General features: G+C 39.3%; 13 protein-coding genes and 6 long non-coding RNA genes across 92 annotated transcripts in view; 11 read left to right on the top strand and 8 right to left on the bottom strand.

The window, feature by feature from the left end:
• The first annotated feature begins 174,438 nt into the window (after window positions 1-174,438).
• Window positions 174,439-240,891, top strand: LOC138747208 (uncharacterized). 3 transcript variants are annotated; one of them, XR_011347366.1, is made up of 3 exons: window positions 174,439-174,497; window positions 207,905-208,032; window positions 240,704-240,891. It is a non-coding gene; the product is annotated as an uncharacterized lncRNA (long non-coding RNA). The 3 variants fall into 3 exon arrangements; XR_011347367.1 differs by lacking the exon at window positions 240,704-240,891 and adding an exon at window positions 220,929-222,609; XR_011347368.1 differs by lacking the exon at window positions 174,439-174,497 and adding an exon at window positions 177,889-178,016.
• A 1,071-nt stretch (window positions 240,892-241,962) lies between these two features.
• Window positions 241,963-272,121, top strand: ercc4 (excision repair cross-complementation group 4). Of its 3 annotated transcripts, XM_069907375.1 has the most exons (11): window positions 241,966-242,222; window positions 247,243-247,423; window positions 248,156-248,351; window positions 252,962-253,169; window positions 254,012-254,192; window positions 261,243-261,374; window positions 263,113-263,223; window positions 264,019-264,571; window positions 267,286-267,378; window positions 269,612-269,724; window positions 270,004-272,121. In XM_069907375.1, exons 1-11 carry the CDS (start codon window positions 242,046-242,048, stop codon window positions 270,735-270,737), a joined length of 2,679 nt encoding a protein of 892 aa, XP_069763476.1. In that variant the 5' UTR covers window positions 241,966-242,045; the 3' UTR covers window positions 270,738-272,121. The 3 variants fall into 3 exon arrangements, with proteins under 3 accessions (XP_069763478.1, XP_069763477.1, XP_069763476.1); XM_069907377.1 differs by lacking the exons at window positions 269,612-269,724; window positions 270,004-272,121 and adding an exon at window positions 268,556-269,311 and having other exon boundaries at window positions 241,963-242,222; XM_069907376.1 differs by lacking the exon at window positions 263,113-263,223 and having other exon boundaries at window positions 241,965-242,222.
• A 13,181-nt stretch (window positions 272,122-285,302) lies between these two features.
• mrtfba (myocardin related transcription factor Ba) lies at window positions 285,303-417,182 on the top strand. 12 transcript variants are annotated; one of them, XM_069906227.1, is made up of 19 exons: window positions 285,312-285,465; window positions 314,259-314,360; window positions 326,548-326,654; window positions 330,659-330,757; window positions 333,611-333,814; window positions 361,253-361,318; window positions 371,352-371,407; window positions 373,053-373,128; window positions 373,257-373,418; window positions 377,437-377,621; window positions 383,033-383,164; window positions 384,574-384,839; window positions 386,785-386,926; window positions 391,053-392,084; window positions 394,174-394,290; window positions 402,012-402,170; window positions 411,895-412,038; window positions 412,786-412,846; window positions 413,654-417,182. In XM_069906227.1, the coding sequence occupies exons 5-19, from the start codon at window positions 333,625-333,627 to the stop codon at window positions 414,190-414,192; spliced, it is 3,327 nt and encodes a 1,108-aa protein (XP_069762328.1). In that variant the 5' UTR covers window positions 285,312-285,465; window positions 314,259-314,360; window positions 326,548-326,654; window positions 330,659-330,757; window positions 333,611-333,624; the 3' UTR covers window positions 414,193-417,182. The 12 variants fall into 12 exon arrangements, with proteins under 12 accessions (XP_069762337.1, XP_069762332.1, XP_069762330.1 ...); XM_069906225.1 differs by lacking the exon at window positions 314,259-314,360 and adding an exon at window positions 302,343-302,460; XM_069906229.1 differs by lacking the exon at window positions 314,259-314,360 and having other exon boundaries at window positions 285,306-285,465; window positions 377,440-377,621.
• On the bottom strand, window positions 324,441-360,340 carry LOC138747207 (uncharacterized). Of its 3 annotated transcripts, XR_011347364.1 has the most exons (5): window positions 360,291-360,308; window positions 356,899-356,986; window positions 355,013-355,171; window positions 330,449-330,592; window positions 324,441-324,706 (listed from the first exon to the last, which is right to left on the bottom strand). It is a non-coding gene; the product is annotated as an uncharacterized lncRNA (long non-coding RNA). The 3 variants fall into 3 exon arrangements; XR_011347363.1 differs by lacking the exons at window positions 324,441-324,706; window positions 330,449-330,592 and having other exon boundaries at window positions 354,535-355,171; XR_011347365.1 differs by lacking the exons at window positions 324,441-324,706; window positions 330,449-330,592; window positions 356,899-356,986 and having other exon boundaries at window positions 354,535-355,171; window positions 360,291-360,340.
• LOC138747209 (uncharacterized) lies at window positions 400,205-415,177 on the bottom strand. The gene is made up of 3 exons (XR_011347369.1): window positions 415,053-415,177; window positions 401,352-402,187; window positions 400,205-401,199 (listed from the first exon to the last, which is right to left on the bottom strand). It is a non-coding gene; the product is annotated as an uncharacterized lncRNA (long non-coding RNA).
• A 7,029-nt stretch (window positions 417,183-424,211) lies between the features above and the next one.
• On the bottom strand, window positions 424,212-452,800 carry dcun1d3 (defective in cullin neddylation 1 domain containing 3). Of its 3 annotated transcripts, none has more exons than XM_069905515.1 (4): window positions 452,398-452,800; window positions 447,387-447,678; window positions 429,689-430,218; window positions 424,212-424,945 (listed from the first exon to the last, which is right to left on the bottom strand). In XM_069905515.1, exons 3-4 carry the CDS (start codon window positions 430,123-430,125, stop codon window positions 424,426-424,428), a joined length of 957 nt encoding a protein of 318 aa, XP_069761616.1. In that variant the 5' UTR covers window positions 430,126-430,218; window positions 447,387-447,678; window positions 452,398-452,800; the 3' UTR covers window positions 424,212-424,425. The 3 variants fall into 3 exon arrangements, with proteins under 3 accessions (XP_069761616.1, XP_069761615.1, XP_069761614.1); XM_069905514.1 differs by lacking the exon at window positions 447,387-447,678 and adding an exon at window positions 434,225-434,310; XM_069905513.1 differs by lacking the exon at window positions 447,387-447,678.
• A 3-nt stretch (window positions 452,801-452,803) lies between these two features.
• On the top strand, window positions 452,804-482,877 carry lyrm1 (LYR motif containing 1). Of its 13 annotated transcripts, none has more exons than XM_069905517.1 (9): window positions 452,804-452,953; window positions 453,420-453,900; window positions 461,127-461,279; window positions 463,732-463,792; window positions 463,882-463,913; window positions 465,983-466,092; window positions 469,142-469,192; window positions 474,293-474,409; window positions 482,183-482,877. In XM_069905517.1, exons 3-9 carry the CDS (start codon window positions 461,127-461,129, stop codon window positions 482,478-482,480), a joined length of 822 nt encoding a protein of 273 aa, XP_069761618.1. In that variant the 5' UTR covers window positions 452,804-452,953; window positions 453,420-453,900; the 3' UTR covers window positions 482,481-482,877. The 13 variants fall into 13 exon arrangements, 11 of the variants coding, with proteins under 11 accessions (XP_069761618.1, XP_069761622.1, XP_069761621.1 ...); XM_069905520.1 differs by having other exon boundaries at window positions 452,806-452,953; window positions 453,393-453,900; window positions 469,145-469,192; XM_069905516.1 differs by having other exon boundaries at window positions 452,806-452,953; window positions 453,393-453,900.
• dnah3 (dynein axonemal heavy chain 3) lies at window positions 470,916-591,603 on the bottom strand. 4 transcript variants are annotated; one of them, XM_069905509.1, is made up of 61 exons: window positions 591,434-591,603; window positions 587,276-587,377; window positions 581,215-581,434; window positions 578,113-578,182; window positions 574,555-574,717; window positions 572,847-573,036; window positions 571,373-571,568; window positions 568,818-568,943; window positions 566,216-566,411; window positions 565,283-565,462; window positions 563,918-564,054; window positions 561,061-561,166; window positions 557,314-557,492; window positions 556,261-556,445; window positions 553,777-553,900; window positions 550,956-551,109; window positions 548,623-548,767; window positions 547,903-548,114; window positions 544,914-545,005; window positions 543,406-543,520; window positions 542,568-542,684; window positions 541,771-541,950; window positions 537,867-538,003; window positions 534,595-534,796; window positions 531,043-531,135; window positions 529,793-529,903; window positions 525,846-525,960; window positions 523,213-523,411; window positions 521,796-521,904; window positions 520,497-520,610; window positions 519,200-519,376; window positions 518,461-518,552; window positions 516,733-516,952; window positions 515,980-516,114; window positions 514,424-514,535; window positions 511,825-512,066; window positions 510,779-510,879; window positions 510,584-510,689; window positions 507,708-507,837; window positions 506,182-506,418; window positions 505,987-506,087; window positions 504,914-505,208; window positions 503,916-504,095; window positions 501,193-501,316; window positions 498,801-498,957; window positions 497,970-498,113; window positions 494,472-495,138; window positions 493,017-493,182; window positions 492,433-492,649; window positions 490,892-491,074; window positions 490,243-490,441; window positions 485,429-487,570; window positions 484,809-485,034; window positions 483,360-483,604; window positions 482,996-483,112; window positions 482,702-482,859; window positions 479,290-479,457; window positions 478,057-478,196; window positions 473,645-473,849; window positions 472,479-472,616; window positions 470,916-471,403 (listed from the first exon to the last, which is right to left on the bottom strand). In XM_069905509.1, exons 1-61 carry the CDS (start codon window positions 591,446-591,448, stop codon window positions 471,050-471,052), a joined length of 12,162 nt encoding a protein of 4,053 aa, XP_069761610.1. In that variant the 5' UTR covers window positions 591,449-591,603; the 3' UTR covers window positions 470,916-471,049. The 4 variants fall into 4 exon arrangements, with proteins under 4 accessions (XP_069761610.1, XP_069761612.1, XP_069761611.1 ...); XM_069905511.1 differs by lacking the exon at window positions 541,771-541,950; XM_069905510.1 differs by lacking the exon at window positions 587,276-587,377.
• On the top strand, window positions 509,695-516,966 carry LOC138746898 (uncharacterized). Its single transcript, XR_011347177.1, has 3 exons — window positions 509,695-509,825; window positions 509,943-509,977; window positions 516,838-516,966. It is a non-coding gene; the product is annotated as an uncharacterized lncRNA (long non-coding RNA).
• Window positions 591,604-592,233: 630 nt separating the features above from the next.
• On the top strand, window positions 592,234-605,465 carry LOC138747660 (lipid droplet assembly factor 1-A-like). 2 transcript variants are annotated; one of them, XM_069907122.1, is made up of 5 exons: window positions 592,234-592,482; window positions 596,870-597,023; window positions 598,828-598,996; window positions 600,704-600,842; window positions 604,653-605,465. In XM_069907122.1, the coding sequence occupies exons 2-5, from the start codon at window positions 596,889-596,891 to the stop codon at window positions 604,738-604,740; spliced, it is 531 nt and encodes a 176-aa protein (XP_069763223.1). In that variant the 5' UTR covers window positions 592,234-592,482; window positions 596,870-596,888; the 3' UTR covers window positions 604,741-605,465. The 2 variants fall into 2 exon arrangements, with proteins under 2 accessions (XP_069763223.1, XP_069763224.1); XM_069907123.1 differs by lacking the exon at window positions 592,234-592,482 and adding an exon at window positions 594,667-594,753.
• A 935-nt stretch (window positions 605,466-606,400) lies between these two features.
• Window positions 606,401-677,200, bottom strand: wdr90 (WD repeat domain 90). Of its 2 annotated transcripts, XM_069905378.1 has the most exons (44): window positions 677,007-677,115; window positions 672,598-672,730; window positions 669,555-669,652; window positions 667,628-667,804; window positions 665,418-665,556; window positions 664,376-664,546; window positions 663,601-663,724; window positions 659,407-659,477; window positions 658,321-658,430; window positions 655,472-655,687; window positions 654,313-654,375; window positions 652,028-652,096; window positions 649,933-650,043; window positions 647,757-647,902; window positions 646,157-646,214; window positions 644,871-644,989; window positions 643,650-643,811; window positions 639,591-639,721; window positions 638,359-638,475; window positions 636,395-636,630; window positions 635,714-635,853; window positions 635,460-635,590; window positions 634,300-634,430; window positions 633,473-633,634; window positions 632,384-632,512; window positions 630,944-631,069; window positions 630,055-630,094; window positions 629,151-629,261; window positions 627,974-628,153; window positions 627,134-627,231; window positions 624,487-624,586; window positions 623,970-624,091; window positions 623,115-623,271; window positions 620,057-620,247; window positions 616,994-617,162; window positions 616,807-616,918; window positions 616,438-616,609; window positions 615,665-615,787; window positions 615,247-615,427; window positions 612,820-612,950; window positions 611,810-611,953; window positions 608,976-609,101; window positions 608,576-608,660; window positions 606,401-606,930 (listed from the first exon to the last, which is right to left on the bottom strand). In XM_069905378.1, exons 2-44 carry the CDS (start codon window positions 672,614-672,616, stop codon window positions 606,743-606,745), a joined length of 5,586 nt encoding a protein of 1,861 aa, XP_069761479.1. In that variant the 5' UTR covers window positions 672,617-672,730; window positions 677,007-677,115; the 3' UTR covers window positions 606,401-606,742. The 2 variants fall into 2 exon arrangements, with proteins under 2 accessions (XP_069761479.1, XP_069761478.1); XM_069905377.1 differs by lacking the exon at window positions 672,598-672,730 and having other exon boundaries at window positions 677,007-677,200.
• A 1,370-nt stretch (window positions 677,201-678,570) lies between these two features.
• On the bottom strand, window positions 678,571-732,083 carry cfap70 (cilia and flagella associated protein 70). 11 transcript variants are annotated; one of them, XM_069905394.1, is made up of 29 exons: window positions 731,978-732,031; window positions 729,967-730,022; window positions 729,321-729,514; window positions 728,100-728,210; window positions 726,240-726,423; window positions 725,374-725,472; window positions 725,190-725,272; window positions 720,693-720,869; window positions 719,632-719,814; window positions 717,800-717,894; window positions 715,761-715,863; window positions 714,926-715,060; window positions 714,713-714,832; window positions 713,064-713,144; window positions 710,252-710,343; window positions 708,054-708,114; window positions 707,542-707,736; window positions 704,781-704,912; window positions 701,958-702,083; window positions 699,856-699,989; window positions 695,313-695,446; window positions 693,336-693,503; window positions 688,555-688,724; window positions 686,619-686,771; window positions 685,951-686,121; window positions 683,960-684,049; window positions 683,206-683,307; window positions 680,685-680,732; window positions 678,571-678,838 (listed from the first exon to the last, which is right to left on the bottom strand). In XM_069905394.1, exons 4-29 carry the CDS (start codon window positions 728,175-728,177, stop codon window positions 678,758-678,760), a joined length of 3,195 nt encoding a protein of 1,064 aa, XP_069761495.1. In that variant the 5' UTR covers window positions 728,178-728,210; window positions 729,321-729,514; window positions 729,967-730,022; window positions 731,978-732,031; the 3' UTR covers window positions 678,571-678,757. The 11 variants fall into 11 exon arrangements, 10 of the variants coding, with proteins under 10 accessions (XP_069761495.1, XP_069761493.1, XP_069761498.1 ...); XM_069905392.1 differs by lacking the exon at window positions 729,321-729,514; XM_069905397.1 differs by lacking the exon at window positions 729,967-730,022 and having other exon boundaries at window positions 731,978-731,995.
• LOC138746847 (uncharacterized) lies at window positions 708,548-719,014 on the top strand. Its single transcript, XR_011347153.1, has 3 exons — window positions 708,548-708,609; window positions 714,310-714,406; window positions 718,838-719,014. It is a non-coding gene; the product is annotated as an uncharacterized lncRNA (long non-coding RNA).
• On the top strand, window positions 732,064-800,983 carry brd8a (bromodomain containing 8a). Of its 12 annotated transcripts, XR_011347150.1 has the most exons (32): window positions 732,726-732,940; window positions 734,187-734,283; window positions 735,556-735,625; window positions 736,119-736,168; window positions 736,263-736,385; window positions 738,319-738,399; window positions 738,559-738,623; window positions 740,743-740,876; window positions 743,656-743,880; window positions 744,294-744,438; window positions 750,950-751,126; window positions 756,481-756,755; window positions 757,746-758,090; window positions 759,018-759,210; window positions 760,161-760,207; window positions 761,414-761,625; window positions 762,439-762,531; window positions 764,485-764,553; window positions 766,307-766,484; window positions 767,562-767,666; window positions 769,909-769,953; window positions 776,038-776,337; window positions 779,207-779,288; window positions 784,300-784,346; window positions 784,449-784,594; window positions 786,951-787,040; window positions 791,976-792,044; window positions 792,554-792,731; window positions 796,227-796,305; window positions 798,930-799,039; window positions 800,652-800,812; window positions 800,912-800,983. XR_011347150.1 is itself a non-coding variant. In XM_069905381.1 (30 exons), the coding sequence occupies exons 1-29, from the start codon at window positions 732,627-732,629 to the stop codon at window positions 796,302-796,304; spliced, it is 3,738 nt and encodes a 1,245-aa protein (XP_069761482.1). In that variant the 5' UTR covers window positions 732,064-732,626; the 3' UTR covers window position 796,305; window positions 797,499-797,830. The 12 variants fall into 12 exon arrangements, 11 of the variants coding, with proteins under 11 accessions (XP_069761482.1, XP_069761481.1, XP_069761480.1 ...); XM_069905381.1 differs by lacking the exons at window positions 732,726-732,940; window positions 798,930-799,039; window positions 800,652-800,812; window positions 800,912-800,983 and adding exons at window positions 732,064-732,645; window positions 797,499-797,830; XM_069905380.1 differs by lacking the exons at window positions 800,652-800,812; window positions 800,912-800,983 and having other exon boundaries at window positions 798,930-799,293.
• Window positions 800,984-801,007: 24 nt separating this feature from the next.
• nhp2 (NHP2 ribonucleoprotein homolog (yeast)) lies at window positions 801,008-809,018 on the top strand. Its single transcript, XM_069905402.1, has 4 exons — window positions 801,008-801,259; window positions 802,851-802,920; window positions 806,793-806,898; window positions 808,418-809,018. The coding sequence occupies exons 1-4, from the start codon at window positions 801,103-801,105 to the stop codon at window positions 808,541-808,543; spliced, it is 459 nt and encodes a 152-aa protein (XP_069761503.1). The 5' UTR covers window positions 801,008-801,102; the 3' UTR covers window positions 808,544-809,018.
• LOC138746846 (uncharacterized) lies at window positions 807,240-809,837 on the bottom strand. The gene is made up of 2 exons (XR_011347152.1): window positions 809,419-809,837; window positions 807,240-808,535 (listed from the first exon to the last, which is right to left on the bottom strand). It is a non-coding gene; the product is annotated as an uncharacterized lncRNA (long non-coding RNA).
• A 576-nt stretch (window positions 809,838-810,413) lies between these two features.
• tdrd5 (tudor domain containing 5) lies at window positions 810,414-860,093 on the top strand. Of its 6 annotated transcripts, none has more exons than XM_069905173.1 (17): window positions 810,414-810,578; window positions 814,542-814,780; window positions 819,052-819,447; window positions 822,015-822,178; window positions 827,603-827,686; window positions 829,446-829,502; window positions 830,217-830,370; window positions 832,103-832,227; window positions 838,653-838,855; window positions 841,540-841,752; window positions 844,509-844,575; window positions 847,458-847,658; window positions 848,567-848,722; window positions 850,816-850,995; window positions 851,610-851,682; window positions 854,493-854,558; window positions 855,844-860,093. In XM_069905173.1, exons 2-17 carry the CDS (start codon window positions 814,549-814,551, stop codon window positions 856,068-856,070), a joined length of 2,598 nt encoding a protein of 865 aa, XP_069761274.1. In that variant the 5' UTR covers window positions 810,414-810,578; window positions 814,542-814,548; the 3' UTR covers window positions 856,071-860,093. The 6 variants fall into 6 exon arrangements, with proteins under 6 accessions (XP_069761274.1, XP_069761273.1, XP_069761276.1 ...); XM_069905172.1 differs by having other exon boundaries at window positions 822,015-822,193; XM_069905175.1 differs by lacking the exon at window positions 850,816-850,995.
• Window positions 860,094-861,439: 1,346 nt separating this feature from the next.
• Window positions 861,440-878,896, top strand: jpt2 (Jupiter microtubule associated homolog 2). 4 transcript variants are annotated; one of them, XM_069905191.1, is made up of 5 exons: window positions 861,440-861,462; window positions 868,430-868,572; window positions 870,953-871,095; window positions 871,819-871,870; window positions 877,554-878,896. In XM_069905191.1, the coding sequence occupies exons 1-5, from the start codon at window positions 861,455-861,457 to the stop codon at window positions 877,700-877,702; spliced, it is 495 nt and encodes a 164-aa protein (XP_069761292.1). In that variant the 5' UTR covers window positions 861,440-861,454; the 3' UTR covers window positions 877,703-878,896. The 4 variants fall into 4 exon arrangements, with proteins under 4 accessions (XP_069761292.1, XP_069761291.1, XP_069761290.1 ...); XM_069905190.1 differs by lacking the exon at window positions 861,440-861,462 and adding an exon at window positions 861,469-861,613 and having other exon boundaries at window positions 868,433-868,572; XM_069905189.1 differs by lacking the exon at window positions 861,440-861,462 and adding an exon at window positions 861,469-861,613 and having other exon boundaries at window positions 871,822-871,870.
• Window positions 878,897-882,053: 3,157 nt separating this feature from the next.
• Window positions 882,054-887,810, bottom strand: part of mfsd1l (major facilitator superfamily domain containing 1-like) — a 77,213-nt gene continuing 71,456 nt past the window's right edge. For all 9 annotated transcript variants that reach the window (XM_069905179.1, XM_069905185.1, XM_069905181.1 and 6 more), the window contains one exon: window positions 882,054-883,195. In XM_069905179.1, the coding sequence (XP_069761280.1) occupies window positions 883,085-883,195 (111 nt within the window). In that variant the 3' untranslated portion in view covers window positions 882,054-883,084. The remainder of the gene's footprint in view (window positions 883,196-887,810) is intronic.

Raw genomic sequence — 887,810 nt, 5'->3', positions numbered from 1 at the left:
CTGTGGAATTCTCTGCCCAAGGGAGCAGTAGAAGCTGCATCATTAAATGTATTTAAATGATATAATTTTGCAGAGTAGGCAAATTGTTATAGGGAAAAGGCAGGTGGGTGGAGTTGAGTCCATAGCCAGTTTCGCCATGATCGATTAAATGGCGAAGCAGGCTCGACAGATCAGATGGCCTAAACCTGCTCTGGATTTCTTATGTTTTTTGTCCTCACCTATTTATTTTCCTCCATTTCTTTTTTGTCAGGTGCTTGAGGCTGTTGATTGCTTGAATTCTGGATTACAGGGAATCTTACTGCATTTGCTGGATGGAGGGTAAGAAGTGGGAGAATAGGGTGTGTTAGATGGCCAATGGATTGGAAGGTAAGGTCCTCAGAAGATTGGGACCATTAAGAGACTAAGCGATCAGGCCCCAGGGGAAGTGATGGGTCAAAGGATGGGCTCAATATTGGTGGTGAGGGAAGTAAAGTCTGCAGATACTGTGGTTGAAGTAAAAACACAATGCTGGAGAAACTCAGCAGGTCAAAGAGTGTACTTCATATAGAAAAGATGAAGGTACATAACCAACATTTCAAACTTGAGCCCCTCATCAAGGTCAGCAGGTGTCTGAACAAAAAGATAAGGGGGAGGAGCATGGTACCAAAGACAGAAGGTAATAGGTGGGGAGGGGATAGAGAGCTCAGCAGAAAGGAGGGTGAAGGGAAGGGAGGGAGAAAGGAGAGCAGTTTAGCAGAAACTGGAGAAGTTAATGTTAATCCCATCTGGCTGGAGAGTCCCCAGACAGAAAAATCAGGTGTTTCTCCTTCAATTTACAAGTGGTCTTCGTGGGATAGTCCATGAGGCCACCACCAGACATGTGAGTATGGGAGTGAGACGTAGAACTGAAATGGTTGGCCACTAGGAGGTCCCTGTCACTGATGCAGACAGGGCAAAGGTGCTCTGTGTCTCTGATATAGAGAAGGCCACAAAGGGAGCACCGGATGCAGTAAATCAGTTCTGTGGATACACAAGCAAAGTGTGGCTTCACTTGAAAGGCCTGTTTTGAGGCCCTGGACTGTGGTGAGGGGTGGGTGCAAGTTTTGCATCTCCTGTAGCTACGGGTAAGGTGTTGGGTGGTGGGGGGAATTGGTTGGAAGGGATGAACTCATAAGGAGTCAAGGAGGGAGCAGTCCTCATGGAAGGCAGAGAGGGGAGGCGAGGAGAAGATGTGTCTAGTAGCGGGATCCTGTGCTGGAAGTGCTTGAGATTCCAGAGGATTGTGCGTTGGATGAGGAGACCAGAGGAGGGGTGGGTAAAGACAAGGGGAATCCTGCGTTTGTTGTGTCTGGGGGCAGAGGGGTCCAGGGCAATTGAGCGATAAATGGAGGAGATGTGGGTGAGGGCTGAGCTGATAGTGGTGGAGGAGGAAGCCACATTTGTGGAAGAAGGCAGACATTCCAGATGATCTGGACTGGAAGACCTCATCTTGGGAACAGATGCGGCAGAGGCGGAGAATGTGGTGGGGGCCTGAAGAATAGAATGCCACTACTGTATTTGTCTTGTATTTCTTAGATCCCAGCCCAGCACAATGCAACTACATCTTACCCATTGTGGGAGTGATTGCTGGTTGCTTCTCAAAGCAAAAGGAAAATTGGGGTCATGATGTGTATCTGACACAGAATCAAGAAGGAAGCACAGGAACGACAGGCCAAAGGGGTCTGGTCAAATATTTGGAAGAATGCAAATGATCCAGGAATAGTTGCTTCTATATTTTGCTCCAGGAAAAATACATTTTCAGTCACATAGCACTGAAATAAACAGTGCTAAGTGATCACATTCCTGCTTCAGGATAGCTACGTCAATTAATGTTGCAGATATGTGCATTTCCCCAAATACAAATATTTTAGTTCATTTTTATTTCTGTACCAACATCACAATTGCCCATATTGAAGTAGATTATAAGATGATACTACTTCAATAACACCTGGATTAAGCTCTACCAGATCCTTTTGTTGGGGAACCCCATTCATTCATATCGGTGTAAAAGGAGAAGGATTTACTCCCACTCATCTTTAGGAACAGTTCTCTGACAGCAATTTAAAGTGTTTTGGTAACTTTAGCCTTAATTTGATTGCAACTTCAAGCATTTTGTGGTTGGTTGCGGTGCACATAAATGATAAATCACACATCACCATCAAAGAGGCACAAATTTGGTTTAAACTCAGCAACAATGTATAACTTGGCCCAATATTCAGAGTCCATTGGTATTCCTGTTGACGGTGTTATTGTTCCATTGAAAAGAATGTGTTGTGATATTAAAAGCCACAAGCTACAACAACTGAAAATTTCAATTCAAACTCAGGAATGGAAGGGGGGGGGGGTGGGGGGGAGAAGAGGGAATATTAACAGTGCATATCAACTGTTTGGAAGGGAATTCTACTTTGAAAGGAGATCTGGATGAATGATAAAAGTTGACTTTCACCTATCTTACCACTTCTATGGAGCTTTATAGACAGGGTTAAGTAACCTTACCAGATCATTTAAAAGGAGACTAACTTTGTAGAGGCAGTTGGATCAACAAGCTAAAAGCATTTTGGAGGGGAAAAAGGGTGAAGGTTGACCATCACATCTGACCATAAGCTTGTTTCATTGAAATGATGATCTTTCAACAGCATTTGATGTTTGTCTCAGTGTTCATCCCCGGGAACATCTTATGGCTGCTCGTGAATGGCCAACTGCTTATTTTGTGATTGTAACTCACTGCCTTAAATACTTCAGCCAGGGGACACATCTATCAGAGTAGGATCGCAATTGTACAATAGAACAAAAATAGAAGCAAAGGACTTTGAAAGATAAAACAATATTGGGTGAAGCTATATTGCATAATTATATTGTGATGCATTGTCTTCCTGTGAATTGCTATTAATTGGTGGAAAATAACATAATTTATGATGTCGTCTACAGCCTTGGTTGAAATATTCAGGGTTATATTTTTATTAAATGGAGTTCAGTAATGGGTACAAGATATTCAGGTTTTCACCTTGTGACTTTTGAGGTTATTTAATGTTATTGATTGGAATAATTCACATTCCAGGCTGCAGGAGTACGTGCTGAGGGGCGCACTGAGGTTTGGCGTGTCCAATGCGAAGGCACTGTGCGGAAGGATTACAGGCATTCTTATGTTACCAGGCATTGAGGGGGTGAGACCAAGGAGAAACCCCTCAAACAACAGAGGGGTAATGACAAGATGCCACAGTTCTGACAATGGTGTGAATAGAAATGAATGTAACAATGTGTAGAGATGGAAATATATGGATACGACACTATGGATGTGAAAAGCCTGCACATTTTTTGTGTAAATGATATATTGTGTATAAAGGCTGTTTTTGTTTTTTTAAAAAAAATCACATAAATACCCTCCCATCTGCAAAGAAAATGTCTTTTCTCAAAGACCTTGCGTTGTTACAATCCGAAGAAAATGTAACTTCATTGAAAAAAATAATCACATGTATACGTTCAGATTGTTTAATGTGAGCTCTGTTCATCAGAAATTCACTCGAAGTTTTTCCAGAAATGTGTTAGGAGGGAGTCCATTGTGATGGTATGCTCTGTCGAAAATGCCACTCCCCCCTCTCCTATTATTATTGCACGTTTTTAATTTGACATTCATATTTACATCTTTTTGAGAAGTGCAGCCAAGTGAAGGACCATTTGTTAATGAGATTTTATATTGCAGTTCCCAAAGGGAGACTGCGACCTTGAATACTTGGACTGCTTCCTTTGCAAAAGAATTTTAATTGAATTCCTTCTATCAGTATTAGGTAGATCCTTTATACCTCATCCCTCTAAATTCTTGACACAAATGACCAACAGCCTTGCTCAAGGCTTCTGTTTCTGCAACTCTATTTATGGAAGATCAGCAAGTTGATCTTTGATCTCTCATTCTTGGTGAAAGTACTGGCTCCTTGCTGTGCTGACTGAGATGCGGATGGATCATGCGGAGAAATGCACTCAGACCCCGCTGAGCTTTATTTGCATACAGATGGGGACGGGGTTAGAAAACTATACCTCTTGCACCAGTGAGTGTTTCTCGGAAAATGGGAGAGCAGTGCTTGTGATTAACCTTGTGTGGGGTGCCTGTTGATCTTCCATTTCTTGCCTCTGAAGGATTTCCACCATCAGCATAAATTCATTAAATTAGCCCTCAGAGTTATTACACAATTTAGCAAGCTCAGAAAATGCAAGTTGCAGTTAGTTCATGCAATATTCAGTAAGTTATTTTCCTCCGTTCCAATCACACTGCAGGATAACCATGAAGCAATATATTGGATTAAATATACAACTCTGGTATGCTTTCCGTGTTTCATTTTCCATACTATTTTTACTGTACTTCATGTGGCTGGATCAGAATAAAAAATGGTCCTCCTTATGAGAAATTATCAGCTAAAAAAATGATTTAAGCTACTGAGCTATTATGTCCATTACATGCTATACATCAGAGAGGTGACATTACAAATATAACAAGACATTCATGTGTTAGCCAGCAAATTCCTGATCAAAAGTTTGTGTAGGTGCTAAATGCTTCTGTCATGTTCCACTATAGGAATAATAACTCTGTTAGCTCCCCCACGATAATGAATATAAAACATGAGCCAAATATTTGTCCAGAATGTTGTAGACCAGTGGTTCTCAACCTTTTTCTTTCCACTCACATACCACTTTAAGAAATCCCTATGCCATTGGTTCTCTATGATTGGTAAGGGACTGGTTAAGGTGATATGTGAGTGGAAAGAAAAAGGTTGAGAACCACTGGATTGGAGGGAATTGCATTAACACAGACCTATTCCCATATTCAAAAAGAACTTTAAACACAGACCAGGAAACTACAGGCTGTTGAGCCATGATAGGAGTAGGTAATCTATTGGAGGGGTAATCTTTGGGATGGGTTTTATTAGGATCACTTGGAAAGACAGGAACTGCTTAAGGCAGTGGTTCTCAACCTTTTTCTTTCCACTCACATCCCATTTTAAGTAATCCCCATGCCATCAGTGCTCTGTGCTTAGTAAGGGATCACTTAAAGTGGTATGTGAGTGGGAAGGGAAGGTTGAGAATCACTGTTGTAGACAATACCATCAGCCAGTGAACTAAAGAAGGAATATAATCATATAACCAGTATAGGTTCAGGAACAGCTGCTACCCCTCCACCAGCAGACTCCTCAATGACAAAGTCAATCAGAGACTCATTTAAGGATTCTTGTGCACTTGTGTACCTGCAGAAGTTTGATAGAGTATCTGATGACTTGCCAAATCTCCTCAAACTTGTTGGAAAGCAGAGGTGTTGATTCAGCTCAGGTAATGGACATGAACTGTATTTGTTTGTGTGACAAGGACTGATCATTTGAAAATAGATCCATTTGCATCCAGCCATGAGAAAAACATTAACGTAATTGAATACAGATGCAATGTTTGAGATTTTTCTCAACAAATGTTGCTCTGCAGACAATGTGTGGCTCTTTTCATGCTCCTTGATTTATTTCCCCAGGATAAAATAATGCCTAATGTCTTCACACCAATGGATTTTTGAATCCACAAGCTATCTAAATGAGTTTTAAAATTTGAAACTAGTTTAATTGTCTTCATTTCCTCTTGGCATGTTTTATCTCATTCAATCAATCTCAAGCTATTTAATATTGTGGAGTCTACTGCAGTTAAAATGTTGCCAAGCCCCCACTACCTCCCCCCCCCCCCCACCTCCAACCCCAAACACTGCTTCATTTAATTTGTATGTGAATGGCTTTTATTACATTTTATTACATTTGGATTGCTATGTACATAATATTGCCTTGTTTTCCTGACATTGACTTTGAGATATGCCTATGGTGCAAGGGATGTTACAACACCGAGAATTTTACTCATTGTAAGGAGTGCAGACAACATGCAGAGCCACTGATAAGACAAGGGAGTTAATATAAGTCAACGGTATAGCAGTAATTCACAGAGATCCAGCTGGGAATTTGTCATTGTAAACAGTGACCTTATTTTCGTACTTATTTGTGAAAAAGCATATGTTTACTATTGTGGCTTATCAATATTTATGTTGTTGCAGGCAGTAACCGACAGATTACTTTAACCTCATGACTTTAACGAGAAGACCATTACAACAGGAACAAGTTGGTTAAGAAAATATTAATGGCCCTCTGAAGCCAACTAACAATTCGGTTTATCAATATTTTTCAACCACTTTATCATGTGTCATTTTTAAATGTAGCATTGAAGAGAATTTTATGATTCAGTTATTTTGCCTTCATGTGTAGTCGCTGCCAGTTTCGTTTTTTACACACCCACTGTGTACCAGGAAATTATCCCCCATTTTCCTGGAACACAGTCTGTGTAAAAAAAGATCGGAACGGGAATAAGGACTCATTCCCATTCTGACATTTTACCTCCTCGACCCCTAGTTATTTTCCACAGATTGCCTGCAGTCGAAACTGAACTGCAGGCGATCCATGAACCATGGGTCCAAGCTCCTTAAATACTGCACTTTAGCTATTCTGTCTAACGCGTGGTGTGAAACGGATATTTGGAGTTTTCGTCGTTCCTGTGTGAACAGCCACTCCTTGGAGGTAAGGAGACACTTCTGCATGGAAAAAAATCACACAAGTTCCATGTAAAAAACATAATTGTGTGCACTTTTTTGGGAATATTTTATTTATAATTTTTCAAACTCAAATTCAAACAGTTTCCATATTCAAATATTTACAAGTATAATTATAGCCATGTACAAAATCACCTGCCGAATTCATTTTCCCCCACCCCCCTCCTCCCTCCAAATCTCCACACCTCACACTCACACTCAAACCTTGCCTACAGGAAATCTACAACATAGGTAAGGGAATCCACACTGGACTCATCCCTGCCCCTTATTCCAATCAAGCTCTGGAGCTCTTTCTATACATACAAATCCATTTAGAGGCAGACACACATCAAGACACTATTGGACATCCACATTCGCACACCACACCCAAACTAACAGGAACAAAGGAGAAAATGGAAAAGAAATTAACCACTAAATAAAGTTTGAAGATTTGCGACATCTCAGCAGCTGGCGCCTGGGCTGTCAATTGAGGTATGATGGAACAACCTCCCTAGTCCCCCCAATGGAAAAGTAGATAGGTGGAGTAGAGGGTGGAGGCACGTAGGCCCACACTATACCTGCATTCCAATGTAATTTAAATATGGTCGCCAAATTTTAAGTAACGTACTATATTTTTTTCTCAGATTATAGGTAATTTTCTCCAGGGGAACACACCTCCGCATTTCCGTGTTCCAACGTGCAATGTCCAGATGGAAGATCAGATTTCCAGGTAACTGCTATGCACTTCCTGGTCACTGCCAATGCCGTCATTATGAATTGTATTTGAAATTTGGACAGCTTCACCTTAAGTCTTATGTCCAGCATGTTCCCCAGCAGGAACAACTCTGGATCCTGTGGGAACTCCTTACATACAATTCTTTCTGGGACAAAAGGGTCTCACCTTCGTATACGTCCAAGCCACATGCACATTATGCTGTACCTAAAACATTGGTCTGAAATTTCTGGCTTAGCCTTGGTCAATTTCTGTGGGATCATTTATAAATGGTGAAGGAAATTGTACTGTACCAGGGTATATCTTGCATTTATAATTGCTGTCATGCTGATTCCACTCAGGTCTGACCAGCACTGTTCATTAATTGTTATTCCTAAATCTGACTCCCACCTTTGCCTCAATTTATGGAGGTCTGGTTTTGGGTTTTCCATTTGGAGCAGGAATGTATAATCTACCAGATAAATGTTAGATTTCAATTAAAAAATTTGACCTTTAAAAAGCTCAAAATTTCCTTTGTGGAAAGAGGTGTGACGGAATTGTATTATTAATCTTTAGTTATTATATATATTTCTTATTTATGGGTGGACAGAGTCATATTCACAGAGACCACAGACCCTTACACATAGAAACCATTTTGGAAGTTGAAATGTCTGTTAAACCATTGTTGGCTAAAGCTGGGTTAAACAACCATAAAAAATGAAGTGAATCATCATTGAATGTAAGGAAATGGTATTGCTAAGGAGGAGCATATGTGCACACAGTTATTCTGCTGGTTGAGCCATGCAGATAACTTGGAACCACATTAGCTAATAAGCCTTTGGAAGAGATAAACTTCACTCAGGAAAACACATGAGCCAAACAAGCAGGTCTTTGTTTGATAATTTGTATAAACAAGCAAGAGGCCATCTGCCATGATTCGTGCTTTTGGAGAAATGAAACCAAATCAGTGGTGAGGTCATGTCATGTGATTAAAGACATTTGAAGAAGCTGCATTTTAATATTGCATCAAGGAACTTCTGATGTCAGAATTACAGAGACATTCACAAGAGAAGATCCTATTGTGGTGCTCTCCTTACCATGAGAGATCCACAAAATCAGTGGCAATAAACTGACTCTTTGCCAAAAGAGGGCAGTTCTACTGTGTCCATTTCTACATAGCACTTAATTTAACCCTTGCCTGGGTTTGTGAAATCATCGTGTGAAACACAGATTCCAAAACCTCCATGCAATAGGGAGTGATCTGTGGAAAAACATTCGTATGAAGAAACGATTTACTGCAAACAACTCTACAAGAATTTTGTGAGTTTTGAGAAGTCTGATGCCTCACACTTCCTCCATAATTGCTTTTGAACACCAGTGAAGACTTTAAGATTCAACACAGAAGTTTTCTGAGACTGAATTTTAAAATGATCTTAGAGCTTAAACTGCAATGGTTTTGGTTTTGCTACACACACATATGCGTATAGTGGGGGTTAAGTTAGAGTTAAGTAAGAAGTGTTTTGTTATTAATAGTTTGTAGCATGAATAAAAGCTCTCATGACAGGAGGGAGAACAAATGCTTTTATGAGCTTATAATTGTGGGTAGGGTCTCCCAATAGTCCTCAGAAGGTTTCTGGGTTTAGGTGAGAAATGAGGGTAATAAGTGAGCAGATGGGGGTGGAGCCAGGAGGCGGGGCCAGCCATCAGCACAAAGCCCTACCAGCGAATCCCAGTTCACTACATAGTTATTAATAAAAATTATTGTTTTTGAAAATACCACTTTTTTGGTGATTTTCTATTGCTGCTGGTCTAGTAGGTAACACCATGCTGTGCCCAAAAGGTCCTTGCAATCAGCAAGATCCATGTCAAATATGAGGATCTTTGAGTGTAGGGTCAGGGCATGCTAGATTCTTGGCTCCTCCTAATTAATGAGGACTTTTCACAGATCCAAGCATCAAGTCAACTGAGCACCGAGAAAGGTCAGTCAAAGAACTGCAGATGTTGGGAAACAGGAAGAAAAGCAGAACATGCTGGAAACTCTCAGGAGGTCAGTAGCATCAGTTAATGTTTCAGATCCATGACCCTTCATTTGAAAAGTTGTTCCTCCTTCTGCAAATGCTCCCCGGCCTCCTAGTATCTAACACTTGCTGTTATAATTTTCTCTGAAACCTTTTTTGTCAGAAGAGCTGTGGAATTCGGAAGATAACAGTTAGTGCTAAGTCTGTCTAAAAAAATACAATTCTTCATTGGAGCACTGGGCCAGTTATCACAAGAAGGTATTGAAGCTTCAGAGGATTTCACATGGACCAGTAGCAGTGTATACAAGTCCCAAATAGTTATGTTTTTTAAAATCCCCATTAAGCAGTTATGGAGTGAATTTTTTTAAAACTTAAAATAGACTTTATTAACAATAAATTATTTAAAAAAGGAAAAACATTCAGAATCTGTTCCCACCCTTACTTTATATCCATACATTCCCGTCACTGTGCATTCCTACGTTCAATTCCATTTACACCATTACCACCACTGAGGCATTTATCACTTCTCCACCCCTCCCCCATCACTGTTGTTTGAGGGTCTTCCCCCCTCTGCCCGGAAATGGAACGGCTCTAGACTGGGCTTTAAATTTTAAAGCATTAAAATATGGACATTTTCTAAAAGGGGCAAGCTGTTGCTTCTAATTCAATAGGGCTAGAAGGCAGCACATCTACAAAATTAGGGAGAGCAACGTCTTCATGCCTGTTAGATTGTAGAATTCATCGCCAGGTTTGGAGGCTAAAGCTTACACATTCAACATGAGATTGGATTGATGAAATGGCAGTGGAAAGGCTTTGAAACCAGCTGCTGCCTTGCAGCTCCCGTGACGTGGGCTCACTCCTGACCCCTAGTGCTGTATGTGTGAATTTGCACCTTCCCCTCTGTGATACACAAAAGGTGGCACTGAAGAGCTGCTGTGATCTGAATGAGAATCAGAATTAATTGTCATGAACAAGTCAGGAAATTCGGTGTTTTGTAGCAGCGTCATAGCGCAAACATTTACATTATAACCATCTTATAACGTGACGATAAATGAAAAAAATATAAATAGTCGTGTCCAAAAGTAAGGCAGTCTCTTTGGTTCATTGATTATTCAGGAATCTAATGGCAGCGGGGAAGAAGCTGTCCTTGTGCCATTGAGTTTTTGTTTTCAGGCTCCTGTATCTTTTTCCCGACGGTAGCAGAGTGAAGAGGGCATGGCCTGGGTGGTGGTGCCTTTGAGGATAGAGGCTGCTTTTTTAAGACACCGCCTCATGTAGACGTCGTTGATGGAGTGAAGTCTGGTGCCTGTAATGTCGCAGGCCGAGTTAACATCCCTCTGGAGTTTATTTTAGTCCTGAGAGTTGGTGCCTCCATACCAGGCAGTGATGCAACCAGCCAGAATGCTCTCTATGGTACACCTGTAGAAATTTATGAGAGTTTTCAGGTACCTACCAAATCTCCTCAAAGACCTCACAAAGTATAGCCTTTGACAGTGCCTCTACCGGTGCGGACTAAAGAGAACAGGGAGCGGAGACAGAGTGCTCCTCCGCAGGGTCCTTCTGCCTGGTCAAGTTGTCAGCGATCTGGTGTAGGTTTTAAACAACCTTTTAAAGAGGCCAATGGTATTTTTTTTTAAATCCTTGAAAACTACATGCCTAAGAAGTTGCCACCCATGTTTGGCAGCAGACCACAAGGGGTTGCGGACTCTTGGTAATCATCGGACCGATGCAGGGAACCAAACCAGGTTAAACCCCCCTCCACCCCCTCACAACCACCCAGCTGAAAAGGAGAAGCCTGAGAGATGCCCAGCAAAACCTGGGAGGTGTCCAGCGAGGGGCTCAGTGACTCAAGGACCCACACACATTGTGGGGTTCTGGACACTGGCTCGTAGGAACCAGGTATCAGGATTAGGTTTGAGAGGGTGCCAAGAGCAAAATTGGTTCCTGAAGGGTCCTCAGGAATTAGAAGGTAACTGATAGTATCAGAGATTCAGATCTTGGTTTTGCCAAAGAATCGGACAGGAGTCCACGTGGCTGCAGAGGTGCTGCAAACGAATCCACAGACCCCATGTCTCAGAAGCGACTCTCTTTCTCTTTCTCCTCTTTTTTGGGGTGCCGGACAATACAAGTGGCACCTCTTTGTGTGCCTTTACTGCAGGCAAAAGTCCACAAATTTTGTGCATTTAATATATTTTGCGCATGACAATATAAGGAATCTTGATCATGTATATTTCTCTGGTTTCCCTCACATCCTCAAAATGAGTTGGCTGGCTCCAGTATGTCAGTGAGTGGAAAAATCTTGGAAATTGATGGTAGTCTCCAAAGTTAACATGCAATTGGAGTAATTTGGCTAAATCAGGCCAAGTGGTCCTTGGTGCATTTGGCCATCGTGCCATAGACTGAGAACCAAACAGCAAAGAAGGAATATGCAGTAGAAGTCCATAAATCTGGATGGCAGAAATATGGACCACCCAAGAATCCAAACTTTTTGAAAACTCTCAAATTTCTAATACTTAACAGGCTTTTAAGTGCGTATGTTTGTGCATAGGTGCCGCAGTTACACAGTGGCAACAAGTGTTGACTTTATTTATCTTTAAAACTGCTCATTTTGATAAAATGAATAAACTATCAAAATGAACCTGTTTATCTCTTCTTTATTCCTCCTTAAATTTGAATTTTAAAAGTACTGCCCGAAAAATTGAAAATACGGGCGAACCATTCCCCGAGTAGTTCAGATTTTCGGATTTCTGCTGTATTCAACCTTGTGTTTCTGGTTGATTCATTAAAAATATATCTACTTCCATTTTTCCTCATTTTCTCCCCTTCAAGTGTGTCCAGTTTTCCTTTGAGACATATACAATCAGATTCTATCAAATGCGTGTTGCAGAGGTGTTAATTAACAGGGTGTTGTGCCAGGAAATAACAATATCGAAGTTGTCTCTTCAGACACAGGTCCTTTTCATTCAATTCCAGTATGATGGTCCAAATGTCAGGAAAGTGTTACCTAGCAACATGAAACAAAAAGTAATGGCGAAGTAACACATTCTTAAAAGTGATAATTGCTGGTGAACTATTACAAATGAAATTAAAATATTTAAATAGAAAACTTATCAACCAGCTATTATTATTCTTTTGAAAGGATTTTCACAGTCCAAATCTATCAAGTTGTGAGCTGATCTTGATTCTTTGCAAAATCAATTAAAAAAAATTAAATGATGGCATAGACTTAAATTTGATTTACCAAATATACTCATGTAATAGTCAAATTTTATGGACCAATTTTTAAAGTGAAATTTATGGGGTTGACTATTACACGCATGCTACTTGTGAGCACAGTAAGTGCCTGCATGTTTCAAGGCATCGGGAGCTCGGATGGGCAGGCAGATGGCCTGGGCAGGGTGTTAAGTCTGCGTTTGGGGCGTAAGGAGTTCTTGGTGGTAAGCCTACGTTCAACACGTCAGGAGTTCCGATGGACAAGTGACTGGAATCAGGTTGTAAGCTTACATTTGGGGCATCAGGAGGTTGGATGGGTGGGCGGCTGAGGTCTAGGTGAGAGTCTGAGGTTGGGGTATATGAATTGTGACAGTACAGATTCTATCACCAATGAGTATATGTACCGATTGTAGTGTAGGATGACTGTGATTGACTGAGAGCGTAGCCACACCTACTGGCAGGTCTTAAAGGATTGCTCCTCGCCAGACCAGGTCATTCTGGACTGGTCGACCTACTTGTGATATGCTCCAGTCTTTTAGTTAATAAAAGCCTTGGTTTGGATCAACAAGTCTTTGGTCCTTTCGACGCGCTCCTCATGAATAGTAACAGGAAACATTTCTCAGCCCTCACACCAATGAAAGATGGAAATGCAGTAAGGTTAACCCTGCAGAACAGGAAGATCCTGTGTGTGATGACCCATCGATGCTAAATTAGCTGTACTGGTGTTTTGGAATGGCACAATTAAACTTTGCAACCTTGAACTCCGGTTCTGGGTGAGTATCCAATGGTTCCAGTTGTTAAGTGCACAGATCCTGGTTGAGGAGAATGTCCATCTTAAATGTCAGCAGTTAAATCATGTCAATATCGAAGCTCAGGCAAATAATAGTCATCTGTTTATGGTCATCTGATGCCTCTGAGGTTATACCCTTGCATCCAAGTTGGGGGGTGGGGGGGTGAGGAAGAAAGGATCAGAAACTGGAGTTTAAAAAATTCTTTAGTTGTTAGAGTGGAAACAAGTCTAGCTGAGTAACAAAAAGAACAGAAAAAAAATTCCTATGCTTTGCTTTTGTGTTTATTTAGGCATTTAGCTTGAAATTTTCACAAACTGGACTGTGAGTACTGCCTTGTTAAAGTGCTGTATGCTATGTATAGAAGGAAATGAAAACAGGTCAAACTGGTTAATGCCATTGTCTTCATTTGTAAACAGCCACACAGGCAAAAGCTGTTGAAAATAACCATGCATAATCTTTAATGATGCGCAGTTTTTTTAGATAGCCTGTCAACAATATCGGCAGGCCAACTACACAGAGCACACATCACAGTTTGGTCTTTAATAACAAAAATCTGCCAATTATTTTGAATGGATGATTCAAAAGCTCAATTTTCATTTTTGTGTATGGCATCTAAATGCATAACTAATTTATGGAAGATTGAAAATGACTCTGAAATATCTTTCAGGCCCAAGAAGCACCTATGTTATTTGTCAAGTTAAGTTTATTGGCATCTCATTGCTCAACTCAACCCGATGAAACAACGTTCTCCAAAGTGCGCAGTCACTCACAGACAGACAAACAATGCAGATGCAGGACAAAAATATTCATATATACAAATAAATATTGTTTCATGAATACTAGAGCCTCAGATGGTCAGTGTGAGTCGTTCAGCATTCTCACTGCCCGTAGGAAGAAGCTGTTCCTCAGCCTGGTAGTGCTGGCTCTGAGACTCCTGTATCTCTTTGCCGACTGGAGCAGCTGCAAGATGTTGGGAGTGGGGTGGAAGGGGTCATGATTTTGCATGCCCTCTTCAGACAACAATCCCAGTAGATCAACGATAGGGGGGTGTGGGAGGGAGGGAGACTCCAGTGATCCTCTCTGCCACTCTTATGGTCCTGTGGATTGACTGCCTATCCATTTCTCTACAGCAACCACACCACATTGTGATGCAGCCGGCCAGAACAGTCTCAATAGAGCTCCTGTAGAAGGCTGACATAATGGTAGCTTTGCCCGCCTCAGGTCTTCTTGGGAAGTGCAGTTGCTGTTGTGCCTTCCTGACAAGTGAGGAACTGTTGTGTATCCATGATAGATCACTAATTAAGTGAACTCCAAGGAAATTGGTGCTCTCCACTCTCTCCACTACAGAGTTTAAAATCTAAAAACTAGCACCGGTACCTGACAGTCACTTGAGAATTCATCAGAACCCTTGTTTACCTGGTATTGACTTTGGAATCATTCCAAAATCAATAGACATTATAGGATCTGTGAGAATGAGTATAGGCATTTGCAGAATAGCCATCTGATTTCCAGTCTAGCCAAGGCCTCAGTGACACTGATTCTAATCTCTCATCATTCGAAACTCCCGGCAAATGTAAAAACAAAATTACAGAAAAAAATTCTGGGATTATAACATTGGAGGATTTTGGACATCACTTAGGTGCAGTAAAATCCCTGTTATCCAGAATTCAAGCAACCAGAATCCTCAAGCAACTGGCAAAACAATCAAGGAAAATAAAATTTAAAAATTAAAATAAATAAAAATAAAATAATAGTTAAAAATTATGTCAGTTTAAAATTGTGAAAGTAAATGTTCTCTGAAGTAAACCGCAAACCTTTGGTGAAGATGGAAGCAAATATTCAGCCAGCGGAGTGCCTTGGTCGTGCTTTGCTCGTAGCAGCTGTTTAAAGAAAGTTGTGTAAAACAGCAATGGCTTCGCCCAGGATGAAGAGCTGGTTGATGCCGCTCGCCATTGGGGTGACTCTCTTAAAGTGTCTCCTTATCCCTGCTTAGTAAGAGTCGCCACGGTCAGAGGCTTTATCTGAAAACTTGGGGTGGGAGGGTTAATTATCTATAATGTTATTGTTCGACTTTCGGGCAGGTCTGAGGAGGGGGAGGAACCTCCATCTGCAGTGACAGTTAAATGTTTTCAAGATTCAAGACTCCTTCATTGTCATGTAATGAAAACTGAGCAATATTACACAGAATTTGCTTTCATATGTGCCTGAATATGACTGAAAATAAAATTCTTTAAGATTTATATATTCATGCAAGTGGTATTTGTTTAGTGTAAGTACAGTATTTTAAACTGTTTATTCTTGATGCAGGGGTATTAGTTAGGCATTGTAAAAGTAAGTCTCAAGCAACTGGAAAATACACTTAACCGGCATCTACCAATTCCCATAGGTGCTGGATACTAGGTATTTTACTGTGTACATGCAAGCAGATAATAAATCTGTGTACAAATGGGAAACTGTCTTGTGATGCAACTTCACAGCCAGTAACGTATAAAAGTTGATACTTTCAAAGCAAAATTACTGACATGTACCTTGAACACTCAAAATATAATTATCTTAAATTTTCTAGTGCTAGAGTGTTCTGGCAAGAATTCAAAGATGGTGACTGTCACTTTTTATTGTTGGCCGTTTATACTCTGAAGTATAAGGAGTAATGATCGTGTGCAGCTGGAGGCGGTAATATAAATTTTATGTTTTATAAAACTGATCTGGCAATTACTGAGGAAGACCTGGAGATATTGCACTCATGTGTCATTGACATATTGCAGATGTCACTGATCTTTTCTTAAGTGCCGATTTACTAAGTGTTTAAATGTTTATAAATAAACAAGAGAATTAGTCACTATTGTTATTTGAGAAAGGGGCAAACAGGAAAATCTATTCTGTTGTATTAAATCTGAAACTTTTGAATGGGGCAGCTGCTGTGTTCTCACTTATGTTCTCAAGAGCTTGATCAAGTAATAATGCTGCAAAAGACTAATCGTCCTATCTCATTCCTCAAAGAGTAATCCATTCATTATATCAGGATTAAGAAGCTATAAGAAAAATATGTCTTATTAATTCTACTTCTAATTGTCCTTCAAAATTTCATATGATTGTGGTTTCTGCTTAATACTAATTTATTTACTTGACATCAATATATTTTCAGAACAGAACAAAATCTGTTTAATTCCTTCCTGAAAGCAACCTTATACAATTCCAAAAGCATGTCAACTCCATTATTCAAGTAGTCTTCTCATTCCTCTATCACAGACAGGAGGAAATCAGACAGATTACCTATATTAGTGATTTTCCAACTGCCCCCTAAACTCACATTCCATCTTAAGTAATTCCTGTGCCATAAGCGCTCTGTGATTACAGTGGTGCGTGAGTGGGAAGGGAAGGTTGCTCTAGACCCAATTGTTACTGGAATATTTTGCTTGAGAAAAATTGCCATTGGCCCATTTCCTCTGGAGTAATGAGTCAAACAATTAAAACAGTGGTTTTCAAATTTCTTCTTTCCACTTACATACCACCTGAAGAAATCCCTTACTAATCACAGAGCACTTATGGCATAGGGATTGCTTAATGGAGGAATATGAGTTTAGGGGGCAGTTGGAAAACTGCTGGTCTATATTCTCATTCCAGACAGGTGGAAATCAGACAGATTGTCTATAACCACACATGAGGCCAATCCAGCACAGTATTTCTTCTAAGAACTGTTGCTCCTGTGCTGTCTCCTTAAAATGGCCCCTGAGTAAAACTGTGTACTCAATCTTAATCTGTTGGTCACATGGTCTCTGAACCTGGTTTTTTGGGAAACTGCCTTGCTTCTCTTTAAATGTATCCAATTTAGGACATGCTGTCTTCAGCCTGGAGTCAGTTTCACAAACAGTGTCTCTTAAAGTGACAGTCCCACACAAATAAAAATGGACTGGAAAAATATGAGCACATTATACATTAAAAATACTAGCTCAGTGACCTCTTGGGATTGTATTGTCTATGTGGAGTGACCACTTGGGATTGCTCTGGGTGTTCCATTTTCTTCCCCATCCCAAATAGGTGCTGGTTGTTAGATTAATTAGCCACTGTAAATATGATGCCAGGTGAGTTGCAGAATCTGTTGAGAATGTAGGGAAAATTAGCAATGATATTATGAAATAAATCAAAATGGGTTCCTCAACAATTTCTCAAATAGCAAAGTGCAAAATCTAGTTCAGTAATTTAAATTTAATATTTTTAAAAAATTTAAATATATCCAGCACAGTATCAGGCCCTTTTGGCCCACGAGTCCGTGCCACCCAATTACAACCAGTTGATGTACAGACCTGGTATGTTTTGAAGGGTGGGAGGAAACTGGAGCACTCGGAGGAAACCCATACAGTCATGGAGAGAACATACAAACTCTTTACAGACAGTGACGGATTCGAACTCCAGTCGCTGGCTCTCTAACAGCAATGTGCTAACTGTTCCACCCTATTTACAGGTTATAGCAGGGGGCTAAGAACATAGCCCTGTGGTGCTCTGGTACTGAGAGAGATTGTAGGGAAGAAGTTGTTACCAATCTTCACTGATTGTGGTCTGGAGCTGAGGAAATCCATGATCCAATTACACAATGGGGTCTTGGAGTTTGCAGATCAGTATTGACAGGATGATGGTGTTAAATGTTGAACTGTAGTCGATAAAGAGCATCCATACTGCCAAATTCAGTTCAAAGAGGACCATCATGTTTGCAGATGATATCTTAGTGGATGGCTTTATCAGCAACAATGATGAGTAGGCTTACAGACGGGAGGTTAGAAGGCTTGTAAAATGGTGTAAGAACAACAACAGCCTTAATGTGGGCAAGACGAAGGAGATGATTGTGGATTTCAGGAAAATGAGGGTCAACCATTCTCCACTACACATCAATGGACCGGTCATGGAGAACACAAGTTCTTTGGTGTGGATATAAAGAATAATCTATCCTGGACCCACAGCACCTCCTCATTAGTCTGGAGGTGCAGCATTGCCTACATTTCCTAAGGAGGTTGAGGAGGGCAAGACTACCAGCCCCTATCTTGACAACATTTTACAGGAACACAATTGAGAGGGTCCAGTCTGGCTGCATCGTTGTGTGGTACGGTCGCTGCAAAGCATTGAACTGGAGATCAATTCAGAGAATCATCAAAATTGCTGGGGGGAGGGGAGTCCCCTTTCCTCTATTGACAACATTTACCAGGAGCAATCCTTAAATAGGGCTCAAGGAATTATAGAAAGCCCTTTCCAACCAACACTCAGCATCTTTGATCCACTACCATCAAGAAGACAGTGCAGGAGCATCAAAATCAGAACCGCCAAAGACAGGGAAGAAACTTTTTTTCCTGTAGGCTGAGATTGATGAACAGTATCCTGTAACCGAGTAAATCATCCCAAAATATTTATATATTTATTTTACAGTTTGTCTTTATGTATATACAGGATTATTTTGCACTGTTTTATGTGTATGTGTACGTGTTCTGGAGAAAAGTTGTTTGGTCAGGTTGTATATGTGGGACAGGCAGGCACGGTTGTAGCGGTTGCAAGGGAAAATTGGTTGGGTGTTGGGTTTTTCCTCCTTTGTCTTTTGTCAGTGAGGTGGGCTCTGCGGTCTTCTTCATAGGAGTTTGCTGCCCGCCGAACTGTGAGGCACCAAGATGCACGGTTGGAGGCGAGATCAGCCCACTGGCGGTGGTCAATGTGGCAGGCACCAAGAGATTTATTTAAACAGTCCTTGTACCTCTTCTTTGGTGCACCTCTGTCTCGGTGGCCAGTGGAGAGCTCGCCATAGAACACGATCTTGGGAAGGCGATGGTCCTCCATTCTGGAGTCGTGACCCACCCAGCGCAGTTGGGTCTTCAGCAGCGTGGATTCGATGCTTGCGGCCTCTGCCAGCTCGAGTACTTCGATGTTGTGATGAAGTCACTCCAATGAATGTTGAGGATGGAGCGGAGACAGCGCTGATGGAAGCGTTCTAGGAGCCGTAGGTGATGCCGGTAGAGGACCCATGATTCGGAGCTGAACAGGAGTGTGGGTATGACAATGGCTCTGTACACGCTGATCTTTGTGTGTTTCTTCAGGTGGTTGTTTTTCCAGACTCTTTTGTGTAGTCTTTCAAAGGCGCTATTTGCCTTGGTGAGTCTGTTGTCTACCTCGTTGTCGATCCTTGCATCAGATGAAATGGTGCAGCCAAGGTAGGTAAACTGGTTGACCGTTTTGAGTTCTGTGTGCCCGATGGAGATGTGGGGTGGCTGGTAGTCATGGTGGGGAGCTGGCTGATGAAGGACCTCAGTTTTCTTCAGGCTGACTTCCAGGCCAAACAGGACGTCATGCACTGGAGAGCTGGCTCTGAATGGGCAACTAAAACGGCATCGTCTGCAAAGAGTAGTTCACATTGTATGTATTAAACTTGGTACTGCAGTAGATTCTTTCCTGCCCCTAAATGTATCAGAGGATTCTGTGGATGGAAGAGGTGCACAGTGTAAAACATGGGGCCTCTAAGTGATTCTTGCCATTCCGAAACTAAAGCCCCCTGCAGTTGATCTGAGGGGAGCAACCTGAAAGAAGCTGAATATGTTGTACTCTGAATGGGCTCAGATTACTTGGGTGGAGTTTTCTCAGTGTGTCTCAATTAATAGTGATGTGACATCTACATTTGCCTGTCTGCTCACCCTATTCCTACCCTACCCCACCCCCCACCACCCACCACCTTCCCCCATCCAACTCCATCACATGCACCGTATTCCGAGGCAACCGTTTAGCAGTGTGGACTGCTTCTCTGATTACTGCATCCTTTTTATTGCCAAACTGCAACTGTGTAACTGGTCAGATCCCCCTGAATTCAAAGGGAATCGCTTTCATTGAATAATTGTTAGGGCATATGAAATGGACATGTAAGTGTGTAGGGCACCAGTAGAGTTATTCCAACAAGATAATTTCCATGTATGATGAATTGTATTAAAAATATAGGCATTAATTGTAACAAAGATGGTCCACAGCCCCTCAGATGGGAAATAGGTTTAAAGACCATACTGAAATTTCAAAAAAATGCAGATGCAAGAAATCTGAAATAAACATTAATCATGCAAAAACCACTCAGCTGATCACACAACATCTGTGGAAAGAGAAACATAACTTTTCAGATCCAAGACCATCTCCTCTCTTTTCTGATGAAGGGTCTCAAGGCTGAAGTGTTCACACTGTTTCTTATTTAAGACCCATCAATCTCTTCGAAGATCTGAAATTTAAAACAGGTTCAGGTATTCCCGAGGCAGATGAGGCCTCCGTTCAACATCTAACCTCACAGAGAGATAATTAGCATGTTCTCCATGGGCTTTTGAATCACTGACCTGTGGAATTTACCGAACATGTGCACCCCAATTAATCAGTGCTTCATGGGGCATTCTTGAGGTCAAGTTGGTCAATCGCGTGTTTTGATTTTGTGGCACAAATTATTTCCTCATCTGTTATGCTGGAATAGAGATTTCCATTTAAAAAAAATAATGTTAGCTCTAATCTGCACAGTTATGTTGTTTCCAGGGAATCAAAGCCTGCCAACAAAACAATAATTCAAACACTTTATCTTCTTCCTGATTCTGCAGCCATAAAGACAAAGAATTGCAAATGAATTCTTAGCTGTACTGTCAACAACTGCCTTATGCATTAGTTTGGTAAATTATGAAATGTGCAAATGACCTAGTTAATGTTATGACCATTAAGCACTGCATTATCAATGTTCCCCACTGCTCTAGTTTTCTAAAAAAAAATACAGATGAACACTAAAGAAACATCAGAAATTTGCACTGCAACTAATTCAACATCTGCTACAGTGTGAATGGAACCTGGTTGCCAACGAAACCAGTTATGAGGAGAGATTCTAACTAGTTCTAATTGCTTAAATGGCCCAGAAATTTCCAGTGTGTCTGCAGTGTTCTATTAATTAAAATTGCCACATATTTTCCATAAATATATATTTAGTGGAAATTGCCTAGAAATTTTGCTCTTTCATCGTGGATACAAAAGGCATTCTTAGTTACGCAAAGTCAAGGCAAATTTAACCTTTAAGCTGATTTTGTTTTTTTTTGTGCCAAATCCCTGGTGGTTCAACTGAGTAGCCTTCATCCAAAGTGAGAAATATCAATCGAATAAGCTTTATTAAAACAGAAGAAACTTTGTGCAAATTCTTCAAATTTGCTCAGTGGTCTTTTTGTACAATTTCTTGGATATGGAATTAAAATTTGAACTAGAGAGAAGACCAAGCATGCCCGATCCTCTCCCTTCTACTTATTATTCCATTTGATCTCATATAGTATTTAATAACATGTTATTTTGATGGAACTATTGATCCTGGTCACTGATAATGATCAAGGCCAAAAACAATATTTAATTATGTCTAAATTTTTCTTTAAATAAAAATACATTACAGGAATGCTTGCTTCCTGTATCTAGCTTTGTCATTTCTGAAGTGAAAAATCAACAGATTAAAATGTCAGAAAATAACCACGTGCTTTAGGGCGGCACGGTTAGCGCAATGCTGTTACAGCGCCAGCAGCCCAGACTGGTGTTCAAATCCCATGCGGTCTGTAAGATATTTATATGTTCTCCCTTTTTCTGCGTGAGCTTCCCCCAGGTGCTGCGGTTTCCTCCCACTGCTCAAAATGTACCGGGGTTGGAGGTCAATTGGGCTGCATGGAATTGTGGGCCTAAAGCAGCTGTTACTGTGCTGTATGTCTAAAAAATATAGACTTTAATATCTGATGGACTAGCCTGTTTGCATTCCCGAAAGAAGAATAAAGAAAGGCCACAGGTTAGCTTTCCCTCCCATTGTTTTACGAGGAAGTCTAGATGTCCAAATTTGCATTGTTTATCCGGGTATCCATCAGCCAAAATCACCAAAATTAATTACGTGCTGATTAGCCATCTTGCCATATGTGGGACCTTGAGGTGCACAGATTAAAAACCTTAGCTGATTGACATCAGTGACCATATTTTAAAATAGTTAATTAGTTGAAAATAGGTTTGTATAATCTGGAGGATATGATGGGCCTTAAATAAATGTAACTTCTTCCCAGGGATCAAAAGAAAATCTTTAAACACATGAAATAGAAATAATCTGAAATCAACTAAAATGTCTATCATTCCCTGCAGAGCCATAAGGACCTTGTGATTCCAGTTGTGTGGACAGCTTTCAGCATGAATAATGCTTTACCTCTCCCTAATGTGGTTGGTCCTGCCTTCTGCTCAGGTCTGCTCATTCTCCCTTGAATGTATTTCTCCAACCAAAAAAGTTCATCAACATCATTTATACATGATATTCAAGAACTTCATAAGATGGCAGATAATGTGGTCTTATAGTGTCAGATATCTCAGGCTCTGTTGTAATCTGATTTTTCTCCCAACATTGTTATTTTTGGGACCATTTCAGGATTTTTCAAACATCTATCAAATTTGTGGCCATTGATCATCTGAAAGAGATATCAAATTAATAAAAGCACGAAAGTCTCTGTAAGCACAGACAAATGGGACGAGTTTGGCTGGAAAAGTTGGGCTGAATGTCTTGTTCTGTTCTATAAGAGTGAGGTATAATGTGAAGCCGTTTCCCCATCAAGACAACAGTAGGTTATGTATTCACTTCAAAGTAACCAACTCCTGGTTTTCTATGGGTTGAACAAAAATGGATGTGCAAATGGGTCTGAGTAAGTTGGGAAGGGGAGTTTTTGCTATGTGTGATATTCAGTTAACACTAAAAGATCAGGGATTGATTGGCAGAGACAACTATTTTCATTTTTTGTCAGATGTAATAGAGATCTATTTCAGTTTTCTTTTCAGGGCAATGATTGCCTTTATAGAGTCACATATCACAGAACAGGCCCTTCAGACCAAAACTTGCAAACTGATCAAGTTGGCATCTGGATTAATACTATTTGCTCCATTTAGTCCCTGTTGTTCTGAGACCTTCCTATATTTTTCAGTCCAAATGTCTTTTGAATGTTGTAATTGTATCTGCTTCTTTAGTTTCCTCTGGCGGCTCGTTCCAGATTCAGCTTCCTCTGAGTGAAATAACTCCTCTTCAGGTTCCTTTCCTCTGCCACCCTCCCCCCCTCATTCACCTTAAACCTGCGCTCTCAAGTTCTAGAATGATCTGCTCTTGGAAAAAGAATGAGAGAATTTTTTTATCCATGCCACTCATGATTTTAAGTTCAAGATCAGATAATTTTCACTGTTATTCAAGCTAATACAATTTGGAGCTTTGAAACATGGGATGGAACATGTCAGCCTGTGAAGCCAATTGGGCTTTGTGCTTTTGGCGAAAATCAATGTTGTAGGGAAGGGGGACGTAAGTATTGATAGTGAGTCAGGTACAGTAAAACCCCCAGTATCTGGGGGTTGAAATTGCATTGGTGAAGTAACTGCTAGGATGCGACAATTTTCAACTTTTGTCCTTTCTTACTTATTTATTTTCTGAATTGTTTTGCCGTTTGCTTGAATTCCAGTTAATGGGGATTTTACTGTATTTCTTGTCCATCCATAGTTGTCCAATACTGTATTCTGTGTGGTGGAAGAGTTCCACTGTGGTGATGGGTAAGGAGCTTCAGCATTACCGTAGAAACGATGATCTCTGCCCAACTCAGAGATATTGTATGCTTGGAGAGTAATTTGGAGGTGGTAATACAATTCTGTGGAAGAGGGTTTTTTAAAGCTCCAGCGAGGGTGATGTTCAGAATCCCTCATCTACTAGAACACTTTCAATGTGCTATTAACTGAATTACAAGTGCATTCCATATAACCATATAACCACTTACAGCACAGAACAGGCCAGTTCGGCCCTACTAGTCCATGCCGTAACAAATCCCCACCCTCCTAGTCTCATTGACCAGCAATATAACCATATAACCATTTACTGCACAGAACAGGCCAGTTCGGCCCGACTAGTCCATGCCGTAACAAATCCCCACCCTATTGGCAATAGAACTGGAGGACACCCCATCAAGAACATATAGATGGAGGTTAAACTCCATAAGACAGGAATTTAGGGAATTTATTGAATGCCATATGAAAACATATTTTGAAATAAACACAGGATCAGTGAAAGAGAAATTTATATTATGGGACGTAATGAAAGCCTTCGTTAGAGGGCAGATAATAAATTATGTGACTAAGATGAAAAAGGATTACAATCGGGAAATTGAGCAGTTGGAAAGGGAGATAGTAAGTACAGAAAAGCATTCACATCCATTTATGACAGTCAGACAATCAAGGACGGAGCTTCCGTTACTGAATGTAAAGGAATGAAAAGGTTCCATTATTGTCACATAATACTGCATTTTTTACATCCATGAAATTCATTAACTTGTCTACCATGAGGAAGATAGAGAGTTGCCACTTTGTCAAGCACCCCTCACAGAAATGAGGCCCCAGCAAGGGATGAACTGGTGACTCCTGGTTTACAAGACCAGTGCTTTAGCCTCTTAACTAACAGAGCTTCCCAACTGTTGAGTCCACAGTTCTCCTTACTAAGATCTGGCTACCTTTCAGTGGTACCAGGGAAATCCATAACATGTGACGAGTACTTTTGGATGGGAGTTATGTTCCATGAGGTTTTGAAATTATCAAAAAGTGTAAGACTACTTTATCTGTTTATCCTTCCAAATCAAGTTACTTTGAGTTGCTTTCTATCCTACTTTCAAATTGTTGCTTTATCTTTAATCTCGATAACTCAACTCTTGTATAGCTGTTTATCAGATAGGACTAGAAAATATTGCATCCACATTATTCCTTTTGTATACATTTAATGATTTCCTTAAATAATTTGAATGAATTCCTTATACATGATATACCCTTTGTGAATCCAATATTATGCCCTTGGTTAACCTACGGATGCAAAATTAGCCAATCATTAAAAATGCAAACAGGCAATAGAAATTGAGAGGGCAGAATTAAACACTGCTTTTATTCACCTCCAGTATAATCAGAACAAAAGCTCGATATCTGAGAAGCTTCAGATGACAACTTTCTGTCACAGTTATTTATCCATTGAGGATAGAGAAAGATGATTTTCATTTTCAGTCCAAATCAATAACACTGAACAACAATTCTTTTCAAATGGTTTGTTGCCTGAAAAAAATTGAGGATTATGATAGACAAACTTCAAGCTGAACCGAAGGATGATTTCAGATTTTCTGTATCATGTAGAAAGTTGGAGAAACATTAAATTAACTTTTATTAAATTGAGCATGATTCAACACATTGCATTAGTTCAACTGACCTAAAAATGTTTTGCCACTGATTTTCATTTGTATTCAGCATCGGTGTCCAGCAACAATCAGCCAGCAATGATAGATTCCAGTTGCCCCGAAACCACTTTTCCATGGTTTCAATGTCCTGGTGAAACTTTTCACTGTTTTCGTCACAGACTGCACCAAGATCAGCAGGGAAGATGTCCAAGTGCGAATTCAGAAAATAAATTTTTCATGACATGTTGCATTTCATGATTTTGGATGCTTGAAGCATATTAAAAATATGTCAGGATATCACAAAAAATGTTATATCTTAAAGAAAAACACATGATAGGGGTGATTTTTATGATCAGCAGACTAAAATCCATAATATACACTCAAAAGTGTTCAGGAAGCAAAATCTTCACTGTCCAGTGTAACTAGTCTCTTGTGCATGGCATTAAGATATTCTCTGGAGGGATAGGGAATAGAGCAACTAAACTATCATATGGAATATCACCTGCTTGTTGTTCTTTGTGTCACTTCAGAGAATTTGTCCTGGAAGGTGAAATCAGTTGGTTTCCTCTCCAAAATGTTGTGGGAAGCAGTGGGGATAGGGATCGAGGGAAAGTCGCGGAGGAGGTGAGCACTGGATTTTTAACAGTTCGATCACTCATTTACAAGAAATTGATCTGACTTGTTGATTTCATTTCAAGAATTGCCTGATGCAGGGTCTTGACCTAAAAAATTGAATATCTCCTTCCCTCTACAGATACTGCCTGATCCACTGAGTTCCTCCAGCATTTTGATTTATGTTGAGGAATTTCCTGATTTATTAGGGCTACTTTCAAGAGTTTGTGTTCAAAAGTAACCTAATATTTAGTTTTCATTAAATTCAGGTGCATAGCAGGCAAAGCTATTCTGTCACCTACTGAAGCTGTTGCAAGTCAAAGCCTAAATATATGTTGTGCATTGTTGGGAAGCAAAACTTCTTGTTCATGGGTATTTGTGAAATTGCAATTGTCACAGCCAAGTCATGAAGTAAATTTTAAAACCCATTCTCACTTGGACCATTAATCCAGTTCAGCAACCGACCAACTGCATTTGTGTAGCCAAGGAATAAAATAGGCATCGAGAAGAAAGCACGTCAGTGCCTCTATTTCCTCAGGAGTTTGCAGTGGTTCGGTAAGACATCAGAAACCCTGGCGAATTTCTACTGGTGTGTGGTGGAAAGTGTGCTGACCGGCTGCATCACCAATACACCTGAGCATAAAGCCCCGCAAAATATAGTGGACACAGTCCAGGACATCACGGGCAAAACCCTCCCCACCATCAAGAATATCTTCGGAGAATCCTGCCGTCGGAGAACAGCAGCAATCATCAAGGATCCACACCACCAAGCACACACTCTGTTCTCGCTGCTTCCATCAGAAATGAGGTATATACAAGACTCACATCACCAGGTTCAGGAACAGCTGCTCCCCCTCCACCATCAGTCTCCTCAACTCAATCAGGGACTCATTTAAGGACACTTACTGTTGCACTTTATTGCTTGTTATTTTTTCCTCTCTCTGTATTGCATAGTCAGTTGTTTACATCTCTTTATTTGTTTACATGTGTACATTGCGTACAATTATTTTTTGCACTACCAGAAAGTGGTAATTATGCCTCATCCACAGGAAAAAGAATCTCAGGGTTATATGTGCTGTCATGTATGTGCTCTGACAATAAATCTGAATTGAAACCCTACCTGAGATTTCCCAAGAAACCAACAATTTCTAGGTCTATCTGCGATGATGATTTAAAAATCAATGCATAGGTTATAGGTGAAATTTCTATTTATTGCCAATCCTTAATTTCTCTGATCATAGCCATCATGTGGCTGTTCTCCTGAGGTGGATGGATAGTGAGAGATCACTAAGCATCAGTCTTTCTTCAGTTTATATCATAAATGATTATTATCACTTTGCAAGACACATACCACAGTTAATATTTTTAGAGTTCTGCTATGAAGGTTGATTTTTGTGGTTGTTTGCTCCATCAGAACGTTAATGTTTCGCCCAACTTTGCTTGGAAGTATTGTTTGTAATGTTGTGTTCCTGACATGATAAGGATGCCAAGAAGATCGGCTTTATTGCCTCTGCCAAGTCACATTGAGAATGCAAAGACCCAATCACATTCATGTGCAGCAGTGGTTCCCAACCTTTTACTTTCCACTTGAAGTATTTCCTATGCCGTAAGTGTTCTGTGATTAGTAAGGGATTGCTTAAGATGGTATGTGGGTGGAAAGGGAAGGTTGACAATCACTGCTCTAGACCCAATTGCTTGAGAATAATTCTGATTGCCCCATTTCCTTTGGAGCGATGAAACCCTGCACATAACGAGTCAATGAGGGACGATTAAAACAGTGGTCTTCAAACTTTTTCTTTCCACCCACATACCGCCTTAAGCAATCCCTTATTAATCACCAAACACATGGCGTAGGGATTACTTAAAGTGGTATGTGAGTGGAAAGTAAAAGGTTGGGAACCACTGATGTACAGGAATTCAGTTTACACCAGATCTGATGCACTGAAGATTCCTGAAGAACATTTGTGAGCTCATTCAGTTTGTTCAAAGGTAAACTTTTCTGGTGTTTGTTCCTGTGGGAAGGCGGTTCTTGGAATAATGTATCACAATGCCCAGAGCTTCCTTTTCTTTCACACACATACTCATGAGTAGGTCTCGAGAGGGAATGCTCGAGCATCTGTAGAGAGAGGAGCAGAGAACACAAAAATATTTCTTCACAACACAAACGTTTGAGATGCAGAAAAGTTTGGAAGAGGCATGGTTGGGTAGAATGCAGAAATGATCACATAATGAAAGTGATGAGAACAGAATGTGGACCTTGGCCATATTTCACATGTATTTTACTGAACGTTTCAACCATTAGCCTTTCTGCCATTGGAAGTTACGCCACTTGTTGATTGAGGAGTTAAAGCTCACCTTAGCAGAAGAATTAATTTTTGACCCAAGGAAGATCACTGTAACTTTTCTACAAACTTCCACATTAGTAACAAATAACCTTTGGCTTATCAGTTAGGTAGTCCCCATGCTCTTTAGATTTGGAGAATCCCATGAATTGTTTGATGCAAGAGGCATTTAATAAAAAAGTATGCTGAGTTTCTCCAGCACATGTGTATTTCAGTACATCACTCAAAATCTCATATGCTAAGTCTTTCAATTTTATGACAAAGTATTTTACTCCATTAATGTACAGGTGATTTGCATCCTTCTTTTGTAAACTTTGAATGGCAGATACAGAGATAGGTACCAGAGATCAATCATATAGCAACCCACAGAAATGGGCCTCTTGATGTAGCATCAAGAGGCCCATTTTGATGGTACATGATACTGATTAATGACCAGAGTTATTCCTTGCAGTCATGATTCCTTGCCAGTAAAGTTTCCACCAATGGAAAGGGAAAACACGATGTGTGATTACGGCAGACTAATGGCCTCCAGACATCTTGGCTTGGGTGTCCGGCTAGGTTTAGAAGCATTACAAAACTGCCATCCATCAGAACCCTGCATGGTTACAACTTGGTGTGTCCTACACCGCTTTGCTGGAAAGAGGCTTGATGGTGGTGACGCAAAGCTGATAGAACATGATTCTCAACCACCAAGTGGAGGGTTTATTAAAAGCAAAGGAGTGGGGAAAGGCATTCAGTAGCCAGAGTTTGCAAGGAATTATACGTCAGGATATTCTGCAATTAATGCCCACCTTATCAAGTGAAATAATCTCACACCAAACTGCTTCCCGTGCAAGATAAACACCTCTCATGTTCTGACAGTAGTTTATTCCTCACTCACACAATGTTCTAAAATAATGGATCCTTATGACATTCCTGCTTAGGGAAGCTTGCTGTCTACAAAATGCTGCATTTCCTACATTACAATATTGATTGCACCAAAATATTTGATTAGCCATTCATTAAGCACATTGGTATGCCTTGAAAAGGATTCAAATTACACAGAAGTCGTGTAAGTGAGACTTTTTACCAAATCAGTGAATACAGCAAAACCTGGAGGGTGACTAATACCCTCTGAAGCAAATCCTCTCAAAGTGATTCTCAACATGCATCAGTAAGGCCACCTGAATGTGGAAAGCCTCATATAGGGTTTGACACCAGGAATCTTTGAAAGAAGCCTCTGCTTTCTTGCATTAGTCATCTTTTGTTCTGAAAAGATGATCATGTCATTGTTAGCACTTAGGATTATTAACTTTGCAGACAATGGGTTCATTTTGATTTAATGTAAAACAGGACATACCTTTTATACATTTCCTGCAATTTTCAGTTAAATAGTTAAGATTTGTGGTAGGTGTCTGAATTGATATTACTCATTGTACACTATGAGCACCATACAACCGTGGCAGCATTCGTAAAACATTTTTGGGTATTTAAAAATGGCACTCCAAAGCCATTTATCAAAGCTGTAGCCAGACAGAAATCGATCCAGTCAAATATTATCCAATGTCACAAGCATTCATTTATCATTAAATTACAAATAGAACAAGAGTCACCATTAAAATTTTATTGCAAATGGAACAAATGGTGGCAGAGCTTTCATTGGAACATATCTCCACTGTTTTAGTTGGATGATGTCTCCATTTATTATTCCGCTAAAGACATTATTACAACATTGTGAATTAAAGTTTTTTTTTCAAAAATTCACAAAACAGTAAATTTTAGTAATTGGGCAATCTTTTAGCATTGCATTGGTAAAAAGACGTGAAAAATAACGAGATACTTTAATGGATAAATGAGCCTTCAATTTAATAATACCCTGCTGACATTGCATCAAAATGTTTAAGCAGACTCTTTTATTACTGATTCTTCAATCCATGAAGGGAGTTTTACAATGAAGGAATTGAAACATAAAATTAGGACTAACGTTGAATGATCGCATTTTTGGAAGATCTAAATTACACCTGATTACACATCAATGCATACGCTAAATAGCTCTGTGAGAAATGAACTTTAAATCATTTATAATTTAGGCCAAATATCTTGTGGATACCTAAAATCGTGCAAATGGTAAATAAGGAAGAAAAAAATCTAGTCCAATGATCAAGCCAGTTCCCTCCATACACTTTGTCACTGTGGCCGTGTCTAATGTTCCATTTGCAAATTCTTGCTAGATTGTTTGAAGAAGAGATCTTCAAAATTGCTTCCTAATCCACAAATTGACATGAAATTGTAAAATATAGTCCCCTGGTTCTATTCTTATCTATTCTGCTATAGGCAAAGATATACCTGCATTGGCTTCTCTTCCTTTTCTCGTTTCAGGTTATTTTTCACCATCACGCTCCTCTTGTTAAATCATCTTAAAGCAGAATCTCGATTTCCACCAAGTCCTATCTTGTCACCACCTCTTTCAAAACTTCCATTTTCTTTAAATTGTCAGGTGTCCAGCACTAGAGCAGATAATTTCCACAAATACATATCAGAAAGATCAAAATTAGAGCTGCAAACCCATCCCCCTCACAATCACCATTTGCCCCTGGCAACTGTCTGAAATGGAACCAGTCTGATTCCCTGGACCCTGCCACAAGATCTGACCAAGACATCTGAATAAACATTAGCATTGTCCATGTAACACTTTTCCCCTGCCTCAGTCCTTGGCAAAACCCAAGTGCTGTGCTTTTGTTGCCTTGAGATTTATAAGTCTTGAGACTCTGCACCTTTTTGTTTTCACTGGAGCAAAGGAGAACAAAAGATGACGACAGAGGTATAGAAAATTAAGAGAGTGGTGAATAGTCAAAATCTAGACAGGCCGGTAAGGTTAGTGTCACGGTTATAGTGTAGCAACACTCTTATAGCACTAACAGCCTGGGTTCTAATCCAACACTGCCTGTAAAGAGTTTGTACATTCTCCTCATGTCTGTGTGGGTTTCTTCCAGGTCCTCCAGTTTTCTCCCACCCTCCAAAATGCATGGGGTTTGTCGATTAATTGATGTATTTTGACAGCTTGGGCTCGTGGGTCAGAAGGGTCTATTACTGTTCTATATCTCTAAATTAAATTAATCTTTTTCCCATGATAGTGGGAGTGGAACACACTACCTGGTGGTGGAATCAATGCAACCATGATGTTTAAGAGGCATTTAGATAGGCACTTGCATATGCAAACAATCGGCCAGAATCTGTAGGGAGATATAGTCAGTCATTGTTTCTGGTTGGGACCCTTTAATAAGATTTGTATTCCATATATTTCAGCAAACTTCAAAAATCAGGGTTCAACTTGAATACAAAATTGAGACCTTAAATTCAACTTCAAAAAAAATTGATTGTTGTAAATTTGGTGCATAAGATCATCCTTGAAACAACAGAAAAGAACCCAGCCTACAACAAATTTTCTTGCGGTAGCACAGATGTCAGATTTCTTGGCCACTTCTATTACTTTTAACTTAAGACTTGGTTCATACTTCCATCATTTTGCTGGAGGCTCCATGATAACAATCACCTTCCTGCAATGCCCAACAGATCATTCAACACAATTTTTGGAGGGGGTCGACTAATACACCTGATAAATGATAAAACCATGTGGCTGAAAATGGGGACCCGACTTATCTGAAAGTCGACTTATACGCCAAAATATATGGTAGGTAAAGTTTGAAGGAGTTTGACAAATGGGATTAATGTAGGTGGGCAAAATGGTTGGCATGAAAGTGGTGGGATTAGGTCCATTTGTATGCTGTACATTATCTATCCTCTGTAAATGTAAGCGCCTGCAAACTCTCCTCTTGTCAATCCCACAAAGATACACTAATCCTCCTGTGTTGTCCAGATTAGAACCAAGATGTGGGAATGACACACAGATAAGAAAAAACACTAAAGTACATACATACTCCCATTGCCTATTGGGATTAATGGGAGAAAAATCTCCTCTTGTCAATCCCACAAAGATACACTAAACTCTCCTCTTGTCAATCCCACAAAGATACACTAATCCTCCTGTGTTGTCCAGATTAGAACCAAGACCACACAGATAAGAAAAAAACACTAAAGTACATACATACTCCCATTGCCTATTGGGATTAATGGGAGAAAAATCTCCTCTTGTCAATCCCACAAAGATACACTAAACTCTCCTCTTGTCAATCCCACAAAGATACACTAATCCTCCTGTGTTGTCCAGATTAGAACCAAGACCACACAGATAAGAAAAAAACACTAAAGTACATACATACTCCCATTGCCTATTGGGATTAATGGGAGAAAAATCTAGAATCAGAGGAAAGAGTTTCAGAATCAACAGGTTAAACATGTTCTGGAGTGCAGAAGCATGAGGGAGATTTGATAGAGCAATACAAAATTCTGAGGGGTATAGATAGAGTAAACTTTTTCCACTGAGGTTTGGTGAGATACCAACTGGAGGACATGGGGTAAGGGTGGGAGGGGAAAGGCTTAGGGTGGACATTAGGGGGAGGTTCTTCACACAGACAGAGGTGGGAATGTGGAATGAGCTGCAAGCTGAAGTGGTGAATGCGAGCTCAATTTTCACATTTAAGAAAAATTTGGACAGATAAATAGATGGGATGGTATGGAGGGCTATGGACTGGGTCAGTGGGACGAGTCAAAATAATAATTTGGCAGAGACTAGAAGTGCTGAAGGGCCTGTTTATCTCTGCTGTAATATTCTACGGTTCTAATAAATGGTCATTGTTACAAGCTCAGACAGTACAGACAGATTTCAAGGATTCAATCAATGATAGAGAAAAACACCAACAAATTTATAAATTTGGAAAGAATATTTTTTATTAAAACACCATTCTATTACAAGAGCACTCTTCTGCCCATTGGTGACGCCGTGTGAACGATGGCTGGTCTGGAGCACTGGCTGATTTTGTTCATGAATCTGGCCCGAGAAGAAATCCCATGAGATCATTAACTTCTTACACTTGTGCTGTCAAAAAGACCATTCTTCCTTAATCTAAAAATAACAGTCAGGTAGTTTTGAAACCAGTCATCCTTTACTATTTAAATACAAAGATTAATCCTTACATTGTCAACCGAGCGAGACTTGACTCCACAAGTTGACCTTGTCTTGCTGTACAACAATTTTCCATGTGTGTTGTAGCTGCCTCATGAGTGATATGAATTTGGCATTTACTTACTTCCTAATTAACTTGCCCACTCATTTTTGGGCCTGTGAGTTAGCTACTCCATTTTAGCCAAAGAAGAACAGATCTCCAGTGCTTTGATGGCAGTAACCCAAGATTGAAATGAGGAAACATTTCTTCTCTGTGGTAGTGAACCTCTAGAATTTGCTATTGCAGAGAGTTGTAGAAGCTAAAACTTTCATATTTCAGAGCTGAGATCATTCAATTTTTAGACCTTCTGGGAACAAAGGGTTATAAGAACCAGATAGGAACATGGAATTGAGATCAAGATCAGGTCTTATTGAGTAGGTGAGCATGTTTGCAGCCTGCATGACCTTCTCCTGGTCCTTCAATGCTCACACATACTTCATTGGCTGTAAGACACTTTGGGACACCTTGAAAATATTGCAAAAGTTGTTGTAGAAGTGCAAGTCTTTCTATTTAGTTTGATTGCTGGCCGAGCTCATTAAACTATACTGCATGAGTTCTGCTTTTGCTCACTTCACAGTAAGTGAGTGAGCACTCCCTGCCCATGCTCCAATTAAAATACCAGACATTCTACCTTGGGTGAAGTAGCAAAGCTACACCTTCTCGTTATCCATGGGTCTTGAAGAGCACCTTCAGCCTTGAGTGTAACTGCCATTGATTCTCATTAGATGTGAACTCTGCTGCCAGAAATTCTCATTATCTACATACTTAGGAATGCATGGAATATTGATTCTCATTAATCAAGTGTGGCTGACATTGATTTCATTTTAACCATGGAAGCCACTTTAACTTGGTTAGACATGGAGTGAGTGGGTGATTGCATCACCTATCTGATACCTCTAAGTGGCATTTCAGAAATCAAGCCGCGTCGTGATGTCGGGAGGAGTAAGTTCCCTGAACTCAAACACCGTATACAGTAAGACAGTGACTTTTGTTCAGATATAAAGTGAAAGGGATGACTTAAGTGGAAGGTGGCACGACAGGAAAAAAGCATAAAAGGACAGGCAGTGGTGAGTTTGGAATTTTCAAGACTCTAATTTCTCGAGAAGCATCAACCCAACTAAATTGCCTTGGAGGGCAACACAAAAGCCTGTTCGACACTGTGATTGTACTAAAAACACAAAAATTCTTGAGGAACCCAGCAGGGGATGAAGATATATATCCATCGTTTCAGGCCTGAACCCTTTTTCAAAGCATGAGCAAAAAGAAGGGAAGCCCCTGAACTAAAGGGCTAGGGGAGAAGGGAAGAAAAAGCCAGGAGAGGAGCACAAGCCAACAGGCCATAATTGGACATGGATAGGAAGACAGGAAAGGAAAGATGAGAATTGATTGGGGCTCTATGAATGCAGAGCCAGAGGAAAGGAGATAGAGAAAAGGAAGGAAGAGAGACAGAGCCGGAGGAAAGGAGACAGAAGTACATGGGAAAGGAAACAGGGAGTAAAGACTAATTTTCAGGACGCAGCTGGGAACCTGGGAGACAAACCATACAGACTAATAATTGATGGAGCTTACATTATTTTAAGAAAAGCCTTGTTCATTGGTTGTAAAATTACTGGTCAATAAGTTCTGAGGTTTTTTTTTAACTGGCAGTCAGTAATGTTCCAATTCATTAATTTAGAATTGATTTGCTTTCTGGCTGGCAGTGATAGGCCTGGTGTCATAAGGAAGGACGTATTAACTGTGCCACAGCAGGAGTGTGACAACAGGATGGTTGAAAACAGAAAGTCTTGTGATGATACATTCAGGAATCTCTCCAACTGGAGTTGCTGCATGAGTTTATCTTGGAGGAAGAATAACTGGCATCGAAGCTTGAAAGAAACATAACCGATTTGCGATGACTCCTTCCCAACACCTGCACCTGGTTTCATATTCCATCCCCTTCTCTCCTTAAATGGCCATGGTGATGACATGATGCTGCTCTTCATCCTATTTCTGGTCAAATAGATATTGTTTTGCCACCCCTCATGCCCTGCCTTTCAGGTTCTCCTCGTCCAGCTCCCAGAGCCCAACTTAGTTTCTTCTACGTGTCTCCTTCTCTGCACTGAGCAACTTCTCTTCCTTGAATGATTTTATTCTCCATTTGGATGTGTTGGAAATGGGTAGCAATGCATTTGTGGAAGAGAAAAGACCCTTCTGATAATGCCAGCATTTTCTGTTTTATTTCAGATTTGTAGCAATGATATTTGGTTTTTTTTTGCTTTTCTACTTATTATGGCTAATGCCAAGACCCCTGAGGCCCCATCATTAATCAGCATCCAACCACTCATCATTTTATTTTGATTATTGCATGTCCTAAATATCCCATTGTTGCTATATGCTTTTATTAAAAATAATATTCATCTCATTCATAAGAGCTATCTCCATTTTTTTTTTCTGGCCATCCACTCATGATAAATACCATTGTCTCTGTCAATCATCTTGATCATTCCATCAATACTGATAACTCCCCTGACCCTGGATAATCTCCCACTGCTCATATTCTGCTCCCAGATTTATTGTCAGAGTACATACATACGGTGTCGGTGCTGTGCAATTACTCAGCAATTGGAGGTGCAAGGCGCTCCTTCCGTCCAATAGCCTACAAGTTACTCTTGGGCAAGGTGTAGTACCTGTTTAGGCTCCTGTAGAGCGCATCGAAAGAACTAAAGACTTGTTGATCCAAACCAAGGTTTTTATTAACTAAAAGACTGGAGCATATCACATGTAGGTCGACCAGTTAACAATGACCTGGTCTGGCTAAGAGCAACCCTTTAAGACCTGCCAGTAGGTGTGGCTACGCTCTCAGCCAATCACAGTCATCCTACAATCTGTACATATACACATTGGTGATAGAATCTGTACTATCACACCTCCCAATCAAGGTCTCGTGAAGCCAGGGATTGTTGATGGTGGACGGTTTTAACAAGCAGATTCTACAAATTGGAATTTATGGTTATAAAACTAAAATCGCTGGGCAGATGAATCTGCTGATCAATGGCCAGGGTTACCCATCCTGTATGGACACTGCAACTAAAGAAGGCAACAGGAAGTCACTTCAGTATTTTTCCCTTGTATAATCATGAACTCGACATCAACTACAGTCTCAGCTCAAAGATGGAGTTTCATCGAAGGAGAACAGGGGAGGTTACAATTACAATTCGAAGGAGGGTCAGAGATCATAATGGATGGAGGGACATGATCACCCTCGCCGAACGGCAGGCAGAATTACCAAAAAAAACTGTACACAGCGTATGCATGTAAACAAATAAAGAATTGTAAACAAATAATGAATGCAAACAAACTGACTGTGCAATACAGAGAGAATAATAAGTCTATAACGTGCACAAGTAAGAGTCCTTAAATGGGTCCCTGATTGAGTTTGTTGTCGAGGAATCTGATGAGGGATAGCAGCTGTTCCGAAACCTGATGGTGCGAGACTTGTGGCACCTGTATTCCTTTCATAATGGCAACAGCAAGAACAGAGCATGTGCTGGGTGGTGGGGGTCTTTGATGATCGCTGCTGCTCACCGACGGTAGTGTTCCGTGTTGATTTTCTTAATAGTGGTATAGGTTTTGCCTGCGATGTCCTGTGATGTCCCAATTGTTACATTTAATTTTTAGTATGACTTCAAGAAAAAATTTTTGAATTAGACTTCATTAATGTATGTAAGGGAATGAATATATTAATATATTTATGGTGGCAGAGTTGGCATAGTGGTTAGTGAAATGCTGTTATAGCACCAGCAATTGGAACTGGTGTTCAAATCTCACGCTGTCTATAAGGAGTTGGCACGTTCTCCCTGTGTCTGCGTGGGTTTTCCACGGAGGCTCCAGTTTCCTCCCACAATTCAAAATATACCAGGGGTTGTAGTTTAATTGGGCTGCATGGGCTCTTGGGCCAAAATAGCCTGTTACCATGCTGTATGTCTAAATTTTATTTATAAAGAAAATTAAACAGACTTGTTAAAACAGTTTGTCATGGTATAAAATAAGTTTTATTTCAGAAAAAAAATACTGCAAATTCTGAAATTCCAAATCAAAACCAGCTCATGAGAACTCACTCTTCTCTCTCCTTTCTCCCCCACCCCCCACACATTTTTTCTCTCTTTCTTGCTCCCTCCCGCTCTAATTTTTTTTTTCCATCTCTCTCCCTCTCCTTCTCAGCTTCTCCCTCACTCTCAACAGATTCTGCCTGGCCAGTATTCTTCTTTTGCATTGTGTTTGCCAACTTAAAGAAGTGAAATCTTTGACAAATCATCAGGCTTCAGAAGCAATCGGCTTCTGCACACTCCAGGAATCTCATCAGTGCAAAGATATTAGCTTTTATGATAATAAAGAAGAACAGTTTAATCATGTAAGGTACAGAATCTGCACAAAGAACATTTGCAAGGACATAAACCGGAAGATGAATCAGCCTTGGGATAATCTAATTTTGATGTCTGGAATGTAATAATGGAAATAAGAGGACACCTTTGAGACTGTTGGCTTTGGGATCTTATCCAGTCACTGAAATATGATGAATCCAGAATACTTGTAATTTGTCGTGCAGAACAAGGCCATTCAGCCCATTGATAGCAGAAGAATATTGATGTCCCAAATTTCATCTCGTCTGTTGCTTTGACCTAATCAGGCCCCAGAACTTGTTCAATTACTCTCAAAATGTGACCAGGGTTTCAGACTCTGCAACTGCTGTGACTTCCAGAACCCAGCAATCTATTGCTCGTACTTTTCTGAAATGAAAGACCTTTCAGACTTCCTCTATTCTGAAGGACAGGCCATACAAAAGGGGCTAACTCAGTCTTTTCTCAGCTCTCTGGCAGCATTTGTGTAAATCACCTGTGCACCGTCTGAATTGGTGTGACCACCCTTGTGCACTGCAGTGTGGCGACTTCTACTCTTAACTCTGAAAAAACACACAAATGCTGGAGAAACTCAGCAGGTCACACAGTGCCTTTATGGAGCAAAGATAAAGATGCATCACCAAGGTTTTGGTCTTGAGCCCTTCATCAAGATGTGGGGGAACAGGAGAGATATCCAAACAAAAGGGGGGAGGGGATGCGGTGAGGGTGGGAGATGATAGATGGAGGGTGGCGGGGGGGGGGGGGGGGGAACAACCGCAGGAATGGGTAGAGGGGAGGAGTCTAGGTTAGGTGGAGAGAGAATAGAAATAACTAGTTGAGGGGGGAAAAGGCAAGCTGGTTAGTGGAATGCAGTGAACTCAATGTTCGTGCCTTGGGGTTGGAGGGTGCCCTGACAAAAATTGAGGTGTTGTTCTTCCCGTCTGTGGGTGGTCAGGGTGGGGTCGTGTGAAAGGTCATGGACAGACATGTGAGCTTGAGAATGTGACTCAGAATTGAAATGGTTGGCCACGGGGAGGTCACTTTTGTTGCGGACGGAGAGGAGGCGCTGGGTGAAGCGGTGTAGAGAAGGACACAGAGGCTGCACCAGATGCAGTAAATAAGTTCTTTGGAGGTACAGGTCTGACTCTGGCCCTCTACTATTTTATCATGTTAGTCTGTTCTTTCCTTGCTTGAATACCTGATGCTGCAGTGCCAAACAAATGTGTAGAGAATACTGGATAAATAAAAAGCTGGGTGACCACCAGGGGTACACATGACTCCCCTATGGCCATTCCCTCACTAGCAAGTATATCATTCTCCATTCTGTTGGAGGGGGCGACCTTTCACAGAGACCAGCAATAGTGGTTAAGTCAATGGCATGATGATTGGCTCTGATCATAACAAGGAAAAGTGGATTCAAGGAAAACTTCAGGCCAGCCAGAAACGAGACTCCTGCCTCCCAGTTGTAAATTTAATAGCATTAGCTAAAATTGCATCCATCAAATGCGAATACAATATTAGATTATTTAATAGCCATCATTCTGGTTAACATAACAAGTGTGCAGATAAAACAATAGAATTTTAAAAATCATGAATTGCAGTTTAAACTCCAGCAAATGTCTTTCTTTGTTAATGATCGTCTCTGGTTGGAGTGATGAAGTAAATGGAAATGTAATGTTCAACTGAATGAGTCTGAGATTAATGCTGTGCATGGGTGGATGTCTGTGCTAAGGGCAGTAAGTACAATTGAAAAGGGAAATGTTATTTTTTTTAAAAGCTGATTGGCAAAAGACTGACAGGGCCTGCATGCAAGTTGGCCTTCCATACCCACTTGTGCTTTTTTATGTCTATCAAAGATTTCACAGCTTTTGTGAGAAAATTATTTTTAACAAGCCATTGTTACCACAAGTGAAAAGTGCTTTCAGGTCAAAACATGTTATTCAGTTTTAGACAGAGAGGCAAGGTATTAAACTCCAATCTATGCAAGGTTGTCTGAAGAAAGGAGTTTGGCTCTGAATGACGGAATCGAAAGGTCCACCATTTTTTTTTAGCATTTTTCCATCAATCATTTGACATGTAACCTTGTAGGTACTAAAAATAACATTTATGTGGGTTCCTGCTAAAGCAAATTTTAGTGGTACTGTGGCCAGATGACTTCACTTGGGCAGTCCTCTTAGAATCAAGAGGAAGATGATCTTGAATCCTTTCCTTTGCTCCTTAACAGAAACAAATTGCATTGCGTATCCATAATGCAAAAAAAAACATCAGCAAACAAAATACGTCCACTACAAAATGTTTGGATAGATACAAGAATCAATTTATAGACGATCCAGAGGGTTAGTTAGAGACTTCCTGAGCTTATAAAATCTCCAGAGGTACAACCGTTTGCACATGTAGGACTGTGCGATGTGAAGGAAGCAACATTTTTTAAGGAGGAGAAAAATTTCAGAGCAATTTTAATGTAAATAATGTATTTTTGAATAACAATATCAAGCCTTTTTATGAAATTTCAACCAGCTCTCCAATAGCTTTTGTATTGTTGTACCCTCCAAAGATTTTATGAATCTTTTCACAAGAGCAGCTTTAACTGTAATGACAGGGGGTAGTGAGGGAATTAAAATGGGAGATTCTCTGCATCCAACTACTATTCTAGCAGATGATATTAAATAATACAAGGGAAGGTGCATCAATTATATTTTTACAATTGTAACATGGTCTGGATTTTGACAGCGCCATAAATTCAGCACAGTTAAGTGATACTCTATCCAGCCATTCTCAATGGGGTCATACAGCCCCCTGGGGGCCACGGGTCATTTAAGGAGGGGGACCATGGACTGAATCATAAATGATTTGGTTTTTTTTATGCAGTCGGTAGGAGAGAAGTATGGAAGAAACCACCTAATCTTGACTGCTTCACAAGGAAGGGGGGGGGGCCCATACACTATGAGCAGAGTCCTAAGTGGGGGGGGGGGGGGTATAGCCAAAAATGGACTGGGAAAGGCTGCCCTAATCTACCGAATGAATGAATAGTTTTTCTTCTTCCGCAGTTTTCTTGTTGTAACTGATTGTTGAAAATGTTTCCTAGTCTTTGTCTTATAAATAGAATTCTCTTAATTTGGGATTTTTTTCTTACTTAAACATAGCAAATATAGTGACTTCCAACAGGCTGAAGTAAGAAAAAAAGTGCACAACCACTGAACCACAGGGAAGGTAGAATTGATCTGAATTAAATGCCTCCACTTTGAACAGTACTCTTCCTTATGAGGTTTGTAGTTTCTAGGTGGTTCTGAAATGGAGAAGCAAAGACTTAACGCAGCAAACAATTCATCATAAAGCAGCACTCCCTTTGGAAGAAAAATGTAGATAAATGGGGAAAATAGAAGGAGCAAAGGAAGCAGAATAATGAACTGCAGAAATAGTGAAAGTATGAAAGCAAACATAGCCGTGGGTCTCCTGTTTCTTCCTCAGTCTCTCTTTCTCTCAAAAGCAGCAGCAAGTTGGCTGCCATAGCAACACATATTAGATCAACCAGCACTTCCATGACCCTAGGTAAGATTGAATTTATACATTGTTTACCTTTTAGAAAAAAAATATAATCGAACACTTTTGGAGAGTATCTTGGACATGTTAGAAATGTATAAAATGTAAAAATAATATATTATCACAGGTTCCATTTGTTGGGTTAGGTAAGATTAAAAGCTCCATTTAATATTTGGACAGATTAAAGAGACAAAACTTTCAAATCATGTTTAAGAGTTTCATTTAGAGGTGTGCTTTGTATAAAATTAAAATGTGACCATGGCCAATCTGCACCCAACCATCACAATCAATATAACAATCTTAAACATAATTTTGATGTGTTTGATTATGAAGCACCAAATGTTCTTGGACACAGATGGAGTAATACTAAGCCAATCACCTTGACTTGGATAAAGTTATTAGAACCAATGACCCCCAACCCAAAACAAGCAGGCAGGGTGCAAGACATTTCGTTACCCTTTGTCTATGTCGAAAACAATTATTATTAATCTTGCCTCAAAAGGAGTCAGAGAAAATAAATCAATAAATATATAAGTTGATGCATTTGTTTAGCATCATTTATAATAAAATAGATTTCTCATGAATAGGGATTAAAATCTGGCAATGAAGTTTGCCATCCCTGGGTCAGAGGCAAAGAAAGGACACATGGATAGAAATAACATTTGGAAAGTGAAACACCTCAGACCTCATTCCAAAAAACAACCACCCAATGATATAGTGTTTTTACTGGTGTACAAAACATTTTAAGGTTTTTCATAGATGATCAATCCACAAAACTACTGCTGAGCCATAAAAGGGGATATTAGTCAATCGGATCAAGATCAAGTTAAAAAAAAAAGGATTTGAGGAGCATCTTCAGAGAGGAGAGAAGAAGCATGGTTTTGGAAGGCAATCCCACAACATTGACCCAGGTGACAGAAGCCACAATTGTGTTGGGCCATTAAATTCAAGTACAGTAAAACCTTCGGTATTCAGAATTCAAACAGTGAAAAAAACAAACAAGGAAAATAAATTTTAAAAATTAAAATAAATAAGAATAAAATAATAGGTAAAAAATAAGTAAGTTTAAAATGGTAAAAGTAAATGTTTTCTAAGCAACACATAAACCTTTGCTGAAGATAGGAGGAAGTGTTCAGCCAGCGATGTACCTTGGTTGTGCTTTGCTTGGAGTAGCCATTTGAATTCTTTCTTTGGCTTGGCTTCGCGGACGAAGATTTATGGAGGGGGTAAAAGTCCACGTCAGCTGCAGGCTCGTTTGTGGCTGACAAGTCCGATGCGGGACAGGCAGACAAAGTTATATGAAACAGCAATGGCGTCGCCCAGAATGAAGAGCTGGTTGATGCTGATTGTTGTTGGCGTAACTCTCTTAAATTATCTCCTTATCTCTGCTGAGTAAGAGTCGCCCCAGTCAGAGGCTTTATCTGTAAACTCGGGGGAGAGAGATTTAATTATCTATAATGTTATTGTTCATCTTTCAGGCAGCTCCGGGGGAGGAACCTGCAGATGCAGCGACAGTTTAATGTTTTCAAAGAATGGTACTGAAAATAAAGTAAGATGCTTTAAATGCTTTATTCATGCAAGCAATATTTGTTCAGTGTAAATACAGTATAGTTTTTTTAAATCTTTTGTCTTTTAAACTGTTTATTCTGAATGCAGGTGTATTAGTGAGGCATTGTGCATCTCAAGAAAATGGAAAATACACTTATCCAGTATGTACCAATCCCCAGAGGTGCAAAATACCAGGGGTTTTACTGTATAAACAGCAAGACATACATTTCAAAATTGTAGGACTGGAGGAGAATATACGGAAAAGATGAGGCAAAACTGGAAAGGTGAGGATGAGTGTGATAGATCTTTAGAATCAATCCATAGTTAAATTTGGAGGCACCCGATGCAATGGCAAAGAAGTTGTTTGTCAGATTTAATGACTTGAAAATGTTGTGTTTCTAAACTCAGGGTGCATTCTAAAACCAGGTGAGAACCAATGTAGGTCTGCAAACATAGGGTAAAGAAGTATGGAGATAATTTCTTTGTCTGATTGTAGCGCGTCGAATGACTCAAACCAAGGCTTTTATTAACAGAAGACTGGAGAGTAGTACATTGAGGTTGACCAGTTCAGACTGACCTGGGTCTGGTTAGGAGCATCCCTTTATGACCTGCCAATAGGCGTGGCTACAGCTCTCAGCCAATCACTATCGCTATATGTAAATATAGACAAAGATATACATTGGTGATAGTATCCTGTAGTATCACACTGATATCACAACTTGGTATCTTAACCAAGGGGTAAATATCAATTCAAGGCTAGAGCCTGGAGTTTCTTTACTGATCAGAGGTTTGTTGGTTTTCAGCAGATTGCACAGGCCATCACAATATTTGTGAGTTTTATTTGCTATGAATATGGGACAATTGTTTTTAAATTGACCCAGAGGGTCATTTTTAATGAGAAAAGCCACGACCAATTTATCTATTGCTTGTGTACGGGGTATGTCAGGAGTAATTTGGGAATGATGAACCAAGAGATACAAAACTGTGATTGACAGCCTTACCTTTTAAAACTGACTCTTTTCTCCAGTGAAAGGTGAAGAATGAATAGAAACGACAAGATATGTGAAGCAATTCTGAGCCCCTGTCAGTGTACCATGATTGAAGAATAACTATTTGTCATGCTCTAATAGTTTATTTCCAACAAGAGCCAAATTAGGCATTCATGTCAAAACTAATTTTCCATTCTTATTTAAACCCGAGGGAATATGTTGTGTCTGTTGATTAACAGGTGAAATCAATACCATTTAACATGATTGTTATCTGTAAAGCTGGAAGTGCAGGTCCAACACAATGTTAAATTTTAAATTTAGTCTTACAGCACGGTAACAGGCCCTTTTGCCACCCAATTACATCCCATTGACTGACACACCTGGTACATTTTGAACAGTGGGAGGAAACTGGATCACCCAGAGCAAACCCATGCAGTCACAGGGAAAACAAACAAACTCTTTGCAGACTGTGTTGGATTCGAACCCTGGTCGCTGGTGCTGTGGCAATACTGCACTAACCATTAAGCTAACCATCCGTTAACTCTGGTGCAACATGGTCTCAAACTTAATTTGAATGCAGATAATGTTTTATTCACAATCTTTTATTGGAGTTTTAAACAAAGTTGAATGATTGATGTTAATATCTACACCTTTATTATATTCTATAATTGCAATTACTGGGGGATATTTGTTTTGAGACATTTCCATAAAGTGCAATAAAGATACCTGTCTGCCAATTTTTAAACACAATGTTGATAGCATCCAAAAACAAAGTCATTCCTAACTTTCTTGGAAGACCTTGCACCATTCTTACTGCTGAAAATAGTTATCTATTTGAGCTATTTATTATTGGTGTAAATCTTGTGTGATAGAATTCAAGGTCATTAACATTGGATCAAGAGAGAAAGAAAGCCAGCCCTGAGCTCAACAAAAGCAGCAGTAGACTCCTCTTCGGAGTTGCTGGCAGTCTCCGTGCAGTGGGCTCCAGTCCAGCTGGACCGTGTGTGTGTGTGTGCCCATCACACTGCCAAGAACTACAAATGGAAACCTTCTGTCCGAAGAGGGACCTTTGCAACCTGAGGATGGTGCCACCTTGTCTGGTACTTGGAATCAATAGGCAACAACAGGAAAATGGGGAGAATGTATAGTTTTAAAGGCTGACATTCTCAAGGGAGGCAAGATTTACTGCTTTCAGACAAAAGATGATTAATTGACTATATTTTTTTTTAAAAACAAGATTTTATTTTTACCTGAATCTATCAGTTTGCAAATGGTTGCAAGAAGGGTCAGCAATGGCAAGAAATTAGCTGCAATCCTCATCACATTAATTGCTTGCAGTTAACAACAAACAGAGGATGGGAATTAGTTTACATGGACGTCATGGATCAAATCTGCTGTAAATTTATTATGCTATCAATTGGTAGAAATGGAGGAAATATTTTGACCACTGCTTATGTTGGTGTAGTAGCATTTTTCTCATGATTTTTTTCCCCCAACCTCTCCAAACTGGAGTTTTTCTAAACATATAAGCAAGTATCTGTGCTTAGTGCCTAACTTGCAATGTTATTTCTCAGGTAGTCTATTCATGTTTAACCACAAGGTCATTAAACTTGAATAAAGCAATATGGTTCTCTTCTTGGTGTAATGTTGCAAGAATTCCCCTCATTGTGATATTGTTCGGTAACAAAGACACACTTCAGAAACACATCCTCTACTGTTCTTCACCCCTGGGTTTTGTGTACAGGATTGATGGGATGAAGAGTAGAAGCCTGTAACATAAATGCACAAACTTCGCTTTCTCTGAAGATAACTTCCACTGTGAAACTTTGGTCTATTCCAAACAGGCTGCATATTATTCCTTGAAATTAGCAGGCTTCCGTTAGTCCTACATTTCAATATTACTTGCATAAAATTTTGGAATACGGTCTTGTGCAACTTCCATGGTGATGTTTGCTTTTGAAAGTGGTGAGTTACCGGTTCCAAAGTTACAAAATTACATAGAGAGAGCAGGGGTTGACATATAAATTGATAACAGCTGTGGAGTATTTTGGTACAAAAGATAGTGAATACTGTATAATACTGAATTATTTTGCATATTGGAGAGTTGTATTCTGTTTGAATCTTGTTTCAAATTTTTGATTTCCTGCTGTAAAGATTCAAAGCTATTGACCGTAAATCACTGCAGATCATGGGCTGCATTTGATCTACACCAGGTTTAAAAAAAAGCATGAAATATGCAATTTTATGCAGATTTCTATATATCCTAGCATCTGTCAAAAAAATAATGTTCTCATTTTTGATTCATTGCTATTTCTTCTTTAAACCCACCAACTTTACGTCGGGAGTGAAACACCAAAGGTTTGTCAGCAATTTCTTTAATTACATTGGTCTGAATACAGTCGTATAATCTTTGCTAATGTTGAAAGTTCAAAAACAACATTTTGAAAGAATCTTTCATGGCAAACCTCCATTCTTAGTGAGGTAGCTGAGCACAGTTTTCCATGAGCACATTGAACACTGATCCCTTAAATACATCCTCAATACTTTGCTGCAATCAAAACTGCATTTCTATTATCACTTTGTCAAGACTCAGTACTCATCACAGATGATAGGGCACCCACTGGGTCAACCTCATGTGAACTCTACACCCAGCCCATTATCTACTCAGAAGCTTCTCAGGAAGTTATTGCTGTCCATAGTTGGAGAACCAATGGCCATGCAAGCTACCCTCCATGGGTTAATCTTCACTCACATCTGTACTTTTTAAAACTCAAGCACAAGCTTACACCGATTCCTGGACAGCTCTCACAGTCGAGGTCATTATTCACTCTCAACTTTCTAGCCTCAAACTCATTGCAGCCTCTTTGATTTGCAAGATCCTGTTCAAAGGAAGGGTCATTTTGCTCACAATTCCAAAGGCCTCAAATAAGCATCTTCTCACTTGTCAGGAAGGTACAACAGCGACTACACTTCCTGAGAAGACTGAGGCGGGCAAGACTACCGGCCACCATTCTGTCGACTTTCTACAGGAGCTCTATCGAGAGGTCAACCCAAAGGACCATAAGAGTGACAGATAAGATCACTCGGGTCTCCTTCACATCCCCCCCACCCAACCCGGCCATCAAAGTGATCTACTTCGATCATTGTCTGAAGAGGACTTGCAAAATCCTTAAGGATCCCTACCACCATCCAGCTCTCCCATCAGGAAAGAGATACAGAGCCAGAGCCAGCGCCACCAGGCTGAGAAATGGGTTCTTCCCTCGGGCAGTGAGACCATGAATGATCGATAAACTACTCATATACTGCTCATATTATCCTTCTGAGAATCTACCATTAGTTTTTTATTTATTTTTAATGTATGTGCTGCATATAAATCATTTGTAAATATGTGTGCCGGCTGATGAGAGGAGAGGCCACACTGGATCTAGTTCTGGGTAATGAACTTTAGCTTCAATAGAGCTATGGAAAAGGATTAATACAGAAAAATGCTTAACTGGGGAACCGTGGCTGATGAAACAGGTGAGGCAACTGGAGGAAGAAGGAAGCACATGTTAGATAACAGGAAGCAAGAAACAGGAAGGGCTCATGAGAAATATATGGTAGCCAGGAAGGAGCTTAAGAAAGGACTTAGGAGAGCTTGAAGGGGGAATGAGGAGTCCTTGGCCTGCAGGATTAAGGAGAACCCCAAGGCGCTCTATGCGTATGTGAAGAACAGAAGGATGGTGAGAATGAAGGTGGGGCCACTAAAGGATAAAGGGGGCAACATGTGCCTGGAGGCAGAGGAGGTCGGGGAGGTCCTAAATGAATGCTTGCCTCAGTGTTCACAAGAGAACAAGGAACTTGATCACAGTGACATTGAGATAGAACCAGCCTGTGTACTGGACAATGTGGAGATGAAGGAACGGAAAGTGTTAGATCTTCTTAAAAGCATCAAGATTGATACGTCCCAGGGGCCGGACGCAATATGTCCCAGGTTGCTGTGGGAAGTGAGGGAAGGGATAGCTGGGGCAGTAGCTATGATCTTTGAATCCTCTTTGCATGCAGGAAAGGTGTCTGTAGAAATTTGCCAGGGTTTTCAATGTAATACTCAACCTCTGCAAACTTTGCAATGTCCTACTATCCTCTTGAGATGGTATACTATGTTGTGGGGAAGTGCTAATGACGTGGACTTCCTGCAACGCAAAATCTCTGACTCTTCTGTGAAGCCCGCTTGTCCGAGATATGTCTGCCATGTGGCATTTTTTTTTAACAACTGCTTAATGCAGTAATTTAACATCCTAATGATCGCTGAAGGATCTGTTACATGAGAGTATTTGGGAATGAACCGGCTTAAGTGGAATCTCAGCAGGGGAAACCACTCGCTGAGGTTCAATAAAACTAAACAGCATATCATGGATAAGCTTTACTTCTATTAACTCATCAGGTCCAGCGGTCTCCTGCCCAGAGGTGTCAACCTGCTCTCATGAGGTGATTCTCTCTGGTCTGGACCACCCTTTGCCAGCTTCTGGCAACATACCCCAACACTGCTAAATCTGACGTTAGAAGCAAGTTTGGTGGATCTGAGAAGCAACGAGTCTGACCATAAGTTGATTGTGATAGAAGATATTTATTTGCCCTCGGGGAAAGTCACAACACGCACATATACACAGACACGATACATGCAATACATTTGCATCAGACGCAAAAACAGTACCAGCAGTCACTACACACCACGATCTATATAATAGAGCAGAAAGAAGCAACAACAGTGCCTGCCATCCCTCAACCAGGTACAGGTACGGCTCCTAAATTAGTTATACAGGAAGAAGTTACAATGATCAATTCGTGTGTGTGCACCACAATAAGCCCCTCAACCCGTTACTGACATATACCTTGTAATTGACTCTCCACTGTTGGCTGATTCATGGCCTGGAGTGGAGCTTGCTCTTGTCTTGTGGCAAAGAGACCCAGTTGCTCTACATGTTGGGCTTCGTACCCACAGCCAACAAGTGGGGGGGGCGGGGGGGGGGCGGCTCAGATTAGCCCAAAATAGGGCAGGTGATTAAAGGAGCCAGTAGCAAGGTGTGTGCTCGCTGTGGGTGGTCTTGATTTTGATTGACAGATGTGGACTTCTGACAAGCTTCCCACCGGAAAGGTCACATGACTCTGTAAGTCTCCATGTTGCACTAAGAAAATTATTGTGGTGCAATAGTTACAGGTGAATGAAAGTTATGGTCAGTGTTTGTATGAGGCTAAATTAGGACAGGAATAGAAGGCAGATACAGCTTGCACATACGAATGCACCCAGAGTGTATTAACCTCAATCACTTGTATTTTAATTATGGACACCAAATCTTTAGCGTGAGACCTAAATGCCAAATGCACTGGTTATGTTTATCTAATCTAACACTGACATTGTCAGAAACCATCTGCGGGTTTGTCAAAAGCAATTACCCTTTCACAAATCCATAATGATTTGTCCAGTTTTATTAATATTTTATAGAAGTCCTATTGTCACATCTTTTATCATAGATTTTAATAGATTTCCCTCCCACCAATGTGAGTCCAGTTCCCCAGTTTATCTGCCTTTATTAAGCAGAGATGAAGATTCAAAGAATAACAAGGAAGTGGGGTATAAGGTAGAGGATTAGAGGTGAACCATGCATCAGGTTACAGAAACTCACCCTCTCAGAATTCCCGAATCACTACCCAAACATTTTGCGAGATGGAATAAAATTCATTCTCACAGAACTTAAAGGAAAATAAGTAAATAAATGTATTTCTTTTCTGTTTTCTTCATAGTGTGGCTTCAGGTTTTGCAAAATCAAGGTATGGTGCCAGTGTACCGAGGTTTGACAATATTGGCAGCATCACTGGCCACGGATCTTCCAATGGACCAGGGCTGTCATTTCCATAGAGTTTCTATCAAGGCTATTCTGCTTTCGATAGCCCTGGTTGCTTTTTGCTGTGTGCCACCTTCTCTGAGAGAAAAAAAGATGTGTCAGCAAATAATATGGAATCTGGCTGATCTAGCTGCCATCAGTAATCGGCTGCTCTTGTGCATAAGCTCTGCCAGGGGGGTGTGGAGCTAACAGCTGTGCTGTGCTGTCAGGCTGTGTTGGGGTATAGAAATATTAGCTGCGAGTTCCAATTGATGAAGGTGGTAGGCTGGTAATGGGAGCAGAGTGAGTCGAGCTATTTAAGGATTTTAGGGCACTGCATATAATCATTTATTCACTGAACTTGACTACTTGTGTGAGATCTTTGAACTTTTTGCAACACTATGCCCGTGCTTAACTCATGCCATTAAATTCTATGGCTTTAGCTTCCTAGCCTCTGAGACTAGAACAGCTGCTCTCAATGGGGGCCGCAGCACATTTAAGTAAAAGCCTTGTTTTCTTTTCACCTCATTTAACATGAATATATATTTATAGTCAGTGGGACAGAAGTATGGAAGAAACCAAAGTTTGAATGCTTCACAGGGAAGGGGGCCCATAAACTTCGAGCAGAATCCGAAGGGGGCCATAGCCAAAAAAGGGTTGAGTATAGCTGCTGTAGAAAGCAGCTCATCAGAACAGGCCATTTGGCTCTGTACCAAAGCAGCATGTTCACATTGAACAAAAGCTCTGCTGCTTGCACTCCATCACCTTCATATTCTTGTTTCTATCTAGAAGCCACTGCTGTATTTCTTCCACCATTATTTCCCAGCAGCCCTTTCCAGGCTTCCACCACTCTCTGTAAAATATTTGCCTCACACATCTCCCTGCCCCTCACCTTAAACGCATGTCCTCTAGCCTGTGATGCCTTTAATCCTGCGGAAAAGATTCTGATTGCCCACCCTATGATTTTATAAACTTCAATCAGGTCAGCTTTCAGCATCCTCTGTTCCAGAGAATACAACCAAAGTTTGTCCGATCTCTCCCCAAAACTCATCCTGTTCACCAATGCTTTTAAAGAGCCCTGCTATTAACAGTATACTTTCCCCTTATATTTGACCTCACACTTGTCTGGATTAAATTCCATTTGCTAGTTCTCTGCGCATAACTGATCTGTAAGCTTTTGTATTCCTTGATAGCCCTCTACACTGTTCACAAATCTTTGTATCATCTGCTATGTATCATCTTACTATCCTACCCACCTACTTCTTCATTCAAATCATTTATATATGTTGTATAAAACGAACAAAAGAGGTCCCAATAGTGATCCCTGTGGAACACCACTAATCACAGGCCTCCAGCTCAGATAACAGACTTCCACCACAAAGCTATGCTGAAGGTCCCTAACTTGACAATGACTTTCCAAATGTGCCAAAATCCAATCCCTAAGTATCATTTCCAATAGTTTCTCTCCCACTGATATGAGACTAAAGGCCTATAATTTCCTGGATTATCCTTTGCTCTGTCACGGTCGCATACTTACCTTCATCAGGAGTGCCAGCCACCGCTGATGATGTAAGCAATGCGACACGCTGAGGTAATAGTGCGCGTACACGGGTGTGTTGTGTCAGTATGCAGGCGATGAATATCGTATGCAGGAGGAGAGAGAGTGTCAGGATCACCCGTGTGGCAGTGAGCCAATGAGAAGGTCAGAGGAGTTTAGCTGGGTGGGGTTTGGGGAGTTGAAGAATGCAATCCTGTGCCCAGTGAATAAAAAAAAGAAAGTCGACTTCATGGTGTGATAAAAGAAATGAGTGAGTGTATTCTTTATTTGTTTGTTAGCTGTGGTAAATCAGTGCTGTTACAGCTCCTTTCTTGAATGAAAGCACAACGTTAGCTACTCTCCAGTCCTCTGGGACCTTTCCTGTCACTAGTGAGGGTGCAAAGATCCTTGTCAAGGCCCCAACAATCCCTTCACTTGGCCTCTTTTAATAACTGAAGATATATCAGACCTGGGGACTTTTCCACCTTTTAATGCAACTCAAAAGACCTAACACCACCTCTTTTTGATCTCAAATCATCCCAACACATGAGCATTCTGCACATTATGCTCCCAATCACTGTCTATGTCCTTGCAAAGTACTTATTTAATACCACACCCACTTCCTCTCATTCCAAGAATAAATTCCCTCCTTTGTTCTTGAAGAATCCTATTCTCTCCCTCATCATCCTCCTGGTTTTTGTCAAAAGAATCATAATGTAAATATATTTTCCACACAGGTAGCATGGTTGGTGTAGTGGTTAGTGCAACACCTTTATGGCACCCGCAATCGGGACCGGGCTGTGGTTCGAATCCCGCGCTGACTGTAACGAGTTTGTACATTTTCCCCGTGTCTGCATGGGGTTTCTCCAGGGTCTCTGGTTTCCTCCCACCATTCAAAAACGTACCTGGGGTGTAGGTAAATGGGGTGTAAATTGGGCGGCATGGGCTCATGGACTGAAATGGCCTGTCCACTTTCTCCACCAAGGGCTGAATCTGTAAAGCTGGGCAACTATTCTCTTCCTTATTGTGCCAATCTTCACTGTCTGCCAAATTATGCTACAAGCAAAAGGCTGTTCCACCCACAGTCCCATGTAAGAGGTATGGTTAGTTTTAATTAATGTAGGGCAACTTGCATTGAAATGCAAGTATTGGACCCCAGCCTTTTGCAAGTTACCAATCAACAGTACAGCAAGTGTTGGATGGACATTTAATTCATCAATAATGAGCAGGCAGTATGAAGCAGACAAGCCGCCTGCATTCCAATCAACAAGGGTAATTTAATCGAGCAGCGCAATTCTGATATCTTTTTTTGGACACAGTCCAATTTTGTAATGTTCCCTCCCTCAATGGTGTTTTCAGTCTGAAACAACTGCTATTGACAGCAAAGAGCTGATGGAAAAAATAATGATGGGCAATTCTCCCTTTTCATATAAAAAACAAACAATTGCTTTTGTTTCTTTGTATCATTTGGCCAAATCCAGTTTTGGCTACTTATGAACAGTAGAAAATGAGACAAAAGTGGTTTTGGTTTATTGCCCAGTTTCAGTGAGTGGTATCAATGTCTAAGTAATTATCCAGCAATCTAAGTCCTAGACCTCATCTTTTCTCGGCTGAACTGAAACTTTTGCAAACACTTAGGAACAGTATCAATGAATATTGATCTAAAACCTAACCTCTGACCTGATGGGTAATTGAATCTAAATTGAATAGCAGAATGGACAGGATGATCAATACTAGAAACAAAATGTATGTATCAATTAATTCCTCACAGTGACAAATTTGTTCCAGCTCTGGCACAACTAAAATCTAATCTTGTTTCTTTCTTAAAAATAAATGACAAGTATACACTTAGCAGTATCTCATTTATGGCTTACAATCAACAAGGTGACAGGGCATTAAGTGAAAAATAACATCCATTCTCTGTATTATTAATATTTTTGCAAGACCATAAGTTGATTGATGGATATCTGTAGCACAAGGAATTGTTGGGATATTCATTCACTAAATGCTATTGGAGAGTGATTAGCCAGAATGAAACCCTGGGGTGGTGGGTGTAGAGCTCTTCGAAAGAATCAAAGACTTGTTGATCCAAACCAAGGCTTTTATTAGCAAAAGAAAGGAGCTCTTCACAGGTGGCTGACCAGTCTGAAATGATCCGACCTGGCTAGGGACACAACCCTTTAAGGCCCAGACAATAGGCGTGGCTTAGCTCTCAGCCAATCGCTGTAAGCACAGTCTAGATACAGTAACTATATACACGATATACATTGGTGATAGATCTGTACTATCACAGTGGGTTCATTATCACCAGTTTTCCCCCACCACTCTACCTCCCTCCCTTTCCAACCAACAACATTTTGATCATACGTGATGAATGCAATTCTTAAGTCAAGAGTTTTCTGATCCCTTATGTGTGACCTATTTCAATGGCAATTCTTACCAATCAGAAAGGGATCTCTCAGTTCCTGCGATAATCCCACTTCCTCAGTTCAGTAGCCCTGTTAGAAATAGGAAGAGAATATACACCTCATAAGGATGCAGAATTCCCAGTGTTCCGAATCCCAGGTTAATTTATACTTTGATTAACCTACTCACGCCAGTAAATAAAATAGTCTCAAACACCTGTACAGCAAACTAAAAGGTCCTTCAGCCTAATAATTTGATGTTGACTAATATAATAATTCTGCTTGTCTGTGCTCCTCATGTTCATTCAAGTGGCTGTCTCGATACCTCTTAAATGTTGGTTCTGCTCCTCCACCACAATCCTGGCAACTCATTCCAGATACTCATTCCAGATATTGTGAAAAATGTACTTGTCAGACCTCCTTAAAACTTCCTCCCTCTCACATTAAACATATTTTCTAGTTTTAGATAGCCTTATCATGAGAAACTGATTCAGATTAAGATTTCAGATTTATTGTCAGAGTAGATACATACCATCACCTACAACCCTGAGATTCATTTTCCTGTGGGCAGGACAAAAAAAAACTGGCTCAATGTAAACAAATAAAAAAATGTAAACTAACTGACCGAGCAATAAAGAGAAATTAAAAAATCAATAAAATGCAAAAAGTACGAGTCCTTAATTAAGTTCCTGATTGAGTTTGTTGTTGAGGAGTCTGATGGTGGAGGGGGAATAGCTGTTCCTGAATCTGGTGGCTATAGTTCTAATTTATGTCTCTCATACAGAAGGATTTGGACTGTTTGGAAAGGTGGGCCGAAAGGTGGCAGATGGAGTTTAATGTAGATAAGTGTGAGGTGCTTCATTTTGGGAAGAATAACCAAAATAGGATGCATGCATTGAGGAATGCTGAGGAACAGAGGGATCTTGGAATAACGGTTCAGTGTTCCTTGAAGGTGGATTCCCAAGAAGGCTTTTGGCATGCTGGCCTTTATAAATCATAGCATAGAATATAGGAGCTGGGAGGTGATGTTGAGACTGCATTGGTGAGGCAAGTTTGGAGTATTGTGTGCAGTCTGGTCTCCAAATTATAAGAAGGATATAAATAAGGTAGAGAGGGTGCAAAGAAGATTTACAAAAAGTCTGCCTGATTTCATTATCTTGAATATGGAGAAAGATTGAGTAGACTGGGACTTTGGAGCGTAGAAGGTTGAGAGGGGATTTGATACAAGTATTTAAAATTATGAAGGGAATAGATAGAGTAGATGTGAATAAGCTCTTTCCCCTGAGGGTAGGGGAGGTTGGAACAAGGAGTCATAAGTTAAGTGTTAGGGGGCAAAACTTTAGGAGTAATATAAGAGGATGCTTCTTCACTCAAAGAGTGGTGGCTGAGTGGAATGATCTACTGGAAGAGGTAGTTGCGGCAGAGTCAATTCTGTCATTTAAGAGAAGGCTAGATGAGTATATGGATGTGAGGGGATTAGAGGGTTATGGGCATGGGAATGGGTAGGTCAAACTAATGGAGTTTCACATAAATCGGTGCGGACTAGAAGGGCTGATATGGCCTGTTTGCATATTGTAAATTGTTATATGGTTATATAATTCTGTATACCTCTATCACGTCACCTCTCAGCTCCCTTCACTCCAGGGAGAATGGATTCAGCCTATGCAATCAGTCCTCATAATTCAAGCCCTCCAATCTGGTCAATATCATTGTAAATCTTTTACTTTCTCTCGATAACTCGTACATTTTCTACAATATGATGACCAGACCTGCACATGATATTTCCAAATGCAGACTAACTACATATTGTTCACCCGTAACTGACATCCTGATTCTTGCAGATTTTACGAGTTTCTTTTTCCGAGGGTGGACAATTTTAGAATAAGGGGGCGTATGTTTAAGGGGAGAGGGGCGAGATTTAAGAGCGTCACTCAGTGGGCAGTCTGTATTTGGAACAAGTGCCAAAGGAAATCATATAAGGGCACACAATTGCCAAGTTCACGTCATTTGAACAGATATATGGATAGGGAAATGTATGGAGCAAATGCAGGCTAATAGGATGAGCCCAGAATGCCAGTTTGGTCAGGATTGATGGGCTTTGCTGTATAATTGTGACTTCAATACTTTGGCTGGCGAAGGTATGCAATGCCCTTTCTTCATTATCCTGTGTTGCCATTTTAAGGGAACAATGAATTTTTAGCCCCTGAGCCTTCCTGTTCCAACATTCCCCCTAAGGCCAAGCCATTCATTGTGTATGTCCTTCCCCAGTCAAACTTCCTTAAATGCACCACTTCACACTTGCCCGAGTTAAATTCCATCTGTTATTCCTTGCACAGTTCCTGGTTGATCAATATCCCATTGCAAAGATTTCAGGCTGTTTTCTGAACTGATAACATTTCTCTTCACATTAATGCAGTACCAGTAGTGGGATATTGGATAAAAGACTGATACATTTGTAATTAGTGATCATATCTTTTAACTTTAGAAAACATTAAGAACATACCAGCTGTGTGACAGATAAGACAGTTTTCTGATGTACAATTAACCTTCGAACTATTTACTAAATAATAGGAAATGCAGTGGGAAGAATTAAGTCTCAAATATGTTCTGAGGATCTTCAAAGAACATCTGTATAATTTACTGAATGATTTGAATTTTTAGTGAAAGTATCAAGTCTAATTTCCCACCTGCATTTCCACATTACAGACTAGCAATTGTCAGATATCCTTTAGTAAACTGAGTAACCCCATGTTACAGCTATCAAAATGCTCCAGTCGGCAAGAAGTGGGTCATTCAGCCTCTTGAGCCTGTTCTACCATTGAATTAAATGATGGCTGATCTATATCATAACTCCACAACCAGCCTTTGTTCCATATCCCCTGATAGCCTTAACAAAATTCAGCACCACTTTCTAAAGATCACAATTAGACCAACTTCAACCTCTTAATCTCCAGGGAATGTAAGATAAATTTATACAACTTGTTCTCATAACTTAACTCTCCATGCCCTGGTACCATTTTGCTAAATCACCTTTGTATCTATCTTTTATGGGGTACTCGACATTGAACACAGAAATCTATATCTGGCGTGGACACGGTTCTATGTAATTGAGGCATCATTTTCTTATCTTTGCATTCCAGCCCCTTTACAATATGTCAGCATTGCCCTTTGTTTTGGGACCCTGATCAATGGTTTTCAGACATTACTATTAATGGATACCTAAAAATCTTAACCCCCCCCCCTCCCCTCCCCGCTAAAGATTGTGGTCTCGAATAAGAAGGGAAGTCATTGCATATGTCTTACTTAAATCCCAAGTGGGTGGCTTTGCAATTCCCATTTGCTTTGCCCTCTTACTTAGTATGTTTAACTTGCAATAACTTCCTATTCCCAACTCTATATCTTGCTGAATTAACATCATCCTTGATTAAAGTCAGTTACATATATGATCAGGTTCAGAGGTAACCATTCCCTTAACCCACATTATTTGTGTCCTACATCCCAACCCGTCCCTGGCCATGCCACATTCCCTAAAATTTCTCCTTCATTATTATCTTCTTTCATAACTTATAACTGAGGCCCTTAGAAGCCTCCTCTCCATGATCTCATAAGTCTTTGATGATTCTCTCTAATCATCTCATTTTTATCTAATTATTCAACCCTCTATCATTGCAGATAGACTCTAGTGCACTGGAATATCCACTGATAACAATAAATTAACAAGAATATATTTGACTGATTTCCTTCTTTTCCATTCTTAAACAGTGGAGAGACATTTGCAATTTTACAGCACTCTTTGATCCTTTTTAAGGTTGGAAGAGCAGAAAGAAAAAGAAAAGCAAACAAAAAAGGGGCGACATGGATAGCACAGTGGTTAGCGCCAGCGTTCGGGACCAGGTTTTGAATCCTGTGGTGTCTGTAAGGAGTTTTTATGTTCTCCCCGTGTCTACGTGGGTTTCCTCTGGGGGCTCCGGATTCCTCCCGCCTTTCAAAATGTGCTGGGGATTGTAGGCCAATTGGACAGCATGGGCTCGTGGGCTGAACTAGCCTGTTACCGTGCTGCACATCTGAATTTAAATTTTAAATTTTAAAAATGTAATGGAGAAACCTGCAGCCGTGGATAGGTGGGGAGAGGTAACACAGGCGTGTGCTCCTCCACTTCTATTTATTTGTTGCATTCTACTTCCATCAGCAGTTCAGATTCACAATGCTCAAATTCTGTTTCAATTTTTTTTATTCTCTACCTCTGTTTTCTCCTCAATTTCCCTTTAAAGCGAATCTCTTTGACCAATTTTTTGATTCCTTTTCCTACAATCTCCTGATGTGACCTGGTATCAAATCCTGTTTCTTCCAACTCCTGTGAAATGCCTTGGAATGTTTCATAATGTTAAATGTGCTGTGTGAAAGCTGGCTTCTCTTACAATCCAACATCTGAACAGACAAGAGCATACTACTGAAGGTCAGTAGTCAATTTCACTTCACGAGTGAGGCTACAGCGGAACCATATTGCCTGAAACAGAATGAACTTCTGTCCAAGATATGGTCACACAGATCGTTGCTTTTTACTCTCAGGGTGACTGTATACCCAGGATTCTACATCAGAAGAGACATGCGTGCTTGGCTATGTATGGAAAGGGTTAATCATCAAGCGGTTGCAAAATCAGCTTTAGCTTTTCTTGGGAAATGGGAAAGTGCAAGTCAGTTTAAATGTAGTGAGCAAAGGAGTGTTGCAGTTCAAATTATCTTGGTGGTCAATTTAGTCACTTCAGGAAACCAAATTAAAGGGCTCAGTGGTACAGGTTGACAAACTAACGGAGGGCAAAATATGTGGCATGAGAAATAACTAAATATAGTAAAAACCCCATTATCCAGAATTCAAGCAACTGGCAATATAACCACAGAAAAGAAATACAAAAGTTTTAAATTATCGGCCCCCCCCCCCCCCCCCCCCCCAGCAGTCGGTTTGCCAATCACACAAGGTGCAATCTCAAGTAACCGGAAAATTTACTTATCCGGCATCTACCAATCCTCGTAGGTGCCGGATACTGGGAGTTTTACTGTATTCGCCAATCGCCAATCTCCTAGTTTTTATACAAAACAGCAGTGAATTAATAGCAATTAAATGTAAGAAGAGTGAAACTAATGATGAAGTCAAGTCTATTGTCATCTGATTGCACAAGTGCAACCGATGAAACATTGTTCTCCGGTCCTGGGTAAAGCACGCAGATACACAACCAGACATACAGACAAACAATAATAATAATGAGGGGTATGGTCTGGTTGCAGGTCAGTGGGGCCAGGGAGAATAATAGTTCGGCACAGACTAGAAGGGCCAAAGGGCCTGTTTCTGTCCTGTCTTGTTCTATGGTTCTAATGAAGTAACTAAGTTGTGGACTTTGACAGAAAACATCAAAACCAAAGTTACCCAAAGCATAACAATTAAAAAATTGCAACTGCTAGAAAACTAAAATAAAAACAAATGTGATGAAAACTTGACAGGTCAAGCAGCGTCCACAGAAAGAAAACAGTGAATATTTCAGGTTGAAGGTTCCAAGACCCTTCATTATATATTTAAGCATAATGTCGTGAAAATAATTCATGTGCAGATGTGTGTCTAGAATTCTAGAATTATATGGATGATCACAGATAAAAAATGGAACAATTATAAAATCAGATGATTTTACAAAGAAATTGAACATATAAAAGCTGAAGATACTGAGCTCAATACTGTCCTATTTGAATCTGTAATCATTATCAGTATTCTGACTGTGTTCATTTTTAAATTGCAGTTCCCACACTGTATAACTCTAGCTATTTCTAACGCAGTGGAAACTATGAGGAAAGAATATAGGCAGAGTAGATAAAGCACTTTGGATCAATATGAAGCAATGAGTTTAAACATCTCCTGATCATTTGAGAAATGCTGGATGTCAGAATTCCTAGTTTCTCAGCCCACAAAAACCATGAGAACATTAACTAGGCCCATTTACTCACAGTCCATAGCAATTCCCCAAGGGTAGTCGCTGACCTCACCACTTCTATGGGGGGAGCCCCGCGTCATGGAGTGGGAATGGAATCTTCTCACCCAACTCCTCCTCTCTTGATGTTCTTGAAGGTAGGAAGTGAATTTGGCAGAGTTTTGAAGAACAAGGGAATTAAGGGACACGGGGAAGAAGTGGGCAAATGGAGCCGAGTCCATGGCCAAATCAGTCATGATCTTATTGAATGGCAGAGCAGGCTTGGCAGGCAGATGGACGATTGCTGCTCTATTTTTCATGTTTTTATGAATGAGTTAAGTGGAACCCCGATCAGCTCAGAATTAAACGACGAGAGAAATGTTTTCTGACTCAGTCCAGGTCCCACAATGCATCCTTTTAGCTGAATTTGTACCACTGAGTTCCATGTCCCTGTTTGAATTTTGCTGATTGACTCTGCTCTTGTAACTTACATTACATTCACAGCGGGCCCTCTACCACACTCGAGAAGTGTAGTTTCATCACTGAAACATTTATGCTGTGATACGGCGACATCAGTCCAAGCACATTGAGCATTCCATTAATCATATTGGAAAGTCTGCTGGCGTGTCAATATAAGTTGCATGTTAACTGATCATTCACACTTTTGTGCTTATGTAATGTTGTAGAATATGACAAATTAGAAGTTAACATATCATTGCATAAATAATACATGAAGGTCCACTTTAAGCCACAGTGAAGTTAGTTGACAAGAGCTACTGCAACTGCAGGGTGTTTGTATATACGCCAGATGCTACTAAATTTCAACTGCATCTAGACAAACACAGCTGACAGGTATTGCATCAATCTGTCTTTTATTTTGATAAGAATTCTTTGTAAGAAATGTCATTATTATCCCTTTTGGTTAGAATTATTAAAAAAAGGGTGATAATTGAAAAGCTTCTGCAATTTGTCCTCAAGATAATCTATTTACTAAAACAACGGAAAAGCCAGGATTGCTCTTCTCATTATACACCCGTGACTGTGTGACCAGGCACAATTCCAATGCCATCAACAAGTTTGCCGATGACACCACAGTTGTCAGCAGAATCACAAACCACAAGGAAGCATACTGGAGGGAGATAGATCAGTTCGTTGAATGGTGTAACGACAACAACCTTGCACTCAACGTTAGCAAATCAAGGAGATGACTGTGGACTTCAGAAGGAAGTCAGGGGAACATGGGCCAGTTCTCATTGAGGGCTCAGTAGAGGAGAAGGTCAAGAACTTCATATTCCTGGGTGTTAACATCTTTGAGGATCTGTCCTGGGGCCTCCATGTTTTTTTTTTTTTTTAAATTTTTTATTTTTCACACCATAAATCACAATAGCCATGATATACACTTTTTCTTTTCCACACATTTACAGTGACTTTTTGGGGGGCCTCCATGTTGATGCAATCACAAAGAAGGCATATCAATGGCTATTCTTTGTGAGGTGTCTGAGGAGATCTGGTATGTCACCGAAAATTCTCAAAAACTTCTACAGGTGTAAAGTGGAGAGCATTCTGGCTGGTTGCATCACTGCCTGGTATGGAGGCACCAACTCTCAGCACAAGAATAAACTCCAGAGGGTTGTTGACTCGGCCTGCGACATCACAGCCACCAGACTTCACTCCATCGAGGACATCTACTTGAGGCGATGTCTTTAAAAAGCAGCCTGACGCACAGTAAATAACTCGAGAGGCTGAGACTGAGTCACTGATCTGCAGGCTTTTATTCACAATAGACAATGACCTCATCCTGTGTCATGACCCGGGCTTTCTAGGGAAAGGTCAGGGCGATGAAGGCGTTATACAAGGTCAAAAGAGGGAGGGGCTACAGGTACAGTCACTGGATGGGGCAGAGCCAGGTAATCAGGAATACAATACAGTTCAGGAGTTCACCTTACAGCCTCTATCTTCAAAGACCCCCCACCACCCTCTTCACTCTGGTACAGGAGCCTAAAGACAAGTACTCAACTGCACAAGGACAGCTTCTTCCCCGCTGCCATCAGATTCCTGAATAACCAATGAACCAAAGACACGGCCTTACTTTTCATCCACTACTTTTATTTTATTTATGGCAATGTTGTAAGATGGTTATAATATTCTTTGGCTTGGCTTCGCGGACGAAGATTTATGGAGGGGGTAAAAAGTCCACGTCAGCTGCAGGCTCGTTTGTGGCTGACCAGTCCGATGCGGGACAGGCAGACACGATTGCAGCGGTTGCAAGGGAAAATTGGTTGGTTGGGGTTGGGTGTTGGGTTTTTCCTCCTTTGCCTTTTGTCAGTGAGGTGGGCTCTGCGGTCTTCTTCAAAGGAGGCTGCTGCCCGCCAAACTGTGAGGCGCCAAGATGCACGGTTTGAGGCGTTATCAGCCCACTGGCGGTGGTCAATGTGGCAGGCACCAAGAGATTTCTTTAGGCAGTCCTTGTACCTTTTCTTTGGTGCACCTCTGTCACGGTGGCCAGTGGAGAGCTCGCCATATAATACGATCTTGGGAAGGCGATGGTCCTCCATTCTGGAGACGTGACCCATCCAGCGCAGCTGGATCTTCAGCAGCGTGGACTCGATGCTGTCGACCTCTGCCATCTCGAGTACCTCGACGTTAGGGGTGTGAGCGCTCCAATGGATGTTGAGGATGGAGCGGAGACAACGCTGGTGGAAGCGTTCTAGGAGCCGTAGGTGGTGCCGGTAGAGGACCCATGATTCGGAGCCGAACAGGAGTGTGGGTATGACAACGGCTCTGTATACGCTTATCTTTGTGAGGTTTTTCAGTTGGTTGTTTTTCCAGACTCTTTTGTGTAGTCTTCCAAAGGCGCTATTTGCCTTGGCGAGTCTGTTGTCTATCTCATTGTCGATCCTTGCATCTGATGAAATGGTGCAGCCGAGATAGGTAAACTGGTTGACCGTTTTGAGTTTTGTGTGCCCGATGGAGATGTGGGGGGGCTGGTAGTCATGGTGAGGAGCTGGCTGATGGAGGACCTCAGTTTTCTTCAGGCTGACTTCCAGGCCAAACATTTTGGCAGTTTCCGTAAAGCAGGACGTCAAGCGCTGAAGAGCTGGCTCTGAATGGGCAACTAAAGCGGCATCATCTGCAAAGAGTAGTTCACGGACAAGTTTCTCTTGTGTCTTGGTGTGAGCTTGCAGGCGCCTCAGATTGAAGAGACTGCCATCCGTGCGGTACCGGATGTAAACAGCGTCTTCATTGTTGGGGTCTTTCATGGCTTGGTTCAGCATCATGCTGAAGAAGATTGAAAAGAGGGTTGGTGCGAGAACACAGCCTTGCTTCACGCCATTGTTAATGGAGAAGGGTTCAGAGAGCTCATTGCTGTATCTGACCCGACCTTGTTGGTTTTCGTGCAGTTGGATAATCATGTTGAGGAACTTTGGGGGACATCCGATGCGCTCTAGTATTTGCCAAAGCCCTTTCCTGCTCACGGTGTCGAAGGCTTTGGTGAGGTCAACAAAGGTGCTGCAGCAAACACCAAATTTCATGACTTGTTCATGACAATAAATTCTGATTCTGATTCTGAATGATATTTGAACTAAAGTGACAGTTTGCAGGGCATCTCAGGAGCAGATGTTGTCTAAGCTTTTCAATAAGGTTACTTAATATGTAAGCATTCAAAATTCTATTGATAACAAAGTATGGTCCAATATTAATTAGAATACACTGCCTGCCAGGAGCCACTGTAAAGGAAGAATAATTCTCCCTCTGCCACATTGCAAATCCTGGGTCCTGCCACAATGCTTAACAATTTGGGAACTACACCATCCTTCTTACATCAAAATTAAGATGTGCCTTTTAAATAATAATTTCACCTTTCAGTTCTTAAAATCTAACGATCATTTCTGTGGACATTAATTCAATCACTGGTGGTGATTGTTGATTGTAAAGAAGTCTCACTAATTCATGTTGGCACTAATACAGAATTTATTCACAGTGGAGGGTCTGTACTGGCTCACACATACTAACTGCAATTATTATCTTTAGAGGCTCCACTTATGTTTGCATTAATAATACAACAAAAGAAGGAAATAACTCAATGCACACTGGCAGTGAAAAATTATTGTTCTCTAAGGTGGCCATCACAAGAGGAAGTAAGGATTATGATTATGGCAAGAGAATTCTTGAGGAAAAAATATGTTTGTGGCCTGTCAGAAATGCTCGATGGAACCATTATTCCCCATGCTCATCTACCTGAAGAGTTTTGGCAATCAACAAAACTCTGTAGGAGAAAAAAAAATGTTAATGCTGTCCAAAATTTCTGCTGAATGCAGGCCTTCACTTTGAGTTCACCAACCCAAAAAGTTCCTCAGAACTTGAGCAATAGAGTACGGGGTCCTGCAATCCATTGATGGGTGAGGCAATTTTCTTATATTGAAACCAAAGCCTAAATATCTCTGTGATTTACTCAGTGTTCCCACAGAAATAGAATGCACATTTTTTTTAATTTAAAGTTTTTAGTTGTTCAGGCAGATTTTCACTTTTTCCCATTTTACCATCTCGCTGTCAGGTGGGTGAACAAAGTATAATGATTTTGCTTCATTCCTATAAGTTGGCTAACACTGCTAATTCTTGCATTGGCCACAGTTGCCTCAGGAACAGAAACATTGGGTCTGCATGAGGTTTTAGTAGACATTCCAACTGTGGAGCAGAATTTGTGTAGAGTAAGATCTCAGCACTGGGAATGCAAGCCTATGGTTTCCAGGTGAGAGATGGTGATCGGCAGATGAAGTCGTAGAAACTCACGCCCTTCATTTGCTTAAAATTCCTAACATGTACCAGAGCCATCCTCCAGTGCTATCCAGCTGGGGCTTCCACGATCATAGTGCAGCCTACAAAACCTCTATAGGAGGATGGACCTCATTGAACATCTTCGGAAGAAGCGATCAATGAAGAGGTGGATGGCAATCACCAAGCAGGTGTGTGACCTGCCACTTACATTGGTGCGTAAGATCATGGTGACTCAGTGAGAGAAGCAAAGAACAATTTAGGCTATATCTACCAACCTCCACACCCGTAATACATCATGAAAAGATAAGGAAATAATAAATGTATAAGGATGGATAAATAAATATATGCAATTTAGTGAGTGCAAAAAAAGTGATGATTCATTAATGCAGATGTAGCCTTAGTGTAATTTATCGTTAAGGTAGCTCTGTGAGGTCCAAGAAACTGATAGCTGTTGGAAAGAAAAAGTTCTTGAACCTGGAGGTGCCCGTTTACAGGCTCTGTACCTTCTGTCTGAAGATAGGGGTGAGAAGAGATCATAACCAGGTCAATGATCGTTAAGGTCTATACGTGTACCACAGAAAAATTAATCAAATCAAAATTATATAATCCACCAACTTTATTTGCTTACATACAGCACAGTAACTGGCCCTTTTGGCCCACGAGGCCATGCCACCCAATTACACCCAATTGACCTACAAGCCCGGTACCTTTTGAAGAGTGGGAGGAAGCCAGAGCACCTGGAGGAAACCCGCGCAGACACGGGGAGAATGTACAAACTCCTTTACAGACAGTGTGGTCCTGATTGCTGGCACTGTAACAGCATGCCAGGCCACTAAACGTATTTTACCTCCACAATTCCTCCTCGTTCAGTCTTAATTCCATCCATTCTCTACTCCACAATACCATTGCTTCCCTTGTGCTGCCCCACATAGCATAACACAGTTCTGTTTTAATATCAGGAACTTTAACTTAGGTAAAGAAATCAAAGTAAGCCAATTTCCTCAAAATATTTTCTGTCATTTACCTTGCCTCCAACATCTAATCTAATCACAAATTAAAATTGGCCCTTGAAGCGAAATATAAAATTGCAGAAATTTTTGCCTGCAGTTAGAAGTGACATTGGGAAATTGCTCTCCTCTGCCAACAAATAGATTCCAAACAAAGCAGTGTGAGGCTGAAAGTTCATGGAATTTACATTGAAAGGAACATCAGGCTCACAGAAATACATTGGTTGGCCTACATTTATTTAAATTCATGTACTTTTCAATCATAATGTTAGAAGTATGTCAGACTGCACCTTTTCATCATCTGGGACGTTGGTGTTTCAGTCCATGACAAAGAGAAGGAACAAAAGTCTCTGTTCTTTGACAGATAAAGGGAAATCTAAAGAAGATTGGCAGTAAGGGCACCCCTGCTCTCAATGGACTTCCAGCATATAGTTTAAAATTACCTCTGGTTTCTTACTCATTGGCACATGTGCTAATCTCTCATTTCTCTGATTTGTATCAAGCATATGAGAAACCTTGTCAAATTTCTGCCAAGTTATCTAATATGGTCGAGGAGGTGTTGTGATCAGTGTTGATAAGCTGGCACCACTTTTTTTTAACCTCGGAAAACTTCCTTTATATTTCTTTAGATAGCAACAATTTGGAATTATTGTAAAAGAGGTCTGCTCATATTTTAAAATATTCATATTTCTATTATTTAATTAAACTCAGCTCAGGGTCAAAGAATACACAGACTGAATTTATCAAAGCACCTCAACTGGCATCATTGTTCCAGATATTCCACAAATTGATCAATGAAGATTTGAGTCAAGGGAACAGTGCTTGAATTGTTTGAGCCTGTAGTAATTGGACAGTGACAGATCCAAATGCAGTGCTTTGCCACAATATTAAGCTGCCATCTTGTGAGGTAAAAATTAATCTAACAGATAATGAATGCAAAGCTGTCACCACCTGTGACAAACTATACTTTTGATCAGAACCCATGTTTTCTTTCTCCTATTTTGTATCATTAACAATATACTACGTTTTAAAAGGTCATTTAACTCGTTGTAATTGTGTTTTGTGCTTCATAGAACCCCCGTTACGTACCTTAAATGTCATCCGATGCCATAAACCTGTGCTGATCAGCAAAGATTATTTTTTGATTTGTTCATGCTACTGATATGACTCTTAACTCTACACCACTTTTGATTTACATGTATTGATATTATTGATTTAACATTGTTAAAATCACTCAGTCCAAGAGTCACCAAGTTAGACAGCAATGATACAAAGTCATGCAAAACAAGTCCACACTGACTATCTCTAATTCTGTATTAGTTCATTTTTTTTTCTCATCTCTATTCCCATTAACTCCTCTACTTCACTATTACCCCCCCCCCACACCCAACCCCCCCCCCCCCCGCCCAACCTTCACCTATATATCAGTAACATTGGGCAAAATCAAGCTGTCTGTGGTTGACACTTTCAATTGCGGTGAGAGGCAGTGGTGCCAAAACCCCTGGTATCCGGAATTCAAGCAACCAGCAAAAACAAATTGAGGAAAATAAATAGGTAAAAAATACAAAAGTTTAAAATTGGCACACCTCGCCATTAGTTCGCCAATCTCAAGCAACCGGAAAAGTAATCTGACATCTACCAATCCCCATAGGTACTGGATATGAGGAGTTTTACTGCATCTACAATTGGATTTCCTAATCTAGACTTTAAGAGATTTTCTTGATTATTAGAGCATATTTGGAAGTTTTAACTTTTTTAGTGCTGTTAATGGTTTAAATCAGTTATTGTGCTTTTAAACATGTTTTAATTTTTTTATAAATTTTAAAGTCTATAGAGCATTGTTAATATTGTTAATATGTGTGAATATTGGAAACTTTCAAAAGCAGCTTCAAAATTTGCATATTTTGATAGGACAAAGCGAATTCCCTGCACAGGACTTTACTTCCTGTCAAAGGCTGCCTGGATGTCTTGTGGGGAGGGCCAAGGCACTGCATTGGCTGAGGTCTGTGCCTTCGTAGCCAGCTCAGGTAACTGGGAGCAGGCTGGGTCCGCACTCAGCTAGCTGAATCTAATTGAGTTGAGACCATTTTATATTCATTTTCTGTTAGGTTTGGCCGTTGCTAACAAGGACAATATTTTCTCACCTCTTTCTTTCTCTCTCCTACTCTTTTGTTCAGATGCCTGCCAACATTTTTTCCATACCTTGATGAAGGGCTCAAGCCCAAAACATCAGTTATGTATTTTTAACCTTTGCTCTATAAAGGACACCGTTTAAGCAGCGGAGTTTCTCCAGCATTGTGTTTTTACTCTCACCTCTTTCTGCCAGAAATGTTTGCCTCCAATACGAATTTCCACAAATGATTACATATTGTCACGAAACCTGGAAAGGGAACTCATTTTTGAGCCCCTCTCATCTAAGGAGCCGTGCAGTAAGATTTCTGAATAGCTAGCCTCTTGATGATTTGGCAGGTGTTTGTCCTTCGTTTCCACCATCCCACAGAGCCAGTGCTTCCAATCATCAGCAGGAACAATAAAACAGTTGGGATTTTTGTGCCTCCAATCGGCTGAGCAGCGAAAGGTGCACTCCCCGACAGTTCATTATTGCTTCACAGACACACAATATGATGGGAAGTAAGTTGGTTACTGAACTGCAGGTTACAAGAGACAATGATTGCTAAAAAAAATAAAATGAAATATTTCAAGGGCATATCTCACTTAGGTTGAGGATAATCCTGAAGATTTGTGGTGATAGTCATCTTTGAGCAACGACACGCTTTCTCTATTACATTGTCATGGCTTGACAAAATCCCCGTGTCCTTGGCAGTCACCGAAAGGTGATACATGTGTTAGCTACCTCTCCTTCTATTATAACAACACAAATCCTTAAATGTCAGAACCAATATTAGGGAGAATGATTTTGCTGACAACTTACAGCTTATCTGCCAATTGAAAGGAGTCATCTGTACAACATAAAAACCCCTTAATGGTCCCACAGAAAAAGAAAAACACCTGCTCCCAAAAAAATTTCTCCAATCACAAAATGAAAATTGATGATCAAATTGTGGGCTTTTCATCTCCAAAATCACAAGATTCGTAGAAGCAAATGCCTAGATAGGGTTAGTGAAACACTATTACAGTGCCAGCGACCCAAGTGCATATCCAGCACTGACTGTGAGGAGTTTGTACGTTCTCCCAGTGATCTGCGTGGGTTTCCTCTGGGTGCTCCGGTTTCCTCCACCCTTTGAAACATATGAGAGTTGTAGGTTAATTGGGGTACTTCGGCATCATGGGCTAGTGGGGCGGAAGGGCTTGCTAAAGTGCTGTATGTCTAAATTTAAACATTTAAATTTAATATTCCAGGCTACTCTTAGTTGTAGCAGAACAGCAACATGTTTTCGTTTATCGTCCCTCCCACTTCAGCATTAGGGACTTCGATGGTTTGGCAGCAATGGGCCAGTGGCTGAACATTTCTATGGGCAAAAATGTGGCAACCTTGGGAGAAAGGGAGAGAGTGCCACTAGAGTTGGTCAGAAAGGAACTGACCTTCTGCTTGTGGATTTTGGTGGGTGAGGGGTGGAGGAAATGGTCACAGAGACATTCTGCATTGGGATTGGGATGGAAGAAGATTCAGGGGCTAGGTTGAAATTGGGGAAAGTGATGTTGTGGTTGGTGCAGAGCTAGGGTTCAGGGGACCTGAGGGTGTAGATAAGTATTTTACAGTAAAACCCCCAATATCTGATGCCTATGGGATTCGTAGATGCTGGATAAGTGAATTTGCCAGTTGCTTAAGATCATGTGTTGCGTGGATTGGTGAACTGACTGCTAGGGGGTGCCAATTTTAAATTTTCTTATTTTTTATCTATTTATTTCCTACATTTTTCTTGCTGGTTGCTTGAGTCTGCCAGTTGCTTGAATTCCAGATGATGGATATTTTATTTATTTTCCAAGCCTCCCATTGCAGCACAATGGGAGTTGACACACAGCAGTTAGTATTCCCATGGCACACAGGCCTGGCTGCAGCAGGGAGAAAGGCTGGGGTAGCAGTGACAGCTTGAGCACCGAACCTGAGAAGCACTGAAATTTCTGTAGCCTATGTTCTGGGATATTGGTTGCTTGGTTGATATCATCCCCTCCCCCCACTAACTCTTCCTTCACCCTCCTGCCCCATCTTGCAAACTAAGTGCAGATTGGGTGATTGCTTTGCATAGCTGACATTAAGCCTGCAAGGGCAACCTTAAGATTCTTATTACTTGCTACTTTAACTCTCCACGCCATCCCATTCTTACCTATTATTGTGTGGCCTCTTGAACCTTTATAAGGTGGCTAACACAAGCTTGAGGAACAATGCCTCATCTTCTGTCTGGTATATTCTAGCTTCTGGGTTTAATATTCATAAGACCAAAAGACATCGGAGTGGAAATAGGCTATTCAGCCCATTGAGTCTGCGCCGCCATTTAATCACAAGATGATCCATTTTCCCACTCAGCCCCACTGCATGGCCTTCTCCCATAACTTTTGATTCCCTGTAAATTAACCCTATGACTTGGCCTCCACAACAATAAATTCCACAGATTTACCAACCTCTGGCTGAAGAATTCAATTCCACAACTTCAGGTAATTTGATTCCTGACTGTATCAGTTGACCAACTTTGATGTCTTGATGAAAAGCTTCAACCCAAACAGTTCCTTTTTCCCACTCCTAATTTGTTGGTTTTTTTTCTTTCTTTTTTTCCTCAGGAAGTGGAGGACATGCCCTGCCTAACCGGCCGAGCATGTACCCCTGCTCTACAACTCCCACCGTCTAACTCGCTAACTGTTCCCATTTTCTCATTGACCAGATAACCTTTATTACCCCAGTTTTACATAATCCAAGACTTTCCCCCTCCACTGACACCACTCCCTGCAATGTAACAATCTTCTTTTGTTCCTTCCAGTTCCGATGAAGGGTCTTTGACTGAAATGTTAGATGTTTCTCTTTCCACAGATGAGGCCTGATCTACTGAGTACAGTAGAAGGACTGAAATCTGGACTGCTCGGGGAATTGGTCGGCCCAGATTTTCAAGTTCTCTGGATTCTCAGCAGTACTTTTAAAATTAAAATTTAAGGAGGAATAAGGAAGAGATGAACAGGTAGATTTTGATGGTTTATTCAGCCTCCATCAAAATGAGCAGTTTTAAATAAATTCAACCTTTGACAAAAATGTAAACATAACATTTTTTTCACTACAAAAAACAGCATGTAATACTTGAAATTATGTTTAAAAATGAATATTGCACAAGAAAAATGCAGTATGAATTTCTTTGGGATAAGATTGCTTGTATTAAGCATGGTCACTAATGCATCCACACTCACACACAAAAGCCCACTAAATTGAAAAAGTTTGAGAGTTCTCAAAAAGTTCACAGGTGGTCCGGATTTCTGGCATCTGGATTTTTGGACTTCTACTGTACTTCTAACATTTTCTGCTTTTATTTCAAATTAAAAAAAATATTTCACCAGCGTATAATATAGCCACACTCAAAAGGTTAATTAAAATAGAAATAATAGACCAGCCAGTATCTGGGAAGAGAAAAACAGAGCTAATATTTCAGGTCAAAGACCCTTCCCCATATCCACAGCCCTGGATTACAAAAGCAGCATTATTCTTGACCAACACTGCAGGTCTTCCTAATCCTGGAGAGTACTCTTTGCCTCCTTCCTCCTGTCACAGCCCCATCCACTGATTCTGAAACAGCAATCATCTGCAGCTGAATGATTGTTGCTTGTATTGCCGTATGTTCCCAGCTCTAGAGGTTACACCTGCAAAGAAAATGCTGCCAGCTGTGAGAATTTGATGTAGATTAATGTGAAATACTGCATGAGAGGCAACAAAATCACTTTCGACCCAGGCAACATTGCTCCAGAAACTTTATATTTGAAGCCTCAGTGACTTTCGCAAACAACATCGGGGTGACCCACCACACTTAGGGTTTACAAAATGGATTGTAATATGAGTTTAACCTGCCAATTTGGCTGGTTATCTACCTACCTGTGTCCAGACCAATTAGTCGGAAGATTTTTTTTAAAAACTGAGTGCGTGCGTCATTCGAGTGTGGAGAGTGACCAGCTCAGGTTAGGTCGCTGTGATAATCAGCACGTGTCCATAAAGTGGATATAGATCAGTGTTAGCGACTTCTGATGGGGATACCATTGACGTCCGGCGAATGTGTGACGCCTCACCAAAGATGTGGGACCGCTCTTAAATTGGCCGGTTTCCGTTCGACCTGCCAATTTAGAGTCCAGAGTGTAAAGGCCTGTGAGGGCCCGTTACACGGGTAGGAAACACGGGCCCCGAGCAGCCCCAGTTTGTCAAACCTCTACTGACTTTTAACCATATCAAAAGCAGCTTCTAGCCCATTATCTTTTAAAACTCTAGCAGAGAAATACAAGAAATACAAGAAATGAAGTTAACAGCTTCAGCAAAGAAATGTAGTTAATGCAAGTGATTTTAATATGGATGTCTAATGATCTCAGCACTTTTCTTGCAATGAAGCACAGAAGGTCTAGAATGAGACTGTGAAACAACATAATTTGCACAAATGTAAATGTTTGGAAGCTGTTTTACTTTTGAAGTTGCATTATTCACCCAAACCTCCCTCTTACCAAGGGTTGTCTCTTGGAATTAACATGGCAAAGATTTCCTTAATGAGCATCAGACATGTCTGTGTTTTTGGGCACTAATGGTTGATTTAAATAAAGGTTATTTATTTTGCTTTGGCTTGCTGATATTTAGGGCCACGGAGCATTTTCAAAAATAGCTGGATTATTGCCACTTCTTCTTTCTGCACAGCTGGTAGAATTTTAGTAGCCAAACATTTATTTTTATCAACTGCAGTTCTGTTTGCCTTTTCTAATTCCACCTCTTTCTCTGAAACAACGTCTCCTCCTCACTGATTATCAACACAGGCGCACCTCAAGGATGTGTGCTTAGCCTACGGCTCTACTCATATACCCATGACTGTGTGGTTAGGCACAATTCCAATGCTATCTACAAATTTCCAATGACACCACAGTTGTTGGCAGAACCACAAACGGCAATGAGGAAGCATACAGGAGGGAGATGGATCAGCTTATTGAGTGGTGCCACACCAACAACCTTGCACTCAACATTAGATAAACCAAGGGGATGATTGTAAACTTCAGGAGGAAGTCAGGGGAACACGACCCAGTTTGCATTGTAGTGGAGAGGGTTAAAACTTCAAATTCCTAGATGTCAACATCTCTGAGGATCTATACTGGAGCCTCCATGTCGATGCAATCATGAAGGGTCACCAATGGCTATACTTTGTAAGGTGTTTGAGGAGATTCGGTATGCCACAGAAGACCCTCATGAACTTCTACAGATGTACTGTGGAGAGTATATTGGTTGGTGTAGAAGTGCCAACACTCAGGACAAGAAAAAACTCCAGAGGATTGTTAACTTGACCTGCAACATCACAGGCACCAGACTTCACTCCATCGAGGACATCTACATGAGGCGGACCAGCCTCTTTCCTCAAAGACCCCACCACCCAGGCCATGGCCTCTTCACTCTGCTATCATCAGGAAAAAAGGGACAGGAGCCAAAACATGAGCACTCAATGGCACAAGGACAGCTTCTTCCCCACTGCCATCAGATTCCTGAATAATCAATGAACCCAGACACTGCCTTACTTTTCATGCACTATTTTTTAAAATGTATTTTTGTAAGGTGGTTTATATGAACGTTTGCACTGTGATGCTGTAAAACAAAAAAATTTGCGACTGACAATAAATTCTGATTTTGAAACCGACCTGAACCAGTTAGCCATGTTGCCTTGTTATCATGTGGTCATACTACCTCTTGTTCATTGATGGTTCCACATCTTGGTTTTAAGTTACATGTGTAAAATGCAACTATCATATGTTCACCTGGAAGAACTCCAAGTGAAAGTATTGTAAGGTAAAACATCATGAGATGGGAATGTGTAAGGAGTTACCCTGTACAGGGCTGTAACAAGAAGGGGAGGTGTCCTTGTACTCCTGTTAGGTAAAACATCATGAGATGGGAATGTGCAGGGCTGTAACAAGATGTGAATGCATCCTTGTACTTACAAGATAAGAAAGACATTGATGGATTGAGAGGCAGGAAGCTAGCAGGGAAAGGATAGCAACAGTTTTAGTCATTGGACAAGTAATGATATGATGATGTTCTAAGCACATATCCAAGGGTATAAAAAATCACCATTTTGCTGATAACGGCAGAATGCATTCTCCGACTAACATGGTTAGTCGCAAGTGTTACAATCCGGTAATAAAGAACAAAGAACCCTGATTTCGACTCAGCCTGGTGTTTGTCTCACTCATTCATGAACAAAGCAGACCTAACAGTATTTAGAAGATCCTTTTGATTCAGGATTCAATTTATTGTCATGTAATAAAGACAGTGCAATATTACACGTAATTTGCTTCCATCTGCCATAAGGCAGACAGATTCGACATCGGCAGAAATTGCCTCTTACAGTCAGAGTAAGAGAAGCAAAAGAGAGTCACCGTGTGTCCATGGATTCGTCCCAGAGCTTCCCCAGCCCAGACCATCAGCCAATCTCACGAGTTTTGAAGAAGAGAGGTGACATGAATGAAACGTAAGATTTTCCGAGGATCTGATGCAGTGCTTATTGAGACTTTTCCCAGACTGTGATATCTGGAACTAGGGGGAGTCACACACTGAGAATAAGGGGCCAAGCCATGAGTTTGAGATCAGGACAGACTCTCAGTCAAAGGATTATGGATCTTCTTTCCAGAGAACTATGGGGACTCAGTTCTCAACTGAAATTGCTGGATTTCTGGGTATGATAGAAGCTTAAAGATCCAAGCATTATGCAAACATTGCATAATTTATTTAGAGAGAAAGAAAGTTAAAGTTTTGAGATGATGATCGTCTAGGACAGTGGTTCTCAACCCTTTTATGTCCACTCACATACCACTTTAAGTAATCCATATGCCATCGTTGCTCTGTGATTAGTAAAGGATTGCTTAAGGTAGTATGTGGGTGGGAAGGGAAGGTTGAGAATCACTGCTCAAGACCTAATTGTTACTGAATTATTTTGCTTGAGAAAATTTGTCATTGGCCCATTTCCTTTGGAGTTATGAAACCGAGCACATAATGAATCAATTAGGTACGATTAAAACAGTGGTTTTCAAACTTTTTCTTTCCACTCACATACCACCTTAAGCAATCCCTTACTAATCACAGAGCACCTATGACAAAGGGAATACTTAAAGTGGTATGTGAGTGGAAAGAAAAAGGTTGAGAACCACTGGTCTAGGAAGAAATCAATGATAACACTTCATTGACCTAAAACCCTAGGTTTGGTTTTGCTTTCATGGATGCTGTCGAACCCATTGCATTTATTTTGATTCCAGCATCTGCAATGTTTGTGTTTCTCTATACAACCCTAATACTGCTCCTATTTCTTCTGTCCTCATAAGAGGAAAATGAGGTCTGCAACTGCATTGACTGATGACTTGGTATCTGCCAGCCTGCATCAGTAAAATTCGATGTAATGCAGTAAATAAGCTCACATGAGACATGATGCTTCACACTATTTAGGTATTGGTTATCTCCTGCAATTCCTGATTGGTATTGAGATTAAATGTGGAGGGAAACATCAAAGGTTGCTCTTTTGCATCTCCCAGTGGCCAATATAAGTGCAGCATTACACGTAAACGGAGGACCCTATGCTTGAAACTATAATTGCACATCCATAATCTCCATGCTTAAAAATGACCAAGGAAAGTTAACACTCATAACAGCTTTGAGATTCAGGTTCAAGGAAACCACACGAGCTTTCTCAAGGTTTACAAGATTGTAAACACCTAATTTATGTCCCAAAATGTAAATAGAATACCATTCATGCACATTTCTCTCCAAGTAATCCCAGATTAGTAAAATTATTATCTTTTTGGGGAACAAAAATGATCTTGCTGTGATCACAATCAGTAGGCCATGATCACTAGCATCTAAGTTTTCTCTCATCTCCATTTTGGGACTATATCTCTTGCAGTCATATTTCACTTCTGTCCTGCATGCTCTCTCGTGTTCCAGGTGCTTGCTTCTTTTTGTAGTATACTGGAACCTATCTCCTGCATTCTGAACATATATGTACCCAGTGCGTTCTCTCCAATGCCTCATGCACAAATATTTGGCTCCTGTCTATTTCTGTTGACTATGAGTGAGCCTTTTTCTATCCTGTTCCATATCTGTGAATGCTTGGTCCTTCTTTAAATTCACCCTCTTTGTGTCAGGTTTTCTGAGCTTAATATGGACATTATGAAGTCCAATTTTGCAATCAAAATTGTGCTTTAGTGTACCTTGTGGGCAGCTGATAGCCATCCATTGGAAACAATAATTCGCATTTTATACACAAAGTATTCTCTCTCTCTTTCTCTTTCTCACTCGATTTAATTTTTCCCGTCATGTGCATCACCTCTTCCTCAAGAGATGTGAGTACAAGTAAGGCGAACACATACTGCATTCACTAGACTTTGAGCACATCCACTCTGCCACCGATGTGATTTCTCCTTCATGATGAGTGTGGGTGGATCCTTCCAGAACCCTCTTATTTTGTGTCTGGGTGCCTTTGAGACTAGTGCTCTCTGAGTACTGAAAATATTGAAAACGAGGAGCACAGCTGCATAGAAATGACATCATATACCATGATAATTATGCGCTCTGTGTAATAGAATTTATCAGCAAACAATTTACTTTCATACTTACAGGGTGTTCTGCAAAGGTCGCTCTACTAGGGTCTGGGTCCCCGTGAGTCACACCGAGGCATCCAGATGCACAATGCTGTTTAGCACAAGTTTTACTCTTGCGACTGCTAAATGCTTCAGAGTAATTTAAAGGGGAAATTAATATGTAATGCAAAGCTCCTTGAACCCTTCAAGCAATGGAGGCTATTTATTTATTCCTCGCTGCGGGTTTCTTTTGAGCCCACGACAATTTCCTGGATCAAAACCTTTCACCTTTCTCTATTGATTTGAAACTGTTCCTCCTCTGGTATGCTGTCTGAACCTCAAGTACTGATCTGCACCCTCCAACCTGCTGATATGGTTTGAGCCCCTTTCCCCAGGGCATCCCTTCACTGCAAAATCCATGGCCCCACCACTATTATAATTCACAACTGGCACCCTAATTGAGTTAAGAAAAAGTGAGTGGAAGGAAGGCCTTGAGCACTTTAAGAATATAAGGCATGTTGTACTGTACACAAGGCTTGGGTCTTGAGTACTACAGAAATTTGCAGTGGTGTTTTCCACAGCATTGGCTTACTGTGCCTTTTCCAGTGCAAATTAATTTCAAGTCCAGTCTCTCCATTGCTAGAGAAAAAAAATTATCTCTTTAAACGTGTATCGATTTTTTGTGAAAATATAAACTGTAATTTTCCAGGATACTGCAACATTTCAGTGAATTGTGAAAATGGATATTAATGTTTCTAACCACAGTGAACAGCTGTGCATATAAATATGCTTAGTTGAAGATCTTGAGTTACAAAAGCACGCAGGCCGGTCCTCTTCACGTTGAGAGCTCCTTGTCAAGACTTCCTGCTGTGGCAAAGCACCTGCCTCTCCATGTGCTCTGGCCAATATTTCATAAATCGTCACCACATAAAGGAAGCACTGATGAGTGTTTTACAGGCATCGTGGTCACAAATAGGGTAAGCAGAAATCATGGTTACTAGAAAATATTATAAAATTAAAAATAATATTCCATTGCTGAAAGTTTACTAGACGGCAGTAGTTGCCATAGAAACACACATTGCAGCATTTCTCAATTGGTTAAAATGTCTTCTGTGTTTCCAAAACAGTTCTCCAATCATTTGCTAGAAGATTTTAGAAATAGCTCAATGCAACACACAAACACTGGCTTTTCAACTGGCATTGAGGATCATGCCTAACTACCTTAAAGTATTTTACAAGGTATTATCCAGAAGTTATCGTGCTCCATCATGAGGTGGCAATTGCACTAACAGTTGTTTCGGAAGTGGATTTCTACTGTGTATTTCGTTGCTGCCCATGGGAAAACCTCAGGCATTGCTGGAAGGGCTTTGGAATTTTCCATAATGGAAAATGTTCCGCATGGGACCAAGGCTAGGTTCAGGGATTTGGGGGGAGTTGAGAGAGCCAGCACAGATCGGGCCAGGGAGTCAGGTCGCAAAGTTACTGGGAAATGGTGGGGGGGGGGGGGGAGGGGGAGTAGATTTCCAGAAGGAACAGGGATGGGAGAAAAATCAGGAGTTTCAATGTGGAAGAAAGCCCAGGAATGAGTAGCAAACAGAAATGGAACCAGGGCACACATTGCAGATAACATGATCATCAGTTCAGGGCCTGGGCTGATTGGATGTTGAGAGAGTGAACAGTTTGGTCATTTGGATGGAAAATGGTGGTTGTAGCCCTGGGAGTTCAGAGGGTTGGAGTATGGTTATCTTGCCTTTGTATTTGGAAGTCAGGTGCAGGGATGCAAATCCTGGGAAGAAGTTTAAGTTCAATTTTATTATCATGTGATTCTTCAAGAACAACATGCCAAAACAGCATTCTCCAGTCCTCAGTGCAAAGACATGCAAACATCCTGTCAGAGCGTATATACAGATAAAGGATGCATATGTAGTATGCATTTACAGAAATAAAAATAAATAAATGTTGTTTAATAAATAGTAGAGTTTTGGAATGTTAGTGTAAGCCGTTCATTAGATGTTCAACATTCTCACTGCCCGTGGGAAGAAGCTTTCTCTCAGCCTGGTGGTGCTGGCTCTGATCCTCCTGTATCTCTTTCTCGAAGGGAGCAGCCAAAAGATCTTGTGTGCAGGGTGGTAGAGGTCCCCAATGATTTTGTGGGCCCTCTTCAAACATCAATCCCAGTAGATCACATTGAGGGGAAGGGGAAGGGAGACCCCAGTGATCTTTTCCGTTGCTCTTCTGGTCCTGTGGATTGACCTCCAATCCAATGCCCTACAGCAACCATACCACAATACGATGCAAGCGGCCAGAACGCCTTTGAGAGAGCTCCTGTAAGAGGTTGACAGGATGGTGGCCATCAGAACTGGCACAGTACCCCTGTGTCAGTAACGTCTAGGTTGACACATGCTAGAGACTCTCCACCCATCCCGGCCATGTCTCTATCATGCATCAAGTGTCAGTAGCATCTAGTGACACTTAATGCGATAAAAAGTGCCCTCGTCTCCTATGTCGGAGTGGTGGATGGTGTTAATGACAGATAGGTCCTGGCATCGAATAACACCACACCTCCCCCCTCCATTTACAGGCAGTTAGGTCCTAGATAGTACTCCCCCCAACGCCCCCCCCCCCCCATCAACAGGCAGCTAGGCCCCGGCTAGCAAATCCCCCAACTGAATGAGCCCATCCCCCAACATGCTAATGCCCTCTTCTAACATTTGTTCTGGTGCCGATCCTGGGGTCCTCAGTGATTTTGCACACCTTCTTCAGATAATGATCTGGGTAGATCACATCAATGGGGGGAGGGAGACTTCAGTGATCTTCTCTGTCACTCTTATGGTCCGATCCATTTCTCTGCAGCAACCATACCACACTGTGATGCAGCCAGCCTGGACGATCTTGATAGAGCTCCTATAGAAGGTTGACATAATGGTGGCCGGTAACCTTGCCTGCTTCAGTCTTCTCAGGAAGTACAGTCACTGTTGCACCTTCCTGACAAGTGAGGAGATGTTGTAGGCCATTAGTTAAGTGAACTCCAAGGAACTTGGTGTTCTCCACTCTCTCCATTACTTGATGTGTAGTGGAGGGTGGTCATTCCTGGTCCTCCAGAAGTCCACGATCATCTTTCTTTTACAATCTTTTTATCAATCATATAATATGTAAACAATACATGAGGAGAAAAGGAGTACATAATCAAGAAAGGAAAATAAGCCCATAATCATCTCCTTTGTCATGTCCATGTTGAGACTCAGGTTGTTACTCTGGCACCATACCATGAGATATTCCACCTCTTCTCAGGATAAAGGATTCCTACGAAATAACTACCAGTATTTCTAATCTACATTTACATCAAACAAGAAGAAATCAAAAAGATGTAAAGAACAGTAAAATCCCTGGTACCTATGGTGATTGGTAGATAAGTGAATTTGCTGGTTGCTTGAGATTGTGCGTTGTATGATTGGTGAACTGACCGCTAGGGGCTCCAAATTTTAACTCTCAAATTTTTTTACCTATTTATTTTCCATGATTTTTTTGGCTGGTTGCTTGAATTCCGGACAATAGGGACTTTACTGTGTTTGAAAGTGGACATCTGGAAGATCATTGAGAAACATAAGACTCTTGACCAAATGCATTGCATCCATGTTTAATGTTATTTATTAAAAGAAGTTGGAGAAGGGAAAGCAACAAAACTCTATTGCATTGAGTTGGAAAATTGAACAGCTGCAGATGATTGGGAGGCAGCAAATATCAGTCTAGGGAACTGTAGATCAATCTGTTTAATATTGATGGGAAGAGAAGTAAGAAATCTTTATGAAAAGATGAAAGGCAGAAACTTCATAAAGTAAGCATGGACCTGAAAATGGAGGCTGAGGACAGAGAGTGGAAGTGAAGAGCTAACAGGAAAACAGAGCAATAAAAAGAGAAAATGCTGGAAATAATTGGCATTTGTTGGATAGCATCAGTAGAGTGAGAAGCAGAGTTAATGTTTCAGTTAGAATTCCTTCCATCAGAATTAAATGCGGCAAAAGAAACATCAAAAACTTTTTGGAGAGAGGAGCAGAATTTCTTCATGCAAGAGAAGTAGTGTTACTGAAATCTGAAGTAAGAACAGAAAATCAGTTGGTCAGGCCACATCTGTGGAAAACATCTCGGGTTGAAGACTTTTAATCAGACTGAAAAGGATTAAAGATAATTACTTGGACGCTCAAAGGAAGATTGTAACAAAATAAAATAATTGATATGATTTCTAGTTGGTAAATTAATTTCAATATATTTATGAGCTGGTGCATCTTAGATTGAAGAACATGGAGGCCATGATCCATTTAGAAAAGGAGACAGAAAATGGCTTCAAGCAAATCATTAAAAGTAACGTGTTAATACATTTAGAAGCACAAGTATGAAGGTTTATTCTGAAAGGAACAGAATTAACAATTGGGGTTGTTGTGCTAAACTTGCATAGAACCTTGATTGTTTACATTTGGAGAATTTTGCATATTTTTAATCTCCACATAATTGAAAGGATATGGAGAGATTGAATAAGTGCAGAAAATAAATTACAATTCCCAAGAAAGATTGGGCAGTCTAAGATGTTTTCCGATGGAAAAGAAAGATATACGAGATGAGAGGAGGGCGGCATGGGGTTAGCGTAGCAGTTAGCGCAATGCTGTTACAGCAGCAGTGACCCAAGTTCGGATCCCACGCTGCCTGTAAGGGGTTTGTTCATTCTTCTTGTGTCTGCACTGGTTTCCTCTGTGTGCTCTGGTTTCCTCCCACCTTCCAAAAATCAGCGGGGGGGTGGGGCTGTAGGTCAATTGGATGACATTGAGTGGCAAGGGCACATGAGCCGGAAGCCGGACTGGATATTTTAAAACAGTGATCTGATATAGATTTTTAATATAACAATGGGGAAAGATAGAACAATTTGTCCACTAATATGAGATTAAAAAACTGGAGGCTAAGGACAATGTTGTGACCCAAAGAGTAGAAAAATGCACAAGTTATTGAGAAAGTACGATTGATGCCCCCTAGCAAAAAAAATAGGTGTGATGGAGAATAGAAAAAAACTATGTTAATATAACTCATTAAGAGGAGTGAGAAAGAGCTTGGGTGGAGAATGGACAGTGGAATAGATGGATAAAATAGAATGTTTCTTCGTTAGAAATGTGATGTGTTTTATGTAATTCAAGAAATTCCGATTCAATGAATCCTAGCTCACACTTTTGTTACACTGGAAAGTCACACACACACACACACACACACACACACACACACACACACACACACACACACACACACACACACACACACACACACACACACACACACACACACACACACACACGATAAAGGTTGATCTCCTATCTCAACTCCACATTCCTGTCTGCTTGTCTGATCCCCATATACAGTAAAGTCCCCGTTATCCGGAATTCAAGCAACCAGCAAGAAAAAATTGCCAATCACGGAACACGTAATCTCAAGCAACTGGAATATTCATTTAGCTACCAACCCCTGTAGATGCCAGATACCTTGGTTTTTTCCTGTATTTGGATCACCCTGGATCAGTAGCCCATGTATTAAAGTATACATTTTATTTCTGACAAAACAAATGTTTATAACTTGACCTCAAGTTACGAGAACAATAAGGATTACACGAGATTATTAAAAAATTGTGCATCTATTTGTAGCCACCTGAAACTAAACCACATAGAAAATTTAATTCAATTGTTTTTTTATTGCATCGTTTAATCTTGTATTATATGTATATATTAATCTTTGCCAGGAATACAGAAATATCAGCATTTAATATGCCAATTATTCAATTATATGAAGCATTTTATTTAGTTAATTGTTAGGTAGCTGATCCTTTTTTTCACTCTATTGGTATATGTGTTATCCAAATATAGGCATTGTGGTAATTGTGAGCCCAGAGCAAAATAAATTGAATACAAGCAATATTGACACATGCAGTGGCTCTCAGGCACACATTAGTGTGCACCAAACATGCAGCCAGTCAAATATCCCGAGGATCCTAGTTCCAACACATACATTTGGGATGTTTTCCTGAACAATTCATCAAAACGTGTTAAGAATATAATGGTAAGGGATATGTTCCATTCTGACAGTTTATTTCAGATATAAAGTGCTTGGCACTTCCATCGTAATCATTATCACATTCTAAACAAACGCAGTCGACAGGTTGAGATTTCAGATCAAATTACAAAATTCTTCAACTAAACCTTCATTCTTTTTCAACTGGTCTCCTTAACGCTGTGGTACATTCAAGCCTGAGACGTTTTTGGGGAGTGCAGTGGGATTGAACAGGCAAGAAAGTGAACTTGAGGCTCAGATCTGTGTTGGCCATGATCTTATTGAATGCCAGAACAAGCTCAAGAGACTGTATGTCTTATGTTCTGTTCATACGTAAGCTTTCCTGAAAGCATTTCTTGTACTTTTTGCACTAACTACACAAAAGTACCTAGATTTACCACGATTATGGATTTTTGCGAGCGGTCAAAGGCTCATAAACTGTTCTGGAAGGAATCCTTGGAAGGAGGTTACACAAAATGGAAGGAAGTATCAATTGGATGAGTGCAACATAGTGTTACTTCAGATTCAGTGGCCCAGGTTCAATCCCGACCACTGGGGTTCGTTCGTGTCGTGTTTTCATGTTCTCCCCATGAGTGCATGTGTTTTCTCCAGGTGCTCTAGTTTTGTCTCCTATTCCATGGATGTGTGGTTTGATAAATAGCCAATGTAAATTGCTCCTATTGTGTAAGTGAGTGGTAGAATCTGGGAAAAGAGAAGGGATTGTGGGGAGAATAATAAAGGACTATTAATAGGGATTAACGTCAATGGGACCGAGTGATCAGGGCACACTTAATGGCAGAAGAGCTATGTGACTGTATAAGCTCAATGACTGTAGGAAAGAAAAACTGGACTCCTTACAAGAAGTAAGGTCAAAGATGCTATTGCTGCAGTGTTTGTATTGGACATTGAGGATGACCTGGCCTGAGAAATGGAGATGGAAGACTTGAAACGGAAAGAGCTGCTGATGCATCACGTGAAGTCAGGAGGGGGTGGACATCCGAGGCAAATGGGACGCAATTTTCCAGCTCAGCTTGAGACTGGAAACAGTACCGATTCAGTGCTCAATCTGTCACAAAAAGGAGGTGTGTGAGAGAGAGAGAGAGAGAGAAAGGAGTAAAACAGAGTGCGTCCATCCCACAAAGACAGGGTCAAGTCAGAATGATGCAATATATTTATAAACAGTTTTCAGAATAAAACTAATTCTCTGTAAAAGTTCCCTGGCTAAAAACACCAGTTTGCTTCTGCAAGTACCTTCGCCATTAATGCCCTTAAAATATGAGTCACTCCTTTAGAGCGAGGTAATAATCTGAGTGATAATGTCTCAGAAATTAAGTTTGCTCTCTTTTTATTCCTTTGGATTATTCAATTATTCATGCTGAATTGAAATTCAGGTTTAAAATTTAAAAATGTCCTCGATATTTAAGTTAATTTTGCATTCTTTTAATTAAGATATTTCTGCTGAAGCAGACAATTAAAATTTGGTCTGCCATTCCCTTGCAAATTATGACTGCCGAGCCCCTCTCTGCTTTCACTGTCCAGTGCTCTGGGGATCCTGTGAAAATAACAACACCTCCCACAGCAAGTGGGGTGATAGGCTCTAGCAATAACCACAAAGTCAAGAGCAGGGGAATGATAGGCTTTAATAAACACAAGACTTTGGCTGGCCCGGATCCAGGTGCGGGAATGCTGGAAGTGGGGGGGAGGGAGGTTGATCTTTATGGCCAGGTCATATGGGGAGGAGACATAGGAGATGAGTCACTAGTGGGCGGGCCAGCCTCATACGTACAACAGCACGCAGGTAAGGAATAATAAGGGCAGAAGAAACGTTACAAAGATTGCCTCAAAGCATCCTTCAAAGGCGGTGTCGATATCAACATGTGGGAGATGCTTGCCCTCAATCGTCCAGCTTGGCGCAGCAAGATCACCACAAGAGCCCGTGCAGCTGAAGTAAGGCGCATCACCAAGGCACAACGAAAGCGGGCTGTGCGCAAGGCCCGAGCAGCATCCACTGCCACGACTTGTGTCCCACGTGTGGGCGAGCCTTCAGGGCCCGGACTGGCCTCACCAGTCACTTTCGGACCCACAGCCACCAATTTCTCATTTGATTTTGAAGATATGGTCATCTTCGACTACGATGGACGAACAACAACAACAACAGGGAATAATGTACAAGGAGAAAACACATCACTACATGGGGTTTGATGCTCCCTGGGATGCTTTGCTTCATTTGACCCAGTTATTTTCATCCACTTTGGCAGTTCTTCGAGATCAATGATAATTTACTTCCACACCAGTTCTGCGGAATGGAATGAAATGCCGATGTCTCCATTCTTTTGACAAGAGGCAGCAGTTATCAAGTAGATTTGACAGAGTAAAGACTTGGTCCAATGCCAAGGAAATCAGGACAGAAAGAGCAAAATTAATTTTGGAACACAGTGAACCCTAGCAGAGCCAGTGCCACTGCGGCTCAGTAAACAGCATTCCCACTCGGAACTGGAAACCTTTAAGTGTTTCACAGAATATCGCAGGTCTTGTTAACCCTCTAACTGCAGGACAGAGTAAGTGCTGTTTTGTTGTAGTCCTTCAGCCCACCTTATCCAGGTTGAACATCAAATACTAATTCCATTTACCAAGACTTGATCCACATGCTCTGCCAGTTCAAGTGCTTATCCATTCTAAAATGTTGTGGGAAAATGGAAACACCAGAGGGAGAGCTGGGCTGTGGGAACAATTGTTATCTTGGATTGAATAATAAAATAAAACATCCGTATCAAAGGTTTTGGGAAAGGTTATGCGTGGAATAGTTGGCGTAGCGGATAGCGCAACGTCTTTACAGCGCCAGCGATCGGGACCAGACCTAGGTTTGAATCCCATGCTGTCCATAAGGAGCTTGTACGTTCTTCCTGTCTACGTGGGTTTTCTCTGGGGGCTCCTGTTTCCTCCCACCCTTCAAAAACGTACCGGCGTGTAGGTTAATGGGGTGTAATTTTGGTAGGGTTGAATTGGCCTGTCACAGTGTGGAATGTCTAATTTTAAAAAATAAATTTAGAAAGATAAACATAGCAGTCATCCCTGGTATCCCAGCCAATATGTGTTTTTCAATTAGAAAATTCTAAAATAAAACATTAATGTCTTGATTGCCAAAGCAAAAATTAGCAGTCACATTTTGTGCATTGAACCTTGTTGAAAGTAGCATGCTGGTTTGAAGTGTTTTGTGACATGATGAAGGGGAACCAAAGAGTGTTCCGGAAAAGCAGGAAGTGTTTGTGTGCAACTTAAATGAGATCATAGGGTAGGATTTTCCAGTACAGGGAACATGGGGAGCAGGATAGCAGCATGAATGCTGGTGAGCTGTCAATAATAAGATACAATATTTAAGAAGCATCTGGTTGAACACTTGAATTGACACCTAAATTAACAATCTATGGCAGCCCCTCGCAGCCCCCTTGGGGTGCCTCACACAATGAAGGACAAACGCGACGATCCAGCAGGCTGCACAAGGCCCGCAATGGTGCCCTCCAATTGGCCACAACTAAAGGAGCCTAACTGGCCTATCAAGGAAAGCGGATTCCAAATGCACCGATCAGCGCTGAGGGGGCTTTGACCATGCCCTTCAGCTTGAGAATAAAAGCACGGTGGCTGTGAGCCCAATATAGCTCCATGTTAACTACACTCAAGTGGGTTTGTGTTGTTCTTTCTGGGAACAGCGTGTCCTTTCTGAGTTAACCTGCACGTACCTATAACTTTTCCTGCGCGATAGGCTCCGCAGAGCCGTAGCTTGTAGCAGCCAGCTACAAATCTATTTTAAAAATAATGGAAACATTTCACTCAATGGGAATCATATCTATTACTGAGCTTGTTTCATATTGAAACAGTTAAGTATATGAGTAATTTCCTCTATCTGTAATATAACGCTATTTTAAACTTACAGTTCAAAACTAAAATAATTCAGGCAGGAGGTGGGAATTAGATGAGCATGAACTCATAAACACATAATGCAATAAACAATAAAAAAAATTCATTGGCACTAAATGAGTTATTGAATTAAATTGTTCACTCATTTCTCTGACAGAGCATTTGAACCCAAAACAATTCTTATATGTCATATGACCTCATCCTTGTGTCTCTGTCCCAGAAGGGTCCGGTGTGGATTTTAATATTGATTTATCTGTCTGTTAAGAAATAAAAACTTTACTCCTGAGCACTCACGTCAGTATCTGTGCATTATCATCTCCAACTTCCACATATACCATGGGGGCTGCGACATAAACTGGGCATGCAGCAATCATTCTTTCTCATGGAAAGGAATGTGTGATTGAAACAGAGCCTGCATTTGGTTTGCTCTCTGCGTTGACACGCCAATTTCACAGCCAGTGATGATGACCCAGTCAGAGCTGTACTTCAACAACACACTTGTAAATACACTGTGTTTGAGTTGGAGCTGGTGTCATTTTTTAATCACTGTTGGTTTAGATAATGAGAATCTATAGTCAGAGGCATTTTCTGGTCTATGTGAATTAGGGATAGTGCTGGGTTGGTTTAACTTTCATTAAGGACCCCTTCCACCCCACACACAACGTCTTTCAACTGCTCCTGCTGGGAAAGAAATGCAGGAGTGTCAAAGCCAGCACCACCACCTTCCTCCAAGGGGGAGAGAGAATATTGAACGACCAAAGGAACCATTCACACTAACCATCCGAGACTCATATTCATGAAACAATATTTATTTTTAAATTGCATAAATGACTACTGGATATGTATTTTTTTGTGTGTTATGTCTGGTTGTGTGTCTGCAGGTTTTGCACCAAGAACTGGAGAACACTGTTTTGTTGGGTCTGTTTTGTTGAATAAACTTGTTATTCAACCATAGTACTTCAACCCAAACCTTTGGGCCTAATCTGCTACTGGCAGGGTTCCCAATTTCCACCTATTCTCACCCCCTGGTGGTGGAAGGAGAATGATTGTGTGACTAAAGGGAAGATGATGGAAGATCAGGGTGAGAGCTTCTGTTGGGATCTTGAGCAGCGGCCAGTTCCAGCTTCCACTGCCGGTGAGCATCAATGCAGAAATAGATCCACTGCAACCAAGTCCCCCTCCACACTATCTGATGGGATGGGATTGCATTGGCCAGGTGTCAATGGACCACTATTAATGGGCTAAATCAACTCCAGCTGCAGGCTGTGGGAGCTGCACCAGGTGGAAGGTGAACTGAGGACACAGAAATTGAGGCCATTTGTAGCTTGGCCTTATTTTATTTTAAATGCAACATCTGTTCTCTGCAATAAATGATTGACATTATGCCTAGACCAATCTAATGTAACATGAGATCAATTTCATAACATTCATATAACCATCGTTACTGATGCAGACCAATCGGTAATTTCAGGGTTCATTTATTTTGCATTCATGATTGATTATCAGAATAATTTGTCAGAGTCCAAGCTGTTGAACGATATTTTAATTAGCTGAGTTGTTTAATTGGCTAGGGGATGGCATTTGTCATTCTGATTTGCCTTTCTCAAGACTTTTATGCAAAGGAAGAAATATTTAGCATCTCGTATCAAAGGAGATTATGTGCATTGTTACAATTGGGCAGGTAACAAGTGAATGTAACACGCTATGGATAGCTTGCCTTAAGGTAAGGTGTTTCAGCCTCCTAGTTTAAAGGTGGATTGTGAGCAGTAATTGGTTCCTGTTTTATCCCTCTCTATCTGATTTGAAATCAGTAAACAAAATATACCATATAAAGACATTTCCCATATCTGGAATATTTATCACTTTGGTACAGCTTCATTCAAAGGGGATTTTAACTCTTACTTCAAGGAAATCAGATAGAAAGGGTAAAAACCAGAATGTCCACCCTGCAGCCATCTTCACAGCTGGAGCTACTCCTTTACTCAGCCACCCGGGGAGCCTAGTTAATCTTTGCCAGTGCACGTTTGTGCCATGGCTATTTTCCCAGCTGACCGTGAGGAACTTTGGCCAATATGAAGCAGGAAGCCTCAGGACTAGCAGGATACCCAGCAGGTTAATTGAGAGGATGTCTTGTTCATCAAAACCTCAGTCAATGTGCAGACTGATTGCCCAGGAATTAAAGTGAAATACATAAGGCTGCAGACACTGTAATTGTAGTAAAAACACACCAAAATGCTGGAGGAACTCAGCTGGTCATCCAGCATCCATAGGAGACAAAGAGATATTGCCAATATTTCAGGCCTCAAGGAATAAGCAAATAACAGAAAATCACAGAATACAGACAGTTCAGTACAGTAAAATCCCCATTATCCAGAAATCAAGCAACTGGCAAAAAAAAAGTGTGGAAAATAAATAAGTAAAACAATATGGAAGTTTAAAATTGGTGCACCTTGCTGTTAGTTTGCCAATCCACGCAACACGCAATCTCAAACAAATGGAAGATTCATTTATCCAGCATCTGCCAATCCCCATGAGTGCTGAATACTAGGGGATTTACTGTTTCAACATTATTGCCCAATGGGAAAGCAAAATGACTTGTATTACACTCTGCCCATCTTATCTCCATGATATCCCTATAGACTGTCGAGCTGGTGAGAAACCAAGCTTGCATTCTGGAGCATCAATGTCATTGCCAGATGGGATGTGCCAGTCAGTTCCAACGTATCACTGATACAGTCGGTAATAACTTACTGCCAAACTCCACTCTTGCCATCTTACTTATCTCTCCACCATTAATTGTTTAAGAATTTTTCCTGCAGACTAAATAAGGCATTGTCTCCAAGTTCACAAAGAATTCACAGAACCACTAACTGGAGCTCATCCAAAAATCAGGGAACCTGTGTAACCATGGCAACCCACCCACCCTCGGCAGCAGAGAATCAAAATCTGTGACATGGCTGACCCATGTAGAAGATTGTGCCGAAATACTCTGGGCTATGACCCAAAATTAAGGTTCCCAACTCTTGCCTGGCAACCCAACTGGGGTTTTCATCACATAACATTTCTTCCTGCACTGCCCAGTCAAAATGCCATTTCAAACATTTTCATAATTGACAAAGAGAAGTGCTCAAAGTAAGAAGAACATTTTACAATTGTCCACCAATATTCTCATCCTGGGAAGAGGTTCATTTCTTTACTGTTGGAGAGCCTTTGACAATCCTGGAGAACTGTCAACTCTGTCTGCCCCTCTACGTAGAGAAGCAAAAGCACAAACCATCACACATGGCATAAGCATTCAGTTTATAACGCACAAATCCTTAATTCCATCATGAACACAAGCCGTACGTATACTGTATGTGGCGCATGCAAGATATTATGGAATAATTCATTTTACTTGTGCAGAAAAATTGCCTTGCTCAGTTGCAACTTGGAATGAGCATATGAACCAAGCAATCCTGCTTTTTTCAATAATATGTGATCCAAAATCAATGTTACTTGTAGTAAATTATGTTAGCAATCAGTCAGAAACACGCCTAATGACGTCTGACACATGTTTCAGCCGCTAGCAACATAAATTGGAGCTCCTGGGTCTGGCATTGATTAGAATAAACAAGGCTCATAATGCAGTGTTCTTGTAAAGAAGGAAGGGTAAAAAAAAATTGAAAAGGATTTGAGAGCAACTTTTTTTACAAAGAAGTTGATAGTTATATGAAACATGCTGCCAGAGGCAGACACAATGCGATGTTTGAAAGTCACTTAGACAGTGTAGTGTGGATTGTGGAGGGTCATGTGACCTCTCCGGCCGGTGAGGTCACCTCGCCTGCCAATCAATGGTTAGATCAGCACACAGGAGAGGCTAGCACATGATTGGTCCTCACAGGGTCACATGGATGGGCTTTGCATTGAAAAAGCAGCATGTGGAGTCTTTCTCTCTTTCTTGCTGCTGTATAGAAGCCATCACTGAACTGCAGGCAACAGGTAGCTTGGGAGGGATGACTTCAATAGGCCCATCCCATATCCAGAGCTGTGGACAATACTGGAGATCAGGTTCATTTGATATATATGTAATTAATTTACCATTTATTAGTGTGCTGTGACTGCTAGAGGAAGAGAGCGATGGCAGGTATTGAATGATAAGCAGCTCAACTTTTGGGTCATTAACACCATCGCTAACTTTTTAAAAAAATGTTGATACATTTTTGGGAGGACTCAATTTGGTATAAATATATGTGTCAAATAGCACAGAAGCAGGCCTGCCTACCATGTTCATATCACCTTTTGCATCTTAACTGAATGCTTTTTAAATGCCATGAGAATATCCGTCTCGACTACCTCTTCAGACGACATATTCCCGACAAGTCCCCTCAGCCTCTAACCCTCCTACCTCTCACTTTAAAATGATCCTCGGCACCCTCTCCAAAGCAATCACATCTTTACTGTAATACATTCGACAATGTTTTAGTGCATCCAAAAAGGGTGGTACACCATTTTAACCAATGTTACCCAATCAGAAACCTATAGGTACATTTCATTTGTCAAAATGTTTTAATGTAATTAATTGTAAGTATTGTAAGGTAAAACATCATGAGATGGGAATGTGTAGGGAGTTACCCTGTACAGGGCAGTAACAAGAAGGGGAGGTGTCCTTGTACTCCTGTTAGGTAAAACATCATGAGATGGGAATGTACAGGGCTGTAACAAGATGTGAATGCATCCTTGTACTTACAAGATAAGAGAGACATTAATGGATTGAGAGGCAGGAAGCTAGCAGGGAAAGGATAGCAACAGTTTTAGTCATTGGACAAGTAATGATATGATGATGTTCTAAGCACGTATCCAAGGGTATAAAAAATCACCATTTTGCTGATAACGGCAGAATGCATTCTCCGACTAACTTTGTTAGTCGCAAGTGTTACAATCCGGTAATAAAGAACAAAGAACCCTGATTTCGACTCAGCCTGGTGTTTGTCTCACTCATTCATGAACAAAGCAGACCTAACAGTATGTGTTTTTATTTTTCAAATGGTACTTTATTCTTTTTGTTATTTTTATTTGTTTCACAGCTTATGAATGTAAAAGAAATTCATAATCTTTCAATTTCAGTGACAACTTTGACGAAATGTGTCTGGGGAAGGGCCTCACCAACTATTGATGCCAGCACAGTGCAATGCAACCTATTGTTTATGCTGGGGGTCTCTATAAATAGGGAGACTGTTGGAAGAAACAGCAAGGTCTCAAGTCAGCAATGTGTGAGAGCTTGAAGTTCGTGAAAAATGTAGCGCATTAATTCAGGAAACAGTAAAGCTGACAAAATTGGTGTCAGAGTTTCAAATCAGTGAGTATGGACCATGCAAAGATCATATTGTGGCGGCTCTCCACAAAGCAGGCGAACCGGCCCCGCTTGTAAGCCACATGGTGGGGCAGCCGGCCAAAATGGCGCCATCGGGGGTTTCCCTTCCTTCCAGCTTGGGGCTCAGAAACCCGCGCTTGGGGACCACGTGATTCCTGGATGATGTCAGCGCCCTCCAGCGCGGTTCTCAGACAGGTCCAGGCTGGGAGTATAAGTGCAGCCCAGCAGCCTGCAAAAAACTAGTCTGCTCACTGAGCTCAACCCGTCTGGTTGCGAATGTTATTGCAGGAGCACTGTAGCCGTCGCTACAATATTTTCATTCCGCCAAGTCAAGGAGCACTCACTCACTATTTATTACATGGTAATTGTTTAGAATGCTGATAGAAAGTCTGACCGCATTTCTCTCTGAACCTAATGAAGTGACATTATTGAATTTAGTATCCTTGCAATTCCACATAATCTGCCATTATTCCACTGAGGGGCCCTCTGGGATTCCTCTGCAGTTGATTGCTTCTGAAGTGGAGTGGACAGAATGCCTCCAATCTACATGACATTTTCCATCAAAGTCGTCTTTCCTTCTCACCTTTAGTCAGTTCTGATGAGTTTTCCCTGCTCACTAGTGTATTGGGAAGGGTTGTGGCTGTCATGTGTCAGCACTGCCCCCCCCCCCCACCCACCAAGCACCTAGTGAGAGGACATAGCAGCTGCCAATCAAGGTTTGGTTCCGCCCCATGCATTAGTGCACATCTTGCTGTTGGCTCCATGTAAATTACCTGGATTGCACTCTCCAGCCTGCCTATACTTGGCCTTGGGCCATTGGCTGTTGTCATTAGATTAACCCTCCTGCCACTGAGCTACTGGCCTCCAGTAAATGATGTGGGCTTGTCCCTCCAGCACCATGAAGGTGTCACGTTCTCTCTCTCTCTGCCAGTTTGGGACCACCCTGCTTCACTCCAGGCCTAGAAGTATGAAAGGGTGCTGGAGAAACTGTTGGTAAGATGTGCACTGTTAAAAGTGTTGGGAGTGTTTAATTAGTGTCCCTTGTAGCATAGAGCCGTGTCTGTACTGAGTTGAGGGGTGGTGGGGTATTGTAGTGATTTTTCCCTGATCATTGTATTTACCAGCTCATTGTGTGTTTGTGTGTGCGCTCTGCATCAGTTATTATTTTCCCACACTTGCCTTCCGTAAATAAAATCCTTCCTTTCATCAAAACTGTGTTCAGAGTCCTTGCCTTTGAGACCTACCACACCTGTTTCCTCACTTACAACAACTAGTTGGTCTTGTCACCAACAACGATGGGTGGCACTACAGAGAAGAGGCGGAATATCTCGTGATATGGTGCGAGAATAACAACCTGAGTCTCAACGTGGACAAGACAAAGGAGATGATTGTGGATTTCAGGAGGACCAGGAACAACTGCCTTCCACTACACATTAATAACTCTAGAGGAGAGAGTAAAGAACACTAAGTTCCTCAGAGTCCACTTAACAAGGGACCTATTCTGGACACACATCTCACTTGTCAGGAAGACGCCACAGCGACTGCATTTCATGAGAAGACTGAGGCGGGCAACACTATTAACTACCATCCTGTAAATTTCCTACAGGAGCTCTGTCAGGAGTCTCCTGGCCTGTAGCATCACAGTATGGTACGGTTATAGAGCATTGGATTGGAGGTCAATCCACAGGACCGTAAGAGGGGATCACTGGGGCCTCCTTCCCCCCCCCCCTACCCTCCCCATCAACATGATCAACTGAGATTATTGTTTGACAAGGACTTGCAAAATCCCCTACCACTCTGCACACAACATCTTTCAGCTACCAGCTATTCCTATCGGAAAGGACACACAGGAGTATCGGAGCCAGAAACACCAGGCTGAGAAATAGCTTCTTCCCACGGGAAGTGAGTCCGCTGAATGAACTGATCATACTAACCCTCTGAGACTCTACTATTTATTAAACAATATTTATTTATTTTCGATATGTCTATATATACTGCATATGTATCCTTTGTCTGTATGTGTGTTTTGTGTTCGCATGTTTTTGCATTGAGAACCGACTGGAGAATGCTGTTTCGTAAGGTTTTTCTTGTACAATCAGATGATAATAAATCAGTAACTGCACAAGCTGTAGCCTGTTAATGTCTGAAGCTGGCAGGTGGTTCAAGAACCTGGCAAATTTTTAGAAGCCAATCAACATAAGAGATGGGTTGTGGAACTCAAATAGGAGCAAGTTTCATCGAGACTTGTCAATAGGAACCATGTCATTTGACTCAGACATGAGATGGTGTTTTTCCCTCTGCAATGTAAAATAGGATGATTAATCAGTAAGAACATATGGTTTAGAGTTAGATTTAGATTTAAATTTCAGATTTATGGTCCGAGAACATGCATCACATCACATACAACCCTGAGATTCTTTTTCCTGCCGGCGAGGCAGAATTACCACTTTTTGGTAGGGCAAAAAAAAACTGCACACTATGTACACGTGTAAACAAATTTAAACAGTTGACTATGCAATACAGAGAGGGAAAAAAAATCAAATAACCAAGTGCAAAAATAAGAGTCCTTAAATGTCCCTGATTGAGTTTGTGTCGAGGAGTCTGATGGTAGAGGGGTAGCAGCTGTTCTGAACCTGATGTTGTGAGTCTTGTGGTACCTATACCTCTTTCCTGATGGCAGCGGGGAGAACTGAGTACGTTGGGCTAGGTGGTGTGGATCCTTGATGATTGCTGCTCCCGTCTGATGGCTGCGTTCTCCATCGATGTTTTCGATGGTCAGAAGGGGTTTGCCTGTAATGACCTGGGCTGCATCCACTACCTTTTGTAGGGCTTTACGCATGGGGGTGTTGGTGTCCCCATACAAGACTGAGATGCAGTCATTGTTATACCAATAATAGCCATAAAAGAGAAGCCTGCACTTAAGTGAAAGGTTAATGAATAATAAAAACAGAAAACACTGGAATCACTCAGCAGATCACACACCAGCAGTTGAAAGAAAGCCTGTTTACGTCTGAGATCTGGGATCCTTCAGCAGAACGGTTCTCTTTCCACAGATGCTGTCTAATCTGCTGGGTGTTTTTTTTAATTTCAAATTTCCAGCATCAGCAATTGTTTTTAACATCGTTAAACAGTGCTTGGTTTATTCTGGCAAGTTTATGCTTCCGGAACACGCTAAGGGCACATTCACTGTTACATAACACGCAAAATGATTCCCACACCACAGTTTTTGAAGAGACTGAAGCACACACTTGTGTTCTCTGGATTCACTATCTAACCACACTGAAAGCAACTTAGTTGGGGGTAAGTTTTTCATCTCAATGATTAGAGGAAGGGAGCGTCGACCACATGCATTTTGCATTATGTGTCAACTGCTGAATTTAATGTCATTTCTTAAACCCTGCAAGTTTGCCACCATTTCTGTAGCATTCCCTCCCCATTCAGATACCTTGTTAACTTCCCAAGGCAGCTTCCAATGTGATGATACTCTTGCACAGTGCTGTGATGTTTCCTGGAACTCTTTATTTCACTAATCATGACCTTCTGTGGAGATGACTGTGCAGTTATGGAAGAGTGGGTGTACAGCAGGAAAAGGTGTGAAATTAATTGAGTAAATAATTTTTTTGTTTATGAAACAAAATATGTTTAAAGGAGAAATCATAAAAACTTAGAGGCGTTGGGTTAAGTATGCGAATAATCAAATTAGGACAGCACAGTTAGTGTAGCAGTTAGCACAAGGCTATTGCAGCAACAGCGGCACGGCTATGAATTCAGTGTAAGGAGTCTGTACGTTCTCCCTGTGTCTGCGTGGATTTCCTCTGAGTGCTCCGGTTTGCACCCACTCTTCAAAACGTCTAGGGGTTGCAGGTTAATTGGGGTATTTGGGTCCCAGGGACTTGTGGACCTGAAGGGCCTGTTACCATACTGCATGTCTAAATAAAATGAAAAAAAAATTAGAATTGCGTATGAGTCAGTGGAGCGGCTTTAATTTTTTCGAAGAATGAAACTCGGTCAAAATCCATTTTTCCTTCAGCTGTGATGCTTCACTGATATCTGACACTTGAATATTATTCAATGCAGAAAGAAGCTCTTTGGCCCACAAGCCCTGTGAAACGCCCATCCACATTAACCTATTGGTTAGCAAAACCAAAGAGAAGATTGTGGACTTCAGGAGGAAATCAGGAGAACACGACCCAGTCCTCGTTGAGGGGTCACCAATGGAGAGAGTCAAGAACTTCAAATTCCTGGGTGTCAACATCTCCTGGAGCCACCATGTCGATGCAATCACAAAGAAGGCTCTTTGTGAGAAGCTGAAAGAGATTTCGGTACATTGAAAACTTCTACAGGTATTCCATGGACCGTATTCTGGCTGTGGTTGCATCGTTATCTCGTACAGAGGACAAGAAAAACATCCAGAGGGTTGCTAATTCTGCCTGTGACATCACGGACGACAGTATTCGCTCCATCGAGGACATCTACAAGAGGCGCTGTCTTAAGAAACCAGCCTCTATCTCTCTTCACTCTGCTACCATCATAAAAACGGTTCGGGAGCCTGAAGACGAGAACTCAGCGGCACAAAAGCACAGCTTCTTGCCCTCTGCCATCTGATTCATGAATGAATAATGAATCACAGACACTGCCTTGCTTTGACGTTTCCTTTTTCTGTATATAATATAATATAATGTTTATATAATGTTTGCACAGTGGTGATGCTATTATAAAACAAAGAATTTTGTGGCATTCATGACAATAAATTCTGATTCTATTTCTCTGCTTTGATCCCCAGTCTCTTTCCAATTGTGCATCTAACTAACCTTGTCTGCACCTCCATCCTTTCATACATTCAAGATTGTTGTGTCAAAAAGAAATCTTCCTACCTCTTCTGCTCTTATTTCAGTCTTTTCCAAATATTTCTGCCTTAAACCAAATGCTTGTATCAGTTCTAAGAAATTAGAAGTACTGCCTGGCTCGAAGTGCATGAGGAATGATATCCCAAAAGGTATCCTTTATCTATTCTGCCTTTTCCCCAATCTCTCTTTAAAATGTATGTTTCAGTTATGAGTGATCATCGAGCCGTTTGCCTCCAAATCTTACAATCTCACCAACAGCTGAATAAGACAACCCCTCCAGAATCTTCACTGCAAATAAGTCTGTTATTTGCAAACAAGGTGTCTTTTTTTAATGTAATTGCCAAGACAGTTCTTGTGTGTCTATATATTACCGCTCTTCAATCACATCCTCATGAAATATTAAAACCTCTATAAAGGAATATGAAATAACAGTGAGTTTCTGGTCGCTTACATCAGCCGTCCAATCGATTTCCAGGACACAAATTAAGGAGGCCATCATCAGGAAAAGAAATAGCACAAGACAGAATTTCAAGAGTGAGTTGTCAGTTATGCAGCTTGTTTGAAATTGCATTGTTTTGTGAGCACATTTGGAAGTTTCTAATTTGATAGCAAACTGGAAATTTCTCAAGACATTATTTAGGTTAAAAGAATGAATTCTATTTATCACCACTCTCTGAATTCTTCTAAAGTTACGACTTCAAGATTCATAATTTGTTTACAGTTTATTTGAGGGTAATTTAATACCAGAGAGAATTGCCTGTGGTGTTACTCACAGCCACTTGATTATTGCATGTTTTTTTTTGTAAAAATGGTAATATGCATTTTTCTCTTGGAAGTCTCTCCACAGAGCCATCTATTGGCCAGATTTTGAGACTCAATTCTGAGGACTGAAATAAAGCTGGTTGAATTTCCAGCAATTCTTGTTGCTAGCATATTACATAACCTTAACAAAAAGAAAGATTTGTGGACAGGCTATATGAAATGCTGCAAGATTTTGATGTTCCTGCCATCGTTCTGGATATTCTTAGAATGTGAGGGACTCATTAATTCACAATTAATGGATGTACTGAGTACATTTGAAGGTTTTTATACACATTTTAAATACGCTAGATAAAGCACCCTTCAACTTTGTTCAGTTTGTGTTTTTAAATGGTCATTGAAGGATGGCAAAAGTTGTGCATTGACTTTAAACAGCAATATTTCTGACTATTGGCATCCATTTTAGTGATGATTGTGGAACACTTGCAAGTATTTGTACTTGAGGCTGTACTGAAATGTTTATTTGAAAATCAGTCTGTTGCCATGGAGATGTGTGGATTTCTGATGCGAAGACGAACTTCAGCAAGGTCTGACTCCTTTGAAGCTCTCCCTGCGTTTATAAAAAAAAAATCATCTTTCTTTAACTATTTGCTCGAGGTTTTGATTTGTAAATTTCTCACAGATATTTGTGGTAATTTTGATAGAAAATACACGGTATGGGACACAAATCCTGATACACACTACAGCCCAGACAGTGTAATGACCCCCTGCTGAAATACAGCAAATGTGCCAAATTAACATGTCATAAAACAGACTGTAGCATGATCGAAGGTACTCGGAGACTTGTGTGGACCACAAACGCAGACTTGTGTGGACCACACACATGCTTTTATTAGCTTACAACTAAAGGCCGGTATCTACAATGGTCTTCCGGTAAATCGGAGTTAAGGCAGGAAAACAGGTTTTTTATCAGGACCGACTGGGACGAAGCCAAGAGGAGGGGTCGGCCGTCTAATCTATACATTTCCAATTCACTGCAGTCACCCTTTCCTTAAGAAAAGAACCTGCGGGCGAAAACAGAGACCGTGTTCAGCATCACAAATTTTTACAATTATTTACATGTTGAGTCTGTCATGGTTATTCTGGTCGAGCGCCTTAGTACTGGTGGGCTTTGCTCTTCAAGAACTTCTTGTGCCTCCAGTGGTTCTTGGATAGCAGGACTCGGGTGGGGGGGGGGGGGTCCGGATCCAATGGTAGCTCCATTAGAACCATGTTATCCAGAATCCCGCGCGGGATATTTGGAAGTTCCAGGCCTATTGTCGGGACCTCGGCTCCATTAGAACCATGTTATCCAGAATCCCGCGCGGGATATTTGGAAGTTCCAGGCCTCGGTTCCTGATCAGATTTGCGTGCAGTAGGTGCACTCTCTCGCATGTGGCCATGGTAGTCAGTACCTGGGACAGCTGTGCTCTTCAGGCCTGGATTTCCGAGAATGCACTGCTTTCATTAGCGAGGTGGTCTGCTCCCAGTTGGGCCTGTTCAAGGGATTTTGCCACATCGAGGACACTGGCAAGATCCTTCTTCCCCAATTCTAGCAGTCGCTGCCTCACATACCTCAAACTCACTCCAGCCACCGGTGTATTCCAGAATTGCTTTTCTTCTCTCACCCTGGCTGAGACCACTTCATAGTGGCACTTTCTCGTCAGTGTTCACAGTTCCAGGACGTAGTCATCCAGTGATTCACCCGGTTGTTGCAGACATTGTGAGAGTCAGTGTCTCGTCAGCACGTCCTTCTGGAGCCTCATGTAGAGGACTTTCAGCTCTCTGATGGTCGTCTCGAATGTTGCACAGTCCCTGATAACCACATATCACTTGGGGCCGACTTAAGAGAGGAGGGCCGATATCCGGAGGCTGTTGGAGTGGAATACTTCTTGGGTAGCAGCTATGTAAGACTGGAAGCACTCCAATCAGTTGTTGAATTCTTTGGAGGCCTCTGGGAACAGAGGGTCAACCTGGAGCATGCCTGGCTTCATAGGGCTTCCATTCCATCTTCAAGGGTAAGCTAATAAAATTGTAACATGATCGATAGTGCTCAGAGACTTGTGAGGAGCACACACTTTTATTAGCTTACAACTAACAGTTAGTTTTTACAGAGGTCTTCAGGTAATTCTGAGGTGAGGTGGGAAAACAGGGTTTATATCGGGACCAATGGGGGCCGAGCCAAGAGGAGGGGGTCGGCTGTCTAATCTAAATATAGTCAGTGAATTCCAGTGTAGAGCTCGTCGAAAGAATCAAAGACTTGTTGATCCAAACCAAGGCTTTTATTAGCAAAAGACAAGAGCACTTCACAGGTGGACGACCAGTCCGGAATGATCCGACCTGGCTAGGGACACAACCCTTTAAGGCCCAGACGATAGGCGTGGCTAAGCTCTCAGCCATTCGCTGTAAGCACAGTCTAGATACAGTAACTATATACACTATGTACATTGGTGATAGATCTGTCCTATCACATCCAGTTCACGGCACAGATGTGAAACAAAACCATGTTAAAAGATAAATGCTTTGTAATGTTTGCAGTAATTTTCACTGATAAGTTTATATTTATAGTGCAGGTGATCTTTTATTCTTATTCACTTTTTCTCAGTTATTTACATTTTCTCTTTCACTGATATTTGGAAACATTTTCTGAAGCGGCCAGGTCCTTGAGCCCAGCAAGAAATAAATTGAAAATCTACAGTTGTTTCCCCCATTATTTCCAGTCGTAAGGTGGGAAATCACTGCCAATGTTCGCTGCTTGTTTCACGCTGAAGATTTGTCAGAAATCACTGGTGAATAAAAGGAAATGTTTTGTCCAATAAATGTGGCTGAGAAATCAGCTGCAGAACCTTGGTGAAAGAGCAGCACCTTGGAGACAAAGACTATTTGCTGCAGTCTCGGCCTGAATGAATTTCAGCCATCATATGTCAGGTTTAACACCAGTGTCTCATAGTCGCCCCCTTCACTTGCAAATTATATTTAAGTTAATCTATCCAAATGATTTCAACTGAGATCTGATGGCTTATTTTATGCACATGTCCACCAATGATCATATAGAACTTGAGGCACAGGTCCAAATAGGTACTGTATTTCTACCCTTACAATGATACTCCCATGTACTGAATCAATATATCATTAGTGTTTCAAAATTAAAATGCATTAAAGATAAGACCTATGAAAATATATTTGCAGTAATATTCACCAATTTTTAAAAAATGTTTGCAATCAAAAATTCTACAATGGAGGACATTTTTTTGAGAATAATACTATAAATTTAGAGATGGTTCCAAATAGGTATGTTTTATTAATCAACTGCATGCTTTAGCTATGTTGATCTTATCTGTAAACTTGGAGGATGTGGTTTAATTATGACTGTTGCAAGTTAGCATGACACAGGGTGGCCAAACTTAATTAAGGTAAGAGCCATGTACAATAAACTTCTGATGTTTAAGAGCCACAGAAAGGTGGCACGGTGGGGGTAGTGGTTAGCACAATGCCAGCGATCGGGACTGGTGTTCGAATCTCGTGCTGTCGGTAAGGAGCTTGTACGTTCTCCCCATGTCTGCGTGGGTTCTCCCCAGGGGCTCTGGTTTCCTCCCACCATACCGGGGGTGTAGGTTAATTTGGAGTAAACTTGGCAGCACAGACTCGTGGGCCGAAATGGCCTGTTACCTAAATTTTAAATTTAAACATTTTAATTTAAATTTTTTAAATTTAAGACATGAAACGATATTACATACATGGTTTTACTCTTCCGTGCATATTTTGTTACAGAAATGTTATACAAATATTATATATGTGTACAACATATTCATGTAATAGATGAATTTAGTGGACCTATTTTTAGGGTAAAATTTAGGGGGTTGATTATTGCACACGTATAACTTTTGACCGTGAGTTTTCGAGGCATCAGGAGCTCAATGGGTGACCGGCGGCTGGGGCCTAAGCAAGAGTTTGCAGTGCCTGCCCCAATGTCCCCCCACTGGCTGCCCCCACCCTGCTGCCTGACAGCCGCCTGCCACCCCACTGCCCAGATTTGATGATGCAGTTGAAAGCAAAGATTTTTTTTAAAAATTGTATTGTTCTTTTACCAGAGCAGTCATCTGTCAGTAAGAACAGGACAAATGGTATTTAAGCAACACATAGATCCCATGGCTCGCCATATAATACGATCTTGGGAAGGCGATGGTCCTCCATTCTGGAGACGTGACCCATCCAGCGCAGCTGGATCTTCAGCAGCGTGGACTCGATGCTGTCGACCTCTGCCATCTCGAGTACTTCGACGTTAGGGATGAAAGCGCTCCAATGGATGTTGAGGATGGAGCGGAGACAACGCTGGTGGAAGCGTTCTAGGAGCCGTAGGTGATGCCGGTAGAGGACCCATGATTCGGAGCCGAACAGGAGTGTGGGTATGACAACGGCTCTGTATACGCTAATCTTTGTGAGGTTTTTCAGTTGGTTGTTTTTCCAGACTCTTTTGTGTAGTCTTCCAAAGGCGCTATTTGCCTTGGCGAGTCTGTTGTCTATCTCATTGTCGATCCTTGCATCTGATGAAATGGTGCAGCCGAGATAGGTAAACTGGTTGACCGTTTTGAGTTTTGTGTGCCCGATCGTATTATATGGCGAGCTCTCCACTGGCCACCGTGACAGAGGTGCACCAAAGAAAAGGTACAAGGACTGCCTAAAGAAATCTCTTGGTGCCTGCCACATTGACCACCGCCAGTGGGCTGATAACGCCTCAAACCGTGCATCTTGGCGCCTCACAGTTTGGCGGGCAGCAGCCTCCTTTGAAGAAGACCGCAGAGCCCACCTCACTGACAAAAGGCAAAGGAGGAAAAACCCAACACCTAACCCCAACCAACCAATTTTCCCCTGCAACCGCTGCAACCGTGTCTGCCTGTCCCGCATCGGACTTGTCAGCCACAAACGAGCCTGCAGCTGACGTGGACTTTTTACCCCCTCCATAAATCTTCGTCCGCGAAGCCAAGCCAAAGAAGAAGAGATCCCATGGGCACAAGATTGAATCAATTAGCCTCTAATACTGAATAAGCCTCTCTCACTGATTTAAGATGCAAAAGAAAATGCCAGCCTAAATGGAGCATAACTTTAACCTTAAACAAGGGGGAGCAGTTAGCTGAGTTAAGTGATTATCTGATGATAGGTCTTCAATCCATTCTCTTTCTATAGATGCTAACTGGCCCATTTTGGCTATTATGTAATTTCCTCCAATGAAGGGGGCAAACATCTTTTGAGATGCTTTGATGCTTTGTTTCAGATACACTGAAAAAACAGGTTTTTATCATTTGAGAAATTCATGACCTTGTAAAAGTACCCTTTTCTGCAAAGCTGATTAAATATGGTAGAAAATAGATTTGCAAGAGCATTTCCAATCATATAGAGATAAAAAGAATGACTACCTTTGGCTACACATCACTGCCCCACACTACTCCAATTCCACAAGTTGGCTCAGAATGAGTCTTGCCGTAACCGTAAACAGAATGTGGGGCAGAAGGGTATGAGAAGGTACTTAAAGAAAATTTGAGTGCAGATATTTGGTGGCGGAGACGAAGATCTGAGCTACTGTTCAATTCTATTCACTCCATTACTTACTCTGCCCACAAAGCAGAACTTTCAGAAAATTTTCAGAAATTTTCTGCTCTGCTGGCAATGTAAAAATGTTGTCATGGAATTTATTTGATAAATTCCAACCCGTAATTTTTCCACCAAAACCCCTGAGCATTTTTATGGAGCGGCTGCAGTGTAAATTGACCTCAGACGTTCCATAAGAAACTGGGCTAATGAATACAATGTTCATCCTCCGACAAACTCCACAACACAGGAAGGCAGTGTAAAAGGGCTTCCTGTGTAAATGACCACTCCAGAGGTAAGCATGAAAATGTTTCTCAGAATTTTTCCTTTATTTCTGATTAAAAATCATAATTAATTCCAAGTAAAACCCTGCCACACGTGTTGTGAAGATAATTTTGGTCATATGGCTTGAGTGCAGATCATTAGCTCCCCAAGTGTGCTTATTGCCACTTGCTGTAATCTTATAATAATTACAGTCTGGAAACAGGCCATATTGGCCCTTCTGGCCTGCACCGATTTAAATGAAACTTCACTAGTTCCTCTTACCTGCTCCCTGCAATCCCCTCACATCCAACCTCCTCTTAAATGACAAAATTGACCCTGCTGCAACCACCTCTTCTGGAAGGTCATTCCACTCAACCACCACTCTCTGAATGAAGAAGCTACCTCTCATGTTACTTCTAAAGTTTTGCCCCGTAACCCTTAACTTATGACCTCTCGTTCCAATCTCTCCTACCTTCAAGGGGAAGAGCCTATTCACATCTACTCTATTGATTCCCCTCTAATTTTATATACCTCTATCAAATCCCCCCTCAACCTTCTACGCTCCAATGAATAAAGTCCCAATCTACTCAATCTTTCTCCGTATTCTAGATACTGCCATCCAGGCAACATTCTAGTAAATCTTCTCTGCACCCTCTCTACCTTATTGATAGCCAAATTGTAATTTGGAGACCAGAACTGCACACAATATTCAACTTGTATTTTCTGTCACATTAGAGGCTAATGCCTCTGTGTTTAATAATAATGAATGGTGCGTAGACTTAGTGAACCTTACTATAGATAATAGCTTTGTTTACTCAATCAGTCTTCAACCAAGAACTATTGAAGATTTAAATTAGAATTTTTGGTGAATGACCATCAGACTCCTCAACAACAAACTCAATCAAAGACTCATTTAAGAATTCATAATTTTGGACTTCATTGATACTTTTTCTCTGTGTATTGTACAGTCAGTTTGTTTACATTTCTTTATTTGTTTACCTGTATACATCTCATCTTGAGTACAGATTTTTTGCACTCCCAATAAGTGGTAATTCTGCCTCGCCCACAGGAAAAAGAATCTCAAGGTTGTATGTGATGTCAAGTATGTACTCTGACAACAAATCTGAACTTTGAACTTGTAATGAGTAATTGAAGGACAGTGATGGTCAATTCGAGGGGTAGAGAACTATTCAGAACTGCAATACATTATATCGGATAAAATGCATGGAAATCGCAAGCTTAAAAAAATAAGATTGAGTGAGCTTGCAAATCTGCAAAGGGGAAGCAAAACGGGAGGCATCCCTCAACACTAAAACAAAATTACAACATGGTTACTCCATGGAGGCTCAAGCTAAGATCACAGAAACGTTACTTATGCAATATGTGAGACGACTCTGGGAGCATGATTAGGGCCAGGGGCTATGTAGGACTTATTTGAAGTGATTGGGCAAGTTCTCTGGGTCTGACAGCATTGGAGAGTCCACAGGCAACAAAGGAAAAAGGACAAAATATGCACGAGCACATACAGTAATGACGTCAATAAATTTGTTGGAACAGACATGTCGTCTCATGAAATTGTCACAAAACTAAAAATACATTTTAACCCAGCATTCTACAAAATATTTCAGGGAGTTACAATTTTAGTTCAGTACTTGTATTATTTTACTACATTTTGTTTTTTTAGAGGACTGTATGTGTTTCCTCTGTATTGTTCTGAGCTTGTGGTATGTCTTTGGCATTACAGTATAATAAAGGATGAAGGCTTTTCTTTTAAATTATGCCACTGTGAATTTTTCTGATATATCAAACAAGGCCATACCTGCAGCAGTTTACACTGGCAACAAGGATAAATAAACTGGACATGTATCCCATGTAATCCTTGGGGTTTTTTTTCCCCTCCCCAGAGGAAAATGTGACTTTGTCAATTTGCAGGGTCAATGACAGGATTTGGAGTCACAGGTTCCAGAAGGGGGAAAAAAAAACCCTCCTGTTTCACTGTGGTGTTGAAGAATTATTGCAATGATAAACACACAAATTTTACTCCACAGTATGAAGCAGTTGTGTTTTGTCACATAAGGTTAACAAGAAAATGAAAAAAAAAGCATTCGGAATCGCAAGTATCTAAGATGACTTGTTGCTCAATGAAAATTTTCTGTTCTTGTAAAAAAAAGTTCAAAATGCATATCATTCAACTTTACACATCAGAGCTGCTTTGATGGTATTTCTTTGAAAATGATATCAAACTGTCCAATCTTCTTGAGTTGCCATGATGTTTCTTACTCTCAGAGAATAGATTAGTTGAGGTAGAAAGGCTAAAGGTCCGATGGTGAATAGGATCAGAAGGAAAAACAAACACATGGGCAGAACTTTCGCACATAAACATCAGGAGAGAAAAATCAATGGCATCATGAAGGGAAAGTGAATTCAAAATGCTGCATTTATAGTGCTGGTGGCCGTCCTCACAGACCAGACATCATGGCAAGAGGAGGCAGCCTAAGTCGAGCAGAAAGTATGCACAAGTTTGTCCTTCAACTCACCCAGTGCATCAGGACTCATTGGAACATGTCGAACCTAATGCAGAAGTCCAGACCAATTCTCATGAGCAAAAAAAAAAAATCCAGATGTTTGAAATGTAAAGTAAATCAGAAAATGTTGGAAGCATTCAACTGGCCAGGCAACTTCAGCAGAGAGAGAATTGGAGCCTAATCTTTCAGGTGGCTCACTAGAAATCTAGGAGCATGATAGGTTTGAACTTTCCTTTTCTGATGAAATGTCAACAACTTGAAATTTTAACTTTTTTCCCCTTTTTATGCCTGCTGTCCTATTCAGCATTGACCACATTTTGTGTTTTTACTTATTAACTTTGTTGATTATTGAGTAAACAGTTATGTTTACTCATTATGACCAGAGTTATCAGCCCAGAGAAATGAAATTAGCAATTTGTGAATCAATACATTGCTTGATAAACACTTTCAACATGATGATGAACCAATTTTTCAATAGCTGTCATTCAAGACTAACTGCAGACAGAAATCCTGTGTTATTTTCTTCAACGAATGCTACAATTTTGACGGTTCTGGGAATATTTTTGTTGCAAACAATGTTAAATCCAACAGTGTTAACGTGACTTTCTATGTAATCTCAGGTGACTGTGATACCCCTTGTTCTGACACCGTGTCAAGTCTTCACATTGCAGACATTACATTATACAGCACCTACAAGTGATCCCGACCATTTTTTAAACCAAAACCAGAGAACAATATTTGCTATGAGCAAGAACACAGGGGCCATTTTAGGTTGGGATAAAATAAAATCTGATTCTATTCCATCCACACAAATGGAAACCGATCATAGAAGATGCATCCTCTGGGGATGTCATGTGTGCTCTGATATACACAAGTTTCATGCTGAACTCATGAATGCACCTACTAAGACCGTGTGCGAAGAGATGATCTCCATGTCTTTCCATACTCGCTAACAGAATGCACTGAAGATATTGCTTATAAAGGTCATCAAGAAATCATGAAAACTAAATAATTGTAAATGAATAAGGTATGAATCCTAATAGATCTTTTTGTTGAACATAGAACAATAAAACATCCATGGTGCTGAGGAATGATGATGTCAAATCTGCAGGTACTATTATAAGTTACACTGAAGAATGAAGATCTTGCTTCCTGAACATTTTTGGGTGCATTTTAAGGATTTTGGCCTGCTGATCACAAAAATCACCTGAAAAATTTCTTATCATTTTTCTTAAAAAGTTTTTTTTAGCTATAATTTATTTTTGTGATTTCCAGTCATATTTTTAATATGCCCCAACCATACAAAACCACAAAATTCAACATCCCATGAAAAATTCATTGTCTGCATTCGCACTTGGACTTCATCCCTGCTGATCATGGTGTCATCAGTGAAGAACATGGTGAAAGGTTTCACCAAGACATTGCGACAATGGAAAAAGTATCAGGGCAACTGGAATCTATCAGTGCCATCCGACTATTGTTGGACATTGACACAAGAGGCATCATATGCCAAGTACAAGTGGAAATTAGTGGCAAAACATTTTTAAGTCAATCGAAACAATGCAATGTCTCAGCATCATTATGCGATTGAACATGCTAAATTCAATAAAAGTTCATTTAATGTTTCTCCAACTCCCTACGTGATGCAGCTAATCTGAAATTATCTTTGTGTTCAGCTTGAAGTTGTCTATCATAATCACCATTTTTTTAAGAAGCAAAAAAAAATTGTGGTCCAGTGTTATCAAAGGATTAACATTGGTCTTGATTTTGCAGTCCTGTATTCTGGTCATTATTTGCTTGTGATTGTAATCAACAGTAGTAATTTCATTATTACAGAACTGTCCATTCATTTTATGTGAAAACTGCCAGTCCAAGACTTGATTGTGACTTTACCCTGCAAATAATAACTACGGTTCATGGTTTCACAATGATGAGTTTACCAATTACTTAGGGATCACACGTGGCAAGATTCCATTTTGTTGACTGGAGTCATTTGTGAACTGGAAGGAGCAAACAGCTGAACCCGAGGGAAATCATGGAAACAAAATCTTAATGGGATTGGACTTAGCAAGGCAGTGTAATTGCAGAGTTCTCTGAGGCAGTATTGAAGGAAAGATTAGTGTGTGGCATATGCCACAAAAGACCAGAAGCCAAACATTCATATGCACGATCTTCCTTTTGAAAAGGCAATAATTCATGTAGTTTAATTGGAAATGGCATTCAAAAACATGAAGGTGTAGATTCAAGATGTAGATATGAGTTTCTTGGAGAAAATGACAGGGAGCCATGGACTGGTTGGAAGACCAGTTTCTCCCACTGTTTAAAAAAAAAATGTATCGGGGGTGTAGGATAAGGGGGTGTAGATGGAGCGGCATGGACTTTTGGGCTGAAATGGCCTGTTTCTATGTGGTATGCATGAAATAAGTAGAACAGCGCAGATAATTCAAGTCGACCAATCACGTTAAGAAGACAAGTTCAGGTTTAGCATTGATGTCTGCGCAACACACCACAGCTCAAGCTCAGTAGAATTGACTTTGAAGTGCTTTTAATAAAGGAAAGGAAAGATTTCAGAAAGGATGCAGGACTGCAAGCAATTCTTTTCTGGGGAAACAGTGGGAGAGAGAATAATGACAGCAGAGTTTGGAAATATGAGCAGTAGTGTACATTGACGTACACTGAAGCAGAAAGGTGAAGTCCAAGATCAGGTCTTCTTTGGCTTGGCTTCACGGACGAAGATTTATGGAGGGGTATGTCCACGTCTGCTGCAGGCTCGTTGGTGACTGACAAGTCCGATGCGGCATAGGCAGGCACGGTTGCAGCGGTTGCAAGGGAAAATTGGTGGGTTGGGGTTGGGTGTTGGGTTTTTCCTCCTTTGTCTTTTGTCAGTGAGGTGGGCTCTGCAGTCTTCTTCAAAGGAGGTTGCTGCCCGCCAAACTGTGAGGCGCCAAGATGCACGGTTGGAGGCGAGATCAGCCCACTGGCGGTGGTCAATGGGACAGGCACCAAGAGATTTCTTTAAGCAGTCCTTGTACCTCTTCTTTGGTGCACCTCTGTCTCGGTGGCCAGTGGAGAGCTTGCCATATAACACGATCTTGGGAAGGCGATGGTCCTCCATTCAAATATACAGGTAGTTGGATTTTTCTAGAGCATCTATTCTCAAGGTGGGGGAGGGCCACAGCACATTTAAGTGGGGGGGGGGGAACGGACTGTAGTCAGTACAGGCTCAACCTGTACTGTTGTTTGGGCAAGATCCCAGCAGTTGCTGTCCTTGTGCTTCACCGAAACAGGTTCTGGGTAACACAGAGCAGTGAGAGGGGAGCTAAATACTTTACATGAGGGGGCATTCACGGGCCATGCCCCCCCCCCAAATGAGTTATTGTGACCCCCCACCCACCCACAGCACTAGCATCATTAGCACCATGTGGTTTCGTCTCGCACTATGCATTTGTCTGTTATGTCGGGGGGGGGGGGATTGTGACAACAAAGTACGGAGGAGGTTCATGGCTGGTATGGCACCCCCTCCCCCACTGCTCAGTGAGTTTTCAAACATCAGTTTGTGTCCCCCCCCCCACCCCGCTCCACAGTTATCCTAATGCCCCCCAATTAGACTTGTTCTGATGCCGACTCTGAGTCGGTAAGAGGGCAGAATGGAAGAAACCAACTAAACTTAACTGCTTCAAATCCTGCTTCTGGTGGCTACAGAGATGGGAGCAAACTGTGCACGGAGGTTGGTGCACGTGCACAGTTAAATGGGCACGCTCATCCTCAAACTCCTGAGCAATTTCGGAGTATCTAGAAGTCCCAGAACAAACCTAGCCCAGGGGTTTGGACAGTATTTTCATGGCTGTGAATACAGCCACGATGCAGTGTTTGTTAGGTGAGGTCTGCAGTGAGGTTGAGCATATTTTGAGAAGTCATTTAACACCCCACTGCTGAAGCAAGGTCAGTATGGTGCCTTTATGTCTCTGGGTTCAGGTGCTGCAGTGTGTGAGCTCAGCATTGTCCAGATCAGTACTGAGGCAAGAAGGTTGTGCAGGGTGACAATGAGGGACTGCTCTGCACTTCACTAATTACTCACTTTTGCTTTGCAGATTTCTCTTCCGGCATCATCTTTTTTTAACAAGGAATCCTTCCTAACTTTTACCCCATCATAGATCTTTATTTCTTGTCCAAGTTTTTCTTCATGTTAAACATTTGTTTCATCTCTAACTTTAGGAGTAAAAATAAATGTCTGTAGACACCGTGATTGAAGAAAAAACACAAAGCTGGAGAAACTTAGCAGGTCCAACTTTATATGGCAAAGATTAAAATGCATAACCAACATTTCGGGCTTGAGCCCTTCATCAAGGTCCAAGATGTATATTTCAATCAAGGTATATACCTTGATGAAGGGCTCAAGCTCAAAACGTTGGTTACATATCTATCTTTGCTATATAAAGGACATTGTTTGACCTTCTGAGTTTCTCCAGCATTGTGTTTTTACTTTAGCTCTAACTTTCCCTTGTTCTGATATTAAAAATTCATGGATTCTCCTTTCACAGATGCTTCTTTTGGAGTATTTTCTATTTTTATGGATGCTTTTGTGGCCATTTGTGGTGCATTGTGGGTGAATGAAGAATTAAGAGAAAACCTGAATCTAAGGCGAAAGGATGAGTTGAATATGAAGAGGGAAAAAGATACAGCAGAAAGAGTTTAGTGAAGTATTTAGCTCCCCTCTCACTGCTCTGTGTTACCCAGAACCTGTTTCGGTGAAGCACAAGGACAGCAACTGCTGGGATCTTGAGCAAACAACAAACCACTGGAGGAACTGAGCTGGTCCCGCTGTGTCCATGGACTGCAGTGGTCAGTCAATGTTTCAGGTCGGGACCCCTAATCAAGACTGAAATAAAAAGGGAGCGATATTCTGTATATCAAAGGGGAAAGGAGCTGGGAAGGGGACAAAAGGTGGGAGAGGTGGACACAGGAAGAGTGAGAGAAAGATCATTGATGGGGGGTGGGGGAAGAAATTGTAGTTCTTCATGTTTATGCTTAGCCTCATGCTGACGATGACCGAGGGCACACACCTTGTGAGAATGGTGAAGAGAATTGAAAAGTTCAGCAACAGGAAGCTCAAGCCTAGACCCACAGTGGATTTGTTTTGGTGGATCAAAACTGGAAGATTTGGGGGATTTCAAGCATCCATGCAATCAAAGAGATAATCATTGACCAGGAGTGGAGACACCCCTGTCCACATCAATAGTGCTGAAAGAGCAAATCGCTTCAGGTTCATAGGAATAAACATCTCCAATGACATGACCTGGAACAAGCATGTTGATGCAACAGTCAAAAGAGTGCACCAGTACCTCTACTTCATTGGAAGTTTGACGTGCCCTTCCCATCTCTCAACAACTTCTCCAAGGGCATTATCAAAAGCGTACTTGTGAAATGATCAGAACATGGGCTGGGAGATGTGCTGCTCAGAATCTGAAGAAGCTCCAGAAGGGCACGAATGCAGCTCAGAACATAACACAGACTTTTCTCCTCTCCATCTGCCTAGGATTTGCAGCCAATGGACTGAAGGACCGAGCATAGCCCAAAGCACAGACTCTTCTCCCGTCGGGGAGAAGACTTGGGAGTGTGAAAATGCACACCAATAAGCGTAAAGACAGTTTCTTTCCTGTTACCATCACGCTCCTGAATGAACCCCACAACAATGCTATCATGTTGTCTTTGCTGGGTGCTAATTGCTCTTTCTTTATATTCTAACTTTGCTCTTTGAAAACTGTGCTCTTCACAGAGCTGTATGAATGTTAGAGATAACTTATTAGACTGCTCACAGAAGAACCTTTTTCACCATGATAAACGTAAAACCTAAATGCGCCAGGATGGGATTTCCTGTGTTCCCCCAACAGAAGTATTGCTCTATGTTGTTCCGGCTCCTCTAATGCTCAGGAAATTCATTCCCATTGCCCCACCATCTGTTAGTCCAGAGTAGATCGCATGGGGAAAGGGCAACACATTCATGATAATTTAACATTACTGGCAAACAGATTGCTTGATGATAATCAGCTGTAATTAGGATTGTTTGATTTCCAATTACTCGGTAGTTTCCCACTGCCTTTTTCGATAAGGCAGCGATGACACACAGGAGAAACGATGGTGATTATACAGAACCACGACAGTAAGGGGCAGGCGCAGATCACGTCAATTCCCTTTTTATTTCAGATGGAGAAGAAATCTCTGCCTCAAGCCTTTTTCCTGACAGACATGAAAAGAAGAATGATAAATGAGAGCTCAAAAATCAAGCAGTTAAAAACAAACCCAGCAGTAACTTCTCCAGAACTGCAGTTAATATCTGTGGCCTAACAATCATCTTGGGTTCTTTTTCCCTCTCTGGTCCCCTTTCACAGAAGAGCAGCGAACAGCATCATCCTGAAGATCATCTCCAATCAGCAGGCTATCTGTGTGTGAATGTTTGCCTGTGAAACAGAAGCATCAGGGCTGTGTTTACCCACAACATTTTAAAAAAGAAGCTGAGAATCCAATCTCCACTTTCTTCAAAGGGGTTCACTGTTGTTGAGTTGCTCTGTGGAATGTCCGAACTTTGCATAATATCAAAAAATAATGCAAATTTTGGATTGATCGTATGCATATGGGATGAAAGAAGCATGCGAAAGATTTTCTACTGGAAAGTATAAAGCAAAGGCTGCCAGAATTCTGATTTGCAAAGAGATATCCTTACAAGTCTGCCAAAGAATTAGACCTTAAATGCTGAATTGTTGAAAGGGGAAATACAGATCATCCCCTCTCACTGCCTTTCAATCATGTCACCTAGCCAAGTTTGTTTCATAAATTACCAGAAATAAAGATCAGATTATTACCAAAGCACTGTGGGAGCTCGCTTTGCCCAAATTGGCTGCGCATTTCCCACATTACAACCGTATCTACACTTCCAAAGCACTTAATGATGGTAAAGAACTTTAAAGCATTCCAAGAGGATGAAAGGTGCTTTTTAATTGCAATCTCTATTCCTGCTTACTGTCTGCCTTCTTAATGATTTGTTTCAATAAAAATGAGCAGACCAGTAGACGGTTCACACCTAGTGCAACAAGTACCAAGTATAAAGGTGCAGGAAGAAATCAGTTGGTACGGAGAAAAGGCAACATGATTTTACTATTTTGGGGTTCATTCATAAATCTAATAAAATAGCAGGAATGAAACTGTCCTTGAATTTGGTGGTGCATGATTTCATAGTCATGAACATTCTTCCTGACAGGAGGTACGAAAGGAGGGTGACCGGGGGGGGGGGGGGGGGGGGAGAGATGTTGGCTGGTTTTCCAAGGCAGTGTTTTCTAAACCAGAGGTATGATCTTTGGGGATCGAAGGTGCAGAGAGTGAGCAAATTTAAGTTCTTGGGAGTAACCATAATGGAGGATCTTTCCCTGACCACATTAATGGCATTGTGAAGAAAGCACATCAGCCCCTCTACTTCCTCATGAGTTTGCAGAGGTTTGTTATGACATCAGAAACCCTGGAAAATTTCTATAGATGTGTGGTGGAAAGTGTGCTGACCGGCTGCATCACGGTCTGGTATGGGAACACCAATACCCCTGAGTTTAAAATCCTGCAAAAGGTTGTGGACACTGCTCAAGACATCACAGGCAAAACCCTCCCTACCCTCAAGCACATCTACAGGGAATACTGTTGCAATCATCAAGGACCCACACCACCCAGCACACGCTCTGTTCTTGCTGCTACCATCAGGAAAGAGGTCTAGGTGCCACAAGACTCACCCAAAAGGTTCAGGAACAGCTGCTATCCCACCACCATCAGACTCCTCAACAATAAACTCATTTCAGGACTCTTACTTTTGAACTTTATTGTTTTTTTTCCTCTCTGTATTGCAAAGTCAGTTTGTTTACATTTCTTTATTTATTTGCATGTGTATGTTGTGTACAGTTTTTTTTTGCACTAGCAATAAGTGGTAGTTCTGCTGCACTCACAAGAAAAAGAATCTCAGGGTTCTATGTGATATCATGTATGTACCCTGACAATAAATCTGAAATCTGAGAGTTTCAGATAAAGTTGATGGAGAGGAAGGGGACTGTAATTTTATTGTGAAGAGATCCAAAGGTTAATACCTTGTCCTCACCAGAGTTCACCTGTACTTTATTCCGCACAGGCTGGAAATGGACCTCCTGAATTTCAAGGCTTCCTGAATTTCTGGGCAAGTCATGATGTCATTGCTGGATCAGGTCAGGTCACTGCTTTTTCTGGGCCTTTTCTGGTATCTTACACAAGGCTGCTTGGAAAATGTGAAGTGTGTAGTTATGATGAATCAATGACTCTGATGCCAGTACTGCAGTTGGTTTATGAAGATGGATTCATCAACCTTGTATACTCATGTGAGCTCATTGAACTTTTTGCAGCTCCATGCAGGTTGTCAATGCTAAACACCTAGCATTAACTTTAAGGCAAAGTTAGACATGTAAGGAGGATTGAATCATTTGGCCTTTTCATCTTGTTCTTCAGTCCAAAAGATCTGGCATGGCCTTAATGTCCCGTACAATGTCCATGTCTCTTGATCTTTTTGTAATTAACATAGTATTGATCTCTGCCTTGAGAATATTCAAGATCTAAACATTCTACCCATAACCTCTGCACTAGAGAATTCCAAAGACTCATAACTATTTGAATGAGGAAATTTCTTCTCATTTCAGTCTTATATGTCTGCACCCTGATTGTGTGTCCATGTTCTTGGTTACCCAGTGAGGAGAAATAGTCCCAGCTTCCACCCTTTAACAATTTTAAATGTTTGAATGAAATCACCTCTCACATTCCATTGGAGGCCTTATTTACTTAATCTCACTCCATCAGACATTTGCTTCATTTTGTTGAAATGCTTCTAAGACAAGTAGCTATGGAATCAAAAGGTATTTCAGGTATGATCTCAATATAATTGCAAGGAACCATGTAAAATCCCTTCATAATAGAGGCAATCATGCCATCCTCTTTCCTATTTCTTCACTGTAACTCTTTGTTAACCAACAAGGTCACCCAGATCTCAATTAATTTAGAAGAATGAGATGATCTCTTTGAAGTGTGAAATTGGTACACAGCTTAACAGCGGGCACAGTTTCAAAATTAGGGGTCAGCCATTTCTTATTCAAAAGGGATATGGAGACTTGATATATTCCAGAGAATTATACATTTTTAGATATAAAGTAAACATAGGGTTGGTGCAGGAAAATGGTGGATGGACAGAAGATCAATCATGACTCTGTGGCGATGCACCTCGTGACGTACAGGCGAACTGGCTTTCTTTTCCGGCAGAACCTCGGGACCTGCATGTGTGCGGGCAGTGCACTTGCATCATGATGGCGAGGTTTCCGGTGCGTGGGGACAGGACCCGGGAATGCCTTAAAATGGCAGCGCACTAGCCATAATGAAGTTCACGAGTTCTGATGAGCCCACCGACTGCTGGTCTCGTTCGTTCACTTCGTCAGCTCACCCACTACAACACATTGAATAGTGGAGTAGTCATTGTGTTGGGTGTGGGACGTGATGCAAATGACCCACTTTGACTTATATTTCTGAAAAGTAGGAAAAGTTATAGTGAGGATTGTGTTAAATTCACCAGAAGGATGATTAGATAGAATCTGAAAGTAAAAGATAAAAAAAAAACCCACTTTAAAATAGGTCACTTTCAGTAGAACGAGGAGTAATAAAGGGTCAAAGAAGTGAACAGAGTAGATGAAAACAGTGGTTGAGGGTTCTGGAAAGAGATTCTATTCATAAGCTTAAATGGAAAAGATTTAGGACAAGGGGCAGAAAAAGTTGTTTACTCAGTGAGATATGAGGTTTTGAAATGCCAAAGTAGAGTTAATCATTAATCAGGTCATCAGGAATAAATTGGAAAGATGACAGGCAGATCATAGAACACAGGAAAGGAAAGGATCATAGAATCTACTGCTTATGTAGCAGATAACCTTCAACAGAAGACTTTGCAATGTGGGTCTCTTTGGAATCTAATTCTGTTACAAATTTTTCTTTAATTTCTCTTCTTGGATCATCACTTCGTATCTTCTTCTTTGGCTTGGCTTCGCAGACGAAGATTTATGGAGGGGTAATGTCCACGTCAGCTGCCGGCTCGTTGGTGGCTGACAAGTCCGATGCGGGACAGGCAGACACGGTTGCAGCGGTTGCAGGGGAAAATTGGTGGGTTGGGGTTGGGGTTGGGTTTTTCCTCCTTTGTCTTTTGTCAGTGAGGTGGGCTCTGCGGTCTTCTTCAAAGGAGGTTGCTGCCCGCCGAACTGTGAGGCGCCAAGATGAACGGTTTGTATATCTTTAAATAAATTAACTAATATCCAGTGGTTAAACATACTTTGAGGATCTGAATACAATTTAGTAAATATTTTGGTTTAATTAGATTTTTTCTTTCTTGTCCTATTTTTAAAAATAATTTATATAATCCTTCCATTATCGATGTAACTGCTAAAGAATCCTATGGATTTGGCATTAAGAGTTTTAAAGATTTATTTGTCGAGGGGAGTCTCACTTCCTTTAAACTACTTTCAGTTAAATATGGTCCACCAAAAGCTAAAAGAGGAGTGATAAAATTTTAATTGATATAATTCTTAATTTACAATCTTTCTATAATGGTTCAATATCTAACATTTATGATATGTTGTTGGGAATAAGGGAAAATTTAAAAAGCCTGGGAACAGGACCTACGGCTTTTAATTTCTGAAGAAATTTGGAGTGCAACTTTCAACTTGGTTAATACATTTTTATTTCTCTTATGGCCAGGCGGGTGGTGTTGCTCAGATGGAGGGACATTACCCCACCTAATCTTGCTCAATGGCCATGTGACATCATGTCACATTTAAATTTAGAGAAGACTAGATGCTTTCAAACACTGTGGGGACCATTTTTGAATGACTTTTATAATCTTTGATTTGATATGAAGGTAAAAGTGTTGGTTAATGAGGTAATGAATCACTCTGATAAGAATTCTGTCTTCCTTCTTTTTTGGCCAAACAGTTTCTTTCTTGGTAGTGGGTTTAGATTTTCCTTTTTTAAATAATAAAATATCAATACAATATAATCTGTTTGATTAAAATGAGGATGAAATGATATGATTTAAGTATAATTAATCTTTTTGGATTTTTAACATATACTCTGTATTTTTGGAGGTGAAGTTTCAATGTTAATAAAAATATTGAAAAAGATTAACTTCAACAGAATGGTTGGACAGTTTTTTTCAACTCATGTACTATCCAAAGAGCATCCAAGGTCACGGGTGCTCTGTGGTTAGTAAGGGATTACTTAAGATGATATGTGAGCGGAAAAAAGGTTGAGAACCACTGAATTAACCTATTTTGTTGTAATTTAGGTTTGGATTTATAACTACACTGTACTTCGCAATGGTTGTTTTTATATTATTTTACACACACACACATATATATATATATATGAAATGTAACAACATTTAAAAAAAAATGGCAACTGATTTTCTTAAGAGTGTTTGTTTTTGTGTTCGCCTCAAGCAAAGTTTTGTGCGGTAATCTTTTTCTATTTTCTGAGCCGAAGGGCCTGTTTCCAAGCTGTAAAAGTCTACTAATCTATTTATTTAATAATCATTTTATTGTCAGGAATTGAAATGTATTGCTGAACCCTGTATCCCAAATTTGACAGTTGCAGCCATTTGCACTGTAAATATGGTAACTTTTAATGAGAGTTTTCAAGGCAATGGTGCAGTGTTCCATTCTTTCCAGATGCCTATCAATTTATCCTGTTGAATTACTATTATTCAGTAGATAGCTAGGGCAGCTAGTTATAAAAAAAAAACAAAGTGACTTAAACTCTCACAAGTCATTATGTATAAAACCTTCAAGCTGGTGATTGAGTCTTGCAGTGTTGTACTCCCATTAATAAACCAACATGTAATTGTGCATAGAATAAACAATAAAACTCAGGAATCAGCATTTGATCAATGTAATCTCAAGATAAAACCTGCACATCTTTTCCCAGGTTCTCTATCTCTTTTTCCAAAAAATCTAAATCTTTAACATAATCCTTCTTGTTTTTTTCTGAATAACTTATTATCTGACCTCTTAAGTTAGCTTTCAAAGCATCCCATAGAATAAATTTATTGTCCAGAATTTTAAAAAATGGGATAGCAAATTTAGAAAAGGACGAGAATTTAAACTTAGGAAACATAGTGACAAATGTGAGAAATTATACAGGGGACAGAAGGTTTAGTATTCAAATGCACACAGTGCCTGAAAGAAGGTAGATAGCTTAAAGCACAGTTTATAAATCAGCAGGTACAACATTGTGGGCACGGCAGAAGGAGGATCACAGCTGGGAGCTGAACATCCAAGGATACACATCCTATTGAAATAACAGGCAAGTGGTCAGATGATGGGGTGGTAAAATATGACATCAAATCCTCAGAGAGAAGGGGGACAGGAACAGCAGATATGGAATCCTTGTGGGTTGAGTTGAGAAATTGCAAGGGTAGAAAGATCCTGATGGGAATTACATGCAGGCCTCCAAAAAGCAGCCAGAATATAGGATGTAAATTACTAGAGAAGGCATGTCAGGAAGACAAAACTATGGTAGTTATGGGGAACTTCAATGTGCAGGTAGATTGGGAAATTCAGGTTGGCACTGGATCCCAAGAGAATGCCTATAAGATGTCTTTTAGAGGAGTTTGTTGTCGAACCCACTAGGGAAGAGGCAATTCGGATAATGAACCAGACTTGATTAGGGAGCTTAAGGCAAAGAACCCTGAGGAGGTAGTTGTCATTAGATGATGGAATTCACTCTGCAGTTTGAGAGGGATATGCTGAAGTCAGATGTGTTGGTGTAAAGGTAACTATGGAGGCATGAGAGAGGAGCTAACCAAAGTTGATTGGAAGGGGACCGTAGCAGGGAAGATGGTGAAGCAGCAATGGCAGGAGTTTCTGGGAATATTTTGGAAGTCACTGTATAGATTCATCCCAAAGAAGTTGAAGCATTCTAAGGGGTGAGTCAGGCAACCGTGAAAGACCACGTTGAAGCAAAAGAGGGGACGTACAATCTTGCAAAAATTAGTGGGAAGCCAACTAAAAAATCAATAAGGGGAGAGTGGATGAAATATGAAGGTAAGCTGGCCAGTAGCATAAAAGATTATACCATAAGTTTATTTCAGATACATAAAGAGTAAAAGAGAGGCAAGAGTAGACATTGGACTGCTGGAAAATAACACAGGAGGAGTGGGAATGGGGAACAAAGAAATGGCAGGTGAATTGAATAGGTATTTTGCATTTGTCTTCACTATGGAAGACACCAGCAACATGTCAGAAATTTGAGAGAGTCAGTGGGCAGAAATGAGTATACTCACTATTACAAAATAGAAGGTGTTTGGGCAGCTGAAGGGGGCTAAAGGTGGATATGTCACCTACACCCCAACGTTCTGAAAAAGGTAACTGAAGCTATTCAGGATTTAAGATTCAATTTATTGTCACACTAATAAAACAGTGTCGTATTACATGAAATTCCTTTTTGCCTGTTCAAGGCAGACAGATTAGCCACCAGCAGGAATTTCCTAAGTGCCTCTTACAGTTCTAACAGTCAGACGTACAGTCAGTCAGAGAGAGTCCCCAAGTGTCCATAGAGTCCAGTCCAAACCATTGGCATCCCAAGCTCCAGATCCGAACCACCAACAAGGTTAGGGACCCTTTAGCTCCCTTGGCGCCTCCTTGCATCCCGGTTCTGATACCTGGTGCCCCTCCAGCCAACTCGAACCAGTCTCCAGCAGTCTGCAGCCCAGAGCGAGTCAACCCACAGCTTTCAAGGGTTCCTCATCTCGAACCACCAGCAGTCTGCCACAACAGCTGCCTCTGTTGCTCCCTAGATCATCACGAATTGAAAGAACAAATCTAAATTAGGCAAACAGTGTGCTGCTTGAGAAACTTAGTGGGTCAGGCAGCATCTTTGGGTCAGTCAATGTTTCAGGTCAGGACCTTCCATCACATTTAAATTGGAATGCTTATTCCATAATGTGGGGCTTAATCAGATCAAGAAATCTCAGCTGGCTGATTGGCTAAAAGGATGTATTCTTCACTGCTGCCAGATGGCTGGGAGATACTTTTCTGACAAGATTAAGCACCGTTTCAAATGCACATTAGCCACTGTGTGGACTAGTTTCAAATAGGTTAACCTAGACGATACTGATAAGATGACCATATGACATTGTGCAGGAGGAACTGCACGGAATATCTACATTCTCATTACCTCAGTGTCTAGTAAAGTTAAAGTCAAGAAAATCAAACAAATGTTAAATGAGGAGGCAGTAATTTGGGATATTAAATGTCATGGTGACATTTAATATTGTGTAAAAGTATTATGAAGCATTTTTGGTGAAAAAGTATATTTGAGGAAACAAAATTATGACAGCGACAAAGTCAAACAGGGAGTTAGGAATAGTGGAGAAGATAACAGCAGATTATTTTCTTTCTCTCTTATTCAGACTTCAAAACGTACCACATTGTAGGTCAATTGGATGTAACTGGGCATCACAGATTCATGGGCTGGAAAGAAGTGTTACCATGCTGTATGTCTGTCTATTCCCGGGGGTTAATTTCCTCCATTTACAATTGTCAAATATAGACACCAGAAGAGAGAAAAAAAATTACTCTATCAATTTCTTTAATTTAGAAATTGTCTGCTTTCTCACTCAAACTTGGACAAGTGATGACAGGTTCTCTTGCCTGGTTTCCTTTGTCCAGTTGCGTAACTTTCTCCCTGGCCGATTTCAAAGTTTGCTCTGCACTGAGACTCTCCATATGTGTCAGCTGCTCCTTCTGTATTTCCCTGTTCTCTCTGTAACTCCCTTTTTAAAGTAGGCCTTCTATTTTTCTGCAATCTGAGACTTGGCTATATGGCCCTTGACTCTAATTTCTTTGTCCAGTTGTCTATTACATGCAGGATTCTTATCCTTGGTATCTGAGAGATCTAGTACATGGCACAGGGAGTTTACCCTAGTATTCTGCTTTTTAACCTGTTTGACTCCCTAAACTCACTTTGCATGGGCTCATCCTTCTTTCCACCTGTGTCGTTTGTATCAACGCGTGCCATGACCTCCAGCTGTTCTCCGCCCCCTTATTAAAATGTTCTGTCCCTGATGTAAGACTTCCCTGTCACCATAGAGGCCACATCTCAGACGCTCCACACTGGATCTCACCACTGCTCCTTCTGCTCAGTGCTATCTTTCTGCAGCTTCAGCTGAGCACATTTCCTGCAGGCGCCGTCACACATCCTGCCCAAGCAGCTTCCATATCCTTTATCCACCCTCATCATTGCAATTTGCTGTGATCCAGTTTAGTATTATCTGCACATTCCTTCTAACCATCTCCAATAATTTATGTAAGCATAAAGTGAAAGAGAAACTAGCACAGATCTCCTGGGAAACACCGCTACCCACATTGTGCCAATCAAGAACAACATTCATTTACCTACCTCTTGTTCTGTCATCCTGCCTCCTCGCTAGATGTGTAGCTACATTTCCTTTAATATCAGTTATTTCAAAATGTTACAGTTTATTTCTTTCAGTTTCAGAATTGGAATCAATTGACATGAACAAATCATGAAATTCAGTGTTTTGTGGCAGTGTTCATATTATAACTATCTTACAACAATAATTATGAAAAATAAAATAGTGCATGAAAAGTAAGGGAGTGTCTTTGGTTCACTGATTATTCTACTAAAAATATTTTTATTGATTTTAATAAAAAACCTATTCAAACAAAAAAGGTACAATTCAATAAGATGTTATGGACAGTTACACAAACTAAAGACATCCCATTTAACATTAACATGCATAAATTGTAAATCATATCCATAATTCATATACTGCATACATTTTTTAGAAAAAACTAATAATGCAAAAAAAAGGAAGAAAATAGTAAAGAAGAAAAACTCAAACCCCATGTCGCCAGATGTGATATATGACTGGTATTAGAAAAATGAAGGAAAAAAATGAATATAAAGAACTTGGAAAAGATACAAGTCAGACAGTTTAATTAGATTGGAGTAAAATTATAAAGTAAGATAATGAGTCATAAATGACCCCCATAACTTCTGAAATCTTATATTTGATTTATTAATTGAATAACAAATCTTTTGCATCTTCAAACAGGGCAACCACTGATCATGAGAAGGTGGGGCAGCATCCTTCCATTTAAGTAAAATTGCCTGCCTCACCAAAAGAGAGGTAAAAGAAATAGTGCAACTCTGAACCAGAGATAAAGAAGAATCATTCCCTCCCGTTATGCTGAAGAGGGCCACCAAAGGGTTTGGTATTAAATCTATATTGAAAATTTTTGATGAGTATAGAAAACCCTCTCCAATATTTTTATAGACTAGGATGTCCAGAACATATGAATTAATGATGTTTCACCACTCTTACACCTGTCACACCAGGGAGTCATGTCAGAATAATAGCAAGACAATTTAGCCTTAGACATATGTGTCCTATGTTCCACTTTGAATTGTAATAGACAATTTCGAACACAAAATGAAGAGCGATTAACCAATTTAAGAATTGTGTCCAAATCCACATCTGATACAGTCACAAGATTACAAGATCACAAGAAAAAGTAACAGAAGTAGGTCATTCGGCCCATCGAGTTTACTCCACAAATCCACCCTGAGCTAAACTGTTCTCACATCTAGTTCCAAGTTCCGGCCTTTTTTCCCCATATCCCTTGATACCTTGACTAATTAGATACCTATCAATCTCCTCTTAAACTACCCCAATGATCACACCTCCACAGCTGAATGTAGCAATATCCCTCATCTCTGAAAAATACTGTAATGTAAAGAGGGTTGGAAAAAAATGATTGGATACGATCGGGCTAGAGAGAGAAAAATTATGAAATGCAAAATGCTTTCTAAATGATGCCCAAATTCTCATAGAATATTTAACAATTGGGTTATCGATTAACTTAGTCAAAAATGGAAGTGAAGAGCCCAGAAACGTTGAATTAGAAAAATTTGGGGGGGGGGGGGTAAATTCAGCTCCATTGATATCCATAATGGGCAGTCAGAATGATTATGAAAGAAGGGCCAGTACGTAAGACTTGACTGCTCAATAGTAGAATCTAAAGTTAGGTAGAGCCATTCCACCATCTTTCTTCGATCTCTGAAGAACTTTATTAAGGCGAGGATGCTTATCCTTCCATATGTAAGATGATACGACCAAGTCAAGTAAGTCAAAAAACAATTTAGAAACAAATATTGGAACAGATTTAAAAAGATATAAAAATTTAGGCAAAATATTCATTTTAATAGAATTAATATGGCCAACTAGACTTGTAGACAAAAGTGACCATTGGGTCAGGGAAAGCTTCACTTGTTTAAGCACGGCTAAATAATTCTTAAAAGATCCTTATGATTCTTTGTAATTGTAATACGAAGGTAAGTAAGCTGATTTTTAACAACCTTAAAAGGAGAATCACCACACACTGATGCAGAAAAATTCAGTGGAAGAAATTCACTTTTCTGCACATTCAATTTATAACCTTAGAATTGACATCATATGGGGAAGGGAGGTGGTTGGATTCGAAATGTAAAATAGAAGATCATCTGCATAAAGAGAGACCTTATGTTCAATACCTTTCCGCCATATCCCCAAGATGTCCCTGCACTCACGAAATGCAACTGCCAATGGTTCAATCGCCAGAGCAAATAATAAAGAGCTTAACGGGCATCCTTGGCAAGTATTACATTGCAGATTAAAAGGCTGGTTTTTTTTTAAGACACCAACTCATGTGGATGTCCTCGATGGAGTGAAGTCTGGTGCCTGTGATGTTGCAGGCTGAGTTAACAACCCGCTGGAGTTTTTTCCTGAAATTTGTCACCTCCATACCTGACGATGATGCACCAGTCAGAATGCTCTCCATGGTACACCTGTAGAAGTTTCCAAGAGTCTTCAGCAACATTCCAAATATCCTCAAACACTTCACTAAGTATAGCCGCTGGTGAGCCTTCTTCGTGATTGCATCAACATGGAGGTAATAGATATGACCCATTGAATGTGTCATATCAATTACCTTCCCAAGGGCTATTAGACATGGCCAATGGATGTTGGTAATACCCAAGTTTCAAAAAATGAATGAAAATATCACACTCTCTCAACCCATGTACCCAAATCTCTTCAAAAAGATCCCATTAAAGAATATAATTGCAAACTGCTCTTTGCAAAGCCATTCTGAATACCGTACACCTTGTTCAATATTAACTAATTCAGTCCAATATGGACAGAAAATGCTTAGCTTTCCTTGATGTTGCTCCCAAATGTTGCAATGAAAAAAGAGAAACATAGAAGTCTTTGTGCCAGTTTTGCCTTTGAATAGCATTGTTGTGAACATGCCCCATCGCCCTTCCTGCACCTGTACCTAAACGTGCACAGCAAAATAGGTGTTGTCCACATTCATGTGAGAAGCTGTTTGCACAAATCTCCTCAATTAGCAATGGATTCATTTCAGGGCAAATTGTTTCTTGAAGGTTAACAATTTCCCCTGATTCTAAAACTCTTTTCTGCAGGTTTGTTGTTGTCTGTGTGACCAAGGGAGCGCTGTCTCAAAGTCTGAAGTGTTTGTTGATGGTTCCTGTATTCTTCATGGAAGATTGTGGGTCTGTTCTGCTTCCTAACAGAGGCTGGACACTAAAGTGAACTCTGGAGGAAGGACAATAATGAAAGCCCTTGACAGCAGCTGAGAAAATTTGCCTGGCTCTGAGGTGATCCAAAAGTACCATTCCTCTGGCACTGTGTAAGGATTCCCTCCTCTACCACAGAGCTGTCCTGTGCCAAAAATTACAAAGCTGCGCAGCCAAGCCTCACCCTCAACCTTGGTCCTCACTCTTCCACTCATGCCTGCATTGCCTTCTCCATGGCCGTTGGCATCACCCTGCTGCTGTTTCACTTGCTCCACGGATGCTCTCACCAAGTCACAGCAGTAGGCGCGCAAACAGATCAGACAAATTAAAACTGCAGCTTCAAAGTCGATTTCCCAGCTCTCCAACCTTCATTAATGATTGCCTATTTTAAAACCTGCTGTTCTCAGCATCCTGAATTCTCTCAAGATCTACAATATATTCTTTTGGCACCTGGCACAGAGCAACATGGTTAATTGTCAAAAGAGAAACATTGGCATTGAATAACTAAACTGGAATAGAAAATAAAGAGAGGATAATTAACCATTGTAATTCCTGCAGTAAAAGCACACAGAAAGGCTGAAGGAACTCAACCAGTCTCGTAGCATCCATAGGAGGTAAAGATATATTACAGACATTTCGGGGTTGAGCCCTCCTTCAAGGTATAAGCAAAGAACAGGAAAGTGTTAGAATAAAGATTTATGGGGGAAGACTCCAGACCAACAAAAGATGTTAATTGGATTTGATAAGAGAAAAGGTGAGATTGATGTTGGCTCTGTGAAAGGGGACAGAGGAAAAAGGGAAGAGAGAGAGATATGGAGGGCAAGAAGAAGTCGATATTAGTGCCACCTGGTCGGAGGGGGTCCAGATGAATGAGACCTTGTTCCTTCAAATTGTGGGTGGTCTTATTCTGGCAGTGCATGAGATCATGGACAGACCTGTCAGCAAGGGAATGGGGAATTGAGATGGTGGCCACTGGGAGATCCTCATTATTGCAGCGGACAGAGCCAAGGTGGACAACAAAGTGATCAGAGCAACCAGATATTCTATTCTCTTCCCAATAATATAACCTCTGGCCCTTGCTTTTCTGCCGGTCTATTGAAAACTCAAAACAATAGGTGTTTTGACAGAAACATCTGTGTACATGGCACAGCCATTCTGCTGGCTGGTCATATCCACTCAAAAATTTAATAGAGATCGATTCATATGCTTTTAGCACATAGATGTGAAGTAACTTTGAAATAAACTTCAAAGACATGACATGATGTCATGTCATATGATTAGATATTTTCAGAGAAGATATTACTGAAAACAGGCATTTGAGACCAGAAGAAGGTGCTTGACCATTGCTGTAAATCACACAGGATTGGAGATAGAGAAAGGTACTGTTACATGTTACTCCTGGTCAAAGGAGAACACAGAATAAGTGGCTTTCGAAAGAAAATAACCACTTCCAACTGTCTCTTTAAGAGAGAGAGGCTAGTTCCACTGTATCCATTTGTACATGGCACTTATTTGTGCCTGGCATTTCTCTCTTTTTTTCTATCTGGGATTTGCTGAAGAGATCAGACTGTACACATCGCCCGGACTTCACAACTTTTAAGCTCTTTTTTTTCATTTGTCAGTTGATTTTGATGGGGCTATTCCAGCTAGCGTAGAATTCACCAGGCAGTTGCAAGTTTGACCTGCCCCATTAAACTCCACGAGGAGTCCATCAGCATAACAGCTGCTGCTGGAAATAGCTTAGTTGGGTTTATCTTCAGGTCACAACTGAAGATCTGCACCAATCTAGGTGATAACATAATGGGAGCATTAAAACTAAAGGTGGCCCAATTGGCACTATTGCATTTGTAAGTTAAGAATCTTTGTCCTCTCATCACTTGAGGTGGGTGGGTTTAAATTCCACCATCCACCACCCCCCCCCCCAACTCAGTTGTTAAAAAAATATTTTCCAAGTTTAATTTAATGAATTTATCCTTCAAATTATTCCAAGCAGGCCAATTTAATTAATCTGCACATAACATTCTATGATATTGCCTTAAGGAGTGCCACAGAATTCAGCAGAGAATTTGAATAATGTCTGTCTCTGAGGGAGCTATTTGAAAATATCCACCAAGGTTCTTTCATATTTTGAGTTATTAATTCTCAAGTAAAGGTGCTGTTTGTTATTTTGTAGCATGTTGGACGCCATATCTTAAGTTTCATGTAAAGCATCACAAGAATGTGAGTATGGCGTACAAACTCATACATCTGAAATTTCTGTCTCTGTAGGCATTGAACTATTTAAAATAAACAAGTTAATAGTTCACAAAAGGAGTGAAGGAGGAATTTTAGAAAAGTCTTACATATTTTTTAAAATCTGCAGCACAAGTGGCATTTTCAAAGAGGAGTTAGGAAAAAAATGTCTCCCTCTGTCCCTCACAGAAACCAGAGGTGACCCTGTAAGGTCAAGAAAATTGCCTGCAGTGATGTCATAATCATGTCACAGGCGATATAGATTCTCATAAAACCATTGGTAATTAGGTAGCATTCTCCAAAGATGGAAATCAACCGACCAGGGGATAAAGGAACCATTAATTTTACTTCTCCTCTCCACATTTGTTCTCACACTTAATGGACCTTGGCCATAGGTCATATACCTCGGTTCAGAGTAGGGTTTAGATGAATATTCATGCCTGATGCACTGTTCTGACTGCAGATATTTCTCATTGTGACACAGCAGAGGATTATTCAAATGATCAAGTCTATACCAGAGCAGTCCCAACCTTCCCATTACCCCAAATGGTGCTGCAAATGATTCTCTTTTGTACATCCATCAACAACTCCCATATATTTGCCACCATCAGGCCCATCTCCTGTTTACCAAGACGGCTTTAATATATGGAAGGAAGCTGAAGCATCCAGAAGAAACTCACACAGATTCAGGGAGAGCATGTAAACTTAGTGCCCAAGGTCAAGATCAAACCCAGTCCCCAGAATGATGAGGTCGCCACACTCATTTTGCACCACTACACCTTGAGGAGGCCAAGGCTCAATAATGTGTGATGCTGTCCCGCCGATTCTGGCAAAGGGTGACCAGACCCTTTCCAACCAGTGAAGGCAACAAAGCAATGGGTCGCACCAGAAGGGAGGGGAGAGCTCACTGAAAATTAGCACATCCGAGGTGAAGCGTGGATCTGATATCTCAAAGAATGAAGAAGCAAAGGTTGGGCAGCCTTGAAGTTTGAAAAAGCATTTTTTCTCCAACATCAGAAATGGGATGGAAGAGTAGAAATCAGTAATGCCTGTGATGACACTCTTAGGCTTCCTTTAAACTGGGTTTAAAGTACCCACAGGGTACTTAATCAACCTTCTTATGAGGTACTTCCTCAGGATCGAGGAAGACTTGTTTTTCCTTTCCAGTTCTGACAGTCCTAATGTCTCCATTCATTGTAGAATCTGCAGAATAAGGCGAGGCTTACTGGAATGGGTGGGGTGGGTTGTTGGGGATATTCCCTGCTCTCCTTCCACTGTTGAGCACAGCCTCTGCTTGCTCCCATCATACCCAGTATCATCCTACTTTGAGCAGTCACAACTGAAGATCCAAACTTAAAGCAGACGAAGCACAATATCCTTGATCAACCATACACAAGATTGCGGAAAATGTCGATCATTTTTGATGGAACCTCAATGAAGGCAGATATTAATGACAAAATTCTACCTTCAGGATACCTTCAAGGCCTTTGGCTAATTGAAGAAAATGTGTTTACTGTCCAAGGCCTTATTCTATTCAGATACAGCAGGATGTTTTTTTCTGCTGAAACTGAACAGAATGTACATTTCAGTGACTGATAAGATGCACTATTGCTTCAAGAAATTTGAGAAGCAATTTATACAGCTTTACTTGAGCCTAGTCTGCCTTACTTTTGGGTCTACAGTTGACCCGCAAGGATGAGGGGACTGGTTGAGTGTGTTCAGAATCTTGATTCTGTTTATATTAGCCCCTGACAATGAATTTGGAGGATTTTGAGGAAATTGTATTCCTGCTATTTCTCCAGTACCTTGAGGCACCTATTGTAGGTTGTACGTTCCCCACAGGAGAAAATGAGAATCATTGCTCAGTCGCCCAGAGGCTTGAGGCTTTGGACATTAAATATATTTTTCTCAATTAACCAAAGAGCGTGAAGGTATCCTGAAGGTAGAATTTTGTCATTAATATTGTTTTCACTGAGGGTCCTTCAAAAATGATCCACATTCTCCATTTTCTTGCGTACGGATGATCGAGGATATTTATTTTCCCCGTGTGTACTGCAAACCCCATCATCTTTTACACAGAGTTTGACCTCGGAACGTGCCCTGACAACAGTGTGATCTAGTACTCTAAGTTAATGAATGCGTTTAGGAATCATTTTACTTCTGGGGTGGAGATAACAATAATTGACCAGTTATCCATGCATCTTTTTGTTTAGATCTATTTCAGTGGGTGAATTAATGGAAATAAGATTCAAGAAATTTGAGAAGCAATTTGCACCGCTTTACTCGAGCCTAGCCTGTTTTAAGTTTGGATCTGCAGTTGACCCATTGGTTATGGCCACAACATAAATAATACCTTTTAGCCATCTGTGCAGGGATTTCATCAATGCAAAGACTGTGACTTTATCTTCCTTTTCAATTTATTTTCAAACTCTGTATCTGTAGTTTTCTGCCACCTGTCTGGTACTGTTCATTAGGAGTTGAGATTAGTATCAGTTACAGACAGTAATTCAAGATGAATGTTTATTTTGATGACGCCATCAATAGCACAATTAATACCATGTTGCAAAATGCCCCTTTCATTTCCTCATTAAAACATGATTTCGTCTTAACTGTAGTTCAAAAGCTGGAGTGCTAAATTGGCTTTGATGCTCTGGTGGTGTTTTTCACACTGAGAGGAAAGCCCTGAGAAGTTTAAGCGAGACAATCAAAATTATTTTATGTTAATTAGTGGCTTAAAAAAAAAGTCAATGGAGGGTTCCGTTTTTGTTTAATTGTGGATCTGTAGTGTTCAGCTTCAAAAACTACCTATTGGATCAACAGAAAAAAATGCATAATAACCAGACTAATAAATCATATTACAGAAAACACTGTGAGAGATTTCGAGAGAGAGATATATATAAAAGGATACAGAGACAGACAAATATGAAGACTGCTCACACCATAAATATTGACAGCACATAATCAGAACAGTCAAGTTCTTTGAATACCCCAGAACTACCGACCAAGAGCACAAAATCAGGACAGTCAAGTTCTTTGATTACCCCAGAACTACCGACCAAGAGATGGCCATTACAAAGAAAATTATTTCTGATAGCTTTGAAGGAGAAATGAAAATGTTCTGATGAATCACAGCAAGATCCGTAAGATGAAGGATTGAACTCAATTGTTGAAAGGATCATGAGTTTCAGAACAAATCACTACTTGAGATAAATGCATTACAGCAATCCCCTTCTGAAAGGCAGAATGTAATTGGAAATCCACTTGAGGACTGAATGCATTGTACATATGCCTGTGAAAAATGATGGTGTCACAGTGAATATCTGTGTACACAAACATATATTGCCAATCTATTAGGTGGGGGGGGGGTGGGAAGCAGACTGTTACAAGGCAGAGGGGATGAGAGCAACGTTTCCTTTGGAGACGTGACATAGCTGAATTTCATGGGGAAGAGACAGTAAATGGTCATTGTGGACCTCCTCCAATAAACCTAAGGGCAGCAGTTGGAATAGGGAGCGGATTGCCCAGTGAGCTCAAGCTCGTCCCCAGAACATAATTGGGAATATTTTTTGAGAATTTAATATTTACTGTCATCAAATTTACGACTTTGTTCTACACATTACCTATTAATTATTCAGGATTCAAGATTGTTTTATTGTCATGTAACAAAACAAAGAATGCAATATTACACAAAACTTTCTTTGCCCAGCACCCCTTACAGCCAGAGAAAGAGAAGTGTAAGAGAGTCCCACCAGGGTCACTGAATGTCCTGAGCTCCTGCCAGCCTCCGCAGCCATACAGCCTCCATTTTAAACCATCAGCAGCCCAAGCTCCAGATGCGCATCTCTGACACTATCAGGAATCCTCCAGCACCCTCTCGCATCCTGGTTCTGTCACCTGGTACCCCTTCATCCACAGCCTTGAGTGAGTCCCTTGATCAGAGTCACCCGCAGCCTACTTGGTTTCTCTCCTAAACTCACCATCAGTCTGCTGCCGGTGTGTTCTTCAGCCTGAGAACCCATCACCATCCCATGAGTCTTCACCCATCACTACAGACCACTACGTAACAAGCCCATGCACCACTTGCGGTTCATGGATCACAGTTTGAAGAATTCTGCTGTAGACAAATTTAAGGAGAAATTAGAAAGATACATGAATAAGAAAACATGAAGGAGCTATACTGATTGCATGAAATCGGCTGAAGAGAACTTGTGTGGAGCACAAAAAATGGCAGTTTGGGAAGGAAGTCTATTATCTGAGCTATAAATTATTTTAGGAATAATTTTATGGGTTGTCAGCTGGGGCAGCAGAGAAAGAATAATGGTGAAAGTGGCTGGACAGCTGGGGTTTGAGAGTCCAGTCAAGTCAAGTCAGGTTTATTGTCATCTGATTGCCCAAGTACAGCCCAACAGTACAGCATTCTCCAGTCCTCTGCGCAAAACACAGTGATACACAACCAGAAAAACACAGGTACAGATGAACTATACATATGCAGGATAATTATTCATATATAAAAATAAATAAATAAATATTGTTTCGGTAATATGAGAGTCTTGGATGGTAGTGTGACCAGTTCCTTTGGTCATTCAACGTTCTCACTGCCTGTGGGAAGAAGCTGTTTCTCAACCTTGTGGTGCTGGCTCTGATACTCCTGTATCTCTTTCCCAATGGGAGCAGCTCAAATATGCTGTGTGAAGGGATGGAAGGGGTCTTCAATGATTTTACACACCCTCTTCAGACAACGATCCCAGTTCATAACGTCAATGGGAGGGAGGGACACTCCAGTGATCCTCTTTGCTGCTCTTGTTGTCTTGTGGATTGATCTCCAATCTATTTCTCTGCAGCGACCATACCACACTGTGATCCAGTCAGCCAAGACACTCTCAATAGATCTCCTGTAGAAGGTTGACATAATGGTGGCCAGTAGTCTTGCCCGCTTCAGTCGTCTCAGAAAGTGCAATCGCTGTTACGCCTTCCTGACAAATGAGGAGATTTTGAGAGTCCACGATAGTCACTAGTTAAGAGAACTCCAAGGAACTTGGTATTCTCCACTCTCTCGACTACAATGTTGTTGATGTGCATTGGAGGATTTTGTGTTCAGTTCAAGGCTGGATATATGTTATTAACAAATAGTGGTCATTATTTGCACACGGGTATTCACAAAAGGACTCACACTCACACAAACTAACCCAGAATAACACACAAATCACTACACGTCAGGTGCAAATAAATCGCTGCTGAACATTCTCAACTCCTGATTGGGAATGCAAGCATTAAACACACAATATCCACCACCCCACTCTATCTCTAGCAATCACAGCACACTAATAAACAGTAAATTAATTACAAATATCAAATGAACATGGTCTCCAGATTTGGATCCGGGACAGGCCCATGAAGTCAGCCCTCCAGAGTAGCCTTTGCCCTGCAGCCTGTTCAATGATGCTCTCCATGCCGCAGCAAGAACATAGACAGCAAGACTCCACATGCTGGGGCCTGTCCATGTGGCCCGTGAGGACCAATCGCACGTCTATCTAACCTGTGGGCAGATCTAACCATTGATTGGCCCCTGGAGTTACAATCCCATGTCAGATGCAAGGGCCAATCACACCTCAGCCTCACAGGTGGGCAGATCCAACCCTTGATTGGCATCTGAGGTGACTAGGTTACAGCTGATGTCACATGGCCTTCCACAATCCACACTACAAGGGTGATTGTTCCTGGTCACTGCAATTCACCCATCATCATAATCGCTCTACAGCAGATGCAATATCGCTGGCTCTCCACTCAGCTCTGGATCACCTCGGAAACAGCAATTCATACATATGGCTGCTCTTCATGGACTACGGCTTGGCCTTCAATACCATACATCTCTCAGTGCTGGTCAAGAAGCTACAAACTCTGTACCCCCGCCCACCCCCACAACTGGATCCTTGACTTTCTCATTGGAAGACCACAGTCAGTATGAATTGGAAACAATATCTCCTGCTCACTGATCGTCAACACAGGCGCATCCCATGGATGCGTGCTTAGCCCACTGTTCTACTCATTTTACACCCATGACAGGCACAATTCCAATGCTATCTACAAGTTTGCCGATGACACCACATTTGTCGGCAGAATCGCAAACGGCAAAGAGAGGGAGATAGATCAGCTCGTTGAATAGTGTAACGGCAACAACCTTGCGCTCAACATCAGCAAAGCCAAGAAAATGATTGTAGAATTTGGGAGGAAGTCAGGGGAACATGACCCAGACCTCATCAAGGGGTCAGTAGTGGAGAGGGTCAAAAACTGAAAATTCCTGAGTGTCAACATCTCTGAGGACCTGTCCTGGAGCCTCCACATTGATGCAATCACAAAGAAGGCTCGTCAGTGGCTATAATTTGTGAGGTGTCTGAGGAGATCCAGTATGTTACCGAAGACTCTTGTAAACTTCTACAGATGTAGAAGTGGAGAGCATTCTGGCTGGTTGCATCACTGCCTGGTAAGGAGGTGCCAACTCTCAGGTCAAGAATAAACTCCAGAGGGTTGTTAACTCGACCTACAACATCACAGACAACAGACCACTCCATTGAGGACATCTATATGAGGCAGTGTCTTAAAAAGCAGCCTCTATCCTCAAAGACCCCCACCACCTAGGCCATGCCCTCTTCACACTGCTACCATTGGAGCAAAGGTACAGGAGTCTAAAGACGAGCACTCAACGATGCAAGGACAGTTTCTTCCCCGCTGCCATCAGATTCCTCAATAATCAATGAACCAAAGACACTCCCTTACTTTTCGTGCTCTGCTATTATTTTTTTTAAAGTAATGCTGTAAGATGGTTATAATATGTATGTTTGCGCTTTGATGCTGCCGCCAAACATCGAATTTCATGACTAGTTCATGACAATAAATTCAGATTCTAATGATCATGAAGTCCATGATCATCTCCTTTGTTTAGTCTAAGTTGAGACTCAGGTTATTTCTCTCATACCAGATCACAAGATTTTCCACCTCTTCTCTGTAGTGCGAATCATCTTGTTGCTGATGAGGCAACTACTGTTGCATCACCTGCGAACTTCATGATGCTGTCAGAACTGGATTTGGTGATGCAGTCGTGGGTCAGTAGTGTGAACAGGAATTAGGAAAAATAAATTTCCCTGAGGAGTGACATAAGGAAGTAAGGTTGGGGTGGGGGGGGGGGGGGGTGATGCAAGGAATTTTTTCTTCAGACAATAGGAGCAGCAAGGGCATGTTCGCTGGCAAGATCAAGAAGTGGGCAGAGGAGTTTACATGGATGGTAGAATTAAGTCAGAGACAAGGATAATGAAATCGGAGGAGAGGAAAGATTAAGTCTCAATCTGAAGAAGAACACCAGTGAAGATTTATCACTGAGAGAAAACGTTAAATTGTACATGAGCAGGTGATAGAGAATTAGAAATAATGATTATAATATCTTTAGGAATGAACACCAGGGATTGTTATCTGTTCGTGACAGATGGACCATTGCAAGAACTGCCTAGATTCCCAATGCTGGTTCAAGTTAATTCAACGTCACTGGGTTCGGGGAAGTTAGGAGAAATTTCCCTTGTGGAATTCAAAAAGTTTTGTTCTTGTATTCCTTCCCCACAATTTCTCCATAAATTAACAGTTTGGTATGATATAGCACTCAATTTTGAAAACCACAATATAACACTCAACAACAATTTTTTCAAGAGCCTTTCTTCCTGAAAAAATTGGGGATTATGATAGAAAACTTCAAGCTAAACACAAAGATAATTTCAGATTTGCTGTATCACATAGGAAGTTCGAAAAACATTTGTTTTATTGAACTTAGCATGTTTAATCACATAACAATGCTGACATTGCATTAGTTCAACTGACCTAAAAACGTTTTGCCGCTGATTTTCATTCGTACTCAGCTTCTGATGCCTCTCATGTCAGTGTCCAACATTGTCAGGATTCCAGTTGCCCTGATACTGCTTTTCCGTGATTGCAATATCTTGGTGAAACCTTTCACATTACCAACTGCACAAAATCAGGAGGGAAGAAGTCCAAGTGCAAATGCAGAAAATAAATTTTGCACTTCATGATTTTTTTAATGCTTGATATAGACTTAAAATGTTACAGGAAATCACAAAAATAGGTTATATCTAAAAAATAGTACATGATTGGAACATTTTAAGGCGATTTTCGGGACTAGCAGCCCAAAATCCATAAAATACACACCCAAAAGTGTTCACAAATCAAAATTTCTGTTGTCCACTCTAATTGATTTGTGGCCATATGTGAAGGTCGGACTGAGATAGAAAATTCCATGAGCTCCTTCACAGTCTGACAACACTAACCACATTTTTCTTCCATGTACTGCACCCAGGATATTCTTCAGGAAAATCTACCCCACAGATTTGTGATGTGGTCTTCTCAATTGGCATACTCATTTCACTACTCACATTCAGGTAATTCCCCCTGAGATTGAAAGCTATTTACGCAAATGGTGGAGCACGAGAATTTGATCCCATGTGGTCCACACCTTAGGCTGTTTTGTTAGCAAAAGCAGACCTCCTGTGGCTAGGTGACATTACTGTGATAATCAAGCATGTTAGTTTCACCAGAGTTTGCTGTCTACAATCAGGCAAAATTAATATAGTTTAATCAACGTCAGTGTTTGATAGTGATCTGAAAAGGTTCCTCGCTATCGTGGCACTTCACTTTTATCTCGCCTACATCTCTGTTGCATGATGCCAGCGTGATTTGGCCTGGAGGAGGAAGGAGTTACAATACAACTCTGCAGGTGAAATTGTGCAGTGATATGTTGCACTGAGGAAACCAACATATCTGACAGGGAATTAGTGGGTTCTGCTAAAGGTCAGTCTCCAGGAGTTCTTAAGTTTTTTTTTAAATATAGCAAACCTCGATGGCAGCAGATTGCAGAGTTTTTTTTTGTAATCTGGTTTAGTCAGATCACATCTAATCCTTCAATAAATAGCTGCTCTGGGTTTAAGGAAGATTGGCAACTTTCACCTTCAGACAACTAAATCCCAGGGAATTCCAGATTCTCTTATTCAGCTGCTTTCCAGCCCACACAATGTACTACTGACAAATCAATAACAGTACAATAATAACATTGTACGAGATGCTGAAGAATGTTATAATAATCCATATTAAAATAATCATCCAAAATAGAATATGAAATAAAAAATTTGGACACCATTTTACTTTCCCCCAGATTTTTGCCTACCTATTTTAAGCAACAATTTTTATTTTAAATCAAATTCAATTTATGCTTACTTAGTTAAAAAATAATAATTTTATTTAAAAAAAATCATGAGTCTGTCCTGCCTGCACGTCCAAGTTGGAGAGGGAATCAATGTTTCAAAACAGCTGATGATAGTCTCAAGGAGTAAAACATGAAAGTCTGCAGACACCGTGATTGAAGTAAAAATGCAATGTCGATGTGGGTTCAATTTTAATATTTAAGGAAAAGTTGGATAGGTAATATGGACGCGAAGGGTATGGAAGGTTATGAGGTAGGTGCGGGTTATTGGGGCTAGGTGGGAGAATGTGTTCAGCATGGACTAGAAGGGCCGTACTGGCCTGTTTCTGTGCTGTAATTGTTATATGCGCTTGACGTCCTGCTTTGCGGAAACTGCCAAAATGTTTGGCCTGGAAGTCAGCCTGAAGAAAACTGAGGTCCTCCATCAGCCAGCTCCCCACCATGACTACCAGCCCCCCCACATCTCCATCGGGCACACAAAACTCAAAACGGTCAACCAGTTTACCTATCTCGGCTGCACCATTTCATCAGATGCAAGGATCGACAATGAGATAGACAACAGACTCGCCAAGGCAAATAGCGCCTTTGGAAGACTACACAAAAGAGTCTGGAAAAACAACCAACTGAAAAACCTCACAAAGATAAGCGTATACAGAGCCGTTGTCATACCCACACTCCTGTTCGGCTCCGAATCATGGGTCCTCTACCAGCACCACCTATGGCTCCTTGAACGCTTCCACCAGCGTTGTCTCCGCTCCATCCTCAACATCCATTGGAGCGCTTACACCCCTAACGTCGAAGTACTCGAGATGGCAGAGGTCGACAGCATCGAGTCCACGCTGCTGAAGATCCAGCTGCGCTGGATGGGTCACGTCTCCAGAATGGAGGACCATCGCCTTCCCAAGATCGTGTTATATGGCGAGCTCTCCACTGGCCACCGTGACAGAGGTGCACCAAAGAAAAGGTACAAGGACTGCCTAAAGAAATATCTTGGTGCCTGCCACATTGACCACCGCCAGTGGGCTGATAACGCCTCAAACCGTGCATCTTGGCGCCTCACAGTTTGGCGGGCAGCAACCTCCTTTGAAGAAGACCGCAGAGCCCACCTCACTGACAAAAGGCAAAGGAGGAAAAACCCAACACCCAACCCCAACCAACCAATTTTCCCTTGCAACCGCTGCAATCGTGTCTGCCTGTCCCGCATCGGACTTGTCAGCCACAAACGAGCCTGACGTGGACTTTTTACCCCCTCCATAAACCTTCGTCCGCGAAGCCAAGCCAAAGAATATGGTTATATGGAGAATCTCAGTAGGTCAGACAGTGTACAGTACTTTATAGAACAAAGATAAAGATACATAACCAACGTTTTAGACAAAATGTAGGCATTTTTCCACCTATTACCTCCTGCCTATGGGAAAGTGCTCCTCCCCCTGCCCCACCCCCCACCCCGATGTGATATTTATTATTGTAATAAAGAAACTTGGGTTATTTTAAAACAACTATTCTTTATTAGCTAAAGAACTCAATCAGGACCATATGGAGGCACCCATCTTGAATCCAACCAAAGCTGCAGCAAACTTGCATTTGACTCCCTCTAGTGGTCAGGAGGATCACCAGCACTCTATCATTCCACCCCATTCCATTTTGTTCAGGTGCCTACCTACATTTTGTTCATACCTTGATAAAGGGCTCAAGCCTGAAATGTTGGTTATGTATCTTTATCTTTGCTCAGATAGTCTCAAAGCCAGTGACTTAAGCCTGAAGACCAATATTGGTCAATCAGTTTCTATTGCACTTATTTATGAGAGAGAAAAAATAAAACAGGAAGGACTGGCAGGAATGGTGTTATGTTGCTGGTGTAGCTTAGGTTCACAAGAGTTTTTATTCCAAATCATGGCTGCTGGGAGAGGCCCTCCCCAACCATCGGGGTGAACCAGCGTGTCGATCAGACCTGCCTTGTAAATTGAGTTTGACATTCATGTGTTTACAACTTTTTTCCACTGCATGATCTGTCAAATTATTTCAATTTCACCACAGAAATTTTTTCATCTTGTGTCTCCTGAATCACTATCAGATGTAATGATCTGTCTGCACTTTCTCTCCCTTCATTTGTATTTCTTCACTCCTCATCTTTAATCCATTTTTTTATTTTCCTAAAGTAACACTGGTCATATATTTATCTCTGAGAATCAGCTCTATTGCCGTTTTTATAAACAATGATCTGTCAGCTATGTTCCTGGACTTTATCTCATGCTACTTGGTTGCTAAGAGACCAACAAGATCAGCCAAGGTCCTTTTCTTATCAAGAAGCACCTGGTAGAGAGAAATCAAAGTGAAATTAAGACATAAAGCAAATTGTAGCCATGGGAAAGATGGTAGTATTAGCAGGAGTGGTTTTGAAAGGTTGTGGGACATTTTCAATGTTCATAATATGTTGCCTGGGATTAATACATGCACAGTTATTGGGTGGATTACTGAAGAAAGACTCAAGGACCAAATGGATTACTTCATATATTTGGGCAGGTGAGGAAAGTAAATGGCTGAGAATAGGGTAGAGTTTGGTCATTAAGGAATGATCAAGGTTGGAAGAAAGGGATGCATTGGTGTTGTGTGGGAAGGGAAAGGTTATATGGTCTCAAAGAACTGAACACAGGAAGGATCTTTATTAACACACACGTAAGGGATCACAACACACACTAGTACTCTCAACCACACAACACAGTAGAATCAGTCACATTAGACTTAACACCACTAGCAAGTGCTTACACTAATACAAACACAGTGCAACCTAGTCACATAGGACTCAACACTGCCAATGCTAGCAACTGTGTACAGACTTATAACAACCAAGGATTACAATACGCTATTCGTCGTTCCTTGTCTAATGTGGGCATGACTCCAATATTATCTAGTAACCCCGATCCCTGTGTAGTGCACACCTTACCAATGACTCCTACAGCATTGTCCATAGTTTGTGACCTCAAGTGGACCACGGTTCGTCTCAGGACCAAAGAGCAAAGAGGAAGAGCTATTGCACATGGTGGACTTTATAGTACAGTATGTTGGAGGGTCTGGCCCAGGTAATCACTAGGTGATTAAAGGGACCAAAGGTTTGGTGTACACCTGTAGTGGGCAAAGTTCATCTTTGATTGGCAGGTGATGCGACCTCCGACGAGGTCACAATCCACATTCCCATCAGGTTCCAGACTGAGAGGTCACATGACCTTCCACTATCCACACACCTCCCAGGTTCCAGCGGAGAGGTTGCATGACCCTTCACAATCTACACTACAATTAGAGATGGGAAAAGTGCCCAAAGTTAGGATATGGAGTGCAGCTATCAGCTCTGCAGTTGAGGGAAAGGATAGTGAGGAGATCAGGCTTCCACTTTGCACCCATGTCACGGGAATTAAAGTGGGTAAGGAGTGGGAAGAAATTGGGACAGCGTGTGGAATTTGTTGGTATGGTCCTAATGGGATCAAATTCTTGGTCTGGGATTGGGACGAATGAGAGAAAAATTCTGGTTAGTAGGTTCCTGATTTTGGGTGATCGGGAAAGAGCTTTGGCCTGGGGCATCAATAAGATGGATTGGAAATGTCGATATTGGTCCTTGTGGACCACAGAGTGACTTGGGGAGAATTAGAGGGGTGGCAGTCCTGTGTCTGGCGCAGGAGGGTGTGTTAGGCTCAGAGTCTGAGCATCAGTGGGGGAGAGGGATGGCAGTGATGCATTGATGGTGAAAACCTGAAGAAGCCAAAACATGTGTGGGCTTCCAATCCCATACTGCCTTTTCACAACCAATCATGCTGAGGGTCCCCAAAAGCATTTGTTCCAGAGATGATGTAGTTTCTCCTGTAAAGTCTAAAGAAGGGGTATTGCCCATGCATGACAGACACAGAAATGTCTGGTTTGCCTGCAGGATCAAAGACCTAAATGGTGCAAAGCTCGGTTGGGATGATTGATATCAAATTTCACTGCACTTAATGCTCATTTGCGGTCATGCCCCATTTAAGCTTCATTACAAATTGAATTTGTTGGCCTTTATATTTTTTATGTTAATAATAATCCTTCTTCAGAAATGTCTTTTGAAGAGCAATGGACCTGAAATGTTAACTCTGTTTAGCTCTCCATAAGTCCTGCTGGTGATGATTACTTCCTGCTTTTCCTCATCCAGGTTCTTCCACAGGATACCGTCATGGAGTTCCCAACTCATCGGGCCATGAAGCACATCAAATTTCAGAATATTTTGGAAATATTCATCACGTCAAGGAGTAAAATCCTCGTGTGGTCGCAGAAGGATTAATTTAGAAGTTAATTAATTTTGCACCATATCAGAATTGCAGGAGTACAGTAAGACTAATCATGAATTCAGAGGGATTTGTAAGTCACAGAAGAGTGTGTGTACAGTAAATCCTCACAGATTACCTGAATCCTTCATGTTACTAAATCACCTCAGAGGCCGAAGATCCATCGTCTAAATCCATTCAGTCGAAATTTGATTAATCTGAAATTAAACTGTGTTTTTCGTCAGCTGCAGCATTATTGGGCTGGCAGCCAGCTGTCTTGTAGGATGATTGCTTGCACCTTACTGTTATCTCTGTCTCAGGAAATACACTCTGGTATGGCAGTTTCTGCAGCTACTGCAGCAAGTGAAAACATGCAAAATTAGCCAGCACTCCCGGGTCTCTCCAAAACCTTCTTAGCCAGCTGAGATCTCAAATCAAGTCAAGTTAAATCAAGTTTATTGTCATCGGGTTGACACCATTCTCCTGTCCTCGGTGCAAAAAATGCAGACACACAACCAGACATAACACACATATAGACAAACAATATATATGCAGTATATACAAGTAAATAAATAAATTTGTTAATATGAGAGTCTCGGATGGTTAGAATGAGCAGTTCCTTTGGTCATTCAGCATTCTCACTGCTCGTGGGAAGAAGCTGTTTCTCAGCCTGGCTTTGATACTTTCTGCTTCTTCTTTCCTCTTCACCGTCTTCTGGGGCACTCCCACAGGTTCTGATCCCGGCGTCCCTGAAAATGACAGGGAGCCATGTCTTGCACTGAGCTCCTCAGCCCGCACCCAAATAAAATGAAAATAAGAAGGCTGCACAGAAAATGTTTGGCAAATTGCTTGATCACACTGCCCAGACCACTCCCTATACATGTACTCATTTACTCCACCTGCCGACAATATTACCATATACAAACATGCTGAGAACCAACCCCCACCCCACCACAATCCCGCTCCACCTTCACCATCTGATGAGGCAACACGGCCTCCATTTGGTGAATCGTCCTCAGGGAGTGTATCCTGAGGTCCTTCTTTGGAAACACCCTGACAACTATTGACAAAAACTTTTGAATATTTTCATCAACTGTCATCAATTTTAAAATTATTCAAATCAATCTAAACATTTTATAAATAGAAATGTAAAAATCATGTATAATTAAATTCCAGTATATTTGAATAACTAATTAAAAACAGTAAGATAAAACAATTTAAGATAATCACCTTCCTTTTACAACTGGAAGGGAAACTCAATCAAATGTGGGTCATTAAGTGAGTGCTAGCCTTCCCTAGAAGTGACGTCAAAGTTCACTTGTTTCCCAACCTTTACCTCGACGTGACACTGCTCTCACCTTGGACTCAATGCCATTTCACCATGGCAGTCCCTCTCCTGACATCCAGTCTATCTCAGACTCCATCTTTCACCACGTGTGGAGATGTTAATGATATGCAGAGAATGGGACAGCTGACAGTTGCCATTTCCCTGTGGAATATAGGCTGTCAGTCAGTAGCATCCAGGCCTGCGCTTTCAATCGAAATGAAACCAAAATAAAAACAAACCTCCATGCAAAATGAATTTTGCAGTTTGCGCTGGATTTAATTGAAATGGAACCTTATTGCTTAACAAGCGAATATTTGCATTCAGATTCATTCGTACTCTTCATATAATATTTATAATACTATAAAAAATGATGAGAATTTGTTGCAGCAAAGATAATTATATATTTTTTAAATCCATGAGTTTCTGTGGAGTGTTTTTAAAGACGCTTCTTCTTGCCTTCCACCATAATGATTTGTTGTGTAATAGTCTGCTATTCTTAACCAGGAGGAGCACGTAGTCATACCAGCGAAGAGTTCACAGGACCTTAAGGGGTTTGGCATATTGAGTGCAAATCACAAGAGACTAGAGCCTACATTTCCCTCATTAAATTTGGGCAAAATGTAGACGGAAGCACATTGCTTCTGGCTACTGCTAACAGGCTGGTTCACCATTGTTAGCATTTACTCTGAGAGCCAAGGCTGTTGGGCCTGGACAATGATTGTAAATACGAGCCAGAACTGGGGGTGCAGATATAGTGGAAAAATGGAATTGATCGAAGTTACTCTGCATGTTGGAAGTTGTGATACTTGTTGGTGGTTGAATTACAATCCAAAGTAAACAACAGCAATATATTTTGCTGAGCATTTCGAGATCTATGATCAGTACAGGTAGTCCCCGACTTACAACTGTAATGGGGACCGAAAGATCAGTCATATCTCAGAATGGACGAAAGTCGCAATTGTGCCCATGCGATTGGAGTATCAAAGTCTTAAATCCAACTTTTAATTAAATCTTTTTTTCATCATGGATTTGACGATAACAAATTAAATCTTCCTGAATTTGTCGGTCAACCTTGACAAATCTTTCCACATTCTAATCCATGCTTATCTTGTTATTCAGCATTCCGGGGTCCAGGGGCTGGGTGCGGCCATCTTGATTCCTGTGCGCATGTGCAAGTTTTCAGTTGGCGCATGCGCAAGCCGTTGGTGGGTTCACATTTTGGAGTTTGGCCCATGCGCGAGAATTAAACACCCTGATGATATTGAAATTGCATCCTTAACTCTCACGCATGCACCAACTGAATGCCGATATGCAAACCCATCGCGCACGTGCAGTAGGTTTGAGTATTGCAGTTCGGTTGTCACATGTGATAGAGTTAAGTGAACTGACAATATTGAATTTGCATCCTTAACTCTCTCGGTCACTTCAATACATTAACCCACTCCACATGCGCCTACCGAAGATTCACGCATTCGCACAGGAATCAAGATAGCTGTGCCCAGCCCCGGGTTCATGGAATACTGACTAACAAGGTCAGTACACACATTTTGCCTCCTACATGCCCTGTATCCCTATTATAGTTTATGAAATACAACATAAACCGTGTAAATTTTATTTTTTTATATATAATTTACTTTAAAAATTCGCTCATATGTGTGGATGGTCATAAGTCACATAGGTTGTAAGTCAGGGAGTACCTGTATAGCGTGGGGAGTGTTAGGGAGTGAGTTTTAAAAGCTGCAGCTGAGGTTACAATGTACAGGTGTTCCCCTACTTACGATGGTCCGACTTTCAATAGTTCAAATCTATACTTTCAATTTCGAATTCCAATCTGTTCCCGCGTTTGCAATATGTGGTATGCTACTCTCTCACATTCCCACCGTCCAGCAATTAATTTTAGTTCAAAGCTTCAAACATTCTTCGTCCCAGTGTGCCTTCAGCTGTGTACATCAATGTATTTTTTACAGGGTGGAATAACGGTATTATCAAAATGTAATTATAAAACATGGTAGGTGGAGTATTCTTTTTCGACTTAATGATTTTTTTGATTTATGGTGGGTTTTCTGGAACGCGACCCCATCGTAAGGTGAAGGATGGAGGTTGCAGAATTATCTGCATTTTTTGGAACCATGGCTGAGCCCTGTGGACCCACAAGCCCTGAAACAAGGCACCAGAACAATTCCAACCACTCTGAATAGCCAGTCAAAGTCTCAGTTCCACTCAGATACTGTTGGGATCAACAGTGCCAATCCACACACTGAGAGCACCAGAGCATTTAATCTGGAATCCCCAAACCTCAGCAAATAGTCAGGAATTCATGCCAATAGCCTCCCCTGGAATTTTGTTGCTAAAAATTACATTCAGCCAAAAAGGAATTCTGAAATTCCTGCACTGTCTACAAGTTGGAAATGGGAGCAATCTATATTCCATGAAGTTTGGATGCACAAGAGATGGGCGATACAGTTGTGGCCTCCTTGCTGTGTTCATACATCATATACGCCTGTTGTTCAAGTGTTGTAATAGCAATCCCACTTCCGTGATAACAATGTGACTTTCAATACCACAGGAGCCTCATAAAGTGCTGTAGCACAGGAAAGGTCATGGTTCACTATAGCTGCATTTATTTTGCCACTGACAAGCTGATTTTAAAAAAAAAAAATTCCCCTCTTGGCCAATTCTCTGTCTCCAGAATCAATTTTTGACTTGAGATGTGGATTTCTGGATAAGATCATTATTCTTAATTTCATTCAACTGTTTAGCAAACCTCAGTTGATATTTTTCAAATTTTCTGTGATGGTGGATCATTTTTGGACAGAAAGAACTCTTGTGGCAGAGATAAACGAGGAAGAATAATCAATTAATACTTTGGCAAGATGGAAAATAACAAAAGGAGTTCACTGAAGAAACAAACTCCCCAATACTTAAATTACTCATAAGTGCTTTGGCAAACTCGCCTGTTTGATGGAATTTAAATTATCACATTGAGCTGGACCTTGATGGAAAATATTGGTGTATTAATGAGATATAGTTATTGCCAATGACAGGTCAGTCGCAAACTACAGGGGATTAAGAGAGACACCATGAGCACAAATCTCCTGAACTTACTGGTTGATCTTCCCATTCACATAAATAGCATTTCACCCTTTACCTTTCTATTATTCTCTTTAATCTGTAATTGAATTTGTACAGTGTTTGCCATTAAACTTATTGCACAAACTTAAGTGCAGTGATTGGAAGAATAATCAATATTTTATGAACATGAAAATTGGTTATAGATACTGTTTCACCTTCTGCCATCAGCCTGGAATAGTTTAATATTCAATTTCATTCCTACATGTAGTCATGTTACCAGGGTTTAAGCAAACTTAAAATCTTTTAATTTTTTTTTAAATATAGACATACAGCACGGTAACAGGTCATTTTGGCACACAGGTCCATGTCGCCCAATTTACACCCCATTACCCTACACCCCCGGTACGTTTTGAATGGTGGGAGGAAATCGGAGCCCCAGAAGAAAACCCACACAGACTTGGGAGAACGTACAGACAGCCTGGCCCAGTTCCGATCGCTGGTGCTGTAAAGGCGTTGCGTTAACCACTATATCATCTGTGCCGCCCTATTTAATTCATAGGTTTTCCATATTTCTCTTCTTTAATAGCTTTCATATCCTGGTTTCAGCAGATTGTTTTTTGACCCTAGTTTGGAAACTCTTCATCCTATTTGACCTCAGGATCGAAGCAGTACATGGTTACTAGTAAGCTTAAGTTGAAATGGCATCAAGGCCATTAAGTCCCTCCACCTAGGAATCACATACAATGTAAAGCATGGTGTGATATCTAAGGTAATATCTGAGGCCTGGCTTTCAGTTTGACTTCCAGAGACTTATGATGTAAACCAACTCTAAGCTGAAGAGTGCAGAATAAACCCTAACCAAAGCCTCTCCTTTATAACTCAAGCCTGTTCACCCTGGTAACATCTTCATGAATCTTTGCTGCATCCTTTCCAGCTTTAGTGCATCAACCCTGTAGCTCAACGGCCAAAACTGAACACAATTCTCCAAGTGCGGTCTCACCAATGTCTTGTAACGTGATGATTCAGCTCCTGTCCTCAGTGATCTTCACAGAAGAGTGACTTTTAGAAAAACACTCCTATAAATATTTATGAGGAGTATTCGAATTCATTTAATTAGATATATTTGTAACACAGTAACATCCAATATTAATTCAAAACACATTGAAGTTTTCACCCACGTTTATTTTTCTGTTACTTCCATTTCCACTTGAAAGTATTATTTTTAAATTAAGAAACAATCACAACAAAATTTTTGTACGTCAACATGACTGGTGAAATCCAGTCTATATACTCTTCCTGGATATATTTGATACATTGAAAATTTCAACATTACATGAGTCAGGAAAAGGTTTTATTCACACCTATGATTTTGAATGCATCTAAATTTCTAAATGTTAAATGTTTGCTTCTTTTTAAGAGCCCATGCTTTTGGATAACCATGAATCATAATTAAGAATTGAAATTCATTGGGGGATAAAAGTTAGTTATGTAATTGTCGAAGAATGGAATGGCAGCAAGAAAAATTTTATCATTGCAGAGAATTTGTCAGAGTCTATTTTGCTTTGTAATACGATGTCTGCAAAATGAATTGTGGAAAAAAATAGAGCAATTCAGCCTATCTGAAGAAAATAATAGCAATACCTGTGGTTTAACTGCATTCAGTGACTGTTGGGCTCAATTCATTGCAGTTATCTATAAAATCATAACCAGGAGCTTTTGTTTTGCTGTGCTGTTGTCAGATTTACTGTATTTATAGCATTCACCTTTCAATGACCTAGAGATTCGATTGAGGTTATATTTCAGAATATAAAAGCTTCTACCTTTCTCTATGACCCACAGAGGAATTTAAGAATATTGCTTCATGTTTTAATGTTTGCTACTTCCATTATATTCCAAAATTTTCCAAAGAATTCCAAAGGGCGGCATTGTTAGTGCAACACTGTTACAGCGCCATCGACTAGTGTTCGAATTCAGCACTGCCTGTAAGGAGTTTGTACGTTTTCCCTGGGTCTGTGTGTGTTGTCTCCGGTTTCCACCCATCCTTCAAAACGTACCGGGGTTGTAGGTGAACTGGGTGTCATTGGGCAGCACGGGCTCATGGGCCAAAAATGCCCGTTACCATGCTGTATGACTAAATTTAAAAAAAAATTAAATCTCATGGTGAGAAGATGATCCCGGAAACTGGAGTAAAATCATGCACTTAAACTGTCTTAAATTCTTTACAGAATTTGTTCATTACGCCTTCAACTTACATTCTAAAGATCAGAGACTATTTCAAAAGACGGTACAATCGGTAAGACATGGGCCAAGTGGTCTCCATTGGGGGTGACTCGATGACAAGAGTATAATTAATTAATGGGTACATGCAGATGGGGATCACATTTGGTCCGTTCAATGATCAGAAAGAGGTTTCCATATTTCTGATCAACCTGTTTAAAATTTTTCTTCATCTTTTTTCCCACATAATTGATTTTGATATAATAATATCAAATATTTCCTATCTTAATGACCGTCTAAATAATATAAAAAAACCTCTTAACATGCTGCAATTTACCAACCAAAGGAGATAGTTACCACGTCAGTTCCTTTAGCGGTATTTGTGGTGAAATGTGACAGGTGAAATCCCATCTACTTATTTCTCTTTGGGTCTTTGATAATCTTCCTCTTAAGAACCCCCCCCCCCCCCAGAGATTGAGGCAGATGTACTTCAATTTCAGTTGAATGAAAGCATCAATATGAAACATCACACTTCAAAGCACATTTTATCCATAGGTGTGATTTTTAGTGCATCCAATTGTCTAAATTAAAAGTACAAAGTTTATTGCATTTGTACTGGCCACTTTTCGAGAACCTTTCCATATTCCCTTTGTGTTCCAGTTAAGCTCCTATTAACCCCTTTTTAATTTTGTGCTCATTTCTCTAGGTTAAAGATTTATGTCACCAACATCAAATCTTTGTGTACCCTTTTGATGACCTTGACACCTTTCTTAAAGGAAAAGTTCCGAACTAAATGCAATGACCCAAATTTTTCTGGAACTGTGTTTATCCTGAGTGTCAAAATGTTACACACTTCATCTCTGCATCTTACTAAAATGCTGAGCGGACTCTCTTGACTCTGCTGGCCAACTGCCCCTCGACCCATATTCACTGCACATGCCTCTGGGTACTTTCGAAATAAAGGTAGGCTCTTTGGTTTCATGAGATGGAATCTCAACATATCTACTATATACTTTAAAAATGACAATGAGCACCCCATCTTTCAGCTGCTCCCGTCGGGAAAGAGATCCAGAAGTATCACAGCCAGCACCACCAGGCTGAGGAACAGCTTCTTCCCATGGACAGTGAGACTGCTGAACAACCAAAGGTACCACCCACACTAACCATCTGAGACTCTGGTATTTACAAAACAATCTTGGCTTGGCTTCGCGGATGAAGATTTATGGATGGGTAAATGTCCACGTCAGCTGCAGGCTCGTTTGTGGCTGGCAAGTCCAATGCGGGACAGGCAGACACGGTTACAGCGGTTGCAGGGGAAAATTGGTGGGTTGGGGTTGGGTGTTGGGTTTTTCCTCCTTTGTCTTTCGTCAGTGAGGTGGGCTCTACGGTCTTCTTCAAAGGAGGTTGCTGCCCGCCGAACTGTGAGGCGCCAAGATGCACGGTTTGAGGTGAGATCAGCCCACTGGCGGTGGTCAATGGGGCAGGCACCAAGAGATTTCTTTAGGCAGTCCTTGTACCTCTTCTTTGGTGCACCTCTGACACGATGGCCAGTGGAGAGCTCGTCATAGAACACGATCTTGGGGAGGCGATGGTCCTCCATTCTGGAGACGTGTTATTGGTAGAGATGAATATTCTGCATGTGTAATGTTTATATGTGTGTTATAACTGCGTCAATGAGGACCAGAGATGCCGTTTCATCGGAAGATGATAAACTTGACTTAAAGATATGTTAAAAAGTGTCACCTCCCCTGACCTAATGTGAATCAACACTTTCGATACTTGAAGACTTGCCCTCCAATGGTGGATACATGTTGTTCAGTCTTAACTGATAGAGCCCCCAAGAAAATAAAGGTAAAAGGTTCCATTATTGTTACATAATAGTACATTTAGAATGTAACAATCATGAAATTCTTTTATTTTTGTCAACTGTAAGGCAGACGGAGAGTCGCCACTTTGTCCAGCGCCCCTTGCAGAAACCTACAGTACCTGGGTTTCCTCAGTGGTCTCCCCTCCCGGTACGGACCAGTCCTGAGCCTGCTTAGCTTCCAAGAGACAATCCCAGGCGTATTCAGGCTATTACGTGCATTCCTTTGTCAAATGCTACTGTCTCATTAGCGATATGGCAGAAAATATTGAATCCCATTTGAATGAGAGTGCAAACATCAGGCCGGTTAGCAGTACAATGAGATGAGTCGTCTGACATTTGTACGCCTGCAGTTTTTTTTTATTGTTTACATGCTCTCTCTCACAATGAGGCATTTCATGATTATTTATTTTGCTGTGAAGAATACCACAAAATATAACTGGCGTTGAAATGTTCTGAGCTCTGCATGGATTTGTGGCAGGAACCCAATTGGGAAGGCACTGGTGGGACGGCCACAGTGATAGACAAACACTTGTATCTGGTGGCCAGAGTGATGGATGCTGTTTCATTCATAAAGAGACTGGCAGTCAAGAAATTGACTCCAGAGCTTAACCTCATGTTTTTTTAGACAATACCTTTTACTGTCAATTTTGTGAAGTCAAATATTCTCAATTCTCAATCTTTGTTCTTGCTTGTGAAGAAATGAATTGATTGATGTCATCACTTCTTACATGCCAAGGTACAGTGACTGGCATTAACAACTAAACTAAGAATATGAAATGTGTCACGAATGGTCTTGCTCTCTCAAAAGAAATCACATACAATTTAAAGCATGGTGTGATATCTAAGGTAGTATCTGAGGACTGGCTTTCAGTTTGACTTCCAGAGACTTATGATGTAAACCAACTCTAAGCTGAAGATTGCAGAATAAACCCTAACTGACAGCTGTTGTCTGAAGCGGGTGCGCAAAATCATTGAGGTCTCCTTTCACTCAACACATCCCATCTTTCAGCTGCAAAGAGATACAGGAGTATCAGAGCTAGAACCACCAGGCTGAGGAACAGCTTCTTCCAAAGGGCAGTGAAAATGCCAAACAGCAAAAGGAATTGCTCCCACTGACCATCTGAGACTCTCATTTTTACAAAACAAAGTTTATTTATTTACCTACTTTTTTAGATATATATATATATGAATACTTTTCCCATTTATCTGTTTGTGTGTTATGTCTGGTGATATGCCTGCGTGCTTTGCAGGACTGGAGAACGCTGTTTCGTCGGGTTGTACTTGTGCAATCAGATGTCAATAAACTTGGCGTAACATGACAACTTGCCAATCATGCACTTTAGGACGAGATATGTGATGGATTGAATCAATTATATCTATGAAGGGAGGGATATCCAGTGTGCTTCCAGTTGCTGAACAAAAGGATCAGGAGGTACTTGTACGTGAAGCAAGGGTTTGGCATGCAAATTCTCTAAGACAGATGGAATTTTGACCTTTACTGATAAGGATAGAATAGGGATGTTTGGATGCTATTTCACAGATTGTTGGTGTGACCACACCTGAAATATTGGGTTGATTTACTCTTCACATTTAAGGAAGAATATACATGCATTGGAGCCACCACCTTTATTCGCAATGAAAGTTTTCTAAGTTGACTTCAGGGATAAAGAAGTTGGACAGGCAAAACAGGTTGAACCCAGATTTTAGAAAAATATATATTATTGAAATGTTTGAAGATTTGGATGGAAATCGCTGTGTTGACTGGGAAGATACTTCTCCTCATGAACTAGCATCAATTAAGAATAAGAGTTGCCTATGGGGGTGGTACGGTTAACAGTTAGCGAAATGCTGTAACAGCGCCAGTGATTAGGACTCAGGTTCAAATCCTGTGCTGTCTGTAGGGAGTTGGCACGTTCTTCCCATGTCTGCATGGGTTTCCTCCGGGTGCTCTGGTTTCCTCCCACCGTACCGGGAGTGTAGGTTAATTGGGTGGCACGGGCTCATGAGCCAAAATGGCCTGTTACCGTGCTGTATGTCTACATTTCAAAAAAAAAATTAAAAATTAAGTTAATTTCAGACAGTTCACGAAGAATTTCTCTCAAATGTCATGAATGTTTGGAAGAGTATCTCATAGCGCAGTGGAGTCATTGAAAATATACAAGAAAGAGGCGGGGAGAATATTTGGAAAACAAAGAATTCAAGTATAAGGAGAGGAAAGGAAAAATTGGATAAGCTATGATTATATTAAACGTCGGAAGTGTCAAGAAGTAATTGTTTGACTCCTTTTCCTATTTCTTTCTGTTTCAATATAATAATAAAGAAGATTGAAGCTTTTAAAAACAGGTTTTTAAAGTCTGGAAAGGGAATTGTCCTGACATTTACTGAGGACAGCAAAGGTGTTAATCTCATTCTCCACTGCAAAATAACTGTAATCCACTGAAAATCAACTCTCCAAAAATTTAAAGGAGTTTTCCCCTAATTCAGAAAGGAGGGCAATAGACTCACAATCATTCCCATTTGAAGATATCAAGGTCTATTCTTGCCAAAATTAAAGGACAAATTGTTGATATATCAAATGATAAGGGTCTGAAATTACAGTATCATTTGCCTGTTTTCTGGATTAAAATGAATAGCAACTATACAGAAGTCATTTAATTTCTCATCAAAACCTTATGAGCATTCCACTGAATTATCTTTGCACAAGTGGGTTTCAGCAGGGGATGTAATTAAAATGAGGTGCTGAAGTAGACCAAGCTCTGGAAAAACACTCCGAGTGTCCTTGTCTAATATTCATTCCCAGATCACTAAGCTTCGCTTCTGTCAGCACAGGAAATCTCATTAGGATCTGGTGACTGATTCAGTTCTTAACTACAGTGGAAAAGCAGTGAAAAAGCTTGATATCGTTATCATGCACCTGACTGTGTTATTGTTAAAATTATGTTCAAACTATGTTTTTTTAAAAATTATATTAGAATTATGAAAGTAAGAGAAATTGGTGGTAAGGTTAGTACATTTATGGGTAACACTAACGTTATGGCAGTGTAGTGGATAATGAGGAAGGTTATCTAGGATTTCAAAAGGATTTTGATCAGTGGGCCAAGGAATGACCGGTCGAGTTCAATTCAGATAAGAGCAAGATGTTACACTTTGGTAAGTCAAACCGGGCCAGGACTTGCATAGCAAATGGTAGGACCCTGGAGAGTGTTGTAGAATAGAGAGATTGAAGAGTATGGAGAATAGTTCCTTGATAACAGCAACAAAGGTGGACGGGGTGGTGAAGAAGGCATTTGGTGCATTTGCCTTCTTTGGTCAGATCGTTGAGTGCAGGTGTTGGAAGGTCATATTTTTGCTGTACAAGACATTGGTAAGGCCACATTTGAAATATTGTGTGCAGAGCAGTTCTGGTTGTGTGACTGTAGGAAGGATGTCATTAAACTGGAAATACTGCATAAAAGATTCATGGGGACATTACCAGGACAGGAGGCTTTGAGTTACAATGAGAGGCTGGGATACCCTGGGATTTTTTTCACTGGAACATAAGAGGTTGAGGTGTGACCTCCTCGAGGTATATAAAATCATGAGCGTCACAGATTTTAGAGGTCATTCTTCTCCCTGAGATAGGAAAGTCTAAAACTAGACTGGGGTGGCATAGTTAGCATAGCAGTTAGGGCAATGGGGTTACAGTGCCAGCGACTGGGGTTCGACTTTAGAGCTGTCTGTAATGTTCTCCCTGTGTCTGAGTGGGTTTTCTCCGGGTACTGCGGTTTCCTCCCACCCTTCATAATGTACCGGGGTTGTTGGTCAACTGGTAATTGGGCAGCAGGGGCTCGTGTTCTGAAAGAGCCTGTTACCAAGCTGTACGCCTAAATTATTTTTAAAAATTAAATAGAATTTAAAAGTGGAGGTGGGGGGGGGGTAGTTTGTGGCATGTATATGATGTGAGGTGCCAAAGGAAGAGCTCGAGGTGGGTGTGATTACAGCATTTGAAAGACATTTGGACACGTACATGGATAGGGAAAGTTTAGAGGATCATGAGCCAAGTGCAGGTGAATGGGACCAGCTCAGATGGGCAGCATGGATGAGATGAGCCAAAAGGCCTCTTCCCGACTATGTCTCTATAATTTTATAACCAGCAGCAGATGGAACAAATTTATGGCATGTTTTTTTTCTTCCAAATATTTAATTGGAGGATTTTTTTTTGTTCATCTGCTACTTTATATCATTAGTTCTAAACCCTTTTCTTTCCACTCACATCCCAATTTAAGTATTCCCTATGGCACAGGTGCTCTGTGATTAGTGAGGGATTGCTTAAGGTGGTAGGTGGGTGGAAAGGAAAAAGTTTGAAAACCACTGTTTTAATCGTACCTGATTGACTCGTTATGTGCAGGGTTTCAGAACTCCAAAGGAAATGGGCCAATGGCAATTTTTCTCAAGTAAAATATTTCAGTAACAATTGGGTCTAGAGCAGTGATTCTCAACCTTCCCTCCCCACCCACGTCCCACTTTAAATAATCCCTTACCAATCATTGGTAATAGGGAGTACTTGAAGTGGGTTGTGAATGGGAAGAAAAGGGTTGAGAACCAGTGCTTTGCATAACAATTGGTGCCCTATCTCTCTGATTTGACAGATGCATGTACCCATTTATATTCATTTAAGTATCTACTTCTACTTGAAGGTATGTATTTATTGGTCCATATCTCTGCACATCAAAATATTTCGATGTAATTTTTCAGAACCCATAACTTCCGAGAATCTGCTGAAATTTTTTTGGCACTGGTAATACCAGCAAATATTCCTTGAGTTTATGAGAATCGGAAGCTATCATTACGATCAATGCTGCCTGACTCTACAATGATGTATGGATATTTATGCGGAAAGATTAAATTTAGCAGCACTTAACAATGGAAGCATTCCCCTTTCTTGCACCTAATGCCAAGCATCAATCATTTTGAAGACAGTTTATTTTACACTTTTTTGGACAATCAGCTGCATTACCCTAGGCATCTTGTAAGTTTGTTTGGAGTAAAATCAAATGATTATAAGGTCATTAATTGACAGTTTTCTTCTGAAAAATCCCATGCAGTGGATCGTTAATTGCCTCGTGTAGGATTTGTTATCACCATCACTTTCTATACCGAAGATTTTTTCAAAGATGTATCCTAATGAGGAGACATGTTAAGACATTTTATATCTGTCTTTTGTCCTGTTTTCAGTGATTTTTCTCTCTTACAGCTCTCTTACCCAATTTGTAGATAAAAGAATTGCTCTTCAGTTTTAGTTTTGGTTTTTATTTGTGTTTTCTGTGCATTTTAAGTGTAATCAAATGAAGAGGCTAATATATCATCAGTTAAAACAAAGGGCTTGATTCCCTGAAGTGTCGGAGAATGAGGGGAGATTTGACAAAGGTGTGCAAAATTATGAGGGGTAGAGATTCAAGATTCCTTTATCATCATGTGATTAAAAACAGGGCAATATTACATGTAATATGCTTTCGTCTACCGTAAAGCAGATAGATTGGCCCTCGGCAGAAATTGCCTGACGTGCTTCTTACAGTCAGAGAAAGAGAAGCAAAGGAGAATCTCATCAGAGTCCTCGAGCATCCATGGATTTGCCTCCAGCGCTGCCGCAGCCCCTGCAGCCACACAGAGTCCAGTCCAAACCAAGCTCTAGATCCAAACTTCCGACACTATCAGGAGACCTTCAGCACTCTCGACACCCTCTCACAATCTGATACCCCTTCACCCAGTCTCAAGCCACTCTCCAGCTATCTGCTGCCTGGTGTGAATCCCTTGGCTGCAGTCGGCAGCAGCCCACAGACTGCATGGGTTCCTCGCCTCAGGTCACAAACAGCCCACCGCCTGTATGTTCTTTAGCTGCAGAAAAACTCACTGTGGTCATCAGCCCATGGGTCTTCTCCCCTGATTCTCCTTCTGAAATGTAATAAACAGGCTTGTTCCACTAAGGTCAGGTGAGACATAAAAAAGAGGACATGGGTTAAGGGTGAAAGGTGAAATTTAAGGAGAGCAATCAGGCAAACTTCTTCACTCAGAGGGAAATAGAAGTGTGGAATGAGCTGCCTGTGGAGGTGGTGGACCCGGGTTCGAGTTGGACATTTCAGGGAAGATGGGAGGGGTAGGGAGGACTATGGCCCAGATGGAATATATAGTTTATCTTGAACTAGATGGGCCAAAGGGCCTATTTCTGCACGGTCATGTTCTACATTTTTGCTTAAATGCTGGAAATGTTCAGCAGGTCAGAAGATTTCCATGGAAAGAGAAACAGGGTTAATTACATGTGATCAATGACCCTTAAGCAGGATGTTCCAAGAAAAAAGTTGTCATCATGAAACATTAATTCTAATCCTCTCTCTACAGGTGCTGCCTGTCCTGCAAATTAATTCTGGCATCTGCTTTTGTTTTAAATTCTCGGCATCTTCAGTGCTTTGCTTTATATTGTGTCAATTATCTCTTCATAAAGCAATACCAAAACAGAATTGAATGCTTAAAATATTTAAATTTAAAAAGATATACAGCAATTGAAGTAAAAACACTGAGCTCTTTGCTCATACCTTGATGAAGGGCTCAAGCCAAAAATGATGGTAATGTATCTTTATCTGCATTATATAAAGTGCACTGTTTGACCTGCTGCCTCTCTCCAACATTGTTTTTACTTCAACCACAGTGTCTGCAGACTATCGCGTTTTACACCTGTAGATAGCAATTAAACCAGGAAATCAAAATCAATTCTATTTTTTTCAGTTACATTTGTAACAGAACATTTCCAATTAACAACAGTTTTGCTTGAAAATTACTTGTGCAAATGTTAGTTTGTTCCTCCAATTTTATTTTCAAAATTAAACCCTATCTCTAAAGAGTTTATTACATGATCAAAGCAGATTGTCAGAAGAAAAATACTTGAGGTATATTAATAATAGAACAAAATCTTATCAACCTTTGTGCAATTTCCCCTTTGGCACACAGACCTGTCAATCCTTGCCCTCAGCAACTGATACATAAATCCGAGGATCAACATATTATATTCTGCCCGGGAACTCTAAATCCCAACTTTGAATTTTCCAGTTTCAATTGTTCCCCACCCCAATCTGGTTCCATTGTTTCCTTTTGTCCTTTACCTGTTCCCATGCTCACTTTTCTCTCAACCCTCTCCCAGTGGTCTCCTCCCCTACCTGTCCCTCCATTTTTCTCACCTTCATTTAATCAGTTCTTATAACTGTGATGGAATATTTGGGAATATTTTTGGGAGATAAATTGGTAAAATTAAAGTAGGTTACATATATACACACCCTTTAAAACAGATCTTATTTGAAATACTGAAGCATTCATATTCAGTGACTTTACAGAAACTATGGAGAATACTATGCACATTTCACAAGTAGGTGCTAATTGAAATGATGTCATGAATGAATGGAGTGTTGTCTTTAAAGCCACAGCAAGAGACAGGCCATCTTGTAATAACTCTTCACAGAAAGGTCATTGAGAGGTTATTGTTTAATTAAAACAACAGATGAATCTGGAGAAGGTCAGGGGTTTTTGCAAGTGAGAGAGGGAAGGACATGATGCGGGCAGTTTGGGGTCTGTGATAGAGAGAGGCATGGCTGTAACAAGCCAGGAGAAGCTTGTTGGAACTGGAAACAGAAGCTTCAGAGTGGCAGATCTGTCTGATGTTTTTCTTGGAATAAGTGGAACAGAAAGAAAATTTGTGTAGCCTGAAAGAAAGTGGTTATCATCTAGAGAACCCTGATGGGGAAAGTTTCATCAGCAAGTCATTGAGGTGACTAATGGTGGTACCTCAGTTGTGGAAATCCTGGAACCACACATCTCTCTGCAAATCTACAAGAACCTTCCTGAGCAGTAAACATTTACTTTTCGTGCACCAAAGCCTGGTGAACTTTATACATGTTAAATTCTGTGCGCAGTATAAGAATTACCTGCAACCAGTGAACTTGGAAAAATTAGAAATGAAATTGAACTGTGAACCTAAGAACTTTTCTTAAATTTACACACACATTACATACACATGCGCATAGAATTAGAAGGGGGTTAAGTTGGGTTAGTTAAGTTAATAGTGATAAGTTAAAGTTTGATTACTTTTGTTTAAGTAACTACTTGTCATGGTGAATATCTATTGCTGCTGGGTTTTGGGGTCCTTTGGGATCGTAACATAACCTCTTGTCTTCTCCAAGCCCACCCTACCCCCCATCCCCCACACACTCCACTGCCTCAACCTTGGTATATCCCCGTTCCACCTGGGTTTCCAAAATAATTCCCAACCTGAAACATTGAGCGTTCATTTCTCTCCACAGATGCTGCCTGACCTGCTGGGAACCTCCAGTATCTCGAGTGCTTGTGTTTCTCATTGTGCAATATGCCATTAGATTCAACCAGCACGGGGAGAGTGAGGATCTAGAAACATTAATGGTAGCTTTTCTGGCAAATGTTGCCAACAGATATTTTGACAGGGAACAAATTATAGGAGATGCAGTTGGACGTCTTTTAAGGTGCATGTTTTGCATCAACCTTTAACATTCGCAATGTTTATAGGATTGAACTATCTGCCTGCTTGTCCCACCTTTCCTTGTGGGAGGAAACAACCAAATATAACCTCAGAAAAGTGGCAAAAGCCCTGAATTTTCCACATCCTTTTTGAATGGCCAACTGACTTAAATGCAATTGGTGCCAAAGCGCAGATATGTACCAATCATTCATCTTTCCACCTCAATATTACTGTCAGTAAATACTTTGGGCCTTGACTCTCATTCCAAAGCATACTGCAAGTACACCACTCAGGGAATGGTCCACAGAAGACAAATACTTGGTCAGTCTATTCTTTCTTCCTCCTTGCCCTTGGCTTAAGCCAGAATTTAAGAATCTTAAATTTCTCATTTCTCACTGCCAACCTTCCTAGGAAATGGGAAAATTTACAGGGTAAGATGACCCCAGGAGCCTTTCACACCACACCATTATTTGCAGGTAATTCTGCAACTCGCGATTTTAAGGGGGGTTCCATCTCCAGCAGTGACAATGCGAGAGCAGGTTGTGCTTTCGCATCACCAGAAGGCAATTGGTGAGTTAACTCAGTCAGGCTCTGACACTTGCTCTCAATGTATCAGAGCTCAGTTGAAATCTACTCACCCTGCCCGGTTATGTCATTTCACACCGCGCGATTTGACCTGCGATATTGGAGGGTTAACTCAGATGTAATTAGCGGTGTAAAAAAGGCTACAGCCACCCTTAAAGTGGCATCAGAGCACCTCTTTCTGTACACACAGCTGAAAAAAAACAACCCAGGAAATATGGGCATCTTCCAGCTAATTCCAGCTAATTCCTCAACTGCTGTGTATTGCTTTCATCCACCCCAGTCATCCAAACAAGGCCAAAGATGGGTGACTAGATTATGTATCAATTACTTCAGAATTGTGGGCACTACTGGGTATGCCTGGTAGGTGCCCTGGCACAGTATGACATGAGAGCACTGTACTGAAAATAGAGTACATCAGCTTCTAACCACACTGTGAATCTCACTGAACACAGCATTTCCTTCACCTCAGCAGTTGTTATTGATTTTAAAGGTTTATTCATAGATGTTGTTTGAGGCATGATATAAATGATTAATAAAAAAGGTTTCATGTTTACAAATAGGCATTTTCATTTTTCAACTACAAGAATAAATCATGTAAAAATTATTGCTTGAATCCAGTACAGTTTTTATGGAATAAGTGGATAAAATCATGATAAAATATATCTTAAAAGGGTAAGATTGTGAGGTTTAGTTATCAGGTCACATTTCGCAAACAAACATTCAACATACAAGAGCTGTGCAAGAGTAGACTTTGTGTCTGTAGCTGGCTTTTCAGAGACAATGGGAAGTGCCTGTGAGAGTTTCACAAGTAGGTGTTAATGGACCAGCATGTGTGAACAGTGTCCAGGCTCAAGAACTGAGAAATCTTTTTCTGCTAACCTGGAGCATTGTTTTAAATTTCTGGTTGAAGTCTGTTGTCCTAAGCTGGGCTACATGGTTTTGCAAACAGAGAGAAAGTTGGCAGACCTGCTGCATGACCCCATTTCAAGACGGTTTGGAGTTCTGAGTTCAGCCTATTCTAAATCTCTGTCGTCAATTGCAGAGGTTGTGGCTGGTTTCTCCTGAAATAGGGAAAAAAGAAGAACTTATTGTGGTGACCTGGAATAAGAGGTTATCTTTTAGAAAAACCCAAGAGGCAGCAAGAATCTTCAGTAAGATACGTCAGTTTCTGATTGAAGGAAATCAGTTTGTGTGTCCAATGAACGATGATTATCTCTCTGAAACCAACAAGGATCTTCCTGAGCGGTAACAACTTAAGCACCAGAGGCTGGTGAATATAATATATGTTTAATTCTCCGCACAGTATGGAAGATTGCCTGATACTAGTAAACTTGGAGAAGTGAAAAGTGAATGATTGAATGGTGAAAAAGAACTTAATTGAACACATAAATGTTACATACACGTGCGCTTAGTATTCTTCTTCTTTGGCTTGGCTTCGTGGACGAAGATTTATGGAGGGGGTAAAAGTCCACGTCAGCTGCAGGCTCGTTTGTGGCTGACAAGTCCGATGCGGGACAGGCAGACACGGTTGCAGCGGCTGCAGGGGAAAATTGGTTGGTTGGGGTTGGGTGTTGGGTTTTTCCTCCTTTGCCTTTTGTCAGTGAGGTGGGCTCTGCGGTCTTCTTCAAAGGAGGTTGCTGCCCGCCAAACTGTGAGGCGCCAAGATGCACGGTTTGAAGCGATATCAGCCCACTGGCGGTGGTCAATGTGGCAGGCACCAAGAGATTTCTTTAGGCAGTCCTTGTACCTTTTCTTTGGTGCACCTCTGTCATGGTGGCCAGTGGAGAGCTCGCCATATAACACGATCTTGGGAAGGCGATGGTCCTCCATTCTGGAGACGTGACCCATCCAGCGCAGCTGGATCTTCAGCAGCGTGGACTCGATGCTGTCGACCTCTGCCATCTCGAGTACTTCGACGTTAGGGATGAAAGCGCTCCAATGGATGTTGAGGATGGAGCGGAGACAACGCTGGTGGAAGCGTTCTAGGAGCCGTAGGTGATGCCGGTAGAGGACCCATGATTCGGAGCCGAACAGGAGTGTGGGTATGACAACGGCTCTGTATACGCTTATCTTTGTGAGGTTTTTCAGTTGGTTGTTTTTCCAGACTCTTTTGTGTAGTCTTCCAAAGGCGCTATTTGCCTTGGCGAGTCTGTTGTCTATCTCATTGTCGATCATGTATTAGAAGGAAGTTATTAGGTAAAGTTAATAGTAATAAATTAAGTATTGATTTTAATATTATGTATTAAGAAAATAAAACCAGTTTTGTTTATGTAGCCATTGTCTTGGTGAATTTCTGTTATTGTTGGTTTTTTAATCCTTTGGGCTCATAACACAGTATAGCTAAATATTATTTAAGTGAATTTTGTTAACAATTGGTATTCATTTCCATAACAATAATTCAATGTTGTATTTGGGGTTAAGTTTTTCAGGTTTGTCTTTCGAGAACTGCCTGCACCATTGGATGATTGTTTCCAACAATGATGTTGGTTCAAGAGGTCCAGATAGATGAAGGGAGAATCTGCCATATTTCTTAACCAGGCATGAGAAGAGTATAGCTGACCTGATAGAATTAGGGGGGTGGAGGGGGTGGGTAAGTCTGCTGCACTCTGTCAGAATAGAATTTGTCAATTGATATTTCCAGCCCTCTGACAACATAGGACCAAAACACTTGAAAGAAGTTTGAAAAAGTTGAGAAAAAAAACTAGTGTTGATAAAGTAAGTAAAAGGAGAGTTCGAACCATTACAATTTCTATGTAGGTCATGGGTCATTTGGGTGTATTTTGGCGGCACAGGCTCGTGGGCCGAAAGGGCCTGTAACTGTGCTGTATGTCTAAAGTGTATTTATTTATTAAATTTTACATTTTTTTTTAATTTTAGACATACAGCACAGTTACAGGCCCTTTCGGCCCACGAGCCCGTGCCTCCCAATTACACCCAAATGACCCATGACCCCTGTTACGTTTTGAAGGGTGGGAGGAAACCAGAGTACCCGGAGGAAACCCACGCAGATATGGGGAGCACATACAAACTCCTTGCAGACAGTGCCGAATAACCAACATTTTTGGCTTGAACCCTTCATCACAGGATGAACAAAATGGTGGGGGAGAGGGAGGTACAGGGGAGGAGCACAGTCCCTCAGGCAGGAGGCATGATGAGTGCGATTGAGCTGCTGATCTGAGAGATGGCATCATTTTCTCTCTCTTTACAAGGCTGCTCCAACCACCAGGTTGTGAAGACCTTCCAAAGCTTGTGGTTTGTTGGCCCCACAAATGTATACAAAAGCAGAAAGAGATTTGTTTGAATTCCCTATCCATTTGTACTTCTTGCCTGTCCAGGTTGAGGATACCAGTGAAGTACAACACACATTTCATGACACAATGAGGAGAAATTCCTCTTAACACTAGATTCCAATGTAAAAACACAAAGCTGGGGAAACTCAGCAGGTCAAACAGCTTATTTACATAGCAAAGATAAAGATACATAATCAACGTTTCGGGCTTGAGCCCTTCATCATGGTATGAACAAAATGTAGACAGGTGGCCGAACAAAATAGGGATAATATTAGGGATTAGAATATATTAGTCAAGTCAAAAAGTCATTGTAAAATTAATCTTCCCTTTCAATTTAAAAATTAGAGAAATCTAAATAATTTTCTGAGGGTGTCCAAATCCACATGAGACAAATTTGTTCTTTTGGGCCAAAACAATCCCTAAACAGTGATTAAAAGATTACTGATATCTCATTCAACAAAGATAACATTTTTATTTCACCACAGCAAGGGAATGGAATAAAATAAAAAGAATATGCATTTCCTTATTTTTCATTACAATTGCAACCATGAAGCTTGAATCAATTTATTATAAACAATGTGGTCAAAATAATGATGGGTCCAGCAACAAGTAGCACATTGTGAAGCCTGATATTCAAAAGATTTAAAATTTTAAGTAATTAAGACAGAAACAAATAAAAGTGAATGAAAGATGAAGCAGTTGAATTTTCCTGACCATATTCTTTGCTTCTGCTTTTTTGACACATAATAGAAAGCAAAAGGTTGAAATCTTAGTTCTATCCACATCCAAATCTTTTGATAAATTTAAAAATCCATCGACAAAATGAGAGAGATGAGAATGAGTGAGGATACTTTTGACAGTTATTTTTAATGTTCTTCAAATACATTTCCCTATGAATAAACTTGTGCAGTACTGAAGGAAGAAACAGATAAGTCTTCGCAGAAAATCTCCAGTAAGAAAGGAGGCTGTCAGGAGTAATATGATTGTGACACCAACTGAACCACCTGGCAAGCCATTTCTTTACAATCTGACTCTCTGGAGCAATCCAACGAGAAGCACTTGATGTTGCTGAACAATGAAGTACACCATTTGAACTTTTTTAAAAATATTTCTTTCACAGAAGATTTCTATCTGCTCTGGCAACAGATCAAATCAAGGGGGGATTGAGGTATAACAAATGAAACATTTCATTTTCTGGCATATATTAGTTTTTATAATGTGCTGAAGATTTACTGCTGCAGCCTTTTCACTCTCTCCCCTCCCTTCACCACCATTGTCAGCTAGCTCAGATATTATCCCCACGCTGAAACCTTTCAACTCACACAACACAGCTGCTCTGCCTTTTTGCGCTCCCTGTAAATTAGTTCTCACGGTATTTTAATGGAAAGGATAGTTCTGCTTAATATTTGATACATACCAACAGTATTATGAAGTGCTCAGTAATTATTTCCCTTTGGGTTGTAGATTCTGTTTTGCCTTGGGTAAAACTCTGCAGAGAAATCCACAAGGACAATATACCAAATTCTTCTTGTGGCAGATAATTGAGGGATATGTCCTGTTGACTAGTTTACAATTAAAATAATCAACCACTCTTCAAAAGATCAACAACAAAAAATTAATTTGCCAGGAAAGTGGGGTTATAACATTCTGACCTGTTGTTAGTGTGGCAAATTGATTTTTTTTTTTGGTGAATAAATACATTTGCAGTGTTATGTGATGCAACATTTCATAATTCTGTGTGTACATGTATGGAAGAATAATAGTGGGGGCATAAATTGTATTGCAAATTTAACTTAGCTGTTTTAAAAAAAAATGCATTTCATTTTTTTTCAATATATTCATTGGTTTTATCCCATAAATGTTCCCTAGGTACATAACAATAAAATAAAGTATCAACAAATCTCGTATAGCAATACAAGTAGTACTGAGACCTATGTTACATTAAAAAGAAAGATAAAAGGAAAAGCACTATACTAAAGAATGCATTTTTTTTACAACAATGCTCTGTTGCAAGCTAATGACAATAGGGAGGAAACAGTGAGATGCTGCTGGACCATTTCTACCCATGGATCCATGCGTAGAAATGGTCAGTCAATGTTTCAGTTTGAAACCTTTATTGAGACTGTAACAGCACTGATTACCACAGCTTACAAACAAATGAAGAATACATTCATTCGTTTCTATTAGCACACCATGAAGTTGACTTTTTTTTAATTCACTAGACACATTGCATTCTTCAACTCCCCAAACACTGACCAGCTAAACTCCTCTGACCTTCTCATTGGCTCACTGCCACACGGGTGATCTTGAAACTCTCATTCTCCTCCTCCTGCATCTGAGATCGATCACCCATACCGCACTTAATACGCCTGCACAAACGCCCTATTTCTCCTGTGTGTCACGTTGTTATGTCATTGCGGACAGCACCGCTCCCGACGAAGGTAAGTACATGACCTCGCAAGACCAAAGTGGGAAGGGGAGATTTTGCCATCCCACCTAAAATGAGAGCAAAGAGCCTCAAAATAGGTTGAGCTATCCCCATCCTCTCTGTTGAACATGGTCCTCATCAAGCTATTCTCACTATGTGTACAGATTAAAACGTAATTCAAAATATTCGATAACTATCAGATACGACTGCAAGAAATTGGGTGGAAAATCTGCCGACATGCCAAATATGGATTGACTGAACAACTTTGCAATCATCTAAGTTTTCTAGTTTTCCATTCTGAAATGTGTGACCTCATCTTTTGAAGAAGTTCTGGACATTTTTCACTATGATGTGATCATTTTGACATTCATGGAAACTTCTTAGGCATAGTTTGGTTAGCATATTCTTACATTCCAGTAGCAGCTGCACCAAAATTACCTGAGAGATTGCATGTGCCTTGGAACATTCTAAGGTTGTGAAAAGGTTCTATGTAGATAATCTTCTTGTTATTGTACATTTGACACTTGGCCAAGTCATATCTTGGTAATCAAACTTCATAGTTGGCCTTATTATAACAGGTTCTTAAATATTTTGCAGAAGTTCATTCCTGGAGAACACGATGTAATCATATAACCAAATGAAAGAGATGGGCCTCTTTAACCTATCTTTGCAACTGTGGAACCTCATCCCAGGAACTATGCTCATCATTTTTCTCAATCCTTCCTTTCATATGGCAACCTGAATTGAACACCATAACCTACTTGAACCTAGACTGGTATTTTATAAAGATTCAGCATAATTTGTTTTTTTTTAATTTAAACATGCATCACATTAACAGACATTTCCACCCACGAGCCCATGCCACCCAATTAAATGACAACCCCCATATATTTTGAAGGGTGGGAGGAAACCAGAGCACCTGGAGTGAAATCACGTAGACATGGGGAAAACCTACAAGCTGGATACAAACTGGGTCACTGGCACTGTAATAACGTTGCACTAACCACTACATTAACTGGGCTGCCCAGCATGGTTTTTTTTACCTGCTCTACTTTCTAGACCTCCAGATTAAGCCTAGGACCCATGGGTCCTCTTGTTCCTTTTGAAACAGATTCTTTCTTGCCTCTTCTCACACTTCCTATCTAACGTTCATTATTCGTATTTCTCCAAATTAAACTTCATCTGCCCATTCCACCAGTCTGCTTATATCCTGTCACAACATATCACTTTCCTCTTTGTAATTCTGCCGTACTTTGTGTCACCTGCAAATTTAAACATTTGGGGCTTGCATGTCCAAGTCTTGAACATCAACATCTATATAGAAGCAACACTGAACTTAGAGATCCTTAGGAGATGCCACCATTTGTCTTTCTCCAGTCCAAAGTTGATCATGACCCTCTGCAGGTTATTTTCAAGGTCCATGCTATTTTGGACCTCTTATGCCATGGACTTGAAATTTGTTACCAAGCCTATTATGTGGCACTGTTCTTTTCTTTTACTGCTTACGTGCATAATGAACGTTATTTGTAATTGAAGTAAATACAATACTTTTTTCCATTAACTTCAGTTATACTGTAATAAACACTTAAAATTGGTAAATTACATTCTCACATTGTCTGCTTTATAGAATTCACATACATTATGCATTTCCATTACTTAAGAACTAATTTGTAACATTATTTTGTTCTATCATTATCCTTCCAGTGTATTTGTGGATGAAAGCATGTTGTATTTTTTTAAAGTTCATTGGATAAAGGCATTCTATGATTCTACTTGACTGTAATAACTGTATTGTATGCTCTCCAACAACACCATGAAAGCAGAATCCTGCTTTGCAAGCAAAGTTGGGAAATCTATGCTGTACAAATGATCTGTGATAGTGTTTTACACTTGGCATAAATGTGTTTACTGCTCAGAATGATGTCTGAATTATTCAGCATTGTTTTTGAGGTACACGTTGTGGCTGAGGCCAAAGAAGACATCACCTGTTATTAATTAAATAAGCAGGAACCAAAATTGTTTGGTTTCATGCTAAGAATATATTTAGACTGTGATTTCTTTTGTTGTGAACCGAATGGAAACAGTTCGCTCCATTAAGCCTAAGGCATTGGAATATCATTCTCCATTCCCTGCCTCCTGATTTTATTTTCTCTTTATCTCCCAGCTTGGATGAATATTCTAATTGGAATCCACTCAGCATTGCTGAGGGATGCTAGCAAAGCTCAAGAGTCTTCAAGATGTCCTTCCTATAAGATGGAACACTACCTCTCCTGTTCCTCTCCATTCTATCACCACCATCACTACACCATGCATTTATTACCAACAGAGTCTCAAGATACTGTTTGCAGTAAGTACGTTCAAATCACCGTCTTGTCAAGGCCTTTCTGCAAGGGGCAGGGTTCCGAAACAGAAGAGTAATTGCAACAAGGAACAACACTGATTTACTTCCTCTGTCATATATACAAAGTATTAGGATGAAATTGAACATAAGACTGCAGAATGAAGCTAGAAATTAAAGCACCCAATTTGTTTCTCTTTGCAGTTGGTCTTTCTCTGAAGTTGTTTCTCTTCTATATCTTGTTGATTGCTTTTTATGCTGGTATTTAAGATAACTTCTCTTGGGAATCTATTCAGTGGATTAGATGTATCATATATTCAGAATCAATGGCTCTGTCTACCTGTTCCCAGTTTTGCTCTCCCTATTCTATCCAGACGTCCTATAGGTTTCCTGTGCGGACAATGAACTACCATCCCACCCAGTGTTCCGTTATATTTCTGCATCAACCTCTTCTTACCCCATTCAAACTTCCTCTGCCAGCCGCTGTTTCTACTTTCCCTCATTGTGAGTCAAGGGCATTATTTTGAAACAAGTCTGAGATAGCTTTTCTTGTACCTTAGAACCAATCCTATTCTTGCAGCGAGGAGAGTCTGGGATTGCTGCACTCTACGCATTGAATGTCACTCGCAGACAAGGAGGAAGATTGTACGGTGAAAGGAATGGAGGCAAACCTTGTGAATATCACAAACCTGAATCCATCAAGGCGCATTCCAACCCTTGAGTAGCCATTTTATTTGGGATCCATTTCACAGAATATGAATATTCACATTACTTCCTTTGAAATGTGAATGGTGCACTACTTTATGAATTGTTGTAGCCCTTCTGGTTAAAATATTTGCATGCTATTGTTAGGGAGTTCAAGGAATTGGACCTTGTGACAATTAAGGAAGGAAAATATATTCCCCGGTCAGGATGGTGTGCAGGTAGGAGGAGGATAATTGGCAGGTTTGCCTTACCTGCCTGCTGAGCTCTAATTGATGCAGTTTGCCCATGCAGAATAACAGGGTCCAATAATTGTACACCTAAGGTATACTGAGCAGCCTAATGGAACCTCTTTGCATGCAAATATGATTTGTTAGGTGTAAGTCACTTAAAAGTTAATGCATTTTGAATACATATTGAAGGATCTAAATTAGTTGTTTTCAGTGAGGGGTAATGTTTACACCCCTGTTTTTATTGGAACTGTATGATACCATAAAATGAGCAACAACAGATTTCATCGACGAACTCGCCTCTCATTTTGTTTTAATCCTCACTGACAACTGATGTAATAAGAAAAACAAGGACAGACCTGGGAATTGATTATGGTTTTTGAAAGAAAGTAAAGGAAGTTGTAGCAGATGTTAAGAATAAGACAGTTAAAGATGCTTATTTGACAGACAGATTAATATCATCCTTCCACCATCAATTTGAATTGGAAATGTTAACAGAAGCTAATGACTGACAGAAAGTCTGACTGCATACAATCCAGTGTTTAAAAAAAAACGGATCTTCTCCATGGGCTTGGTTTATTCGAGAAAAGTTCACATTGGCTAATTAGCCCCAGCTGTCGCATTGCACAGTTCCTGTAGATTTGGTAACCTGTCGCTGTTGTTCTTCGCCTCCTCTGAGACGAGCAACCCATTCATTGCACGTGTATCATTTTTTCTTAGACATTTCTGATGAATTGCATTGATCACTTTGGACCAAACAAGTTAAAGTAAAGACCCAACCCATGCTTGTGAATAATTTTGGGCCAACCATGGAGTGAAGGGCACCTCTTCCAGGAAATTGAACAGAAAATCTTCAGCCACCTGCCTTTTTGTCTTATGTAATATGGGAATAATTTGCATATCTTCTGTTGTTGCTATTCCTAATATATGTTTTATTTTGGTTTGCTCCTTCCTTGAGTTGAAGATCATTCAAGGTTATATTTTGTACATGAAGGTTGACCTTCAGTGGAAAATGCAGAAAAGTTTTAGATATATGAAAATTAATGGTTGCCAAAATGAAGCCTGTTGAAGGTTTCTGAACTAAATAAAAAGTTTAACATCTGTTAAAATCTCTGATACTTATTGCCTACCTTGGGAGTGCTGATGAGGTCTAACTTTGAGAATCTGAATAATCCATTAGAAACCAAACGCCACTGAGCTTCCATTCATTATGCTAAGACACACACTGCATGGTCAAAGAACCCAAACAGAACATGAAGGAAAATCTTCACGATCCCTTATATTACTTTTGAGACCTAAAATACCAAGGTCAACATTACTGGGTTAGAGTCAGTATAATGGTGTACCCAGAGAAATTGGGCAGAACACAGAAAACCTGCTTTAAACATTAAATGCATTTTAAATTTAAATTAAATATAGACATTCAGCATGATAACAGGCCATTTCGGCCCATGAGTCCATGCTGCCCAATTGCATCCAATTGACCTACATTTTGAAGGGTGGGAGGAAACCCATGCAGAGATGAGGAGAATGTACAAACTCCTTACTGACAGCACTGGATTTGGATACCAGTCCCGATCACTGGCGCGGTAAAAGCATTGCGCTAACCACTACACTAACAATGTCGTCCAGTTCTCAGTTCCTATGGAGTGTGTTTATATAGTAGCTTCAGATATGCACATGTGAGATATCTTGGGCTTTTTGCAATGTCTAACACAATTGATAAGGAGAAATTAGAGTAATGAGTGAAAACTTGGTCAAGATGGTAGGTTTAAAGAATCAAAATAAAAAAGCTGTTGAAAAACAGAAATTATGGGTTTAGTTACAAGGTTTAGAATCTTTGCATTGGTAAAGAGATTGAATTAAGGAAGTGAACATATCTTAATGAAACATTGGGTCAGAGGAGATTGTGGTGATAAATAAAGATGGCATCGAGGGGCAATCTGAAAGCAAGGATCAGAATTTAACTCTTTGGACTCCGTATCCTGGTTTTCAGGGACTACCAACAAGCACGTATACTCCATGTCCCCATGCCCCCAGCTGGTTCATATTGTAGTTGACCCATAGTCCCAGTCCGAAGTATATTTCAAAATGGCTGGAGTCCAAAGGGTTAAGTTTCATTGCTCCTTAACTGTGAGTCAACATGAGCACAGTGAGTGACATTGTAAGGGTCTGCTACCCATTAGGATAAGGGCAGTAGAATGGGGGAGGTCAGTCAAGAATGCATTGCAGTAGCTAAGTTTGGGAATCAAAAGGCTGACAGTTGAACTCAAGCAGGGTTAGAGTTGTGCAACATTAATGAGATGAAAATTAAGCAGCTTTCGTGACAGTAAAATACATGAGTTCCAAAATCCAGTTCAGCATCAAATGTGATACTCGGTCTTTTGGAGTTTGTTTCCATTTCAGACGGTAGCCAGGAGGGCAGCATGCTTGGAGGAGAAGTAAAAGAGAGTGGGAGAATTAAGTACTTCTGAAGTGCACTCGCTGTTGCAATGTCAGCCAGAAAAAGAAGGAAAATGGTCATTTGAATTTAGCGTAGTGGCCAATGCTATCATCTTAAGTTAATGTGAGAGGGGGGTTAATTCTTTGGAAAATCAATTCCTGTAAAGAGAAGTCAAAATAATAACTGCAGTAGTCAAGCTTAGTGCTGTGGATAAGCAGAGAAATTGTGTTTACAGGTAGGCAGGATGTTAAAATAGCATCTAAAGTTGACAGAACTGCTAAAGTCCTTTATGGTATTCAAGCTTCCATCACAAGAATACAGAATGTGATAGCCAGATGGAAATGAAAACCTCCTTAATACTTTCTTGATACATCCACTGACTACTGTTTGCAGCACTGGACTACACATTATATCAAGCACAATGAGGTTATAATGAAGGAGCAGGCAGATTCTGCTGGAAGGAAATGCAGTTGTTCCTTTCTGGGGCATTGGTGGTGGTAATGGTGCTAAATAGAGAAAGAATGTAAAAATGTACAGATTTGACACTAAGGATATGAAAAGGCTTTGAACAGGTTTCCTTTTTGTAGATAATTTATTGTGAATATAGTTGACAGTAAAAGTCCAAAAATCCAGATGTCAGAAATCCGGTCTACCTGAGAATCCAGATTTCTCAAAAGACTCTCAAACTTTTTAAATGTAGTGGGCTTTTGTGTGCGTGCATGTACTTGTCAGCTCCACAGTAGTCATGGAAATGAATGAATAAATATATATATTTGGGGTTTTTTTTGTACTTTGTATTTTATAGGAAAAATATGTTTGTTAATAAGCTATCAAAATTTACCTTTTTATCCCTTTTTTATTCTCCTTAAATTTAAATTTTAAAAGTACTGCCCAAGAATCTGGAAAATTTGGACCAACCCAATCCCTAAGCAGTCCAGATATTTGGACTTTTACTGCATTTATTTTTGAACAAACAAACCTCATTAGAATAACTCTGAATGTGGGGTAAAAATCCGTCAGTATGAACCATCATCTCTATCTCCCCCCAATCAAAATGCCTCCTGACCTAGTGAAAAATTCTGGAATTTATTTCTTTTATTTCAGCTTTCCAGAACCAAAGATTTTGTTTTTGTACAGATTATGCAGAAGCTCGATAGAAATGTTTTGAATTAGGAAAGGACAGAAAAAGAGAGAATGGAGAACATAGGTTTACCACAATGAAGCGATGACAGTCCACAGATATGGGATCTCAGTCAGAGATCAAAAGAAATGTCATTCTCCATGGAATGGTGAAGGTGTGGATTCACCTGCTAGTCAAGAAGCTGTGGCATAAATGCCTCCAAATTTAGGTCCATATAGGTGTAGAACATTAAAGGAATGTAATGGCAGATTAGGTCATGGTACTTAGAATTATTTGTTTCTCTGGAGAGTAAAGATCACACCGACTTGTTCGGTTTTGATTTTTTTTTCCTTTTCTATCTCATCCTTGTGATTCAATCCAAATGAGAGTTATGCCTTGTTTATGATCCTCAATAAAATGGTTTTAGGTCATCTTAAATTGATGCTCAGTCACTGGAAGAAAGTGCCAGTAATTTAATACAGTTACCACAGTTGACCAGATCCCTTGGGATTTAGAATGAAGCAAACCATTGGACCAATGAAGGAGTGCTTAAATGTTCTATTGCAGTGCTTTCCATCCTTTTTTTTTCTCCCACTCACATTCTGCTTTACCTTACAACCACAGAAAGCCAATTGAATCCTATGCCATGGGTACTCTGTGGTTAGTAAGGTAGTAGGGGATTACTTAAGATGGTATGTGAGTGGAACAAGATGTTGAGAACCACTGTTCTATTGCACTTACAATTGCTCTACAAGCAATATTTGTTTTATCATCACTGGCCATTTGTAAACTCCTGACATTCTGGAATCTGCCAGATTCCCATATTTTTTGAATCCATCTCACCTTTGTTTTTTAGGTATTTAGCCTCACCCTTTATGGCATGCATTCTAAATAACAAGCTAGAATAGCTCCTCATACAATTTATCTCTGAATGCTGTATAAACAACAGTGATCGATACTTCAGTGATCCATGGTGTTTGACTTGTTAAATGCTTTCTGTACCTGGAACTGTGCAAATGTCACAGAGTAGACTCCATGGCTGGGTTGTCAGCATCTCCCTCTGGGTTTGATCAGTATGTGGGCACTCATTAAGATTGAAAAGAGTTTGGCTTCAAGTTTATTGTCACATTATACCTGGCATGGTGAGAAGGGTTCATTTGGTGAGCAGTCTAGCAAGACCATTCTAACATGCTTACAAGTAGAAGAGCAAAAACTGAATGGCGCACCCAGAACAACCTTGCACTCAATGTCACCAAAGTTAAGGAGCAGATTGTTGACCAGGAAAGGAAAGCCAGAGGTATACAGTCTGGTGATCATGGAGGATCAGAGGTGGAGAGGGTGAGCAAATTTAAGATATTGGGAGTCACCATCTCAGAGGAACTTTCCTGGACTCAACACATCAATAGCATCGTGAAGAAAGCATGTCAGTGCCTCGACTTCCTCAGGAGTTTGCGGAGGTTTAGTATGACAACAGAAACCCTGGCAAATTTTACTGAGGTATGGTGGAAAGTGTGCTGACCAGCTGCATCACAGTCTGGTATGGGGACACCAATACCCATGAGTATAAAGCCCTCCAAAAGATAGTGGATACAGCCCAGGACATCACAGGTAAAACCTTCCCCACTATTGAGAACATCAACAGGGAACGCTTCTGTCGAAGAGCAGCAGCAATCATCAAAGACCCTCACCACCCAGCACACGCTCTGTTCTCGCTGCTGCCCTCAGGAAAGAGGTCTCAGTGCCACAAGACTCTGATCACCGGGTTCAGGAACAGCTGCTACCCCTCCACCATCAGACTCCTCAACAAACAAACTCAATCAGAGTCTCATTTAAGGCCTCTGACTTGTCCACTTGATTGATTTTTTTTCCCTCTCGGTATTGCAGTAATTTTCTTTACATTTCTTTATTTGTTTACTTGTGTACAGTTCTTTTGCACTAGCAAAAGTGATAATTCTGCTGCCCCCGCATCTAATGTTGTATGTACTCTGACAATAAATCTAAAATCTGAAATCAAAAGCACATTAAATTGTGTAGTGTTGTAGTGAAAAGAGCAATTAGGACATATCAAGGGAGCACAAGATTCATTCAGGAGCTTGAGAGCAGTGAAGTGTCTTTAAACCTGTCGGTGTGCGATCTCACATTATTGAACCTTCTTCTGATGGGAGGAGAGAAAAGTGGTGGAATAGGTCCTTCAAGATGTTGGCTGCCTTTCAAAGTGTAGATGGAATGGATAGAGAGGAGGGAGATTTGTTTGATGTTCTGGGCTGCATTCACCTCCTTCTATAGCTTCTTGTGATCTTGGGTGGAATAGCACCCCTACCATGCTGTAAAGCATCCAACTAGCATGCTTTCACTGGTGCACCTATACAAGGGACATTGCCGAATATTTTTAGCTTTCTTAAGAAGGAGAGTTGGGGGGGTGTGGGCGTGGTTGCACCAGGTTATGTCACTGGAAATGCTTGATGCAATCTCCACTTCAGTGCCATTGATGCTTTACTCCCCCCACTTCCTAAAGCCTCTGATGAGCTCCTTTGTCTTACTGGTGCTGAAAAAATGAATGTTCCCAAAGTTATCTAGGCTCTCAGTCTTCTGCGCTTAGAGCACATTAAGCATGTTAAAGAGGGCTGTGCTCTTACATACTTCACTGCCTGGCTTTGCCTTGACAGTTTGCATATCTTGCCATAGTCTCCACGTGCCCTTGTTGTTCTCATGGAACTTGAACCTAGTACAGCTCGGCCACTTGGCTTCCTTGATGGTCTTGCAAATACTGTAATTAAGTTTGTACACTCTTGAAATTGGTTTGGTTGAAGTCCCCGACTATAACAAATTCATTAATGGAGGTGAACAGTACATCCAGTGCCAGCTTCATATTCATCTGGAATGGTACATAAGCTGCAGCCAGTATAAATGATACAAACTCCAGCGGCAGAGAGTACATGTTCTAGTAGATGATCCAGGGTGTAGGAGCTTGCCAGGTTTTTTTTCTCTTTGGCTTGGCTTCGCGGACGAAGATTTATGGAGGGGTAATGTCCACGTCAGCTGCAGGCTCGTTTGTGGCTGACAAGTCTGATGAGGGACAGGCAGACACGGTTGCAGCGGTTGCAGGGGAAAATTGGTTGGTTGGGGTTGGGACCACCACATCAAACACAGTGAGGATGAAAAAGCAAACTCCTCTGCCTCTTACATTTCCTGGTTTCACTGAGAATTCCATCTGGTGGACTGAGAAGCCCTTCAGTGGCACTGCACGGTCAGAACTGGAAGGTGTGAGCCAAGTCTTTGTGAAGCAGGGGACACCGCAATCCCTCAACTCCCTTTGAAAAGTACATCTTGCTTGAAGTTTGTCAAGCTTATTCTCTATGGCTTGGACATTTTCCATCTGTTGTGGGGTGGGGTGGGGATCTTAAACCATTCCATTTCAACCCTTACAGGCAACCCTGTTTCCTGGGCTGATGGCTGCCTCTGGTCAGGATTTTGAGTCGAACAAGATCTATCAAAGATAAATGGAAGCAAAAATGCTCCGAATACTGGAAACATGAAATAAAAATGTAGAAAATGCTGAAAACACGCAGCAAGTTCGGCAGTATTGATGGAAACATTTGATGGTGAACGTTTCAGATGGGAAACTCTCCATCAGAACTCTGTTTCTCCTTCCACAGATGCTAATAACCTGCTGAATATTACAAGAACTTTGGGTTTTTTTAACTCTATGAAAGGACAAGTTAGATCTTTTAAACCAACTGTCATCCCCACCTGGAGAGAAAATGGACCTCACCAAGACACTTTGTCCTCAGAGTCACTTAAATTAAAAGCATTGGGAAGGGTTGTGGCTGTCATGTGACAGCACTGCCCTCAACCTGGTCAGAGGACACACCAGCTGCCAATCAAGGTTTGGTTCTGCTCCACCCATTATTGCACACCTTGCTGTTGGCCATATGTAAATGACTTGGACTGCACTGTTCAGCCTGCCTGTACTTGGCCTTGGACCATTGGCTGTTGTAATTAGATAAACCCTCCTGCCACTGAGCTATTGGCCCCCAGTAAATGATGTGGGCTTGTCCCTCCAGCACTATAAAGGTGTCATGTTCTCTTTGTTCTCTCTTTCTGCCAGTTTGGGACCACCCTGCTTCACTCCAGGCCTAGATATGTGGAAGGGTGTTGGAGAAACTGTTGGTAAGATGTGCACTGGTAAAAGGGTTGGGAGTGTTTAATTAGTGTCCCTTGTAGCATAGAGCTGTGTCTGTACTGAGTCGAGGGGTGGTGGGGTATTGTAGTGATTTTTCCCTGATCATTTTATGTACCAGCTCATTGTGTGTGTGTATAGAAGTTTGCTTAACAAATTGACCCTGTTGTCCCATTTCCATCCCTGAAATAAACGTGTGCTTTGTTCCTCCACTTTGGTCTGGTTCTTAGCCTGGGGAACCCGAACAACAGTCGCTCACTCAAAGACTGAGTAACAATGGCCAAAGTGTCAGCAACCTAGGATGTCCAACAGTCACACCAGCCTGTGAAAAGACATGAATTTCAGCTGATGGTATGTGTGAGTTTAGGGGTGCATGCTTCATCTGTTCATTCAGATGAAGGTACACCAAATTATGGGTTTATTTCAGGAAATGTATGTACTTTAACTGTAGGGAAGCACCATTTTATTATTCTTGTGGAGCTAATAGTTGGTGACCTCAACGTGCTCACCACACTGCTTGAAAAGTTGCAGATCTAACCATTCTGCTGATGAAGAGGAACTTGTTGATCTCATCAAATTGTCAGTCAGCCACACTTAAATAAACCATTTCTTGGAATTTAAAAAAAAACGACCAACCAATCAGAAAGAATTCTAACCCCGCTTTTCCATGTGTCTGTATATTGTAATTATGTCACAGTATGAATTCTTCAGCGTAAAACATCCACACATACACACACAGTTTTTCTTGTCTGCCTCAGGGCTCTTGTACTCGCTGACAGAAGTACTGAGACATTTATCCCTCTGTAAACAGATGTGGTTTGCATTCCTGTAATTCATCCCCGGTCGATTTTATACAATGTACATACTACATGTTGTTTTCAATGGAAAGAATTTTGAACTCAAAGTGAAGTGACTATTTAATGCTCTTGGATTTCGAGGAACTCATCATTTCTGGGAATTTCTGAGATAGATCCTGCTTCCCTCAGGTTGACATTGGAATCCTATGTGTATCTGTATAGATTCACTATGTCCATGCCTTCATTTAATATGTCAGATATCAGATGCAGTGACCCCGAGATTGTGATTTCACATCCCACCAAGTTAGCTGGGGAATTTAAATGCGGCTAATTAAATAAACAGAAATGAAAAAAGTACAAAGATATGGCAAAGATAAACCACTAGCTTGTCAGGAAAACACATAAGGTTTATCAATGCCCTTTAGGAAAGGCAATCAGCTATCAAGTCCTTTTTTTGTATGTAATTCCAGAGACACTGCAATATGCAATACTCTTAAAAGATTGGCCATTCATCTCAGTATGGCATTCAGTTCAGAGGGCGATCTGGGATGGGAAATAAATGGAAATCCTGAAGGAATAAAGAAGAGAGATAAACATTTTTCAAAAGCAAGGGTTTGGATTTTAAAATGTTCCTCTGACTTTAATTAAAAATTAACAGATTAATGGCCTTACAACAAAAAAAATTAAAGAATTTCACACACAGCTGTTAAATATTTGTCTGGTAATATTTACAGATGTAGATAATGGTGCTTGGAGTCACTCATGGGCCTTCTCCAGATGTTCCTTCCTTACTGAACTATTGAATTGAACTCCTGTTGTCATAATGTTTGATGTCTTACCACGGAGTTTTGATTCACAATATCTGATATTTAAATAATAAAGAATAGATCTGCATCTCAACACTGATAGAAGAAGGAGTAGTACTATTCTGCTCCGTGGCACAGTTAGTGCAATGCTGTTACAGCGCCAGTGACCTGGGTTTGAATCCAACGCTGTCTGTAAGGAGTTTGCACGTTCTCTCCGTGTCTGCATGGGTTTACTCCAGGTGCTCCCTTCAAAATGTACCAGGTTGTAGGTGAATTGAGTGTAGTTAGGCACCACGGGCTTTGGAGCCAAAATGGCTTGTTACCAATCAGTATGCCTAAATTTCAAAAAATCATTTTAAAAATTAAACTTTTCCACCTCCATTTAATTCAAAAGGTTTGAAGCAGTTTTATGGCTAAACTTTACACTGTTGTTCTCAGAGTGACAAAAGATGTGCAGGATGCTAGATGTCATTTTTCCCAGAAGCAACAGTCATTGGACGATCCTGGAACAACCTGCCTGACCAGTGCTACTTAAAGGAAACCTCCAGCATCAGCTCCCAGATGGAGGCCCTTTCAATTTGTTTATTTTAATTTCCTTGTACTCTTTGGGCATCCCCTCTTTTCTGCCTCATCCCCCCATTCCCCCAACCGCCTCACGGATTGGATCATTTGATCCAAACCAGTGGTTCTCAACCTTTTTCTTTCCACTCACATACCACTTTAAGTAATCCCAATGCCATAAGTGCTCTGTGATTAGTAAGGGATTGGTTAAAGTGGTATGTGGGTGGGAAAGTTGAGAATCACTGATCTAGACCCAATTGTTATTGAAATATTTTGCTTAAGAAAATTTGTCATTGACCATTTCCTTGGGAGTTATGAAACCGTGCACATAACGAGTAAATGAGGTATGATTAAAACAGTGTTTTTCCAAACTTTTTCTTTCTGCCCACATTCCACCTTGAGCAATCCCTTACTAATCACAGAGCACCTATGGCATAGGGATTACTTGAGGTGATATGTGAGTGGAAAGAAAAAGGTTGAGAACCACTGATTCAAACCTTGACTTCGAGAGAACTTCTCCTCGACTATCCAAACCAATCTTTGGCTACCCAGACTTGGCCTGTTCATGCCAGCCCCCAGCATTGGAAGCCAATCCACGCTAGGCTAATGAGAGCTTTTTCATCATGGCAGAATCAACTTCCCTGACTTTACATTGTTAGCTGATGTCAAAAATATCCCAGCTTCTATGAGCTCATATTGCCCTAAAATAATTGATAATTTACTAATTATTTGGGAATAGAGCTATTTTTCAGACTGAAAGAGTCTATATTACTTTTATATTGTGAGTTTGATCATCTTAATGTGCAATTGTCACAGATAAATGTACAATTATCAATAAGGGTAATTATCTGATAATTTTAATGAGCACTCTTCGCAGCCAGCTTCTGAACTAATGATATTAAGAAAAGGGAAGACTCAACAATTCGAAATGTAGCAACTGTTCGGAGTGACAGAAAGGAGACTATCTGAAATAAGCTAATTAATCAGCAAAGAATTTTGTCTTCAAAAAATTATGCAAACTAAAATATTGTGCCCTTGAGTCAAAGAGGAATTATCTTCTGCGGAACGAAAATATAGATACTTAATTTAGCATCAAATTGCCAGAACAAAAGGAAACCAGTTCATGTCCAATATACAGACAGTTAGTCGAGGAAATCTGCTCTTCCCCACAGCCCTTCCCCTTTAGATTTTTAGATTTTCTTTGTTTAGCAGGAATCCTGTAATTAAAGGATTGAGACGAGGGAGGCTGAAATAAGAAGCAGTCAGTGTGAAACTGAAAGATGATGTGCAAATGAGAGTGATGAGGAACAAGGCAATGCCACCTGGATGTCAAAATAAATCACAGGTAAGGGCCAGAAGTAAGAACAAAAAGCTCCATCTTAATTTTAAAAATTAGACATTTTGAAATCCTCCAGCAAACTCGTGTGTTGCCTAATACATATTGGTCTGTGTAATGTGACAGAGATTTCTAATGCTGCAATGTTGTGTTGTTGCTTGGTAAACAACTCGACATCAGGTGGTATTCTGGAAACACCAGTCTTAGATGCACCTGAGGTTCTCTGCTGGGATACCTGACGACAGGAGATGTGCTTGAAGACCAGCATCTCTAGGTTCAAACACAATTTTTATCCAATAGTTATCGGGGTCTTGACCTTCCCTGCACTACCTTAACCATAAACTACTCTGGAATCTCCAAAAGATCTGAGTGTACTTCTGAAATGTCACTTTTTTTCTTGCACTTCACTGCAAATCTGAATATTTATTTATCTATGAATTAATAATTATATCTTGTGTGTGTCATATTGTGATGGTTTAATTTTTAATATTGTATTTGTTGTATCTGAGGTATCTACTTGGCTGCAGCAAGTTATAACTTCAGTGCATCTGTACATTGTACTTACGTATGACAATGAACTCTCATTGCTATTACGCTTCAGTTATATAAAGTACTCCCTGACTTGCATCCATAATTGGGACCAAAAGTTTGGTTGTATCTCAAAATAGACGTAAGTTGGAATTGTGCCCGCGTGCATGGAGTACCAAAGTCTTAAAGCAAATTTTTTAATCAAACCTTTTTTCATCGTAGATTTGACAATAACAACTTAAAGCTTCCTGAATTTGTTGATCAACCTTGGTGAATTTTTCCACATTCTTGTCCATGCTTAACTTGTTAGTCGGTGGCCAGAGTCCGTCGGCTGGGTGTAGCCATCTTGATTCCTGTGGATATGTGAGAGTCTTCAGTTGGCACATTTGTGGTGGGCTCACATATTAGAGTTCGGTTGGCACAAGCGCGAGAGTTAAAGCCGTGAACTCAATATCATCAGGGCAACCGAACTCCAATATGCAAACCCACCACAAATGTGCCAACCAAAGACTTGTGCAGTTGTACAGGAATCAAGATGGATGCTGCCAGCCTATGGACCCCAGGACGCTTACTAACAAGGTAAGTACCCACATTTTGGCTTTTACATGCCTGTATCCCTGTTATAGTTTGTCAAATACAACATAAACTGCATAAATTTTATATTTTTTCTTACATTTTTTAAAAATTAGGTCGTATGCGTGGATGGACACAAGTCACATAGGTTGCAAGTCGGGGAGTACCTGTATTTGTACAACCCTATCTGGAGAACTGTGTACAGTATTGGTTTCCTTCTGTGAGGAAGGATGTAAGTGCAGTTCAGATATTTACTTGACATACCTAGAACGAGCAATTGGTCTTACAAGAAAAGATTAGAAAGGCTGGGCTGGATGTTTGCTTCCCCTGTGTTCGAATCTGGAACCAGGGGGCCACTGCTTAAAAATAAAGAGTCATCATTTAAAATGGGTATGATGTAAACCTTTCCTCTCATGAGTTCCCAAGTCTTTGGATATTTTTCATGTAGAGGTGTATAGACTCTCGATAAGCAAGGAAGTAAAAGGTTACTGAGGGTGGCTGGGAAGGCAGAGTTGAAGTTGTAGTCAGATCAGCTATTAAGTGGCAGAGCAGGCTTGAGAGATCATGTTCTCCACCTGCTCCTACTTTGAATATTCATGACTTACCAGAGGAGGTACAGGATCATCCCTGTAATTAATTGGCAGAACTGGCTAGAGGGGACTAATGGTCTTTTCTTTCCATGTGTGATGTTCTTGAATCCCGACCTTAAGGCACATCTCTTGATTTCTTTTCCTGACGGATCTCTGAATTGGAGTGACTGTTCAATATTTTGTACAGCTGAAGACATGTAGAGCCCTCTTATGGAATAAAACACTATCGCCCACTGTAGACTATTTCCTCTCATCGCAATGAGTGGTTCAATAACTCTGAAGAAAACTGCCACACATTAATTGACACCAATCTCTATCAGGAGATTGGCAGCTCAATATGCAGCTTCCAAAAGAATGGAGCTGGAGCTCTGGGCAGGTAGCAATCGCCATTGGTGAATACATCCTTCAGTCATAAAAATATCAAGAAATGTTAAAGTGCAGCAAAGCTCTGGTCCCGAAATAAAATTCACTTCTAAGTCAGTTAAACAGGAAAATCTGCGGACGCTGCAATTGTCGTGCATTGCACAAAAATGCTGGAGAACCTCAGCAGGTGACACAGGGAGTCAAGGATGTAAAGGGTAATCAACAATGGTGATAATCCACATCATTTCTGTTTTTAAAAAAAATGCCTTATTGAAACGTTACCTCCTCTCATTTAAAGACATCATCCATGATTTCAAACATGATACAAGATCAAGATTCCTTTTATTGTCATTTAATAATAAAAACATGTAATATACACTAAATTTCCTTTTGCCTGTGATAAGGCAAACAAGGGGTTGCCATAAGCATTACCTGGCGAACCTAACAATAAGAGAAAAAGAACCTCGAGTCCCTTCAAAGGCCTTGATTCACCTCCAGTACTCCCACAGCTTCTGCAGCCGCACAGGCTCCTGTTCCAAGCATCGGCGACCTCCAATATGATCAGGGAGTTTTCACTTTCCGGGAAAGTGATTTTCCTGGACGGTGATGCCTCAAACGATCTGCAAGCTCAATGCCACCCAGGGCAAAGCAGCCCTTTTGCTTGGTCTCTCGGCCAACCACCAAAAACCTGAATTCCCTCTTGTGATCATCACCCAGTGGGTACACTTGAGACCACCTGCAAAATGTTCTGTTGACACTTCTTTGAGCATCTACCAAACTCTTGACCTCCTCCACCAAAAACAGCAGGCACATTTAAATACATACAGCCAAGGATATATTAAAAGCCACATGAATTCTTTCATTCCAGATGAAAGATTTAAGATAGTTTGATGTTTTTTTTTAATTTTTTTTCATTGCAAGCTCAAGGGAATCTCCTTACTGATGTCCTATCATGTGTTCAATCCTTTCATGTTTTTTTCCCCATCAGGATTAACAAGCTACTGACAAAGTTGTGGCAGTGTTTAACTTTGACTGATCTGATTTTCACAAACTATCATTTAGTCAGTGGGTGGCCAACAATGACTAAGATCTCATAACCGCCCCAAATGCACCACTTACCCAGTACAAATGTCAAAGTTCATCAATGTGGCATTTGAAAGTGTTATTTTTGTGCAAAATAACTTTGCAAATGATGACATTTGGGGGAAAAAAGAACGAGTTAATGCAGTGCTAAAGAATAAAATCAAAATTGATTCCAAGTATACAACATTCACAACCAGACAGGTGAGACTAGAAATAATTTTAGACTGAACTTATGTTACTGAATGATGGATAATTGAATGTATGAAAGCAGATTGGAATTCAGAGCAGGAGAGATTACATTCATAGCTTTTTTTGATTCTCCCTGACACTGTTTGCCAAAGACATCTCAAAATCTCTTTTAGCCTCCATGTGCCTCTTCACTTTGCTCCTGTGTTCTTTATATTCCTTGAGGGATTTTTCAAAGCTGCTATCTGATATATTCTTCCTTTTGCTTTCTGAGCTGTGCTACTATATCTCCTGTTGACCAGAGTCCCTTTACTTTGCTATCCCTGCTCTAGTGTGGACCTCCCTGTGGCCACCCGTTTCAATTCTCTGCCCCATTCCTTTGCTGACATGTCTGTCCATGGTCTCACGCACTGCCAGACTGAGACCACCCGCAAAATGGAGGAATAACAACACCTCAACTTCCTTCTGGGCATCCTCCAAGCAGATGGCATTAATATCGACTTCTCCAGTTTCCGTTAACCCCACCCCCTGTCTCCTTTCCACTAGTTTTTTTTCCCTCTGTCTCCATTGACAGATCCAAAATCAATTCTCACCTTTGTTGGTCTGGACTCTTTCCCTCTCCCATTCTTCCATCTTTCTCTCTCAGTCTTTATTGAGATGCCTGCCTGCTTTTTTGCTTATAACTTTGAAGAAGGGCTCAGGGCCGAAACATCAGTAATAGATCTTTACCTCCTCCAGACGCTGTGAGACTGGCTGAGTTCCTCCAGCATTTCTGTGTGTTTTTAACTACAATCACAGCGTCTGTAGCTTCAGTGGTTCATTCCATGCCCCCTACTCTACTAGAAACATGATCGCTCTGGACCTTTTTTTATCACCCTTTTAAATAGCTCCCATTTGACAGTCGTGCTCTTACTCTCTTACATTTGTGTCCCATAAACAGTAGCACCTGCCAAAATTGGCCTTGCCCCAAAATAGGATTCTAACTGGGGAAACTCAGCGGATCATAGAATAAAGGAATATAACCAATGTTTTAGCCCAGAGCCCTTCGTCAAGGTATGAGCAAAAAGCAGTCTGAATTAAAAGATTGGGGTAGGAGAGGCGAAGAGGGAACAGGGGAAGGAGCACTAGCTAACTGTCAGGAGGTGGATATGGGTGGGATGGCAGAAGAGAAAAGCTGAGAAGTGATATGGGGAGGTGTAGTTCTCTAAATGCAGATGGAATGGGGTGGGGAGCTGGAAGAATGAAGACTGGGGGAGAGAGAGAGAGGGAAGCCAAACAGAAACTGGAGAAGTTGATGTTAATGCAATCTGGTTGGAGACAGAATATTCGGTATTGTCCCTTCAATTTGCGGGTGGCCTCGATATGGCAGGGCATGAGGCCATGGGAATGTTGGTGTGGGAATAGGAGGTGGAATTTGAAGTGGTTGGCATTTGGGAAGTCCCTGTTATTGCAATATTCAAAACGAAGGTGCTTAACGAAATGATCTCCCAATCTGCATCCAGTCTCCACTATGTAGATGATGCCACATGGGAGCACCAGGTGCAGTAGTTGACCTCTCCAGAGTCACATGAAGATCAGTCTCACTTGGAAGGACTGTTTGAGGCCCCTAATGGTGGTGAGGGAGGGAGGTGTAGGCGAAAGTGCAGCAGTAGATACTGAATGGATGATTAGTGGGAAGAGATGAGAGGATGAAGGAGTCCCAGAGGGAGATGTCCCTGCAGAAGGCAGAGAGGGGAAGATGTCACTGGTGATGGGATCATGTTGTAGATGGTGGAAATTGCGGAGGATAATATTTTGAATGTGGAAGTATGTGGGGTAGTATGTGAGGAGTTCTGTCCTTGTTGTGTTTAGGGGCAAGGGGGACCCAGGCAGAAGTGTGGGACATAGAGGAGATGTGAGTAAGGATGTGAGTGAGTTGATGGCAGTAGATAGGAAGCCATGATTTTTGAAGGAGGACATCTTAGGTGTTCTGGAATGGAAGGCCTCATCCTGGGAGCAGATATGACAGAGATGGAGGAACTAAGAGAAAGGAATAGAATCCTTAAAGGGCACAAGGTGTGAAGAGATGTAGTCGAGCTAATTATGGGAGTTGGTAGGATTGTAGAAAGTGTCTGCAGAAGTTTGTCTCCCAAGATGGAGTCAGAGATCAAGAAAGGTGAGAGTGCTGCTTGAAAGGGACCAAGTGAATTTGAGATCGGTGTGAAAATTACCAGCAAAGTGGATAAAGTTGATGAGCTCGTCATGGGTGCATGAGGCAGCACCAATGTAGTTATCAGTGTAGCAGAGGAAGATTTGAGGAGACTTGCCTGTGTAGACTTGTAGCCTGGATTGCTCCACACAGCCAATAAAAAGGACCCATTGGCTACCCAAAAAATTGAAGAACCTTGCCAGTGCTGACCCGTAACATTCCCCTTCGGATATCTCAGATCCATGACCAGCTTCATTCCCTACTACAAGGTCCAATATTGTCCCTTCCCAAGTAGGCCTATCCACATGTTGCTGGAAAAAAAATCTCCTCGGCATATGTAACAAGGTTCATCCCACTCAATCTAAACTTTGGCATTTTTAATTACAAACATCAGCAATCTCTAGATATTTGATCCTCTAGCTCCTGGTGATTGTTTGCTGGGCTAATAGTATACATCCATCTAGGTGACTACTTCTTATCAGTTATCAATTTCCACCCATACTTCCTCACATGATAGTTCTCCAGCAATACCCTCCGTAAAGATTATTGCAATCTCCCACATCTCTTCCCACTGCTCCTATCACACCTGTAACTACAATATCCCAGAACATTGAGCTGCCAGCCCTGATGCTACTTCAACCATGTCTCCATTATGGCTACAATATCTCATTGTTCTCTACCAATCCATGCCATAAGCACATCTGCTTTCTCTCTCAGGCTCCTTACATTAAAATAAACACTGCAAAGTTGGCCTTTCTTACCCTTACACTTGTCCTCACCATTTTCTTCTGCTTTACACACCTTCCTTGGCTTTCTTTATTATCTTTAATATTTTAATTTAATTTAATTTAGACAGGGTAACAGGCCCTCTCAGCCCATGAGCTCATGCTGCCCAATTACACCCAATTGACCTACATTTTGAAGAGTAGGAGGAAACCGAAGCCCCTGGAGGAAACCCATGGAGACATGAGGAAAAAGTACAAAATCCTTACAGACAGCATGGAATTCTAAACAGCTGCTAGCACTGTAACAGCGTTGCGCCAACATTTACATTAACCATGCCACACCTTTTGAGTCTCCCTCTTTCCATTTTGGATCCCAAAGACCCTTGCAGATGAGTCAAAGCTTCCTGGATGAATCTACTCTGGAATTATTCAACTCATCACTTTATACGATGCAATTTCAACTATTTTGAGCCTTAATGTTATTTATATTGATTCTCTTAATGGTACTCTTTAGTGGTACATAATTGACATCTCACTAATGACAACTGCACAGCTTGTGCATTTGATCGTGTTTTCAAATAATTTAGCCTTAGTATAAAACTATTAATATGACAAGTGTTCTGCCAAGCACATTGAACCAAACTTAATGAATATTTTCCCAAGGTAAATTGGTGTTAAATCTTTAAGGTATGAGGTAATTTGTAAACATATTTCCAATGCAAAATTCAGTGAGTCATTTACAAAATATTTCTGCATTGTGGACTTTAAGGTCAGTGCATAATGAAAACTTAAGTTCAATTTCTCCACAGATTTATTGGGTGTGTGGGCTAACTTGGGCAAAGTTTTACAGTTGTCATTTAGAGTGGGAGGGCGAGCACAAGCCTGTCATCTAGCTGCTGTGGGAGAGGACACAATGGTTCTGTACACATGTAGGTGGGGAACGCAATGCGACTCTGAAGAGTGTTTGTCAAAGGTGAGGGATGCAAAGTGGCTCCTGTGGTTGTTGGGGTTAAGAGTGGGCCGGTGGAGCAAACTGGCAGTCAACACTTCAGAGAGGAGAAAACAGAATTGATACAGTCTACATTCTACATGGGTGGAACCTTGGGACTGTGATCACACTGCCACTAACTTTGCTTTTTGAACATTAACCAGGGTTGAACAACTATGGATCTATCATACTCCATCATAGACTATTACACGCTGTAAAGTTTAACCAATACCAAAATCTTGACTTGAAATAAAACCAGGTAATTATAGGCCGGTGAGCCTGACATCAGTGGTTGGTAAATTGTTGGAGGGAGTTCTGAGAGACAGGATATATAGGTATTTGGATAGTCATGGACTGATTGAGGATAGTCAGCGTGGCTTTGTGCATGGTAGGTCACATCTAACGAACCTTGTAGAGTTTTTTGAGGAGGTTACAAGGAAGGTAGATGAGGGAAGAGCTGTGGATGTTGTCAACATGGACTTTAGTAAAGCCTTTGACAAGGTTCCATATGGGAGGTTAGTTCAGAAGGTTCAGACATTGGGTATTCAAGGAGAGGTTGTAATCTGAATTAGAGGGTGGTAGTGGATGGTTGCTTCTCAGATTGGAGGCCTGTGACTAATGGTGTGCCTCAGGGATCAGTGTTGGGATCATTGTTGTTTGTTGTATATATCAATAATCTGGATGTTAATGTGGTGAATTGGATCAGCAAGTTTGCTGATGACACAAAGATACGAGGTGTTGTGGACAGCGAGGAAGATTTCAAAGCTTGCAGAGAGATCTGAACCAGCTAGGAGAATGGGCCAAAAAATGGCAGATGGAGTTTAATGCAGACAAGTGTAAAGTGATGCATTTTGGAAGGACAAATCAAAATAGGAGATAGACAGTTAATGATGGGGAACTGAGGAGTGTGGAGGAGCAGAGAGATCTGGGAATACAAAAACATGATTCCCTGAAGGTGGTGTCACATGTAGACAGGAATGTAAAGAAATCTTTTGGTATCTTAGCCTTTATAAATCAAAGTATTGAGTATAAGAGTTGAGATGTTATGTTGAAGTTGTTTGAGACATTGGTGAGGCCAGATTTTGAATATTGTGTGCAGTTTTGGAAGCCTAACTACAGGAAGGATATCAATAAGATTGAAAGAGTGCAGATTTACTAGGATGTTGTTGGGTCTTCAAGAGTTGAGATACAGGGAAAGATTAAACAGATTAGGATTTTATTAATTGGAGTGAAGAAGAATGAGGGGAGATTTGATAGAGGTTTACAAGATTTTGAGAGCTATAAACACAGTGGATGCGAATAGGCTTCTTCCACTGAGATTGTGGAGATAAGTATGAGACGTCATAGTTTTAAGTTGAAGGGGGAAAGATTTAGGAGTAACGTTAGGGGGAAGTTCTTCTCTCAGAGAGTGCTGGGAGTGTGGAATGAGCTGCCACCTGATGTGGTGAATGGAGCTCGATCGTGTGTTTTAAGAATAAATTGGATAGGTACATGGATGGGAGAGGCCGGGAGGATTATGGAATGGGAGCACATCAGTGAGACTAAGGCGATGATGGTCAGCATCGACTCGAGGGCTGAATGGCCTGTTTTCTGTGCTGTAGCATTCTATGGTTCTAAACAAGGGAGAGTGTTGAATTCCCAGAGCTGTCTCTCAATTGAATTTTGGAAGACTTTCAATAGCACTCGGTTGAATGATTTGAATAGAATGAGGACAGAAAAGTGCCGATATTGTAGCAGGTGAAAGATGACCTGCTGAAATAGCTGAGAAATAGGGATAGATACTTCACTCACCATATAGGATGAGGATATATATTCCTTCCTCCGTGGGCAAGGGAATTTAACATTTTGTTTGGCCTTTATGGAGTCCACCATATTGGAGTGTCTTGACTCCGTTATTTGTCAGACTAGCTAAGGAGTCTTTCCCTGAAGAAATTAGTGAACCAGGTAAGAATTTTAACACTGGACAACAATTTTTTTCAAAAAATTTGCTTCCTAAAAATTAATTAGGGATTATGAGAGACAACTTCATTCTGAAGATAATTTCAGATTTGTTGTACCACGTAAGAAGTTGGAGAAACTGTTATTGAATTTAGCAGGTTTAATCCCAGTTCAATTGATCTGAAAATGCTTTGCTTCTGATTTTTATTTGTATTCAGCATCTCGTGTCAGTGTCCAACAATAGTCGGCCAGCGTTGCAGGATTCCAGTTGCTCTGATACCACTTTTCCATGGTCACAATTTTATAAACTTATTCTTAAATTTAAATTTCAATGTCCTGGTGAAACCTTTCACCCTGTTCATCACCGACTGCACCAGGATCAGCAGGGAAGATGTCCAAGCGCGAATGCAGAAAATGAATTTGCAATGACATGTTAAACTTTGTGGTTTTATATGGTTCATGAAAATAGGTTATATCTGAAAAATGATAGCAACATTTTAACATGATTTTATGATCAGCAGCCCAAAATCCATGAAATACACCCAAAAGTGTTCAGGAAACAAAAACGTTGATGTCGAGTATAATCTTGTAGTTCGTTGATTGCCATTGTTGATATCAGTATTAATTCCAGATGTATTTAACTGCTTGAATTTAAATTTCCCAGTTGAAATGGTGCTATACAAAGTCATGCTTACAAAAGAATTGTTGAAGCTTTAAGGATTTGACGGGTAACTTGACCACTGTACTACAAAAGCAATTAGCAATCCCATGGCCCAAAATTCCTGATGTCTTTCTTGTTTTACAATTATTGGGTGATTAAGGCTCTCAAAAACTTCTACAAGTGTACTGTGAAGAGTATTCCGACTGGTTGCATCACTGTCTGGTATGGAGGCACCAATGCTCAGGACAGGAAAAATCTCCAGAGGGTCGTTAACTCGGCTCGCGACATGGCGGGCACAAGTCTTCACTCCGTCGAGGACATCTGCAAGAGGCATTGTCTTAAAGATCGACCTCTATCCTGAAGGACCCCAACCACCCAGGCCATGCCCACTTCACTCTGCTACCATCGCAAGGGAGGTACTGGAGCCTGAAGACGAGCACAAGGTCACCTTACTCCCCCTCTGCCATCAGACTCCTGAAGGAACAAATGATCTACAGACACCTTCTTTTCCTTCCACTATTTTATTTGTTTTAAAAAGTGCTTTATAGAAATATTTGCAAAACAACGAACCCTTATGACATGCTCATGACAATAAATTAAGGTTCCGATTCTGATTGTTGTGTTTTGATACAAGTCACTGAAGGGCAACTTGCCTTTTTCCATTTGCAAAGCGACTGAAGTATTCTCAGTGGGTTTCATTTTCTGGGTGGTGTGGAGTGTTTCTCTTTCAGGAGTGGACTCTCACAACACGTGAAATCACTTCCACTGATTGAGTAATGGAAGGCTCCTCTTCTGTCGCTAGATTTCCTCACTCCCACCTGTCCTTGGAACTCTCTCTGTGATACTTGTAAATACTTGTTCATAACAGCCTCCCATTCAGAGATGGACTGCATAGTTAGGTAACAGCAGCTGGCATATAACATGTTCTAGTCATTGTATAAACAGATTGAAGTGTTAATTTTGACCTTGTTTACAACCTTGCTCTCCTCTTCCCATAAGTCAGCAGTTTCGCTACAAATAATTCGTGTCAGTGGTAATTAAAGATTTGAGTGCTGCATCTGAACATTTTAAGTAGCATTTTTATTTGCATGCTGAAATCGTATCTGCCTGTTTGTCTTAATTAGTTAAGGATTTTCAGCAAAACGATGTACGTCTTTTGGCCGAGAAACTGAAAAATCAAGCCAAATATTGGGCCTTGTCTCATACTCTAAAGAACAGCAAGTAGCTGGAAACAACTGGGAGTTTTCAGATGGAAAAGCATTGAATTTCAGGCCAATGCATCACCAACAATGGCTTTCAGATGGGCAATTAAAAGGGAATCAGACAGCAGACAAGTAATCAGATCCATGGTAATCAAGACTCCTGGATGGAGCAAAGAAGGGGCATATGCAACACATCCAAGGCTTTCCTAAGGTTCAATTGCTATTCTGCTTGATGGTTGCAACATCAGAAGTTTGAGCTCTAAGTGCCTTTTAAGGTTAAGAATTTGCCATTTTGAAAAAAAAGGGCAGGATTTCTGATACATGTTCCATGGAGGATTGGCAAAGAAGGATATTGATAGGATGCAAAGCTGTACTGAGATGGTGTTGATGCAATCACAAAGAAGGCTGGTCAGCAGCTATATTTTTGTGAAGTATCTTAGGAGATTCAGTATGTCACCACAAACTCTCGAAAACTTCTGCAGTTGTTCCTTGGAGAGTGTTCTGGCTGATATGGAAGTGCCAAATCTCCGAACAAGAATAAGCTCCAGAGGGTTATTAATTCGGCCTGCGACTTCACTCCATCGAGGATATCTACATGAGGCGGTGTCTTAAAAAAGCAGCCTCTATCCTCAAAGACCCCCACCACCCAGGCCATGCCCTTTTCACTCTGTTACCGTCGGGTAAAAGGTACAGGAACCCAAAGATGAGCTCTCAGCGACACAAGGACAGCTTCTTCCCCGCTGCCATCAGATTCGTGAATAATCAGTGAACCAAAGACACTGCCTCACTTTCCATACACGACTATTTTTTTATTTCTAGTAATGTCATAAGATGGTTGTAATATGAATGTTTGCTCTATGATGCTGCAGCAAACACTGAATTTCATGACTTATTGATGACAATAAATTAAGTTCTTGACCCTCTCCACTGTTGTGCTCTCGATTAGGAGTGGTTCCACTCAGAGTGTTGAAATGAATATATCGATGTTGGTTCTACTGTCCACTGGTGTCACTGATGAGAATTTCCACGTGGTACGTGCTGGTCAAAGAGCAGACACATCCATTAAAATGAGGAAAACCTTTTTCATATTGAGGAACCACAGCCAAGCACCAATACCCTTGGAGCCAAGAGTGTGAATTTTTGTTTTGACTTTAAAAGACCATCATCTCCACATGTTCTTAAATCCCAAGAAGAAATGAGAACCAAATGGTGTGATTAATCTTAATGTTCCAACTCAGTGTCTTGAGATGAGAAAGACGTTTTATAAATGCAAACTCTTTCTCATGCCTGTTTCCTACTCATCCTGTAATTGTTTTTTGATTTATTTCACTGTCTCGGAGAACCAACGTCTCCCTGCATTTCATTTTCGATCCGTTGTAGAAAGGAAAGGTAATATCAGCCCCCTGAAATAAATTTTAACATTAGAGTTTATATTTTCAGCTGCTTTGATTGCTAGAGCATGCCTTTCTAGCAAATCTTGACTGACATGATTACAATCTTTAAGAAGCTGATTAGAATAAAAAACCGTAAAACAATAACACCAGATGGTGCTGCCAAAGGTCATCCTCGTGTGCCCCGCTTACTGCTATAAACAGAAATGTAAAAATAGTTTACAACCTGGTTTTTTTAAATCTAAAAAGGCAATGCATACTCAAGTAACCAAGGCATATACGTCAGCCCTCCCACTCTCGATCATACTCTCACTTTGTTGCCCACGCTCTCACCTCCCACACACTTTGCAATATTTCTCCCACTTTCTAAAGTTAAATTGCAATTTCCATGATCAACCCTAGCCAGCATGGACTCAGAAACCATCCATGTTATTCTAAGGTTCACAACATCATTTAAATAAAAAGACTGCGGCAGAGAGGATGTAATTATTGAACCGTGCTGCAAGTCATCATCGGATTGGAGAGGCTGAGCTAGGCCTGACTTCGACAGCGTAAAGCCCAGGTGATCAGAATCAGAAATGATTGTCATAAGCAAGTCACAAAATTTGGTGCTTTGTGGCAGCGTCACAAGGCAAACGTTCATATTATGAACCATCTTACAACAATAATATATTTAAAAATTTAAATCGTAGAGCATGAAAAGTAAGGCAGTGTCTTTGGTTCATTGATTATTCAGGAATCTGTTGACTGCAGGGAAGAAGCTGTCCTTGTACTGCTGAGTGCTCGTCTTTAGGCTCCTGTACCTGCTTCCCGATGATAGCAGAGTGAGGAGGGATTGGCCTGGGTGGTGGGGGTGTTTGAGGATAGAGACTGCTTTTTTAAGACACCGCCTCATGTAGATGTCCTCGATGAAGTGAAGGCTGGTGTCACAGGCCGAGTTAACAACCCTCCAGAGTTATTTCTTGTCCTGAGATTTGGCGCTTCCATACCAGGCAGTGAAGCAACCAGCCGGAACTCTCTCCATGGTACACCTGTAGAAGATTTCCAGAGTCTTCAGTGATTCTGGCAGGCCTTCTTCATGATTGGATCAGTTTCATGGGTCCTCATTTGCATACTGCCGCACAGTGTTGAGCCCAAGGCAGTGAAAGAAAAAGTAGAATATCAGGAAGTTGAAGAAGTCTGACTGATATCTAAGGAATGTTCAGAGAAAGGAATTTTAGCAGTCATAATAGTCATTCAGTGTGGAAACAAGTTCATTTGCCGATTCATTTCATGCCAGCCCACAAGCAACCTTTTACTTCAATCCAACATGGGTCCCAATTTGTTCTCCCCCATTCCTGTCACATCATCCCAGATTCTACACTGTACCATACACTAGGGGAAATTTACAGTAACCAATTAAAATACCAACTGTGGGAGAAAACTGGATTATCGGGGGGGTGGGGGGGAACATGTTGTCACAAGGAGACAAGCAAACTCTGAACAGGCACCACTGGAGGTAAAGCATTGAACCCAGGTCACTAGAGTTGGGAGGCAGTATCTCCATCAGCTGAGCCACTGTGCAAGAGGGTTCTTGCTGGAGGAAAGGACTGAGTTCCCTTGCAGGAAAACCCAGGAGTGAAATTGCTTACCAATTGGTCTTGTGCTCTGGAATCTCGGTAAGATGTTTTTCACCTGGCTGGAAGCACATCAACCAAGGCTCCATGGTGTCATCCTTAACCCTGCACCAGGATCTCACTGGCTTCACACGGGGCCTTTCTCGACGGAGGGGGTTGACATTGATTAGTTCAGGGTGTCTGCCAGCTGTGAATTACCCAGTGGCGTCATGGTCTGCCGACCTAGTTCAAGTTGCCCTTCCTATGACAGAAAGGTTCTTCCAAGATGAGCACGTTGTGTGGATACTGCCAATGCCCACCTCCGCAAAGTGTCTAATTTTACTGCAATAATGCTGTCTCGATATTTTTCAATAATTTTTATCCTCACACAGTGACAAAGAAAATTTTTAAAAGATGCCATTTTGACAGTAAATTTGACATTTTGACAGATTTGAAGCAATGCTACTATTTTTACTCTAAATAAGGTGATTTTGTTGAGTATTCAATTGTGCAGCCAGTTCTTCACTTGAGGAAAGGAAATTTTTTTTACACAATGGCAAGTAGGCAGGGGATGCTTTTCAAGAGACTTTGAGTTATTTGAACTTTAAGCCAGACTTGCTCTTCAATAGGATCTTCTGCTGAACAATAGTATCCCCTGCCTCGGATTGCTTTGCATTCTGGCCTCTCTGTGGAAATATCTTGATTGCTGATGCCAATACAAAGAAGAATGACAAAAATCTTTCAGTAGATCCTTTGAGAACATGGGAAGTAAAGGAGCCCAGAACCAAGTAGTGGAACAAGTTACTATTCCTGGTGTAAGCCTGGAATATGAATTTCCTTCCACCTAACCTTACAAGCTGCAGCTTTACTTGACCACCTCATATCTCTAACACGCCAGCATTGAAACCTTTCCCATTGAGGATGCCAATGAAGATTGAACTGCATTGTGGATCAAGATTACCTACACGTTCAGATGAGAACGTGTCCTCTACTCTTAGCCTGATTAATGATTCTTCATTTTGTGCACGGCATTGCCTTTTGCAATTTAAGGTGGTCCATAGACCACATATGTATAAACATAAACTATCTTGTTTTTATGCAGATATTGGTCCATGTGTGAAATGCAAAATTTTTGAAGCTTCACTGATTCACATGTTTTGGGAATGCCCAAATTTAGAGAGGTTTTGGAAAGTAATTTTCCAAACTTCATCCATGACTTTAAAATCAAAATGAAGCCTTATTCTTTAGTTGTTCTGTTTGGCTTTTTGCGTTAAGCCAGATATAGCTCCATCTGCAACTCAGGAGAAAATTATATGACGCTGATGGCCAAATGAGCAATTTACTGAAATTAAAAGATGATTCTTCACCTACCCAGGCACAATGATTACATGCTGTAACGTCTTACTTAAGCTTGGAGAAAATTAGATACAATATGAAAGATAGAAAATTTCAATTTGTAACGATGTGAAGCCCGTTCTTGGAGAACTATTATAATTGGAAGAATTAAGAACTCTGAAGATTCTGGGAGTTCTCCATCCAATGCCTAGAGGTCACTATCTGATTCCAAACTTCCTTTTGTATAACTAACGATAACCTTGATTAAAGCTAAGGGATAGATTGGAATGTTTGAATTAAATATTCCCTTTACATGACTTTGCAGAGACACTTTCACAAGCCATCGCTGTAGTAAAATAAAAAGCCGTCCAAGGAAAGTTTGTTGTAGCTTAAAGTCAGAACTGATTGGCATTCCATCACCTCTGTGAAATGGAATTTAAATAACTTTATTGATCCTTAGCCCAGACCCTGAATGATTTAATTGGACCTGTCCAAGCTTAGAGAAACTATTGTAAAAAAAAAAGTCACCTCAATTCCAATAAGAGAATATAAACCAAGACACACAGCCATCTCTTCAAATGTCAGATGTGAAAGGTTTAGTTACTTTTATTGTTCAGTTCTTTGAGATGATTCTTCTAAAGTTGATATTTCTGTAAATATGCAGCAATTTAGTCATCCTTGAATAACAAAGAATACTATGATTTTCATCTTTTCTTAACTGGATTGTGCAACCTGAAGTGCATTAGGATCTGGTTTTAATTTTTCTGGTGCCATGGTTGTAAACTTCCATTGTAAAGGACTCTCAAAGGATAATGTGATGAAGTCTATATTTTACATTTGAAAATCAAATCAAAATTGAACTGAACTGGTTTTCAGGAACTGCTTTTCCCCCCTCCCCTTCCTGCCTACAGACTATCTACCTCAGAAATACATTGCAATGATCTCATTGGTGACAAAAAAAATGTTCTTTTTTGGTTTACAAGAGGATCATTTGGATCCAGAGATCAGAAATATGAGAATTTAAGAATATTGGGATTTCAACCTTTATCTTTCATCACTGGACACTGCATATAAATGGTTCCATTCAGCAACTTGATTGTTGGAATCACCTTAGGGAAAGTATAATAGGTTCCTAAAAATGGCAGTAAAGGCTTTTGGCCAACCTTACCATCAGCTTCCCTCCCTTCCATTATCTGCCCCATTTGCTAATACTTCTGGGCTCAGCTTCTGATCCAGTTTGAAATCTGGACAGATATTTGACAAAATCAGCACTTTTCTGGTGCTCTTCGCATTGTCCTAAACCCTCTTTTGAGTGGCACAAGCAACACAGCCCCTGTTCCTTGCCCAGGAAACGTTGTGGTTCTGGAAAATCTGGGTGCGCAGATGGGAGAATGGAAGTTCTGAAGAATGGAACTCCCACGTACACTGCCACTGACTAGAGAATCCCAGATTCCAACTCAGTCGGTACTAAATCCATTCTTTGCATCTTTACTTGGGTACATCTTAAACTCACCTTGAGCTCAGGATGTGTAGTAAACAAAGACAGTATAAAAGTGACTCATCCTCTCAAGTCCAAAATTCAAACCTTTTCATCATCTAAAAGAGTGGAAAGTAAAAGGTTGAGAACCACTGCTCTAATTTTTAGTAGTCAGTGTGCACAGAAACCTTAGGTTGTGCAATTTGTTTTTCCTGTGACAAAAGTATGTACGCACTGAAAGCTTGTGCCAATGTAAACTTGAAATCGTTTCAAGATTGTTTTGACACAGCCTATCTTTCATGGCTAATAAAACCGTATTGGCATGTTTTAATATAATAACTAGTTAACAGAAACTGTTAGCTAAGAGATGATTTTCAGTGTGTATAATTATTAATGACTACATTATTTTAGGTCACTAACCTTTTGTGCTCGCATTAATTTCCTTTGTGCGCTGGTTGGAAACGTGCTCAGCTTTGAGGGAACAGTGATGGTGACCCATGTATTTTGTGTCATAAATGCACATGCAAATACAGGCACTAAAGTTAGAAAAATGGTGGCCAAAAATAATAATATTTAGCATGCCCAGTTTTGCCTCATTAATTTTACACAAATGACCATTTCCTTAAATATCCATTGTCTTTAAAACACCTCAGCTGCTGGCTTGGAACTTCACCGATGTCCACCACCACCTACACCATCCAAATTAAAATTGGCCAATCAAATGTGCTTCACTGGATAGAAAAAGAAAAGGATTGAGATATAAATGCAAATATTTTTCTCCCTTGAGTATCTGTCAGTTAGGTATGGGTTAATTGTTTGGATTTCACAAGCACTTAATTTCCATTGCATTTGAAATGAACAACTTTATTTTTCTAGCGGTAATTATTTTATTCAGGGACTAATTATAAAAACAAAAACAGCGCCTCAGATTACAAAGCACTGTGAACATCCTATCACACTGCCGTGATGATAAAGAGATTAAACAATACCTGATCTATGTCGCTGCTGTGCAATTTTCGTTTTGCTTTGTACTTGTACTTTAATTATTTGGAGCAAAAAACAATCCACTGAGTACAAGCAAATACCAAGTTTTGAAAGGCATTGACCAGAACCTAGCAAGCAGTCCCTGGGTGACTGTCTTGGATAATGTTCATTCTGCAGCGTTTGTCCAAACTGTATGTAGTTTAAGAAGGTGGCTCATTGCCAACTTTTCAAGGATAGTTAGAGATGGTCAATAAATGATGGTCTTGCCAGTGATGTTCACATTGGTAATGGCGTTTAAAAATTGCCACTCAAGAAATATAATGGACGTAAGACTTACAATGGACCTGTCCAAATTTCAAATCCAATTCATAATAATCGCATTGGCAGTGGCCAGGAAATGCATAACAATTGCCTGGAAGTCTGACTCCTGCCTGAGCATTATGCACTGGAAGGCAGAAATGCAAAGCTGTGTTCCCCTGGAGAAAGTTGCTTACAACTTAAGAAAAATGTATAACACCTTTTTGAAAATTTGGAAACCATACTTAAATTCCATAAGAGCACGATTATGTTGTGGACCACTGTGCCTCGCTGCCCTACCTTCCTCGTCTATCCCTCAATCGGTGGGGGAGGAGGGTTCCATTCCATCCCAATCAGGAAAAGTCAACAGCCTGAGCACTGGCCGCCATATCGTGAGAAACCCATGAACCCCTTTATTGTGAGCATCTTGAATGTTATGTGTTAAGTATTAATTGTAGGAGTTGGCGAGAGACGGAGATGACAAGAGCTTGAAATCTGCAGAAAACTGTATAAAATGGATAATTGTAAACTGTAGTCAATGCTGATACTGTTAACATTGGACACTGATAATGTTGATAATCGTTTTGAGTTTTAAGTTTGGAAAAACATAAATAAAATATTCCAAAAAAAAATCTCCACAAAAGGCTCTGATAGCTCAGTGGTTAGAGCACTGATCTCGCAAACCAGGGGTCGCGAGTTTCTTCTTTGCTGGGGCATAATTTCTGTGAGGGGCGCTGGACAAAGTGGCGACTCTCTGTCTTCCTTACGATAAACAAAGATAATGTGTGTTACATTCTAAATGTAGCATTACGTGACAATAATGGAACATTTGACCAGCTTCCTCTTCGTAGGCTGATCCAGAAGGTAAAAATGCCATGAATTATTATCCCTGTTCTGGCTGATTTCCTTATCCTCATTTGTTTTTCCTTATTCATCTCTGACTCAACTCCTCTCCCCAAAATCCCAGCCACCCCCCACCCCCAATTATGGCAATCTTTCTCTGTCTTAGAAAATGCCATGCTCTACATTTGGTTTGCACATCATGTGTAACTTAGGTGATCCTACCTTACAGCTCCAGATTTGCTTCCCTGCCTTTGCAGACTCCTTCATTTGAACAAAGCCAAAGGACAGACTAAAGATACAGCAATGATTGTGTGATCTCTCCATGGATCATCTCTCACCTGAGTTTTACCACCCAGGTCTAGGCCCAAGCCAACATCTCAAGCAAATGTGAGGAACCAAATCAGGGACCTGCTATTAATCTTTCTATTGTTTTATTCCTAGTGTATGTGGTCATTGCCAGCAAGACTACACCTTACTGACAGCCTTGCTGGACCGTGACATCATATTAGTACGAATTTAATTTTATTTAGAGATATAGCATGGTAACAGGTCCCCCAACTTCCCCCCCCCCCACCGCCCCCCACCCATATGTCTTTTGGAATGTGGGTGGAAACTGGAACATGTGGAGGAAGCCCATATGGACAAGACGAGAAAGTACAAACCTCTTACCATAAGTGTTGGATCCAAACCAGGGTTTCTGGCTCTGTAATACTGTTGTAGTAACCATTACGCTAACCTTGTCTCTCCGCAGCGTTTACCATAATCCTAAATGAACACAGATCTTTTCCTGCCTGTGGGACACTGTAGATTTTCAACAGTCCAGCAGCTTAAAGTCACTTCTGCTAATTCTGCTGAGCACTTTATTTCCACCTTGGTTCTAATTAGTGCAGCTGTCTCACAGTTCCAATGGTCCAGGTTCGATTCTGACCTCCGGTTCTAGTCTGTGTGTAGTGTGTCTCACTATGTCCATGTGGCGTTTCCTCACAGTTCTCTACATGCCTTCCAATGCCTCTGGATGTGTTGGATACTAATTGGCTATTGTAAATTCTCTTTAGTGTAAATAGCTGCCAAACATGTCGTGTTACTGTGTGAGTGAATGGTTGCCAGAGATATAAGAGGGGAAAAGATTTAGTTATTGCTCTGACTGCCAGCATAGACTAAATGTCCTCTGTGCTGAAGGTTATAGAGAAAATAATGTGAGGAAAAGCTTCGCATTTGCTCATTTTCATTCCCTGGATTATTAGTGCATCTTGGAACTCCCCTCAATAAGCATATAACATTTATCTTGGATTTTAAATGACCCACTGGTTGAAATCACAAACTTTGAAAGGGCAGCATGGTTAGTGTAGCAGTTTGCTTAACGCTTTTATAGCGCCAGTGACTGGGGTTCATATCTGGAGCTGTCTCAAAGGAGTTTGTGCACTCTCCCCGTGTCTCTGTGGGCTTACTCCGGGTGCTCTGGTTTCCTCCCACCGTTCAAAATGTACCAAAGTTGTAGGTCAATTGGATGTAATTGGGAGGCACAGGTTTGAGGGCTAAAAGGGCTTGTTTCCATGCTGTATGTCTATATTAAAATTAAATATTGCTTTTCTGCAGACCTAAATTTGTGAAAATGATTGCGACTGTTTTACTTCTTTCAGAAAAATGAAGAAATAGTGTAGTTTTCATTGGATCACAGCTGGGAGCTTGTGTCAGTTCTTCAGTGGGTTGTTGTGAGGTTGAGGTCAGATAGCTGTCATCCATCATTTAAAATGCCCACTATGTTGCCATCCAGAGTCTGCATAGTATCAATGAGTACATATGGATTATTGGACTGTTTCATGTCCCATCAAGTTGTATTTCAATGGTTGGTGGCATCTCTAAAGGATTGCACGAGAAGGACTTCTCCATAATCTCTGACAATGCTGTGTGAGATTGGCAGATTATCTGGCCATCGCTTTTTAATTATTCTCTGCTGAGTATCAATAACATTTGCATCTGGTAGATTGCCCACTGCCAACTATCATTCGCCTGTGAAATATGCTTCTCTAAATGAAAATCCAATTTATTGCCTGCAGGATCCAAGTGAAATGCAAGGATCCAGCTTCTTGTATGATGCATATGAACCCTGTGTTCACATCCCATGGAAGATATTCAGCTCCAACAATGGTTGCATTGTTATCCTTAATTTGCATCAAATTCTGCTGCGTGCGTGAGGAACCTGTGCGAGATGTAGACGTGATTATTTCAGATTATTCAGGACATGACCATATCGTGCCTACTGACAGATCTGACTGACTGAATAATATATGGGTTTCTGATATTTCATTGTGTCACCAGTCAACCGGGACTCCCTCTTTCTCCATCTCTGGTGCTGACCAGGCCCAAAGCCCTCTGATTTCCACCATTTGCTTCTATATTTTGGCAATCTTTGAGCTCTCCCTGATGTTCTGTCCTCTCCCCCCTTCCTCATCATGAGAAGATCAAACAAGGAACATGAAAAATGGGATGCATTCGTCTAATGGATAGAATTCATTTAATGACGGTGACTGTGAATGAGAGACATGAGATTGCCTAAGAATTAAATTGTTGTGAATGGGGAGATGGATAATGATTAAAAAGGGAAAAATGAGTGGTTGTGGAAGGTCAAGCGCAATTCAGAAATGTGCAATTCTGAAGCTCACCAGGTCAAGCAGCATCTGGGCAGTAGGATCAATGTTGGGAATGATGAAGGGCAGTGGGGAGAGAGCAGGATGAGTGTGGGGACTGATAAAGTGTTGTCAGGGGAGAGCAGGGCAGTGGGATCAGTATGGGGAATGATAAAGGGCTGTGGGGAGGCAGCAGGGCAGCAAGATCAGTATGAGACTGATACAGGTATACCTGTATTCTTTATCAACTTATGATTTTCAAACTTTGGAATAATTTTTTTGAGAGACATTCTTCCAGAGTACCTTTTGACTGAAAATAGAAGAAACTTCACTTGTGTTGCATTTCCTGAATCTCACAGCAGGGATGGAATCAAGTCTGTGCTGATTGTTTTACAGTCCCCAGCCTCAAATAGTTTAGGGAAAGGGTAGCTCAGCCTGTGAAAGAGCAACTGTAAAAGGTGTCAGGAGATGAAACTGAACCAAAAGTAGTGCTCTCTACACCAGATGGGTAGACATATTTGGAAAACATTTACATTTGGTGGCCAGAGCTTAGCACTACCACATATTTAAAACAAATGAAGCCAACTAAGGAACAGTACAGCAGAAGTCATAAAATTCAGGCGACTCAGGGATTGGGTCAGTCCGGATTTTCAGATTCTCTGGCAATATTTTTAAAATTCAAATTTAAGGAGGAATGAAGAAGAGATGAACAGGTACATTTTAATAGGTTTATTCATTAGCAAATACGGCGTGCTTCATTCATCAAAATGACCAGTTTTAAAGAAAAATAAAGTCAACACTTAACAGAAATGTAAACAAAAATTTTTTTTTCACTGAACACTGAAAGAAAAATACAGTATACAAGTGAATTTCTTTGTGTTAAGATTACCTGTATTAAGCGTAATCACTTGTTGCCGCTGTGCATCTGTAGCACTTATGCATATTTGCACGCAAGCACGCAAAAGCACACTGAATTTTAAAAGTTTGAGAGCTTTCAAGAAGTCCAGATTCTAGGACGATCTGGATTTCTGGCATCCGGATTTTTGGACTTCTACTGTATGATGTTAGAGCTCATGCCTGCTACTTCAAAAAAGGATACTGTATTTATATAAAATATTTGGTTATTAGGCATATGAGAGTGATCTAGTCTTATTCGTGATTCATCTGGATAATGGTGGCACGTTGAAACATCATCGAGACCACTTAAAGCAGTGATTTTCAAAATACACCCCTAAACTCATATTCTACCATAAGAATATCTTTATACCATAAGTGCTCTGAGTAAGGGATTGCTTAAGGTGTTGTGTGAGAAGGGAAGATTGAGAACCACTGCTCTTGACCCAATTATTACTGAAATATTTTGCTTGAGAAAAATTGACATTGGGCCCATTTCCTTTGGAGAAGTGAAACATAATGAGTCAATGAGGGATGATTAAAATAGTGGTTTTCAAACTTTTTCTTTCCACTCACCTCGCAATCCCTTACTCCTCACAGAGCATTTATGGCATAGGGGTTGCTTAAGGTGGAATGTGAGTTTAGGGGGGGGGGGGGGCAGTTTGAAAATCACTTCCACTGTGGTTATTAGTTCCAACAGATGAGCAGGTTCTGGAACCAGACAAATTCTTCACCTTCCTCTGCCTTTCACAGAGCAAAGGATGAGGTTTCACCACTTATGCTGATATTCCAGAACAACCTCAGTTGTTGTATTGTATAAATGAGAAGACTGCCAAGCAAGTTAAATTTGTAGAGCTGAGGCACACATTATAAAGGGCAAAACAATCATTGCTGATTAAAGATAATCCATTCTGTGTTAACAATGATCACATTTACTATTTTCATTGTTCACATGCTTTTTTGACCTTTTTGTTATCATGAATATGTTTGTCAAATTAAGACGAGAAGAGATGCTGTAGCCTCAGAGCACTGAGATCTCAGTCCAGGAACTCAACTGCTGCAGCCCCACCCTTTCTACTAGGAGGAGGTGGAGAAGTAAAGTGGTTTGGGGAGGGGTTCACAGATCCTGGGACATTGAGAGATAAGCGAGCCTCTTATTCCGCAGATCACCAGTGGCTTCTGATCTCACAAGGTTATGAATATTGGTAATAAATTTCCCAAAAAATTATCAGAAAAACTTGATGCAATGGTGAACATGAAATTACAGTCAGTCACAAAACTCTTCAATCAGAGAGACTGAGACATTAGCCTCTTTTAAACTGCAGCACCTGGGTCGCCCTCCTGGGACCCAAGTGCGATTACTGGGACAAAGGTGCTGGAAACACCTTTTAAATTGCAGGGAGATCCACCCATTAAATCACCAACCCGGCGAATTCAGGGGAATCCTGCTCCCACAATGACGCATCATGCACTGCCGGATGTTCGGATGCTGGCTGCTCGGTGACACACACGCAAGCGCTGACGCCACCAGAATAAGCAGGTCAACCATTTTCCTGTTCAAATTGCTTGTGGACGAGACCTAGGTAAGTTTAACTGGGTTCCCTGACTACCTCTGAGGTAGGACAGGGACCCGGTTGGATTCTGACGGGGTTGACAGGGTCAGACCCTTTCTAACTTCTACATAACTGAAGCACTAACCAGCCTGGTTAACCCCATTTTACATGACAGTTTGAAAGGGGCCTATTGAGCTCTATGGTTTCAACCTGTGCTTAAAAGAACAAAAAAACCTGATCACATTTATGCAAATACAAACAATGCTCAGTTTCCAGGGAAACCAAAGTGAATAATAAGTACAGTTCACATGAGGCCTTTATTCACGTATCCACTCTCTTCTGAAGAAACAAGATCATGTTTTAAAGAATGCACTTTACTGAATACATCTAAGCTGCATGAAAATCTGAAATCAGACTGCTTTCCAGCTTCTAAAATGTCTGTGCAATGCAACGATTTATACTTGTCTTGTTCCACTTAGATGTCAGGCAATACAGTGAATAACCAGATAGTCACTCCCACTGGAAAATTCATATGAAACATGTTGGTTTTGATTCAATTTGCAAGGAAATTTGTTTCAACCCTAGTTCCACAGGAATGGCTTTCTGGTAAACCAACATCTGGTAAAACTTGAATTCTAAGACAAAGAAATATTTCTTTACCCAAAAGGTTGTACGTTTTAAGAATTATCTGCATGACAGGGCTTTTGGAGGCCTAGTTATTGTGTATATGAAAGGATGACATTGAGAGAAATTTGGATGCCTGTGGTGCTCTGAGGTAGCAGGAAGCAAGAACAAAACTCAAAAGACTGTACAACAGGCTTTATTCCAGTAAAAGTCTGAACACCAGTTCATGCCTTGGTGGCTCCCTGTGTGACTGGCTCAGGAGGGGCTGGCTCAGGTTTATATTCAGGTTGGCTGATTGACAGCCAGACTGGTGGAGTCAGCCCCTTGGGTGGTCTCCCTGCAGGTACAGAGATCGTTCCCTGCAGATACAGAGATCGTTCCCTGCAGGTACAGAGATCGTTCCCTGCAGGTACAGAGATCGTCCCCTGCAGTAAGCTGGTGGTTGTATTACCACAATGCTGTCGAGAAATATCAGGATAGGGAAATAAATTAGACTTGAGGGATGGCATTGGATTTGATATTGAAGGGTGGGTCAGCCACAAGGATCTGTATAACCTGCAACCATTTATTTTGCTGTAAAAACACAATGCTGGAGAGCTCAGTTAGTCAAACAGTGTATTTTATATAGCAAAGATAAAGATGCATCACAAAAGCTTCAGGCTTGAGCCCTATATCAAGGTATGATCAAATCCCAAAAGCAGGATGTAATGGGTGGATGAAGGGGGGAGGGGGCACATCAAACAGGAGGAGGAAGGATGGCTCTGTGGGAGAGGGAAGGGGATAAAAAGCTGGAGGAAAGAAGACAAAAGGAAAGGGAAGGGTTGAAGAATAGAGAGGAGGCTAGCAAAAACTGGAGAAGATGACGTTAATGCCAGCCAGTTGTCAGTTCCCAGACAGAAAATCAAGTATTGTTCCTCCAATTAACGGGTGGTCTTAGTGGGATAGTACAGGAGGTCATGGACAGACAACAGGCATGCAGCCATGGGTGTGGTGCACAAAATTTAAGTGGTTGACCACTGGGAGATTCCTGTCACTAATGCAGACAGAGCGAAGGTGCTCAGTGAAGCGATCTCCCAGTATTTTTACCATTTCTTTGACAACTATATTAATTTAATATGCTTTGGTAAAAATGAGACATTTATCCTTTTTAATTTGCAAGCAAGAGGATAAAATTTTATAACTGGTTCATTATTGTTCTGGCACTGCAAAGGAACAATAATTATTTGAGCAGTTGGAGTTTTACCTAATTCAATAGTAGGTTATGAGCCCAGTCTGAGTTAGCATTATGCTTCAGTATTTATCAACCTTAGCTGATTCAGAGCCTTTCCAGTGAGTTTTATTTTTAAATAATTGCATTGTCATTATCAAACCTTTACTATAATTTTCTTTGGAATAGATAATAATTAAGGCTGCTAAAGAGCAGCTTTTGGGCTCAAATGTATCACAATTGTTGAGTTAGGGATATATTCAACTTGGCATAATTTATTTATGATGTGTGGGAATTTCCACAACATCAAAACATTGTGCTTTCCTTCACTTTGAACTTCATGCCGTGATGTGCCACTGAAAAAAAAATCATAATAAGGATGGGAATGTAAAACAGGCAGAGGTGACTGTAAGATTACACCGGACATCATGATAGCAGCCAACATCATAAAGGACCCCACTGCCCTGTCTACAACCTCTTCTCGCTGCCACCTTTGGGAAGAAGGTGCAGAATCCTGATGACCAGCAGCTTGAGGTTGAAGCTGCTTTCCAACAGCTACCAGGCTCTTGAACACACGCCCCCCCCCCACTTTACTGTACTAATAACTCTGGCACCTCAAATGACCTGCCTGCACTCTTGTAGAACAACTTTTATCTTGCACAATGGTAACTGTGAATATATATTTTTTGCATTTATTATCTTTATTAATTTATACTATTGTGGATTTTTATGAAGTACCTGCTTGGCTACAGGAAGTCAGAATTTCAGTGCCTATGTACATTGTAACATGTATAGGACAACAAATTAATTACACTGGGCAAATGTTTTTTTTCCCCAGAAGGTTTACTTCTTGAAATAAATTGGGAATACTGATGCACAAGCTGAACACAAAGATAATTTCAGATTTGCTGTATCACATAGGAGGTTGGAGAAACATCAAATTAATGTTTATTGCATTTGGCATGTTTAATTGCATTATGATGCTGGCACGTTGCATTAGTGCAACTGACCTAAAACTGTTTTGAGACTGATTTTTGTTTCTACTCAGCATCTGATGCTTCTCGTGTCAGTGTCTAACAATAGTCGGCCAGCGTCAAATAGGTTCCAGTTACCCTGATACCCCTTTTCCGTGGTCGCCATGTCCTGGTGAAACCTTTCACCAAGTTGATCACTGACTGCACCAAGATCAGCAGGGAAGAAGTCCAACTGCGAATGCAGAAAAAAGAATTTTCAATGAAATGTTGTTCTTCATGGTTTTGTATGTTTGAAGCAGATTTAAAATATGACAGTAAATCACAAAAATAGATTATGACTAAAAAAATGATAAGTGATAGGAAAATTTTAAGGTGATTTTTGTGATCAACAGCCATGATGATTTCATGATCAGTATTCATGAAATACACCCAAAAGTATTCAGCAAGCAAAATCTTCATTGTTGAGTTTTTGCATTCTGACACAGTCATCTGTTTAGATGTGCTTGATTCATTCTTTAGCAATATTTTTCAAGCACATGCATCCCACATGTAACTCAACATCAAATCTGCAAAGGCAGAGTTGGATGATGTGGGTCATCTTCGTTTCTATGTAAATTGAGGACAATCTAAAGGACAGAATTGGAGGACCAGTCCCCATGGGTTATTGGACCAGACGGTCATGATTAAAAAGGTCAAGCAAGACTTCAAATGTCATGACGATGTTATTGGTTAACTAGGAGCCAATGCAGGTTCCAGCAAGCACAGGAGTTTTGAGTGAACATGACACTGCGAGTTGGGCCATGGCAGCAGAGTTTAGGTTGGTATCAATTTTACAGAAGGTAGAATGGGGAAAACTAATAAAGGATTTACAAGGAAAGGTCCAGAGGTCATAAAAACAAGCAGGAAGGTTTGAGCAGCAAATGGCTGAGGCTGGATGGAATCAGCTGAGATTACTGAGATGGAAATTTGGCAGCTGGAACTTTAGAAAGTTGATCCCTAACACCAGCAATTCCCTACATTAGCCTCTCCACCACTCTAAATCTCTTTACCTCTTTAGGAAGGTATGATATATATATATTAGCATCTGGGCTAATTTAAAAGGCTGTCTTTCTCGTTTTAGTCAGTTGCACTCACTAAAGGAGCTTTAAATGTTTCGGTAAAATATGCAGAGCAAATGGAATCTGTCTGCAGTACTGTGGAAGTAACAGAAATTGGATGTTGAAGAAGGTTATTGGAAATTACAATAGGATTTAGATCAGTGGTTCGCAAACTGCCCCCTAAACTCACATTTCCCAAGATCGTGTTATATGGCGAGCTCTCCACTGGCCACCGTGACAGAGGTGCACCAAAGAAAAGGTACAAGGACTGCCTAAAGAAATCTCTTGGTGCCTGCCACATTGACCACCGCCAGTGGGCTGATAACGCCTCAAACCGTGCATCTTGGCGCCTCACAGTTTGGCGGGCAGCAACCTCCTTTGAAGAAGACCGCAGAGCCCACCTCACTGACAAAAGACAAAGGAGGAAAAACCCAACACCCAACCCCAACCCACCAATTTTCCCCTGCAACCGCTGTAACCGTGTCTGCCTGTCCCGCATCGGACTTGTCAGCCACAAACGAGCCTGCAGCTGACGTGGACTTTTTACCCCCTCCATAAATCTTTGTCCGCGAAGCCAAGCCAAAGGAAAATTCCCTATGCCATAAGTGCTCTGTGATTAGTAAGGGATTCCTTAAGATGGTATGTGGGTGGAAAGAAAAAGTTTGAAAACCACTGTTTTCATCATACTTCATTGACTCGTTATGTGCACGGTTTCATATATCCAAAGGAAATGGGCCAATGACAACTTTTCACAAGCAAAATATTTCAGTGACAATTGGGTCTAGAGCAGTGATTTTCAACCTTCCCTTCCCATTCACATACTCCCTTTAGCAATCCTTTACCAATCACAGAGCACCTATCGCATAAGGAATACTTAAGGTGGAATGTGAGTTTGGGGGCAGTTTGAAATCCACTGATTTAGAAGAACTAAGAAAGTGGGCCAACGAATAACAGATGGAATTTAACTCAGACAAATGTATGGTGTTTCACTTTGGTAAGTTAAACAAGGGCACAACTTACACAGAGAAACGCGGGATCCTGGAGAGATTTGTAGAACAGAGTGACTTGGGGTACAGGTAAGCAGTTCCATGAAAATGGCGACACATAGTCAAGAGGAATAGAATACAAGAGCAGGGATGTGATGTTAAGGCTTTATAAGGTACTGGTGAGACCTCACTTGCAAGTTTGACATCCTCATTTTCAGAAAAGATATGCTGATGTTGGAGAGGGTTCAAAGGAGATTCACTAGGATGATTCCAGGAATGAAAGGATTATCACATGAGGAGCGTTTGACAGTTCTTGGCATTTTTATATTGGAATATAGGAGAATGAGGGGGATCTCATTGAAATATTCCTAATGTTTAAAGGCATAGGCAGAGTACTGTAATGTAAAAAAGGTTGTTTCCCATGGTGGGAGATAAGTGGGCACGACTTCAGGATTGGAGGGCTTCTGTGTAGCCACAGGGTGGAATTTGTTGCCACAGGCAGTTGTGGAGGCCAGGTCATTGGGTGTATCTAAGACAGAGATTGATAGGTTCTTGATTAGCCAAGGCATCAATGGTTATGGGGAGAAGGCCGGGCAGTGGGGCTGAGTAAGGAAGTAGATCAGCTCATGATTAAATGGCAGAGCAGATTCAATGGGGTGAATGGCTCCTGTGTCTCATGGTCTTATAGTTTGGTTTGCCACCAGTCCCACATCCCCATTTTCCTCTCTGTATTGTCTCCTACTTGTTCATTATTTCTCACTGATCCTCCTTTCACCAATCCACACCAGTGGCAAGTTACAGTAACCATTTAATTACCAGCTTATCCTTGGGATGTGGGAGGCGTCAGAGAGGAACGCCAACTCCACACAGGCAGCACCTGAGATGAAGATTGAACCCGAATTACAGGAGCTTTGAGGCAGCAACACCAGTCATGTTATGAGAACACTCACAACTTGTTAACACCAAATCTATATCCATTCCTTTTTAGCATCTCCTGAATCTTGTGTCTCCCTGGTGGCATCTCCTCAAGCCAAACGCGGTGTTTCAGCTTGCTGGCAGATTGCCACTTTTGGTTCAAATGGAAAGTGATGAGAAATGGGGAGAACCAGCCCAAAGGTAAGGTGTCTTGCGTTTCGTATCTGCGCTTTGTCTCTCCGTCATCCTTCCTGTCCCATTTTCCCAGTTAATGCTGTCCCCTTGAAGTCATGCCCAAGAGTATAGAGTAGCCCAAGAAGAGGTATCACATGCCCTGAGCACTGTAAGGCTTGAGTTTGATTGTGTGGCTCAATAAGTAGCTTTCTGAGGCAGACTGTGACCCACAAACCAACAATCCTCTGAATCAGAGGATTGCTGGAAGAACTCAGCATTCCAGGCACCATCCATGAATAGAAATGGTCAGTCAATATTTCGGGTCAGAATGCCTTATTGAGACTAAAGTATCAAGCGTTATCAAGCGGGAATAAAAGAAGGGATAAAGGCAGGAGGCCTCCTGAGAAAATCTTCTCATGATTGAACCATGATTTTCAGACATTACATCCCCATCAAAAAAAACGAGGCCAAACTTATTTTAAAATAGGAATCATGAGCTCATCCATAAATGCTTCCTTATTATGGCTGTTCTAAAGAATATTCTTTAAAGCCCCTCGTCTCCTCTGGACTACAGTCAGGTGTGGCTCCTCCATCAGGTAAAGTGATCAAACTCCGAGAAGCCAAAAGTCATTGACTAATAAAAAGCCTGCTTTTCAATTCTGCCATCAGGTTACAACTGCAAATTCCACTAAAGTAAATGCAGAGAACTTATCTTTATATTCAGAATGAGGGTACTGTGATACAGTAGATTATTTTTTTCCTTTTCAAAATATTTTTATTGAGTTTAACTTATTAATCCTACATACAGAGCTGACTAATGCAGCAAAAAATATCATCATGTACATATCACAAATTAATATAAATGTAATTCAAATGCACACATAATTGTTGATTTAACATTATTTCTTAAAAATAATTCTGGATAGAAACCAATTGAGTTACATTATACCAAGCCTTGGTCATAACACAGAGTAACATCTGTCTTATGTGATAATATGATCTTGATCAACCATAATTAAACCCTTATATAATCGGTTAATCTAAAAAAGGGATAAAAAGAAAAAAAACTGAAACTAAATCTAAGCGACCTCCTCCCTCTAATCAACATAATCTTGTAGAGAAAAAAAAGGAAAGATATGATCGACTAACGACCTTCAGAAACCAGACAGAGAATCGCCGGAGCATTCTTACTTAAATTGCTTAAATCTGCCAGTCATTATAGTACTCTCTGAATGACCCCCGGGATATGGTAGAACTTAATAGGCTTCAACGGATTATTTCCCCAAATGGAGTATGAGAAGGAAAGAGATGAAATGAGTCCTGTTCCCAAAAGCTCAATCAGGAATCCACTTTACCCTGTTGTTTAACTTGGTTCCTCTCTGAATGTCTTACAACGTATACACTTACTTTATCCCTGGACCAGAGCATCCTCTGTGAGGAATAATCTCTTTGATCACCACCTATGCTGTCTGCAAGCAACAAAGCCTTTAGGCGTGTCAAGATCCTGCCTGTTATACCTGCCCAGAAGAACCTTTTAAGAGCATTTTACGCAAATCAGTGCTGCAAACCTTCACTTAATTAACACTACAAAGCTGAATATAAATGTACTGCAGTCTTCTTGCACTACAAATCAGATCTGGTATGTGCCACAGCCCCATGCACCAGAAGTCTGAAAGATGTTGTAACTTTAAAAAAAGGTGCATACTGAGGTTTGCATTAATTATTTACATTGTAATCTGTAGGGAGGCATTTTATTACATACAGCATGGTAACAGGCCAATTCAGCTCTTCGAGTCCGTGTCGTATAATTTACGCCCCATTAACCTATACCGCTGTTCTTTTTGAAGGGTGGGACGAAACCAGAGCCTACGGAGAAAACCCTCTGACATGGGGAGAACGTACAAACTCCTTACAGACAGAATGAAATTTGAGCCCCAGTCTGCTCCCAATTCCTGGCGCTGTAAAGGTGTTGCGCTACCTGCTATGCCAACCACAGTTATACTCTGCAGTCCTTGATAAAGTTATACTCTGACCCTTTTGCAAAGGGTTGATGAATTGGCATCAATTTAGATGAATCTAAGGTGTGTTGAGCAGGCAGCTGAAGAGACCTGGGCAACTGTACGCTGCTGGCCATGATAAAACACTGCCGTGATAAATTCAGTCTCCTCACTGATATCTGACACTCAGAGCTTGGAAATTTGAATAATTTGGAGTACAATCAAAGCACCTTCTGCCCAGAGGAGGAAAGAGTAGGTTGATACTCAAACTTAAATGAATTTAAAAGATAAAGAAACACACAAACTGCAGATAATGGAACCCTGAACTGCTGGAAGAACTCAGCATTCCAGGCACCATCCATGAATAGAAATGGTCAGTCAATATTTCGGGTCAGAATGTCTTATTGAGACTAAAGTAGGAAATAGTGTTATCAAGCGGGAATAAAAGAGAAGGGATAAAGGCAGGAGGCCTCCTGAGAAAATCTTCTCCCCAGCTTCTTTGCTTTCCCCCCCCCCTCTTTTTTCTCCCCATGTAAATTACATTAACTGCTTCAAAAAACTTGTCAAAGTGATGACATGCGATCTGTTCTTGTCAATGTCAAAGTTTACCTCTCCATCACCTGAAGTGTTCCAGATTAAGTGGAGACAAATGGAGCAAGATATGCAGATATAATTCAGCCCTACCTTTTAAGTTCTTCATGTTTGCTCTTTCTCATTTCCATCTAGTCCAGGAGCAGGACAAAGTTAAACAAGCAATTTATATTATTAATTTAGAAACAAAACCTGAGAATATAAAAAAAAAACTATCTGCAAGTAACACATTCTTTTTGCATTTATAGTGTCCATGGGTGTGAGGTTGTGAAGTTGGCTAACATGAGAAATGAAATGATGACACTTCAGCAATATAACCTCCATTATGTTTTTCTTTTCTGAACAATGAATAAGTAGAATGGGATATTTCAACCTGTGAAGGAGTTGTCTCGTTAAGTTATTACAGATTTTCTAGCTGATTCACACAGAGTCGTGATGCAGCAGTAGTGGAGAGAATGGTATTAGATGTTTAGAAAGTTAGGTAGGTGCATTATCCTAAATGGTGTTACTGTAGCTGCCCTTATCCAGGAAGGAGGAGCAAATTCATCATATTATTAATATATTTTCGGATGGGCGTTATTTCCTGAAGAATGCCCAGTCTCCAACCTGTTCATTGGTGACAGCTTTCTCCCAGTGAAGGGGCAGGAATTAATCAATAACAATGTTGTTTAATTTCTATGTGATCTTGGAGACAATCATTGCCTGACATTTATTCATGTTATTTAGAGTTTATCAACCCAAGATTTAACATTGTTCAAATCTTATTTATTGATCACCTGAGAAGATGAGAACAGAGCAAAACATTGAATAATTATCCCTGTCCTGACCTTGTGACAATCATGTTGTTAAAGCTAATCAGAGCTTACTCACTCAGCTTTTGCATGTCCCCAGTTATCCTACATGGCCCTGAGAATAAGGCTGGTCCAGGTTAATTTCAGGAACCCATATTTTTAGGAATCTTGGTGTCCTTAAGATGCTAATTGTTTAATGGCCCAATTGATCTATTCATGAGGAGGTTGCTCCGTCATTTTTGGGGGGCAGAAATTTTACTGCAAGCTTTTATTTTCTTCTCTTTAATCGTCTAAGGCTCCATTGTATTTTGTGCAGTCTTGCAGACTTTTGACATAAATTCCAGTTCTAATTCCCTGCTATTGAGTGATTTCTGCCAATCCCTAACTAGCAAATGAGTACAAATATTTATAGTTCAATGTACTGAGCAAAGCACTGTTTCTATTAATAGTCAGAGTTTAGTTAAAATCCAGTTTTCAACTGTCCAAACTGATAAAATTTAGATTGGTCTCATCCTGATAAACATAAATCAGAGAGGCAGGCAGGCATTGAAAAGACTTTCCTGACCTTGTATGATTTGAAAAGTAGATTTTGATCCCCATATCTTTGTTAGAATTATAACACAACCATCATTTCACCTTGGTAGGCAAAAAAATGTGGATCTCCATTAAGATGGATTGCTAATTATAATAATAATTTCCAGTGATGAAAAATTATGGCTAAACTATCTTTAATTGAAACGTCATAAATAATGTTTCATCTTATCTTCTTTCTCCATTTCTATCATTCCTAAATAGCTTGACGACATTAAAATCGAAATAAGAAATGTTGAACTTACTACTGGTGGGTAATAAATTCAGTCTGCCTGTGACTGACGATCTAATGGGGAAAATATTTTGGAGTTATTTCATCTTGTATCCTTTTCAGGTTCATTACCAAGATTAGATCAGCATAGGTTTCTCATTAAGATCAGGAAGTTTTAAAAAAGGCACTTTCCTTCTGTTCCGCTGCCTGATAATTAATTGACATTTAAACTGATTAAAATGTTCTTTCAAGGCAATGCAAACAAAGACTTGTGGTTCAATGCTTGTTTATATTTATCCACCAAAAATCTGACAGATAATTTATTATTCATTTCATTTTCATTCCAAAATGCTGCATTTGCTGACAATTGTCTCCTTTTCTAATGTCATTTAAATGCTGGAATGAAAAAACTCCTTCAAGTTCAAGTTTATCATAATTGTATTATACATCTACAACCGGACTAAACAGTGTCTCTCCAGACCATGGTGCATGCAATAAAACACAGTACATAAATATCACATAAATAATCAATATAAATATTTGGGATGACTTCCATAATTACACTGTTGATCAGTCTCACGGCCTGTGAGAAGCTGATTTGGATGTTCCTCTACCACCTTCCCGAGGGCAGTGAGTTGCAAATACTGAACACTGGTTGGAAGGGGTCTTCTCTAATTCTTCCAGCCCTATTTGGACAATGCTCCCAGTAAATGTCATCTTTAGACAAAAGGGAGACCCCAGTGATCATTTCAGCTGTTTTATTGATCCTCTGGTTCGATGCTTTACAGCTTCCGTGCCACACAATGATGTAGCTAGGCAGAACACCCTCAATTCTGCTCCTGTAAAGAGTTGTCAGGATAGGGGCCCTCCTCAGCCTACTTAGGAAGTATAGGCACTGCTTAAAAAAAGAGTTGTGAGTCCAGGATAGGTCATCCTTTATATGCACGCCTAGGAACTTTGTGATCTCCCCTCTCTCCATGACAGAACCGTAGATGTATAGTAGAGAATAGGTGACATTCGATCTCCTGGTCCATAATCATCACCTTTGACTTGTCCACATTGAGACTTGGGTTGTTGCTATCCCCCTATTTTACAAGTTTCCAAACTCCTCTCTGTAATGCAACTCATCTTTGTTGCCAACTACTGTTGCATGATTCGCAAACTTGATAATTCTCTGAAACGGAATCTGGAGGTGCAGACGCGAGTCAGCATTGTGAACAGTATCAGGCTGAGTCCACAGCCCTGAGGTGTGCTAGTGCTCAGTGTGATGAGATTTGAGGTTTCGCAGCCAACCTGAAAAGACCGTGGTCTTTCCATCAAGTCCAGAATCCAGGCGCAGATCAATAGATTCAAAGATGATTTTTTTATAAAATAATGAAAATCGGGAGCATATTATTTTAATGTAGATATAGAGAATGGAGATGGTCCTTTCGGTCCATGAGCTTTGTGTTGCCCAATTACAACCAATTGACCTGCAACTCCAGTAGGTTTTGAAGGGTGGGAGAAAACCAGAGTACCCGGAGGAAACCCACGCTGATACAGGGAGAATGTACAAACTCTTTACAGACAGTGTCTGATTTGAACCCCAGTCACTGGCGCTGTAACAGTGTTGTGTTAATGGCTACACTAACCATGCCAACCCCCCCAACCCCTGTCTCTGCCATTTATTTCATTTCATAATATAACTAAGGCCTTTACTTTCAGTAGTTTTTAAAAAAAATCTTCAACCTGAGGCTTTTGAAAGGGTTGCCCAGCAAAGTTCAGCAGGGATACAACCTTCCTTCCTGCACCCATCCCATGTCCACCCACCCTTCATTGTCACATTTCCCACATTAAAAATCCACCAACATGTGTCTGGTGTTTCTATTAAAAAAAATACTCCTCCAAAAGTAGTCAAATTGTACCTGTCTAAAATAATTCTCTTCCAATCCTCTATTAGTTTGCAGTTAATTGGAATGAGCTGTTAGAATTATTCAGAATCATTGCCTGTTCTTGTCAAACTGAAACCAAATGTTATTTCCAGCGGATGATGCAGACTCTCTAAGATACTAAATAAATTAGGCTTTTCATTCCAACCTCTCCAACATTGATTAAAGGACCAGGGTGTATTCATGTGCTCCATAACTTCATTAAGAAGCAAGATCTAAACTGTTCATGATCAATAAAATATATAGTCTTAAACCTTTCTCTTTATATGTAGAATAATAGACTATTACCCATTGACTGGCTAAAAAGGTAGATGCCACCTCCATTCCACTGGACACATTTAATAGGGGGTTCAATCTCCCCATCAGATTAGCACAAAATATTTCATATCACCTCTTGTGAACCCACCTTCAGCTGACAGTGCTTGGATGGGACTAAAAAGACAGCGATTATTTGGTACTGTGGCACCACCTACAGACACCAAATCATTTTACAAATCTGCCAAAACAATGAAAACATTGTTGAAAGATACACATTAAAGTCAAGAAACTTCTTTGATAAATCACTTCTTCATCATGCCTTCAATTGGCAGGAGATGCAAATCCTTACAGTGGTCTACGCTCCACAGCGAGGGGTAAGATCTATTGGGAATGATGAACCTTCTTCACTAGGGTGGACTTCCAGCGATAGGGACCAACAGAGCAGCATAGATTTAGGTGTTTATATACATGGAAACTCCAAAACGAGCAGACATTCCATTAAATTCTAGCCAGGATGTCGGATGGAGAATGAGACTTTAACCTGGAGAAGAGTGGTGTGAACATTGTACTGACTACCACATGAGGTACATGACATTCATGTTTTTAATGAAAGTCCCATTAAAAGACAAGAGAGAAGCACAGATTTCTCTCTCTCTCTCTCTCTTTTCTCCCTCTCTCTCTGTTTCATTTAAGAAGCAACCTCGTCAAGTCTTGTTGGAAATGGAGTAAAACTGGATGAAACCTCCCTCGACAACATCTACCTTTGGAAAATAATCACCAGATCACAATATCAAAAGATATGAGCAGAAAAAGGCCCGTTGATCCATCAAGTCTGCGCTGCCATTCTAATCATGACCTGATCCATCCTCCCACTCAGCCCCACACCCTGGCTTTCTTCCCATAACCCTTGATGCCCTGATTAATCAAGTATCTGTCAATCCCTGCCTTACCAACAACCTCACTTCCACAGCCACCTGTGGCAACAAGTTCCATAGACTCATGGCCTTCTGACAAAAGAAATTTTTTCCATCTCTGTTTTAAATTAATGCCCTTTTATCCTAAAGCTGTGACCTCTTGTCCCCTACCAAAGGAAACATCCTTGCCACATCTACTCTGTCCAACCATTCAAAATGCTTCTATGAGGTCCCCTCTCATCCTTCTGTACAGTCCAAGAGCTGACAAACATTCCTCATATGCTAACCCTTTCATTCCTGGTTTCATTCTGGTAAATATCTCTGAATCTCTCCAATGCCAGCAAGTCTTTTTTCATATAAGGCACCCAAAACTGTACACTGTACTCCCAGTGAGGTATCATGAGTGCTTTATAGAGTCAACTAGGTTTTTACTCCAAACAATAATCTCTTCCAGTAAAGACAACAATTATTGTTAAGAACGTGAAGCTTCAACTGAGTATCACTTTATAGAGGGGGTTATTCTGAAAGATAAAATGTTACAAATTTGAAATATTCCACAGAAAATTAAGCTCGAGCATTCTGGGAATGTGTGGCACCAGACATGGAGAAAGTAGATTGAAACTCTGTAGCTCTCTAAAGACATTGATATTTCCAAGTCAAGTTTATCTTCATCTGATTGCACAAGTACAACTCAGTTGTGGTTGACAATTTGCTTGACAAGCACCTTAATTGCCATGAGTGAGATTAGGAATAATATTGTCGTGCATTGTTTTTGCACCACAAAATCTGAATTTTTCTTAAAGTAACAGATGCATTAATTTTGTTAAGATTCCAACTTAATGGGAACCTTTACAAGTGGGGAGAGGCTTTTATGCTCCCACTATTTAATGCGAGTTGCTACTTATTCCTCCCAGTTGGTACTGGCTGGAATTGTGATGAGCCATTAAAAAAGTTGATATATTTTACTCACTGTGCTGTTTTGGATGCAAAATAAATAGCATTTTCTTTACCAGATGAAGTTGTTGAGAGATAAAGGCAAATTAATTTGGCTGCTGGAAATAAGAACTGAAAATGTTGGAATAACCCAGCATTACAGATAGTCGATGTGGAGAGAAAAAAAAAGGGACACAGAACAAGGAACATTACAGCATAGTACAGGCCCTTAAGCCCGATGTTGTTCCAACCCATATATACCTACCAAAAAAAAAATCTCTCCCTACCTTATAACCCTCTTTTTCTTTCATCCGTGTGCCTGGCTAAGTGTCCCTTAAATGCCCCTATTGTTGCAGCCTCCACCACCACCCCTGGCAATGCATTCCAGGTACCCAAAACTTCCCCTATGTCTCCTCTAAACTTTCCTCCATTCACTTTGTACATTTATCTTCTGTTGTCCGCTGCTTGTTCCATGAGAAAAAGGTGCTGGCTGTCTATCTTATCTTTGCCTCTCATAATCTTGTAGACTTCTATTAAGTCATCTCTTTGTTCCAAAGAGAAACACCACCACCCCCCCACCCCCTGCTCTGCTAACCTTGCCTCTTAACATTTTCCAAATCCAGGCAACGTCCTGGTATATCTCCTCTGCACCCTCTCAATCTTTCCTGTAACAAAGTGACCAGAACTGAACATAATATTCTAAGTGTGGTCTCACCAGAGATTTATAGAGCTGCGACGTTTCCTCACAACCTGTACCTTCTCTATGGGGATGCAAAAGGAGGAAATGGTGACGGAAGGAAAGCAGTAAGTAGGGGCCAAATGGGGCAGCTATAAGAAAATCTACCTAATTCTGCACCTCAAATGGATGTTGCAGCATTTATTTAGGCTGACTCTGTGCTTTGAGGTCAAAGCTTCAGACCTCCAAAGAAGAATTTAACCAACGTTGGTTTTGCCTTGTTACAGATACTAGGTCGAACATTCATTTGCAATTGTACAATTTAGAGAGAAAGTTGGAGAGTTAGTCAAATGTATTACCAGAGGATTAAAAGTAAATTAGTTGCCTGCTCTCTCTGACTCTGCAAGGGAGATGCCTGCATTTCAGGAAGATCCACAAATAACATCATAATGAAGAAGCATCTTTATAAAAACAAATCTTGTTCGAAACATTGTGCTACTTCACCGTGTAAGGTCATATTATCAGTTAACGATTGTAATAATTCACAAAAGTGAAAAAATATTGGAGCCCCATCAATGTATTAGCCAGGAATGTCAACTCTTTATCACTGCTTTCTGCTGTTATCTCTTATTTCCAATGTTTGAAAACCTTGTTTTAGTTCTACTACCATATCATTGATCATGTCTCAACCCATTCTGCAAACATTGCATTTATGTGCCACGAATTTAAACCAGATAGCAATGAGTAAAACTTAGTGTTCAGTAATCTCTTCTTCTGTACCCTTCTAATCTTCTCCCCCTCCCCATATTCATTCCCTTTCTCCCACTCATCCACCAACTCATTTTCATCCCCTTCCATTCCCATCTCCCTTCTGCATTCTACTTCCCCCGCCCTCCCTTCTCAGCTCCATCTGCCCTCTCTTTATATCACCTTCTCTCTTATCAGATTCCAGTACTGTCAGCCTTTGTCTTCACATCACACATTCCACTTTGTATGGATCATCTTCTCTGCATGAATCTTTTGTTTTTTCTCTTGCCTTTCTCTAGCATTTGCCTTTGTTCATCATGTTCCACCTCTACCTGGTACACCAGTCATGTGAGGCTCTTGCCCCATCCATCCCACCCTGTCCTCTTTACTCTACCTTGTCTATGACATTTCCTCATTCTTGAAATGCTGACCATTCTTTTTCTCCCAGGAACGGTGTTTGACCTACTGAGTTCCTCCAGCAGAGTTCATTGTGCTCAAAGTTCCAGCATCTGCCATCTCCTATGTGGTCTTCAGTTCCAAGATTCTTGCTAAAAGCTGCAGCAATCATCAGTGAGGGTTCACTGGCTGGGTTTTCACCTGGGACCCAGAAATGATTAGCAGAGCTCCAGGCAGCTAAAGTCATCTCTATAACCAAGCAATCTTTTGGCACACTTGGAATGGAATGAACATTGGAGTCTAGTTATGCAGCAGTTGTCTTCAGGTTAGATTATATTTATCAGATTGAATTGGGCATTATATGGTCCATAGCTGTAACATATTCATTTCTACCTGTCAGGAAATGCTGTGATTGATAGATCTGCGGTTTCTGTAGCCACTCAAGGAAGAACAGTTAGTTCTCTCAGTTTCTTGGTCAGGATTCAGTTATTTATCACGTTACTACTTGTGAGATTTTGCTGGAGTGGAACGTCTGCTGACTTGGTCTAAATAACAATCACAATACTTCAATTATGTGTAGCGGTTTGATGCACTTGAGAATGTGGCCAGATGCAAAATATTCATCACCTCCACAACTGGCAAGAACAGTTATAATTTCAAATGATCCTCCAGTTGATTTTTCATGTTTATAGCACATTCGTTTCCATAGGTCAACTCTTATTCTCCATGTTGAAAGTCATAATTTTGCAATGTTCAGTTAATAAGTGCTATATTCCCAGCTTCAATTGAGTGTTAACAGGCTAGCCTTTTATCATTGAATTGCTGTCAGCAAGTATATAATTCATATTTATCTCTTGAGGTAGAAGATAGATTTTTATTTGTTTGAGTCGGATCTCAGCTAATGTATTTATAAATAGAACTAAATCAATCAAACAGATGAGGCATTGAACAGCACCATATGCATTAAAACAATGTCAATATTTCAAAAGTACCAACTTCCCTGCAAAGTATCTTGGAAGCTCACAACGTCGTGGAATGTGCCACATATAGAGAAGCTTTATTTTAATGCTGGAAGATAGAGGAACATACATCGCCGACAACATCGGAGCAGCCCCATCCACCCACAACGAACATAGAGGAACATACATCGACGACAACCTCGGGGCGGCCCCATCCACCCACAATGAACTCATCAATTTCACGGCCAATTTCCACCCTGACCTCAAACTCACCTGGTCTAACTCCGATGACACCCTCCCTTTTCTGGATCTCTCTGTCTCCATCTCAGGAGACAGACTCTCCACTGACATTTATTTAAAACCCGCTAACTCCCACAACTGCCTTGACTACACGTTCTCACACCCTGTCCCCTGCAAGGACTCCATCCTCTTCTCTCAATTTCTCCATCTCCGTCGCATCTGCTCCCAAGGTGAGGGCTTCCAGTCCAGAGCCTCTGAAATGTCTGCCTTCTTTCACAAACGTGGCTTCCACTCCACCACTATTAACTCAGACCTCACCCTCATCTTCCCTAGACCCCCACCCCTAAAAATAATAAACACAGAATCCCCCTCATCCTCACCTACCACCCCACCAGTCTCTGCATACAACATATTAACCACCAGCATTTCCAGTACTTACTACAGAACATCATCACCAGACACATTTTTACTTCTCCTCCCCTCTCAACCTTCCATGTCTCCCATGTGCACTCTTTCCTGCCCACCTGTCAGCACCCCCCCCTCCCCCCCATCCCCGGCATCTTCCACTGTGGTCATAGGAGGAGTAATGCCTGCACCCACACCTCCTATCTCACCACAGTCTGAGGACTCAAACAGACCTTTCAGGTGAAGCAACACTTCACCTGAACCTCCAAAAAAACGTTTACTGCATCCGGTTCACTCTCTGTGGCTAGTCGCAAATTAGGAGATCGCTTTGCCCAGCACCTCCTCTCCGCCCACAACAAAAGTGACCTCCCCGTGGCCAACCATTCCAATTCTGAGTCACCCTCTCAACCTCACATATCTGTCCATGGCCTTTCACACTACCTCACCCTGACCACCCACAGATTGGAGGAATAATACCTCATTTTTTTCATCTGGGCACCCTCCAATCCCAGGGGATGAACATTGAGTTCACTGCATTCCACTAATCAGCTTGCCTTTTCCCCTCTCCCCCCACCACCTTAACTAGTTATTCCAATTCCTCCTTCCTTTCTCTCTCCACCTAGCCTAGACTCCTCCCCCCTCCCCTCCACCTATCATCTCCCACCCTCACTGCCTCCCCTCCCCTTCCCCCTCTTGTTCGGACATCTCTCATGTTCCCCCAAACCTAGATGAAGGGCTCAAGCCAAAAATGTTGGTGATGTATCTTCACCTTTGCTACATAAAGGAACAGTTTGACCTGCTGAGTTTCTCCAGCATTTGTGTATGTTTTTATTTCACTTAACCATGGTGTCAACAGAATCCTGAGTTTTACCCCTAGAACATTGTTTGTTCCGACAATGATGATAAATTAAACTAATCCCATCACCCTGCATATTTCTATATCTGATCAGCTGGTTGAGTGGTGTCACACCAACATCCTTGTACTCAATGTAAACCAAACTAAAGAACCGATTGTGGAACAGGAAACCAGGAGAACACGGACAGGCTAAGGAGATCATTCTTTTTGCAGATTTTGAAACAAAATCGTTCTTTGTAATAAAAATAGCATTCTTGTTATTTTTAAAGACAAAATCACATCAATATTTCAAAAGACGGGGGGGCGTGGCAAGTTGGCGTAGGGAGCGGATGTGCATTCCCGGTCTCCCCCAGGCAGTTATATAAATACCCGTTTTAAGAATATTTCTTTTCTGTTAAAAGTCTTTGTTTTGTTTATCAATTGTTTTTAGTTTAAAATGGCAACAAAGATTAAGGAAAATAGAGTTCAAATACAGAACAAAACTACACTCTCCGACTTTGGAAGAAACTCGGCCTACTTGCCCAGACAGAACCACGGAGTCAAGGCTGGAATTTTCTTAAGAACGGAGCTTATTAATTGGACTGTCGAATAAGCTGGCCTTGGACACCTCTCTGAAAGATGTTTAAAATGGCAACAAAGATTAAGGAAAATAGAGTTCAAATACAGAACAAAACTACACTCTCCGACTTTGGAAGAAACTCGGCCTACTTGCCCAGACAGAACCACGGAGTCAAGGCTGGAATTTTCTTAAGAACGGAGCTTATTAATTGGACTGTCGAATAAGCTGGCCTTGGACACCTCTCTGAAAGATGTTTAAAATGGCAACAAAGATTAAGGAAAATAGAGTTCAAATACAGAACAAAACTACACTCTCCGACTTTGGAAGAAACTCGGCCTACTTGCCCAGACAGAACCACGGAGTCAAGGCTGGAATTTTCTTAAGAACGGAGCTCATTAATTGGACTGTCGGATAAGCTGGCCTTGGACACCAAGATGGTGATGAATATAGATTTGAAATGTTTTATGAAGATAAATTGCAGTAATTGGCATTGGTTGCCCGTGAGTTTTAAAAATCCAGATATCATTAAAGTTTATTAGTGATTTTTTTTGGATGGAATATCGGAAGGATGAACTTATTATCTATAAATACAGAACAAAATTACATTCTTTGACTTTGGAAGAAATTTGACCTATTTGCCCAGACAGAGCCGGAGTTGGTGCTGGAATTTTCTCAAGAACAGAACTTATTAAAGTTGATTTCGGACTCCTTTTTGAAAGATGGCGACGAATGTTGATTTGAAATATTTGAAATATTTTCTGAAGATAAACATATATATGGAACTCCTTGACTTGCAATAAGGTTTATTAGTGATTTTTTTTTGGATGGAATATTGGAAGAGTGAATTTATTATCTGTGAGTATGCATACATTGCAAACAGATTTTAATAGTTTTGAAAAGGTTTTTTTTTAAACTAAACAACAAGATCAGTTTAATATTGAGAAAATTGGAAAAAACGGAAACTTTATTATTAAATTTGGAAATTCAGTAGAAAGAAACTATGAACAAGATTGATGATTTATAAAATTAAAGTCGAAGGAGCAATGTCCAAGAAGAGTTAAAAATTTTGAATAAGTTTTTCTTGAAAATAAACAATAATTTCAACTTAACATTGAGAAGATTGACAAAGTGGAAAATTTGGTATTAAATTGGGAAACACAGAAGAAAGAACTTATGAATAACATTGATGCTTTAGAAGATCAAGACCGAAGGAATTATGTTCAAGAAAATTTTAAAAGATTTGAAAAAAAAACTTTTTTTGAAAGTAAGCTACAAATTCAACTTGAGACTGAGAAGAATGGAAGATTCGGTGTTGAACTGGGATGTTCAGAGGTGTTTTAATTCAGTGGATGAAATTCAGGAAGACTTGAAAAAAAAATTTAAAAAAAAACTTTTATTGATTGTAAACAATGTTTAACTCAGTGTTGGGAGGGTGGAAAGGGTGCAAAATTTAATATCAAGTTTGGATTTTCAAAAAAAAGAGTTTATGAATAAGATTGGTTAAATTGATGGACCGGGGTTTTATGGATATAAGAAATGATGATTTTTTGGTTTATATGTGTATTTTGTCTGCCTGGGGGGGTGGGGAGGGAGTGGTACTCCTGCTCCCGAAAGTCATATGCCACTTGTGGTTTATACCACACCCATTTGGGTTTTTGGGAATTAACCACCACAAGGTGGTTTCCTAAGGGGTTAGGGGAGGTGGGGGGGGGGGGGGGGTGAAAATTTGAAAATTATTTAGTATCTATTATGTAATATTATACTAAGTTAATTTGAAATGAATGTGTGGAGATACTATAAATAAATTTCAAAAAAAAAATATTTCAAAAGACAATTCTTTTTGAAACTTCAAACTGACAGTAGGATTTTCCCCACTTAACTTTGATCAGCAGCCAGATAAGTTGTTTGGCACCAGATGTGAACTGACAATCAACGACTTCTAGGTCTGACCCTAGATTAGAATTTTCTGGGTATACCAATCATAGAACCTTTTGAAAATATAAGAGTATTGAGTTTTTTTTTGATAAGTGAGCAGATTGTTAACAAAGATATTCTGCTTCTTGTTGCTGTTCACCCTATTCTAACAGTAAAAAGTTGATGCAGAGGCCACGTGTTTTTGTCCAGTGAAAGCTAACAATACCATAGGCATAAATAGGCTTCAAGAGATGAGAAATTGAGATTTAACTATTGCAGCACCCATTTGAAATTAAATTTGAAGCAAAAGAATAAGGAGCAGATGAGGTAAAACACTCTCTTGATTACCTGCTTCCGATTTTGAGTTTAAGACCAATTTTACTTCAAAAACTTTAAAAGATATTTTTAAAAATATATTCGCATGGATCAATAACTTGAAGAAAGGCTATACATATTAATTCTTAATTTTGGTCAGCCTGAAAAAAAGTAGGGTGCAAAGAAATTTCAACATAATTTTGACCCATCTTGATAATCATTAAATTTAATCATAAAAAGAGAAGTGGGAACAGAACATGGTAAGTAAATGAGGATAATAAGCCAGTCCCAGAAGAGACTCTCATATGTAACCAATTTTATAGTAAATTATAGTTTGAATTGTTAGATAATGCCTCTTCTTAAATATAATCTCATCTGTATCTGATTTGTATCTCAATCCAAGGTTACAGGCAATAGGTTACTTTAAATGTATCAAAATTATCTTTGCCATCAGATCTACTTAAAAGTTTTGTAATCGTGGTAAATGAGGTAGGCAGTAAAGCATAGGAAGAACTGGGAACAATATTTGGATAAAAATGGTAGAGAGAAAGGGAAATTGAAAGTTAGCATCATGTTATCAGTGATAAAAAATTCATTGTTATTTTAAAATCACTATTAATAAAAATATTTTCATTTATTACTAGCGTATAATGAGGTTAAACACATGTACTATTAAAAATACACTGTATTCATTTTGAGATACAGTCTCTGATGCCGGTTTCTAAATTTTAATTGCTTTCAGTCTATTCTCTCAGTGACCTCCTGTGAGCTGCATTACTTCCACATTCAGTAGGTTTTATTGCCAAAACTTGTGCGGGATTCAAATAATTGTCATGAGAGTATTGTCTGAAAATCTTCCTTCCGCAGCTGTAGGTAAAATAAATTGCATAAATAAATCTATGTATAAATTAAGTCATGACACAGGAGAAAAAAGATGATAAATCTAACAGGATCGATCAGTAGTCAGGTGCCTGCTTGCTTTTTTGCTCATGCCTTGATCAGGGGCTCAAGTCCAAAGCATTGATTCTATATCTTTGTCTTTGCTGTATAAAGTACGGTGTTTGACCTGCTGAGTTTATCCAGTTTTGTTTAAATTTTTTACGTTTAATTTTAAAAAAATTTAGACATAACAGGTCAATTTTGCCCCACGAATCTGTGCCGCCAAATTTACACCCCATTAACCTTCACCCCTGATATATTTTGAAAGGTGGGAGTAAACTGGAGCCCCTGGAGCAAACCTATGCAGACAGGGGGAGAACGTACAAACTCCTTACAGACGGTACAGGATTTAAACCCAGGTTGATTCCCAATTGCTGGCACCGTAAAGGTGTGCTAACCACTATACCAAAAGTGCTGCCAGTATTTTTTTTGTACTTCAATCATGGCATCTGCAGACTTTTGGGTTTTACAACAATTATTTTAAAATCTGCTTATGCCAATTAATTAAAATAACATACATTTATACATTCTCCCGATGACTGTGTGGGTTTCCTCTGGGTGGTCTGGTTTCCTCACACCCTTTGAAACATTGTAGGTTAATTGGGATATTTGGGTGGTTGGCTTGTGGGCCAGAAGGGCCTGTAACTGTGCTGTACATCTAAGTGACCATTTTAGTCGAAAAAGATGTTTTCATATTATGCATTTCACATTTTCAGTCTACATTCAATAGACTGCAGATATATATGCCTGAGATCTTATGCACGCCTAAAGTTTATTGCATCTGCAAAATCATACAGGTCAAAGCTGTGAACATTGTCACTTCCATGCTTAAAAGTCAAAAGTGCAATGTTCCCCTGGAGAAAATCACTTACAACTTAAGGAAAAAATACGATACTTTCAAAAAAATTTGGCAACCACACTTAAATTTCAAGGGAGCACAACTACAGGTAGATCGTCGTGCCTTGCCACCCCGCCTTACCTGCCTACTGCTCAACCATTTGGGAGGAGGGGTCTGTCACATTTGTGGCCCGAAATGTGAAGTTAATAAAACATCAAACACAAGTTTTATCAGGTAAACTTCTCCGAGTCTTTATTCTCCAGTTTCCTTTGTTCTCCTGCTTGTGCTCTTATCTCCCTCTCATACCATGTGACTTCCGGTACATCTCATACATATTCATTATCATGACATCCCTCCTTTAATCAGAAATAAACTTTACCTTCAATTACCAATATCCCTCGGAAACCTACAAACATCGTAACTAATGGTAATACTATAACTCAACTACATAAAATTTACTTCCTACAGCACTCATACATGCACTTTATGATATAAGATTAAAATACTGTCCCAAAGTTCTTATTAAAACTATGGCACAAAGTCTTCGTATCGTTTGGGCACTTTCCGGTTTCGTTTCGGCCTGCCTGCGATATTGTCGTCGCTTCTCAGTTGTTCACTCTTAGCATTGGAAATACTGCTCGCCACGGCTTCGGGTGTTTCTGGCGCTCTAGTCACTTCATCAGGCTTGCTGGTAACTGCCTCTGGAACATCATCAGGTCTCTCAGTTTCAGCATCTCGTATTGGCCTTTCAACCTCTTCGCTCGATGTATCTCTGGACTGGTACCTTTTTACACCTGATACATTTCTCTTATAAGGACTCCAGTCGGAGACTTGACTGTCACCATACTGCCACTTCTGGATACGACAGTATAGGGCTGATGGTAATAAGGTGCGTCTAGCTTACCACCAGTTTCATGCCTCACTAGAACATCATCTCCTGGCATGATGTCTGAGTACTTGGCTCCACGTTTCAAATCTGTGTACAGCTTTGCTGCACCTTTCTTTTCAGCATCGTGGTCCCTCATCTCCTGGTCGTCTCGAATTTCCTTATTTCTGGCATTTTTGTGCGGATTTTTCTCCCAAAAAATGCTTCTGCAGGACTTTTTCCAGTGGTTGCATGAGACGTTGCTCGATAGACAGCCACAAAAGATAGCAATGCTTCTCGCCAATTTTGTCCTTCTGCGTGTGCAATCCTCAATCATTTTTCAATGGACTGATTTTGTCTCTCTACTTCTCCGTTGGCTTGCGGCCATTTCGGAGTTACTTTATGATGGTGGATACCTGTGGTCCTCATGTATTCCGCAAACGTCTCCGAAATAAATTGTGGACCATTGTCAGAGTATAATGTAACAGGTAATCCATATCTTGCAAATATCTCTGCTAATGCTTGTATTGTTTTTTCAGTGGTTGTGGACTTCAACACCACGTACTCATAGTATCTGCTGTAGTAATCTATCACTACCATAATTGATTCACCCGTCGGTAAAGGTCCAAGAAAATCAACAGCTACGTCGATCCATGGTCCTGTCGGGAGTTGCGTACTCCGGATCGGTTCTGGCGGATTACTCCTACTTGTGATTTGACATCCGTGACAAGTTTTAACAAATTTCTCTGCGTCTTTATCACAACCTGGCCACCATACCTTGGTTCTGAGGTTTTGCTTGGTACCAACAATGCCTAGGTGTCCTTCATGCGCTAAGGATATGATCTTCGGTCTCAATCTTTGCGGTATCACCAATCTGCAACTTCTTAATACACACTGTCCGATGCAACAAAGTTCATCTCTAATGGGAATGTAAGCCTTGTGAGTACACTTGTCCCATTGTCCACTCTGTATGCATTCTCTTACTTCCATGAGTTCTGGATCACGTTCGGATTCTCTCTCAACTTCCTTCGTAGTCACAGCTTTCGGTGTCGACTGAATAGCTACGAAGCGTACAAAGCTCTCTGTTTCTGTTCCCAATTCTGACTTGGATTGTGGACCACCATCCTTCACCAATCTGGACAGCGGATCTGCAATGTTTGTTTTCCCTGCAATGTGGATTACTTTATATTTGTAGGGTTGTAGTCTGAGTACCCATCTCTCTATTCTGGCACATGGTTTGGATCTAGGTGCATAGATCACTTCTAATGGCTTATGATCTGTGATGAGTTCAAATTCAATGCCGTATAAATATGCATGGAACCTCTCACAGGCCCATACAAGTCCAAGTGCTTCTTTCTCTGTCTGAGAGTATCTTCTTTCCACATCTGATAACGATCTGCTGGCATAGGCAATGATTCTTGGTCCTCCATCATGCATCTGGACCAACACGGCTCCTAAACCAATCGGGCTGGCATCCGCTATGACTTTGGTTGATGCCGCCGGATCGTAATATCCAAGAGTTTTTGCATCTGTCAGGCTTTGCTTCAGCGCTGTGAATGCTTTCTTCTGCTCAGATCCAAAATGAAAAGGTACACCTTTCCTGGTTAGTTTCCTTAGTGGTTCTGCCACTGTAGCGAAATTAGGAATGAACTTTGCACAAAAATTGACCAATCCCAGGAAACTCCTCACTTCTGTTGCGTTCTGAGGTGCACGTGCCTCTGCAATAGCTTTCACCTTGGCTTCTGCAGGGTTTAGAACTTCCCGTGTAAGTCTGTGTCCCATGAAGTCCATTTCTGACTCACCGAACTGGCACTTGTTTCCATTCACGGTAAGGCCTGCCTCCTGTAGTCTAGATAGTACACGCCTCAACCGTTTGTCATGCTCTTCCTTCATTGGTGCATGGACTATGATGTCGTCAGAAATGTTGGCAACTCCAGGAATGCCTTGAATCACTCGATGGATTTCATACTGGTAGATCTCCGAAGCTGCATTAATTCCAAATGATAGTCTCTTGTAACGATACAATCCACAGTGAGTCACAAATGTTGCTACATCTCGGGAACCTGGATCCAGCTCTAATTGATGATAGCCCCATTTCAGATCAATTTTTGAGAATACCTTGCTGGTAGTTAGTTCTTGAAGTTCTTCCTCCACTGTTGGTATAGGGTGTCGTTCTCTAATTATAGCTTCATTGGCCATTCTCATGTCAACACATAGTCTTATGTCACCCTTTGGTTTGGGCACAATCACTACGGGACTGACCCATTGTGTCGAATGTTCCACCGGTTCAATAATGTCTTGTTCGATCAATTCTTTAATTTTGGCTTCGACTTTCCCATGAAGTCCAAACGGAGTTCGGCGCATTGGTTGTGCCTTGGGTTTGACCATTTCATCTACCGCTAGCTTCAATTGTCGCCCTTTCAGCTTTCCTACTCCTTGGAAGACTGCGGGAAATTCTTGCTTCATATCCTCGTATGACTGAATTGAATTGACACAAGCTCCAATATAAAGTATTGCCAGGTCTTGCGCTGTGCTTCTACTCAGCAATGGTTCTCCCCTCTCTTCTATGACCATAAACTCTGCTTCGGTGTACTTATCTCCAGCTTCAACAGTTGCAGTAAAACATCCAATGGTCTGCAATGGCTTGGTTGCTGTGTATGGATACAGTTTCTTGGAACACTTCTTTGAGGTACAGGTGATCTTTTTCCTTTTCAACTTCTCCCATAAATGTCGATCAATCACATTACTGTCACTGCCTGAGTCTACAATGACCTGCACTGTCACTCCACCAATGATCACTGGGACCTTCTCATGACGTACTTCATTCAACGTAAATTGGTAACAACTCTGTTCCTCCTGGGTATCATCATCGTCACCGTCTATCTGGCGAATGGTATCTTTCTTTCCAGGATACTTTCCTTTCCCCCAGGCTTTGCCTTTGGAAGTTGTACTCTTCCTCTTCTGGTCTGCATTGGACTTGCTTTTGCACTTCTTTGCAAAGTGGTCCTTACCTCCACACTTTCTGCAAACTTTGCCTTTGGCCGGGCAATATGGGTCTTTTCCAAAGTGACCTCGGTTTTCACATCGATAACACTCCACGTCCTGTGTCGACGTATATCTTGGCTGGTTATGGCGATGTGGTATGTCATACCACGTGACTTCCGGTACATCTCATACATATTCATTATCATGACAGGGTCCAACTCATCCCAACCAGGTAAAGTCAAGAAAAGAAAGCAGCCTGTGCTCTGACCGCCATCCCATGACAAACCCACAAAATCCTGACATATGTTTCGCCCCTTTGTTGTGAATGTCTTTAGTGTCCTGTGCAATTGTGATCAGTTAAACGTCAAGTGTTAAATATGGGGGTTGGGGAAGAAGGGAGATAAAAAGAGCTTAAACTCTGCAGAAACTGTATAAAATGGATAATTGTAAATTATCATCAATGCTGATTATGTTAATATTGATACTGATAATGTTGATAACTGTTTCAAAAAAAAATGCATTGGGTCCCAGCCAGACACACCCATTAAGTCTGGGTGAAAAGTGCACACCAAGAAAAGGAAATTTGGGGTTTGGAATCTAGAAAATAAAGGACAGCTTAAATGATTCGAATGCAGTAGATAGAGACAAGGAAACTCATTTGAGAAAGACTTTCCATTTTGATTATTTAGTGTAATACTCAAAAATTAAAAGACCAGACAATTTCTGACAAAAAGCGAATGGTTAACTGTTGTGAAGTTTAGGAGATTAGAGATTGTTTTATAGCAGACACAGTGCGTAGCCCCTTCCTTGCCACAATACTTCCTCTTCTCTATAAAGGTCCTGCCTGTTATTTGAAAATAAAATCTTTCATCTTTCATGTCAACAATCAGCATGAAAAGCACAAAATTAATTCAGAGACCAGATTCAGGCACCAGTGAATTAAACAGTTCAACAGCAGCTAATTATATTAACAATTTTAAGAGCATGAATATTTATAGTTTAAATACATAAACTCAACATACTCATTTTATGAAGTACATACAGCCATGGTAGGCTTTAAGAGAACTACAAGAAAAATAAAAATTATTGTACTAAACTGGAGAGAGAGTATATTTTGAGTATGAAAAACTCAGAAATGGATAAGAGTATGTGTCTTATATCTGGATATTTATTTGCATGTTTTTGCACCGAGGACTGGAGAACACTGTTTCGTCAGGTTGTATTTGTGCAATCAAATAATAAATAAACTTGAGTAAGAAACAATATTCATATTTGAAGTTGGTGCCTGTAATATAACCCCCTCAATATGATCATTTCTTTCTTATGGTTCACCCATATAGCTTTATTTGTCTTTCTCTCAGTACTCCCTAATCAAAAATCCATCTTCCCCATTTATCCTATCTGTAATTCTATCATGCCTGCAGCATCTGTACCCTGAACATTGAGGTGCCGGTTTCTCAGCCTTGTTTCTGTCATGACTGCAATATCCCAGTCCAGAGTACCCAGGGGGTGCAATGCTGCCAGAGCTCACCAGTGCGCAGCTCTGGCACCTCACAGAGTTGCTGCACGCACCTCACAGAGTTGCTGCACGCACCTCATGGGCTGGCTCCAGCACTTCCTTGTCACCATTTTTGGTGAGCTCCACAACCTAAAAGATTAGCATTGTGCCCCTGAGGGTACTTATTCATGCTCTGATTTAGCCTGTCTTCTTGCATTCAGATACTGTACATGCAGTTCAGTCTATCAGACTTTTCTTGCTCCTGCCTGGTCACTGCCTCTCAACTGAACTTACTCATTTTAAAATCTACATCAGGCTCATATTTCCCATCTGTCACACTATTGCTTTGGGTCCCAATCTAATAAATAAAAATTATCCTATTCTATCCTGGATGCCCTAAAAGATTCATGCAATTGCAAAAGACAAAAAATCTCATTCAGACTGGAAAATAAATTGTTTTTGGGTCATTTATCAACAATTTGTTACACATGAATCAGATCAGATATTATTTATTGTCCTGTAAAAAAACACATATAATATTACACAAAACTGCCTTTAGTCTGCCATGAGGCAAACAAAGATTCGCCATTAGCATTATAGTCAGAGAAAGAAAAGCAGTCCCCTCTGAGTCACTGAGTGTCCATGGATTTGCCTCCTGCCTCCCGCACTCCTGCATTCTCTGCATCAGCACAAGGCTCCAGTTCAGTTCAATCAATCGGCAACCCTGAGCCCAGATCCAAATTTCTGATACAGAGGAAGCCTTCAGTGCTCAGGCCCCTTCAGGAGCCTTTCTTGCCCTCAGCACCCTCTCGAAACCTGGTTCTGATATCTGGGTCTCATGAGCTAGTCTCCAGCAGCACGCAGCCTGGTGCGAGTCTTTGACCTCGATTCCGGCAGCTCACTGCCTGGTGTGTCCTTTGATCTCAAGTTGCCAGCATCCCGCAGCCTGTGTGGCTTCCTTGCCCGCAAGGTGCCAACAGCTTCACACCCGTGTGTGTCCTTCAGCCCCAGAGTCCCTTGCTGGTCCGTCTCCGTGGTCACCATCCTGTGAGATTGGTATATAGCTAAGTTCATAAACAGCTATGTGGCAAACAGCAATTGTTCCCAATGTTTATAAATGGTAGTGTTAAGATGTTTCATATCTTTTCCAGAGATACTAAGATGTGTGACTGCATAAATTTTGTTACTGCAATATACATCAATTCAATATATAATTTCATCAGATCTAAATCTTTATGTTGGATAGGTGATAATTAAGCTCTGCCTTTAATCTTCTCAATAATCAAGGGATAAATGGAATTCTCTAAGCTCAATTCATTATTTCCAGTCTAGATAAACCATAATCAGATCACAGAAGAGACCTTGCTATTGGTTTGAGTCTTGGAGACCATGATCAATCCACTTTGATATTAACAATACCAACCTCATCTATATCAAGCCAGTACTAGCTTCATTGCAAGTATCTGCAAAGAGCTACCCTTGTGAGGGGCTAGTATCAGTTAGCCTGCCCAGTTAAAGTAAGCATGCATTTCTTAGAGGATTGATGCTGGATCTGGTAGAGAGAAGTATGGAGGAAGATTGCACAAAATGGAAGAGAGTGAATTCCGTTCTTCAAGTTGAAATTCTGTGGCCCACCCATCAGGGTGTATTCCACAAACTGGTGCATGCAGCTTCATGGAAGATGTCTGTTTGATCTAGTGCTACTCGCATTTGACCTCAGGATCTCAAGGGTTTAACAGAGCAGATTTCATTGTTGTACAGGAGGGTTGTCAAATAACAGCCAATAAATCAGGACCTCCATCAATCTCTGAAAGTTTCCATTCTCAAAAATGCAATGTTGCAATTTGTAGAAAGCAGCAGTTGTCCTAGTTGATCCAGTTATGGATTTGTTCATCGATGGTGGGGACCATTGATATACAGAGAGTGCCCCACATACTGCAAAGCCACCCAATCTGGGTACTTAAGCTTCTTTGTCATGGAGCTGTCTGTTAAGCATTGAATGTTAGAATGTCATGATAAAGGGTTCACATATGAAACATTGACTGTCCATTTCTACCCATGGATGCTGCTTGACTGTCCATTTCTACCCATAGATGCTGCTTGACTGTCCATTTCTACCCCTGGATGCTGCTTGACTGTCCATTCTACCCATGGATGCTGCTTGACTGTCCATTTCTACCCATAGATGCTGCTTGACTGTCCATTTCTACCCATAGATGCTGCTTGACTGTCCATTTCTACCCATGGATGCTGCTTGACTGTCCATTTCTACCCCTGGATGCTGCTTGACTGTCCATTTCTACCCCTGGATGCTGCTTGACTGTCCATTCTACCCATGGATGCTGCTTGACTGTCGATTTCTACCCATAGATGCTGCTTGACTGTCCATTTCTACCCATAGATGCTGCTTGACTGTCCATTTCTACCCATGGATGCTGCTTGACTGTCCATTTCTACCCATGGATGCTGCTTGACTGTCCATTTCTACCCATAGATGCTGCTTGACCTGCTGGGTTCCTCCAGCAAATCTTTGTTTGCTCATTATTCCTGCATCTTTAGCTTTCCTGTTTCTCTGTTGAATGTTAGAACTTGGGCTTCTTCTTCAAGAGATTGCTTGCAGGTCCTATGGAGAGTGAGATGACATCTGCAAAGTAAGAGTGATATATATTCTTGATAATGCTAGTCTGGAAGCAAATAAGATTAAAAGGATTCCTATCCAGTTGATAGTAGAAACTGACATGGGATGGTAGATCATCTAGAGAAGTTAAGGTAAATGTTCTTTTATTATCATGTAATACTAATTTAGAATGTAACATACATGAAATTCTTTAACTTTTGTCTACCATAAAGCAGACAGAGAGTTTCCACTTTGTCCAGCGCCCCTCACAGAAACCTACATCACCTGGTGTTCCTAGGCAGTCTCCCCTCCAAGTACTGACCAGGCCTGAGCCTGCTTAGCTTCAAAGATCAGACAATCCCAGGTGTATTCAGGCTATTAGGGTCTATGGGTGAGGGCAATCGTACAACCTTGTTTGACCTAATCTCAGTTCGGAAGGTGTTAATCTCAAATATTCCTCTCTGGGAAAAGATTCAGTGAAGGCCAAGAACAGTTTTTGATTTTTTTTCTGATATTTTTAAATATCTCCAATGACCTGACCTGGGACAAGCAACAGTCTAAAATCACACCAACACTTCTAGTTTCTTAGGAAATCCAGTATGCCCCCCTTGTCCTTCAACTACTTCTACAGGGGCACCACAGTTTGTTATGGGAGATACTCTGCTCAAAGTCAAAATAAGATACAGAAGGTAATAAATGCATCCGAGAATATAATGCAAAGTCCACTTCCTTCCATAATCTTTGAAGGTCCTGTCACACCTCAGACACATTCTCTTTACTTGCCTCCAATCAAGGAGAAGGCATACCAGTATGAAAACAGGCTTGAAGACAGTTTCTTCCTCACAGCCATCAGCCTCTTGAATTAACCCCATAACACGGCTCTCAAGTTGCCCTTGATTGGTGCTGATTGATCTTCCTTTCCGTTGTAATCCTACACTGTAATTTTGTTATATACGTGGCTATGTGCAATACTATAAATAACCTGTTGGTCTGTTCGCAGAACACTTCTCACTGTACTAGTTTATTTGTGAGAAATAAACTCCAAGGAGTCATGAGTCAGAAGGTGCCGGTTTAACATAAGAAATTAAGAAACAGGAGCAAAAGCAGTCCTTACACCTCTTCAAGCCTGCTCTACCATTCATCCAGATCATGGCTGATCTTCAACCTCAATGCCATTTTCCAGCATTAGCCCCCTATTCCTAGATCCCCTTAATGACCAGAAATGTATTGATTTGTGTTTATGAAGAATTGAATGACTGATGGAGAATTCCAAAGGCTTAGGAGCCTCTGAATTAAAAAAAGTTCTCCTTGTCCTCATGACTCGTGCCTTATTTTCAAATTCTGTCCAATAGTCCTGGACTCCATGGTCAGGGGAAATATTCTCCCTGCATCCAGCCTGTCAAATGCTTTAAGAATTTTGTTCACTCGAGTTTTGTTACTCAAGTTTACACAATCTATGCTGGAACTCATCTTGTGAATTTTCACTGTGTTCTCTTGATTGCAGACACATCCATTCATTGGTCAGGAGTCAAAATTGCACATAATATTCTAGGAACCATCTCATCAAGTTCTGAAAATTGAAAAAAGTCTTCCTTACTCTTGCATTCAAATACTCTCGTATCAAAGACTGTTTGTGTGAGGACTTCAGTGACTTGTGTGCAAAGTTCAATTTAACACCAGAACTACCGGCGTCACTCCATTTAACAAATACTCTGTTATTCTAGTTCATAGACCTCCGCAGGTGTATGCTATTGCCGTCTAAACACACGTGCGCACACACAAACACACACACACACACACACACACACACACACATTATTGCTCACAAATTTCACTCTTTTTGTAATAAATTGATCATCAAGATTATATTAACTGCAAGGCTAAATTCATCAAATGTATTTTCAAATTTGCAAGCTTTTTTTAAGACATACAGCATGGTAACATAATTAATCTCTCAGTGCACGCAACAGTGGAAGATTGTTTTTAAATATGAAAGGAGCATTTAATTTATACTAGACTCATTTTAACTAAAAAAAAATCCATGCTGGATCTGGTAGGGAGGTTTCAAAGTATGATAAATTATCTTAGACCATAGTAATATTCAAGTTATAAGCAGTAATTAATTCTTATAACTGCAATCATTGCATTGTTAGACATAGAAAAGACCTTAGCTTTCATCGCCATATTCAGCAGGAATCCATCTTGGCTTCCTTACTTCTTCTAGCACCAGAAGTAGGATATTCAGCCTGACGAGTCTGTTCAGCCATTCCATCATGAGCTGATCCATTCTCCCACTCATCCCCACTCCCCTGCCTTCTCCCCAGATCCTGACTCTTCAGATACCTATTAATCTCTGCCTTAAATACATCCCAATGACCTGGCCTCCTCAGTTATCCAAGGTAGCCAATTCCTCTGCTCTCTGACTAACGAATTTCTCCACACCTTCAGCCATTTCAATTTGCTCCACATGGTATCAAGAGATGCTGTGAATACAAGGTACAGTAATGGCTTAAGGACCAGACAACGTCCTAGTTGTGTTATTCCGAAGACCTGCCCTAGAATTAGCTGCACCTCTAGCCAAGCTTTTCCGGTACAGATATGACATCTGCATCTGCACAACAAAGCAGAAAATTCCTCAAGCCGATTCTGATCCTACACAAAAGAACTACCCAATTGCCACTCCATCAGTCTGCTCTCAGTCATTAGGAAAACAATGGATACTGTCTTCAGCAGTACTGCTCACCAATAATCTTCTCATCGATGCCCGGGCTGAGGTTTGCTGAGACCACTTGGCGTCAGACCACATCACATCTTGATTTAAGCAAGGACCAAAGAGTTGAATTTCTGCAATGAGGCAATAAAGACTGCCCTTGATGTTAAGACAGCATTTGATGAAGTGCAGCATTGGGGCATCCTGGTAAAACTGAAGTCACGAGTGTCAAAGGAAAATCACTCCAAAAGATGAAGTCATACCTAACATTAAGGAAGATGGTTAAGCATGTCAGAGGCCAATCATCCCAGTTCTATGATGTCACTGGATTTCCTCAGGATAGTATCATAAACTCAGTGATGTTCAGCTCTTTCATCAATGATCATAAAGTTAAATGAGGGGAATTTTCATTGACAATTAAACAATGTTCAATTCCATTTACAATTCTTCAGCAAATTAAGCAGCCCATGCCAGCATGCAGAAAGGTTGAGGGAACATTCAAGCAAAGACTGATAAGTGGGAAGTAATATTCAGTCAGACGACGATCAACCACAAGAAGAGATTCTAATCACCTACACTTGACATTCAGTGGCATTACTATCACCAAATCCCCTAACCATGGATATCTTGGTGATCACCATTGAGCAGAAACTCAACTCAATAAATATGATTTCAACAAGAGCAGTGCAAAGTTTGGGAATTCTATATCACACCCCAAACCCTTTCAACCATTTACAAGGCACAAACCAAGAGTGTAATGGAACACTTTCCTCTTGCCTGAATGAGTTCTGCTTCAACATCTCTCTCGAAGCTTCACACCTTCTTGGACAAAACTGCTTGCTAGATTGTCACTCCAGCAACTACTTGTACAGTCATTCCACTGCTAACAGACATTGCCTATAGTGTGCACCATCTACAAAATTTATGACCATTAGAGGGCCAAATAACTCCATCCCCAATAAAGACAGAGGCAGTAGGCACATAGGAAGACCAACACTTGCAATGCAAGGATGCACACCATGCTGATCTGAAAATATATCACTGGTCCTTCATTGTCACTGGGTCTAAATCCTGGGAGCCTCTTCACCAGAAGGCAGCAGCAATCCAAAAAAGGCAGCTCATCATCACTTTCTCATGGTCATTTCGGGATGAGCAATAAATGCTGGCCTTCCCATTAACTCCCAGATCCCGCAACATAAATGTAAATAAATTGTGGACCCCCTCCCCACCCCATGCACACAATTCTTGTGATATTGCTGCCTAACTGATGCTGTCTGTGAGGAGTTTGAACATTCTTCCAGTGATATGCAGGTTTCCTCCAGGTACCCTCACATTCCAAAGGCATATGAGTTAAGTAGGTTAAATGGTTACACGACTGTATCTGGGCTGTGCAGGCTCGTGGACCAGAAGCCACGCTGTCTCTCTAAACTAAACTATCAGCTTGTGAAACCAGAGAATGCTCAAGAAGTAATGAGTCTGCATTGAGTGAATCTAAAATTTTTGAAATTAAATAATTTATTGAAAGTTATAAATTTGCTTTAGATTGGGGATCACACTAAAAAAATAAGTTCCATGTGGGGGTTGTCACAGAAAAAAAAAACACCTGACAAAGAGAGCCAGTTACTTAGGTTGGTTCCACGTGACAAATGTGGAATTTGGTTCCATCATACAGCTGCAAGAAAACTTTCTTTTCCAAAAACAACAAAATAAACTGAATCTCAGAAAACTGAAATAAAAGTAGAAAAGAGGAAATTAATTAATATTGCGTCACTAAAGTTAACAAACATATACCCTTTGTCCTTTTCCCAGTCTCCTTGCTAATGTAATTCCTCAAGCTCAGTTCTAACAGTCTTCAAATTATTTTATATCTCTCAACCAGAAACTAATTATATGAAGTTGCATTATACTTCGCAAATGAGATGAAGACAATAAGAATGTCGTCTTATTGTTAATCACTCTGAGAGGCCAGAGCTTTTACTTCTTGAGAATCAGAATCAGAATTTATTGTCAAAATTTGCGTTTTGTGGCAGCATTACATTGTAATTTTAAATTACAATTTAAAATAAATAAATTAGTGTGAAAAGAAGAAAAAGTGATTCATTGCCTATTCAGAAATCTAATTGCAGAGGGGTAGAAGCAGTCCTTGTGCCGCTGGGTGTTCGTCTTCAGGCTCTTGTACCTCCTTTCTGATGGTAGCAGTGAGAAGAGAATATGGCCTGGGTTGTGGGGGTCGTAGAGGAGAGAGGCTGATTTCTTAAGTCTCTGCCTCTCATAAATGTCCTTGATTGAGTGAAGACTGATGCCCATGATGGCGCTAGCCAAGTTCACAACTCTCCGTAATTTTTTTTCCTGTCCTGTACATTGGCACCTCCATACTGGACAATAAGGCAACCAGAACATCATGTACCTCATGGTACAGCTGTAGAAATATTCGAGAGTCATTGGTGACATGCAAATCTCCTCAAAGTCCTCATGAAGAATAGCCATTGGAGAACTTACTTCATGATTGCATTGACATGAAGGCCCGAGGACAGATTTTCAGAGATGCTGACACCCAGGAATTTGAAATTATTAACCCTTTTCACTGCTGGCCCTTTGATGAGCACCTTAAAGTTTCCAAATGGATACAACAGAAGAGTGAACTACTGATAGTTTCTGATAAATTAAGCTGTTAATTCTATTGCCTATTGCCTAAATGATTTTGAAGCCAAATGCTTTCAATTCCAATTAGCTGTGAATTACAGAATGTTATGCAAGATTTCCTTCTAACAACCTACCTGATTTTCCACCTAATGAACAAGAGGCTTGTAAATTAGAGCTGCTTCTGGTTAATTCATGAGGAGTTTGAGGTTCTTGTGTGCAATTTTGAACAGCTGAGCACTGTTGATGCCATAATTCTATGGAGTTTCTCCAGCAATTTTGTGTATTCCTCTACTGGAGTTTTGTTTGTTTTAAACACACTTTCTATGTGACGATAGTAGAGAACCGGATTCTACACCCAGCAATCTTTCACTCTCTCTGTCATCTCCTGCCACTTTTAATGATTGAGCAGCAACAGAATGGTATTAATGTTAATCAACAAAAGTTGGAGCCAATTTGTTGCTGTCATTTCCTTCCGAGGATCCTCACTTGCAATAATAATTCCCCCTCCTGATGCATTTACTTCTGCTGAAAGGATAAGCAGTAGAGCTCTGGTATCACCACTAGAAGCCTGCAGCCAATTAAAGGATGGCTTCATTTCAGGAACACCAGGTGCGAGGAGAACCATGCAATGTTTGTTTCAGAAACTGCCACAAAAAAAGAAAATCACCAGATGCTCAACAGCATCTCTGAAGCTGTTGGTGGCACAAGAGCAGAGCATAAAATACAGGAAGTCAGCCATGGAGGGACGAAAGTTCCATTACACATTCTGGGTGTAATCCGTTTCACCTGATTTTACCTGAGATTCCAATAGAGTTCTCCTCATAATGGTGGTAAAGAAAATGTGTCAGTACATACTTGCCATTCATTTAGCTTCAATCATACTCATTTGGCATGTGAATGCATGGAGTTTATTTCTAGGGTTGCATGCTGAGTGCAACAGTTAGTGTATGTAATGCTGTTACAATGCCAGGGATTGGGGCTGGGGGTTGAATCCCACATTGTCTGAAAGGATTTTGTACGTTCTCTCCATGTCTATATGGGTTTTTTTCCTCGGGGTGGGAGGGGTCTCCGGTTTCCTCCCTCCCTCCAAAACTTATGAGAGCTGTAGGCCGGTTGGGTATGATTGGCTGGCACAGGTTTGTGGCCCGATAGGGCCTGTTACCATGCTGCATGTCAAAAAATTTAAAAATATTATTTAAAATATATTCTACTGAGAGATTACAGCCAGCTGTCAATTATACCTTCTTTAAAGAAAAATTCCTTCAGTTGTAATCATGTTTATAGGGTGGGGGGATTGATCCATGACACACAGGTGCCTTAATACTTCTTCCTCCACCTCCAATAAATGAGGGGCTGCAAACTGAACTCAACCAATACAAGTGGAAGAGGTGCACTAGTAATGAAAACTCATGAGAAGAACTTCCATTGCACGCAGACAGGAGAGTGTGGGAGAGACCTGGGTTGGGGTTAGGATCATTATACTGGACAATGAAAATATGGCTTCTTGAACACTTTTAAGTGTATTTTTTTTTTTTTTTAACTTTTAAGTGTATTTTATGAATTTTGAACTGCTGAAAACCACCTCAAAATTTTCTTAAAACATTCCAATTTTTAGATATTACTTTTTTTTATGTTTCCTGTCATATTTTAAGTCTACTTCAAGCATACAAAACCATAAAGTACAAACATAGCATTGAAAATTCATTTTCTGCATTCACACTTGGACCTGTTCTCTGCTGATCTTGGTGACGAACATGGTGAAAGGTTTCACCAAGACATTGCGACAATGGAAAAAGTATCAGGGCAACTGGAATCTATCAATGCCGTCCGACTATTGTTGGACATTCACACAAGAGGCATCAGATGCCGAGTACAAGTGGAAATTAGTGGCAAAACATTATTGTCAGTTGAAACAACGCAATGTCTCAGCATCATTATGCGATTGAACATGCTAAATTCAATAAAAGTTAATTTAATGTTTATCCAACTCCATACGTGATGCAGCGAATCTGAAATTATCTTTGTGTTCAGCTTGAAGTTGTCTATCATAATCCCCAATTTTTTTTTCAGGAAGCAAACCTTTTGGAAAAATTTGTTGTCCAGTGAAATAGAGGGGCAGTAAAAGCTGCAGACAATTATTTGTTGGTAGCCTCTGTTTAATGTGTATGTTCAAACCATTTCTTTCTCTCAAAATGAGTAACTACGGTCTGCCTTATGGCAGAGTAAAGAAAATTGTGTGAAATATTCCAGTTTTTATCACATGACAATAAATTGAATCTTGAACCTCACTCTGTCTTTATTTCACTCATTTATTTGATGCAGGAAGACACTGCGTATGACAATGACCAGGAGGCTTATGCCATGCAATTAGCAGCCACAACAACAGTCTCAACTGCTGCGACATCATCATCATCAGAAAAGAAAAAAGTAAATTGTTGGGTTCATTTGACCCAAAGTCTGCCAAGTGCCAAATTTGAAGATGTGGTGTCTTTCCTCAGAGAGGTCAGAATTTGAGTGAGCTGGAAAATTAAAATGACAAGCAATTTGAAACTTTGGGTTTCCTTTGTGAGTTCAAAGCTGTTATCTACATTCCTTCAGAATGCTGAGATGGTTGGGAAAGATGTGTCTGTGGGTGGAATATTATTAAGTTGGCAGAAATTGTGAAAGATTGAATGTGGAGGCTGGTAGGGTAGAAGATGAGGACCAGGAAATACTATCCTTGCTCCAACCAGGAGAGGGATTGAGAGCAGGGGAGCAGGTTGAAGATGGGATATAGACAAGGACGCTGTCAGCTGCAGTAGAGGAGAAATGACACTCATCAAAAAGTAGACTTCTCAGAATCACCTACATGGACAGACTTCGTGTTAGAGTGGATGCAGAGAGGAAGTATACTTGTGATATGTATAGAAATACACCCACAAATGTATCAAGGTGGTGCAGGAGCATGGTGACATTTCATGGGCTGTTCCTGCCAGATACCTTATACTTACCTGGACTACAATTGTTCTACCTTCTTTCATCAATACCCTGCATTTCTCTCAGTAGAGGCTGACTAGATTGGATAGCAAACAAAACAAAGCCTTTCACTGTATCCAAATTGTGGTGAGGTCAAGGGCGGGTGGTAAAGAGGTAGGTGAGTGGATGACTTTCACCTTGCTGATAAAGCTCCTCACATATTCAGATTTATTGTCAGAGTACATCACATGCAACCTTGAGATTCATTTTCCGACAGATAAAGACCCTTCACGATCCACCAACTTTTGGTGGGCTCCTAATGGAACTCAGCACACAACACACTTTTGAATTATCTTCCAGACATACCAATAGGAAACAAACTGGCTCTCCCATAATGATGTGATTCTCAACATTAAATCAAAGTTTTTGCTTCTCCATACTGATATTTTCTTTTGTAATAGATAAGAAGAAACATTCGAAGAAAATAAAAATGCACCCCTTGGTGTTTCCCTCTGGGAGCAGGATCTGGGATCTCCAGCCTCATCCTTGGATAATTTAGGGACCTCACTCTTGCAGTCGTGGCCGGAACATGAGGAGTAAATGCAGTGTGAGGGCGGCAGGTGGCGCTAGTGGTGGAGGCCAGCCAGTGAAGTGGACCGTGAGGTCCTTGCGCCGACCCGTTCCGCCCTTCGGGCGAGGGCCGTGGGCGATGATGGCTCCCCTCCTGGAGCACGAGAACCAGATCTTCTTGGATTTGTTTCACGAAGACGGGCTCGTCATCACGGCGAAGGGGCTGGGCGTGGACAGGATTCTGCTGAACTTCCTCAAGTTGTACTGCGACCCTGGGAACCTGGTGCTGGTGCTCAGCACCAACGTGGCGGAGGAGGTACAGTGGGGAGGCTCGGCGGCCTGTGGGTGCCGGGGATGGGGTGGGGGGGGGGGGGTCGCTGCTCTCGGAACCCACCCTCGCCCTGCTTCCCTGCCTACTGCTGCCGCCTCTGTGTCAGTGGTGTCATTCCACATAGCGGGGGGGGGGGGGTGCAGGGGAGGAGCATCAACTGCAGCAGGATCTGCTAATAGATTTGTAACTCCCTCTGCTTTAGTGGGGGAAGCAGTTATATCTCCTTGAGGGCGGAGAGGGGAATATGTGCCTGGTAGTGGGACCACATAAGTGTGGGAAATGACAGGAGGATATGTTGGATGCGGAGGCTGGTGGGGTGGTGTCTGCTTGGGACTGGGGCGGGGAATTGAAATGGGTGGTTATTGGGAAATCCCTGCTCTTTTGAGCAGGGATGTTGCATTAGGAGCCCACCGAAAGTTGGTGGGTCGTGAAGGGTCTGCATCCAGTCGCCTTCTGCAGGGATCTCTCCTCCCCACCAATAGCCCCTTTGGCACTTACCCCTTGACCGCAGGAGATGCTCCACTTATGCCCACGCCTCCTCCCTTCCAAGTTATATACAAGTCACTTCACTTGTGAGTCTCAAGGTGTCCTCTCGGGCATCTACTCCTCCTTTTGTGGTCTCCTCTACATTGGAGAGACTGGACACAGACTGGGAGATCACTTCGTTGAGCATCTTGGCTCTGTCCAACTGGATGGCATTAACATCAACCTCTCCAGTTTCCACTAAAACCAAGTTCCCACCCACCCCCCATCTTCGTTCCCTGTCTCCTTTCCTCTAATCCTCTCTCTCTCCCCTTTTCTGTCTGTCTCTCCTCTCACAGAGCCAAAATCAATTTGCACCTTTCCTCCTATCAAATCCAATAGACACCTTCAGTTTTTTGGTCTATGCTCCATTCCCTCCCATTCTTTCCCCTTTCTTTTCTCAGCCTCTAATTCAGATGCCTATCTTTTTTCACTCCTAACTTGAGGAAGGGCTCAGGCCCAAAACATCAGTAATGGATATTGTGAGACTGGCTGAGTTCCTCCACCATTTCTGTGTGCTGAGATTAAAATGGAAGGACAATATTTCTTTCTATGTGTCGCCCCTTTCACACTTGCAAGTGATCCCAGCAATTAACTGCCATTTGGCCTTTTCTAGTGTGAAAGCAAAATCAGCTCAATGCCAATGTCAGATGATATCATCTCACACTGGGGATTGATGGCCTTGACCCTTAGTACAATCCACAGCAACTGCAGACACTGGCCTTGCAATCAGGCCAAGTGTGAAATGGGTAATTGCATTGTGGGATTGAAATGACTCAAGTTTTTGTGCGAGTGCAGGAATGTGAAGGAAGAAAAGATTAAAAATGAAGGTATAAACTTTGCCATGGGAAAGTCACGGGGGGGTGGGGAGGAGAGACAGGGAGAGAGGAAATAAATAACAATAGTGGACAATTTTTAAACAGCATGGGAAAATTGGTACCGCTATAGTGCACAATTAATAAAGACCATAGGAAAAAGCAATGGGCGACTGGGCTTCCCAGAATGCCATGTGGCAGAGAAACCCCTCCATGAATGATCCGTGCATGCAGCTGGGCATACATCCTTTTCTATGCACCACATGGAATTTTGGGAGGTAAGGTCTGCCATCGCTTTTTCCCCACGATATTTATACATTGAACATGATAGTGCTACCAACTTTCTCTCGCTATATAAATTGAGCGCTATAGTGCTACCAACTTTCCCACCCTGCTTAAAAATTGTCCCCTATTGCTATTTATGGCTTTCACTTTCCCACGTTCCCTTATAAAGGTTTATATAGGTCGGCACAACAACCACAGGGGCTGAAGGGCTCATACTGTACTGTACATAAAGCTTAATTGTGTTATAATTAGACATGATTAATTTTGTTCAAATATAAGATCATAATACATTGATCAAGATTTAGGGCAGGTCCACCATCACTCGATGCATCGTGATGTCATTGGTAGAAGGTAGAACAATCCTAACCCCAGGGATGGCTTCTTGTAAGTGTGAAAGCGTTCAGTGTTCCAGTTAGGAGTCGTCAAGTGTGAAAAGCCAAACCCCCATTCCTATCCCGGGACGCAAGTGTGGCCCGAATAGTCATTAGCCTCGCATTTTTTGTTCCAAAATTTGTCCAACTTACTCAATAATAAAGTGAGCAGACATGGCTTTGCTGAAATCATTGCAAAAACCTTGGGCTGAAGTTTTTGATTAACCTTGTAGTTAATCACACAGGTATATTTGCGCATACTTGGAGGATAAATTTAGATAAGGTGTTATATAATTGATCATTTATAATAAAAATATTATTTTAAATATAACACTGTCTTGGATAATTTTCTATTGCTGCTGTCTGGGCACGTAACAGTTAAACACTCTTTTCTCCCTTGTGTTGCGCAGAAGATACATGAGCTTGAAAACACAAACCTTCAAATTCAAAGACAGTTTCTTTCTTGATGTTCTCGATCTCTTGAATGGTCCTCTCTTTAGCAAAAGATAATGCCCCTGCACTGTTTAGCTGTACTTTTCTCTACATTCTGCATCTTGTCCAAGTAACACAATACCCTGCACTTTTTGACTTGCTGTAAAACTATACTCTGGATTTTGCCTTATTATTGCAATACCTGCAGTAATTAAGTAATGGCTGACTTTCCTGGATAGCACACAAAACTAAGCTTTTTACTGGATCTTGGTACAAGTGACAGTATACAATTTAATTCAATTCAAATTGATGCAACACTTCATCTTGAAAGCGCATCTCAATGGATGCCCTCTACGAGTTGATCTATGGGCAAGACTACCTCCTTATCACACTTCAATACTTGGTATGCACAACTTGTATTTATACCCCAAAAAATTATGCTTGATTCTTTTTGTTACCTTGTTGATCAAAATGAGAATAACTGATACTTACCATATACATTTTTAATTATTATTATAATTCACCAATTCCTAATAATCCATGCATGCTTTAATTAACAATATAAGCAGTTAGCATAGTGGTTAAGTGCAACGCTATAACAGTGCCAGAGACCTGTAAGGATTTTGTACATTCTTCCCGTGTCTGTATGGGTTTCCACTGGTTGCTCTGCTTTCCTTCCATGTCCAAAGATGCATGAGTTAGTAGCTTAATTGGTCACAAGGGTGGAACTGGGTAGCACGGTCTCGTGGGCCACTATGGCATGTGACAGAGAAGATGGGAGCAGGAGTAGGTCATTCAGCCCTTCGAGCCTGCTCCGCCATTCAATGAGATCATGGCTGATCTTAAAGTTCAGTACCCCGTCCCCTTTAAATTTTATTTTAAAGCATAAATACAGTAAAATCTCTGTCATCCAGAATTCAAGCAAAAAACACTGAAAAATAAATACCGGTAGGTTAAAAAAATACTTAAGTTTAAAATTCGCACCCCCTAGTGGTTAGTTCACCAATCACACAACATGCAGTCTTGAACAACCAGCAAATTCACTAATCCAGCATCTCCTGGTCTGTTGGATTCTGGGAGTTTTACTCTTTGTAAATATTTAATAAGCTCCTTGAAAGTTTTGGCTCCCCATCCATCCCATCAGGCTGTGACTATGAGCTTGTAATCAGGCATATTTCTCTACAGGATTTCCCCATTCTTTTTTTAAAATCCACCCATGTTTATTTCATCGGTGAAGAAGTTGATGCTCTCCATGACTGAAAAGTTTGTGCACGTGAGCTATTTTTTAAAAAAATTGTCAAAGATTGATCAACTTAATGTTAGCAGATATCAAAGAAATTGTGGCCAAAGGTTTACCTCTGGAGGTTCAAATGATGTACTGAATACAAAATTTGGTTCTGGTTTCACAAAGAAGTGGCAGAGAAAACAGGACAAAATTAGACACAGGAGAAGTTCCGATACTTTAGAGTTACCAACTTTTAAAGTAGAAAATTATAAATCCACATGAAATGATCCACATTAGAGTTTGGGAAAATAGATGGAGATGACAAAGTCAAACAAATGTCTGATGGGGATATTTTCAAAGACAGGAGTCACAGACAAAAATAATCGGTACTGAGAGACAGGGATTAATAAATGAAAACACTTTTTGAAGGAAAGTTGTGTTTGACTGACTTAATTGAATTATTTGGTGGAACATCATTAAGGATTGTTAGAGATAATATGATTGATGATGTGTTTTTAATGAGTGAAGGGCAGTTGATCTTTGCCAGAATACAAAGTTTAATGAAAATTGAATGCCAAAATGGTGGAAGTATGGCCGTGAAATTGGCTGAGAGCAGAAAGCAAAGGATTTTGGTGAACTTCTTTTGAGTTTATAAAGCAGAAGAGCACAATTTACAGAGTGTAGTGTTACAATGGGGAAACAAAGAATCAATTAGTACCAACCAAGGACAGCATGAGAGCATTGTTTTGGGGTTCATTAAGGAGCCTGATAACTGCAGGGAATAAACTGGTTTTAAGCCTGTTGGTCCTCGACAAGAGTAGATGGAGTCCATGGAGGGGAGGGAAGTTTGATATTCACCACATTCTGTGATTCTGATCTTTTTAGAGCGAAGGTAATCTTTGGTTAGTGTAGAGAATGTTTTTAGTACAAATTGGTGACTTGGACTTGCATATACAGAGGACCAAGTGAAATTTTGTAGCAGAGTAGTACACCTCATTATATTTCAACTGCCTTTCCACAAAACAAAGTTATTTCAAAACACCGAAAAAAGAATAAATAAAAAAAAAACATACAGCACTGTAACAGGCCAATTCGGCCCTATGAGTTTGTGCCACCCAATTAACACCCCATTAACCTACACCCCGGTATGCTTTGAACAGTGGGAGGAAACCAGAGCCCCTGGAGAAAACCCACACAGACACGGGGAGAACGTACAAACTCTTTACAGACAGCATGGGATTTGAATCAGGTCTAGGCCCGATGGCTGGCACTGTAAATGTGTTGGGCTAACTGCTACGCCAAACGTGCCACCCTATGAAATGTTAAATGATTTGATTTTTTTTTTTTGTTTTTAGCAATATTTTATCGAACAGTTACGGTCTGAGGGAGTGTCCCATCTTCCTCGTATTATTACTAATGAAATTCCAAGTAATGACCGTTATGCAGTATACACCGAAGGTGGAGTTTTATTTGTGACTAGCCGGATTCTGGTTGTTGATTTTTTAACAGATCGTATTCCTTCTAATCTCATTACAGGTGAGTGATCTATTTTTATCTCTCCCCAAAAAGAAATCCATTGATTTTTTTTTCTTTTTACTTGCCTTAATGTCAGGATGCACTGCCAAATAAACTGCCAGTATTTAAACTGAGACAATGATAGTATTGACCAGAGATCTAATACCTTCCTTTAAAGACCAGGGGGTTTTAAAGTAAAATGCAACTTCTACTGAAATCCTACAAGAAGATAGTTATTGGGAATTCGGTTCACTTACTTTTGACATAAGAGAACTTCTTCCTAAAGTTATTTCATACATGCATGTTTAGATTAGCCATAACTTTCAAAACCTTGTCGGCTTTGGTGTCTGTAATCCAAACTCTTCTGTTTTTGAAATATTTTTGCCTGCTATCTTATCTGCAGTCTCTTTATTTAAACTAGAAGATGTAGGATGAAAGACTACCAATCTCCTTGGCTGTTGCTGCTCAGGAAGGATTGATCATGTGGCATTTACCAGAAAGAGAGTAAAAACTCCTACTACCCTCCTCCAATAATGGTGTCAGCTTTCATAACTGAGAATATAAATCTCTGAAGTCCCAGTTAGAGCAATTTTATTAAATTCTAGGTGACTGTATTGTATGATTTATGGAGTTGCGTCTCTGCTTTAGAAAAATTCATAATATTTGTTGTACGTTCCTGTTGTCTGGATGTGACCTAGTTGAATTAATGGCTCCAATGAACATTGAATACTGGAATGTTTCATGTCTCTGCAGGTATTTTGGTATACAGAGCTCACAAAATCATTGATTCCTGCCAGGAAGCATTTATTCTTCGGCTTTATCGGCAGAAAAACAAACAGGGTTTTATCAAGGCTTTTACAGATGATGCAGTGGCCTTTAATCTTGGATTCTGTCGAGTGGAACGAGTGATGCGAAATTTATTTGTTCGTAAACTATACCTCTGGCCCAGGTAAGGCACTATATGAGGAAACTTCATAATCTGCACAAGTTAACAGAAATTATGTTCTCTCAAAATCATCTTAAATGTGTTAATTTGGTAATGTGTAGGTGCAAAGAACAGTATTTTATTCAAATGCTAATTCATTTCAGTCATTCCATCCAAGTTACAAAACAATTTTCAAAAGGATTTTAGTTCCTGTTTTAGGAGATTAACAAATGAAGTCTCTTCATTTAATATAATTCCCTAATGCCAAAATTTTGTCGCAAAATTATCAATACATGCTTGTGTCGACTGAAACTAAAACAGATACATTAGAGTAAAGTTAATTTTTTTTTTAAATGTCAGGTTGCTTTTCCTTACATTTTTTATACTAAACACCAACATTAAGGGGTAATTTACATTACCCAATTAAACTACCAACACATCTTTGGGATATGTGGGGAACCTGGAGCACTGTGAGAAAACCCACACAAACACAGGAAGCAAAGACTGCCCCTGAGGACAGAATTGAACCTGGATATCTGGAATGGTGAGACAGCAGAACTGATCACTGCCACCATGCAACCCTGATTGTACCTGATGCATTAGATCAGGCGTGCTGGAAGTAAGGTGCAGGGAGCAAGTTTTGTTTTTGGCAGTCCAAAGCTTGGTTCTCTATGGAATTTGCTGAAAGGAAAGTTGTATTCTTCTATTGTGTGTGAAGCCCAGAATGTTGAAATAAACCTTTCTTGGTGATCTCCAGCTATTTTAGAATACACAGTATATTTGCAAAATAACTGTTTGGCAGGTGGTGGGTGTTGTTATCAGGGAGAGGATCAGAATAGATGATTGCAGCAGGTCAGAAGGGATTGGTAAGAGGATCACTGAAGGATAGGCAAGGATGAATTTGGACAGAAGCGTGTGAAGGTTGGACTGGAGAGAAGATGATGAGGAGTGAAAGGAAGATATTTGTGGGGTAAGGCAGATCATGAAAGGGGTTAGGCCACTTAGTTCTCATCTCACCTACCAGTAGAAGCAACTTTCATCCTTCTCTATTATCTTTCTTTCGTAATTTTGTGTTTCAAAAAGATCCCTTCTCATTCTTCTGAATTCCAGTAAGTATAGTCCCAGGTGACTTGATCTCTCCTTATAGGGTTACTGACTCACCTCTGGAATCAACCCGGTGAATCTCCTCTGCACCACCTCCAAAGTATATCTTATTTTCAAGTGAGGAGACCAGAACTGCATGCAGTACCCCACAAGTACCCTGTAAAGTTGCTGAGGAATCTCGCTGCTCTTAAATTTAATCCCTCTAGCAATGAAAACCAATATGCCATTTGCCTTCTTGTTTTATCTGTTGCATCTGCAAACCAACCTTTTGCAATTAAGGTACAAGCACTCCCAAATCCCTCTCACACCAGCATGCTGCAATCTTTCACCATTTAAATACTAACCTGGTTTTCTATTTTTCCTTCCAAAGTGGATAACCTTACATTTATCAGCATTGTGTGCTATCTGCCAGGTCCTTGGCCACTATTTCTCTGTAGACCCTCCACAATTTAGTGTTATTCTGTACAATTTAATGTTAACCTAGATATGCTGCACTCAGTCCCTTCCAAAATTTTAACGTGTCTCATAATCTGTTGCTGGACAAGCACCAACACCAATTCCTGCAGATCTGTGCCCGTCATCATTTCGTAGCCGGAGAAATACTCATTTATCCCAACTCTCTGCCTTCTATTAGTTAACCAATCCTTTATCCATGTTGGTAAATACCCTCAATTCCATGTAACCTTGTCTTATGTCTTTTAAGGCAAGTTTTTATTCAGCATGAATAGGAAAGGTCTGTTCCCCACTTTGTAACTCACAGATTACATGCAGGCCTAGAGAAAATAAAACAAAGTTGTGGAATTTAAAATTCATGCATCATAGATTTCTGAAAATGACATAATCCTTTGTAGTAGGGAGCAGTTAGTAAAGAAAAATACTGAAACTGCATCACTGAAAAGTGATGAAAATGAATTGCTGCCATTACTTGGTACTGAAGTAATGTTCTGGGTACCAAGTTTGACACTTGGATTTTGTAGTTTGTCCTTGAAAATGCTTGCTTTTTATTATAAACAAATTGTTCTATTTTGAAAACATCCTGTGTCTATATAAGAAACACATTCTTTTTAAGGCCCGCAAGTGGCATTTGATTTTGTAGTAAGTTTTTGTAGATGTGGGGGGGCTGGTAGTCATGGTGGGGAGCTGGCTGATGGAGGACCTCAGTTTTCTTCAGGCTGACTTCCAGGCCAAACATTTTGGCAGTTTCCGCAAAGCAGGACGTCAAGCGCTGAAGAGCTGGCTCTGAATGGGCAACTAAAGCGGCATCATCTGCAAAGAGTAGTTCACGGACAAGTTTCTCTTGTGTCTTGGTGTGAGCTTGCAGGCGCCTCAGATTGAAGAGACTGTCATCCGTGCGGTACCGGATGTAAACAGCGTCTTCATTGTTGGGGTCTTTCATGGCTTGGTTCAGCATCATGCTGAAGAAGATTGAAAAGAGGGTTGGTGCGAGAACACAGCCTTGCTTCACGCCATTGTTAATGGAGAAGGGTTCAGAGAGCTCATTGCTGTATCTGACCCGACCTTGTTGGTTTTCGTGCAGTTGGATAATCATGTTGAGGAACTTTGGGGGACATCCGATGCGCTCTAGTATTTGCCAAAGCCCTTTCCTGCTCACGGTGTCGAAGGCTTTGGTGAGGTCAACAAAGGTGATGTAGAGTCCTTTGTTTTGTTCTCTGCACTTTTCTTGGAGCTGTCTGAGGGCAAAGACCATGTCAGTGGTTCCTCTGTTTGCGCGAAAGCCGCACTGTGATTCTGGGAGAATATTCTCGGCGACACTAGGTATTATTCTATTTAGTAGAATCCTAGCGAAGATTTTGCCTGACTACCAGCCCCCCCACATCTCCATCGGGCACACAAAACTCAAAACGGTCAACCAGTTTACCTATCTCGGCTGCACCATTTCATCAGATGCAAGGATCGACAATGAGATAGACAACAGACTCGCCAAGGCAAATAGCGCCTTTGGAAGACTACACAAAAGAGTCTGGAAAAACAACCAACTGAAAAACCTCACAAAGATAAGCGTATACAGAGCCGTTGTCATACCCACACTCCTGTTCGGCTCCGAATCATGGGTCCTCTACCGGCACCACCTACGGCTCCTAGAACGCTTCCACCAGCGTTGTCTCCGCTCCATCCTCAACATCCATTGGAGCGCTTACACCCCTAACGTCGAAGTACTCGAGATGGCAGAGGTCGACAGCATCGAGTCCACGCTGCTGAAGATCCAGCTGCGCTGGATGGGTCACGTCTCCAGAATGGAGGACCATCGCCTTCCCAAGATCGTATTATATGGCGAGCTCTCCACTGGCCACCGTGACAGAGGTGCACCAAAGAAAAGGTACAAGGACTGCCTAAAGAAATCTCTTGGTGCCTGCCACATTGACCACCGCCAGTGGGCTGATAACGCCTCAAACCGTGCATCTTGGCGCCTCACAGTTTGGCGGGCAGCAACCTCCTTTGAAGAAGACCGCAGAGCCCACCTCACTGACAAAAGGCAAAGGAAAAAAAACCCAACACCCAACCCCAACCAACCAATTTTCCCTTGCAACCGCTGCAATCGTGTCTGCCTGTCCCGCATCGGACTTGTCAGCCACAAACGAGCCTGCAGCTGACGTGGACTTTTTACCCCCTCCATAAATCTTCGTCCGCGAAGCCAGGCCAAAGAAAGAAAAAGTTTTTGTAACAATGAGCAGCACATTAAAGCAGTATATAAGTAAGCATCTAATTGAAAGTGTAGAATCTTCCCAGAAAATCAGGTCTAATAAAGAGTATCGTCAGGTAAAATTTGTCTGATTTCCTTTATACTTTGGCCCTTCTCAAATTTGAACTGAAAAGTATTCAGAATCTTCAGACTTTGCATTCAAATTCAATATAAGCTTATCCAGATATCTAAATCAATTCCTCTAATTAGGAGGTGAAAAGGTTTCAAGTATGTTATTTTACAATACTTATTATAGTATCTTGTTAATTCTAAATGTCAGAATCAATTCCATGATGACTTCCAGTACCAGATATGCTTTTAAAATCTATTTTAATATCAGCCTTGAAAATTAGTCTCCAAGCTAAGCATTTTAACTGTCATAATGATTAGTGTGCAACCAAAACTGTATTTGGTAAAATTTTCCAACCAAATACACATTAAGCATTTTTCTTTTTCTCAGCACAGGAGATGGTTAGGTTTTTTAAACTTTATTTATTCGTTCAGAAAACAAAAAATATATGACATATACAGCAATTAAACATGAACATTTTTTATATATATTTTAAAAAAAGAAGAAAGAAAGAGGGAAACCCCCTTCAGCCAACTCTCCTAAGGAGAGCCATAAAAAAAGAAGAAAAAGATATTTTTTTAAAAAGTTATATGTACATATGAGATGGTTAGGTTTTAACAGAAGTTATTCATGAACTCTGAATGGTGTTGTAGTGTTGAGTACTTTTAGCTCTGGGTTGGAATATAATTGTTTTCTGACAGCGCTAAGTTTCCTGGGAAACGCACTATATCTCCCTTTCTTTGCTATATCTCTCTTTAGGTTTCACATGGCAGTCAGCTCTTTCCTAGACAGGCACAAACCTGAAGTAATGGAGCTGCATGTTTCCCTCACTCCTGCTATGCTGGCTATCCAGACTGCCATCATGGATGTCATGAATGCTTGCTTGAAAGAACTTAAAAACTACAACAGATCTTTGGATGTTGAGGACCTGTCGCTTGAGAATGCAGTTGGGAAGTCCTTTGAAAAGGTCTGTGATTTGGAATTATGCTTTGAAGAATATGTTAATTTCTCAACCATCTGTTATCTAATTAAGGACTATTCCTGGAACTGTTAATACCTCTGCTGCTGGATCCCATTCCCCTTCTCTGCCATCACCCTTCCCCACTCCCTCATACCTTCCTCCTCCCTTTATTCCTCTGATCCCCAAGTCCCGACACCCATCATTCCCTTCTCCAACTCCTGTCGGGTCTTCATTATTCCCTCTGGCCCCTTTGGTCCAGACCCTTTGAAACTCCATTTGGGATACCTCACGTGCTCTCCATTCACTTCAACAATTTACAATTCCCTGGGCTGGACCACCTCATTTTCACCATGGATGTCCAGTCACTACACATTTCCATACCCCTTAAAGGAGGCTTTGAGGTTCTCAGCTTCTTCCTTAATAAAGACGTAACCAGTCTCCAGAATTTTACTGAATTGGCTGTGGATTTTGGGCGTCTTGTCATTAAATTCAATGGCCCAATCTCTGCTCCCCTCCTTAACTGGTGATTAGCCAAAAGATTTCAGATTTATTGTCAGAGTTCGTGACATCACATACAACACTGAGATTCTATTTTCTGCAGGCGAGGCAGAATTACCACTCATTGATAGTGCAAAAAGAAATACTGTACTCAACGTATACATGTAAAGGGAGTATAAGTGCAGCCCAGCAGCCTGCAATAAACAAGTCTGCTCACTGAGCTCAACCCGTCTGGTTGTATGTGTGTTATTGCAGGAGCAGAGTAGCTGCTGCTACAGCATTTTCTTAATTTCACCTCACCAATTTTTTTTTTTTTTTTTAAAACAATCTCCTTTTTCCTATAATCACAGGCAATACATTATTATTTGGATCCAGTCTGGCACCAGCTTGGTGCAAAAACCAAGTGTTTGGTACAGGATTTGAAGATTCTTCGTACCCTCCTGCAATATTTAACCCAATATGACTGTGTTACCTTTCTCAATCTACTGGAATCTCTTCGAGCAACTGAGAGAGCTTTTGGCCAGAATTCAGGTAATTGTGAATTAAGTTGTGAAAATTATACTGCTTTTACCCTAGTCTATACTATTCAGGGTTTCTGGTGTCATATCTTGGCTCTGTCTACCATAATAGTGGGGATCTCCCATTGGTCATCCATTTCAATTTCCTGCTCCATTCCCATGTTGACTTGTCTGTCTTGTGCACTGCCAGACTGAGACCACCCACAAATTGGAGGAACAACATCTCGTATTCTGTTTGGGCTCCCTCCAACCAGATGGCATTAAACTCACCTACTCTGGTTTACATTAGCCCTCTCTCCCCTTCCCCATCCCTCTTTTTCCTTTCCTCTAACTCTGTCTCTCTTTCCTTTCTCTTCTTTCCTCCAGCTCTGAATTCATGGAACCATTCCCTTCCCCGATCAATTCACACCTTTCTTCTCCTGTCCTATGCATGTCCAGTTATCTTTTTGTCTTTTGGCCTGTGCTCTTCCCTTCTCCTCAGCCTTTTTATTCAGGCACTTGCCTGCTTTTTGCTCATATCCTGAAGAAGGGCTCAGACCAGAAATGTCAGTAATATATCTTTACTTTCTTTGGATGCTGTGAGACCTGTTGAGGTCCTCCAACATTTTTGTTTTTACTGTAATCACATCTGCAGACTTTAGTGTTTCACAGAGATGTGCTTACAGTCAGTTTTAAAATTATCCAGTTTTAATTATTAAGCGTACTTGTGTGGAATCGTGTCTTGTATTGCTTCTGCATTGCCAAGCAACTTGTGTGGTCCTAAAGTATATTGGGCAAAAGAGGGGTTCTTTAACAAACAGGATCAATCATAGTCTTCAATTCATAATTTTAGTGGTGTTTTCTTCTGTAACCTTGAAAGATAAAGAGTCAATGAAAAAAGGAATACAGTATAGTACTGTTAAACCTGACAGAGTAAGGATCAAGGAAATGTTCTTTTTGGTATCTGATGAAGGATGACCAATATATTCTGATCATCTCATTGTAAATGGACACACTGGAAGATGCTGTTTGGATTTGATACGCAAATCTGAGAATTCTTAGAGGCAACATATTCTGTAAATGAAGTTGCCTTATCTTTAATATGGGAATTTTGCACGATAGCCTGTAAATTAAATGTACCTATACAAGTTATGAGAGGATCCCTCTATACAACATGAAGAAAACATGAAAACCTTTATGGAGATAATATTACTAGAGGTGACCTTCATTATGCTTGTCTCCCCATGTTTATAAATGGCTGCTGTGGCTACATTTCAGCATTTTCAGTCATAATATTACCCAATTTATTACAGTAAAGGATATAATTTGTATCAGCTCCTTTATTTGAAAAACGCATCCGAATGGTTCTATTCATTTTAATCTTCCTCCATGCCAAATAAAATGTTTGTTCCCTGCATTTTTAACCACATTTGAAAGCAAGAGATTGACAAGCCTGCGTCTGAGTGAAACACAAAAGTCTGTAGATGCTGTGATTGTAGTAAAAACAGAGAAATCCTGGAGAAACTTGGCTGGTCTTTTCAGCATCCAAAAAAGCAAAGATATACAGGTACACAATCCTTTATCCGGACATCTAAAATCCAGAAAGCTCCAAAATCCGGCAAATGGGGAGAGATATGGCAGCGTGAGTTGGGCGAGTGAGGGGGAGAGACTGGCAGCGTGAGAAGAGACCGGCAGCGCGAGTCGGGCGGGCGAGGGAGGAGACCGGCAGCGCGAATCGGATGGGTGAGGGGAGGAGATCGACAGCGCGAGTCGGGTGTGGGGGGGAGACCGCAGTGCAACTGGAAGGGGGTGGAGGTGGATATGGCAGCACAATTCGGGTGGGCTTAAATCTGGCTTTCCGAAATCCGGAAAAAACCCCCAAGGGTTCCGCATAAAGGATTGTGCACTTGTATTACCAACATTTCGGGCCTGAGTCCTTCTTCAAGGAATAAGAATGAGTCAGAAGCAGGAAATCTCAGAAAGTCTCAGAATTCAGACAATGCTGCTGGGGGAGGAATCCAGACCAACAAAAGGGGTTAATTGGATATGATAAGGGACGAGATAAAAATTTATCATGTTTGTCTAAAAGGAGGTGGGGAAAAGGGTGAGAGGCAGAGCTGGAGGAAGGGGTGGGGTGTTTAATGAAAGCCAGTGAAGTCAATATTAATGCCATCCGGCTGGAGGGTTCCCAATCGGAAGATGAGGTGGTGTTCCTCCAATTTGTAGGTGGTCTCAGTCTGACCGTGAATGAGACCATGGACAGACATGTCAGCAAGGGAATGGGATGGGGAATTGAAATGGGTGGCCACTGGGGGATCCACGCTATTGTGGGGACAGAGCCAGGGGTGCTCAACAAAACAATCTTTCAGTCTGCGTACAGTCTCTTTGATGTAGAAAGTCTGTGTCTTCCCATTTTTGTGTCATAATAAGGCAATCTTTTACTCAGCATCTCTCCTTCTGGCCCATTTCCCATCCACTCTAGCTTCACTGGTTTTCAAAGTACTTGTGTGCCATAAGGATGCTCTGGTACCATAACAGGTAAATGGCACCCACAGTTAAGTAAAAAGTGTGGATAAATTGAGATAACAAATAATTTGCACTACCTTCAAGATTGTTACGAACGTTATTTGGAATTTGGTTCAATAGCCATTTCAGTTCTGAAGTGGGGTATTAGCATTTCAGTTTGTTTTATCAATGTGCTTAATACTCTTGGATCGCTAATGTTTCTGTGTTATGAGCTGATTTCAGTTAAACAGGAAAGTCTGCAGAAGCTGGGGTCAAAGGTAATGCACAAAAGTGAACATAGAACATTACGGCACAGTACAGGCCCTTCGGTTTTTGATGTTATGCTGACCTGTATATTCCTACCAAAAAAAACTAAACCCTTCCTACCTCATAACCCTCTATTTTTCTTTCATCCATGTGCCTGTCTAAGAATCTCTTAAATGCCCCTAATATATCAGCACCCCCATAAATTTTTTTTAAAAGAAAAAATACATACCCACTGATGTCTTCCCTAAACTTTCCTCCCTTCACTATGTACAGATGTCCTCTGGTGTTTGCTATTCTGGCCCTGGAAAAAAGGTACTGGCTGTCCACCCTGTCTATGCCTCTCAAAATCTTAGGGACCTCTATTAAATCTCCTCATCCTTCTTCGCTTCAAAGAGAAAAGTCCTAGCTCTGCTAACCTTGCCTTATAAGATTTATTTTCCAATCCAGGCAACATCCTTTTTTTTTTGTAATTCGTTATTTATTGCACTATGAACCATATCAACCAATATATTTTCAGATGTATCTCTTTAAATAATCAGTGACAATTTCTCTTTTTATTCCCCCCCCATCCCTCCCTTCCCACCCCCCTCCAAAAACAGTAAATATCAGACATATAAAATACAATAAAACAATATCTTTATACAAAAGAAATACAAACAAAAAAGCCGTATCATCTACTTATTCACATTAAATCTGATCGTGTTTATCTTCTTATCATTTTAGGTGGTGGTGGTCCGAGGCCTGCTCTTTCTGTTATGTTCCATAATATGGTTCCCAGGTTTTTTCAAACATTGTAACTTTGTCTTTTAAATTATGTGATTTTTTTTTTCCCCAATGGGATACACTGAAACTTGGATATATATTCCATTAATGTTTATAGTCACATGGTCCAACATAGCCATCTTATATCTTTATTTTCACTTTTCCGCCTCTTCACCACCTCCATCCCCTTTTTTTTCATTACTGTTTTTTTAAGTTTTCCTTTTTAATCTCATATATTACAACACATTTAAGACATGAAATACCCCAACAATCCCCACAAGCAATAACTCTTCAACCCCAAATGAACCTCCCCTCCTTGGATTGCCTCCTGTCCCTTGTCGCAACCACAACTCCCCTTTCCATTCGGTTTGCGAACTTACTCGCAAGCGTCAACTGATTTCGCAGTGACCATTATTCTCCTCCCCCCCCCCCCGAGAACACTATTTTCCTATACTTATAACAAAGCTCTTTTTTTTTCCTTCTTCCCCTTCTCTTATCCATCTTTAAATCTTTAAAAAATACATTATCTTTACTTTATATTTTTACATATTTTTGTATATTTTTTTGCCGGTCATCCTTCTTGTCACTCCTCCTCCTCTCTCCTCCTGTCCTGAAAATGTTCAGCAAATTGTTTGAGCTTTCTTTGGTCCAAGAGCAGTCTATTCTGTTCCCCAGGAATGAATACTTTGAAGTACTGCTGAATGTCTTAATATAAAGTTATATCCTTTCTTCCATAAGATTGTTTTCGCCGTGTTGAATTCCTTCCTCTTCTTTAAAAGTTCGAAGCTTATGTCCGGGTAAAAAATTATTTTTTGACCCTTATATTCCAATGGCTTATTGTCTTCTCTAACCTTCTTTCTTGCCTGCTCCAGTATGTTTTCTCTTGTCATATATCTTAGAAATTTTACCAATATGGATGTCGGTTTTTGATGTGGTGGCGGTTTCGGTACTAGTGCTCTATGCGCCCTTTTGATTTCTATTTCTTCATGTGAGTCTGTCGTTCCCAGCACCTTCGGGATCCATCCTTTTATAAATTCCTTCATATCTGATCCTTCTTTCAGGTCAACTATTTTTATGTTATTTCGCCTACTGTAGTTTTCCAATATGTCCTTTTTTTGTGACAAATCTTGTGTCTCTTTAATTTTTTTTTTAGCTCTTTTTCAACTTCCCTCTTAAATAATTTATCTCCATTTTTACAGCAGCTTCTCATTCCTCCACATTTTCTACTCTTTTCCCTATTTCAGTCATGACCAACTCTAAGCTTTGCATTCTGTCTTCAGCTCTTTTCATTTTTCTTTTGATTGAACTAAATTCTAATGATCGCCATTCTTTTAATGACCTCATTTGTTCTTCGAAAAAGGCTTTATCTAAACTTTGTCCTTCTATTTTACCTTCTTCTTTCTTTTGAAATTCTTGGTCTTCTTCCTCCTCTTCTTCTGTGTCTGTATCTATGTCTGTGTCATCTTCTCTTTGTATATTTGTATCTTCATCCTTCTCTGGTGAGCTGCTTCTGTATCCTTGTTGGGCCTCCAGCTGCTGTGTCTCCTGTTGTTGGGCCTCCTGCTGCAGGTCGATCCGTTGTTGGGCCTCCCACTGCAGGTTGACCCGCTGCTGAGTCTCCTGCCGCAGGTTGTCCCCCTGTCGGCTGTCCCGTTGCCACTCACCCTCTATCAGCCCTTCATTCTCTTTCTCACCACTCTTCTTTTCTTCTTTCTTGTTTACTTCCCCCAGCCGAACGCCCCAATCCTGGGTGTCTTTCAGCTGGCCACTCCTCAGCTGAGTCCCCCTCCCGTTGGCATTAACCTTTTCTTTTACTTGCGCACTGCGCACCTGTTCTTGGCTCTGAGAGCCATTTTTGGAGTCCGCCAGTTGGGAGGACACCGCTCCTCTGGGGACTCCCCAACACCAGAGATCGGCCGCTCCTCTCCACGGTGGCTCTCTGCTCCAACGTGCAGGTAAGGCCTTGTTCTTTCTTCTCTAGTGATTTTCCTTCTTCCCTTTTCTCTGTTATTCTTACTTTTTCTCTTTTGGGTGCCATCTTCTGTCTCTTCTCTGTAACTTTATATTTCTCTTCCTGTATTTTATGTTTATTGAGCTCTGCTTTTTCACATTTTTTTTTTCTTTTCTCTGGAGAGGGCTATTTTCACCAGACCAGCCACTACTCCATCACGTGACCTCCCATCAATCCAGGCAACATCCTGATAAATCTCTGCATGGTTTTCCACATCCTTTCTATAATGAGGTGACTAGAATGGAACTCTCTACTGTGGTGTCACCAGAGGTTTATAGAGCTGCAACATGCCCTCTTGACTCTTGAACTCAATCCCCTGACTAATGAAGCCCCGCATCCCATCAACCTTCTTAACTATCCTATTAACCTGTGCAGTGACCTTGAGAGATGTATGGATTTGGTCCCCAAGGTCACTCTGTTCCTCTACACTATTAAGTATCTAACTGATTGAATGCTGGAGAAATTCTGGTCAAATTGATTTCACCTTGGATTTATATTGTCTATTAAAGAAGAAAAAACATGTTGAGTTGGTGTTTTATTCCCCAATTCAAAGTCATTTAAAACAATTTTGTAACGTCTTCTCTTGCAAATTTGATTTTTTTTCCATAAGTGCTTTTACTTGGCCTAGAATTAACCTTCCCAGGATCTACAGATGCCAGAAATCTGAAATAAAATTTAAAAATCCTCTAAACACTGCAGTCAGGCAGCATCCACAGAAGGAGAAACTGTTATAATTTCAGGCCTTCAGCAGAATCCCAGTTTGACAGAATACCAGTATAATCAGTTTGACAATATGTTCACTTTTTTACAAAGTCTGGAAAATTTTTAAAAAACTTGTCAATCGAACAGTGCATGTTTTATCATTTTTTTTTTAAAAAAGCTGGTTCAAAGTACATTTTGGACAAGTCAGTTCACAGAGAGTTGAGAGGAGGTATCTGATGAATCAGATCAAATTAAGTTTTCATTAGTTCATAGCTCTCAGGTGCTGTATTTGGGAAGGGAATTAGAAGAGTGGCAGGATGGTCATCTCAATTTTTGAGTTATACTTAGTTTTGTCCTATTTTGGGAGCGTTTTGCTGTCGTGAACATTTGAAAATGTATTTAATAAAACAAAGAACCGTGAAAATGAGATCAAAAGACTGAATTTTCAGAGACAAAACATTTATCTTAAGAACAACAGCTTAATCTGCATTAGTGTTGTTGGAAATAGCCTGGGAAGGTAGGTTGTTATTAATTAATGTACGTTTTGAATATTTAGCTGCCCACCATGCTTCCTGAAATTATCCATTTTTAATGTAGGACCAGCTGGTACCTTAGTTGCTATTTCAGGTCTCGAATTGCAGCTGGCAATGTACAAGTTGGAGCCTGCATTGATTGCAGCATTTGGCAGAGTATGAAACTGGAAACATTGGTAAGATGCAGTATTTGTAGAGAGAAATGCTTTTCGGATTGCTAACCTTCCATTGTATTTTTTTTCTTTCAAATTGGCCTAATTCACAGTTTTATTGCCTTTTAATAACTATTATTTTGTGTTTACAGGGTGGTTATTCCTGGATGCCAGTAATACAATGTTTGTGAATGCTCGTGCCAGAGTTTACCAGCATCCTGAGGCAAAGCTTAAAATATCAAAGAATGTGGCAAAATCTGAAGCAAACGAAACAGAACAAGCAGGTGTGTAAGTTTGCACCTCTGCTGCAATAAGGGTCGCAAAGAAGTGGTACTGCTTTGGCTGGTTTCTGTGTGTTTCCAGAATTCATTTTCAGTTGTTGAAATCAGGAAAACCTAACCTGACGAGAGTGAGAAGTCCTGATTCTTTTCAGCGGTGTTTGAACGTGCTCTATACATTATCTTTATTGTCCTTCAGCCAGGGCACAGGTAACATTGCATTGAAAATTGACCAAAGTGCTGATGAGTTTCATGAGGCCTACGTGATATTCAGCAAAACTCAGAATTGTGCCAATAGAGTCCATGTTTCAACATTGGATAATAACCCTACTGAACAGGTGAAGTAAGGCACATTTTGAGGATCAAGACAATGTACCAGCACACAATATTCAAGATTCCTTTTACAAAAAATGTAATATTGCACAAAATTTCCTTTTGCCTGCTGTAAGGTAAACAAAGAGTTGTCATTAAGGATTGCCCAGGGCCCCTAACAGTAAGAAAAGGAAAAACAAATGACCTCTCTTCATAGCCACTATGGGCCCTCCAGCACTCCCACAGCCTCTGCAGCCACACAGGCTTCTGTTCGATCCAATGGTAACCCGAGTTCCAGATGCAAAATTCCAATAAGATCAGGAAGCTTTGAACGCCAGGAGGCCCTCCGGGAGCCTTTCTTGCTCTCAGCATGCTATTGAAAGCCATGGTTGTCCATGAGTCAGCCTACGTGGGTCCTTTTGACCCCAAGTCACCTGCAGCCTGTCAACTGTCAATTATTCAACAGCAATATAAACAAGAATATAGGGGCAGGAGTAAGCCAATTCCTTGTCTGTCTAACTCTTCGCAATGATATGGGTCCAAGCTGCTTCAATCTGCTTGTTCTCTAAAACTTACATTGACATAACCTGCACAACCGTCTGGATTTGAGAATTGAAAATATTCACCATTCTGTGTGAGGACATGAAGACATACAGCATGGAAATAGGCCTTTTGGCCCACCAAATCCAAGGTGACCAAAGGGTGGGCATGATTATTAGTCCTATTCCAGCACTTTGCCCAGATTCTTCTAAGTTTGAGTGTTTTGGGTGCTTATCTAGACATTTCTTAAATACTGAGAGTAACTCTGCTTTCACCACACTTTCAGGCAGTACATTTCAGGTACTTGGAGATTTTGGGTGTAAAAGATCCTCTGCCTGATCTCCAAGTATCTTATCTCGTGCTCGAACTCTGTATCCTCTAGTTTTACCTATATCTGATTTATGGAAAGCTTCCTGCAGTCTATCCTATCTATACTCCTCATTTTATCTAGCTCGATCATGTCCCCTAGTCTCTACTTCAGGGAAAGCAGACCTAGTCTATTCTCACAACTGAAATCCTCTGTCCCAGGCAATATCATATTGAACCTCCTCTGTATCCTCTCCAGCATTATAAAATTTTTAAAAAGCTTGACAAGTAGTGTAAATTAATATCCAAACCAGCAAAATGTGCAGATTTGACCAGAGCACACATCTGCATCTGTCTTGTTTGTTTTCTGGTCAAATTCTCGTGGGCTCTGCATCCACTCATTTGAAATTTTCAGTGGCATTATTTTAAAGAACAGCACAAGCTAATATTTATCCTTTTTTAACATTGCCAAAAAAAAAATCAGATTATTGGGTTATGTGATTGACAACACAGTTGCCATATTTTGCACACTGAAAATAGTTTACTTGAGGTGAACTGTTTTCTAAGGGCATTGCTTTTTTTTTAGGGGAAAATAAGAAACTTGTTCTGGAGATGAACCCAAAGTGGGAAGCATTGAGTGAAGTGCTAACAGAGATAAAAAGAGAAGGTGATCACAGCGAAGAACTGACGGACTCTGGTGAGCTGGACCAACAGCTGGAGGAATCCAATGCCTCCTGCTCATTTGTCTATCTCCAGAATGCATGTATTAGCTCTGACTGTGAGAATCCAATGGCTTCTACTTCTGAAGTTTTGAGGTGTTGGAGATTTTAGGAACAACTGGGACTGGGGTGCACATTGAAATTGTGTTTGAACTTTTACTTAATATTGGTTTTGTTTAAAAATAACCCATATTTTTTTGCATATAATGCACACATTATATGCGTATTTTACAAACCAGGTATATATACTACACCCATGCGGTATATTTTTACACAGCTTATGATTTTCTGCATGTTATATGCTTGTGCACATTTGTATGAGTGAAAATGCGGTAAGTGATTTGTGAGCAAGCAATGAGAAGCTGGAGGGACTCGGCTGGCCAGGAAGTATCCCCGGAGAAATGGTTAGTCAGTGTTTGAGGTCATGATGGCTTTTGAAGATTTAAACTAGGAAGAGGAGATGGCAATCATAAAAAGTGGGGGGGGGGGGTATGGGAGGGGCTAAGAGGTGATAGGATACTGGACAAACAAAGGTGGGAATATTAGAATGGATATCAAGAAAATAATGGAAATAATTGGAATTAACAAGAAATCAAAATAACATGCTTTCTTAAAATTTGAAATTCCAATATTCAGATAGGAGGGGGAATACACAACTAGATGTCTTGACATTTTATAATATTCTTGATCAGTAATAACCAAATGTAGCTCAGAGATATTTTCTTCCCCTTGTGTCTCAAAATGGATATAGCCTTTCCTCTTTCTGCCTGTAGGTCATGTACTGATTTGTGCCAGTGATGATCAAACCTGCGCCCAACTGAAGGACTACATCTCCATTGGAGCAGAAGCTTTGTTAATGAAGCTATATAATAAAACTTTTGAGAAGAATGAGAAAACCAACCATTTAAAGGCAGTCACCATTAAAAATAAACCTGGCAAATCCAAGGCAAGGTCAAAACATGACAATGGACCTAAACTGAAGAAGGCAAAAATGGAGAAGAAACCAGAACTAACATTGACTCAGATGGTTGGCAGAGAAAATATGGAAGGTTCTAAGGAAGAGCAGGAAAAGAAAGTCTATGAACAAAGCAGTGAAGAAACTGAAGCTGATGATATGATGTTGAAACTGCCTACAGATGCCTGCTATGGAATCTTAAAGGAGCCACTCATTATTATCCATCCATTACAGGACTATAGTGATCCATATAGCTTGTCACGTGTACTGCATGAAATCGAGCCCCATTATGTTATACTCTATGATGCAGAACTGTCATTCGTTCGCCAGCTTGAGATATACAAGGCAAGCAGGCCAGGCAAGCCACTGAGGTAATTTTCAACCTCTTAAACATGACGCTTGTTTCTTCTATGAAGAAGGCGAACAGTGGTAATGCTTATTGCTGTTGTAATTAAATGACACTTTTAAAACACTATATTTTTGAGCTACAATAATTTCTAAAGCAAGGTAGGATATGTGAAGATTTTTTTTTAACTTTGATTTCATTTGTCACGTGTTTTCATCTCTCACCCTGCAGCTTATTTTTTCAGGGCCATAATATTGCCCTGTCAGACTGATATCCCCCCAGAGAGTTCCAAGTAAACTTTCTTTCTTTCTCACATTTGAAGTTAATTTGAGGCCAGAATTGCCCAGCCAATTGCAATGTTTATGGAGTTTTCCAGCGAGTGGATTAAAGAGGGCAGGCAGAGAGTGTAAACCACCGAAGTGACATAATGAATGAGGTATAGAGACCAAAAACCAAAAGGAGAATGCTGGAAGTGCTCATGACATTAGGGAACTTCCGTGGAGAGGGAAAAAAAAGAGCTAAAATAACTGATAATCTTACAGCAGAACTAGCCAGCTTGTGGTATCTTCTACACTTGGAGAAACTGAATATATGATTGACTTTGCAGGTCCCTTTACATCTGAGTATTTTCAATTTTCTTCCTATTTTATATATAAAAAGATTCCTGTTTATATTTTCCACCAAAGTATACTTTCTGACATATTTCATAATATTCTGTTCTCCTAATTTATTCGTCCTTCTGCAGTCTTGGTTCCTCTACACCAGGGGTGTCAAACTCAAATTCACAGAGGGCCAAAATTAAAAACTTGGACTAAGTCATGGGCCAAACTAAATATTTATTGAAAATTTTCAACAACATCTGCATGTTTTCTCTTCTTTCAACATATGTAATGTTAAACTTTTTATTATTAAAATAAATGTTTAATAATAGTTTTGGTGAAACTCTTTCCAGAAGAAGCATTAACAAATGAGAAATAAAATATTCAATAAATAATATTTATCTATAACCTTTAAGCTCCTTTTAACAAGTCAAAAAAAAACTTGCTTCAATGACAAACAGGTTTGTCTTTTAAAATGATGAACATATAGTCTGCCTCCCACCTGTCTTGAAAGGTCCTGTTTTCTGTCTTTCGTTTGGCCATTTTTCGTAAGGGGTTTATTACATGTGAGTTGGGCGACAGGTCGCAGATGCTAATTAAAGTAAACAGAGGAGGTGGGGGCGATTAGCGGGCTGACGCCAACACATTTGCCAAGCATTCTGGGACTTGTAGTATTAGGTGTGCATGCGCTATACTGGCGCGGCAGCCAGTGGGCCAGCTCTAATACATATTTGATATGATCTTGCGGGCCAAATATAATTATATCACGGGCCAAATTTGACATGTGTGCTCTACACTACCTGCACCTCCACTTACCTTCATGTCATTTAGAAGAATAGTATAATCTGCAACCATTTGTATTGCAAATATTTAGCATTAGTGACCTATGGCAATATCTCCTCCATAAGAGCAGGCTGCCAACTTTCCACTCTCATTACACCCATTAGCAAGCAACTGTGACCATTCAGCATCACCGAGGTGAGCATTCACCTTGTTCTTGAAAAGTCAGTAAATATCATCAATATTGCTGCCCAATTCTTCAATCAGCTTGCAAGAAAATAAATATAGTAATCCAACTGCCCATAAACTACATAGAGATGAATAAATGATCTACAAGTTAACTTGGGCATTATTTACTTTGCAGTACTAACTTGTGACCATTTGTGATCAGGGCATAGTCATTGAGAATTTAGGATTTTGTAGCAAACTGCTGGTGTGTTTTTGCTCCAATATTAGCAGGGGGATGGACGTCAGTGCAGTAGCTCACAGTTTTGAAAATGTCAGTAAGGAATATAGATTATTTGATGTCAAAAGATGGATTCCATGAATTGTGCAATCATTTGTAACTAGGGTCATTTAGGGCTGCAATTCTGGTCATTGTGAATGATCTAGATTGATTTCTTTGTTCCCTGTCATTGTGGGTTTTTTAGTTGGTATGTGACTTGTTTCTATCATGGAGGGGAAAAATGTGTGAAGATTTTTAGGAAGAAGCCTAAATTGAAACTATGTGGCAATCCCTCCCTCCAAATTAATAATTGAGCTGTTGTCATCTTCATTGTTAAGTGAACAGTTTTCATAGCTCTGTGATACCTGTACTGCTTTGTGTTCCAAATTTTCAATGTTTCTTTCAACTGTGTTTAGAATGTGAAACTTGCATCAGATAGAATAGTTAAGTTGAATTGCTAAGATGCCTTAAAGGAAAGAGAAATGATAAACATGCTCATCAGGCTTGTTCATGAAAACTGAGAGGACCTCATGACTATCAGTGAAATTTTTTTTTACTGTCCTCTACCAAATGCTGTACAAGGGTGTGGCTTTTTAGGATGTTTGTTTCTGTCTGCACATTCCTTTTTTCCTGCTTTCAGTCATGTAACTAAATTGGAAATTGTTTTTCTTTCCTGCTGCCTGGTGATAATCCACCAGTGTCATTCATCTCTTTTGTTGAAAGTTAATGAGGCAAACTGAACATTACTATTGAGAGCAACACAGTTGAGCAAAGAGGAGCTACAAACCAGTATCACTTAAATATTTTGCTTTTTTGTAACTTAAGCAGCAGACATGCACATTTCAATATGAATCATTAGGCAGATGTGATGCCTAAACCAGTGATGCTCCAAATACTGTAATTTATTTCTTCCAGAGTTTATTTCTTAATATACGGAGGCTCGACAGAAGAGCAACGTTACCTGACCAATCTGAGAAAGGAGAAGACGGCTTTTGAAAATTTGATAAGGTAAATTAATACAAAAGATGTTTCAGTGAAGCCTGTGCTGTAAATGAAACGATTTGTAAAATTATACTGATTAAATGGTGATAATGACTGATTTGCCTTGATTTTTGTGAGAAGGGTTCTAACATAAAATTCAGTAAACTAGATAAGCACATTTCTATTTAATTACCAAAAATTGAGAATAAAAAAAAATTTCCAAAGAAAAATATTCAGTTTCTTGAAAACAACAACATTCCCTAAAATCTCCAGGTGAAAACGACTAGTCAAGTTCGATTGTTGTAATGGCAGGAAAATTGTACGATTCTGCAATAAAAATCTGAAGTCCGCTGTCTTTAATTCTAATTTTATGTCTTTTTAATTCTAATTTTATGTCTTCAAGAAAAAGTAAGGCAAAATCTTCTCTGCTACCTGTTTATTGGGTCGCTCAGTCCAACTGACCTATACATTTTCTTGCAGGCTTTCAATAACCTTTCATTAGAAACTGGGGCAACTTAACATATTAGGATTCCGAACCATCTTCTTTAAGCAATAACTATGTGATTCACTCGAAAGAACATAAATGGAAGCTGAAATAGGCTCTTCTGTCTGTTTCTCTATTCTGTAAATTTATAGCTGATATTTTATCTCCATGCCTTCATTCTTGGACTAATTCCACATCCTTTAATAGATTTTTACATGAAAGGAATCAAATCTCTGTTTTGAATATATTGAATGACTGACCATCTGCAACCTCCTTGGCAGGAGAACTCATGGATTTGCTACTTTGGGGTGAAGTAAATTCTTCACATCTTTGTTCTGAAGTCCATCACCTTGTTTTGAGCCTGTGACTCACAGATAAATATCAACCCCACACCTAGTCTATCAAAATCTATAAGAACTTTATACACTGAACTCATGGAGTACAGCATGGAAACAGATCCTTTGGCCCATCTAGTCCAAGTGAATGTCACTTAAAAATATTTATGGTCAATGGGGCCAAATCTCAGAATAAAGTACAGAAGTACAGAAGGTAAAGTACATCCAAAACGTGCTGTGTCTATAATTTTAGCTAGTATTTTTTGAAAAGCCTCTCATATTAACTCTTTGATGCTTTACTGCCACATTATAATTTTTGAATGTTCAGAATCTAACTGATTAACACAATTGATTTAAAAAGAAAACCCTTTCTCCTATTTCAAAGTGAGGGCCCGAAGCCGGGCTTACACTGGTCGAGGGAAAGGTGGAAGTCGAACTTGGGCACAATAATTCACGAGCAGTGCTGGTCAGACCTGTGTCGGGACAGCATGTCAGCAGTCATTAATGCCAGGTATAGGTTAGTGCAATACAGTTTCCTGCATCAACTGTACCTCACACCACAAAAATTACATAAATCCAAACCAGAAATTTTGGAAATGTACTTGGGGTGTGGTGTGGAGATTGGAACCTTTATCCATTCAACCTGGCTGTGTACAAAGGTGAGATCCTTCTGGGAGGTCCTGGGGGACATTCTTAAAAAAAATTACAAAGGTAGATTTTCCACAGAATCTGGAATTGTACCTTCAGGGAAACATTATGGATGTGAGTTTTAAACTGTTGATATACCAAATTCAGTTTGTGAAGTTCACCTTGGTGGAAGCCAGGAATGTATAGTGGTCACGTGGAAGTCCAACTCCCAACTAAATATTACACGATGGAATACAGAAATGCTGAGTTGTATTCCCCTGGAGAAAACCCACGTACAATTTAAGGAGGAAACAATGTCACACTGGTTGGGTTATGGCAGCCTTATCTGCAGCATTATAGGTCACAGATATAGTTACACCCCTTCCAAATAGAAGGAAGGTAAAAATCTGTACTGATAGTGAAATGGCTGAGATAAATTAAGTGGGCATGGCACAGATGATGTGCTCTTATTTTGTGACTTTTTCATTTTTACTTTGTTACTTTGGGTAAATATTTGGTTCCTTTAAGTGTCCGTGACTATATATTTTTGGTTTTTATGTTTATTTAATTTAAATCATCTTTTCCTTGTGATATTAGGGTATGGGAGGGAAGGGAGGGGGAAAATGACTCTGAATATAACATTATCATTGTTGAGAAAGATTGAATTGTTCTGGATTTGTGCGAGTCTTGGAAAATCAAAAATATTCAAAAAAGAAGAACCCCTTTATAGTAACAAATAAGGAATTCTTGTAAAGTATAATTCTTATTAAGATTTGTTTTAACTGTTCTCTATTTCAACCCTGATCATTTTTAGAGAGAAAGCAATAATGGTAATCCCTGAAGAAAGGGAGGGAAGAAATGACTCCAACCCAGATCTTGCACGTGACACCGGACTCTCACCTGCTGAAGTAGATACACGAAAAGCTGGTCCGTTTAAACTGAGTGATCTCTTTATTAATTGTTATTGTTCTGCATCAGCATTATGCTTCTGGGGAAATGCGACAAGCTTGTACAGTAAAGAGAGGAAAAGAAATGCACTAGTTTGTTAACTAGATATGGCCCTCATTAGAGTCTTGGAAGTGCATTGCCTGATTATTACCTTGCTGAAGTAATTGTTTTATATTTTGTGAAGAGGATTTTTTAAATGTTTAAATATTTTAAATCTAGGATTTCTTCTATTTTTATTTTATGTTTGTCTTAATGCAGGTGGCCAGGCTCAGAAGAAAGAACAACATCGCATTATAGTGGATCTGCGTGAGTTCCGCAGTGTGCTGCCTTCCCTGATACATCGGCGTGGTATTGATGTTGAGCCAATCACCTTGGAAGTTGGTGATTACATCCTAACTCCTGATATTTGTGTTGAACGAAAAAGTGTGAGTGACCTGATTGGCTCTTTGAACAATGGCCGTCTATACACTCAGTGCATTGCCATGTCACGGTACTATAAACGACCTGTTCTATTGATTGAATTTGATCCCAATAAGCCTTTCACTCTGAATTTCCAAGGATCCGTCCACCAGGAGATTTCTATTAATGACATTACATCCAAACTCACCCTGTTGACTCTACACTTTCCCAAGCTGCGAATCATCTGGTGCCCTTCTCCACACGTCTCTGCTGAGCTGTTTGAGGAATTAAAACAAAACCGCCCTGAGCCTGATGCAGTTACTGCCCTAGCTATCACATCTGATTCTGAAGTTGTTTCTGAGTCAAACCGATACAATCCAGGTCCACAGGATTTCTTGATGAAAATGCCTGGAGTGAATGCTAAAAACTGCTGTGCTCTCATGAACCATGTGAGAAATATTGCCGAGCTTGTAAAACTCTCTCAGGAACAGTTAACTGACATCTTGGGGAACACCAACAATGCCAGACAGATCTGGGAATTCATTCATTTATCATGTATGGATAAGGCAACACAAGCCAAAAATAGAAGGTGAAATTCAGAGTGGAAAGGTTTTAATAGAATCTTAGTTGAACAGGAAAGTCAGCAGGTCATGCAGCATCTCTAATAGAGACCTGTTGAATTTCTCCAGCACTTTCGAGTACTGCTTTCGGAGGACGTTAGCTATTGAACACAAGAATCTTGAGCACAGTGCAGAGCATGCCTTTAAGAGTTATCAACTTATTTAGTTACATCAAAGCTAGAATTGTAAAAAAGATTTTCTTGTTTCAAATGTGTTTGTAATTAATAATAATATCGACACTTTGTTTATAATAGCCTTAAGAGAATTCCAGTTAAGGTGCTTTGCTGATCCCCTAATTACTTGCTTTGGGGATATTTGACTAATACTTTTAAATTTTGATTCATTAGAGAAATATGAAAAAGTGTTAAATGGATAGTGGAGTATAAAAATGATGGATTGGTGCTTACATAAAGGAAATGTTTTAAAGGCAATTTTATGAGTGATGTCATTGAATCTAATCAACCAATTTGCATTATTTATATGTCTGTTGGTGCTAATAAGCTTTTGATGTTTGCTGCCTATACTTGGTTGACTTGTCTGACCACATTATAATCTATTTATCATACAAGATTCATCCCTCCAGTAGTGCTTTTCAAATTGTCATTGGAGCCCTGTGCATAGGGTAATGGAAATGTTCTTAAGATTAACTCAGAGAAATATCCCTTTGGCATTTTTGATCATAAAAGCTCAGCTGGACCATTCCAGATTTTGTTGATGAGAGCTGGTATTCAAGTTAACTGGGGAAACAAAACTTCATACCTGCTGGATGGCATGAAACTTGGATTAGTAGAATCTGCTGCAGCATTAAGCCGTGATGTTTAATGGATTGATAGCATTAAGGACTCACTTCTACAGCCCTGTGATATACATATAATCTAAAAAGGAATCCCTTGGATTTCTTTCCCCATATGCTCAGGAAATGAATGATTAGAATTTTTATAAATTTATGTGACACAAAGCTAATTGCAAATTGGAGAGAATTATTGATGAATATGGATTTCAGAGGCTTGATTTTAACTAGAGGGCATTTTTTTTACATCAATTGGGAAAAAAAGAGTACCTTATTTGTATATTTTCTGTTTTCAGTGTGTATCTTCACTTGGCAACCAGCTTTGGAAATGTTAGGAAAAAAAAAGCTTTGGTTTCACTGATTGAATATTTAAGAATAGAAGTGATGCAAAGATTAACAAAATAAATGGGGAATTACGCATCTTACAGATTGGTTTGAGGCAGGGGAAGTGTTCGGAAATTGAATCAACGTTTTTTGTACTTGGATATGTGTATGAATTTAGTAAACTTATTAGTTAATCAAACTTGTACTTAAATCACTGTTTAATTAGAAAAATAATTCAACCCATTGAATGAAGTTATTTGGTTTATTTTCTGGTTCTATTGATCTATTGTAGTTAACTCAGTTTTCAAGAGTGGATCTAACTGCTTGGCATCTCTTGCAAGATCTGCTCTGTGAAGTCCCCAGTCTCTCTAGTTCGTTATTCTCAATTGAAAGAGTGCACTGTTTTTATTTGTACTTGTACAACAATGAAAAATAGGTCACAAGTATACGAAGACCAGGTTTATTTACTACCTTTATCAGTCTTACCAAGTCTTGGGAGGTGCTAAATGGTTCATCTGTGGTCAGTGGAAGTATCTCTGGGGGGGGGGGAAACTTTGGTAAAAGATATTCCAGTCCCTGGCCTATACGCAACTGATCAATGCTGCCTGTCACTTCAACTATTTGCTGATGAGCTAATCAATAAGTATTTTGTAAATGAAGATTTGTACAACTATAAAAGACACAGCTGCTAATAGAAGCTCTTGGAATCTACTCAGCAAGTCTCTGACAATAGGGAGACCAGTATGTATTATAAACCATGGCTGTTTTTTATTTGTTTCAGAGCATTTCAGTAAATATAAGAGTGGCCTTTCCTGCTTGTAGATCACTTTCATAAAACAGTAACTAAATAAGAAGGAACTGCAATCCCACACCTATTACAAACCAGTATCTAAACAAGTAAAGATTTTTCCCCAGCTCCTCTGAGTGTCCATTACAGATAAAATTCTATACTTGCAGTTTAATCTACAATTCATATCATTAAGGAATCCACAATGATAATTTTTGTTTGGAACAGCAGGATGCCATTTAGCCCCTGAATCCAGTTCTTCCATTTAATACCATGGATAATCTACAGCCTGACCAAACATCAGCCTTTGACAAACATTCTTCAACAGTTCTTTCTTGCCTAAATTACTCACAGCTTTAAAATGAACAATCAACATTACATTTGCAGAGCTCTTTGCAAGGTCTTAAACACAAGTTTATGTTTATTATTAGTGACCATTGAAGCTTAGCCATTGATAGTTGAACAGTGAACACGAGCAAAAAGAATAATTGAAGGGCATGTGAGAGAGGATGTGTGGTTAAAGAGAGTGAGTACAACTGACAGAACTGCTCTTCTGCAAGCTGGCAAGGCCTCAATTGACTGATACTTATGTCATCAGAAGAGAGTAAGTCTCACAATTATATTGCGTGTCTGATATGTTCAGTCTTGCTGCTTCCCTTGAAAGATAACACTGGACAACGAAGACTTGGCTTCCTGAAGACTTTTGGGTGTATCATATGAATTTTGGGCTACTGATCATGAAAATCACCTTAAAGTTTTCCTATCACGTACCGCTTTTTAGATATAATTTATTTTTGTGAATGATCCAGCTGATTTGCAACTTGCTTCAAGCATACTAAACCATGAAGTGAAACCTGTCATTGAAAAGTCTTTTTGTGCATTCGCGCTTGGACATCTTCCCTGCAGATCTTGGTGTAGTTGGGGACGAACACGGTGAAAGGTTTCACCAGGACATTGCGACCATGGAAAAGCGGTATCAGGGCTACAGGAACGGTAGCTGACAATTGTTGGACACTGACACAAGAGACATCAAATGCTGAGTACAAACGAAAATCAGTGGCAAAACATTTTTAGGTCAGCTGAACTAACACTACGTGTCAGCATCATTTTGCAATTAAGCAAGCTAAATTCAACAAAAGTTAATTCAACTTCCTACATGATGCAGCAAATAGGAAATTATATTTGTGTTCAACTTGAAGTTGTCTATCATAATCCCCAATTTTTCTTAGGAAGCAAATCTTTTGAAAAACTGTTTTGCAGAGTAATTGGAAGGAATGTCTGAAAGGTCCTAGACTCCAGTGATCAGGTGTAAATTCTGCTATTAAGCTTGTCTGATCCATTATTGAGTATCTGTAATTACAATTCTGCTACAAATCAATATTTTAAAGACGCACCTTGATCTCTTGTGATTACCTCTTGCGTGTTCAAGCAAAATAACCACTCATTGATCACTGGATAATTCATAAGCATGGATTAAACCCTTACCTAAGTAAACAACAGGGTCCAGAGATTCCTCACCGTGAAGAGGAATGGCGATTTGATATAAAGTGAATGCAGCAGCATTGCCGTTGATCTCCCAGCAACAATAAGATGGAAAATCCCCATCAAATGTGGGGGAGCACAGTCATCACCCACCTGCTTTGAGTCTGCCTTGGCACTTGAACAGAGTGATTCTGTAAATGTTCACCACCATTAATAAACAAGCAGGACACAAAAAAAATATGCAGAGACTGCAAATCTGATTACAAAATGCTAGAAATACTCAAATGGCCAAGCAGTATCTGTGGAAAGAAATAGAGGTAATGTTCCGGCAGTTTTAATCATCTTACAAACAGTGGTTTACTATTTCCTCTCGTATCTGGGGTTTAAGATGAAGACCCTTGTGTAGGTTGGACAGTGATCTTGTCTGAAATACTTATTTAATCAAAAACTTTTTGATGAGATAAAGCAGCACACTGGTTTACATTTTATACATGCATAACAAGAATGGAGTTTGGGTTTTTAGTTAAATTCTATACCATAAAAAGAATGAATATTTTCATAGGATTTAAAATTTGCTTGCGTGCTGATCATTGAGTGCCATCTAGTGGTAGGTCTTGCAACACCAAATACATTGTCCATTATAGCAAAAACCTCTTAACACAGCTTGTCAGTAACAAAGATCATTATTTCCCTTCAAAAATCCATTGGATATTAATGTTGTGAGGTTTGTATTGTGATTTCAGTCAGTACATACTCACCAACTGTCTTCAGTACTTTAAATGAGGGACAATGAGCGGTTCGATGTTTGGGGGAAAAAAAACTTCTTTGTCAAATAGATGACTGCAGGAGCATAAGGTAATGTATTCTAGCTTAGCTGGTTCATACAACTATACACCCACACAGCATTTCACGTCTTAGAACAAGGGCAGGATAAAAGAGACAAGCGAAAAAGTGTCACCCTGAGAAAAAGATGATCTCCCGTACTAATGTTTTTTGATTGGAGTTTCAGATCATATTCAAGATTTCAAGTTTATTTGTCATCAATTGTACTGGTACAACCCAATGAAATAGCATGGTACAGAACAGTGCAAATATGTAGTACAGACATAACATACATAAACTCTATTTATACACAGTACGTACATACGTACATTAAAATGAATATTATTAATAAATAGTAGAGTCATGGGAAATTTTACCAGTCACTCAGAGTCTGTGGGAAGAAGCCGTTCCTCAGTGTGATGGTTCTGACTCTAATACTCCTGTATCTTTTTCACGATGGGAGTAACTGGAAGATGCTGCATTCAGAGTAGTAGGGGTCCTCCCTGACTTTAAACAATGACCCCGGTAAACCACATTGATGGGGGGGGGGGGGGGGGAAGAGAAGGGGGAAGGTCACTCCAGTAATCCTCTCCTGTGGATTGACAACTGATCCGAGGCTCTGCAGCAACCATCCCACACTGTGATGCAGCCGAACAGGATGCTCTTGATTGGGCTCCTGTAGAAGGTTGACAGAATGGTGGCTGGTAGCCTTCACTGCCTCAGCATTCTCAAGAATCGCAGTCGCTGTTGCACCTCCTGCCTAGTGAGGAGATGTGTGTCCAGGATACATCACTTCTTAAGTGGACTCTGAGGAACTTTGTGCTCTGCACTACTGAGCTATTTAATGTGGAGTGGAGGGTGGTAGTTCCTGGTCCTGAAGTCCATAATCATTTCTTTAGTCCATGTTAAGACTCAGGTTGTTATTCTTGCACCATTTCATAAGATTTACCACCTCTTCGCTGTAATGTGGCTCATCGTTGTTGCTGATGAGGCCAAATATTGTTGTGTCTACAGCAAATTTATGACTCTGTTATGCTGGATCTGGCGTTGCAGTCATGCATCAGTCGCACGAACAGGGAAGGACTGAGTACATCCCTGATGGTGCTGGATATGATGTTACCAACTTAGGCAGAAAGCAGTCTTTCCGTTAGGAGATCCAGAATCTAGTTGTCGTGTTGAGTCCCAGTGAGGACAGCTTCTCCACCAGACTCTGGTGTATGATTGTATTGAATGACAAGCTGAAGTCAATGAACAGCAGCCTGGCGTACGAGGCGTCGTTCTCCAGGAGGATCAAGGCAATAGCATTGTCAGTGGAATGGTTCCATATGTATGCAAATTGAAATGGGTCCAATGTCTCCGGGAGGCAGGGGTTCAGTGCTGCTGGAGTGGGGCAGCTTTGTGGCTGCTCTGGCACCTCACGGGCAACTTGGTGGCTGCTCAACACCTCCTGGATGGCAATGGCAGCTCAATTCAGGATCAATGGCTGTCTTTATAACCCATAATCCCCCACACAACTGGTACTGTCTGCCAGGGCCAGGGAAATGTGAATGGTGCACCAACAACAGCCTTGCACTCAAATGTCACCAGTGATTGCTGACTTCAGGAAAGGAAAGCCAGAAGTATACAATCCAGTGATCACTGGGGGATCAGAGGTGGAGAGGGTGAGCAAATTTAAGTCCTTGGGAGTCATTATCTCACAGGATCTTTCCTGGACCCAACTAATGGTATCATGAAGAAAGCACGCCAGTGTCTCCACTTCCTCAGGAGTTTGTGGAAGTTTGGTATGACACCAGAAACCCAAGCAAATTTATACAGAGGTGTGGTGAAAGTGTGCTGACCGGATGCATCATAGTCTGGTATGGGGACACCAATACCCCCATGCCCCCGAGCGTAAAAAAGTAGTAGACGCAGCCGAGGTCATCACGAGCAAAACCCTCCCCACTCTCGAGAAAATCTACAGGGAACGCTGCTGAAATCATCAAGTAGCTACACCACACGCTCTGTTCTCGCTGCTGCCATGGAGAAAGGTCTAGGTGCCACAAGACTCACACCCACCAGGTTCTGGAACAGCTGCTCCCCCTACACCATCAGACTCCTCAACGACAAACTCAATCAGGGACTCAATTTAAGAACCCTCACTTGTGCCTTTTGATTTTTTTAAAAATTCTCTCCATATTGCACATTCGTTATCTGTCTACAGTTCTTTATGTTTACATGTATACGCTGTGTACAGATTTTTGCACTACCAATTCTGCCTCGCCCACAGAAAAAATGATCTCAGGGTTGTTGTAGGTGATGTCTGTCATCTGGGAAGACTGCAAAAGTGATGAGAAGAAACGTTGCTCTCAGATGCTCTGGCAAGAGTTGTATGGATGAAGTGGAAGCAAGCAAACTTCTTCCAAGCTGCTTGGCAAAAGAGGCTTTGTAAAAGCCAAGAAAACATGGTCCTACTTCATAGATCACACCGAGATTGCAGGCGGATGCAAAATGACAAAAGAAAACCATCACGGGCAGCTTGAATTTTATGTTCAGGACAACAATTTGAATGGAGAGATTGAAAGATGGGGGGGAAAAAAGGAATGAGTTTTGTGTTTTAATCCATTTCCTTCACATTTTGTTCCCACAGTTTCAAACTCCAGAGGGCACTCCAGCTCTGAATTGGTGCCACCTCCAGCTTTTTTAGATGGACATAACCATTCTGAAACTTTTGATGTAGCAAAACAAATATTAAAACAAAAAATATTTCTCAAACCACTGAAGTGTGTGTTCTGACTACAGCCTAACAATATATATCTTTGAATAATTTGTTTCTCAAATATGTTACTACATATTTAATGTATCTTTATATATTCAGTAATTTTGTTGCATGATTTTGAATTTGAACCATATGAGAATGTAAGTTTCTTGATGGTCTGAAATTCTTGCTTGCTGCAGCTACACATTGAAGTAAATTGCACTAACAATAAGTAAATTAAATTCCATTTAATTCAACCAGACAATGTGCTCTACACTTTTCCATTCAAAACTTTTCTGGCAATTAACCAGCCACCGTAAATCAAAGCCCTTTTCAAGTGCAACAAAGGACAAGTTGCACCTGTTCTTGGAATTTCTGATTTCTTGCCAGTCAAACCCAATTAATCAGCTTACAACTGATCGAGTCACTCACATAAATCTGGTAAATTCAGAATCTATTGTCGCATCAAGTGAAATTTAAGAAAACCTTTATCATTGCTAATCCAATTGTCCAGCAGGTATATCCACAAATGGAGCTCTGATAAATCCATGTGTGCTAATGCTGTTTTCCCCATATGGATGTGTGCAATTGGGAAAAAAAAATTTCCCCAAGTATAATGTGTGAATGAAAGTTCACAATATACACATCATGCCGCTACTCTCAGGGAGCAGAATCACTTTGGAATGTAACCAGTTCAAACTGCAGACCAAAGCACAGTTGAGCTTCTTATTGCTTATCTATTTAATGCTATCCTACTCACTGAGGAACTGGTTCATTGGATTAGCTTAATAGGGAGGAAAACATCCCATCCATGAGGTAACGTCAACCTCTCCAGGTCCCTTAAATAAGCCAATCTAAATTGCCATCAATGCCTGACAGTATTAATGATAAACTGTCTTTATACTTGGGTTACTATAAGCCTAAGACTGCAAAGCTGCAGTATTTCTGTACATAGGACCAGTCTTGGGAAACCGGCTTGTCTTCACACTGAGCACACAAAAAGCCGGTTCTGTGAGATATTTCACATTGCAAGCCAGCTACCTGAAGCAAAGGAGGTGGGATGTTCATCGCATCAATGTTGTCGTCAACTCTGACATTGCTGCGCACTCAAAATGGCGGTGGAACCACAAATGCTACAATTTTGAATTTTCTCCACTTTCATCGTGGGCTGAAGATGTCATTAGCCCTTACCGTTTCGACCCGGCAAGACAGGTTGGTTGCGGAGCACTCCACCACTGGCAGTACCCCTCGGCGGACATTCCCTCTCTCCCTCCCCCCCACCCCACAATCTGCCTGTGATTTTTTTTAGGGCAGAGTCTGCCCTAAAGAGTTAACTAGGTTCAAATAGTGTAGCAAAGGACATGTCTCAAAGACAATCTGCACGTTTCAAGTTTATTATCATCAGACTGTACAACCAGACAAAACCACCTTTCTACTTCACTGCTTCCCCACTCCACTCTGAATACATGGAAAGAAAGAGCAGCTTCATCCCATCCCGGAAAAAACTGCTCTGAACATAAGCTTTCAACGAAGAACTCCATTAATGTTTTTATCTCACAAAATGTGTCATCTACCTTGCTTTCATTTGCAAATTTTGCAATACATATTTTCTTGTATTGTAGATGTCCAAAAATCTGGACTGCTCGGGGATTAGGTTGATCCGGATTTTTGGATTTTCCAGATTCTTGGGCAATACTTTTAAAGTTGAGGAATAAAGAAGAAATGAAGAGGCACATTTTAATAGTTTATTCAAATAATGCAAGTTTCATTTATGAAAATGAGCAGTTTTCAAGAAAAATTAAAATGCCACTATGCACCTGTGGTGCTTATGCATGCACACACACAAAATCCTGCTAAATTTTACAAGTCTTAGGGTCATTAAAAAGTTTGGATTCTCAGGTGGTCTGGATTTCTGGCATCCAGATTTTTGGACCTATCGTAAACAGCAGAGGACTGAGAATGAATTTTCCCAGATTTCTATTACTTACACATGATGAATAGGTTATTCCACTCTTCATTATTTATATCTTACAACATTTATGATCCTAATTTTGGTAAGAATAATTTAAAATTCTGTGTAAAATGTTAATAAAACTGCTTACTGCTTACCGGATTGCAGCTGGAGATTCACACTTTTGCTCCTGTTCAACGGTAAACACTTTTGGAAGATGTTTTAAAAACCAAAAGAATGAAATATTGATCAACTCCCTCAAAATGTCAGTCTGAAAATTAAATGTTATTAGATGTTCAGTGAATGGTTTTATTAGATTTGCTTAATAATTTAAAAGTTATAGTGCACAATGTAATTCACATTATTCTATTAACCCATATAACCATATAACCGTTTACAGCACGGAAACAGGCCATGTCGGCCCTTCAAGTCCGAACCCGAAGACAAAAGTTTGAATTTACATTCTTTCTTTGGATGTACAATTATGGTAAAAGGTAAATTATGATTTTATTCTACCTAACAAATCAGCAATGAAAAGATTCAATTGGGTTTGTAATGCATATTGACCTGTAAAATTATTAAAATATAACACGTTTCTTCAATAGTTCAAAACTTCCACCGTTCAAGTTCAGAACCATAATAAATGTGGAAATCAGTTCACTTCTTGCCACTAAATTGACAGAAAATTCATTCAGACCTAATATGCTTTTATCAAATGCGTGCACGTGTTGCTTGGAAGAACCTTTCACCACTCTGCTGCCACATTGGGAATGGTGTGAGGATAAGTTTCATCAAAACTGGTTCCAAGATACGTTCAAAAGTTAGGACATGGAAACAACAGTGAAAACATACAAATTGTTTCTTATATATTATATGATGTAATAACCAGCCAGCTGCTGGACATACTTGTAATAAATACAGGTCTCAAATCTGACCCTGGCTGTTGCAGGATAACTCATAGAGTAAATGAAAATGAGATCAGAATGTTCTCTTGACCAGATATCGCTTCATTGAAACAAGTTGAGGTATTCCAAGAATGTAGACAGGCACTTTGTAAATGGAAGAAGTCATTTATGTTCAAAGACAATCTCTGAAAATTGTCATCAAGAACTCATTGTCCACATTGCTTGAAAATTATCAAGGCTTTTCATCAACTTTGTCTGCATCATCAATTATGTTTAAAAATTGATTCATCACATTGACCCTAATTTTTTTAAATGATTATCTTGCATTATAAATGTGATTTTTCACGAGAGTATAATCATATAAATCAAAATGACCTTAAATCATGTTCTTGTCAATAAAACTCTCAATGTGATTCACGGGTAATATAGAAGCGCTGAAGCGACCACGGTATTTTGAATAAGAAATTGTCTTCAATTTTTCCCTTTGGATCTCTTTCCAGCATACACGGAAGTGTTAAAAGACATTTGGATTCTATAATCTGATTCCCCATTGCATCATCTGAATCCTCTAGAAACTGCACCAGATTAGCACAGTGTGGCTACAAGTTCAGTTTATTATCACCTGTCCATATAGAGGCGAAACAGCGTTTCTACGGACCACAGTGCACACACATACACGTACAATATCGTGGGCTCTGTTGGTCGACTGCCAGTCGACCATGGGTACTGCGCCTCTGGTAGTCACTGGTTTGTTGAGCAGTGTTGACTGTGAAATCACATATACACATAAAGATATTTTAAAATAAATATTTTAGAATGATTTACCCAGTTGCAGGATACTGTTTATCAATCTCGAAGAGTGCAGGAAGAAGCCATTTCCCAGCCTGGCAGGTCCTCATTTTGATGCTTCACACATCCTTAATGGCAGGAGGTCAAAGATACTGTGAGCTCGATAGAAAGAATCCTCAATAATTCTTTAGGGCCTATTTAAGAAACACTGCAGGAGGAAAGGTAGACCTCAGTGATCTTATCTGTTTTAATGATCTTTTGTATTGACTACTGGTCCGATGCTTTGCAGCTACTATACCATGCAATGATGCAGCCAGACAGGACACTTTCAGTTGTGGTCCTGTAAAATGTCAAGATAAGGAGTCTCAACTTCCTTAAGTGTAGGCGCAAAGCTACAAGAACACATCCAAGGCTAGATATCCTCCAGCAAGTAACTCACCGAGGCCTGTCTACCATTTGGAAGTCTCAAGTCGAGAGTGTGGCAGAATAATCCCGGGTACATAGTTTCATACAGCTTGACACCATCGCAGCTCACTTGACTGACACCCCAGTCTCAGTGGGTTTCCTCCAGTTGTTCAAAATGTACCAGAGTTATAGGTTAATTGGGTGGCATGGGCTCGCAGGCCGCAACGACCTGTTAAGAGTGCTGTATGCCTAATATAAAATAAATGCTTAGTCAGCACCTTCCAAACCCACAACCTTCACTGGTGAGAAGGACAAGGACAGCAAAAGCATGTTTATTACCTCGAAGTTGCCCCCCAAGCCACGCACCATCCTGACTTGGAAATACGTCGCCTTTGCTTCATTCTCACTCGGTTAAAATTCTGGAACTCTCACCCTAACTGCATCGTAGGCCTACTCACACCTCAAGGACCTCAATGGGTTAAGGTCGCTTACCAACACCTTCTGAAAGGTTGGCCAATTAAAATCAGGCTCAGCCTGCAAAGTGCACATCCCTGAGTGAACAAAAAAGTAAAGAAAACCTGTTGTCTATCTGATGTGGAATGGGGTTCAAATCCGGCGCTGTCTGCATGGACTTTGTACATTCTCTCCATGACTGTGTAGGTTTCCTCCGGTTCTCCAGTTGTAGGTCATTGGGAGGCACAGGCTCATGGGCCAGGAGGGCCAGTTACTGGGTTGTATGTCTAAATTTAAATTAAAAATAAATACATGGGAAGGGGGTGGACAAGGCTCAAAGCAGACAGTTCTTTTTATTTACTCATTTAGCAGGCTCAGCATATTATTAGCAACTCCTGCATTCATTCCCCTTGAGTAGTTGCACGCAATCCTTGCATTTGTATGTAATCCCACCACTAGGCCACCAGGGGTCATCCCGGTGACCTTGTCTATCAAGCAGTCCAGAGCTACAGTCTAGCCTTCCAGCTTCGTCTTGCAGAGACAAGACCTCTTAGTGTACGTATTAGTTTATTAAAGCTGTCTTATACTCGCACTGCTGCTGTGGTTATTGTCCGTACATAATTACACCACTAGGCCACCAGGGGTCATCCCCGTGACCATGTCTATCAAGCAGTCCAGAACTACAGTCGAGCCTTCCAGGTTCGTCTTGCAGAGACAAGACCTCTTAGTGGACATATTACTTTATTAAAGCTGTCTTATACTCGCACTGCTGGTGTGGTTATTGTCAGTACATAATTACACCATTGGGCCACCAGGGGTCACCCCGGTGACCTTGTCTATCAAGCAGTCCAGAACTACGTCTAGCCTTCCAGGTTTGTCTTGCAGAGACAAGACCTCTTGTAATTCCACCACTAGGCCACCAGGGGTCATCCCCGTGACCTTGTCTATAAAGCAGTCCAGAACTACAGTCGAGCCTTCCAGGTTCGTCTTGCAGAGACAAGACCTCTTCGTGGACATATTAGTTTATTAAAGCTGTCTTATACTCGCACTGCTGGTGAGGTTATTGTCAGTACATAATTACACCATTGGGCCACCAGGGGTCACCCCGGTGACCTTGTCTATCAAGCAGTCCAGAACTACGTCTAGCCTTCCAGGTTTGTCTTGCAGAGACAAGACCTCTTAGTAGACATATTAGTTTATTAAAGCTGTCTTATACTCGCACTACTGGTGTGGTTATTGTCAGTACAGCATTAACCTATAAAATTAGCATCAAGAGTCTTGATTCATCAAAAAGAAAGAAAAACTTTGAAAGCAGTTAGAAAAATGTAAAATACAACAGTTAAATACTGTTTCCAAGCTAAAAATATTGGGAATGCAAGGGGGGGAAAGAGGCAAAAAATTCTTATTGCTCACAAGCATGAGAATAATGTCTTCATTTGTGGCTGATGATATATTAACCAACACATGTAGATACTAAAAATTGACACTGGATATATAAACACTCATTTTACATTCCAGTAGAAAGGAAGGGTGGGACATTTAGTACTGAGACAAATGGAGAACATGCATGTTAAACTCCATATCATATAAACATGGGATAATATTTAGTTTGCCAAACTAATATTGAATGGAACTACTTAACAAAAGTCAATATGGTTGTTTCTGCTTCCACACTTTTTAATGTTATTTCCTTCATTTTATTTATCCTTGAAATAAGGAGATACTCCCAGAAATAACTGTAGATCTTCAGACAGCTGACTCATAGTCTGGACAATGATCATCTGCCACATGGTATTGTGTAAGTAGCAGTACTATTTTCATCGTTTGTTTATGGGGTGTTTCCTGTGCACACACAAGCTGCGATAGCAAAGGTTTTTCAGACTGTCATTCACCTTGAATTGGATCAGAATCAGAATTTAGTGTCATGAACATGTGTTGTGATATTTGTTGTTTTGCAGTAGCATTACAGGTGTAAAAATTGCTATTTTTTTTAAAATAAGTAAATTGGTGCAAAAGAAAAAAATGTGAGGTAATGTCTGTGGTTAATTGTCCATTCAGAAATCTGATGATGGAGGAGAAGAAGCTGTATTTGTACCACTGGGTGTCCGTTTTCAGGCTCCTGAACCCCCTTCCTGATGGTAGCGGTGGCCTTCGTTGTGAGGGTCCTTGATGTTAGAAGCTGCTTTCCTGAGTCACCTCCTCTTGTAGGTGTCCTTAATGGAGTGAAGACTAATCCCTATGATGGCACTGGTCAAGTTAGCAACTCTCTGTAGCTTCTTCCTGCCTTCCACACTAGAGACAGTGATGCAATCAGTCAGAACGTTCTCCAGGGAACACCTGTCGAGATGGGCGAGAGTCTTTGGTGACACAGCAAATATCCTGAAACACCTGATGAAGTATAGCCACTGGCAAGCTTAGAGCATTGTGGGAATATACCAAAGAGATCTGGGATTTTGAGCAGGTCCAAGAATTATTGTAGATTAAAAAGAAAAATAAAACAAAATGGACTCCAAGCAAAATGAATAAAACCCAAGTTGGTATTGATACCAAATACTTAAACCCAATGCATGGAATCAGATCAAGTATAGAAACACTGGTACAATTCAATATTAGAGTTGGATGGACCAAATAACCTTCATCTTCTGTACTTTAACCAAAAATTAGCCTCTAAAATGTGAGGAAATTTCTTACTCCAATGTTATTATTCTAGAAGAAGAGGTACTATGTGCTCGTTTTAAAATACAGACAGGACAGGGGAGTAGGGGAAACCTTTCAATCTGTTTTGATGGGAATGGATTGAAATGCCACCATGCCCAGATGGAGCTAATTTATATTTTTTTTTAGCCCTGCATTGCAGATTATTTTCTGCTTTGAGGTTGGTTCTTTTGCAGGATGCCCATCACAGTGGGAAGGAAGACTGCAGTGGAGGGGAATGGAATAAAATAAATGATGACATGAATTGTCCCCTCCCCTTCAGAATCAGGAACACAAAGAATTCCTTCAGAGCTTCTGGGATGCAGACTCTGCAGCCGAACAACAGCGCAGCAGCAACTTACCCACGCGGCCACGGCGCGCGCTCCGGGCGGGGAGAGGAGGAAGCGGCGAGGCGATGGCAGGGGCGCCGACGCGCATGCGTCACCCGCGCGGGCAGGCGGCCGTGGAGGGGGGGGAGGTTTATTTGCCCAGTGAGCGCGAGGGTTTGTGGGAGTCTGTTGCGCTCTGGCACCGGTCGAAGCGCTCGGCACCTTTGGCGACCCAGGTGAGTGGACGTCGCTCCCGGTCCTTGTTGGGGAGGAGAGCTCAGGCGTGCGAGCCTTGCGGGGGCTGAGCGGGGCCGATGTGCTCAGTGGACGTTGCCATGGTGACAAGCCGGGGAGGGGGGGGGGAATAATGCGTGCAGTTGTCGTGGTGGCTGGGAGAGTTTCTGCCGGGGGTTAAGGCCGGGGTTAGACCTCATTAACTCTTCCCCCCCACCCCCACCCCCCTCCAACTCTGACACTGGGAATGTGGCCTTCTCCTCCCATCTCCTGTGAACTTTGCTCCAACATTTCAGTCTTCATCCACGGCGAATTCTGACTGATAACATTGGCCCGGGTTCAGCAATGCCCATGTGCCTGTTATCTCAGAGCAAACACAACCCAGAGCCCTGTCAGTTGAAATACAATGAAGGTGGAACGCCTCAGTTCGGACTATTAAGTAACGAGCTTAAAAATCATGCACCCTGTGTGGTTTGGTGCTGCAGATCCTGCAGTATGAAATGCAGGAAGGCATCTCTCTTATTTTGGAGTGCATCCCTATTTACATGAGAATGTGTTACCAAGAATGTTCTACAAACCTGATAGGGTGTCTTTTTATAGAGTTAAGTTGCTTAGCAATGCTTTTACGAAGCTTTGTGTGACAGGAAGGGGTAGAGTAGTTTATCCTAAATGATAAATTATTGAAGAACTACTTAATGACATTACAGGTATTTTCATGAATTTATTTTCTGCCATGCTTCATAATTATTCCTCAGAAAAGTGCAGGGCATGAAGATTTCATTCAACCACATAAGTGAATGTTTCCTAGTGCTATTTTTGTCTTCTAGTTTCTCTTGATTGCTATGCGTGGACGAGCGACTGTTTTGTTTATTCTTAGACCTGTCACTTTAAATTTTATAATGTGTGCAGAACAATTTAGTATCGAAAAGATGTTCTGATCAACAGGAGTCGTTCCAGAAGCAATGTTCAAAATGTCACTGTTTTTGTGGGTTTCCCCAACGTGTTTCCATTTCTGTGACTGAAGCAAATAAGGTGAACTTTTGATTCCTCTGAAAGGATCTCTTTTATGGCAATTAGTCGTATCATTTTTCATTGAGGAGTGGGTATCTTGTGCACCCAATAATCCCATTTAGGATTGGGGGAAAAATTAGAACCCTTAGTAGTGTGCAATCTTAAAGCTGTGTGACTAGTCATCATGGGTAAAAATTACACCCGTTAAAAAGGTTTTGAAAAATAATGTAAATTTTGTAAACCAGAAACGAAGAGAAACTTGTATCATATGATGCCTTCAAAAACAAAGTGCATTTTAAACTTCATTTATTGTTGCTGTAATTTGCAATTGTGCATGTTACTGAAATAGATGTGCAATTACAATGAACATTTCACAATCTAACATTTCTGACATAATTTTAATATATTTTTCAGAAACAACAAAGTTTAGCTATGTGTTCTGACTATTACTAGAGATAGTTTGACCTATAATATTGTAAGAATTGTTGACATTTTATTATTTTGGATTAACAATTCAAATGTTTTGTTTTTATCTATAATTTGAAATCAAATTTATTTTCCATTGAAATGGAGAAGGTTTTGACATATACCACTAATTATGCAAGTTGACCATCTATTAGAAGTGCTTGCATTTTCATGGATTTAAACTAGGAATCTAGGTTTTCATATCTTTCACTTTTTGGCTTGGCTTCGCGGACGAAGATTTATGGAGGGGTATGTCCACGTCTGCTGCAGGCTCGTTGGTGACTGACAAGTCCGATGTGCGACAGGCAGGCGCGGTTGCAAGGGAAAATTGGTTGGTTGGTGTTGGGTTTTTCCTCCTTTGTCTTTTGTCAGTGAGGTGGGCTCTGCGGTCTTCTTCAAAGGAGGTTGCTGCCCGCCGAACTGTGAGACGCCAAGATGCCCAGTTGGAGGCGAGATCAGCCCACGGGCGGTGGTCAATGGGGCAGGCACCAAGAGATTTCTTTAAGCAGTCCTTGTACCTCTTCTTTGGTGCAACTCTGTCTCGGTGGCCAGTGGAGAGCTCGCCATAGAACACGATCTTGAGAAGGCGATGGTCCTCCATTCTGGAGACATGAACCACCCAGCGCAGTTGGGTCTTCAGCAGCGTGGATTCGATTCTTGCGGCCTCTGCCAGCTCGAGTACTTCGATGTTGGTGATGAAGTCACTCCAATGATGTTGAGGATGGAGCGGAGATAGCGCTGATAGAAGCGTTCTAGGAGCCGTAGGTGTTGCCGGTAGAGGACCCACGATTTGGAGCCGAACAGGAGCGTGGGTATGACAACGGCTCTGTACATGCTGATCTTTGTGTGTTTCTTCAGGTGGTTGTTTTTACAGACTCTTTTGTGTAGTCTTCCAAAGGTGCTATTTGCCTTATTACTGGCTAAGATGTTCCTACTAGATCCCTGTGGAACCAGGAGTCATTTTTGTTTGTTTCTCTGGTCCTGCAAATGTTGAAGACCGAGCCCATCAAGTTAGGTCATGTTTCCGAAATGTTAAAGTCTTAATGTACTTGAGACCTCTAAAGTGGAAGCCTTTTGTGTAAATCAGTCTATCTGTGATCGATTAATAGTTTATTGTTGTGACTCTATAATGTTGGTGCAGATTTGGTTTAATTCTTGAAATGGCATGAATGGGATGAGCCTCTCTAAATCTAAATGATATATGTATCAGACATACTGTACAAGTGGTCGATCCTTGCATCTGATGAAATGGTGCAGCCGAGATAGGTAAACTGGTTGACCGTTTTGAGTTTTGTGTGCCCGATGGAGATGTGGGGGGGCTGGTAGTCATGGTGGGGAGCTGGCTGATGGAGGACCTCAGTTATCTTCAGGCTGACTTCCAGGCCAAACATTTTGGCAGTTTCCGCAAAGCAGGACGTCAAGCGCTGAAGAGCTGGCTCTGAATGGGCAACTAAAGCGGCATCATCTGCAAAGAGTAGTTCACGGACAAGTTTCTCTTGTGTCTTGGTGTGAGCTTGCAGGCGCCTCAGATTGAAGAGACTGCCATCCGTGCGGTACCGGATGTAAACAGCGTCTTCATTGTTGGGGTCTTTCATGGCTTGGTTCAGCATCATGCTGAAGAAGATTGAAAAGAGGGTTGGTGCGAGAACACAGCCTTGCTTCACGCCATTGTTAATGGAGAAGGGTTCAGAGAGCTCATTGCTGTATCTGACCCGACCTTGTTGGTTTTCGTGCAGTTGGATAATCATGTTGAGGAACTTTGGGGGATCGACAATGAGATAGACAACAGACTCGCCAAGGCAAATAGCGCCTTTGGAAGACTACACAAAAGAGTCTGGAAAAACAACCAACTGAAAAACCTCACAAAGATAAGCGTATTCAGAGCTGTTGTCATACCCACACTCCTGTTCGGCTCCGAATCATGGGTCCTCTACCGGCATCACCTACGGCTCCTAGAACGCTTCCACCAGCGTTGTCTCCGCTCCATCCTCAACATCCATTGGAGCGCTTACACCCCTAACGTCGAAGTACTCGAGATGGCAGAGGTCGACAGCATCGAGTCCACGCTGCTGAAGATCCAGCTGCGCTGGATGGGTCACGTCTCCAGAATGGAGGACCATCGCCTTCCCAAGATCGTGTTATATGGCGAGCTCTCCACTGGCCACCGTGACAGAGGTGCACCAAAGAAAAGGTACAAGGACTGCCTAAAGAAATCTCTTGGTGCCTGCCACATTGACCACCGCCAGTGGGCTGATAACGCCTCAAACCGTGCATCTTGGCGCCTCACAGTTTGGCGGGCAGCAACCTCCTTTGAAGAAGACCGCAGAGCCCACCTCACTGACAAAAGGCAAAGGAGGAAAAACCCAACACCCAACCCCAACCAACCAATTTTCCCTTGCAACCGCTGCAATCGTGTCTGCCTGTCCCGCATCGGACTTGTCAGCCACAAACGAGCCTGCAGCTGACGTGGACTTTTTACCCCCTCCATAAATCTTCGTCCGCGAAGCCAAGCCAAAGAAAAGAAGAACTGTACAAGTGGCTTTTAGTGATTTTTTTTGTATCTATTAATGCAATAGTCAACCATCAATTTCATAGCCATCAGAAATGTAAAACTGAAATGTTGAAGGTGTCCAGCATGTGTGCAGAGACAGATTTTCTTGAAGTCACTATTGATTAGAAACTCAGCTGGGCTAGCTGATCTTTGCCTACAAAAGTCCAAATCAAAAGAGAAGAGATTTACGGTAAGTGAGAGGAGAAAGAGTTAAAGGAGATCTGAGGGGCTAATTTTCACAGAGAGAGTGGTAGATATGTGGAGCGGCGCCAGAAGCAGTGTTAAGAAGTGGGTACAATTGTATGGTTTTTTTTATATAAAAAAAAATAATTTAGGGGTACATGGATAGGAAAGGTTTAGAGAGATGTTGCCAAAGGAAAATGGGACTACCTCCTGTAAATAGCTTACATGGACATGTTGGGTCAAGGTACTTTGGTTTCAAAATTGCTGTAATGTTTAATTTTAACTATTACAACAAAATAAACTGGGTGATATAGAAAACACCTTTTCTGTTGCTCCTTTCAATTTAGTTGCAGCTTTGTAATCTTTTTAAGTTTTAAAATTCCTCAACCTGAGAAAACCTTAATAAGGAGTGAAGTCTCATTCTTGCTCTATGCCAATGCCTTGTTTTGGTGCAACTTCCATGCTTTTACTTGAAACATCAAAAATGTACAACATTTAAAGTTTCTTGTGGACCTTTTGGAGAGGAAGGGAAGCAGTAAACGAGTACATCGATACAGTGAGAATTTATTATTGCATAATTAGATTTTCATTGACTGACACTCTCAAAAAAAATCCTTGGATTTTTGTATACTGCCTTTCACAACCTCTGTCTTAATCTGCCCTTGCAAACACTGGCAGAGATATAAACATGTAATAATGACTATCTATAAATATCTTGGTTTTGAAGAGGTTACATGGGAAACTTGAGAGATCCATTCATTACTGCTTCAAAATCGTGCTGTGGAATAGTCTTCATAAGACTTGAGGGAGCAGTTGCAGCCCTGGTGTCTTGTCAAATGAGTTAGTAGCCCTTACTACTGGGCTATATTTCTGCATCATGATGTTTACCACTTTTTTTTCTTCACTGGATCTTGGGTTTCTGTCCATAGCATCCATTCAACTCATCGCTTTTCTATGGAATGGAATTGTTTACGTTACTCCCATTTTTTGAGTTGGGATCTATAATTTTATAGATATTTATCCAGGTATATTTTAAATATGAGGAAATGGTTCTGCGTCCATTATTCTTTTAGGTGACCTTCTCTATTCTTGGGTGACAAATTATTGAACTAGCCTCCAATTCTTCTATCAATGAACTAGTATGTATCCTCTGCTTATTGACCACAGTGTCATGGGAAGTAGATGGTTTCTGCTCATGTTGCGGTGAGAATGTGACAAGTGGTTGGAGGATGATATTGTATGATTAAATAAAAATAATCTATTTGCTGAATAGGCTCCATTGGTTGTAGTGCTGGCTCAGAAGTTGCAACAGAAATTGGTATTCGGCATCCTTCTGCTATTGTCCATGTATTGGTTTGAGAAGGAATTTGCTTCAATGTTCATCATACCTGCAGTTAAAATTAGAAAATAGGATTTTATGTTTTGACAGCACAATTAACATAATAAATAGCATGTGCAAAAAGTCAGTCGAACCTACCGACATTTTTTTTTCTTTCTTTCTTCACTGCACTGACCCTTGAGGAAGTTTATTGCTCTATGGTGCTGTCACACATGGAACCTTATTTCAGCATGAGTTGTCATTCTCACAAGAGGTAATGGAAGTCACTGTCCCACAAATTTTCAGAAATTTAATAAATAGTAAATAATGGGTTGTAAATATAGCACACCCTTGCAATTTCTTGTATTTTATTTCTTGTAATCCTACAAAACTATATTTAAATTCTTAATCTTTGTACAATATTTGAGAATGAAGATTGCATCAGAAAATGTTTTGCTGGAAAAATTAGAAATTAAGATTTTTTTTGCCTACTGTGTCTACAATTACGCTGTTAGAAACAGAAGGACCTTCACAGAAATTGCTCGAGACAAAAATTGAGAACAAAGAACATTTATTACAACAACAATGCAAAGTTGGGTGCTTCCCCTTAACCTGGGAATACACACATACACTGGGGCTCACCCAACTTTTATACAGTGAATTTCAGTATCAGAATACCCTCCCCCTTACATTCTTCTGCCCCCTGGATGGGTTTGGCATAGGCAATCCTTCCTGCCTACGTGTAGTTTCAATGGACTTGGAGGACCAGGGGGTATCCTGTCGGTGTCTTCTCATGTCATTATCCCCATTGTCCTTATTCACAACCCCTTGCCCTTGTCCCCATTCACACCTTTCCAACTCTCAGAGCTACAGTCCCTTCATATGCAGAGTTCGCTAATCCTTGTCTAGGGTTTACTAATTAAATATGCATAACTTGATAAATCTATGTATGGCTTACTAATTATATATGTAGAACTTGGTACTTCTGTCTAGGGCTAGGAGACCCTTATCTCATCCAGTCTATCTCAACTTCCTACATTCTATTATTCCTTACCTCTCCTTATCTTATTCATACGGTGGGCTCACTGATCCTGTTGAAAGGACTAGAAGGTTCTTATCTTACATAGGCTGACTCTGCTTCCTGCATCCTAATTTCCATGCTTGGCCTGTTCATACTGGTTTAATCCATTACTCCACGTGTCTGTACTAGTTTCCCCATCTTTCATATTTTTATGTCAAGTTTACTCATCTCTCACAATCCTCACTTCTCTTTTAGATCAGTGATACTGATCTCTCAAAAAGATCAGTGTTACTGATCTCCCACAATGCTTAATTTAACGTACATCTCCAGTCACCTGGTAACCAGTGTGGTGAACACATCAACACAAGTAATACATATTCCAAAGCACTCTAACATGTTAATTCAAGTGTAACTGTTAACTTATATTACTGTACTTGCTACATCTGGATTTTCATGACTTGAATAAATGCGATTACCAGATATTGCAAATACACATTTAGCACATAAATTTATTTAATTTGTATATGAGGATATTAACTTTTTGTACAAACTTAAAGAAATATTGCTTTTGTGTTCAATGCCACATAATGCAACAATTTTAAAAATTGAATAGGGGTCAGTTGTGTACTCAACACAGAAATGAGTTGAGCAAAATTTCTAGATTCAGATTTATTGTCAGAGTGCATCATGTGCAATCCTGAGATTTTTTTCCTGTGGCTGAGACTGAATTGCCACTTAATGGTAGTGCAAAAAAAAACTACACAATGTACACCAGTAAACAAATGAAGAAATGTAAACAAATTGTGCAATAGAGGAAAAAAAATCAATAAAATTCAGAAGTATGAGTCCCTGATTGAGTTTATTGTTGAGAAGTCTGATGATAGAGGGGTAGTAGCTGTTCCTGAACCTGGTGGTGCAAGTCTTGTGGTACTTGTACCTCTTTCCTGATGGTAGCAGTGAGAATCGAATTCCACAAATAGAGTTCAAAATTTCATAGCCATCAGAAATGTAAAACTGAAATGTTGAAGGTGTTCAACAGGTCAGGCAGCATGTGTGCAGAGACAGATTTTCTTGAGGTCATTATTGATTAGAAACTCAGCTGGGCTAGCTGATCTTTGCCTACAAAAGGCAGAGTCCAAATCGAAAGAGAAAAGATTTACGGAAAGTGAGAGGAGAAAGAGTTAAAGGAGATCTGAGGGGCTAATTTTCACAGAGAGAGTGGTGGATATGTGGAGTGCTGCCAGAAGCAGTGTTAGAAGTGGGCACAATTGTATGGTTTAAAAAAAAAAAAATCATTTAGGGGTACATGGATAGGAAAGGTTTAGAGAGATGTTGCCAAAGGAAAATGGGACTACCTCCTGTAAATAGCTTAGCCAGCATGGACATGTTGGGCCAATTAGGCCTCTTTCTGTGATGTAAAACCCTCTGATCTGAGAGTTCCAAAATGTACTGGGGCTTGTAGGTCAATTGAGTGTAATTGGGCGAAACAAGGAAAGGGCCTATTACCATGATGAATGTCAGAATTTAAAGAGCAAGCCAGAGTCTGGGTATTCTCTGATGAGCAGCTGGCAGGTAGAGCTGTAGTTGAAAGTAAAGATATTCTATTATATGGCACAATTGATAACCTTGCCTCCTACAATGAAGGGAAATCTTATGGAGTCATCAAATTAAGAAAAAAGGATGCATATCAAAACCATTGGAATGGAAAGCATAAATGTGGAAGAGATGTAATAGAATTAGAGAAACTAGCAATGGATTGGAGTCTGATGGAAAACTGGACAGGAAGTCTGGGAGTAGGAAAGGCCACCACAAAATCTGGGTTTTGTTTTAGTGGTTATCAGTGAACTTCCTATCCATAGAAACAAAGGTAGTGAAGTTGAAGGGAATGGTGATTCAAAGGTGATCCATGTGAACATGATGGAAGTACTGTATTCCCAGGGTCTCACTGAATATTGCCATGGGAAATTTTTGTATCCATCTGAGAGGGAAGACCGGGTCATCCGAAAGAAGCAAAAATCTATCTGCTGGCGTTTTGGGTCAGAACCATTCATTTGCAGTTTCTTCCATCGTCAGAAAAGAGCACCACTCTCGGTGCAGCCATCTCTTGATTGCATTGAAATTTCACCTAGAACTTTCTGTTAAGGTCTCAGAAGGGGAAGTATAGTTTCATGAGTGGGGCTTGTGCCGTCACTGACTAGATGAAGTGAGAATGTCAGCACTGAGGCATGCTTGATACCATTTGTATGTCTTAAAAGTTTCAAGTTTCTTTATTAGAGGAACACAGTAAAATCCCCATTATCTAGAATCCAAGCAACCGGCAAAAACATTACGGAAATACAAATACAAAAGTTTAAAATTGCGCCCCCCCCACCCCAGTGGTTAGTTTGCTAATCCATGTAACACACAATCTTAAGCAACCAGAAAATTCATTTATATGGCATCTACCAATCCAGTTGGGTGCCGGATACCTGGGATACTGTATGAATGAACATTTAACTAATTTGGAGGGAAAAAAAATCTTTTTGTATTGTTTAAGCTGGAATCCAAAAACTGCTCCCTTTAAATGAATAACTTTTCCATTAACATAGTTGGAGGTCACTTTTCCAAATATGTGCCATTGAGCCCTTCAAGCATATTCTGCATTTCGATAAGATCATAGTGATTTGATTGTAACTTCAAATCACGAAATTTCAAGCCATTGTTTACCACAAATCCTCTTCCTTCATTTATTCAAAGCATCTCCTTTCACCACTCTGAGGAAGAGAGTTCCAAATATTCTCAACTCTTTTGAGAGATAATCAATTATTTCATCTCTTAAATGGGCAGCCTATATTTTAAAAAATGTGAACCCCTCATTCTAGATTCATCCATGAGATGCGACATCCTGGCTGGATTCAGGCCATTGAAGCCTCTCTTGATCCCTCATGTTTTTAAAGCGGGTTCCCTCGCACTCTTTCAAACATAAAATTACATGAGCTTAACCTGCCCTATCTTTCTTTTTGAAACATCCCAGCCATTATCTGTGACATTGCACAGTGTAACATCTTGCATTTGAGTATTACATATTTAGTCTTGTGTCTGTCACCATGAAATAGTACATGTGCAAGTAAATACAGCAGTCAAACTCTAATTGAGCATAATCAGGTCTTTGTGATGTTGGAAGACTGTATTTTCCTGACTATCAGATGTTATTCTATTAATGCTTCAGTTTTTAGGATATCACTCAATAGAATAATACTTTTTGTGGTGAATCCAGTAAGTTTAAAGTAAACTTGCAAAACAGAATTTTGAGTTTAAAGGAGTGGAGGAAATGTGGCCCTGGTAGGTGAAAAAGAATGTGGGAATCTGCTTGCAATGTGTTGGATACAGATCTATCAGGATTTCCAAATAATCCGATAGTGGATTATTGGAATTTTACTGTATTTAGAAAGACACAACTCCCTGCGATGAACAATAATTGTTTATTACATTGGAACAAAAAGATCATTTTAGTATTATTAAACTTAAGCTTGTTGTTTTTAAAATCTTGGCCATGTATTAATGCTGTGAGGCAGTAATATTATAACCTAGAGACACAGAAATCCAAGATGATCACAGTGAATGTGGATAGTACTGTTCATGTTTTTAAATTTAATTTTTAATTTAATATAAAGATACAGTATGGTAACCGGCCCTTCCAGCCCATGAGCCCAGACCATCCAAATACACCCAAGTGATCAATTAACTTACTAATCCTGTATGTCTTTCAAATGTGGGAGGTAATTCGCAAAGGCACAGGAAAACGTACAAACTCCTTACAGACAGTGTCGGATTCAAACCCTGTAATAGTTGTCCTAAACACTACACTAACCATGCCACATATTAAAGCATATTACTTTGTGGTTAAAATCTGACCAGTTGTTTTTGATGCATTTTTCATTGGGAAGAATTGTAATGAATATCTTTCCCTGTTAACTACAGTTTCCATTAACAAAGCCTTGTGTATGAGATTGCCTAATTTGCAGATAAACCAGTTGAAAATTTGAGACCTGGAACTAGTTATTTCCACCCTCATTTTTGTGAAGTAAATTGTGGGACCTCTGTTATTGATCATTTTATTCAGGACAAGTTAGGATGCTGAAGTGGTTTGTTAGCACAATTGGTGCACCATCCTCCCAACTCTGCTTGCCTTTAAATATTTCTTCTAGTCCATCAAAATTTTAAAAACCTGTTGTGACCAAATCTTTCCCACAGACTCGGTTGTTTTTTTTCCTTTAATGGTGGTGTTTTTCAATTTATCCACTATATTTAATGCTCCAATTAGAGGATTTTTTGTGTTTTTTTTAAAACTGAATATCCTCCTTTTGACTTTGAATAGAAAGCATTTGTGCCATTTTTAAACTTTCAACCACAAACACTCTGTTCCCTAAGTTTGAACAAATTGTGTGTCTTCAGATGTGCAACTTGAAATGTTGTTTCCTTTGCAATTCTGTCATCCCATGCCAAATCAAAATGTGAGGTTAGACTGTTGCATAGTCAGAGTGACTCTATTAAGACAAAAGCAAGTTCTCCAGATTTGCTTGTTTGACCAACTCTTCTCCCAAAAAAAGGTTGTATTATTAAGTAGATATACCAAGTGGAAAATGTTTATATATTAAACAGGATTGTGTCTTCCCCCCCCACCACCCCATGTGCTGTGCAATAGTTCTTTTTCAATTCTAATATCTTGCAAATGGTAAAGAATGCTGGCAGGATATGTTCCATATTCTGGAAAATATCTGTACATCTATATTCAGGTATTAGCCTGAATGTTTATGAAGTCCATTCCTTTTAGGTCCAGATAGTTATTCCATTGTTCAGTAAAATGTAACCAAGCATTTTACTTTTTGCGACTAAAATGTTATAAACGGTATAATATTCCAGTTTAAATGTCCAAATCTTTTTGATTTGGCTGGTTTTTATGATAATTTTTTTAAAAAAAAAGTAATTGGGCCTTTTTAGTTCCTTTTTGATTTTCAATTTTAATTCCATTTTGATTAGAAGTGGCACATTGCACCTCGGTGATAATTTTAAAAAATAAGCATACTTGTGAAAAAAGTGTTAACAGTTAATACTTTGATGCTACAGTATCCCCATATATAGTATACAGAATCTGTAGTGTACCTGTAAGCTATTTGTTTGTAAATAGGGATCAGTGTGGGGCAGTGGTGTATCTAAGGTATGGCAATTGGCAGGTATTGCTTGTGTCCTGGGCATCACTTGAAGGGAGGTGCTACTGAGCAGTTTCTATTAAAGTCAGAGAAGCCATCCTCTGAGGAGCAGAATTTTTAGGTGCTTGTGAATCAAAATGGTTCAAACTCTGGAGAAGTGACTGCTGGTTCCCATGGAAATGGGAGTAAAATGCTGCAATCTCCATGGAGATGGGACATCACATGGGCCATGTGGCTGAGGCTGCAAACTCGTCTGTTAGAGCGTGGATCTGGCAGTGAGGCCCAGCCCGGTCCAGCCACGTTGGCTGAGGCTGCAAACTCGTCTGTTAGAGTGTGGATATGGCAGTGAGGCCCAGCCTGGTCCAGCCACGTTGGCTGAGGCTGCAAACTCGTCTGTTAGAGTGTGGATCTGGCAGTGAGGCCCAGCCCGGTCCAGCCACGTTGGCTGAGGCTGCAAACTCGTCTGTTAGAGCGTGGATCTGGCAGTGAGGCCCAGCCCGGTCCAGCCACGTTGGCTGAGGCTGAAAACTCGTCTGTTAGAGCGTGGATCTGGCAGTGAGGCCCAGCCCGGTCCAGCCACGTTGGCTGAGGCTGCAAACTCGTCTGTTAGAGCGTGGATCTGGCAGTGAGGCCCAGCCCGGTCCAGCCACATTGGCTGAGGCTGCAAACTCGTCTGTTAGAGCGTGGATCTGGTAGTGAGGCCCAGCCCGGTCCAGCCACGTTGGCTGAGGCTGCAAACTCGTCTGTTAGAGCGTGGATCTGGCAGTGAGGCCCAGCCCGGTCCAGCCACGTTGGCTGAGGCTGAAAACTCGTCTGTTAGAGCGTGGATCTGGCAGTGAGGCCCAGCCCGTTCCAGACATGTTGTTCATCCATTCCCGCCTCAAATGACTCCAGGACTGTGTTTACGAGGCATTCGGCCTGAGTGAGCCCAAGTGTTTCGAGGAATTGCTGAACTGCAATGACGGGCTGTAGGAACTTGTCATCCTGCACTTCATCAATGACATGTACATTGAAGACTGCCCGTCTGTCCTGGTCCTTTTTTTTTTTTCACACCATAAATCACATTAACCATGATACACACTTTTTCCTTTTCACACATATACAGTGCCATTTTCCGTCTGTCCTGGTCTTTAGGAGCAGCTACACTGAACCTCCATGGGTCAAGACAGACTCTGTGATCTTGGCTCTGCTGAGTGTAGAAAGGGAAGAAACTGGAAAAAATGACTGATCACTTCATAGACCAATTTGCATCAGTGAAGGCAAGGAAGGTGCAGTTATAATTTTCATGTAGTGCCATAATTTGTTAATTAAAAGATCAACGAGGTGACTTGTACTTTTGAGCTGATATGGTAAAGTTATTTAAAAGATGGGTGTCAGATGTTTGGACAGGGGCACAATTTCAGTGCTTGCCATAGGCACTATTTGCTGTAGATAGGCCCCTGGTGTGGGGACCAACACGGGGCTATGGGCAGAGAGCGTGGCAGTGGGAACAGTGTGGGAACCGACGCGAGGCTGTGGGCAGAGAGAGTGGCAGTGAGATCAGAGTGAGGTCCGATATGGGGCTGTGGGCAAAGAGCAGGGCAGTTGGATCAGTGTGGGTATACAGTATATGCGATCGGTCGTTGCCCGAACCGATGTTAAAGTGGTTGGATCAGTGTGGGTATACAGTATATGCGATCGGTCGTTGCCCGAACCGATGTTAAAGTGGTGCATACCTGTACATGGATCTGAACTCCTGCATGAAAAAATTGACGCATGGAATGTAAAAGGTTGTCCAACTACCCCTGCTCTAATTGCAAGCTGTCAAGTGGAATGTTAAATATTTACAATAGTATGGTGAAAATATTTGAAAAATAAATTTTGGATACCTGTACTGGTGATTATGGGAACCAAGATGTCTTTAAAAATGAGAAAAAGTTGATTCTTGGAGGAAGTAATATTTAGGCAGTGGTGATTCAACAGTATTTGGGCTCCACTTAAGAGTGATTATGGCAAGAGCTCAAGGAATTTCATCAATTTCTCTGGCTGTTGGGGGTAATGTAGATACAGGTATTTTCAGAACAGTTTTGTATCAAATTGACTTTAAAACAGGACAAAAATAATTCCAACAAAGAAGCAAAGTGTATTATGCTTGAATTATTTTCAAGATTTTGCAAGAGGGTTATCTGAGGGATATTTAAATTTTAAGGATTTTATTTAGATTTAAGAATTACCAAGAAAAAAACCGCTTGGAGAAACTTTTTGAATGGTTATTGTAAGAAGCAGATTCACCTATTTTGTGCTTCTACAGCTCCATTCCCATTAACTTGCAGGCCATGCATCTTTTTAAACACACAGGGACACAGACAGACACCCACACAATGCCTGGCTCTTATTCTAATTTGCCATAATCAGAAAAAAAAGCCCTTAATGTTTTGACTTTGCCAATTGTCATCTAAAAAGTTTTGTGCATTTTTTTGTCTTTAAATTTGTCTGTCTTTCTTGGGAAATTTTCTTTCATTATCTCCTATTTTTCTATCATGTTTCTTCTATGGCTCCACATTTGTTGCAGCCAGTAGAATAGTTGCTTCACAGGTCCAGTGGCTGGGTTCATTTCTGATCTCTGGTACTGCCTGAAAATTGGACATTCTGCTCGTGACTGTGCTTTCCCTGGAAGCTCGTTTCCTCCCACAACCCAAAGATGTGCAGGTTAATTGGTGAATGGTATGGTTTGATGGGGAGGTGCAGTTGGGAGAATGTAAGGGAAAAAAATACAAAGGAAAGGAAAGCAAAGTTTTTCAAAGTATCTTGTATACATGATGAGTTAAATATTGAATTGAGGGATGGGGATTACATCTTGACTTTACTATTTAAGAGTTGTTTAAAGAAACAAATAATTTGATACTTTAAAATGTTGGTCAATTTTACCTTTTGATAGTCTAACCATGTAAATCTAAATATAAAAAAACAAGGCTGTTATTTCAGAATAATTTACTTAAACATTTGAAATTGTTCAAGTGTTTTTTGGCAGAAAATAAGGTTTTCCTGCTTGTTTAAGCTTCTCATCTTTGCTATTCAGAAGTACTGGGGAAAAGAGAGGTTAAGTATACCATTGCATACCATTATTTTCCTGTTCATTGCCTTGGCAACTATAATTAGTCATCACTTCGATCTACCTCCCTTGTTGCTTTTTTATTTCGATATCATGTTGAGGGTTATTTATGTTATTAAGTTTCTTCATAAGCGAAACTGGAAAAAAACAGATTTACAAAATTCATAAATCAACCAAAATATTTCTCTAAATCAGTATCAGAATTGTAATTGAATATTTTTTAAAATCCCTAATCTAAGTTATTCACATAATGTGTGGCTTATTATGAATTCCATCTGTTATTTTCTTTAGATGTATCAAGCTTTTGCTGTTGACATTTGGAGAATTGTTTTTCCAAAGTATGCCTTTGGTATACTACCTACCAATGCTCTACATTTTCTATGGCAGATTAGGGAATGTACAAAATATAGGATGTTTATTTTGTAGGATTCCCAAAGTATTTTCTCGATGAAATCCCCATAGCCTTTTAATGTGACATAATTTATAGACTCAAAATCATGTGTGCTTCATTTCTGATCTCTGGTACTGCCTGAAAATTGGACATTCTGCTACGTGTGGAAGCCATTGTTCAATTTTTATTTGCATTGAACACTTTGCTGATGGTAAGAAATGTTGGGAATGTAAGCAGCAGTTTAGATGGTCCAGAGACATAGGGTCAATTTTGACCTTGTGTGGTCTGTGAGAGATTTGCATCTTTACCTTGGGTTTCCGCAGAAGCTACAGTTTCTCTCCACATTTCAGAGACACACTGGTGGTTAACCTCAGGAAATGACTACAGAGTGTAGGTTGATGGGCATGTGAGTGAAGATAATTATCAGAGCTACAGAGGAAAGTGACTGCAGTAAACTTGGGTTATTTATTTATTTTTAATTTTGTTTTTATTTGGATATCCAATATGGTAACAGGCCCTTTCACCCAATTACACCCAATTGACCTACAACCCCAGTACATTTTGAACGTTCAGAGGAGACCCTTGCAGACACAGGGAGCACAAGCTCCTTGCAGACGGCGCCAGATTTGAAGCCAGGTAACTGGCACTGCTCACTGCTACGCTAACCGTTCCACTTCTGGCACTCGTGAGACTTTGCTAGAGGGCTGAACTATTGGAAGTTTTTCCAAATTGTATTTTAATTTACTTTACTGTAACACTTTAAAAAAAAAAAATAATAATAATAAATTCTGGTGCAATGGGAGCACAAGAACAATGATTCAGAAGCCGAGCCACAAGGAATTCTGGGTAATGGGGTAGCAGACTATTGAGTTTTACTATAATCGGTGTACTTTGTGTGCAGCCAATGTGGATTTGGTGAGCTGAATGGCTTTCAGCTCGTTCATAATTACATAACGTTTAAAAACTGGTATACTCGTACCAATTTGTTCCAGTCATCGTCATCATTGATAAGGAATGGTAGATAGGATTTTAACTCTACAGCATTTTCCAATAGGAAATGTATTGATCAAAGGTTAAAAATGTAAACTGTTGTTAATGTGGCTTTATCAGCTTATTGCCCAAATGATGTTTTGAACTTTGGAGCTGTTTTCCTCATGAGGAAACAATTTTGCTTTCACCGTAAGTCTTGGAGTTGTCCTTTCTAATCTAAATAATATTTTGAAAGTTGAAAAATTACAGATTCTGAAATAAGTGAGTGAGTGGCATTTAGGGGTGAGCTTGTGACACCGGAATTCACTGCTGAATCCTCCGGAAGTGTCGTGGGTCTATCAATGAAACACTTGGGAAGGAGGGTGGCCACTTGACAACCCAGAAGATGCCACCACTCACTTGGCTACCCCACAGAGGCGAGACAGCAAGTCTCAGGAGTGCAACAAGGAATATTAACATCTAGTTCTATAATAACGTACCAAAGACCATACTACGTGTGGAAGTAACTAGGTTAACGATGTATTTTTCTTTGGTTTGGTCTTGTTCCCACTGTCAGCTTCTCGAGGCATATGCTATTATAACATCAAACATCCAGTCAACGTCCAATGCTACCCCCTTCCATTCTGCTCGTGTGTCTGATCCTGATTTTTCGTATTTCCATTTCCTCAGCCCACCCAGCCTCCACATCGAACAGAAGAAAGCTCTTTCACATGCAAAGCCTTGGAAAGGAATTGTGACAAGCTGTCAAGAGGTCCCTGTGCAGAATTGCATCACTGTGCCTTTTTAGGTGCTGATACATTTCTCAGTCTGGATATTTATCTTCATAAGCACTACAATGTAGCACTACCCTCACAATCTATATTTGGGTGAAAATAATGGATTTTCCAATTAACAAGACTGAAAGAGATACTTGGGTTGACAAGGCCATATAATGTGCTGTTTTCTGTGTAGCTGTTATGTGACTTCTGTCAGTTTTACTTGCTTTTATTGTAGCATTTGTGCTTCTGTGGGCTCTTTCAGTTCCAAGGTTTGAGCATATAAAGTCGACTTGCATCCAGCATCCTGGCACATATCTCATTCATCTTCCTGCAGTTTATATCACTTCATTTGTTCACTGATTATGAATTACTTTTAGAATTCTTAGGTTGTGTCAAGTACAAGTCTTTCTGCCAGTTAAGAATACCCTAGTGTAGCCAAAAGGGAGGAGAGAACCACCTAAGAAGAGATGTTTTCATGAAAACATCTATTTTGCTCTGTATTTTAAAGGGTTTCATTACAAAGTTTTCTTTGACTAAATCAGCTTTGATGTTGTGCACCATTGTACACGATCCAATAATGTTTGCTGAACCATGGTGTGTTGAATGCTTCAGAATTGAAAGAATGTGGATAAATGGATAATGCATTTTGCATTAAATTATTTTTACAGGTTTGTTCTCTATTTGTAAGTAGTAAACATTCCTTACTGGATGGATACTGCATCTGAATTGGGGGAAAAATGCCTCCAAAAATCAGTAAATAGTGCTAATTTGATATCATTAACATAATTCAAATAAGAGACTTGCATTAATATAGCAATTCTCATAGCCCTTTGAAAACATTCCAAAGTACCTATAGTCCCTGAAGTACTTTTCAATTGATTTTTTCATGTTGTTTTGGTTTGGAATTGTTTTCGTCCTTCATGATCCCAACGCTACCCACAATGATTTTTGAGCCCTGGCATCCGCAATTCATGGTTAGCACATGTTAGAACCTGCCCAGATATTCCTTGATCCTTTTCCTCCAGACTTTTGAGGCTTGTTTTATTGGGTTTTTTTTAGTACTTTGATATTTCATTTTAATTGGTGATGCTGTATTTTTTTAAAATTTATTTTTCACACTATGAACCATATCAATCAAAATACACACAAAAATTTCCCTCTTGAATATACACAGTGGCATTTTCTCCCCTTTTTTCCCCCTCCCTTCCTTGATGCTGTATTCTTGATAATTCAAGCTGATAAACACTCCCAAAAATTCTAATTGGTTATGTTCAATGGCATTTGAAATCTGCTTTTTAATATGCAAGTACTGTTATTAACAGGTTTTTAATTTCTTAAAAGTTTAAGTGATCACAAACCTAAGAAAATAAAACTACAAATGTTTTGGGAGGATTGGCAATATCTTTTAGTGATTTAATAGACTTAACTGAGGTCATGCAGCTTTGCGTTTAATGCTTTAATTGTTCTGCAAATTGTGTTTTGGAGTTTCAGAATTCAATATGTGCTGCTTGGCTGATAACAACAGAAATAAAACAATCTTGTTAACCATCAATGCCTAGTGTGAGAGTATATACATTTATTATGAAGTATTGCTGAGAGAATTGTTCTTGTTCACGAAAAAAAACAGGCTTTCACATCAGTTGGCTTCAATTGGCGATTAGAACTTTTTAACCAGAGATGCTGAACTATTTTCAGATATACAGAAGCCGGACTTTTATGGTTAAGAGAGCCATAAAAGTTTCTGGGATATTTTATTTTGCCTATGTATTTGTGCATATTTTTCTCTATAATGTTTGGACATCAGGGTCCCTAAAAGAGGCCATGCAAGTTGATAAAATGGTAAAGAAGGCACATGGTACGCTTGGCTTCATTGGTCAGAGCAATGAGCATGAAAGTAGGAAGTTGTGTGCAAAACCTGGTTAGACCGCACTTGGAGTATTGTGGGCAATTCTGGTTACCCCATTCCAGGAAGAATATGTTGGCCTTGGAAAGGGTACAGAGGAGATTTGCCAAGATTTTGTCTGATTTGAAGCAAGACAAAGTTGGGTTGTTTTCTCTGGACCAATAGAGACTGAGGGGAGACCTGATAGAAGCCTATAAAATTATGAGAAACAGACAGGAAGACGATCAGAATATTTTTCTGGGTGAAAATGTCAAATACTAGACAGTGTGAATGTAAGGTAAGGGGGATATGTTTGGAAGAGATGTGCAAGTTATTTTTTTACACTGGACGGGTAGGTACCATGAGCAGACTGCCAGGGTAGAGTTTGAGGATTTTAGATAGATGAGAACAGGGAGTGGATGGACATGGATCATCTCTGCCAAAGAGATTTAGTTTAGCATTGTGGTTGGCATAGAGTTGTAGTCCAAAGGGCCTGTTCCTGATTTTTACTGTCTGTGTTCCACATTCTCGTATGCAACAACCCAGGCATATTGAGCATAAAATCAGCAAGCTCATTTAGACTGAGTGTCCTGTTGGGATAAAGCAAATCTCTGCTTTTGATAAACAATGGCCAGATGAATGTTTGCAGCAGCTTAAAAATCAGATATGATGTACCAGCTATCATTATAGCAACCTCAACATAACTGTTACAAATAATTCAAGAGTATCACAAGCACACAATTTATTGGTTCGCCACAAAACCTCTTGTCACAGGGCTTAACCCATGACTAAAATGTATGAACAGCATGCAAAATAAAGTTAGACCAAATGGAATTCTCAGAGGATGCGTCTGACGAAACTCATTTGGTATTTGCCCTCAACTGAATTCTGTTGAATCAGCTGCAAGAATTGACACTACAGTGAGAAATTCCCATAAGTATTCTGAAATGTTGCTGTATACTTTCAGGATTGAACCAAAATAACACTGATCCCACATGTGAATCTATGTGAAAACTGACCATGAAGTGATTTGGCTAAAATGCACATTGTCTTGCATTAAAATTAGTAATTTAAGACCTATGATAATTTGGAGGAAATTGTATATATTCATTGAGGCAGTCTACATATGAAATCCAATCCAGTTGATGATAAAATTGAGACGATAGCAGCAACATAATTCATAATTGCGGGAGACTTCAACCAAGCCACTATCAAGAATTGCCTAATTTGTCAGTGTCTTTCTTTCCCCCTCCCAATCAGAGTTCTCAATATCCTGGTCCACTCTTGCATATCTATGGAGAATACTTCCCATACTATACCAACCTCCACTTTGGCAAGTCAGATCATTGGGCTGTATTGATGCTCCATGGATGCAAGCCAAGGAGGAGGGCCCAGTGATGAAAATCATTCAACGATAGTCTTAGGATACAGATGACATCCCGCATGACTGCTTTGAGTCAATGGACTATGAGAATTAGGTGAACAATGCCAATGAATATGCTGCTTCATGAGTAAGCGGGTAGAATACTGTGTGACTAAGAAGACAATAGAGGTATTTCCCAATTGGAAACCTTGGAATAACTGGGAAGTCAATTCATTGCAGAAAGCCAATTTTAATGCTTTTTAATCGGGAAACCTGGCCCTCTACTTGAAATCCAAGTATGATTTCTGCAAGGCATTCAGAAAAGCCAAGGGAAGGTAAGACAGCAAGCTCGAATGCCAACTCTGGCCCGTGGTGACTATGGCAGGGCATGCGTCCTCTCACAGAATATAAAACAAAGATCAGCAGCGCACAATGCAACCCTCTGACACATTTCCTAGTGTCGAACAGGGAAGCGATATCTACAACACCTGCCACAAGGAAAGTTGCATCCATGAGCACTGCTGCTAAGCTCTGGCTGGATGAACCTGTGGAAAGTGACTAGTGTACATTGGGTCTCGGGATTTGTCTGCACAGATTAACTAGTGGATGTGTGCACATCTTTAAACTTTCCCTGCAACTGGCAAAGTGCCCACTTGCTTCAACCAGGCTGCCATCATCCCATTACCAAAGAAAAGCATAAACTGGGCTTAAATGACTGCCAACCAATGGTTTTGACATCTGCAACATGAAGTGCTTTGAGAGACTAGTCACAGCTCATGTCAGCTTTAGCCTGACCCATTTCAAATGCCTTCCAGCCAAACAGATCCATGGCATAAGTTAATTCCCTAGCTTTCCACTTGACCAAAGAACACCAGGGCATCTGTGTTAGACTACTTGTTCATGGACTGGAGTTCTGTCATCATAACCATAGTCGTTAACAAACTCATTCACAAACTTTAGGATCTAGGTTTCAGATTTCAAATTTATTGTCAATAAGACAAAGGAGATGTTCACTGAGGTCAGGAGAGGAGGCAGAATCCACATTAATGACGCCATCGACAAAAGGGTAGATAGCTACCGGTTCTTAGGAATAACTTTTTCCAGTGGCCTGACGTGATGGTCAAGAAAGTACACCAATCCTTCCACTTTCCTGACCATCCCTCCTTCCCTCTACAGATGCATCTTAAAGCATACTTGTTGGTTGTGTCACAGCAGGTTATGGGGGCTGCTCTGCTCAAGATCTAAAGAAGCTACAGAAGGTAGTGAACTCGGATCAAAACATAATGAAAACATTGGTCCCTTCCATAGATTCCACATTTATCCCACTGCCTTGGAAAGGCAGCCAACAAACCATCACACTCTGGGCATGCTCTCTTCTTCTTTGTCCCATTGGGAAGAAGGCTTAGATTGTAAAATCATGCACCAACAACCTAGGATTCTTTTTTTCTTGCAACCATCAGCCTCCTGAATGAACTGCATAACAGTGCTATCGTGCTACCTCGCTTTGGTGCAAATGTATCTTTCTTTTCATTGTAACAGACTCGCCAAGGCAAATAGCGCCTTTGGAAGACTACACAAAAGAGTCTGGAAAAACAACCAACTGAAAAACCTCACAAAGATAAGCGTATACAGAGCCGTTGTCATACCCACACTCCTGTTCAGCTCCGAATCATGGGTCATCTACCGGCACCACCTACGGCTCCTAGAACGCTTCCACCAGCATTGTCTCCGCTCCATCCTCAACATCCATTGGAGCGCTTACACCCCTAACGTCGAAGTACTCGAGATGGCAGAGGTCGACAGCATCGAGTCCACGCTGCTGAAGATCCAGCTGCGCTGGATGGGTCACGTCCCCAGAATGGAAGACCATCGCCTTCCCAAGATCCTGTTATATGGCGAGCTCTCCACTGGCCACCGTGACAGAGGTGCACCAAAGAAAAGGTACAAGGACTGCCTAAAGAAATCTCTTGGTGCCTGCCACATTGACCACCGCCAGTGGGCTGATAACGCCTCAAACCGTGCATCTTGGCGCCTCACAGTTTGGCGGGCAGCAACCTCCTTTGAAGAAGACCGCAGAGCCCACCTCACGAACAAAAGGCAAAGGAGGAAAAACCCAACACCCAACCCCAACCAACCAATTTTCCCTTGCAACCGCTGCAATCGTGTCTGCCTGTCCCGCATCGGACTTGTCAGCCACAAACGAGCCTGCAGCTGACGTGGACTTTTTACCCCCTCCATAAATCTTCGTCCGCGAAGCCAAGCCAAAGAATTCTTTGTGCTGTAAATTGTGCTCTTTGCACAACTGTGTGAAATGTTAGAGATAATCTGCTGGTCTGTTTGCAGCAAAACCCTTCTCATTGTACTTGGAATTTTGTGACAAATAAACTTAATGATAAACATGAAGAAATGCTATTTAAGTGTTTGTTAGTTAATTTTCCCATTTACCATATCAACTTGTTTATATTAAACCCAAAAATACAAAACGTCAGTTGATGGACATCAGGCTCAAGTCACCTGTATTTAAGTACCAACGTGAACAGCAGTTGAATGTGCCCTGTGCGTAGGCTATTTTTAAAATCAGAACATTGACTCATTAGCCTTTTTGAACTTCTGGCCTGGGTTCACTTCCCAATGGCTTTGATCTGATTGGAAGCTCTGGCATTCCAGCACAAGCAAGAATTTCAGATTAAAGCCAGTCTTCTAATTGCATCACCGGAGTTAGTAATCATATATTCAAAGAAGGTCTTTGTTTACCGGCTTTTGGTAGGGAATTTGGATGCAATTTACAATTGTAGTCAGCCAAATTTTGACAAGCAGGCTGCATGCATCTCCTGCTCTATTTTGAATCGTCCTGAACCAGGCAGTTGAAGTAGGAAATTTTCCCCTTTTTTTTAATCTGAAAAAGGAGTTTTTTTTCTTCTTTGGTACTAATAACAAACTGTTACTGAAAAAGGTTCCTAAATCTGAATTATAAATTTATATATGCATGGGCAGAAAACCAGAGTATTTTTTTATTAAATCCATTTTTTGTGTAAATAATGATAGTGGTATGAGAACCTGCATGAAGATAAATCAATTATTACCAGTATTGTGACTTGTCCTGTCACTCAGGGCAAATAATCCCTTTTGTTCATTCTTCCTATGCAAAGGAAGTTCTTTGTGACTTTATTTTTGGCTGGAAGTACAAGTAATCATTCAAAAGTCAGAAAAATACATTAAAATTGTTAACATTTCTGCATTGAGCGGAGTTCTTTCTCATAACATAACTTTACATTTTATCACAGTGAGACCTAATGGGTAATTGTGTGTGTTAAGATTGACCAGTAGGATGTAGGTGAGATCATGGTGCAGTGTGGAGAATCATCATGAGTTATTACAGCATGATGGGACTTAAACTTTGGTGCAGCCAACTGGCCTGTGAAGTTTCCCTAATATTGGGACTAAATAACAGTAAGTGCCTAGAAGCAAATCAGAACACAGGGAAATGAGGTGCAACAACCACTTGTATTTGTATAACCAAGTAATGAAAACTATTGTAAGGTTTTGCAATGAAGGCTGAGACAAACAGATGACGAAACTTGGAATATTTTGGAATGGAGCTCAAAGCTTGGTAGCAAAAAAAAGCTTTAGGCAAAAGCTTGCATTAATCCAATCCAGTCAATGCTTTCATTTCTGATTGCTGCAGTGGTACATTGAGCTTCCCTAACATTGAACTTTCAATTGTGAGAACATTATGGGCAAGTTTTACTGACACTGAAGTTCAAACACAGTTGCATAACACGTTATTGAAAAATGAGTTGGTTTCTCCATTGCATAAATGAAATTATTTTGCCATAATCACAGGATTTATGCTGGTCAAAAAATCTTTGGTGAAAATTGTCATATTATGCATGCAACCTCCCAAACTGCACTCAAACTTTGGCTTCACCAGCTATCTCAGAACTTGTAGAATAAGTGGAAGCGAATCAACCTTGACCAGGGGGCTGCTTAAGGTGCATGTGTATGTAATACTTCAAGTATTTCTTACTGATAAATGATGTACTTTGATGATAAACTTTTTAAAATTATGGATTAGACATTAACATTTTCCCAGTAAATTAGTCCAACCTTGCTGTTATATATAGTTCATTAATCATCCTCTGTGCATTCTGGGCTTCGTGCCTAAAGTTAATTAATGCCTTGAGGAAAAGCCAACAAAATGTTGAAATTCTTAAATCAAGTCAATATTCCTTTAAAAAAAAATCTATTTAGACTTGCGTTCTGTAGTAAATACAGGTAACTGGAACAAACATGAAGTCTAAACAAACAAAGGCTAGAAAAGCTGGTCAATCAGCATCTGGAGAGAACAAGCAAGTTAAAATGTTCAAATGTGCCAATTCCTTTTCTGAAGAGTAATATACAACAAAATCCCTGGAACCTAGTGCCTATGAGGATTGGTAGATGCTGGATAAGTGTAAAAAGCGGCATCGTCTGCAAAGAGTAGTTCACGGACAAGTTGCTCTTGTCTTGGTGTGAGCTTGCAGGCGCCTCAGATTGAAGAGACTGCCATCCGTGCGGTGCCGGATGTAAACAGCGTCTTCATTGTTGACACAAGAGCAACTTGTCTGTGAACTACTCAGACGATGCCGCTTTAGTTGCCCATTCAGAGCCAGCTCTTCAGCGCTTGACGTCCTGTTTTGCGGAAACTGCCAAAATGTTTGGCCTGGAAGTCAGCCTGAAGAAAACTGAGGTCCTCCATCAGCCAGCTCCCCACCATGACTACCAGCCCCCCCACATCTCCATCGGGCACACAAAACTCAAAACGGTCAACCAGTTTACCTATCTCGGCTGCACCATTTCATCGGATGCAAGGATCGACAACGAGATAGACAACAGGCTCGCCAAGGCAAATAGCGCCTTTGGAAGACTACACAAAAGAGTCTGGAAAAACAACCAACTGAAAAACCTCACAAAGATTAGCATATACAGAGCCGTTGTCATACCCACACTCCTGTTCGGCTCCGAATCATGGGTCCTCTACTGGCATCACCTACGGCTCCTAGAACGCTTCCACCAGCGTGTCTCCGCTCCATCCTCAACATTCATTGGAGCGACTTCATCCCTAACATCGAAGTACTCGAGATGGCAGAGGCCAACAGCATCGAATCCACGCTGCTGAAGATCCATCTGCGCTGGGTAGGTCACGTCTTCAGAATGGAGGACCATCGCCTTCCCAAGATCGTGTTATATGGCGAGCTCTCCACTGGCCACCGTGACAGAGGTGCACCAAAGAAGAGGTACAAGGACTGCCTAAAGAAATCTCTTGGTGCCTGCCACATTGACCTCCGCCAGTGGGCTGATATCACCTCAAACCCCACATCTTGGCGCCTCACAGTTCGGCGGGCAGCAACCTCCTTTGAAGAAGACCGCAGAGCCCACCTCACTGACAAAAGACAAAGGAGGAAAAACCCAACACCCAACCCCAACCAACCAATTTTCCCTTGCAACCGCTGCAACCGTGTCTGCCTGTCCCGCATCGGACTTGTCAGCCACAAATGAGCCTGCAGCTGACGTGGACATTACCCCTCCATAAATCTTCGTCCGCGAAGCCAAGCCAAAGAAAAAAAGAAAAAGGATAAGTGTATTTTCTGGTTGCTTGAGAATTACTCTCAAAATACCTAACTAATACACCCGCATTAAGAATAAACTGTTTAAAAGACAAAATATTATGAACAAACTTCACCTACATTAATATATAAACATTAAAGCACTTTACTTTATTTTCAGTCACATTCTTGAAAACATTTAATCATCGCTGAATCTGCTGGTTCCTCCCCCTCTATAGAGTGGCTCGAAAGATGAACAATAACATTATAGATCATTAACCCAACAAAATTTACAGATAAAGCCTCTGATCGGGCTAACTCTTACCAAGCAGGGATAAGGAGACATTTTAAGAGGGTCACCCCAACAGCAAGTGGCATCAACCAGCTCTTTATCATGGGCGACGCCATTGCTGTTTCACACAACTTTATTCAAACAGCTACTACAAGCAAAGCACAACCAAACTACTCTTCTGGCTGAATATTTGCTTCCATTTTCACCAAAGGTTTGTGCTACTTAAGAAAATATTTACTTTCACAATTTTAAACTTGCATTTTTTTTTTGCCTATTGTTCATTTTAATATTTATTTATTTTCCTCTTTTTTTTCCCCCAGTTGCTTGAAGCTGCCAGTTGCTTGAATTCCTGATCTCAGGGGTACATAAAAACAGCACTTGTATCAGAACGTGACAAGGGAAGGCGATCCAATATTCCTTTTATTGTCATATACACAAGAACCTACAAACCAATGAAGAAACTGTACATGATACATAATTATCTGCAAGGATGTCTTTGTTCCATCTGCAGGCAACTGCTGTATGACAGCCTGTAAAGAATTCACTAATCACTATATCAGATTGAATAAAATTTGCTCTCATGGAGTTTGTGGGGGGGGGGGGGGGGGAATGGTAAATTAATCAAAAATTTACTTTGTAACTTGTCTTTTTGATCCATGTGCAGATGATGCGATAAATTGTGATACGAATGATTTACCAGAAACACAAGAACTCGCCCCACCCGCATCCACAATTACTTGAGGGTGGGGTCACCTATAAAGATTTCTTCAACCCTGAAACTATATTTGACACTATAGCAGGGGTGGCCAAACCGCAGCTCTTTGACGTCTGATGTGCGGCTTGCGGAAATATGTTGGCTGAGACAGGAATCATACGAGCCAGTGCTCACAGAGGCAGTTTTATTGTGATAAGCTGTCTTACCACTCTCAAACAAAGTTTATTGTATGTGGCTTTTACGTCAAGCAAGTTTGGCCACTCCTGTGCGATAGCAACGTTTATTTAATTTTGTGCCTTGTTAAGGTAACAAAATAGGTCATTAACCTTCAAACTTTCAGACAGAGTTAAGAATGTCTGGTTGAGATTCCAGAAGTCTACTACTAGTAGAAGTAACTAAGGAATGGTACGAGAAATGCAATTTGCCTGATCTGCCTATTTGGATGGAAAATGGTATTAGCTAAAGAAAATAAAAACAAAATTGTAAAATTACCATGAATGAATGAAGACATCTGCATGTATGTTTACTGGTCAGTCACGGATGATTTGCGGACTGAAGTTGGTGCCGACGTTGTTCCAGACTGTGAAATTGTTACAAGGTAGACGAACTGCAGGATTCTACTGATTAATCAGATCACAAAAAAAGAACATGGATGCCGAGAGAATATTGTGTCCATGCTAAAGATGCATGAAAAATTTTGTCTCTTGATTAAATGAGTTGAATCATATCAAGTTGGTCATGCTAAACAACATAGCAAAACCATATTAATTATTCTTGCAGAATTGTTTTCATTATTTGAGGGAAGGAGCCCTGATTCCTGATGCAGCTTGCCTCTCTACCCCCCCCCCCCCAAAAAAAAATCCCGGACTAAGATGATACTTTTGATATTCTTCCTTTTATACCCCCAAATTACTTGCTGACATTCATTGTCAAGGGGAACATATAAAGAGTTGTCATTAAAGTGAGAACTGGAAGGCTTCACACAAGCAATTAACAAGAACATTGAATTATATCTAACAATTTATAAACAATTTTCATCAGGAAAGAAAATGGAAATCCTGACTCATTCATTTTAAGTCATGTATTTTGTTTAAATTTATCAATGTATCCTTAAAATGTTCTGCCAATAAAAGCAGCATCTCAAGAAACTAAGAAGCAGGTCATGCCAACAAATGTTTTCTTTCTCAGTTATTAAAGATTTCAGCCTCCGTTGTAGTTGCTTTGATTTTTATTTTCTAAAAAGCTCCCCCTATTTTTTTTTTTAAATGCTTGTAGTACCGATTTGATTTTAAATGTTTAATACATAAAATGTTATTTGAACTATTTGAATGCAGGAAAATATAAGTAGGTATTTAAACATTTTGAGTTTTCATTTGGTTTTGAACTTGTAAGAGTAATGCAGAACTCATAATTTTGATGGTGATTTCAATATTGGAAGTCGCCAGTGCCCAATAGCAAAATGAAAAATTGGATGCCAAATTAAGAAGAAAGATATTAGGAAGGGTGAGCAAAATCTTGATCAAGGAGATATGCCCTATACAGGACCTTGGGGAGAGTGGTGGAGAGGTTTAAGCAAGGAATTCAAGTGCACTGATGGAAAGAAAGTTGACATTCATTAATCAATTCTTAATTTGGGTCTATATACTAAGAATGTAGGAAGCCTGTATCGGTTTTTCTTTGTCACAGTTAATCATAGATGCTTAATTGTAAATTGTGAATCTTGCAGAAGATTTATTTAGAGTTTTACTAGACTGAAAGATATTTGATAGTTTTCTGAATATCAGTCAAATGAAAATATTCACTGATGGGAGTAAACGAGCTGTGTGCTGAACATTAAATTGTTGCTTTTATTATGTACACAAAACTTTGAGAAATCTTGAATAAATATGGACAAAATTCTCAGTATTCACGATATATGGGTTCCAATATTAAGTTGGCTAAATATTTATAAAAAATATAAAAGTATGTTTTATCTTTCTTCCATATCCAGAGATACTAAGTTTTCACCCGGTCGCAAATCAGAGTTGATGTTAGGTAGTTGAACTGCAATTGCATATCTGGGGGAAAAGCACATAAGAAACATTCATTAGGGGTAAGTATGAAATTTAATGGAGCTGTTATCCTATTATGTGGAGAAAGCAGATAGAAATAGCAGAATGTCCCAACTTGGATTTGCTGGTAATGTGTGCTATAGACAAATGCATCATAATATTAGGTAGATATAGAAAATGATTGTCTTGTCTCATTTCGTAAATAATTTCTAGCACATTAGAGAAAGTAGTTTTTTTAATATACAAATATCACCCAGTTGATATGGTTTCTGACAGGTAATTTTAGATTATAATTCAAACCTGTCAACTTTTTATTTCCAAATAAAATACATTAATTCAAACCTTAGGATGAAGTAACAATGTCTATTTGATCATCCTTTAACTGGCTGTATGGTCTTGTGAGCATGTAATAAATACCTTGGGCTATTCTACAAATCTGCTGCATTGCTCATTTTACTTGTGATTTAAAAGAAGTCCACACAGATGAGCAATCCAAATACAACTGGGGAAAAAAAGGAATTTTACTCCTTCAGTGACACCTTTGGTTTCCACTTCGCAACATACTCAACATAAGGGAATGAATTGTTGATTTAAAAATAATTTATAATTTGAAGGTTTTAACATGAAGCTTGGCAGAATGAGTAACAAGAATAAATTTTGTAAACAGCGCAAGAAACCATTCCAGACAGTTTTCATTCTTTCTGTTTTTAAAAGGGACGTGTGTGGGTTAATTTGCCAGAGAGTCATTTCCTGTGTTGTGAAATTTTTAAACCCTTTCTGAAATTATGGTAGTTGAGGAGAGTAAAATATTTGATTTATTAATTAAATTCTTTGGCTTAATGATTTAATGCTCGTTTACTCCCATCAGTGAATATTTTCATTTGACTGATATTCAGAAAACTATCAAATATCTTTCAGTCTAGTAAAACTCTAAATAAATCTTCTGCAAGATAGAAAGATGTTTTTGCAATATCTTCTGTTTCTTTTCCCCCCACTTTCCTTACTGTAATCTGATCAGCCGGCTGTCGACACCTTTCCTGATTTTTCCAGTACAAAGATTATGCTTTCCAAAATTTGATTGAATTAAATTAAATTGTTTATTATCATGCAGTGTAACCTACCATACAGTACAGCAGTTAGTGCAATATAAAAGTCTATAGTATTACAGAGGACAAAGTACAGTTAAAATTATATAAAGATGGCATCATTTTAGTGAAAGATCCTAAAATAGTCTGATAAGAGAGAGAAATTCCTTGAGATTGGTGGTATGCATCTTCAAACTCCTGTGGGAACTGCTCTACCCAAGATAGCAAGAAATTGCAGAGAGATGTGAATGCAGCTCAGGTGATCATGTAAACCAATCCCTCCTCCATTGTCTTCATTTACTCTTTGTGCTGCTGTGGGAAGGCAGCCAACGTTCCACCCTGGTCTCACACTATTCTCCCTCGCAACCCATAAAAAGTGAATTTGTACAAAAATGTTGCTCTCTGATTTTTGGGTTTTTTTAGGCCTTGTGTACACCTGAAAATTGGGTGATTGGAACCGTTTTAGTCATTCACCATTTAACATAAAGTCTTTGGAGCAGTTATTTGTAACTAGATGAAAATATTAAAAATATTATTTTGTAACCTGCATTTTAAAGGGCTAACATTAACTTTGTGGCAAAATGTGTTTACACAGTAAGGAGGTAAAACACAGAATTCTGTTGACACCATGGTCAAGTGAAAAAACACCAAAGTTAGGAGATTGTGCTCATCTGGAATGATTACATTACATTTTTGGCCAATTTAAGTCCTGAGAGTTTGAAAGCCTGTTATTTTCAGCTTGAGGGCAATAAAAAGAAAAATTCCAAAAGCAGTTGTTGATGAACTGAATCAGCCAAGTGTTTTACAGACAGAAACATGAATTGCTTTAAGATGCATCATGCTCACTCCCATTTGCTTTCTCAAAGTTCCTAATTCTTATCCAAGGTCATCAGGTTTTAAAGTATAAGTTTGAAGTGACTGAAAGCTTTTCATCATGTCTTTTATTCTTGTCAGCCTTTGTGCACTGATCCTTGTGTCTTTGCATGCCGAGGTTCATAGTTCCAAAAAGAAGGATGCCTCGCATTTCAGTCTGCCATCTTCTACAAAGTACTCTATTCCTTTTGTGTTAAATTGCTGTTTTCTTCTTCTGTGAGAATAATTTGCTTCTTCTATAGTTCTACTGGCTCTGAGGCACTAAATAATCCAAATTTAGATCTGTAAGATATCCCAGAACTGGGACACTACCATATGCTCCAGTGAGGAGACTTGAAGTTCATGCAGCCCTCCTCTGAAGCTTCTCTGCTCGTTGAGCAATCTTGGACCAGGTGAACCAGGAATTCCTATGAGTTGGTGAATTTATTTTTGAGGATTATCCCCATTTTTCTGGAAGTTACTTGCAAACTTCAAAATGGAATGAACCAGTACTCTGAATCAGAAGTATGATTGGCACCTTGGTGCTTGGATATCAATCGGGAGAACGCAAATCAGCCCTCATCAAGGGGTCAGCAGTGGAGAGGATCAAGAACTTCAAATTCCTGGGTGTCAACATCTCTGAAGCTCTGTCCTGGAGCCTCCATGTCAAAACAATCACAAGAAAGGTTCGTCAGCAGCTATACTTTGTGAGGAATTTGAGGAGATTTGGTATGTCACCAAATACTTTTGAAAACTTCATGTACTGTATACCATGGTGAGCATTCTGCCTGGTTGCATCACTGTCTGTATAGAGGAGCTTATGCTCAGGTCAGGATTAAAAACTCCAGAGGGTTATTAACTCTGCCTGTGACATCACGGCACCAATCTCACTCCATCGAGGACATCTACAACAGGTGGTGCCTAAAGAAAGCAGCTTCTATCCTCAAAGACCCCCAAAAAGGATTAGGAGCCTGAAGAGGAGCACTCAGCTGCAAAGGACTGCTTCTTTCCCTCTGCCATCAGATTCCTCAATGAACAATGAACCAGGGACACTACTTCACTTTGTCTTTTTCTTTTACTTGCACAATTTTATTTTGAGATGTGGTCACATAAATGTTTGCACTGTGATGTTGCCACAAAACAGTTAATTTTGTGACATGTTCATGACAATAAATTCTGATTCTGAATCTCAGGCAAAATGTTGATATTTGTCCGATAATCCATGTGGTCAATTATAAACTATGCTCAGCCTTATTGTATCATCATACTCAGTTTCCTGTATTCTATTCATCTGCACCTGAATTTCACCTATGATACAAATTTTGTAATCCCCTTAATCATTCACTGTTTTAAAATAGGAAATGGTGTATTTTTCTTTTTGCTGTGTGATTTGATTCCACATTCTTCTTTACTGCAAACCTTTCCAATTTTTACCAGCTGTCCATACAATCTAGTCATAATATTTTTAAAATTTTAATCCCTTTAATTTATTTTTAAAAATTGGCATTTTAAGTAATCCTTAAAAATAGCAGTTTTTTTATATCTTTACTATTAAAATGTGTTTCATATTTTTAGTGGCAAACTTGGTGATTTCAGCATTGATGTAAAGGAGCATCACTCCAGTTATCTCCTCCCACCATCATGTTCCTGACTATTTCCCATAATGTCTTTCTTTCCCCACTACCCCATCCCCTTGAGTAACACAAATAGCTTTACAACTCCATCATTCCACCGTATCACAGGAGTGCATGATTGGTATAGTCATTAGTGCATTGCCTTTATAGTGCTACAGATTGAGACCAGACAGGGGTTTGAATCCTATGCTGTCTGTAAGGAGTTTGTATGTTCTCCTTGTGTTTGTGTGGGTTTCTTTTGGGTGCTCCAGTTCCATCCCAATGTTCTAGGGTGTAGGTTAATGGGGTGTAAATTAGGCGGCATGGGCTGAATTGGCCTGTTACTGTGCTATGTCTAAAATATTTTTTTTTAAGTACCTATTAGCAGGGATTAGGATCTTCTGTGCAGCATCTGTGAAGGTGGGTTACAGGTTGCTTTGACTGAAATTTCATTCTATGGTATCCGAGATCTCCAAATTTTCTGTTTTTGTAGCATGACGCTGATTCTTCTACACTCCAGTTGATCGTTTCTTGCTGAACTGACTTCTGCATAATGTATTCACTGCAGCCACTCTCCTCTACAAAAATCATGTTACCAGGTGACCCTAATGGTATGGGAGGGATTGAATTAATCGAAAACTATTGCTGTTTTCTGCAAAGCGGTCACGACAACTACACATGAATTGAAAAGTGAAAGCGTATGAAAGCTTGGGGGGTGGGGGGGGGAATTGAAAGCTCAAAATACTTTTTCTTTATTTATTTTTCCCACACAAATTCCCTGACAGCAAATTTTGTTATGCATTTCAAATTTCTGGGTAATTGTGAATTTTGTCAAGGTGAATTTCCATAACCTAAATGGCTGTATTGCAGGGGTCGCCTGTACTTTTTTTTTTTGGAATGTTTTTTGGTCCCAAGTGGTTAGTGATCCCTTTTAAGTTGATACCATTTTACCTATCTATATTTTTGGTTTGGCGGAATAAGGTTTGTCTGGCTGAAAATGCTTTTGTGAGTCCAAAGTTTGCTATTCTGTTGGCATTGTTCTTTTCCTCAAAGGGATACATTCATGATTGTTTGAATAGTGGCTTACCAGCATATGCACATCAGTTAAAATTTAGCTTTTTAAAAGAAATTCGGTACTTTATAGAAATGTATTATCTCTCTTGAAATGAGATGTAGTTAAATATTTCCACAATGTAGTTTTTAGCAAATAGTTGTTGCCTTATTTATGAAATTGCTGTGCTGTTTATCCCAATTCTAGTTCCAAACTCCTGTTAATATCCCAAATATACAGTAATTAGATGCAGTATTTGTGTACCGACATAAGTACAATCCTTCAAGATTCCATACGAACATGTAGTAATGAAGTTGATGAAAATGGTTCCGTCAGGCAACCCATAAAGAACGGTTTAATAAAAGCTTTCCTCAGGTTTTCTGGTTTCCTCCCACCTTCCATATGTGCCGGATTGTAGCTTATTTGGGTGTAATTGGGCGGCACTGATCTTGATGGTTGGGATCATTGTAAATTTTTTTTTAAATTAAAGCCAATTTATTATGATTGATGATGCCTAATCATTTTGGACAGATAATGGGGGGGGGAAAAAAAAGATGTCATGTACTAGTTATTGTCACTTGTAGGTGAAGATATTTACTGCAAATTACATTCAACCATAACATGTCCCTTTTTTTCTATACTGCATTGTTTGTTGCTGAAGAGTAATTGGAATTGCTTTATTTCCATTGTAAGAGAGAAAGATGATTTATCACCTTTTTTCTCAAAGAAGTTGATCTGTTGAACACAACTGAAATACATGACTATCTGTGCTACACAATTTGTAAGCTATATTCCATACCAAAATGTACAGTAATGTGTATTAAAATCTGGACTGTAAATCATATTTCTGTATAAAAAGCTGTGGCCCTATCTTGGCTGATTTTTACTTAAGATTAAAAAAATTACTGAAAGAGCAGAGAAGGGATATGGAGATTTAGGAATCCACAGAATGAAAATTCAGTCATAGAACTTGTTGATCAAATTTTCAAATATTAACACAAATTAAAGGGCTGAATTATCTTTTCATCCCTAAAGCTGGTTCATTAATTTAATAAAATTGGAGTTGCTCTGATTTATGACATCAACTTGGCATTACCTGTCATCTGGTAACATTTTACCTCCTTGCTTATCAAGTATCTATCGACCGCCACTTCAAAAATACTTAAAGAATCTACATCCTTTGAAGTAGTGAGTTCCAGCCTCTCAATTGTCTAAGAGCAAAAAAATGCATAATCTATGACTTAAATGTGTGATCAGTTATTTTTAAACAGTGACTCCTGGTTCTAGATTTTCCACAAGAGGAAACCATTCACCCTGACGTTACCCTTTGGAATCTTGCATTTCAATTAAGACTTTTCTCGCTCTTCTCAACTCCAGTAGATACAAACTATGAAATATTGATATTTACAATGAAGTTACTTTTGTTTTAAATGCAAATTTAAAATATTTGTTCCATCACTCAGTAATAATTTGTACCAGTGAAGCTGTTTCCTCTGACTTGTTATTTTGCTTTGTCACTTCAGAGTGGACACTAATGATGCTTGCTGAGGGTAATTAATCTTCAGATTTTGCATGCCCTCTCTGCAATCAGGTTAAATGCAGACCAGCATGGTTTGTTCTTGTGAAATGATCATCCAAATGTTCATGTCAGAGAGAAGTAAAGGAAATTGGCTTCAGTGTCTAATTCATCTTTTTGTTTTTCAATCTGTCACCATTTTACATGTAAACTTATCTTATTTGCTTGTCATTATTTCATTGTAACATTCACTTACAATATTACTGGTGATATGCTAAAGATCTGAGTCATTTTATCCCTGTATAATTTTACAACCTGGTCTTTCTTCCTTCCACACTTATCAACCGACTTTAAATCCTAGCAATACTTGCTGTGGTGACTTCATGCATTTCATAACATATGCAAAACAAATGTAGGAATATTCCTATTTCATTGACGAATGCACAATTAAAGCAAACTGAATATGGGATAAAACTTTTCCCATAATCTGTTAAGTTATTATTATCTGATTGCAGAAGTACAACCCCAAGAAACCGTGTTCTCCAGTCCTTAGGGTAAAACAAGTAAACACACGACCAAACAAAACACATGAACAGACAAGAAATACATATGCAGGACAAGTATTATTTATACAAATAAATATTTTATAAATTTGAGAGTTTTGGATGGTTAGTGTGAATAGTTCTTTTGGTCGTTTAGTATTCTCACTGCCTGCGGGAAGAAGCTGTTTCTCAGCTTGGTGGCGATACTCCTGTATTTCTATCCTGAACAGGAGTAGCTGAACAATGCTGTGTGCAAGATGGTTGGGGTCCTCAACTAATTTTCATGCCCTCTTCAAACAAGGATTCTGGTAGATTGCAGGGGGGTTAGGTGTTAGGAAGACGGGAGGGTGAGCCCAGTGATCCTTTCAGCCACTCCTATCATCCTAGGGATTGACCTCTGATCCACTTCTCGGCAGCAACTGCACCACACTGTAATGCAGCCGGCCAGGATGCTCTCGATGGAGCTCTTGTAGAATGTTGATGTGATGGTGGATGGTAGATTTGCCCATCTTCACCAGAAGTGCAGTCGCGGCTGCACCTTCCTGACAAGATGAGATGTTGTATGTCCAGGATGGGTCACTTGTTGAGTGGACTCTGAGCAACTTTTTGCTCTCTACTCTCTCCACCACTGGGTTATATAACAAGCATCCATGATCAAAACTGATGAAAATATTGAAACAGAACTCTGAGGCAGATAATGACATATTGCTTCATTTCTTTGCAGATCATGGAAACTATATTAGAAATATGGAAGAGACACAATGATTAACAATGATTCATGCCAAAAACAAAATGTTATAGCTATATAAAAAAAAGTTTCCAAAATGCTAAATGATAAAGCTGACAATTTGGGGGAAAAATAATTAAAGTGATAAATAGAATTCTAGCTCTCAAGTTAAATTGTAAATAGATCCAACATACTGGTGCAGAAAGATGCAAAAAAACATATTTACAGGAAAGTGTTAAGAAAGAGACATTGAAGCTATGAGGTCATTCTTAACGTGGTGAGGGGATATTTCCATTTTTTGACCATCCTTCCTTAAAGCTCAATAATTTGGTGTTAATCTTTGCACCACTACGTTCGCCTCAAAACACTTTATTCCAATGTGGGACGTCTTATATATTTTAATCCACTTTAAAGAAATCTAACTCTTTTTTTTTAAAAAAAATATGTACTTCATGGTAAACGCAATGGCCAACTTGAGATCATAAAAGGTGGTATGCAAGTACAATTTATTCTTTCAACACTTGTCTCCCATCCACTCTCCCCAAGTGTTCACAAGGATATTATTGCTCTCTTGTTCATTCAATTCAATATCCTCATCTCCTATTGGCCCCAATTTATGCTGGAATTCTCTTTACACTTGCACAGGTTTTAAGAACTATCTCCTATAATTATTCCTCCTCTCCATACCTGATAGACTCCTCGTTTTGACACTCTATGTAAATTGTTTTGGCATTTAAAGTAAAATAACTGTAAAATCTGGATTTGAAAATAAAGTGCTTGAAGCTCAGCAAGTCGGGCAACATTTATAGAGAAACAGTTAACATTTCCAGTATTATGATGAAAGATCTTCAATCAGAAGTTTAAGCTATATCTCTCTCTACAGATGTGGCCTATTTAGCTGAATACTTCTGGAACTTTTAATTTTATGTTTGAACATTCAGTGAGTGCCATTCTCAAGAAATCTGATTCTTACCACACAGTTATTTTCTACTGTGTTCATTTACAGCTGCAATGGAGTTCAAATCTTTTGGTTTTTTTAATCTGCAATACTATAAGTATTTCTTCTTTGGCTTGGCTTCGGGGACGAAGATTTATGGAGGGGTAATGTCCACGTCAGCTGCAGGCTCGTTTGTGGCTGACAACTCCAATGCGGGACAGGCAAACACGGTTGCAGCGGTTGCAAGAGAAAATTGGTTGGTTGGGGTTGGGTGTTGGGTTTTTTCCTCCTTTGTATTTATAGTTATAAGAATAGGTATTATAAAATTATGACTACTTATTCTACTGGAATAAGATTAATATGGTAATAGATTTAAATTGTATGGATTGTTTCCCCAGGTTAATAATAATACATAAACTGTGAATTATCAAAGACATGGTTGCTATTTTTGTCTTGCACATAGATTTTTGTAAATTATGCATGAGGTTAGCGTATTGGTTAATGCCCCACTGTTACAGCAATTGGGACTTGGGTTCGAATCCCATGCTATCTGTAAGGAGTTGGTACATTTTCCCCATGTCTGCGTGGGTTTTTCCTGAGAGTTCCAGTTTCCTTCACCATTCTAAACGTACCGGGGTTGTGATTAATTGGGCTCGTGGACTGAAATGGCCTGTTACTGTTGTCTAAATTTAAAAAGCAGATTCTTCTGCAAGTAGTTTAACAGGTCAGCTCTAACATGCACACAGCCATAGGAAGTAGAACAAGAGCACAATTACAGAGTGAAGAGTTGCAATGGGAAAAAAATGAAATCCTCTTCACTGTTTGTGGAGTGTTATAGAAAGAAAGTCATGGGGGGAGGAGATGCTGAGGCCTGGGTCCTGAATTTGGGGATGAGCGTGCTAGGGACCATGGTAGAGCTGCAGTCTATGAACAATAGTGAAATATGGGTGTCCTTGTCATCTAAGTGTTCAAGGCCACGCAGAGAGCCAGGGAGAAGGACCTATTTGGAAGCTGAATAGATTGAAGTGAGCCAACCATTAGGCAGGATAGAGATACTGTGAACCATGACTAGCCTCTCAAAGTGCTTCATGATGTTGGATATCAAAGCCATTGTGTCTCAAGGCAGTGGTCATTTATTTTTTTCATGTTTTTTAGTACTAGTATTGTGAGGGCTTTCATGAAGCAAAAGGGAATTGAGGTCTGTTGCAGGGAAAGTTTAAAGCTATCTGTTAATACGGCCACCAGTTGATCTGTGCAAGCTCTCAGGAATTGTTACAGAAGATAGTTTTATTGGGAAGAAATTAAAATAATATTTTCAAAGGACAAAATGTAAAAGGTTTCTGAGAAAAATGATTAGTGCTGATAGCTCCAGCAGGCCCAGTGATAGAGATACCCAGAAATTATTATAGATTGTAAAGAAATATCTTTGAACTATTTTCCACTAACAGCTGTTTGGAATTTTTGGCAGTGTTGTTACTTTTATCTTCCTTTCAAGAAGGAAAGTAGTATTTAATCTGGAACAGATGGAAACAGTAGCTAATGCATGCATTTCACAAATTGTAAAAAGAACAAATTCGGTGTTCCTCTTGTTTTAAAATTAAATTTGCCAGGTTGAATATCAATGTGCGTTTTAAATTGTTATCAATATAAAATGTAAAGCGTGAGCTCAGCAATTACTTTTAAATTCTCTGCTATTTATTGCACCTGAATGTTATTGGCTCCAATGTATGTCAGTGTGAGGATGGTGTATTTTGTAATGATCAAACAGTCTAAAAGTGACAATAGATTTAATAGCTTGTTGAATGTGTTTATTCTCCAATTTCTCACCAGATGAAGGGGCAGGATGTATTAGTTTGTAGTCTGCACCCTGGGTGGGAAGTGAGTAATTGCCACAGGATTACAGAGAGAGCGAAGGGAAGATGCACCTGATGAGTATTAGTTTGGTGTTTTGATAGAAATTATATTCCTGTTTATCCTGGCTTCAAGTGATCCTCGAACAGGTACTTTATCCTGCTGCATCTGGTAGTTCACGTAGCAGTTCAGCCATGAAATCCAAGAAAACATCTGTTATCAAAGACACAAGTTTTCTCATTTACAATATTTGACTAACTTGTGAAAAGAATGTTTGTCATAAAGAGCACATTGAGAATAACGCAATGGATGTATCCAAAATATTTATTTCTCAGGGCTTTGAATGTTTTTCACAATATAAACTCTGATCATACTAGTAATGTATTCAGTTCAGAGGTAAACAAAAAAAAATGTGCAGATGCTGAGATCCTGTGCAATCCACAAAGATGCTGTAGAAACTCAGCAGGTCACACAGCATCCATAAGAAGTAAAAGGTGATCATCGTTTTAGATCTGAGTGCTCTGTCAGGAATGTTGAAAATCAGGCAGATGCTTGAATAAAGGGGAGAGGAAGGAGAAGGGGGTTGGAGCTCATCTTTACAGGCAAGAGGTAATAGGTGGATATAGGTGTGAGGAAGAGAAAGAGCTGAGAATTAATTAGGGGAGAGGCCAGTGGGCTCAGGATAGATCTCTGACTGAAAAAGGAAGGGAGTGGGGAGATGGAGAAAGGGTTAACAGAAGTTGTTGGTCTATTGAAACTGTCTGGTTGGAGACTGCTGAGATTCTAATACAAGGTGGTGTTCCTCTGATTTGAAGGTGGCCTCAATTTGGCATTAGTTTCCAGAGTTTCTAGTTCAAGGATCTAAGTCACGACCTACATCACACATGTCAAACTCTGGCCCGCGGGCCAAATTTGGCCTGCGATATAATTATATTTGGTCCGCAAGATCATATTAAATAAATATTAGAGTTGGCCCGCTGGCCGCCGCGCCAGTATAGCGCATGCACACTGAAGGTGAAAATGAAGACGCCGGAGGTGTGGAGGGATCTCAGAGTCCCGAATCCCGGGGATTGGAGCGCCGCACTCAGCCCGCCCGGCTCCCGGACACACAGACGCGGCTGGAGTTGGGGACCATCCTTGCTGGGTCTGCGCTTCAGCGGCAACGTCGGACCGAACGTCTCGTTGGTGATGCCTTCCCCCTCGCTCTGTGCGTGGCGGACCCTGCCTCACGCTCCTTTTGTTGGAGACGAGCCTGGCGCCGTGAGATCGCAGTTTAATCCCTCTCCAACCATGGGAGGGGGGTGGGAGCAACGCGCTCTTCTCAGCCAATTCCTCCACGACGCCGGCGTTTCAACGGGGGGTTTGGGTGCCTTTGTCAGGCGACCAACCTGTTGGTCCAAGACCAGGGGAGAGCGTACAAACTCCACACAGACAGCACCTGAACTCGGGTGAATGTGGAGCTGCGACCCCACATTCCACATCAGGACTGTGTGTAAGATTGGGAGCAGTGAGACGGAAGCTTATTTTGTTCCTGTGATTTAAGCCTTTCTTGGGGTGGGGGGGGGTCCTTCTCTGACCACTTGCCTAACAATTAACCTAATCAGATGTGGAGTTACCACAATACAACAGTTCTCAACCTTTTTCTTTCCACTCGCGTCCCTGTGCCATTGGTGCTCTGTGATTAGTAAGGGATTGCTTAAGGTGGTCTGTGGGTGGAAAGAAAAAGTTTGAAGACCACTGCTTTAATCATCCCTCATTGACTCGTCATGTGCACGGTTTCAGAGCTCCAAAGGAAATGGGCCCATGACAATGACAATGAAAGAGTTTATCCAAAACTATTATTAAACATTTATTTTAATAAGAAAAAGTTTAACATTACATATGTTGAAAGAAGAGAAAACATGCAGATGTTGATGAAAATTTTCAATAAATATTTAGTCCAAGTTTTTAATTCTGGCCCTCCGTGAATTTGAGTTTGACACCCCTGACCTACATTATGTAAACATTGCACAAAATAGATTGAACGAAAAGAAACTCTCGTTTTCTGTTTACAGTTGACTGTTTAATGACATCAAGTTTCAACAATGGTGGATACTTCTGCACACAAACATTGACATACAGGCGTGCCTTGAGAGGTAAAAAAGTGGACCATTACATTTAAGTAAGTTTCTCTTTAAATTATGGAGGTTTTGCATGATGTGCATATGAACCTTTGTGTGAGATATTTTGGGGATCGGACTTAGAACACTAATTCAAGCAATAATTTAATTTTTTTTTTGAATTCACCTGCCATTTTAAGATCACAAAATCTAAATTAGTAAGAGAATTGCTTAGTGTAGCATATTCTCGCCACCACAAGGTGTGTTGGGTTTTTTTTAACTCATTGCATGTTGTAAATGCTGTTGTGCCCTTGCCTCTGACTTGAAGAATATATGAATAAATAAATTCCTTGCATGGCTTTGAGTCCTACAGGAAGGTCTCATGATCATTCATTGAGTTGCCTTTAGTGGCAAAGCAGGAAATTTCTGTTAGATTTAGTTGCTCTAAGTTGAAGTCAACCGGTGCTATTGCTTCCAGTTGCAAAACAATAGCCTATTCTCATTTTGTGTCCTTGTATCCCCTTGTATCAACCTGATGAGGACATGATGACCTTCTGCGGTCTATAATAATCTGATGCTGATGCCTGTCGAAGGAAAAGAAGGCTTGCAATAAAAGAAATATATGATGCATTGGTCATTTTTATGCAGAGATGGCAAATGTCCTGGAAATATTATTTGCTTTTCATTTTAAGTGGACAATGAAGTGGCTGTCAACAATATTTCACTGCAGCGCACTTCCATGGTTTTCTACTGCCAACCTGTTGCTTTTCTTCTTTGTAAAGGCTGGAGATTAGGTAAATAATCTTCATGATAGAATTTGGTAGAATTGATGGCAGGCACAATTTCTAGATAGTTGCACCCCTGCTGTGACTTTTAATTCAACAAAATGTGTGGTCACAGTGTAATAATTTACACTGAAATCATTTAAAAAGGTATTCCTGTATCAGAAAGTTTGCACATTAGGAACAACAATCCTTGGACTTTTTGCCCTTTCAGACAACAAGCTGGAATTTAGAATGGATTCTGGAAATATGCAGTCACTGACCATGCACAGTTGGAATTGAACCTCCAGGAAAATTTCTATGAAGGGATGGAAGAGCTCTGTGGGTGGGCAAGCTTCCTAATATTCTAGCACACAAGCAATGGTATAAAGAAACATATTTTTCCTGAAAGTTGCAGTCATCTTTTTCAGTTGTTGGCTTCCTGAGTCCTGGGAAAAATCCATATCAAATTAGTTCAGAAGCAATCTTGGACCCTTTGGACCCCGGCCACTTTTAACCATTCATAATACATGCTCTGGACTGAGTCCATAGGTAGATTACAGTATGAACTAGCTGGCGGTTGGGGAAACAGGGACACAGAATATATGCATTTTGTCATTCTTAGTAGGTGCTAAAATTGAGGAATGATTTGTGGGAAAAAAAAAATGAAAATTGCATCTTAACCAAAAGCAAATGTGAGTATGCTGGCATTAAAATATATATTTTGTCAGTATGCCTTATAGGAATGTATAGGCTGTCCAATTTCTTTCAAATTGGAACTAGTTAGATGAGAAGCAATAATTTTAGAAAATTGAACCTAATGTTCAAAAATCTGGCAAGGAAACTGCTGCTAATTTCAGAATTGTCCTTCATTCAGAAAGTTCTGTCCTTGATTCACAACAGGTTTTTTTTTGGTGGGGGGGGGGTGTTTATAATCTTGCAAATCGTGTTGCTGTGATTACATTAGTTGGCAAATCTGTGCTTAAATTATTGGTAGCTCTTCAGATGTTTCTAGGACTATCTTCTACATTTCTGATCTTTAAATAAACTTGCTTATGCACTTTTAAACAAATTATCCATGCTTCCACTAAAATTGTTGATTTTTTTGCCACTGTTGATGGCAACAGTGTTAATGCTCTATCCTTTCACTCCCATGCATATTACTGATCTTCACTATTGTACCAATCCTATGCTTTCTCGCCGTGGATATTGTACTTGCACATTAATCACCTTGTTTCAGACTACATGAACTCATTCATCCTTCTGTGCAATAATTGAAATAGAACATCCTGTTCTTCCAAGATCCAGGTTTTTCATGTTAATTGGAGTAAAGAGTTTAAAAAAAAAGTCCATTCTCATTTCCTAAAGATTTTGTTAAAGTCAACATGCAGAGGAAAATATGGGCTTCATTTTAAGGATATCTGCATTTTTGTTTAATCCTTTGGATTCCATGTCCCTGTTTTTAGAGACTATCAACAAGTGCATATATTCTGTGTCCCTGTTTCCCCAACCGCCAGCTAGTTCATACTGTAATCTACCTATGGACTCAGTCCAGAGCATGTATTATGAATGGTTAAAAGTGGCCGGGGTCCAAAGGGCTAAGATTGCTTCTGAACTAATTTGATACGGATTTTTAAAAAGCACTGAAAAAATAGTGTTACTGGGCCCTCATGAAATGCAACAAATTGAGTCAGTGTATAGAACTAAGATGGATTTAAATAATTGTGATTATGGGTGACTGAGAAAAGTCTCCTGTTGCCACTTAGTTAACACCCTGCAGAGGATAGTGAAATCAGCGGAAAAGATCACTGGGGGCTCTCTTCCTCCCATGAAGGACATTTACAACACTCAATGCAGGCGAAAGACAATAAACCTTGTGAAAGACCACACATCCCTCAAGTAAACTGTTCTCCCTTCTGCCATTTGATTGGAGGTACTTTGTCTTTACCTTGTGAGCATGGCAGGAACAAGTAAAGGTGACTTGACTATAATCTAGTTTCCTTCCCATTGCAAGACTTCTATGACCTAACAACTATATTTCATTGTTCCTTCATTGGCTCTGGTTAATTTTTTTTCTGTCATCTGGCTATATAATTTTGTTTACATTGGGTTAAAAACTGGTGCCTTGAGATTCATTTGACAACCGTTTAAAGCAAAGGAGACTGACACTGTATTGGCAGGTCCTGGATGGAATGCTTCACTTCTGTCCTATGTCGCCAGATTTTGACAAGGCTCATTAGAAATGTTATTATTATTGACTTCTGAGCCATCAGTGTCTTTTACAGCTGGAAATGAATAGACTTTTCTCATCTTATTTCAAAATGTTTAATATCCAAAAATTAAAGTTATTTTTGTATGAGGGGATTATCTTTGAGGACTATAGCTTTCTTCTATTCCTGTAAATGTTTACCTACCATATTTATAATATTGACAAGGGTAAATTGTAAATGTGTTCGCTAGGATCATTAATGTAATGGCAAAGCTGATATGATGAGAATGAGCTGCTGCTTCGGTAATTTGAATGGCAATAAGGTTGTAGCAAACCAGCACAAATTTCATTTTTTTTCCTTTCTTTTATGGTCCATTATCATAATACCACACAGTTGCCCTCAGTAAAACCTCCTTGCTGAACAAGTGTTCCCAGACTGTTTCTAGAACTGGTCTGACAAAAAGTGGTGAGCATGAATGGTGAAGTAGATATTAACCCCACCTTGGTGCACATTCATGATGCCATTTCAAATTCAGCGAGAAGCTGGAAATCAGTATATTCACCTGTCATTTTAAGGCCAGTTCAATTTAATTGACGTGTAAATGATTTTGATAAATTGCTGGTGCTCGGCTAAATAAGTATGCAATGCTATGTACATGTTATCATCTGGCAGATAACAGCACTTCACTGCTTGTGAAATAATGCATTTATTCGCACAAAACCCGTTTTAGTAGATTTTAATAATTTATTGCTTAATAATGGATGAAGATTAATTATATAGAAATGCTAAACTTGCCCATTATAGTTCAGAAATATTTTGCAAAACATTTTTCATGCATTGATCAGCTCCTGTCTGCCTATGGGAAATTTGGAAATTTAAACTTACAATTTCCAGATTGCTTCTGTGCATTCTGCTCTGAAGATTGTTCGACTGCAACTCCAAGATCACTAGCACCAGTTCAATCTGATACTGACTGGTGCTGGGCTTGTATCAGAAAGCTATGATAATGAATCAGGCTGTTGGGCAACCCTGTCAAGATAGAAAAAACTATTATAATTCTTGCACTTTGAATATTCTAATCTTTCCAAAACCCAGATACAGCTGCCTAATTGGATATCAACATCCGAGAAGAAAAGATTCTGTGAATAGTAGTGATCCTGTCTTCTGAAAAGACGAAAGCACATATTTCTTGAGGTACGGTTGCTTTAAAATTAAAACTTCCTGCTCCCTAAAACATGCGCTCCACTCATTCCCCTGACCACCTCCATCTGCATCCATTTAACTGTGCTGTGGATTTGAATCATAAAACCATGAACATTAAAAATCTCAGTTTAAATCTCTGTTTACACAACTAGGCAATGTTGCTAATAAATTAGCAAAAGAGAAAAGTTGTTTATTACAAAATGTGTTTGTGCAGAACTAGTATCAAAAAGGAGCATGAGAAAGAATATGGGGTGATATCAGGATATAAAATCAATACTGATAGAAGTAAGATGATGCCAATGAACACAGCTGATTATACACAATGTAAAAAGGAATCTCCTTTTAAATGATAGGTACAGGCCATATGTTACTTGGGTATCAGAATAGATAATTTAACTTGAGCAAATGATTTAAATTATTATCAACCATTAATGAAAAAACAAGAGGATTTAGAGAAGTAGAAAGATTTACCTCTAACTCTAATAGAGAGGGTAAACTGCATTAAAATGAACATATTTCCACGATTACATCACTTATTTCAAACATTACCTATTCCCTTATCAGGGGAATTTTTTCAAAACCTGAATAAATTAATAAGAAAATCCTTATGAAAAGGTAAGAAACCAAGAATAGCTTTGGATAAGCTAACATGGACATATAAACAAGGGGGAATGCAGTTCCCAAATTTTACAAATTACTATAGGGCAGCCCAATTAAGATTTTTGTCAAATTTCTATCAGGTAAGCAAAAAACCATCTTGGCTTAGGATAGAACTATATAAACTAGAGGAAAATGTTTCTGAACACTTGCTCGATAAGTGGAATGAGAAACTAGTGCAACATAACAATTTACCAATATTACATCATATATTAAAAATATGGAGTAAGATACATCTAGAACAAAAGATGATAATCTACTAAATGCCAAAAACAAAATCAATTCATCCCTTTTACAAAAGAATAATATGTTTTTTAAGGAATTACAAGAATAAAAGACTGCTTTCGGGGCCATATCTTATTGATATTTGAACAGCTGAAAAATAAATATGGAATATCACATGGCTCAATATTTTCATATTATCATTTAAAAACATATTTAAAATAGAAGCTAGGAACTATGTGTTTTACAGAGGATTCATAACAATGCCATTTCATGGTCTCCCATAAAAAGTGGGATAATGGTATCCCCTCTTCCACTGGAATCACAGTTAATTGACTGCGCAGTGTCCTGAGATAGGAAGCCACTAGGCCATCCTTAACGGGACACCTAATTGCTTTTCCACTGAACAAACTCATCCCTGGGGATTGGAGTGTTCCACCTTCAACTGGAAACGGGTGACTTTCTTCTGTCCCTTTTCCACTGGTTTTATCAGCTCGCCGGCTTCAGTAAAAGCTGGGGACGTGGGTAGGGGTAGAGATGGTTAATCCCTGGCATGAAATGATGTCATTTGATGCCAGCGTTCAGTCAGTGTTCCTTTTCCACTGATCCCTGTCCCAGTTAATTTCTGGGACAGGATGCCAGTGGAAAAGGGATACTGTAACAAAGATATGGATGCTAAAGAGGAGGAGGAAGAGAGAATGAACGGTGTGGAAAATAGAGCTGAAGGGTGCAAAACTTTATGGGGATGAGATCCCAGAGCAAGGAGTGGAGTGTACCCTGGATTTTGGATCAGCCTAACTGTGTGGGTGGGGAGGAGGTGTTTGCCTTCAGATTTCAGCATCTGCAATCTCCTGTTTCAATTTGAAATTCAGTGTGAGCATTTATTGAATGTTGTTATTGAATTAAATGCATAATAGAGAGCACTCTTACTGATAGCATTTTTATTGTATTAAAATGGACCATTGACATTCTATGGAATAGACTTGTAAGCATTATTTTATATGCATGATTCTCTAATTCATTGTTTCTTCACATTCTTTTTTAAAATATTTCGAGTTTACCCTAATCATCTACATTTTCTACTAATATAACAAAGGAATATCATAACAAATACATATATAATGAATATAAGTGCCCTTTACAACAAATTTCATCCATGATTGTTAATTTGACATTATTTGTTAAATAATGTAACCCTTGAGTTACATTATACCAACACTCGTCATACCTTAATATAATATCTAAATAATTGTTGTGATCTTGGACAGTCATAATTAAACCATATACAATCAACTTGCCTAAAAAAAATCTAAGACTAATCTAGCCCCTCCCTCTAATCGAGGTTACTTAATAGGACAAAAAAAACCCAAAAATGGATCAAGTAGCATCCTTCAGAGGACAGATGGAGCATCCAAATTACCTAAAACTGCCAATTGTAATAGTATTCTATGAATGGGCCCCATACCTTTCAATTTTTTTATTTTTAATATTTTGTCTAATTTTCTCTAAACTTAGATATGTCATCACATCATGTAACTACTATGCCTGAGTTGGTGAGAGTTCATCTTTGTCAACATTCATTGTTATTTCATATAAAATGTTTTTGTATCATTAGTAAAGAAGACCGCAGAGCCCACCTCACTGACAAAAGACAAAGGAGGAAAAACCCAACACCCAACCCCAACCAAGCAATTTTCCCCTGCAACCGTGTCTGCCTGTCCCGCGTCGGACTTGTCAGCCACAAACGAGCCTGCAGCTGACGTGGACATTTACCCCCTCCATAAATCTTCGTCCGCGAAGCCAAGCCAAAGAAAGGCCTCTCTATTTGATATGTAGTTGTTCCAATTCACAATACATAAGAGCACTTGACTTCGAAACATTCTTTTAAACCTGAAACTCCATTCAACTTCTGTAAGTGGCTATCAACCCCTGAAAGATACTGTACTGATTCTTCTTCCTCCTCAGCACTGTGAATCAATATGAATCAAAAGACTACTCCTACCATCTTACTGAGTGTGATGGATAATATACAAATATCCGAATTGGAGGATTCGATGATACGGAGCCTAATAACCCCAAGCCCTCGAAGTGAAATAGTTGCTTATGAATTGCAAGAGCTTACTCTGCAGACAAATCCACGCACACCTCCCCTGAATGAGCGAAAGAACGGTGAGTACTGGTACAGTGGCAACTAATTGCTGTCACCTCCATTGGGTAGGGAGAATATGAATTTTTAAAGAATTTATTCCAAATGCATAAAACGGAATGAGTTTTTAAAAAAATGTAATAGAGTATTTCTTTTTAAATAGTGTCAGTATTTGGAATGACCTATTGTATATCGGATACTATTTATTATCATGGAGTAAAACAAATGTAATATTGCATGAAATTGCCTTGAGTCTAGAATTCCATTAGCATTGCCTGGTGCCCCTTAGCCAGAGAAAGAATAATATATTAGTTACACTAGCAGATAGAAACATAAATTATGTTCTTGGCTATGTTTTCTTAATCATGGAATTGAAATGTCTGCCAAATTACTTTTATATTTCCTTCTCGTATCCCAGTGGGTAATCCTCAACATCTGCAAATATCCTGATGGGCAAGAGAAAAGGAAAAAAAAACAAATTATTTAATTTCATTGCTTGTGTGATTTGCTACTAAACTCTGCTTAGTTCCACAGTTTGTATGCAGACATGGACATATTTGACTGCTCCTGTCCAAACTTTCAATTTTGTTTTGGCATGTTTAATTCAGTGAAGTTTAAGTTGACAGAGTTTAAATGTAATCTTCGGTTGTGTTCACTTTGACTAAAATTTTTAAGTTGTAAAATACAGAGACCAGTCCTTGAGCCCACTACCTCCATCCCAACCTTTTTGCCCATCTACACTAATCCAATTTGCCTACATAAATTCTGTATCCTTTTTTTCACTTGGCCTGTTCAAGTGCTTGTTTAAATTCCATTTAATGTAATGATTGTATCTGACTCCACATCCCTCTCTGGCAATGAATTCCTGATGTCAACTACTCTCTCTGCAAAGAAAATCTTTCCTCTTGAATCTCCTTTAAAACTCATTTTCACCTTCAACCTAGGCCCTTTGTTTTTAATACCCTTACAGTGGTGGGGGAAAAAAAAAGATTCTGATTATTATGTATACCTCTTCAAATTTTACATACCCTTATCATGTCTTTTTTTAGATCCTTTACTACAGGAAAAAGAAATGAACTTATCCAATCTTTTACCATAACTGAAGCCCCTCCAGTCCAGGCAACAACCTGATGAATCTTTCTGTACATTTTCCAACACAATCACATGCTTCCTGTAGTGTGGTGCCCAGAGCCACACGCAATACTCAGTGTGGTCTAATCAGCTACTTGCAATGTTACAACATCTCTTTTTTTGGCTTGGCTTCGCGGGCGAAGATTTATGGAGGGGGTAAAAAGTCCACGTCAGCTGCAGGCTCGTTTGTGGCTGACAAGTCCGATGCGGGACAGGCAGACACGATTGCAGCGGTTGCAGGGGAAAATTGGTTGGTTGGGGTTGGGTGTTGGGTTTTTCTTCCTTTGCCTTTTGTCAGTGAGGTGGGCTCTGCGGTCTTCTTCAAAGGAGGTTGCTGCCCGCCAAACTGTGAGGCGCCAAGATGCACGGTTTGAGTCGTTATCAGCCCACTGGCGGTGGTCAATGTGGCAGGCACCAAGAGATTTCTTTAGGCAGTCCTTGTACCTTTTCTTTGGTGCACCTCTGTCACGGTGGCCAGTGGAGAGCTCGCCATATAACACGATCTTGGGAAGGCGATGGTCCTCCATTCTGGAGACGTGACCCATCCAGCGCAGCTGGATCTTCAGCAGCGTGGACTCGATGGTGTCGACCTCTGCCATCTCGAGTACTTCGACGTTAGGGATGTAAGCGCTCCAATGGATGTTGAGGATGGAGCGGAGACAACGCTGGTGGAAGCGTTCTAGGAGCCGTAGGTGGTGCCGGTAGAGGACCCATGATTCAGAGCCGAACAGGAGTGTGGGATGACAACGGCTCTGTATACGCTTATCTTTGTGAGGTTTTTCAGTTGGTTGTTTTTCTAGACTCTTTTGTGTAGTCTTCCAAAGGCGCTATTTGTCTTGGCGAGTCTGTTGTCTATCTCATTGTCGATCCTTGCATCTGATGAAATGGTGCAGCCGAGATAGGTAAACTGGTTGACCGTTTTGAGTTTTGTGTGCCCGATGGAGATGTGGGGGGGCTGGTAGTCATGGTGGGGAGCTGGCTGATGGAGGACCTCAGTTTTCTTCAGGCTGACTTCCAGGCCAAACATTTTGGCAGTTTCCGCAAAGCAGGACGTCAAGCGCTGAAGAGCTGGCTCTGAATTTATATCCAAGTCTGTCCTCTGAATCCCACTGACTCTTGAGAACCCTATGGTACAACCCTAGCAATGTGATTGCCCTATCTTATTCTTAAATTCTAAATTATATTGCTTAATTGGATGATCCCTCCAGGATATCCTCGAAGTACTGTTCCCCTAATCAGTAATGCTTTTGTGTTATCCTCTGTCACATTTAAAATTTCTGTACCCCAGAGCATCCTGTCCATCCCTCAACCACACATGTGATTGTAATGACATCATAATTTCAAGTGCTGATCCATGCTCTAAGCTAATCTGACCTATCTTTGAGGCTTCTTGGATTAAATTAAATGTAATTAAACCTTGCCTTCCTCTGTCTACTCTGCCCGCTAGAATTGCTCAATTTATCCTCTACTTTTTTTCTCTTCCCCAAACCTCTGGAAATCATAACTTGATCACTTCTGCTACATCAGTAATTCAATTGTGAAGTCTGGGGAATGTGCAAAACAAGATGCAAAGATAGCATGACTTAATTAAAGTAGCAGTATAAACTTGCAATTTTTTGAACACAAGATTAAAAACCCGACAGTCCTTGCTGTTTGGTTAGTTGCACTACAGTTATAGAATTCAAAACTAATTTTGTAGTGATATGAAAAACCTTAATTTAGACTGACAAAATGTTTAAAGGGTCCATATCTGACGGTCCCCAAAACACCAGCAGGGGAATCAGTGTACGGCTCAGCCAGGGTATAAAGGTTTCCTGATGCATCCATATCTAGGTGCAACTGTTTTGTACAGAATTCTTGAATTTAGGAGAATATGCCCTGCCACTTGATATTTATTTAAAAGTTGACCCAAATATATAGTTCTTACAAATCACCAAACAACAATTTAAACCAGAATTTTAGCAGGCAGCCCGAGAAAATAATTAGCAGTTTAAATGATCCCTTTGAAATGGCCCTTCCTCTTGGTGAACATTGGAAATGTGGTTGTTATTGGACCAGTAGCCAGAGTTTTGGACCGTTGATCCAGCAACACGAGTTCAAGTCCCATCATGCGAACGAGAGGATTTAAATTGGGAATATAAATTCAAGTATTTGAGTAAATCTGGAATTGGATATAATGCCGGGAAACCACCAGATTGTCATGTAAGTGCATCTGATTTACTAATCTGAATTCAACCTGATCGCTGTGAAACATGAAAGTCTGCAGATGCTGCGGTTGAAGTAAAAACACAGAAGTGCTGGAGTCACTCAGCAGGTCTTTCAGCGTCCTTGGGCCTCCTGTGAACACTGCGAGATGTGCTGAGTTTCAACCTGATTTCTCCCTTTTAGGGAGTCCCTTGGGACGAAGGATGAATTGCTTCCACTTGGGTCTGAATGCACAGCAGCTGATAAGGCTAATATGAGATCTCTTGACTGCAACCAGTGATGCTGGATGAGATGGGAAAGTGTGGGCTGTTTCTGAGGACATGTGCTCCTGTTTATGCTGTAACTCTGTGTGCTCCTGACATCTGAGTTCAAGGTTCTCAATGCCATCCTGAATGGACATAGTTCAGGGTTTCCTACAATTTGTGTTGATGTTACATTTTTCAAAGTTTTGATATCATCCTTCAATTGTTTCCTCTGTCTGCCTAATCTGTTTTCACGTCAGAATTTTGAAACTAGTATCTGTTTCTGGAGGCTAGTGTCATGCATGCAAACAATGTATATACCAGTTGAAGTGGGCTGAATGCAAGGAACTTTATGCTGAGAATGGCCTGGATCAGGACACTGATGTTGGTTTGCTTTCCTTCTGAGTAAATTTGGAGGATTTTGTGCAGGCAGCATTGATATCTTCCAGTGCTTTAGAGTCAAGCATTCAGCAAGCAAGGATCACTGCTGCCTGTTTGAACATGAATCTGGAAAGGCATAGATGCTTCTCCCAGTTTGTCCTTCAGAGCTAACTGGGAATCTGGAGCATCATTACCTGAGCATTAAGGTTAACTCTTTGGACTCCCATGTCCCGGTTTTCAGGGACTACCAACAAGCGCATATATTTCAGTGTCCGTGTTTTCCGGGACTGGTTTTATACTGGTGTTTGTACTGTAGTTTACCCATGGACCCAATCTGCAGTATGTATTATGAAAGGTTAAAAATGGCTGGAGTCCAAAGGGTAAATAAAATGTTACAGACTGGAGGAAAGGTACATACACAATTATTCTGTAAGCAGCTGCTTGAGCCCATAGTGGAGTGTCCCAAGGAAGTACTCGGGCCCATGACCTCAACTGTCTTTTATTTCCTATGGATGCTGCGTGAGATGAGTGTCTCCTGCACTTTTGTGTTCTTTATATTTGAACACCTTTACTGTACCAAGTTCTTGACTAATGATATATTGGTTTATTTGGAGCTTGGACAACAATGAGCAAACATACATTGAAATCATAACATTATCTTTAATAATTATATTCATTCTTGAATAAGCAAATGCTTGCTTGACAAAAAGGGCAAGTTCACACTTCTAGCCACCTACAAGAGTGATTAAATAGGGATCTGTTTTAATTCATACAATAGTTTCAGGAAAGAAAGGCCACACCAACTGTTATGGTCAAAACCTCTTGAATTACCTTGGATATTTGCAACTAGCTACCTGAAGCAGAACTCCAAAGTCCAAAAAAGATAACTTTCTTTCATGATGTCTGGGGCCAATCAAATGCTGAACACACATGTAACTGAGTCTTAAATGAAACTGATAACTGCATTTTACTAAAAATTCCTTAAAGCAACCACGGTTGGTTGAACTATAAAAGGTCTATTTTATACACGCAAAGCTGCCGGAGCTCAGGCTTCACTCAAAATTTATGTCTACCCTATTACCCTAAGTTTAAACAATTCCAACACCACAAAAAGATCCATCTATTCGATTGACACTTTTAAAAATCGTTTGCACTAACTGTAACTGTGAATATTTATTATTTATTATCTCTCGCTGTATTGGGGGAATTTATTGGGGAGCTTTGTCTTACAAAAGTGCTGTTTATAGCTGCAGCAAATAAGAATTTTGGGGTATAGGTACTGAGACCTTGTGTGTCTGGCAATAAACTCGTTATCCTTAATTTATTCCATTTAAATCTTTCTCTTTGCCAGAATATTTATGGCACACGATTTTCACTCTGGTCAAGTTCTAGCTTATGGTTAAATTGACCTCCTGAAGTGGATGCTTTGTCTTTTGCCCTTTCGTGTAGTACATTTTGCCTTTGGAGCTTTAAGAAATTAAGGCTACGCTATAAATTGAATCAAATAAATAGCAACGACTATAACATTAGAATTGGATTATTTGGGGAAACTTCAGCTCTACTCATTGGATTGCCACAGCCAAAAATAGATTATGCCATATATTTCCTTGGGAAAGCAATCAAACATTAGGCAATACCATTAGAATAAGAAACCTGAAAAAAAAGTTATTGCCTTTATGACTCATTAGAGGTCCTTTTACATTTGAATTCTCAACATTGACCTTTCTCCTTTTGAGAGTGTCTCAAGGGGATTCAGTGACTCTATTTCCAGTTTTTGCTTTTACTACAAATAAACAGACTGGCAGTGTCCAAAACAATCTATTCTAATGTACAAAAAAGCCTTATCAATCATGTCAAATACCCAGCGAATGAAAAACAACCAGGAGTCTGTTCTTTTTGTCTTGTCACTTATGTTTGCACAAAATGGAGTCACAGATGGCCACACGGATGTAACTTTCAAATTGAACCTTTGCTAAGAGAACACAATTTCACAACTACAGCATAGCTCATGGGATTCAGAATGATTTAATTTCTTTGCAACAGAAATGGGTTAAATGGAATGCCTGGGTGAATTTTTCAATAACATTTTGCCAACACGTTATGTCATATCCCAAACTGTGGGAAAAAAAAATTTTCAGTAAAGTTGAAGGATTTCTTGTTTTCAGAGGAATTCCAATTTAATTTTTTAGAATTTGATTTGCATGTTGCTTTTCCCACAGATTAAGTGATACCTGTAGAGCATAAACTAAAAACTGGCAAAATCTTAGAATTACAATGACTATTCAGATTTGTTTCTATACTTTAAAAAAATGAATGATCCAATGATTAACTGTTGCATTGTTTGAATAAAAGATTCCAAAATTGGAATTTAAAAAGCTACATTTAATAATAGTGACCGTTTGAAAAGTGCTCCGAACAAGTCTATTTCTGAAGGAGCATATTGGAACAAAATAGAAACCAAATTACTGATAATCACAGGTAGAGTGCTAGTTGAAAATGAAAGGACATTTCTTATTGATTACCCCTTATTATAATAAATGACCTATTCATCATTTGACTACAATGTGGTAGTGATTCAGAAAGGAGGGGAACTGCATATCATCTTACCATAATTTCTCTGTAGAGATCAATTCCATCTTGCTGCAGAGCAGTGAAAAATTAGCTACTATTTAGATTTCACAACACAAAATTGCGCACCTCACCCCCGCAAAAATGGTATTGGCAGCAGCGTCAGCATTCTTGAAGTAGGAATGTGATCATTATATTTTCATAACTCAACAATGACCTAAACCAATATATAGAGTCACTTTTGGCAGAAAATGCCTAAACCTCAGAGAATTGGTTGCTAAACTATCACAATCACAAGGAACAAACAGTCTGCTGGAGGAACTCAGTTGGTCGAGCAGCATCAATGGGAGAAAAAGAATTGTTGATGTTCTGGATTGGAACCCTTCAGCAACAATCATGACTGCAGCTACACGACCTCTTCCAGACAGGTTCAAAGCCTTCTATGCTCGCTTTGAAGGGGAAAACAATGGTGCACCCCACACCCCCAGCGACTGTGCTCCCAGTTTCTGAAGTTGAGTTGAATAAAACCTTCAGCAAGATGAACCGCGAGAAACATCCAACCCAGGCGGTGCACCTAGCACATCCTTAAACCTTGTCTGAACCAACTGGCAAGAGTTTTTGCCAACATTTTCAACCTCTTGCTACAATGGTTAGAGGTCTCCTGTTTCTGAAGTGCATTCATTATACTGGCGTCCAAGAAGTGCAAGGTGACCTGCCTCAATGACTGTCAGTTGATGGCTCTGCATCTACAATGTTGAGGCTCTTTGAAAGATTGGTTATGGAGCAGTGTTGTGTGAGGGAAAAACAAGTTCAACGGGTCCAAAAAGCAGCAAGTCTGAACACAGGCTGATTATAAGTGATCTTTATTCACATGCGTGGGGGAAATAATAGACACACACGCACTCAAGCAAGGATCGCACAATACAGTTGCATCAGATGCAACATCTACCCAAGAGAAAGAAGACCACCCAAATGCTTTAAGGACTATGTGCCCTGATTATTATTAAATATTTTCCCTTTTATAATTATCATTACTCATTAGATGTATTCTAATTCTAACTTTTAGTCCTGGGCCCAAAGTAATCTTATTAGTTAGAAGGGACCCAGTCAACATTTACTGCAAGTGGGGGGAGGGGGGGGGAGAAGAGTGTTGGGTGTAAGCCAGCCTTCTGCTGGACATCATGATGCCCATATATTTTTTTTTTAAAAAACCCTGTGTCTCAGTAGCCATATTAGTATAATAGAAGTAAAGCATCACGTCTCTGAGTCTTAATTGTGAGAGCGCATACACAACGGACAATATCTTTGGAATAGAAATCTCTGGGCTGGATACAAAAAGTAAAAGGTCATCTGCATATAAGGATAGCCTAGGTTCAACTGTCCCTCTAAATAACCCCTTAAAATCTTCATTTGTATGTAAAGCAGCAGTCAGCAGTTCCACCACTAAATCAAAAAGCAGGGGGCTTAGAGGACAACCCTGTCTAGTAGCACAATGTAATTTTAAAAACTTTGATTGTTGGGAATTGGTGCGAATTGAACCTATTGGGCACGCATGTGAAAGTTTTATCCATTGAATAAAAACTGGGCCAAAATTAAATCTTGCTAAGGTTGCAAACAAATATTCCCAATCTACCCTAATAAATGCCTTTTCAGCATCTAAAGATAGAATGAGTGGAAGGAGAGTATATAATAGTCAACAGTCCGTGAATATTATAATAAGAATATCTATTTTTACTCCAGTTTGATTTTTATTTATTATTCCATGGAAAATATTTTCAAATCTGTGAGCCAAGATCTTCATGGCGACATTCAGTAAGGAGATGGGTCTACAGGATGCACAATCCTCTGGATCCTTTTCATTTTTTTTAGATCACTTAGCCTCACTAAATGAAGGAGGTAACTTTCCTTTTTGAAATGACTCATTCAATAGCAAATTTAATTGGGAACAAGCTCTTTAAAAAAATAATTTATAAAACAACTGGAAAGCCAACAGGACCTGGAGATTTACCTGATTGTAAAGAAGATATTGCCTTTTGCAATTCCTAGTGATACTGGAGCCTCCAAAATTTGCTGGTTTTCATGAGAAAGAGAAGGTAAATTCAAATAATCTAAAAATCATTCATCAAATTTGTTCTTTATTAAACTCAGAAGTATCATTTATATTAAAGTGATCAGCAGTTATTGTACTATCGGGGAGATGCATCCTATTTAGGGTTTTTTTTAGCTGAAATTCCTTTCAATTGAGTGGCTAGTAATTTACCAAATTTCTAGCCATGATAATATAATTGACTTTTAGTTCTCCTTATCTGTTATTCAATTGAATGGGTAGGTAATAAATCAAATTATTTTTAAGTTCAATTCTTCTATTTTATAACTCTGGGTCTTTGTGCAAATTCTCAGTCAATCACTTTGATCTGATTAATCAAATCCATTATTTCTTTCATAGTGTCTGTGTGTTTGTGATATCTATCTTTATTTTTTTTAATTCATATTTTTATATATATTTATTATAAAATGTGTATATATGTGTGTGTATGTATATATGTAAAATTATTTGACCACACAAGTTGCTTTCATTGTATGTCATAGTATTGAATTAGAAATTTCCAGAGTTAAATTAACAGTGGGGAAAAAAATTACATTTATTTTTCTAGAAAAATCAAAATATCTTTATCTTTTTGTACAGTAGTGTTAAATCACCATTGTGTTTTAGTCACTGGAATATTGGGAAATTCCAACTTTAAAATTACTGGGGCATGATCTGAATTAACTATACCTTAATATTCACAAGTTTTGGTCATATTAATAAATTGATTATCTATTAAAAATAATCTATCCTAGTATAAGAGCAATAAAGACTTGAGGGGGGGGGAATAATCTCTACTAGTGGGGTTCAAAAATCTACCTGTATCTGAGACTCCCATATTAGATAAGAAGAATTGAATTACCATTGCTGATTTGGTAGGATTAACAGATCTATTTGAATAATAGTCTAATATTGTACCTAAACAATTGAAATTCCCACATAGGATTAATGAATATTGAGATATATCCAATAATAGGCCAAAAAAAATTCAAAAAAGTCAGTTCATCCACATTTGGACCATATATATTAGCTAATACAACCAACGTGTAATTTCCTAGTAAGGATAATGTTGTACTGCATTTTGTCTATACTATTATGTGATACAAATGGAACATTTGGATAAATTAATATGGAGACACCCCTAATCTTAGCTTCTGTAGAGGAGTGATAACGTTGTCCTACCCATTTAAACATTGGCCTGTCTTTATCTGAAAAAAATAATGTCTGCTTTTACGTGTTTGATATGAGCAAATACCCTTCTTTGTTTTTTAGCTCCATTTAATCCTTTACCATTCCACAATATGATTTTGATAGGTGCCATTATTTAAAGGGCTTTTGTTAGAAAGTAGAATTAAATGGATGCTTGTAGCATACTCCATCATTACTCCAGAGGTTGCCATCCCACTTCCATACTGCAAAATAGAACACAAAAAAGCATGAAATATAAATAGTAGCCTTATATCTAAATAACCCAAATAAAATCTAACCCTCCCAATACCTGAAGGTCACAAAACAAAATTTGTGATCACCTCAAAACAAACACTTACAACCCCTATTCCCTCCACTGTTTATTTTTATCCCAGGGAAGAAATAAAACAACTTTTGGTTTTAATTAGGAGCAGAAACAAAGTTTCCACAAGACTGATAACATTCTACTAGTGTCTGGAACTTTACAAGTGTTCTACAACATCAAATTGTGCACGTCCACTTCCTTAACAGCAGTTAATCAACTAAATATCCCATTTAACAATTACTGCTAAAATATAATTCTTCTAAAGGTAAATATTTAAGCAGTCTGCCACTAAGAAAGGTCTTCATTTTTAAACAGTCATCACATTTAACCCTTACCATTAGATTTAAATTAACACATTAATAAACGGCCAAGAAGATATTAGACACATGCGGAGTGACATTTTACTGGTTTCAATATCTCAAAATGAAAAATAAGCACAACCCCATCCCTCTATTTATCATTCATTAAGGAAGAAAGGACTAAAACCTAATGTACAGGCTCTTACTGCAATCCCAATCCTCTTTCTCAAAACAATAAGTTCTCATCATGGTTTTTTTAAATGGAACCTCTCCAAGGCTCCTTGAGATCGTGGATGATATGCAGATGACATGATTTGTTAGCTCTCAATTTATAAACCAGCTGCTGAAATACTCCTGACATAAAATTACCCCCCTGTTCTGACTGTATTTCTTTCGGCAAACAAAAAAAAAGTGAAAAATTTGACACAGTCTTTGCATTAATATTCTGGAAATCTAGAAGCTGTACACATAATAGTTAACAAATATTCATTCTCAGTTTTTGGGCATTAGACCAACACAATCTACAATAACTTTAGAAAATGATTCTCCAAAATTAGGAATAGGTTTTAAAGGTGCCACTGTGAGAACTTGATTAGGTTTATCTGCAACCTGACAAATGTGACAGCTACTACAAAATGTCAGGTTACCAGACACCTTGAAAGGTAAAAGTTTCCCTTCTTTTGACATATTGCTAGTTGTAGCAAAATATTCCACTTCTACTTGCTATGTTCCCAGAAGTGCAGAATATTCCACAAAATACCAGAAATGATAAAGTGGGTATCCTTTGTGGTGGTTAGACTGAACAGTGAGGAAAATCAACTTACTACACAACCACACTTACCCTGATGCTCAGTAATTGCAGATGAAAATATAACCATATAACCGTTTACAGCACGGAAACAGGCCATGTCGGTCCTTCACGTCCGTACCGGATCACTTGAACAACTCCACTAGCTCCTCCGCAAACTCCTGAGGAAGCAGAGGCTCTCTTCATGATGCCACTGGTGCGCTGGTTCCAGGAAAGATCTTCCGAGATAGTGACTCCCAAGAACCCACATAAGGGGGAATTTTTTTAGGACTGAGAGGAGGAAAAATTTCTTCTCTCAGAGAGTGGTAAATGTGTGGAATTCTTTGCCACAGGAAGTAGTTGAGGCCGCTTCCCTGTCAATATTCTATTTCTCTTTTTATAAAATAAATATAGATTCACTGCAAATAATCACTATTTTTTCTGTTTCCAAACTAAATATAAAAATCCAAAAGAAACTTAAAGTTATGATGTGTTTGTAGCAGTGTCATGGGTTTTAATAGAGTAATGGCACAATAACCAGAGAAATGGTTGTGGGTACAAATTATTATGTAACAACGAGATGTTCATTTCAATTTGCAGAATTTTAAATGGAAGAATTTAATATCCACCTAGATGTGGGAATACCTTCCTATTAATTTTGTAATAAAGATACTGAGAGATGGAAAATTGTGAAAATGAACTAAATATATCCTGAAGAGCAGATAAAACTAGTGAGGTGATGCAGAGAGCAGTGGGGCTACTTTTTTGGTGGATGGAACAGTTTAACTTATTGCTTAACCTATTTACTTCCTTGTTTGCTATATGATACATATTTATTTTGATGTGTATGGCTACCTTTGAATAATTTTCTCTTCCTTCTGTTCTGATGGGCTATGAAATGAATATTTATTTCTCTATCATATAGTGACCAAAAACACTCCAAGATATCAATATTGCTCCAATTCTAGTTACTTGCACATTCCCATTTTCTTTCTTAACATTATTGGCCTAAAACTCTGAAGTTCCTTCCCTGAATGTTTCTACTTCTGTCTTTATCTTGATCTCTTTGATCAAGTCTTCAGACTTTTATCTTGTTACATGATTCTATGCAATATCCTTCCTTTGAACTGCTTTATAATGTTTTAGTTATGGCACCACATGGACACATCAACAGTATTATCATTTATGTCTGTCGGAATAGCTTTCTTTCCAGACACATTGTTAGCCTCAGAGCTCATTGATTTTTTTTAAAACCTGTTCATTGGTGAAGTGCAGCACTCATCATAGGTCTTTTGGAAAGTTGCCTAAAGGACAAGCAATCTTGGAAATGTGAACATCTTACCCTGTAAAGGTCACTGATGGGCATAAATTCTTGGAGATCTTTGGTGTCTAGCAGCAGTGAAACCATCAAGCATGCAGAGTAGCTCATCTCATGGAAAAAAAAAACTCACATAAAAGAAAGGAAGAAGAGAATAGAAATTTTTAATAAATTGTGTTTTCAGAATATAATATGGAGATTGGAACATTCAGTGGAATTAAAGTAGAAGTTGAAATATAATTTCTTAAAATAAAAATATTTCAATTATGGTTTGATTTTTAGAGAATTGCAATCAACACAAACTTAAGTTCACTTAACTGAAATGCAAATATTTTCAAAATATTTTTACTGTGAGCATAAATTGTAAATAACTTAATTTTTATTAGTTTCCTGCTTTCTCAAGATTATGCTGGAGAGGGTTACAAAACAGCTTGGTAGAAGCAAAGAGTGGCTTTTGAATTTCAGTACATAACTGCATTTGAATACTCCAGATATTATTGTTTCATAGGATAACAACAGCAAGTGGTCAGTTTTATCTTTACTACTTCTACTTTAATAGAAAAGTATTTAATTTAAAATTGGCTTTATAAATACTTCAAATGATTAACAATAATGATTTTAAGTGACACCTCATTGGATCTTCAGCCCTAGTTTTGGAAAACTTAACCACTTTGCAGATGATAATCAAGTAATTTTCTTCTATATTAATACCATACTCTATTCCTTTAGTCAATCATGTACTGGATCGATGGGCTGCTCCAGATATGAGACAGTGTTGCTAAATGGTCAAACATTAGAAAATGTATAGTTTTTACAGTCCTCATGATCCAGAACCCATGATCTTATTTTCAATATAAACCAAATGCATTTAAATATAAAGAAATATGTATGTTTGTTTTATTATTTTTGACTAATTCGTTATGAAAAGTTTGTGAGAAATTTGCATCTGAATGAAAAGTTCCTCTCCTAATCCTTGTTCGTCCTGTGTGCCTTTAGTGGAAAGTTATGATTGTATCCAGTCTAAGTCGCTCTGGAACCACATGCATTTCTCCTGACTAAGTAAGCAGTGGATCACATCTCTCAATCTTAGGTTGAACCATTTGGTTCAGAAATGAGATTGAGATGATGTTGGAGCGAAAGGGCTGATTGCATAATAGAAGCCAGATCGATCAAGCATGAAACATACAGATTCTTTTGCAACATTAAAATGCCTAGCTTTCATTGGTGCCTATTAGTTCAGTGCATTATCTAAATGTATTGGAACATTGCTGGAAACTGGATCTGACGTGGCCTCAACTCAATGTGAGAGATAATAGTTGATTGGAGTGAAATAGTTTTAGGAGATTGACGTTGTTTGTACCAATTTGATTAGGTGCCAGTGCAAGAAAGCAATAGTTTAATCTTTATTTTGGAACCACAAACCACAAGGGCCAGCAAGATCATGAGTACAAAAGCAGGAGTTCCTGTGATAATTGGTGTCTGGCAGGATTCCTGAGGGGGCTGAAACTGACTCACTGACCTGCTTTCTGTATTGGGGCAGCTCTGATTGGTACTTTCACAACAGCAGGGTCTGGGTCTGCCTCTAAAAAGCAGACTTTTGGTGTGCTTACTGGATGCCTGACATATTTTCTGTGTACTTCAATGGAACTAAATTACAAATCAAAAGCAAAGCACTGTGATTCTGTGGGATTTCAGGCTTGAGCAGATGGCTCTGCTGGAACCGGAGAGGACCATTGTATTACGAAGTAAATTTAAATCAGGTGAATGCTTGTTATTCCTTTTACTTCATGGATTGTGCTGATCTTTTGTATTGTGGAGTAAAATTATGAATTCTGCTCAGATATATTACTCTATTTGGTTAATGAAGGTTAGAAGTGTACTTTTAGCCTGCATTGTCAACATAGGGTAGCAGTATTTTCAATGGTCAAACCTACAGCATAACCTTTACTACTAGCTTTTATGCATTAATTTAGCAAATATGTTCCTTTAAGTAATTAAATCGTGAAAACCATCATTGATATGATGTATGAAAGGACTTGATTTGAATAGATGAAAAAATAAGCAAGGAAGCTTTACACTTGAATAACAAAATAAAAGTTTGTTTCTCTTAACCTGAAATAATTTAAGATGCTCAGAAACATGGATTGAACATCCCAAAGGGGTCAATGCTATTCCTAGAGGATTGGGTTCACTCAGGAAAAAATTCTTAGAACGAGTGAAATGTAAAAGACAAGGTTTTTCACAAGGATGATTTATTATGTATGAAGACTTGATCTTTGTGCTGCAAGTTAGAAAATATCTTTTAAACCTTTTTGCTGAACTTAAAATGAAAACTTAGATATTTTCTTGAGGCATGAGTTAAAGAACATAGGAGAGAAGTCTGAATGGAAAATTAGTCTACAGGATCAGGATAAGGGAAGAGGAATGTTCTCAGGACCAAATGAAAACATTTATGATAATAGCCTGAGGGGATGTGAGCAAGGTCACAGGGAAACATGTTGTACATTTACAGCATAGTAAGAACTTTCAGTAAACATTGTAAGATGACTAAATCCACCAGGATTACTGGGAACAAGCTATCCCCTTGGGTGATGTGAAGAAAACCACCTCCACATTCTGAATTCGGTGGTTCCTCGAGCTATTTTCAATGCCAGAAATATCATCAGTTAAATGTAAAGTACGTTATTTCCAGCTAGATTGGTCTGAATCTTTTTTTTTAACATTGACCTTTTAGTTTAAAGTAAAATACTGATCCAAATAGTGCTGTAAAAATAACTGAATTCACAACACAGAGTTAATCAAGTACAATTCGCACAGAAAGTTCAAGTGAAAGAAAGCCAGTATGAGTTGTGAATCTCCAGAACTTAATAGTCAATTGACCATATCATTGTTTGCTTTATACAAATAGTTGCTTTCCCTTAACCTATTGGTGACTTTAAAGAATATGTTGGATATGAAAATTTAACTTGCTGCAATACATTAGAGTTTGTACTTTAATAATACAAGATCCACTTGTGATCACTGACATTTTCTTGTGTAATGCCAAACAACCACTCTGATCCAGGAAGAAAATAATTTAACTGTTTGAGTCTCATATTTGCAAGCAGTAATAAATCTAATCGCATATAAAATGTTGAAAGGAATAGATGAGAAAGAAGCAAGAAAGTTGTTTCCACTGGCAGGCGATTCAAGAACTAGGGGACATAGCCTTAAGGTTTAAGGGAGTATAATTGAGACAGTGAGGAATTTCTCTTGAAAGGTTGTTAAGGATAACTTCCAATATGGCCACCTCTTCATGTTCACGCAGACCTTGAACAGAGCAAAGGGTGGTTCAGCCTAAAATAGGCTGCACTGGAAATTTGGAACAGAAGTCTTCTGAATGATGACTGGTTTAGACTATTCTTTTCTTACTCATTCACTAAATTGTGTACATTTTCATCCTTTCCTTGCATTCAATTGATTCTGACTCACTCCCTGTTGCTCTACTGACGAATGTACACTTGTCGAACAACCTGATAGTAACATCACTGATCTAAGTAACCTTAAGTTTTAAGAGGTAGCCTGTCTGGCAAACTATCATCCTAAATGGAATGAATTAAGACCAGATCCATAACCATTTAGAACCAAGCATGTCAAAACTGTTGAGACAAACTTGTAACATTGCATATTTTTCCTATTTATGTTACTATCAAATCGGGTAACAATTCTTGTTTAGGGAGGTATAATACACCAGTAATACCAAGTAGACCTGAAAGTGAGGAGTAAGCTTTCTCAAAACACAATAGTTTGTGCTCAGCCGCGTCCTGTGGACAGCATTATCCAAATCATTGCAGTTCAGTCATGAGTGGTGACATTTGCCTAACAACTGAAAAGAGTAAGAGTTCCACAGCCAAATTTCACTTCAAATTTGCAAGACCTCTTTTCGTTTAGTTCCCTCCGTGTGACGTGAGTTGATGGATGCATCAAGAACTTTTGCGTGAGGGAGGCAAAGAGTTACAAGTAATGTACAGTGTTGGTAAAAGGAGGATTGGTTCTCCACTAGGAAACATTTGGGATAATTGGGTGTTCCTCTGGTTGGCAATGAGTGGTAATGGGAGAGTGCCACAACGATCAGTGCTGGGCAAACAACATTATACATAGATGATTTGGAGGAGGAGACTATGTGTGGTGTAGTTAAGTTTGCTGATGTCACTAAATTGAGTGCAAAAGTAAACTGTATGGAGGATGCAGTCTGCAGAGAGATAATAGTCCCTTTCATACTTGCAAGTGGTCCCAGGAATTAACGGCCAATCGGCCTAAAAAGAGTCCAGTGTAGAATGAAAATCGTCTCAACGCCGATGTGAGATGACATCATCTCATGCCGGGAATAGACTACCTCAACCCCAGATGTTGGCAGATGCCAAAACATGAAGGAAAGATGGATTAAAATGAAGGTATAATCTTTGCTGTGGGAGAGAGGAAATAAATAGTAGACAGTTTTTAAACAGCTTGGGAAAGTTAGTAGCACTATAGTGCACAATTTAAAAAGACAGTGGGGGAAAAAGCAACGGCGGACCTGTCTTCCCAGAATGCCATGTGGCAGAGAAACCCTTCCATGAGTGCTCTGTGCATGCAGCTGGGTACACAGCCCTTTCTCTGCCGCATGGCATTCTGGGAGGGCAGGTTCACTATTGCTTTTTCCCCACGGCATTTATAAATTGTATGCAATAGCGCTACCAACTTTCTCATGCTGTTTTAAAAATGTCTGGTATTGCTGTTCATTGCTAACACTTTCCCACTGTCCCTTATAAAGGTTTATATAGGTAGGCACAACAACAAGGGCTGAAGGGCTCATACTATGCTCTACGTAAAGCTTAATTATATTATAATTAGGCATGATTAATTTTGTTTAAATATATCTACTAAAATGAAAACGTCCATTCTACGACTGATTCCACCTGCATTGAATTCGTCCATCGTTATTGAATGAAGATCTACCGGGACCAATGCCTGAAGAGGGCGCACAAAATCAGTGAACCGGTGCGGACTCGAAAGGCCAACATGGCCTGTTTCCGCTCCGTATATGGTTATATGAGATCATAATACATTGATCAGGATTTAGGACCGGTCCACCATCCCTCGATGTGTCATGATGCCACCGGTAGAAAGTAGAACAGACCTAACTCCCGGGGATGGCTCCTTGCAAGTGTGAATGCTTGCAGTGCCCCGTTAAGAATAGTCGTGTGAACAGCAAAAACGTAATTCCTATCCCGGGACACTGAACAGCCGATTTAGTGAGATACAAGTATAAAAGGGGCTTTAGATGGTTTCTTTGGCTTGGCTTCGCGGACGAAGATTAACGGAGGGGTAATGTCCCCGACAGCTGCAGGCTTGTTTGTGGCTGACAAGTCCGATGCGGGACAGGCAGACACGGTTGCAGCGGTTGCAAGGGAAAATTGGTTGGTTGGGGTTGGGTGTTGGGCTTTTCCTCCTTTGTCTTTTGTCAGTGAGGTGGGCTCTGCGGTCTTCTTCAAAGGAGGTTGCTGCCCGCCAAACTGTGAGGCGCCAAGATGCACGCTTTGAGGCGATATCAGCCCACTGGCGGTGGTCAATGTGGCAGGCACCAAGAGATTTCTTTAGGCAGTCCTTGTACCTCTTCTTTGGTGCACCTCTGTCTCGGTGGCCAGTGGAGAGCTTGCCATATACCACGATCTTGGGAAGGCGATGGTCCTCCATTCTGGAGACGTGACCTACCCAGCGCAGTTGGATCTTCAGCAGCGTGGATTCGATGCTGTCGGCCTCTGCCATCTCGAGTACTTCGATGTTGGAGATGAAGTCGCTCCAATGAATGTTGAGGATGGAGCGGAGACAACGCTGGTGGAAGCGTTCTAGGAGCCGTAGGTGATGCCGGTAGAGGAGCCATGATTCGGAGCCGAACAGGAGTGTGGGTATGACAACGGCTCTGTATACGCTAATCTTTGTGAGGTTTTTCAGTTGGTTGTTTTTCCAGACTCTTTTGTGTAGTCTTCCAAAGGCGCTATTTGCCTTGGCGAGCCTGTTGTCTATCTCTTTGTCGATCCTTGCATCAGATGAAATGGTGCAGCCGAGGTAGGTAAACTGGTTGACCGTTTTGAGTTCGATGGAGATGTGGGGGGGGGGGGGCTGGTGGAGGACATCAGTTTTCTTCAGGCTGACTTCCAGGCCAAACATTTTGGCGGTTTCTGCAAAACAGGACGTCAAGCGCTGAAGAGCTGGCTCTGAATGGGCAACTAAAGCGGCATCGTCTGCAAAGAGTAGTTCATAGACAAGTTGCTCTTGTGTCTTGGTGTGAGCTTGCAGGCGCCTCAGATTGAAGAGACTGCCATCCGTGCGGTACCGGATGTAAACAGCGTCTTCGTTGTTGAGGTCTTTCGTAGTTTGTTTCATGGCTTTAGATGGTTTAGTGTTTGACAAATGGAGGACAACATTGGTATAAATGAGGAAGAAAATATAATAAAACAGACTATTATTTAAATGGTGAAAAATTGCAGCATGGTGTTACGCAGAGAGACCTGGGAGTGCGTGTACATGTATCACAAAAAGTTGGTTTTCATGTGTAGCAGAAAATCAAGAAAGCGAGTAGGATGTTTGCATTCATTACGAGAAGGATTGATTTAAAGTTCTGGTGCCGCTTTACATGTTACAGAGGAAGTTTGAGATTGATTCTGGAAATGGGGGGGCGAGGGGACTGGGTAAGCTGGGTCTGTCCTCATTTGAAGGATGAGGGAAAATATAATAGCATATAAAATTTTCAAAAGAATAGATGAGAAAGAAGCAAGAAAGTTGTTTTCACTGGCAGGTGATTCAAGAACTTGGGGACATAGCCTTAAGGTTTATGGGAGTATAATTGAGACCGTGAGGAAGATTTGCTTCTTGCAAAGAGTAGAGGAACCTGTAGAGACTACATCATTAAGTGTATTAAAGATATTTTTTAACAATCAAGGGTTGTAGGGAACAGGGGGGCAAGTAGAGCTAAATCGACACCCAGATCTTGGTGAATGGCAAAGCAGGCTTCTCCTGCTCTGATTTCTTGTGCCCCTGTGCATTGCAGCACTGGAAGTGATCAGGATGTATGCCTCAGAATTTAGAACATCCCTTTGCTGATACGATAGAGGATTGGCACTTATCAAACACGATTTTGATTATTGCACATTAGATCAATTTCTATCTCAATACAGTAAGTGAAGTAACACCCATTCAGGTTATTCTTAATTTAGTCACCAGTAACTTCTTGCTGAAGTTCCATTTGTGCACTGTCTGAAGCACTTGGTTTCGGTTAAAGGTTTGTGCAGGGATTTACATTTGCTGGCTTTTGGAGAGATATACATGTATCCTCAATGTTTCCTGGTATCCATAACCTCTGAGGCTGAGAGGTGACCTTATTAGAGTTGTATAAAATCATGAGGGGTATAGATAAGGCAAATGGTAGCAATCTTATTCTCAGGGTAAGGGAGTCTAAAGCTACTGGGATATATTTGCAGTGGAAAAAGAAAGATTTAAAAGGGACCCAAGGGGCAATTTGGCCCTCACAAAGGATGGTGGATATCTGGATTGAACTGCCGGAGGAAATGGCTGGAATGAGTACATTTACCATGTTTAGAACACATTTAGGCAGGGTCATGGATGGGAACTTTTTTTAGAAGGATGTGGGCCAAATTTGGCCAAGTGGGACTAACTTGGACAATTTGGTTGGCATAGGCAAGTTGGGCTGGAGAGCCTGTTCTCATGCTATCTGTGTCTCCATTCTCTGATTCTATACTGGTTCAGCATTTTTTGTTTAATATCATTTGACCTTTTCATCTTGCAGTTCAAGAAAACATTGGCCCATATGCCAAAGACTTTGAAAGATCTTTCCAATTAATACAATAATTGACTTACATGATGACATTTGAATGATGTATTGCCAGAAATGTGCTGTTATTTATTTATTTTTTTAAAATGTTATTATGTTAACCACACTTGTAAAATGCCTTTGGTATTTAAGGTTTCACCTCAGAAAACTATTTTGTATATTTTAGTGGCATTTACCCCTCCATAAATCTTCGCCTGCGAAGCCAAGCCAAAGAGAAAGAAAGAGAAAAGAGATCGTACTGTCGGTGTGGCTTTGTTTACAACAGGAAGGTAGACGTTTGCCTTCATAATAATCAAACTATAACTGCAACCAACACAAAGTAAACTTCAAAAAAATACCTACATTTATCAAGCCATCTGGAAAAGTTTATCTCAAGTTATTTCCAGCATTTGCACAGAACAAAAAGTCCATTGGCTTGGTGTTGCTATTGAAAGTTTAACTGATAGTCATATATTGACTCTTTGCCTAAATGGACAATAGGAGCCAGTAAAAGAACTGTTACTCCATCATCCCAAGGGCATCCAGGGCTTGAGAGTGAGCAACTTAAGTATAACATTAATGCAGAACTCATTCGAGCAGATATTGTTCAATTTCAGCATTTTAAAGATGCATTGTTTTCTGCTTATTTTGGTAGGCATTGTTCCAAAAGTCAACAAATTACTAACAAATGCACCATTAATGGTAATCAATTGTGACAGGAGAGAAGTAGACAATAGGTCTACACTGGTAGCTTATTTGCTTCAGAAGATTCTGTGTCTTTATGACTAGATCTTATTCTAAAGACTGGACACTTGTCGATATAATTAAGTGAGCTTATTTGCCTTCAGTTTTGCAGTCCAAGTGAAGTGTCAACTGTAGTTCCAATGTAGACCATCAGTTCTTTTTCTTCCTCTCTGTTGTCACAGACTTCCCAGGTTCTGGCACAAGAACATACAGCATCAGCAGGTTTCCTGCTCCTCTTTATGGCCAAAATTTCTGATCTAAGGAAAAGATATAGGATTTCCTGTAATTGATACTTTGCACAGTTTTTATGAACATCTGGGAACTGAGTAACTATCACCAAGATTCTTGACAGAAAAGGACACAATATAGCTCTTTCTTAAATTGTGCATTTAAGATTGGACATTGGAATCTCTTGAAAGTATTTTATTGAAAGATAACATTGGATTAGACATCAGATTATGGTGTTGGTCATGTTTTATTATGGTTTTAATTTTCAAAGCTTCCTGGCAAATTTGGATCTCTATCTCAATAAAGCATATAGTGCGATCTGAGAGAACTTGTGGTTAGAATAGTGATGGAGAAAAATGTCCTGAAAAGATGTATTTTAGTGAAAGTTAGTAAATTTGTTGTACTTATGAAAGGAGTTTTTGATGACTGAAAAACCAGATTTGCTCATGATCTTATTGACTGGTTCAGCAGCCTCAAGGGCTGAGAACATAGAAGATTACAGGCTCTTCAGTCCACAATGTTGTGCCAATCTATCTAAACCTACTCCACAACAATCTAATTCTTTCCTGCCTCGCACCCACAACCCTCTTTTTCTTACATCCGTGCCTATCTAACAGTCTTTTAAATGTCCCTATTGTACCAGCCTCCACCATCACCACGGCCATGCATTCCAGACATACCCTCTGACATCTATCTTAAACCTTCTCCCACTCACCTGAAATAATTGTCCTCTGGTATTTGCTATTGTTGCTATGGTGAAAAGGTGCAGGGTTGACCCCCCCCCCCCCCGCTATTTATACCTCCCATAATCTTGTCTACTTCTATTAAGTCACCTCTTATCCCTCAACATTTTAAAGACAAAAACCCTAACTCAGTCAACCTTATTTCATAAGACATTCTCCAATCCAGAAAACATTCTGATTCATCTCCTTTGTACCCTCTCTAAAGCTTCTCCACCTTCCTGTGCTGTAATGAGGTGACCAGAACTGAGTATAATCTTCCAGGTGTAATCTAACGAGATTTTATTGAACTGTAATGTTACCTCATGGCTCTTGAACTCAATTCCCTGACTAATGAACTGCACCTCATACTAAATGAAACTCCATTAATTCGGTAAATGGACATTTCATAGAAGGACATTTCTGAGAACAAATGCAAAAAGTCATGTGTCCAGAATTCCCTTTTTCAAACTTTATCTAAACGTTCAACAATAATCTTAATTTTTTAAAAAATTAAACAAGCAGCATGGTAACAGGTCCTTTTGCTCCACATGCTGCCCAATTACACCCAGTTGACCCACAACCCCACCCCCCCCCAGTACGTTTTGAACGGTGGGAGGAAACCGGAACCCTCAGGGAAATCCCATGCAGAAACGGGAGAATGTACACACTCCTTACAGCGTGGGATTTGAACCCTAGGCCTGATCACTGGTGCTATAACCGCGTTGCGCAATCGCTATGCTAACTGTGCTGTCCTTGTCGCGAGAACCTCTTGAGAAAGATTTCTGTTCAAACCAGATGTCCGCATCATAGAGAACTTCCCTTCAATGACTCACTCCATCAAGCTATGACCCATCATCACCAAAATCATGCAAATTTTAATGACAGGTCTGCCTCTGATATATTGGAGCTCTGGAATCCAATGTGGGCTTTTGCATGAAAAGATACAGGCAAAATGTTTTATTTTGCAATTATTTTATCTAACATAATATTTTCCCAGAACATAATCTATTTGAAAATAAAGGAATATTGTCTACCATCTCTGATGACTTGTCTTGCAATTTTATTTTTCTAACCGGCACTGTCTCTCAGTTGCTTGCATTATGTTGAGTTAATATCAACATCCTGATTAATGAAAATAAAAATTATGATTATTTTTAGAAATAATTGAATATGAAGTGTTTTGAAATTGTAAAATGTAAGCTTTCCTGAGCCAAAGTTTCAGTTGCAAACTAAGTGACTCCTGATATGCTTTGGAGCAAATAGGATAAGAAAAGTATCAATTCTGAAATGTATTTTTTTTTTAAAAAAGAAAATGCTGGAAACACTCAGTTTAATAGTTAATATTTCAGTACAATAAACTTTAATCATAAAAGGTCACAGGCCTGCGTCATACCTGTGTCTCTTGGCTTTTTCACACCGTTGTGTTAAATGCAGATTCCTGGGAAATTTTCCTGGGAATCCTCCCTCCTGTGAACCGGCTGTGTGAAAATGTCAGCCCAGAAAAATTACCCGGGTCCACAGCCCTTCCTCTAGGGCTGTGGACCCGGGTAATTTTCCCAGACCACCCTCTCCCTGTGATGTGAAAAGGCAAATGGCTGAGCAGGGGAAGCGTCGTGACGTCAGCACTTGCGCACTGAGTCACGTAGGCAATTAAAATAAAGAATCATACCACAGAAATCCTGACAACAGTGGGCTGTTTTGGGGTCATTCCGGCACCTCATGGTGGCAGCTCAATGCAGGATCAAAAGCTGTTCTTGTTACCCATAATCCCCCACGCAAATGGAACTGCTCTGCATTTCCCGGAGCGGTTCCAGCTGCGTGTGGGATTATGGGTAACAAAGTCAGCCATTGATCCTGCATTCTGCTGCCTAAATACTGTCTTTCTGTTAACCTGAGTGGAAAATGGAATCTGGTGAGGGGAAAGGGGTAAAGATGGAACTTGAGAGGAAATGGCACAGAGAAGGAAAGGAAGCCATACCTGCATTGATGCAATTACAGGTTCAAAATTCAACTGCTTTTCATCAGGAAATCCAACAATTTCATATTGTAAACTTCAAACCAATAAATAATTTCAATGACTTTGCTTTTTAGAGTTAAAAAGCTCTTGTTATTTGGGAACTCAGTCTTTGAACCAAGTGTCAAATGTGTTGTTGCCTTCTTTTGCAGAGCCTCTGTATCTCACTTTTTCATGTTAATGATCAAGTAGTACTCACCGTACTAATAGATTTCAAAGAGCATAAGAAACAGGAGCAGATTATTCTCCCTGTCAAGCCTGTGCCTCCATTCAATAAGATCATAGCTGATCTGATGATAAGCTCATCTCCAACTATCTGCCTTCATTCCTCTACTATGAAAAAATCTATCCAATCTTGTCTTAAATATGTTTACTATACTGAGGTAGCCTCCACTGCTTCCATGGACAGAGAATTCATAGAGTCACTGCTGTCGAGGAAAAGTATTCTTACCGAGTTTAAACATTTTTCTTCATTTCTAAATCATAATGTTCACAAAAATTGGACACATCTCCAGATTAGAATTTCACAGGTAATTGTGGCTTTTTGAATAAGCTTTCATAATTATGGATTCGTTTTACAGACCAATCAGTGTTCTAAAATAATATTGTATTTCAAAATAAGTGGTAAACTCTGCTTGGCCTGCAAGAAAAAGAATCTCGGGATTTTATGTGATGTCATTTATGTACTCTGACAATAAATATGAAAATCTAAATGCTTAAGATCTTTATTTCATCATGACAATTGGGGTACCTTTCAAAACATGGGTCAACTCATCTTGTCAGGAACAATTAAGGCCAGTTACATCTGTGTTATTTGAATGATTAACAAGGAACTTTTTTAATACATCAGTGTTCTAAAATAATGTATTTCAAAAGTGCTGCTGTGTCTTACAGTTTTATTTGTTAATGTGCATTTGTTTGACAAGTTGATATTTATTTATGTGCAATGAGAAGGTTCTTCTGCAAGCAGGTTATCTCTAACATTCATACAGCTGTTTAAGTAGTACAGCACAGAGTGTCGGATTGCAATGAAAAGAAAACTCCCTTACCAGAAGTGAGGGCAGCGTGATAGGACTGTTGTGGGGTTAATTCAGGAGGCTGATGGCAACAGGGAAGAAACTGTCTTTCAGCCTAATGGTATGTGCTTTCACCCTCTTAAGCTCCTCCCCAGTGGGAGGAGGGAGAAGGAATGAATCTGGAGTGTGATGAATCTGCCAATATGTTGGCTGCAGCAGAAGATGTAGATGAAGTCCATGGAGGGGAGGAAAGTTTGTGTGATGTTTAAGCACATGCAACTAATTGTCCAATTTTTTTACCCCCCTCTCCAATCAAAGCAATTGCACAAGAAGCAAATGATGGTAAACTGAAAAACGCAACACCCTGAAAAGCAACGTGACTTGAATGTAACACTGAGTGCAAAGTTGGTCAAATAATTTTTGAGCAACAAACCAAATCCAAGTAGAAGCTGAAAGTCTTGAATGTGGAGACTTGTTAAATCAGTATTTCTGCACAAGATATGTATCTTGAGCAGTAATTTCAAAAACTGATATTGCATGAAATAAATTTATCATAATGGGGGAAAAAGTAGAGGTCTAGGAATAGTTATTAAAACAAGGAAAGCTGCAAGTAAATGAGCAATTCATTCTTTTTTTAAGCATAAGAGACCAAGACACTGAACTTGAGATCTATTGCAATCTGAAATTCCTGATTTAAGTTTCATTAGTATTAAATTCATAAAAGTGTTGATGCCTTGAAAGTGTTTTGCAGAGCAGCATAATTTTGAGTACATACTATGAAATTTGATATCAATTTAAAATGTAATGGAAAATCAAATTAAGAATGTTACTTAAAGTACAAGAACATAGAGAGGAGCTTGGACGGGTGCCTTTCCTGTCATTTACATTTCTGTTATATAGTCAGCACCGCCTGTGACCATTCAACAGGAGCATTCCTTGGCCTGTTGCACACAAGCTCCTACGTGCAACTCTTGACCAGACCTTTCACTTTCTAGACATGAACACTCTTAAACATTCATGTGGAAACTCAGTTGATGGAACTGTTCATGTACTATATTGATGAGACAGCTGTCCATGACCTACAGTACTGTCAAAATTGGAAAGAATTTAATTTTTCCCCATAATTTCTGCTTATTGTGAGTGTTTCTTTCAAATTAATATATACTGTCTAAATAGTAGCATGAAGCTTATTCTCCAATGTAATTTATCACATTAAATAGAGACCCACTGGGGTTTAATTGCTTAAAATATCCATGCAACAAAATTCCAAGACATTTATTTCCCCTTTTTATTTTCAGGATATTTCTAATGGAAAATATGGGCTGTGGGCCTTTCAGATAGCATTGAAATTACATTATTATTATAAAGTGAATTTCTAACCAAGATTGCTACTTACTGCGTGTTTGTTGCCTGACAACAAGAAGAGCAGTGGACTCATTAAAATCCTGCAACCACCTAAACATTCCATCGGCTGATTGTGATTCAATAAAACTTTGTTTCCCTTGGATTTTTTTTAAAAGAAAGCTTTGTAAATCAATTGTGAAATTGGGTCTAACATCTCAGGTGATTTTAACCTGCTAAATTTAAAACTAATAAATGTGAGGATAAGGATGTATCTCTTCTGTTAGGAGGTAATTCTTTATTTTGGAGAACTCGGGAGGCTGTGAGAAGTTTTTGGACTATGGGGAACAAACAGGAAAGTAAAGTTAATGCCAAGTGATAATGATTGTAGATCCAAAATTGACTTTATGATGGAAGGCAGAGGGAAGTGGCAAAACATTGCTTTTCTGATTGAAAGATCTGCAGAGATCAGAGCAAATTGACACCCAAGAAAAGCATGTATTTGCAAAGGATTGGATCTAAAGACTTCCATATGAATTTTAGCACTTGGATGAAACATCAAAGCATAGATGCTGTTGTTAAGTCATCCGGTGAGTCAAGGAGACAAAAGATAATAACCTGAAACAAATGATAATTTTCAAATTACATATACAAATTTGAAAACAATGGTAACAGTAAACATTGTTGATTAACCCTTTGTGAATGGTCCATCTGTAAGAACTTAACAGGCTGTGAATTTCTTGTCCCTACTGAACAGCAGGTGGTTAGAGGCATAATGTTTTCAGCTAATCAATTCTATGAAAATTTACCGATTATTTTTAATAAAGACTGTCGCTCTGGCATATGGCAGCTTGATCAGGTTTGTCATCCCTTGTGAATAAACAATATAATAATGATCAGAGAAACTGAATTCCAGTTACATATTATCATATTCCATGTTATTGATATGTTATTTAATGCCTCTCACAAGTCTGTTCACATGGATTCATTTTTAAAATTTCTTCCTTTCCCTGGCAGCACTTCAGTTAAGGCTACAGCAGAGACGAACAAGAGAACAGCTGGTGGACCAGGGAATCATGCCACGTAAGCATCTTTCTTGCAAATAAATTTATAATGCACAAGCATCTAAGTAAGTAAATGTTAAGAAGCTGATTTTATAAGATTAGTACGATTTTAATATAAACTTCCAGGATCCTGCCCCATTCACTGAAGCAGTAGATCTTTTACTTTGTTATAAAGTTTACTCTCAAAGGTGCTATTATTAATCAGATAATAGCAGGAAATCCTGCTTCCAACTTGGCGAACAGTAATTTTTTTATAATTTGTAAATGACAGAAGTCTGCATTGTATATTAAAAAAATTGTATTTCATATAGCCCTCATTGTTTATACAGCTGGCAGACTTGAGGGTACATAATGATTTAATAAATTTGTTAATGTACATTGTGTTGAAAGTTTAAAAACTCATTGTTTTTGAGTATTTCATAGTGCTGTTCATGACCTCTATTAGCATAAGAATTCTATTTTACATGAAATACTTTTAAAAGGCGCATTCCATTAGGTTATTCCCCTGTTGTTGATGCATGGTAGTTTGCTATATTTGAGAACAGAACATGTGCAGCCTCAATGTTTAAACAAATTTATTGCACACTGAATATGAATTGAAGCCATACAAGAGGAAAATGGAAGGCAATGGTGAAAATGCACAATATTTCAAAACATTGGATTTCATTCACGTGCGAAGAAGATTAATTTATTGTGTACATTTATTTTTTTCTTGTACATTTACACGGTTACCGTAGCAATTAGCGCAACACTGTTACAGCACCTGCAGTTGGGACCAGAGTTTGAATCCCACGCTGTCTTATTTGTTCTTCCTGTGTCTGCGTGAGTTTCCCCATGGTTTCCGTCCAGTTTGAAATGTACCGGGGGTTGTAGGCTAATTGGGTGTAATTGGGCGGCACAGACTCATGGGCTGAAATGTTTAAAAAGCTTCAGTTGTTTTTTTCCCACCCTTAATTTATCTCCACCCTGCAGTAAGGGTAAAAGTTAGTCCAGTCAATATTCTATCGTAGCCGACTGCTACATAGAAACACACACACACTCACACACACACACACACACACACACACACACACACACACACACACACACACACACACACACACACACACACACACTCGCAGTGTGGGAGGTTAAGCTCTGAGATTTATTGAGGTTTTTATACAGTTGGAGTTCCCGCCGTTTGTTTGATTGGCTGACATCAGTCACATGAATAACAATAGCAGTCAGGAACATTCTTGCATGCGAATTGCCTTCTTCCCCAGCCTGTTGTTGATCTGTTAGCTGGGCAGCTTGACCAGCACCATTTTAGGGATGCTGGTCTTGTACTGCTTCAGCTTTCAACCACGCCAGTTTGCTGCGTTAAGGGGCGTGTTACAGTGTGATATGCTGTTGTTTACTACTGCGCACCGTGCCGGCTTGATCTCTGTGGTGGCGGGCCACCACACTATGACCCTTCTTGTATTGTGATTTCTTAATTGTAGTTTAAATATTGATTTTAATTGTTCTCCCCATCCTGATGGATAGGAAAGAATCCAGCAAGGAAATCCTGAAATTTAAGCTCCCAAGTCCCCACTTCCTGTTTCTCTCCGTTTGAGGCTGCAACAAAAGGGAAATTAATATAAACATGAGAACATTAATGTCAAGGTGTGAAAGTCCATTAGAGCCTGTGGTTTCCTTCTCTTTGAACTGTTTGCCAGCCATGTGGTCTCTACTAATTATTAATTCACAATATCCCTCAAACCATTAAGAACAAATTCACAATCTTCCCATCCTCCCTTGATTATCAAGACAGGGATTTCACAAAATTATTTCCAATTTCTAACATAAGGAAATTTGCATACTTCCTCAATATCCCCTCTCATACAATCTTCACATCAGGGCAATCAACAAATCTCCCCATCCTTTCAGAGGAAATTGTTTAATCACCACCTGATTTTTTAAAAATCCCTCCCTATGATCTGACACAATTGCTCTGGCACTCCTTCTCCTGTTGCCAATTAAAATATCAGGTTGCCAACTATGGGCTCCTACAGATAAATTCCAGATTGGATTTGATATGGTTGAGGGTTGGGAGTTTGAAGAGTTATAATTCAAGAGCAGAGATACCACTTCCTCATACTGTAACCTGTCCAGACTTGAGTTTTCGGTTCTTCACAATGTCAGTTATGGTTCAGCTATTAACACTCACTTGTTGAATTGGAAGGTTTTGTGTTCAACTTCCACTTTGGAAAGTTGAGCAAATATCTATCTTACTTGACCCTCTCGTGAGAACTGAGGGAACAGAGGTGCCATCTTTCAGGTGATGTTTATTTTGCACTTCAGTTTGAATTCTTATTGAAATCAAACTTTTAATTTTGGTGCATGATTTCCTGCTTGTGTTCTGAAGTACCTGTACACACTTAGACACTGCGTCTTGTCATCTGAAAATGAAACCGTCAGATAGATGCTGAAACCTTTCATCCCAATTTATTTTCTGCCTAATCCACCAACCAAGAACTTGAATGTTCTCAAATCAATGTTCCAGATCAGGGGTGATCAAACTTTTTTTGGTTGTGGGCCACATACAGAAAAATGTAAGGAGTCACGGGCCAAACAATATTAAACCCGATAGTTTTCAGCCAGTTACACTGCAATAAAAATGGCTTTTTTAGATCAGAAAACCCCTGTGCTATTGAAAATTCATTTTCTATCAAAATAATGATGTAAAGCCACTGAACAGTTTAACTGTTCATTGTAGTAGTTTATTGATGTACTCACATATTACAGTTGGCATTTCTGTATCTGCTGCTCTTTAAATGAATATAATAAAACTCTCATTCAAAAAGAAATGCAAAATAAAAAGCTGGATGAAAAATAAGAACAAAAAAGATCAAGAAAGGGATAAGGCAATTTCCAACATCTTAATTCAAGACGTAAGAGGGGAAGGAGTCCAGACCAATCGCCAAAAGGTGTTAATTGGATATAAGCCAAAATCAAATTCTCATCTTTCCTGTTATCATCTCCAATTAGCATCTTTTGGCTGTTGGTCTGGGCTCCTCCCATTCTGGCCCCTTTCTCTCTAGTCTCTCAGCTCCTTTTAACAATGCCAACCCTCTTAGGAAGAGGGTAAACTTGCCAGGCATGCAGTACCCAGTAAGCCATTCACACTGGACCATAATTTACCTGGTTCATCTGGATCTCTTGGATCCAAGGGGGCCCCACCTCTACCGGTGACATCACAAGTGACATATTATGTACTTGCAAGGCAGTGAAATCGTAGCGGGAATACAGCACAATATACAAAAGACTGTGGGAAAATCTACCGCAGTGGGCTTCACGCTGTTCAAACATTGGACAAACCCACAGACCAGCTTGTTCTTATTCCCTAAACAAGAGAGTATAACAACAATTTACATAGCATTACCTTGTATTAAGTGTTATAAGTAATCTTGAGACTTTCAATTTCACCCCAAGAAAATTAGCCGACTATCAACTTCACTGAAGTAAAAAATCATTGATCATCAAATTCAACAACTAAATATACATTTTAAGTTATTGTGAACTGTCCTTTAATAAAGCTTTAAATAAGGGGTCCTTAGGTCGTTGTTCATGCGGCTACCTGTGCTAATTCTACCCCCTCGCTTCCCCCCCCCCCCCCCATGGGCACAGGGGGGGGTTCACTGCTCCCGCTCCCCTTTCGGGGATGCACGGCTGGATACCAGTTTTGGGTTGATTTTATGCCGCAGTCCTGGTCTTCAACGATCCCCTTCCTCTCTGCAGTTGGGGTCAGGGGGGAATGGAAGGCAAGCCCTGTCAAGCTTCACCTGCTTGAGAGATGGTGCTTAGAGGGTGTGTCGAACACAGGGTAGAACTGGCACGCATCCTCAGGGATTGCAGGCACTACCCCTCCAACCAATCTAAATCTTGTTGGGGGTGTGTGCTGATCTTTGAGCTGCAGAGTTGGTTGGCAGTGGTTTGAACCGAGGGTAGGCCTTTTACTGCACCTCCCTCCTACCACAACCCAGCCAACAGATGAAATGTAATTGATTGTTGTAATTTTTAATAAATTTTTAAGTAACTTGTCCAGTATATTAAAACTTTCTTTGAAGAGTAATGGCTCCTAACGTTTTAATTTTTAATGAATTTCTAAGTAACCTAACCAGCATGCAGAGGTTAGTTGCCTGGGACAAGCTGCCAGGCATATTCCCTCCTCTGTCCCCCACCAGTCACCCCAAGAGTGATAGCTCTGTAGTTGGGGTGAGAGGATGCACTAGTTCACATCTCCCATGGTCCTGGTCTCCAAAGATCCAGAGCTCTGCATCCGCATCTCAGCTCCGGAGTGTGTTGAACTGATGACAGGTGAATATTTTAATGAATTTTGAACTCAGTTAATTCAATCATTGGTGATTTATTTTGTTGGTGAATTTTTCTTCAGTGAATTATCTGTCATTTAATTAAATTGTCAGTGATTTTTCGGTGATGAATTGATGTCGGTGAATTTATCGCACACCTCTTGAGATAATTTAAAGCACAGGTACGCACTGACAGCCCTGCCGGCTGCACTCTGACGGGGCGGCCGGTGGAGCTGTCGCCATGTTCCTTTGCTTTAAATAAGCTCAAGATTACTTAAAACACTACAGGTGCCTAACATTTTATCCAAGATTTTGAAAAACAGCAACCTCCAAAAACCAGCATGTTTTTTCATCTGCTCATCGATGACATGACCTTCACTCAACTCGTGTTGGAATATCCCATGTCATTCTGCTACTTTATAAGCACCTCTGAATCGCTGTATGCTGACGCCCATCCAGCATCGCGGCGCTTTCGGTTGGCCCAGCGGTGGCTCAATGCGGGTTCAATGGCCATCGTCACTACCCATAATCCCCGACGCAGCTGAAACCACTGTGCCAGTGCAGGGGAACAGAGAAGGGGGCCGCTCCCCCAGCATTGGTACAGCGGTGGGGGGGGGGGGGGGAATGAGAGAGACGGCAGCATGACTCGGGAGACGAGGAGATGTACCGCGACTCAGGTGGGTGATGGGGGAGAGACAGCCCCTGTGTAAATGACCACATTGGGGCACACCGGAGATAAGTATGCTAATTTTTTTTTCTAAATAATTCCAAAGCTTCTCTGTAAAAATGCCATTAGATGTTACCTAGTTGATTATTTCCAGCATAATTTTTTCATTATATTCTGTAACATTCTGGTATGCTTGCCTCTCTTGAAGAAGTTTGAGACATCTATTAAAAGCTTATAATAGTATTTCAAAATATTTGTGTTTCAAGGTAAATAAATTGAAAAACTTAAAATGCAAGAAAATTATTAAAAACTAATAACTATATTTAAACTCACTTTCATCCAAAAAAAATGTAAATTATACAAAAAAGCATTTGACCACAGGTTTCAGTTGAAACAAATGATGTCTTTTAACTTGAATCAGGTTCAACCAAATGAGGAATCCAACCTCAGAGGGCAGATGAAATGATGCAAGTGAGAATGTCCCAGTTGATTCAGAATTTTGCATTTGGTACATACTTGTGCAGGAGCCTGAAATCACAACTTAAGGTTCTTCATTAGTTACAATGTGCTTTGGAGTGCTCAATGGAGGGTATGAAGGAACCATATAAATCCATATCTTTCTTGCATTGATTTTCCATGCATTGCATGAACATTTGGGAAGTAGTTTGAATCAATAGTGCTCGTGAGATCAATAGGAAATGATATACTTCTGCAGAGTGATATCTTCTGAATAAGAGCTATAATTTGATGTCTTTATTTACTTCTTTTTCTTCTTTCTTTGGCTTGGCTTCGCGGACGAAGATTTATGGAGGGGGTAAAAGTCCACGTCAGCTGCAGGCTCGTTTGTGGCTGACAAGTCCGATGCGGGACAGGCAGACACGGTTGCAGCGGCTGCAGGGGAAAATTGGTTGGTTGGGGTTGGGTGTTGGGTTTTTCCTCCTTTGCCTTTTGTCAGTGAGGTGGGCTCTGCGGTCTTCTTCAAAGGAGGTTGCTGCCCGCCAAACTGTGAGGCGCCAAGATGCACGCTTTGAGGCGATATCAGCCCACTGGCGGTGGTCAATGTGGCAGGCACCAAGAGATTTATTTAGGCAGTCCTTGTACCTTTTCTTTGGTGCACCTCTGTCACGGTGGCCAGTGGAGAGCTCGCCATATAACACGATCTTGGGAAGGCGATGGTCCTCCATTCTGGAGACGTGACCCACCCAGCGCAGCTGGATCTTCAGCAGCATGGACTAATGCTGAATCATTGGTACAGTAGTTTGACAGAAGATGGTCCAACTTACTAAACGGCTTTCATGCACCTACTGATTTATTCTTAGTAGCAAAATCAATAATGCTTAACTCGAGGGTTTAAACCAGGGGTGTCAAACTCAAATTCACAGAGGGCCAAAATTAAAATCTTGGACTAAGTCGTGGGCAAAACTAAATATTTATTGAAAATTTTCAACAACATCTGCATGTTTTCTCTTCTTTCAACATATGTAATGTTAAACTTTTTCTTAGTGAAATAAATGTTTAATAATAGTTTTGGTTAAACTCTTTCCAGAAGAAGCATTAACAAATGAGAAATAAAATATTCAATAAATAATATTTCTCTATAGCCTTTAAGCTCTTTTTCCACAAGCCAACAAGTCAAAAAAATAACAACTTGCTTCAATGAAAATCCAATCTTTCAACTATGAACAGTCCAAAGTTAACCAAAGAAAATATGAATCCAAGCTTAGCTTGCTACACTGTGATTTACCCTGATGCACCTGGGTCTAAACCAGATACTTGGCATCTCTTCTTAGATGCAAGTTCATCAAACTCTGGGGTCAGAGTTTGCCTCCCACCTGTTTTGAAAGGTCCTGTTTTCTGTCTTTCGTTTGGCCATTTTTCGTAAGGGGTTTATTACATGTGAGTTGGGCGACAGGTCGCAGATGCTAACGAAAGTAAACGGAGGAGGTGGGGCGATTAGCGGGCTGATGCCAATGCATTTGCAAAGCATTCTGGGATTTGTAGTGTTCGCTGTGCATGCGCTCTACTGGCGCGGCGGCCAGCGGGCCAGCTCTAATACATATTTGATATGATCTTGCGGGCCAAATATAATTATATCACGGGCCAAATTTGGCCCGTGGGCCTGAGTTTGACATGTGTGGTTTAAACTAACACATACTTTACAAAGGATAGCTATTCTCAAGAAAATAACGTTTAACTTTTCTGAATAGCAAATAGAAATACACCTTGTGGAAAAATAAACCCTTGGAGATATCTGATTATATATTCAGAAAATTAAAACCTGCTACAATTTGGGAAAAAATATTTATCTCTATGGTGGATATGTCAGCTTAAGTCAGTGAATGAGTATCCCAGGAAGAGAATTATTTCATTAAACAAACATCTTGAACAAGATGATTCATCCTGCAACAGTTACAGCAAAGCTGGTAATTAGTGGAGGATGGGTTAGTTGCCCAGTTGACGGTTTACTTGTTGGTGTGCTATTCATTTGTATAGATAACCAGTCTGTCACAAATATTTTACATTTATTTTTTAACCTGCATCCAATTTCCAGCTGTGATTGTAGGAGTTGAAACTTCGACACTAAAAGTTGAACAATTTATCTATGCAACTGACCTGTGTGAAGTGTTTGCATTTTGAAGTGATAAAGAGAAGTTTGGAAGATGTAAACCAAATTCAAGGTGGGAAATTGTGGTCCTTGCTTATAGAATATCTTTTGATGGAATTGAACATTGTGGAAATGCTCCTTTGGTCCTACGTTGGATTAGATTTGAGGCAAAAACTGGGGATTCTGAGATGCAACATTATTATTTTAAATAATTTCCTTCAGTTATCTTTGTCCCTTAACAATTGTTAAAATTAATGAAGCTTAGATAGATTCAGCTCCAAAGATGCCTTCTGTGAAAGACCAATAGAGTATTCTTGATACAGGTCCACCACACCATTGCACCTCTCTGCCTCAGGCCTGATTGTTACTGAGACCTTGTTGCTGAACTTGGAGGGGTTATGTAGGGTTTGATCATAGGTCGGCGTTCCCCATCTGGTGATTGCAGTATGCATCGACTGTGGACAGTGGTTCTGGAGAGTTGGACAAATCAACAAAATATAGCCCAACATCTCAGAGAACCTGAGTTGTATGTCACAGGTGATATGATACAGAATGTCAGGCATTAAAAGAAAGTGGAAAAGGAAAAACAGATTACAGAGACAGTGAAAAATGCAGAACAAGTTATCTGTTGCTTCTCAGCCCTTCAGCTGCCACAAAAACCAGAGCCAGAAAGCAGGAACAATGTGGAGATGCATCTCGGATGGACAAAGGATGTAGAAAAAAAAATTAAAATAATTGCTCATGGATTTTTTTCTTTAACTTTCTTCCATACACCAGAAAGTGATTGTACCAGCACAAAATATTGAAGAAGTGCCAGTAGCAAGAGTAACTATATTTTCCCCAGATGCTGGCATTCTTCAGTACTGAGCCCAAGTCATTATTTTCTATGGATAAATATGCACATTTCAAGGAGTAGTATTGTTTTCAAAGTTTACTGGTATTTGTCAGTTTTCTTATTGACTAAGAACATTATATTTGAGCTTAATCACTGAAGTCCAGCAAGATCATTGAAAGAAAAGAAAGGCTTGTATTTTTAGGGGCTCTTTCTAGACCTTCGGATGTCTCAAAATATAATCGCTGCTGTTATGTCGGAAAAACAACCAACAATTTTCACACTTCAGTCCTGAAAATATCAACGTGATCATGACCAGATGATCTGTTTTGCTGATCTTTGAAATTCTGATTAGGCCAGGCAATTTCCACAGGACAAAATAAAATGCTGGAAATACTCGGTAAGCCAGGTCAGACCACATCTATGGAAAAAGAAGCAATCAACCTATCCAGGTCACACAAAGCATCTCTGACCTGAAACACTGACTTTTGTTCTCTTTGCACAAATGCAGCCCGACCTACTGAGTATTTCTAGCATTTTCTGATTTTTCTTTTGTTTTCAGGGTTTTAAAAAAATATTTACTCAATTTTCATAGGACGCTTTATGGAATCAGGCCCTTCAGCTGACCAAGTCTGTTTCAACCAACTATTTCCAGACATCCTATGTTAATCCTCCGTTCTTCTCTTCACATTTTTTATCAACTCCTTCCCCCACCCCATTCCTGCCCCTTCTGTGATTTTACTACTCACCTGATAAGGGTCAATTTACAGTGGCCAATTAACTTACCAACCCACAAGTTGGAATGTGGAAGGAAACCAGAGGATCTGGAAGAAACCCAGGCAATCATGGTGAGAACATGCAGATGGCCAATATTAAAGACATTCTTTCTAGCTGAGTTCAACTAACTTGGGATAACTCCGAATGAACCGGGAAACATTGTGATGTCAATGCCTCAATCACTAAGTCACTGAGGGAATAACTTTCTTTGTACTTCAGTTGATAAGCCAAGTGATATCTTACAGCTGCATTGTCCAGTAGTCTCTTTATTGTTTGGTATTATGTCACCGGTGTTACTGTGGTTGAAGAGTTTATTATTTTAATTGAACTGCTAAGATGGTATTGATATCAATCATTTTTGGAATAGATAGGAACAATAAACATACCCTGGTACAGAAATGGTTGTTTTCTGAAATGCATTGTCATAATGTGTTACAGACAATTTTTGAATTTGACCACATTTCCTAGCTGAATTTTACTTGAATACTGAAAATTTAAATTGGATGAAAAATGTTGCATATTTTCAGCTGTCCTATTTATTTATTTATTGTCTTGCTTTTTATGCAAGCAGAATATTGTTGCAAATGATAAAAAGCCAATTAGATACTGCAGTAAATATAATTAATGAATGCTATCGCTTAGTGATGTCTTTTATATTTTTCTGACCACTATTTTAGAATTGATGAGTCAGATTACTAATTCCAAGGCCTTGTGATTTTAGCATCCTGCTGAATGCTATTTGTCAGAAGCTTGTCTGCCTTCGGTTGTGAAAGTATTACCACATTTCCTCTGTGAGACATTTCCTGTCAGTTAAAATTCTTCCTTTTCACCTTTTTACAGCATTGAAAAGCCCAGCTGCATTCCATGAACAGAGGAAGAGTTTGGAACGAGCAAAGGTAAGAAACGTGCTTCCCATGTTCAAAAGAACAAAAATAACAGATCTGGGCCAATCAGCTGCTCATATTTGAGTCATCATTGAATATGATCATGGCTTTTCTGTTATTTCACCACCATTTTCCAGTACTAATCCCATACTCTTTATTCCCTTAATATCCAGAAATCTATGTGTAGAGCGTGTCGAAAGAACCAAAGACTTGTTGATCCAAACCAAGGCTTTTATTAACTAAAAGACTGGAGCATATCACAAGTAGGTCGAGCAGTCCAGAATGACCTGGTCTGGCGAGGAGCAATCCTTTAAGACCTGCCAGTAGGTGTGGCTACACTCTCAGCCAATCACAGTCATCCTACACGACCATCTGTACATAGACACATTGGTGATAGAATCTAGGTGTGTCTACACTCTCAGCCAATCACAGTCATCCTACACGACCATCTGTCCATAGACACATTGGTGATAGAATCTGTACTATCACACTATGTATGCTACATATGCATTGTGAGAAGATGCCTTGTAGACCATATCCCTTTGTATTGACCAACCTGAGGTGTAAATAAAAACATTTGGAAAATATTGCACCTTTAAAACAACATCTCCAAGTTGTTAACAAATCATCCAAGGCACTTCTGAGAGCTTTTATAACCCAAATATAGAAAACCAAATACACAAGGAAAAGTGGGAGCAAATCAGGAAAATCTCAGCCAAAGACTGCTTTTAAGAAGAGTGGCGGAAGAGAGATAGTGGGTATTCCAGAGCAGAGATTCTTGAGAGCTGAAGTTGGTAATGACAAAATGATTAATTCAGGGATGTTCAGGAGGAGTACAGGTATCTTGAAGAGCTGAAGGACAGGAGAAGAAGGGGAATTTTTAAAAATAGTAGTGACATTATTAAAAGAAGGTTTTTTGGAATCCATACGTTAGAACGCACAGGAGTAATATCGGAACTGTGTGAATTATGACTTAAAAGTTTCAGAGGATAGAATGAAGGAGACCAGCTAAGATTTGCATGACTAATCAAGTCTCGAGGCAATAAAGTCATAGTTGAAAATTTCAGCACCAGATAAATAGAGACAGGGTAAAGTTGTACAACATTACAAAGATCATTTGCAAAACCTTTAAAATGTGTATTGCATTGCTCATTTGCTCCAACCCCAACTCATTTTAATTTCATTTCCACGAATACACATTAAAAAATCTATCTCTGCTTTTTTTCCCCTCCCTTTGCAATTTTCTGCCTCGTATTTAACACAGTTTCCTTTATATTTTGTGGCCATGTAATCTGCGTCAGGCGGCACAACCACATCGCTGGCCCATAATCTGCCAGGTCTTAGTTGGTTTGATTAACAGTGAGGCAGCTGTATCAGTTTGTTCTCTTCCCTAACTCCCACCCCCCTCATCCAAAAGAAAATGGTGACTGCATCAAAAGCTGATTGAATTTCAGATATGTGTGTGAGGACTTGCATATACAGATATATGTTCAGTCAACAGTTTTCAGTGAAGAATATTACTTCTGTCACTAACTATAGCACTACTTGGATAGATACCAAATAATTAAAACATACCAGGGTAAACATATTGGAAGTGTCCTATTCCAATTATTAGAACATAAAGCAGACATTACAGATTTCTGGGTTTTTTTTCCAGACTGAGGACTACCTGAAACACAAAATACGAAGTAGGCCAGAGAGATCCGAATTAGTTAGAATGCACATATTAGAAGGTGAGAAACTATTTGAATTCAGTAGGAAAACAGTTTGACTGCTTATAACAATTTATATGGAATAATTTTGTAAACTACATGTTTTTGCTGCATGTTTCTTTCCAATTGCATATCGGCATGGAGTACAGAGACTTTGGCAGAGCCTTCACTTCAGGCCACTCAGATGAAACTAAAGAGAGCCAGACTGGCAGATGATCTGAATGAAAAAATTGCTCAAAGACCAGGTCCTATGGAACTTGTAGAAAAGAACATTCTCCCCGTGGATTCCAGTTTAAAGGAAGCTATTAAAGGCAAGTAGTAATTTATTCCACACTTGGCTTTGGTTTCTGTTGGGGCGAGGACTATGGCTTTTAAAGGGGGGGGGGGGGTTTATGTTTGAAGGGAAAGAAAAATCAGGAAAATGCAAAGAAATGGGATAAAGATGGTTCAAATTTAGTGGCACCAGTATGTGTATGCACAATATCCTTTACTGTTATCAAATTCCATGATTCTGATCCCAAAATGTCAGGCAAGTGAAAGATGAGAGACACCTAATTTTAAAAAAATGCCCTTGAAAGCAAATATAAAACAAAGTTGAAGTGAATACCAGTAAATGATTATCTTATTATTAGAACTTAAAATGCTTTTATTTTTGTGACTTTATAACTTTTTTTCCCTGCTTTGCTTCGCAATGGATGTGTGATGTATTCTGTCTTGGTACATAACTAATCCTCATGTTGGCTTATACATTGACTGCTTGGCTGCCTTTAAAAATCAGAAAACCAAACTCAATGCCTTCACATGTGACCTTTCCCCAGCAAATATTTTCCAGGAATAATCCTTGGGCTGTAATTAGTTCCAGAGCTCTGATCCATTTGGCTAAACTGGTGTGTTGGTATGGTGTTGCTCATCAAACCCTGGAATCTTAGTGAACTGCATCCACATTTCCAAAAGAAAATTGGAAAAAAATATGCACAAAAAAAAGTGCCTTTGACACATGTAAACTAATATTAATGCAGATTTTAATTTTGGCAGATGCACCAAGAAAGGGTTCTAGAATCCTCATCATGAGGAGTTCTAATCAAGAATCAGCAACTTACATAAATGATGTGTGTAAATATAATATGTTGAAGGCTTATTAAGAATTAACTTTATGCCTCGTTGGTAGGTTAATATAAATATTCCTTTTAAAATATTTTTATTGAGTTTAACATAGCCATTCATATACAAAATATTAAAAAGCAAGATAAAATAATAACATATACATAACATTCCTTCATATTAATTGATATTATAACAAGATCTAAAAAAAGGATATTATACACGATAATTATAATTAAACAAACAAGTCCACTTATCTAAAATAAAGAAATAAAACCTAAAACTAATCTACCCCCTACCCTCTAATCAAGGTTATAAGAAAAATAGAAAGATGGATTAATATAAATATTCACATTTGTCATTCATTACCTGGAGTTGAATGTGTGGGTATATTGCAGTTTCAAGTGTTGGCAATGTTTATTATGTCAACCAGATGAAGAATAATTTTAGGCTACATCTGCCCATTGTCTGAAGAAGGCCATCAGTGCAAGGTAATTGGATGCTTTTCTCCATGATCACTTTTCACAGTTTGTGATAGCAGGACAGCTGTGATGTATAAATAGCAACAGCCTGCTGACATGCTGGTGAAAAAAAACTTTTCTACAGTCATGTTACTAATCATGAAGTGCAACTTCTGACCAGAAATAACTAGAGTAAGGCTCTTCCTTCTTGCCATTTGTCACTCTTGCAATGCCAATAAATTGTTTCACATTTTTCCAAACAAATACTGATGTGAAAATGGTCGTAAAATGCTGTCAGTTTCAATGGAACCCAATTAGTTCAATTGGATTATTTTATTTTCTGAAGGTTCAAGTTTCTATCACCATAGGTAGAAAGCTATCATTTATTATGTCACAAGATTTAATTATTTTACACAGATCTATTGTACTGTTTCTCCTTGAATAACTAATAGCTACACTAATATGAATAGATTTATGACAGTTAAGACATGAATGAGTAACCAAACTAATGGTGGTTACAAAGTACGATGTGATTGTCAAATAAATTGATGCAATTGGGAATGCAAAATGTATTAACTTGATTTTGAACTTAATTTAATTAGGATTAATATTTATCGGAAGAAGTTCCAAGATGTAATTCCATTCCATTCTAAATGGCAGCTTGGAAAAGGATGTCACAGTTAGCATAGCAATTAGAAGAGGTACAAGGACTGCCTAAAGAAATCTCTTGGTGCCTGCCACATTGACCACCGCTAGTGGGCTGATATCGCCTCAAACCGTGCATCTTGGCGCCTCACAGTTCAGCGGGCAGCAACCTCCTTTGAAGAAGACCGCAGAGCCCACCTCACTGACAAAAGACAAAGGAGGAAAAACCCAACACCCAACCCCAACCAACCAATTTTCCCCTGCAACCGCTGCAACCGTGTCTGCCTGTCCCGCATCGGACTTGTCAGCCACAAACGAGCCTGCAGCTGACGTGGACATTTACCCCCTCCATAAATCTTCGTCCGCGAAGCCAAGCCAAAGAAAAGAACAGCACCAGGGACTAGGGCTGGAGTTTGAATCCCGCACTGCTCTACGTTCTCCCCGTGTCTGCATGGGTTTTCTCTTGGTGCTGCGGTTTCCACCCAACATTCAAAAATGTAGTGGGGGTGTAGGTCAATTGGATGTATTTTGGCAGCATGTGTTCATAGACTGAAAGGGCCTGTTAACATGATGTGTCTAGATTTAAAACTGTTCACTCATGAGGGGAAATTACGTTGGTTGAATGCAAAATGTCTGTGGAGAAACTCTTGAGTAAAAGCAACCATGTTGATTTTATCCAGGAATATTGGTTAAATATACAGTTCAAATTGAACTCTTTAAAGGTCTTTTACGGTTTCCCTAATAATTTAGAATTCTTCAATCAGAAAATGAAAGTAAAACACATCCAACTTGATTAAAATTGAATTTTTTGGATTTATCTCACATTTTAACTGTTCTGAACCCAACTGTCTTGAGATGGACCACTTTGTATTCCATTTTATTGCTAAAATGAACTGATAATTTTTAGCCAAAATTTTCTTTCCTCTGCAATACTCCCACCCCTGCTGAATATCAGCGAAAAATGGAATACTGGCAAATATTTCAGCTGCTGGAACAGAGCTTCCCAAATTGTGGGTCATTACCCCAATTGGGGCGGTTATTGGAGGATCACTTTCGATCCACTATATTCCCTTGAACTTGGCCCTCCCCTCCACCCTGTAGCTGGATCCACCTTTGTTGGTTGCTTCATTAACCCATTATGTTTGAAAGCCTACCTAGTTACCTTGCCATGAGAAACTAAAACCACTAGGATGGGTGTGAAGGCCTATTGATCTAACGTATTTTCACTTATATAATACACACTTAATGTGCATAAAATGATAAATTGTGTAAAAATAATTTCATACAACACATCTTTGCCACGGTCACTAAAAATTGTGCACGTTCTTTCAACATGTAAAAATATTCTCATATAGCACACACATGCATAAAACATGTGGGGGGGGGGGGGTGCCTGGTTTGTAAAATAAGTATATAGTGCATACGTTATATGCATAAAGTGAAAAACTCCCTCTTAACTGTCAATGTCAGATACTTGGGGGAAGCAAGATGAGGCCATGTGAACTAAATATTACTTCATCCCTGGATATCTTCCATCTGGAATACTGTTTCTTTCACTGTACTTCTTATAACAGTTTTTTTTTGGACCAGTTGCAGACTTAAACAATTTATTATCCAATTACAGAGAAGGTTATTTATCACACTCAACAGCACCAAAATAAACTATTTGCGGAATCTTACTCTGTGCCAATTATTTTGTTGCTTTGCTGTGATTGAATTCTACAGTCCATGAAATCACAACTATTATTAAAAGAGGTTGTTTTATAAACCCTGTGGGAGAGTGTCCTGAAACCTGTCATCGGTTGACCTATCTGAACTCTCAAACCACTATGGATTTGGTCAGTAGGCATCATTGCTCCTTTGGCTAAAAGGCTATTCTGATTATATTTTATTTATTGGAAGACTTCACTGAGAAGTGTACATTTTAGAAACCAGATTGGCTATTATTTTGGGGACAATTTTACCAGATGTGATGGCTAGGGAGAATATGTAGGTTTTGAACACCTATTTTAGTTTTGAGATGATTTCCAATAAATCTGCACCAATGTTTTTTTTAGGAGAAATTCCACTTAATAAAATGATATTGGATAACTGAAGTACTGACATGCATTTCTTTTTGCAGTAGGACAAGTCCATTATCCCAAAACCTTCGACGCTTTTTCTTTTGATGATGACAGCAGTGATGCCTTGTCTCCTGAGCAACCCAGGAGCCAGGAGTCCCAAAGCTCAGCTCCTTCTCCAGTGGAACCCAAAGTGAATGAGTCCTCGCCTTCCTCATCTTCACCTGCACCGAACACCGTTATTCAAGTGAGTGCTCTATCGTCTCGGTGGAGATTGAGAGGATGGGTTGAATAAGCAGACCACAATGAGACCATAGGGAATCACTGTTTTTCATGGTATTCATACTGCTACAGAGAACATTGATTGTTTATTGTTGTGCCCTTGAAGACAAACACCCAGCGGTTCAAAAGCAGCTTCTTCCTCTCCACCATCAGAATTCTGAATAGACAATAAACTGCAGACACCACCTTATTCTTCCTTTTGCTTTTACTCTTGAGTTGATTTTTATCCAGGAATATTGGTTAAATATACAGTTCAAATTGAACTCTTTAAAGGTCTTTTACGGTTTCCCTAATAATCTAGAATTCTTCAATCAGAAAATGAAAGTAAAAAACATCCAACTTAATTAAAATTGAATTTTTTAGATTTATCCCACATTTTAACTGTTCTGAGCCCAACTGTCTTGAGATGGACCACTTTGTACTCCATTTTATTGCTAAAATCAACTGATACTTTTTAGCCAAAATTATCTTTCCTCTACAATACTCCCACCCCTGCTGCATATCAGCCAAAAATGGAATACTGAAATATTTTGCACTAATTTATTTATTTTTAGCAAGGTAATTTATAGCAATTTTGCACCTGTAATTGAGCCGCAAAACAATGAACTTCATCCTGTATGTTCACGACATTACCTTCTGATTGCTCCTCAAAACTAAATACTCACTGGTACATTCACCTTGTATTTAAAAATACATTCCTACAAACTGCATGGTCCTGTGCTTGGAGCCTGAGGCAAATCTTTGTCACTCCTGCTGTGGTGTTAGATACCTGGCACAAACCTTCTACCCTCTGCTGATATGCCCACAACAAAGAATTCATAATGGCTTAATGTGGAGAGGCAGCTAGTCAATACAGCCTATCAGAGTTGAGATACGGGGATAACTGCTGCACTTCAGCCAGCATGCTGAGTCAGGCCATTACTGGGGATCAGCGCAGCTTCTCTGGGTGTTCAACTCTGCCCAAATCCTACTGACAGACACACAAGAGATTGCAGATGCTGGAACCTGAAGCTAAACACAAGCCGTTCGGTGAACTCGGTGGGTCAAGCATCATCAGTAAGAGAAAAAAAATGATTTAAGGTTCAAATCAAAATTCTTAATCAGGATGGATGAATATCACCACGAACATTGAGTTCTTCCAGCAGATTGTGTTGGTCTCCAAATCCTGCAATTTGTTTGACATCCTATTGGATGTGATTGAAGCTGCTGTGTCTGCTGTCTTTATTTTCTTTAGCTGCCCTTCTCAGCTTGGAGATTGCTCCATGGTGACGTTCAACAGGGTCATTGAGTTTGTTGCTCTAGAGAAATCTTTGGACTGGAGAGAGCTGCACAACTATTCAAAGAGAGTTGGAGTCGTCAACTTCCCAGTATCAAAAGAAACTTGCTAACAGGCAAATATGGAACATCTAAAACAGACTAATTAACTCAATTATTTAAAGTTGGCAGTCTGGAAGCCTCCCTGAAGATTGTAACCTGCTTGTTCACTGAAGCAAAGAGTGCTTCTGAAGTGACCCTTCGATAATTAAACATTGGCTGCCTCACTTGTTGGTTCCGCCAGTTTTTGAGATGATCAGATTCTTCTCATTGTCCATTGCAGTGTTGATCACTTGAAACAGCAATTTTAGAACAGCAACCAGATAGAAGGAAGATCTGATTTCAGTGTGATGAGTCTGTGTGAAATACAAACCTTAAAAGAGATGAGGACTTGTTTTGTGTAATTTTCCTTTTCATTGTGTTTATGACAAAATTTCAAAAGACCCTAAATTATTTTTTAAAAAGCCTCCTGTAATATTTGGATCTGTTGCAAGATTATTTTACCCCATTGAAATTTGGCCTCTTTAAGGTTACATATCCCTGTGAAGTAATGCAAAATAAGATATTTTTGTTGTAATGGTACCTTACATTTTAAACAACAGCACGGAAAACAACAAGGTCGGGTCAGATACAGCAATGAGCTCTCCTAACCCTTCTCCATTGACAACGGCGTGAAGCAAGGCTGCGTCCTCGCACCAACCCTCTTTACTATCTTCTTCTGCACGATGCTGAAACAAGCCATGAAAGACCTCAACAATGAAGATGCTGTTTACATCCGGTACCGCACGGATGGCAGTTTCTTCAATCTGAGGCGCCTGCAAGCTCACACCAAGACACAAGAGCAACTTGTCCGTGAACTACTCTTTGCAGACGATGCCGCTTTAGTTGCCCATTCAGAGCCAGCTCTCCAGCGCATGACGTCCTGTTTTGCGGAAACTGCCAAAATGTTTGGCCTGGAAGTCAGCCTGAAGAAAACTGAGGTCCTCCACCAGCCCCCCCCCACATCTCCATCGAACTCAAAACGGTCAACCAGTTTACCTACCTCGGCTGCACCATTTCATCTGATGCAAGGACCGACAAAGAGATAGACAACAGGCTCGCCAAGGCAAATAGCGCCTATGGAAGACTACACAAAAGAGTCTGGAAAAACAATCACCTGAAGAAACACACAAAGATTAGCGTGGACAGAGCCGTTGTCATACCCACGCTCCTGTTCGGCTCCGAATCATGGGTCCTCTAACGGCATCACCTACGGCTCCTAGAACGCTTCCATCACCGCTGTTTCCGCTCCATCCTCAACATTCATTGGAATGACTTCATCACCAACAATGAAGTACTTGAGCTGGCAGAGTCCGCAAGCATAAAATCCACGCTGCTGAAGACCCAACTGCGCTGGGTGGCTCACGTCTCCAAAATGGAGGACCATCGCCTTCCCAAGATCGTGTTATATGGCGAGCTCTCCACTGGCCACCGAGACAGAGGTGCACCAAAGAAGAGGTACAAGAACTGCTTAAAGAAATCTCTTGGTGCCTGCCACATTGACCACCGCCAATGGGCTGATCTCGCCTCCAACTGTGCATCTTGGCGCCTCACATTTCGGCGGGCTGCAACCTCCTTTGAAGACTGCAGAGCCCAACTCACTGACAAAAGACAAAGGAGGAAAAACCCAACACCCAACCCCAACCAAACAATTTTCCCTTTCAACCGCTACAACCGTGCCTGCCTGTCCCGCGTTGGACTTGTCAGTCACCAACGAGCCTGCAGCAGACGTGGACAAACCCCTCCATAAACCTTCATTTGCGAAGCCAAGCCAAAGAAGAAGAAGAATTTAGTGTATTTAACAGGCCTATTTCAAGAAGCATTTCACTCCATTCAGTGAATTGGAACAGTTTTGGGGATGGGAGAGTGGTGGGTCAGTGGATAAGTTACTGCAACTTGTAAATGTTCATTGTAAAAAATTTCCCTCTTTAAACTGCGCAAGTTATGCATGAGGATGCAATTATTTAAAAACAGTGCTTCCACTAAAAACCATCAAGAGCTTTTGGTATCAAAAACAAGAGAACACAGATTTTAAAGGAGATGGGATTTTTAAACATGAAGAGTGGTTGATAATGAGAATGTGCTACCAGAGGGGTTGGTAGAATCACATACAATTAAGAGGAATTTAAACACACACAAATAGGAAACACATACAAGGATCTAGTCCTATTGTGACCAAATGGCTTTAAGGTAAATGGTGGGGAGGGAGGATAAAGTTGGCATGGATGTGGTGGTCAAAGAAGCCATTTGTTGTGCACTTCTAGGATGGAAAATTGCCAATCTTCTGGGAAGCAACATAATTTATTTCACATATTATTAAGAATTGTTCAGAAATTCTGTGACTAATTGTATTGAACCACAGGTTTTGAAGTGTACCTTACAACTAGATGCTTTGCCTAAAGTATTTAGCGTTTTGAATTTGGCCTCTTAATAAAAACACCCAAATCAAATTTAAATGAAGAAAAAAAATATTATTACAGGAAAAACTAATTCTTTTGAAAATAGCTTATATAATGGAGAAACAACCAGTATATTTAAAAATAATATAAGTGTATGTTACTGTCACTGTCAAAAGACAAAGGAGGAAAAACCCAACACCCAACCCCAACCAACCAATTTTCCCCTGCAACCGCTGCAACCGTGTCTGCCTGTCCCGCATCGGACTTGTCAGCCACAAACGAGCCTGCAGCTGACGTGGACATTACCCCTCCATAAATCTTCGTCCACGAAGGCAAGCCAAAGTAGAAAGATCTTTCTTCAGTACTATGCAACTGAAGATCAATCTATTTTCTAGCTGCCCCATTACAGGAAGGATGTGGAGGCTTTGTGTAGGGTACAGAAGAGATTTACCTAGATTTACCTGGTTTAGAGGATATGGGCTATCAGAAGAGGTTGGACAAACTTCATTTGTTTTCTCTGAAGTACAAGAAACACAATAGAAGCTTATAATATGCCAGGCATTGATAAGGGAGGACATTCAGAATCTTTTTCCCCAGGGTAAAATTATCATGCACAAGAAGGTTAAGGGAGGTATGCAGAACAAATTTTTTCACAAAGAATGGTGGGTGCCTTGAGTGGGCCACCAGCAATAGAAGTGGAAGACATTTAAGATGGACATGAATATGAAGGGATACCTATCAAATGTAAGCAGCAGAGTTCAGTAAAATCCCTTTGATCCAAAATTCATGCAACTGGGAAATCAGACAACCAACAAAAATAAAAATTGTGGAAAATAAATGGGTTAAAAAAAATACAGAAGTTTAAAATTGGTGCACCTTGCCATTAATTTTGCAAACATGCAGTCTCAAGCAATCAGAAAACTCACTTATCTGGCATCTACCAACTTTTGGGTACAGAATACCAGGGGTTTAACCATATTAGTTTGATTTGGACACCATGATTGGCACAGACATGTGGATCGAAGGGCCTGTTCCTTGCTCCACTGTTCCGTGTTCTCATTTTTATTTTATTTTGGGGTGAAACACAATAAAAATAATTTGCAAGTTATTTGCAAAAACCTTCAAAGCCCAAAATGATTATTGGGTGCTCATTGTTATTCTGGTGTATATCATTGGATTAAAAAGGGCTTCAATATTATTTCAACCAATGAAATGGGTTTTGTGTAGAAGGCTGTAGAGTTGAAAACATTTTAAAATTTGTTGTCAGAAAAAATTAAATTTAAAGCTAATGAGTTTATCAGGATTAAAGAAACATCAGAAAGTTATCATCTGATAAATAGATCATTTTAATGACTAAAAGAAGGATATGATATTGAGTGACTTGGAACTTTATCAGTTCAAAATACAAAAGATCTATATTTTAAGATGACAATTTTCAGTAGAGCATCATCTATCCCAGAATGACTTTTAAACAATGGGATTACAATTTAAAAATGATTAATCTTTCTATACTGTTTTTTTTAAAAAAAGGAGTCCTCATGGAATTTCATAGATAAAAGATTTTTTTTTAAACTTTTCACATATTTCTGAAACCTGATTTTTCCCCCCCCCCCCTTTTTTCTAGTACCACCCACAGCCAATGCCAGACTTCCTGAAACCAGCTCCTCTAACTGATCAACAAAGTATGCGTTCAATAAATACCACCCAATCTACAAGTATAGCTTCCTCAACCAAAACTACTCCAGCCCTAGTTAAGGTATGTTCAAACATTTATCATACAATATGTGCGTGAACAGCACCTGTTTCATTTGTGTCAGGAACGTTGAGAGATACCAACTGGTTGTAAAGTTGCGTAGAAAGTACGCAAACATCTGAGTCATCAGTTGTTAGATAAAATACCGTTGAAGTACATTGAAATGTCTTACTTGGTTAAGTCAATGTAATTTTTAGTTATTTGATGAAATGATATGCATGCTCCCTTTTATATTAAAACAATGGTTTGCTCCTTTAGGTTTGTAAATTGTAGTTAATCACAAGAAAATAGAGCAACTGTACAGAGACGGCATAGCTCTTGCAAAAATGTTTTTGATGTGGGATGTATCAATTGCTGTTATATGTATTACACATTCTTGGCAATGTCTCCCCTTGGGTTGATGGATGGGAGTTAGAACAGCAGCTTGGGCACTTGAAATATTAGCAAAGCTAAATGTTCCATTATTGTTACATTTAGAATGTAACTTTTGTCTCTCTAAGGCAGACAGAGAGTCACCACTCTTGTCCAGCCCTCTCACAGCACCAAGTGTTCCTAGGTGGTCTCCCCTCCAAGTACTGACCAGTGCTGAGCCTGCTTAGCTTCTGAGATCAGACGGTTCTAGCGTATTCAGGCTGTTAGGTGCTGACATCCACCCACAAAGGCATAGTGCCATAGATACACAAGAAAAAACTCCTGACAAAATGAATGATCTCATTGTGACAATATGTTTGCAGGGATACGGGTTAAATTATCAACATTTTCTTACCATTCTTATCTAGGTTTACAACAATTTTTCAAAATTTCACGGCAAACAAATTTGATTTGAAACCAGGAGTAGTTTGCAAAGATAAGCATAGCGCTTAATGCAATGTTATTAGTGCGCCACTGTCCTTCGTTCAAATCTGCTTCTGTCTGTAAGCAGTTTGTACCTTCTTCCTGTGTCCACATGGGTTTTCTCTGGTCTCTGGTTTTATCCTGCATTGCAAAAATGTACAGAGTTGGGAGTATTTGGTTGTGTAGGTTCATGAGTTGGAAGGGCTGATTACCATGCTCCATCTCTAAATTAAACAAAAAATGAAATTAGTGCTTTGCTGTCTTCAATTTGAAGACTTTAAAAATATATACATTTTTTTAAGTGTTAGATTATGAAGTGTGTGCACATTGCTGTGGAAATGAACACAGTTTGGAAAAAAAAGTATTTACTTTTTTAGAAAGCTATTTTTCTAATTTCATGTGAAATTATTGTAATAATGCCTCAAATTTTAGCTTTGGAGGAATTTTGGGCCCTGTTTTAATGTTAAGTATTAATTGAATTGCAAGTCAGAACATTTTATTGTGATGTATTTAGTGGTTAAGATCAGGATTTGTGATGGTCACACACTAATCTGGAATTGACATCAATTTTACACTAGCAAAGCCAACACAAAAGTGCCAATGACAAGAACCGCAGCAAGAAAAGCAAGGATCCAAAACCCAGGGTGAAGCAGCTCAAGTACCACCAGTATGTCCCATCAGACAAGAAACACGAGAAAATTGAACTTCCCATGGATACAAACTATTCCCGACTCCTGCAACAACAGCAGCTTTTCCTTCAGCTGCAGATCCTAAGTCAACAACAACATCATTACAACTATCCAGCCATTCTCTCAGTACCACCAAAGAATGTAGCACAGTCCAGGTGATTCCCTTTCCTATCTCCTTTGACAGTGTTGTGCAAATTTGGCCTCGAGGTGTTTCCCACATGTATGTTTGTGCACCTTCAGAAGATTTTCTTGCAATGGTTTCCAAATTTCCCATTTATGCAAAAAAAAATTCCCATCTATCATCCCAGAGTCTAATGGTATATATTGGAGTCCAAGCTATTTGATCATCCTTTTTCGATGCATCTGAGGTTTATTATTGTACTCGAGTCGTAATTTCACGTGGCTTCTAAGGTTTTGCTGGAATGACTTTCCAGCTGATAGAAATACAAACATGCCAATTGTATACCATTTTTGTTTTCTTTTTGCCAATTTTCATTGCTTTGTTTCTGCAGGTATCAATTCTTGGGATATAGTTGCATGAAAATTGTTGGGTTGTAGTTCATGGAAATCGATAAGAGAAATTTAGATATAGAAGCATCATAATCTGCAGACAACTTGTTAGAGCTAGTTGGACTTCTCAGGTGATATTGCATGAACCACAGGAGATTTGCCAGGATATGGAATCTGCTTGCATCACATTTGCCGATTTATATCGTATATACTCATGTAATAGTTGAATTTTGTGGACCAATTTTTATGGTAAAATTTATGGAGTCGACTATTACACTCAAACTACTTTTGACCGAGGTACGTACCTGCATCATTCAAGGCGTCAGGAGTTGTGATGGGTGGCTGGCTGGGACCAGGTGGCAAGTCTGCATTTGAGGTGTCGGGAGCTCAGATGGATAGACAGCCGTGGCCTAGATGAGAGTCCAAATTCAAGGTGTCAGGAACTCCAGTGGCAGGCGGCCAGGGCTTAAAAAAAAAACTGGGTTTGACGTTTACACATGATATGGAAAATATAAGATCTTTGGGCCAAAAATAGGGGTGGGTGTCGACTTTTACACGTATATACAGTAGGTGCTGGAATTGCAACCGATTTGCTGCGATGCAATTAGAGGGACAAGTCAGGGAGAGTTTGTAGCTCAGACAGAGATTGGGCTGTGCTGGACTGGTCCTGTGGGTTCTTAGTTCCGAGCTGAAATCCCAGCAACACTGGATCCCACTTTTGGACACCATGTGGTTGTGATCATACAGCCTTATTTAGCACCATGTAGTTCCACTCACACAGTGGCTGACAATGGAAGTGTATCGAGAACAGGTTTAAGATGAATGGCAAAAGAATCAAAACTGCATGAGGAGAATCTCTTTTATCCATCAAAAACTTTGAGTTCCTCGCTTGAAAGGGTGAGATGTATGTAAATTCAGTTGCATCTTTTAAACACAACGGTGAGGGAGATGGAAGAAAAGAGTTGGATGATTTATGTTGCAGACAGTGGCTGCCTCTCTGTTACAATTTTAAAATAAAAACAATGCTGGAGAAACTCAGGTCAAACATTGTACGTTATATAGCAAAGGTGAAGATACATAACCAATGTTTCAGGCTTGAGCCCTTCATCAAGGAATGAACAAAATTTTATAATACTGTTGGGATATAATTGACTTGGCACAGTATTGTAACAGAGACTAAATCCAAATTACCAACTTCTAGTTACACTGACTGCCACAGAATCTGTAGTCCAGTGCTCAAAATAAATATTTTCTCCATTTTCACATTGACAGGCAAGGTAACTGGAGAGAGTGTAACAACCAAACTAAACCTGTGGATGATTCTCTACAGCAAGATTTGCACCTTGAGCATTCACCTGCCCAGGAATGCCAATGCAGATTAAATTGTAGATGATTTTTTTTTAATGTAATCTTTACATAAAAATTATTTAAATGAAGTTTGATTGGCAAGTACCTTTAAACAAATATCAAAGACACCCAAGGATTATTATGTTATTTATAAATATATATTTATTTATTTATTAATGTGAAGAGTTCTGAATAAACCGTATTTTGTTTTACATTGGTTATTGTACCTGTGTCCTTATCTAGATCATCTAATGATAACCAGATAACCAGCAATATATCCACATCCAACACGCTGGCTAACTGCACACAGGCATCACATGCCATAAGGCATCACACCCCATGCAGAAAGTTGGGATTCCTTCCTTCCAGTCTGGATGATATGAAGGTACAAATGTTAGATAAAATTCAAACTGTATTATGTTCTCTACTTAGAGGTTCTGGTGAGAAGTATAATTATATTTGTTCTATTTTCTGTACGATTTTGATAGAGGACCACATTTATACAAAGATTAACTGCTGCAATGTAAATGAACATGGAGAAAACCTGTTTCCAAATGGTCCTGTCAGCCACACTTTTACTTGGACATCTGTTTCCTATTTAATTTATTCTATTTTGAACAGTTGGTTTTATTCTGAGGCAATTAATAAGTGCCTTTGGATAGCAGCTTGTGCCTTTGCCATTGGGCATAGGATAAAGATTAGATGGTGCTTTACTGCCATCTCCTGTGTGCTTCCAGCCAACAGGTTCAGTTTCATTTTTTTTGTTCTAACCATTTAAAAAAAAAGTTTTTGTTGTGTGTTATTTAGGTTTCTTAATTTTAAAAGATAAAACTTACAATTTCAGCATGTTTAGACTATGTTAATGACAAGAATACTCAAGCAAATACATTTTTGATAATTATGGTTCTAGTTAGAACCATAGAACAATACACACTGAACTATTATTCTCTCTAGTCTCACTGACCTACACCCCTACCATAGTCCTCCATACCTCTCCGATCCATGTACCTGTCCAAATTCTTCTTGTATTAAAATTTAACCCGCAATTAGCAGTTCAACTGGCAAATCCCACCACTCTCTGTGAAGAAGTTCCCCCTAATATTCCCTCCAAACTTTCCCCTTTCACCCTTAACACATGTCCACTGGTCTGTACCTCAACTACCCTCCGTGAAAAAAGCCTACCAGTATTTATTCTGTCTAGACCCCTCAATTTTAAATACCTCTATGCTCCAGGGAATAAAGTTCACATGTCATTTACCTGAAAATGTGAAAAATTGTTAAAGGATACCTGTCTCTCTAATTACCACCCAACCAATCATCGGCAAAGTTATGAATGTTATTCAGTGGGACTTATTCATAATCTGCTCATCACTGCTCTAGTTTGGGTTTCGTCAAATTCACTCCACTTTGGGCCATCACAGCTTAGACTTAACAAACTGAAGTACAGAGTGAGGAGTAAATGACTGCTCTTGGCATCAAGGTAGCATGTGATGGAATATGGTGTCAGGGTATATTGTACCAGTTGAAGTAAAGAAAAATAGTGGGGAGGTCATGAATCATATAAGGATAACTGAGGAGGTAGTGATGGCAGTGTTAAAAAAGATAAAGGTGGACAAATCTCCGGGTCCAGACAATGTATTCCCAAGGACACTCAGGGAGACTAGTGTACAGATAGTGGGGCCATTAACAGAGATATTTAGGATGTCACTGGTCACGGGGGTAGTGCCAGAGGATTGGAGGGTGGCTCCAAGAAAGGGTCCAAATGTAAGCCTGGAAAAGCCAGGTGAGGGGGAAGAGATTTAACAGTGACCCAAGTGGTAACTTTTTTTACACAGATGGTGAACCTGTGGAAAAAGCTGCTGGAGACTGGTACTATGGCAACAGTAAAGAAAAAAAATTGGATGGATACATGGGTAGGATAATTTTGGAGTGATATGGGCCAAATGCAGACGATGGGACTGGTGTAGGTTATTACAAGGCATTTCTGTTTAGAGGGTTAACAAATTAAAGGTAGTATAAGCCAAGATCATTCACAACTGTGGAGAGAACAGAGTTTGGCAGAAACTAGGACCGTGTGTACCCACTTCGCTACTTTTGAAGAGAAGAGAGGAAAGTATTGCTTTTATCCAGGCACAGTTGTGAAGAGTCATGTAAGAGACCGACTTAAAGGAACAGCACATTTTGTGATTAGCAGCCATTTTAAAGCAGCAGCACTTTGAGCTGCAGCATCTGAAGGAACTGTGTACTGGAGTGGCACCGTGTGGTATTGGACAATTTGTTGGTTTCTCCCCGTCCGGAGGAGTTTTGATTCCCACTGTGACCAAAGGAAGAGTCATTTTTGAAGGGGAATTAGAGTACCACACCGTGACCAAAAGAAAGGTCACTTGGACTGACCCACGTCAGGGTTCTGGAAGTATTGTGAGAGTCACTCATTTCGGTTCCCCTATAAAAGGAAAAGGGGAGTTGTGACTACCACTCGTTTGAAGGGACATTCGCTCTGGAAGTAACTTGTCAAAGTTTTGTGAGTTTGTGGCAGTCTTGTCTCTCCCACCTCATTCGTAATCAGTTCCTTGCCTCAATTTAAGAGTCTTTGTGTCAACACTGGAATTTTTAAGACTGACTTTGGAATAACTTTCCAGAATTGTGCCTATGCTGCCATGGTTTTGATATCACACATACAATTAAGTATATCTGTGCATAGCTGGTAGATAAGTTTAGATAAGGTCTATGACATAAGGTGGGACAGTTTGGTCAGAGGGGCAAGTTGGACTGAAGGGCCTGTTTCCACACTCACCTTTCCAGACTCTAGTTGTTGTAATTGGTCTTTGGTTACTGCTTCTCTCCAAAGCAGCATCATTAACCATGCTCAAGAAGCAGCCCGTGATCCCTCTGTTTCAAGCATTGTTCTGACAAATGTACAGCAGACTGCTAAATATCAGCTAAAATCAGTAGTTGTCCTGAGATATTTACTTCAGTATAACCCATGGTCACTGTGAAAATTGCCAGCTGTTTATTAGTTCTGCTATTCAATTTAGGAATTAGACCTTGTATTATAGTGGAGCAGAAAATACTTTTATCTGTCTCTGTGAAGAGAGAAGTGTAAATAATGTGTGTGGGACTTGAGAGCTAAAAGCTTATTCAGAGGCAGGAGAGAACAGGGAGAGAAGATTCTGAAGCCAGCTGTAGGGAAGAATGTAGAGGATTTCTTTTCAATTAAGGTAAATAATTTGGGGGAAAAAAAGATTTGAGTTGTTCTCAACTGAACAGAGTAAATTTGATTTGTAGCCCTATGTAAAACCAACTTAACAATTTATAAAAAGGCATGATCATTCCAGTTATGTTTATTAGGAGGTTTTCTGGGATTTATGAGTGTTTCTGTCTGTTTCATGGTCACACAGCTAGATTTTGCTGTACTATGGGTAACTTCCTGTCCTAAGCAAATACTGTGGATTTGGCTCTAAAGTAGTTACTATCTCATTTCAATGGGCAGGTGATAGTTACACCAATCCAATGGATAGTTATTGACATTGAGCCAGGTGAAATAGCATGCGAAGGCAAGAAAATAACAATTCTTTCCAGTGTTAAAACCAATAATGGGGAATGTGCTCAGAATTCTATTCTGTGCCCAAAAGGTGTTTTTTAAATTAAATAATGAATTGCATTGTTTGAGCAAACAAGGAATTGCTGGATGACCTCAGTGTGTCAGACAGCATCTAGAGGTAGAAATGGTCCATTTTTTGGGTCAAGACCCTTCATCGATAAAAGGGTCCAAACCCGAAATGTTGACTATGTCCATCCATAGATCCTGTCTGATCTGAGTTCTTCCAACAATTCTTGCAATTCCTTCTGAATGAATTGGCTATCAGATTTATCATTAGTTTTTTTTTTAAAAATAACCTGGTACATTTTGCTGTTAATGAACTTCCTTGTGATTGCCCACATGGACTTAACAATTTCTTTTTGCTTTTCTGTGGTATGGGGCATCGCTGACATGAATACATTGAATCTGGAGTTGCACATAGGACAGATTGGGCTAAGAAGAGTGATTTTTTTTCCCTATAAAATTCTAATAACTGATCATTACTCTTGCTAACTTATTCTTTTTATATTCTATACCTATCCTTCCACCATCAACAACAAACTCAATCAGGGACTCATTTAAGGTCTCTTACTTTTGCACTTTATTGTTTGATTTTTTTTCCCCCCTCTTCTGTGTTGCAGTCTGTTTTTTTTTTGCACTACAAAAAAGTGGTAATTTTGCCTTGCTTGCAGGAAACAGAATCTCAGAGTTGTGTGTGATGTCATGTATGCACTCTGACAATAAATCTGGCCGTTACAGCATCTGAGCCAATGCCTTAGTATTTACAATGCTACCCTGCATTGTTATAGTATCATTTCATGTCTACAGATTCCTTTATTAATTAAAATGTCTACCCTCCCTCAAAATTTGAGACTGAACCTGAATATATTTATTCTCGAAATGAATAACCCTACTGGTCTTTGTTGTACAGGTGGCAGAGCTAAAGTTGGAATTGAAGCTGCGAGGCCTTCCAGTGTCTGGTACTAAAATCGACCTTGTAGAGAGACTGAAACCTTACCAGGACTTAAACAACACCCCTATTGCCACGGCAGTAGTAACTGTCTCTACCTCTACTATTACAAGAAATCAGACAACTTCAACATTTCCCAGTGCTACTCTTAGTAGCGCCACAGTGACCACTGCAGCAGCCTTTACCGCAATGTCAAGTAATCATCAGCTTCGTGAGAATTCAGTCTCCCCAACTCCCACCTCTCCATCTCCTTCCGAGCAATCAAGTCTGAGTAATGATGACGGCAATCTCACAGATATGTTTACTGAACTGGTGACCATGGTATCTCCCTCACAGCTTGCAATCTGCACTTCCTCTGTGAATATGACAGTCAATGAAGGAAACGTAGGGGCAGGCATCGGTGCAAGTAATGCTGCTGCCCAACCTGTTGATCTATCGAGGGCGGACATTGACGTCACTGAGAAGGACCAAAAGCTGCAAGAGAAGGAGAGGCAGATTGTTGACCTGAAAAGAAAGCTGGAGCATGAACAAAAGTTGGTGGAAGAATTGAAGATTCAGTTGGAAATTGAGAAACGGTGCCAGCATCAACAATCGGTGAGTGTGAAACAGAGGCATTTGAACCCTTCAATCAAGGAAGAAAGCACTCTCTCCAACTATCCTAATTCAAGGCAGCCCATGGCTGTTCCCAACTTGTCCTTGGGCCTACCAACCAATACTAATGGTGGGGCACAGAGCCAGAATGACATGAAGGGAAAGACCATGCTGATGAAACAAGAAGGGCCAGTATTGGCTTCTGAGCAACAGATTGCAGTCTCACAGTTTTACATAAATACAAGACAAACGCCAACTACCGTCATCACTCCAGCTCAACCTCACGCTTTAATGACCACTCAGACAGGAACTCAGCTCTTGCTTCCCTTGACGATTCAAGTACAGAATTCCAATCTTTCCAGTGACTCTCAGCAGTTACAAACAGGAAATGTTAAATCACAGGTTCGGATTTTGATTTGTATCTATTTTCTGTGTGTTGAACATTCTTCATCTTGTGGAAAAATGTGGTATCCCTATTTTCAGGCTTCATATACCTGTAAGAATGTATTAGAAATTCAAATGCTGGATTATCCCTACAGCACAGTAACAGTTCTGTCCAGCCTACCAGCCCATGCTGCCCTAATACACCATTTAACCTACAAACCCATATGTTTGGAAGGGTGAGAGGTCAACGTACAAACTCCTTACAGGAAGTGCCAAATTCGAACCTGGGTCGCTGTAATAGCTTTGTGCTAACTGCTTTGCTAACAAAAATGGGGACACCTTTAAGAAATTATTGTCCTGGTTTCCTCTTCCAGAATGATGGAACCTAGACAGTGTGTTTCAATTTTAATGCTGCTCTCTGGACAGGCAGCCATGGATCAAAACATTTTACAAGCTCTCCCCACAGCACGTTGTGGATGGAGGGTAATGGCTGATGGGAGAAGACTTCCCTGATTATTAGAATGGGACCAGTGGTGCTCAGTGATCATTTTGGCTCTGAAGTCCCTTGATTAGTGGTAGCTTTTGGGTTCACAGGTCAAAGGATCTTCACTGAGGCCTGATTCTTTTTTTTTCTCCATTAGAAATTACAGAACTACTTTTTACATTTAAAGAAACTCCAGGGATTTATTTTAAATTATACACAGTTGAGTATTTTAAAATTTTACCTTGCAACCGTGTCTGCCTGTCCCGCGTCGGACTTGTCACCCACAAACGAGCCTGCAGCTGACGTGGACTTTGCCCCTCCATTAATCTTCGTCCGCGAAGCCACGCCAAAGAAAGAAGATTCCTCAGCTTATCATGTGATATTTATAAAGGCAGTAAATCATGTTTGATCCAAATTTTTTTCATTATAGGGTCCATAGAAACACACTTGTTGGCCCAACTCATCCAAGCTGACCAACGTGCTTTCCTGAGCTAGTTCTATTTGCCCCCTAAACCTTTCCTATCAATGTACCTGTCTTTTAAATGTTGTAGTTGTACCTGCCTTCATCACTTCCTCTGGCAGCTCATTTTATATACTCATCACCTTCTATTAGAAAACTTTGCTCCTGAGATCCATTTAAAATTTTTCCATTCTCACCTTAAACCAAATTTTAGACTCTCCTACCCTGGAAGATTGACTGTGACTATTCACTTTTGCAATGCCTCTTGATTTTGTACTAGGTCATCTTTTGGCCTGTGGGGTGCAAAAAAAGTCCCATCCTATCCAGTCTCTCTTGTACTTTCACCTGAATAGTCTCAACAACATCCTTGTGAGTCTCTTCTGCACCCTTTTCAACTTAACAATATCCTTCCTATTAGCCAGCAGACCAGGACCTCACACAATAGTCCAAGTGCCATGTCATCAACATAAAATGATATCACATCTCTTGAGCTCAGTCCGATGAAGACAAAATGTGCCAAACACCTTCACCTCCATCTCCCCTTGTCACCACTTTAAGGGAATTATGTACTTGCACTCCCACCTCCTCTGCTCCACAACAATCTCCGGGGACTGCCATTTACTGTGTATTTGGTTTAACGCCAAAATGTAACACTGCTTTAATAATTTGCTTCTTAAATTAAGGCACGATGTTAGTCACCCTCCTGTTTCCCAGTACCTTACTTGTGGCCATTGATGATGCAAATATTTCTGCAGGCCCCCAGCAATCTTTATTTCCCTGACTTCCCTCAATGTTTTAGGATACACTTGGTCAGGCCTTGGAGAAGTATCCATCTTTGAGCTTTCAGACCACCAGCACCTGTTCTTCTGCAATGTTTTTTTTGTGTGTTTCAAGACATTTCTATATTTTCTCCATGAATGCTCTAGTTTCCATGGCCTTGTGTAAATAAGCCTCTCATTGCTGTTGCCATGGTCAAATATGCAAAATATAATGGGGAATTGAAATGTATGGGAGGGAGAATAGGTATTCAAAGACATGGATTACTTGAATGCAACCAAATGGGACAGTCCTGTTGTAATACTGGTTTTGAACTTATTTGTGAGAAGTTGGTGTATAATAATAGGTCACTTTTCTCTGACAATCTGTGTATGTTTATGTTGCAGTCTCATTCACATACCCAAGCACCAACACCTGCACAGACTTCAGGATCTCCAAAGCAACCACAAATACAAGATCCTGTGTCCTTGCATAATTTGACCCAGAATGCACAGATGCAAAAGGTTTGTAATTTCAACAAACTTGGGTAGCATTGGAGTACAGTAAGTGGCATGGTTCGGAGTAAAAAAGAATAGATACAATTCTTATTTGGGTTAAAATAGAAATTGATAAAATAGGAGAGAGGAAATCTGAAGATTTTGTATATAAACGGGAATTGAAATTATTATCTGTGGAGAGGGAAGCATCCTTGTTGAAACATTTGCTTAACATTGGAATAAGGTAAGTAATGAAATTGGAACGAGGAGCACTCCCCTACCTAAAATGCCTTTTGATACAAAATCAACTTATATAACCATAGACAGAACAGGCCAGTTTGGCCCTACTAGTCCATGCCAGAACAAATCCCCACCCTCCTAGTCCCACTGACCAGCACATGGTCCATACCCCTCCAATCCTTTCCCCTCCATGTAATTATCCAGTCTTTCCTTAAATGTAAATAACATCCTTGCTTCAACCACGTCTGCCGGAAGCTATTCCACATCCCAACCACCCTTTGCATGAAGAAATTTCCCCTTATAATTTTCCCCCTGCCATGGCCTCTGGTTTGAATCTCCCCCATTCTTAATTGAAAAAGCCTATCCACATTGACTCTCTCTGTCCCTTTTAAAATCTTGAACACCTCCATCAAATTCCCCCCTCAATCTTCTACGCTCCAGAGAAAAAAGCCCCAGGCTGCGCAACCTTTCTCTGTAACTCAAACCCTGACATCCTGTCAACATTCTCGTGAACCTTCTCTGCACTCTCTCTATTTTGTTTATATCCTTCTTATAATTCGGTGACCAAAACTGCACACAGTACTCCAAACTTGGCCTCACCAATGCCTTGTACAATTTCATCATTACCTCCCTACTCTTGAATTCAATACTCTGATTTATGAAGGCCAACATTCCAAATGCCTTCTTCATCACTCTATCTACCTGAGTATCAACTTTGAGGGTACTATTTACCATACCTCCTAAATCCATTTGTTGCTCTGCACTCCTCAATTGTCTACCATTCAATGTATATGACCTATTTAGATTTGCCTTTCCAAAATGCAGCACTTCTCACTTATTCGTATTAAATTCCATCAGCCATTTCTCAGCCTACTCCTCTAGCTTTCCTATATCTCTTTTTAAGCTACGGTAATCTTCCTCACTGTCCACAATACCACCAATCTTTGTATCATCTCCAATTTACCACCCCTTCTTCCAAATCGTTAATATATATAAACAATAGTGGACCGATCCCTGAGGAACTCCACTAGTCACCGGCCTCCAACTTGACAAACAATTTTCTACCACTACTCTCTAACACCTCCCATCCAACCATTGCTGAATCCATTTCACTACCTCCTTATTTATACCTAATGCCTCCACCTTTTTTCCTAACCTCCTGTGGGGAACTTTGTCAAAAGCTTTACTAGACAACATCCACAGCTTTCCCTTCATCAATCTTTTTTGTAACCCCCTCAAAAAACTCTAAGGTTTGTTAAGCATGATCTACCCCTGACAAAAACCATGCTGACTACTACCAATCGATCCCTGTTCTTCCAAATATTTGTAAATGCCATCCCTCAGAACACTTTCCATCAACTTTCCCACCACAGACGTCAGGTTTACATTTGGACCCTTTCTTGGAGCCACCCTCCAATTCTCTGGCACTACCCCTGTGACCAGTGACATCCTAAATATCTCTGTTAATGGCCCCACAATCTGTACATTAGTCTCCCTGAGTGTCCTTGGGAATACATTGTCTGGACCCGGAGATTTGTCCACCTTTATCTTTTTTAACACTGCCATCACTACCTCCTCAGTTATCCTTATGATTCATGACCTCCCCACTATTTTTCTTCAACTGGTACAATATTTTTTTCCCTAGTGAATACCGAGGAAAAGAAATTATTTAAAATTTCCCCCATCTCCTCTGACTTCTCACTCAGCCTACCCTCCCTATCTACAAGGGGTCCAATTCTATCCCTCACTAATCTTTTACTTTTAATGTACCTATAGAAACCCTTTGGATTTATTTTTACTCTGTCTGCCAAAGCCTCTTCATGACTCTTTTTGGCCTTTCTAATTTCTTTCTTAAGATTTTTTCTACACTCCTTGTAGTCCTCCTTCAAATTCTCAGCACCCTGCTGTTTATACCTCTTGTACACCTCCCTTTTTCTCCTAACCAAATTACTAATATTCCTCGAAAACCAAGGCTCCCTAGGACTTCCAGCCGATCCTCACTGGGACATATCTACTCTGTACTCTCAAAATTTCTTCTTTGAATATTCTCCATTTTTCATTTACATCCTTTCCTGAAAAAATCATGTCCCACTCAATACTCCCCAAAGCCATTCTCATTCCTTCGAAATTTGCTTTTCTCCAATCCAGAACTTCAACTTTAGGCTCTTCTTTGCTCTTCTAGAGTTGTGATCACTAGACCCAATTTGTTCTCCAACATTAACCTCAGACACCTGACCTATCTCGTTCCTTAACAGGAGATGCAGTATTACATCATCCCGAGTCGGTTCCTCTACGTATTGATTAAGAAAACTTATCTTGCATACGTTTGACAAACTCTCACCCATCCAGCCCTCTTCCTGTATGAGTATCCCAATCAATGTGAGGGAAGCTAAAATCTCCCATGATCACTACCTTATGTTTATTACACATATATGCTATCTCCTTACAAATTTGTTCTTCCAATTTTCTTGGCCCATTTGGTGGTCTATAATACACTCCTATTAGTACCCTCATGCCTCCTCCACCCCTCAATTCCACCCAAACAGCCTCACTGGACGATCCCTCCAAACCATCCTGCCACCTCACGACAGTAATGTCCTCCTTAACAAGCAGAGCAACTTCTCCTTTTTTACCCCCTGTTCTATCACATCTAAAACATTTGTATTCTGGAATATTTAGTTGCCAGTCCTGACCTTCCTGTAACCAGGTCTCACTAATTGCCACAACATCATGATTCCAAGTGCCAATCCATGCTCTAAGCTCATCTACCTTGTTCACTATGCTTCTTGTATTAAAGTACACGCATTTCAGAGAATGACCCTCACATATATTCCCTATTCTACCTTTTACCTTAAACTCCATCCTTCCTTTGTTATCTTTATCATTCTTAACTAGGTGACCATGCACCCTAGACACTGCTCGCAAACTCTGCTCCCCACCCCTCCCTGCCAAACTAGTTTAAACCCTCCGCCACAGCTCTAGCAAATCTGCTTGCCAGGATATTGGTCCCCCTCCAGTTCAAGTGGAGTCCGTCCCTTTTGTACAGGTCCGACTTTCCCCAGAAGAGATCCCAATGATCCAAAAATCTTATCCCTTGCCCCCTACACCAGCTCTTTAGCCACGCATTCATCCTCCACATCCTCCTATTACTACCCTCTCCAGTCCATGGCACCGGCAGCAATCCAGAGATTACTATCTTAGAGTTCCTGTTTTTTAACTTCCTGCCTAATTCTCTGTATTCTTGTTTCAGGACCTCATCCCCACTTCTAACTAAGTCATTGGTCCCCACATAGACCACCACTTCTGGCTGCTCACCTTCCCCTTGCAGAATTCTGTGAACTCAATCAGAGACATCCCTGACCCTAGCACCAGGGAGGCAACAGACCAACCTGGATCCCCGATCTTGTCCAACAAACCTATCTGTCCCTCTGACAAGTGAGTCCCCAACCACAATTACCCTGTTCTTATCCCTCCTTCCCTTCTGAGCCTCAGGGGCAGCCCCTGTGCCAGAGACCTGACCCCCATGACTCGTCCCTGGCAGGCTGTTCCCCCCAGCAGTATCCAACGCCAAATACATGTTGCTGAGGGGCACTTCCACAGGGGTACTCTGCACTGGCACTCTCCCTCCTTTCCTTACAGTCACCCAATTCCCTGACTCCTGCCTTCTAGAGGTGACTGTCTCCCTGTAACTCTTCTCCATCACTGCCTCTGCTTCCCTTGTGATCCTCAGTTCATCCAATTGCAACTCAAGCTCCCTAACATGGTCGCTCATGAGTTGCAATTGGATGCACCTTTTGCAGGTGTAGTCGTGAGGAACAGCTGTGCTGTCTCTGACTTCCCACATCCCACAATTGGAGCATTTGACTACCCCAGCTGACTCCATTACCTCCTTTCTCAATGTATATAGGTTATTTAAAAAGCAAAACTAAACAAATAATACTAAAAGACTAACCAAAAAGGACACCTTACTACACAGGGAGCTCCGTCTTACCAAAGTCCCAAGTTTCCACTCCTTCACTGCCCCACTCCTCACTGGCCGCTCCCTCCCCTTTCACTCCTTTTATTGGCCCCTTGACCAATTTAACCCTGTCACTTTCACCAACCTCCTCCTCCGACTCCCAGCCGAACCAACTAGGCCCAAGTACCGGGAAGCCCCCGACTTAAATAGCTTACCTTCTCATCACTTTCCCCAAGCTCCTCCTTCTCCGACTCACAGCCAAGCCAAGTAGGCCCAAGCCCCGGGAAGCCCCCGACTTAAATAGCTTACCTTCTCGTCATTTTCACCAAGCTCCTCCGATGACAACTCCCAGCCGAACTTATTCATTTTCTTTTTTTTATTTTATTTTAAAATCCTCAGTACATATATTATACAGGTACAAATTATATCAAAAGCAAGTGTCAAATCTATTACATGATGATATTAATCCCAACCCCCTCTCCCACTAAACTAACCCCAATAGAAAGGAGGAAAATAAAAAGGATCAGAAATTAAATAAAAAGAAAGTAAAAGTGAGAAAAGTTGCTGGAGGTCCTCCCCTTTACCACCATTAATAACTTTTAATATTATTTCAAGGAGGTTAAAGTTTGAGGCTAAAGGACACATTTATAGATTAATTCTTTCAATTCGTATAGACAGGTGTCAAATTTTCAAAATGTCATACCGATTTTCTCAAATTATGTGATCTTTTCCAAAGGAACACAGCTGTGCAACTCTGGATACCAATGCTCCAAACCCAAGTATTCATCTGATTTCCCTATCACTGCTAAAGCAATCTTTAAAAATTGTATTTGATTGTAGATGACTTTAATTTGGGTCTTATTCCTTCAATATTACCAAATAAAAATAACTTTGGAGTTGGTGGTAATTTAATTCCTAAAACCCATTCCAAATATAATGCTAAGTTTGACCAAAAAGGACTCACTTAAGAGCAAGAGCATGTAGAATGTAAAAAATTGCCTTCTTTCTGATCACATCTCAAACATTGATGTGACTATACTGACTTTATTTAACTTTTGTGGTCTTGGAAAGGAATTAGATATATAGAATGTTACAAGGGAAAGAATTTAATGTCATTCGAACAATTAAAAAATAAATGAGATACAAAATAATACTCCTTTGTTAGCATCAAATGCGGGCTTATTTGAGAGAGAAATTGGGTCCTACAATGCTATTACCGAAATGTGGTGAAATAGAAATGTTGATACGTCGTAGGTACATTAAGAAATTTATCTTAGTTATGGACATTTTCTTGGAGAGGGGGACTTTTAAACTGGGGATACACACGTCCAGACAACAGTGGGAGGCAGACCTAAATACAAATATTAATGAATCAAATTGGTCAGATTTGTGCTGGGATAGTATGACAAATACTGTGTTAGATCTAGATTGGTTCAATATTATTTTTTTAACATACCAGTTATACCTTATACCACAAAAGTTAAATAAATTGAAGTCAGATTGATCAGATCAAGGTTTTAGATGTGGTCAGGAGATGGGCACTTTCTTACATTTTCCTAAAGTGAAACCTTTTTTGGTCAAGTCTGGTGAATTATTTAGAACAAGTTAATAATAGGAATTAAATTCCCACAAAATCTAATGTTATTTTTATTAGGTAATATTGAAGGAATAAAACCTAAATTGAAAATATTTACTTATAAAAAGAGTTTTTAAAGATTGCTTTAGCAGTAGCAAGTATGGCAGTAACAGGGAAAACAGATACCCACTTGGGTATGATCGGTGGAATGCAGAGGTGTAGTTTGAGAAATATGATGTATTCTTGAAAATTTGGTGCCCGTATCTACAAATTGAGGGAATTTATAAATCTCCTTAAGCTTTGACCCTCGTTAACCTCCTTTAGATGTATTAAAGTATATAAAGGATTGATGCCGTGTAATGGGGGGTCAGGGGTCCTCCGGCCCCCAGCTTTCTATGATTTTTCTTTATTTCTTTTCGCCTCTCTTTGCAGGTACAAATCAAACAATCTGTCCATTTCCAGTCCCATTACTATTTTGATTTGTTAAGTCAATTTGCTACCGTCTCCCATTCTACAAACTAGGCTCCTCCAAAGTAAATTGGTTGAATATTAAAGCATGTTTGGATAACTAAGATCTTTTTAAAGTAGATGTCATTCACATTCAGTATTACCTACTATGTGACAGAATCAAATATGAGTACAATGTTCTTAAAATCCGAAACAAGGTGATAGACAAGAACCATATAGTTGCATTTGTTTTGCATTTGGTGCAATTCAGACCTGCCATGTACCAGCTTATCTTGAAGTAATAGATGGAAAGCACAGCACAACCCCACTGAACTCCCAAACGAGCTCAGATACCTTTCCCATCAGTCCCAAGCAGCACTGATCTTGTGGGTTCTTGTGTGACAACTTTGCACTTAATGGTTATGCTTTTGTTAAAGAACATTACCAAAAAGATTTTTCAAAGCATTGATGACCTGAGCAGACACATTAAATCATAGCATCTGGAAGTCCATCTAGGTAGATTTCAGGCAAAATATCTTAATGACACAGGAGCACCTTTATCTGATATCCTTCTATTCAGTGCATACTTTTTTTCACATGCAATACCTCAAACTTCTGGCTTTCACTGTTGCTAGTAGGAGAGACATCTGATCTGTGACCTTGTCCTTTTCTCAGGTATCATTGTTGAATAGTGTTATCAGAATTTCTGTTTTGGCTTGAAAATGAATGCAGACATCAGAGCAGAAGTACATAGGAAACAAGATCATATTTAGGCACAAATTTGTACTGATCAAAGGAGAGTTAAATGAAACATTTTTAATTATTGAACAGCTCGTGTATATCTTAGGTTTTGTATCAGAAGCTTACCTTGTACCTTATTTACACTTGCTTTTATGTTATATCAGCCCCATTGGTGTTCCTTGCAATTTGAACATTCATTTCGGGAATGCCTCTAATTCATCAGTGAAGATCTTGCAGACATCTGAAGCCTTTAAAAAATGCTGATTCATACATGATAACTGGTTGCGGCTCTCTCAGGATCGTTGGGGCCATACACAATTTGTGGAACAGAAACTGAAAACTCTCTCCATTGTATTATTATTCCATCTTCAGGTCTTGTTATTTTCAGGGATTTTTTCATCTATTCCATGTAGGTTGTGAAGACAGGTTTTCAGGGAAACCTATCCATTCTGTGCCCCATTACATGTTTCTAGCTGGGCTCTTAGAATCTCAGTGCAAGCATGTTTATTTTTTTGCAGTTTGTATAATTTACTTGGACCAGGTTCTTGACGAAAATAGTACATTTTCAACCTTTTAGTCATAAAACGTGATTCAATAGTCAATTAATTACACTGCAAATTCTTGAACCCTAATATAGAAATTGTTCCAGTTTCAAGATCTACTAAGTTTCCAATTGCTGACAGTAAAATAAGATGCATATTTATAGAAGGAAGATTTGTTATGCTTAGTATTTTGACCTAATAGGAATCTGTTCAGTCCTAACTGACTGAGTTTTATAAATTTCAGGTTTTTACATCCAGATCAACGGCAAGTGTATTTCCAAACCGCCTTCAAACAGCTGCACCAGTACAGCAGTGTTTCATAAACACTTCAGCGGGTGACGTGCTTCAACCAAGGACAAGCAGCATTAATTCCCTTCGCGATGGATTCAGCTCAACACAAAAGGTAATTTCAGAACCAAACTGGAATATAATCAGAGAAAGAAGTTAGATTTCCATGTTTTTTTTAAGCTGTACTGTTAAACGCTTCCCACTTTCTCATTGGAACAATGGTTTTGGTTTCTGTTCTGTACTAATCTTTTAAAAATGTAAATTGCCTGAAAATCATAAAAAACTGGATATGTTTGAAATCTAGAATAGGAATAGAAAATCCAGCATTTTAGAATTTACATGAAGACTACACAAAAGAGGGGGGAGTCAAGTGATGGAGTAGTGGCCGGTCGGGGAACTCCAGCCCTCTCCGGAAAAGTAAAAAAAGACAGTGAAAAAACAAAGGCACAAACACAAAAACCAAAATAAAGTCAAAGTAAAGGTGTGGAGAAAATGTCAGCGAAGAAGAAAAGACGTCGGAAGAAGAAGGTGAAGGCCTTACCTGTCCGAGGAGGCCCGCCATGGAGAGAGAAGCCCGCTCCCTCAGGTCAGTCGTCCCGAGCTCGGGACTAGAAAAATGGCTCACGGAGCCAAACTAAAGTGCGCAACCACACATGCGCGAGGAGTCGCGCATGCGCAAGACAAAAATAACACTGATGGGAGGGGGGACCAGCTGAGGAGTCGATCTCCACAGCTGAAATTGAATACCACAACAAAGCAGCAAGAGGAAAACATAGAAAATAACGAGAACAAGAAAGAAGAGAGTAAAAAGAAATCAAAGAAACTACAGATGGCCAACGCAGAGGAAGAAGACCAGCATCAAGACACTTCTAGTAAAAATAAGAAGACCAAAAATACCCAACAAGAAAACAAGAAGAGACAGAGGTAAAGGACACAGATCCTGGAGTGGACTCAGAAGAAGAAGAGGAAGAACACAGAGAAATGGAAGATGAAAGGAAGGGCAAGTACATGGATATATTTTTTTAAAGAATATATGGAATCAGTAAAAGAATGGCAATCACAAGAATTCAGTGAAATAAAAAGAAGAATAAAAAGTACAGAAGAAAAAGTGAATAGATTAGAGATGATCACGTCAAAAAGAGTGGACAAGGTTCGAATAACGAGAAACAGCCATAGAAATGGAAATAGATGACTTAAAAAAAAATAAGAAGAATCTGATAAAAAAAGTTAGAGACACAAGAGCTGTTAGCTCAGAAGATAGATATATTAGAAAATTATAATAGAAGAAACAATATAAAGATAGTGGGCCTTAAGGAAGATGAAGAAGGCAAGAATATGAGAGAATTTATAAAAGAATGGATCCCCAGGGTCCTAGGAAGACCAGAATTACAGGAAGAAATGGAAATAGAAAGGGCACACAGAACATTAGCCCCTAAACCACAACAAAAACCAAGATCCATTCTAGTAAAATTCCTAAGATGTACAACAAGAGAAAATATATTGGAGAAAGCAATGAGGAAAATAAGAGAAGACAAAAAACCACTGGAATACAAAGGTCAAAAAATTTTTTTTCTATCCAGATACAAGTTTTGAACTCCTGAAGAAGAGGAAGGAGTTTAATGCAGCAAAAACGACCCCATGGAAAAAAGGTTATAAATTTATGCTAAAGTACCCAGCGGTACTTAAAATAGTTATTCCAGGGCAGCAAAACAGACTATTCTTGGATCCGGACGAAGCACGAAAATTTGCAGAGCAACTACAAAACAGACAGAGAGATGAAGATATGTAACGAGAACAAAAATGACCACAAACTATATGTATATGTGTATGTAGGTATATAAATATATATATATATTTTATTTTTTTAAAATATATATATATATTTATTTTTTTTTAAATATATATATATATATTTTTTTTATATATATATACATATATATATATATATATATGTGTGTGTGTGTGTGTGTGTATGTATATATTAAAAAAAATAGAGAATAGGCAAGAACTAAGAAGGGAAAGAAAGGAAGTATGGGGAATTAAGAGAGTGACCTTTGTTATATATGAAGATTAAAATCTTTTTTGGGGGGGCTGGGTGGGGAAGAATTACGGTCACTGCGAAATCAGTTGACGTTTGCGAGTGAATTCGCAAATCCAAATGGAGAGGGGAGATGTGGTTGCCCGACAAGGGACAAAGAGCAACTCAGGAAGGGGATGGGATAGTGGGGTTAAAGGAATTTTAGATAGAATAATGGAAATATTTTATGTTTTAGAAATGTTGTCTTATAATGTGTTCAAAAAAAGAAAGCAGAAATGGATAAGAAGGAAAGGTGATGATGAAGAAATGGAAAGGAAAGATAAGCAAAGTATGAAATGGCTATGTTGAACTATATGACTTTAAATATTAATGGAATACATAACCAAATTAAAAGGAAGAAACTGTTAAATTTACTGAAAAAAGAAAAAATTGATATAGCATTCGTACAAGAAACACACTTAACTGAAGTGGAACACAAAAAATTAAAGAGATATTGGATAGGACATGTAACAGCAGCATCATATAATTCAAAAGCTAGAGGAGTAGCTATATTAATCAGTAAAAATGTACCAATCGAAATAGAAGAGGAAATAATAGATCCAACAGGGAGATATGTAATAACAAAATGTCAGATATATTCGGAGTTTTGGAATTTACTCAATGTATATTCACCTAATGAAGATCAAAAGTTTATGCAAGATATCTTTTTGAAGATAGCAGACACGCAAGGGAACATACTAATAGGAGGGGATTTCAACCTGAATTTGGATTCAAATATGGATAAAACTGGGGGAAAAAATTAACAGAAAGAACAAAGTAACCAAATTTATAATTAAATCGATGCAAGAAATGCAACTTTTGGATATATGGAGGAAACAACTCCCAAAGGAAAAGGAATATTCATATTATTCGGGTAGACATAAAACATACTCAAGAATAGACCTATTCCTGTTATCAGCTCGCATGCGAGAGAGAGTTAGGAAAACAGAATATAAAACTAGACTATTATCGGACCACTCACCCCTGTTATTGACAATAGAGTTAGAGGACATCCCACCAAGAATGTATAGATGGAGATTAAACTCCATGCTACATAAAAGGCAGGATTTTAGAGAATTCAGTGTACGACAAATTAAAATGTACTTTGAATTAAATACAGAATCAGTGAAAGATAAGTTTATACTATGGGATGCAATGAAAGCGTTCATCAGAGGGCAAGTAATAAGTTATGTAACTAAGTTCAAGAAGGACTACAATCAGGAAACAGAGCAGTTGGAAAGGGAAATAGCAAATATAGAAAAAGAATTAGCAATGAAGGAAGACACAACTAAAAGAAGAGAATTGGCAGATAAAAAAATAATAAAATATGAAAAACTACAAACATAAGGTGGAGAAGAACAATGAAGACAAAACAAATATTATGAACTAGGAGAAAAAACGCACAAAATTCTAGCGTGGCAGCTTAAGACAGAACAAACTAAGGGAATGGTATTGGCATTAAGGAAAAAAGACAAGCAAATCACATATAATCCAACGGAGATTAATGAAAACTTCAGAGAATTCTACAAACAACTATATCAAACTGAAATGAAGGGAAAGAAGACAAAATAGATGAATTGTTAACTAAAATTGAACTACCGAAATTACAAACAGAGGACAAAATAAATTAACAAAACCATTTGAAATAGAAGAAATACAGAAGATAACAAAAAAACTACTGAAAAATAAAACACCAGGAGAGGATGGATTCCCAATAGAATTCTATAAAACATTTAAAGATTTATTAATTCCTCCCCTTCTGGAAGTAATCAACCAGATTGATAAAACACAAAGCTTACCAGAGTCATGCAAAACAGCAATAATTACAGTAATACCAAAGACAGGGAAAGATCCACTTATACCAGCGTCATATAGACCAATATCTTTACTTTACACAGATTACAAGATAATAGCTAAACTATTAGCAAACAGATTAGCCAACTATGTACCAAAGATAGTAAATCTAGACAAAACTGGATTTATTAAAAAAAGACGAACAACAGACAATATCTGTAAATTTATTAACTTAATTCATGCAGTAGAATAAAATAAAACTCCAACAGTAGCGGTTACTTTAGACGCAGAGAAGGCCTTTGACAGAGTAGAATGGAATTATTTATTCAAAGTACTACAAAAATTCAGCTTACCAGAGAAATATATTAATTGGATTAAAGCATTATTTAAGGGACCATTGGCGAAAGTGACAGTAAATGGATATATATCAAAACAATTTAACTTAAGCAGATTAACAAGGCAGGGATGCCCACTATCTCCCTTATTGTTCGCATTAGCCATAGAACCACTAGCAGAACTGATAAGAACAGAAAATAAAATAAAAGGGTTAAAAATAAAAGAGAAGGAATATAAAATCAGTCTATTTGCAGATGATATTATAATATACTTAGCAGAACCAGAAATATCAATAAAAGAATTACATAGGAAATTGAAGGATTATGGAGAAGTGTCGTGGTACAAGATTAACGCAAATAAAAGTGAAGCAATGCCAATGAATAATGCGGATTTCTCAAAATTTAAGAAAGAATCATCATTCAGATGGCAAACGCAAGCAATGCAATACCTAGGTATACAAATAAATAAAAACCTCGGCCATCTAACATAACAATTACAGCATGGAAACAGGCCATTAGGCCCTTCTAGTCCGCACCGAACCAAACACCCCTCTCTAGTCCCACCTCCCTGCACAATGCCCATAACCCTCCATCTTCTTCTCATCCATATACCTGTCCAACCTTTGCTTAAATAATACAATTGATTCCGCTGCCACTATTTCTCCCGGAAGCTCATTCCACACGGCTACCACTCTCTGAGTAAAGAAGTTCCCCCTCATGTTACCTCTAAACCTCTGCCCCTTAATTCTTAACTCATGTCCTCTTGTTTTAATCTTTCCTTCTCTTAACGGAAATAGTCTATCCACATCCACTCTGTCTATCCCTTTCATAATCTTAAATACTTCTATCAAATCCCCTCTCAACCTTCTACGCTCCAAAGAATAAAGACCTAATCTGTCCAATCTCTCCCTGTACTGTAGATGCTTAAACCCAGGTAACATTCTGGTAAACCTTCTCTGCACTCTCTCCACTCTGTTTATATCCTTCCCATAATTAGGCGACCAGAACTGCATACAGAACTCCAAATTAGACCACACCAACGTCTTATACAATCTCAACATCACCTCCCAACTCCTATATTCCATGCAATGATTGATAAAGGCCAGCATACTAAAAGCCTTCTTCACCACCCTATTCACGTGAGTTTCTACCTTCAGGGAACGATGTACCGTTACTCCTAAATCTTTCTGCTCTTCTGTATTCATCAATGCTCTCCCATTTACCACGCATGTCCTGTTCTGATTCTTCTTACCAAAATGAGGCACCTCACACTTATCAGCATTAAATTCCATCTGCCATTTTTCAGCCCACTTTTCTAAGCAGCCCAAATCCCTCTGCAATCCTTGAAAACCTTCTTCATTATCCACTATTCCACCTATCTTAGTATCGTCTGCATATTTACTAATCCAATTCACCACCCCATTATCTAGATTATTAATGTATATAACGAACAACAATGGGCCCAATACAGATCCTTGAGGCACACCACTGGTCACCGGCCTCCAACCTGACAGACAATTATCCACTACCACTCTCTGGCCTCTCCCTTTCAGCCAATGTTCAATCCATTTGACTATCTCAAAATGTATACCTAAAGACTGCACCTTCCTAACTAACCTTCCATGTGGTACCTTATCGAAGGCCTTATTGAAGTCCATATAGACAACATCCACTGCGCTACCCTCATCCACATTCCTAGTCACCTCTTCAAAAAATTTAATCAGATTGGTCAAACATGACCTTCCTCCCACAAATCCATGTTGAGTGCTCCTGATCAGACCCTGTCTATCCAGATGTTTATAAGTACTATCTCTAAGAATTTTCTCCATTAATTTACCTACCACAGACGTCAAACTTACAGGCCGATAGTTGCCAGGCTTCCTCCTTGAACCCTTTTTAAATAACGGAACCACATGCGCAATGCGCCAATCCTCCGGCACTATCCCCATATCTAATGACATTTGGAAAATTACCGCCAGAGCCTCTGCTATTTCCTCCTTCACTTCTCTCAATGTCCTGGGGAAGATCCCGTCTGGTCCCGGAGACTTAACCACCTTTATATTCTTCAAAAGCCTTAAAACTACATCTTTTGTAATCTCTATATTCCCCATATTTACCCAATTTGCTTTTTTTATCTCACATCTCCCAATATCCTTCTTAGTGAATACCGAAGAAAAGAAACTGTTCAATATCTCCCCCATTTCTTTAGGCTCCACACACAGTTTTCCGCTCTGATTTTCTAAGGGACCAATTTTGTCTCTAGCTTTCCTTTTACCATTAACATATTTGTAGAACTCTTTTAGATTAGTTTTCACCCTGCTTGCCATAGTTTCCTCATACCCTCTTTTAACTTTCCTAATTCCTCTCTTAAGATTCCTCTCACATTCAACGTATCTTTCAAACATCTCCTTAACTCCATGCTTCTTATATCTAATGTACGCCTCCCTTTTTCTTCGAACCAAGTTTCCAATATTCCTTGAAAACCACGGCTCTCTCAAACCTTTTGCCCCTCCTTTTAACCTAACAGGAACATAAAGCTTTTGCACTCTCAAAATCTGATCTTCAAAAGACTTCCATCTCTCTACTACATCCTGCCCATAAAACAAATTGTCCCAATGCACACCCTACAAGTCCTTTTGCATCTCCTCAAATCTAGCTTTTCCCCAATCAAAAACCTCAACCCTTGGCCCTGACTTCTCTATAAACTTAATTATTATCCACTAATGAAAAAATTACAAGACGACTTAGATTATTGGAAAGACTTAACACTGATAGGAAGGATAAACTGTATTAAAATGAAAATTTTCCCAAGGACACAATACCTATTTCAGACATTACGAATACGATTAACAGAGAAATTCTTCAAGGAGTTAAAGAGAATAATAAGGAATTTTTTATGGAAAGGGGGGAAACCAAGGATAGCATTAGATAAATTAACAGAATGGTATAAACAAGGAGGCTTACAACTACCAAACTTTAAAAATTATTATAGAGCCACACAATTAGAACTAGATAAAATAGGGGAGAAGATACCTGAACATATATTATATAAATGGGATGAAAAATTGGTACAACGTAGGACTTCTCCAGTATTACATCATCTGCTCAACATTTGGAAGAAGATTCATGTAGAAAGGAATAAAACAAATTACCAACTACCAAAACTAATACTGACGCAAAATCAGCTAATCCCTTTTACAATAGATAACCTTTCCTTTAGAGAATGGGAGAAAAAAGGGATCAAAAGAATAGAAAATTGTTTTTCGGGAAATAAATTATTATCCTTTGAACAAATGAAGGATAAATATAATATAACTCACGATACAATGTTGGCATACTACCAACTGAAATCCTACTTGAAAGACAAATTGGGAAACAGTCTGAGGTTACCAGAAGGAAGTAATTTTGAATACTTGATTACAGACACAATGATAATCAAAAAATTTGTAACAAACATGTATATTAAACTACAAGAAAAGGAGAACGAGGAAACAAATGGTAAAACTAAACAAAAATGGGAACAAGATCTAAACATAAAGATAAAGAATGAAACATGGGAGAAGTTATGCTCCGGAACTATGAGAAATACAATAAACACAAGGTTACGTATGATACAATATAACTGGATACACAGGCTATACATTACACCTCAAAAGTTAAATAAATGGGACCCAACAGTATCAGACAGATGTTTTCATTGTAAAAAGGAAATGGGAACAACAATTCATGCAATTTGGACATGTGAGAAAGTGAAAAAATTTTGGGAAGATCTAAACTAGATATTAAATAAAATCACAAAAAGCAATATACCAAAAAACCCAGAGATCTTCCAACTAAGTAATATAAAAAACAAAGAATTTGGACTCGATTTGGATGGAGCACAAAAAAGATTTGTTGTGATAGCCCTAGTTGTAGCAAAAAAATGTATTATGTCAACTGGAAATTAGAAGATAACTTGAGAATACAATGGTATATAAAAATGAATAAATGTATTCCATTAGAAAAAATAACATATAATTTAAGAAATAACATCACAATATTTGAACAAATATGGGAGCCATACATGAAACACAATAGAGAAAACCTACCGTAGACATCTACCACCTAAAATGACAGAAGGAAAAGATAATGAAAAGAACTGACTCAGTGGAATTTCTTGTTTATTTTTATTGAGTGACAACATTGTTTGACGGGTTTAATGCATCTTATATTCTGAACTTTAAATAAATGGGAGGGGAGGTGAGGGAGGGAGGGGAGGAGGGAAGGGGGGAGAAAACGACACTGTATATATTTAAGAAGGAAAATGTATGCATCTTGATCAATATGGTTTATAGTGTGAAAAATAAAAAATTTAAAAAAAGACTACACAAAAGAGTCTGGAAAAACAACCAACTGAAAAACCTCACAAAGATTAGCGTATACAGAGCCGTTGTCATACCCACACTCCTGTTCGGCTCCGAATCATGGGTCCTCTACCGGCATCGCCTACGGCTCCTAGAACGCGTTATCTCCGCTCCATCCTCAACATTCATTGGAGCGGCTTCATCCCTAACATCGAAGTACTTGAGATGGCAGAGGCCGACAGCATCGAATCCACGCTGCTGAAGATCCAACTGCGCTGGGTAGGTCACGTCTCCAGAATGGAGGACCGTCGCCTTCCCAAGATCGTGTGATATGGCAAGCTCTCCTCTGGCCACCAAGACAGAGGTACACCAAAGAAGAGGTACAAGGACTGCCTAAAGAAATCTCTTGGTGCCTGCCACATTGACCACCGTCAGTGGGCTGATCTCGCCTCAAACCGTGCATCTTGGCGCCTCACAGTTCGGCAGGCAGCAACCTCCTTTGAAGAAGACCGCAGAGCCCACCTCACTGACAAAAGACAAAGGAGGAAAAACCCAACACCCAACCCCAACCAACCAATTTTCCGCTGCAACTGTGTCTGCCTGGCCCGCATCGGACTTGTCAGCCGCAATCGAGCCTGCAGCTGACGTGGACATTACCCCTACATAAATCTTCGTCCATGAAGCCAAGCCAAAGAAAAAGAAAAGAAAGGAAGAAAAAAAAAGAAAAAAATAGCTATCATTTACCTTGAAACAAACAGTTGCATTGAATTTGGACTTCCCTCTGAAGTTTGCTTCACCTTAACTATAGTAAAACCCATTATCTGGAACTCAAACAACCAACAAAAAAAATTACAGAAAATCCTTCCCTATAGGTGCTGGATACTAAGGGTTTACTGTACATTTTTTCAAAAACTCAAAATTTTCCCTCTGCACTAATTTTTTTGAAAAATTTAAAGGAAATTAAGTAGTGGTGAGGGAGTACTCAGGAGGGCATTGATTATCTCCAGTCCATTCAATGGGGACAATAAATGCCCATTTCTGGGCTGGATGTGCATTGGCACTGGAGAGACTGCCAAAGAAAATAATGTGTAAATAACATTTGTTTATTACGTTTGGTGTAATGTAGTTAAAAGCTTGTTGAGGTAAATACTTGAATGTTAATTTCAGTTTATTATGGGAAATGATTGCATTTCCACACAATGTGTTGAATTAAGAACATTTCGATAAGGTAATATTTATTCCTAAATTATCTACTCCTCAATGTAATAACCTGTTTAATTTTATCTCCAGTCTGGACCATCTACTTCCCCGTCTCAGTCCCAACAACAATTTCCAGTCCACTCCCCAGTTCTGAGCAACTCCATTTCAAAGACTAAAGATCCTCCTCGTTATGAGGAGGCAATCAAGCAGACTCGCAATCTGAAACAGCATGAGGTAAGAAGGATCCCATAATCAGTCTTGTGCTGTTAATTGGGTTACAATCTAACGTTAAATATTTGGATAGATATTACTGTTAAAACAATACTTTGAAGGACAGAAGAGATACACAGCTAGTCGTTCAAAGAAAGCATTTTTGCAGCTGGTTTATTCAAATCGTGCTGCACAAACTCTTCAATTTAGATTGAAAACAAACCCAACATTTTTTTGGAAACAGGCTGCGATGAATCATTCAGAGGAACCTGCTCCCTCACCTTTACCCCCTTAGCACAAGGAGCCTTTGACCTCCTAAGTAAGATTGGAGTGCCAGGAACATTGCCTGAACAACTATCTGTACATTCTCCCAGTGTCTTCATGGGTTTCCTCCCACCCTTCTAAACATAGGGGGCTTGTAGGTTATTTGGGCCTGGTACAGTGCTGGATGTCTAAATTTATTTCAACTCTTCGGGTTTGAAGTGAAAGCAAATTGAGAACTCATCAGAAAATTCATCATATGAACAACAACTGGCAAATCTATTGAACTTGTAGGTAATTAGAGACACAGTCCTTTTAATTAATTAAGCACTTGAATGTTGTGCTTGGGGAGGCAAAGTAATTTTCCAAAGGGACAGCTGATTTCCTTCATCTGGATTGAGATTGTGAAGTTGACTTCCAAATTATATCGCTGCCTTCTAATCTTACAGTATGTGAACAGAAAAAACTAAGAATTCAGTGAGTAAACTATTTAAACTTTGTATTTTTAAGGTGTTCAGTGCACACAGTCAGCAGATGGATGACCTTTTCGATATCCTAATTGAAAGTGGAGGTAATGTGGATTAAATGTATTGATGGCAGGATCTGACATAGCAGATATATAGGAAAATACCAGATAAAGGGTGGCACAGATGGCGCAACCCGGTTTGAATCCGCCGCTGTCTGTAGAGTTTGTACGTTTCCTCCGACCCTTCAAAACATGCTGGTGTTGTAGGTTAATTTGCTGTATTTGGGGCAGCAGGGGCTCGTGGGCCCTGTTACCTTGCTGTGTGCCTAAATTAAAGTGATTTGATTACTTGTCTCAGTATGGTCTTCTTCAGTCTTTCAATATCTCACTATGTAATTGAACTCTTATTTCGTCAACTTCCACTTAAACTTAACTGGGATTCGAGTGAATAGAAGAATCTATTATTTATGTTTCATAATTGGATAGAAGAGTAGTTACTCCCAAAAAGATAAAATTATAAGCCAGTGTATTTGACAGATTAAAACATCTGTAAAAGCATGATGCCTGTCCAAACTTTTCATAATGTAGACAACTCTAGCACGCATCATAAAATCATCCACGTGGATAGCTGCTTTCGTTGATTCACGTCGAGAACATGGTCCTCATTTAAATTCACACGATTTTCCAGTTCTTATTTTCATAAATCATTCATAGATTGGGAAAGATACAAGGATTTTCTGTTGTACTTCTCAGTTCTAATTTTTTTTAAATCATGTTTTACAAGTTCCTATTTTGCCAAAAATTATGTACATCTTCAATTTAGTTATTTCTCAATTACCTTAAACAGCAGAATCAATTAATCTTTCTCCTGTCCTGATGATTCTAACTTTACCATCTTTTGTTGTGTCACAGAGATTTCACCAATTATCAAGGAAGAATCGTTGCCTGCTACAAAGATGAGAGCTGTTGTTGCTAATATCTCTTTGTTGCCTGTAAATGCAGCATTGTCTCGTCCACCACCACGAGTTCAGATGGCTCCTCTTCCATTATCACTGGAATCAACAAATAATCTCATAATTGGTTCAGAAAATCAACTGGAGGCCTTTCTGGATGGTCCATTGGCATCTAGCAATAATGTTTCTCCAATGACAGTCAACCAAGAGAGCTCAGCGTCCCTTTCCTTAATGGAGGATCTTCAGAATGATCTACTCAATACATCCAGCATTCTGGATCAGAATCATTCTGTTAGCGACCCCTGTGACATTCATTTCTCTGCAGAAAATTCTTGCTTGAACTTGGACCTTCCAGACACTACCTTGGACAATATGGATTGGCTGGATCTGACAATCCCTGGTTCAATGACAGGACTCACTCCTGTAAACAGTGCTGTCCCTAGTGTGTTTTCCACTGATTTTTTAGATGGTCATGATTTTCAGCTACATTGGGAGTGATTATAACCAAGGCTTTCAAGCAAAAAGTGTAGTTATTAGTGTCATGTGTCAATCATCTAGCAATGGTTGGTTAGTACTCGAAGGAAGTCCCAAAGATGAGATTATCCAATCTGGTTCAGTTGATTGGTGCTGAGGGAAATGATGATTCATGGCAAACTGACAATCTCTGAGACTTCTCACTTTGTTACATTTATTCTGGTGTCAGTGGATAATAATTACTGTTCTATTGGAACAAATTTCTTGTTCTTGCAAGTGAGCTTTTCTGTGGGAGGCCTGAGCCAAAATGCATGATATTGTGGAATTTATTACACTGGCTGGTTCAGTGAATTCTTATCATTCATTCTTTTGAAGCCAGAGATGTTTTTTGAACTAATTAATCTTTTACTACTTTGTACATTTTGCTTTGTTCTCTCTGTAATATTTTCATTTCATTTTATTACACAAAGGAGATATGATTGTCCAGGGCAAACCATCCATTTTTCTGGTCAATGATAATTCTGCAAGTATTTGTCAGAGGCTCTACTATTTTAATTCAAGCAGATAATGTCAGTGATATTTGGAATCTGTATGTTTAGCACTAATAAGGCCATGGTTTCAGTTTTCTATGAGTCAATCTGTCAATTTCCTTTTGAATCAACATGTGTTGGACAGAGTGTTTGAACCTCCAATATTTAACTAAGCATTGAAGATTGAATGATTTCACTGCCTCTTTCCCAAAGTTTGGGTCTGTTGAACCAAGGGGAAGGATTCAGCAATATTTACATTTTGAATTTTTAACACATTATAATCGACCCCACTAAGTCTTTATTGGAAGTGGTACAAAACAATTATGTATTAGTGCTAACTTAATACATACTTACCAAAATGTCACCACGGTAGTTAAAAATTTAACGTTAACATTCATCCAGCTGATTTTTCTCTTTAAAAAAAAAAGCAATGAATTAAAATTCATGTTATTGGGGGTGTGGATATTCTTGCTGCCAAATGTTTGATGATCAAAAACAATTGTTTTAATACAATGTTATATTTTGAAATTGTTCAATCATGAGCCAAAGCATTTTTAAATATAGACGGTACAGATTTTATAAATGAGCAAAAATTTAAGCAGGGTTAACAATTGTGAGAAGGAATATGGCATTTTCTATATTTTACGAGTGAATTAAATTTAAAAAATATAGTACAAAATATATGAATTTATAAATAGAAAATAAGTAATTAACTTACCACAAATCTATCACACCCTTCAAAAACATTTCAGATGAATCATTTTGGAGATTATAATGTGATTTATTTTATGCTGTTTAAATTATACCTTTGATAATGCTTTGTGTATCAGATAGTTAAAATTAGGGAATGTAGGATTGTTTTGTCTTATGACAGTTTTAAAAAAAAACACAAACTTTGAATGTATTTTGTGGTTTATAGTACTCGGCCATAATTATTTCTGCGGGAAGCTTGTGTATTCCGGTTGTATTGGGATCACCTTTACATGAGATTGTTGATTAGACCCTTTGTTTAAGATTTACGTTAAACCAAAAGCACAGACCGTTTAAGATTTACATTAAACCAAAAGCACATAATTTTTAATGCCATATGATGTCTTTCAAGACAACACTAATTATATAATCAGTTTCTGTGACTATTTGCACACCTAAAATTTGAAGTCAATAACAGATAAATGTGAGTGTTCAAGAAGTATGAACCACTCTTAAACTGGACTTGAAGTACTGCCATAGCTAAGAAGGGCCTTTTGTGTTCATCTGATGCCTTGCTTTGTGCTTGGTAACACTATCCCCAAGTTAGATTGCTTATTCCAGTCTTACCTTTCCACAAGAAACTGCTCCACGTACTTGACAATGTTGCACTTCACCAGCCATAAAATGAAGTTCAGGTAACTGAATATGACCAGATTCCTTTTCCGTGCAATAATTAAATAAACAATGGCTCAACCTTTATTTAAGATTCATGTCCTATTAAAAAAAAATTGACAGTGCAGCACAGGAATAATGTGGGTTGAAACACCGGTATGTTTTGTTAATGCACCATCACATACACAAAGCTTCCTGAGTGGAATTATGATCTACATGAGCCAAAATAATAGTTTACTCATATCACAAAGGTGGAGTGGAAGGAGGGCTAATTATAGACAGACACAATTACTTTGTGATATCTGGTTAAAGAGTCAGTGTTGTTAATTACAAATATACTCTTAAATTCTTTAAAAAAAAATACAGCAGTTAAACACAAAATAGATTTTTTTTGAAATTTTCAAACTGTTGATTACTGAAATGTTGATCATAATTGACCTGAGATTTAGAAGAATTACAATAGTCTAATCATGCAATTCCAGTCATGACACATTTTACCCAAACAGCAGCACCCTGGTAAAATTCTAACTAACTTATTGAACCATGCTGAAACAAATTTGCTAATTTAATCTAATCAGATTATAATAATTAAAACATTTTGTAAATTTCAGTATAAACAACCCAATACAAATTTATTCGTTGTTGGTTGGAAAAAGTGATGATTAGACTATGAATCTTTAACTACAACTTGCTTTGATAATCGAGCAGTTCCCAAAGAAAAAAAAATACATTTTTAATCCCTTAATGAGTTTTAATTGCAACTCCACAATGCTCCCTCATAACCACCCCCAGGCCTTTCTTTGGTTAGCATCTTCGTTTGAAATTGGAAAGTTTCTAAAATTTAAATCTTGTACATTTTAGCACGAGATATTTGATACTCTATAGATTTGAGGTCCAAAAAAATGTTCTCAAATCAAACCATGTTGCCTTTTTCAGTACTGTTTGCACCCATGTGATATTCCACATCATGGTCAAATACCATATGTTTTGCACATTTGTATATAAAGTAATGTACGTGGAGTACATTTATCAGCAAGAGCTTTGTAAATACTGGCAATGTTGTAGTTACTGATGATATGTATCAATAAAAGGTCACTATCCTGTGACTTGCTATGCTTGGAACAGGTCTCAGATATGTTGCTTTAGCGCCACTAATCAAGCCCACATTTTATATTCTGATGTATACCAAACTGTCTATTTAAGGGCGGCTGATCTGAACTAGATACCTCTTTCTCATACACTTGTTCAAACGATCAGTAGGGGAACCAAAAATTGCAATGAAACCAAACTTGAATTGCTAAACTTTTTTTAAAAACTCTGAATAAGCATATACTAACATTTTTCTGCTTCCAACTGTACAATTTCTCCAGTGCAAATCATTCATTGCTTTGGTTACTCAGCACAAGAAGTTGGGTGCCCCTGTGCCTTTTTTTTTAAGCCCTACAACGTCCATACATTTTGAAGGGTGGGGGGGAAATTCACATAGACATAGGGAGAACATACAAACTCCTTACGTAATCAGATTTGAACCCAGATTGTTGCACTAACTGTGTCATCCCTCTTTCCTATTCAATGAGCTTTTCAATAAATACAGCTTTGCTTTTCTGAGCTCAAGTCAATTGATCAACTGAAATCCCAAAAACTAACTTGTCCACAAAACTCATTCAGAAAGGAGACTGTCGATACGGGAAGAATTCAGTAGGGATCCTTAAGGGACCACCTCCGCTCCCCTCACAGCTGCCCCTTTGAACAACATACACATTATTTTTACTCTTCTTCCACTTGGAAACTACACAGATCATTCAAGCCATCATGGGCACGCTCATCAAAAAATACAATTTAATTAAATACAGTGATTTTGTACTCTTTTAAAAAAATATGATGAGGGTTTCTGTCTCGACCAGCCACAAGTTCCTGACCCCAATTCCTATCTGGGGGAAAAAAAACTGTTCAGCTCCTTAATTAAATCATCCCTTTGTCCCAAAAGAAACAGTTGCACACCAGCCAGACTCTCCTAGCAACAACTTTGTAAATCTCTGTATTCCTATGCTTCCAGAATCACTTGAGACAAATCATTGGTTTTGTCCAGATGCTTTAGAACCAAGGAAATCCAAGTCTTCTTAATCATTATCCACTTGTGACATTTTGAATAATTTAATAAATTATGTTTAAAGCAGTCAAACCAACTCCTGGAATGCTCGATAGCCTGCTTCTAGGCGTCACTCTCCACGCCAAGTTAACCATGTTTTTTTTAAATAAAATGGAACTTTTGTGAATAACAAAAGTTTCTTTAGAACCACTTCGTATTTTATCGTGAAAATATTAAATCTGTGCCTAATTCTCAGAACACCTGGGAATGGGAACAGTTTCCAATTCCCCTTTGTGCACCAGATCAGATCCCTTCTCAACCTGACCACCACCAGCTTTTCCTAAAGGCCAATTTTCAATGTACTTCACTGAGCACATTTCATTAATCCAGTTCTAAACATAAAATTACCAAAAAGATTATGACTTTTTAAACCAAGGAGTAAATATTACTGCCTTGTAATTGTATTGCATGGCACCTTTTTTTTTTGAAAAATGAAAATTATGCAGAAAACTCATGTGCATTATTTCACCCATTGTAAAACATTTCTGGCAGAAGGCCTAATCATGGACAATCTGCACTTAACATCTGGTCATGATCCACTACAACAGTAGTCATTGTTGGCATCATTTACAATTTTGCTATACCGACATAAATTAGATAATAATTTGTGATTCATGGCCTTTTATTATAAATATTAAGCTTAATAAAAAGCAAATCAGAAGGCTGACTGGAAAAATGTTTCGCTCTGCCTTGGCCGGATTTATTTTTAAAGCACAGTGGCTGATTTAAATGTCACTGCTGGGTTTCACAATAATTAATAAATATAATCATAGAGCTCATGGATGCTGCAATCTTTACAGTTTTATGAATGCTAGCTTCAAGGTGGTGTGGGATAATGAGCGATGCAGGTGGTCACAGGGTGGCCCCCCCCCCTCCTGATGTTCTCATGCACAACCTTTTCGACAGTTACTAGAACTATTATAAACAAGCTCCAAGACTCAGAAGCTTCAAGATTTGATACGTTTCCTAGCCATTTTTTGTAGGCGTCATGAAGCAGCAGTTGGGAGCTCTGCAAGGAGTCATTTTTGGAAACCGTCAAATTGCATTTTTAATTGTGCAACCGAAGTGAATTATGCCAATCTTTTTTTAAAAAAGACCACATTTAATTAATGTCACAATTTTGCAAGTTCCCCAATTTGGTTGGTTTAGTGCACCAAAAATGAACAATTACCAAACTTTCCCCTATGCTTTAATGATTTTGAAATACATTGTTCCTTGTTCTCCTTTCTATTACTTCTGAAACTCTTCTTTTGACACATTTCAAAATTCATTTATACTTCCAGACAGTTTTTCTTTATAACCACTTTGTATTTTCTCGTGAAAATATTAAATCTGTGCCTAATTCTCAAAACATCTGGGGATGGGAACAGTTTCCATTTCCCTTCTGTGAACCAGTCAGTGACTTGCACCAGATCAGATCACTTCTCAACCTGACCACCACCAGCTTTTCCTCAAGAACCATTAAAATCAGGACTGTAAGGGTGGGAAATAGCTTCTTACTGCAGGCGATGAGTATCCTGTAACCGAGTAAATCAATGCCAACAAACTTCAAAAATATACTTTATCCTGGTGTATTTAAGCAAAAAGGTTCAGTGTCCACCAGTTAAAAGAAAAACACAAAATGAAGTCAAACATCAAAGTAGTGCGTCAAACAAACATAATATCCTTACCTCTCATTTCACTGAAGGCAGTGAAAACAAAAGACAATGATGACGAAGACTTTGTGCAGTTGCATCAACCTCTCCTTGGTGCAATAGGGGAGAAACGCATTTCACACCACAGCCTACTTGGACTATCGTTGAATATGTAAGCTTCGCACTGTATGGTATTTGCAGGTATCTTCGCATTGAAAGCGATGTAACTGCCTCTTGAATGTTCCAATCAACATTATTTCAAGTCTTTCTTTAACCATTCTGGCATCTCTACCCAGATATTTTTCCCCCACAACTAATAATTAACAAAGGCATTGAATATTTCAACATTATACTGTTAAATCAGATGAAATAATGCCATTGCAATACAATAGTACAGTACACACCTGCCTGAAAGAGGTACACAGCCATCCATTCCCTACCTATTCATGTGTCCACCTCTTCAATGCTACTAACATTATCTGCTTTCACCACTTCGCAAGGCAGTGGGTTCCAGATGCCTACTGCTGTGTAAAAAAAAAAACCTTGCTTCATAAATCTTTCAAATATTTCCCCGTTCATCTGAAACCTATGCCAACTGGCATTTGATATTTTCCACTCATTGAAAAAAATTATCCACCTACATTTCAGAGAGAGGAATCCATCCTCTTAGAACCAAGTGCTCAGAAATCCAGGGAACATCCTGGTAAACATCTTATGTGCCCTATCCACTATCCTTCCTGCAAAGCAATTACCAAAACTATACACAATAGCCCAAATGTGGCCTAGTCATACAAATTGATTATTAACTAATGGCCCTTAATGGGATATAGTTGCCTGGTGACCAAGGTTGGCTATTTGTTTTAATTACAGAAATATGCAGTATCCAAATTGAAAAAGAGCAGTCATGTTTAAAAATTGGCAAAAAGGCAACAGGGAATAAATAACACAAGTGCACCAAGAAACACAGCTGGAGATAGAGGTTTAAAATGCCTCATAACAATAAATCAGTGTTGGAAAAAAATCAAGAGATTAAAGAAGCAAAAAAGGACAATAGTAGTCCCAAGGGATTTTAATTAACTTGGGAGGTCCAGTTCAAAGAATACACTGGAGAAAAAAAATAATCTCTGAACAATTATCAAGGGATCAAACCATCTTACATCTGGGTGTTTTGAGGCAGAGTTAAATAGCATATTTTTCTCTGAGATGCGATCTCAAGGTGATTATTTTATAACCAAATTCATTTCAGACATATTCATTTTGAAAGCAGTCTTGATTTTTAACCAAGCAAATTACAGGAACTCGGTAGAGGTAGATTACAAGTTTAAAACTAATTGACAATGTTGCTAATTTAGTTAGTAATGTTGAGAATTGGAGTGTTTTAAAAATCAAAGTGATCAGAGAAAATTCACAAGAATGAACTATTACAAGTTAGTAAAAAGGAACTGATTAATAGAAGTTATACTGCCACATTTAAATATACAAGAGGTTATAATGGGGCAAAAGATCTTAAGCCATATTTCACATTTCTTCACACTTTAAAAAAAAATCAGTAAAATTAATTTATGCCTGCTAAACTTAGCATTAAGAATGCCAGATAAATAAAAAGCTCAAAAGACATGCAGCAGAGGTAGTGGATATAAAGTTATTTGGTCAAAAGTCCTTATTTTCTTGAATAGCGCACAGGAATTGGAAGATGCCAAAATAACGCTCCTATTTTCTAAAGAATCAGAAAACAAGGAAGTGCAGGCCAATTTGCTTGATACCAGTCATAGGGGAAATTAAAATAATCTACTCCTAAGGAAGTGGCAACAAGACAATTGAATGTTTTAGAAAATTTTAAAAAATACAAAACCAAGTTTTTTTTTTCCACCTCGGATGTAATGGCAAGAGAATCAGAAGGGTGAAGAATGTTTAGATTTACAGAAAAACATTCAACAAATTAGCAAGTACAACATACTACACAAGACAGAGACCCACGGGTTTGTTCATTTTAAAAGCAAGGTTTGATCATTGGTTTTAAAATACAGGAATGCTGGAGGAACTCGTTTGAAATATGGTACAGAGTTTAGGTTTCCTTTTAAATTTTAAGTTGACATATAGCACAGTAACAGGCCCTAACCTACAACCGCACGTTTTTAAAGGATGGGAAGAAACCAGAGCACCCAGAGGAAACCCAGGCAGACACAGGGAGAGCATACAAACTCCTTCTTGACAATGCCCGATTGTGAACCTGAGTCAGTGACGTTGTGATAGCATTGGGCTAACTATACTGCCCATTTACTTGCTTTATAGGTGGAGCACCAAAGATTCTGGAGATGAGAGATCTCTCATGACTTCAATTTGAACAGTATGAGCCTCCATTCACTGAAATTTATAAATTTCATTAATCATAAAGAAACATACAAATTCTTAAAATCATAATTTAATAGGCCAATAGAATACTTAATTTGGAGGACATTGAATCTTTGGAAATCTCTGTACTTGGAGCACTGAAGATATCTAACTTTTTGATGCAAAAGTAACCAAAGAATTATGGGGATGTGAACATGATTTTGCTGAAGAAACTCACTCAAGTCTACTGGAAGGTATAGATTTCATGGGTCTCTATTTCCAGTGTCATAATGGAACAATTGTAAAACTGATTTTTTTTTTGTTTAAAGAGGAATAAAGGAAAGTTATCGATGATTGAAGTTGCTAAGAATGCAATCGGCTCTTTTAATTGGAAAATAATCAGTACGTAAAACATACAAAGCATTTCAACTTTAAATAAATCCATTATTTATACAATATCTGAATACATAAAATGTACAGTTGATGGTAACACAAGTGTATTGATAGAAACACACCATTAGCAAAATGTTGTTCATTTAAGTTACCTACAAGTGATGTAAAAGTGATGGAAATTTCAGAAATGGAGAAACAAAGAAAGAAGCATCTTAAGTATGGTAACACAACTGAACAAACCAACAAGACTCACAACAACCCCACAGAATTGCAGCCCAGAGTGAAAGCACCAAAACTTATTCTATAAAATATACATGTAGCACAAGCTAAATGCACATATTATATATCAGAATTTGAAGAATTTAATTTGTATTCCTGCCACATAGAATTTAGGTTTGTTGGTTCTGTGTAAAATTCAAGTTAGGAAAAACTTGTAATCCAAAAAGGATAGTACAGACAAGATCCAAAGTCCTGCAGTAACTTTGAAAGAGAGGAAATTTTAAACTGGAAACCAGTCATCTAATGTTTTTGTAAAAATCATTAAGATATACTCACAGATGTAGCACACAGAGCAAAAGGTGGTAGAATGCAGTAAGACATGTCAGGACACAAGTACACTTGCAATGTAACTCTAAATGTCTTTGTAACAAAATACAGTAAAGTGGACAGTTCACAAAACATTGAATGGACTCAGAATGGGTTAAAAAACCTCATTAGATTAAATAGAAACCTGTAGTTCAGTAATAAATTCAAAAAAAATAAATCCCATTTCAGCTGTTTTTATTTAAGGCAACAGTATTTGCAGGACTGAGCCCATTCCTTTAAGTCCTGCTGCCTATTGCTTCTTGAATATTCGGTGTTAAACCTGTGCCAAGACTCTGAAAATAGTGCAATGAGCTTTGAGAGCAAACTACCTTGACACAGAGGTAACGACGCGGTCCCTCTGGTGAGATGCTAAGGCAGCCATAGATTTGATTTTATTCAAAAAGCTGGTCTTTGAACTCACTAGTAATTGAGGAAAAATCATCAATGGGGTCATTATGGGTACCTGCAGGTGCAAATGTCATTGAATGCACATTTTGTGCCCCCAAAGTGAACTAGTGAATTTCATCACACCTCAGATACCCCAATAGCACTCTCTAAGTTGTAACAACTGATTCTAAAGCTAATAAGCTGAAATACACCAATTCTTTTATATTAACATTTAGATCACTGTGACTTTATCGGGGGGGAATTTAAAATAATTCCTATGTTTATTAGGTGTACACACAGAAATAGTGGAGTCCACCCATGAAATGTGTGTGCACATACTGCAAACCCTGGAACCCTGCACCACGTACAAGAATACAGTGCTAACATATTACCAGGAAGAAATACTGAAAGATTACAATGCCACTTCAACTGGCAAGTGTCTAGCACTTTGAATATAGCAACAATTCTCGATCAGCAATCTGGTAAATGGTTAATACTGACTCGTATTTATATTATTTCCACTGCTAGAAGTAGCAGAAGTCTCTTATTCATTCAATTTGCAGAAGTGAGCTCTGGCACTGTTCAATATTTAAAACCAAGGAATTCCATAACATCACAATTTTATAAGCAAAGAAAACTCTGCAAAATCAATGTCAGACGACTTCATATTAGTAGCATTCAAAGGCTGGAACTGATGCTGCTTTTATTAGAGGGCCACTAGTGAATTACTGCATGCTCTTGTGAACAAGCATTTTTTAAAAAAGGTGTTACCCAATTGCTTAAAAAGTGCCTATAAATTATTACAGCATCTTGGAGCCCTTTTAGCAACAAGGCAATTGAGGGTGATGAGCAGTAAACTACACCGATCGGGTTCAGTTTTCGCTCACTACTCATTATCTGTAACATGGTAGTCTGTAGGAATTTGTCCTAACATTTCCACATTTGCAGCCTCTGTAAGTAAATGCAATGTTTCTTCAGCCAGACCCTCCTTTCTTCTCCTTTCCATTTCCCATTCTACAAAAGTGTCAAACAGGCTTGGCCAAGCCTCGTCCTCGCTGTAGTTTGTTAGATCAGGACCTATCACCTGAATAAAATTTAAGAACATGTTCCATGTATCTCGAGAGATTCCCTTTATTCCAGGTGGATTCTCAGTTAAGAAGCTCAGCCACTGGTCCAATATGAAAGGTACATTCTGCGTGAACACCAGTTTCCAGAGGGCAACAGCTATTTCCCTCCGTAGTGATCGCTGGCCTTCCTCAGAGTCTAGTCCAAATTGAAATGTAAACCGATACAAATCTTTGAACTTGTCCTCAACTTTGGCTTCATTCATAAGGCTTGGGAATCTTGCACGGATCCCTTCAATACTGTCTGCATTTAATGCTTTGCATCCCTCAATAAATTCTTTCCTATAGGAAACAGGATTAAAACAAAGTTAAGAGCTTGAACCACATTAGCAGACACCATAATAGCAGTGTTCCCAAGTGAAAAGGCAATCCTTTAAAAAAATTAATTTTAAAATGTCATTTTAGATCATTATTGCAATTATTTGATCTAATAGAACATAGCACAGAACAAGCCTTACAACCCACGACGTTGTGCTGACCTATATAATATGCCTCATGACAATCTATTCCCTCCTATCTCACACCCTTTGCCCTCTATTTCTCTTAATTCCTTGTGCCCATCTAACAGTCTTTTAAATGTCCCTATTCTACCAGCCACCATCCCTGGCAATTGAGTGTAAAAAAAATTTACCTCTGATGTCTCTCGCAAACTTTCCTACACTCACCTAAAACAGATGTCATCTGATATTTGTGACTGTTGTCCCATAAAAAAGATGCTGGCTGTCCACCTTATCTATGCCTTTCATAGTATTAAATACTTCGTCACCTCTCATCCTTCATCGCTCCAAAGAAAAAAGCCCCAACTTGGTCAACATTTCGCTTCATAAACATGTTCTTCGATCCAGGCAACATCCTGGTTAAATCTCTTCTGGACCATCTAAAGCTTCTATGTACTTTAGGTAATGAAGTGACCAGAACAGAACACAATACTCCAAGTGTGGTCTAACCAGAGTTTTATGCAGCCACAACATTACTTAATCTCTCATCTAATTAAGGCCAGCACAACCACACACCATCTTAACCAGTCTATCACCTTGTGCAGCAATCTTACAGGATCCATGGACTTGGACCCCAAGATCTCAATGTTCCTCCACATTGTTAAGAATCCTGCTACTCACCATGTAATCTGCCTTCAACCTACCAAAGTGCATCAATTCCCACTTATCCAGTCTAAACTCCATCTGCCACGTCTCTGCCCAAATCTGTATTGTTATAACCTACAACAAACCTCTACACTCTCCACAACACTTCCAACCTTAGTATCATCTGTAATCTTACTGACCCACCCCTCCACTTCTTTGTCCAAGTCATTTATAAAAATAACAAAGAGCAGGGGTCTCAGAACGAATCCTTGCGGAACGTCACTAGTCAATGACCTTCCAACAGAATGTGTTCCATCTATTACCACCCTCTGCTTTCTGTAGTCAAGCCAATTCCTAATCCAAGCAGCCAAGGTTTAATGGATTCCAAGACTTCCTGAACAAGTCTACCATGGGAGTCCTTGTTAAACACCTTATTAAAATCCATATAACACATCTACTGCCCTATCTTCAATTTCTTTGGTCACCTTCTCTAAAAGCTCAATTACACTTGTGAGGCATGGCCTTCCCTTCACAAAGTCATGCTGACTATCCCCGAGAAGATGCTTATAAATCCTGTCCCCAAGAATCCTCTGAAATCATTTGTCTACCACTGATGCAAGATTCAGTTATTTATAATTCCCAGGATTCTCCCTATTACATTTCTTAAACAAGACTACATTTGCTATTCTTTAATCATCTGGCATCTCTCCTGTGGCCAAGGAGGATGATAATATCATTGTCAAAGCCCCATCAATCTCTTCCCTAGCTTCCTGGAGTATATTGTGTGCAGTCCGGAGGACTTCTCTATGCTTTTAAGAAGATTCAGCTCTTCCTCTTTCTAATATCAAAGAACTTTGTCCAGAAAATTTACAAATATTACAACAGCCGAATTCATGCAATAAAACATTAATTCAAACACAAGTACGTTTCATATTCTGAATGCAGCCAAGATTATCTACAACCAATAAATTTCTAGTGGACTTAATTATAAAATAAATAACTGTTTAACTTGTAAAAAATCTCCAATTTTGTATCAACAATAATCACACATGGAACAGCTTATGCTACTGTACAGTTACCTTTTCTCCAGAGCTGCAATGGTTAACACTGTAATGTCAAAAATCATCAATGACCACAAACCATTCCTGCCTATAAAGTAAAGAGTTTGTATATTCTCCCTGTTATTGTCTATCCAAAGAAGGACTTGGGCCCGAAATGTCAACTGACTTTTTCCCTCCACAAGCTGCTGAATTTCTCAAGCACTTTTGTGCACGGAGGTTTCCCTGGCTACTCTGGTTCTCCCCCCCCACCCCCACCCCCACCCCCATCCATCTCAAATATGTGCTTAGGTTCATTGACAGCCAGAAACTATTCCTAGGTTGGTGAGTGGTTGGGAAAAACAGAGGGAGCCGAGTGGCATGTGTGAGCGAATAAAATGCACAAGTAAAGGTGGGACAATGGAATCGATGGGAGAGCCAGCACACACACAATGGGTCAAATGGCATCCGATTATGTTATTGGGAACAATCTTCCAACATCTAACCTTAGAACTGTTCCTGTAAGTGTAAAAAGCATCTTAAATATAATCAGTTCAGGCACAAGAGAGCAGGAAATTATAGTCCAAAATGTTTGTTTCTGAATTGGATTGAATAATTTGCAGAATTGCCTGGGGAATTGCCAGAGTGGCAGGAGGCTGATGGTAGAGAATAAAAAAAATTGGGGATGTGGGAACCTGCTTGCTATCCTTGCATCTCCTGTTAGAGCTTGTCAATTAAGAACTTTAGACAAGGACAGTGCTTTTCAGTACTGGGTACCCTGCAAGTCTAAGCAGCCTAAGGTTCACAGTGACATGAAAGGACAATTTAGATGAAATATTGAACTCCGATTTTGCAAACATACTCTACAGATTCCAAAATGCACTTATGTAAATCAGATCTTAAAATAATCATTTATAGAGATTGGTCTGGTCATACAGGAATACATAAAATTTTTTTTTTTGCGTTACCCACCAATTAATTTTATTTACTGTTTCTATGCCAGAGAAGTATAAAATCTGGTGAAATAGTATGATAAGTAAAAGCATATTATGCTTAATCATTTCATAGGTGAAAGTTTCACTATCTGGAAATAAAAGAGAACCCACTTGCAATGGTAGAACCAGAGTGTAAAGGGGAGTAAAGAAAGGAGTGGCCGAATTTCGAGTGTTCACGTTTTTGACTTTATCTAACCTGGTGTCATTTTTCACAATTATTGTTCTTTCCTAAACAGATTCATTAGGCCTTTTCATCTGATGTCCCCTTTCAGCCTGGGGGCGGCTGGGGCGTTGGATGCATTATTCAGTAGGCGTGGCTACTGATGCCATGACACCACACATACACGTTGAGCAATGGCCAATTCATTACCCATAATTACCCCACACAGCTGCAACCGCACTGTGTTTCCCAGAATGGTTCCAGCTAGTGAGCGATTATGGGTGGGGAAGACTGCCATTGGTCTGCTCTGTATTAAGCCTCTGGCGCCCACAAGTTGCCCTGAAGGCCGAAGCAGCTCGGCGAGATCCCGGAGGCCAGAGCGGCTGGTGGGGCTGTCACAGCCCGTCCCAGCCACCTCCTGCTGCCCTGACCCCCCCCCACCCCTGCCCTGAGGGGGTCATGGAGCAAGAGGGGTGTGAGTGGGAGAGAGAAAAGTGAGATGGGTCACTGACCAACACCATCACCGCGACGTCATCAGCCCGCCCCTAGCCAGCCGCTTACAGTGGCAGTACATTCATGATGTGTGGCAGAGTATTCCACTCCACCGCTGACACTACCTCAGAGAGGGAATGGAGCCTGCACCTTGGAGCAGTCATGAAGATAGGTTTTCTGACGTGAGGGTAGAGAATCTCTGCCTTTAGTTCAGATTTTTTTGCTTTAAGGGCCCATTGTCAAAAAAGGTAGAAGTAGCCATATCTCTCCTTTCCTTTCCCAATCAGAATATTATTTCTTTTACAGATATTATTGATCTTTACTTGAATATAGAGATGAATCAGACTCTTCTGATACTTCTCTCTGGTCAGCTTGATTGCTGTCTTCAGAAAATTAATTGAAATCATGCCAGTGAGGTGCTACTTTCAATTTAATGAAGATAACACAACTGACCTTTGTTTTTAAATACTATCTGCATGCATGCCCCACATTATTGCTGGGCTGTAAATATTAATAATTTAGAATAGGATGTTCACAATTTCCAAGAATTTGAGAATAGCTGTTTAGAGGAAGGAAACTTGACCCTATCAATAATACTTTATATAGTTTTCACTGAAACAACTTCAAGTTATTTTGAAGTCAATGTGGCTGCAACCAAAAAAAATCACACTGCTTGCCTAATACATTTTCCAAGGCTTCAATTCATTTATCCATGACAAATCACTAGAACATTCATTTTACAAAGCTATTGAGAACTTTGAGGATGTGGACATTAGAATAAAACCAGTACAGTACAACTCTGATCATCCAAACTCGGATTCTCCGAAATCCTCAGTTATCCAAAATTTTTTCGGAGCCGAACTGACCCGACGACGGTAGCAGGTGAACCTCAGGCTCCCAGCGTGAATAGGGCCTCGGTGGAGAGGTTTCGGTGATCAGTGGTGGTAGCTTTTTTTATTTTGGTGAGAATGAAACATTATTTTAATGCTTAAAAAGCCTTCCCTTGTTGTTCAAACACTGTTACAAGTGATTTGCTGTTGCTACTGGGCTATTTTTAAAAAAATGATCAAAAAAAATTTATCCAAAATAGGCCCGGTCCTGACCATTTCTGATTTTAAAAAATGATTATACAGTGCAAATCTGGGGTAAATGTCCAGATGAATAGACTAAATGCTCTCAATGATACCACCAGAATTAATATTACCTTAAAATATTTATGTATGCAAAATTATCAATTTCAAATTTTATCCTGAACGTACCTGGTAAACTTGCACATAGTAGCTGCTTGGAATTTCCATGCTAACAACAGTACGACGAACTCAGTAGGATCCACAGAAAGGTCATTGCAAAACCACTCCATGCCCTCCTCTAAAATGGCATCTTCGTGTGCGTCTTTATACCTGCTAAACAATTCTTCAGCTTTCTTTAGTGAGAATTCATCGTGATGTGAAAAATATTCTTCTTTTTTACTGTCGCCAGAGTGAGCAAATTGGGGTTGGGTTGATTCCAAGACAACATCAGTTTTCTTTGTTCCATTCGCAAGTATATCGCCAGAAGCCTTTGAGCACGTAGAGTTAAATTCTTCACCAGAGACAGGAGATTTCTTAACGTGTGATTTGCTACCAGATTCTTTATCTCCTGTTTTACTACCCAGTGAGGAAGGAGGGTTTTTGCACTTGGTGACACACTGGCCCATGTTTCTTAACTGCAGCTCTAAAGCAGTCCCCTTCCAGTCTCGGTCCCTCTCTGCTCCTGACGCTCCATGCACTTTAACTTGCCATTAGGATTACTGTTTAAAAACAAAACAAAAATCAGAATCTTTAAATGATCATTTCACCACTGAATCACAAGTATTTAATATTCCATGTATAATTTATGAGCAGGGGATATGAGTAAAGGCATTAATTACATGGACACTATTAGAAACATATAAAGTATAAATATTGGAATTTAGCTACAGATGCAGTCCAAGATTCCTTTAGTTTTTTTTCCTCAATCTTGTTTGAAAACACATTGTTCTCTTTTTCAATTCCAAATAGGATTTTTTTAATTGCTATTTTACAAATAAAATCTCTCCCCTCTCAATAAGTTCTGTTATTTATCAGAATGACAATGGAAGTTCTCACATCGTCATGACAGAATGTGTTATTATTGGAATAGATCAAACCAGATACCAAACTGGGGTGGAATCATGAATACCCAAGAACCATTTTCCTTGTTCCAGGCCAAGTAAAGCTGACCACAACAAGCAAATGCTGCTCCCCACTACAAATTTAGACTACATCTTCCATGTTTGCAATCTTGCCAGTTCTGCTGGTTTCAAATTCTCCAACTTCAAATGTTTAAATTTAGATTAAATTTTCATCTAAAAACTTTTTTAAGACATACAGCACAATAACAGGAACATTTTGGTCCACAAACCCATGCCACCCAATTGACCTACATACATTTTTGAATGGTGGGAGGAAACCAGGAGAAAACCCATGCAGACACGGGGAGAACATACAAACACAGGGCTTTGAACCCTGGTGCCAATCACTACTGCCATTACAGTGTTGTGCTAAGCACTAAGCCAGTGGTTCTCAACCATTTTCTTTCCACTCACATACCACTTTAAGTATTCCCTAAGCCATAGGGGCTCTGTGATTAGTAAGGGATTGCTTATGTAGGTGGAAAGAAAAAGTTTGAAACCACTGTTTTAATTGTACCGAACTGACTCATTATGTGCACCGTTTCATAACTCCAAAGAAAATGGGCCAATGACAATTTTTCCTCAAGCAAACTATTTCAGTAACAATTGAGTCTAGAGCAGTGATTCTCAACCTTCACACTCCACTTTAACCAGTCCCTTACTAATCACAGAGCACCAATGGCATAGGGATTACTTAAAGTGGTATGTGAATGCAAAGAAAAAGGTTGAGAACCATTGCACTACACCAACCATGCTGTCCCAGGTCTAAGGATGCTAAATTCTTATGGTTTTATCACGGAATCAAGGGGACCAATAAGATGGGAGCAAAAGTTGTTACTTTGAAATGACATGTCTCTAATTTTCAGAATTATTTCCTGTGTACTCAAGCAGCAAAAGCAAAATTGCTTTTGGAGAATCAAATATTGCAAAATGAAGTAGGCAATACTTGCCTTACTTAATAAACCTGCCAAGTGTTTCCAAAATTATTAGATATCCTTTTTAAATTGTATTATACTCCGTCTAAGATAGTCTGTTCCCTCGTTGTTTGGTCAACTTACTGAGCCTAAAAAAAAATTCATTCTGAATTCTTCTGCCACAGAATTATTGCTGATTTGGTTAGATCATTCTATTCAATTAAAATTATCCATGATGACTGACGTATCCTGGTCTAATGCAATTTCCTACATTTCTATACTGTAGAAGTTGTACGGATAACACATCCCTTGTTGCTTTGCTCCACCCAGACTGATTCCACATCTTTGCTTTCTCACTGTTCATTCATTACTAAAAGTACTACCACCATCTCTTTTTCTTTTGTCTGTCCTTAAATATTGAATCTCCCTGTATTTTTAGCTCCCAACTACATCTCTGATGTGACAAACACATCACACAATTTTCCTTCTGTTTGGGCTATTCATTTATCAACTATGTTATGAATATTGTACATTATGATACTGTGCAACACTTTCATAATGTTAGCTTATGTTGGGGGTAACTAATAGTTTCATTTTATACCACTGAGTGACTTATTTATCTTATCATTACTTTTTTTTTGCATTCAGACACTTCCCTTTTAACTCTCCAAACTTTTCCTGTGCTGTGGTTTCACAGTATCCACTCATCTACGCAGGCAGCGAGAATCACAAACTCTGTAATAACATTTTTCAGATCTCATACCTACCTCAGTGATCATAAGTAAATTCAAAACTAGTTAAGGTTTAGTATTCTCAAAGATGTACAATAACCACTTCTGGAAATATCACTTCAAATCTGTGACAAGTGAATTAGCAGGGAGGTTAAGTAGACTTTTCCTTCATGTTTATTCTCCTACACTCTGCTGCAGGCCCACATGCACATTTATAAATTCATTAACATTTGGCTGACTTGAACAGTGGTGGACACTACCAACACATTCTTGGCAACGGACACCAAGCGAATGCATTTAATCCACTTCTAAATGGAGTTTAAAATGGAGAAAATATCTATTCATCATCTAACAAAGGGCAATAGATGACAATAAGCTGGAAGTTTCATTGCCCTTGCATGAGCAAGGGGCACATTAGCTACCAAAATTACGACTACTGGTTAAATTGCTGCAAGAATCCTCCTGGTGTGTAGGCGAGAATGTTCTGGAAATGGCAATTGAGGAATCCAAAATATTTGCTGAAAGATATTATTCTGCAAATATAATAGTATAAATTGGTGCTCAACTTGAGTATCAGCCAGCTGTAGTATCTCCCTATTTGTTGAGAAACTGGAGGTGCTTTTGTTAATGTCCATGGTCTATATAAATACTAGGTGGTCAGTCTACTTTTTATAAAAATTTTGTTTTGCAGCTGTTTGATATGCAAAAATAGTCTAAAAGTCCTTACCCCACCACCACCATTATCTCTATGGAAAAAAAATTACTGGTGGACCAGGACATATTTACCATCAAATCTTCCTCCCTCTCTTCAACTTCTATTACTTGCATTTTCCAGGTGTAAAGTTTTCATCAGCCTTGGTCCTCTGACATCTCATTCTCCTTTGAACAACTCATTCAATTTCACACCTTATCTCTCATTTAAAATCTATGTTTTCTGGCATTCACCCAAGAATGATAAAAATGCTCTTACCAAGATAACTTGGCTGCATTTTTGGATTTCAACATCAGCTTAATTCATCTCTCCTTTCATGCCAACTCCCCAACCCATATACATCTTTGTCAAGGCCTCACTATCTAATTGCCTTAATTGCAGGCAGATCAGTTTCAGCGAGGATCAATGCAACTTCCATTGTTTTCCTAAAATTGTCTGGGACAACTACAGCATCAGGATTTCTCTCAAAAAGATTTGGGATTGAGGAAAAGTAGATGCCATTAAGAAAATACAAAATGACATCAGCCTGAAGAGAAACACAAAACCACACTCATCAAGAATCTCCAATTATAATGCTATGGGAAAATGTTAGCACAGGCTACATTCAATCATAAAATGCTGACTGAGAATTAAAACTCAAAGGCCTGATGTCAAATAGTATAATGAGTACTCTGTTTTTGACATGTAGCATGATCGGCGCAGTAGTTAGCGCAACGCCTTTACAGCACCAGCGATTGGGACCGGTCCGCGATTCGAATTCCACACTGTCTGAAAGGAACACTTGTATGTTCTCCCCATCTCTGCGTGGGTTTTTTCTAGGAGCTCCAGTTTCCTCCCTCTGTTCAAAACATACGTGGGGTGTAGGTTAATGGAGTGTAAATTGCACGGCACAGAGTCATGAGCTGAAATGCCCTGTTCCTGTGCTGTATGTCCAAATTTTAAACTTTAAAAATTGTATTCTGTGTTGTAAGTCATAATCTTTGCAATGGTTCATCAAACTAAAATGGATGGGAGCTTCACAAAAGGAGCAGCGAATTACTCGATAAATTTATAAAACTAATTGTTTTAATGACTAGAAGACATGTTAAAATTCCATATAAATAGGGCCTGAACATTTTTGGTTCCTATCCACCAGGATTTCAGTTAATTTTACTGGCAGAGCAGAATATAGTAAATTCCTCCTTAAAAATCACTTCATGGCAATTAGGATAAGGAATCACAAAATCCCATACTTCTACTGTACTTACAGAAATAGGTGCAGTAGTGATGGAGGATCTCCATAACATAATTGGTTTGTTGTACATACAAAGATATGGTGTCGGTGCATCTAACACTGTAAAATAGAAGTGGGAATGATCTTCAGAAGAGAATAACATGTTTAAAAAAAATTGTTGCAGGTGGTAACAGCACTGTAGTCTGCCTAAAAAAACATAATTGGGCAGCTCTCCTATTGATCAAGTTGACAAGCAAAACTGATTTTGTGCACATAAATCCACTGAATGAGATATGAATTATCAGAAGAAATTACTCAGGTTTTATTTGGAGAGTTTCTGTAGTTTATTTCTCTACTTATTAAATAGATTTCTTGCATTTTTTATTTGCTGATTTTTTTTTTTTAATTTGCTGAAGTAGACTAACATATTGTAGACTAATGCAGTTTTGGCAATAATCTCCTTTGGAAAAAGTCCCAATCATTGCTCTCGTAATAATTGTCAGTTTTAATCAGGATTTCTTGGAAAAATATTAGCTTCACTGTGATTCTTTCTATTTACCGCTCAATGTTTATGATTACTGTATTATTAATGCATATCTCACATCAAGAACCAAGGAAATCTTTCCTCATTTGTATTGTCTACTGCCATTTATTTAACTTAACCTTATTTTCAATGACATCACAGACGAACTAGCAAATTTCCTCTTCAACTTTACACAAGGTTCCAATAAATTGGCACCTGCCTAGAAATTGGAAGGCACAAGTTGTGCAATTCGATCTCAACGCAAATCATTTGCAAAGGAAAATCGTTGACTGTACAAACCTTGAAATTTTCCTTCTGGGCCCTCTAAACAATGAGCAAATCAAGGCTAGGGAGCCGAGAGGTGAACAGAGTTGTCCTATAAAATGCATCGCAAACCTCATCGAGCATTTTAGATCACAAATGATTATACAAGCAGGTCTTTATAATACCTGGTCTATTTCAGCTTTACTTACCACAGCCCAGCTTGTGGAGGCTGGAGCTGTTTGTTCACCATTATCTTGGGAAGCCTGCTTATAAATGTTGCCTCAACCCCAATCCTCTCTCCACCCCCCCCCCCCAACCCCCAACCATTAATCTGCTGCCTGTTCACTGCACAACTTTCAGCCTATCTTTTGATTAAGCACCATCAAAAGACAGCCTGAGTGTGCCCTACCACGTTATTCTTGCAGAAGACCTACTATCAATTCCCAGCAATTAACCACTGCTCCAACACGGAATTCATCTCCGGCGGAAGAACACTTGCTCTGACAACACGATCGACTCGGCCTACAAGATTGATGTTGCATTTATTCCTTGTGACTTCACAAATCCCTCAACAAACTTGCCTCTGTTGTCTAGTATTCTGTGGAGCAGGCCAGAGGCCATTCAATCCTATTCAGAAACACCCAAGGCTTTGAACTTTGAGGAATTAAGTTTTGCAGTGGTATGTCTAAGATTGTTGGCCTGCTAGATACTGCTTCAGTTTCAATGCCATGTACTTAAATGGATGAAAGTATTCATAGTCAAGTTAAATTTAAAATCCTGCCCCCCTCCTCCCCTTCTTTCCCGCCCCTCCTTCCGCTCCCCCACTCCCCCTCGTTCCCCCCCACTTAAAGAAGAAAAAAAATTAATTTTAAAATGTTATACTAAAAAAGTACCCAATACTATCTAGCTGCATTATTCAGTTGCTTCGATTTTCTTTTTTCCCCCCAGAGCCAGCAGCTTTAAACATCAATAAGCTACTGCATGTTCTGTCTTGTTAAGAACACAAGAAAAAAAGAGCAGGAGTTGGCCATCCAGCCCATCAAGCCTGCTCTGCCATTCAATAAGATCATGATGGATCTGATGATAAAATCTACCAATCTTGTCTTAAGTCTGTTTACTAAAGAAGTCTCCACGGCTTCAAAGGGCAGAAAATTCCAAAGATTCAGCACCCTCTGGGAAAAGCAGTGCCTCCTCATCTCAATCCTAAATCTACTCCCCTGAATCTTGAGGCGATGTCCCCTAGTAGATTTAGTGTCTCATATTCTTATTTTTATCAAACTAGTGACACAAAGCAATGAAGAAACCACCTTTAGCCATGTTTGCTCATGGACTTTCTGAATTGCAGGTACTTCTTGTTAAAAGGAAACACCAGCAATAATAAATCACCCAATTTTCTTGTTGGCAAAGTAATATGCAGGATATTCCATCTTTTAATATACAGTATTCCTATTGAAAAGAATCAATCTGGTGAAAATAAATTCAAGATGGTTTAAATTATTTGATGGTTGAATCCACTTACAAAGTCGAGCATAGACTTTACAGATTTATGATATTTAGTGAACAGCGTCTTTCACTTCTTTGCATTTCACTATATACTTTGAATCTTCTATCCCTTCCCCCCCCCCCCCCATTTCAAAAGTAAACTTGCATTCAATACAACAATGAGCTAATAAGGAAATTCTTATGGAAAGGGGGGAAACCGAGGATAGCGCTAGATAAATTAACAGAATGGTACAAACAAGGTGGTTTGCAGCTACCAAACTTTAAAAATTATTATAGAGCAGCTCAATTAAGGTATCTATCAGATTTTTATCAAACAAAGGAAAAACCAGATTGGACCAAGATAGAGCTAGATAAAATAGGGGAGAAGGTACCAGAACATATACTTTATAAGTGGGATGAAAAACTGGTGCAATATAGAAGTTCACCAGTACTGCACCATTTACTCAACATATGGAAGAAAATTCACGTAGAAAGGAAAAAAACAAATTACCAACTACCAAAATTATTATTGATGCAAAATCAACTAATCCCTTTCACAATAGATAACCTTTCCTTTAGAGAATGGGATAGAAAAGGAATTAAAAGAATAGAAAATTGTTTTTTGGGAAATAATTTATTAACATTTGAACAAATGAAGTACAAATATGGAATAACTCACAGTACAATGTTTGCATACCACCAACTGAAAACCTACTTAAAGGACAAATTGGGAAGCAGGCTGAGGTTACCAGAAGGAAGCAGCTTTGAATATATGATTACAGACACAATGATAATAAAAAGATTTATAACAAACATGTACATCAAGCTGGAAGAGAAAGAGAATGATGAAATAAGTAATAAACCCAAAAAGTGGGAAAAAGATTTACACAAAGATAAAAAATGAAATATGGGAAAAGTTATGCTCTGGAACTATGAAAAATATAATAAACACAAGGTTACGCATGATACAATATAATTGGTTACACAGGCTATATATCACACCCCAAAAGTTAAATAAATGAGATCCAACATTATCAGATAGATGTTTTCACTGCAAGAAGGAAACGGGAACAACAGTACATGCAATTTGGGCATGTTAGAAAGTGAAAAAATTTTGGGAAGATCTAAATCAGGTATTAAATAAAATCACAAAAAGCAACATACCAAAAAATCCAGAGATCTTTCTTCTAAGTAATATAAGAACTAAAGAATTAGATCTGAAACTGGATGAAGCGCAAAAAAGATTTATTATGATAGCCTTAGCTGTAGCAATAAAATGTATAATGTCAACTTGGAAATCAGAAGAGAGCCTGAGAGTACAGCAATGGTACATGGAAATAAATAAATCTATTCCATTGGAGAAAAAAAATAACATATAATTTTAAAAATAAAGTCACATTATTCGAACAAATTTGGGAACCGTACATGGAACACAACAGAGAGGGCCTACCGCGGACCTCCACCCCCTAAAATGATAGAATGAGAAGATGAAATGAGCTGACCCAGTGTGAAAAAGTAGATGACACAATTTTCTTGTTTATTTTCATCGTGTAATGACATTGTTTAATGGTTTCATTGTATTGTCTATGTTGAACGTTTAATGGGTTTGGAGGGGGGTGGGAAGGAGGGAGGGAAGGTAGGGGGGGATAAAAAGGGGAGAAAATGCCACTGTGTATATTTAAGAGAGAAATGTTTGTATGTATTTTGATTGATATGGTTTCACAGTGTGAAAAATACAAAAAAATTTAAAAACATCATTGAGCTCAGAGATCATTAACCAATGAAACAACCCTCAGATTCCACTAATTGAGACCTGCTCAGGCAAATCCCTTCAAGTAAAGCTGAAAAAAGCTTTGCAAATGTCCTAAAGGCCTGATTCTGCAAGAAAGAGCAATCCAAATCTCCGCAAGAGGTGTCTGAGTGTGTGTGAGGCACGTTAATGAATTTTTTGGTACATGTCTGAGCATCTTGGTGCTTTAACAAATCAGTCATAGAAACATGAATAGCCAACAAACTATTTGGCCTCGACTCATGCTCATTTTATGAATATATTCATGGCTGTACTCACAAGATATATAGGTACCAAAGGAATCAAGGAAGATATGGACTGGATGAAAGAACATCATCTTACAGAATGCTGCAGATGTCTTGGGATTCATATTCTCACTTTAAATTTTTTAAAAACCCTCCAATTTCACTTTTTCCAAAAATTCAGTCATATTTATCTGGTATTGGCATACCCCTTATAAAGCAAATGTTCTCTCAAATCAGCTAGAAACTTTCAAAATATTCAGTCATACCATGCAAAGCTACAAACTCTAGTAATTTCCAGAAAACAAAAATTAACCTAACAGGTCTAAAATAATTTGGTTGCGGTCTCACATTTCTTAAATAGTACTTTGGAAACAATTCCTGAAAAGGGCAAACTTTTTAATTTTATAGAGCATTTATGCTACTCTCTTCTACTTTCTTTAAAATCTTGGAATAGAAATCATCTGATCCTAGGAAATTTCATTAATGCCATTCATCATTACTGCATGTTAATTTTAGTGAGCCCCAACTCTAGTTCCTGTTTCAGGACATTTCAAAGCTACCATCTTTCTCAGAAAATTCTTTTTTTTTAAACTTTATTTATTCGTTCAAAATACAGATAATAAGTAACATACATAACAATAAACTTAAGCATGAACGAAATATATATATATATATATATATAAAAGAAAAAAAAAAGAAAAAAAGAACCCCCCCCCCTTCTTTCAGCCAATTTCTCAGAAAATTCTGATGCAAAACAATCTGAGTTTTATAAAAGATAGATAAAACTGCAGGACATGGGTTTAGGGAAGTGGTTCTAAATGCCATAGGTGCTCTGTAGCTAGCAAGGGATTAATTAAGGTGATATGCGAGTGGGGGAAAAAAAGGTTGAGAAGGAGCACCTTCTTTGCCAGAGAGTAGCTAGTACCTGGAGTGTACTGTCTGAGAGAGTGGTTGAAGATAGATCATTGACAATATTTTAAAAATATCTTGATGAGCACTTGAATCTCTTAGGCACAGAGGGCTATGGACAAAGTGCTGGGCAATGTGATAATAGGGAAGAGTGCCCATTGGTCATAGTGGATAAATTGGGCCAAAAAGCTTGCTTCCATGCTGCAAGATTCTATTATTCTTATTCACCATTTCCTTTGTTTTATTTACAGTATCATCGGCGTCAGTTTTAAGGAGATCACTATTGCTCCTGGCCACTTTCCGACTAACTACAAATAATTGCGTTGATCTTGCTAATCCTTGAAAGTTTATTTTCATATTCCATCCTTCTAGTTCTATATTTTGCCACTTTTGTATATTTACATTTCTCCAAGTTGCCACAATTTGCTAGTTTCTGACTTTTAAATTTTTTTTTTTTTAAATATTCTTTACCACTTTAGTTGACAATGGTAGATTTTGAAAGAGCCTTGGTTTGCCATTAGTTCCATCCATTTTACAGTGGACAGTTTGTGTGGAAATAGGCCTTGTTCAAATCTTAATCATGTCATATTTCTTTTTTTTTTAAATACTATTCTGTAATGAATTATTTTAAGATGATCATTACATAAACATTCAAACACCTGCTGCATCGGACTGATATAAAGATTGGTCCCATGACGATTTGCCGCTGCTGTTGTTATTGTTAAACTCACAAAGAAATTTCAGTAAGCTGCTGTGTAAACCTCAACATCCCCAAGACAATTCCTCACTAAGGGCTGTGACGGTCAATGACAGATGTGAAGGTAGGTTACACTTGTAATGGAGATGTAGCTTTGTAAACCTTACTAAGGATCATACAGTGCACCCCCCCCCCCCCACCCCAACTGTCGTGTTCAATATCAGGGAGGGGAAAATGAAGCACTGTCCGTCGTTCAGGAAACCTATTGGCGAACCAAAGATTATGGAGTGCAGTTTTAAGAGATGGAGCAAGCTTAAGTATTAACCAGCTTGGACATTAAGTTATTCCACAACATCATACTTGAAGAAAAAAATTGGTGCAAAGATAAAGCAAGATTTCATCAACTCTCAAATGGAAAATTATGCAAAATTTGTGGATGGTAACACCAAAGGCAGTGTGTAGATGGGGAAAACCCCAAACACATTTTATTCCCAATAATAGTTTGCTACTACATTTTACAAGTATTTTTCAATCAATTACACAAGTAAACAACATGAATGATATGAGAAATTCAAGAACACGACTGAACAGACAAGATGGATCAGAACCAAGATAATGAACATACATTATCTAGTTTGCTTTAGCTTAACTACTGAGACAGTTTATGTAGTCATCACATGAATTCTTATTTTAACTCGGGTTTCTGATTTATAATACATCTGTAACTTGTGATTTTTTTTGAGACCAGACCATACAGGAGTTTTTTAAAAAAAAAACATACACATGACCAAAAACGCTGAATGATTTGATAGTAACAAAACGGCACCATTATTTGTCAATTTGAGCAACCTGATTTTTTAATTCTTTTCCAATTTTTCCCCTGGAGTAAGCCAGAGATGCTTTTCAAGCTCTACACTCTTTCACTTTTAAACATTTGAATGGTTAACACAAGAATAAGTCACTGCCAAAGTGCCATCAAGTTAATGATTCCAAACCTGAGAATGTAATCGTAACCCTCAAAGAAAAAGGTCTTACAACATCCTGTTGTTATAATTAAATTTGTTTTACTTTTGCTATCTTTATATTTATTACAAGTGAATCCATAAAAGACCAAAGTGAAATCACACAAGTTAAAACTAATTAATATTGCCAGAGAGGACAAATTGCTCTCCAATTCAGAAAAGTCAATTGGAAAAGCACATGTACATTTTTATTTTTAAAAAAACCTAGTTGAATATTTTATATTTTAAAATCAGTACATTTCTGATTATCGATAAACTGATCTACTGAAATTCTAAAATATCCGAAAAGATTTCTGCTGAGACATGACGTCATAATTTTTTAAACAATTTCTTTTACCCACCATGCTCAAGTGGGGGGTCTGACGCACAGTTAGCTCCATTTTGAATCAATGGAGCTCTCGTGTACTGGTCAAAGATACAGCTACAAGGGCACGATTTCACCCAAATGCTCAAATGGGGCTCTGACGCCATTGGAATCAATGGAGCTCTCACGTACTGTTCAAAGATACAGCTCTAATGGGGGTCTGTGGTGCCGTTAGTGCCATTTTGAATCAACAGAGCTCTCGTGTATATAGATAGATAGATATATATATATTTAGCTGCAATAGCAAAAAAGGTCTGCAGATAGCACTGTCAATATTAGTGAGAAGAAAAGGAGGAAGTGTTTATGCCTGTCTATAGAACAGAAAGTCAAGCTGCTGTCGAAACTGGACAGTGGCACAAGTGTGAAACGTCTAATAGAGGAGTATCCTGTTGGAGTAAGCAGAAGGATAAACTGTTGAAGTTCTATTCTGAAATTTAAGAACAGAAGTTAATGACATATAGAAAAACACCATAAAGGTAAAAATGAAGAACTGGAGCATGTATTGATGGAGTGGATCCGATAGCATCACAGTGAACACATACCACTTAATGGTTTTCTGATCATGAGACAAGCAAAGCTCTATCACGATGAACTCAGAATTGAAGGGAACGGTTGCTGGTTGAGCATATTTAAGAAAAAACAGCATTATAATGTTAAAGGTGAATGGCAAAAAAGCATCTGCTGATCACGAAGCAACAGAGAGATTCATTGACGAGTTTGCCAAGACCATTGCTGACAAAAACCTGACACCAAAACAAGTCTATAATGCCGATGAAACATCACTGTTTTGGCATTTTTGGCCCAGAACACTGGCAACAGCTGATAATTCAACCCCTACAGGAATTAAGGATACCATGGACAGAATAACTGCGCTGGGATGTGATAATGCAGCAGGCATGCATATGTGTAAGCTGGCTGTGATAGGCAAAAGCATGCATTGTCATTGTTTTAATGGAGTGAATTTCTTACCAGTCCATTATCATGCCAACAGAAAGACATGGATCTCCAGGGATATCTTTTCTGAATGGTTTTACATTTTGTGCCAGCAGGTCATGCTCACTGCAGGGTAGCTGGACTGGATGACAACTGCAAGTGTTTTTCATCCCTTGACAACTGTTCTGCTTATCCTCCAGCTTAAAGTCTCAACAAAGATAATGTTCATGTCATGTACCTTCCCCCAAATGGGACTTCCTTAATTCAGCCATGTGACCATGTAGATCACTGAAGAGTGAATACAAAAACACTTTCTTGAACAACATGCTGTCAGCAATGAAAGGTGGCTTGGGTGCGGCAGGGTTCCAAAAGGAGATTACCATAAAGGATGCCATTTATGCTGCTGCCAACATTTGGAGTGACGAAAGGGCACAATCTCTTGCCTGCCACTATGTTCCATGTTGATGAAGAAGACGATGGTGATTCTGAAGGATTTCATGACGGGGATTTAAAAAATGTCTGATTTCCTTGCATAAGCAAAAAATACCTTCAGAGTCCGTCAGTAAGCTGGAATAAGAGGATATTGAAGACGTTTTTAACATTGATAATGATGCTCCAGTTGTTCATTCACTGACTGATGGTGAAATAGCTGAACTTGTTCTGCAACCAGGTGAGCGCAATGCAGAGGACTTGGAGACAAAGTGCCTATAGTGAAAATGTCTTGATGCACTAGAGCAGCGTGCATTCATACCAAAACAAGAAATCACGTCAGTGTATAGAATCAAAGACAGACTGCTAAGACCCAAGCCATTGTTAATGAAACAGGTGACACTGGAACAAACATTGGCAAAAACCATCATGCACAAATTCTCATGTTTGTTGCTGCATTTTGCAACTAGAAATAACTCTTTTTAGTTAGAATTAAACATTATTTCATGCTTGAAAAACCTTCTGTTGTTATTTTTTGTTGTTTAACAAGTGTTCTGCAGATGCTACTGGTCTGCTTAAAGAAATTTATCGATTCTCCAAAAAATCCAGATAACTGAGATAAGTCAGATCCTAAGCATTTCGGATAATTGGAAACATACTGTACAGTCAAATATAGTTTACATCCAATAATAATGCAGTGTCAAATTTTTGTTTGCAGTCAATGTGAGAATGTAACAGTGTGAACAGAGGGGAACTAAAGAATGTAATGTACAGAGCCCCAGGACATACAAAATTTGATTTATAGAAATCCACTTTATTCAAATTCTTCTATAAAAACTTTTAAAGAATATTTCAAGAAAGTACTATTATGTTTGGAACTTATTCTTTTTTTCCTTTATTTGCCCTTGTGCTCCACAGTTTTAAATTTGTGATCCAACAATTCACACATGATTAAAGTGCACATTCCATATTTTATTCACTGTTATTTATATATTTTTTGATTTGACCAATTGTAGCCCCTTTGTCCCCTCATTTCAGGGCACCATAATGTTCAGGATATTTGCCTTCACAGGTGTGCTCAGGAATGCTTAATTACTTCATTGGTGCCAGTATAAGAGAGCGAGGCTGGATTCTAAGCTTTTCATCACCTTTGTCATTTTTCAACATGAGGACCAGAGTTGCGTCAATGAAAATCAAAGAAGCCATTATGAGTTTGAAAATACAAGAATAAAACATTGCCCCAACCTTAGGACTACCAAAATCAACTGTTTGGAACATTATTATGAAGAAAGCCTACTGGCGAGCTCAGTAATTTCAAAGGGACTGGTAGGCCAAGGAAGACCTCCACTGCCGATGACAGAAGAATTCTCATCACAATGAAGAAAAATCCCAAATGCCTGTCCGACAGATCGGAAACAGTCCAAGAGTCAGGTGTGGATGCATAAATGACTACTGTCCGCAAAATACTTTATGAAAAGAAATGCAGAGGCTACACTGGAAGATGTAAACCTCGGCAAAAGGTGGCATGCTTTGGATCCCGGTCAGTTCCTTTATGCCTCCACACTTTGCTCTTGCCATCACTCTGATAAAGGGTCATCTTGGTCAGACGGGTGTTTGGGGATTTTTCTTCATTATGATGAGAATTCTTCTGTCAACAGCAGGGGAGGTCTTCCTTGGAATATCAGTCCCTTTGCAATTACTGAGCTCGCCAGAGGCTATCTTCTTAATAGATTGCCTTTGGCAATCCCAAGGTTTGGGCAATGTCCCTTACTGTTTTATTCTCATTTTTTTCAGCCTCATAATAGCTTCTTTGACTATTAGGGGCAAGGTTAGTGCAACGCTGTTACAATGCTAGCGATCAGCACTGGGGTTTGAATCCCGTGCAGTCTATAAGGAGTTTGTATGCTCTCCCCGTGTCTGCGTGGGTTTTCCCCAAGGGATCCAATTTCCTCCCACCCTTCAGAATTTATCAGGGTTGCATGTCGATTGGGTGGCACTGGGTTCGTGGCCAAAAGGGCCTGTGACCCTGCTTAAAGTAAAAACTCTAGGCCTCGTTGAAAAATAGCAACTACAAACTCCAAAGATGATCAAAAGCTTAGAGCTTCCTATGCATACACCAATGAAGCAATTAAGCATACCTGAGCACTCAAACGTCCAGCTGCCCCAAATATATGAAATGGAGGAAACTCTGTATAAAGAATGTGGTCATTTCTACATGGTCAAACCAAAATATACACAAATAACCTTGAATAAAATCTGGAAGGTGCACTGTTATTATATGTGGATTGTTAGATTTAAAACTGTGGAGCACAGGGGCAAATTAAGGGAAAAAAAAAGGGTCTGCCCCAAACATTATGGAGGGGACTGCATTCCATTAAATTAATGAAATGAAATTAGAGGAAGTCTATGCAGAATATGATGATGGCAGCTGTAGAAAACAGACATTTCTGATTGATGGGAAAAAAACAGGCTATTAGGCATTTCTCAGGAATGGAATCCTCATAAAACCATGTCTCTTGAAATTGGATTTCCAGAAGACATCAGCTAAAATGTTACACGAAAATGCTACTTCACTAATGACCATGGGATTATAATGCATTGGCATGAGAAATAGAAAACAGAATGAGAATGGGTCATTTTCAGATCGACAATCAGTAGCTAATGGATCCCACAATAATGCTGAGGCCTCAAAAAAGGAATCAAGACTCCTGCAACCAAATTTGCTAAATGATACCAAAATAATTGGGTTAACAAATTGCGAGTCAAAGGGTCTGCAAAGGAATAGAGGTTAAATAAGTGAGCAAGAATTGGGCAGAAAGAGTACAATGTGGGGAAAATAAGATATTATTTGGAAGGATGAAAAAAATATTTTTTTTATTCATATGGAATGAGACCACAAAACACTGTAGTGTGAAACATCTGGCTATATGGAGAACATCAAGACACTGCAAAGAAATATCGAGGTTAAACAAGCGACCAAGATGGCAATAGAATTGAGAAAATATGAAGTTATTGGTTTTATCAGAAAAATATAAAAAGCTTTTACAGTTAAAAATGGTGAGAAACTTAAAGGGTTGAAGGGGGAAATCTGCAACTGATGGCAAACATTACATTGTAAATTAACATTTAGGTTAAAATTATGCAATCATGAAAGCTAGTAGAATGAAATCAGAAAATTTTGGAAATATTCAGCACATGAGGTAACATGTTTGGAGAAAGAAATCAAATTTAATGCCTCAAATCTGTGCTACCTCACAGATTTCTTCCAGAATACTTCAAAATTCTAATTTATGGAGTATTTTGGTTCATGCAAATTTAGTCAGCATGGAAACAGTCTCCATCCACTATGTTGTGTGCATTAGGCACCTCCCCCCCCCCCCAGATTTGCACCTCTACAAATTCCACCATTCACCCAAAAGCTAGGGAAAGAAAACAGACCACCTGGAGGAAAATGCTGCATGAGCTACTGAAACTACGAGGCAACAGTTCCAATGGTTGTCACTCTGTTGAAAATAGTAATTGGCTTTTATTGAGGGAGACCCAAGTTCAAGATTTAGTCTAGGTATAGGCTCATCAAAGATTTAGAGCTTTGATGAGGCTATACCCAAAGCATCATATGTAGTTTTGGTATATGTAGCTAAACAATTATATACTTGGAGATAGCGCATCATTAATTAATTCTATAAAGATTGTCCAAAATGGAGAATGGATCTTTCTTGCAAGCATTTAGAAGTGACTTTATTGAAACAAATTTTTGAGGGTAATGTTGTTTCTTCTGGCTGAGGTGACTGGAAGGTATTTCAGGAAGTTTACATCAGTAGTTAGATCAGACAAGAAAAGTTCTTTACTCACGTGTGGTGAATCTTTGGAATTCTCCACCTTAGTGTGCTGTGGAAACTCAGTTATCAAGCATTTTTAAAATCAGAGATCAATTGAGTTAAGGGCAATGTAATTTGGCAAGAATATGGACAAAGTAATAGAGCACTGTTTATCAAAACTGAATGTTAAAACATAGGCACGAGTTTGCCTAGTTTTACCACTTAAGCTTATCTCATTATGCCCAATTCACACACCAGATTTAGTTCCAAAGTTAAATATTAAGATTGGCTCTCGATTTTAGTCTGAATCACATGTAAGCAAAAGAACAAAATTGCACATGGTATAACATTTAGCACAGAAAGAGACAATTCTACTGTCCACAAAAATGTCTATAGAAAAGCTATTTTCAACCATGCCCCTCCCCTGCAAATTTGTCCTTTCTTCAGCGACAGTATATGCCTTGTCGCATCTCATTTTTTCAAGCAGCATTACAACCAGTAATAGCAATGCAGCAATATTCTGTTCTGAACTATTCACTGGATTAGTATTTTGTAACACAAGTTTAAGGATTTATTATCCCATAGCATCTTGCAACTTAAACTTTGTATTTCCTTACCACACTCATCAGGTTGCCCTCACATTAGTGGGTTTCAATGAAAGGCAATTAGTTCATAACCAGTTTTGCAATTATTGACTTTCTTGAATTGATTATTTGCTTACTTTCTGTTCTGAGCACTCCTTGCACTTCTTTGATTAACAACTGCCACCTCAAGAAAACTCTTTGAGATCATCTTTTCATAGCTATCCACCATGTGGTTAGAATGCAGAAGTCATGTTTGCCCTGACAAGATCTCAGACCATGCCAGACAGCCCTTGAGCACTGGTATCTTCTCTCTCTTACAGAGTTGTTGGTCACAGGATTTGTGGGAGTCCCATTTCACAATGTTGTCCCTTGATCAACCAACTTGGATTTGGAAGTTCTGGTCTTTCAGGCAGATGCTTTTTTCTTGTCCTAGAAGGATATTGTTTGGTTATCTTAATGTCCATGTTGATTTTAATTTCAAGTTGTATCTGCTGCAGTTCCTTGTAGGTGGAAATAATATCAGTTCTAATATTTCTCTAGGTACCTGAAAGTTGCTCAAAACTCCACCAAACTGAGGACCTCCTTGGGGACACCACACATTAGGATGATTAATTTAGTGGTGATTTAGACTTTAATTAATCTAACCACTACTCAATCTGTAAGGGACTTTTTTTCCCCCAATCAAAATTTACTTTTTCAGTAATACCTCAAATTAGTAATGTTAATTACAAGTTTAAGGACCACGTGCAAAAATTTGCCGCTGTGGTTTCCTACAATAATAACTAAACTTTCATTCATATTCATCTGTGAATTACTGTGGAAAATGCTGAGGTTTAAAAAACATCTTACAAGTACAAATGTGTTCTTTAATTTTAATCACCTGCTAAATGTAATAGAAGACAAATCGTAAAATTATAAATATTTATAAATTCATTTTGCGCCATCTTGCAGTTATGGAAATCCTTTATTAATACATATTGCTTGGTCCTCTTCTTCTACAATATTTTAAATTATTATCCTTTTAATTTTCCCCACAACCCAATCCGAACGACTGGAAAATCTTTAACTGGATGAATGATTTCAACTTTAAAAGATGGAAGATCCTCATGAATAATACTTAACAGAGGCTTTGAATGATGCCCATAATGGTACTTTTGTATTGTATTCAACTGCTCTCAATGCAATGCCTTCATTTGAGACCTTTATTGTATGTGTGATCAGTACTCTTTATCACCCACAATGTTATTTAGAAATGCAAAATGAACAATTGCAATTTAGTTGTTCAACAACAGATAATGGTTGGCTACATGAGCAAAGATTTGCTTAAAAATTACAGAAGGAATAGTTTTAATGGAGTGAATAATTTTCTTATTTACAAACTAAGTTTCTGGTAGAAAATTTTAAAAAATCATGAAATGTATCTTTATTTAGAAACGTTTTTAAAAGCAAATATCTCCCCCCCCCCCCCCACCACCAAACATGGAATCATCATTTACAAGTCTTGAATACATCCAAAGTCTTTAGCTCAAACTATATCTTTGTTCCAACCTTTGTATTTTTCCTCTATTCTCCAGGATTAAGCAATGGTTATCATTATTACCGTTCAGCAGGTTAAACAATAGTGCAACAAAATTTACATTCAACTGCATTGATAAAAGAAAAAAATGTACACAGATGCAAAAATTTTAACTGAACATAAAGAAATAGATAATGTTGAGAAGGCATATCAATTTATTGTGACTTCCAGGAATGTCTGATCTCACTGCCTGGAGAACAAAGACACTCATTGTTTTGAATTTGTATTTCTTTTGTAACTTAATGTACCTCCATATTCCCAAATCAAGCGCAACACATTGCAAATTACATGTAGCTTTAAAATGACGCAGAGAAACATGATGTCTAGGAAAGAATGGTAATGATTTAAAGGAAAATTTTACAATGTTGGATGACTGAAGGCATGGCTTCCAGTGGCAGAGTTCACAAATTTATGGATGTACCACAGGGCTGAGGTAACAAACTACAAGATCAATGGCAGCTATAGTTAAAGTTAAAGTGAAATATCCTCGCAAGTCCACAAGCACAAAAATCGAAGAAAACAGAAGAACAGGTGCAAGAGGGAAAGCAAGCAAACATAATTCACCAATGCACCACTCTAATTAAAACTTCTCTTTGATTTGGTCCATGACTTTGCACTATCGGTTCTTTCTAACTGCAAGAAATGACTTTCATTTTGCAAGTTAAGATCCCACATTAGCTAGAAATTAAACCATTCAACAATTTCATTAATTAACCAACTATGGCAAGCACCTGCTGACCTACTGCTCAATTTTATTAATACTATTTAAGAAATTTCAATATCAAAAACACAAAACATTACTTACAATGAGATTGAAGTCTGATTTAGTCAAAATGGGATCATTTCTGGCCTCCTAATTGGCTTTTGAAATTTATGATTAAACAATGGTGTTGATACAAATGTAACATCTCTGTCCCAACTAAATTCCTTACTCATTAGATTGCAAGTAGTTTAACAATGTTCATTTACAACATACTTTCCACTACATCAGAGAGGCTGGGCACAGACTGGGAGATCGTTTTGTTGAGCTCCTCAGCTGTCTGCTGCAATTGTGGTGGATCTTCCAGTGGCCACCCATTTTAATTCCCCACCCCATTCCCTTGCTGATATGTCTGTCCTTGGTCTCATGCACTGCCAGATTGAGACCATCTGCAAATTGGAGGAACAACATCTCATCTTTCTGGGGATCATCCAACCCGATGGCATTAACATCGACTTCTCTGATTTACGTTTAAACCCCTCCCTCTCTTTTCCCATTGCCATTCCCCCAGTTCTGTCCCCTGCCCTTCTTCTTCTCCCCCATTGCCTTTCCCCCAGCTCTGCTTTTCTGTTTCCCTGTCTCCTTTCACAAAACCAAAATCAATTTTCACCTCTCCTCTATCATAGCAAATCAACACCTTTTGTTAGCCTGTACTCCTCGCCCTGCCAGTTTCAGTCTTTATTCTGAGAACTTTCCCATTCTTTGCTTATTCCTTGAAGGAAAAGGCTCGGAACGCCCGTAATATATCTTTACCTCCTCTGGAGGCTGCAAGTCGGAGTTCCTCCAACTATTGCAGCGTATGCAAACTTACGGGTTTCACTCTGTGCTATTTCTGAGCAAGCTTGAATTCCATATTTTCTCAAAATGCTTTATTTTGCATTAGTATTTCTATAATTTGATGCACCAATATTAGTTCCTGATCAAACAAATAATTTATTGTAAATTATATGCAGCATTAAGACACATTGACCAGTTTTTCAGCTGGAAACAAATGCTCATTTTGAATATGTTAAAAGCAGCAACTCTTTCCACTGTAGTGCCAGGCACAAGTTACAGCAAAGATCAGAAACATCAGAATAAAGCTTTTCTTCTCTAGCTCTTATCCTCAATTCACAGAATACACTTTGGGAAAGGGTTTTTTTTAAATGTCATGCTTAGATTCCTTCCAATTCAGTACTCCAGAAATGAATCGTCATTAATTTAGTTCTAACTATTTTTAAAAAATCAACAAGGCTAGTCTTGATAAGAAGATTTGAACAGATTTTTGAGAACAGAAACATTTTCTTATGTATTTATTGACAGCCCAGTCTTGAGTTCGCAAAACTGGGTCAGCACACGAGTATGATTCACTTCAATTTTGTTCATTCACTGAAATGATGTAGGAAGGAATCTATCTAAGTCAGTGATATTTGCATATATTCAAAGCCAAATCATTCCCCAAGTAGGAAGCAATATTCAAATAACTTTGAGACTTGAACTTAATTCACTAAAAAGGGAAATGCAGTAATCTAGCTCCCAACCAGTTGCACATGTTCAGCTAGTAAAATAGCACTTTAATCCTATTAATTATTGTCCAAAAAAAACATATAGATTTCACTGAAATCTAAACCTGTTGCAAAAATGAAATCATAGAAAATTTACAGAGTTGGGAGTTTTCACTATTACAAATATGCCACAGCATAAACCCGTTGGGCATTTGTTGTACAATACAACTACCAAGGCTCAAAAGGCACTGGCTTCAAAGGTATGGGCTTGCCCCAACATGTTTCCAATTGGACTTTCAGTGTCGTTCTGATAACACTCCGAACTCTATTATTAGTAGCATTGCTTTTCAAAAATTCACGGAAAAGACAGAAGAGGGGGACGTGTCCCAGAGACTGAATCAACACGTATCCCTCTCGGAATACCAGTAAAATTGAAAATCTGGTCATTATTGCATTGCAAATCTTGTTGAACACAAGTTAGCTGTCGCAACAGTGACAACATCTCGCAAACCAAGTGGGGCATACCAGTATCATGAAAATATTCAAAATCCAACTTTTTGTATGAGAGTAAATCATGAGGTGCAATTTCTACATGTGCAACTTGATTTGAACTTCTTTAAAACAATATTTTCTGAAACATAACAATACTTGTACATTAGCAATATTTTCTGAAACTAAACAATACTTGTACATTAGCAATTACGATATCTATATTATGATTAAGAGCATAATTATGAATAATCCCAGAAGCATGAAATTCTCAGCCGGACAGGTACAACCAGGTTTCACCAATACACCATTCAATATTAATTTCACTTTCCACGCCTGCATAACATGCAGCTCCTTTTTAAGAATAAAAATAAATGCATGCAACAAAAAAAACATTGTTTATACCTACAACAGATTAACATCATGAAAATTACTCTGCCATAAATCGTCAAGAAAGACTTCCTTAACAAAAGTCAGACCTGCAATCAGTACACTCTTCCTTTCTGGTTTCTCACCTGGAACTTTTCAAAATCTCCAAAAAACATGCAATTTATTCCTCTTTGGGAAAGCAAACGCACAATCTCTCTCACCTCCCCCCTCCAACGCCTCGACTTCTGGCAAAGCATTGGGTTTTCACTATCCAGCACAAACCAAATTTATATACCACCTCCTGAAGGAAAATTAGCCGGACAGGTATATTAAATAAAAGACGAACATCGGCTCGAATGCTCACAAAAGTTAAACTTCGACAGTCTTGAGATGAATGGCTGCAAACTGTCATCGATGCCACTTCATAATAATACAATCTGGACAAACAGGGGATCGGAAAATAAACTTACAACGATGTGGGCATAATCAAACCATCATCCTGTTTGGCAGAAGAGCGAACAAAGCACAGATGTTGTTGAGTGTGAACGGTGTTCAGTGCGGCCGGCGGAGGCTGTTGGCAGGCACTGGAACAACGACGGGCGTCCCTTCGTCCCACTTGAGTCGCCCCAGAGCGAGCAAAGCCAGCGGTAGGCCTTCTTACGACATCGCGGTCGATACACCCAATCCTTTCAGAGACATGCCTCTCAAACCGCCATGAGCAGCTGGGAAAAGTCCAATTTCGAGAAGTGTATGGATGAAAACCCCCAGCGTTCCGCAGATAATTTAAGGAGACAGAAACTTCCCCTCATCACTTCCTACTGCGCCGGGCACCAGCCTTTCCGCCTGCGCATTACCTCATCAAACCTTGCGGTCAGACAACAGTGACGTCATACGTCGACGGCGCTGGTCCTGAGGGAAGGAAAGTGAAACCGGACGATCCCCTCCGCCCCGCCCCCCCCGGATCGGGCTCCATCTACGCTTGCGCGGTTCCGCCCCCTCCCGGGCGCGCACGCGCAAGAGTGGAAGGTGAGTGCGAGCGGCGTCCCTCCACCGGGGCTTTATTTTTCTCTCTCTGCCCGCGGAGAGGTCGCGCGTTTGGTATCATTCACCGCCCGTGGGGAGGGAGGAAGAAGCTGGAGTTGAGGTCGTCGTCGCGGGGGGATTCTCCGTCGCGTGGCGCGTCGGTGGGGGGGGGGTGCTGGCGCATGCGCGGCGCTCGAGCCCCAACGGTGGGGCGGAGCGGGTGTCAATCGCTCCCTCCCTCCCTCCCTCCGTTTAACGTGGGAGCTCGTCGGCCTCTGTTGGAAATGGTCCCCTCGTGAAGCCCTCAGTAACTATGCAAAACGTGCATTATTTTGGAGGGTCCCCTCTAATGAGAAGGGGCGGCTCCACCTGGTCTTTAAACCATCGATGTGATCTCTGGTAGGGTGGTTTAATTATTTTTCAATGATTTATTTTCAAACAGATTGACACCTGTTTCTGGTACTCTCAGCATCACAATGTTCCTGAATGAGGCCCAACTACAGCTCCAGCAACTTGTGATGTCAGGCAGAAGTTGCAGATGAACACCAGCTAGAGTCAGCAAGAACACTTGGAAGTCTCCTTGATCTTTCACATACTGCAGGAAGAGGGTATTGCTCTCCTGACTGCCATCTCAAGTTAGCCGAGACTGAAGAGGAAAGTAAAAGATCGCTCAGTTTGCAGAGGAACCTCCGATAAATATATTGGCGAACGCTTTGAGTGGCCGACACATGGTGAAGGCCCCTGTTCCCTGCAGCTGTTTTATTTCCGGGGCTGATCAGCTTCCCTTCGATGTTGAGCCCTGTCCTAACAAAGTTTGATCGGTAGGAGGAAGAGGGAAATAATTACAGACTGATTTTGTATCCGCGTCCATTAACGAAAAGTCTGCAGACTCCCTGGTTGAAGTTTTTTTTTTAAAAAAAAGCACACACAACGCTGGAGAAACTCAGCAGGTCAGTGTACTTTATGCAGCAAAGATAGAGCTACATTACCGACGTTTCGAGCTTGAGCCCTTCATCAAGGTGTGGATAACCGTCAGCTGCCGCCTCAATAAGATAAAGGTGGGGGGTGGTCACAGGCAAGGGAAGAAGGGAGGGTGGGCACAGCAGACAGCAAGGGGAGGAGGGATGGCTAGATGAATAGAGAGTGGAGAGCTGAGGGAAAAGAGTGGAGGTTGGCAGAAACTGGAGGTCGATGTTAATGGCATCTGGCTGGAGAGTGCCCAGATGCAAAATCACGTGTGGTTCCTCCAATTGGTCTTGGCGGGATAATACCTGAGGCCACGGACAGGCATATGAGAAGGATAGTGGGACGCAAAACTGAAATGGTTGACCTGTTACTAGCGCATGAGCGAAGGTCCTCAGCGAAGTGATCTCCCAGTCTGTGCCCAGTCTCTCTGATGTAGAGAAGGCTGCAAAGGGAGCACCAGATGCAGTAAATCAATCTGCCTGGACTGTGGTGAGGTGGGAGGTGTAGGCACGTGTGGCACCTCATATGGCCACAGGGGAAGGTGCCAGAAGGGGAATTGATGGGGAAGGATGTTCATGAGGGAGTCGCAGAGGGAGCGGTTCCAACGGAGGTGGAGAGGGGAAGATGTGTCTGGTGGTGGCATCCTGCTGTGCCAGAAATTCTGGAGGATAATGTGTTGGATATGGAGGCTGGTGGGGGTGGTAGGAAAGTAGAAGGGTTTGTTGCATCTAGGGGCAGAGGGAGCCAGGGCAGTTAAATCAGTACAGAATCCACCTCTGGCCCACTGTATCCATGCCTTCTCTGTTTAAATGTTGTATATGCCAATAACCCTCTTGGGGGAAAAAAATGCTTTTTAGGCCCCTTTAGAATCTTTCCACTCTTAAACCTATGCCCTCTAACATTTGACTCATCTACCCTGGTAAAAAGGCTGTGATCATGTATCTGTCTAAATATAATTTAAACATAATTTTTTGTGCCCTTCCCACTTTGCATGATTGTGTTTATGCCTTCATATTTTTATGAATTTCTTTAAGGTCACCCTGCAGCCTTGTATGCTCCAGAGAATAAAGCCCCAGCCTACATGTTCTCTCACATTTTACTTAAGTCTTGCACTCTTAGTAGCATTGTCAATCTTTTCTACACTCTTTCGAGCTTATTGACATCTTCCAATGTCAAAATGACCAGAACTACCCACCGTACTTCAGATTCACATTTCAGATTTATTGTGAGAGTGCAAACGTGACCACACATACGACCCTGTGATTCTTTTTCTTGTGGGTGAGGCAGAATGATCATTTATTGGTAGTGCAAAAAGAAGCTGGACTCGATGTACACACAAACAAAGAAAGAAATGTAAACAGACTGTTTAATACAGAGAGGGGAAAAAATCAATGAGTCCCTGATCGAGTTTGTTGTTGAGGAGTCTGATGGTGGAGGGGGACCAGCTGTTCATGAACCTGGTGGTTTGTGTCTTGTGGCGCTTGTACCTCTTTCCTGATGGTAGCAGCGAGAATGGAGTTGGTGTTGGGTGATGTGGATCCTTTCATGATGGTGACTGCTCTTCGACTGCAGCATTCTCTGTAGCTGTTTTCAATGATGGGGAGAGTTTTGTCTGTGATGTGCTGAGCTGTGTCCACTATTTTTTGCAGGGCTTTTCACTCAGGAATATTGGTATCGTCATACTAGAGTGGTTCTCACCAGCATCTAGTAAAGTTGTAACATGACATCCCAATTCTAGTCCTCAATGAAATATCAATATTGATGTACTTGGTATGGTCTCTATATCAGTGAACCCAAATGCAGATTTTTCCAATTTTAATTTCTTTTCTTTCTCTTCCCCCCCCCCCCCACCCACCAAAGCCCTATATTGTTCTATTGTTTCAATCTCTTTTTTTCAAATCATTTTGAAGCCTGAGATGTACTTTGGATTCTATATGGTTTTTTTTCTCTATTATTTCTTCCCCACACTCCCCCCAATGAAAGATCTGATTTTATTCCTCCACCTCTTCCACTTTCTGTCCAATACCCTATCACCTCGGTGCCTCCCCAGCTTCTTTTCACCTAAAAAGTAATAACACCCTGTCTTTACTTTAGTTTTGATAGCTTCCAACCTAAAATGTTGAAGGAATGTAGGAGTACACCCAAAGGGTGTGGGGGGGTGGGGGGCGGGGTGCAATGGGAAACAAGCAAATATTCTGGGGTCTGGATGTATTGGAGAGCTGTGCCAGGATCTTGGGATATTTTAGAACGGGTCCCAGGGTCTGGGAGTGAATCCTTGTTTCATTCAATTGGATAAAAGTCAGATTTTAAGATATTGATTGTTTTTTGTATAATGCAGTATTCATTAAAAAATTGTTTTGCAGGAAATGTCTTAAGAAATGGGAAAATGTTGCCATAATTATTAAGAGACTGAAATCGGGAGTTTTAAGAAACCTAAAGGAAGATGAAGAAGGGAACCAAGATAACTGATGCCTTTCGTCGTCATCATTTGAATGTCATATAGTAGCAGAGGTAGTGTGGGTAGTTTTTAGCTGATCAACAGTTAAGGATGGTGATGAGAGTATTTTAGGATGAAACCTAAAATTTAAATCTGCAAGATGTGGTGTTCCTGCCTGTCCTGTCAACTAAACTTTCTTACTTTAACTATATTTGCCTCAATTATCTAATTGCTCACTCTACTTCTTTAGATTCCACTCCCATGTCGTACTACTTTAACCCTTTCGAACAGCACTAGCAAATTTCCCTGCTCCTTTGACATTATGATGTTGAAAACAAGATTGTTGTTCTGGCACCACCCCACCAGATTCCTAATCTCCTTCCTGTATTCTGATCCATTTCCAGTTATATGGCCAACAACAGTGATATCAGCAAATGTATAGATTGTGTTGGAGCCAATCTCTGGGGTCTTGAATGTACAGGGAAAAGAGAAAGGAACTAAGGATGCGGCCTTGGGGAGCCCCTGTTTTGAGGGTCAGTGAGGAGGAGATGATATTGTTGAACTGCCCTGATAGGAGTTTGCTGATGAGGAAATCGATCCAATTACAGAGGATCACAGATCCCTTCATTTGGTCATGTTTTGCTGGAATGGAGGTGTTGAAGTCAATGCATAACCGCCTGATGTAGGTGTTATTGTGATCTAATGCAGAATTGAGGGCAAGTGAGAAGGTGTCTGGTGTTGACATGTTGTGACAATAGGTGAATTGAAGTGACTCCAGGTCCTTTCTGAGGAGGTGTTGATGTACTCCATAACTAACCTCTCAAAGCACTTCATCACAGTAGATGTCAGTACCACCAGCAGATAATTATTGAAACAGGTTATGTTGCTGTTCTTGGGCACTTCTATATTGGATGTCATTTTGAAGCAGGTGAGAATCTTAGACAGTTGTAGCAGAAGGTTGAAAATGTCTACAAAAATATCTGGTCCAAGAACATGAACCTCCTCATCTATACATTCATCTGTCCTATCCTCCAACTTCTACTTTTACTAGTTTGTGCCACTGGGAGTAATTGGAGGTTACATGCCACAAAGTCTTGCCTTATAACCCCCTGCCTAACTTTATATATCACTCTGCAGAACTTTGTCCCTTTTACTGTGTTTGCCATTGGAATCAAAGTGTGGAATGACTTCTGGGTGCTCAGCCTTCCCCATGAGAATGTCTGCAACCATTCCGAGGTTGATCCTGGTATCTGGAAGGCAAAGTGGCATCCTAGGATTTTGTTTGTAGCCACAGAATCTCTTATTTGAGCTAAATATTGATTCTCCTGTCACTAGAGCTCTCCTAGTCTCTGGCCTCCAGTGCTCTGCATATTTATGGTACTCTCAGCATCACAATGTTCCTGAATGAGTCCAATTACAGCTCCAGCAACTTATTATTGTCAGGCAGAAGTTGCAGATGAACACACCTCCCACAAGCTAGAGTCAGCAAGAACACTGGAAGTTTCCTTGATCTTTCACATACTGTAGGAAGAACGTATTGTTCTGACTGCCATCTCAAATTAGCCAAGACTTAAGAGGAAAGTAAAAGAGCTTGCCTTACTGCTGCCCAGCTTCCTCACTGAAACCTCAAGCCAAAGCCTCTCCAATTCCACTTCACAAAGCTGCTCCAAAATGCTCACCACTACTCAAAACCAATTACTGGAGCCCTGTAGGTTTTGAGACACTGTATCATCATCCAGATACTTTAAATAATGAGTTTCTGCCTTTTCTGCAGTTTCAGGCAGTAAATTGCAGATTCCCATTGCCTTCTAGGAGAATAGATTTTTCCTGTGCTCCCTCCTTCGAGCAACCATTCCTTGGGTTTGTTTCCTACGGAGATATTTTCTCTGATGTCTATAGTATGCTGTTTCTAGGAGTACAGATTTCTGTATTTAAATGGTTTGTTCAACTGCTGCAGATATGAATGACAATTTATTATACTTAAATATATTTCATCTACAACTTTCGTTGCATCTTTAAATCTTTACAAAAGTCCAGATCATAGAATGTTTTAAGATTCTTCAGAAGGTGGTACAATGATTCCAGCAACGTGGGTTTAATCTCGACCTCTGATATTGTCTAAGTGGAGTTTGCATGTTTTTCTTGTAATGGCTTGAGTTTCTTCCAGGTGCTACAGTTTCTTGATGCATCACAAAGATATGTTGATTGATGGTTTAATCACTAAATAGCCCTAGATCTTGCATCGTTTATGAATATAAGCTGAATCAGGCCATTTAAACCTGTGTCGCCTAAATACACAAAAATTAACTTGTAGCCCTGTCCATTTTGGAAGGTGGAAGGAAACCAGAGCATCCGGAGGAAATTCACGTAGACTTGGAGAGAACGTACAAACTCTTTACATATAGCGCCAGATTCAAATCCAGGTGACTGGCACTGTAATGGCATCATGTTAAACTGCTACGCTAACCACACTGACAATATGTGAGGAGAATAAATGAGATGGGTGTTGAATTAATGCAAGGGCAGCATGATTAGCGTAACAATTAGTGCAACGCCTCGGCAGCACCGGCAACCTGGGTTCAAATCCGGCACTGAATCCCCGTGTCTGCGTGGGTTTCCTCTGGTTGTTCACGTTTCCTCTCACTGTTCAAAATGTACCATGAATGGAGGTCACAATGTAACACAGATATTTTTTGATGCATAACAAAGATATGCCAATTGATAGGTTAATCACGAAATAACCCTTAGATCTGCTACAATTTATGAATGTAAGCCAATTCTGGCCATTTCAACCCATGTCACCCAATTACACCCAAATTAACTTGCAACCCCGTACATTTTGGAGGGTGGAATGAAACCGGAAGAAAACCATGCAGACATGGGAGGACATGCAAACTCCTTACAGACAGCACTGGATTGTCAAGTTCAAGTTTATTGCCACATTATATCAGGTACAGTAAAAAGAGATCTTCTCGAGGCAGTGTAACGTCATCTTTAATATTCATACTGCCGTACAAAGTAGAAGAGCAGGAACACAATTAAGAGTCTAGAATTACAATGGAAAAAAATTAGTTTGTAAATAGTAAAGCCAGGATGAGGGGCACTGTGGGGTTTTTTGAGGTGGCCATTGCTGCTTCTTTGCTCCCTCTTCAATGCAGGCACTTGGATATTCATATTTGTATGTAGCAGTTAATCAAGATGGATATTTACATTTTCTGTGTAGATTTTATTTTGATAGTGACATTTTCAATTGAATCATCTGCTAGGTGGAGAACTGATTTAATTTGCATGGATTGTTTGTTCCTGTGAGCACTAAGCAAATATTCTGGGGTCTGGATGTATTGGAGAGCTGTGCCAGGATCTTGGGATATTTTAGAACGGGTCCCAGGGTCTGGGAGTGAATCCTTGTTTCATTCAATTGGATAAAAGTCAGATTTTAAGGTATTGATTGTTTTTTGTATAATGCAGTATTCATTAAAAAATTGTTTTGCAGGAAATGTCTTAAGAAATGGGAAAATGTTGCCATAATTATTAAGAGACTGAAATCAGGAGTTTTAAGAAACCTAAAGGAAGATGAAGAAGGGAACCAAGATAACTGATGCCTTTCGTCGTCATCATTTGAATGTCATATAGTAGCAGAGGTAGTGTGGGTAGTTTTTAGCTGATCAACAGTTAAGGATGGTGATGAGAGTATTTTATGAAGGGTTTCTGCTGCCCAGTTGGAATTGGAAATTAATGATAGAGTCAACATTGAACAAGGCCACTGGAATAGTTTTGGCAGTGAACAGATCATTTGTTATGAGAATTGGGTGTTACCAACATATTTCCAGAAATCATTAGGTTTGGAGGTTGGGGAGCTGTGCATTCCGTAGAAGACCAATACATGCATGCCTTAACTTACAAAAAGGATGTTTTTATTAAAATAAAAGTAATTAAGCTAAGTTTTATAAATTGAAATGTTGGTCCCTCCCCAAAACCATATGCAGAAAGTTAAATATGCTTGTTAGATTGTCCTGGAGTGTACTGTAATTTGTATTGTTAGATGATTGATTGACATAGTAATGAGTCATGGCTCCTATAACCATTGACGGAGCAGAAACAGGCCATGTTGGCCTTTCGAGTCCACACCAGTTCACTGATTTTGTGCGCCCTCTTCAAGCATTGGTGATTTTAAGTGTAGTGTATCTTTGAGAATTTTAACATCTATCCATAGGTACTCTGTACTTTGGATGTGAAATCTCATATTAAAATCTACTCTGTCTGTCTTTATGCATCATTTGAAATAAGTAATAGTGATCCCTCTAGTGTGTTCGCTGTTCAGACTACAGTTGATCCTTGATCTCAACACTTTCCCACCCACCTCACATATTCTATGGTTCCCTCAGTTAAAAGTTGTAGTTCTTAGTTTTGTGCAGACTTGATAATTGAGCATCCACCTCTCTGGGATAGGGAATTGCTAGAATTTATGATTCCCAATATAAATGAAATTTCTCCTCATCTTGGCTTAAATAATCTTTCTTCTGCAACTACCATTTTAGCTAGTCAATCTTACCAGCAGTTGTCATGACAAGCCACCTCAGGATTTTACACATTTTAATGAGATTATGCATTTTAAATATAATAAGTTCATTTTTTCCAACCAAGTATTAATTTGGTGGACCCCTTCTGCATTACTTCAAAGACAAGCCATGTATGATTTCTGCAGGCCTCTTTCCAGCCCTTGAAATAACACACCATAATCTATTAAAATTATTCTTTTCTTTTCTTCATCAGATGACAGCAGCATCCAGAAATGAAGTGCTTGGTCTTTATCGAAGAATATTCAGAATAGCAAGAACATGGCAGTCACTCTTCAGAGATGATACTTTGAAAGAAAAACAATACATCATCAACGAGGCTAAAACATTATTCAGAAAAAATAAAAATGCAAGTTAAATTAACTTTTTTCATATTTAATGGTTTATATGCTGAAAATGTGTTGTATAGGTTGTCGTGTAGGTTGTCGTGTAGGTTGTCGTGTAGGTTGTCGTGTAGGTTGTCGTGTAGGTTGTCGTGTAGGTTGTCGTGTAGGTTGCCGTGTAGGTTGCCGTGTAGGTTGCCGTGTAGGTTGCCGTGTAGGTTGCCGTGTAGGTTGCCGTGTAGGTTGCCGTGTAGGTTGCCGTGTAGGTTGCCGTGTAGGTTGCCGTGTAGGTTGCCGTGTAGGTTGCCGTGTAGGTTGCCGTGTAGGTTGCCGTGTAGGTTGCCGTGTAGGTTGCCGTGTAGGTTGCCGTGTAGGTTGCCGTGTAGGTTGCCGTGTAGGTTGCCGTGTAGGTTGCCGTGTAGGTTGCCGTGTAGGTTGCCGTGTAGGTTGCCGTGTAGGTTGCCGTGTAGGTTGTTGTATAAATGTGTTGTTTAGATGTATTTGAATAGGCCTTTTTGATGGTAGAGAAGGTGGAGAGAGAAATGTGTTTTAATTGGATAAATTCAATCCTGTTTTAAACCAACAGCAATTAAAGGTTTTAGCCATCACTTAAGTAAGTCATGAGCATAAACTGTTACTTTTGTCTGTAATTTTACTTTTTGTCAATATAAATTTTAAAATTATTCGATTGATAGCTCAAGATCTGAGCTAACTGGTTTACCCCAATAATTGTAAAAATATTACATAAAAAATTACCTTGGACTTTTTTTGTGTACATCTTCACATATTGATGTCATGGTAGAAATAAAAGTAATACTGTATTGGGTAGCGTGAAAATGGAGGTACTAAATGAGGTAGTCGTTAAAGGAGAAATTTCATCCATTCTGAATGAGGTGTACTCTTAGAAACAGAAAAAAGTAAGAGGAGATGGAGTCACTGGCCATAGTCTTCTAATTCCTCTTGGATATGCCAGTGATACTAGAGGGATTTGAGATTGCAAATCTGACTTTTAAAACAGGAAGGATGGAGGTTGCAATGTTAGCTTGCCATCAGTAGCAGGAATAGGGACCCAGTACAAAACTAATGTTTATTAAAATGTAGATTTTTTAATGTAAGTCATTATGGATACATAATAAGCCAGAAGATTTTAAAATAAAGTCTGGAACGGTCCTTTGGCCCAACTTGTCCATTCTAATCAAGATGCCATTCTGGACTATTCCCATTTTGGTCCATGCCATTGGGTGGCATGGTTGGCGTAGTGCTTAGTGCAATGCCCTTACAGCATTGGCATTTGGGACTGGGATTCTAATCCCGTGTTATCTGTATGGTTTGTACGTTCTCCGGTGTCTGTGGGTTTTCCCTGGGGGGTTCCAGTATCCTCCCACAGTTTGAAACGACTACGGGATGTAGGTTAATTGGGTGTAAATTGGCCAGCATGGACGAGTGGGCTGAAATGGCCTGTAACCATGCTGGATGTCTAAATTAAAATAATGCCTTCCAATCCAAATGCCTTTGAACACAATTGTACCTGCTTCTACACCTTCCCATAGCTGCTCATTCCAGAATATGAACTACCATATTGATGGCATTCAATATGGATCCACAAGGTGGGTTGCTCTGGAAGGTTAGATAAAATCAAAAGAGAGATTGCAGAATGGCAAGAAAATTGGCTTCATGGAAGAAAACAGAGGGTGATGACAGAAGGTAGTTTTTTTTTATTTGGACTGGAGGCCTAAGACGAGTGGTGTGTCACAATGTTTGGTGGTGAGACCATTGCTGTTTGTCATCTAAATCATTGATATAGATGACAATGTACATGCCCTTATTTGCAAGTTTGCAGAAGCCACTAAAGTTGCTGGTATTGTAGATAGTGAAGATGGTGCTCAAAACTGTAGCAGGGTCTTGATCAGGTGGGCAGAGTAATGGGTGAAGGAATTTAATATAGAGGAATGTGTGGTGTTGAATTTTTTGGAATTCTAATGTATCGATCTGGATAGTGTAGAGCAAAAGGATCTAGGAGTACAAGTATGTAGCACCTTAGAAATGGAGTTGTATCATAGTCAAAAAGGCTTTCAGTCCTTCATCGGTCAGAGTATTGAGTACAGAAGTTGGGTTACATTGGAATTGTATAAGACATTGGTGAGGCCCCATTTGGAATATTGTGTTCAATTTTGTCCACTATGCTGCAGGAAAGATGTTGTCAAGCTGGAGAGAATAGACAATTTAAGAGGATGTGCCCGGGCCCTGTGAGGAGGGGTTCGGGGGTGTGGGCAGAAGGTAGGGAGGGTGAAGGTGAAAGTTCCCACTTTTGATCTTTTGCACAAATATTTATACATTACAAACTTGAGGATCAAAAATATCTCTCATTCTTGTAAGTTATGGTCAAAAATATTCCAAAGTTTGAAGTGAGCTTATGACAATTTAAAATATGTAGATTGATGGTAGCATGTAATAACCTTTTTTTTTGTTATCTATTAGTTAACAGATGAAGAAGCAATTAAAAACTGCATAATGGAATGTAACACAAGAATAGAGATGGGTAAGAAGAATCATTTGTTCATTAATTTTTAAAACTCTTAAGTTCTTATAAACAGTGGCATTTAACATTAATCTTTGATTGTTTCACAGGACTACATTATAGAATTCCTTATCCAAGACCTGTAAGTTACCATCTTTACATTATAAACATAAACTAAAGTTAATTTGTTCAATTTCCATTCATCTCAACTCCACTGATGCTAAACTGAGCATTCTCAAATTTAATTGCACAACAGTACCTTCACTTGGCAAGGCTCCATTTTCTGGAATTCCCATTTTAAATTGTTGTACCTCTTTTTTTGGTTTTAATAAGTTAATTTGGATGTAATTGGGTGGCATGGGTTTAAAAGGCCAGAATCAGCTTCTACCGTGCTGTAAATAAATAAATGCTTTTATTTGGTCAACTCTTGTTGCGTGACTCAATATTTGATAAAGAATAGCTCACATAGGTGTTGTTGGCTATACTAAAGTCACTGTGTGAATGGACATGATGTTAAATTGCCAGATGCCACTTTGTAAGTAATCCAGGCAATTGAGCAACTTAAATATTTTAATTAAGAATATTCTATATTTGCAGTGGCATGAGAAGTGCTGGAATTTTTTAATTATATTAAAGAATAATAATGTCTAGAAAGTTCTTTTCAGTTGCATAATTGATTTGCATGAACTGACGGGCAATGAAACCATTAACAATCCTTTTGCATAGCTGGAAATTCCTGATGTGACTCACCTTACATGCCTGGTGGAATTTTCAAGTCTGCCAATGGTCAGACCCATGCTCCAATGTAAATTACAATTAAAACTACAACTCCATTTGCAATGTATTTGGCTGGCACTTGTTGGTATATGGTGACAGCAACATTCCCAGCTAGAATGAATTTTGATTAACTCCTTGTGGAGTGGTTTAGTTAAGGGATTAAGAGGCGGAGAGGTCAGGGAGGTAGGGTAACCGATGGAGGATGATTTGGCAAAGATAAAAAGAGAGATTTAGGCCAAGGAAGACTGTTTGGCCATTAATGTAGGTTTTTGTAACTCTATGTAGTTAGTGTGTCTAGATGTCTGCATCCATTTGTCGATGTTGTTGATTCATCTGTCAAGCAGACCTTCTCTCCAATGACCTTGCTTAGGACCATATTGTAACTGATGCGCAATGGTTGTCCCACTTTAAAATGATTTATGTGATTCTTCGGTGTGAACAGAAATGTTGACATTAACCCTGAGGGACTGCTTAAGTTGCAGTAATTGGGAGTGATTTTGTTTCCATTTTCAATCCAGAGGGGGTACTCAATGTGTGAAAATTTGGATTGATTTTACACACTTCGTGTGTATCTGCTGTTTTCTGAAGTAATAATTCTCTTTTACTGATATTTGCAGGCGAGGTATTTGCAGGTTTTATTTGGAGATGTGGAGTTTTGCTCATTAGTTTTGTTTGGGATATTTGGTTTATTTTTAAAAAAACACTTTAAAGAGACTCTCTGGGTTATTAGTTGATTTAATTATTTTGTTTGCAGTGTAAATAGATGTTTTTGATCTTTTCAAGTCAATAGACACTCTGATATATATTTAAAAGTTACTTCTAGTATCTTCCTATTAATTTGTCTTGGCCAACCTTTATAATAGTATGGGTAGAAAGGAATTCATTGTGCCACATGCCTCAGACCCCAAAAATTCTATTCCATATAATGCAATTTATTTAAAAATTTGAACATTTAAAAATTATGAGAATACCAAGCTGATTAAAGAAAAAATACATAGGAACAATTTATCCTAATAATTGTTCTGTAGCAATGTGTGCTTTATACCCTTGTTAACTTGTTTATTTTCCATCAGAGAAATCATTCATAAGCTTGGTTTACAACTGTATAACTTTGTAAACGATAATAAATTGCCTAAACTCTGCAGCCAGTTATCCTGTTTAGACTAATCAGAGTGCAACATGGAGATTTAAAAGTTGTATATCTATTAATGAATCTCATAGTTAAAAGTCAGTATCATTTCTTGACTGAATTAAATTACATTGAAGAGCACTGAAATTATCGTTCTCGTTTTCAAAATCTTCATTCTTGTGTATAACATATCAGTCAAAAGTAGATTTTGGAAAAAGTTCAGAATACATGGTACCTACATGTGCTATCTGAATTGGAATGACATTTTTCATCTTGAATTTTACCTCCTTCACATTTCTTTACAGATACATTTACCTCCTATGGGACTCGCTGATAAAAAGGGTCGCAAGTTTAGAATGCAAGAGCGGCTGAGGAAATTTGCGAAACCAGTGTACTTACAGTCGCATGAAGAGATGTAATAGCAACATTTAAATATTTTTGTTCATATGAGAGATTCCTTATTTCAGTTGCATTATACTTCAGAACTAAAATTTCTATTGTGAAAATCTATTGGCTGCAGCAATCTGAATTGTTAGAGTTCGTGGAATTACCTTGGAGCAGAATTCTTTTTAACGTTTTTCTTTTGAGATATTGAACAATACACTCAATGTGAGTACAGCATTATTATCTTGTTTTATGATGGATGTTCTCGACTCTTCTGGGCCTATTCTTGTATAAGGTGTAGGAAAATCCATGTGGCATGTCAGAGGTCAATTTTATTAATATATCTGATATCTTGGGGAAACAGAACTTCCACAGACAGAGAACACTGCAATGTAGAATTTTTTTTTCCCCACTCTTGAGTATTCGTGGGATGTGAGCATTTATTTCCAAGTCAAGTGATAATTGAACAAAGTAATGTAAAACTATCATCTTCTGAAGTCTGCAATCTGATATAAAGCTGTTCCCACAATCCTTGGGGTGAGGTGTTTAAAGATTTCAGTTTCGGGTGGGGGGAATGGCCATATGCTTTTGCTAAAGTATCGTAATGCCTTGGTCAGGAATTAGAAATGATGTTCCAATGCACTTCTGTCATTCTCCAGAATGGAGGGAGAAAGGCTGGTTTATTTAAGTATATGGGCTAGCCAAAGTGTTGAGTTCTTAAGTTTGGTTTATTTAGAAATATTCATGATAGGCAGTGGATATTATCATTACTACTTTTCTATTTGGCTTTGATCCAATTCAGCAATTTTTGTTGATCCAATTTCTTTTATTATTGCCGACAATAACTTTCTTTGTAAAGTGTTGGTTTGCAGTCTGGGGTAATGAGCTATGTTATGCTTGAGACCAGATCCAGGATAATAATTGGACTTCAGCACCCTGTTATTGTCTTATCTGTTTTATGAATTAGAGTGGCTCTCATCACAGAGCTTTGTCAGCTTCAGCAACACGTCTGAGTAAAACTGGCCCTGGCCACTGATCCGATGGAGTTCCCGATGCCCTGACCTCATCACCTCTGGTACCTCCCTCCCATGGCAGGCATCCTCATTTGTCTCCCTTCTTGTTTCTACCTTCTACCCAAGATACACAAACCTAACCATTCTGGTAGACCCATTAGGCCCTTTTCATACAGGTCAAAAAGCCTGTGTGTAAAAGCAGAGGTTCTCTGCTCTTGCGTCAGGAAATTTGTCTTCAAGGCACCAACTGCAATCCTCCCTGGAGAAGGGTCAGCAGCAGAGTGCAGCCTGCAACCCATCTCACTCACCCGTCTCCCTCCATGACCCCATCAGGGCAGGGGTGGTCTATATGCGGAGGCCAACTATGAAAAGGCCTATTGTTTCTGCTTGCTTTTGTCCCACTAAACTAGTTTAATCTTCCTGGTCCAATCCCTCCCCACCTACATGTGCAAACCTCTCATGCCCTCCATCTCTTCAATGACTCCTTTCCCGAACTGGATCACCTCATCTTTATACTTCCATGACCCCATACAGAACATCTTAAAGCACTTTTCCAGAGACCCGACCAGTCACCCTCTACTACCACCCTCCTCTGTCTGGCAGAACTTGTCCCCACTTTAAACAACTTTGCCTTTGACTTGTCTCAGTTCCTCCAAATCAAAGGAGTAGCCATGGGTACCCACATGTGTCCCAGCTACACCCGCCTGTTGGTGGGATTTGTGGAGCAATCCATGCCGCAAGCCTACACAGGCAAGACACCTCAACTCTCTGGTAAATTGGAGCTGCCTCTTGCACCCATGATGAGCTTGTCAACTTCATCCACTTCACAGCCAACTTCCACCCCGATCTCAAACTCACCTGGTCCATCTCTGACAACACTCTCCCTTTCCTGGATTTCTATGTCTCCATCTTGGGAGACGAGCTTTACACTGACATACATTACAAGCCCACTAATTCTCACAACTACCTTGACTACACTTCTTCACATCCTGTCCCCTGCAAGATTCTATCCCTTTCTCTCAATTTCTCTGTTTCTGCTGCATCTGTTTCCAAGATAAGGTATTCTAGTCCCGATCTTCTGAAATGTTTACCGCCTTCCACAAACATGGCTTTCCCTCTACCACTATTAACTCAGCCCTCAACCACATCATCTCCATTTCTCATTCATCTGCCCTGGCCCCAGACACAACAAATATAGAGTTTCTCCTTGTGCTCACCAGCCTCCACATCCAACACATTATCCTCCATGGATCCCACAACCAGACATATCTCCCCCTCCTCTCTCTGCCTTCTGTAAGGACTGCAGCCTCCATGACTCTGAGTACTTATTCCCTCCCCACCAATTTCCACCCCCCGGCCCCAACCTGGCACCTTTCCCTGTGGCTGCAGGAAGTGCAACGCATGCCCACACCTCCCTCCTCACCCGGTCCTGGACCCCAAACAGGCCTTTCGAGTGACAAAACACGTGTATCCGCAGGACTGATTTACAATCTCTTTGTGGCCTTCTCTACACTGGAGAGCCATCCGCAATAGTGACAGAGACCTTCCAGTTAGCCAACCATTTCAATTCAGTGTCACACTCCCATGCTCGCATGTCTGCCAATGGCCTTGTCTACTATCCCACCAAGGCCACGAACAACGCCTGATTTTTTGACTGGGCACTCTCCAACCAGATAGCATTAACATTGACGTTTCTGGTTTCTGCTAACCTGCTCTCATCTATCCTCCTCCCTCCCTTCCCTTCATCGAGCCATCTCCCCTCCCTTCCTGTGCAACCACACCATCTCTTCCCCTCCCCCACCTTACTCTTTGGCTCAGATGCCTGCTGACATTTTTCTCTACCTTGGTGTCTGTTATATATTTTTACCTTTGCTATATAAAGGACACCGTTTGACCTGCTGAGATTCTCCAGCATAGTATTTACTTCAGCCATAGTGTCTACAGATTTTTGTGTTTTAAAATGGAATATCGTGTTATTTTATATGCAGAGGTTTTGTGTTACTTTTATCTTTCACTGTTATCTATCTAATCTGCCACTGACAAATTAAACATGTGTCTGTCCTTTAGTAGGCATGGCCTGCACTTTTACTACTCTCCTACTGCACTTCTAAGAACAAGGTTGGTATCTGCTTTGTACCCTACCTGATGTTTGTTCTATGTGTTAATAAGTGAACTATTTAATGTGAGTTTTACAAACTTTACACTTTAAAAAATTCCCTCAAGTAACAATATAGTTGGGATTGAATTAAAAGACTGCTATGTGATATGATTGTCCTATTCCCTGTAGTTCAGACTATCTTGAGAAATGGAGTCTCATCAGTGAGACTATCCCCTTCTTTTGCTTAACTTTATGCATTCTGTCCTTCATTTTTACTTCCCAGTTAAAACAATGTTGCATTAGAACACATTGAATGCAATAATTGTATTAATGAGCAAAAAAAAAAATCATTTTAGTTACAATATTGTGAATTGCCATATTATAACTTTTTTTGTAATCAGGTTAGATCTAATCAGTTGTGTAAATTGTGAAGATTAGAGTAATTTTATAGTTGTATCAACGTTTACTGTGGGCATGTCTTATGTCTAGGTAGTTGTCTTTGCCATTTGTTATGAAAGTAAATGATGTACCAATTAATCCAGTATAATTACCACCACATCCACATTTTAAAATGAGCAACAGGCTCATGGGCTGGAAGGGCCTGTTTTGCTTTGTGTCTAAATTTTTTTAAATGAATATAAATAGAGTGGGTAATGATACAGGGTGAAGATTAGTTCCATTCCAATAGAAAGGTTAATGAAGGTGAGGTACAATAATGCAGCACTATTGAGGAAAATGTGATGATGCAATCTTGCAGGACACGAGTTTTCTCTGCTCTTAGCTGTCAGGAATAGACCCTACAGAGAAACCAAACTAGCTCATGAATGTAGTATTTGTCTTCTAGTTTGCCCTTCCAGAAATGGGTCATTTGCTGTTTGTCTGTCACTCAATGTCAGAACATCAGCTGAATAGATCTGATTTTGTTGGGAATGTCCAAGAAGATCCTAAAATTCCATATCCTTAACTTTATATTGAGTGGATGTAATTTGTATGTAATTACTTTAGACGTGGGATGTCTATTGTTCCAGCATTCAGAGACTAGCTAGAATGTGGTCTTGGTCCAGTGAATGAGGAATAAAAAAGTCTACACTTCTGTACTTGTTTGTAATACATTAATTATGCTATGACTAAAATAAATGTATTGAAAAACTCTTAAGTTTGTTTGTCAATAACAAAATGATGTCTGTAATGAAAAGGTGGACATCATTTGCTATTGAATCCTTCATGACAGTAGAAATAAATTCTAAATTGTGAAGCAATTAGTTCTTTGCAGTTGAGAGAACCAATTTGATTTTAAGGATTATTGGAGCTGATGTACAGAAATATTTAAATACTTTTCCAAACCATAAAGCAATACATTTGAATACCAGTCATAATTCACAAAGTTTGAAATCAGTTTTTAATAGCTACTCCCCTTAATTGGTTATTCATTGGGCTACAATCATAACTACTTTGATTTGAAGTAGGTAGGTGCCATTTAATGCTACAACACTTCAACTGCATATAGTGGAGGGATTATTAAACACATTACTGCAGGATAATCCTGAATTAGCAACCAAGAGATTAACAGATTGGCAAATGTTTTAAAGGTGAAAATCTGTTTTTAATCCAGTCTTTCATTAAAATATCCATTTCCAATAGCTCCGGGCCAGATAGGCAAAATAATTAAATTATTCCTCATCATCAGGTGTTTATTTCATAGAAGTAAAAATTTTAAATGTTAATTAGAAATAGCAAAGCATGTTTGACTTGCACCTTTTATTCTTTCTTTTCACAAAATGTAAATGATTCATGTTTATTAGTGACACTTCTCAGTTCATGGTGTGGGGGAAAAATTATTTGACGAAAACATCTGAAAGGTGTTTTTGGACACCTTTTTAATCATCCAGTTGACAAAGAGCTGCAACACCACGATTTATCCAGTGTTGTTCTGGTTGATCTGAGGAAAGTTCTATTGAAAGAACATAATTGGTTGAGTGACCAGTTGTGGATAAGGTACCTCTGCGAGCACTAGTTTTATAGACAGGACAGTAATAGATATTTTCATGAAGAAATGTAGCACTAATTCCTGGTTTGAGCCAGATAATCGGCATGCTATCAAACAAAATTTTAGGAAGTGACTCTCCAATAACCATTTTTTCCCTATTCCAGCGAGCACCCTCCAAAAATAATCCCTTAACGTATGCTCCATCGTTTGGTTTCTGGTCCAAATTATTTTCTTCTTTCATTACCTAGAACATGCAGCAAAGAACCTCAGGTTAGATGTTTTGTCTAGCAAGCCAATAAATAAAATGTAACATGTTAAAAATTTTATTTCAATTAAAACATTTTTAATGTAGTAAATAGAAACCTTTTCACAACTGCTTTGAAGAGAAGCAAATAACTTCTAAGTAGGTGTGGTGATAGTTGATTTTTTTTTAGGGAATAATATGATCCTTGTAAGTTGTATATGCTGGCAAGCCCACAATTCCAGCATACATTCACACACACGTGAAAATACCAAACTTGCTAAGTTGTTCACAAGCATTTGTTTTTGTTGGTTCAATATAGGACTATAAAGTTGTGGAAATTTTCCCCCATTTACAAAGGGGAATGTTAATCCAATTAAAGTTCTTGAAAGAATGTAATTCGTTGAGTGGCCAATTGTGGATAAGATGCCTTTATATGCATTGTTTTTGAAGATTAGTCAATAATAGATGTAGCACTAACAAAAACAAATGTTGGAAACAGTAGGTCAGTCTGCATCTGCAAAAAGAGAGTCAATGTTTTAAGTTGAAGATTCTTCATCAGATTGGCAAAAGTCATTGAAGCTACAAGGAGGGTGCAGGAGGAGAAGTGGATAATTTCATACTACCAAAGACATCCCAATCAGAAACATCCCTTCCCCCATCCTTGAAATCTTGCTCGCTTCTTTGGTTTTTTGGTTTTGATTTCCATAAGTCCTAGTTTAAGCAAAATTTGTTGTTCCTTGATAGAAATCTGCTTTTGAAAATATTTGAATGAAGAGTATTTTATTATTTGGTATAGTGAACCAGGAACTGGGCTTATTCTGCACCCTGCCCCAACCACATGAGAACAATTATATCATGAAAAGCCTTGTTCCCATTAGCAGATGGAGCTTTTTCTTTCCAAGTTCCAGCAGGCTGAACACAAGACTACAAAAAAATTTTGAGTGGACACAGCTGATTACTGAAATCAGGCTTTTTAATGTGGGTTCTAAACATGACTCTATCAGAACTTTATGCATGAACACTTTCTTTTCAAGAGAAAAGTATGGCAATAATCAATTCACTTCAAACATCTTACCTCAAATTCAAATCCAATATGGTCAATGGGTATGGTATATTTTCTTGCATAATTCTGTGAGACACCAGTCAAAAATGATTGAGTAAAGTAGAATCCTGATATCCAAAATACATTTGGAGGACCTTTATTGATCCAATCCTATGAACAAAAAAAATTAACAAGAGTACTTAAACAGTTCTAACAATGCATTACATTGCTTTTTGTATCAAATGGCTTGTTACTGCTCTGCAAGTTCCAATGATACTATCAAATTCTGGCTTTAATATTTCACTGGTTCATGTTATGTATGAAAACAAATTCCTTTGGGGGAAAAAAAATTAAACCATTTAGTCGCTTTTAAAAAAGAAATGCACCCTCAAACTGAAATAATGAAATAGTTATTCATTCATTATTCTTTGTCGGTGAAGATCTTGACCCTATTAGTCACTTCATTGCTACTTCAGTCCTGTCAACAATATTAATTACTAGCTGAAATTCAGAAGAAAGAATATAGGTGAGACTAGAATTAGGGGGACACAAGCTCAAGATTTGGGAGAGTAGATTTAGAAGAGAGAACTGCTTTTCTCAGAGTAATAATTCTGTGAAATGTTCTGCTCAAGGAAGTAGTAGAGGTTGTCTCATTAAATATATTTAAAACAGATTTTTGTATAGCAGGAGAATTAAAGGTTATGAGAAAAAGTCCATGGCCAGAACAGGACATAAGCCCAACTACTCCCATTTTTCATGTTCTGATTCTGGTGCTTGCAACAGTAATTATTTAACCCCGTTCTCCTGTTGATACCATCACTTTATATTAACATTTCTGAATCTTTTTATTGCATATATGAATACATCCTGTTTATGCATTGTTTTTGTTATCTGGTTGTATGTCTGTGTATTTTGCACTGAGCTCCAGAGAATGCTGTTTTGTCAGACTGTACTTGTGCATTCAGATGACAATAAACTTGACTAAATCAAGGAAATACAAATCATTTTACAGCAAGATAATCTTGTTGAGATGCATAGCTAGCTATATTCTAATAGCTGATATGACTAAGGCAAAATAATCATCCATTGATTGGTTTTAAAGTAGTATGTTTCTTAAGATAGTATTAAAATAGTCATGACAAGAAGAAAGTTCCTCATGAAAGCAAGGCATTCTATAGTTTTAAGTAAATACTAAGTACCTGGAAAAAATGTAACCTTGAAAGAAGGTCTGCTATATAACTGCCCAGTGGTTTCAGAGATGGATAGGATTTAGCTGCCCACATGTTTGGAACTTTCCCCACCAGCATGCAGTCGAACACATTCTCCAGTTCAGAAGACATTACCACAAGTCCTTTGATAGCTTTACAAATATTTACAAGACTGCTACGTACAACTTTGGTGAGTCTGGGGACAAAAAAGCATTAATGTAGAACATTTTCAAAACATTTTAATTCAAAAAAATTTAGCATTATTAATGAGATATCTTGCCACTCTACTTCTCATACCCTTTAAAGAAAAGTTCTAAAAACTCTTCTTTACAACTTTCCTACCTACTTTTGAATCATGTCTAAATTTATCTTTCGTTCATTTTGCCAGTCATTGATGTAAATTATAAAAAGTTAATACCCCCAACATCAATCACATGGCTCATTACATCTTGCCAACCAAGGGGGAAAAAACATTTACTGTTGACCAGTCAATTATCTATCCACATCTGTACATTTTCTTCTACTCTGAGCATTTATTTTCTATAATAAACTTGACAATGACATCTTACCTTCTAGAAATCTAAGTATAGTGCATTCAATGCTACAGTGTTTTTGCATTTCATGTCTACAATTTTGCAGGGACTTCCAGTTGCCCTCCCAAAGATGGAACTTGAGGATGCCTCTGATTCTCAAGGAAAAATCTGGGCCAAATAGGTTGGCTCAAGGACTAGGAAGTCATCACTTTCAAGAATACAGGTATTAATTGTTTCGAAGGAACTGGTTGACTTTGTCAGCTCATTCAAATTTGATGGCATTTAGTTATCTAAAACCTTTCAAAATGGAAGCCAGGAAGGTTGTGCTGTATGTGGGCTTCAGATCATAGAGCCTGGTGCAGAAGGATTTTGTGAATCCTTAATATTCAGATGCAAGTATGTTATATCTTTGTGGGTGCTAACGACGCAGGTCCCCCTGAGCATTTATGAAGAAGCATGAGGCGGTAATGTAAAGATGATTATTTTAGAGGAGTGATTTTTTTTTTAAACCATCCCAATTGACCAAAAGAAACATGTTCTATATCCTTTACAGTAGTTGCTACATCAATTCTAAACTTTCTTTGACTAGTTTTAAGAGAGTGTTCTTCAATATGTATTAAATTACATAATATCAATTCAGTAGGAAGAAGCTGAGTATCATAAAATTGAGAGACTGTGAAGGAAAGCAGTCATTGTCGAAGTGGGAAAGATTTGGCAAGAACAGGATAGAGGCGAGGGATAGTAGGAGTTGAAGTAAGAAGGGGCCACCCTATTTGAGGAACAAAAAGGATTCAGCAGGTAGACACAGGTAAGAGCAGGTTTTAGATATTTTGTTCCTCTAGTTATAAACAGTGGGAATGGTGGCCAAGGCATGGCAATCTCCTTGCAGAATGTGGGCCATCAGGGAAGGCAGCAGGATCCCCGACAACTTTGTCTTCAAGAAGTGCATCCAGTGGCAGCTCCTGACAAGCCGAGTTAAGGAATTGGAGTTGGATGACCTCTGGATAATTTTGGAGGCAGTGGAGGTGAGAGACAGGAGTTACAGGAAGTTCTTGGAGGCAAGAAGGTATATGGGTGACAGGAGAGGAAGAGGGAAAGGGAACAGGCAATGCAGGGTACCGCCTGTGGCTGTTCCCTCAATAACAAGTATACCATTTTTGATACTGTTGGGAGGGATGACCTAGCAGGCATAAGCCACAGTGATCGAGTCTGGTCTGTGGCGAAGAAGGGAATGGATGAGAAGAGGTGAACTGTAGTGATAGGGGAATTCCATAATTGGGGGGACAGATGAGACATTCTGTGGAAGAGATAGAATATTCTGGATGGTATGTTCCCTCCCTGGTGCCAAGGTCCAAAAGTTCACAGCATTCTCAGGAGGGAGGGCGAACAGCCAGATGTCATAATCCATATAGGGATCAATGATGTGGGTAGGGAAAGGTGAAGAAGTGGAAAAGGAAAGTTCACTTAGTTGAAAGACTGGACCTCCAGGATTGTGATCTCAGGGGATTGCTACGCTTGCCATTAACCTCACTAGCACATGGCAAGGAGGAATAATGCAGTTTAACGTGTGGCTAAAGACATTGGTCTGCTTTGTCTGGAGCCAAAAGAGATGAGGGAGATTTTTAATTTTTTTTTCCCAATTAGTATTCACTCAGGAAATGGGCTCAGAGTTGTGGGAAGTCATGGAACCTATACAGATTAAAGAGGAGGAAGTACTTGCTGTCTTGAAGCAAATAAGGGTGGATAAATCCCCAGGCCTGACAAGATTTAGACCTTGAGGGAGGGTAGTGCAGAAATTGTGGGGCTCTGGCAGAAATATTTGAAATGTCCTTAGCCACGGGTGTGGTGCCGAAGGATTGGAGGGTAGCTTGTGTTTTTTGAAAAAGGCTCCAAAAGTAACCTTGGAAGTTATAGGCATGAGCCTTGCATCAGTAGTAGGTAAATTATTGGAAGGTGTTCAAAGAGATCTTGTATAGAATTATTTGAATAGCCAGAAACTGATTAGGAATAGTCAACATGGATTTTATACATGGTAGGTCATGTTTAACCGATGTGATAGTTTTTCGAGGAGGTTACCAGGAATGTTGATGAAAGAAAGGCTGTGGATGGTGTCTACGTAGACTTTAGTAAGGCCTTTGACAAGTCCCACATGGGAGGTTAGTCAGGAAGGTTCAGATACTTGGTGTTCATGGTGAACTGGATTTGGCAATGGCCGGAGAAGCCAGTGAGTAGTGGTGGATGATTGCTTCTCAGACTGGAAGCCTCAGACTAGAGGTGTGGATCAGGAATCAGTGATGGGACCATTGTTATTTGTCATCTGCATTAATGATCTGGATAATAAGGAGGTAAATTGGATCAGCAATTTTGCAGATGACACTAAGATTAAAGGTAATGTAGACAGCGAATAAGGTTTTCAAAGCCTTGAGAGAGATCTAGACCTGCTGTAAAAAAAAAAATAGCAGATGGAATTTAATGCAGATAAGTGTGAGGTGTTGTATTTTGGAAGAACAAACCAAGAAAGCCTTCGTAAATCAAAATGTTGAATGTAGGAATTGGGATATTATGGTTAAGTTTTATAAGACATTGGTGAGGCCAAATTTGGAGTATTGTGTGAAGTTTGGTCATCTAACCACAGGAAAGATATTAAAATGGAAAGAATACAGAGAAGATTTACTAGGATGTTGCCTGAACGAGGAACTGAGTTACAGGGAAAGGTTAAACAGGTTAGGACTTTATTCTATGGAGCGTAGAAGAATGAGGAGATTTGATAGAGGTATTTAAAATTATGAGGGGGATAGACTAAATATAGAGACGGTTTTTTTCTCTGAGAGTAGGTGAGGTACAAACCAGAAGTCATTGGTTAAGAGTGAAAGGGGAACTTCTTCACACAGAGAATGGTGCGAGTGTGGAACGAGTTGCCAGCTGAGGTGGTGAATGCAGTCTCACTTTTAACATTTTAAGAAGAATTTGGACAGGTACTGTACATGAATGAGAGGTATGGAGGGCTATGGATTGTGAGCGTGTCAGTGGGACCAGGCAACAAAAAAAAATGGTTCGGCACAGGGGCCTGTTTCTATGCTGCAGTGTTCCATGGTTCTACAGAGTAAAAGCATTAAGAGCTGAATGAAAAGGATTAGATTTATCCCTTTGATCCTGTATTTGAGTGCTTAAAGTTTAAACTGCAGAAACATTAGGCAGCTTTGGAACAGATTTTTCATTCTTATATGATAAAATCTAAAGAGCTAATTTTGAAAGACAGAGTTCGTGGTTTTGCGTAGATTTTTATGGTCCAACTGATTTCCATCATTAATAAATTCTGAGATGGGTAAATGGGCTTCAATTAACTTTAATTAATACTCCAAAAAATTAAAAATCTTTCCCCCATTCTATCTCAAATTCTCTTATAAGTTTCTTACATTGCTGTAGTGTAGGTGATGAAGCCTGAACAATTACTGGCAGCTAAAACTGCTAAGTAGCTAATTTTGTTTAAATGAAACATACAAGTTGCAAATAGCTTGTTCTTGCCACTAATGGGTTTTTAATTTTTTGATGGATGAATTTGATCAAAATTCAATGTTTCCCGCAAATGATCCCCTGAAATTTAAACTTTGTCCACATAAATTAGGAATATTTTTGTATTTAACCCTTTGGACTCAGTGTCCTTGTTTTCTGGGACTGGTTTTATAACCAATCACCAGCTGGTTCATACTGATGTTCGTAGATTACCTATGGACCCATTCTGGAGAATATATTATAAAAGCTTAAAAATGACTGGAGTCCAAAGGGTTAAGAAATAAAGTTGATTTGGCCCTCAAATAGAACTTCTGTAATAGATGGAATGGTTTTGCAGGTAAAACATTTATTGCATACCGGTTGAATCTAATAAGTTCTTGTCTGAGTACTGTGTTCATGGATTCCTTATACACCACTGGATACTTCACCATCACAGTTTCTAAGTCAAAATCATAAGGTAGTTTGGATAAAATATCAGCAGCGAGGTCTTCAACTTCCTGAAATTTAGTTGAAATTAAATGAGGATTAATCTAAGGATTTTTTTAGTAGTAGTTACCACAGCACTGAGGTAGTTAAATATTTGGAAAAAATAGTTTGCACATATGCTTCTGAAGTAAATCTGATTATTCAGCAACATAATTATTCAATTGCCAATGTACATTACAGTAATATTTCTTAGTCAAAAATAAGAAATATAGATAACCATCTTTCTTAACCTCAGGATATCCCAATACATTCTCCAGCAAATTAACTACTTGTAACCCAAAGGCAAAATGGTGGAAACATTCAGCAGGTCAAGCAAAGTATCAATAGTATTTGCTATCAATGACCTTCAACCAAATTTGAAAAAAATTACAAATAAAAGCTGTGGTTGACCCATCAGAAGAAGGCCCCTAATCAGTCTACAATCAATCAAGCTATCACCACAATTTTCCATCACCCTCCCACAATTATTACTTGTCTGTTTTCGTTAGGGTAATAGTTAGCGCAACACTGTGACCCTTGTCTGCTTGGCTTTTCCCTGGGGGCTCCAGTTTCCTCCCACCGTCCAAAACATACGAGGAGGTTTGAGGTCAATTGGATGGCACAGGCTCATGGTGGCCGAAAGAACCTGCCATCATGTGTGTCTGAATTTAATTTTTTTTAAGAATAATCCAAATGCAAGCACCAAGTTCCGATGAAGGATCTGAAATGTTACAGTGCTTCTTTTCCACAGGTACAGCCCAAGTTAATGTGTTTCCAGCATTTTGTTTTTTCATTTATCCTTTCTGCAGTTTTTGTCTTTCACACATCTTCCAACTGCATTCTTGAGGATCCAATGTTAAATGTTCAGATTATCAGTCTTGATAAAGAGTTCTGGGCTGAAACCTTTTCATTTTTGTTTCTCCCACTGATGCTGCTCAACCTGCTAAATACCCCAGCAGATGGTGTTATCCACCATTTTCCTTAAATTGTATCAATAACTTAGGTTGACCTTTTGTAAAATATTCAGTAAAGTTACAACATTTTAAATATGAAGGTATGCCAATATGAAAAAAAACATCAAATGTTTCCAATATAATAGTCATCCCTCTCATTTGTTCATCTTACTTGAGAAGATTTAGCACCACCTCCGGACTGCCTGGGAAGAGTCAGCAGTACCCCATCAAAAAGCTGATTAGTCTCCTGGTTATCTTTAGTGATGTCAGCATTTTCATGAAGTCCAAAGACTTCTGGATGTGCTACAGCTGGTAGGTTTCGTAGGTAATTTATGTATAACTAAATATTGAGAGTAAAACACAACTAAGTAGAAGTAAATGCTGCAATTAAAAAAAATCTTAGTACAGTAAATGTAACAAACAACCTTTTGAATTTTTATACTACCACTATATGTTTTTCAACTCAGAAAAATAAAAAAACTAATTTTGCCTGCAATAAATAGAATTTATAAAGTGATTTCAAGCATCTCCACAAAGAAAAAATAATTTTTTCTTGATAATAAGATGCATAGAGGATGGGCTAAAACAAAAAAGGGGAAAACTTGCATTAGATCCTGAGAACTTAAGAGTGTAGTAAATGTGTAAGGGAAATTAAAACCATAGGTAGAAAGAGGGTATGAGAAACTATTGCCTAATTTTTTTTTTAAAAAGATCTTGAGTACATAAAGAGGATAATGAGTTCAATCATTGAAGATGGATAAACTGCTAGACTTGGATGAAGTATCTCTTAGGCTCTAAAGAAGCAAAGGAGAAGAAATTCAAGGACTAATACAAGGAGCCAACAAAGCACAGTTCGTATGATATACTCTGCAAAATAAAACAATAGCAGTTTTTGACAAGGTTCCATGCAGCAGGCTGATAAAACAAGTCAAAAAGAGTACCAAATTGGATCCAAAAATCAACTGTGGCCCCCAGGAAGCAGGGTATAATGACTGAATCTGTTTCCAGATGGCTATTACCAATGAGTTGAGCAGAAAAATGGCAAATGAAATTTAATGCAGAAAATCATGAGCTAGTAAGTACAATAAATGGGAAAATGTTCAGCATTGTGGGAAAACAGGTAAATCTTTAAGGGCCCTTGTAGGTGGTGACAATAAGATGATTAAACGAGTGCAGAATGTTTCTTTTGTTATCCAGGCACAAAATTCGAGCCAAGAAGTTGCACACTAAAGCTATATGCAAACTAGTTAAAGCCACAGGTTGAATACTGCTTACAACTCTCCTCACATTGCAGGACAGTTGCAAATGCATTGTGAGGCTGCAAAGGAGAGTTATGAAAATGTTGCTGAGACTAGAAAATTGTAGGTATAAGAAAGTAGGGATGTAGTTTTTTTCTAAATGGACAGAGGAAGATAGGAGGTTTAGAGTTGTACTGGGTTGTACAGAAAGGCACCAAGATAAAGGAAGGCCCCATTTCCCTTAGCAAAGGAATCAAAAACCAGTAGGCATAGATTTAAGGTAATTAATTGAAAGATTTGAGCGGGGCTTCCCAAACTTTTTTTGCTCACGGAACCCTTTTGGGGGGCAGTTGGAAATCGCGGAACCCATAGTTACAAACCAGAAGCCGACCAGAAGTAGAATGGCTTCAACTTCCAGTTCAAGCGTGATCAAGTCTAATTTAATTTTTTTCTTAAACAATAAGCAATCTGAGGCACTGTTTGCAAAATCCCATTTCTTCAGAATTTGATTATTTTATTTCAACCGAATATTAACCAAATTGCAAATACAAATATCACTGACCTACCAGACCCCAATTGCCCACCATCACCGACCATCCAGTAGCAGGTTTCCCAGATCACCCCATGCCTCTGATCTGCGTATCCTCCTCGGCCCCAGCTGCCCACAGGTGAAGCTCCTGATGCCTCAGATGTGGGTTGCTTCTCGGTCTCTGCTGCTCACATGCCAGAGCTTCCAACACCTCCATTGCTATCCCTCATCCCCGCCAACCAGGCACCTCTTTTGGTGACCCCAACTGCAAACATAACATAGCCCTTGACGCTTCTATCAATGCAATCCCAGTCCCAACCAACACTATTCCTCTCAGCGAGAGGGAGGGGAGGGAACCAGTGGGGCAGATTAAATTTTTTAAACGTGGCCTGCCTTGTGCCAAAAGAAATCCAAGTCTCATTGGTTGAAAGTTGCGTCTTGAGGCCTGACATCAGCAGAGCAGACGTCAGGCCTCAAGACGCTGTTTTATTTGCATCAAGACAACTTTTTAGAAAGACAGGTTTAAAATAAAGTAATTTAAATTAAATAAAAGCAGTTATTAAAGGTTTTGGTTATTAATACCCATTTCTTTCTCGGAACACATTCATCATTCCGCAGAACCCCTTGGGAAGAGAGGTACTACCCCTACTTCCTTTGAGAGTTCTGCAGTTTTATTTTTGTTATTGTCTTTCTCCTTTATGTTTATTTGATTTGTGCATCTCCCTGTGGTCATACTTGTAACTCCTCCAGATGTGCAGGGTTCCTTCCACATCCCAAACAGGTCAGTGGCTAAAGTGTCCTCTGCAAATTCTACATTTGATTCCATATTACAATCAACACAATCACATAGGTGCAGCTCAAGGACGCATGCTTACCCCACTACTCTACTCGCTCGACATCCATGATTGTGTTTCAAGCACAATCCAAATGCCATTTATGAATTTGCCGATGACGCCAATGTTGTTGGCAGAATCACAGACAGCAATGAGGTAGCGTGTAGGAGTGAGATAGATCAGCTGATTAAGTGGTGTCACAGCAACCTTGCACTCAATGTTAGCAAAACTAAGAAACTGATTGTGGACTGCAGGAGGAGGAAAATCAGGAGAACATAAACCAGTCCTCATCGAGAGATCAAAAAGGATAAAGAACTTCAAATTCCTGGGTGTCAACATCTCAGAAGATCTATCCTGGGGCCTCCATGTCGATGCAATCTTAAAGAAGGCTCACGAGCAGGTATACTTCCTTCGGAGTTTGAAGAGATTTGGTGCGTCACCATAGATTCTTGTAAATTTCTACAGGTGTACTGTGACTGGTTGCATCCCTGTCTGGTATGGAGGCACCCATGCACAAGATAGGAAAAGACTACAGAGAGTTGTGAACTTGGTCAGCGGCATCATGAGCACAAGTCTTCACTCCATTAAGGATAGTGAGGAGGTGTCTCAAGAAGGTGGCCTCCTCAAGGACCCTCACCATAAAGGCCGTGCTCTCTTCTCGCTGCTAACATCAGGAAGGAGGTACAGGAGCCTGAAGATGAACACCCAAGGGTACAGAAACAGCTTCTTCCTCTCCGCCATTAGATTGCTGAATGGTCAATGAACTAGCTTTCTTTTCTTTTACTCTCATTTATTTATTTTTTTAATGTAATTTATAGCAATTTTGTACCTGTAATGCTACTGCAAAACAACAGATTTTGTGACATGTTCACAATAAATTCTCATTCAGGTTACAAATAACTAAGAAAAAAAATTGATACTTTTTCAAGGATTTGCCTCCAATTTAAGAACATTCTTGTCCACTAATTTCAATTGCTAACCTACCTGATATGATCCATGTAATGGGACAAAATAAGTATCACCAGGCACAAGGTAATAACGATCTTTGTGTATTAGGTCTTCATTGTATACAATGGATAGAAGAGACAAAAGCAGACGCCTGTCTTTGTCATCTGTAACTCTACCGCCGTAATTACATTCACCTTTAACAATTGAGAAAGGTAGTTTTAATTCAATTTGTAAAATGGTGTTATCACAACCAAATTTTTCATTTAAAAATGATGGTGATGCTTCGATTACTGTCAATTTAGAAAATTAATTCTTGAAGTAATCACTTGCCTGTTAAATATGTTAGAGCTTCTAGTGGTACTTCTTTATATTCGTTCAGAAACATTTGGATCTGTCTCATGCTTATTCGCAGATCAGACTCATTAAATTCATAAGGAATATTCCAACCTATTAAAGATTGCATTACCAAGCACCAAAATATTTAGAACAATGAAGTACACATTAACTTAATAGAGTAAACTGTAAATGCATTCTGATTTGAATGTTATACAAAAATATATTTGCACTATTTGGTACCTTGAAAATATAATGTATTGAGCCGTCACATAGAGAAAGACATTTGTCACAACTGCTTTAACGCTGAAGTAATTAGCCTCAAAAAGTTTTTTTTATTCCTGCAACATTGATAACTCACCTAAAGGACCAAAGTTCCTCCTCTCTTGTACTAAAGCATGAAAGAAGCAAAGACCAAAGAGGAGCTTTTGCCAGATTTCAGGTTTGTTGCAACTAGTGAAAAAGGCAGTATCTGAGATTGGGTCATTGAGATATGAACGTAGCATATTTGCCCTGAGGCCCTTTGGTGGTTCATTTGTCATCTTTACACCATTCTGGAGAATACTGACAGGAAACTTGTCAGATGGGTAGCTGGTCAGCCACAACCTGAAAGTACAACTTGATTTAGTTAGCACATCAGACAGTAATATCCTAAAATACTTTGGATATAATTCACATGCTAAAAAAATTCCAGTGTATTTTCTGCATTTATAGTTCTATGGCATTTATAGGAGACAAAGATATATTGATGACGTTTCAGGCCTGAGCCCTTCTTCAAGCCAACAGCAGGAAATCTCAGAATTCAAACAATACTGGTTGGGGGAGGAATCCAGACCAACAAAAGGTGTTAATTGGATCTGGTAAGGGACAAGGTAAGATGTTTGTGTGAAAGAAGAAGGAATGGAGAGACAGAGATAGGAAACAATGACCAGGGAAGAAGCTGGGGGGAGGAGTGGGAGGTAATGATAGCCAGTAAAGTTGAAATTAATGCCATTGGGCATTATATCGATTTGCCTGACTTTTGTTAAACCCCCACCCTTTCCCTATTTCTGTATCGCCATTCCTTCTTTCACACAAACATCTCATCCCTTATCAGATCCAGTTAATGCCTTTTGTTGGTCTGGATTCCTCCCCCAACCAGTATTGTTTGAATTCTGAGATTTTCTGCTTCTGACTTATTCCTTGAAGAAGGGCTCAGGCCTGAAATGTTGGCAATATATCTGTGTCCTATAGTCGCTGAAAAGACTGGCTGAGTTCCTCCAGCCTTTTGGTGTGTTTTTAAAGAAATGCAAGAATATATAATTGATGTTTGTTTCAGAAAGAATTGCATTCGTCATTTCTTGAATCCAAAAGATTGCATGGTTATATAGGTCCTGTCAGTGCTAGACTACAGTATAACTTATATGATGAGTTTTCTTCTGGAAATATTCAGTGTCTGTTTCTCCCATTTTTCCATCAGTAAACTGAAGTCTTCTAATATTCTAATTCCCAATTTGTGCATTTTCTTTCCTCAATTTGTTCAACTGGATGCAACATCCTGTCGTAACATTTGATGGAGTGAAAAAAAAACCCACTTAATTTCCAATCCTGCATGTCATTTTCCCCTTCCAACTAACTTTTGTGAACTCAATTCTAACCATACTGACATCTGATCATATCCAATCAGATGACTCCAAGTTACTGAGAATTGAGATAAATGCAAATGCTACACATTTCTAAAAATTTAATTTGAGGCAGACAGTTTACTGATTTTTTTTTGTGTTTGTACATTTATGAAAGCATCTACATTTTAAAATGTATTCAACAGAACCTGAAGTTTTTGTTTGTGTTCTCTGGTATTATCACTTCCTCACAGATTTTCTCCAAGGTGGGCATCCAACTAGTTGCAAGATGGCAGTTCTGCAACACAACCCAGGTTCCAGATACAAGAGCACTTTCTATAATTTCCGCTGCAATTGGTCCCTGGCCCTGACCGAGTGATATTGTTTTAGTGCTTTCTCCACCCATGCCAAGGTCATCTGCAAACTTTAGCAAGCCTATGTGGATGGGATAAAGCATTCATAAATATAACAGAGCAAATAATTTACTGCTATGAACATGTCACATTGTGAAAAAAAATTGACATTTCATATTTTTTCAACAGTACAGCAGATAACCATGGTCAAAATGTATCTCTATTTATTTAGTTTATTTAAATATCTGCATACCTTCTGGTGGAAAAATCATAAATATTACAAAATGACGATGTTTAAATTCAAAAATAATTGGATGTTCACCTCATAAAAGCATTATCTGTACATTGAACTCCATGATGATGCGACAAACTGCTATCACATTGAGGTTAATGAGATATTAAACTATTTTTTTTCTAATTTTATTTTCTGACAAACAAAATAATTAATGTAATAAAGATATGACTGATCAATTTACCTGCCATGGGATCAGCTCCAGGAGAAAGAATAAATATCAAAGGTGCACAGCAATGGGAATCACTGTAACTTCCAGCAAGATCAAATGTTGGAGGTTCAATAAATGCTTTTCCCATTGTGCTGATAATGAATTGTTCCACTGCTGGAATAATTTTGTCTGGTCTAAAGCATCTGATAATAATCAAATGAACCATTCCTTTTACAGAATTCCACTGATCAGGGATGACCTCTTCATGAGGCTTTGCAGAATCATAAATGATTTTCCACTTTGCTGTGTTTTCGATCACATGATCCATCAAACCATGGAATTCTGGGAGACTTGATGCTCGCACAATCTCTGCCCAGCTTTTATCGGATAACCATTCAGAAGCTGGATTGGGATATGGGTTGTCAAGGGCCACACCACCAGTTAGCAAAAATCGCCACACGCCTTCATTGACCTCTCCTTTATCTTTTAATAGTCCCACATTAAGAAGCAGTGAAAAAAGCAGCTTGTCCTTCTCAAAAAGAGAGCGACAGACATTGTTATATACACTCAATGTGAAGTTTTCTGTTATAGCTGAAATTCTTTGAGTAACATCTTCATTCTTTTTACTACTTGCAATTGCTTGCACATATAAATTAATGAACCAAGTTAGTGAGTACTGATACATTGGCTCAATGTGAGCTAAATCAGAGATGCAAAAGAATATAAGAGATGAATGCTCAGCAACAGGTTTGTAACCCATTCGTGTGCTGTCTATTTCTTTCTCAGTTGCACTTGCAATATGCTGTTTTTCAGATAGGTCTTCAGAAAGCATTTTGGAAGAAGATAGCACTTTAATGGCTGTTTCATCTTCTAAGATATTTCCCTCTGACGATGACAAGACTTCAAGGATTTTATCTTCTATCTCCTTAAGTTGCTTTTTGTTTTGTGCACTCTCCAAGATCAACAGGTTCTTCTTTTCTTCCAATTCTGGCTTTTCTTTGGCAGCTACAATTCCCAACAATTGGTCTTCCAAGCCCAGAGGTGTAATCATGAAATTTAAGAGACAAACTTTTACTGCTACCTCTGGAAGATATTGTGGATTTCTCAAACATGTAGTAATATAGAATTTGAAATCGTGTGAGTACTCAATTATATTTTCCCCTACTTTCATGACCTCTACTCCCTGCTGTTTAAATGTTTGTTTCAGCAATATTGGTTCAAGCATTGGATCCAGTTCTTCACCAATATTTTCTAACAAAAGTGGGGTGCCAAACTGAATGGCGTTTTCTAACGTCCTTATGTAATTAGAGTCAGTTAATTTAATTACTCCAAGTCTGTTACTTTTCTCCATATTTTTGATCCATTTGTTTGCCTGACCTTGAGGGTCAATCATCAGGGGACACCTTCTTGAGTTAGAAATAATTATCCCATTGTCAATGGAGAAAGCATCAACAGGCAGGCCTGCAATCTGCCAAGCACGGATTTCTACTAGATCTCCAAGTGTGTTGCTTAAGGAAAAATCATCTGAACAAGGAATGATCTTCTCTTTACACAAGATCTGCCATTCATTTTGGCAGTCCAGTCGGAAGTCAACTGTGAAAGCCCCTAGGTAGGCCACAATGCCTGAAGACAAAAGCACATCACCAGTTAGGTCTATGTATCTTCTTCCTAACAGGTGAGCAGCTTCAGTCCATCTGTCCTTCTCTCCACCAAGTCCACCTATCAGCTTCTCAGCACGCACAAGTTTTTGTGAACAGAGTTCTATATTGTCTTCCAAATCCTTCTTTTTATTGTTCATCATTTCAAAATCATCATTCAGTGCTTGAAGTTTATCCTCCAAAGCTTTCAACTCTCCTCGTTTAACATTCAACATATCCATTTGGACTGCCAGTTCTCCTTCAGCTATTCTCAGCTTCTCGCGTTTTGGTGCAACCACCTTAATAACGCGTTCATACACTTCCATGGCTCTAACCCATTTGCACAATCCCTCACAGGCAGAGGATACATTTTTAATGACAGATGGTTGAAAATCTGGATGATCTATAAACCTTTCTCTGATTCTTTTCATGATCGCAGGTGGAATGTTGTCCTTGTCATAGGTTTTCAGGCTTTCAAGCAATTTAAGATCTCCAAGAATCTTCTTCGATGGGCCCCAAAAATCTTCAATCATTTTGCCTGTGTAAAAAGGTTAAATAAACAAAAGATTAAAAATCATACCTAGAAACATTTTTGTGTCTATCCCTGGTATAATTCAGCATTTTTTTTTAGGGGCAGCGCAGTGGTACAGCTAGTAGAGTTGCTGCCTCTCATCTCTGTTGACCCAGGTATGCCTGGTGATTCTCCTGTGACCACACATCATTCCTCTGAGTACTCCACTGTCTTCCTGCATCCCAAATATGTGCAGGTTAATTGACTACTCTCAATTGGCTTTTAGTGTGTAGATCAATGGTAGAATCTCGTGGGAAGTTGATGGGAATGTGAAAGAATACAATGGATTAGAATAGGATTAATGTTTATGTTTTTTTAATTAAAATCAATAAATATATTTTAAAAAGAAAAAGATAGGATTAATGTAAAAATGGTTTCTATTAAATGAATATGATCTTATTGAGCCAAAGAGCCTGTTTAAATGCTTTTTCTCTCTTTTTAAAAAAAAAATTATTTGTATTAGTATCCAAATGAAGAAAATGACAATCATATATTTAAAATCAGTTATGCATGCTACAAATTATACTCCAATAAACCCCACCAACCCCCTTCCCCCAAATAATAATCCCCAAAAAGAGAAAATTTAAAAAAACCTGGTAAACAAAATATCATCACCATTCACACAATTTTTCCCTCAATATCATCATTTATTTATGCCAAGGAGTTAAAGATCTCATTAGTTCAGGGAAAGCTCTTTATAAATTCATACCTACTTTATGCAAGTATGGGGCCAAATTTTCAAAAAAACATCATATTGATTCCTTAAATTATATTTTCTCAATACCATCTGTCCATTCCTAAATGGGAATCTGATTTCCATGTCACTGCTATAGATTTTCTTGCAACTGCTAATGCAATTTTCATAAATACCTTTTGGAAAAAATTCAATTTCAATTTTGGTCTTACAGCTGAAAAATTGCCCAATTTAAATAAAATTGGATCTTGTGAATGTTTGTCCCAAAACTTGTTCTAGAAATTTTCCTAATTCTATCCAAAATGGTCTCAATTTTGAACATGACCATGTAGAATGCAAAAAAAGTGCCCACCTAAAACATTTATCTGATAGATCTGCTTTCAATCTATTTAATTTTTGTGGAGTATGGTTCACAATATAGTTTTTTTTGCAATAATTGTATCTATCTATATCTAACATTTATTTGTCATGCTACCATAACATAATTCCTGAAATTTTTCTGTAATATTTATATTCAATTCCCTCTCCCATCTCTGTCTAGATCTATGTATTTCCTGCTTCAAAGTTCCTTTTTGCAATAATGTATAGATAGATGTAAATTTCTTCGCAAATCTATTGCAAATCAAGGTTTCTATTTCACTTCTTTCAGGCAATAACCTTGTTGGACTCAATTAATCTCATAAATAAGCTTTTAATTAATAATAACAAAATATTTTTAATTGAAATGACATTAAATTTTGTCTTTCTTAATCTATATTTCTAATCCCTTGAGAGAATCAAATATTAAGAAGTCTATTATTCATAGTAATGGTATGTCTATTATTAATCAGACATTTTAATTAACCCATAATCTCTTATTCCCATTTCATTGTTAAGTTTATTCCGTATATTAATAAAGTGCTTCAACAGTGGTGTATCCCTATCCAAGTGCTTTTTCTGATTCTTTTAAACCTGAGTGCAGGTCAATACATTGAGTAACTGGGTAGAACTGCACAGCACAGAGCTTGCTTCTCACCACAGCCAAGGGTCAAGAATGGGATCTAAATGGAAGCTCAAAGCATTTATTGCTTTACTAAGGCACCCAAGGTGCTACTTTTTAAATTGCCAAGAATGCAAAAATATACAAAAATCTATTCAAAAAATATCACTGCATTATCAATTGGAACTGACTTTTTCTTCCTTTATTGCTTCAAAGAAAGATAGAATACATATCAACACCATCTGCAATATCTAGAAGTTGGAGAGGGAATACAATTTATTTTGCACACCCTGTTTTCACCAATCCCTTGGAATCCACAGAGAGAAAGGGAGCAACAAGCCTTCCAAGAGTTTCAATAGATTGTGAAAACCTGCCTTACATTCTACTGTGGTCACAGGAACTTATTGCCAAATGCCTCAGACTAAAACTCCACCAAAAATTGTTTGGAATGTTTTCTATTTGATTGTAGTATCAGTTTCACGATTGGTGGCAGGGATCTACTGAGGAACTTTAATGATCACACCATTTAAAAAAAACTGATTAAGGCTGCAGTGGGTTTGAACCATGCAAACAAATCCTATCCCATCCCAACATCAAAGAAAATTAACTGTCCTCAATTGGGCCTTCAAGTTCAAATCAAGATTTTTCAAAGGGATTCACTTGAAACTCATTCACAAAAATGTTTAAACCCTTCATCAGGGAGACTTAGCTGTAGGTCACATCACACATGGTGTACGTTAGTATTGAGCAGTCTAAAGATATCCATTTGCTTATCTGCCATGCAAAATAAAATTATTAATTTCAGACACAATATTTATCATTTATTCATTTCAAAGTTTCATTATCAGCTTCAGATCAGATTTGCTCAAGGCTGCTTTGAGATTGCCTTGATTGCAAATATTGCCACTTTAATACAAATGTGATATGTTATATTGCAGGGTTAGAATATTCCCATAAATACTATACCTGATCCAGTTGGATCCGGCTTTCTTTCTGGTTTTATCCCTTTCATTACGCAGATACTTTCCATCACCAGCTTTATGGGACCCGGTGGATTCTGCATTGTCTTTACAACTGTGATGTCAGCAGGCTTCAAAGTATCAAGAGCTGCCACAGCAGCCTCCAATGCTGGCATTGCTTCTGCAAGATCTCCCTCACATTCATCCTGCAGGAACATTCCAAAAGAATCTCAATACATCATAACAAAAAGGCCAAGCTTCACAAACACAAGCTCGAGTGAACACAATTTGTCAGCAATTCAATTCTAGGAACACAATTTCTGTCTTCAATTTGTTCCAAAGTTAATCAGATGCTAAATGTAATTGGGATATCTGGACAATATTTACAATAGATTAAATGCTCAATCAACTTTATGCATCATGAGAAATTGGCCTCTGCAGAAACAATTACTTGTCTCTCTCCTTTTCCAGCAAGACAAAGAAGATACATTAAGCTCATGACTTAGGGTAGGAAGCTTGGTTTACAGTAGCGCTTGGACAGCAGGAGAAAATCCTGCTTCAAGCTGACGGTACCAAGGAAAGAAAATTAAGCTAATACTGAGAGTTTAATAAAATTGTTCAACAAGAAGTTAACGGTGTTTCTGTCAGTATTGTACCTTAATTGCTTTGGCAGCAGCTGCAGCCTCATTCGCCACTACCTCATCAGCTGCAACTAACTCCCTTTTGGCATCAACTTCATTGGTTTCCTGTTCAATTTTTATCATCATCTTGTCAGTCTCAGCAGATGTCTTAATTAGCTCTGGTTGCAGGTCTGTTAGCTCCTTCTGCATAACAGACACCTAAAGGGAGATCATAAGGAGATGTCAGGGGTAAGTTGTTTTTTTTATATATATATATATATATATATATATATATACACAGAATGGTGAGTGTGGAATGTGCTGCCAGCAACGGTAGTGGAGGTGGATACAATAGGGTCTTTTAGATAGGTTCATGTAGCTTAGAACAATAGAAGGTTATGGGTATGCCTAGTAATTTCTAAGGTAAGGATATGTTTGGCACAACTATGTGGGATGAATGGTTTGTATTGTGCCGTAGGTTTTCTATAAAGCAGAAGAACAATTGTAAATAACTGCATAAAATGTAATAGGGTCCCATAAAATTCTGTGCATTCTTCTGAAATGTCAGCAGACTGATGCTGTGTGAACTGGAAAGAATATATCATTTAATAGCAGGAATGTCTGGGTTTCTTTACCTGAATCAAAAGTAGCAACCTTGCCAAGTAGATGGCCGACTGAGAGTGAACCACTCACCTGTTGCCCATGCTCCCTTACTTCATTTTCATTGATAGAATGAAAATGATGGATTCCATCATTTTTTAATCCTGTGCCAAAGCAAGGGGTGGCAATTACCACACCATTTTAAGCTGACCATCATGACTGAACTCTTCTACAAGCAACAAAAGAACTAATTCTTGGGCAAGGTACATTGTATTCAAGTGTAATCATGCACATAAAAAAAATTACATTGAAAAAGTAATGGTCACCATTTTTCCAAATCAGACTTGGATTCAGGTTCAACTTTATTTTCATCTGACTGAAAATATACAACCAGATGAGATAGCATTTCTCCAGAACATGGTGCACACACGATACACAGCACATACATGGATATATAATAAATATGAGTATTTTTCAAAAATCTACTCAGTCACAGAATATCATTCATCAATCTCACAGCCTGTAGGAAGAAGCTATTTCCCTGCCTGGCAAATCCTGACGGATGTTTCTGTGTCTCCTTAAAAAGGTCAAAGATACTGTGCTCAACCCCATGACTGAATAGAGGTAAAAACAATTTTTTTTTGCTTAATCTACATAAAGTTCCATATCTCTGAAATATTGTAAATATCTAAAGGCAGTAAGCCACTTTTTTTTTTAATATTTGTAGATTTCAGGTCCATTATTTTCTTGTAGCATTCTTTCAATAGATGTCCATATCTACCTGTGTATTAGAATACATGGAGAGTGAACAAATGCCACATACTAAAGGAATTTCTTTTTCTTCTAACCATTTACCTGTTTATTTGAAGAGCTCACAGTAAGTACTCAGTGCAGGACCAGTAATAAGTCCCAAGTCGTTGGAGGCAAGTGAAATGAATTTTTTTTATGGGAATATGGCCCATGATCAGGAAGCTCACCTGTGACGATGCAAATTCTAGTTTCTCAAGGCCAACAAGATAGCGATTTCTCATCAAGTCAATTTCATGTCTCTTCTTATTAAGAAGAACTTTAAAGGTCAGAATCAGTTCCAGGTAGGAGGTAGGTGTTATGTAGTTGTACCTTCGCAACACTGAGAAATATTTTGTTGAAAGGTTCCTTGCACTCTCTTGGAAATACTTGCACAATGCAACCACTCTGCAAAAACCATGGAAATGCTCAAGATCTTACAAAAATATATTTTGTCTGGAAAAATAATGACTGCTTTAAAAATCATTAAAATACAAGAATAATGATCAATGATGTCAGGTGATGGTACCTTACGGAGTCGTTTTGTTTACAATTTTACTCCCTGTATTTAAAAGCTCGAAAAACACAATTAACCACAGGATGCAGAACATAATAGCCAACCTGCAATGTGTCACTGATTCCTGTTTGTTCTATTGTCATTTGCCTTGTTGAATGCACACTTTAAAATTTCAAGCTTTAAGCTAAAAAAAAAATCAATTGTGGACAGCACAGAGACTGTTGCTGCGGTGAAGATGTACATTAATTGCAAACTTACTCCTTCCTGACTTCATACTCCAATTCCAGATCCTCTAAAAATTTGTGGGCCACCATCTCTAAAGCATCACTTGGCCAGACTTGGAACCAATCAATGGTGCAGCAATTTATGAGCGAAGGGAACATGCGCAAACGATTCCGAAAGGCATCTCCAATTGGACTCATAACTGTTTAGAAACACAAGAATGACTGATGGATTAAACCAGTTTGAATCAAATTTGTCTACAACACTAGGTACACCAGCCTACAGGGTGGAAGGAGAGAGAAAAAAATCATTTTTAGATAAGAATGACCCCAACCCAAACGTTTAACTTATTTAAACATTCTTTTAAATAACGGTGTTTGATTAAAATAAATACTAAACTATAACATAACAGTACATTTTAATATTGTGGTACTTCCTTAGTGCCAAAAAGGAAGATACTGACAACACTTTTTTTAAATATACTTCATGTTTGAACTTAATTTAAACCCCATTCACAAAACACAATCAGGTACCTGATTCTCATAAAACCTACATTTATTTTACATCATATGCTTACACACATAGATTGACAGATATGCAGAACTATTGAATAATGAGCAAACCATATTTTGGTACAACTCAGGCCAAGTACATTAACAGGCCATCTTGAAAAATGCAAGCCTTACAAAAAGGCTTATTTTGGTGCAAGTTAAAAGGAACTGGAGTGATGTTGCCATGGAGTCCGGCATACATATTCTCCATGGTAGGACCCCTTTGTGGTTACCCCTCATTCCCAACCACTTTTGGATATTCCACCCCAAGATTGGCACAAATTGTGACTCCATCCTCCCGTACATGAAGAACTATTTGCAATTTTGATCCCAGCCCCACACCTCCCAACGCCTTTAGCTGATCATCAAGGCCCAATTTTCCTCCTCTAACTGGGCACTAACCTTCTCTACCATTCCCCCACCGCACCACACCGTCTGTCTCAAACACAAACCCCAACTTATTCCCAAGTTCCATGAAACAAATTCCTGTTCTAGCACTGCAATGGCATGGGAAAGCTGCTTTTTTTTTTAACCATGCACTGTCAGTGTAATGTATCTTTTGAAAGGCACAACAATTAGCAAATCTAATCAAAAGGATGACTAGAATGTGTTGACCCACTCTTGCAGCAGGACAGAATTATACATTCCCTGTACTGCTCTTAACAGATTATCCTCAGTTGCTCTAAATTAGATTCCAATTTGACATGGGATTTTGCAGTAAAACTAGCAGTTTTAATTCTGAACCAGGCTGAATCAATGATTTGTGTCATCTGGTGCATTGTATTAAATTAACAATAAAGTCTGGCCAAACCCTTCGGAAGCATGGATAGATTTTTTTTAAACAGGCATTAGTATACTGTACCTTTCACAATTTCAGGATACCCTGAAGTATCTTTTTGAAGTCTAGTCAATGCTATTATGCATGAATATGAAATCTTACCCAACACAACGTGCAAGTTAGCTTTTACTTTCTCGATGAAGTAATTGTACAGTGACAGGGGAGTGGTTTCAATTCTCTTCCCATCAGCCCTGGCTACTGATTGCATCTTCTCTAACAGTTCAGCTTTCTCATCTGCTGGAAAGATATTGGGTACATCCCCCGTGTTCAACAACACGTTGATGTCTTCCACAAATGACTCATCTTTAATTTGGCTGTCATTAAACATAAAAACAGTTTGTTTGCTTTCAACTCCAGTTTTGATCATGATGCGCTTAATGTCATCTCTCCATTCATTCTTGCTGTAGTTCTTTGTAATTTCAATTTGAAAGAGATTCATGTCATTCATGAAAGTGGCCAGTTTGGTGGCACTCTGTCTGCCACTCCCACCAACGCCAACCAGAAGCAAATGTCCATTGTCCTGCTTTAGTACTCGACATATTCTTGAGATGTGTTCTATAGCAAACTTGAACATAACCAAAGCCATTGGCGTTCTACTGACATTGTTGTACTCTGACAGATAGTATTCCATGATTGATGTAAGCTGTTTTAAGTCTACAATCTCATCATAACCCTTCACATTAGCATCCGGCTTTAGATAATCTCCAAAAAATAGACTTCGGATATTGTCATCAGTAACTTTGCCCGATCGAGTCAAATGACTCAAAACCTGTGGGACATGGATGAAAACTGGCTTTATAACATTACATATGAGCGCCTTTAAAAAAGAAATTGAAAACTGAACTGAAGATCAAATAAGGTGTTAATGTTTCAACCTCAAAAGTAAATACCACAAGTTGCACATAGCTTGACCTGTTAAGACAGTAAGACATCAGAACGGAACCTATTGAGTCCACTTTGCTATTGCAGCATGGCCTATTACTATCCTTTTCAACCCCATTCTCTTGACTTCTTCCCAAATTCCTTGATTTCCCTTCCTAATCAAAAACTTAGCTACCTCTGTCATAAACATACCCAACGACTTGACCCCCACAGTCATCCATGACAACAAATTCCATAAATTCACCACCTTCCGGGTAAAGAAATTCCTCCTTATTTGTTCTAAACGAACTTTTTTTTGTATTCTAAGGCAGTATCCACTGGTCCCAGACTCCCCCACCACCAAAAGCATCCTCTCCATGTCCATTCTTCCCAGTCCATTCAGTATGCACAAAGAATAGACTATGTCTCACACTATTTGTCAAACTGAATTGTGCAGCTCGATTGCAAAGCAGATAGCTGGTGATGTTAATCAGTACCAGGCATGTAAAGATGGACATATAAATGCACCATATGAAATGTTGAATTGTACATAGAAACCAAGTCTGAACAGTAGGAACAACAACTCCTTTTCTTCAGCAATCTGTCTAGCCCACAACTCTTATCCCTCTCATCAAACTCAGCAACATTAACCAAAAGGAGGCCTAACCAAACTTAGTCCATTGCAATAGGGACCCTCACTCCTGAATTTGCATCATCTTTCCATTATTCACAAGGCTTAAGTGTGGGTCGTTGAAGAAAATTCTCTACCCTCCTCTCATCCCTAATCCTTCCTTTTCCCCAATTACCTCTCATCTCCCCATTCCTTTGACCCTATCCCTCTCAGTTCTTTCCCTGTTCTTACCTCCTGTCCCGTTAGCTTGTTCCCTCTCCCTATTTTTCATGCATCTACTTGGCTTCTACTGCTTTGGAGAAATGGAGTTGCTGCACTGCTCCCACTTGCTCTGCCATTCAATTGCATTGGTGGCAAGTACAGTAATTATTGCACATCCCTCATTGCCCTCAAGAAACTTATGATAAACTACTTACTTGAAACTCTCCAATAGTTTTGGTGCAAGGGCTCCAAAAGTGCTGCAACGGGTTGAAATTCTGAGTCAGAACCAGTGATATCAAAACAGTATAGGAGGGGAACCATTGTTTTCCAACATATCTAGTGCCCCTTGCTTTCTCGATGGTAGAAGTCACTGATTTGGAAGGTGCTGCTGGGATAACCTAGATAGCTGGTGGGAACTGTTCATTTTATAGATGGTATTGGGGAAATAATGTTCTGTATTGTGGATAAGATGTTGATCAAGTGAACTGCTTCATTCTGGATGGCACTGAGCTTCTTGGGGGTTATCCAGGCAAGTAGGAATATTCTGCCACCTTCTTGATTTAAGGCTCTTAGATGGTGGAAAGGTTTTTGGGTATCAGGTGAGTCACTTTTTACAGGATTCCCAGCCTGAGACCTGTTCTTGCAGACAAGGTATACATATGGGTCATGCTATTGAGTTTTTTGGGTAATGTAGATAAATATTGGGAGAATTTGGTAAAAATAGAGTAAGGTGAAATACATACACACATTTTAAAACAGATCTTATTTGAAATACTGAAGAATTCATATTCAGTGACATTACAGAAACTATGGAGAATGCTATGCACATTTCACAAGTAGGTGCTAATTGAAATGATGTCATGAAATGAATCAACTGGAGACAGGTTGTCTGTGTTGAACATTTTTACAAGGCTTCTGACCTTTCTGCAAGGTGCTCACACAAAGGTTAATAAGAAGTTTTGTTTACCTAAGACAACAGATGGGAGCAAAAGACTAACTCTTACCGTTTGCTGGAGAAGGTGGGGGTTTTGCGGCAAGTGAGAGAGTCACATGGGCTTTCTAGCAGTTGGAAGATGAAGAGAGAGAGAGACTGAACAGTCATAGCTGAAGCAAGCAGGAAAGGCTTGTTAGAACTGAAACAGAAAGCTCCAGAGTGGCAGATGACTGGAAGTGCTCTTTGTCTGATGTTTCTCTTGGAAACATAAGGCATCTGATAAGGCAAATTTCATCAGCAAGACATTGAGGTGGCTAACTGAGGTACCTCAGTTGTGAAAATCCTGGAACAACAAATCTCTCTCTGCAAACCTCCAAAGAACCTTTCGAGCACCAAAGCCTGGTGAACTTTAAGCATGTTAAATCCTGTGCACAGTATAAGAATTGCCTACAACTAGTGAACTTGGAAGAATGAGACGCGAGACTGAACTGTGAACTAAAGAACTTTTAAATTTACACACATATCATACACCTGCGCTAAGAATTAGAAGGGGGTTAATTTGGGTTAGTTAAGTTAATAGAGTTAAGTTAAAGTTTGATTCTGTTTTCATGTTTAAAGATAATTAAAAACAACTTTTGTTTAAGTAACCATTTGTCATGGTGAATATCTATTGCTGCTGCGTTTTGGGGTCCTTTGGGCTTGTAACATTTGTCAACAATGAACTACCTCCTCCGCCCCCCCACCCCTGCCCCTGCCCTCCCAGGATGCTGAAGTGGGTTAAGCAATGGTAATCCTGCCGAAAGTCAGGGAAAGGAGGTTAGGCCCTCATGATGGTCAATGCCTGATTTTTTTTTTTGAAAAGACTTAGTTAAATAATTTTCCATATTGTCAGCGAGATGCCAACGTTAAGCTCGGACTGTTTCTCTAAAGTCAATTTCAAAAATATAAAGGAAACAAAAACATTTAATAATACCTTGTCAATAGATTGTTTAAAACAATTTGATGTGGTTTCTTTAATAATATGGAAGAACGTCAGTCTGTCTTCTTTCTCAATTAATCGATCATAAAAGACTCTGTAAACCTCATGAATCCAGAGACGAATCAATTTATCACCTTCCTGAAAAGAGAAATAATTCACATTGAGTAAATAAAAGTATCTTGGGCCCTTTTTCTCCACAAATGAAATAGTTGTGGGCATGAATTATAGTAATGAATGATAACATGAGTACTTCCAGGTCAATGTACTTATTTTATCCCACGTCATTCATGTTTTAGAGGCTAATATTTGCACTGTTATACACCTGCTAAATGCAGAAAACTTTTCAAAAAGTTGAAATCAATATTGCCTCAAAACAGGCTAGCTCTTCTGACAAAATGTTTTCAATAATTTAAAAAAAATTACCACTGAAGAATAATTTTACATCAAAATTATACATACATTATCAGACTATGAGTGCAATCATGTGTCATAATTACATCTGTCTACATAGCTCAAGACTTGTACATCTCCAGCAAACTATTAACATAAGCAAAACGTAACCAATGTTTTGCAATTGGAGAGACCTATTCACAGCATCAATGGAAAAGAGAATTATTTTTTTAGTCAATTTTCCATACTGAACTTAAAAATGTTACATTCCCAAGAACATCATGGGAAAAAAATGTTGGCAAAAAAACCACGCAAAATCACCCTGTCAATATTTTAACGTGAAGACACATTAGGTTGAGTTAAAAACTTTTCTTATGTCCATTTCAAGAGACCAAACACTTTCTCTTCAAATTCCAGAATAGTTTCATCACTCACCTTTAGATGTGAACTTGGGCACAGCAGCACTCCTTTAATCACCCGGGAGAAATCTCGCAAATTAAACACATAATGGGATTTGGAAGGAGTTGGGAGAAAACTGTTTATTGCAGCCTTGTAAACTGCCATGGTAGCTTGCACCATTAATCTCCCCAGTCTAAAATAAAAGATGAAGTTTGACACTGAATTCATATTCCAAACCAGTTACACAAATTATGAATCAACTTCCCAGACAGCAAGAGTAACAGCATGCATATACACTGAGCCTTTAACATCAAAAGTCCCAATCCATCTAAACATTAAGATGGAGACAAACATTTGATCAGCGATAACTCTGAAGATGCATTAAAATATGATCAGTCACTTAAATATTTTAAAGTACAGCTAATTGCATGTTGACAAAATAACAGAGTACACTCACAACAAATTGGGTTTATACAGCATTTTAATATCATAAAACTTCCTTGCATCTCACAGGACCATTACCAAAAATAATTTGATAGAAAGCCAAATGTTTTTGGCAAGATGACCAAAAGGTTGATCCAGGGAGAAGGCATTTTAAAATGCGAATGTGAGAAGAAGGGGTTTTTTTTTTAAGAGAATTCCAGATCTTAGATCATAAAGAAACAGCTTTCAGGAATGGAAAAAATAAATCTCGGGACAATCAAGAGGTCAGAATGAGAAGAGTATAAATATCCTGGTTAATAATGATGATATGAAAGATTACAGAGCATTGCAAGGGTCAGAGCAAGGAGGGATTTGAAAACAAGGGTGAAACCGTGATGATCCTTAACAAGGAGATAATGGATGTCAATGAGTGCATGGGCAATGATCAAGTTGGTGACAGGCAGGACACAAATATGTGGCCCAAATATCCAATAGGTTATTATTACTGTAATCTATTAAAAACACAGATGATTGTTTCTGCAGTAGATGAGGTGAGGCAGTGACAGACGACATTACATGCTGATGTAAAGTGTGATTCAAAGTATGATATTTGATCAACGATCTGAGTCAATTTCAGCCAGATACCAGGGATTGGAAACAAAGTTTGTGAAGACCAATAAATGAGAAAATAGCTGCTTGTACTGAACAAGTAACCCGTCAATGGAAGAATAAAGATTTGGAGAGGGTAGGGTTTCAATAGTTGGGTGCTGCTTCATATCTCCAGAGACTTGGAATGGGAGCTGACGAAGATGTGAGATGAAATAGTTTACAGCTAAATAAAAGCGGGAGAAATGGGACTGATGGAATTATTTTTCTGGAAACTGGCATGGACTGAAATTCTTCCACCAGCAATCCAGCATTGTACTGTAATGTAAAATGTCTAAATATAGCATTTTTCATGTCCCTCTCAGGACGCCCCAACTCTCTTAAAGTCAATATTGAAACAAAGGAAAGATAATGATCAATGTTACCACAACAAGCATCCACATATGATGAACACACATGCTCCAGGAATCGACTAACACCCTTCAGATTTATTGTCAGAGTACATACATGACATCACATACAACCCTGAGATTCCTTTTTCCTGTGGGCACGGCAGAATTACCATTAATTGGTGGTGCAAAAATAAACTGTACACAGCATAAACATGTAAACAAATAAAAGAAATGTAAACAGAAAACAAATGCAAACAACTTTACCTTCTTCATATATTGGAATTTTTTTTTCCTGTCTGTAGCAAACAGAAATGGCCTTGGATTAACACTGCGTGGCATTTCGTCACCTCCAGTAGTGAAGCACTTGATCACCACTTCACTATTGAAGGTCCTCGTGTGAAATATCAGAATGAATTTTTGTGCTTGATTATATAGAGTAGGGCTTGAACTTGGAACCTTCTAAGTCAGAGGCAATAGTGCTACTGAGTTAGCAACAATAGTAATTATAGAGTAAATGGATCAGCATGCAGTGTGGAGGTAGAGTTGGTACTCACAGCACTCCTATTAAGAATCATTAACAATACACAGCAAATGGATGGAAAATAAGGGGTTAAGAAAATACAGGGCAGGCATGGGAATAAAAGATGCAGGGATATATGAGAGAAGGGAAAGAAAAGTGCAAGTTTGGAATTAGACGTCTTATGGAAGTTTGGTCAGATTAGCTAGAAGAAAGGGGAGGTGGATGTTGGTGGGGCAGATATTATTATAGAGGGAGTTTGGAACTGGTATGACTGGTGACATCTGAAACAACCAAGGGCTTTGACAGGAGGTAGGCTGAGGCAGAAGGAAATTTCGGCAAATTTATGGAAGTGGAAAGAGGGGGCTCATTTCTGTGAGGGGCACTGGACAAAGTTGTGACAGCCTTCCTTACGGAGGACAAAAGTTAAAGAATTTCATGTATGCTATGTTCTAAATGTAGTATTACATGACAATAATGGAACCTTTACCTTTGAAAGGTGTTTTCAAATCCTTTTGAAAAGTGCCATTCCGAAATTGAAGTAAAAATCTTCATCGTGGTATCATCATCAAAATAATCAATGGAGACAATATTCAAATGGCGAGTGAAACGCCCTGTCATTAAACAGATGAGTGATGTCAACCTTTGGGGAACAGCTAAGGTACTATTTTTTTTAATGCAGATGTAGGAATTCTGAAATACAAACAGAAAATGCTAGAAACGCTCAATGCAAATGAAAGAGTCAACGTTTCAGCTCCGTGACCCTTTGCCAGAAATGCAACTCTTTCAACTGGTACAGCTGACCTGCTGACTGTTTCCAGCATTTTCTATTTTTAAAGCAACTTAGTTTGGTGATTCACAAATCCTGAGTTACGATGCGTGTAAACAGGCCTAACATCCAAAGATGCCTATCTAACCTAATCTCATTTGCCTGCATTTGGCCCAAATCCTTTTACACCTTTCCTATCCACGTACCAGTTCAATATTTCTTTTTGGATGTTGTAATTGTACCTGCCTCTACTACTTCTTCTGGAAGATCTTTTCGAATACTCACCACCTTCTGTGTGAAAAGTTTGTTCCGCAGATTCACTTTAAATTTTTGCTCTCTTGCCTGAAACTAATGTCCTCGAGTGTTAGACTCCCTTAGGTGCAGAAAAAGACTCGTTGTCCTCCTATTTATAAATATCACCTGTCAGCCTCCTTCACTCCAGGAAAACAAGTCTCTGGCTATCCAATCTCCCCTTGTAACTTAGGCCCTTCAATCCAGGCAAGATCCTTGAGAGTCTTTTCCATACCCTCTCTAACTTCATCACATCCTTCCTCTAGCTAAGTGTCCCAGAAGTGCACACAATACTCCAAATGCACTCTAAATGCACAGGGGGATGTAACTTGGGTAAATATTGTTTATTACTTTGCAGATGGAAATTATCATAGCTAGAATTTCATAGTCAATAAATACCTTGATAGTTTTACCATATTTATGTATCTTAATGTGGCATGTTCTCTTGTTTTTCCATGATATGTTCCCATTTGTTTGGTCCTTATCCCCAAAGTATTCATTGGTTTAAAATACGTAGTTAAGTTAACCCTTTGGATTCCATGTCCCAGTTTTCAGGGACTACCAACAAGTGCACATACTGTACTCCAAATTCCAGTTTTCCAAGACAGGTTTTATACCCAACCACCAGCTGGTTCGTATTGGTGCACGTAGTGCAGTTTACCCATGGACTCAGTCCTTAGTATACATTATGAAAGGTTAAAAATGACCAAAGGGTTAAAGCTTAAAGAGACAGCAATCAGAGGAGAGCATGACTAACATGAGTGCACTAGATTTAAGACAGAGCTTCCGAAACCAATCCATGAGGATTGTCCGACTTCTCTGTGATTGTTCTGTTCATTGCTGTTATAACAATTTGATCAATTTTAACCAAATGGGGGCTTATTTGAAAGTGTGTACCATGCTGGGAGATTGGATAATGCCATTTTTTTATCAAAAGTTGGCTCTTCGATCAGGTCAATCTTTTTTTTTTAAATTGCACAGATATTAAAGTAGCAAAGTGGAAATAATAAAAAAAGTCAAGTGATTAGGCTCCGCCATGGGATGTGGGACTACATGAACAAATATTTTGTTTAATTTACATACCCCAAATTAATAGAGTAGGCATAGCATCACAGTTTGACCATTATTAAAATATATTAACATATATAATATTAACATTAACCCACTGACACAAACCATCAACTTGAATCTAAACTTATCACCTTAAACTAACATAAACCAGTTTAAAATTTCCAAAAGAATAAAATAAACATTTGCATGAAAGGTATTGATCGCAAGGGAAATCTGGCTAAGTCAACCAACATCACTAAGCCAAAGAAGATACATTTAAAGCAGACTAAAATTTGGTACCACACTTAATTTGCAAAACTCATTTACATTGACTGTGAATGAATAGAAAGTGGACACCAAGTAGGAGTAACCAGAACCTTATGTTATTCTGCTACGCTCGATCATCCCAACAGCATTCAGAGCCCCGGCAAGAACACAACTTGGCTCTAAGCAGCTTAGTAATCAAATATTTCCATATTGCTACCATTCAATTAATAATTAATGAATAAGTTGAATTTCTTTTTTTTTTAAAAAAAGGTAGCCTTTCAGTCCAAAGAATGTATATCGGCTCTAATTATCATCTCACCTGTCTCATTTTCCTATTTATTTCCCTAGAACCCATTCCCTTTGACATGCCAATTAACTTCTCCCTCTCCAACAGCATTTCTATACGAGGGCAATTAATCTACCAACCACGCCTTTGTGATAAGGAAGGAAACAAAATTCAGATGAACAAATAGCATAGGCCTAAAATGAGAGGCACTTGTCAAGGAAATTGATATGTATTTCTTAAAAATATTTTCATAATTATACCAGCTTAATGTCAGAATGTATTTAAATTCACAATTCTCTAAATCAGCCATTCTCAACCTTTTTTATTGGCCATGGCCCCCTTAGAATGCTGCTTAAAGTTTTTGGGCCCCTTTCCCTATGAAGAAGTCAAGTTTAGATGGTTTCTTCCATAATTTTCTCCTATCGACTATATTTAAAAAACTTCATGATTTCAATCTGTAGCCCCCCCCCCCCCCCCACCCCATTGAGGATGGCTGGTCAATATAATACTATTTGCCATTTTCTACCAATGCAGGAAGTTTATTTTTTACCGGTTATGTCATTCCTTCCTCCTCCAGGAGGACCCATTGCGGAAATAAACAATACATTTATAATAGTGAGTTTTGATGTATCTTTCCTGTCATACCAATGACCATGGTCAATCCATTGTCGAAGGAGCTCAATGGGTGGTTGGGCTCCATAAATTTCCTTGGCAGGCATATTAAGATCATCTGGAGTCAACACATAAAATACTTAATCAGGATTCTCTCGTAACAAGAAAAAAATAAATATTTTTCAACACATTCTAATCTAATGCAAATTAGTAAAACGGTCTGCACTAGTGCTCTAATCAGATAAAAGCCCTAAATCTCAGGCACAGCCAGATCTATGACTCCAAGTTATCTGCTCCAGTCATCCCAATCTGATTACTGGTCAAACCTATTGAGTGCCTGCTCTATACCAACCATCATGGTGGCTTATGTAGCGACAATGTCAATGAGTTCTAAAGCACAAGATCAGATGTGGCAAATTCACTACAGTAAAATCCCCATCATCTGGAATTCAAGCAACTGGCAGCCTCAAGCACCGACAAAATTAAAAAAAAAAAAATCACAGAAAATCAATAGGTAAAAAAATACAAAAGTTTTAAATTGGTGACCCATCCAGCCGCCCCGCCCACAGCAATCAGTTCACCAATCCACACAACACGCAATCTCAACAACCGGCAAATTCACTTATCTGGCATCTACCAATCCCCATTGGTGCCAGATACTGTATTTTGATACTTAAGTGCCAAAAAGTGACCACAAGTTTTTTTTAAACATTCTATCAATGAAGGAAATGAACAAATCTCTGCATTTCTAAAGAAGCTGCCAAATGTGGCAGAAGCTGCAAATACAATGAAGTAGTTCGCATGTGCCAAATTACAGTATTAATGAGATGAAGGCAAAATAAATATTTAAAGACAATTATTAAACAGAAACAGTAAAGCTTTACAATAAAATTTCTCTTGCTTCAAAATTAATTAAAAGTTATATTCCTAACTTACCTACAAAGACAATTAATTCTTTCCCCACTGGTGGGCCATACACCCCCTTCTTCCTCCTGTCCAATTTTGACATTATAATATCTTGAGTTTGATTAGCAGAGGTTCTGGCAGACAGGCTGATGCAGCTGGGAATGTAGAGCTCTTTGGGCAGCTGCATGAGGAAATTGTTTGTAATCGCAGATTTGCCTGTGCCAGTGGGACCCAACAGTAGCAAAGGTATTTTATGTGAGATGTATATCTCCAAGAAAAAGGTCTGTCTGGCAGTTTCCATGGTAGGGATTATAAGATCTGAAACCTGTAAATCAATATATATAAATTGGAGGAATAAAAATAAACAATATTGCAAAAATTGCACAAAAAGAACTACATGGGTGCTCTGTGATTACCAAGGGAGTACATGTAAAGGAAGGTTGAGAACCACTGTCTTAGAAGGTAAAACATTATAGTTTTACCTCAAAACATTATACTGTTTAGATTTCTGTATCAAATTGCAGAAGAAAATATCAAATTCCTTGTGGCACTGATGGTCCACCTGGTAGCAAAGAGGAATAAACCCTCCAGCCAGAGGATGATTTGCTGATAACAATGCTTTAAATACTATTCGAGTCTGGAAACCAAGATTACAACTACTAGATAATTTAAATTGACAATTGCAAGCAGGATGACCAAAGCTGGAGGAAGTAAATGACCCAGGCTTTCTCCTGCTCAGAATAAAGGACCACACCACAAACATGAATACATTTTCCAATATTTTCAAAATCAAACAAACACTTTTATTTTTAAGAAATGATGTCAACTAATATTCCGATAAGGAGCCATTTGGGGTCAGTAACAACCAGAATTCATGTCCGCAAAAATTCTTCTGACAAGGATCAAATGTATTTTTTTTAAGTGTGAAAAGAAAGTTTTTAAGTGAATATAATTGTTATTTGATATTTAGTCATAAGGGAGGCAGCTTTGCTGGAACATTTAAGAAACCAACACTGAATAGTTTTTATTATCTCAGCCAAGGCAAAAAAAAATCATTAAAGGCGAGTAACAGTGGTAGGAGTTCCTGTTCTAAAAAGTCAAACCTTGGCTCCAGTGGGAATCTCTTTGTCTTTGATTATATAATCGGTCCACAGATTCCACTGTCCACTCCCAACCTTTTTGAAGAAGTAATCGTAGACAGTTCCTGTATGAAGACAATAATATGTGGATTAAGTAAATTAATTATGGGCTCCTGTACCTTCACGTCTTTTTTTTTTTAAATTTGGCTTAAAACTAACCTCTTTCAGGAAAGATATTGTTTTTCGTCAGTTTGACACTCTTGGGACGAGGATTATTGTCATCCATTCCCAAAATCAAATTGCGGAAGAAACTATCAAATTTCTTGCGGCTCTCCCCATTGATTGTGGCACCGATGGTCCAGACGGTAGCAAAGAGGAACAAACCCTGCAGCCAGAGGGTGATTTGCTGACTTGACAGTCCTTCACTATCCTCCTGTCCTGACTGAGCGATTTCACCTGTAAATTAGAAAGTAAGAATTGCTAGCTGTGCAATTTATCACTCTCCTTGAAAATGGATGAATTGGATCACCAGCCAAATCAATGCCAAAAATGTGTTGTTAAATTAATTCACTGAAAAGAAAGAAAGCAGTTCGTCATCCCAAGCTCCCTGGGGATCCAAAATTGTACTAGATATTTATTATTTAGGTTCCTTATGCAATTTTCTCTCACCATTACATAGAATAGAGGCACAATAAAGCCATTCAACTCAGCTAGTTTGTGGACTAATGCTCCATTTGAGACTCCAATCACCGTTCCTCATCTAAATCTATCAGAAGCTCCCTCAATTCTCTTCTCCCTTTTGTGTTTGTCTAGCCTCCCTCCACAGTACTGATTAATCACAGCTTTTTTTTAAATTCTTTTCTAGCAAATTATTTCACCATCATGCAAGTACACAGGAGTATAAGAGCCAGCATCACCAGGCTGAGGAACATCCTTTCGCCCCCCCCCCTCCCCCCCCCCCCAGATAGTGAGAACGCTGAACAATCAAAGGAGCAGCTCACACTCACCATCCGAGACTCTCCTATTCATGAAACAATATCTTTTTATTTATTTGTTTGTTTGCATATATGAATACTGTCCTGCATTATGTCTGGTTGTGTATCTGCGTGTTTTGCACTGAGCACCAGGTTCGTTGGGTTGTACTTGTGCCATCAGATAACAATAAACTTGACTTGACAAAGTAATTTCTAAGTTATTTCCCATCAAGTGGATTATACAAACAGTCACTTTCTGGTATCAACCCGAATGTGATTTCTAGATCAGGGATCCACATGTAGTTCCAAAATTACTGATTCTACTCCCATTTGTGCCCAAGGCTTCAGTTTTGGACCAACAAGCAAAACAGTCACGGGATGTTCATTGACCCTAATCAGATCACCACCCAGAGTGCACAAAAATCTCTTTTTTTTAATGTGAAAAACTGATTCTCATTTTCAAAAGCTCAAATGGCACATTGGTATAGCATGGACAGGTTGAGTTGAATGGCTTTATTATGCATATGTTGTACATAATACTGAGAGAAAACTGCACAAGGAGCCTAAATAATAAATACCTGGTATAATTGTGGATCCTCAGGAAATCTTAGAATGACAAGCTGCTTAGAAATGTATTTAACAATCAATCTTTGCATAGTTACTAAAATATTTCAGCTTGCATTGAAAAGAAATGAGCCTTTGGCAAGCAGGTGAATGAAACAAAAAATATCTGGAAATGCAATGGGCATCAGATGGCAAAGGATCACTTACCCATTAAACAAGAATATAGCCTCATCAAACTATAAGCCAGGTGCATCGGCGAGGTCTGCACAAAGAACTTGCAGTGCATCCGGGTAAAATCCAAACAGGGCTGAATCAGCCAATGGAACATGTCATTGATCTGAAAACAAGACAAATCATCTTCCGAATTGAAGTTTTATTATGATTAATTATTATATTGATACATCAAAATAATTTTTCAATAATATAGTGTTCATCCATTGAGAAGTCAGATATGTACAGAATTTCCCACCAATAAGGCTATATGATTCAAGGAAAGGAAATATAAATTGGGCCAATAGCTAATTTTCATCTACAGATTGCCCCTTTTTCTGCTGTAAATTTATGATTTTATCTCGTGATATTTGCATGATGAAGGTTGGAAGGCTCGCCATCTTAAACTAGACAGCAAGAGGGATACTATAACTAATCTCAATTCTCCTGGGTTAGGAAAGGAAAATTGGTCTTCTTAATTGTTAACGTGATCCCTCGTGTATGTGAATGTTGGAATGGGACTATATTTTGTTTTTGTGCTTGGTTGTCACCAACTGCACAGCCTGCCCACACTTCCTATCAGAACTCACACAGGAAACCGAAAAGGTTAAAGGATGAGACTGAAGTGATTCACATCACCATCCCTGAAACTGTAAGGAGTTAGAATCTTCAGGAGTGAGATGGCAAGCCAAAACAACAGACTCACAATTGGATAGCCAGAATGCAGCACCGTTCACAAGAAACTACATGTTGTGGGTTCAATTTTTCAAACCGGTTGAATATTTAATGATTTTCTTTACACAACAATGCCAATTTCAATGGAATCCAACCGTGCATAGTCATTTAAGTTTTTTAAAAGAACAAAATATTGATCTGCATGAATGCACCTATCATCTTTTCTCCATAATAATTTAATCTTGATCCCTGCCCTATCATCAGTACTTGTTATTTTCTTTACTGTGGAAAGAGAAGTTACATGTTTAAAGTGAAAAATGCGTCCTTATTATTTTTGCAACTCTAATTATATATCACTTCAAACTTAACCTGTTTTATTTAATTTCCTTACTGTCTCCTGGGACAAGAGTAAAAGGGTGAGGTGCTGAGGACACAGTAATTCCTGCAAATTAAAAGCTGCCAACTTTCTTCAATGTGTTACGAGCCCAGAGGACCTCAAACCCCAGCAGCAATAGAAATTCACCAAAACAGTGATTACTTAAAAAGTTGCTTTTATTTTCTTTAAACATAAAAACAGGATCAAACTTTAACTTATTACTATTAACTTAACCCTCTTCTAATTCTAAGCGCACGTGTATGTAATGTGTATTATTCAGGAAAATTCTTTGTTTCACAGTCCAATCATTCACTTCCCACTTCTCCAAATTCACCGATATCAGGCAAATCTTATACTGTGCACAGCATTTAACATGTATGAATCTTCACTAGGCTCTGGTGCTTAAAGTTAAATGATTACCACTCAGGAAGGTTCTTGTTGGATTCTGAGAGATATTTGTTGCTCGTTGGACACACACAAACTGATTTCCTCCAATCAGTTATTTCAGTGTCTTGCCAAAGAAACTTGCCCCATCATGGGTTTTCCAAATAATAACCTCTTCTTCCACAGAGTTTCTCTTGTTTCACTAGCCATCCATTTCCTCTTGTAAGGACTACAAGGGTTTTTAACAGATTAAACTCAGAACTCACAACCCATCTTCAAAATGGGGTCTTTCAACAAGCCTGCCAGCTTGCCATTTTGCAGCCTCATTCCAAACCCAACATTTGAAAGATTGAATGAGCATCAGATGGGTTTCTAAAGGCTAAGGCTGATTTTAATCAAGAATTAAGCAAGGGTGATTTACGACTGACAGCACTGGGTTCAATTTCCCACAGAAAACAGACATTCGTTAGTTGTTAACATGCACAAAATGCTCCTTTTCTTTTTTTAAAAAAAAGGATACTGCATTGTAACATGCCCTTATAGCCCACAGGTCCGCACCACCCAAATGTGACCAGTTAAACTTCAACCCTGTACCTCTTTGGAACCTGGAAGGAAGCCAGAGTCCCCGAAGAAAACACGTGCAGACACTGGGAGAATATACATACTCCTTACAGACAGCGGTGAGCTTAGACATGAGTTATTGGTGCAGCAATAGTGGCATGTATGATTTATCCACAAAGCCTGGCACTTTATTTCCCATTCCAAACATCATGATTGTTTCTTTTCTTCTTTCAAAGGTTTTCAAGACAGCAAATTACAGGATGGATGTCTGGTGGGTAGTTAATGATCAGTCCGAAACAACACTAGAAAGTACCACTGGTGATTCCAGAAGAATGTAGTTTTAAATATTATGAATTACTTTAAATTTCAAATTTAGATACACAGCATGGTTACAAGCCGCTTTGGCCCATGAGCGAGCCCCTGCTGAGTCAATTGACCTACAACCCCGGAACATTTTGAAGGGTGGGAGCAAACCAGAGCACCCAGAGGAAACCCTCGCAGACATAGGGAGAATGTACAAACAGCACCAGATTCAAACCCTGGTCACTGGCGCTAACCATGTCGCCCAATGTTCAGATGTTTATCTGATGTTACCAATTTCTATTTGGAGACATTCTCATTTATCTTTTATCTAGAGTCTACTGTAACCTCACAGATAACTGAACTATAAACCAACCCAACAAGAGGGGGAGGGAATTGAATTTTGTTAAGTCACTGCTGGAAACATGAAAATAGAGAAATACAATTAATGTCAAAAATGAGTAACATCTTAAAGCTCAGCATGTACCTAAATTGCATTAGTCACAATGAATAATAACATAGCTAAGTTTTCATATACTTTAATCATTTGAAATATAAACAAAAAGCAATGAGTTACCAGTTCCTTATGTTCCACAGTAATAGTCGGTGGAAGAGTGTCCATGTAAGAATCTTTCAGTGGTGTCCAACCAAGCTGATGGGGTTCCAGGTAAATCATACCACACCTGTTAAAAGAGGTGCCCAATTCAGCAGTTGGAAGAGTGGCAGCATCTTGTGCTGACGGCTCAGGCTTTGATAACATCACAATTAATACCTGCTAACTGTCGCTGGAGAAGCCTGTTCCAAATCTGCTGGCTCAAATATTAAATTCATTTTAGGATTCATTTGGATAATTTCTCCACTCATCAAGCATAGCTGGAAGACAAACGACAGAAAAACCATTATGAGCGACTCAATGTCAGATAGTATTTCATCCTTTTTATTGTTACTAAATCAAGTGACAGAGATGAGAAAGATCGCCCAACTCTGAGGTAATAATGGCCGTAATTACACAGCCCTCCCTACACTTGTTACAGTTCTGCTATAATCTTATTGAACAGTACTTTAAGGTGGCTATGGTGCATTCTTGAACATAGTCCTTCCTTTCAAATTTTAAACTAAAGATTCCAAAGGGTTTTATGGCAGTTCAGATCCACATTTGCTGGATATCTGAGGTTAATCTGGGATTCAGGTTTGGTTTGGTACTGCTTCTTGGAGTCTCTGGCGGCCTTGGGGTTGGGGGGGCGGGTGGGGGGGGGTATAAGTCATACCTAAATTTTTGTGGAAGGTTGACTTGCATGTCTCAGAATTTTAAACTATTGCATCTATTTAATGCAAGAAGGGTAATTAGCACATTACATGAATTTACTAATAAACCTTTAACTAAAATGTGAGATTTACAATGCTGTTTTCTTCACTGAGATATGGTTGAAGGATGGGCAGGTCTAACAACTCAATGGATACATAACTGTGCAGGCAAGACAGAGGGAGGAGATATTGCTCTGTTTGTTAAAGATTGCATTACTTCGGTTAAAGGAGGATATCCTAGGAGGCTCCTCAAATGGGGGAAAATTGGTAGAGGTTAGAAACAAAAAGAATCCTGTCACTTTGCTCAGGATTTATTATGGACTTCCTAGCAATCAACAGGAGATAGACATCAGGGAAATGCAATTAAAATAGGGCTTTTGTACTGGCAGATTTCAATTACCCACATATTAAGAGAGACTGCCTTAGTGTTTGAGGCTCAGAATGTTTGACTGGGTCCAGGAGAGTTTTTTGACACAGGGAAGGAACATTTTTTTTTTTTTTAAAAGTACCTACTTTCTTATTATCATCTAATACAGTGTTCATATTTTCAATCCAAACAGCATCGACAGGTCCATCAAATATGATCCACTTTCTTGCATCAGTGATAGAAGTTGCTTGAGTTCGAAAAGCTGTGGCGAGAATCCCGTCTGTCCATTCGTGGCTGACAGGATCAAAGCACCCATACAGCTGGCCCATGGTTACAGCCTTAGGATTTATTATGCAGTATTCAACTGAATATTCATCCATTAATTTAGCTTCAGATTAAAAAAGAAACATTTAAGATGATTTAAAACCACTTACAATTTAGAATTTTCTATTCCAGCACTTAAAATTATGTTGAACAACCGTGTTGAAAATTCTCACCTAACATTATACAATATTCTGCCAATACCGCTGCCACGTGCATTTCTGCTATTTTAGCTACAGTGCTTTGTATTTCTTAGTCAAATCTACTTTTTTTAAAAAATTACTCAATCAAGCTGTACCTGTGAAATTCTATAAACCATGACCAAGGCAGTCTATTCCTGGCCAAATGTGTTTGGGCCAATATTTTGAACTCACAATTAGTGCAAAAGATTTTTTTCCCCAATATTTCTTTTGCATTGTAAAATTTAGACTGACCCATTAGTCTGAATGGTCCCTTTGCATTACTTTAAAGTTGTAAGTCATTTAATATTAGCAGAAGTATTATACTTAATCAAACTGTTTTTATGTTTTAAATAGTAAAAACACAAAACGCTGGGGGAACTCAGCAGGTTTCGCAGTATCCACAGGATGTAAACAACCAACATTTAGGACTTGAACCCTTCTTCGAGGCAGGGGCTCAGGCCCAAAACTTTGGTAATATCTTTACCTCCTATGGATGCTGCAAGACCAGCTGAGTTCCTCCAGCATTTTTGTGTTTTTACTACAATCACAGCATCTGCAAACTTTTGTGTTTCACTTGACATTTTAAATGAACAGATTAAACAACCTAATTTCAAGGTATCCAAAAGGTCTGACACACAAATTGATCGACAGCCAAAAATAGTTTCATCCCTGCCAAGCCCCTCTTCATACTTCCCATGGCTGGCTAGTTATTCATTCTAGTTCAAATTTATTGCCACTCATTCAGCAGTGTCAGAGAGCTGACTAAAGATTGCTACAAATCTCAATTAGTAATAAAATGTATCAATATCTATATATATCTGGCTCGAAGATTCCAAGATCTTAATTGAGCTTTGCTACCTTAAAGTGTACCCAAAGTTGGATTTAATACAAATAATTTCATTTCATTTGGAAGGGGTAGACATTTTTTAGTATTTAGAAGTTAAAATACATTCACAATCAAGTTTTAAGTAAGGAAACACACAACATTGATGAAGGGCTCAAGCCCGACTCCTTGGGTATGTTTCTTTATCTTTGCCACATAAGGTACACTGTTTGACCTGCTGAGTTTCTCCAGCATTGTGTTTCTATTTCTAACACGCTGTCCACAAACTCTTGTGTTTTACCTCTCATTAATTTTGTGACAGCTTGGAGGAGTAAATATGAATTCGGAGTCGGCCATTCCACCCCTCGAGCTTCTTTTCCGTTTTAATAAAATCATGGCTGATCAGACTGTAATCTCAACTTTACATCCCTGCCTACCTACAGTAACCTTTTAGCCTATCTGCTCATGCCTTGAATATTCAAAGGATCTGTTTCCACTCCATTTTGAAGAGATTCAACGGCTCACACTGCTGAGAGAAAAATATTATTTCATCTCTGACCACTATTTTTCAATAGTGGACCCTAATTTTGGATTCTCTAATGCGGAGGCATCTTCTGCACATTCACATCTACTCCCCTCAGGATCCTCGATGATTGAATCAAATCCCTTTTCATTCTGCTTAGATAAAAGCCTAGTCTCTCTAATCTTTCAGACTGTCAACCCACCTATTCCAAGTATTAGTTTAGTCAACCTTTTCCGAACTATCTCTGCTATTAAGGTCCTTCCAAGGTCTATTAGGCCAAAATTGGACACCATACTCCAGATGGGATCTTACCACTGCCTTGTGCAACTGGGGAAAAAAATCTTCTCTACTTTTGTTTTAAACTCTGTTAACTTTCCAGATTACCTGGATAATAACTTTTCACAAATCATGCTTCGGTATCTCAGACTTATCACCATTTAGATACAGGTACACAATCCTTTATCTGGACATCTAAATTCCAGAAAGCTCCAAAAATCCGGTAAGTGGGGAGAAAGGCAGCAGCGCGAGTCGGGCGGCCGGGGAACCGGCAGCACGAGTCGGCGAGGGGGGGGGGGGGTTGGGGGGAGACGGCAGGACAATTCAGGTGGGCTTAAATCTGGCTTTCCGAAATCCGGAAAAATATGAAATTCAGAACACACCGTCCCCCAAGGGTTCCAGATAAAGAACTGTGTACCTGTAATGTATTTCCTTTTTTATTTTTTCCTGACAAAATTCATATTACCTACATTTTGTTCCATTTGCTGGATTTTTGCCAACCTATCTTTCTTTGCTTTTTATTTCCACTTCACAACCTAACAGCTTTGGAGTTTATAAATGTTCTCCATTTTGCAAAGCTATTAAAGGTAATTTGCTTGAATTATTGGATAAACTGTTACCTGCATACAAGTCACCAAGAGCTCCTGCTAAAACTTTGAAGGCACAGGTTTTACCTCCCATTGGATCACCAACAATCATAAACCCATGGCGTACTAACATCATCTCATAAATCTGTTGAAGCAAATTATAAATTAACATTCATCAATAATTAGGTTTGATCTCTGACAAAATCAAAGGTGAAAAACCAAAAAAAAAGCAAAAAGTTAATAAAAAATTCAACATTGAGACAGCAATTCCCAATCCTTGTTTGCCTTTGTCTCATTTATATTTCACCAATCTGTAGCAATCCTGAAGCACATCTGATTATGGGAAAGGAAAGGATCATTAAGATCATAGAGTGACACCTTTATATTAATACATTAGAAGTCTGAAAATCCAGGCTGCTCAGGGATTGGGTTGGTCTGGATTTTCAGGCAATACTTTAAACATTCAAATATAAGGAGAAATAAAGAGATAAACAGATAAATGTTGACAGTATATTCATTAGCAAATACACCGTGCTTCATTTATTTTTCCTTAAAACTGCCAAAATTGGACACCATAAGAGAAACACAAGCAGGAATAATTCTGTGTTAATCTACAGGTGGCTAATTTAGTGAAGCAAACCAGGATTCCACTGTCAAATAAATATGAAGAAATAGTTTTCACCCTTGTTGCCACTGTGCATCTGTGGCACTTACGCATGCATGCACACATACAAGAGCCCACTAAATTTAAAAAGCCTGTGAGTTATCAAGAAGTCTGGATTCTCCAGTGGTCCAGATTTCTGGCATCCAGACTTTTGGACTTCTACTGTATACCTGCACCCTGAATGCAATGATGACGTAGGTAAATGAAGAGGCCGTGAAATTCTGCAGCATTTCTATTGACATCTTAGCATAACCTTGGCCACAGAATCCAGTCAGAAAGAGTGACACCATCCATCCACAATTGTCTACAGCCATCAGTTCAGAGAAGATCTGATCATTGATTTATATTCAGTCATGAAGCTGAGATTGATGGAAGAGAGATAAAGCCAAGTTCTGCTGACCAAATACACAAATTAACACTGTATTCTACTTTGATTTGTCAATTGCAGATGGTTCAGTTTGTCAATTTATTGATATCCAACATCAGTCTTAGCACTTTTTTAAATAGTGGCATATCTATTTAATCTTATTTTATTGTCATCTGATGTACTATTTATGATGAATATGTCAACACAATAAGATACAGCAGGGTGAAAACTATTTCTTCATATTTATTTGATAGTGGAATCCTGGTTTGCTTCACTAAATTAGCCATCTGTGGATTAACACAGAATTATTCCTGCTTGTGTTAACACAGAATTATTCCTGCTTGTGTTAACACAGAATTATTCCTGCTTGTGTTTCTCTTAGAAGTAATTCCAGTCAGTAAAAACAGACCATCCATTTCGCTATCTGAAAGTGTATGGTATGGTGGGACAAGTGTAGTGAAAATATATGTAGAATAAAGTAGTTGATCATCATTTAAAAAATCAGCACTTACTTTCTTAAGTAAGAAAATGATAATCAGATAAAACAATTTAAATGACCTGAATAATCTTCTCAATAAACCATGGAACTGGCTGTAGCTTCATCTTCTTAATGTTGCTCCTCAATGCATTAAGGAAAACTTCACGCTCTGGAACAGGGAGGACTACGCCAGGGAATAAATCGGATATAATGCCCTAAAGTGAGGAGATAGGCAGGTTACATTTTAACAAAAAAAGGCTGGCATTCATATCATGACTTTCACGTCTCTTTCGGATGTTCCGAAGCCCTTCACCGTCGACAATGAAACATTGGTGAATGCATCTTTATCTTTGCTTTAGAAAGGGCACTGTTTGACCTGCCGAGTTTCTCCAGCCTTGTGTTCTTACTTCAATCATGGTGTCTGCAGATTTTCGTGTTTTGCCGCAATGAATTACCACATGCCAGTTAATCACAAATCTGTATACCTGTTAATCACAAATCTGTATACCTGTCCCAATGATTCCACAAATGCAACGTTTGGTTTTGAAATATTGAGAACCAAGCTAAAAACAGAAAATGCAGGTGATGCAAGGTCTACATTTTTAAAAAAGGCTAATAAATAATATATTTTTACCATTGGGTCTCAAGCATTTTATTTTTGGGGCACATTTCCAATAAATTAATTCTTCACATGATCGTTCATCACTCATGATTCTGCCGTACACACTTACACTGCGTGATAATTATTTTTTCCAAAATCTATTTGCAATAAATTAATCAAGTTGTGCTCAGTTTCCCAGAGGGATTTTACTTCCATTTTAATAATCAGATACCTGAAACAGAGGTACATCCTGGGCCAAAAACTTGGCTAAGTTCACATCCAACAGGGCTTGTAGTAGTAGTACACTCTCATCCTGATCTGTGAATTTTAACTTCAGGTTCCCAGCTGCGGTGAGGACCGACTTTACTGCACGCATGCCATAATCGTAGTGATGTTGTAAAGATAGCTGCTCAGAGCACAGACGGTAGGTAGCCACGATCTTCTGAGAAAGACTGGGGAAGGAATATTACAGGTGAGTATTGATGGAGTGAAGAGAGCTAAAGAACTGTACTTTTATTTAACTCTCTTATTTTAAATTACAAATAATGTAGCAGACAAGAAAACACTCAGGTGATCCTTGAGCCAGAGAGCTGCATCATTTCATACTGTAAGAACACAATGGTTCCAAATGCAGTTTTCATTTGTATTGTCAGTCCATGTTTTAACCAGAATGAAAGCAAAAGGTATGCTAACAGATCCTGAAAGTGATCCATGTAAAATATAACAATCAGACATGGCATTATTTGCTGGTAATGTTATGATAATGAATAGGATATTGTGCACATATAAGATGCAATGCAAAAACACAATGCTTTAGAAACTCAGCAGACCAAACAGTGTACTTTATAGAGCAAAGATAAAGATACAGAACTGACGTTTCAGGCTTGAGCCCTTCAACAACATAATGATGTTGAAAAGCTTGATGAAGGGTTCAAGCCCGAAATGTCGGTTCTGTATCTTTATCTTTGCTCTATGAAGTACAATGTTTGACCTGCCATGTTTCTCAAACATTGTGTTTTTTACTTCAACCACAGTGTCTGCAGACCTTTGTGTTTTACTTTGAAGATGTAATGCATGTCACTCAAGTTCTCCGAACAGTTATTTCTGCTACTGGTGTTGCCAAAATGTGTAGAGTTAGGGGAAGGTTATATGATCCCAGTAATACCACCAGGTACCTATATTACGAGCACTTGGCTGTCAAATAAAACCAGAGTTGTTACCGGTGATTTTCACCGGATACATCTCAAGGATCTTTCGTGGTGGCCAGCAGGTACTTTCAAATGTATTCTGGTCAAATTTTCATCCTCTCTGATTCCAGCAAATTTTTGCAGGGAATACAAGGAAAGACTGTGGATTCTCAGATGTATAATATTGTCATGCTACAGGATAGAAGCCACATTAACAGTGACGTTGCTTTTTTCCTGTGCTCAATTCCTTGGCAGATGTGGCTTCCATTGGTCAAAACCAAGTTAGGAAGATATTCCTGAAACTCCAAAAAAAAAAGGAGTTACTTCCTGCATTATAGGGGACATGGCTGGTGTCAGTGGGAGATCAGAATAAACTCTCTACAGTAGGCAGGTGATGGTCATTGTACCCAGCTTTTGTTAATAATGTGATGGTCTCTCATTCATCTCATATGCAAGCACTTATTACATCACAACAAGTAAAGCCATATAATGCTGGAGAAACTCAGCTGATCAAACAGCGTAGTTTATAGCCAAGATACATAATTAACATTTTGGGCATGAGGTACCCTGATACCTTGACGAAGGGCTCAAGCCCAAAACGTAACCTGTTTCCCAGCTGAGTTTCTCCAGTATTGTGTTTTTACTTCCACTATGGTGCCTACAGACTTTTGTGTTCCACCTTTATTGCAGATAAAGTCCACACAGATTCAGATAAAATATCAAATATTCCTTAAGAGGACTTTAAATAAATGAAAATATATTTAGTTTTTAACCTTCGTGAGTTAATGAACCCCATTGAATAAAGGGAAATTTCACCAATCAGAGCATAGTCTGGAACCATCATAGCCACTGTTCGGAACAATGCCTGGAAAAAAAATAACAAAATAGCACACATCAAAAATGTAGTTTCAGAAGGGGAAATCAACTAGAACCAGGGGAAGAAATGCACTCAAGACTTCAAGTTGGAGTATCTTATTCACTTAAATAAATGACATCTTCAGTATATTAGCAACCATGGGATTTTTCATTCAAAATCCAAACATAATTTTGATATAGAGCTTATTTGGTTAACTGCACTTCAAGTTCCTAAACTGCTCCAGAGATCTCAAAGTCCATTAACATAACAGTTCTTTGCTAATAGCTATTGTCTAGCTAGTGTGCGCACTGGAACTGAGTTTACGGTATGATTAAATATTATTGAACAGACAAAACTATCTCAATTATAAGTGATGGAAGGAAAATATTCCTTTGGGCGATGAAGAGAAATGAAATTACTATGTGCTACTTTTTTTTTTTAAAAATCAGGAAAAAAATTCCCAGAGATTTCAGCCATCATTATGACAAAGTACATAGAGATGGTAAATCAGACCGTATGAGGTAATAATTAAATCGTCTTTAAATCTCATTCGATTTTTTTTCAATGCTGTACAAATTATTTGCTATCATTTCCAAACAATTTTAAACATTGCAACTTGTTTGGAGCATCATAAATTCATAAAAATTGTGCCTTACCTTCAGGTTGTCTGGAAGTTCTGCCCGACCTGCGTAGCCAGGATTCATTGTTATAAAGACTGAACACGTTGGATTCAGAGAAAGTTCAGTACCTTCAAAGTGAAATGTTTTAAGTTTCCGTATAATTGCCCGCTGAATACTCAGAATCTGCTGTGCAACCACAGACAATACTTCAACCTGGGGATTGAAACAATAACCCAATACTGAGAGTTTTAATTTTCTGCCAGCTCTTTTCTGCTTCATTATATAATCCATAAAGAATAATAATTGCGTGCTTTATGGCAAGATAATGCATTTTGTCCTAAAAGATGGCAATCTGCCATAACAAAAATCATTTTAAGAGGTTCTAAACAACCGTTGAATAATTTGACCACCCCTTGTCCGAACCTCTATGAGTGAAGTATGAAGATAATTCTACTGCAAAAGAATTAAAATGAGAGCAGGTAACAAATCCCCTCCAAAGTATTCCAACTGTACTACTCCTTTGAGTGAGACACTCACAGGAAATGGGGAGTGTTTAAATGTGCATTTTGGGAAGTGTTATTAGCTTATGTTGAATTCCATAGGAGGACGAAGAAAGGAAGAAGTAAAAGCTTCCCTTTTTAGAATCCTAAGATAGAAGAAATCCAAGTGGATAAGTAATTGAATGCAATCAATTTCCCTTGTTACCTCAGGTGAGAACATTTGGACCTCACGACCCAAGCTCCCCACATTTGTCTTCAGAGCCACCCTCACTACCAAATGGAAAATGTGGGTTGAATGAATGGCTTTAGTCACAATCTAAATAAAGCCTATTACAGGGAAAATGGTAGTGCGTTTTGAGTTCAACGTTGTCAGACAGCATTAAATTTGGTCACATCACACAGGTGATACTGAACACAATAAAGCAGGTGTTCCTGCTTCTGACTGTTTCCAGGTGATCTCCAGTGAAATTATTTTATGTACGTTTTGGTCAACAACAGCCTTAATGTTTTTTTCTTAGTTTACTCTTTAAATACCCACAAAACATTAATCCTACTCAATGGACCAGCAACTATTTGTGATGAGAGAGAGAAGGGAAGAATGCCAGATTTTTAAAAAAGGGACCTGAAGGGAAAATAATAGATAAGAGTACCCCTTCATATCTCTTTTATGTTTTCTTCTTTGACTTCTTATAAGTTTCTTATTTGTCAAAATCCACCACAGGAATTTAATGTAAATGTTTAAGTTCGCAGATGTGACTGCATCAAGTGCTGTCTTTCAACTGAAACTAGATATTGACTCTATGCAACTTCACCACCTAAGTCAGTGTAATTACCTCAATTCTGTTGAACTCATCAAAGCAGGCCCAAGCTCCAGATTGGGCAAGGCCCTTGAAAAATTTCCCCATGGCTTTGTAATTCAGACCATCAGAGCAGTTGAAAACCACACACTGTAATAGCAAAAACATCAGTTTTGTAGTACAGCCTACTTAAAGGCAACATCTGCATAAATAGAGAATTGAAGTAATGTATCACAAAGGCCTGTTCCCCATATTTTTTTTAAGATTTGACCTCATAGCATCATGTAATAACATCTTTGAGATCAAGATGATTATTGGAGGCATGATAATGGCAATTTAAAGCATTTGTCATTTTTTTTTTAATTACCTACCGGAACCACCATACAAATAACCTCATTATGGCAGTACACATATGCCCATGACTTCATGTCTAATGCTCCATGTGCATCATTTAGCCATGTTGCCCTTTGTCTCTGAAGCTCATTCAATTGAATTTAAAATGATCAATTTCAAATATTACACTATATTAATACGACTCCATAGTAAAATTACTGCCATCAACAAATAATGCAATCCGGAAGAGGAAAAAGTGTGTATCATGGCTAATGTGACTTATGGTGTGAAAAATAAAAAATTTAAAAAAAAACAAATAATGAAATCCTACACATCAGTTGCTCAGGTAAAAAACATTTGTAATATTCACCTTCACTACTTGGACAGTAATCTGCTTGAGCACATCTCTTGCCTTTTGTAGAGCTTGTTTAATCTTTATTTTTTTCACATGACCATATAACTGATAAGATAAGCATTTTTCTTCAATAAGCATCAGCCATGGCTCAGTTGGTAGCATGCAGTCCAGAGCTTTGAACACCAAATAAGCGAGTTTTCAATGCGTTACTTGATGAAGTGGGATGTTTTGCATGAGACCTTAAACTGTTCCAATCTGCTTCCTCAGGTGGATGTTAACATTTCAATGGTAACATTTTATGGAACAACATAGGAACCAATTCTGATGCCCTGTCCAATATTTATTCCAAACTCAGCACTGTTAAAATTGTTCATCACGTTTTTGGTAAAAATGGCTGTTGGACTTCCAATCATTAATGACAATTAAATCTCAAAAACAAATATCATTCACTATGCTGGACAAAGCAACAGCTAAGGGAATGAATGAAGTACTGAGGACTGCACCCAGAACTAATCACACCTTTGGCTAGGCTGTTCCAGGGTATCGAGTAAACAAATGGAAGTAGGAAATGGAAATTGCAATCAGTTTTCTATGAAGTGTTACTATGAAAGCCTTAAATGACAACCATGTATTAGACATCAAATTACCTGCTTTGCTACAGCTTTTGCCAAATCTTTTGTTGTTTCTGTTTTGCCAGTACCTGCAGGTCCTTCTGGGGCACCACCAAGATTTAACTTTAATGCTCCCATCAATGTCCTTGGTGTATCAAAAGAAAAGTACAACATTTAATCAGGAAACCAAAGATAACGTGAATCTTATGAATTGTCCAAATCACCTGAACACGATTAATATTCTTCTAAAGGCTTTTTACAATTTCAGTGCTTTTATTTGTCTAGTTTTTTTTAAAAACATTGAAAATTAACGATAGAAAGTATCACTGTTCTATTATAGTTATGTCTCTTTACATTATTGCACCGCCTTCCAAGTAGAATTTGATTCCATTCATAGTGAACCTGTGCACTCTAAGTATATTCCTCAAGTTATGGTTCAACTTCAGTGATGTTCTCCAATCACATTCTGATCGTTTATTTTTTTCTGACGATATTTCTGGTTTAAGGTTCCAAGGGAAAACCTCAATCAGGGGAACTTATGTTGCCTTTGATAGCAAAAACAAGAACTATTGTCATGAGAAACCAGTCGGGATATAAACCAATCACTCTTAGTTGGTCTGAGCTATACAACTTCCATCCCGCAACAATGCATTAAGTGGCATGGCAATCCCCTCAGTTTTACTGCATCACTACCTAAAATTAGTGAGAGAGTTCCTTCAACAGAAACTTCACAGGTAATGAAGCATCCATTAGATGTCCATGCATGAATAATTGAAAATCAACATTCATGTTTTTTTGTCAATAAGCATCTGAATATTAAACAAATATTGCCAAATCCATAGCTGTCCTGTGAATTTGGCAACACTAGCTGGGAATTTAACTGAGATTTCCAAAATGACTTCAATTGTTGCATACGTTTGCTGACTGAGCTGATCGTCAATTGAAAGATCAGCATTGAGGAGAAATATTTATCTGGTTTTCAGTTATAGTCAAACAAAGTCAAAATGTATCATCTTGATGAAGGGTTTCAACCTGAAACATCCCGATTTCTTTCCCCCACTGATGCCGCTCTTCCTGCAAAGTTCTTCCAGCAGTTTGGGGTTTTATTTTTGCTTAAAAATACACAGATTTGATTTACTTGGATTTTTTAAAGATACAAAAAGGACTCTGGATCAATTTGAAATGTTCAAATGCATATTTGGTGGATATCAAACACTTTTAAACTAGAGAAAAATGAACTTTCCATTTTCCTCTTTGAGGACAGACAGTCAACATCCTGTTGACCTGCTAACTTTCAGCACCCACACGACAGAAAACTTCATTCAATGACAATCTTCATGCAAAGGCAGAATTACTTTGCAAAGCTATTAATCCAAGTTCCTATATGCAACACACAAAATGTATTTTCAGCAAAATGTACAGTTTCTTTCAGAAGAAATAAGTTTTATTTTACCTGTAACATCGATCAGTGAGAGGTGTTATGACAAGTCGTGCAGAATTACCCAGATACTCATAACCATAAGTCAAATCAGTGGTGATCATACGTACAACAACCTCATTTTCTTCCCAGTAATTTCTCAGCTGGGATATCCACACGAAATCATTGAGACTTGATACATTAGCATCTGTCAATTGGGCAACCACATCACGTGCTGCACGAACAGGAAACACAAATGGGATTCATTATGGGCTACATTTTGACCTCTCAGTCTTGCCCTTCCCCCCCCCCTCCCAATACTTCTCCATGAGGTACAGTTCTACAAGACCATAAGACAAAGGAGCAGAAGTAGGCTATTCAGCCCATCAAGTCTGCCCTGTCACTTAATCATGAGCTGAACCATTTTCCCACTCAGCCCCACTGCCCTGGTTAGTCAATCTCTGGCTAAATTACATCCAATAACCTGGCCTCCACAACTAACTGGCAACAAATTCCACAGATCTACCACACTCTGACTGAAGAAATTCCGACACATCTCTGTTCTAATCAGATACCCTTTAATCCTGAAGTTTGTGCCCTCTTGTCCAAGACTCTCACACCATGGGAAACAACATTTCTGTCCACATCTTTCAACATTTGAAATGTTTTTGAGATTCCCCCTCATTCTTTTAAATTCGAATGAATACAGGCCAAGGCCCTTCAAATGTTCCTTGTAATGATAACCCATTCATCCCCAGAATCATTCTGGTGAACCTCCTTTGTACCCTCTCCATCATCAACACATCCTTTCAACAGTCCTAAAGCTGCTCTCAAGTTTCAGTGACTTCAATGGCAATTATTGGTACAAACCATTAACAACTCAAATCTGGAACATTTTTCTGTCCACTAACACACTCTTCTGGAATATGATACTACCAGGAGAGGCTATAAAATTAAAACTGATATCACTTCCTGAAATGAAAAGATTGAGGCTAATTATTGCATTCCTATCCGAATCCTGTAACCAACTGATCAAACCCAGAGTCTCAGCTGTGTACTTGCCTCACATAAAGGCATGGCCTTACTTGGATGGTCTATTCATGCTACTGTCCCATGACTGCATCAGCAGATCCAGCTCCAACAGGGTCATGAAATTTGCAGATGACTCAACAGTAGTTGCCTCATGAGCAACAAGTATGAGTCACACAACAGAGAAGAGTGACAACCGGAGTCTCAACGTGGACCAGATAAAGATGATCGTGGACATCAGAAGGAACAGGAAGGACCACCCTCTACTAAACATCAATAACTCCATAGTGGCGAGAATAGGGAGCACCAAGTTCCTTGGCGACCACTAAATTCCTCACTTGTCAAGAAGACGCAAGAGCAACTGCACTTTCTGAGAATGAATCAGGCAAGACTACCGGTCACCTTTATGTTCACTTTCTACATGGCAGGGTTGAGCAGAGAAATGTATCGGAGGTCAATCCACAGGACCATAAGAGTAGCAGAGAGGATCACTGGAGTCTCCCTTCCCCCCATTAATGTGATCTACTGGAACCATTGTATGAAGAGGGCGCGCAAAATTGTTGAAGTCCCCTTCCACCCCATACACAGCATCTTTCAGCTAGTCCCATCAGGAAAGAGATACAGGAGTATCAGAGCTAGCACCTCCAAGCTGAGAAACAGCTTCTTCCCACAGGAAGCAAGAATTCTGAATGACAAAATGAAATGCTCACACTAACCATCCGAGACTCTCTTATTCACAAAACAATATGTATAGTTATCTCTATGTGTGATATGTCCAGTTGTGTCTCATGTTTTGCATCCAGGACTGGAGAATCCTGCTTTGTCAGATTGTACTTGCTGCCTTGAATTTGGAGTATTTTTCAGACCAGCCAACTTCATCTTCCTTAGCCTGTGCTCAAATGGTTGAAGTGTCCAGGTTTTCCTTGGTAGGTTAAAGCTGGAGACTTTTTCAAGAAAGTTGTTCATCAGGTCGTGGCTAGTAATATTTATGATCGGCCATCAACAGATAGGACTGTCATTAATTTGTAAGGATGTGCATTACAACAGAGGATCCTCATGCTTGCTCTGCCATATAAGTTGATCTTTAATCTTAGTCACTTTTCTGTATTAACTACATATCCCTTAATATCTAAAAACATCTGTCCACAGTACTCTTGAATAGAGAGTTCCAGTGATTCGCCCACTTCTTAGTGAAGAAATGTCTTTGCATCTCAGTCTTCAATGGCTAACCACATATGATTAAAAGATGACCTCTGATTCTGAGCATCTATACTGGTCTGTCAAGCCTAATAGGAGTGTTCTACATTTTAATTAAGTAATCTTTCATTCTTCTAAATTGTAGCCCATCTGCTCATAACATATTAAATAATCTTCATCTGTCCTCATTGGTCTCGATAAAACTGCCACCCAAAATGAAGCATGATCCAGGACAACAAAACTTTTTAAGGATTCCCTTAAAAAAAAAATTTGAATTTGTCATGTTCACATTAAACAGCTGACTTTTAAAAGTTTTTGTTGTCTGAGAACTAAATATGGTCATTTCAGTTCTGCCCACATCCCCAGAAAAAAATTATTACATGTTGAAACAAGCATCTACTGTTACTTCTCCCTCAGATAAGAAGCTTAAAGCAAATATTTACCATGTACGTCAATGACAGTAAGTGCTCCAAGAGTCATACGTTCTCCACCAGATAGCTTTCCTCGCACGAGTTCCACAATTTCATTAATTTGTTCATTGCTTTTCTTTAGGTAATCCTTCAAAGTGATGGGAAGAGAGTTATTGGTGCAATAAAAGAGAAAAACGGCAATCAATGTTTCCCCCCCCCCCCCCAAAATTTAAAATATTTACTCCTCTGCTTAGGTTTATTGCACTGAGTTCTTCCAGTCATTTGTTTTTCTTATTCATCCAAATAAACCATTAAATTGCTGCCAAAATAATCTTCGTGCCCAAATTATAAGGGTGAACTTACACTGAAAGTAAAAGCTATGGAAGATGCAACTTGAGCATTATTGCCCAAATTGACCCAAAGTAATTTAAAAAAAGCAAAAAGTCCTTTCTCCAGGGAGTCCCAATTAACTTTGTTCTGTTTGGGTCTTGAAGAGAAATTCATACTGCATGAATCTTGAACTTCTAGAGCAGTGGTTCCCAACCTTTTTCTTTCCACTCACATACCACTTTAAGTATTCCCTATGCCATAGGTGCTCTGTGATTAGTAAGGGATTGCTTAAGGTGGTATGTGAGTCGAAAGAAAAAGGTTGAAAACCACTGTTTTAATTGTACCTATTGTTATGTGCACAGTTTCACAACTCCAAAGAAATGGGCCAATGACAATTTTTCTCAAGCAAAATATTTCAGTAACAATTGGGTCTAGAGCAGTGCTTCTCAACCTTCCCTTCCCACTCACACGCCACCTTAAGCAATCCCTTACTAATCACAGAGCACCAATAGCATTGGGATTACTTAAAGTGGTATGTGTGTGGAAAGAAAAAGGATGGGAACCACTGTTCTAGAGCAATTGCTAGTTGAATGCAGCTTAATAGCAAATTTTACTGATTGAAAACTATACAACCTTATGGCTAATACAATAGTGACTGGTAACTATGAACTCAATCATATGTATCTGCCAATGGGTAACCAATTTTATTGGAGAGTCCCAATCTTACCTAAACTCATCTTTACTTTACACAATAAGTAAATGAGGTTCATTACAAATGAATTTGTAAATATTTCTGGTGAAAGGGATTGTAAATATTCCCTCTTAAAAATTAAGATGCATTGAGTGGCAGTTTGTGTAGCAGTGAAAACAACTTGGGTTCAAATCTGTAACGAATTTATACATTCGCTCTGTATCTGTGTGGGTTTCCACTGGGTGCTCCAGTTTTCTCCTACCCTTCAAAATATTCTGGAGTAGTTGGACAATTGGGAAACATGGGCTCGTGGGCTGAAAAGGACTGTTACCATGCTGGATGTCTAAATTTAAAACCTTGCATCTCAGCTGGAAGACCAACATGAAAAGAACATGTGAGAGCAATTTGATTTATATTATTAAAGAGTTTTGTGTTAATACAGCTAATTGCAATTTTGTTGCAAGTTAACCAAGAACTGAGAAAATTATGCACAGCTCCACCGATGATCATATGGCCTGGATCAAACTCTACGCTTGGGATTCACTGATTGTTGTCGCTCCATGCTGCAATGACCATGCTCGACATTGACCATAGATGGTAAATCAAATTGTTTGTTACCTTCATACATCGCTTGACTTTTGAACATAGGAATAGCTCTAGGTGGATATTTTTTGGTTAATGCTGGACACCTTTTGAAATTAATTATATTTCAAATATAATTTGAAAATAGCCAGGGGACCTAAGCACCCCCAACCTCCACCCCACCCCCACTCCCAAGAGCCACAGCACATTGAAATACAAGTCTTGTTTTCTTTTCACCTCATAATTTTTTTTTAATGTAGTCAGTAGAGAAGTATGGAAGAAACCAAAACTTGACTGCTTCACATGGAAGGGAGCCCATATACATTTAGCAGAGTCCTCAGGGGCCATAACTGAAAAATGGCTGACCCAGAGGATGGGAGTAGAACAATTTCTGCAAAAATATAGTAAACGCATTGTAGAGCTCGTCGAAAGAACCAAAGACTTGTTGATCCAAACCAAGGCTTTTATTAGCAAAAGACCGGAGCTCTTCACAGGTGGCCGACCAGTCCGGAATGATCCGACCTGGCTAGGGACACAACCCTTTAAGGCCCAAACAATAGGTGTGGCTTAGCTCTCAGCCAATCGCTGTAAGCACAGTCTAGATACAGTAACTATATACACTATGTACATTGGTGATAGATCTGTACTATCACATTCACCCCTTCTTGGAGAATTGACCCGGGAAAAAAAAAAAACAAAAACGAGGGAGAGAATGAAAAGGAAGGGGTAGGTCAAGGACTGTAGCGGTCAGGGGGTCTGACCATCCGGCGTGACCGCCGTGGTGCCGGGATTGGGGTCGCTGGAGTGGTGTCACCAGCGGGCTCATCGGGTGCGACTGCTCCGTCACTCAATTCCCCAGTCGTTTTGTCGGCAGGGTGGCCCGAGTCATTGGGGTGCTGTTGGTCCTTCTGTTGCGGCACGGGGCCTGGAGCATAAGGAGTTGGGGGGTTTGCTGGGTCTACCGCGTCCTGAGCTAGGTCCCGCACCGAAACAGTGTCCTCCCGCCCGTCTGGGAACTCCACGTATGCGTAATGTGGGTTCGCGTGGAGTAGAGTCACTCGGTCGACCAAGGGGTCGTTCTTTGAGTGCCGGACGTGGCATCGCAAAAGGACGGGGCCAGGGACGGTGAGCCATGCCGGTACAGTGGTTCCCGATTCGGATTTCCTCGGGAAAAGGAACATCCTTTCGTGGGGGGTGGCATTTGTTGCAGTACATAGGAGGGAGCGGATGGAGTGTAAGGCACTAGTGAGAACCTCCTGCCAGTGAGAGGTGGGGAGACCTTTAGACCGGAGAGCCAGTGTAACCGCTCTCCATATGGTGGCATTCTCCCTCTCGACCTGGCCATTACCGCGTGGGTTATAGCTCGTGGTCCTGCTTGAAGCAATACCACACTCCAGAAGGTACTGTTGCAGCTCTGCACTCATGAATGAGGACCCCCTATCACTGTGGATGGAATTGGGGTACCCGAAGATGGTGAAAATACTGTGAAGGGCCTGTATCACTGAGGTGGCAGTGGTGTCTGGGCAGGCCACAGCGAATGGGAAGCGGGAGTATTCGTCGATGGCCGTAAGGATGTAGGTATTACGGTTGGTCGACGGTAGGGGTCCCTTAAAGTCTACGCTAAGACGCTCGAAGGGGCGGGTGGCTTTGATGACGTGGGAGTTATCCGGACGGAAGAAGTGGGGCTAGGGACACAACCCTTTAAGGCCCAAACAATAGGTGTGGCTTAGCTCTCAGCCAATCGCTGTAAGCACAGTCTAGATACAGTAACTATATACACTATGTACATTGGTGATAGATCTGTACTATCACACGCATTTAATCCATCGCAACCATATCACTTCCCATTGAACCAGACTGAGTTGGTTGTCCTGCATACAACCTCCTCTCAAGAGGCAGCTCATTTATGGAAGTTCCATGCCTTCGATGTTAGATGCCATTCAGATATTGCAAACCAGGTAGTTAAAGGAAGGTGAGAATAGCAGTCTAGCATTGCTTGTGCAGCAGGAAGTAGTAAAATTTAGGTGCAGCAATGGAATTAACCTACTATCTTCCTTCCCACAGAGGGTTGATCCATACCATACAGACCAGACAATCTTCCCTCACTCTCTTAAGTTATCACCCTTTCTTTTTAGTTGCTACTATCTGGTCTCACCAGCATTGATCTGTCCCTTTATTTTGGCTGTTCCCCAGGAACAGAAGTACACAATTTCTTTTGGTATTAAATTCAACAATTAGCTTTAGGTTTTTGGCCTCTAATACTCCCAATTAACAGGCCTCTGAAATAATTCTATGAAAACTTTGTTAAACCATGACCTCCTGCCCAAGGACACTATAGAATTAAGTACATACAGGAAACATGCAGATTTCAACTTACCGGCAAAGTTCCATTTTTAATCGCCTCAGAAACCTCACTGGTCCAGTAGATTGAGGACACAGAAATCACTACCTGTCCTGGCCACTGAAGAACCCATTTTCTACGGGGAAGCTTCAAAACCAATGAATAAGATAATTTGCAAACTCAAATAACATACATTGCTACCATACAGAATACTTTCAAAAAGAAATGTCAGTACAAAGCTCTAATGCTCTCATGTGCAATATGCGCTTCCCAATGTTTTCTCCTTGGCTGCTCCAACATTTGAAGGGCAGTAGGGTTAGCATGATGGTTAGCACAACACTATTACAATGCTAGGGACCTGGGTTTGAATCTGTCCATGTCTGTAAGGAATTTGTACATTCTCCCCATGTCTACGAGGGTTTCTTTTGGATGCTCTGGTTTCCTCCCACATTCCAAAGATAAACGGGGTTAGTAGGTTCGTTGATCACATAGGCTTTTCTGGGTGCCATGGGCCAAAAGGGCCTTTAACTGTGCTGTAACCCTAAATTTAAAATACAGTAAAATCCATTTTATCTGGAATTCAAACAACCAATAGCCTTAATCAACCAGCAAAAAAAATTGCAGAGAATATATAGATAAAAAATACAAAAGTTTAACATTGGTGCCCCTAGTGGTCAGTTTGCCAATCCACACGACATGCAGTCTCAAGCAACCCCAAAATTCACTGAGTCGGCATCTACCAATCCCCACTAGTGCCAGATACCTGGGGTTTGTACTGTATTTAAAAATTAAATTTCAGAATTGTCATAATACTCATCTTTTTAAAGTGAGTAATGGCCTACCATTCACCAGTCCTGACCTATTTCAGCTCAGGAATATAAATGGTAGCATCATACAGATCAGAAAGAGGTCATTGTGCATGTGCCAACATGGTGTACGTGGTGACACAGTGAAAAGCCACTAAACCTCAAGTTCAAATCCCATAAACAGCTGTGGAATTTAAATTCAGATTTAATATTCTTAAACGTTGATGAAATCAACAAGTCATTAGCGATGATCGTCATAACAACCTATATAATTCCTTGTTGTTCTTCTGGGGAAGAAATTTATTAAGCCTATCTTGTCTGCATAACCAGAAAATTGATAGGCAAGAAGTTAACTGATGACAAATAAGTTACTAACATGCAGATTAAACCCAAATCCAGACAATTAATTTGTAAGAATAATATGAATTTTTAAAAACACATAAGGTAGTTCAATTTTGATTGAATGCTGTAACCCATTACCTGAACATAGTTGGCAATACCTTCCTTAATAACATGCTTTATGCTGCTCAGCATTGCCCCTTCAACTTGCAAAAGCCATTTCTCTACCATACCCTGTGAGGAGAAAGGCACAAAAAAGCATTTTTTTTAAAAAGAGATCTGTCACAGTAGTCCACTGTTCTCATAAACCTGACTTATATCAAGAATAAATCATGGAGACATTGTGACCAATCTCTTTCAGTCATGAAATTCAAAGCATCTCTTCACAGATCTCTGAATATTTTAAAATCATTTTTGGAAGAAAAAAACCCCAAGGCCCTGTAGTAACTTTGTCATGAAATGAAAGACTTCTCAGTGTTTGTTATTATTCCCACACAAGAATGATGGCAGCCTCAAATCCCAGTTTAAAAAAAAACTAACATAGCTTTGTATCTATTTGGAATTTGTTTAAGAGATTGGAAGAAACTGAACACCAAGATGATTTAAGAGTCAGAAAGAAACTGGAAGTTGGTTCTTAAAGATGTCATCTATGTGGATAGAACTAGCAGACCCAGAACTGGCAGGTGGTCTCAGGCAAGGTCTTTTATTGGTTTCCAAATGTCACTGCAATCAAATATATTTAGAAACAGTTGATATAATGTATGAAACTTAAATGTCAATATCCAGTACTCATTACATAGTGAGCACAGGTTACCATGCAACCACAATTACAGTTCGAGTGGATATGGGGTCTCACTGACACGAACTGCAATATCAATATCAGTGTAGTATTTTTTTTAAAAAACAGGAACAGGAAAATTAATCTGACAAGGAAAGTCAAAAACAGCATAAAAGCAAAAGAGAGAAGATATTGCAAAACAAAAAGTGAAAAACCAGGTGATTGGATAGCATTTAAAAACTAACAGAAACGTACTAACAAAGCAGAGAAATTATGAAATACGAAATTAAGCTCACCAGTAATATAAAAACAATGTCAAATGTGTTTGTTTTTTTATAAATATATAAAGAGTAGCAGGAAGCAAGAGTGCACATTTGATCACAGGAGAAGTGGGAATGGAGAATTTAAAAAAATGGTGGATGAACTGAATACATATTTTGCACCAGCCTTCATTATCAAAGACTCCAAAGTGCCAGACCTTGTGGCGCAGTGTAGTGGTTAGTGCAATATTTTTACAATGCCAGCAACTGGAACCAGGATTTAAATCTCGAGCTGTCTGTAAGAAGTTTGTACGTTCTCCCTGTGTCTGCATAGGATTCCTCCGGATGCGCTGATCGTTCAACCTTTTTTGGATATCTTCTGAAAATACGATAGTTTATGGACTTCTGAAATTTCACACCAACGTTAAAATTCAAACTTTTCAAAATGCTTTTGCCAAGTATCAAAGAAACCATTTCTACAAGTGTGTCTTCCGGACCACTCGGCTCGCAATTCTAGGTTGTGTGGTGGAGAATGGGGTGGTCATGCCAGACCCTGACCGCATGCGTCCCCTCATGGACTTGACCCACCCCCCACCCAGAAGGCACTCAGATGCTGCCTGGGTTTTTTCTCTTACTATGCCCAATGGGTTCCACACAATGCCGACAATGCACGGCCACTTATCAAGATCACCTCCTTCCCCCTGTCAACCGAAGCCAGAGCGACCTTCAACCGCATCAAATCGGACATCGCTGCTGCAACGCTGCACGCTATCGACGAGTCCATTCTGTTCCAAGTCGAAAGCGATGCGTCTGACTTTGCACTGGCAGCCACTTTGAACCAGGCCGGCCAGCCAGTAGCCTTCTTCTCCAGAACCCTCCAGGGTCCTGAGAGCAGACACTCCTCTGTCGAGAAGAAGGCCCAGGCCATAGTCGAAGCAGTACGTTGTTGGAGACACTACCTCACTGGCAGGCGCTTTACGCTGCTTACTGACCAATGCGCAGTCTCCTTAATGTTTAGCAATACCCAGCGAGATCAAGAATGACAAAAATCACCAGATGGAGAATCGCGCTCTCCACTTTAATTATAATATACTGTATCGGCCAGGTAAACTCAACGACCTACCAGATGCGCTCTCCAGGGGGACTTGCGCCAACATACAACTGGACAGGCTGCAGAAACTCCTCGAGGAACTCTGTCATCCAGGGGTCACTAGGTTCGCGCACTTTGTCAAAGCTCGGAACCTGCCCCACACGGTCAAGGAGATTCGCTCCAATGACCCAAGCCTGCTCGGTGTGCGCTGAGTGCAAGCCCCACTTCTTCCGTCCGGGGAACACCCAAGTCATCAAAGCCACCCATCCCTTTGAGCGTCTCAGCATAGACTTCAAGGGGCCCCTACCATCGACCAACCATAACACCTACATCCTTACTGCCATCAACGAGTACTCCCGCTTCCCATTCACTGTGCCCTGCTCAGACATGACTGCCTCCTCAGTTATAGAGGCCCTGCACAGCATTTTCACCATCTTTGGGTACCCCAGTTACCACAGTGACAGGGGGTCCTCGTTTATGAGCGCAGAGCAGTACCTTCTGGAGCGTGGTATTGATTAAAGCAGGACCATCAGCTATAACCCACGTGGTAATGGGCAAGTCGAAAGAGAGAATGCCACCGTCTGGAAAGCGGTTATGCTTGCCCTCCGGTCTAAAGATCTCCCCACCTCTCACTGGCAGGATGTGCTCACTAGTGCCCAACACTCCATCCGCTCCCTCCTATGCACCGCGACCAATGCCACCCCCCCATGAAAGGATGTTCTCTTTCCCAAGGAAATCTGAGTCGGATACGACCATGGTTCCCGGTCCAGTCCTCTAACGACGCCACGTCCAGTACTCAAAGAACGACCCCTTGATTGACTGAGTGACTCTGCTCCATGCGAACCTCCATTATGCCTACATTGAGTATCTGGACGGACGTGAGGGCACAGTCTCGGTAAGGGACCTAGCCCAAGCCGGATCAGGCGCAGCAGTGCCTTTAACCCAACCTCCCCCTATTCCTTCTCCCCCGGGTCATGTGCTTGAACAGAGGGACCAGCACCACCCCACCAGCTCAGGACAGACTGTCGACAACGGCATTGGGAATTGAGGGAAGCAGTGGCCACACCCTACGGGCTGGCCGGCGACACGACTCCGGCGACCCCAATCCTGGCACCACGGCGGTTACGCCGGATAGTCAGGTCCCCTGACCGGTACAGCCCCCAACTTCCATCCACCCTGGGGTCGGTTCTCAAAGAAGGGGTGAATGTGATAGTAAAGATTCAGATGGTCGTGTAGGATGACTGTGATTGGCTGAGAGTGTAGCCCCACCTACTGGCAGGTCTTAAAGGATTGCTCCTTGCCAGACCGGTTTGACCTTCTTGTGATATGCTCCAGTCTTTTAGTTAATAAAAGCCTTGGTTTGGATCACTACATCCCCAAAAATAGTTTATGGTAAACAATAAATTTCCCTGAAGAAATAAATAGTACTCAAGGTTTACTTCAATTAAGATTTGTAAAAAAAGGCTAAAACAGTAACAGTTTTTGTAACGTTTATCCATCTAAACTATGATTAGTTCTGTAATCACTGAAAAGCAATTCATAGGCAATAGGAAGTAAGGGTGCACCTTAGCTTTTGCTGGGCTGATATTTTTAACAAATGGTACAATTTCTCCTTCAGAACTAATCATTCCGGTGATTTGAAGTTGATCGGTGAACTGAAGTTTTGCTATGCCTTCAAAGCATTTCTTCAAATGAGGCTGGACTCTAAGCGGGTCTTTGGTTTCGGAAAGAATTTCAAGCATCTCCTCATTGGACAAGAAAAAGAACCTGCAGTGGCAAATACAAGAAAATATACAATGATTTAGTTCACCCGACCATTCAACTAAAAGATGATCCCATCCCATTTTTCCTCATCTTTGAATTTGTTTCACTTCCCCATTTAGTTGAGCCAATGCCACTAGTTTTAAACAAAGATTGCTTGTGACACCCAACATTTTCAGGGCAATGACTATGGTCCTTCCAGAGAACAAGTATATTTTAACATTTTTATCACAATGCAAACTAAAAAGTAAATAACCCCATACAATCACACGCCAAAGAATTCCTTAGGTCAATAAGGAGAACTCCCAATTCATCCATGTTTTACTCCATGTCCCTATTTTCAGGGACTACCAACAGATGCATATACTCCATGTCCCCGTTTTCCAGGATTGGCTTTGTATCCAACCACCAGATGGTTCATACTGATGTTCATCCTGTTGTTTTCCCATTGACCCAGTCCAGAGTATACATTATGAAAGGTTATAAATGGCCGAAGTCCAAAGGGTTAAATTCCAGCTCACATTTCTGCTGAGATTTGGGGGTTTTACTTGGGTTTGATTCTTCGAGTTTCAGGGGCATGTCGAGGGCACCGTGGAATTCGATGTCCTTTAGCCAAGAAGAACTCCAACTAAAAATGCATGAGTGAAACATGAAAAGCTGCAAACACTGTGATTGTCGTAAAAACACAACTCAGCAGATCTTGCAGCATTCATAGTAGGTAAAGATATATAACTTATGTTTCAGGCCTGAGCCCTTCTTCAAGGTATGATTAAAAAGCAGGCAGGCACCTGAATTATAAAGCCAGGGAGAAGGAAAGACAAGGCAGGAGGAGTACAGACCAACAGACAAAAGGTGTTAACTGGATATGAATAAGGCAACAGGAGAGAGAAAAGTTGACGCACCAAGTAAAAGACTTCTGGGCTGCTTAAATAATTGTTCTTGAGGCAGTTTGGAGAAGGAGGAGTAGAAATTACATTTAATGCTATAGCATTTTGCTCACATGGGAGTATTAGTCGAGATGTTCAATGAACAGGAGATTCTGAGAACATTCAGAACCAAGGTGAAAGGAGGAAAGATTAGGAGACATCGGAGGTTGTTTATTTTTAAAAACATGGAGTGATGGGCGTCTGGAATTCATTGTCAAGGGTGGTGGTGGAAGCTGCACAAAAGGGACATTTTCAAAGACTCGCCACATGAATGTAAGAAAAATAGAGAGTTATGGAGTGTGGGATGGGTTAGATCGATGGTGGAGTAGGTTTACATGGGTCTGTACCGTGCTGTCCTATTCAATGTTCTAATGTTTCAGTTTGAATTCCTTTCATCCACAGCTGTAGGATATTAAGCCAATAACAGTTTTTAAATCAAATAGATTTGATTGGAAGCAACAAGAGCAGAAAGCCAAATTGGAAGGAGAGTGAAATATTTTTTTTAAAAGATAATAGGTCCTTTCAGCCAACGCTGGACAAATACACCTACAGCTTCCATACATTTTTGAATGGTGGGAAGAAACAAGACCACCTGGAGGAAACCCATGGAGAAGCAGGGAGAATGTACAAAATCCTTACAGACAGCGCGGGATTTGAACTCCAGTCCCAGTCATTGGGACTGTAACATGATGCCTCTCTCAGAGCTAACCTGTGGACTTTGGATGAGAGGAAGAAAAGAATAAAAGCACAAGTGTTCCAACGTTGCTTTCAAAATATTGAATTTTTTTTTATAATTGAATTGCTCGGAAGTCGATGGGAATAATAGAGGTTCATCAGTTGAAATTGATGGATCTTGTAATGGTGTGTGAGATCCTATCTCAGTTCTGGAAGAGGAAGAACAAAGGGAGGAGGATGCAAAGGGTTTGATTTAACATCACAACACTGATGAAGGGGAATTACCAGTTGAAATAGAAGGAAGATATTTCTGTAATTCTGGTGGGTGGGGAAGTTGACCTCACTAAACAAAAAGCAACATACAGAAAAAATGAATCATAGCCTGGGCTAGAAAGCTTTGGGCTAAGTGCTAAAAGACAAAATTAACAAAGAAGGGTGCTGATTGGTTGGGAGGCAATTTGAACTGAATGGGCTGTTTCTAGGTTTCCATCTCAACCTCATTGGGACTTCTGTGGCCAACTTTCAGTTCAAGGTGCACACCAAACTCAGGGCTATTTTGTTTGATTCTGTGTTTTTAATCCATGACAACTTGTACAGAATGTTATAGGGAAGGGGGAAAGATTCAAAAATCAAAGACAAGCATATTTTTGTTCCAGTAAAATCAATTTGTTCATTGGGGCCTTCTTAAGTCTCAGAAACCTTGGTAGACCACAAGACTTTGGAGGAGAAATTAAACCATGAATCCTATGGAGTTTGCTCTACCATTCAAATTATAGGTGATGGATTTTTCCTTTTAACCCCACATTCCTGCCTTTTTTCCCCCCCCCCCATGATCTTTGACACCTTTACTAATCAAGAACATATCAAACTCTGCTTTAAATATATCCAATGACTTGGCCTCCACAGATACCTGTGGCAATGAATTCCACAGATTCACTGACCCCTGTGGACAAGAGACTGACAGTCAGCAAGAAAAGACCCCCTTTATTTGCACCCTTTGGTTTCTGCCAGTCAATTTGTTGAGCCCCTGTTCAGAGTAGCTTAGAGCTGGATCTGCATATAGGGTAGAACCTGTCATTAAGCTTCTGCCACCAGAGTGTGCCCTTCAGAGATCTGAGGCTGGCCGTATTGAGAGGGCAGATTTGTTTAGAATTCTCCCTGGAATACCAATTTTGAGTTGAGTGGGGGAAAAAATGTAAACATGTCACTTCCGTCTCTTCCTGTTACATTTCAGTAACATGCACCGAGATCCATCTTTTGTATCCTCTGTGAAAGTTTATTTGTTATTGGAACAAGTGATGAAATGCAGGCAAAGATTAGGGAACTTTGAAAATTGTCGAGATATACTTTTGACAATTTCCTGATATTTTTGGCATATCTAATATAGAAACTTCTATTATACCATCATGATTCTATAATACATCCCACCTTAATAAAATCAAGCAATTCCAGTATATTTCAAAAGGATCTGTTACCTTGGAAAATAGAGTCTTTTCTTCTCAAGGTACAAATTAAGGCCTTTCTGGATTTCCTCCAAGAAATAATTAGCCTCCACCAATCTTTCCAACATATTTGGCTGAGAAGTAGCTTCTAAAACATGAGTGTCCTTGACCTTATAACAAAATGAACAAAGCACATTATATGAAAACATGTCTTGTACATGTCATTGACAACAGGTTAAAAGTTGCATATTTTCAAAATATAGTGTTTCAGTTTACACGAGATCCAATTTAAACTCATAATTATATAATGTCCAGAGGCAGTAATTTTATTTCAGCAGTGGGTGAAATCAGGAGAACACGAACCATCCTCATCAAGAAGTCAGCAGTGGAGAGGGTCAAGAACTTCAAATTCCTGGGTACGATCATCTCTGAGGATCTGTCCTGGAGCCTCCGTGTTAGGTCTGCTTTGTTCATGAATGAGTGAGACAAACACCAGACTGAGTCGAAATCAGGGTTCTTTGTTCTTTATTACCGGATTGTAACACTTGCAACTAACAATGTTAGTCGGAGAATGCATTCTGCCGTTATCAGCAAAATGGTGATTTTTTATACCCTTGGATACGTGCTTAGAACATCATCATATCATTACTTGTCCAATGACTAAAACTGTTGCTATCCTTTCCCTGCTAGCTTCCTGCCTCTCAATCCATCAATGTCTCTCTTATCTTGTAAGTACAAGGATGCATTCACATCTTGTTACAGCCCTGCACAGGGTAACTCCTTACACATTCCCATCTCATGATGTTTTACCTTACATCCGTCAATGCAATCATGAAGAAGGATCGCCAGCCGCTCTACTTGGTGCGGAGTTTAAGGACATTGGTATGTTACCAAAGACTCTTGAAAACATCAACAGGTGTACTGTGGAAACCATTCTGGCTGGTTGCATTACTGTCTGTTATGGAGGTGCCAATGCTCAGGGCCTGCGACATCATGGACACCAGTCCTCACTCCATCGAGGACATCTACAAGAGGCAGTGACTTAAGAAAGCAGCCTCTATACTCTAGGACCCCCACCACCCAAGTCATGCCCTCTTCATTCTGCTAACGTAGGGAGAAAGGTACAAGAGCTTAAGGCCGAGCACTCAGTGGCACAAGGACAGCTTCTTCCCCTCTGCCATCAGATTTCTGAATGAACAATGAATCACAGATAAAAGTACTCACTGTCTTTTTCTTGCACTTTTAAAAAAAATGTTTTTTTAAGAAATGTTGCAGTGTGAAGCTGCCGTAAAACAACAAATTACATGACATTTTCTTGATTCTGAATTATGCATATAACAATCATACAAATTGAAAATAATGCTGGTCATTAATAGAGACAACTGTGAATATTATAGATGAAAAGCTTTTGAAGGTAAACAAAGACTCCATTACAGGAAAGAAGTGGAAGTTTTAGAGAGGGTGCAGATGTGATTTACCAGGATGTTGCCTGGATTGGAGAACACGTCTTATGAGGAAAGATTAACAGGATTTTCTCTTTGGAGTGAAGAAGGATGAGAGGTAATTTAATAGATTATGAGAGGCATAGATTGGATGAACAGCCAGCTCCTGTTTCCCAGGGAAACAATAGAAAACAACAGAGGAAATATAGTATGTATAAGGTGAATGGAGGAAAGTTTGAGGGAGACATCAGGGGTAAGATTTTTACAGAGAGAGTGGTGGGTGTCTGGAATATATTGCCAGGGATGGTGGTGGAGACTGGCACAATTGAAACATTTAAAAGACTCCTGGACAGGAACATGCATGCAAGAAAAATAAAAGGTTATGTGTGTGAGGTGGGGAAGGTTTAGATTGTTAAGTAGGTATATATAGGTCAGCACAATATTGAAAGGCCTGTACTGTGCTGGAATGTTCTGTGTTCTATGTATTTGGAAAATGGTGATAAATTACATTTGGCAGCTTTCATCAGGCCGCCAACAGACCTTTAATTCCAACACTTCAATCAGTTAAAACAAAGATCTTTCAAACTCTCCTCATTCCCTGTGCATAACACTGAAAGCCCACATATGGATACCCATGATTGTTTGGCTTTTAAAGCCACCAACAGCTTAAGTTCTAAATGTTCGTCCTGTGATAGAGTATATAGATATGTTTTTTGGAGATAAAATGGGAAAGGTTTGTTAGAGTAGGTCACATACAAACACTTTTTAACAGATCTTATTCAAAATACTGGAACTCTGCTAATGTTAGAAATATTGGCTCCACAGCCTTTGCAAGAGCTTTGGAGAGTGCCCAAGAGACTTCACTAATGGAATGTTGTTTACAAAAAGGAAACAGATGAAAGAGCTTGTCAGAGCCGCCTTCTGTCTGGAAGAGAACTTGCTGTTCTGAGAGGGTCATGTGGTTTTGCAAGCAGAGAGAGTCAAACAGGCTTTCTCTCAGAGAGAGAGAGAGATTTCTTTTACAGTGTTACAGCCAGTAATGGCAGCTGGGACTGGAACAGGTCAAGCCAGCAAGCTTGTGAAAAGCCCCATTTGGAAGATGGCCTGGTCAAAGCCCTTGTGGTTTATGCAAGAGGAAAGGACTGTCTGTCTAATGTTTCATTGGAATAAGAGAAACAAATAGGAAAGATGTTATCATTTGGAGAACCGTGAAGGGGCAAGTTTCGTCAGCAAGACACTGAAGTGGCTGATGGAAGTAAGTCAGTTGTGGATGTCCTGGAACAACAAATCTCTCTCTGAAAACTGACAAGAACCTTCCTGAATGGTAACCATTTACCTTTCAAGCACCAAAGCCTGGTGAACTTAATAAATGTTAAATTCTGTGCACAGTATAAGAATTGCCTGCAACCAGTGAACTTCAAGGAATGAACCAAAGAACTTTTCTGAACCTACACACACATTACATACATGTGTGCTTAGAAGGTGGCTATGTTAGGTTAGTTAAGACAATAGTGATAAGTTAAAGTGTGATTCTGTTTTTATGTTTAAAGATAATTAAAAGCAACTTTTGTTTAAGTTAAAAAAAAGATAAACAAAGACTCTGCAGGTGCTGGAGAGCCAGAATAAAACACAAAAGTGCTGTACAAACTCAGCAGCTCACACAGCATCCATGGAAAATAATATACAGTCAACAGTTCAAGCCTCCATCAGGAATGTCAAAATTCACCCGAGTAAGAAGGTTGGGGGGGGGGGGGGGGGGCGGGGAAGAAAGAGTGACACAGGCTTGCAGGTGATAGAAACAGGTGGGGGGGGGGCGGGGAAAGAAGAGAAGGAAGTTGAGAGGTGATAGGGAAAGGGACAGAGACAAAAACTTTTTTAAAATAACTTGTTCATTCGCAAGATGTAGGCATTGCTGGCATAAACAATTAGGAATTGGCAATGAATGTTAGCCAAACCCTGTTAAATATGTTATTAAATATTTGTTATTTTTACAACATCAGCTCAGTAACACAAAAGGAGTTGGTGATATCTTGGCTTAAAAGTGATCCACTGTTTCAAGACAATGGCATCTTATTATTTCGAGTAATAGGCCACAGTTTTGGTCACACCAAGTGAAAGAAGCTAATTCCCAGAAAAGGGCAGGAAGAAAGATATGAAAGGATCTGTGCAAGTTCTTCCCTTCACTTATAATCTTCAATTCCAAATTCAGATTTAAAAAGGCACAGGAGAAAACATGGGAATAAAATTTAATGAGAAGCAGACAGAAAATAACTTAAACAGGGAAAATATAAACAAATACAAAATCATTCAAAGTACTTTGATCAAGGTTGGCAGCAACTCCTCACCTTCAGCTCAATATCAACTTGTAGAAAAAGTTTTCCTTAATTTCCCAAGTTTGCAACATCCATGAAATGCTGTAGAAAATGCCAATTTGTTGCTTTGTGTCCTGAATTCAATTTTACATTTTGAATTGAAGAGAAGGGTGATCAACTTACTGCTTCAGACATTATGTCTTTCCAATAGCCATCGACAATACCAAATTTCCGACCTTCTTCTGGCATTTGAGCAATGATGTCCTCAGAGCTAAAGATAGGCTCGAGGTAAAGCCAGGTGGCCTGGCATTTTAACCAGGCATCAAGAATATTCTGCATTAGGACCAGCCTCTCCTCCCATTGCTGTATTTTTGAAAATTATACACAACATATTGTTACACTGGGAGCTTGTAATATTCCTAAAATAATAAAGAATACCATTTCCTTTCTTCCAAACATATGTAAACAAGTTATTTTAAAGATCACATTGACTGACAAACATGAACTATTGTTCCAATCTAGACAAACTACATTGGAGATGAAGATGTTTTTTTTTAAAAAAAGGACCCAAGTGAACATTTTTATTTCTAATAGTTTCCACGCTAAACTTTCCAAACCAATTATTTCAAATTACATTGGATACTTTCTACTGTTTTAATTATTTGAACCATAGAGCTGTGGGGAATCAATTACTGTTTGTTTCTGATAGATGCAAATATATCCATTTGATTTATAATCTGTAACATCACATTCTATATATTACGTTTTTTGTGTGCTTAAACCTGATAAAAATATTGGAAAATAAATTACATTGCATACATAAATCTGAAATTAAAATTGTATTACACTCTTATCTGAGAGAGGTGGAAACAAAGGTCTGTACAGAAGTAGAAAACAAATCAGCCCGAAAGATGGACAGCCACTTTTTTAGCTTTGCTGCTTCATGATGCTCCATTTTCCCCTCATCCATTTGCTCCTACCTTGCATTCAGTTTCAATTGGTTTAATATATGGTGATCCATGCATGGTCTGTATCTTTATGATGTGATCATCCAGCAATACCTGGATATCATCCACTGCAGACAAAATGCTTACATTCTAAAAACATAGGAGGTTATGTTAGAACATATCTGTAAAAGGCAATAAATTATGTCACTCTTCACCATATGGTTACCACGTGGAAGGAAACCACTCAGCCCATCAACTCAATCCCCAGAGCACAACAAATTATTTCCTCTCAGATATTTATCCAGGTCTTTCTTGAATAGCATGATCGAATCTCTCTCCAGAATGAGAGAGCCCCAAGCGCTCAGTACAATAAAGTTTCTTCATGTGGGGTTGGTTCTTTTGCCCTTTACTTTAATTTTACATCCTGTCGTTCTTTACCCTTCCCCCAATAAGGATGGTTTCACTCTGCCTGCTCTCTTTTTACCCTTCACGCATGATGGTTAGTTAGCCCTAACTCCTTTTCCTTTTTGATTTGCTTTCCTATAGTTATCTATGATTCTCTTTTGTATTTTCCCTCTGAACTTTCTATTCTTTGTTGTGTTCATAACCTGGTATCTGTCAGATGCTTTTTTTTTTAAGCTTTATTTTAACAGTTGCACTCGGTTTGTCTCTGTGAAGGAGAGTTGTTAATGTAGCTTGGAAAGTATACCATAAAAGAGAGGATTTACTGCATAGGTGAAGTGCTCTGAGTTAGGCATAATTTGGTGTTTTGGAAAATTTTGCAGGGTTAATAACCTAAACTTGATACTGCCCACAATGCATGATGGAGAAAATAATGATCTAAATTGAACCTGGTTTCAAATAAACTCACTGTGTCCCTATAGTTCGTGAAGTTGAAGGTGCAATTTGCCCATTCTGCTTTCATCTTAGCAAGAGCTTTCTCCAATGAATACTCCTTGCTTGCAGCAACTCCGATCTCTTCCAATCTAGACAGAAGTTGTTTACAATTTTATTATTGAATACATGCAGAACTTTTAGGTTGAGTATTTTCTTGACTTTCCACAATAATTTTTACTTTGAGAATTTGCAAAATCAAGAGATGGAAAAATTAAAAACCTGCACAAATAAACATCATCTCATTTTCTCAGACCCTTGGTGTTTTCACCCATTTATCATTAATCAATAGACCTAACAGTTTGGGAATTCATTTATAGTTTCAAAAATACCTTAAAATCATATCTAACCATTAAAAAAAAGGAGACATTTTTCACACCTTTGTTGCAAATAAATTTTTGTCCATCTCAATTTTTTTTTGAAAAGTGCCATTCTGGATTTTAATTAACCTGAGAATCTACCCAAGACATAACTGTTACTAACCAACTAAAGGAAACACACTAAAGATCGGTCCTTGCACTCCCAAATGCACCTTGTTCACTTGTCTTGCATCTATGTGATCAGAACTGGACACATCATGCAAGATATGATTTTGCACTTTCAACATGAATTCCTTTGCTATTTTGATAATTGGGTATGTTAGAAGTTGCATTTAATAAGGTTTTGGAATTTGTTAATTATTTTCATGCTATTCATGAAATATTCACATTATATTTGTTCATTTGGTTGTTAGCCTGCTGAATTCAATCATTGAGGTATATTAGAAAGGACAACATTGGGAAAATCTTTCTGAACTCCCATTCTTAAATTATCCTGTAGTCAAGTAAAAATGAGATTTCAGTTTTCTTTGAATATCGATGCTTCAACACACACACCCACTCCCACTCCCACTCCCACCCACATCCACCAGGATTCCAAACTGCAAACTAATATCATTGAATAGTTTAAATTAATTCATTTTCTCATGCAAAGTATTACCCAGAAATATATTAGGTGATTAATAAATGAATAAAATTGAAATGAAAAGCAAATTGCAGTACAAAATTTACCAAAAGTAATTACAAATGATTAAACAAGTAGAGTGCAATGCCTATATCAGAGTTTCTGATATAAACAGATTTTAATACAAATTTGACCAGGGATAATGCTGAGGGGGATCAATGTGCAGGCAAAGAAATGATTCTGCATTCAAACCATTCATCCAGAAAATGAATAAAATTAGAAAGAATTCAGTGATATGAAAAGTCCTGCTCACAGCATGTTCCTCATTTTTAAAAAAATCAACACAATAAGAAGGCATTTGTATGGATTAAACAGTCAATTACTCAGTGTTTGCACCTATACTTCCATCGACAACTCTCAGATCAGCATGAAAGAATAATGGGTGAGTTATGACAGATCAATCGCATGGGACTGGTAGAGTTTCTAGAAAATAGCTCAGGAAGAGAGGCTGAGGTTGAAAAAGTACAAGTATTAACTGCTTACTCCTCAAGGAACTTTTCAAGTCCAAGTTCCAGCATTTCCTGCAAGGCGGTGTCTTTATCGGGATTCACTTCAAATCCAACAATTGCACTAATCTGAAAAACAACACACAAATCAGCTCAAATTACAAGTCGGCAAAATTTGCAAATTTAAAAGAAAGTCTCTTTGTATTTCTATTGACAAGTAGAAGATCACCTAGGATTTCCTGAAGAAAACCAGGTGGATAATTGTGCAGATAAATAATTGTACACAACAGTGACTGCACTTGAAAGGTAATACATTACTAATCAAATGCCATCCCGTGAGCCAAAATGCAACTTGTTTAAAAAAAACCTTCTGTAACATTAGACTTAAACCAGATATAATTATCTGTATGAACTTTACATACAAATACAGGTAAAACAGAAATTGCTTATATTGTATCGCTGCAGTTTGGCCAATTATACTTTAAAGTTGGGAGTGCCGTTGAAGTACCAATCAGGGCGAGAAGTTATACAGATTCAATACGACACATCCTTAAAATTGACACACAGTTCAGGCAAGAGGTGGATAGGGTTTGGGTGGTGAAAGGTGAATCACTTGACACAGGATCTCTGTGATAGGGTTTGAGATTCCCAGGATGCTAATAATAGGAGTGGATGGGTTTCAATTATTGTTGAAATTAATTAAAAAGAAAGCACATTTATGAAGCTAAAATTAGATCATGACACACAGGAGTAGAATAGGCTATTCAGCCCATGATCCATTTTTCCCATTCAGCCCCACTGCCCAGCCTTCTCTCCATAACCTTAGATGCCCTGACTAATCAAGAACCTATCAATCTCTGCCTCAAATACACCATATGACTTGGCACCCAATACTTAGAACATCCATAAAATTCCATCTATTAAAACTACATTTACAGATATTTATCACTTAATTCACCTTTTAAATGTGATGGAAAAGGTTCTTGTTGATTGCCCACCACAATGGTGGGACACAACCTCAACTTTGCTCTCACATTCTACATTCTCAAATCCAGTGTATTTGGATCAGAGGGGATAAAACACTCAACAAGTTAGAACATTGATAGGATGAAGCAAAATTATTTACAGGTACATTGGAAAATATTGACACAACCTTTCCTTTAGAGAATGGGAGAGAAAAGGGATTAAAAGAATAGAAAATTGTTTTTTGGGAAATACTTTATTATCTTTTGAACAAATGAAGTACAAATATGGAATAACTCACGGTACAATGTTTGCATACCACCAACTGAAAGCCTACTTAAAGGACAAATTGGGAAGCAGGCTGAGGTTACCAGAAGGAAGCAGCTTTGAATATGTGATTACAGACATAATGAAAATTAAAAGATTTATAAAAAACATGTACATCAAGCTGGAAGAGAAAGAGAATGATGAAATAAGCTGTAAACCCCCAAAAAAGTGGGAATAAGAACTAAACATAAAGATAAAAAATGAAATATGGGAAAAGCTATGCTCCGGAACTATGAGAAATACAATAAACATGAGGTTACACATGATACAATATAATTGGTTACACAGGCTATATATCACGCCTCAAAAGTTAAATAAATGGGACCCAACAGTATCAGATAGATATTTTCACTGCAAGAAAGAAACGGGAACAACAGTGCACGCAGTTTGGACATGTGAGAAAGTAGAAAAGTTTTGGGAAGATCTAAATCAGGTATTAAATAAAATCACAAAAGCAACATACCAAAAAATCCAGAGATCTTTCTTCTAAGTAATATAAGAACTAAAGAATAGGCCTCGAACTGGATGAAGCACAAAAAAGATTTAATATGATAGCCTTAGCTGTAGCAAAAAAATGTATAATGTCAACCTGGAAATCAGAAGAGAGCCTGAGAGTACAGCAATGGTACATAGAAATGAATTAATCTATTCCATTGGAAAAAATAACATATAATTTAAAAAATAAAGTCACATTATTTGAACAAATTTGGGAACCGTACATGGAACACAACAGAGAGGGCCTACCGTGGACCTCCACCCCCTAAAATGATAGAATGAGAAGAAGATGAAATGAACTGACCCAGTGTGTAAAAGTAGATGACACAACTTTCTTGTCTATTTTCATTGTGTGATGACATAGTTTAATGGGTTTATTGGATTGTATATGTTGAACGTTTAATGGGCTGGGAGGGGGGTGGGAAGGAGGGAGGGAAGGGAGGGGGGAAAAAGGGGAGAAAATGACACTGTGTATATTCAAGAGGGAAATGTTTGTGTGTATTTTGGTTAATATGGTTCATAGTGTGAAAAATAAAAAATAATTTAAAAAAACCTTGCAAAACTTCAGGCTTTCAGTTTTTGACAGTTCCAGGTACATCAGAAAATGTGAAACAAAAAAGTCTGCAGACACTGTGATTGTAGTAAAAACACACCAAAATGCTGGAGGAACTCAGCTGGTCGTTCAGCATCCATAAAAATCAAAGATATATTTGTCATTTGTGCTCATTCTGCTTATTCCTTGAAGGGCTCAGGCCCAAAACATCGGCAATATATATTTGCTTTTTATGGATGCTGAACAACCGGGCTGAGTTCTTTCAGCATTTTGGTGTGTTTTTACATCATAAAATGGGACTTTAATCTATTGTCAAAACTTTGGTGATGTGGTGTGGTTGGGGGCGGGGGGGGGGGGGGGTTAAAAAGAGAAAGGCATGTAATTGTTCTGACTTCTGTCACAATGGCATTGATGGCCCTTGTGTTTTGAAGAGCCTCGCCATGATGGGTTGAGCTAACATTTCCCCTGGGAACAATTGTAAAAGTAAATGCATACATTTCCACACAGCATTCAAGGAGATATCTGATCAATTATCCATTGTACCTATCCCTCAATCTTCTTTCCATTAACTTAATTTTATAGTAGCGAAGAACGTTGATATAACCCTTAGTTTATCGTAAATTGCAGTCACATTCGACCCATCAGAAGCATGTAAAAAAAACCACTGTGTCAACTTTTCAAGTATTACCTCTTTCCAGTGTCTCTCCTTGATGCCAGGATTGCAAATAGTTGAGATAATAGGCAGGTGAGGTTTAAATTTCTCAATTTTGTATTTTGCATTTTCAGCAACTCGTTTAGGTCCAGAGATATCTGCAAATGTCTTGGTCAGTTTGTACATTGTCCTCCACATATTTGAAACTTCGTTTGTAATCTCTTCAGCATCTAGACCTCGGAAAGGTCCTAGCAAATATAGAAAATAGAAAATCAGCCAATACAAATACACATTGTGGTGCACCCAGAAAAAAAAAATCAAGGTTTTAATAATCCTTTTCCAAGATGGGATTTCACTCCCTGCTCTCAGACCTTGCTCCCATGTTACCAATGCATTCACCCACACCTATCTGATTTATTTCTCAACCTTCTGCTTGACCCACTCTCCTCCAAAACACTGTTTCTCCACCTTCCAACCTGATCCAAACCCAGTAACTCTTCCCCAAATTCTCCTCCCCTACATACTGCCTCGAGACATTGATCAACAGCCACTTTCCATGAGTTAATTTCCATTACACACATAGGATAGTGTACAACAGATGGTCAGCAGCAAAGCCTTATTGTACTTCTGAGCTTCAGGTCTGTGGGATGAACATGAAGCATGCATGAGCCTTTTGGAACTCATATTACGTTGTGGACTTTTAATTTGCTTTCATTTAACATCATATTTCTTACTCAATTATCTTTCGAAACTCACCATTTAACCATACCTCTGATTTGATATAGAAGTTGTATGCTGTGTTCCATAGTTGCTCATAAGGTTGCTTCTGTCCTACTGAGGTCATTAATTGTGGGAAATGAGTCACTTGGTGCCCTAGCAACTCCTCTTCTTTATTTATAATCTATAAAAACAAAAAAAGTAATTTATGATTAACATATCTAGCACCAGACATTAAAAGAAGCATATGGATGAGCTCACGAGATTAGATTGGCTTATAAATTTACCATGCTCTACTCAAGAACTGTTATACATTTCTACCAATATCCAGGAAAGTAAATGGCAATGTAAATTATCTCAACAAAAGACAAGAATAAATTAGATTAGACCAGAGGGTAGCTGCAATTTCAGTTTCAACCTATTTTAGATGTGCTTGCATTCTAGTGTTTTGTCAAGTTTATTATGATCCGGTTGCACAAGTACAACCCGACGAAACAGCGTTCTCTGGTCCTCGGTGCAAAACACGCAGACACACAATCAGGCATAACACAAATACAGATAAACCATACATATGTAGGACAAGTATTCATATATGAGAGTTTTGGATGGTTAGTGTGAGCAGCTCCTTTGGTCATTCTCCATTCTCACTGCTCCCTGGGTAGTGCTCTGATACTCCTGTCTCCTTGTTTGGATCAGATTTGCTCCCTGTGCTCACACCAATGGAACAAACTTACTTTAACACTCATAAAATTATAGTCATAGAGTCCCACAACACGGAAGCATCCACTTTGGCTCAATGTATCCACGTCGACCAAGTTGCCTACCAGAGCTAGTGTTAGGGTTTGATGCAGTTTAGAAGAACATGCAATGATCGTAATAAAACTTTTAAGATCCTGAATTGGATTAACAGGCTAGATGATAAGATGATGGTTCCCCTCCTGGTGGAATCTAAAACTGGGAGATATAATTTCAGAATTAGGATTGTTCATTAGAAGAACAGGAATTACTACGTTCTTTGGAATTCTGGAGGTTGAATAAATTCACAGCCAAGACAGACAGATTTTTGGACCACCAAGCAGTTAAGAACTGTACAGACAGGAAGGAAAGTGCAGTTAAGTCCAAGATTATCCTTTTGAAAGGTAGAGCTGGCCCAATATGCTGAATAAGATACCCCTGATCCAATTTCTTCTGTCTTGATAGATAAGACATCATCAGAAACAGGACTTGCATCTCCAGGTTCAGGAACAGTTACTACCCCTCAACCATCAGACCCCTGAACAACAGACTCACTCAGTGACTCATTCAAGAACTCTTATCTTGCTCATTATTTATGTCTGAATATTATATTTCTGTATTTGCACCATTTGTTTACATTTCTTTCTTATTGATTACAGTTCCAGTAATTTAGAAATTCTGCCTGGCCCGGAGGAAAGAATCATGATGTCATGGATGTATCCTGACAATAAATATGAACTTTGAACTTAAGGAATGAGGGTAACAGGACAAGTGAGGGGAAAAAGTCTGCGAAAAATGTAAATTGTCTGAAATTATAAACGGAAAATATTGGAGATGATTATTCAAATTATTGAACTCGTGTCAACCATCATCTGTAAAGCACAACCAGAAGATGAAGTGCTGTTCCTTGAGCTTCTTAAGACAGAGCAACTCAGGAGGCAGATCAGAGAAGAGGGGAATGCACGGTTAAAGCAATACAGTGCCATTCACTGGGACTGGGGTTAGAATCCTGCACTTTTGGTGAAGAGTTTGTACGTTCTCCCTGTGCCTGCATGAGTTTCCTCTGGGCGCTCTGGTTTCCCCTCATCACTGAGAAAGTACTGGGGGGAGGGTGTTGGCAATTAGGGGGTAATTGGGCAGCATGGACTCATGGATCTAAAGGGCCTGTTACTGTGCTAAATTTGAAAAAAATCTCAAATGATAGGCAATGCAATAGGAAGCTATTATTAAATTATAAACAGCTGAAAATGGATAGGATAATGGCGAAAACACACCAGAATTCTGTGCAGTTCAGCCTTTTTTTTCCTCCTGCAGCCTTCAGAACAGTGTTTTATGGCATTTATCTTCTATAATTTTTCACCCAGCACTTTAGGGATCCATGAGTATTTTGTAGTTATATTTTGTTGCAGTGAGAAGGGGGAAGATGAGGAGTGTTCAGTGGATTATAAATAAATCACACTTGATTACTGAAAGGACTTAAAACTGAACATTTGCCTTTGCAAGCCTCTTCACATTAAAACAGACAAGGTGATGTGCTCTTGCACATTATACTAACTTACTAAGCAAACTATCATTGTACATATGACAATAAACTTGAAAAATTAATTTACAATAAACCACATCAAAAAGTTACTAACGTCCAGTTCATCCATTGCAGCATTCAGATTATCAGATAGTTCACTGAGTTTTTCCACATTATTCTTCATTTCATCAAATGTTATAATTTCCTTTTTTTTGAAGCTGTCCACCTCTTTGCCATATGCCACAACTTTCTTTTGAAATTCTTTTACTCTAAGTGCATGAAATACATGAGTGAGAACCACTGTTTACAAAGTGGCAGCCAAATTTTTTTATTTAAAAAATCAATAAGTAACAAGCAATTTAAGTAACAAGTGATCTGATTTATTGACTTGTTTTCTGTTCAAATAACCTTACAACTTTAGCATTTCATTTTGAAACATTTGAATGACTGAAAGAATAAATAAAAATAAATGTGCAATTATAATTAGATTAAAATGATTGAAGAGATGAAATCCACAGGACTAAAACAATACTTCAACTTTTAAAAATAGTTCAGGATTATTGGTTATTAATTAGTTATGAATCAATAGAAACCACTGGGAAGTGAAGGAGGTGGAAAAAAATACGAGAATGCAAATGTTTGCACAACAGTTCAGTGGCATCAGATTATAAATGACCACAAAAGGTTGAATATTATTATTATTACATTGCTAGGCAAGCAGCAAATAATGAACAGCAGATAAAGGTATAAAATGGTTCCAAAATAGGGAAGGGTCAAACATCCCACGATACCTGTGGCACATGAATAAAGTCCTAATAAGCTTTCAATGTGTGCCCATATTTTATTGAAAAGATATTAAGAGGAAGCAAAGGGTCTAGACTTGTCTAGACAACCCCCCCCCCCCCAAAGATGATGATGATCAAATCAGATTGCAGCAACAAAAGGGAGTCACTTGGTGTATTGTGTTTGCACCAGTTCTTAGAATGACGTACCCAATCATCTCATTCTAGGTCTCTGTAGTCTTGAAAACTTTTCCTTTTTAAATTAACTCCTAGCTGTGTGATAGTCTAGATTCTATCACCAATGTGTACATGTACAGATGGTCGTGTAAGATGACTGTGATTGGCTGAGAGTGTCGCCACGCCTACTGAAAGGTCTTAAAGGACTGCTCCTCGCCAGACCAGGTCATTCTGGACTGGTCGACCTACGTGTGATATGCTCCAGTCTTTTAGTTAATAAAAGCCTTGGTTTGGTTCTTTCAATGCGCTCTACAATTTTATTAATTAAAAGACTGGAGCATATCACACAGAGGTCGACCAGTCCAGAATGACCTGGTCTGGCGAGGAGCAATCCTTTAAGACCTGCCAGTAGGTGTGGCTACTTTCTCAGCCAATCACAGTCATCCTACACTACCATCTGTACATATACACATTGGTGATAGAATCTGTACCATCACAAGCTGTTAATTGCAATGCAAGTTTAATGCAAACGTTGTGCTTTGACAGGGTGCCAGTGTAACTTGGTGTCTGGTTGAGTGCCAAACCTCGATAAAAAGGTTATTTCATTATCCAGGCTCTAGCCATCAGGTAGATAGCCAGCTCTTGATCACCACTGGAGTTACATTGTGGAACAATGCTGGAATCCGAATGACTAAAACTTGGCTTCAGAGTCTACAGCTGGTAGGTGGCTGGTTTTGTTATTAAATTCTAGCTGGCGAAAATCTGAGCAGGGAATGCGCAGCAGATATTGCCACACAGGTAGATTGCCATGACTCAGTTTAAATCAAGGCTTTGCTGAAGACAAAATATAAAACTGAAGTACATGAAAAAATATAGATCATCAGGGGATCAAGATGAATCTGAAGATCGATTGAATGAATTCCTGACAAGATTGAAGTACATGCAAAAAAAGTGTGCACCAACTACATATGTTGGACAAAGAATTGCTGGATGAACTCAGGATGTCAGACATCATTCATGGATAGAAATGATCTGTAAAGGTTTTGAGACTGGATACATGGATGCTGTCTGATCCACTGTGTTCCTCATGCAATTCTTTGCTGAAGATTTCAGCTGAAATGTTCAACTTTTCCAACATTTATTGGAAATGGCTTTTCAAAAAACCTCAAGACCATAACAGTATATGATAGCACTTGGCAGACCAGTTTGCACAACAAGATGGCAAGGGTGCTAAATATGTCTCAATGGGAGACAATTTAGGGCATACAAGTAAGAAGTGGTTGGTGAAAGCACACTGCTCCCTACTTCCATATTGACAGTCACTAGTCGGAAATTGATTTAGAAGAGAGTAAAGATGTGGAATTTGCCGGTGGTGAGACACCAGGTATGTGGCCTGCTACCAGAGCAGGGGTCAGGGAAATCATGCAGGAGCCTGCATGCTAGACTATTAGATTGCAATGAAATTCTGCTGCAGAGGACAAGTTTGGAACTTAAGTAGGCAAAATTATAGAAAAGTTGATACACATATACAATGAAATACAAGTTGCACTGGGTAACCTACCAGGAAGCATGCACTCAACATCAAGAAACATGCAGAGTCAACTTCTACAAAGAGCTTGCCCTCATTCTTTCATCCATAAAACACACTGTACACATTTTCTCAAAAGCAATGCAGGATCTCAGCTTCCAATGTACCCATTATTTGAGTGCTTTAGAGGAAGATGAGATTACGGTCACCAGGCGGTTGGATTAGTGTGCAAAGAGTTTGTTGTACTAAAGACGTTGGGAAGATGGTCTTATAGGCAGATTCTTTGGCTTTTCCATTTAACACAACACAACTCAGACAGATATTTAGCAACACAGATAAAATCCCTGCTGCTAATTGCCCCAAGTTACCATGTTAACATATTGTTTAAAAAGGAACAGTTCTACTTCTGAGATGCAATAACAAAAGTTTTTTTTTTAAAAAGCACAAACCGGTTCCTCAGATTATCATCAACATCATCTCTCTTGCTCAGCAACCGATCCCGATGTGAATCAAGCATCAGTACAATCTGTCCTGGCCAGTTGAGGACCTGACTATTGAGCTTCAAATCATCACCTTTAACATAGAAGAAAAGCTTGAAAGTCAGAAAGGATCACTAGACCATACAATTTATTATAAATCATATTATAGGTTGAATGATTTCAACAAATGTAACTTGCTTTTGTCATGGAAGTATCCGTTGTGCAGATTAACGTCAGCGCACTAATTTCGCAATAATATGAGTGAAGAACATTTCTGAATGTAAATAAAGGAAGAAATTCCTATTCTTCAGATACTGAAACATGATCATCAACATCAACTTACGCAGGCAGATGTTTAATAAACAGATAAATTTATATAAATAATACCAAAACTATAAGGGGCAAAGAATTGGAAAAAGCTCAGAAATAACAAAATGAAATTGTTACTGTTGTCCAGGTGGACAAAATTTCTTCCATAGACAAAAAATGGAAAAGCAAGCAAGTTCAAACACAAATTCATAAAGAAACCCATTAGATTTTCCAATATGCTGTATCTAAAATGTTATCGAGCAGAAGAAAGGCAGATTAAATATACTGCATTCAAATGTCATGTAACGTCAGGGAAAAAAGCACGAACACCTTCTTTCATCTAACCCATCACTGCTTTCATCATCCAATCACTCCTTCTTTCCATCCCTTAGTCTTGCTCCATACTTTAAAACTTTACCCAATATTGATGGAATGCCTTCAACTTAAACTGTTTTGTCCTCCACAGATGCTGTAAAAGTAGCTGTTAATGGAGTCTTCATGGGTTTGACATTAAACACACAATTATTCGGAAACACAAAAGCCATTTGGGAGAGATGGACAAAGCAGCATTGCTGGATTCTTCTGCCATGTTTCATTCATTTTGGTTCACGTTACGACACAGAGCAATTTTTTAAATAGATTTCAGAACATATTGATCTTTTTAAAAAAATTAACAAACATCATGCAAATAACCTCTTGCATTCCTTCCTGTGTAGGGAACAAGAATCAGGTGCTTGGTAAGCTTTGGTTAGACCTTTCAGCTTCCTCAAAGTGCTGAAAATATGCAACAACTTTTGGATATAAGAATCATTAAAAAAGAAATCAGGAGGGATCCTCAAAGGGTATTGATTATCTCTCAACCATAAAACAGGATGAATGGTTTAACAAAAGCTAAAACTTGGCCAAGAACATTTATCGATGTTTCCGTTTTTGATGTGCACCAATATCAACAGGCTCCACATGCATTCATATCCAATAAAGGAAATGGTTAATCAACAAGTAAAAATAGCAGATGAAGGAAATGTGAAATAAAGCCACAAACACTGAAACTATTCAGCTGATTAAGGGCAGCATATGTGGGCAAAGAATGTTTCAGTTTGAAGGCATTCCTTCTGAACTAAGATCAATTAGAGATAATTTAAGTACAAAGTACGACAAAGAATTGAAGATAGTAGAGACTGTATGATGGAAGTATAATGAGGAAGGTAAAAAGAGGTAAAGTAAGTTGTGAGATTGACCTGGTGGCATTCCAATAGAGAACATCAAATAAAATCTGAAATTAGCAGAAGAAACCGTAAAGGCTGGAAATTTGAGACACACAAACTGGCATTATTCATTATCCAAAACTGCTGAATTTAGTGTTGTCTATGGAATGACTGTGTATTAAAATGAAAGATGATATGCTGTTCATTGATTTGAAATTAAACTTAAGATCATCCTAAGGAAATGATAAGAGTGTGAGCGTTGCTGCGCAAATAATTCTGATGCAAAGTCCACAGACTGTTCAACAGGTTTTAATTAGCTTAAACTTGTACACACCCATCTCAGTATCTTGCTGGCTCCATGTGACTGACTGTCCCCAAAGGGGTCGGCCCGAGTCTTTATACAGGCCAGTAATTGACAGCCGGCAGGTGGGGCCAGCCTCCCAGGATGCCTACCTGCAGGAACAGTGGTTGTCCCCTGCAATAGGCTGGTAGGAGTGTGGCAAGCGTAGTGGTTGTATCACCACAGTGAGGCTTCGAAGAAATGTGAACATATTAATTTTATCTTGAAGCTTCTATTCAAATCTCTGATACGAGAGACCAACCTTCAGCTCAAAAGTAAATTTACATTAAACAGTTGTTAAATACATTAACACCTTTCAGAGTTCATTGAAGTAAAATGTGGAAAGAACATATCCTGGCTCCAAATTATGGTGGAGCTGCCCATTAGACAACCTTCCATTAATATCAGTGTCCCAAAGGATTTATCAAGCTAAAATTTGACTATTTAAAGATGGATCTCCCTTGCTTTTCTCCTACTAATGAGTCCATATCGAATGCATTAAATTTTGTTACAAAAATAAGAATTTAAGAAATCAGAAGTGTATGCACACACAAATTGAAAGAAGGTCTAAAAATGCAGATCATCCTGAAACTTGCTCACCTGAAAGTGTGGCGTAGTCAAGCAAAAAGTCCAGTCTATCGGCGGCTTCAAATACTTCTTCTTTCAGTTTTACAATAATGACATCACTAGCCTTTCTCATGTAAGTGTCAAGTTCTACAAGCTCTTCTGTGCTCTCGGGTGTTTCACTGATCCGAACAGATATGTCCTCATATTGCTGACAAATACTTTAGAGAAAAGAATACCAAACTGTACTTTGTTGTTGAGGTTTAAGTTACAGAGATCATTGATTATTACTACTATACCATCAACCACAGGTGGGCAATTCTCCAGTCCTCTTTCAACAGTGAACATCTTTTTGAAATAGATGTCTGGGTTGTACTTAGGTTTTAGGTTGCGCCAGGTTTTATGATGTTGTCCATGTTATTGTCAGAATTAGGGATGAATGAAGTTTAGCTTTGGGTTAAAGTTTCTCTTCAATTGCCAACAGAAAATTGGAGCTCATCAGATACACAGGGAAATTACTTCAGCAATAATAAAGGCAGAAATGAAAATGTGAAAAAAAACAAACTGGAAATTGAAAGAAAAACAGAAATGCTAGAAACATTCATCAAGTCAAGTTTTCAACCTGAAACATCAACTCAGTTTCTCTTTCCTCAGTTACTGCCCTTAAGTGTATTCATGAGTTAAGGGAGATACTATTCAAAATGGTGGGTGCTGAGTTTTGCATTGTGTAAAATGCCAATTCAGAAGGCTTTTCATACAGACATAAGAAAGGGTCCATAGACGACTCGATGAAAATAAAAACTCCTGAGAGAGCAATGTTGCAAACATATCTTGTTTTCAACAGATAGTTTGATAAAACTAGATCAAAATGAGAATCAGAGTGTACAGATCTCTAATTTCCTCCACGAGTCATTTATAAGGTAATATTTTCTTCATTTAGAATCAGCTGTGTGCTGCCAAGAAGCCATGCAGGAAATTCAGCACCATTCGAGCTCATTTTCCCCTTGCACAGTGTCCCTTGACGAGGTGTTAACCCTCGAAACATCACAGATTTAACAAATGTTGAAAATGTCACATCTTTCAATTTACCTTGTATTTAGTTTCCAATTTTCTTGCACCACAAATTCAATCAAAGTCTCTTTCAGTTTCATAGCACGAGCACAGAGGTCTGCATTCAGGCTGACAGCATCAAGGCAAAACATAGCAAGTGGGACAGTAATGTTCATCAGGGCTATTTCATTGCACAGTTTCTTTAAACTGTTTATTTTCTGTGAATAGGAAGCAATGATTAGCAAAAGGGCACAAGATTCAGCAAACAGCCACTCCAAAATAACCTTTTACCCATCCCAAACAATATTTCCCCAATATATACAGTGCCCTCCATAATGTTTGGGACACTCTTTTCCCTTTATTCGACCTTGTGCTCCACAGTTTAAAATTTGTAATCAAACAATTCACATGTGATTAAAACACATATTCCAGATTTTATTCAAGGTTATTATATATATTTTGGTTTGACCATGTAGAAATTGCAGCCCTCTCATTTCAAGGCACCATAATGATTGGGACATTTGCCTTCAAGGGTGTTTGTGAGTACACATGTTTAATCGCTTCTTTGGTGCAGGTATAAGAGAGCTCGGTTTCACTCCAAGCTTTCGATCACCTTTGGAGTCTGTAGTTTCCATTTTTCAACATGAGGACCAGAGTTGTGCCATTGAAAGTTTAAAAAGCCTTTATAAGGCTGAAAAACAAGAATAAAACAGTAGAGACAATCGCCCAAACCTTAGGATTATCAAAATAATCTGTTTGGAACATCATTAAGAAGAAAGAGCTCACTAGTGAGCTCAGTAATCACAAAGAGACTAGTAGACCAAGACCTCCACTGCAGGTAACAGAAAAATTCTCATCATAATGAAGAAAAATCCCCAAACGTCTGTCCGACAGATCAGAAACACTCTTCAGAAAGTAGGTGTGGAGGTGCCAATGGCTACTGTCCGCATTAGACTTCATGAACAGAAATACAGAGGCCACACTGCAAGATGCAAACCACAAGTTAGCAGGATGGCCAGATTTCAGTTTACCAAGAAATATTTAAAAGACCCTGCAAAATTCTGGAAAAAGGTCTTGTGGACAGATGAGATCAAGATTAACCTGTACCAGAGTGATGACAAGAGCAAAGTGTGGAGGCATAAAGGAACTGCCCAAGATTCAAAGCATAATACTTCATCTGTGAAAAATGATGGTGGGGGTGTTATGGCCTGGGCATGTATGGCTGTCACAGGTACTGGTGCACTTATCTTCATTGATGATCAGCAACTGCTGATAGCAGTAGCAAAATGTATTCTGAGGTGTACAGGAACATCTTACCTGTTCAAGATCGAGCAAATGTCTCCAAACTCATTGGACAGTGCTTCATCCTTCAGCAAGACAATAATACCAAATATACTGCTAAAGCAACAAAGGAGTTTTACAAAGCTAAAAACTGGCACATTTTTGAATGGCTAAGTCATTCACCCAATCTAAATGCAATTGAACATGCCTTCCATAAGGCAAAGAGAAAACTTAAGGGGACAAGCCCCTGAAATAAGCAGGAGCTGAAGATGGCTGCAGTAGAGGCCTGGCAGAGCATCACCAGAGAAGATACTCAGCACCTGGTGACAGTCTTCAAGCAATCATTGCATGCAAGAGATATGCAACAAAGTACTAAACGTGACTACTTTAATATACATACCATTGCTACGTCCCAAATATATTTGGTGCCCTGAAATGAAGGGACTGTGTCTTTAAAAAAGTGCTGTAATTTCTCCACTGTCAACGCAAAATGTATAAAAATAATCTTGAATAAAATCTAGAATGTGCATTTTAACCTCACGTGAATTGTTCGATTACATATTTAAAACTGTGGAGCACGAGGGCAAATAAAAGAAAAAAAATGACGGTCCCAAGCATTATGGAGGATGCTATATATTTACAAGTAGCATGAGAAACTTAACAATGGCTTTCTTCTTCCTGTTCCCAGTGGAACACACTAGGTTTCAATTTGCTTCCCAGCCAAATTTAAGTTCCTCAACTATTTCATAAATTTAAGAAATCTTATTAAAGAAGATATATAGTGATATCAAACATAATTTACAATGTTTAAACTATTAACATTAATTCAATGTAATATGCAGTATTACTATTTATAAATTTTTTCATTACCAAACAAAATAAAGAGGATAATTTGTTAAAAAAAAATAGGGGAACATTAAAGAGAAAAAATGTGGCATGCTTTATAAAATAAGTTTCAGATTGGAGTTCCCCCAGAAGTGTGTTGTCCAAGTTTCAGATCCCCTTTATTATTTTGTTATTTCATTTCTGTGACCTGCACTGCAGACTTCTGAACCTTGCATCTACTTTCATGGATATGAAGACCAAACGTGTAGTAGTCTCAACAAATTTCTGAACGATTTCAGCAAGACTTCCTTACCCTTATATTCAAACCTCTTTCCACTAAAATTCAACTTACCATCTGCCTTCTCAACTGCTGACTGAATATTTATGTCAAATAGATTTTAATAGGTCATTTTCTAGTGAAGTATCATGTGACATATCTTAAACATTCTCATGTTAAGATGGCACAAGAGGAATCCATGCTCTTTTTCAATGTGGAGCTGTTAAATTGGTTCATCAAACAATTGTACATATAATACTGTTCTCAAGTTACTCTGAAGACAGACAATTCAAGAGATACAAGTAACCAATCAATAATTATTGAACCTATTTACTGGGGACACCAGTCTTCTCAAAATCTGGTTCATATGAATTGATGGCTACATCCAGTGTTGGTCAATGCAATGACAATGTCACACAGTGAAGTAAACTGGCTGGTATCTGGTATTCAAGCAACCAGCAGCCTCAAGCAACTGAATTTTTTTTAAAAATCAAGGAAAATACATTTTAAAAATTTAAATAAAAATAAAATAATAGGTATGAAATACACAAGTTTAAAACTGTAAAAGTAAATGTTCTCTGAAATAACACATAAACCTTTGACGAAGATGGAAGCAAATATTCAGCCAGCGGAGGGCCTTGGTCATGATTTGCTTGTAGCAGCCTTTTGAATTAAGTTGTGTGAAACAGCAATGGCGTCGCCCAGGATAGTTGATGCTGCTCGCCATTGGGGTGACTTTTTTTTTTAAAGTGCCTCCTTATCCCTGCTCTGGCCAGAGGCTTTATCTGTAAACTTGGGGGAGTGGGGGTGGGGGGGGGGGGGTTAATTATCTATAATATTATTTTTCATCTTTCGGGCAGCTCCGTGGAGGGGGAGGAACCCTCAGATGGAGCGACAGTTCAATATTTTCAAATAATGTGAATGAAAATAAAGTAAAATGCTTTAAAGTTTATGTTCAGTGCAAGTAAAATATAGTATTTTTGTCTTTTAAACTGTTTATTCTTGACACAGGTGTATTAGTTTAGCATCGTAAGAATAAGTCTCCAATAACCAGAAAATGTACTTATCTGACATCTACCAATCCCCATCAGTGCCAGATATCAGGGCTATTACTTTATGCTGTGTTTTGTTACAGTTACCCGACTAGTTACAGTGAAATTGAGACTCGACTCATGTCAACATAAATTGATCAGGAACGTGTGCAATTTTAATGCATAATTCATCAACAAAAGTCAGCATACTATATCAGCAAAACTCCTAAAATATGTTCTGATAACTTCAGAAATATTACAGAAATGGAATTTTGTAGCTTTGTTTCTGAAATAAGTTCTGATATACAAATTTTCAAGTTTGAGAATCATTACTCATTTGGAGATGAATGAAACTGCTGGCAGTGTATTTACCTTTATGAATGCTTCCATTGAATGTTTTTCTGACAAAAAAGTAGCAACTTCTTGTTCTGCCTTGTTGTTCAAAAGATCATTATATTTTTTATATACGTTTAGATAGCTAAACAAAAAGGAAAATAATACATTTACTTTTAAGCATAATACCATCTGGGATGGCACGGTTAGTGTTGTGTTAGTACCACACTGTTACAGCGCAAGTGATCAGGAATTGAATCCCACGCTGTCTGAAAGGAGTTGGTACGTTCTCCTCATGTCTGTGTGGGTTTTCCCTGGGGGCTCTGGTTTTCTCCCACTATTCAAAACGTACTGGGAGTTGTAGGTTAACAAGGTGTAAATAGGCGGTACAGGCTCGTGAGACAAAATGACCTGTAACTGTGCATCTAAATAGAATTATTAAAATATATGTGAAATAAACATAGTTCGTAATAGTGATTAGAATTTAGTTTAAAAATTCAATCACCCATAACTCTTAATGAGCACCAAGATAAAGAAACATAAAATGGAAATAGCTTAATTTCAACTCTATACACATCCTTAAAATTCAAAACCAGACTTTGTAGGCTGTATTTTAGCTCAGAAGCTGGGATCCTGTGGCTAAGTATGTCTAAGTATTCAAAATGTCCTGCACATCTTTACATTTTTTTCTCACCTACCTAATCAATTAATTGGTTGGAATTAGAGTTGTCACACTAAGGGATATTTATTGGTGTTTGTGGGTGGAGCTAGTCATGGGCAGGATCACTTTAAGCTAACTTATAAAAAAAATTATTGTAACAGGATAGATACATTAGGCCATACTGGCTTTGGTAATGATTGAGATTCTGTGAAAAGGTACTAGAAAACAACACCTATGTAAAAGAAAGAAATGCAAAACCTATCTCACGTCCAGGGACCTAAACAATCATTCTGGGTGAAGAGGCGATTCACTTGCATTTTTTCCAATCTAGTTACTGTATTCATTATTCACAATGTAGCTTCTTCTTCATTGGAGAAACCAAAGTGAATGGTCATTTGGTGCAAGGTAAAAAAAAAAGAGAACTCCATCTTCAACCTGGGAACGGCAAACTCCTGGAAGGAACACTGAATTTTCCAATTTTCTCTTGCTGTGTCCCATTATTATTGCCCTTTCTCCCTTCATTTCTTTACAATGCCTTGCTAATGTTCCTTTTCATCCGATCAGTCTTAACCTAGCTAAATACATTCTTTATAAGACAAACGAGACTGCAGAAGCTGGAATCTGGAACAAAAAGCAGAACAGTGGAAAGAACTGAGAAACCACTTAGCACCCATGAAGCCAAAGGGTGAAAAATGATGTTTCCAATTGAGATCCTGCAGCTCACAATTATCTCTGTTCAGTTATGAAAACAAATCTCAAAAATTTGAGTTTCATTCATTTGTGCATGGACTCATACGACTCCTAAACGATACGACTCCTAAACGATACGACTCCTAAACGATACGACTCCTAAACGATACGACTCCTAAACGATACGACTCCTAAACGATACGACTCCTAAACGATACGACTCCTAAACGATACGACTCCTAAACGATACGACTCCTAAACGATACGACTCCTAAACGATACGACTCCTAAACGATACGACTCCTAAACGATACGACTCCTAAACGATACGACTCCTAAACGATACGACTCCTAAACGATACGACTCCTAAACGATACGACTCCTAAACGATACGACTCCTAAACGATACGACTCCTAAACGATACGACTCCTAAACGATACGACTCCTAAACGATACGACTCCTAAACGATACGACTCCTAAACGATACGACTCCTAAACGATACGACTCCTAAACGATACGACTCCTAAACGATACGACTCCTAAACGATACGACTCCTAAACGATACGACTCCTAAACGATACGACTCCTAAACGATACGACTCCTAAACGATACGACTCCTAAACGATACGACTCCTAAACGATACGACTCCTAAACGATACGACTCCTAAACGATACGACTCCTAAACGATACGACTCCTAAACGATACGACTCCTAAACGATACGACTCCTAAACGATACGACTCCTAAACGATACGACTCCTAAACGATACGACTCCTAAACGATACGACTCCTAAACGATACGACTCCTAAACGATACGACTCCTAAACGATACGACTCCTAAACGATACGACTCCTAAACGATACGACTCCTAAACGATACGACTCCTAAACGATACGACTCAGTGAGTTTTAGGGGTGTTTTGCTTCTATTTCTCTGACTGTAGGAGGCACTTCAGGCAATTTCTGCCAATGGCAAATCTGTCTGTCTTACAGCAAGCAAAAGCAATTTCATGTAATATGACACTTAATTGAATCTTGAATATAATTAAATAACCCAAGGTTTTTTTATAGGAGTATATTTAGATGTTATAAGAGTATATTTAGAGATGCTAATACCTCTGATGGGATTACCCAAAATAAAGGCCATATTCTTAAAAGTAGGAAATAGACCATTCACATTTTAAATTCGGAAACATGTTCACACAAATGATAAGAAAAAATTTCCCCCTGAAAAGGTCATGGATGCAAGAAATCTTGAAGATCAACAGATTCTTGTCATGCAAGTAATATGGAATGAAACTGAAAACTTAATTCAGGTTGACATCAGGCACGATCTACTGGTCTTTCTACCAGGAACTTTATCTCAGCAGTTTGCAACCTTGCAGAGAATACAATGTTTGAGACCGACAAATTAATTCTTTCTGACTCTCGAGAATAGGATTACTCGATACAAAATGCTACAATTGGGTTTGATGCTTCCACTGATTGAGAACTTAACATCCTTTTTCAAATGTTTTAATTAGATGTTGATTTACCTTTGAGGCCCAATTATATTTGCATTAAATATTTCCATAGCTTTACTGATAATTTCATTGACCAGCAACTCATCCTCTTGTACTGTCCGAAGAAATAGATTTTTGCCCGAAAGATCCGGAAATAATTCACATTCTACCTGTTGTAGAAAACCAAAATAAATGGTCAGCAATAAGCAACTCTATAAGGACACTATGATCAGTAAAATAGCTACCTCCTGAGAAACCACCTTCATTCCTGACAAAAGATTGGTCTCAGAAAACGTGAGTAAGTGGGGGAATGTGGAGGGAAATGTTACTTTGAAATTAAATCAATATATTTTCCTGTAACTAACATGATACTGGTGAAAGCATTAGCTAATAGACTGGGACAATATTTACCTAAATTGATACATACAGATTATTCCAAATTTCTCCCAACATTGTAAATTAAAAAAAGGCCATTCTAAGCAGTCAAATGCCTTTTCCGCGTCAAGGGTGATTGTAATACTCGATGTCTTTTTATAAGTTAAAGTGGACTCCGTTTGCTAATTATATGCATTTAAGTTTGATTTAAATATATGTTTAAGCGTGATATTTTAGTATTGATAAAAAAAAATTTTGTTGTTAGAATTTTTTTTAGGTTAAGTTTTATTTCTTTTTTTGTAAGTGGGGTTTTTTTTTCCATATAATATTGTTAATTTTATTAACTCTCCACTCTTTATTTTGGGGGGGAGAGGGCTGGACTAATTTTAAGTTAGATTACTAATATTGTGTTACAGTTAACGGGGGGGGGGGGTTATTTTGTGTAGTTTTCTGATGTAATATTGTAATCATACCATTTTAATTTTTTTTAAATTTTTCTTTAAATGTAATTCTCTATTGTATTCATGTTATAAAATTTTAAATAAAGTCTTCAAAAAAAAAGGGTGATTGTAATACGAGAATTCAGTTTTGATTTAGCCATATGTATATTAAATAACCTAACCAGACTATTTGTAGAATTTCTTCCTTAAATAAATCCCACCTAATCATGTATGTACTGGCAAAAAGCCTCCAGTTAATCAATGGGCATGTGTGAAAGAGAACAATTGAAGGAGTACGGGAAAATAGAAAAGGAGCTGGGACAGATGGGATTGCTTTCATGGGCCAAAATGGCTTCCTTCCGATTGTCTTTTTAAATATAGACCCTTTGGGAATCTGAATCAAGGAATCAACTACTAACCCTAAATGGCAGTTGTTCAGAACATTTAACAATTATTTCTAATTGATTCCCATGTTCATTAACATTTGCTAAAGCGGATTCCTGAAAGAATTCAGAATAAAACCCATTCCACATTAACATTATCAAATATTTTCTTTGGACAAAGAATTAAGATTGCTAGATACCTTAAGAATTCCATTAGCGCTGTTTTGAATTTCCACATAACATCGATGAATTAAATCCCAACATTTTTCTAGGCTCGGTTCAAAAATAATTTTAGGCTCTTCCACTTTCAGTTTAAGTATCATTATTTGTGGCCTAACGTATTGCAACTCGTGGAATTCATCTCCAAAATCATTTCCATCCTGCTCAATCACAGAAATTTCAATGGCAAAGACCCATATGAAAAAATAATAATTTTTAAAAAATCATAAACACGTTTCTTATTTACAGTAACATTCAACTGGCTCATCAATGTGGCATTAATTAATTTTCCATTTTTAACTTTGCAAGATACGACATAGATGCACTGCTACACATTGAGATTAAGACTGATGGCCAAAGTCTTGATAACAAAATAGGCTTTAAGAGCATCGTAGATGAAGAAAAAGGTCGAGAGGAGGAAAGGTTTAAGAATTGTATTCCAAATCCTAAATCTTGGAGCCTTAGTTGCTGATCAATTTCAAGGTAATCAGAAAATCATAAAAAAGAGAAAGGTGGATATCCTAGAGGGTTGCAGGGCTGGGGAGATAATAAGGGATTAATCCATTGAGGGAGTTGAAAATAAGAATTAATGTAGCTCAGCAACCACATTGGTGATTGGAGAACAATACTGTGCAAATTAAGGCAGAGACAGAAATGTTTTTAGGTAACTCAAGAATCCCTAGGATAAAACAGCTGGAAGTATCTAAAATAGTAATGTCCATTGGTAACAAATATATGATATACATAATATTTTGCATAATTTGTCATAGTAATTTGTTTATCCTGAAATATCATGTTGGCTAAATATCCCTAATATGTATCCAGTCAAATATTATTTTAATACGCTTGGATTGATGAACATTTCAAGTTATTTATGAATACCTCAAGAATTTTAAGATGCATTTTTAAAATACCTTGTGCACAGTAAAAAATGACAGAAGATCCTCCAAAGACTTGATAACAGCACCCCTTAGTTGCAAAGACATAACAGAGGCTGCACATGCAAAGAATTCTTTAACTTGCTGAGTAGAATCGCAATCATTTTGTGGTACCAAATGCATCCATTTTTCTTTGTGACTAAGGAAGAGTGAGGCACAGGTTGGAACCCATCTGCAATCACAAAATAACAAGGTAATTTGTTTCCTGGTAAAAACATTGCTTTTTCAATTTCAAATTTGTGGCTTGTTGAAACATCAGTGGGTTTTAATATGTTATGCAGTACATTTTTCAAATTCATTCTTTGGGATCTTGGCAAGGCCAACATTTACTTCCCATCCTTATATGACTTTCAACTGAATTGTTGTGTTGAGTCATTTCAGAGAGCATTAAAGAATCAACCAGGAAGAACACAGAATACAGCACAGTTAGTGCTACGCTATTACGGTGCCAGTGACCCAGGTTCAAATCTGGTGCTATGTGTAAGGAGCTTGTACATTCTCTTTGATTCTGCATGCGTTTTGTTAAAGGCCCAGAGGACCCCAAAACTCAGCAGCAATAGAAATTCACGAAGGCAAATAGTTACTTAAACAAAATTAGTTTTTAATTTTCTTTAAACATAAAACTTTAACTTATTAGCATTAACTTAACCCCTTCTAATTCTAAGCGCATGTGTATGTCATGTGTACAAGTTCAGAAAAGTTCTTTGATTCACAGTCCAATCTCATTTCTCACTCCTCCAAGTTCACCGCTATCAGGCAATTCTTATACTGTGCACAGAATTTAACATTTATGAATTTTCACCAGGCTCTGGTGGAAACGGTAAAATGGTTACTGCTCAGGAAAGTTCTTGACGGTTTTCAGAGAGATATTTGCTATACGTTGGACACAAACAATTTACTTCCATCAGTATTTCAGTGTCCTGCCAAAGAAGCTTGCCCTATCAGGGTTTTCCAAATGATAACCACTTGTTCCAGGTCACCACAGAGTTCCTTTAGTTTCCCTTATTTCAAGTGAAACACTCTAGCCAACCATTTCTTCTTGTATGGACTACAAGGGTTTTCAACAGGCTGAACTCGGAACTCATAACCCATCTTCAAAATTAAACAAGCTACCAGCTTGTGGTGCTGCAGCCTCCAGAAGCCACTGCAGAAAACTCTCTCTCTCTCTCTCTCTCTCTCCAAAAAAATCACATGTTCTTTTCTCTCTCTGTAAAAACCAGAACCTCTCTTAAAACAGCAAACTGCCACCAAACAGATTTCTGGCTCCAAAATCAATTCCTGAAAGATCTTATCAGTTCCCCAAGATGGTCTCTTCTTTCTTCACATCCTGTGAAAACCTTCAGCAAAACAGTTTCCATTGTCTTTACAAAGGCTAGTTTGAGATCTGATGTGTGAAGTGTTTCTTTCCTACACTAAAACCCCCACAACCCATCTCTTCCAAAAACATATCTATACATAATATAATATGATATACTCCGTTACAGTTTTCTCTGGGTGCTCTGGTTTCCTCCCACCCTTCAAAGCGTACAGAAATTGTAGGCTGATTGGGGTATTTGGACGTCATGGGCTCAAGAGCTGGTTACTGTGTTGTGTGTCTGAATTAAATTAAAATTTAAAATTAAATTAAAACATTAAATTAAATTTAAAAAGTTAAAAAAATTAAACTTAATGAAGCCGATGGGGTTTTACAACAAACTCTTAGTTTTGTTGTCATTATGGACCATGCTGCCTTTGTAGGACTTGAACTTGAGTATTTCGATTGTTATTCTGGACCTCTGGATTTCTAGTCCAATAACTTAACCACTTCACACTGGAGGATTACTTCCAAATTCTGAACCAGGAGTTCAGTTTCAACATGAGCCAAGTGATCATTATTTTGTTGAGAATGGGGTTAAGCAGAAGGAATGGTTAGTCTCCACACAGTTCCACAAAAATATTTAAAACCACTCATTTTCACTATTTTTGAAGTTCTCTGAAGTGGACCCATCAAGAACTTTTTTTTTCTACAGTGTCACTGATGGAGCTTGAATAGTTGCATATTGTTACCTCCTAAGTAGAAAGGAATATTTTGTATGATGAGGTTTTCTGTCTCATGATTATAAGGGTTTTGTTCTGTTTCTAGTCCAAGTTGTGACAAACCACTGTTGCAAGATTGACAAACTCTATACAGTCTTGGTCTCACTGCAAATCAATTTCAGTAAAAATTAAGGAGTTACCAAAGTGCTTCAGATCCAAAGTACTAATCTGTAAATGGAAGAAGAAGTATGGTCTGGTATTACCATGAATTTCAGGGGTCAGAAATGTTTATCCAGTCTAGAAGACTGAATTCTGTCTAGTTAGAAGATAAGGTGGTGTTCTTGAAGTTACGCTCCTTTTGAAAGATAGGTAATTTGCAAACAAAATGGAAGGAAGTTGTACTTGTCATGTTCATTATATTGTTTCAAGGTAATCCTAACTACATTCCTTTTGCACCGGAAGAAATTAAAACAAAAATCATCAATGATGCAAAAGATTGGCATTATATTATTGATCATTTTGCTTCAACATGTTTTGCTCACATAAAATATGGTATACTGACATGCTTTTAAGAATATTATGAGCCTCTGCACAGTGCTTCTTGACAAGATCTTCAAACTCCTGAGGAAGCAGAGGAAGATCTTCAGTCTTTATTTCCTTCAATTTAACAAACCGGAAATCGTCAAACCTACAAGAAGCAGAGGGTTTAGTTACAAAATCTGACTGCTTGAACCCAACTCCTACTTGCTGTTTGATACTCAGTCAGAACATTAAAACTATTTAATGGGTGTTTATTTCCTGCCTATCAATTACAATTGCTGTGGTGATGCTGCAATATGATCACAACATTAAATGTGGACCTTAATGAACACTTGCGGCAGATTATAAATTTGGCTTCAGAGGTTTCTTAGCAGGAAACCTCCAGGTGCATTTGGATCAACACAGTGCTAGGATTTGTAAAGAGTAAACATGGATATTGCTACACTGTTATTATGCTGTTTAAACTGATTTTACTTTGTGAAATAAAATTTAGAGATCCTAATTTTAAAATTGTGCCTCAGCTCAACATAGTTTAGACTAATTAGAAGTTATCAACCACAGATGAAAGATGAAAATTAAATGGCATAAACAAAGGTTATTAAACTCTACTTAAGCTAAATTTAACTACAGGTACACAATCCTTTATCCGGACATCTAAGATCAGGAAAGCTCCAAAATCTGGCATGTGGGGAGAGAGACCAGCAGCGCGAGTCGGGCGGGCGAGACCGGCAGCGCGAGTCGGGCGGGCGAGACCGGCAGCGCGAGTCGGGCGGGCGAGACCGGCAGCGCGAGTCGGCGGGCGAGACCGGCAGCGCGAGTGGAAGGGGGATGGGGTGGATATGGCAGCACAAATCAGGAGGTCTCAAATCTGGCTTTCCAAAATCCTGAAAAATCCGAAATTCGGAATACACTGTCCCCCAAAGGTTCCGGATAAAGGATTGTGCACCTGTACTGTCAAACAAAGTCTGAAATCTATTTGTATTGCCTAAATTTTACAAACTCACACCTTTATGATCCAGTCATATTTAAAGAGACATCATTTTATTTTTTTGCTTGTTGTTAGAAGTATTGATCCACATAAGAAGATGCTTATGCCTCAAACTAATAGATTTTAAAATGGAACTTAAAGAAGAGGAATTTAAATTCCTAGGTGGTCCAGAAACAGAGGGGCCTGGCTGCTTACACACAAACATCTTTGAAGGTTGTAGGAAACATTGATAAGAACATTAAAAGAAGCTTATTAATACAAAGAAAAGCTATATTAGATCTTTCTAGTTCACAAATTAGCTTGAAAATGGGCAAATTTTATCCTATCATGCACATTAGGAATCCAACTGGAATAAGCGCAAGACTTGTTTTATACTATGCCTGATATTACACTCTGTACTCTCCCCACAATCCCACACTATAGGGAGGACATCAGTGTCTTGTCAAATATGAAAGTTATTCAAAAATTCCCATGAAAAAACTATGACTCAAGTATTTGACTCCTTTGGGCAAAGTAGATGTTCAAAGTTGCAAGAGATTTTGAATGAATAGATGGAAACAATCTATTTTAATTGGCAGGAGGATCAATAAGTACATCGATTTAAGGAGATGGACATTAGAAATGGGGTAAGATGGGAAAAGGTTGATGTGAAGAGGAAACAGAGGTAGGAATATGTATATTGTGTTGGCTAAATACTAAAATAAAGTTGCATCTGCATATTGAACTAATTCTAAAATGAGACTCCATTCTGAATTAACTACACATCATTGACTTTATATAACATGTTCAATTCATTGGGAAAAAAAAAGCTAACTTCTACATCATTGATCTTGAATTCAACAAGTTGTTTTGATCTAGGATATTGCCTGAAAAGGTAGTGGAAGAAACTGAATCAAAAGAAACTTTATAAGGAAGTTGAATATACACTTGAGAAGGAAACATTAGCTGAGAAATAGGTATTAAGATCAGCTGGAAATCGTACCCAAAAGGCCGTTCTGGCAATGCAACAAACTGTCTCCATTACCTTATTCCATGCTCAAGGAAATAAAGATTGGAAGACTATAATAGCACTTGGTTTAGATTATGTAGTAACACTACATGTCAAATTTGGAACTTTGAAGTGACCATAGATGGAAAACTAATCAAATGGGTGTATTTGGAATAAAAACTCAATGCTGTAGAAACTCAGCAGATCTAACAGCAAACTTTATATAGCAAAGATAAAGATACATAACCACTGTTTAAAACACATTGAACTTCAAGGTGGTGACGAGACAGTAAATCATATAATGGTAAACACTCTTGCTTTACTTGCACTGATATAATTATTTGTAAATGCCCAGCACCCACTCTTTTATGTACAGTATTGCTAAAATATAACATTTCTGCTTTACACAGAAGAACCAAGTAGCATTTAACAAGGCTACTTGACATAACTTTATTATCCAATTAATAGAATAGGCAAGAAACCACTTCCACCACTCACATCTTCCCCAAGATTGCAAGAGCACTGCAAAGTTGAGGGTGAAAATTTGTGGGGACCATAGACATTAATTGCAACAGCTTTCCTGCCCAGGTCAATGACTTACTTTGTGTACCATAACTCCTGCAGCAAAATCATAATTGGACTGACAACGAAGAGATGAGATTCATTCCATGCCTTAGCTTTGGAGTAAGAACTGTGCCATGGAACTGGTGCCCGAATTATTCTTCGAGGGAAAGGTCGAGGCACAGAAGAAACAAACAAACGCATCCTTTCATAAGGATCCTTTAAGATGTAGTTAACTGAAAAAAAAGAGGATGTGACACTGAATTAAGATTTGTTTCCAGCCACAATTATGTACTGTCAAAGTGTTATGGGCACCAGAAAATAAATTCCCCTAATATAGAAAGAGGAACAGAGAAGTCTCATTCAAAAATAAGGAAAAGAAAATACTGCGAATATCCAGTAGGTCAAGCAGCATCTGTGGAAAGAGAAACAACTAGCATTTTATGTCTAGAAGTAAAATGGTCAGAACCAGGTGATTTTCAGTGAAAACTGAAGTTACTGGAAATCTGAAATTAAAAATAAATTGCTGGGGTTACATAGCAACTCAGGCAGCATCTCAGAAGAAAGTACTTCTTCTAACCTTGACCTCGCTCTTTTTACCTAATGCCCAGTTCCTTCTCGTTTACATCCATGATATATCCCACAGTAACAGTGTGGAAACAAGCCCTTCGGCTCAACTTGCTGACACAGATCAAAATTCCCCACCCAACACTCGTCCCAACTTCCTGCGTTTGGGCCATATCCCTCTAAACCTGTCGTAACCATATATATGTCCAAATTTTCTTAAGTATTGCAATAGCCACCACTTCTGGTAGCCCAATCACTTCCTGTGCAAAAATTTAGAGTTTCTCGTTTTTACAGTTTCCTAAACTATGCACCATTGCAATGGACATCCAATCCAAAACAAAAACTTACATTGCTTTATCAAAAACAAAGGTTAATTTTAAATACAAGCCAAGACACATATAGGAGTCTGTAACTTCTAGCATCTCAGTTTCTTTTTCTGTCACGTCTCCTATTTGATCAGAGGCTCTGCAATGAGTAGATAGAATATCTCTAATAAAAATCAGTCAGAGTTACATGTTTCCCAGGTAGCAAAAATCTATGAGATCTGGATTCCAGCACTGAAGATATGCAAAACTTGAAAATAATATTTTTTGTGAGCCAAGAAAATCAGAAATGTTTCTCAAGGTCTTTTACATGGTTTCCCACCCATTTCCTAAACACAGCCATTGATTCTTTTCCTTGGGCTATTACATACTTTCCCTTGCCTCTGGTAGCTGCTGGGGAGTCTAGACTGTGATCTTGTGGAATCTTGTGACCCTTCTCTTCTGTCAGGCTGGCCACCAAGATCACCTTGCCCTTCATGTCTCCAACCTCACAAATGCTATGCTCTTCCCCCCACATTAAATTTCATAGCCAGTGATGTGAATTCATTAGGGAAAGCAATACAAAAATATGTCAATTCCTGAACGTGACAATAAACACAACTTCAGTCAAGACTTTTGTCTTACCAATGGCTCTCCGAAGACTGCTGTCATAATCATTGCGAATTTCTTCAAGCAATTCCATCTGCAGTTCCTGCAAATCAGGAACATTTCTGAGCTCCCTTGGCAAAAGTTGTTTTATTCGATTTACCTGTTCAGGCTTTTGTGGTTCAATCATATGAGGCTGGATGCCATGATCAATGTAGTGAAGATACCGCTACGAAAATATAGGAGAAACTGATTAAGAGTATTGCCTACATTTGCATCAAGCCATTTTAGTTTTATTTCCTGGTTATTAGGTTGCAATACAATTTGTCTTTTTGATAAAGATTTTACTTTTTATTCCATTAAAATTGAAAACGGACCTTCTTTACTTTTATTAGTTTGATTTTGCAGCAACTTTGCCAAACTTGCTAACATTTACATGCAATAGTCCAAGATAGAGAACTTCAGGCCTCCACATGTTCACAACAAAATGGAGAAATCCAGAACTTGCTGTCAGTGATATCATGTTGGTCCACATACTGCGATGACAGCATTTAAATACTTAACATGGATATCAACCAAGAACTGACTTAGTGCATATTATTCATCCATTGAAAACCTAAATGTTGAGGAAAACAGATTTATGGCCCACTAACCGTTATTGCAACTGAACAAATGGCCTTGAAAAACTTACTTTACAAATCTATTTCTTCAGGACAATCATTTTTTTAATTCCCAGTGTATTAACATTTTTTTTTAAATTATAATATTTCACTTTTTTCTTTACATCTAATTTAATTCTCAGTAAAATAGTTCAGGTTATTCAAAACTCAATCCTGATTTGATGTCTGCTAAAAATCTTGAAAGCAATTCACTGCTCAGCAAGCTTCATAACATCAGCATCAAAATACTCGATTGTAGTTCAAGGTTAATGAGGGGAAATCTGTGCTTATTTTTTTTCAGTGGGTTTCCAATCCTTTTACATGTCCACCGCACATCAGGAAGAAACGAGGACCCTTCAATCTGTCCTCCTCCATCATCATTCACTCAGTTGAATTTATTCTTACATTGAACATCTACTTTATCTCAATTCACTATGGTGATGGGAAATTTGATGAGCTGAAGTTATGCCTCTCACTTCATTAGATACAGGAGCAGTCCTTATTTCAACTTGCGTTCCCTCCCTCAATTCTTTTCCAGTAGATAGATAATTGCATTGATGCCATTTACTGCATTTATGAAGGTTTCAATTATGTTTTTACTTTTGCTGTCAATTTTCACTGCCCCTTTGTAGAGCTCGTCGAAAGAACCAAAAACTTGTTGATCCAAACCAAGGCTTTGATTAGCAAAAGACAGGAGCTCTTCACAGGTGGCCGACCAGTCCGGAATGATCTGACCTGGTTAGAGACACAACCCTTTAAGGCCCAGACAGTTGGTGTGGCTAAGCTCTCAGCCAATCGCTGTAAGCACAGTCATTACATACTCTAGATACTGTAACTAAATACATTGGTGATAGGTCTGTACTATCACACCCTTACTTTCCTTTTCTAAATCCATTACAGGGATGGGTGGCAACTAATGACCAACAAAGGCTTTCGCTCTACCACAGCTCCCTTAACTGCAACTCATTTCATCCTGCTTCTTGTAACGATCCCAGTTCAAATTTTCAAAATAATTTAATAGCAAAGATTTTGCTCCATTACAAGCACACTAAGAAATAAATCTTCTTTATAAAGTAATAAAGGAAAACCTCATAATCTCTATTTGTAGGCTCTCCTTCTTGCTTAGCAATCTCTCCCTGTTCTTCAAGAATTAAATTGATTTGCTCCACTGGGGTCATGGGTCGACTTCCAGGAAATTCATGTCGTGTTGAAGGTTCATAATCACGGTGTCCAGGCTGATTCATCGAATCTCTAAAATAAATCACAATTTTATAATTCTGTCGCATAGAATCACAGAATGGATGCAGTACAGGAAACAATTCAGCCCTTCATGTCCACAGCAGCTCTCTAATAAAATGACCTAGTTCCATAGAAGCAGAGCGAATTCCATACTCCAGTCCTTTCTACATGGTCTTGCGGTTTTTTTCCAATCCAATCTAATTCTCTTTTTAATGCCATAATAGAACATGCCTCCACAAATATATGTAGTGCTTTTCAGATTCCAATCGCACATTCATTAAAAAAAAGTTTTACTCTTCATTCTCTTTCCTGTTATTTTATACCTGTGACATCCAGCACTTCGCCCACCTCTCCAAAGTGAATGGACTCCAATTTTCTACTCAATCCAGAAACACGATATATTAATTTATGTTTAATTATAGTATTAGAATCAAATCTCCCCTCAGTTCTTTTTAATTTTTATATATTTTTATTGAGTTTAACATATAAACGCATACAAAATTATGAGGAAAACACATAACGAGTCATCTCATATACATAAAACTACTTTGACAGTTCCTTGATCCACATAACAAGAAATTGAATTAATATATCATAACCATGTTTGCCAAGTTCAACCAAATAAAAATTAATAAAAAATTTTAAAAACCCTAAAAACTAAATCTAATCTACCCCCTCCCTCTAATCAAGGTTACCTTGTTTTAAAAAAAAAGGGAAATTGTGAATCAGATGATGACCTCCAGACATCTGACAGAGATTCTCCGGAACATTCAAAATTCTTAATTCTTCCAATTACGATAATGGACCTCATATCTTTAATGTTGTATCAAATTTTCTCCAAGCTTAAATTGGACATTACATCATATAAACACTGTGTATGAATAGGTGAAGAGTCATCTTACCATTTCAATAAAATTACTCATTTGGCTATCAGTGTGGTAAAGGCTAAAACTTTTTCCTGAATTGCAAACATAAGTATATCCGGCTCATGGGAAAAACCAAACAAAGCAATTAATGGACAAGGTTCGACATTAATCTTAAAAATCGTTGATAAAGTTTGGAAAATGTCTTTCCAAAATCTTTCTAAATTTGGGCACTCCCAAAACACAAGGCTCAGTGAAGTTTCAAAAATTTTACATTTCTCACACAATGGTTCAATATCTGCATAGAAACGAGATAATTTAAGTTTGGACAAATGAGTTCTATGTACCACCTTAAATTATAATAAGAAACATCTTGCACAAAATGAAGAATCATTAATCAAGCTGAGAGTGGATTACCAATCTTCATCTGAAAAGGTTATGTTCAAATCTCATTCCTAATCATTCTTAATCCAAGCCACCAAGGCTGATCTTAAATCCAATAAATAATTATAAATATATGATATGAATCCACTATGAAAAAAAAAAGCAAGTTAAAAAATACTCTCTTCCTAAATAGAAGTCTCCGTTTCTCTGAACTATCCTTGCTAACTCCTTATCCCAGAAACAATTCACATAAATATTTTCTGGTCCCACCGTAATATCCTCTCATTCTTCCCAAAATTAATCAAAATACTGCAACTAATGCTGAACCGGTGTTTTCTAAAATCGTGATTTCCTTCTGTTTATAATCTGCATTAAGAAAGTCTCTAGTTCTATATGCTTTTTTGAAAGTTTCATCAATCTGCCCTGCACTTTCAAGATTTGTGTACCCATATCCCCATGGCCCTTTGAACTTTTATAACAATATTCTATATTTCCTCGTTCATTCAACAAATTGCATCCCTTAATCTTTCCCTGCATTAAATTTCATTTTCCATGTGTCTGCCCATTCCATCCTGCTTTTAGCATGTCAAGTTTTGTGTTCGTTGGAAAATTGTGGCTTAGAGTCCCAATATAAAGGATATCCTTCAAAAAGAACATACAAGAAAGATTTTATTTAAAATAAACAGAGTGTAAACTGGCAACTAAGTGCAGTATCTACAAACCACGGTCTTACTTGAGTATTCTTGATGATGAACATATACATCAATCTTGTAGTTTGTCTTATAGAGTTACTGAGAAGACTACAAATATAATTTTTTAACATTTTTAGAAACAATTTGACTAATTGCTAAGCTGTTTCAATCAGCAGTGTCCATACGAAGGCAGTGTCAGTCAGCTCCACCTCGTTGTGAAATACACGACTATAATATTACGTGACAAAGAAGTGTTCTCATTGTCACTGGGGAAATCAACACATTAAAATAATCAGGTACCTGTTTAGTCTGCAAGGGAACCCCAGTCTGCTACTTATCTCTCTCTCTATCTTGCATTCTAGCACTCTCACCTCATTGTTAAAATAATGTGGGAAATCAAAGACCAAGTACTGCACAAGCTTCAGAAATAGAACCTCGTCAGGCAACAAGACCAGCACATTTTAGACTCAACGTTGAATTCAACAATTTCATATTTTCAACATTCACTTTTTCTTAATTCCCCTTCTCTGGTGTTTCAAATTCTATTTACCACTTCAATTCAGACGCTTCACAGATACATCTTTTATTCACCAGACTTACCACTCTCTTTCACACGTTGTATATTCTTTCCCAAGATCTAGACTAACATAGATCTTTTGTTTTTTCTGCCCTTACCACTCATTATGAAAATTACTTCCTTTTAATATTTCAGTTCTTTTGAAAATCATTTATCTCTTTCCACAGGTGTTGTCTGCCCAACTTTCTATCTTTATTTCAATTTCCAGCATCTGTAGTAATTATTATATTCAAAGTTTCCCTTAAATATGGAACAGAATGATGGTTAACTGTGTATTTTGGTTATGATTTATTTATTTTTAATTTAGATTTTAAAGAATGAGATCACTAACATTCAAGTTGCAGGATCTTACTTGTGTAACACATATGCTTTTCATTATTTTAGATTTGGAATTTAGAATGCATAAAAGTAAATTTGAACCAACCTCATCAAATGCTTTCACTGAAAATCTCATTGCCTTCTGTCTAATTTTAACTCTGTTGTTTTAACAACAGTCAAGTTGAATACTACAAGAAAAACTCTTTAGGATTTTTTCTCTAGTACTCAACAAGGTAATTTTAAAGTTTTTAAGAATCAATATATGCTCATCAAGATTAAATTCAGTTCTTCTATGGCCTCTTTAATTCCTGAATGCAACAGAAATGTACTGGCTCTTAACCAATTACAGAGTAAATTCAATGAAACTGCAAGTTTGCTGTTCTGCACAGCAGACTCTAACAAAGGACAACACCTTACAGTGTCAGGATCGCAGTACTTTATACTCACCATCTCTTAATTTCACTTTTCAGCTATGATCAAATAAATAATTTGTATTTCTCTAATAACAACCAGAGCAGGTTAATGACATTTGAAGGATTATAACAAGGAAGGGGGAAAAAAAGTCCAAATTACCCATTGCTGATAGACTTCCTGCTGTCTGAATGTTTGCGTCTCTTTAAAGCAGGTGGAGATGCTTTGGCAGCTGAACAAATGAGTTAAGGTTGATTTTTTTTTTTACATTAAAATTGTACTTTAGAAATAATTGCTTGTAACCCATATAAAACAATAAAGTTTTGACTTCTTAAAATAATTTTTGCTTGGAATTTTCTTTCCCAATAGTCTAATGTATCTCTGCCAACTCTGTTTCACAAATAAAGAGTTGCCATTGATTTGTACACCATAGCAACCAATTCAAAATACCAGAGAAAAATCTCATCCCCTTATTTCTTTGTTTACAACCATTATTTCCTTTCACTTTTTCAGATTTACATTGACACTAAAGTCGCATCCAACTGTCTTATTCCACTGGCAAGATGGCATTAGCTGTTAGGAAAATTCCATACAAGTTGCAAGATCCAGTTCCTAAAGGAATATTTGGGAAACATTCTTCCTGTAACAAATATCCTGAAGGACACCTGCCATTTCAGGAATTCATGCATTATAAAGGGAAGTACAGTTGATTCAGCAGGTTGACAATGCATTCAAAGTGAAAAGGGAAGCTGGGAAGAGGGTGCAAGGGAATGATATTCAGAGAACAGTACTAAGAAGCCAAGTGAGAGTGCAAGTGGTGCTTTACAGTACACTGAAGCCAAAAGAGACTGCAGATGCTGTTATCTGGAGAATTTCTCAGGTTCTTGCTATTGTTAGGTCTGCTTTGTTCATGAATGAGTGAGTCAAACACCAGACTGAGTCGAAATCAAGGTTCTTTGTTCTTTATTGCCGGATTGTAACACTTGCAACTAACAGTGTTAGTTGGAGAAGGCGCATTCTGCTGTTATCAGCAAGTGGTGTTTTTTTTTATACCTCAGGATACGTACTTAGTAAATGATCATACCATGACATTGTCCAATGAATAAACTGTTGCTATCCTTCTCTGTTAGTCTGCTGCACATCATTCTTGTTAGTGCCACACTTATCTTGAGCGTACAAGGTCACATCTGCATTCTGTTACTCCTTAGTACTGGGTGACTCCTTCTCCGGTCCCATCTCATGATGTTTTTACCTTACACTATCTAACCTGGTATTTCCTTCTTCATATCCAGCAAGCAATTGAATAAATGAATTCTTCTTTTTTTTGGACACCTGTGGCTTCACAGTACACAAATTACTCAATTACAAGATTCCAAGTCCTTCTTAGGATATGTGGCATTTTCTCTTGTGTACTTAAACTATCAGTTGTGTTGCAAAAATATCCAGAATTTTTACCTAATGGCTTACTAACTATATGTGATTCATTTCAAGTTTTGCCATCAATTTAATAAGATGTCATTAAATCGTTTTTGATTCTTTTGTAAGCACCTTGACAAACTTTACATTCTGCGTAAATTGTAGTGAGTGCAGTTCCAAAATGAAGCGGAACACAAAACCAGAAATTGATATCTTTCTATTACAAAACAGCTCTCCGCATAAAAAAATTGCTTGATGGTTTCTGCCACTGTGTTACATTATGCAAGACTAGCTTAGAGGGTGGCATAGTTAGCATGGTGACTGCTGTAACAGCAACAGCGACTGGGGTTCGAATCCGGCGCTGTCTGTAAGGTGTTTTGTCTTCTCCCCGTGTCTGTGTGAGTTTCCTCCAGGTGCTCCAGTTTCCTCTCTCTGTTCAAAAATGTACCAAGTGTTGTTGGTTAACTGGGTGTAATTAATTGGATGGCATGGGCTCATGGGCCTGTTACCGTGCTGTATGTCTAAAAAAAAAGGCTCCATATATTAATCCTTAATATAATATGCCTTAGGAAAGAATTATTAAAGACATTTTCCCATCATCAAGCACCATTACAGTAATTACAATATAGGATATAAACATTCTTCATTTCACCACAGTAAAGGGTTTCTGTTCTTTTACATGACTCGGCCGCAACTTGACGAATTGCTGAGAGAAACATGGCTGCAGACACTGTGATTGCAGTAAAAACACCAAAATGCTGGAGGAACTCAGCTGGTTTATTCAGCATCTAGGTTCAACTCCCGCAGCTACCTCATCTACACCTCTTCCCACCCTGTCCCCTGTAAGGATTCCATTCCATTCTCTCAATTCCGTCACATATGTACCTAGCATAAGGACGTCCGTGCCAGATCAACAGAAATGTCCTCCTTCTTCAAAAAACATAACTCAACTCGGCGCTCACCCACATTCCTCTTTACCCACACAACTGCCTAGCCCCCTCCACCCCCACATACAACAAGAACAGGATTCCTCGTCCTCATCTATCACTCCACCAGCCACCGCATCCAACACATCCACCTCTGCCATTTCCACGACTTACTATGTGATCCCACCACAAGACACATACTCCCCTCTCCGCCTTCTGCAGGGACCACGCTCTCCATGACTCCCTTGTCCATTCCTCCCTCCCCACCAAATGTCCACTTGGGACATATCCCTGTGACCTCGAGATGCTCCACTTGCACCCACACCTCCTCCCTCAGCACCATTCAGGGCCTCAAACAGTCCTTCCAAGTGAAGCAACATTTCACTTGTGAATCTACTGCATCCAGTTCTCCTGCTGTGGTCTCCTCTGCATCGGAGAGGCTAGAGGCAGACTGGGAGATCATTTTGTTGAGTACCTCTGCTCTATCTGCCGCAATAACATGGGTCTCCCAGTGGCCACCCATTTAAATTCTCCATCCCACTCTCTTGCCGACATGTCTATCCATGGTCTGTCTCATGCACTGCCAGTCTGAATCCACCTGTAAATTGGAGAAACAACACCTCATCTTCCAACTGGGCACCCTCCAACCAGATGTTGTTAAAATTCCCCCCCCCCCCCCCGAATTCTGAGACTTTCTGATATATCCTGCTTGTGCCTTTTTTGATCTTTTCCTTGAAGAAGGGCTCAGGCCCAAAACGTCAGCGATATATTTTTGTCAAAATGATTCTAGGTGCTGAATAAACCAGCTGAGTTCCTCCTGAACGTTGGTGTTTTAACAAATAGTTGGCTTCCCTGCATTTGGATAAAGAAAACATATCTTAGCAATTTATATTATTTCTTAGAAGCTTGAAGGAAAAGATACGAGAGTAATATTTCAGTGTGCAGGATGGCATTACTGGGACAATCTTTTGAGTACGGCGTGACTTCAAGTCCTTTATCTTCAGGTTACTTGCAGTCGGTGTGTAGTTATTACCAATTGATTCACTTGGGCTTCTATGGTAGCGCTGCTCTTTGAAAGGGATTGCCAAAGGCCATGATTTGCCTTGCATGATGGGAGGATACTGGCTATAATGCATAACAGCCTGGAAAACAAACATTATAAATTAGAGTGTATTAAGAAAGTTAAAAGACCATCAATGTATTTAAATACATTCCACAAATATCATAAACTTGCCCCCGGTCTCCAATATTGTAGCCCTATTTATTCCAAAATTAAAAATCCCTAATTTGCTTTGTAAAACATTCATTTTTCATTAAAAAACAAAATAAACTCTTGTTAAACCTTCTAAACCATTGATGTGTCATTCATGAAAATTTTGTTTTAAATCATCCTCGCCCATTATGTGGCATTTTCACTAATTTAACAAGATCTACTTTATCCAGTCACGATGCAGCAACTATGAATTATTCAAAAGGCTTATAAATTGGCTGAAAGACAACTTAATTGAGCTTAACTGGTCTTTATCCTGTGCACATCAAGGGACTGACATATCAACGAGGTGCTAGACATCAAACAGGGCACAAGCAATGAATTTTATACTGACATCATTGGCCGAAAAAGGCAAGACAATGTGACTGATTTTCTTCACTTACAGACCATCATCTAAGTTCAAGCAGCGACAAATTCATTGCCAGGGATAGGCCAACATAAATGTGAAAAATATCATTTATTTTCATCCTTCATAGCTCAGAAGCCAATGGCATGAAAGGTGGGGTTCAACTTTAGGTCATCCCCATCATGGTTTCTTAAGAAAATAACCTTTATCCTCAAGGACCCTCACCACCCAGGCCATGCCCTCTTCACACTGCTACCATCAGGAAGGAGGTACAAGAGCCTGAAGATGACACCCAGCGGGACCGGCTTATTCCCTTCGGCCATCAGATTTTTGAATGGGCAATGAACTATACCTCACTTTCTCTTGCAATCATTTATTTTTCTCAAAAACACACATCACATTTAAACTACACAAAAGATTAAATGTTTATCATCAATGTATCAGATTCCTTATAAGTAGGGATTAGCTCCATAAACATATTTTTTTTAAAATCTACAGTAACAAATGACAATGGATCATATCACTCTTTTGAAATGTCTTTCAGCACAAATTTATTCAGAGACAATGCTGCCATCTTTTTCTGAAAATGTATCTATATGATTGACACACCGTCAATAATCACAAAAGATTGAAGGTGTGAAATTGATGGGCTTTTATTAACCATAGACTGGAACAACCATCAACCTCATTGACTGATCAAGGCAGAGTGGAATAGGGAGCATGTAAAGGGCTATAAGGATCGGTCTTGGGAGGCGTTTCCAGCCACCAGCAGCCAAATAATAGCATTTAACAGTGGTTTACCTTAATGATAATTGTTAAACAAGAGGGTTCCCAATATTAAAACAACTAACTGTTCTTATTTTTCTCTCTAGTCGTGGTGGTTTTGGTTTGGTAATAGAAACGGGAGCTGTTCTTAATAGAATGCCCAATTTTAACTATCCTATCTGATGGATAGTAGGCTGGAGTTTGTTAATATGTGACCACAGTTGCGCCATATGAAATTTCATTTTTTTTCTTATAGGTCTTGAAGTGCTATTTTGAGCCACTGATGGGAACTTGTAGATGGACAATGAAAAGAAGTAAAAACACAAGGCTGGAGAAATTCAGAAGGTCAAAAATTGTACTTTATATAGCAAATATAAAGATGCAAAACCAATGTTTTGGGCTTGTGCCCTTGATCAAGGTATGAGAAAAATGGAGGCAGGTGCTCGAACAAAATGGTGGGGGTAGGAGGATCACAGTCCCACAGGCAGGAGGCAGTAGGTGGATAGGGGAGGGAGGGCACACCAGCAAACAGGGGAAAGGGAAGGGGATGGAAAACTGGAGGAAAGAAGACAGAGGGATAAGGAGGAGAGGAAGAACAGGGAGTGGGCTAGCATACATCAGAGAAGTCAATGTTAATGCCATCCGGTTGGTAAGTGCCCAGATGGAATATTTATGGTGGCCGAGGTTGCCTACATTTTGAACATACTTAATGAAAGAAAGGCTCAAGCCTGAAATGTTGGTTCTGCACCTTTATCTTTGCTATATAAAGTCCACTGTCTGACCTGCTGAGTTTCTCCAGCATTGTGTAAAACTTCAATCACGACGCCTGCAGACTTTCGTGCTTTACTTCTTGTAGATATAGAGGGATCCATTTTTCAATAGAGTCCATGATGGATCTGAGATGGGATTTTGTTCATAGGCCCAAACAAGGATGTCAAATATTCCAGGATATGAACCATGCTTCGGAGAGAGGCCCAGCAAATGGGCTGGGGAATATTTTACGTTTTCATAGGGAGCAAAAGAATTTCTCCAGACTCCTTAAGTCTTAAAACTTCTGGACTCCACCAGAGTCCATGCATCATATTCTCTCCTCACAGTTAGATACAATTGATTCTGCAGCCAGCTCTGGTGTCCACCAACTCTACTCGTAGCCAAGCCAATCAGTTAATTAACTTCAATCAATGATAAATGCACCTGGAAAAAAAATCAAGACTTCCCAGCCTCTTTTAATATGCAGCCCGATGTTTCCTCATAACATTAGGAAACTGGTGTCATTATTACGTATGTTCAAAGCAATTATTTCAAAGAGTGCACAATTCTTTTTTTGATCTGTACAGAGCAGAGAGTTTAAGCTTTGACCATATTCATGGAGCAAAACTTTTGTCCTCCATTCATACAACGAACTATTCTAAGAGGGTCTGACATTGACATCAAATGCTTTCAGTCAAAATATTTTTAATTTCACCGTAGTGCAATTTCCAGCTTGCTCACAACACGAATGTTAAAAATCATTATTTTTTTTAAAGAAGCAATTATTAAGCACTTCTATCATGGAAAAGCCCCTTAGATAACAAGCAATAGCCAAACTTCATTCAAGGCATTATTGGTTATATTCTGCAGCCTGCTGGTATATTTTATCAAAAGTGTAATGATAGGAACATTTTTTTTTAATTCAGAGAGCAGTAAAAAATCACAAATGATTTTTTTCTGTCATGGAATTGTAAAATATATCTTCATTTGATGCAAGAAACTACTTATTTTTGAAAGTGAAGTTACTTTTTTTAATTCACAAAAATAAGCTCTTCAATCTCTCCAAAATTAGACCACATTAATACCAGAAAAAGTGAACATATCCCACAAATCAGGCTATCACTCGTCTCATAAATGACTTGAGGTACAACATACATGGATTCGAGTAGGCAAACGTATGAATTAAAAGCAAGTGTGGGCCATTTGGTCCTTTGAGCCTATTGCTTCATCAGATCAAGGCATGTCAGAATGCAACTTCAACACCAAATTCCCATTTACCTTTCTCCCCTTTGCTCATCAAGAATAAATTTAATAAAAATATTCCACTGCCTTACATGGCAAACTCAGGACCCTCAGACAAAAATTTTGCATAATTTCTCTCTTAAATGGCTGACCCTTATTTTTAAGGTTCAAGTCTATTTATCATCTGATTGCTCAAGTCCAAGCCAACAAAGCAGCTTACTCTGGGTCTCGGCAAAACACTGAAAACACACATTATATAGACAAACAATATATTTGCAAATAAGCATCTCTACAAATATTAAAATTAAATAAATATTATAATAGTAGAGTCACAGAGGGTTTGCTTGAGCAGTTCATCAGTTCTTTAGCAGTCTCGCTAGGAAGAAGCTGCTTTTCAGCCTGGTGGTTCTGGCTCTGATATTACTGCATCTTTTCCCGATGGGAGTCACTGGAAGATGCAGCATGCAGGGTGATAGGGGTCCTCACTGATATTGTGATCCCTCTTTAATCAACAATCCTGGTAAATCATGTTGATAGAGGTGGGGGGTGGGGAGGGAGACCACAGTGATCTCTCTGCCATCCTTATGGTCCTGTGGACTGACCTCAAATCTGATGTTCGACAGCAACTGTGATGTAGTCAGCCAGATCACTCTCAATAGATCTACTGTAGAAATTTGACAAAATAGAGATCGGTAGCCTTGTCCACCTCAGTCTTCTCAGGAAGTGAAGTCACTGTTGCACCTTCCCAACGAGTGAGGATATGTTGTGCATCCAAGATAGATCACTTTTTAAGTGGATTCTGAGGAACTTGGTACTCTCTACCCTCTCCACTACTGAGGTATTAATGTGTAGTAGATGGTGGTCATTCCTAGTTCTCCTGAAATCCACAATCATCTCCTTTGTCTTGTCCACACTGAGGCTCAATTTGTATTCTCGCACCAATTCACGAGATTTTCTACCTCTTTTCTGGAGTGTGACTCCTCCTTGTTGCTGATAGAGCCAATGACTGTTGTGTCATCTGCAAAATCAATGCTTTTATTGGAGCTGGATCTGGCATTGTAGTCATGAGTCAACAGTGTGAACAAGAGCAGGCTGAGCACACAGCCCTGAGATGCGCCATTGCTTAGCCTTGCAGTGCTTGACATTCTGCAGCCAACCCAGACAGACTGTGGTCTTTCCGTTATGAAGTCCAGAATTCAGTTACACAAGAGGGGCTTTAGAATCTTTCTCAAGAGAAACAACCTCTCGATATTTACCCTGTCATGATCCCTCAGCATCTTGTGTTTCAATCAAGCCCTGCCATTTTTCTGATTCAGTAGAAGGTTATCCTCAATTTGCACTCATGAGATGACCTGATAAGTCCAGTAACCTTCTCTGAACTGCTTCGGACATATTCATATCCTTCTTTAAACATGATAACAAATACTCTACACAATGTAACTAAAGCATAACTTTCCTTTTGTATTCATTTTTCTTGCAATATGTGAGAGCACTGTTAGCTTTCCTAATTATTTACTATTTTTGCAATTACTGCTAGACATCCAGATCCCTTTGCATCTCAAAGTTCTGTCATCTCTTACTATCAAGAAAATACACTTCCTTATTATTCTTTGACCAAAAGTTCACATTTTCCCATACATCTCATATTTGCTCAGTTACTTATCCACATCTCTTTGCAGCCTCATGTCTTCTTCATAATTCACTTTTCTACCTGTCTTTGTGTTATTGGCAAATTTAACAATATCTTTGATGCTTTATTCAAGTTATTTGCATAAATTGAAAATAGTTCCAATCCAGATTCTTGTAGCACACCAATAATTACAATTTGGCAAACAGAAAAAAAAAAATTTATACCTATCCACATATATTGCCTTCCATACATTGAGTTTTATACTCCACAATGACTTTTGATGCAACATATTCACAGAATCCTGCTGGAAATCTAAGTACAATATACCCACCTGTTCCCTTTTATCTTTTGCTTCTTCAGAGAATTTCAATCATTTGGAAATGATGGCCTCATTACATGCTACAAGATTAAACAAATCTACCTTAGCTGTCCTACTTTGATGGGTCATTTTATGAAGCTCAAACAGGTCAATTTATCTGACAATCTAATCTCATGGTAAGATAACTCTCCTTTCATTGCCCTTGGCTTAGCGTTCTACACCAGCACTGTGCAAGGTATTGTTTTGTAAAGAATTGTTCAGGCTCTGGAAGATATAATTTTAGTACTACAATGACTATTTAATTGTCTCTTTAAAAAGATGAAAATATACATTATTACTGAGATACAGAGAATTTAGAGGGTTTTTCTATTAAAATCCTTTCCCTGCAAAGTATCAGAGCTTTTGGAAATGTGACAGGATGTGGGAAGAGAGATAAATACATAACTTTAATAAATAAGACATGCCCCTTCAGTGTGGGCCATAAGGGGTATTTGGATGTAGTTTTCAAATGCTCATTTTACATTTATATTTAGAAATTAAGATTTAACCACTATTCTTCAAACCTTTGCAATGAATGATATTGACTTAACTATCTTTCCCTTTGGTAACGTTGTATACTAAGGCATCTTAAATTTTCCTTTCTCTACAAAAAATATTTTACCTTATATAATTCTGAAGTTTCACAACACCGGTCAGGAGGCATAGGTGGTAAACCAGGCAACCCTCTTGTATAACTACTGGGAAGTATTGGATTATCCTGTGACTAAAGCCAACAAGAGAGTATTATTTGCTTCTCAACAATAAATCTATCCTCATAAAACTGTGTTTAAGAGTTAATTAAACTATTGATATACTAAAGATGATCTGCTTTATTAATTTTCTGTACAATTAAATACATATACTTTGTGACTAAAGATGAGGGCATTAATCTGTCTTATGAACTTTGCCACCACTATATGCATTTTTTCAAGAACCTGTGATGATCTAGTGCAGATCATGAATTTAAAATAACATTTAGATTTCCTGGAAAATAAAATAGGGAAGAGCTTTGAAATATTCCTTTCCTTGTCTAAAATAAAATTATCTATGACGTGATTGTTTTTCAAGGAGGAAGACAGTTTTCTAATTGCTTTTCATGATCAAATGCAGAGAAATTAAATAGCACTATCTTTACAAAGTTGAACCTCACAGAAAATCCATTTGATAGTGTCCCAATTACCTGATCTGCTCGACAAGTTCTAGCCAGTGATATCAGCTTTCCTGATGGTCTCACTCCTACTATGTGCACCTCTGAAACTCGGCATTTAGCTTTTTGATGAGTTACTTGTTATTCCTTCCCCCCCCAACCACTGGAAGTATCCAAAACTTTCTGACACATTGTATTTCTAAACAAGGTTGCATTACATAGCCTTTCACCCAATATACTTCAAGTCTGCAGAGTTTCCCTTTAAATTGTTGCAATTGATGAATTATCTGACTGGTCTTTCCTTTCTTATTCAATTTGTTTTTTTTCCTATTTACTATTTCCTTTCTTTCCTGCAGTTCAAGTGGCTGTAGCTATTCTGAAGATATCTGTGGCCCTATTTTTTCTCTCCCCCCCCACCCCCAACAATCAACCCAAGCTCCAATGGCTGCTGTGAATAAATCAGGTCATGTTTTCAAAATGTAAGAAATGTATTAATTTTTCCCAGGGAAGCAACAGTAATTTTCTTATTCCTTTGCGAACTACATACAAAGAATAAAAATAGAAAGATTTTCCACTAACTCAATGTTCAGTTATTAGGTAATTTAAGGATTACGTAATTCAGATTGACATGAGAAGAATCAAGATGGCCCTATCCAAGATCCAGGTCATTCATTAAAAGTTAGAAGCGATGTTGACAGACTGCAGAATTAAAAAATGACCTTACCTTTTAACTGCCATATGAAGGCACATCATTGGAGATTGGTTCCACACTCCTCCTCCTTATTGGTGACACCAGAAAACTTAATAGAGAGGTTGAACCTAATCAACTGAGCTTGATGTGGTATAACCTCATGAACCTTCTGATCAAAAGACTTGATCCCTAGCAGATGTGCTCTACAGCAAGTTATCTCCTGGTCATCTTATCCCTTATGACATTGGGCAACTCTCCTAAGGCGGATCTCTCCAAGTAACACAACTCCACCTTGATTGCTGATTTTTGATAAGATACATACAAAGGTTAGATCAGGTAACCATCCAAGTCCATGGCTGACTTCTCCTGACAGAGAAAGCAGGAACGTAGCAAGAATTGTTGGTAGCATTTAAGGCACAAACATATTGACAAGACGACAATGTGAGTGAGAGAGAGTGTGAAAGAGAGAGAGAGAGTTCAGAGAGAAAGAAAAATAGAGCGCTCCAGTCATTCTAATTGGAATTGTTCTAATTTTTCATCTGCTATCTCTAATGAAGCCAATGGTTTGGTGAATACTGGCCCCCTGGTTTTGTACTTTGGCATTCCTTAATCCCTTTTAAGGAAGGATGTGCATGTGAATAGTGAAAATTTTTGCGAGAACAGAACCATAGTACATTACAGCACAAACAGGCCATTCAGCCCTTCTAGTTCACGCTGAACTATTATTCTACCTTGTCTCATGGACCTGCACTTCAACTATAGCCCTCCAGACCCTTCCCATCCATGTACCTGTCAAAACTCTTCTTAAATGTTAAAATTGAGCCTGCATTCACCACTTCAGTTGGCATCAGAATGTGCACGTCAATGCTTTATCAAAATGGCATATACCAGTTTTATATATGGAAAGAAACTGCGTGACTTACAGAAGTAGGAGATTTGAAGTGGATAGTGCTTGCAAGAAATTGATGGAAAATGTGGAAATAAGTGTGATGATAGCTTTTATCTTCACAACCCTTCTTGGATTATTAAATTTCCCTCAACACTGCAACCTGATCCTAGGTGCTAAATTTCACACAATGACCTGTCCACTGACGCTAGGATATTTTCTCAGCACTTCAGGCCCTCCAATTGTAATTAGCAAACAAGCACAGCTCATGTACCTCCAGAGCAACACGAGGAAATCTGATGCTCTACCATTATACAGCGCAGACTCAACAAAGCAAAACTGAAGTGTACTTCCCCTTAATAAACATGGAATGAACACTGGCAAGCTAACCAATATTTAGTGCACAGACTAACCAATCTCACTCACATACATCACAGGACAGTTAAACCCACTTGCAGTGCAAAATGTTTTTTTCCCTCCAATGTGTGTTTTCCCATTTACATTCTACCATACATCAAGAGCAAAGTTTAATTCTGGTCTTTAAGGGTCATTTTATACAGACATCTTTAACTGATACTACAAACTTCCTGAACTTTAGATCATCATTATAATTGTGTGAGGATGTCATGACAATGAGAAAACATAATAGAGCCCAAAATTAGCAAGTTAAGCTTATACATTCTGCTTTTGATAAAATAAATTATAATGTAATTGTTACTTCTTTTTTAAACCCCTAAACTTTGTTGGGTGGTGGCAGTCAATAACCTTTATTCCAGAAATTTTGTCCTTCAAACCTGAACACATTGCTTCATTTGCGCCTCAAAATTGCCTCAACAAACATTTAGTCAAAAGCAGCAATAATCCAGTTTTGAAAAGTTGGAAACTATCGAAGATGAAGCAGAATAATTGGTATGCAATTAATAGTTTAAAAAAACCCAAAAACCCCACAATGCTGGTCAAACAGCATCCTTGACACAGCAAAGATGCAGCCTTGACACAGCAAAGATGCAGCCTTGACACAGCAAAGATACATCTTTGATATAGCAATCAATAGTAAAAAAAACAAAAACCCCACAATGCTGGTCAAACAGCATCTTTGATCTAGCAAAGATACATCACCAACGTTTCGGGCTTCAGACTGATATGGGGAAAGGCTAAGAGCCCTTCTGCCACCAGGAATGGAGGGGAAGCCCCTCAAACAAGGTGCCATGGTGGTTGGTGATGCTACCAAGTAGAAAGTGAATGTAACAATGTCCGGTCATTGAGAGGTAGGGATATGACCCTACGGGTGCGAAGAGGCTTTCCTAAATAAATTATTGTGGATAAAGTACTTTTGGGAGGGGGAAAGTCTTTACCTCCCCAGGGGCGCCGCTCCCCGGCAGCTTTGTCTTTTCTACATTTTATACGTGAACATTTCAGACTGTTAGAAATAGAAGTACCTTCACAGAAATTGCTCGAGACAAAAATTGAGAACAAAGAACATTTATTATTCAACAATGCAAATTTGGGTGCTTCCCCTTACCCTGGGAATACACACATACACTGGGGCTCACCCAACTTTTATACAGTTGATTTCAGTATAGGAATACCCTCGCCCTTGCATTCTTCTGCCTCCTGGATGGGTTTGGCATTAGGCATTAGGTTTCTGTGAACTTGGAGGACCAGGGGGTATCCTGTCAGTGTCCCATCATATCATTATCCTTATTGTCCTTATTCACAAACCTGCCTTTGTTCTAGTTCACACCTTCCCGACTCTCAGGGCTACAACCTCTTCATATAGGGCTTACTAATTACATATGTGGAACTTGCTAATTCTATCTAGGGCTAGAAGACCCTTATCTTATTCGGACTAACTTGACTTCCTACATTCTAGTATCTATTTCTTATCCTATTCATACTGGCTTTATTCATTACACATATACTAGTTTCCTCATCTTCATATTTTTAGATCAGTTTTGCTCATCTCTCACAAGACCACCTCTCATTTCAGTCAGAACTGAAATATCACGCCAAAACATTTGCAGCGAGCACACGTGGAAGGGAATTGGGGTGGTACCTCGGGATCTTGCATTTTCGGTCGCTCTTCGTGAAGCTGCAGCCCCTTTCGTTCAGCACGTTCCCGGGGGGAGCCTGGCAGAAGCGCCCAGTCTCGCCCTGCGCCGAGAACGGCGGGAGGGGCCGGGCCGGTCTGTTGCGTCACAGAGGAGAGCCGCAGCTCCGCGTCGTCCTGACGGAGGTGGCCCCGCTGCGCGGACACCTGCCTTAACAAGTGTCCTCCCCCCTCCCCCGGGCGCCTCACCCCCATGCGCGTCCCAGTCGCCAACGCCTCATCGCCGCTTTGGCGGGGCTTGATTTAACTCACGAAAGGTTCATCAAGCGATGCTGCCTGGATTCCACCCGGTTGTTGTGCACCACTGCGTTCCTGTTGCTAGGCTCCCTGGATCCTGGAAACCCATGGGAGGGGGATGCTGCAGTGGCTCAGTGAGGGGGGGGGGGGGGGGGGGGTGCATGTCCCAGACACATCGCTGAGCACGGACTCAGTCAACGACCTGAATGGACATTGCAGTTGGCAAATATTAATCAGAATAAACCTTTTATTACACTAGGCATAAAAATTGAATCGGAATTGGTCACGACATTGGTTATTTTGTGGCAGCGTCGCCACGCAAACATTGATACAGACTATACATTTAAATAGGGCAAGTAAGGAGAAAGGGTCATTCGGTACCTGGTGACACTGCCCCCCCCCTTGCAAAAACCACTGAATTAAAACTTCAGACACATTCCCTCGTTCAACAGGAAACTTGAAATGAAACCAGAGCCTATTAAAAGCAGCACCCATCACCATGCCCTCAGTCCCCACCCAAGTCATGTGACTCAGAAGGGAGGCAGCGAAGAGACTCCGGATCAACGCGCACCGCTTCCGGAGCTGCCGACGTCCCGCCGTTTCGGAGGCCAAACCGTGTCGATGGGCGCCAGTTGTTGGCCCTCTCCCCAGAGTGGAAGGAAGAGGAGTGAGAGCGAGCGCAGGAGGCTCACCGTGGCCGGGAGGAGGAGGAGGGCGGCGGCGGCGGGGGCCCGGAGGGAGCAGCATCTCATCGGCAGGTGGGTGCCAGCACCGGCTCCGCCCGCCCCGTTGCAGACAGGACCCCCGCTGCACACGGAGGCGGCGCCGATCGATGTAGGCCCACTGTGGAGGGTCGTCTGTCTGCGTTGCTAGGCTGTGTCCGGCGTTGGGGCTCCGCATCCCCCCCCCCAGTGGCTGGGCTGGGCCCGGCGTTGGGGCTCCGCATCCCCCCCCCCCAGTGGCTGGGCTGGGCCCGGCGTTGGGGCTCCGCATCCCCCCCCAGTGGCTGGGCTGGGCCCGGCGTTGGGGCTCCGCATCCCCCCCCCCCCAGTGGCTGGGCTGGGCCCGGCGTTGGGGCTCCGCATCCCCCCCCCCCAGTGGCTGGGCTGGGCCCGGCGTTGGGGCTCCGCATCCCCCCCCCCAGTGGCTGGGCTGGGCCCGGCGTTGGGGCTCCGCATCCCCCCCCCCAGTGGCTGGGCTGGGCCCGGCGTTGGGGCTCCGCATCCCCCCCAGTGGCTGGGCTGGGCCCGGCGTTGGGGCTCCGCATCCCCCCCAGTGGCTGGGCTGGGCCCGGCGTTGGGGCTCCGCATCCCCCCCCCCAGTGGCTGGGCTGGGCCCGGCGTTGGGGCTCCGCATCCCCCCCCCCCAGTGGCTGGGCTGGGCCCGGCGTTGGGGCTCCGCATCCCCCCCCCCCCAGTGGCTGGGCTGGGCCCGGCGTTGGGGCTCCGCATCCCCCCCAGTGGCTGGGCTGGGCCCGGCGTTGGGGCTCCGCATCCCCCCCAGTGGCTGGGCTGGGCCCGGCGTTGGGGCTCCGCATCCCCCCCCCCCCCCAGTGGCTGGGCTGGGCCCGGCGTTGGGGCTCCGCATCCCCCCCCCCAGTGGCTGGGCTGGGCCCGGCGTTGGGGCTCCGCATCCCCCCCCCCAGTGGCTGGGCTGGGCCCGGCGTTGGGGCTCCGCATCCCCCCCAGTGGCTGGGCTGGGCCCGGCGTTGGGGCTCCGCATCCCCCCCGTGGCTGGGCTGGGCCCGGCGTTGGGGCTCCGCATCCCCCCCAGTGGCTGGGCTGGGCCCGGCGTTGGGGCTCCGCATCCCCCCCCCAGTGGCTGGGCTGGGCCCGGCGTTGGGGCTCCGCATCCCCCCCAGTGGCTGGGCTGGGCCCGGCGTTGGGGCTCCGCATCCCCCCCAGTGGCTGGGCTGGGCCCGGCGTTGGGGCTCCGCATCCCCCCCAGTGGCTGGGCTGGGCCCGGCGTTGGGGCTCCGCATCCCCCCCAGTGGCTGGGCTGGGCCCGGCGTTGGGGCTCCGCATCCCCCCCCCCCAGTGGCTGGGCTGGGCCCGGCGTTGGGGCTCCGCATCCCCCCCCCCCAGTGGCTGGGCTGGGCCCGGCGTTGGGGCTCCGCATCCCCCCCCCCCAGTGGCTGGGCTGGGCCCGGCGTTGGGGCTCCGCATCCCCCCCCCCCAGTGGCTGGGCTGGGCCCGGCGTTGGGGCTCCGCATCCCCCCCCAGTGGCTGGGCTGGGCCCGGCGTTGGGGCTCCGCATCCCCCCCCCCCAGTGGCTGGGCTGGGCCCGGCGTTGGGGCTCCGCATCCCCCCCCCCAGTGGCTGGGCTGGGCCCGGCGTTGGGGCTCCGCATCCCCCCCAGTGGCTGGGCTGGGCCCGGCGTTGGGGCTCCGCATCCCCCCCCCCAGTGGCTGGGCTGGGCCCGGCGTTGGGGCTCCGCATCCCCCCCCCCCCCCCTAGTGGCTGGGCTGGGCCCGGCGTTGGGGCTCCGCATCCCCCCCAGTGGCTGGGCTGGGCCCGGCGTTGGGGCTCCGCATCCCCCCCCCCCAGTGGCTGGGCTGGGCCCGGCGTTGGGGCTCCGCATCCCCCCCCCCCCTAGTGGCTGGGCTGGGCCCGGCGTTGGGGCTCCGCATCCCCCCCAGCATGAATGTTATACTGCTTTATTACAAGGAAAACATTTCTTGATGATAATTATGCTGTTGCCATGAATTTCAGATGAAGCTTACACATTATCCATGTTCCACAGCAGCTGCAATATCAAATCCAAGGATTGCACAGTCAAATAGTTTCCTGACAGGTTGTACATTAAAATAGCAAGTTTGGGGTGTGTATTTAGCACATAATTACTCCTCTGCAAAGATTCTAACTAAATAGCAAATTATTTTGCTTATTGTAAAGTAATATGAACTGACCGATTGTATTACAGTTTTTCATCTCTAAGCAATTACTGCCTTTCAGATGCACAAGGCAAAATATCACATGATTTGTGGTTTAAATTGAAACCATGATTCGACCCTACCCTAAACTACACAGGTAATAAATCACTATATTGATCCAGGTGGCTGGTAACAAATGATAAAATTTGAAATAGATTAGTGTGATTGAACTGAATACATTATCTTGGAAACATCTGTTGTCATGAATTGAGATGTGTGGATAGTCCAAAGATTGCTTCAGTGTCATTTGTTTTTTAAAATAAATATTAAAATTAAATAGTTTTTAAAAGTTGAACCAAATTCATATTTGAATACTTTGGATTTTTTTCGAATGAAAACACAGATTGGAGCAAAGGCAAATGGCTGTAATGGGAAATTTCAAATTTCACACAGACTGAGATAGAAAAAATATTAAGGTAGTTAATTTCCAAAATATATTGAGTGAAACAGTGGCCTGCTTATCAGCCTCAGAAATAGTCAATTGGCATCAGGTCAGAGGCTATTTGAACAGAATTAAGTTTGTTTGCTTCTGGTTTTGTGGAGTTGGTGCTGGAGATGGATAACCTTTCCACTCACAAGAAATTTTGGGGTGAGGCTGCAGTCTTGATATCAAAAGGCATTTTTACAGGTGACTGGGTCTTCTTGGCCTGAAGGAGACATTGAGGATGAAAGGATTTGAGAGGCCAGAATGCAAATTATTTTACAGCATTTACTTGCAGTGTAGGGGATGCAGATGTGTTGCCTCCATTTCTTAAAGTTCCCTGGTGTACACATCATTAATCACTAAATTCCTTTCGCTCCAGCATAAATTGAATTGTTATTCCAACGAGGCAATACATTCTTTCAAAGTTTAACATAACTAATTGGTGCATTTCCTCTCAACTTTGAGATGTGTGCACATTTTTTGAGTCTGTGAGTTTATGGGTTAAATTAAAGTTGAGCTTCGTTTACTGGTTATTTCTCAGCCCTTTGAAGCTTCGGATTTGTGAACATATAATCAAGTTCACCCAATTTATGTCACTATTTGCACGATGTTCTTTTACCTTCAGGTGATGTTGATTCGTATTTTGATGCATCTCCCTAATTCTAAAATCGCCTATTCCCTTATTGGTTCTGAATAATTATAATTTCACAAAACATTCCAGATATTTTATAGGAAATGGAGTCCACATGATGATCATAACCATCTATTATAGCTAGCAAGCAAAATGCAGAATGTATAAACAAGTAAAATTTGCAATGCTGGAAATAAGCAGTGGGTCAGGAAAACCTGAGAGAGAAAAACAGCTTTAATATTTCATCCAAAGAAGGAAAATATAGAAATAAAGCAATTTTTAAGTTGCACAGAACAAAAGGCAAGTTCTTTGATTGGATGGAGATCAGGGAAGATTGAATGACCCAAATGGAAGTGGTGCCAACTGAAATGAGGTGTTAAATGTAAAGTTGAAATGTTAAATGGAAGTTGAAGTAAAATCTAAAATTGTTGGAAGAAGGGGGGTGGGGGAGAAACAAAATTAATTAAAAATTCTCTTACAGCATGGTAACAGGCCATTTAGGCCCATGCTGCCCAATTACACCCAAATAACTAACAAACCCTGGTATATTTTGAATGGTGGGAGGAAACCTGAGTCCTCGGGGAAATCCATGCAGACATGGGGAGAACGTACAAACTCCGAATGCAAGATTCTGGTGCGGTAACAGCATTGTGCTAACCGCGACACCCACTGTGCCGGTGGAATGATGAAAATGTGAGATGTATGCTGAAATTTCAATTAAGTATTGTGCATAGTTTAAAAACTGATGAATAAAAGCATGTCAGCCATTTCAAATCATTATCTTTGAAATAAGTGCCACTTTCCTGTGTTAACCCCATATCCCTTGTATCTAAACATTGCATCTTTTTTTTTAAATTGTGATTGAGTCAGTCCACCCCTCTTTACCAGTTCTTCTGAATAAGGTGGAGATGCCTATGTCTGTAAATAATGGGGGGGGGGGGGAAATCTCCTGATTTTTATAGCTTCATAATTATAAAATTGAGCTCTAGGAAAAAATAAAATCCTTGAAAATTTCTGCAAGTCGCTGTGTTAAACTGTGATAACTGTTGTCTATGGTATAAACATTTCAGAAACCAAATTTGCAAATTGTGTCTTTTTATTTTTTTAAGCAATCGTGATCAATCAATTTAATCATTTGTTTTGAACCCTTCTCTACAGAGTATATTAGGGGTCATTAATGATCACCCAGCTGGAAATAAGTGAAACACAAGGTGAAATGGCAAACATTGATGGGTTACCGTTATCAAGGGAAATGCAGGTCCTCCAGAACCGATTTAATACTTTGATGCATACTATCAACAGTAACTCAAAGGTATGTTTTCACTCTGTACTGTTCACCATAACATGGAGCCTGAATAACCCTTTAAATATTAAGAACACATCTTCATGCCATAGAATGTGCCTAAGGCACATTTTATGGCATGAAGAAGACAAGTAATTAATAGCAAACCGTAGTTTAAATTCAGTGATTAATTTTGGATTTGATAGAAAATTTGCTGCAAGGCATTTCAATTTGAATTTTGTCATTTTAGAGATAGAGGTCTGTTGAATGTGAATAATACTCATGTCAAAGATATTTATTATTCTAGAATTTTAATCTGTTATCTGGAATTCAAGCAACTGGCAAAAAAAAACCCCAAAAAACATAGTAAACAAATTGATAAAGGATACAGAAGTTTTAAATAGGTGCAACTGGAAAGTTCACTCATCTGGCATCCACCAATCTCCATAGGTTCTGGATACCAGGGGTTTTACTGTACTTCATGTTTTAATAATAAACCACAATAGCATAATATTAGGGAGCATAGATCATATAAAGTAATCTCAGTTCTTTTAAGGTTGAATATCGATACAGTTTGGCTGAAATGTTTTAAACAAGCCATTTGGCCATTTCTCCTGTACTACTGTCGATGGGTGGCCATTGAGAGGGATTGAGCACAATAAAATATTAATCTTTGATTTAAAAAAAAAAAATCACCTTTTATATTCTTTTGCCTGATTTGTTTGTATATAAAGATAACATAAAATAGAATTCAGTTTGCTTTTGAGAATGAGTCAACTGTAGTGAAACTAGTTTGAAAGCATTTGCAATCCTGGTCCAGCTGAAACTAAACTGTCATAATTCAGTACGATGCAAATCTACTTGGACAGTTTTAACCAAACGAGTAAAAGGGTGGTTAAATCCATAGAACATTACAGTGCAGAAAACAGGCTCTTTGGCCCTTCTAGTCTGTGTAGAAGTTTTACTCTGCTGGTAATTGAATGTAATTGTCCACACTAACAATTACCGTGGTAGTTTCAGTGGAAGGTGAGCACTCAGTTGTAGTATATTTGAGGCAGCTTCAGTGATGCTTGGTCAGTGAAAATGGTGTAGATGCTAATCAGTAATTTCTGAACATGTGAATCTTCCCTTTTAAACATTGATGAGAAAATTTAATTATCACATTATGTCAAAATATTAAATCTAATTTCTATTGCACACACTAGTTCCTTCCCCCGCCCCAGCCTTGAACATTTTCCTTTCAGCTATTTGTCATATTCCCTTTGAAATGACCACAAATACCACTGTTTGGCTCAAGATAATAACCATGTGCAATATTTATGAAGAAAGAGGTGGTGAATTTTTGGGAATTACCTTTATTCCTGAAGGAAGGACATACTCTTAAGTTCTCGACTAGTGAGTTCTGCTTCTTGATGATACTTTTTGGGTAGTTAGTGATTAGAGGCCTGCATGCTTTTTAGCCTATTCAAAAACAGAAAGAGAAGTGTAATGTTAGTGTGTCCTTACTGCCACAGCAGATGATCGATGCAGAAATTGTACAAAAAAGGGTTAATGCATCCACTCAGCCACAGTTGGTGAGTGTTCAAGAAGAATATCAGCTGAAGAGGCATAATTCAAATTCATTTGGGAAAGGGTTTTTTTAAGCTCAGATGCCTGAAAGAAGTCAATGGAACAGATGTCTGTTTTTTTCCTTCATCTTGGTTATTCTGTTTTAATTTTACTGCAATTACATTTTAAGAAAATTAATTGTTCCTAATTTTTTCAGAACAGTCAAATAAAATTGGTATATATTCATATAATTTCTATCCTTTATCCTTCTGTGTTTGATTTGTAGGTTGCTGCCTTCATGAATTCTCCTTTGGGCCATTACCTGGATGACCACCCTTTCCTTGCCTTGTTATTGCTTGTTTTTGCCATAATGTCAGCTGTGCCAGTTGGCTTGTTCCTGACTTTTGCAGTGATTACATCCCTTCTGGGCTGCATTGGTTTCATTGTTATGGAAGGTACAGAGTATATTTTTTGAGTAACTTTTCTCTGCATAAACATTTTGTAATTACCTTAGATTTAGGCTTTGAATGTGATAGCCCTGGAACTTCTCCACTGCTGGATTCCTGACTTTGGTTCCTATCTGCCTGTACTTTTCTCCAGATATAGGGGAACTGAACAAGTTGGACCTCTGCCACCATTAGGTCTCTGATGGGATAGAGATACTCCAAGTGGCAAATATATCACGGGCATTGTATCCTGAGATTCCCTCCTGCAGCATATCTATTTGATAGGTTGTTGGTAGTCAGGTGCTTTTTATCTGTCTCAGTCAGGGACACTTAAAATTGTTAAAGTAATCTATATATTAATTAAGTACTGACATTAAAAATGCTAAAATAAAATAAGCACATTGCTTTTTCTCTCTGGGTCATCAGTGTCTGAATGGAATAGATTTTTCTGGTGTAAATTGAGGGACAAATGCAAAGTGCATCTGGACTCTCCTGTCATCGTGTTGGTATTTCAACGACAGGCGGAATGGTGAGTAGGTGCATTCAGGCATCGTGTCTCAAGTTCTTCATGGACTTTTCAAGACTTCCTGAGGTACTGATAGTCAACAAATGCCTTTTTTAAAACTATCAACTCAGAGCTGACATCAAAAATAGATGAACTTTCAGAACAATCTGATCTTTTAAGCCTTAAGAACTTGATTAAAACACCTTACAAAAATAAATTTTTAAAAAAATAGTGCACGAGAAGTCAAAGTAAGGCAGTGGCTAGCTCATTGATCATTCAGCAATCTGATGGCAGCAGGGAAGAAGTTGTCCTTGTGCCTCTGGGTGCTTGTCTGCTGGCTCCTGTACATTTTACCCGATGGCCTGGGTGGGGGTCCTTGAGGATAGAGGCTGCTTTCTTAAGACATCGCCTCTTGTAGATGTCCTTGATGAAGTGAAGTCCATTCGATTTTAGATTTAAAAAAAAGTTTAATTGAGATGGCATAAACCCCAAGAAAATACTTCAATATTCATTTGTTTTCAAAGCTTGTCCACAGCCATAAATTATAAAATGATCTATTTTGTTACACATTGTCTCTTAACAATCAAGGTATCATTTAGTGGCAGCATGGTGAATGTAGGAGCAAGGTTAGCATTTGAGGTTAGTACAATGCTGTTAAAGCACCAGCGACTACGGTTTGAATTCAGCACTGTATATGTTCTCCTCGTGTCTTTATAGTCTTCCTCCAGGTGCTCCAGTTTCCTTCCACCATTCAAAAAGATACCAGAAGTGTCGGTCAATTAGGTGTAATTGTGCAGCATGGGCTCATGGGCTGAAAGGGCCTGTCACTGTGTTCTCTGTTTAAATTTAGTACAGCACATTAATATTCTGTCCAGATGTGCATCAGAACAGCTTCCTGTAAATCTCATACAATTTCTATTTTGTTAATTCCTGAATTTGAAAATTCCATGATTTAAATAATCTAGTTTCAAATAAACATTTTTAATTACCTCATGATATTTTAGCAGAAATATCACATTGTGAATTAATATCTATTGTTTGTCTGTATGTGTTGTATCTGGTTGTGTGTCTGCGTGTTTTGCACCAAGAACCGGAAAATGCTGTTTCATCCGTTTGTACTTGTGCAATAAACTTGACTTGAAAAATACAAAATCTTAATATGGTCTTCAACATTACTACAACAATTTTTTTAAAACTTGCTTATCTACTAGGTCTGATGCTGTCAGTAGGTGGAGTAGTCCTCGTCTGTTTTCTCTGTGGGATTCTTCTCATTTCATTTGCCATCTCTTCTCTTCTGGCTATTTGCTACTTCATATTTTCCACAACAATGACTTATTATCACAGTTCAAGGTAAGATCAATGAACTGATATTTTAAATTTCTTGCATTTTCATCAAGAAAGTGAAAATATTTACCATTAAAATTTTGAACTAAATTCCAATGGGTACAATGGAATATATTAAATTATTTGAAGGTAATTATACAAATCATTGTTCTTGAGGTCTAAATTGTAAACACATAAAATTTTCTATTGTATTAATTAACATGGTTGTGAAAACATCTCTTTAGAGATGATATTTTGTTGCTATTTAAGGTCACATTGTACACAGGCAATGGAATTTCTCCCATCATTATTTTCTTACTATCAGTGTTAGAAATGTCCATATAGTTGGTGTGAAAATTATAAATAGAATCAAATTTTTTTTAAAATTTCCATTGTTTCCTTCAGTGGTTTTCAAACTACCCCTAAACTCACATTCCATCTTAAAGCAATCCCTGTGCCATAAGTGCTCTGTGATTGGTAAGGGATTGCTTAATTTTTTTGCAGTTATGAAACCATACACATAACGAGTCAGTTAGGTACGATTAAAACAATGATTTTCAAACTTTTTCTTTCCACCCACATACCACCTTAAGCAATCCATTACCAATCACAGAGCACTTATGGCATAGGGATTGCTTTAGATGGAATGTGTGTTGGTGGGGGGGTGGGGGGGTGCAGTTTGAAAACCACTTGTGTAGGTGATGGTAATTTGACTCAGAGTCCATACCAGTTTCCAGAGCAGTGCCAGGAATCCCATTTGTACCACTTACTTTCCTTTAGCCTATTCTCTTCCTCATGACCATCCACTCCTACCCATTCCCAATTCTCCTGCACCCTCTCCCAAGGCAATATATAGTGGCCAGTTAACTGACCAGCACTTGTGCTGCTTTTTTAGTCAATAGAAATGAAACACTACAACAGCTTGCAAGAAGAATGAAAAAGTAATAAGGCAGCTCGTAAATTAGACCAGAATCAGAATTTATTGTCATGAACATGTCTTGAAATTTGTTGTTTGCAACAGCATTACATATGCAAAATTGCTATAGATTATATTCAAAAAAAATTAGTGCAAAAGAACCGAAAGTGAAGTAGGGGTTGTGGTTCATTTGTCCATTCAGAAATTTGGCAGAGGGAAAGAAACTTTTTGAGTTGCTCGATTTTTCGTCTTCAGCCTCCTGATTGTAGCAGAGTGAAGAGCACATGGCCTGGGTGGTGGTGGTCCTTTCTTTAAGACACCAGTTCTTGTAGTTATCCTCAGTGGTGTGAAGACTATTGTCCATGATGGCATTGGCTGAGTTCACAACTCTCTCTAGTCTTTTCCTATCCTGTACTCCATACCAAACAGTGATGCATCCAGTCAGAATGTTCTCCACAATACACCTGTAGAAATTTACAAGTCTTTGGTGACATACCAAATCTTCTCAAATTCCTCATAAAGTATAGCCATCGATGAGCCGCCTTTGTGATTGCATTGACATGGAGGCCCCAGGACAGATCTTCAAAGATGTTGAAACCCAGCAATTTGAAGTTTTTAACTTTTTCTACACTGACCCCTCAATGATTTCTCCCTCCTGGAGTCCACAATCAGTTCCTTAGTTTTGCTAACATTGAGTTGTTGTGACACCACTCAACTAGCTGATCTATCTCACTCCTGTACACTTCCTCATTGCTGCCTGTGATTCTGCCGATGACCGTGGTGCCATTGCCAAATTTGTAGATGGCATTTGAATTGTGCATGGCCACACAGAGCGAGTAGAGCAGTGGGCTAAGCCTGCATGCTTGAAGTGTGCCTGCGTTGATTGTCAATGAGGAGACATTGTTTCCAATTCATACTGACTGTAATCTTCTGATCAGGAAGTCAAGGATCCAGTTGCAGAAGTCCAGGTGTAGGAGCTATTGACCAGCACTGAGAGTATGATGGTGTTGAAAGCTGAGCTATAGTTGATTGAAAAATAGCCTGAAGTATGGGTTGCTGTTGTCGACATCCAGAGCTGACTTTGTTTCACTATCATGTATTTTGTATTTTTATCAAAAGACCAATGTTATCTAGATTTAGATTTTAGAGAGACTAAGAACCTGATCCATTTTATAGAACTGTGAAAATGCATTTCATTACTGAACTCAAATGCTTGCAAATCACAAGACTTTGAAACATGTCTTTCCTATGTATAATTATGAAATAACTAATATTGTAAACTGCGCATTCACTACATTCTAAAATATAAACACCTTTTGTTGTTCATTTTTTGGGAGCCATCACTGGGAAACTTTCATTAATCACCTTTGTGAATATGGTGAAAGATCATGTTCTTGACCTGCTGCAATCTTTTCTGCTAAGGATGCTATTAGGTAGGGAGTTCTGGGATTTAATATCAATAAGTATGAAGGAATAGACAATGGTTGTAATTTAAAAAGGGGTCTACAAACGATATGCATTAATTTTGTTCTAAGTAGCAGAATTTAAGTGCTCTTGGATAATTAATTTTGGGTCACTTCGCAAACTGTACACTCCACACAAATAAACATGGAGGCAATAAATGGGGAAACAAATGGGATAAGTGGACTGCTTTCTTCTGGATGTTTTTGACCTACTTGAAAATTTTCAGTATTGCATTCATCCAGGCAAGCAGAAAACGTTCTGTCACATTCCTGACTTGAACCTCTCCGATTGTGGATCATCTTTGGTGTCGATAGAGGAAGTCCCAGGATATCCAGCCTCCAAACTATTCTTGTTACTACTTGTTTAGCTTTCAAAACGTACTGGGAGGTGTACGTTAATTGGGTAAATTGGGCCACAGGGACGAGTGAGCTGAAATGGCCTGTTACTGTACTGTATGTTTAAATTTAAATAAATGTAGATGCTCTTCACTGCTGATTGAGGGCATTGATGATGGAGAAACAAGTGGTGATAAAAGTCATTGAATATGATGCCTGGACTCTTGCTTATTGATGGTCATTATCCAGTACTTAGGTGGTACATGCATTATCTGCCTGATTTTAATCAAGGTCTTGTTGCTTGTATCTAAGAAGTATTTCAACTTGCAAATAGAATTAAAGTTATCAGTGAATATCCCTGTTTCTTATGATGGAAGGAAAATCACTGATGTTCGGGAACTGGCCTGAGGAACCTCTGTAGTGATGCCCATGAGATGGGATGTTTGACTTTGAACAACTGTAGTTTTTTTTTTGAGGGAGGTATAACTAATTTTCAGAGGTTTACCCTAAATAAAAGTTGACTTCAATTTTGCCAGGGCCTCTTGATGTCGTGTCTGGTCAAATTCCGCCTTGATGTCAAGGGCAGTAGGTTTCAACTTGTGTCACGTGAAACTCGAGTCATTCAGAATGGCTTTTGTGACTGCCCCAATTCTCAACATGGGCACTAAATTAAATTTAACCATTCTTTCAGTTCATTTGAAGAATCAATGAAAAATTTTGTGAAATATCCTATGTTTCTTGAATGCTGCAAAATATAATGCAGAATTAAACTTGTATTCAATTCATTCCAAACTTTGCACAAGTTCTATAATTTTAGAACTAATGTTAAGTGAGAAAATACTTAGCTAATAATCTGCAACAGTTGAGAGTAGATTGTTGGGTTAATTCTTCGGATAAGAAATGGTTATTTTAATTGAGATGCTTTCTGACTAATTAAGCAATTCTAGCAACCTTTTGTTTTATTTCAGATCTTTGGCATTTTCCTTTTAATTAAGTTGTGGAAAATAAGGATTTGATCTTTATTTCTTACTGAAAGTACTGGTTATCCGCTGTAGAATTGTCTTTAAATCATTTGGATTGGATAATGCAGACCACTTAACGTTATTCTCTCCATTTACCAAGCACAAGTAAGAAAGAAGAAACCTTCAGCTCCTCAGCAAAATTAGATCCAGACGATACTGATTCCAAATCCACCCTGAAGAAGGATTAAACACTCAAACACCAAAAATTTTTTGTACTAACCTCTATTGGTGGAAAAACTATTTTCTTTTTCTTTCTAAGGACTATTTGTAGCATGGAAAAACATTGCTTTTATGTTAACCGTGGATGTTACACTTTAAGCTATTAGGTTTGTTTCCTGTAAGAATGAGAATTTTTGTCCTGTTTGAACGTAAGATATTGGAGTTGGTTGTTATATGCTGAGATTTATCTGCATTAACTTATGGCTGTTTAGGTTTTATAATTACTGCTTGATAGTGATATTTTTGGTCTTTTGGTCTTCATATAGCAAAGAATTCTTAAACACAATACATTTTGAAATAGGGAATTAAAAGTTATGGAAGGAGGATGAGACAGTCGTAGCTTCTGTGTATTAAGTTTGAAGAGGCAACAAGCAAAGATAAATCGAATCTGGGGGAAGAATGAAATTCTATATTGGTGATCATTGCTTAAAACTTCATTTTGTGCTGGCCCCATTTTATGTAAAATATTGGACTTTAAGAGAAAGATGGTCAATTTTCTAGTGTAGCTTTGAATTGGCATTAATATTTCATTTAATAGCCAATCCTATTTTGTCCATCTTTTGATTGTTGAATTAAATTCGCTGAGTGACTAGTAATAATTTACATTTTAGTTATTTAAAACTATTATAGCTTTCATTATTTTAATGTTAAAGCACTTTTTGTATATGAAAAAAAATAAAGGTTTTATAAACAATTACTTGCATGATTTTTTTTTCCTTGCGGTTGTGGTAAAACTCCTAGGTAATAAGTCTCAGATTTTGACCATTGTTCAAAACAACATTTGTCTTGGAAAGTTTTATTTACATTTGGAGGATTACTGTTATGATATCAGTCTAGTCATTCCTACTGTTCTTACCTAGGTTTATGAGAAAGGAAATCAAAAGGGGTTGAATGCAGACCAGTGGAATAAAACACAGGAATGCTAGAGGGACTCTGCAGGTCTTGCAGCATGCATAGGAGGTAAAGGTATATTACTGATACTTCATGTCAGAGCCCTTCTTCAAGGTACAGTTATACCCTATTTTAAAAAAATTCACTTTTACAAAGAAACCTTTGTTCACTTTTCTGAAAGGATTTGAATGGGTTTTTGCTTTTACAAAAAATGCCCTTCAATAATAGTGAATGGGTCTTCACTTTATGCTATTTCAGCTTTCTGAAAGGTTTCATAGGAATGCTCTCATTTCATAAAGCTGGGTACACGTGTAAGCAAAAAGCAGGCAGATATGTGCATCAAGTATAAGGGGAGATCTTTACGCTTAAACTCAGTGAATAACACAAGAAATGAACAAATGTTCAGTGCCGCAGCCTGCATCTGCAGTATAGAATTGTAAAATCCTGGAACACTTGAACAGCAAAGATGCATAATTCAGGATGCAACATCAGACTCTTAAACCACAGACTCAACCAGGCTCATTCAATGACTCTTATTTTGCACATTATTATTGAATACTTTTTTTTCCAAGTAGAGTTTATTCATTTTTCTTTTGTATATGCATCTTGCACAGTTTAGTTAGTGAAAAAGAATTTTGGGCTTGTATGTGATGTCATATATTTTTGACAATAACTTTGATGGAATCCAAACAAACAGAAACAAGTTTCAAAAATCAACAACACCATTCAACTTGGAAACCAGTTTAAAAAAAGTTTTATTCGGGCATCAGAAAATAAGATGATTGTCGTAATTACTTCACAAAAAGAAATCTGCAACTAAACAGTGTCCAGATTTAAAAACATCTGCAACTTTTTATAAAAAGTCAGTGTGTGTTATGCACAAACTACATTATTTAATAATGATTGAACATTAATATCAATATTTTACACAATTTTTCTCTTGTGAAAGATGCCTTTTACAAAGTATTTTTGGGAATTGTACAATTGTGCCAGAATTCATACAATTTTCAAAATTAAAATGATCCCACACATTATGAAGAGCATATTCATGAAAGTTACCTTGATGGTTGCCATGCAATATTACAGATATTGTACATTGCTGAGATTGCTTGGTGGTTTTTGAACCTCCCAGACCAACACCTCATTGTATGCAATAGATAAGAGGTATTTCCCAGATGGTGTAAATCGACTGTAGTGAACAGTATCATTATGCCCAGTGAAATTTTGGCATTTTCCATTTGGATAATGAATTATCTTTATATGTCTCGCTGAAAAGCAAAGAAAGTCTATGAGGTTCAGAATTTAAATATTGTGATCTGGAGTTTGAACAATGTATCAAGCATTGCGATAACATATATTAAAGGCAAAGTTCAAGCTACTTTTTTTTAAAATGTACTCTCACTACTTTAGAGCTTCTGTTATCATCCCAGAATTATTTTTAATTTATTCCACACAACTATACTCCACAGTTTTCTACTCACTGATGGAAAATATTTTAAAGCAGTTGTTGACTGAAAATGCAAAATCTTTGTTAGAAAAAAAACATTAAAAAAGTATCTAAAACCAATTTGGATGCCACATTTTGGTTTAAACAGCCTCTTGTACCAATTAAAAGAACTATGCAGAACTGATCCCAATAGTTTACCAAATTAGATGATTTATCCAACACCTACAATGATCTCTACACTTACTCCACAAGAGTTTCATTATAAACAAAAGATTTATTAGTAATGAGAAATTTCAACTACAAAATTAGATAAGCAACAGGGCTTATGGTGGATAATTGGATTAACAGGTTCCATAAAGGTCAACCATTCTCAACCTGCAAGAAATCTGCTCAAAGTTTACCGGCCCTTTGTGAAGCAGTCAAGTTTAGTTGGTTTCTTCTGTACCACATAAAAAACATTTAAAATATTTTATGATTTCAGTCCATGCCCCACCTCAAATGTGCTGTGGTCCCGGGGTTGGGGGAAATTTAATCAACCAGAAACTCAAACAACTGACAAAAAGAGCATGGAAATAAATTAAGTGAAGAAATAAGACTGGCCAGATAGACACCCCTGGGGTAGCGCTGAGACTTTGTTGGACATGTGCAGGTTTTCCCCGCTTAACTAGCAATGCTCCTCAATGCACACGCAGTCTTTTCACTGTTGCCACCTGCGTGGAGATGAGTTGGGTTGTCAGGACATGGAAGGTGCACCGAGGGCCTGATCAGGACACTGCTGTGGAGGGTGGTAGAGACCATCTGGAGCCTGACCAGGACATTTTGAATAAAGTTGCATTGGAACGAAATGGTGGCACCCAGGACAAAGAGCCAGCCGATGCTGCTTGCCGCTGGGGTGACTCTCCCAAAGTGTCTCCCTATCTTTGCCTAGTAAGTGTCTTGATTAGAATTAGGTACTTTATATTAGTAAGGCTTTATCTGTAAATTTGGGGGAGGGTGGCAGCATGGTTAGTCTAGAGGCTAGCAAAACATTATAACTCCAGCAACTGAGGTTCAAATTTATATTTTGTAAGTTACGAAAATTAAACTGAACTTGACTTAATTAAAGACTACCATACTGATTATTTACATTTTGCACGGTCTTTTAAATGGTGTATTATTACAGGTTAGGCATTGGAAAAGTCTCAGTTAACCGGAAAATTTGCATATCTGATATCCGCGATCCTCCAAGGTGCTGGATAATGGGGGATTCTACTGTATTTCTCAATACCTCAACACAAAACACTGCAGGTATAAATTCACATTCTATCAGTGTTCCCAAGTAGTTTTTCTATATTTCTATTGTGAATGTTTTTTTAAAAAAATGTATGTTATACTTGAGTGATCAGAGGTCACCCTGAATTCTTTTCTGGCTGAATATCTAATATAAGAACTATGGTACAGATCACAGAACAAAAATTCATTCTTACCACTGGTCCCAATGGCAATAAGTTCTCCTGCTGGAGACAGGCTCAAACTTGCAGCCCAGTGAGGCAAAGCTATCTCTTTAATTGTCTGGATAAGGGGAAAACAAAAGGTAAAGTTGGTGCCACAAGCAGTTAATGTGGATGGAATAATCTCTGTAAACCTGATATTTCTTACTTTAATTATTCAATTGCATCCCCATCACTTTTTAAAAACTCTTTCTTACCTATGCCCCTAATCAGATTAAACATATTAATTTCACACCACAGCTGACCACTAAACTATATTGTGGTTTAGTGCTCTGCTAAACAATGAGGTTACTTTTATTCTCGAACTCCTTGGCAAATTATTAATGTACGAATAAGTAGTCGTACCATAACTTTAAAAAAAACTTTTATCTTATACCTGTTTTTCATAGAGACTGTACAAAATAATCTCTGGCTTCACTCCAAATCCCACATACACCACAATGCCACTATGACGAGGTAAGAAGGCAGCCAGACTAGCAGGAGGTAGATTATTGTCGCATACCTGAAACAAAAAAATTGAAATCAAGAACACATTCCATTAGGTAACTTGAAACACATTTCGTTGTTTATTCTGATGTTTATTTGGTGTGCAGAATGCCTGATCAAATTATCAATAAAGAAGAAAGCACATACACAAATGCCCTCACATCTTCTGCAGTATCAACCTCCACTCCAGAGACTGACCATACAACATTCCATTCCTGTAATGTTAGGAGTTCCTTTTTTTACCAAAAGACTTTTACCAATGACAACCCAGCCTATTAATAAATCAAGATAAACATTAAGTTCAATGCTTAGTCTCAATATATGGAAGAAGATTCATGTAGAAAGAAATAAAATAAATTACCAAATACCAAAACTAATATTGACGCAAAATAAGCTACTCCCTTTTACAATAGACAACCTTGCCTTTAGAAAATGGGAAAAAAAAGGGATTAAAAGAATAGAAAATTGTTTTTCAGGAAGTAGATTCTTATCCTTTGAACAAATGAGAGATAAGTACAATATAACGGGAGATACAGCGCTGGCATATTACCAACTGAGATCCTACTTGAAAGATAAATTAGGAAGCAACTTGAGTTTACCAGAGGGAAGTAACCTTGAATATGTGATTACAGATACAATGTTAATCAAAAGATTTATAAAAAATATGTATATTAAACTGCAAGAAAAGGAAAATGAGGAAACAAATGGTAAAACTAAACAAAAATGGGAGCAAGATTTAAATATAAAGATAAAAAAGGAAACATGGGAGAAGTTATGCTCTGGAACGATGAGAAATACAATAAATACGAGGCTGCATATGATACAATATAATTGGTTACACAGACTATACATTACACCGCAAAAGTTAAATAAATGGGACCCAACAGTATCTGATAGATGTTTTTGATGTAAAAAAGAAAGGGGAACAACAATTCATGCAATCTGGACATGTGAGAGAGTAGAAAAATTTTGGGATGATCTCAATCAGATATTAAATAAAATAACAGAAAACAATATACCAAAGAATCCAGAGATCTTTCTCCTAAGTAACATAAAAAATAAAGAATTTGGAATTGACTTGGAGGATGCACAAAAAAGATTTGTTAAGATAGCCCTAGCTGTAGCAAAAAAATGTATTATGTCAACCTGGAAATTGGAAGATAATTTGAAAATACAACAATGGTATATAGAAATGAATAAATGTATTCCATTAGAAAAAATAACATATAGTTTAAGAAATAATATTGAAATATTCGAACAAGTATGGGAGCCTTACATTAAATACAATAGCGAAAACCTACCGGGAACAAACATTACCTAAGTTGATGGAAGGAGAAGAGAAGAAAAGAATGGACTCAGTAGAATTTCTGGTGTATTTTTGTTGAATGACAACATTGTCTAACTGAATTAATGCAACCTAGATTGTATAACTAAAATGGATGAGAGGGGGGGGGGGATGGGGGGGTGGCTTGGGAGGAGGGAGGGGGGAGGGAGAAAAAGTCACTGTAAATGTGTGGAAAAGAAAAAGTGTATATCATGGCTATTGTGATTTATGGTGTGAAAAATAAAAAATTTAAAAAAAAAAAAAAATTCAATGCTTAGTCATCACCTAAAACCCCCAAATAAACTGAGTTACTTTGCTATATATTTTATTGCTGTGAATGTTGCAGTGCTCAGGCTGGCGATAAAGAATAAGACTATACAATATTTTACTTTTCTGAAGCTTATTGGGACATTTTGAAGGTACTCTTGGCACATTAGCATAGTTAGTTAGCACCACGCTGTTACTGGAGTTCAAATCTGACCCCGTCTATGAAGAGTTTCTATGTTCTCCCCATGTCTGCGTGGGTTTCCTCCGGGTGCTCCACTTTCATCCCACCCTTCAAAAACATACTGAGGCTGTAGGCCAATTGGGTGTAATTGGGCTGCATGGGCCTGTTACCGTGCTGTATATCTACATTTAAATTAAAATATTGAAATCTGGCCCTAATCAGCCCTTTCAATCTGTGTTACTCCAGCTCATGCATGTACAACACTATTTAATATCACCAAGACATACAATAAGCAGGAAAGTTACTTAAAGCATTCATCATTTCATAGATAATTGTATAATTTTTCATTTATAATAATTGTATAATTTTTCATAATTTAGATATACAGCATGGTAATAGGCCATTTCGGCCCATGAGCCCATGCCACCCAATTAACTTCACCCCTAGTATGTTTTGAACGGTGGGAGGAAACAAGAGCCCTGGGGAAAACCCACACCGACACGAGGAGAACGTACAAACTCCCTACAGACAGTGCGGGATTCGAACCCTAGTCCCAATCACTGGCACTGTAAAGGCGTTGCGCTAACTGCTACGCCCTCCATGCCGACCCACAAATTGTTATTACACTAAAATATTACATCCCATAGAATAGTAGGTTGTTGTGGACTAAGGGCTGGGCTTTGTGCTTTGCACAAACAATTCTGAAATAAAACAAAGTTATCAAAGTGTGAACATTTCCAGTTATGCCAACCACAAAAGAACTTTGTGGTAGCTTGAGTGTGTCAGAGACCAGACCAAACAATGACCAGAACACAATCTGGCCTGTAGAGAAATAAGTCTGTTTTACATCAATACAATAACGTGAATATGACATAGATTTTGCATCACCGATAGGATACACAAAATTTATTGGTCCTTTAACCCATTCATATATGAAAGAAATGAATCTTACCCGAGGTACAATAGGTGCTGGGAATGTCAACCAATCAAAGAGCTCACACAGGTCTTTATGCCAATCAGCAGCCCAAATACTGACACGTCGATCAGAACTGACAGCCAACCACATTTCATTTCCTTTGAGACCAAATTCATTGTACTGGAAAAGAAATTCAAAATAATCTAACACCATAAATTCAAATTCAACATCCAATGTCATTTTGTCACCAATGTCGTCAGAAGTAACATGAACTGAACGTAACAAATTATTTTTTTATAGTGCCATTATTGTGACAAGACAACATAAGACTCTTTCTAGGAACATTAACAAAGTTTCACAAACAGGCTATACAAAATATTGGTGCAAATGATTAAAAGTTTGGTTAAAAAGCTCTGTTTTAAAGGTGTGTAATAAAGAAGGAAGAGAGATAAGGAACTTAAAAGTAGGAATTCCAGAATTTATTGTATTTGCAAGCAAAGGGACTGCAGTCAATAATGGAACATTTAAATCCTGGGACAATGGACTTCGTTTGTCATAACCACAGGAAGCCATTAGTGATCAGAACTGTTTTAGTACAGGTACACGATCCTTTATCCGGACATCTAAAATCCGGAAAGTGGGGAGAGAGGCAGCTGGGCGGCCGGCACTTGGGGGAGGCGGCCGAGGGACCAGCGCTTGGGGGAGACAGCCAGGCAACTGGAAGGGAGGTGGGCGGATATGGCAGCACAATTCAGGTGGGCTTTCCAAAATCCGGAAAAATTGGAACACTGTCCCCCAAGGGTTCTGGATAAAGGATTGTGTACCTGTACTGTGAAGGGATCGTAACCTGATTCGGAAATTTAAATGAGGAGTAATTGTGCACACTCAAGCACTTGAAAGTGGGGTGAAATTTCAAAAGATGGAGGAATAAAGACTACCCAATGGCAAGTTAGGGGTAGGGGAAGTCAATAGTAAATTTTTATTTTAAACATGATCTTGATTAACTCTCAATTTTATGCCATAATCTTTTTTAATATGGATCTTACTTTTTTCTGTGTACATTCAATTGTTGTAATTGGAGAAACTTTATGATCATTGATAATACGGATGGTAATTCCTGTACTAGGATTGCTCACAGCTATCAAACCATCTTTACCTCCAGAAATAATGATCTCACCTGAAGATAATAAAAGAATGTTGTTAATGTGAATCACACACTGGTAGATTGCCAAACATTAGTGGTACACTCATGATCAACATTTTAATAAAGGATATTAAGTGATAGAACATAGAAAAGTACAGCACAGGAGCAGGTATTTCCAGCCCACAATGTTTCTCCCAACCATAATACCCAATTAAACTAATCCCACCTGCCTCCCAATGATGCATATCCCTTATTCCCTGCATATTTGAGTCCCTATCTAAACAGTTCTTAAACGTCACTTTTGTATCTGCTTCCATAATTTCCCCATCCTTCCCGCCTTGCAGCGAATGCCCAAAAAAACATGCCTCAAGTTGCTTTTTAACACTCTCACTTTCAGCTTGAACCCATGCCCTCTAATAGTTGACATTTCTGCCCAAGGAGAAAGAATCTATCTAGACCTCTCATAATTTTATAGACCTGTCAGGTCACCTTCAGTCTCTGACACACCTAAGTAACAACCCAAGTTTATTCAACCTCTCTTTGAAGCTAATACTCTAATTCAGTCAACGTCCTGATAAATCTCTTCTGTACCCACTCGAAAGCCTCCACATACTGTATGTGGAATATGCAGCAATCAGAACTGTACACAATACTCCAAATGTAGCCTAACCAAAGTTTTATTTTCTTGCTACATCATTCCCCAACTTACATTCTCAAATCCATGACCAATGAAGTAACATGTGTTACTTTTACCACTTTAGGGGTCTATGAATCTGCACTCTGAGATCCCTCTGTACATTGATGGTACCCTTCCCTTGCATTTGACCTCCTAAAATGTGACACACATTTGTCTAGATTAACTTGTCATTTTTCCACTTGATTATATCCTGTTTGACAAACTCCACTATCCAAAACTTCTCCAACTTTTGTGTTGTCTGCAAATTTACACATTAGCCCATCTACATTTTCCTCCAAAGAATCTATATACATCACAAACAAATGAGGCCCTTTACTGATTCCTGTGGAATACCACTGGTCACAGACCACCAGTAAGAGAAACACCACTCCGCCACTACCATGGCCAAGCCAATTTTGAATCTTATCTACCAAGTTGCTGTTGATCCCATGTCTTGACCTTCTAGATCAGCCTACCATGAGGGATCTTGTCAAATACCTTACTAATGTCCATGTTGTCAAAATCCATTGGCCCGCACTCATCAAACAGCTTCATGAACCCTCAAAAACCTCAATCAAGTTTGTAACACAAGCTGCCCCGCACCAGCCATGCTGACTTTCCAATCATGCCCATGGTTTTCCAAATACAAGTAAACCCTATCCCTAAAAATCCTCTCAATAGCTTCCCTCCCTCATCTGCCTATAATTTACTGTATTATTTCTATTGAACAAAAGAACAACACTGGGTACTCAACAGTCTGCTAAGACATTGCTTGTAGCTCGAGTGCGTACAAAGATCTCTGAAAACCCTGGAAATCACTTCCTTTACCTCTCTGAATTATCTGGGGTCGATCCCATCAGGCCCTGAGGACATCCACCTTAATGATCTTCAATAGACTCAACACTTCCTCCTCCATGATATCAACATGCACACCCTCACACTGGTCTCACTATTCCCCCATGGCGTTCTCCACTTTCTCTGGCTCCAGGCATAAATTCCCTACTTTGGTGAGTGGCCCTACTCTCTCCTGTTTTAATGCAAATATAAAATGCCTTGGGATATTCCTTAAATGTACTCATCAAGATCATTTCATGGCTCCTTTTTGGCCTTCTTGATTTCCTGTTTGAGTTCTTTCCTGCTTCTTTTTATTCCTTAAGGATCCGCTCTGATTTTAGCTTCCTAAATTACATCTGCTTTTTTTGAATTTTCAACATCATTTATTATCCAAGGCTCTCAAACATTATCGTCCTTGTCTTTCTTCCTCTGGAACAAGCTAGTCCTGAATTCTGACCAGCTGGTCTCTGAACAACTCCCATATGTCCAATTGTTAACAGCCAATAACAACTACTGTCTATTTACTTATCCAGCTTCCTCTTAGTACTGTTGCAATTTTCCTTTCTTCCCCCCCCCCCCCCCCAGACTTAAAAAGTTATGATCACTGTTTGCGAAATGTTCTGCTAAAACATCAATCACCTAGCTAGCCTAATTTCCTAATTTGGACCATCTACATACAGTTTCACGAAACCCTTTTGGATACACATTATAAATTTTATCCATTTTAAGCCTCTTGACTGTTGAAGTCCCATTCAACATTAAAATCAGACACTACGACAGCCCTGTGACTTTTACATCGACATCAATAATGGAATATACCATCCATAGAGTATGCAATAGCAGTGACTGCCACTGGATGAGGATGAATCTTCAATTCCATCTCAGTTTTCAAGATTCCAAAAAGACGTATTGTGCCATCACTGTATCCTGCAACGATCTGCTGTTTGTCAGCACATTTCCTTGAATTGATTATAGGGCTCCAAGCCATACACAAGCAACTCTGCAGCAAAAAAAAACATTTGTTAAAATATGAATGCTTCCATCAGGTTTTCCATTTCCTTTTGCATGCCAAAATTCCACAGTGCAAATGTTAGTAGAAAAATATTAGTGTTCTATAAGTTCCAATTGTTGCATAATGACTTTGTAAGATCATGATATTGCTAATAAAAGCTCCCCTGTATAAGATAAAAAAAGCACATTAACACATTTATATTTTATTTTCCTTTTGGTACCATACCTGATTAAGAACATGAAACTGAACAACCAGCTCAGTGCTGTCCATGATCCACACCCTTAAGCTGCCGTCCTCTGCACATGTGGCAAAATGATTTTCATCGGGACTAAAAATTACCTGGTTAACCTGAAGGAGACAAATAAACTGATCACAATGCTGAATAATTTCCACCTTATTTGTGTTCAATGAGAATTGGACAGAACAACCAAATTCCATGCAGCAATATTCCTTGTTTGCAGGAAACTGTGCGCTTGGAATTTGACAAAAAAATGATAAATTGTAAACACAAATGCAGAGTACTATTTTCTCCAAAGAAAAGTACAATTAAAAAAAAACACACCCAGCTCCATTGTGTTTCTTTTCTTATTTTGAGTGCAATAAATTTCATTTTTAAACCACGAGTAATGATGATATTCAGGGTCATCTAGCAAATGTATAAATTTTCTGAGGTTATTTCTTCCTCTGAATTTTCTTAAAGGTTCAAATGTATCAATTGTTTTAAACAAAATACAAAGATTTGGCTTATAAACATCTTCAGCAATTGCACTATGGAAGTCCCATTTTAATTCCATTTCAGCTGTTCAGTGTCTCAGTCTATGCTGTCAACAAAGCAACTCATGTAATTAATACTTCCTTTGTAGGAGAGCCTAAAACTTCTCGTCAAGTTCCTAGCAGAAATAAGCAGATCACTAATTTTCCCATGGCCCCACATCTGAGGGTTCAGTTTTGCAAACTGCAATTAATCTCAGCGTCAAACAACTCGGAAATTGGCTCACCTTGTTTCTGTGGCCACTGATCAGACGGATACTGGTATTTTCAGCCCAATTTATGTACCATAGTGTTCCTGCTGTGGTTCCCACAATTCCCATGTCCATGATATCATCAAAGACCGCACTAACTACAGTACCATCCAAAATCATTTCGTGCACCAGAAGAACTGAATTTGATCTGAAAAAAAGCAGAACTTTCAACAAAGAAGCAAAGGTTAAACTGTAGACCTACTATGTTTCCAGACAAGGAAATAGAATCTTAATTTTAGACAAGCCAGTAAAGCTTTAATTTCTCCTTTTGTTGTGTAATTTTTATTTCCAATACAAATCAAACTCAGAATTCACATCAATGAAGCTCTATTACAGCAGGATTACCTTGCTCCAGTTCCCTCAAGTCTCATTTCTTGCACTACAGCAACTGCCCACAGCCGAATTTTCTTTGTGTTACTGCCAGTCATCAAGTGATAACCTCGACATTGCACAATTCCTAAAGTGGAAGAATGGTACGATAAGTATCTGCAGCACTTCCTTAAATGTTGAGCCATATTGTAAATTTACATACCAATTTCGCCTTCATCTGCATCCCAAGTCATGAAACACTTATTGTGCTGTGTGTCCCATGCACATATCTTCCCTGTGATGGTAGCAGTATAAAGAACTGAATCACCATTATAGCAGAGTGCAGTGAGCTCCCCAGCATTCACTTCATCTGGAATTGCGACCCTTTGAACCTATAACAAAAGAAAATACAAATAACATTTTGAAATCTTAGACAAAGATGAAAACATTTCCTACTCAAATGAGAAAACGAGGGGATAAGGGAAAGAAACTTAAGCATAGCAGAAGGCAAACTAATAAGCATCAGTTACAAAGGTTTACTGATAATTAAGCTTTATAGCTATATATTCAAGGCCAGACACCAAAGATAACTAATACCCAATGACAATGACTTGCAGTATTAGGGTTGAGGCTGAAATTTGAAAAACAGACCACTACAGGAATACCACAAAAGCAAGGGTGCAAGAATTGTAGAAATAACTTGTAGAAAACAGACGATTCAGCATATATTCAACTGAATTAGTCAGATTTAAAATTTAGCTGCAATCGGACTACTGAATTACATAAAATAATTTAAATGAAGAAAATATGCAGACTGCAAATAAGAGTAACATGGACGAAATACTAACCAATGCATTTCCAATTAGATCAAGTTCAATTCATCACCTGTAGAGGAGGGTGTTATATGGCGAGCTTTCCACTGGTCACCGTGACAGAGGTGCACCAAAGAAAAGGTACAAGGACTGCCTAAAGAAATCTCTTGGTGCCTGCCACATTGACCACCGCCAGTGGGTTGATATCGCCTCAAACCGTGCATCTTGGCGCCTCACAGTTCGGCGGGCAGCAACCTCCTTTGAAGAAGACCGCAGAGCCCACCTCACTGACAAAAGACAAAGGAGGAAAAACCCAACACCCAACCCCAACCCACCAATTTTCCCCTGCAACCGCTGCAACTGTGTCTGCCTGTCCCGCATCGGACTTGTCAGCCACAATCGAGCCTGCAGCAGACGTGGACATTACCCCTCCATAAATCTTCGTCCGCGAAGCCAAGCCAAAGAGAAAGAAAGAGGAGGGTGAACTATCTTAATGTGGTTCATCATAATAAGCCCCAAGTTATAGAATGAACCAACTCATCTACTACCTCAGAAAATTTGAGTAATTTTGGCACCATCACCCGGCGTCCCTCAACAACTTCTGCAGATGCTTGTGGGCTAAAAAGGGCCTGTTACCGTGCTGTATGTCTAAAAAAAGATGAATTATTGAAAATATCCTGTCAGGATTCATCACGACATGGTACAGGGAATTAATGGCCCCACCCAAGACCGCAAGAAACTGTAGAGTTGTGAACGCAGCTCATACCATCATCCAAATTTCCCACCCTTCTATTGACTCCATCTACATTTCCCACTGCCTCAGAAAAGCAGCCAACATATTAAAAGACTCGTCCCACCCCCCAGCCGCATCTTCCTCCTTCCACTGGGAAGAAGATTCAGGAGTTTGAGATAATACACCACCAAATTAAAGGGCAGTTTCTTTCCCGCCATTATCGATTCCTGAATGACCATCACATGAGTAAAATAATATTGCTTCTGCTCTGTTCGAACTCATGTCTTTCTGCAACTCTGCACTATTGTGTGTTTTTACTGCTGTAGTAAATATCAGGTGACTATTTGGACTGCTCGCAAAACAAACTTTCTCTTTTATCTCAGCTCAGAATGAACTTGAAACTTCAGTCTGTTGGGCAAGCCTCATTGCATTCTGTTCCCAATATCAAACACCTGAAAGAGACAACCCATTTGAGCTCTATCAGTGAAAAAGATAACCAGATGGACAACAGTAATGAAATAAAATCAAAAATGTGCTCAGACTCCTAGAAAAAAAAACTGCAATATCCCTGACTCCTGGAAACTGAGAAGGGGTATCCAGGATACAAAATATATCATTCAGTAGCACACAGAAACCAGTGTAAACAGATGAAAGACTAACAACTCAGCCAACAATTAAAGCACCCCTTACCAACCTATGGAATATTTTGATGTTCCCAAATTAACTTCATCAGTAAACATGGGAATTGACCATGAGGGAAAGGCACCTCACAGAATCACCACATTTAACAGAGGAAAAGAAAAAAAAAGCTCAAAGGTCAGCTACCTATGCAAAGGTGCTGGAAGAACTCAACAGGTTATGAAGCATTCATGGAAAGCAACAGTCAACATTTTGTGCCTGAACCCTTCTTCAGGTCTGCCAAAAATCAGGCAGATGCCAGTTATACAAAGGTGTGGGGTCTTTGGGGAGGGGATACATGCAGGTTAGCAGGTTATTAGTGGTTACAAGTGGGAGGGACAACAAAAAGGAGCTAAGACCTGATAGAACCATAGAACACTACAGCACAGAAAACGGGCCATTCTAGACAGTGCCGAAATATCATTCCATTGGTCTCATTGACCTGCACCCAGTCCATAATCCTCCAGACCTCTCCCATCCATATATCTATCTAATTTATTCTTAAAACTTGAGAGTGAACCCGCATTTACCATGTCAGATGGCAGCTTGTTCCACACTTCCACCATTCTGAGTGAAGAAGTTCCCCCTATTGTTTCCCCTAAACCTTTCCCCTTTCACCTCATATTTATTTCTCCTAATCTAAGTGGAAAGAGCCTACTCGCGTTTATTCTTTCTAGATCCCTCATAATTTTGTAAATCTCCCCTCATTCTTCTATATTCCAAGGAATAAAGTCCTAATCTGTTTAATCTTCAACTCCCGAAGACCCGGCAACATCCTAGCAAATCTAGAAATGGGGGAAGGAGTAGAAGGCTAAGAAAGTTATTTTCTGATAAGAAGAAAGGGAAGGGGCTGGAAGCTGCCATGTGATCATTAATCAAATTTTAGGTTTCTCTCCAGCTATGATTAGAGACTGATGTAGGGATTCTGGCAGGCTGTTTGCATATACAATTATAGCAGTCAATCTGGCATGAAGCAGCTTAAAGGGAGAAATTCAATATACATTAAAAATTAAAGCCCATCAATTCTTGTTTCAGAAATGCATTCTAGTATGCAAAAACTGACCTTCAGTTCTACTTCATTACCAGTCTGTTCTATCCGCCAGAAATGTACAGCTCCTACCCCAACACAGGCAAATTCATTGAGGGCAGTTGGATCAAATGCCAGATCATGGATAGGGTCACATATTCTTGCAGTTGCTAAAAGCTCATAATCCCTGGTATTCCATAAAGCAATTGTGAGATCTCTGTAATCACCTGAAAATAATTAATTAGACATCTTTGAAGCAGAAAATCTATATCAAAAGCATTTAATTCAATTTTTTTTTCAAAATGTAATGTTACTTCATTATCTAATGGTGCAGTAACACTAACATTAGAAATATCTGTGGCTGTTTAAAATAGAAATTCAATTTAATTAACTTTGGTCAGCAGATTTATTAGTATCAAGTGCAGCAATGGAAGCTATCGCATGGCTTCATACGATCGTTTCTGCTTGCAACCCATTCTTTATTTTCTGCAAGTTTAAAAATTGAGATTATTCACCTGAAGCATCAATTCTACAACTTTTTGGTATCGAACCTGCAATTCACCCCCAACCGACCCAATAATTTCAGGATATTCAGATAACCAATACAGTATACCAATATCTAGTTTTTACTGTTAGATGCGTCTTGACAGGCAATGAAACAGTGTGCATGAGTTTATGAGGTTAAATTAAGACACCAACAAAAATGAACATCTAATTATATCATTTCTTTTCTTTTTGAGAAAAGATTTGCTGGGATGGTTGTAATGGTAAGCTCACAAATAAACTGTTAATTGCATCTTTTCTCTTTTTCATTCTCTGTCAATACAATAGATATAATTACAATTCATTCAGATCTAGGGGAATGATCTAAAATCTCTCTGGTAAGCAAGATCAGCATAGTTAAAAACTGCAAAATATTTTAAACACTTTTATTTCCAATTGCACCAGGTTCCTTGAGAGCAAAATCAAAGTCCTAGGAAGGTAATGTGTAAATGACACAGCTTCTGGTAGCTGATTCAACTCATTAATACATTTTAAGTAGTGGATGTACAATCTCTCATCTATAAGTTATTGGGCACAAATTATTGCATCATGACAAACTGTATCATTGACAATTTTTTCCCCCCCAATTTATCTATCTCTTGTTGCATGAACAATTGGCGTTCAGCTGATTAAAATCATGTTTGTCCATTTTAAACAAAAATTGATATGATATTTCAGATCATGATATTTCAGTAACAATTTAATAAAATTCAGTATTTACATGAAAATTAAATAAATACAGATGCTGGAAATAAAATTAATATAAAAATGTTGAAAGCATTCAAAAGATTAGGGAATGTCATTAGACAGAAAAGCATTATTATTACAGAAGTTGAATATTCTGACAGTCAACAAGTACAATGTACCCTCACATTTTGGTCAGTTCAAGTAATGCAAATTCACCTTTATGGAATTCACAATTCACTACCAAAATATATGAAATACAGAAAAAAATTCTCATAAAATTTTTGCAAGGAAAAAAAATAACTAAAACAAAATGTGAAAGAAACAACAAACTTGGTCAATTATTAACAATGGTTCAGGTTATGGAAAATTGCATTACTGACTGTTTACCCCTCAATATAGCAGGAATGTACTGTATTCCAAAATTATTGAATTCAGCTGATCTAGCTTCTGTTGGACTGTATTAGAATGCCATAGATAGCTAGGTCAGAGGGACTGGGAAGGACAATTAAGATGACCTACAACTGCAAGATGAAGGTCATCCCTGTGAACTGAATGCAGATGCTCTACATATTGTGACAGATTAGGTTATATTTTATATTATGTATAGATATGTTTTGGAAGATAGATTATGGGGTTTTAGTTAGGTCACAAACATTTCAAAACATCTCACTTTAAAATGCATGAGTTATGCATAAGGAGATTTTCACAATAAGGTGCAAATGAAAGGACCCATCTCAGGAAACTGTTACGATCTCTCATCAATTGATTTTGGGAGTCAGCAAGCTGTTTCGGCGGAGTGTGCGGTTTTAGGAGGGTCATGTGGTTTTGCAAGCAGAGAGTGTCAAACAGGTTTTTTTTCTCTAAGTGTGACAGAGACTGTTGGTTTTCTGCAGTGGCTTTTGGAAGCTTGTTTGAAACCCTATTTTGAAGACAGGTTGTGAGTTCTGAGTTCAGCCTGTTCAAAGCCCTTATGGTCCATACAAGAGGAGATGGCTGGCTGTATAATGTTTCACCTAAGATAAGGAAACAGAAAAGGAGCTCTGTGGTGACCTGAAGGAAAGAAGTTATCATCTGGAAAACCATTATGGGGAAAGCTTCTTCGGCAAGACACTGAAATGGCTGATCGGAAGGTATCAGTTTCCACGAGCAACAAATCTCTCTCTGAAAACCAACAAGAATCTTCCTGAGCTGTAACCATTTACCTTTCAAGCACTAAAGCCTGGTAAAGATTTATAAATGTTAAATTCTGTGCACAGTATAAGAATTTCCTGATACCAGTGAACTTGGAGGAGCGAGAAGTGAGATTGGACTGTGAATCAAAGAACTTTACAAACATTACATACATGTATGCTTAGAATTAGAAGGAGGTTAAGTTAATAGTAATAAGTTAAAGTTTGATCCTGTTTTTATGTTTAAAGAAAATTAAAAGTAACTTTTGTTTAAGTAATCATTAGTCTTGGTGAATTTCTATTGCTGCAGGGTTTTGGGGTCCTCTGAGCCTTTAACTTAGATTGGGTGAATATTGTTAAGTTTCTCCAGTGCAGAGGAGACTGAAAAATGCGATACAAAAGATTGAAAATGCAAGTAAATCACTGATTCTCCTGGGATTCTAGATGGTGGAGTGGAAGATGTAAAAGAGTAAGTTCTGTACCTCCTGAATTTGCATGGGAGAGGGCCATGACAAGTGGAGTGATTGTTGGACATGGAAGAACAGACCAGCAAGTTGCAGAGGAAATGGAGAAATAAGATTATGAGGATTGTTGGTTGTAAAATTAGCAAATTCAAAGTCCCACACAGCACAAACATTTGCAAGAAAACAACTCCAATATCAAACTTTTCTCAAATTAAGCCCTATTAATCTTACCAGCAGACATCAAGAGCCTGTCATCTCTGGAATAGGCCATAGCTTGTACCTCAGTAACATGATGGGAAAGTACCTTCTTACAACTGCCACTCATCACATCCCAAATAAAGACACAACAGCCAGTTTTATCTTGCTCTCCCGAAGCTGATGCAAGTTCCTTGCAAAAAAAAAGGAAGAAATAGAGCCAAAAATTGTCCTCCCAAATTTTTAAAACATGGATTAAGTGAAGCAATCCTCATAAAGGAAAATCTTCCTGAAGTTAATATTAAAGAACCAACAGCAAAACATGAACACTTTCAGAAAAACCCAGGTTCTTCATCACAATACATCTCTTAAGGCCACAAGAGTTAATGGAGTGAATGGAAAAAGCTATTACTTGTTTTGCATTTTTGTCCCTCTGCTTTGACTGATCATCTGACAGGTTTTGCTTCTCCCTGTTCAATGCTGAATTTAGTATGATATATTTTTAAATTTTAGCATAATTATTACAAGATATCCTAAAAGCAACATTTATAAGTGGGGACTGGAAACAACATATACAAAAAAGATACACACACAAAAAAATACATATATATCATTGATTATTATAAGGCATTAATAAATGCATTATAAGAAATTGAAAGAAAAACTGCCTTACCATGGTCATCCAACCCTCAGCCCGCCAAAAAAAAGTACGCAAGAAGTATTTTACAGCTCATATGTATCTGTGGACCAAAAGCAGGACTACAGCTACAACTTCAGTGTCAATTGTAAATCTATAAAGATCCATTTGGTTTCCCAATTATTGCAGGTTACATGAATAAGAGAGGTGTAAAGGACTAGATCAAATTTAATTCAAAGTGAGCCCAAGCGTACCTGCGTATCATGGCTGAGTGCAAGAGTGGAGATTTCTCCCTTATGCCCTGTTAAGTGTCTTTGAGATCCAGAATGCAAGTCTTCAATCATGACTAAGCAGCCACAAGAATATGCAAAAAGAGCTTAAAGAGGAAGAAACAAAGAAAGACAATCAAAATAATGGCTGGAACTTATTTTTACATGTTATACTCCATCAGGTTACCTTGTACAACTAAGGTGCTTCTCCACAGAAGCTAATACAAATAATAAATTGTACAAAATAAATTGTACCCCACTTAAACACACTAATATGCTTAATGTAGACGGAGGTTCAAATAAAGAGAAAAGCTAATAAACATGCAAAATCATAAGGATCTCCACAAGGATACAGGAGTCATGAATAATATCTGCTGCATAATATTAATTTTCGTTTGCATGATTTCTGAAAATAATGAAGGTTTGTATCTGGATTCTCATCAATATTATATGTATTCCTGACTCACTATATTCTGGAGTGAGGTCACATTCCATCAAATACCTGTGTCAGGATTCCAGACCATATTTCCTCTTCCATTTCCATTGTATCCAATTACTACTTTCAGTTTCAAATCCTCTTTCCCATCAAGGGGAACTGCATCCTGAGGCAGTCAGAACAAAGGATGAGAAAAGGCATGGGGATTATATCAGACCACACAAAAGCACAGAAACTGAGGATCTAATTCATGTTATCATACTTTACTGTCATAATTTAAACAAGGATGCAGGTATTTGAATACTTTTCATAATGTGTCAGATTGTTTATAAATACAAGTAGAATGGGGTAAAGTCAGCCAATTTACCTGCTCCTTCTGAGGTGCAGGATGGCAGATTGGAATGGAAGCGTTATACAGTAAAACCCCTGTTATCCAGAATTCAAGAAATTGGCAAAAAAAATTGTGGTAAATAGATAAAAAATACAGAAGTTTAAAATTGGTGTCCTTACCATTAGTTCACCAATTTCGCAACATGCAATCTCAAGGAAACATAAACATCACTTATCTGACATCTACCAATCCCATAGATGCCGAATACCAGGGTTTTTACTGTAATCAGTGTTCCAATCAAGTATAAAACTTTGAACAGTTGACGAGTTTCAAGATATCACAGCATTATAGTGGCATTTTACTGCCAAATATTTCTCCATCAATCACCAACAAATATTGTTTGGAGCATCTTCCTAAGGGCAAAGTGGCTACAAAAATGCATCACCCCAAAAATACATGTGATCTCTCTCGGAGGCATCTCACTCATGACTTCTGACTTAAGAAAGATAGCAAAGGAGTAGGCCATTTCATCCTTTGATTCTGCTCTGCCATCCTTCAAGATAATGATTGATCACCATGTCAGTGCCATTTATCACCACTACCTACAATACGTGACCCTTGTTTCTCTAAATCTCCCAACATCCATCAATCACCATTTACCCAACAACTAACCAACCACAACCTTTCAGGATAGAGGGTAAAGAGGGAAACTGGGGAAGGGTCTAACGTAAACCAGAGAAGCCGATGTTAAGTTGGAGTGCCTTGACAGAATATTAGGTGGTTTCCCTGGTCTCCATTATGCCAGTAGTTCTCAACCTTTTTCTTTCCACTCACATACCACTTTAAGCATTCCCTTTGCCAGAGGTGCTCTGGGATTAGTAAGGGATTGCTTAAGATGGTATGTGGGTGGAAAGAAAAAGTTCGAAAACCACAACTTTAATCGTATCTAATTGACTCGCTATGTGCACATTTTCATAACTCCAAAGGAAATGGGCCAATGACAATTTTTCACAAGCAAAATATTTCAGTAACAATTGGGTCTGGAGCAATGATTTTCCCTTCCCCACTCATATGCCATCTTAAGCAATCCCTTACTAATCACAGGGATTAAAGTGGTATGTAGTGGAAAGAAAAAGGTTGAGTACCACTGCCTTAGGCTGTTCCCCTGCCTCCCTCTTTTCCCCATCCATCTGTCTCCTTTCCTCCAGCTCTCCACCCTTTTCCCTCTCCATTTAGAGAACTATGCCCCCAATCACTTCTCAGCATTTTTTTCTCTCGTAACCCTCCCACCCATATCCACCAATGTCTTCTTGCCTGTGGCCCTGTGTTCCTTCCCACCATTTTATTCATGTGTCTGCCTGCTTTTTGCTTATACCTTGGTTATGTATCTTTACCCAGTCTATTCAATCTCTTTTTACATGACAAATCAGTCTGTTAAGTCTTTAATGCACTCTCACTTATGAAGGTGGTTCATTAGGGTAATTTCTTAATCATTATCTAGGATCTATTAATCAAACTAAATAACAAATATTTACATCCAAATGATGAATACTAAGTTATGAGTGTAAGGATCATTACACCAGAGCCCAATAATATCGTTACCAACTCTGCAACCACAAGCAATTCAAACAGGAAGAATGCGGCAGCATTTAGAGCATGAGCTTGGGTTCATTTTCACCTAAAATAACCCCAGGGATGTACAAATTTTGTCATTATCTTGAGGATATCTAACAGCCCAGTGGAAAACTAACTACTTTGCATCAACAGTTTGGCACGCATCAACCTACTGTGCTATTGGTCTCAGGATATTTTCCAGAAGAGGGAAATCAAAGCACATTGATTGTACACAAAACTAAACTGATCCCTCAACAACATCGCTGTCTCTATAGATAGGTAGAAACAACAGGAAAACTGTGTTTTTATTTATAGCATTTTTGAAATAAATAAAGCCAAATTTTTGGTCAGATGCTATTGCAAATGAAACACGCAAAGCAGTGTTACAATCTCTACCTCCATTATTTGCAGTAATACTTCAAAGACAAACAGAAAAAAGATTCATGACCATTGGAAAGCATGAATAGACAATGAAGCCAAATTTCTGTTCGACCAGTAATGTGAGGTGCATAATCAAATCTCAACAGATCAAGAGAAAATTGTTCCTCATTAAGAAGAATATAGCTCTATCCAGTGTGGCACCACACTTAGAGAAGGCAGCTAAGATTTTTCACTATTATAGCACTCTTTATCTGATCTTTTGTATATTCACTGAATTGGATAGAGAGTGAGATTATTGTCGGTCACAAAGCACCACAATAAAGTGGCTATAGATCTTATGTATGAAAGAACTAGGAAACCCACAGAAATTTAAAAGTTCAAATGTACCTGAGAGGCCAAGGAAGTTTTGAATCGAGCAGTAAAATGTTTGTATGATTCTGGCTGTGAACAATTGTGTGGAAAATCACCATCTCCAACCAAAGATCCTTTGAAAATATATTCATAATAAAATACCCACAATCAGGATGTATAAAACTTCTACAGAAGACAAGGTGCTGAACTTTTCAGTTCACTACACAAGAACAAGAATAAAAAGCTGGAAAACTGTAATTATTTATTTCAAAGTTGAGTGTTAATCATAAAATATAGGGACAAATACATCAATGTTCGATACACAGATCAATATTATTGTCATAAATTCAAATCTATAAAATAAAGTATAACTTGCAGTATAGGATTGTTTAATAAATGCAAAAGCAGCAAAGAAATCTAATTGTTCCTTGGATGGGTGGGAAAGATATTTGACCTCCAACTCTGAACAAAAGTTAAATAAGGATTGTGCAAAAATTACGCAGCATTGCAAATTTTTTTTTCAACAGGACGAGAAGAATTTTTGCAACGCTGGACACTGATTAAGATGTTATCAGATGATCAACTGCGCACTCTTCCACCGTTCACAGTAAAAAATTTCACTTTTTATATTCACTTTAGACATTTATTGCTACTGAGGTAATATCTTCCATCATTAATAAAAATAAGTTCTCTAATTAACTTGGTTCAGGATAACTGAACACGTCAATATAGAAAAAATAAAGTGGCTAAGATGAGTATTTACCTATTCTAGCTCTATAATTCCTGTGACTATCAAGCATGTTATGTATTTAATATCTAGATGGCAATTGTGGTTAATGCAAGAAATATAGATGTTTTGGATCCACTTGGAGCTACCTGGTTCTTCAAAATCATCCTGGTCTTCCTGGCATGAAACAGGTTTCAAGAAAGAAGACGCGTGATCTCCACAACGCATGTTGTCATGGACTTGCAGGAATGAGTCTCCATGCCTTCCAGCTGTGATTGGTTCATCTGTCTGACTGCAGTCATCTTTATTCTCACTACAAAGCAAAAACCCTTGATGCAGAGAAAATTGGGGTGAAAGGGAAAATTGCCATCAAAACTATTATTAACAAATCAAAGTGAAATTAAGTGCTAAATATACATTCATACATTAAAGTATATTATTAGTTAGTGTAAGGGTTAAAATTACTTAAAATGAATTGCAAATATATTTTTGCAAGAAACCTGCCGCTAGAATATTGTTAACAAATTTCATGATTATGTCTCCATAGTAACAATCTTTACACCAAGGTCTTTTTCTGCATGTTTGAGATAAACAATTTAGCTTTGAATTTGGTTTTGTACAGAATAGGTCCAGAGCAAAATGAAGACGGTCTGGATTATTCTTTTTGAACATTCTTTTGAACGTATTAACATTTTATGGTCCTTTTTATTAATTGTTTTAAGTATAGTTTAATTGTTTTAAGAGATCAAATAAACAGTGAAAAACACAATGCTACTTTAGAACGGACTTCTCATTTAACGAGTCAAAATAACACTGTCTGTATGCTGATCGAGCGATTATAAAGGGACATCATCGCAATAGTGGAAGTAGAATCTAAATGCCTTACCTACAGGTACTCACGAAGAACCACAAACAAAATTTATTTTAAAATGTGGTTGAAAACAAACTTAATTCATCTACAACTTTTACAGCAGCTTCGACAGAGCCAGGTCCACTAATATTACAATAATGTTTGATTAATACTTTCCCACAACACTCGTGCTTATTCGCCTCCCTCCAGAATTGAACTATGTTTTTTGGTGGGCTAGTAGGTACCCCTGCTCTGTTTCCCCTGTCTTCATAAAGCATTCATGCAACAACACAAACATGTATAAACATTTAGTGAAAATAATAATCTATCTCTTAACTTGAATTCAAAATTTAAACAGAGCTGATAGAAATTGGAAAAGTGGAGTTAAAGGAGCTATGGAGTCTTGAACTGCATATACTTAATCTGTATCATGTAACTGGGTGGAAAAAGCCAAATCTGCCTTTTGCAGTACTCACCATTCTCCTCATTTCTTTCAATGTCACCAACATGGACGTGAGGTGGAGAAGAGCTGGGAACTGGTACAAACTGCCGAGGATTTTCACTGCTCTCTGCAATTAAAGGAGCTTCTGAAACAGAAAAATATCAAAATTTTCTTAAGTATCAAAATCTTAGTTCAAAGTTTTGATTCAACATAATTACAACCTGTAATCAATACATGTCAGATGTGGAAATAATGATCCAGAGTGCAATTGATTGGTATAACAAACCCAAATAAGATGTGTTCCAGCTGGTAGCCTTGGATCAATGGATAAGTTTTAAAAAATTGCCCAGAAAGATGTAGGTAGGCTTTTTCCACTGAGGGTAGGTGAGATACAAATCAGAGGACATGGGTTGAGTGTGAAAGGAGAAGTGTCTAGGGGGTACATGAGGGGGAAGTTCTTCACATAGAGAGTGTGGAACGAGCTGAAGTGGTGCATGTGAGCTCAATTTTAACATTTAAGAATTTGGAAGGTACATGGATGGGAGAGATATGGAGGACTATGGAATGGGTGGGTGGGACTAGGCAGAAAATGGTCCAGAACTGATTAGAAGGGTCCTCTTTCTGTGCTGTAATGTTCTAAGGCTCTAAAGAAGCATAAATAAATTTATTTACTGGTACTTTCCTTTTTAATCAAGGTAATCAAATGAATTGGACTGCAGTGCTTTGTCAGACAAAGCAAACTATCATCTGACACCCAGCTCATCTTTGACTTCTGCATTTAAATACACTGATGGAGAGTTTCCAAATGCCTAGACAACCTGACCCATTAGGTAAACATCACGGGTAGTTCTCTACAAAACTGTTGGACAGAGATCATTATTTGGCTTATTGTTATTACTAAAACTGAAATGGATGCTTTTCAAGTTCTGATATCTCACCAGGTCTCGGAAGTTCATTGATCTGATTTAAGGGAAGACTGTGGGGATAAAAAATAGAAATAATTAAAAACATGAATAAACAATATACCATACAATGTTTTCTGAATGTTGAGATAACACATATAGTAGCTCTGACATTGAGCATGGAAACAGGCCCTTTTGGGCCATGAGCTCGTGCCACCCAATTAAAACCCCTGGTATGTTTTGAATGATGGAAGGAAGCTGGAGCAGCCAGAGAAAGGATCTGGATTACTCTAATGCAAGTAATTGGAAAACCTAATAGAATGTTATTCTTTGCTGGTTGAGGAAATGAATAGCAAAACGGGGAGCTTATGCTTCACCTAACAAGGGAGAGTGGTGAGAGCAAATCTGGAAACTGTGTATTTGTCTCTTTGTTTTAGGAATACATTTTAAATAGTTCAGAGAAGATTTTCCTTATGAAAAAAAGTTGGACAGGCTAGGCTTGTTTGACCAGAATTACAAGCCTAGTTGTTGAGAGGGTGCTTGACTGAAACGTATTAGATTCTGAGGATTCTTTACAGGCTGGGCCTGAGAAGGATGTGGTTAAATCTGGAACTAGGAACCAAATAACCATATAACAATTACAGTACAGAAACAGGCCATATGCCAGATAGTAAGGAATAAAGTGATCTACATCTGCTCTCAATTCTTACATTTATATTTAAACTCAATTCCAAAACAATTTTTTAATGTTCAAAATATTTGGAAATTATAAAATCTAATTGCTTGCAGGCAAATACATTTGACTCTTGCCAAACAAGGTTCGAGCAAAGGGATTCCGCAAACCTATTATATAGCACAGCTACATTCATCAAAAGATGCTAAATAATTTATCTTGTATAAAATATCAATAAGATTTTACTTTCCTTGTCTCTTGGTCTGGAGCAGCAGCAAGGAAATCCCAGATAAATATTGCATCACCAACACTAATTACACTGAACTGATCTGGAGTAAATGCAGCTTGTTGAATTGATTCAGAGTGTCCAATGAACACCTAATAAAACAGAAAATAACAGGAATGAAAAACCCCTTGAAGAGTACCTGATATAAAACTGTAAACAAGGTGGACAAAATTTAAAAATGAGCCAGCAGGTAAGCATCAGTGGTGCAGATCACACGCAATCTAAAAAAAAAACTAAACATGTGAAGCAGAAATCTATCTGAAATGTTAAAATACCTTAAAAAAGAACAATCCATGTGTGCAAGATCAATAGCTGCATTAAAATGAACAAAAACCTTTTTCTTTTTAAAATATTTTTATTGATTTTAATAAAGAACTTATACAAACAATTCAAGATAGTATGAACAGTTACATAAACTAAATAAGATATTCTGTATATCACCGACATACATAAATTGTAAATCATATCCATAATTCATATTCTATATATACCTTTCATTTTTGAAAAAAATATAATAAAAAGAAAATAGTAGAGGAGAAAATCTCAAACCCCTGTCCTTACTGCATTGCCAGATGCTATATATGTCTAATATTAAAAGAAAAGTGAAGGTTAAAAAAATGATTATAAGGAACGTGGAAAATATACAAGTCAAACAAGTTAATTACATTGGAGTAAAATTAAAAAGTAAGATAATGAGTCATAAATGACCCCCATAACTTCTGGAATCTTATATCTGAACTATTAATTGAATAACAAATCTTTTCCATGTTCAAACAGGACATGATGTCATGCAACCACCAATCATGAGTAGGTTAGGCAGCATCCTTCAATTTAAGTAAGATCACATGCCTCGCTGAACAAGAGCTTTGAGTAAATAAAAGTCCGGTATGGTTAGCGTAGCAGTTAGTGCAATGCTGTAATAGCATCAGCAATCAGGATGAGGGTTTGAATCCCCTGCTGATTGTAAGGAGTTTGTACATTCTCCCTGTGTCTGCATGGTTTCCTCTGGGTGCTCCAGTTTCCTCCCATCGTTCAAAACATACTGGGGGTTGTAGGTCAATTGGGTATAATTTGGCGGCATGGGCTCATGGGCCAAAAGGACATGTTACCGAGCTATATGTCTAAATTTAAATTAAAGAAAAATTAAAATCGTTTTTGAAAAGATCAAAATGCAACACTGATGAAGCCTCATTTGTAGGAATCTGACTTCTTTTGACTTTGTAATCAGCTCCAAAGGTATCAGTGCTTTTAAGAGGCCGGTGGGGGAGTAAAACACAATTTTTAAAATAACTTTAGTTTCTCCCCCCTCCTATTAATGTTTTACAAATTAAGGACTGAAGTAATTCATGCAGAATCAAAGAAATCAGTTTAATCCGTTGAAAATCATTTCCAATGGAATTTCATACCTGGAAATTTATTTCTAGTTTCATATGATAGTCCCAGATTTTAATGACCTTCTCACCAGTTGTCAGTAGATAACGAACATCCTCAGTCACAGCTAAAGATGAGGGGATTATCTTGTGAATATTACACATCTGTTGGAACAATGCAGCCCAATTATTAAGACAGCTTGAAAAGCATATGTAAATAATCAACACCAAATGGTTCAATACTGCATTTGTGCAGGGATCAAAAACAATGAAAAAATTGATTATTCCTAATGTTATAATCAATGGAAACAAAACTCAGATGTTGAATTTAGATGTCATTCAAACTACTTCCAATCATTTGTGAACAAACATTTTCCAAGGAAGACAACTGCCAAAATCACCAAGGAACTGCAGATTTGTTAATTTATGGTAACATTGAATCTGAAGTAATCCTGGTGATACGATATTTGTTTGTGAATTGATGATGCTGTTTTTGACTGCTCCTGGGAATGGCTATCTGAATTGATGCCCAAGGTGGCTTCAGGAAACCCAACAATGAAGGTGACTTCAATCAGTGAACCGGTGCGGACTCAAAAGGCCAACATGGCCTGTTTCCGCTCCGTAAATGGTTATATGGCTAATTGCTCAAGCTTGGAGCAGACTCAATCTTCTCTGAATCCAATAATACCAGCACAAAGATATCACACAGAAGGACACGTGAAGGGTTTTAATTTAGTTAGCAAATAAAAAAAGAGCTATTTGAAGTAACTTATTTAGTATAGACTTAAGTCAACAAACCAAAAGATTTTTATAATCTCAACTTTAAATTGATAATTTAACAAAAATGAAATCTTATTTAAAAAAAATATAAAACTGAAATTACAACACCCCAGTCAATCAGTTAGTGTTAAGGCTAAAGCACTTGATCCAGATTCTTTAGGAACCATCTGGGGCAATTAATCGCTGCTCTGATCAGTTAAGCCACCATTCATCTGTAAATAAATGTATAATAATGTGAGATCAATCACAGTATTTAAACAATACTGGGCATTTCCTCTTTCCAGTAGTATAATTACAATTGGTCAAGGACCCACCCATCTTGTATGATTTACACTAAAAATGTACCTCTCGAATCAATCTTCCACTCTTTGCATTCAACCACAGAATCTTATTTGAGGATGTAATCACTAGAAGCTGTTTGACTTCAGCAGGAGGATAGCACACTTTAATAGCTGTGTCAAGAGTAGTCGTCTCCAGGTCCAGGATACTGATGTCAATAAGCATCAACTACAAACAAATAAATAAATAGATAGAAAGCTCCTAGTGGTACAATGTGAACCATGGAGGTAAACATATATATCAGCTGAAGTATCCTGGAAATGAATTAGTTTCATAAATGACCTCATATCATCTACTAATCCACTGTAAAACAGGTTCAGGTCACAAATGAAACTTGAAACATGCACATGTTTTTTAGAGGAATAGATAGTGAGTATTTTTAATCATGGATTCCATCACGGACAGAGCATGCAGTGATGTTCATCTTTCAAAGTTCCATAGATTTAAAATTGTTCTCAGATTAAAGATCACAAACTTCGCTATTGAAGGAAGGACAGAGAGAAACAGCAATGAACTATGGACCAGTTAGCCTGGCAATGATACTTGGGAAAATGCTGAAATCTTGTATGGGTGTGGTAGAAAGTAATAGGACTGAACAAATTCAACATAGTTTATGACAGGGAAATCATATTTTTAAAAAACCTTTTAAAGTTTGCGAGATTGCAATTAGCAGAAGAGGAAAGGACAAAACTCTTACATACTATATTTGGACTTTAAGAAGGCCATCAATTAAGTTCCACCAAAGTAGCTATTAAACAAAATTGGAGTGCAAGTTATTTGGCTAATATATTGCCATAGATTCAGGGTGGTTAACAAACAGAAAGCAAAAATACCTCATCCAGTGAATGAGCATCCATCACAGTGACAACGTATTCTGATGGACCCACAAAAGCCAAATAACAGCCATCACTGCTCACTGTTAATGCATCTGGACCAAAGTAACTGCCTCTTGCCACAACATTACCTAAAACAACAGTGTTACCATTTTGATCAGCTAATTTCAGATGTAAATTAAAGCAACATTTGGCACATTTAGCAACAACTGTGTGAGAGATATTCACAAAAAAAGTTTTCTTTTAGGACTGGCATTTGAAATATAATTTGGAGAATAAGGAATATTTGCCAAAAATGGTCATATTTCTGCCCTTTTGTCCATGCTTTTCTACAAACAGAAAAATCGAGGACCTCCATTACATGACCTAACATATTTAAGATGTACATTTAATCAAAAACATTTTAGAGAAATATTATCAAACATCATTTGATATTAAGCCACATATTTAGGAAAGGTGATCTAAATTGTAACCAAGGAGGGAGTCTTTAAGAATTAGCTTAAAAAGGAAACAAAAAGCTTGGCAAGTGAAAAAGGAGTGGAATTCCAAAGCTCAACTGAACACACAGCCATTTATGGCGGTGCCGTTCCAAATCCCAGAAATGGAACAAAATATTTAGCGATTAAGTGTCTGGATGACATGATAAAAAGGGCAAAGGTCATAAATTATTTTAAAATAAGATTTTTTAAAAAATAATCGAGGTTGCCAGACAGCGAGTTTAAGCAGATCAATAACAAGAGGTAAAACTAAACGTTAAAGGATGTAGGCACCAGAAATTTAGATTTTAAAAGCTGCAGAAAGATTTTGATTAAAAGGTCAGCCAGAGGAGCAAGGAAACAATCAAATCTAGGGGTAACGAAAGCATGAAGATGTGGCCGTCACAGTCCAGGGTTTTATTTCCTGGCTATGTTTAAATAACTTTGCTAGCATATTTCTGAGGGCAGACAACATATCCAGGGGTATATATAAGAATATTTCCATCCTAGATGGACATGGGTAAACTAGATGTTTTAGCAATTCCACGGACACCATTACTAGTACCAGTTCTTTATCCAGAATCTGGTCAATTTCACAACTGTCGAAGTGAAATTTGGTATCTCCAAATCAACTGGCAGGCCTCCGGTTTCTAGTCTAACTTTTCACTCAACCGCACAACTTACCCAGGATCCTAATAACACGATGATCCTCCTTAGTAGCGTCATACAATGCTAATGAACCCAGAGAACCAGCACTGTACATATACTCTCCATTGGGAGAAAATGCAAGTCCAATCACTTGTCCTTTATGCTGCCTGGAAACCACAGACACTGAAAATGTCAGCAAAATCTTGGAAATCTCATTATTTCAGAATCAATCAGGGCAAATGCAATTTACTGCTTAAAAAATTATTAAAAAAAGTAAATGAAATTTTTACCGCTGTTCAGCCAGAAGACTTGAATTTCCCACATTAAAAATTCGTAATACTCCATTGCTGAATCCGCAAGCAAAAACTTGCCGTGAAGGATGAAAAATCACAGCACAGGGAATCTCTTCAGCACTCACAAAGTCATACAACTGTTAGGTTTTAAAAAAAAAACAGTCAGTTTCAACACAACTCTGTCAATCACTTGGAACTTAAACATCGCCTCTGAATTTAAACTAATCCCTTAGCTCTGACATCAACCCTAAAAATCAATATTGAAAATAGAAAGCAGTGTGCAATGGAGCTACACAATCCCACAACCAATGCATCTGATGAAAGCTCTTCAATCCTACCACATCAAGTAACAATCCATGAGAAAATCTAATATACACTTGACATTCAATGACATTACCATCTTCATTAAAACAACAGCATTTCCAAAGAGAAACATTTCTCAAAGAACAAGTAATGAAATACTGCACCAAGTAATTACAGTATTTGAAACTATCTGCCTATTCAACAGATTTGTAATCAAAATTCAAACTTTTAGGTTTAAAAATACAAGAGATCAGTCACGAAAAATTAAAATAATCAATGCTTTGAGAAAAGGTTGCCTTTAAAAACTTCCAAATGCCGATATATAAATAAAGATAGAGATTCCATGCTTTTTAATTTCCAGTCCTGCATACCTACCTGTTGCATCGAATCCAAGTCCCATACCCGGATAGTGCAGTCTTCAGATATAGTAACAAGGTGTCTCCTTATTCCATCCACCGAGAAGGCTAGAATTTTGTTCATATGTGATCTCATTAGTGTAGTATAGCCTCTGCTGGCTATATCCAGGTATCCAAGATTACCTGTCGTTGTTGCTGCCAGCACTTTCAGCCCATTGGGGTCGATGCTTACAAAGCTGACACTACCTTCGTGTTCTAAAGATAAATGCAAGGGTTGGTAATTCTGAATGGTCAGCCACTTATTTACTAACTTATATCATATTGAAATTTCTCCATGAAATATTCTTTAAAAAAACCAAAAGTCCCCAGCTAGAAACAGGCTACCTGATGGTGTAACAATATTCAGTAGAGCTAAACATAAAAATTCCAACACCTATAACTAAATGACAGATTTAGTATTCCATCAATGAATTTCAGAAGTCTCTAAACATTTTTTGACTGAGCTGGTTCAGCTATTTGACTGCACACTTTGAATCTCCAATCACTAATTTTACTTGGACCAAGAAACGACTTAATTCTCAATTGTTTAGTCAAATAGTTATTGCTTTTGAGTTTCAATTGTTTCAAGATAAAGAGAAATTTCAATGTCTCTTTTCAAGTGGCTTGCTAAACATCAGAATTCAACATAGCCAGATTCGGCCGTTTTTAAAAACCACAGAAGACAACTAAAAAAGAATTAAGGGGAGAAAAGATTAAAGATGAAAGCAAGCTAGCTAATAACATTAAAGAGGACACCAAACATTTTCTCAGATATATAACGAGTAAAAGAGAGGCAAAAGTGTATATTGGAGCACTAGAAAATAATTCTGGAGAAGTGGTAAAGGAAAACAAAGAAATGAGAGATGAACTGTCGTTGTGGAAGATACCAATGATGTGCTAGGAATTCAAGAGTCAAGGGGCAAAATTGGGTGAAGTCTCTATTACTAAGAAGTTGACGGGGCTGAAGGCAGATAAGTCACCTGGACCATATGGACATCCCAGGGTTCTTAAAAGATGTTACTGAAGAGATTGTGAATGCTTAACAGTGATCTTACAGGAATTGCTATTGCAGGAATGGATCCAAAGGTTTGGAAAATTGCAAATGTCACTCCAATCTTTAAGAAGGGAGGGGACATCATACAGGAAATTACAGGCCAGTTAGCTGAACTTCAGTAGTAGGCAAAATATTCAGATGAAATAGGCCAAAGTCAGCATTGTTTCCTTCAGCGAGATTTTGCCTGACAAATCTGTTGGGAGTTTCTTGACGAAGTAACAAGCAGGACACTCAAAGAAGAGTTGGTAGACTTTATTTACTTGGATTTTCAGAAGGCTTTTGACAAGTTGATCTGCATGAGGCTGCTGAACAAGATAGTTACTTTAGAACAGAGGTGAAGAAAAGTTTCTTCAGCCAAAGGATGGCGAATCTGTGGAATTCATTACCATTTGCTAAGTTTAAAGAAAAGATTGATAGGTTCTTGAAAAGATAGGGTTTGAAAAGAAAAATACATCAACCATGGTGTGAATGGCACAGCAGACTTGATGGGCTGAGTGGCATGAAGCAGCACAGAGTTCTAGGGATAACTGCGTACCCTTCTGCAATCAGCTCATGAATCATGAATGCAAATATGTCTTCTACAGAGTAATGAAACAAGAATTTTCTCAACAAGTTGATACTACATGGTCATTTGCTTTACCAAGGTGAAAAAAGTTGGACAAGCTCATTTGAATTGCAAAACCTTATCTTGGGCATACTCTAAAAACTGAGCAACAGAAGGCCAGCTAAAGAGCTGAAAGTAAATTGATTTCTTGTTTAGAATTTTGTTGAAATTATACAAAGAAAGGGAATACAGCAAAGATTCAATAATACAAATCAATCTGAAGTTTGAATAATTTGCACAAAACCTCAAAAAAAAAATTGTTTTAGTGGAAATTGTGATCATTGACCTGCTTCAAGATAGACAGTAGAGAAATCCAAAGGCCAAAGACGCAAGTAACCATCATCAGATCCTGTGGCACAGAGAGCAGCGGAAATACTGATACTATTGATGGCAATACCAGCACCTAAAATTTAAAGGAAAATTATTTTGCATTTTTATGTTTGGAATTTAGAATGAAGTCCACCTAACATCACTTGCAATCAGGCAGCAATGGTACAAAATGTCACTGTTTGACAGCAATTTTGTGGAACTTCCATGAGGCCCTAATGAATGTGAAACATATCAGTGCCTTGTACTTTATGTTAGACAAACTATTTATAGAGCAAGTTCCATTAGCAGAATTAAACAACTTCTGCAATGTGAGTTTTTATTTTTACATATGAAGGTATTCATATACAGATCCTAAACAAATAGCTCAATTGTTTCTTATGTATTTGCATAACTCATTGGTTTAAAATGTTTTCAAACATTATTTTTGGTTTAAGATGTAACTAATATCAAAGATAAATGGAAAACAGTTTTGTTATATTAGTCCAACAATGCCCTATTCCACTTAAACCATCAATTCAATGCAGCACCACTTTTTGGACTTCATAATAAAGCACAATTGTTTTCAATTATCCACAAGTGGCAGAACTCATATTCAAAATGTGAATTTATGGAATTATGGTTGAACACCAACAACACTTTTGTCTCCCCCAATATCACAAAATCCAAACACATCCCAAACCATTCCAACGTAAATGGCATCTGCCTTTCACCAGTTAAAGCAGAAATGAGTTTTTCCAGTGGTCACAATAAGAAAAATGGCGATAGGTCTATGTGATGTCAGAAGAAACGGACTCGTTTTTCTGGCTATTTATTTTTATTATTTGATGTTGCATTGCCCTATCGTTCACCTCTTTGTATTGGAAAATCTAAGCCTTTGTTCTTGTTTTGCTTTTGAACAGAAATAAATCATGGTATCTTCATTTAGAAGGCTGAGAGGGCAAGAAGTCAAGCTTTTAGCCCATTATTCCACATCATAAACTCTGAAAATATAAACTTTATTCCTTCCATGATAAAGATATGAATTGGTACAATGGACAAAAATCAAATAACTCAGTTCAAATAGCAACTCAACTAATATTTTTTCGATCAGTTCATTATCTATCTTCAAGCAATGTTTCAATTAAATGTACTTTTTAACGTACGTTTCTATAGACAAGTTGCCGACCTTTCAGAGTCAGACCTTCTTACCTGCATTTAACGTCATGCTTTCTGACTGGCGTGAATGATTTTGCTGTGAGGGAAACAAGCGACGTGCTTTCTTAATAACAACATTTTTATAATCGATTTCAATGATGTGCCCACTTTTACTGCATGCAAAGCTGAAATTGTACAGGAAAAAAAAATATAAAGTGTGTGCTTTTGAGTTGGTAATCATATTGAATCTCAATTTCATTAAGAAAACTTGGATTCATTTAACTTCAGGGCATTATTGTGCCTTGTATTGAACACTGTACTTTAGGAGTAAGTTTCGGAAACTATTATGCCAGCATGAGCAATAATGTAGTCATGACCAAGTAATCTATTTTAGTAGTTGGCTGAGGTATAAATAATCCCTAGCAAAAAGAATAGCATCTTATTCAGAATGGTACTTTTCCATCCAAATACAACAGTTAAGTGCTCAAGTCCACATTATGATACTGAATTTCAGAGCATGAAGTTGCCATAAATTGCATGGCTGAATGTGAAGCTCAGAGCGCTGAATGTCCTCATCAATCACGAAGCACAACAATATCTGGTGAAGAACTTTGATAGTTGTGCGACAGCTATCCTAGATCAGCCATTCTCAACTTTCTTTTGGCTATGGCCTCCTTAGGACTCTGCTCAAAGTTTATGGCCCCCCTTCCCTGTGAAGCAGTCGAGCTTGGATGGTTTCTTCCGTACTCTCTCCTAAAATAAAAGCGTAAAAGCATTTTTTAAATTTATGATTTCAGTCTGTGCCCCCCCCCCCCCACCCCTTTTAAATATGCTGTGGCCCTGGTTGAGAGTAGCTCTCCTAGATGGTTGGTAAACATATAACAGCCTCTGCAAATTTCCTTGTCAAATTTGTAAATCAATCTTTTCAAATTTTCTAAGTCAAAGTTCACAAATCTATAATAAAATAATGCAATAAAATGTTGGCTTTTTACCCATGAAACAATGTGCAACTTTATGTATATTCATGAATGCTTAACTCCTCAAACTGTGGTCAAAGGTTTACTGCTCCTCATACTTTGTTTATCTTTCCTTTCCGTTTCCTCATCACCACCTTCCCTTCTTATCCATTTCTGCTTTCTTTTTTGAACACATTATAAGACAACATTTCTAAAACATAAAATATTTCCACTATTCTCATATCTAAAATTCCTTTAACCCCAATAGTCCCTCCCCTTTCTGAGTTGCCTCTTGTCCCTTATCGGGCAACCACATCTCCCCTCTCCATTTGGATTTGCGAATCCGCTCGCAAGCGTCAACTAATTTCGCAGTAACTGTTATTCTTCCCCACCCAGCCCCCCCAGAAAAGATTTTAATCTTCATATATAACAAAGGTCACTCTCTTAATTCCCCCCTTACTTCCTTTCTTCCCTTTCTTTCCCTTCTTAGTTCTTACTTATACTATTTATATATATAGTTTGTTGTCATTTTTGTTCTTGTTACATCTCTTCATCTCTGTCTGTTTTGTAGTTGTTCTGCAAATTTTTGTGCTTTTTCTGGATCCGAGAATAGTTTGCTTTGCTGCCCCGGGATAACTATTTTAAGTACCACTGGGTATTTTAACATAAATATATAACCTTTTTTCCATAGGGTCGTTTTTACTCCATTAAACTCCTTTCTCTTCTTCAGGAGTTCAAAACTTATATCTGGATAGAAAAAAATTTTTTGACCCTTGTATTCTAATGGTTTTTTGTCTTCTCAATTTTTTCATTGCCTTCTCTAATATATTTTCTCTTGTTGTATATCTTAGGAATTTTACTAGAATGGATCTTGGTTTTTGTTGTGGTTGTGGTTTAGGGACTAATGTTCTGTGTGCCCTTTCTATTTCCATTTCTTCCTGTAATTCTGGTCTTCCGAGGACCCTGGGGATCCAATCTTTTATAAATTCTCTCATATTTTTGCCTTCTTCATCTTCCTTAAGGCCCACTATCTTTATATTGTTTCTTCTATTATAATTTTCCATTATATCTATCTTCTGAGCTATCAGATTCTTCTAATTTCTTTTTTAAGTCATCTACCTCCATTTCTATGGCTTCTTCTCGTTCTTCCACCTTGTCTACTCTTTTTCCTATTTCTGTCATGATCATCTCTAATCTATTTACTTTTTCTTCTGTACTTTTTCTTCTTTTTTTTATTTCACTGAATTCTTGTGACTGCCATTCTTTTACTAATTTCCATATATTCTTTAAAAAAAAATCCATGTACTTGCCCTTCCCTTCATCTTCCATTTCTCTGTGTTCTCCCTCCTCTTCTTCTGAGTCCACTCCAGGATCTGTCTTTTACCTCTGTCTCTTCTGGTTTTCTTGTTGGGTTGTTTATTTTATTTTGTTGGGTATTTTTGTTCTTCTTATTTTTATTAAAAGTGTCTTGGTGTTGGTCTTTTTCCTCTGGGTTGGTCAACTGTTGTTTCTTTGATTTCCTATTTTTATTCTCTTCCTTCTTGTTTTCCTGTTGAGAGTCTTGCTGTCGTGTTACACTTGTCTGTTTCGGCTGTGGAGATTTACTCCTCAGCTGGTCTCCCCTCCCGTCGGTGTTGTTTTTGTCTTGTGCATCGCGCATGCATGAGGATTCGCGCATGCGCAGTTGCGCACTTTTGTTTGGCTCCGTGAGCCATCTTTGGAGTCCTGAGTTCGGGGTTTCCACTGACCTCAGGGAGCGGGCTTCTCTCTCCACGGCGGGCTTCCTCGTACCGGTAAGGCCTTCACCTTCCTCTTCCGACGTCCTTCCTTCTTCTTTTCTTCCTGTTGTTTTTGGTTTTTCTTTCTTTGCTGCCATTTTCTCCACACTTTCACTTTCAATTTGTGATGGTTTCTGTGTTAGTGACTTTGTTTTTTCTCTACTTTTTTTTTTAAAAACTTTTCTGGAGAGGGCTGGAATTCCCCTACCGGCCACTACTCCATCACGTGACTCCCCCCTACTGCTCCTCATGAACCCCACTGGGGAAGCACTAGTGCAGAAATGTGCTGTAACCAGTGTAACCAGAACTGCTGCCTCACGGTTCCAGCAACTTGGGTTCAATCCTGACCTCTGCTGCTGCATCCGTGGGCTTGAGTATTCTTCCTGTAACTATGTGGGTTTCCTCCAGGTGCTCTAGTTTCCTCCCTCATCCCAAAGGTATACAGTTTGATTAGTTAACTTGTGCTGTAAACTGCTTCTAGAGTGTAGGTGAGTAGTATAATCTGGAGGAGGTTGATGGGAATGTAAGGTGAATTTAAAAAATCTGTGCTAATGTAAATGGATTCCTGATGGTCAGCAAGATCATGATGAGCTGAAGGGTCCATCATCTCCAAATGGTTTGACTCTAAAATTGCAACAAGCCACAACAATTTACAGTGAGGATGCAAGCAAATATTTTTTTTAATTGCTTGAGTGTACTTAAATGCCTTTACATATTTTGGAGAGTGTTTTACTTTCAATGGATTTTTTAAAAAGTTTAAGACATTAGATATGTCATATGTGAAGACTTTGATAGTTTCAACCATTGGGGCATGGCTGAGTGGGATGCTTTTATTTTATTCCTTGGTTTGAACTTCTCCAAGTACCACAAAAATGGCATGGTGTCACATAAGAATGATTGACTCCTATTACTTCTGATCCAACAGAAAAGGGCCATACTAAAAAAACTAGTTTCTAAGTAACCCATACAAAAGTTGCAATCCAGTATTAGACTTTAATATATTCTTCGCAACCTATGTAGGCTTGTAAATTCAGAAATAAAAACCCACAATGTTTTAAGAATCCAGAAGGAGCAAAGAGTACAAGTTTACCCACCACTACTTGCAGTCAAAAAGAAAGATCTTCAGCACAGCAGCAGCTCAGTTTACAGCTATATAGGTATCTGATACATCCCATGATTACGCCTTATTCTTGCATAAATAAAGTAAGTTTTGAAATTACAACATGGTCTATACTTTTAAAGTACTTCATTATTTCTACTTTCTACTATTTTGTGATTTCCAAATAGGCAGTATAAATTGAGAGGACTGCTTAAATCCTGCACAGGTTAGATCATAGTGTACTGGTCTGGGTACACTTCTATTTATGTTTTGCTCTTACAGTGTTCTGTCCAAAGGGTCTTTATCAGCCAGGTGCCCCTCTTCAAATGCTACATCTGTAAATGCCAAACAATGATATTCACCCAGGTTTACTGGGCAAGACCGCAGTGCCCCACTTCGAACTCGCCACAGACGGATATTATCTCTTCCACAAGATACCATCCTGTTAAAACAATTTGGGCAATCACCACACAGGCAGACAATAGTCAGTTAATAAGAATCTCCATTGTAAGCAGCAGGTGAGCAAAGCAATTAAAGTGTTACAGAATAGAAATATTAACTAGTTTTCTAAACTTTTATTAACGTGGCTCATGTGGAAATTATGCTAGTCTCTTTACTACGATGTAGAAATAATGGAGAATGTGTAAAGAACTAAAAGATTATAAACATTGTGAAATATTAAACACATTGATTTATTTTTTTGTTTCAGAAAAGTAAGTTATTGAAGACACAAATGGACTGGACAATATAGATGTTTCGCGAACAGTTCTACTTGGAGGAAAGTTTAAAGCTGAGGAATAGCAAATGGTAGAAAGCTACAAATAATTTATCTGGGAAATAAGAGAACTTTCTTTATTCAGAGTGATTACACAATGCAATTGAACTCTAAACAAAGTACTTTCAAGAGAAAATTTGACAAGTGCACAAGGTAAAAGAGGGCAAAGATATAGTGAAAGATTTTTTTTAAATTTAGACACATAGCACAGTAACAGGCCTTTTCAGCCCTGACCCAGTGCCACCGAATTGCATCCTATTGACCTGCACCCCCGGTACATTTTTGAATGGTGGGAGGATACCGGAGCCCCCAGGGAAAACCCGTGTAGGCACAGAGAACGTACAGACAGCGCAGGATTCAAACCCAAGTCCCTTGCGCTGTAACAGCATTGAGTTAACCCGCTATGCTGACCATGCAACCCCCATTGACATGAGAGGAGGAGTGAGAGAAAACTCATGTGAAGTAAACATGAAAAGTCTTTTGGACTGAAATAGCAATTTCTTGAAATACACATACTACAAACAACAAGTTACAGACACTCTCTCTAATGAATGAGCCAATTAAACAGTGAATTAAACTAGAAACATGATTTTAAAAAAACTTCCATTATTACCCGTAATAGAAACAAGAGGTACCATGCAAACACTACAGTGTGTGAAAGATAAACGCCACATAACAGGGAAAGAAATATGTCATTCCACAAAATAAAAGCATTGATCTGCTTACCTGGTGTCATCAAAAGCAGCTATTTTCATCACCTGAATATCAACTTCAGTGTGAGCTTTTGCCATCACGAGCACTTCACCATCCTGATTTATCTTTGATGTGTTCCATACCATGATCATCTGCAAAAAAAAACTATGATTTTTGAGGATTATTTCAAATGTTCACTCTTATGTTGACTCGACAGTGGGCATACTGTAATTGGCTCCATTGGTAGTTTTAACTTTCACTCCAATTCATGAATATATTGCAATAGATTTAGTGATGCTTTTGATAATTTCCCCTTTGAAACTGGATCATTTGGATGCTGTGAATTTAAGTTGATGAGCCTTTATTAGCCAAGGCATATTCCTGTCATATTCATTTATATGATTCTTCACCTATGTCTTAAAATCTAGGAAAGGCTTATGGTGTAACGGCACTGATTTACCCCCACGGCTTACAAACACAAATAAAGAATACACTCACTCGTTTCTTTCAGCACAGCATGGTCAACTTTCTTTTTTTATTCACTAGACACAAAATTGCATTTTTCAACTACCCAAACACCATGCAGCAAAACTCCTCTGACCTTCTCAAAGGCTCACTGTCACACTCTCCTCCTCCTCCACCTGAGATTCATCACCCATATGCTGACGCCTAACACACCCGTGCATGCGCGCTATTACCCCCGTGCATCGCACTGCTGATGTCATCAGCGGCGAAGGCAAGTACACGACCTCAACAATGGAATAAGAAAATCTCTTTGCAAGAGAAATAAAATAATTCAAGAATTATTACCAACATTCTCTGTATATTCCAAATCTTCAGACTGTTTTGAGGACTACTACAACTTAAACAGTCACAGAAAAATGACAGTGAAGTGTCCAGATCCAAGAGCTCTGACCAAATAGTTTTAGTGCAATATCCATTAAAAAATGTATGATCCTATCAGTTGTTTTATTATGTATTCCAGTGAAATTTAAAAGATTGCCATCTTTAAGATCACTATTTAAAATTGTTCTCAATTTTTAAACATGTTTAATTGCCAAATTCTCTCGATAGAACACTGCATCATGACCAGCTAGAAATACTGCAATAATTGAGTGTTGTAACATTTTACCATTTCTTAAATTCTCAGATATTGCATTGACTGGCTTCTATTTGCTAAGAGATCTTCTCAGTACATCTGATTTTGTACATGTTAATGCTTGATCCTGCATTAAGTTGCACTCAAAATGCAATTAATGATTTAGATTTATAATATAGACATGATTGAGGGTCTCCGTAGAAATTTTGGAAGTACTCACTGTTTTACCGTGGCCATCTTTTCCTACACCACAGAGTACCCCTCCACTGAAGGAAAAACTTAAAGGGAAAAAACATGATCTTACTTTCTATCATCTGAGCTAATCATTACAAGCAAGAAACATTACCTTTAATTAATTTCAAGGATTATTATTCAAATAAGCACAACTCAAAGAACAAACATTTTTTTTAACCCCTATATAAAATCCAAAATTGTTTGGGAGTCGTAACAAAACCTCAGTAAGTATAACTTTTATGCAGAGAGATTTCACTGTTGAATTCTTTTAGGAATGATTTATCTCCTAATGATGCTTCCAGCATCACACAAACACAACAAAAGCACAATTGAACTCGGAAAAACTGCCTTCCATGGCATTTCAGGAATTCTACACAATGGAAACATCTAGATTAAGCAGGAAAATTATATTCTTCTTATTGGTCACTGAAAAGTAGAGGAGTCAAGGGAACTTAAATTCACAGAGGACTCAAAGAGCTGAATAAGAAAGGTATTCAATTTGTAAAATAGTTCAAAGTAATTCACTGTAAAGTGGCAACAACAAAAGTTCTGCAATAGTGATTGATATTTTATTCAATTCTATGCTGCTATCAAACATAGGAATATAATTATTGATGTCTTGAACAACCCTCATGTAACTCATGTAAGTTGATGTTTGAAGATATATTGAGCAACATGGAATGAAAATAATTTAAGATATAAACAAATGTATGCCTTCATACATTTTAAGATCTGCTAATTAAATATTCCTTTTTTAAATATCTTTCTTTCTGTGATAAAATAAATTCTAAAAATAAATAAGGATGTATGGCATTTTTAGAACAGTAAATATTCTGACTCAATCTTTAACCATAAATCAATGAAAGTCTTCCCGTATATTAAAATTCACTATGTAAATTTGTGGAATAATGAAAGCCCCTTTAACTACAGGAACTGCCCAACAAACAGGGAGTGCCGGATGCGCATAGGAATCAAGATGGCCACGCCCAGCTTATGGACCATAGAATGCCAACTAACAAGGTAAGTACACACATTGGGCATGTAGGAGCCAAAATGTGTGTACTTACCTTGTTAGTTGGCATTCTATGGTCCATAAGCTGGGCGTGGCCATCTTGATTCCTATGCGCAAGTACAGTAGGTTCGCCTATTAGAGTTTGGTTGGCGCAGACGCAAGAGTTAAGCGCTCAGACAATATTGAATTCATGCCCTTAACGTTCACATCTGCACCAACCGAACTCCAATACGTGAACCTACCGTGCATGCGCCAACCAAATTCCAATATGCGAACTCACTGAGCATCCGGCACTCACGCAGGCACACAGGAATCAAGATGACCGCACCCAGCCTATGAACCCCAGAAGCTCAGTACACACATTTTGGCTCTTACGTGCCCTGATTCTCTGTTATAGTTTGTAAAATACAACAAAAATTTACGATGAAGAGAAGAGTTGATTTAAGACTTCGCTACTCCACGCGCATAAGCAAAATTCCAATATATGACAATCCTTTGGTCACAATTATGGTCATAAGTTGGGGAACCAAAGTTGGGAGAAACATAAAAAAGCAATACTGCCACCCATCCTTACCTGAGGGAGGATACTGAATGCACCTGGGTTTTAAACATTGCTAGGCAGTTCCCCTGGATGAAATTCCAAACTCGAATCAGACTTACATTTCCAGTTTGTGCAGATGCTAGAAGTGTTGTGCTTCCATTAAAGGATAAAGCAGACACCTAGCACAAAGAAGATGAAAGAGTAATAGAGTTTAGACTACAAAACAGATGGTACTTGAATGCATTGATCTTGGTTATTAATTCAGAACACCCTCGGTATAAAATGCCCTGAATTTTAAAAAAAAATTCAAGTTGGGAGAGTACTAGTGAGCTAAGAATTTGGCGCAAACCCCTAACCTCCCTGATGCTGCACCAGAGATGATGAAAATACCTGTTCTTCGAGGCTCATTGTGGAAAGACTGCCTGCAAAGAGTGATGTTGGACAGGTTGGGCAAATGGTACAACCACTCATCACTGGGATGGGCTGAGGGCTCACACAGGGGATAGGCAGGGATTGTGTAGCAAGCCAGCTTCTAAGAGCTCCTAAAAACACAGAAATGTGAGAGGAACTCAGCAGGTCTCACAGTGTCCTTAGGAGGCAAAGATATATTACCAATACTTCAGACCTGAGCCCTTCTTCAAGGTATAAGAAAAAGCAGGCAACAGTGGAATAAAAGAAATGGCAGGGGGAGAAATACAGACCAACAGACTAAAGGTAGAAATTGGATTTGGAGGACAGGCCAGGGGTCAGGAAAGGTTGGTAATGGGAGGGATGGGTTCAAAAGGAGAGAGAGAGAGAGAGAGAGAGAGAGAGAGAGAGAGAGACACACACACACAGGGGGTGTGATTGGCTAATGGAAACTGGATAAGTCAATGTTAATGCCATCGGGTATGATGGTGTCCAGACGGAATACGAGCTGCTGTTCCTCTGATTTGTAAGTGGTGTTAGTCTGACAGCGCATGAGACTATGGTGGAGGGAGGAGGTCACCTCTGTAACTGCAGGAGATGCACCACCTGTGCCCACACCTCCTCCCTCACCACCATTCAGGACCCCAAACTTCACGTGAATCTGCATCCGGTGCTCCCATTGTGGTCTCCTCTACATCAAAGAGACTGAATGGAGACTGGGAGATCTCCACTATTGCAGCAGACAGAACCAAGTTGCTCAATGAAGCAATCTCCCAGTCTCCACACATTTCAATTCCGCGCTCCATTCCCTTGCCAGAATGTCTGTTCATGGTCTCATGTGCTGCTAGACTGAGACCACCTGCAAATTGGAGGGACAACACCTTGTATTCTGTCTGTGCTCCATCCAACTGGATGCTATTAATAATGACCTCCAATTTCCTGTAGCTCTGTCTCTCTCATCCTTTTTCCCTCTGTCTCCTTTACCCCAGTTCTGCATTCACAGTGCCAACCACCCCCTCCCTCCCCCAATCAATTTTCACATTTCCTTTCTCCTACATATCCAATTATCACCTTTTGGAAGTTGGTCTGTACTCCTCCCATCTCTATTTCTTTTATCAGGCACTGCCAGCTTTTTCTCATACCTTGAAGGAGAGCTCAGGCATGAAATGTCGATAATATATATTTATCTCCTATAGACCCTACAAGGCCTGCTGAGTTCCTGCAGCATTTCTGCGTTTTCTTCCATCACTCCAAGTACTAATGTTCCAGGAGTAGCAGTGGGGAGATCATTGGATGTGCAGATCTCCCACACTAGGCTGTTGAAATCCAAGTTCCTGCAGAGCAGCAACATGGTCAGGGATTTGTACTAGATTATAACACAGCATTGAAGAGAGCATAGGTCTACATCAGATTTCTGTCACAACTAATGGATTGCTACAAAGATTCCCTTTAGCACTAATTCTATTAGCGCTCTTGTTTATGTGATCACATCCTTACATTAACTGGGAGCTTGTTCAGAATAATGTTAATCGAGGTAGAATAATGCTAATCAAGGTGTGTCATAAGGTTCAATATTTTATCGACGACAGTCAAATAGCAAGTTATAAAAATACAAAGGAGGAAAAATCATCAAGCTTTCATAATTTAGTCTCAGGTCTGCAGGCCCAGAAATAAAAATGTTGAGATACAGCATCAATGACATTTTTGACAAAGCACTGACCTAGTATATTTCAAAAGGTTCCCGAAAACAACAAAGTGGGGAATATAACCAATAAATGCATCTCAATTCATCTCAATTTACCTTATCTGTGTGTCCAATGAAAAATCTCTGCTGTCCTGTATCAATTTCCATGACCACAACAATGGCATGACAGGGATAGGCCACAGCTGATCCAGACTTCGTCCATGCAGCCTGAAAATTAAGAAATTCACAAGATGCATTCCACAATTATCACCAGAAGATTGTGACTGCACTTCCCATGTGATATTTGCAGCCAGAGGTAACTGAAATATAATTATGGTTTCTAAAAGCCAAAAAGAGTAGAAAATTAAATTTAAACATGCAGCATGGTAACAGGCCATTTCTGCCCACGAGCCCCGTGCCACCCAATTACACCAAATTGACCTACACCCCGGTACATTTTTGAACAGTGGAAGGAAACGAGAGCACCTGGAGAAAATCCATACAGACAGAAGAAGAATGTGAAAACTTATTACAGGCAGAGCCAGATTTGAATCCCAGTTGCTGGCGCTGTAACAACGTTGCACTAACTGCTATGCTAACCGCGCCGTACACATTCATCGATTTTAGTCAATTAATAATCATGATTGCTATCGTATGGAGTCTAGGCTTTACAGAAAGAAACAAATCTCCTCATCCAAGCCAATCTTTTTGACCATCTACACTAATCCAACATTAGATCTGCATACATGTACGGGTATGCCTTGCTTATTTAAGCGTCTGCCTAATGTCTCTTAGAGGTGGTGATTGTACCTAACTCCACCACCTCCTCTGGCAGTACATTCCAGACGTCAAATGCTCTGCATAAGAATGTTCCACTCAAATTCAATTTTAAACTTCTTTCTCTCACCTCAAACCTAAGCCCTCTTGTTTTTTGCTAACATAGCAAAAATGCAGGCTAAAACATTTCAGTCTAGCCAATCTCAGCAATTAACAAGCAAGGCCAAATTCTTTCCCACTGGAATGGACCAAAGGAGAAATCTGGACCATTTTAATGAGTTCTTAGCAGTAAATGAGCAAAAGGCAGAGCCCTTACTGCAGGTTATCAATCTGCCCTTGCTTAAGCATTGTCCATGATACATAATGGAAAAGGAGAAAATTTAAAATATCATTGAATATTAATAATCACTAATTCAGTCATTTGGTTTGAATGATTCTGGAGTAACTGGGAAGGTATCATTTTTACAACCTTAGAGGAAGGAAACAATTTTATCATTTAACTGCACAACTGAAGGTCAAGTTGTTAATATGACAATACAGAGAACAAAGCATAGAAAGTGTAAAAACACAAAAATGCTGGAACTCTGAAGGTCATGCGGCATCCTTAGGAAGTAAAGATATTTCACAAATGTTTTGAGCCTGACCCCTCATATGAGCAAAACGCAGGCAAGCACAAATAAAAAGGCTGGGGGAGGAGGAAAGAAAGGGAGCAGGTGAAAGTCAAAGGGCGTGCAAGTCTGACAAACTTAACTGCATTTAGTACGTTTCGCAAAGAGAATGAACTCAGACCATAGTTAGGTATATCAGCCATAGCAAAAACATGTCTCAGAGAAGAAAGGACTGCCAACTCAATGTAACAGGGAAGAGGCAAGATAGAAGTGGAAGTAAGAAAGGAGGGAGTGCTGCCTTCTTGATCTGGAATCACAGCAGTAATGAGAGGATATTCTTGGGGGATCATCCAGCATGATATTATGGATGGATCTTAGAAATAAGAAGGGTTGATTACTTGGATGGATGAAAATTAGAGGAGCAAATGAGTAGGAATATCAGGAACATAAAAGTAGGTGATTTCAACTTCCCTCATATTGAATGGGTCTCTCAGAGTCCAAAGGGCTTGAATGGGGCAGAATTCATTATGTCCAAAAGAATTTTCTCAAAAAAAACTCCAAATGAAGCCTAACCAAAGTTTTATATAGCTACACCATGACGTTCTGACTTACTCAATGCCCCAAGCTTACTGTATTCTTTCTTTACCGCTCATCTACTTGTGTTGCAAATTTCAAAAAGGCAGTTATCAACCTCTTAATATTTTCTCAGTTCCCCACCATCACAAATAAAAAAATAGGATCAAGGCAAAAAGTGAGTGAAAGACAAAGGGCAGTTAACAAGAAGAAAAATCCATTGTAATACCAATTTGGATTCAGAAATCACTTACACATTTCACTGTGCACCCTCCATAACCAATAACCTTCCTTAGCTTTAGTATAGGGTCTGGCTGTAATCCCTGAAAAAATAGAAATGAATAGAATGTATAACCCTACAGAACAGTGCAAACTTTCCAAAATTTAATCTCACAAAATGAGTATCTCTCCTGGGGATAACACAGAGAGACAAATGCAAAGAAGGCACACCACCATCTCTACTTTCTGGTAATTTTGAGAAGATTGAGTATATCACTGCATATTCGATCAAATTTCTGCAGGTGCATTGTGTAACTTACACTGACTGGCTGCATCACAGCCTGGTTTAGAAACTCCAGAAATGCAGAAGGTTGCAGAAAGTGGCAGACACACCCAGGTCCGCCACAGGAATCTGGGTGATCCATTCCCATACATCAAATATATCCACATGAAGCACTGCCTCAAGAAGGCAGCCAACATCATGAAAGGCATCCATCACCTTGGCCTTGATCCTTTTCGCTGCCTTCAGACAATGTACAGAAGCCGGAAATCCTACATCTCTAGGATAAAGAACAGTTTTTCTTCCCCCAACAGATATCAGGCTCTTGAGTCTCCCCACATCACCCGAACCATGACACTACTACAAGATCACCAAAGATCTGTCTGTACTACAAACACAAAACAGCTAACAAAAGCCTATTCATAGTAATTTCTCTTCCTTTTATAATCAATTTATTTTTTTCTCTGTGGGGGTCTGAATTATACTTAAATTTTATTGTGCTTGAGAAGCTGCAGCATTTAAGACTTTACTGTATCTGTATATTGCAGAGATATGACAATGAATATTTTATTTTGGTTGCTTCAAAACAGAGAAAACATCAAAAAAAATTACTTCAATAAAGAATTTCAATAAAATCACAGATGGAATCTTGTGGAATGTTCATTAAGTATTCGTTCATTTGCAAACTCATCAGAATAGGAAATTACAGACAGAAATATCTATAAAGTGTCCAACAAAATCATCAAATTTGCAGATGATACAACAGTAGCTGGCCTCATCAGCCACAACGATGAGCCACATTACAGAGAGGAGGTTGAAAGGCTCGTAAAATGGTGCAAGAATAATAACCTGAGTCTCAACGGGGCAAGACAAAGGAGATGATTGTGGACTTCAGGAGAACAAAGGTTGACCATTTTCCACTACACATTAGCTGTCCGTCGTGAAAAGAGTTGAGGGCAACGTTCCCTTTAATTCTTAGTAGTATGTGCAAAAATCTTATGATGTGCAATTTTTTTTTCCTGCGACAAAAGGATGTGCGCACTGAATGCTTGCTTATTTTCAATAGGTATAACGATTAATTACATTATTTTAAGTAACTAACCTTTTGTGTACCCGCTAATTTCCTTTGTGCATTGGTTGCGAAACATGTGTGCATGTGCACAGCTTAGAGAGAACAATGGTCGAGACCACACTGTTCCTTAGTGTGCATACAAGGGAAGTCCTATCCTGGACTCACAACGCCTCATTAGTCAGGAAGGCTCAAAAGCACCTATACTCCGTAAGGGAGGCTGTGGAGGACAAGGCTACCAACCCTCATCTTGACTCTCTTTTACAAGAGCACAGAGTGCCCAGTCTAGCTGCATCATTATGTGGTATGGTAGCTGCAAAGCATCAGACCAGAAGTCTAGACACACGATCATTAAAACAGCTGATATCACTGGAGTCTCCCTTTCCTTTATAGACACATTGACTGGAAGCTTTGTCTAAAGAGGGCTCAAAAATACAGTAGACCCCTTCTATTCTATTCAGCGCACAGTATTTTTAACCATCAAAAAGGTACAGAAACATCAAGCTCAGGACTGCTAGGCTGGGGAATAGCTTCTTTCCACAGTCTGTGAGACTGATGAACAGCATCCTATAACATTGGCATATATACTATGTATTTTGATTATTTATCATCTTTATGTGCTATGTATTGTTTGTTTATGGCATGCACCATGGTCTGGAAAAATGCTGTTTCATCAGGTTGTATAGATACAATCAGATGATAATAAACTTGAATTTGATATTTTGGAGTGCTAGGGTGCTGTATCTGGGAATAATGTGGTAAAAATCAAAATTATAAACGTAATACACATACCAATATCAGTGTGAAATGCGTGTGTCAAACCCACAGGTTATTAATTTTGAACAATTATTTTTAAGGGTATTCTGAACATAAGTAGCTCTTTTTCTCATCTCCTGTGAAAGTGTTCTAAAGGGTTGAAAAGTGTTACAAGTCAAAAACCTGGCTGAAGAAAATCAAGGCAAATAGCTTACCTTATGGATTTTGAATTTTTCACCAGGAAGCCTGATGGGTATGCATATCTTGGCTCGTACAGCCTGAAATACAAGGTATAATAGAAATGACACCCTTAGATGTACACTTTCATACAAAATAGGGATGGAGGTCTCTATATTCTTTTTGTGCTATCACCATGTTGCATGGCATTTGTGTACAATATGTATATTTAAAAATACAGTCCAGATTCAAAAAAAGGGTGTGTTTGAGAAGAAAAGTATTCATTTTTAAAATTTTTCTACGGAGATGCTCCAATCTAATTTAGTTCTCCCATTCCGCAATAAGACAAAGTGCAATGTCAAAAACCATGCTATTACAGAGTTGCACAGGAAAACTCTTTGACATTTAAAACCTGACAGATCTATTATTGTTATGCTTGGATGCAATCTTGGAAAAAAAATACTCCATTCAGAAACAGTGAGTATCATTCAGCCTTTTCCGACATAGCTGCTTCAGCCACTATCCCCTTATCCACTGCAGCAAGTAGCTGCCATTGCCACATCCACTTCTACTTGTTCCTGTTGTTCTTACATATTATCTATGATACAGCAAGTAAAGATGTCTAGCTCTTAATTATTTTACTGCTGCAACAGAATCTACAAGATCCATGAATAAAGGTGTGGGGAAGGAGTGGAATTGAAGGACTAAAAATCTCAATGGGCTCCTGTATGGCACCTAGCAACCAGTATCAAAATATCAGAGACATCAATCTTCCATTCTTCCAAAAATGAAATTGCTGCAGACTTTGGAAATGAGAAATAAATTACTGGAAATATTCCAGCACATTATTCTTCTGAGCTTGTTGATTATTAATAAAACTTTTATTCGTAGATTTGATTCTCCTATTTCCTGACATCTAAGGGTGTCATTCAGCTCAGTGAGCTGATGTTACACATCTGCTAGCTGACGATTAACAGGTAAATGAAAAGTAGCACATTTTAAATTGAGGAATTAAATTTTAGCTTTTCATGAAATCCAAATATTAAAAGATCTCCCCTATTTAAGAGAAATATCAAATTATACAGGTGTTTCTTTTTATAGATTGTCTTGAAACTTTCACCTAGACTCCAAATATTAACTTAAAATGACAATTCAAACAGATGAAACACAAATATAATTGATACTTTTGTATCTCACCTCAGTATCACTGTTGGCTCTGTGGATTACAGCTCTACCGCTTTGATCTGCAAATACATGAATTCCACCATCATCTGCTGGAATTACTTTTATGCATTCAATATTTTTTGCTGTGTCGTCATCCTCCCATTTGTGACTGGGTGACAAAGTAGTATCCAAATGTATTTCCGGGATGCTCTTAACAATCCGAGGAGATCTCCGATATCTAAACAGATCCTGGAAAATGAAACAATTCTTGAAGAATAGGCAACAGAAAGAAAAAAATATCAGAATAACTTTCAATTTCAAGAAATGTTTGTTTTTTTTTAAAGAGTGCAATTAAGCAAAATCAGAGAATGAGTTAGGATGCTCCTTCTACCATTAATACTCGCAATTCAAGGAGCTGAGATTCTTAATACCAACAAAAATGGTGCTTCTCCACTTCATGTAGTCATGGGCAAGCTGTTCCCAAAAGTCAATGGAGATGCCGCATTCTTTCAAGGAATCTTTGAGCACATCTCAAGATGTTTTTACTGTCTGCCTGGTAATCTTTTTCCTGGATAGAAATTCAAGTAGAGTGCCAGTTTTGATAGTAAGGTGTCTGATACGCAAAAGCCACGTTCTACCCAAAAGTGCTGTCAGAATACAAATGGACCTCAATGCCTGAGGTGTTGGAATTGGTTCATTCAGTTAATTTGAAAGATTTTGCAGTGAGCATCTTGAGGTCCCCACTGAAGGTAGTCTAGGTCTCAAATCTTAAAAAAGGGCATAGATTTATTGCTTATTTCCTAACTGAGTTTTGTAGCGGGTCTGAGGCTATGATCCTCAAATAACTTTTTCCTTAACTATCAAAGGTTGTACTGGCAAATTGAATATGAAAATTATTTTTGTTATTACTGAGAGTTGGCTAAGTATTTTTAATATCTCACCATGGTTGTACAGTGGGGCAGGTTGACAGAGGTTCTTTGTCTTGCAAATACTGTGCACACAACCCTTTCTCTTGTATGCTTTGAATCATTGATGGGCTGGTACTCACCCTCCAAGAGCAACAAATACATAGCTTCCAGGAGTTCAAAGATCTTGTTTCTGCAGTTCAGTCGCCACAATTTAGTGCTGAAGATTCACTCCACTTTCTTAGTAAGTTTGCTGGACATGAATGCAGGTTTGCGTGAGAAAAATCTAAGTGTCAATCTTGTTTGAAACCTAGTTTCAGTGTCATAGAGATGCATATTAAAGATTATGGTTTAGATACGATCATGAAACAAAGAGAGAGACAAATCTCCATAGTGTAAGGTAAAACATCATGAGATGGGAATGTGTAGGGAGTTACCCTGTACAGGGCAGTAACAAGAAGGGGAGGTGTCCTTGTACTCCTGTTAGGTAAAACATCATGAGATGGGAATGTACAGGGCTGTAACAAGATGTAAATGCATCCTTGTACTTACAAGATAAGAGAGACATTGATGGATTGAGAGGCAGGAAGCTAGCAGGGAAAGGATAGCAACAGTTTTAGTCATTGGACAAGTAATGATATGATGATGTTCTAAGCATGTATCCAAGGGTATAAAAAATCACCATTTTGCTGATAACGGCAGAATGCATTCTCCGACTAACTTTGTTAGTCGCAAGTGTTACAATCCGGTAATAAAGAACAAAGAACCCTGATTTCGACTCAGCCTGGTGTTTGTCTCACTCATTCATGAACAAAGCAGACCTAACAATTGTCAACTGAAATTGAGGAGATTCTCCATCGTCCCTTATTTTATGGAGTCAAGATATAAATGAGGTTAAAGATGTGTAAAATTTGTGCATTTATCATAGAGTTCTCATGTTATAAGGTCATGTTCACTGTGGATGGAGTCCACAGTGCAACTCAACCCTCTCTTCAATTATTTTCTTTAAGATGGCCATGGATGCAGCATCTTAGCATTTCTGGTACATCATTCTCTTTCCAGTGGTGGATGATATGGGCTCATGACAGAACAGCTCACCACCAAGTTTTAGAACTTCAGCAGGCTCCTGAAGCAGTGTTGTTTTTTTAAGCTGGAATTTTTCCTTTGCAACATCTTATTGGTGAAGAGAGATGGCAAGGATGGATCAAATAGGCCAGTGTGGAAAAATGTTTTGAGCTTTCACATCAAGTATAGAATTTCAAATGAGTGCTCCTTCCAGAGGACAATGATTCCCCTCCATTCTTGATAGGTTCACCTCCCTATTTGCCACTCTTTCGAGTGGGCCTCTCAGAGACAGCAATAAAGAATCTGTGCACGTCATGGCTGTCATTCAGTTGCTGAGTATTGTAAATTGCATCTCCTTGTTATTTTTCATGTGGGGTAATCATTGCAGACAAGCTCACTTAAAAACTTGACAGAACGAGGCTTTGAGGCAGTATTGGATGTCCTGGTCCCTGTTTTCTAATACTGACTTCAGCCACAGACCTATTCAAATTTCCAGTTCCTGCCTCTGGCCATACGTTTAGCCTTATTCCCAGCCTTGGTTACACTCTCGTGAGTAAATAGGACTTTAAACTGAAATTCCACTTACTCTTTCAGGAAGATATGCTTTCATTGTGCTTCCAAAAATAAAAGATGTGGGGAATCTGACATTTGTTTTGCAGAACTGTGAATTTCTCCATATAACACCATTTGCATATTTTTTAATAGATTATCACTGAGTGTGAATCATTCTGATGTCTGATTTTTTTTTAATGTACTAAATAATTGTAAGTTCTTTGTTATAAAACAGAGGTAATTGTATTTCAAAAGTAATCGACTGAAAGAATTTGCCATTTAGACAACCATGTGGAAAAGTAGAGGAGTAAATTAAGATACTTAATGACAGGGTGAACAGAATGACAGTCAGGTACTCACTGCTTCTGGGCTGGTAATTTGTTGGATGAGTGAAACTCTGTCTTTGACAGCCTTACTGACACTCACTGCATGGGTATTCATTCTAATTGGAGTGCAATGAGTTGAATGACCTAGATTTAAGGCAAAAAAGATTAGGGTGAAAATAATACAGGTGAAATTATAGCAGAGAGTGATGGAATCATTAAAGCAATCCTCTACCATCACTCTTTGGTTTCTATCACCAAGCCAATTTTGAATCCAATTTACCACCTCGCCTTGCATCTCATGGGCTCTAACCTTTTGGACCAGTCTCCCAGATGGTACCTTGTCAAAAATCAAGTCAACTGCATCAACTATACCAATTCATCAAAATATTTTGTAACCTCTTTGAAAAATTCAAGTTAATCAAATAGGATCTCTCCTGAACAAATCTTGCCAATTATCTTTGATGAATCCCAACATTTCCAATTGAAATTTAATCCTATTCTTCAAATTATTTTTCCAGTAACTTCCCTAGATCCACAGGTCTGTAATTAACAATTCATGTTGCTTTTCTTGAATAAAGAAACCATACTTATCCTCTGGTCATCTGACACCTTCCCTGTGGCCAGCAAAGATTTCATTATCCCTGTCAGGGCCCCAACAATCTCTTCCCTTGCCTCCTGAAGCAGTCTGGGATCAGCGTCACAGGGTCAAATTCTCTACTGATTATCCTTGAGTGACTTCAGTTCCCTAAAGGGTGTAATTAATGATGATAGAGCTTCACTCCCTACAATCTTCATTCAGTCCTTTCTTCCTCCTCTCTTTGGCTTGGCTTCGCGGACGAAGATTTATGGAGGGGGTAAAAAGTCCACGTCAGCTGCAGGCTCGTTTGTGGCTGACAAGTCCGATGCGGGACAGGCAGACATGATTGCAGCGGTTGCAGGGGAAAATTGGTTGGTTGGGGTTGGGTGTTGGGTTTTTTTTCTCTGCACTGTCAAATATTATGCAATGCAAGTTAACTGCTGGAAGACCTTTAAAATGATACTGACAGTAAAAAAAAAATTGAAGTCAGAAGTTCCTTGAAATCCTTCATAGTTACCTTGAAATTAAGTTAACATTTCTGACCTGTTTTAGTTAGGCTTACTTGTCCCTTCTGAATTGAGTCATATGGCATCTTAACTCCATCTGAAGGAAATCTGAAGACAAACATATACATGAAGTATATACAGATACAGAACAAACCACCATTTCCCTTTTATCCAAAATTTCAGATTTACAATATTTCTTTGCACTTGAGGGAATAAAACAAAACACAACCACTTTCTGCACTGATGTTAGTTCTTACGTTCTGTGAAGAAAGTCTTTTATAGTCACTCAAGACAATAACAATTCAATCCCCACTTCTAAATACACATGCATTAGTCTGAAGGACTTTACAGGGATGTATGCATTGAGCTTAGGAATGCATGCCCTTCAACCCAATGGATCTTGGATGATTGTTTCCTTGCTCTCCCTTGAAGATGATCTTGAGCTACCCTCATTTCCTTGTCCTCTGGGTCCAACAACAGTGGTGTGCACCAAGAATAGAAAATACTGTTAATGCTCAGCAAACAAGACAACAGCTGTGGGGAGAAAGACAGACTTTCTCTTCAGAATTGGCAAAGTGAGGATTAAAAGCATATTTTTAATTTTAGAGAAGAGGAAAGAGATCAGAGTGAAGACAAACAAATCCCTATGACATAAATACTATTGGTGCCCCAAATGAAGAGTCCTTATGAGAAGTAAGACCATAAGACATAGGAGCAAAATAAGCTATTCAGCTCATCGAGTCGGCCCTGCCATTCAATCAGGAGCAGATCCATTTTCCCCACTCAGCCCCAACGCCTGGACTTCTCCCCTTAAACCTTGATGCCCTAGCTAATCAAGAACCTATCAATCTTTGCCTTAAATATACCTGGTCTCCAAACCGCCTGTGGCAACAAATTCTATAAATTTACCACGCTGAAGTTGTGCCCTCTTGTCCTTGACTTTCAACATCTACTCTGTCCATGCCATTCAACATTCAAAATATTTCAATCAATCCCCCCTCATTCTCTTAAATTCCAATGAATACAGGCCAAGAGCTGTCAAATGATCTTTGTATGATAACCCTTTCATTCTCGGAATCATCATAATGAACCTCCTTTGCGGTCAGCACCAGGGCCGATGCCGAGGGGGGGCATTTTCAGGCATTGCACCCCCCATGAGGAATTGAGACCCCACCACCTGCTCACGGACATTATTCCCCCAAATGAAGTATTGTAAACCCCCACCACCTGCACCGCTAGCGCCAATAGTTTCCATGTCCTATCAGCAGTGCGTCTGTTACATTGGAGGGAGGGGGAAGTGTGATGGCAGCAGTGGTGCATGGAGGAGGTTCATGGTACGTAGGTAGGCACCACCACCACCCTCTCCACCTGCTGAGTGAGTTTTTGAACGTCAGATTGTGCCCCTGCAGTTACCCTAATGCCCTTGATTAGACTTGTTCTGACGCCGACCTTGGTCAGCATACCCTTTCTTAAATGATAAGCCAAAAACTGCTTAGAATACTCCATCAGGTCTCACCAGTGCCTTATAGAGCCTCAACATCACATCCCTGCTCTCCTATTCTATTCTAAGTAGGGCGGGAGTATATAGTTCCAAATAACTGTGGGAGTCTGTGGGCTTGTAATGGATATTGGTTGCTAAAATGGAAATAAAGTCAAGAATGGGAAAAGTCAGATATAGACCATGTGAAAATTAGATCTGTATGGAAATCAACACCAGAGAGAAGAAAATAGGTTCTGTACAAGCACAGGATTTACCACCACTAGTCAGAAATGTGTCAATAGTACCAGAAAAAAAATGCAAAGGAGGGGTGAACTAGACTAAAACAAAGACCATTCAAGGACTCATCTTTCCTTCGGACTCAATATTAAACTCAATAAATTTTGCTTCCATCCTTTCTCGTTTTTATTGTTCAGACATTAATTTTTTTCTCTTTGCAGATTCTTCCTCAAAATATTGATATTTGCATATTTTATAATGTAATTTATATTTACAAAATATTTACAATATTCTCTTTTATCTCAGATTTTTAGCAGTTGAGGTGTTTATCATCTTACAATTCCAGTATCATTTTCCTTCTCTGTCCTAATTCATCATCCTCCACCTACATTTCATCTGGGCAGTTTCACTGGGCAAGCAATCACCTCAATCTCTTAAATGGTGCTAACACCATATACATCAGGTGGATTCTCTGGATCTCCATTGTTTCCTCTAATAATTAAAAAAAATAAATTTTAAAATGCAGATGCAAGAAATCTGAATTGAAAACTGAAAATACTGGAAACACTCAGCAGCATCCTGTCGAAAGAGAAACAGAGATAATGTTTCCATTTGAATACGGTTTTTTCTCTTTAACCTCTTCTTCTTTCTTCTTTGGCTTGGCTTCGCGGACGAAGATTTATGGAGGGGGTAAAAAGTCCACGTCAGCTGCAGGCTCGTTTGTGGCTGACAAGTCCGATGCGGGACAGGCAGACACGGTTGCAGCGGAAAATTGGTTGGTTGGGGTTGGGTGTTAGGTTTTTCCTCCTTTGCCTTTTGTCAGTGAGGTGGGCTCTGCGGTCTTCTTCAAAGGAGGTTGCTGCCCGCCAAACTGTGAGGCACCAAGATGCACGGTTTGAGGCGTTATCAGCACACTGGCGGTGGTCAATGTGGCAGGCACCAAGAGATTACTTTAGGCAGTCCTTGTACCTTTTCTTTGGTGCACCTCTGTCACGGTGGCCAGTGGAGAGTTCGCCATATAACACGATCTAGGGAAGGCGATGGTCCTCCATTCTGGAGACGTGACCCATCCAGCGCAGCTGGATCTTCAGCAGCGTGGACTCGATGCTGTCGACCTCTGCCATCTCGAGTACTTCGACGTTAGGGATGAAAGCGCTCCAATGGATGTTGAGGATGGAGCGGGGACAACGCTGGTGGAAGCGTTCTAGGAGCCGTAGGTGGTGCCGGTAGAGGACCCATGATTCGGAGCCGAACAGGAGTGTGGGTATGACAACGGCTCTGCATACGCTTATCTTTGTGAGGTTTTTCAGTTGGTTGTTTTTCCAGACTCTTTTGTGTAGTCTTCCAAAGGCGCTATTTGCCTTGGCGAGTCTGTTGTCTATCTTATTGTCGATCCTTGCATCTGATGAAATGGTGCAGCCGAGATAGGTAAACTGGTTGACCGTTTTGAGTTTTGTGTGCCCGATGGAGATGTGGGGGGGCTGGTAGTCATGGTGGGGAGCTGGCTGATGGAGGACCTCAGTTTTCTTCAGGCTGACTTCCAGGCCAAACATTTTGGCAGTTTCCACAAAGCAGGACGTCAAGCGCTGAAGAGCTGGCTCTGAATGGGCAACTAAAGCGGCATCGTCTGCAAAGAGTAGTTCATGGACAAGTTTCTCTTGTGTCTTGGTGTGAGCTTGCAGGCGCCTCAGATTGAAGAGACTGCCATCCGTGCGGTACCGGATGTAAACAGCGTCTTCATTGTTGGGGTCTTTCATGGCTTGGTTCAGCATCATGCTGAAGAAGATTGAAAAGAGGGTTGGTGCGAGAACTCTTTAACCTATTCCCTTCTTAAAGCATACTGATATGACAAAAAGTCTTCCAGTTCTGTTGAAATGTTGCCAACTTCAAATGTTTACTCTGTTTTTCTTTAATATATACTGGCTAACTCCAGGATTTTGTTTTTATTTAAAGTTACATTTGCTTTTACTTCGTGAAGATGGCTGTGTGCTAAAAGCCATTCGGGGCTCATTTTGTGAATGTCCTTAATAATGTCTTTCATCTCCTCACTATCCTTCATAGAATTAATTTCTTTGCCCAACTTTGGTTTAAATTCTCCTAACAATTCCATTCTTTTCAAAACATATTGGAACTTTTTTTTGTATTAGATTTTCTATAGCACATGCAAGTTTCGAGCTGCAGATCAAATATTGGCAAATGGAAATTCATGGTCAAATTCTCAGGTATCAAACTCAAGTTGTCCAAGCTCAGTGCTCCATTAGCAGGTACTCAGTCATTTTGATGAAACACCACACTGCTATCAGCCTCCTAAAATAGTCATAAATGATCATATACCACCATCATGAAAGAGGAGCTAGACAGACGTGGGAGGTTTTTTTTTGCAGGGTGATCAAGGCATTTCTTCTCCTCAACCAACAAACCAAGGAATAAATTTTCTGGTCACTTATTGATTTGTCTTAAATAAAGCATCACGGCTGACCATAACATTCTCTCTTAATGCACAGTGAAGCTGACCTGATGTAATCATAGATATCATGCCAGTTTTCTCCTTTGGGTACAAGGTAAGCCATTTCTCGTGGCATTGGGTAAACATCATGTGGAACCAGTCCTGTCTGCTTTGACTTATGGACTATCACATCTGAAATATATAGATAAAGAATTATGCAAAGAAGTGGTACTCTCTGACGTGGTTCAGATATATTTTATCAGTTACCATTAACCTTTATTTTAAAAAACTATAAACAAGGATTCAAGATCTTGTTTGAAAAGAATCTGCTAAAAAAAAACATCTAAATGGTGAGGCCTGGGTGCTGGTGTGCAAAGTTCATAAAGGCTGGTACACAACTTCAGCAAGTGAAAATTATTGCACATTGTAAGAGCAATTAAATAAAAAGATAGAACAGGCTATACTTGTATCTGCTGGAGTTTTAGTAAAGTGAGGTGTCACTAAATTAAAGCATACAAGATCGAGAGCGATCTTGAAAGGATGGATGTCCTGGGGAAAATTGTGCAAGATCTTCACCTGCAGTCAGCTTTAAAACAATGGATTGCCAATTTATTCAGGAAATAATAGAAAGCTAATTTTTTTTAAGTATGTTTTGAATGGGCAAACAAAAAATAGCTTTTCTCATCAGCAAATATCTCATGATCTTGTGAATATTCAGATTTATTTTCTTTTTACACAATTCACAAACCTGATTAAATGTTAATTATTCCCACAGTTAATAGTGTTACAATATAGAACTGTTCTTTGTCTACCTTATCCATGATAAAAAATGTAATCACTTACTTGGCTCAAACAACAAGTCACTGGTGAAGATGTTCTTAACAAACATATTAGAGCAAAGTTTAATGCTTTTCAAGTGGCTGTACTGTCTACTTAAATAAAATGACAAAATATAATGAAGATCCAAAATGAGGCAAGTCCATTTCACACCAACAGGGGCAAGGCCCACCAAGTCTGTTTAAAGAAAAAGAGCAAGTTAACAAGCTACAAATCAATATAGTTAATAACTAGACATTGATCCTCAAATAATTCAGACTAATTATTTAAAATATAGTTATAACATGTTTTATATGGCACCTATAATGTATTGAAACATCTGAAATCAGTTCACATGAAACTGATGTAAAGAGAGATGGCACTTCACATCAAATAACTACACAAGGAGAGACACGGGGACAAAAAGTGTAGTCAAAGGTCTTAATAGAGCGTTAAAGAAGGAGAGGGAGCGATCAAGAGCAGCACAGAGATAGTGAGACACAGAGAGCATGCGCGACAGAGAGACACTGAGAGCACATGCGCGACAGAGACAGACACAGAGAACATGCGCGACAGAGACAGACACAGAGAACATGTGCGACAGAGAGACACAGAGAACGTGCGCAACAGGGTGAATGAGCGCGCGACAGAGACAGAGAGAGAATACCAGAGCTCAAGGCCATGGCAACTGGGAACATGGCTGCTGATGGTAGAACAATGGAAATTAGGAGATCTCAGAAATGGACAGTCAATGACAAGGAGGATATTAAAATAAACCCATGAATCCACATTAGCAGACAATAAGGATTTCATTGCTCCATTTCAAAAAAGAGCATGGGACTACTTTACTGCCAACAAATCACTTCAGAGATCCCCAAGATCAAGAAAACCATTATTTAAATGGAAGTTTTTTCATTTAATGGAAATCTAATCTTGGATAATGACGTATAGTTCAAAGTTTTGGCCAATTCTACATAGATAGCCAAATATACATTCAAACTATTCTTTCTTAATATGGGTAACTGAGGAATTTGCTTAATAAAAAAGAGCAAACATTGAAAACTCTTACCTTGCTTTGCAGTTTTTGCAGTGGTATTATACACAGAGCCTTTCACAGCACCACAAACAAAAGGAAACTGAAGCCACGTTGCTGTGGATTTAAACTCTTTAAAAAGGTTGGAGAATGAAATCCGAATAACTTGACTATCCTGGAGAGAAATATGTCTTATGATCACATTAAGAGTTCATAACATGATTCCCATAGAACAGAAAGTACAAATATCTAATCAGATCTCCCCCAGCCTCAAGATAACCAATCATTCACAAGTTGAGATCAAACCTCAATAACAAGTTAAGGCTAAGAATGGAAAATCACTTCATACTTGTGCAGTACATCCTTATGATCCACATTAGCACCAACAAATCTCAAAGCAGCAAGTCCCTAAAATTGTTTGTGACTATCAATCAAATTCTTCTTTGCACTTGCATGAATTGTAATGCAGGTGTGTGAAAAATGTGATTGTTCAGCTACTTGGTTTGAAACATGACAAAGAGAAGAAAAGTAGCAAATGGGAAGCAGTTTAAGTAGTTTAAAAAAAAATCCTTATGTTTTCTTCCCCCAAGTTCTTGTTTTCAAATGTATCAACAATCTAAAGGAACGACTGAAGTATTTAATTCAAAAATTAGTGATTAAAAGACTTGTTTACCAGGAAACCAAAAGTCTAATTTTTAAACCATTAATTTCAGTATTTATGCAACAACATCCACCATGAAGCAATATTATAATTTCTTCAAATACAGGTATGCGTCACTTAATGTCCACAATATGTTCAGTGAAATTAGTGTTTTGCGATGTGGTCATTGTGCGAACACTGTATTCTATACTTAGCAAAGCTGTAAGGGATACTGTAGAGTACCTGTAAACTTTTTATTTTTAAGTAGGGATCAGTATGGGGACTGACACGGGGTTGTGTGGAGAGAGCAGGGGAGTGGGATCAGTATGGGAATGGATACAGGGCTATGGGGAGAGCACAGGGCAGTAGGATTAGTTGGGGCTGATACAGGGCTGTGAGGAGTGAGTGGGCAGTCATATCAGTTTGGGTATACAATTTCCTATTGCTCACCATCGCTTTTTCTAAATTGCTGCAGACATGTTCACAGTAACTAAATAATTATGGGACCACAGACGTATATGCAGTTGGACGTTAAGTGGCACATACCTGTTTACTAATTTGATGCTTAACACAAAACCTCTCTTCCTGAAGCTGCACTAAGGCTCCCCAAAAAATCTCTGCTGTTTCCAACTGGGTGTGAAACTCAATTTATGTGGTAGGAAAGCTTGCCAGGGGCCCAACCTCAAATGATATCCAGGAAAGTACATACTGTACGTGGATACAGTCTAAAACTCAACTATGCACACATTGACAACATCTGAGAATGGAACAAATTCAGTAATAATGGTTGCCAAATTCAGTTTAACTCAAATTCAATTTCTGAGCTCATCCTTCAACATCATCCAATTGGAACATACATCCTCAATATTATCAGTCCTGAAAAATGAATTCTTTAAAAATCTAAACCAGGGGTGGCCAACCTTTTAATATATAAAAAAAATATAGGCACAATTTTCCCCTTTGAATTGCTACCATAGATTATGTCAGCATGTTCAGAAATGGGTGTTTAAAAAGTGGAAATAAAATTAATACCCAGTATTAAATTTGTGGGGTTTTATTTAGAGTGGTGGGTCCCTGAAACACACTGCCACAGTGGTGGAAGAGGCTGAGACAATAAGAACATTAAAAAGACTATTGGATAGGAACATGGATATAAGAAAAATGAAGAGTCATGGGCTGTGAGGAAGGAAAGGCTAAAATTTGATCATGGAGCAGTTTTATATGGATGAGCACAAGGAGGGCTAAAGGACCCACTTTGTGCTGTACTGTTCTATATTCTATTAAAACTGACCAATTTTGCAAAGTATACATTTCAAAATAGGTGCAGTATTTTGGGAAGTCCTTTAGTAATTCTACAACTTTCATTCCACTTGAATTCTGACAAAAAATTATTTCCCAGTAAATCCTGTTGCCCATTTTGTTTCGTTACACCTGAATAATACATGAATAAGAAATTTACATTTTGACCACATTATTTCTGAAGCTATATAATTCAGTGCATTGGAGCACTAGTGATATTATAATAATCTTTCAGTAACTGCATTTAATTCCAACATTGGAGAAAAGTCAAGCCAACAATATCCAGAGGGCATTAATCATCACGTACCTCAGTGACAGCATCAAAGTGAACAACAAAATATTTGGATGCAATTGGTCTGAAGAGGATGTACAGGTAGCGGCCAACTAGTCCAAGAGATTGAGAGGTAGTTTTTGGTAACTGAATGTAATTACCAGCAGGAATGGAGCCTCGGATGCGATACACTGTACATTTCAGAGTTTTATCCTGAAAAATCAAATAAATATCCGGCACAAAACTCTGCAAGATTAATTCCTCAAACCATCTAAATTCTGGGTGCAAATAAAGAATTTATCAAAATCATTTAAGGAAACAAAAGTAAATTCATAAACTTTTGTGGTCAAGGGATAATTTGAACATTTTTCTTTAATGATCTTGCACAATAGAGCATTAATACTGAATAATATAAAATAATTAGATATCTATAAATAGGAGCAATCTCTGTTTCTACCCCTTAACCTGCAACTTCTTAAAAGTCAGCCATCTACTTCTTTGATTCCACTATATCCTAATTTGAACCTGGTTTTTTTTAAAAAGGATGTGAATAAGACATTTGCAGTGTAGCCAATTATTGAATATCCGATGAAAATTCAAATTCTGCTGTGGACCTGATCGACAATTTTGCTGGAAGCTCCGAATGGGAGAGGAAAGATTTGCTTTCCAAACTGGGAGCAACATCGATTAACAGAAGAGGCCCATCAATTAAGCACAAAACTGTTTCACCTCTTTTTATATGTGTGTATATATAAATCTTCGTCCGCGAAGCCAAGCCAAAGAAAAGATATATATATATATATATATATATATATATACACACACATGTATCTAGTAGGGCAGGAATCTTCCTCTCAGTCTGACAAAGAAATTTAAGCCTTGGGCCAATAACTGCTGATGTTCACCTGAACTCTCAATGCCACAACAATCAAGAGCCATTCCAGAACTATTTCTACAGGTCCAAGGCAATGGAAGTAATTTTGGAACTATTCAGCTTAGGAAAGAATTAAACCGACTATAAGGACCACAAACATTCGGGTATGCATCACATATTCATCTACTTCTCCCTCTGAACAATGTCTCAGCGCATAAAATATTAAAATGGTGGTGCAACAGCAACACTGGTGAGGACCCACAGAAAGCTGAATCACAGTATTCCCTTGGATCCAACTTCCCAGTTCCCACTGCAGTCAGCTCCGTAGAAGTTTTAAATGGCCTGTAAATGGAGCCGATGGTGGTTTTAATTTAAAATACTGCCCCCGCAGGATCTGCGTCTATGATCGGCAGCAGCCGTGAGGGGTTGCGGACTCCAAGGAAGTAGAGGACTGGCACAGGGCACCAAAATAATAGGGAGACCACTCCCTGTGTGAGAGGCAGCAGCAGAGGAGATGACCCACAGGATGGTGACTATGGCAGTGGACCAGTGAGGGGTTTTGCAGATAAGGAAACACACGGGTGATGGGCTTTTGGTGACTCAAGTCGAGAAACCCATACAGGTTATGGGCTGTTGGCAACTATGGTTGAGGGATCACACCAGGCTGTGGACTGCTGGAGAATGGCTGAAGGTGTTCCAAGTATTGGAACCGGGATATGAGAGGATGCCAAGGGCGCAGAAGGGTTCCTGATCATGTCAGAGGTTCAGATCTGGAGCTTGGGCTCCTGATAGTTTGGACTGACTCTGTGTGGGCTGCTGAGGCTGTGGGAACATTGAAGGGGAATCCACAGACATTCAGTGTCTCTGAGGAGTCTCTCTTTTGCCTTTTTTTCCTCTGTCTCTAAGAGTACTTCAGGCAATTTCTGCCAATGGCAAATCAAATTACGTGTAATATTGCACTGTCTTTATTGCATAACAATAAATTGAATCTTAAATATTAATTTAGAAGTACCAAAAGAACAGTGCCACCCAAAAAAATGGGTACCTTCAAGAGAGAAAAAAAGTCTCCACCAAGAAAACAAACAGTACCATAACAGTTGTGATATCCCCCTCTTTTGTTGATTTCTTCCATTCTTCCAATTTGAAATGTTTGAAGATGTTCACATATGGACGCTGCCACACAGACTCTAAAATAAAACAAGCATAACTCAACAAAGTACATATAACTTTAGATGTATTTATTTGCTAATGTAATTCATTTAAACATTGAGCAAAAAAGTTAAACCAAATGTTTAATAATTGCCCGAAAGGGAAGCTCAAAGCCAGACTTATAAATTGGATTGGTAGAGAATTGGTCGTAACTGTTGAATGCCAAATGCTTGAGAAAGTGGAAATGATAACCACTTTCATGCTGGTGAACATACATCCAAGTTATTGTGGGGTTTGGAGCCATTAATGCACCAATAGAGGAAGTAAATGTTTGGAGTGACTGCAGACTGCTTCATTGAGATGACAAAAAGATGGGAAGTATTTCATGTTTAGTATATTTATATTGCAGTATTTGCATGCTTATATCATGCAGGAATAATATGCCATTTTCTGTTGCAGTATTTGGGTACACGTGGTGCTTCCAAGTACAAAATGCTCATTGAATAGAAATTGATCTTGCCTTCATGACAATAGTAACACAAATGAAATGCGGAGTCAGACGGAGTAAAACTTTGCCCGTTTAGTCATGTGGTACCTAACGCTTCCACCAACGTTGTCTCCGCTCCATCCTCAACATCCATTGGAGCGCTTACATCCCTAACGTCGAAGTACTCGAGATGGCAGAGGTCGACAGCATTGAGTCCACGCTGCTGAAGATCCAGCTGCGCTGGATGGGTCACGTCTCCAGAATGGAGGACCATCGCCTTCCCAAGATCTTGTTATATGGCGAGCTCTCCACTGGCCACCGTGACAGAGGTGCACCAAAGAAAAGGTACAAGGACTGCCTAAAGAAATCTCTTGGTGCCTGCCACATTGACCACCGCCAGTGGGCTGATAACGCCTCAAACCGTGCATCTTGGCGCCTCACAGTTTGGCAGGCAGCAACCTCCTTTGAAGAAGACCGCAGAGCCCACCTCACTGACAAAAGGCAAAGGAGGAAAAACCCAACACCCAACCCCAACCAACCAATTTTCCCCTGCAACCGCTGCAACCGTGTCTGCCTGTCCCGCATCAGACTTGTCAGCCACAAACGAGCCTGCAGCTGACGTGGACTTTTTACCCCCTCCATAAATCTTCGTCCGCGAAGCCAAGCCAAAGAAGAAGACAGCTACAAAACATGGAGGATTCTCTTCATGTGTGGATACTTTATGTTCATTAGGCTCTGAGGGGATTTCTTCTGCAATTGATGCTGTGCATGGATCTTTTCCTCTTTGAGATGCGTCTCTTGACTCCAATGCCGAGAACATTCCACTATTCTTCCCAGATATCAGATTACCTGCATGGGAGGCAGAACGAGCTACAAGTCCCGGCTTCTTGCTATAAATAGACCCTTCCATTGATAAGACATTAAGACTCAATAAGTGCTGAATGTGAAATAATAGCTTAAAAATTCAGTTTTCTTCCAGGCCAGACCCCACAACTATATTAAATATAACCTGTATAAGGAAATGTAATCATTAAATGTAACCATTCGTTGCTTGGAGATCAAGATTACCAACACTTGCCGACTCTTCTTTGACACCTTCACCATTAAGGTAAATTTGTCCATTTCTTCCTGTTTAAGTTACTGTAAATTATTTTCTTTTTCCTTTATTTTATAATGACCTGGCAGTTTCTGGAGGCTGCCTCCTTCCTTCTCTATATCATGTGACATCCCTACAACTGCACTTCCTGAGAAGAAAGAAGTGGGCAAGGCTACCGGCACCATTATGTCAACCTTCTACAGGAGCTCTAACAAGAGTGTCCTGGCCAGCTACATCACAGTGTGGTATGATTACTGCAGAGAAATAGATTGGAGGTCAATTTAAAGAACCACAAAAGTGGATAAATGTCTTCCCCCTAACCCCCCCACCCTTGACGTAATCTACCGGGATCGTTGTCTGAAGAGGACGCACAAAATCATTGAGAACACCTTCCACCCTGCGCATAGCATCTTTCAGCTGCTCCCATCAGTAAATAAATATAGGAGTATCAGAGCCAGCACCACCAAGCTGAGGAATAGCTTCTTCTCACGGGCAGTGAGAATGGTGAATGACCAAAGGAACATCTCACACTATCGGAGATTTCCATATTCATTAAATACTATTTATTTATTTATTTGTATAGATGAATACTTGTCCTGTATATGTATTGTTTGTCTGTATGTGTTGAAGACCAGAGAACGCTGTTTCGTCAGGTTGTACTTGTACAATCAGATGACAATAAACTTGACTTGATTATGCTACTATTTCTCCAAGTTAGACACCAATTAAATCAATTCTCCCAATCAGTCAAGAATGGAGGGTATTATCAACACAAATACTTGTATATCGATTAAGTGTCACTGACGTACCTGGAAATAAATTCCTAGCCAAACATTCTTCCTGGTGTCAGATACAGAACTTAAAAGAAATATAGAACAGATAATAAAACTAAAATTGGTGACTTTAAAATCACATACATTTCTAAATCAAACAAATTGGCAGATCTCAATTAAGGAACAGAGCAATGGATGCAATTGCCTTCAGTATCTCGAGATACGACCACAAAAAAAGGTTCCCAATTCTAATTAACTTTGTTGACGGCAGAAAAATAAAACAGAATTAGGAGACTATGAAGTCCTTCATAAGTAAACTTGTCATACTGCAAATGAATAGAGTATACAGTACACCTTTTGTTCTCACAATATGCCCAATACTCAGCAATGCTCCCATAAACTGATTTTACCACAGAGATTCTTACGCAACTAATTCAGGCAGAAATGTTCCATGTGCAGAAGATGCACAAGAATAAAAGTACATAATTTATGTTGCATACTAAATATTATGGAATGTATAAATTCTAATTTTGTGACACTCTATATCCTACAAGACATGATTAACTTCCAAAATTAAGCACGATAAAATTTTCTTAAATAGGCTGTATACACCATTTATTTTCTCACCTATCTTTGGCTTATCCATGTTGGGTCAAGTATCAATTGATAAATACCCTTATTCCTTTGGTCATTGAAGATCAATCCCATTAAACGTGGTCATCAAATTACATTCCAGAGAAACTTTCAAAGAAAATATCATCTGGAAAAAAAAGGTTTGAGCAAACTGCAATTGAACCAAATATAATCCAAGCATTACAGTCCAATAATCTACTCAGTCAAAAAAAAGGAAAATGTTGGAAACAATTAGTTCTGCAGCCCCAGTAGGTAGAACATACTAATTTGCAAACTAGGAGCAGGAATTATCCTCCAAAATATATTCCACTATTTAGTGCAATTATGACTGATCTAACCTTAGATTTATATTCCTGTAACTTTTTCCTGCCTAACTTATCAAGTACAGGCATACCCTGTTCTAAGAATCCTTGCTTTATGTTAGTTTTCACCTATTTCCAAATCTGGCCAGAGGAAATGTTTACTCCCACAGAAGACAATAGAAACAAGATAGAAGAGGAGGAAAGGGCAACAAAGAAACAACAGATGGTCAACCCAGAGGAAGAAGAAGAGGAAGAGTATGGTGAAATAGAAGAAGAAAAGATAGGCAAGGTAAAGGATATACTTGCTCTTATTAAAGGATACATGGAGTCATTTAAAGAATGGCAAACACAGGAATTTAAGGATTTAAGAAAAAGAATAAACAACACAGAGGAGAAAATAATTAAAATGGAGATGACCTTAACAGAAATGGGAAAAAAAATGGACAAGATGGAAGAGCGGGCAGTAGCAGCAGAAATGGAGGTAGAAGACTTAAAAAAGAAATTGGAGAAATCTAATAAAAAAACTAAAGAGACACAAGAACTACTAGCTCAAAAAATAGATACAATGGAAAACCATAACTGAAGAAATAACATAAAGATAGTGGGCCTTAAGGAAGATGAAGAAGGCAAGAATATGAGGGAGTTTATAAAAGAGTGGATCCCTAAGACCCTAGGATGTCCAGAACTACAGCATGAAATGGAAATAGAAAGGGCACATAGAGTATTGGCCTCTAAACCACAACCACAACAAAAACCAAGATCTATTGTAGTAAAATTCCTAAGATATACTACAAGAGAAAAGGTACTGGAGAAGACAATGGAAAAAGTAAGAGAGGGCAACAAACCACTGGAGTATAAAGGGCAAAAAATCTTCATTTATCCAGATATAAGTTTTGAACTCCTAAAGAAGAGAAAAGAGTTCAATACAGCAAAGGCGATTTTATGGAAGAAAGGGTATAAATTTATACTAAAGCATCCAGCGGTATTGAAAATATTTATTCCAGGACAACAAAACAGACTATTCTCGGATCCAGAAGAAGCACGAAAATTTGCAGAACAATTACAAAAATAGACTGAGGGAGGAAGACGGGTAATGAGAGTTAAAATGATCACGACTGATATGTATGTGGGTAAAGAAAAAAATAGACTGAGGGATGAAGACGGGTAATGAGAGTAAAAATGATCACAATTGATATGTATGCAGGTAAAGAGGTATAAGAGTGAATAGAGACAATGAGCATACATGAATGTATCTGTACTTAGAGGAAAATATAGATAGTATAGACAAGAATTAATAAGGGAAGGTAATGGAATAGAGAGAATAAGGAGGGAATTAAAAGAGGGACCTTTGTGACATATGAAAAGTGAAATCTTTTCTGGGGGAGGCGGGGTGGGGGGAAATAGCGGTCACTGCAAAATCAGTTGACGCTTGCGAGTGGATTCGCAAATCCAAATGGAGAGGGGAGATGTGGTTGTCCGACAAGGGATAAAGGACAACTCAGGAGGTGAAGGGGAGATTGGGGATAAATAAGATAGAAATAGGAGAATAAGGAAAATGTTAGATGTTGTAGGAATGTTGTCTTATAAAGAGTTGAAAATAAGAAAACAGAAATGGAAAAGGAGGAAAGGTAATGATGGAAAAACGGAAAGAGAAGATAAACAAAATATAAAAGGGCTACGCTGAACTATATGTCTTTAAATATTAATGGAATACATAACCAAATTAAAAGGAAGAAACTACCAAATTTAAATGAATAAATGTATTCCATTAGAAAAAATAACATATTGGTTAAGAAATAATATTGAAATATTCGAACAAGTATAGGAGCCTTACATTAAATACAATAGCGAAAACCTACCGGGGACAAACATTACCTAAGTTGATGGAAGGAGAAGGAAAGAAAAGAATGGACTCAGTAGAATTTCTGGTGTAATTTTGTTGAATGACAACATTGTCTGACTGGCTTAATGCAACCTAGATTGTATACCTAAAATGGATGAGAGAGGGGGGGGTGGGGGGGGTGGTTTGGGAGGAAAGGGGGGGGGGGGGAGAAAAAGTCACTGTATATGTGTGAAAAGAAATAGTGTATATCATGGCTAATGTGATTTATGGTGTGAAAAATAAAAAAATTTATAAAAAAAAAAATACACCATCTGTATCATTAGCCTTTTTTTTTAATTTTCATGGACATTTTAGTCACTGGCAAGGCCAACATTTATAACCCATCTTTAATCCCTTGAGAAAGTGGCAAGACTGACTTTTTCGAACATATGCAGTCCACAGGATGAAAATGCTTTCAAATTGGAAAGGGAGTTTCAGAATTCTAACTGAGAGACAATTAAAAAATTATATTCTAAACTGATTATAGGTGGCACATTTTCCCACTAATTATGATCTAAAAAAGATGGCAGTGCCATCAGAGCGGCTACAATGCCAGGCCTGCCACAGGTGTGGACCCGTGGAGACATAGTGCTCTTGCACAGGGTTCTACTACAAAGACCAACTACTGACAGCTCTGTACAGGCTTTAAACAGCCTGTTAAAGGAGCCAACAGTGGTTTATTTTAAAATCTTGTGACCGTGGGGACTGAGCCCAAAATGATGGCACCTGTGTCTGGCAGCAGCCTCGAAGGGTTGCAGACTCCAGAAAAGCAGAGGAATGGCGCAGGGCAGAAGAAAACAAGGCATCTCCAGCAGTTCGTAGCCTGGTGTGAGTCCTCTGACCACGATCACCAGCAGCCCGCAACCTGCATGGGTTCCTCGCCTCGAGTCACCAACAACCTGCTGCCTGTGTGTTCTTCAGCCACAGAGCCTTTCGCTGGTCCGCTGCCATCCCATTAAGATGTTCTCTGCTTCTCCATCTTAAAAAGGAAGTGATCTTACAAACAGCAGCATTCATGAACCTAGGCTACTGGTTCTGTAATAGCTTTATGCTAATCACCACACTAACTGTATCTATGTACGTTTCCTCCTGGTTCTCTGGTTTTCTCCCACATTCCAAAGACATACAGGTTAGCAGGTTAATTGGTCACATGGGTGTATTTGGGCAGCATGTGCACGGGCTCATGATCTGAAGGGTCAGTTACCATGTTGTATCTCTAACTTTTGGAATTTATTTGTTCTTCTTGTTTAAAAAAAGTGGTTTGTCCCTTTTGCATCGTCTTAATATTGGTGTTAGATTTTTATTGGAATAGGAGGGCAATTTTCAAGCACATATTTAACATAATTGGATTGAAAGGGTGTTCAGGTATCATCAAGGTGCAAATCAAACCCCCCACCATTAAGAATGCTGAGATTCATGGATTCACTTCCAATTAGTTGTTCACCATTACTCATGACTGACACAAATGCAGGTCTTAATCAGATTTATTGATTATGCAATTGCTCAGTTATCTTTGGAATGCTAATTCTCCAGTTTAACGTCTTTTGTTTTGTGCTTATTTGCAGCTTTCAAATTCTCTTTTCTGCATTTCTTATTTTCTATCTTGTTTTTTTTTGGAGGGGCACCCTCTGTTTTTCAAAAGCTCCCCTTCTAAAACGTGTTTAAGTTGTACACTTTGCCAAGGGAAAATCTCATGTCAATTATAATGCAAGTTCTACAATGTGATCAGCGCCTTGCAATGATAGCTGCCCCCCTCCCTCCTCTCTCCCCTCCCCACCCCGTTCCCTCCTCTCCTCTCTCCCTCCCCTCCCGACCCCTTCCCTCATCTCCTCTCTCCCTCCCCAACCCCTTCCCTCCTCTCTCCCTCCCCAACCCCTTCCCTCCTCTCTCCCTCCCCCTCCCCTCCTCTCTCCCTCCCCACCCCCTCCCCTCCTCTCTCCCTCCCCTCCCGACCCCTTCCCTCCTCTCTCCCTCCCCACCCCCTCCCCTCCTCTCTCCCTCCCCACCCCCTTCCCTCCTCTCTCCCTTCCCACCCCCTTCCCTCCTCTCTCCCTTCCCACCCCCTTCCCTCCTCTCTCCCTCCCCACCCCCTTCCCTCCCCTCCCCTCCCCACCCCTCCCCTCCCCACCCCTTCCCTCCCCACCCCTCCTCCTTCTTTGAGGAGCGAACCTCGAATCGAGTACGACTGTCCTTTTCCATCCCTCCGTTTGCTTCCTTACCGTCTCTCTCTCCCTCTTGCCCCCAACGCCGGTCCATAACCTCGCCAAGTGCCTAGAGACGACCACACGAACCGAGCCCGCTCCTCCTGCCGCGCACGATTTTGGCTCGCGGCGATCCGCGGTTCACTGCGTGGCGCCGTTGCGTCATCACGTCGTCCCGCCGCCGTTCGGTGCAAGAACTCGCCAGGAAAGTTTCTGCGGTCCTGGATTCCTTCTGAGAAACTCTCCGCGCGTGTTCGCGGATGAAATAACTGCTGGTTTGCAGCACCCAAGCGCTGAACAACCAAGGAGAGAGAGAGAAACAAACCCTTCCTTCCTGTTGCCAGCAACGCTGCTGACTTGCTCAGTGTTTCCAAGAGCGGACAGATTTAAAAAAAACATATGCAATCCTCTGCAGGGAAGCAAAACCTGAAAATGGAATTAAATCGAAAATTAACAACGCCATGAGTAGATTGTGACACAAAAGTCCAGGCTGAACAACTCTGAATGTTGTTGTCCTGGCTCGTATGACACCGGCGTGTTTTTCAGAGCGTCCGCAAACTTTAGTCTTACTCCTCCAACTTGGTAGGAAAGAGATTGACAAGTAAAAGGGAGGGTAACTCACTCCTTGAGCATGCTGCATCTGATTAAGTCCACCGGCACTGATTTTAAAGTGCGATCACAGTGGTAGACAAAACTCACAAGATTGCGTTAGCTTCATGCGTTTGATATTGTGTTGCTCAATGTTCTGACCGTTTCGAACTCATTTATCGTGTTGGACAACATTTTGAAGTCAGATTGAAAGAACAGCTGTTTTTATTTAACTCTAGCCTCGTTATTGATTGTTCTCGACTGCATTTTGCTTGGTAGATATTTTGTCGACTTCAACGTTTTTTTTGTGGAATTAGTTCAAATGCTAACTCTTGGGAGGATTTCAGCTGCTGTCCGGAAATTCAATGGATTGCCAACTTTTCTCATGGTCAGAGAAACCCAAGAGACTGTGATTTTGAGTCGGAATGGGAATTCGCGACCAGAAAGTGTCCACAGAGAGAAATGGTCCGTTTGCTGTTTCTGGTCGCGACTCTTGAGATTAAAGTAGGGAAGGAAGATAACAAGCATTCTTCAAAAGAGGCGGTTCCACTTTAGTATTTGTCGAGATATTTAAAGACTCGGGGCTCAGTACGTCGTTTATGCATCTTTGCTGCATGACCTGCTGAGTCTCTCCAGCAAACTTTCTTGTGGAATCATACGTTAGAAAGAAAATCGTTTTGTTGTTGGTGAAACTTTTTTGCTGGAGACTGCGGTGCAACACGATTGGTGGGGAGTGGCCGATGACGTCACGGGGCGGTGCAGATATTCACCAAGAGCATGTTAAAATAAAAGCAACGCCGGGCTCAAGGTCGTTTTTATGACAAGCGTGTATGAACCCAACACTACATTACAACTATTCTAGTATTTTGCTGAATATAATAGTCACATATTCAGAAACGTGATGAATTCCAAATAATATTGATGGACCAAACAAGGATATGGAACAAAATGACAATAACCTCTACAAGATCATCATAAATAGCAGAGACTTGGGTAAAAAAGTTCAAAATTCATTTAATTCGGTTTTTATACCTTAACACAATCATTCATTTTTGTGTTTGTCTTGGCAAGGCATGCTTTACATTAACTAGAGTTACAACTTTAAAGGTAATTAGGACATTGCATTACTCCGAATTCAGCACGATTTGATTGTAAAAACAATCTGAAAGAGTTCAACACATTCAGAATGAAGAGTTTCCAAAGCCAAGTGTCTGCTGCAGTTGACGAATCTCATCGAGAAGCTGTTGGTCTCCAAGATTTAACTACAGAAAACAGAATATATTACGTTTTTTTTTCAGTGGGCTATCCATTTTCTGCCCAAAACTCTAGCCTTAACTTGTTATTCCTTATTTGAACTGGTAATAATCCAAATTGCTCATATTAAAAACTGATGCAGCAATTAAGTCAACCCCTCAATTCCCCTAATCTTTTCCCAATTGGAGATGGAATTACTGCATTTGCAGGCAATATTTGGAAACAGTATAAACTCTAATAAAATATAAGTGAGAGTCTGCCACTATTTCACATTGCATTTTGGATCTTTTGTCATTTTGTGTTAAGGCAAAAATCTTTAAAACCAAATGTTCACTTTTCTTTCAAACATCATAAATTTGCCATTCCAAGATATGAATGAGTGAACACTGGTGAAACAGAGTTGTACAGCAGAAAAAGCAAGCCCTTCAACCCAACCATGTTTATCTCTACTGATCCCATTTGCCTGCATCAACTTCATATCTGCCTGTGCCTTGCTCATTCATACCAGTCCAGGTGAAGAAATGGTGCTGTGGCAGTTGCCATAATGACAGCACTGTAACTGGTGCAGATTCAGGAAGAGCAGGAAGCAGAGATGCAGTCTTTAAATGTGGTCTTACTGCTCACTCTCCTGCCTGATGGCCATGTACAGGCTTTATTCCCTGTAGAATGGGGCTTTTGGCAGTTTTTACATCAAAGATCCACAGATATCAGCATATAAAATGTGGTTGCACCTACATATTAGCGATCCAGACCTCAAGAATGTGGGCTCTGAGGAACTAGCAGAACAGCCTAGGGCATCAGGCCTACTAAGAATTGGCCTGGGAGAGGACCCACAGAGTAAAAAAACTTCAGCAGCAGACCAGCTTGGGATCAGACATCAAAGGCCTCAAACCAGGCCAAGGGCTGCTAGCAACTGGCAGGGGAATCAAGAATTGGGTCTGAGGGTAGATGAGGGTCAAACCAGAGGACACGGGTTAAGAGAGAAAGGGGAAAAGATTAGGGGGAATATGAAAGGGAACTTCTTCACACAGAGTGGTGGGAGTGTGGAACAAGCTGTCAGTTGAAATAGTGAACGTGGGCTCAATTTTAACATTTAAGAAGAATTTGGGCAGGTTCATGGATGGGAAAGGTATGGAGGGCTATGGACTAGATGGGATGAGGCAGAAAAATGGTTTGCCACAGACCAGAAGGGCCAAAGGGGTCTGTCTCTGCACTGTAATGTTTTAAGGTTCTATGACATCATATACAATACAATCCTGAGATTATTTTTTCCTTACGGTAGTGTAAATTCCAGGGGCAGACGAACCAATATTTTGAATAATTGTGACATGATATCTCAATTCTGATGCTCAAAGTCTTGGCCACATGCCTTCTTCATTACTCTGTTGACTGTGTTACCACTTTTAAGGAACCATGTACTTGTATCAACAGAACTCTTGGTTTTATAAATACTGCCCCAGGTCCTCTCCAGTTTAACTTCCCAAAATGCTTCACTGCATTAGTCGGTGTTAAATTCATTCTGCCATTCCATTGCCCTCTTTGCTCATTGATTATATCCTGTTGAAACCACAGACAACCTGATGTACTACTATACCCCAGTTTCTGTCTTTCACAAACCTGCTGATCATGCCTTTCGATCCATGATGTTGTGCCCAGCCTTTGTAAACCTCTATGACCAATACAGATGAGGGGATTCATTTATGACCAAGCCCATTTCCTATAACTCCACACATGGAATACCAATCACACTAATTGTGTTTTAGAGAAAGCAAGATGAATTTCTGTCCTAAAGTCGCCTTCAGAACAATATGTAACAAATGGATAAATCAAAGCAAGTTCAAAGTTGAAACTAACCTTTAATGCATATTTATAAGTCTGCTCTGCTTCCAATTTTCTCCCTGTCTGCAATAAAGAAAAATGAATTAGATAAATGAAATCTTGCTCAGATATAGCATGTTAAACTGCAAGTGTATATTTCCAATGCCTTATTTCCAAATGAATTGTAGCACAACATAAAATACAGAATAACTTATCTGAAAAAGAACAAATTACTTTTATGATTTTATATTAGAGTTTGTGATTCAAATTAAAATTTGCCATCAAAGTAAATTGAAGATCATCAGTGAAATATACTGAAACCAAAATGTATTCATATTTGAATTTTCTTAAAAAGCTCATTACTCTATCAAAAGGTCATAGGTACCATTTAGGGGATCAACTGCACTTCCATTATTTGGAGAGACTTAAAGCCTGTTGGATTTTTATTTCTATTAACTTCAATGGAAGATAACACTTCTCACTGAGGAATTATCATTATTTAACTTCATTTGTTTGCTGAATGTTTTTATTTTGCATATCAAAGAAGAATAAAACATTCAATAAATGGTGTTTCTTTCGTGAACAACCTATTTCACCTGAACTTTAGAAAAAGAAACAGATAAAAATAACAAATTAACAAAGGCTGTGATTTTCTGTGCAAAAGCATAGTTTCTCCATTTTCTAAAGTTGCAGGACTCACCTGTAACTTTTATTATTAAGTGATAGTTTTTGTCAAAGTCTGGCTGATGTGGGGTTTTATTCACACACTGCCAAAATAATGGTACTCAATGTTCACAAATTCACTGACTGTCAAGAAAGGTAATGATGTAAACTTCCCTGGCTCAGGTGTTCACGTGAAATAATATTTATTTTATAATGAATTTCATATCTATAATTCCTTACTAGCCCCCAGTGAGTAATCACAACAATTAATTTGCAGAGAGCAAAGTCTACGTTGAAATAAATGGTGACCTATTGGTTTGTATGGCAATACAGTACTGTATTACATAAAGGAAAAACACTAGGTAACAACTTGGGAGATCTCCATCCTCTGCTTTAAATGATGTGGAGTTACAGTATTAATATACTACTTAATTCCAAAATCTTGGCTTACACTGCTCAGAAAATAGGCTCCCTTAAAATTGCAACAAATTCCCACCACAACAGAGTGGTGTCAATCTCACACTTAATAGAACAGAAAGAGCCTGCTCAGTTCAGTATTTCCATTTTGGCTCCTAGGAGGGCAATTGCCTCGGTCATAATTCTTCACTCCTCATTTCCCTGTACCAATGCAAGTTATTTTTCTCTCACACATGCCTGTTACATCCCTTTGATTGTATTTGTACCATTAACCTACACTGAGGGATAATTTACAATAACCAATTAAACTAGCACATCTTTGGGATGTGGGAGGTCTCTGGAGAACTTGAGGAACAGAGAAAATAAAAACTTTACTGAACTAACCCTTGAACCCTGCAAACTTCTGCACCAATGTGTAAAGCGAAATGTTCAAATTCTGTAATGGGGGCTTGAACTCACAACCATCTTATCCAATGTCAAATTGACATAAAATTGTAGAAACACACAAAGAAAGTTCTGGGACTCAGCAGGTCAGCCAGTATCCACGGAAAGTAATAGACAGTCAACATTTGGGCTGAGAACCCTTTATCAGGAATAGCAAAAACCATGTAGCTGCCCAAATAAAAATGACCAAGGTTGAGGAGCACTGACTGGCAGATGAATATAGAAGGGGGAAAAGAAAGGAACAGAAGGGTGACAGGAGAAGGACAGAGGGCTGAGAAAGATACATTTTGATAGGAAGAAGAAAGGCGGATGACAGGCAGGTAAGGAGTGTAGCGCTATCGATCAATCACATTAGACAGAGTTGTGATTAATAGACTTTAATCACCTAAAGACATCCCACATGTTACTGGTCCAGTTCCAAGGCAGGTACTGAGGGAGGACTTTGGGCGTAACACTCTTTATAGGGATTTCCAGGAGGGAGGAGTCACAGGTTCAGGTGGTGGGCCAGCTCATACAATACATACTGTACAAACAATAGTGGTTGCACCACAGTGAGGAAGGGGAGGAGAAGGCAAAATGGGGCCTGAGACATAAAGGAAAGCACGGTGGGGGAGGGGAAGGAACGTCGACATTAACACTTTCTGGCTGAAGACTGCCAAGATGGAATATAAGGGCTGTTCCTCCAACTTACATATGGCCTCATCCTGGTAGTCCATTACACCATGAACAGATATGTCAGTGTGGGAAGGGGGAGTGAAATTGAAGTGGCTGGCCCCAGTGAAATCCTTGTTATTGCAACAGAGACAAGGTTCTCAATAAAGTTCTGTCCAATCTCCCAAATGAAATCAGCCAACTCAGCAGAATCCAAAATTTTATAGGAATGTGTAGTTCAGTTTAGTACACTGGGTAATGCCTCTTAGAGATCAATTATTTGGGAAGTGAAATTTCATGATTTAAGGGATGAAATTAATAAAATAAGTTCTACCACAATATTAAATCATTTTTAATTTTAAATAATAAATATTTGCAATACCTTTAGGCATACCAGTGTGAGATAGCCCCAGACATCTGCATTAGAATTACACAGGATATTTGCTTCGCAGAGAGCATCTTCAGCATCTGTCAATTCATTAAGCTTCGTATGAATAAGAAAGAACAAAATTATTCTCTTGCATCTCAAACCATTATAACAATATCTTTCAAAGATTAAAGGTAATTGATATCACTTGTTCTTCCAGTCAGCCACATATTGATGAGATGGAAGAAAGGAGATTGAGAGTCTCATGGCCTGGTGCCACATAACAACCTGCAGTGTATCTCAATGTCAGTAAGACAAAGAAGCTGATCAGAGACAAGGGAGGGGATGGGGGTGGTTAGAGCCCGTTCCCCTGTCCACATTAATGAAATGAAGTGGAGACAGTAGATAGCTTCAAGTTCCTGGGAGTAAACATTTCCTCTGGCCAGATTTGGAAATAGGTGAAAACTAACATGGAAAAATTTGAGACTGTCAACTTTAGAGTTGAAAAAGAGTAATATTTTCTTAATGGTCAGATTAGATATACCTATCACCATTCACATTTTCAATCATCCTACCTGAGACAGGTTGAAAGAAAGATGAAATCTCATATTTGAATCCACTGTCCTTCTATATCAAAGGCAAATTTGACAAGTTTCTGAATGAGTTCAGTGATGTGAATTTGAGATACCAACATTCCTAATACTGAGCCTGGGATTAGCTCACTCTGAGAGTCTTCTTCCACTCGAAAATAATTTACAAATACTCTCACCTTATAGCAGGCAATGCCAACTCCAAGCCAAGTCAAGCAGGATGGTGCTTTTTGAGAGGCAATGAGATAGACAGATTTGGCTGATTCATACTGAAAAACAAAGCAAAAATAATAGTTAGATGACTTCCACATCAAGTTGAAGTATAAAAGTAAAATAAGCCTCATTGGTAAGATCTAATTTCTGTCATATCTAGTCTCAACTTTTTCTCTCTTTTTATTCAAATATTTAATTTGAACTAAGCTTCAAATGCTGGAAAATTAGTCACCACAGGTTTCAGAAGCAAATTCAAAATATATGCAATATTAAATGTAAATTGTATTTTAACAAATTTTCATTTATCCACGGATTTGAGGTTTAAGTATATTTTAAGTGTTAAAATTTTATTTGCTATTTTCAAGTAATTTTTAGGTACTTCAAACTTTTTGTCAATCCTTTCAAAGAAATGAAGGTGATATTGGGTTGAGAATAATGAATTACACGCGATATTTTAGACGATAAGAGATGAAGACTGAAAAATGTAATGTGAAGCATGTAAATAAATAGGACAGGATATTTTGGGATGAAAAGTTGTTCACAGTGGAAAAAATGGAGGGCAGGTTTGAATGGCAGTGGAGTTTGAAAAAAAAAGTTACATCAAGAGTCAAGGAGAAGTTCTAAGCACTGAGAGCAAGAGGCATTGAAACTGAAACTAGTGCTCCTCAGTGATGACAGCAAAAACAAAGAAGAATTCTGACAGTGTATGTCAGGATAGGGTAACACTGTGGAGCTCCAACCAACACCATTACTGGTGATAATCCTGGAAGACTGAAAATGTTAATTATAAATCAGTGTAATCGATGCTAGTTGGAGAATCAATATTACTTCATGTTAGGGAAATCAGTATCACCTTGGAAAGTATATGTCCATATTAATGATGAAGAATAATGGTCCAAAAATCCAGTACCCATTTTGGAACTAATAGGCTTGCATACATAAGAACTAAGACAAATATATACAAATCCTTTTTAAAATGGAATTTCCCACTACCAATGAAAATGCTTTTGATATATTAGATTTCTATAAGTTACTGAAAATGCAATACAAATGTAATCTTTCAACCATACTGCAAGGAAGATAAAGGAGGTAAATGTTGTTTTTATTATGCTGTTTAACTTTTAAAAAAACAGCCACATATGAAAATATGAAACTATAGGCCCATTCAAGCAAGGAAAGTGCCCAACTGTAAAGGTGGAAGTTCTCCTCCCTTACGCCAAGAGACTTAACTCTCTGAATTCACCTCCGCCGAGGCACCAAATTCAACCCTTCTCGGGGAAGGATAATTGGCAGAGTATTGTGCTCCATCACCTGGCTTGAATGTACAGACGCTGTAAGTGGCTGGTTAGGAGTGGGCTGATGATGCCGTCAGCCCACAACCCCTCTCCCCACTCACCCCTCTCCCTCCATGATCCCCTCAAGGCAGGGGCAGTGGGCGGGAGCCATCAGGCAACAGGAGCCATCATAGGGCGGCCGGAGTGGGCTGTGTCAGCCTCACCGGGCCGCTTCAGCCTTTGGGGCTGCTCTCTGTAGCTCAAAACGCAGCAGAGCAATGGCGGTCTTCCCTACCCATAAACCCCCACGCAACTGGAACAGTTGTGGGAAACACAGAGCAGTTCCAGCCGCGTGGGGAATTATGGGTAGAAAAGACACCATTGCTCTGTCGTGTATTTATGAAAGTCGTCCCGCCTCCATCAGATTAGAGGGCGCTATGAAGCGCTGCTCAATTTGAATTCAATGCAAGAGAAGCCTTTTAGGGCTGCTCTATGAAAGGTAAATTTTAAGTTTTCCCTCTGCGCTGGTAGCTGGCTTCCAGGCAGAGGCCTGGCATGAAATTAAAACAACAAAAATAAAAACAAGGGTGTCATTTGAACCCATTCATTGAAATAATTTTTGTTAACGATTCCCATTCAATCACATTTTCTATGGAAAGTGTTAATTTCTAAATTCTCCTTACTGACAGAGGCACGTCTTCCTGAAGATAGATGAATCCTAGTCTCAAGCAGACGGAATGCATGTCAAATGCATCATTTACATAAGAGATTGTGCGTGCATAATGTTTCTTAGTTTCGGTATAGTCTCCTTTCATGTAGCTTAAATGTCCCAGTAAAGCCCATAGATCTGGATTCTGAAATAATAAATTTATTGAGAAATTTAAACTAATAATTTTCCATGAAAGAGAAATAAAAACAATTAATGAGAAAATTGTTGATTTTCCAGAAGGTTATCCATTAAGAAATGTTAAAATTACTGTTAGGAACTCAGACTAGCAAATGATTTGTGATATTAATAGTTTACCACATTTCCTGGTCATAAGAATTTGCCTTCATTTGATTTGTATCAAAATTTGGTTTCAGGTGATGCTGTCATATTAAAAATATTTGTGACTCAAGAGAAAAGTTGCCAGATGAAATTTACAGTACAAACAAATTACTGGTTCTCAAACAGAAAAAAAACAAATAAAAATAATTTATGTTAAGCTCGTCCAGTCGAAACTGGAATAAAAATTTTTGTGTATAATAACTGAAAGAACCAGAGAATACCTATTATATTGACCAGAGAAATGAAACACTGTCAACTGTAAAACTTTGGTGACTCATGAGTCATTTACCACCTGACTCTTACCTGATGATTGATTCGTCCTGCTTCTGCAAGACATTCCTCTGCTTTTCCAAATTCCCCCTGCTGCATATAAAGTCGAGCTAGAACCACATGATATTCACAGCTTAACCCATTTTCATTGCAAATCAGCTCATGCGCCATTGCTCTTGATACAAACTGTTAACAAGAAAAATTAAGTTTTCACGAGTTGTCCATGGCCAAACAATATGGTGGTGAACCTCAATTTGGCAGATGTGATAGAGATAGATAAATTAAATGAACATAATGTGCTAATTAAATATTACTAGGAATTCACAGGTTAAAACATGGAACATTACAGCATAGTATAGGCCTTTCAGCTCACGAGGTTGTGTGAACATTTTTTGATCCACAAGAATGATGTAGTGAGTCAGAGATCATAGGCTTTTATACTAAACTTTCCCTGAATATAGACAATATTGAAGAGAAAGGGTAGTCAAAGTTAGGACCTTCAAATCATTCTCATATAAAAGCCTATAGCTATAAGGAGACTTTGGAAGAGGCCAAACAGCACCCAAACCGGCCATTTGAAAAGTGGGAAAAGCAAATGGATCAAAATAAAGAAAGAATGCAGCGTGGTTAACTTCCAACAGCACTCCAATAATTTTATGCTGATGCCCCCCCCCCCACAAGAATAAATGACATTAATATTCATCGAAAATTTGTTGTATACTTGCAGAGCAAAAAACAATTGAAAAGATGTATCCTGACTCTTAAGGCATGGATTATTTATTCTGTTTTCCAAATTTCAAAACAATTATCTAATTTTAAAAATACTCATTTTATCTGATAGCTGTATATGAATGCATAAACTAAATGAAACTGAACTTCCACCTTCAGAAAACGAAGTGTTTATCATCTAATACAAGATTTCACGGTTTACAATTTAGTTGATATTTGGAGAAGGATACATCCTAGAGAAAGGGATTAGTTGTTTTATTCTATTATAGAATAGATAGGTTTTATTATCAGCAAGATTGCAGGGTAGGGTACAGCAGGTTCAATATAAAGCAAGGCTTGTATAATTCTCCTTTGTTGTTAGTCTTAGATTTAAAAGGTAAACAGGAAACCAGTTTTAGATGGAGGTTTAATAGTATATTGCTGAAAGAGAAAGATCTTTGTCAATTTATTAGAAACCAGATAGAACAATTTTTGGACCTTAATGCTGACTCTTTCGATAATAAATTTGTTCTTTGGGATGCAATGAAGGCATACATACGTTGTCAAGTTTTTTGTCTAAAATTAAAAAGGAGCATATGTCTCAAATTAATAATTTAGAGATTGAAATCTCAACCTTAGAAAAGGAATTACATAAGTAGTCGTCAGCAGAAAGAAAAAGAATTCTAGTGAGTAAAAAGTTGCAGTATAATGCATTACAATCTTATAAAATGGAAAAAAATGATTATGAGAAATAAACAAAAATATTATGAACTGGGGGGAAACGAGCACACAAGGTGTTAGCTTGGCAATTGAAAAGGTTTTACAGTTTCTCAAATCATCCTCATTCATGAAAAATTTATTGCATTGATTCAGTTTTACCTAATTATGAATAGGAAGCTTTTATTTTTCAATTTTAAAATAACTGACCTTTTCTGGAGTTTCCTTGTGAATTGATATTGATAGAGATGTGGCTCAGCTTCTGTTTTGGGAATTAAAGAGTTCAATACTGGAAGTTCAATCAGTGAGAGTGAGCCAGCAAATGTGCTGCATATTATGGTAATTTTTGTCAAACTTTTGTAATTAGGTGGACCTGCCAAGGTTCCTCTCTCATTGTGAATAGGTTTCTTTTTATTTTCATTGCCTCCATATTGCAAACCATTCTTTCTCTGTAATAGTGACAAATTAAGATACTCCTATTTTCAAATTGTAACCAATTGCCAGATAAAAAGAAAACTTTCTTTAAGGAATTATTAGAACTAACCTGCAATGCATTAACCTCCAATAGAAACCTTGCTGTCTGCATGTAAATACTTCTTGTAAATTCAGGAATAGTCTCGTTTAGTGTCTGTTCAGTGACTGGAATGAGTTTTGGCTCTTCTTGATGCTTTGCCATTAAGGGACTCTCATCGACATCAATGCTTTTTCTTGCTTCTACAAAGGGTATAAAATTTTCAATAGTCTAATACTCTTTTACACAGCTATTTAAATCGCTTCGATTTCAATCTGGAGCAACATTTATTCATATTGAAATTATTTAGTTCTCACAAAACAGAATTTAATACCTTTTGATCCTTCATCTCTGCAACTTTTTTTCTCCTCTCCTACATCTGCTTCATCTACTACTGCATAGTTGTGTGAACCTAGCCAGTGACCTCATAATAAATAAGAACAGCTTTTATTCTGCTATATTTCTGTCAGTGTTTTTTTTCCTGGGGAAACCAAACTCATTGAATCAACGTTTCCTATGAAAGCACAGATTCATCATTATTTTATTTGCATGAAATTTCAGTTGTAAAGGTCAATTATATGCTAGGTAATGGCAACAGGACTGTGATAACTGCTGCCTTTCTATGCCACAAACTTTGTTTTCTCAGTCTGTGGCCAAACCAGACTGCTCACAACCTTGGTGCCATAATTAACCCAGGAGACTATTTAGTTTCAGCACTCCTGCATTGCCTGCCTCTGCTCCATTTTTAATATATCCATTCTTTTGTTATCTTTAGTCCTGACCAGTCAAATAAATTCTTCACCCTACCCCTTGTGAACAACTATCAACTTGGACTAATTGTATTTGACCATAGACACTGTACTTGCTGATCTACAGATACTTCTGGTTAAACAATGCCCCAGTTTTAAAGTTATCACCTTTGACTTTAAATCCTTCATTGAGCTCTTCCCTTCCATATATCCTATAATCTTAGAACCTTTCATGATATCTGTGCTCCTCCATTTCTGGCCTCTTGAACATCACATGATAAATGCTCTTTCAGACTCTGGAACTCTTCCTCCCCCTCCACTCCTTTCCCCTGACTAAAGCAACAAGCTCTGGATCTGATTTGTCTCTGTTCACCAGAGGCCAGACCAGTGTGGGCCAGTGGTAAAAGCTCAGAGAACACTTTTTCGTTCCCTCAGATAAACCTGGGCCAAACCAAAGCTGCCAGTGTCTTCTGCAGGTTATGGTCCAGTAGGGAATGCAAATTACCAGTCAACCCCTCCCATAAAGTAATTTAAGGAAAGCATCCATTTAGCTGAAAGATGGAGCCATAGGCAAGCAGCTCTTGACACATCTGGGCAGCCATCTGCACTAAGTAGCCTTGAACAGGGGAATAGCCTCAGCCTTTTGAAGTCCAGTATTTTGTTATGCTCACTCTCAATTACATGCTGCTCCATATTGTTGAGAGGCAAAGCACAGAACCTGGAGAAAAATTATTTTGTTAAAAAAGGTTACATAAACCAAGGGCCAAATGTGAATTAGGTGACCACCATGCCGTGCTGACTGTGGATGCAGGCTTGTACTCTCAGTAGCCAATCCTTTTAATCTCCTCCACATTCCCACACAGATTCATCAGACCTTGGCCTCATCCATTGTCAGAGTGAGGGGAAATGTAAACCTCCTGGACAGCTTTACAGCTAATGGCATGAATATCCGTTTTCTATCATTTTTAAGTCCTCTATCTAGATTCATGGTTTCCATCGCTTCTCTAAACTACTCCCATTCTTATTTTCCTCTTTAACCTTTCAACCCTCCCTATGGTCTTTCCTCCATCTATTTCTCGCACATTTTGTCTAATGCCCATTTCCCCTCAAGCCCTCCCCAGCTTCCTCACCCTATAAAAAGTTGATACCTCTCCTTCCTAATTTAGTCACAATAATGGGATCTAACCAGAAATATTCATGGACCATTTCCACCCATGGGTGTTGCCTAGACTGCCGAGTTCCTCCAGAAACTCATTGGTTCATTAAACTGCAGGTGCTTGGGTTGTGCTTGAATTTAATAGCAAAGGAGTTCATACATTCTTAAATTCAGGATGAATGTATAATACAATACTCTTAAAAAGGTCATGATTCCTATCCAAAGGGCATGATATAACAGGTAAGAAATTAGAGAATGGGAAGGAACTGAAATAAATCAATAAAATGTAATCAAACCTTTATGAAAAGACATTTTTCTTTTATGGCTGATGGAAGAATCAGATTGTGGAATTGTATCTCCAGCAATTGTCCCAAATGGAGTTTGCAATAGACTGAGTACTAATTGTGTCAGGAATTACTGGTTCACTTTCATCTGTGACAGCTTGTGGTTCTAAAGGAGGACAAGGGATTCTCGCAGGGAGTGATCCGTACAGAAAGCGGAGAGGGGAAGATGTGTCTGGAGGTGGGATCCCGTTGAGGAGAATAATATGCTGAATGTGGAGGCTGGCAGAGTGGTAGGCAAGGATAAGGGGAAACATCTGGTGAGGGAAGGGCTGGGCATATGTTCAGGAAATAGAGAAGATTCAGGTGAGTGAATAGCAGCAGAGGGAAAGCCACATTTTCTTAGCCCGAGACTTTATTCGAAGCAGTTTCACATTTTGCTTAGTGCATCGAATTCCAGGATGAGGTGAAAGTGACAAGACAGGCTACCTACCCCTGATATTCAAAGGTGTTATCTCACCATGCCCCACAATATCAGCATCTTGAGGTCACTATTAATAGAAAGCAACAACATAAACAATGAAATAACTAGTTGTAGGTTGGGTATCCTGCAGTGAAGAATTCATCTCCTGACACAGAAAGTTAGTGCATCTGAATACTTCGACTTGCATGGGATAAATGCAAGTATTCTCAGGAGGAGAGACATTATCTATGACAATACCACCCACAAACCTAAATATTAATTTCCTTCATCATCTGTGCACAATAAATGTAATGTGTACCACCTAGAAAAATGCAGTTAATCACTGATTATCTGACAGCGCCTCACAATCTTCAACCACTGAGAAGGACAAGGAGACACATGGCACCCAACCACCTATGGATTCCATTTTTCTTACTTGGAAGCAGATTGCTTGTTCTCCATTGATATGGGATCCCTGGAGCTCCCTACCCAACAAGAACGATTAGGATTAAGAAAGTAGTCTTGCCATCCAGATCATGACAAATTAATTAGAAAAGAAAAGCTCTGCTCGAGGGATAATCCAGTTACCCATAGAATTATGTAATTAAACTAAATTTAGCTGCATTCCTACTGACCTCTAATATTCTTAATTAAATAAATAAACCAAAACACAGGACAGTGCTCCAGGTATGATCTCATCTACACCCTTTACGATTTTAGCAAGCCTTTTACAATCCAACACCTTACTGGATTCCAATAAAGACTAAGCTATTATTTATCTTTCTAATTGTTCTTCCATCCAAGTGTTTTTGCGATCCATGAACAAAACGGAAAAAAAATAGTGGTGCTGCCAGACCTCCTGCAATGGCACCGCTGCCACAAATGCGAACCCAGGGAGAGCAGAGAAACACACTTAGCTGCAGGGTTCTCCTGCCCCCCTCCTCCTCCTCCAATGGCTGATGGCTCTGTACAGGCTTTAAATGGCCTGCTAAAGGAGCTAACAGAGTCCTATTTAAAATCTAGCAATCGTGTGGGTCTAGGCCCAAGACGGTGGCGACTATGTTTGATAGTGGCCATGAGGGGTTTCAGACTCCGGAGAGAAGCAGATTAGCATAGGACGCCAGAAACTAGAAGAATCCCTCCCCCGATGAAGGAGAAGCAGAGGACACAACCCCCAAGAATGGTGACCATGCTGGTGGATAAGCGAGTGGCTCTGTGGCTGACTCCACACACCAGGTGGCCTGCGGACAACTTGAGATCAAAGGATCCACACCAGGCTGCAGGCTGCCAGAGACTGGCTCATCAGAACCAGGATTCAAGAGGAGGCTGAGAGCAAGGGCTCCTGAATGCTGAAAGCCCCATCATTGTGTTGGAAGTTTGAATTTGGGCTCAGGTTGCCAATGGTTCAAACCAGTGGTTTTCAAACTTTTTCTTTCCACTCACATACCACTTTAAATAATCCCTATGCCATCGGTGCTCTGTGATTAATAAGAGATTGCTTAAGGTGGTATGTGAGTGGGAAGGGAAGGTTGAGAACCACTGCTCTAGACCCAATTGTTACTGAATTATTTTGCTTGAGAAAATTGCCATTGGCCCATTTTCTTTGGAGTTATGTACTGTGCACATAATGAGTCAATTGGGTACGATTAACTTTTTCTTTCCACCCACATACCACCTTAACCAATCCCTTACTAATCACAAAGTGGTATGTGAGTGGAAAGTGGTTTAAACTGAACTGAAATCTGTGGGAGCACTGGAGGTGTATTCATACAAACTCAGTGACTCTGTGGGGACTCTCTTTTGCTTTTCTTTCTCTGACTGTAAGGGGTGTCAGGCAATGCTAATGGTGAAGCTTTGTCTGCCTTATGGCAGATTAAAGGCAATTTCATGTAATATTACATTTATTTTTTATTACACTACAATAAATAGTATCTGATCTGAACAACTAATCCATTTGAATACAAACATGGAATATGTTTAAAAATATGCAGATTTTCTATTCTTCAGTCCAAAGTGGACAATTTCAATTGGCCTTATTCTTGTTTAGCAACTTAAACAGTCTTTGTCCCTTTGCATCCTCCTCACCCAACACCAACATATTATTTCATTGTGTATGGATTTCAATTATTACATTCACCGAGCAAACTATCTTCGTGTTATTTTACCTTTCTTTTCCCTAGGCTCAGTTTCTGGAACCTTGGTTGCCTTTGCCTTGTCAACAACTACTTCATCCAGAGACTTTTTCAATGTTTCAGTTGCTGTTTGAAGCTTTTTTGCCTCTAAAAAGGCCATTTCTGCAAGAATTGTCTGATCCTGACTTTCATAGAACAACCCTGAGTACAAAATGATCGTATTAAAAACCAGAATCTGATAGTTAATGCTATTAACACTTCAAATTATGAAAATATACTAATTATAGATATCTAGATCTGACTAACCACCCATAAGAATTCATTTCCAATCTTTAATCTAGCAAGTATGAGATTCTGCCTGCTATGCTTGTTACGTCAAATATTATTTAAACAGTAGCAACATGTAAAGTTGAAAAGCAAGTAAAAACAGAAAACACCACAAGAAAGAGGTCAAATAGCATCTGTGGATTGCAAAACAATATTAATGTTTCAGATCAATGATCTTACATCAGTTCTATCCAGTCCTGCTGAGTAATTGCAGCATCTTCAATACTATCTTGGTTTTGCTTCTCTATCTTAATTGTTGTACTGCCATTCAAACTTAACATTACAATTAAATAGCATTTAAGAAGTCAGTATGTGGAAAATATTGCAATGGAAAGAGTAGGTTAGAAGTTTACTATCTTATAGGAAGTCAGAATTGTGATGGAATACTTCACTTGACTGGATGAGTGCAGCTCCAAGAACACTCAAGGAGCTCAGCACTGACCAGGACTAATGAACCAGATTGTCTGACATCCCATCCATCATTCTAAATACTAATTCCATTCTTCACTGGTGTAGTGTGGCTGCAGCTTATATCATTCACAAAATCCACTACACCTGGTCACCCAGGAACTTCAACTGTACCTTCTAAAACTAACATGTCTGTCTCCAGAAAGTACCAGAACAGCAGTCACATGGGAATATCACTATTTGTAAGTTCTCCTCCAAGACATACACCATCCTGATTTGGAAATATATTGCTGATCCTTCATGGTGAATAGGTTGAAATTCTGGAACCACTGTTAAGTATGTCAACCAGGAGAACAGTAGATATTGCAAATCATTTTAACCTTAACAGTAGAGATTAAAGAAAGTGATTCACCACCTGCATTTTAAGGGAAATTATACACAAGCAACCTATGCTGGACTTATTAGCGATGTTCAGATCCCTAAGGCTAAATTAAAATTAAAATTAAAGCTGTTTTAATTTTTAAATTTTGCATATTCTTTGTGGGACTGTTACAGATCCTGAAATCCTTTGCATGGATGGATGAATATTTTCATAGAAATTGTTACATCAGGAGGCAAAACAAAACAAGTATAATTGATTGTGGTAAGCACACCAAGATGTATGTTCAGACAAAAGGCAAAGCCAGTGAATCATTGACTGTGGATAATTGGATGTTATTGTCATTTGCATATATGTAGGGAAGAATATAAATGCAAACAATTGAATTGGTGGAACTGAAATCAAATATAAAAGATGACCCAAACTTTTGATTTAACATGTTTTCTACGAATATCACTTTTCTATTCAATTTAGAAGGTTTTCAGCAATAGTTTTACTTTATCAAAACAATGGCTCAGCCAGTGGTCAGAATGAACATGTGATATCTGACTGTAAATCAAGTGATGAAATTAAAAGTATTCAAATTATGTCTGGTTTCAGCAACCTTTTGAAGTACTATTTGAAATAAGGATTGAAAAAACAAAGAAATAGAGCAGATAAGTTTTAAATGCAAATAATTTCTCACATATTTAAAGTTTGGCAGATACAGTTAGATATCTTTATTAGTCATTTGTTTATTCGTGTTCGTATGTAAATAAACATTGAGGTTTCTTTTATTATACAGATTAAAGCACAGAACAGATATGGATGGGTCAGCATCACTTGGTAATTTCTAATCATCAAACGACATATTTAGAGAGACAAGACAGAGAATTTTAAGATGAAATGAAACTTGCCTTGCATTGTCCATGCTATAATGTTACTTGGTTCAAAGCATCTGGCACTCTCAAAGAAATTGTCTGCCTCTTCATATTGTTCATTCACACATGCTAGAATCCCACACAGGAGAATACTGAACAGAAGCACATGACTGAATCAACAGAGAAACCAATAATAACTAGCAGAAGGATTATTTAGAATATGTGTAAATGTGAGGGATCAAGTCTAATGACAATGTCCACTTCTTTCTACTTACTGTGAATAATAAGTATTTTTTTTCCATCTACTCTCAGTCCTTTACTTATTATATGACATATTGGATCACATGATATATTGGAGGAGGTTTGAGGAGATTTGGTATGTCACTAAAAACTCTCGAAAATTTCTGTGGAGAGCATTCTGTCTGGTTGCATCACTGTCTGGTAGGGAGGTACTAGTACACAGCACATGAAAAAATTCTAGAAAGCTGTTAACTCAGCCAGCGATATCACGGGCATCAGTCTTCACTCCGTCAAAGGCATCTACACGAGGTGGTCTTAAGAAAGCAGCCTCTATCCTCAAGGACCCTCATCACCCAGGCCATGCCCTCTTCACACTGCTACCAGGAAGGTGATACAGAAGCCTGAAGACAAGCATCCAGTGGCACCAGCTCAGCTTCTTCCTCTCTGCTAGCAGATTTAGGAATGGACAATGAACCACAGACACTACCTCACTTTCTCCTATTTTCTTGCACTATCTATTTATTTTGAAATGTAACTTAAAGAAATATTTGCACTGTAATGCTGCCCCAAAACTACAAATTTTGTGACAATAAATTCTGATTCAATTTTGACTTATTTCAATCATTTAGATCAGTGGTTTTCAAACTTTTCTTTCCACTCACATATCACCTTAAGTAATCCCTATGCCATAGATGTTCTGTGACTATGAAACCGTGCACATAACGAGCCAATTAAAACAGAGGTTTTCAAACTCTTTTTATTTCCTTTTACAAACCATCTTAAGTAATCCCTTACTAAGAGGACATTTCGGCCCTGGACATTTCGGCCCTGGACACTTCGGCCCTGGACACTTCGGCCCTGGACACTTCGGCCCTGGACACTTCGGCCCTGGACACTTCGGCCCTGGACACTTCGGCCCTGGACACTTCGGCCCTGGACACTTCGGCCCTGGACACTTCGGCCCTGGACACTTCGGCCCTGGACACTTCGGCCCTGGACACTTCGGCCCTGGACACTTCGGCCCTGGACACTTCGGCCCTGGACACTTCGGCCCTGGACACTTCGGCCCTGGACACTTCGGCCCTGGACACTTCGGCCCTGGACACTTCGGCCCTGGACACTTCGGCCCTGGACACTTCGGCCCTGGACACTTCGGCCCTGGACACTTCGGCCCTGGACACTTCGGCCCTGGACACTTCGGCCCTGGACATTTCGGCCCTGGACATTTCGGCCCTGGACATTTCGGCCCTGGACATTTCGGCCCTGGACATTTCGGCAAAAAAAAGACTTTGAGTCCATAGTTTAGCACTGGCCCGGTAATCCCCCTGCGTTGCGGCATTTCAGAAACATTTTGGGACTTATTTTTTTATTAAATAATCACTTATTATACAAATGTAAATAATCTAAGCCTTCAACGGCAAACATTTTGGGATTTATTGTTTTACTTAGGTTCATGATTGGCACTGGCATGGCTCCCTGTGGCATTGCAGCACTGCCTGAACCCCCAGCGTTTCAGAAACCACTGCCTGAACCCCTTGCATGGCAGAAACTCCCTCCTACCAGGAAACCACTTGCCCGGCAAACATTTTGAATTTATTGTTATACTTATTAAATAACCAAACAAATAATCACTTATTAATTTTTAAATAATTTTAAATTATATATTCCATTATATGTAATTTTTCTTTGGCTTGGCTTCGCGGACGAAAATTTATGGAGGGGCAATGTCCACGTCAGTTGCAGGCTCGTTTGTGCCTGACAAGTCCGATATGGGACAGGCAGACACAGTTGCAGAGGTTGCAGGGGAAAATTGGTTGGTCGGGGTTGGGTTTTTCCTCCTTTGTCTTTTGTCAGTGAGGTGGGCTCTGCGGTCTTCTTCAAAGGAGGTTGCTGCCCGCCGAACTGTGAGGCGCCAAGATGCGCCGTTTGAGGCGATATCAGCCCACTGGCGGTGGTCAATGTGGCAGGCACATTAAATTTACAATATATTGTTATAATTTACCAAAAGCCTTTGTTTTTGATTGTTCCACAACTGTTTTGAATAATTTAAATACATCACTATAAGCTACGAAAAGCCCTTGTTTACTGGGGAAGCAGTTTCATGGGGGAGGGATTTTCTGCAACACAGGGGGTTCAAGCAGTGCTGCAACGCCGGGGTTTCAGGCAGTGCAGCGGGATGGAGTCGGCCAGCAGACAGTGAATGAGCAAGCCAAAATATCCAGTGTCAAACTGTGGGTACTAAAATGTCCAGTGCCAAAATGCCCTAGACCTGATTTAGATCAATGGAATCATTTAGTTGACAGCTTTATTTTATTTTTTTAATGTTTAAATGAAGAATCACTAAAATGTTTAAGAAGTTCAGAGGCATCTATACCTTCAGAAATTATCACTTCATTCTAACTCGTGAAAAGTACCAATAGGAACAACTCTTGGATCACATGAAGCAGAATCTGAAGATGTAGATTGTAGATAGGGAGGGATGTTTATGCACATCCTTTCACTATGAAATGGACATAAAATCCTCTCTTCAATATCTGCTTAGATTTAAAAAGTGACAAAAACAGTTTAATTATTTATTTAATGGACAACTTCAAATAATAACCTAGGAATCTGGAATTCATTCACACCACTGTTATTCCTGAATCCAGGCATTCTTTATACAAACTGATATGAGTAGTTCTATTAATGACATGAACTTATTCCCTTCAAATATGCTTCCCTACTATAATGGTGCCAGCTTCTGTGACAGGCATTGTTGTGTCTTTATATCATGTCACACTTTAATTCTCTCCACTCTTCTATCTCTACACAGCAAATCAGATGTTGGTTACTTCGATTCAAGGACTAAAAACTTTACTTGGAAATCATAGTATCTCTCAGAACCCCATATTACCAAGATGAACTGTACTCATGGATCAGGGTGGGTATATATCTCACCAAGAGGACATTTAGATGCTCATGTTACACCTGCATTGCCTGGACCATTCTGGAGACTTTCTCCAATGTACCGAGGAAGAGTGCTCTTGATCACTAATTTGCTTCTTTCGGTGGAACTTGGTCATAGCACAATACACGAAGCTACCACTGGATTATGATTTTTAACCACAAAACATAAGAAACACAGGTGTCGTTAAGGATGATGAGGAAGCACCAAGTTAACAAACAGCCCACAACACCTTCAATAACAATCCTGGCATAGATTTCTGTATTAAGCATGAAAGTTAGAATTAAGACTGAATATGTATCAAATTGAATTTCTACACTTAGCTTTGGCTATTTCTAAAAAAAATGTTTATCCATTACCTGGAAATCTGATTTAGTTTTAGGAATACTGAAATGAAATCCTGTATTCCACTTGAAAAGATCATGTATAATTTGAGGGACAAATACCATTTCTTTTTGTAAAAGTATGGAGCCCATAGCTAAAAATTCTTGGTTTGAAAATTTAACCTCTCAATCTGTTCCAGTGGTGGTGTCTCGGTTTTCACAGTTAAATAGTTGAATGTTTTTTTTTAAATGATGGTCTCCTTTCTTCTTTCTTAGTGGGTAGAAGGGGGAGGAGGGAGGTTGTGTTTTTTTATTTAATTATTTACTCTCTGTATGAATATATTATAATTGGTGTTATACGATTTAAAAATTATAAATAAAATATTCCAAAAAAAATGGAAGTTAGCGATCAGTGTTATCTTAAATGTTAAGTGATAGAGGGCAACATGTTCAATCTTCATGAAACACGACTAGCCTGCCACCGAACTCAACATTTTCATTGATCTGCATGAAATTAGATAGGTGATGAGGGTGAACTACCAGTGCAATTGTGTGAGCAAAAACTTTGATTTAAAAATTAGTTTTATGATACAAATACATATATCCAATTAAATTTTATAAGTGGGATTTAATGGATGTTTGCCACTAATTGTGAAGTATTTTGCTCTTGAGATATGGGTGCCTAACATCTGGATCCCAGATGAGCACCTGATGATGCACTCTGACAAACCCTTCATTGGGCTTTTCATCCCAGTTGCATCTTCCTGTACGCAATATTGGCAAAGTAAATGATTCTCTGCAAAGTCTCTATCCCACACAAGATCGAATAATGTCCTGATCTTTGGACTTAAACTTGCAAAAGTCTGATTTATTAACACTGAATCCTCAGGAAAATGAATACCCAGCCATTATCCATTCAAATGTTGGTTCAGTGTACTTGAAAGGAGCAGGATAATTTGCATTGATAGTTCACCTCACTCACCTGTCAAATTAAAATAACCTGCCTATTATCAAAATGATTTGGACCATCCAAGCATTTGTTTAAATCACTATAAAAATGTAAGATTCTGACCTGTTTACATGTTCTTGGTCCACTGCAATCGCCTCACGGAAGCATTCTTCTGCTTTGACATAGTCATTTAACAAGAGATAGAAAGTACCATAGTCGAACCAGTGTTCAGGATTTGACTTGTCACGTGCCAATCTCTGTAAAGAAAAGGTGAATTGTGTAACACTGCTTGTTAAATCAGTGAGACATTTCCAATTATTCTGGTTGAATGTCTTCTGCATCCGAGACAAAAGTAGAATGTGAACCTTGTTCCTTTTTCCTGGTCAAACGCTGGGCAGAAGACCAAATCAAGGCCAACTTCCCATACCTAAATGGTGACATACAACATAATTTTGGTTCAGGTTGCCAGAAGGTGTCTAGATGCCATTGAGTAACAAACATTAGGACTCTTGATATATATAGATAAGTGGTGTAATACAATTTTACAAAATTCCTAAAAGAAAACAAAGATTTTTGCACTTACTTTATCTAATAGCTCTGGAAACAGCTTATGGACAATTTGCTTAGCAAAAACATGCAGCTCCTGCTTGGGGAGTACCCTTGCGAGTCCTATCTGTTCTTCCACACAGGACAACATTGAGAAGACAGTTCTTTATTTTAGAGTTTTTAAAATAAGAATGGCCTTGCTACTTCAGTACTATCAGTCATATACTTCCTCTTCACCTGGCTTCTCTTTGGTCATACAGCAAGCCCCCCAGCATTTAGCACCTATAGGAATTGGTAGATACTGGATAAGTGAATTTTCCGATTACTTAAGTTTGCATGCAGTGTGACTGGTGAACTAACCACTAAGGGCGCCAATTTAAACTTTTAAAAAAAAATTGTTTTCTGCGATGTTTTTGATAGTTGCTTGAATTCAACAGGGATTTTACTGTATCATGTTGCTCTTTTATCACATCTCTCCAACATAAAATAAAGAACACAAATGTATAAATCACAGGTTCTTGCAAGGAAATACAGGAACTGTAAGCTATTCATTAGACATTTAAGTCTGTATTACAGTACTGTTTTTTACTAAAATATCTTCTCATCCTCTTCCATGTAACCTGCCAGTTTACAGCTGAGGCTGCTTTGATGGCTCAGACTATCCCATTGTGTACACTTTGTTGTTTTCCTCCACTCTCCATCTCCATCGGGCACACAAAACTCAAAACGGTCAACCAGTTTACCTATCTCGGCTGCACCATTTCATCGGATGCAAGGATCGACAACGAGAGAGACAACAGACTCGCCAAGGCAAATAGCGCCTTTGGAAGACTACACAAAAGAGTCTGGAAAAACAACCAACTGAAAAACCTCACAAAGATTAGCGTATACAGAGCCATTGTCATACCCACACTCCTGTTCGGCTCCGAATCATGGGTCCTCTACCGGCATCACCTACGGCTCCTAGAACACTTCCACCAGCGTTGTCTCCACTCCATCCTCAACATTCATTGGAGCAACTTCACCTCCAACATCGAAGTACTTGAGATGGCAGAGGCCGACAGCATCGAATCCACGCTGCTGAAGATCCAACTGCGCTGGGTAGGTCACGTCTCCAGAATGGAGGACCCTCGCCTTCCCAAGATCGTGTTATATGGCGAGCTCTCCACTGGCCACCGAGACAGAGGTGCACCAAAGAGGTACAAGGACTGTTTAAAGAAATCTCTTGGTGCCTGCCCCATTGACCACCGCCAGTGGGCTGATATCGCCTCAAACTGCGCATCTTGGCGCCTCACAGTTCGGTGGGCAGCAACCTCCTTTGAAGAAGACCGCAGAGCCCACCTCACTGACAAAAGACAAAGGAGGAAAAACCCAACACCCAACCCCAACCAACCAATTTTCCCTTGCAACCGCTGCAACCGTGTCTGTCTGTCCCGCATCAGACTTGTCAGCCACAAATGAGCCTGCAGCTGACATTACCCCTCCATTAATCTTCATCCGCGAAGCCAAGCCAAAGAATTATGCCCTAATGTGTACATGTGCAATTAATTCCTTCCTGGGGAAGGAAACTGAAAAAATTGGAACTGAGGATGTGCCTTGGAAAAATCAATCCCAAATAAGAGGAATGATGGTAGGATTCTATCTTATCAATCTATATACAGATATATGCAAACTCTCACCTCCAGATGGTATTTACTTGCAAGTTCAAAGTTTTTGTTTCCTTCAGCTTCTTTAGCAAAATGTTTTAACTGAGCAGAACTAAGAAGTGATTCTGGAATAGGATCTGGAGGATCGATGTGCAACAACTAGGCAGAGAAGAAGACTATAAGTTAGAAAATAATGAAAGACCTGTTGGCATTGTATGTTTACTGAAGGTGAATCACAATTTATAAAAGTCTTGCAAGGACTGAAAATTAAACAACTTGATGTGTCTTTCAGAGAACAGTTCAGAGAATGTTGTTTTGCAACTGAAACTTACGTGGGATGGTCACGTATTAGAGGGGAGTAATAGCAAAGCAAAATGGGTGGAGATATCCAAAGAAAGAAAGCTACATGCTTCTGCATGTAGCCATTTCTGTTGTCTTCAAAAGCAAATAGAAAACTGAAGTTTAACAGTTTAAATAGCTAACTTTACATAGATAAATATTTCAGCAAAGATAATTGTATTAGTTTTGCCATTGTCATTTTAGATAAACGGATTGCTTCAAGAAGGATGTGATTTTTCATTACATATGTTCAGCAATTCTATTCTGTGACTTCATTAACTATTTTATGACTATTAATGATTCTAAATTCATTAATGTGAGTATAAAAATAATTAAATGAATGGAGGGATAAGTTTATCTGTCACAAACATTGGTTATGCATCTTTATCTTTGCTCTATAAAGTACATGGTTTTCACTGAGGTTCTGCAACATTGTGTTTTTACTTTATCTATGGCGTCTGCAGACTTTTCACAATACATTTGTTTAAATAAGATGCTTATTGGAAGGTAGTATAATTTGCAAGTCTTGCTCTCTGGAAGGCATGAATCTCAAGGTCGTGATTATGAGTCAGGAGGTCTGAGTTCATTGTAATCTGGAAGGTTTTGAGATGAGATCCAGGGTCCAAGTGGATTGCTCCAGGAGAAGAGTGGTTTTGTTGGCGATGCATTGGGATCCAATGGCTGGATTGATCTTGTGTTATGGAATTTTGCAAGAATTTGTCAACAGAGTGGATTGCTGCAGGTTTTTGACTGATTTTAATCACCATAGCTTTCACCAAATATTCTCCTAGGTTTTAAAGCTGATAATGAACTCCATAATCTTAATAATTCTATGAAAAGTTCAAAGTTCAAGTTTATTGCCAGAGTACATCAATGTCATTACATGCAACCTTGAGATTCTTTTTCCTGTGGGCGAGGCAGAATTACCACTTTTGGTAGTGTAAACAAATAAAGAAATGTAAACAAACTGACTGTGCAATACAGACAGAGAAAAAAACAATAAAGCACAAAAGTAAGAATCCTTAAATGAGTTCTTGATTGAGTTTGTTGTTGAGAAGTTTGCTGGTGGAGGAGTAGCAGCTGCTCATGAACCTGCCAGTGCAAGTCTTGTGTCACCTACAGTGTCCTCCATAATGTTTGGGACAAAGACACTTAAATTTGTAATCAAACAATTCACATGTAATTAAAGTGCACATTCCAGATTTTATTCAAGGTAAATTGTATACATTTTGGTTTGACCATGTAGAAATGACAGCACTTTTTATACATTCAGAGGTTACACTACAATATGCAAGCCATGCAAACGTGTTGTGGTTTGGATCTTGGGCAGTTCCTTTATGCCTCCATACTTTGCTCTTGCCATCACTCTGATATGGGTTAATCTTGGTCTCATCTGTCCAGAAGACCTTTATCCAGAATTCTGCAGGTTCTTTTAAATTCTTCTTGGCAAACTAATTTGGCCATCCTTTCTGTTGCGAAATAGTGCTTTGCATCTTGCAGTGTAGCCTCTGTATTTCTTTTCATGAAACCTTCTGCAGAAAGTAGACATTGACATATCCACACCTGTCTCCTGAAAAGAGTTCCTGATCTATCAGACAGGCATTTGGGGATTTTTCTTCAATATGATGAGAATTCTTCTGTCATCCTTGGAATACCAGTCCCTTTGCGATACTGAGCTCACCAATACGGTCTTTCTTCTTAATGATGTTCCAAACTGTTGAGTAATCCAAATGTTTGGGTGATGTATCTTACTGTTTGCTTTTTTTTTCCAACCTCATTATGGCTTCTTTGACCTTCAATGGCACAGTTGGCGTAGCAGTTAGTCCAATCCCTTTACAGTGCCAGTGATTGGGACCTGGGTTCAAGCACCGTCTGTAACAAGTTTGTATGTTCTCCCCATGTCTGCATGGGTTTTCCCAGGGGGCTCCAATTTCCTCCCACCGTTTGAAACATACTGGGGGATAATTGGGTGTAAATTGGGCAGCACGGACTCGTGGGCCAAAATGGCTTGTTATTTTGCTGTATGTCTAAATTAAAAATTTAAATTTAAACTCTGGTCCTCGAAAAATGGAAACTACAGACTACAAGTCGATGAAAATCTTAGAAGCAAACCTAGTTCTCTTTTACCTGGACCAAATGAAGCAATTAAACATACCCGAGTACAATTAAACATACCCGATTATAATAATACTAAGCTGAAATGTGGGGACTACATATAAAAAGTGCTGTAATTTCTACATGCTCAAACCAAAATAGATACAAATAACTTTGAATGAAATCTGAAATGTGCACTTCAATTGCATACGAATTGTTTGATAACAAATTTAAAACTGTGGATCATAGGGGCGAATAAAGAAAAAAGAGTGTCTTTGTTCCAAACATCTTGGAGGGCACTGTATACCTCTTTCCTGATGATAGCAGTGAGAACAGAGCTTGTGCTGGGTGGCAAGATGAAAATTATAATTTTTGAACATCAGTTAAAAAGTAGAGCATTTTATAAATCTCATTAATCCTTACCTTGTGTAGACAGCAGTGCATCTGATCAACTAAATAAATATACAGCTCATTAAGGAATGTCTGAAGTTGTTCTCGATCCTCAAAGGCCACAGTCTTCAAGTATTTTTCTCGCACAATTTTTACAACTGCATGCTGCAGTAGAAAAAGAAACATTAACAATTTTACAAGACATAATCCCTGAAATAGTTCAATTTCTAGAATAATACTAACTTATCAACAGGGAAATGCTCTTATTCAAAATCATTTTTGCTAACATTCTTATTAACATGAAGATAGCATATTCCACTTTAATTTACAATACATGTGTGGCTCTTTGATGTACATTTATAAATCTTAAAGAAAATTTGCTCACTCACAAGATGATCCCAACATACATTCTCACAAAACACTACTAATAATTGTTGCCCAAATCGCATGTGCAGACAAATTTTGGATTCAAATTGAAGTCCTAATAAAATCCCAATATTATAAAATCTATTTCAGAGATACTGAAAAAAATCATGGTCAAACTCTGTTGTGAGTGAGGAAACAGGTTTGGTAGATCTCAAAGGCAAGGACTCTGGACACAGCTTTGATGGGAAAGGATTTTATTTACAGAAGGCAAGTGTGGGAAATGGTAACAAGTGTGCACGCGCACGCACACACAACGTGAACAATAATCAAGGAGTAATCACTATGATACCCCATCACCCCTCAACTCAGTGCAGACACGGCTCTATGCTACAAGGGACACTAATTAAATGCTCCCAACCCTTTTAACAGTGCACATCTTACCAACAGTTTCTCCAGCACCCTTCCACATTTCTAGGCCTGGAGTAAAGAAGGGTAGTGGAAGAGAGAGAACAAAGAACACATGGCACCTTTATACTGCTGGAGGGTCCAGCCCAGGTCATTAACAGGAACAAATGGCTCGGTCCCAGGAGGGTTAATCCAATTACAACAGCCAAAGGCTCAAGGCCAAGTACAGACAGGCTGGAGAGTCCAGTCCAGGTAATTTACATGGATCCAACAGCAAGGTGTTCTCTAATGGGTGGAGCAGAACCAAACCTTGGTTGGCAAATGGTATATCCTCTGACTGGGTAGGGGGCAGTGCTGTCCATACAATGTTCCAGAACAGTTAAGCTCATACACACCAATTCCAATATCGTGGTTAGAAAATTAGGTGCATTAGCTGAAGAGTATAACATGCCCAAACCATGCCAAAGTAATAGATGAATGCAAGTGTGCCTGATATACATGAGATAAATCCTTCAAGTAAATGAGGTTACCATCTCACAATACAGTTTTTGTGTTTGACCAGCAATGGATAAGTTCAAAATGTCCTAAAAATTATCTACCTCTGCCCAAAACTTTCTCCATCATCTTTCTGCCCAATGTCATTTTTCTTCATATTGAAGCATCTTAAACATATTGGGCCAACCAACATTTATGTGTTTAGGAGAGCAAAATATGAGCTCCTTTAATCACAGAAAAGTTACAGCATGGAAGAATGCTATTCGGTGTTGAGTCTGGCCTGACCCTTTGAAACAGTAATCACATTGGTCATATTTCTGTGTTTTTTCTCCAGATACTTTCAAATGCTAATAAAGTATTTATCCAGCTCCCTTTTGAATGCCATTACTGAATATGTCTCCATTTCCTCAGCCCTCACAATAACAAACCCTGTGATGTGCCATCAATAATCACAAAAGGCTGGAGTTGTGAAACTAACAGGCTTTTATGAACTAAAGACTGGAACAACCATCTACCTCCTTGAATGATTGAAGCAAAAAGAGGAGCATGCAAAGGGCTATGGGAGGTGTGCCCAGCTAGCAGCAGCCAATCATGCCATAACAGTGGTTTACCACACCCTTTTCTTAACTCTTTCTTTATAACTGAAGTACCCCATTAAAAAAAAATATATACATAGATTACATCTCTATATGAGGTCTATTAATCCTTTAAGTTCTTATCAACTTTTGGAATTATGCCCCCTGGTTTATGTTGCTCTTTTTATTCTGACCCAAATGTAACACTTTGCATCACCTTTCACTTGTTATTCATTCGCCCATTTCACTAACATATACGTATTTCTTTAAATCCATTTCTATCCTCCTCATAGTTCACTCTGCTTCCAAAGGTTGTGTTATATGCATATTTGGAAGCCATCCACCAGACATCAAGTTCCACGTCATTAATAAGTATTAAGTAATTTCTCTCTGATACTTAAAATAATTTCTCACTGCAATTCTTTTTCCTGATATCATGCCAATTTTTCATCCAATGCTTATTGCTGACACTTTCAATCAGTGGCCTTTAATATTGGTTCCAAACCAAATGCACAGCATTTTTTTTAGAAACCAGCATCTTTTGATAATGACATGAATCTCAGCAATTCCCTTATCAACACTCTGTTAGTTATTCAAAATATCTAATTGCTAAACATTATGTTTTTCCAAACACCTTACTATTTTTTGCAAAATAAACAGTTCTTTAATCCTCATGCACCACCTTCACCTAAAGACATGGAGGACTCTGGCTAGGAACTTTGCAATTTCCTTCGTTACTTTCCTCGGTTATCTAGGATCTTGTCTGATCTGTGATGTACCATCTACCAGATGGTACCAGACTGATATATTTTAATGCAGCTACTTTTTCTAGCACGTTTCTTTAGCAATTTTAGCCCATATATCTCAACAATATTTTCCTTTACAGTGGATCCAACATCTTCACTGATGGATTGAAAACTCAATTTCCATATTATAACTGATTCAGATTTTACCTTGAGCTGCTCTTTGAAGGCAAAATATTTTCCTGAGGTGTTCAGCTCAAATATAAGTTTATGTTTACGCTCCTCCTGATCCTGGTATTCATGCGAGAGTTTGCCTTCAAATAGCTTTGGTCCAAACATTTCTTGGTATTCATCCATAATTATCTTAGCCACACTGATTATTTGATTATGATAATCTGTGACAGCCTGTGACATATAAAAATGAATATATGATAAATTTACTCCAAAACCATAAATTCTTTCTTTTTAAAATATTTTTATTGAATTTAACATATAAAGACCATTAAGCCACTATGAAAAATTGATGGTATGTACTGTTTTACATCAATTGGGCTTTTTCTGTTGTGACATCTCATTTTCACTAGTGAACCTGACACTGTGTGTTAGTTACATTTCTTCGATACAGTTTCTTAGGGGATCCTTTAACTGAGCACTACATAGGTACTGGTATTATGCAAGTACTCTCCATAGCATGTCATGCAGGTAAAGGTTGTAATACGCACCTTATCTGCTCCACTTGTCCTACGAGGGAATAATGGCCGAGGAGGTATCATCTCTGCAATCCTGATTTCGAAAGACAATTAGTCAATGATAGATTTGATAGTTAATGTACTCATGAAAATGAGTACTGCTGCCAACGGGGGAGGGGGTGGGTGCGTACTGTCACAAACAGGGGACGGGATGAGTGCTGCTGTGAACGGGGAGGGGGTGGGTGCGTGCTGTCACAAACAGGGGACGGGATGAGTACTGCAGCGAACGGGGGAGGGGGTGGGTGCATGCTGTCACAAACAGGGGATGGGATGAGTGCTGCTGCGAACGGGGGAGGGGGTGGGTGCGTGCTGTCACAAACAGGGGACGGGATGAGTGCTGCTGCGAATGGGGGAGGGGGTGGGTGCGTGCTGTCACAAACAGGGGATGGGATGAGTACTGCAGCGAACGGGGGAGGGGGTGGGTGCGTGCTGTCACAAACAGGGGACGGGATGAGTGCTGCTGCGAACGGGGGAGGGGGTGGTGCGTGCTGTCACAAACGGGACGGGATGAGTGCTGCTACGAATGGGGGTGGGTTTCTACCGCGATCAATTTGTGTATATATTGTGCACAGTGAAACCCTGATTTAGCGCAATCCTGCTTTTTTCGCAATATGATTTTTTTTGGACCCAAACTATCGGGTTCCATTCTACTACATTTGGAGTGTTGGGTATATAGAATTGTAACAGATTATGTTATATTTTATATAGATATGTTTTAAAGGAGATAAATTATGCCCGTTTTTTTTTGTAAAGGTCACATACAACCACTTCAAAACAGATCTCATAAAATACTGGAGCTCTGCTCAAGCCAGTCAGGGGGACTCCGAATGTCTTTGCAAAAGCTTTGGGGAGTGCCTAAAGAGACTTCACCAATGGTTTGTTGTTTTGGAAAGTAACAGATGAAAGAACTGAGGATTAGGCCCGAAGCTGCAGGCTGTCTGAGTGCAGTTTGCTGTTCTAAGAGGTTCATGTGGTTTTGCAAGCAGAGTGAATCAAACAGGCTTTTCTCAGAGAGAGACAGAGAGACAGAGAGACAGAGAGACAGAGAGACAGAGAGACAGAGAGACAGAGAGACAGAGAGACAGAGAGACAGAGAGACAGAGAGACAGAGAGACAGAGAGACAGAGAGACAGAGAGACAGATAGTTGAGCAGCAGCAGCTGGGATTGGAACATGACAAGCTGGCAAGCTTGTGGAAAAGCCCCATTTTGAAGACGCGTCGTGGGTGCTAAGTTCAGCCTGGTCAAATCCCTTGTGATCCATACAAGAGGGGAGGACTGGCTGCCTAATGTTTCACTTGAAATAAGAGAAACAAAAAGGAATTCTGTGATGACCTGAAAGAAAGAGGTTATCATTTGGAAAACCCTGATCGGGCAAGTTTCTTCGACAAGACACTGAAGTGGCCGATTAAAAGGAATCAGTTTGTGTCCAGCAAACAATGAATCTCTCTCTGAAAACTGACAAGAACCTCTCTGAGCAGTAACCACTTACCTTTCAAGCACCAAAGCCTGGTCAAATTCACAAATGTTAGATTCTGTGCACAATATAAGAATCGCCTGCAACCAGTGAACTTGGAGGAGTGAGAAGTGAGATTGGACTGTGAATCAAAGAACTTTTCTAAACTTACATACATGTGTGCTTAGAATTAGAAGGGGGTTAAGTTAGGTTAAGTTAGTAGTAATAAGATAAAGTTTGATCTTGATCCTATTTTCATGTTTAAAGATAACTAAAAGCAACTTTTGTTTCAGTAACCATTTGCCTTGGTAAATTTCTGTTGCTGCTGGGTTTTGGGGTCCTCTGGGCTTAATACAGAACTTTCATCCCAAAGCTGCCATTCCCTTCTTTGATGTCCCCGTATGTAATCTTATTGAGAGTTGTAATGTAATGCATGAAGGTATTTTCAATATTATTTAAAGGATAATGGATGTACTTTGTATAAGACTGAAAGTGCATGGACTAATTAAAGGCTTAATATACTGGTATTTGCCAATTGGGATAATGCAGATATTTGCAGTGACAACTCCTTATGGGTATATTTTAGATCTGAATAAATCCAGTAAATTGTGGCATTATAAAGAGACTAAGTGCAAAATAAAATATCAGCAAGATAAAATTTGCATCTCTGAAAGAATTACAGTGTATACAGTATTTCTACTCAAAGCTGAATTGTACCTTTTAGCTAGATCCTCCCGAAGTCGCTTCTGCACCAGAGGTTTAGCCAGGCTAAACTCCAAGACAATATATGACCTTGCCTCTGCATGTTGCTGCAAGTTTAAATGCAAAAGTGATGATCTTCACATTGGCAAGTCATTCTTATATCCAAAAATAAATTAAACATTGAATGAAAGGAAATGCAACAATTTCAAAACCAATCTAATGTACACAATTAATGAACTGGTTTAAAAATAGGCATCATAAATCAATCACTAATTACTGTAATAACTCTGATGTGCTTTGGACAACCCACTATATTTTGAATGTTTAAAGGTATTGTTATGAATTGAATCAATTTTATTATAAAATTACAAAGGAGCAGCAATGGAAAATTCACCCGTCAATGGTAACTTCAAAATAATATTTTTGTTAAACTATTAATAACATAACATTTCTTATTTATCTCCAAACTTAATTTCCACTATGTGAAAATGTAGATATGTGAGTACAGTTTAAGCTCGAGTCTGAAAAGTCCATTTTATCTTCAGCCTCAGACATCTTGTGTTGCTTGAAGATTTTTAAATCACGGTTCAGAAGTAATTATGAAGCACTTTTAAATATATCTGCAGATCGCTAAACTCTTGAGTCTTTTGATGAGTTGTCTTTCAGGGAGATATTCTTCATACAAGTTTTTTAATGTTTCCCCCTATCTTGTTAGGGTTACAGAACTGTGATCTTCACAATTATTTCTTTCTTAATCAAGAGCGAAGTGGTCTTACTTATTTTAAAGCCACTTATTTTGAGTATCTCCTATAATAAGGATAACACAATGCAAAAAAGAATCTCCCTTTCTCTCCAGAGACTACTGTTTGAAATAATTAAGTTATGAAATAACCCTGTCTGTCACAGGGTAGCCAATCTCTCAGTCTGGTTTTAAAATGTCTCTGCCTTCACTTATTTTTCTCTGAAATCATGTGCCATGACATCACACTGTTTCAGTTTCCTTTTTCCAAAACACAAACCTCTCTTCAAATTATCATTTCACATCCATAAAAACATCTGACCTCATCTCTGTCCAAGAGGTTAAGTGTTTTTGTCTCCAGAAAGTCCAGGAAGAACTTGCTTAATTGAGCAGCTGCCAGCAGAAGCTTTTCATACGCTTCTACCATCCTGGAATCAATTAAGACCCACACTGTCATCCAGTCTGGGCAATTCTGAAATGATCTCTCTCACTCTCTCTCTGTGCAGTGGTATATCTGTACATGTGATGTGACCTGTGTGTGACCCTGTCCAGCCCACAAACTAAGTTTACTAAGAGATTTTATAATTACAGATTTTAACTTTAGATTAATATTAACACAAATCTGTTACAGTATGATAAGTTAGCATGTAACAGACTCCAAATAAAATTGTTAATGCATCTTGTACACTTGAGCAGCACTCAATCAATAGAGATTTCAGGTGAAGCCTATTTAATAAATGTACTTTTTTTTCCCTCACAATGTCTTTTATTTTTGTGCTACTTTCACTTTGTTCTTTAACTTTTGTAAAATATACAATGGTTATTTCTTCATTTTCTGAATTTTTCTATGCAACTCAATGTCAACATAAATCTTATTCAATCATTGCATGAGGGTGTATCAGTTCTGATGCAAGAAGTCAAAGGAATGAAGGTAGTGGAGCAGCTGCCTCAAAGAACCAGGTTCCTGACCTCTGTGCGGTGTTTGCAGGTTTTCCCTGTGATTTTAGAGTTTTCTAGGTGCTCCATTTTTAATCACATTGCAAATGCATACAGATTAATAGGCAAATGTCCACTATAAATTGCTTCAAATGTGTCGGAGGGAAGCAAAATCCTGGGGAGGGAAGTAAAGTTGATGGGAATGTGGTAAGAATAGATTACAGAGAATAGAAAAATTCTGAAAGGCAATATAGATCGAAGCAGCTGAATAACCTCCTTCTATGACAGAATATAAACATGGAAATTCTCAGGGCTGAAAATCTATTGTAAATAAATAAGAATATCCCCCAGCAATATTAACTTAGTTTATCCCTCTCCATAAATCCCTCCTGATCGGCTAAGTATTTCCATTATCCAGTCTAATTTCAGGTTTTTTTGCATTTGCTTTGTTCTGCAGCTCAAGTCCCAGGATTTATTTATTTTTTTTAAATATCTCAATTTGTTGTACAGCTATGATTAACAAGCTTTAATTTCACTCTTTTAAATGATAAGACAAGCAACTATTCAGGTCATTTGGCCTCCATTTCATCACAGATATTCCCTTTGTTTTTTTCCCATTCCTCCCACTATGTGCAGTTTATAGCACAATTGGTTTCTCTCTTATCCAGTTCAAATGAAGGATCATCAACCTGAATCATTTACAATTTCTCTCACCATAGATAATGCATAATCTGCTGAGTAGGCCAAATATTTTCCGTTCTTATTCCCACATCATGTGCACCACAAAGAAAATATAATTAAACCCTGGTTATTTAATTTCCCTTCTTCCTGACCTTGGTCAAAATGCTGCTGAAAGACACTGTTGTCCTTAATAATTCTTGGAATTGTTACTCAAATACTTCCCTGGCCATCCTTCCGTTGCCCACCTTCTATATATGCTATCTAAAATTCTGCTGCGCATATCTAATGCTGAGCACTCTTGAATTATTGCCTCATCATATTTAAAATTCTCAATAGTTTTTATTTAAATTATTTCATAACTACCATCATTTATCTCTGTAAGTTGATCTAGTATTTAATTCACAAGAGATAGAGTAAGAAAAAAAAGAGTTGGGAGAAAAATCTCACTGTTAACTATTAACGTAGACGTACGTCTCCTTCCATGTTAACTGCACCTGAAGCCTCAGATTCTAATCCATGTTCTGTCATAAGTGTCTTCATATTTATTAAGCTCTACAAAAACAAACATTTAAAAGAGGCCATGAAATGCATTAGTAAATCAAAGCTAAAAATTAGTTCTCATTTTTTTTAAAAAACTGATCTTTCCTTCCAGTATAAGTTTCAAATACAATTTGCCAAAGTCCTTTCCCTAAAATTCTTTATCCAATTAAATCTCATATTTGCACAATGAATTCAAATCTTTTTCAATATACTGATAAATTTGATAATCAAAACTAAAGTCTCATCCATTCTTGATTTTTCTAACTGAGTTGGCTCTTTGCAGGTCGAAACGCCAGAAACACTTGAATGAAAATCAAACATTTAAATTGATATTAAATAGAAAGCAAGCTACTGTCTGGCAGTTGTGAAATATCAAGTGCTTTGGTCTGTTAGGCCAGCTGAATGTTTAAAACAAAACATATTTAAAAGTATTTTAACTTTTTTTTGTTTCAGTTTTTAAAATTGTTGAAATATGTGAAAGCTTTGAGAGGTTGCTGAACAGTAATTATGGTCAAATAATATATTACATAGTAGAATGAAAATAACATTTTCAGCAATTTTAAACAGTGAAAATAGTTTACAAATATACCTACCATATATATTTGTGTAAAATTTGATCTCTTGTAAAAGAAGATCCCTTATTTTTGACCAAAAATTTGGTATTTTCCATACATCTCCTGTAAGAGTTGACCCTAGTCTCTCTCCATGGCTCCAGCCGCCTGTAGGCCAGAACTCCTGACATCTCTGTTGCAGGCCAGAGCTCCTGATGCCTTTGATGTGAATTTCCTACATGGTCCTGGCTGCCCACAGACCTGAGCTCCCAATACTTCTGATGACACAGATACTTACCACAGTCCCAACCTCCCCCTGTATCGGTGTCCCTCGCCAACTTTAGCCTCCACAAGGTTGACACCACTGCTGGATCCCACAGACTCATCCCCACCACCATCACTCCTTATCCTTCCCCATCACCTTGCACCCTCTCTCTACTCAACCTGTCTTCTCCTTTGAGCTCTCCCTTTCTACCTTCCACCCCTTCCTCCAATCTTTTGTGTTTTTATTTCAATCATGATGCCTGCAGATTTTCATGTTTTACTCTTACTTGGTAGAACATGTGTTTTGATGTGAAGACTATTATTCCTTTAATTCATTGTGTTTTTGTTCTTTATTCATTTAGAGATCATTGTTTTGGATCCTGGTGTGAATTTCAGCCCCTCAAAAGTAGAATCCATAAATTGAACATTAAAAAATGGTCTTGAAAGTGTTTACAGTAGGTAACTGTCAGTTCACTCACTTCTCAAGAATATCATGGAAAAGAATGCAATCTGTGGAAGAATAAGTGCTTTTTTGATTACATCAGTTAAATAGTCTCCATTATGACAATGATCACTAACTCTGTCATATTTTATATCCATGTAATTGTTTATAAAGCATTAACAATGAAAGAGGACAATGAACAGCTTTAATAGAAGAGTGAATGATAATAAACCTTGCTGAATGCATGGAATACATTTATACAGTTCAAATGAATCAATGGCTTCTGAGAGCAAAACAATATTTAATGCTAAGAAACATCCTACCTTCTTCACAGCTTCTTTTGCTCCCTTTTCATCCTTAAATTTATTAGCAGTTATTTTAGCATGTTGAGACTGTCCCTTCCCTCCAGATGTTTCCCGAGTCAAGTTTCTCTTATGTTTTGTCTGGATCATGTACAATCACACATTAAGTATGTATTTTAAACAGATATAAAATCACGCACTATTTGAAGATTATGTTACTGTATTAACAATTACCTTTTCAAATATCTCAGCCTCATTAAAAGCAACTATTGGGTATGCTCCTCGAATCCGCCTCACACCAGGATATAGTAAAGGTGCCATATTTACATAAGCTACTCCATGGAAAGAAATAGGTCCTTCCTCCTCTGTCTGCAGATAATATAAATTGAAGGATTATCACAAAGACTTGAAAAATAAATATCACCTAAGCTACAATTTATGTAATTTGTGTCCCTTTTAGTGAAGGTTTTCCTTTTTGTTTCCTGTCAATTATATTAGGATTAGAATCCATGTGATAAAAGAAATACTTCAACCAATGAATTTAAAAAAAAATTAAATTTAGACATACTGTACAGACCTTTATAGCCCATGAGTCTGTGCCACCCAAATACCCCAATTAACCTATAACCCCTGTTATGTTTTGGAGGATGGGAGGAAACTAGAGTATCTGGAGGAAACTCATGCAGCTAAAAGGAGAACATACAAATTCCTTATAGAGACAGCGCTGGTGCTGTAATAGCCTTGTGCTTACTGCACGCTAACTGTGACGCCCGAAGCTTTAACTTTGGGAAAAATCTAAAGGAGGTAGTCATTGTTTAAAAATGCATCTTTTTAAATTCAAAAATGGAATGGAATCCTTACAAAAGACAGGGTGCAAAGAAGTATGGTCAAGATAAGTGTGCAAGCTTGTTATAGAAGTGATCAAAAGAAAAGTCATCATACATGTTTGCTATAATTGCTCTTTTTTTTTTAAAGAATAGAAAAGTTTTTTTTTGGTGCGCAGTGTTTATAAAAAAAAAAGACTCCTTCCTGTCCCTTTCGTTAATATAACTAGGAATAAGCAACTGACCTTATCCATTTTACTGCTTTTCCCACTCTTAGCAGGAGGAGTTAATGGCACACGCTTGATCTCCACAGGTAAGAAAGTGGTCTCTGCAATATGTGTCTGTAAGCTGGAAAAAATACTTAATTTATACAAACTTAAAACAACTAATAAATTGTCTGTAGTTGAATATTTAGTTACAGTTTAAGGAAATTAAGGTGGATCTCCTGTCTTGCAGATGTTTACTTAAAACAAATACCAGATTTGGAGTGAGATCTTTTGGCTTGTCATAATTAGATTATCAACGTTCTTAACATCTAACCTCAACAATGATCATTTGTAAACATCCTTTTCTAAAATACAAAGTCTGTTCAACAAGATGCATAATTTTCTCTCAAAGAGCAAACCCACTTCAGTGGCAATTTTATGAGACAAGAAAACATACTTTGCAAACCAGATCACAGCTTTAATACGAGGTGAAGAGAAGGTGTTGAAACTGACAGAGGATTAGCTAAATTGCAAAGGAAGGTAATTTTGAGAATGGCTTCAAACCCTTATTTTTCAGGATGGAAATTAAGGGATTGGAAGTTTTACTGTACATGTGGGAACAAATTTACAGAGCAGTAGACTATTTGTTATTGGTTATCTCCGCTCCATCCTCAACATCCATTGGAGCGCTTTCATCCCTAACGTCGAAGTACTCGAGATGGCAGAGGCCGACAGCATCGAGTCCACGCTGCTGAAGATCCAGCTGCGCTGGGTGGGTCACGTCTCCAGAATGGAGGACCATCGCCTCCCCAAGATCGTGTTCTATGGCGAGCTCTCCACTGGCCACCGTGACAGAGGTGCACCAAAGAAGAGGTACAAGGACTGCCTAAAGAAATCTCTTGGTGCCTGCCACATTGACCACTGCCAGTGGGCTGATATCGCCTCAAACCTTGCATCTTGGCCCCTCACAGTTCGGCGGGCAGCAACCTCCTTTGAAGAAGCCCACCTCACTGACAAAAGGCAAAGGAGGAAAAACCCAACACCCAACCCCAACCAACCAATATTCCCTTCCAACCGCTGCAACCGTGTCTGCCTGTCCCGCATCGGACTTGTCAGCCACAAACGAGCCTGCAGCTGACGTGGACTTTTTACCCCCTCCATAAATCTTCGTCTGCGAAGCCAAGCCAAAGAAACCCTATACTATATACTTTTAGCAAGACTTGCTTTCTTTTGTACTCCAACCCCTTTGCAACACTGGCCATTAAATGAATTGCTTATTATATCCTCATATTACAATTTTGTATCTCATGACGGCATACAAAGATTTCTCTGTTCATCAACATTCACTGGTGTCTCCAAAAAATATTCAATTCTTCCTACATACTATCTACCAATTCCAACAGATAACACCAACTCAAACAGTTCACTAGTGCCTTTTGAAAACCCAGGAAACATCATTTGGTAACTCTATATTTACCCTTCATGATTTCTTCCCAAATATCTCTGCTACATTTGTCATAGTATATCAGAATCCACACAATGGCCAGGGATTCCTGGTGTTCCTCATCTCTTTCTTCCTCTTTTTGTCTGCTGCTTTGCCCTGTTCCTCTCTTTTTTCTTTGAATGTTGCACTCCAAACTATGCATGCCCATAACCGGGTCTTGCTAAATTCTTAAAGTAAAGGCACAATCCCTCTTTCAGCAATAAATTGTAACAAGCTCTGGAAAATAAAATGACAAGCTTTTTCAGCCTCTTCTCTATAAATTATTCACAACTATCTTCTAAATTATAAAACACTACTTTAGGCAACAGTCCAAGTATTGAGTCTAATTCTGGTTACCAAAATTTATGAAAGATGTAAAGGGTAAAGCAGGTGCACCTGATATTTATTAGGATGGTTTCGAGAATTAGGAACCAGGTGCCAGGTTAGGGTGGAAAAGATTGAGAAGATATTTGACGGAACAGAGATTTTCATCTTATCAGTTTCAAACTCCAGAATAGAGACATGATGATACAAATCATTTCTCCATCCAATTCCCATTTATACTTAAATTAACATAATGAGATACAACAGTTACCTCAACAAAGCCTCAGGTTCCATAAAGCAGCGGCGCTCAATGTTCCATGTGACACGCTTCTTCTCATTTTCTGCCTCTGTTCTAAATGTCCAGTCCTGGATAATCATTGAAAGAAAGTAAAATTACCAAGTTTGTCTTTTGTTCTATTTGGAACAAATCTATATCAGGTTAATTTATATGAGTAAATTTCACTCAATGTTACAGGTGCCATAGAATTGCTGCTAAATTAAATAGTTCAATCAACTAGTGAACTATGTTAATGTTTGATCAGCTTTCACTCTATCGAGGACATTTACAAGAGGCGATGTCTTAATAAAGCAGGCTCTATCCTCAAAAACCCCCAACACCAGGCCATGCCCTCTTCACTCTACCATCAGGAAAAGGTACAGGAGCCTAAAACCAGACACTCAATGGCACCACCATCAGATTCCTGAATAATCAATGAACCAAAGACACTGTTTTGCTTTTTGTGCATTTTTAAAAAAAATTGTTGTTGTAAAAGTGGTTTATATGAATGTTTACACTAAGGTGCTGCAGCAGAGAACCAGATTTCGTGACTTGTTCATGACAATAAATTCAGATTCTACAGTTAGTTCCATCAAGTTGCTTTCAATCAGACCCTAATCTTTGGGAACACATTCAACTGTTTCTTATATTTAAAAAAATGACAGATGAAATTAGCCAATAGTATTTTTAATAAGCAAGAACTGGCAATTAATTGAGAAAAAAATGAATTTGGCTAGAGCTTTAAAACGGCTTCTTTTTTGTCTAAAATTACTCCAGTTTGAGCAACAGCGCTAGGGCTTTTAAGTAGGACAAAAGAGGAAATATGGAAAACACAGGCAAATAACTTATTTTAAAAATGAGTATGTATCATTCTTTGTGTGAAGGATGTCAATACCATTTCAATCCAACTTTGATCTGCTACCTGGTCTTACATTGATTTTTGCATTTTGCATTTGGTGGTTTGTAAGGTGCAAATAGTGTATCTCTTACTTTTCCCTTCCTTTCCAAACCTACACCAATCATTTTTTTCAGATACATAATAAATGGAATCTTGTGGCGGAACAGTGAAAATAAAAGAATGAAGGTCCACTTGAACTTGAATTGATGCTCCCAGTCAAGAGCACAGAAAATGACACTGCCTCTATCTCAGGCATCAGATTGTAGACTTGATTTTTATCTCATGCCATGATTGAATATGGAGGAGGAGAGATGCAGGACATACGATTAATAATTTTTAAAGTAAAAAAAGTTAAAAGTAATTTCCAAAGTCTAAATTCTTGTGCATTATCCCATCCATGAATATGCGGTCTGCAGCAGGCCCAGAAGAACTTGGTCTGCAGCAGGCTTCGAGGAGGGGATGGATAAATAGCATATGCTAGATGCTCTAAGTTCTGCACTAGATACAGTTGACTACTCTGGTGGTGAATCAGCAGAAGAAAGCAGATGCTAAACAATTTAATTATTTACTGGATTGATGCACTGCCAAATTATTGTACTCATATCAATGTTAATTTATAGGTTCACCACTTCTATCTGCAAATTAGAGCTTTCTGGTTCTTTAAATGATTTTGGAAGTTATTTGTTAAGTAGTGTATGATCTTTTCCTACTAAAATGTAATACAGCAAAATTATCTACTTAGAACTTTGTCAGTTACAGCCCCATTCTGTATTTATTAACCCTCTCCTTTATTTTAGTGCAAACCTTCGTGTTAACCCCATAATTTGCTGATAGACACAATTTTGAAATTGTATTTCTGATTCCTGAATACAAGTCGTATACCAACAACAGTGATACCCGCACCCATCTTTACCCCCTTTTGCCTTACCTCTTTACTATTAAGCTCCCCATCCTCATCTTCATATGGACAAACTTCAATGAAGGAATCAGCCATATTCTGAGCCCCAAATGCCACTATGTTGCTTACTGGCCATCTCTTTGGTTTAATACGAGGCTCCTTTTCTCCTGCAACCTTCAACATCCCATTAGAGAAAACCACACGAAGCTCCTTCTGAAATATAATCCAGTTAATTATCATTAAATAATGGGATAAGGTACTTTCAACAGGTTAACTATTTTGTTAATTCAGGCATGTCAAGTTTAATATGAACAGTTGAACATTTTAAGAGGAGTAGAATTTAAAAAATCCAAAATGCTAAACTTTTATCAAACTTTAGTTAAATGATGCAAGAATACTATGTATAATTGTGGCTTAGCTACTACAAAAAAAAAACACATTAGTAATAGCAAAAATGCAAAGGATAATATCAAGACTGAGAACTAATAGGAAAGAATGAATAGGACGTGATTTGTTTCTCCATTAAAACAGAGTGCTCTATTTTCATTGTGTGATGACATTGTTTAATGGGTTTATTGTATATGTTGAAAGTTTAGTGGGTTGGGGGGTGGGAAGGAGGGAGGGGGAAAAGGGGAGTAAAATGACACTATGTATATTCAAGAGGGAAATGTTTGTGTGTATTTTAGTTAATATGGTTCATAGAGTGAAAAATTTTTTTTTTTAAAAAACAGAGATGCTCCATCTGAGGTTTTTGAGTTGTGAAGTGTATGAAGAGTGCAAAATTCTGAGTTTTAAAATATATCATCACTAATTAATCCAATTAAAAATTCAAGACAAAACGATTATTCAGAGTGGTGATAAGTAAAATGCACTGCTACATAAAATGGGTGAGGTAAACACCAAAGATATAAGAGATTAACTGGATGAGGGAGCAAAGGATAGGAAGACATGGCATTAGGGCAAAATGATGGGCAGAAGCTCATATGGTGGATAAATATCAAATGAATTAACTATTCCTGTGCTGTAATACTCCACGTCAGAACAACCTGATTTAAGACGTACATTTTTGCAAAATAGGATACTCTATTTACCTGAGTGGATAACGGCAGAAATAGTGCAACTATGTAATTAAATTGTGGTCCAGTGAGGTTCCAGCTTTCAGGAACTGAATAGGCAGACTCTGCAGTGATTCTCAGCAAATTAGACCCTTCTAATTGTGTTTCAGAAAGTAAAGGCTCTGGGACAGACACAGCAATATCCAGTACAGCCTGCATCCAAAACAAAACTTCTGTAAAGTACAGATGTTATAATGCTAAAAGTACAATTTTATGTATTAAACAAATTAGTGCAAATAAACAGCTTATTTCACCCTACTGATGAAATTTCCAAGATTTTGGCCACACCTTGACTGTGTGAGAACCATTCTGGTCATCACATTATAGCAAGGAAAGTGGAAGTAACTTGAATACATCCAATTGTTTTGTCACTACAAACACAGATTATATATATTTTTTATTCTAGGAAACTTAATGATATTAGCTGTTTGGAAACGGCACAAAGTGAATCATCTCTGGTTTGTTTCTCCTCTTTTCTGATAGAAAGGCTTTATTTCTTTTTAACAAGTACAAGTGCCTTTGTCAGAATCATGGGGGCCACCTACATTCTACGAGTCTGTGAGGCAACATTTTAATAACGTGTTAAAGCACTGAAGAGCTGCTTGGGAGTGCTTTATTAATTTGAAACATGATTGCTAATTGGAGCATTTTACAAAAGATTCACTGTATTCTAATTTCTTCTCTTCCTAATCAAACGTTAACATTATTAAACCCAACTAAAAGATGAAGCAGCATTAATATTTATTAAGATATATGAAGCCTGACTAAACTAAAAATACCTTCCCATCACATGTCACAGCTACATCACTAAACTAATAGTCTAGAGGTATAAACTAATTATGTAGAGAATATGAGCCTGCAATTTTTCAATACAAACTAAAAGTTTGATTTCCATTTTTAAAATACATACCATTAGGAACATAGGAAGTAGGAACAGGAGTAGGCCAAAAATGGCCCATCGAGCCTGCTCCACCATTCAATAATATCATGGCTGATCTAATTTATGACCTAACTCCACCTACCTGTCTTCTCCCCATATCCCCTAATTCCTCTATCATGTAAAAATTTATCTAACCGAATTTTAAATATGTTTAATGAAGCAGCCTCAACCACTTTCCTGGTTAGAGAATTCCAAACATTCACTACTCTCTGGGAAAACTAGTTTTCCTCATCTCTGTCCTAAATCTACTCCCCCGAATCTTGAGACTGTGTCCTCTCGTTTTAGTTTCCCCAGCCAGCTCAAAAAACCTTCCTATATCTATCCTATCCATATCCTTCATAATACTATATGTTTCTATAAGATCTCCTCTCATTCTTCTGAACTCAAGTGAATACAATCCTAGACGATTTAATCTTTCTTCATAAGTTAACCCCTTCATCCCAGGGATCAACCTAGTAAACCTCCTCTGGACCATCTCCAAAGCCATTATATCCTTCCTCAAATATGGAGACCAGAACTGGACACAGTACTCCAGGTGTGGTCTCACCAGTACCTTATACAGTTGCAACATGACCTCCCTACTCCTGAATTCAATTCCTCGAGCGATGAAGGCCAACATTCCATTTGCCTTCTTAATAACCTGCTGCACCTGCAACCTAACTTTTTGCGATTCATGCACAAGCACTCCCAAGACACTCTGCACATGCTGTAGTTTTTCACCCTTTAAATAATATTCAGCTCTTTTATTTTTCTTCCCAAAGTGGATAACCTCACACTTACTAACATTGTACTCCATCTGCCAGACCTTTGCCCACTCATCCAGCTTAACTATATCCCTCTGCAGACTCTCCTCATCCTCATTACAATTTGCTCTTCCACTCAATTTGTTGTCATCCGCAAACTTGGCTACACCACATTTGGTCCCCTCCTCCAAGTCATCAATGTAAATGATGAACAGTTGTGGGCCTAACACTGACCCCTGCGGCACCACACTTACCACTCTCTGCCCACCTGAAAAACTCCCATTTATCCTGACTCTCTGCCTCCTGTCAGACAACCAATTTTCAATCCAGGCCAATATAATTCCCCGGACTCCACTTTCCTGTAACTTACTGAAAAGTCTCTTGTGCGGCACCTTATCAAACGCTTTCTGGAAATCCAAATACACAACATCAACCTGTTCCCCTCTATCCACCGCACCCATTATATCCTCAAAGAATCCTAACAAGTTTGTCAAACAAGATCTTCCCTTTCTAAAACCATGCTGCGTCTGCCTGATTGAACCCTTACATTCCAAAAGTTTCACTATTTCATCTTTAATGACGGCTTCAAGCATTTTTCCAACTACAGATGTCAAGCTAATTGGCTGAAAAATTTCCAGTCTTCTGCCTATTTCCCTTCTTAAAAAGTGGCGTGACATTTGCTGTCTTCCAGTCTGCTGGGACCTGCCCAGAATCCAAGGAATTTTGGTCTATGACCACCAATGCATCAACTATAACTTCTGCCATTTCCTTCTGAACCCTTGGATGCATATCATCAGGACCAGGTGATTTGTCTGGCTTTAGTCCCATTAGTTTCTCCATCACTACTTCCTTTGTAACAACTATTTTATTAAGGCCCTCCCCAACATTCGCATCCTTAACTCCGCACTTGGGCATGCTGGACGTGTCTTCCACCATGAAGACTGACAAAAAATATTTGTTTAATGCCTCGGCCATTTCCTCATTTTTGCTACCAGTTTTCTTTTCTCATCCTCCAAGAATCCTATGTTAACTCTGGCCACCCTCTTCCATTTTATATATTTATAAAATTTTTTGCTTTCTGTTTTTATATTTTGTGCCAATTTACTTTCATAATCCTTTTTCCCATTTCTTATTACCCGCTTTGTAACCCCTTGTTGTCTCTTAAAGTTATCCCAATCTTCCAGTTTCCCACTGTTCTTTGCAGCTTTGTACACCTGCGCCTTCAATTTTATACTCTCCTTTATTTCCTTTGTTAACCACGGTTGATTTTTCCCTCCCTTGCTGCCCTGTTTCCTGTCCGGAATATATTTTTGTTGAGCATTACAAAATATTTCTTTGAAAATCTTCCACTGTTCCTCAACTGTTTCATCAATTAGCCTGTACTCTCAGTCCACTCTGCCCAGTTCCTCCCTCATCCTATGGTAGTCACCCCTGTTGAAGAATAATATATTAGTTTTAGATCTAACTATTTCCCCTTCCATTTGAATGAGAAATTCAATCATACTATGATCGCTATTTCCCAGATGGTCTCTGACTATTACATCATGTACTCTACCTATCTCATTGCACAACACTAGATCCAGGAGAGCATTTTCTCTTGTTGGTTCCTTAACATGCTGCTCAAGAAAGCTATCGCGGATGCATTCTATGAAGACCTCTTCCAGACTCCCACGACCAACTTGATTTTCCCAATCTATGTGGAAGTTAAAGTCCCCCATGACGACTGCCGTATCATTATTACATGCCTCACTTATCTCTCTATTTATTTCCTGTGTTATTTGGTGGGCGATAGATAACACCCACCAATAATTTTTTCCCTTTGTTATTCTTTATCTCTACCCAAATGGACTCAACATTATGCTCTTTAGATCTTATATCATCCCTCACTACTGCCTGGAGCTCATCTTTGATTAAGAGTGCAACTCCACCTCCCTTACCATCCTGTCTATCTCTTTGCACCACCGGATACCCTTGAAAGTTTAATTCCCATTTAGGGTCACCTTGTAGCCATGTTTCCGTGATGGCTACCAAATCATAGGCTTGGGTATCGATTTGCGCCTCAAGTTCACTAACCTTATTTCTACTACTGCGGGCATTCAGATAAAGTGCCCTTATGCTCTTTGTCCTTTCAATATCTAGTGACTTCTGTAATCTTTTCTTTTCATTTTTCTGCCCGCTATTTTTCTTTGTAATTTTCTTAACACTATCGTTGACCTGAAAACTCACTGCACCATCTGATTTTTTACTTTCTCCTCCCAACATTACTTTTCCTATTTTACTTTTCCTGACCATTTCTTTATCTTCCCTACCCTTTTCCCTATCACTCTGGTTCCCACACCCCTGCCAAATTAGTTTAAACCTTGCCCCACTGCTGTACCAAACATACTTGCCAAAATGTTGACACCTTTTGGATTTAGGTGCAACCCGTCCCTCTTGTCAAGATCATGCCTTCCCCAAAAGAGATCCCAATGATCCAAGAAGCCAAATCCTTGCCTTGTACACCAGCACCTCAGCCACACGTTCATTTTCCTTATCCTTTTGAACATTTGGAACAGATAGTAATCCCGAGATCACCACCCTAGTGTTCCTGTCTTTCAGCTTTTGTCCTCATTAACGAGGGAAAAAGTGTATTTGTACAATTGATAAAGAAACATGCCATCCTCCACTATAGTCTATATGTGGCTCCAGACTGATAACAACATGGTTGACTGTGAAGTGACCTAGCAAACCACTCAATTGTCCGAGTTAACCACAAATCCAGCCATCTTGAAGTCTTTTTTTATTGATTACCTTTATTTCATCTGATATGGCTTGTTCCAAATATGCTCCGAAGAAAGGGTGTATTGTAATAGTTCTTGTAAACATACATTCTCCTGAGGATGAGAAATTTAACATCAGTTCTTGGATGGCACATATAATCAGCTTTACTGAACAAATTAATCGTGTCATTTACATTACTCCTGCTGCCACCCACCTTGAACTAGAGGCAGTAGATCCACTGTAGCTTGACCCAGTATAACAGTCTTCTCATCTTTTTTTTTCTTTTCTTTAGGTAAAACTTCAATAACTGTCACTACAGTTACAAAAAAAAATTTGATCGAAACTACTACATTTACTCATTCAGTCTCACCATTTAAGCGACATTTCCTTTGTTCTACCTATCGTTCTCCCAGCTTCTCTGCTTTTGAAAATTCACATATTCTACAAAGAACAGATTAGTTCTCAGGATGGAGGATCTGTCATATGATGAAATTCTGCGTAGACTATGCATCTGTTCTCTGCAGTTTAGAAGAATGAGAGGTGAACTCATTAAAACATGCACAATTATCAGAGGGATGAAAAGATGAGATGGCGGAACAATGCTCGTCATTGTTCAGGTGTCGAGAACCAGTAGTTATGATCTAAAACTAAGATAATGAAATGAGGAAAAAATCTCTTCACTCCAAAATCAGTTAATCTTCAAAATGTTCTATGCTCGAGGGCTGTGGAGATACAGAAATTGATTGATTTGTAGATAATAAAAAAACAATAATTCTGGGAATAGGGCAGGAAAATAATGCTCAAAGATTAGTCATGATCTTATTGAATGAGGTGGACATGGGGGAGGAGGGGTTAGGAGTGAAGTGGAGCCAACTCAGAGAGGAACAATTGATTTTACCTACTTCTAATGCACAAGATTTTAGACTTTGAAAATTACTTTTAACTTTAAATATTATTAATCATATGTCCTACATCTCTCCTCTGAACAGCAATGAAGCAATAGTTCAGTTCCATCATAACCCATGGTTTTCTAGCAGCATGGGTGCTTGTAATTTCATGGCAAATGAAACTGATACTCACAAATTACTGGTTTATGCACCAAGTTATCCAATCCTTGAATTCCATCAAATGAGCAATCAAAACTAGTTGTGAAGTTGTACTCTATTTCGCCTTCAGTCACCTGCAGTTTCCCTGAGTCTCCAAGATGAACGTTATTATACTCAGCACGGACATAGGCTATTGGATTGTCTATTTTACCTCCTTTCTGAAAAAAAAACCAGAATAGACGAGAGATGGGATGAAGAAATCATAGAGATCCATTCACATTTTTAATTGAGTATTTATTGTATTGACTCTCTTTAAACATTTAGCTACAGCATAACTGTGGAATCAAGTCAGAACTGATCAATGAAATTAAAATTAATAATAGAAGTTGGTTTCAATACATTACTTCACTCTCTAACATTGTTACATGTGAGCTTGTATCATACCATCACATTTAATACCACCAGTTCACAAAATAAATTATTTACAGACACCAAATGGTTTGTTTATGTCATGGTACAAAAAAATAGAATTGAGTATCTTCTGACATAAACAAGAGCCCTAACAATGTTAGGTGCTACCCATATAAGACAATTTGACAATCATAAAATTATCAATATACTTCTCTAACAAACCCTTTGCTGATATTTTAATGGGAGCACCATCTTTATCATGTCGGGGGTCTACCTATACAAGCAATATCCTGCCTTGTTCCTGCCGGGAGGCCGAAGTGGCGCTGGGTAGCTAGGGGCAGTGCATCACCTTGAAACCTATGTTGTGATTTGGAATGCATGCGCAAATTGCCGTGGCTCTCTCTCCCTCCTCAGCATGGCAACCTGCGCATGTGTTCCAAATCACATTTTTAAAAAGGGCATTGGGTCCGTCAAAGCATGATTCCTTGATGTCACTACAAGAGGAGCACCAATGAATTAAGGTGTTTTGGTGGGGGGGGGGGGTGGTGGTGGTGGCAGTGGGAAGCGATCTGCATTGCGCTGATTGAACGGAAGCAACCACATTGATACAGGTAGACATTGACTTACCTTTTTATTCAAAGCAGATTCTGATCATCATAACTTTGAAATATTCTAAGTCGGAGAATCACAAGTCGGGGTCTATCTGTATAGGGAGTGAGCTCCCAAAGGCACCCTCACTCTGCTTAAAGAATTGTAAATACAGTAAAACCCCTGGTATCCAGCACCAATGGGGATTGGTAGATGTTGGATAAGTGTATTTTCTGGTTACTTGAGACTTACTCTTACAATGCCGAACTAATATGCCTGTATCAATAATAAATAGTTCACAAAAGACAAAAATACTATACTATACTGAACAAATTTCACTTGCATGAATATATAAACTTTAAAGCATTTTACTTTATTTTCAGTCACATTCTTTGAAAACATTTAACTGTCGCCACATTTGCAGGTTCCTCCCCCTTCACAGAACCAACCGAAAGATGAACAATAACATTAATTAACACCACCCCACCCCCAAGTTTACAGATAAAGCATCTGACCAGGGTTACTCTTACTAAGCAGGGATAAGAAGGCACTTTAAGAGAGTCACCCAAAGGTGAGCGGCATCAACCAGCTCTTCATCCCCGGCAATGGTGTTTCACACTACTATGAACAAATCATGATCAAGGGACTCCGCTGATTGAATATTTGCTCCCATCTTCACCAAAGATGGGAGAACATTTACCTTTACAATTTTAAACTTACATATCATTTTAGTCTTATTTATTTTAATTTTTTTAATTTATTTTCCTTGTTATATTTGCCATTTGCTTAAATTTCAGATACCAGGGGTTTTACTATACAAGAATCCCTTCAAATATTCAGCTACAGTCTATAGATGCCGTATGTCCTTGGAATAAGCAACTAAAATGATACATACCAAGCTCCTCCCCCTCAGCACTGTGATCTGCACTGGCACTGGATTGCGTGCTTTGATTTCAACCTCATGGTTCTCCATGTGTATATTTGCTGATTTACACCAATGCGCAAACTGGTTAAAGATAAATACAGCATTAAGATTAAAAATGAACACAATATTTCAATTAATATGCTTACCATTTAAGAGTGAGAAGATATTTATCATAGATTTTCTAACTCTGGCTCAAAGTGGTTCTATCAAGATTTTATTTTTGAACTTTCAGTCAGGTGATGCTTTCCTCATCATTTAATATTGCAAGCTGACACCATGCAAAAAAAATAAAGACAATTCATTTTCAAGAAAGAACAAGTTCATCTTTGGAAATGTGAAAGTGGAAGGCAAACTGATCACTCCATTTGTGATCCAAGGCTACTTATGCAGACCCTTGCAGTGATCACTTTAAAAAAAAATAAGACCTGAGAGCAAACTGATACCCATTACATCAAGAAAGATGCACAAAATAAGTTAAATATAGACAGTGGAGAATATATAGGAAAGGAATGTTATTAATCATATGTCCTACATCTCTCCTCTGAACAGCAATGAAGCAATAGTTCAGTTCAGTTCTTTTTCAGTTCAGTTCTTTTTCTTTGTCACACTTTATCCACAATATGCACCACCCTTAGTCAAAACAACATGTTGATATTCCCAAATTCCCAATGAATTAACTGTGTGATTGTATTGGGAAGGGTTGTGGCTGTCACATTGCAGCACTGCCCCCTACCTGATGGAAGACACACAAGGTTTGGACCCACCCTACCCATTAATACCCTTGGCATTTTCAAATATAAATTAGCTGAACTGGACTGGACTTTCCAGCCTGTCAGTACTTGGCCTTGGATAATTGGCTGTTGTAATTGGATTAACAGTCATGGAAACGATCCATAACTCTGCTCATGACCTGATCTGGACCCTCCAGCACTATAAAGTTGCCATGTGTTTTTTGCTTCCCTCTCTTTGCCAGCTTGGGACCACCATGCTTCACTCCAGGCTTAGAAACATGGAAGGGCACTGGAGAAACTGTTGGTAAGATACACCTTGGGAGCTGTATTGGGAAGGATTGTGGCTGTCATGTGACAGCACTTCCCCCAATCTAGTCAGAGGACACAGCAGTTGCCAATCAAGGTTTGGTTCCACCCCACCCATTAGTGCACACCTCACTGTTGGTCACATGTAAATTACCTGGAATGCACTGTTCAGCCTGCCTGTATTTTGCCTTGGGCCATTGGCTGTTGTAATTAGATTCACTCTCCTGCCACTGAATTGTTGGACCCCAGTAAATGATGTGGGCTTGACCCTCCAGCTCTATAAAGGTGTAATGTACTCTTTGTTCTCCTTCTTTTGCCAGCTTTGGACCATCCTGCTTCACTCTAGGCCTAAAAATGTGGAAAGATGCTAGAGAAATTGTTTGTAAGGTGTGCACTGTTAAAAGGGTTGGGAGTGTTGAATTAGTGTCCCTTGCAGCTTAGAGCTGTGCCAACACTGAGTCAAGGGGTGGTGGGGCATTGTAGTGATTTTTCCCTGAAATATACCAGTGTGTTGAGGTTTGCCTAACATGTCCTGTTTCCATCCCTGAAATAAATGTGTGCTTTGTACCTCCATTTTAACCTGTGGGACGCACACAAACTCAAACAACAGAAGTATTTAATTAGTGTCCATTGTCGCATAGAGCCATGTCTGCACTAAGTCAAGGGGTGATGGGGCATCGTAGTGATTTTTCCCTGATCATTGTATGTACTAGTTCATTTGTGTGTGTGCTATATTACCACACTAATTTTTCCATGTTTGTTATTAATGGTACGCATGTGTCAGTGCCGCAATTACTTACCCATCGCTGCTGTAAAGTGTGTGTGTTGCATCTGTTACCTTTTCCCACACTTGGCTCTGTAAATTAAATTCTTCATTACCAAAACTGTGTCCAGTGTCCTTGCCTTTCAGAGTTTGCTGTTAAGGTTCGAATTTTATACTTGGCGTGGGGAGCACTGAGACTTCATCATTCAGGTTCGTATTTTAAACTTGGCATATAAGGCTACCCCTGGTTTATTGAGTGACATTTTTTAAAATTAAGTCCCATTTTATATGCTGGCATCTATGGTTAATAAAAAAGATGCAAAAAGCTGGGGAGAGGCTCAGGTGATGAGCTTTAGGACCGAAGGTTTGAGGAGGAAGGAGTGGAAAATGAAAAGGAGTAGTGGGGGGAGGAGGAAAAGATACTGAAGGGAAGAGGGGGAGGAAAAGATACTGAAGGGAAGAGGGGGAGGAAAAGATACTGAAGGGAAGAGGGGGAGGAAAAGATACTGAAGGGAAGAGGGGGAGGAAAAGATACTGAAGGGAAGAGGGGGAGGAAAAGATACTGAAGGGAAGAGGGGGAGGAAAAGATACTGAAGGGAAGAGGGGGAGGAAAAGATACTGAAGGGAAGAGGGGGAGGAAAAGATACTGAAGGGAAGAGGGGGAGGAAAAGATACTGAAGGGAAGAGGGGGAGGAAAAGATACTGAAGGGAAGAGGGGGAGGAAAAGATACTGAAGGGAAGAGGGGGAGGAAAAGATACTGAAGGGAAGAGGGGGAGGAAAAGATACTGAAGGGAAGAGGGGGAGGAAAAGATACTGAAGGGAAGAGGGGGAGGAAAAGATACTGAAGGGAAGAGGGGGAGGAAAAGATACTGAAGGGAAGAGGGGGAGGAAAAGATACTGAAGGGAAGAGGGGGAGGAAAAGATACTGAAGGGAAGAGGGGGAGGAAAAGATACTGAAGGGAAGAGGGGGAGGAAAAGATACTGAAGGGAAGAGGGGGAGGAAAAGATACTGAAGGGAAGAGGGGGAGGAAAAGATACTGAAGGGAAGAGGGGGAGGAAAAGATACTGAAGGGAAGAGGGGGAGGAAAAGATACTGAAGGGAAGAGGGGGAGGAAAAGATACTGAAGGGAAGAGGGGGAGGAAAAGATACTGAAGGGAAGAGGGGGAGGAAAAGATACTGAAGGGAAGAGGGGGAGGAAAAGATACTGAAGGGAAGAGGGGGAGGAAAAGATACTGAAGGGAAGAGGGGAGGAAAAGATACTGAAGGGAAGAGGGGGAGGAAAAGATACTGAAGGGAAGAGGGGGAGGAAAAGATACTGAAGGGGAAGAGGGGGAGGAAAAGATACTGAAGGGAAGAGGGGGAGGAAAAGATACTGAAGGGAAGAGGGGGAGGAAAAGATACTGAAGGGAAGAGGGGGAGGAGAGAGTGAGACCGAGAGAAAGAGAGTTTCAGGTTGATGACTTTTCTTAGAGCATTGGTGTTCCCCACGAATGCTGGGAGAACTGCAGTATGATTCATCTTTTTAATCAAATACACCAAACTGAGCACTTGTCACGAACGAGCACCATCTTCCTCCTTGCTCACTCCATGAGGCTGAATTCCAGGCAACCACTCTCCCTCTTTACTGCTCATCTCCTGAGAATCCACATGGCAGATGGTCGACTTACCCCCTCCCGCCACTATCAATATTCCAGCTCCCCCCCCTCCCCCCCCCCCTCCCCCCCCCCCCTCCTCCCCCCCCCTCCCCCCCCCCCCTCCTCCCCCCCCCTCCCCCCCCCCCCTCCCCCCCCCCCCCTCCTCCCCCCCCTCCCCCCCCTCCCCCCCCCTCCCCCCCCCACCTCCTCCCCCCCCCCTCCTCCCCCCCCCTCCCCCCCTCCCCCTCTCCCCCTCTCCTCCTCTCCCCCCCCTCCCCCTCTCCTCTCCCCCCCCTCCTCTCCTCTCCCCCCCCCTCCTCTCCTCTCCTCTCCCCCCCCTCCCCTCCTCTCCCCCCCTCCCCTCCTCTCCTCTCCTCTCCCCCCCTCCTCTCCTCTTTCCCCCCCTTCTCACCTCAGCTCTTGTCGCTCTGGTCCAAAGCAGCTCTGCGCGTCGCCGTTGCTAGGGCGACAGAAGAAAGCGCCGTGACGCAATCTTGCGCCATGACGCAATCGTCCGCCCAACGGTCCTTAGTCGTCGCGTCGCGTAGCACCAGCTGTCTCAGAATTTTCACTTGCGCCAAGATTTTGAGTTTATAAACCTTCCATTTTCCTTTTTTTTGGGGGGGGGTGAAAAGTTATTAACGTGTTATTTAAACCCAAATAAAGTGCCGGACTTAATGAACAAGCATTTTATTTCAAAACCACACCAATGGACGAAAAGCAACAACAGGATTGAATTCGTCTGCAAAGCTTCACGCAACGAGAAAGAAGCACGGTGTGGAGCCGTCAGGGTGCAACGCAAGCACGAGTACTTCTTGTCAAGTCTCTCCCCCCCCCCCCCCTCCAAGTCCGGACCGTTCGTCGTCATCAACCATGTTTATTGTCATGGGCACGTGATGATCCATAAGTTCTATTTTTAAAAATTAAATCCTTTGTAAATTATATGTTCTGAGTTGAGGGACTCTCGATCCACAGCCACACCGGAGCTCATTTAAAAAAAATGCGCTGAACAGGCCGTGGTTGGCCTTGGAGGAGGTCAGAGGTCAACGGTTGCTGGGACGATGGCGGCTGGGACCGGCAGTGAGTAGTGTGGGCGCAAACGTTGCAGGGGAAATTAAGCTGTGAACCTTCTTGGTGATTGAATGTGTGTCGGAGGGGAAACTCAGAGAAGGGCTGAAGCCGTGCGAAAAGACTGGGGTCTTTAAAAAGAAAAATGTCTACGACGGGTTGTGTTGATCTCCCGACTGCCCCCGTCTTCCATTGCTTTCAATTCCAATAATGCTTTCCTCGCGCAGCGAGTCGTTCAGATCGGAAGTAATTGCATTAATTCGAGGGGAGCGAACACTGCAGTATTTACTTACACTACTTCAGGAAGGTACAGGAGGAGGCCTGTGCCCGCTGGACCATGTCACCTCAGTACAACCTTCCTCTCCCTTAATTATCTAAATGTTTTGAAATTCGTTTTTTTAAAATATACTCAGTGATTGATTTTACCCCACAGCTGTGGAGGAATTCCAAAGATTCGTCGCCTTTGAGAAGAAGGAAATGTCTTCATTTCAGACAACACTGAATTATTCATATCCATATTTACCGTCTCCAGCCCCCATCAGAAGTTGTAAATGAGAAACAAATATGGATTTTGCAGAGTTCCCAGAGAAGTGGAAAACTGCAAATGTAAATTGGTATTTCAGAAAGGAATGAGATTTCCCACCATTTTAAAAAATACTTCACTTTTTTTTTCTATCAAGTCATGGCCTCGCGTCTTTCCTGATTATATTCCATCTGCCAAGTTCTTGTCAATTCACTTAGCCTACATCCCTCACAATCACACTGCCATGTAGTGTAACATAATCAGCAATTTATGCTCATACAATCAATCACCCTGCTTACAAACTCTTCATGCTGCTACCTTTGGGGAGAACCAGCACTTTTAGGTTCAACCATATTTTTCCAATGGCTATCAAGGCTATTCGGCCCTTGAACCTCCACTCATCATAAACAGCAAATAACATCACAAAAAAAGCCTGACTGCACTATTGGAACACCACTTTTTATTGTAACTTGCACTATGGCAACTGAATATGTATTATCCATTTTTTATATTTGTTATCTCTTTATTTAAATCACATGTTTATTATTGTAGTTTCTGTTCGGCTGCAGAAAGAGAATTTCAGTGGATATGTACATTGGACGATATATATGACAATAAGATCATTACTGTATAATCATTATTAAAATGTGCTTATGCAGTAAATGTGACATCGTCGATTGGGCTAAATCTTCAATCTTGGAGAATTTTTCAGATAGCAAACAAGGAAGAAAAAGCACAATTTTTGAGCTCGCATTTTAAATATCTTGGCAAGCATGATTAAAGACTTGAACATTGATGTATTAATGATGACCAATTACTTGATACGTTATTTTAAAATACAAATTGTGTTGTGTTCACATCAATTTGCTTTTATACGTTTAAGCTAAAATTTCAAGCCATAATGTAATATTTATGGAACCTTGAAAAACCGGATTGTAATTAATAATTATGGTTAAATTGAAAACATTTATAGATGTTTTGTTTATTTATTCTGATGAATGCTAATTTAGGACATTTTTACCTCCAAAAGAGCACAAATTACTGAGTACTGGCCCAACTGAACCATGGTCAATTCGAGAAAAGTTGTGTTTGGCCTCCTCTGTGATGCGAAGTGGAGATCAGAATTGGTAAGTGATACTAAATGCAGCCATCGAACAATACAGCACAGTACAGGCCCTTCTGCCCTCGATATTGAGCTGACATATATTCCTTAAAAAAAGTACTAAATCCTCCCTATCCCATAACCCTCTATTTTTCTTTCATCCATGTGTCAGTCTTAAATGCCCCCAATGTTTCAGCCTCCACCACCATCCATGGCAAGGGATTCCAGGCACCTATAACCCTCTGCATTTATATAAAAAAACTTACCTCCCTTATGTTGCCCTAAACTTCCTTTCCTTCATTTTGTACACATTTCCTCTGGTATTTGCTGATCCACCCTATCTATGCCTCTCATAATCTTGTAGACCTTTCTCAAGTCTCCTCTCATTCTTCTATACTCCAAAGAGAAAAGTCCCAGCTCTGCTAACCTTTCCTCATGAGACTTGTTTCCCAATCCAGGCAACTTCCTGGTAAATCTCCTCTGCACCCTTTCCAAAGCTTCCACGTCCATGACAACTGATAACATGTACACAACACAATTTTGTTATCACCAACACCCCATCTTGTCAGAGAGATGAACATGGGACCTAATGGCAACTCCCCCATTTCAGACACTGTCATCAGTATAATTGTATCTTTTCATTGATAGATTACACCCTGACAGTAACAATTACTATTGCAGTGATGACTGTCCAAATAGTTCAATTATCTCTTTTGCCCAGGACCCAAAAGCACAGTGGCAACAGAACCACATATACAAGAAATTCAGAGTAGTGTATCTCAAGGATTCCACAAAAGGACTTTGCAGCACCGGCAAACATACTAACAACTTGATAACCCCCACCAACAGGATCTACATTGTAATCATAGTGTCAGGACTGCTGTCTAGAGGTCCATAGTAACTGAAGAGAACTGATTTAATGAGAAGACAAGGAGATCCAAGGATTGATTCTGACCAGTCTGATTTGGGAGCTGTCTACTAAGCTGGTATATTTAGTGTGAGGAAAAAATGTCACAATATTCCAGGATATTTGATGTGTTATTGTTTTTTAAATATATGAAACATACCCAATTTTCAACAACCAGATAAATGTACTTTTAGTCTCATTAGATCAAGAGATTGATAGGAGAAATTTGGAAGGATGAGGGCCAAATGCAGGCAAATGGGACAATTAATGCAATTAATTGTATGGTTCAAAGGCAGTAACTTGAAAGTCCCAACAGTTCTGACTTTTTAGAAAATGTATTGCACATTATTGATGCAGATCTTATAACAATTTGCCTGTTTGCTCTTTCAGGGTATCAGTTAGCAGGGCAATTAAACCTTTTGCAGAATCTGGACGGCCTCCAGACTGGTTTTCACAAAAGGTAATGGTTAAAGAACAGAGAAATTCCTCAATAAACAATATTTATGGAAGTATTTTAAAAAAATTCTACTTCTATGTCTTTTCTGTGATTTTTGGATTTTTGATAAATTAACCTCCAAGACACCTTTTTTTTGCCTTTTTGATTGATTTGTGCTCTTCTGCTTGGTAATTGGTTTTCTCATCAGTCAGGTTGGAGAAAATAAAGTACTTCAATTTGTAAATGAAGCAGGCATGGTATTCTTGGAATCCTGCTAATTTCAAGGCAAAATTTAATCTCAAAGTTTTCATTACAGTCCATCTCCATAACAGCAATTTTACATAGGTGTGGATTCACTCAGTATTACTATTGCTGAGTGAATCCACACTTTAACATGTCTTTAATTTTGCTCAGTGATTTCCTAATTCTTGATTTATTGCACCCATATTGTCACATCTACTTATTTGTAACCCTTTGCTTGGTGACATGTTTAATTTTTTTTTCTGTTTTATTGCAGCATTGTGCATCACAGTATTCTGAACTGTTGGAAACAACAGAAACACCCAAGTGAGTTTGCCACCCAAATATATGTAAATGTCTGTAAAGACAATTTTGGAGATAAAGAATGATGCTTAATTACAATTACTACATTTCTTTATAGACGGAAGCGTGGTGAGAAGGGAGAAGTTGTGGAAACTGTAGAGGATGTAATTGTTCGCAAGCTCACCGCTGAGCGAATTGATGAATTAAAGAAGCTTATTAAAGAGACTCAGGAGAAATACAGGTCAGGGCTTCACTCATTACCTGCTTAATTGTTTGTTTTATGTACATATATAAACAAACTTGATTTATAAAGCAATGAGTTCTATGGGTTTTTATAATATTTTGAGTACAACTTCGATTATCCAAAATGGTCGGGACTTGGCCTGTGTCAAGTAAACGTTTTTTTTGGAGAACTGGTCATTTTTTAAAAAGCAGCCCAGTAGCAACAGAAAATCACTTGTATCAATGTTTAAACAACAACAAACAAAAAAGAGGGCTTTTTAAGCATTAAAATAATGTTTAATTCCTACCCAAAACATGCTGGCCGCCACCAATCATTGAGATAAATCCAACATGGGCATCGCACTGAGACCACCCAACCAACATTATCAATCCCCGACATGAACCCACCGCTACTAGTGGAACATTCAAACTGGTGAGTCGGCGGGCTCCTGTCTCCCTGGTCGCCAGAATCCGAACTCTTTATCCTTAGCCTACCACACGCGCACTGAGGAAGTAGGCCGAGGGGATTATTCGGAGTCTGCATCTGGTGTGCAGAGGAGGGAGGGGAGGGAACACCACTGAGCCCGAGGTCCCCGCTCCTGCCTGGAACTCGAGGCCCCACCCCTGCCCACGAGGCTGCTTTCCTTGATGACACAGGGACAAGGGATTCTTCCTACCACTTGTGGCTGGGAGACAGTGGTGTGCAGTTTGAGAGGGAGAGAAAAGTCAATAGAGGAAGGTAAAGAAGAATTGGAGGGGTGGGGGGAGGGAGTACAATCATCTTTCGAATTTCATGTCGGGTGAATTTTTCTTCAACCTGTGAGTTCAATTCGGCTCTGAAAAAAATTCGGCTAAATGAGGATTCCTTATTTGTTTCTGATATCCTCGTTTATCTGAAAGTTTAAAAGTTCTTTTGGATAAATGAGGATTTGGAGAATTCGATTTCAGATAATCCAAGTTGTACTGTACATATATCTATTTATGTGTGTGTATGATTTGCATTTGTATGTGTATCTAGTGTGTGTGTGTAGTTGTGTGAATGTATATGTATGTTTATCATTGTGACAGCCAATTTGTGCATTAAAAGATCTATCATTGATATGTTTAGATATTTTTGTGGCATAAAAATTTTAACCAGAATACTTGGAGGGTTTTTCCTCTCTGAATGCAACAATGAATCCATAACATCACCAGAATGGCAGGCTGATGAACCCACAAATTTACATTTTGAGGTCGTACTTGAATCTTCAGATTTTTGTCTGAATCAGAACAGATTCTAAACTATTAATAGTTTAAGGTAACTCAAGACTATCAGTTAATGACTAAGAGTAATCAATGAACTACTCAGGTTATTTAGAATGGAATTGTTTTCTCATTCAGTTAATTGTGGAGAGAAACCATTGGCTTGTTATCTGCATGGCAGAATGGATTATTTTAGGACAGAAGGCAGAAAGTGGAAGAAATAGATTCTTTCATACTTATGTTAGAGATTATAAGACTTCTTCTCTCCATAGCAAATAATTGAATGAACAGAAACATAAATTCTACTTAAATACCTTGAGATACTAATTGAATTTCCAGATTGATTGGTGAGCAATTGGTTTTTAACTTTGAATGGCATGAAAATCTACAAGAAAATACCATGCAGTATAAAGCGTGCAATTTACCAAAGAACTGGAGAAATTCAGAAGGTCATGCAGCATTTTTCCAGCACTTTTGTGTATTGCACGACAATCACAGCATCTGCTGACTTTCCGGTTTAACAGCATATGAAGTGCGTCTGGTGCCGCTGTCCTAATCCATATGGTTGTGGCAACAATTAGTTTTTTTTTTGGTTATTTGGTGGTCCATTTGTACAAATTATGGGCAGAAACAGTAGGCTTGAAACTTTGGCTGTAGCTGTGTGAACTTTGAACAGAACAGTAATACATGTTTAAATTTGCATTCCATAGAAAGATGAAGAGAGAAGCAGAGTTGATCCAGGCCGGCCATGTAGATAGTAAACTTCAGGAAACTTGGAATGATATTTCAGCGTAAGTATGAAAAATGTGAATCAATAAGACAATGATCATTTTATGATCCAGCAGTAATACTTGTCAGATCTTTAAGTATTTTATTGATGAAAATTTTCTATGTGAAATAAAGTTGTTTATTAAGTTTGCATCTTGATCTTTTTTGTCTGTTTTTGTTAGAAAGAAGAGGCATGAGGAGGAGGAGGCTGAAATGAGAAGGCGTGCAACAGAAAGTGCTTATCAGGGTATGAACCATTGATGAATTTTCATTTCTGTGCTATCAATTGTGCAACGATGATATATCTAAATGAGAGAAATATTAAATATCCCATGCATGTTTAAAACAGACTTTTTCCATTTTAAGTTCCAATAGCCATAAACTCATTAATTTATGCAATCTGCTCAAGATACAAAATTACAAACCACATTTCAAGATTTTCTACCCCAGATTTCAATATTTCCAAATAATTTATATAACCAAAATAACAATAGGTATACATATTTACATTTTATAATATAGTGTGGCAGATGAAAGTTATGGAAATATGGCATCATGTTGAAATAGGATGAACAACAAGACCACACCTCAGGTTTCAGCCAGAGAAGAGCAAAAGCATTTATTGACATGCTGTCAGGCTTGATATAGACAAGCAGGTGACCTGGCGTCATGACATCTAGAGTACAAACAACCTCATGACATTCACATTAAGTAGGCCAGGGCTTCTCTGTAGACCTACGGGTGCTGCTGAGTCACTCTGCCTCATGGCTGTAGTGGCGAGTTGCCAGTAGATAGGAGCCTGTTGTGTCTCGCTATCAAGAGTTTGGAGCTGTTAGTGCTGGTTCTGCCCACTCCCCACAGTGTACCGCTACAATAGCATATAAATGTTAGTGGAAATTTCATCTATTGCCTTTATTGATGTTTTCATTTAACATTTGATGTGTATGGCTTTAGTTAATTATGATGATAGGATAGAGATACTTGAGGTGTCCTCATCAAAATTAAAAAAGTTAAGAGGAGATCAAGCTACTGCATTTTTAGCATACATATACACCAGTTGTTAAGAAAAATTGGAGGTAAATGTCTTCATTAAACCATGGGTTAGATTATAGGATATTTTTGTAAAATTTCATAACAACATGAAATTTGACCATTCTGGTCACACTCTGAGGGATGGACATGATTGCATTGGAGAGAATGCGAGGGAGATTTACTAGGATGTTGCCTGGCCACATTAAGAGGACAAACTGAATCAATCAGTTTTTTTTTCCATGGAGCAGAGAAGGTTGAGGGGGGACCTTATGGAGGAATACAAAATTAGGAGGGTTATCAATTAGATAGCAGCAAACCTTTCCCTGTAACAGAGGTATTTAAAGCTCAAGGACCTAGGTTTAAGAGTAAAGGGTAAGCAATTTAGAGAGGATCTAAGCAAGAACTTGTATCACCTGGAGGGTGTTTGGAATCTGCAATGCATTAGCTGAGTGGATGGTGGAGCAAGGTTCTCTCTCAGCATTTATTTAGATAAAAATTTGAACTACTAGTGCTGAGATAGCGACAAACCAGATGCTGGCAAATGGCATTAGTATATATTGTTACTTGATAGTTGGCTGGGCAGCCTACTTCTCTACTGTATAACTCTGAAACTAAATTTCAGATGAAATATAGTGATGTGGAAAAGTCAATTCAGGAAAAAAAAAAATTTAATGGAAGCTCTTATGTTCTGGTGAGCAATTTTCTAATTGGTGATAGATGTGCCTCTTTGAAATAAGAAAACCAAATCAGAATGCCATTATGATAGGATGATTTTGTCAAGTAGGTTTAAATCTTAACAGTTTTTTTCAATTCTGAGGGTCACCATGTCTGATGTACAATTTGTATGATAGACACGAGTTGTGCAACTATAAATGTGAATGTTTTGTGGATGTTAGAGTAAATTTGCTTTGGGAGAGTTGCCACAGCCCAGGGATAATGACTAACATCTTGTCACTGGCACAGTTCAGCATTTGGTGCAATTAACAACTGAAACTTAGTGGGTTCTAAATAATTTGAGGTTTAATAATTATTTCACATTCTTTTTGAATTGATACTTAAAGTTTAGAATTTTTTTTGCGTGTGTGGTAATTTCATTCATTGGCCATTTGTTCTATTCTGTGCCTTGGGAGCTGAAATGTTAAGATGTAGAACATCATGTGGGTAGACGATAGATAATATCTTCAGTTTATTTAAGTGTGATGTTAGAAGTATGAAGCAACTTTGAGGTGGACAAACAATAATATAACTATTACTTTATTTTCTTTTTAACCAATGTTTTCTGTTGAATCTGCTAATTTTAAAAAATCATCAAAATTTTGCTTTGATTGTTGCAGCCCGTCAGGCAGCAAAAAATGCCCCCAAGAGACTGACTAATTTGACCATCCGGTCTCCAATGGAATCAAGTTCTCCTGGAATCGACTACTCTGTGACAGATGGACCACAACCCACAGAGGACAGCCATGCTAGTGTATGTATGGGACCACCTTCCCCTTTTGTAACGCTTTTTTTTAGTTTACTGTAGCTTCTAATGTATTAAGAAAAATTGTGTGAGCTATAAAACTGGGGATGGAGGAAGGTGCAGGGAGTTAAAGCCTGTTGATTCTTTGACAGAGACCTTTTGTTAAAATTAAAGTGATTTGGCTGTTTGATTATTCACATAATTATGTGATAAAAACATTTATTGGATAAATATGGAAAGGAGGAAAATATATAGGGCTTGTGGAGTGCCCAGGGGCACAGTAACTTGCTCTGACAAGCATTTGGCACAGGCACATGCATTCTGGGCCAAATATGTCCTCTGGTACCTATAGTTCTATTTCTGTTTTATCCATGTTTATCATTTTCAAAATTTTAAAATTGAATGGTATTTCCTGTCAGGAAAATGAAGTATGTGTTGGGGGTTGTATGCAAATATTTAAGGATCTTGCAGAGAAAAGGCTAGATTTGGGACTGGCTAAACTGGAAGATGGATAATTTGAGGGATGCATTGATTGCACTTGAGTAGATAATGGATTAGAGAAGGAAGACATAGAGACTGAATATATGGCAGGACAGTTTTTGTTATGACTTTAGGAACGGTGGTGGCTGAATGGTCAGGAGAATAGCAACATTGTAGATAAACAGGTTAACCACGTAATTTCACATGTTAGCTGAAAACCCAAATACAAGATAAATCCACCATCTGAATTAACAGTAGGAATAAAAGTTATAGACCATGATAAAGTCCTAGATCTTGTTTATTGTTACTAAACAGCCTAGATTTGCCACCGAGAGAGCAATATATCTCAGAGTGCAGCCAATGTCATACCTAAAAATGTGAAAGAGAACTTAAAGTTTCAAGATGTTGAATCTTGTCAGTTGGCAATCTGGACCTAGTGCATGACTTATAGATCCATTGACTCCACTGGGGATTGAAGAATAAAAAGAGAAAGAAAAGATGCATCACCTTTTTTTTTACTCTTGTTTAATAATGTGTTTGTTTACCTCTAGTTTAATTTCTGCATATTTTAATTTTTTTAAATTTCCTTCACTTTGAATAACTTTTATATTCCTTAGTAATAGAGACTTATAAAATGTCTGAAGAATCACTTATACCTTTCTCAGTCATCAAACCACTTGGTCCTAACTCCCACTCCTTAGCCTTGTCACTGTCAAAGCAAGTTAAAGCTCTTTAACTGCTGGACAGAGATGGCATTGATTGATTGCATCTGACTACTTAACTGCAGGCATTATGGGGTGCATTAGCTATGTTTCTGCTCAGTAATGACTAGCTCAGCAAGGTTGGTTCAATAAAGTAACAATACTAGAAGTACTCTGCGAAGGTGGCAGAATTTATGTAGAGAGGAAAACTAAATTAACATTTCAGGTTAATGACTCCTGATTAGCATTCTGAAACATAAACTTCATTTCTTCCTCCATAGATGCTCTCAGGCCACCATATCATTATTATTTCAGATTTGAAGTTTTTACATGTATCTTGCAGCCTGTGAAAATTTAAGCCAGTGTTTCTCAGTCTTTCTTTCTACTCATATACCACTTTATGTAATTCCTATGCCATAAGTGCTCTGTGATTAGTAGGGGATTGCTTAAGGTGGTATTGTAAGTGGGAAGGGAAGGTTGAGAATCACTGCTCTAGACCCAATTATTACTGAAATATTTTGCTTGAGAAAAATTGTCATTGGCCCATTTCCTTTGGAGTTATGAAACTGTGCTCATAATGAGTCAATTAGGCATGATTAAAACAGTGGTTTTCAAATTTTTACTTTCCACCCACATTACCACCTTAAGCACTCCCTGACTGATCACAGAGCATCTATGGCATAGGCAATACTTAAAGTGGTATGTGAGTGGAAAGAAAAAGGTTGAGAACCACTGATTTAAGCTATTAAAATGCATGTTTCTTTCTAACTTAATTGGCAAAATTTGAATGGTGACCTACTGCTTCTAGTTTATATATAAACTCCTATTCTATCTTGTTGTCCATTGGCCCGTTTTGCTTGCTGATGTGCATTTGGTTTCAGGTGTTTCTAATTCACTGATTTTCAGCTTCTCATTGTTTTCAAATCTCACCAGAGTTAACCTCTGATATTCCCTCCCAAATCTCAGTATTTTTCTGATCAGCCTTTTGCTTGGCTCTGAAAAGCTCTGGAATTCTCTCCTTCAGTCATATACCTTTCCACATTTTGATTGAGCTTCCTGACATGGCCTATGGCTTTTTATTCCTTTTATTTAACTGCAAAGTACCTTTGGCTATTTTACTATGTTAAAGGTGATAAACAAATGAAAGGTGGTGATTTATCTGTTGGGTCTGCATAGGCTCGTGCATTTACAAGGTGATATATAGTTTTGGGATCTGAGAGCTCGTATCATTATAAAATTGCTTTTTGTATTGGAAACTGAAAAAAGCATAATTGTTAAAACAAAAAATGCTGAAATTCTCAGCAGGAACACTCATGCCAGATGAAGGGACTTTGAACTGAAATATTCCTTTCTATAAATGATGCCTGACCTCTGAATGCTTGCAAGATTTTTGACTTTTATTTCAAAAATTCAATATAATAACTAGAAAAATCTAGGTAGGTAATTTGCTATTAACCAGGAAACCTTTGCATTTTGTGAGCTTCCAATCTAAATTTCCCTTTGATGACAATTAAAGCTGTAGTGTACTGGTCCTGTCTTAAAGATTTATGTGTAAGCATGTGCTTACTTAAAAGGGTATGTAAGAGTTTGTCTTTTCCCTTGTACAGTTGGTGTCGATGAACATTGGAAGTGCTCCGACTATTCCAGTGATCTCAGCCCCTGAGACTCCTGGGCCTGCTGTTACCTCCACTAATCTTGAAACTCCTTTGACTCCTGTTTTGGAGGATTCGCCCCAGAAAAAGTTTTTGGGGCAGAAGGCCACGCCTCCACCCTCTCCACTGCTATCTGAGCTCCTGAAAAAAGGGAGTCTCCTGCCTACCAGTCCTAGGCTTGTAAGTAACCAGCAGGCTTTTATTTAAAGGAACCTAACTGAAAGGCAAAGGCCCATAGTATAGGAAAACACAGACTGAAAGAGGATTGAATAAAATATATAGTAATGGGTATAAAAACATGTTGATTGAAAGGTAAGGAGGTACATTATTTCAAAGTTCAGGGTGATTGTATGACATAGTTACTCCCTGTTAAAACATATTTGATGAACATCCTGTGGGTCATGCATTTTCGGTCTTTTTTATTACCAGAGCACAAATATTATTTTGTATATTGATTATGGCTTACACTCAAATATAGAAATCGTGTATTTTCACAGTCTGCCTTACAAAATTGTTTATTTTTCATTGAGATTGATGCCTTTTATTTAATAATAGCAGACATTATCTGTCTTTTGCACCTCTTGATGTTTCAGGCCAGTGATGTTGATCTCCAAGTGAATTCTGCACTTGTTACTAGTCCCAATGTTCATGTTGAAATGGGAACAGGTGTGTCAACCCTGCATGTACCAGAGCTGCAACCATCTTGTACCAGCGTACCAGTATCTCCAACACCTACAGGTAATGCTTACCGTTATTTCTCTCCATTTCAATGCTATTTCACATTAGAACCGTGGCAGATTTGTTACTTCAGCTCTGGAATCATTTGTTTCATATGTTTTTACATCAGTGAACTTGTGGCTTAATCCTAATGTTTGTACTTTAAAAATATGATATTGTCTGAACAATTGATACTTGTTGGAAAAACAATGCACTCCATAATGTTTAGGACAAAGATGCATTTTTTCCCCTTTATTTGCCCCCTGTGCTCCACAGTTTCAAATCTGTAATCAAACAATTCACTTGTGATTAAAGTGCACATTCCAGATTTTATTTAAAGTTATTTGTATACATTTAGGTTTGACCATATAGCACTCTTTCTACATCGTTCCCCCATTTCAGGTACCATAATGTATGGGATAGTTGGCTTCACAGATGTTTTTGATTACTCAAATAGGTTTAATTGCTTCTTTGGTGCAGGTGTAAGAGGGCTCAGCTTGTTTCTAAATTTTTGATCACCTTTGGAGTCTGGTTGCCATTTTTCAATATGAGGACCAGAATTGTGCCAGTGAAAGTCATAGAAGCCATTGAAGCTGATAAATAAAAATAAAACAGTAAGAGATACAACCCAAACTTTAGAATTGCCAAAATCAACTGTTTGGAACATCATTAAGAATAAAGATTGTACTGGTGAGCTCAGTAATCTCAACTTGGAAGCCAAGGAAGATCTCCACTACCAATGACTGAAGAATTCTCATCATAACAAAGAAAAATCTCCAAACACCTGTCTTGACAGATCAGAAAATCTCTTCATGAGTGGATGTGTCAATGACTACTGTCCGCAGAAGACTTCATTAACAGAAATACAGAGGCGACGTTGAAAGATGCAAACTATTAGCCACAGAACAAGCATGGCCAGATTGCAATTTGCTATGAAAGAGTCTGTAGAATTCTGTGATTATAAGAGAAAAGTGTGGAGGCATAAAGGAACTGCCCAAGGTCCAAAGCATACCACCTCATCTGTAAAACAAGCTTGAGGGGATGTTATGGCATGGGCATATATGGCTGGCACAGGTACTGGTGCACCTATTATCACTGATGATGTAAACTGCTGATGGCAGTCGCAAAATGAATTCTAGGTGGAAAAAACCTCCTTACCTGCTCAAGTTCGAGAAAATGCCTCTAAACTCATTCGACAGTGCTTCATTCAACAGCAGGACATACTGCTAAAGTAACAAAGGAGTTTTTCAAAGCTAAACACTGAAAATTTATTTTTTGAATAGCCAAGTCAGTCACCCACTCTAAATCCAATTGAGCATGCCTTCCATATGCTGATATGAAAACTGATATGTATCCCCCAAACCAAGCAGGAGCTGAAACTGGCTGCAATACAAGCCTGGCAGAGCATCACCAGAGAAGATGCTCAGCACCTGGTGATGTCTATGAATCATAGACTTCAAGCAGTCATTGCATGCAAAGGATATTCAACAAGCTACAGGTACACGATCCTTTCCGGAACCCTTAGGGGACAGTGTGTTCTGAATTTTGGATATTTTGGAAAGCTAGATTTAAGGCCACCCGAATTGTGCTGCCGTATCCACCCCCACCCCCCTCCAGTCGCCCTGCCATGTCCCCCCCACCTCCCTCGCCTGCCCGACTCTCGCTACCGCCTCTCTCCCCACTTGCTGGATTTTGGAGCTTTCCAGATTTTAGATGTCCAGATAAAGGATTGTGTACCTGTACTAAACATGACTAATATACATACCATTGCTCTGTCCCAAATATTATGGTTCCCTGAAGTGAGAGGACTATGTGCTGTAAGTTCTGCATGCTCAAACCAAAATGTATACAAATAACCTTAAATAAAATCTGGAATGTGCACTTTAATCACGTGAATTGTTTAATTACAAATTTAAAACTGGAGCACAGGGAAAAATAAAAGAAAAAAAGTGTTTGTGTCAAACATTATGGAGGGCACTATAACTGTAGCTATAGGTGAGATTGAAGCTGATTTATATTGATAGGGAGCCCTTTTTATGTAACATAATATTAACAGTAATTGCTTTCCAGTGCTCACTAATTTTTAGATACCTTGAATAAATTTAGAGAAAAGGGATAATACTGGATGTTGTCAGATTGAGGAATAAGAAACATTGATTATAATTTAAGGTAATTTTTAAAATTGTTAGTAATGTTATGATTTTCTCTTCTTCTGCATCTCTATTTCTCCTCTTCACCACCTTTTCATTCCATCTTTCTTTATGATTAAGTACTGTATTATTGAAATTTCTTGCTTACATAAGCAACAGTCTCTGAATCAAGGTGTGTCCATTTTTGTCCATTTTTCTTGATATTTGCCTCTGTGCTCATCTTTATCATTGCTGTAGATCATTTGATGTTCTGTGCCATACATTAATTCAGATTAATTAGCATTTAAATGTAGATACTAAACATGCAGGTGACATTCAGCTTTCAAACATATTACAGTTGCAAACATATTCAACTGTACTTTGTCCTTTTTTGTCCAAATCAGTCTGGTTACTATATATTTACTCCAGCAATAAAATCCTAAACTTTCCTGTCACAGCAAAATCAGCACTCCTGATTTTTAAAATATTTCCTGAATTTCAAATGGTGGATATCACAGCAAGAATCACATAAAATTGGAAGGTGCCAGAATTTTTTTCATGTTTTCACAAATAGCATGAATGGGTTAGTAGTGTAAAGCCTAGAAATTTGTTTCTTGAGTTTTTAGCATCACTTGGGATATTCAACCCCAGGCTTTTTTGTCAGGATGTTCTAACGGTAGAAATAAAATTCTGGTGTGAAAATTCACGCTGTGATTTTATCAATAGTGCTGTGCCCAATTTTCATATTTCAGCATAATTTTTAAACGTCGGATCTGAAAATCAAAGACCAGACTTGGTCTCATACAGCTCATCCTGGGCCTTCCTTGCACTTTCAGTAACATTTCTGCAAAAGAAAATATTCTACTTGTCTCAACATATCATTCTTAATGGATGATATCAAGATGGAATTCAAGCTTCAGAGACATACGGGTAACCATAGGGAACACATGAGAAACAAGACCACATACAGGTCCTCCACCTGTGTTTATACTTCTGTGAGGACCTTCTTCCAGAATTTTATGCAGACCACATTTCAACAATATATGATCCCTTTGAGATATGTGACTTCACACAGACTCGCTTTTATACTAAGATTTCCCTCACAGTTGGAATTCAAGGCTGTCATTACTCTGTTTCCTTGCCAATGGACCATTCCAGAGTGCTGCTACTGATATATACCACATCTTGTAGTTTGTTGCTCATTGTTGTATTTGAGAGGTCAGTCAAGAAGATCAGATTTCTTCCACATTTCCTTCAGGCTGGGTATGGCAATTTGCTCTCTTTGCAACCTCTCCAAAGATGCAGGTGGTCAAAGGATTGTAGCCATACATAATTCCCTGGCAGACTTCCACCAGAACTGTCTAGCTATAACCCCAGATAGTTTCTGAGGCTTTTCTGTAGGTAATCATCTTTGAAAACTTACAATCATGTTTCTTTTTCTCTCTACTGACCATCATTACTCCCACCATCCATTCTCCAAGAAGCAACACTTTTCAAGCATTGGAATATTTTTTGCCTGTCCTCTGAGGATTGGCTTCTGAGGCAGCTGCATGATGTTGAAGTTACAACTTAATGCATGTTCAAGTGGAAAGCAGTGGATTGTTATACCAGGAAATAAAATCACACTGTTTAATTGGAAGATCACATTCCTAATAGCACTTTTTTAAAAAAAACATTGTTCACTCAGAACACAATTATGTTTTCAGAATTGGAAGTGTGCATAAGAATCTTGTGCTTTTTCCAAAACTGCATTAAGTAGGAAAATTTCATAACCTTGTATTGCTGAGGTGTAATCAATGAGGCAAATGTCAGTTGATATGTTCACAAGCACCCACAAACAGAATTAATTAAATAATCTGAATTTTTAGTCATTTAGATCGAAGGTAAATTTTGGCAGTGGTTGGGTATATCTTTCCCTGTGATTCTAAAAATATTTTGCTGGTCTAAGGTGCTTCTATGTCAGGAACAATGAAAAAACACAAAATTAAACATGCTGGAAATTTGAAAAAAAAAACAGATGCTGGAAGTACTTTGCAGGTCTGGCAACATCTGTGGAGATCACAACAGTTTACATTGTCTCAGAATACTGAGAAATCAAATGTGCTTTAAGTTGGAAGAAAGGGAATATGTGGCGAGAAATAGGATGTGTGTGATAAGAGTGGAGACCAAGAAAGGTTAAATGTCACATGGTGATGGTTTGTTAATTTTCTTTAATGAATATTCTCATTGCTTCTCAGCTATTCTTTCTTTGCAACTTAAAACATATTTAGTTTCTACATTTCCTTAGCTCAGATGCTTGCCACCATTTTAGCTGTTCTAGATATTGTTTGTATTGGCTTGTATGGTTTTATAAGACTCAGGGTTGAGAGAACAGTTATGTGGAGGCCTGTTTAACTTGGAGAAGAGGTTTAGCAGAGGTCTTCAACATAATCATTTTGATTGAGGAAGTAAAGACAAACTGTTTCCACTTGCAGAAAATCAGTATTGAAGGAAACATTAAAATAGATAGATTAGAGAAGAGATGAAGAAAAATGTTTTATTGCAAATTGTTATGATTTGAGAAGCATTCTCATGTTGGTGGATTTAATCACAATACTCTCGTGGGAAGTAAATATATATTTTGAAGGAAGAAAATTGCAGGTCTTTTCGAAATGGACAAGGCAGTGAAACTCTGAGAGCACAGGTTTGAATCCAATTAATTACTTCATTGGGTACTATACCTGTTTCAGGTCTTTTGCACATAGTTTTCCCTGTATCAAGAATAACCTCTTTTGATATCTCATTACCTTCCAATAAAAAGTACAGCCATGTGCACTCACATGGGTCCCAGTTATGCCTGCCATTTTGTCAGCCTTGTGGAACAGTCTTTGCACAAAATGATTGTAACTAGAAACCGTCACAACCTCAGTACAATGTTCCAGGAATTATTGCGGCAGGATTCTTGTCTCAAACCTTTTCAGCTGTCAAATTTGGTCTGGCAACGTGTCTATGAAGCACATTAATACTTTCAGGAAGTCAAAAGATAGTGCAGTAGACATCTTGTTACGATCTGTCGCTACAACTTAAAAGAGCTGGAGGACAAAGCAGTCAGCTGGTGTGTTCCCAACATCCAAATCTGTTTTCATCCAATTTATCACTAGCGCGACAGCAATTTATGGTTAGATCTATTTTGAACGCGAGATTAATAAATACATCAGAAGACCAAAAGTTGAAAGTTTCCCTTCTTATCTTGCATTGGATATTTACCAATGATATTTGCTAGCTGGTTGAAATGCTCTACATAATATTTGGTGTCCTTGTGTTCAGGTATTACTTATCTTCAGTACGTGTTTGAATGTTATCCAACTGAAATAATCTTCAGGAAGTAGTTTTAACTTTGGAAAAAATAATCCTGTACCCCACCTCTTCCTTCACCATTCTTTTTCTACCTCGCCCCCCCCCCCCCCCCCTCCCCCAGACCCAGTGTGCTCTTGATCATGTTGAAATAGGTGCTTATAGCCTTCTTATTGAACAGGCTGATAGATGTAAATCAGTCACTGTTTAGGCCTGTCAAACATCACATTTTCATTTTTTTTTTAAATCCTGAAATCATTGTGGTTTTCTTCATTTTTCAAAGTTGTCAATAATTACATCTTCTGTATTTTATTACAACTTGAATGATGTTTATTCACTTTCATTTTGTATAATTCTAGAAACTGGTATTTTGTTCACTGCCAAAAACTAGCTCACCTGGTTGCTCGGGTGAATAATAACATTGATAAAGAAATCTGTGTCATTTCTGAGTGGTTAGGGCGAGATGAAGTTGTTGCTATTTAAAACGGTATGACTCAAATTCTATGTATTGTCAAGATAGTTCAGTAAATTGCATGCAGTAGAACAGAAAGAGACCTTATTGCACTCATGTATGGAGCAGAGTTTAGGAAAGATTTAGGTGTGATAATTATTTAAGCTGTATTATGTTTCCATTGGAATCGTGACCACGTATATGTGTAATATGTAGTTTTGCATTCATACAACTTCATGATGCTGCAGAGCAAATGACATGCCTTTTCATGGATAAGTTATAGTGTAGGATAGGCAGCAGCAAATTTGCACACTGTAAATTCTTGCGAACAACAATGAGAGATGATCTGTTTGTCCAAGAGAACTGACTGGAGCTCAGTTTAACATCGCAACTGAAATATACTCTGACAGACTCTTGAGGTGGAGTTTTAACCAAGACTTTTGTATTCAATTCTCTGGAGTGGGAAATTTTTCCCAAGCTGTACCCCATACATGAGAGCAATTTAGAGAGTTCATTTCACAGTGGGTTCAGTTGTCATTCAACTCAATAATGTGTTGAACATAGTTCCTCTTGCCTACCTGCATGAGCCTTGACTCTTTCTTTGTGCACTTTATGTTAGGAGCCCCTACTCTGTCAAGGCTTTTGGAGGTCGGCCTCTCACAGTTCACATCACCTTTCGTTCCCTTCTCTACCATCAGCCGTGAGGCATCACCTCCAGTTAAACCTATGCAAATTCTAGCTGACCAGGTGTATTCAGCCACCACCGCAACTATGACGCAGAAGAGCAGCAGGACAGGTCTGTCACTGGGCAGTCTAAACAATCAATGCCAGATCTTTTAAAAAAAAATATATATTTCTATACAATCCTGTTCCTTTTAAAGATTGTCCCAAACATCTGCATTTGGATACAGAAGAGAAATACTTTAAAGCCATGGAATTTAATGCTGATTTGGATGAAAACCAATTACGTCACAACTTATCCTCTTAATTCTGATTTTCAATCAAAGCAGAGTGAAGTTTTCTTAATATTTTCCTAATTTTTATGTAAGATGGTTGTGGTGCTCTCCTTAGTAAATTTTCATGCATGTACTTTTTTGAAATATTGCATGTGCACAATGAGTTTTCTGCATTGGGAAGACCCGAAGAAATGAAAAATACACGATGATGTTGATGTTTTACTTTGGAAATTCATTGTGGCTAGGTACAAAATATTATAACGGTAATTGTTATTTTGGGTGGGATGTACTATCAGAAACAAGTCAAAGGAAGTTCCTGGTTCCAAAAGGGAACCTGGACCCTTTGCCCATGCAGTGTAATGACAATTAAATAACATCACTGCAAATTCTAGCTGGAATGTGAAACAAGTCTTAAATAAGACAAGATAAGATTTTGGAAAGGAGGATGGTTATATTCTAGAAGGTTTAGTGATGTTCATTAAGCGATGAAAAATGCTGAATAGAATTTGGATAACTCTCATAGTCTTAGTTCGATGAATCTTTTACATTTGTTTACTAAAGCAAATGAGCTTTAGTTTAATATCTTAACTGAAAGTCAGCACTTTGGATAGTTTCTTAATATCACAATGAGCTTTTAGCCATGATGTTTGTTTTCCAGTCTCTGGAGTTGGACTTGAACTTGCAGCTAGTAATTTCCATTTAATTTTGTTTCCTTGAGTGGGGAGGATTTGAACTTGGCATAGAAAAAATTAAGAGAAGGCAGATGAGTGTGAAACACTAAAGATAATCTGGTGATTGGGAAGGTGTAATAATGGCACTGAGTCATGAAGATTACAAGTAATAACAAAATTAAACTAAATTTATATATCTGGCCAGTCGCCACAAAACTTGCATTTTCCATCTCTTTAGGAAGCATCTATCTTTTTGAGTTTTTTGCATCTAATGTTTCAGTTTCAACACTAACCTTTTCCTTTTAATCTTATGCAATTGGAAAGGAGGGTAACTTAAAGAACTGATATCAACTCATTGTATTGTTGGGATATGCAGTGACAATAATGAGTCTTCCTATGTATTACTAAATTATTGATTTTTTTTTTAGATTGAATATAGTAAATGGTTGGACCTTGGAGATCATTGTAGAACAGAGACCGAGACATAGAGGTACATAGTTCCCTGGAAGTGGCAACACGGGTAGCTTCTGTAGTTTTCTGGCATTGGTAAAGGAACTGAGTGCATGAATTGGGACTTCATGTAACAACTGTACAAGATGTTGGTGACACCACATTTGGAGTTTTGTGTAGTTCTGGTTGAACAAGGAGGCATAAAAGATTCACAAAGATATGGCTGGGGCTGAAGTGCTTGAGTTCTGGGTAGAGTCTGGATAAGCTTGGATTTTTCCTTCTTGGAGTTTAGGGGGCTGAGGACCGACCTTGTGGAGAGATATAAAATAATGAGGGACATTGATAAGATGAATGGTCACAGTCTTTTTTCCAAGGTTAGGGGAATCTAAAACTAGAAGTCATAGGTTCAAGGTGAGATGAAAAAGATTTGAAAGGGATCTGAGGGGCATCTTTTTCTCACCGAGGATGGTAGATATGTGGAATGAGCTCTCAGTGAAAATGATAGAGGTGGGTACATTTGCAATGTTCAAAAGATATTTAGTTCGTTACATGCATAGGAAAGGTTAAAAGGGATATGGGCCAAATGCAGACAAGTAGGATTAGCTTCGGTAGATGACGTGGGCAAATTGGGCCAAAGGTCCTGTTTCTGTGCTGTAAAATTCAATGATTCCAAGTGTCCATTTTGATCTGGAAGTAGTGCAAACCTCAACACTAAATAGCACATCAAATAAAAGTTTTAGGCAGGATACCAATTGGCACGAGAACAAAATTTTTTGATTTAATTTGAGTTCAATGACCGTGTTTACATTGAGTCAATGTTATGGTGAAAATCCTGATGACCTGATGCTGGTTTGTGAACCCCTTAACTTTGCCCTTCCTTGAACAGGAGTACACTCAACATCTGCGTGGAGTATTAAAGTGGAACTGATACATGATTTCCAATACTCCACATATGGTCCTTCATATTGCTTTGGTATATGTTTCATTTCATTGCTTTTCTTTGATAGCAATGGAACTTCTGATTCTATTCAAGCATTTTTAACCTGGATTGCAGAATGATTTGTCCAGATGCTTAGTAAAAGAGCTATTAAATCATATATAGTTCCTGCCATATGGAGCTTCTTTCACTTGTGGTGGTATCATATAGTGTTAGAAAAACATTTTTTTGAATGTTGTTAAATTTAATGGAAGACCAAAAAATATTAAAATGAATGGATTTGTTGCTGGGAATTCACTGCAGAAAGATCATTGTGTTTTATATATAGGTGCAGTGAATTAAAAAGTAAGCAAATAGATATTAAATTTAGACAGTGCATTAGTTAGACAATAGTTAAGAGCTGGTCTTACTGGACATATCATTGGAGTGATGTTACAAGCTTTAAAAAAAAAAGGAATAAAGTAGAAATGAGTAAGAAAGGCTGAAGACGAGATTTAATGGAAATGTTCTTAGTTCCTGAGAAATTTTGAACACTTCAGCAGTCAACTCAGAAACAATGTGTGTAGTCAAAATAAAATTTTAAGAAACGTTAAACTGAGAATAAAATCAGGTGCTTTTGTTTAGGTGAAGAGGGGTAAGAAGGCAGCAAATTATTTGAATCTTTCTGAGACATACGATTCTTATCAGCTGAAGATATTACATCTATGTAAGATATTTATGATATCCTTTGTATACCCATTAATATTTTTCATTAAAATTCTGTCTGGGGATTGGAAAACAAACTTCTCTAAATATTTTTTAAAATGAACCCTTTAGTTAAAGGTATAAATCATTTCCATAGAAGTAGATTGGAATGGGGATAAATATTCTAATAGTTTCATTTATGGGCCAGTTCTGAAACTACATAAAGAGATAAAATTATCAAGTAGTCCTCCAACTTTATGGTAGCAGAAAAACACTTAAAATGTGACAAGATGATTAACATTAAAATTCTCATTGATATTTTTGACAGAAGTTAGTTTTTCATGATGTATAGATAAAAGTTTTTTTTTCACTTCACATGAAAAGGTTAAATGATTAACTGACAATAAAAGCTTGATACAACTTTGATTAATTAGTATTTGTGAAGAGAGAAACTAAGAATGTTTTTATTTCATTTTACAAGATCAGGGAGTTGGTGGTAAGGTCAGCCCTCATTACCTATCACTGTCCCCAATTACTTTTCATCTGAGTGGTTTGATGGGACATGGAGAGAAACCTGCATTTCTGTGGGTGTGAAATCATGTAAAAGCCTGGCTGTGTAAAGATGGGAGATTTCGTCCTCTGAAACGTATTAATGAGCCAGATGGATTTTTCGTTTTGTGAACATAATTATTTATGACCTTAATTATTATTAACCAAAGCAGATATTATGATTAGTATGGTCTTGTCCTGTGTTGTAATTTCTTGGAATAAGGAAAAGAATGTCTCACCTATTACCTTTAACAGGTAGAAATTGTCAAGTGCTCTCAGTAAATGGATGTATGTTAATGATCATTAGCTCTGAACATTTTTTAAAACAAAGGGACAGAATTCCAAATAAATGATAATATTGAATAAATAACTTCATGAGCATTTGTGGGTCTTGAAAGGTCAAAATCTTGTCCTGGTGGTGAAGGTAGAATTAGAGAGCTGGAAATTTTTTCTATTGTGAATAAGTTGTAGCTTATTTGTTGCATTCTAAGTTTCATAATAATAACTCTGCTTTCCATTGAAGTGTATCATCTATACTAGATATCATTTTCCTGTACTGGCACTGTTCTATTGAAAGGACACTTCCCACACACCAAAAGAAAGTACTTCCATAATGATAGAACTAAATAATCCTTATCACAACTGTTAGAAAACCTAAAAACTTGTAATTGTAGTTCAATAGCTTCAAAGATTATTTCCAATATTTCTGTTTCATTTTGGCCTGTTGCAACCTGTGTGTATATATTACACTATTGTTTTTTGGGACAATCTTTAACTGCATTAGAAAGAATTGCACAAAATTTGTTTTTAAAGATCACAATTTTTATTTTTTATTTTTATGGTAATTATATTTTAATATTAGTTGCCATTTTGTGACTTAATGATGACTTTCTGTTACTTTTTCAAGTAACCACCTCCTGGGATATGGTAACGTTGCACATTGAATTGTCAATATTCTGTGGTACAGACAATTAATTCCAGCATTCTCTATAAAAATTGTCTCTTAATATCAGTTGTTTAAGAGTAAAGTAGATGTCAAGCATCTCCATATTGGAAAAGGAAATCCCCTGAACTGCTCGAGATTTTGACAGGAAACTTTTGGGAGGATTTTAGATTTTTTTTGTCCGATCAAAATATGATATCAATGTTGCCCAATACAAGAAATCGCTAAAGTAGTAGTGGAAAAATTACTGTCTTGATAATACCCTATTAAAGTAAGGTAAACAACCTAGTAACTGAGCATCTGTTCAATTGCCAATTTTTTTAAAGGGTTAAAGATAGAAAGAAGAATTGAACATGTACATTAATTTCTATATACACTCATACCTCTGGTATCCAACACCCATGAGGATTGGTAAATGGCAGATAAGTAAATTTTCTGGTTGCTTGAGATGGTGTGGTGCGTGATTAGGAACTAACAGCTAGATGTGCCCATTTTAAAATTCCATATTTTTACCTTTTTATTTTTTGCAATTTTTTTGCCAGTTGCTTGATAACAGAGGCTTTACTGTAAAATGAAATACTCTGGGAGGCATTTACTCTCTTTATTAATAGCTGGGATGCCCCTGGGAGAATCTTGGATTAAATCTGTACACTTTCCAGTCAACTGCAAGCCTGTGTTGCTTTTAGGTAGGCAGTTCATTACTTGCAACATCAGGACTCAGTTGAGGTTATTACAAATTTTCCTTCACAGATAAATGACTAAACCAGGTGAGAATAAATAATAATTTTCGTATTGTTCAGAGTTCCATTGGGATTTTGATGCTAATTTTTCTAATTTGATGCTAATGGTAACATTAAATAATATCATGAAATGTCTGTTTTACAGGATATCCAATTGGAGTTGTAGTAAATAAGCAAAATTTTAGAGAATAATTGGTTTTTCTGGTGTTTATTTCTACAGTTGAAGAAACCACCATTTGTGTTCAGGTGGAGAGCTGCGTGGAGCAGCCAGCACTCTCGGTATCCGGAAATCTGTCCAGCTTCTCGGTGTTAATTGACTCTGGAGAAAGCAGGTGTCTGCCACCTGGCACTCTGCAGCTAGCAAGGCAAAGGGAGAATATTGTACATCACCGGTCGAAGCAACATGAAGGCAATGATAATACAGGAGTATCTGATTATACAGATGTACTTCATTTGGGAAACCCTGCTGATATCCTGGCAATCATTGAAGAAAAGGTAAACAGATTTTCATACTCCATTGCAATATTTTAATCCTTTGAGCCTCCTGTTTACTCTGTTTACTATGTAAGATAGGCAAGGTGTTTGGCTTCTAAACTACAGTAAAACCCCTGGTATCCAGAATTCAAGCAACTGGCAGCCTCAAGCAATTGGCAAAAAAAAAATCAAGGAAAACAAATTTAAAATATTAAAACCAATAACAATAAAATACAAGGTAAAAATACATAAATTTTAAATTGTAAAAATAAATGGAAGCAAATATTCAGTCAGCGGAGTGCCTTTGCCGTGCTTTGTTAGTGGCAGCTGTTTGAATAAAGTTGTATGAAGCGACTTTGCCGAGAATGAAGAGCCAGTTGATTCTGCGCACCATTGGGGTGACCCTCTTAAACCATCTCCATATCTCAGCTTAGTAAAATTGAGGGAGTGGGGGTTGATTATAATGTGACTGTTCGTCTTTCGGGTGGCTCTGTGGAGGGGGGTGAAACCTGTAGATGCGCGATGGTTAAATGTTTTCAAAGAATGTGACTGAAAATAAAATAAAATGCTTTAAGGTTTATATATTCATACAATTGAAGTTTGTTCAGTGTAAGTACAGTATAGTAATTTTCTTTTAAACTGTTTATTTTTAATGCAGGTGTTTTAGTTAGGCATCGTAAGAATAAGACTCATGCAACTGGAAAATACACTTATCTGGCATCTACAAATTCCCATAGGTGCCAGATACCTGGGGTTCTTCTTTGTACTTGTACTTTGTTCTCTATGTGATCTGAGAGAAACAGAAAAGGAGTTTAGCTTCTGCCATTGAATAGTACAGCAAAGTTACTTGACTCCGATTTGGCATCAAAATTGCATGCAGGATATTTCTGTCAACCTGCTTTAGGAATTACTAAATGTTGTAGGCTATTTGGAAGAACAATAGGAAGATGGGAATTGATTCATGAAATCAGTAGGATTTAGAAGCAGCTGATGGGTCATCTTTTTCTTTAGGTGGAGGAAACATCAGAGCTGATGAAATTTTCTACAGACGTAGGGGAGCATCTAGCAGCTACAGAGGGAAGCCCTAGCTCCCTATTTCAGACAGAGCATATGATAAAAGAGGAAACAGAAGAAATCCAGCAACAGGCTCATAAATCAGATCATCAATCCAGGAATGAGACTCAAATATTGGCTGGATTGGACTCTGCAGATAATTTAATTATCAATGAAATTAAGCAGGAATTGCCAGAGCACTTCAAGGAAGAGCAAGATCAGGAAGAAGATTCCAGTTCAGGACATGTGCAGCAGATGGGAAGCACAGGAAAAATGACAAATTTTCCAGGCGTGAAATCTGAGGTAAGATGGTGGAGTAAGTTTACAGCCAATTATATACCTTAATATTTTAATAAATATATTCTATGAATTGTATTGTAATGAATATCAAGTTAATGCTCGAGAAACTCAGCAGGTCAAAGAGCATATTTTGTGCAGCAAAGATAAAGATCTATAACTAACATTTTGGTTCGGAGCCCTTCATCAAGGGCTCACTGGTGTTTGACCTGCTGAGTTTCTCCAGCATTGTGTTTTCACTTCAGTGTTTTACTTAACATTGATTGCAAATGCTTTTGTGCTGATTAGAACTAGTGAAAAATGGTTTGCAATATTTAGGATAAGAAAAAAATATTGACTATTTCTCGGTCTCTCTTTAAGCACACTGAGTGATATATCTACCTTCAGATTTTGATACAAATTTGGAAATATGGAAATAATTGACACCCTTTTTGATGTGAATTGTCCAGTCCCAGAGCTTGAATTAAAAACATCCAGAGCATCAAGAAGACCATGTGGAGAAGAAAAGAGCATTAACATTTTAGTTCAGCCAATTTTTTTATCAGAACTATTTTCTGGATTGTCGGTTTTTATTTTCAGATTTCTGACACTTTTTTTCCCATTTTAACAATGAAAGAACAAAATCAAAATAATGTGTGACTTGATTGTGCCACTCTTGATCTACAAGCTAGCGTTTCTGAGGCTTGGAGGAACAGTCTAAATACTGGAGTTCGAGTAAAGCAGAGAATAGTGAGTTTAAAATGAGAGAAAAATTAAACAAAATCCAGGATGGCATTGAGCTATTCTCATTTCAAAATCTTTAATTCTTTGATTAAAGCATTTTTTTTCAAGGGAGGTCTTGGCTATTGAGCTTACCCTTGAAAATAGATACTGAAAATTAGATATTCTACTTTCATTGGTTCATTTTGTAAAGGTTGATTTCTGTCACTGTAGCCACTTGGACTGGAACATGCTTTGCCCAGGAGCACCATGCGAAGTAAAAGCACATCTGAGGAATCGTTACATCCCTTGCCACGGAGTATCGCACGAAGCAAAAGTACCTCTGAGGAAATTGGACACTTATCTCCCAGGAGCCTAACACAGTGCAAAAGTATTTCGAATGAAGTGGGACAATCTGAAATTGTAGGTTAGTGGAATAGAAAATAAATGGGACTAGTCAACCGTTAACCATCATTTATTTCAAATGGAACACCAACTTCGCACATTTAATCATTTTCCCCATTTGTAATAATACTTTATAAAATAGTAAAATTTAATAACAAATTAATTTAGTTTTTTCACTCCCCTTTTATGAATTCCTTTTGTGTTTAGTATTTGTGTGTGCAATTAGAGCAGTACAGTCAAGTTTGAATCTATCCCCAACCTATGTTCACTTTGACGTGCTTCCAAAATGTCCAGTGGACAGTGATCCATTAGTAATTATTCCTCCACTCAACTCCTGATATAGAGTTGCATGTGAATAGACAAGGTTCATTCTATGCACGTGAGAGACTAGTAGGAAATGAGAGGCATCAAAAGGGAAGTTATTCAGAGTGAGAACAAGTTCTGCCAGGCAGATGAGAGTGTTGTTGGAGGGAAACTGCTTCATTCTAGCCATTTTCTTGATATGTCTTAAGTTCTTTGTCCAGCCATATTTTCCTCTTGCTCACTTTCATGTGCCACTCATTCTTAATTAAAGCGAATTGTCAGGGTTTGTTCATATGAAATTTTATTAGTCCTATTATAAAGCATTTTTTCCATCCATGAAAAAGATAGGAGTTATTGCTCAGCACTGGTGAAATTGCAGATTGACACACATGAACCTACAAATGCAAATTAATGCCCTCTATTTCTGGGCAATGCATATTGGAAAACTCATTCACCAAAGATTCACAATAATAGAATTAATATTAGATATTAATTTGAAATGTTTCTTACTTGTAAATTTGTGATGTTTTGAACATGAATTTTCAAGTGGTGCAGAGATAGATGGTAATAACTTTTTCAGCTAATCCTGATTTTATGTTATGTTATTAATAATGGTTCAGTAATAATATTAACATTAATGTAAAGCTCTCATTTTGCTTTCAACTTCAGAAGCCACAAAGGAAGAGACTGGATTAGTTTTAAAGGGCCAAATCAAGGTACTGCGCACTTGACGTGATTGTGGATTGAATGAATCGATTCTTGTTGTCAGTTCAGCTAGGTTATACAAATTGTCGGCGAGAGAATGTCTTCATTAAATTATCTTTATAGAATTGCTGAACCTTAATGCTATTTCCTTCATTATTAAGCTCTTTTGTTTTCAGCTGGCATAATATACAACCAACTTTCAAATGAATATTGTAGAACATGAACAGCACTGCACAGAAACAAACCCTTCAATCAATCTAATTAATCCCATCTGCCTGCACAGTGTCTGTATCCCTCTATTTCCTACCTGTTCATGTGTCTGTGTAAATGCCTCTGAAACATTGCTATTGTATCTGTTTCCACCACCTCCCCAAGCTGTGCATTCAGGGTCAGGCAAGTTTTTTTTTATATATATACACTCCCTGCGTAAAATTTTTAAAAATGCCTTGCTCGTCTCCTTTAAACTTACCCCCTCCCTCACTTTAAAATTATATCCTTTGGTATTTGATATTTCTTACCTGGGGAAATACTCTGTTTACCATATCCATGCTTGCAACATGACAGAGAAAACAATCCAACCTCTTTAATTCACTCAACTTGAAATTGTCTGAAATTCTGCTGCCTTTGTCCTAAAATGCTCTGACTGATAGATTTATTTTACTTCATATATCCTTTGGCTAAGTGTTGTCCCATATTTTGGTTAAGTATTGTCTTTTCATTAACGTTACTGTCTTTGATTTTACATCTCTCGATAGTCTCAAAGCTCTTTACTACATGTGATAACTGTGTAATCTCTTAGAATTTGAGATGTAAAACACATTCAAATGTTAACTTTGTATAAGCTGTGTTTCTTACATGCTCACCTCTGACTTTATTTGGTCCACCACTGGCAGTTGTTCTTTCACATATCTTAAAATGGATTTGGAGACCAACAATACGACCTGCTGAGTTCCTGCAACAGATTATTTTTGTGCAGATATTAGTCTTTTTCAGGTGTAACTGAAAATCCTTTTTACTCTATTATATTGTGGATTATTATTGGACCTTTTCCCATTTTAATAATCTATATGTTTTAGAACAATCAAAATATGGAAAGAGATGGTAAAAGAACAGGAAGGCAATGGATAAATTAATAAAATGTTGTGATAATATTGAGTATTGTGTTGGCATTCATCATTCCACTGAAACTAATGTGTTCTTATGTTTTATAACTGCAGGAAATGCTTATTCCGAAAGATGAAGATGGAGCTAGTGAAGCTGCCAGTGTGGATGAGACCAGGGAAGAGGAACCAAATGAGGTGTATATGTCCGAAACTGATAATGAACCACCTGTCAGTGAGAGTGATGATGGATTCAGCGTTCACAATGCTCATTTGCAATCATCAGTCCTTGCTGATTCAATACCCAGCAGCCCTGCTTCCTCTCAGTTGTAAGTTTACAGGTTTTTTTGCCAACTTTTGCTAGGAGAGGTATTTATGCAGCTTAACATAATTGCACTAATATTTGGTTGAGCCTTGCATAGTCTAACTTTGGACATCATTATAAGTAGTTCTATTCTTGAGATGGCAATAGGGACTCATTGGCACAAGAGTAAGTTGAGTTCACTAGATGCTTTTAATCTCTGATTTTATAATTTGGGCAGTATATTAAATGGATGCATTTATGTTCCCATCTGGATACCATGAAGAAATCTTGTTCCCACTCTTCTATAAACATTAGATTCATCATCTTACTTTTATTTTCTTATGCTTTTGCCATGTTTATTTTATTGTGAAAAGCTGTAGTCATTGACGTCCATGATGGCTCGAAAAATTTTAATTTATTTTGAATGAGTGGCCAGTGAGAGCAGTGTATAATGTTCCAGTTTTTTTTTGGAAAAAAGTACATTTTATTGCTGAAATCAGAGTTCTTTAAGAGCTGAAAACTCAAGAGCAAGAGCATTATATAGCTGTAGTCTGAGAATCAGTGATGCAGAGTTATGAATTGGTTCGCATTGTTTTAAGCAATTAAATACAAACAATTGTGTTGGTACTTAACCAGATGCATTTTTACAAATCATGTTCTCAAAGGAAATAAATTAGCCAGTACCTGTTTAACTATGGGCTTCTCATTCACTCTGTAGTTCTCCACTGTTCCTGGAAATCTTCTATCTCTTAGGCTGCTATATCAATGTGTGTGTTATTTGCATTACTACTCACTAATTTAGATGTCTAATTTTGTTTACCTTTCTTACCATCCCCAGTTCAGTTTGTAGTGAAGACCAGGAAGCCATTCAAGCTCAAAAGATTTGGAAAAAGGCAATTATGCTAGTTTGGAGAGCAGCTGCTAATCACAGGTTAGTGCCATTGTGCAATGATATCTCTTATTTGAAGATGGGAATAATTGAAATCTGCTGGCAAAGAAGGCTAATAACAGTATGTGTGGTGTTTTTGCATTAAATTGGTCATTTATTCTCATTATTAAATATTGGGGATGAAAAAGGCAGCACACCAAGGTGTTAATGAATGATTCTCTGACTACATTGGAAAAAAGCGGCTTACGGCTTTGACTCCTGAGGATACCCAGAGCAAAAATAAAAGTGCCAGAGAAACGTAGCTGAATGAGAGGCATCCAAGGGAGGAAAGGGAATTGTTGATGATCTGGGTCAAAACTTCATCAGTGCTGATAGTGAAAAGGAATGATTGCTTTAAAAGGAGATACAGGCCAGTAGGTGGTAGGTGAAAGAGCAGGGATGAAGGATGCAGCCAGGTTCAGGAGAGGAGGGGTGGAGTTGGGTACAGAGGCAGATGGGTGAGAGGTGGAAGCGAAGGGCAAATGGACTGGGTTGGGTGGGTGAAAGCTGCTTAAGGGGAATGAGTGGGAATACAGACGCTACCAGTGCTGGAATTTGATAAATGGGAGCCAGTCAGAGAGAGATGAAAGGGAGGGATCTGATGAGTGAAATGTGTGGGTTATAGATAAATGGATCCAAGAAGGAAGGAGAATGAAAATAGATGAGGGAAAGCTGGAGGTGGCATTATGGGAAGGGATTAGAAGGAGAGAAAAATGAACACAGGAGGTCAGGTTACCTAAAATAGGAACATTCAATAAACATACCATTGGGTTATAAACTACCTAGGTGGAATGTAAGGTGCTGTTCCTAAACTGATTCTGATAAAAGATTTGTCTTGTTTTTTTCTAATCTTGAAATATTATTGAGTAAATAGCAATGTTGTTGTCTACCAGAACAGCTTGGCAAGCATTACACCTGGAGTGTTGTCAGAGCCCATTGACCTTCCTGTATCAAGTCCACTCAGCCATGAATTGATAACGTGTATAGTGAACTTCATTGGCTGAAGATTGGCTTCTGTAGTCATGAATCCTCAGGAGACAGGTCAACTTGCAACTTCTTGATTAAAATGTTGACAAATCTTTGAGCCACCACCACTGTGGGCTCTGCCATCACTCAAATGTCGATGTTGAACTTTGTTTATTGTCACGTACTGAGATACAGTGAGAATGTTAGGAGGAGCGTTCAAGTTTGGGAACTGCATGAAAAGTGTGTTGGCTAGCTGAACTTTTTTTGCAAGCAGTTCAGCTAGCTAGCTCATACAAATTGTACCTCTCTAATCCGGTGCTCTGTAATCCAGCAACTCCCGTGGTCCGGCACGTTTTGAATCTGCTGCCATTAGTTTGTGGATCTGCCACCCGGCCAGTGCCATTAGCTGCGCTAATGCGCAAAAATCTGTTTACACTGTAGCCAAGTGATTTGGTGATACAATCCTGTTAATTTCTTATATTCAGCTAAAATTTAGCCCTTCAGGATGTCATCATGATACATAGGAGGTTCCCTTAGGGGTCAATTTCTGTTTTCTGGCATTTTCTGTAGTCCTGCAATGGCCAGGTCCCAATGTCGCCGGATTAAAGAGGTACAACCTGTACATAGTAAAGCAGTAAAAACAGTACAGGGTGCAGCATTACAGAGAGAGATCAGTTTGAACAGAGCAAATGCAAAATTATTTCACATGTGAGGTTCATTAAGGAGTCTTATAATGGCAGGAAAGAAATTGTCCTTGAATTTGGTGGTGTGTGATCTCACACTCTGAAGTGCGCTCCCAACAGGAGGAGGATGAAGAGGTTGGATGAATCTTTTAATATTTTGGCTGTTTATTAGATGTGGATGGAGCTGTTGAGGTGGGTATGCTTTGTTAGATGGTCTGAACTGTGTTCACAACTTGCTGACTTGGGTGGAGCTGTTCCTGTACTATGCAACATTATTGTTTCAAATATATATTTTTATTTTTTTCAGATATGCTAATGTATTCCTTCAGCCAGTAACGGATGATATTGCCCCAGGATATCATAGCATTGTGCACAGGTCAGCTGAAACAACAAGCAAAGCAAATTCATAATAGTTCTGCGGTCTTTGTAAAGGGAATCTTGCCATTAGGGCTCCCCTTAAAATAGAAATAACTTTAGATGGTCCTGGCCAAATGTAATAATTTGAGTGTGGAATTTGTGTTAATAATGCTGCAGGAATAATTGTGATTCTAAATGTTTTGCTGCATTAAGTTAACTGAAATATGAAAGCACTTGAATTCTCCTGAATTTGTATGTTTATTAATAATAGAACCTTCCATGGTGATAATCATTAATTTAAGTAGATCCTCAAAAATATCATTAATAAAATGCAGATAAGTATAAACCTGCAGATGAAATTTGCGTGGCACTTAACAATAAAATGTAGATTGTGGTTGAAGAATGTCTCTAAAATTGCTCTAATGTGAACTTATTTTGTAGAAAATTATTTGTGTTGTAATCAATTTTTTTTCATTTAGCTTTGAGATGCATGTTCATTTCTCGGCCTTGTGAACTTCACACTCTCTGCTCCTTTGCACGAGGAAATGCAGAATGAAAGCCCAGAGTTTTAAATGAGTGAGCAAGGGATATGCTCAGGCAACTCTACAGAAACTAATCTGGTTTCAAACACAAGATCAGACAATGCTAATGTTGCATCAAATGATAAAACTTTGTTCAGAATTGTAAAATTACCACAAAAGGAATAATGATTGCCACATACAAATAGAAATTTCACTGACTTTTTTCATTTTGAGTCCAGGGGTCTGAAAATATGAAAAAATGGTCAGCTTTTATTGAGACAAGAGCAGTTTTAAATCTTTTTTTGATGTAAAGTTGTCATCAGTTATGAGTTCCGGTTGGAAGATACCCAATGTAGGAGATTATGCTATCCTTTTGAGTTTAGCTTGTTTGAATAAAGGTAGACCCTATCTTCTTCAGTCTAGTCCTGAATAAAATTAACATTCTAACCTCTTCCCAATTATACATGACCCAATCTTCCATTCAAAGGTTTTCACTGCATCAAATTAATAATGTTTCATGTACTTCTCAAAAATTAATGGGTACTTTAGTATTTAACACAAAATGTGATATGTATACTATTGCCAGTATTTGCTTCCCCCATCTTAAAGTATTAACAAAACAATTGAAAAGTAATTAAATGGGTTTGTTTTTTAATCCTGTGTTAATTGATCAGTAATTAAAATTCTGAACTGATATGATGTGGTCTAGAATGTCATTTATTTACAGAGCTATCTGTGTATGAGAAGATCAATTTGAGCCAGTGGTCGGTTTTGTGTGTTTAATCTCTTGAAATACTTCTAAATAAGTATTTTTAATGTGTACATTATATGAATTAATGAGCAGTGCTCATCTTTCTAGAAATGGAAATGTGGAACAGGTAAATAAATGGTCTTGAGAATTTGAAATATTCTTGAGCTTCCATTTTAGCTTCATAACAATGTGCCCATGAATAGTAAAGGGATCCAACCAAGGTGGGATTCCAGTGAATCAAGTGATTTAGCGTTGGCTTGACAATGGTCATCTGGGATGAACTGAATTTGGGGTGCTAATCTATTAATATACCAGAGCTGTGGATTTGTAATGTGAAGATGCAATTTAAAATGGACGTTTCTCAGAGCCATAGAAAGTAATCTCCATAGCAGCCAGCCAGAAAATTAATTGCTATATTGCAAGAAAGTTATTACTTAGTTAAGTGGCAATGAGAGAGAAATTATTTGCTCTTACTATTGTATTTCATGTTTTTACTTCAGACCAATGGATTTGTCTACAATAAAGAAAAATATAGAGACTGGTTTAATTCGCACAACAGCAGAGTTTCAGCGGGATATAATGTTGATGTTCCAAAATGCAGTGATGTATAATAGCTCTGATCATGACGTATATCACATGGCATTGGAAATGCAGCGAGATGTCCTCGAACAAATTCAGGTAAAGTGCTTATAGTTTTTAATATTTTGAATAGATGTAAATGATCAAAATATACAAGTTAGTATGGAGCAATTTTTATCTCAAACAATGTGGCCTGAGGAGCATTTTGTTGACCCTGCTTATAATCTGCACGACCGTTGTTGCCCTGTGATCACGCTACGCCAGTTAAGGCTAGCACAATAGCCAATAAGCAGAAGTTGCCAACTGGAAATACAGAATAATTTATAAACAAAAAATGAGTAAGAGATACTAATACAATGGTCAGTTTATGCATGTGCATTTTCATAGTTTATGTATTGATTATATATAGTACTATATAATTTATTTTTTTATATATATAGTTTATTAAGCAAGCTACAAATATATATTTTGATCAACTTGAACATTTTAATTCCTTGATTATTGAATGATTACCTTATAAGTCTAGCAGTTTTTGCTAAAATGAGTGCAGGTCATGGAATCCGTAAAATAGCCACCTTTATACCTTGTAAGTAATTTCTTTGGGAAATACATAGGTATACAAGTCAATGTTGCATTTGCTGCTTTGCTTCAGTGCAGTGAATGTAATGAGTCAGAAGTCACTCCAAGATCCCTTCATTGTCCCTATAACAATTTAGTCTACTTCAATATTTTTCACCTCATAATATTTGACCTTGCTGATTTTACGAAATGTGTTATACATATCTTTCATAACCATCCATCAAAATCCTCTACCACCTTCTCTCAAACAAATAGCCAAGTTTAAAAAAGATTCTTCTCGTAAATAATCTCGTAAATGTTTGTTTTTGAATATAGGAAGAGGGCCGATTCCCTTAATCACATGAAATTTGGGAAAATTGTCTGAAATGACAAGAAACATAATACATATTTTATGTTCTTCTTTTCCAACTTTAATAGCTACAATGATACAGACCCATGCATGAAAGACTCCACAAGGCCAATTCTGGGAATCTTATTCACAAATTTAAGAGAAGGTTGGATGTGGGTTATATGGTTATAAACTGAATAAACCAGGGGTAATATTGTTCTTCTTTAGCTTTAGAACAACTTCATCTTGATCTGATTCTTTTTCTTCAGCAATTCTTAGCCACTCAATTAATAATGCAAACCTCGGAATCTGGAATCAGTGCTAAGAGCCTGCGTGGGCGTGATTCAACACGGAAGCAGGATGCTGCAGAGAAGGTCAGTTAGAAACCTTGATGGAGAGCTTGAACCATCATTACTACTGTTTTTCTTTGTGTTGAACTATGAAGTATGTGCTGTTACTTTTTTTAAACTATTAAATACCAGACATTGCATTCTCAGTCAAATGACATCTTGTAATGACTTGTTCCCATATATTGTGTTTCAGTGGAGCTTAAAAAATATTCTGACACCTTAACAGAGGCCATGAAAGGATGTCTAGAAATATGAAATCATAGAACACTTGAATATTCCACATTCTCAAATCCTGATTTTCAATGCTACTGAACAATAGCAATAAAATGGCTGTGGATCTCTTTTTTACTTTATAATTTTTTATTTAATACTTCACCGTCAACTATGTTAATAATATGTACAAGTATTCAGCATTAAAATATACACAGTGACAATTTCAATTTCCACCCCCCCTCCCCACCCCCTATAACTTAAAGCAAGATCGCTGATATTGGTCATGATGAACAAATTAAATAATTCTTTAAATATTGGGTAATGTGCTAAGCTGTTCAATAAACAGTGGATAAATAGAACAAATATAACTTGTAATTCAGTGTAAGTTTGCATTTTAACCTGAAATTTGGCAACATTAAGAAATCCCTGTCTCCCAAGGTTAATTGTCTTCAGCTCATGAAGTCGAGCACCGTACAAAACTAACATTGCCAATGAAAATTCAATGCTATTAAGAACAGTTTTTTTTAATCCATAATGATGTTTTGCTAAGTTAAATATTTAAAATAACTTTGACGGGTTTTAATTTTGTTTGCCCTCTTGTAACTTTTCCTCCTATTTTTCATTTTTGCTCCTTTTTCACTTGTTTCTATCTTGCATTTTATTTACTTTACCCTGAAGATGTGGTTTTAAAAATGCTAACTCTTCTTTGGGAACAAATGCATTTGGTTTTTAATCAGCTGGCTTTTGAGTTTTTAATTGTTTAAGAGTAATTTCAGAAATTGAATTTGCCAAAATATTAAATTGACCTCACACTTCTGAGGTAAATTTTGGGAGTATTTTCAGGAATTATAATCAAGGTGACAAGTATTGCAGGAGTGTATTTGGTGACAATTCAATAATGATCAGCAGTCTTCAAATGAATAATTCTAATTCTATCTGGTACCACTTGAAGTATTCATATCGGTTTTTATTAGGCAGTGTAAGGTAAAACATCATGAGATGGGAATGTGTAAGGAGTTACCCTGTACAGGGCTGTAACAAGAAGGGGAGGTGTCCTTGTACTCCTGTTAGGTAAAACATCATGAGATGGGAATGTGTAAGGAGTTACCCTGTACAGGGCTGTAACAAGATGTGAATGCATCCTTGTACTTACAAGATAAGAAAGACATTGATGGATTGAGAGGCAGGAAGCTAGCAGGGAAAGGATAGCAACAGTTTTAGTCATTGGACAAGTAATGATATGATGATGTTCTAAGCATGTATCCAAGGGTATAAAAAATCACCATTTTGCTGATAACGGCAGAATGCATTCTCCGACTAACATGTTTAGTTGCAAGTGTTACAATCCGGTAATAAAGAACAAAGAACCCTGATTTCGACTCAGTCTGGTGTTTGTCTCACTCATTCATGAACAAAGCAGACCTAACAGCGGTGAGATGACTCCCAGAGCAATTGATATCAATGATGCTCTAAACATTTTGTCAAGATTGCATGTGCTGTTCATAACATTCTAATATGATTGTAAATTACTTAAAAATAACAATTTTATTTAATATGTATAAAATAACATTACAATCAAAATTAATGTTTACATTATACTATCTACTTCCACGTTAATTGTAGTGAAAGCCAAACATACTTGAGGGCTGCTGTGGAAGTACTAGAGGAATTATATTTCTAATTTTTATTTTCCATTTGTATGAGGAACTATCTTGTATTTTCAGTTTATAACATACCTTAGTCCTAAACCATTCATAATATGAACACAAGCCACAGGTATAAACAGACAAAATATTGTTTATGGTTATGCATGAAATTAGCAGATTAGCTCCCACGAGACAATTTATAGAGGCCCAGAATGCCCTATTCCTTTTGTAATATTGGCCAAAATTTTTCAATTCATGCTCTAAGCTAGTGATAAACCATTCAAATAAATGGGAAACTGACCATTAAAATCGTATTGAATAGAAATTCGGATTGATGGCACCAAAAGGTCTGCTTTTGCATTTACTCATCTTGAATCTGATTTATTTTCTTGTTTGTCCTTTAACAGGACAGTGTCCCAATGGGCTCTCCTGCCTTCCTTCTCTCTCTCTTTGTAAGTATTCAATGCAGCGTACAGTTAACTCATTTTTAGGAAGTGTCAGAATCTGAGAGTGAATGCTTTGTCCAATGTATTAATAAGACCAGTTAGCGTTAAATATAGCTGGTTTAAGTCTCGACTGTTTTTTCTGTGACAGTTTGTTTTGATGAAATTGTTCCAATTTATTTTATTAGGTTCAATAATATTTGATACTTCATCACTATCCATAGCTCCATTGACTGCTGTGAAGTCAGTACCATTTCATAGCTGGTTGGACCAATGAGCTGATGATCAGTTAGGTGTTGCTTAGAGGAAGTCTTTCCAAATTAAACGTGGAAACAAACCACAAAGAGAAATTTCATCAATTCAACTTTTTTTTAATGTACAGAAAAATTGGGGAATAGGTGCTTGTAATCCTGTTTGCCAGAATTGCCAAGAAGCCAAAGGCATGGAAGCCAAATGGAAAAAAAACTTTCTAGATCTCATAAAGGAAGGTTTGGGGCATTGCATTTTTTTATTGCGAGAATTGCCCTTCATCTCAATGCCTAATGATCCAATGGTTAGGAGCAGTTGTATGCAGTCTGCTTCCACTGTAATAGGGTCTACACCAAGACAGGTAAGTGATGCTTCATGATTGTAGAATACTGTTAGGTTAATTTTCAACAGGCTTCCTCCAGATACCAATTTCCAAATGAGTGAGCTGACAACACATGATTAACTCCTGTCAGTGTTTTACCCCACAACCTGCTGTGTTACCCCACAACCTACAGCATGCTCAATCAAATATTTGTGGAGGGTTATGGATGGAATATCACTCCAGCACCTTTCCTTTTGTATCATGTTTCAGAGAGTGTCATATTTAAAAATATAACTCTTTTGGAAAGTTGTCTCAAATGTTATAATCTTGCACAGAATTTCCAACAAATGAGGCAGCATTTTATTGAACAGATCCTGGTTTTTATGATTATTGTACCTTTCTATCTTTCTCAAAAAAAAACATACTAGCTGATAAGTTCATGAAAATAGATTTTAATGAATAAGAGATAACTAAATATGTTACTGAAGGGACATGGTCATCACTGGAGTTTACAAATATTTAGAGACTAATACTCTGCCAGTCAAAATGAAAATGCATTTTAATTTATTATTTTTAAATTTAGGGATATAAAACATTAACAGGCCTGTCCATCCCATGCGCCCAAATACACCTCTGTGATTAATTAACCCACTTACCTTGTATGGATTTGGAATGTAAGAGGAAACCAGAGGCCTCGGAAGAAACCAACATGGTCACAGGGTGAATGTACAAACTCTTACAGCAGTAGCAGGTTCAAACCTAGGTTGTTGGCACTGTAATTGCGTTTTACTAATCACTACATCCCTCTTATTCCTTCTCATCTTGCTTTCTGCCATTAGTTAAAAGCTTTGATTGTTATATGGCTGAAATCTGAACCAGCAAAAAAAAACAGTCATAATTTCCGACTGTGTCTCTGTTCCTCCATGTCTTTAATAATATGTTACTGGGACAAGGTCTCTCCATTTTCCTCCACAGATCTCCCTGATCTACTGAACTATTCCAGCAATTCATTTTTTTTTTACTTTGAAGCTTATTTTAATTCTTATAATCTGGTAGTTTGAAAATAACCTTCATTAAGTTTTCAGAAGGGCTCTATCTAGGTTGTAAGGATGCACCATCCATGTATATTCAGTTTTTCCCAGTGAGAAAAAAAGGCAATCGAAGCATTCACTACTCTGCATTTAATCATTTTGTTCAGGGGCAGCCAGAATCCAGAAATAATTAGCATCAATGCCTTTGGTTAGGATTGGGGTTATGAGTGCAAGAAACCTGAATTGAAATAGGGCATGTGATCCTTTCAGCCTGTATCAGAACATCACTAAAATCATGTTTTCCCTGATCTGGGCCTCAGCTCCACTTTCTTGCTTGTTCCCATTACCCCTGACTTCCTTATGAACCAAAAGTGCCACCAAAGATTCACAATTTGAAATTAAGGAAAATCTTCTCAACTCTTAAATTGGTGACCATTGGTCCAGAAAAGATCATTGCTACTTGTACATGAATAAGATTCTTTGAGGAGATACCAGAAAGCATTTATTTTCATCTAGAGTTAATATTGTAGAAATGGATTTTTGGAGGTTGTTAAACAATGGGAAACCTGTATTTAGAGATGTGGGAGACAAAACTAATTAAAGTGAATCAATATTCTTTAGTAAGAATGTGGTCCTTAAAGTTTGCCCCATTCCATTCTTAGTTAGGGAGCCATGTAAAAAGGTTAGGTCACGCTGGAGATTTGTTGATATTGTGAATGTTTGCATGAAGTTTAAATATTATTTTGAGGGGTATGCTTTCAAGTTACTTTCTACATTACAACATGAGGATTTAAATCAAACCTATTGTGTGACCATGTATGTTGTGATGTTAAAATGAAATAAAGTCTTACTATCACTTGAAAATTATTTTAAAATTTGTGAATTGAGCTCCCAAGAATCCATGGGAATAAATTAATATGTTGGTGAATATGTTCCAAAGCTGCAATTTAATTTTATTGCCACACTTCTAAGGAGCTCACAATTTTCATTGTAATATCTTTAAATTATTTTCCATGTGATGAGCTAAATGAAGACATTTGATTCACAAACATGGGTCACTGATTCAACATACAAATTCGTCACTCCTTTCTCTATTAGGCTCCAGCTATCATAAAATCCAAGTATGAATTCGCTTGTCCTTTATTCTTATATTTGAAGAAGCCATGAACTGGCTTCAACAGTGAATTGTATTCCTGGTCATTCTCCATAATTATCTGCATTTTCCAAATGTATTTGTAACTTGTTTTACAATTCCATGCCTTCAACCCATCTTTGGAGATGTACACAAAAATATTTTGTTATAGTGTAATGGGTTACCTAATTAATCACTAACATTAAGATAATTTCTGATTTAAGCAATAGGTATAACCACATACTTCCACTTTCAAAATGTTAACTATCATATATTAAGTGTTTTTATATAAAAATTGCCTTTCAACTTATTTTGTATTAAATGGACAGACATTCCTCCAGCATTTATTTACAAGCTCTAATTTTTTTTAAAATCATTTCATCTATGCAGAACATTCAAAGTGGGTGTTGCAGCATTTAAGAACTTTGGAGCAGGTTTTTCTCATCAGATGATTGCACGATACTGGCTGAAATACATGGAAATCTGAGAGTTTCTTTTCTTCTGAATTTTTATTTCAGCAACTGCATGTCAAGTTAAAACATACAAACTTCATTGGTTTAAACTGTTCTTTTTTTATTTAACAAACTAATTTTTAAAAGCTGTCCTATGTTGACATTTCTAGTCTCCCCATGTATTTCAGCCAAGCAACAGCAAGCGCTGTGGCGTCATCTGACGACAAAATACTGTTCACGATCTCCGCAAAGCAGTTAATAGCTGCTACCGGGTGAGTTGAACTCGTTGTTTGACATTTTTTGTTCAAATGAAGGAAGCGCTGGCCCTGAGAAATAGCAGAAGTATTTTGTACATTAAAAAATGTATTCTTTTGCATGATACCAAATTTTCAAGCAGTTATTTGATTAATTTTTCCTTTGAAGCTGTTAAGGCATCTGTCTGGATTCTCAGATTTTTTTTTTTACATGTATTTATATAATATCTCAAGTCCTTGCCCTTGTATTATGGATGAAGTTTTCAGCTGTTTGTATTTTTCGTTTAATTTATGAATAAAGCTTTCCTTTTTTAATTTTCTACTGCTTAGGATTCCAAAAGAAAATAATACAAGGCATTTGTTGCCAACTAGTTTGTGCTTTTCTTTTTTTCCCCCTCTAGCGCATGTGTAATCTCCATCATAAAATGAGATATTCTGAAATTTAGCAAAGAAAACACCTATATCTGTAAATATTGAATTACTCTCCAATAGGCAGTGAAAAAGAGTAATTGTTTTTTCCATTAGGATGGTGGTACAAGAGGACGTCGCTGTGCGATTGAAGCAGATATGAAAATGAAGAAGTGACTATCTCCAATAGGACCTATTGAAATGATATGAAATGTGCAGCACTGTATATAAAGATCATTGAAGCTTCCTATCTTCATCTGTGTTAATGGAATGGATTGTATTGTACAGCTTTGTTTCTAATGTACAGCTTTTGTCCGAGAACAATATATGTGCTGAATAAAATTATTAAAACAACTGAAAGACTTCATGGCTTAAGAAAACATGTAAACAGATGTGAATAACTGCAGACATTAGGACAACTCTTAATGGTTAATTTAGCTTTAGTAGATATACAGGTATTTCTTTTCACGGAGAAAGTGGGGTGTTTTCTAGTACTGTATATCCATCGTTGCTTTTGAAATAAAAGTTTTGTTTACCAAATTACCTTTGATCGTCTTTTTTGGGTAAGTACTTTCTATTATATGTGAGTAAAAATGAGAGGTAATGTTTCTATCAAGTTGCAGATTTCTCGTGAGGGTTTTCCAAGAGGAACAAATACAGGATTAGTAATAATTTAATTGTGTGCATACCAGACTTTCATTGCAGCTAGAAATTTAATTTGCATATTATCTGAATTATACAGTGTGTTTAGGATTATGTCAGATTAAACTTTGTATCTCATAATTTTAATGATTCATCTTAAACTTGAGGTGAAAGTACAGAGTTATTACATTTCATTTAATATTGTTAATGTCAGAAGCCTTGGTTGCTGTATCAAATTGTGCAGCAATATGCATTTCTGAAATTGGGTTCAAACATATTGTTGGAGATAGTTTTAAGGAAGCTATGTTCCACTTTTGTCTTATTTCATGCTGGGTTAAAGGTTTTCATGCTTGTACTGTATGCCAAAACTGGGTAAATGTCTCATTATTTAGTTTATGCACTGATCTCAAAGTAAGAAAAAAAACTCCAACATAACTAGAGTTCTCTCTCCTAAATGCGTATGTATAAAATATACTTGATACTTCAGATTCTTTTTAAATTATCTATATTTCATGACCAGTTTCCTTTAATTTGCACAAATAAAGGACATTTTGAACTGCTCTGAATATTCTTCCCCATAATTCTCAGATGGTTATGAAGTAAATAATTGATTAGGTAAATAATTAATATGGAATCTATAGACTGTATAAAACTCTCTATAATTTTCGAATGTTGATTTGCAATATCCTACCCAAAGAAATCCAAATGAGGTGAAAGAAGGAAATACTGTGCAATTATAAAATAAGTTAATTTGTCGTATTTTACAACATATAGGCTGTGAAGAGGGCATTGGACATGATCAGAGAGGAGAGGGTGTTCACAACCAAAAGTGATGACCAGGACCTCTTTTGAGATAGGAAGGCTGAGGGGTTTTATTCAGAGGTCTTTTAAAGTTGCACAAGTTTGAGAGACCACTTCCACTTGTGGAAATAATGCAATGTATCAACCTGTGTCTCCCTTTTTTTAAAAAAAAATCCTCTGTTCTTGAATGTCTAGGAGGCTTTTTCACTATTTTTCAGTATATGGAAAAAATTGATTTTTTTTGGAGAACATGTTCTTTCTGCTGATTGATCTGGTTTGTGTACCCTCTTCAGGTCTTGAGAAATTGTATACTTTGGGTCCTTCATTATTAAAACAGGACCTCATTTTAGTTACTTGAGTCCTACATTGTTGGATCACACTCATTCCATGAAGGAATGTATTCACTGTAATGTTAAAAGCAAAATTATTTGAAATAATTAATCTCATTTTAAATGCAAAAGAATTATTAAGTGGGATATTGAAATAATATCAATGATGAAAAATAGAATAGCAATAAATTTTCCCAGAATGTTGTCTGGATTGGACATTGGCTTGATCTTGGTTTTTGAGTAAGTTGCTTCACAACTTGGCTGCCAAAAAAAACCCTTGGTCACAAAGCCTTGTCCTAACCAAATAGATCTATAAAACTTGCTTCAGTTATCATAATGAGATAATATGGTTTATCTGCAGAAAATAATTTGATTTTTTTTGTTTTATAATCAGTTATAATTTGCTTCTGAAGAATTCAAGAAAATAATTAGTGGAGCTCAGAAGTTTATTTAGAACATACTTTTTTTCATAGGCTGTGGAGGTGGAGGCTGATATTGTTAAAGAGGAACAAGAAATTGAAATGCAGAAAGGAATTTACAATCAGATCCTGGGAGTAAAGTCTGAAAATAAAATGGAAAAGCAAGAAATGGATGGATCAATAGGCAAGGACCAAGGGAATAATGACCTGTCAGAACAAAGTGAGAAAATGGAAGTGTGCCAGGAACTTCTAGGTAAACAGGAGTCAGAACGTTTCAAGAAGACGGAGCATTCCCAAGAACAAGTCGATAGAAGAAAAATTGATTCAGATCAATTTTATTTAAATCTGGCAAAGGTAAGATATTAATACTCCAGATATAAAAAGCACCCAACATAATATTGAAAGGGAATTGGTCTGAAACATTAACTGTACTTGTCTCCACAGATGCTGAGGACTGAATTTTAGGTCATTTGATGTATCACTTTTCTCCAGCGCCTTCTGTTGTGCTTACTTCCAGTTCATCTTTTCAAATAGTGATGGTCTTGCAGAGGACCACAGATCTTTTATATAAACTAGATCTATATTCTCAGTGTCATTTTCTGTACTAAGTCCACATCCCATATTTAAAAATCTTAGTATATTCAGTCACTGAGCCTTCATATCCCTCTTGGGTAGAGAATTCCAAACTCTATTTGTACAAGAACAATCTTATTCATAAAACCCACCCGACCAGGAATCAGTTTGGTGAACCTTCACTGTAATCTCTATCACAAATAAATTCTTCCTCGATTATAGAGACTTTCCTTCCTAATTAATATTTTTGTATACCTTAAAAATCATTCAACCTTTTTACATTAAAAAAATACAATTTTTCATATCAGAATATTTGACATGCTTTCCACATTATATACCATCTTCCATGACCTCACCCATTCACTTAACCTATCTATCTTCATGAAATCTCTTGTTACACACATTTGCATGCAGCTATGTATCTTGATTATATTACATTTGATCCCCACACCCATGGGGATCGCTGGGGCTGCAATACTGATCCTCAGAGCCACCAAAAATGACCCATTCTTAATCTCTGTTTTCTGTTTACCAATACTCCACCCGTTGCCAGGCATGTTACCACTATTGATATTGTGCAGTCTAGATTTATTTAATAATCTCGTATGTGACCCCATATCAGAAAGTCCAAATACAGGACAGATCCAGATCTTGTGTCCTGTCTGTGTGGAGTTTCCACATTCTCTCCATGATTACGAAGGTTTCCACTGGGTGCTCTATTTCCCCTCTCTTCCTAAAGATACAGGTGAGTAGGTAGGTTACTTGGTGACTAAAATACTGTTTAGTGCAGACAAGCAGCAATAAGGCAAAGATAAACATGGAGGAGAACAAATGGTAGGGATTTTGGGAAACCCTGGGAAGGGATGATGAGGTTGGTCTTTTGGGAGGTGGGCCTCAATGTCATTAATAAGTTCAGCTCTCTCCTACTGGTTACAATCTCAAAGCAACTCAAAGGATTTTTTTTCAATTAAGATTTCCATTTTGTAAAATTATGTTGCATTTGCAACCCCATTTTCAGGCAGATGTGCCTGTGACGTGTCTCGTCACAGAAGCCAGTTTGCAGCAGATTCAGTTCACATCACATAATATCAAGAAATAGCAAGATACAGCAAAGATTATTTTACTAAATGCTTCAGTACTGAAGGTTTCCACCATGGAACCAATCACTTCAGCACAGTTGCAGCTCAGATCTCCACTCATCATTGTGAAAGGTGAAAAGATGTGCCTTTCCATATATCCAGTATGGCTACTTGATCAGTTTACATCTGCAAAATGCTGCAAGGTATTAGATTCACTGCTATTAAGTCATCAGTTATATGCTCACCAATGCTTAGTTTGTGTTTCACCAGGGCTGGGGGCTCAAGACCTCATTGTAATATTAGTCTCAATATGGACAAAAGAATTGAATTCCAGAAGTGAAAGAATAATTGCCCTTGACATCAACGCAGAAAGAATCAAAGAAGAATTGATGGAGTTGAAAGAAATAATACATTGCAGGGTTAAAGCAAGATAAGGAGAGTGAATTTAATTGGATTGCTCCCTTGAGAGGCAGCATGGACCAGAAGGGTCAGAATCGTTTTATGTCAAGCAGCACACATGAAAAGGATGAAATGAATTCAATTTGGGATCTGAATCGTGAAGACTGATATTTTTAGTAAGAAGATGGGATGTTATTCTTTGAGCCAATTAAAGGCTTCCTTGGGGTGAAGATTAAAAATTAAGTACACACAACTAGAAGGTTTGAATAGAGAATATAAAACAATTGCTCAATCTTCAGTTTCTTTGCTATATGCTGGATAGGAAGAAAAACAAAATAATGTAGTTCCCTCATGTTGTGTTTGATGAAAGGATGGGTGATGATTCTCCATGTGTTGTATGGGAAGATATCATGAGAAGGAGAATGGGTATAGGTTGAAATGGAAGTGTGAACTAGGGAGTTCAAACAATGAAGAGGAGAAGCTCTCTCTGCTGGTGGCATCACATTGAAGGTGACATAGGTTACTGAAAATAGTCCTTTAAATACAGAGGCTTGTGGATCAAAATGTGAGAAGAAGGGGATGTGAGGAGAGAATAAGTGGAGTGGATATGACAACTGAGATGCAGTACACTCAGGTCCATTACCTGTGGATGGAAAATCACTGTTTAAGAAAAATAAAACAGTAGATGTACCAATGCATAATTGGAATAGATAAGACAGAACTGGAGAAACTCAGATGGAAGAGTGAAAGGTGCTATTAAGATAGTTGATGGAGTCCATGGGTTTTTGGATTTAGATGACTAACTCACCTTTAAAGCTGAGATGGAATTTATTTAAAAAGGAAGAAATGGGCTCTGTGAAAGAGAGTAGGGTGAAAATTGGCATGCTTCTTCTTTACTTCAAATTTCTAGCATCTACAGTTTTTGATGCTTTTCAAGAAAAGTTTGTCCCTCAAAACTCTTTATCAGGCAAACAAAAATTCTGTCGGTGAGGATTTTTCAGTATATTAGTTTTGAATCTTAATTGAGATGTTTCTGCATGCATAAAATGTCTGACCAAAAGTGAACAGTTAATATTTATTTTGAAGTAATATTTCACTTTCATTTAATTAAAATAATTTCTAAATTGCAAATATTTTTCTATTGTTAATCCCATGACTTTCTATTTGTCTAGTGCTTGGCTGGCAATGCATTTTATACAAAGACCAATCCACTTCAAGAAGTACAGCACAACATGACAGGGAATGAACAAATAGGTGAGTGCCCACTAGAAGTTTCCAAAAAAATCTTTCAATTGTCACATTTATATCAGTTATATCCTGTTCTATTTCTTCTTCTTTATCTAACTTTCATAACCTATTCTGTTCTTGAATTTTACAAAGCTGTATAGTATTGGTTCTCCTTCACCTCCTATTTGGAGTGGCACTGACAACCAAACATTTCTTTTATTCTGTTACAAGCCCAAAGGTCAAAATCCAGCAGCAACAGAAATGCACCAAGACAATGGCTCCTTAAACAAAATAAGTTTTATTTTCTTAACATAGAATAGTAAACTCAATTTTTAACTTATTATTTAAGGTATTTAACTTAACCCCCTCCTAATTCTAAGTGTGTGTGTGTGTGTGTGTGTGTGTGTGTGTGTGTGTGTGTGTGCACGCACGCGTGCTCCACTTATCTTTTCTGACCATCTTGCAGTAGCTTGATTTAAAACAAAATATGTTGTTTTACATGAGATGCTTAATTCTAAAGTAGAAATTTACAATAGTGTACATATTATGTAATTGCTGTATTTATTGAAAATTGAATTTTCTCAATGTATCATTCTATCCAAGAAAGGAGGTAGCAAGTATTGGCACCATTATAAATACTGTAATATATATTGATCTTTTTAGTTAAGAATGTGATAAAAGATTGGAGCGATAACTCAATGGTAGAATTGTAAAATACTCTTACACATTCTTTAGCATCTTTCATTTCCTTTACTGCCTCAGATAGCAAGATTGAATGTACAAATGGTCATAAATTGTATATAATCTGTGAGGAGAGACTTTGAATGGCAGTTGATTCACTTTGTGCTTCCTTGAATTAATTTCATCAATCAATTTAAGAGAAGCATTGGATGGGTTCTCTTCTTGTCCTTGATAACTTTAGATAGTGGAGCAAACTTCATAACTCTGAGCTAACATCTAAGACATTTCTGAAATATAGTTAAGAAATTTCAATCCAGCATCTACTTTGTGGTTAACATCAAAAATTGACAAGAATTTGACCCCACAAAGAACCTGCAAACACAGATAGTAAGATAAATAATAGTGCTTGACCGTGAAATGCACAATTGTAATGTAGGAGTACTTCTCTTACCTTGGAGGGAAGGGATGGGTTGTCACATTTGGAACGAAGTTCAGCATCAAAATGTTAGATGTAACATTTGAATGGTTGATAAGATGGTGGCTCAAAATAGATAATTACTATTTATTGTGCCTGTATCCTCCAGAAAGAAAAGTATCCAAGATCATTTTTTTGTGGATGTTTATTGGATTTTAAAATGATTAAATTTTAAAATCATTGTGTACAAATAAAGTAGGGCTGAATGCAGGGGCAAAGCAGAGGGGGGTGGTGGCAGTGTTGTACTGGCGGGGGGGAGGTGGGGTAGAAGGCGCCATTTTTGAAAAATGTGCTCGTGATAGCAATGGCTCCCCCTGCACTCCTGCCCCCCCTCCCCTAGCTCCTTTGTGTGGAAGGCTTGTTTCTCTCCCATCCACCATATTGGAATAGTCCTCAGCAGAGACGGGACCTTTTGAACTGAGGAGGACTTGAACTTGCTGGATGTAAAATTTGACATTGATTTTAATAGTCATTACGTTAGATATATAAATACAAAAAACACAAACTACTTATTTTATTATTTGATAAGAAAATATAATTTTATTTCTCTTCTCCTCTACATTTGCACCTTATAATCCTCATTGAAATTCATAGCGTCTCATTCTCAATAGGATTTGAGAATCCCAGCAAGACTGAATCATACCACTAGATTCTACATAAACTCCAGTGGCAGAACAAACTGACAATCTGTCAGTAAGTCCTGGACTCAGCACTTAACAGCATGCGTATGACAGACCAGGACTTTGGTTGCTCACCTATCCACTTCCTGAATATCATCAGGAGCCCAGGTTCAACCACTCATTCAGGCAGTGCATTCCTTTTCATGAAGAAGGTTCCCCTCATTGCCTCTCTGAATATCAGGAAGAACAGGCCCAGATTTAGTGAATCTCTAGTACTATCACATCCTTTTTTTGTAGTTTTTTATTTATCGCATATTTTGTCACTGACAAAAGACAAAGGAGGAAAAACCCAACATCCAACCCCAACCAACCAATTTTCCCTTGAAACTGCTGCAACCGTGTCTGCCTGTCCCGCATCAGACTTGTCAGCCACAAATGAGCCTGCAGTTGACGTGGACATTACCCCTCCATAAATCTTTGTCCGCAAAGCCAAGCCAAAGAAGATGAAGAATGAACCATATCAACCAATATATTTAGAGATGTATCTCTTTAAATATTCACAGTGACATTTTCTCTTTTTTCCTCCCTTCCCCCTTCTCACCCCCCTCCAAAAACAGTAAATATTGAACATATAAAATACAATAAAACAATATCTTTATACAAAAGGAATACAAACAAAAAAGACGTATCATCTACTTATTCACATTAAATCTGATCGTGTTTAACTTCTTATCATTTTAGGTGGTGGTGGTCCAAGGCCTGCTCTTTCTGTTATGTTCCATATATGGTTCCCAGGTTTTTTTAAAACATTGTAACTGTGTCTTTTAAATTATGTGATTTTTTTTTCCCAATGGGATACACTTAAACTTGGTTATATATTCCGTTAATGTTTATAGTCATATCGTCCAACGTGGCCATCTTGTATCTTTATTTTCACTTCTTTTCCGCTTCTTCACCACCTCCATCCCCTTTTTTCAATTACTGTTTTTTAAGTTTTCCTTTTTAATCTCAATATATGACAACGCACTTAAGACATGAAATACCCCAACAATCCCCACAAGCAATAACCCTTTAACCCCAAATGAACCTCTCCTCCTTGGATTGCCCCTTGTCCCTTGACGACAACCACAACTCCCTTTCCATTCGGTTTGCGAACTTACTCGCAAGCGTCAACCGATTTCGCAGTGACCATTATTCTCCCACCCCCAGTCCCCCCAGAGAACACTATTTTCCTATACATATAACAAATCTCTCTCTCTTTCCCCTTCTTCCTCTTTTATATATACATTATCTTTACTTTATATTTTTACATATTTTTGTATATTTTCTTGCCAGTCTTCCTTCTTGTCACTCCTCCTCCTCTCTCCTGTTCTGCAAATGTTCTTAGGCTTTCTTTGGGTCCGAGGGTACTATCACATCCTTGATGACCAGAACTGCACACAGTACTCCAGCTGAGATCTTGTAATGGTTCTATAAAGTTGGAGTATAACCTCCCTATTTCTGTATCCAATTTGAATACTAAAGACCAGTATCCCATATGTCTTTCTAAGTTGTCTACCTGCATGCCACTTTCAAGGGACAATGGACTTGTACTCTGAGCTATGTCTCAAGATCAGGTTTATTGTCATCTTATTGGACAGATACAACCCGCAACAGGATATCTCCAGACTGTGGTGTATGCACAAAACACACAATATGCAACACATAAATAAACAAAATAAATATTTGGAAATATTTTTCACTGCTTCTGGATTCTGTTCATCAGTCTCACAGCCTGTGAGAAGAAGCTGTTCCCCAGCTGGGCAGTCCTGATTTTGATGCTCCTGTACAACCTTGATGGTGATTGGTTGAATACATTGTTTGCTGGATGGGAGTGGCCTTCTAGAGCCCTATTTAGACAACTCTCCCAGTGGGAGTCAATGATAGAAGAAAGGAAAACCAGTGATCTTCTCAGCTGTTTTAATGATCCTTTGTATCGACTTCTACATAGATCCTCTTTGAAGATGCTTTGCAGCTAGCACACCACACAATGAAACCACCAAACAGGACGCTCTCAATGTAAAAAGTTGTCAAGATAGCCTTCACTCCTCATCCTCCTTAGGAAATGTAGGCACTACTGCCCCTTCCTGACTAATGAGCAGTTGTTTTGAGTCCAGGATAGATCATTCCTTACATGTACGCCAAGGAACTTTATGCTCTCCACAATGGAACCATGGATGTGAAATGCAGAATGGTCAACCTTCTTCCTCCTGAAATCCTCAATAATCTCCTTTGTCTTGTCCATGTTTAGACTCAGGTTACTGTTTTCCCCGTACAACCTAAGACCCTACCATTCGTGGTGGGGTATGTTCTAGCTTCAGTCGGACTTGTAAAATGCTTTTCCTCACATTTGTCTGGATTAAGTCCCATCTGCTGTTTTTCAGTCCATTTCATCAAAACATCGATATCTCTGCAGCCTAAGACTACGTTCCATAACATCAACAACTCCACCAATCTGTCATTCACAAGCTTGTCTCCCACATGCAAGTTATTCATTTATATTACTTTGAACTAGGGACTCAACACCAACACCATGAGTCACAGGCATCCAATCTCAAAAATATCCCTCTATCATCACCCTCTGTCTTTTATTGCCTAACTAATTTTATATCCAGTTTGCCAACTTGTCCTGGATCCCAACCTTTACACCAGTACCCCTTGTAGGACCTTGTCAGGAATTTCACTGAAGTCCACGTAAATGAAAACCTGCTGGAAGATCACCCGTTTCCAGCATCTGTGTCTTCATGAGCTGCATAGTTAGGGCCATGCTGATATAGTGCCAGCAATCCAGGTTCAAATCCGGTGCTGTCAGTAAGGAGTTTGTACATTCTCCCCGTCAGGATGGATTTCCTCTGGGTGCTCTGGTTTCCTTCCACCCTTCAAAATATACCAAGGGTTGTAAGTTAAATGGGTGCTATTGGGCAGCACCGGCTCGTGGGCCGAAAGGATTGTTTACCGTGCTATATGTCTAAATTTAAATTTTAAAATTTATATCTAATGTCACACCCTCATCTCTACACTTCAAAGAATTAATCAAATTGGTCAGATAGTATCTGCCCTTGACAAAAGCTATAGTGGCTTGTTTGATTTGTCCCTGTCTCTCTAATTGATCAATAATCCTCTTCCTTGGATTTTTTTTTCCCAGTATCAACATTGAATTTGGCATAATACACTAGGAGCATTATTTTCTACAAAGAATGTTAACGTTATCTTCCTATTTCAGAGATGTCTGAGGTAGAATACAACACAATGAGAGACAGTCTACTGGAGGTATGATCTCAGCATACATTTTAGTCAAAGGAGCTTTGTGAAGTTCATCAGATGCAAGGAGCTGCGATGTAATACTTTCTGTGACATTTTGACAAATTTCAGGAGGATGCCATCAGTGAAGAATTTTGTGATCTTGACCTTTCAGAATTTGGCATAGAACTGTCTATCTCTGAGAGTGATGTTAGCTGCAGTTCATCGCAATTCTTGGTCTTGGATGAGTCAGCTAGCAGCCACACATCCTCCCAGCTGTATGTATACTAAAATATGAACTAGAATGTGATGAATCTAATAATACCAATTATTTACACTTTATCTTAAAACATAAAATATTGATAAGATTTAAAAGTTTCTTATGCAAAATGACCTTGCATATTAATCTGCATATGAGATACAGGATCTAACTTATGAAACAACTAACTACCTTGAATAAATAAGACAATAAAGTTCATATTCTCATTGCAAGAGCAATATTCAGTCACTTAATTCACCATCTGGTGTGTGTGTATTTTCTGAAAAAATGTATTTTACAGTAGAATCAGAAATAATAAACTGAAGCTCTGAACAGCAGAGGAAGCTCATTCACTCTTCTGACTAATAACTTTTATTAATGTACCACTCTCCAAATAAATCAGTTCTGCAAGCCATTTTTTTAAGGTTTTGAAATAGAAACCTGAATCTCATTTTCTGTAATTATGGAATAACAGAAAACGGTCCTTTGAACCCACCTGGTCCTTGGCAATCATGCCTCTCCATTTAATTTCATGAGGGCCCATATCCCTCCTTGCTTTTCCTATCCAAACACCTCATTATTCACTAATTATTGAAATGCAAGTTATTATTATGGGGATTTTTAAAGTTAATAAGAATAAACCTAAAATAGGAAAATGTTGGACCATTAAATGAGATGTTCATACTTGTGACTCACAGTATTAATAAACAAGCTACACAAGATGCCAATAAAATGGGATTTTACAGTGAGATCCATCATTACATCTTTTGTGCCTTTCTCGAGATCAGAACATAAAAAAATTTGCTCACTCCAATTTCAATAGCATTTGAATGAAAATAGAAAATATTTTGGGGTGACAGAAATATAAAGGACAATATTAAGCTAGTTTGACTGATTTTTGAGGAATAAACTTTCCATAAATCCATAGAATACTACAGCACAGAAACAGGCCTTTTCAGCCTTTCTAGTCTGTGCTGAACCATTTTTTTTTTTGCTTAGTCCCACTGGCTTGCACCCAGTTCATATCCTTCCATACCTCTCCCATTCATGTACCTGTCCAAATTCCTCTTGTATGTTAAAATTGACCCCGCATTCACCACTTGAGCTGGAAGCTCGTTCCTCACCCCCTCTATTCTCTGTGAAGAAGTTCCTCCTAAACTTTTCCCCTTTCACTCATAACCCATGTCCTCTGGTTTGTATCTCACCTACCCTCAGTGGAAAAAGCCTATCTACATTTACACTTTCTATCCCCCTCATAATTTGAAATACTATCTAATCTCCCCTCAATCTTCTATGCTCCAGGGAATGAAATCTTTCACTGTAACTCAGTTTGTGAAGTCCAGGTAACATCCTAGTAAATCTTCTCTGCACTCTTTCTATCTTATTGATATCTTTCCTGGAGTTAGGTGACCAAACCTACTCATAATACTCCAAATTTGGCCTCATCAATATCTTGTACAACTTAAAGATAACTTCCCAACTCCTGTACTCGATACTTTGATTTATGAAGGCTGATACACCAAAAACTCTCTTGACAACCCTATCCATCTGTGATGCCACTTTCAGGGAATTATGTATCTGTATTCCCAAATCCATCTGTTCTACCATACTCCTCAGTGCCCTACCATTTTCTGTTTCCGTCCTACCTTGGTTTGTCCTTCTAAAATGCAACTGCATTAAATTTCATCTGCCATTTTTCCCAGCTGGTCCAGATCCCTCTGTAAGCTTCACTGTCCAAAAAAATCTCCAATCTTAGTATCATCTGCAAACTTGCTGATCCAATTTATCACATTATGATTGAAATCATTGATTTAGATGACAAGCAGCAATGGTCCCAGAACTAATCCCTAAGGCACACCACTGGTCACAGGCCTCCAGTCTGAGAAGCAATTATCCACCACTACTCTGTGGCTTCTCCCATCCAGCCATTGTCGATTCCAATTCACTGCTTCACCATAATACCTAGTGTCTTGATCCTTCCTGACTAACCTCCCATACGGGACCTTGTCAATGGCCTTCCTAAAGTCCATGAGGGCAACATCTACAGTCTTTCCTTCTCAGATTGGATCACTTATTGAAGTTGGGGAGATGAAATATTCTGTATCGAGCAAACCAATGAATGCTCAACCTGAGACAAACAGAAGTTAAAGGAAAGTTAGTGCAAAGGAAATTTATTTACTTTTGATCATACGTTCACAAATAGTTTTCATTGGTTTTGCATATTCTCAATATAAAAGTGATAAATAATATATGAAACAATTGAGGAAGAAAAGTAGCTTTAAAAAAACCCCAAAATTGGATATTACACATGTATGCCCACTAGTAATACATTAAATGTTTTCTCAGTGTAGTTTACCATTCTAGTCTTTCATCAGATCCACAGATCAAGACCAGGATCAAATTTCAGCTCAGAGGAAGTGGAAAAGGACAGTGCTGCTCATGTGGAAGGAGATAGCCCGCCACAGGTCAGAGTTAGAAATAAAGTAAAACAATATTAAGTTAATTGATGTTGCATCTTAAAATCATAAGAAAGGTGATAAATATGAGGCTGGTGTTTATATTAAAAAAAAACCTGGGAAGAGAAGTAACCCATTTAGCCTTTGGAGCTTATCATTGATAATCTAGGACCTACAAATGTACCTTTGTCCTGATCCCTTAATATTTTTACTTAACAAAAATGTTTCACTTTCAGATATAAAATGAATTATTCATGTATGTTGGCTGCTAATTCAAACTATAGAATATTTATGACATAGAAGAAGGCCATTGTGTTAATATTAGTTGAAAAATATCATTTTCCAGCATTAAATCATCCAGAGCTCTTCAGGTTTTTTTTTGTGTTATTCAAATATATGGTATATTCAACTACTTTTAAAAAAGATGCATCTTCCTATAATCTTTTCGGGAAGTGAACTCTTCTGGTGCCCTCATGTGTGAAAATAATTATTTTTCTTCTCTTTTGTAATCCTCTTACAGATTACTTCAAAATCTATGCCCTTTTTGGCCCTTATGCTGAAGTATTTACCCTGTCTAGATAAATGATGAATTTAACAGAATTGAAGGCTTTGTGACTAAATTTGCAGACGATACTAAGCTCGGTGGAGGGGCAGGTAGTGTTGAGGAAGCAGGGAGTATGCAGAGGGACTTGGACAGATTCTGAAAATGGGTAAAGAAGTGGAAGATGGGACATCAAATAAATGCTTTAAGTGTGGTATGGAAAAGGGTACTTTTCTGCATTCCACATGGATGTGTCCAAAAGTAAGACCATTTTGGGTAAAAGTAGGGGAAATGCTGGAACAAATGAAAAATATTTCATATCCACAAAATCCTGATTTATTTTTAAGGAATGTTAAGGGAACCAATCCTAAACTGGTCCTTTCACCTATGCAATGAAAGTTTGTGAAAATACTACTGTCAGTGGCAAGAAAATGTATTGCAATCACCTGGAGGTCAGGTTCTTATCTGGGCATAGACAGATTGCATGCAGAAATACAAAAGACTATTCCATTGGAAAAAAAATTACATAATTTGAGAAATAAATATAATACATACCTACAAATATGGACCGCATATATACATAAGATAGGTTTTGTGGGGTTAGTTTTATTTTTTCTGATCACCTTTCCCTACGACCTCAACACTTAGCACAGATAATATTTGATAGTTAAGTCCTCTTTGTTCCCTGATCTGCCTTAGTACAATTCAGCCCTTCTTTTCTTTATATGTTGTTAACATGTATAAATAATGATTGAATTGGTTTTTTTTTGGGGGGGGGGTTGGGTTTAGGGAGGGTTTTAGTTTTTAAGGGAAAGGGGTATATTTTGTAGTCCATATCAATGTACTAAAATGGATATATCTATACAAATATGCAAACTTTAAAATGAAGTATTTAAAAAAGAAATGGAAGATAGAATGCATCATAGGGAATTTCCCTTTAGTAGAAGAAATAAAGGCATAGACTATGAATAAAATGGGGAAAAAATTCAGAAAGCAAAGGACCAAAGGTACTTGGAAATTCTCATCCAGGATTCCCTGAAGGGGAACTTGCAAGTTGAGTCAGTAGTAAGGAAGGCAAGTGTAATGTTTGTATTCATTTCAAGAACGCTAGAATATGAAAGCAATGATATAATGCTGAGGCTTTATAAGGCATTGGTCAGACCTCATCTGGTGTATTCTGAGCAGTTTGGGCCAATATCTAGGGAAAGATGTATGTCATTGGAAAGGGTCCAGAGGAGGTTAATGAGAATGATCAGAGATGAGAGGGTAGAGCTATGAGGAGCATTTGTTGGCTCTGGGCCTATACTTGCTGGAAGAGTCTTGGACTGGGGGTGGGGGCACAACCTCAAAGTAAAGGACTTTGAGATGGAGAAATTTCTTCAGCCATAGGATCGTGAATCTGTGAATTTGTTGCCAGACAGCTGCAGAGGCCACATCATTGGGTATATTTTTAGAAGAGATTGAGGGTGTCAAAGTTTTCAAAGGAAAAGGCAGGAAAATAGGGTTGAAAGGAATAATACATCAGTTATGATGACAAAAGCAGAGGAGACAAGATGGCCCCAATCATCTAGTTCTGCTCCAATGTTACATAAGGATGGTCATTCGCCTAGTGGTTTTAAAATGCTTACAAAAATTGTATATGAGCAGGTTACAAATCATTGCAGAAACTGTATTTCTACCGCAGGTTAACATAAAGTTTAAAATACAAATTATATAATTACTGTGATAATCATTTACTATTTACAGTTTATCAGTTATGCAGCTGTCACCTTTTGGTAAACTAAAGAAGAGAAAACACCGGAAGGTAGCAGAAGAATCAAGAATCCCATCGTCAATTGGAGTCGCTGCAGAAAGATTACATCTATTTGTTCCCCTGTTCTATACACCCAGTTTGGGTCTCCATTCACTTTGCTGACACAAGTTGCTTTAGAAGATGATGCAAGTTGCCCAAATTAGCTATTTTCAAGAAAAGGGAGACCACACTGTATTTGTGACTAGAATAGACAATAATTGTTGATTTTAAAAAATAAAATAAAATAAATTCAGACACAATATTAAAGGAGATTATATAGATTTTCCTATGTTAAACTATAAATTGGACAGATCATTTTTTTCGGTCGGTGTAATTCAGGTAATTTTGTGGTGACAGTTGTTCAGAATCCGAGGTATTTGTGTCTTAAATAATTGTTCAGAATCCGAGGTATTTGTGTCTTAAATAATTGTTCAGAATCCGAGGTATTTGTGTCTTAAATAATTGTTCAGAATCCGAGGTATTTGTGTCTTAAATAATTGTTCAGAATCCGAGGTATTTGTGTCTTAAATAATTGTTCAGAATCCGAGGTATTTGTGTCTTAAATAATTGTTCAGAATCCGAGGTATTTGTGTCTTAAATAATTGTTCAGAATCCGAGGTATTTGTGTCTTAAATAATTGTTCAGAATCCGAGGTATTTGTGTCTTAAATAATTGTTCAGAATCCGAGGTATTTGTGTCTTAAATTACTCACACTGACTTAATGCTCTGCATGTGGAAATATTATTGCCTCACTATTTGCAAGTATCGTGACGTATACAAAAGTAAAAACAACAAACCCAATTAGCATGTAAATCTCTTTAGTTTGGAATTTGTATCAGTGTTATAGGAATACAAGTGGTTATGGATTTCCCACAGTTTTTCTTGCAGTGTATTTCATGGTGATAGAAAATTAGCATGTGAAAGCTGGCCTGACCTTTGAAGGTCAGGGAATTCCATACATTGGATAAAATTGACTTCAGGCTGGGGATCATTTGTGCACTCTGCTAACTGCACAGAAAATAATAAATTTCTCCTCTTTCTGTCCATTTTCTTCTTTATATTTTATACCTTTCAAAGAATTGTAATTAAACCTACTCATTAGTGGATCTATTGCATTCTCTTCATTGCTTTGAGAGGATAATGAGAATATGTAAATTTACATAGGCATCTTCATCAGAATCAGGCTTTTTGTCATGAACATGTGTCCAAAATTTGTGGTTTTGCAATAGCAATAATGTGCATTATTAATTCAAAGGTTGCTATAAATTTAATTATAAACGAGGAATGAAAATTACAGTGGAAATATAAAAGTACAGTGTTTCCGATTATCCAAAAACCACTTTACCGAAATTCTCAGTTATCCAAAAGTTGAAAAAAATGATCTTTTCTTAAATTCGTGCATTTATGTTATTTTGTAAGCAAAGATCATGTTTTTTGGTTGTGCTTGAAAAACCCTCCATTGTTTTTTTTCCTTGTTGTTTAACCGCTGATACAAATATGCTGCTGTTGCTACTAGGCAATTTCTCAGTTGCCGAAAGATCCAGTTAACCCAAAAGCATCCAGTCCCAAGCATTTCGGAAAAATCAGAAAAGTAATGTAATGACTTTTAGAAATATAAAAATAATGATAATTTAGTTGCTATTTCACAAATAGCAACCAAATTGTATTAGTATGCTTCCTTCAAATCTTATTTCTCCTGGAGATGCAAGCAACCTTTTACTCGCCACAGTAAGGGATGTTAGTTCATGTGTAGCTAATACGGACAGAAATACGTGTATGGTCTTGGTTTCCCATGCTCTCCCATTAAACTCCAGTTTACAGCCTCTTCATTCCTCCACATCCAGATCCAGTTTAGAGCCTTTTTATGCAATACATATGATTAGAAGTAAAATTGCCCAAGCTCATCTCCCAAAGAAATAATTTCAGCAACATACAGAGATTTAAAGTCTGGAATCTGACTGTCTCTCCAAGTCGAATCAGGAAAAGAGAACGAGAATTAAACCTTCGTACAAAGATATTAAGCAACAGTCACAATGAAAGAAATGACCTTGAAGGAATAGTTTTACAGTCCTTGCCATTGGCTGGAGTCTCACCACCTGACCCACAATTTAAAAGCTCCAGTTTTAACTCATTTATGAGTTTTATGCTAAATTTCCAACTATTGAGCCCAACTCCAAATGTGGAGGGGGGGGGGGGGCGATGGGATTCTACATGGAAAGCGAGAAGGGAACCAGAGAGATTTTTTAAAAAATGGGTCAGTTATATTTCTTGCTACAGTAAAACGCCTGGAATCCTGCTCCTATGAGGATTGGTCGATGCCAGATAAGTGAATATTCCAGTTGCTTGAGATTGTGGGTGGCGTGATTGGTGAACTGACCACGAGGGGGTACGAATTTTAAACTTTCATATTTTTTACCTATTGATTTTTTTTTCCCCCCCGGTTGCTTGAGACTGTCAGTTGCTCTAATTCAGGATAATGGGGATTTTGCTGTGTTATCTTTCTGATATTATGAAGTAGTAAATTTTCTGATTTAAACTGACGTTCTTAGTTCAAAACAGATGTATTTTTTTTTTGCCAGCATATTTATTCTGCTGATCTCTGGAATTGCAGATTTGCTAGTTTGTTTCTGAATCCAGTAACTGAAGAACGAGTTCCTGGGTATCACAGCCAGGTGTGCAGGTAAGAGAGCAAGGAAAATAGGATAATGGTCATGGGTGCATAAGTAAACTCTGTCAGAAAATGAGGAAGTGCAGAATAGTAAATAAATATTGTGTAACAATATCAGATCTTGTATTTCATGCTCATTTGACAGACTTGGTACATGTTAAGTTTGAACACTTAATCACATAGAAAAAAATAATTTAAAGTTGTTGACCAAAGAAAATCTTGCTTTTCTCGTAAATTTGTGATGTTATACACTTTGACATTATGCTGGTATACCAGCCAATGAAGCATGATTAGCATCAACCAGAATATAAAATAGAATAGAATACAATAAAATCACAATATTGTAAAATATTTTGTTTTTAAAAAAAAAAATGACTGATTCTCAAATATAAGTGCAGCACCGCTTGACACCATGAATTGGTAACACAAGTCTTTGTGTTCCATCATAAAATTTTGCTTACTGCCGATAATTATTTTAATAAAAATATCATCTTGCAGCCCATTATTTTGTTTATTTATAGACCAATGGATTTATCCAATATAAAGAGAAATATCAGAAAAGGACTGATCAACACAACCACAGAATTCCAACGGGATATTATGTTGATGTTCCAGAATGCAATAATGTACAATAGTTCCGATCATGACGTTTATCACAAAACAGTAGAAATGCAGCGAGATGTCTTGGAACAGATGCAGGTATTGCAATATCTTTTTTTCTAATTAAATACTCCTTGTTTAAGTTTTACTTCAAATAAAATTCAAGCCAAGGATTGAAATGTAATATGATATGCCAAGTTGAGCGACAACTTGCCCTATTGTTCATTTTACTTCAGTTATAAGAAGCTAGTAAGGAACAGCAAACATCTTCCCAAAACTAATACATTGAAGCATGTGCTCAGTTTGTTACTCCCTCCTCTTGCTCAGAATTTTGGTGCTGTTGCTGTGCCTCTCTCCTCTTGATGGATGTTAACAATCAGAACCAGAAACCAGACTATACCATCGAGCACTCCAAACGATTTTGTTGAATTTGAACAATCGCTTGTCTGTTGTAGAGCTCGTCGAAAGAATCAAAGACTTGTTGATCCAAACCAAGGCTTTTATTAGCAAAAGACAGGAGCTCTTCACAGGTGGCCAACCAGTCCGGAATGATCCGACCTGGCTAGGGACACAACCCTTTAAGGCCCAGACAGTAGGCCTCAGCCAATCGCTGTAAGCACAGTCTAGATACTGTAACTATATACACTATATACATTGATGATAGATCTGTACTATCACATCTGTCTATTGTTCAATTGATGTATTGTCACATGTACTGGCCAATAGTTTTTATCCCTAAGCTCATCAGGCTCCTGAATTCCTGGAACATATGTGGTGTGGATAGTGTATTGTGGAGTTTTGAACTGTCTTAATATTTTAATGTGTTTAACTTCCATTCTAACATATTTATGTAAATATGTTTTGTGGTCCTGGAGAAATGCTATCTCATCTTTACCATGCGAGCATGGTTTGAACAATGAACAAAGATGACTTGATCAGAGGGTAAAATTGATCAGCCACTGCTACTGCTTCATATCGTCTTAACATTTGCATGTTTAAGTAATTTCTGTCAGCGTTGCCCCAATTTACCCTCAATGCTTGAAGGAAGTTCATGGAAGTGCAAGCATTCATTGAGCCCAAGAAGAAATACAATAAAATTTTTTGTGGGGGCACTAGGTTTTAATTAAGCCTCTTCAATGAGGAGTAAGATGAGAGGGATTACAGATCTGAGTCCCCTGTGAGCCCAAAGGAAATGATGAATATACAAGTGAACAGAATTGAAGAAACTCAGTCCTTGAAAAATTAGGAGATTGCAGGGGTTAGAGAGGGAGGAAGGCATGAGGCCACGGAGAGGTTTGGTCACAGGGTGAGAATATTTAAAAAGGCATTAAAAGAGCTGATCTGTCCATCTACAATCTCTTTGCTTTAAATGCCAACCTCCCACTAAACTCTTATCTTCTCCCTCCAATAACCTCAGACCCGACCTTCCTCTTATCCCATTGTGTCACCTTTCACCTTCTTCTTCCAATCTTGCATTTTCTCCAACTTCTCCCACTTGCTCTGTGCACACATCTTTTTGCTCAGTCCCATTTCTGTTTCTCAGTCTTTGCAACTTTATCTCATTCCTGGCATAATTATTCATCATATTTTACTCCTTGACCTGAGCATCAATTTGGGCATGAGTCCCTCAAGGCAAAGTCACAGGAGATCATCTTATGGCATTTAATTCCAAAAACCCAATTTGAATATATTGTGAGGAACCTGCATCAATCGCTCTTCTTTACCTGAATGGACATAATGTGCAGAACGTTTTGATCCAGTCACTGGCCTAAGAAATCTACAAGTTGCTTAAATGATGGCAACCTCACAGAAATGTGATATCAATCATGTTCACATTATACTCTAAGCGTTATTTTACCTTTTGCACTCCCAACCTATATCCCTCTGTCGTGGTTCCTGGATATAAACTAACACTGGATTGTTATCAAGAGCTAATGATGATGGTAGGTTTTTCAACCTCAACAAATAAAAACCAAGTTTATCAAAATCCAGAGTCACATAACTTCATTCTACAATAACAACTTGGTTTTGCTAGAAGATGCATTTGTGAGATGGTTAAATTAGCACTTACTAAACTACCAAAGTACACATTTGCAGGAATCTGTGATACCTTTCTTGAAAAGGAGCTAATCCAGTATTAGTTACAATGGCACGGTTTAGAGAAGGGTTAGGAGTGGCAAGGTTAACATAGCAGTTGGGGGATACGGTTGGCATAGCAATTAGTGCAATGCTGTTATAGTGTCAGCGATTTGGGCCAGGATCCCGCACTGTTTGTAAGGAGTTCTCTCTATGTCTGCGTGGGTTTCCTACCATCATTCAAAATGTACCAGGGATTGTCAGTTAATTGGATGGCGTGGGCTGAAATGGCCTATTATCATGCTGTATGTCTAAATGTAAAAGTTTAAAATCTAAATTTAACTGGGGCCTAGTTATACTCATATGGCGACTTAAAGCAAACTATATTATTTACATGCCCAACATCAGACTCACAAAACAGATACTCCATTCTGAACTCTGTTGTAGGATGAGATGACCATGCAGGTAGAGGAAAACATTCAAGAAATTGCTCAAACCGTAGAGCCGCACAATTAAGATACCTATCAGATTTTTATCAAACAAGGGAAAAGCCAGATTGGACTAGATTAGAACTAGATAAAATAGGGGAGAAGATACCCGAACATATATTGTATAAATGGGATGAAAAATTGGTACAACGTAAGAAATTGCTCAAACCTTCTTGAAGGAATTGTAGCATCCTCACTGACTCTTTGGCCTCTCTGGCCCAAAACAAAATGGAAAAGGAGTATCCGTGTGGTATAAAGAAACTTGGCCATCGGGGCCACACAGAAGCCCTGTAAAAGTGATGGAGGAAGTGCATCATGCCTTGAGCTAGCTATTCATCTGGCTTGCTGGCTAGATGAACTAACTTTTTAAAATTTGAATTTAGAGATACAGCACAGTAACAGGCACTTCTGCTCTACAAGTCCACAGCACTCAATTACAACATGTGACTAATTAATCTACAAACTCCAATGTCCGGAACATGGGAGGAAACAGCAGCACCTGGAGGAAATGCATGAAGTCACAAGAAGAAATGTACATACTCCTTACAGACAGTGGCAAATTCAAATGGCGCTGTAATAACATTGTCCTAATCGTTATGCTACTGTGCTGCCCTGTCAAATGGTCTGTGATTCTCTCATTAACTACCTCAGACCCCACAAAACCTGAGTGAAATTAAGTTATGCTCAATCCCAAGGTACTGCTAAGACAGTGGTTCTCAACCTTTTTTCCAATGACATACCACTTTAAGTAATCCCTCACTATCCACAGACCACCTGTGGCATAGGACTTTGACTGAGAATACTGGAGACAAGAGGAACATAAATGGGAGAGGGTAGACTTCAATTACTTGGAAAAATCTAAAGCAATGGGCTCAGAATTGTTGATGAGTATTCCAAGGTGTTGCACTCTTCTGTCAGCCGTGCGCATGATCCCGACATGGATTATGCTGTCATCTTGTGCTCTCGTTCTTAGAGAAGCTGATTTGATATTATTAGCTGTAATATTAACTTGTGAGTTTCTCCTGTGTAGGATATACTACAAGTGGTGGAACTTGGTAACTATAAAGAGAATCCCAGAGGGAAGAGTTTGCATCTCATGGGGAAATGAGGTAAACAATTTTGCTGCAGTCTAGTGTAAAAGAAATGTATTATTATTTGATTAATTTTTCCTCCACTTAGTAGCTATTGAAAAACTCTCATCAAATTATATACTGTTACTCAACTTGTAAAATAAGGCATATTAATTATCCACATCTTGACTATTCCAATTGATAGCTAATTTTTATTTAATATAATGTGTCAGTACACAACATTCCACTTGATATTAATCGTAACTCAGGACTGTTAACATTGATCAGTGATCAGAAATGTATGTTATATAATTTGCTTGGGGTCTTGTGGTGATCAGAAAGTCTGTTCCAACAATTGTAACAATGTCAAAGCTCCAAAACAATGGCTTAGTCAATTTCGTATTTCTTGTGCTGTTGTTAGAGCTTAGTGCCCATTCCTTATGCCTTGCTTATATTTGTTCCCCATATGAAAGTTAAAATCCAGATATAGAACATGTGGCACCCTTGATGTTGTGCCAACCTTTATATTCCTACCAGAAAATACTAAACCCTTCCTATCTTGTTACTTTCTATTTTTCTTTCATCCATATTCCTGTCTAAGAGTCTCTTAAATGACCCTAATGTTACAGCCTCCATCATCAAGCCTGGCAAGGCATTCCAGGCACCTACAACTGTTACTGTGCTGTATCTCTAATTTAAAAAAAATTTACCCTGAACTTTCCTCCCTTCACTTTCTGGAGTTTGCTATTCCCACCCTGGGCAGTCCACCTTATCTATTACTTTCAAAATCTTGTAAACCTAGATTAAGTCACCTCTCATCCTTCTCTGTCCAGAGAAAAGTCCTACCTCTGTTAACCTTGTCTCATAAGACTTATTTTCTAATCCAGGCATCTCCTCTGCACCCTTCCCAAAGCTTCCACATCCTTCCTATCATGAGGTGACCAGAACTGAACACAATATGCTAAGTGTGGTTTGAGATATGAATGGTATAATCTAGCTTTTTGTACGTTTATTGTATTTTTAAGTTACTGCACAATTTGCACATGATTTAGTTGCTCGAACCACATGATAATATTTAACTTTTGATGGAATCATGCATTGTTTTTAATGAGTGGTGTGCCACATCTGTGTTGTAAACCTATATAGTTGTTTAAGATCAATAATGCCAGGAAAATTTGTAGTTAAATAACTTCAGCATTTAAAATAAACAATAATTGTAACTTTATTTACAGTGTTCCTGTTGTTGAAGATACTGAAAATGATATTTCTGCTGTTGAAGGAAATGTTTTTGTCATGTTTATCAGCAGTGTTGTTGCAGTATTTTTTAATTAGTTATATTTGCAACTGTAGTTAATGTACTGTGTCGCTTTAAATGGAAAAACATGGGAGTCAATAATCAGGGTATACAAGTTGTTACAAGTTGCAGAACCATAGGAATGCATTCTGTTGTCACGTTAATCTAAGGGGCACATACCTCATGCAAAACAGGAAAGTTCTTTGATTTTCATTTTTAATAAAGGTTGATGATACTTATTGTAGCTGGTTCAACTTTTTTCAGACTTATTGTTCATTTCATTTTACATTTTTAAATAAAATTTAATGATTCCATTTTGCTGAAATTTATTCTTGGTGGTATTCTTCATTTATCTCACCCAGTTCTATAACCTCATTCTATCAAAATAACAGAAATATCAGGGTAAGATAATGTATTTTAATCATTTTAGAATCATTATAAAATTTATGATACACAAGATCATTCAGCACTTCTCCCACATTCCTCATTTTTATTTCACCTTGGCTTTGTATTCCAGCCAATTCTTGTCACACATCCCAGTTCCTCATCTTTACACTGCATTTCCTGGAATGACTGAAGCAGGAAAGGTATCTGTCGCCATCATGTCAACCTTTTACATCCTGCTGCATCGCAGTATAGTATGGTTGCTGCAGAGAAATAGATCAGAAGTCAATCCACAGGATCATAAGAATGGCAGGGAGGATCACTGGAGTCTCCTCTCCCCATTGACATGATCTACCAGGTGTTGTGTGTGGAGGAATTATGGCTTCCCTGCCAGTCTGAAATACGTGTATCCTGGTGGTCATGTGTCCTCCCTGTCTGAAACTTGTTCGGAAGTCACATCACCTGTCAATCAAGGTTGGACTCCGTCCATCCATTAGTGCATTCCTTGGCAATGGCTAATTTAAATCATCTTGGGTCATTATTGGCTAGAAGCACAGATTAGCACTGTATATAACACCAATACACAGCACATTCTTTCTTTCTAGCTCATGGTCCAAGCCCCGGCATCACTCCATGCCAAGTCACTACAGTGGGCATCTCTGGAAGTGTTGCGGGTAAGGTGTGCACTACACTGATGTTGAGCCATTGTATTGTGATAGATCAATACTTGCAGAGAGCTGCACCCAAGTTGGTACAGGGAACAGGGTGTGTCGAGTATAGGTTCACTATTGTAGGAGTCCAACTATTATAGGTCCGTGGTGAATGCCTATATCATTGCTTAAGTAAAATAGCAATCGAGTACCATTTAACATTCTCCCGTTTGTCTCCCATGCGTTGATTAAAGTTACGTGATTGTAAAATTTGTGTCCAGACTTATCTCTCTGTGAACCCACTGAACCTGGTACTCTTCTCAACATGTCTGAAGACAGCCTGCAAATCATTGAGGACCATCTTTCAGCTGGTCCTGTCGGGAAGAGATACAGGACGATCAGAGCCAGCACCACCAGGGTGAAGGACAGCATCCTCTTACTGCCAGTGAGTATGTTGAATGACCAAAGGAATTGCTCAGACTAACCATCCAAGACTGTCATACATATTTATTTAATTATTTGTATATATGATTACTTGTCTTGCATATGTATTGTCTGTCTGTATGTGTGTAATGACTGGTTGTGTGTCTGCATGTTTTGCACCAACGACCAAAGAACACTGTTTCGTCAAGTGGTACTTGTGCAATCAGATGCAATAAGCTTGACTATAAGCAGTAGTAATGATTAGAATGTGTAAATGTAAATAATTATTGTAATAAAATTATGCACCAAAGCATGAAAGTTTACTTCCCTTATGTTTACTATAAAACCATATATATTAAACTAACTGTATGAAGGATGCTCAATGTTCATGCAAATATACTGTGCAGAATTGATCTTGAGGATCTCTGTATTGGTCTTGAAGACTATTCAAATAAATATCTCTTCATTGCAATTTCTCTTTAACTGACAACATCCTTTCACAACGTGGTGTGATGCATTAATTACCGTAGTCACCTTTTTGACTCAAGTTGGTAAATGTACTCATGAGTAATATTTTTCCAAAAATAAACTTTATTTACAATTGAACCTTGTACAAAAGGAGACCATTCAAAGTCTTTTCACATCCTTAATGTTATGTTCAAACATTCCATTCCTGTACATTTCATCCTCTAATTTGCTGTGTAGTACCTTTGTGCTGCTGGCCCCCTTGTAGTTTCTCCCATCAGTTGTTGGAGGGGCTTTCTTCTCCTGTCTCAGCTCCTTCCCCACAAAGTCTTTGTATTTGGCTATGCCCATGACTAATCCGCATGGGCAAGGTGACAATTCACTTGGCATCACTACATTACTTCACTTTGAAACACAAAAGCTGCAGATTCTGGAATCGAGCAAACATAGAATTGCCAGAGAAATTCAGCAGGTCAGACAATATCCAGTCAATGTGGCCACCCATTTCATTTCTGACATATCTGTCCATGGTCTCATGCACTTCCAGGGAGGGATGGGAGTGGAGGGGGATGGGTTTGGAGGGATGGGGATGGGTTTGGAGGGATGGGGATGGGTTTGGAGGGATGGGGATGGGTTTGGAGGGATGGGGATGGGTTTGGAGGGATGGGGATGGGTTTGGAGGGATGGGGATGGGTTTGGAGGGATGGGGATGGGTTTGGAGGGATGGGAGTGGAGGGGGGTGGGTTTGGAGGGATGGGAGAGGAGGGGGGTGGGTTTGGAGGGATGGGAGTGGAGGGGGGTGGGTTTGGAGGGATGGGAGTGGAGGGGGGTGGGTTTGGAGGGATGGGAGTGGAGGGGAGTGGGTTTGGAGGGATGGGAGTTTGGAGAGACCAGCCACAACTCAGAGGACAACACCTCCTCTTCAGTTGGGCCACTCTCCAAATGGATAGAATTTAAAGTCAACTCAAGTTTCCATTCCCTTTCCCTCAGCTGTTTTTTTTCCCCTCGCTCTTCCCTTTTCTCTGTCTCCTTTCACAGAGCCAAAATCAATTCTCACCTCTTGAGCCTGAGGAGTGAAGGTCTGAACTTCTTTCTCTTCCCCCCCCCCTCCCCCTTCCTCTGGTCTATTCAAACGGCTTACTGGTTTTTTTTTTGCTTATACCTTTAAGGACTCAGGCCCAAAACGTTGGTAATATTTAGTAAAACAGGAGAGTCTGCAGACATTGAGATTGAAGTAAAAACAACGCTGGAAAAACTCAGCAGGTCAGTGCACTTGATATAGCAAAGACAGAAACGTAACCAACGTTTCGAGCTGGAGCCCTTCATCAAGGTAATTATATCTTTATCTCCAACCTGCTAAACTCCTCCAGCATTTCAATCTCAACCACGATAGACTTCCGTATTTCACCTCCCCACCCCCTCTCTCCAGCTGTGAACCTGGAGTTCCTCCAGCAATGCGCCAGGTCGGTCCAATGATTGACAGGCGGGCGCCCGAGTCGCCACACCGCTGATTGACATGGCGTTAGGCCGGAAGTTCCCGCCTCTTCCTGTCTGCCATGCGGCGATCGCTCGGAGCGCGTGTCGATCAACGGAGCGGATCGCGAACAAGCACCCGGAGGAATGAAATCCCCGAAGATAAAGAAGGATAAACTGGACGAGACGATGGAGCCAGAGCCGGAGAAAAAATACGAGGACCTGGTGGCGAGTGTCAATGCGATCGCACACCCTCTGGCATCGAGGAAGCTGAGCAAGAAACTTTACAAATGCGTGAAGAAAGGTGACAGAATGGGGGGGGAGGGTGCAGGGGTTGGGATTGGAGAAGGGGGGCTGGGGAGGGTGGAGGGGAATGGGTTTGGAGGGATGGGAGTGGAAGGGGATGGGAGTGGAGGGATGGGAGTGGAGGGGAATGGGTTTGGAGAGATGGGAGTGGAGGGGGATGGGTTTGGAGGGATGGGAGTGGAGGGGGATGGGTTTGGAGGGATGGGAGTGGAGGGGGATGGGTTTGGAGGGATGGGAGTGGAAGGGGGATGGGTTTGGAGGGATGGGAGTGGAGGGGAATGGGTTTGGAGGGATGGGAGTGGAGGGGAATGGGTTTGGAGAGATGGGAGTGGAGGGGGATGGGTTTGGAGGGATGGGAGTGGAGGGGGATGGGTTTGGAGGGGAATGGGTTTGGAGGGATGGGAGTGGAGGGGGGTTTGGAGGGATTGGAGTGGAGGGAATGCGTTTGGAGGAATGGGAGAGGAGAGTGGAGGGAAGTGGGTTTGGAGAGGCTGTGGGGGAACGGGAGGGTGGGGAGACGGTTTGGAGGAGGAGTTTGAGGAGTCTGAGGAGTGATGGTAGAGGTTTAAGATTTGAAGAGTGAGGTTGGAGGGATTGAAGGGCTGGAGCTTTGAGGAGTGAGGAGCTAGAGCACTGTGGAGTGAGGATGGAGGGATTGAGGGGCTGAGTTGGAGCTCTGAGGAGTGAGGCTGCTGAGGGTGGAGCCTGAGGAGTGAAGGTGCCAGGGATGGAGGTTGAGTGCAGATGCCAAGGGTGGGCAGTGATGGATTGAGGATCTGAGTATTGAGAGAACTAGGAATGCTGAAGGATTAAAAATATGTGAGAGGAGAATAAGTTTTACATCTGTTTTATATTGCAGTTGAATTTGTCTCCATCAGTTAATCAGATTTGTAGATTTATATGCACATGTATATCCTCAACTCGTAGAGCACAGATGTGCAGTGTTGGCCACCAATCTATAGGAAAGATATCAGTAAGACAGAAAGAGTGAAGAGAAGATTTACTATGATGTTACTGGAACTTCAGGAATTGAGTTACGGGGAAAGGTTAAACAGGTGAGGACTTTTTTTTCTTTAAATATAGAAGAATGAGGGGAGATTTGATAGAGTTATTTAAAATTATAAATGGGATAGAAAGAGTAAATGTAGGTAGGCTTTTTTCCACTGATTGTAGGTGAGATACAAACCAGAGGACATGGCTTTAAGGGTGATGGGGAAATGTTTAGAGGGAAGGTGAGGCGGAACTTCTTCACACAGACAGTGATGGGTGTGTGGGACAAGCTGTCAGCTGAAGTGGAGAATGCAGGCTCAATTTTAACATTTAAGACGAATTTGGAGAGGTACATAGATTTGAAGGTTGAAGGCTATGGTCTGGGTGCAGGTCAGTAGGTGCAGGCAGAAAAATAGTTCAGCAAAGACTTTAAGGGCCTGTTTCTATGCTGTAATGTTCTATGGCATTTATAGTGCACGTTTATTCTGCATCTTAAAAGTAGATTTATAAATCAAGCTCTGCTCCAAGGGATAGAACATTTGGACATTACAACAACTTATGCACATCTAATTCCATTTAATTTTCCCTCTCATTGTTAGCTGCAAAAATAAAGCAGATACGCCGGGGAGTTAAAGAAGTTCAGAAGTTCATCAACAAGGGTGAAAAAGGGTGAGGATAAAGTTGAATCAATAATGCGTCTTCCTTTCCTTCTTGGCAATAGCCTTGGGGATTTTCCCATCACTATTTCTGAACTATTGCTGATTTCCTTCTCTTCCCTTTCTCAATCTTTGATTCCCTAACATTCTAGGGGTTGTTTGAGTCTTCCGTTGTGAATGCAGAGCAAATCATGTGTTCAATTCTGGCAGTCTTTATTCACAATTATAACAATTGTTTCTGATGGTAGGGAACTTGCATATATGATCATTATACAGGTACATCTCCACGATGATATTTTGCTTGTAAATCTATGATTTGTGGAAAATAAACTGGAACACCTGTAGCTGCATCTGAACCAAAGGGAAATGAAGGACTGTTGCATTCTGGTAATAACTGGTCATTACGGAAAAGTGGCTCGGGGACTCCACTGAATTCGGCCATCTAGCTAGTAATATGTCTGCTTTGGTTGTTTAATTGAATGTTGTGTACTGGGTATTATGTGTGCGTCATGGTCCAAAGAGAGACTTTTGTTGGATTGTATATGTACAATGAGACGATACTGAATTTTGCTGAGAAGGCCTTTGATAGATTAGAATGGAATTATTTATTTAAGGTATTAGAAAAATTTGGTTTTGGATCTACATTTATTAATAAGGGTTAAAACTTGATATAAATATCCTTCTGCTAAAGTTGTAACCAATGGACAAACTTCTGCTTTTCCATTATCAAGATCAAGTAGACATGGATGTCCTTTACCTCCAGCTTCATTTGTTTTGAGCAATAGAACCTTTAGCAGAGTTAATAAGACAAGATTCTAAGATTAAGGGTATAAAGGTTAGTCAAGAGGAACATAAGATTAATTTATTTGCTAATAGTGTTTTGGTTTATGTGACAGATCCCAAAAATTCTTTGCATCAATTATATATAAGACTGGAAGAATATGGTGAAATATCTGGTTATAAGATTAATTGAGACAAAAGTGAAATTATGTAGAGCATTTGCTCCATTTAAGTGGTCAGAGGATGGAATTAAATATTTGGGGATTATGGTTGATAATGAGTTAAACAATTTATATAAATTGAATTATTTACCTTTACTTAATAAAATTAAAGAAGATTTAAACAGGTGGAATAATTTGCCAATAACCCTAATAGGTTGAGTGAATTGTATAAAGATAAACATTTTTCCAAGGGTTTAATATTTTTTCAGTGAATTCCCTGTTGAATTCCACAAAAAAAACTTTTAAGGATTTACATTTGAGCATTAGGAAGTTTTTATGGAATGTAAACAAACTGCAATGCAGAGAATTTTAAAAAATCAATTAAGTGCACAAATAAGAGTCTTTAAATGAATCTCTGATTGAGTTTGTTGAGGAGTCTGATGGTTCAGGTGTAGCAGCTGTTCTTGAACCTCGTGGTCCAAGACTTGTGGTGCCTATACCTCTTTCTTTTTAAACTTTATTTAGTATTTTTTCAATAAAAATAAACAGACTTTTACAGAATAAGTAGTCTAATAATAAAACAGTAAAACAAACCCATAACAGATCCCTAAAGGGAAGCATTAAAAATAAACAAAAACATTCAATAATTTACAATATTACTAAATTCATATTCTTCGTATGTCGTGTCCACATCTTAACAAAAGAAATCATAATTATTATGTAAATTATATGTTATTTCCTCCATATAGATACACAACTTCAACTCATGATGCCATCGAACTACATTTAACTCCACTTCATCTTTCCAAGACATAGCGATACATTTACGAGCAACCGTCAACGTTAGACGAATAAACTTATCCAACCCCAAGTCCACTAACGGAGTAAAATAACCCAACCCCAAGTCCACTAACGGAGTAAAATAACCCAACCCCAAGTCCACTAACGGAGTAAAATAACCCAACCTCAAGTCCACTAACGGAGTAAAATAACCTCACAGAAAAATTTTTGGATCTAAAGGAAATTGAATTTTAAACTAATTTTGAAGAAACTTCCTAATTTTAAACCAGAAAGGATGAACTTTATCACAAAACCAAGCTGAAGGTAGAAATGTTCCAACACATAATCCACACCTCAAACACAGATCTGAATTATTAAATATACCTGATGCAAAAAATTATAATGAACCATACTATATCTTACATTAATTAATTTAGTCAACCCATCATAACACATATTTTCCCAATCCACCTGACTAATCTCACAACTTAAATCATGCTCCCATTTAATCCTAGATGTATCTAAAATTTTTAACCATTGTATCTTGTAATAATGCATACATTTCTGATATAAAACCTGTATCTGAAAAATGAAACCGTAAATTCAAATTTAGTTAACTTAGAAATTTTCATTTCTCTTCCAGAATTATCTTTCACTAATGCCCTAATTTGATAATAAACAGAGAATTCTCTAAAATCCCAAATTTCTCTTTAAGCTGATTAAATGATAAAAATTTCTCTTCTTCAAAACAATCCTGCAATCTTATTCCTTTAATCCACCAGTCTTCTAAAACTCTTATTATTCAATGAAAAAGGAATCAATTTATTTTGATATATTGGAGTTTGAACTGATAAACTACCTTTTGATCCGATTAATAAATTCCTTTTAGTCCGCCTATACCTCTTTCTTAATGGCAACAGCAAGAACAGAGTGTGTGCTGGGTGGTGTGGATCCTTGATGATTGCTGCTTCTCTATGACAACAATGTTCCCTGTGGATGTTCTTGATAGTGGGGAGGGTTTTGCCTGTGATGTCCTGGGCTGTGTCCATTACCTTTTGGAGGGCTTTATGCTCAGGGGTATTGGTGTCAGTACACTTTCCACCAAACATCTGTAGAAATTTGACAGGGTTTATGGTGTCATACCAAACCTCCACAAATTCCTGAGAAAGTAGAAGCACTGATGTGCTTTCTTCAGGATGTCATTGGTGTGTTGAGTTCCTCAATTTTGTTTTCTCTGCCTTTCACCATTACTTCCTTTACTGTATTTTGTTTCTCTCCTCATTCCCCATCACCTGTTCCCCTGCCCAAGTTTTAATGATGCTCTCGATTGAATTCGTTGTCAGCTTCATAACATTGTCAACCTGTAGCTAGCTGCTCTTTCTGCACATATGGCCTTTATGGACACTGAAAGTTTCCCAAACACAATGCAGGAGAAGCTTTCAGCGCAGGATGAAGTAGCCGTAACTTAAATGAATAGAACTGATTAGACTAGTGGGGCACAGGTGGCTGCAGATAATGGAATCTACTGGAGGAACTTGGTAGCAGTTGAGCAGCATTGGTGGAGGCAAAGCAGTGGTCACTTTTCAGGTCAAAGCCCTGCACGTGTTCTCAGAATGTGGACAGAAGAGGGCTGTAGAGGTGAGAGGGAGTATAACAGGCTGGCAGGTAAAAGTGGAACCAGAGCAGGTGTGATTTTGGGCAGAATGGGCCATGTCAGGGAAGTGTGAGGTTGAGACGGACTCATAGGTGGAACCAGGTAAGAGAAGGATGATGGGCAGAGAACTGGATGAACCAAAGAAGAAGGCACCAAGATAGATAGGTGTTGAGATGATGGGCAAGGGCAACCAGGAACAAAGTGGAAGAGAATGGAGAAACAGGGAGAGAACTGGTGGGACTGGAAAAGAAATGTGGGGAATGGGTTACATGAAATGGGAAAATTCAGTGTTCATTGGATTTGGCTGTAGGTATGAGCTGCTGTGTTCTTCCAAAAGAATTTGCTTGCAAAATTAGCAACATTCTCTTCCATCTGTTTTCCTTGTAGTTCATCATGGCTATTGGAGCTGTGTGCATATTTGTATTTTATAAAGTATATGTACTGTACATAATTATGTATTATGTCCTTTATGGTTTGATATGGTGCTTATACAATATTTTTTGGTTACAGAATAGTTTTATTGGCTGGTGATACAATACCAATTGATGTTTACAGCCACCTTCCAGTTTTGTGTGAAGATAATAATCTCCCCTATGTCTACATTCCTTCCAAAGTGGTAAGACCTCATTTTTAATTCCATAATATAAAAACACAGTCGCAAGAGATCATTCAGAAAACTTTGCTGACAACAGAGTAATAGCAATGGAAAGACAGCCTCAGCCCAAATTGGATGATGTCGACAAAGAAAAGAATGCAAATATGGAAAGTTTGAAAGAGAAAAAAATACATTGGCTAAAGCTGTTTGTATGAAATTTGAATAGTGTCTTTTTGGCTTGCCCCTTAGCTAAACAGATAATTTAAAGCTGTTTAAGGAAACTGGAATGCAAATATAATAGTTTTTTCCAGACTATTTTAACAACTTTACTGAATTGCTCTGATTACACTGGACAACAAAGATTTTGCTTTCTGAACACTTTTGGCTGTATTTTATTGAATTTTGGCTGTTGATCTTGACAATCTGCTCAAAAATTCCCTATCACATTCCATTTTTAAGATGTAACAATACTTAAAAGCATACAAAACCATGAAGTGCAATGTGCCGTTGAGAATTCATTTTCGGCATTTACACTTGGTCTTCTTCCCTGCTGATCAGTGGCGATCGTGGTGAAAGGCTTCTCCCGGGGCATTGCGACCATGGAAAATCGGTGTCAGAGCATCTGGAATCCATCATTGCTGGCCGATTATTGTTGGACACTGACATGAGAGGCATCAGATGCTGAGTACAAACAAAAATCAGCAGCAAAACATTTTTAGGTCCGTTGAACTGACGCAAAGTGTCAGCGTCATTGTGGGATTAAGCAGGCTAAATTCAATAAAAGTTAATTTAATGTTTCTCCACTTCCCACGTGATACAGAAAATGTGAAATTATCTTTAAAAAAAAAAAAATTTTAACTCCCCAGCGTATCTGCTTTATTTTAGCTTGAAGTTGTCTATCATAATCCCCAATTTGTGTTTTTTTTTCAGGAAGCAAACCTTTTGGGGGAGGGGGGGAATTGTTGCCCAGTGTTATCAGAATTTATTGTCATGAACAAGCCACAAAATTAGTTGTTTTGCGGCAGCGTCATCATAGGGCAAACATCACAGATAAACCATCTTACAAAATGAATAAACATAATATTCAAAAAGTCAAAGTAAGGCAGTGTCTTTTAATTCATTGATCATTCAGAAATCTGATGGCAGCAGGGAAGAAGCTGGCCTTGTGCTCTGTAGCAGAGTGAAGAGGACACGGCCTGGGTGGTGGGGGTCCTTGAGGATAGAGCTGCTTTCTTGAGGCACCACCTCTTGTTGATGTCCTCTATTGAGTGAAGACTGGTGCCGTGATGTCGCAGTCCAAGTTAATGACCCTCGAGAGTTTTTCTTCGAAGTGTTGACCCCTTCATACCAGGCAATGATGCAACTAGTCAGGATGCTCTCTACGGTACACCTGAAGAAGTTTCCAAGAGTCTTCAGTGACATGCCAAATCTCCTCAAATACCTTCTTGGTGCAGTCGGGTCAGGTAGTTGGTGATGCGCTTTATTGTTTGCACAAGTGACTGGATTATAAAGTTCACATGATATTTGTGCTTTTGTATAGGATTTGGGAGCATCTGCAGGAACCAAACGACCAACGTGTGTAATAATGATCAAACCTCACGAAGATTATAAGGAATCGTATGCTGACTGCTCAGATGAGGTGCAGTCATTGTCCCATCCTGTATGAAGAAATGTTTTGACATGATTACCATCTTCTCAAGTAATTGCATTTTTATAAACAATTCATAAAATGGCTTTTTTTCCTTGTCAGTGTCTGTTGAAAATTATTATATATTTTAAAAATGTATAGATGTCATTTGGTTTGTTCTGTTTTGATTTATAATGAATTTGCAGCAAATTAATGTCTTTTTGTTGATTTTTTGCTTTTGTCTAATTTGAGATATCTCAATCTGAGGGTCAGTTTTCACTGGATTGTGCTATTTTTCTGATCACATCATCAATTACAATCAATTTTAATAATTGGACGTCGGTGGTGATATAGGCAAGCTTACAAAGATCAACTAAGCTGAGATCCAGTGACTCTTCTGCTCTCATTTTCAGACAATGTGTAAACAAATGGCTCATTGATTTGTTTAGATTGTACATTATATCTCATAACTTTTATTCCTTGGAACAAACTTAAATAAATTTTGTATATTGTGCATTGGATAGTGGCCACTTATTATGATGTACAGGTGTAAAGTGTCTGTCCCAAACATTATGGGAGGACATGACGGTAGATAGCAAAAACTCCTGTACTTGCCTTCCATAAAAATAAAAACTAGGAAGGAGGCTTAACTGTAACTAATGAGGGCAATCAGATAACATTAAAAGCAAAGGAGGGGGAGTCACGTGATGGAGTAATGGCTGGTCAAGTGGAACCAGCTCTCTCCAGAGAAAAGAAAAAAATCTGTTTGAAAAACAGCTCAATAAACAAAAAATACAGGAAGAGAAAGATAACGTTACAGAGAAGAGACAGAAGATGGCACCCAAAAGAGAGAAAGTAAGAATAACAGAGAAAAGGGAAGAAGGAAAATCATTGGAGAAGAAAGAAGGCCTTACCTGCACATCAGAGCAGAGAGCCACTGTGGAGAGGAGCAGCCAATCTCCAATGTTGGTGAGTCCCCAGAGGAGCGGTGTCCTCCCGACCGGCAGACTTCAAAAATGGCTCTCAGAGCCAAGATAAATGGTGGATTAAAGGTGGTCGAGGTTTTCTGGCGGGGTGACCTTTAATCTGCACATTGGAGAAACGAGACTGATTGGCACTTCGGTGTGTAAAGTGGTTGGGGGGGGGGGGAACTCTCAGGACGGAACGAAGATCATCGCTACGGCACCACGGGAAGAGTTCCGCCGCAGCACGTGGCCCGAGGGGCGGGGGGAGAAGAGTTCCGCCGCGGCACGTGGTCCGAGGGTCGGGGGAAGAGTTTCGCCGCGGCAAGTGGTCCGAGGGGCGGGGGAAGAGTTCCGCCGCGGCACGTGGTCCGAGGGGCGGGGGAAGAGTTCCGCCGCGGCACGTGGTCCGAGGGGCGGGGGAAGAGTTCCGCCGCGGCACGTGGTCCGAGGGGCGGGGAAGAGTTCCGCCGCGGCACGTGGTCCGAGGGGCGGGGGAAGAGTTCCGCCGCGGCACATGGTCCGAGGGGCGGGGGGAAGAGTTCCGCCGCGGCACGTGGCCCGAGGGGCGGGGGGAGAAGAGTTCCGCCGCGGCACGTGGCCCGAGGGGCGGGGGAAGAGTTCCGCCGCGGCAAGTGGTCCGAGGGGCGGGGGAAGAGTTCCGCCGCGGCACGTGGTCCGAGGGGCGGGGAAGAGTTCCGCCGCGGCACGTGGTCCGAGGGGCGGGGGAAGAGTTCCGCCGCGGCACATGGTCCGAGGGGCGGGGGGAAGAGTTCCGCCGCGGCACGTGGCCCGAGGGGCGGGGGGAGAAGAGTTCCGCCGCGGCACGTGGTCCGAGGGGCGGGGGAAGAGTTCCGCCGCGGCACGTGGTCCGAGGGGCGGGGGAAGAGTTTCGCCGCGGCAAGTGGTCCGAGGGGCGGGGGAAGAGTTCCGCCGCGGCACGTGGTCCGAGGGGCGGGGAAGAGTTCCGCCGCGGCACGTGGTCCGAGGGGCGGGGGAAGAGTTCCGCCGCGGCACGTTGCCCCAGGAGCGGGAAGGCGTGGTGGGTGTGAAGAGGTGTCGTCTCCATTAATCCTCTGAGCCGTCGGTGGCGGCTTTTCTATTTGGAATTGGTGAGTATTTTTTCTTAAATATCAAATTAATGGTTATTTTTCTCGAAGGCCTTGGCAGCCTTGGGACAATTGGCCCAGAATAACCCATTCCCCCCCCCCCCCCCACCAATCATTTATATGCCCATCTGAGAGACTTGCAGTCTCCACTCAGGTTCGACCCTCTCTCTTTTTCAATCTGTGTGGTTGTTTCTTTTTTGGAGAAAATAACATCCAAATCCTCCTGGAAACAAATAACATGGACCTTTTTTTAAAGAGGGTGGTCAGATGTTACTTTGATGCAACTTTTACCGTCACTGAGTAAAGTTGTTTTGTTCTCGACTATCCTTACCCGTCTTCATTAACTATCTGATCCTGACCTCCCCGTTGACTTATCCAGATTATCTTTAAATTTATAATCATAGGTCCAACCAACCAGATGACAGACTTTCCCTTTTTTTTAGTCAAATGTTATTTATTCTTCTGCAAGGAAATCCTGGGAATTCGTTTTCTTTTCAATTTAAAGTTATGTGACTTTTACTTCTTGGAGATTCTTTTGCTCTGCTATTCATTTAGAGTTTTATTATTCAAGTATTAGGTGGCCAACATAGTTCCTGTCTCTAACCCAAGCCCTTCATCTCATGCAATTAATTTATTGTCCATTTACCCACTACAGGTTTATTAATATCAGACATGTTTTTTTGCCATCCTATTTATGAGCAGAGCATCACTCCCTTGTCCACATCAACAGCATATTAAATATTACTTTCCCTTTTACTTAGATATTATGGAGATATGTTTGTACTTTGACCTGTTTCACTTTGCTTTCCTAATTATATTTTGATTTCACTCTTAATCTTCCATCCTGAATATTTTAACTACTTGCTTACTTATCTCAAGCAAGTGTCTTGTCTTTTTTTTTTAATTTGCATCCTGAATTGTTGAACTCTGTTTTACCTTTTTTCCATTGTTGTTTTAATATTTACCAGTCACGTTTCCCTTTTTAGTTTCCTGTGTTTTATCTTCAACTGGAGTGATCACCTTTTCCCCATCATGGATCTTGATGTACATTTATCTTTCTATGGTTTCTTGCATTCTGATATTCTGTAAACCCCACAGGAGCCCTATTTCTTTGTATTGTTCTGGATCTGTGTTGGTATCAGACCAGCTTTGACTGTGTGTCCGAGTTCTCTCCCATCAGCTGTATATTTTGTTAAAACATTCAGATAGGGAGTTAAATCAGATAGTGCCATGGCAGCTCATTTCAGTGTTTTATGTGTGTATTCACTGTTAAGTAGTATTTGATGTTTCATCCTCACAGAGATTGATAACACATTTAAGAATGCTGCATTTATGGCAACGGTTAGTTTGAGTTTTCATTTTACACCCAGCAGCCCTCTATTCTGACTTATTAATTTCATGATAAATTCACTTATTCCTGGAAATATTGCTGTTTTGTTTGTCTTCATAACTGTGTTGCATAAATTATTCCATATCCATTACATTTAAGGAGGTCTGCACGCTACCCCAGTGATGTTTGATCATTTGTTTTTTATCTCATCCACATATTTGTTCTGCCCCTGTTCATTTTGAAGTGTAGGACGAAAGCAGAGTACCCAGAGGAAACCCACAAGGACACGGGGAGAACCTAGAAACTCCTTACAGACAGTGGTGGATTTGATCCCAGGTTACTGGTGCTGTAATAGCATGCACTAACCAATATGCTAACCGTGCTTACCCAGTCTTGGCAGTTTGTTTTCTCCTTTGGTTTATTGCAAAGATTCCCTTGTGTTTCATTTTTATTTAGATTTATTTAACTTATCACACATCCCTTCAGTCAATTATATCATATAATTTAAAACAAAAAAACAATTTATAGGAGGAGCTCAGTGGGTAAGACAGCACATAGGGAGGAAAATAGAGTCATTGTTTTGTCTTGAAACCTTCTTCAGCACCAAATGTGGAAGATAGCCAGTATAAAGAGGAGGGCAAAATAGGTGAGGCCTGAGCCAGTAAGTGATGGTGGACTGAGGATGACAGACAGAAAGAGTCACTTGGAGAAGGGTTGAAGATGGGAGATAGAGGCAGATGATTTGCAACTTTATAAATCTCTGGTAAGATCACACGGAGTATTGTTCTGGTCATCTCATTATAGGAAGGATGTGGACCCTATGGAGAGGGTGTAAAGGAGATTTACCAGGATGTTGCCTGGATTGGAAAATAATTCTTATGCGGCAAGGTTAGCAGAGCTAGAGATTTTCTCTTTTTGGAGTAAAGAAGGATGAGGATGAAATAGGAACACGCATGCATGCACAACAGATCTGTGTGGGAATGGGAAGTGGAGTTGAAATGGCATTTCTGTAAAGCCTCAGGATAGTCATTGGAAACAGAATTTAAGGCCTCTGCCATCTCCCTGGTTCCCCTTGTTGTGGACTCTTGGCCCTTTGTAACTCTGGTATTTATCCAGTCGTTGCAACTCATTGCACAACTAAAGAGTTTAGGGATAAGAGGTGATTCTGACATTTCCCTCTTGGTGGTTCTTTCATTTAAAATTAATGGTTCTGTGGCGGCGCACATCCTCATGGTGAACCGGCCCCACTTGTATTGCCACGTGGCGGAGCAGCCATGGGGTAATGGCGTCGTCAGAGGTTTCTCTCTGACTCCAGCATCCCTTCCAGCGCCCACCCTGGGCAGCGATTATGATGTCACGATGCACCAGGTGTCTAAGCTCATGCTGTCCTTAAAGGGGCGCGCTGAATGTGAATAAAAACAGTCGTTAACGACCCTCAACGTGGTGGCTGTGATTCTCCCACTGCTCACACCCCCACAGTTCAACATTCTAATGTTAGAGTCATAGATATAAATTGGAATTGAATTTAAAAAAATACTCTTTAGCATTGGAAACTTAAACTCTTGGCCAGCATGAAGCAACACTGATCTGACAGATATAATAGCTGTAAAATCCTTTCACATCACCATTAAACATTACCTGCACATTAATAGTGTTATATAATGATATAGATGAATAAGAATATGTATTTTTGTATGAGGATAAGGAGAAGATTCAAGATTCAATTTATTATCATAGTAATAAAACAGTGTCATATTACATAAATTTCTCTTTGCCTGCTGCAAGGCAGATTCACCACCAGCAGAAATTGCCTAAGCAGTCAGGGAGAGAGAGAGAAGAAAAAGCGAGTTTCTCCCAAGTCACTGAGTGTACGTAGATTCGTCTCCAGTGCTTCCAAAGCCCCGCAGCCACAGAGTCTAGTCTAAACCATTGGCAACCTGAGCTCTTGATCTGAACCTCTGACACGGTCAGGAACCCTTCAGCGCCCTTGGCACCTCCTCACATCCCAGTTCTGATACCCCTCCAGCCAGTCTTCAACAATCCACAGCCCGGTGCGAGTCAGTAGCCCACAGCCTTGGTGGGCTCCTTGCCTCGCCCTCGAGTCGCCAGCTGCCTGCTACGTGCACTGATATCTCAGCCGCATAGCCCCATCTTTGGTCCATCTCCATGGGTTGTCTCCCCTTCTCCTTCTCAGATGGTGTGTGATCTTCCCATCGTCTGATGCCCTGCTCCAGTCCTCTGCTTCCCTAGAATCTGTAGCTCCTCATAACTGCTGCCTTGGCCTATAAATAGGCCCCTTGGCCTATAAATAAGCCCCAAAGTGATAACAAGCATAGGATAAGTGCTTTTGTCATACTAGTGTACCAATATTCTTCCGTTAAATCTTGTTAGGTGCAAGTAAAGTCTTTAATTTTTATATTTCTACTTATAAAGGCAAGAATTTTCCTTCCAATCAATCATAAATGGTTCTGTAGCTGGACAAATAAATCTTAAAAATTGTCTTACTTTGGAACTCAGTGGACAGATCAGATTCAAATTTTTAATCCAGACTGTTCTCTTAAAAGCTTTAAGTGCAAAGGTATTTTTATGTCAGTGATGTGAGACAAATTTTATTTTATTTTTAATTAATATTTTAGTGCAAAGATGTCAGGTCAGGAGCAGTTGTTGGAGGTTCTCAAGAAGGAACTCAGGTCTCTGCTGATTTCTAGCAAAAATGGTTTGACTCCTTCCGAACTTGAAGAAGATTATCAGACCATGATGGGAAAGCGGCTGCCTCTGTGCGCTTTAGGTTATAAGTCTGTCATCGAGCTTGTCTCCAGCATACCAGACACTATCAAAGTTCACTCATGTGCCAATGGCAGCATACTCCTGAAAGGTAAGCAGTTACGCACTGTTTTAATACAGAAAGGAAATAACTCATTCTTAGTCTAATTAATTTCTAATACTTTAGTTTATTTTCTATCCTGTCAAATATGCAGTTTTTTTGCCTACATTGCACGGACGCAGGGGGAGGAGGGTCTTCAGGTGTTTTATCTATACCATTTTCCACACAAATATTGGACAACAATAATATCTTCCCAATTGACATGGTCTTTCAGCTGGTGACCTTCCACTCTCAGCATTGCTGGATAAACTGTTGAATATTTAAATTTTGTAGATCGCTGTTGTCTCTTTACCTCCTCAAATTCCTTTCTTTGTCTGACCAAGGCAACGCTGAAGTCCTAGAAAATTATTACTTTTTCAATGTCCACCTCGAATGGGACATTATTATTTTTTGAATATTCATATCCTGCTCCTAAGATTTCATCTCTCTCCCGGTAACTTAAAAGTCTTATCAGGACTGGTCGCGGTCACTGTTCACCAGTTCTTCTGGGTCCGAGGGTCCGGTGAGCCCTTTCAATTTGCAGCTTTGCATTAACTTCTTTTTCCCCAGCATTTATGCGATCCATATTTCAAAGAAACTCACCGTGTCTTTTCCCTCTATTTTTTCTCTCAGTCCAATGATTCTTACATTGTTAGATCTGCTAAATTTTCCATATGGTCAATCTTGTCCTTTCTTTACTATGTTCCATATTTTTGATTTTTATTCCAGTGCCCTCAGCCTGTCTTTTGTCCAGCTCAGCCTCTGAATGAGTCATTCGTTTATTTAAGTCTTTCACAACAACTTTAATTTCCATTACCTTCTCTAATATATCTCTCATCACTGATTCCATACTCGTAAAATGACTGCATAAAGTTTCCATCATGTTTAGGACGGTGGCTATATCTTGGGCCAACTCCCCAGCTCTGCTGGCTTCCTGCTGAGTCACTCTTCATCAGGCTTCCACTCAATGTTCCTGGCTGAGCTGTTACTACTTAAGTTTTTGTTTTCAATTGCCTCGGTCATTTGGTGCACATTTTATCCATTTTTGACAATAAAATTCTGTTTATTGAGCTTTTAAACTGTCTCTTTAATACTTTTTGTGGAGAGCTCTTTCAAAACACTGCTCAGTTCATTAGCATGGTTACATTTCCCTGCAATTGGATCCTCATCAGAAGACTGCAGTCAGTGCAAATTGGAAACACAATCTCCTCCTCACTGACATCAACACAAGCGCACTTCAAGGATGCATACTTAGCCCATTGCTCTATTCACTCTACAAATTTGCCGAATCATAGATGGCAATGGGGAAGTGTGCAGTAGCGAGACAGATCAGCTAGTCGAGTGGTATAATGCAATCTTGCATCCAATGTTATCAAAATTAAGAAAGTGGTTATGGACTTCCCAAGGGGTGAAATCAGGAAAACATGAACCAGTTCTTAAAAGCTTCAAATTCCTGGGTGTAAACATCTCTGAAGATTTGTTCTGGGGCTTTCACGGCAATGCTTTCATGAAGAAGGTTCACGAGCAGCTATACTTCATAAGGAGTTTGAGGAGATTTGTTATGTCACCAAAGACTTGCAAATTTCTACAGGTATACCACGGAGAGCATTCTGACTGGTTCCCTCACTGGTTTGGGAATGCCAATGCACAGGACCGGAAAAGACTACAGAGCGTTGTGAACTTGGCCTGCACCATCATGGGCACCAGTCTTCACTCCATTGAGGACATCAACAAGAGGCAGTGTCTTAAGAAAGCATCCTCGATCTTCAAGGCTCCTCATCACCCAAGTCATGCCCTCTTCACACTGCTACCATCAGGGAAGGAGCTTGCAAACAAACACTCCAAGGCACAAAAACAGCTTCTTCCCCCTCTGTCATCAAATTTCTAAATGGACAATGACCACAGACACTACCTCTTTTGCACTAATGTATTTATTTTTAAATTAATTTATAGCAAAATTGACACCTGCAATGCTTCCACAAAACAATGAATTTTGCAACATGTTCATGACAAATTCTAATTCTAATTTTGGATGAAGAAGTTGGAATAGTCATAATCAGTACTGCTCAACAGTTGGGTCTCCAACTTTTTTACTTCTGAGTAGATGTCTATTGTGTTCATAATTATTTACCAGAAATTCACAAGCAAGAAATTGCATGGGCACTCCATATTGCATTACCCATACATCAGGAAACTATAAACTGTATATTCACATTTCCTCGATATAAGCTTTTCCTTGTACATAATCTCAAACTCCTTATGAAGTATAGCTACTAGTGAACCTTCTTCATGAAAGCATTGCCGTGAAAGCCCCAGAACAAATCTTCAGAGATGTTTACACCCAGGAATTTGAAGCTTTTAAGAACTGGTTCATGTTTTCCTGATTTCACCCCTTGGGAAGTCCATAAAAATATACAAATTGAAATTTTCAAAATGATGAATTTAGTACAGAATATCCAGCTTTGGAGCTTATTTGAAATAGATCATTGGACATTCAAATTATTGGATAACGTGCTATTTTTAAATGCCAGCACATATTACTCTTTGTAGAGGCACTGGGTTTCCAAGATATGGAAGGTTGTTACTGTAGTCTCTTACATTGGACCTTGTTCCTGGCTAGAAGATATTTCCAATGGCAAGGTGTGTTGTTAATTATCTGTGATAATACCTTTGCTCTTAAAATAATACCAAAGAACCTTTGCATCCCAACAGGTGAAGAGGTGGCCTCAGTTTTAATAGTGTAACTTTGCATCAGTGCTAGGCAGGAATGTTTGTGTTCAAACTGCTTGAGTCGAACACAACTCTAAGTTGAACACAATGCTGAATTGAATCCAGCATCTTCTGATTTTGTTTCCAACTGACCATGGCTGTCATCTAATCTTGAGCATCGGCTGATTGAATGTCTCAAAAGTTGGAGAAGAATTTCTCTCAACTTTTTGGAGTTTATTGATTCCCCTCGCCCTCCCCCCCCCATTGCAGAAAATAATGTTGTGATTGTACATTGGTTTTAACAAAGTACAGCACAGCATGGCCTTTGCCCCATGATGTGCCAACTTGTATGAACTTGCTCCATATCAATCTAACCCTTTCCTCCCTCACAGTCCATATCCTACCATTTTTCTCATATCCATGTGCTTGAGTCTTAAATGTCCTTGTTGTATTATCCACTACCAGCACTACATACTAGAATTTCACTGCTCTCTGTATTTTAAACAAAACTTATCTCTGACATCTCCCCTAAACTTTCCACCACTCATCTTAGACAGAGGTATTATGATGTTGGCCATTGTTGCCCTACAATAAAAGGAGCTGGCTGTCCATCCTATCTATGCCTCTCATAATCTTGTACACCTCTTTGAAATTGCCTCTCATCCTCTCGCTCCATCGAGAAAAGCACTAGCTCACTCAACCTGACTTCATAAGACATGTTCTCTAATACAGGCAGCATCCTGGTAAAACTCTGCACCTTCTCTATAGTGTCAGCATCATCTCGATAATGAGGCAACCAGAGTGAATAAAATGCTCTAAGTGTGGTTCAACCAGTGTTATAGAGCTACCGCATTACCTCGTGACTCTTGAACTCAGCTGCCCAACTAAATAAGGCCAACATACCACCTGCTTTCTTAACCACCCAATCAACTTGCACAACAGCTTTCAAGGATTTATGGACTTGTATCCCAATATCTTCTTCCACATTGCTAAAAATCTGCTATTGTACTCTGCCTTCAAATCCGATCTTCCAAAGTGCATCACTTCACACATTTCCAACTACCACTTCTATGCCCAACTCTGTGTCCTATATATATTTTGTTGTAACCTAGGAAAACCTTCCATGCTAACCACAACATCTCCAATCTTCGAGTACCTGCAAACTTACTGAACTGATCCACCCCACCACTTCTTCATCCGTTATTTATAAAAATGACAAAAAGCAGGGGTCCCAGTAGAGCTCCCTGCAAAACACCTTTAGTCACCTACACTCCCTCTTACAACTGCCCTCTTCCTTCTGTGGGTGAGCAATTCAGAATCCACTCAAGTAAGTATGATGAATCTCTTGCCTCATAACTTTCTGGATTCTGCTTTGAAAATGACCTTTTTTATGTTACCCTTCTCATTTGTGTGCGTATATAAACCTAGGAGACCAATACAGATTTGGAAAGAGCATGATTGTTTTAATATAACAAGTATCTGTTTGGAACCTTTGTGATTAGTCATTTTACTTGATTTTATAATGATGTTCTTATAACTACCTGTTGAATGATTTTTTTAATGATTTTTCTTAGGCATTGGTGATGAAACAACAAAAGGAATTGAAGAGTTGGTGGCAAAAGCAAAGGTCTCATCCAAGACCAAACGGAACTTCAGAAAAACTAGATGCAAACTTGTGCAGATAAAGGCCATCCTGCCTAGGAGGTGCAATACTACCCCAGTTTTACCTGCATTAGTGAAATGTAAACTTCAAGATTTGCTGGCATCGTTTCCTTGTGGTGTTCTGCTGTCTGATTTTGACCAGTCATTTTTGAAAAAGTATGGAAGGCCATTTCAGTATACACAGTATGGCTTTTACTCCTTACAGGAAGTTTTCAAAGCAATTTCAGAAGATGTCATGATACAACAAACAAAACAAGGCTCCCTGCTATTGCTAAAAAATGGAAAGAGAGGAAGTCTGCTCAAGCAAGGTGTGCTTTTAATTGTAATCAGCATGTTTTTACTTCAATAGCTCTTAAATTGATTTCTGTTTCCTTCAAAGGTTAAAATAACTCGTGCATTCAAGAAAAAATTGATGGAATTTATAAATATTCATGCCACTCTTTTAGTTGTCATTTGTGATAAATTGTAGAGTGCTACTGGGACTCTACAGAGGCTGGAGATCTTGTGATATCTGTCTTTGACATCAGAACATCATTCCAGAGGGTGAACCCTTGCAAGGCGTCAGGCTCTGTACCTGGCAGGGTATAGGCAGGCAGACCCCAGGTTAAAAATGTCTGATTTACGAACAACTCTTACTTACGAACAGACAAGCCGGCCAGAAGTTGAATGCCATCAACCTTCGGTTCGAGCTTGGTTAAATCGGCATCACAAGAGAGTATTCTATGCGATACTCTCGCATGATGCTGCCAACACCCAGCATCATGAGAGAGTAGTATACTGCATATCACGTTCCTCCCCCAGCAGCAGAATCAAATTCTCCAGCACAGGTCCGTCCTCCAACAGCAGCCATCTCTCCATCATCTTCTATATCATACAATTATGTACTAAATTATTATGTTTTAAGATGTAGTGTCTTTGGAAGTGTTTTACATAGGAAGGTAAAATATATGTATGCTATATATTAAGATAAACATTTGACTAACTGATGCGAAATAAGTACTTGTTCCGAGTTAAATACAAATTCAAATTAAAGAGAGACCTGGGTAACAGAACTCGGTTTTTTAAACCCAGGGACTGCCTGCACTGAAAATCTCTGCCAACCAGCTAGCTGGAGTGTTCACAAACATTTACACTCTCTCATTTACTGCAGTTGGAGGTTCCCACCTGCTTCAGTCGGGCATCATTCATCCTGGTTCCCAGGAAGAGCAGGGTGAGTTGCCTCAATGACTATACTGGACTGCAGCTCTGTCCACGTAACTTGGATGGCTTCAGTCCCATCATACTACCCATTCTCAGAAAGATTGTGTTTTCCTTGAAACCTACAACCTGTCTGCTAGACAATATTCCTACCACCCTTCTGAAGGATATCTTTGACATTGCGGGTCTGAGCATCCTCTCCATCATCAACAACTCCCCAGCCACAGGCTCTGTCCCAACCTACTTCAAACATCCAGTGGTTCAGCCCCTCATGAAAAAACCTAACCTTGACCCTTCTATTCCCAAAAATTACATACTTGTTTCAAAACTTCCTTTCCTCTCCAAAGTCCTTGAAAAAGTAATACTTAACTATCTCCCTACCTTCACCAAAATAAAATAATGGAAAGTTTGAGTAAAGATACAAAGCTCACTACAGCACGGAGTCGGCCTTACTGAGGGTATACAACGAACTACTCCTCACCATGGACTCGGGTAGCGCTGCTGTTCTAATGTTCTTAGACCTCAGTGTAGTGTTCAACTCCATTGATTACGCTATTCTGATAGACTGTATACAGCAGGAGGTCAGCATCAATGGCGTGGCCCTGAGTTGGTTCAAATCTTACCTCACTGACAGGGCTTTCATGGTCAACATGGGCAACTACACATCTGCCTCAGCCAACCTCTCCTGCAGGGTTCCGCAAGGATCCATCTTTGGACCCATTCTTTTCTCGCTGTACGTACTCCCCCTCAGCCATTTCATGCAGAAACATGGCATCTTCTTCCATTGATATGGTTATATATGGTTATGCCGACGACACCCAGCTCTACTTTCCCTTAAAACTGGATGACCAGTCAAAAATCACCAACCTCACCAACTGTCTGGAAGACATAAAATGCTGGATGGCTTGCAACTTCCTCCAACTTAACAAAATCTGAGATTTGGCCCCCCCAATTTCACCAAAAAGTTATATGACTCCCTAGGTAATCTATCCACTCTTATTAAACCCCATGTTAAATCCCTTGGGTGCTATTTGACCCGGCCTTCAAATTTGACAATGATGTGATGAATCCCTGCATTTTTTCCAGCTAAACACCATCGTCAAAGTAAAACTGTACCTCTCACTCAAGGATCTCAAGAGGGTTATTCACGCCCTTATCTTCTCCCATCTGGACTACGCTAAATCTCTATACACTGGGATTAACCAGTCCTCCCTAACCTGCCTCCAGTTGATTCAGAATGCTGTGGCTAGGGTCCTGACAGGTGCCAAGAAGAGGGACCATATCACCCCTATTCTCGCCTCCCTCCAGTGGGAGCTGATTGTGGACTTCAAGAGGAAATCTGAACTCTAACCAATCCTCACCATCGGGTCAGCAGTGGAAAGGGTTATTTATTTTTTAAATGTAATTTGTAGCAATGTTTGCACTGTGAGATGGTGCTGCAAGACATTTCATTTTGTGATGTTCATAACAAGAAATTATGATTCTGGAAAACAAACCTTTTCTCTTAGTTTAGCTTGTTGAAATCAAATAGCTGTCAAAGAATAATGAAGTAATGACAACAGTTGCTGTGATAGACAAGATGTTACATGACGCTACGCAGAATGGTAATATAAAACTGCAGCTTGGTTCTTCAGGCGTTGTTACTATTTTCTTGTAATCCTGTTTTCTATTTGTGTAGATAAACCATCTATTCAGACCAGTCAAGCCAAATCAAATGCAATAACCATGCAAATAAACCCCAGCATCTCACCCACAAGTAAACAGAGCTTGCCATCTTTGAAACTGGGAAATGTACAAGATTCTGCTCCAGAGACAGCAGATTTTGACAGAGATTTGAAAAAGGTCTGCATCAATTTGGTGTGTGTGATTTATATTTTGAATGTTGAGCTTCATTATTATTGTCCCATATCACTATGTTTCCTAATGTAGTTATCCAAAAACAGTACAACTCCGATAATCTGAGATGGTTGGTACCGGGCATATGTTGGATACATTTTTTTAAAAATAACTGGTCATTTTTTTAAATACAGTCACCAAAGCATCGCTGCTGCTGACCCCCGGGGAGGCTTCCCGGGCCGGTGGAATACTCACTGCTGAGTCAACAAGCTCCTGTGTGTGTGTGTGTGTGTGTGTGTGTGTGTGTGTGTGTGTGTGTGTGTGTGTGTGTGTGTGTGTGTGTGTGTGTGTGTGTGTGTGTGTGTGTGTGTGTGTGTAGTGAGGCCACTGTGTGTGTGTGTGTGTGTGTAGTGAGGCCACTCTCCTTGATGACACCGAAAGAAGGGATTCTTCCGACCACTTGCGGCTGGGAAACAGTGGCACACAGTTTGAGAGGGAGAATTGGAGAGAAAAGTCAATAGGTGAAAGTAAAGAAGAAATGGAAAGCGAGGGGAGGGAATTAACTGAAACGAGGACAATCGTTCTAATTTCACGTCGAGCTATTTATTTTTCAACTTGTGAGGTCAGTTTGGCTCTGAAAAATATTTGGATAAATGAGGATTTTTTGATTTGTTTTGGATATTCTCATTTATCTGAAATTTTTAAAAAAATTTGAATAAATGAGTATTTCGGAGAATCTGATTTTGGATATTCGGAGTTGTATTATAATTACAGAATTAAGATTGGTGTTTCTGTCACAACATTAAAGGCATGAGTGAATGTCCCCATACAGCTTTGACAAACTTCATTCTATCCTTTCCAGAAGGAAATTGAAAGTGGCTTTTATTCCAAATTTGATGCAAAGAAAATAACTGGAGAATAGAAAAATGTGGAAAAAAAAGACTAAATTAAGTGAATTGTGTGGCATTCACTCCCACCTTGGTTCTGACGGGATATTTCTGTGTTTAAGGTAATATGTAAATACCAATTTTTAATGTTGATTTGTTCATTGCCGTGTCTGTCTCTCATAATCAGGCCTCCTGTTCTCATGGTGGGTTTCTCCAGACTTTCTGATTATTTCTTTTGCGTACCGGCAATTGTTTTCTTTGTAATATGCATTTCTCCTGTGCACTATTTTCTTTCTTACTCTTCGGAATTTAGTCTCAAAATCTCTGTACCTCAATGGTTTTCAAACTTTTTCTTTCCAGTCACATACTACCTCTAGTAATTCCTATGCCACAGGTAATCTGTGATTAGTAAGGGATTACTTAAAGTGGTTTGTGAGGGGAAAGAAAAAGTTTGAAAACCACTGTTTTAATCTTACTTCATTGACTCGTTAGGTGCACGGGTTTCACATCTCCAAAGGAAATGGGCCTCTGACAATTTTTCTCAAGCAAAATATTTCCATAACAATTGGGTCTAGAGCTGTGATTCTCAACCTTCCCTTCCCACTCACATCCCACTTTAAGTCATCCTTTTCTAATCACAGAGTACCTAAGGTGGTCTGTGATTGGAAAGAAAAAGTTTGAAAACCACTGCTGTACCTTAATCATACTCACCTTGACTTTAAAACATGAAGCCGATCAGCCATTGATTTTTCTCCATCTCCTTCTCGTCGATCCCTTTTCTCTCACTATTGGATATCTTTTGCTTCAGGATTCAGAAAGAAATAAAAATAATGAAATGTCCAGGATGGCAGAAAGACAATTAAAGATTGAGGAGAGATGTGGATGCAGAAGCGCAGACTGAAGAACGAGCAAGAGTGATTGAGAATCAGTCAAATGTGAAGTAATAGTTGGGATTTGGTGGAAATACGGACCAGAAGAGGAAGCGAAATAGTGGGGCGGGAATGTTAGCAGTAGTATTAGACGAAAACCAATAGTGAACATGGAACAAAAGAGCAGGGTAGGATCAATTAAGCAGAAAAGGACTGGCAATGTGGAACATTGCAGGTAGTGAGAAGTAAAGAACTAATAGAACTGCGTCACTGGTGGGGACCATTTGAGTACTGGATGGGTGTGGTGCAGGACAAATTAAGAGACAACAGCAAGAAATTTTTAGAGCCAAAAGAATTTGCATTAATACCTCTTGTAACTTTAGGAAATGGTAAAGTACTTACAGTCAATTAATTCATTTTAAAGCACAGTTAATGTTACTTGCATTATTTGTGGAAATAAATACAGGACACAGGTTTTAAAATCAACACATAAAACTAAAATGGTTAAGCTTTCATCAAATTAGGGTTGGGAGTGAAATTGGCAAATATTTGCCACCCACACTAAGTGGAAACATGACTCCAAATCTCTGATTTGATTGTGAATGATGCGTCAATGGAAAATTGCAAGACTTAGATTAACTAAATGTGGGTAATAAAACCACTAGCCGTGTGCTATTCGAAAGAAGACACACACATAGTGCAGTCAGGTTAAGAACTGTGTTTTATTAGGGGCTCAGACCCGACTTTTATACTTGCTGCATTCCCACAGTTTTCCCTTTTTGTTTAAGTCACGACCCACATAACAAAGGCGGGTTCCCGCGTGTGGGTACCTGCTTGCATAATAACCCCTTCTTCCCCGCGCGCTGTCCCTGATTGTTGGCTGTGCAGCAAGGCAGTGCCATTTGGGGTCGCTGGCCTTTAAGCTGCCCTTGCAATCTGTCTGCCGGTTTGCCTGTCGGGGCCAGTGCTGTTGCATTGGCCTTTAGTTGCACTCGCCGCCAGGAATGCCAGCTTGATCGTCACAGCGGCTAGCTGCCACACCACCAGCTCAATGGATGGAATAGGTTCAGGGTGCTGAATAGCCCACTTCTGTGATTAACATTGAGATCTGTTGTGACTATAGCCACTTTCACATTTGCATTCCACTGAATTGTCCATTCCGTGTCCTGGGGTAGGAATGGGGGTTTAGCTTTTTACACTTAACCACTCTTAACTGGGACACTGAACACTTTCACACTTGCAAGGAGCCATCCATGGGGTTAGGACTGTTCTACCTTCTACTGCATTGAGCGATGGTGGATCCACCCTAAATCCTGATCAATGCATTATGATCTTGTATTTGAACAAAATTAATTATGCCTAATTATAACATAATTAAGTATTGGACAGTATGAGCCCTTCAGCTCCTGTTGTTGTTATGCTGACCTATATAAACCTTTATAAGGGACTGTGGGAAAGTGCTAGCAATAAATTGCAACAGTGGACAATTTTTAAACAGGGTGGGAAAGTTGGTAGCGCGATAGTGCTCCATTTATACAGCATGGGAAAGTTGGTTGTACTATCGTGTACAATTTATAAATACTATGGGAAAAAGTGATGGCGGACCTGCCCTCCAGAATTCCAGACAGCAGAGAAAGGGCTGTATACCAGCTGCATGCATGGAGCATTCAGAGAGGGGTTTCTCTGCCGCACAGCATTCTGGGAAGTCAGGTCCACCATTGTTTTTTCCCACTGTCCTTATAAATTGTGCGCTATAGCGCTACCAACTTTCCCCACTGTTTAAAAATTGTCCACTATTGCTATTTATTTCCTTTCTCTCTCTCTTCCCCCCCTCCCCCGACTTTCCCATGGCAAAGTTTATACCTTCATTTTAATCTTTTCTTCCTTCATGTTCCTGCACTCACGCAAAAACATGGGTCATTTCAATCCTACAATACAATTACCCGTTTCACGCTTGCCTGATGCAACGCTGGTGTTTTCAAGTGCCGGGGATCAAACTAGGGGTCGAGGTTGTTAATCTCCGGCATGAAATGACGTCATCTGACATTGCTGTTGAGCTGATTTTGCTTTCACACTTGACACTTTAAAGGCCGATTGGTGGTTAATTCCTGTGGGATCACTTTAAAGTGTGAAAGGGGCTTATGATAACTGGAAGCTTCCACAATGGTGAACATTCAGGGTGAATCACATGCTTACAAACTGTAAAATTAAATATCAAAATTGCATGCAGCAAATCCAATTGTTTCAAAAAAGAAATGGCCAGAAATGCACAGGTCAGACATAATTTGTTATTCCTGGTTTAGAGTGTATACTTCATAGTTGTTTTGAAGGATATACAACTCGAGCAGCACATTTTTCCTTTACAGATATTAGCTGTCCTGTTCGTTACAGAACATTGAGAAGCAAAGCTATCTTTGGAGCAAGTAAAGTAACATTATCTTTTCAATCATGACCAGCTTTCATTTAAATCATCTTGACATGATGAATTCAAGAATTTTAACTCTCTGTCAGTCAAGACTATATTGAGCTCCGTAAAGACATATCCTCATATCTTTTTTGCTGATGTGTGCTGCAGGTCCTTTAGATCTGACAGTGTGCATATAAAGAAATAGTGATATAGCTATGGCACCACTTTGGAAATTTCACCATGCAATTGAGCATCATTAATCAGTCCACCCATGTGCAAAATGTTTTGGAGATTGCTGAGTTAAAAGCTGTCTTCACACAACCCTACTGCCCCAAAACCATCCCTCCCATTATGAATGATCGATGAAGGTACTGCGGTATAGATGCCCTTCGTGATGATCTCTTTGTTTTGCTGATCTTCTCTTTCTCAACTCTTAGATCGCTCTTCCTTTCTGAGAATGTTGATTCTTTTCTATTTTAGCTTTAATAATTAAGAGAGTCTTGGACCTAAATGTGGATTATAGGTGAAGATTGTGTTATTTCATAAACTGCTAAACAGGATCTTGTTCAGTATAATTCTGGATTTCAGTTGTCACTTCAGATTTTCAAATAAGATTTTTTTTCTTTTCAAGAAAAGTGAACGACAGTAAAGCCTCGTTAGAATGCAGTAGTTGGGGTCCAAGATTTCACGCCAAGTTGCGGAACAGATGCATATATGTCAGAGTGCCCACGGATAATCAATCCCAAATATACCCATTTTTCGAAGGATCCGCTATCTATAACTAACAATTTCAATGAAAGAAAGCAAGTGCATTCTTTTAATATTGGTATTCTGAATTTTAATCAAACTATTTGCAAAGTTTGGGGTCCACAGACACCTGCGCTCTAAGTGATTCTGCGGATTAACGAATCGCGTTCTAACGAGGTTTCAGTGTATTAAAAAAATGCTGATAACTACTTTTCTCCACCTCACTGTTCTCCCCAATTCCCATTTCACTGGCTTGCTATTCTATCCAATTCATTGACATATGTAGAGATAGTGAATGATTGAGTTGTTTCAGCTGAAAGTAAATTCATTATCATACAGTCCTAAACAATATTTGACAAGATCAAGAATCTCCTATCAAGAATGTATTAATTGATGTTTTCGTGTAAATGGGATGTAGCTAGAAAGTTTTTAAAAACAATTTTATTTGTTAGCTTTATTTCTGACATTTAATTGGTTAAGTAAAAATGGCATATTGTCTACCTCTGTTTTTGTCTTTAAGCTTGTAGAAGATTTGAGGACTGTGCTTGTGGACAAAGGGGTTGAAGGGACCATGGATACAAAAGTGAAAGAGAAAATTCAATGTGTAAGTAAAAACTAAACATGGTGTCACAACTATCTGTGAGTATTCCTGCAATGTACCACTAATATTGTCTCTAAAAATCCTCCAAATACATTGGTGGCATAAGTGAATCACCATGAGCATCCTCATGTCGGCTAACGATTCTCTTTGCATTCATCTGACCCAGACAGGTGAAATACATGTTTGTATGACTGACATTAATCTAAAAAATTATCTGAGGATGACTGTATTAGTCTCCTGTTTATTGACTCCAGTTGCACACTCAAAACTAAAAAAGAAATCTCCAAATTTCTGGACCTATGCCCCAGCAGCCCCTGAGCAACTGGATTCTTGACTTCTTGACCTGCAGACTGCAATAAGTGAGGATTGGTGGCAACATATTCTCCACAATAATTCATACGATGGTGCCCCGCAAAGCTCATCGTCTTAATATATTCCTTGTGCACTCATGACTGTGAAGTCAAACACAGCTCTAACTCCATTGATAAGTTTGCAGGAATAGAGACTGTAGTAACTTGGTGTCAGAAAATCAACTTTTCAATGATAGCAAAATTAAAGAACTATTAAAATAAAATGTAGAATTTAGAGTGTGGACCATGTCTTCTAATTTTGAATTTCATAGAGTTGAATTCTGACTTTGTCTAATGATTGACTGGATTTACTTTTCCTTCTGATTAATTACTGTCAAGACATCATTAAAAAGTACTCCCTGGAATATTATGTGTTGGGATATTTGAATGCAGCAGACGCAATCCTTTGAAACAAGCACTGCAATTAAAATGGAATATATGCCTTCTTCTTCTTTGCCTTGGCTTCGCGGACGAAGATTTATGGAGGGGGTAAATGTCCACGTCAGCTGCAGGCTCGTTTGTGGCTGACAAGTCCGATGCGGGACAGGCAGACACGGTTGCAGCGGTTGCAGGGGAAAATTGGTTGGATGGGGTTGGGTGTTGGGTTTTTCCTCCTTTGCCTTTTGTCAGTGAGGTGGGCTCTGCGGTCTTCTTCAAAGGAGGTTGCTGCCCGCCAAACTGTGAGGCGCCAAGATCGGTTTGAGGCGATATCAGCCCACTGGCGGTGGTCAATGTGGCAGGCACCAAGAGATTTCTTTAAGCAGTCCTTGTACCTTTTCTTTGGTGCACCTCTGTCACGGTGGCCAGTGGAGAGCTCGCCATGTAACACGATCTTGGGAAGGCGATGGTCCTCCATTCTGGAGACGTGACCTACCCAGCGCAGCTGGATCTTCAGCAGCGTGGACTCGATGCTGTCGACCTCTGCCAAATCACCCAAAAAAATACCATTCTGCAAATATAGCTTCAAAGATAATTCCCTAAAATTATGACAATGTTTGATGTATGGCATCGACAATGATTTGACCAGATTTAAAAAAATCATTGCTCAGTGAAAAATTTAGGATTCGTTTTCTTATTGCATAATTATGTATTTAATAATTATGAATTGTAGTTTTAAATTGGTAGAAGTGGGTAAATTTAATGTTTTGTTTGTTTCTGTTTAAAGCATATAACATTCAGGATACTGTGTAGAAAATGTTTCAAAGATTTCCTGGTCACCTACTCTGCCACTGTGCTCCTTTGTTCCCTTCACTTTATTTTTATAGATCGATTAATATTACGTTCAAATGCTATGCTTTTTAAAAAATTAAACAACAGATTTAGCTTCAAAGTATTCTATTAATTTGGACTTGACTTTAGGAACTGGAAAATTTAACTAATGCTGTGTTTAATGACTCTTATCTTCTCTTTAGGTGGTAGCACAAAGACCTGAAGGATTACTGGCATCCAGGCTTCCCATGGAATACAAGGTAACTCCAGAGATTTTTTTTGAGCATATAGGTAGGCAGGCATAGATACAAAATCTTGAAATCAACTAAAATGGATTTGTCTGTTCTCGTGTGAAGTGTATTAACAGAATCTTTAAAATGTAAATTGATTGAGAATGTGGCTTGTCCAAGATTTACAGACTCCACTTGACTCCAATATACTTGCTGTAGTATCAAATTTCCTCAAAAATATTAACAGCTATTTACCATGCCATTTCTGGAATGTGCCCTTTTAGCTCTATGGATCTATTTCTGTAGATTTCTATCATTAAAATATTAGTGACAGACTCTAACTCATCGTTGACTACAGAGACAATTGGAATTTAATGTTAAACTATTTTCTAAATTCTATTTTAAATGTTACCCAAAGGATTTGCTTCTGCATTTATAGAAGTTTATCCTCATTACATTCTGCAGAATAGAATTACTTTCTGACAAGTTTGAGCTTAGAGGAAAAGTTCCACCAGTGGTCAGATTTCAATCCGCCTCTTTTATTGGAGATGGCATCTGCAAATATGCATCAGCTGAAATTTTAATGGGAACATTTTCATATTGAATAAGGCACAGAAAAATGACGTAAGAATACACAAATGTATGTCAACTGTTGGGTGGAAAATAATGTCCTAAGTAGCAGATTTAATTTTACATGTGTAGCAAACATTTTAATCTGAAAAGTGTTCTTTTCCTGACTTTCAGAATATTTTTGGAGTGGACCTTCCCTTTAAGGAACTGGGCTTCTACAGTGTGACTGAACTTGTTGGTGCCTTAAATGACATCTTCCATGTGGAACGTGACTATGTAAATCAAGACTGGCTCATCTTTGACGCCAGGAACTCCAATTTACTTCAAAGTAATGAGCTAAGCACTCACTATTTATCATCTGCAAATTTTCTCAGGATTTCTAAGTCAATTATTTCATTTTAATGTTCCAATTGTTATGTTCCTTGTCTTAAAACTTGTCGCTCCCTTCCAGCCTGTTCTCTGGAAGCCCGTGTCTTTATTTCTGTTACAGAGGAAAATCCGTGCTGGTTTTGTCATAATTGATTTTTATAGGTAGGCTATAATCACAACCTTATACACAATAACCAACTGTTTCTTTTTTTTTTAAATTCTCAATTTTTCTGTAAATTTGCTCCAATGCATCCATGTAGAGGTCCTTCAGAGATATTGTACTCTCGGAGCTTATTGAAAACAGCATTTTTACTGCCCATTAGGGTTCTCTGTTACTCCCTTCTAATATTATATAAAGAACTAATGTTTTCTTTAGTATGTTTCAGTAACAATGTTGAGGAAGGGATTAGTTTCACTTCAGTCGCTGTATGGTTCTGAAATAAATTTATCCCACGTAACATATATCTGATTCCAGTGCATTAGTTTTAAGTACAGTACGTGTAGAAAAGTTCACCTATTAAAATACTGCTGATATGAAATGCACATTCAAGCATATTGCGAATGACTAGAGGGGATGTTTGGGTCCAGAATATACCATTACAGTACATCAGGCTGATTTCTCAGTTCTGAAATTGCTGTATTCTCAGAAGCCCTGTAATTATCATGTTTTCTCTATTTACGATGTTAATTAGCTGCTATTAATTCCCCATGCTGTCTTTTTCTTAGTCACAGCTTTCTGCGTGGCTACATGCAAGTTCTCTATTCACCTCACTGAAAACACTTTTGAACCTGTATTTGTGTTTCCAAAATAATTGAGATTGTCAACTTTTTATCTGTGACTCTTCAAATGTGTCACAGATACACTACCCACTTAAATGGTGTAATCCAGAGGTTTGCTGTCTGCACCTTGGTCCAAGAATCATTTACCAGCATGCTGGTGGATGTTGATTCTTCCCTGTCTTTATTTTTAATCTCCATTCACAATCCTAAATTACTCATGTCTTGCCTGTACAACCTCCAGCCCAATAATCCTGGATTTCTTCATACCTCTAATTAAACTCTCCATATTTGGAGGCTACCTGTTTATTGACTTGATTATATACTCTGGCATTTCTTCCCCACATCTTTCCTCAACTCAATTTTACTTCAAGAAAATTCTAGAGCAGTGTTTTCCAAACTTTTTCTTTCCATTCACATACCACTTTCAGTAGGTGCTCTATGATTAGAAAGGGATCATCTAAAATGGTATGTGAGTGGAGGAAAAAAAAGGGTTGAGAACCACTGCTCAAGACTCAGTTGTTACTGAAATATTTTGCTTGAGAAAAATTGTCATTGGGCCATTTCCTTTGGAGTTATGAAACCGTGCATATAACAAGTCAATTAGGTACGATTAAAACTGGTTTTCAAGCTTTCTTTCATATACCACCTTAAGTAATCCCTTACTAATCACAGAGTACCTATGGCATAGGAAATACTTAAAAGTGGTATGTGAGTGGAAAGAAAAAGTTTGAGAAACACTGTTTCTTTTATCTATGTTCAGTTTATCTGCATTCCTTTGAAACTTGGTGATAGCAATCTCTCCTAAACTGCCTTTTTTGTACCTGAATGTAATCTGCTCCCAGTACTTCTAAATGGGGTATAATATTGAGGTTAGATATTTTCTAATTTTCAATGTTAACTTTTTTTTCTAGAGCAAAAGAAAACACAGTTCAACAAAACCAACTCATCGTCATTTGCAGGCTGCAATAAGCCTACTGTTGAAGAAAGCACAGATCCTGAAAAGAACTTTGATACTGAAACAGTTAGTTTGAAAATGGTAAAGTAGAAATATTTTCCTTTTTTTTTAAAATTTATCTTTATGCTGTTTCTCAAAACCCTGTGTTCTTTTATGAACTTGAATGCGTGAAATTTCCTAAAGTTTGTAATTTGGAAGTTAGAACATGAAATTAATCTCTTCTCTTTACCCTTTGTCGTGAATGGTCAAATAGCTTGACATTCTCAACATCTGCCTGGTGCTGACCAACTGCGTCACAGCCTGGTATGGGAGCTCAAACACCTCTGAGCGAAAAGCCCTGCAAAAAGTAGTGGACACAACCCAGTACATCACAGACTTGTGTTTGGAAGTCTGATTACTATAGACTACATGGTGAACATGAACAATTATAGGAAAACAGGATGAAGTTTTCTGTAAATTAAGCACAGGCCATTAGAAGCATGGCTGCATTTTGGCAGTGGAATCAATCGGACAGGTCCAAGCAATCGGTGGGAGTGTGAGCGGGAACAGTATCCTGGCATGAGAGGTCCCACAGTCAACAACCCAGCAAAGGTGGGTGCTCCCTTGAGGCTATATGTCATGTCTTTGATGCGTGACTGCCTGACTACCTATGGTTACCCATGGGATGGTATGGCGACTGCTCTCTGGGATGCCTCATAAATCTGAAGGACAACCCGGATGATTGGCCGCTGTGGTGGAGATGCTGGCCAATGAGATGACTGGCATGTCAGCATAAGGATGAGTCAACATGGCCTTGGACTTCTTCAAGAACATCTACATGGAATGGTGCTGTTGGAGAGCAGAAGCAATCGTCAAGGATCTGTACCACCTAGGACATGCTCTGTTCGCTCTGCTGCCTTCAGCAAAGAGGTATAGGTGCCACAGGACTTGTACCACCAGGTTCAAAAACAGTTGCTCCCCCTCTACCATCAGATTCCTGAACAACAGGCTCAATCAGAGACTCATTTAAGGTCTCTTAGCTCATTATTTATTACTGAATCTATTTGCAGTCAGTTTGTTTACATTTTTCTTTTGTATACATATTATTCTTGGGTACAGTTTTAGTTCAAATTCCGCCTGGCCTGCAGGAACAAGAATATATGTGATGTCATGTATGTACCCTGACAATAACTTTGACTTGTGTGATTTAAATATGATTTAATTAGCCTTGGTAGCCTAGGGAATCAGTGACTGAAGAAACAGTTTTTCACAGCACAGTTTTAAGGAGTACAAGGTAAGTTGCTCACTGCCATATAGATTTTCTTTATATAATTGTTGACATTTTCTGAGCACCATTTTCATTGTCAGAAATGTTCCTCTAACACAGGTGGTGATTTCCATGAAGTTTCATGGATGATACTGGAGAGTATGAAGGGAACCACAGATTTCTAAGTCAATGGAGCTTGACTTTCCAGTTACAAACCTGAGGAGGTCTCCAATGGTGCACCATTAAAAGGATGTGAGAATTCTGTCACTGGACCTTCTGTGGATTTGGGGTCTCTATAATCCTTAAGTGCTGCATTGAGATACCAAGCTACTGTCTTACAAGGTAGAAGTTAGAGATGACAAATTAATGGACAACTGTATCAATGCTGTGAGGTTTTTAGTGACAAGCTGAAGAAACTGATGACCTGTTGTTTTCAGTTTCCTGATTAGACCATGCTTGTCTAACATTTGTTATATCGGTCATATCTAGGGCTGAGAAAATTAAATGGCAGCTGGTGCAATCCCAGTGGTTATGGCCAACTTCCTGAGCATCAGCCTTCAAACAGCAGACACAGTACTATGCTCTGGATCTTCATTCTGGGATGCCATTTTCACCAAAATTTCTCTAATTGCATTAATATTTTAGCTTACAGTGCTTCACTCACCAGACTTCCTGTCCCTTGATATCCATGATGAAATTTATTCTGTTAATGCTAATCTTTATTTCACAAAGGGCCTCATAAAAGGGTTATGAATGACTTTAATACTTCTTGGAACAGCTGACTTGCTCCTGCTTCAGGTGACTAGCGTTTGGAAATCTGGTTACTATGGACTACATGGTGAACATGAACAATTATAGGAAAACAGGATGGAGTTTTCTGTAAATTAAGCACAGGCCATTAGAAGCATGGCTGCATTTTGGCAGTGGAATCAATCAGACAATAGTAAAAGATTGTTTTTCTGAGAATTATAGTTAATGCTTTGGACGTCAACTAGTCTCTGGATGCCAAAGCACAGAAAATTCCACATTATAAGCATTTCCATATTGATAGGTCAGTTGAGTGCTTCAATGCACTCAACTAATAGACGCCAATCATAAATCTTGGAAAATAAATATTTTGCCTTGTACAGGTACAGTACTCCATATACATAAAATCCAAAACTTTTTTCATCTGTGGTCCTATAAGGTAATAAAGTTCAGAAATCCCAATTGGAGAAGGGGATGTATCAAATGTAAGTAGGAGCATTATTGAGTGTAGATTTTTCAATATCTGTCTACTTCAGTTAATTTGTGTATATGTAAATATTTGTATTGTAATGTGAATGCATGCATTTTTCAGTGTGAGGAAATGAGTGCATTTTTAAAATGGTGTCCCAAGATTCAAAATCTGAAACACATCTGGTCCCAGGCATTTCAGATACTAGGTACTGTACCTGTATAAGTTGTTGTGGTGAGGTCTACATGATCTAAATTAATCAATCTTAATAATCTGTACTTCATTTATATTTCTGATGCACGATTAATTAATCAAAAGACTGAAGTAACTGGAACTGAAGGCTTTTATTGGCAAGAGATGGACAGCATCCCTTGTGTTGCTGGCTCACGCTGACCTGGGCTCGAACTGGAGGCAGGGTTGTGGCATGACAGCCTTTATGGGGGATAAAGGGGAGGAGTCACAAGCCGGCCAGCGGGAGCAGGGTTGAACATACAAGGTCAAGGCATTTACATACACAAGTGGTTTTACTACATTCACCCCCCTCTTTTTAAAAAGACGTCCCAGTAGGGGTGTGGTGCAGTCAGGTGCCTTCATAACTTCAGTCCGGTAGCTTCCTTTGGCATTCTGACTGACGTACGTCTGGTGGTATGGTGGCCTCTTTCGGTTGAGGCTGCTCCCTCTTGGTCGGCCTGGCTGGGGTGCTTGGCTGAGCTTGGGGGGAGGGTGTCGGTTCACATTGCAGTTTGTGGAGGGTAAGAGTCCTTTGAAGTCCATACTCATATGTACAAAGGGGCGTGGCCTTGATCAGGTGTGACCTGTCAGGCTGGTAAAAGCACAGTTTTCACTTCACGCAGCCCTGGCAATTTTTGGTTAGTGTCCAGATGTCATTAATGGACCTGGGGAGGTTACGGCCTTGATGAAATGAAAACGGGTGATCCCAGCGTGGCAGAGGCCATCATGCAGTTCCTGCAGTCAGTCCATCTGCGCACTGGCACATTTTACTCGAGACGGTGTCAGGAGGCTCGTTGAGCTTTTCGGGCCAGTACGGTATGTCATAGTTGTAGGTGAAGAGCTCAGTTCTCCATCTATTATTTTCGATTTTACCCCGATGCTGGTTAAACATGAAGGCGACTGCTCGTTGGTCAGTCAGCATGGTAAAATGCTTACCGGCAAGGTAATGCCTCCTCTGCTGTACCACTTCAACGATAGCCTGAACCTCTTTCTCACTGGAGGAGTGCCAGATCTCAGGGCCTTGGAGGGTGCACAAAAAAAATCACTACTGCCCTGTGTGGCAGTTAAAAGAAATGTGGATTCATCCATTGCGTGCATCATGTTCTTTGCAATGTCGGCTTTGATTCGGTCAACTGCCTTGCAAGCTTTTGCCGATGGGGAAAATGGTGGCCCTGATGAGGGGATGGTCTTTCTCCGCATAGCTGGAGACCCATTGAGTATAGTAAGAAAAAACCCCAGGCACATTTTCAGGGTCTTGAGGGAGGGGGAGTTCTAACAGTGGGCGCATGCGGTCAGGTCTGGGCTGATGACTCCATTCTCCATAACGCAGCCAAGTATAGCCAGACGACATTCTGAAGACGCACTTCCCTGTGTTATATGTAAAGCTGAGGCATTTTGCGACGTGGAGGAATTTCTGGAGGTTCCTGTCTTGATCCTGCTGGACATGGCCGCAGATAGTAACATTCTCGAGGTATGGGAAAGTGGCCCGCAACCTGTGTTCATCCACCATCCGATCTGTCTCGCTTCGGAAGACACACCCCATTCATGACCCCAAAAGGGACTCTAAGGAAATGGTACACCTTGAAGGCAGTGTACTGGTGGTCCTCAGGGTGAATGGTGGTATGCCAACTTAAAGTTGATGGTCAAGAATACCCTGCATTGTGCAATCTGGTTCACTGAGTCGGCAATGTGAGCTAAAGGGTAAGCATCTAGCTGGGTGAACCTGTTGATGGTCTGGGAGTAATTTTGACCATCCGGTGTTTCTCCCTGCTCTTTACCATTATTACCTGGGCTCTCCAGGGGCTCGTACTTTGCTCTATCACCTCCTCAGGGAGGAGGCATCTCACCTCTGATTTAATGAATGCCCTGTCCTCAGCACTGTATCGCCGACTTATAGTGGCGACGGGCTTACGGTTGGGTGAGATTAGTGATCTGGCTTGGGGCTGCTGATCGACCACATGGGAAGAGGGGGTGGCGGGCAGTTCACAAATTGCTTGTTGCAGACCGTGAAGGGGGGTGGAAGCCGTCATACTCCATGGTGATGCTCTTTAAATTACATTGGAAGTCCAACCCCAAGAGGGTGGGTGCACAGAACTGTGGCAGTACAAGGAGCATAAAGTCTGTGTATACAGTGCCTTGGACCATCAGGATTACTGTGCAGCTCCCACGAACTTTTGCTGATTTGGCTTGTGAGGCTAGGGACATGCTATATTCCACGGGCTGCACTTCCAGGGAGTTCTGCTCAACAGTCTTAGGATGAATGAAGCTCAGTGCTTCTGCTGTCAAATAGGCTGGTAGTGGGTTGACCTTTTACCTGAACGCTCATTGTGGCCCTGGAGAGTTGATGCAGTCGGTGTTGATGCAGGGTTACCAATGCAAGAGTCAGCTCGTCATATGAGGGGTTCCATTGGTGTCTGGTAGTCCGACAAGATGGTAGTTGTGATGGTGGCACCCATGGCTCGCATGTGGCCTTGTTGTCGGTTGCCAGAAGAGAAGAGGGAGAAGATGGAAGTGGTGGTCTCTGCCATGCATGCGCGGGCATCCCCATTCCTTTGAAGTGACAGTCCCCATTTACACCCAAAGCTGCTGGGCTTGGGGATTGCTTCGACACAGACCTTTGCAAAGTATCCCTTTTTCGAGCAGATGGTGTCCTTGTCAGGGCAGCATTTCCTGCCCGCAGAAATAACATGTCAGGAGGTCGCTGATTGTGATCCCACCTCTGAAGATGGTGGCGCCCATTTTCCCCACGAGGAGGCGAACGATTCAGCATTGTGGATGGCCATTTTCAGGGTGTTTGCCAGTTCAGTGGTTTGCGATAAGTTCAGTTGTTTCTGTTCAAATAACCTTTGCCTCACGAAGTCGGAGCGAGTGCCCGCTACACAGCCACACTGATACCTCATACTAGTCTTTTAGGATGTCCATGGCATCTCCATAAGCTTGGCAGTCCCAGACCATCTGGTAGACCCAGAGCCCGATGTATGAGAACATTAGAAGGAGCTTGTCTTCGTCATCCTGGATGACGAGGCTGCAAGGAATCTTTCAAAGCAGCAATGGCAGAGAGTGAATTTGTCGGTTGCCTTGGGTTCTCTTGGGTCAATTTCCAGGCAATCCAATTTGAGATATTTGTCCATGTTCCGAGGAACCAAAAATCTAGCTAATAAAATTGATGCATGATCAATTAACCAAAAGACGGAAGTTACTGGAACTGAAGGCTTTTATTAGCTAGAGATGGACAGCATCCCTTGAGTTGCTGGCTTTCATTGACATGGACTTGAACTGGGGCCAGGTTTGTGGCATGACAGCCTTTATGGGAATAAAGGGGAGGGGCCACGAGCCAGCAAATGGGAGCCGGGTCGAACATATAAGGTCAATTCATTTACATACACAAGTGATTTCACCACAATTTCTCATTCCACTTTCTTGCAGAATAATTGGATTTGTTTTGTGCACTCCAAATAAATTAAATCTGGTAGTCTTGGTAATAAGGGGATTTGACTCCTGACACAATAATTCAAGAGAAGTTGATTTTTCCTTGGTCAAATCTTAGTTGACATGGAAGCTTTGTCACATAGCCAATAACTTCAGGAAAACTCGTCGAACTTCAGAGAACTCGTCGAATTTTGGATTCTCATCTGAAAAAATGTGGAAAAGTTTTAATTGTTTGAGAGAAAGACATGGGTTTCTGTAGCATCTGAGGAATTACTATGAGAGAGGAAGTTAAATTTTCCCCATAGTTATTAGGGTATATGCACAAGGTATGTCTTTTCAATAAGATCATTGATCTGTTATCACAGTTTATCATCCTTTCTACAGCTCCAAGAGACTTTTTATTTGCCAGAATCTGAAATTCCACCAGATGCTATACAGGATGGAACTCTCTACAAGCTACCAGAGCAGGGGGAAAACTTCTTCACGTGTGTTTTTATAGAAAGTGTGACTTCACCAAGTCAATTTTATGTCCGATTCTATGGAGAATGGACCTCGGTCATGTTCGAAGATCTGATGATTGAGATGAGGTAAAGAAATATTTTTCCCTCTTTACACTCAAACACTTAAGTGCAACATGTGCTCTTAATGAGATTTTTATGTAAAATAGAAACTTTATTAATATTTTGAAAAGGTCAATAATTAGCTTTCTGACCAGGCCTAAATTATAACATAAATATAAACTATTAAATTTTAAAATGGTAGTTTGAGATGGGAAATAGTCTAGAAATCACCAGCTTAAACCAAAACCAGCATTTTTTTCTTATATTCAGTGAAGAAAATTTCATGATAATTTGTTTATTGTCATACACACAAGCACAATGTACAAATGCATGATAATTCTTTCTTGGTGCAGCCAGACAGGTACTTCTCGATATTAAAACAAAAGGTTAGCGTAGGGACTCTACGGCTAACATAGTGGTTAGCACTGTTACTGCGACAGCAATTGGGGTTTGAATCCCACACTATCTGTAAGGCATTCGTATGTTTTCCCCTTCTCTGCGTGGGTTACCTCCTGGGTGCTTCAGTTTCCTCCCATCATTCGAAACATACAGAGGGTATAGGTCAATTGGGTGGCACGGGCTCATGGGGTGCAAGGGCCTGGGTGCAACGTTCTTAAGGCAGCACTTATAGCTCTATTCAGTGGATGGGTGGTTGGGGTTTGTGTTGGACTTGACGCTGTTTACTACTATCTAAGGCCTTCTTCCATCCCTGGGTACTTAAATTATCGAACTGGGCTGTGATGCAACCAGTCAGCATCCTTTCTACAGTACACTTGTAGAAGTTTGATAGAGTATTCAATGATAGGCCAAATATTCTCAGCATTTATTGGGTGAATGGGGTGAAATGAAATAACAGTTATAACACGCTCCTGTTTTAGTGAAATGGGATTATCGCTGTAAGGGATAGTATATACAGGTGGAACTGAAGAGTCACAGTTTAGAGGCTTCTTCAGGTGGATTCTCCATTAAGAATGCGGCTGAAGAAGAGGAAGCGGCATTTTGACTTGCCGTTCAGGTGGCAGCGCTAAAAGTGCAGTGCTGGCCACCTGAAGGGACAGCTGTACCAGGATGAGCATCTGAGTGCACTCCAGCTCCTGTCCCTTGGGCTGTCAAGTTAGGATGGCTGGCTGTCAGCTGGAACAACCAGCACAGGCTATCAATGCGGGGACATCTCACGTGGAATGTCTTCACACTGATGGCTCTGCCGGTGGGGGAGAAAGGGGCTGGGCCGGCCAGTGGGGGAGAAGAGGGCTGGGGCAGCCAGCAGGGGAGAAGGGCTGGGGCGGCCGGCGAGGGAGAAGGGGGGCTGGGGCGGCTGGTGGGGGAGAGGGGGGCTGGGGCAGCCGGCGGGGGAGAGGGGGGGCTGGGGCGGCCGGCGGGGGAGAGGGGGAGCTGGGGCGGCTGGCGGGGGAGAGGGGGAACTGGGGCGGCCGGCGGGGGGTGAAGGGGGCTGGAGCGGCTGTCGGGTGAGTACGGCGCACAAATTGGGTACCGGCATTGTTTCGGCCAGACCCCTTCTCCCCTGCCGGCCGCTCTAGCCCCCTTCTCTCCCACCTACTGCTTTAGCCCTGCAGTCCCCGTGCTAACAGCCCAGCCAGCTGCCCCTGCCCCGACATCCTGCGCCGGGGGAAGGGGCAGCTGGGAGAGGAGCTGTCAGGTGTTTGCCAGCTGACTATCATCCCAAATGAAGCCGCTTTTAGGCAGCTGCATTCAGATGGCTGGGGAGGCCTCTGTGCTGCAGTGATTATCCCACTCAGAGGAGGGTTACAAAGTTCGCCTTGCAGGCGCCTCCTGCACATTCACGTGTCCTCCCAGCAACCGCATATTGCCAAAATATGCGGCTTTACAAGCGGAGTAATTGACCACCTGAAAGGGCCTAACATTTAACGTTTCACACAAGCACCATCACAACCCAGTGACAATTCGATACATTGAAGAACTGAGGGAAGGTTTGTCATAGTCTGTTCCAGATTTGATACATTTACAAAGACATTTTGATTTTGTAAGGGAAAACCATTCTCACTGCTGAAGAGAAAACAACTTTTAGAAGCAGCTCTTGGGGCCAACCATTCTGTGGAATACAGAGCAAAGCAAGTTCTGTAAATGATTGGGCCTTTTCACTGGATTGACCTGTGCCAGGAGGGTCTTTTGGGAAGCAGTGCTCATTTTGATTGTGACCAACAGTGAAGGTCACTTGGAGAGACCAGTGCCAGGGCCTTGGAAGCTTTGTGAAAGCCACCCAGTTCAAGTCTTGCCTACAAAAGGACCAGGAATGTTATAACCACAGTTCATGTGGATGGACATTTCTTCAAAGGCGATGCAAGGAGAATTCATGAGCCTGTCTCTCTCACACACACACACACACACACACACACACACACACACAGACACACACACACACACACACACACACACACACACACACTTGACAGGTCATCTTTTCCAGTTCAGGCCACTCGTACCACATTGTAGTAAATCAAAATGATAGTTTGCATTTAAAAGCATAGTTTCCAAGCACTTCATTTCTTTGTTATGGACAGGATACACGGAACTAGAACTCAACTCTGTTCTATCCATAACAGAGTAGATTCAATCCTTTATTGCTTTTAAAAGTTTGGGTAAGGCGGTCTTAATAATAATTTACAAACAATGCATGGTCATATGATGGCAGAATGAATGTACTTCCACTTGTTTAAATGTTTATTTTTCAGACGATGCTATTCCTATGAGGAAGTCTCGGAACGCTATCTGATGCCTGATTCATTTATTCGGCCAGGACAAGTGTGTTGTGTGCGGAACCGTGAAGATGTATGGTGGTACCGTGTCATTATCCATCAGGTGCTGGATGGAAACCAGGTGGAAGTGTACTATGTTGATTTCGGTGATATTTCTCTTGTGGATAGATCCAGGCTGAGATTTCTCAAGTAAGATTCTCCTTTTATTTGAGTCAGTGTTACCACATATCATCTATTTGTCTCCATTTGTTTGAGAGTGTGCTCATTTAAATACTTTAAGAATTCTTGCTGCTTTAAATATTTATATGCCTCTTATTCCATTCAATCTATTTTTCACATTGAAAGAATGAATTATACATTTTCCATCTTCAAAGAGGTAATTGTCCCATCAAACTGCCTAATAAGATGCACTCTATGGTTTAAACTTTAAATGAACAATTATAATTTTTTAAAGTGAGAATAAAAATGTAAATCACTGTGTGAAAATCATATTTTTGTGAAGGTGATATTTGATTGTCAACGTACCATCGTAGTGGGTTGTATAAAGTAAGGAGATTGAAAGATTGGCTGAATTGGTGCACCAACAATAACCTTGCATTCAATGTCACTAAAACTAAGGAGATGATTGTTGACTTCAGGAAGGAAAACCAGAGGTATACAATCCACTGAACAATGGGGGATCAGGTGGAGAGGTTAAGCACATCTTAAGTTCTTGGGAGTCACAACCTCGGAGGATCTTTCCTGGACCTAACACACTAATGACATTGTGAAGAAAGCACTTCAGTGCCTCTCTTATCTCAGGATTGTACCAGAAATCTGGCAAATTTCTACAGATGTGTGGTGGAAAGTGTGCTGACCAGCTGCATTATGGTCTGGTAAGGGGACGCCAATGTCCCTGAGTGCAAATCCCTCCAAAAGGTGGTGGACACAGCCCAGGACATCACAGGCAAAACCCTCCCCACTATCAAGAACATTTACAAGGAACACTGCTATTGGAGAGCAATAGCAGTCAAGGATCCACATCTCCCAGCACAAGCTCTGTTCTCGCTGCTGCCATCAGGAAAGAGGTATAGGTGCCATAAAACTCACATCCCTGAGTTCAGGGACAGCTGCTACTCCTCCATCATCAGACTTCTCAACAAACACTCAATTAGGGACTTTAAAGGACTCTTACGTTCACTTTATTGAGTTTTTAAAAAAATTTCTGCATTGCACAGTCAGTTTGTTATCTGTTTACTGTTCCTTATTTGTTTACATGTATACACTATGTACAGTTTTTTTCTGCACTACAGTACAGTTACCCTATCTGAAACATTTCGATTTTTGGGGATTTCTTGGTTTTCAGAAAAATGGAGGTAAACAGCAATGGAACAAAGCCATCGCCAGCAGTAAAAAACAAACAATGGCAGGCTTTGTGAGCACCGACATGATGCCACAAGTGGAAAATTCACATGTTCAGTATTTATCCAAAAAAATTGATCTCTGCCGACAAAAGAAGATAAATGCAACACCAAACACTGAAATTCTCCTCGATGGCTTTTTGAAATGTTTCCTCCAGTGTCATCTGCCTCATTAACAATAGCTTTTGTCTTAGAAGTCTCGCTTTGATTTTATAAACTGACGCGATTTCTTGTTCTATATTGAATGCACGCTGCTCTAGTCCATTGCACTTTTTTACCATGTCGCGTATGGGCCCGTTTTCTCCAGTGTGAACTAAGTCATTTTCATTATGATCACCTTGATGAAGAACAATTTCAGCTATTTCATCTTCGGTCAGTGAACGAAAAACTAGAGCCTCATTATCAATGTAAAAAGGTTCTTCAGCATCCAGCTTACTGATGAACTCCAAATGTACTGTATATCTTTTGGATATGCAAGGAGGTCACACAACATTTTTTTCTCACCTGACAGTGATGTTTAATCAGCATTATAGATTTGTTCTGTCATCAGATTTTCACCAGTGTTGATCTTGGCAAATCCGTCAATGAGTTGCTCTGCCCTTCACGATCAGCAGATGCTTTATCACCACAAATCTTTAAAAATGTAATGCCATGTCTTAAATTTATTCAAACAGCCTGTTGAATATTCACAGTTCCCTTCAATTTTGATCGAGGTTTGCTTCTTTGACGATCAGCCTACCATTAAGTGGTAAGTCTGCACTGCAACGCTGATGGATCCACTTCATCAATATATGATCGAGATCTTCACTTTTTGGAGTTTTTCATTAACTTTTGTGCACTCACTTTCAGTATAAAGCTTCAACAGTTTATCCCTCTGTTTCCTCGGGTCATAGATGGTGGTGGTTCCAACACCATACTCTTTTTGTAAGGCGTTTCACATTTATTCTGCTGTCAAGGTTCACCAACGGCTTGACTTCCTGTTTTTAAAAATAAGAACTTCCTCTTTTTCTTATTACCGTCATCCATAGTGGTATCTGCAGGCCTTTTTGTCATTTTCAACTAAGTCTTTGTACGCAAGAAATCTGTTGCTGCCAAAATGCCGCCAACAGAGTGTCCGAGCCCTACAGAGGTAAGTCAGGTGGTGATTTTTTTTTCAACTTGTGATGTCACATCAGCGCTGAAAATGTTTTCGGTATTGGATCTTCGGAAATTAGGTACTTGGCCTGTACCAATAAGTGGTACTCTGACAATAAATCTGAAGCAAGTGTTGACTTAAAAGACAAAAGTTGTAGTTCTGTGTGTCACAGTTTTGCTCAAATGTGTATGATAACTTCTTCATACAATTGAGTAAAATAGACTTTCATCAATTAATAGTAATAAAATTAATCATCTATCATTTGTAACCAGTATTACCATCACGAACATGTATAAATATAATATTTGATGATCTGCCTTTTAATTCCTTTTGGAAATGGTTTATGTTCTGTTAAAGATCAATGGAGTCTTCTTATTTTCAAATCTTACCTTGCATGATGTCTTTCTCAGATGTTGTTACTCAAAGCTTCCTGCCCAAGGAATTCCATCAACCCTTATGTGGCTACAACCAGTTGAGGTAAGAAAGAGAAGTGTGCCATCTGAGTTAATTTTCCATTTATTTTAAAACATAAACCCACTGCAATCACTCGTCCAAGGAAATTACAAAGTTACTTGAGACTTGTGAGATAGCTTTCATTCCTGATGCAGACTCTTCCCAAATAAGGTTTAGGAGTGTCGTGCGCGTCGAAAGAACCAAAGACTTGTTGATCCAAACCAAGGCTTTTATTAACTAAAAGACTGGAGCATATCACAAGTAGGCCGACCAGTCCAGAATGACCTGGTCTGGCTAGGAGCAATCCTTTAAGACCTGCCAGTAGGTGTGGCGACACTCTGAGCCAATCACAGTCATCCTACACGACCATCGGTACATATGTACATATACACATTGGTGATAGAATCTGTACTATCACAAGGAGGTGGGATACTTTTCTGCTGGGACATTCAAATTTGACTCTGTCATTTTATAGTTATTCATTTATTTGTAAATAATTGTTCATTATTCAGTTGTTTCACAGTTAAGTAACAAAACACAACTAGATACAAAACTAAATTGGTGCTGGCAGTTGGTGAGATTGCAGAATGATGAGTTTGTTTTATGAATACAATGGTAATAATTTGAATGGAGGTATGCACAGATATGTTTTTTAGTGTTTTTTAGTGTTTTCTATTTGGGTCAAAGTTTTTTTCAAATGGGGAAATCCAATTTCTAATTTGTTCTCCGATTCTCTTCATTTTGCTATCTCATGCCCGAGCACATGCTTGAGCATACATTTACAAAACTGATCATGGGAATTAACTCTCCACCTCTTTGAAAGGGTCAGATAGGTACACAGTTTAGGTGGAGAAAAGGTCTGAAGCCAAACATTTTTATGGTTATTTTGGCTTTATGACTCTGGAAGTATCATATCTGTCTCCGAAATAATAATTGGATGAGCCAAAATTTACTACAATTCATTGTGGGAGAAATTGAAACAATCATTTTTATCATTCACAGAGCCATTTATTCTTGACCTATTGACAGCACGATTAGTGTAGCAGATAGCTCAGCACTGTTACAATGCCATCGAGTCTGGGATTTGAATCTTGCACTGTCTGTGAGGACCTTGTCTGTGTGGGGTTTCCCCAGGGGCTTAGGTTTCCTCCTACTGGGGGTTGTAGGTTAATTGAGTGGCATGGGCTTGTTGATCAAAAGGGCCTTTTACCATGTCTAAATTTAAAAAAAAAAAAAAAATTCTTATTCCAGGAAATTGTCTGAAGCAAACAGTGATATTGTATTTGGCCCAGAATGGTGTTTCAGTTTAAATATCTTCTCCATCAATAAATCTGCTTATTTCCACCTCTTCCTTTGTCTCAATTTGTCTGGTGCTGAATCTATTACCTTTTTATCTCTGACTCTTCAAATGTTTCACTGCTTAGCTGTGTACTTTCTACCTACAGAAATGTTGTAATCCAAAGGTTTGCTGCCTGTACCTTGGTCAAAGAATCATTCACCAGCATGCTGGTGGATATTGATTCTACTCTAATTATTCCTCCCTTTATTTTTAAACCCTATTCACAATCCTTAATTCCATATATTTCCCATGTTCTAGCTCTACAGCCAAGTAATCCTGGATTTCTTCATCCGTGTAATTAAACTCTCCATCTTTGAAGGCTACCTATCTATTGATGTTTGTCTGCTCTGCCATTACTTCCCCACATTTTTCCTCAACTCTGTTTTACTTTTAAGAAAATTTTAGAGTATGGTTCTTTTACCAAGTCTTTCAAGCCTTTTGGTTGAACTTTATAAAATTTAATTTGGTTACATTGCTATTTAAGCTTTCAGACATTTTGTTGCTTTGGGAGTGCTAAATAACACTGGACAACAATCTTTTTCAAAAGGTTTGCTTCCTGAAAATAATAAGTATTATGATAGGCAACTTCAAGCTGAACATAAAAGATAAATACTTGTTGTTTTTCATCTTTTTACTGGGTTCAATATGCTTATCATTCCATTCTCTTCCATATGTTTCCCATCACCTCGAGTGACACCCCAGTTTCATGTTGTTTTCCTTGGAGATTCTCAGGAATCTAAGCACCCTGTGAGACATCATTTGCAAACACTCCATGCGTAGCATAGCATCATGCAGGAAGTTGGAGAAATGTTAATTTAACATTTATTGAATTTAGCCTGTTTAATTGCATATTGATGCTGGCTCGTTGCATTAGTTCAACGGACCTAAAAATGTTTTGTTGCTGATTTTTCATTTGTACTCAGCATCTGATGCTTCTCTGTCAGTGTCCAACAATAGTCGGCTGGCATTGATGGATTCAAGATGCCCTGATACTGCTTTTCTATGGTTGCAATGTCCTGGTGAAACCTTTCACCATATTTGTCACTGCCTGTATCAAAATCAACAGGGAGTGAGTCCAAGTGCAGAAAATAAATTTTCAATGACATGTTGCACTTGATGTCTCGTGTGCTTGAAATATGTAGTTGGTGCTCGGCAGTTGCCAAGAAAATGCTCAACAAAATCTTTAAATGTCTTCCTTGCTATTTCCTTCGGCCTCACTGGCAGACCTTCGAACCACACTGAGTGCATGCCCAGGCATGCTTGGACTAAACAAAACATCTAGCTTTGTGGGAAATATTCTAGTTGACTGAAAATGATAAAAATAGGTTATTTTTTAAAAAGGTACGTGATAGGAAATTTTTAAGATGATTTTCATGATCAACAGCCCAAAATCCACCCAAAAGTGTTCAGGAAGCAAATTCTTCTTTCAGTGTAATTGCAGGTTTCGCTGGAAGAAATGTAACTTCATATTCTCAATCTCAATATTTTGCATTTAGATTTATAGTGTTAGACAGGATGCCTCTCCAGATTCATTAAGTAACCTTAAAAATTAATGTTCCTTTAATAGGATGAATGGAGCACTTCTGCTAAAAGTCAGTTTTTGAGATTTTGTGGGAAGCAACCATTGGTAGCCTTGATTTGTGGATATATTGATGATGTTCTACACCTATTCCTTTGCGATACCTCCACAGATGAAGATATTTACATTAATGACGTTCTTAAGAAAGCTGGTCATGCTGTGCCCTGCTTTACAAACAATATCAATAAGGTACAGTCACAACTATTATAATGGGTAATTTGGTAAGGAACTCCTTTTTCTTAAAAGTATTTTATTCTAAACTGCACTTGTAATCCTGTAAGTGCAGTGCCCCTGACCTCACAGCCCTCCGCACTGCATATTTTTGAACTGTGAGACCCATGACATCTACGGCAGATGCCGTGGTTTCACAGTGTCACCAGAGCTCCTGGCTCCGAACCCTCTCCTCGGCCTACCGCACACGCATACTGGGGAGTCCAGTGTGCAGTAGTAGGCTGAGGGGAGGATTTGGGGTTGGTGTCGGAAGCTCCTGTGTGCCTAGGAGGGAACGGGAGGGAACACCACTGAGCTTAAGGTCCCGCTCCTACCCGGGAGACCACTCTCCTTGATGACACCAGGGCAAGGGATTTATTCTGACCGCTTGCGACTGAGAGGCAGTGGCTCACAATTTGAGAGGGAGAGTTGTAGAGAAAAGATAATAGGGGAAGGTAAAGAAGAAATGGAAGAGAGAGGGTAGGGAGTTAACTGAAACGAGGGCAATCGTCCTTTTAATTTCATGTCAGGTGATTTTTATTTCCAACCTGTGAGGTCAGTTTGGCTCCAAAAAAATTTTGGATAAATGACGATTTCTGATTTGGATATCCTCATTTATCCAAAATTTTTCGGAGGTGAACAGATGTCACTTCCAAGTCCAAAAAATTTTTGGATAAATGAGGATTTTGGATAATTTGATTTCGGATAATTAGAGTTGTACTGTATTACTGCTTTGAAAGATAACCATGAAATCATTTGTGTTGATTTTAAAATGAGTTCAAGGGAAAAAGTTGGTTCTCAAACTGATTAGGGCTCAAGATTATTGAGCTCAAATAACTGAATTATTTTTAATCGTTTGCTTATAACTCCTTTCTGGTTCTGTCTAGGGATTCAGGCAATTTAATCCAATTTCCAGGTACTTGAAAATTATGCCATTTAAAATGGAGTCTACAACAATGTCACTTGCAAAAAAACCTAAATCCTCCATTGCAGAAAGAGACCACAAAAATGTAACCATCTCATCAAGTGGGAACAATAAACAGGTGAAAGAATTTTGTTCATGTATCCATGAAATGTAGTGATTCATTTAGTTTCTGTGTGCTTTTCAATTATAACCAGCAGTGCTCTCTGTTACACAAGTGAGTCCAGTGTCAGGTTGAGCAAATCAGATGACATTGGAACCACAGAACCTTGTGAAAGAAATCGGAGATATTGGGGGAAGAGGGAGTAGCAATTGGATGTTTTTGATATTGTAGAAATGGATGAACACAATTAAGCAGAAGAAGATGAGGTGAAGTAGGAACAATAAAAGGGGGGTTGCACTGGAACAGAAGGTTGAATGAGGAGATGGGTAAGGAGGGAGGTGCGAAGAGTGGATAGGAAAGAGGTGGTTATTATTATATTGACCATAAAAGTGATGAACTGCACTGTGAGAACCAAACTCCATCTCTTGGGAAGAGCATAATTGCAGTTGTCAGCAGGGATTGAATATTTGCACTGTGTTCAACAAGGGATGCTGCTGAGTTGCTTTTAATCGAAAGCTGCAAGAATATTTTTCTGTCATGATGGGACCAACTCTGGAAGAAGGAAGGAGGAATTACTGCTGTGAGAAACTAAAATTTCCTCCACGTGTGAATTTGTTCAAAGCAGGAATTATGATGGAAAGAACAACTTCAGCTGAGAAAAGGAAGTGGGAATTTGAAAATAGACTGTAGAGGAGGGGCAAACATTAGTGGAGTGCAGATATCTGTTTTCTCGGTACTGGGAAAGGAGGGTTGTATCTTTTAAAAATTGCTTTTTGGGTGGGGGTAGAGGAAATTGTACTCTGGGAAAAGGTACTCCCAGAACTGTGCTGGGCAATCGAGACAGTGAACTCCTGGAGTCATATCACACAATAGTAAGCCCTTTGGCCGTTGTGTTCAACTTTTGTACTTGCTGATATTAGTCCCAATTAACCCTATCTACTCCAAAGGGAAGGTTGTTAATGATTATAATTTAGCAAGATTGTCAAGAAATTTAGTGCAGGGCCCCACTTAATTGAAGGTTCGGGAGGAAGAAAGGACTGGACAATTGTTTTCTATTTTATCCCCTAAGGGAGAGCATGATGGCAGCAATTATCAACGAACATCCCATCTTGACTTTGAGTTAGAAATGGAAAGATTATTTGGTAAACATAGATGATTATCAGTGCTCCTAATCACTCAACATATGGATCTAATGTTCATGTACAAAGTAAAATACTATTATGTATGGAATAACAGGATCTCTATCCTAAATGGCATATTGTATCAAGTCCTCACTCCAGCTTGAAATGTTTGACACAACATGTTTGCAACTAGCCAGTTATCCCAAAGTTTAGATTACTGTTTCTTCTTTGGCTTGGCTTCGCGGACGAAGATTTATGGAGGGGGTAAAAAGTCCACGTCAGCTGCAGGCTCGTTTGTGGCTGACAAGTCCGATGCAGGACAGGCAGACACAGTTGCAGCGGTTGCAGGGGAAAATTGGTTGGTTGGGGTTGGGTGTTGGGTTTTTCCTCCTTTGCCTTTTGTCAGTGAGGTGGGCTCTGCGGTCTTCTTCAAAGGAGGTTGCTGCCCGCCAAACTGTGAGGCGCCAAGATGCACGGTTTGAGGCGTTATCAGCCCACTGGCGGTGGTCAATGTGGCAGGCACCAAGAGATTTCTTTAGGCAGTCCTTGTACCTTTTCTTTGGTGCACCTCTGTCACGGTGGCCAGTGGAGAGCTCGCCATATAACACGATCTTGGGAAGGCGATGGTCCTCCATTCTGGAGACGTGACCCATCCAGCGCAGCTGGATCTTCAGCAGCGTGGACTCGATGCTGTTGACCTCTGCCATCTCGAGTACTTCGACGTTAGGGATGTAAGCGCTCCAATGGATGTTGAGGATGGAGCGGAGACAACGCTGGTGGAAGCGTTCTAGGAGCCATACCCACACTCCTGTTCGGCTCCGAATCATGGGTCCTCTACCGGCACCACCTACGGCTCCTAGAACGCTTCCACCAGCTTAGATTACTGTATTAAATGTGGAAATGTCAGCTTCACCAACCAAAACACTTAGAAATGTTATGACCTGCTGAGAGAGAGAAAAAAAAATTGAGTTATTTCCAAATCTTATATAGGACTTTGATTTACCAAATCTGGAACCATATCCAAATTGCTCTGTTAGTGCAGTTGAAGTGTTTCCCAAATCTTTGACAACATCTGCACTGGAATCAGCTGAAGAAACTGAATGTAATGAACTTTCAGCACCTGATGAGATGGAGAAGAGAATGCAGTGGAAAAAGGGAAAACAAGTACCGGTAAGTGTTCTCAAAATTGTTCAGAAGAAAATTAGTAATTTGAAACTGTTTTTGTGCCTTTTATTGAATTATTGGTATCACTGCCATCTCTTTCTGCCTTAAATCAAAGAATTTATAACATGGAAACAGGCAGTTTGACCCAACTTATCCATGCCGACCAAGTTGTCAACCTGAGCTGATCCCATTGACTTGATTTGGGCCCATGCCCCTCCAAACCTTTCCTATCCAAGTACCTGTCTAAACGCTTGATGGTCTTTGTCGCAACAACGCACTTCACGTGCCCTTAAGGTTTTACAAATGATCCGTGTAACCATAAATATTTGGAAAATTTGCTATTGAAAAGAATGTTGGCGTCATTGGAAATTATATTTGGTGCTTGCTCAGATTGCCATCCCCATGTTTAATATTACTTCCTGCTCTTCTCTCAGCATTGCTGCAATTTTGCTGCCACTGTGGCTCTGCAGGAATGCCGAGTATCCTAACCATGTTGCTTAAGTCTCAAGCTCCCAACCACCTAATCTGTAAAAGCAACTGTGAAACTTAAAATTTCACACCACTTTTTCAACAAGATTTTTTCTGTGTTTTCCTTCAATTTGTTGTGCATGTCGTTGCAGCAGGAACTGTGTTCTCAATCATTCAACGGAGTGGATTATCTTCAGAGTTCGAAGGTGATATTAAAATCGCAAGGTTAGTTCTAATTCTCAATTGACTCCAAACCATTGACCGAAAAATCCAGTGCTGTGGTTCCAAATGTGCATACACATCCTGGTGAGTGTAACAGGGTACTTTGGAAATTGGAGAATGGAAATGCCAATGTTTTCTGAACTATACATATGCCTCTACTTGAAGAGTGTATCAGGATCTATTTTTAAAGTATTTTTTTTTTAAAAAGTGTGACTTCAATGAGCTGCTGAAAGATAACTGGACCAAATAACATCAGAAATCTAACTTATTTTAAACATATTGTGTCATTTTCTCAATTTGTATTGTTACGTCGCAGACCAGCAGCAACAGAAATTCACCAGGACAGTGTTATTTTTTTAAAACCCCTTTTATTTATGGCTACTAATGCCATAACACAAGTTACAAAACTCCAACTATGCATGAATATAGTTATGTGTGTTTGTGTGTGTATGGGATACCCAAACTGTTACAGCTTGGCACAATTCTGGGAAGTAATTCCAAAGTCAGTCTTTGAAATCCAGTGCTGAAACTTGACTTTTGAACTGATGCCCTGAAGTAATCACAAAGGAGATGGAAGAGATGAAGTGACCAAACTGCTGAAGACTCATGAATTCTTGTTGAGTTGCTTCCAGAGAAATGTCCTTTCTGACAAATTGTTGTCACAACTCCCTTTTCCTTGACAAGGGGAAATTAAATGTGTGACTTCCACTATGTTTCCAAAGACCCTGCCACAGTCAGTCGAACCGACCTTTCTCTTGGTCACTGTGTGGTTCAATAAGTCCCCTTCAAAATGACCTTTCCTTTGGACACAGTCGGGTTCAATAATTCCCTGACAGGGAGGATCAGCCAAATTGTCCATTTCACACAGCGTCACTCCAGCACAATGTTCCTTCAGATGGCTGCTGATCTCCAAGTGTGCTGATCCTTTAATGTTGGTCACATGACTCCACCTGTAAAAGCAACACATTTCCTCTCTTCTCTTCAAAGTAGCGAAGTCGATGCATCTTGTAAGAATTGTTGCCATCCCAGTCTCTCCAAAACTGTGAATGGTTGCAGCTTGATTTGTTAACCCTTAAAGTGACAGTCACACTAAAATGAAATGGGAGCTCGTAATTGTATATATGTAATGCACTTTCAGCTGCTTCTTGAAGTTTGTAATTGCACCAATAAATTCTTACCCATTTTCATCAAAGTCACACAAGAGTTAATTTTTTTTTAAGAGTTAAGACTGAAATAATGAGAATTACTTAATTTTAATAACATCTTTGTTGGTAAAATGGCTAGGTATGGAAGTGAGCATGAGATCAAAGAGGAATATGTTTCAGTTCATTGTTGAATTACCTGAGTGCGAACAGCAAGAGATAGACCTTTATTCATAAAGTTGAACATCAGTCATGTATCATGTTTCTATTATTCAGTTGTTCCTCTTGGTGTCTGTGAGTACAATCTAAGTATGGATAGATTTGGTTTAGATTGTCACATTCACAGATGCACATTTCATAAAGATTGGCCAATAGATTGGAGACTATATTAGACCCAACTGACTGTGGGGGAAAAAAGTCAGGTCGAAGTTTTTTTTAAAGAGAAAAGTTGGTTTTTATTTTGCAAGCAGTGTTTGTGCTATGAAGTCTGCATATTCCAGTTCTGCGAAACAAAACTCATCTTGGGTGTTTTAATAAATGTTTGTGACAGCCATAATGTGTGACCTCCATCATCCAGAAGAGACTGCAGAACTTAACTCACCTTTGGCTGCCCAGGGAAATTTGTCTCCTTTTTATAATTGTTTCACGATGGTGTGGAACCCATGTTCTCAAACAATGGGTGTGTAACAGAGTCAAAACTTGTGATCTTTTTTTAATTGTGCCAGTGCTCCATCTCACCTCCAACATATACTTCCCACTAACTTTTAGACCTAATGGGGAAAAACTTAAACCTATGTCAACTACATTTCAAAATCAAACATCAATAGTCAAACTGCATTATACAGACAATGCATGTATTTGCTTGCACTAGGAGGCTGAGCTCCAGTTTTTCATCGATTTGGCAAGACAAGTATTCATGGTGAAACTCTTGAAAATAAATCTTCTCTCCTAACATCCAAAATCCCTCATCACTTCAATCCAGTTCTGACTGCAAATTTTAAATTAAAAATGACCACAAGCTACTGTCAGCTCCAAAGAAGAAACCTCTTCCCTCTGCTTATTATATTCCTCGTATGTGAGGATTTGGTGCAACGATCTACTTTAATATTAAATTTGGATGCTATTATTTGCATCGATACAATGATGCGATGAAACGTTTACGATATAAAGTAAACATCAATAGGAAAATGAAGTAGAAAAATCTAAATTTTACATTTATTTTAGTATGTTCATTAATCCAATGGGTGTCATTTCTGACATGATTTATAACTTTTTTTCAATCGTTCATCCATTGCGAAATGACCGATTGGCTGTAAATATGACTTGCCTTTTGCAAACAATAGACTTCTGGAGAAATTCAGCAGGTCACGCAGTATCCATGAACGAAAATAGTCAGTCAAAATTTTGGGTCAGGAGACTTTATTGAGACTCGATGCTTTATCGAATCAATGCCCCAAACCCACTGAGGTCCTCCTGCAACTCATTGGTCAAGATTCCAGCATCTGCAATTTTTATGTTTATCAACAGTTAGAACTTCAGTTCATATTACTAACTTTAAAGGAAGGTTGTCTTCTGGTATGCACATTTTTTATTGCAGAATATTTGGGTGTTATGAATTTTTATTGCATTCTTAATAGCCTGAACTAATTGTACATTCATCATTGATTATAGATATTCCAGATGAAATTTTCAAGTCAGAGGATGTTCAGCCTTGTGTGAAAACAGATAGTAAGAAAGGTAAGCGTTAGAAGTGTGAAAACGCTTCTGTTTTGCTGTACTTCCATCTTGTGACTTGTCATTCAATCTAATGCTCCTTTGGTGTTCTTGGTCCACCACTCTTTCGCTGAGAATGCATTACATGCTAGACATTCCTGCTTCCGAATGAGCCATTCGATAGTTAAAGAGGATAATGCAGAGTCCATTACGTTCTTTGAGTTGTTTCCTCTGTTGGAATTGCTGGAAATTTGAGGAAAAGCGATAGATAAATTATCTCTGAAGTTTTTGTTGAAGAAAAAAAAAACACGAGACAAATGATCAGCCATTTTCTTTAAAAGTGGTCAAAGAAGGAATGTTACCCAGAATTTCTTTTTCTGGATAATGCCAAGAAATCTTTTACATTAAGTAAAAACAATACATGTTAGGAACATAATTTTAGTTTAATTTGGATAAAGTGTAATGAATTTTAAACTAGTGAGAGGAAAATATAACATTGATAACAAATATTTCTTCACACAATGACTGTCACTTTGAATGCAGTCCTGGAGGAAATAGCTAAAAGTGGAAAAGCAGGAAGTGCCCAAATAAGCAAAAATAGATTTAAATGATCCCCTTATCTTCTTTGGCTTGGCTTCGTGGACGAAGATTTATGGAGGGGGTAAATGTCCTCGTCAGCTGCAGGCTCGTTTGTGGCTGACAAGTCCGATGCGGGACAGGCAGACACGGTTGCAGCGGTTGCAAGGGAAAATTGGTTGGTTGGTGTTGGGTTTTTCCTCCTTTGTTTTTTGTCAGTGAGGTGGGCTCTGCGGTTTCTTTTGACGGGGAGGACGTGGACCTGTCATCGGGCCTGTGCAAAGGAGCTTTTAGGTGGAGTGCAGTGTGCACAGCACTGGCCCCACCCTTTACGCCCATGGTTCGTGTGCCGTGGCCGAGCAAGCTGGGACGTGGCAGCGAGGTCCTTGGGTCGTAGGTTTTATATCGGAGTGGCCTTCTCCTATGCAGGTTTCTTACCCGGGCTGGAGGGGCCTGCCTCCCCTCCTAGGTCGGACCATACCTGGTTGCAAATCACCTGTTGTCATGGCCTTATAGTTTAGTGCAGAAACATCAAAAAAACTAGAAATATAAAATACCTGGAAATTAAAGGTCTTCAATCATGAATTTGAATAAATTGCACATTTACCTTATGTTGAACAGAGCATATCATTGTGAGATTGAATGAGAAACTACCCAACAAGATAGATTTTAGCAAAATCTTTGCTGTATAATACCAGATACCAATTCATGAAATGCTATTTTATTTTAATAGCCAATGATTACATTTGTAAAACTTTCCCGAAAGAATCCACTCAGACTACGACAGGATCTTTATTCAACAATGTCCAGAAGAAGTCTGCTCTAATTTCACCTGTATTACCAGGGCAGAGGGAGTTTCATTTGACACTCAGCTCGTCATCTGCAGCATTGGGCCCTTCTGCTCGCATGGCTGGAGCTCTTCATAATTTAACATGGCTGCCAGTAAAAAATAAAAGATAATAATCCTCATTTCCAGATAAGTAAATGTTTAAAAGTGACTGACTGCATGGGGTGTGGAGAAAAGAGAAGTACTGACCACACAAAGTATCATCAGGCCAACAGAGACGTGGAAAATCATTGCTGGGTTAGCACATCATCCTTTTCGTGCCCAGAGGGCATTTACAGTGCTCCGATTGAACAAAAGTGGCGTCAAGATTGGATCAGTCCACAAAAAGACAATTCCATCTGATAAAAATGTGGGATCGGTCACCATTGGTAATTTTGAATCAGTGGTTTCTACCATATCGTCCTTTGATGGTTTTGTATTTGCATGAAGCACTGTGACACTGTGCATTTTACTATGGAGTTGTCAGAATTACTTGTGCCCAAATGTTTGGAGAGGAACTTGGAACCATCTGGCGAGAAGTATCTGTACTTCCCACGTTGATGCATGGTGTTTAATTTAGACATACAGCACAGTAACAGGCCATTTCGGCCCGTGGGTCTGTGTCGCCCAATTTACACCACATTAACCTACAGCCACCGGTACGTTTTGAAGGGTTGGAGGAAAGCAGAGTCCCCAGAAAGAACCCTCACAAACACGGGGAGAGCGTACAAACTCTTCAAAGTGCAGTATTCAAACCCTGGTCCCGTCCTGATTGCTGGCGTTGTAAAGGTGTTGCGCTAACTGCTGCGCCAACTGTGCCACCCCATTTATAAAGCTCTTCTATTCAAATCCTAAATGTTTCATTTCCACCCTTTTGAAGTGTAATCATGGCGGCACAATGGTGCTGCCTGTTGAGCTTCTCTCTCACAGCTCCAGTGACCTGATTGAAATCCTGAAATTCAGTGCCCTAAGTGGATTCTGCATATTCTATTGTATGATTTTCCTCTGATCACACCAGTTTTCCATTGTATCTCAGAAATATGCAGGTTGTTAAATTTATTTGCCACCTTTAATTGCCCCAGTAATGTTGGGAAATGGTAGCATATAAAAGGAATTAAGGGGAATGTGGAAAGAAAATGAAATTTGTGTAAACAGATGTTTGATGATTAGCATGGATCGAGTGAGGGGAAGGGTCTCTCCCTTCGCCAATTGATGAAATGGGCGTTATGACAGTGAAAACTACCCTCATTCTACATGGGTTTCCTACAGAGGTTCCGCTTTCCTCCCACCCTCCAAAAACGTTCGCGATTTGTAGGTTAATTAGTGTATTGGAACGGCACAGGGCTCATAGGTCAGAAGGGCTTGTTACGATGCCTCATCTCTAAAATTAAAAAGTGATAAAATAGTGAAGAGGTTGTTCTTGGTTGAGGAATGAATTTATTGGGATATTTCACGTTTCCTTCATTATAATATTGAACACATTTCAATGACTATGAAGATGGTTTAAAAAAAAAACTGCGTAAATAAAAACTATTCCTCAAGAAACAGATAACATCCTCTGAAGCAAGAATGCTTAAGTTTTTGTCATTATGTGGCAGGCATTAGTGGTACAATGGATGTGTACCACTGATCCTTACCTCATCCATTTTTAATTGGGTTCTATATGTTTCAAATTGCGAATTTAGATGTTTAATGCTCTGACTTTAAATTTATTCAACAGTCCTTTCCAAATTGCCACAAAATCTAAATGTGAAGCAGCAGGCAAAGTGGAAATGAGTGTTGACCAAAATTAAATGCTCCACATGAACTGCATCATATCCACGACTATCAGAAACTAACTTGTACCACTAGATAGATTTGGTGATTCGGGTAGTTTCAGAGTGTTTCTTTTCTCGAATGTTTAAAAGAAAATAAGTAGGATCTGTTTGTTGTTAAAATTGAATTTGTGATTAATTTTTTAAAAAGAATATTTCACTGTAGCTTCACTGAAATGTGTAAAATTAAAGACAACAGTATAAATTTATACATTCTTATAAGTAGTAAATTACAAACCAGGAAGACACTTGAATTTCATCTGATTTTGTATGGGCTATCAATCTTTTGTCAGTCATGGAAAGCTGATTGGCCATTGTTAAAGTATTTTTTGGTTGACTTCTACAGGAAAATCTGGTCCCATTTGTTAAAATTTCTTGAAAAGGATGATGCGCTAACCCAGCAATGATTTTCCTCAATATCCAACATGGGGATGTTATGAGGCTTGAAATGAGATGGGATGATTTTTTATATTCTGTACTTTAGATTAGCTTCTAACTTGTTCGTGTTTGATTTCAAAGGTTTTTCTGTTAGCCCATCTTATTTACTTGACGGATGTTTTCAAATTGTTTGCAACTTCAGGAAAACAACTCATATTAGTTGTAACACTATTTGGCCTCCAAGATCCATTAAAAGGTGACTGTCGATGCTTTAATGTGAAACATATGATCTTTGGCATGCTTATTTTTAAAACATCAAGCATCATGTTTCAAAATAATTGACCTTAAATATTTTAAAATCTTTTCAACATTCTATAAAATGTTTTTTTTCCTCCAGGGGTTTCAGTTTCCTCCCACTGTTCAAAAACGTACTGAGGTGTAGGGCAGCACAGACTCAGGGGCCGAAATGGCCTGTTGCCATCCTGTATGTCTCAAAAAATAGTTAGATAAATAGAATTAAAATAGATAATTTTACATATTTTTGCTGTGGTTTTTAAGCTACCATCAGGTAGATCCACTTCAGATAACTAATAATTTTTGTGTGTAAAATTTGTTTTACAATCTATGTTTATCTTACCACAAGAACAGCATGTGAATAGAACCAATTTAACATGCTGCATTTAAATAAAGCAGTCTTTGCAAGTACTTGCATTCAACTCAAACTATGCCATATTTCAATGAACATTCATCTTGGTTTCTTGTTCATGGACCCTGTTTACAGTTTGCCATTATACATTTTAAAATTTCGACATACAGCACAACAACAGGCCCTTTCGACCCTCGAGCCCATTCTGCCAAATTACATTTAATTAACCTACACCCAGTACATTTTCAAGAGAGGGAGGAAACCAGAGCACCTGGAGGAAACCCATGCAGACACTGGGAGAATGTACAAAATATTTACAGATAGTGCCAGATTTGAACCCTGGTTGTTGGTACTGTAGCACCATTGCACTAACTGCTACACTAATTTTGAAAACCTTTTGGATTTTTTTATATGAATTAAACCATTTTCTCTTTTGTGTGCCTGTTGTCCAGACAACCAATCTCCAGATCAGATGTAATGCCCTGAGATTTGAAGTGCAAAATTTGGTTTCCAATAATGTACTCCATAGCTTCAGCTTCTAAAACCATCTACTTGGCTATTTAATAGTTCTATTTGTACTTCAGCCATTTTTGCGTTCTTTTTGAGTATTCAAGCAACCCATGCATTATGGCCATTCAAGTTGTGGATATTCAGCCACGTACAATTCACATATAGCTATCCAAACATATGAGATGCAAAATAAAATTCGTTTTTGCAGAACTTGTGCAAAATAAAAATTCAAATGCACATTTCTTGACATGTGCAAACAAGGTGGCTTTGTGTTTTGGAAAATTGTTACAAGAACCATTTTTGGAACAAACCAGCTGTTTTCCTGTAAATTGGTACATATTGCCATATTAGGTGGGTTTCTCTAGAATCCTGCAGCACTTCAATTTCACTACATGAACATTTTTTTAATGTAGGGACTGTGGATTTGAATCCATAATTGATTTCAAACAAGTTTTAAGTGCATGTAGCTTACAGGGCAAACTATTCCAAACACAGTGCTCTTCGATGATGAATCAATACCATCTCAGGATAAAACTGATGTGGAAAATTAAAAGCATTGCTATACTGTAGAATGAAAATTGATGTATATCTCTGAGGAGGAGGAGGAATTTTGCTTTCATTAAACTAATATGGCTAATGTGCGACTTCTTGATTCGGGTGAAAGTTGTGATCTTCAGTTCCTATACTATTGATGCAAAGAAGGCATGCATCAACTGGAAAATTCTTTGTGAAAATTTAACAAAAATGAAGCAACACTATGTTAAGGAATGGTTTAATAAAATTATGATAAAATATATATTTAAAAGGTATAGATTGTGGGGGTTTAGTTTCTCAAACCGACATCTCAGTAACATTTCACAAACGGACATTTCATTTGAAATGTAAGAGTTGTTTCTAAGCATAGACTTCATGTCTGCCAGTGTCTTTACAGAAACCATGAAGAGTGCCTGTGGAGACTTCACAAGTAGGTGATCATTGGACTGATGTTGTAGAATTTAAATGGACTATTGTTTTTAAAGGAACAGTTGTCCAGGCTCAGAAACTGATAAATCTTTTTGCTATTAAAAATGGTGCCAGCTTGAAGTTTGCTGTTCTAAGAGGGGTCGTGTGGTTTACAAACAGAGAGGGAGATAGTCAGTTGACAGGTTTTTGGTGAAGGCTGCAAAATTGGGAAACTTAGTAAAGACCCCATTTAAAGATGGGTTTTGAGTTCTGAGTTCAGCCTTGTAGTCAATTACAAGAAGATGTGGCTGGTTAATGTGTTCCTCCTGAAATGGGGGAAAAAAGAACTCTTTGTGGTAAGCTGGAAGAAGAGGTTATCTTTTGGAAAACCCATGAGGGGGTGAGTTCTTCGGCAAGCCACTGATTGAAGGAGATCAGTTTGTGTGTGTCCAACGAACATAAAGTATCTCTCTGAAACCTTCCTTGGCAGAAACATTCAAGGTAAAACACCAGAGTTTGGTTAAGAACATAAATGTTAAATTCTGTGAACAGTTTGGAAAATTGCCTGATGCCAGTAAACTTGGAGAAGTGAAAAGTGAAATAAAGAACTTTCCTGAACACATCCACATTACATACACATGCTCTTAGAATTAGAAATGGGTAAAGTTATTAGTAATAAGTTAACTATTGATCTTATTAAAAATGAAGAAAATTAAGAACTTTTTTTTAAGTAACCATTGTCTTGGTGAATTTCTGGTGCTGGGTTTTGGAGTCCTCTGGGCTCGTAATAACTAATTTTATTTAATATAAAAACACAAACATATCACAATTTTTCAAACTTAATCCAAATACATGTAGTATTTTGTATATAAACAAGGGGAGCACATGTTCATTTTGGCGCGGATTCTAAAACGAGTACTTTAAAATATTGTTGAGCTGGGAGTGTAATGAGGTTGAGAGCTTGAGCACCGAACTCGTGAGAGCGCCATGAAAACCATGTGCTCTCTGTTACTTCCTCATCGAGGACGAGCCGTCAGGCAGAAAGTTTTAAAAAACTTTGCAGGATTCGACATTGTCCAATCAGAACGGACACTCTGCTGGTTGGGCGGAGCTTAAGCAGAGTGCCGTTCTCATTGGGCAGCGGTCGGCGTTATAATTGACGTTACCACGGCCGAATCACATCGCGGGATCCTTTCCCTCCCCCTCCCCCCGCTTGACGAGCCAGCCAATGGAGAGGTAAGGAATCGATCGATGGGCGGGGGCGCCTGGAGGGAGGGAGACCTCGCTGGCTGAGGGTCAGTTTGGGACAGACGCTCGAGGGGAAACTGGTCGTCGGGATGACCTCGACCAGCACGTTCCAGGGCTTGGAGAACAGGCCCAACTCCAGGTAAGGGAAGGCGGAGGCGCTCGGGCCGGCCCGACAGTGGCCTCTCCCACGGAGGCCTGCGCTTCCCCCAGCCCCGCCCCGCCCCGGCCCGGCCCCCGCCCGCCGGGTCACCGTTGGGACTTGCGACGCGAAAGTTCCTCCAAGTTTACAGGCAGCCGGTGGGCGGTTAAAATCCGACCGCCGGGGAGGAGGGAAGGGGAGGAGGGAGAGGGAGGGAGGGAAGAAGGGAAAGAGGGAGGGAAGAAGGGAAAGAGGGAGGGAAGGGGGAAAGAGGGAGGGAAGGGGGAAAGAGGGAGGGAAGGGGGAAAGAGGGAGGGAAGGGGGAAAGAGGGAGGGAAGGGGGAAAGAGGGAGGGAAGGGGGAAAGAGGGAGGGAAGGGGGAAAGAGGGAGGGAAGGGGGAAAGAGGGAGGGAAGGGGGAAAGAGGGAGGGAAGGAGGAAAGAGGGAGGGAGGGGGGAAAGAGGGAGGGAGGGAAGGGGGAAAGAGGGAGGGAGGGAAGGGGGAAAGAGGGAGGGAGGGAAAGGGGAGGGAGGGAAAGGGGAGGGAGGGAGGGAAAGGGGAGGGAGGGAGGGAGGGAAAGGGGAGGGAGGGAGGGAGGGAAAGGGGAGGGAGGGAAGGGGAAAGGGGGAGGGAGGGAGGGAGAGAAGGGGGAAAGAGGGAGGGAGGGAAGGAGGGAAGGGGGAAGGAGGGAGGGAGGGAGGGAAGGGGGAAGGAGGGAGGGAAGGGGGAAGGAAGAGGAGGGGCATTCGGTCCCTCCTTCCATCGTCCGTCGAGCACATGGGTTTTTTCTGAGTCGCCCCCATCCGACACATGTCCAACACCGGGAAGGTGGCGGGCTTGAGTCCCAGCCACCCCACCCCCCACCCCCCCCCACCCCCCACCCCCCCACCCCCCCCCCCCCCCCCCGTCCCATCGGTGTGATCTACTGGGATTGTTGTCTGGAGAGGGTGCACAAAATAATTTGTGGTCCCCCTTGTCCACCCTACGCCCCAAATCCCTCGGCTGCTCCCCACGGGGAAGAGATCTGGGAGGCCACCAGGCTTGAGGAGCAGCTTCTTCCCCACGGGCAGGGAGAAGGCGGAACGGCTCACCCTCCCCACCCGAGACTCCCTTTTGTGCAAAACAATATTTTTCTGTATCGATAAAGTCCTTGTCCTGCGTTCGTGTTGCATCTATATCGCCAAGGACTGGCAAATGCTGTTTTGTCAGATTGTACTTGTGCAATCAAACGACCATCGACTTTAGGGCTAACAGTGAGTTCCCAACACATTGTGCAGTCATTGGCAATTCTTCTGGTGTTTAATGACGGTAAGAAGACTGGCTGCCTTAAAGTAGAGGGAGAGTGAAATAAGTACCAGATTAACATAGCCATTTCTGTGCTTCCATATCAATTTGACCCCTTTTTAAGATTAGTTCTGCGCTGGCACTACTGATGCGCATTGATTGAATTGCTCGGGACCTTTGGATTTGCTGACAGACCACCTGACCCCTAATGCTGATCTCTTTGGTTCTTCAGGAAGAAAAGGGGATGATTCTCTCAGGTGGATGGGGAGATGAGAAGCAGTATCCTGGTTCTTTCCTCTAATACTGTTTATGTCTCATTGCAGGCACCAGTTGAGCCCAGCATAAAATAATTTGCTTTCAAGTTGATGGGAAATGATTTGATTGAACCCCAAGGTCTCCTGATAGCGTGAAATTGAGAAGAAATTTCTTGTTGAAGAATTTAAACTAATGGTCACTTTAAAAATCGTAAGAGTCTCTGTGGTGATCCTTTGCAGCATCTTGCTCCAAGCTCTATCTTTATATTTTTAATGGAAAGGTGGATAGATAGATGACAAACACCCGAGCTGAATGATCACAATTAAGATTACAGTCAGAAACTTTAATCTTGCCAAATGTTAGAAAAGGCTTGATGAGCCAAGTGGTCTACTCTTGATTTTGATAGCTTAATTGGGATCATTTCTATCATTAACTATAATAGACCAGTAGAGTGCTGAACTCTGGGTAAATGGGCTGATTAGTATTGATTTCAATTGGGCTGTTACAAGTGTATTAGCTGAAACAAATGTTGGTGTTCAGCATACAATGTAATACAGTGCCATATTCTGCTGTATGTGAAAGGTCATCCTGCATTCTATCTTAATGTACAAATGTATTCATGAATAGAACGCTATGAAATATTTGAGTTAGTGGAAGCTTTTGATCTGAGACATTGTTGCATTTCCCAAGTTAGTTTATACACAGTAGGTGTCTGAATACAGTGGGTTTTTTTGGGGTGTGGGGGGCGGGGGGGGGTGTTTGAACAATAATGGCCAAGGGAACTCCTTTAACGGGGGAGGAAAAGTTTCATGGAATCATTGCGCCCGGTTGAGAATAGTCAGTTCAGATCAGTACAGCAGGTATGACCCGTGGAAGGCCATTTCCCAGGCAAACTGAGATTCTGGATGAAAACGGGAACCGTCAGGGACACCTGACAGCTGTGGCAAGGCCAGAACATAACCTGTTTCAAACCCAAATCTGGTAAAGTAGCTGATGGCAAAGCTGCTCTCCCAGAGGAACTCGGTGCCTGATTTGGTGACAGTAACAGTGAAGAACCACCCCTCTGTACTCCCACGTCCCCTGATGAACCCACCCTGTCCATATCTGAGGATGACGTGTGTGCTGCCTTCAGAAGAGTGAATCCGAGGAAAGCATCCTGGCCGAGTAATAAAGAACTGTGCTGATCAACTTACAGAGGTATTTACAGATATCTTTGGTATCTCACTCCACAGGGATGGTACCCACCAGTTTCAAACAGGTGTCAATCATACTGGTGCCCAAAAAGAGTGCAGTAATCTGCCTTAAAGATTATCGACCAGTAGCACTTGCATAAACAGTGATGGTGCGTATTGAGAGGCTGGTGATGAAGCATTTTTCTGAGCGGTGACATGGATCCATTCCAGTTCACCTATTGCAGCAACAGGTCTATGGCGGATGCCATCTCACTGACCCTACAAAGCCCTAGAATATCTGGACAGGAAAGATGCATTCATCTGGATGCCCTTTATTAACTACAGTTCTGCATTTAACACCATTATCCTCTCAAAACTGATCATCAAACTCCAAAACTTGGGAGTTAACATCCCACTTTGTAATTGCATCATGGATTTCATCACCTCCAGACCATAATGAGTGAAAATTGGTAAGAACTTCTCCACAATCTCAGTACTGGAGCACCACAGGTCTGTGTTCTTAGCCCCCTGCTCTACTCACTTTACACTTGCGTCTGGTTAACTCAGTATGATAACACCATCTATAAATTTGTTGACAACTCCTCAGTGTTGAATAAAGGAAGGGGATGAATCAGCATACAGGATGGAGTTTGAAAACTTGGATGAATGGTGCACCAACGACGACCTCGCACTCAATGTCACCAAAACTAAGGAGCTGATTGTTGACTTTAGGAAAGGAGAGCCAGAGATCAACTATCCAGTGATCATTGAGGGATCCGAGGTGGAGAGGGTGAGCTCACTTGGGAGTCACTATCTCAGAGGATCTTTCCTGGACTCAACACACCAATGGCATCGAGAAGAAGACATGACAGCGCCTCTACCTCCTCAGAAGTTTGCAGAGGTTTGGTATGTCATCAGAAACCACGGCAAATTTCTAAATATGTGGTAGAAATTGCAGTGACTGCATTACGGTCTATTATGGGAACATCAATATCCCGGAGTGTAAAGAGCTCCAAAAGGACTTTACAGGCAAAACCTTCCTCACTATTGACAGGTAACACTGCTGTCGGAGGGCAGCAGCAATCATCAAAGACCCTCACCACCCAGTACAAGCTCTGTTCTCACTGCTACCATCAGAAAAGAGGTCTAGGTGCCACAAGACTCTTAGCAACAGGTTCTGGAACAGCTGCTCCCCCCCTTCCATCAGACTTCTCAACAACAAACTCAATCAGGGAATCATTTAAGGACTTTATTGACTTTTTTTTCTTTGTTCTCCCTGTAGTTTGTTTGCATTTGTTAGTTCCTTTGATTGTTTACATGTTCACCCTGTGTGCAGTTAATTTTTGCACATCCACAGGAAAAGGAATCTCTGAATTGTAGGTGATGTCTGACAATAGATCTGAAATCTTCTGTCTTTTTGCCATTTTGCTCTGCCTGAAGAAATTTCCACAGAGATCCCTTGATCTTTGACTCTTTTGGTGACAAAAGGTCAAGAGCCACAAACTGAGCTGCTCCTTCAGAGAGTAGAGTTGCTGCGTATTTGCAGAACGAATGTGGAGTGGCACTCCAGAGACCAAGAGAGACCATGCTTTGATTGTTATTTAAACTCTGGGAATAGTCAGTTGACCACATACTACCTTGGGGGGCGGGCACTTAAAAATTGCAGTGCAGTACAAAACTTTGTCAGAAGCAGTAAAGATTTCTTTTTACAACTTGGGTTGGAGAGACAGATGGGAGGTGATCCAAAAATTCTAAATAGGTGGAGACATGGAAAAATTGAATGATGGGAGAGAGGTTGCTAATTTGAGAGAAGTCGATTGGAGGAACTAGACACAACTAGAATGGCCCCTTAACTATTGGAGATGTATTATCCTGAAGAATGTGTTGTGTCGAGGAGAAAAATGGGTATTGAGCTTTCATTGTGTAGGAAATCAAAGGAGAGAGCTAAAGGTAGGAGAGGGAAGAGTAGCAGCAGAAAGTCCTGGATCACCCTTGTGCATTGTAATGCAAGTATATTTTCTCCAATACAGACCACATTGAGTACTGAATACTTAATTTCATAAGCTAAATTAGTAGAAGTAAATCTCTGCTTCATTTGGAAGTACATTGAATTTGGGCACTTTCTCTTCCCCCACCCTGTTATTTAGTTAGGCTAAAGATTTAACTCAAGTTTTAGAATTTCCTTTTAGTTGGAGAGCAGACACTTTTACAGTGGAGATAAAAGTACTTTTCCCTTCCTTGTTAAGGTCTTGATTAAACTAGAAGCAGTTGTTTTAAGTTCTAGTTTCATTAAATTTGCCTGCCATTTAATACCTTGCACAATGTTAAATTGTAGCTTTTTGAGCTTCACAATGTGAAATATTCAAAATGAAGACTGAAAAGGGAAGTGAAACTGCTTTGAGGACTTCAGAGCAATCTGTCTACTTGGACTGCTGTCATATGTCACATTTTGGTATTTCCTTTCATGGATTTTTTCCCTCTAACTTAATTTCTTTTGAATTTTGTAAGAAAGTGAAGATCAGGTTGAACTTTGTACCAAATTGGCAGCCCACTATATTCATGCTGACCTCTCTCCCCGTCTACACTTGGCCTATTTGCCTCCATTAGGATTGTATTGTTTTATGCCTTGGCTGTTTAAATGACTCTTAAAAGTAGTATATGTATTGGATTCCTCCACCACCTCTGGCAGTGTGCTCCAGATAATGTTTTCCTCTGGTATTGCACACATGCTCCCCTTGTTTTTCATACCTATACTGTTGGAAAAAGATGTTGCCTATCTGCTCTTAGATTATTTTGCTGAGTACCCATATTCTTCATATATCTATTATAAAATACACTATGCCCATCCCAGTCCATTTGTCAGGATGAATAAAAGGAGTAAAGCAATTTGTAACCTGCTGCTTGGCACAGCTATTGTGCTTGAGTTGATTCTATTCATGTAGAAACTCAATGATTTATTTGCAAATAGTCTGAATTAACAAGGGAAGGGATAAAGTATGTTTACCTGGAAACCAAAGTAGTTTCTGAACTACTTTGCAGCAGGTTCCTCTGTACTGAGACAGCCAATGGTATGTGTGCAAAACTCTCCAAATGCACTCCATCACTTACAATCTCTGCCATCCCAGCATTAAGGCCCCAGTAATGCAGAGTCAAAATGAAATGCTTAGTAGGTCAGACACCATCTGTGGAGTCAAACATGGTTTCAGTTCAAGAAACCACTTGAAGAATTGATCTGAAGGGTGTTGACACAGTTTCTCCGTGCATCAGGAACATGATGCTGCTTGTAAATGATGGAAGGAACTCGTTCTTTCATAAGCTTCCTGCCTCAGCTGTGGGAAAAGTGGGATTCCCAACTTAGTGGTCACATCAGAACCCACAAAACCAGAGTAATCCTAGATCCCAGGTGACAGCAGAAGAAAACAGTTTGTACATTTGGGCACGTAAGCTAGTCACCAAGCTCCAGGTCTATTGGGCTGTAGTGATTTCCTTTCTGGCATGGTTCTGAAAGACAGATTACCTGCAGCAGGTTCCTCTGTACTGAGACAGCCAATGGTATGTGTGCAAAACTCTCCAAATGCACTCCATCACTTACAATCTCTGCCATCCCAGCATTAAGGCCCCAGTTGTGCTCTTTTTTTTCTGGAGGACAGGATCATACACGTCTAACACTGGACACAATGTGCAGCTCCCAGTTCTGTCATGCAAGAGATTACCAGTAGATTCTAAGGATGGGTGCAATGATCCATTATTTCCATCTCCTCCAAGTCGAGGAGGGTTATTCAGGATCACACTGTGTCCATGCATGGAAAGTGCCAAAGCCAGTATAAACTGTGATCAGTACAGCATCTCCTAAACTTCTTGCCTGCTTTTCCCTCATCCATCCTCACCTGATGGCAATATTGATGTTAGATTCATCACTCCAAGTTGTCCTGTGAGTTTGTTTGAAGAGACATTTGGCCTAGTGGTGCAATTAAGTTAACATTTCCAACACTGAAATTAGAAGTGAGCAGAAATATAGCCAATACTGAAGTGGAATGGCCGATGCCTTTGTCCCACATTGAACCACAGTGCATGATGTTAATAAATCCCTTCTGTTCCTCATTAGCAGGGTGCTGAAACCACCTGGTGGTGGTTCTACTAACCTATTTGAGGCCCCTGAAGAACCAAGCAGCAAACCTCACAAGATGGCATCTAATATTTTTGGTCCACCAGAAGAAATCTCATTGCCAAAAAGATCTAATCCACCAGGTAAGGAAAACAACTTCCACTTTTTAAATCCCCAAAATATGTAAATTCTTTAGATTTGTTTAGTGCAGTGATTCTCAACCAGTGGGCCATGGCCCCACTGGGGGCAATCATTCTTTCCGTGTGTGGGTCTTTAAAAATGTTCAAATAATTAAAATTGGATAAAGATACATTTCTTACAGAACTGTCCTGTCATTGCTACTAGTGGACCATGGCATGTTAGACTGGAAGTCTGGTGGGCCTTAAACTAGAAAAAGGTTGAGAACCACTGGTCTAGGATCGTATAAATAATCTGATGTCTACTGTTTTCACTGGCCAAATGGGAATTGGTCAATGCTACTAATTCAAGTTGTATTACCATTTAATTTTGACACTGGTTGTTCCTCCGGGTTGGGGAGAAGAGGTGGGCTTCAACATCTTGCATAAATAATTTGAAGGAATAGGAACCTGTACACCTGGAATTTTGGCTGAGAGCAGACATGAGGGGGAGGTCACTGAGTAAAGAAATACTTCAGTAAATGTGTTTCAGTGTGGGATGGTATGGGATCATCCACCTTGGATCCAAGAAAGTGAAATAATTATTTTCTAAGCCTCAAAATAAACTAATGGGCTAAGAGTAAAATGCAACAGCATCCAAAAAGTGAGGTCTGCCTTGGGCATATTTGGTACCAGCCACTGGGTTTAAAAATACTTGTGTATTTCCTAAATGTATCAAACATTACTTTGTAATTGCATCTTTTAATCGGGCTATGCTACTTTATCCATGCTTGTGGGTTGCTGCACCCAACATGTCTGGTAGCCGATGTAAGAACATAAGAAATAGGAGCAGGTGTCGCCATCTGACCCATCAAGCCTCCTCTGCCATTCATTGATCATGGCTGATCTGATGATGGGCATTTACCTGCCTTTTCCCCATATCCCTTAATTCCCCTACTATGTTAAAAAAAAATCCAACCTTGTCTGAAATGTATTTACTGAGGTCACCTCCACTGATTCAATGGGCAGCAAATTCCACAGATTCACCAATTTCTGGAAAAAGCAGTTCCACCTCATCTTTGTCCTAAATCTACTACCCTGAATTTTGAGGTGATATCCCCTAGTTCTGATCTCCCCTGCCAATGGAAACAACTTGTCTACCTCTTTCTATACCTTTCATAATTTTTTATGTTCCTAGAAGATCCCCTCTCATCCTTCTAAATTCTAGTGAGTACAATCCCCAGATGGGCCAACCCCTCATCTCTGGAGCCGATTGATGTTACTTCTGGCAGTGATGGAAGAATGGTATTTATTGGTTGTTGCTGCAAATTGGAATAGGGCCTTTGATTTGTAAATGAGAAACATCTGATGATAGCACGATAAAAAAGATTAAACTGAGTTGGCAACAAATGAGATCATAAAAATCAAACTTTATGGGCACAAATAAACACATTGAAATATACTGAGAAGGGTGCTGATGGAAATTAACCCTTGTTAAGTATGTATCCAATTACTAAATGCAAACATTCCACTCAGTTAGAATTGGAAGATGTGCTGTTTGCAACTGCTATTTTGCTGTTTTAACATAGTTTTTGTCTTTTCCTCATTCTGCATTTAAAGGTTGAAGTACTGTTTTGTGTTTGGCACCAGAGTACTTCAAATTATTTGGCTTTTGCCTCCGAGAATCCTCACTTGCTACGCTTCATTTTAGATAATCGTAGATATGTACAGCATCAAGTGGTGGCCATTTTGCTTGCACTTTGAAAGAGTTAAAGCCTTTATTTGGTCTCTAAGATGTCTGGTTTTAGGCCGGACAGTCTGGCTTTTGAGCCCTCTGACCTTGAGCCAGAGCCATCTCAAGCCGGACATTAATTTGTCCTCCATTTGAGGATGTCGACCCAACACCCCCATATTGGAAGACAAATTAAGGGGCAGAAAGGGCACATCTGTTAAATGCAGCCTCCTGGGATCTGCAGGCCATGTGCTGCCAACTGGCTCAATGCGCAATAAAAGGGAAATGTGACGGTGACACTACAAGTGTCGGCTGGCAATGTATGATTTTTTTTTGGGGGGGGGGGAGAGAAAGAGTGTGACGGCAGCACACAAAAGTTTATGACCGGTAAGCCTCCCCACCCTTTGCTGGAGGGAGGGTGTGTGCTGAACCAGATGGGGGGATGCGCAATTTTAAATCAACCCCTCACCCGGTGTAATCGAACCTTGGATCGATATCAACCACTTTGGAGACCCCTAATCTGGACTCCTCAGTGAAAGATGTTATTTCCATTTCTAAATTATTTGCTATCATTTTAACACTATAGATTCTAATCATAATAACTTGCTGCTTTAATTTTGTTTATATATCAACATTAAACTAATGCAAATTATTATTAATTGTCAAATTTTTAAGGTGGGAAAGACAGTGGGATTTTCAGTGAGGCAAACCCTGTTCCTTCGCAGCCAAGTACCATTCCAACTTGTGGGAAAAGCAGTGACATTTTTGGGGAGCCAGTTCCTTCACATGTCGTTCCTGTTCATCCAAATAAACCCAAGGTACATTTCATAAGTATGCTAACTGTATTCATGTTACTACAAGGCTTAAAACCAGGTCAGCGCCAGAACCAATGTTAAGGGGGGGGGGGCACAGTGGAATGCTCATAAACTCAGGGTGGGGGGGGGGGTGTGCTGTTGGCTGCTGGGATGTCCCTCTGATGTAGGAGATGTGGGCGCTGCTTTTATTGCGTCGTGTCACTAGGCACTAGTGATGCGGGTGGGAGTGGGTCTGATGGTGAGCAATGGATGTGTCAGTATGGGAGGCACAGCCCCTCACTTGGGGGGCAATACCCCTGGATGCCCCCCTTGGCGCTGACCCTGGCTCAAAGGCCTATCTATCTACTATCAAGCCTTTAGTACTTTCATCTTGGTCATGAAGATCTTGCTCTGATTTGAAAGAAAGTTTAAAGAAAAATGTTTGATGTGCTATTTTGTTTTTTTTTTAATTAAGAGTCTGAGTTGTGATTTTAATCATAAAGCAGTTGGTACAAATACTGTTGTACAAGGAGTCTGAGCGGAGTGCAGGGACCATGTTCCAAGTTGGTGGATGGAGAGCGTGCAGTGACTTGGTGAACCCTGCCTTTCATTTAGTATTTCTATGTGGAAAATTTTTAATTAAGATTAAAATTATGGCTGTGAATAAACTGTAACCAAAGTTTTATTGTGTGCTAATTTAATACTTGGGCTGCAATTTGATGCATAAAATTTTGATTTTTTTTAAAGCAGGATACAAACATCTTCTTGGGGTATGGTGAAGAAAATGATGAATTGAAAGGTGAGAACTTTACAAGAATTTCACTCAAGCATTTCTTAAGGACTGAGAATGACGTTCCAATTCTAGACTTTAAGGTGTCAAATAAGTCCTATGTAGCATCTGTAGAGTCTTCCATTGGTGGGGCAGGTTTATCCCAATGACTCACCAAGTGGCTCCCGAAGATGCAGGCACTCACTACAGTCCTGTCCTTGCTGCTCAATCCCACAGGCTCATCATTCTCTCCCCCCACCCTGCCCTTACCACCATTCCTTACCATTCCCTACCTCCCAACACCTCTGCCTACTGTACTCCTGTCTCCCCCTCTGAACTCCTCTCCCCAACCTACCAACCCTCAGACCCTTTCCTCTTTAATGACTCCAAACCCTCCTCCTCTGACCCCTCAAACCTCCTCTGCCTCCCCATGCAAACCCTCTCACTCAGCTGTACTCGCCTCCTTTTATTTCCATTTGCTGCCAAGACATCAAACTGTCTCAACTTCACTCCCCTCTCTTATTCTAATCTCACCTCCTCAAAAAGATCTGCCCTCCATTCTTTCTGCAACAATCCCAACCTCGCTATCAAACCTGCAGACAAGGGTGGCACTGTTAAGATCTGGCGCGCTGACCTCTACCTTGCCAAGGCCAGATGACGGCTCTCAGACACCTACTTGCCCCTTCCACAGGACCCCACCACTGCACATCAAGCCACTGTCTCCAACACCATCTCCAACCTCATCACTTCTGGTCATTGCCCTCCCATGGCCTCCAACCTCATTGTTTCACATCCCTGTACTGCCTGGTTCTACCTTATCCAAGATGCATAAACTCAGTCGTCCAGGCAAACCCATTGTTTCTGCTTGCTCTTGCCCCACTGAACAAGTTTTGTTTTACCTTGACTATCTTTTCTCTCCTGGTCCAACCCCCCCTCCACTTGTGTCCATGATGCTTCACATGCCCTCTATCTCTATAATAACTTCAAATTCCCAGACTGGACTACCTCAATTTTACTATGGATATCCAAACCCTTTACACCTCCATTCCCCCATTCAGAAGATCTCAAAGCACTTTGTTTATTTCTGGACAAGAGACCCAACCAGTCACCCTCCACCACCACCATCCTTTGCCCTGCAGAACATGTACTCGCTCTTAATAACTTCTCCTTTGACTTCTCTCACTTCCTTTAAATCAAAGATGTAGCCATGGGTGCCAGCTATGCCTGCTTGTTTGTGGAACAATCCTTGCTGCAAGCCTACACAGGCAAGGCCTCTCTCTCTCTCTCAATTCTTCCTCCACTATATTGGGATATTATCAGGGCTGCCGCATGCACCATTGGTGAGCTTGTTGACTTTTATATATAAAAAAAATTATATTCCATTTGCATCAAATACAAACCTATTTATTCATTTTGAATAATACATTATAATAAAAGTGATGAAAATGATACATAATTTTGCTTTTAATCCCCATCCCTCCTCAAAAAGAAAGAATAAAGAAAGCACACCATTCACTATTAATATTTTCTAACATGTTAATTTTATCTTAAACACATTAATTGGGAGGAGCAGGTGTAACGAACGACACAAATAGGCTTTTATGAACGAAATCCATATATGGTTTCCAGATCTTTAAAAAAAAAAATATTCTGGTTGATTCCTTAAATTATAAATAATTTTTTCTAATGGTTTACAACATTATATTTCCACATGCCATCTATTCAACCCTACAATATTGTCTGACTTCCACGTTACTGCCATACCTTTGCCACCACTATTGCTGCACTCAAAAACTTTCGTTGATAATTATCTAACTTCAATTTAGTGTATATTTCATACAAATCACCTAGCAGAAATATTCTGGGACCTTTTGCAATTTGTATCTGCATAATTCATCCCATTGGGCATCGTCTGCAAAGAGTAGTTCACGGACAAGTTGCTCTTGTGTCTTGGTGTGAGCTTGCAGGCGCCTCAGATTGAAGAGACTGCCATCCGTGCGGTACCGGATGTAAACAGCGTCTTCATTGTTGAGGTCTTTCATGACTTGTTTCAGCATCATGCTTAAGAAGATAGTAAAGAGGGTTGGTGCGAGGACGCAGCCTTGCTTCATGCTGTTGTCAATGGAGAAGGGTTCGGAGAGCTCATTTCTGTATCTGATCCGACCTTGTTGTTTTTCGTGCAGTTGGATAACCATGTTGAGGAACTTGGGGGGACATCCGAGGTGCTCTAGTATTTGCCAAAGCCCTTTCCTGCTCATGGAGTCAAAGGCTTTGGTGAGGTCAACAAAGGTGATGTAGAGTCCTTTGTTTTGTTCTCTGCACTTTTCTTGGAGCTGTCTGAGGGCAAAGACCATGTCAGTAGTTCCTCTGTTTGCGCGAAAGCCACACTGTGATTCTGGGAGGACATTTTAGTTGCCCATTCAGAGCCAGCTCTCCAGCGCATGACGTCCTATTTTGCGGAAACTACCAAAATGTTTGGCCTGGAAGTCAGCCTGAAGAAAACTGAGGTCCTCCATCAGCCAGCTCCCCACCATGACTACCAGCTCCCCCACATCTCCATCGGGCAAACAGAACTCAAAATGGACAACCAGTTTACCTACCTCGGCTGCACCATTTCAACTGATGCAAGGATCGACAAAGAGATAGACAACAGACTCGCCAAGGCAAATAGCGCCTTTGGAAGACTACACAGAAGAGTCTAGAAAAACAATCACCTGAAGAAACACAAAGATCAGCGTGTACAGAGCAGTTGTCATACCCACGCTCCTGTTCGGCTCTGAATCATGGGTCCTCTACCGGCATCACCTACGGCTCCTAGAACGCTTCCATCAGCGCTGTCTCCGCTCCATCCTCAACATTCATTGGAATGACTTCATCACCAACATTGAAGTACTCGAGCTGGCAGAGTCTGCAAGCATCGAATCCATGCTGCTGAGGACCCAACTGCGCTGGGTGGGTCATGTCTCCAGAATGGAGGACCATCGCCTTCCCAAGATCGTGTTATATGGCGAGCTCTCCACTGGCCACCGAGACAGAGGTGCACCAAAGAAGAGGTACAAGGACTGCTTAAAGAAATCTCTTGGTGCTTGCCACATTGACCACCGCCAGTGGGCTGATATCGCCTCCAACTGTGCATCTTTGCGCCTCACAGTTCGGCGGGGAGCAACCTCCTTTGAAGAAGACTGCAGAGCCCACCTCACTGACAAAAGACAAAGGAGGAAAAACCCAACACCCAACCCCAACCAACCAATTTTCCCTTGCAACCGCTGCAACCGTGCCTGCCTGTCCCGCATCGGACTTGTCAGTCACCAACTAGCCTGCAGCAGACATGAACATACCCCTCCATTAATCTTCGTCCACGAAGCCAAGCCAAAGAAGAAGAATTCATCCCATTAAAATACAAATCTTTCTAAAATTTTTCAACCTCTCCACACAACCGAACTGCATGCAGTAAAGATCTTATTTCCTTATAACATCTGACACATTTATCAGAACAATTTGAATCAAGTCAGTGTAATTTGTACATAGTATAGCTGGTGTGTTTATATAAAAAAAATTGTATTGTACCATTTGATATCTGACATTGCTTGTATTGGATACACTTTCATGACATAATCTTGACCATACCTCCTCTTGCATTTGTATATTTTAATCTCTTTCCCACCTTTGTTTTGTCTTGTATAATTCCTTTTTCTGCACTGTCTTGTAATTTTATACATTTTAGTAATAAATTTCTCTATAAATGTATTAGTTATTAAATATTCAACTTGATTCACTTTGCTGCCAACTTCCACTCACCTGGTCCATCTCCAACAACACTCCCCTTTCTGGATCTCTCTCCATCTTGAGAGACAAACTTTCCACCGACACATTTTACAAACCTGCCAACTCCCACAACTACCTAAACTACACTTTCTCACACAAAGTCCCCTGCAAGGATTGTATTCCCTTCTCATAATTTCTCTGTCTCCACTGCATCAGTTCCAAAGATGAGGTCTTCGAGTCCAAATCAGTCTTCTTCCACAAATGTGGCTTTCCTTCCACCATTATCAACTCAGCCCTCACCTGGATTTCCTCCATTTTCTGCTCATCCTCTCTAGCTCCCTATGCTCCCATATGCAACAAACACAGAATTTCCCTTGTCCTGCCACCCCACCAGCCTTCATATCCAACACATTATCCTCTATAATTTCCAGCACTTACAACATGATCTCACTATCGATTATATCTTCCTCCCTCTCTGCCTTCCAGAGGGATTCCTTCATGCACTCATCCCTCCCCACCAGTCATGCCCCTGGCTCCTTCCCCTGTGGAAGGAGGTGCAACACCTGTGCCCCCACACCTCCCTCACCACAATTCAGAACCCCAAACAGGCCTTTCAAATGAAGCAATGTTTCATTTGTGTGTCTGCCAGAGTGATCTATGGAATTTGGTGCTCCCTGTGTGGCTTTCTCGACATTGGAAAGACTGGGTGCAGGCTGGGAGATCACTGCTGAGCATCTTCACTCTGGCTCCTTCAGTGACCAGGATCTCCCAGTGGCCAACCAATTAAATTCTGCACCCCAACTCCCATACTTGCATGTCTTGTCAATGGCCTCTATATTGGTTCTATAGTGGTTCCACCACTAAATTGGAGGAACCACACTTGATTTTCTTTCTGGGCACTCTCAGACTGGATGGCATTAACATAGACTTCTCTGGTTTCTACTAACCTACACCCCATTCTCTCTCCCCATCTTCTATCCCTCAGCTCTCTACACTCTTCCCTCTCTATTCACAGAGCTATCCAACCATCCTCCTGCTTGCTGGTGTGCCCTCCCTTACTTCCTGCTTTTGGAACTGCTCTCTTCTTTCTGCACCCCCCCTCCCCCCTTTTGGTTCGGGTGCTTACCTTGATGAAGGGCTCAAGCCCAAAACATTGGTTCTGTATCTTTAACTTAGCAGGTCAAACAGTATATATTATGTAGCAAAGTTTCTCCAGCATTGTGCTTTTACTTCAGCTATGGTGACTGAAGACTTTCATGTTTGATTTCAGGATTATTGATTGTCACATGCCTCAAGATTCAATGATCGAGATCAGTGGGTTGTTTAGGATCTAGTGCACTTCTGCCTTTAGCCTGTGGATTTGTGTGCTCTATTGTGGAGACTCAAATATTTGGTTGACTGCTAGTGTGTGCCAGGGATTCTCATGAGCTCAGAGGATACTGTAATTTTTTCCTCCAAGGTTTTGAGGCAACTCTTCAAGTGCAGTAGAATTGTTTAAACTACTGGACTAATAATTTGGCTATTCCATAGATATGTGACTGCAACACAAGAGCTGAATAATTTAAATTCTAATAAATCTGATATTGAAAATCTGGTGGTGGTGTCCATGAAATTGGATTGTCAGAAATGTTCAGTCATGTGTAATGAAATCTATGGTTCTTGATGTTTTGGTTTGACTCCAGATTGAGCAATGTACTTGTCTTTAACTACCCTGTGAAATGGCCTATTTATTCAAGGGCAATAAATATCAAGCTTGCAAATGGTATCCACAGACCATGAAAGAAATATTTAAAAGGCTTTTCACTGATCACCTGATATTTATTTATTTTTGCCTTCAGTTTAAATGTCAAGATAAAATGCACATGCAGATTGAGTAAAGAAATTAAGCATTTAAGTGTCCATGAGGGAGAAAAAATAACTTTAATTACACATGTTGCATGTTCTGCAGCTAGAGAGAGTGATGAAGAGAAGCAAATGAAGGAAAAACCAAAGGAACCTACAGTGGATGATCATGAACCTCGTCTGGGTCCACGCCCACGATCCCATAACAAAGTCACTCAGCCTCCTGGTGGAAGATCCACACTTTCATTGTTCTAAGAATGCTCTCTAGAGACCCTGTGAATCCACTCCTAGTTCTCTTTCAAATTTCTGTTTGGAACAGGAAATCAACCTGTGTACTCTTTAACTGAATTGTGCCTTGAACATTCGCAAAACAGCATTTGAATATGTTGCATTTTCTTGTCCTCGCTATTTAAAAATATTTTTTTTATTTTTAAAACCAGTTTATTTCATTTCAATCAAAATTTACAGGCCTGAAGTACCCTTCTAAATATGTAACTTGCATTGCATAGAGAAACAAAGCCATGTTAGTTTTAGTACGAGAAGACATATGTTGAACCTCAATGTTACACCTCTCACCTGCTGTGGGCCAGGTCTGTTTAAACTGCCTGTTTCTTCTTAAGGCAAGGTTTATTTCCAGTGAACAAGATCTTCTCTGTTGAACCTCTTGCATTTAAATCTTGTGCTATGGCTTATGAGAAGTAATTCTGGATTAACATTGGAGTTTCTTAATTGATTACATAGGTCTCATGTTTATGTGTGTATATATGGCAATGTCTTGGTTCACGAAGAATGTAAGGTTGTACAAAATCTGCACTGTCTATTCAAAGATTCATTGGTATGATACTTGGTTATGAGAACAAAATATGAATAACTTGTTTTTTTTTCTGATTTGCTATGGACATTGTTAAATGCACAAGTGGTACACTTGAATTGAAAGGCAGTTTAATTTTAAATATTTATTTTCCTGAAACTCACTGGGCAAAATCTACCTTCTGCATGTTTGGCCAAAGTAATTTTATAAATTAGTTTCTTAAAGTATTTATAATTTGACATAGGATTGTTAAACAATGGCTATCACGTTTTGACAAAAGGTTAATATTGCATTGAAATGTTTATAATTGATCCTCTTTAACCTTTGCAAGACTGCATTTCAAAAACTATAAATTTGTTAAATGAGTTATAGTTTAATCTTGCAATTCCATTCAATATAATTTTTCTTCTGTTCCGAAGGTACACCTCCATTAGTGCCATGGACTTCAGCTGCTTTAGCAGTCTGGAATACACTTCATTTCACTTCCAACTTGTGTACTGATGTATTTCAGTTATTGCTAATGAGAGAGCTGTTTCTTTGTGCTTTTTAATGCAACCATCTTTAGCTGCAGAAAACTGGATGGCAATAGCTATAAATGAGATTTACCTCAATAAAATTCATATTTTGATGTTTGTAAATCTGATTTTTCAATGTAGTTTAAAAAATGTCAACCTATATAGTTGATGTACATCTTAATCAAGAGTGACTGTAATGCTGCTTTCCACTCTAAGCCTTGCCCTGGTGCCAAGGCTCCGATTAAGTAGCATGCATTTTCTTCATTACAATGATAAGCAAAACTTTTACAGTGTAGAAGCAGAGGTTAAAATAATGACTTTTCTGATCACACATTATGTCTAAAAATGGAAGCATTTAACATTTAAAGTGCTTTTTGTCAAGAATTGACTGAAGCTTGCATCTTCAGGCTATGAAGATGCATTGACTTTAAATCTAAAGGCAGAAACATTGGAGCTGTTTTGATAATATAGTTAAGCATGCACAAACAAAAACTGCTGCAAACATTGATGCTGGAGCCTCAACTTTTCATCAGAATTCTTAAATTGCAAGCACTAAGCTACAGGTTAAATTTACTGATTGAAAGATGGGTAAGAACATTGAGAAGATGGGCTACAAAGCCATACAAAAATTGAATGGGTCAAGATTTCAATTGTGTTTCATACAGAAAATAAATTTGTTCATTTGGTTGGGGGAAAGTTTAAAAAATGCATTAGTTAAGTGCTGAGGGATCTGAGTGGCCAAATGTAAAGAATGTTGTGAGGAAACCTGCTCGTGTATATTACCACGGCAATTAAATGATATTATGATTCATGTACACTGAGCATTGCCCTTCATCTTTAAAGAATGTTACAGTTTGGAAGTTACTGGACCATCTGAAAGGTATATTTTCTTAAGTTTGTTGGAAATGAGTGAAGGGGTCTTTTGAAACACCTGATGCTGAGGAGTTCCAACAGGATATATGTGGAGACTTTTTACTTGTTGGAGAATCTGGAACTCGTGGGCATTTTAAGGAAGGGCTATTCTTTAAAAAAAAAGTTTTTTTTTCTTTTGAGGAGGAGCATTTTGAAGATTTATCCTCAAAGGCAAAACAAACCACATTGTTTCTAAGATGGATGTAGATCAAGAAAATACATCATTGTGGTTGGATGGAAAGAGGCTGTAATAAAAATAGACAATTATATTGAATGGCAGTGGTCTTTTCCTGTTTCTAATTGAAAATTTATGCAGCCCCCTATAAGATTGTCCTCTTGTTTGACACGGAACCTAATTGGTGCACCAATCTTTTTCCCTTATGCCTTGATATATTTTGATTAAATTAAAATTTCCTTTCTAATGAGAAATTAATAATCCAACATCAGTTTAGAGTTGGTAACAATTTCTTTGTTCCTGAAAGATCAGGTGCTACTGGTATTTCTTTTTTTTGGATATTCCCAACCTTTAAATATGGGGTAGATCACGAGAAATGAGAACCATCCTGTTGTGTGTAAGCTCATACAAGCCCTGGGCATGAATAGAAAGTGAGGAAATTTCTGCTGCAATCGTAGAATGGATCTTGGTTTTTGTTGTGGTTTAGGGGCTAATGTTCTGTGTGCCCTTTCTATTTCCATTTCTTCCTGTAATTCTGGTCTTCCTAGGACCCTGGGTATCCATTCTTTTATAAATTCTTTCATATTTTTGCCTCCTTCATCTTCCTTAAGGCCCACTATCTTTATATTGTTTCTTCTATTATAATTTTCTATTATATCTATCTTCTGAGCTAACAGCTCCTGTGTTTCTTTAACTTTTTTATCAGATTCTTCTAATTTCTTTTTCCATTTCTATGGCTGTTTCTCGTTCTTCCAATTTGTCTACTCTTTTTCCTATATCTGTCATGATCATCTCTAATCTATTCACTTTTTCTTCTGTACTTTTTATTCTTCTTTTTATTTCACTGAATTCTTGTGACTGCCATTCTTTTACTGTTTCCATATATTCTTTAAAAAAATATAGCCATGTACTTGCCCTTCCCATCATCTTCCATTTCTCTGTGTTCTCCCTCCTCTTCTGAGTCCACTCCAGGATCTGTGTCCTTTACCTTTGTCTCTTCTGGTTTTCTTGTTGGGTTGTTTATTTTATTTTGTTGGGTATTTTTATTCTTCTTATTTCTATTAGAAGTGTCTTGGTGTTGGTCTTCTTCCTCTGAGTTGGTCATCTGTTGTTTCTTTGATTTCCTATTTTTATTCTCTTCCTCCTTGTTCTCGTTATTTTCTGTTTTCCTGTTGAGAGTCCTGCTGTTGTGTTGTACTTGTCTGTTTCAGCTGTGGAGATTTACTCCTCAGCTGGTCCCCCCTCCCGTCGGTGTTGCTTTTGTTTTGCACATCGTGCATGCGCGAAGATTCGCGCATGCACGGTTGCGCACTTTTGTAGTCCTGAGTTCGGGGTTTCCACTGACCTCAGATCGGGCTTCTCTCTCCACGGCGGGCCTCCTTGTACCGGTAAGGCCTTCACCTTCCTCCTCCGATGTCCTTCCTTCTTCTTCCCGTTGTTTTTGGTTTTTTCTTTCTTTGCTGCCATTTTCTCCACTTTCACTTTCAATTTGTTATGGTTTCTGTGTTAGTGCCTTTGTTTTTTCTCTACCTTTTTTTTACTTTTCTGGAGAGGGCTGGAGTTCCCCTACCCCATCACGTGACTCCTCAATCTCTGCTGCAATCCAAGGTTAATATTTCTTTGTGACATGGTTGAAGGAAGTTGTTCATTGCTGTGACATGACGTCAACACCTTTTGTTGGTTTTTTGATGTACTTTAGACAAAACAGCCCCAAGAGTTTTTTCCAAAAAGTCAATTTCCTAGAAACATTCAAAAGATTGAATTCATCTGCACTGGATTATTTGAAGTATTTTTTTTTAATTAAGCAATTGTAGTTGATCAGCCAAATGTGATCCCTGAATTAGCAGCAGGTCCACTCCCTCTAATTATATTGACCTGGGTTAATGTAATGTCTAATGCATTGAGGTAGAGATCAGAAAGGAGCGAGTCTGAGACCTTTACTTATCCTAGATCAATAAACTAAATTTGGCCTCCTATTAGCTTTAAAAAAAAATTAAGCAGTTTAAGAAGGCAAATGTAAACCACAACCTCTGATCACATTCAGCTGGGTTAGCAGAAAATTTGATTCGTAGATTGTCTTGCCTGTGAAGGCAAGGATCTGATTTCTGTATGTTTAACTAGCTTTCAAACATGTTGATTGGAAGATATTGTAGAAAATTGCTTTGGAAACACCTAAACAAATTTGAGACAATATTTCAAGCAGCCAGTTAGTTGAATTTATTTCCATTAATCACGAATGTAATTTGCTATATTGCTGACTTGGCATTACTGGCCCATTAATATGGAAAGTTTTGCTGCAGGTAACAGTGGTATGATAGTACGGAAGTGGTTTAAATTAGATTGCCTTTGGGGGGGGGGGGAGAAACTACAGACATCATGATGCATGATTAATTTCATCAAATGTACGAGCTTCTAATTTACATGATTGGAACTTGGATTCAGTGTTAACCATAATGAGTGGTGGTGTGCTTCAGTGGTGGGAGTATTGCAAGTGCATGAGCATTGAGAGATGTTTGGAATTTATTTTTGAAGATGGTTTTCATTTAAATGTAATATTTTTTAAAAAGATAGGCATAAGGCAAGGTAATGGGCCTTTTCAGTTCATGCTGCCCAGTTTATACCCCATTAACCTACACCCCCTCCCCCCCGGTATGTTTTGAACAGGGGTAAGAAACTGGAGCCCCTGGAGAAAACCCACGCAGACACAGGAGAAGGTATGAACTCCTTACAGCACAGGACTCAAACCCTGGTCTGGTCCCAATCACTGGCACTGTAAATGTGTTGCACTAACCACTATCCCAACAGTGAAGAAATTGGTTAAATGTATGGGAGGTAGCAGGGCGGAATGGGAGGATTAGTCTGAGCTTGAACATAACTGGTGAAATGGCCTTTTTATACTGACCTTGCAATGTTCACCAAAGGGCATATTGAGAAATATATTAACATCGAGAAACTGAAATTCAATAGCTGCATGAAATGCTGAAACACTTAAAGGGCAGATTTCAGGGAAACACATGGTTAAGAAAATGTTTTCAAAAAATATATATATTGTTAGCACCTGACGCTTAGTTTCACGGAGAACAAGACCAAACTGCCTAGACCCCAGTTGAGGGATATATTGTCATTGATTCAAACTGCTGGGTACAATGGTTACTTATCACTATTCATTTTAGAGTGGAATTTCAGCATCTTACAGTGAAATCTTGGTATTTCCTCCAAAAAGATCAATGTTGGCTGGTATTACACTTATCTATCAGCAAAGGTGACGCCTCTGATTCTTGACTGTTCTCTCTTGTAGTTTCCGAATGCTGGGTGGATTTGTTCAATATTTTACCCTGTGACAAAAGATGGAATAAAATGTCAGTTTAACTCTGGTGTGATATTTAATTACAATAGATACTCTATCAGTCAAATAAATGGTAATGAAAGGACGAGGGAAGTTTTAACAAGGACGATCCTTCTAACTATGCCAGTGTCCATGTGGATAATGGAGTGGCAACACCCACTGGTATCAGTTGCCTGCTAGGAAAGTTCCATTGTACTTGTTACCAAAATTGACATTTTTGGAGTATATGTTAGTGGGAGGGAACAAACAAGCATCAGGTAAGACTTATTGGTCTGGTCAATGAGAGGAAAAAATGTGACAAAGTTCAGCTTAAAGTGTACACTCATGGACTTTGGTAGGAAAAAAAAATAAATGAGCAGACTTTTTTTGAAATAGGGAGAAAATTGAAAATACCCTGATACAAAGGAACCAGAGAGTCCGCGAGCAGGACAGCCTGAAGGTAAACTTGCAGTTTGAGAAGAGACCTTGCGGAGTATTCTAAGCAGTTTTGAACTCCTTGGTTAAGGAAGGATGTGCTGATGTTGGAGAGGGTTTAAAGGTTAACTAGGATAATTTCAGGAATAAAAGGGTCCTCCCAAGAGGAATGTTTATCAGCTCTTGGCCTGTGTTCATTGTAATTTGGGGAAATTGAGGGAGATTTCATTGAAATATTTTGAATGTTGAAAGGCGTCAGAGTAGATGTTGAAAAGTTGTTTCCCATAGTGGGAGTCTAGGACAACTTTTCTTCTTTTTTTTCTTTGGCTTGGCTTCGCGGACGAAGATTTATGGAGGGGGTAAATGTCCACGTCAGCTGCAGGCTCGTTTGTGGCTGACAAATCCGATGCGGGACAGGCAGACACGGTTGCAGGGGAAAATTGGTTGGTTGGGGTTGGGTGTTGGGTTTTTCCTTCTTTGCCTTTTGTCAGTGAGGTGGGCTCTGCGGTCTTCTTCAAAGGAGGTTGCTGCCCGCCAAACTGAGGTGCCAAGATGCACGGTTTGAGGCGATATCAGCCCACTGGCGGTGGTCAATGTGGCAGGCACCAAGAGATTTCTTTAGGCAGTCCTTGTATCTTTTCTTTGGTGCACCTCTGTCACGGTGGCCAGTGGAGAGCTCGCCATATAACACGATCTTGGGAAGGCGATGGTCCTCCATTCTGGAGACGTGACCCACCCAGCGCAGCTGGATCTTCAGCAGCGTGGACTCGATGCTGTCGACCTCTGCCATCTCGAGTACTTCGACGTTAGGGATGAAAGCGCTCCAATGAATGCTGAGGATGGAGCGGAGACAACGCTGGTGGAAGCGTTCTAGGAGCCGTACTTAAGGCTTAAAGGACGTCTGCTTTGAATGGAGATGAGTAGGAATTTCTTCAGATGGGGGTGGTAAATCTGTGGAAGCAGAGTAATTTGGTGTACTTAAGGCTGAGATTGATAGGTTCTTGATGAGCCAGGGCATCAAAGGAAGGCTGGGCAGTGGGCTGAGTGGAAAAATGGATCAGCTCATGATTAAATGGTGAGGCAGACTTTTTTAAAAAATTTTTATTTTTCACACTATAAACCATATTGACCAAGATACATACAGACATTTTTCTTCTTAAATATATAGTGTTGTTTTCTCCCCCTTCCCCCCCTCCCTTCCCTCCCTCCCTTTCCCATTTATTTAAAGTTCAAACTATAAGATACATTAAACCTGTTAAACAATGTTGTCACTTAATAAAAATAAACAAGAAATTTTACTGAGTCAGTTCTTTTCATTATCTTCTGTCATTTTAGGTGGTGGAAGTCCACGGTAGGATTTCTCTAAGGTTACCATATTTGTTCAAATATTGTGATGTTATTTCTTAAATTATATGTTATTTTTTCTAATGGAATACATTTATTCATTTCTATGTACCAATGTTGTATTCTCAAGTTATCTTCTAATTTCCAGGTTGACATAATACATTTTTTTTGCTACAGCTAGGGCTATCATAACAAATCTTTTTTGTGCTCCATCCAAATCGAGTCCAAATTCTTTGTTTCTTACATTACTTGGGAGGAAGATCTCTGGGTTTTTTGGTATATTGCTTTTTGTGATTTTATTTAGTATCTGGTTTAGATCTTCCCAAAATTTTTTCACATGTCCAAATTGCATGAACTGTTGTTCCCGTTTCCTTTTTACAGCGAAAACATCTGTCTGATACTGTTGGGTCCCATTTATTTAACTTATGAGGTGTGATGTATAGTCTGTGTATCCAGTTATATTGTATCATACGTAACCTCGTGTTTATTGTATTTCTCATAGTTCCGGAGCATAGCTTCTCCCATGTTTCATTCTTTATCTTTATGCTTAGATCTTGTTCCCATTTTTGTTTAGTTTTACCATTTGTTTCCTCATTCTCCTTTTCTTGCAGTTTGATGTACATGTTTGTTACAAATTTTTTAATTATCATTGTGTCTGTAATCACATAATCAAAATTGCTTCCTTCTGGTAACCTCAGACTGTTTCCCAATTTCTCCTTCAAGAAGGTTTTCAGTTGGTAGTAATGCAAACATTGTATCGTGAGTTATATTATATTTATCCTTCATTTGTTCAAAGGATAATAATTTATTTCCCGAAAAGCAATTTTCTATTCTTTTGATCCCTTTTCTCTCCCATTCTCTAAAGGAAAGGTTATCTATTGTAAAAGGGATTAGCTGATTTTGCGTCCAATATTAGTTTTGGTAGTTGGTAATTTGTTTTATTCCTTTCTACATGAATCTTCTTCCAAATGTTGAGCAGATGATGTAATTCCGGTGAATTCCTATGTTGCACCAATTTTTCATCCCATTTATATAGTATATGTTCAGGTATCTTCTCCCCTATTTTATCTAGTTCTAATCTGGTCCAATCTGGTTTTTCCCCTTGTTTGATAAAAATCTGATAGGTATTTTAATTGTGCGGCTCTATAATAATTTTTAAAGTTTGGTAGTTGTAAGCCTCCTTGTTTGTACCATTCTGTTAATTTATCTAGTGCTATCCTTGGATTCCCCCCTTTCCATAAAAATTTCCTTATTATTTTCTTTAACTCCTTGAAGAATTTCTCTGTTAGGTGCATTGGTAATGACTGAAATAGGTATTGTATCCTTGGGAAAATGTTCATTTTAATACAGTTTATCCTTCCTATCAGTGTTAGTGGTAAGTCTTTTCAATGCTCTTAAGTCGTCTTATAATTTTTTCATTAATGGATGGTAATTGAGTTTATATAGATGGCCGAGGTTTTTATTTATTTGTATACCTAGGTATCGCATTGCTTGTGTTTGCCATCTAAATGGCGATTCTTTCTTAAACTTTGAGAAATCCGCATTATTCATTGGCATTGCTTCACTTTTATTTGCGTTGATTTTGTACCCCGACACTTCTCCATATTCCTTTAATTTCCTATTTAATTCTTTTATTGATATTTCTGGTTCTGTTAAGTATATTATAACGTCATCTGCAAATAGACTGATTATATTCCTTCGCTTTTATTTTTTATCCCTCTTATTTTCTGTTCTTATCAGTTCTGCTAGTGGTTCTATAGCTAATGCGAACAGTGAGGGAGATAGTGGACATCCCTGCCTTGTTGATCTGCTTAAGTTAAATTGTTTTGATATATATCCATTTACTGTCACTTTCGCCAATGGCCCCTTATATAATGCTTTAATCCATTTAATATATTTCTCTGGTAAGCTGAATTTTTGTAGTACTTTGAATAAATAATTCCATTCTACTCTGTCAAAGGCCTTCTCTGCGTCTAAAGCAACCGCTACTGTTGGAGTTTTATTTCCTTCTACTGCATGAATTAAGTTAATAAATTTACAGATATTGTCTGTTGTTCGTCTTTTTAATAAATCCAGTTTGGTCTAGATTTACTATTTTTGGTACATAGTCAGCCAATCTGTTTGCTAATAGTTTAGCTAGTATAATCTGTGTTAAGTAAAGATATTGGTCTATATGACGCTGGTGCAAGTGGGTCTTTCCCTGTCTTTGGTATTACTGTAATTATTGCTGTTTTGCCTGAATCTGGTATGCTTTGTGTTTTATCAATCTGGTTGATTACTTCCAGAAGGGGAGGAATTAATAAGTCTTTAAATGTTTTATAGAATTCTATTGGGAATCCATCCTCTCCTGGTGTTTTATTGTTCGGTAGTTTTTTTATTATCTCCTGTAATTCTTCTATTTCAAATGGTTTTATTAATTTATTTTGCTCCTCTGTTTGTAATTTTGGTAGTTCAATTTTAGTTAAATTCATCTATTTTGCCTTCTTTCCCTTGGTTTTCAGTTTGATATAGTTGCTTGTAGAAATCTCTGAAGTTTTCATTGATCTCCGTTGGATTATATGTAATTTGCTTGTCCTTTTTACTTAATGCCTTAATTTCCTTAATTCTTTTAGTTTGTTCTGTCTTAAGCTGCCGCACTAGAATTTTGTGTGTTTTTTCTCCTAGTTCATAATATTTCTGTTTTGTCTTCATTATGTTCTTCTCCACCTTATATGTTTGTAGTGTTTCATATTTTAATTTTTTATCTGCCAATTCTTTTTCTATATTTGCTATTTACCTTTCCAACTGTTCTGTTTCCCGATTGTAGTCCTTCTTCATCTTAGTTACATAACTTATTATTTGCCCTC

This window comes from Narcine bancroftii, chromosome 12 (assembly GCF_036971445.1).
Source record: "Narcine bancroftii isolate sNarBan1 chromosome 12, sNarBan1.hap1, whole genome shotgun sequence".
In the NCBI taxonomy this organism is placed as follows: Eukaryota; Metazoa; Chordata; class Chondrichthyes; order Torpediniformes; family Narcinidae; genus Narcine; species Narcine bancroftii.
This window is presented reverse-complemented; position numbering and strand designations above follow the sequence as displayed.

Excerpts from the sequence above, each read along its gene's own strand:
- lyrm1 (XM_069905517.1), top strand. The coding sequence starts at position 461,127 with ATGACAGCAGCATCCAGAAATGAAGTGCTTGGTCTTTATCGAAGAATA. Across the intron at positions 463,793-463,881 it reads TAACACAAGAATAGAGATGG|GACTACATTATAGAATTCCT; the intron begins GTAAGAAGAATC and ends ATTGTTTCACAG. Across the intron at positions 469,193-474,292 it reads ACTGCACTTCTAAGAACAAG|GGACTTCCAGTTGCCCTCCC; the intron begins GTTGGTATCTGC and ends ACAATTTTGCAG.
- LOC138747660 (XM_069907122.1), top strand. The coding sequence starts at position 596,889 with ATGATCACCCAGCTGGAAATAAGTGAAACACAAGGTGAAATGGCAAAC. Across the intron at positions 597,024-598,827 it reads CTATCAACAGTAACTCAAAG|GTTGCTGCCTTCATGAATTC; the intron begins GTATGTTTTCAC and ends TTTGATTTGTAG. Across the intron at positions 598,997-600,703 it reads TGGTTTCATTGTTATGGAAG|GTCTGATGCTGTCAGTAGGT; the intron begins GTACAGAGTATA and ends CTTATCTACTAG.
- dnah3 (XM_069905509.1), bottom strand. Across the intron at positions 519,377-520,496 it reads ATGAGTTCAACAGAATTGAG|GTTGAAGTATTGTCTGTGGT; the intron begins GTAATTACACTG and ends TTCAATCCCCAG. Across the intron at positions 498,114-498,800 it reads GCCCAAGTTCACATCTAAAG|GAAGGTGATAAATTGATTCG; the intron begins GTGAGTGATGAA and ends TTCTCTTTTCAG.
- ercc4 (XM_069907375.1), top strand. The coding sequence starts at position 242,046 with ATGATGGCTCCCCTCCTGGAGCACGAGAACCAGATCTTCTTGGATTTG. Across the intron at positions 248,352-252,961 it reads AAACTATACCTCTGGCCCAG|GTTTCACATGGCAGTCAGCT; the intron begins GTAAGGCACTAT and ends ATCTCTCTTTAG. Across the intron at positions 261,375-263,112 it reads AAACGAAACAGAACAAGCAG|GGGAAAATAAGAAACTTGTT; the intron begins GTGTGTAAGTTT and ends CTTTTTTTTTAG.
- jpt2 (XM_069905188.1), top strand. The coding sequence starts at position 861,564 with ATGACCTCGACCAGCACGTTCCAGGGCTTGGAGAACAGGCCCAACTCC. Across the intron at positions 868,573-870,952 it reads AAAAAGATCTAATCCACCAG|GTGGGAAAGACAGTGGGATT; the intron begins GTAAGGAAAACA and ends CAAATTTTTAAG. Across the intron at positions 871,096-871,818 it reads TTCATCCAAATAAACCCAAG|CAGGATACAAACATCTTCTT; the intron begins GTACATTTCATA and ends TTTTTTTTAAAG.
- nhp2 (XM_069905402.1), top strand. The coding sequence starts at position 801,103 with ATGAAATCCCCGAAGATAAAGAAGGATAAACTGGACGAGACGATGGAG. Across the intron at positions 802,921-806,792 it reads ATCAACAAGGGTGAAAAAGG|AATAGTTTTATTGGCTGGTG; the intron begins GTGAGGATAAAG and ends TTTTGGTTACAG. Across the intron at positions 806,899-808,417 it reads TCTACATTCCTTCCAAAGTG|GATTTGGGAGCATCTGCAGG; the intron begins GTAAGACCTCAT and ends GCTTTTGTATAG.
- cfap70 (XM_069905396.1), bottom strand. The coding sequence starts at position 728,177 with ATGGAGAACCATGAGGTTGAAATCAAAGCACGCAATCCAGTGCCAGTG. Across the intron at positions 726,424-728,099 it reads TGCTGAGGGGGAGGAGCTTG|AAAGGAGGTAAAATAGACAA; the intron begins GTATGTATCATT and ends TTTTTTTTTCAG. Across the intron at positions 725,473-726,239 it reads GGTGCATAAACCAGTAATTT|TGACAGTTATTGAAGTTTTA; the intron begins GTGAGTATCAGT and ends TTGTAACTGTAG.
- wdr90 (XM_069905377.1), bottom strand. The coding sequence starts at position 677,043 with ATGGACCGGCGTTGGGGGCAAGAGGGAGAGAGAGACG. Across the intron at positions 663,725-664,375 it reads TGACTTGTTGTTTGAGCCAA|ATGTGATAGTCCATAAGTCA; the intron begins GTAAGTGATTAC and ends TATATATTTCAG. Across the intron at positions 615,428-615,664 it reads AGTTTCATGTTCTTAATCAG|AGTTGCTTGTGTATGGCTTG; the intron begins GTATGGTACCAA and ends TTTTTGCTGCAG.
- tdrd5 (XM_069905172.1), top strand. The coding sequence starts at position 814,549 with ATGTCAGGTCAGGAGCAGTTGTTGGAGGTTCTCAAGAAGGAACTCAGG. Across the intron at positions 819,448-822,014 it reads AGGAAGTCTGCTCAAGCAAG|ATAAACCATCTATTCAGACC; the intron begins GTGTGCTTTTAA and ends CTATTTGTGTAG. Across the intron at positions 832,228-838,652 it reads AAACAGTTAGTTTGAAAATG|CTCCAAGAGACTTTTTATTT; the intron begins GTAAAGTAGAAA and ends TCCTTTCTACAG.
- brd8a (XM_069905380.1), top strand. The coding sequence starts at position 732,844 with ATGCTTTCCTCGCGCAGCGAGTCGTTCAGATCGGAAGTAATTGCATTA. Across the intron at positions 756,756-757,745 it reads TGGCAATCATTGAAGAAAAG|GTGGAGGAAACATCAGAGCT; the intron begins GTAAACAGATTT and ends CTTTTTCTTTAG. Across the intron at positions 784,595-786,950 it reads AGCCACACATCCTCCCAGCT|ATCCACAGATCAAGACCAGG; the intron begins GTATGTATACTA and ends GTCTTTCATCAG.
- mrtfba (XM_069906228.1), top strand. The coding sequence starts at position 333,625 with ATGAATCAAAAGACTACTCCTACCATCTTACTGAGTGTGATGGATAAT. Across the intron at positions 373,419-377,436 it reads TTTAAAGGAAGCTATTAAAG|TAGGACAAGTCCATTATCCC; the intron begins GCAAGTAGTAAT and ends TTCTTTTTGCAG. Across the intron at positions 412,847-413,653 it reads TATCCTAATTGAAAGTGGAG|AGATTTCACCAATTATCAAG; the intron begins GTAATGTGGATT and ends GTTGTGTCACAG.
- dcun1d3 (XM_069905515.1), bottom strand. The coding sequence starts at position 430,125 with ATGGGCCAGTGTGTCACCAAGTGCAAAAACCCTCCTTCCTCACTGGGT. Across the intron at positions 424,946-429,688 it reads ACTATGTGCAAGTTTACCAG|GAAAGAATTTATTGAGGGAT; the intron begins GTACGTTCAGGA and ends TGTTTCCTATAG.